General features: G+C 30.5%; 55 protein-coding genes, 6 long non-coding RNA genes, 7 other non-coding genes and 2 pseudogenes across 213 annotated transcripts; 56 read left to right on the plus strand and 14 right to left on the minus strand.

Moving 5' to 3' along the window:
* Nucleotides 1-1746: 1746 nt before the first annotated feature.
* On the minus strand, nt 1747-9002 carry LOC147910192 (uncharacterized; annotated as a pseudogene).
* A 3122-nt stretch (nt 9003-12124) lies between these two features.
* On the plus strand, nt 12125-13639 carry LOC105153177 (RWD domain-containing protein 4). Of its 3 annotated transcripts, none has more exons than XM_087404417.1 (5): nt 12125-12248; nt 12325-12525; nt 12934-13043; nt 13122-13317; nt 13393-13639. In XM_087404417.1, exons 2-5 carry the CDS (start codon nt 12421-12423, stop codon nt 13555-13557), a joined length of 576 nt encoding a protein of 191 aa, XP_087260543.1. In that variant the 5' UTR covers nt 12125-12248; nt 12325-12420; the 3' UTR covers nt 13558-13639. The 3 variants fall into 3 exon arrangements, with proteins under 3 accessions (XP_087260543.1, XP_087260544.1, XP_011066189.1); XM_087404418.1 differs by having other exon boundaries at nt 12145-12248; nt 12368-12525; XM_011067887.2 differs by lacking the exon at nt 12125-12248 and having other exon boundaries at nt 12269-12525.
* A 124-nt stretch (nt 13640-13763) lies between these two features.
* On the minus strand, nt 13764-16098 carry LOC105153185 (RUS family member 1). Its single transcript, XM_011067897.2, has 9 exons — nt 15957-16098; nt 15686-15861; nt 15366-15526; nt 15057-15249; nt 14882-14997; nt 14609-14805; nt 14267-14526; nt 14009-14189; nt 13764-13913 (listed from the first exon to the last, which is right to left on the minus strand). The coding sequence occupies exons 1-9, from the start codon at nt 16018-16020 to the stop codon at nt 13846-13848; spliced, it is 1416 nt and encodes a 471-aa protein (XP_011066199.1). The 5' UTR covers nt 16021-16098; the 3' UTR covers nt 13764-13845.
* LOC147910193 (uncharacterized) lies at nt 15959-18427 on the minus strand. Its single transcript, XM_087404416.1, has 2 exons — nt 18204-18427; nt 15959-17631 (listed from the first exon to the last, which is right to left on the minus strand). Exons 1-2 carry the CDS (start codon nt 18404-18406, stop codon nt 16422-16424), a joined length of 1413 nt encoding a protein of 470 aa, XP_087260542.1. The 5' UTR covers nt 18407-18427; the 3' UTR covers nt 15959-16421.
* Nucleotides 18428-18584: 157 nt separating this feature from the next.
* On the plus strand, nt 18585-20414 carry LOC105153330 (uncharacterized). Its single transcript, XM_011068094.2, has 2 exons — nt 18585-19394; nt 19788-20414. The coding sequence occupies exons 1-2, from the start codon at nt 18816-18818 to the stop codon at nt 20043-20045; spliced, it is 837 nt and encodes a 278-aa protein (XP_011066396.1). The 5' UTR covers nt 18585-18815; the 3' UTR covers nt 20046-20414.
* Nucleotides 20415-20592: 178 nt separating this feature from the next.
* On the plus strand, nt 20593-22579 carry Syx8 (syntaxin 8). The gene is made up of 5 exons (XM_011067908.2): nt 20593-20946; nt 21131-21325; nt 21421-21674; nt 21780-21872; nt 21953-22579. The coding sequence occupies exons 1-5, from the start codon at nt 20912-20914 to the stop codon at nt 22111-22113; spliced, it is 738 nt and encodes a 245-aa protein (XP_011066210.2). The 5' UTR covers nt 20593-20911; the 3' UTR covers nt 22114-22579.
* Nucleotides 22580-22588: 9 nt separating this feature from the next.
* On the minus strand, nt 22589-178044 carry mtd (TLD domain-containing protein mustard). 25 transcript variants are annotated; one of them, XM_087404480.1, is made up of 20 exons: nt 164624-164892; nt 162436-162740; nt 149379-150105; nt 87590-87658; nt 86332-86438; nt 73867-73955; nt 65772-66000; nt 61042-61199; nt 60373-60762; nt 60071-60271; nt 59594-59968; nt 59358-59512; nt 58374-58538; nt 57489-57655; nt 55552-55714; nt 47792-48020; nt 46961-47047; nt 30941-31222; nt 30212-30381; nt 22589-30132 (listed from the first exon to the last, which is right to left on the minus strand). In XM_087404480.1, the coding sequence occupies exons 3-20, from the start codon at nt 149519-149521 to the stop codon at nt 29997-29999; spliced, it is 3315 nt and encodes a 1104-aa protein (XP_087260606.1). In that variant the 5' UTR covers nt 149522-150105; nt 162436-162740; nt 164624-164892; the 3' UTR covers nt 22589-29996. The 25 variants fall into 25 exon arrangements, with proteins under 25 accessions (XP_087260606.1, XP_087260607.1, XP_087260604.1 ...); XM_087404481.1 differs by lacking the exon at nt 162436-162740 and having other exon boundaries at nt 164680-164892; XM_087404478.1 differs by lacking the exon at nt 162436-162740.
* LOC147910194 (uncharacterized) lies at nt 127588-148628 on the plus strand. The gene is made up of 2 exons (XR_015544560.1): nt 127588-135374; nt 139458-148628. It is a non-coding gene; the product is annotated as an uncharacterized LOC147910194 (long non-coding RNA).
* A 1766-nt stretch (nt 178045-179810) lies between the features above and the next one.
* On the minus strand, nt 179811-187175 carry LOC147910195 (uncharacterized). The gene is made up of 3 exons (XR_015544535.1): nt 187024-187175; nt 185376-185767; nt 179811-182788 (listed from the first exon to the last, which is right to left on the minus strand). It is a non-coding gene; the product is annotated as an uncharacterized LOC147910195 (long non-coding RNA).
* Nucleotides 187176-202747: 15572 nt separating this feature from the next.
* LOC147910196 (uncharacterized) lies at nt 202748-208647 on the plus strand. The gene is made up of 2 exons (XR_015544644.1): nt 202748-203237; nt 204608-208647. It is a non-coding gene; the product is annotated as an uncharacterized LOC147910196 (long non-coding RNA).
* A 2998-nt stretch (nt 208648-211645) lies between these two features.
* LOC105153227 (transcription factor kayak) lies at nt 211646-238866 on the plus strand. 2 transcript variants are annotated; one of them, XM_011067962.2, is made up of 3 exons: nt 211646-212029; nt 236286-236711; nt 236999-238866. In XM_011067962.2, the coding sequence occupies exons 1-3, from the start codon at nt 211904-211906 to the stop codon at nt 237575-237577; spliced, it is 1131 nt and encodes a 376-aa protein (XP_011066264.2). In that variant the 5' UTR covers nt 211646-211903; the 3' UTR covers nt 237578-238866. The 2 variants fall into 2 exon arrangements, with proteins under 2 accessions (XP_011066264.2, XP_011066270.2); XM_011067968.2 differs by lacking the exon at nt 211646-212029 and adding an exon at nt 228928-229355.
* A 1-nt stretch (nt 238867) lies between these two features.
* On the minus strand, nt 238868-242406 carry mRRF2 (mitochondrial ribosome recycling factor 2). The gene is made up of 5 exons (XM_011067985.2): nt 242235-242406; nt 241541-241743; nt 239654-241425; nt 239160-239306; nt 238868-239089 (listed from the first exon to the last, which is right to left on the minus strand). Exons 2-5 carry the CDS (start codon nt 241689-241691, stop codon nt 238928-238930), a joined length of 2232 nt encoding a protein of 743 aa, XP_011066287.2. The 5' UTR covers nt 241692-241743; nt 242235-242406; the 3' UTR covers nt 238868-238927.
* Nucleotides 242407-242418: 12 nt separating this feature from the next.
* LOC105153244 (tax1-binding protein 3 homolog) lies at nt 242419-246514 on the plus strand. The gene is made up of 3 exons (XM_011067975.2): nt 242419-242794; nt 243737-243865; nt 244027-246514. Exons 1-3 carry the CDS (start codon nt 242738-242740, stop codon nt 244213-244215), a joined length of 375 nt encoding a protein of 124 aa, XP_011066277.1. The 5' UTR covers nt 242419-242737; the 3' UTR covers nt 244216-246514.
* A 119-nt stretch (nt 246515-246633) lies between these two features.
* On the minus strand, nt 246634-254761 carry retm (real-time). Of its 2 annotated transcripts, XM_087404818.1 has the most exons (17): nt 254648-254761; nt 254449-254562; nt 253950-254099; nt 253599-253730; nt 253276-253404; nt 253032-253135; nt 252646-252725; nt 252255-252557; nt 252037-252125; nt 251832-251969; nt 251570-251690; nt 251371-251495; nt 250891-250962; nt 249865-250111; nt 249633-249748; nt 248788-248930; nt 246634-248707 (listed from the first exon to the last, which is right to left on the minus strand). In XM_087404818.1, the coding sequence occupies exons 2-17, from the start codon at nt 254509-254511 to the stop codon at nt 248638-248640; spliced, it is 2082 nt and encodes a 693-aa protein (XP_087260944.1). In that variant the 5' UTR covers nt 254512-254562; nt 254648-254761; the 3' UTR covers nt 246634-248637. The 2 variants fall into 2 exon arrangements, with proteins under 2 accessions (XP_087260944.1, XP_087260945.1); XM_087404819.1 differs by lacking the exon at nt 250891-250962 and having other exon boundaries at nt 254449-254715.
* A 1017-nt stretch (nt 254762-255778) lies between these two features.
* Gint3 (GDI interacting protein 3) lies at nt 255779-259990 on the plus strand. The gene is made up of 6 exons (XM_011068010.2): nt 255779-256321; nt 256515-256666; nt 257029-257178; nt 257305-257707; nt 257792-258087; nt 258172-259990. Exons 2-6 carry the CDS (start codon nt 256590-256592, stop codon nt 258557-258559), a joined length of 1314 nt encoding a protein of 437 aa, XP_011066312.2. The 5' UTR covers nt 255779-256321; nt 256515-256589; the 3' UTR covers nt 258560-259990.
* A 5528-nt stretch (nt 259991-265518) lies between these two features.
* On the plus strand, nt 265519-335608 carry ec (ubiquitin specific peptidase echinus). Of its 3 annotated transcripts, XM_087404202.1 has the most exons (11): nt 265519-266069; nt 287089-287327; nt 315794-315886; nt 324494-324628; nt 325660-325824; nt 328032-328166; nt 328504-328773; nt 328860-329234; nt 329355-329774; nt 329912-330212; nt 330297-335608. In XM_087404202.1, the coding sequence occupies exons 2-11, from the start codon at nt 287112-287114 to the stop codon at nt 333995-333997; spliced, it is 5811 nt and encodes a 1936-aa protein (XP_087260328.1). In that variant the 5' UTR covers nt 265519-266069; nt 287089-287111; the 3' UTR covers nt 333998-335608. The 3 variants fall into 3 exon arrangements, with proteins under 3 accessions (XP_087260328.1, XP_011061115.1, XP_011061114.1); XM_011062813.2 differs by lacking the exons at nt 265519-266069; nt 287089-287327 and adding an exon at nt 311866-312205; XM_011062812.2 differs by lacking the exons at nt 265519-266069; nt 287089-287327; nt 315794-315886 and adding an exon at nt 319264-322351.
* Nucleotides 274815-277661, minus strand: LOC147910197 (uncharacterized). The gene is made up of 3 exons (XM_087404344.1): nt 275580-277661; nt 275280-275468; nt 274815-275221 (listed from the first exon to the last, which is right to left on the minus strand). The coding sequence occupies exons 1-3, from the start codon at nt 276277-276279 to the stop codon at nt 275196-275198; spliced, it is 915 nt and encodes a 304-aa protein (XP_087260470.1). The 5' UTR covers nt 276280-277661; the 3' UTR covers nt 274815-275195.
* On the minus strand, nt 283062-283133 carry TRNAE-CUC (transfer RNA glutamic acid (anticodon CUC)). The gene has a single exon. It is a non-coding gene; the product is annotated as a tRNA-Glu (tRNA).
* TRNAE-CUC (transfer RNA glutamic acid (anticodon CUC)) lies at nt 283231-283302 on the plus strand. Its single transcript has one exon. It is a non-coding gene; the product is annotated as a tRNA-Glu (tRNA).
* Nucleotides 335609-335749: 141 nt separating the features above from the next.
* LOC147910200 (mannosyl-oligosaccharide alpha-1,2-mannosidase IA-like) lies at nt 335750-637976 on the plus strand. 2 transcript variants are annotated; one of them, XM_087404345.1, is made up of 4 exons: nt 335750-337067; nt 340851-341069; nt 632370-632585; nt 637145-637976. In XM_087404345.1, the coding sequence occupies exons 1-4, from the start codon at nt 336681-336683 to the stop codon at nt 637187-637189; spliced, it is 867 nt and encodes a 288-aa protein (XP_087260471.1). In that variant the 5' UTR covers nt 335750-336680; the 3' UTR covers nt 637190-637976. The 2 variants fall into 2 exon arrangements, with proteins under 2 accessions (XP_087260471.1, XP_087260472.1); XM_087404346.1 differs by lacking the exons at nt 632370-632585; nt 637145-637976 and adding an exon at nt 407111-426353.
* On the minus strand, nt 347292-348176 carry LOC147910201 (uncharacterized). Its single transcript, XR_015544484.1, has 2 exons — nt 348098-348176; nt 347292-348030 (listed from the first exon to the last, which is right to left on the minus strand). It is a non-coding gene; the product is annotated as an uncharacterized LOC147910201 (long non-coding RNA).
* Nucleotides 447166-447393, minus strand: LOC147910202 (small nucleolar RNA U3). The gene has a single exon (XR_015544695.1). It is a non-coding gene; the product is annotated as a small nucleolar RNA U3 (small nucleolar RNA).
* TRNAD-GUC (transfer RNA aspartic acid (anticodon GUC)) lies at nt 473878-473949 on the plus strand. Its single transcript has one exon. It is a non-coding gene; the product is annotated as a tRNA-Asp (tRNA).
* TRNAI-AAU (transfer RNA isoleucine (anticodon AAU)) lies at nt 481729-481802 on the plus strand. The gene has a single exon. It is a non-coding gene; the product is annotated as a tRNA-Ile (tRNA).
* Nucleotides 482512-482583, minus strand: TRNAE-UUC (transfer RNA glutamic acid (anticodon UUC)). The gene has a single exon. It is a non-coding gene; the product is annotated as a tRNA-Glu (tRNA).
* On the plus strand, nt 482917-482989 carry TRNAR-ACG (transfer RNA arginine (anticodon ACG)). Its single transcript has one exon. It is a non-coding gene; the product is annotated as a tRNA-Arg (tRNA).
* Nucleotides 488797-492086, plus strand: LOC105150034 (facilitated trehalose transporter Tret1-2 homolog). The gene is given in 2 exon segments (XM_011062829.2): nt 488797-490970; nt 490972-492086. Coding segments are annotated over 2 exon segments (1509 nt in total). The 5' UTR covers nt 488797-489513; the 3' UTR covers nt 491024-492086.
* LOC105150032 (uncharacterized) lies at nt 623079-835031 on the minus strand. 12 transcript variants are annotated; one of them, XR_015544480.1, is made up of 11 exons: nt 834942-835031; nt 834757-834838; nt 825636-825788; nt 753800-753893; nt 753466-753692; nt 639919-640341; nt 637814-638618; nt 637004-637052; nt 636305-636669; nt 633743-633968; nt 623954-624996 (listed from the first exon to the last, which is right to left on the minus strand). XR_015544480.1 is itself a non-coding variant. In XM_087404348.1 (9 exons), exons 8-9 carry the CDS (start codon nt 636398-636400, stop codon nt 633666-633668), a joined length of 384 nt encoding a protein of 127 aa, XP_087260474.1. In that variant the 5' UTR covers nt 636401-636669; nt 637004-637052; nt 639919-640341; nt 753466-753692; nt 753800-753893; nt 825636-825788; nt 834757-834838; nt 834942-835031; the 3' UTR covers nt 632592-633665. The 12 variants fall into 12 exon arrangements, 4 of the variants coding, with proteins under 4 accessions (XP_087260475.1, XP_087260474.1, XP_087260473.1 ...); XR_015544479.1 differs by having other exon boundaries at nt 633743-635462; XR_015544476.1 differs by having other exon boundaries at nt 633743-635788.
* Nucleotides 640340-645846, plus strand: LOC147910207 (uncharacterized). 4 transcript variants are annotated; one of them, XM_087404326.1, is made up of 9 exons: nt 640340-642284; nt 642575-642694; nt 643046-643163; nt 643472-643733; nt 644217-644333; nt 645039-645129; nt 645212-645354; nt 645450-645582; nt 645688-645846. In XM_087404326.1, exons 1-9 carry the CDS (start codon nt 642141-642143, stop codon nt 645739-645741), a joined length of 1182 nt encoding a protein of 393 aa, XP_087260452.1. In that variant the 5' UTR covers nt 640340-642140; the 3' UTR covers nt 645742-645846. The 4 variants fall into 4 exon arrangements, with proteins under 4 accessions (XP_087260452.1, XP_087260453.1, XP_087260454.1 ...); XM_087404327.1 differs by having other exon boundaries at nt 645516-645582; XM_087404328.1 differs by lacking the exon at nt 642575-642694.
* Nucleotides 645946-652180, plus strand: LOC147910208 (uncharacterized). 2 transcript variants are annotated; one of them, XM_087404265.1, is made up of 9 exons: nt 645946-646654; nt 648066-648185; nt 648271-648388; nt 648577-648838; nt 649020-649136; nt 649343-649433; nt 649516-649658; nt 649813-649945; nt 650861-652180. In XM_087404265.1, the coding sequence occupies exons 1-9, from the start codon at nt 646514-646516 to the stop codon at nt 650912-650914; spliced, it is 1179 nt and encodes a 392-aa protein (XP_087260391.1). In that variant the 5' UTR covers nt 645946-646513; the 3' UTR covers nt 650915-652180. The 2 variants fall into 2 exon arrangements, with proteins under 2 accessions (XP_087260391.1, XP_087260390.1); XM_087404264.1 differs by lacking the exon at nt 650861-652180 and having other exon boundaries at nt 649813-650524.
* LOC147910209 (uncharacterized) lies at nt 649861-657896 on the plus strand. 2 transcript variants are annotated; one of them, XM_087404340.1, is made up of 10 exons: nt 649861-649945; nt 652467-652647; nt 652786-652905; nt 653437-653554; nt 654147-654408; nt 656136-656255; nt 656473-656563; nt 656771-656904; nt 657429-657561; nt 657652-657896. In XM_087404340.1, the coding sequence occupies exons 2-10, from the start codon at nt 652504-652506 to the stop codon at nt 657700-657702; spliced, it is 1173 nt and encodes a 390-aa protein (XP_087260466.1). In that variant the 5' UTR covers nt 649861-649945; nt 652467-652503; the 3' UTR covers nt 657703-657896. The 2 variants fall into 2 exon arrangements, with proteins under 2 accessions (XP_087260466.1, XP_087260467.1); XM_087404341.1 differs by lacking the exon at nt 649861-649945 and having other exon boundaries at nt 652191-652647.
* LOC147910210 (4-vinylanisole receptor-like) lies at nt 658102-666667 on the plus strand. Of its 5 annotated transcripts, none has more exons than XM_087404242.1 (9): nt 658102-658722; nt 659051-659170; nt 659237-659354; nt 659478-659739; nt 660704-660820; nt 661177-661267; nt 661419-661567; nt 661840-661972; nt 666338-666667. In XM_087404242.1, exons 1-9 carry the CDS (start codon nt 658579-658581, stop codon nt 666356-666358), a joined length of 1155 nt encoding a protein of 384 aa, XP_087260368.1. In that variant the 5' UTR covers nt 658102-658578; the 3' UTR covers nt 666359-666667. The 5 variants fall into 5 exon arrangements, with proteins under 5 accessions (XP_087260368.1, XP_087260367.1, XP_087260365.1 ...); XM_087404241.1 differs by lacking the exon at nt 666338-666667 and adding an exon at nt 662043-665149; XM_087404239.1 differs by lacking the exon at nt 666338-666667 and having other exon boundaries at nt 661840-665149.
* On the plus strand, nt 666755-672039 carry LOC147910211 (uncharacterized). 6 transcript variants are annotated; one of them, XM_087404227.1, is made up of 9 exons: nt 666755-666904; nt 668304-668423; nt 668495-668615; nt 669241-669502; nt 669586-669702; nt 670024-670114; nt 670241-670389; nt 670636-670768; nt 670848-672039. In XM_087404227.1, the coding sequence occupies exons 1-9, from the start codon at nt 666761-666763 to the stop codon at nt 670899-670901; spliced, it is 1191 nt and encodes a 396-aa protein (XP_087260353.1). In that variant the 5' UTR covers nt 666755-666760; the 3' UTR covers nt 670902-672039. The 6 variants fall into 6 exon arrangements, with proteins under 6 accessions (XP_087260353.1, XP_087260354.1, XP_087260350.1 ...); XM_087404228.1 differs by having other exon boundaries at nt 668498-668615; XM_087404224.1 differs by having other exon boundaries at nt 670636-672039.
* LOC105150031 (uncharacterized) lies at nt 672118-676715 on the plus strand. 6 transcript variants are annotated; one of them, XM_087404311.1, is made up of 10 exons: nt 672118-672356; nt 672568-672687; nt 672946-673063; nt 673231-673492; nt 674121-674234; nt 674506-674596; nt 674677-674822; nt 675144-675276; nt 675359-675442; nt 675903-676715. In XM_087404311.1, the coding sequence occupies exons 1-9, from the start codon at nt 672207-672209 to the stop codon at nt 675407-675409; spliced, it is 1185 nt and encodes a 394-aa protein (XP_087260437.1). In that variant the 5' UTR covers nt 672118-672206; the 3' UTR covers nt 675410-675442; nt 675903-676715. The 6 variants fall into 6 exon arrangements, with proteins under 6 accessions (XP_087260437.1, XP_087260436.1, XP_087260440.1 ...); XM_087404310.1 differs by having other exon boundaries at nt 675359-676715; XM_087404314.1 differs by lacking the exon at nt 675359-675442.
* Nucleotides 676475-682946, plus strand: LOC105150030 (uncharacterized). Of its 4 annotated transcripts, XR_015544459.1 has the most exons (10): nt 676647-676961; nt 677052-677171; nt 679350-679467; nt 679567-679828; nt 679899-680015; nt 680514-680604; nt 680859-681001; nt 681480-681612; nt 681828-681966; nt 682032-682946. XR_015544459.1 is itself a non-coding variant. In XM_087404272.1 (9 exons), exons 1-9 carry the CDS (start codon nt 676785-676787, stop codon nt 681876-681878), a joined length of 1212 nt encoding a protein of 403 aa, XP_087260398.1. In that variant the 5' UTR covers nt 676647-676784; the 3' UTR covers nt 681879-682946. The 4 variants fall into 4 exon arrangements, 1 of the variants encoding a protein (XP_087260398.1); XR_015544460.1 differs by lacking the exon at nt 677052-677171 and having other exon boundaries at nt 676475-676961; XM_087404272.1 differs by having other exon boundaries at nt 681828-682946.
* Nucleotides 683099-693219, plus strand: LOC147910212 (uncharacterized). Of its 8 annotated transcripts, XM_087404298.1 has the most exons (12): nt 683099-683300; nt 683540-683659; nt 683768-683885; nt 684019-684280; nt 684357-684476; nt 684608-684698; nt 684841-684986; nt 686498-686630; nt 686725-686864; nt 686930-687419; nt 692709-692889; nt 692954-693219. In XM_087404298.1, exons 1-9 carry the CDS (start codon nt 683160-683162, stop codon nt 686779-686781), a joined length of 1188 nt encoding a protein of 395 aa, XP_087260424.1. In that variant the 5' UTR covers nt 683099-683159; the 3' UTR covers nt 686782-686864; nt 686930-687419; nt 692709-692889; nt 692954-693219. The 8 variants fall into 8 exon arrangements, with proteins under 8 accessions (XP_087260424.1, XP_087260429.1, XP_087260426.1 ...); XM_087404303.1 differs by lacking the exon at nt 686930-687419; XM_087404300.1 differs by lacking the exons at nt 692709-692889; nt 692954-693219 and adding an exon at nt 687484-687597 and having other exon boundaries at nt 686915-687419.
* LOC147910213 (uncharacterized) lies at nt 684993-685902 on the plus strand. The gene is made up of 2 exons (XR_015544485.1): nt 684993-685611; nt 685670-685902. It is a non-coding gene; the product is annotated as an uncharacterized LOC147910213 (long non-coding RNA).
* Nucleotides 688288-693219, plus strand: LOC105150029 (uncharacterized). Of its 7 annotated transcripts, XM_087404250.1 has the most exons (12): nt 688288-688734; nt 688981-689100; nt 689201-689318; nt 689445-689706; nt 689783-689902; nt 690034-690124; nt 690278-690423; nt 691917-692049; nt 692199-692334; nt 692603-692617; nt 692709-692889; nt 692954-693219. In XM_087404250.1, exons 1-9 carry the CDS (start codon nt 688534-688536, stop codon nt 692253-692255), a joined length of 1248 nt encoding a protein of 415 aa, XP_087260376.1. In that variant the 5' UTR covers nt 688288-688533; the 3' UTR covers nt 692256-692334; nt 692603-692617; nt 692709-692889; nt 692954-693219. The 7 variants fall into 7 exon arrangements, with proteins under 7 accessions (XP_087260376.1, XP_087260375.1, XP_087260374.1 ...); XM_087404249.1 differs by lacking the exon at nt 692954-693219 and having other exon boundaries at nt 692603-692730; XM_087404248.1 differs by lacking the exons at nt 692603-692617; nt 692709-692889; nt 692954-693219 and adding an exon at nt 692400-692476.
* On the plus strand, nt 693764-699681 carry LOC147910214 (uncharacterized). 4 transcript variants are annotated; one of them, XM_087404289.1, is made up of 10 exons: nt 693764-694206; nt 695319-695438; nt 695543-695660; nt 695790-696051; nt 696132-696248; nt 696385-696475; nt 696606-696754; nt 698756-698888; nt 699052-699198; nt 699314-699681. In XM_087404289.1, the coding sequence occupies exons 1-9, from the start codon at nt 694063-694065 to the stop codon at nt 699106-699108; spliced, it is 1191 nt and encodes a 396-aa protein (XP_087260415.1). In that variant the 5' UTR covers nt 693764-694062; the 3' UTR covers nt 699109-699198; nt 699314-699681. The 4 variants fall into 4 exon arrangements, with proteins under 4 accessions (XP_087260415.1, XP_087260416.1, XP_087260417.1 ...); XM_087404290.1 differs by having other exon boundaries at nt 695841-696051; XM_087404291.1 differs by lacking the exons at nt 699052-699198; nt 699314-699681 and having other exon boundaries at nt 696606-697055; nt 698756-698843.
* On the plus strand, nt 701330-708066 carry LOC147910215 (uncharacterized). 3 transcript variants are annotated; one of them, XM_087404255.1, is made up of 10 exons: nt 701330-701533; nt 704779-704898; nt 705007-705124; nt 705240-705501; nt 705582-705698; nt 705830-705920; nt 706049-706194; nt 707277-707409; nt 707575-707717; nt 707822-708066. In XM_087404255.1, exons 1-9 carry the CDS (start codon nt 701330-701332, stop codon nt 707629-707631), a joined length of 1248 nt encoding a protein of 415 aa, XP_087260381.1. In that variant the 3' UTR covers nt 707632-707717; nt 707822-708066. The 3 variants fall into 3 exon arrangements, with proteins under 3 accessions (XP_087260381.1, XP_087260382.1, XP_087260383.1); XM_087404256.1 differs by having other exon boundaries at nt 707968-708066; XM_087404257.1 differs by having other exon boundaries at nt 705291-705501.
* On the plus strand, nt 709412-715927 carry LOC147910216 (uncharacterized). 3 transcript variants are annotated; one of them, XR_015544462.1, is made up of 10 exons: nt 709412-709616; nt 710455-710574; nt 710676-710793; nt 710915-711176; nt 711266-711382; nt 711600-711690; nt 711821-711966; nt 715037-715169; nt 715337-715474; nt 715587-715927. XR_015544462.1 is itself a non-coding variant. In XM_087404294.1 (9 exons), the coding sequence occupies exons 1-9, from the start codon at nt 709473-709475 to the stop codon at nt 715391-715393; spliced, it is 1188 nt and encodes a 395-aa protein (XP_087260420.1). In that variant the 5' UTR covers nt 709412-709472; the 3' UTR covers nt 715394-715927. The 3 variants fall into 3 exon arrangements, 1 of the variants encoding a protein (XP_087260420.1); XR_015544463.1 differs by having other exon boundaries at nt 710966-711176; XM_087404294.1 differs by having other exon boundaries at nt 715337-715927.
* On the plus strand, nt 717926-723130 carry LOC105150028 (uncharacterized). Of its 2 annotated transcripts, XM_087404263.1 has the most exons (10): nt 717926-718552; nt 718951-719070; nt 719179-719296; nt 719426-719687; nt 719768-719884; nt 720023-720116; nt 720243-720388; nt 722220-722352; nt 722525-722666; nt 722784-722813. In XM_087404263.1, exons 1-9 carry the CDS (start codon nt 718409-718411, stop codon nt 722579-722581), a joined length of 1191 nt encoding a protein of 396 aa, XP_087260389.1. In that variant the 5' UTR covers nt 717926-718408; the 3' UTR covers nt 722582-722666; nt 722784-722813. The 2 variants fall into 2 exon arrangements, with proteins under 2 accessions (XP_087260389.1, XP_087260388.1); XM_087404262.1 differs by lacking the exon at nt 722525-722666 and having other exon boundaries at nt 722784-723130.
* On the plus strand, nt 723200-730950 carry LOC147910217 (odorant receptor Or2-like). 7 transcript variants are annotated; one of them, XM_087404317.1, is made up of 11 exons: nt 723276-724654; nt 724744-724863; nt 724972-725086; nt 725198-725290; nt 725372-725459; nt 725535-725651; nt 725792-725882; nt 726017-726162; nt 726570-726691; nt 727501-727644; nt 727756-730950. In XM_087404317.1, exons 1-10 carry the CDS (start codon nt 724511-724513, stop codon nt 727635-727637), a joined length of 1173 nt encoding a protein of 390 aa, XP_087260443.1. In that variant the 5' UTR covers nt 723276-724510; the 3' UTR covers nt 727638-727644; nt 727756-730950. The 7 variants fall into 7 exon arrangements, with proteins under 7 accessions (XP_087260447.1, XP_087260443.1, XP_087260445.1 ...); XM_087404319.1 differs by lacking the exons at nt 727501-727644; nt 727756-730950 and adding an exon at nt 727192-727340; XM_087404316.1 differs by lacking the exon at nt 726570-726691 and adding an exon at nt 727192-727324 and having other exon boundaries at nt 725198-725459; nt 727501-730950.
* On the plus strand, nt 730118-735289 carry LOC147910218 (uncharacterized). Of its 6 annotated transcripts, XM_087404235.1 has the most exons (9): nt 730126-731688; nt 731785-731904; nt 732009-732126; nt 732259-732523; nt 732601-732717; nt 732848-732938; nt 733102-733247; nt 734922-735054; nt 735230-735289. In XM_087404235.1, exons 1-9 carry the CDS (start codon nt 731545-731547, stop codon nt 735284-735286), a joined length of 1191 nt encoding a protein of 396 aa, XP_087260361.1. In that variant the 5' UTR covers nt 730126-731544; the 3' UTR covers nt 735287-735289. The 6 variants fall into 6 exon arrangements, 5 of the variants coding, with proteins under 5 accessions (XP_087260362.1, XP_087260361.1, XP_087260360.1 ...); XM_087404234.1 differs by having other exon boundaries at nt 731087-731904; XM_087404236.1 differs by lacking the exon at nt 732601-732717 and having other exon boundaries at nt 730118-731904.
* LOC147910219 (uncharacterized) lies at nt 735364-742361 on the plus strand. The gene is made up of 10 exons (XM_087404293.1): nt 735364-737752; nt 737848-737967; nt 738079-738196; nt 738323-738584; nt 738658-738774; nt 738922-739012; nt 739133-739278; nt 741147-741279; nt 741740-741887; nt 742253-742361. Exons 1-9 carry the CDS (start codon nt 737609-737611, stop codon nt 741794-741796), a joined length of 1188 nt encoding a protein of 395 aa, XP_087260419.1. The 5' UTR covers nt 735364-737608; the 3' UTR covers nt 741797-741887; nt 742253-742361.
* On the plus strand, nt 744892-749978 carry LOC147910220 (uncharacterized). 4 transcript variants are annotated; one of them, XR_015544458.1, is made up of 10 exons: nt 744892-745705; nt 745799-745918; nt 746030-746147; nt 746274-746535; nt 746606-746722; nt 746859-746949; nt 747577-747722; nt 748764-748896; nt 749356-749503; nt 749858-749978. XR_015544458.1 is itself a non-coding variant. In XM_087404245.1 (9 exons), the coding sequence occupies exons 1-9, from the start codon at nt 745478-745480 to the stop codon at nt 749410-749412; spliced, it is 1272 nt and encodes a 423-aa protein (XP_087260371.1). In that variant the 5' UTR covers nt 744892-745477; the 3' UTR covers nt 749413-749978. The 4 variants fall into 4 exon arrangements, 2 of the variants coding, with proteins under 2 accessions (XP_087260371.1, XP_087260372.1); XR_015544457.1 differs by having other exon boundaries at nt 749870-749978; XM_087404245.1 differs by having other exon boundaries at nt 749356-749978.
* LOC147910221 (uncharacterized) lies at nt 753686-758708 on the plus strand. Its single transcript, XM_087404306.1, has 10 exons — nt 753686-754350; nt 754442-754561; nt 754670-754787; nt 754929-755190; nt 755261-755377; nt 755516-755606; nt 756199-756344; nt 757392-757524; nt 757968-758104; nt 758423-758708. Exons 1-9 carry the CDS (start codon nt 754207-754209, stop codon nt 758022-758024), a joined length of 1188 nt encoding a protein of 395 aa, XP_087260432.1. The 5' UTR covers nt 753686-754206; the 3' UTR covers nt 758025-758104; nt 758423-758708.
* On the plus strand, nt 758031-766656 carry LOC147910222 (uncharacterized). 6 transcript variants are annotated; one of them, XR_015544467.1, is made up of 10 exons: nt 758925-760210; nt 760301-760420; nt 760526-760643; nt 760790-761051; nt 761120-761236; nt 761389-761479; nt 761606-761751; nt 763560-763692; nt 764164-764299; nt 766054-766656. XR_015544467.1 is itself a non-coding variant. In XM_087404309.1 (9 exons), the coding sequence occupies exons 3-9, from the start codon at nt 760526-760528 to the stop codon at nt 764218-764220; spliced, it is 924 nt and encodes a 307-aa protein (XP_087260435.1). In that variant the 5' UTR covers nt 758031-758104; nt 760301-760420; nt 760493-760525; the 3' UTR covers nt 764221-764567. The 6 variants fall into 6 exon arrangements, 3 of the variants coding, with proteins under 3 accessions (XP_087260435.1, XP_087260434.1, XP_087260433.1); XR_015544466.1 differs by lacking the exon at nt 766054-766656 and adding an exon at nt 764740-765366; XR_015544468.1 differs by lacking the exon at nt 766054-766656 and adding an exon at nt 764398-764567.
* LOC147910223 (uncharacterized) lies at nt 766761-775870 on the plus strand. Of its 3 annotated transcripts, none has more exons than XM_087404230.1 (10): nt 766761-769077; nt 769154-769273; nt 769383-769500; nt 769629-769890; nt 769963-770088; nt 770236-770326; nt 770584-770726; nt 774450-774582; nt 775056-775184; nt 775548-775870. In XM_087404230.1, the coding sequence occupies exons 1-9, from the start codon at nt 768817-768819 to the stop codon at nt 775107-775109; spliced, it is 1308 nt and encodes a 435-aa protein (XP_087260356.1). In that variant the 5' UTR covers nt 766761-768816; the 3' UTR covers nt 775110-775184; nt 775548-775870. The 3 variants fall into 3 exon arrangements, with proteins under 3 accessions (XP_087260356.1, XP_087260357.1, XP_087260358.1); XM_087404231.1 differs by having other exon boundaries at nt 769680-769890; XM_087404232.1 differs by lacking the exon at nt 769963-770088.
* Nucleotides 776724-782110, plus strand: LOC147910224 (uncharacterized). 4 transcript variants are annotated; one of them, XM_087404220.1, is made up of 11 exons: nt 776724-778023; nt 778116-778235; nt 778368-778485; nt 778625-778886; nt 778957-779073; nt 779218-779308; nt 779430-779575; nt 781166-781298; nt 781586-781641; nt 781727-781792; nt 781916-782110. In XM_087404220.1, exons 1-10 carry the CDS (start codon nt 777784-777786, stop codon nt 781776-781778), a joined length of 1335 nt encoding a protein of 444 aa, XP_087260346.1. In that variant the 5' UTR covers nt 776724-777783; the 3' UTR covers nt 781779-781792; nt 781916-782110. The 4 variants fall into 4 exon arrangements, 3 of the variants coding, with proteins under 3 accessions (XP_087260346.1, XP_087260348.1, XP_087260347.1); XR_015544455.1 differs by lacking the exon at nt 781916-782110 and having other exon boundaries at nt 781166-781315; nt 781727-781744; XM_087404222.1 differs by lacking the exons at nt 781586-781641; nt 781727-781792; nt 781916-782110 and adding an exon at nt 781500-781567 and having other exon boundaries at nt 781166-781315.
* LOC147910225 (uncharacterized) lies at nt 782856-786735 on the plus strand. 3 transcript variants are annotated; one of them, XR_015544464.1, is made up of 10 exons: nt 782856-783104; nt 783199-783318; nt 783437-783554; nt 783707-783968; nt 784088-784204; nt 784344-784434; nt 784539-784684; nt 786047-786179; nt 786358-786500; nt 786623-786735. XR_015544464.1 is itself a non-coding variant. In XM_087404305.1 (9 exons), exons 1-9 carry the CDS (start codon nt 782961-782963, stop codon nt 786412-786414), a joined length of 1188 nt encoding a protein of 395 aa, XP_087260431.1. In that variant the 5' UTR covers nt 782856-782960; the 3' UTR covers nt 786415-786697. The 3 variants fall into 3 exon arrangements, 1 of the variants encoding a protein (XP_087260431.1); XR_015544465.1 differs by having other exon boundaries at nt 783437-783551; XM_087404305.1 differs by having other exon boundaries at nt 786358-786697.
* LOC147910226 (uncharacterized) lies at nt 786984-792326 on the plus strand. Its single transcript, XM_087404247.1, has 9 exons — nt 786984-787959; nt 788058-788177; nt 788301-788418; nt 788549-788810; nt 788881-788997; nt 789133-789223; nt 789340-789485; nt 791650-791782; nt 791967-792326. The coding sequence occupies exons 1-9, from the start codon at nt 787756-787758 to the stop codon at nt 792021-792023; spliced, it is 1248 nt and encodes a 415-aa protein (XP_087260373.1). The 5' UTR covers nt 786984-787755; the 3' UTR covers nt 792024-792326.
* On the plus strand, nt 793869-799764 carry LOC147910227 (uncharacterized). 4 transcript variants are annotated; one of them, XM_087404331.1, is made up of 9 exons: nt 793869-795405; nt 795709-795828; nt 795927-796044; nt 796206-796467; nt 796534-796650; nt 797226-797316; nt 797389-797534; nt 798940-799072; nt 799133-799764. In XM_087404331.1, the coding sequence occupies exons 1-9, from the start codon at nt 795265-795267 to the stop codon at nt 799181-799183; spliced, it is 1179 nt and encodes a 392-aa protein (XP_087260457.1). In that variant the 5' UTR covers nt 793869-795264; the 3' UTR covers nt 799184-799764. The 4 variants fall into 4 exon arrangements, 3 of the variants coding, with proteins under 3 accessions (XP_087260457.1, XP_087260459.1, XP_087260458.1); XM_087404333.1 differs by having other exon boundaries at nt 796389-796467; XR_015544472.1 differs by lacking the exon at nt 799133-799764 and having other exon boundaries at nt 797376-797534; nt 798940-798982.
* On the plus strand, nt 803220-804936 carry LOC147910228 (uncharacterized). Its single transcript, XM_087404352.1, has 2 exons — nt 803220-803365; nt 803559-804936. The coding sequence occupies exons 1-2, from the start codon at nt 803262-803264 to the stop codon at nt 803797-803799; spliced, it is 345 nt and encodes a 114-aa protein (XP_087260478.1). The 5' UTR covers nt 803220-803261; the 3' UTR covers nt 803800-804936.
* Nucleotides 804696-809203, plus strand: LOC105150027 (uncharacterized). Of its 4 annotated transcripts, none has more exons than XM_087404282.1 (9): nt 804696-805594; nt 805933-806052; nt 806154-806271; nt 807020-807281; nt 807365-807481; nt 807933-808023; nt 808090-808235; nt 808447-808579; nt 808660-809203. In XM_087404282.1, the coding sequence occupies exons 1-9, from the start codon at nt 805430-805432 to the stop codon at nt 808708-808710; spliced, it is 1203 nt and encodes a 400-aa protein (XP_087260408.1). In that variant the 5' UTR covers nt 804696-805429; the 3' UTR covers nt 808711-809203. The 4 variants fall into 4 exon arrangements, with proteins under 4 accessions (XP_087260408.1, XP_087260409.1, XP_087260411.1 ...); XM_087404283.1 differs by having other exon boundaries at nt 804700-805594; nt 807152-807281; XM_087404285.1 differs by lacking the exons at nt 804696-805594; nt 805933-806052; nt 806154-806271 and having other exon boundaries at nt 807172-807281; nt 807355-807481.
* On the plus strand, nt 810497-815184 carry LOC147910229 (uncharacterized). 3 transcript variants are annotated; one of them, XM_087404278.1, is made up of 9 exons: nt 810498-810987; nt 811350-811466; nt 811577-811694; nt 811906-812167; nt 812243-812359; nt 813643-813733; nt 813799-813941; nt 814133-814265; nt 814520-815184. In XM_087404278.1, exons 1-9 carry the CDS (start codon nt 810811-810813, stop codon nt 814571-814573), a joined length of 1212 nt encoding a protein of 403 aa, XP_087260404.1. In that variant the 5' UTR covers nt 810498-810810; the 3' UTR covers nt 814574-815184. The 3 variants fall into 3 exon arrangements, with proteins under 3 accessions (XP_087260405.1, XP_087260404.1, XP_087260406.1); XM_087404279.1 differs by lacking the exon at nt 814520-815184 and having other exon boundaries at nt 810497-810987; nt 814108-814314; XM_087404280.1 differs by lacking the exons at nt 813643-813733; nt 813799-813941.
* Nucleotides 815688-818736, plus strand: LOC147910230 (uncharacterized; annotated as a pseudogene).
* On the plus strand, nt 818330-824178 carry LOC147910231 (uncharacterized). 2 transcript variants are annotated; one of them, XM_087404266.1, is made up of 10 exons: nt 818330-819532; nt 819826-819945; nt 820090-820207; nt 820587-820848; nt 821303-821413; nt 821506-821596; nt 822395-822540; nt 822762-822894; nt 823186-823323; nt 823717-824178. In XM_087404266.1, exons 1-9 carry the CDS (start codon nt 819335-819337, stop codon nt 823234-823236), a joined length of 1230 nt encoding a protein of 409 aa, XP_087260392.1. In that variant the 5' UTR covers nt 818330-819334; the 3' UTR covers nt 823237-823323; nt 823717-824178. The 2 variants fall into 2 exon arrangements, with proteins under 2 accessions (XP_087260392.1, XP_087260393.1); XM_087404267.1 differs by having other exon boundaries at nt 820782-820848.
* Nucleotides 826719-835582, plus strand: LOC147910232 (uncharacterized). The gene is made up of 9 exons (XM_087404286.1): nt 826719-827965; nt 828911-829030; nt 829128-829245; nt 829345-829612; nt 829731-829844; nt 829929-830019; nt 830881-831026; nt 834813-834945; nt 835019-835582. The coding sequence occupies exons 1-9, from the start codon at nt 827825-827827 to the stop codon at nt 835079-835081; spliced, it is 1194 nt and encodes a 397-aa protein (XP_087260412.1). The 5' UTR covers nt 826719-827824; the 3' UTR covers nt 835082-835582.
* Nucleotides 835583-836860: 1278 nt separating this feature from the next.
* Nucleotides 836861-848078, plus strand: LOC147910233 (uncharacterized). Of its 14 annotated transcripts, XM_087404210.1 has the most exons (11): nt 841007-841246; nt 843799-843999; nt 844080-844199; nt 844535-844652; nt 844762-845002; nt 845068-845184; nt 845678-845830; nt 847193-847283; nt 847370-847515; nt 847625-847757; nt 847988-848078. In XM_087404210.1, the coding sequence occupies exons 2-11, from the start codon at nt 843856-843858 to the stop codon at nt 848036-848038; spliced, it is 1314 nt and encodes a 437-aa protein (XP_087260336.1). In that variant the 5' UTR covers nt 841007-841246; nt 843799-843855; the 3' UTR covers nt 848039-848078. The 14 variants fall into 14 exon arrangements, 13 of the variants coding, with proteins under 13 accessions (XP_087260340.1, XP_087260342.1, XP_087260337.1 ...); XM_087404214.1 differs by lacking the exons at nt 843799-843999; nt 844080-844199; nt 844535-844652; ... (5 more) ...; nt 847625-847757; nt 847988-848078 and adding exons at nt 836861-837005; nt 837842-838046; nt 838127-838246; ... (4 more) ...; nt 840855-841000; nt 841475-842492 and having other exon boundaries at nt 841114-841246; XM_087404216.1 differs by lacking the exons at nt 843799-843999; nt 844080-844199; nt 844535-844652; ... (5 more) ...; nt 847625-847757; nt 847988-848078 and adding exons at nt 836861-836968; nt 837842-838046; nt 838127-838246; ... (4 more) ...; nt 840855-841000; nt 841475-842492 and having other exon boundaries at nt 841114-841246.
* Nucleotides 839465-884518, minus strand: LOC147910234 (uncharacterized). Its single transcript, XR_015544482.1, has 4 exons — nt 884427-884518; nt 872579-872782; nt 870909-871094; nt 839465-839716 (listed from the first exon to the last, which is right to left on the minus strand). It is a non-coding gene; the product is annotated as an uncharacterized LOC147910234 (long non-coding RNA).
* LOC105150025 (uncharacterized) lies at nt 850301-857267 on the plus strand. 3 transcript variants are annotated; one of them, XM_087404270.1, is made up of 9 exons: nt 850301-850385; nt 850665-850784; nt 851573-851690; nt 852248-852509; nt 852611-852727; nt 853199-853289; nt 853431-853573; nt 854652-854784; nt 854881-855281. In XM_087404270.1, the coding sequence occupies exons 1-9, from the start codon at nt 850302-850304 to the stop codon at nt 854968-854970; spliced, it is 1158 nt and encodes a 385-aa protein (XP_087260396.1). In that variant the 5' UTR covers nt 850301; the 3' UTR covers nt 854971-855281. The 3 variants fall into 3 exon arrangements, with proteins under 3 accessions (XP_087260396.1, XP_087260395.1, XP_087260397.1); XM_087404269.1 differs by having other exon boundaries at nt 850305-850509; nt 854881-857267; XM_087404271.1 differs by having other exon boundaries at nt 850305-850509; nt 852359-852509; nt 854881-857267.
* Nucleotides 855750-864483, plus strand: LOC147910235 (uncharacterized; the record flags this gene model as incomplete). The annotated part of the gene is made up of 9 exons (XM_087403921.1): nt 855750-855893; nt 856215-856334; nt 856458-856575; nt 856690-856954; nt 857909-858025; nt 858174-858204; nt 858382-858527; nt 858652-858784; nt 864361-864483. Coding segments are annotated over exons 1-9 (1197 nt in total), but the record flags the coding sequence as incomplete, so codon positions are not given.
* On the plus strand, nt 864434-870967 carry LOC147910236 (uncharacterized). 2 transcript variants are annotated; one of them, XM_087404287.1, is made up of 9 exons: nt 864434-864633; nt 864822-864941; nt 866685-866802; nt 866895-867156; nt 867309-867428; nt 868533-868623; nt 868886-869031; nt 869631-869763; nt 870048-870967. In XM_087404287.1, exons 1-9 carry the CDS (start codon nt 864487-864489, stop codon nt 870099-870101), a joined length of 1191 nt encoding a protein of 396 aa, XP_087260413.1. In that variant the 5' UTR covers nt 864434-864486; the 3' UTR covers nt 870102-870967. The 2 variants fall into 2 exon arrangements, with proteins under 2 accessions (XP_087260413.1, XP_087260414.1); XM_087404288.1 differs by lacking the exon at nt 864822-864941.
* LOC147910237 (uncharacterized) lies at nt 871123-876296 on the plus strand. Its single transcript, XM_087404268.1, has 9 exons — nt 871123-871364; nt 871574-871693; nt 871762-871879; nt 872943-873204; nt 873491-873607; nt 873911-874001; nt 874194-874333; nt 874436-874568; nt 874714-876296. The coding sequence occupies exons 1-9, from the start codon at nt 871173-871175 to the stop codon at nt 874759-874761; spliced, it is 1221 nt and encodes a 406-aa protein (XP_087260394.1). The 5' UTR covers nt 871123-871172; the 3' UTR covers nt 874762-876296.
* Nucleotides 884519-885172: 654 nt separating the features above from the next.
* On the plus strand, nt 885173-899362 carry LOC147910238 (uncharacterized). Of its 2 annotated transcripts, XR_015544471.1 has the most exons (10): nt 885173-885322; nt 885545-885664; nt 885737-885854; nt 886289-886550; nt 887442-887558; nt 887832-887922; nt 888391-888536; nt 888649-888781; nt 888874-888981; nt 899294-899362. XR_015544471.1 is itself a non-coding variant. In XM_087404330.1 (9 exons), the coding sequence occupies exons 1-9, from the start codon at nt 885179-885181 to the stop codon at nt 888919-888921; spliced, it is 1179 nt and encodes a 392-aa protein (XP_087260456.1). In that variant the 5' UTR covers nt 885173-885178; the 3' UTR covers nt 888922-889140. The 2 variants fall into 2 exon arrangements, 1 of the variants encoding a protein (XP_087260456.1); XM_087404330.1 differs by lacking the exon at nt 899294-899362 and having other exon boundaries at nt 888874-889140.
* Nucleotides 889853-896119, plus strand: LOC147910239 (uncharacterized). Of its 3 annotated transcripts, XM_087404324.1 has the most exons (9): nt 889857-890424; nt 890940-891059; nt 892157-892274; nt 894075-894336; nt 894407-894520; nt 895341-895431; nt 895517-895662; nt 895722-895854; nt 895945-896119. In XM_087404324.1, exons 1-9 carry the CDS (start codon nt 890281-890283, stop codon nt 895996-895998), a joined length of 1182 nt encoding a protein of 393 aa, XP_087260450.1. In that variant the 5' UTR covers nt 889857-890280; the 3' UTR covers nt 895999-896119. The 3 variants fall into 3 exon arrangements, with proteins under 3 accessions (XP_087260449.1, XP_087260451.1, XP_087260450.1); XM_087404323.1 differs by having other exon boundaries at nt 889853-890424; nt 895722-896119; XM_087404325.1 differs by lacking the exon at nt 890940-891059 and having other exon boundaries at nt 889853-890424; nt 895722-896119.
* LOC147910240 (uncharacterized) lies at nt 896722-902666 on the plus strand. 4 transcript variants are annotated; one of them, XM_087404334.1, is made up of 9 exons: nt 896722-897579; nt 899364-899483; nt 899565-899682; nt 900222-900480; nt 901409-901525; nt 901652-901742; nt 901828-901973; nt 902143-902275; nt 902345-902666. In XM_087404334.1, exons 1-9 carry the CDS (start codon nt 897436-897438, stop codon nt 902390-902392), a joined length of 1176 nt encoding a protein of 391 aa, XP_087260460.1. In that variant the 5' UTR covers nt 896722-897435; the 3' UTR covers nt 902393-902666. The 4 variants fall into 4 exon arrangements, with proteins under 4 accessions (XP_087260460.1, XP_087260461.1, XP_087260462.1 ...); XM_087404335.1 differs by lacking the exons at nt 896722-897579; nt 899364-899483; nt 899565-899682 and having other exon boundaries at nt 900391-900480; nt 901399-901525; XM_087404336.1 differs by lacking the exons at nt 896722-897579; nt 899364-899483; nt 899565-899682 and having other exon boundaries at nt 900398-900487; nt 901399-901525.
* An 834-nt stretch (nt 902667-903500) lies between these two features.
* LOC147910241 (uncharacterized) lies at nt 903501-910425 on the plus strand. The gene is made up of 9 exons (XM_087404339.1): nt 903501-903680; nt 903941-904060; nt 904339-904456; nt 904965-905226; nt 905399-905509; nt 905682-905772; nt 908654-908796; nt 909086-909218; nt 909813-910425. Exons 1-9 carry the CDS (start codon nt 903537-903539, stop codon nt 909861-909863), a joined length of 1173 nt encoding a protein of 390 aa, XP_087260465.1. The 5' UTR covers nt 903501-903536; the 3' UTR covers nt 909864-910425.
* A 633-nt stretch (nt 910426-911058) lies between these two features.
* Nucleotides 911059-914503, plus strand: LOC147910242 (uncharacterized). 4 transcript variants are annotated; one of them, XM_087404275.1, is made up of 10 exons: nt 911270-911344; nt 911498-911555; nt 911670-911801; nt 911895-912012; nt 912084-912348; nt 912877-912999; nt 913213-913303; nt 913457-913599; nt 913707-913839; nt 913914-914135. In XM_087404275.1, exons 3-10 carry the CDS (start codon nt 911712-911714, stop codon nt 913962-913964), a joined length of 1014 nt encoding a protein of 337 aa, XP_087260401.1. In that variant the 5' UTR covers nt 911270-911344; nt 911498-911555; nt 911670-911711; the 3' UTR covers nt 913965-914135. The 4 variants fall into 4 exon arrangements, with proteins under 4 accessions (XP_087260400.1, XP_087260399.1, XP_087260403.1 ...); XM_087404274.1 differs by lacking the exons at nt 911498-911555; nt 913914-914135 and adding an exon at nt 914157-914503 and having other exon boundaries at nt 911059-911344; nt 911682-911801; XM_087404273.1 differs by lacking the exon at nt 911498-911555 and having other exon boundaries at nt 911059-911344; nt 911682-911801.
* Nucleotides 914504-916139: the final 1636 nt, after the last annotated feature.

The raw sequence follows: 916139 nt of genomic DNA on the forward strand, positions 1-916139 counted from the left end.
ACTAAATTTATTTTAAACGAATTAATTTCTTGCAGTAATCAATACAAAAATTTCTACAAATTTCTTTTTTCTCTTGGTTACCTGCAAGAAAATTAATTCGTTTAAGATAAATTTAATTTCAGCAATTATTAATGCAAAATATCTTTATAATAGTTAAATTTTTAAACAAGAGTGATTTAAAAAATATATTCCATTTAAATGTCATTACAATTATATAGAATATATAGAAATTGAAAATTCTGCAATTTTCTTATATCTTCTTCAATATGTACGATATGAATGTATAATATAGCGAAATGTAGTGGAGGGTGCAGTATGTCTAAATTACACACCTCTAATATCTACCTGACCCCATTTAGAGAATTTATCATGACGAAATATGGCAAAGTTTAACAGTGCCATGTGACGCTGCGGGATAGCAAAGATTAAGGATATCACACACCGGGACACATCAGCGTTACTTCATTGCGTACACGATCTCAAAGACGATGAACTTCAAAGGAATTTCAAATTACAGCGAAAGAAGGTCAAAGGTGCTCGTCCGTGACGAAAGAAAATCGTATTTAAGCTTTCACGAATTGGGTCACGGCTCGGTCGGCCCCACTAAAATACAGTTAATAAAACATTACGAAGTAAGACCTAAACAAGCTACGAACGTTCAACACTTTAAGTCGTTTAAATCGCATAACTCCGAGTGGATTAACTACGCTTCGTAATTCTAAATAGGTACACGAAAATTCTCTGGGAAAATTTCGTCTGGCGCGCAGAGACTCGACTACCTTTTAATACAGAACCGTCCCTATAAACATGCGTTAAAATTAATTGAGATTAGACTGAGCCTCCATAACTTTTTAAATCACGAAACTAGAGGTAAGATTTCTAAATATTATTTTTGCATCTTACCACGCATTAAATTGTCCCAAAAAAGAAAATGGAAAACAAGCAGATATACATGGACAACTTTTAATAAATCAAAATTACATTTTTTCGTCTCGCGAAATTTAGGTGGACTCGAATATCCGAAAATTCGAATTCTCACTATGAATACGAATGTTCGATGAGAACCGCCTATGTAATATCCCGTTTATCTCGCTCGTTCGTTCGTATCGTAAGTCGTCGGTGTGTGACGAGCTTTAAAAAGCCCGACACTCGCCGGGGAAGTAGTGCTACTCTGAATCACCGGCAGCACACCGACGATATTCCTTTCTGATCGATGCGCTCGCGACGATACGGCGCCTGCAGACCGTCCTTTACGCGGACCAGCTCGAACGAAAAGCTGGTACACGATCAACGCCGAAGAAAACCGGAGTCGTCTTGATGATGATCGGTGTTACACGCCAGTTGATCGGTCGATCGGGAAACGATGATCCCGTTGTTTTTTATGCGGAAGTAGATCGAACAAGGTGGAACGCCCGCGAGATTGGAATCGAAAATGAGATGTACAGCAGTCATTAAGATCGCCTCGAAATTTCATCGATGCGAGACATACATTTTACGGAATACTCAATTAATATCCTTAATCGAGTAAAATTAAGTTGAAAAGAATATTCGTGAGATTGAAAACGAGGATAAAAATAAGATAACGCGTTCACGCCAATGCAGAATTGGAATTTTTCGTATGAAAATTATAATATAATTTTTTCGACAGCGCGCGCGCGCGATTTCTAATCAGTTAAAATTGAGATACATGGTATTAAATATATTATATTGAAAAGATATGTATTTATCAAATATATGTCTTTTTAATATAGTATAATGTTATAACAAAGGAAGAGAAGGAAGAGAAGACAGCAGAAATGACGGAAATGACGATAGAAGAGAATAGGTGACATATTAAATTTGCCATTAAGCGTTTACCATACCAGTTTTCCATAATGGATTTCTAGTGTAGCGGATTTAATAGACATTTTGATACCACAATGACGTCAGTATTGTTCCGCCCGTCAAAATGGTGCTGCGAGAGAAAACGCGTCAGCTGGGATATAATAAACTTCTGGAACGCACGCATGTTCATAAATATTGACAGCCAGCCGACATAATTATTAATTACCTCGTAATTACTCGTGCATTTCATTAGGACCGCATTTGCTTTGTGGACCTGGAATGTGACAAGCGGCTTTTGAGCTTGTTGCATGCATTAAAATAATTCAACAATATATTATATGAATTATAATGTTTCGATGATATAATAACAGCGTGGTATACTTATATATGTGTAACATTATACAGTTTTGTGCTTCATAATACAGTTGCAAATAATTAAATTAAAACAATTAATGATAAAAAAACATCATTGTGAATTGGAAAACAATTGAATGCTTCGATAAATGCAATTTCTCTGTATTTATAATGAATCTTTAATCAGAAAGCATAAATTCCGATGTAATTTAAATACATAAAATTACATTTAACGTAAATTTCTCAAGCAGAATAATCGTCTCTGGATATATTATTAATGTTAACATTAATTTCACTAATTTTTTATCTATAGAACATACATGTCTTTATTCAAAATGAATGTAACACCACGAAATTGCGGCACTCAGTAAATATTTCGTGGTACTTCGCAAATAGCTATTTAGTATTTGGATCGTCAAAGTGATTTTAATTATCAAACAGTTGCGAATACAAAGTGCAGCCTTTTATAAACTATCTCCGCATCCTATTGTGTCACATGTTATCGTTCATTTATAACAATATCTATATTTAATAATGACTATTATAAATTTTTCCTTATTACATAAAATAAATCAAGAATAAACTTACTTTTAATTAATTTTATGAAATTGTATAATATAATGGAAAATACGAATAAAAGATTATATTAATATACACAATATTAATATTTTGTAATTATTATGATATAGATATATTAAACAAAAGCGAATTATAATTAAAATTATTTATTAATATGGTAATTACCGTAAAATAAATTATAAAAAGAAAATAATTAATTTATAATTTTAATGAAAAATAAAAGATAGATTGTACTGAATAAATTATTCTTTTCTTCTAAAACATCTCTTTGTAATATCAAAAAAGAATTGGAACTTCAAAAATACAGCACAGGTCAGCTTTAACGCTCAAATGATACAAAATTCAAAAACTATTAAGACTTACATGTGATTTTCTCGTAAGAATTGAGCCACGAGAAACGTAATTCAAATCGTGTCTCAAGAGAAACATCATCCGAGTTCTTTATGCGAATCGTGATCAGATATGTGTAGTCACGAATATCAAATTGACTCTCGAGATCCATCTATTAAACTATATCCCATCTCAAGACTATCGTTTCAACTGATTTTCTCAGCTGATTATATATGTGAGTCTAAGTTACGCAGCAGGTAATATAAACCTCATTCGTTTTAAGAATTTACAATCGGAATATAAAATTATGCCTATTACCGAAAGTGTATCCTTCTATGATTCGCGGACATATTAAAGATGTTAAATTAATTGACTAATTCTTTGATGGATTAGAAGCGGCTACTTCATTTGAGGTCACTGCCTTTTATTTTGTTTAAACTACTCGCTTTATGAAACTTAATTTATGGGGTTATTTGATAATACTTCATTCAAATCTGAAATAAAATTATTTTGTTAGAAAGCTCCAATCTTCAAAAAATTAAAAACATGTTAAATCATTGAATAAATGAAGTTGCGAAAAGTGAGAGAATAGAATACGACATGAGCAACCTCTCGCTGTCTATGTGGAAGAAAATGAAATTTTGGACGAAATGCGAACTCGTCGAACGGAAGCTCGCATTAATCCGCGGCGTTATGCACTTCTCATTTTCCGTCACTGCTTCCCTCGTCATAGTTCTGTTCTCTCACTATCCGCTTTTCGCTTCATTTCGCCGAGTCGCGTTATGATATGGCGATATTTACCGTGATGGCGTACGGCCAAGCGGAGAGAAGCCAACCGTTTGTTCGATGTGCCGATGCACTACGACCGGACATCGGAAATACGAAAAATGATCGTATATTTTCGTTTTAATGCTAACTCCAAGAATGAAGGTTCGCCACTTAACTCGCGTAATTAAATTCCGCTGAGAATAATTTATTCTACGTCTTCTTCAATTTATGCATCGTAGGAAAAATCGTTTCGGTAACCAAGTAACCACTTTTATTTTAGTATTGCCTCTCTCCAAACATTTTTCATTTAAGATTTAAAGTGGTGAAAATTTTGTTCCAATTGTAGCACAGCGCCGGCAAAGCGCTTATATGCGCTTTTTTAGAGCTTTGTTAACACTTTGTAGACGCTGTATGCTACTTGAATTAGGATCGCAACAAAATCATTATCAATAATTTAAATATTATTAGTTTAAATATTATTCGGCATTATTTGTTACAATAATTGATTTGTCATTCATAAAATTCTAAATAAATCATACGATAAAAATATTGAAGAGTGTCTAGTATTTTATGAAATTCTTATCTCTTCTTTTAATGGCAAAAAATGACGATGATTCATCGAAAAATAACAAGTTAAAAATCGTTAAAATTACGGGAAAATTTTTCCCTTTTATGTTTCGCTCGTAGAAGAAGATTCGCTGTTCGGAAATGCATTAAAATTAATATTACATTGTGTTCGATAATGCATTTAACAATGCAAAACTCTAAAAATTTATGTCCATTTCTATCAATGTAAATTAACTTTTATCTGGGTTTAATAAATTGTTCGTTCTTTTTAATTCTTAAAACTAGGAAAAGATAAAAAAATGAGTCAAATTGAAAAAGTTAATCTATATTGGTAGAAATGGACATTATTAGAACAGATCATTCATTCGCTGAACCATTGTACAAGTGGCGCCATCTCACAGCGAGAACGTGATACTATGTGAAAGGGTTGAGATGTAAAAAAATATGTAACTCTCCCGTAAAAAAAATATAACTATTGCGAGAAGAGAATCTTTTTATTTTAAATATGTGATTAAAAACATGATTCAAAAATCTAACCAAGCGTATCGTTTTTCCTAGTTTTCGTGCATATTGTACTATGATGGAGAAGGATATGTGCTGAATATGACTGAATCCTCTATAGTCTATAGGTATATCAATTGCATCAAAACTTCTCTTTCGTGTGGAATATGGCATGAGATTCAATCAGTACATGTATCCGGTAGCAGTGCATTGTTATACAGCCATATTTGCTCACTACAGTCATGGTCGATAGCTGATATATTTTGATTTAGCATATTGTTCAGAAATGTTCTCTATTATGAAAGATAAGAAAGATAATGATACTTGAATGATTCTTGCATGCTAATCGATTTCTTCAACGTCTCATAGTATAATTGAAGTAGCTTTAAAAACTTACGAAATAAATATAATTGAAGTTTACCGAAAAATCTTTTCTTAAAAGTAATGAAAACTTCTCTGTTTTATTTAATTATATTTCTTACTCTCCAGTGATGGTTTAGCGCATCTAATAGTAAGTATATTAAAATATATTTACTCAATATCGTCTATGTTAAAACACATCTTTTTAATGTAGTAAAAATCTATTATAAGTAATTAATATCTTCCTTTCGACATAATAATAACCCGTATTATATTTGTTCTTGTATGTTTATTGTTGCACAATGGAATTACGCATTTGTATAAATATTCTGAAATACAAGTTATATGTACATCCGAGGAATTTTTTGTTGCTAAGAGAAACGTACAATAATATAATTTTATTATCGATCTATTACAATTATTAGAAATAAAGATATACGAAGAAACATTTTACCGGCGATTTCCGTACGCGAAAATGTATATAATTATTATACGTAAGGGAAAAAGAAGTTCTTGCATATCGATAATTATCTTCATATGTATGCGGATATAGAATAGAAATAGTACGATATTATATTTGAGACTCAAGAAAAATATATTGAACGATAATTTCGTAAAATATGACACACATACACATATACACACACTAACATTATCTTTTAAATTATTTATAAAATAATTACAAGCATCTCAACAGCATACAAACTGACACGGCCGAATGCACGATCTTGAAACAGAATTTGCGAATTGAAGGATCATGAAAAAGAGAAGTTTATGGTTTTTTGTTATCGGTATCATTTTCGCTCATCGTCAAAAAACTTTCTAAGTTCAGAATGTAGATATTGTAAGCATTAATGGTAATTGTACGCATGTATCTCAACATAACAATAGTATCATATTTTGTTTCCGTACGGATATATTATACCATTTTGCGTAATATCTAAAAGTTTATGTCAATCTTAAAATCGTCATGTCAAAAAAAGAATAAATTAGTGTTCTCTTAATAAAAAATTATACATTAATGTGTGTGTACTCGATTAATGCAATATATATATATATATACATGCGCGCGTGCTGACATTTACATCTTTATGCACAGCTGTGTGCTCTTGTTAATTAATTGTTGACTCATGCAACTGTACATAAACATGTAAATCATTTGTCCAATGGTATTAGCAAAGGATCTAGCTAACCGGTCCGACAATCCGGAGAATTTAATTATCTAAATAGTAATAACTGTGTTAATTGTTTGAAATTGAAATTCTCATCGCGGCTTAATCTTATTTATTAATTTCGCTCGAGTAATACATTAATTAATTCAGCTATTCGATGAGGAACACTCACTTATACCATAGTAAAGCCTATTACAATCATTATAGATAACAATTCAAGATACTCAAACTATAACATGATTAAACAATGTCCACAAACCTTAGATTATAAAAAACGCAAATTAATAATACGTCTCGCTAAAAAAGATTGGTACTTGCGGTATCATATATTTACTCAACGCAAAACGTATTTGAAAGAAACAATTTATCATTCTATGTTCGCGTAGCCAAAAGTGTATACACATGTTGCATTCATCGTATATGCAGAGTAAATCGAGAAGTTGCTGAAACTAAACAATTGTTATCTGGTAATGATTAATCAAAATAAAATGAATTCATTACTGTTCTGCAGAAGAAATTCGTCATCTGTAACATGTGGAAAAAAATTGCATACATACATACATACTTGTTGCCCTGTACATATGTAATTCGACAAACCATGTGGTATTATATAAAAAAAAAACTATAAAAATCAAAGTCTTAAACAGTTTAGCTGAATCTTAAATGCTTGTATGATTCTTGTGTGAATTTATATACTACCTATGTAGTCCCCAACGCGCGTCAAAAGGATTTTTTGGTCTTGAAAAGGTCTAACTCTACTAAACTACCGCAGTAATATTACGAATTAAATTGACTAGCAATTTAACAAATATTTGTCTTGCCATGCATTACTATTGACGCGACGTTAACTAACTTTACACTGCCAGGCTAGATATCTTCAAATCAGAGCTCGGCGAAATCTACACATTTCGTCAGATTTTCAGCTTGGTAAATGTCAATTGGCATTTAGACTGTGCGCCGGTAAAGTAAGAGGCGGAGAACCAAGCTGAAAATCTTTGGATGAATGAGAAAACAATCACACAAGCGTGCACATGTAGTATAGATACTCTTTAAGATTAAAAATCCAGAACTAAAAGCTAAATATTACAAAATATCATAAATTATATATTTATTATATATATATTATATATATTATATATATATACATATATATATATATATATTAGGTAATATTTATTATATTATACATACATATTATATATTAAACATATATGAAAATAAATTATATCTAAAAAGTTGACTAAGAAATATATAAAATTCACATTATGAGATGCTAATATAAAACATTTGATGCTATAAAAACATTTCAATTAGGCTGTACCCTAGTATGGTAAACATTCCATTAGCGTGCTGCATGTAAACGAATGTTGAAACGACGAATGTGGACCCGTTGGCAATGACCACTCCAAATATGTACAAAACACCGAAATACATTATAAGTCGAACAGTGTAAAAATATTTTGATCGATGAAGAATTCTACACGAAACGGATGCTCGCGCGAACGTGACTCATTCAGTGGTAAAATATACATCGAGAATTTAGGGAATGAATGTGGTAAGCATGTACACAGTTATGCCTACAAAGAGGTAAACTGAAAGACGTAAAATTAATTAAAATTAATCAAGTTATATTGATTCTACCTTACAAGGAATTTTCTCTTTGTAAACGAAACGTTGTAACAAAGATACAAATTAAGATACTAAATATAGTGTTGTGAAATATGAATTAGAACTACAATAACATGTACTAAAATTAATAATCATCTTTTAGATCCACTATAAAAAAAATCGATCATCTCTCCACATGAACGAGCGATGTATATTGAAAAGGAATATATATTTCGCAATAAAATATTTTATTAGGTGTTGGAATTAATTCGTAGCGTTTTACAAGTGATGGGAAGTACTTTCATTAATGTATTTTTTAATGCTCATGTGAAATAAATAACATTCTTTCATTAAAAAACGCTACGAATTAATTCCAACACCTAATATAATAAAAATATTAAATAAGATAACACTCCAAACAGCACACAGCGCTTACAAAGCGCTAACAAAGCGCTAACAAAGCGCTAAAAAAGCGCATATAATTGCTTTTTTAGCACTTTGCAAGTTGCTGTGTTACTTGGGACAATATGTATATGAACCTGTATTCAAAACGCTCTATTCGTTATTTGTAATTACACGATTAATTATTTAACAAATATAATAGCAGTAGTAATATAAATAGCATATAAATATAAATAGCAGTAGTAATTTGTGCAAGTTGTTCGTCTGACTCGATTGCATCCAGTTTATTGTTTAATTTGTTCATTCTGTTATTGTCAATAAATTGCAGAATGTCATGGTCGTGATATAATATTTTGTAGGTAAGTAATTGTTTTTTATAACTACAAAAAGATGATTATTAATTTTAGTAGTTCATGTTATTTGTAGCTCTGATTCATATTTTACAACACTGTCATAGTTATATCTGTGTCACAACGTTTCGTTTATAAAGAGAAAATTCCTTGTAAGGTAGAATCAATATAACCAACTTATAGACATACTGAGTGTGCATATCGATTTTAACGTTTTACTTTCGTTATTCTGATAATTCTATAGATTCTAATTTATCTGCTAAATACTGTAGAAATAAGTAAATAAATATAAAAGTAAATAAGTAGATAAGTTCATTGTTTGGAAAATAATTTTTTGTGTATTCTTATATGTCAAATAAACATGTCAATATATTAATAAACTTACCATCTTACAAAAGTAATATTAGACTTTGTTTTAAATTTTTCTATGTAAAAGAGGGAAATATATATTTAGGTCATATTGGATATGTATGTGCAGAACGCTATTTTTTGTAATCTTTACATTTATATAAATATTAAAAAATATTTTATTTTATTAACATTCAAAAATATTTCTTCTTTTAAATAAGACCACTAATTTCCAATTTTGGAAATCAGCAAAAAATTAGAAAAAACTTATTAAGGGCATGTAGGATCGATTATATATAACGTAATTATTATAATAGATTATAATAGAAAGTGGAAATTTTCCCGATTTGTGATAATGAAACCAAGATTTCACTTACTCAAAAACAATTTTGTCATTATTCTTGTACTCGTCTTTACTTGCATAATAAATATATCTATTATGCATAGTAAATATATCTATTATATAAAAAATAATGAAAAATGGAAACAAAATTGATTAGATTTATTTTAGTATAGTTTACCTGAGAGAATAAAGACAAAATAATAATAAGAATTGTGAATACTCGCTTAATCCTGATATTCATCGTTAGGTTTTGATAAGGCCATAGTCTGTATAATATCAAACGATTCACTCTATAATGTTGATCTACAAAGAAAAAGAGAGAGAGAGAGGGGGGGGGGAGGGAGGGGAGAGATTCCTAAATCTATTCTGATTCGATGACAGTTAAAAAAATACCTGAGGTATGGAAAAACATAAACGACAAATTATCTCCTCCCTTTCTACTCCCATTATTATCTTGTATAAGAAATTTCTATCATTTCCTCAGCGAAGAAAAAAAGTAGGTGTCGCAAATTGCCCTTTTGCACGGGACGTGTATTCGTATTTTCCGTACGCAATTATATTTAGTTGGGAATCGATCCGCTTCTTCAAACGTTATATCCCTGGGAAAAGGTGCAGACGAGAACAAAAAATTGATGAAGTATGATTCTCTTTTTTCTCCGAAAATGACGAGATAAACGTTATAACATTATAACAAAATTCTAAGGTAATGTCCCGCAATTTTCTAGACATTTTTTTTTCACCTAAAATTTCTTTTTCTTCTTATTTCTCGAGCGATGTTATGATAGTACAAATGAACATTATTTCTCACTAAAAATAATACGTAATATTATATAAGTCGCGATATGTTATAGAGTCAGTGCACAGTCAATCATATTTTATTATATATATATATATATATATATATATATATATATATATACTTACTTTTTAAAAAAGGCAAGTGAATATCTGAAAGTACTGGATGTAAGCTCCAATTATTTTATTAGAATAATTTTTGAATAATTTTACAAAAACACTTATAACATCTTTTCTGTTAATTATTTAGAAATATGGATGAAATGCCTTTTAATTATGAATAACTGGAGTAAATATCTCACACACTTTAAACTTCTAAAAATAAAATTATGTATCAATAATTCCATACAGTACAGAAAATTGAAGTATATTGCTGCAATGTTGCAATATTGCAGATTGCAATGTAACATTACAGAGATATTACAAAAATGTAAATTAACAATATAAAATGTCAGTAATATGTTTGTAATTTTCCTCAAACATTGCAAAACTGTAATTCTTTAATTGTTACAATAATAATAATAATATAAAAATAGTTTTTACAATATTTATGTAGTACAGTCTTTTAGTTTAACAGCAAACATTTTTATGATATAATAATTAATATAACTCATTTTATATTTAAATAAAAAATTTATTGATCTATTATTTGACGGTCATCTCATTACCTAAGTTTTATATTTATTTTAAATATGAAATCAAACACACACTCGATAATAATAATATCGAGTTTGAATATTATACAATCAATGCATCATTATCGGATAAGAAACGATAAGCAATTAAGCTGCTGAAAACGATTTATTGAAATATTAATTATGTGATCAATAATGTATTTATGTCTGATGTGAACGCAAGAATAAATCAGCGCCCAAATTTTATTGATAAATTTCATACTGTCATTTTTTAATCGATTTCAATTGACTCGGAGTGGTTTCGAATTAAAAAGAATCACTGCGATTAACTTAATCCATGATTAATTTATCAAGTGACTGTATTATTATATTAACGTGAATAATATTTGTAGTTTGTTCGGGGCACACACATACATGTTTTATCCTTACGAATAAATTTATCCTTCAGAATTAATACTATACTTATTGGAATATTTTATGATTTTATCATAAAAAATTGCTTTTGGAAAGCACATATTACTAGAAATACGATTTGATTAGAAAAATTAAAGTTAGTAAGATGTATGTATATAAAAATAGTTTTTATTTTAAAGTGTTCGTAAAAAATTTATCCAACATTGCAATATTGCTGAAACGTTTTGTTGCAATATAACAAAAAGCGGACATTTTAACGTTGTTGGAATTTTGCAACAATGATTCAGCAACGTTTCGTAACGTTTGAATCTATAATATAACATATATACATATTAGGGTGGCTACTATAAATAATTCTAAAAGATTTTAAAGAAAAAAAAAACATTTGTTCTTCGTTTTAGGAAGGAAATTTCACACCCTAATTTCACACTCTAAATCCGTTTCAAATATATGATCATATGAAATTTTTGTCTTGAATTTGAATGAGGAATCACTCTAAAATCTTTTAAAGAATCTTTTACTTTGTTAAAGCTACCCTGTAAGAAAACAAAACTATTGTTTATATAATTCTATCATATAATACCAAATTTATTATTGTCTCTAAAAATGTTATATATATCCATAGATATATATTATAATAATTATAATATTATATATATGTTCCACATATAATATTTAATATATTTTAGATTTATTAGCAATATAAGAAAATATGATAATAAAAAATATACACATATATAATTTATATCGAGATCAGTCACGTGGTCGATTACGTGTTTACGCATGCTCTGTTCTGTGGGATGTAATTCATTCGTCCTACGATCTCCCAATATTGGCTGGCGCTAGTATCGTAAAATGACAAAGAGAGGTGGCGTTTTTATCTCTTTTTAGTATATATGTATGTATAATCTAGTCAAAAGTTTCATCGTTATTTAGATTTTCAAACATAGTAATTGTACTTATTACGTCTACAGTTGTGAAGGATGTAATAATTTTCTAACCTAAAAATTCACGCAGTAGCACTTGAGCGTGGTACGATCGTTCGGAAGTTTCTAGTCCAGGAAAGAGAGATGAGCGATGCTGAGCTTCAAGAGGAGGAAAGAGAAGTATTACTCTCGATATACGACGGCGATCCGGCTTTCAAACAGCTGACACCCACAATATTTCAATACAAGGTGCAAGAATATCTTTTATTTTGTAACTTTTCTTTTATAATTTTGTCAAAATTGAGCACTTTTATGTGAAATAATTCAGCGTAAATTGTAATATACAATACAAAGAATATTTGTATTAAATAACTTATTTTGACACAAAAGTATACTTCATAGCTTAAGTATTATTCAAAGTTTTTTCTTTGTATCTCTTCAGTATCATTCAAATATATAATGTTTGTTCCATTTCTTCTATAATTATAAAAGAAAAAATTAACTTTAATCATAAAATTCTCTTAATTTTAATCATAAAATGGAATTAAAAAGTAGTTTGCTATACTGCACTACTTCATAAGTGTTTCTTATTTGCATATCAGGTAAATTTGGAATTGAAATAAATTATATATATTAGTCAGTGATTTTTTTATGTAGTACGGAGAAGATAACGATATGAAGTCATTTCTACTGGAAATTTCATGGGGCGCAACATATCCCACAGAGAAACCAACTATAAATATGAATACATTTTACAATAAACATATGTAAGTACAGCCAAGCAACCATTCAACTATTTTTGCTCATTTGATTACTTTGATCAAAGACGAATAATTGGAATATAGTTTGCAAGAGGTCAAGGACAAGGTGATGAATCACGTAGAAGCAGAGGCTGAGCAGTGGTTAGGTAGCGCTATGACATATACGTTATTTCAATCTGTCCAAGAACATTATGCAGACTTAGTGTGCACGCAACCCGACTCAATTGCTGATATAAATTCACATACTAGTAAGCTGAAAATTACAGAAGAGAACCAGCAGGTATATCCATTCTATTATATAATTTATTATTACTAAAAATTGTTGCAAACAAAGTGATATCTTAATATTCCTAAGGTCGAGGAAACGATAAAAAAACCGAAGAAGGAACAATTAAGTAAAGCCCAAAAGCGTAGACAGTGGAACAAAGCAGATGGCAAAGGTGAAAGACAGCGAGGATGGAACTGGGTAGATATAGTAAAACATTTATCACAGACTGGACCTAGAACGGAGGAGGAATAGTCCAAGACCATAATATTTTGTACAGTATGACAGCGTATTATATTTTTATAAATTGTTGGAAATAAAATTATTTCCTTATCTATTTTTCAAAGTGGCTTTATTCTCATATATTATTTTTATTTTTTGATTTACTGAATAGAAAAATTATTTTAATATTAAAGAATAATCAACAATTATAAGAATAATTGTTTTTCTTTCCCCTCTCTCTCTCTCTCTCTCTCTCTCTCGCTCTCTCTCTCTCTCTCTCAACAATTTATTTCTAATATGATTTAAATAATTGTCTAATAATTATCCATTATTATCCATGGAAAATCTCCATGCTCCAATTGCTAATAGATTTGTTCCCGTTTTCCATCCTAGAATTAGTAGAATACCATAGTAGAATTATTAGTAGTACTTATATTTGTACTTAATGTTAAATTACTATTTATTTAATGAAATTATTACATACCATGTATTTCTAGATTGTTAAGGAATGCTTTATACTCATTAGAGACAGTTACAGCTGTAGCACTGACACTTTGTAAAGTTATTGACATGTCCCAATGTGAAACAGTATGTATCCTTTGCAGGATATATGTATTCAGCAATGGATATGATATTTCAGATGTTTCAGACTTCAATAATACATCCTGTGTGATATCACAGTATAATTACAATAAAATATGCATAAGTAACAAAAAATATAAAAAAAGCTTTAATTTCTTACTATTGATATTTTTCTTGCTATACAAAGGTAGAAAGCACACATGGAAGCATAAAAGTATGCTTCCAATATTTCGACAGATTGTATGTCTTTTTTGAGAATTACAAATATATTCCTTTTTTCAATATCTATCAATATTATATATTTTCTGTTTTCAAAAAATTTTAATAAAAATTCCATTTCTGTGAATGAAATTATATTTCTTTTCAAAATATTTGCGAATGATACACCAATTTTTATATCAAAACCATGTATGTCTCTGGCTAAAAATAATATCCATAAACTATTAGAAATTTGTTCTTATATACAGTAAAAACAAATGATTAAATAATTTTAATGCCTCACTAGGATTTTTAAGTAAAAATACTGATTCTTCCTTATTTACTTTCCATGGCTCAGGAATTTGCTCGTTCATCATGTATTTTTTAACAATTATAGCCAGACGATCTTCATTGAGTGTATCTAAACATAACGCTTTAACCGCCGAATAATTTGCATAGAGATGGACTGCTACCAGGAAGAGATACAGTTCTAGTACATATCTATATATATATATCACTTCATCATTATTAAAAGAATTCGTAATAGCAATCAGATACGATAAGTATAGATACATACTGTCCATCGTGGAATAAAGATAATATAAAGATTCCAAAGAATGATGCGATTAGATTTACACAAGTCTCTTGACTCCCGTCTTTTGCAGAGACATCTGCCACATTATTTTGTATCGCCTATGATAAGAAAGTAATCTTAGCATAAAGCTAATATATATATATACGAATAATTATACCTGATGATGAATCAATGCTGTTCTCGTAGCCCCACCAGCAACACCGACAATGGACTTCATAGTGGTCGAAATACACAAAATTATAACAGAATATGAGGAGAAATATGGTACAAGTAATTCTATTCCTTTGGCTATATCATCCAAAATATCAGCAAATAGCCTCCATTTTTTACATTGTCCATCTAATTCAGTTCTATAATAGAAAGAAGCAAAATCTTGTTTAGCATTACTTAACAAAAGTACAAGTAGTTTGTTAAGCATTGCGTAACAAATATTTTTAGAGAATATCCATTGTTATCTATTCTTTACCCATTCCACCATGCAAACATTATACTCCCAATCATCCCAGTACCACTTTTCAAGATCCACGTTATTGCTGCTGCCAAAGGTGTAGCATTTGACTCTCCGACTCCTATCCCTTTCATTATAGAATGAGTCGTCAGCGTACCTGTTATAGTACTGGCAAAAGCCTGTAAAATGTTAATTTTTTTCTTCATGAATCACTTTGTCAATGCAAAATAGAATAATCTTACTATAATGTATTATAATAATACTGTATTATAATAACATAATTATAGAGTATCAACTAAACATATGTCAAATATGTTTACTTGGAGATTTAAGCTAACCTGCACCGTGTCCCATATCTGATACGCCGTGTAGTCAGGATGTACACTGTTCGGATATCCTTGCGGCAAAAATATCTGTTTGAAGACAGACGTAATCCGAGAATGAACGGTTTGTGATTCGGTGAGACCGAATTTTCTTTCACTTGTGCTGAAATCATCTGGACAACAGGTGTCAACTGTCAACAAATCAACGCAGAGTTAAGATGTGACTGCTATGACACGTAGAGGATGATTTAATCGATTATCATCAAGTACATCACGAATACCTTACCATTTGGTTTCAAATAAACTATCTCTTTCTCGTTCCCGTAAGTTTCGCGAAAAACAACGCGCATATTCGCAGAAAGAATGCCGTGTTAAAAATTCACTCCATTCACTCAGTCGTCTGCTATTTTAGATACAGGCATGTGTCTACACACACGAGTAAGAAGTAAGAGTGAGAAATTGGCCAATCACAATCGATTATGAGAAGAATAATCGTGATTGGTCAATTTCTTACTCTTCTTACTCCATGTAGACAACGCATTAATTAAGGCTTTAGCCACTTTAATTTAGTCAACAATTAGCTCAATTGATAGAATTGTAGTATTTCTACAACTAACTAAAGTTACAATATTTCTTTTTAATTGATGAATTAAAATGTAGAATTAATAAAGTTTATTAATAAAATTAATTCTATCCACATTTTAATTTATTACCGCAAAAACGATACAAATAACTTGACGAGTTAATACCTTTAGAAATTCTTTGCTGCTTCTTTCTTATTGCCAAATATCGCACAAACATCGCTAATTATTCCGTTTAATTCGGCAATACACGAATCTAATTTTTCTTTGATTTTATTTATATCACTTTCTCGATTAGCACTTATAATGGTTTTCCATCTATTACTCGAATCCATTTCGCAATCGATTTTTACACTTTGTGAGTTGTTTTCGCGTTTACGAGCGCAGTTCACTTTCTTATTTTCGCAACTAAGTTTAACAATTTCTTCTTTATGATTTCGAGATTCATGTCGTAATTCCTTTTGTTGCGCTTTCGAATCATTTTTATGTATTAAAGCTCTTCCCAGCCGCAACTTTTCAAGAGGATTTATTTTCACTTTGCGATACTTCAAATCATCTTTCGGTTTTTCGTCGTCATGCATATTTTGTATTTGTACGGATAATCCATTATCGTTTCCATAAGTGATTCTTTCTATTTTCTTCTCATTCATCTTCCCAATCTCGTCTTTCTTTGTATTTGCATCACTTACTTTTTCTTTCACCACATTATGAGATTCGTCGCTTATTATTGTCGCACATGGCAATCTATTCACTTCAATTCGTGATTCAACATCAAATTTATTCGCTGAAGCTTTTTTACTCTTTGCTTTCCGTTTCAGACGTCTTTTCGATTTCAATTTAAACCAGTTGAGAAGAAATCGACCTACGTGATTACGACGTTCGATTGAAACGCATTGTACGCCTCTAGAAATTCTTTTTCTCTTAATTTTCGGTGTAAAAACATTTACAGGACTACAGCCCGTCTCGCTAACGACCTCGTTTCGATTCTCATTAAGCTTCCTCAGCTTCTCATTTGCAACACGTGAAGTTCTCGCGTTCCCAGTGTCTCTTGCATCTCCCAGTCTCTCATCGGTTTCTTTCCCGGATTTTTCGGCGTCCGAAATGGACTTTCGATACGTTCCCGACGGTTCAGACACGCGCGATCTATTTGGCCGTTCATCATCTTCGATTGATTTATCGTCACGCGGGTAATCCTCTTTAAATACGGCCACCTCGTTCGCCGCTTTTACTTCCCGTGCACGTTTCGCGAATGATAAACGAGCGGATAAATCAGTGCCGCCTGGCGAATTGTCCCTCTTAAAATTTCTTCGCGGCTCGTAGCGTGCACCCATTCGATTTTCTTCCTTTTTCGTCGAATGATTAAATCCTGCTGGTGTTAAACTGGAACATCAAAATGTTTTCATGCGTGAAGTATTAATCGGTAACAAAAATATATAAGTCGCAAGTCAATTTGCTCTTATTATTTTGAATATAAATTTCACAGCATAGAAGGTAGATTACATTTTAACGACAAAATCAGCGAAGAATAATTTAAGGATTAATTTTTTGACGAATTAGATTGCATTAAAGAAAAGTCTATTTCATATTTATTCATGGAAAGAATGCTTTTGCTAAATTATCTAAAAAGGTAACTATAATAGCAGCAAATAAATGCAGATCTGAAAATAATTAATGTTGTTTAAATTATTAATTAGATAAGACACAAATGAATTGATTACTAAAATGTTAAAACTTTTTGCAGCATTATATTGTTATCAATGTTCAAGCATTCTAGTAATTATTTGGATGATTTAACGAAAGTATTTTCAGAAAGTATTTTATTAGCTAAATTTTTAGATATTTCAGTAAAACTGTCTTTTCATTTATATCCAATATTTACAATATATTCTAAGTAATAAAAATTTATTTACAAAAAAAATTGTAAAAATATCTTAATTTCTCACTAATCATACCTTGTTAAATTATTCGTCACAGCTGAATGAATTATGTTTTCATTTTTAAATGCGACGATTGCTTCTCGTAATCGAAAGATTCTGATATTTAGTTGGGTTACAGCAATGATGATATTATCAATATTAATTTCTGCGTTCTCAGATGAATAGTAATGCGAGTTAGAAATTAGTTCGTTATTTGTGTCCGCAATATGTGTATCCATCGGCTACTTTTAAACTGCTAATTATGAAAAGGAAATAAACTCTGATAATATTTAATACTTTAGTTATTAATACAGTAATAAATAATATTTTATGTGTATAATAATAAAAATTTATATGTTATTTTACAAAAATTATTCTTAACGTCAATTAAGTAATTTTATTATCTATCAGAATTTATTTCTTTCCTAACCATTGGAAGCGTAATTATTAATTAACAATGTCAACGATGCGCCGTTTGTATAATAACATCGCATCGACGTTAAATGTCAAAATATGAACGATCTTTACGTTGAAGATCGCGCGTTCACTCAATTTTGAGATAACTAATTTTCAGAAAAAAATTAAAATGTAACGAAGGAAGAAAGTAATAAATTCAAGATGTAATTGTTGTGTTAAAAAAATCCTGAGATGGCCGAAGATAACATCGATGACATCCTGGTGCGCCTCGACGAGATCGAGAAGCTGCAGACAGAACTTCGACATTTAGTACCGCGTGTTACGAGTAACTCATCTAAACATTTGCAAAATGTATCTCACGATTCATCCACGTCGAATCGTTTCCCATCCCTCTTCACGTTTCCCGTAATTTCGAACTTTACATCGACTCCGAAAAACGAACGTGTGCAAAAGTCAGCCGCACAATTGAACCTCAACAACAAATCGTCGAGCGGCAACCGACGTTCGACGATAAATCTGAAAAATACAGGAGGATCTCAGAGCAAAACAAGGGAAACAAATGTTTTCAAAACTCTATTGAGAAGCAGCAACAACGTTGCCAGCTCACACGTGAGAAATTCTTCGGTCTCAACATCTGTAGCGGATTCGACGACGTCGATAAGGAACCGTATCGCAAATAAAATGGTTAGGGATCCACGAGAAGCAATTAAAAAGAGATTAAAGAGCGGAACATCGAAGACTATAGCTGGATATAAAACACAATGTGCAACTAGCGAGAGATCCAATGTGCAGTTATCCGGGAATGAAAATGTGAACTCAAGTGAAGGGATATATTCTTTTAAGCTTCTGTTATTATTTCCTTTTTTTTCGATTTCTTTTAACTTATTCATACAATTTTCCAGTCTTTCACTATACACGATGGGTCGTTTGTGCTCCAGATTAATTTTCATTACCTTTATATATATATTGTATAATATATATATATATATATATTAGTATCTTTAAAAAATATTTACAAGTTGTTATTTAAAAAAAAAGATCGTTATTATTTAGTCAAATTTAGTACTTCTAAATTTAATATTTTAAAAAATAAAAAAGAAACGCGCAGGATACATGAATGACTCAAATCGTGTATATTAAGGCTTAATTTTTTATTACTTGTTAATTTTTTAATTTCTTTTGATTCTTGTATTCTCTTTGCAGATATCAGATATTCAGGTTCATGAGTTAAAAGCTACAGAATCACAGGGCACACATCGAAAAAATTGGTATTGCACGCTTATCGAACGATTTATGGAACAACTGAACTACTGTTTTATAAACAATAAGAGAGTGACCGTCCCATATCATCATTTGGGGAATAGAACACCCAGAAGAGTGCAGATACTACATTCACCAACAATTAAAGAAACAGAAATTCTGCGATTACACGAATCTGAGGCGAAAATGTTTGTCAATTAAAAATGTTTTAAAAAATCAATTAAAGATATGAAATAAAATTTTATTAAATTCCGTGTTTTTATCAATAATTATAATATATAAATTTTAGAACGATATAAATTCTATATGATATAAATATCTCTAATTTGAAATTGAAAAATATTAATGACGTCTACTGTACAGATAAATCGATCTATCACATTTCTAAATTAAAAAATTACTTTGTTCTCTATACGTGTCAGTTTTGAACGTATAAAAATGGATTTTAAAATTTAATTGACCAATTAATATAAAAAAAAATAGAAATAGATTAGTTTTTGCATTTAATTCATTTAGTTTCATATATTCTTAGTATTCAGCTAATGAAATGACTATATATAGCATTTTTGAATGATATTTTAGACAATTTTCACTAAAACTTGAAACTCAAACTTTGAATGAGAATCTTTTGATTGATTTATAATAAAAAAAATCGCAAATCATCGATAGGCAGAAGAAACATCGATAGCTCACTCAAGCCAAACTATCGACAACAATCGATAGTAATATCGATATTTATCCACCTCAACATGACGTCGAATCAGTTAGTCGAATAAAAGCTATTTAATAATTCATAATTTTCAGGTTATCTATACATCAAAGCAATCACACAAGTCTGCATTGCTTTTATTTTATTTATAAAACTGTTGTGTTATCGTCATATGATGTAAAAACTGTCATCATTATTTCAGTTGATTGTGATTAACCAAAAAGGATGTGACCATAAATGTTTCAATTACCAAGGAATTAATGATTTCCATTACGGATGATGTTGAAGTACACATTTGTGGTACGATTATATTCTTTGGAATAATAATACAGATATATTTGTATTAGCAAACACAAAAATGGCGCTTGTCAACATCGAAGGAATTGATCCTTGGTAAATTTATAAATTATATTTTATAATATAACATTTATTTACATATCCAATCTATTATATGTTTGAGATTTCAAGCAATGAAATTACCTCTTTTATTTGAATTAATAGTTATTAATTACTGTAATTTAATTATATAATATACACCACTTACAAAGAAATTGATTGAGACCTGACTATATATTAGGCTTACGGAATATGACGCATGTGAGAAACTATTCCGTGAAATTATGGAACAGCTCACTATGCGTGATGGAGAACCAAAAACATCAAAAGTTTATGCCAGCTTGTCAGCCAATATAAGATTGCGTATGAAGCAATACACACGGGAAGTTCAGCAATTAAAATGCAAAGTGGAAGAAGCTTCTAAATTAAAAACAATGTATTCTTCTGTTTATATATTTTATAGCATTAGTTTAGACTTCAAAATAATAATTCTAAAATGATGAATTGTTTAATATATCATCTGTGTGACAGAACATTTGAGGAAGCTGAACGTCGGACGAGGCAAGTGGAACAATTGCAAAGCAAAGACATTCAATTACAAAAATTATATGAGCCACGTACAAATGATTATATGTCGTCGCGCACTAGCTTATTAAGGGCAGGCTCATCGGCTTTCGCTGATGGAGGCACAACTTCTTGGGCTGCTGACGATGATGATGACAAGCCATTAAATGTTCAAGTATCTGTTAATGATCTTATGAGTCATCAAGAACGAGTATTGATAGGTACGTAATGATTCTTAGAAAAGAAATTAATAAATATATTGTATATAATTTTAATTTTCTGGAAATATTAATAAATATACTGTGCATTATTCTACTTTTTTGTAGAACAAGATAAAGGCTTAGAAGAGTTATGTAAAGTGATAGCTCGCCAAAAAGAAATTGGACAAACAATTAGTAATGAAGTGGATCACCAAAATGGTGAGTAGTATAAAAAAGATTATATTTAGATGATGTAATATAAAAATAACTTTTTAAAATTGTATTATATTGTAATTTAGAAATAATTGATGATCTGGCTGATCATATGGATAGGACTGATGAATCTTTGATTAACAAGACTCAACAGGTTCGTAATATTAATTCCAAAGATCGTACATGTGGTTATTGGATAGTGATACTTATACTTTTTATTGCTATTATTATTGTTTCTTTCGTATAGTGGATATTGAATATATTATATTAATCCTATTATGAATTGTTATAACAATTCTTAATTGTTGTAACGATTCTAAATTACATCAAATATTTACAAATAAAATAAATAAGAATGTAATATCTATCAATGATAAGATCAATTAACTTTTTATCTGTTTACTTACATAAGATTGTTTAATGATTTATGAAATTAATATTGTATAAATAATAAGATGTATATAAATGTGAAATAATATTTACCATTTGTTAATACTGAATATTTATTTGATATATATCATTTAGCGTCTGTTTTTATATATATTGAGATACTTTTAATTATGTAAAGTTTTACCACATTAAAATATATTTAATTAACATTAAGAATAGAATTAATTATTTGTAAGAGAGCAAATATTTCTATAATCTTAAAGATAAGCAAGGACGACTTGTGAGATGTTGGAAATAGGAAATAAAAGGTTGACATAATCAGACTTGTTAAATATTTTTCATTTTTCTTTTTTTTTGTCTCTTTTTATATCATAAATATCTATCCTGAATCTGGTTCTATGCGAATTTTCTCGGCGCCATAGGGATACAAAGAAAAAGATCGCTATTGTTTCTGCGCTTAATTCATTTAAATAAAACATACCAAAAAAGTCTAGACTGCTTTTGCCAGATACATCCGCTTTCTTAGTTTCGCCAGCATTTGTAATGGACGTGAGTGTCTTGAACGTGTGTTGTTTGATACGTTCTGCTGGAACAATTGACTGATGAAAGGAATGCCTGGACTCTTTCTTTTTACAACTCGACGCAAATTATTTGGATTACTATTGTTGTCTGTAGGAGACATGCTATCAGATTGAAATACATATGTACAATTGGCGCAATAGTTTTCCAGCGGATATATCGCATAAATTTACAATATCGTCCGATTTCCTTTGTTTCGCAAACTGGATTTATTTTTAGTATAGCTGCTAATCGCCGAGAGCATGTCGCTCTTTCATAACATACAGTGAGATCTCATTACAACGCCCCGCGTCGAATCTCTGAGTTAATATTGTTGTACTGCAAATTTCCTTACATCGAAATGCTCGCATATTGGAACATCCAATTGCCATTGAGTTCAATAAAATCTCTGCTCTGCCTATATCTCTGGTTACAACAGAATTTCGTTGCGCTAGCTAGCTATTACTAGAATTGATTTTTTCTTCAACACAGAAATCGCTACAAACGTCACATCAATTATCCAGATTTTCGTACTGAACCAAATGACTTCTTGGTCATATAAGAACAGTTCTACGGATACCTGTCTACATTAACAGCCGATCAAACATTTATGCAACAGGGGATCATTTCCCTAAACATTAATCAAAGTTAATTGATATTCAAATCAATGCTCTGCCTCTTTCCGAAGACAGAGAAAAAGAGAAAAAGAGCGAAAGAGACAGTGGATCAATTAGATCTCAGTTAACTTTAATTAACTTTTGGCGATAGCTGCTTACACGACAGCGCAAAGCAAACACAATTAAAAATTTTTTTTCCCAAAAGCATCAGTCGAAAACATTCAGAATTTCACGGCGAGGAACACGGACATCTCTTCCGTTTACAGGTAGCTGCGTAAATGTAGAATAGATTGCACATCAATAACGTAGCATACACAGTGTTAATTGTGTGGTTCCGTAGCGAGACCAAAGTGGCTTGTGCGATGACTCCCTTAGTTAAGATCAACATCTCTTACCTCAAACGAACTCTGATATCCTACCCTCCCTCTCTCTCTCTTTCTGATAATATATATATCTGTATATATATTAGAATATTTTTTTTCATTATGTCAAATGGGTCCCGTTAGCCGCTAATCGCTTCACATTTATCGCCACTGGCCCGAGTTAAATGCGTCGATTCGTGTTCTCAATAACGTGCTCATTAACGAGGACGACGACGACGACGACGACAACTTTATCTAGCTAAACATTGAAGAACATCGAACTGTTTATGCGTGTTCAAATCCCTGCAGTCAGTCTGAATCTAATTGACAATTGTGTATACCAAAGGTATGTGTCTCCTTGTGCTGCTTGCTTGAGTTTTTGTCCCTCTTCTTCTCTTCGAATCTCTCTCTTTTTTTACATTCAGTTCGCTAACGATCGCTAATATCGACTACGTGTGTATGCGCAGGTACATTATATGGTACCGAGCGTACGATTTTTAGCGTGAACTTTCGCTACTCTCGTTTATGGATTTTTATATACACAGACTACATTATAGATACTCAATTATAGATTTAGAGCATAATTATATGTAGAGTGTTCCATCATTCTTGTAATTCCAACTTATTAATATTCACACAATTTTCCTTTGTCTTTTTTTAACTAACATCTATTTATGGAAATATTTCATTTTTTAAAAGAAAGTATAAGTATAAAAAAGATTCAATATTTTTATAATAAAATTATCATGAATTGGATTTATTGATTACTACATTTTTATGATATCAAGGCTGTATTTTGTTATTCACTGGAAGTACTGAAAATCTATAATACAATTACTATAGATTTTCAGTACTCGTAGTGAATAACAGAATGTATCCCAAATATCCAGGGCAGCATTATATAATTTTTCCCTTGGGATGAAAACGTGACAAATAAAAATTTTTACTTTTCACATTTCCGCCATAAGGAAAAATAATATGATTGATATCTTATAAATTTAAATATCCAGACTGAAAAATAAGATTTTTATCATCTGTTTGTACATCTCAGCAAACGAGAATGGATTAAAATGGATTGAAATTTTTTTCTATCCGAATGCGTATTTTAAATAGCGAATACTTTTTTTTAGATTTAATTGGATTTAATTGGATTCTAAATTCAATTGGATGCAGTTGAATTGGAAAACTGCATTCCCTATTCAAAATTTTGAATTGAACAGTATTCACAATGCACAGAAAAAGTTAATTATTTTTAGATTAAAAAGCATTTATTTTAATATTCGTGAATTAATATTTCTGAAAATCTGAATCCATTTCAATTAATTTCAATCCATTCTCGTTTGCTGGGATGTTACGCGATCCAAAGAATTTTTTAATGTATATTTTCATAATAAAATCATCCATTAATCATTTTCAAGAAAAAAAAATCGATTTTTCATTCATAAGAATTGATTGTTAAGAATTGACAGGAGTGAAATGGAACACTCTACATACATATCCTTGCATATCTTTAATTTTCAGATTAACACAACCGTTAACGTTCTGATTTGGACATAGAGAAGCACGAGTGTTCTGTATTAGAACACGTGTAATAATTTTTCATTTTACTTCCGCAATGAAACAACATTGGTTGTGTGTGTTCCAACTCCAAGATATTTATAACGCTCATTGTAAATAGTTCATTGTAAACACATCCGTAAACTGGATGTGTACAGTGGATGGTGGCATTTCTCTCAGGCTCTTAAGTTCGTCACGCTGTTAATGTAAGAGCTGTATCTTCTGTTATCGAAAAATACAATGTGCCGAAAATTGCATAATCATGATAATTAATTTAACGATTTCTTGAAATAGTTTCACAGGAAGTATCCTAAACGTGCGCAGGACGAAATGTCCATACATATATACAACAGGAAATCGTTCGTTACAGCAGGGATATTTTTTTTCTAGTCCCATTTCTTACGTTCAGTGGCGGATTGGAACATTTCGAGGCTCTCAAAACGTTGTTCTAAACAAATGAATTAAAAAATTATATTACATGTTATATGTATAAAATCAACGTATGTTATTTAAAAATGTATGTTATCTACTACAGGAACAATTTAAATATCTAATATTTAAATATATATTACGAATATTAGTCTATCAATTGTATAATTAATTTCAATTATTTATGTAAAACTGTGAAACATTTATTATGTCTAATGAGTAATCCGCCACTGGATACATTTTAGTTTACTTCTACAGAGGCAGTACCGCGTGTTTCTTTGAAATATTCTAGATAATCTGTATCTGCCGTGTACTCCTACATTCGATACAGAAGACGCTTTGTGGAAGAAGAAAAGCAAATCTCACTCAAATGATAGCGAGAAGCGCCATTCGCATTAACATACGGCGATGTTTGATACTGATGTGTGTGTGTGTGTGTGTGTGTGTGTGTGTGTGTGTGTGTGTGTGTGTGTGTGTGGTGTGTGCAAGAAGACTGGCATACTATCACGCATAGAGATGTAACTATTAATTAGCAAACATTATCCGTAATGCCTCCCTAGGCGTGTAAACTAATAATCTTATAGATATCTTTATCACCTCAGGTTTGCAAAGTTCACGATACGGTATTAAAACATAATATAAATTTATCGAACTCATCTTCGAGGTGTTGACTAACCGGAAGATCGCACATACATTGTTATAATGAATAGTAAATGAAAATTGACTGAGAAATGCAATTAAGCAAAGACTATATTCGGTCAAGGCAGATCTTAGTGCCTATGATATTTTTGTGTAAATTTTACCATTTTTAGTTCAATTTGCTTAATCATTAGGCGCCTAGATCTGCCTTGACCGAATATGATCTTCTTCGTTTAATTGTATTGTTATAATGTTCTTATATAACAAATGTGAATAACAATTAAACAACAAAAGACACACAAAAAGTGCAAACGACGAAACGAAGAAAAATAAAGAACCAACAAAAAGCTCGTTTCCCAGACATACTTAAGTGTTTTATTTTCGTTACAGTGCACATTGACATCTTGATTTTTTTTCACATTAAGGCGAGGGTCATGAGTACTTCTTTTCTCTTCATTTGACTTATCATTATCGTCACCTGTCGGATGCACGTACTTCGCTCTTTCTCGTACATGATGCTATTATTTCTGACCGTGGATTTCGAATCCATTTGTTCCTCGAACAATGTTCCTGCTATCGCACGCACGCTTCGCGGATCAAGAAAGCGGAAAGACCCCTATCTCGAAATGTGGTTTGTGTGTATGTGTATGTAGTGTACATGACGACGTCGCATGTGTAATCATGTGGTACTGTTGAAGCGATTCGATAAATCATCTAGAAACGCATTCTTTTTTTTTCTTTTTTTTTTTTACTTAATATCACATGATTACGCCTAATCTAATTTACGCCCTAAGCAACGCTAATCGTACGCAACATGTTACTATATGTCGCATTGAATGTACAAATTCGAGACTATTATTCTAATAAAGCCGGTAGTGCTGCATGTTGACTTGATACTTTGTTTGTGCTTCGTCGACATCGTGGGATCGAGAAACAATCCCGACAAACTAAGATCTTGCTAAGATTTCATACTACATGCATCCGAAAACGGACTCTATGTTCACTCGTGATAAGTTTATGAGGTTTAGTAAAGTCTATCTTGCAACGTCTACATCACGTCCGTTTCGCATCACGTGGAAAATTAAACTCATTGAAACTGTGTCAGTTTCAAATTCTCATTAAGTGTCACACTATACTCTGCCTAGTCGACAGTTTTGATCACGCGCTTCTTACTTCTTTTCTTTCCTTTTTTTAGTGCATCTTGTAACCAGTGCGCGAACACTTGAGTCTCATTTTTCCAGGATATCTTGGATCGACTGTTCAGTCTTTCGAACGTTCAGTCGTTCTCCGATGATGTTACATCGGCAGAGAAGGATCGTGTGTCACGTGTGAGAAAGAGGTAAATAGGTAAAGGTAGATCAAAAGTTTTCTGCGTGTGTTTTATTGTGCTCGCGTGTGTTATGTTGTCGTTAGTATAATATGCACTCTTGGTCATCATATGCGGCCCTGCTGATCAGTAATCAACTGGCAGAGGAACGCCTTTATTAAGATTACGAGGATCTGTAATCATATATAGAAACAATACAACGCGTGGTCGTGGAGTAGAAATTGTGTCTAGAGTAATTACGAGGAAAAGGAGAGAAATATATGGCGGTGTCGTCATTAGGTCTATGTGGTATAAAATATGTGATTCGTTCAAAGTTGTTACGTTCGTGGGTCACTGGCATGCGCCGAAGTGGGCCTTCTCAAATGGTTGCAACTCAGCACGATGTTTGTAACTTAATATATTAGAAAAATTCCATTCGATCTCGCACAATATCGAAACTGATAAAACATTTTTGCGCATTTTCTCTTTTCTTTTTTCACGCTTGAGAATCACTCACTTTGCGCATGTACAAGATTTTATTCTCACTTTCTCTTTGCAAATCGACGAAGCGCACTGGATAGAAATGGGCGATGCACACATTTGTTTTCAATCCGGCGACGCTCGTGTAATAGAGATTATAAGCTCGGACAATATGTGATTGTGTGTATACAGTCGTACAAAGTTGGACTAGGTCTAAAAGAGCATCGTAACGCGAGTAGAACGCGATAATTCTTCATCTGATGTGTTATCTAGAATGATTGATCGTTTGCATCAGGGAATTCGTACGCTGGTAGTAAGATGAATTTTCACGCTTGAGATACTTGCTTCAGATCGCGAGTACACTTGGCGGAAGGAGACAAAGAGAGCGAAGCAGGCACAGGCATGTGTGTTCGTTGTGGTCACTCGTGACTCGAAAGCACATTTACTAATTTACTGACGATAAGATCGCGAATACGCTTGACTTAAGTCAATCCGCACATCATTGACTTCTCGTTCGACTTCTCATTCCTCTCTTAATCATAAGATCAGTTCGAGGTATCTCTTTCTCTAAAACTACATGTTTTTCTCAGATCATGGATCATCATTTATATTCGGTTGAGCGAGAGCACACTTCCCGTAATCTGTGTATTAATCCTCATGTGTATTCATGTATATGCATGTGTAACATGTCGTGTTTCTTGGTTCAATAAACGTCTGCATTATGCACATGATGAACTACACAGCATTCCGTAAAGAGCTCTCTCTACCTATACCGTCAAAATCAATCATTGCAACACGATCATAGTATATATATATAATATGTATGTGTATATATATATATATTGTGTATATATATATATATATTTACATTTACTATCTACATTATCTACACATCAACAAACTGTTAGATTTAGCATCTTCATCATAGTGAATTTGTAAATTGTATTTTCTTTCAAACGTAATATATTTCGCCTCGCATTTACCATCCATATCGTTTCCAATCATTCACACTTTCATTCTTTTATCACCATCATCATTATACATCTGCATTTACATTATCATCATCGTTATCATCATCATCATCATCATCATCATCATCATCATCATCATCATCATCATCATCATCATCATCATCATCATCATCATTATCATCATTATCATCATCTCATAATCATCATCATCATCATCATCATAATTATCTTTATATCGGTTAAATATGTAAACTCACGACTAGTTCGAAGTAACGATTATTATACAAAGTAATCATAATTCTTCGATTCTCTCTCGGTCAACTTACAATAACCACAAATCAAATTGACGAGTGACAATCTCATTCAAAAATATAAAAAAATAAAATAAATACCAACTTAAAAAAGACAGGGGAGTCAGGGGTTACGCGATATGCAAAAATAGACACACGCTATGATCGCATAACTTCGGGCCATGACAGTCTCTTTTTACCGTCCGCATCCCTTTCAAGGTTGCTTCTCGCCGATTTCACCATCTTCAGGCAATGCTATCGTTGTCTCTTCGTGCGGACATTGACGATTCATTTCTCTCCTCGGAGAATCATCATGTCTATCACTGGGCGAGATTTTCCCAAATGGTGATAGAGTTAATTGGTGTCGTGACAATATTGATCCGACTCAACTCTTCCGACAATGTCCTTAGAATAGTTAGTTTTCCTTTAATCTCTCTTGGAGACGAAATTTTCGTAAGGTTCACAAGTTCAGGTTAAATTAGGCTGTGGTGATGGCGAAGGAGTGACAGGCTGGGAATATGAGGCCGTGTCCTATATGAACGCCCAACATTCCAGTGTTTTAACGACGAAATCTTCGCGTGGCGCCAACGACTCGTTGCCGTATGTACTGCAAGATTGTGTCCTACCCTGATATAGATCACCATCTAGCCAGAGCCCAAACTTGCCACTGAAAACAAGATCAATTCCGTAAAGCTCTCTTCAACAAAGGAATAGTGGTGCTTTTGAGAAAAAATGAGATAACTTACTCTCCAGCACCGATTGCTAAGCTCTCGTTATTGCCCTTGATGAAATACAGATTGTCCCCGGTCCAGTTGAAACACTGGAACCTCGGCGTAAACCTGAAGAGCAGAGATTCGCCGGTACCGTAAAAGTGATCGCTCACGTGTAACGAGCATGAGGTCAATGCACCAAATACCTGTGACAGAAAGAAGTGATTCATGAAGGCTGCGATATGTACACAGTAAAACCGAGAAAAAGATTATTTTACGTTTATATTTCGTTTTTTATTTTGCGCTTCGAATAAACAATCTAAATGGAAGAGAGCAATAAGCCAATTTAAACGGCTATAGGGCATTCGAAGTAAGCCAACACGAATATAACTTTGTGAAAATCCATATAATCTTTCATTCAGACTAATTATGATAATCACAGAACTTTCTACTTCAAATTAATAGGTCAATTGACCTCGACATTTTACTAGATTGAATTGTTTTCCACTTATAATTAGTTTATCTTTCTGATAATATATACATTCAACAAGAAATCAGTTCAACAACGCACTTTTTTTTCTAATAAATAAATATATTATATTTTTAATACTTGTATATTTATTTAAAAAGCTGCTTTATAAAAGCTGATATATGTCACGTGCTAGATATGTGCTTAGATTTATTATTTGTGTACAATCTGATATATAATACAATATCAAGAAATATGTTTAAACATTAAAATTAAGGATTTAAAACAGAACTTACGTTTCCCTCTGTGTCTTCAATGACTAACAGGATCGGACTCTCGACCTTAGCCATTTTTCGATACATGCTATTGAGGCTGAAGCCATGCTGGCTAGTGCTGAAGACGAGAGTCCATTGGTAGCCCTCCGCTCTCGCGGGCAGATGACGACAGAGCTGTTCCCTGTGTTCATCGCTGAGTATTTCCGTCGTGCCGATGAGATCGGGCATGATAACGTCGTTGTCCAGAGAAATGGCACTGTTTGCGTAAAGAGCTCGCCTAAACTCCTCGCTCATAGACAGTACCTGTAAACAATGCATCATTTAACGTATTTTTCGAGATCATTTAACATATAGTTTGACATTGATACGTATATCGTGAATTCTAATCGAGGAGGTAAGAAGTAAAGTCGTCTCTACCAATGACAATTCCATGAAAAGATAACTGTGACACAGATGGATGTGAATGTTCTAAATGATGCTCTATTAGTACATATGGACGGCACGCTCATCAGTGTTTAATATATGTGGAATGAAATATTCTCCTAATGCCTATTAAACATAAAAACTATCTTGCAACATGCATATGATGTCTACTCTGAATATATGTTGAATAAAAAATTTTAGAGTATCGTAGAAGTCAAACAGATATTGGATCAGAGTCAGACAAGATATTGAAGTAATGATGATAATTATGAAACAATAATATTGAAACAAACGTAACATGCTTTTTTAGTAAATATAATTGACAATTATTATATTTTATTATATGGATAACTAATTATATGGACAATTATTATATTATATTTTATGTATAGATACATAAAATTAATATATGTATTATAATAAATTAAAAATAAGATCGCTAAATGAAAAAATCAAGTAAGAAGAAACAACTATAACAATCAAAGTTAGATGATTTTGAAATAATAATTTTATATGATTTATTTTAAATACGTATATTTATTTCAGATATGTATAACTCCGCGCTGATTCTTTCGGGAATACAACTGAATTACAATACAATTAAACTGAAGTAATAATCTTACAAATTAAACTTAATCATAAATTTGAAGAACTATTGTAGCGAAAAATATTAATCCAACATCTAACTTTGACCGTAGTTCTTCTTAATTTATATATATAATTTCATGTGAATAATTAACGTATACAATTTTATTAGATATTCTATGAATAATAAGTTATGCTAATAAATTTATTATTCTAATAAATCTAGAATTATCTTTAACAAATATTTTAGTTTTATACCGCCTGACTCAAAATCCTAAATAGCTTTGAAGTACGCGGAATTTTCTGTTTTTCTCACAAAATTCGAATATAAAAATGTGATAAGAAGTTGATAAAGAAGTTTTAACGTCCTTTTAACTTCTGACCTCCTCGGATTAACTAAATCTAAGCACATTTATAGGGCACTACCACATCCAAGTGTCGTGTTGTACTCTGTTGGTACGATCTCACAATCGCAGTGGGTGTTGCGTTTATTCAAGTCAATTGTGGATAATTATTAACGTGGGAGGCCACCGTGAAATGTGTGCCGATATTAAATTACTTTTGTTCGTCGCCCGTAATCACAGGAGTCGCTTAGCTTCGCCACGCATGATAATGCAATACGTGCGCGAGAGAATGCAAATGCCACGCGGTGCATATCCATACAGAGAACCCTCGATGATAGAACTCGAACTGTAGAAGCTACTATAAATGAATGGCCTTGGAATAAAATCGTATCGGAGCGATTGGGTGCCGCATCGGCTGTATCGCGATGAACCCGAAAGTCGGTGCATAAATGATGAGCAGAATACTGATGTCAAGTAGACGGAAATTATAATAGATTTAAGTAGAATAATTGATGCTTGAAACAAACGAGACAGTTCAATGAATTAATAAGATTAAAAATTAAAAAAAATCGAAATAGTCATCATGGAATTATATAAAATAATGAATATTTGTTTGATAAAAAATACTAAAATTAAATATAAAAATAAAGATTATTTAAGAGTAAAACAAATATTAATGCTTTCATGATGAATTTAATTATTTTTCCATTTTATTGCCTCATCTAGATAAAACATTTTTTTAATTATATAAAAAAATGTAATTACATTTATATAATATAATTACAATAATTACTATAACGATCTTTTCGCTAATTTTTATTAATAGAGAAAAATTAAGGATAATATGATATAACAAAACAATTAATCGAGTAAAAAATCTTCAAGAATGCAATAAAAATTATGATATACTGAATGAATACTGTTACTCATCAAAATCGTGAGAAATATTACGTCTCGTAGAGTAGAAATTCAGATTGCTAGATTGAGGGTAACGCTACGCATCGTTAAATGTCATGTACAACACGATGTGTTATCGTGTGTTAAATTATTGGAAAGATCTATCGATTGATTCAAATAATGAAACGATTGACAGCGTGGCATAATGTCTACACCTGGAAGCGATAATAATTCACACACGCCTGAAAACGAAATGTGTCGTTACAACTTTATGTACAATTCTTACGAAATTGATAATTTTTAGTACTGATTGTAAGTCGCTATACGTGACAACAAAATGTGCTTCTGACAACTGTTTTGTATATATATACATATATATATATATATATATATATACATATATATATATTGCATAATATAGATTGGAGACACGAGCGAGAGAAATAAAACATTAATGATTATATCATGTTTACAGTGCAAATTACACACAAAGCATAGTGGGAGAGATTTGGATGTATTATATATGTTCTTGTATTCTTTTATATTTGAAAAATCTGTTACACACACACATGCTGTGTAAAGATGTACGTCATTTATTAAAAAAATTCTAAAATTAATTTCTTTCTTGCTGAAATGAAGTTTGAACTTCATTCATTTTGTAGTAGACTTCAAGATAAATTGCGGGAAAGATACTATGTTACATATTTTAACTGAGTATTGAATGTTTGAAGAATATCCGAATGACGTCAAAAGAACGGCGCAGGTTATCGCAAATATATAAATATAGTCGCCATTTGTTCATTTTTCTGATACAAGAATAATAAATCATTAAATTAGTACAATGAATTTTATGTTACAAACGTAATAAAAATAATACGACATTTCTCAAATGGTATTATTACACATCAATTATCACTCAACATACATGTGTATTTTCATTATTTATGAATTCACAAAGGAAAAAATTATATTACAAAAAGACTGGCTGTTATGTTTTCAACATTATCAGTCATTATTAAATAAATCTGTCTTTGTATAAAAAAAAATACAAAAAATTTCGATAACCTTTGATCTCGCGATTGGAAGAATTTTAGTTTTCATACGAATGTTTATTATGGATGACAGCTGCCCTGTGACTTCGTCAGATAATGTTATTCTAGCATGTAAAATGTCTGATGAGAAGAAAGATCAACAAGTATTACAAACTCAGAAAAGTTGAGTAAAACTAAATTTATATCTTTTTCTTAAATTTAAATTGTTTTTAACTCATTAAAGTTTTATAATATATTAATATAAAAATAGGATATGTTATAGATATATGATATAATAATATATTAACATATTATAATTAATATTAATGTAATCGATGTTAATAAATTAAAATTAATGAGGATTCCCAAAAGCAAATTAATTCTTACACTTTTTTTATCTACTCAGGATTATTACAATTCTCGTTAAAATTTTTGGACGATAATAAATTTCTTTAATAATTAATAAAATATGCAAATAGATACACATAAGTTAATGACTATATAATTCAGATTCTCCTCAATTTATGGAAGAAAAAAAGATCCAGAAATTGATATCTTGATTAGAATAATATTTCTCCTACGGGAATAGAAGCAAAACGTTTGTTCATATATATAGATTGTATTATCGCGGCATGTGGGACTGCAAGCCTATCGTACTTTTGACATTCGTCGTCTCTCACACGGACGGATATAAAAATATCATCACTGCCGGTCCATCAGTTCTTCATTGCGAGGTTTTTCAAAGCTTATTATCATTATCGACCACTTCACTGGGCATCGTGTTAATTTCGATTTGATAATGACACGCTTCCAGATGTTTCGCGCAAACAGCTCGTTAGCCAATGCAATTATATCAGTTTTTTAATTATCCGGGAGAATAATAGTGAGTCGTTATAAACAATTTCCTATCATTTATGGACATAAAAAGATCCACGCGAATATCTGTCGTCTATTTTGTGAAGATTAATTAACCTTCATATTTAGATATGTATATTAATTTCTTTAATTCAGATATTATATTCTAATAAAATCAACATCAATAATAATTATTTTATATTAATAATTTAAAACAAATATTTTAACAAAATATTTGAAGAATAGATATTTAACATAAAAAATAATTAAATCAATAAGCGAAATAAAATTTGCAGAATTAATTTAGAGAGAGGATTACATTAAAATCTCCTATAAAAAATTCTCTCTCTACCAAAGTTTTTATTAATACTGTTTAATTGATATCAAATTAAATCAATAATATATTTAATATGAATATTTAATATGTATTAATTTACTGATTTTTATATTATTAAAAATTTTTGGTTTGTTATTTGAAGTCGATTCTGTTAAATAGATAGATTCCCACACATGCATTGAAGATAATGAATCTACATATATCTGATCAAATACACATATCAAAGATATAATTAATACAAATTAAATACCAAACGAATTACAATATTTAATTAATCGTAATATACAAGAAAACCGGTAAAGATCAGTAAAATTGTAGTTTTCAATTTATAAAATACCTTTATAAATTGTTTTATGTCAGATTTAGATTTTAACTTGGATTATATGACGTATATAATATATTAACTTCAAGTTCGCTTCAATCGCTGATTTTGTTGCGTAAATTTCTTCAAGTGTTTAGTAACATAAAAACTAATATGATTGTTTTGTTATTTAATATATGTATATATGCACACATATAATGATATGGACTATGCCAGTCGCGAACCTGATATTAATTAAACTCAATGTTAGCAAAAAGATGGTAATAAAATCTCTTTTTATTGATTTCATTCAATGCAATTCCATTAAGAAAATAACTTTTTATATTTTGTATATAAAAAAATCAAAGCGATCATTTAAATAAGAAAATAATCTATTTCTTTTCGTACTTTATGCTGTTATTGTACTGTTCAAGATCATTCTTTTACAAGAAGTTTTTATAAGAGCACAGAAACGAAAAGAATGAAACGTCGCGCGTCCTTGTCACAGTTCGCGCAGTTTATAATGTTAAACTCGCTTGCAATTATTACGTTGAGCGATGTAATGGCAACAACTTGAGATGGTAGCCACGTGCGCGATCTGAAATCCGAGAAATGTAGAATTGATCCATCTCCTCGCGGAGGTCATCGCAAGATAACAAGAAACAGATTAAAAGAATTTTGTGAAAAACATATACAAGAACGCTTCAAAGTTATAATACGTTAGTCGTAAATAAATTTTAAAATAAATCATGAGTCAAATATTTTTATTGCGAAAATTATATACAGTACATAATAAAGACAAATCTAATACGACAGGTTAATAAAATCCTATCAAATGTTTGTTATAAAGATATTTTATATTTGAGATAATAATAGCTGTTATATTAATAAAAAATCCAATAAAGAATCTTTTTATTTTCACTTCATGTTTTTCCAATAACGACGATAGAGCGACAAAAATAATCTCCTAATGAAAGAGAGAGAGGGAGAGAAGGCACTCCACGTCATAAAAGAGACTTTCATGTGCTTGTATAGAAAAATAAGTTACAAAAGTCCTTAACGCCTCTTTTCAAGCAGTACGTGCAAACCAGGTATCAAAATAGAACACGGAAGAACACGTTCCAGTCCTCTGACAGGTTAATGACCGTGAAAAGCCTATTAGTCAGGCATTAGTCAATCTCACGATTGAATTGATAATTGTAGAAAAAACATAAATTAACCGATTTACAAACGGCTCAAAGGAATTAACTAATCTTCTTTGTGAAAATAACATAGCGAATTTACCGTACTGCGGCAGATTTATATCTCGCTTCTAATTTATTATCGTATTTGTAAAACAAAAATCGGATAACAGTCGTAAAAAAATTTTTGTCACTCTTGAAATGTCTTATTTTTTAAGACATACACTTTTTACAATAACAAGCTGTGTTGCAATTTACTCGTTAAGGAAACGCGAAGAATGACATCTAACTAAATTTGCAGACTTATGAGAATAATTACACGTTCACAGTTACCGCTTTTAACTCAAAAGAAGTACCTAACATGCGCGAAACATTTTTTAAAGGCCACACAATCTACATAAATCTCTTTAAAATCAACTAAACTGATTTTAGATATTAATTTGATTAAGTTCATTAATTAAAAGAACACTGTTATGTACTAATCACAGAAACAAGAAATAATAATATAATTATTTTTATCATATCAATTATCTGATCGTACTTTAATGGAACAATTTATTATTATTATTATTTGTGTAAATTACAGATTGTGAAAATATGAAAACTTTCGATAATTAACAATTACGACAATTTTACAAATGTCAAATAATTTAAGCTCCATAATATAAATAAATAATCTATAATATTTACTAATATTTTTTAAATATTACATAAAGTATATTGAAAGTATCTTTTATGTCGTCATATAAATTATTACTGTAAATAGGAATTATGTGTAAATAAAACTCACCGTAAGCATTCTCGACGAATGCTGAAAGACATAATTCAGAATGGGGTACGGATCGACGGTCATATCGATGTAAACAAAATTTAGATGTAATTTTCCGCTAATCTTGAACTTTTAGATATCGTTGATTACTTATAACAAGTTTTTAAATATCGATGTTTGTTAACAGCTTGAAATTGCGACTTTACAAATCGAGCTCCTGTTTTCAGCTGTATCGACAACTACAATTATAGTACCGATTGAGAGAATTTCGTCTTCACGATGCAAAATTCACGATTCAGTTGGACCGAGGAACAGAACTTTTTACGCGAATTTCTCTTTTGAGAATCATGCGGCAGTTGTGAGGTTCGTGCAATCGGCAGGACGAATCGATCGAGACTGAATGATGTTGGAGGCACACGATCCGATTTCTTTCAGTGATCACGCGAGAAACTTTGTAAAAAAAACCTTTCATTGGGATTCGTCTCCGGTCTCCCTTCTTCCTGTTTAATGCCAAGCACACATAAATTTCCGCCGAATGCTCACGTTGGCCTTGAGTGTATTATTCGTATGGAATCGTCCTTCGATCTCCTAGCTGTCCTGATGCAACTCTGATAGCGACAAGCTACGTTAACGAACCACGCCGAGGAAGAGATACGGCACTGGTGTTATTTGATTTGCCAAAATTGTCCTTAATGACACCGGCGTTAATGACGCTCATAATCAAGAACTTCCGTGTGCCATTATGAGATTTCGGATGGATTTCCGTATACTTATCCCACGATTTAAGCGCTCTTTTTATATGCAAGGACAGAATAACTTAGGAAGGTTTAAGTAAATATATATGACATAAAATTTTTAATAATAATATGCCAAAGTTGCATTTTATTAAAAAAAATTTGAATTATTGTTTAATAATCTAATATTTTTGGAAAAAATAAACTCGATAAATATATAAATAAATATAAATAAAAAAATAATATATATATATATATATCTTGTTTTGATTAAGTTAATTTTATTCTTAAATGTTAATTTCATGATATAAGATATATAATAAGAGACTGTCTAATTAATTATTGATAATATTAAATTAAAAAAATGTTTGTCATAAAAATAGCAAGAATCACTTTTTTTAAATTAAACGAAACGGATAAAAAAATTTCAATAGGTTCGAGCAAGTGCTTTATCATTTCTGAGACATCGTTAATCTTGAATTAGTAATTCGGGAAAAAATTATATTACTTTAACAGATTGCTATGAATATATATATAGTGCAATCGCTTATCTTTTACGTTGTTTTTATTTTGCAAAAATTTTTCCATTATTAAAATATGTGTTGCTAAAATTGAAAATAAATTATCTTTAGATTAAAATAACGACAGAAACGCGGCAGCTATGTATTCATTTCGATTACTCTGATACAAGCATGATCGTGTCCGTTTACATATGCTAATCTTATGAATAAATTGTCTTGTACCAGGCAAGACAAGTCATCATTAATCAAAGATGGGAAAAACATTAAATGCCACTAATTCACGCAAGCTGATGAAGCTTTATTCAGGAATTTATACTCTGGGTGTTCAGATACGTATAGTCAATGCGTATAAATCTATTTCGTAAATAAAACAATATTCTCCGTAAAACACTAAAATTGCAATAAAACTGCGAAAATTGTTCATAAAACGAGTGAGACATTGCTCATCGCACAGATATATTAAGTAATCTCTATTCAGAGATTGCAAGCGAAAAGACTTAATCGAATCATATGTATCTGTTTTTAATGGAATTTTAATTAAGATCGAAGTAAGACGGAAGCGACTGAACCATCGGAAAATATATAGATCACCCGTTACGGAGGATAATAAGGCTCGCGAAGCTAGCTATAAATTGTCTTCAATTGCGAACTGACTACGTGATCCGCTAATCGAAATTTCCTGGCAGTTTGCTACGCGAGGAGTGTTATTGTGCGACATAATGCGTGAGTACAGAGGACATTTATGTCGTAAGTAACTAAGCAAAATTATATAATTTCGCAAAAAGCGACGACGTAGCTTTTATAATTTTGACTGCGAGATATTACGTAAGTCACGTATTACGTCAGTCTACAGGAAAAATATGTCAAAATACTTAGACATATATTTAGGTGCGAGTATATCATTACTATTATTTTTACCTATCTGTTAAATTGTCCGATTATGCAGAGTATAACAATTGCGTCTAACAATTAGACCGATTAGATCTAACATTTAGACCAGTGAGAATAAACCTAATTAAATAAGAGAAATTCCTATATTCAGTTAAAACGGATCTTAATGCTTAAATTGCATCTCTTGCTTGTCAATTCATTTAAACTAAATTCGTGTCTTTTATACAAGTAAAAAAAGAAAGAAATATTCTATTATATAAATTATTTCAGTTCCGAAGTAATAAGTAAATATTTCATTTACACACACACACACACTTCTTGAAATAATTAAAGATACATGATACATACTCTGAAATAATCTATAGAAACTATCATCCCACACACGGAAAGTTCATAAAAGGCATTAAAAGCCAGTCGCAAATGTTAACATTCAAGGAGATCGGGAAACGGTTACCAAAAGATTACTAAGGGTCACTGCGATCGTTATTGACAATTGGCGCGGCGCGAAAATATTCACTGATTTCCTTTACAATTCCAAGATAACCTCAGAGAAATAAATACGAAAGTTAATGAGTCTGCGCGTTAGCATATGCGAATACCACTTCATATTAAACATGCTATTTTTATATGCAACATTCCTAAACAGAACACGGCGTAGCTATTATGAGACTAATTATACAGGTTACATCATTTTATTTCTCTAAATGAAATGCATGATTACATCAGAATCCTAAAATCTTCTTGCAAGTTTATATCTGTCAAATTAAACGTTATATTATTTTTTCTTTACAATAAAAAATAATTTTACAAAAAGATAAACAATTTATATTTTCTTAAAAATATGTTTAACTATAAAATATAAAACATTTAAGTTACAAGTTATCTTTGATATAATTTGATGTGTTAATAATGTTGATCATTTGAAAAAAAAATGATGACTTGTTATCATACGAAATTAAAATAAGTAGAAGTTAATAAAGTACTTCATTTGTTGATATTCTATGAACAAGGTATAAAATATATACTCTTTTATTCTTTATATAACATATAAAATATGTAAAACATTTCATATAAAAAGAAAATATAAAAGATATGCAGTTCTTAAAAATTCAATCAAAAAATAAGTCAGACAATAAGCCCACGCTAAAAACGCATATAATTAACATAAAAAGGAGAAAGGAGAAATATGTTGTAACATGACAAGATTTATTTATGCAGATAACACCGGTCATGAATCATCAGTTCCAAATAAATAGATAAAAATGTGATGACAATAATTTTCAGTTTACAACGATTATTTTTGTAACGATAATTAAAAGAAGTATAAGACATTAACGTAATCACGATGGCCTCGAATAAAAATCGCATTGTATTTATTATATGAATACATTACAATATATGAATACATTACATACGAATTCAGAAATATGCATTCGTTTTAATTCTTAAATTTATTTTTATAAATCTTAAGAGCACATTTTATCTAATTTTACCTAATCAGTACTAACCTATTTAATTATCGTTTTGTTTAAAATTCTAAAAAACAAAGTCTAAAAAACAAGTTGAACACTAATCCACAATTAAAGACACTTTTTCTTCGTTGATATTATCAAAACTTAGAAAAAGAAACGAATATTTATTTATCTATTTAGTATTTAGTTAATTTAAATTACCAACAACTTGATTAAAATAACTGGTCTGTAAAGTTCATACTACTTTAATATCGATAATAATAATAATAACAAAATACAAGAGAGATACTGCAATATTCGAATTTCATAACGATTATAACTGACGTATTTCGGCGTTTTCGTTAAAATAAATAAAAAGAGTCAAAGAAAAATTGATTCTTATAAATACTACAAAATATTCAGTTCTTATTATTATTCTATTAATCATTGCAACAAAATTAATGTTTCGGAATAAGTTTTTTCCAGAGACTCATTTGTCTTTCATAGCATAAGCACGATGTCATTTGCGATTATATGAAGTGGATGGAAAATTTTGATAAAAATAAAATTATCACACATAAATCAGGAAAACCTGATCAATTTTATTTCCGAGGGAATAAAATAAATTTACTTCCATAAGTAAGCTTCTATTTCTTATATCTTATAACAAAAGATTACGATGAAAAGAATGCAATCTGCAGAGATCGTTAAAAAGCCACTTATTTTATTTATCACAAAATTTCTTTTCTTTTAAAATAATCCTAATTATTTATTACATATTTGACGATATTTGACGGCATTATTTTCTACGTCCAATTATGATATCGCTGTATATCCACCAATTGAAATTCGTTTACTACAAATTCGTTTTCATCATAAAATTCCAAATATTCCCAAAGCTTTTCGAGTTACTCGAACAAACTACTATTTGAATGAGTCTCAAGAGGAAAAAGATATAACATCTTTTTTCCTTTCCCGAGAAAGCGATGACTCTCAATTGCCCTTCGAAAAGTTTTCATCTTTTTCAACCGTAAACTTTATTATTGTTTCAAATGCAAGTTGCTATGCAGGTGATAACCGACAATGCGCATTATTAATCAATTGATATTATCACAATTCAAAGCCGACCAGTTCTAAATGGCACATTTTGCAGTAACGGTTCGGTGAAAGGTGAACTTAGGCTCGATCTGAAAGACTGGTTGTTAAATATGCATCCTGCAAAGCGCCGCTCTTCTCGAGTCATTAACGTGTAAATTATGCGAAATAGATTGCAAGCAAATGCATGACTTTTGTGTATATGCGCGAATTGTTAAAGTCGTTTCTGTTGTAAACATTACGTCGAACAGTGCCGTACGCAAATAATTGTTCATCTTGACAGACTTTAAGTGGACCATTTAAAGATGAATAAATTAACATGTTGAGTCAGTAAGTGTATCCGCTATGTAGTAAACAAAAGCAACATAAGCAGTGACCAGGAATAAGATGATAATTGTAAGATATACTATAAGTTAAACTGTATCAAAACTATACTATAAATATAATTATATATAGTCATTGAAAAAAATTTCTGGTTAAAAATAAACGAAGTAGAAGATTTCGATACTAAAATTATACTGAAATTACATACTAAATACATACTAAAATTTTAATTATCACAACTAAAATTATAATAGATCCAATAAAAAAATTCTGATTTATTATGTTTACCCAGAATTGAAATTAATGCAATTAGACTCTTTTTCTGCAATGCAATGAAAATGATGTTTCAATAGCATTATTTTAATTGAAAATAATTTCGTTAATTCACAATAATACCGTTAATAAAACAAATCTTATTTTAATAAAATTTTATTTGTTTTATTAATACCGTTCTCAAATTAACAAGATTTCTATCGATTAAAATAATGCTGTTGAAACATTTTTTTTCAATGCAATGAATATAACATGTAATTATACAACATTACATAATTACAAAAATAATTATTATTACAATTTTGTCAAGTATCCTTAATATGAATAAGCATATATAAGCATTAAAGTTTTTGTATTCAAAGAAGTAATCGAAAATACGTTTTACGTCATTGATTTTAAATCTCGAATTAGAGAGATTTATGGCATTGAGAGTCCATAAATTAAAACAATCATTAAATCCAAGGCATCCAAGGCAAAATCCTCTTTATTACATAATTTTAAATTGATTTCTAAATTAACATTCCTGACAATTCCACAATTGGAGACATTTGTGCGCGTAGAAAAGTAAGCGTAATTAAAAGACGCGAGTACATTCGCCTCAACTCTGACTTTTACCTTCGTTTTCTGTTTCAAGAATTTCGTGATCTTGACGATTGGATTCGGCATCTTTGACTTCGGCATCCTGGATCACTCGCGCTATTTTCAATGAATACTAAAATTCGCAGTCAGCACCTTTTTCCTGAATTTCAATCTTTCGTTCCTTCGTTCACAAATAAAAAATCATGTGAAAGTCGCCTCAGTTACATTATGCCTCACGCACTAATATTATATTTATATTTTTTCGAGGAACACAAAGTTCCTTTTGAAGAAGTAAAGCGATAATCGAATGAATAAACGTAACTTAATTTTTTTTTCTAATGTAATGTTCTTTGACAAATCACAGTGAAACCTTGCTCAATATCGCAATTTGATATTCTGACGAGTTAGTTTAATTAAAATAATGTTAAGATATTCAATATTAGGCCTTACTGCATAATAGTTATGTTATCTAGTCTTTTCTATTTATATTGGCGAGTCAATTGAATAAGAGAACTTCACTTTACGAGGATTGAAGCCGTACTGGAGCTTTCGGAGTAAATCTAATACATTCATATAAGTGAAGAACGAGAGGAGGGGAGTAGAAACGAGTGACGTATATACTTCGACAGATGCTTTCCTCACGACTGCGCATCCTCATTTGCGCAACACGTGCTACTTGTTCTAAAAATCTCTCGTGATCTCCAAATCTCCTTACACTGTCCTGAACAAGAAACCATCTTCCGTGAACTCAAATCAACGTTAATTTAGACAAGATTAAGAAAACAATTATATATATTAATTCAACTTTTCAAGATTCTGTGTGGAGTAGAAAAATGTAATCTTGAAAAATAAGTAATTTTATAGCTTTTAAGTTAGTCACTATTCTTCAACAGTCATTTACGGTTGCTTGAATGTACTTATTTCGTGAAGACCTATTCATCTTCATTTTATACTTATCTTTGTCTTTACCTAGTTGTAAACTTATTTTTAATTAGTTCTGGAAGTAACTCTTTTAATTAGTTCGGAAGTAATTATTCTCATCTTTAATTATATATATATCTTGCAAGCATCCACCAGTGTATGCTGATAAAATTAATATAACTTTCAATGTATTTCTTTGGAAAGTTTTCCGCATGGTATATCGTTACTTTGTGGATAAAAGTAGAGTTAAGCGAAATCTGAGTCAACACATTTTTAAGCGCCAAATTATGTCTGGCTTTACGATAAACACCGCGCGAGTGTTCAAAAATAAGTGAAAAAAAAAAGCATTTCATCGTTTATTTTTGAACGGTCAAAAATATGTTGCAAGACAGAAAAATACTCTCGCGAGTGGATTATAATACGCTTTTGTTAATAATGATCTTTTTAAATTAGTAACATTATCCGTTGTGACTTCCCACAAATTTGAATTACTTTTGCATAGACAATAATTCAAAGATTTATAAACTTCATTGTATCAATTTTTTATGCTACTTTATTGAATATGTTAGTCTTAATAAATTTTTTTATTTTTTTTTTATTTTTTTACTATACCTATATCATTCTGTTATTAATAAATTTATGTGTAATTTTGTTACATAAAGAGAGAAAAGTGAACAGCTGTAAATAAAAAAAAATATTCTTCGAATTCACATCAGAAAAAATTAAATCAATCTTTATCTGGAATCAATGATCTGATTACGATAAGTATTTGTCATACCTCTTTTCGGATATCAAATTTGTTTTTATCTCAATAAAATCATTATTACTTATTTCACAATAGAATGCAATGTATTAATCTATATATATTAATAAATCCTCATTATTTTATAAAATAAGATAAGATTTAAAAATTACGAAACAAAGCGTTTATAATTTAACCTAACATTTTCAAGAAAAAAAATTTTCTGCAAATAATTGAGTGTATGAAAGATAAATGCCTATTTTCCTAAACAAAAGTTATCTATTACATCTGTGTCAATTTACACCGACTGTGTCAATTCTCATCAATAATGCATCAATATTATGCAAGCGGCGACTAGTTCATAGAGTGACTCTTGACACAAGTTAGCTTACATTATTGCATGCTTACATCACGCAAGGTATACGCAGCATTACGCACGTAAACGTCAAAACCTCATTCTTCCGTAAACAAGTTAAAAACTGCTTGTCCACCACCTTTTCATAAGAAAGTGTTATTAAATGCTTTTTAACGATAGAGAGAGATTCTATTATCCGTCAGTTATTTTCTTTAAGAGAATATAAATAGTCAAGGGAATGAGAGAGACTTACCGGTCTTTTATGCTCTAACTATATTGTGTTTCTTTACTTTGTATCCGCACTCACGACACAACACGATGCTGTCTATCACAATTACCATTTCGCCTTGGAATCGATAATCTTTATCGTCTTCGACGCAGTACCGATTTGCATAAAGCCGCATCGTATAAGAATCGACTAAATATGGAAAGTATGTTCTGCAAGTATTTCGAATCGCTCACAGAAATCTGTGATAGAAATCTGCGTAAACGAAAACTGTTGAAACGTATTATGAGATATATAAATATATATAGAGAGAGAAAAACAAGATAATAATAATGAGATACGATAAAAACATAATACATGCGCGAGATGGAGAGTTTGAATAAGTGCATGCTGCACATTCATCTAGATTCTAGTTGAGAATATATTCTACGACCAGAAGGAACAGGTGCATGCAGTCTGTTTTCGGCGAGTGATGTGAGATTCGTCGAGATAAGAATTGGAAGATAAACCTAGCTCAAATAAGATCCAAATACTAACAGATATAAGAACGAATTAAACGAATTATTACTAAAAGATGTTCCTGGTATATTGATCTGTACATTGTTATGAATCACCGCGAGGACAGGAATGAGACAGCAAGAGTGTGAACAACAAGATCGTAAAGAATTCTTTACATATTTTATCTCGTATCATAAAAATTAATAAATTAATAAGAAACGTATTATATTCCCTAGCGATATTATAATTAAAAAATTGATAATATACTTATTCTATAACAAAAAAATAAAATTGTCCTAATCTTAATAACATCTTTCTAACTGTTGTTGAGTTTAAAACAATTTTATCATTATTTTTTTTGTTACAGAATAAATTCTTTCTAACTAACAACAATTTTTCAATAATAATATCGTTAAAGATTTCAAAACAGGATCCTCAGTCATGGTAATTGAATGTATCGACGTGAACAATCGAAGCGGGCACAAAGCGAGCTGAAAAAGTCAGCTAAAAAAAAAGAAAGAAAAAGGACATCAAACGATAGGCACGGCCGCAACATCGCGTGACAACGTCAGGTGCACCCGAGAGCTAACAAGGTTGTCTAGGGTGCGGCAGTGTTATCTAAAAAGTGCATTGTTCAACATCGAGCAATTAGGGTGCCTAATGATAGATATCATCGATCACCGGGGAGGTGGGCGGAGTGATCGGTACCTCCGAATCCTGGATCTGCTCGGAATCGGCCGATGTGCTCGAGGTCTTCAGGATGCTGTACAGCTTTACGTAGGGGGCCTTGATCAGCTGTCGGCCAATAGAATCGGCCGTGTTTAGCAAATATCCTCGATCCCGGCATCATTGAGATACATCGAGTTCCGTGCGATCCTCGCGTCGAAAATCAACAGCAGCCGACGCGTTTGATGACAATCGTGACAACAAACGCCGGAATAGAGTAGCCTTTGATGTTACTATCGATAACAATCGGATTGCACGCGATTTCGCGGAACATTTAACGCTGCTCGGCACTATTCGATAGTCAGTCGACACGAGGATCGGGTTATCAGCGAAATTAGAAATGTTCGCAAAAGTCATAAAAAAGAGATCTTTGCGCTTTGAGAAATATGAAACATAGTAATCTCTTTTTTCTTCAACAAATTATGCGATACGGCAAAATTTGAAATTAGTGATTTCATCGCATCAAATCTAAAGTCAATTTTTCTGCAAGAATTTTAAATGAAGGTCGTGATCATCAACTCTATTTTCCGCATTAAATATTTACGACATTGATGCAAGACTCGAATTTCTGTTGAAATATAAATTTTAAATAACTGCAGACAATAACGACAGACTTATAAATGATGAATAAAATTTAAAGTTGATCGGTAAAGTAAAGCTCTTATTCTTATATATAATTTATCAAGAATAAAAGTTTCAAGACTCTTCGGTCTTTAGTAGCAACTTTGTAACACAGTCTCTACTTAGATATTAGAAAAGTGTAACGGGACATTCAGCGACATTCTGTCGCACATTAACAGTCACGGTACTCACCTCCCAGGACTCCCTTGTCAATTCGCTGATGTCATCACCTTGTCCATCGCGAGCCTTGTTCTCCTCCGTGGAATCCGCGCCTTCGCCGCTTTCGTGGGGTGACAGTTCCGGCGACAGGTCAGTGTCGGTGTCGGACAGGATGTAGCCACGTTCTCGCCAGTAGTTCTCATCCAATTCACCGTATAGGTTCGGCACCCACGCATGAATGAACCTATACAGATCGTCCACTCTGCAAAGAGAAAAAAAAAAGAAACGATACATACATCAATTATATTGTTTGGCAATGCCGAACAAGTTTCAAAAAAATTCGTCCTAAATTCAATATTTATTATTAACTTATTTATCATGAATAAATACTACAGTAATATAATACTAAGTAATACTAAGTAATACTAAGTAATACTACAGTAATACTAAGTAAACAATTTTTTATAGAAATTTTTAATTGAAACTTGATGTATTGTATATGCATGTCCCAACATGCATGCTGCTCTTAACATATTTCATGTCGAACCAATTTTAAGTGACTTGACTTGACCACTGCACCATTTAAAACAAAATAAGTACACTGAGAAAAAAATAGTCTAAATTTAAATAAATATTTATTTGAATACTATCAACTAAATATTTATTTACAATAAATAAATTTACTTAATAAAAAGATTGTTAAATCAATGTTTTTTGTACTGAATAAATATATTTTTATATTTAATAAATATTTAGTTGACACTATTCAAATAAATATTCATTGAAATTTAGGATATTTTTTTCTCAGCGTATATACTCGAGCAAATGAAGAAAGAAAAAATGAAGCATTCTAAAAAAATAAATTTCTAAAAAAATGTAAGCAACGCAAATAGACTAAAGTCATGCGATAATTAATACAATTCGTGTAGCGTCAATTTTTAATGACTCGACCATGCTGTGGAGGTCACTAATGATCTATGCTATTTTTATAGCATAGATCATTAGTGAACGCCACTGCATGATCGAATCGTTTGTTAAATTTGTTGAATAACATATATTTCATAATGGTTTCAAATTATTATTATAAAATAAAAAGTCTAATAAACCCATTACTTCATATATTATAATTATCTATCCACATATGATATCAAAAATTATTTTATAATTACGTTACTATTTATTGCCAAAATAAAAAAATGAAACGGAAAATTCAGCGTGAATCACTAGTAATCTATGTAGCATGAAACTAAGCTACGTGCAAATACACACAAGTTACGAAGAATCACACATCATCAAACGGAAATGAAGCAAAGTTAACATTAAGTTCTGTTATAAATTGGGTAATTGACGCACGGAATGTTGCAATTGCAACAGGTTTACGAGAATGAAGTAGTAACGCGAAAATGTGTGTAGAATTAGTTTGCACGTTTCCTCCTGAAAAAGAAATGTTAAAGGACGAGCCTCGTACTAGACAATCCTTGACAGGCAGAAATTTTCTGTAGACAAGTAGAAATTTTCTGTAGGATGCAAATCATTTCTCGATTATAGTGCAGTTCGTCTGTAATTAATCAGCCCAGAATCATTTGCTATCAGCTGTCTCATACGTCGGATGGTGTCAGAGTTTTTGTCAAGTTGCGTTACTTCGTCATTCCCGTAAACTTGTACAACATTCCATGCATCTTCGATGCTGTTTAATTTGTAACAGAACTTAATATTAACTCGTTGCTCTATTTTCATTCGATAATGTTTATTCTTCGTAACTTATCTGCGTTTGCACTGTGCATTCGTTAAAAGCAGACGTACAGTATGTTGAAACGTATTTCTAGATACATCAATTTACAATAGGCCGCAATTTGTTGCATGCATTTACATATTAAACATCAGAATGATGTTTATCGAACTTTAGTGCTACAGTGTGTATTATTGTTGCGCATCTTTTCTGTAGAAAATGTAAAAAAAATCGTAATATTACTGTTATGTATAGATAAGTGATTTATTTAAATTAGATAAGAATTTATAATAATAAAATTTAATGATAATGTAAGTTAAAAATAAAATTATTGGAAAGATCTAAATATCTAAAATATTTAAAGATCAATATTACAGATTAAAATTTAATATTTTTGTTTCTATACATATATTTTTTATTTGCGTTTTTATTTCGTTCACGATGTTTTTTCAACCAGACAATAATTTTTTATATCAATCCAAAAATAAATTGTACAAGAGGAAATAATTTTGAGATCTTATTTTTAAAGATTTTAGTTTAAAACTGAAACAGTCTATAACAAAACAAAATTCAATTATAATGTAAGAAAGAAATTGACAATAAATTTAATGGAAAAAACAGATCGACATCATAGATTAAAATTTAATATTTTTGCTATGCGACATACGTGTGATATTTCCAATTCGCATATTTTTTTTAATCACAGATTCAAAAATAAATTGTACAAAGAGAAATAATTCAAAAACTTTTTAGTTTTATAAATTTTAATTTGAAACTAAACAAGAGTTGAAATAATCTAATAAATTATTTTTCTTTATACAATTATGACGCATGCATAAAAAAAATTTAACAATAATATAAGCTAAAGATAAATTTATTGTATCAAAAAATTGTATTAAAAAAAGAGATTTTTATCAAAATAAAAATAGATCGACATCATGGATGAAACTGTAATATTTTTGCTATTACGCAAAAACTATATAAAAACGTAATCTTCCTCCCGTGTTACATACATAATATCAATGTTACATATATAATAAAAATATCAAAGTAGTTAATATTTTTATTACTATACGTATATGAAACATGTATGTGTGGCATCTTTGATTCACTTAATATTTTTTCGACTAGAAAATGATTTTTCATATCGATCCAAAAATAAGTAATACAAAAATAAGTAATACAAAAAGAGAGATAATTTTACAATTCTTAGTTTTAGAGATTTTGGAAATTAGATAAGAATTTATAAACAAAATTCAATAATGATGCAAATTGAAGATAAAATTATTGTAGTAATAAAATAAATCATAAATTAAAATTTAATTTTTTTTTTGCTACATGAAACGTAGATATATGTGTAACGTTTTTGATGTAACGCGTTAATCTGGAATTCTTTTTTTGAAAAACCGAAAAATAATCATTCATACTAATCTATAAGAATAAATTGTGCAAAGAGGAATAATTTTATAGCTCTTAGTTTTAGAAATTTTATGTTTGAATCTACATAAGAGTTTATAAACAAAATTCAATAACGCGTTTCGCGACTTGTTCTTGCGTCGCAGCCGTACATACACTATGTTTTACCTGCGATGCACGAAGGGCATCACGCTTGTCACCGCTCCTCTCACGTGGCGGTCGTAAATAAAATTCAGCATACCGCCGATCGCGCTCATCGTTCCATTCATCGCCGCGTCGTAGGCGGGAGATGGATGGGAGAAACGGCGAATAATGAGAAACAACGTGAACTAGTCAACTCAAAGTATCACGTTGCGCGCGACGAAATTATCAGACTGTCGCGGCGTATCAGTGATCGCTATATTTGCTATCAGTGGTCTCCGTTTCTAACCTCCTGACAATTCCAATAATATATGTACGTATTTCTCGCCGTAATACTTTTTTATTTACGCGCGACACGTTGACGATTGATTTACGGCAAGCTGTCCCTCGACGAAGCCGCCGGGATACGTAACGCGAGACACTTTGCGATACGCGAACACACGTAGCGAACGTGGAGAACGACCGGAAAACGGAGTAGTTACCAGATACGTCGCGAATGTCGACAAGCGATTCGCGTACATATGTCACGTGCTGCTGATTTGCTCGGTGTACCTGCACTTTTATTTTATACGTTCACGCGGAACGTTGTAGTCGCGCCGATATCATTGTTTCAGCTTTTTTTTTTACCAGTCAAGGCTTTAAACTGCTCCTCGCAGTTTTTCTTGCTGGCGTTCATGAGAATGTAAAACCTAACAAATTCAAAACTCACTTTAAAACTGGTTTTGCTGAAAACTGGTTTTGCTGAAATATCTAAAAATTTAGCTAGATATAGATTTGAAAATAATTTTGTTAAACTATTATATAGAACGTTCAAGCTGGTTGTTAGAATATCAAAACTTTTTGCAGTTTTGCTCATTGTTTCCTATATATAATTATTTCGATGGCTCAACAATTATTTTCAAATCTGTATCTATATATCTAAATTTTTAGATATTTCAGCAAAATCATTCTTTCCATGAATTTCTGTCGTATATTTTCAAAGATTAAAACTATAAAATTATCTCTCTCTTACAATTCATTCTTGGATTGATATGAATACAGAAAGAATGATTTCAAATTACTCTAAAAATGTATAATAGATATATATCTGAAAATAATTTATATACATTTATATATATTAATTAAAAATGTAGTTAGATACGTATCTGAACATAATTTTGTTGGATCGTTAAAATAATTACGTAGAAATCTCAAACATTTTGATGGTTCAATAAAATTCTTTTCAAATCTGTATCTAGCTAAATATTTAGATATTTCGGCAAAACCATCCTTTTCGTGAAAAATTATTCTCCAGTCGCTGATGCGACACAAAGTCGTAAATTTTAATTCAACTCGGGATATCGTTATTATAAATCGCAACTGTAACGCAAAAAACATCACATATGTACGTATCTCTTGCTTAATAAAAATATTAAATCTTAATCTATCGATCTGTTTTCTAGACCACTCCAATAACTTTATCTTCAGATTACATCATCGTTGAATTTTATTTAATGTTATCTAGTTTTAAACTAAAAGCTCTCGTCATCGCAATAAAACGAGACTATGAATAGTTTTTTTAATATTTGTATTATATACAAAATAATATTTATTAATATTTGTATTATATAAAAAAAGATATGCAATAATAGATTAACTGATAAATGTGTATTCAATGATATTTTTTTAGCTATACACAATCCATCGAATTCCAATTGAAATTTTTTATTGTAACAAATCTTTGCTCGTGATATTTAAATTTAAATCGACAGTTCAATAAATATTAATATTGAAATATTAGAAATGAAAAGAATTTTTGAATACTAAAATTGTGACTGTGACATTTTTAATCCATCTGATAGTTTTTCTCTTCCAATTAATTTGCACATGAAGCTTTAAATTTTTGTGATTTTTTTCATAACTAATCATAATTAATTACAAATAATTTACCTTTTAGAGTAACAACTCTCTCTCGTAAAAAGCCAAATTAATCTTGAACTTAATTGGGTTAATTTAGACCCGCGGTTCTATGTTGAAAAAGTCGTCAGATCACACGATGTATATGAGCATCTCTTATTAAAAATATATATATTAAATACGCAAAAAAAAAAGCTTTATTTCATCACTTGTTGACATAGATGTGTATCAATTTTCTTCTAATACTTACAGGCTTATAATGATAGTAATATTTTTGGTAATTTAAAATCTATCTGATAATATAAGAGCGATTACCGGAACTCCAGATTGATACGAAAAAATATCGCTATCGATAAATCTTAATATATACGAACGCCAAGATCTTAATATTGCGTATTATCCAATACAATCGCAATACTGGGAAATAGCTGATGACATTTGTAAACAAGTGACACTCAAAGAAGGCTGTTAACGAGATTTGCGATATAAATATATAATATACAATGAGTACAAAAAGTATTCATACAGAGAAAATATTTTTTAAAAAAATTTTATTTTTAAAAAGTAAATATTATCCAGCGAGAAATGAGTCGAATCGATATAAATTCGATGATTTTAGCACTAATTTGACGTCGCTTCGACGTTTAATTAATGATCATTTCTTGTTGGATAATGGTTAACAATTTATTCATAAAGAATAAAAAAATAGACTATGTTTCTTAAAATTATATATATCAAAATGATGTGTATTAATTATACAAAATATATCATCCGAAAAATAAACAAAAATTAAAAATTGTATTGTTTGAATGCTCAAAAAGTACAGACGAGAAATTTAACTTCTAAAATCAGGAATACATGCGAAGCTCGTTTGTTTATAATAGAACAGAATTTATTATATAAAATTGCTAATTAATGTTTATTTTCTACAAATAAGACTTTTTTTATAACAAATTTCTTTATACGAATACTTTTTGCTCCCACTGTATGTATGGGAATTTTGAGAATCGCGATCATTACCTTAATTAAACAACAACACGCATTTAAAGGGCGTATTGGAAAACTACTCGAGTATCTCCAAATATCACTTTAATCTTTTGTTTAATATTCGGTAAACAACAAGGAAAATACCTTTTGAAGGTACTTAGTGTTTTCAAATGCAGTCAAAGGGGACGTGTGTCTCTTTCTTCCTTTCTTTTAAAATTAAAACACATTTACTTTAGAGATACGATAAATAAATATATAGATTTAAAAAAACAAAATTAATGATTTTAGTATAATCCTAAGTTACTTCTCGAAAAATTGTAGTGCATTCTCGTCATTTTTTAAATTCAGTGTACTAAGTTTATGTTTCACACATGCAAGCAAAGTATTCATTATTTCATTATTCTAATAGTTTTTAAACACATGTGACAACAAGAAAAACACTGGCAGCCGACGCGCAACAAAACCTTGATCGAGCATCAGCGAGCGTATAAATAGAAGTTCCGGCGAAAATCTATTTTGCGTGTCTTGCGACGAAGCACGTGTCCGGTCGTACCGTGTTCTGGATGCCGTTCTTTCGTGGAGATGGCCGTACGATAAATCGGCCATATGTACAAAAATAACGCAGCAAACATTTTCGTCCGAAGGAAATTTATCGGTGTGTTTTTACCCGAGAAACGTCACCGTCGAATATTTATTCATGCACGATCAAGTGATTGACTTATCGCGTACAATGCAGCGCCTATAAATCGTTTCCCGATGACAACTCGTTAAGCGTTAATAAAAAGATTCGTCGAGCTTGTTGTATAAAATTGCAGGAATGCAGGAATCTCAAAAAATACCGATGTTCATGTTTTGACATGAACATGCTAAAATAAACTGCGAGGCGAAAAACAAAGAGTATAAAAAAATTATATAATATCGAAAATTATTCCATCGACAATAAATTCTTTATAAATTTGGTAACATTGGAATTGTTTGGAAACCTGAGGAAATTTGATCGAAAAAGTTTTGGAATTAATTCATTCAAACATTATATTTGCAGTTGTCACTTTTCCGATTTTCAGTCGGAGATTCTGACTTTTTGAACGAATTTCTGACTCTCCGGCAGATGAAAAAATCTCCGACTAATTTTGATTCTAAATTTTGATGACCTTTTTTATAAGTGTGTACGTGATTTTCCTCGATTTTCCTTCAGTTTCGAATGAACTAAAAATTTCTCCGACTAAGAAGGCCAAATCTGATGACTTTTTTTACAGAGAGCACAAAGTATTACGGAAGAAAGTAATAATTTCGGTATTTAATCGATCGGTCAATAATAATCGATCTTTGGCAGGATAATAGCAAAAAAGTCTCTTGAGGGAATCGTTAATCTCCAGTGAGACACTAGTCAAAAGATAGCAACCGTAATTATATTGCATAGTTTTTAATTTCTATCATCTAATTGTAAGAGAAGTTCATGTACTATTTTGGTATGTAGTGTAGATATTTTATAAATAATTACAGCGTAAATTGAAACAATTCAATGACAGAGTTTCGAACTCTATTTGCGTATTTTACGTATAAAATTACAATAACTCAAAGGACGAGACATCGATGAGAGATCAAAAATGTGAGAAACAATTACCTGTTGCGTGGCACGCTGAACCAGTATTCGGGACGCAGTTTCTTCTTGCCGTAGCTCATAATTGGCGTCGATCGTGGTATCTTCTTGTCCTTGGGTCTTCCTGTTCGCAGTCTCAGGTACAACGGTGGGTCCTCGCAAGAACGAGCAGGTCGTGGAATCAGTTCTACGTAATGTGCAAAATATTTATCAGATGAATAAAGATCAATGTAGATTAGATACTTTAGTAATAAGAGTTTAATCGACAGATTTATCTTTCGAATATAGTATCTGCGAATCCAGGCAATATGACTCACAATAAGAAGCTCCTATATATTTATAAATATGTAAGATTATTTCTTGTGTTTTTTAAAAGAATTGTTATCAAAATTACATGAAAAATACACAGATAAGTTGAAAACACGAATAAAATTGGAAAACGAGGCAAGCACATTACCACAAAAAAGTGAGTACAGGATGTTAGAGTAAGAATTATCGTGTAAAAGGAATAACAATAGCAACGAGGATAGAATCGAGGATAGATGAGTAGTATGTACATATTGCACAAATATTGTAGAAGAGTTTGACAAATTATATAACATATGCAAGAAATAGTGATGAAATGGAAATAACCATTACAGTGATACAGTATATGGTCGCCCGTAAATTGCGCAAATAATGTTTAATGCATGACAGTAAATAAAATCAGACAAAAACATTAATACGTTTGACGTACGAAAGAGGCAACTGAAGAATTGGGAATTCGCGGCACAAGGAGAAGAGCAAGCTAATACTGTATGAACCTACCCAGGCCTTCGAGTTCGGGAAAATTAGGTGCTTGGACTAGAGGGGCAACAGAAACAAATGACATTACTGCATTAGTATGAACCTATTGCTAGCTAAATGATGAAACCCGTTGTGCTAATCTGAAATAGATAAAACATTACTAAAGAGAAAGAGAGACAGAAAGATATGATTGAGCAATCAATGCAGAAATATACAACAATTACTATCAAAATCTATAACAATCGAACATATCACATACATTTCGCAGGAATAGTATAGATGGCTTTAAAGATTATTATGTTTGTTATTCGATTATTATAGAAAAGATTAGTACGCGAAAAATTTGAAATTCTATGCTAAGTATGCTTTCAAATAACAATTATTAAAAGATCATTTAAATTGGAACAATACGTTCATCACATGCAATATGGCACAAAGGGTTTCAAGATTCTGAAGGTATATTTTATAAAGAAACATGTTATGAAAAGTGCTTGTTTTCAGTTAAATCTTTTTCCTTACATATCATTTGGTAAAATACTTATATTTCAAAATACAAACTAAGATCGATGAAGGAAAAAATTAATTATGTAAAGAAGACCTGCATTATTCATGTTATTTTTTCCTTGAAATGCTCGAATTATTATATATATCAAAGAAAATAATAATATTTAACGTTTATGTAATAGAATGACATATGAAACTGATAATGATAAACAAATATGATCTAAAACAGTGATAAATTTAATGTACACCAAGATAAGCGCATTTGGTTACTAATCCCGGGTTTGCTCGACAGTTTAAAATTAATGATATTAATAAAATTTAGAAAATATGAAATTTTCGCGCAAATTTATAATAATTATAGCCAAAGGCGCTCAAAAATTCTGAAACAGGGACAATAAATTGGCAAAATAACACGGTTTAAAAAGCTATCTATGCGTTTTTGGGCAAGTGCAGTGCGTGATATATTAATCCCGTTTGCTAACCCCTTCTTATTAATTAATCATTTTCTATCCATATCGATACCAATATTAAATGTCATATGAAAGTAATAGCGAAGTGTTTTGTGTAAGAGGAAAGTCTGTTGGAGTATATCTTCATAATTATTAGACTATCCATTCCGATAGAACATGAAATATTTTATGAATATATCTCTATATGATCGTGATACTTACTGTCGAAACTCACAAATAATTCCGGCATATCGTCGACCGAGACCATACTGCGGTAATCCAATCGAGGTGCCGTCGTAGAAGTTTTGCTACCTCGACTGCTATCAACGCTGCTGCTGCCAGAAGATGTTAAAGGTTGCTGTCTAATAAAAGTACCCACGGAAGAGCGTCTGAAAGGAAATTCGTAAAACAATGCAATTGTAATAAAAATAAGGAAAGAGTTTCTTATCAGACAACATTCTAAACGCTTCTGAATAACAAGTACATGTTAGTTGACATCTAACTAGATTAAAATACATTTGTACATCCTTATAATTCAGAAGCGATGTATAATATATAATAACATCCATAACAATAATAATGGGAAATAACAATCAAGGTATAAGTCCAGTACAAATGACGAATAATAAATCATATGACTGCTTGAGGATATTAAACGCTGTGTTAAATTGATTATGTTTTGGCTGTAAGCGATCTGAAAAATAGTATCAACAATATCTATTGTTTGAGTCTTTCGGCAAATAATGTGATTACCTGAAAACAGGAGCCCTCAATCCCAGAGTGTCTTCAAAATTAAAAAATAATAACAAAACAATGGAGAGATGTGTGGAAAGGAGAAACGTTGGAACAGCAGAATTCTCCGAATATTTTGACAATTGCATAATACATATATAATCTTATTTTTATAATATTTACATTTATAAGATTCAAATAATATAATGTTCTCTTTTCGTAATTGCAATATTGAAGGAGAATTCTACTAGAATAGAATACTTCTGAATCGACACATACAAAAGTCGATCAGATAAAAGATAGATCAGGTAATAAAAATAGAGAAATAGGAAAAAGAGGGAAACACAACAAGGTTACGATCGGGTCCAGACTCACCCAATGAGGCTTCCTGGACCAGGTGAGAAATTGCTGGAGTCCTGGGAGAGAGAGGAGGCGGTAAGCGGAGGAGTTCCGCCCGCTCTACCGCCCCCGCCACTCTCTTCGCTGGGAGTTTTAGCAAACAGGCCCGAGCTAAAGTCACTCACCAGGTTGATCGGCGAGCTTTTTTCCACCACCATTACATATTCTTTGTTAGTTACATTAGAAATAATAGTGAAGCGTTAATAAATATCTAAATTCATATCGTAAGCAATATAGGCGCAACATAAACATAAATATTTAAACATAAACATCTCGGAATATCGTCACAATTGACTGCACAATAAGTATCAGTCTTTTGGATGACTAGACTGATCATCTATAACATACATGTACCTATATTTGTATATTCCTTTCAAGTTTTTTATTTTGTAATGTCTTTCATATGCTAGAAGCTCTTCCTATGCAAGTAGCTAGTATATGCTACATTATAAAATCTTATTATCCATGATGCTAGAAATCGGTTCAAGATCTCGGACGGAGAAAAAATTGACCAATCGCACTGATCATGTGATCGAATTCAAATGTAGTTTATTTTAATTCTTTCTCTATTTGAGATCTCGGAGCAATTTATAGCATTGTGAACACAAGACTTAACACAAATGAGGCTATATCAGTTTCATAAAGATAAAGTACATTTTATCTTCTGAAAAAGATACAATAAACGCACATGTTACACAAAGAATAACTGCTTACAAATAACCTCATTTGCATATTATATTCTATGGAAATTCGCAAAAAGCAAGTTAAAATAAAAGCGATAAAATTATTCGTTTTTTTTTCTGTGAATATGCATTTTTGCAAGAATGTTAATCATTCTTAACATAGACAAATAGAAGTGTGTGAAAAAATAAAAGCAGTTGTAAAAATGTCATATATATTTAAAACACGCTAGGTTATTTATCGATAATTATCAATATAATATGACATAAATTTGTTCACCTCGAGAAGACTTTGCTGAAAACAGAGGAATGATGGGAATCCGCACTGTTTGGAAGGCTTGACATTTTGTCAGAGATGGATTTACTGCTCTCTTCATCCTTCTCTCCAGTTAAACCTTCCATCCAGGACAATGGATACGACAGACGTTTTAGCATCTAAAATGTCAAAACAAATACATAAAACATATCTATAAAAAGTAATTCCGCATTATTACGATGTTAAATTTAAATATATACCTTATTCTTTCGAGTTTCCTGTTTATCATCCTCTTTGTGTTCTTCATCCTTTTCGGGCTCTTCTGCGTTACTCTCTAAGCTAAAGGACACCGAGCTGGCTTTTTTCCTGCCATTAATAGCAGAACTGGCTTCCAATGTACTCGTAACATTCGTTGGTGCTATTGTTATTGGAGGAACCCAATCCGAGGATAAAACAATATCGGCATCTGAGTAAACTTTTTTTGATGGTATAGGCTGTACTACTGGAATAGGTGGATTAGGATCACGGATATCGATACCAGAATCATGGCACGACAATTTGACTAGAGATCCTTCTTCGTCCTCAGGAATAGCATTTGATTTAGCTGGTGGTTCCGCCTGCTGTAACAATTGTTTCTAAATGTATATTTTTTATAATTGTTTTATGTGTTTACCCAATTTCAATTTATTATATAAATTTTACTAATTCTCTATATTATATCATGAAAGAAATATTACCTTATCAGAATTTAGTGAATCTTGTTGTTCGTCATCAACTGAAAATGTACTTCGATCTTTGCTAGGAACTGCCCAATGATGGTCAAGCATGGAACGTCTGCGTTCCTCTAAAGTTCTACTAGCTTGGCCGCCAGTGCAAAATTCTTTCTCATTACTGTCTTTCTCTTTCTCTTTATCTTTGGTTGAGGTTAAATTCTCCTCCTATAATAACAATATATTCGTTAAAATATAATTTTAACACTTTGCTTTATATAATAAATTGACATTGCAATAAATTGACATTGCAACAAAAAAATACTTACATTCTGGAGATTGGTAGGAGTGACAAGCTCTCGCTCAAAGGCCTTTGGAAAAGCATCGCCGTCTCTCTCGGCACAACTACATACACTTTCGCTATCATCGCCTGCTAATTCAGGGAAATTTTCATCTTTCCCCGGAGACTGACATTTACGATTATCTATTTGGGGTTTTTTCATGTAATAAATTTCAGGTTTTTTATCTAAATGTCCGGATTCGGTATGGGAGACTCTCATGTGTGCGATATCGTAATAAATCGCAGCGTTGACTACGAATTCCATGGGAGCAATCACTCCATAAGATTCAGCACCGTGCTCGATAACAAGAGGATCAGATACGTTTGGATCGAACATAACTGCGTTTGGTGTAACTAACAGCACACCGCCGACTACACCCTAAAAGAATATTTCAATATTAGAAAATGTTAAAACTCTTGTATGGAATTTTTATAGATATAATAAAATAGAATATCTTTCCAAAATTAAGATAATTTTGGCCCAAGTTTCGATAATGTTCAGACAGCATGCATGTCGAAATTCACAGACATGATATATAAAGGTATCTTAAAAATATCTTACAAACATGATATATCCTGACATGCTGCCTAGTATTTCTTTAATTTAGGCAAAGTTTATTTATTTTATGATATTAAATAGTAAATTAAAAATAATTACCTGACCATCTGTGATATGCCTGACATTAATTTTTAGAAATCTTTCTCTGAATGGTTGTTCATCTTCATCTGCAACCACGCTGGATGTTCCAAGAGGTGTTTTTATACGTTCCATATGGCCTGGCTTTGGTGACACTGGTCTCAGATTATCCAGAAGTTCTATAAAACCAAACGTTGCGATAATAAGTGCAAAATAAAAACATATGTCTTAAAATATACAAGTACATATTTTATTCTATCATTTTATCAAAAAAGAAAATATTGATATTAATATAATTTATAAGAAATTCGATTAAAAATGCAAGTATCAATCAACTTGGACCGAAGAGTCGACAATAATGTACTCCACTGACTCCTGTGAATTTTTAAAAATTCGTTATCTGATAAAAGATAAGCTGTGACACTTGTTTAAACTCCGACTGCTCATGTCGATCTAACCTCACATCCAGAATGTTGCGATGTAATTCATTATTCATCGTAATAATGCGAGTAACGAGTCACGCGTGTACAATTCCGACGAAATCGGCAATTACACCATCCATCTCATTTGCCACAACGTCACGACGTAGCACGGGCATTATTATACTGACGTATAGGTTAGAAACGTGTTTACGCGGCTCCGCACACTGTGGTCGATCAGCTGATGAGCGCGGATATACCGGATGATTTGCGTATATGCTCTAGAATATTATGAATATTGCGGACACTTGCGACGAAAGAGAGCATTGTGATCCGCAAAAGAAAATCGAAGAACTAAAACCAGTCCGCTTCATATTTAAAATAACTATCTTTTAACTTTTTCATGTATGGTCGATCGGATACCACATTTCTATATTCGTTCATCTCATATGATCAATAACTTGAGACGTTCTTGAATGAAGAGAAAGAGAGAGAGAGAGAGAGAGAGAGAAAGAGAGAGAATAAAAAGTATAAAAATTAAAATGGAAGAATATTGAATGAGATATCGATATGATACATAGAATATTTTAAACTACATTCCGTTGGTTATTCTCACTTCTTCTCACCAATTTATTGATCTCAGATTTTTCAAATGAAAATGTCGAGGCACTGATAGCTTTAAATATATGTGTACATATCTACACATGTCTACATACAATATAAATATCGAATCGTACGATTAAAGTTTTTCATTTCGGAATAAAAGACTGATTTTTTTACGGTAAAGTATTTTTATGAAAATTGTAAAAGATATATACAATTCATTTTTTATATTTCATTTAATATTTATTTCGATATTATATAATTTTCTTTATAACTTTATGAATATTGAAACAAAAATATCTTTGTGTTGATGACGTGGCCACGGATGGATATAAAAAATGAATTCTAGAACAATAATACAGCATCAAATGTTTAAAGAAAATACATATTCTGATATAGTAAAAAATTTGTTTTTTTACTAAATTTTTTATTCAAAGCTTCTAGTTTTTTCAGCCATTTTTATCTTCAGACAATCAATTATGCTAATAAAGTATTATCTATGTTAATAACAGTATGAATCATCACTTATTTAACTTTGAAAATCGGAGTAAAATATAAGATATCTGTCGTCCAAATAATTATAAGAAGTAGTATACTTAAATCTATCAAATATTTTAACAATAATATTAAGAAAAATAAATTTTATATGTTCTTTTATATATTTAATATGAATTCAATATATTTTTCATGAATTCTATATTATATTGATTAAAAAGTAGTTTTTATCATTAAAAAAAAAACTCGTTTTTTACTTTCTCCGAAATAAATAAACCTGTTCTTAATTTTAAGCCACTTTTGTAATGCAATTGCATTTTTCGCGGTGTCTGCTGTGTCGACCTTCCGATATGCAGATCGCAAAAGATGCAGGTTTACGATCGACCACAACCAACTTCATCTTTTTTCGCCTTTTCTCTTCGATCTTCTCGGCATTACAAAACGTGATGCCGTGCACACGTGTCGCATGAATGTTCCGATCGCGTGTACATATTTCGCGTTGCAGTGCGATGTACTATCGCGACGACGGTAGTGGTAGCGACGGTGACAAAGCGCTTCCCGAAGAAGAAGAAGAAGAAAAAGAAGACATAAATAAACTTCGAACGAATACGCGTAACAATTCGCTTGGTATTGTTCCGCTAAACAGACAAACAGCCGAGTAGTGAATCACGCAATTGTGTAACGTCAGGACTCGAGTTTTCTATCACGTTCGACGTAAGCATTAATCATTTTCTTCACAAGTGCGTCCAATACGGATGAACTGGTTGTCGCAAATAAACAATTCCATATTTTTAGAAATTAGATACGTGTTATGATACAATACACATTACGAGAAAGAGACGGACAATACAAAGTATCTCGTTTTTTTTTCTGAGGAAAAAAATTGTATTTATTACTTTATTATTTTACACATCGAGAATCTACATTTCCGTTCGTTTTTTATTATTATTAGGCCGTCCGATAAGTGCCATTTTTTAAAACAGTTGAAGAACGAAACTTACATTTATTAATTTAATTAATCCTTAGTACACACAATGATTTTCTTGTCCTTTACTACATAGGATGAGCCATTCACGAATTAATTTTCATCACTTTAATAAATGTACAAAAATTATTAAATGATTCTAACAAATATTATACTTTAACATTTTAGAAAGGTGTATACCTGTAAGGTTGTGTATTTAAAAAAATTATATATAAATGTTAAAACTAGTTACTTGAGGCTTCTAGTTTTTTAAAAGAAAGAAAATTGTGAAACATGAATGACCCAATCGTGTGTACTAAAGGTTAATGCGTAATCACCTTGTTCCTTTCTTGTCTGTTACCTTGAAGTCAGTTTTTCAATTTCATTTGGAAGCTATCCGGTTTTAACTTTTGAAACAAAATAAATACAGTATCAATGCGCTTCTCGCCCTGATAAAATGAACGGCAAGATTCATGAAACGTTGATATTAGCAACAGATCACGACATTCGTGTGACGACAACCCGTAAACCCTTTGGCACTTCAAGAAAATACCTGCGAAAGCCTCAAAAGTATTAAAATAATTGAACGATCTAGCCGCTTCATTCTATCATTCTTTATCATTTATTTATCACATGCGAAAGGAAAATAGAATAAAGCTTTTAGCGAGTGAGCCTAAAACGAATGTTCTAATATTGTATGTTACATAATTTTTCTATAACTTTCTCTTTTTTTATATGAACTTTTTCTATCTTCAATCTAGTATATGTGACGCAATTTTTCTAATTAACTTTCTCTTACAAAATTATTTGTATTCAATATTCAGTTCGAAGAAAGGTATAACAATTTAAAAGTATGATAATGTATATATTCTGACAGCGATTTATGCGATGAGTAATTCCGAGCTCAAAATTATTCTAATTAACTCGCGCGAATATGCGGCGATGGGTAGCTCGATTGCCAACTTCTATCGATAATAATCGACAAGTGAAATGTGGAAGTTCCGCCGCAGGCGACGGGCAAATAAAACGCGAAAAGGCAATGCGTTCGTCACAATAGTGCTCCGTATCGATCTCTCGGGATCTGCGTGACGCGGATGTGGTAACGCATTAATATTCATTCGAACGGTCGACTTTGTACGCAGATAATATCCGATATCCCAATTCTTTCTTCCGTATATTTAGTCAGGTGAGTGCCAATCTAGCGCATATCACGCACAACGCCTGGGCGTAGCTACTCCGTAGATCCTGCTGCATTATTCATGCCCACGCTGCTACGCGTGTATCAAATCTGTCTTGCGTATTAGCATAATGCGAGACAAGACCCCGGGCGACGAATCCGACGAGAATAAGGACGAGAGCTCTATTTTAATTGCATGCCCTCGTTCCGTCGTAATAGAGGAAGAAAAAAGGAGCACGTCGTCCTTCGACGACCACCTCCTATCGCGGCAGCTGGATTATGTCTTTTTAACGCAAATAGATTTTTAACGTCGTCGAAAATATTTCTTCCTTTTACTTCGTAAGCCATTTAATATTGCATTTGACGATAAACGTGATAAGCATAATAAGGTCGGATTATCGTTAGTAAAGTTTTAATTATCTATTCCTCGAAAGCTTGTTATTCTTACGGGCTATCTGTAATGTCATAATGATACGTAAACAAATTCCCGCTTCTCCGTTTTCGTTCGCTAAACAATAATATAATTTTCTCTATCCTTGGAATCATATTTTTCTTACATTAACACATCACTTTGGGTGAAAATTCATCCATATAATTAAACATTTTTTTATACTGCTTTACACGGAAAGAATAATTTTGCTCAAGTACCTATCTAAAAATTTAGCTAGATAAAGATCTGAAAACATTTTTGGACCATCAAAATAATTATACAGGAAATTCAAGCATGATGAGTAATGTTGCAAAAAATGTTAATATTCTAACAAGCTTGAGCATCTTATATACCTAATTATTCCAATAAAATTATTTTCAGGTTTCTAGCTAATTTTTGGATACTTTAGCAAAACTGTTCTTTTCGTATGTAGAGATTATGATGCTGAGAAAAAGAGCGAATTGTTTCGATTAAAATTCTTTTTCCCAGAATTCTATATCAACCATTACAAAATCTTGAATGCTCTGTTTGCAGATAAAAGGACTTGCAAGCAAGTGTAATTTTTTGTTGAATATAAACTCGAAGATATCAGCTTTAGTAAACATTGTACGATAACCCAATAAGTCAGTATCTAAGAAGATTAAATAAAACGATGAAGATTACCTTTTTCTTCGGGTGGTAAGTCATCCTGAGACTCGTGATCGTGGCAAGGGTCAGGACTGGGCGCATCTGCGGTTGATCCACCTCCCGGACGTCCTTCTCCTTTCGCCGGCACCCATAACTGCTGACCGGAATAAATGAAAGTACTTCCGAGCCTATTCAATTTGCTCAGCTCGGATGGCGTCGTATCGAATCTTGCTGCCACTGATGTAAGCGTGTCTCTATCACCCACCTATAAGTACAAAAGTAAACGTGTCATTAGGAGATCAATTTACAGGAAACGTCCTCTCAGAAAGAATCACTTTTTTTCGCATGACCCAACGTTCCTCTCATGTAAACAACGAGAAGACGTTATCGTTCTCATTTGTTGTTTAGGAAGCTTTTTAATTGAATAATTTAAAACTAACCAGTCAGAATAAATGCACCAGATGATTGAATCTTGATTTTCTCGCCGAAAGAAGAATCTGAGGCGTTTGTTTCTAATTGAAATACAAACAGAAGATACAAACTTATTGCATATACGCATGTCATATCATTGTTGCGTATCAATTTAATAATACGACACGATGTGCGTATCCCCCCATTGTAACAACACAATTTTAATTTTTTATGTAACGGTAACAACACTCTCCGTCTACACCAATAAAATGTAATAATGATACACAACAAGTCTGTTCCATCTTAAAAACGTAATATATGTATTTTTTAAATAAAATGAAAAAAATTGCTATAAAAAATTTGATGGCAATTTAAAACTTGAATAAAAAATTATTTCAATAAAAGTATAGATATGTTTTTAAAAAATAATTAAAATAAAATAGAATTTTTATTTAAATTATAAAATTGCGCTGTTAAATATAAATATTGACCTTAGGTCTATATTGAACTATTTTATACGTACATAACATTCATTGTTATATGGAAAATAAAAATTTCCAATTCCAGTCATTTTTTACAGAGACTGTGTATTTTTCCGAATCTTGAACATCCTTAAGATATTCCTATTGTCATAAATAACACGTATTAGCAATCGATCTGAATTTCTTCTTTCTCACTTTTTTAAATCGAATCCGTATTTGCGCGCTAAGTGCATACAAATCTACTCGACGTAACGTTCCGGGAGGATCGCGTCTGTGACAAAATCTCCGCTACTCCTTGCGCATCTGAGCTTTCTCTGGTACGCGTTTTCCCGCACACGAGTGCCTGTGGCAGACACGGGGCCATTAGCCCATTTACATAAGCCGACAGAAACGGCGTGCTTGAGAGTATCGGACGATAGAAAATTGAATTCCTGGAAAAAGAAGCTCCTCGGCGAGATGCGACTGTGGCATGTTTCTTATGTAAATTCGTATGCAACGACTTGCTATAACGATGCCGCTTTCGGTGTTGCACGGCTGGACTATTTGTCGCGGTTGCTCTCCTTTTCTTGAACAAAACCTCCCCGCGAGAAAGGGTCGAGGGTAATTCAATTAAAAAGCTCGTCTTCACGCAAGTGGACGCTAATCTCACCGTCGGCAAGTCTGCCATTTTCCAGAAACATCGGCGGAAAATAGGGTTTCCGACGCTTAAAATGCGATTTATGTTCCACTGGGAAATTCGTTAATTATTCCGCCACACTTCTCTTCAATTGTGCGTTGTCTACCACTTTCCTAGCGCTCTTGTAACTCTATTAAGTGCCACGACACGGAAATCTTGCTTTGCTATTATCATCTTTTTCGATAAAGTTCCCTAAGGCTTTAAAGCCCTTCGTCGCTCGAATAATTAAGCCATTTACTTTCAAAGCATTTATACACAAAATCCATTTTTAAAATACTGCAGTTTCCTTTATTATTTTCTGGAAATGAGTACATAGTTCTTATTATTTCTCAGAAATACGTTTTAAATTTTAGATGTAATTTCTTAATTCCAATATTAATGTTAAGTTATAATTACATTAGTAATTATATATTTTTAATGTATATATATATATATATATAATCAATTTTTAATTAATTAAGATAAATTTGCTTATATTAATATAAGTTTATATAAAATTATTCAAAAATTTCTTATTTGTAATTTTTCTTTCTGTAATTTTTATCTTTAATTATTTATAACTTAAAACTTCATATCAGAATTATCCGTAGTATTAAAAAATTTTTCATTATATCTGTTTCATTTATATACTACGTATCAGAGAATACTAATTTAATAAATTCTTTTCGATGTAACATAGACGTTGCTTAAATATCTGTTTTCGACATCCTTCATTCCGGATAAATATAGAATGATGGAGATTAGATGAGTGATTAGAAAGCAGTTCAAGATCCCTCCTTTCCTCCTCTCATTCGCGTTCCATTAGCAGTGCGGTCAAACGAGAAAAAGAACGGCTATTCGTCTGACAAAGATTAGACGCGTGGGCGACAACAAAAGAAGGAAAAGAGAGATCGATTAAAACAAAAAACAAGAATCGCAGTGATGAAGCTGAGAAGAAGAATAAAGAAAAAAGAGCGATGGAGGGCAGGACGGGCAGAGATATTTTCTGAAACCGAGAAAAGCAAAAAGACAAGTACGATGGCCATTGTTTCAGTTTCCACGTCTTTTAGCTGCGGCTTTATAATCTTCATCTTCGTTTTCGTTGAGCGAGATGCTGCCAAATCACAAAAGATCTTCCGCGAGAGAGAAGCTTTCTATTTTCGTGTTTTTATCTCTCAAACTCGCCGATTTTCCACATAGCGCTAGAAAATTGATAATATGCAGCCTGCTTTCAGCAGTATATCCGTTTCTCATCTATCAGTTTCCTCACATTTATGGAAAACATTTTCACGAATGCAATTGGGAAACTTTTGATTTTATTAATTGCAAAAATGATTGATTTCTTTAGATTTTAATCAAAATCTATTTAACTTTTAATATCTTCTGACAGAAATTACAAAACTCTTTGGAGAGGAGCCAAAATTTAATTGTATCGAGATTTTTAAAATCAAATGCTGACTTTTCACAAAAATCGCTCTTAAAATCTAATGTCGTAGATTAATTACAAGGAATTTCAGTTAAAAATTATTACGTAGCTTTCAAGTAAGAAAATTTGCTTGAATACTTTGATAAGTTAAACGGGAGCATAGATCGCTTCTAACCCGACATAGTTCAAATGAAAATATGCAGCACAATTATTAAGATGGGATTTATTAAATCCCATCTAATTTAACAAAGTCATAATAACATAAAATGTTTTAAATATTTTAAATTAAGTCCAAATTATAACAATAAAAGAAAACAAACTAAAAAAATTAAATGAAGAAAGTAAGAGTAAGTATGTTTGTAATACATAATTTGGCATATTTTTTCTTAGTAATATCAGATTAAATTGAAATATTGCTTTCCAAGTAATACTTTGCATTAATGATTGGTACCAATGTAAATGGAAATTTTGATAATTTTTATCATAATATCATAATTATCAACGTTATCAAAATTTCTATTTACAATAGAAAAACATACGTCTTACTTAGATATCTCTATCCAAAAACCAATAAAATGATAAGTGTGAACTTGGAAACTGTTGTTGTTTAATTGTGCGCGATTGTGGCGAACATTGAGGTCATCAGCATGAGGAAGATAAGAGAAATTGTCAGATTACAGACGTTAATCGATCAACGGGGTGCAAGGAAGCCGAAACGAGCGATATTAAGCTAGGTTCTAATATAGAGCAGGAATTGCAGCCACCGTGATTATCACACAGGGATTACGCTACGCCATAGTGATTTCACTGCCGTTAAACGGGATAATGCCAGCAGCTACCGAAGGACGACCCATCAACGGATTAACATTACGTGGATTGCGAAAATGTATTAATGTTACGCATCATGGAAATCATTTATTCTTATCTTCGATCAATTCAAAACTGATAAGTCATTTAGAAATTAATATTAAATTATCTCCAATCTTTTCTTTTTTCTAAACTTAGGAAAATAGATTTAAACAATAAAATCATAATATATTTCTTACATTAATATTTCTCGTTTTAAAAAAAAAATTATCTGTTTTTTTAAATTTATTTTTGTAAAACAAAAATTTCTTACAACATTTTTATGTGATTTTAGCTATTACTGCTTTTAAATTTGTTAATGTATTTAAAAAACATTTTGCAGAATAATTTTTTCGTTTGCATTTAATGCTCTTCTTTTATTTTTTTTTTTTTTGAAAAAATAATTTTATATTACTGTGAATTACGAAAATATATGTCTCATATTATGCACGGAAATCATTTCTTACAATCTTGAATTTTAATAAGCTGTTTAATATTAAATCCTTTTCTTTAAATTTTAAAATACTTTTCATTCTTTTCATTATTAATAATTATATTAATTTGTGCCAATTTTCATTAATTTTAATACATGCGATGTTATAATTTATTTTATTGATATGAAACGCAATTAATTACACAAGAATTACATCGTATCGAATCAACAGAAAATCAATGAGATAACGAATGCATTCGTAGAATTGAATTTATTTACTTGGCTATTTATAATACGTTGAAGATATGATAATCAGTGATATTTTTGCGAAATTTAATCGTAATGGTAATAATAATTCTTTAATTCAATTATGTGCTAAGATAATTAAATAATTAATAACTACCTCTTGCTAATCTCTCTCATCAGAAATTTCCACTAAAGTTAAACAGATTTAGAAAGAAAATGAAATGGAATACATCATAATGACATCAAGATCAGTTAAACTTGCACGGATTTCTGCTTTGCTCTATCTTCTCCGAAGGGAATCAGGAAATGCAGCTTGTGCAACAACTCTATTTCCTCGTCGGATAAATGTCGCGTGGTCTTCCGCTCCCTGAAGAGAGCCTTTCACAAGCATTGCATTAGGAACAAGTTAGGGTTAGAAGGAAGAGAGAGAAGGATGTCACTCTTCCTAGAGTGCTGCACGATCGAGAAATTTCCCTTGAGATTTGTATACATGTGCGAAATCGGCAATCGCGATCAACTTTATGATCGTTACTTTATGATCGTTACTTTATGGCGTTATAACACAAGATATAACACAATTATCGCGAATGAAAAAAGTCTGGCAAAAAAACTACAAAAAACTATACTCTCAAACTTCTTCTCTAAATGTTATGTTTTATTTACGTATCACGAGATTATATAGCGCATATATTATTTTTTATCCATTTTTATTATAATTTTACGGAAAGAACACTGAATCATAAAAATATATTTGAATACCGATCTGAAAATAAATTTTGTTGGCTATCAAAATAATGATGTAAGACAAATCTATCGTAAGTTTAAGCTGATTCCTAAAATTTTTTACAATATTACTTAATATCATATTTGAGAATTCTACATAATTGCTTTAATGGTTCAACAAAATTATTTTGAGTATCTAAAAATTTAACTATATACAAATCTGAAAATAATTTTATGGTAACCATCATAATAATTATGTAGACAACTATCAAAATTTTTCGCAGCATTGCTCATCATGCTTGAGTTTCCTCTAATACAGAACTATTTTGATGGTTCAACAAAAATTTTCAGATCTGTATATATGTATATTTAGCTGAATTTTTAGATATATTTCCGATAATAAAATCGTTCTTTCCGTGAAATTTGAAATAAAAATTGAATATCTTTTGAAATTTCTTCGCACAAGGGAAAGCCAAAAGAAGCTAAATATCGGACATATTGAAACGGAAAGGTTCGCAGATCAGAATTCAAATCGATTCGACACAAGGTGTTCTGACGGACTTGGGTACAATGGATGCGTGCCGTCTCGAGACCGCGATCTTTGCATACGCGCCGCTCTAGAATTCTAGCGATGTGCACGAGTACCATCCCGCGTCTCCGAAGTTCCGGAAGCGAATGTCCGCGGTCTTTGCAAACTCGCGGCGGCCTTTCGCCACGAATACGACCCACCAGGGAGAAACTATTTCGCTAACGAGGATCTGCGAGCGCAGGCTTTCAGTGAAGTAATTGGAATTCATGCCGAAGTGTCTCACATCGGAAAATGCGCGCACGCTGATAACTGCGCGTCGCGGCTGATAACCGAAGCGCCAGTAATATGTGTGGCTAGCTCTTATTCTGCCGTTACGATCTTGTATCTGTATAAATTCCTTCGAATTTTCAATTCTTTAATTTAATTCTTCGATTTCGATGAACACGGAATTACGCGCGCGAGTTTTGTTAAATGATGATTTTATAATACCTACGGTTAGTATGAAAAAGTGTTTCTTCAAGTAAAATACTACAGATTTATCGTAAATTATTTTACCGTGTTTTGGAATTTTCTTATTTGATTTATTCAGCGGTCTTGTTTAATTTATTTTATATATATATATATATTAGGTGTTGGAATTAATTCGTAGCGTTTTACAAGTGATGGGAAGTACTTTCATTAATGTATTTTTTAATGCTTATGTGAAATAAATAACATTCTTTCATTAAAAACGCTACGAATTAATTCCAACACCTAATATATATACACATACATCTTTCAATGTACGTTTTCTCTGTACACAGAGTGCTCCATGTAAAGTAAGTTGTTATTTAACAACCAATAACTCTAAAAATATTTGTCATATGAAAAAGTTGTTCATAAAAAAAGTGTCATGTATCGAGAAACCTTTTTAACTACGTAAATAAAAATTTATCTCACCCTTTTGAAAAGAGGACAAATAACTTCAAATGAATCTTCCTATAAATATTACATATTTAGATTCCACGAGGAAAAAACAAATAAACTTTATCTGGAACATTTCTTTGAAAAATGTTTTATCAAAAGTTATAAATATTTAAACTTTAAAGTAGAGCATTCAAATTAATGATAAAATTATAAATGAAAGGCTTTATAGTTTTTTATTTTTAATTTAATTTATGTTTTATGATTTTATTACTAGTTTAAATACTCTCTAAAGTTTAAATGTTTATAACTTTTAATAGAAATATTTTTCAAAGAAAAATGTTCCAGATAAAATTTACTTGTTTTTTCCCTGACAATTTAAATGTGTAACATTTTATAGGAGATTCCATTTGAAATTATTCCTTTCAAGAGAGGAAGTCAAGATGAATTTTTATTTAAGTAGTAGAAAAGCTCCTCAAATACATGAAATTTTCTCAAGAATAACTTTTTGTGTGAGACGACAAATTTTTTTATAATTGGCTTGTCGCAACACACACGCACACGTACACACATACACATGAGTCATCTTGTAATTTTCTATTACGATATCATATGCTTCAATAATCAAATTGAAAGACACTCGTCTTGAATAGTTTGGAAACTCCAAATTCGAATCCTGGTTAAGATATAATAATATTTCTCGCAATAAATTTTTTATAACATTTTAAAATACTAGCATTATTATCAAATCGATCAATTTAATTTGTGAGATCATTTCAGTTAATATAGCATCTATTGATATAATCTATCTTGCAAATTGTGTGACAATAATCAGCGCGGAGTTTTATATAACTGAAAGATATATTTAAAATTTAACATATAAATATTATTAAGCACAAATATCTAGTCTCTAACATTTTCTTACTCTTATTTGCTAATTATTTTATAATAAAAAATATATAATTCTAAGAAAAAATCACGCGATTATCTTTCGTAGTCACGTAACGGTTAAAAAATGTACCGCTAAAGAATTTTAGTTTATGTAACGGAGTTTGCTTCCTTCAAAAAATTTATGCTGTTAAACAACATTTTCTATTCCTATTTTACAATATTCCTTCATGCCTGTTCGTCAACTTCATTACAAATATTTAATCGACTCTCTTTTACGGATCTTCATTTTATATTAATAAATCGTTATATACCGGAATTTCAAAACTGTTTCAAATCTTGTTTCGAACCTCTTGAATGTCCCTCTTTGGAGCGATAGCGAAAAAACAGTTATGTTACGCTACATTACTAAGAATAACGGATATTTATGCATTCGAGCAAAGGTTACATTTGCTCTCCTTGGCATCTAATCTTCTTGTCTCGACATTTGATTGCCCATTGGAATCGTGTAAATGAGCGCATCGTAGAGTATACTAGAACTTAATATACGCTCAATTAGGATATTTACTATGCATACAGACGTACTTACCGTATAGGCAATAGTATTGATGGGCTGCGAGACACGGCCATGTTTCTTTTCCTGTGTCGTGGAGCCATCTTTGCTCTCGTTATCGGAATCTAGAAAAAAAAATAGATTTACACTCATGTTTTTTGAACAACGTATTGCTAAATAAAACACACCTGATGTAACATTTTATCTCGATTTGTCTATAAAATTACGTAGATATCTCCATAATTATCTTATAGTTATATTTAATCTTATTTGTAAAAATAACTTGATGAAAAAAATCAGATTTCAGATTAAACGTATCTACTTCAAAGTATCAAATCTGAAGAGATATATCAGAAGAAGATACTGCACATTTATCCCGTTTTTTTTTTCAATAAACTCAAGTTTACTTTCAGATAAATCGTGCGCCTGCGATACTATAAGAAATAATATTACTATAAAAGTTAACGTATATTAACATCTGTTACATAAAATAGTTAAATATAAAATGCTATATGTACACAGGGTGTGGCACAAGAATCAAATATTATGTCATTCAATTTATATATAACACATTTGTTTTTAATAAAATTAGTATAAAACTAATATAAAATTAATCAAATCAAAAAAAGTCAATTTGAAAATTAGATAATATAAAATTAATATCACAAAAAGTCAATTTGAAAATTAGATAATTAAATGATATGACATCTCGTGCGCTATTCTGTATCTATGTGTTCAAAACTGAATTGTAGAATGTAGACAGAAGCAAATTTTGCTTCAGTAAGATGTATTTTGCAGCATGAAAGAGATATACGATGTTATCCTACGTATAGTGTTTCCTCGATAAGGACAATGTCTGAATCTTCGTTGAGTCTTCGCGAAACAAAGTCGATATCAACCTACGTTCCTGAGAGGAAAAAAATAGCCGCAATAAGGTGTTAAACATTCGCGGCAGTGACGGTTAAATTTAATTTCTACAGTCCGCCTACCCGACTACATTACTCATCGCCAGTGCAATCAGCTGCACTGTTGCGACTGCGACTCGATGATAAATGAACCACCAAGCATATAACGGCTCACGCAAAAGTCATTCTGGGGGTTGAATCTGCTACATGTAAGATAAACGCGGTTAATCATTGCCAATTTAAACATTCGTTCGCTCGCGAATGGAGGAGCATCCCGAAAATCTTATTTCAGAAGATGAACGGCTTGTGAAAGGCGAAGCACATTCCTATTATAATATTGTTAACTTTATTTTATTATACTTATTGACAGAATCTGTCGCACTTAGAGAGATTTCTCCCATTTTCTCCCGATTAGATGTATATTTATTGTTAATTAATAACGATTAATTGCGATTTCTTGATTTAATTGCAATTAATCACCACTCTCTAAATGTAATACTGATATAGTATCAGTCTGATACACTCATATAAAATCGATAGATGTTATCAGCGCATTTATTATTATAATATTAATTGGCTTCATAAAATTAAGAGACAAAAAGCCTTGAGTATTAAACTGATATTATATCGAAAAATAAATCCGGGTTGTATATCTATTTTTTCAGTATGTGCATAACGGAACGCAGCCAATCATATATGTATGATTGGTATAATCGCCAAGGGCCATGAAAAAAAAAACATCAATGCCAGATTAGTCATATATATATATATATATATATATATATATATATATATATATATATATATATATATATCATAAATAAACGACCACTTTTCCTATTATTTTTTCTACAATGGATGGTCTAGGAATAAAATTTTCTCTATTGTATTCCACGAGCAAACGTGACAAGAGTAACGAAGAATCACACGACGAGCAATCTGAAAGGTTTGTTTTTCTCCTCCGTGGCCTTCGATAAATGATTCAGACACTTTACTCAATTTTAACTGGCATTCAATTCACGCCATTGCGCAATAAACTTGGGATGACTGCGAAAACGTTATTTTAACCGATACGACAGTGCGGCGCGTGGACTTGACACTTCTACAGATTTACATATAATTTATTACATCTCACACATGTCGCAGATGGTCGCACGTGTAAAATTAATTAATATATTTGAAGCCATCGACACAAAACGGAATATATGTGAACTAAAATGACTAAAGTTTCTACTGCTCAGATCCGATATAATTTTATTCTATTTTATTCTATTTTAAATTGAAGAAAAATCTATTAATTTAAAGATATCATTTAGCTTAATAATACTTGAATGAATTCATCTAAATATCTTCTTTGAAAAAGAATACAAATTATTATACTGTATTTTTCAGGTTTTAATTATATCTTTATTTGCGATATATTGGCATTAATAATAACTAATAAATTGTAACAAAAATATAAATTTATATAAATACGGAATAAAATATTTATTCAAGATATAAATTTATTTAAAATATAAATTTGACAATATAAAATTTGCGATATTCAAATAGCGAGTGATTCACAAAGTAGATATTATTCGCGCACGTTTCAAATATAACAGAGTAAATAATTTCTCTTGAACTTGCTAACAAAATGAAAATAAAACAATTTCCACGTTTAGAAATTGAAAGAAATTTAAGTAAATATTATTGAAGAGCTACTTTCAAAACAGCAATATTTACGTTATGAAGAGGCAAAGTTGACCAAGCTTTTACTTCGCGCGGACACGAGAAACGCATAATTCATAGATGATACCTTGTACTTATTTTTAAACGTACATCTCGCCATGTTAAATATTTTTTTCCCACATTTTCCGAATACCTGTACTTGAGTGCTGCGAGCTGCCTGAGAAGAGCCGCGAGTCTCCTTGCGCCACATAGTACACAACATAATCATGAAATTCTTTCTCGTAGATATGAATGTTGTTCGGCTCGTAGTCCGCGTATTCCCACTGTGAGTCCATCATGATTAGACCATCAAATTTCATCGCCATTAACATTTCCAAGTCGGAGCATCATCGCATTTTTCGACTTTTTTTTTTAAATTGCCAGATTGACAGTGGATACTTCTTGCCGTCCAAACCTGTCTACGCGAACACGTTTAATATTTTGCACCAACAGCGTCGGCGAAATAGTGCACACTTCGTTTCCGTAACTGATAGATGTTAATTGATGAAGTCAGCGCAAAATCTAATTAGATAATGAAAAGCATACGCGGATTTTTAGTTTCATTCTTATTTTTCTTCAGTATTTTTAACTAAAATGTAATGCAATAGCTGGATAAAAAACTCACAATAACGTTAATAACATTAAATCCTCTTCAAAGTGTTTTAGTACTATTCTGAAGATTTTTTCGCACTAAACACGGTATCATAGACTTGCATAGTTGAATCATATATAGAATTTAGTATGTTAGGATTTTAAGTAAGTTAAGATAAAATAACGTTTACGGCCATTTTCAACACATTTTTACATTAAAACAAAAAAATAAAGTTCAAATAATTTTTAGTTTATGATTGTACGACTTACTTTCATCAAGTTTACATTTTAGACTTTCTGTATAATTACACATAATAAATATACAGAAAGTCTAAAATTAAACAAAAAAATGTTTCATTTTTTTTTCTCTTTGAAATCCCGTAATATCTCGAAAATTTTTTCTTGCTGAACACGATATCGTCGTCAGAATTTTCGTAACACATCAGAATTTTTAGTAAATTGAAGTAAAATGGACTAAAATGCACTGCAATTTACCATTACATCTCAATTTGCCAAAAATCCTGAAGTGCTATGTACATTCTAACGATAATATCGTGTTCAGCGCAAAAAATCTTCAGTATTATGGCACTTCAAAAAGAGAAAAAAAGTGATTCTTTTGTCTAATTCTATGTAATTATATCACATACAGAAAATCTAAAATTCGAACAGTCATAACTGATACAAATAAGTCATACGATCATAAATTAAAAATTTCATTTTAAAAGCTCTTGAATTGTATTTTTATGTATCGTAAACTTAATTTAGAACAGTATCACGTTAAGCACGAAAAAATCTTCGAGAAATGTACTATATTACTTTGGAGAAAAAAAAACGTGACTTTCTGTCGAACAGTGTAATGAATAATATAAATTACGTAAAATTTGTTTAATAATATGATATAAACAAATTTTACATAATTTATATTATCGGGACAAGAAAACAAATTAAAACTTCACCATCATAAATATAAAAGTATTTGAGCTTTTCCGATAACAGGCTATGTTAAAAGCACATTGTAAAATAATGTTAGTAAATACTAGTTGTTCGTAACAAGTTCGACAGAGTTTCAAAGTTTTTACATTAACAAATGACTCAAGGAAACATAATGGTATTGATTTCTTCGGCTTCTCGCTAATTTTATCTACACTCAAATGGAGCGCTCGTTACGCTCAAACGGAGCAGTGCAAAGTAGTAGCTCAACTTACAAAAAGAGAAAAAAATTGATTTCATACAAAAGCTGTCCAAACTAAAATCTACAAATGAATGAAACGTAGTGCAGTCACAATTTACTTCGTCACTTTCCTATAACCTTTTCACTTCCAGTTGTTTTTATCGGTTAAATTTAGTGTTCTAGAAAATTGATCTTTATACTGAAAAAATTAAATTTTAATAAATATTTATTTAAATAATTCTAAGTTCTAAATGTTGTAAATTAAAAAAAATATACAAAACACAAGTTTAAAGAAATAAAACTCGTGCATCATATATATATAATATATATATATAAATTAAATAAACTTGTTTGCATGTCATATTATTTATCAACTCTTTCACTGTTTCTTGTATCGTGTGTGTGTGTGTGTGTGTGCGTGTGTGTGTACACACACACACACACACACACACACATGCCATACAAGATAAATACAAGAAACAATGAAAGGGTTAATAAATAACATGACATGCAAACAAGTTTACTTAATTTTACGTTTTAAGATTGAAAACGTTAAATAGTAAACTATATATAATAGTAATAAGGCTCAATAAATTTAATAAACAGAAAGACAAAGGGCTACGAGGCTAAAACAACGTTAAATATTAAATTGTTCAAACGCCTTAAGAACATTTTATCAATTAGCATATTGTCACAGAAGGATATTACCGAAGATTAATTTCGTTCCTTCTGAAACAAGCCTTTTTGCAGAATCAAGCTATTAATGTTCCATTGCCTTAATTTCTTCATGTAGACGGAAACGTATGCAGCTTCGCGCGACACTTTCTCCTACCGGTATTGGTCGACCTTGTCACTGGCGACACATAAAAAGTGTTCGTTTTGTGGAACGGTATAAAACCGGTTGCACCGAAACTTTCTCGCGTGACAGGCCAAACACGTGCGATAAAGCAATTAGTCCACTCTGAATCACCGAAATGAAATCTTGATATTCAATTTACGGCTTGGATTTGTCAGAATCATTTTGACTCCTTTGATTCCTCACATTTTGAGTGTAGATAACATTTTTTTTCTTATCGTGTAATTATTTTCTTTAAATAAAAAAGTAATATGTATATTTCGTTTTTACACAAAGAAAATAATTATGTAGGTATATATACGCGTATATAAAGATTAGATATTATTTCAGAGCTGTGCGTTTAAGCGTAAAATATGAAAAAATTTTTATCTGCGTGTATACAATGTGAACTATATAAATTGTGTTTTATATGCAGACAATCAATGTAAACAATCTGTAGATCATTCAAGTCTATATTCTTTGTCATTGCATTAAACTTCTATCTCGCTTAAATATTTATTCTCGTTTTAATATTTTAAAATTTTCACAAACATGTAAGAACTTTTTTTAAGTTTTTGTACAGTCCGGAATAATATAAAAATCTGCGTTGAATTTCGAAGCTTTATGCTGCTGACGAAAAAGGTGCAAAATTACATACCGACGTTGAAATATTTATATAATATTTCTTTTATATATATATATATATATATATATATGTATGATTTTATATATATATAATATATTTAAAAAATACTATATAAAATATAAATATATTATACATTTTTATTATATATTTATATATAAAAATATATATCTTTTACATATATATAAAATATATATAAATAGATACAATAAAAATAAAATAACTTTGTGATTTGTAAAAATTCTGTTTTAAATACGGCGCACAAATAACGTGATTCGTACAGAGATCGTTTTCGAGACATTCGTGAAAAAATGCGCAAGCGAGAAATAATAAGCGAACCGACAGTATCCCGCGGTAGAAACGTACTGCGCTCGCAGAGAGAATTGACGGCAGCGACACTTATCGCACGAAAGCGATAACGGAAATGAGAGAGAAAAGTTGTTGTTGAGGTGTTCTCTGGTGATGCCCGGATATTTTTCGACGTTGCAAACGTCATCCGTACAGCTGAAACTGCGCGAGAAGGTGTCGATCACGTGAATAATTAGCGCGCCGCGCACTCGCGGAGGTTATCGGGTGTCACCGATCGGCGGTGAAGAGGAACAATCGCGATCGCGACGCCGGAGTTGGAAGTACGAATGACATCAACATAGTGCCGATCTACGCGGACGACAGACACCTTGTGATTTACGAACATGACGTCGTTCGCGGCCGCCGACGACCGAACGACTGATCATTCATAGATCGCCATGATGGAATCGGATCGACGTCACACTTGGCGGGACTTTTCAACTGCCATTTTATCTGAATCGATAAAGTTTGTTTGTGTTGCTTGAAATTTTTAAAAATTTTTACACTAAAAAGAGGTAAATATATATTCGAGTGTGTTGAAGAGAAATTAACATCGGTTTCCGTACGGCGCTAATTTTAAATTGACATGCCACAAGGATTATTGATGATATACAATATTTTTGTTATTATATTTGTTAAATATATATTAAAAACATAAATTTTTATATAATAGTTTAAAATATACAAAAATTATTATTATAAAGTAGAAGATCTAATGTACTAATATTGTATTATATATTATAACTATGTAACCACGCACATATCACAAATTATTTTATAATTATGTTTGTTTTCATAATCAAAATGTGAAATAGTCTAAATGGAAAATCCAGCATGGCTTACGTAACTCACGTGATATAGAATGTGTTAATTACGAAATTAATCCTTGAGATTCTTGGAATGGGATATCGAATTGGACGAGATTGGAATCGGTTTCGCAAAATTCTCAGAAATTGATATTCATGAACGTTGTTGTTATACAATGTTAATTAATATACATTTACAATAAATTGTATAAATAATAAAGAACTTTTGAACAGATATATGCAGACTATAATGAAATGATTGAAACAACAACGAAATGGTTCGTTTTGTTAGCCGATCAAATCATTGCGGCGTATCTTTGGTATCATTACATAACATATTTTCGTGTCTCGAAGGATCGTTCAGATAATTAGTCTCATGCGAGAGATGTTCGATGTGTTTGCCAGTTGTAGCATGTAATGAATAAATTATTGAGTTGTGACAACCAATACATGAATAAGAGACAAATGTAATTCCACATCGCTTTCAAAGGTCATATTCAGATCAATAACTTTCACATTAATAATAATCTCACAATTTTTTATAAATTAAAGTATATATTAAGTTTATAAATTATATATATAGCTACTTTTTTTGTCACACACATAATTAATTTGTTACTATTACACAAAAATTATTATATATATGTATAATTTAAATATATATATATATATATATATATATATATATATATATACATATATTTAATATAATTTCGGCACTGATAATTGCTGCAACTCTTATTAGCAATTTGATTGATTTATGATTTATTCTTAGAGCTAAAGAAATATATTTTTAGTCAATTATATAGAGGAAGTTTCTGCTAAACTAATAGACGCTATCTATTAGTTCTATCATGAATTTATTGTTCTTGAATTGAAAACTGTTTAGTAGAAAATTTATTACTAGATTATGCTTGTAGTCATCGTAAAAAATATTTTAGAATTTGGATATCTTCAAGTTTCATTGAGATGAGTCTTTAAACATTGTTTATTATTTAAAAAATAAATATTTGGCAATAAATTCTTCATGTAGTGATAGAATGAGGTCGTACTAATAGAAAAATACGGGATATGTTGAATTGCTTAATTATAGAAGTTAGATTTGATGATCGCAAAATCGTAAGTCATGGAAATCGTAATATGAGATACCCAGACGATTTCTAATATGAAACCCATGCTCTCATGCATAGTGAAAATCGTTGCTAAAGTATAAATATTATTGTACAACAATAAAAAGAATCAGAATGAATGTCGAGTGCCTATTTCTGCGATGATTGATTTCAACTACCTGAAGATGAGTTCAATATATAATATATTGCATATTCATTTTTCGCGCACCCTGGCTGTATTTATTTGTATTTAAGAAACATTAAATAAAGTTTTTTAGTCGTAATACTAATACTTTGCGTTTTACTATCGATTTCTCGGGGCATCTCATATTAGGAGCACAATTTTTGACTTTGCGATTTGCTCGCATTTTACATTTCTTTAATTTTCAAAAAAAATGAAATTTGAATTAAATTTTATATAACATTATCTTAAAGCTTATTAAATTCCCTTCAAAATGACCCATTATTTTTTTTAAATTCTGCCCAGACTTCTAGCATTTACCCAAAATGAACTCGGTATCTCAATAGGGGCCTTTCCTCTACATACGGAATTATACATTCGAGTCGTTGCATTCATATAATTATATACACACAGTATATATATATATATATATATGTGTGTATATAAATGAGATAAAAATAAAATTTGTATTATATGTTATTCTATTAATGTATCAAAAATAGAAATGTTAGGCAATACTAATTTTGCTAATCTCGTTTTTATAGTATCTCATGCATAAATAACTATTAGGAGCAATTAAGTTCTACACGCGCATTTCCCTTAAGCATGTAAAACAGGTTTTGCGTTGAAAGAGACAGAGAACGCAGAAATTTAAATATGCCCACGATTATTTAAATATGCGCGCCCGGGCTAAGGTTAAGGCTAAGGCTATGAATGCGTTCCATTTAACGTTCGTAATATTCGTAAGCGTCATTTCATCTCTGTCATCAAATATTAAACAAAGATGAAAGGATGCATGCGAGCGTAGCGAATGTTAAATAGAACATACTCTATATATAGTTTGGAAATTTATAAATCACGACAGATGCTTAATGAGTTAATGCGAATAATTTTCCGCCGTTTTATTTCTTGGCCATCATGCGTCCCTCCAGCTTTCGAGAAACTTTTCAAAGTCTCACTTGATATTCGTGCAAGGCATAATCGGGAATAAACGTTTGCATAGCCTGTGCGCAACTAGTGTCGTTGCAATGTAAACAGTCGCATGTATGCATAGATACGACGACGAGAGAACCCCGATAAAAACGTCAATGCAATCGACAAATGCATCATGCTTGGAATATCGCTGCTCTCTCTCAATTTTTTTCTCTTACGAGTTTTCGCAGAAAATGATCATCCCGAAAAATAATTAAAAAAATACAGCCAACTACATATAATCGGTAACATTAAAACATTAGCAAAAATTAGATTATACAACGCGAAATACTCGCCGATAGGTTTACTTGCTTCAAATTGGTATAATTTGATTTAATTTAATTCCAATAAATAAATACGGTTAATAGTAATAAAAGAGTTTAAAAAAAATTACTTTCAAAATTCGTTTGATTAATACACCGCAAACAATGATTGTAACTTCGAGCGCTGAAGGCTAGATAGGGACCGGATTATTTCGCAGACGTGCAATTCCACAGATGGCTGGCGCGAGTAATGAGATAAATTTCTAACGATAGTTGGAAACAATTGTCTCTTGGTGAACCCTCCGTTGCTATTAGAGCCACACCCTCGTGCATATGCACGGCAAATAATTCAAATGTTCGCACTGGTATCTGGGTTGCTCGCGTACTTGAAACGGATTTAATAAACTGTGCGCGAAACCTAACCGTCGAGACAGAATCTAAATTTTCGTTCAGAATCGCAATTTCGCATTCACGAAATGGAGCGCGGCGAAATGATGACGCCAATAGCGATTCGAGTCCATTCGAGTTGCATTCAAGTCCATTCTTTGCGCAATAAGCAAATCAACATTTTGGATTTGCTTCTGCTTACGTTATCGTTTTATTTTCTCTACTACGATGGACTGATTCGTTTACTGCTTTTTTTGCCATGTGCTTTTTACAGGTAATACAATAAATACTAATTTATAATACTAATTTACAAGATTTTGTGCAAGAGCATAATGTAAAGACTGTTTCTAGAATAATTTTCGACGCTAAGCCCGAATTTGCCATTGAAATATTTTTACCAGGTCTGATTGAGATATAAGAAAAGATATTTTTTACACTATACAATTTTATCAAAATTAAGAAATAAATCAAAAGTATCGAGCGTTCAATTTTTGTGTTTTACAATATATTTTGAATCGGTTTCACGCATTGGAATCTAGCAGTTGTTTAACATATTTTTGTCCTGTTATTTTTTTTTGATAACGTTATCAAAAAAATTTCTCAATTATCATCAAATTCTGATGGAAACTTACTGATCACTTGGATCTAACTTATTCGAAAGAAATATTTATCTTAAAACTGATACTATCTTAAAAATTTGACCTGATGGAATTTTTCTAACGATATTCGAGCTCAACATTTCAAAGTACAGTATTTTTATTCAAAATTCCAGGTAAAATTAGACAATTTAAAAAAAATGCAACTATGAAATAAATTAGAATACGAGTAATGCAAATAAACTTTATATTGTAAATTAATAGAAGACAGAAGGAATTTCATGAGGCTATATCTATCATTCTCTACAATTGAAGTCATGAAACCTGTATGTAGGGCAATATAAAAAAGATTCACTGCAATACAGCGAACTACTCTCTTCTGCTGAGAATTGTTTAGTAATGTCACCTGATTTTTTAAATAAAAATTTGCGAGACTCAAGAGTTTCACTACGTGAATATACGCGGAAGTGTATGCCACTTATTTTTAATCAATTGTGTGTCAACATTTCATATTATAAAGAAGAAGATATTTTCAGAAAGAGAGAGAAATAAGTAAAATTTCAAAAATTTCCAAGAGTATCGATAAAATTTTCCCAATTTTCAAAGATAAAAAAAATCCCCTGAAAATTTTCAGTTTTCCATATTTTTCTAGACTAATAAACATTCTGAAGTAATATATATATTCTGCCTGAATTATCTATTCCAATTAAGAGTGATTCTTAGATGACAGTACTATCGACAGTATATACAAGTACTATCATTTCGTCATTTGTTTGTAATCTTATCGGTCTTTTGAAACCAGATCTACGTTTCGTTTGTCGAAACATTGTTCCATTAATTACAACAGCACTTTATCTTTAATCCTGCGCGTCAATTAGTCTTCATTAAGCTCTCGAGCTATGCTGGATATTGGTAACGCGCGTCGGTTCGAAGTATGCGCGAGATAGGGCGATCGATCACACGTGGCACTTGTGCCACTTCGAGAAAGTAAGTCAATGTAACTCGCCCGAGTAAGGCTGCGCGCGGCTGATTCGTCGAAACAGCCCGGGTCCCTGAAACCTTCATTTAGCATAGATCGCGTCATCATCATGATCAACCTCTCCAATTCGCCTACCCGTCGTCGGCGACGTCACCCGGAACTTCCGCATCGGATATTCTGTGGATGATCGAGTGCGTGAATCCGCGCGAGACATCGACGGACACGTTAAATGATATTCGATAGCGTAACTCAGCGAATCAAATCGATCATTGCTATGAAAAAAAGAGCACGTGTCGTACAATGATATATCGCTCGAAAATAAAAAAGACAAATTGCTGCAGCCGCTTAATATTAAATTCTTAATATTAAATAGTCTGGATATTTTCGATCACTTTCAAGTTTAATATTGAATTAAATGCAAAGGAATTATATATGTCTAATGCCCGTTTTCTAAGAGCGAGTGTGGCAAAGCAGATAGTGCACTGATCTGTTATGTTAGAAATCCCGGGTTCAATTACCTGGTAAATTAAAAAATATTTTTATACGCTCGTATCTCCTCTCGGAAGGAACCCATCGAGAACCATCTTTGCCAAGAACGGTTCTCTAAAAATTTAGTCGTTCGGAATCGACGTTAAAAAATGTCCCGTATGATTGTGCGCACCACAGGCATATGAGAGAAGTCACCACGCTCGATCACGACAACAGAACTAAGAAGAATGCCATTTCTACCAATGTAACTTAATTTTAATCTCGGTTCAACTCTTCATCTTTTACTAGTTCTAAGAATTTGAAAAACATGAAGAGTAAATTGAACCGAGATTGAAGTTAATCTGCAATGATAGAAAAAGAGCATACGATTTTTTTAAAGAGAACAAATCTCGACATCTTTTCTAAAATAATATTCGCGACTAAACGAGATTTATTCCATGTGGGTTGGAATTTTCATGCAAAATATCCTACGCGATCAATTGTTTCAATTGTTTAATAGTGTAATAACGTACTCACCTCTCGAGAGTTTATCCACAGATTCAAAACGTCCTTCGACCTTGTTCCGTAGAGCGTCCAAATCGAAGGGTGCTGTAAATCCATGATCCACACTACGACTCTTACTCCTGTAATAGAATAAATGTAGTTACTAATTAGCTTTACTCTCGTTTATATCTCGAGCTCGTTGCACAATAAATTTGATTAAGTAAAACGAAATCTGCTGAAAAGTAGATCAGAGGAGATAGAATGAAACGATCAGAATGTGTCGAGATGTACTCTACTCCCACACAGACGCTTTTTAAAAAATTAATTTTAAATTCCCTGCAAATTCCACTCCAAAAATGTCGATTTGCAAAATTTACCTGAAAAGTCATTTGAATAGAAAAAAGAAAAAAATAGTTGAAAATGTGAAATGAAAATGATACAAAATGAAAACAAACGCGCAAAATTATCGGATAATGAAAAGGTATTTGTTTGCAGTTTACGTCCCCGGAATGGAATCAAGACGCTTGCACATTCGGAAATAGAGTCAAGAGAACTCGTCGACTTACTCTTGTGGGATGTACGCGGTAGACGTTAATAGTTTGGCGTGACACTATTTGTAAAACGCTCAGCTCAGTGGAGGCAATCTCGCGTAGCCATAACAAAACGCAATTTCACGATGCAACGAACCGTGCACTGTGCGGGTTGTCTCCATAAGTCGCGTCGTCTAACGCGTGGCCGACAAAGATAAAGTCCAATGAAATTCCTGCGAATGGGTCTGAATAATATGACATAGTGAAACGTGAAAGAAAGAAAAAAAAAAGAAACAATCGGTGAATGAAAAAAATCGGTGAACGAACTTGCGTTATGTCATAATAATGACATATTGCTGTAAGTCACATTTCTGTTAAGTTTCTTTTAGAATTGTTTTAGTTTTTTGTACTTTTCAGAAACATAGAAAATTTTTTAATATCGAAAAAGAGACGTGTAATTACATAAATTTCTTTTGCAATCATCTTACGGCTAGATTTATCGTCAGTAAAAAAAAAAAGACATTTTCTTAAAAATAAGATTCTACTTCTAAATCTTGCCATTCTTACATGCTTTTTATAAACAATCTTGCGTGCATTTATCTAAAGGATGCACAATCGTACTACATTCTAAACATCAATACAAACAATAATAATGAGATAATATCTATTTATAATACTTAGTTCTTACTTAGTTCTTCTGCTGAAGTCCAGAGAAAATAGAGAAGTGATGAGATGATAACGTGCATATGTGTTTTGCATACCTGACATAAGATGTTGAGAGATTTTCCGTCGATTTTGAAGTTGTGACATCCTGAGAGAAACGCCTGGACCTGGGATGCAACAAACAATCCAAAACAAGGATGATGAAAACACATGCAATCTACAACGTGCGCAGGAGCTTAAAAAACTAAAGTCATAATTAAATTGAAAGAAAAAGTAAACTGCAGTACGCTTGAAAAGTAATTTCTATCCAGAAAACTATTTTCCACGCAAAGTACTTAAAGTATTTTAACCTTTCGCAGAATTTAATGAGCAACCTTTTGCGTGCTTGACATTTTAATTCGCACTGTACGAACATGCAATTTATCAATTATAGCAAATTTTTCACAATTTTGTGTACGTATTAAAATAGTATTAATTCATCACATTTATTTTTGTAAAACAAATTTTTATTTCTTTTAAAATTTCACTGAAATACATGATAATTCGAAATTCTTTTCTCTTGTTATAAAATTTAAAAATATACCGTTAATATAACGGCATTACTTCTTTAGAAAATATTCACTCTTCTCCGTCTTCGATTTAAGTAAAAAATTCCACTCCAAGCGTACGGCAGGAAAATTGCCAAATCAAATTAAAAACAAGCGTGGTTGCAAAAAATAATTCGACGAGAGCATGACGCTCGCAGTTGAAAATAAAACATTCTGAACATCAAATCGAACTAATCGTTAGAAAATTAATGATCGTAATGCATTGCAGCATTCTAATGGATGCTCATGCAGCTTTGTTATTTGTCGCAATCCGTGCTGTGGGCAACAAGTGTTGTCTATGTCGTGCGCGTAAATCACGAAAATGCAATTGCACTTCATGCGGCAGTAGCCATACTCGATTCGCTCAATTTGAAAAGTAACATCGCGCGCACGCGGGAGGCTGCGACTCTTCCCGCGCTAATTGCATCCGACGTTTTAATTCAATTACATTCGACACGGCTTAGCGGGTTCACTCGTTACTGAGGAAGAGCTCCGAATTAATGATTGCTATAAAATGTCAAAAATTCTTTTCTCGAAACACTATATTTATCAGCAAATATAAAAACATGTTTTTTTTTATTTTATGCAAATGAAATAAATAATTATGCGGTCCACAAAATTTTGCTAAAAATGGCTCTCTAAAAGAAATTCTTAAAGAAAGTCGAACATATAGTTAATCTAATGATTTTTTTTTTATTATGAACCAACAAACATGTTTCTTATTTCTTTATTGTGCAATAACCTTCGTGAATAATTTTCTTAATTCACAGTAAAAAAAAAACTAACACTGAAAAAAAAAGATATTATATCAACAGCGTTATTTTAATTAAAAATAATATTATTAATTCAATAATAATATTAATGAAACAAATAACGTTTTAAAACGAAAGCATAAAGTATTTGTTTCCTTAATAGTGTTATTGAATTAATAAAATTATTTTCAATTAAAATAATACTGTTGATATAACATTCTTTTTTCAGTATATTTGCATTTTTTATCCAACGAAATATGACTTAAATATTTTATTCTGTGAATTATTTCAAATCTGATTTAATAAAAAAATTTATATCTTTTTTTTACTGTGAAGTTGAACATCACTATGGTTTAGAGAGATTATTCTATAATGCAATATATCACAAGCGAGTGGAATATTATTCATTAAGTGAATAATCGAATTATCCACATTACCGATGAATTAAACGATGAAATTGGATTATTTGTGGTAGCAAATTTTATTAAAGATTTAAGAAAGTTTCTGTAGAATTGCGGTTGTCTCTACGTTTAGCGCTGTAATATTTAGCAACTCGGCAGAAACTCGGAAGTAATGTGAGCCAAAGGGCGTGCACGTGTAGACTAAACAAAACTGAGAGAAAACGTTTTATGTATCGGAAGATATAAATTCAGAACTTTGCAGTATATATATCTGAATACAGAGGCAAAATAATAATGTACAAAATATAGTGCTCAGTACCTTCGGATGTGACTCATTTTAATTGCTCCGACTATTGGCGATTAGGCATAAATTTGCGTTAAATCGTACGACGTTGTGCCAATAATTATGCCACCGAAACAGCCTGAAGGCAGGCGAAATTAATATTACTGTGCGACATTCCGGGAAATAAAATAAATTGTCGAACAATATTTAATTAAGTGACCTAATGCGAGCACCCTTTTCACCGGTCCGGGTAAATATGAGCGGACAGGTATAAATAGCTATGGCACAATTTCGATGGCTCTTGTTTACGCGTCCATTGCTTTCACGCTCGGGCAATATACTTCGCCAAAAAACAAATATTTACGTAACACTTCGCGAGGTTGTGAGTTATATTCGCGATTTTCCGCGACGGGGGCTGAAAGATGGCACTGAAGTATATATTTGCTGAGGAAATACTTCATGACTGCGCGATAAAAAATGCATAGCATTATGTTAATTATGAAAATCGCGGTATGAGTCGAGAGAAGGACAATTAATAAGCCACTATACTGCGAGTTCTCAGCCATCGGAGATATAAATAATAAATTCGTAATTCAGTCAATCGACCGGACTTTCGATGAAACCACATAACCGCGTGCTAAAATATTTAATCATTTATACGCAATATTGGAATTTTTAATCCCTCTTTGAGCCTGAAAACTTATATGTATCTTCCTACAACTGTTTACATTTCATACATCAAATTTATCGCAATCTTTGAATTTGTTTTTAATTAACAGAACCTCGTAATTCGTTCGAATGTAACACGGATAACAAAATGAAGAAATTATACAATCGCCTATTTCACAAAAAAACTATATAATAATTTAAATTCAATAAATAATGTAAAGTAATATACCTAATGTTAATCGGTTTTAAAAATATTTCTTCACTTGTTTCAGTTGTTACAATATAACAACAGCGCCTGGAAGTAGGCAACTGTGAACAACTGCATGCATAGATGACGTCGATTTTTTTGCAGGCGCTTTTCTCTCTTATTAAAATTCCCTCTCTCTCTCTCATTATAGTTTCCTTATTATAGTTTCATTCATATACCTACTGACGTAAACAGTGGCGGTGATTCAGACACAGATCGAGACGTGCCAAGATATGTGCCATAAACTAACATTAAAATAATATTAGACTAACGAATAACATTAGAGTATTAATATTAGATATTGCCACGTCAACCAAAATTGAAAACAAAATTTAAGTAAAATCGAAGCAGAATTATTGCCACAAACTTTGATGGACATTTCATTTATATTTAAGATTTTTTCAATCCTCTTTTTAAAAAGCTTCAATTTTCGAATTTATTAAATATAAACTTGGAGAGAAGAACGACAAATGTATTTTACACCGATCTAATATTTATCAGTTACATACAGATTTTTTTTAAACCTTTATAATTTTAAATTTTACATTTTTTTTAACTTTATAAAATCTTCATAAATATTTTAATATAAATAAAACAACAGCCATATGTGGAGTACTATCTCAATAATAATCTCAAATCAACAACAATCTTAATAAGAACATTATAATAATATAATAGTACAGAATATTCATAGTTTCTTGATAAGATTTTCTAATTAAGTGTATCAAACGTGCAAATAATAAATTACAGAGGATATTTTATTTAAACTTCTCTCTGTTTTTTCCTGTGGCTAATGTGCACTTTCGGAACTTAAAATGAAATAGGTAAATATTTAATATTTGGCAAAAGCGAGAGAGTTTTTTTTAGTGTAGTGCAGAAATAAAATCAGAGTTTAAAACAACAGCATAAAACAATCGCATTTGAAAACGATGAAAGTTGTATCGCTAAGAAAAAAAAAAAGGGAGAACTGCTTTTAATCCACACGAGCGCATTTCAATCTATTCAGAAAAATTTCATCATGATGGCTTTACTGTGAAAGTTTACGTACACTCCAGCGATGATACAAAATGGACAGTTGATTTGCGAGCAATCGACAGTTAGCAGTTAATAATGCAGAGTTTCGGATGACCTCCTTACGCTTGAACGCGACTCAAATGGCTCGAGTTACGTGTCCGTGCGGTAATCCGTCACCAATGGATGCAATAGTAACGGACGGTACCTCAGTTCCTTGGTACGTGCACAGACGGCGTGCAATTTCCCCCGTTCTTCAGCTATCGGTCGCGACGGTGAGCTGCGTGACCGAGATCACGCTCGTCGATCGGCTCGAACGAGGTGCTTCTTACGTTCACCCACGATGGAATTAGGATCGCCCGTCGACGAACCGTCGAAAAAGAGAAAGGTGGCACGAGCACGCGCGCGTGCGAGCGAGCCATTTCGACATTTCCTGCGATAATCGCGCGGCCGTATTCCCCGGCGCGGCGAAGCGTCGCGTCGCGTCGCGTCGCGTCGCGTCGTTGTCTGGGTCTCCCGATGACTCTTAATCTCTTCCGACAGTTGCACGCGCGTCACGGGAAATCTCCGTGGGGAGTCTCCTATTCTCAGTGACGAAATCGCGAGGGGCAATTTATCGTTGGATGTTAATTGAGGCAATCGTGATTAAGATTAAACGAACTGCTTAAGCAGAATCGCTGGAATTGTTTCTTAACACGACGCAATGTAATCGTTCATTTCAATGAAAGGTAAATATATTGGGTATACGGAGGAAAAGTTTCTTCATATTTTTTTTAATTCAAAATTGTATATATATACACAATATCTTTAAAAATGAATGAAATTTAAATTTTAAAAAAGGGTTTTAAAACTTGAAATTGCTACTTTTATTTTTTGAGCTTTTGTGAGTTTGATAATTTTTTATGTTTAAAAAACTACGAGCTGAAAAAGGTGAAAAATTTTCTTTTTATTTTGAGGGTCTCTCACGTACACAAAAAAAATTTACGGAAATTCTCAACTACCTATCGTGAAAACTTGAAACTTTCTTCTTCAAAATCAATTTTTAAAAATGTTCCTACGGTTTTTTGTTCCTGAATTATTCGCGAGTTAAGTAAAGAAGCATTCAGACTTTGATTGTTCATAACTCTGGTAAAAATTATCATACCGTTAATTTAAAAAGAGATTCTTAAAGCTGAAACTTTGCTCTAGCGAATGATATAATTGTAATGAAAATTTCGCAACAAATGAAAAACTTTTGCAAACAAGTTTTTTTAAATATGAAGAAATTTTTTTCCCGATATTATTGAAGAGAGAAAGAAAGATAAAAAAAGAGCAACGTGATTGAAAAATGATTGGGAATTTTGGATATGTCTGGCATGATTAAAAAAAATATTATGCATATTTTAACAATATTAAGATTAGAATAGCAAACTTATGAATACATCAACTAATTGTACACTTTTTATTTTTCCTTTTCTAATATTTTATCATTTTTCTTTTCGAGAAAATATATTGTCTAAATTTTTCGAAGTGAAATCTCACTTCAAAAGATTGAAAATTGAGCCTTGAAAAATGAGTAAAAATATTTTCGCTCTTGAATAAGAGTTTTCACTCTTTATAGAGGTGAGATTTCATTCATTTGAAGTGAGATTCACGCCGAAGGAATGGAATCTCACTCTTTTTTTTGGAATGAGACTTCATTCCTTGGAGCGACTTTCACTCCAAAAAATTTAGAGAGTACATTTTAAATATATAATGTAAAATCTGCAATTGTATTTGAAACTGTCTAGAACATCGAAATATTGCACATTGCAATTCTAAGACCAAAATACTACTATCAGGAAGACGTGTGTTTACTTGTTCAAGAGTGTGTAATAAATACACCGCTCTATCAAGTTTTATGTGCGAATTGACTTTACTGTCCTACTATCATATTTCATACAGCCACAACGCCATCAAATTGGCAAGATGGGGCATCGTGCCAAAATGATTTCCTTTTATGATACATCGCGCCGCTTAATGTCTCGAATCCAAATTGAACATCTGATCCGAATTAAATTCGGTGTTTTACCGACAAGCTTTTATTATGCACGTTTGTTCCGCAAACACGACCATTCGCAGGAAATCTTTTATTATTCCAGATGTATATTATTATTATTATTATTATTGTTGTTGTTGTTTCTGGAGAACTTGCAAGAATCGCTCATAAGATTTTATACGGGCAATAAACAATATTCCATCGTGGAACTGCCACTGCCCCAACGATAAATGCAACCGATAATCGCGCCATTACTTGTTTTTTTTTTTTTTTTTTTTTTTTTTTATAATGATACGCAGCACAATTGGTTTCTACAAAGTTCCTTTGTGACGAACAAATCAATCGATATCGTTGTGCATGTTTCATAGCTCAAGAAGCGACTCGTATTATTGCGCATCCACGTTTCTCCATTGTGTCTGGAATACATTATCGTACCTTTAATTATTATGATTAGCATTAAAACGATAAATTGTTCGTGTTTTAATGATAGGATGGAAAATACTTTTAATTGTATATGTTTGTAAGGTTTCTCTAAATTCCGTCTCAGGTACGAAGGAAACTCGATAAAATCAAGATGAGGATTCTCTCGTTCTCCGTTAACGAGCTACTAAAGCAAACATACAGCATCGATGTTTCCGTTAGGCAACGATGCGAAGAGATGTTCTTCCCCGTCGTTGACCGACTCGTTTAACGATCGTCTCGGAACCACAAGGATGAAACTCGTTGTCCTCGACAACAATGGATCGATATCTACGCCAAACTCCGTCACCGGAAGACAAACTTTACGGAGGAAAGAGAGTAGGGAATATGTGCGTGTACCTATGTCTGTGTGTAGCAATCAGGTTGTTCGGGAACAACGTTGGCCACCGAGACGGAAACTCTGCTGACTGTCGGCGTTGTTTTAACGAGGCAGGGCTCCGGGAATTCGCAAAGGATAAACTCGATTTGTGCCGCCTCGTGTGCCACAAACCGCGTTACTTTATGACGTAACCTCGCCCATATAATGTAATCGATGTAATGTATCGTATTTGGTACTAGCGTAGTGGGATCGAAGCTGTTGCGGAAATGTCGAAACGGTGATCGCTCTGGGAATAAAACTGATTGAAGTACTATATCGGACATAAAGAATATCGCTAATATCCTAGTTAAAATAAAAGATATGAAAAATAATTTGGAAAAGATTATACAGAGAAAATATTAAAATACTTATTAAATGTAATCATTAGAAGTTTCTATAAGAAACAAGTAATAAAATGTAAGAACTATTTTACAAGTACAAAATAAATAATAACAAACTTAGAGTTCAATAATTTTTAATTATTTCCAATCTGTTCCTAGAATACAATATGTCCATTATTATTTTCTCATACACTTTAGCAATTTTTTCGTCTTACAATCAGACATTTTAATCGTCCTTAATTTATATCGGTACAGAATTTTTCTTTTCCTCATTTACGAAAATTACCTGGCGTGACTCAAAAGAATGTGGAAATTCCATCGTAAACGGAGAGTCAATCGTATAATATAGTGTTCGCGTTATCATCCTACAAATTAAGCGGAAATGCCGACAATCGTAAACGAAAAAAAAGAGGAAGAATATCAAAGAAGAAACGCAACATGAAATTTTATTCTCATGATGATTCTAAATGTTTCATTACATCAAAAACTTAACTTGCACTTTAAATTGTATACAAGATTAAAATTACTTCCAAGAAGAAAAACTTACAGTTTTATCGTATAAACTTTTACGAACATGTATAAATATATAAATATTTCAAGATATGTCTACGTATTTCTTAAGAAATACGTAGAGTGTAAAGTAGATATTTAATAAAATTCTCTTTGTTTCTGAAATAAAACCTTGTACGTGCTAGGTATAATAGGATAAATACGAGTAAATAAAGAGAGGAGACGAATTTTATTCGAATCGCGTTTCCTTGGTGCGTTTCTTGATGGAAAGCCAGATGCTTCCGCTTCAAAAAAGCGTGAATCGAGGACATCTAGTTTCCGCCTAATTGATACCTTCATTCAATTCAAGAAAGAAATATTAAACGAGGTTAAAACAACATTCTTTTGTTAGTATCAACAATTGCGAAGGTCGAAGAAAAATATCATTATAAGAACTATTTCATCATTTCGGACTAATAAAATATTTTTCTTGCATCATATCATTTCCTGTTACAATTCTCTCTCATGTTTATATATTTTCTAGAAAATGTGTTATGATAGAGATAGAGAGAGAGAGAGAAAGAGAGAGAGAGAGAATATGATAAATTAATCAACTATCACATCATGATATAAATAAATAAAATTCACAATTAGGCAATTAATTAATTAAAATTCTAAAATAAAAATATATTAATTACGCAATATCAATATTACTTTATATTTTTGATATACAATATTAATTAGATAATTTTTAATATTTAGGAGACATCAAAGTTCATTCTCTTGAAAATTTTAAAGGCTTATTGAATCATATTATGGTCTGCCTTTTCACAGCTATATTGTGGCCGTAATTGAAAAACAATGTAACTTAAAACGTGAGATTATATACACGTATTCGTAACGCGTACGTCGACATCGTTGCAGGAATTTAAACGTATGTATCATTATACAATCGATGCACTTTATCTATCCACAACACTATATACGGTGAACAATCCTTTGAGACGATTGCCAATCGATCGGCTTATTCGATGCGCGTGATTTCCGGTCGATGGCCGTTTCATATTGTCGCGTTAATTAAAGCCCACCCGCCGAAACTGTGGCCTTTACCATGGAAGTCCAGCCATTAATTCGGAATGGCAATTAGACGAAGAGATTAATTTTGTGACTACGTTTTGTGGCGCAGGCCAAGCCATATACTGTGATATAATCATCATAGTAATTATAAATTTATAAATTATAAAGCCACAAATTCATGTGCCGCGTACTCGTGTGTACCTTACGATGTTATAGCTGTGCAAAAAAAAACAAAAAAAAATTAATATTTTTCTTGCGCATTAGATTCTAAAGTAGTCTAAAAATCTAACGTTTGCAAAAAATTTTTTATCTTTAATTTTAATTTAAAAATCACCGAGCCGATCGTAAAAAGAAAAATATTTTTAGCTACAATTAAAAAATTAATAAATAATTTAACATATTTATTAATACATAGTTTAACAATTAATAGCTTTATGTGTATTAATGAATATTATTATATAAAAAGCATAAATTAAAAAATTTACTTAAGTAAACGAATCTATTTAGTCAGAGTGACACTAATTTTAGAGCACCACGTATTACTTTACACATAAACATGTATGCTTATCACACGTGTCTCAGATTACGTTACTTATTAAATATACATGTACTATCGAGTTTTCATCGTACATTAATAATGTTGGTATAATATATAAGGTGAATATAAACTAACTAAAAAGATACTTAATTAATTAAATAACGTATACGTTATAACGTCATAACGTTTTAAGTTACAATCTCCTATTACGATGATACCTATACATAGAAAAGATCGTATAGAAAAGTTCAAAGATCATCGATAAATTATCTCGACTACTATAGTTGATCAAATAAAAATTTAATAAGCTCATAAAGATCCTTCGTAATGTCCACAACTGCCGAATTATTACATCTCATGTCACGTATCGACCGCAAATTCGCGAAGCGACAATCTTTTAATCTCTCTCTTGACGAGCTCATCTACGAATATCATTATTGGACAAATAATCATTATCGATTGCTGACTCATACTTTCTATATATCTATCTTGTTAATCGGCGATATTTCACCGTAACTTCCGCGTGTAAAATAAGCCGCGAGCTAAAAGTGAATGTATTACGATGTATGTATAATCAAGTTATTCGCTTTCAGTTTTTCATACTCCGGATATCCGGAAGAACAAAATTTCTAACCATTCGTTTGGCACGTGTAAAATTTAATCCCTAGAATCCACTCGATATTTGATCGGTCAATTATTCAGAAATTTGATATTTCTGTTAAATAAAAATCTTTCATTACATTTCTTTATATTACACATCGCAGACTCTTGTAAAAAAATTATGTGTAATACGGGTTCACGAGAAAAGTATCTTTCTATTTTTCGCATTTGTTTAAAAAATAACAGCGAGACAGAAAGCATATTAAATCCTGGGAATAATTACATCATAACCCAAAAATGCGAATCGCAGCAGTAATAAATTCGTTTGCGTCGGAGGTAGAAATCACATGAAAAAATCTGGCCATTTGGCTATTAAGCAACAACAAGCAGCTGTTGCGTGTTGGCGCCTCGACGTGCCGTCTCCTAGTTGACGTATCGGTTGCCAAGAATTCTCGAGATACAAGAAAAGATTCAGAGTCTGGGTCGCAGCCAGGTTTAATGAACGCCTTACAAAACAAAGCTAGATGACGGAATGGACGATGAATGTGCATTATATATGGAACCCAGAAATGTATGCTATATTATAGTTTTACCGTTTGTCACAATTTATGACCCGCGAATGGCGCAAATTATCATCCGCGAGAGCATAATAATAATAGTGTTTAGATTAATTACCAAGGTCAATCATACAATGTCTTATTTCTTCTCCCTCTTCTTAATTAACGCCTATACGTATATTTACCGCATTGTGTTTGTCATTCATAAATGGTCAGTGTTTATCAAACGTCTCTGTATCTTGTTATCTAACTCTGCAATCAAGGCGTCAGTCCAGAAAAATAAATCAACCCACGCAAGAAACATGTAAAACAACACGATATATTTTTTAGATACACAAAAGTTGAGGGTTTATAATTTCAACGAATTCTTTAAAAATCGTAGAATAAATAAAATAATCCGAGATAAAATAATTCGTCAGGCAAGAGAAATTTAAGAATGTAAAAAACTGTAAGAACATAAATCAGAGGTATGGTTTTAGCATGATTGTATTTCTTATAATAATATCTATTTGTCATCTTGTATAAAGAAGATAGATTGAGTGTATAAATAAAAATGCATATTTCTCTAGCGATATATTGTCATCATTATTAACAAAGTAGTGGAATTTATTCAATTCTGAATCCGGAGTCTAACATTTAATATTTCAAAAGAACGGTACTCGAATAAGGATAAAATACCTACTATGAGAGTACCGTTAGCCTCGGCCATTGTGCGAGCAAACACGATGCAAGCGAAAGTCTATTGTTTTCTTATGCACGGCAATATTCATAGTAAATTCATATTCTTGCACTTTCTTCTTAAATCCTTTCAAGGCATGTTATTGGGAAATAAAAATTTAACATCATACGCGAAATTTCGCATTCATGACGACACTTTGCTGACGTTATGAATTTTGCGTTTCATAGAAAAATTCCATCGACGTTCCCATTTGCATCTGCATCGATAAACGCCAAAGTTTGCGAGTTGACAAACGATGCATACCGTTTCGTTAACCAATGACGTCATCCATCGTCATTGTTCAATTATAATGCACCATGTATGCACGCGATTTCGTTGACTCTTTCGAAGTCGCAGAACCGATTGTTACGAATAAAACATCACGGCATTTACAAATATGTAGTAGCCGATAGTAATACTAGCAGTGCTAGTACAAAAATACTACTTTACACTGTTAAATTCATAATGTCAAATTATATCCAATTGGAGTTTTTTTTTATCATTTTTATAGATCGTCCTATTCAATGCGTCGTTAAATTAACTACAATAAAACAAAAGAGTTAAACAATTTAACTCGAGAAATTCATTAAATATGACTTCAAATTTAGTTCATTATTTATTAAGTGCATACGTTGATATAGATGTTCTTTACTTAGAAACTAAACCATTCAATCACAAACAATGAATTGGTTTACATTTTGATATAAAATGGAAGTTGAAAATAACAAAATGTTATTTCACTCAAAAAATTATCATTGTTCCTTTGATACCAACAATGTAACTTAAAAAAAAACTATTTGATCATTTAAACGTTAATGTTCTCAATTTAATGAACAAAGCCATATTTACAAGAAAAAGTGAGAAAGTAATAGTATGCAAATAAAATATACATGAATGAAAATATATCGTGATATACGTATATTATATTTATATTTCAAATATTGTATAATCATGTATTTCATGCAAGAATATTTAAATATATTCAAATAAAAAATCTTCAAACTTATTGCATTATATTAATTAATAATTAATTAATGCAACTATAACATGGTGAAATAAGGTAGAGCGATAAGTGAAAGAATAAATGAATACTCAATTATATTCGCTCCGGGTATAAGTATTTAAATAGTAATTTAATATGATGGTTAAATTCAAAAATAAAAATCTGACTTTAAATGTGAATATTTATAGTTTTATATATATATATATACACACACACACACACACATACATATAATTATAGAATACTAGTAGCTTAATATTAAATAATTTTTTGTTTAAATATTAGTGCACTGTTTATTAGCACAACACTAGCCCAAATTTCTTACATTATTAATGTTTTAAATATAGAAAAGTTTAAAAATTTCCTAAAATGATTTGCAAAAATATTTCATTATTTGCGAGTAAATAATTAGAACATATTTAATTTTTTATATTTTCTATATACGTCACAATTTTTTATCCTTCTTGAAAAATTGATTTTGTCACAACGACACAACAACTTTAAGAGGAACAACGTATTAAAAATATGTGTATGTGGTAGTGAACGAGACAATAGCATGGGCGAGCATTTTCCGTCGCGGTTTTTTTCTCATCTTTTACGTAGAGAAGCGCTCTGTGGATTTTGCGGGAACGACAGATCCCGCTGCTGCTCGTTATGAAATTCGCTTAGCCGTGTTTCGTCGGGGCTCGTAACTCGCACAGCTCGACTTTCTAATAGTCTCCATACTCGTATAACAGTGCAACGCAGGGCCGAACTCCGACGCAACGCGACCAGCAATCGCCGACGATAGTATCATTTGATTGCATCGATACCGAGTCACGCCGGCAAAGCATTTTCCTCGCGTTTCAATCTTAAGCAAACGGTTTTCATTGCCATTCCGCACATATCGGTATATTATATTTGAAGATAATACACGATAGAACAAGATTATTGATGCAACAATTACGCAAATTTCATCATTTCCTTCGATATGGAAGAATTAACGATATACATATACTAAACTTTTCCACGACATACTATAGATTAATAAATCTTATTAATTCAACACGTTTTAATCCCTTTCATGATAAAGGCATAAGTTGAAAATATGTAGCAATTATTAAGACTCTTATATTCTGTAACTCTTAACAACAGTGTCGATGTCATTACATTGCTGTTGCACAGGTTTTACATATCATAAAAAACCTGTGCAATAATAATATAATAATACCGACATTGCCGTTAAGATTTATTACAGAATAGAAGCATAAATAGGCCGTGTTTGCAAAAATTATATTACATTTATTATAGTAGATACTTGAAGTTTATATTATCTCTCAGAAAAAAAGTAAAATTAACTTGAAAGAAAAACTTTTATCTTATATTACAAAGGCATTAACTATAATGCTACGTCACGATGTAGAGTTTAAAGGATTTGCAGTAAGGTGCCAAATTAAATTTGATAGAGAATAAATAATATAAATATCACAGCCATCGCCACGCACTATGACATCATATTTACTGCCTAGCTTTCTATTTGCATTTCCTACACGCTTCCTATTTCGTTAAATCGGTTGGTTGTTATCGCATAATCTGCATTTGTCGTTCCCGTGAAACTGCACGTTGTTGCATGCCATCGTGAAAGCACTCTAGTTCTGACTGCATTTTTAAGGTAATAAAACGCCGAAACGAATCGTGTTCCGCGTCTCGCAAGGATGCACACGTACAACACCGTCCCTGAACGTTGGTACGCCCTCGACGTGAGTAAAAATAATATCGTAATATCTTCGTGCCCGGTCGTTTTGCGTGCCCCTCAACAACGCATGAAAGAGCTCGTATATTCCGCTACTTCACGTCTTTGGCACCCTTTCAGCCGTGCTCGATGCAAATGCAACGTTTCGCGCACTCACCGCGATTCAAAACTGGTTCCGGACTATCTCACAACCGGTCAGAGTAAATAGCTCATTAAAAAAATTCAGGCAGATTATTTATACGTACACAAGACGATATTGATTTTGATAAATGATGTGATGTAGAAGCATCAAGTTATAAATAAAAAAACATATATAAAATAATAGATAAATAATGAATAAATTTAGATAATGTTTACAGTAGAAAAAGCAGCTTTGCAACTGTTGTAAGAGAATATATAAGTGGTTTATATGTTTAATTCGGTATTCATAGTCGGTTTTTATATTCAAAGTCTTAAATATAGTTTCAAGACTATTTTGTATGTTATAAATCAATCACAGAGCTGTATTAATATTTTAATACATTACTTAAGAGGTTCTAATTGAAATAAGAACCAACTATGAATAGTGATCAAACAATAAGACCAGTATTCATGCAGACCATTCTTATTTCAAGACTGTCTTAAGTAATGTCTTAACGTGCTAATACTTTTATGTGATTGGCTTGTGACATCTTAAGACTGCATTTAGACTGTCTTAGATCCAGCGAGAAACTAAGAGCAAGAATCATTAAAGAATCTTCTTGAGAATTTTATAAAAATTGTTTTTTCTGCTAAACGCAGCCATTAAAAATTTACATAAGTACAATAATTATACCACGTGTAAAGCATAACTATAATACATCGTAAATTATATCACAATAAAATCATGTTTCAAAGTTGTTATTATTATCATGTATCGAACTCTATTTTTGATGATATGCCTCTCACCAACTAAATCTGTTCGTTCTAAAATGTGTACATCGTTTACGAAATATTAATATAATAGTACGAGTGCGAGGCTCTTTCTCTCGTTTAAATCGCAAAGGAATGATTAAACCACATGGTGCTTAGGAGTGACTTTACTTCCGCGCTCCTGCAACATTGCAACGCTCTGACCTGAATTTCCAATTCTTCTGAGATAGATAATTTGTAGTTTATTAGATGCGAGAGTAACAACCCAACGGCAATTTTGTTTCGTATAAATCTATTCTTTCTCTAGCATGCGCATGTTCATCTCGATATGAATTTGAGAAATCTTTTTGGAAAGCATCGAAATGTTAAACTGTTTTATTGTTAATAGTACGATGCATACACGGCGTTTATTTACCGATGAAATGTTCCAGTTTTGTAAAATGCTTGTTTTGAAAACAGTATTGCGAAATAAAAGTTATTGCCATATATACAGTTATCTGTATCAGAATTTGGAAACTGTGTAACGTTACTCCGCTAAATATTGAGTTGGGAGCAAAAGTTCATAGAGCTACATTGATCATATAAAAATATAATAAATTTTAATAAATATTTGTTTGAATAGTGCCAGTTAAATATTTACTAAATATAAATCTATATTTATGTGCTACAAGGATTATTCACTTGCTTTAACTATTATTTTTTATTTAGCAAATATTTACTTTTACAAATAAATGTGATATTTTTCAAAAAATTGTTATATTTGTACTGTTATATTCAAACAATTATTTACTAAAATTTAGTACATTCTTTTTGGTGTATAAATTTCAAGCAGCTGTGTAACTTCATTAAAAATGAATAAAATTTAAATTTAAAAAAGGGTTTCGAAGTTCAAAATTTATATTTTTCGCAAGATCACGTCTTTTGAGTTTCTGTGAGAGGTAATTTTTACATATAGGAAACTATAAGCTGAAACTAAAACGGAAAATTTTCTTCTTTTTATAATTTTATGGGCATTTACTAAAAAAAAACTTGCAAAAATTTTCGTTTTTCTAAACGTGAAAGGTTTTCCCTACAAAATTATTTTTTAAAAATGTTCCAAAAATTTTATATTATTGAGTTAGCGTGAATTAAATAAAAGGAACATTTTGATTTTGACTGCTCATAACTGTGTTAAAAATTATCGTGTACTGCAATTAAAAAAAACAGATTCTTAAAGCTGAAACATCGTTCTGTCAAATAATACAACTGTCAAATTTTTTAAAAAACATAACACAAATGAAGTAGCTATGAAGATTTTTGCTTTAACTCAATATTATCAAAAATTAAACACTGAAAGATATAATGAGTAAACGTTAGATAAATTTAATAATCATAACTTAATTTATTTGTTCTAAAAGCGATTATCGAAATGTGTTATCGATAACAAGTAACTCAGTTCACATAAAATATCACAAAACGTTTACTACAGTCGAAATATAACTTCCGTGTGGAAAGTTTAATCTGCTCAGGATGTGTTACGCTTTATAAATCGCATATACGCGATTTGTAATGCTACGAATGAAAAAAAAAAAGCAGATAGCCGGAATGAGAGACTGCCGGTCTAAATTGCTGTTGGATGTCTTGTACTTGTTCAGTGCGCCATAAAAGACGTTAGAATGATCAGAAATGGCGGAATTAGAGCGTAACGATGCTGTCCCGTCTCACATACAAGTTGCGTCGCACGCACTTTACGCAAGCGATCGGATAAGGACACACCTTGCGTGCTTGAAGACGATAAAGTCCCACGGTAGTTGTGTTTGGATAGCATTGTCAACTTGTCTGTTTGTTGATAGAGAATCATTTATACTACATATTACAAAATATTAAAAAAGTTGAGAGAGAGAGAGAGAGAGAGAGAGAGAGAGAGAGAGAGAGAGAATATCGTCTATTATATATATTAAATATAATATAATAAAAACTATAATGTAAAAAAAAATTCTTTAAGTACTACACATTGTTAGACATCAAAGGAGCAATTCAATCTCTTGAGTTAAAAATAATTTTGTATAACTTCCATGAGTTTCAATAAAACGTAGTCAATTTATTTTTGTAGTTAATTTCAAAATAAACAATGTCCATATTAATGCATATATTAATGCGCATTGTTTAACACCATTGTTTTAATTTAAATTAACGACATATTGAGTACGAGCGATCCATGTAAATGATTAAAAATAATTCAAATTGGATATAATTTGACATAATGAGTATAACAGTACACTCTCTCCTGTTCAATTTAATAAATATATTTCTTTTGAAAGAGAGTAGGCGTATTTTAATTTGAAAATTAGAATATTAATTCTAATGAGCATTTCTACAGTTTTATGTACAGCTATGAGTTAATTATAGAATTGTAATTAAAACCAATTTCTTTCTCTCTCTAACCAATTAAAATATCAATAAATATTAATAATAAAAATTTTTCACACAATCTTTACCGGACTAAGTTGGACTAAAGTACAAAGATACCAAAATTATCTCCTTTCGTTAATCTCAAATAAATTTTAAGTTAAAAATCTCATTTCAATTATAACATTTTACGTTTAAACTCTGTTATTTGAAGTTGTATAAAAGTAAATTTTCCAATCACGATTTTATTAAAGAAACATCATTTTTAAAAAGACATCAGAAAAATTTTCTGTCAAAATTTCATACAAGTTCCACAAGATATCATGTATTCTTAGTCAGACGTATTTCTCATTCTCGCTTCATTAAAAATAGCACCGATACTTCTAGTGACAATAATCGTTGTCCTAGTTTGCATAACGCGTGATTAAGGCGCAATAAGGTTGCCAAGTAAAATGCATAACTGCTACACGTCTAAAGACGCTAAAGGAAGGAAAGTAATAGCCGTACAAACACGATTATGCAAAATCTTTGCTATAAATACAGACGGAACGTGTCATCCAGTAATTTCGTGTCGGTCGATAAAATGCGGTGGAAGAGGCTTGCAAATTATGTAAAGTCGCGATGTACTTGAATCCAGGTGTAACATCTGTCGCCAAGGTTTTCACTCTACATACGCCTTTGTGTACTAATAATTGCTACACGAATATATGATGCAATTGCAACGCTTTTGACTATATGCATTTCTTGAGACATAAAATTTGCATTTTATTCACTTCTTAATTTAGTAATTTAACATATCGAAATTACATTATTCCTCAAAATAAAGCTTCCGATTAAATTATTCTTATTGCAGAAATGTTTTGAAAATGATGAATTGTGAAATGTAAATAAAAATATATTTTGTACATGTTAAAACAAACATTATATATATATATATATATATATATATATATATATATAAATAATAAAATTTATAATAGTTTATATACAAACATATATATAAAATACCTTTAAGTTCCTTTCTTCTAATAAAAATAATATAATCCAAAATCTTCTGAAACCAATATAACTAGTTTTGAGGCCATTGTTTTTCTTAGTATTCTCGCATCTTTATTTTAATATATAAAATTAATGTAATTAGTAAAAAATATTGATATCTGACATAACTTGGTACAACTTGTAACTGAAAGGAGGAGAGAAGTAAAGAGAAAGATCGCGAAGAAGAAAAGACCTAATGACAGAGAGTGCTATTTTAAGACCTCGCGACCGGTTTGTGCGAGTCATAAAGAAACTTGCCTACATCTCTGTTCCGCGAGTAATCCGTCTTGACGACCCAAAATTTTTCGGAACATTTGAGGATATATTTGAGTTTCATTCGTACGAGAAATTACGCGAAGAGAAATACGTTGAATAATTGCGTTGAGATTAATGAAAATCCTTTATTTCCAGCCACAATAGTAACAGAAATACCTTGAAAAATACTTAATCCTTCATACATATACATATACAAATAAAGTATTTGAAATATTTTAAATAACTTTTTAGCTAATTTTTGACACTCAATTATACTGTCCAACAAAATTTGACTTTTTTTCTTTTTTCTTGTGTATAAAATCATTTCCGATATATTCTTGCCTGTTGAATCCGGTACTGAAATTTGGCTATCAGGACAGAATTTTAAGAAAAATGATGTTAGACAGACAAAAACGATGATTTTAAAAGTTTTCATAATATTATAGCAACAAATGTTTTTGTTCGTTTCAATATGACTTTGTATTTTATAATTATATTATGCTAAATAAAAAAAGCGGTACGAAATTGACAAAAACAGGCTATTTCTAAATTACTATATTTTGAAAACAAAAAATAGAAGAAGTTTGAAGTGACGAAAAATTATATAGTAACAAAACAATATATTTTAAAGCTAAAAGCTGATACTTTAGCTTGATATTAACGATAATTAAAAACAATTTGCTACTGGCGTAAGGAGGTACAAATAAAAATTATTAAAATTGTTTTTAATCTCTTTAACATCATTTTTTTCAAAATTCTGTCCTAACAGCTAAATTTGGATAACAGATTCAGCATACAAAAATATATTAGAAATGATTATTCATATACAAAAAAAAAAGATTAGATAAGATTGGATTAATGTATTTAATAGAATAATTCTGGAAGATTAAAAAAAATTGTGTATATTATTAGATTATTGGAAATAAAAATAATTTTTTCATGTATAAAGTGATAATTATTACTTATCATTAATTCTATGAATTGTTATAAATTGTAAATTGTTATTAATTCTCTTATTACAAAACAGTTTAATAGTAATAAAGAGACCAATCATACCTTTCAAACCCATCTTGTAATGTTTAACAACGATAACGTTGACAAGATTCTTAATAAATCGCAGATTAATGAGATGACATATAACAAAAGTTATCAGTAAGTTACGTTGATTAAATAATGCAAACATTGGTATCAGACGATATTAATACATAGATTTATAATGTTGACAGTCTAAAGCATAAGATGATAAAAGATTCAAACTTAAGTAATGTTTCCGGTTCTGGCTTTTAAATTTTTATTTGAAAATGCTAAAACCTAAAAGCATAATATTTAATCTTTTCGGAAATTACATAATTTCCGAAAAAAGAGCAAAATGTTCCGTTTTTTAGTTTTAGAACAAGACTTTTTCAAACAAGAGTTTAAGAACACTTTGTAGCACGAGTTTAAAGATACGCAATAAGCAAAAAATTTTTTTAATTTATACTATAAATACACGACTTTATGTATAACATATTTATAAATTTGTTTTTTTAATCAATCACAATATTATATCAATCATTATATTATAGTTAAAAAAGGATATATGATTTCAGCTTAGCAATTAAATAGCAATTAAATTTGTTTTTAAAAGCAGAAAGATAATCGCATAAAATTTAAATTGTAAGAAAAATTAATTCAGATTAATAGTCTCTTTAAAAATAGTGGATGATTTGCACCACTTCTTTGCACTTGAAAGAAACTCTGCAATTAGTTCAACGAATAAAACGATTATCTTTTCAGATAATATCTATTTTTCGAGATTTACGATAACTCAGAAAATCAATCACGTGAATTACATAACGCAATTAAGATTGAAACTTTCTACATTGCTCACTAAGCACGTTCATCGGAATGATCGTCCGGTTCCGCCAGCTTGGATAGATTTTATGGCGAATTGTGAAGGGGACAAGCCAATGGTGATTTTTCGTGATGACTTCCGCGAATAAGTCTTTCGTAGAGAAATCGCGAGATCGCAATGCAACGAGAGACTTTCATAAAATGTTCCCGAAGACATTGTTCGGGGAAATATTAAAGTATCGAAAATTCCATTTCCTTCAAAATAAAAATGTCACATTACTTCCAGCTGGAATACTGTGAAAACAAGATGAAAGCCAGAATTTAATCTTAAACTAAATCGCGCGCGAACTCTCGATAATCTTATTTATTTTTATTCCACATTTAATTTCCCTGTCATGTTTGCTATTCGTGCTGTTTTCATCATCAATATTTTTCATTCTGAAACGAATAGAATAAACAAATTCTTTGTCCAATCTTTTCTGTCAAAAAGACTGTGTATTATGGAAAAACAAACCACGATTAAATATGTTTACTTAAATATCAAATAAAGTTTTATAAAATAAAAGGCAAGATTCAACTGTTTGAGCAAAAAAACTTTACAGCTTTTTATTTGTTAATATTATTTTTATTGATGCTTTCAGAATCTCGTTTATACATATGCGTCATATCTATAAGAAATTATCGTTATTTTTGCAAAATACTGTGATCATTATAAAGAATCGTTATCTAAAACAATAATATTTCTCGTCTGGTGAACGACAAAAGATTTCCGCGATTTCCAGATTATGACTTCAATGCCATTGACATCCCAAAATATTTACCTAAACGGCACGTGTTTATTCGAGACTTTTCACTCAGAATCGAATTCACGTGTCGGGTGCTTACATAACAGATTGATAACGGTATGATCTCTAATATGACGAACAATATATCATCACGACTATTTATATTCATGTAATGATAATTTAAAATCATTCATTGCAATATATTATTATTATTATAACTGCGTATTATAGCACCTAAAATCATTTGGTGATACAAATTAATTATGATATCATAAAAATTTAACATTATGCGACATGACAGGTGAAATATTCAGTTGAAGGCATCGAAACGTTGGAAGGCGTAATTTTTGTTGAATTATTGGACATTATTGAGAATTAATAAAATATTCAGATTCAGCATCTCTCTCTCTCTCTCTCTCTCTCTCTCTCTCTCTCTCTCTCTCATTATCTTAATCGTAATTTTTGTCCATATATTGAAGGCCAGCCAGAAACGTGAATACATATATCATTACGAAAGTTACTGTAAATTGGATATTAATATTTGGAATTATTGCATGTACCGATCATTATGACGTTAAAGTATCGTTTACTTATATTTCATCGCGCAAGCTTTTCTCGAGCAGTGTCTCGAGACATGTTTTTACGACTCCGCGACGATCGTTTAATGATTATTAAACTGCAATTGATATACGAATAAGTCATTCAAAATGATTATCAGTGAAATTTATTTACAGTCAAATAATTAAGAGACATAAATATGAAACGAATTATGGCGAAATTTATGTTCCCAGTCGCGTCGCAAATTCTTTCTCTCTCTTATTTGATGTATGATGTTACTGAGAACATGCGTTATAATGAAAATATTATCATATATTTATGACGCTGAATTCATATGTGATTCATTCAATTACAGTTGTACATTTTGATAAGATTTCTCTGAAAATTTATGTGTCTCACTTTCGCTTGTCTCAATTAGTCTTTAAAAAATTAAATTCTCGGAATATTCACTCAGAGATTGCTACAATGAGTACGTGATCATTCGCAAAACAACAAGTACTCACGCGCAGCAATCGAATTATCAAACAATCGCGATAAGTACCTGGACTCCGGTATGAAAATATTCCACCAGGATGGCCTCTTCTGTCGCGGATAATTTGGCGAAAAAAGTCCCTCTGTGCTGCCAATCTCCGAGGGTACACCAGAGGGAACACCAGACACCACGCCCTTCCTTCTTTTCCGATCCAGCTTGGGCGGCTTCACGAGTGGATGCCAGGATTTCCGACGTGCCTTTTTGGCCTCCTGAGCCAAGCGGTCACGATCTTCGTTCTCCAATACTTCCTGATTCTCCTCCAGCAGATCCTCAGACACGTAGAACACCGAGCCTCTCCTGCCACTTTCGCTGCCTCTCCTTTTATCCTTTGCCTTCTCCTTCGCATTGTTATCTTTCACGTCGATCTTGATGTTGTCCTTAGCAGTGTCCTTGGCGCTATTCTCCTTCTCCTCAAACATGCTGACCCTACGAGCCCTTTGGATCAGGCTGTCTCGTCGAGCTTTCAGATCCTCCAGAACGCTGTGCCGGCGAGTCTTTGTATCCCGCAGGATCGCTGCGTTCTCGCGATGCCTTCCGACGGCGCCGAGGATCCTCGCCAGCGACGATTCCTGCTCCATCATCGCCGGGATGGAGTTGGTCGAGGCGTATTTGGTGGTCGTGTGACCGTTCTGCGGTTCGCTGATGTACATCTTGGCTGTTTCCATACTAACTGGAATGACCACGTCCATATGACGAGTAGTTTATAGTCGCGTAATGCGCATCACAGAAAGCGTCGGAAATGTCGAGTTAGTATCTTGTATCGAGGTCACCGAGGGTCAGCTCGCGTCTAGATTAAGTATTTACTGGCTGTGTACCGAGAAGACCGTTGTGAAAGACCGTTGGCTTTCTGTTGATACCGCTAACGTCGGGTTAACGCCTTACAGCAGCAAGGCCGTTGAAGATCGAACGAGGATAAAATAATCACATCGGATGGATCGCTCTCTTCTGCGAAGTCGTTAATATCTCAGATATCTCGCCGGAGACATCCTTGAAGGTCAAATAATGTGTAAAATATTCGCTAACTCTACGAGACGACTACCGAATAGTCTCAATGGCATTGACCGAATAATTTATAATAATAGCAGAGAGAGATCAACACACAAATGAGTCAAAATTTAAAAAACTCAATCAAAATAATTTAAATATCAAAAGAGTAAAATTTTTAACTGGTCTTTCACTAATATACAGAATATGGATCGTTTCGACTTTATTTTGTCGTCATCTTGCGCCACGAAATTATAAATGATAGGCAATCATAAGATTAAAAACGTAATAATTTATAGCAAACAAGCCGTCGAAAAGTGACATTCACGATTAAATATTTACGGATTGAGTATCCATCATATCCAGCAGATTCCATAGATTCCAAGTATTCGCGGGCAAAGAGAGTCACGTGTCACGAGAATCAGCTACGATCTTTCGCCGTTGTCTATTTAATATTATGTACTGGCGAGGCCGTCGAAGGTTACGCTGCGGTGTTCACAAATTCCAAAGCGTCGCAGAGGGAATAGATTTTCTCTCGTGTAGTTTGTCGATTTGACTCGTGGTCCAGGTGATGATATCCGGTCCAGGTTGTGCGATAAGATTTGCACAATTTCTCGCCAGTTGCACCAAATTGGACAAGCTTATCGCCTTTCTCAATCAAACGAAGACGATTTGCCGTGAAGAAATATTATCCGGCGACAGTTATCGATGACTTACGGCTGTCATTCTCACAGAGATAAGACGAAGGTACGGCGACACGGAGCGTTAAAGCGCGATCAACGGCATTATTCCACCGGCGCGGCGCGGCTCGCGTCAGGTGAAAGCAGCTGAACGGTCGACCGCCTTTTCACTCCCGACGCCGACGACGCCGTCGATGCGGTCACTCTCGCGAAACGCGTGCTACCTACGTAGGAGTACGCCAATGCGTGTGTGCGTACGTGCTCTTGATCTGCGGATACGCCCGTGGAGAGGAGAACGCGTTGAGATCTGCGCCGCCGATCGTTGACCCACCTGGAGAGATCCGTATTTATTTATTTATTTATTATTTATTTAGTCCTCTGTACCTGGCGCGAAATGCTCCGTTTTTAGACACTTAGCGATCCGATTGACGAATTTCACTTAGATTTTCGAAAAATAGAGGGATGTTTCTATATAAGCGAATTCTCGTTTCGGCCGATTCTCGAGACTCTTGGTTCATTCCGTCTTCATCTCGACCAGCCATCGCCTGCCGAGGGCGGCAGGAATGAGACTTCGTTGTTTCGCATCACGACGAAAATGCAAGGACGAGCTTCTCGGGGAGACAGGCATAAGGCCCTTTCTTCTCCCTTTATATCCTGTCGATAAAATACGTATTCTCTTCTCCGTGCGTTTCTCTCTGAACATACGCGCGATTGAGACACTGGATGATCGGAGTCGGGCGAAGAATAGCCGCTCTTTCTCGCGTCCTCTTTATTTTCCCTTCGACTCGCTCTCGTTATCAAACTGCACGCACGCAGGTACGTCACGCACACGCACGCAATACACGAAATACGTCGAAAGCGTATACAGGATACACGGGAGAACGTCGGACGAGACTTGCTAGCATGAATCGAGGACGAGCTCGATCAACGGCCGCCACGTGAATCGAGTATCGTAGCAACTAAGCGCGAGCGAACGCGACCGCTTGTATTTATACGCGTGCCGCGTTGCCCGCCTCGCACGACTGTCTCTCTCTTTCGCGGCGCATCCCCCACCTCGAGTCGCGACAAACGCGTGTACGAGAGGATACGCACGAAATCTGACCGATCCTGATTCTCGTTTCGGGAAGAAGAAATCTGTGCATGATCATGGCCGTCTGTTTATAGGATTCTTTGATCCAGCTCAGGTAGCAGTTATTTTTTCATAAGATTTCATAAAAATGTCAGAAAGTGACATTTAAATTTTAACGTTTCTTAGATGTTTCTTATGGATCCAGGGTGAATCTTTGAAGCGTAGGAGTATTAATATGAGATTTTTAATGATAATAGTTGCTTATTTTAAGATTTATCTCTTCTTCACGGAGGTCACAAACAACTTTAATTTAGGTTTATAGATATATATGGTTATATATGGCGCAAAGTGCGATATAAACACAAATTGTTAAATATTTATTGCGTTTTTAAAAAGACTTCAGACTTCACGTTAAAAAAATTCAATTGCATTGTAGACTTGCCTGTTTTCTTAAAAATGAGAGGTTATGCAAAATTCAATAATTTCGAGCAAACACTTGAGTAAATTAAATTTTAACTATTTGATAAATTGAATTTAATCTTAATTAATATTCGTTATTTCTGAATTTTTTTAACTGGTATTCGGATCCAGTGTAATGTAAATTATTGTATCTTTGCTTAAAATTAATGTATTCTGAGTGAATGGTTTTTTTCATTTTGAAGATCAAATTCGAAAATTAAGATTATGTTAATTTAAATTTAGGTCATGTTGTGAAAAGAATTTGTCATAAATAATTTTTCACAAAGTATATAGTTGAAGGGAAGTTAAGAAAATTTCGGAGCGATTATAGTTAAGATAAACATATGGCCGATATAAAGTCATACGTATAATTTATTGTTGGAAAATATGTGGTTAATTTCTGCATCATCTATATATAAATTATAGAACAAATTTAAAAAGATACTAAGAAATCTATTTTTAGAAGAATGTAAGAAACTATAACTGTAATACAATTAGATAAAAAATTTAGATAATCAAACATTTTAAAATACTATGAATTTTTATGAATAAGTATAAGATAATCAATTAATAATAGGAGATTAAAGTTTGATTGCAGATAGATTTCAAAATTTTTTTATGTTCCTAGTATGATCATGTCTGGTCCTGTTGTGTTTTTTGTATAATTTTTTTTAGACATTCTTAAACTTATATATCAAGGGCTTTTAAAATCACATTGTGTAAATCTATTTTAACAAAATAATCAAGTTTATCAATTTAATAGTAGTCCATTCGAGATTGATAAAACAAAGTAAAACATAATAACAGTTTTAATACCAGTGAAAGATATATCGATAATTTCGTTGAAATTATTATTGCACAAGAAATATCATATTGATTTATAGAAGAAAAAGTTTGCTTGCATTATTTATGGTCTTATAAGTTCGCCTTTGCAAATTTAAAGAGATAAATTTTCTCCCTTTTCAATTTTAGATTGAAAAGTATGACAATAATACATAAAGAAACTCATTGAAATAAATATATTCGTTGTAATATTTATACAATAAATATTGTGACACTATGACACGTGCTTTCATCATAAATTTGTTAATATAAATTGATATTATCTTCAAGGATGATAAGATTATGATTGATAATAATGATAACGGTCATAAAACTCATGAAGTATCTATATAAAAATAAGCAGATAAACATTAATTTATAACTTATTCGAAAGATAAACAATTAAAACGAAAAAAGTTGTATAAATGATAAGTTAATTAATTGCGACATATTTTGCCACTTAGGGATAAAAAATCGAGAAAAAACAAAATAGAAAAATATATTCCAAGAATCTCGATCGTATCCGAGTATCAACGTTCGAATGTCCCGATATTCCTAGATATCGCGTTCAAACAGCCACTTAAAATTGATTACACAATTCGCGATATCAGACTGCCATTTAATTCACGGTCGGCCGCGAGATATTTTTTCCGGCAATCGCCATACATCTTGGCTCTCTGCTCTTGACCCGATTCTAGACCATCAAGAGATTGACCACACCCGTTTGTTTATTCGACATTTACTCAGATTTACTTATAGGGGCTGTTGTATCCTGCGATGCATGGCATGCCAATAGTTTTCGTGAGTGTAAATAAATAAGCATGCACCCCCAAACAGATTTTGCATTTAAATAATTTTTTTATATTGCAATCACATCAGTAATTATTTTATGTTGCATTATTTATATAACATATTTTTTTATTATATCAATACTTTATTAATTAAAAAGTAAATAACAATGTAAATAAATATTTTAATACGTAAGTAAATAATCTTCTAAGGAATTAATATTAATAATTAATATTAATAATATATTAATAATTGCTATATATATCAATGTTGATAAGTTTAGCCAACTTTTTTTATACTCTAGTTACGTTCGTCAAAGCGCAGCATCCCCTTTTACTTTTTGTTTTGTAAGAATTAAATTAAATAGAGCAAGAAAGAGAAATTACGCAAAAGTACGGTGAAATTTACAGTTCTGTAAATTAACTGCTTTCCATTGCATTAATTAAAAAAAACTTTGACGTAACATATAGATACCATGAGAAATAAACTTTAGGTAAACAGCTTTTTATTTACAAGATTAAACTGTCAACTGTAAAGTGAAGAAACAATTTCCGAAGATTCTTTCGTAAAGTGTCCGTTATTCCGTATTTTTTATTCAAGTTTTAATTACAACTCAAATCTGTTTTCGTAAAAGAATCCGAAAAAAGAAAAACTTCATTAATCGACTTTCGGAGGTAGCAATTTAAATATATAATGCTTCGAAAAAAAAATGCTTGTCGGGCGCAAGAGGGATACTATCTTGAACAGAACAAAGAGCGCGACGTTGTTTGTTGCAGAAATGTTCTCAACGAGCGAGAGCGTATTCAGCCTCCACGGACGGACAACGGGAGGGCTCTAATTGGCTGAATCAAATTAAGAGTCCGGTCCGTGTTTTCATCGTTGCCAATTTCGTAATTGGATACGCGGGCGAATTGACCAATTGTTTGCACCATTCTAGACATTCATCCGCCTGCCTTGTTAATCGTAGCCTTCATTAGGAAAATGCGCGGAAACTTCGTCTCGGTGAACGACAGGGCGGAAATGTCGTGGAAACGGGTGTAAGTATCTCCTCCGTGGCGGCCTTGTAGTTAGACAGCTGATCGCGCAGTGACATTCCCACGCTTGACGATCGATCGCTGTGCGCGAAAGCGCGGAGTAAACTCGCGACGATTCGAAAATTATTTCCAAACAAATCTCATAGTAAAGCTTAATTCATAAGTAATCTTATTTAATTTGTCGAGTTTCTCTACATAAAATATTATAATTTATACTTATAATTAATATTTTATATATAATAAAATTCGCGTAGCGAACGTATAAATATTTTAAATGATATGAGAATAAATTATTTTAAGTATGTAATCAAACTAAGTTTATGATTTTAAATTTCTCTTTACAAAAGAAATAAATAAAAAAAAAAATCTACTGTACTATCTGAGTGTACCTAATCTCGTACGTACACTGTTGGATCATATTTTTATTTATTTTTCTTGTAAACTTTAAAATCATAAACTGAAAATTTTTAAATATTTCTTTATATTATTCAAATATAGAAACTTTTAGTTATATATCTGAAAATAATTAAAAATCGTATGTAAATATATCGCATTCAATCGGTGAAATTGATAATTCCTTCGAAGTTCGGCCGTCACTATAACATCTCCTTAAGCAATTCGAAAGTTATTCTTAAACCTATTAAAAATAAAAAATAAAAATAAATAAATACGAATTAAAATCTCAATATAAATTAAAATAAAATTTTCTTTTTAATTAAGTAAATTACATTTATTAGATTCGTAATTCTGTAAAATATTTCATGTGTATGATAGTTATATTATTATTAAAAGATTATGATAGGTTTTAGAAATTCTTTGTTGTAGATCTAATCAGGTCTATAAATAAAATACACAATGATGTTATCTTTGCTAAATCTGTACTCATTGAAACTACTCGTAGAAAAATATTTCACAGTGTTGGAATAATTTGCGTATTAGAGAGCCTTAATTAATTAAATATACTTTATCAGATATGTATTTGTCATCGCATTTATGTATCATAAAACAGGCTTACGACATGGCTACCAAAATCATAAATGGGACTAAATTCTTTCTTTTTAAATCACAAACCTGCTTCCTTTTCATTTAAACAAAAAGATTTTTGCTATTGATATGAAATTATTTACATGTGATACTAAACAATTGCATTCAAAAGTTTTCAAAAAGAAGTAATTATTGATCTAAGTAATATATTTCGATAACACAAAGTGCTGTAATATTTGAGAATAAACAGTATCGTATTTTATATGATGCAAATAAAATGTTCATAAATTATCCATTTTTCACAAATAATAAATCGAATAAAATTAATTTTTCTTTATTTTTTAAAATCTCTTCTTGTTTAACTGCAAGTCAGTGCAATCACTAATCGATCAAGAAACATAAACAACACATATATGTCCTTGACGAAAATTGATATATGACCGAATTAAAAAGCAATATATAAATTATGTCAGATTTCTTGGAAGCATCAGCGCCACGTGGCAATTTCAACCGATTAGTCATAAGAATAATAATTTTGCCATGTGATAAGTCTCTTCTTTTTCATCGTAACACTTGTGCTTATGTTATCCGTTCTACAAATTGATGCAGCGACTCAAAATTGTGTTTTTCTACGTGAACATCTGCGCAACGAAAATACTACGCTCGAATACGAAAGACTAAACCGTCGAAATCATAGAAAACAACGAAGATAAATTGACCATTTAACCCTTTAAATCGTGTGAAATACAAACTTGTGGAAGCGGATTTAATTTAATTTCTTATACAATGTTGAATTAAACATTGTATTCGTTTAAATTTTTTAAGACTAAATATTAAATTTGCCAAAAGGTCGAATTTAATATATAATAAAATTTTAGAACTCGAACTTTTAAGAATTTTAGTATTCAGAAATTATTTCGGTAATAAAAAAATAAATTATAATACTCCTACACAGAGAAAAAATTTACTAAATTTTAATAAATATTTCTTTAAGTATATAGTCCAAACGGAATATTTACTAAATGTAAATACATATTTATTAGATACAAGAACTATTAGTTCGATTTAACTATCATTTCTTTTTCATTTATCTAAATATTTATTTTACGTAAATACCTAAATATTCCGCTAAAACTATTCAAAGAAATATTTATTAAAATTTACTAATTTTTTTTCTCAGTGTAAGATTACTATTTTTAAAATCATTCAATCTTTTAAAAATAAATAATATATAAATTCTTTTTTGGATAATCATATAAGAGATTAATATTTTTGTATTATCTGAGTTATATCACATAAGAGATTAAAGGAGCGTATTCCAAAAATGACGGAAAATGGAGGAAAAGTCGTGTCCTCCGTTACGATTATACGTATTAAATGTCAGCCTGACGATATTATTGAATAGATCCGACCTTCGTGAACTCAGACGGGATAAAAAAGATCGGCGAAACTCGTAGCGTCTGTCTGGTATATCTCGTCGTAAAACGACGATTTACGATCCAACGGAATTATAAACTTCCATCTCGAAAATCCGTGCGAGCGTATGCAATCGGATAAAGAGATACTTTTTCAATGGTTTACGTGATTCTAGTGTGTTCGATCAGAGTTCGAATTTAATTATAATACTGATATAATTTTTAGATTGCATTATTTTACAGGTATCTTTTTTTCATCAGTGCAAATTCGGCGAAACGTTTTCGGAGACCACGTAGATCGCGCGTAACCGATTTAATTTAATACTTTAATTTAACTCTCGCAATATGAAAATCTAAAACTGGAATTACATCGAATTTAATCGTTAGTGTCGATATAGCGATGGAAAGAGAGAAAAAAATGATGTTCGATAGATCAATATATATTCAATAAAGCAATTATATTGATTGCAATCAATTAGAATTGCGTGATTAAAAATCGTCTCTATACGCTAGAAAATCGTCGACCAATAAAAAGCTATTTGAAATTGTTTCGCCGATCAATCACTAAATTATTCGTCGGGTTACGATGACTAAAACAATGTTCCAATAATTCGGAGGGGGGGGGGGGAGAGGCGGAGAGATAATTGAATATCCAAAATATTCACTTTCAACGCAGTCATACTCGTATGTAGTTGTTTAATAAAAATCATTTACTCTTCATTATATCGTTGATTAACGTATATTAATTATTATTGTATTCAAAATTCTCAAAACATAAAATTAAAAATATTAAACAATATTATTTTATTACGAAATTTGTTTAATAATATCATTTTATTCTCCAAGATCTCACTCTTTCATATTTAACTCTAATAATAAGAATTTATTGTTTCTAAAAGAACTATACGACTCGTAGAGTCTACTAAAGTTTTAGTTATTAGTTTTTATTTTAAAAAAAATTTTCAAGTTTAGAATTTTGAAAATAAGATTAAAAAATATAAAATTATTCTAAATCATTACTATTTACAAATTAAGAAAAATCTTTGCATATATAATTTCAATTACAAATTATTGAGAGAGAGAGGGAGAGAGAGAGAGAGAGAGAGAGAGAGAGAGAGAGAGAGAGAGAGAGAGAGAGAGAGAATATCATTACATCTTTTTTGCTTAAAGATTATTGTATACCAAAAGAATACTTCAGAAAATGGGCTTGTTATACAACATAAATGTAAAATCAATTATTTGTAAAATAAAAAATATGGCAAAAACAACGTAACGCGCTGGCACGAGTTACATTCACGCTGGCACGAACATTCATCTATGATAGATCGAAATGTTTACTTAGATTCATCATGCAACGTGATGAGTCATTCTGTATGATATCATTTCGAATAATGAAAAACCACTTGTAGATATCGAGCGACTTCGAATGTCCCTCTAATTAAAAGATGCGAATGACGCGCTCGTTGTAATATATGCACGAAATCCCCGGTGTACTTACGTGGTTGCTTATTCACCTTCGCGGTGAACATGATTTGATGAATACTTCCTCGAGTTTTCGACTCTTCGGATTATCAAGAGTCCTTGCGTAGTCTATAGCGAGATAAAGACAAAGAAACGAACGCGTTATAAGCAGTAGTAACTTGAGAAAGCCTGCATCGAACAACGTCGCTTTTCATTTGACATTCCATGCGTGCGACATCTGCTGAGGAATATTAATGACAACCGGCGTCACAAAAGTACGAAAAGGTGTACATTAATGTTGCATAATAAAAACATCGAACAAGACCTTGTCATCATTCTCCGTATCAATATAATGTGCGGTAATCAACCCCCGTGCCTATTATAAATAATAGATAAATTAGAAAAGTTTTTAATTATGAAAATTTTCGGAGTTATCACTTACTGCATTAGTCATTAATTAACATTATTAAATTTAATTTTGATAAAATCGATTCCCTTTATGAGAGATAATATATATCGATTTTAACTGTATTTTAACAACGAATATATAAATAATGTATGTTAATCTATATTTTTAATCATTTTCTATCAGCAATAATTGCAATTCTATTTTTCCATAATTTCACTGTACATTATATATATATATATATTTAGCGAGAATATGATTACATGATTGCAAAAATAATTTCTTATCACTGATAAATTTTGATATGATTACGTTCTTAAAATAGCAACAACTAAGTACGTTTTATAATTCTTAATAAATTGTCTTCTTAGAACTTAAAACAGTTATCTGAATATAGAATCTAGATGTTATCTGCGTTTTAATGATAATTACTTTAATTTTTATCGTACAGATTACTGACAATTAATCTAATGGGAACGTGAATGCAAGTTCTCTAGCATGTTTTGTTTAGAGCAATATTTGAAAAGTACATTATTTTATTTTGATTTATTATGCACATTAATTATAGAAAGTTATTAAATATCAATAAATTATTTTTACTCACGTACGTCTCATATCTCCGATTTATCTTATTTATGTAATAAACTGACAATTCATTGTTGTAATATATTCAGGATCACTGATTTTTTTTTATTATGTTCATCATGCATTAACGAAAATTGACATTTTAGAATATAAATTTTTCAAAATTATATTTAAAATTATAAAATTTTTTTTTTATAAATCATATGTCAAGAATTTTTTACTTCAACAACGTTTTTTCCCATACGACAATAATGAACAAATCTTTAAAAATATTACAAATAAACTTTATCAACTCATTTTGCCGAATTTAGAATTATAAAAAGAAGATTAAATTTTCTAATGAAAGATATTTTTGAGAAAAAATCTTTTAAGTATTGTAACATTTCCGAGATATTTTTTAAAATATACTTGTGTTACAAGTGACTTCACAAATTCTTGTACGAGGAAATATTTTTTTATTTCTTTCTTCTCGCGAGAAAAAACACTATTGACGTATGTACTTGTCTAGGATTTTCAATTTATGTCATCACCTCTTCCAATTCTCATCGTAATATTGTATTTATGCTGATCACAGAATATTTCATAAAGCATTCTAACCACAGCTTATATTAGACTTGGCGTTCGCATTTTGTGTATAACCACACAATCAAATTTTATCTGCACGTTATTTATTATACTTTGCAAAATTGATGAACCGATCCATTGTCTCACGCGATTTTAATACTAACGTGATTTATTTCGATTGTAAATATCTCGCTCATTTCGCTCTCCATTGATTTTAATTGCCAACGCAAATCATGCTGATCAGCGACGTATTTCATTACAAAATCATAATTGCGATATTATATGCGCAATATCTTACTTTCTAAGTCACGATGAAATTATCTTCAGGTAAATCAAAGCACGTCATAACAAAGTAACCAGTAAAGTCGCTTTATATAAAGACAGAAATAGATAAGAAATAAATCTTTCTTTTTAGCTTTTCATACACATAAAATATATGTTTTCAATAAAAGGATATATAATATTAAAAAAAAATAATATTATATTTATCAAAGTTGTTGTGAAATAATTCCTCTTTCAAAAAATGCTGATAATAATATCAATAAAAAAATAAATATAAATATAATTATTTTTTAAAATTCTTTTTTTAAATTCTTGTGTTTTGTTTTCAATTAATTTATCATTAAAATTACAAACGTATCGTTAAATAAAAAGTTCAAAAATAATATTAGGTGTTGGAATTAATTCGTAGCGTTTTTTAATGAAAGAATGTTATTTATTTCACATGAGCATTAAAAAATACATTAAGTACTTCCCATCACTTGTAAAACGCTACGAATTAATTCCAACACCTAATATAATATGCAAATGTTAATGTTTTTAATTTTTAGGAAAGTTAACAGCATTTGGCATAGAGCAGACACTATATGTAATGAAAACATAATAAGTGTACTGCATATTGTACCGCACGAGGAACAAACTAACTTGATTTGAGTTAATTATCGTGCTACGAACTAATTAAAACATAATTCAAATTGACCGTTATAATTATTCGTACCGTATGATAAACTTTCGCCAACACCTTTTCACACAGGAAGACAGCCACGAAAAATATCCACAATTTTGGTCCTAATTAATGACACGCTGATGGGAATTTAATACGTAATTAAATGTAATTTGCAACAATTATAAGCGCTAAGTTTCAGCAAGGGATCACATCTGTCACATCTTTTTTCTCAACTAATAAAAGTGAATTAATTAAACACAAATATCAAACATTAATTATTTTATTATTTTAAATTATAACTTTACTATATCTTTTTTACTATATGGATCGAGTAAAATTAAATAAAATAAATATGTAAACTTAGTAATTGTTACGTAATAATCAACATTAATATTCTCTCTAATGTTGTCGATATCGCTAAACATAATTGTACACAGGATTATTTTAAAATCCTTATATAGCTATAAACTTTCATAACTTTCGATCAGTACATGATAAAATTAATTTGTATAAAAAATATTAGAATTTTAAAATTTAGTAAAAATTTAGTATTTATTACAAGTTCTCTTGTAAGTTCTCTATTTATTAATTTATACTAATTTTCTCAACAAATGGATAAAAAGAAGTGAATTTCTTAGCTATCATGTTCACCAGATTTGAGATCATTAATTCAATTTCTTTCTATGAGAACATGTTAAAATTATCTATTTTGTTTAACAAAAAATTTGCTCGACAAATTCTTCAAAGAATTTATAGATTAAGATAATTAATGTAAATCAAATACAAAATCAAAATACAAAATCAAAATTCGTAGAATATATTCATAGAACTTTGAAATCATATCTCGATTTGTATATATAATGACGATATTGAGAAGAAACGTTCTCAAGAAAAAAATGTTTGTAAAACTAAAATAAATTCTTTAATTTATCCCTTTTACAGAACTTTATCATATATATTGGATCATCTAAAAAGTATCCGCGGTTTTTTGTCACTAGATGTGTGTTGATGGTCATATATCTAGTGACAAAGTACCGCGGATACTTTTTAGATGACCCAATAGAATGGAAATTATAAAAGTTAAAGCTGTACAAAGATTTTATAATCATTCATTATAATATAATGTAAAAAATGATCAAGAGAACAAGTATGTATTTTTTCTTTTAAATTAATAATATAATAAAAGTTATAATTCTACAATAAATAATTTAATTTTAATTTAAATTAAAAATTAACATAAAAAATTAAAAGTTCAGATTTCATAACGAATAATAGTTTTTACATCTAATTTTTAACAAATTAAGATAATTAAGTGGAATATTTACACAAATTTAGAATTTGTTGATTTTCAGAGAAACAGATTTCTGAAATATACATTTCCTATTTTAATACAATCTACAAAATGTTTGAAGACGAATAAAGCATGAAATACCGAACTTTAAAGATTTTTAGACTGTAACGAATAATGCGAATTAATTCCGATTGTGAATCGCGAACATCATTCGATAGAATGGAACTTCACGACTAGCCGATGGCGATGCTCTCTTGCTTTCCTTTCAAGGTTGACAGCAGGTACTCGCTTGAATCGATTATCGCTCGACGCGCTTCGTTGAGTGTGAAGAAGATTGGCAGATAGAATTTGCATTAGTATGCAACGAGAATTCTCCTTCCTCCAATGATAACAGGGAATAGAAATGATAATACAAAATCTTGAAATACTCGATCATAAAGAGAATGATTGTAGAATTTACTATTCAACAAACATGCTATAAGACATTTAGGAAACCTTCTAAAAAAAACAAGAAATATAAATGTACGGAAAATCAAATCTATGAATTATGAATTGCTCCTCCCTAAACACAGTATAAATAAATAATCAATAATTTACTTTATACATCCATTATTTAAGCAGTTTGCTAAAGAATATGATAGAGATAAGATGATTTTAATCACGCAACATAAATCAATTTAAGTTTCAGTTAACGAATTTTTTATTTGCATTTTAAATTATACTCTTACAAAAGTTAGATGCATACTATGATTTCCTAGAATTTCTCGTGATATCTTTTAAAAAGTACTTACTTCTGTTTCTAGTTACAACGAAAAGAATACAATAATTCAATTAGTCGCTATTTGAGAAAATTCTTAAGATGTTATTCTGTCGACAACATTTGAAAAAGTATTCACAAAAAGTAAGATGACGTCGAAAGGAAAGTTTGAGATGTCAGCGGATAAGATCGTTTTTAATGAAATACAAGCGCTGTCACTTCACAACCACTTCTCCGATAACAAGATGTCAAGAAGAGCATGTTTGATTATGAATTAGGGAATTATATAAGCATATAAACATCGCGAATTTTTGGGTCAAGGCTTCCCTTATCATTCAACGTGTTCGGTTCGTGATTTACGGCGCGTTACTTTTCCATCGTTTACAAAAAGAAAAATGTCATATGCTGTCTCGAAACTGTTGCGAACGACGTAAAATGCACGTACCGAGGAAAATAATATTAACTACGCCAACGTGTTCATATTGTGCATTATTATTGATTTTTTAAACCGACACAAATCGCTTCTTTTACTGACTTTATCGAGCTTGTGTTTGACATACTTTGTAGTTTAATAGAATAATGCATGAGTCATAATGTGACAACGTGTATAAATAATTTTTAAGTTAAAATAGAATAATAAATATTGATAAAATAGATTATCCAATGTGAATATAAAATTAATGCAGTGACATTTAATTGTGATCGATATAGGATAAAACTTGCGATATTATAATTTCGCTTTTATTAATATAGATTCTAATTTTATCCCATTATCCGGAATATCACACTTAATATTTCGCTAGAAATAATACTCGTTAATAGGAAAATATACAGAAGATTTATCTCAAATGAATAATTAGCAAATCCAAGGTCAGCAGACAAGCGACGAATTAATCTTAATTCTTAGTCAGTTTCACGTTGCCGAATCGAAAGTTTCAATTCCCGTCTGACCCATTTGTTGGACTCAAGGTGGTCGTTCAGCTGCACCAACCATTGCAATTTTAAAATATCGAGTGCACCTTTTCAGATGTTGATAAACATCAACGATATTACCGCCCAGCTGCAATCGCTGACCTCTAAACTGTTCACCCGTACGAACTTCTGCAGTTTTCATAGAACACCAATGTCTGAAATCACTGGCGGAACGACGTCGACTCGTTCTTCGATTCGCGCGAACGCGTTCTTGCCATTGTACCGAGGAAATGAGCTATCGGCGAAGAAAGATAAATGTGTACTCTTTCCTCTGTGCCTTCGTTGTTTCGAAACTTTATGGTTAAGACGGCCGTCAGACTTCTTGGATCGTATACTATCGGTTCGCGTTTTCAATGATTTTCTATAAAATATCAGAAGTTCTTTTCTCCGACGTCTACAGTTCAAGTTCACAGACTGAACGAAGATATCGAAACAAACTAAATAATTTGTAAAAGAGCTTGAACAATTTCACATTACAAGCGTACCTAAATTGTCGATTGAGCAAAATTTATACGATAAAAATAAAAGATTCAAAGTAAAAGAGTGGATTAAATCCAGAAATCGTGTAGATCTTAAACGCGATTACTTAAAGTGGTTCTTACGAATCGTGAATCTAATTCACTCGTACTTTAAATGTCTATACTATTAATACTGCAATGTGATCTATTTCTTCGGATTTCAATGTAATTTTTTAGTCGTTACGTGAGTGTACTTGTAATATTTATAATATCAACAAAAATTACATATATGAAAAGAACGATTTTACTGAAATATTTAGCAAAATAAATTTAAAAATAATTTTGTTGGATCATCAAAATAATTGTATAGAAATCTCAAGCATAAGCAATACAAAAAGTTTTGACATTCTAGCAACCAGTTTGAACGTTCTACATAATTATCTTGATGGTTCAACATTATTTTCAGATCTAGCTATATTTTCATAAATATTTCAGCAAAATCATTCTCGTGTATTTATATCAATTTTTATATCTACAGAAATAATTTCATGAATTAACCAAAACTCGGAGTTACCGTCTATTATAAGCATTCGTTGAGTTAAAGTAACACAATATCGTCTTGTAAAGGTGCGTATCCATCAACATTAAAGAATTTTTTGTTGCCTATTGTTGTTAGAAACAACTGACTTATAGCAATTAGTAGAAACAATTTATCTCTACCGAATAAACTCAATTCGGAGGAACATTTTAGTTTAGTTACAGTTATTGAGGCAACAGTTTGTTTCCATTACTGCAACTTACTGTATTCACCAAATCAACAAAGTTACATGTTTTAACTACGCTTGCTAAAGTTCCTGGTTTTCGGTCAGAGACTTCGACTTTCTGACCAAATTTCTGACTGTTGCCTATATTTGTTACTTCTACAAACAATTTATGTTTTTGTTCCTGGTGACAATGAAGAACATCGAGAAACACAATGGAATTTTTACGGAAATAGGAAACAAAACACATATGTTGTTCTATCTACGTTTCTTTGGTGGATACGCACCTTTAGATAATTGCTATTGTCGGCATTCGTCAGCAGACACTTGAGAGAAAAGAAGTGACGGAAAATTCCAAGTGCATCTGATCGCTGTAATATCGAATGATAATCGATTAATACCTGCTGTTGAATGAGAAAAAAATCGAAAAGCAACAAAGTCGAGATACGGAAATAAATTCGTGTAGTCTACAAAAATGCGCGGATTTATGAAAATTCGCGAGAAACTTGCAACCTACTTGTGTGAACGATATAATAAAAATGTATGAATGAATCGCGAGTTATAGCCAGACCGGATTCCTGGCGCACCGAAAATATCACCGTGAACGATTTACAGAAACCGATACTTGCAAGCGGAAACGCAAACAGTTTATCGGTGGGAACATTTGTTCGCCGCTGTAAGTCCGTTCGTACGTCTTCTTCAGCTTTATCCGCGCGTGTAACTGAAGCCGCCCATCCGCTCAACGCGTTTCACCAAAAAGATGATCCTCGATCAACACCACTAGCTAACGCGATGGAAGAGAATCAGCGCAATATGAAAACGATCGATCTTCGTTCGCGTCGCTTCCAGCAAGAATGCAGCACGATTCTTAACTGAAGCACAGCGATTGAATTGAATTGATATTATGAAAACAACGTACGTTTATATAATACTTCTCGGGAATCGAGATAGCTTATGGAATGTGTCATGGAAATGTGTATTGCAAATTCAGAGTACATAAGTGAAAACAAGTATAGGTACACAAACAATCTATGTAATATAAATTGTTTGTGCTATCGGAATTTATATCTGCTATGTAAATATTATGTTTCGTTTCGAAATGTAACATTTACACATCAGAGTTTCATTGTTGAACAAACAACGCTATTTCTTAATTTTTTTAATTACGATCAAAATATGTAATTTAAAATTAAAACTTTTACGGAATCGTAGAATTCATTGTTTGATCGTTTCTTTAATTCCAATCGTTATGTTCTGTTATCGTTATGTTCTTACTGCTCCATTTCATAAACAATTGCATTTTTACGTTAAAACGTGCTTCGAGCATAAAATCGAATCTCTAATCATGCACTACGTATAATACGCTTTTTATCACGTCGATTACCTTCTGAAGAGAAATCGGTTTTACTACGTGAAGATACATATCTTTTTATTCCAACGGGTACTCACATGCAAAAAGTCGTTCTGTCATGGGTAGATACGAAGTAACGGCATAAAGATTACTCACCTGTAAAAAAGAAATTGAATGCATTAAATATTAATAACTGTACCTACATAAGTAAATAATTTAAATTCACTTTAAAGTTTAAAACTATTAATTAATTTTTAAAATGCGCTATGTTACAAAAAATATATTACATATCTAAGTAAAAATAAATTAAAAATCAAAATCATGAATTTTTCTCTGTTAATTTTTAATTACAAAGTTTCCTAAAATAAGTGGATATTGTTCGGATATTATTCGTCCTTCTTTCCAATTATTTCCTCTATACGTTTCTCATTCTTATATTTAAATTTTTTAATTCTTTTATGCCTTTTCAATTTCTCCAGAATTCAATTTTTGTATTCAACAATTTTTATACTTTTTAATCTTACGGTTACACAGAGAACCGTGTACTTGCATAAACGTGCAGCCCATGCTTATTGCAGCTTTTGCATATTGCACGCGTATGAAAGGTATAGGAACGTTCACGTTGCAATAACAAAATCGATAAATCGCATATTATTTATTGTTCGTCCGATATCCGAGACTAGTACGTTTCTCAATATGACGTCTACCTGATTTTCGCCGCGGACACGTGTCTGTCTCGAGCATGCAGCACAACACGAACGCAGAGTATGAACCATTGTCTCCTTCGAGCTATCGCGCGTGTCTCGCAAAAGCTATCTCGCGCACGTTTCCTTTCGTCTCGTCGATGCTTTCGCGCTGTATCGCCCGAGATATGGTGGAAAGTTATTTACGTCCGCCATTCAATCTCCCACGCTCGATACGCGACAATATGTATAAGGGAAACCGAACGAGAAGGAAGCAGTTTCCGGAATTCTCCTGATTTTTCAAAAGAGAAACGATGGTCGATCATCCTTTCACGATGGGCTTAGATTCACGATAAGCGCTTCCGATCGCTCGGATAAAAGTAGTAGAGTAGCCGCTGTCACTCCGTTCATTTTGTATTCGCAGCACGATTTCCGCCGTTTTTTTGATCGCTTCCGCTTGAAAACGAAACAGAAGCACAATGAATTCCGGACTTTACCGAAAACGTGATTTCACTGGCATGGTAATAGAATGAAATTTTGCTAATTTGAAATAATGCGATTGTCAAGATAATAATGCGTTCGTTCTAAAGATGAGAAAAAATATTGGAAGATTCAAGTCAAAATCCACTTGATTTTGGGATTTTTGAGATTTTGCATTGCAGAAATATGCTGTTACAAATTTTAAAATAAAATATCGAACGATGTAATCAAATAAAAAATCGCATCTCTTTGCGATCGTTTCAACGAAAAAAATGTTACGTTTTTTTTTATTCTATATATTTAGAATATAATAATTTCTATAACAATTTATCATATCAATTATAACAATTTGTCTTAATATTATATAAATTAAAAGTAATTATAATAATTTGGCCTTATCAATTTTCATTTTTGCTTTACAGACACGAATTAGCCAAATTAATGATATTCTATAATAATTTCTCATATATAACAATTATTCACATCTACATAAATTTGTGATGTATATAATATAATAGATCGAGTTTTTTGTCGCTGTTATTTGAACTTCTCGTGTGTATGATCTAATATATGTTTTCAGCTCTAATTAAGTTTTTCCCGTAATATGAATCCCACGTAATCTGATTTTCTTTCCTTCAGTAAATACGAAAACACTTTTATCAGCAATTTTAATCTCTTTTACAAACAGCAAAATGGAAGAAAAATATGGACGAGAAAGAGAGAAAGAAAGAGAGAAAACAATGCAGGTTGCAAAGAAGGTTGTTATGTGGAAAGAGTTTCGCTGATATTTCTTTGTACTGCCTTGTACTACAGCGAGGAATCACAAAGATCCGCTTGCAGGCCTGTTTGTCGCAAAGTATCCTTGAGCACAGGTCGCACCCGCCGAGCGAAAGGGGCTAGTTCGAATGCTGGTAACTGGAGTACTTCGTCAAGATTACGAAGGTCGCGGACTTTTCGCGACTTCTTGCGAGTTTCGCAGATTGCGCGACTTTTATGACTCGGCATACTATCCGAGACAATTATCGGCTACCGCCGATGGCAGATGCCGAGTGAATTCCTGTCGGAGCTGGCGTACATAGCCAGCCGTTGACCATGGGCAAAGAAACTCATCGGGGCGAAGCAATGACCGACCGACGAGGCGGAGCTTTCTTGCATGCATGATTAGGCTACGCCCGTAAAACCTGATGGAACCTGTTTGAAACCCCGCAGACGTGTTCACACGAACGAGTAAGAGAAAGACTCATTCATTCAGGTGTGTTCAACTATAAATAGAATTCCCGGAAGGCGGGGCCGCAATAGCCGATCTTCTCCTTCAAGCAAAGTGCTTTTCAAACGACATGGTATGCTTCATGTACGATTCTTAATCGAGCATTGCAATATTTTAAGAGCAATAATCTAGATATTTCAATGCTTTAGTCATAGAAGTGACACTCGTATTTGACATTATTATTATTATTATTAGTATTAGTATTATTATTATGACAATAGATATGATACGTGTGTTTTATCAAAAAATCACACTAAAGTCATACTGTTTTCAATTACTTCGTTTAATACTAGGAAAGCTAAATAGGCCTTACTAAGTACTCTCTCTCTAACAGAAATTAATAATTTTTTAATAATATACAATTAATTTTCTTTGTCTTCACAGTAAAAAAGACTTTGTATTTGTATTGAACGATCCATTCAAAACTTTATAAAAATTTTGTGTTAAATTTTTAACATAATCAAATATCAATTTAACATAATGTAATTGTGTTTAAATATTTTGTATTAAATTGATATTTAACATTTCTTAGTGTCCTCCTTCTCTCCCCTCTTTCTTTTCTTTCTTCTTTGATATTTCCATCTTCTTCGATATCATAAAAAAAAATGTACTAAACAGCTTATCATGCAGTCCAGAAGAGATAATAGAAATCTCAAATAGATTCTAACTCCTCTTTTAACACCTAAATAGAGTCTAACTACTAATATTAGTTTACATTATAATTTCCCGCATTAACCCGTATTAACTGCATGCGATATATCGTGTGCGGCAAAACGCGCATTGTAATTTTATTTAATTCCTGCGGAAACAAAATCAGCGCATGCAACGTTGCACGCGATTATCGCATCAACAAAATTCATTTATGTACCTATACGATAAATAGTAGAACATACGCACATACGTATCTGCGATCTCAAATATAATAGGTAACTAAATAATCACTCGGTGCACATAATCTATTCTAATTGAAATTAGAATTCGACGAAAGGATCGGAATGCTCCAGATAAAACGTAAGTCACATTTACCGTAACTATATGGTTCATGTTCACTCCGAATAAAATTCGTGATCACGTTTATTGTACTTGGCCGACGAATCGAGAGTCGTCAATGAAAAATCAATTGGAAATCGGTATTTTCCGAATGAAAGCAACGGCATGAGAAAGTACCTTTTTCACAGAAAAATCCACTTTGAAGTCAAGATGAAAATGCATTTTTCTTTTAGACCATCTTCAACCGATGAAACGCGATGATATCCTTATTTTATTTTTCTTTGCAAAACAGAACAAAGAAAAGAGTAGAAAAAGGAAAGAGAGAGAGAGAGGGGAGAGAGGCAAAGTGAGGAAAACATAGATTTATTTGGAACACAATTTCTTTTAAATGCGATAACAAATATAAAATAATACTGCAATAATAAATTTAATAAAACGAAAATCTGAATAATATGAATACAACTAGTAAATTAAATTCGATAAAGGCAAATATAAATAAAGAAAGAAAATAATCCAAGATACAAGATAAAGAATCTCGGATATCACTCTCTTTTTTTAATCGCTGTATATTTGGCTACTCACTCTTTTTCTATTTTATATTATTTTCGTTCTACGCAATCTATATTGGTTCAATATTATTTCTTTAATTCAAATATTATTCAAATAAGAAAAGAAAATAATCAAAAAAAGATACGAACGAAAATATAAAATTATTCTCAATAATATATTGATGACTACGAAATGAGTAAAGGTGAGAATAAAGAATAATAAATTAACGAAATGTGTGTACTAACTTTATTATTTTTTATTCATACTTTTATTTTTCGGTCATTTATTTAAGACTAAATGTGTCTTCCGGACTTTACATTGTTTTTATTTTCTTTCCTTCTCTAAATAATCCAAAGTCCAAATTAAAGAAATAATAAAATAATATTAAAACAATATAGATTGTGTAGAAAATATACAGCAATAAAACAGGAAGAGAGTAAACCAAATGTACAAAAATGAAAAGAAAGATTGATATTCGAAATTGTGCGTGTAAGGAAAAGATAAATAATAACGGAGATGCTGAAGGAGGGAGAGGTATATTAAAAAGCGGAAAATCAAAGACGTAGGACCAGGAGTACGTCGAACCGGTCCAACTCGCTCAAGAACAACCGCATTCCAGAGGCATTTCTGCAAGATATCGACATCCCTTTTGGTGCATCCTGTTGAGATAGCGCGCGATTCGTTCTCAAAATTGTCCCGATAACGAGCAGTCTCGTAAAGATTATTTTTGGCTGCAACGGCACACTTGCGATGAGAAATTGGAGCATGTCAGTTTCAAGGATACGTCGCGCTCGTTCAATGGAAGCAAAATCGAACGAGCGTCCGCATATGTGCAACACACGTCCGCATGCAGCTGCGTTATTGTTAAAACTGTATTATGACAGGCTGTTATCCGCCAACTGATCATCTTTATATTTGACGTGCTGCGAAAGAAGGAAATGAGATTGTCAGCAACGTGATCGAATTAATTTATGGATCATTGATTGACAGCCGTCTATATATTTTTCATGAGCTGATTCGTCCCTATTGAATCCTCCATTTGTTCGTATAAAATGCTCTCAAAGTCAAATCATGCAGTGGTTCTATTATAGTTTACTAAGATACGAGCAGATCAAAATTGCAGCAATTCGATTCGTGATTTCGCGAAAAAAAAAAAATCATCGCGCGTCAGCAATTTCGATTTCGCGAATTGGAAACGTTGAAATGATGTACGTTTTATAAATTTTAATCTTTGCCCATGCTAAATCTTTGCTAGCCTCTCGGCGGGGTCAGCATCATGATGCAACTCACCGTAACTTATATTTTATTTATAGCGCGATTCAGTTCACGTCACCGTTTCGCATTCGTATTTTTTAAATAAATAAACGAACAATTCTTCACCACGCTGGTAACTTAACGTAAGACATACGTGATACTATTATATATAGATAAACGTAGCAACGAAGGCGCTTAACTTCGTGTGCGTAATTTCACCAAAAGACAAAAGATAACTTTTTTTTTGTTTAAATAAAAATCAAATTGCTAAATCATAGTAAGTAACACAACAATATTAAAAGATCACTTAAAATTAGTGATAAAAAGGATCAATTCAAAATTATGTATCTTTGCGAAAAATAATCGCAGAGCGATGTTCAAAAAAAGTGTTTTAAAGCATGAAAGCTCAACTTTCGAATGTCTCAAATCCTGTGTCTCTGCAAGGATTTTACTACAAACGGTACTCTGATTTAAAATGAACTTTAAAAAATTTAAGAATAAACTTTAACTTTTGTGATAGAAAGAACAACCTTTTTCCTGCAAATTTGTTTAATTATAACGTAAAATATAACAACTTTCTCTTTAAAATGCTTTTTTAATCATTATTCTATAATTTTGTACTACAAAGTTATAACAATTTAAAGTGAATAGTGCATTTTCTGGTCTTTTCTCTAAAAACCTGAGTCTGCTGTCACTACGCGTCGCATTGCACAATTCTGCCACAATAATTTAAACTACCTGCACATTTATAATATTGTCTTAGCGTTAAAAAAAAATGGAAGCACTTTCAAAAGATTTTACTTCCCTAAATTTACTAAGCGCGTAAATATTGCGAACGTATATGCATTCGTCATTCGATAATTTATGACTTTACGACAATAAATTTGCGACAATTCGTTACAACTTCGTGACAATTAAAATTTTAATTGTCGTGAAGTTGTCACGAATTATCAGTATTAATATGATAGCATTGTCAAATGATGAACGTAAAGAAAAAACCTGAAAATACACAACTTACTTTAAAGCGTCATAACTCAGTGAAAAAAAAATCATAGTGTGAATGAATAGAAAAGTTTTTTTTTTTAAGAGGAAGTGTTACGATACAATTGAAGAAATTTATAGAAAAAAATTTACAAGTCATCAAAGTTGAAATTTATTTTTCAATTTTTCGTAATTCGTTTTAAATTAGTTTGTAGCAAAATCTTTACAGAGACACGAGATTTAACGCATTCGAAAGTTGAGGTTTCATGCTTTAAAACGCTTTTTTTAAACATTGTTCTGCAATCATTTTTTGCAGCGGTATATAATTGTGAATTTAGTTCTTTTTTGCACTATTTTCAAGTATTCCTTTAATTTAGTTGAATAGTTCAATGAGAAAAAAAATTTTGATATTCGTAACTATAATTACATATTATTATAATTATGATTATGACTATATCATGATTATCCCTAAAATGACTGATATAATTATAGTTATTTGAATTATTTTTTATGGTAATTTCAACCATTTTTATAATTATAATTATAATAATTATAATTATAATTATAATTATTTTCGGTTGCCAATTATATATACTGGTTGATAGAATTATATATATTATTACTAATATCATGGTAGTCATAATCATAATTATAGTAATATAATTATAATTACAAATACCAAAAATTTTTCCTTCGATGTGTCTCTTTTGATTAGTATTTTTGTATCTTAAAGAAAAATAACTTTTGTGTACACACAAATTTTGTAATTTGTCAACTTTGTTATTACACAGAAAAAATGCTAGTTATCACAAGATAGAAATAATGATAATTTTCGATAATATTTGGTTGTGTTAACCGTAAGATGGACATATCTTAACAACCATAACCATTAAGATATATCAATATTACGATTATTACAATTATATTATAGTTCGTATAATCAAAAAATATATTGATGAGCGACTTTGATCGTGATAACCATAGTCGTTTTTTCCGTGTAAGAAAGATAAAAGAATGACGTTTAAAACATTTCCTGACATTTTAATTCTAAATTGATTTTCCATGTATACATGATAAATTTCTGGCTAAAAAGGAAACCACAAATATGGTACAAGAAGTTCAAGGAGCCAGCTGTGGTTTCTCAAATTGCAATAAATTATCTGGCTATTACATAATACACTGTAAAAAATAAAATGTTAATTTTAACTTTTCACTTAGAGATGTAACGGACTTTCTGAGACATGCAAAGTTAAAGACAGTTAAAATTATAATAACATTTTTTGTTTTAATTTTAACATTTTTACATATCTCAGAAAGTCCACTATAAGTCATAAAAATTAACATTTTATTTTTTATAATGCACAATCCCGCACAATCCTTATTATAAATATATATTCGCTATGATCTCTTTGTGTATTGTATACTTTTCATCATCCTATCTCTTTTGTCACAAGTTCACGGACGTGAACGGATCACGCACGAGGGCGCGTTCAATTTGTTTGTGAGCTCGCGACATTTACGAATTGGCGCGTTCGACAATATCAGCGAATTATGCAGCTGCACGTTCCGTATGTGTACGCCTGTGTTCATGTGTGTGCGTGTCATTATATGCAGCATGCGTCGCAGCTCGCACCGCATGCCATTTGCGCTCGCGTCGCGACATGTGCGTGCCGCGTTAATTGCGTCGCATCGTTAAGTCACGAAGACAGAAGAGGAGTAACGCGAAAAGAATGTCGACTTATCAGTCAGAGGTAATAAACTTGTATTTCAAGAAGAATTGCTCCAGTCAAATTTATTTTAATTCCAACTTTACAATCCTCTTAGCACTCGATTTTTTTTTTGCTATACGCTTTAACGTTCCTTTCATTTATCTTAATTACGCACAAATATGTTTTTGAGCAACAATATTGTAAAATTTATATTATTAAACTATTTATTTTAGTTCTCTCGCTTTGAGAGGATATTTATTGTGCGTATAAGCATAAATAATTTATATAATAGATTACAGATGTTATGTATAAATCATTATATATTTTTAGCATTTAAAGAAAATGCGTCTTAATATCACAGACATCTTATCATTTTGATAAACTCACACTCGGAAAGAATTCGTACTCGTCTCTGTAAAATCAATCGCACGTCACGTATATGACAACAATTCGAACATGCTTTAACAAGACTAATTACCTTCGTTAAGCGATTAAACCGTCGTAAAAGAGATCTTGCATCGTTCGACTAGTAGATAGGATCTAAACGTTTCCGTCATATCAGTGTTGGCTGCGTCCTTAACTCACTTATATAAGAGTTCATTGCGAATTGCAAGACGTCAACCGAGCACCGTAACTTGCCCTCGCTCATCTCAATACAATAAAACAACGCTATTCGAGATTTCTATCGAGGTTGAAAGCGATTATTCACGGTTAATCATTTTAATAATCCTCATTTTAATAATAACTCACAATAGTATATAATTATATTTATATATAAAAGATTATTTTTAAATTGCTTATTTCATCCTATTCTTATTATATAAATAACATTAATTATACTTTAATACAATATTTATAAAGACGAAGTGTTAATTATAGCGAAAAGAAATGGAAAGAGCGCGATAAAAGAACATCAATTTAAGACAGATTAAAATTTAAAAAAAAAATTAAATATATGAAGGAGAAGATAGCAGAGAATAATACCTTCAACTATCCCGACCAACGCGTTCTCAAATCATATAACGATATCGATCGTTTTTGTCTAAAGTTCAATGTTAGGTCGAGTACTCGACCTCAATGAGGCTCAATCGTGACTTAAACGTCGGAGGATCTCATCGACTTCCGGCCAATCAACGGTGAAACAATGTCGCCAGAATTCATGAAGGCCTTAAAAGCGGTCCGTCTATGTTACAAAACGAGATAAGCGACTGCATTTACGGTAGCGATTCTTTGTATTCGAAAACAGTCTACCGCCGAAAGCCGCAGCAGAATCGAATACATTCCTATATACATGTATACATCTGCACATTTATCGGACGCAGTAATGCACTAGTAATAACTAGTTGATAACGACAGATGCGCTCTTGCCGTCAAAGCGAGGCCGACGCATTGAATGAAATTCCTTCGCGCATTTCGAATTATTATGCAGGAATTCTCGTCAAGCAAACTGCATGTTTACATTCATAGAGGAGACCCGCACTAATTATACGGATAATTGAATTCCGGCGAAATGAGTTGGTTTTCACATATGTTAAATTGTAGATAATAATAATGTGACAATAATGAACAAAAAATGTTCCACATGGCTCAAATAATGGATAGTTCTTAAGTTACAATGAGTTTTACGCTTCTAATATTTGAAGAATTATCCGTTATTTGAATCATGCGTGTATATAATATTTTTTTGGTTCACCATATTATAAATTACAACGTAAAAACCAACTCATTTCATCGAGACCCAATTTTCCGTATAATTAGTACGGAGTCCTTTAAATTAAAAACGAAACTGTTCTACGGACGCATTATTTGTGTGTAATTAAAATTTCACGGATTTGTTTATTTACTAGAGAATATTTAATTGTGTCCGTAGCATTATTATATTCATTATAAACTGTAACGTTAATAAGATATATTCGTCATTACATATTTGTATTATTACATATATTGCATTGTTCATGAAAATTTTAATTACAGTAGAATTATTTGTGCGAGAATGCCATTAATAATGGCCGACAAATTAAGCAGTTTTGTTAATTTTGTTAGGTCTATAAGAATGCTTTGTCCGCGAGAAACAACAATTTTATACAAACGTATGTATAGCATAATATGTCGCTGTCCCACTGCAGTTAGTTGTAGATTCTAAAGATTACGATCTCGTATACATGTATTGTGTGCGAAAATTTTCCAGTGTTCTCAATTTTCACGCTGTCCAATATAGAAAATTTGAAACACGACCAAGCAACAAAATAACGAGAATAACACGTGACTAAAATTTTACATTTATACTACATGGATTTAGAGATGAAATCTTACACATATACATATAATGTATATAAATATTTTATCTCAAACGTCCATATAAGCCAAATGTAGATTCAAGTCTCAATGTTATCGGCAGCAATTTATCCGATTATGTACCAATGTTTTATATTAGATATATGTGTGTGTGTGTGTGTGTGTGTGTGTGTGTGTGTGTGTGTGTGTGTGTGTGTGTGTGTGTGTGTGTGTGTGTCCTTATGGTATTATGATTTCTGTGTTCTACTTGAGATTCTGTGACAAGACTTAAGACTCAAAGATGACTTTTCATAGAGTTTCCGCAAGTTATATGAACATTGTCAGAAGTGTAGTCTCTAGCAGAGATTAAACATCCTTCAAAGGACGTTAAAGGTCATTTATATATTAATTAAATGAATGTTTATTCTATCATACATTCAAACTTTATTGCCATACCACATACACACACACGCTCACGCACACGCGCACGCGCACGCATATATATGTATATAAATATACTGTAAAAAATAAAATATTAATTTTAATTTAAAGATGTAGAGACATGCAAAAATGTTAAAATGAACATTTTGTGTTAATTTTAACATTTTTACATGTCTCAGAAAATCCATTATATGCCTTTAAGTTAAAATTACAATAACATTTTATTTTTTATAGTGTATATATTTGTTATACGTATACTTATCGAAATATAATTCATTCTACTTTAAAAAAATAAGATTATTTCTGCAATGTACATTTCTTTTTAAGTGATTATACATTAAATAGTTTGCATGAAATAGAATTAAAAATATTTTTACAAGATTGTTAATTATATAGATTTTTGCGAAAAAAAAGCACGTGCACTAATGTGTCAATAAGCTTACAAAATGGTTTATCGTAAAAGCAGAGAGAAGTTATTTCCGTGCGTGACACTTTTTATGCGCGACCGTAAAATAGCCTACGACCGAGGGATTATCCTTCAGGACACACGTCCGGACATTCTGTCGCTTTTTACGATCTCTAACGAAATTCAGAAGCACCAGAGCGTACTCGATTGGGGCGGGGAAGAAAACTGATAGAAACACGTCCATTGAATGGTGAACGCGAACGATCGTGACTTGATCAGAAATTGAAACTGGTATAATTAAATCGAGTTCAATTTTCCACATTACGAACAAGATAAGAAAGATGCTCTGTTATTCAACAATGAGAATATTTCACATAAGTTCGCAAATCATTGACGGCTGAACTTAAATAAAAGCTCAGCAACATATCGGTGTATTTTAACATAGTAAAGTCATGCTTTGTCATCTGTTAAACTTTGATATTTTGATCTTCTGGTATGATTTATAACGTAAAATTTAAATCTCTGGCTCGAATAAAATTTCAAAATAAAATTCTATTTATAATTTCCTTGCCATGTTTTTTTATATGTTTTATATATTTTGAGCCTTGTGTTTATAATACAACACATAAACTTATAAGTAGGGTTTATTCTAACGAATAAACAGAATAGAACCCTAGAATTCTGAATTCTGGTGAATTTCAGATAGTCTAAAGAAGATATATATGATAATATAATATTATAATAGTAATATCACTTACATATCACTTTGATTATTTTACAATAAAATAATTTTCACCATGTTTATACACAATTTATTAAATTATAAGTAACCTTGGCACGCTTCATGCACGAGAGTTATACTTTCGCTCGCGTGAGCTCTCTTTTCCGTGAGCGCCTTTTCCGATCTACAGCGTGTCTATGCTTCCTTGCCGTCTCCCCAAGTGACTTGATAAAATACGAGGACATTCGGCGGACATTACTCTTTCAATAATTTTTTTGCCAAGACGCCAAGAGATGAAGTATCATGTTGACGACGGGCGTCGCTCCCGTGTGACAAGAAGAAGGCCGACGCCGACGCCGCGACGAGGCGTTCCGCCGTGTGGAGGTCGAGATGTTTCGAAAGTTAATAATATAACAAAGCACAAGCGAGAGCAGAGCAAGTACGTCCACTCTACAGATCCTTGAACAAAGTCCTCCACTGACCAGCTAAGTCGACAGAAACGACCTTCTTTAAGGACCAATCGTTAGTCTTCGTTGCGAAATTTTTGATAGTCGTGAGAGTAATAATGATTGACAATAAGATAATAAGGTAATAATAAATAATTAAATATTAATGAGTTATGAACTTCCTCACCTCTTTCTCTTTCTCTCTCTCTCTCTCTCTCTCTCTCTCTCTCTCTCTCCTTTGATAAATAATTTAATAATTACACAATCCATCCATTGCTTGTAGTTTTTGTATAAACAAGGTAGAGTGTTTATGCAATACTAAGACTCATTTCGCGAGGATAGCTCAACATGAAGCTACGCAATGCAATGCGCATACGCACATGTGATTTTATGATTGTAGATTATGCGCACTAAAGAAGAGACGTGCATGCTTCGTGGGTCTAAACTAGTTTAATACGTCCAATTAATCTAATCATGCCCGACTGTTATTTGTTCCGTGCGAGCACCGTTTTACGTAATACGGAACAGAGTTTTCAACGAAGCTATCTGTTTGCTTGTAAACACACTCGGAGATTCATTGTCTGTCGTCTATACGTATCGCAAACAAGAAAAAGATGAAAAGAGATCTCGACAATTTCTTGATTACGTCTACAACGATCTTATTGATGTGAACATAATAATCACATTTTAATTTCAAACTTTCTGTTCGTAATGATCTTATTATTGTCAAGCTCACTATCTCAAGAGAAATAATGTTTCCCTCTCAGTGGAATAAATAGTTATCTAGAAAAAGTATGCGGATTATTTTATAAATCGTCAAAATAATTTTCTTTTTTAATTAAAATTTTAAATTAAAGTATTAATTATTTAATCTTTTATATTAACGTCATCCAAGAAAAATTAAAAAGTGTAGATATTAAATCAATGATAATTTAAAAGCTATTGGGTGTACTTTTCACGCGCTTTATGCATATTAATACGCTTCAATGTTGTCGATTCACTTTGAACATTCCGCTGATTTACATTGAATCACGTTAAACATATATCCCTTTGACTCGTATGCTGGCCGCGATAACGCAGGTCGCCATTAGCGGAGTTAAGTAAAGCCAGGCGTAAATTCGTAAATGGACGTAATACAAGCGCGTGCACAGTGATGCTTCACAAACGCGATTGCCTCGTGCAATCTGCATACCTAAATACACGCGGCGAGTGCTTGTAAACCTACTTGACCCATTTACCCGATGACCTCGTCGTAAGAGATTTCTGAAAAGAATATCTCTACCTAATGGCGCGGGCGAACTTGTTCCTTGAGTCAAGAACACCGATTATTTCGCCTTTTTTCTCTTATATTTTGAGAAACAATACTGTAACGCAGATTCATGGCGAGCATGGACGAGCATACCCTTCATACCGGAATTATTTCACGGACGGTGTCACACAATGTAAAACAAAATATCAAACATCCGATAGTGATTAATTTAAAAAATCTGCAAGAGTCAATTTTTTTATAAGTAAAGAGACTTATAGAAAATTGCTTTAAAAAATAAAATATAATAAATAAACTGTAAAATAGATAAAAGAGTTAGCTTAATAAATATACGGAAGAAAATCAGAACTCTTAAATATTTATGAAATGTATTTTCGAATTTTCGATACTAAAAATCACGCCGTGTAAACGTATTTACATGTTTCGGCATAAAGTCGATCGAGACGTTCAGCGCCGAAATTCACGATACTAAGTGTAAGTTAGCAATAAGTTTTAAAGTATCTACGTGACATCCTCGAAATTTCTTATGGCGCACTTAATACTCAAGGTGGATTCCCAGAGAATTTGTTCGAAATAGGTAAGTAGGGTACAGCGACGTCATATCCTTCCCTCAGTAAATCGATTCCTCGTGCCGGTCGATTCCAGCTTGCAGAAACGTTCGAACAGGAAGTACGAAATGAACGCGCACCCGATAATTTAATCAGGAAACTTCCACCAGCTTACGCGGCTATGCATTTCTTACAGTTGCCATCTGACGTATCTCGGACTTTATGCGCAGAAAAAGCCTGAGAGAATCTTCTAGCTCGCAGGGATCTTGGACACGTATCCGCATCGTAATTCCGTGGACGTGCATATCTTCAGACGAGAATATCTTAAGCTCGGAATTATATATACTTTATGAATCTTTAAGAATATATGCGATTAAATCGATTTTACGGATATTAAGAAATATAGCTATATATATTTAGCTATAAATATATGTAGCTATAAATATATTTAGCTCTAATTTCTATAGAAAAATAATTCTTTTCTTTTCAGTATAAATATTTTTTGTTCAGGCAAAAAGATCGACGACTTGGAGAAATTTTATGAGGATAGCATTATAAACATTTTGTAATGAGATTATTTACCTTTGAATAATAATGAGATGATAATATGAGGCGAGGTGAAGGACTAATTCTAATGAAATAACCACCGCAAAATGAATAATTCGTTCACATTATAACTTTAAACGTTCGTTAGAAATAAAAACTATGCGAATTTCATTAACAGGAAAAATAATTGGTTTAAATGTGAAATACATAAGAAAAGTGAGATATTTCGCATGTTCCACGTTAGTCTTCTCTTAATATCGTAATAATTTCGTAGGAATAGGTTTACAATGACGAAAGTGTCACAGGACGACGATATTTCCAGACAGGTCGACCGAACGTTTTCGAAGGTGAAGACCTCGGGAATGCGATCTAAATTTGCGGTCATCTTGCATACGGCTGTGTATATGTGAATACGTGTATGCCGGTATGTATGCATGATAAGTACATACGCGTGTACATATGTATTCGATAGCAGACGGCAACTCGATAACAATAGATGCGGTGGCACATCCCAGCCGCTGTCGTTATGCATACATGTGAGTGCATCCTCACATAAAGGGACGGCGTCGGCTGCTCCTTTGTTTTCTCTCGATATAAGAGCGACCTACCGGAACAATCGATGGTTCGTTACCGATCTGAACTCGATATTGACCGTGACCTTGATGGCCAGGTATAGTAAGCTTTTTCTACGGGTAGCGAAGGCTTTTCGCTAAAAGCGTACACGGAAAAAACGATTTTGCTGAGATATCTAAAAATTTAGCTACATACAGATCTAAAAATAAATTTTATTGGACTATCAAAATAATATAGAACGCTCAAGCTGATTGTTAGAATGTCAAATTTGTTTGCAGTATTGCTCATCATTGCTTGAGTTTTCTATATAATATTTTGATAGTTTAATTAAATTATTTTCAGATTTGTAAGTAAGATTTGTTTGTAGCTAGATTTTTTTAAATATTATAGCAAAATTGTTCTTTCCGTGTATGACAATATCAAGTGTCCGTGAGAAAAGATAGTTTCAATTCTTTTATGTGCCTAAATAATTATAACTATAAACAATATAAAAAAATCTTTATTTTAGACCGCATACATGAGAAACAATCATATGTATGCAAGTACATATATAGTGTATATTAGTAATTCAAGATTGAATTATTTAAAGCAATAAAGATCTAGCTTCAACCATAATAGGCATTTTAAACTTCTAGTAATATTATAGCTATGTTTGCTCAAAAATTATAAATTCCTATGACAAAAAAAATCATTTATCTGGTCATAAAAAATTATAATTTCCGAAAAAGTATAGGTACATATATGAAGTATGTCACAAAAAAATGTATCTTGTAAGTGCTGCTGAAAGTAAATAAATTGTAAGTATTAAAATTGTGCAAATGCATTATGTTGTATACAAATCTATACAGATCTATAAGTGCTATGTTCTATGTATTAATATCTTTTCACACCCTTAGTTACTATAAATAATACAAAACATACAATATTTTCATTTATACTTTTATTTGAACTTGCAATGTTCCGAAATTTTAACTACATTAACAATTTTTTTAAATTAAAACATAATTAATAATTTTTATAGAGATTGATTGCTAATATCTTTAGTTGAGATAATTTTTTGTAAAATTTTTTAAATGATAATTTTCAAGAAAATAAATTTTCTCTTTCTCCTGAAAAAATAAAAAATATAACACCTCTAATATATTTGCTTTGGCGCACCTCATGTTATAATTGTTTCATTTAAAAGAACTAATAAAACTATCAAAAGTAAGGTATTAATAGCTGAAATAAATCACAAAAAGCGACATACAAAAGTAGTGAAACTTTTTCTTACAGCATTCATATTTCATAATTGCATATATGTAGTTTATATGATGAATTATTCGAAGCACGAATGCTGTAAGTTCATAAAATTTCTTTGAGTATAAAATTATATAATAAAATAAACTTTATATATAATATTGTAAAACCTACACTATTCTTATTCCAAATGACTCATACGCAACACATGTGACATAACATAAATTGTCAGTAATTCAAATTCAAATATGCAAAGATGTTTAATGCAAGTTAAAATCCTGGAATTTAAAATGCCATCCAAGTAGACATCTTTAACATAAATATTGTCATTTCTAAAATCTTGAGAATTACTAATATAAGTTTATCAATAAAACGATCAAAAAATAAAAAAATAATCTTTTGTATTTTTAGACACTCTAAATGTGCGATAATCCACCTTCAACGCGTGTATGTATCAAAAAGTGAAATTGGGACATCCGATAATTATTCCATGCTAAACGACACGCCGAATTGTTTCCACCTATATACCTATCGGGTATCTCTATTTATACGACGTATGCATCATATAGGTAACGTCTATACAAAGTGGCTGTATCGTTGACCGAAATTATACATATACCGGATATGGAAGTGACGTCTTTGGTCGTCTGTTCCCAATGTATCTGTCGCATCCATGACACGATTCGGAAATCCATAACATGTATTACAAGCGGCTAATGTATCGCTATATCTGCAGTTTATTGCACCATATGCGTTGAAATCGATAGTAACGTGTAATAACGGGAAACAATGTTAATAAAATATTAATATTTTTAATAAAGAAAAAGAAGTATCTATCACATCTTTACGTTAAAGGTAAAGTACTTCGTATTTATTATATGGAAAATTGGATCTCGATGACATATAATTAGAAATGAGTTAATTTTTACATATAATGTAGCTTATAATGTGGTAAATGGAAGTTATTCGAAATATATAGCTCAATAAAAACACTGTGAAAGATTAATGCTGCAGTATCATAAATATTGATGAATTTACTTTCTCGTTTATTATTTCATATCTCACATATATATGTCATTTATTGCTAATTTTGCCATAATAAAAGATGATTTGAAATCCTCCTAAAAAAGAATCGGGCAAAAGACTCCGCACTAATTATATAGAAAATTGAGTTTTGATGAAATGAGTTAGTTTTCATGTATAATGTAACTTAGAGTATGGAGAAGAGAAGATGTCACAGACACAAGGCTCAAATAATGGATAACTTTTCAACTATATGTGCTCATGTGAACATAAGCTTTATAGCTTTGATACACCAACTCGGAAAGCTCTATTCATTATTGAGCCTTCTATTGAGACATCTTCTGTTCACCACATTATAAGTTATGTGGCATCTAACTCATTTCATCAAAATTAAATTTTCCAATTAGTGTGGAATCTTTTGCCTAATGGTTTTTTCTAGAAATTAAACCTATTCAAACTTTCATTGATTAAAACAATCAAATTTTGATTAGAATAACATCTTTTAAATGAAAAAGTAAAAAAGTTTTCGTTAATTACATATCAATAAAATAAATGATTATACGTACCAAATCTTTCTTTCAGTGTACAGCATTAACCTTTCACAGTTTTTTCATTAAGCTATATTTTTTTTAAATATATAAATTCCTCCAAATAATAAAAATCTTTCATATTTAATTTAATCAAATTGAATCTAATTAAATTGAGAACAAATATATTTCGCTTATTAGTAAAAATAATTCGGATCGTAAAGAGTTAATGCTACAAATACCATGTGATTTTTAAAAGACTTTAATTTGATGCAAAAATATCCAAGCAATAGTCAATGTAGAAATGAAATAAGAAAGATACGAGCTACTCCAACATGCAGAAATCAACATGCAGAAATAACAAAACAGACAACGTAAGTGCGAATTATTCGATTGGTCCATTCATCGCGCGGAATTTCGAGATGGAAAAATAAATTCGGTGCTCCATAAAGTGGAAACTGCTGCGGAAGACAGCGAGGATGAAAAAATGCGCACTGGTCCGGCGATAAAGCAAACAAACACGAACCTGGAGAACTCGAGCACGGGATAATTTATAGTGTCGGACGTGAAGCTGGCCCAACGGCGAACGAGGGGTCAGGGTCGTGCAGAGGAACGAGTTGGCGAGTTCGTTGGCCATTATATAGGTGATGGCTATTTAATAACTTTCCCTCTCATTTTATATGGCAAAAAAAGGATGAAATCGGATCACGAAAGATTGGATAACGAATTGCTCGCGCGAGTCGGATAATCGCAGGCCCAGCGGATAAATAATTAATCTGAGGCCACGCCACCGCCGCAATACTTGCCTGACAAAGAGATTGGAAGAAATTCCCATGGCATTCTATCTGGCAATTTCAAGCGAATATATAATTATTATTATAATTATTACATAAATCTCAAACTTCGAAATTAAAATTGCGATAAAAAAAATCGTTCTTAAGTCGTCCATGACGTGCCGACTTTAAATAAGATTTTTTGTTACTGTTTAAAACGCTTCAATAGGGAACGCCCATATCCATCAGTTATCAACATTTTTTTCTGAAAAAAGCTGATATGATAATGTATTATAAAAGTGGATAATAATCAGAGTACCTACGACCGCCATCTGCTGGGTATATTTTATACTATACAGTGTCCGGCTTATCCGGTCTTATGGTAATGGCGGTTTCACGCCGCTCATTTATTAAAATGATCGATAATCCTTACTTTATAATGTAACACCCGCCATACATCGAATCAAGTACGATCCGTTTCGAAGAAAAAAAATTCCCATGCAAAACTTATGCGCCCAGTTCATGAAGCTTTCTACAATATTAACTTAATTTCCGACGCAACATCGTGTGAACAATCGCGCGACATTAAATAATTACATTAAATAGTTATAGTTTGTATAACACAATATACTGTGTTGCAAAATTTGCATATTAAATATTAATGCATCACAAAACATTTTAGTTGAATGCAAAATAAGATTTATTCATTTAGAAAAATGTGCACAAGTTTTAAACAAAAATAATATGACACATAGAACTACCTAGCGCAAACAAGATCTCTCTAGAACAACTTTGTTACTCTCTCGAAATCCTGTTTGGCAAATCCACAAGACTTATATTAAACAAAAAAAAGCTGAAAGATAAATTTACGATGGCATAATTTTCAAAACGTACACACAGAAAAAGACAAACTACACATAAGTAACTGTTTCAAATATTTCAAAAGTTCCTATATCCGCAACTCTATCGTAAGTTCGCAAACATTAAATTTATTCAAAATGTATTCTGAATCTTAATAAGTTTAATACTTCAATCGAGATTATTATTAAATTAAAATATATTCGATATACTTATTATATAAAATCGTTCCTTCAATCAATTTATAATATTCTTATAATATTTTTCAAAACAAAACAAATTCTTACATAAATATGAGATAATTAAATTTAAATTAAGAATATATATTGTATTCATAATATCTAACTTTGACCGATTATTGGCGTTCTCACATTTATGTATATTATTTACACAGTCGTATTTAAATAAATTCTTGTTTTAAATATACAATAATGAGTTCTCTAAATTTGTAATAAGTATATTTTAAAATTATTATCAAGAAAACATTTTTTATTAAAAATAACCGTTACTTAAAAGGAGGAAAATAAATTGAGTTATCATTTTTCTTAGTAAAAGAAGATCTTTTTCTATGTGTACTTTTATACCCTCGCGTCAATATATAAATTCTTTTCTTATAACGCTTCTTTTAAACATTTTTCTTAAAATAAACCATTATTTTATTGCAATTAAAAAATAAGAGAAATATCTCTTAGTTTATTAATTAAAAATTGATAAACTAATAGTATATATCAGAGACCCAGACTGAACCGAAATCATTTCGAAACCCTTTTTTTTTAGTGAACCAGAATCGAATCCGTATCCAAATTTTGTATAGTTTACAATATCGAAACCGAAGTGATAAAATTTTACGATTTTTTTCGGTTCTTTTTTCAGTTCTTAATTTTTAATCTTTATCCTTGTTCTTAATCTTTGTTCTGCCCATTCTTTCAAATCACCAATATTCAAAATCTAGTATTACCATCGCCAGCTTTCTTAATAACCTTAATTTCTTATATCATATCAGATGTTGGAGAATGTAAATATCTCCAACACCTCATATAATATAAGAAATCTGTCGGGATCGCGAGACATATTTAATGTAAACTTTTTTTAAGGTACTAGCATTTCTCTTATTAGGTCTTCCTCACATGTTAGAATTTATTCTAAGTCATGAAATTCAAGAATATATAGACTTTATGTAATAAGTGAGATCTATCCATCAAGAATCAAATAAGTTGTAAAAAAGGATTAAGAGAAATATGTCTAAAATAATGTTTACGTAATTTTTATTCAGAGTCACGTGATCAATTGATGCCTCTTTTCGATTAGGCTCTCTAGATTGAACGGATGAACACGCTCTCTCTTTCTCTCCCTCTCTCTCTCCCCTCCCTTTCCCCTCCTTCTTCTTAATAGAACAAATTTAAAGAATAAATAAAATAAATCAAGTAAATAGAACCGAAAAAAATCGTTAAAAAACCGTAATTTTTACAGTTTCGGTTTTCTTTATTAATAAAAAACAACCGAAACTGAAATCAGAATATTTATTTAATATTTTATTAAACTGAAACTGAATCGAGAAAAAAATCTTTCGATTCGGGTTCCTGATATATATAAGAGAAATAGTATACAGCAATAACATTGCAACATTGCAAACATCAAATAAAAAAAAATAAAAGTTCAGATGAGGCTAATGAGAGTCATACGCTAATGTAGCGAAGAGAAGCAAATAATTCTCAGGTGTTGATGGTTATCTTCATTTTATTTCGAACGTTTCAACTCCCTTTGGAGTCTTCCTCTGCGAATACAAAACAAAAACTCTTCCATTGAGAGCAAGTCACTTGCAGATTAGCAGAAATGCAGCATTCATTACATTCAATGGGAAACGAAAAAAATGAAGCTAAAAAATAACGAAGTTATATAATTAAATAAGAAAGTTACACTGTATATTAGATACATATCGTTCTTCTGAATATGAATTTGTGTATATACGATATGATGTGTCTTTTAGAACTCTCTTAAAAGACTCATTAGCCTCATCTGAACTTTTATTATTTTTTATTTTATTGTTTAAGATTGAGAGTTCTTATTTATATTTATATATTTATTTTAATTGTGTTTATTGCAATGTGCCGTAGCAATGTTGCTGCAAACTTGTGTATGGCTATATTACTCATCTGTTTTCATCTTGTAATTTTTACATCTTCATGTAAAAAAGCTCATTTAACAGTGTAATACCATCAGTAGCGTTTATTATAACGTCCTAAGATAAATTCTTTAAGAGCGTGGAAGAAAATTACGCGCGGCTGATGAAGAAGGCGGAGTAGAAAATAAACACTCTACAAAGAGATGCAAAGTAGAGGGGTCGTGCGGATTAAAAATGAAGCCTGCCAATTTCCATTTCGTAAATCACGCCGGCGATACTCACTGCCAAGCGAATCCGCCGGTGATTCCTTCTCGCAGCCGATCCTTGAGGCTCCGTTGCCTGGAAGGGATGGTGTCTTCCGGTTTAATAGGCGGTCCACCGCCACCACCACCGGCACCGCTGCCGCCACCGGAGAATAACGCCATACCTTTCGCGTTCCGATAACGTCGATCGTCGAATCAATTACACCTGTGACACTCCTCGCGGTCCCCGCGATCTCTCCACGTCAACAATTTCACATCGCGTATCGAACAGGCATGATCAAAGCCGCTGACCGACGTATTTCGGGTGGCTGTTTGAAACTGATCCTACTCCAGATTTAGATATTTAAAGAACTCGACCCGCGCGCGACGAAAGATCGGTCCGATTTTCGATCAGTCGCGTCGACAATCGAGGTTCCTTCTTACGAACGTGCGTGAAAAACACTCGCGAGCGGAGCTTCGGTGAACTTCGATAGCGGTTATCGCACGTATATCAGGGTCACATGCAAACACCAATTCGTCGATCCGTGACGATCAGTGAATCGATCGGACTTCGCTGACGTTGTACTTGTCGCCAACGAGCGTATCAGCTGCACAGGCAGACACGAACGAGTCGCGAACGAATCGCGGCCAAGACGACATCTGATGATGACCGTTGGCAGCGACGTCACTCACCTCTCTTATATTTCCCTCCGCGTCTCACCTCTGACATGGTGCCAATTGTCGCAAATCCCCGGCACACCACGAGTCTACAGGAGCAACCAAATTCAGTTAACCCTTTGATAAATGCGTAACAGCGAATTCACTTCGACAGAACGATTTGTTTTGAACGTCGATTATTTCCGAAATTAATAGAAAATAGTGAAATACTGATACGAATCTATACATTTGTTCTCCAAATAAATATTTTAATTTTCTAGAATTTAAGCGTATTTAATAAGTAATTTATAACAATAAGAGATTATCCTAAAAGTGTTTATAAAATTCTTGAAATTAAACGGGTTAAATAATTAAGGGTTTTAAAACGTAAAAATTCTAAAATATTATTAATTTTGTTAAGCTAAATGGTATTCGAGCATCATCATTCTAGTATTAATTTGAAACGTTTGATGGTATTTCATAAATTTAATTATCTTAATCTACTTATACTAATAATATTTAATAATTTTGAGGTATTATTTCATTAATTAAATATCATAGCCAATGAACTATAATTTAAAATATAAATAACGCGCTGTTCAAACCAGAAAAAACTCCTTCTATGAAGTAATTCTTATAAAAGAATTTAAAAATTTAATCTCTCCTCCACTTCTCTTTCTCATTTTTGTAAAATTTATGTTCTTTTTTTGCAAAATAAAAAATTTCGTGCTCGAAAAAATTTGTATTTGTAGTTAGAATTTATTGAGCAATCTTTTACACTCAGAGAAAAACATAGCAATAGTAAATATATATGTAGGTGACTATACAAATTTTTTATCATATAGGATTAAATTAATGTTAAAATAGTTGTAAAATAGTTTATTCAACTATGTGTGTGTGTATTTTAATTCTACTCATAAAAGTTTTATATTATTATTACTTATATTGCAGTTTGCTACCACTACATGTCTTTCTCTCTGAGTGTACTTGTACGATTATTCATCGTGATATAATCTGTATATAGTTAATAAAGCTTCTCAATTTGTAATTAATTATTGGAATAATATTTCTTATTTAGAATATTCCTTATTAAGAACTGAAATCAAAATAAAAACGTCTACATAAGATAAATGAATCGAACGGTAGTAAAATGAAATAACACGGGATGTTACCGATGAAAATGATACCGATGTATACTTAATGTATTCACGTGACTCCACATGTTTTAATCTTTCTACGTTATCTCACGTCGCGACAACGCTATACTCGTCGCAAACTGCGCACTCATCAAAATAATAACGAAACGTGAACAAAAAACCCATTCATCAGCGTAGTTAAAAACTAATCTGTGTAGTGTGTATATATTTTATATATATATATATACAGTTGTACAAAACATGTTTTCTGACAACCATTGTGTTCCCTTGAACAGTTAGCCTCCCTCACACCTTTAATCGTTGAGTCATGAAACACTGTTTTATATCGAAAAGACATTTCCAAATATTAATTTAGTAATCATTCATTATTTATTGACATATAAATAAACATTTGTAAAGAACCTCGCCAGCTTTGCAAATGCAATTCATCGTTAAAACGCGTATTTTTGTCGATTCATCATAAAAATATACGATCGAGAATTGAGAAAAGAAATGGAGGGTAAAAGAGTAATCCGAGAAGGAATTGTCAGAAAAAAAAGGAGAAGTATCGTTAGGAAAGCCAGGAGGAACTGATCGCTGAAGATGGATCGAACACCCTTGTAGACGTTCGCGATAATCAATCAATCGACAATCTTCTTGACAGACAGCTCTAGTCGCAGGATAACATAATGATCTACGAATGTTCTTACAGTCATGATAGGAGGCTTTCGAAGGAAGAATGAATTGAATTTACGATACAATTGATAATATGTTCACATTATCATAATAAACATAAGCTCGCCTTATACATATAATAAATCATAATTTATATTACGATTTAATTTACTTCAATAATGTTTTACATGGTTTTATGTGGTTGAACATTACTCTTGTCCTGAACACTCGACATAAATAACAAGAAGATTTTTAATGCATCGACGTGTACACGGTCATCTCGGTTCTAAAGACAGGGCGATCAAATCGAACATAACAACCTCGGTTAAACTTTATTACGTCGAGCTCTGCGCGTATAGTCAAGGCCGCGACGATGATAACAGCCGATCTTAATTATATGGAAATCGAGCAGAGTCTTATTGTTCAGTTGAGACATAATGATTTCCTTTGAAACAGCTGTGACCGTTTGAGTAGAACACAATGCAACGATCAAAGTTAAATGTTAGAATATTTAGGTAAAAAAACGTTTATCAAAATATTACATTAATTCTATCATAACATATGTTTATCAAAATGGGTTATCGTAATGTCATAATTTCGACAGCATGATAATTTTATTATAACGCTCCTTTACTTCAAAAATGACACATTTAAAAAAAACGTTTAAAAACGAAAAAGATTTTCGAATTATTACTTATGAATTAAGTGAACATTACTCTATCAATCATCAAAGGTGAACTACGTAATTATTCATTTTAACACATTTTACATTCCAAACAATCCATTCACAAATTTTTATATCAATTTAATACGAAATGAATATGTTAGAAAATAATATAAGTGAAAATTAATACAAGAAATGTAACACTTTGACCAAAGCAAATTGAAGAATATATTTCTTCAGTAAAATTAACATTTACCATTCAGTTATCTTAGAATTTCCGTTTTAAAACTACATTATTTTCATGTTATCTCTTTGTTTACTTACTCATCGTATTATTTTAACACTAAGAAATGTTAAATATCAATTTAACTTAAAATATTTAAATAACATAATCACAGTATGATGAATTAATACTCGGATATGTTAATTCGACACAAAAGTTCTTTAAATTTAATGTAAGTTTAAGTTTTTTTTAATTTTAAAGACCAATTTCAATACAAGCACAAAATGAATATTTTTTACTATGTAACTTAACTTCATAAAAAATCGTCGAAATCATCACAATTCAAAAAGATTTTTAAAATTTGAAATGAAAATGATAAAAATAACAAAAAATATATCATAAAAACGAAACGTGGTTATATATTTAAAACGTATAAAAAGAAGAGCATAAAAAATACTTGTGTGGTGGTTTTTTATGCTCTTCTTTTTATACGATAAAAATAATATTTGATGTTAAAAATTAGAAATTATAATATTCATTTTGCGATATTATTCGATTTAATTAATAATTCTCTGCCAAGTTGAAAAATATTTTTTCTCCTTTTCTGAGAAATTTCATTTTTTGAGTTATGTGCTTTTGAAAGGAAGCGATAATTCTATTATAAATACACCACACTCTTATGCTAGTTTCCTAAATTTTATTTGGTTGCGCTTTAGAATACCTACAGTTTATATATAATAGCGTGTTAAAAAATTGGATAATTAAAAAAATAAATATTTTACGACTCAACGCTCAAAATAGCATCTAATACGTGATCTTTTTAAAACGTTAATCTCCATGTTTGACAACTCGCTGATTTATAAAGAAAGTTTATCAAGCACGCTCGACGAATCAGAACGAAAAGTTTCAAAGTAGCTATCTGCTTTCAGGATCATCGTACGTTTGTCTACCCTATACCAAAGATATCTACGTCAGCGTTTCGAGAGCCGCTTGTAACATGGCCTTGTAACATATACAAAGGACGACCTATAAAATCCGCAACACACAATTCAGCCGACATTACAGCGAAAACTCGACTACAGGGAGTTAAATGTGGCGACGAATTTTCCGGTGCGGAAATTCCCGTCGTTGCCGATACGACGACGACGGGCTTTTGTATCTCGTTCAAGGGCGTTATCAAGGTTAAGGTCACAATCAAGGTCATGCCAGTAGCAGCCGTTAATCCCGGTCCTCGTTCCTCGTGGTGAACACACCAGCCTACGCCTCTCCATGTCGAAAGCCTCCCAGTATTGATCTCCCTTCGCCCACCAAACTCGACCAATCCCAGCTGGCATTGCATGGTAACCAACGCTCCGCCACGTTTTCCGAAGAACCAACCTACCGCGGGAGTCCCTACTACCTGAACATTCAAAAAATTCCGTGATAACTGTTACTAAAGCGATTTAATTTGCCGGCACGCCGTGCTTCTCGTGCGTACCTTCGGGCGTCGTCGACCTTCGTCCAAATCGCGTGACGATCATCGTCAGAGAAACCTTCAATCTACGATCAGCGTTTAAGTACTGCCTGCTTAATTGTTTACTACTTTTCACTACGGTTATTTAGTCGTTCATTTGATTTAGCAATTAATGAGAGCTAAAGAACTTTAATTATTACAATTTTTAAGCATAATAATCAATTATTCTCTTTTAGTTAACTTATAGTTTATCTTTTTCTTTATATTATAAATTGTAAAAATTAAGATAGAAATATAAAGTAGAAACTTTTTCTACAACATATAGAAGTTTAGCTCGTTACATAGTAAAGATAATTAATATAAAGATGGCCAAGAAAATGAGCAAAATATGAAAAAATACGAATAGTAACTGTGCAATTTATTCATATATTAATAAATATGAGAAATAGAACGAACATTTCGCGTATCCTTTGAGTCTTTTTTAGCTAATACATAAATAAAAAACTAAAACTAAACTACAACTTTGACTTTTCTGATAAATAATGAACAAATTCTAAATACGTAATGGTTTATAAAATTGGTTGTATTACTCGAATACACAAAATGTAATAATCACTGAAATTCGAAATATAAACATATGCAGATATCACAATTCTAACTTTTTTAATTATTATTATACTAAAATAAAATTGGATCTACATTGATATTCAAACCTCAATAATATGATAACGTAATATCTTTTATATAATTAATAAAATAACATTTCCGATAACGTTAGGTGAAACCTTGAGACCTTGACACATCTCAATAAAAGTGGGTCATTCTCACGCATTCCCTTGAAACTCCTACACTTACATTTGGCCCAGCAAGATGTTCTAGGTATTGCGCGATTGTTTCGGAAAGTAGGCCATACTCGGCCTACTGCAATCCTAAGGACACTGCACCTGCGCGTCGCAGCATTGCGTGGGTTTGTGTGGTTAAGTGTCTTATGTGCTTCCTACAATTTATCTACTCAAAATCTTACAACAATTCATTTACCAATTCATTTTCTATTAATCAACCAAAAAATAAAGTAATAAAAAAATGAGATAAATTGAGTTAACTAAAAGAGAATAATCGATTACTGTTACGCATAATAATATAATAATTATAGTTCTTTAGCTTTCATTCTCAACTTTAATTCATTAACATATTTCTATCGAAGCATCAATATTCTTCAAAATTGCTTTCCTTGTCGACACAAAACTTTTGCTATTAACTCTGCTACTTAACTAAAAAAATGATAAAAAAATTTCAGCTCAAATGAAATTATTAATCTAGAATGAACTTTCGAATTTGTCAATTGTAAAATAGCTACAATTACTAATCGACAATAGAAATGTCTATCTCGCGGGACATCCACAAATCGACGAGCGATCGTTTCACACCACTACAAAAATTCGAATAAAAATTCCTAAATCTATATAAACGGTTTAACTAATCGAACCATGATAAATAAGACCGTATAAATCAAAGACCATTGCAAATACACCTCGCTAACCTCTCTGACCGTATTAAAATACAATAAATTTTTGCATTTAATAAATTAATGCGTGACCACTTCTACAGCTTTCTGCGTGATATATATGATGTATACGATATTTGAATATATGTTTTTTATAGGAAAAAGAGAAAATCGTACATATTGCAAATCTGCTAAATGCACCCGAGCTTTTTGCACAGAAAAAAAAACATGTAATTCCATTTTAATTGTATAACTATATCTATATATTCGGAATAATAAATTGGAATATGCAATATGTTTGTGTTATAATACATATTGCGTGCTAAACATCACAAATATACTTGTATATGACATGTATGAAACCGTAAAAACAGCTGTTAACAATTTAAAAAAAAGGAAATGACGTCTGCCTTCATTTGTTTGTACATTTTTTCTCTCTCTTGCTACGACGTTATGTAATTTTATGCAATCTCCCTGTTTCGAACTCATTTATTCCATCGTGTGACACGCCGAAACGCAACGAAATTGAACAAACTTTGCTATGATAATGCAGATAAGAACTTTCCATAGTCGTCATGTAACTGTATCCCAGTGTTCTATCACGTGTCTTAATTTCGCATCAAACCTACACAAGTATTCTGCGAGTAAATCACACGCAAAGGCATCCTAGAAAAGAAAATACCTACGCACATAAATCCGTCTAAAAATTCATGAAATTTTAAAATCTTGTGAATTAAAATTGCACATTAAAAATTCCAAAAATTCGACACATATAATATCCAAACCTCTCCAAAATAAAAAATTAAAATTCGCAAATAAAAAGAAAAAGTTAAATGTTATTTCTTATTAATAAAATATTTTAAAAATTCAGTAATGTGTAATAATTTCTGAAAACCGCTTACTAAATAATAAATATCGAAAGCAATAAGATTACCAAAATTCAAATACACGTATTAATAAAACGTGTATTATTATTAGAAATGACAGATAAATAATTGTCATAGTTCTCTTTTAACGTGGTCTGGTCACAAAGAACCTTGAAAAAAAAAAAAGAAAATTGATTTTTTAAGCATTAATCAAATTTGAAATAAGAAATCTCTATGATATACTATTGTATGTATCAACAGATTAAATAACGATTGTACAGATTACTTCGACAAACGAGGAACGTATCCATATAGAAGAACGCGTTGGTGTTGAGCTTGCCCAAGCTTTCGTCAAAATCAAAATGCCAGTTGCCTCGTTCTGGCCGCGGCCGGAGGCCGATACGTGAGTCGAATCTACTCGTACAAAATATCAGAGAGGGAAATAAACGTTTATCGAGGGCGCAAGAGAAACAATAAAAATAACTTGGAAGCTTCCCCGAGAGGCCGAGATGTTCAGCAAACATGTTAACGCAGGCAGGAGTTCTCAAACACTTCCCAACGCCCAATTTTATATCTTTTCAACCACGCCCAATACATATGTGCTGCATGTATTACAGCAGTACATATAGCAATGTATATCGACGAGAGAGAGAAATGCTATACATTATATTGGTACAAAAAAGGTTTGTCACACATACACATACACACTTGTTTGTTGAATAAAGATAAAAACAAAATCGTAGCAAAATTGCCGCCACGCGCTTCAGTATGTTCTTTTTATACCTATAAAGAAACTTTTCAATTCCCTTTTCACAACTTCGATTTTCAGACTTTATTTAACGCAAAGTTGGAAAAATCCATGTAATGGCAGATCTTCTATCAATCTAAATTATATTAAAAATATGTAAAAATTATATACTTTCGTTATTATATTCGTATGAAGATCGTACAAGAAAAGAACAGTTTTGCTAAAGTATCTAAAAATTTAAATACGTACAGATCTGAAAATAATTTTGTTGAAATCATTAAAATAATTATCTAAAACGCTCAAGTTAGTTGTCATAGTTATAATGTCAAAACTTTTTGCAGCTTTACTATTATTATGCTTCAATTTTCTGCATAATTATTTTGATGGTGTAGTAAAATATATCTATCTAAATTTTTAGATACTTCAGCAAAATCATTATTTTCATGTAATTGTACGAAACTAACAAAAAAAACTAATAAAAGAAACAAAAATCAAATGATATACTTTCAAACCTGAAATGCGAAAATGTACGAAAAAAAAATAGGTCACGTACGAATGAGTTAAATGATTCGGCCGCCGGCATTAACCTCCATAATACACCGACCTATCATTCATTTTATCTCGAGCCTACATAGTGCGAGCATGTTGCAAACGTTATCCGGTACGGTGCAATGTTTCGTAGCACGTAGCGCATATTGGATTACAATGAATCCTCTTACGATGCGGCGCAAGACTCTCAAGGTTGTACTGCGACCTTTGCCATTATCAACAACGAATCGCGAAAAAGTAAGCCCTCACTATATAACTCGGCGTGAGGAGTCCTCGGAACTTCAGGAGGATCTCTTGCCATCTTATTCCAGTTCGGTAGATCGCAAATATTCGTGAATGTTGCACAACTGAATTTACTTGCTACAAACGATGCAACGGTATTACGCGAGTAATAAATATTGTATTGAATCGGGACAAAAGTAGCACTGCTTCATTTGTATCTACATATTTTCGCCTATTACATCGGTCTACGAAACAAAGTTTCAGTTTTAAAAATCTGTTTTTTTAATTGCGGTACAATGATTTTTAATGAGTTATGATATACCAATCAAAGTCTCAAAATGCTTATTTTATTTAATCCGCAATAATTTAGTAATAAAAAATCTTAAAAATATTTCTTAAATAAAAGACGATTTTATAGAGAAAACTTTCACGTCAAAGTCGAAAATTTTTCATTTTGTGTAGCTCGTAGTTTTTCATATGTAAAAATTAAACTTAGAAATTCAAAAGACATAGTGACAGAATGTAAAAGAGGTAGTGACTTTTCGAAAATATAAATTTTAAGCTTTAAAATCAGTTTTTTTATTTTTTTATTTTATTTTATTTTTTTATTTTATTAAAATCTCATTCATTTTTCACGAAGTTACAGCTACTAATATTTAAAGTTCATAGTGCTATAAACTTTTGTTCCGACCCAATATATATATCATATCGTAATTTATTATTATTGTTATACATATTTGCGTCATCATATTGCATTTCTTATTCCATATTATTGTTAAATTATTATTGTTGAATTTATTGCAGATTTATTTATTTATTTATTTATTTATTACGCACTCGTGCCGAATTCATTAATATTAATTGTAGCTCAAATATTAATTAAAGCTCTGTGTGTGTGTGTGTGTGTGTGTATATATGTATACATATATACAAATTCAATACATAAAGTTTACTTTAGGGCATACATTTAATTTATTATTCACGATTAAAACTTCGTACACAATTCGTTTCACATTAATGACATAAACTTTTTTATTCTCTGTCGTTTCTTATCCCCGGTATTAGACTCGCCGCATTATTCGTGAAACAATCAGAAACGAGGCGTCTCTTCAGTCGCGCAAGTCGGAGTTCTAGAAATATGCAATGAACGTTTCTGCAGCTGCATCTGCCCACACGCGGACAACAAGGCTCATATGTAAATGTTCCTCGTTATTATACGAGATGTCGTGACAATATAAAAATGATGCAGCTGCATCCGTAAAATTCTTCCCACCAACACGGGGTGCACTAATAAAAAAAGAGAAAAAAAAAGAAAAAAATATATAAAGTATTATTGGGGAAAAACAGTGTGTCAAATCGTGGATTATGTTTTGTCACTTTTGCATCCACCTTAATATCCACATAAAATCTTTGCATATCGCGAAAAAAATACGTGTCAAAAATCGTGCATTGTTTTTTGAAATGTCTCTTTGTAATGCAGAAAATGTATTTCAAAAAAGAAAAATCTTAATATTTCTTTTGTCTATAACACTGAGGTTGTAAGGGAATTAATACTTTAAGCTGGAAACATTAAAAGAAACTCATAATCAACAATAAGCTCCTTTTTTAATTTTTTCTTGTTATATCAAGTATCTACGTGGGTTTAATTCTTAATCTTATTTTCTTATTCTTATTATTTTTAGATTTGATAGAACTATGCTATGTTTCTATTTTTCTTCAAATATGTGTTTATCATACTATTATTAGCAAAAATGTATGTATATAATGTACATGTATGTTGCATGAACAAATATAAAGCGAAGTTTAAAAATCCGTGGATTTATTAAACCTAAATAATTGTACGTCGTTGTCGCGTCAAGTCGTCCTTGTGAGAAACAGCATTGGTTTATAAATAAATTATTTCTTATTTTTATCTTTTAATATTTTACTATTATACTGTATATTATGACCAGTAAAACTTTAAAACTTGATTCGTTTCCTTTCTTCATGTTGTATATTATAATATAATGATGAAAATACCGACTTGAAAAATTAATACGAATAGATTGTGAACTGATTATCGCAAAACTAAACATTTGCATTTCCATTATCACTGTACAAGTAATAAGTTGTATGCACAAAATACAATGCTCACACAAGAAAAATGTCATTTTTACTCATTTACGTCATTATTGCGCTTGACAATTCATTTTTCATCGACCAAAATTACAAACATTAATCCAGATGCAACACACCGCAATATCGACGCGCTGTCTGCGGTCGATAGGAAAAAAAAGATAGTGAATATGAGCAAAGTGGGGCGCGTTAATGAATTTCCTTATCAAATCAGAGCAGCATCGTGCTACGAGTCGCTATTATTATCTCTCTCATCGATCAATACGACGTATAGCCGTAGTGCACGACGACTTGCAAATAACACCAAAACAGCTATGCGCAGGAACCTCACCCGCGGACATTCATTTATACCGAGGCTCGCTTTGGCAAAAAAAAAAAAATTCCGAGAGATGAAGATACGTGTTTCGTTCGTGGAACGTTCGCGTTTTTAATTGGTATCGAAAAGGGGAAAACAACGAGATAAAGCACTGTATACATATATTCGCACTGCGCATCTCGCGCTAAATGCGGCTGTCAGTTTTTCACTCTGACACTGAATATACATTTTTCACGATAGATAAATCTCAGAGTAACATACACTCGGTGAAAAAACTCGCAAATTTAAAAGTTACAATTTGTCTCGAAAACAATCCTTTATAAAATATTGTTTTGAATCTTCTTAGTATTTTTTTTTGTTTTCTTATATAATATTATTTAGCAATAGATTTAATCTTTTTCCACAGATAAATTACACATATAATAATAAGAATAATAATAATAATAATATTATGTATATAATTTTTATATGCAATAAATTAAATTTCTCGAAATATAACTATATATATATATATATATATATATATATATATATCCTTCTATATTAATTTCTATAATATTCTGGATATGAAATCATATCTGTATTAAAATTACAAATAAAATATCGACATTTAAGTAATTTTATCATTAAAACTTTTGATACAATCACAGAAATAAATTCATGTCTGCGCTCGTATGTTACTTCCGGCAGATTCTGGCGAGTGGTATGTCACTTAGAATCATCTGGACGGATTAATCACCCGAGCGAGTCAGCTTCATTAATCGCGATAATTTTACAAACGATCGCGCCTACGCCAATTTCCACAGCCGGTATTTTTCTCATCCGGCAGAGAATCCCATTAGGAGACACGCGATGTAGACCGCGAGATAAATAAAACGGCGTATCATAAAAATTATTCTATCATAATAAATGATTCTATCGTAATAAATGATTCTATCATAATAAATTTTCATCCATGTAAGTGACTTTGTTAAGGCATTACAAAGATAACATCTCTTAAATATTTAAACTGCTTATTCCCTATATCTGAGTTTCTTTTGTTCTAAAATCACAACTTTACTATTTATTTTCTGTACTTTTTTTCATAATGATGATATTTCCCAGAATTTCATTAATTGGACATGAAAACGAACACGTAATCCCTGACTTCTGCGTATTGGAGCAAACTATCGTAATCTAGTTTAACAAATTTAATTAGTTTGACTGGGATGGCTCTCGTTAGTAAAGAACAAAAGACACAAAGCGACGCAAATGAAAGATATAACAAGAAAAACGCTTTGCTGCTGGTAATGAAATATTTTGTAACTTACACAAGTACAACAGTACACGGGCGTATTTTACTATTTTGTCCACATAAGAATCGAGGTCAGTACGATGTATGGATTAAAATATACTTAATATGTAATATTTTCTGTACGTGCGCTACGATAATCCCCATCTACGAGAACTATAAGAGAATTATTCGTAATTTTACCGCTTTCTATGGAAATTTGTTATCAAATGCTATTAAGAAATCATACGTACTATCTACATGATGCGTAAAGATGATATTTATTTGCTTTTCAATTAATGTGAGATTTGTCATTTCATTTTGTCGAAATCGGTAACTCCACACGAAATAAATCTATCTTTAGGCGGATACAAATTAGGAAATTTCAAAACACGATTTTAATGATTAAACGTATTAAGCTTAGATATGATCAGAATTTTCTGGTCTTTCCATTTTCAAAAATTTTTCTCAGTCTAAGTTCTCTAAACAATAAATTCAGAAATAAAATAATTTGAATAATAAACAATAAATTTGAAATTATGTTCTTAATTTTCGATCACAGTATTAACTCCTTATATTAAAGTATGAAAGAAGAAAAGCAATCCAAAGCGTATTTTATCTGTGTATTTAAAGAAAATAGTCTGTAAAGGAAAAAAAATAAAAAGATGTCTCAAATAGATGTCACGCAACGCAACGCACCGTTTTAATTCGACGTTAATGCAAAACGTTCGAATGATCTCCGGTAAGGGTGAAGGTTATTATCCTTCGCTGGCAGAATTCCAACAGTCGAGTGTATTCGAGAAGAGTGCTTCTCGGCGTACTTAACCCTCGGTAGAATGAAAAGCGATAAAGCTCATCCTCCCCTTTCACCACTCGTCGCGACGATGCGCGCCTCAATGAATCCTGTTATTCGATCTCGAAGAAATCGACTCGTTCTTCTATCTTTTGCACCGCGGATCGTCTCAATAAAGTCTTCTCATTCCCATGATGTTACCACGTCGTGTCTTGTTATTAAAACGTAAGAAAGATAAAGAGAAAAAGAGGAAGAAAGAGAGAAAAAAATGGATCAAGAGAAATGAGATTATCCGAATACCGTACACAAACACTATTTTGTGCTAAACTAAACACGTGGCTAAAGCACGTGTTTCGAAAAATTCACAATAGAAATAGATAAAATTAATACGCCTAACACAATCTTTACTACAATTTTGAATTAATTTTTTTAAATAAATTTATATTAATTTTCTTCTTCTAAATTTTATTCTCTATTAATTAATATAAAAAAATAAAATTTACTGTTTTTAATATCTTAATATTTGTATATATATTTATTTCTGCCTTTATTGAAATATGGCAATCATTTAAACATTTTTTCTGTTTTATTATATTTAAAAAAAAAAGAAAAATAATTAATATTAAAAGTTGTAAAATCTTTTAACAAATGTTTCATATATTTTTATCAAATGGTAAGTATGTATATACTAAAAATAAATATATCAACTCATTTAAATCACCAAGAAATACTAATTGTCCTTTAGGGCATAATTATGCAAATTATATTACTTTATGCTTCAATGATCTGCATTTCTTTTCACGCAGAATGAAACAAGTGTGTATTTCTTTTTCATTCTATCGACGAGGCGTAAAAGTTAACAGAAGTCTGCGTGCGTGTAATTATGCGTAATGATTATTATCGCCGTAATTGCTCATGTATCAGCATGGAAATGACTGACTACATTGAAAAGATTCATCCGAAAGGATTTACCAGCTCCGATTTCGCGATCACGAATGCGGCCTTGAGTTCACTCAATTTTATTTCGTCAGCTATGCATATTTTCTCAAATATTCTAGCGTGAGAAGACGTAAAAGTTGAAGAACAAAACTTTGTGCACGCGAGCGCGTGAGTGATTATCATCGCCGTAATTGTCCATCGTGTCGGTATGGAAATCGCTTTTTATCGGTCCCGTCATCGTGCGCGCGTCTAACGACGTGTTAATGCCTGCTTAATCAAGAAATATCCCGGTTCTTGATAAGAGCCGCATTTAGAACGATCGTTTAAGATTTATTTGTGTGCACATCAATGATGCGTCAATAGTACGTCAATAGCGCATCAACTCCTGCTATTGTATACAAATTTACATGTAAGAATGCATCGGGACCTTCGCCTTTAACATTTATGTAAATCCTCTCGATACGTATACGTAGATCTTATTACTAAACACTTATTATAAATGAGCAAAAAAGAGATCTCTTTTATCACACAACAGTTGTCAATTATAACTAAAAATAAAATAGACAATGTATGTAATATAATATTATGTCTACTATTATAAGCTCAGCCATTATAACTAACAGAAAATTGCGATTGTAAACGCGAGTGTTAATTTTAATGATAAATTCTCCAACCAATTTGAATTTTCAATTAAACTGTCAAAGCCTCAATATATCCACAAAATATTCATTATTCATAAATATGCAGACTTAATGTGGGCAGATTTATCAAACTTAATTTGGACAGATTTACTCGCCTCATGAGTGAAACAAATAAATCTCATATTTCCAGAAAAGCAATGTTAATAATTCTGTCGTTCCCGCAAAAAAAAGCAGCAAGAAGTAGTGCCTCATATGTAAAACTAATGCCATACTACTTGAACATTCTCTATCTTATTTCTCTAACTTATCTCGAGATCGTTCGTTCGAAATCGTGCATACGCATTTAGCAATTCGTTTACCCCCTTCATCTCCATCTCTACTTAACCATTCGACAAAGTCCGAAAGATAATTTCCTGCTTTTTCTTAGCAATAGAAACCTAAGATTAATTAACGTACGAACAGGTAGTCGAGGCTAAAGAGAATCATACGCGTTTAGCGCAACCCCCTTCTTCACCTGTGATTAACCCGTTGCAACAAAGCCGAAGAGATAAACGGAAGCAACAAACTGACTCTATGGTCTCCTTTAAGACTGCAGCACTGAGAGCCAAGGTTAACTACGCGTAAAGTTAACAGAGGAACTGGTTATAAACAAGCACGAGGTATCGACGAGGAATCGAGATATGGAGAACTGAGCATGGAGAACCGAGCGCGATCGGACAAAGTCCTCGCGGAAGGATCGTCGCGAGGTAACTGACGTTTCACCGATGTTCAAACGGAAGCGCGCACCCTCCGCACTTCGGGGCACCCTCCTGCTCTACAGCGGGGTAACCTTTCCCACCCCTCGGGCCGAACGCGTCACGGCCTCAACCCACCCTCAACGACCCCAGGACCGTAGCCACCCCGTCAGGTGGAAACTCCACCTCCCTTCGCTACTCGTGTGTCTCGTCTGCCCGTCCCTCACGACGCAGATGGACGGGATCTGTTGTCGAGTTGCCAACGGAATGGACTCCTCCTCGTTTACCCGCCATTGTCTTTACTCGTCAGTGTCGTCGCGACGATGGATTGAGAAATTGCGTCGAGCAAAAAAACGATAAGAAAGAGTCCTGGCACGAGTATCTTCTCGTGGACCACTTCGATCCTTATTTTACTGTAAAAAACGTCACTGCCACGCCGTCGATACGTCGTTACGTCAATTCAACGACTGTGAAATGCTTTAAAATACTTTGCAACGAGAACAAGCATTATACAGAATACTTTAGATTCTTTAGAAACTAGAATCGCTGTAAAAGCAGTATGTTTAATTCAGAATCGACAAATGAAAATGACTTTCACTTATAGGTATTTGAAAAAGAAAAAAACTAAATTAGATCAATACCTTTTTAAATATGCATTGCAATCGAAGATTTCCGATATTAAATTCTCGTAAAATCCTATATATTAAATACATAACATTTCTGTCATGGCTGTAATAAATGTCACTCCAGATATGATTTCCTACATTAACAGATGTATCGAGTAATCGATGAAAATTTCTAGCACTAATACAAAGATAAACAAGGTACGCCCATATGCATCGATGATAAAAATAATACATGGCAAAAATATGTATCAACTGAGTAAAGTTAAAGCATCCAACTAACGCGAGTAGATACTTAATTCGTTCTCGATAACGCGCAAATCGAGTACACGGATCATCGCAACTTTCTCGAAGGCTTCTCGAAGGCTTCTCGAAAAGCGTCAGACAGCGTGGGAGGACGGTACTCAGTAAGGGAAAAGGGAAACGAGAGCAGGTGAGTGTGTGTATATATGTGAGAGAAAAAGAGAAAAATAAAAAGAGCGGGGGGGGAGGGTACAGAGTGTAAGAGAGAGAGAGAGAGAGAGAGAGAGAAAGGGCAGTAAGAGGGCGCAGTAAACGGAGAAGCACTGTATATAGACTCGAAAAGCCAAGAGAAGAGCGGAGGGTTGGTCGATGCCGCAAGGTCGTTCGGTATCGACGGTCTCCCCAATCCCCTCTTGCCCAGAATGTCCCGATCCAATTGACGTTTCGTTACTGTACCACGATTCATTGAGGGCTAGAGTGACAGACGTTTCTAACCATCGGCATAAATCACACACGGTGCTACCAAAGGTGTGACTCTGCTCGATACTTTGTCACCCATGCCGAGGCCAAGGTACCAATATATTCAATGTTAGGTCAGAGATAATCGATACTGTGATAGTTTTCAACAATAAACGTGTTTAGAAATATCAAGAAATTATAATAATTTCACTTATAGACGTTAAATCACGAGAAGAAAATATGATTATTGTCAGATAACGTCGTTGAAAAATAGTTGATCGTCTATCTATAGGAAGCATTCTTTTGAAATTTTACTGAATTATTGCATTCTTTTTAAATTAACGGGAAATTTATATATCATTAAAATGTTCAATAAAAAGCAGTAAGCAATATAAATAATGTAAAGATATAATAATGAAGTATAAAAGTTTAATTCGAATTCTCTCAAGATTTTCTTCGTTTTAATAATTAATCTCAAAGTTCCTATTACTCAAGTTGATCCTATCATAAGATTCTACTAGAATCAATCTCAAATCTGATATTTCAAGGAGATAACTCGATGCTAGAAAGCTCATCAGCTGATCAGCCGATCGATGTCACACGTGATTAGATAATCGTGATTAAAAAGTCATATCATCATAACATCGCTGTGGCACCGTTATTTGCAACTAGCCAACTAACAAAGTCCGTCGCTATCTATTAATAGCGAAATCCATCGCTGGAATTATTATTCTCGCGATATTACCCTACTAGGCGTACATACACCTCTGTCAATGTCAGTTTATCCGTAACCCTTCCCTACGAACTACGAGAACATTACTGATGCACAATCTGAAAGCATAGCAGCAAATGCTAAATTAGCGATAAATCGCGATGATATGGTTAAATGCATCTAATGTAGTAGATGTATGTGAGATAGATTTAACATTATATTCACATTATATATAAATATTATAAAATATACACTCTTACTACACAGAGAAAAGAAAATGTTATTAATATAGTGTATTTTATCCTATTGTGACTATCAATTTTTATATAAACAAGGAATTCATTATAAATTGATTAAATTAAATAATGATAAAAATTAAGTCATTCATTTAAGTTCATTTAAGTTTATTTATTTAATTAATTAATTTTAATATCAAACAATTATTTATAGTAACGAAAACTTTAATAAACTTTTACATTAAACACGCAGTAGCAGCAATTTGCTGCGTCAGCAAAATTTTTTTTATCGTGTATGTTTTATGCAGTAAATATCTACGTCCAGATATATTTCTCTCTAAAGATACCTATATCGGTAAATAAGATATTTATAAAACTATGCTAATACCTACATTAACATTTGTTCCTTTACATTACCAAGTAAAACAATCTACATGTTCGACATTCCGATTGAAAACAGTTATCGTTGATCGTTTATCAGTCTACCATTAACCGTTGAACGACTAATTATAATTGTACCATTGAATATGTCTTGTGAGTTTTATATAAAAGCGTACCCCACGTTTTATAGAAGACCTTGGACGTCAGTGCAATGAGAGGATATAATGAAAACGTGAAGCTCGACGAATCGAAAATAGAAAAAAGCGGAGAATATGTTCAAGCGACAAGGCCATCTTTAATGAGAATTCGGGCAATTTTTTTCCATTCGTTTCACAAAACTGCGTTTCACTAAAATTTGAAAATAAAATTCAATCTGACGAATCTAATCAACTATTTTCTTGAATCGTGTTCAACTAAAGACGAACAAATATGAACGAATGACTTGCTTCCAGTACTTACAATGTTGTTCGCTCACTCATCAAAATATATTTCTTCTTCATTCCTAATTGTTCGCAATCGTTGCTTGTCTATGTTCGGTTTTATACATGCTATGTATTTAAAAAATCATCACTTAATCCTTAACAACAGGTTTTCCCAAACGATAGATTTTGTAAACATTCACAGCATTGTACAATACTTTAATGGCATATTCCGAGATTAATTGATCGAAAAATATAAAATAAAAAATATCAAGATAATATAGTTCTACAAAATAATTCTTGAATGATATTCTTGAAAGTTAATAATAATTCTTGAATAATACCCAAGTACTATCATATGGAGTCCGTGGAGCACTAATGTCCTAACTATGCTTATACATGTCATCTGTTATTGATTTTCATGGCTCAGGTGATATTGACTTTTATTGTTCAGCTGACCTTGTCTTTGGGTTTCTCTTGTGCAAGTATCTATACGTACACTAAACGATTAATTCTGTATGCATAAAATAATAAATAATAAATAAATAATGCTCACTCCTGTATATACCTATACATTAATATATAAATACGTAAGTACCCATATTAATGTAATGTTATAGTTGTTTGTATTTGTAATGCCTCTCGAATCTTTTTCTCTTTCTTTCTCATTCATCCATTCTATAGCATTTACATAGTACTCACTCGCAATATTATACGATCACGCAAACATTAATTACCAAATGTAAAGATTATGCGATATTCCCATCGTTAATTGCGCGCAACATTTATTGCACTATGATAAAAAAAATTATGCGAAAATATAATTACAATGTAATCGCATGAAATCGATCTGTTCGACATTCATCTTGTTTGACAATAGTATTACGGACGAATCGCGAAGTGGAATCATAGATATATATTCATCGAATTTATGTTACGTGATTGACAAGTGTTTAAAAAGTACAGAATTAATTATAATTATACAAACTCATTACACATAATAGATTTCATACTTGTGATATTCAAAAAGATCAATAACTAAAAGATTAGAGGTGAATAACAAAGTTAAATTAATGTTAATAAAGCTACTAACAATAAAATGGATCGGCCAAAAATACGTAATCAAAATTCAGTATTACATACTATGACATTAAACAATACAATACAATACAAATTTTCAAATGTATAAATTCCGCAAAGTACACGTATTGTTAATAACTAATAGAAACGCCACGTTTTACGTTCTGAATTATTTAACCCGACGCGCAATTCGCGTATTATTTCACAGTCTTAATACAAAAAAAAAGGTAGATTGCAATTAAACCAGCGAAGAATTCAAAGCGCAACGTGAGATATATGTCCAAAAGATATAAATCCAAGAAATTATCAAAGAAATTATTATTACACGTAATTACCATAAAATAACCATTTCTAATTTCCGTATTCATCATATCGATACTACTTCGAGTGGATAAACTACGTGTAATAGCTGTTTCGATAGGCAGTTGTCGTTTGCGACTAGTTAATCGTGAGAATTAATTAAAAACACGAGCTGATAATCGTTACTTGTTCACAAGGAATAATCGCATTTCAAGAGATAATAACGAATCAACTCACGCCGCTGTCTGCCTGCTAGAGGTTTGCCGTGCGAATGACAGTAAGGTGATCGTGAGTATTACAACAATATGCTATACATCAATGTAAAACAATGAGTGCCAAGCGCCGTGTTGTCAATCGCGATTCGCCGTTCAACCGAAATATTTAACTTATTTATTATCAAATAATTGCACGCGTTGCACGTATATTTCGTGTCTTGTATATCACATTAATTTCAGCGAATGGACTATTATCGCGTACTTTAAATCTAATATTTATTTGAAGAAAGAAAATTCACCCTCGTTTTAATCGAAAAAACATTTTTATAAAAGTAAATAAAAAGTATAATGTATTCAAAGCAAGTTGATTTATTATCATTACTCTTCTCTAAATTTTACGTTCAAACAAATTAAAATCATGTAGGTACGCTTTTAATAAAAAAAAAACAGATTAAATTGCTGTAAAAAGTGTAGCAATTTATTTCTGCTTTATTTATTTGAATCACATAATTTCACTTCTCCTGGAACGTAAAAATTTGAAAAGAAACAAAAAAATAAATTATAATTTTTACGTTTTCTACGAATACAAAATATTTTTTTAATTTAAAATTAAACTTAATAATTTTTTTTTTAAATAAGGTAATTATTTAATCAACTAAAGTATATCTTTAAAAAACTAAAAGTTTTATCTTTAAAAAAACTTTTTATCTTTAAAAGAAGATTTAATTATGGATAACAGTTAAAATTTGCTGTTAGTAATCAACTTAGTAATATCAGGTAATTATTATAATGTGTGTAATACTTATATTATTATACATAACAGATAAAGTCAGCTGAATAAGAATTAATAATAAATGATAAATCGATATGCGTCTCACAACTTACAAGCCTGAACTTCATAATATTAATAATTATTTTTTACTGTTTATAACTCGAAAACTATTGTAACTTCAATATTTTTTAAACTTTAGTTTTGAATTAATCTATAGAATATGTTATTAAAATATTGTACGATATTCTATGTACCTTTGATAAAATCTTTTAACAAACGGTTATTTCATATACAATGACTGAAACCTTACAGACTTTTTATTTAATCAACAACGTTCACAATGCATACTTAAGGTTTCGCATTGATATATTGTATGTATATTCTAAGGATATGAAAAATTTCAAAAATTATGATACTGAGGCAACAATAATTTAATCATAAAGCTAATGTCTGATAATTATTATCTCTGCTAAAACAAAGCTAAAATAAAATGGCCTATCGACAGTAATTTATTCTATTTTGCATGATCCCGCCTCGTTTATATTATGATACCAAGCATGCGAATAAACTAAGAACGAATAATATCCATAATTTATAATACATTCAATATAATTTTTTGTTAAAGCAAACCTTATACACAAACTATAATTTATGTTAATTTTAAACGCTTCATGCAACGTGAATAAAACAATTTTTTGCTGATATATTATATCAATCATAATAGAAAATATATGATGATACGTCACATTTTCATTATTTTCACGGTACATTCACAAATTAATATGAGCAAAATTACTTGATAAAACCCGCAACAGGAAGAGCGGTTTATAGAAAAGCAGAGGTAGCTTGTCCGACTTGTGAAAACATCCCTACACATGACATACGTGGCTCTTGTGGCTGCATATAATCAGCCATGGGCCGCGTGTATATCTAAGCAAATTAACTGAGATACATCGCAAACATTCGCGCGGGATGGACGCCGCAAGCAAAACAGGCCGTGTCTTATCTTGGCCTTCTTTTGTTCAACTCCTCTTTTGTTACAATCTTAGCAACCATTGCGTTTTCAACAACAAGAAGTTTTCCAGAGCGATTAAAAACTTTAAATGAAAAAGGGATTGAACATCGAGAATTAAAAATGAAAACAGTTAAGGAAAATTATGTGATAAAATTATATCTATAAAAAAAAATATAAAAAATAATTATATTAAAATTTTGATATTTAAATCCATTTCATTTTGAATTTAATATTTTTTTTCATTATTATATATAATTTATGCAATTTTAGTAAAATTTTCTTTAATTTATATATATTAATTTCTTAACAATTATTACATACATTGGTGTATTATACATGATACATAAATCAAGTGAAATGGCGAAAAATTGCTTACGTTTTCTTCTATATGTCGATCCATTGGGTCGCTTGGACGCAATAAAAATGTATTTATTCATCTGACACTATGTCGATAAATCGAAGAAATTGAGAACTTGTAACATACTGTAGAAACCAATATATTTTTAATAAATTCAATTTTTCAATACCGCAGTTGCGGGGAATTGGAGCTTGCGTCAATTACTGCTATTGTTGCAAATGCATAGATTTATTTCGTACATTCGTATGAAATTATACAGGTCTTAGGCCCAGTTCCACCAATGTAAGATTAACTTTATTCCCGATTCAATTTATTCTTTATCTTTTTCTGAAAATTAGAAAAAGATAAATAATAAGTTAAACTAAAATTAAAGTTAATCTTACATAATAAAACTGGGCTTTATGCCTTCATTACAGAATAACAACGTTTATTATTTTTTGTGTAATAAGCAATGCACGCAACATATTAAGGAGTTTTTGCAATACTGTTTATCCAGAAACGCTAAGATCACGTTATCTTCTTCTTAACAACTAACTTAGAAAAGGATAACGTGACTTTAGCGTTTATCATATCAGAATAAACGGTATTGCAAAAACTCCTTAATATGTTGCGTGCATTGCTTATTACACAAAAAATAATAAACGTTGTTATTCTGTAATGAAGACATGAAGCCCAGTTTTATTACGTAAGATTAACTTTAATTTTAGTTTAACTTACTGTTTATCTTTTTCTAATTTTCAGAAAAAGATAAAGAATAAATTGAATCGGGAATAAAGTTAATCTTATATTGGTGGAACCGGGTCTAAGACCTATATAATTTTATACGAATGTACGAAATAAATCTATATTTGCAACAATAGCAATAATTGACGCAAGCTTCAATTCCCCGCATTTGCGGTATTGAAAAATTGAATTTTTGAATTGAAAATTGAATCATTAACTGATCAAAATTCCACTGCAATGTAAATACTCTCTTATTTTCTTCTTTTATGAATTACCAGAAAAAATAAAGAATAATACAAATTTGTATTCTCAAGTATAACTTTATTTATTTAAAAAAGACTTTAAATTTAATTATTTTTCCATCGATTTATTTTACGAAGAACAGTCTACTTTAAAGTTAATTCGACATGAATCTTAATAACTTCTTCGCTGTAACTTTTAGTGAAACTACGGGTAAGGCTATCAAATAGAATCATAATTAAACCATGTGATACAGTGAAAGCAAAGGAACTACTTCTTGCGTCTTATCTTTCTCAGTTGACATCAAACGCATAAATATTACTATGTGATGTACTTCAATAACGCTTCTAATTAAAAACTACATAATTTAAACAGCATTTGGATGGTTATTGCGCCAAAACATTTCAATGAGCATAGTTAAACGACAAAATATTCATTAATATTTCCGTTTGTCACATATATATGTATTTCATTGAATAAGAAATTCATGTAAAAGAAAATGTCTGACTGCGACGAATGTACAATATTTAAATATCCATAAAGTCTATGTCCTTGTGCGTTTTGTTTACGCCGTCGCATCGAACCAATGTATACAAATAATGTAATTTAGATAAGGAACATACTGTACATATTTAAAATAAAATTGTAAGATAAACAACTCCCCATTTTTAATTTTTTGTAGTATAAACTCGATGAAAAATTAATATCTATAAATTTTTTCCAAATAAATATTTTAGACACAAGGAATACAAAAATGTTATGTTTAAATCACTGTTTTCTTAAACTAAATACTGACTGTTCCGATATTTTTTATAGCTTATTAAATTATGAATTATTAATCATCTCTGTAATTAGTACGTGCGAAAATTTACCGATAAGCAATGACGGAAACAAAACAGTATGATGGTCGTAATTAATGTTAGTTCTACGAGATAAGTAGCGAAAGAGAACAAAATTTACTGACATTCTTGGCATCTTTTCTTTTCGTGATAAAGCATACATGCTTAGAATTTTACAAAAGAGACAATCTCATCTTGTAAGCAGACATCTCTGATAAGACAATGTCTGCATAAATAAATGTAGCGCAAGTAAAATTTTAAGAGAGAGAGAGAGAGAGAGAGAGAGAGTAGAAAAGCTTATTATAAAATGATACTAAGAGGTTTCTTATCTAAGTTATTACATTATTCGCGCATATTATTTTATTAATTAATACCAAGATTATCACTAAATAGATACATAAAGCTGTATGTAGTTCAACGCGAGATTAAATAAGCTGATAACGATCAAGTATAAAGAGAAAGATTTTATAAATATTTTAATTCGTATCTAAATAAATAAAAAGTCGATGTTAAAAAATCCATGAAGCCAATTAATTGCATATTTTAAATATTAATCGAACAAAATAGATTAAAATACATTAGAAAATATTAATATTTATTAATTGTTGGTATTGAAATATAAATATTAATAATTAAGAAATTATTAATTAATGTTTAATTATTAATATTAATATAAATATAATCAAATTACAAAATATTGAAAACATTGCAAAAAAAAACAAATATATTAGGAAGATTATATAGAATTGAATTTAATCTTAATTATATGATCAAATCATCACGTGATCCTATATTCGTGACGATGGACTTCTATAGTTTGTTCGACCTCCACAGTCTCGATATAGGAATCGAACGTGAACGATGAATCCTCCTTTGGTTCTCAATATTTCATTGTGAGACACCCGGTATATACCACATGTCTCGGTATCGTATACATCTTCTGAGGAATCTAGCCCAAATATCGACCGCTATATAAAGTCCATACTTATACAACGTGATATGTAATGTAATTCGACATATATGTATTGGAAGACTTGATCACTGCGATTCCTTTCGAATTTAACACGAGCAGAAACTTGATTTACCTAATCGATATATAATCGTTTTATCCACACGCTACAGACAGAATTCTACGGAAATGCTTATCGATTACCGTGAACAAAGCATATCGCTTTAATGTACTGTAGTTTAATACCTAATCTAGTAGTTAATAACTAAGTTTTAGTAATCAAAACAACGGACAATTAATAGATTGAAATTAATCAAGTTGACGAATTATTATATCCGAATTACTCGAATTACAATGGCACTTTTGTTGTCAATTTAAATAACAATACTTTGAAATATATATATATAATATCCAAATATATCAAAATATATCAGAATTGAGAGATCTCTAGAAAGTAGGAAATTTTATAAAATATCATCGAATTATTGAATAGTTACGTTTGTTGTGTATTCGGGCAGGAACCGTCCATCAGCGAACGCGATACCGTGTATCACTGTCACTATACTATAGAAGTGTTGAGAGTACTCGGAAAATGGCACTCGCAACAAAATGTCATTTTAGATGCTGCATTATCGTGTACGATATGCTATATGTATGTAAAATGCACGGGTATGAGCTAGTGAAACGTATACAAGCCGCCACGACCGTAGCAGAGGTTGGATTCGGGGTGTGCCTTACACATCTATGTGTATTACACCCTTCCATCACCAATACTTGTTACAATTTATCACTAAAAACGAATGAGAAATTTTATGTATAAAACTCGAAAAATAGATGCTCAATAAACACAAAATCCATCCAAAATCTAATTAATAAATAAAAATACAAATTAGTATATACATAATGGCATAATTCATATTTTTATTTATCTATTAGATAGTATATAATATAATATATACATATAGTATATAATACAGTACAAAGAAAATAACCTGAAATATACGTGCGTACATATCAATAATTTTGTAATTACGATAGTGTGCGACTGAAAAATTCGAACACGATTTGCTTATTCAAAATTTATATCATTAATAATACTATTATATCTGGTATAATTAGATTTTTAAATTTTCCCTTGATATTCAAACTTTTCAGAGGCCCAAACTGGTCAATAAAAAGTAGAGAATATTGATAAGATCATGGGATTATAATTAATTATACATTTTAATATTAAAATAAGAAATTTATAAAAAGTAAGCTAAGTGAATAAAAATGGAGTCGATCAGATTGGTTCCTGAAAGCACACCTATTTATATTTCATACATTGTTACTTCGTGCTCAGACTTTTTGTACCCGATCTTACACGAACAAGCCAGCGCCCATAATTTCACGCTCATTACGTGGGCGTAGGAAGATCGTGAGCCTAGCCTAGAGAATGTTTTCAATATATATTCGCAGTAACTTTCAAGAAAGAGGCGCCTGTGCAAATTCAAAGAGTTTTTCAATTCGCGATCATGTTACTCGCTGGAATTTACCCGCCGAACCCAATTATTATAAAGAAATCACGCGATTAGTAATTTTATATTACATTTTTTATTCGCTTACAAAGCTATTTCAAGAGCATCGATCAAAGTTAACTAGAGTTTGATCTCGTTTTCATTTTGTTTCCGATAAACGACAAATTGAAATAATTGATATAACTAAATTCCTATAAAGTCCATTCAATTAAAATTACTTATAAATTTGTGTGAATATATCCAATATCGTTTGTATGTTTATTAATATTTCGTATTAATTTTATTATATTTGATATTAACAAAATATCTCATTGATTTTAATGTTCATCCCTCCCTAAAGTAACAAAAGCTAATCAGTTAGAATTAGTTTTGCAAATTAAGTGCTGCATGTATATTCAAAAATATTTTATTATGTAAGTATTTAACGTAATTAAATATTGATTGATACACATATTCCAAATATAAAAGCATACAGAGTCCCGATTCTCTGCATATTTCATACGCTATTGTTATTTATGTCCATAGAAATACTGATGGAAATACTGATCAGAATAAGCCGTTTCGAGATCAAGTGGATTTTTCTCGAATATGTGCGTCACCACTTGAGATAAAATGGAATATCGGAGAGATACTTCGTTAATATTACGTATAATAGAATTTCATTCTGTCTACATTTGCACATCTACGGCACGCCGGCCGCGACGTCTATCTACGTAGCCAATTCGCTAGTCCGAGGACCAGCGACAACTTAATGAGCAAAGTATCAAGTTTCAATACGATACTGAGAACATATCTGTTCTATATTTTCAAAGCGAATTCGATATCGTGTCGGTGCTAAAGACGTTTTCTATATTAAAAGTCGATACGTCTCGACGTCTGACCGCAAATAAATTAAATTTAAAAAGACTCGAGGAGGACGATAAAGCAATTAGGTTTTCCGATGCAAACTCGTGAATTCAAATATAAGAATTCTAATATCTTGCATATCTTTCCATATGGTAATAGCGTAGTAGTGTTCCTTCATTGTCAAGAATGACGCAGGTCCCGAAGGACACGAGAAAGCTCATTTTAGGATCCGACATCGGTTTAAACTTTAACTCTCGTCCCTTTCTACAGCTAAAGTTGAAATGAAGACATGGAACCAGTTAGCCCTTAAGATATTCCTATTTCTATCCGTTGACATAGACCGGTATTCATAATCCGTTCTTATTTCAAGACTGTCTTAAATAATATCTTAAGATGATAATACAGCTCTCTCATTGGTTCGTGGCATCTTAATTTAATGCTTAAGGCAGTCTTAAATTATAAAAATCGACTACAAATATCAGCCATATCGATGCTTTAAATGTACTATTTTGGGTACAAATATTTTCATAAAAATGGGCTCTAATGCCCAAAAGCGTTTCTATAATTATTGTGTCAACTAAACATTTACTTACAGTAAATATTTATTCAATAAAAAATAATAAATAGGTAAATCAAATTAACGTTCTCGTACTAAATAAATGTCTCCTTATATTTAGCAAATATTTAGTTGGTATTACTCAAACAAATGATTTAGTAAAATTAGTACATTTTTTTTAGTATAATGAAGAAGCATTAAACTTTTACAGAATGTATTAAGAAGAACGTAGAAGGAAATCAGATGTTTCTATAAAGTATTAAACCTATCTACAAAGTGCTTTTATAAAATTTTTAAGAGATCAGCAGATTAATTAATAGTGTATTGAAGTACTTAATTTTAAATACCGAATATCTGAACTATTTCAATGTAAATATTGATCGACGTCGCTGATACTGATCAGACCGATGAAAAGGAGGATTAAATATCCATATATTGGGACGAAATCCCGAATTAATTTAAATCGTATCGCATCGCATCGCGTCGAATTGTTTCTTTTCGCAAAGGGCTCGGCTTTCGTGGCTCAAAGAGCGCAAAGAGAGTAAAGAAAAGAAGCTCGCTCACATTTTGCCTTGGTCCGCCATCCCCGGTTACGCGTATCCGCTGTTGGTCGCCCTCTCGAGCCCTCTCGACGGTGGTGTCGTGGTTTCTCCTCCCCCTCCTCTTCTTTCTCTTCCTCCTGCTCCGACGGAGCTCCGGCGCCTTTCGGCGGACAACTTTGACGACGGAGTTTTCCCGGACAGCGGCGACGATGGTGAACGTTGAGGAAGATGAGGATCCCGTCCCCGGGGATGTGGTGAAGATCCACGACGGGGCCACACGAAAATCGCGACGCGATCACATAAAAGCCAGCCGGTTGCGTATACACGCACACGACGTAGCGACGTAGCGCCACACGACGAATACCGCGGGGAAAGCGGACGGGATAAGGGGCGGGAGGGGTAGGGGGAGGGATGGGGAAGGGAAGAACGGGGCGGCGAAAAGTGACAGGAACGCGCCGCGTGCGGGCGGAGTTTTTCACGACTCCGATAGCTCGATGATTCTCCCTCGATAATGTGCGTACGACACGTACGATCGAGGATTCGACAGCGCGGAAACGACGAATCGACAACGGCACAATCGCGTCGCACAATTCGGCAGGAACCGTGGACGGGTTTACGGTTTACGCACCGGTTAAAATGCGATTACAGGACGCCTGTCTCGCAACCGCTCGCGACTCGCGCGGCGCGGCACGACCGTCATCGATTGTTGACGGGCGGCGCGCCTGCAATGCTGCCGACATCTGCCGGCTGCGGCAGGAACGAGCGATGGACGCGTCGGTAAAACAGTATTTCGAAAAATTTTAATGCGATCAGAGAGAAACCTGAGAGAGGACATGTCTAAAACCTGTAACCGCAAAATACTGCCACGCACTACTGCTCCCTGACAAAGTGGATGTAATCATGTACCAATGTAAACTACATAGCAAATTTTCTGAGGGTACATACGTCCACTTTTCAAGGCTGCAGATGATAAATCGATATTTAGTACAATTGTATTACATTCACAAACTGTGGATATATTCATCTTACGTGCGCGTAATATTTATTTCGCTTATGCCCATTTCTACTAATGTAGATTAACTTTAATCTTGGTTCAACTTACTCTTCGTCTTTTTCTAGTTCTAAAGATTAGAAAAAGAGGAAGAATAAGTTGAACCGAGATTAATGTTAAATCTACATTGGTGGAAATGGACATTAAAAGTATTAACAATAAAGTTATACCCTTTTTTTACAAATATGCTAATATTTATATTTTTAATAATAATCAGAGAAAAACCTGAGAGAGGTCATGCCGATCTTTTTCCTGTTACCGTCGAAATCGCCCATACACTACCGCCAGTACATCCATTTTCAGTTTGGGAATTACATGACTACATACATTTTCTGACACTATCGATAAAATAGTCGAAAGTAGATGTGGTTCGATGTCGAAAATACATATGATAACACAAATTTTTCTAAACCAGTGTTTAATGAAATATTGATAAACGCAAAAGAAATACTAATAATAATTAGATCGTATTTACTATTAATTATTTACTATTAATTAAATATTTATTATTAATTTGCAAATATAAAACTTAATAATATCGCGATAAAAAAGTCATTAATATATTTATCATATCAAAATCCCTCCGCCTCGTGGTATGTTGATTAATATCCGATACAAAGAAGAACAATCTTCATAGCGGAAAGTGAACTAATGTATTCTGATTCTATATAAATTTTATAAGATCCATTTACAAAGTTAAACAATCCGTCAAAATAGCAGTGATCTTGTTACAGAACTACGATATGAACCTCGAAAATTTCAGATTATTTAGCGATAGTAATAATTTTGGTAGCATGTCAATTACAATTACCATTTTTATCACATCTTTAATATGATGTTAAAATTCGCGAGAAAATATGTTCTACCACATGTAACTAGAAATCATCTCTTATTAAAAATAAATGGATAGAATGATTTTCTTATGCAATAGTGGTTACGAAGGAATATATTTAATAATAATAAAATACATGTGTTATTGTAATTTTTTATATGTATGGATATAAAAGTTTCTCGGGTACCAACTGTTCGAGATGAGCCGATAATAACGGGATTTTAAAGAACATTTATACTGAAAAATTTATTATATAAAATTTAACAATTCTTTATTTTTCAAAAATTACAGTTATTAATATCCGCTAATATGACCCATTCGATTTATTTTAAACTTTTTTTATCCACATATTTAAAATTCAACTCATATAATCACGATAACATTGTTAACTATAAAGAATTTTTTGGAAAAAGTACGTAAATATTGACAAAAATCAATATTCGTTAAATGTAACCTCATAATATCTGCATGTATTTTATCATAGAAAAGTGTGTATACATATAAATTAATAATTAAAAATATTCTGCAATGGCGGGATGTCCAATACCTAAAAATGATTTTAAAATAACAATTAGAAAATTAAATATACACATTCGTAACCATATTTTTGTTAGAGCAATCATCGAAAAATTATAAGCAAATTATTTGCATAAAACTTAAATTTGTTTACTTAATAATTTGAAATTAAACAAATAATAATCACATATCTATATAATACTATAAATTCCTATTGTTATTAAAGCACTATGCTAACACTATTATTACTAATGAGAGAACATGTGATAAAACAAAGAAAGCGAGAATTATATGCTAAAATATATCAACTTGTTACAACTTGACTTTAAAATATATAGCAATTATCATTGACTCATTAACAAAATTGTTACTACCAGTAACTGCAAACGAGAAAATCCGGGATTAATTCCAATCTTAAGAATCTCCAAAGACACCAAACTAAACTTCGCGAATGAACTTCAGGAAAAGCGACAAGAAATAATTCTCTATGATGAAAATAATTTCGACTTTTCATCGGTACAAACCACTAGCATCCATCTGACGCGAGAGAGACAACAATACGAGGCCTTTGCATATAATAAATTGTTCACTAAAATATACTTGTAATTTTATAATGTTAAAAATGTAAATGTCGAAAAGCAAGAGATAATATTTAACCATTGTCTCAGTCAAAGCTCCAATCTTTATGACTTATTTAATAAATTTGTACTAAATACGAAGAAAAAAATGACGATTATTTCTAAACATCAAATTTTTAAGAAGAAGTTACTTAAAATTATTAATGATTTATTGATATACAAAATAAAATCTAAATAAAAAAAAAGTTTTAAATTTAAATATTTATCAAACTTATTAAATCAATAAACAATTTTTGTTATTATACGTTTATCGCATAATTTATATTAATTACGCAACAATTGGTTTATTACGATAAGATAAATGCTATTTGTATTGAATAGATATTCAATACGGATATATATATTCCAATAAATGTATAATTAATTAGTAACCCGGGGAAAAATGTTTTATATATAATATATAAAATTATACATAATCATATAAAAAATTAACATATTTTATATAAAATTATATATCATTATATATAAAATATGTCCATACATAACATGTTTTCGGAAATTATTGTGCAAATTACAAAAGTAAGTATAATTATAACATTCATCTGGACATGTAATATTGTTATATATACATTTATTTATAATAAAATTAATTACAGTATTAACGTGTTGCATAATTTGTACGTATATAGAATTTATAAAAAAGTATAATTTCAGGGTAGCTAAAAATTTAATAAAATTTGAAATTAATTTTTTTTATATTTTTATATTCGATAATTAGAACGAGATTCTAATTAAATAAAAACTTAAAATTGATTTAAAATTTTATTTAATTTTTAATCCCTCATTTCCAATTATCAAGTGTGTACATATGAGGTATTTAGTCCTACCTATCTATACTTATCATCTTACCTACATAGTCCTTACCGTCCATACTTATTGTCCTACCGTTCATATTTATTGTCCTACCATCCATACTTATTGTCCTACCTACCCGTATTTTCATTTATTCATGCTTATTTGCGGATACCTATATCTCTATCCGTGTATTCCTACCTACATTACTTCATAAACGCGTAATAACACCACAAATATATAATATACGTTAATGGTTGCGCGCGTTCAGAGAAAAATTTTCAATTGTAGATTTTCAATTGTTGTAAAATTCTTTAATATGATTGATCTTGCTTTTAGTTTTTTATGGATTTAAATGTACAAACCAATCACAGAAGAATAAAATTATAACAATTGCAAAGCTGCTTTCTCTGCTGAACGCAGCTAATGTATAACCATATATTCTATCACGTACTAATAAATTCAGTGGGATGACTTAATTGCGATCACTAATAACAAATAAGCAATAAGCAATAATATAATTAAAACAAGCTCTTTCAATCTTTAAAATATAAAAAAAATTAATAAATAACAAGCGCAAGAGTTTTGTAGATTTTTTTTAATCTATCAAACTTGCGTTTGATTATCCGCGCTGTCTCTCATTAGTCTTGTTGTTTGTTAGTTTTTTTTATATTTTAAATAACTCTCAAAAAATATAAGAACTCGCAATTTGCGAGCCAATTACCCTCCCGAATATTCAGTTTGCCTTTTACAAACTTAGATTGGTATCACATATCAACCTATCTCTCAATGAGCAGAATATCTAAAATCGATGCAAATAAGACAAATTTAAAATAAGATTTTCTTTAAGAATTCTTTAAGAAACACCTTTAAGATTATTTGATAAAGAATTCTGAAAGATATATTAAAGTTGTCTTATGCGTCGATTTTAGACATTTTGCTCATTGAGCTTGGCATTTCTCAAACTCACTTGCAATAAATAACATATTGAAATTCAAATAAAATAATTATTTTCTTATATCGAAAAAATTGCCACTTACCAATCTGATGTGCAACAGTGGAGTTATATCTGCAACGACGCTACGATGATTCTGTAACAAATTAAATTAAGATCCAAATTAAAACAGAGTAAAGAAATAATCATTACTTTAAAAAATAACTGCTATATAAATGCATGCAGTTTGCTGAAAAATAATTATGCAATTTTAAAAATATGATTTTTGTAAGCATCGAATTTTGTATCCATTATTTAATTAGATATAAAACAATTATATTCTCTAAAATAATTATATATTAGGTGTTGGAATTAATTCGTAGCGTTTTACAAGTGATGGGAAGTACTTTCATTAATGTATTTTTTAATGCTCATGTGAAATAAATAACATTCTTTCATTAAAAAACGCTACGAATTAATTCCAACACCTAATATTTTTTTAAAAATAATTAGAGAAAAATCACAGATATCGACATATCACTTTGTAGAAGACTTAGACAATATTTCTTAAACAAAAGATAAAAATAAAACTTTAAAAACATAAGTACAAACTAGAAAGTGTCTTCCATTAGATAGTGTAAGCAGTTTTTATTATAATATTGTTTGCAATTTAGCAATAACTAATTTTTTCATAAGGTAAGCAAAAATAAGCGTCTGACAAAATGGGCTCCAAAATTGACACAACAAGCAATAGTGTTATGTATTCCTATTTTTTTTCTTTTACAGGAATTATCTGTACAAAGTATCTACAAGTGAATGTATACAAAATATTAAGAAATATTAGGTGTTGGAATTAATTCGTAGCGTTTTTTAATGAAAGAATGTTATTTATTTCACATGAGCATTAAAAAATACATTAATGAAAGTACTTCCCATCACTTGTAAAACGCTACGAATTAATTCCAACACCTAATATAAAATCTCTTCACTCTCTTCGTTATAAAATATTTTTATTGAAGTATATGCATATTTACTTTATCCTGTTCTGCAAGATGCAAATATGCTACGTGATAGTTTTTCAAGAGTCATTCTATATATGAAAAATTGTTTTCAGCTCCAATAAAACTATTTGACATTATGAAGTAACATTATAAAGATTAAGTTAGCTCATGATCCGTTTTACAGACAGATGTGATGGTTTACACTGTATCCTAATTTATATATTTAAAATTATATTACGAAAAAACTAAGAGAAAAAATAGTATAAATAAAACTGATTTAGGAAACTACAAGCATTTAGAATAAGGTAATATTAATATATCAATAATATTAATTAATATATCAATAATATAGTCACTGTTATTTGTTTAAACTACGCAATTTACAAAAAAAATCACAATAAGAATTTTATTTCCATCATTGAATTCGTTTTTAGTTGATTTGATATAGAAATAAGCCATAAATATACAAATTATGAGTTGTACTTTTTTAATTAGCTAAACAGATCATGATTGTATTAGTATTAAAAAAATGCAATAATTAGTTTCTGAGAAATAAGATATCGCTGTAGGAGACCTATGTCAGTATCGGTGACTTTCCTCTATATATATTCTCTAAAGAAGGTCTTAGCAAAATAAATTTGTATAAAATTTTTAAGTATTATTTAAATTATTTAAAAATTTTATACAAATTTATTTTTGTTAAGATTTTTTTAGAGAATATATATAAATAAAATTTAAACAAAGTTATTAGAAGTGGCTCGATAACATAAAACAAAAACAAGAAAGCGCATACAGTCACATATGCAAGTTATTATTCGTATAAGTCATATATCTAAAATATAATTACATGTAAACGTTTTGGTCAAGTCGTGACTATGGTCAGTACAATCAAGAGAATGCAAATGTTAAAAAATATAATTTAGCACATTATATATAGGATGTCGCAGTACAAAATTTCAAAAATTAATCCTGTCTTCATAATCTCTTTTGCAATGAAATTAAGAATTTATTCTTGATAACTTGTGTGTTAAAATATGGGATTACCAGATTCCGTGTTTTCACAACTATCAATATAATACAATAATGTGATGCTAATTTGTTAGAAGAATATTAGCGTAGATGAAAAAATATTATTATATATAAAATGATAAGACTGTTCTATACAAAATTTCGTGTAATCGCCCGGTGTAGTGACCCGTGTTTTAATAAGTTATAAATATCTATATATATAATGTGTGATTCTATATACATAATGTGGAAAATTATATTTTTTAACATTTGCATTCTCTTAATTGTGTTGATGATAGTCATAATTTGACCGAAATTTACATGTAATTTTATTTTAAATATATAACTTGTGCGAATAATAATTTGCGTATGTGGCCGTATGTTGTTTCTTATTTTTCTTTTAAAATATATATAATTATTATTTTAGAGAATATATATAATTATTTTATCTAAAAATTTTAAGTGACTCTCCTTTTATCTAATTTAGATAAAAGGAGAATCACTTAAAAATTACTTGAAAACTTTATACAAATTTATTTTCGCTAAGATCTTTTTTAAAAAATATATATAATTATTTTAGAGAATACATATATTACTTTAGAGAATATAGAATTATTTAAATCATTTTATTTAACAATGATTTAAAAATAATCATTTTTTAATCATTTTCAAATAAAATGATTTAAAAACAAACGAAAAAATGTTAATTTTACACAAATAAAAAATAATATTTACCGCCAGGTTGCTCCACCGATGCCCGATGTCTCTCCCAGACCTCCACCTCCTCTCAGAATGCACAGGACACTTGCGTAAAACACTCGCGAATACACTGTAATCGCGCGCGGACTATAACTTGAGTCCGATAACTTGAACGGCACTCCCGAAACACGCGACGCGACGAACCGGCTGCGGTTCATTCATTTTCAAGTAAATCGGTGACGAGGGTACGTTAGCTTCCCCGTTGAATTTTTACACGAAGAGAACGATTTTACTCAATATTTAAAAATTTATCTGGATATACATTTAAACATATCCGAAAATTTTTAGATATTTGAGAAAAACCATTCTTTTCGTGTAAATATTCTCTGGGCCCCCTCACCAAGTCAACCCATGAGAGGGAAAATAATCTGAAAAATATAATATATATAGCTATTATTACTATGCAATTATTATGCAATCGATTAACTTTTAAAAACAAACATCAAACACACATCTGCAATTCATTATCATTGCGAATTAAAATCAGAGCAGATAAAAGTACTGAATCTTTTATTTATACATAAATAGTGTCTGTGAGATACGATTAGAGTCAATAAAATAGGCTAGAGATTAATAAAAAAGGAAAATGTTTCTTTTATTAATGATAAATCGTCCCAAAGTTACAGTTAATTTTTTAACGGATCGTAACGGAAGATGCACAACAACAAAAAATTAATTAAATTATTAAATTGTATTAATTGTGAAAGCAGGAATTGCGATTTTGCATGAGAGTATTCATATCAAGATTGCTTTTCTATGACTTGTGTGATACCGTTCGTACAGACAAGTACAGACCGTATCGCATGCCGCTACTCTTCACATTTCTTTTTGAAACATATATAATCTCAAAAAATATTGAATATACGAAATGTTGTATTTTATGAATATTCACATAATACTATCGCTAGTATGAATAATTATTCATAAAGTATAATACAACGTTTCATATTGTATTAGACATTCTTCGCGAAAAAGATTTCAAAAAGTAATGTGAAAAGAAGCCGCGACACAGCTACGTTGTTTGTACGAGCTTCGGTAAGGGAATAATAACTGCGCGATAACTAGGCGTAAACATGACGCGCCGCTCTGTGCCACCCCGTACTATCCCCCACCGAAGGTCACGCGCCAACCGTCTAACTCGAAATACTAATGTTAACGGCTATTACAAAATCAGTAAAATAATCTATTCGTTACGTTTTAATATTCTTCGATGAATATTACACGATGCTTTATTATACGATTTACGTTTTATTTTTTGAATTCGTTACGCACACAACTCTATATCTTAGGCCGGTATTCACAGTCAGAGTATTCATATTCAAGACCGTCTTAAGTATAATTTTAAGAAGTCACGAATCAGAGGGCCGTATTAATGTCTTAAGACATTACTTAAGACAGTTTCGAAATAAGAACGGACTGTGAATATCGTCCTTGGATATCTAATTTATATATCTGTAAATGTAATACGAATTATATTTATAACATTATTATATTTAGTCTTGTTTCATAATTTAAAAAATGTTTGCATTTATCTTTACTTAAAGAATGTATATTATTAATCTTTATTTGAACATAAATTATCAAAGAGAATAATAAAGATTGAGATATAATTCTGAGTACACACCTTAGTTTCGAGCAATATTACTATTTGAGCATCCTTATGTAATTAATCATCAAATCGCGTTCGTGAATATCTAATTTTCGTAGATTAATGCACGACACGCGGAGCGACTCACGCCACACATCCATCTCGCTGAGAAGTCGCCGAGCGAATGCCAAAGTGATGACGATCGACCACCGCGCCGCGCCCCCCTTCGCCTTCGCCTCGCGACCCACCGCTTTTCGTCGCGCGCGACCCCCTTCCCCCCCCCCCCCCCGAGCTTTTCGCCAGATGTTGTTTAGATTACACCCAACTATCGCGTATGAAAAATATTCAACGATTTATTCAATTATATTTTTTATATTTTACACGATTTTGACGAACGGATATTGCCGTACATTTCGCGTTTTGCTTTGTGGCATCTCGGGCACAATCCTATATTACTTGTATGGTTCTCTTAAACGAATTAATAATTATTTGCATGAGATATTTTTGATATTTTCAATATTCTCAATTTTCATAATTCTTTTTAATGATCCATACTTCAATAAAGATTGATAAAATATTCTATATATGTTCTTCATATAAAGATAAATGCAAATTTTCTTAATATCGTGAAATAATTTGTGCCGAATACAGCTTTAGCTAAGAGTACTCTTGTTAATCATTATTTAATTTTTCAGTTAATAAATTAATTTATGACACTACTATAACACCGATCATGGCTCGATAAAATAACATACGAATTATTTAAAATAAAAAATAGAAAATAAGTTTCAGAAACTTATTTAAAATATAAAATCGTAGGAATCTGTAAAAAAAACAGATACAAAAAACTGTTTTCTTTTGTAGTTTTTTTTTGAATGTCAATTTTAAGATACTGAAACATATTTATCCTTTAAATATTTTACTTCAGAGTTTTACATTTTTGTGTAAAAAAATAGAGTTTTCTCATTTTGATAACTATATTTAGTTATAACAATTTATATATAATTTGTTATAAATATACAACTTTACAAATACTTTCTAAAGATGTGAAAATGTACGTAAGAACTGTTTAATAATTTTTATTTATTTGCAAAAGCGACGAAAATTAAAGTATGTAATTTAAATATAGAAATTAAAAGCGTTATTTAGTATTAATTCATTATTTTAAATAATTACACTTCTGATTTATTTCTTATTTAATATTTTATATAAGTTTCCGAAAACTATTTTATAGTTATAGTATAGGTATAGTTTCTTTTATTTTAACCAAGTTTTAAACAAGTTTTTTGTATCAGTTCTTTTTACAGATTCCTACGATTTTATATTTTAAATAAGTTTCTGGTACTCATTTTATATTTTTTATATTTTTTATTATTTTCTATTTTTTATTTCAAATATTTCGTATGTTATTTTATTGAGCAATGATCGGCGTTATACGTAAGTTTAAGAAAGAATTTCCGAAACACGGATAATTTGCAGTAGTGTCATAAATTAACTTATTAACTGAAAAATTAAATAATGATTAACAAGAGTACTCTTAGCTAAAGCTGTATTCGGCACAAATTGTTTCATTGATATTAAGAAAATTTGCATTTATCTTTATATAAAGAACATATATAGAATATTTTATCAATCTTTATTGGACTATGAATCAAAAAGAATTATGAAAATTGAGACTTAATGTTGGAATATCAAAAATATCTGACGCGAATAATTACTAATTCGTTTAAAAGAACTATGCAAGTAATATAGAATTGTGCCCGAGATGCCACAAAGCAAAACGCGAAATGTACGGCGATATCTGTTCGTCAAAATCGTGTAAAATATAAAAAATATAATTGAATAAATGGTTGAATATTTTTCATACGCGATAGTTGGGTGTAATCTAAACAACATCTGGCGAAAAGCTCGGGGGGGCGAAGGGGGTCGCGCGCGACGAAAAGCGGTGGGTCGCGAGGCGAAGGCGAAGGGGGGCGCGGCGCGGTGGTCGATCGTTATCACTTTGGCATTCGCTCGGCGACTTCTCAGCGAGATGGATGTGTGGCGTGAGTCGCTCCGCGTGTCGCGCATTAATCTACGAAAATTAGATATTCACGAACGCGATTTGATGATTAATTACATAAGGATGCTCAAATAGTAATATTGCTCGAAACTAAGGTGTGTACTCAGAATTATATCTCAATCTTTATTATTCTCTTTGATAATTTATGTTCAAATAAAGATTAATAATATACATTCTTTAAGTAAAGATAAACGCAAACATTTTTTAAATTATGAAACAAGACTAAATATAATAATGTTATAAATATAATTCGTATTACATTTACAGATATATAAATTAGATATCCAAGGACGATATTCACAGTCCGTTCTTATTTCGAAACTGTCTTAAGTAATGTCTTAAGACATTAATACGGCCCTCTGATTCGTGACTTCTTAAAATTATACTTAAGACGGTCTTGAATATGAATACTCTGACTGTGAATACCGGCCTAAGATATAGAGTTGTGTGCGTAACGAATTCAAAAAATAAAACGTAAATCGTATAATAAAACATCGTGTAATATTCATCGAAGAATATTAAAACGTAACGAATAGATTATTTTACTGATTTTGTAATAGCCGTTAACGTTAGTATTTCGACGTTAGACGGTTGGCGCGTGACCTTCGGTGGGGGATAGTACGGGGTGGCACGGAGCGGCGCGTCATGTTTACGCCTAGTTATCGCGCAGTTATTATTCCCTTACCGAAGCTCGTACAAACAACGTAGCTGTGTCGCGGCTTCTTTTCACATTACTTTTTGAAATCTTTTTCGCGAAGAATGTCTAATATAATATGAAACGTTGTATTATACTTTATGAATAATTATTCATACTAGCGATAGTATTATGTGAATATTCATAAAATACAACATTTCGTATATTCAACATTTTTTGAGATTATTATATGTTTCAAAAAGAAATGTGAAGAGGAGCGGCACGCAATACGGTTATTTGTCTGTACAAACAGTATCACATACAAAAAAAGAACGTCATAAAAAAACAACATTAATATGAATAATACTCTCATGTAACGTCCTGTTTTCAGAATTAATATAATTTAATAATTTAATTATTTTTTTTTGTTTTTGTGCACCTTCTGTCATACGATTTAAAAATTAAAAATAACTCTTTGAAACTATTATTATCGACATAATAAAAGAAACATTTTTCTTTTTTTATAGTTCACTTTATTGACTCTAATCATATTTTACAGACATCATCTATAAATAAAAAATTCAACCTTTCTGCTCTGAATTTATTTCGCAATGATAACGAATTGCAGACGTGTGTTTGATATTCGTTTCTAAAAGTTAATCGATTGCATAATAATTGCGTAGTATATATAATAGCTACATATTATATTTTTCAGATTATTTTCCCTCTCACGGGTACCTTGACGTGGAGAAGGAGCTCAGTATCCAGAGGATATTTACACGAAAAGAATGATTTTTCTCAAGTATCTAAAAATTTTCGGATATATCTGAATGTATATATCTAGATAAATTTTTAGATATTGAGTAAAATCGTTCTTTTCGTGTAAAAATCCAACGCGGAAGCTAACGTACCCTCGTCGCCGATTTACTTGAAAATGAACGAACTGCAGCCAGTTCGTCGCGTCGCGCGTTTGCATCGGGAGTGCCGTTTAAGTTATCGGACTCAAGTTATAGTTCGCGCGCGATTATAGGGTTATTGTAATATTATTCGCGAGTGTTTTGTGCGAGTGTCCTGTGCGAGAGGATGTCAACCTTATTCTTAGAAAAGGAGGAGATCTGGGAGAGGCACCAGGCATCGGCGGAGCAATCTTGAGGTAAATATTTTTTTCTTATGTAAAATTTACCTTTTTTGTTTGTTTTTAAATCATTTTATTTGACAATGATTTAAAAATGATTATTTTTAAATCATTGTTAAATAAAATGATTTGAATAATTACATATTCTATAAAATAATTATATAAATGATTCTATAAAATAATTATATAAAATAATTATATAAAATAATTCTATAAAATAATTATATAAATAATTCTATAAAATATTTCTATAAAATATTTCTATAAAATAATTATGTATTTTTTAAAGTTATTATATATATTCTCTAAAATAAGTATATCTTTTAAAGATCTTAGTAAAAATAAATTTGTATAAAATATTAAAATAATTTTTAAGTAACTATCCTTTTATTTAAATTAGATAATATTATACAAAGAATAATATTTAAAAAGTTATTGCAATTTTAGCGAAATACAATAAAATAATTAAACATAAAAATAAAAAAATAAATTAAAGATACACTTGCAAAAATGGACTACTAAATTTATTAGTAACTCGTTTGTTTTTTATGAGTGAGTATACTTACAAAGAAAAGAGGATCGCTGATAAAATTGGCAGAGGTGATGGAGGGCCTCGTTTTTGCTAAATTATACCTTAAATGAACAATATATGTTTAGAAGAGATTGAATTTATTAAAAGTCTCTATAATTGTTAGTAATTATAGAGATTTTGACACATACTAGTAATTATAGTCAACACGCTTCTGTCTTGAGGATTTAGTACAGAGCCGAACTACATCTACTTTCGATAATACGATTTTATCGATAGTGTCAGAAAATGTTTGTAGTCACGTAGTTTCCAAAATGAAAATTGATGTATGGGCAATTTCGATTGTAACAAGAAAAAGGCCGGCATAGCCTCTCTCAGGTTTCTCTCTGATGCGATGTAAAAAGATGAAAAAGAAAATTAAAAAGAGGCATGAACAATCAGATGATATTAGATATTGCGGTCGTGAATAAATGACGATTGATATCAATCAATAGCTGATATCAGTTGTTAATTATAAGTATTGTCTTCAAATCTTATTGTTTACATAGTGGCGGATATTTTTTGTTAGTAGTTGATCGCGATTATCTTTGATTACCGCGCACTTTAATCAAATTGTCGATGAAAAATTCATTATATGTTAAACTACTATTGCACGAAATCCACTCGACGCAACTACTTATCGTGCGTTTACGCTGCCGAATTGTTTCTTTTTCGAAGAATTCTGAACTAGTGCAATATATTAGAGTGATACAGACCTTATCTGTCTCACTCTAACTTGCTGCATCAGTGTACACCAGTTCAGAATTTGATGTGGAAAAAGACCAGGCCTTGGTGATACCATCATACTTATGCGTCGTTTATTTGATGAAATTGCTGCATTTTTTGCAATATCGTGTATCGTATTCATGCGAAACACATGGATTGTATGACATTTTTCTCGGCATTATACTATACATATTTATTCGTGATTTTTCGATAACTTCAAATTGAAACTTGAATACAAAGAGATTTTTATCTTAAAAATGGACCAGTATACAATCTGTGTCATATCATAATACAATCATGGGTGTATCAATGGAGAGACAGATATCGATTGATTCAATTTCTTTGACCTACGATAGTACTCGATTAAATACAAGCAGAATACAAAGTCTTCGTGACATCAAAATATAAAAATGATTTTAATTAAATGGTTAATTATTAAAAGTTAATTATTAAAAGTTATTTTTTTAATTATAGTCATGATTCATTTTGACATTTTTGTGATCTGTTGCCCTACTTGAATTACCTTTCTTTTTCTTAATGGAAATAAAAAAAAAAAGATTCGAATGCTGATATACATCAAGTCAATACATAGAATTATGAAGAACAGTACTGAGCAATTAGAACAATAATGCCTACTCTCGCGAGAGTAGCGCTTTTTTCGCTCTTCTTTCTCATTATGTTATTAGTTGTGAGTAACTCGAGTTACGAATATGACGTGTTTATAATTAAATAATCTTATGTAAAAAGACTTTCAAAGTTGAGGTTAGAAGTTTTAAAAAGATAAAATATTAATATAAAATTATCATAAAGAGTAAAGTTAATTTTGCTGTATTCAACGTCGGGTATAAATCGATAATATTGTAAGAGTATCTGCAGTTGGTAACAATTCCACGTGCAAATCTCATTTTAAATATTCTACTTATCGATTCACAGTAAATCAAACATTTCATAAACTTCAAATATTTCCTTATAAATTTATAAATTTCTAAAAAGAATTCTCTTTATTGCCATGTTAATTCTGTATGATTTATCTTTACATATTTCTTTTTTATTATTCTATATTATAAAATTAACTTTTTAGATATTAGGTTTTTTTATTTTACTAATAATAGTAATAATGTTTTAAAAATTTCTCAAATATATTTTTAAAAATTATTCTGATTTTCATGTACAGCAAATTATGATATTAGCAAATACAGGATCTAATTATAAATATTAAATAAATAATTTAATAATAAAAAATTAATTAATTAATTAATAATAAAGTAATTAGGTATAGATATAATTTTGCCTACATTCAGAGAAGACGATACAGTGATAACAATTATAAAGATGACAATTCTACAAGTTTTATATGCAAAATATATCTGCACTCCATTTTTTTATTTTACCTATACGAACACAAAGTTCATGCTCAGTTCTAATCCGAACAGCTGCGGAGCTCTTATTATCTAAACTACGGCACTATAGTTCGGATAATATGAGCTCAAGGTGCTCGATCTAAGTTTCCTGAATGTTAGCTTCTATTATCAGAATTAATAAGTACTGATAAAGAGAAGAGTTAGTGAACTTCTATTATTCGAACTGTTTGGTTATCGTAACTATTTGTTCTTCGACATGTTCATATAACGGAATTTTACTGTATTTTTGTATAATTTCATATAGTTGCAAATATAAAATAATTTATTTAAATATTATACAAAATGTTACATTAACATATTGGTCAATATGTCAGGCTATCTTATCTAGCAGGAGATACATTTATTAAATGTAATCGATTAATCAATTTTATAAAGTAATCAATTGATCACATGCGTCTGATAGAGAAGACAACCTGGCATATTGATGCAACACCTAGTACATTAGATTATTCAATTATGTATATTAATTCTCTACATATTATAATTTATATAGTTCTCATTTTTGCAGTTATTATCTTCACTATTTTTCTCTGAGTGTAATATTTTGGAGATTGAATATTAGCGAAATTAGAAAGGACTTTTTGTAGGCATATAAACGTTAATTAAATTGTCTCAATTGGCCCGAGACTCTATTCCTGAATATTATGACTACCGATACTCTCAAATCGATTTTTTTCTATAAAATAAAAAATTGATAAAAAATAAAATTTTATCAATTTATAGTTGTCATGAAAAGACATAATGACAATTAAATTGACCATGGTGTATAGTATTAAAATTTTTAAATTTACAAAGAATAGAATTAATCAGCTAGACTCAGTTAATGTTTTATGTATAAAAATATATCGAGTTACCTTCGCATTATGGATTTTTCCGTTATCAGACACACTCGCGTTTAAAACGAATCGCGTTTAAAACGATGTGCTTATCTGCCTATCTGTCGATAGTTTGACAAAAACAAAAGAACGTGATGTAATAGATCGTGTCTTATCTTACTAGTCGTCAATACCGTTCCAACAAATCTTACTCATATTCGATAATTACGTGAGTAATTTATGACTCTAATGTCTCCAATTTATTCATAGTTAATGGTTCAAACTTAAACAAAAAGATATTTAAAATAAGTAATAATAAATTATACAGAGTAACAAGAAATATACGTTTGAACGTTTTGAAATTTGTATAGTGTGTATTATTTGAGTAGTAATCAATTTTTAAACTTACAGTAAATAAAAAAATGTATACATACGTATATCTGTAATTTGATTAATCCAAGTTATTGATGAAAACTGAATCACACGTATAATTTCGGATCAGCAGTGTAAAATTTTGCAGTATTTTGGCACTTAAACCCATTCTTAGTAGAGTTTTTAGTTATTCTTTTATAATACAGGGATACATGAAAAGATTAAAACGTATATACTCTCAATTTTATATTACTTTCATGGAAGCCATTAGTCCGTTTTACCAATACATACGACTAAACACAGCTGTGTCTTTCCATATATGCTTCGCAACTATGTCTTTCAATGATCAAACTTTTTTGCTGCCATACAAACTGTGGTAAATGAAAAACAAATCTCGATAATGTTCCGGTTTGTAACCGTCGCCAAGGTTGTAGGAGAGAGACAATGAAACTACCGAGTGGTTGACGGAAAAAAAGGGAACAAAGACATTGTTTTGCCTGGGAAAATGCTTCCTTCGAAAGTGAATGCAAGGAATGCAATTTTTCAAGGTTCGCGATTAACTTAATATCAAAGTAATTTCGAAGTAGAAATACTCAATTAAAGTGAACAAAAAAATTTGGTTAATTTTAATGAATTTTTTATAAATCTTATTTCTAATTATTTTGATTCTATTATTAAATATACTTCTGTGCGTGCATATGACAACATTTATAAATTACACGCCTCCAAACAAACGCCAGAGACATATTCCACTGAAGAATTAATAAATTTAAGACGACACGTCCAAAATTTTGTCGGCTCGTTTCATTATGCAGAAGAGGCGAAGCTGAGAAAACAATGAGACCGCGCGTGAGTCTTTGTGCGGCCCAGTGCCTAATACAACAACGAGCCCATTGTATGTAAAATACTTTCCGACAATAATTTAATATTCTCGTCTACGAGAAGCAACGACTTTGTCACGGTTCGTTAATAAAGCATATACGATGAACGCATTAAACTACGTGTTGGCTCATCAGCATTGTTACGTAGATGCGTAAATTTTGTAGAATTTGAAATGGGATTCTAGTTTTTCTCGTTAACTGTTTGTGGTCATTAATATTGTATTATATGTGTGATATTCTTTATAATTTTTAGTTCATATTGCGCCTTATTGCGCCTTATTTGTTTTTTAAATTTTAATTATTTAATTTTAGTGCATAATTTAGCGTGATTATTTACATTTTTAATTTTTTTATGAATAACAATAAAGTAACTTCCTAGATCTTTATAGATCTTGAATATCTTTAGATATAATTAATATCTTTAAAAAATATTTTATATAATAAAATATTTAAATAATAATTTTATATGATAATGAAAAATATTTATATAAATAATTTTATATGACAATGAAAAAAGTTTCAGAATTTATTATATATAAATTTGTATATTATTGCTTTTCAAATTTTTTGTTATATAACACTATATGATGAAATTCGTGAATTATTATAATATCTTTTTGAGATTATATTATTATTTTTTTATATTTTTAAATTTTTCAGAAAATTAATGGGATTATTATCTTCTTAAAAAAAAAATTGCAGAAATAATTAATGATAATTGAGTTACTTGTAAATTTATTAGCAGAAAGTCAGACGCGATTAATCTATTTGTCGGCAGACTGTGCGATTATATCGAGTAAAAAAAATATGTATAATCGGGTCCGTCTTGTCTGGTCCATTCGCCATACGATGAACCGAACACGCACGTGCGTGTTTTCGGAGGCAAGGACTGCAAGGAGTGTTGGTTGAGTCATTTTGTGTAAATAATTTCCGTGTATATAAATCGCGGCTGGACACTCACTCTTACAGCTGCGAGTGCAGAGTCCGTTCGAGAGTTCAGCTTCGCCCTGATTCCTTCTTTGTCACACTTTGTCCGAGAAAATATTGCAAAATCAGCGAACACGTGATTTAATCGACGTAAACAGTGGAAAAAAATAACGAGTTCCAACAACGACGCAAGACACGATCGTGCGCAGCATGAGATGAGCTCGCACGATGACTTTGCGAGACAAAGAACTAGCAATTTTTATCGCGCAAGCGTCGACACACGCCAGTGCACTAATTATTTACATTTTTCATCGAAACAATACTTCTCTATTTAATTAAATCGCTATTCTACAAAATTTAGATCGAAATGGATTACGTGATGATTAAGTAAATTTATGTGTATGTATATATATATATACATATATATATATACACACACACGGATAATAAATTAAAATTAGAGAACCAATTAAAATAGACTCTTTTTTATAATCATAAATCCAATTTACATCGTAGAATGTAATAATTAAGAGAAAAGATATAGAGTTATAATTTATATTTCATTTCGTCGTGTACTGCGCTGTTTCGTTATTATTAGATGCAGTTGGAATGGCAGAAATTTCTTTATCCAAATCATGCCGATAAGATAATGTCGGGAGTTTGTGTGCGTTATGCCACAGACATTGAGGTCGCAAAAAAATATTTCCATGCAGAGTTCTTTGTATCTGGATCGCAACCAATCGACGAGAACATAGATAGCAGTCTTAATTACTGGATCGAAATCTTTGTCTCTGAAGAGTATGATAAACAATCACACGTCATTAATATTCACGACAAAGATATATAGGGAGAGTCTCTTGCAACAGAATAGAAATATTTACGTTCGTCAACATAATGGATAATTTTTCAATCCGTTATAGAACAATGATCGATAACTTGATTGACATTTGATTTTATAAAATTAAATTATTTCTCACTAAGCTTGTGCCGTGCTTATTATAATATCTAAGACTGTTTATAAATCTACGAGTAATAATTCTGCCTGATTTAAAATCAATCAAATAAATTTATATGTAAACATACTAATTTTTAAAATTTTTTACAAAATTGCGAGTAGATAATAATCCTGCCTTATTTAAAATCTATCAAGTGTTAATTAAGTAAATTTATATACAAAAACATTAATTTCTAAAACTTTTTACTGCTACTAGCAGTAATAATTCAGAAATCATATTTAAAGAACGAATAATATATGTACATACGTATATCATATATAAAATTTCAATTAAGGAAAACAAGAGGTTTAGAGGTAGAACGGGTGCTCTAACTAGCTTAAATACGATCGCGATAACACGTGCGAGTGCTCAGGTGTGCGTAACGGGCTCTCGATTACACCAAGAATTTCCCACTGAAATTCATACATTTCGCAAGTGGTGCATTCGCGCTCTCTATTTTTGCGGCTGAAGTTTCGCGTGTATTCGAACGATTGCAACGCATTACTCCGACGTATGTACGTATATGCCGGACGACAATGACATTCCGTAGCGTCGCCATTTTTCTAATCATTTCAGATGTACAACAGGCAGCTAAGTCAACGGGTCCTTGGCTGCAAGCAGAAGCTAGCTCAAGGATGACGGCTGCCTGTCTATTCGAATTTCATCACGGTACGAAGCTAAGCGGGTGAATGTCAGAGCCTCATGAAGCTTTATCGCATGCCCGTAATGAGACGTATCTTTGTCGTATAATGCTGCCGCACTTGCTTAGGTAGTCTTTATTTTTAGATAGAACTGGTCACGCGAGTTTATCCGTCGAACACGTGTTTGGCGTATTAAGATGAAACAGAAAGAAGCATTATAGAATTGTGTCTCTTACGAGGCAATAATTTGAAACCCGCGTTTAATTTTTCTCTCTCTTTCTCGATTTATGAGAAATACTAAATACGTATTATGAGAATGATGTAACGACTGATGAGTGTATTATATTATATATCAGATTTTTTTTATTAAGCTAAGCAAAAGTTTGTCATAAAGAAGAACGTATTAATAAAATAAGTTCTATTCTTTTATGGTAAAGGTAGAGCTATTTTAAAAGTCCTCACGTTAGGTGGACTCTCCAGAATTACGCGAGATCTTGAATAGATTGGCAACCTATGACAGATGTTTTCCTCGACCTTATCATTTCTTCTATCTTAATGCTTCCAGGTGACATCTGTGGTTAAAAGCTCCGAGAAATGAGCACTTTAGTAGGAGGCTCATGATTACGCTCGCACGGCTATTACACGGCTATTTATTGCATGCTTGAATTATCGTAGCGATATATATACATACATAGTCGCTAAGTATAAGCGGCAAACAACGGCAGGTGGATGGATTTTTCCGCTGATTATAAAATTGCAATCTCAAAAAAATAATTCAGTGCACTCGTCAGATTGGATGATTGAAGCGATAAGAGATTAAATTAAAATATTAAACCTAAGTATTTTCGATTTCAAACGTCTTTTCGTGTTTTGTAGAAAACTTTGATGAAAAAAATGATTTTATCGCTGTTATTTATGATTGTATAAAGATCGAGAGAAACTAAAATTTTAAGGATATATTATACATTTTCTAAAATATAATAAAAAAATTTTAAAGAAAATACAGATTTATTTATATTTGTGAAAGGAATATAAAGTTTGGCGGTAATTTGTATAAAAAATTATTTCAATACGAAATAGATATATTTTTAAAAAAGAATTAAAATAAAAATTTTAAAAATGTAAGTTGTAATTTCATTGTGTGTAAATTATTTCATATGTATGTAATATGTATTAATTTTTATACGGAAAGTACTTATAAACTTCCAATTTCAAGTCTTTTGTAAAGACTATAGATACACATGAGCTAAAATATCTGGTATACAAAAAATTTTTCTTTCATTTTTCTTTGTACATAACTCATATTCCATATGTTTATAGTAAAAAGTATTCAGAAAATATTTTTATTAAAAAAGTTTTATTTGTAAAAAATAAATAATTATTAACAATTTATTAATAGAGTGTAAGTATAATTTTATATATTTTTCAAAATGATTTTATCATTGTACAAAAGATACAATAATTAAAATATATTCCAATAATAAGCAGAAATAAAAAATTGTATTATTTGCAATAAAGAGTATTTGTACAGTCGAGAAATTTAGCTTCTAAGATCATAAATACGATTATTTTTGCGAAATTCTTTTATCAATTTTATCTCTTATTTATCAATTTTAAAACATAAATTAAATAATATTTCCCGAAACGAATAAACAAAGTATAAACAATTTAAAAAAATTCTTTATACAAATTGTATGTATCCTTGATATTTATTGTATCTTAATGCATTTTGTATTCGCATCTATCAACCGTCTTCTTATTATCATTTATCTGCCGATTATTTCGGAACAAGTTGAAGGTATTTTTTGTCTTCCAGGGCAAAAAATCGTTCGCAAGAACAGGTTGGCCACCCTTGGTCTAGGAGGCAGGTTACGAGCGTGAATATTTGACATATCAGATCGATGAGTCACGCATCTTGTTCGATATGTTCCGGCTACCCCATTCGCGCCGCCCGCGCCCACGCGACCTGTGCATGACTCATCTGCGATTCTCGGAAGCGTCTCGCCACTCTCGGAATCTCTCGCTCGAGATTTTCGTCATTCGCTGTAGCGGTACCGTTAGTGGGAAATTCGCGTGTCACCTCACAATCCACTCGAGATTCGAGGTCGAAGCAGCGTCCGTCACTTTCAGCCAAGCGTATTAAACTGTTTTTTTTTCAATCGTGACAGAACGTGAAAGTTCAAATTTTATTTTGTTTAGAATATTGTACCATGTTCAAAATTACATCATCTTACCTCAAAGACAATAAGAAAGTCAATAATAATGTCATATTAAATCGAACCATGAAAAAAATGACATAAATTCGGTCAATATGACATCAAATTGATATTATTTTGACTTTCTTGTTTTTCTTAGGGTAAGATGGTACAATTCTGAACAAAATAAAATTTGAAGCCAATTTTCAAGGTCCACACAAATAAGTTTGATAACTATCCCATTGTGTGAAAGATACTGAAGGAGAGATACCAAATAGAAAAAATAAACCTTGAACTTTGAAAATTAGATTCAAATCTTTCACTCAGAATTATATGTTCGAAAAATTGTACTACCTTATCCTATAATTCAGAATAACACGAATGATTACATAATAATATTATAACTGTATCGTGTCACGATAATAAATCGAAATAAGCGAGTCGTCATTCCTAATTATTAATTTATTGAATATAATGAATCTAATCGCAACAATAAGAGATATTACGTGTAGAGATATTACGTGTCGCATAAGCCAATCTATTTCGAAACGTGTCGATACCTCCAATTAAAAAACATGGTACAAATGTGGTGATATTTATTTTGAAGACTTTCATACGGGATGCTGATTTGCGAAAAAAAAAACGACGGCGCAATTGTTGGCTCGTGAGAACAACAATTGTAGTGTAAACTCACATATACGCACTCTTAATGTGTCCTTTACAAAATTATTGAGATTATCTCATACATATCTGATAAAGTTACTATAAAGCTAAGCATTCTTATGCGCAGTTAAAATAAAATAAAAGATATCGCTAAAAAAACTTTGACTTTCCTATCTGTAACTTTTTGTCATAACTCATTTACTTTTATGTACTTGTTTGTAATTTCGAAAAAACAAATTATGTCCGTTTCTATCAATGTAGATTAACTTTAATCTTGGTAATAAAGAGCAATTGATGTCAACGCGAATTGAAGTCAACGCAGAAAACAATGCGTATTATCACTAATAAAATTTAAATTTTGGCAATTATGCAGTATAAATCTTTCTCTCACAAATGTACGTTTTGACTCTAGTTTGAGTCTTTCTCAACAAACACTTAATCATAAAATTGTATATTATATGTAGAAAAAAAGTTAAATAATGTCCGCGTATTACATAGTACCATCAATAATGAATTTATATATTCAGGTAGAAAAATCTACAAAACGTTCGTCTCTTATATAACAAAGTTAGTTTCCTTGTGTATCATATTGTGGATCATGGAGAACAAAATTCGGATTTCCATAACCAAAAGAAAAGAGAAATATTCTGTGTTGATTTCTAGCATCCATTTGCTCTTTATTATTAGTTTGTGAATTTTGGGAGTCCTTTATTGTAATTAATTTTTAATCTCAGTTTAACTTATTTATCTTTTTTAAAAAATTTTAAAAGAGTAAAGAGTAAATTAAACTGAAATTAAAGTTAATTTATATTGGTAAAAATGGGCATTACAAATGCAGAGAATGATGGAGAATAAAATCTATACTTTGGCCACTTTATATATATATTTTATATAAGTACTTTAAACAATCTATAATTTGCGTCAGATTTCTCAGAATTTTACTTATAATTTTTTTATTTTTTAAATGTATTTTTTGCACGGCGCATAAATTTAAGAGGAATTTGTCCTAAATTCAGACGCAAATTATAGATTGTCTCTAATAGGCTCTCTCTCTCTCTCTCTCTCTCTCTCTCTCTCTCTCTCTCTCTCTCCACGAAAGATCACAAAGATAATGTAATGATGCGAGATGTAAAAATTCTTCGAATTTCAACCTGCCTCGAGGGAATATAAAATGCTTGATCATCATTATACTGATATGAAGTGACGCACAATTTTCGCTTATAGATATTTACAACTAGTTATCGCGTGCCAATTCATAAATATAGTTTAACAGAAATTCATATTCAACATTTATTAGATAATAACTTTTTTTAAAATAAAAAAGACAGAATTATTTTAGCTAACTATTTGCATTCTACATAAATAAATACTTTTTAAAGAAGATTAGCAACCATATTTTGTTATTATAATTAATAATTATCATTTCATCTTTTATTTCATTTAAATTGTGACATTTATAAGATGAATTTATCAATCAAATTGATTACATCAGTATCTTCATGTTTCTGTAGAATCGCAATTTTTATGACAAATGTCAAAGATCGGAGAATAAAAATGTGATGTAATTAAAAACATATCGAATTACAAGCCGGTTACGAACATCTAGATGCCGCGTAATAGATAAATTCTCGTGCTTCGTCGATAACACCACATATCGAACGCGACGGTACGGCACTGTCGTGGCGAACGGCAGCTCGACGGCGATTGGTCGGCTGGGAATAACCTATGACGTCATCCACGCTCGCGAGGCCTCGACTCTCTCCGCGGGTTCGAACGGTTTGCCGAACGCGCGTGCGAGGTATTCCCCCACGGTATGAGTCATCGGTTGCAGTTTCATACAGTTTCGAGCAAAGGGACCTGTGATTCGTGCGTGCCGCCTTTGAGTTCTACGTACGTCCATTAAGATCCGCGGTGATCTTCGATCACCGTCTCACTCGCTCTCGCTTGCATTCCTTTCGAAGGAGCGTTCGGGAAAGAGAGAGAGAGAGAGAGAGAGAGAGAGAGAGAGGTTAGAACGCGACGTACTCCGCTTCGGTGACTTCGGTCTCTGCTCCGACGCGGATTCACGAGGGTGAACGGCAACATGAAGCTGGACGTCTCCGACGTGCTCTACGACAGCTCCAGCGTGTCCAGCGACAGCGGGGCCTCGCAGAGCTCTCGTGTCAGCCATGATTTTCTCTCCAGCATCGCGAACACGGCCGTGCTGTCGAATAACGTAAGTACTGACAGGAATTTTCCCGCAATATGTCCCGCGTCGCTTTCTCGGCTGTCCGAAGATTCTCGGTATCCTTGCAGGATGCGTCGCGATTACGTCGCGCCGACGATCGAAGTCTCGTCTCGTCTCTACTCGTTGCAAGTGTACGCGTTACGTAACGCACTCGCGACAATAATGCGTTAAACGTTAAAGCGGTTGTCCGCCTTTAGGCGTCGTATATGGCGCGAACGCGCCTCATGACTTGGTTCATGTAGTGGATCCGGCCTTTAGATTCGATGGGAGATGTTCATTATTTTCTTTCACTCCAGTAACTTGTACAACGATACATATTATTGGGAGAATTGTCCTTTTATCACATATAAAACTAAAAAAAATTACGTTGATGAGACAAGAATTTAAGAAAGAATATTCACACTTTGTATGAAATGATTGTATTTTCATTTTTGAAACGCATAAATAAAACCTATACAATTTTAATTAATTTTACAGATTAAAAATATAAGATATTTTGTACTTTTATTTTTCTATTTGATAAAAATATATATTATACTTATTAAAAAGAAAAAATAAAGTATAAAATAATATTAGGTGTTGGAATTAATTCGTAGCGTTTTTAATGAAAGAATGTATTTATTTCACATGAGCATTAAAAAATACATTAATGAAAGTACTTCCCATCACTTGTAAAATGCTACGAATTAATTCCAACACCTAATAGAATAATAATAATAATAATAATAATATAAGTATTCTTCCAATTTTTCACGTACGAACTTGGAAGAATATTTAAAATTATATACAGAGGAATGTATTCAAGAAAATTGTAAGGGTTTCTTATCTCGTACAAACGTAAAAAAACAATTCGATATCTGAAAACATTCCATCAACATATGTAGATAGCTACATAAACTTGTTAATAATTACGCTTGTTTGTATAGTGATATCCAAGTTATCGCAGTAAAAAGACATTCGAGATATCATTCTTAATTTCACAATGTATGCCGGATTTTAATTAATTCATCGTTAAAAATATAACTTCAAACTTTCTCGAAGAAATTTCATTCAGCTTATTAAAGGAGGTTCAACTTATTAAAGTGTAAGGAACAATAAAAAAATCTTCTTGCAATCATAATTCTTCGATTTGAACAGTTCCTATCTTAATTCATAAAGAAATGTTTATTTTTATAAACTTGCAAGAGCTGATGTGGCGATTACATAAACGATTATACATCCGCGATGTAACGTTTTTATTATTCTTTATTTAAACGTTTAGCAGAATCGATTAGAATTACGTGGCTTACGGTCTTACTATTATTGTATGACGCACATCTGGTCAATCGTGTATCTGGGAATTGCATGTTATTTTGCAGGAACCTGAATTCTTAGCCGGGGTAATGCACAAGTGCTGCTGCTTATCAGTATTTGTCTCTTAGTGCTGCTCGTGATGACTCATTAGTGGTTTTACATTGTAAAATATGCACAGTGTGTATACCCATCTCCCTTCTGTTGATGATTGATTTTAAGCGTTACTTGAAACGTTACTTGCATTAAACGAGTATGTAAAGAATGGGATGTGTGATTAATATTTATTATATGTATGACGAAAACATTATAACAAACGTAATTGATTAATTATTAAGATTTTGTGCTGGTGACCTGAATTCCATTCACTTCTGCGATATACATGTAACGATTACAAAAGATGCTGTAAAAATTAACTGTACGATTGTTTTAAAAACTATTAAGTACTCACAAAATTGATTGTTCTGAAAATGTTATTGATGCTAATATTTAATCTAGTAAGAATTTATAATTTTCTTTTATTTAAATTTACTTTAAATTTGTATTACTTTTATTTGTTTATTGCTTTTTAATACTTTATATAATTTGATAACTTTGGATAACTTTCCATTAGTTTGCGTATTTCATGTATAATACCGAGTTTGTTAATATTGTATTTTATCGAGTTCAAACAGTTAAAGTATCTTTCGACACGATGCACTTGTCAAGCTGCTACTTCGTTGAAGAGCTCCTTTATCCGGGAATTAGAGACAGAGCGTTGCTAAATTTACAAAGCGCGTGCCGTCATCGCTATAAACCGAACTGCTCGAGTTCGAATGAAAAACACATTTTCGGTCGCTGGGAATGAGTCGCGCGAAAATATCAACGGCGTTATCATATATGTGTATCTAATTATGCGTCATGAGTGCGCGATAACATGCTACGCAAGTCTTATATTATTTACACTTACAAAGCTTGTGTAGTTTTTATAAAGCAACAAACATCAGACTTCGGTTTTCAAAAGTATAATAATTTTCTTAAGAAAAAATCTTGAAAAAGAAATACTGAAAATACAATTGACGTTAATACATATTTGTTAATGGACAAATATTGTTCGAACTTAATCTGATAGAGCCTATTCTACTTCACGCGTGGAACCGGCAAATAAATTAGACGCCCCTGCACGCATAGATAAAAGGCAACTTTCATTCCGGTCCTGCATAGATGTCCTTTTAAGGTGCATACCACGTGTACCGCCAGTAAACCTTTGAGTTACTACGGAATTATCCAATCGAACGTTATCTTTCATCCTACTACTGCGTCCATTCACCGATCGGAAGAGATCAATGATCTCTCGAGATTGCCGAGTGTTTGCGTTTACGAATGAGTCTTCGCTTCGCGCGAACTTCAAAACGTGTGATTGTTAATTCTTTCTTCTTCGTACTATCTCACAGATCACCAAGCTGCGGTTTATAAATGACACGCCAATGACATGGTGCGATTCGACAATCAATCTTGTTATACGAATGAGTGAGCGATTTCGATCTTAAACCGCAGAACGCGTTTGTTTTTTGTGGTCTCCAAGCACGCGCGAACAATCGAATCCTTAAAACTTTACCGAGTTGTTTAATCCGGGAATAGCCAGTTTCTTTTCATAAACGATCACTTGGGGTGATTTTTACGCTAATTAAATCACTATTATTCATTACATATTGTATATTTATTGATTATTCTACAATTTATTAATATTGGAGGATTATGTAAGATAGATTTATATAGATAATATTAAAAAAAAATGAGGGGGATATAGATTTTTGATTAATAAAGAACTTGTGTGATTGAACATGATTTCCTCGCTTTTGGGATGTAAAAATCACTTCAGGTTACTGGGATTAAACTTTGGACATATTGTCTTATATCTCTTATAAAACATTTATGAGATGTAAGACAATTTTTTGTTTAGATATTTTGTTTAGATAGATAGGTTATTAATTATGACAAATATATTTCTTTTTAACATTAAATTTAAAAATTTAATTTAATTCAAGAAGAGATTTGTCAATTTATTTTAGGTATAAGATTGATGAGGACTTTGCATATAATAGAAGTTAAAATCGGTTTTCAAAAGAATAATCTACTATCTTGTATGTATACAATGAATCAAACTTTAAAAAAACCGTTTAAAATTCAAAACACTTTGTTGCATCTGTATTCGCGCTTTAGTCTCATGTTAGTTCTTAACTTGCTAAAAATTGTTCAGCTTTTATTAATGATAATTTTTGTAAGTTATTATATTTTATATATTAGACAAATAAAAATACATGTTATTATTTATTATGTCAAAAATTCTAAATGTGATTTTTAATTCTTTATAATACAAAACGTAATGCACAATTAACTCGGTACATGAAGAGAATTTTTTCTTAGAATTTACCCTGGAAATATGATAGTTCTGGGACAATATTGCATTTCGAAGATATAATTATATATTATAATTTTATGTTAATTTCTCTCATTCATTAATAAAACTCTTGATAAAATTATAATAAAATATAAATATAAGTTTGATTAATTTTACTGAAGTGCATAGTAAAAAATCTTTAAAATATTGTATTGTACCACAACTATACATATTTTCAAAGTAAATTAAAAAAAATTCTCTTTGTGTAAAAAATTAAGATCCAAAATTATTTATTATAGTTTATGGGAAATAACTATTCTTTTTTTAAATTTATTTTTTAATATTTACAATGCTGAAAATGTCTAAACTCTACATTCTGTATAAAAGTATTTATTAAATGAGTTGTCAATCACGTCATTATCACTCGATGTTATTTAATAATAACAATTGTCCAGTCTATTCGTAAATATACGTAATTTGTTACGTCGATATGGACGTGTATATTTATAGATACAGACAGGAAGTAGAAAATTCTCTTCGTCGCGACGGACAATATCTCAATGGCATCGACAAGGGTTTAGTGCCAGTGCGTCTGTCTCTCCTTTCTATAGGATGTCTCAAAACTGAGACAAAAAAGAGCACACTGATACAGTTAGTTCCAAGAATTTAAAAACGACTGAAAATATATATCCAAGCACTAATCGTGTTTTACAATATATCAATCTATGACCACAAAGAACTGTTTAATTAGACATTAAGTTTCTCTTTTTGATCTTTTACATTAAGTTCAAGTACATTGAAAACAATTTACTGATAAATCTTAATTCCAATATTAATTCCAATATATTATTACTGATAAATCTTAATTTTTTTTTAATAGTACTAAAAATATTTACTACAATAAATAAATATTTATTCAATAAAGAAACGATAAATCAAATTAATGGTTCTTGAACCATATAAAAGATGTACGTTTACATTTACTAAATATTTAATTAGTATTATTCAAACAAATATTAAAATTTAGTACATTTTTGTCAGTGTAATGTTCTTATAAATCACATCAAAAATGAGTTTTTGTGAGTCAAGTTACTTTGTCAAGTATGAGAAACACAGATGATACTATAATTATCTGTCGTCCACAATTTGAACATGTTAGCAAAACTTCTTTTGAAGCAATTAGGACGGTAGAGAGATTAAGTAAGAGAGGTTTTATAATGATATTTTTATATTTTGAAAGTTACGAACAAGATGTGAAAGTTACGATAAATCACCCTTGATATCTCTGATAAAACTTGAAATTCGCAACGAATAACGTGCAACGTTTCATTGTAATTCGAGGACACCCGATGTATTCTCTGCATGTAAGCAGCTTGGCGGTTGTATTGATCTAGCTAGCATTTCGCCCGGCGTGACTTCGGCCGCCTCCAACAGCTGTTTTATAAAGCGCCGCCGTCTCGTGACGACTCGACCATTTAAAAACACGCGTGCATGCACGCACGCATGCACGCACGCTTACACGCACGCTTACACGCACACGCACACGCATTTGGCGCGCGCGACACGAATTACATTCTATTGCTGCGCAGTAACGCTTATGCTACCAGATAGGAACTCCCGAGCCAGCTGTTGTCACCTTATTATCTTTCCCTCTAATAATGAAAGGGTTCCTATGGAGAAAACGACCGATAAAATGCAAATATTACTTATAATGATCAGGAGCGAAAATATTATACATCTGGCTGTTAGACCCATTAAAATTCTCTTTTTAATTCTCGCGTTTATGATTGCGTAATTATTTCATAAAATTTTGCAAATCTGTGTAAAAGATCTTGTTGCTTCTTCACTCTTGAAAGAAAGTAATAAAAAAATGATGAAGCGAATGACGTTCAATAAACACGCACGGTTATAAACTTCAGCTGTGTTTTTCTTTACGACTCGCGCTTAAAGTATAAGCACGCACGTCGTACAAAGAAACTGGGTGATTCACGATCTTTAATTTATTCTCTAGTGTCCTCTCGAATATTGAAAATGTATAGAGAAACTTTCCCGAGTGACAGGCCGATTAAAACTTCCGCTTTTTTTCCTCCGTACGAAATTCGGCGTTTGTTATGCCGCGCACACAACGTCCTGCAGCGCGCATTACAGCTCGGCCGGATAGCTGCAACCTCCCTCCTCATTAAAATATCTCTTTGTCGCGCGAACAAAGATCCTCTGGTACCCGCCGATTTTCTCGTTACCCCGTTATGCTCGTTAAGACACATATTTGGCTGTCAATCGCTTGAAAATAAAGTTTTTCTTCCAAAACGAACGTAAATCCATGTTATGTATATTTTAATAATAAATATGTAATAATATATGTATAATAATTATATATATATATATAATATATGTATATATATATATATATGTAATATATATACATATGTATAATAATTTTATATATATATATATATAATATTAATAATATTAATAATAATATTAACAATAATAATAATAATATGTATGCTATTATAGGTATAATTGTGATCTTGTGAGAATATGAAGTTAATCTCAACGATTTAATTGTTATGTTTGCTTTCCCATTAAATTGTAATTTCGATGCTAGAACCAGCTTTTAAGGATATTCTGTTTCTTATCGGATATAATATTACATGTTTTTGAACATGTAATCAAAGTAAATAAACAAAATTTTATAAGGTAGAAAACTGATCAAACATTTTGTGTAAATTTAAGACGTCATATTATTTAGAATCAAGAGTCAACAGATTGCTCAGACTCTGGCTTAACGAGACTCTTTCAAAATTGAATATTTTGTCACATCTAAATCAATTTCATTAATCTTAGTTCTGTTTGGGATTGACTTTGCTAACACTTTTTTATTATTAAATATTCTCAAACATACAAGTTGCATCAAATTGATAAAGAATAAATTTTTTAAATCTTTTTAGGAAATATAGCTATCAATATAGTTATCACGTTTTATCATGTTTTATTAAATATTTAAGTAGAAATATAGTTTGTGAACGATAAATTAAAAAAATAATAATTATTACGATAATAAAGTTTTTCGTAAACAAAATATGCGTACACATAATTTTGTTATTCTGTACAGTAATCTCACATTTGTGTGTGAGTACGTATCAAGGAAATAATTAAATTATATATTAGGTCATTTAAAAAGTATCCGCGGTTTTTTGTTCAATTTTTGAATGAAAAAACCGCGGATACTTTTTAAATGACCCAATATATATAACAATTCGAAGAATACGTGGAAATGTTACGATTGTTTCCAATGTATCCCGCTGTGCTGCAAACATTATACTGTTTCTTATTTATCCCGCAGTGTAAGAGTATTTGAATGTTGCACAAACAAATTTAGTGATATGTTACCGCGGGGGGGGGGGGGGGGATAAATAATTTCTAGCCCCCGCCGTTCTTTGTTGCCGCGGCTTGTAATTTTAAGAACGGATGTGTACAATTCTTTTAGCAAATATTTCCACGATAGCGTATAAACAACTTGTAAATTAAATCGCATTTAATCTATAATCGCAATGGAAAACGTGCGCCTTTTCGTTCGCGAGAGTTCGTTGCACGCGGAAAGTATTATATGTAGTCGCGAACGCAGCACAAAACAAAGAAGATAGAGAGAGAGAGAGAGAGAGAGAGAGAGAGAGAGAGAGAGAGAGAGAGAGAGAGAGAGAGAGGGAGGGAGATAAAGAAAGAGATTGAGAGAAAAAGAGAGAAAGAGGAACCATGGTGTGTATACATATATATACATTAGAGGACATTATGTTGAAGATAGTTTCGCTATATAATTCATTCGCACGTCTATTTAAAAAATTGCAATCAGCATCAGTGAGTCATTGCTACTCAAATAACGTTATTTCGTGTGACGTTAGTAGTATATTATCGCGCACGTTTGTCGAACGCGTGCGAGGATAATTAACACTCGAGTGACAGTTTCCGATATGGAAAAAAAGTTAAATGTTTCGACGTTAGAAGAGAGAAATTTTGAAACGTTATCTGAAAATAAATGAAATATATGAAAAACTAGAGAAAAACTATAGTATACGTATATTAATAATATTTTCCTAGTTCTTTATATACATTTTTTTTTTCAAGAAGAGGTTCTAAACTCTAATGCTTGGATCTGTTTTTTGTGATTGAATTAGTACACTTTTGGAAAGTGAGATAAGTAGTATACATATGTTTGATATTTGTCGAAAGCGAGAAAGAGAATTCTAATGCTGTCTGGTGCAGGAACATAGAACAGATCATTTATTTCGCATCACGTCGAGACTTTAAAATTTTTCATTGCCCTCGAACATCGATTCAACCAATTTCGCTGACTTCAGCGCACATCCTGAATGTATCGCGGATCGCAATTTGCACGCTTCCGGCATGCTGACGAAAATCCCCCTTGATCGCCCATGGATCTCCCTCACCGGGCGGATCGATTTATCGGATTATGCAAGTTAGCGCGCTACCTGGAAAAGGGGATCTAGTTCTTCGTGTGTTCCCTAATTCTGTGAAGTTGTCGTCGGAACGAGCAACGACGCGCGAGGCTGCGCACCGATTGGTCGGTCGCTATCGTGCGAATCAGCGATCAACACTGCGGTGACGTCACGGGGAGCGCGCCCGTATGCGACGTGGTGGGGGAAGCGGCGACGGCGGCGACGCGACGGTTGGCTGGCTTTTCTATATAGTTACTCGGTCACGTTGGCGGGCGCTCAGTCGACAAATGCACATAGTCACGTGTAGTACGGGATGAGTGATAAGAAGCGCGTTGATATTGGTACTTTTTTGTGATAAAGTGTTGAATTATCCTTCATCACATTAAGATTTGTTTTTTTCCTGGCGAGATAGTCTTGCACTCCTCGAGTGATAGCTCTTTTTTTTCTTGGCCACTTGAATACTCCAATCTCGAACACGTCGAATTCGAAAGCTCAAAGCATTGAAGTGAAGTTAACTGAAGCGCAAGATGATGCAACGAGTGCCTAGTACCGGCTATTGCGACAATATCATTGAGGATCACAGCTACACGATGTTCTCCATGTATCCACCGACCACGAACGTGGACTGGCTCATGAAGGACGAGAACTGCATGGTAAGAGAGTGCTATCAATTTCACTAAAATCGAATCTCTGGCAGAAAAAATTGGGAAATTAGTTCATGGATGACGCATGTCATTTATCGAGATAAATACATCGATATTTTTTATTTTCCTTCGTAACAGAATTCTTTTAAATAATAGCATACAGAACAAAGAATTTTATTTCGAAATATTATTTTGTAGTATATATTTTTTGCACGAAAAAATAAATATATTTCCCATCGTAAAGTATTTATTACGTTAAAATGTGTTTTTAAATTTTATATAGAGTGCTTTAAATCTTTGACAGTCTTCTTGCAACTTATGATTAATTTTTCACGTATTAGTGAAAACGTGTTATATATTTTTAAAACATCTTTAAAATATTATATATGATTGGTGACGTGAAATTTTCTCACGAAAAGTTACTTGCGACAAAACGTAATTAATATATCTGCGTAATATATATACAGCACGCAAACGGAAGACATGATTGACTTTTAATGCACACAAATCATCGATTACGCGTTTCTTGAGCAGGTGTCACGGTTCAAGGCTGGATCGATAATGCTGAAGCTTAGGGTTGCGCCCCTAAAAACTTCAATCGCTAAACAATTTGCGTCAATCAAGATCCGCTCCGGTTTTTTTTTTAAATAAAGGAAAAGAAAAGTTCAAAAAAATTCGATGTAGCCTGAGTTTGTCCAATTTTTAGCTAGGAAAATTCCTAAGAAGCTTCTAATTTCAAAATATTTATCTGTCGATTCAGGCACCAAATCGAAAAAAGGTTGAACAAAAGACATTTTTGCCCCAAATATAGTCATCCGAAACGACCGTTGAGCGATAAACGTTTGTCGGACGTAAAAATGTTAACGCAATTTTCTTTCCGGTAGATTTATTAGGAGTCACTGCAAAGCAATCTACGATGCTCTGACAAAAATAACGTATCTACTGATTAGATAAATGTGACGTATTGTTAGCGATGGTACTGATGGATGACCGTAAGTGAAAACGCGTGTCTATGTCGAAGATGTGGAAATCTATATACTTTGTAAATGTATTTTGTAATAGATAAACGCACAGAGACCAGATCGTTCAAGTAAAGATTAAGAATAGAGATTACAGAATAATGAGGTGCTGCAAATGATAGTCTAAATTAGAACGAAAGAATGTTTAACAATATATTTTTAACAACTTATTTATTAATTTAATTTCTTGAGTTATTTAAGATGTGCAAATTAATAAGCAATACTCTAGAAAATTTAATATTTGCATCGAAAATTTGGATTGAAAATATATACTTTGTCTTTTTGAGAATACTTTTTAAATAAGTCGTAAACGTTTCTAAACGTTCTAACTACGATATTTTATTTTATTTCATAGGTTTTAATCATTGTATTATTATGTCTAACATTTATAAATAAAACTTATTTATCATTACTCCACGCAATAGATACGCGTATATCATGAATCTGATTAGTATAAGCAGCTTATAATCAGTCGGTGCTATTTAAACTTGTTATCTAAATCTGGCTTTCTACAAATAATCTGTCGTTTAGTACGCACGAGTGAACAATGCATAATCACAAAGGAATCAGTTAATAATTACATGCGTTTCATGTCAGCGAGCGTGTTATGAAAACTAGTAAAGGGAGAGAGACACACTCAGAGAGAGAGAGAGAGAGAGAGAGAGGGGGGGGGAAGGGAGTCTTGCATAACGATTTACAATTAAGTTAATAATTGAGGTCATGCTCGTGATGACGTATTAGTTTCAAATTTTCCAAGAAGCGACTAACTTATCGCGCTGGATGCTCGAGGCGACACGGACAGCTCTCACCTGCCGATCCCACCGATTTCGTTTGGCTCCGATTTCTACGAATCTCCATTCGACGTACGCATCGTTTACTCGCTTTATCGCTAAACGGTACTTTCTTGCTGGAACAGGCTTGATAAATAAATATCACTGTGCAAACTTTAAAAGGAATTATATAATGAAAATCTGTGTTTATAAATTAATGTTTCGCATAATAACGAAAAAAAGAGTATCTCTGAAAAAAAGCATACAAGGATATAGAATGCACTTAGTCTTCTAAATTAGTTTGGCATTATTAAACATTAATGTAATGAGAAGACTAACTTTAAAATGAATATTTTATTAATTAATGTTATTAATAAAACAAGCGCTTTTTCTCTCTCTCTCGTGAAACTTGTGTCTGTATTGAGATAAAAGATATCGAGTATAAAAGTTATTATTTTACGATGACTGTATCCGTAATTATGAAAAATTTAATTCATAGACTAAATATTATAACAGGAATAACAAAGGTTATCAATATTGAAGATTATTCAAGAAAAATTTACATATTTGAAAAATTACATTTTATTCCTTAGATTTTTCCATTTCATAATTTACTTAACTGTCACGTTTACTAAAAGTAGTTGTAATGCTTTTTAGATTATTCGTTATCGCTTAATATGTTTTTATCGTAGTATTTTCTACGGTTAAAAAGTACGCGAAGGTCTTCTTCGAAGCTGATATTTATCGAGGTTTATTATGTAAGAAATCTGTTATTCTTTCGAAAGTAATTTCCGCTTTTTGAAGAAAACACATTTCAACTTTTAACTCTTGCGAGCGCAAGAAAATATATTTATTTTTAAACAGTTTAAAATTAATTATAATTTGAACAATTAAACATCAATTTGTTGACTTGTACAATTTTCAAGAAGCTTATTATAAATTTATTGTTGGATTTTTTGTTCTAAATCAAAATTTGAGAATTATTCTGTCTTTTGAATAAAACTAAACTTAGATAGAATTCAAGTATTAAATATTAAAATTTAATATCTTATAAGATTAATTTTTATCATGTAAGATAACGATAATATTTTTATCGTATAAGATAAGTGATAAAAATCGACAAAGTTAATGAAGATATTTGAATTGCATTTAATAAATTGTTAGTAAAAAATATATAAATACGATTTCCTGGAAGAAAATATGATTTCCTGAATGTATTATCTGCATGAAACTGAAGAAAAACAGTTAAATCTGACAGGAAACGAGGAGTTAACGCTCGTTAACCCGCCAATTAGAAGGTTTAGTTGAAGGCAGGGTTAAGTTTAGCGAGAGCAATACGTACGGGTCATAAGACAAGAGGTGTCATCCTGCTCCCGGTAAAGGAGGTTAAGGAGGGAGGTACTTCTTGTTGTTTCCCTATTTGCAGTTATTTATCTCTTCCGCAAGAAAGTTTCTTCGCACCAACATAATTCTGTGCGACAATCTAAATCCAAGTGAATAAATTTCTTATGCCTTCCAAGCATGCTCGCATTATATATTTTTCGTCGTAAATTTTCCATTGATATATCATTAAGATTTCTACATTTCGACACGACTATTTCGAAAATATGCCAGTGAACTTATGGTATTCATTTTAAAAGATCGTACAATTTGAGAACTCTTGTTTTAAGAATTATAAACACTTTTTCTGTAATCTGTATATCAAGTAATTATTAATTTATTCGCTTTTACTTATCAGTTATATGAAATAGTACTTTCAACAACTAAAATAAATGCCCTGTTTGTTATTAGAATAAAACAATGTAATAATACGTTAAATGAGCCAAAGACTAACAAAAAAATACTACATATTTCAATTTTATTACTTTTCTTTCTTAGTTTTATTTTATTTTATAGTCTATTCGTAATACGCGAATATTTTTTCTCTTTTTCTGACATTCGTTTATTCGCGAATGTCTGGCTATTCACCGTTATCTACGATTTCTTTTCTCTTGGATATAGATTTGAGTATAGATAATAATGCAATTCGATGTTGTTCAACAATGTCGCATACGGAAATTTCCCATATTGGTAATCGTTTTTCTTTATTTTTGTCACGCTTATCTCAGTTTCGCGTCTCGCGAGAGGCGGGGCGCGGATGAGTCATCGCGCGTAGTTCGCCGGCAATTTATGAATGAAAATCCACGCACGCGTCGCGTGCACGTTGTCGTCTCGTAATGACGCGTCGCTACAATTATTCGCGATGGCTCATAAACGCATCGATTACTTTATGTTCACGCGAGATAGATCGATACCAGGAAAAAGGAGTGCATCGCAGAGTTGTAATGAGCCGCGCCGAAGGTTCGCCTTCGCATTCTGGGAAGTCGATCGCTTCGCCGCGCCAAGGAGGAAAACTTGTTCAAGGTTCAAAGTAGTTCTTTTTTTTTTCGAGTGAAAGAACAAGATTACTGAAAGTAATCTCAGTTAAATATGAGTCACTGTGGCGCTGAATTCAAAAAATTAATTACAGAGAGAAAGAGAGAGAGAGAGAATTAGAAACTTAATTACAACTTTAATTTCTTCCTCTTTTTTCTAAAACATCCGCGTGGAATAAAGGCCAGAGATTTATTCTAAATACAGAGAGTGTACAAAAAAGATGAAACCTACGGCCTTGTGTATTCGAAAGGACATATATTCTAACGTTTCACATTCGATTCATCGAAATCCTCGTTGCTTTCCTCGTTGCAACACTTTGCGCGCTCGATTTGTTTTATGGCGCCGATTACGAAAGAGGAAACGGCGCGTGCTTTGTGCTCTTCTAAAGCAAAGTTATAAGAACTTTTTGCGTGTAGCGAACTGCCGATCCGGTGTAGTCGACCTCGAAAGGAGGTTGATTCCGTGGAAAGATATCTTGCGTATGAATGACGTCAATTGGCGTCTTAACACTTTTCCCCGAGAGAATGCTTCGACTTAGTTGGACTTCTTCACGTAATCTCGTAAACTTTCTCGAAAAAATGAGAATTTCTTATACCTATCGTTGGGTATCAAAGAAGTAGTGGTAACCCAATCACTCGAGTTAAATAGAATTTTGTTTTAAATCTCTGTGTCAACATTTAAATCAAGTCATTTTTGTAGTTTCATTAAAGTAAACAGTGTCCAAATTAATGTATGCATTCAGTAAACAATAAACTAAATTTATACATTTTCTTGAGTTAAATTGTTAACTATTAGTTTAGTTAAATTAACGACATATTGAGTTGAAGAGCATTGATGATCTATAGAAGTGATTAAAAACAACTTAAACAGGTATATAATTGGACTTACGAATTTAACATTATACCTTATACCTTATTAAAAATTTATTCTGTCTGAACTGAACATTAAAGTAGTATTTGCTGTAAATAATGTTTTGCTTTTAACGTGCATATAAGTGACTATTTTGCATAATAATATCCATAATTACTTATTTATATTTTTAGACAAATTATCGTCTAAGCATCTTAAGAAAATATACATATTAATATAGTAATAAATAACATAGAATAATTTTTTTTCTCTAAAATACATTTATACACGTATTATTCTAGAATTCAGTCTTCGTTTCAACATCATTCAACATTAAGACATGGTATTTCGAATTAAATATTGAATCCACTGATCTTACTCTTCAGTATACAGAAGTCTTTTACGTTATATTTATAATATTTTAAAATCTTTTAAATTTCTTGATTGGTCGCACAAGTAGAATTCGGGAAGCAGAAGTCGGCATGCCAATCGAGTTGTTGCTCACAGTCTTGCTCGGTGAGGCAATTTCTGCGATACAAGGTCATAACGTCGATAATACGTCGTCTGTGTTAAGCGCGTCGCGATAATAACGTCTGTTAACTGCGCCTTGATTTACCTGGGCCGCCGACGAAGACGGCGGTGCGGCCGATTAACGTAATAATATTATTGCCGTACAGTGTGCATACACACACATACATACGCCGGATTATGGTAAGCCGCGTTCATGCGTCATACGCTCGGGATTATATCTGCTTATAATAACGTCAACCGAAAGAGCCGTCTCTCTCGTCGTTCCTAGTACGAGCGAGTACCGCTTTAATATCGCGAAACCACGCAACTCGCGATATTAGCGAGATATTAGGAATATAACATAGAAATAAAACTCACCGGTCATTAAGATATATGAATTTAAGTATTTTCAGGAAAATGTGAAAGTTTTATGCATGGCTAATTTATGTTTATCACCTCAACGAAATTAAGAAATTTGCAAATTTATCTAATAGTCGCATCAAATTTCTAATTTGATTAATTTCATTTAATCGTAAATTGTTTAGGTAGTTTGGAAAGTTCAAGGAATATAGTGAAATTATTGTTGGTTATTTAAATGAATTGACTTTTAATTAATGTTGATTGTTTAAATAAATTGATTTTTTTATTAACAACGATTAAAATTAATTAATAATTGACGTCTGATGTACGTTTTACGTATTCGTATATTATCAGTCACAATGTAGCGTTGTGTATTCCAACGTCACGTTTCCTGCTCGGACGGCGATTTACTAATGAATATCTAATGCGGTCGTTTCCACATAATAATCCGTCGCGTTGGAACGACTGGCTATTATTCGCTCTCTAATGGATTTCCTTTTGTACGGTACGAAAAACGCGAAGGAGATAGAAGGAGATAAAATCTGGATCCTTTGAAAGATCTGACGTTGTCGGATCGGGGGAGTAACGCTCGCATGGAAGAGAAATAGATGAATCGAAGAGTCGGGGACCGCGGTGTGGCCCGCGGGCCCATAATTCAAAGCGGACTCTCTCGAGCATGATGGCATGATAAACTGGCCCGGCTATTCGGGGCGATGCGCTCGCGAGTTCGAGAGGTCGTAGAACCCTGCGGGCCTCCTTTTTAAAGAGTGCGTTATGACGCGTGGGATAAACGTGTCCAATTTCGTGGAACTATTGTCCGCGCTCGCGACAGACACGAAGGCCACAAAAAACTACGGAGGCGACACAAAGACCCGACCTGTCCGGATATCGTCAAATGGATTACTGTTAAAAGCCGCGAACACATACATTGTGAGTGGGGATTAAAATACGGTGGAAATTTAATTATTCTATTGTCGCGGATGCCTCCAAAAGCTACAAATTTTAATCTAGATTATATCAGAATTACGACAACTCGATCGAAGTGAAAATAATTCGTAAAACATCAAGTTTAAAAAAATTTGTTTTTTTTCTTCCAATTTTTTGAGTGCTTTTAATTTTAATTATTAATTTCTTTGTTATTAAAAGGAAAATGATAAGGTAAAAAAGATAAGATAAAAGATAAATTTTGATTTATATTAGAAAATGAAAACTATTACGATAAATGCAATTGCATTTTCCAAGTCGCATTTTCTGAGTAATCAGCATATAATGTCGAGCAGCCGTTTCTAAGACACAAAGGAGATAAATCTGACACGCATGACTGGAGATACAAGAGCAAAGTAGGTTCCTAAGAAATCCTAAGAGATAGAGAGAGATTCGATAAGAGGAAACAATGGACATGTAGTAGTCTACCATTGATCGTTCGAAATTAGGAAGGTTAACGTCGTAGAATGGATGCTTCTGAGAATGGATGCTTTCTATTTAGTAGTAACACAAATCGACACAAACATCGTTCTACCTTTTTCAGCATTCAATAAATAACAAAGACAGACACTTGTATCGATTTGTAACATTAAATAAAAAGCATTCGATAAAAATAGAGAAATAAAATGCGTATTCATGTCCATATTTAGCATTAAATGCGACCAATTCTCAAATCGTATAATTCTTCGAGATTAACATACGTGAATTTCATATGAGATAGATAAAATCAGAACTGGCCACTTAATTAAAAACATTTTTTTACGTCATTATGTAGAAAGAAAGGCGATGATCAGTTATATCTCGAGGTCCAACTCGCATTATATACGCAATTATGTAGGTATTCCTCTCCGAAGAGAGGCTGTCGAAGAGTGCAACCAGTCGGAAATGCCTTCGTGCTTACGTCATTGGTTAGGAATTCATGGACCGTTGTACCCTCAAAGTGTTTTCTCTTTCTACCTTGGAGGTCCTTTTTTTGAATTTCACCTTCTTTATCCTTATCCTTTATCCTTAGAATATTTCTAAGAGTCTCTCATAGTATGGAAGATGGACAGGATTTCTGGGAAATAATAACAAATAATCGTCTTTGTATGAATAATTCCTGCGATAATTATTCTTTTTTAAATTTTGCTAAATTGTTTTCTACAGATGTCTCTCATTCAAGAATTAAAATTCAGCGCAATTTCTGATAACCTTGATAAGTGTAATTTTTACGTTAAACACCCCAAAAGTGAATTTCTTATTTTTGTTGTGATATTTGACTGAACATATTTAAAATTATATCAATTTTGCCCTCATTTTATTTACCTGCGACACCTATAATATCATCGATAGCTTTTAATCTTGGCATTACGATCTGATATGGTACGGAAAATGAGATGGGGACAATTAGGAATATCGTGGAAAATGATAGACTAACTGTCAAGTAATCTTAACAGATATTAAGATAATTATAGTGTAATTTACTGACCGGCCAATTACTCTATATTCGCGCCGTTGGCGTCAGCGAATCCAATCGATCATCCTTGGTGAAAAGTGAGCGATCACGTAGCCTTGAATTAAAGCGTTGGTTTCAATAGACTTCTGTATCTTTATAATGTGAGGGATCGATTACACAGATATTATTCGCGATAATAGGACGAGGAGGACGACTTTGTCAACAGAAGAATAGTATCTGCTAGATTTATTATACTAGATTTTTTCGATTTCGAGAATTACATTCTACATTGTGAAAATATTTTCTTTATATGGCTAGCTGATATAGGTAGCTACTTAGCACTCATGTATAGATGCATCATTCTTAGAAGTACGGCGATTAAGTTTGATTATTATGTGGGGGAAATGATTATATTCTTTGATACAGATCACACTGTCTGGGAAAAAAAAACAAAATATTTGCATCTTTTTTTAATTAAAACTATATTTATACAAATATCATTAATAGTTAATTTGATTTGATAATTTAATTATTTTAATAATGAATGAAATAAGAGATACATAGGGTAACTGTCCTAATTACGTGCTTTTGTATTTCGATAAGTCATAAAGAAAACTAGCACGAATAAATAAGAAAAAAATATTTTTTCTTATTAAGAGTTAAATTATTGATGCATACCATACCAAAGATAATATTTTATTTTTTAAGTATTAAAGTATTTTAAATATTTTAAATATTTTTCAAAAGATATGAAGAATTTATGTGAATCCAATAATACGTATCGCAAGATTTTAAGCTTGTCCCTATTAATGTGCCCTGTATTGGAGCTGAGAACGTTATGTTATGAGTGTACATTGAAATAAATATAATTGAAATAATGATTTATGTAATATATTAACTTCAACAATTAGCTTAAATTTATTATCTGTTTTAGTAACTACATGTTAAAACGAGTCAAATGTGGATAAGCACACAAATTGAGGGCACATTAATAGGGTCATTGCCAAAAACATGTTTTTTTATTTTTGTCAAAATCATAAAGTACCTATTAACATTTTTTAGATTAAAGAAATATTATAAAAAAAAGAAATAGTTGAAAAACTGATATTGATTGTAAGCAGATAAAATTAAAGCTACAATATTTAATAATTAATTCAGTAAAAAACAAGTTGGCTAAAAGGCGTATTAATAGAGACAGAGAGTTATCCTATGTCTATGAATTTTTTAATCGTAAATTACAAACATAAAATTAGGAAATATTTTTTTCTAAGAAAGATATAAACCGCAGTTCCCAAAATGTCTTAATGAATGTCCGTTCAGCGGATTTGCGGTAGCTTAGAGGACATGATGAAACTTTGGCACGAGATTTCGTCGGGATATACAGACAAGGCCACAGCATGCCACGCAGAATTTCCAAAATTACGCTGAACATACGATTCACTCTACAGTGTCGTTCACCTCCGATCATGACTCCGCAGCATCGCGCACTTGGCTGGCCTTTGTTCTCGGGCTTTAGTGCTAAAAACAGTTGAGCTAAACCACTCCGGTCTTATCTCGATGTTTATTGAGTACCCGCGGGCCAATTCGAAGTACTTTGTTTGGCGTTACCGTGAATGCTGCGTAGAACCGGCTCTGGAAGCTAATCGCAGGGAGATATTATTGTTCCAGTTTTGAGATTCTATATATAATTTATAATCATATTTTATATAATTTATATAATTATTTCTTAAAGCAAGAAGATCTATCATTTATCTTTGTCCAATTTTTCTGAAATTTGTTTCTTCCTTATTTCTAATGATTTCGCTGAAAATAACTTTAAATTATTCGCGTTTTTTGAACGTAGAATATGTATGTCTAAAAAAGCTTTTGAGTCGCATTGCGACGACGGAAGGGCGTCGTGTGACCGACAACGAGTTACTGTTCTCAATGATAATCGTTAATCGAGGCTCAGGAAAGGCCAGACTTTAATTAAGCACCCTAGACGCAGTCTCAAGAACTCGTTGCATTGAAATGATTTAAATGAGATTTAGAAAAGGGTTAAGGATAAAGTTCTAATATTCATTTTAATGCATTGTGCGACTTTTAATTTTTTATATTAATTTCCTATCAAAAATTATATATTATAAGTGTTAAAATTTATTTCGTTATATATTCTCTTCTTGCAAAAAACGAGCAAAACTAAGCTTATTGTAATCATTAATATATCGCTGCCTTTGTAGTTTTTTCAAAACGCGACAGCATATAGAACGTACATAAAAATTAATCGTACTATAAAAAGTACATTCGGTGACTTGAAATGTATTCTCTTTGAAATGTATTCGCTGAATGTTAGCCCCGGCCGATAGTACACAGGAAGTAGTCGGTGTATGTGACGTAATGTATTCAATTTTGCATTTCTCAGTATAAGATGATTCGTCGTGTCACGACGAACTGTGAATCATATCGCGCCACTGGCGCCAATCAGTTGCCGGATATAATCAGAGTCCGTCGTCCCGATCGCGGTGTAATGGTACGCGAGCGCGTTTTTCCCCGCGTATGTAAAGCGGATCAGCAAATAGCTGTCGCGTTCGGTAGGTGCTTGAATGCGACACGAGAGAGTCCAATGAAGTCATCTCTCGTATCCTCTATTTCTCTACTGGTGTCGGTCGGCGGCGGCGCGCGGCACGCGGCGCGCACGGATGAGGCCGAGGATCCCCTCGTGCCCCGTCGCCACCCATTACCCATCACGCTGCATGGCCGAGGACTCTCTGACGACTTCGGTCTCCGGCCTCCGGCGCGCCAAGTCCTCTCGAGAAAGAGCCGAAGGTGGCCGAGAACGGCCGAAGCGGCGCGGCCGCGCGCGCGCGACCATGTGGCGACGGCACGATGACAGAAGCGCTGTCAGTGTCACTGCGACTGTCGTCCGACGTGGTTGTGCGGCAGGTTTCTAGGTCGGCGTTCGCCGTTGGGATTCTCGATCTCTCTTTTTTTTTTCCTCCTATTTCTCCTTCTCTTTATCACGCCTGACTCTACCGAAACGGCCTATCGAATTCACCGCAAGGTCGGCGACGGTGGCGACGTTTCCCCGCACACGCTCGCGTGTGACGTCAAGACGATTGTCAGAAACGCACGCGTACGAAACGTGCCACGCTTCATTTCTGTGAAAGGAAACGCGATCAGTTCAGGTTAGGCCCCATTGGGACAGATCGCGGTTTCACGAACAGGCACGAGGTCGTCCGTCGAGCTCTCCGTTTTGAGGTGAGTCGAAAATCATTCCCATTTTAGGCTATTGCGAAAAAAGCGGTGCCTTAACGTACGTCCTTGCACGCGACTGACTCTGTTCTTAACTACGTTCTTAGCAGCGCGCCGATAATGAATTTATTCGATGCTGTCCGCTGATTTTAACAGCGGCTTTCGATCGCGGCGAGTTCAATTCAAGACCGTTCGTAATCCGATTGTAATCGCACGCAGGTGACGATTCAGTCTTTAATTGTGCCGCCATCATTTACGCTCCGACAGTGGAAAATTATTGCGGATGTTGTTCTGCTGTTGGGAAACTCACAGAACGCGCCTGTCGATCCTCGTGCATCGGCGAAGAATACAATTATTGCGTGCTTTTTCAGCATGCTTATTATCGTCTCGCTGTTTATCGCGTTTGTTTTTCTTTGCCGTTTGCACTTTAGACTTGTATTGTTCGATTTCGTGCACATGTCGTGTTATTCAAAGTAATTAAACTATACTTTTGCTTTGATCGTTCTTCATACATAACTATACCTAAAGTTTGTATTTACTAAAGTCTTTGTCTCTGGCGAAAATAAAAAACAGTACCTTCTACACACAAAAAAATGCCATTCTATTGCTAACAAAAGTAATTGCTCAATTTACTTTTTTTCTTTCAAACAACAATTATCTTTAACAAGGAATAGTTTTTTTGATAATAATCTTTGAATATACTCATTACAAACTTTAAAAAACTTTTACTAACTTGTGTTCGAAACAAGAATTTATTTTCTTTTGAAAAATATTATAAAATTTATCGAAGAAACGATTTTATATAATAAGCAAATTGAATTTGTTTTAATTTAATAATCTTGATTGACGCATTAAACTCACTAGGATTTTTTCATATATATATTTTGAATGAATTTGATATTTGTGATAAACTTTTGATGGATATAACTTTTAAAATATTTGAAACACGTAATTATTATTTGTGCATATATTTGGTTTTTAATTTGGTAAAAATATAGTGTGTATTTTTCTGTATTTAGAAAGCGAAAATTGAGGTAAAAGGAACGTCAACACGTCTTTTACATTTTGCTGTTTCAATTTTCATTTCCTAGAAGGTATTGCTCTAATTTTTATTTTTGCCAGGATCATAGATAACAGCAATGTAGCATTATAAAAAAGGAACACCTTATGCAACAAAATACATTAACCGATGTATACGTAACATTTACCAGCGTTGTAACCAGTGATTATTTTGCACGTAAAATCAATTTTTAATCGCTGTATTAGTTTTCGAGAGCAGATAAATTGTATTAAATTGCATGCTATGTGTGTCAATATTTGCAGTGGAACGTGCGATTCCGCGATATCGTTTGCTGTCGATTTGAAAAAAAATAAACGAGTGACGACATCGCCGCGCCGATTGACGTCACATCATGCTAGATAATCGCAGCGCATAATGGCATATCTTACGTGCATCTGCTCGACGAATCAAACGTTGCATTTTAGTAAGTGGCACGATACGAAATTGTCGCAACGACTTAATTAACTTGAGAAAACTCGCTCGGAGTGAATTTTCAGTCACTTTGAATCGTGACATTATTCGGTGTTGACGGTGTGACAGTAGATCTCGAAATCGTACGTACTGATCTAACCAGGATTCTTCCGGGAAATCCCAATCGCGTATTGTCCGTGTTTTTCTGAATGTCGCGTCAACATATCGAATAACGTTCCTTTCTACATCGCATTTAAAATAATAAAAACTTACAAGGAAAGAATGATTTTGCTGAAATATTTAAAAAGTTAGATACAGATCTAAAAATAATTTTATCGGATCATCAAAATAATTATCCAGGAGACTCAAACATGATGAGCAATGCTATAAAAATTTTTGACATTCTAACAACCAGCTTGAGCATCCTATAAAATTATTTTAATAGTCTAACAAATTATTTTTACATCTGTATCTAACTATAATTGTTGGATATTTCAACAAAGCTATTATTTCTATGGAGAAAGCATTTATTGCTTGAGCGTTTTATATAATAATTTCGATAGCACAACAAAATTATTTTCAAATTTGTACTCTGATCTTTGGAGTGGAACAAATAAGAAGAGTGAGGAAAAGTAACAGTTAAGCTAGTTGAAAAAGAATGATTCAATTGTCAATTTTTAAGAGTGAGATTTCACTCTTTAGAGTTTAAATTCCACTTCAAAGATTTTAAAGAATATCCAGCTGAAATTCCTAAATACTTCAACAAAACCGTTCTTTCCGTGTTACATTAACATTTGTTGTAATCTAGTACGATTATAACTTCTTTTTTCTTCTCGTTTTATCACATTTTTTTTATTTTCTCGCTTGTTAAGACAATGATAAAGCTGCATTCTTGTTCTCCGTTCGCGTTTTTTTTTTTCAATTGTATCAGTTTTTGTCACATATAAAATTACACACATGGATTTTCCTCTAAGTGCAATATACTCTATCTGCATACGTTGCACTTTATGCGCGCACACAATACAGACGGTCGCGCCGTTGCGATGCATTCGAAACACACTACTCGTTCATGCGTCCGTTATCATGTTTACATTCTTTGTTCTCCGTCTACCACTGGCATCGACACGTTCGTATCGTGGAAAGAAAACCGTCCTTTCAACTCACGGAAACTTGCTATAAACTTGTAACATATGCGCGTAAATATTATACGATAGAAATGATTTATTCATCGTTAACTTTGAATTTTTCTTCTATCGATCAACGGAAAGTTTAATAAATTCATGGGAAGCGTTACGATATCTCAGTACAAAGAACATGTTTACGCGAGATGAATTGAAAAAGTGCGTGCATAATATAATGAGCTAAAATGAAAAATGATGTATTTATGCTCCATTTGTTATTGTCTCTATTGAGAGTTTGCGAGCGAGTTGTGAAATCGGGTATTAAGAAGGCATTGGATTTCTCGCGAACGGAAGCGTTAAAAACAGCAAAAATGGAGGTAAAGATAGAGGTTCCTTTGTTATCCAAGGTTGTGCTCTTGCGGCCGCTTTCAACCGCGCTTTTTCCGGCGTTCGCATAGAACATGTTATTCTGACGTAGTTGCGTTATTATTTACCGCGTAATATCCATAGCATAACTAACTGTGTATGCGAAGGGCAGCAAAAAGATAGGGGGAGAGAGAGAGAGAGAGAATACGCTAGACGCATAAATAAATATTGCGCAGTGCTTGGTCGACGTCGATTTACTGTTTGTTGCGTAATCGCGCGTTGTATTACATAAAAATAAATATAATCTCCGCCACGAATGTAATCCGATAAAAAGAAATGATCCAATAACGAAGACCGGTTTACGCCTAGAATAATTCCAACCTTTATTACTACTTATTTATTTTGTAAAAAAATATTGTTTTTTTAAAAATGATATTTTACAGTAGTAATGTAGTAATTTCATGTGGAAAAAAGCAGTATGAAAGAGGAAGAAAGATGCAAGAAAAACAAGAATTTAGAACGTATTGAACTATTTTGAAAGGTCATAAAAATGAAAGCTCGTTTCCTCTTCTTGTTGGCCTGAAAATATTCTGAATACCGTTGGAAATTTACATACTTCGTTAAATTTTTCTAATAACGTCATGTATGATAATCTTTTCATGCATAATGATCATTACACACAAGTAATGTGTGTTTACTGTTGGCGAAACCTGTGACAGGCTCGGCTGGTCAAACACGCAGATTGTTTATCATAACCTGGTTACCACGTGTTTTCATATCAAGGCGAGATAAGCTTGGTTTTGAATGTCCGTACCGTATTCATAGCTTCCCTTCCGAATGACACAAAAGCTAATAGATTTTAGCCATATTGATTTCTTGATAAGAAGAAAATCAAATCATATGATATAATGTATATAAAATAAGATTCTGTTTAATTTATTTAGAATCAATATATTAACTTTGTAGAACCATATAATAAATTTTTAATTATCCGAACAGGTTTAATTTTTTAATTTTATTGTTAATGGTCTAATTATTTATATCTAAATTACATTTCTTGATTTTTCCGAGCTGTTTTTCTAACTTTATATTTAAGACTTCTGTCGAAAAACAGTAGCCCGAAATATTTTTAAAGTAAACCTCGATATCATCGCGGCGCCACACAGCTTCTTAACGATACGAGGAAGCCGCATCCTGGAAGTGTCCAGCGAGATAGAACAAACAACTCCGTCCAATATGACGCGACCGTTTTAAACCTTCGATTCTTTCTCTACTAATTTCTCCAGCATGTTAAAAACAATAATAAGCATAATAAAGCATAAATTACACCGGAAAAGAATGTACACAAAAAATACAATACATAATATTTAAAAAGATAAATTTATACATTTGTTCAGATACAAATAATTTTATGATACAAATATTTTAATTAATATTTTAAAATAATTTAATTTTTTAATTAAAATGTTTATTTTCTAAAAACATATATTAAAGGTGTTAAAATGTAGATGTTATTACAACTGTTATATTTTTTAAAATTAACTTGACAATTATTGGAACGAAATAGCCAATCTGACTTAAGTAGACGAGCAATTTTTTTTGTATATGCTGATGCGAAGTTATGCGAATAATGCATCGGTCGTTAATTCACGCGTCTTTCTGATATCTCGAAATTGAAGCGTTACACGTTTGAGATCAGTGGCGGAAGATCTTTTGGCCGAAGTCCAAGTCGACGAATCCACAAGTACCGGCGTCGACGACAAACGATCCTACACAGGTGTTAAACTTAGAACTCGAACTAATTAAGGCCCTCCAGACAGCGAGCGGCCGCGTAACAGGGAATTTCACGCCGGGAAAACCACTGATTGGGAACGAAGTCATCGTCTCGCCGCCTCATTTTTTTCCTAAATTTCCAAATTTCTAATTTTACATTACATAAATATAATCGAAACTTTTTATTCTCTATTGTGAATGACAAAATAATTGTGTATCACTAAAATGTATATACAATTTTAAACATAAGTATGGTAATAATAATCATGTCTCAAATTAATTAATAATTATTGCAATTAGATATATTTTTGCTTTTTTAAATAATTCTTACGTTAACATCTTATTCTCTATTTGTAATCTAATCCAAATAACGATCGGCTGTCTTTTAAAAACAATACACAAGTTCACAAGCGCATAAGAATTTTTTTAGCGGTCAATGGTCCATGCACGTGAGACTAACGAAGCTGCAAAATGTTATTTTTCCCCCATCCTTGCTTCTTCTCTCTTTCCTTCATCGCGTACATCGCGGAGCGCACATACTCGAAATTCGAAGGTTATTTTTAGGATGGTGTCGTCGTCGCGTAAGGCCACGACGAGCGGCGTCGGCGTCGCTCGCTCAGTGTTAAAGAGGCGTCGGTGGAGGACGCAGTGGTGACGACGAACTCTTCGATAAGTGAGAAGAAACGAGCGCACGAGGGTGGTGCGGTTTTTAAAGGAGGGGGTGCGAAGCGAGACGCAGGAGGAACGAAGCGCACACCGACGCCCGAACGATCTTCTACGAACGAACGATCGACTGAGATATCATTTATTCTTCATTACTTATTTCCGCTTTCCCAGTCCCGCTGTTATCTCTTTCCCCTTTCCCCGTTCCCTTCCTCGACATCCCATACGCATTATCTCTCACCGTCATATTTTCGACGACGAACAAACGAACATTGAACGAATAACCGATCCCTCGAGCTATGGCAGCCACCGCCATGGACCCAGTCGACATTGCGAATATACTTGCGCAGGAATTGCTTTATCAGCAGGTAACCATCTCCCGAGCGCGAATATTTTCCAATATGAAGCAAATATTATTGCAATTCGTACAAGAAAGTTGCATTTCAGGAGATACGTTAGATAATAATCAGCGTGTTTTTCATTAATCGTTGAATCCAATTTTATAACATGCTTCGCCTAAACTTGTGAATATTCTAACTTTTTTGTGGAATAAGTAAAAGATACTTTTAATCAATTTTAGATAGTACAAGATGAACGATGCAATTTTTATTTATTTTTGGGGCAACTTGTTGCGGCAAACCAATAAATTAGAAGCTAATTATTTTATTTTTAAGAAAAAAATCTTTGTTTATTATCCATTATCTTACAAATATCTTTCTCATTATCTAATAACATTTTTGATACGTGCGAGCGAGAGAATTCGAAAAATGTTTACCGCACACGTTGACGACGTCATGTAAACTTTTCGAGATGGATACATTTTGACGGGAGCGATATTCGATCTCATTGTGATCATATGGCGCGAATAAAGTGGCTCTTTGTCCAAGTCGGAAAGGACCTCGTAGAGGCGAGGAGGTTCTCCAAGACGATCGTTTCTGATCTGAAAATAAACGCGGCAACTGGCGCGCTTTCGAAGCTCGATGAGAGCGCTTCATTCACGTCTTCATTCTCGATTAATTGCGAATCGTCGATCGCACAGTTATAAGCTTTCACCAAAAGATCAGCCAATCCATCTTCGTCATGCTTCGTTTGATCGCAAAATAACGAAGCAACGAGCTAATCGCGTAATTGCTGCGAACTTGAAGGAGAGAAAGCTCGTCTTGGAATGAGCGAGTGAACGAATGTTCGGTTTATGCGGGATGATGATTGCGATGCGAGGAATTGTGCAACATTGTGCAATAACGTTGGAAGTTCTACCCGCCTCGGTGAAACTATCGCAAGTGTACCGAGAATCGTTTATGTCGGCCATTATTTGATTAATATTAATTGATTTGGCAGAGGGATCATAAAACATGAATCGAATCCAATTTGTGATTCGTTATCAGTCTTGAAACACGTTCGATTACTTAATACGTTCAGATTATTTATATTCAAAATCAATCCGACACCTTCAATTTTATTCTGATTACAGGACAGATCTATTATCTGAAAATCTATAATTTTGTATTACTTATTAATCTGTCTATTTTGAGAGTGAAAAATTGTTGAATATTCACATTTATATTTTGAAATTAAAAACATGTTATGTACCTTAATGTTTAATTCGACTTGTCAATTTATTTAAATTGTAAAACATTTAAATTTCTAACGTGCAGGGATTTTCTCAGAACTACTTGGCTACAGAAATAATATGCTAAGGACTCAACAAAATTGCAAAACGTTTTAATCATTATTAGATGCGCACACGAAAGCCATTATTCCGCTCGTCGTGACATTTCCAACAAATATCGCCAATTAATCTGACGTTGGCGTTGATAACAAATTATAATAGAATAGTTCTAACAAATCTGGTTCTCACTTTTTAAAAACTATGTACGTAATAGCGATATGACAGTACATCCATAGCACACATTCTACAATAAGTCGTTACTTAAGCTTAAATCTTAAGTCATAAGAAATTGATCAGTCACAGTCGAATATAAGAAAAATAAATCGATTATGATCGTCAATTTCTTACGGTCTGAGACTTAAAGCTTAGGTAACGGCTTATTGTAAAAAGTCCATAACTAAAATTTGTATTCCGATAGGAGCAATCGCAAGTCCCATATATCTCGCGTTTCCATTGATTTGTATCTCAATCGCCATATAAGCGCGCGATATCTCGGTCGCGATAGCACAGCGAGCGTGTGGTTACGAGCGTGTTCTCTAGATTCGATCGCACAATTACTCTATCGTCCTCATTCTGGAAGCGACGTTCTAAGCGAGGATCTATTTTCCGCGGTATAGAATTACACGAGTGGCGATACGATGTGATGAGATGAGATGTGATGCGGCGCGTTCGCTCGCTAACTCGCTTTTGCGTGCTTCTTGCCGCGTTTCGTAGCGAGAACGACTACGGCTATTATCTGGATACGCGTTTCGCAATGATTTTCTGGTGGCTGATATCGTCCTTTGTCCGTAGACTCGCAACGCGCACTCGGGACAGATTAGAGAGACCAGCGAACGTATATATATTTATAGAATTGCGGACCGCGTGCGCGCGTTCATCGTACGTGTCCGGCATACGTATGTGTGCGTGTGTTTGTGCGTGTCGCTCACGTGTGCTCACATATGTGGAGGAGAACGAGTGAGCGAGCAACCACAACGTAAAACGGAAGACGCGTGCATGCCAACAGCCGTCGGCTTTATGAAAAAAAGCGCGACGTCGCGCACGCTCGTTCTTGCTCCATCTCGGAGGAGAAAATTCCCGCGGATAACCAGCGATTCGCGAAATTCTACGTAATTCGCTGCGAATAAATGAGCTTTTTTTCGCTATATCAGCGGTTGTGATCGCAACGAATATCGGTTATCGTGTATGTACGATCTACGTATATACTATAGATGAATGTAAAATGAATGCCGTCTTGCAGTACTTCGTTGCACTAATTCGGAGCAGATTTCTGTGGAATTGAATCAAACGCAATTTTTTCCACGTTTTAACATTCGTAGGATTGCGTAATGACTCTTTTAAATTAAAATTTTATTACAATATTTTATTACAATATTATTTTATTACATTATTATTACTTGCTAAGTAAGAATTATTTTTTAAGTTTTATATTTAATTTGTTGAAATTGTTAGTTTATTGTTTTTTATACGAATTTAGTATGTAAATTGTAAATAATTGTTAAGTGGATTATATATTTTAATAAACTTTTAATTTAAAAATCATTAAAAAAACAAATGTAAAAATGTAGGTAGTGGAAAAAAATGATGTCTAATTCCATTGTAGAATTCAATTGTTTTAAAACATCTTTGCATCATTAATCGCGTTTTTTTTTAGATTTTATATTCAGATGTTATGAAAAGAGGCACAAACATCTTTTTTTTTCTACACGAGTAGTTACACAGTATTGTGCATATCACGTGATGTGTACGGAGTATTGAAATACGCTCGACCAAGGGGAGGGGTCGTCGAATGTGATTCACGTTTGGGCGAGGGAAGACTTGTCGATGCTGTGATGCACGCACGCATATAATGACATCGTTCGAGTGATCTCGCGACGAACAATGCGGAGCAAGGTGAATGGCCCGAAGGCCGTCGGAATGGCCGGAAGTTGTCAGTTCGGCGGTAGTCATAAATAAAAGACCATCTCTTGATCTTACCAATAAATATCTTTTTATCAGTTCTTGCTTTTTCAAATTTCTTTTTCTCTGCATTTAAATTTTGAATAAGAAAATAGATGATTCCGTAGATTTCTCAGTTCATATATACAATATGTTCCATTATTGCTCTGAACACGTTAAAAGCTATGATTATCTTATCAATGTCGCACTTATCGATCTCGATCGATTGCGTGATTCTTCAGCGTTTTTGTTTTTGGCAGAAATCAAATAACGCCCGGTGAGTCGATTTGCTCTCGAAGCTTCTCCAAATTCATTAAATTAATCCACTATCAGCAATATGGAGTTTTTTAAGATACGTAGATTTTTTTATTGTAGTTTTTAAGAAAAAGAATAGATAGCGAGGTTCGATATTGTATCCTAAAATACTTAGTAATGTTGAGATTGTATATACAAAGACGCCAGTATCCACTTGTTTGTTTTGTTGTAAGGACGAATAGAAGCTGTATTTGTATTTTCAACAATCAATGTTGCAGATCGCGTGAGATTTACAAAAAATAGTTTTTTTTTTTTTTTTTTTTGTTAAAACCTCCACGTTGCTGTGGAGGTCGAGAAAATTGATAAAGATCCGAAAAAGCTTGACTAGTGAAAAAAGTAATTGATAATTTTGTAGATAAGGTATTTTGTTCTAATTAACATCTCCAAACATGTAAACAACTTTAATATATTATAAATCATAAGCGAAAATTGTGAAATAACATGATTAATCATGTTATGCCACATTTTATCAATCGGAGGATCAACAAAAGTTACATAATAAAACGAAGTTGCACAATTTCACTAAACATATAAAACGAAGTTGCACAATTTCACTAGACATATAAAATCATAATTAATGGCTAATATATGTACCGTCATCATATAAGATCTGTAAATTTTTGCATTCTTTAATCCTCTATTTGCAATCATATTTATATTCCCTCCGTCTGCAATCTGAGTTTTTAAATTTAATTAACAAAAATTGAAATTTGAAATAAGGAAAAATAAGGAAACAAAAATAAGGAAAATTTGTTTAAAAACATGTAACTTAGCAATAAGAGAACTGGATTTTTATTCTTCTTTATTTCGGAGAAATTTGATAATAAAATTTCGCTCGTACCAAAAAGATCCGGATTGCAGACGGGGGGTTAAAAGTTCTTTCCAAAATTGTAACACTCTTCTTCGCGGCACAATATCGTTTCAAGCTTGCTAATGATTTATTAAATAATGGAAATCACTGATTTCAAGAAAGAACAGGGTGTGAACATTACGATTTCTGTCGATCAATCGATAGGTCGTTCCCGGCAATTTCTATAATTTCCAAGATTATCTTCGGCATTTTCTCACACAGGATCGGAATTCCAGTGACCGTGACGCCGCTACGCGCACGGACACGATTCGGTAACGCCTAAGTTTAACGCTCCGGACATTCCTTAAGTTCCCCGCATGATGGTTTGCGATGGGTGCGAGAAGCGTGGCCGGTCGGTGGGTGGCCAAACGACGACGGCCGAAATCGACGAAGCCGTTCCGAGCTGCGCTAAGTAATTTTAGCGATGACACTTAAAGCGCCTGCCTACGGTATTTTCTCTCGTCTTAAAGCATCTCGTCGAAAGAGATGCACTAATCGATACTGCATATTAAAAAAAAAAAAAATCTTGCTTTGCACCAGTACGTCAAGTATGCAAAACAATATTTTTTAAACATTATTTATAGATTTAAAATTCTTATTAAAATTCAAATTATTAACATTCTTAAAGATGCTTATTAGCATCAAAAGATATTAAATCGCTTGTCAATTTAATAAATGATGTTACTATTCTGGGTCTGCTCACGATTGTGTTTCAAGATTGAAAACATTCTTATTTAAATAATTTTTACATTCTTATTTAATTAATTTTTTTAATATGGTTATTTTGTTTTGTTGTTATACATATAAAATAACTATGTTAAAAATTATTGCTTTGCATACTTTATATATCGATGCAAAGTAAAATTTTTTTATTTTGCTTTGTGTTTCCCATTGTAATGCGAAGATTATAAATCGCAGTATAAATCATACGTGAAACATTATTACTATCCTACGTGCTATTTCATTGATTAGAATTAGACATTTAGAAATAGGAGACAATCAAGACACTTTTCAATTCAAATAACATCTCATTGAATATAGAAGAGATAAATGAATACATTAGATACTGGATGCCTTTTCTTGTTTACACATATATTGTAGATTTTAGCCCTGCGTACTTCTTAAATGTACGCAGTGGTTCGACGTTTCTCATCGCGAGGCGAAGTCGACGGCGGTGGCCTTCATTAAACGGCCGGAGGATGGCGATTCGTAATTTTAGAAATGATAGCGAGCCGCGCGGCACGTCTTCTCTGTAGCGCGGCGCGCAGGAGAACGAAGGACGCCGTGGGGCTTCTCTTTTCCTTCCTGCGTCCTTTTGTGTTTTCTGGGAAACGCGCAACGCGTATAGATTACGTCCCCGACTGGCGATTGGCGGCGCGATAATGGCGCGCGAGGTTGTCGCTACGTGAGCTGCGATTCGAGTTGCTCGTTAATATAGTCGTAGTTAGGGAGAACGACGGGCTCATAAAGTCCGTCTCCCTGGTCTCCCTTCCCCCTCTGCCATGCCCCTCCCCTCTTGCGGTGAAATCGCGTTCGAGTGACCGCGAATCTTTTTTATCGTCTCGCCGCCACTGCCACCGCCGCCGCTGCCGCATGGAAACGACGTTTTTAATTCGATGCGAATTATAGTATTGCGCAACGTTATAACGCACGTGTTGTACCGCGCTGGCGCGGCATTTGTAAATTGCCGCCAGAGACGCGCGGATATTTTCGCGAATTAAATCACGAGACGTGAGCGTCTTGTAATTTCAATAACCGTGCGGGATCATATAATTCTGAGCGATCTATCTCGCTAGCGCGATGATACGTTATCGACTGTATTGGATCATGGATATTTTTAATCAAGCCATCTTGGTGAGATTAACAGGCTGATATCGAACCTGGAAAGTCGAAGATAACGCGATATCGCACCTACGTTAGTAGCAGTTTCTTTCCGGAAAGAACACGACGTAGAAAATTTTATACCGCAAAATCAAGTAGTTCGTCACTTTCTGTGATTTTGGACGAAACTGGAACAGCAAGAAGTAAACAGTTAATTCTTGTTAACATTTGTACTAAACTGCTTATACAATTTTTATTAATGTTTATTAATGTTTCTGGTATACACTTACTTTCTGTACAGAAGCTATGCGTTTATCTCCACGTTCAGATCCATTATTAGAGTGCCAAAGTTCGTGAACATTGCAGTTTAATTCATCACTTGATAACTCGTGAAATTTGTATTAATCTTATCTCACTGATACTTTATAAAATCAGATTCTATTGTTCTTTACACTGGAAAACGTCTGATTGCATTAATTGGAATTCTGGTTGAAAATGAACAAATCAGAATTTTCTGGTTAAATTTATTATAATTCTAGTTGAGATAATCAGAATTCTGATTGATATAATCATAATTTTCTGGTTCGTTCATTTTCAGTTTTTCTCAGTGTAGTTATGAATAATATAATTAAAAATTGTAAATGTTTATAAAAGAGATTTTGAATATACTTTCAATAAACACAATCCGTTATCTTTATGTTGTAGCTGGTATCTCTGGACGGATTACATAGCGGAGTGCCGACCAGGACGACGCCGACGCTGACGCCAACCACCCTCCGCAGCATCGAACAGACGTTCCTGGAGCTGACAAGCGAGTCAGCGTCGCACAGTCGCGAAGCCGGGTTTGTGCCGCCGTTGGTCGAACCGTCACAGCCGACTCCAGCACAGACGCAAAACACAACGGCGGTACATCTTCCGGCGCCGACGACCACCCTTATCGAGACCCAGCAGCAAACACAACAGCAGCAACAGCAACCAGTTAGACGCAATATGGGTGGCAGGCGGCCCACCAGAACGATCGGGATGACCCCCGAGGAAGAGCAGAGGCGACAGATTCGGCGCGAAAGGAACAAGATGGCAGCGGCGAGATGCCGCAAGCGAAGAATGGATCACACCAATGCCCTACTCGAAGTAAGTACGCGGATTACAGACATAATGTTGCGTGACTTAGAATACTGAGTTTTCCAGTCTTCTTCATAGTTTTCATATTTTTAAGCGGTTTCTAGATGATCAATATTAAATAATATTTGATGTTGCACAATATATTACTGATCGTCCACAGGCTATATTGAACCTCCTTTGTTTTGAATTAAAAGAAGCATCAATAATTGTAACAATATAATTACAATAATATTGAGCGTCTAGAGTTACTGCCTTAGAGCTTCACATTCGCTAAAGATCTTTAATCTTTTTTGTAGGAAACCGAGGGTTTGGAAAAAAAGAAGCAAAACTTGCAGGAAGAGATTGAACAGCTGAAACAGGTCAAAGATGAACTGGAATTTATTTTGGACGCCCACAGAGCAGTCTGCCGCCGTTCGCTACGCCCCTCGTCTCCGCTAGATATAAAACCCGTGATAAAGACCGATCTTTCGGTCGAGGATCAATTTGCCGCCGAATCTGTGAAAGGCGACACAACAGTAGCCGCGGCAACGAGACCGAATAGACCTAATTCATTACCAGTCGGATTGGACAACAATAACAGACTGAATTCCCTGACAATGTTCGTGGAGCCCAAAGAGAGACCAGACACGCTTGCTTTCAAGACGGTGGAAACACCATCCTTCATGAAGTCATCGATGGATGTAGCCGGTATGCCGATTACCACTCCAACCAGCGGCATACCGTTTAATTTTGAGTCCCTAATGGAAGGTGGTACTGGTCTTACACCGGTCTCGACGCCCCTGATACCGTCGTGCTCGACGCAACAGAGAAGCAATTTGTCCGCCGTGGATCTCAGCTCGCCAGATGCGAATCCCCCAAAGCTTGTAAGCTTGTGACGCCACGACGACGATATGATGGAGTACGGGTCCAACGAAGAGAACGATCCCGAATAAAAACGGGAGTACCATGACGTGGAGGATTTCTACAAGGGGGAGCAGAAGTATTATGCGTGTACTCCTCTTACAACGAAATTTTTTTGATCACTTTCAATAAAAGTTCTTTCACGCGATTTTGCTTATCGAATAGCTAACGCTTTTTCTTTTCAACTGTATCTTTCTTAAAATTTCTATGTGCACTGCGAGCACATATATAGAAAAGATTTGTGTATTTAGATTTTAATAATCTACGAATAGATATTTGACTCTCAATATTCATAGATGAATTTTGTCAATTTGAAATTTTTAATTGTAATTTTGTATATATGACATTTTTAATTGTAACTTTGTATATATGAAATATTTTCCTCATCATAGATGAATCTTGTCAATTGAAATTTTAAATTGTCACTTTGTATGATGAAATAATCTTTTGTTGTTGTGTAAATATAAAATGTAGATATAAGAAAAATATATTTGAAGAGAAAAAACGATAGTTATTTGCGCCTTAAATGAAATTGTCGCAGATATGAGCAATAATGTCTGCATACAAGTGATATAAGTATATTTAACGTTTAAAATATAACGAATTAGAAATAATGAATGTAAGATTTGTCGTTTTGTAAGCAATGAGACAAATGAAATTTTATACTATAATTCTATTGTGAAAATAAAAATTTAAAATATAAGATAAAACAAGATTTTTAGCTCAAACTTTTAAGTACATTAAGAGTCTTAAGAGCTCTTTGAATTGCGCTTAAGATAGATCAACAGTTTGCATAATTTAAATGTATATTTAATATTATAGGGCGGATGAATAAAAATTACACGAATGCGGGAATTCCTAAATTTTTTCGCGACGTTAAAAAGAAAATCTCGCTTTCGTGTTATCCGCGTTGGCATAAATTTTTATACGCGGCTGTCGTTTTTCCAGTCTCACACGACATTATAACATTTAATCCCTCCATACAATATAATATATACATATATTTTACGACGTATGACATTTTTGCATGATCTTAAGCAATATTAATATATTTATGCGCGACTACTAGTTATGATGCATGAATGAAAGCTGTGATAATTTTCTGATAGCTAGCGATTTTTCTGCTCCGGCTGATTATAAAAAGCTTTCTGTATCATATTTAGTAGTCGCTATTGAGAATTGTATATGGAGATTGTAACGCACCAATGATAATGTTGCAATATATTTTGATTAGATTGAGTCAATAAAATGAAGTGAAATCGTACTTTCAGTAATATTATCTCTTTGTTTATTGCTTCTACTATTTAATAGAAGTAGTATTCATTTTAAAATCCTTTAATTTTTTCGATAGCTTGTTCTTCGTCGATAGAGGTCATTAGTTGATAGTGATTAAATTCCAATGAAAATGTTGCATTGCCTGATGTGATGATTCTCAATGTTGTTGAATATCCCAATAATTCCGATAATGGCGCAAGAGTTCTAATCACCTATGAAATGAGATACAAATTTAGTCACATTTTGTTAAACAATAATAAAATAATTATATAATTTATTTACTTTATTATTGCCACGCATATCAATTTCTTGTATTATTGCTCGTCTACGAGTAAGATCAGCATTAATACTCGATGAATATTCCTCTGGTGTAACGATTTCCAGTTGCATTATGGGTTCTAATAACATGCTATTTCCATCTTGTAATAACTGTGCACATATGAAAAAATTATTATTAAACATCCTATTAAATATAAAAAAAAATTAGTTTGTCTGCAAATTAAAAAATATAAAATCTCTGTATTTATTTAAATGCAATATAATAATGTGCTCTCTTTTTTATAATAATATAGTACGCAATGATTATATTAGGTATAGTAAAAAAAAATCCATTATTTTTCCAATAGATGGCTTTAGTAATCTGTATCACGCGTAGACATCTATTGGAAAAATAATGGATTTCTTTTTACTACACCTAATATATATATATAAAATCATGAACATCAAATAATATTATTGTAACTAATAGAATTTATTTGGAGATCATATATACCGACCTTTCGAATGCATTGTGAGGTAGCGGCAGAAATAATGGTATCTGAGGTACCGCGTGCTACTTCTAGCCAGTGGAGTTTGACGCCAACATTAATCACTGGACAACTTAATTTCACACCATGTAGCAATGCAGCGTTTACACCGTTTTTAATTGCGCTCATTACTCGTGGATGAATATGAGCGATATTCGAAGCATTATCTGAAGACTTGTCAAAAAGCAATTTTTCTTTTCCCTCATAATTAGGTATTAAAGACATAATGATAGTAACTTTATGGATCGTATGGCCCATCTTGTGCTCCATAGATAGCGTATCTTTAACAGCATCTTGAATCGTTTCCTTATAAGCGATTTGCAAGGGACCCAGATCCACATCAATATTATATTCTGTCCTGATTCTTTGCTTAATGATATCTATGTGCAACTCTCCCATCCCTCCGAGAACAATCTGTTCTGTCTCTGGATCGTTCTTCACATGCAGACTAGGATCCTCTCTCTGTAATTCCTGAAGAGCAGTCTCCAGGGCAGATTGTGTCGAAAGGGAGGGCGGTTCTATAGAACAGAAGAAAACTGGATCGAGCAAGTTTACTCCAGATGCAAAGAAGTTGTTCACATAGCCTAGCTGCTTCGGATCCTCCTTCAGCATAATCTGTTTAGCATGATTGGCTATGGATTGGCTTGTCGTTACTAGATCGCCTGTGATAGTACTCTTTAGTCCACTTACAGCCGCGATATTACCGTAACTCACTTCAGTTACCTCCTCGTAATTGTCGGCGCAAGCAATGTATAAACGAGTACACTGTTCGATTTGACCACGCGTTACATTATAGAGTTTTTGACCCTTTTTCATATTGCCAGAATAGATCCTGAAAAAAGTGATTGGTCCCCTTTGCTTGTCATGAACAATCTTGAAGACTCTGGCTGCTAAATTATTTTCAAAGCATCGATATGGATTCAATTGATATACATTCATAGGCGACGGTAAATAGAGAATGACGCTGTCCATTAAAGGCTGTACTCCAATATTCTTATAGGAACTTCCTAACATTATAGGCACACCTTTCCTACCTATAGTGACTCTACGTAAAGAATCGACCAACATTTGTGGCTGTATGTTATCCAGAGACTCTTGTTCTATAATAATATCTGCCAATTTGTCGTCTAAGCCTGACAGCTTATCGGTCAATAGTTGTCGCTGCTCACTGGCAATATTCCATAGTCTTGCATCTTCACTTTCAGTTATTTTTGTTTTTATTAAATGCATACCTTGATTTTTCTTATCGAATATTAACTTTTCCATAGTTATTATATCTATAATACCTTCTAAAACTCCTGCTTTCTCTACAGGGATTTGAACAGGTAGTGTTTCTACGTTTAATTTGGATTCAATAGACTGTAAACTCATATTAAAATCAGCGTCTGCCCTGTCCATTTTGTTAACATAAATTATCCGAGGTATATTATACCTGTCTGCTTGTCTGGAAACTGTTAATGTCTGGGCTTCCACACCAGCAGATCCATCTAGAATTACAATTGCACCATCTAATATATGTAAAGTCTGCTCGACTTCCATAGTAAAGTCAATATGACCAGGGGTGTCTATTAAATTGAAACGATAATCTTTCCAATTGAACGTGACTGCAGCTGAAGTGATTGTTATTCCACGCTGACGTTCCTGCTCCATATAATCGGTCACTGTGTTGCCATGATGAACTTCTCCCATGTTTCTGATGAGACCCGAATAGTATAACATCCTTTCAGTTGTGGTCGTTTTTCCTGAAGAAAAATATAGTTATTTGTATCTAAATATATCAAAATAAATCAAGTACGTTTAATTCACTATAATTAATAAAGTAATATTGCTAGAGTAATCAATCAGAATAATACTAACCAGCATCAATATGTGCCAGTATGCCGATGTTACGTATCTTTGTAGTTGCACACTCTTTATTTTTAGATGCCTCTGACAGAGAAGCATTCTTGTGTATATATCGCATGCGCAATTTACACCATGATGTCTTTAAGAAATTATGCTTCAGCATCTTTATAGGTAATTGTAAAATCTGGCAGTGCTTTCCTCACCACTGCCTGTTCCTATTGAACATAATATCATTCTTTTATTTTTCTCTTTTCTTTCAGACTAATTTATGCTTAACTTTTTGCTTTAGTCAAAAAAGATTCTTAATAAATTAAATTTTATTATAAAATATTTTAATGCTCTCTCTCTCTCTTTTTCTACTGGGTAATGAAAAAATTAAATATTTCTTTTTAATAAAAGATATTTATTCTTTTTTTCATTACTTCAAATACTTTATTAATACTTTATACGTAAACGATTGTTGTTTTATATTACAAAATTTGTCTTAAGCTTATTAGAATTATTATTTAAAGAAAAAAATATATAAAATACAATATATAGCATTATAACCTAAAAGTGTTTATTTCACATCGTATTGAAAAAACATATATATGCTAGGTTGAACATGGAATGGATTTGTTAGATGATTGAAAAGACATTGTATTTTCTTTCATTTTCATAAAATACTTTTATTCAACAAATATATAATTACATAAAAATTACGTACACTCGCGGCAACCTAATCAAACACTTCCTTCCGAGGTCTGTTTTCTGTAGCTGAACTAGTATACACTTTTGGAACTTGAAAGGAGATAGGTATATGTTTGTTGAAAGTGAGAAAGAGAATGCTAGTCTAGTGCAGGAACAGAAAACAGACCACTGGATGGATTTTGGAACGCATCGATTGCAGTGATTGCATGCGCATGATCATTCTTGCACTTTACGCATGGCTGTCAAGACGTTGAGTTCTGTTCGATGTAGATCTGCTTTGAGCGATCATCTGTTCGCGATCCGAGATTGACAAGAAGTCTTGCTGTTCCGACGTTTGTTAGCGGGGAAATTTCTCTTTATTTGAATCGCACATTGCGCAGTACATATTGTCGAGAAACGGGCCGTGGATTGGTTATTAGTCGTGATTAGTCGTGCGTCATCAGTCAGTTGAACTTGAGTGTCAGGGAGGGAATTTATTAAAAAGCAAAGAGCGCGTGGCAGAGCCCGAGTCACTTGATTATGTGCGCGAAAATGGCTTTTCAACATCAGCCGGGTACTGCGATGGAGTGCCTAAGTGTAGGGATACTGATTTTGTCTAAATTTTATCACATAGTTGTTCACGATACACGCCCTTTACTGTTAGGAAACTATAGTGGGTTGTCTTATTTCTATCTCACAATAATGTTCAGAATTTTTTTTATATAATACATATAATATTTTAATATAATATAATATAATATTAATAGATGTGCGAGATAGTAAAGGGCTGTGTTATAACAATGACGGAAATTTTTAACTGAAGTTTGAGTTGTATTATATTTAAAAAGTAGATTAAGTATTATAGTTTTGATATAAGGATGTTCCTTTGGAAAACTGTACTTAAAAAGAACGTATATATAAGTATTGCAATAATAGATCCTTTTTGAAAAATTAAAAATTGATTTCTAGACTTTTAAGATTAATAAATGGATAAATGAAGGATAATAAATAAGGGCCGATGAGTTGATTATGAGTTGGTTTTTCATATTAATGCTAATAAATATGTATTACAAGTTATTAAATATAAATTAATAAAGTCACAGATTTTAATCTTTAATATGGTAATCTTTAGTGTCAATCTTAAGTCAAATAATCAAAACGAAATAAAATGTAGACATTCAAATATTGATGCAAAAATTAAAAATTAATTTTCTTGAAACTGTTTGCAGAGTGTTAAAAATTGTGGTTTGACATATACTTACAATATTGATAGTTTTATAATTAATTGTTTAAATATCTATATAACTTTGTTTTGATTTATTTTACTTATTTACTGAAGGTAACCGCACATGTTGAATATCAAAAGGTTTGTGACTTTGTTATTAATTTATATTTATGTACATACTATCTTGTAATATACATTATCACGAAGATCAATTCGAATTATTACCCTTTTTATATATTTATAATTATGTATTATGTATATATACATATATATTGCATTATATATTTATGTGTACATTTATTGATTTGTTATAGATACCAATTACATTACACAAAGAAACAGAAATTAATGAAAACGGCGAAGAAGTAATGAAATGTGGATTTAAAATCGGTGGGGGTATTGATCAGGATTTTACAAAAAGTCCACAGGGTTATACAGATAATGTAAGATCATATTTTGTGTGTGTGTGTGTGCGCGCGTGCAGAAAATATAGCGTTATTATATAAATTATATAAAATTATTATATAAATTATATAAATTATATAAAATATACTATATGAAGATAACATAAAAAAGCTTATAGATATGAATCTCTCTTTTCTAGGGAATATATGTAACAGAAGTACATGACGGATCACCGGCGGCAAAAAGTGGTCTCAGAATGCATGACAAGATATTACAATGTAATGGATATGATTTTACAATGGTAACTCACAAGAAAGCAGTTTCTTATATAAGAAAGCATCCAGTATTAAATCTTTTAGTAGCTCGTAAAGGTGTTACCAGTACTTAAAAATGCCAAAAGAGATTTTTATATATTGTCAGATATTTATTTCATATTATACTTTGAGGAGATTTGCCTATCCGATGTATTTTTCTGCCAAATATTACAGTATGTATTAGCGACCTCTATCTATTAATTAATATGTAGAAATTATAGTTCAGAATATATAAGACAATGTTAAAGCATGGAACTGAAAAAGTTAAGGTTTTTTTTGAGGCCGAGACAAACAGATGTTATGCTTGATATCAGGATTGGGAAAGTTACTTGAAAATTTAACTCGTTATTGTTAAGCATTACTCATTGAACCATTGCGTTAGATAATATATGTGCAAAAATTTTAATTGATGCAATTTTGTGATATCGTTATTTTTTAGCAAAAAATTAAAGTTACTATTACTTGAATTATACATACCATTTGGTTTTATTTTTGAAAAATATTTATATAACACTTATTTTTTGAGGAGTGCGCGTGTATTTAATGTTTTTTTTTTAAAAGATAATTTCTAGCAACAACTTAATTGTTACCGTTACTCGTTCAGAAAAGTAATTCGTTACCGTTGCTCGTTACTTATTGGAAAAAGTAATTTGTTACTGTTATCGTTATCTCAAAAGTAGGGAGTCAATTTTCACATTTTAATGATCTTTTTCTTAGAATAACGTCCACTGATTAACCGGTTTAACAAAAAATATAGTGATTATGATTATATGATTAATAGTCAAATATATTATAATATTCCCTTTTTTAAAAATTTGCTTATATCAATACATATGTATTGTACAAAGTAACGATAGTAATTACATTATTTATTATTGTTATTAATGAAAAACGTAACGTCATTACAAATTCGTTATTAAAAAAATGATGGTAATGGCGTTACAAGTAACTTGTTATTTCCCAATCTTGTTTGATATTATTAGCATTTTTATGAAGAAGTTTAAAAAGAGAAATGCCAAAGTATAATAATGTTGCATTAAGTTATATATATCTTTGACTATAATTATATGGATATTCTTTCACCAAAAGAGTCCTGCCAAGAATTTGTATTACATACATCTTTCTTAATATTTTAGTCATGAAATTTAAATATACATATAATAATTTTATAATTTTATAGTCAAAGATATACATAATAGCCACAATATCAATTTTTTATATACTCCATTTGATATATTCTAAGTCCAGTGAAAACAGAATTGATATTTGCGAGAAAAGATATTACAAAATTTCAAAAAAGCTTCCATTTACAAATATTATTTTATATGAATTATTCTCTTTAAAATATAATATTTTGTTATAAGTCTTTGTATAATACAATTCAAGTATAATTATTAATTATTTTGATATACTTCTTATATCATTTTTAAAATCATTGTGATATAGTAATCACAGTAATCTTTTTTATAATGTCTAAAATCGAAGATTAAAAAATGGAGAAAACATTCCAAACCATCTCCCAGATATTTACATATATAATATTACATTATTTGAATTATTAATTTATCATTATAAATTTGTTTATTATAAATTTGTTTGTAAGATTGTTCTGCATTATCTTTTATTCAATATAGTGTTTATTAAGAAACATGATGAGTATATCTTATAAAAAGTGATGAAGATAATATATTTGTAATTTTTTTTATTTTTTTATAAGAATGAAAAAAAAGTATAATTTATTATAATAATATATTATTATGTATACACATTGTTTATATCTCAAATAGATCATTTATTCATTCAATAGGTCATATTAAATATGAATATGTTGAAAAAAAATTTAAATATTAAGATTTTCTGATTTACAAAAAAATATATATATATATATACTTACTGTATTACATTTTTAATCTTTTTAAACAAATAGTCACGTTGCAAAAAGACGTAACGCTGTATGCACGCGGGTAAATAGAAATACGATTTTTGTACAATTTTTGTACTTCGTCTCTTTGTTTTTATACGAAGAGCGAATTTTTTACGTATTTAATAACTTTTAATATGCAATAATTTTATATTTTATCTCTTCTTAAGATGGATTGAAAAATATAAGAGTTCCTGCATGATATATGTAAGGATATATATATAGCTCTGGGAAATGTATACTACATGTGTATGCTTTTGGGAATATATACTACATGTGTATATGTATATCCTAGTCTAGTAATGTCGAACAATTTCACACATATATTACTCTGTATACAATGAACGCGTAAATGTACGATTGCGAAGTATATATACTCTCCATAGAATTATAGACTCTATATGAATTATAGAAGTGTTATAAAAAAACTACAAAGAAATTGTTAAACTATATTTATTGTTACTTTCTTTATCCTGATTCAGGAAAATTCCCTAGTATGTATCACATTTATTACTGCTTATAAAATATTAAAATTTGAAAGCGGGTTTTTTATTCAATTATAATCCTTGAATAAATCTGTTTGAACTTTATTGCCTTCAACGTTGTATGTGATGACAATAGAAATAACAGTACTACTAGCTACGTCGCTACATTATGTGACATTTCAAATTAGTGACATACATAATTTTTCTCTTACTTTGAGACAATGTTTCTGAGTTGCTACATAGTTTCTAGTCGTAAAGAAGACACAAATTGCACTATGGAATAGTAATAAATTCTATCAATTTTTCCTGTCTATTATTAAAACAATAAGTTGTATATTCATACAGTTTACATCTTATTTCTTCACGTAGTAATCTATTACACGTTTTACGTATACTAGTTATACTACATTTTAAAATAACTAATTATATCTTACAGTGATAAACGATAAACGTGATATCTTTAACTATTTAACAATTATTGGCCGGCCATATAATTTCATTTCGCTATATATATCCTAGTAAAAACACATCTGTGTTCATTCTAAAAATCTGCATTTGAAAAATATGTTTTCTCACTTGAACTATTAGTTGTAATCAACAATCAAGACATAATTTGTTAAGAAGACACATAGAAAGATGTTTCTATTTATTGATATAATGAATTGATAATAGAATTTGTGTTCTCACAAATTATGTCTTTTGATGATTAAAGATAATTTCTTACACGAAAGCTTTTTCAGCTTATATTTCCGTATAATATTTGCCATCGAAAGTATGAGCATTCTTAACATTATTTCTATATTATGCATTGTAATTGACTATAATTATTTATAATTTATATATTTCGAGTATTCTGCATTTTAGAATTAATTAATCGTTATTAATTTACATATCATTACGTTAACTTATTAGATAATTTATACCGTTACATCTAAAATTAAGGACTCTTGTTTGTAGACTACCAGAAAATGAACAATAACAGATTTATTAAAATATTATATTACTGCCAAAACATTCATATATTTAATAAATAAATTATATTCTGTATACAATTATATTGTTATCTCAAAACTAGTTTTCTTCCACTTTCATTTATGATAAAATTTGTTTTATTGTACTGAAAATATTTTTTATTAGTTTTTTACATTTATTTTGGCACATAATAAATTATTAAATATATTATGTTCTTATTAATTTTTGAGTAGCTTTATTTGAAACTATAGTTACTGCTGATGTTTAATTTGAACAAGATATCAATAATAAATTAACATATTCTAAACTATAATTCTTCTTATCAATTATCAAATTAGAGAATTTGTTATTACATGATTATTAATCTTCTTGCATAATATGTTTTGTGAAAGTATGTAAAAAATGATATAAATATAGCATAATGTGTTCTATCTCTCAACAGTGGAATGTAATGGGATTTCACTACAATATATAAAATTACTATAATGCTATAAAAATTAGCTTAATGCTTATGCATTTTTCTTTAAGACAAAATTTTAGTAAAATGTAAGTTTATGAGGGAAGAACATTTTTGTTACCCGTGTTCTTTATGTAAATATATGTATATAAATTAATATTAAATCACAATTCATTTGCACAATTTGGATTATCGTCCACTTTGGAGCTTGAAACTATAATATGCTCTTGCAGTGAGTTTTCTACTGTTTATATTACAATATAATCTCTAAAATGTACATATGATTCTATTCTGAGTATTAAATTTCATCTAATTTATTTTTATATGAAAAAATAAAGTTTAAATATATTAGACAACATTATTATATACTGTATTATTGCTTAACAACTATATATATATAACATGATAACATCGGTTATGTAGTTAGTTGGAAATGAGTATTTTAGGCTTAAGATTTGAAACAATATTGAATTGTTTATGAATAAAGAGAGAAGCTTTACCGTGTCAACAAAATTAAAATATCAGACTAAAATATGAATTGTATTTTAGCTTCGTTAAACATAAATGAGATTCGTGTTTATACAACACATATTACTAAAATATTACGATTGAAATTTGTTTTTCATGTCTCCTGCAATTCAACATTTGTATTCATTGCTTTTCATCTGGATAAAGATGAACTAGCCTCTGACTTTCCGCTTATGGCTGACTGTAAACTCATCATTGAACCTCTAAAGGAAGCCAAAAAAAGTACCATTATAATATTATTCTACGTAAAAATAAAAATATACACCTTATATGTAATAAGTACCTGTAATGTGCAGCTGGTAATGTTTCATAAAAGTACGTAAGTTGAGCCTTATGAGAGCTAATGGATGGAAGAAATTCGACTTGGTCTTCTTGATTTTGCCATTGTAATACATAAGTACCTGTATCCTGCATGATATGAGTACCCTATAATATAAAAAGAATTAATAATTTCATATAAGCAATAATTATGTAATTATAATTATAAATATATACAAAATAATCGTATACAATTATTCGTAAAAATAGATAAGTTATGAGAAAATAATATAGTATATTTAATTTTATATTATTATAAATATATTTATTTAAATTCTTTAACACAGAAGAAACAATAAATTACAATTTAAATCATATTTATACAATTTATACAATTTAAATCAGTTTAATATAATAATAAATTACAGTTCAATACACAAAAGAATTAATTATTATATTAAAAATATATTTGTGTGCCTTGTTCAATTTGCAACTGATATGTCGCTTATTTGCTACTATACAACTCAACAATGACTCAAAAACAAAATTTTCCAGAAAATTAATTTTAATATTTATTTCCAAATTGTTAAAATTTTGTGACGTTGATTTTTAAGTGTAATTTAAATATAACGATTGTAAAAGAATAAAAGTTCTTTTGAAGTATATTCTTTTTTTAAGTTTCCATTCTTTTCTGTAAGTAAAGTTAAAAAAATAACAGTTTTGAGTTAAATAGTTATTGTAAGTTCATATGGTTATTGTAACAAATGAGCGAAGTGTGGATATAAAAATATTAAAAATATTGACTTTATCAAATATATAAAATACACTAAATACAATATCAAAAATATAATGCAATACATGAATACATACTTGGATGCTTTCACCATCATGACAAATTATGCTATGTTCGACTTTAATATAATTATCTTTCAATTCTTTTGCAGCAACGATTTCATGATCACCCCCTATTGCGAGCTCTGGAAGTTCTATAAAATAATTATTGCTTGTAAACTGTACATATTGTATTGTTAATTTTAATTAAAAAATGTTATGTTTGTTTCATCATAACACTGTTCCTATTACTGTTAATATTAAAATATACCTGAAATAGCACCATTTTCACTGTTTCGAGATTTGTGAAGCACTGTAAATATTATATTATGACGCATTACATCGAAATCCCACGTCAGGACAGCACCCGGATCATCCGATTCTATGAATACATGATGAGTTTGACCACGGCTCAAGCTAATAGAGTGATATAGACTATGCTCATGTTCGCCGGTGGTACCCTCCAAATCCATTCTGTATAAGTTTTTCGGTACTACTCCACCTTCCATTACGTATGTCTGATAAAAAGAGAATAATTTTAGACATATATTTAATTGTATTTGTTTAGATTGCTTATATAATCTTAAAGATATTTAAAATTTAAGATTTTATGAAGATTAATAGCTAATTAAATTTCAGATATTTAATAGCTTTCGTGAATTATTCATTGACTAATGAATTGTAAGTAATTTAATTTATGTTTCATTGACTAACGAATTGTATGTAATTTAATTTTATGTTTCATTGATAGATTTCATTGATAGCTTTGAGCTTAGTTTGTGTAAAATACTCTGAAATTTAACTAGCAAGAATACGCAAAATTACTTCACTTTTTGTGCACGCAGTGTTAATCTATATTTCCGAATTAGTGCTTAAACTTGCGTGCATTATATGTATAAGTACATGATTTTGATCATATCTCAAAACTATATATTTGATAATACACAGATAAATGTTTCAATGTACACTATAAAATTCCTGTATTTTATATATATATGAATAACAAAATTATGACGACATAGATGATTTACATAAAATTGTTTTCTCTCAAACGTGGATGATTACAGATAAAAACATACGAACATGACACACGGACAATGCCTATGTATCTAGCAACTGATGATATTACACAACAATTTTCTGATCAATTTCTTTGATATTTCTAATATATAATGATATACACAATGTGCATTTTTTAATAACTATAAAAACGTCACATATTTCTTCACTAAAGCCAGTTAGCTGCAGAAAAAATTTCTACAACATATTTAACATAATTTTTGTATCGTTTTCTTACGCTGTTCACAGTTGCGTCGAAAATGTAAAATCTTCGAGGTACCATATTATAGACTTCGCATATATTCATTTCCTAGTATTCAACACGTATACAAAAAATATATTACTCCAACGTAAATGAATATAAAAAACGGAACTATTGTTTTTTTTCCAAAGGAAAAAGATAATTAGAAATTTCATAAACTATTACATAAAATATATCAAAAACTCATTAAAAAAATTATTATAATCCTTTAATGATATATCATAAATCCTTTAATGATATATTATAAAATAATACATTGTATACTTTTTAAGAAAATATGATCAAAATAAGTTATTAATAATATATAGAAATAAATATACATATTACATAAAATCTGTTAAATGTTTTTTATATTAATATAAAGACATTCATAACTATTCGTAATTATATATTAAATATTCATGTTAATAAGTGCGATATTTGCAACATTTAATATTATTAATATTATTGTCTTACCTCTGAGGAACCACCGAGGAAATCAGGAATAAATTCTTGATTAATGTATTCACTAAGACCACCGGGTCCTTGTTCTTGGTAGTCTGTACCACAATAAAAAATAAACTTTTTCCTAGTATTTTCATCTGTAATTTTGATGACATGATTAGAAAAACGTTACATTATATAATTAAATTAAGTTAATTTAAAAAATTCTTACTTATAAAAGTGCTGATAAGTGTCCACAAAATAGGGAAACATCTGGGAGCACGCATGATTAGAACCCTTCCCATTGTTTCTGGATAATTTGCTTCAACTATTTCTATTATTCTCAATAATGCCTGAAGCAAAAATTAAACAAATATAAAATTATTAGAGTTAACAATACAACAATTTATATCGGTATATCAAGGAATTATAGTTATAAATATTTATTTTATTTAAAATTTTTATTTCATTTATGTTATCTAAAATAATCATACTTTTATTCCAGGTCTCCATAAATGTCGCATATTTAAACCTTCTAAATCTATTAATAATGTCCATTGAGAGACCGGATGATCCCAAACAGTAGTAGCTTCTTCCATCAAGTGCAGTCCTTCTTCACAGATATGTAAAGCCTATAGAAAAATAAGATATTATTAAATCACTTCGAAAAATTTTCAATTTTAAAACATTTTAACTTACTAATAATAATAATTCATCTTCCCCAATAGATTTAAGTAGACCTTTAACATCCATTTGACCCAGCCTTAAGATATATAAAGGTCGTCCGTCTATATCAAAGAATATATAAATAGAAGATGTGATACGTCAGATATTCTTTTATATACTGACTCATTATTCTTCATACCGTAACTTAGGATAGCATGACATTTGCAGCAAGTTTATTATAGATCGATTACCTTTATCAAAGTGATGCCAGCCACCAGGAAAGTAATCTTTAATCACTTGTGGCATTTCATATTCATCTAGAAGTTTATCGATCTGATGCTTCTTTCTCCAATGTAAGGATTGTGTTAACATTTCTCTAGCCTTTTCAACAGAGAATTCCGTGGCCCTTAAGAACCGTAGAAGCGTTGCATAACCTGGTACGGAACTACCCCTTAATTCTTCAATGCTATGTCTAAGTTGCACTAATTTGCTTTCCTGAAGCATATCTAGTTTTCCTAAGTATCTCTCTATATAATCCGACGACAGTTGCATTTCTATAATTAAAGAAAACAAACATAAAATGAACTACTCATTACGTGTAACTATTATAGCAAAATAATATGTATCAAAAAGGTAATATACCTCTGTTGCTAGGCAGTTTATTGTCGGTATTACATAATTCTTTTTCGCTATATAACTCACTATTTTCGTCCACATTTTTCCTATATAAAAAAAGTAACCATTGCAGACCGAAAATATTGTTCAATATAAATTGTTAGTATGAATTTAGGTAAAATGTGTTAAATGTTTAAGGCTGGAAATTAAAATTGTAAGACGTTACAATTAAGGTTTTAAATATTATTTTACAGAAACAATCACTTGTATACGTGTGAGTGTGTATATGTGCTCTTGATGTCTGAAGTGCTCGTCCATCATGATGTTCCCTTACAAGCAACGTGAAATTTATGCAATTAAAATGTACAAAGAGTCTCTAATGCATTACATTTAATTTAATGCACTATACTTACTTTTCTTCTTCAGAAGATCTTTTCTGTGGATCTTCCCAAGGAGCAACATAGGTAATACCTTCTTCTTTCAATTTATTTATGAAATATTCGATAATTTCTTTACCCTATAATTAAATATGTAATTACATTTTATGAAATAAAAAAATTTTAATTTCTATTTTATTATAACTATCATATCTTATTATTTTAAAAATAGATATGATACAGTAATTATTATATATTATATATTATTATTATATATTACCTTAGCAATATTTTGTGCATATTGCTTCATCGCTAACTTTTCCATTGAGTTTTCAAAACCAAAAAAGTTTTTAATATCTAAACTTGCAGTTTGCTCGAAGCAAGTCCAGTCTGGATTTTCAGGATGAATCTAAAAATATGTGTGTGCAAACAATGATATTAGACAATACAATTATTATATGTAATTAGAAAATATTTTAGATACAGTATTTCTAATATAAAGTAAAAATTTATAAAGATACAATAAATTAAATTTATTATGATTATTACATATTTTTTAATAATAAATATTTAATTAATTTATAATAAATATATAATACTTACAAAATATTTACATTTTTCAATAACAGTTACTCTAGTGGCAAAGCTTTCATTGTATGCTTCTATTTCTAAAACATTATTGCGCCTATTTAAAACATTCCTTTGAATAAAGTATACAAAATCCACACCAATTATCTGAAATAAATTACTAATTAATGAATATAGGATTTATATCAATAAGAAATTATTTTAGTTCTCTAAGAAATATTTTTACAGCTACTATATTATTTTCTAAAAAAAATTATGAAATCTAATATTGGAAATAAAAGATGTTTTAGATCTATCAAACTAAGTAGATAGAATAAATATGTATGACAATGTAACTTTTTTATACACATATATATATAAACAAACCTTTTTTAAGATATATGGTGCTTCAACATTTAATTTACATCGCCTTTCTGTGGTTCTAACAGCACCATCCTCGCTCTCCTCATCTAACATAACTTCACATCCAATAAAAACTGGTATCTGTGGACATGTTGGAAACCTACGCTCATATGCCTGTAAAAAAGAGAATAAGATTTTTTAAATGTCTTTTTACTTGCTCAGTGCATCATATTATAATTGAAATAACTCGTAGAATACTTGATAAGCAAAAAGATTTATATCAAAGACAAAAAATTTATATGCAATCGAAATTTAAAAAAATTGAGAGAGGAGGAAAAAAGAGAGAGGGACATTTAAAAGATAGTTGATGCTTCCGTATAGTTCAATATAGGTATTCGCAGCGAGAAATCATTTATTGGATTTTCTGGGATATGACATATGTTCTGTGAAGGACATAGGAGCACGAAATGCAATAAATATTATATGACAGTTAAGTTTGAAGGCCACATAGCATTAAACACACCATCATGACAAGAGCGAAAGGATGCTTGTAAACTCGCACAGGCGATTGGTATTGCTGAACCATGATTGTTGGTTCCCCTCACGTGTTCAAATCTACTCCGATAACGCACGAGACCTATGATAATTCAATCACAGTATAGATATATACAGTGTAGTCATTACAGATAATCAATTGGTAGACGGAAGCAGATGGAACTCACAGCGCTCTCACAAAAGCACTGTCACTATTCAGCGAGGACTAGATGGAACAGAAGCTCGCGGACCCGTTGCACTTTGTGGTAGTGATTTCCAGCGCCATCTTGAATCCGATACTGTAACTTAAGTAATATAGTCATCAATTATGAAGAACATTTGCAGATGTTACTCATTTCGATGAGTTTTGGAATGCCGACAATCTTAAGCTATAACTAAACATTGATTAATTTAACCAGAGGTTAATTTATAGACTTAATTTAATCTACTTGACTCTTTTTTTTTCATTATAGTTATATGGTCTCGTATTATAAATTATGATATAAAATATTACTGCAGTTTATTTTATTTAGTTTCTTTATTTTTAAACTATAAATATACATGTTAATTATAATTATAATAGTCTTATATAGATATTATAGATTGTACACATTTTATGCTTTATAGGCAATATATATTTTAATTGTATATTTGTATATTTAAAAATTTCTCAACTCAGTAAACACAATATAATGACTGACATTACTGGGAATGACATACAATATTCTTCATTTATTGCTGTTACGTGATAAAAATAATTACAAATGTCATAAATGTTTGCAGAATTATAACTTCCTTGAAATAATTTAAGACTTTTAATGTTCCTAAGATTTTTTGTTGTATTGAGTTATCGCGGATTAAAATAAAAGAAGCATTAACTTTGATTGCTCATATAAATTCCGTTAAAAATCATCGTACTTACCTCTTATCGAAATTCAAATAAGAGATTCTTAAAGTTTAAATTTTACTCTAGAATGGTACAATTGCCAACACGTAAACATTATATATATCGAAGTAGTGCTACGAATAACTTTTGCTCCATCCCAGTATATATTATATATTGCAATAAAAATAATATAATAGAAAAATCCTTATAAGTAATATTTTTGAAATATCAAAATATTTTTATAAATCGCTAACTTAATTGTCATATATTGTATAATATACGCACACAAAAATACGAATATTGTTTTAGACCTAAATATTTGGGAATATATAGAATAAATGTGAAATAGAGTCGAAGTAATAAACTCTAACATGGCTTCGAAATCTTTTCTCTTCGATCGATCTCACAATTTTCGCGCATTCCAAAACTCATCAAGAAAGACATATCGCAATCTTTTGTGGCCTATCGGTGTCATGATCGGTGTGATGATTGGAAATTTGCATGGCTTGCCATATCATTTAATATTTTGTGAATCGTGCTACAGTTGTTTTTTGTCGCGATCTACAATCAGCTGCGATAGAATTTTGATAAGCTCGAGATTGATTTGAGTGCAAGTGATAATTTCGATACTAGGGAAAAGATTTTCTCCCTCATGTGATGAGCAGCGCATGTGAGGATTCGTGTCCTTGGACGAACTATTTGTCGGAGGCGATCAATAAATACGTGCTCAACCTGTTTTCATTTCTGTCGACATTCGGTCTAACCTTTAATTTTGGCGACATCGTCATCATTGATGACGAGACGTCGTTGAAGCTCCGCGAATTCCTCCACGAATTGATAGCGTTGCTGTCATTTGACGATTTTCAGTTACAACTGCTCAAAGTCTTCCTGTTGACATTTCTAAGCAGCGTGGCGTTGATATTTGTTGCTTGGTACATTTATGGCTCCAGAATTACGGAGCAGTTCATGAAAACAGGTAAGATCGCGTGAACGCTTTTCCCTTTTGCGCGTAATTATAAAAATCATTATTGTGTAAAAGATATCAACATCTGTATCTTTTCGTCATCCTAATATTGCGTTTATATAAATATATAAATGATAAAAATATTGTAATTTAATGGCGATAATTTTTACACAAATTAACAATTAACAAGTATTTTATCTTTTAGGCGCTGCTGAAGATTGTAATTCATCAACTGAGTAATATATTAGATATTTAACTACTATTGGACTTTATAACAAACATGGCTGATAAAATCAAGTCTTTTTTTCAAAAAAAGAAAACAAATGCAAAATTTATGAAAGCGGGAAAAGGATACAAGTAATTGCAAATAATAATAATATAAATCGAAAGGCATGATACAACAGTAAACTGCTAACTTACTTATTTTGTAAAAACGGAGTAAATGGGCTCTAAAATTAAAGTAATATGAAAAGTATTATATTACTTGATCAAAAGATCAAAACCGAGGTTCGGAACACGTTTGTATTTTCTATTAATATAAATCCTACATACTTTATAGCTTTTATTTTTTAATTTATTTTTAATTTTAGAGTTTATTACTTGGTTTTTACAAAATGTGTATTAGCTTACTGTTGCAACGAGCTTTCAATTATTGATATAAATTTAGCAATAACAAAGTAATTAATAACATCTAATCGCACCGTTTTCAATTTATATAGATTAACGGAGTCTACCAGTACTATATGTTCTTCAACAGAGCCTAAAGAACCAACGAGGAGGGCGGAGCCTACAGAGGAAGCTAAAATAGCAGGTCAAGCTGCCTTAGCAAGATTAGAAGCAAAGAAAAATGACAAACCAAGATTTAATACGTGTGTAATATTTAAGATTATTTTTAATTAATTATTATACACATGTTTACATATTATTATTTAATTTTAGCAAGATTATTAGAATTTTTATCGTGTCAATCTGATTAATATTATGATTATTTATAGATCATATGCTGCCATTCAAGCTCGTGTTAAACGTGAATTGGATTTAGAAAGAAAAGCAGCACAGCAAAGTTTACAACAGACGGAAGATATACCATTAAAAGAGAAGAAAATTGTAGATCCATCTATTTTTGCAGTTACTGATGTGTTCTTCCGTTGTCCATATTTATCTGATGAAATATTGTCGCGGGACGAATGGAAAAAGAAAATAAGAGAATTTCTATATGAACAATTAATGGGAGAAGAAGCAGGACTAACAGCATGTCTAATTATTCAAAGTTGCAATTCCGGAAAAGAGAAGATCGAAAGTTGTGTAGAAACACTTGGCAAATATTTGGACAATATTATTAATAATCCGAACGTTGAGAAATATTGGAAAATCAGAATGTGTAACAAAATATTCCAAGTAATATTGTCTCTTTTTAATAATTTATTAAAAATAATTTTAATTTTTAAAATAGCTTACATATAATGACCTATATTTTTATAGGAAAAAGTTTTGCCTATTGAAGGAACATTGGATTTCTTAAAAGCAGCTGGTTTTGAACAGCAAAAGTTATTGCATAATGAGAACGAAGAAGACTTTTTAGTATGGAGTCCTAATAATTGTAACATTGAAAATCTCACGATGTTAAATGAAGCATTAAGATCTGCTGAACCCATTCCTATTGAGTTAGACAGGAATTTACAAGTATTAATGCCTAGTCAAGCTCGTGTGAGAAATGAATTGCCACCCAGCTTCTTTACGATAAGTCCAGAAGAAATAAAAAAAGAACAACAGCTGCGGTAAGTTCATGTAATATATTAGATGGCAGAATCTTTCGGAATATCTAGATAATATAAATAAATGAAAACATTTATTATTATTAGGACGGAAGCTGTAGAAAGAAACCAAATGTTAAGAACAAAGGCTATGAGAGAGAAGGATGAGCAGCGTGTACTTAGAAGATATAAATTTGCTGTACTTCGGATTAAATTTCCAGACGGAATAATATTGCAAGGTACTTTCTCGGTACACGAAAAGTTCCAGAATGTAACCGAGTTTGTTGCTGAAAATTTAATTGACGATAAAGTGCCCTTTTTGCTGATAACACCAGATGGAATTAAATTAATAGAAGAATGTCATGGAAAGACACTCCTAGAATTACGATTAATTCCTACAGCTATAATAGAATTCTCCTGGAATGTAACCGAGAAAGAAAGTATGCCTAAGAGATATTTGAAAGAAGATGTGCTTTCTTATATACAAACAGTCTGAAAATAATATATTCTGGTACAGATATAACAATTCAAAATGCTTTTTTAAAAAATATTTTCTTAATATTTTTAGCATTATTGTCACAATTTTCTGGTCATTCCAATTTTTGGAGACTTTTTTTCTGACATTGCATCTATTCTTCGTACACTGTTAGATATCAAAAGAGCAATGAGAACCCAATCTCTTGAGTCTAACATTTTGTTATTTTTAACTTCCATGTGTATCCAAATGTAATTCATTTTTGTTTTAATGTAAACTACATACATTAATGTGTACATACATTAATGTATGCATTCAGCATTAAATAATTTGAATCAAGTTTAATATATTTTCTTGAGATAACTTAATTAACTGTATATTAACTATTTAATTAAATTAATGACATATTAACAAGGAGCAATGATGACTTATAGAAAATAATAGAGAAAAAATAATTCAAATTGGGTATAATTTGATATTATGAATTTAACAGTGTACATTATTATTTATATCAAAACCCCAATTGTGTAAGAAAAGTAATCAAAGTATGTTGATTAGGTTTTTAATATGAATAAATTTATTATTATCGAAGTATGTACATTTATCAATTCCATTATTTATAATATAAATAAATGTAAAGAAAAAAATGCAATTTTACTATATTTTTCAATTTTATTGATATAATATATGTACGTAAATAAGCATTAATAATATTTATCTAATCTTACATATCTTATGATACATATTTTTTTTGCTATCATATTTATTTAAAATAATCATGTTGCATATCTAATTGGAGACTATATGGTTGTATAAATATGTATAATATAAATATGTATTAATTCATGCATGGAACAAAGTTGATTATAATATAATAATAGCAATTATATACATAATGGCAATTGCTGCGTTTAGCAAAAAAACTAATTAGTTAGCGCTTAGTAATTGATTCCTACACTTAGATCCGAAGAACTAAAGACAAGAAGCAATTATATTAAAGAATCACACTAAGCGCTAACTGATTAGTTTTCTCTGCTGAACGTAGCCATTGTAGATAATATCAAGACTCGGATTTTACGTTCAAATTTTGCAATTGTTTATGTTTATTTCCTATCACATCCATATCTCATCCACATTGTAGTATGTTTTGCGCCTTCAGATTTGTACAAACATAGCACGAAGTACGAAGCGTTGCCTGCTCTCAGGGAAACCGGTTATTCGTGATTCGCAGACAATTTTGCGTCTCTTAGTAATTACTTAAAACCAGTTTGTAGGTATCACTTACATCGCCCCCAATAGTATTTATAGACATGTGCGTACGTGAAATGAAGATTCCTCTCAATTCTTCTCATAACGGTATTATAAAGTAGTGTATAAACAGTAGTGTGTAAACAGTAATGTGCGTATGTACGTTTCGATTCTCGCAGAAATAAAGTTTACTTTCTTTATATACTTATGTATACCATAAGCCTATAGTGAATAATCTTGAAAAAATATTTATTAAGTTGAATTATAAAAATAATTCGTATAATTAGTTGCACTTAATAACGGTGTAAGCAAGTTTTCGATCCAGTTGGACGATTCACGTACGATTTCACGAAAGTTACCTCGCACATCGCGTGCAATATCGACCGACACTCCCAAATGCGTGTGTAAAATGCAATACGCACCGGCTGTCGCGGCTGTTCCGTATTGTTGTATGTCATACGCTTTTTTAGCCGCATTGTTCGAACCGGATCGCTCGCGTTTCCTGTTGCGTGCCAGAATAGGGTTTAACGCTGCATTTAGGCGCGTGCAACTCGGCACGAATTTTTATTTCTTACTGATGTGTACGTATCTAACATGTCAAAACACATTTTGAAAAAAGGTAAAACGATTGCAGAAAAAATAAGATGATTGTATTGCTAATGAATTTCTCTCTAGAATCTAGGCAACGCATTTTTCTATATCGTCGAGTTTTAGAAATTTCTCGATTTTATTTTATTTCTATTCATGTTCGTGTATTTGTACATATCATAAGTATCAAAATACTTTCTAAATATTTAACAAAAAAATTTTTATAATATTAACGAATTGAATTTTATCGTAATTAATATTGTAATTTCTTTTTTGCATTTTGTCCGTAAAATGTATTGTTAGTTATTACTGCTGTTAGTATATATAATCACATTAATAATATATTACGTTTTGCAATTTTTACAAATATGATAAAATCTGCATTAATAATACGAAACACTTTTGTCTTATATAAATAAATGTATAACAACTCAATTTATTTTCATATATTAAATTAACAAACACATTTAAGAATTGAAATTCCTAGAATTATAAGGTTGAAGATTTTAACGTAAAATTGTCTAAATTCCTATAAATCGACAAAGAGATTAGAAGAATAAAATAAAAGACTGCACTATCTATAAAATTTCAAAAATTTTTCGAATATTTTCTATATTTCCAAAAATTACAATCGCAAAAATTTGAAATTTTGAATCATGGAAATTATAAGAATTTCAAAAATTGAAAATATATAAATCATAATATAATTAGCAAAGAGCTTATCAATATAACATTACAATATATGTGGTGTGATAATTAAATTCCCGTACTGGAGCCAGAAAAAAAGAACAAAAAAAATCGAAATTATTTTATACTATTATTTAATACAATCCCTCACCTGCTTCCAAACAACTTTTACATCGCTAATGACAAATTGAATATTTGAGGAAGCGCGCTCCTTGAATTGCTTTCAGTTCTTTCGTTATAAGTTGTTAAGTCGATGACGCATTCTCAAATCTCGTCCCCTTCATTTTTAACGTAGAAGAAAAAAGTCATCGTTAAATCAGGCGAATAAAGAGGATGAGCTAACACGGAGATCTCTTGGTTCATCAAAAATTCGGATACAATGATTGAAGAATTTACTGGTGTGTTGTCATGCAGAAGAAACTGGGACCCACTTTTCTTAAATTTAGGCCTAATGCGATGAATTCGAGTAATCAAGAGATTCATCGCATTAGATCTGAGTTTAAGGAAAGTGAGATATGTTATCGATCCAACAGACTGTAACAAGATCGAAAATTGAAGGCGATTTGAGAAAAAAATATTTTCTCGTTTGCTTTTTTCTCATTCGATTCATTGTTTGAGCAATAAATATTATTTGGGAGCGGGCGAGATCTGTATTAAATAATAATATTGATAAATATTTTCAACTTTTTTTGTTTGTTTTTTTATAATCTCAGTAGAACTGGAATCTCTGGGAACTCAATTGTTACGCCATATATTGCTTTAAATACCGATGAAAAACTATTAAAGATCAATAATGTGACTACATAGTTGTAAAATATTGTAGTAAATTATATAATGTCAATAATAAAATATATAAGTTGTGTTTTAAATATGTATTAACTTTTAACAAATATATTAAAAAATATATATTAAAAAATGATGTGACAGTCAAAACTGCCTTTGAGGAATTTATTATTTTGAGAATTCAAATTTCTAAATAGTGTAGATACAAATGGTATCACGTTGGAAAAAAATATTTTATGTAATAACGTATAGCTCGATTAATAAAAAAATTTATTTTAAACAAAGTAGTTACTACAGTTTGATGGTTCATTAAAAAAATCAATTAAAAAATTGTTTTATTGTACGACAATCTGATATTATTATTGGCTAATTTTTATTGGAATTTTTCGAACATGGAATAATTTTCTTCGTAGTTTTGTTCCTGCGACAATGGACTTTCTTGTCAACGTTTTGCATTGTCCTTCGATTTACCGCAGCCTCGTGGTTAGTTTCTCATCCCGATCAGCATTGTATCTTGTGGTTAGATACATCGATGGTACTCCGATCTGCTTTCTTCTTATTCCAAAGGTATAGACTTTCAATTCGTGCTTCGAATATGACGAATTTATTGCAAACGTCAATAACATTTATTCCTGTCAAATCGAGTTTAAAAGAAGAATCGTTTTGATGTTTTAAATCTTTTTAATAATATTTTTATGTTTACGCATTTTTTTATATTTTTAATAATAATTATTATGAAGCAATGCTTGTGGAAGTCGTAATGTTTTATATAGTGTACAAAATCAGAAAGACTAAAGATATAAGGATACAAATATATCCTATATGTGTATATATTCATTTTCGAATATTAATTAAAGTGTGCAAAATATTGTAAATGTCAAAATTGTAAAAATGTTTTTTATTTTATAAATGGATTGTAAATACTATGTTCTGTCACATATTAATATTTGACGTAGAAAGTATTAAGTGGAGAAAGTGAATTAAATAATGAAAGTATTAAGTGAAGAAGTGAGTAGTGCTACTCAAAATGTAGTAAATCGATTGTGCAACATTTTTACTTGAACTTGTATTTTGACTTGCATTTTTTTTTATAACGCAATTTTATTTTAACTTTCATTTTTATTTAAACTTTACACTTTTCGAAATTTTGAAAACTTTAATGCGATTTAAAAAAATTAGAATTAAGTAAGAGATTTTACAGAGACTGATTACATATCCTTATAGTTATTACAATAATTTTTTATAGAATTTTTGAAGTAATAATTTAACAAAAAAAAGTTTCTTCTTTCTTCTAAAAAATTTATAAAATGGTACTTGCAATGTTTTATTTTGGCACGCTTCAGTTAGAATTATTAAAATTATTAAAATTGGAGATATATTTCTACTTTTCATCCGTATATAAATCAATTTTCCGTCAGTCAGTCTTTCTTAGTAATTTGACGAAAATGACTGGGATCGTGAAGATTGCAGAAGTATAATTGTATCATTTCAATGATTGCGTATCCTTTAGTTTAAAGGTAATATAGGATTGTGACGCAACTTCTCGCGCGTATCAAGAGTACGCATTTGATTATACCATGAGGTTATTTGCGGTAAATCAGCGGTTTAGCGTAGCACATAATGATAGAATCGTGATATATTTGCTATTTTCAACGTCCGTTCGACCGCGCGTACCTAATAGCTGCCTATACCTAAAGTTAGAATGTATATATGACCGCAGGATGCATTCGTAAATACTCGCGTGTGCATAAGCACGCGCTTCGTAATTCTCGCATACCGCGAATCGTCGCTCTTTTGCAATCTGCTTAACGATCCCGATACACCTGTTGCAGAAACAGGTAGCAATGATCGCACCGAGCCAGTTCTTTTCTCCATACAAGGGAGAAGTGATATCGGAATATCTGTCAGAAAGATTCCGAGCGTTCTAAGCTGCCGATGTGTGGAACTATTCAATTCACTCTATGTTTACAAAGTTCTTCTCTCGTTAAAATGTTTAAAATATATAAAGTAAAATTACAATAGTTATACACTTATTTACATTTTTAAAGCTAATCGAATTTACTTATCTCAGAGAAAAAGAACGATATAAGGGATATAGGATGAGAAATCAATCTGTTCAGATCCGAAATCTGAATTTAATTTGTGGCTTGATATCAAATTAAAAATTAATTAAAATCGAGATTCTCCAGATCTATCTCGTGTAACGGAATCATTTTGATGTCGCCCTTACACGCGTCGACGTTAAAAAGTGCGGAATGACAAGATCCGGGAGACGATAACTGGTTTACGCACGCAAAGGAAACCCGACGAAAGAAGACGATATATACCGCGCAAGGGCGGCGGCGCAATTGCGATCGGGTGATGAGGTAAAAAGGGAAGAGCCGCGGAGAGCATCGGAAGCGAACGGCGCCCGAGGTTATTGCTGGAGCGAGAAGGACGGGCGGAATGAGTTCGAACGAAGAGTACGAGTATACGCCCATTCCCGCTTAGAATCTAGTCTACCGGAAATTTGCAGTTATCTCGCATTCCTCGCAGGGTCGAACGCCCAGGGGGACGCCCCTCCGATCCATCGGGAGATCGTTAATTGCTGGTGGCTGAAACGGGATTTCCAATTTCTGCGTTCGTCGCGGGGATGATTTTTCTCGCTGATCATTCGCCGGATGAAAAAACAGATTTTGGCGGCGGAAAGTGTTGTCGGACGGTGTGTAATTATCGATGAAGGCACAGGCGACCAAATTTTGCGAAATTGAAACAAAGATGATAATATCGAGTCTTTCTTTATACAAGTATTAGATATTAAGGGAATAATGATAATTGAATCTCTTGAGTTGAATAACATTTTGTTAGTTTTAATTCGTTTAGTTTTCTCATATGTGTAAAAAATCTCTTCTAATAGGCCGTTTGGTACCAACTTAAAAATTGTAGACAATCATTTATCAATGATATTATGCGGATTGGAAGAGCTCACCACATCTTTGATAAGAGACGATGGACTTGAAAGATAGTGCGTGTACATGCATGTCAAAATATAAACAATTAATTTCTGGTTAACTTAAAAATTAACAATGCCCATATTAATATACGTTAATAAATAATAAACAAAATTTAAATTAAATTTAATGCATTTCTTCAATTAGTAATTGTTCAATTCTGTTGTTTTAATTACATTAATGACATATTGAATAGTAACGCGACCTATAGAAATAATTAAAAGTAAATCAATGGATTTGACATTACAAATTTAGTGTGAGTCTTTACTGAAATAGAATGTATTTAATAATAATATTAATAAATGTATTCGACGAATAAAACTCAACTAATTTTTATTTTATTCACTTATACATGTAAAAAAAAACGTAAATGCGAAAGGTCCGAAATCGTATGCGAGTCACATTTGATCAGCTGAGAGGTCGGCAAGCCGCTCCCTTCGATGACAATAATTCGTATCATTTAGTCAATTGCACCTTTGTGTCGGAGCATCGAGGAATCGCGGCGGAGTCTCTTATCGTTGCGATTGTCAGCGAACGCACCGAGCGCGCGATAACGCGCGTCGCGCACCTGACAAGCGCTGTCGACCAATGGGAGCGCGCGCTCGTCGGCGGCCATCTTGCGCGGCCTCGCTTTCGCGTCGGAGCGGTCGGAGTCGCGTGGCTCGCCGAGGCCTTCTCAGTGTACGCCGACTGTCGACCGCGGCTGACTGGATGTTCGGGGCAGTTTTCACGCGGTCGAGCTATCCGTTTGTCATAATTAAAAGAAAAACGGAAAAAGAGATCAGGTTGAGATTCAAGAGCCAATTTTAAACGATCAGCGATCGATCGACGACGATGACGTTCGAAATGCGATATCGAGATTTTTAAATGCGTGTTTATTCGCTGTCAGCGACAGTATGTGACGTCAGTGACTTATCTTCGTTTATATTTCGCGCGTCGAGGATCGCGTTGCACTCGTGAATCACAGCGTTTTTTCGCTATTTGTATGCGTGAACGTGTGTGACAAAATATACATTTATTGACAATCGACGCGGGTGTTTCATCGGTCGCGACAGAGAATGAGTTAAGTCCTGGATTACTTCGATAAAACGGTACTCCAATTGTGGTTCGACCAGTTTGGTCCAGCGCGACAATCAACCGCTTTGTCGCTGGCGATTGTCGAAGCAAACGTGAACTCCGGTGACGAAAGTTGTTTTTTCGAATTTACGAGGGAAATATTCGTGTATGCGGCAGAGGTAAGTCCAATACTTGTTTTATTTTAATATTAAACTAAAAAAAGAGTCTAATTAATTGGAATTCTGATTGAAAATAGATAAATTAGAATTTTCTGTTGAATCTATTATAATTCTAGTTAAAACCAAAATTTTGATATGATCAAAATTTTCTAATTCGTTTATTTTTAAATAAAAAATATTTCTCACTTGATAAAAGTTTCGATGTTTCTTATTTATTAAACGGATCAAGTGAATAAATTATATTATGAAAATTAAGAAAGTGATAAAAAAAGGATTTCAATTTAAAAGACATAATTATTGATAAGTAAAAAAATTTCACACATATACAGAATTTTACCTTTCACATAAAAAATATTATATTAATTTGAAAAAATAGAAACACGGTCAATAATCGAACCGATTTAATGCTAATACAAATAAAACGTATGTTGATGCATACATTTTCAAAAATATCGGTAAATTAAATTTAACATCATACGGTGTCTATATGTATATATAATTCTCACCGGGTTGATATTAATATTAACATCAATGATGAGAATTATATAAACATCGCATAGTATTAAATTCATACCGGTATTTTTTAGAATATGGAGAATTTCACACACTCGGGTACTATTTGAGAACCATGCGAACCCATTGTATCGATTGTATTCCCGTTTGAATCTCGAAGTAATATCGCACGCGAGGGAAATCCTCGATTCCGTTCTTTGAAGATGTATTAACTAAACGTGGTTCTATCCTTTTACTTTTTTTATCTTTTTACTTTTTATCTGATGCCAATATGTAAATAAGCAGTAAGGAAAGTCATTGCTCTCTTTCTCTCTTTCTCATTCTCTCTACGTATGCGATAACTGCAATGCTGGATGTGTCGTTGTGCTTGCATAACAAGACGTGCTAATAAGGACATGACCACGTAAACATCGGGGACCACCTGCGCGCGCGTAAATAATAGGAATTTAAATCGTGCGATCCTATCACGATAGGCGACCTTGATTACGTAGTGCAGCAATGGCATCCTTGCTGGGCAGAAAGCGTAAACGGCACAATCGCGTCGCCCACATCAGAAGACCTAAACTTAGCCTTGCACTTTCGCCAGGATTAGTGTTCATTTGTCGCGTTTAATAAACATCACGATTTGATTTGCGAGAATACTGAAAGAAAGGAACTAATCTAAGTTAAAATCTAAGATTCAAACTTTAAATCTGGAATGAAAACTACATTTAACCAATCTAGGAGGAACAGACAATTTATTTATTTATGTTGGAAATAATATCTACAAAAATTATTTTTATATTTTAATCGCGCAAGTTTAATTCAGTAAATTAATAATTGTAAATAATATTTTGAATATTCTACTATTCACTTTTATTTTTTTATATGATATAGAATGTTATATCTTAAAAAAGATGACATTTAAGCTCTAAACTTCCGGTATTAAGATTATTAGATATTAATATTAACATAATCGGCTTATCATGTGAACTTCATTAATCCACGAGCTATGTAATTAATGCTATAATTATTTTATTTGATTGCAGAGATTCAATTTAAGTAGATATTGTTTGCTTGATTAATTGTAAGTAAGCAGGAAGTCAGCTGTCAATATCATTTAGCGTATAAAAAAATATAATGATAATGCAAATAATTTTATCAGTTTTATCCCATCTTATGATACTCTCTTCCACTATAAGTGTGCTTGATATATTACTGATAACATAACGAACTTGGAAACGTGCAATTAAAAACGCATTCTAAATACTAACGAGAAGATAGATTTAATTTTGAGAATAGCAGTATTTCATTTGCGGTACGAGATGGATTTGCGCAAATCGATTTTTTTTCCGGTATAAGCCTCTCTTCAATTTGTCGATCCATTGTTATCCAGCAAATTTTGCCAGTGATTTGCCCACACATCATTGTTCCTTCTCAAGAACAATAAGCCGTTTAACTGTGTTTTACTATGTACTTTTGTTCGCCGTTCGCATTCTAAATGCGAACGAAAGCAAACTGGAGATCACTTCGCATATAGACACAATGATTTTTGAATCAGGCAAATTACCTGCTATTTATGTGAGTCTGTTCAATTTCATTTTATTTGTACAAGTTAAACAGGAGTGGTCTAAGCATACACTCTTTTTTGACTCTCAATTTTATTTTATTTTAATGTCAAATATTCCACGTAAGTCAGTATACATGATTTATCTTGTCGAAATGTTCTGTTATGAAGATATAAATCGAATTTATATCTTTATAACCTTACTCCGTAATTGTCGAATTTTTAATCGTTTTTTATATTTTTTAATTTAAGATAGATCTAATAGATCGATAGGGCACTTTTCACATAAGCATATAATATATTTCTAACTTCTCACATTTTCTTTATTTTTTGCAATGTATAAAGAGATTTCAAATGATACACCGGAAGTTCAAATTATCGCGAAAGCCGAATTATTTTATGAAAGTTCGTGAGAAATAACGATTTAAATTTTACATACATTTTTTCGTAAAACAATAGAAAACCATACAATACGTATTAATTGTGAGTAAATAAATTCAACTTTAAACGTATTATCAACTTTAACGTATATATTTCTTTATTATATTTATTACGAAAGTTTATTACAAAAGTATTACTACAGTATTTTTATTATACTCCTTTTTTTATTCTTTTATTTCTTGAAATGCTTTCTTGGGAAAGTTTAGGATAATTAATCATATTTTTTAAAATGTATTCTAGATTTTGGAATGATAAGGTTTGTTAGAGATTGATTTATTATTTTAATTTATCATGATATTGCACTTTATTTGCATTGCAATATTACATTGAATCATAATAAATTGACGACAAGAACTGTATTTTATTTTTCTTTGTATTGTATTGCAGTATAAAAAATGATTTTATTTGTTGGGAATGGTGTTTTTATTGTTAGTACGAATAGTTTGGTATTTGATTCTTATGCGATCGCTGGCACCTATCATTCTTTGTCTTTTACTCGGTTTTTTCTTTGTTCTTGAAGGTGAGAGTATATTGAACAGAAATTTTACGAAGACGTCATAATGTTAGAGCGCTTCAGAGAATAAACGTAGTCCTTCCGTTGTATCAGCTCCCGTGCCAGACGCTCTTTCATTAAAATCTAATCTAATTAAATCAAGCTAGCATGTATGGTGTGCCTTTGTCGCTCTTATCGTAGTTTGATGTTTACCGTGATGCCGATAAGCTCGGCGATGCCTACAATCATTTTACATGAGGCAAGTAATTATGCTCAGTTATTGATAATTATGAGTAGCAAGATTAGATAAGTAAAATGTTATAATTTTAATTTCTTACTTACGTTTTTTTCGAGTACTTTAGGTAAATAGCTCTTGATTTAACTTAACTTTTAATTTAATAATTTTTATATTATTATTATCATCAAACATAAGTTTCCAAGAATAAATAAATTAAATTTTATAAGAATTATCCAGTTTTAATAAAGTATCTCTCAAAGGTTAAAATTAATTTATTTAATAATAATGATAAGAATGAAATTTGGAGGCAGCTGCATATGACTATAGCATGCATGTATAAATAGATGTGTGTCGAAATATTCGCGCAGCATCCTTTCCGTTCGCCACAGTGGAGCCTGACTCATGCTAGGTATTTTTTTTAAGCAAAGAATTTGTACAGGGCGTTCCATTCTGTGCCTATCCTGCGTTTGCACAGAGATGCTGACGTTATCTGGCCCTTGTCGCAAAACGCCCACCCACGCATTGCCTTAGGCAGTAAGTATATATAGGGTGTCACATGATAGTGCATTGATTGTCAAGCATAGCTCTTAGATGAGAGTAATACCTAGAAAGCTACTGTCTTACAAAAGATGCTGTTAAAGATTCAGCTACTCATTAACGTGTCGATTTTTTTCAGCGTAACCTCGCAAAAGTAGCTGTAATAGGATAAAGTGAAATTACTTAAATTGAGCGAAACATACACGATGTGTCTTTCTTTTTTTGTGACTTTATTATCCACATTTTTATTTTTTACAATGGCACTTGGTGAGATATTGTGAAGTTCTTTTGTTGCACATTTACTTTACTTCACATTTGCACGGTGGTAGAAACTTCAAAAGATTCTTCGTTAACAAAGCCGTTGTCTTATTCATCTTATTATAGAGAAAGATTCCTTTTGCTTTCCAACGCACGGCGAAGACATACATTAACTTCGTTACAGCGACGAAAGATCCATTCATTTCTTCATACAAGTTCTCATTGAATGCACACTGAATCGCTTTTTGATTCTGTTGTTTCGTCGGGAAGCACCCATGTACTACGCAGTACGGTTAATATAATGTAAGTATTGTGTGGTTTAATTCGATGGTGCTTTATGCACAACAGAGATACATAATTTAACGAAAATGAAACAAATAGCAAGAAATAATTAAGATATTGATGATAATAATAATAAATTAAAAAGTATTCAAACCGTATAAAATGATTTTAATTAATAGAAATAACGCAATAGTTCGTGTAGCGAATGTAAATTTCCCCGAATTTCCATAAAACCTATCATTTTTCAAATAATGTAAACGCGCGTGGAGTAATATAAATATTAACATGGTGCAAAGCTATTATATATGACATTCAATCACGCTTTAACTTTTATTGCTGTATCGCGAAATCGTTCAGCGATGAGAGAATGGAAAAAAATCATACCCGGAGGTATCGACTTTTAATCATCTTCGCTACGTGATAGCCGTGATGGGCACGCGAAATGTCAACGATGAAATTTGATGGTGTATTCGTTCAGAGAGGAATTTATAAATAATTTATTCGCGATTGCTCGATTGATATGAATGACAGAAAACCGTGTGATGTACATGCATGTAATACACACAATATGATTACGAAAATATCTGTATGACAAAATTAAAGTGTGACGAAATTAACAACGATACAAAATAGGGTCAGCCAGTTTCATATTTCAAACCGTATTTTGATGACCATACTAATTTATAATCGCAATGATTATGCGATAATTTTTATAATTCCAGTGTTATTTTTAATATATTTTTAATTTAATTATTTTTTAATATTTTTTAAATATAATTTTAATATATTATAACAATTTCTTATCTTATCTTTAATATGTATATAGGTATTATACATCTTTAACATGACAAAATTATTAAAATTAATATTACTTGCTACCTTTCATGAAAACTTAATCTAATTATTTTCATAAAAAATATTAACGGATTTTGTATAAAGTTCTGATATTGTCTGAGGCTGTATGTAAGCAGCAAAAAGAGGAATATGTCGAAGAGAGCATAACTTCGCGCGGGATCTCTTAGTTATGATTTCATTAAAACTTCGTGAGACTTTACTCAACAGAAACGATTCTGGAACCTGTAACGATTTAAACCTAAACTTAACTTGGACGAAGGCATTAAGCTTGAATATGATAATATGTATAATTCTTTGTCTTACTTTTTTATATTTGCACCTAAATATTGCTTAAAAATTTTTTAATACTGCGGAAAAGGTTTACCATTTTTCAAAAACATTTATTTTGCTTGTTATTTCTTTATTCTATCAAATAATCGTAAATATATGTGTATAACATTATTTATTAAGTACACATAAATTTATATTATAATCAACTTTTATAATATAAAATTTCACGAGTTAATTATTTTTAGCTATTTGATTTTCTTCAAATAAAATATACAACGCAATCTATTAGCATACAGACCAAAAATTTTGCGCAAGGCTTGCACTGTATTTCCAAACTTATTACTTAGGGCAGCTGTACCCGCTAAAAATTTCTCGAGGCTTTTCAGGCATCCGCACTTGATAAAACATTTCCCCATGATGCACAAGCGCAGAGCCTATCGGTGTTTGGATAAGCTAGCGTGAAAATAAAGGTCACGTTAATTTATGTCGAGAGAGGAAGTAAGTTTCATAAATTGTGTATGATGTGTTTGGAAAAGCATCCGGTATTGCTAGATTCTTTTTATTTCACAGTTATCGCAGTGATAGTGACAATTATTATTCCCTCTGAAGAGAAAAGGCTTCTTTAAATTTATATCTACTGCTAAAAATATTTTTGACAAATTTTTTCATTGCACTTTCTTTCTATTGCATTATCGTCACTTTTCTGTTTCTCCAACCAATCTAAAGAAGCGCCGCGCACATTTGTCTTGTGTCAGCAAGTTAATAATTAAGACCGCATATATTTCGACTATACAAGGGTGTAAGCAAACGTTTGAACAAAGCTCCGGGTGTTCGTTGGTCCCCACATCAAACTTGATGTTGATCGCAATCGATACAGTCGCGCTTGCTTTTTCCAGTAGCGAGCCTGAATGGAGTTTCTATCCGCGTTACTCGGTCGCTTCATTCACACGTCGCGTCGAGTGAATGTTACGTTCGATTCGCATTCATCCGTTCCGCTGGCTACCGCAAACAGCGTGGCGTCTATCGCCTTTCCCATGTCCCCCGGTTCAGCGATGCGTTTATGCATATGTATACACCTGCAACACCGGTCTCGGTAATCCTAGTTCGATTTTCGCTATGCACATCGGAACACGCTTCACAGCCCGCAGCACTTTACAATTCTTACATCTTTTCGTGCTTTTAAGACAACGAGACGGGGAGCTAAAAATATTTTTAACGCAGTTACAATGTAGCGCTCACTACTTACTGTCACTGCATTTTTAAATTGTCTGTGGTACGTATTTATAGAACGCCAACCACAGAATCATATAGGCTGATGCATCGTCACAAGCAAACCGCTTGTAACACTGTTGCAAAATTTGGACCGCAAGGACGAGTACGTGCTCATAATTTATAAACTCCATAGACTAACATTTTTATTGCATAAAACAATGTTTTCGATTTCGTATGTTTTTAGAAGTAAATTAGATACGAGAAAAGATTAACATAAATCTAACGTGATACAAACAAATGGAGAAAGTTAAAGATTTTCTTTGTCTCACAAGAAACCGATACACTATTTGCTAATAGTATTATTTAATTAAATTACAAAAACAATAACAGTGAATGGTTTCAAATTTTAATATTCTATATTACTCTAATTTTTTTGCTGCAACTTGTTTTTGTAAATAACAGTAATGGCATTTAAGTTTTTATATAATACATAACGAAAGTTAGATACACAAAATAAATTTAATACAATTTCTTTATGGTATATACTTATATCAAGATACATTAATGTTACAGAAAATGAAAAAAGAAAAGATATAAATAACTATAGTAAAAATAAATATAGTTTTTGTCCTCTGAATTTATATTCTGAAAATGGAAAAAAGAATATCAATAGTTACATGATAATTTTTAATTTAGAATTCACATACAAAAAGTGATAAGAATCTGTTGTTATAAAAAGTGTGACATTGTTTAGTGTAATATAATAATTTATCGCAATATGTATTTTTGTAATATGTACATGTTTTCGTTTAATTATATTTTTTTCAAGTAATTTTAAGTGCTAAATATGATAAACCTAATATTAATTATATATTTTTTATATGACTAGTTATATATTAGGTGTTGGAATTAATTCGTAGCGTTTTACAAGTGATGGGAAGTACTTTCATTAATGTATTTTTTAATGCTCATGTGAAATAAATAACATTCTTTCATTAAAAAACGCTACGAATTAATTCCAACACCTAATAGTATATTTTTCTTTTTAATTGTAATCTAAAAATTGAAAATCTACAGCTCAATTGTTTCAGGAATGTATGTATTCAAAAAAACAAACTCAGTTAGCGTTCCTCGAATCGGAAGTTTGTGTCTGAGCGTTCTGCTTCACCGATTTCCTAGTTCTTCGTGATCTTCTTTTTCTCTGCAGTAACAACACATAGGATATATCTTATGTATTGACAATATACTTTATACAGAGATTATTTATATATGTAAGAAAAAAACGTTGCTTTCAAATATTTTCTTTATAATTTTTTATGAGAAGATTTTTATATCAAATTATTTTTAAAAAGTTATTCTGTTTTTTCAATTTTGCATTTTCTATAAAATAATTCTATAGAATAACTAAAAGTAAGAAAGAGAGAAAAATTAAAAGTTTTACTAATTCGTTTTTATTAGTTTTCAAGATAGTATCATGAGTTTAAGATATAATTAGATCTAAACGCTTTCTTTAAAACGTTAATTATAAAGGATAATCAAAATACTATAAATGTTTAAGTGTAAACAGATTTTCATCAGTAATTTTACGTTATATATTTAAATACACATATGCTTGATCTTTACAACAAAGCTTTACACTTTCTTGTTAACATACCTTCTTGTTTAGATCTTGTCATGAAATCGCGAAGGAAGGAATACGAAACGAGTCGCGAGAGGAATTCCTAACGGCAAAGGGACAGACAAGCTGCTTGGTATAAGTTGTGAACTCCGTTTATCCTCGATTTGATAAACGCCGACTTCTCGTTAGAAAGGAAGTACTGCGTTATAGCTGAATAGATTGTAGGAAATACCTTTTACCCGATGTGTAATCTTAATTCAACAAGGCGCTTGATGAATACATAATATAAAAGCAGTAAATTATATTTTAACGGAAGTTCCTAAAAAAATTAACTTATTATTATTATTTTTCTAAATATATATATGCACTAAATATATACTTAGAATATATTTATATGCATATATTTAATAAGTTTACATAATACTTTAAAATTAAAATATATGAAAATGTGATAATACTGTAAAATTTATAATTTATAAATAATATATTTCCTTATCATATATTTCCTTATCTTATATAAGTACAAAGATTCTTAAGTACAATGCTAGTTTGACTTTTGAAGGAGAAAATTAAATGGAAACTAATTTGCATACAGAAAGCTCGGTGAATTCAAAAATTTGTGTGTAGATTGCACATCGGTTTTTTTTCTCTCATGAGAGCGGATGTGCTTTGTTATCGCACGTACGAGTTTTTTTCTTAGGAATAATAAATCACCCAAAGATGCATACAATGGATAAATCTTTGCGAGGAAATGCAATAAGATAGATTAGATTATCAAAAAATTGGATAGATTACTTTAATGAAATTGCATGAATATGCTTTTATCTTGTCATGTATCAAAATATCTTTTATGTTATGAGGTTTTATGCCGTTGTTAATGTAGTCTTGTCTAAAATAAAAAAATTATTAATTATTTTTATATTAATTAATATATTTGTGCTACTAACCTCGAGAGATTTGACGAGACTTTTTCCATATTACGAAACATATTATTGGTAGGATTGTCGGATACATTTTAACCATCGTATAAGTTATCTCTATTGCCATATTGTTATAATGAGATTGTGTTATGAGAGTGATAGCTCTCACAATTCGATATGGTACCATAGTTATAAAAAATCCAATATAAATACCAACTGCACAACACGGAAGTTATTTCAGTATAATGAAGAAGCATAAGAGATCTATGAAAAGCTATATAAATTAAATAATCGCTATATTTGCATTAAAATGAAATTTTTACGTACCTAGAGAGATAAAACGCTTCATATCTTTGCTTAACGTTTCAGTTTTTGATTTTAATAATATCAGGTCATATAGGATGAAGTAATTGAGCAAAATAAAAATAAAACACGGAAATATTATAAACATAATAGTGGATGAAACGTAAATGTCGTACATAATTTCTTTTACAAAATGATCGTACAAGTGTAATTCTATGGTTGTTGCCATTATACACATTGTCCATATAAACAAGATTCCTTTTATAGCTGTCGAAATTTTTAAAAGCGACTTGAGAAGAGGTGAATTTTTTTGACAAATGACAACGTACGTCTCAATATTTAGTAGAATTATCGTCAGGTTGGACGTGATGAAGCTCATTAAAAATATGTAGTCGAGATTCATCTCTAAATGTATATCGAAAATCCAGTTAAGTACTTGTTCAAGTGGTTCAAGCAGGATTACAAAGTTTGATAATACCAGACCTACTATGTAACAGTTAGTGGACGTGTGCATGATAGAATTTAATATGATAAAGAGACCGAGAAAAGCATTTAGACTAATGCCTGCCACCAGTAGCGTGAAGTCCATGATATTACGCACGGTTGCGGGAATAATTGGTATAATGTTCATTTTGGTAGGATTAATTGTTGTAATGAGGTCCACTTGAATACGCGGGAATGGGTTCTGCATATGTACTGTTTTCATATCATACATGTTAGACATTGTCCAATGTTAGTGGAAGAGTGCAATGTATAGGAGATTGATCGGTTTTCTACAATCTGCGAATCCAAATGTCTCATTAACACTTTAAAAAATTCTATGTACACGTCTTTGTATTCTTAAAACTTGTACACTTTCTTTGAACTTTGGTGTAATAACAAGCTTTTGCAGCGATTGAACTATGTTTTACTGCAGGAAGAAATATGGCAGAAGTTAAAATGATAAATTATGACGCGACACATGTTGCTTCGACGATCCACATGTATATTACTGACTGTGACAGAACGATGGTTTGCAGGATCACCACCTATTTACCTTCCCTTATAGCAGTGTGACGCAATATCATAGGTGGACATCGTCGAGTAACTAACAATGTTATACAATTTGCCGACACGCAAACGTTCCATTTAATAGAGTGGTTTAACAAGGTGCGAGTCGGTTATTAGAACTTCAACGTTGCTTATACGATCATTTATAATTCTGAAATAAATTTATTATTTTGAAAAAAAAAATCAACAAGAGACTTAATGCTATGCATTAAGTCAAGCCTCGTTGATAATACAAATAACATTTAATGAGATACACTCAATGAATGAAATTCACTCTATTTATGCTATTTTTTAATTTCTCCGTGTTAATAATAGACTGCTGCAGAATTCATTCATTTGCATAATAAGATATGAGTGTAAATATGAAAGCACGTCTAATATCTTGCGAAGAATTTATGGACGTTCTTATTTATGAGTAGGAAGCATCCGTCCTTGAGGATTCGCTCGAAGGGCTTCGCTTTCTGGCCGCAAATAACGACCAAGTAGCAAATAGAAAAAATAATGTTACTAGAATAAATCTTATTTCTTACGGCTTGCTCATTCGAGAAAGAGAAGAAATGAGCTGGACAATGTGGTTGGATATAGCTATGTGAAATAAGAGGAAAGAGAATGTCTCGCATGCAACTGTATAATACAAGATTTGCGGGATGGTTTTGGCAACTAGCCACAGGCGCGATATCGGTCAGCTTTTGCTGGTGATAGATTTATCGTTAGATTTATAAGTCCAACCCCTTTGGCGCAAAGGGGTGTTGTATCTTTCTGAAAATGGAGCGCGACTATCTGGCGTATTGTGCACTCCGGAGGTGCTTACAATCGGAGCGTTATCGAAAGGAAGGACTTGAGAACGATGTATCGTCGTTCTATTGTCATCGAGGTAATGGAACGAATTAAAAATTGCGGGGGCGGATCGACACGAATATTTATTGTATTGTATTCGTGAAGTTAACATCGATCTTAACTCCGAGTACGTGAATTGTATCGAGCAGTAATTTATGTTAACTATCGTTCTTTGAGCGAGATTTACATGCAATATGCTGTATTATTTATAGCCCTGTGTGTAGCAATATTTGCACATATTTATGCAATGACAATTACTTCATAGATTTTATATATATATATATATATATATTAGGTGTTGGAATTAATTCGTAGCGTTTTTTAATGAAAGAATGTTATTTATTTCACATGAGCATTAAAAAATACATTAATGAAAGTACTTCCCATCACTTATAAAACGCTACGAATTAATTCCAACACCTAATATATATATATATATATATATATAATATATATAGATTACGCTGCCAGAAGTAGCGTCTATAAGAGTTATTGGAGTCTTTCTTGTGGTTAAGGGCTTTGAGCCAGTTTGACTACGTGTTTTCATCTTCGAACCAGGTGCGAGCGAGCACGTGGTTAATTTTTGTGGGTTCCTTCGTGCCCTTTTCTTCTTATTTTCGTCTGCCTCGCGATCGGTTTAGTGATGGAGGGCGGTCTCGGGGCCAAATAAGTGCAGTGGCAGGGCCTTAGGGTCCGGCACCGTAACCGGTTCGCCGCCTGGGCATCATTACGATGTAACTTAAGTGACCCTGAGGAGGCTTCGAGCTGCACGATAATCAGCGAGTTGTATTATCATCGCTGAGTAACAACATTCCATTGGTGGCCTCGAAAGTGTAAAGTAGTCATCGTATAATATAGTCGAGTAGTCTAATAAAAAATATTATATTATGATATTTGACTATAGCTACTTTAACTAATACTAGTCACATGTTAGAGGTAAAATTGATTTATTTGATTTATTTATTATAATTTTATTTATTTTATTATATTTATTGAAATGTCAAATGTTTTAAGACTATATTATTAAATAAACCTTACGTAAGCTGTATTTAAAGAACATGTCTTGTTGCTTATAATCGTTTGTTTAAAATGTACTTTTTTTCCTTGGTAATTATTTCCGTCTTTAAGTATTAAATGTTTCGTCTTTTTAACTGTTTACATTAAAAATATTCAATTTGAAATGATATTTTAAATTATCTTCATTTTATTTGAGTTTATCAAAATTTATATATATAATAATATTGTAAATAATAACCACTGCGAATATGTAATAAAATAATTTACATATAATTATGAGCACACGTATAAAAAAATACGTGTCATATTTGCTATCGAACTGTCAACTCGCATGAAAGTTTATCTGGGGAGAACTGATGGATATTTATTTAAATGTGGCACACACCTAACCAGACCTTCTGTCACACCTGTTTGACCTGTTTCTCACATAGTTGAGCGGCCGGCCATCAGTCGGAACTATGTCATGACAATGTTCCCTTTCCGTGTTTATTATATAATTAGTTATAATTAGTTTGTCGTAACTTACTATTATACATTTTTTTTACATCTGTATTATTTGCGATGCAACACGCGAATTAAATCATTGTATTACATTATGATCTTATGAATGAATATTAATTTGCGAGCTAATATATAAGCTTTACTTATTGTTAATAGATATTTCATACATTACTTATAAATATATAAAATCTGAACCTGTTTTTTTTTTTTTTTATTAGAACAGGAAACTGTAAGAAGACGTGTAGTTCGTGTTATGTAAATTTTGCGCTGCGGTGATATCAGAAAAAGGCAATTTATTAAGAGTTTGTACGTTTCACCGCAGTCTCGTGCTCTTCCAAGTACTTTGCTCTTGTTGGTTCTCGTGTCAATAGACTCGATGTATTTTATGCATGACCAGTCGGACAAGTTTTTCCTGATAACCGCAAGCGCGATGCCTGAAGCTCAGTAACATTCGATACTTTATATGCAGGTGTATCTTTAAAAAATTGAGCGAGTTGATGCTCGAGGCTGGCGCTTTAATAGCGTAATATAATATAAAATGGTACAAATAATCTTTAAAATTCTTTAAAATTTTATGTACATTCCAATAATTTATTACTTAAAACAAACAGCAAAACGCTTTTTCAAACGCACATAACAAGCTTGTATCTCAGGTTTTGAATATCTGTTTTTTAATAAATTTTTTTAATGTTTAAACGTTTTTATGTAAATATAGTATTATAATATTTTTAAATCGTGATTTTTATTTCATATTTCTAAAAAGTATTTAAATATATCATATAAAATATTTAAAAAATGGCACTGTCCTTTGGATAAAAATATGTACAAAATGCATGTTGTTTATTCTGCTTTTTGAATCAAAACAGAAAACAGTAAAGGAAAGAATAATCTGATAAAAATGTAGAATTTATAACAGTTTTCAAATATATTTATATCACGCGATCATGTGTGATTTAATGTGTTAACGATGATTGCATGTTACGATCAACGATCGCATGTCAAATACAAAAGTAGCCTTCCGAGAAATTTGGCTGGAGATTACACCAGTAACATACTTTTTCTAAAAAAGAAAATCAACACAAACGCACCTGTGGATTGTCAAGTAAATTACAGTAATCGGCGCTTTTGCTTTTGAACTTAGGATCTTTCGGAAGCATAAAAAAAGAAAGAGAGATGAATGATCTAATCGTTTTGTCTGAGAGACTAATTTGGACTACGAATCGATTTGGAAGGTTATTGTTTAATAGGCTGACAAAATAAATAAAAATTGTAAATATAGAAATTTTAACAAAAAATTATAAACATTGAAATTTTAACAATATATCTATAAATTTTGATAATTTCCATATGAATTAATTTTTATAGATGAAATGAATGAATTAAATAAATTATTTGAACTGATTTAATGTTCCTTTTGACTTAAACTTTTAAATTCGAAATTTGATGATCGTTACGTATTATAGTTAGTCTCTTATCGATCATTTAGTTGGCATACAAAATTAGGTAAGACGATCATTGAATCTGAAAATTCGCGGATTTTTGCGATGAAAGATTACTGTGTCGATCATTCCAAATAATAAAAACTTTTTCTATTGTCTAAGCTTCAAATAACTTTCTTAGTTTACACAATACTTCTGTGTTGTGTAAGAATTTTTTATTGCAGTTTTTTACTTTTGAGGAAGGATCTTTAAAACGATTCTTTGTTTTATATTCGCTTTTTTCGTCCTACATTCCGTATGAAGCTTTTATACTAGTTTCAAGATATGTACATTCTTTTATTTGATCATACGAATCATTCCGCTATCTTTCGATTAACGTACTGGTAATTTTTCCTGCCATTACTTATTTTTACGTCCTGCATGTTATAAAGTGAAATTGTCTTGCGGTCATTTATGTTTTTTAAATTATTCGCTTAGTCCATTATCATTCTCAGTCATAGGTATTTTCCGCTGTATATCTCTTCATGCTACTTCGTCATGTTCGCACATATGTAAATATAGAGCCATAATAATCGCCATTTTACAGGAAAATTGTGCAGATAAACCTGGAACTAACTCACGTTAACTCGCTTCGCACGGTCGCGAAATACAATGTGATTCATAATTAATTCGTAGATGTTTACGAACGAAAATATACTTGTGAGATTTATTCGCAAACTTGACTGCAAAAACTCTGAAAAGAAAAGTAATTATACGAAGTAGCAAAGTTATACGTGGATATTTATGTCTATGATGTTTTTAGTAAATAAACCGATGTTTATGTTACGTAGATTTGAAATCTTATTAAGGCAAACTTCTTTTCATGTATATATAATTATCTTACATAACGCTTTAATTATTTTAAATGGCTGAAAGAAGAGGTATAGATTCTATAATCCTTCAAAATTATAATTATTCAATGAATCTTTTGCTCAATATAGCCTTTAAATTAATGTCCAGTTTCTGCAAAAGCCATTTTCTCTTTCATTATTTCGCATCTACATCTGCCGCATAAACCGCGAACCGCACAATCGAAAAGCGAATTACTGCGAGAATGAAGAACGTCCGGTTTTTTTTCCTTGCCGTGACCAACATCGCCAAGGCTTTCTTTCGCAGCGGATTCTGCCAACTTTCTTCTTCCGCAATGTTCATCTATTGTTATTTGCGTCGACTGCGGTTGTTATAGCGGAGACAAGTTTCATGGCATTACGCTTATGACACGTTGCAACGCAATGTATCGTGATAATATGCTGAGAGATCTATTTCTCGGCAAAATTAGACAGACATATACACATAGCTCTATGTACAAAAATCGTGTTGCGTAATGATGAGAGAGAATCACTCGGTATGTGAAAAATCATTGCGTAGGAATTTTCTACGTAGAATCGGTCGATTCAGAGAGAACTCCAGACTTTGTCTTTTAGCTCATGCAACTTTTATTACATGTGCTGAACTTTTACAACCATCTGGCAATCACCAAACGGCTCTGTGCGTCAAAGTCTCTGGACTTAGATTGGCAGCGCCGTTTAATTTGCATATTTTTCTTACGAGGGGATGGACATCATGGCGCTTTTATGACGATTTCTTCTCCTCAACATCTCGCGGATGACGTCGCGAATGAAACGTCAACGGAAATAATCGCGCGATAGCACAACGTCTAAACTTTATATCGTAATTCATGACATTCTTCCTTCGTTTTCCATCCTTCTCACGACATCAAGTAATCTTGCGTCTCTTTATTTTCATGGTTTATTCTTAGATACAAATTATTCCTTTTCCCTCTGTTTATTCCTTCATTTTTTAGAAAATTATGTTATGTTACCTTTATCATCGTCACTTTTTTCAACTAAACGTTTGTAAAAAAATTAAGAAGCTGCATGTATTGGACGTGAAAAAAAGAAGAAATCATCGCAGCGTCGTGGTACATTTATAAATACGTACGCTTTCGTGCATTTATTATACAAAAGGTGCGGTTTCATTAGCATTCATAACACGTACGTGAGGGAGACCACTGTGGTTCAAGAAATTTCTCCGTATTTTGGAACCTGCAAAGCATCGAACAACACTCATTATAGTAAGACGAGTTTTAACTTTTGCGATTAATAATATTAATATAAAATTCATACAAATATAAGATTTAGGTAAAATGAAAATTTTTATTTTTATTATATATATATATATATACATATATCATAATTATAATCAGATATACTTAGAATTTGTATTACACGTTTCTAATTATCTGGTAGCAATATTGTTATATTTTAATATTGTTATATTTTATTTTAATTGTTTTTGCTTATTTAAATTAAAATTCTTTTATACGTTATTGGCTCTTTGCCCATCTTTTATACTACCTTTTGCTTATAAGTACAGAGCCTTTTTTATTACTTTTAATTGTTATATTTATTATAAATTATTTATTTTTTCTCTTAGTAATTTTTGTTATCTATTAAATATTTATATTGTGTTAAAAATGAACGCACACAGAAAATATATTATTCTATTAATTTGTTTATTGTAACATTAAAAAATATAGCAAATTAGTATATTTTTAAATAAATTTAAGAAAGAGAATTTAATTTTTATGTAACATTTATAATAAAAAGCAAAAAATTTAATATTCCGGTACCGGGAATCGAACCCGAGCCTCCTGGGTGAGAGCCAGGTATCCTAGCCACTAGACCATACCGGATTACGAAGAGACCTCTTCTCTCACAGTTTGACAATGATCCAAAAGCATCATTTCTCTTGGACAATGTTACATTTGTGAAGTTGTACGCCGTTTGTAATCCGGTATGGTCTAGTGGCTAGGATACCTGGCTCTCACCCAGGAGGCTCGGGTTCGATTCCCGGTACCGGAATATATTTTGCTTTTATTTATCATAAAATTTACGGCAGTTTTATATTTTAAAAGTTTATTTAAAATATTTATTATTCTATACTATAATAAAGAGTTAACGAATTACAAAAAATAATGTCATAAATAAAATTGTTTTATTATGTTAGATTTTAAACTTATTTTGAATTTTAGGATGAAAAATCAACGAAGTATTTATAAAGAAAAAAGAATGTATGATAAATAAAAAAAATATTAGGTGTTGGAATTAATTCGTAGCGTTTTACAAGTGATGGGAAGTACTTTCATTAATGTATTTTTTAATGCTCATGTGAAATAAATAACATTCTTTCATTAAAAACGCTACGAATTAATTCCAACACCTAATAATTATCAATAAAATAAAAAAAAATGGATAAATGTTTGAATTTTATATATAGAAGAAAAGCCCCTATTATGAGATATCGAATTCATTTTGGATAAATGCTAGAAGTCTATGGCAGAAAATTATTTAAAATGTGGCAGACCTATTATTTAAAAAAAATAATAGGTCATTTTAAAAAGAATTTAATAAGCTTTAAGATAACGTTATATAAAATTTAATTTAAATTCCATTTTTTTTGGAAAATTAAAGAAATGTAAAAAGTTAGCAAATCAAAAAAATTGTGTTCCTAATATGAGATGCCTCGAGAAATTGATAGTAAAACGCAAAGTCATATTGCAATTAAAATACTTTATTTCATGTTTCTAAAATGCAAACAAACACAGCCAGCATGCGTGAAAAATGAGCATGCGATAGATTATACCCAGAACTCGTCTTCAGGTAGTTGAAATCAAATATCGCAGAAATAGGCACTCGACGTTCATTCCGATTGTCCTTTTTATTATTATACAATAACATTTACTCTTTAGCAACGATTCATTATAACATAGGAGAGAGGATGGATTATTTTATATTAGAAATATCCCGGGTATCTCGTATTACAATTTCCACGCCTTATGGTTTTACGATCATCAAATCTAACTTCTGTAATTAAACAATTCAACATATCCCATATTTTTCTATTAGTACGACTTTACTCTATCACTACATGAAGAATTTATTGTTAAATATTTATTTATTAAATAATAAATAAGATTTAAAGGCTCATCTCAATGAAACTTGAAGACATCCAAATTCTAAAATCTTTTTACAATGACTACAGGCATGATCTAATAATAAATTTTCTACTAAATAGTTTTCAATCCAAAAGCAATAAATTCATGGTGGAATAGATAGCATTTATTAGTTTAACAAAAACGCCGCTATCTTATATTATCTCATAATAGAGGGCTTTTTTCTATTAATTTCTTTTTAGAAAAATAAAAAATTATCTTGTAAATAACAAAAACATTTGTTTATCAAGGATACCGAACGCAGAAAAACAAGCACCTTTTCACGTTTGGCAAGTTTAGTGAGAACGAATAGTCGATTTCAATGTTATAAATTCTCTGTATAATAAAATTTTTTCAAAGTTTTATTAAAAATGGATGAAAAAATACAATTCTAAAATGGATGATAAAATAAATATGGAAGATGGCAACTTATTTAAACAATTTCTTCGTTAAAAGAAATTTAAATTAACAAGAAAGTTAAATGGTTGTTTTCACATTGTGAAAAACAATATTAATTTTGTATTTGAACTTTAAAGTGAACTTAAATCTAACGTTTTTAGCACAATATAAGAAGCAGCCGTTTAATTTTCTTAATTAATTTAAACTTCTTTTACGTAACGAAGAAATTATTTAAATAAGTTGTCATCTCCCATATTTCTTTTATCATTCATTTTAGAATTGTATTTTTTCATCTATTTTTAATAAAACTTTAAAAAAATTTTATTACACAGAGAACTTGTAACATTGAAATCCGACTATTCGTTCTCACTAAACTTGCCAAACATGAAAAGATGCTTGTTTTTTGATATAGAATGATATAGGCGTTTTATATCATTATTACGAAATTGACATTAAAAACTTTAGAAGAATAATTAACATTAAATTATTGATAATGTAATGTATTCAGCTTTCATTAAGTTGAAAAATTAGCATTTGATGTCATTATTGATGTTTTCTGTCTGGATAGCGTTATCTAAAATTAGATCACATGCATGACAATAGGCCATTTTAGTATAGGATATCATGTAGCAACTTGGAAAGGCGTGAAATCGTATTCTTGGTTACTGTCGCGTAAATGGAAATTCCTTTTGCGTGCTGTGCCAAGGACAGCAAACGCGGGACGACACATTGAGAGACCAACTAGTCCGGTTTACTCGCAATTTTCACATCAACTGGATATATGTATATATATATATATATATATATATATATATATATATGTGTGTGTGTGTGTGTGTGTGTGTGTATAAATGTCATTCACTATAAACCCGCAATTTTAGAATGGGTACAGAAAAGTCGCGAAAGCGTACGTTTATGCTTCATTTGTGTTTGTCACTGAGAGTGACAGATCAATACAACTGTCAATCATCATTGTGCTCTATTTCCTAGCTCTTGATAGCTCCTATTCTACAATACGACAATTCATATAACGCACCACGTCCTTTAAGTTGATGATTATAGATATTCCGCGATCAGAATTATTTCCGATTATGATAATTTAGTATGGCATTATCTAAAATTTTTTATACACCCGAATTAGAATTATCTAAAGCGAGTATTGCAAGTTTTTAATTTTTATATTTATTAATTTTTATATATAATAGATTTATATGCTGTACACAAAATCAAATTTTCATTTATAGCATTAATTAAACAATTTATTTAGACATCTTAAGTTACCTGACCAAGTCAATAATAAAAATACACAATTTAAATGATTGTTTTCGAAAAAAATCTCAATTATGAACTTAGTTTATAAGTTACTAAAAAAATTACCCTGACAATTTCGCTTTTGAATTTGAAAACGTAGACATAGCCAGCCACGTCTGGTTTTCTTCGTCGACTTCGTAATAAATGCAACACCGAGTACGGTGAGACCTCAATGTCTGTAGAAGAATGTAACCAGAGTATTGTATCTGAAGCCAGTAAACCAAGCCGGCGAGACTGGCGCCAGGCCTGCTCTTAAGCACGTATTCGCTCCGACCACTTTTCTCGGCTCCTCGAAATTAACAGCCGTCCACTCGCTCGTAATAGCATTTAGCGTAGCGGTTTTCTCTTCTTTTGACTCTTTTTATCCTTCATATATGACTCTTTATAATTTTGCCTTTTTAAGGACGACACTCGAGGCGATGTTTCTCTTCTCCACTTGTGAGCTGATCTCTTTTTTTATAAAAATGCAAGAAGGTCATTTGAGTTTTTAATTAGAAGAATTGAAACTGAATCAACAAAGACGTTTGCGTACGATTACATGCGTAATCGATTTCTCTAGAAGTATAAGTCATAAAATCTTGTATTACATTTCCGTATATGTATAAACTGATTTTTTCGTAATTATACTTCGTAGTTTTCTCATTAACTTGGTTTTATGAATTTCCGCGAATGCCATGAACTTGAGTTCATTGACATAGTTTAAAGCATGGTAAAGACTTTCTTTCGTGTACTCAACTCAATAATATTTTGTTTAACATTAAAAGTATCTTCTCTATCGATACGAAACATTTTATTACTAACAAAAAAGATTATTATATAAAAGATTATTTATACTTTACTAAAATAAATGTTAAATTATTTAAAACGATTATATTAATTATATCAAAAAGTTTTATAAGAGATGAGATATTATTATAAATAAATGTGTTTATGCAAATGTTTACAGATGACTCTACTTTGATTTCGAGCATGACGTCTACAATGGGATTGCAGCAGCAAGCTGCATCCCACGACACAGTGGATTTTGCTAGTTATCTTCAATCTACACAATGCCATCAGACGGAAGGACAGGTGCAAGGTTGTCAAAAATCATCGCATCGGGAGCACAACAGCAGCTTTACCAGCACGAAAGGCCTGCTCAATGGACCCGGGCAGAATAATTGTTTCCTCAACAGTGCCGTACAGGTAAGGAATAATAGCAATAAAATGCATTTGAACATTACATTGAATATCGCGAATTTCATTTTGTTAAATATAATTAGTGAATACCATAAGGGTGTCTTATTGAGTTATATTAAAAAAGATGTCTGCGGGAAAGTGTACATAAAGTATAATTAAATATAAAAAATAAATACGTGCATATATATATATATATATATATATATATATATATATATATATACAGGGTTGGCCATATTCGACGGAAAGATCTGGCAAACACTGTAACTTTTGACAGAGATGTTAGATCGAGTAACGACGTTTCCCATGATTGAAAAAAAAAACATCTTTCCGTCGAATATGGCCAACCCTGTATATACATACATATACATATATATATAAATATATATATATGCGATCTTACAGTATCGCACGTATTTTCTGAAGGCGCCTTATGTATATGCAACCCGCTGAACGATCGTGTTGTTCGACTTTCTCAGCGCAAGTAGGCGCAAACAAATACGTTATACGTTATACGTAAAACAATAATCAGATTAATTATAAATAATTCAATTAGTATAAATTTATGAAGTACCAATTAAAACCGGGAAATAAAAGAACTTGTTTAACATTTAATTCTTTCAAAGTAATCCTTTATAAAATTTTTAATATTATGTATGATGTGTAAGAAAAAAATTATCGCAAAAATAATCAAATTTGATTATTTTATCGCAAATAATTAAATTTGAAAGCATAAAAATAATTTATATACAAAGAGATCAACATGTATATTTACACAAATATAAATGCAAAAATTTGTCCTTGGCATTCAAATGATATTTTGCGCATTGATTGCTCCTTGCTGTTTCTTCGAAGACTTTTACGAATTTTGTCCGCGATTTATGAATACAATCCATCGCCAAATCTTTCAGCTCGTTGTCCTAAGAGGCTGTCGAAAGTCGAAACGTATAAATATTCATGATCGGTAAGTGAAGGGACACATGGGGACTTCTTTCCAACCGGATCATAAGACTGCTTTTAACTCTCGTGAATATCACTCAACCTCACTGTAAAGTTCTCACCTTTTAATGGTAAATTTTACAACGTATGCAGTCACGCTACTTCCTCAGTTAGGGACATTGACCACCGGTTTCAAAGTCCAGAGGAAGAGGTCACATTTATTCGTATTACCCATTAAGACGGTGGACCGAGAGTGCCGTATTAAATATGATTTATTGCTTGAACAAATTTGAAGAGATAACTACCTCCGCCAGAGATTTAACTAATTGCTTGTACCGCCATAATGATAGAAAAAAAATCTTCTTCTTGTGTTATTAGGTTTATTTACGATATTAACAATTTTTAATCTTTCTTTTTTAAGAAATAGCAATTTTATGGTACAGACATATACATACATATTTTATGAATTTCATCCGAAGCTAAACACTCATCATAAAAAAAATATTTTCTTCTCCATCATTAGATTTATTTATCATATTTTTAAACTATTTTTTATTTATTATATTTTTAATTTTTTATTATTTTTTCTAAAGAAATAAGTAATTACACAGGTATAAGATAAGAGATACAATTTCAAACATGACGTAATTCTGAACGAAATGAGATTTAAATTCGATTTTCGAAGTTAAAGTTTGATTTTTTTCTATTTGATATTCTTCTGTACTCTTTAAACAATGAGAGGATTACTGAACTTAAAACCTCAAAAATTGGATTCCAATTTTATTTCGTTCAGAATTGTATTCGAAATTGTACTACCATATTTTATTATACATATTGTATCAATTTTCTCTTAAAACAATGAATATTGATTGATTAATTAAGATTGATTTTATAAAAAAAAAAAAAACGAATGCTAATCTAAAAGATGTTACATTCTGTAAGTTGGTGAGGTCTGATCGCGAGGCACGCGTACTAATACTACGCCTTACGTGACATGTGATACAATTGTTTTAAGCGCAAACCGCGCACGCAGCCAGGGTGTGGTAACTGCTTTGTCTCGCGTGTTACGAATAGAAAACAAATGGCGTAACAGCCGTCGGTTTTCCTTCTGACCGTAGTAATAGTTCATCAGTAATAGTCACGACACAATTTGCGATCGGGCCGGTATTTGCGTTAGCAAAAGTTATTTATTAATTCCGCAATTACGCGTAAAGAGGTTGATGTCATTGATAATTATAGAATCGATGAATAGATACACGAGATGATAGAATTCTTTATGAAGGATTAATTGTAGGAAACATGAATCTTTATGAAGAATTTTTATGTTGCAATAATTTTCCTCCGCACAATACTGATACATCGTTTAATTGATTTATAATGTTCCAAAACGAATTGATTAAAACTGGGACGTGTATTCAGCGATCTGTGTACCATCGGTACGAGTTTACTGACAAAGCAACGACATAAAACATGTTTTGGCAAGCTATTGCGATGTTTGCTGCTTAACAGTCGAGTGTTTTTGATTTCGTTAAAATGTCTGATAATCGTTAAATGCTCGTGTTATCATTTACGGGTTGCCAGCCACGGCTGAATAACGGCTTTAAACGCTTGCGATAAAAATGCATACGTATCTGCGTTCCCATCCCTCTGATGATAGTCACCAGCTAGCGAGAATAGCGACATAACAGCACGCATCGATAACGTCACCGTGCGAGTGAGAACTACATACATTCTCGACGTGTGTTTTACGCTGACTATGTTAAACAAGCGACTTCGAGAGCGCTATTAATCCTCGATAATGTTAACAGAATACGAATAAATCAATCGATGCAATAACTCGGTAAAAAATTTTTCATATAGGAACATACATGTATGTATAGATATATAATTATACACGAAATATGTTTATATATGCTCGTACAGTCTTCTTTCTTTTGTAAAATTATCATTTGATACGGAAGAAATAATAATAATAATAAAGAAAATATAATTAAAATATACATAATAGTTTACATATATATATGAGCATTTCTTTAATTTTTTCAAACTTAATTTTTTGTAAAAGAGACATTATCAAAAATTATCCTTTTATTAATTATTCTTTGTTTTCTCATTATTAAATTATTGTTTTTCTTGTACCAAACAGTAATTTTACAAAAGAAAGAAGAATATATATAGATATATATGGATATATTTTTAATTATATACGTTTGTATACGTTTTATATGAACATTTTTTTATTAAGATAATCGATAGAATTTTTATTTTTCAATAAATTTACAATAAATAATTCTAATTGTTTTAACATTTTAATATAAAAAGTTAATATTGTTATGATGAAAGATTTAATTTTTGTAGATATTTTGTTTTTTTGTAGCTGCGTATCCTCGTATTTTATGGATTACGATAGATTTTACGAAAATATTTCACATTGCAAGACGTTCAACGTTTTACAGGCCACGTTCGTAAAAATCTTCGACCTCTCGAAGAAGCGGGGAAGCGTTTCATCGTTGTACGATCACGATTGGTTTGTTCGACGGAATGCACGATAAAGCATTGACGATTACCAGAAGCAAATCGTGGGTTACGAGTACTCAAAGATCTTCGGGAAGTAGGTTTAAAATTCTTTTATGAGTTTTAGATTGCGTGTGAGGCATCCGCGTTTTCTTGTATATACTTCATTTTGTGCAAATCGAAACAATGGTTCATTGTATTTTTATTTATTTAACAATATATAAAATTTAAGGATATGATCACTAAAATATTATTTTTGTCTATTAATAGAATTTACAGATAGATAAAATTAATTCTGATTAAATTTTAATAAATTAAAATACTGTTTAATTTGTAACACAATATTAAAATTATATAAAGTGAACAAAATAATGATAACTATTTTATTTGTGGAAATACTTTTTTTTGTTATTAATTTGATGATAATTGTCTTGCCGTTACAAATGTGTTACGAAAAGAAATGGTATGGGAATTCTTTCTAGCTGTTTACCTAGATTACCGTACATAACGGTGCTACAATGTCCAAAGACTTATCTTGTTACTGGTTTATGTTCTCATGTACTGATTTATGTTTATTGGAATAAAAAATTTTTTTGCTAAAAAATTTGAAAGATTTTTTAAAAAGCAATTACTTTATTTACATTAAATATTTTATAAGTACTTTTCTTAAAAGTTTGTAAGAGCTTCAAATATGAGATGCATATGAATCTTAAAAGCATCATTGAGAGTTAATACTGGTCGTATGCTATATGCAATAGTAATGGCATACGTAACCTATTATTACTTTTATAACACCTGTCGTGGGACAACTCGTCGATTCGAACAAAACTTCCGGAAGCAATTAAACTATTCGTGTATTTGGGGCTGCACTCGTTTGTGCCAATGAATCGATCAATGCCATCTGTCTTGACGTACGGAATACATGTTGTAAAATACATATTATTTTTTAATTTATCAATATCAATTTTTAGATATTTTGACATTTTACTGAAAGACGTTTTTGCAATCAAATTTTCTTTTTAATTTATATAACTGATTTAAATTCGACAGATTATTTAAGCTGATCTTTGCCAGTGTAATTAGATATAATGATAGAAATTGTGTCATGATAATTATAATACGAAGCTTTTTTTGTTATGCTTCTATTTCCGGACAATTCTATGCCATCGTCTTCGCGTTCGTGCTTTCTGCACCTACGCCAACTCATTGTCAGTCGAGGTTCAAGGTTTCTCTCGGTCGCCCTCATAAAGAGGCGTAGCTTTCATTCTCACCGCCAACAATAATCGCAAGAAAGCAGCATCTCTCAATACGCCTGCTATTTATTGACACTCCTGCTTCTTAATGCGAAACGAAGAGTTACCTTGCTCACGTTCGTACGTACATCATTGCGTTAATTAGTTCTTATCCGGTTAAATGAGTTTTCCGTTCTTTGAGACAACGTAAAAGGATGGAAAGCAACTCGTAATGTCTTTCAAACGCAAACATATAATGCATTGTACATTGCATTTTATAATTGTTCTCATGTATAATGGACAATGTAGCTTTCTCCTTTACTATTTGTCACTTTAGTGTCACTGGATGTGTTTCTATTTTACGAGATTTCCATATTCGATGATCTGATTTCTCCATTATAACTATACAGTGTTTCTGTTTTACGTGATTTCCATATTTGATGATCTTATATCTCCGTTACCGTTATAAGGATATAACGTTATTACATGTTACAATCTAAACCTCACACCTATACATAATTAAAGCTTATGTTGTCTTAGATTTCCATATAAAAAACTTTTAAATAAAATATTTATTACTTATATGAGTCATTTGTCCACTATTTGGAATCTTTAAAAATTTTTCTCGACTAGCTGAATCAGACTTCCTGTCTGAGTTCCATCGAAAAAGGAAGTACATCGAAACCTACGTGGTAATATAATTATTGAAGTCATGTGTGAATTATATCATGATTTGATGTTTTTTAAGGAATTCTTTTTTCATTTCACATATTAGATACTCGTATTTCATGATATGCTCTAAATAGCGTGATGATTGACTATAAGATATCATTCGAAGAAGCACACTTTGAAGCAAAAAGCGGTGCTGTTACCTAAGACGAAAAAAGCCGTATCCTCCAGCTGCCGATCGATGTACACCTGACCCGATCTTCCCTTAGAATTTAGCTTTACGATTGATAGAGTGAAGATATAGGATACCAACACGTGCCATCCTTGCTGCCGGGATACAGCTGTTTCGCGATTCACGTGATGATGCAGATGTACGCACATCGTAGTATCAATTTAGGGAGATTACTTACAGAAAATGATCGAAACAGGAATTTAGCAACTCTTGATCATTTGTGCACCACCTATCTTATATTTGACAATTTAATTTTATCTTCATTAACTGTCCCTTTGCGATTTTTATCTTGATCGATATAGATTTAAGTGATGCAATTTTAGTGAGATTTTTTTTTTACTTCTGTGTTTTGCTTCTTTTTTTATTGTAAAAGGGAATTAAACTTAATTGCCTTAAGTCTGCAAAATAAGTCGACGTAATGAAGAAACAGGAGTGCCCGGAGGTCCCGTGATGTCACAAATCGCTGGCCCATGAATCCGGGACTCGTTTCGGTGACAATAGAGTAAAACACAGTGCATGTTTGTATCGAGGGCACACACAAGTAGCGCTCGACCCTTGAGAGAGCATACGCGTGGCTAATGGCGGATGGAACCTGCTACGCGATTCTGACAGCAGGTGTCTGGGAAGTGCCTTCTCTGACTCATCGCCAGGTGATATCTGCCCGATGCAGGAAGGAAGGAACCGGAAACTCACCCGCAGAAGGCGCAAACTGCCTCTTTCGCTTTTCTTCATGAACGAAAGCAAAGTTCGTTATTGCTCGTCTCCGAGCTTTGATTTCGTGATCAAGAGACCGTGTCGTTACTTCGCGTATCCTTCAAACTTCATCCGTTTCGATACGGCTTATTAACTTTACCTTGCCGTAGCTGATGTCGCTGTAGACGGATCTAATACTCGATTACTCGGTTATTCAATGTTTATTATTATATAGCTCGCTACTACGCGTTAAGTAAACAATAGTTTAAACCAATACTATTATTTATAGAATAAAATAAAATGGAAAATAAGCAATTATAATTATTATTCATTCCATTTTATTAAAATAAAATTTATTAATTTTATATTAAAATAAAATGGAAAATGAATAAGTAAAGATATCAAAATATAATAAATATAATTTATACGTATCTATACATATGTTTAATTTTTTTCGTAGTATCTTTTTACATAAAGAATAAAATACTTTGATTGAAGTATTGAATTTAGTTTAGTTGTTTTACATAATTATATTTACATTTATATGTAGAATTTAAATGACATAAAACTAGTTTAAAAAAATAATTTCCGTTTTATTAACTTTTGACATTAGTTCTCCATAAATTTTCTTTTTATCATTATTAATTACTTTATTTTATATCCGGAATTTTACATCCGTTTACATATTTAACACGATTTTAGTGATTTGCACAACACAAGAGAACAGTATATTAATTACATTCCATATCGATATGGAATGTCTCCAGACAGCTTTCAATCGTGATTGAGTTGCGTCGTAACGTCGTACATAGTAAACCACGGTTACACAACGGTTGCTCGTTCGAGGAAGACGAGAAGAAATAACGAGAGCAAGAAATAGAGGAGAATATGAAACAGGCGATGGTAGGGATTAGAACGAGGTAAAGTCGGCCCAGAATGAGAACAGAAAAGGGAGTCGTGTCTAAGAATCACGTGTGGGAAAAGTCTGCGATGCGAGACTGAGAAACGCGTGCATTCGATCGTAAGTTCACACGTGCATGCGTGTGCTGTCTTACTCCCACATGCATGCACGCACGTGTAAAAGTGCGCGCAAATGTGTCTCGACCACCTACGCGCGTTAGTGCGTATACGCGACTTTTCTTTTCACTCACGAAACCCGCACTCCGTGACACATCGTCGTGTTCGTCAGATAGCATATGGAAATTCGCACTTAGTTGCAGGAAGCATGAATAAATTAGCCGTTGATTTTTTAAATTTCCACGAAACGAATTACGCTTTCAATGAACTCGTACTCTTTTACACTTTTAGAAGAAAAATACTTGAAAGTAAAGTCTAAATAGTTTATAAAGAAGATATAAAATTGTTAATTTATTATTTAGCTAATCTAATTACTATTTATTATTAACTTTTGAAGTCAAATTGCTAGATAATAATATACAGAAAATATTTTGTAACTTTTGACGAAACGATTTAAGGATCTTTTTTAATCATAATGCTTGGTCTACTTTGTTAATTTGGACTATCTTGTGGTAAGACTTATCTAAGTTCCTATCTTTATACTCGAGTGACTTCTTGTGGATCAGCCTGTGAAATCTAACGCTTTTGATGTTTGAAACGTTCACCCGTTAGTATGTCTGTACAATCTAGATTTTAGTGGACCAGAACCATCTCGCTCATCTCAAGTTCTGGGAACTGAATCTTGTTTGGATAAAAGTCATATCGCTTGCACACGTTTCACCTAACATTAATGATAAGCTTTCTCATGATAAACTTTGATTCTTTCATTACAGTTTACAGTAACTTTCAAAATTATTTTGTTAATTAAAAATATATTAACTGTACATACTCTTTCTTTGATTTTTTTCTGGAGATATAGTTTAAAATATTACAGTTTACAATATTATGTAAATATTATGTAATAACAGCTGAGTTTACTTTTTGCTAAAATTGCACGGATATGACCGGTTCCGAGAGAGGACCGGTTCCGTTTACATTTTTAACACAGATTTAATTAATGATTTGCACAAGAGAATAATATAATAAGCTTCGCTTTTTAATGTCCCGTTAGTGATGACGAAAGGTGCAAGCGTTGCATGTCTATTTCACGCGCGACCCAGTTCCGTTGTTGAACGCTATTGGGATCATAATCTGCTTGCTCGGACAATAAATGACGGAATACGTCGAGATCACGTCACATCATCGTACATAATAATCACTTGAAAAATTACCGTTTAATCTACTCGCAATTTATATAATCTTCAGAAATTCGCTCTAGCGTAACACTATTGCTTTTTACCTTTGGTACTATCAATGACATCACCGCGTACTCCCACATCGTCCACAATCTCGATCACCGCGTTTCCATGAGTGGTTGTCTAGATTAGTCTAGAAGAAACTACGATAATGCGTGCGTGACGTGACTCATGATTCGATATCCTTAAAGGGTACGTCGCACCGCTTTTTGGTATCATCGATAGATCGGAAGTCCACTTCAAGCGGATGTACCGGAAACAGTAGGCTGTAATTTTTGCCGTAAAAAAACTCTGCCTACAAGGAACTGTTATCGCTTCTCTAATAATAAACCAACAATGTTCGTAAACGGCAGTAGCGCGTTTACGCGGAATTTTAACGCTTTAAACGGGAGCATTGTGGGCGCGGTCGCGTATTAGAGTGCAGCAGCACTGCAGAAGCGAAATGAAAAAAAAGAGGGAAAGAAAGAGCAAGAGTGCAACCGGCGCGGCGGTTAACTACCGTTGATAGGTGCCCGGTTATCTGTTCTTGCAGTTCTTCTAGCTGAACGGCAATCCTGCATTCTATGGCATCGATAGCAAAGCACGCAAATGGAAGACATTTCCTTTTATTTTCCATTGATCATTCTTTTCCCGCGTTTCTTTTTGCCGATAGGACGATTAAGCAATTTTCTTCCCTGTATGAAATTTCCTTACGTTAGATCATACGCATCCTGTGTACGATCATTTCCCGATTCTTATTTGTATGGATTACTATTATGGAATCGCTACCAATTATCGTGCCGTCGAAATTGTTCCGTGTTTAGTTTCATCAATGAAAATATCATACTGATGTTACATGGTGTATGTACCCTGAAAATCCTCTTTAATTGAATCAACTCATCTCTTGTTTGGACACGAGCAAATAAATTCTTGGTTAATTCAATAAAAAAATTCAATTAAATGGAATTCTAGAAGATGATACTTGTTCATAAATAATAATTCCTTAACACTGTAAGCAATTATAAACATGCATTGGAAAAAAGACAACGCATCCGCAGAACGCAAAGAATCTTGTAGAAAATTACCAATGTCTTTTCGATGTTTTTCTACCATGGAACGTAACGTACTAATGATAATGATTCGGAAAGTTCTTCTTATCCCGAGCTCGTGCCAGTTATATCGCGCGAGTAATTCGCCGCGACGGGGTACGAAGAGGAAGGCTCGTTTTCGAAGAAGCCCCGCAGAAGACGCTGCTCGTAACGTCGTAAAATATGTAGTTAATGTGCACAAAGTGCCTCCCAACTTCTTTGTGGCTAAACTGATGTCCAGGCTTCCCCTAGATTTTTCTTTCCGCTGGAGTGTTACCTTTGTCTTCCCACAAAATGCGCTGGCAATTTAAATCTGGACGATCTCTGAGAACAGTGATAACTTAAAGAGAATCAAAACGTGATTATAATGTAATCTGCACATTTAATATAACTTACAACTTAAATTTTTATGTATTAAGAAAGAATTTTCTTTTATATTTTCCAAATTCGAATTTAATATTATTATCATTTATAATAATATTGTTTATTGCAATTCTTATAAAATTTTCTTCGTAGTAACTTTTAAAGCTGTAGGAAAAAATTTTAAGAAGAGGGGGGGGTCGTTTATTTTTAATTTCTTTTACGAATCTTTGTTTCAGATTTCTTAAAACTGTTTTATAATTATTAAATATCTCAATTTGTGTTAGAATCAACATTTTATTATTTAACAAGAAAGTATAAGAAAGTGTCTCTCTTTAATTTTAATGCACTTTTAATATATTTTATTCTGCACCAAAATAAGTAATACGGTTTTTTTATATATGCCCGTATTTTTTTATATACACTCTTTTAGGCAGTGTAACAATCATTTGTTAGTTCCTTTTAAAGCTAATATCATTAAAACGATAAGAGATGAAATAAAGTTTTTTTTTTTGAATAATTTTTCAAGAATATGTTAAAATATTATGATAAAAAATTTTTATTTATAAAAAATACAAAATTAAAAGTAATTATTTATTTATTTTGTTATAAAGTATCCTTAAGTTAATTCATCTTAAAAAATTTTTTTAATTTTTTATAGTTTTAACGATATTCACTTTGAAGAAAAAAATATACCCCTTTCTTTAAAAGGGTATATCTTCTTAAAAAGCATGAGTACATAAAAAAATACATGTTTTTCATTTTAGTAAATTATAATATATTAAAAGCTCGTTAAAATCGGAGGCGGACACTTCTTTACGTTTCCTTGTAAGATATACTATATTGATACTAATTACAATTAATGAAAATGCTATACTACATTAGAGTATTAAGTCCTTCGTACAAAGGAGATGCGCATTAAAGGGAAGAAAAGGAAGTAGGCAACGGCAGCAAATACAGGAACATGTTTCGTTCTTAGTCTACTAGGAGAGGCTCGTGGGCAGACAAACACGCGTTCGTACGAGACATTCTCGTGGGAATCCTCATGCTGAGAATCGTTAGTACTTGAATTAACGGCGGACAGGTAATCATCATCGTTGTAATTTTGTTGCTCTCACGACTCGACGCAACACGCCGTCGCTTCGCTATTACTGACGATTTGGTAAGGTAATGTAACGCGATAATGCACCGTGATAATATCATCACTAACAAGGTTTGCGCCGGATCATCATCATTTTCATACATTCTAACATTATCACGCTATCGGCGACAGAAATCAAGACATCTATATAGCTCTAATTCTCGTATCATATTGTATAATAGTCAGTTATAATCGCTTAATGTTTTAATGTAAATGTTTTATTGTTTGATTTCGTAACAATGAAGATTACAATTGACAATTTTATTAAGAGATATGCAGCGTGCATACAATTTTATTTATGAATGATACGTTCCACTAACACTGGAGATACGCTGTTATCAATTAATCAACTTCAGGAATAAAGTTAGTATTGTGGACACGGTAGCTGCCTCACGTGGGAGTAATCGTCTCGAAGAAGTCTGAAGTCTTTAACCCGATCCTTGAGAATTGCTTCCTTCGATTCAGCAATGAGTCATTGCAGTAACACAATGATCCCTGATTTTCCGCCTAGTTTGTATAACTATTCTTAGTCATAATGCAATTTAATTTAACGAGAAATTAAAGATCAATAAAGAAAGAACTATTTTTTAAATCTTTTTTATTGATACAATCGATAGAAAAAAGATATGCTACATATAATTTGTTAAAGGCCATAAGAATTACGATAGAAGAATAGAAAGCTTTCTTATTTACTTAGGCAATTTTTATTTATTTACTTACGAAAAATTTGCACTTTTTGATTAAAGAAAAGATGAATAATAATTTATAAACAAGATAACCTCGCTTTTAATTAAGGCTAGAAGGGAGTTTTTTTTACATGATGAGGTAACTAAAGAGAATGCAAAAGCGAAAATGTAAATGTACGAAGGAAGAGGTGGCAAAATAAAAAACGAAAGTGATGCAGACTTTTTATGATAAATAATTCAATTAAAATGTAGAATAAATAGTTATTAATTTCGTAAGCACAGAACTCGAGTCTTACGTTCTTCATAATTATTTATCAAATGTTGATTTATTTTTATATTTTACAATCAGTAAGTAGTGCGTCATTAATTAAGATTATAATAATTATTCAAATGTAAAAAATGAAATTATCGGTATGCAATCTTTTCATAACTGTGCTATATGATTAAACCGCGAAGCGGCGTATTATATCAAGCAAAAGAAAAATTAAAGTATCCAGTGAGGTATCATGATTCCACGTACATTACACTTTACACCGTATCAGGGCCAATCGGAGTATACGCCGGAGACCCCGATATTATTAAGACACACTTGAGACGCCAGGTGGTTCAGCCACCGTGACCACGTGGTAGGCAATGGTATAGTAAAATGCCCACGAGATAGGAAAGATGGTGGTTGAATGGGAGACTAAGTCGAAAGGGGCAGGAAAGTGTGGAGGTCAGGTTAAACCGGAAGCCGCCACCGGAACAGCTTCTACTTTGTAGGTTCACATGGCCGACGTTCACCTGCAGAGGTCAAGATAATTTTCTCGTGTCAGTGCAAATGCTTGCATCAGATAAAAGGGGATTTTACATCAATGCCTATTGTTTCTTTTTTTCAAGCACCAAATTCACTCCTGTCATTTCTGATATTCGATTCATCTTAACAGATTTTGACTACTTTGAGTTTCTAGTATTATATCCTAATAAAAAATTAAAAGTCTTTTTAATGTTCTGAATTATTATAAATTTAAATAATTTTTGTTCTGTAAAAAGAAAGACTAATTTAACTATATTTATGATATAGTTAATTTGAAAGCTTTTCTTTTTTAACACATTTATTATGCTCAAAATATATTTACGTAAAAATAAGAAAATAAAATTTTGAAGATATAAATCCAAACTTAAGAGAAAATCGTAAATATCTTTTAGCATTTGTGAATAAATCTTTATCGCGATTCATTGGATGAAGAACCGTACTTCGCATGAATATGTAAGAGATAGTCATAGTAGTACACGAATATGTGCTAATAAGTTAAAACGATGCGTAGTAGGATTATAAGTATACGTATTAGGATTCAAGACTATGATTTGTGACAAAAATTGATTATCGAACTAAATTGAATACTGCATTGGTTAAATTTATTGTGAAAGATAATTTCGAATTTGTATGATTATATAAAATTTAAAGCTACACAATAATAACTTTGAAGAAATATATTTATATATGTCTTCAAAGCTAATTAATAGTGTATTTAGGCTCCCGTTATTAATAAAATCAATATCAAGTCAATATGTTATAATATATTGTTCAAGATGTTTATTGTTTTTTTCAGGATATTTAATAAAACTTAATGTAATAATATTGATTTATTCAGTTTCGTTCCGACAGTTAAGTGCGATATGTCATGAGAAATATACTGCCAAATTCATAATTTCTAAGGGTAATGATTTGTAGAAAATTATTACGAAATAGGATGGAAATCCACTATTGCTTTTGTGAAATTAATATAGACAAAAAAATTTTAAAACGTTTATAACTCGCAAAATATCTCGATAATTTTTTAACCAATTTTAATCTTCTTTATTTTTAAAAAAAGAATAGATTCATTTTTAAAATTATTATAAATGAATCCTTATAACCGGCGATTTTATTTGTGATAATACTTTTATTTTGTAAACTATATATTTACCAATTTTCATGAAATTTGTTTACAGGATAATTTATTAATATCTTATTCGTATTTAAGATCAAAATTATTTAAAATGGTTGATTCAATATAGTAAACAAAATTTAGAAAAATAATTTGAGTATCATAAAACTCAGCTTTAAGAATTTTTTATTGTTAAATAACATCAAATTTTCAGTTTCGCTTTATTTGAAACTCATTACTGCTACGCAAATAGTTGATATTAGCTTTCCAAACTGACTTTCAAACTTTAATTATAAGTCCTATAATATTAGATCCTCTTTCATCTATTATCCTTACTACCCTTTTGAAATTCGACATTTCCAGACTACATTCAAATTCAGCGATATCAAGTACTAAAATTAAATTTTATGCTAATAAGAATATTTCTTTTAAATTTAAATTAAAAAATTCTCAGGTCAAAATCAAATTTATTGATTCTGAAAATCCTTAGAAAAAACAAGAATATTCTTGTTTCAAGTTTTATTAGAAAACTTTCCAAAACATTAAAGTAATTGTCTTATTTCGTTTTGGAGCAGATTAATTTCTGTTATGGTAAATGATTGGAAATTATTTTCTTGCTAAGACTGTTAAAGATATATATTTTTAAGTATGTGTACGTAACAACCTAGAGAAAATGGATTGTCAAGATGTAGCCATCTAGGACTCAGTGATGTTGATTTAAATGCCTCGTGGCGTGCTGACAACGACAAGTGTACGTATTTGAAGATTTTGTAGCTATTTTATATGCCAGCGGGTATATTCTCTGTATTAGTAAGTAGTCCAGAGAAAAGAATCTTAATATCGATAAGCGAATGTTAGTTGTAGAACGCACAAGTATGCGAGCCACACCTCGTACGTGTAAACAATGCGTGATAATCGGAAATCGTTGCAATCGTTAGATACCTATATATTATATTCTCAATAGCAGGAGTCTTAAAAAGTATAATAAATTCAGTTATATTACAATAGAGTTATATTACAATTATCTTTCTGTTTGTCATATCATATTAAATGAACGTTCTATATTCCAGGTCTCTGAATAATTTAGATTTTTCAATGACTTTTCTATCTCTTGAAGGAGAAATTGAATTAGTCTTATCGAAGAAGAAACAGCGGAACGATAACAGTGTTGATACTTTTCAATATCTATAGCAATGTTACAAGTTTTCAAGTTTAAATTTAGATACGTATTATGTTACAAACATATGCATATAGATATAATCTTAATAAAAACAATCTCTTGTGATACGTGACTCGATATCGAGACGCGCACGTGCTCTTGCGCTCGTATACGTCGTGCATGAGTAATATTGAGATACCAGCTGTGAGTAGTACTACGATCACGTATACCGTGATTCAAAATGGCGACGTTAGGTCAACATCCTCCCGCCCTGGAGAACATGGTCCCGCGCAGAAAACGCTCTTATAGCCATCGTACGGTGGCGCCGCCGAGTAGATCTTTTTAATGGAAACTGGTTTGTGAAGCTGCGACCGTGGACCACTCTCGCTCACGTTTCGTTTGACCTCGGTTCGCGTCTACAGAGAGGAACAAAGAACCGCTCACTCGTACTATCCAAGAGAGAGCTCCTTCGAATATGCCTACGTGTTGTCCCAAATCTTATATGTATGATGGAAGATCGTGATTTTACCTTCAGATTTCTTTAATAAAATTAAGAATATATTTTTAAAAAAATTATGGACGTGCAACAAATATAAATCAATTAATAATTTGCTGTTAAGTAGTAATGTTTGTAACATAAATATGTAACATAAATGTTAAACTTGATCCATAATATATTCAAAAAGAAATGCTCAAGTGACACATTCCTTAGCGACGTGGGAGATTATAATTTTTAAGAATAAATGAATTTCTGATGGTAATAATATCTTATGTGTGTGTGTGTGTGTGTGTGTGTGTGTGTGTGTGTGTGTGTGTGTGTGTGTGTGCGCAGCATGCATGACGGGGTCCATCAGACCATCTTCTCGCCACGATGGCCGGCGTTGAAATCACCCTTAACATAAATTCGCGGGAACTGAGCACCAATAGGAACCTTTCCCGCGTTGTCTTTGTCCTTGGATGTTTTTTTTCGAAAAGCAGAAGTGGTAGTAAAGATTATCCCAATTTACCGAGATGTTCGTTTCTCTCGCAATTCATATGGTACGGTACGCAATAATGTTTTTTACAATATGTAGGTGTAAAAATATTACCCCTGTTATTTAGTAAAAAAATTATATGATATTTTCTTTGTCTCAAATTATTTTGATTTATTCGTCTCTTTCTTTAATTTGATCTGTAATGCATTACTTAGCAAAATAAAATATAGCGATTATATAGAAACTTTCTTAATTAAATCTTACAAGCGAATACTAAATTCTGGTGTTATGCTATCTATATTCGTAGATATTGCTGTAACTTTACAATATATTCTTTAATATCGATCTTTCATTATACAAAATCAACCATGAGTAAACTTTCAAGCGATTGATTTGATGGACAATGAATGCGAGTAACACAATAGAGTATTCGATTTCTACTGTGAAAGAGGAGAGCAGAATTATATAGCGAACTAGAGATAAATTTTAACTTAATATTTATGATAATTTGAGACGAAACTCTAAACAACATGCAAGTGCAATTAATATTTGATGCTGTTTATTTAATTTCCTACATACCACAATAAGACGTATAAGACTTATTCCTATTTAACTTTTACAATTGATAAAAAGAAAGATATCTCTTAGTAATGATCGTTTCTAATCAAAAGAGGATAATGATTCTAGTCCGGCAACTTGTTCTCCATCGAAGGGAGGCACTTATAAAAGATATACCTTCGATATTTATATCAAGAAAAATGTCAAGAAATCGCGCAATTAAACATAAACACTTTCAATTGATAAAATGATAAATTGATAAAGATTTATCTACATAGTCTTCTTTTATTTGTCAAGAAATATTTATCTCGTCAAGAAATGTTTATGTCTGTGATTTTACGTAAAATAGTATATTATTTTTTATCCAGAAATTGTAGTTATTTCTCTTCAAGCCATTCACGATATGCTCTGGATTGTAAACATGGAAGTGCACGAGACGATTTGGCAAAGACCATCGACGACGATACGATACACTTTTACTCCAGTTTGAATTGTGGAACCGGTTCTCTCTCTCGTAACAGGCCACGCTAGCCTTCTTTACTACTCGTGTACACTACACACTCGTACTCCGTACGCTTCTTGGCTCTTGGAAAACCGGTTCTCTGTTGATCCTGCTCTTACACATCACTTCTCCTTTTCTATTTCACCTCTTCTTTCTCTCCTTCTTTCTTTTTCTTTAGGTAGTACGGCCTCCTGCAAGTTACACGAAAACAACGGGTTTTCTTCTCTCGCGCAGGAGACTCGCGATGCGGTCGTGGTTCCTCTCGCGGTTAAAATGCATGTCAGCTGTATTAACCCATCTATAGAGTGTATGGAACTCGTCCTCCTTCTACCATTGCAAAATAACCTATTTGCTAATATTATATTAGGTGTTGGAATTAATTCGTAGCGTTTTACAAGTGATGGGAAGTACTTTCATTAATGTATTTTTTAATGCTCATGTGAAATAAATAACATTCTTTCATTAAAAAACGCTACGAATTAATTCCAACACCTAATAGTTAATTTTTCTTTACGTCAATGCATGATAACAAGGAATGATTTATTTTTCTAGCAATAAAAAGGCAATAGAATTAAAAAAAAAATAAGTATAACTATATTACTCTCTCATATTATCTTTCTATTTCATAAGAGTCCATTTAAGGTTGCAAATTTTTCTGACTAATCAGAAGAAAGAATTTTATGAATTGACCAATCAAAGAATGCTTCAAAGTATTTGTAGCTAAGATAAGTGGATCGCACTCTAAATTAAATAAGTGTTCCATTATATTCTTGTCTCTGAATAATTCAGATTTTGTAGTGACTTTTCTATCTCTTGAAAGAGAAATTGAAGTACTCTTATCGATGAAGAAATCACAGTTGTCAAGAATTAAATCAGTGTAAATTGATTAGTATTTTGAAACCTCATACGTTTACAGTCTTATTTTCTTATGGATGCTGCAGAACGGCTTAATGCTTCTTAAAAACTGATTTAATATGAAATCTATGTCATATTAATATACGATCGATTTTTGTTACATGCTCGAGATTGACGAGTGAATATTGGAGCGGATACATTCACTGGGAATTCCGCGCAAACCGAATATGGTTGCACATTGCAAAACCGTTTTTACGCAAGTTCCGCTCTTTCGCACGTTCAATTCAGACATTTTCTCGATATCGTCTTGCTAAGGCTAAGGCATTAAATCAAATGATGATTCTGCTTTAATCTCGACATCCCGCCACGTGCGTATAAACGTCGCCTCGTTGATGCCGCTTCATGGAGACGGCACCGCCATCATAACAGCGTAGAGGAAACCAGTTTTGCCCTCACATTGCCGCTCTCTTCGCCTGCTCTTCGTGGCATTCTGTTTTTTCTTTCTTGTGCGTCTTCTTACTCATCGTTTTCTTCTTCTTATCGCGGTGAGCGGCGCACGTGCGAGTAGCACCTTGGAAAGTGGAGAGACTCAGCTAAGTTGTACACTTCATATGAAGAAGGGGAAAACAATAGAAGATATCATGAGTCTCCAAAAATCAAGTAGCAATGGAATTGTAATTCTTGTTCACGTCAATTTTTGAATTTTTTTGAAGAAAATCTGTTTATTCTTATATGATAAATTATAAGATAAATGTATCATTTGTTTGGGAAACAAAAAAATCGAAATTTTCTCGTTTTTTTATTATATAACTTATGAATGATTCTCTTTCCTTTAGAACTTTTTAAATTGGACAACATTCTGCGATTAGATTCAATCTGGTCTTAATTTTTTTAGATTTAAATTTGCAATCAGAGCGTTTGATCGCAATGATTGAGTACTTGTCAGCTCGATGTAATCAATGAGCTTGTCCTTTTTCTTGGTGATAATTATGCTGATTGCCTTGGGCTCGTCGTAGTCGGAATTCGCCTACTAAACCTTGTAGGAAGTGATCGAACTGCAGGTGCACGCAGATGTAGTGATTGCACTTTCCTTTTATCTATATATACAATTCGATATCAATATACGCTTCTTAGATTTTATTTCCATTCACAGTTGCAGCACGTGCGTGTTACTTCACGATGGAATAACAATCGATAGTTTTTGAATTATTAGAAAGCTTTCTTGATTCGCGGTATATTTACGCGGTTAATTAATATGAATATTTTTATCAGAACATATTTATGTTTGAGCAATTATCTTATAAAAACAATAGAGGATGAAATTTATAAGAATAACAATTAAGAAGCGAAATTAGTAGAGAGTGAGTGTATTGTGAAAAATGAAATTTTTATTAATAAATTGTAGGCAAATATTGTATGTAACATAATTTAAGTTATAAGAAAATAATGATATGTCGAATCTCATTTACAGTGAGAGAAAATATCGGATGCTAGCGGTTTCTTTTCAGGTTGTTACCTTCTTGTGGGAAGTGCCCGTACATTCATTTACCTAACAACTTTCCGGAAACGGCCAAACCAGACGAACTATGCAATCTCGAGTCTACAGTTATAAGAAACTTCTTGCATATGTATTTTGCAAGAATCTAGATCTGGTCGTCTAATCTATTTTGCGATGTTTGTATTTTCTTATTAAGCCTCATATATTTCCATCAATTCTCATAAGCCGAATATTTTTCTGTGAAGATTGATACGTTTTCCAGAGATACGTATTTTATCATCACTATCCTAATATGCGAAACAAATTTATTCTCAATCTATTACGCGTGAGAGAATTCTCAATGAATCATCATATCACTTCCTATTTGAAAAATTCATGAAATTGCGTTTTGTAGTTGGTAAGATTATGTATCTCTTCCCTGCAATGTCATTCATTAAAATATGAACGTAAGAGTAGACATGACATATGTTCGATTACAAATTATATTATATTATATTTTTATTTTAATTCTCAATAGGAGATATTGCTTTTCGCCTCTGATTAATGCAAATAATTAATTCAAAAATGTCATCCTAAAATGTCTCACATTATCTTGCAAATTCATTTTTTAAGAAAAAAATGTTTTCGTTACCTTCTTATTAAAGCAAAACGTACGATATCATCATTGTTCTTCTGCTGGAAGTCGTCTTTCATGCGACAACAAGACAGCTTCGATCGTTGTTTCGACTTTTAGATTCGCCTTTTACGATCTAGATTTTGCTGGATGCCGTAACGAGACGACGGCGGAACGAATACGAATCGTCGACGGGGATAACATCGTCTTCAATGAGGTTGCATAAATCATGGGAGATGAGCAGTCTACCGCCGTGCTGGCATTCTGCGCTCAGCGCGTTTCTCGAGAAACCCTTTCCTTTCACCATGTGATTCGATCACGAAGATCGAGAATGCGTGGCTCATCTGCTCTGAGGTTGACATTTATTCGCCGCTCCGTAGCCGCTCGATTCACCTGTAGTTTATCTGTACGGCTTTAACTCGGTCAAATTTGAAAGTTAGACGAATAGCCATGTTAAAGCACAGACTTGCCTAGATATAATAGTTATTAAAGTTATTAGTTATTAAATAAAGTAAATTAATTGTAAAAGAATTAATTTTGTTCTTCCAATCTATTTCTTCCACATGTAATTTTAATCTAAAATTAAAAAAAAACATGTATTATGTTAATAATAATTTTACATTGGTTATTAAGAGTTATTACACTATATATATATATATATATATTATATATATATATATATATATATATATATATATATATATATATATATATATATATATATATATATATATACATGTAGTATAACCGAATCACACAGGATTGAAAGTCTTGCTCAGTTGCCGACTAAGAGTTTTTATCGTAATCTGACGATAAGCAGGCAGCTTAAGATTTCTCTAAAGCTATCTCTCGAGTTGCGCACTCGAAATTGAACACCCGTGTGCAATTGGAGCTCGTCGCTCGCCCCGGTATCATCTCGGATGTAAATAGTCCTCACACGTAGGGTTAAAAGCCATTAGCTACAAAGTCATACATCGCTGAATTCGAATGGATAATCGTTGGCGCTTCCTTGAACGTTGGCGCACACCTGAGACTCCGCTTGATCCACCCCAGCTTAAGCGACACACCGACTTCAGGTTGTTCAAAAATGCAGCAGGTAGTCACCATCGACCCTCACGTAGAGCTTGAATACTTTTGTACCTGCTTCTTTGTATCCGAGGCTTGGGTAGCTTCCCCTTCAGTGTCCCTCCTCGGTCGCACAAATGCATCAAATGCATTCGTTACACCTGCTCCTTAGTTAGTTTATTTGAAAGTTAGTTAGTTTATTTGAAAAGAGTGCAAAATGTTCCCTTATTCTAATACATAGAGTTTGCGAATTCAATCGTTGGATTCTTGGGCTGATTTAAAATTTTTATATTTAAAGAAGATTAATCAAATTTTCTATAAACTTATTTTTGAAAAAAGTATTCCTTTAGTAAACTAGCTTTTATCTGCACCGTATTGGGAAATGCATTCGTGAGTTACACATTTCCATAAAAAAAAAGAGGGGATAGTAAGGAAAACTTCTGAGCATCACAAATTAATTTTCTACGGATTACTATTGGTTGTTAAGTAGTAAGTCCGTTAATTTTCTGAAAAACTAATGGATTACTATTTACATAATATTATCAATCCGTAGAAAATTGAAGTATGATATGCAGGGGTTTTCGTTGCTAACCAATATTATCTTATCTTCTCTTCCTTTATGCAAATTGTCGTGTAATCTTCACAACCATTTGTGAAACCTTCACGTTTTGTATCATGTTTTTACTATGTAATGTTTTTTTAGTACATTTAAAAAATACAAAAATATTATTGCGTTCCAAATGTTATATGATTGTATGCATCCAAGAATTAAATTCCTCAACTTGACATTTCGAATCAATCATTAATAATGAATAGATTTCATTCGATCTTTAAGTATACCGGTATTTTTCTCGCGCTTTCACGCCTACGTGAACATTTTTCCGGTGGGAAATTAAAACGTTCACCGCGAAGTCGTTTTATGCCTCGCCTCGAACAATAGAATTTTATGCGATGCATTTGGAGTAGCCCGTTTACCAATGCAAAGCGCAATTTAAGAACATCTTTAAATAATGATCTCCTAATATTTTTACAGTGACATTTTTTGATAATCTATTTTTTTTTAAATGATCTACGTTTATTATGGAAATACGTTATATATAATAATATTATATTTCTTTTAGATGTTATTTTTAATTTTTTTGAGTTGTGAAAACGCGAAAATAGTAATATTACTAAAGTATACAGCAGATTGTTTCCTTCAGGGATCAAAAGATATGACACTCTGAAAATTAGTGAAATGTCCTTCTCGAAAATACATATCGCAATAAGATTTACAGAAGTTTTCTTTGTCTCTGAGTTTCGTTTTTCCGTGAAGAGAGTTGTTGTCATGATTCACAAGTGGAGTCTGGAAATCTTCAAACGACCCTTCGCAAGACCCTTTTGTGTTTGAAAATGTTTTACGCTGATTAAAGTAAACTGATACCATACACACACAGAACCAGCACACGCACACACGGAACCTAGCACTTTGAGCACATTGACTCTTTTTACTAATGATATTATTTGCGCACTTTGTGAAAAGTGCTGGCGCAAAACAAACATACATTTCCTTATAAATTATATTTTTGTTTTTACTATGTATAAAATTATTTTATTATTATTATTATCTTTCTTTTATTCGTATAAATCTCCCTTTTTAAAGAAATAATATATTTTGATGTTTTGGTAAAAAAATTCGCTATTTCTCGTTAAGTCGTCAACACACGAACAGCTAAATTACAATAATCTTACAATAGAATTGATTTCTTATTAATCTAACTCTTTAAGATAGTATGTTGATTTACGTCGTATGTTTAACAAAGAATATCTATATTTGCTCTTTTCTCGTGTACTACGGGAATTATTAAGTAACAGTCAACGGCGCCATGCAAATCTATTGTGTGGGCGTTAAGTAAATCAACCGATGTCGTGTTTCTTAATAGATTTGCGGATAAAGCGTTTTAAAAGTAGTTGGATTATAATCGGTCTTATTTAAATGATTTATATTACATCATAAATAATAATGATTGCAACTCGAACAAAATTTTATTTTTTTAAAACCTTTACTTTACTATAGAAACAAAACGGTTTATATTTTTACACGCAATGTTGTATCATACACCGTGCTCACAGTTATTACGCGTTCCCTATGGGACAGTTTAAGGTATCCATGTGCACAATACAATTACGCTACCGTGGGCCTATATGCACTCTGTTGCAAGAACTGGTATCGTAATAACTCACTGCCTTTCTTGCCATTGTGTAGGCACTCGAAAAAATTCGCACGCGTGTATCGATTGCTGTCGAAGGCATGACCATATGTAAACGCATTCTGTACTGCAAAAAGAGATTCTCGTGCTGTACTCCACTATTGTGTGGCAGCGAACAACTCATCTGCCAACAGCTGCTTTCGCAGTATTGCTGTTAAAAGGCAGCACTTTTGATGAACGTTGTGATTGTCCTGATAATTATTATAGTAAATTATAATATTTTTATGATAAAAGAACGTACTCTTTTTGTTTCTTTTTCCATGTATGAAACAAATGCTCTTAAATAAATGCGTGAATAAAAAGTATAGATTATATTTATTATATTTAATTAAAGCAAATGGTATTCTATTGTCTAAGCATATGAGAATATACTCTTTTAAATTTAGACTGTCTGTCATACACCGGACATGGGATATAAAAATCCACTAGACATGAGGGGTAAGAGAGAGTTCCCAAATCACCCGTTCATTCTTTCCGAATCAAATTGCGTAACGATCTCTCGTAGCAGCGTAGCGTAACATAAAGCATTGTCAGTCCCATGACTCCCTCTCCTATCCGTCTCATTCGCCATTCCCATTCTTTATTTTTTCTTCGTCCCTTTCCCCCATACCGATACTCTTCCGCGGTACTTTGTGTTCGCTATCTCCCCTTTCCGCTCCTCTGAAAAACCTGGTCACCCCCACTCTAAAGCCGCTTATCCCCTCATCCCTTCCTCAATAGTCCGACTGACCCCGGGCCTCTCACCCACGCTGTAACTTCGTAGTAAAAATGGCCGATGCTTGTGTAGACTGTAGTAAATGTGTTAGGATCGGATCTTTATTCTGTACTCATAGATAAATTGCATTAGATGATATTTATTTAGATGATTTTAGTAGATAATATTTATAATAACATCCGCTTTAGAATATTTCTATTTATTATTCTGTTTGTTATTGATCATTATCTTTTATTATTGTCTTATCACTTACATAATGAGTTAATACATATTTATATAATATTACAAATACGTAATGAGTATGTTAAAGTTGATATATTATGCTCAATTTTTTCATAATTTACATAATTAAATATTTTTTGAGAATAGAAGATCAAAAGTGTTGAAGTTCATTTTGTTTTAATCATACAAATTTTTGGTGATAATTTCTTAAAATAATTTAATGGGAGATATATCATTATGCATTTTAATAAATTAATGAAAATTCGCGTTACGCATGTAATTGTATATTTATCAAAATATTGAATCAGTAAACAAATTCACGCGAACAGTTTTTCGATACGCGCGTAGAAGAGATGCGCCCCTGTAAGGCCCAGAACATCATACTACACCGTATTATATATTGTACTATAGTAAGTATCAACGGACCACGATCGCGTTCACTGGTCCCTGCTCGTTTCCTTACCTGCTCACAAGAGTCCCGCGTGGCGCTGTAGTCGCTGTTGAAGTCTCCCGGCTTCGTTCGGGCATTGTTGCATTCGACGCCCGCTTAAGAGAGTATCTTGCGCGATCGCATCGCGTCTTACATTTCCTCTATTATTCGGGATCCAGTGTGTAATGTATAGTGCAATTCATAATCGACAGGATTGTCGATGATTTTATGAGTGTTTTGCCGGATTTTTATGAGAAAATAACGGTGACCGCAAATTGGAGTAAACCGACCAACCGCTATGAAGCAAGATCAGAGACCGCGGAGGCAGGCTCTCTTCCAGATTGCCAAGGTTTGGTCTTACGGTTTCTCTCTTTTTTTTTATTTTATTTATTTATTATTTATTAATCTCGGTTTATCACTGTTGGAATCGGCTGATGTCATTAAAAGTTGCGATATGATATCGTGTGATAATGTGTGTACCGTTATATTTATCTTACGTGGAGAACTTGTTGATTCTCAGAACATCCGCAGCGTATAAATCATCTTATGTCTATATTTTTGCATTATGGAGGAAAAAACATGAAAATCGGCTATTTATTATGTATCTATAACGTTTTAATAATTTAAATACTTTACACTGTTTGTTGTGATATGTTTGTTTATATATGTAACTCGTTGACAGATGACAGTGAGGACGTTGATGCGATAAGATAATATGTAATATTGATCATAAATGTTACGTTAAACTATTAATTATTATTATATAAAAAAATTTAAAATAATTATAAAAGTTTAGTAATAATAATAATAATATTGTGATAAAAATATTGTTACAAACTAATTTACAAGCGCTCTGAAGTTAAGTTTTATTTAAGTAAATGAGATTATTTATTTTTTTGCAATGTATAATATATTTAACAAATACTTTTTTCATTTCTTTAGATCTGTTTTGCAACTCAAAATATTGCAAAATATTGCAAATATCTGTACATTCTTATTGTAGAAAGGTATAAGGTCGATTTGTGGGGCGTGGTTGTATAAAACGGTGGATAATTTATTTACGTAATTTTCTAACGATAACGTAGCGGCACTCTCTGTTCATTACTGTAGAAAATCTCGCGAAATGCACAATGCGTTTTTTCTGAAATCAATTAACATGATCCAACGTGAACCATGCGATTTTATACGACAGTCAAAAGAATAACCTTTTTAAATTTATTGGCAAATATAGGATGACAATTTAATTTTCCGATAAAGTGGATACATCATAAATTGACTGCAAAGTTTTAAATGCGATTTCCCAATCATTTTGTGATTGCAGAAAACGCAGTAAAACAGTAGCTTGTTTCTTATTATACGATTGGTGCAATAATTATGGGCGTATCCAGGATTTCAGTCAAAGGAAGGAATTTATTTTTAAAATTATTCATAAAATTTTATTAACATACTTATATTAAAATCAAGTTTTGAAGATCCTCAACGAACATATGTATGTACAAATAACGTACGATTATACATGGTTAATGAATGTTTAATTTTTGGTTGTAAAAATTATTTTCATAATTTAATTGGTTTTTTTTACCAAAATTGAGAAAGGGCAAGTGTTCCCTTACTCCTTTTTACGCATGCCTATAGTAATAATGGATCTTATGAAGTTTTAAACAAATTATTGAAGCGTCAAAATAAGTGAATACTGAAAAAGACTATTTTATATCATCTATTACTATGTGCAGAAGTAGCCCGTATGAGCTTTGTAATTGTAGTATCATAGAAAATATCTCGCACGATCGTCACGCAGCAGTAACTAGGTATTTGGAGCACTTTGAAATTCTCATCAGACACAATTCATGCGATCGTTCTTGAATTTTTTTTTAACACACTTGGGTAAACAATAAATTATGCGAAGAATGATGACGATATTAGAAGAATGATATTTTAATTTTATGTTTTAATTATATGTTAATTATATTTAATTATTCTTATTTCATAATATACATTATCAATAGATAGAAAGTAATTAAAAAATTTAGTTAGTTTTAATTAGTATTGCAATCAATTTCAATTTTTTAATATTTTCTTTTTATACTGTACAATAATATTTATAAAGGAAAAAAATAAAGATACAGAAATATAAAAAATTTGATTATATACAGGATATTTGGAAAATAATAATAAATCTTTCTCATAGGGGCAAAATGAACTAAACTGAGAAGAAAAGTCCTTTACCACTTTGCAATTTTCGCAATAGTTAACAAGATATTAATTGCTAAAAATTGCAAAATGGTAGAGGACTTTTCTTTTCAGTTTAGTCCATTCTATCTCTATGCAAAAGATTTATCATTATTTGCAAACACCTTGTATATATATATTTTTTTTAATACTTATATAATATATAATTATATTATTATGTCCAATTAAAAATTATTAATTATATGCTCGATGCTCGATAAATAATTACTAGATTAATAAGTATTAACAACCGTTATATTCGAGCCTTTTGCAGGCTTCTGCTACTAATTGGTTTGTGCATTGAGTAGCAAACTAATTAACAGATATCGAAGTATACTTGAGACAAGTGTGCTTTAAAATTCTAATCCTGCAGTAAATTTTCCAAAGGAAAAAAGTGTAATGCATAATCATTTACGGTATAATTAATAACAACAATGAGATGGGAGAATAGTATGCATGTGTTAATTTACTCAGAAATTAAGTTTATTAGGAGGAGAGAGAGAGAGAGAGAGAGAGAGAGAGAGAGGGGAGGGGGAGAGATCGGGAAGAAGAAATGGAATTTAATTCATTTTAATTTTATATAAAATATAATTAAAAATAGAATTATTTTCAAAATTCACTTAATTTTGAAAGTTATATACTTTTCTTAACATGATTCTCTTTGCTTTTCCAGTCTCATTATTTTTTGTCACATGGATATGTGTCCATATGGATATGTCATCCATATGACAAAAATATTTTCTACAGAATGGTATTAACTTTTTACAATAAATTTTGCAATGAGGTAATAAAATATAGATATAGAAATATTACTGTGATTATCTGAATCACGGTAATGTCTTGGCGCTAAGACATAGTGCTCGACACTGCCGTGCTCCTTTACGCGAGTTGCGCTAGATCGAGATTAAAATTACAAATTAGATTTTTCTTATTACTGTAGTAAATGTGTAATATGTTCTTGTAGAATATATCTTATTTTATATAAAAAATGCTTATTATTTTAAAACTATTAAATTATAAACATTAATATGTGTGTGAATATCTAATTTATGAAAATCATATAATCATTAAAATGTTAAAGCAAGAAGTTCTACTAAAAGAAATAATAAAAAGTACTAAATTTGACGTTTTAAAAAGTCGAATATTGTTTTGCACCGTAATACAAGAAAAGAGGAAATTATGTTCCGCTATGCAGAACATGGGGGCATGGAAATTGTGATTTACTTTCCCCTGTATAATAATGCGCTCACATTGGGTTACTGTCATATATGGCTGTAGATCGATGCAATATAGGGTCTCGACACATTTACATTTTTGTTTGTATATGTGTACACCCACGTATTGCCTTTCTCGATTTGGTGACGTACGCTACAAAGGATGCTAATACAAAGGATGTGATAAATTCACTCAAACTAATACCGAAATTTTTATTCAAGTCCATTTTGTGGCTGATAATATAATAAAACATGTAATATATATAGTGTAATAAAATTAAAATTGTCAGATGTAGACACATACGATTATATTAACTTATGTAAATTCCAAAAAATGTAGATGATGAATTTATATAACTAAATATACAATTTTAAATATATTATAACTTTTTTTAATAATATAAGTATGATACTATATTTTTCTGAAAAATATTTATCGGGAAATTATGATTTAAGAAATTATGTCACAAGATTTTTCCAATTTTATTTTTTAGGTCTTGTGGCATCTCGACATATTTCGAAGAAGCTTCAGGGAGCTCTCCGGACATGCGTGCATGCGTGAATCCTGCATTTTCTGTGCACTTAAGGTAAGCAAATCAAAATTACGGAAGAAGACAATTTCTTTAATGTAATTATTTATTTTTTATATGTAATTTATATTTTCAAAGAATCTCTAACGCAAACGCAGAGAGATTGTTTATGAAATATGCTCATTAACATCTTCTGTTTTTGTTTCCTTCCTTAATTATAACGCGATTGATAACAGTAGTTGCACGCAATGGCATATGTTCTAAGCTTTTATAATACGCTACCTTGACACTTTTACGTATGGATGATTTCTGGTGGTTTAGCATTCTAACAAAAAGAAACAGTATCCTGAACAATTTTTATATGAAGAAGAAATTGAGTATTTTTCTAGATAAGTTTTACGTTATATGAAATTCAATGAGAATCATCTTTCGAAATGCTCCCACGGTAATAGCGAAAATGGGGTGTGCCCAACAGATAAAATGTCTTGATATTTTATGCGTGAGGGAGCTTATTATTTTCCATTCAATGCGCAAATTATTCCCTTCGCACGCATATATTAAACCTGTGATACAAATGAAATTTATTCAACCAATAATCACAACAAAGATGTTTGCATTGATGGACTCATTGTTTATTTATATATTTATCATTTATTGTAATTTTCTTAGTTTGCTATTATTTAGCTTACAAGGATATTTCTAAATTAACTGTTAATATTTTATATTATATTATATTTTTACATAAATATGAGAAATATTAACAAACTTTACAAATTTTACATTTTTTTACAACTTTGATACATTTTACTTTAATAAGCATCTTTGTACAAATATTTGTATACAGTAAATTCAGAAAGTCGGATATAAAAAAAAATTTTAATAAGACTTACTATATTAGCACGAATTTATTTAATTTCTTTCTTCTTGCTGTTGGGCAGACCGATAATAGAAGCCTTGACTTTATTTGCTATCGTATTCTCTATCATTTTCTCTGTCACATTCTTTGCAATCATGTAGAGATACGACTTGTAACGGGACCGATGCTCTACGGACAATTATGTTCTCGGTTTTCGTTCGTGATTGGCGAGGAGCGCCACAACTATAATCGCGCGTTGGGTCCATCATTTTGTGCAAGCGTTATCTTTTATCGTGGAAGGTCAACTGTTTCATCTAGTACGAGAAGAAACTAGCTTCAAGCCAGATGCGATAGTAATGTCGCGCATTCGAGGCTACTCGAGAAGGTGGAAACGCAAGTTCTTCACCGATCTTCTCACGGGGTTAATTAGCAATCTTGAGAGTTAATTGCTTCAGGTGTAGAGGTACCGGGTGCGATTTGCAAGAACAATTACCGGTCGGAAGAACGTATTCGCTTCGTTGTTGCCAGATTCGTCTTTCAACCGGCGCAATTTTGCCCAAAATTACTGCAATTTGAAAGTAATTCAGCAAAGCTTATTTTCTTACTGCAGAGAGCACGTTACTAGTCCGGCACTGAATAGATCTCATATTTGAGAATATTCATGTGACAATAATTTATGATTTAAATACACTTGATGATATACAACATTTTTTGCAAGCGTTACATTATTCTAATCTTTACGTTAGATTAAATTGCGCATATTATTATTTATAATTGAACAATTTAATATTGAGTAACATAATTTCAATTTGGAAACAAAGAAGAAACTGTTGGTATTTGAGATAATAGCTTTGCCGAGTGAGTTTGAGTTTTAATGCCTGTCGCGTCAGAAGACGTGTCGTTGCTTTGAGTAGCTTTTAGGATCCCTTATACCTAAGACCTAAATCTTAGCTAGAAATAAAATTTCTTATAGAAAATCTACCTGTTACTAATTTACTGGCTAGAGAGAAACAGGTTTTTAGACTAAACATTTTGCGGAATAAATTTCATGATATCTTTTCAAGATGCTTTTAGACAGTTTTCTTATCTCACTGACAACAGACCTAAAATTTTTGGATAATTATATCTATAGCGTGCAGAAAGATTACATGTAAGTTTGTTTGTATGTAAATAAATTTTATCTCTGCATATATATATATATATATATATATATATATATATATTCTAAAATTCAATAAATTATTAATTTATTCTGATTCAATAAGTTATTCAATAAGTTATTCTGATTGTAAACTTTTAATATTGAATTATGTAGACTATAATTATTTTTGTAATGAACGAAATTTCTATGAATAAAGATTAAAAAAAAAGGATTCTTACATACCAATATGATGATCAGTATCTATAATACTCAACGAAGAATTTAACTCATATGAAATACTTGAGATGATTCATCATGAATGTATTTTGGAAGAAGGGAGGCTGGGAGTAAGAATCCTTCGACGAAAACCCTTTGCTATGTAATACAATCTTTTTTATTTGTTAATTTAAAAAAAAATGTACACGTTAAGAATATATTTTCTGGCAATATATATGAATCTTGCAATTTTCGTTAAATATGTCATTTTAAATTAATTTATAAATATTTTAATTTATAAGTATTTTCGATGTATTTTCATTATCGGTGTCCGATCCAAGTTATTCTGCTTAAATTAATCAGGAAGGGAACAGAATTTAATGTTGTGCAAACAATGTAATTTAGTTTTACGGTTATTCAGGAAGCGATAGTTCCTTATAAAGTATTTCCTGTTTAGATGCTTGCTTTTTCTGAAAAGTCGGAATGACGTTAAAAATTTATTTAATCGTTGCATTATGGGAATTCAATTCCGATGCAGCTATATGATACGAATCGTACAATGTCTCTAATGGTACAGATCATATCGGCAATACTAAAAAAAGTATATCTTTGCATATTTTGTATTCTGAATACAGTTAGTTGTTAGATGGCCACGATAACAGACGACTATGTGTATAATTAAAAGTACGTTCAAATTTCCATTCCCGTGTATCGTTTTATCCATATTAAAATGATATTATAGAGGATATTATAGAGGAAAAAAATGATGATTATAGGTGACTCGAATGGGAATTCGAATATAGCCCATAAAAATGTTCAATTAAAAGTATTCGTCAACAACTAGTATTACCAACAACTGTTATCTTTAACTAACATGTGATACCTCTTGTAATCTTGCTAAAGATGCAACATTTTTTGTAACATTTTTTTTTGCACGTCGCGACAATTTGTGGTAGAAGTACATTTACAGATTACCACTTTTGCTACAGACACCTGATATAGACATAATTTCCCGCTATTATCGGATCATTTCCGGCTGCTGCCAATAGTTCCTTTGAACTTGCGTGTCGGAGCACTGAGAATTGATTTAAACTATTAGTTCTTGATTTTTCTTTAACATTTCTTTTACATTTAATAATATATTTCTTGTTGTTTCTTGTCATTTGAAATTAATACGGTTTTGCTATTTTCCCAAAGGATATTTTGAGGAAATTCGATTGCCGAGATTTTCCACAAGGTTGAAAGTAGGTATGTAGTTTATGTAGATTAACATTTAATATGTCTAGAATGAAGTATTTTACAAATCTAATTAGATTTGCATCCTGTCTTACAACGAGAGAGAGGAAATGTTCTAAGTCCTTGTACATAAGTGGCTACTTCTTTTACAACTACACTTTCTTGATTAATATTGTCAAGATTTAATACATACAATTTCTTATTTGATACTGTGCGCGCGCGCGCATGAAAGATCAATTTTTTCACAATATATTTCATATATAACACTTTAAATATAATACTTTAATTTTGATTGATATTTTAGTGATATAATCATCCATAGCAAGTTTGTGTTTATCTATATATAATTATACATATAAAATTTAGCTTTTATATTTTACTATTTATTGTATATTTTTTTTATGTTAGCAAAACAGTACTCATATTTTCATAACTCAACTAAGGAGTGTGTCAGGAATGGAATGCGAAACTTAAAGAGTCGAATATATTTATGTAATTTGATTAGCAATATTTACTGTATAAGAAAATATCAGTTTTTATATTCTTAAAAAAATTTAGTGTGTGCAAATGTTATGAAAGAGTTTGTATGAATATAAAAGTATCGTGTTGTTTATAATAGGCTCTTTAGCTGCTATTTACTCACTATTAGGGGTTCTTTCTAAACTATCTTTTAGGATTTATAATTATCAATACTGATTTTTTTTAGTGTTTCAATATCTTGTCGATATCAAAAAGGAATTTTTAATTTTTGATCTGTATTAGTTTTATCGAAAGAACGTTCACATTTTAAATTAAATTCTACGAATGAAATTCTGTATGTATAGCTTCATGTCTAATTTAGCTACACTTTAAGGTTAATGTATTCTGTAATTTACAAAATATTATGGCATATTATGTTATGCTGTATGCAAAATAAACTTACTCTGAGCCGTAATAAATCATCGCATCTGTTATGACTTTCTCTAATGGCATAAAACTGACATTTTCATAAAAGCGATTGGATGATTGGATTCATCTTCTTTGGAAGAAATGGATCATTCAAATTTTCAACGAGTTACGGTCCTGGATGAGCTGCTGTGGTTCAGGTTGTTCAGGTAGGTAGGTGAACGTAGGACAGCTAAGCGGGTGACGTCATTGACTTCTTGGGTCTATCGAAAGGTGGGATGAAACAAGAAAGGGGATACTGTGTGGCCCCTTAGAAGAGGAAGACGAAGAAAACCAGAAGAGAGAGTGGGGGATATTCACCAGCACACCGCGAGACGCTGGCTTCAGGTACGGGTGTAACACGGCGCCGCGTGCAGGTAGTTTCCGAGCTCCTTCTTCACGTTTCTCCGTGCTATCGTGCTGTGAAATTGTCGGAGCTGTAGGCTACGAAGGAAAGCATTTTCATTTTCGCGCTTCTTGATAATCCGGAACTGGAGTGTAAAGTATTTGCAAGGAGAGAACGTGCGACGGTATTGTCTACTTCCGTGATGGTGTTATAACATCCTTTTATGAGAAATGGATAAGTGTTAATTAGGCAATATAACAGCAGACAATGTAATTACGTTAAAATCTTCATTGGAATTGAGATACGCGGATGGAACAGCGATAGTGTGATGAAAGAAAGTTACTCCTCTTTCTGAGGAGCTAACGTAGCAAAAGGAAAGGAGCACGTGGTATGTCAGGATGGAACAAAGTGATCCATGCCAACATTCGAACCAGACATTAACATCTAATGGAACAACTTTGTCGTCGTTTCAGGAAATTATAAATCTACGCAAAACTATTCTGTACTTTGTCTGAAGAAATGGAACATAAAGAAATTTTTATATAATATTTATAAATATCTTGAAAATTTATCAAGAAGATTTTTTTACTGCACAATTATTTTAAATTCTTGCAACTTTTCTCGAACGATTGCTCTCTGACGAATGGACGAGTTCTTAAAGAATATTCTTCCGAAGACTTGCTATTTGAAGTCAAGATGATATTGAAGTCGCAAGCTTATCACAATAAATTTGTGAATCTAAAAGACAACTTCGATGGCTAAACGAGTTTATGTTTTTAATCAAGCCTACGATTCATCTAGCAACGGGTCTGCCAGCATATCCGGGAATGCAATTGCTGGATACGATTCTTCCTCTGTTCTTTATGAAGAAGCATCTGCCTCTCTGGCTCTTGCCTGCCTGCTTGCTCATCGCCAACCTTCGTATCTCCCTTCTTCGTGCTCTCGCGTTTATCTGATGCATCGCGGTTGCAGCGTTATTCAAAGTTATTACGTCACAAAATAATGCTTGCAGTATTTATTGCATTACGATATCGTTAACAATCTTAAAAATGAGAAGGAGATTAAAAATATTTTTTTAAGATATTTTCAAGATACTGAGAAGAAACAGTAAAAAGCAGTCGTTGTCCCTAATTTATCTTTAATACAACACAGCTATCGTAGCGTAAGGCTCTGCACGAGGATGCAAACAGGAAAGATAACGGTATATATGTTATCGCCTAAGAAGAAAGGAAATTGACAAAGGGAAAATACACCCAGCACGAAGTTACAAAGCAAATAACATCAAATAATATCAAGTAAAGTGTTGCGTGTAGACACTGTAAACAATTGTTATTATAAGAGTGTTATTATAAGAATTCGATATGAAAAGTTTTTTTTATGGAGTAGGAGTTTGCACTTATTTTTATCTGGTCCGGAAGATGTATCATTTTACATTTGCGATATTTTAATTTTGGAGCGTATTAACGTTCGAATGAATGAATTAAATTAATTAAATCTTTCGCTGTACATATTTTAATGTTTAAAGATGACTACGATAATCACAATTTGTAATAAAAGCGATGAAATTTACGTCTTCAACTTGAGTTTACGAAAGATATAAAAATGTTAAAGTGGATAAAGGTTCGTCAGAATGTGTCGACGACGACATCCATGCCGACGACGTCACCTGCTAAATCTCATCAGGAAATCAAAAATGATGAGAAAAGAATTAAAATCGAAGATAAAATCAAAGATGAAGGGGAAGACAGCGGTATGGAGAAAGAAGACTCGGTTTACAATATTGAGCTGAGCGATCTGAAAAAAGTACGCTTATACTTTATTGATTTCTTCATTAGTTTAAGTTTAGAGAGTCACATTAGAGCTCTTTATTGTACTCTTAATAGCAAAAGTGTTAATTAATCTAGATATAACGAATAACCAATAATGAATTTAGTCATTAAATTAATTACCTTAAGACAATCCACATGATTTCTCTTAAATTGCTGTACATCGTAGCTTGATAATGCTTGATCGTGTGAAGGTCTCTATTATGCATATAGTTATAATTTTTATTCTCTCTTTTTTTCTATGTGAAGACAGATGAGCATTAAAAATTATTAATTCTGAACGTTATTTACTATTTTTTTTTAACAATCACTTTTTCTGCGCAATAGGTATTATTTCTAGAAATACTCTATTAAATTTCGAAAAATATACGGCCGATTTAGCTTAATTATGGCTAATAAAGCACCGCTTTCGTTTGATGAACATATTATATTTAATACAATATCTGATACGTACGTTAAAACCTGGTTTTTTCAGCATCAGGCTACAAACCTGTCTCGAACAGGTGTCGTGTTTTCTTCTTCCTGATGCACATGGGACGTGCCGTTACTATCATCGCTTTTACGTCGACCAGCACTCGTACCACATCTGTCACTAGCATCATTACCTACCAGTAGACAGTTAGTACACGACATGCAGTAACTTTCATTGAAGAATTTCACTTCAGACGCGATTTGACGTAGTAGCGTATTAGATTGCTACCCAGACGCAACATACGTAACAGAATGACTAGCATGAATTCCGACTGAATCATTGAAATTCATCAGAAAATTCTAGAAATCAATTCTACCTTATTATTCTATTATCTCATCAATTTTTACTTATCATTTGGTGTTTATATTTATCAGATTTTTTGCAAATCGTAAAATCAAATTCACAACTTGCGTGATTTACAACGTACGAGTTATTCACTGTTTTATCTTTCTTTTACATCCAACGCATTTTTGCCGAAATGCTGCGTTAGGCAAGCACTTTGAAGCGCAGCACCGACTTTCTACATGTAACTGTTACTCGCGGGAGGGAGGATTAGTTACGAAATCTACAAGAACCCGGCTGCTGCCGATAGGTCGCAAATTACGACCGGTTCGGTACTTTTATTTGACCTCTGCCATGTATCACAGCGGTGGCATACGGCGACCGTTGCAATAAAAATTGAGATAAAGTATGGTCGATGTCCCATCACGTACCCGTCGATTTAGGAACTTCACTTACTATCTTCTTGTTGCAAAATTGCTTGCGTTTAACAAATTTTTCTGTGCACTGTCTGATTATCTGGTAGATATGTTGATTAGGGAAATGAAAGAAACAGAGCAATGCAGTAGGTTTAGCGTTACAATGAGATTTTATCACAATCAACGGTTTTATTTGCGGTGACGTAAAGATTAACATAACTCTGCGCAAGAAAATTTAAATTTATTCTTCTCTTCCCCCTTATTTACGAAATGTTTACAGATATCTGTCTGCAATTATCTACATTTTCGTGAATTGAAGTTCACGTTTATTCGCTTATAATGATTTATGATTTTAGCTGTAAATTTGTTTATATATAGCTATAATTTTATTTTTATTGAAAGATTTGTATTATATGTGACGTAATTAAAATTAAAAAAGTTTCCGTACTAAAAATTATTTTGTTATCGTATTTCGTGATGTCAAGATATCCTAGATTAATTATAATATGTATAATTAAGACGCGTTCTCGACGTTATATGCGTGCTAGATTAAAGCCGACCTCTTCATCTTTCATGTACAATGAATATTTACTCCACCTGTTGAGTCTGTTACATTTTCATATTCTGTACTTGTCACGCAACTTACAGATGACTAATAAATACAAGAAGATATTGATTATAGTTTAATGCAATATCAATGAAAATCAGATCTTTATTTGGGTCTAAGAAAAATTCTACATTAGATGTTAATATCATAATATATTTTATTACACTATTTACTTCTTAACATATACCTGAATAAAATTAGTATAGTTATGTAATGATATGTTTTTGTTTATCGGTATTTATTATTCATTTCGCAGTCTGTCGATGCATATATGTTCGCTCGGCGGCGAGATCTTGTTTAGTAGCTCGTGCATTAAATCCTCGTCACATTGTCTTGTTCCAGGATCTGTTCTCGCAGCTGCAGTTTTCGCAAGAGAGCGCTCTGCCACCCGACACATTACGCCGTGCGTTGGCTGAGAGTTTTCTCGACCAGCAGAGGTTTCAGCTCGGTTTTATGGACGACGCGGCAGAATGTTTCGTAAGTGTCAATTATTTCAGTTTTTCCAGATGCCATTACTTCTGGTTAAAACTACGAGATTCATGTAACACGATTTACCAATTGGCAATCGACCAGATTTAAATGTGTCAAAACTTGTTGCGAAAATACTTTTTTATCGCTTACAATAAATCATGATTGATGAAATGATTTTTTATGATTTTTTTGCGGAATTAATTGGATTTTAAAATTTGTATTATGAGAAAAGCAGTATAGATAAATAATGCAAATAATTCTTTAAAATTAAAAAAATTATATGTTATTTATATTCAAAATGAGAAGTATTCTTCTCGAGAGGATTCAAGAAGTGTAATAGAATTTTCTTGATAACTTTTTGATGATAATAGAAAGTTTTATACGACATAGAAGGTCCATTTAGATACTAAATGTAATAGAATTAAATCAAATTGAGGTCTCTCCTTCAGATTTTCTTTTGCTCTCTGACGCAGAGAATCTCGTTATTTTCATTATTGAATATTTCAAAGCTGATCGAATGTTTCTATCTAATGATGTCTAGTTACAAGCGAGATTGGACTAGCAATAATAATCTTAGTTGAGCCTTGCAAATCTCTAGTATACTACTTTCTCGTTTGCACAACGGTCACGTTGGACACTAGTATGCTCGTATGTATGTCAACACTAGTCAGTTGAATAATATCAATGCAAGTTGAAACTTATACAGCGAAAACGTACAATAGATGCAAGGACAGTAACATAATCGTGTACCGTTATTCTGCATATTCTCATAATTTAATACATAATTAAATACATAATTTTTGTCAAGTAGTATTTGCTGGTTAGCGTATCTTTATTACGCATTAAATTGAACATGTTAGGTTGATGACCATACATTTTTATGATAAAATTATATACTTTATTGTTATAAGAAATATCAGAGATATATCTCTGCTTTATATACATTCAACTTGGCCTTGTAAAGGCAGGTTACGAATTGCGACAGAAAACATGGAGGAATGCGTGCCAGATAACATAATTTTTTTTCTCAATTTCAGGAAAACATTCTCTTGCGTATACACCTTCACATCGCAAGCGGCGAAGCTGAAGATATGTGCAGCGCGAGGCATTGTGTGCCGCATCAGAAATTTGCCATGACACTCGTTGAGCAAAGCGTCTGTGGAGCTTGCGGTGCAACATCGGAGCCACTGCCTTTTACACAGGTTTGTGTAATTAATATCATTGCATGCTTATCATGCATTGTTACATATATGTATATATATATATATATATATATATATATATATCTATATATATAAAATCAGTCAAGTAATATCGTCTTCGAAAATACTATGCTTTCAGTTTGTTGACTAAATGATTAAGTCAATTTTTTAAACTTTATACAAAGGATCTCTCACTAATTATATAGAAAATTGGGTCCCGGTAAAATCAGTTAGTTTTTACATGTAATGTACCTTATAATGTAGTAAACAAAAGATATCATAGACACAAGACTTTAATGGACAATTTTTGAGATATAATGTATCGAAGATGCTCTGTGAACATCTATGACATCTTTTGTTCACATTATAAGCTACATCATATGTAAAATTATTTCGTCGAGACCTAATTACATAATTTATAAATATGTATACATAAATATATATACAAATATATATAAATATATATATATATATATATTTAAACATATATATTAATTTTTTCTTTATGCATTTACTGCATGCAATAATTTTAAGAATATATAGAATGAAAGATATTATTTTTGTTTCTAAAGTGAAACACCAATATTGATGTTTGATCGCCTCTTTGGATGATTTTTTCGTTTTTCTTCCGTTTTTACATTTTCGTACGTTACGAATTTTTTGTAGTACGAGGTAGTATCGATGCATAGTATTCATCACTAGATTTTACCTGAGGCTCATAAAACCTTTTTTGTATTTTTCTTTTTCTATAGACATCTGCTCCTTTAAAATCACAATATCACGTTTTGGTCCACCTACTTAAACATCTAGCATCTTTTCTTCTCACGTTTTATTTCTGCAGAAAAGAAATTTAGAAAAATAGAATTCAGAATTTGTCAATGTGATTGTTAATGTATTTTTTGTTAAAAAATATTAAACATTAACTTTTTGCAAAAATTTTGAAGTTACAAGTGCAAAAGTAAAGAGATATCTTGTTTTTTAATAAATATTGTTTTCGTTTGTTAAAATTTTATTTCGTAATTTTTCCATTGCACATGCAGTAATTATATAAAGAATAATCATAAAATGCGTTCTATTAAGTTTATGTTTCATTGATACTTTTTTTTATTTAATTTGTAACTGCGAAATATTATGAAAGCAAATTGAAATTTGATTTCACATATTGACATACATATTTACGTATTAACAACTGTTGTATGGTTTCTTTTATTCTTGTTTTAATAACATATCAATATTCATTACCGTATTTATACTGTTATAATAGTAGTAGTAAAAAATATAGTACAAAAAGATATATACTCTTGTAATTTGACTACTTTCTACTATGAATATTCCTTTTGCAACTAAAATAATGTATACCGCGCAAACGGAAGAGAGCAGCATAAACCACATATAGCGCTCAGCATCTTGTGGGTGGAGTTGGTTTTCCTTGGCGTGTTCGCATCGGGCATCGTTGACCAGCGAACCATAAAAAGCATGAAACTAGTTGCTGTTATCCACTAAGCAGAATATTAGTAGTATGCTGGGTGTTCAGTAACAGATTTGATCAGGATATTGCGACAGATTGCATTAATTGCACCCACATCAAATTTGTGGTTGAATCTGTTATAATATGATGAATGACAAAAATTATGATTGATTGTTTTTTTTTTAATTAAATTCAAATTAATTTATTGATATTAATTTTTTTTGTTTCCCTCGTATTCAATTAAATGTATTGTAATAAATGATTTCATTATTCTATTACTGTAAAAATTATTCGAAATTTAAACACGCAATAGCAGATTTGCTTTCAAATTTTATTTCAATTTGAATTTAATTTTACAGATCTTTTCTATTTATATCATAATTTGTTAGTTTTATTTGTTGGTTTTATTCAATGTCTGTTCTACCGATATCCTCATTAAATACAACAAATTGTACATTAGATTTATTGTTTTTTTGTGAGCAAAGTTTATAGGAGATACTTTACAATCTACTTTCGATAATTTTGATTTTGAATTTGTTTATATGTATATGACTTTTATTGTTTCTGAATTATTAAAAATATCTGAACTTCCAACTTTATCGCTTTTAATTATATCAATATATGACAATTGTCCTTCTTTTGACAATCTATATTTTATGAATCCTGACTTTTTTAAAACTTCAAATTTATTAAATAAAAAAAGGAAGCATGTGTGTACAATTGTCTTTGTTTTTTTCAGATGGTTCATTATGTGTCTGCGTCAGCTTTGACGTCTCAAGCTCATCAAACGCCACTAAATTCTAGAAATAATCCGGATCTCTTTGGACAACTTCTGCGAAGAGCTGGCGGAATGGGTGACATTCGTGACTGTCCGGTAAGCAAAGCTATGAGCGGGCATATTTTATAAATCTTTGGTCAAACTGTGACTAACACGTACAGTTCTACGCGTTCTGCTGCGTATTTTGTCATCAATTTCGTGGTAGACCATTCATAGACCATTCAAGATTGGATTTTAAAGATTACGTAGAACTGACTCATTTGAATACAAGTTTTATGAATAGATTTTTTCTACGAATTTATATCCGCTTTTAAACTTTCTTTTAAAAATAGAACACGTTGATGGAAATTGATGGTAACCGTTAAAATTAATATTAAATATTTTATAATAGTATTGCATTAAAAATATATTTCTTTCCGTTTTTCATGTTCAGAGTTCTTGCGGTGCGAAAATTCAAATATGTCGAACCTTGATGAATCGGCCGGAAATAGTTTCTGTCGGTGTCGTCTGGGACAGCGAACGACCATCATTGGAGCATATCATGGACGTTTTTGCGACTGTGGGCACGTCTCTTCGACTTAGCGATGTCTTTCATAGCGTGGTAGACTCTCGATGGGGTGCCTCTACCGTGCATAATCTCGTAGGAGTGGTTACCTATTACGGGAAACATTATTCTACGTTTTTTTTCCATACAAAATTGAAGGTCAGTGTTACCTTCGTATTAACAGGCATAGTTTTAACTATTCCGATTTTAACAAGGTTTAATACATTGATAAAATAAATCTTTAGGTGTGGATCTATTTTGACGATGCCACTGTTAAAGAAATTGGGCCTCGGTGGGAGCAAGTCGTGGAAAAGTGTAGAAGAGGTCGTTATCAGCCTTTGCTACTTCTATATGCGACGCCCGCCGGTACTCCTGTTAATACCGAGAATGCTCCAAAGACTATTATTCCTTTTCCGAATAATAATGGCCTAAAGACATCTCCAAAGAACAGTGTTCGCCGTTCAATTACACCTAGTCCTGAAAAGCCATCCATCAATAGCACTGCCAGACGTGCCATCACACCTAATCCTGACAGTCCACCGCATCTCTACACTCAACGAAGCGTTTACAGTGATTACCAGAATCTCACAGACATCCAGAATAATATATTTGGTAATCAGGTACGTTGTACAATAATTAATATTTATAAATGATCTTTTATAGATTTTTCTTTTTCTGAAGCATGTATAGACTTCACATTTAATTTCTTGACATTAAAATAAAAAAATTATATCACACAGAGCGTAGACACGGTTGATGGTGAAATAGAATCGAAGTATATTAGTCGTCGTGCTGTGGAAAATGTAATGCAGCAACAGAAAAAGCAGCAGATGCAGTTAACGCGTAGTTTAAGCGTGGGATCGGCGCCGCAAGATGGTATCAGCATCCCTGATCATATGAATGTGCCTCGAAGACGAGATTCCGGTAATTGGTCCGGTGATCGGAATAGTGCGTCGTCGAGTTCATCAACTACGATGGATAATACGTATCTATATATTGTTAATAAAATGCAAAGAAACTCGGGCGTACCTAAAAGTCCCATCAAATCTGGGGAACTCTCGAGCAGCAGCAGCGGCCATTACGACGCTGGTTACGACTCCTATTCTTTATCTTCCACGGACAGTCTTCCACTTCAGCAGGGTTTAAAGCACAATTTACAGGTAAATAAAAGATATTAACAAGATAAAGACAACAAAAGCTTAGATTATATATAAACTTCTAAGTATTTAAATTTCTCAATCATTACCGTGAGATGTTTGTGCGTACTTTATTGTAATTTGGATAATCTTTTTTATAGCTTGCTCAAATACCGGAAGGTTACCAACCTTCTTCCGGCGATGATTGTGAACGATTATGTAAAGAAACGGACGCTTTGCTGGATAAATCTCGTGCCGCCGAAGATGCTGGCGATCTTAATACCGCCGTCGCATTATGTAATGCGGCCAGTAATAAAGCCAGAGCCGCGATGGACGCTCCGTATAATAATCCACACACGATTACAATAGCAAGAATGAAACACAATACTTGCGTCATGAGAACGAGGAGTTTGCATAGGAGAATGCTGCAAGAACAAGTTACTGTTAACGGTGACAAAGAAGGTAAGAAATTGAGGTATGATTACTCTGAAAATGTGTAGAATAAAAATATATATCTGACATTGGGTTCTCTCTTTTTCTTCCCAGATGGGGCGCCTGAAGGAAGACACTCGCGAGAGAACAGTAAATCGGGTCAACACTCGAGGCAAAGTTCGCGAGATAAAGGCAATCATTCCCGGCAAAATAGTCGAGAACTTCTGGTAAACGCATCAACGACAGTGGCAGATAAACCTGTTACGAAGAGTATTGAGATTTATGCTACTTTACCGAAGAAGAAAACTTTACGTAGTAAAGCAACAGCAGTAAATGTCATTGAAGACGAAGAATATATGCTGTATGATCGCCCGACACAAAGGACTGGTTTGTTTAGTCGTACGAAACGTTGTGAAGATGATAAAAAAGATAAGAAACGCGCGAGAAGTGAAGAAAGGAACAAGAACATATCAAAGGATTTTTCGATAGCACCATCTAGATTGTCACCATCTCCAAAAGGAGTAAAGATTGATAAATCGAAAGAGACCGAGATTAACGCAATTGTCGTCAGAAATACTCAACTCAATAACACAGCTGCGATCGAGCAGAAGCAGGGCAAGAAACAGCACAAGATACGCAGAAAGTTGCTTATGGGCGGATTGATTAAAAGGAAAAACAGAAGTATGCCGGATTTACGAGAAGGACAGGATGGTCCGACAAATGTGAATGCGGAAAGATCATCCGTCTTACCGAAACAATCAGTAGACGATTCCAGCGTTGGTCTGAAAGGAAATGATGTGAGCCAATCACTGAGCGGTTACTTATCAGAGGGACATCTGGAATTTGCCGGAAATGGACCTGGAAATACTAGTAATCCGAATCTTGAAAGAAGTCGTTTGATGAGAAAGAGTTTTCATGGTAACGCCGGCAAAGTGTTACACGTGGCAAAAGTGCCTCCGCCTCCTCCGCTCAGGACCACTTCTCAGCTTAGCAAGTCTAAGTGTTCGGGAGAAGTGCACAATGAGCAACAATCCGATAAAACAGCATATCCTTTACCGGATAATCGAAGCGCACCCAACTCATCGCAAGAACAAAATAATTATTGGAATCACATGAACTCGAGCAACTCATCTAACGTGACAAACAGAAACTCAGACTATGCTGATTACTCCTCGGAATCGCATTCGCTGCCATTTCTCCCATCTTATAATGAACAAAATACTAATATTTCTGGAGCGTGTCAAACAAATTACAACAATAAACCTAGGATTCAAGATGACGTTGTACAGTACGCTAACGGCATATTATATGAGCCGACCTTCGTTGTCACTCGCGCAGACGTGCATAATGAACAGAGTCCCGTTAAACAACAATTTCAGCCAGATTCCTTACCACCTTATCCCGAAAACGGCAATATTTCGCATTCACGACAACCGAGCGAAGATTTCCCACCACCGCCGTATCCATTAATTCATTCAGTATCGCATTCGAGACAAGCTAGTGAGGAATTCCCGCCACCGCCGCCACCGATCGATGAGCCGACTCATCTTCAAGAGATGATGCCTCAGCAGCATCATGTTCAACCACAACAACATGCGCAGCAATTCGAAGCGCAACAGATTGGCGGTCTGTTAGCGCAGTTGCAAAACAAAAGAGAGCAGATTTTAACTGATGATTCAAATAAAGAGAAACGAATGCAGGAGCAGGAAGATGAGGAGAAGTCATCAAGCGAAACGTGGTTGAGAGAACTGCAAGCTAAACAGGCAGAAAGGAAAATGAAGAGACAAGGACCTTTAAATCAAGACATTCCAAAACTTAGGACTCCGTCAATACCGACAATTCCAGGACCGACTATCGCTAGAAGAACTAGTGATTTAATGATGAGTAATCTTGGACAAAGTTACGATCAAGGGCGTGACGTTACGGACTGCCCGAGAGTCGCTTCTTCGGTAAAAGATATGGCTGCTAGATTTGAACAGATCAAGCTCCAACCGACCTTGAAGTCCGATTCAGACGTGAAACCTCAAACGAAGCAGAATGTAAATTGCGTTTCTCCAATGTTAGTATCGGATATGTCTCAGGAATCGTCATCGATGGAGGGTATAAAATCAGCCAAATTATCTTCTGAGAATTCCGTTGTCTTCACAAAGATGGAATCTTCAAATTCCCAGACTGTTTTAAACTCTAGTTTTGATTCGAGTTCCAGCCAAAACAGCTTTATTGCAATGGTACCGGCAAATGAATCTGTTCAACAGAGCGAATTAAATGCCGCGATGTTATCCATGTCCTTGACACTCCCACATGAGAATGGTTTACCTGTTGATTGTCCGGAAGATGACATCAGCGAAGTGGCTATGCAGAACACTATACAAAACACAACGATACTGCCAAGAGAGGAGGATATTGCTCCGCGAAAGGTGAAACGACGGATTGGGAAAAAGAAAAGCGTATCATTTTGTGATCAAGTGGTGCTTGTTGCAACAGCGGAGGATGACGAAAAAGATTCGTATATACCTAATCCTATTTTGGAAAGAGTATTACGTTCTGCGATGAATAAACCTGAAACTGCTCAAGTATTACGAGAAATCAGAAGTCTTCAGGAAGCAGAGACGATCCGTGAAAATACTGCCGCGAAATTTCAACAACAGACCCTTCCTTTAAAGAGCGAAGCCGATAGCGTACCGGCGACACCTTTCCAAGATCAATTGAGGAGCGTTAATCCAATTCCAGATACTATTAAACCTACGTTTGGACGAAAGAATTCTGGTGATTCGATTGGATCACTAATGGATAAGAAGTCCTGTGGATCTTGTGGAAACGAAGGTAAAGATGTGGTCGATGGTAAAGAAAGCTATTCTGGTATTCTCATGAATACTTCGAAACCGACGTCCTATTCACCGCAGTTGCAACAGCAAATCAGATATTCTCAGAATGGATACACGCAATATATGCAGTCGGTATATCCGCAAACGCAAGCGTCCCATCCAAGAAATCAAATTATTCCTTCATCACAGACTCAGAAACCAGCTAGTCCTTATCCGACGCAAATGAATGGACAATACATTCAAAATGGAATGCAACAAACAAAAATATTACCTCAGAAAAACGGTTATGGAACATATTATCAGCAGCAATTGCATAATCAATTGGAGCAGCAGCATAATCAAATGAATAAGCAAGCGACTGTTCAACCGCAGAATACTCTGAATCAAAGAATTCCTTCTCACAATGCCAGTCCGATAACTGTCCAGCATTCGCAACAGCAATTTTATCCGCCTAATCAATCGCCAAGTCCATATCAAAGTCAATATTCTCAAAGTTCCTATCAGGGTCATCCCTATCAGACTGTTCTTCCACAAAACAGAGCGGGCCAACCAATTCCGCAATATCAACCATCATCTAATTCATTAGCCTATCAGCAGCAACAACAACAAAATACGCAGAATTATCAGCAGAGGCATGACAACTACCAGCGACAATTATCTCACAATCAAAAACTAGAGCAAGGTCCTATGGTGTCTAATCAGTATCCTAAGACGACGCAGAATGGTCAAATACAGCCAAATGCGAAGTATCCTGCCTATCAGCATCCTCCACTTTCCAAACAGATGCACTTTACGATGTCTACTGCGAAGGTTGTTCCGATGGTAACGCAGCCTCCTTTGCAGACTCCAACAGGCATTGCAACCACCGTGAGAGCACATGTAACACCCTGCAATCTTTGTCGAAAGAGAAATGTACTTGAGCCAACATTATATTGCTCGGATTGCGATTTTTACATGTCGCGATTCCGACCGACTAACAAAACTACTTGAGTTGCTTCGTATGAAGACGATTGAAAGACTTATACCGGTTTCATCGAATGTGACATTTTGGTCTTCGCTGACTTTACAAAAATCCAAAATGTTTCTATAGCCGCGTTGTATTACAACTTAAATAATCTGCATTGCAAAATACGACATCAAAAATTAAGCAATGCTTATTTCTTGCATGCAATTTAATAAATTTTTACATAGTTTCGAAAAATTAGATGTAAAATTAAATATATAGTATAATCAATAATGTTTTAAATAACATTCGATGAAGTACCGACAAATATATAAATATTAGTTATATTATTTTGTACAAATATTAGATAATTTTTGATTGAAGACCCTCATTGTGCAGCTACTAATTATACTCATATACAATTAGATGTATACAATTAGAATACTTTATTATTAATGACAATTTATTAATTTTAATGACATAGTCGGAAATTTAATAAAAATTGACAGTGAAAACATTCTATTTTTAATGTCAAAATGGGCCAATTCAAAGTAAATGAACTCTAAAAGACTAAAGTTTTTTAATATTTCATTGTATTCTGCTAATTTATTTCCTTTTTTCACTTTCTCTTTCTCTCTCACACATACATACGCACTTTTTTTTTATCTTTTTTGTCGAGTTTTTGGTTATTCGACAATTTTATGAGAACAAGGGACGAAAGAGAAATTCAGAGCTAACATTTGATTTCTAAAAAGTAAAAATTATAATACTTGATTGATCGAGGAATGGAAGAGCGAACAGAAAATCGAGTACGTGTAATTATATAGTATTATTATATAGTATCATTACAAGGAACGTAGATCAACAATTTGTCATTAATCTACCCTTAAAATCAAGACAAGTTAAGAAAAGATTGTCAAAAAAATCGTCCACAAACACAAAAGTATTATTACAAATTTTATTAGTAGAGACTTATTTTGTATAATTTATGTTGTTTGTAGAAAAATTGTACTTAATCCTATTATTTTAAATATACTTCAATGTACTTATACAATTTATTAAATTAGATTATTATTCTAACAGGCGTAGACTCTAACATAACATTAAATCATTTGTTAGACATTTGTATTTTATAAAATAGTTCACCAATGTATTTAAATTACGGCGTCATTCATATCTAAAGTATATATTTTTATTTGTATATACGTAAATATAATCACGCTTTTTTTTTTAAATCAGCACAATTCATTTTGTATGTCATAGTTGAGCGAACCACATTTTCTATTTCTATGCAATTACATATTTTATTTTATTGCGCAGATGAGAAGTTGGAATTGTGATACTAGCCATGCTACATAGAACTTATCTTGCTAGGATAGAAAATGTATTGCAAATTATGAGAGAAGGATTATGTAGGGAACAGGTGAAACTTGATCTCTGAGAATGCGTGAAGTTTATTTTATGTTAACAATCTTTAAAGTTACATTTTGTGTATTAACATATATATACATACATTGCGTTACATTATATAATATTACTTTACTTTTTTAAGAATTGTAAGATCAATGTACAAATGTTCGGTTTTATACTTTTTGTATGAGTATTTTGTTTTAAAAATACTTTACTTTTATTGTGACATTAATAAAATTCCTTTGCAATATTATCTAGTTGAATTTGTGTGTGTGTGTGTGTGTGTGTGTGTGTATGTGTGTGTGTGTGACCCACTAATCATGTCTAAATCATGATAAAAGGAATATGTTTAATTTTATAACTATTGTTATTTCTACACGGAGAGAATTTGTTCTTAGTTAGTTTACTCTGAAAATATGATAGTCGTGGGACAACAATGCGTATTTCGAAGAATTTTAATGTAAATCTCTCTCATTCATTAATAAAACTACAATAAACTGTAAAATAAGTTTAATTAATTTTACTGAAGTGCATGGTAAAAATATTTAAAATATTGTATTGTACCACAACTATCATATTTTCAGGGTAAATTTTAAAAGAAAATTCTCTCTGTGTAATTGCGATAAATTTTAAAATTAATGTATATATATTACGTTAATTATAATTAACAATCAATAAATTAAGGTAGCAAATAGTTAATAACTAATTATTAATTGTATTAAATATTAAATACTAATTATTAATTTATACTAAAACTGAACATTTTAATTAGACTATAATAATTTATTATTTAATTTTTATATGTAATTTTTATATTTGCATGGTTGCAAACCTATATAAAACGACATAATTATCAATATAAATTTGTAATAGAAGTATCTCTCTAGTTTGAAACTTCTTGTTGTTACCAGCTAATGCTTTTTCATCTAGAGCTCGATTATTATATAATTAGGTTTCTCTTTGCTATTATCAACTGAGAAATACATAACTCTCGCACACTAACCGAAGGTAAGTCAGTTTCCTCCCGTTGTTGACAGATGTCACCCGCATTGCTATATCGGGTGAAAAGTGACAGGCTGGCAGCCACTTGTCGCTGCGCAGTTTCGAGCGCGCGCCACGTCAGCTGATCGGCGCTTCAGAGCAATCACGAGATGTCAACTGTTCCACGCAGGTGGTGCTCGATTCGTAATGGCGTATGACGGCTGAGGAGCCACGGGTGCGAAACGCGCACGGGTGCTCGAGTTTTCGCGTATCCGATAAGATCGGGGTGGTGATTAAGTGCCGCGGCGCGTTGCACGTGTGTCGGTGTGTCGCGGTAAGATGAGCGCGTCGACTGGCGTGCTGCCGTCGTACCAGCGCCTTGCGAACGGCGTACCGGTGCCGTTGTTCTCGAGACGGTCCTTCCGTCCGCGCGAGAAGTACCTGATCCTTCTGGTATTCATGACGTTCGGTGTCGTGTGCTTCGGTGCGTTCTTCTACTTGCCGGATTTTCGTACCGGCGGTGCCGCCGTGAACAGTGTCTACCGCGTGTACCAGAGCATGCAGAAGGCCGGACCGGAACTGCTGCTGCCGGTGCCACCGCGCGCCTCCGGCGACGCCAAGGACTCGCGTTCGTCCGCGATCGGACATCCGAACGCGGTGCCGCCGGGCCACGAGGGTAGCGATCATCAAGACGTACACCTCGTCGAGGACAAGCAGAAGCTGCAGGTGCAAATTCGCGCTTCCCTCGAATCGATCTCTCGTTCGATTGTATGAATGTCTCCTCTCGAATGCCTTGCCTCTTGAACGAGTTTCCTTGTCGTCGACAGGAAACACTTTTCTCGTGCAATGTTGAATTCCCTCCAGTAAACAGTACCGTCGCGGTAGAAAGCACAAGATGGATGTGCTTCGTTTGCAATAGGTCGTGCTCTGTTTGTTTACATACGGCCATTGTAACGTACATGGCTGACGCACGTGCGCGGACTCCACGCGCTGTCACTTCGTTCACGATTCCGTCTCAATGGCTGATAACAATCGTCTACGTTTGTTTAAGTTTAAGACAATCGAATCAGACGTCTTATTAATAGATATTAATTAATGATATTAATATAATAATATTAATAATAATAATCATCGAGATGACCGATTCCGCATCTCGATGCAACGTTAATGTGATCAACAGTTGACGTAGTATTTTGATGGAGGATTAGGACGTCGTCATGAGAGCGTCTATTCAGAGCGCAATATGGATTTTCAGATAGCACAAAGAATCTAAAGAATTCTTTTTTTGATTCTCGACTTACATAATGAATTCTTGTTTGTATTTTGCCTCATTTCTAATAGTGTTCTTAAGAATTTCAAAAGATTTCATTTTTATGTTACTAATTGTAAGCTTTTTTCAGATTCAAAAGACATTCTTTTTCTGCCCTTTTCTATTTCTTCATTTTATAGGATCATACTTCAATCATACTTTGATTTTTATGCAAATTAAGTATTATTTTTATTAAAGGTACCGTATAGACAAATAATATATCAATACCTAATATTTGTACATATTTTTGAATTTTCTTTGAATGAGTTTTGAATAGATTTGGCTTCATATAAAGAACTCAAGAAGATAAATTATTTTCAAGCTTAAATGGATCAGATATGTTATCTGGAGAAACGTTTTTAAACCTCATTTTGTTCGAGAATCATTCCCTTTGCTTGCTTGTTTTCTTATGTCTTTCCATTAAATGCAGACGCGTTTTAAAGCGTATCTTGCGTAACTAATTTGATTGTTTGAACTCGTTCAGATTAAAGTCTATTTAATTACACTTGGTAAACGGGGGCAACAAACACGATACCGGATATCTTTAGACTTGCTGTGCGACTTACACGCCGACGTTGAAAAACTCCTGTTTCGTTTGCGCTCTTTTCCTTCCACTCAATGTGAGTAGGTCGTGCAAGGTCGCACCGTGAACTTGCCCTTGTATGGCGATGTATCTCCATGATTCAATATCTGGATGAAGGTGGTCGATTATATATCTATATACCTTGAAACTACTAAGTAAAAATGACAAGAGTGAGCAAATTCACTAGAATATACATATATAATTTCATTGATCACTATCAGTAGAATTTGCTAAAAACTGTAAGTACAGTTGATGATTTTTAACGAAGCATTTTTAATTAGCAATTCCTCTAAAAAAGAAAGACAGAAAAATAAATAATATTTAAAGAAAAATTAATTTTTATTGAAAAGATATTAAATTTCATATATACGGATAAATAAATAGATTGTTTACGTGTGATATGTTCTCCATGATAAATTTACGCTTTTATGATAAAATTTATATAAATCGAAGTTTTGACTGAGACGTTAATTGATACAGATAAGCGTACTATTAGAATTGTATGTAGCAAATATGATTTATCTTGTTCATACGCGCGCGTGACTCGTCCCGCTGTTATTTCTGTTTTGCCGTTCTCTTCTCTTTCATAGGAAATCATAATCAAGACTCGTTTTAAACACGTTTCGCACGTTGCACTTTTTCGTCATAAATCAAACGCGCGTTGCTGCAGTCGATTTTTCGAAAGATCAATTCCTGTAGTAAATTACACCATTATAGCAATATTTTAATTTGTTATTTAAAAATTGAGATTCCACGAAGCTAAGGCTAATTCTACAATGTGCTCTTTGTTTCCTGTTTCTTGCTGTTTGTCTTTGTTTGTCTCTTGCCTTTTTGGTCAATAAGACAAGAGACAAATAGCAAAAAATAGAAAACAAAAAGCACATTGTAGAATAGCCATAAGCCTCGTAGAATGTAATAATGTTATGTTTTTTTTTGTATTTATTCCGAGTCTTGGAACGTGGGAAGTGACTCGAATAAAGACGTACGTGTACGAAGGGAAATACGATCTATTGGAGCAGCGTTATGTGAACATGCGAAAGAAGATATTCTGCGATAACATAAATAGCATTATCGTTGAATAGCGTTCATGTACGCGCGTTGCCACATGAATGTGCATTCGTCACACACAAGTAATAATCATAACAATAAGTAGTTATGAAATGGCAATTATAGAGATATATAAGATGGATATACAGAAAGTATTTATTTAAAAACATTGGCGAGAGAAAGATGTTTTACTACGATTAATAATATGAAGTTATTTTTGTCGTCATTATCTCAATAATCTTTGTTTCTCAGCAGACATTTTCTCAGGGAAATATTGTTATTTTACGATCTTGTGGAAATGAAATTAGTGAGACTGAATAAAAACGCGTTTTCCGTATACGAAAGTAATTCTCATAGTTTTCTTTTTTTTTTTTTTTAATATATGATACTTACGTAAGGCATTCGAGAGCATGCAATTGTTCGAAGATGAACAAGACGAAAATGTACTTCCGTGGAATCTAGATTACAGATGGCATGCGTGATTTTCGTGGAAATGCATTCATTGGTTTCTTTCCGTAGCAATGACTAATCCGTACAGTCATTTAAATTTAACGAAACTGTGCACTCCTGTGCTTAATAAACTTAATATATGGATATTCATATACATTTATATTTATATATATACATTTTTGCAAGTGATAGTGTAGTTTTAACGGCAGAAAAAAAGATTATAATCTTAGTTTACAAGATACACCATCTTTATTTTACAAATACTGAGATAAATAAAAATAAAAAATAAATTTATGTGTTTTATTTTTGTTTAATAAAAAGCAGAGCTAATAAATAGCGAAAGCTGAAGCTTATTTTACATTTATGTTTTAAGTAAAAAGAGAATTGATTTTTTAAATTTTAAGTTTTTAAAAATATAATCTCTTGAGTCTGATTTTCAACTGATTTAGTTCGAGCGAAAATTAGCAATCTGCTGTCTAATTATTGTCTGTATTATGCATTAGAGATAGAGAAACCAGTCATGGAAAATCCAACAAGTTTGTTGTGCTCTAATATTTAAATCAGATATTAATAAATAATCGCTTAGATTGAAATTATTTCGACTAAAATGTCGATAGTTTGTTTCTTATTTACTGCCACGTACGTGTGAATATGTATATTCGAACAGATTCTATTATTTTTATAATTTTTATATTTAGGCTATTATTTTTATTTAAAACATAATTATGAGCTTAATGAATAGAAAGTAAATGTGAAAAGTAAAATATAATTTTAAATATATGTTATACATTTTTTCTATTTCATTTATATCTTTATATACATTTTTTTTGAAATAGCAATGCCTTACGATTAAATTGAACTCATCGATTTCTATTTTTGAATCGATTCTAGAAATATAAACAGAATATTTATACAAAAATTGGAAAAAAGCGGTATATGTATTTGTATATTCAATCTAAATAAATCCATATTCAAATGTAAAAATATAATAGGACAAATCAATGCATTTCGTGATTAAATGTCACATTAATAATTATTAATTAAAAGTATACTGTACTGACTTTCGCATGCCATCTAAAATGATCGCGGAATACATGTCGTATGCGGGCTGAATTTTTAGGCAAAAATCAACGAGGAGTATCAACAACAAAAGACATTAGAGAAACCGGACATGGGTGAATCGCGAGTGCGTACAAGTAGTTCTTCGTCGTTGATAGTGCACAAAGAAGAAACGGTTTTGGTGACAGTGCCACCAGCGCCTGCGGATAAGCTGCCATTAATTGTCGGTGGAGAGGATAAGGACCATATCGCCAGACAACGAAGGGACAAAGTGAAAGAGGTGAGTCTCGGTTTAGAAAATATTTGCATGACAAACTATAAAATATTTGCGAATAAACAACGACAAATGTAGAGATGACTTGTTGACCATATATAATTTGAAGCGTTATATTGTATATTTTAATTAAATATTTTTAAATAATATGCTTAAATGAAAAATTTATAATATATTTCAAAAGACCATTTCTGCAACATAATTATTCTCATAATCGCTTGCCATTGTACAATATATTAATTTTTTGAGCGTTGCATTGAACATTTTTTGATTACTTATTTATTTTCATATTAAATAAAAATTATATTTATTTTAATGTAAAATTATTATTTTATGAATAAAAAATTTCTACTTAATATCTTTTACAATAATTATTACAATATAAAACGGTATTGTACTTATTATAACATAATATAATTTGATTCTGTTATATAATGAAATAAGCATAGTTTAAATATTTTATTAAAAGAAAATTTGGATTCTAATTGATTAATTATATTCACATGATATAGGTATGTTGAAGAAAAAATAGGAAGAAAAAATTAATATATCTGGATTAAATTGATGATACAAAATTCAAAATTATTTAAGAAATTATGAGTGATTTTTTAATAAATTCTATATTAATGTGAAAACGTATTTTTCGTATTAAGATCACATTTCTGTTACTTATTTTGAATGAAGAATTCCCGTTTATTGCGATTTTATGAAAGTCAACATTGTCAAAACTCGATTATTTAAATAGTATCTTTCCATGTGATTCGCGAAAAATTATGTAGCATCTCACGCATCACCGAAGAAATGCTGCCATTATTTTCATATAAAAGGGAAGTGAGAGAAGCTGTTTTTTCGTGATATTGTAGTAATTTTGCTTGCGTCGATCTATGTCATGTTTTGCAAAATAATGAACCGGGATTTTTAAATTGACCCCGAGAAGTTCAATCTCCTTGCACAATGCGCCACTCTACGCTCTGCATGCAAATTGCTTCTATAAAAACTGTAGGATCATAACGACTTTAGCCATAAAAAAAACACTTCCCCGCTGACTTGCAGATTCTATATGTATAAGTATATACTTATTTCAAAATTGAGTTTTATATATATATATATGTATATATATATTGAGTTTATATATAATTGAGTTTATATATATATATATATATATATATATATATATAAACTCAATTTTAGAATAAGTTCAAAAATTGCATAATGCACGCTTAAAGAAACAGATGGGTCTGTATGGATACTGACTCAGCAAATAAGAATGACTGACGAAATATGAGAAAACTTACTTACATTTTTAAGCACTGTATACAAGATGTTTTGGAAATCGTGATACAATTGGAAAGGAGTTACTGATTCTATATGAAAAAAATAGGTAAACAAAAAATAAAATTTTTTCGTATGATGCTTTGTTTTTTTTTCAGAAAATCGATTTTTTATATTTACCGGGTTTTTATATATTTACGAATTTAATTGTTGAATTAATTATTAAAACACCAAAACATGTTAAAAAGCGTTTATAGAAATCGAGATAGAAACTTATTTCGTCGAACAAAATTGTGTCGACAGAATGGATAATATTTTCAACAATTTATAAAGTAATAAAATTTATTATGCTTAAATATCTTGTTTTTATTGTGCATTTTCGATTGTTCAGTACAATAATAAATGTAAATGTGATCAAAGATAATAGTCTGCAGCGAGATACAAATCGAGATAAAGTTAAGTGCACACCGAAGCGCATATAAAATTGTACTCGGTGAATATTCAAATGATTTTCTCGAAAACAAAGCCTCATATGAAAAAATTTTATTCTACATTTTTAACATACTTTTTCATGTAGAATCATCTCTTTCCTTGGTTGTACCATAATTTCCGGAATATTTTATATGCATGTGTATATTTTGTATATAAATATATTAACATAATACATTAATTATATATAAAATAAATCAAATTTATTAACGTTTTAAATATATTATTTTCAGTTGATGTGATATTTTTGAATATTACACGGAAAAAATGAGATCGTATTATAGCCATAGCCGACAACAGTTTAACTGAAAATAATCTTGTTATTTCAGTGAAATGATACTAATGGAATAAATATGTCATACTCTTGTTCAATAAAATGTTATTTATTTCATTAATACTATTATTGAACAAATAAAATTATTTAGACTGCTATTGGCTTAATACAACATAATTTTTTCACGTATAGTGTTATACATATTGATTATTCAATTTGCAAATATATAATTTATCAATAAAATTTTATATATAGTAAGTATACTTTTAAGATATATTATGTACATATTTAATTCATTTTCATTAAATTTTATTAGAGAAAGAGATAACTAGAATGTTAGAAAAAAAATTGAGAGAGAGAGAGAGAGAGAGAGAGAGAGAGAGAGAGAGAGAGAGAGAGAGAGAGAGAGAACGGGTACGTATCGATGAGATTTTTTTATGTGCTTTACAAATTATTGTAAAATTTTACACACAATATAAGTATACAATTTTTAGAATTGTTAAATGGCTTAACTAAAATTCATTGCGTGGCAGTGTAAGCTGATAATTTGTTATATTCAACTAGATTTTCCACGATATCGGCATTCGAGGTCAATTTTATTTAATTTTGTTCATCCACCTTCCGTTTTGTTCTTTTTTCTGAACTAAATAAAAATGTATGGAATTCGCAGTCTCGTTTGATTTGCAATTTTGCGGCGGTATCGATTCCAAGCGCAATTTTATAAGCGCATGTTATATTTTAATTGGGAAATCGCGTGCATTTACGGGAAAGTTTTAATTACCCCGTTCTCGATATAAAGAGATAATACAACTGCTTCCTTTTTCCTTTTTTTGGAAACCGGAAATTGCGATTATTATCGGCGCGTTAATTTATACGGTCGACAATAATGATCATCAATCGACGCGTACACACGGTCTAGCAATTAGGTTTGTGTTGCATTCATGTGCGAATCGTTTGCTATTCGTCATTTGATGCGAGATAGGATTTTCAGTCACGCGATATCCTGTGCAACGTGGCAATAGTATAGAAATATCAAATCACACAATTTGCGTTGCTCTGTTACAACTTTTGTCAGAAAAAACCTGTCTTGTTACAAATAGAACGATTTACAATAAAGGATAGGGTTTTTACTGTAAATTTTATTGGAGGATTTATAACGTACTATTCTTTAAACAAATATATTTCAAAATGATGTGTTATGTTTAATTTGATCTTATATTAATTATATGTTGGTTTCATCTTGTAATGTCATTCTTCGAAATAGTGTTATATTAAGATTCATCGTTAAATTTATTTGTACTATCAATTGACGTTTCTATCGATAATAGCAATATACATAAAAGGCTGCAAGATTTTTTCTTGTTGATTATGTATTGTTGCTTTGTATTCATTCATCTTCATCATCTGGTTACGTCTATTCATTTCGACGTCAGACGTAGAGAATGCTTTCTTGTTCTCTTTCATGCTAAAAGTATTCGCAAATATTGTTATCGTACGACTGGATACATTGAACGACCTTCATAAAATAATAATATTATACATAATTAAAAAATACTTGTTTTAATAAATAAAAACGTTATTAGCGGGAAAATTCTTTTTTTTATAATTATTTTTTTCAAAGAGATAATGTAACGACTAAGAACTTTAATTTTCGATTAAAGCAAACGCGAAAAAATTTTAAAAATGACAAAATTTTGGAAGATAATAAATATGAAGCGTAAAGAAGATGTAAACAATTTCTATTATTTAGTTGAAATTAAGCACATAATAAAATAAATACGAGTCTCTTTTTTTTTAAATGATTACGATTCTCTTTTTTCTGAAAAACCTTATTATCTATTATAAAAATTATTTATTTTTAAGGCCATTAATTAATGTTGGTTATTGTATATGTTATTGGTACACATTGTGAGTGCAGTCGTTTTTTAAAAGACTTTTTTCATTACGCTAACGTGCATTAACTACCCCCTTTGGCTTTTAGCTGGTGTTTGTACATTGAATTTTAAATGTATAAAAAAACGCTACGTTTGAGCATCACTACTGTTACGGTGTGAAAGTAAACTAGAACGCACTTATAATTTTTTAATCGCATGGCTTGTCAGTTGCAACTTGCGGCTACATTTTAGTAATTTTCACGATTCACGTACTTCCGCAATTTCAATATTTGCACATAAATGGAAATCAGTGCGATGAGATGAAATATAATATTCATACATTGAAAAATAAATAATAAAAAATAAATATACTATATAACAGTTCTCTGCATATCAGATTAATACAATATTTTTTAAAATCTTGAATTGAAATTAAGATTTCTTAAGAGATATATTAAAATCTGGATTAAAACCTTTTTCAGAAATATTTTTAATTTTATTTAACAAAGAGAGTACAGCAAATGAAAGAAACTCTTAATTCTCTCCAATTTTGATGCATTCGATATCGTTCTGTTATATTGGCTGCAACATTTAAGTGAGAACACCGATTGCGCAATCATTGTAGCCGACAACTATTAATTGCAAACATATTACATTGCAACTAGCATAGAATAGAGGTTACTGATAAACAAGTGATGAAATTAATATCACGACCGTTTATTGTTTGAAATCTATTGATTGCAGTAATGAGTGTTTAAGCGAAGCGTACAATATCATTCTCGATGAATCAATTCATTTTTCGATTGATATTAATACCTATTAAGGTTATAAATACTAGATTTAATTGTATATGTACTGATTGCGATTGATGTTAGTTCTTTCATGACATCATTGTGCGATCAAATCATGTGCATGTGCATGTGCAATGTGCATGTTGATACTTCTATGGAAGGTTATATTAGACATACGATTACATATTCCAGAAACATAATATATATGACATAATATATATATATATAATTGTATTTCTAACGCACTTCCATGATTACAAAAATGTAGATAATAAATGTTAATCTAATAATACATAAAAAAAAATTTTATGTCTCTCTAACAATCTTGCTGTATTCAATAGCTGATGTAAAGCATTTGCATCATCTTCATCGACATCATTAAGATGTCTTATTATAGTTTTATCCAAAAAAAGCTCATTTTTATTTGAAGTTCATTATAAACGCATTATATACATATTATATGACGAACTTGAAAGTTGATTTGCAAAGAAAGAAATATATATTCATCACGATGAACATAAGAAACAGAAAGGCTTAATTTAACTATACGCATGAATGTTTTCATTAATGATTTACAATCTGCTACGCGCTATACCAGTACGATCCGTAGAAACGTTGGTATATGCGGCATTCACCGAAGCGAATTCTGAAAGCGATTTTAGTCGCATACCCTTGTGTCGCCTTGCCCAAGTCATCGAACATGTTCTTTAGTTTGGAGGTTCTTCTTGCAAACTCATTATTTCAACGGTGCATTGACCGCATTATGTCCAATCTCGTATCCTATTGGCTGCACGGTCACGCGCCGGTAATCGGGACAAATTTAATTTCTCCGCTGCAAAATGAATCCTTGAACTGTCACTTCATGGCAGTTCATGAGAATATCTCTGCGAATTTTTTATTATTTTTTCAGGGAATATTTTCGATGATTAATACATCGATAGATTCTAGATTTAGCAAATCTAATTATTAAGTTGCTCTGACTTGGTATATGTTTTTCTTTTTTTTTTATATTACAATAATATTGTTAAAAGTGTATATACATTTTTATATATACAACATAAAACAATAATACTAAATTTATATTAATTGATTATTAAAAATATGATAAATATATAGCATTTTAATATATTTATAAAACTTTCGATCTCTCTTCAAATTAGTGTTATCGCAAAACACAGTAACGTTAAAAAATTTGTTGTATCAAAAATCCGGTTAAAATAACAAAACAAAAACAGCGTGAAATCTTTTTCGTTTACATAGGTATGAGTTTATTGTCAGTTCAGAATTGTATTTGTTAGTTAAACTAACCACGTTGCAAATATATCTTTCTTTTAAAATCAAATCTGTATTTGGTCAAACCGTTTCTCTTCATATAACATCCAACATTTTAACATGCTTCGACTCGATATGGTCATATCGAGATCTGTTCGTATTTATTTGACATCCCGCACGCATGTCAGAATTTTTATATGGTACAATAAGCGTGTAGTGTAAACGCATCGATGTCGAATTGCACGGCAAACATAGATAACGATGAAGCTACCAACCATCATATCTGATCACTCATCAAATTTCCAACTGCAACCAAGCATATTCCTTTTTCGAACTTCATGAATGACTGACCGTGCCACTATGTATTTATCGGACTATTAAACCTGCTGATCCGCGATGAGTGGTTCCAGCTTCATCAAATTTTAGTCACTTCGAATCCTACCTACGATTCTGTTCGCGCTGATATTCAATGAAAATTTTTTACATAGGTATAGATTCTATCTAGGCTTTCTATCAAAATAGTTTCTGCATTTTTAATTTAGCTGCCATTTGCCAATTGTCCATAATTAAGACTTGAATTTAATAATAAATTCTTCGTTTTTGATCCATCAATTTTGGTCATGTTTTATTTTTTTTAGGTTTTTTTCTTTGATTTGTAATATGGTTTAAACGATGATTTAGAAAATTATTTAGCAGATTTGCAATTTAACAAACAAGATACAAAAAGAGCATAAAGAACCACACCACAGGTTATAATTTGTGATATTTACTTATTATTATATAAATTAAACCATTAAACGTTTCGGCACAATCTGACCATCTTCAGTAATACAATAGTCTTCATAAACCGCAAAAATACATTTAGTTGAAATTAAATTCAACAGTCCATTGTTGTAATAAAAATGACATGTTCTTTTTAGTGTGCAGATGCTTCGTACAAAATGTTATAACGCCCATAGTCATATCAAGAAGTGTAGAACAAGAATTTCCAGATTCTAATTAAATTTAAATTTATATGTCATTAATTTCTCCTATTCGAATATAAAGAATTATAATCGTTACCTGTTTTACAGCCAAAAAACTGAGCGAAGAATATCAAATGACACTTTCACACAATAAGACTTTCTTCGTGACATTATGTGTTGTTGTTTGTTATATCGCGTATTATACCACTATTTATACGCCTGAGTCAAACAAATTAGAAATTTCCAGAGTTATTATTGAACAGAAAAAGAAATCTTACTTAAGAAAAGGAAAATAAATATCTATTGGTCATCCCCCAATGTGGAGTTGTCTACAAAATCGATTGTTTAAATTGTGATTCGTCGTATGTAGGCCAAACAAAAAGAAAATTAAAGACTCGGATAAAAGAACATAAAGCGGATTTAAGAAAATCACCTTCCGAAATTTCAATGGTTTCACGTCACCGTTTGAACGAGATGCATGAGTTAGATTGGGAAAACATAAAAGTTTTAGACAAGGAACAATCTTTAATAAAAAGAAGAATTTCCGAAATGATACACATAAAAAGACAAATAAGAGGTATCAATAAACAAAGTGACACGGAAAATCTGCCAGATATTTATTTTCCTTTTCTTAAGTAAGATTTCTTTTTCTATTCAATAATAACTCTGGAAATTTCTAATTTGTTTGACTCAGGCGTATAAATAGTGGTATAATACGCGATATAACAAACAACAACACATAATGTCACGAAGAAAGTCTTATTGTGTGAAAGTGTCATTTGATATTCTTCGCTCAGTTTTTTGGCTGTAAAACAGGTAACGATTATAATTCTTTATATTCGAATAGGAGAAATTAATGACATATAAATTTAAATTTAATTAGAATCTGGAAATTCTTGTTCTACACTTCTTGATATGACTATGGGCGTTATAACATTTTGTACGAAGCATCTGCACACTAAAAAGAACATGTCATTTTTATTACAACAATGGACTGTTGAATTTAATTTCAACTAAATGTATTTTTGCGGTTTATGAAGACTATTGTATTACTGAAGATGGCCAGATTGTGGCCGAAACGTTTAATATTTTAATTTATATAATAATAAGTAAATATCACAAATTATAACTTGTGGTGTGGTTCTTTATGCTCTTTTTGTATCTTGTTTGTTAAATTGATAACCACGTGAAAAAAATTTTTTAACTTATATTTGCAATTATATTTTAGAATGTTTTCGAAAATCTGAAAATAATCTTTTACATTTAATTACAAGAAAATAAAGATTAAGAACTTTTGAATCCAGAAAACTGGCAATTCATGTGAAACTGTATAAGGTTAGCTTATTAGGAAGTTAGCAAGTTTATGAAATTCTGTAGTTTATGAAGATAAACATAGTTTGAAGTAATTTACAAACTTAGAAGTTTATAAATTTACTATAATAATATAATAATTTTTTTTACTATAAAATATTAATATATTAATATATAAATATAGAAATATGTAGAGAGATTTATGGATTTTTTAAAATTACATAAGTCATATGAATATATCAGTTTTTATTTTCAATTTAATAAATCATTGGTTTTTTGGTCAGACTGGAATTAGTTTTATATATATATATATATATATACATATATATGTTATAAATTTAAAATTCGTTTTTTCACAATCCCAGGAAATATTTTATTCTGTTAGGTATCCGTTGACATGCAATTTCTGTAAATTATTAACGAGAAATATGAGATATTTTATTTTTGATAATGAAGAATAATAACATTAGATTGGTCTGTTTTGTTTAAACATTTGACGAACGACTTGATACGCATAATTTAATTTAGTCACGCACGCAAGTGCGTCATCTACTTTTGTTGCTTTATATTGATTGTGGCCACTTGTTTTTTACTACAAACATACATTCTTTACTATAAACACACTTGTTTGCGGTTGAACATCTGTACGCACTATGTAGTTGTATTTGCATTCCTCTAGTAATGCATTTTTGTGATTATTGTCAGAGAAATTTTTCTTTGTCTTTCTGTCGTTATACGTAGAATTGATAAAAATTGTGAAAATATTTTAGTATCTTTCTTTTTTAATATTAGAATACAATTTAAAGATGAAGGATCGAAAAGGTGGATATAAGCATCGTTCTATGTATGAATTTTAAATTGCTCAATCAGAAATTTCCAACGACACGTCAAAATGAACTGATATTAATCCGAGGATCGATTTGTGTTAATTTATATCTCATGAAAATTGTGAACTAATGTTTGTGAACTTCTTTGGTTTTCTCATTGGGTATATTGATTACTACATTTCTGTCAATCTGCGAATGACTTACTTTTAACGAGGTATTATATTCTACTTTTTCGTTAAAGATGATTCCAAAGTGAGCCGAAACATTCGATATAATAAATGAAGACAAGCGCCAATACTTGAGTATTATCTACATCTCCTAACTCTTCACTCTTACATCAGCGTTAGACTCTCATTAGCCTTGTTCTAAAATTCTAATTATTGTTTTTAGTAATTTACTTGATTTTAGATGCAATTTTTGTTTGTTATATATACATTCCTTATTTGCATATAAGTAAAATTATTATAAAAATACAATAGGTTCCAAATTGTAATTTAAAACATTGCATTAAATTGATGATTGTTTAGAAGATAATTAAAATATGATGCGATTATTTTGTGGTCCCTTGAGAGAGTGTGAGAGGAAAAGCTTGAGTTGAGAGAAATGAACGATGTATTCACAAACGATTCATTTGCTGTCCATTGTGGGCAACCAACCACTTGCAACTACGTAATCCAAGCTATTACTATTTCATTGCAGTGGAGTTAAAGAGACGCATCCGGTCTCCAAATCTGGCAATCAACTTGGATATAGTTTAATCGTTTACATGTAGATAAATTGTAAACCGTGAGATCGGATTTATCAAGCGAAATAATTTGAGTTTTGTAAATCAATAACAGTTAAACGAAACGCGTCTGGAAAGCTTTGCAATATATTTTGTATTTGGTTTGAAAATCTTGTATCAAATTACAATCCGATAGAAACAAGTTATTTTAGGTTTTAAATTTAATAAAGAAATAGTAAAAGCCATACGATATTCTATTTTCTTTCATGAATAAAACTTAGAAACTGTCAAGGTTTTCTCATATTAGAACAACTGTTATTTTCTTTTGAACAGATATAGAAATTAATAATTTACAAAATACAAAAATAAAGAAAGATACAATCGAAGTATTCCGTATACGAAGAATTCACATTTTTTGCTTTTCGATTTATCAAAATGGTTATTGCGTATATCTTTTTAAGATAGCGCTTAGCTTTGCGTGTGAAATTAGATTGCGTTCGCTTTAAACATGGAAAAACTTTATCGCGCGAGTAACGGTGCCGCAACGTTCTTTACTTAATGCATGCATGCACGTTCGAGTCGATGTCGAATCGTATTTGCATGCGGCGTATCGCGATTATCCTTTCGCCACACAAGAGTATTTGAAATTGATACAAGAATAAGAATCGGTTATCTTCATACATAGTCATTTGCACTTCTATGCGCATATATATATATATATTCTGTGAGAAAAAATTTCTTATTTAAAAAAAATTAAAAAGTAATAAATTATTGTGTGAATTAATAATTTTATATGATAAAAGATTTTGCAATATTAAAGAAAAATCTAATGTTAAATTTGAATTAAGATATAAAAGGTAAGAAATTGAAATTATCGAGAGTTAAAATTATTAAAAAATCAAAGGGTTCTCTACGCAATGCTTATAATCGTCTTTTCGGCATTATTACGTTTATTACGGCATTGAATATCACACGGCCGAGAAACTCGATGAACGTATATTCAAAATTGTTACGGGGGCTATAAGCGAAAGCCGTTCAAGAGTATTACAGTATTTTAAGATCCTCATTATTCCAGGTTCCTTCTAATTTCACGTTTATCCTTTATCCAGGCGCGTTTACCGTTACTCCGGTCCGACAATCAAGTAACTGCGTCGTATCCCGGAATATCGGGCTACACAGATGAAAATTGCAACATTGTATGCAATTGATTTCCTCTTCCCTCGCTCAGTGTTCCTGCCGTATCGCCACTCTCTTTGTACTTTTGGGAGATTTCATGGACGTTTTTTCGTTAAGGATACCCTCGCACGCCTTGGACGCGTATATGCGGTCATCATCGTTGATCACGCGACGCATCGCGCAACTGGCAATTCCCGCGAGATTCTCGTAAATTTTGACCCGCCTAATGACGTACTTTAGGGTCCGTAATGCCGATGCAAGAGCAGTCTCGTTGATTTAAAAAAGTTACAGAATCATGCGTGCGTACGTAATCCACGAAACGCACTTCCGCCAATTATACAATACGATTTCTAATTCGATGACCAGCGGCAACAGTGTCGGAAACGGTTTTCTTCTTTGTGATTACACGTTTATGCTATTTTCTGTCAAAATGGTTCATAGTATATCAACAAACAGAATGATACACTGAAAAAAAATATAAAATTTTAATAAATCATTTGTTTAAATATTTACTAAATGCAAAGATATATTTATTTGGCTCAAGAACATTAATTTAATTTAACTATCATTTTTTTTCATTGAGTAAATATTTATTTACTGTTATGTAGTAAATGTTTAGTTGGCACTATTCAAACAAATATTTATTAAAATTTAGTATATTTTTTCTCAGTACGAAATGAAATTTTAACTGAGAATGTTTGGTGGCGAAATGAGCCAAGCGGTATTTGCAATTCACAAACGATTTAAACTACTGTGAAAATAATTAAAATAATATGTGTAATATATTATACATATATATGTATAATATATTTAAATTTGCGTATTGAATTTTAATATATAAATTTGAAATAAAGTTAATAAATAATATATATCAGATCAAGATAATTTAATAGATAAATAAATACTTAATAAAATATAAATATGTAATAAAAAGGAATAGTGATAATGAGTTTGTAAAAATTGGATTTGATAAAAAATGAAAATTAATCTTAGATTTGGTACGCTTAGATTGGTGAATGTAGACCGAACATAAATATCGTTTAGTGTGCAGGCGATAACGGGAGATTTCCGTTTATCACAAAAGATGGGAGATTCGAATGGTCAATTGTTCGAATGTCGCTTTCCTTTAACCGAGGCATATAGGACCGCGGGATTTTTCGTGAGCGCTATCGATAGAGACATATTCTCGTTGATATCGCAGCGATGCACGTCGCATTCGCAACCACGTACTGAACGGACATAGATAAATACACGTGTTCGCTGATATCGACTCGGCGGTCGAGCACGCTGCATCTTCGCTACGTGCATGGAACGTGGAATGGAGACATTTTATTGAACGTTATCCCTGATCGTTTGTAATCATTTCGCGGGATCGGCGGCGTGCCGTGCGGACTTGGAAAATGGAAAGAGCTGCTGTGGATACGGAAGAGCAGACGGAGAAACATGAGGTGATCAGATCGTAGAATCTTTGACAAATAAGCGGAGAGAGATAGACAGTGAGCTACAATCTAGATTATGGATGGTTATTAAATTTCTGCAACGTGTACTCATAAGCAAAAATAGAATAGTAATCATTTTTATAAAATACAGTAGATTGAAGATTAAACAGTAGATAGTATTTAATGTTACGTATACAAGAATCATTGATGTGAAGTATTAACAGTATGAAGTATAACGGTATATCCGTATACTTTTGAAGTAAGATTACTCGGTGTAATCTAGCAGCAGTTATTTCAATGATATAGCATAGCGATACTCATTATAACGAGCACGTTGATAATCTTTTACAAAATGTCAGTGTGGATACGATTGCATCCGGTTCTAGATCGTTTCATAGCTATTGAAAAAGTAATTTGTTCCATTCTCTCCGGTGTTTTTTTCGTTTTTCCAAATATTTGTTCGTCGGTCGGAACGGAAATATGCGAAAGTCATTTACGGCCGTTGCCAGAGTTTGGTACATTTTTTTTTTTCTTTGTACCACGGGCTATTGCGTGTGAGTGCGTGTACGTTGTGTGTACGTGTGTACGTGTCTCTGCGCGAGAGCAGATGGGAGACGAAGTGAAGGGAGAGAGGACAACGTCGAGAGTTCCCAAAGCTTCCACCTTTTGTTACGCCATCGCTCGTTCATGGCGCCGGGACTCGATAAAGCGCCGGACGAGGCATCACGGAAGACCGATAAATCCGCAAACACAAAAGTGGATTATGACTTTTCCCGCGGCCATCGTTCACGCCTTTTATTACGCCCGGTGCATACACACGAGCGTGTGCATAGATTTTTTTGGCGCGACGTGTACACTGGACGAATTTGAATATCGAACGGGTCGCCGCGAGTTATTACGTCCTGCTTCTCCTGTCCACACCGCGAGATTTCTTTTTCTCTCACGCAATTTTTTTTTTTATTTTTTTTATTTTGACACGGACGAAATATTAGTGTGGGCTTTTCGCCACTGACGAAATATCAACACTAACATCTCTCATATTATCCTTTAATAATATATTTGCATTTATGATTGAATAAAAGAGAGCACGCGATGGAGTTCTATATTTATATTTAAATTCTTGCAGAGATTATATGTTTGCAACGCATTTAAAGTTGTATCAATGTTCGATATGAAACGGTCAGGAGGGAACAAAACGAGATGAGGATCTCGTAAACGCGAATGCACGTAACAGTTGTTAAATGCAAATATCACGTATCGACGATTTGTCGTTTTGCATATTAGCGGTCTCGTCGTCATTCACGTGTCGTCGAGATTTTCATATTTATTTTTGTCATTGGCTCGCTGCATGGCACGCCACAATGACGGTAATTAAATATCCGGAACAGTGCGCAGAGGAAAATGAAAATTTGGATTCGTGTTATCTCATCGGCACGGTTGTTCGTTCATAAGCGTTCGATTTATGATATTTATAAATTCACGTTATTTTTGGCGTTCTCAAATTTTTGTGCTGTTAGTCAGATATTCGATTAATTCAAGCGTGAAAGAGACACATGAGAATATTCTATTGGGCGATAATTGTATTAATCGGTAAGATTCTATTAACAAATGTTAATGCAATGTTTACATTATAATATATGATTATATAATGCCTATTGTCCAAAGAAATGCAAGAATGTTATAAGAGTTTAGCATCTCAAGGAATGCTTATGTGTGTAATAATTCTTATTTATAAAATAATATTTACAGTAGTATATAAGATTATTTTCTTTAGAAATTATAATCTTTCGAAAATTGACATTTATTACATGGAAAAGGTGATTTTACTGAAGTATCTAAAAATTTAAGTAGATACAGACCTGAAAATAATTTTGCTAGATCATCAATATAATTATGTAGGATGCTCAAATTGGTTGCTAAAATATTAATACTTTTTGCAGTACTGCTTATCGTGCTGTAATTCTTACGTATAATTATTATATTTTAATGGTCCAAAAATTTATTTGCAGATCAATATGTATGTGTATCTAATTGAATTTTTAAATACTTCAGCAAAATTGTTCTTTTCGTATAAGGAACCGAGACATTTACACAGCTACATATATAAAATATTATTTAGCTATTTTATATGCCGCTTTAGTAGTAAATCAAAATTTTATCACATATCCACGTGTCTTATTTAGTCACAGTTGTTACCGCGTTCATGCACTTTCGGTGCAATTTATTATTTGCGACCTTTCGAGCTGGAATATCTTCCTCGTAGGTGCGGTTGCCAATAGATAAATGTACAGTCTATACGTAAGTTCAGCGATGCTGTTCGCGCACGCTTACTTTCATCACGCCGCGTGAAGGCATCTCACATTTTTCCAATTTCTCACTCGAGACCATCTAACGGGACCATCTTTTGCCATGGCATCCTAGCTATTCGCTCGGTAAGCAGCGATATATTATTCCGATACTTTTACATATATCATTATGAAAGGTTCGAAAAGGCAGCTATTTGTATTTCACAAATCTCGTATTATACGTTCACGTGATGTTGATCAATTAATGAGCGTTGCGAATGAAATGAAATGAAAAAAAAAACGAGCGCAAAAAAATGGTGCTTTAAGGTTATCTAAAATTATTACGTGGTGCTTTCGCGTTCTTTCCTCTCTTTACTTTCGATCGAATCTGTTAAATGTATACTCTGATTAACTGTCGCCATGTGACATTTTGTTCAATAATTAGAGCGACCAGCGACGTAATATCGGAATTCATATCGTGTGATTACCGCAGAAACTAACTCGACAAATCCGCAGAGTAGTCTATTTGGCGCGCATATGATTATTCTGTTCCACCAGTAGAGAAATATGTTGGGAGACGACATATTCGAGGCTTATGGCAAATGTTATTTATTTATTTTCAAGTCAGTACGCGATCGTATATATGTCTCGATATTCGCTCACTTTTCGCGAAAGAGATATTGATCATTGACATGTCGCACAAATTGATCGACGACGATGAATTTATCTACAAACGCACTGATAAAACATCAAAAAACATTGCATCGATACAGTGGAATCGCGTTTAATCTGCCGGATTTAATGGTCGATTCCAAAGTTCGGCGAAGCGGTGATTTCGCGTTAATAAACGGACATTGCATTATATGAAACAGTTGGTAATCGTAAACACCGTTACTCATTTGGCCGATTTATTCGCCCGGCGTTATTAATGCTGATTGATGCGCTATGCAATTCACGTCTCATATTTTATCCTGATGCTATTGAGAGAAGGAACGATGTAAACGGTTAACGAAACTCTGATGACAAATGGATAAAGTCGCAACTATATATCTCCCTTTCTCACACTTCCTGTTCTCGAAATGCATTAATTGTACGAATTATATTATTTCTTTCATATATTTCTAATATTTAGCTGATGAATTTTAGCAATATTTCGTTTGATATGAAATTTTAATTTCGACTGCTGCGATAGTCGTGTATATTGTATTACTATTATTTTATCAATATGATTTAAAGGATTTTATTATTTTATTAAAGTTTTAATCTCACGTTCTTGCACTTATTGGATTTTATAGAATAATGGCAAATCTTTCATAATCGTTTTTCGTTTCGTTGACTTGATTGATTATCTATGTGCTAGTGATATAACGTATTAAGAACAGGTATAATTAGAAGAATGCTCATTTTTTTCTGGTCTTTTGGAAGCTTTTGAATTTATTAACTTTCTAATTTGTTGCTGAAAATTATTCAAAATGGAGTTGAAACGTTCAAACCAGTAATTTGAATAAAAAGCATTTTACACAAATTAATTGGCGTTCCGATTACCGTTCTTTAACTCTCATTAGCTCTTGTTTTTGCGCTAATTTTCAACCATTTCGAAAGAATTTCTTTTAGAATTTTTAAAATAATATGTCTCTTCTAAAATACATAATTGTTAAATAGAGCTTATACAGTATACAATATTTTGTAACTTTACATCAAGATTTATAAGCATATATTTTGATAATAAATTGTATCAATGAATAAAGAAAGGGGAGATTAATCAAAAATTAACAGAAGACTTTGAATGACCCAATATATGACTTAATTCTTCTTTGAAAAGTTGGAAGAAGTTTCACCAGGTACTTTCGCTCTCTAAAAGAACTCTCTCCCTCGACTACTGAGGTCACACACTAGACTGGTTTGAAACCAGTGAAATCGATTATGACGCTGTTTTCAGCAACTACGTACGAGATTCTTGAGTAGATTCTCGTTCCTCTGGTAGATTGCTCTCAGCTGCAACATATCGGAGGAGCTTCTTGCTGTTCCATGTTGTGCTTCTTGCTAGGAAACCTTACCGACTGTTGGTCTACATCGACTTTTTTCCAAAGAGATTGTATCTCCTTGCCAGAGGAAGTAAACCCATCCATCATCGTGGGATCTAGTGGGATGCTGGATATCACAGAGATGGCACCGAATCATTGGAAAACGCTATTGTAGAATACTAATATCCAGATTATGGACAGGATTTTTTTCTTTTTTATAATGTAGGATAAATTAAAACGAAGATTTTTTTTTAGGAATTATTTTTAGTCTTCTGCGGATACTGTTTTTAAAATATTCAAATATATATCTTGCATATAGATATTTTATAGGAAATATTTATAGGAGCCAGTGAAAAATAGAGTTTCAAAATTAATTGTAATTAAATTAATTATATATATAAAATTTAATGAAAGTGTATGGATAATGAAAGGGAAGAGACTATTATGTTTATGGAGTACTTGATGATAGGTTTAATAGATGAGTGCTTTGTTAACGACTGATAGCAAGAGTGAATGGATTGAGTGCATGCATATTGGATTCATATTTTGAATTGCAGTTAGAATTATCTCATGTTAATTTATTTTGCATATTTGAAGTAGATTTGAAGTAGATTTTAATCTTACACTCCTTTTTCCATTAGATATAATATTATATTATATTTAATAATACTTGATAAATTAAATTAAATAGACGTATATATATATATAAATTCTCTCTCTCCTTCTCTCTCTCTCTCTCTCTCTCTCTCTCTCTCTCTCTCAAATGTACACAATTATAATTGAAAATTTTCGATTAATTCTATCTGTAATCTATATGGCAGAGAGAAGCAATTACGTACAATTAGAGACAAATTTAGCTTTCTGTATTCATTATGGACCGCAAATTACGCATAAAATTGTTTATTATTATTTTATGTATATGTTATGTTATGTATTGTTGTAATATCGATCGTCCCATTTATGTATGGAATAATTATCAGAAGTATTATAAGAAATTCCATAAGAGATTATTATGCTATGGAATCTGCACATATTAGGATGAGCACGTCCGTTATTCCGCGACGTAGCATTCCGAAGGGACACCGGATATTCTGAAAATGGTACCGGGACTCGAAACTGCATCAGCGTCGGTAGTAGCTCGATGGCACGCGTCCTTGACTGGAATATTAATATGTTCTAGCTATGAGCACCCCGAAGGGACATATAAAGACGAAGAAAACGCACAACTCAGTAGAAATACTTTACATTCTGTGTCTCTCTTGACAGGTCATTCTTATACCAAGTTTGTTTTATAACTTTTCTATTAATCTTACGAAATCGACTCTCTCTCTCTCTCTCTCTCTCTCTCTCTCTCTCTCTCTATCTACTGGAGATTTGTTATTAATTGACAGCGTAGAAAAATCTACATACGATTAGTATGTATTTAATCAATTTCTGACCTATCGGATAATAGTTATATTGCATAAACTATCGGTAATGTTAAATTGCACACGTATTGTTGATATATTCTTCTTTGCAGCAATAATTCGCAATGTAGGTTCGTGGTTATTGACTTTCCGGTTGTACATTCTAGTTAATAAATTGCAAGGTATGCAGTTCTGAACGATGCCGCGCCAAACAATTCCCGCGCCGTCCGCAAAAGTTTGTTCGGCTGAGAAACAGCGGTCTCCATCACATCCACCTATCTTTCGTCGTCGGAATTGTAGAAACGCGTTTAAATTTGCATTCCATTCCGGTGTCAAATCACCAGTGCGCTGAGCTCGGTCGAGCCGAATCGGACGAAGAGAAAAACAGCGATGAAAGAGGAACAGGTTCCAGTCTGGGTTGCAGTACGTCGAGTCGCATTTAATCCGGAAAGCTAATTTTTCTTGCTTTTGGTCTGCATGGTCTGCCCATCGTTGTTAAGTGCGTAAAACATTCTTGCTCGGGTACGTTTACTGATTCGAGATTACGTAAGCGCATCGATAAATTAGATATTCAGAAGTTGATATCAATTTATTTGAAGATATTAATAGCTGGTTATAATGAAATTAATAATATATGTTCGTCATTATTAATTGAAAGCAAAGAATGCTTATATGCATATGATATTTAGATAATCGTTTTATGAGAGAGAGCGAGAGAGAGAGAGACACGATAATGCTAATTATTGTCCAAGTTAAATTATTGTATTTATTGTGAGAGATGCTATCACACATGTAGTTAAAATGATTCAATAGTAGATTAGAAAGTTTTTTTTGAAACAGTGAACAGCGAATCTAATAGCTGACGTCGAAGGCAGTTAACTGTAGCTAGTGATGGATTTTCCTCTGACTTTTAGAGCTCGATAACTCACAGTCAAGTGCCTATTTGTAATGATATTTTATGAACTATTGCTCTGAATCGATTCCATTTTTTTGCGTTAGTAACGAAGCAACAATCAAATCGGTTTAAACCTTTTTCTGCGATCTTTTGCTTTCACAAGGTTTGAAGATTAAGCTTCATAACAATATTTTTTGCGGTTGATGATAATTATGGTCTTCTCGTTCTAAATTGTGATTACTAATAGATTTTAGGAGATCATTAATTACTGTTACAATTACTCTCAATTAAAGATTTATTGTTGTATTCTCTGATATTAATTTTGAAGTATTTCCTTCTTTGAATTCGCTTAAGATTTTCTGAGAGATGTTTAAAACTATTGTTAAGAAATTAAATAAAAGTTACAGTCAAGTAGTTATATTTGATTGTCTATATAGTTGAAGGCATCGCTAAGAACATAGGTTGAGTTTGTCATAAAGTTTCCTGTTAACTTTGACCGCCGTTAAAATTGTCTTTGTAATGTGGTGACATAAGGGTGAATAGGCTGCTATGGGGAATTCGAGAAACAGTCAACGTCGATTCGACGCTTGGTTGGGTTCGTGACCGAGTTTATCGAGCAGTATCCGTGTGACCGAGGTGCACAAATATACCGCTGAGGTTGATGTATTCCGGAAAGCAAGTGACTGACGCTGCAGGCGTTAAGAGACATGACGTAGGATGCGCGTAACTATTGAGCGGACGTGCAGCCGGAAACTATGGGATAGGAGAGAGAGAGGGAGGAGGGAGAGAGGGAAGAGAGAGAGAGAGAGAGAGAGAGAGAGAGAGAATTGAAGAGCGAGATCGCACAAGAGAGTACAGGGCAATAGATCAGTGAATAAGGACATTGATTGAATAGTCTGTGATATAAGATTTCGTATACTCCATGAATCTATTGTATTATGTTTCGCCTGCAAATCTCACTTTTTCAACATTTGTACGCTTGACAATAGGATGTGTTTATAATCGGATAATTGTTATTTATATCAGTTAAAATAAATAGATCAAAGTGCATTAGTTAAAGTATAGAATAGTACTCTGCATTTGAAGATTATAAAAAATATTTCAATTTATGTAACCAATTCGTCTACTGAGATATATGTGAGGAATGTAATAATGAAAAACAGCTCGATAAAATTTATGTATTAAGGAGGTAAATGATTAATAATAAATGGAGTAAGAAAGATGAGGATCTCGAGTTAGCAAGGGACTGTTTATCCAAGGGCGAGACGAGCGCAAGGTTAGTGGTTATTGGATTATAGAGACTCTGGCACATTCTATCAAGTAATCCTAGAGCTTCGCAAGGTCTATAGGATAGCAGAGGTGCGAGTTCTCATCCTTGGTTGTTTCATACCTTCGGTTTCTCTGAGATGTTACGATCGTACAAAATTACAATTTATAGCTTCGAACAGAACATGACATTTCCTAGTTCCAGTTTATCTGCTCCAGTTTATTATGTTGTGTAGCAACATTAACATTAATTTTATTTGCACGGCAATGATTGATGATTTATTAAATTTACTCAGATATGAATTATTGCAACGTGCTATATAGGAGCAGTAATCAAGTATAAAATAGACAATACAATTTTGATTATCATTGTAAAAAATAAGATAATGTTAATAATAATAATAATAAAATCATACTTATTTGTTTTTTATTTTATAATTATATCGAGTACTGTTGGATTCAGTAGTATGTACATAAGTAAGTTTGTATATAGAGTAATTTTTTTGGGATACATTAAGTTTTGAGATAGATAAAATTGAAAAGAGAATAAACTAGAAGAGAACTGGAAAGAAAAAAGAATTTTTAAAAACAAACTTTTGAAATAAAAACTGAAATATTTTGAGAAAATCAATTTTTGATATATTACACATAATGACATATGGTTGTATTTTTTTTTAAATAATGGAGTGCCAGCTTCACAGAGAGATTGCACTTACAATTAATTATATAAGGTATTGATCCGTTCCATTATTATTTTAACATGTGACCAAAATATTTATTGAATATTAATGTAAAAACCAGAGCATTAACATACCAATATTTGATTTTGCAGGACTGAATTCCATTTGCTACAATAATGCACGGGCTTAATAGAATTTAGTTATAGTAAAATTTGGTTTGTAAAATGTATTCTCGAAATATAAATAGAAGGATTATGTTTGATATTAAAAGGGTTTTAATTTTGTGTAGCTAACAAATAAATGAATGTTTTTTATAATACAAAAGTGGTGCTTCAGGATTTGAGCGATAAATTAAATTGTATCGAATGTGGACACAATACATTCCCAAGTTAGATAACTCGTTTTAGCGACGCTTCTTCGATCTTTGTCTGTAACATTTAAGGTCGACATCGTGTCTTTGCACGTAAATAGAAGAATGTTCCTTGCTCCGCATCGCGCATTCCCTTCGTGTTCGTAGAAGCCATACGATCGGTTGCAAGAATACAAGAAATTACAAGATGCCTATCTGAAGGTATAAGGCTAATGACCGCTGATTCAGAGCTTATAAAGACTGAGCTAAGTGTCGTCTTGAATCACGAACTGACTGACGTATATTCGAGACGGTTGGTGCTTTCGTCGAAAGTACTTTGAACATTCTCGCACGTACACCAACTGTTCCTCTTGTCGAAATACCACACCGGATCGAGTTTTCAATGCCGTTCGAGAGACGAAGACATTTCAACCCGTGCGCGGTCCGAAAACTAGAATGTTTGACACATCTGTGCTCGGTCAGCGTCTTTCTTGATTACTCAATTTTGAGCGGCAGCCCATTCGCACTCCCATTCTGTAAAATGAAGAGTTGGTACTTTGGAAAAATTCCTCGTTTCGTGTATTATTTTTGTGTCGTAAAATCGAAGTATTTCGTCACAATGTGACGTGATATAACATTTAATATTTGATGTGATATAACATTTAATATTTGTTTGCCAAATTAAATCACCAACCATACAAAAAAAACATTCTTTTATGTATTATAAAATTAATTAACTAATTAAGCTGTAATTTTTTAATGATATTGATTTCTTACTTTATGATGTGCTACGTATAGAATCGAGTTCTATACTGTCAAGACAAATATGCTTGGCCAAAAGATTCTCAATTTTCTGAAGGAGTAAATTTAAAGATATCCGACAATAGATAGGTAATAAAGATACTTCAGACGACTTAGCAAAGAGCTTTAGAAAGTACTTAGAAACTTTAGCGATAGATGCAGCATCAATTTCGCTTTTATTAACTACTTAAAGTATTCGCAGGGATTATTTGATCCACACAATCATTAAGATTTAGCAAACCGACAGATTTAAGCTCAATATATTATACCATAGATACTCACATACATATATTTGCATATCGTATGCAATTGTCGCACGTCTCGTATACATTGTACCATATACATTTATGAACAATAATGTAGTACATATATTGCATAAAAACAAAAGTGAAAGAAATTAAGCACATATTTGATTTATATTAAACGAATAATTTACGTTTCTAAAAAATGAATAGAATAACATTCAATATTTACATTTTATATATTTCGTATTGAATTATCGTCATTTTAATTCTACAATTTTTATAAATCTGTATGCTTCCTTACAAAATAAGAGATCTTGATAGAAAAACGATATATCATTTATATCCAATCGATTATTGAATCAAATCAAATTTAGCTCTTAGATGATTCATTCGCAGTTTGTGATATCAGAGAAATCTCAGAGGATTTGATCCTTCCGAATTAAAAGATTAAATTATCGGATGCTCTCTACGTTCGAGGGAAGTTCGTCACCTTCGGGGAGATTTATTTATTATCTGTAGGATCGAGGGATACTTCGAATGGGACACTTTTATCCTAACGTGGGATAACGGTTCGGTTAGAGCGCGTCGCGCCGCGTCGTCTAGCCTCGAGGATTTCGCGCGGAAGTCCTCCCGAGCTTGACGAATGCGTTTTACGTCTTCTCGCGTGATTACTTCGCACGTAGTGCGACGCCAGACACCAGCCGCGAGCGGGCGTGCTTGCAAACGTCACTGTGACAAATGGCGACCGAAAGCGGACGAGTAAGACTGCGACGTGACCCTCACGGTAACCCCACTGAGAGGAGCATACCGGAGTTCCTCCTGGAACGTCGCGTCCCGGCGTTTTCTACGGTCGTAACTCTCGCCTCGTTCCCTCGCCTGTCAGAGTCCTCTTTTGGCAAAAATTATTCCGTTGTTGTAGAAAATAGCCATTTAATGACATATATATGTATGTATATGTATATATGTGTATATATAAAATATACGTTACGTTAATACGTTAAATTAATCAAAGAAAATAGAGAGATCGTTCTGGAAATTAAATTTTAAATAAAAATAAATGAAATCAAATTTTTTACAAGTAATATATGAAACATTTGATATGATCAGAATTGGATCTATAATGATAATAATATTTCTGTGTAAATTTTAAATACATTACGTTACATACATGTATAAAATTATACATTAAATACAATTTTTTATTTGTTTAACTTTGCTTGATTTCTTTTAATCGAGCACCAATTCTAATTTAAAATTTGCCCATTGAAATATTTAATAATCGAGGAGCTGCGAAGAAAGTCAATTAAATTTTCGTTAAACGGAAACGCGCACCATATTGCCATATCGTTAGTATCCCCGTTCGCGGTATTAGAATCTATTCAAGTGGAAGGTATGGGTAAGCAGCAACATTGGACCGTCGAGGCGATTCGCCTCGAGGTAAGAACAGGTTATCTGCTTTATCGAGCAATCCGGAAATTGAGTCTCAGCCGTCAAGGGCTAATATCTCTCTGGGGCGGTTCGTCCGCGTTGACTCAACCCTGCCGGCTTTCTTTCGAGGATTGCCTTGATATAGGTGGGGCCCAAGAATATGGGAGCGGGACGTTGTTCTCGTTTCGATTACGGGCCAGCGTGGAAATCCTCGGCGATAATAACGCGAGCCCCGTGGCGCCGCTGATTTCGTGGAAATGCAATTACGAGCCAGGGACGGGGTGAATCTCGTCTGCGACGCTGGAAAGAAATCCGGCCGGCCGCGGAGTGTCTCTCGAGGCAGAAGTGCTGGTGGAAAGGGAGAGATTGCTTCTCTTCGCTGAATTGCAGCGATGTAAGAGTGTCTTTAGGTAGACAGCGTAGGCGGTGAACACGAATGAGTTTTATGCAAGTTTGTCTCGCGAAACTTTTGAGAGAGACATTTTATTAAGTCTTTCTTTCACTGTTACTTTCATCGAATGATTAATATTTTATCCTGTTCGACGTTACGATTCTTACGTTACGATTACTTTTCGATATATCCAATCTGCTTCACAGTTTTCTAGGTAATCTTATCTCATCCTCTTATCTCATTTTAATAGATATTATATTAAGAAATAGATATCGATCTGATTTTATTTGCTTATCTGGAATTACGATTTATATTAATGATATGAAATGTTCATTTAAAGATAAGCGACACATAAATACACGAAATATCTTTTTTTTATGATAGCATTATCTGGTTTTGTTTTTATCATTCAATAGATTTTTATTTTTTCTAATTTATAAAAATAACTTATGTAACTTTAAAACAATTTATGTAACATCGTAGTCTATAATATTGAATAATGTATCTGTATAGCGCGACCTATCAACGGGCTATTTCAATATTCGTCGCGTATTGCGAAACAATAGGCTTGGTATCTCAGCGATGAGATTCGACGGCGGAAAATCTTAAGTAGATCAGAAGGGTTGAAACTTGAGTGTTCCTTTGCAAATCCCTTTTTCTCTTTAAACGCCACGTGCTTTATCGCAAAAGTGCAGGAAAAGAGAGACTTTAGCAAACGAATGAAAAATCTAAGAGGCGTAAAAATTTCATCTATGTTTTATTCTTTAGAGGCTCATAATAATTTCTAATTCTTTTGATTTAAATTTGTATACGATTGTAATTTAAGTTTTATCTTTATCGGAAATACACATTGAATGATCACATTGTATAATACATTAAAAGAAATATTATTAAATAGAATGAATGTCAAATATTATATAAACGTTTATAATAATGAGAGAAAATGAATAACATTTTCTTATTTACAATTAATTATTCAACTAGAGCTACATCTTACAATAACATTTCAATGTAAATTTATGTACATATCCAGTTCTGCAAATAGCGTGCAATTTAATTTTTAATTTTGAAATATTAATTGAAATTGAGATAGTATTAAAAATTGAATTGACAAGTAATTTAATAATTCGATGCTATATTTATAGCATTTTAAAGCACTGTAAAGAATTTATTGGAAAAAATATCAGTTCATCCGGGGTTCGAACTTGGATCTCCCTACATTCTACGGACATCTTTATTAATTTGATCACTAAAGCATGCACACTATATATTTATAGTAATTTTAATTCCATAAATTTATAAAAAATTAAATTGAAGTTAATAATTATAGAAGGATTAATTTTTAGAATGTATATTATAAAAAATATAAGATAAAAATGACTTTTCATAGTCTGTAGAATTTAAATAAGAAAAATCCAGAATAATTAGAATATTTGTCCGAACCCGAGGAACAAGCAGAATAATAATTTACATTGCATCAAGATCAATTTTGATCGAATAAGATTCTTCTTACTTAATTGTTATCCATGTATCAATCTTTTCACTTATTACTGATAATAATTTATATTATTTCTTGCGGTTATAATGTATATTTTTAATGTTTCGCCAAATTAGTTTTGTTTATTATTTTTATCTCGTTTGTTATAGCTATATGTTAAAACGAAGACTTCTTTTAATTAATTCAGCGAAGTAAAAATATTTTCTATGCATTTATTTTTTGTTATTTAAATATTACTGAAAGATAGAGAACAGTACATAAATTTATTGATTTATGTCAGTACTTTTTACATCTTTTAAATGCATTTTTAGTATCACTCTGTTTTTTTTACTGTTAATTTAATTATCGTTAATGTTAATTTGTTATTTTATAAATTACTAAATAATCTATCTAGTTCGTAATATGTAACAATAATAGGGTTGCCACAGACTTCGAAAATTGGGAAAACCAGGAAAAGTCAAGGAAATTGAAATTAGTTATGGAAAGCGGGAAAAGTCAGGGGAAATTGTAAAAAAATCTGGAATTTTGAAATTTGTTCACAATTTCCTGAAACTGCCCCTATTCCAAATAATTATTATAATTTTTTAAATATCTGACGTTTATAGTCAAATATGTTCAAAACTCGTGCACTTTAAATGATTTTAATAAAATAATTAAAATTTATATTTTATTCAGTATTTTTATTTGATCTCTTTTTTTCGTCATAACTGCATTCTTTTTTTTCCAAAACTAATTTATTTTTTGTGGCTTGAATTTGCAAAATCCAAAATTGTACTATGCTACTAAACTTTTTTTGCATTGTTTTTAATAATATAGACTAGATTTCCTACAATCCTTGAGTCCAATTGTTGAAATTTATTAGGTGTTGGAATTAATTCGTAGCGTTTTTAATGAAAGAATGTTATTTATTTCACATGAGCATTAAAAAATACATTAATGAAAGTACATCACTTGTAAAACGCTACGAATTAATTCCAACACCTAATACATATTTTATATTACTCGATAGAAAATTTTCTATTTTTAGTTGGAAAACGTGGAAAGATCAGGGAATTTTAAAATTTATTTTCTGTGACAACTCTGAATAAATAAAAGTAGAAGATAATAAACGACTAATATTTTAATCAAGATAATAAAATTTAATTTGTTATATACAATAAAGACAGTAAATATTTTTTTATAATAACTATAATAACTTTTAATAATAACTAAGAATAAATGATTATTAATAATTCTTATTTTACTTTAAACTAATTAATTTTTATATAACATTTTATTGAAAAATTTTTTTTAAATAATAATGAAACACGTTTGCAACAATAGATTTTTTTGTGTGTTAATTTTTTTTTATTATACTTTTTTATTATACTTTTTATTATACTAAGAATAAAAAATTATTTTGCTGAAATATTGTTATATCAGTTAATTAAGTGATTTTCTGACATTTTCGTAGTCATATAATTAGAGAAATATGGATGAGGATGGAAAAGGGACGTGAATTGACCATTAATTTAACGATGCGGAAGACCATTGCATTATCTCCTTCTAGAGATCGTGTAATCTGGTAAAAACGTGAGAGACTTTGGCAGTAGCTGGACGATTCCAAGGGATTCCGTTTATTAGATTCGCAGTCATAGATACTTAGAAGAATTTCTTTTATTAACTGTCGACGACGTGATAAGAATTCAGATCGAGCACTTCGTTTAAAACCGACGAGTTAGAAATTGGACCAGAAATCCATTAATGTTATTTGATGTTTCAATCAATTGATAGATCAAAAGAATGCATGATGATAAGAACAGCGACGTCAGATTTAATGTTAAATTTACATAAAATTTCACGGATTGATTTTTGGACTATGGAAATGGATCCACTTGGTCGTAAAAGATAAAAGCAATTTCCGCTTTAAAATATATCGTATCACGGTAATAACGCGACGACGTTCTGGAAGAAATATGTCGGGCGTCTCGCGAAGACGGGCTTTTCCGTGATGTCTTCCTCGATCCACCCACGAAGTCATGTAGCGGAAAAATGGCTTAATCCCAGAAGTCCTCTCACCTAGTTTCCTGAAGTTGACGGCTCGTATTCAACGGACTGGTCCTTTGCATTCGTTGGCCTATCCCGAATATTGGCTGGACGACAAGCGTTGTTGAAATTTTGCTGAAACATTTCATGTGGAAGTTAAAGTAATATGAATGCTTTCGTCACGATGACATTGTGTCTCGACTTGCAAAAGTCAGCTCGCTAAAATGCAACGACGGAATTATTTTGCCGGTAAATTATGCAGGAAGAAAAGCATCAAGTGAAATTTCTGGCGATATATGGAAGTAATGTTAGAGAGAAAGAGAGAGAGAGAGAGAAAGAGAGAGAGAGAGATTTTATGTCTATTACATTTCTATTTACATAACGATTTTTGAAAACACACATGAGTGAAGAATATCCATATTTGGCCAAGATGATTTTTCGTGTCTAATAATGTTTCTTCCGAATTTATATAATTCCCAATTTAAGCAGATTTCTGAAATAGTGAACAGTGAAACGAATAAAAACGAATATGTCGTATTTTTTATAAATAAAAAACAAAAATAATGTGTACTACATACATTGACGTTAATATTGATAGCGTTAATGATTTATACTGATCCATTCATAATTCTACTCTTGCCTTGGTTCTTGCTGCACTAGATTCGTTGCAGAAGCGGACTAGCATGTTTCGTACAACACACGGTTTGTGTGTACTGGGATCGACGGAAGTATGGTACTAAATTTTGATTCTCGTTGCTCTGGGCATTGCTAAAGAGCCCTAGAGCTGTTGGTGCGAACGCAGTGACAGAAAATAAGCGTGATAATGAGATCCCCGTAATAAGGACTTTGAGATTTTCATTAGAGAGCGCGCTGCATCGTTTATTATGCTCGAGAACATTCAAGAATAATGCAATTTGCTAATTTACGTGTCTTCGCTATTTTACGTAAGCATTATTAAGAGAGATAGTATTTCCCGTTGTCTTGGAAAATACTACTTTTTTAAAACATGCTCAACGCAATGTACATCTAAATCGCATGAATTAATCAATTCCACTATACAAGCTATAACTATTGTTCCAAGAAAATTACATTAGTGAATGACATCATCTTTATCTTACCGATAAAAGGAATAAAGGAATAATAAATTATTATTTAGGAGGGAAAGAAAGAAGTCTCGGTTAGTCAAATCCAATCAGGAAACGAGTGCTTTCTCGATCTCTTCGTATAGAAAATCGTGGAGAAATTCTAGCGGGTTAAAATGTTACACGGAAGTTGTTAACGCGACGAGTATCCTGGGACCGAACGTTCACTCGTCGATGTAGTATGTCGCACCAGCGAATGTGCCGACGCATTCTCAGGAGAACTATGGCGATTCTAAAGGTCGTTCATTAGTGTCTAAGGACACACATGTTCCACGCAGCTCGATCTTTGTCGTCGCCTCTTCACAGAAAAAGCTAGAGGATGTCGTACGCCGGGGATTTGCCGAGTCTCTAAAAGCTCTTCTCGTTCTCGCCATCTTTCTATTCCGCGTGTGCTTGCTTTTTAGCCAACCGTTTTTCAACCGTCAGAACGACACTTGTCCGAATCGAGAGCCCCGAGTTGGTACACTAAAAACGAATGCGACCGACAGGAGAAACCTGTACGATCGTTGTATGTAGTTAATGTGCCTAGCCTTCTGTAATTTTCTCAACGATACCATAGATAATGTTAATGATGAAATTTCCAGCTGCTCTTCTAAGATTTATTATGAAAATTCGAAACCACTTCGGAGACATATTTTTAATTTACTTTTATTGAGCTTGAAACAAATAAACAAGATATTTTTTGAATAATAAAATGTTTGTGTTTGTACGTGTATGATTCTTTCGTGAGAAGGTTAAACTGATATATAGGATGTTTCAGAAATGGGCAAATTTTAAGAATGTATTTTACTTACTACAAGTCATAAGGTCATAAAGTCCAGAAAACGCTTCTTTTTAAAATTATAAATACATTTTGTTTGTAATAGACAATTGTCTCGCATCGACGAATATTCTCATGAATATCGTATGTGTGTCCTATTCACTTTGTAAAGGAAGCAAACAAGAGATAAAGTCCGTTTGGAATTGGAATCACTCTTCATTTAAGCGACATCGTATTTTGCTTCGTATAACAAAATATGAAATACTCCGAGAATTTTATAACGTCTTTGACAATCTACAAGATATCGGTGCGAGGCATACATTGATACGGAAGGAAATTATTTCCAGCAATTTCTATAATGAAATGTTCTTTCTAAAGTCTATAAATAAAATGTGTTTATAATTTAAAAAAGGAAGGACCTGTTCGTATGACTTTTTTCTTCTTTACTCTGCATTGAGCAAAATATGCTTTCAAAGTTTGTCCATTTATTTTTGAAACATTTTTGTGTAGAATAAAATTTTTAAAGCTTGTTTTTGCTTTCTAGCTTTTAACACGACAGATTACATTTTTTAGTGCACTGAAGACATAGCTTAGTACTCAATGAGTTTACTTGTACATAAAATACATACACATATATATATATATACAAGTATATATTATCGATATAGTACTCTGGAGTAATTTTAACAATAATACTGACTAATTTGGAATTAGCTCAATTTTTAGTCTTATGAATAGGTATACTTTTAAACGAAGCAATGTATTCATGCTAAATTGGTACATTTAGACAATAGTTCCAGAATTATCGCGAGAAAGGCAATAGTAATTGTAAAACGTTTTCACAGCACGTTTCGGAGAGGGACGGATGACAGCATCGGATGTTGGAAATTGCACGAATTCTTAAAGACAATGAGGGATGTCGCATTAATATTCTTGGCTGTGTGTCTTCGTCTCTCTCTCTCTCTCTCTCTCTCTCTTTCTCTCTCTCTCTCTCTCCCCCCACCCTCTCTTTTTCTCCGTTTATTTCTTCTCTTTTGCTCTTGTTCATTCCGCATTCTCCGCGACGATACGAAGCTCTAGCCGGCGGCGGCTCGTGCGCCAGATTGCAATCGCAACAGCTTCGTTAATTACTGGATCCTGCGTCCTCGCGCGACGTTCGCCGCGTCTTCGACCGCACCGAACGTAGGATTTGCACGCGAGCATACCCTCGGGACGGTCGTGACGATCGTCCACCGGTACTGCCCACTCATGCCCGGACGATCTCAAACCGTGGTGTCGTGCCGGACTTACTCCTTAACCCTTGACACCGTTCCTTCCATTCAGAGGCATTTTTCCGAGACCCCACCATCGCGCGCCATGAATAGATATGTGCCTCGTGCTTAGAAGTTTTGCTTGAGGCGTATATCACGTCAACCCCGACGGGATTTGCTCACATCATGATGAGCGTATTTTTTTGTGTTCATGAAAGAGTTCCAAGAAGGGTTAATAATGTTATCAGAGACTGTAACGATAATACATTAACGAAGATTCAAGTATGTGTTACATGATTTTTAGAAAGTTTAATATTAAGATTTGAAAAATGTTTTAAATCCACGTGATATATACTTGGACGTTCCTTGGTGAGTTAATAAATATATAAATAAATTAATAGCGAGCGGAGCTATCATTGGATTAATTAGAAAGATGAGACAATCGTGATGAAATTTATGTTACAAATACAGTTATGCAGTATTAATAAGAGGACTGCAACAAGAAAAGAAATTATTGTAAAAAGATTAAGTATCTTTTTATTGGTATATTATATTTACAGATATGTTGAACAATTAGATATGGAAGTCATTATAAATTCCAGTGTATTATAGTGCAATTAGAGAATCTTGTTTTTTTGTTGGAACTTGGTAATTCTGAAATTAAAGACAATTCACTAAATAAGTTCTACTAGTGATCTCCTTCCGGAATAGCATTCGGCGTAGCTGTACAGCCGCGGAATTTCAAACGTCTGTTTTGCATTCCACTGCGATCCTTCTCTGCTAGTCCGCCGCGCAACCATTACGTCGGAGATCGCTGACTGGGAAATTTATACTTAACCATTCAGCCCGCGGTGACGGCAATATCGTTTCGAATGGGCCATTGCTCTCGGTTTTCCTACCTCGCCGAGTTATCCGCGAGGTTGCCTCCACGTCTTTCTCAATGCCGACGTTAAGCACGGCTCATTCCTCTTATCGTCCCTTTTGTCGACAGGGTCGGATTAAGCGTGACAATCAGACTGAATTCAGTTATACGGTTACCGTCAAAGCGAGAAGCGATAGCTCTCTGTTTTATTTATTATTTTACTTCGCAGCATTATAAGCTTATGATGCATTCCGCTGTATACCGAGTGATTATTCTGAGCTTTAGCATCTTTATTATACTTATCGTAAAGCTACAGAATTAGTCTTGATTCTGTTCTGAATTCGAATCTAGATTTGATTATTTATATTATGTTATATTCTAAATCGACTTATATTTTCTTATTATATATTTGTAACTTTAATTACCGTATAGTGTGTTTTTTCTTATTATTATCTACTTTGTAAATTTATGTATATTTATATTAGGTGTTGGAATTAATTCGTAGCGTTTTACAAGAGATGGCACAAGCAGTACACTATTTCGTTGTTACCTATAGTTCTGTATACATTGTAAACATCTATCATAGGACGTCATTTGCCGTACATAACCTTTCTTGAAATCATAAATAACAATACTGTATAATTCATTGAATATGTCAAAATTTGTGCCAGATAAAGTGTTTTTGCGGGGAGTTTTGCTTCATTACTTTAATATGAACAAAAGTGCAGCTGAAGCTCATCGTATTTTAGTGGATGTGTATAGTGAACATGCTCTGGCTGAGCAAACGTGTAGGAAGTGGTTTGCACGTTTTAAAGCTGGTGATTTCGACTTGGATGACAAGGAGCGACCTGGTCAGCCGAAAAAATTTGAAGATAATGATTTGCAGGCACTGCTCAATGAAAACTCATGTCAAACACTTAAAGAATTATCTACGTCATTGGAAGTTGACTTCTCAACAATAGGAAAACGTCTTAAAAGTTTGGGCATGATCCAGAAGGAAGGACATTGGGTCCCATATGAATTGAAACCAAGGGATATTGAGAGACATTTTCTCACGTGCGAACTGCTGCTTCAACGGCAGAAAAGAAAAGGTTTTTTGCATCGGATTGTTACCGGTGACGAAAAGTGGATCCATTATGATAATCCAAAGCGCAGAAAGTCATGGGTTAAGCCCGGCGAACCATCAACATCAGTGGCAAAGCCCAATATCCATGGCTCAAAGCTCCTGCTCTGTATTTGGTGGGATCAGAAGGGTGTCATATACTACGAACTGCTAAAACCGCATGAAACCGTTACTGGAGATCTCTACCGACGGCAACTGATGCGCTTGAGCCGTGCATTGAAGCAAAAACGGTCGGAATACTTCGAAAGACACGATAAAGTCATCTTGCTGCACGACAATGCTCGCCCACACGTTGCAAAACCGGTAAAAACATACCTGGAAACACTTAAATGGGAAGTGCTACCGCACCCGCCGTATTCTCCTGATATTGCACCTAGCGACTACCACTTGTTTCGATCATTAGCTCATAGCTTGTGCGAGCAGAAGTTCACATCTTACGAAGATTGTACAAAATGGTTCGATTCCTGGATTTCATCTAAAGATGAACAGTTCTTCCGACGCGGTATTCATTCACTGCCCGAAAGATGGTCAAAAGTAGTAGAAAGTGATGGGAAGTACTTTCATTAATGTATTTTTTAATGCTCATGTGAAATAAATAACATTCTTTCATTAAAAAAACGCTACGAATTAATTCCAACACCTAATATTTAGATATAATTTTGAATCAGCGATTTAACTTCCATCTCTCGTCGTCCCACCTATTGCAATTGATACTTCAATATCAAATATTATTATTGTGTATTTGCTTTTCACTGTTAAACGCTGCACTCAATAAAGTTGTTATTATTCATTATTATTCTGATCGTTCAATAGTTTCCAAAATAAATTGAATGTGTTACGTAAAGCACAGTTTTTGGTGTGAAATATGGTTGCCTTTTTGTACGTTGTTTTCACCGTTTTCGAGCTTCGGGAACTTTAAACAAATTTTTTAATTTCCGCGATAAGTAGATTCAACGTTCCTGCCAAGACATCAAAATGTCCTGTGAAAAACAATGTAACAAAGATAAAAGCGGATTATCCTGATTTATATGTAGTGACATTCGAACGTTTACGTCGTCTTATATGAACGCGTTCCGAAAAAAGTTGTCATAAGGATGGACATTCATCGATCATTTACTAAGCCGTTGTTAAAATTCCGATAACAAGCAGTCCCATTTCTTTCGACCGGCCTCTCGTACGTTCTTTAGCGCACATTTTCTTGCGCCACGAACGAATTACCGCGCTTGCTCTTTTGTTCCAGCGTCGCTTTTTCCGCGGTCGCTGCACCTACGAATCGCATGCCATGCACCGAGTAGCTCGGCCAACGGCAGCCGGAGGACGCATATTATCGCGGGCCAGATTATCCTTTTTGAGATTCTTTTCGCAAAGACAGACCCGTCTCACGCGCGGCCACGATAATAAATGTCTTTCTCTTCCCGCTCGATCGGCGAAGGGGATAAGGGAGAGGAGTGCGTCGATCCTATATACGGTCCCTAAACTCGCCATGGACCGGTACCACGTAGACGGATAATTGAACATACATCAAAGCGAAAGAAGCCCTCGCGATGCCAGGAACGACAGGATGAAGAAAGATAGCTGGCCCCGTCGACTTATCTGAAAGGAGAGGAGGGCGGCTCAGGCCTCCCCAGTGAGATAGAAAGGGAGACAGAAATAATTTCGTATACGGGTTAATGCTATAAAAGCAAGAGAGATGGAAAAAGAAAAGGAGAAGAGACGAAACAGGGAGGGGAGAGAAGTTGCTGCGCAGCAGGAGGATATAAATTCAGTAAACGCCGTCATTAGGGCCAATCCGAAATACCGGGCGTCTATTAAACATGGAACTAAGATAATTATCTGTACTGGCTTATCCCCAACCCGTACCCGTGAATTGCCCTAAGGACAGTTCGACGAATGAAAGAACGAGACAGAGAGAGAGAGAGAGAGAGGGAAAAAGAGAGAGTGCACTTCCAGGCTCCGCATTGTTGAGCTTCTTGTGGCGTTTCGCGGCCTCTCAACTACTTCTTTTCTCCTTCTTACTTCGACTTATCCACTCTCTCTTCGCCCTCGACCTTCCTTCGGTTTCTCTCCCGCGATGGACCGATCTTGGCGACCGTGGAATCCCGACACAGCTGTACGAGAGAAGGATCGGCAAGGAAAGGGTAGCCGAATAAAAAGCGCTAAACTACATTTTTAGCTGGGCGTTACATTTGTCGGATACCGGTAGAACCAAATCTTGCTCTCAGAGAGCTATTAGGAATGTCGTGCAATTTTTTTCCACAAGGAGCTTTCATAGCCATCAAATAGTTACGTTATGTTATCACATACACTGTTAATTCAGTCAGTTACCTAATCTTTTTTCGTAGGAGAAATTTTAATAAAAAGAATGAAAGAATTGTCATGGCTTTTTTATAATGAGTTTATTCTAGGAAGATGATTGAAAAGATGATTAACACAGCGATTTTAGAAAATTGTTTATATATATCTTCATTTATATTTTCTTTTATACTTTTATAATTTTTTGAATATGTGAAAGAATAAAATGCTGTAATTTTAATATTTATAGTTATTTATAGTATGATTTTTTTGCATGAAATGGCCAAGTAAAATCAATATTATTATTTTTTCTATAATAATTCTATTGCGTCAATGAATTTATTAAGTGACTCGGTATCGGTGCACGTCACGAGAGTTTCGATGCATTAATTATGAATCCGTTACATTATGCTACTGCATGCTGTTTGAATTATCGCATTGCTTCGTGTATTGCATAATTGAAATTATGGCTTCTGTCTAATGCGTTATGTAATTACTGATGCGTGACGTTCAATATCAAAATTTAGTTTGGATACGTGAAAATTTAATCATGCATCAACATTTAACTCGAGGGCATTGAATTTTTTTTCAAATTGTGTATCGCAACAATATTCATTTGCACAGAATAATATCCACTTTTATATTAAATATAATAATTACGTACTTTATTGTTGTATTATAAATTCACTCATAATATTTGCTTTTGTTATGTTTTCCATTTGTTTTATAATTTTGAATATATGGAAAAAATATAACTCATGGAAATTGTTTTTCCTATGTTTTCAATGCCGATAATGAATTTCGTCGTTAAGAATATTTATTGGTTTGAAACGATTTTGATTTATGCGCATTTGACCGTATTAAAACATTATCATTGGATTCATCCAACCTTTTTATGCGATTCTTTAATCGATATGGTTTTGTATCCATTTATATATCCATTACCGCGCTCTGTCAGAGCTCGACAATCAAGTGATTTTTTGAATATTTATTTATTATTAAATTTATTATTAATATTTTTTTTTCATATTTAGTTCTTTTTAATATCAGAAAAAAGGAGCTTTACCATGAATTATTTCCTAGTATAGCTATAGATATTTCGCATCGATTTGTGCTGAAAGAATTCAGATGATCCCTTTTACATGGTAGAAATGCTTTTATGCGGCGATCTACTTTAGTGGCTTTGATGTAAAAGTTAATTAAAGCGATATTCGGCTGAAACGAGATTGGGCGGTTGGGGCAACTGGTACAGAGTCTCGCGCGTTAATCCGTGTCGTGCTATGTAATAAAGAAGAACGCATTTGCGAATCTGTTTCACTTTATCTTAGTAAGGTTATTCACACGATCGTGAGAAATAATTAAGAAACATCTCTGCGGCGCGCCTTTAATTTTCGGAGATTCTGTCGCGAACCGGGTTGCGAAAGTTCCAGCTATTTATTTCCTGAGTTTTCCAAATGGGCGTAGCACTCTCGTAGATATATATATATATATATATATATATATATATATATATATATATATATATATATACGTATGCTACGTGGAAAAGTTGGGATTTGATGCTCGTGCACGTAATGAAAAAGTTCAAGCTGAGTTAACGATATCGTATATCGTGTTAATGTCACCTGGGAAATCTTAGAATCGGTATCAAGCGTCGTGTGTGTGTCTCTAGCGAATAACGTGAACTTCAATTTTACGCATCGGTGAATGCGTTTGGAATAATGAAGAAAAAAAATTTATAACGCGTGCATAACATTATTAACTATATAATAAATATGCATATATATATATATATATATATATATATGTATAAATTTATTTTTTATGAATGTATGTACATTTTTTGAGGATATAATATATAATTATTGTTATTCTATTACATAATTACAATTATTCTATCTTTTGCATATTTTTATTTATTCGTTTATTAATTTATTGAAAATTCGAAACATTTCGGGCTATATGTATATAAAAAAATTATTATTTACCAGTGGTATGATTAATATTATCTTAGAAATTTAAATCTTTTTATAATAATAATTTTTATTCTTTATTTCAACTTCCTCGACAATGAATGAAGATTTCATAAGATGAAACAAACGTTGGAAAGCTATTATTGATCTTGCGAGAATACACGTTCGTAATCTCGATATCGAGTGTCCATCTCGTTTCATACTGAAATCGTTTGTTCGAAATAAAGGCGTGGCTAGCCATTCGAACGTAGTCTTGGATCGAGATTCTGAAATCGTCGGCGTGATTGTTGCAAGGAGTTCAGGTGGCTCGTTTCACTTCGTACGACAAGTCTTCGGGGGCCTCTTTCGGTAAACGACAAAATGGAGAGTGGGGGTAGTGAAGTCGTACGTGTTTTTTCGCTTATTGGACGAAAACAAATAAGGGAAAACTCATCATCCGGTCCCATTCAACGTCGGCAATAAAAGAAGCTGAGCGAAATAAGGAAGCGTGATTGTATCTCTTCTTCTTGTTTCATCTTCGACCGCATGGCTAGACCTTTATCCTCAACCTTTACTCCATCTTATTCTTCGAATTTCAACGAGCTCTCTTTCTTTCCATTCTTTTAAATTTGATATTGTGCTGTTATTTTGAATTCTTTTTTTTAATATATCGCTTATATCTCATTTTCTTCGTTTTTTAATTATATTGCAAAAATGGAAAATATTTTGATTTATAACTTGTTTTTGATTAAAGTAATTATAGTATAAAACTTGAACTAAAGTAATTATAGTATAATTCTTTTTACGTTTAACTATATCAGTTCGATGTTTTCTTTTTTTTTAATGATTATTTTTAAATTGATTATAGAGTCACTAAAGAATTTAACAGTGTTTTGTGATAGAATCACCCGTAGGTTGAATGTATTTTGAGAAGCTATATTAATACTTATCTCTGGACAAACTATGAATTTTCGTGGAATGTTGTATTCTATCTAGAAATTCTCTTGTGACGAGCACATCGGACCAAGAGAGCTTTGGGCGGTCTTGATCTTAAAAGCGGTTGCATGACGCAAAGGATAGCATTCGGATTATAGGTCGTCTCAAGAGGTGCTCCATACAACATAAGGTCGACCCTTATACGTTTAAGAATGGACTAAGCATTGTTGCTTCATGCCTTCCAAGGGATGTTCTACCAATCTTTTTTCGTCTATATTAACATCCACATTTACATTTATATTTGTATTTATAATTTCTAATATGTTTTAGAAAAAATTATAGAGATTATAAACAATATTTGAAACAATAAATAAATTAAAGTAGAAAAAAGATTTGATATTTTTCGAAGGATAAAAATTTACTAAGTTTCAATTTTCAATATTTGAAGAGACGAAACAAACAGTAAAAGAGTTTTGGTTTTTTTTCGAATGAAAATTTATTAAATTTTTATGAACAGAACTTTTTGGGAACTGTGGCATTTTCATATGAATTCTGAATATTTTCTAATTTTTGAGTTCTATTAAATTTTATGTTACAGGAATTATATTATCAATTTGATTTTGTTTGAAATAATACCTAATTTTTGTACAAAGTTGGTATTTAATATTTGTATCTATTATTCTCTTTTATGTCATATCAACTATAACTTAACAATTTTCTTTAATGTGTCTATGAGATGTTAAGATGAAGTTGCATTTATAATCATATGTAACAAATTTTTTTGCTAGAATTAAGCTTAAACTAGTCTTAAGATGTTACATTGTTACAAATAAATCTTAGGATTCAGTTTAATATTTATTGCATTATATTTGCAATTACATTTTAACCGAGGAACCCGAGGAAACCGAGGATTATTATCATTGACGTATGAAGTTTGTCTTAAAACATTAAAATTTCGTTTTTTATTAATTTTTAATAATATTTTTAATAATTATTGAAAAAATTTATTAATATATAAATTGGAAAATATTACTTATTGTGATATGTACTTTGGAAAGAAATTAAAAATTACTTTTTTAATAAATCTGACTTGAACTTTAAAAATACATTTTTAATTTGTTTTTAAAATATATAAAATATTATCTTTTGCAATGTTATTATTCTAAAAGATAATATTGGACGAGAATTTTTTACTTTGATTTAATAAGATACTATCTAGTGATACTCTCTATAGTGATACCGTGTTTGAAATTAATCTCTTCTAAATTTGATATTAATATTTTAGCGGTGATATGCAATATTAAAACGAACATTTACTTGAGAAATGAAATTTATTTCCATTTTCATCAAAAATATAGTTACGATAATTAACTTATTATTATTAATATTTTCCAATTTGTTGTTAAATGAAAGTATGTAATTTTAATAAATCGAATATAAAGGAAGAAATTTTTAATTGCGACATTTTTTTGTGACGATTTAATCAGATTTTCTTAATTTATTAAAATCACAAGTCTTGATTTATTAAAATCGCACATTTTTTTCATTTTTTTTGAGATAAAAATTTATAAAAAATAATAGAAACAAATTAATTTATGTAATTTTTTGATGAAAACAAAGATAATTTTTATTCTTTAATGAATATCACATTAAAATTTGTTTCATATGTAATTTAAATTTTTATTATGAAAAACTATTAAATATAATGTTTATGTCATAATTAAAATTTATTATTAATAATATAATAAGATTTAAGTAATAATATTTCTATTTAAAAATGTTCTTTTAATCGAACGGAAAATTAACTTAATAATACTATAATAAGTTCATAAAATGATTAAATACGAAGAAGACCACATAAATTACAATATAATACAATTAATACAATATAAATATAAAATAAAAAAAATTAATATATTTTTATCAGTTTTATTTTATGATCTCGTAATTGCTATTAAAATATATGTGTTTCTTATTATTGAAATTTAATAATTTGGAGATTCGCCAATATCAGAAGGTTGCGAATAATATCGTAATAAAAATGCAAATGCGAGTGCAGTGCTGGTCTTGATGCGTACGTAAAAGGTGATTCTGTGATTAGCACCAGCTGAAGCTCTTCCTCTCAAGTGGTTTCCCACATCCAACGATCCTGCCTCTTGAAACTCTCTTAGAGAATTCACCCTCATACCGCCTCCCGCGAGAACTTTGGCACCCTCGTGAAAACACACTTACGTTTGAATCGTCTTATTGCCATTACATGGATCAATTCTTGTACCGGGTGTTTCTCAAAACCCCCATACTATTATTTACAATTTTTTTCAGTCTTCAATGCATTAAGTGATTTGTATCTCATTAAGAGATTTGTACGTTGTTAGATTTTTATTATTTTATTATTTGACATATTTTAATTGATTGATTGTTTTTAATTTATAATAAAAACTCTATGCACATGATACAACATGTATGTAGATATGTTCTCAATTTTTATAACTTATTCTCAATTACCATCAATCTTAATTTTTATTATGAATATATTGGGTATAATTTTATTTAAAATATATATATATATATATATATATATATATATATTATATAGAAAAATTTAAATTTTTGTTTCTTTTAATTCACGTCAGCAGAAATATTCTGTTAAATGAATGTTTGCGCTGGTAAAGTTGAAAAGCCGATTTCAGTCTACAATTTATATTAACAAATTATCTGCTTATATTTTATAAAAGAGAGAATAAAAAAGGATAAAAAATACCGAATTTCCTACGTGTATTATTTCGATATTTAATTTAGATATAATAACATTCTCCATGTTTTAAGACACCCGATACGTGAGAATTGCGCGGAATTATTCGTTATTAAATGAGTCTGATTTAACATTATGTTCGTAAAATTATTATAAATTCACGGATTAACTAGATTGAATTTTTAAGATAGCATGAAATTAATTTGCGCAAATCTAGATGAGGGAAAAGCAAGAAAGTAGTGAATGGATTTCGTCGACTTGCTCGAACGTATCTAGTAGGCGACGCGTAATAATTGAATCAAACGTGGTTGTGAGTTGCATTAAACGGATTAAAGTAGAAAGAAGTATGTTTGTTTGTATCGTTGTTAGGTCAAGAATTTATTGTAGTCATATTTGATTAAAATGGTTTTATTGTCAAAGAAATAATTAGCAAATATCAGTAATGCAAAGTGATATATTGTTACCATTGATGACTTTTTAAAATTTATTTAATATTTAAAAAATGTTGTAAACATTAATATATGAATTTGCATATTGAATTTTATTTACATAAAATTTTATTCACTTTATTCTATAGTTCTCTTCAATCTGTAACCTTTAACCTTTTTAGAAATTCTATATATTTTTTAAATATAATATATTATTCTAAGAGAAAGAGATCTAAAAGATTAAACTATATTATACGTATAACTGATTTTATTTGTAATTAAATTATGTTATTTGCTGATTATTGCGATAAATATTACATGCTTTAAAATCAGTTGTCAAATAAGAAGTTAATAAGAAGTTGTTAATAAGAACATTTATCATGGAAAGTAGAGAGAACTTTAGATTTGAACTCTGGCTGGGGATATTTTTCACAATAAATTCTTTACAGAGTTTTCAAGGTACATATTTATTAGCATTAGAGTATTTAGTTTGCAATAATATTATTCCTACAACTTTTTCAAGGCTGTGTTTTAAGACCGAAAGTATTTGTAGAACTGGAAAATGTGTATAAATTCATGTAGAAATATTAAAAAGCACTAAAATCCAACTTTGACCTGAATAGGTTTATTTCTACTTAGTTGTAAATTATATTGTTTTATTGCTGATCAAATTAAATTAGATTATACATTCCCCTCATTTTATTCATATAACTTAAAATTTAAAGTTTATATTAAATTAAGTATCTATAAGTATATATTAAAAGGTTAATATCAACGTTATGTAATTGCTTATTACGATAAAAAATTTAATAAATATTTTACGCTTTACATGATTGTTTCCGCAAATATTGCCTTCATTTTATTGGCTGGGGAACGGTTGACGTGCTGTTTTTCTATCTCATCGCAGTTTCGCGAAGGCAGGACTATCGCAATTGCAAACGTGTTTTTACATAGTAACCCAGTGGTAGCCCGCGAGAAACAATTTACGATAAACCGTATTAGCGTTCGGCGGCTCACAAAGCCGATCGATGGTTACCATTCGCCGCAGAATCTTGTTAAGCGCTTTAAAGTTGCGCTACGCTTTCCCGTGTCCGACATTGTCCCCTTTCGTCGATTAATGGAATGCGTAAAGCTACGTGACAGCCGTGGGTTTACGTTGTCGCGGTCGACTATGCTTATATAGAAGCGAAAACAACGATCTAGATTCAGATAAATCGGTGATCGTTGATCCGATCGCAAAATGCCGCTGATTGCTGTAATCTCGACGATTACTTTTGACATGATTTGGAAAGGCAACCTCGAATTTATTTTTTCAATTTCACGCTGTGTTTGTGTTAATAGTCTTTAAACTTCATCGAGAATGGTCTTTCAATTTCGTTCCGAAAATTCTTGATATTTTGAAGAAGTATTGAACTTATTTTTTTAAATGGAGATATATTTGAAATAGCGAATATGATATTCTTGGGAACTCCTGAAATAAAGTGCTAACTTTATGTGAGTTAACTCATTTATTGTTCTATTTATTCGTACTTTTATGATTCGACATTGTAGTTAATAATATACGTGGTTCACGGAAAGAATAATTTGATTGCAGTATCTAAAAATTTTATACTAAACACAGATCTAAAAATAATTTTGTTTGAATTATCAAAATAATTACGTCAGCCACCCTGATTTTTAAAATTATTTTCAGATCTGTGTTTAGTTAAATTTAGATCTTTAACAAAATCGTTTTTTTTTTGCGTAAATATGTAATAAACATTCGAGCATTAATCAATAATCACAGAATCATTTAACGTTTCGTCAAATGCATAATAAGGAAAACAATTTGAGATCATAAGAAATGATTAATGAGAGACTGTTTCGTGGAATTAATTTGACGGGTATAATCGGTTTAATCTTGATTTATACTGACATTTCCGGGTTAGTGGATGTTTTTGGAACGTAAGGAGCAGAGCCGTAAAACGTTCTCCGAAAAACGGAGAATGTAAATGCTAGGTAAGAAGACAATGTGTGATCGAAGGGAGCACATACATGAGGCATGCGATGTAGATATCCTCAGTAATTAGTCGATAGGTACTCGCGGATTATGCACTTACATAGGATTTCCCAGGTTGCGAGGATGCACGATCGATCGAAATACTGTCGGTATCGATAAGTCTGTTTACGCCCAGACCCTATCTCACGTTGTTGCCTTACTCGTTCCTGGCTCGTTAACGTGCGCGAACCGCTTTGGTGCTTGGTTACGTAATTAAAGTGTCGGCGAGCCCACGGATCAGATACCTTGGATATTAGACTTCAATTTTCCTTATAGTCCACCCTTCGTACGTTCACTTCTTAATTACTTTCCGCCTTATCGGATTTCGAAAACGATTGAGGTGTACTTATTTACGGATGCAGAAAATGTTTTCTTTATATAAACATTTTAATATATATATTATATTACGAAGCTTTGATATTATAATTATAAAAATTAATCTCTGCGTATAGTTTCTCGCGACTGTCAAAAATGTCTTTCAAAAATGTTGTAATCGCTAAATTGGAATTTCTTTAGCTGAAGTTTTGGCTAAAAATATATATTGGACTCGAATGCAACGGATGGACTGCTCATAGCCGATTAAAGGGTGACAAATTGCGGCATGACTAAAATGCTTCACGACGTCTTTCGATTCCAATTTCAACGCTTGAATACGTGTGCTTTCACATATGAAAGCCTGTGTGAGAGCAATTGTGGACAACCCTTGCGCTAATCCCTTTCATTGGTCGTGTGCCACGTGCAGGACACGTATGAGGATATACGTAAGAGATTAGGTCCTGTAAGTCTGTGTGCATTAGCATGTGTATGCACATCGCTGTTGAGCAATCCACGTGCTGCAGGAATCGTGTGTACGATCACACATGCGGACGCCGTTTCGAACTACTAGTGTTTGCACTTTTGGATTGGATTTTACATGATAACTATACATAGAAAGTACAGTTTTGCTACTCTAAATTTGTAGCAATGACATTTCACTGCATTAAATTGAAATTGAAATTTTGTTGCTACAAATACAGGCATTAGTGGTAATTGCGCCAATGTTACTGCCAAGTGAATTTTACTGCAAGATGGGAATGGAAAGTGCATTCGATAATTAAAGTGAAAAATTTACTCCAAAAAGGAGTGAATTTGATGATTAGAATAATGATAGAATAATGTCATTCCAAATCCAGATAATAAAGCTTACGAAGACAGATTTTGAACAGAGCATGCTATCAATTTATTAACCTTATTTTTAATTATTATTATTTTATTTTTAATGATTTTATTCTGTCCCTTATGTTTATGTCATATGTGTCTCGCTCGTAATAACCATGGCAAACAATAAACGTGCGACAAATGATGCGCTATGTCGCTAAATTTACTCTGCAATAATTCAATGCATCTTGTAATTATCAACTAATACTTAAACAACTTCGATTAATCGAATGAAATAGTCCACTCTTTTATGTAAGAGTAGACAGACTAACTTCAAAGTAGTGAAAATCTATACTTAAAGCAATGCCTTTGCTACTTTTGTTAAAAGTAAAATTTTTATTGCTATAGATTTAGAGTGTACAGTATTCAAAAATTTAGCTAAATACAGATCTGAAAATAATTTTGTTCATCAAAATCATCAAAATAATTATGTAGAATGCTCAAACTTATTGTTAGAATGTTAAAATTTTTTGCAGCATTATTCATCATATTTGAGATTCCTAATAACATTATTTTCAGATCTATATTTAGCTAAACTTTTAGATATTTTAGTAAAAATCATTTTTTCAGTAAATATAAAATCTATAAAATAGATCTTTCGATACATATACATATATTTATACATATGGAGGCCAGCGAAAGAATTAACGAAGCCTACTGAGATTTGAACTCGGAGTCTTTTGTTTTTAATCCTAGCACTTAGAGTGCTACGCTAAAGACTATTATTACGATCGTTATTTCGATCGTCTATGTACACTTTTAAGTCTTACGATTATTTTTATTTTTTTACATATATATTACAATACGTACATATATACATACGGAAAGAATGATTTTGCTAAAGTCTCTAAAAATTTGGCTACATAATTATTTTGATAATTTAACAAATTTATTTTCAGATCTATATCTAGCAAATTTTTTAAATAAAAGTACTTTAGCAAAATATTTTTTTTTATGTATGTACATATATTATAGCTTTAAAAAAAAATACATAGTAGACCATTTCAAATGCATGCTATTTTGAATCCGTAACATATACGTTAAAACGTAGTTTATTTTAATTAAAAATATATATCTTGAAATTAGAGTTTCGCAGGTATAGTTGCAGTCACGAAGGTATCTATGCTAATTCCCTTCGCCACGTTATGCCCGCTTTCATAGACACCGTAGGCACGATGTATTTTGAATCATAGCGGTCGTGTACTAGATAGTGTGAATACAGGTTATGCTAATCCTATCCGGTAGCGTGCTTTCAAGGATGCACCATTTGCGCAAAAGTATGCTTTCAAATTATATGTATAGATGCGTACACATATATAATTAATACGTACACGTATTCTATGCAAGTCCTATTTGCTCATGTCATATATCTAAATCATGATGTAATTTACGCGTGTTCATATTCATGGTAACTATCGTGAAAAATCGATAAAAAATAAGTGATGATGTTATGTCATTACATGTAGATAATATAATGCGTATCGATGAAATTTTTTTTATTGCCGCAACATAAATTTAAATCATTGCAATTTAAGTCTTTTGATCTGCACGATCAATATTTTTATTGTTGAGAGAATCATCTATTATGACTTACATTCTGTAGTAAAATTTTATTGTAATATTTTAATCTCAGCGATAACATTTGTTGCTATGAATAAGCGAAATCCGTTGGAATATATATATATATATATATATATATATATACATATATATATAGTTTCACGAGATCGCGAATTCTTATGAATGTTGCGACCTGATATCACACGGTTATCTTTGTCCTGAAAACGAGCTTGCATAGAGGCGTGTTTTGCGAGCTCGACCCGATAACTTTCAAGCTCTCGTCCCTCGGCATCGCGAGAATCGCTCGCGCACGCTGATACGAGATCAGAGATAACGAGCGTTTACACGGAAGAGGATTTAAACTTTGGGGCAAAGCGAGTGGTTCTCGTTTCAACCCTTCTAGACCACTTTTGTCCACCCTTTCCTTCCTTAATTGCGTCATCCAACAGCAACAACAAGAACAGCAGCATCGAAACCCTCATTCTGCATTGCTCTAACACAACTTGCGGCTAGTAATTAGAGTAACAATGCAGAGCGCTCCTTATAACCGCAAACTCCGCCGTTGGCGTGTTATGCAATTATTATAACTCAGAAGAGCGAAGGGCTTTATAACGATTGAAACTGTGCATCCGCACGCCGCATCGTGCCGAGCGTATACTTTGCTCGAAAATAGCTAAGCTACTTCGAGTATTGCTATGAAGTTTTCGAGCATATCGTTTCTCGTACTTTTGCACTTGTGTGGGACGTTGTTAGAACGTAACATATTATTTTAACTTTATTTAGAGCAGAGGAGAATTTGACATGAAAAAGTGACATGAAAAGTAATGATAATTGATGATTCCGAAATAGTTCAAATGGTAACTTTTAAATAGAGACTTAAAACTGCTCACATATATTTTTTTTGAATATTTATAAATAAAATTATTGTCACCATTAATGGTTTATAAAATGTAATAATAATAATAAAGTAGAATCAGCGAAAGGCAATTTCGGTTACGCAGATTCAATTGAAATACGAATTTAACACTTTGGGAAGAAACTGTCACATAAATCCCGTGGAAGACTTTACATCGAATACACCAAGTTTCACATGCGTCCATAAAGCTTAAGATCGTCGCTCTCTCCTGAAATCTTCGATGAAATTTCAACGGATTTATCGTGGCAGTCTTGAAAGTGCGACAGATCTAATCCGTGTTCTCGGTGTATTTTCGTCGAACACTTGTCGATATCGAGAAAGGCGGTTAAAATATCTCTTCCTAGACTCGAGGTGTAGGCTTATGCAGTGAAGAGCTCCAACACAACGGCAACGTGACTCCGATTTCTGATCGAAGAAGGACAGACAGCAAAGAAGCAGAATGACACAGGAAAAAAGTTAAGTCAACTAATGCGAGAGAACGGCGATGTAAACCGTCAATCCGGCAGCTTCGGCAACAAGCGTCTCCACTTCTCTGTCAATCAAGATAAGCCTCTTTTCGAGAGCTTAAGATCGTGTCCATAGACCAGTTGGAACAAATAAAAAGAATACGTCAGAATATCGTCTAAATTCCATTTCGATTAGAAAGATATTTCGGCATATTAAATTTTATTTTAATTAACTAATTATTTTTTACAACTGTTCCATCAAAATTAATCTTATAATGAATAAATAAAAAAAATATCTATATAATATATTTGCAAAAACTTGCATTTAGTATTATTAAGTACTAAGATCCGCTTTGACTGACAATTGAATTATTTCTATTAACAGAATTAATTTTCTATATGTATAATTTTATAAATGTCTAATACTCATGTCTGATACACATTTTATAAATGTCTAGTACTCATAAAAAATAATTAGTTAACATAGAATAAAATGTCGAAATATCTTATATATATGTGTATAACATATACATATACATAAATTATATATATATATATATATATATATATATATATATACATATATATAATTGTTGTTTTTACAATAATTGCATGTGTAGCAATGCGACATGACAAAATAAAAAATATGTAATATCTTGAAGAAAGGGATGGTTTGACAAAATCAAATTATAAAAGCGTGGTGCAGATAAAAGTGTCGTCTACGGACGTTGACAAATAGCTGTGAAAATCAGTCTTTCTCCATAATGAGACGTAAAAGCATTTAAAAATAATTGGTGAGAGATGGCAATCACAGTGAAGAGAAGACGAGAAAAAGATGCGCAATTTTAATGGGGAAACTCTTTAAATCGAAGGTGCATTTCACTCGCTGAACTCACGTCGGCGTCCTTTGAGTAATTATCGACTCGTTGGGACAAGGTGTCGATGATGGACGTAATTAATGTCCCGTCTTTCTTGCGTCTCTTTAACACGATCATCGTTAACTAGCATGAAGTATAATGAACTTTAAGAGGAACGCTAGATATATTGCGAGCCGCAAAACGTAATCCTGTTATCGCGTAATGATTGGTTCTCTTAAGTCCTCTTGATCGAGAAACGACGATTTTCGTCGAGCAAAACATTACGTTCTTTTGAGCATAATTTACTACAGACGGTTCGTCCAGCATTCAATCTCAAGAAACTCTCAGTCCTTTGTTTCCATACCTTTTCGCGATTCCGTCAGTTTGTATTTTTGCCTTTGCGAAATAGTTGGTTTTATTCTAAGAGAAATATAGAGGTTGTAGAGAAAAGATTGCAAGGATATTATACATCATTGTTACAGCAGCTTTCCTAGTCGCTGATTCTGCAGCTGTTTTCTTTGCCGTATTGGACTCGAGGATTTCGTTTGATGAACCCAATTCTTCAGAGTTGAGTTGCTAGCAATTTATGGATTATTTTGCTGATGTATCATATTGAACATGACTAAACAAAATTTTATCAAGTTGCAAAATACAGCTGCAAAGGTATTTTAAGAAGACTTGTGTGATATACATGTCAAGTCCATGTAATTTAAATTTTTAAATTATCTTTGGTTAACGTCTAATTGTATGTTCGAAAAATTGTGGATAATTTAATGAAGAAAAAATTCTTCTAAAACGAAAGTTCACAATAATCATATCATTAAAATCTGTTTAATGTAAATGCATTCTATTCATATACTCTTTATAAATCTATCATTTTGTTAAGTGAACTATAATTTAAGAATTAAACGGTAAATTTTACTTAAACTATATACACACATAGTTATTCAAATAAAAGAGAATGTTGATTCAATTATATGAAATATATTGAAGTGAGTGAACCATACAGACAGCTGTGATGGTCAAGATATAATCAGCCCGCGTTTTCCTCGCAATTAGTAACGATCTTCCGGTCTGAGCCTGTCATTATCCAAACCCTGTCGTTAATTCGAGAGGGTCTGATCTTAGTAGTAAAGCCGCCCTCAAGGCGGGTCGATAATGCTTGGCTTGAAATTATATCTGCGCATGAAATCGATATTAACAAGGCTATTCCAATATGCTAATTATGAGGATATCGTAATTATCCGTTTAATCTTCATATATTTTTGCTGATTTTACTTTTTCTGACACTGAATCTTCAAAAGAAATCGATTTTAATGTAAAATATCTCGACAATTTAACTGTTTTTGTCTCATACATTTTTCTGTAGATAAATATACATATATTTATCTTATATACATTAATCAATTTGTATTTTTTTAATGCAAAAGATAATCGATTTGATAGAGTGCTATTATTATAATATTTAATATAATAATATAATAGTATATTATATTATAACATAATAATTTTTTACAGTTGTTTTAAGATATTTATTAGCATCATTATTATTAAATTGCTTGTCAATTTAATTATGTAATTTGTGATATTATGTATTCCACTTTTAATTTAAGACTGTATCTCAAGACCGACAAATAATAATCAGCGTTGAGTATGCATGAACTAGAAATTGTAAAATTTATGCAACAAACATTATCAGGCATCATGTTTTGACTGAATAAGGCTTTCTTGTTTATTTGTGTTGTTTATATTGGTTGATTTTTACTTATTATTATATATGTTTTTTAATTTCCATAATTGATATTTTATGCTTCCTGCTATAATGTTTGAGCTCTGCGTGTTCCATTACAAAATCGATAATATCAATAGATGAAATGATTGATAGCTTGATATCTTCGATGTTCTCACTCTAATGTTTGCTGAATAGAGCGCGATTGTAACGGAGAGAAACTACGGTATCGCTGTTATCATGTATTGTTGACGGGAACTTTACCCGCGAGTACAGTACCTGATGAAAGTTAGAGTTGTCTGTTATTAACGACTGAGACAGATGCGAGAGTGCCGTCACTAGGAAGCGTTATCACGGAAGAAAATGCGCCCCCGTGGGATAATCGATTCCCAGAAGGACATATCGTGGATCATTCACGTCGCGACCGATAAACCCGTGTTCTAGCTTTTCCGGCAGGGACTGAAGGAGCGCGGGGGGGAAAAGGAACACCGATAACGTTACGGTGAATCGACATTTAACGCGAGCAGATCGCAAGGACGAAACGGTAGCGAGATAAGGTGAACGAGCAGACACGTAAATGGCTGGTGGCGGTGTTGAAACGGATAAAAGGTTCGATCAGCGCACTCTCTCTGCTTTTCCGCCATACACTGGATTATCCGAGGTTTTGCCAGATTACGAGGGGGGCACTCGGCCGTCGAAGATCAACCTCGACGGTCATGCATTCTCCTCTCTTTCCCTGTTCTTTCTCGAAGACTTTTCCCAATTGTCAGCTCTCATGGATCCATCTACAAAATGGCAGGACTTATCGACGTCGATCTGTCGACGAACGTCTGTCGATTTCTCACAATTCTGCTAGGAGAAATCGTTTCTTATTTTAAAAACTTAGAAAAGCTGGGAATTACAGGTTTTCCTGTTCCTGAATCGTTTCGTCTTGTTAAAATGCGATGATCTAGAGTTGGTCTGATTCTGCAATTAAGGATAACATTTTTCTTCGTCAAACATTTTAAATTGAAGAACGCTCACTGGACGATGACCGTGCAAACGTAAAATTGCCGATTTAGCTAAATTGGCCTTTGTACTTTGTAACTTTTGTAAAGAAAGATGGATAATATTGAATCGGAAACTGCTGTCCACTTGTAATGCTTGTCTCTCATCAAACTATAACAATATTGAGGGTTCTCTATTTCGTGTAATTTCCTGGTCGTTTGTACGATGGAAAGATAAGACTGCGACGAAAGGCTAGAATGGCTAGAGGATGAAACGATATTCCACTCAGAATCTACCACGTGGGAGCAGGCGGGTGGCAAATTTAATATAGCTTTGTTATGCGGACCACGAACCGCCCGTCGTGTCCCCGTGGCGAAAGAAATCAGACGTGCCGACGCAATCAAAGTGGAAACGTCGTGTCCCTGAATGGCGTTCCGGCGCGAAAATTAATCCCTTAAAATGAATCATACCATCGCCGTACATTTCCCCACGAGAGTGACATCTGTGGTTAGATTGTCATGCAACTGATACCGCCAAGAGACCAGAGATACTTTCCGGGTGTGACGACGTTGAGGTGTCTTACGGAAGTGACAGTGGGAAGATCGTACCGAAGACAATCGAAAATCCGACGTTTTAAAAGCATTTTGCACACAGAAAGTATCTCTCATAATATTTGATTCGTCTTGAGGTTTGATTGTCTTAAGAATTGAATAAAGTTTAATACGTATTTACAAATCAACGTATTTCTGAATCAATTTAATATTTATGTCATGTCACGAACATTATATATAAAATCGAATAATATTTGTAAAAATTATGGATGCATTTCACGTAATTGTCAAAATTTTATTTAATTAGGTATAACATTAAATATATAATAAATGATGTCGAGAACATGTCAGAAAGTAATCGAAATCTTGTAAAATATATATATTCAAATCTTTTATGAATACTTTGAATCGTAAGAAGAGTATCCTAAATGGAATCAAAACTTTATGAAAAAATATATATAAAAAATATATAGAATATGATTTGTCATATTTTTTTATAATTGATGAAAATTATTACAAAAAGGAAAACGTTTTTTAAATGCAGATACATGATTTTTTTTTATAGAATTGGAAAAATTAATTAATATAAAGTAATCGGATCTTATTTGGCCTAGTAAGGGAAGCCCAAACAGCGCAGACATGTTAAGGTTGAGAAGAAAAAATGACACAATTAAAATTGAGATCAGAAATCATTTTTATTCTCATAAATCTCTTAACTTTGAAATAAAATTTAAAAAAATTTAAAAACTTGAACATTAATATGTCGTTTTAATTAAAACATAAAAAAAGAGAAACCATCCTTTTTTGCTTCCTGGGCAAATTGAATGGATCACTCGAGCAATGCAAATGAAATTAAAAAAATTAGAATTAGTCTTGGCAATCAAAAGTAGCTACCAAATCCTTTATATGTAGTGCAGTCTTTATGGGCTCATTTGATGTAATGACTGCACTGGATCAATCAGAAACAAATTATCATACTGCCTTTTGTTGGCAAAAAATAAACAAATGAGATGTAAATACCTTTCATACACCCGAAAGACTATATGTCTCTATATGTCTCTATTAAACACAAACGAAATCATATGTCGAATCGTATTTTCATAGCGTCGCTGGTCGGTCATTCCTTCAATTACTAGAGGCTCATAGCGCAATCTCAGATAGATAAGCTAAAATAAAAGGTATTCGCTTTACTCAGAGCGTTCATTTTGCCTGGACTTCCCCTGCCTATACTCTACTATTTGTGGATAATTATTTGTTGAATTCATATATTGCTATAAATATATTGAAGTAAAGTAATCAAATCCAAAAAAGAATTATACACGTATCTATCAATCATACTTTATTTATCTACATGTATACATATATATTGTATATATACATAGTTATATTTTATATTTTGTATTAAGAAAAGATTATAAAGAGTAACTCACAAAGTATTGACTTTTTCATTGACTTACTTCAATAATATTCTATGCTAAACGATGAGAACAATCCATTTATCTTTCGTAGTACTTAAAAGGTTTGGATATATATATCCTACAAGTTTCGATTACGTTACGATATAATGTTATAGGTATTTCGCTGTAGGTACTTATATTGAGTTTAATTGCAACACGCGGAAAGTTTCAATTATATTTAGATGCTATTATGTTTCCAAGTATTAGTAAAAGGTTTGAATGTGCTATAACTATTATCAATACTACTTAGAATGTACTTTATAATCCAATTCTTAATTGTCATTTATTTCGAAATAATTTTATTAATGTTTGTTAGTAAAAATAAGTTTGTTAGTAAAATAATATGTACTTTATAATCCAATTCTTATTTGTCATTTATTTCGAAATAATTTTATTAATGTTTGTTAGTAAAAATAAGTACAGAAAATAGCATTGTTTTTATTAAAATATTTTATAACAAAATTTTATACATTATTTGGTTACATTAAAAATGTTATATTTTTTAAATTAAGTTTTATTTTTTATTTGTCAATATAAAAAAAAAATACTTTCCGTTTTAAAATTTTATTAAAAAGAACATAGGTAATGAACAGAAAGAAATGAGAAATATTCTTCTTGTTTTCGGTGTAATACTTAACATGCTTTTGCGGAAATTCTCGACAACAGCAATCTGGTAGACGGTTGTTTAGAGGCTTATCGTAGTAGTGGATTTACAAAATCGCTTCTTTTACCAGGCGCGAAAGTGAATTTCTCCTGGGGAATATGTCAGAATCTTGCAATAATAGACAGGCTTCTACGGGGCTTTTCTTCTTAATGGACAGTCGAGTTTCATCGCGGACATGCGATTTGCATTGCGGATGTCCGTTTCACATGCCGTTTCACGTGGCTGTTTCTTGATATCATTGTTGCCACGCAACTCGCGATTTAAGGATGCGAAATATATATACGATCGATCTAATCGCCGTCTAAAACGAAATATATTTCCGTATAATCAGATACAACATAATCGCTGGACGGCAGCAGGTGTTAAAAGATTTTTTCTTTCGAAGCGCTTCCGAGCGTCACTTCCGCTGACAATCGTGATTATGCACTGTATTGCAGTTATAATGTCACTATAACAATTAACTATAAATAACATACGGTTATAGCATAAAAATGATTATCTTGTTTTTCATATACAATAGATATTTGTCATTATTTGTTTTTAACATTACGTAACTTATTACATAATTCGTTTTTATTGTTAGTGTACGTACCTATATATTTTATATATATTTTTTCTGGTTTTTTAGCTCTTTCCTTGAAAACTGAATGGAATACAGATATGTGTCGTATACTCAAAACTTTTTTTTTAATTTTATTTTTTAATATTAGAATAGTATCTATAAAAGAAATGTGCATGACTTCCGAATTTCATTATATATTTAAACTATTATTATATATTTAAAACATAAACTTTTGCAGTGCACATAGTATCTACTTTCCGAAATTTTCTCTTATGCAACGAATATTATTACGTTTTTCATCAATTGTAAAAAATTTCTGAGAAAAATACCATCCGAGGCACGTCAGTGACTTCATTCAGTTCACTAATACTTGGATCGTTCCACGTTTAAATTCGATTCGGAGCCGTACTCGCTCGACCGAGCGCCGTTACGCCACGTTAATTTCCGTTTCCGCGGAGTCGAAGTGGCAAAGTTTGAAGCGTAGGCTCGTTTAACAGTTCATTAGCCGCGCCGCATCTTCGATTTTGAATTATGCAAAAAGTAGAGCAAGCATGCGGGCCGCTTTGCTGCCCTTATCTCGCTCTATGGAAGCTCACGTTTCGCGGCCACTTTCGTATCTCATTTGCACGATTCTGGCCGATCGTGCCGCAAAATCTCGTTCAACAGCAACCGCGGAATTCCCGTGAGGAACCTACGACGTGTCGTGAATATTCGATTTTTTATTCGAGCCGCCGCAGGCCTTGAAGTTTCGCCTGTTTTGCATCATTTTTGTCGTGACTCTTATTTTTTGATAGAAAATACAATTGTTATATTCACACATATACGTTATTAAAATTGAGGAAAGCAGAATATAAATTGTTAATATATTTTCTTTTATTTTTATTCCATAAATTTATCGCTGCAACATTCTGGTGAAAAATATTCGGAGATATAGATGCATCTTTGGATACTGTCAGGGGAACAATATCTTCAGGGAACGACCCGAAGTATAGTATCGCGCAGAACGTACATGTTGCAATATATCTGCACGGAGACGGTATTACAATATTAAAATTTTGAATGCATCGTCCGCTTCCAAAAGAGAGATGCGAGTGGCGCGCGACGAATTTATTTTTCATGTACCATCGTGAAACAAGAGCGAGTCGAAATTTCAACGGCTGCGAGTGAGCGGTCCGTGCGTGTCAACGAAATTGCGTTCACCCCGATGAGGGTGAGCGTTGCGCAAAGGCGCGTCCACGTACAAGCGTGATACATCGCTTTGATGATTTAGAACGATGCGTCGTTCGCATTTGCGTCTCTATTTGCACCGCGCGATATTCATTATTGTCTTTCGAGAAGTGGACCAGTTTATTCTATATTCACGTATCTCCGATGTTCGCAACTCTGAAGTTCGGAATTATTTCGATTTTCCAGTTTAAACGATGCGATGGAACTTAATACGTCAATGATTCCGTCAACAAAAATTATATTATCATTCTTATTAGAGATACATATATCACGGATATCACGTTCAATTTTTATAACACGCATTGTTATAAATGAGAATTATAATTGTTTAATTAAAATCTATAATTTTAAATCTGCATTTTACACACTAACAGTTAGAGATCTGAATTTCCAGAATGCTTTTGTAGATAAAAAACTTATATGATGAATGCAGCTTTCATAACGCAATTGCTTACTGCTTAAAAGTTTGTTTCTGAAAATGACAATATTTGCTCATCTGTGTGATATTAGATGAACAAACATGAATTATAAACAAGATGGTGGTTTCCAATGTTCATAAAGTTAAAATTAAAAAGCTATGATGGTCACAATATGGACACACATATAGAGGTACAAAATTTTCGAGAATATATTATTATATAAATTGCGACACGTGAAATAACATAAAAGAGCTTTATAAAATTCTAAATTTTAATAAGATGTAATACTAAAATATAAAAAAAGATTAATTTGATCGTAATAGTTATATTATACATTGTTTTTATAAAGTGATATATTTCACGATTTATCTTTTTTGAAGTTATGATTTCTAATCTTTGGGTTGTTATTGTTTTATGGAAATGTATTCTTATCCGATAATTTTCTGAAACGATGACAAATCGTGATAAATTTCGTATCGTAGTAATTTTGCGTAGGAGCGAAACATCTGAAATAATTTAATATAGTCTCAAACTTTCACTCGAAGTCTTGGTGCAAGCATTTCATGTTTGAGAATTAACGTTTATGATATGACTTTCCAAGCACAGCTCGTTAAAGTGTAGAGTCTTGAAATTGACGAATTATGTATATGAGTTATCACCGCGGAAATTCGATCTGGCAAGAGTATTTTGATACTTTTTAAGCTTTATCTCGTTTTGCACTTAGACTGCAAAATTTGCGCTCAGTATATATATATATATATTATGTTACATTATCAGGATATTAAAAGATAATGATAAAAAAAGTAAAATTAGTAGTTGCAGAAGTTTATTTTTTGCTATTGAATTGAGAGTTTTATAAAACTTCTGTATGTAAAATCTCTTTTAATCTAATTGTGTGTGTGTGTGTGTGTGTGTGTGTGTGTGTGTGTGTGTGTGTGTGTGTGTCATATATGTAGAGATAATTAAGGTTTATTGAAAAGAGATGTTACATGTCAAAGTAATTTTATATATCCAAGTGCATTTCTTATTTACAATATTATTGAATAATAAACAGATATTGAGAGATATTTCGACAATTGATGTTATTCTATCCATTTGAATTTGGGAATTAATTATATTTGCGAAGAGCAAGGCATTTCAATTACATTAATTTAATTCTGATACGTAATTCTGATACGTATTTCGAAACAGAAATAAAATTATTGTAGAAATATTTTACATTTTTATTATTAGATTAAAATACAATATATATATGAATATTTTAGCTTATTATGTTTAACAGAAATAATCCATAACAGTTAATATCATACATATTTTGTTATACATTACATTTATACGTTAATATTTACGTTTAGATTTAAATTTTAAAGCACTCGTATATTATAGAGAATGAAATATAGAGTAATCTACATTTTCTTATAGGGATTTTTAGTTGTTGTTATATCAGTTTTACGTTATTGTCTAAAATTAATTAATTAAAAACATTTACTGAATAATGAAATTAGTAAACTGCATTTTAGAAATTTATGCATTTTAATCTGAAAATATTTACATTTTCTTGAAATTTATTCGTGTTGGTTTTGATTAATATTATGTTTGAAGATATTTCTAAGAATTTTGCAGATTTTCAGAAACTAGAAATGAAATACGACGAAAGTATTGAAATATTCCGAAAAAGTAACGAAGACAGAGTTTGCTGAAATTAAGGTTCTCTGAAGTAAAAGTACAGCTGGAACCACATTGAGCTTCCATGAATATATGCAAATTGTAACTTGTTTACTTAATGCAAGTGCCTATTTATTCCTCCAGTGTCCTCCGGTTGGTTGCATCGTATGCGAGTGCATACAAGGTGAAACTCGTTCGCGCTGCGGTGAACTGTACCACTAAATACATATATGTATGTATCTTTCCATTTGCGCAACTGTCTTGAGTTTCGTTATCGCAGCTATTGTTTTGTTTAACTTCTTGAGAAAGCATCAGTACAGATAACATATAGTTCCCCATTTGTAATTTCTAATATCCTTAATTACCACCAAGTTTGAAATTAGTTGAGTTGTGAAGAAACTTCGTTAAATTAATGTTGCTGTATACTTGATTGATTATTTCAGTCCGTTGACACGCAATAAATCCGAATTTATTTCAGAATTTTTCATCAAATTTTGATATTGAAACAATTCATTGAAACTGGACTAAAGTAAACAATATCTTTCTGTTGCTAAAAGATGAGAATAGAAATATTCCATATCTGATATGCAATATTTTTTCCATATCGAAACATTGGTCGTTCTACATATTAAAATATTCTAAAAAAAAAAATGAATGGATTTTTGTTACAGCATTAATATCTCTTACATCTCAGTCTTTTACATATGCATATTTAAAAACGTGCCGTTTTATTTTATATCTTATTGCAACCAGGTATTATCCCTTTGATGTACCTGAGTACACGTCAAATTTATCGTGCGACTGTTTCAACACATTCGCTTTATATTTTAGTGAGAGTGTCTAATTTGCTTTCGGTATTATCTATATTCCGCGTGTGCATAATATGATACGATCGCGAATGTTCGGAATGTATGTACCTACCTGTACCGGCAGTGATTGCAAAGCTCCGGGGAGCTTTGCGAATGTAATATCCGACAGTATACCAAGTTGGAGAATACGCGGTGGATGGCGTTATGTAATTTATTGACTTAATTATTCCCTGCACCTTTGGAGCTTCAAGTTTAATTGTTCGTAGACTAAATCAACATACATATGCATAAAACGTGCCCCAGACTGGTTCACTGTATTGACAACCATTTGAAGCATGTATATATAATTGCTGCCAAGTGTGTTAAAAAGAGTATTTAACTCACAGTTTCTTCGCTTCGCGATGAAGTAGTAATTTGTTAAATATATTTTTATTATTTTATGTAGGACACATGGTAATTGTACTTGTTCAACACTGTTTCACAGTGATACACTGCTTTTTTTTTGTAATTTACACATCCAATGGATTATAATAAATATATAGTTACAACGAATATGTTATATTTATATGTTATATTTATAAGTAGATGATAAAAATATAGAAATATGTGCATGTACATACGCTATCATATGAATTGTTTGGAAAAAGGAAAGTATATTTAAAAAAAAAATTCAATCAAACGTAGTATGAAATGCAAGATGCGACAGTTTTGTTATTTACATTGACAACGCTGCAGCGACGTTGCGAAGATTTAAAGAAGAAGGAAAAAAGCTAAGAAGCCAATTTATTTGTGATTGCGTATAACAATAATAAAAATATATGTTTTCTTGTATTATAATACAAGCGGAAGCAAATTACGGAGCGCTTAAATTTAATTGATTTGTCAAAAGATTACTGAAAGAAAAATAAACATTTCTTACAAAGTGGATTTGCATTTAATGTAAAATACATGAGAAGGTATATTTACTTTGTAAGAAGATATTTTATGTACCATAAATAAGCAGAGTAACTACTAGTCGAAAGTAAATAGAATATTGTTTTATAAATTCGTGCAAGATATATTATATATAGTTTAGTCAATGAAATAAAACGTGAAATGTAGCAAAATGCTGTGCGAAGAGTTTGGTTTAACGATGGAATTATTTGGAATGTACAATTATTTCAAATGTACAATGAATTCTCAAGTATACAACAAGTTCAATATATAACAAGAATGAAAGTTTATTTAAATTAAAATTAATCGGTTGTTCCATTTTTATATTCAACTTGTTTTAGAATAGATACATGTTCATTTAAAATTGATTGGATGTTCCATTTTTAAGTATAATTTGTTTTAGAATAAATACATGAGATAAGAAACGAAGTACTCTGACCAGAATGTTTTTAATCTTTTTGTTTAGTTTTTGTTTACTTTTTTATTTCTTTTGTTGAATAATATATCTATTTAGATCAAATATACTATATTTAGCTTAAATACATTTCTACATTCTACATTGAAAAAAATAAAAACGAATTAATTTAGTCAAATTTAGACTTTTTTTCTTCAATGTACTTAATATTCGCAAGACAAAATTATGTCTGCTTAGCTGGCCTCCTTCCTCCACTTAACTAAATTTTATTAAATAAATTATATAATAATGCGCTATTTATGCACTCTCAAAATCCGCAAAAAAATTTTTGCGTTCATTTTGTTTAGCTAAAAAAAATGTTTTTGTGGGGGGCTGAGTAGGCTGTAAGTCAGCTTTCCCCTCCCAACGTGTTAATAACAACCGATTTGGAAAATTAAATACAAATTAATGATACTTAGATATGAATATGACTGTTTGCTCGAAGAGGGAAGTACTTTAAAGGATGCAGCGCAAAATAGCGCATTGTTATATACTTTATTCATTAAGATTTGGTTAAATGGGGGAGGAGGGGAGGGCAGCTAGGCAGACGTGACAAAATTGCTTGTTCATCATTACATATGTACATAGGAAGTTATATTTAAAATCATTAAATTAAAACATAATTATAGCGTTTTGTTCATCATGACTTTTTTTTTCATGAACGTAGAAGAAGGAATTGCTTTCCAGTTTATTTCTATCGCATTTAATTCCATCGTATAGTTGAGAGTTTGAAAATATCGTTATGCCTTGTTGTATTGTAGGATCAGAGTAATTACTCTGTAATATCAATTCCTGTAAATCCAACTGACAGCCTTGCTAAGTACCAACGTAAAATGTCGATAATCCCATCATCAATAGATTAAAGCTTGCCAGTTGAAACGTCGCGCTTATGCTATAAATCCGCTTCGAATTGCCATTGAATTTACTGCCTCATGCTAATGCAATATTACGATTTGATTAAGCGAAGAGGATTTCTGAAGACTACTTAAATGCAAAACTCAAGCATGCGTTCTCTCGAAATATATAATTAAAAGCAGTGCGATACTAAAATTTTCATTTTGAGAATTATGTCATCGCGTAACTTTTGGATTCTAACTTTTCATGGGTAATTTGCCGCAATTCTCTAATTCGATTAAGCCATGAGCAGTCGCGCATGGATATGGATGTGCTTGAATTAAAAGCATTTTTATTCTAAAAATTTTTATTTTGATCTTATTTAATGAAAATTTAACTTGTTTGTGTCGCAGTTTTTCATTACCGATTTTCATTACTGATTTTTATAAAGCGTTTTTGTAACAGCATTTATTTTGAAGCGCATTATTCTTTTGTACATCTATTTTTGAAGTATTATGATTATACAATATATAACAGCAGCTATAATACATTGTTTCTTTTGCTTTTGCAAATAAAAATAATCTCAGTGAGAATCAACAAACTTTATAATTAGTGCAAGCGAACTTCTTTACACTAAATTAAGCCGTTAAGCCCGATGAACCGCGTTCGTTCATTATCGTTAATTAACATTGAACATTCAATCAACTTGTGAAGTGTAAGTGCATAATGAAGCAATATCGTAACAAGTAGATCGTAAACGCATTGTAAACGGCATAGAAATAAAACGATTTTATAACACACATAAAAGTACTTGCGTAAAATTTTCTGACTTCTCGTTCGATCTTAATATGTATTTTCTACAATATAATAGAATATTTCAATAACTTCATCGAAATAAATTTAACACATATTAAATAATCTTCATAGTAATCTCTAATAAAATTGACACCAAATGTGCCATTAATTTTATACAAGTCAAGCAAACTTTTGATATATTCAACGATATAAAGACAATATCCGATTAAGATGGGATTTGCAGCTTTAACTTCTCAATGGAGACATTAAAATGTGCGACAGTGGTGATGAGAACTCGTTGTGCACGCCTCGTACGCCTTAGCAATCGCACGATAAATCACGCAGATGTAACTACTGTAAACGAGAGCCAATTGGTCATCCAGTAGTGATCGACGATGAAGTAGTCAGCTATCCTTGGGGAAGGGGGGGATATATACCGTTCCGAGTAATTGAAACATGTCTCTGCGGTATTATTTATTGCCAGCCGTAAATCGAATTTACCTACCTTGCATCGAGGTCAGATTTATTGCCATCGTAAAAATATTCCCCTTCTCGAATTTCCTCCCTTCACCACCCACGTGTATTAGCCAGCACTTTCTCCTTTTACGATCTGTATCTCATTGCGTGCTACCGACGAAGCGATTTCCGGCTTGACAATTTTGTTTTCTTTCAACAAGATTTTGTGCTACTAATAATCTTGACTTCATAATTGAACAGGATAAAATCATATGTCTGTACTGTCAATTATTATTATTATTATTATTATTTATTTTATTGCATATCTTTGCTTTCTTATAATTGTGATAATTATGGCATTTTGATTTTAAACTCATTATAACTGTCAATATCTTGGAAACTATTAAGATGAAACTAGTTTAATGAAAAATTAAAAAAGCTCTTTTAATGGAATTACTTTGAGATGATTTTTAGTGTGATGGAACTCATTTTTTTTCCGAAATTTTAAGGGACGAAGAAGTAGTTCAATTTTTCAAATGAAATCCTCCTAAAAATGTACCATTCAATAAGTCAAGGAAAAACGAATATGACTTATGATATTAAGGATCCATTTTCGAAAGCTTTGAAAATCATCTCGGGAGAGTATCGCTTTCTGTTAGATCAATCTGTCCATGTTGATATCTCGGAAACTATTAAAATTAAAAAGATTCTTCAATGGGATTATTTTAAGATTAATTTTAGTCTGATGGAACCATATTCATCAAAAAATTCTACTACCTTCCTCTCTTAAAATTTTGAGAAAATGAGTACGGTTTTATTACACTCGAAAATCATCTGAAAGTAATCACATTAAAGAGGTGTTTTTAATGTTTCTAACTTTAATCGGCGAGGATAGATTAAATCGAACAGCTTGTATATACTTATACCTATACGTGCGTATGTATATGTGTATAATTATAATTATCTTTTAATATTTATTTAATTATTTAATTATTTAATTAATAATTATTTAATTTTAATATTTGAGATTTAATTATCAATATTTATTTTGTATAGTAAGACAACGAATAAAGAAATATTAAACTCTTAAAGATCAACTCGTTCCTTCAATTGAATAATAAAAATGAACAAACAATATGAATCAGTTAACTATTATGTTGTTAATTAGCATACATCTTATGTTGTTTTTTTCTTAAAGAGTTTTTCATTTCTTTCTTTCTTATTTTTCCCTAATAGTTTCTAATGTCTTTTTTCGTTATTTTGATATGCGTGAGAAAATATTGAGATAAATCTTAAATATTAAAATAAAATAATTATTAGAAGATAATTATAAAGTTGTGTAAAAGAAATGTGCAAAATATCAATACTTTTGCGATTACATCGCGATATATAATCTATACTGTCACATTGCCAAAGTTAAAAACATCACGTCATCGTTTTATTTTTTTGTTAGAGAGACTTTATGAGGGCGAAACTAATCTTGTGTAAAGATTTAACGTCAACTGCAACTTTCTCACTCGTTAGAAACATTTTTCGATGCTCTGTCAGTATCCTTGTTTTGAAACTCCTGTGGGAGAATCCTTTCGAGTAACGAAATGCGATATACACTTTAGCAAATTTATAGGATCATTGATAACGATATTTTGTTATGAATACTGACAGACAGTAAGATAAAAAGTTATAAAATCTTTAGAATTTACGATGTGTCTATTAGAACTTTATTTCTTTTTAATCGACAGATATGTAAAAACAGCTTATATTATTTATAATATTTATAATAATGTAATGAAATAGTAAAACTAAAATTTCGGAAGTCTTCTAATATTTAATCATAACTCCAAGGTTTTATATTTATCTGTTCTTCTGATGATTCATCAGAAAACTATTCATCATATAGATATGAAATGCGCGATAAAATTATAATATCTGTCTGTCAAAAAGAAATACAGCGTCGATATTTTCACGAACTGATCTCAATAAAAGAAAGCAACCCATCCGTATTTCCTTGTAATTTTCCAACCTCCGCCTACCGCTATATACATCTGAAGTCCCGAAAGCGTTTTCACGCGGAATTGAACCCTGACGAGTGTGCAGCATCGCTTAGATCCCTTTCTTCTCCCACCCTTTCTTCTTACCTTCCTTTCCCACGAAGCGCGACTACCACCCTCGTCCGTTCTATTCCTTATCATCCGAAACACCCTCCTGCGGCTCTTCCGCGCCCGTCAAAGACCTCCACGTTTCTCTCGGTCATGCACCTTGGCTTTTGAATTGTCGCAGATTTTCTATGGGCACACTTCGTAGGCCACAGCTAGGGGAAAAACTCGCTCGAGGAAAGCTTGTTTATATTCACAGTCGCATGCGACACGTGAGGAAAAATCGTGCAATTTTATCTCGTTCATTCGAGCCGGCCTAGCGCTTTTCCTCCGTTACATTCTCTATCATTACATCTCGCGTTTGCTATCTCAGGCTTACATTTTTCGCATTCGAGCTGAAATATATAATTTTTGTCACTCTTTTCGTGGTTATTTTTTTTCTCCTTTATTTTTCTCGAGTTTTATTTCATAGAGTTTACCATGGTTCATAACATATTTAAGGTACGGTTTTCCAATCCTGTGAATTTTCCATCCGAAAAATGCATGCGAGTTCGTCGAATAATCATTTAATGAGAATGCTATTTTATGTTTGGTGCATATAAAAATTTTTGGCGAAAAGGTTGTGCATATTATTGTTATTTGAATATTTTAAATTGCCATTTAAACTTTACTTGTTTAATAGAAAAATGACGTATCTAAAACTAACATTTTTTTCATTTATAAAGTTCCGACTTGAAACAACGTTTTAAAAACTTTTTAAAGAAAAATAATATATCTTTAAACAGAATATTTTTCTATAATTGTTTCAATATCAGCAATTTTCTTTCACGGTATCTATGTAATTTAAAAAATGTTTTTTTTTCTATAAGCAATCATTACGAATTTGATTAGAGGACAAGCGACACTTCGACTCTCCATTAGTGAATTGGAAGGAATTGTAAATGTATCGATTTAAAAAAAATTTGTTTTTAGAATTTCCTGTCATTATCTTAAAAATCAATTAAAAGTCAATTTTTTAGTTGTATCAATCATTTTTTAATTTCTAGCCGTAATAAAAATATAGAAATATAATAATATTTGAAATTTAATTGAGCGTCATTTTGTGGCATACAGATAACGTGTCATCTATATTTTCTGTCCTGTTAAGAGATAATATTAAAGAATTATTTAGTTTGAAAGTTTCCCAAAATACACAGATTTTTACTGAAATAGCAGACAAATATCTTGCATTAACGAATCGCAAACCGTTTAAAATGTGAATGCGAATGGATCCAATGTAAACGCAACCATGCAGAAAATGGCTTTCTGAAATACGTATACTCCGTAATGAAGTTTACTCTCTTTCAGGATCTTGTTACTTAGTTTAAATTGCAAAGGAAATTACGTGGGATGTTCCATAAGTCATACGTCGTTGGATCGATAAGTCGCTCCGTCAGTTTGATTGATCTATAGTCTAGATTTAAAGTACCTGTTATTTTCATAATTAGCAACGTGTCAACATTCCTAATGTGGAAACGTCTACCTTATTCTGAGAGAAATATACCTTGTTAGTTAGTTTCGCGTAATTTAGTAACGTCACCGTGTACATTTGAAATGCTTTCGCACATAAATTATGTTTTTGAGCTTTGCGAAAGTTTGAATAGTTGAAAGTTTTTAATTATCTGCGAATATATATCGACTAAATTCTGATATTTGTACATTGAACAATTCTTTTCATTAATACATAAATAGTTTACTTGCGCTTAAGCATTGTCGCCATAAAAATTAATAGAACAAATCTTTTAGTACAATGAACATGAATGTTTTCGTTTGATATCGTTTTTATGTATTTCTTTTTATAATCTGACAATTATGCTGGTTTCTTAATTGGAAATGTATCTTTCTTTTGCTACAACTTTTGCTGTGTCTATGTATAAAGCAAATAATAAAGATTATACATTATTTATTAGCATTTTAATGTAAATTTTTATAAAATATATTAGTTTTATTATATACAATTAACATTTTAGTGTAAGTTCATGTATTATATAAAATATTATTTTATAAAATCTTTTATATATGTTGACTAATTGAGAATTAATAATATAAGAAAAATAATGTTATGATAAAATTATATATTACTTAATGGAGATATTAAATATTGATGTATACAAATCGAACAGAGAATAATAATTTATTTGTTCTTTTGTTTCAGGTGAGTCGCTGGATATGCTATTTTATGAATGATGATTTTCATCAGAGGTCAGTATCCTGAAAAAATATATATTTAAAAGAGTAATATTTAAAAGTAGGTTTAATGATTTAACAGAAATTAAACGAAGTCTAACGAATTACGATTGTGGATTTATATTCTGGTAAAAACAATTTTCTATTCTACTTTTTTTCCGTGTGTATGTATATGTATGGTATATCACAGAACTGTTAAAATTGATCGATCAATACTTGCGAACAGATTGATATTAAAAAATATGTATAAAAAAAAATATAATAGAAGACAGCTTATCAAATTTTTTTTTGAATTATTATTAGGTTCTGATAATCTGTTGTTTCTGTTTTCTATTTTGTCGATTCCGATTAGATAGAAAAATCAATAAATATAACCTTATTTATAATAGCTTATTTACAAGAATTTATTTTCTACTTTGGTTTTAAATGCTGAAAGAACAGTGAAGTAAAGGAATTAGTGAGAAAGAACGTGAATAAAAGAACGTGAATAAAAAAATTTGCGACATTCTTGTATCTAATTATGTTGTCAATTGACTTGAAATTACGACTCCGAGTTCCGGTCGCGTAATTAACGCGGGCAAGCACGGCGCGAAGGTGGGCGCAAAAATGTGCGGAGTCGCGGAAGTCGGGCTAATTAACTTTTTAATACATCGATCGCATCTGCCTTGATTTAAACTCCCGTTGCGTGCGAGGGAAAGGGACGTCTATAGGGACAGCTCGCTGCTGTTTGCACGCACGTGCGAACGTACTGTATTCGCGATAAGCTCGTAACGCGCGGCTCGCGTAATTGCAACGCGCCTTTGACGCACCATCTGGATTTGCGATACGTCATTTAATTACTCTGGGTGCACCTGTATATTAAGCGAATTCATCGAACGTCCTTCTCCCGTAACGTGGGAATATTGCGCGTTGCTGCTAACCGAACGCTTAACGAGCCGAAGGCACGTTAATTAAGCATTGCCGCGGCTAATGCAAATTCGCGCGCGGTTCCATTCGGCGGCAGTAGCGACCGCTGCAGCTGGGAAAATTATATCGGAAAATGGAGAAGCTCCGGAATTTCTAGGAATATATGCGATGATCGAGAAACTTGGGTAGAGTTGCGTCCATTCTTCGTCAGTTTCATCCGTGGGATGATTAATTAACGCCGAGCTCTCACGAGGTTTAAAGTCACACCTGGTTTTTCAAGAACTACAAACTCTCTTTCTTTTAGTTTTTGGTATAAGTACGTAACTTAACATACTGTTCTCTGTTTTAATCTATTTAATGTTTGAAATAATCTTATAAGTCAAGCATTTTTTATTACAACTCGAAATAACAATTCCATTAAAAGTTCAATTTTGGAATATCTGATATTTATAGAAACGCGATTAAGTGAATTGCGGTAATTTCGAATAACGTTATATAGTAAATGTAATAAAAATATAATTAAAGAAATTGTATTTCATGTGCGAAGCACGATAGCTGTTACAAAGCCATTAATAGTAATGATATTACAAGTTTTTTCATTTTTTATTCTGCTTTTACAAATCTCTCTTTCGATATTAAGTTTAACTAGATTAATTATAATTTTACTAAATAATTGGTTTAAGTTAATCTTCGTATTAATTAAATATCTGTTTAGAGGTTAATGTTTTTTTCGAAGACATCTTTTCGTTTCTCGATGATAAATCGAAGATTTCATTATTTCTATTTTATCAAATATTTTACAAATATTATTGACATGGATAAATAGAGGTAATTTAATTATTTTTTATTTAATTATTATAAAACTTTTTATAACTTTTTTATATAAAATATTTTTTAATATCCCTCAATAAACACAATATAATATTGATGTAACTGTATATATAACAATTGTTACATAATTTATACAACGTTATTATTATATGACGTTATGTTACATTCTGTATTTAATGAGATTTTAAACAATTTTTTAGTTGTAATTGAAGAAGCTAAAAATCACTTTATTTATTGTAAGGGATAATTTTACTTTTTAAAATCGTTTATCTCAACTAATATTTTTTCAGTCATTTATTAAATAATCGAAAATCGAATTTAACATAAATTAAATTATTTTGACAAAAATAATCTATCATATCTTTCCTGTTTTCTAAATCTGAATCAGTGGATAATTATTGATATCAGTAAATGAAATATGTGTGGGGAGGAGGGGAGATTCCTAATCTAACTAATTTTTATTATGTAATCTAATTAACCTCATTTTAATGTATAAATTCAATGAATAGTATTGGAAGATTGAAGTTAACGTACATATCAGTATTTTAGTTATATAATGCTCAGACATTCTTCTTCTTTTAATTGAACTTCGCTGATTATCCAGTGCCAAGTATGCCACTAGGTAATTAATGACTATGCACTGATTCAAATTTAGAGAGTGTGTGAAATGATAATAATGTGCTCATCAGCGTCTTCTAAATATATTGGTGTTGAAAACTATACTCGTTCGAGTATAACTATAATTTCGTCTCCGATATCCTTTTTGTATTTATCCCACGCGACTCGACATAAATATCACTCTAGTTGACCGACAGGCGAGATATACGATATTGCTCGCAGGATGAGCGCAACCTGCACGTGACTCGCCTTTGAAATTGTTCTAAATGACATCGCTTCCCATCACCGCTATCATCTTTCCTCTCATATGTACGTGAATCACATTTCCGGCACGTCATCATACAATTTGTTCGATTTACTCTGATAGTGTTTATTTATAATTATTTTAATAGCGGAAATGCTTTTGTACAGCGGAAATGCTTTACTATCGTGATATTCGCATCGCAACAATAATTTTGCAACTACAATAGGATGTGTTCCTTAACATGGTGCATATTTAACAAAACACCAATATAGTTCAGAACCACAGAATTAAACCGGTAACACTTAAGAAATGAAACAAACAAACCGACGTTTTGTTTCTCTGTTCTCGTGAATATCAAAAATGATCTCTGCAATTATGTCGTCGTGTCACGTCGTCTGCGGTTAAACGGTTAAACGGCAACGATGCCCTGACCCCAGGCGACGACCAAGCATGCATTAATAATGCACCCCGTCCCACACCTTACAGCGCATCTTTTAATTAGCCTTCCCGCGGCAAACAATGGAGACGCGGACACAACCACGGTGAAACGAAAAGGCGGCTTGGTCGGATACAGAGCGTGCCCTCTCGCGCATATAATGACCCGTGACGACATCTTACTCGTATATACATATAATTCCGGGGTGTTGGAAAGGAATATAACGGGAAAATCCGGGCGACGCCGGGTACCGTTCAATTATCCCAGGTCCTTTCTTCCGCGGCGGGCGCAAGCGGGTGTGAGCGTGAAATAACAATACAGCGTAAGATAAACACGCGATAAGCGCTCCATCGGAACGAAATGAAACCGCGTTGCCTGCAAGCAACTACGGAGGCGACACAGCCCACCCGCGAACTTCCCGCTTCCTTCCGTCTCGCTTCGGCTCCCGGTTTTATATCGAGAGGTTCTATTTCGCGCTTGTGCAGCCCTCCGTACCACTTCCCGTTCGCGCTTTATTTGCCGTCGATGTCGCGTCTATCGTTTTCTGCGGCCGCATCGCCGTCGCGTCGTATTCCCGCGGGGTATTCTCACCTATCTACACAACCGCGAGTACTCCTCCGACTTTTCGCCTTCTATTTGTCTTTGCTGGTGCTTGCGTTTAATACGCGTACGCTCTTCTATGTCTTTCTGCCTTCTGTTTTCTTCGGTTACCAATGGCAGCACTTTAGTATCAATCGAACTTGGTAGCAATTTCCATTGTCTCTCTCACGTCCGGTACTTTCCGTTTTTGTACTTTGTTGGAAACTTGAGCATCAGTCAGATCTGGTAACGCGCCACATAATGTACTTGTGGATGCATAAGTCGATTATGGTTTTCGGCAAACGCTCGGATACCATAAAGGAAATAAGTCCAAGAGATAGCTATAACAGATAACTTTAACAGATATACTATAAGTGACATTCGATTGCTCTTAATGCATATTTATATCCAATGTTGGAAACAGAATCTGTTTGTTTTCTTAGCAGAAATATTAATGCGCATGCACATAAAACTTTTATATTAAGTCGAAGTACGACGAAAGATTTATATATTTATGTCTCGCGATAAATATTGCATCACTATTATAAGACAGACGTCCAATCTTTCATTTATCGCGTAATGAGCATTTTTATTATTCACGACAAATCAAATACAATTATTCTTATCGAGGTACCCAAATTACTCTTTTTATATACATAGCGAAGATCGCTCAATGCCCTATGATTGCACTGTTGAATCGCAAATGATCGTCGACGCTAAAAAATTTACACTATCGATTTTACCTAAACATATCTTTTTCGCATTATGAAAACGTCCCCATCAGACGTCATTACAGCATTCGTTTATATCTCGCACGGTTTATGGTGATAGCGAGAACGAATGAACAGATAATGCCGGCAGCAGCGACGAGAGGGAGCGAACCTGAGCCACCGCATTCAAATTAGCCGGAACTAACGAGTAGACGGAATGCACACCCAACAGGATGGAGTGTGAAGTAGAAGGCAGCGAAACTGGCAAAGAAAGAGATGCATCAGAATGCATCGTTTCAGTCAGTTCATATTATGAAGAACGATCATCGATTCGTAATCCGGAGAGAATAGGGTCGTTATACTTTAATTAGGCGAACGAGCACGCGAATGCATCTGCGAGAGGTCGCGATTACGACTATCGATCGGCGGATGCGTTTGATCATAATTAACGTCGCCGGTTGATGACGGGCGAAAATACAGGGACGATGCCAAGGCAAGTTCAACAAGGCTGTTACAATACGCTTGTCGATTCCAACGTGTATTCTGTTTGATACCCGCATCTGAAGAGCGAAATAAAATCGTCAGCGAGTTGCTCCTTCCTTTTTTTTTTTTTTGCAAACATCGTTCCTTCGTATTTGTACGCGAATCAGAATGTTTCTTCGTTAGCTTCCAATCAAGAGACGCGACTAGCGTCAAGAGGTACGTTTTTAGCTTTCTGCGTTGCTCGAGGTGGCGAGTTTACGCGGAAATTGAATTTCGCGTATTTCAAGTAGAGCCGCGTGCACGCTTTTGAAATTCGTCGCGTTCGATTCGACGCGCTGTATACATTCGAGCGAATTCGGAGCGCGTCGCATTCATGTTGGTTTAAACACGCTCCCCTAAACTACGATATTTACACGAGCTCTGTGTTTGCGCAATATTTCCATGTGCCATTTTTACGGTTGATGGCGCGTGGACACGTGCACGCTCGTCGAATATCGTCGTCACTGTTGTCGAGCTGAAAAAATTTGTAAGCGTATTTAATTGCGAATTTTAAGTGTACGATCGTGACACGATTGGCCAACAGTTCACTGTAAATTCGTAATGCGTTCGGTTATCGGATGCATGTAAACACGACCGGAAATTATGCGCATATCGTGTTCTGTAGAAAAACGAATCGATTTTTACAAAATTGTTTTTTATATTATTCATGATATTACATTCAACGTATATATTTGACTATTCGGTCAATCTGTGTATTTATATCGTCTCTCTCTCACACACACACACATACACACACAAATATAAATACGTTTGTACATCAATATATAATATTTATATTTTTATATAATATACAATACGCTTCGCAGCCATTATTTCTAAATTTTGAATACATAAATAACTGATTTAATGAAAATATTTCTAACGTGATTTTAATAGCAATTTTATGAACGATTGCATTAAGCAATCTATATTTTCAATATTCGCTGAAGGATTGACGAAATAGTTGATCTAAAATGCACTATTTAATTCATATTTAATAAATATGATTTTATTTTAGTAATTTGCACATATAGCGAGTTTTTTAAATTAAGAATTTTGTAATTTTGGCTTTCTGACAAAAATAAATCGAGTTTTAACGATGAATATTTGTATCTCATGCTATATTTAAACTAGCAACTAGCAATTAATTTTAGTGTAATTGAAATAATATTCGATGCAATGTACATAAAAATAGTTTATGAATGAAGAACATTTTTATTAATTCTTATCGCAGTATTGCTCTCTCTCTCTCTCTCTCTCTCTCTCTCTCTCTCTCTCTCTCTCTTTTTCTTTGTTTTATTCAAATGCTATGTTTTCCACGTAGACAACAGAAAATACGAACTTGCTTGAACGTTTTTTGTGCGCTCGTACCAAAAATTGCTGCAAACTGCAGATGTCTATATTTCGCTGCAACGAAAAATCCGGCGAAAAAGAATTTGGTTGGATAGAATCGAACATCTAGGCCTTTCTCAGTGGAGACACTCGAAGATCTTTTTCGACGCCACCACCGTCCTCCTTCGATAGTCGATGGACTCAGACAACCATCTATTCGCGGGCGTCTCATACCATCAGCATCTCGGGCCCAACCCATTTCCCATTCCTCGAGAGCCGCCCTGCACATTTCCCAGACGTGCCTCCAGTGCCGGCAGTCAAATGCCAATACGGCACTTATCCTCGAACTAAAGCTTCCCTCGTTCGCCAACACCACCGAGCCGAGCTGCTACCACCACGCGCCCTTCCTATCCTCAACCACCACCCCGGTGCGAGGGCTTTTAAACTATTATAGGAAATGACGCATCGTGGGTCGTGCCAAGGAATTCTCCAGCCATATATTCACGATGTGTGTCTTCGAGAGCGTTTCAACGTCGTTTATGGAGATGGATGCGTCGCGACAGAGCTGAGAAAAGCGAGTGATGTTGCGTGTAAGTTTATTTAGATCATAAAATTTCATCATCCTATTTAAGAGTTATCTACTAAGACGCAAGTATCGGTACTTATGTTCGCGGGCTCGATGCTTTTGCTTATAGTGATATACCAATGAATATTTTTTTAAATTTCTCCATTAGAGATTTAATTTGAAAATATTATACATGGTATCGCGTAAATATCTCGTTATTGCCAATATGTATAATAGAAAAATCATTCTTTTGTAAAATTAATTATATAATGAAGGAGTATCCGTCTATGAGATAACTATCGGGTGGGTAAACTGATCGATGTTTGTCTGTTGGTGTTTGTCAGACTATGTTAAAGCTGATTGAAATGAGGGCGGGTCCACGATGATGTTTTACTAGTGTCTTGTCTAGGATGGGTGCGGTCAATGCCAACAAAGCGATATCCCAATGAGGCCACCGATTGTTTCGAAGGGTGATGAGTTTATTCTGTAAAGGATCGGTCGCTTTCTCTTACATTAAATTGAACGTTAAATTTGAAATTTGGAAATTTATTTCGTATTAAAATTTATATGGAATTAAAATGTAAGTGAAATTAAAATTTGAAGAATTTTAATTTCATATATATTTAAAATTGAAATTTTGTATTTTCATAATTTTTTTGTGAGTGCTAAGTTAGATTAGATTAAAATTTTTTCTTAATAAAAGAGACACAAAAATTCTAGGTAAGAGTACTTTTTAGTAAATTTCACTGAAATTTAAGGGAAGCACGTAAATGTTTCTCTGGTCCGAGACATTTCCGTTTAGGAAGTGGGTGCTAGAGATTTAGTTTCCACTACACGAGAAAGAGAAAAGGATTTTTAAGTACTTGTTCACTGTAAGACTCGTGAGCCATTGGTGGAAACCGCAGGAAAGTGGAAATCGACATTGTAAAATCAGAGTATTTTCTTTTTAACTAAAATAGCTGGTATTAAATTTGCCTCGATATTTTAACTCAACGTTTAAATATATTTGTATAATGTTACATCTAGCAAAATTTGTGTTTAATATCTTGATACTTGGATCATAATTCGAATACTTATAAATCGTAATTCGGAAAAATGCGAACAATCTCAACCTTTTAATTTTTTTTTTAATTAAAAAATTAATTATAAATGAAAAATAAAACGTAAATATAATTTATCATCTGAGAAAAGAATATGATGTAGATGTGTAATATTTTTATATCAGTTTGAATATTTCTTGCAGTAGGTACATTACAAATTTTCTTAATTTCTATTATTTGATCTTTTTTTTTACCATTTAACGGCTTAATTTTTCAATATCGTTCCTTTTCTTTCGAATGCTTTGCGATCGCTCAAGCGGGACATCGCTTCGACGATCCACGTTCCCTTCGTCCCATGACGCGCGTTTCCTTGCTCGCGATTCGGTTCTCGTTGCGCCGACTCTCATAGAAATCCTGCACACGTATCGAGCACGTATCCAGCCGGAATAATCGAGCGGGCGATTCCGTTCAGAAACGATCAGCGCAAGCAGAAGGTCCTCTTGACTCGAAACATGATTTCAAGGCGGGCAACAGTTTGTCGTGCAGTTCGCCGGGGACTGCCGCTTTACGCGAGAGTGCTTTCGGAAACTATCCATCGACTTGTAACTCGACGTATGTCCGTCGTGCTGAACGCGTGCAATTGAAGAATTTCAAGAAGGCTTCATTTTATATTGATTGTTGACATAAAATATCGCGCATCAATTTATGCACAATAGTTTATTGGAAATAGGGTTGTATCTTTTATTGCAAGCAAAAGATTTGCAAGTATGAGAAATATTTTTCAAATATGTAATTTTTTATATGTTACTTTCTACTTCGGGAGATTTGAAGAATTAATATCGTAAATTTAATTTTTTGATTATCTGTTAATATGAATTACGAATATAGAATAGTCCTGTCCTTACATTTTGTCTTTACATTGTATCTTCACGAGCTGACTTATAATGTAAGTGAAACATAAGCAACCTGAGATATATTGCTTCAGAAAGAAAGCAAAATTCGGTTCCGGCGCGATGGATTTTTTATTGGGCTTTTCGCTATCGACAAGTTAGCTGGTTTCCCAATTATCCCTAGAGAAATACGCGAGCAAGATACCGAGAGCAATTCTTGGATTGTTTACCTGAAAATTGTTGAAATTAAAGCAACGATATTCTTCTGTCTTATAATAGTACCTGACGAGTTTTGCGTTGCTACCTCTTTTTTCTCCCTCCAGACGGAATGAATTACTGGAGAACATTCGGGATATGCTTCCGAGATACCTTTTGTAACTTTTTCAGCTCCTACAAGTGCAGATTAAAAGTAGTCTTGTTTCGAGACAATTGGTTTCAATCTCGCGGGTATATAAGATGATTTTGCAATTTATAATCAGAACGCACGTAATTTTATTTTGCTAGAATCCAATTCAGGTTTCAAATTTTAATACCAAAATATATTTCTGTCTATATTTCACAGATGTTATATATGCAAACAAAAGTCGTATCACTGATGTCAAAGGAAATAATTTTATATTAAAAGATGATAAGAAGAAAATAAAGAAGAAATTAGCTCTCTTTTATGTACTGCATTGATCTGTAATCTATTGAGCTCCACAATTTATTGTTTTCAATTTGTTAAAAATATTATTATAAATCTTTATAAAAATCTAAGAGTCGCTTATAGATGATCTGAATTCATATACGAATAATTATACATATATATTATAGTTAGTAATATTTGGATTGTTTTCTCGATATAAACAAGGGATCGCCTGTTCGATGCCAGAGAGCATAAACGCGATCTAACCCTTTTTCGTAAAGAGTGCTAATTCTTGTGATAATAGAGAAGAATATTACGGTTGTCGCACGAGATGCGTATATCGGTGTCGTTATAAATCAGTTACAGTCGCACCCATGGCTTATCAGTCACGCCATATTCATACTGGCTCGTTCTGAGCCGGTGATTTCGACTGGCCTGTTGTCCACCCTCATGGTATCCGGCGTAACACGAATTACTAAAATGCCAGAACATACGACAAAGGCCTCGTTTCACAGGAAGAATCACACGGAAAGAAGTGAAATATTATTCCGAAGAAACTAAACTGTGAGAACCTGCGCGTGAAGTTACGTTAACTGTTTTCTTTGATCATTGATAAAACTGTTTTGCAGTCAAATTTAATTCGTTAAAGGATAGGCATTAAGAATTATAAACAAGTAGCTTGATAACAGATAATGAACATTATCTGTAGAATAATGGATTATTTTAATTTTACGTCTTTACATGACATTCTTTGTTAAGAACACTTTAAAGTTATTCTACGTTAATCGTACACTGAAAGAAATATATATACTACATTTTAATAAATTATTTGTTTGAACAGTCCCGAACTAAATATTTACTAAATATAAAGGTACATTTAGTCCAGACCATTAATTCGATTTAACAATCATTTTTATTTATATATTTTTGAATAAATATTTATTTACTGCAAGTAAATGTTTAGTTGGCACTAATTTATTAAAATTTAGTATACTTTTTTTATGTATTAATTTCATAAAGTATTAAAGATTAAGTAAATCGTTGCTTTTAAGGATAAAAAAATTGTTTTAAGAAGCTTTAGGTAACATATTTTTATATACCTACTTCCATTAGATCAATGCTCTTGTTATAATAAATTGGATGCGTTTATCGTACAACCGTATTAGCTCTATAGAGGTTAACATGGATTTGACGGTAATACTCAATAATCGTCTAATCACGGGTCGAAATATCCTGTCGTCTGCATAAATTACAGGCACGTCGGGTACACTGCCGATAAATAATGCATTCTATAAGCGCATCCCTGCCGCGCAGCGCGTGCAATTTCCTGCGACTTTCCTCGATCAATGTTTCATGCGCGACATAACCGTGGCCGCTATCCATGACTTCCCTGGCAATAGAGATCATCGATCTCTCCATGTTTCTGCCTCCTCTCCTCCGTCCTCCCATCCGTTCGCCTGTGATGCATTTAAGCGTACATGCAAACGCACGTGCGTTTAAATCCCCCCGAACGACCGAGGCCCGGTTGCATTGTCTTACCTCCGGCTGACCCTCGCGGGGTCATAGATCACGGGCTTCCTGGAGTAGCCCGTGATATAAATCATCAGTCGCGCCGGTTAGCCTTAGCGAATTTATCGTCTGCATCCGAGGCACTTAATTTATCAACGAGACAACGAAACGATACGCAACGAAGCGGCGCGACTCGCGAACATATTTTTTTTCGTACGCTCATATTATACTTTGCGCGTTGCTTAAAAAGTGAATGCGTGAGCAAATGGACAGACGCTACTGCGGAATTCTACGTGAAATTTCGTTCCCCCGCGTAGTTCATAGCGATTTATTATAGTTAAAAATTTATTGCATGCAGAGGGAGAAAGAGATTGAGAGACAGAGTATCTAATATTAAAATCTTTTATGGCTGATTCATCCTTGCTTTTCTTCCCTTATATTTCCCGATTTGCATATATGGGGAAGGAAAGATGCATTTCACGTTCACTTCGATACATGGATACTGGTAAACCTACGTTTAGTAGATAGCGCAGAATGAGGACTCCCCGAGGACGACTGCGGACAGGAGAAAGGGGAAGCATACAGAAATTGAAATTCAAAGTTACGGCCGTACTCTGGAAAGCCTTGTCCGTATGCGTGTCTCTCAGTCAAATGCAACACTCATATGCTACTCTGTTCGGGGAAAATGAAATCCGGCTGGAGTTGCTATTGAACGCAATAAAAAAGCTCGTAACGAAAAGAGGTCATGCATATAGGCTCTACCTTTGTCCATGTTTCCCATACGAGAATATTATCAATGGAAAACAATCCGCCTATCGCTGGCATATAAAATTTTATTATTAAGATTATTTTGCTTCCATAAAATTTTATTATTTACAACAATGTATATTCTTTTAAAATTTACTATTTTAAGAAAACGGCAGTCGAGATAAAAATAAGAAACATTAAATAAGGATAAATTAATAAAAATTTCAGAAATAAAGCTCGATAAGCTTGAAATCAATCAGCGTAATATGAAATTTATAATGAACTCTTTATTTATGAAGAGTGATTTTTCCAAAGAGTAACAGTAAAATAATTCTATTATTTGTAAGTACATCGAAAGAGAAAAAAGTTGCGGTATATATCTAATCACGTCTAATCTATTTTTAGTGACTCCTTTTGAACACTGATAAATCCGTCCTCTTATTTGTGCGCTTTCCTTCGCATCAGATTAGACACTGTTATATAGAGCTCTTTGAAGGCGATCAGGGAAAAGGATCGGTCTTCTCTATCCCTTTACCTCTATATTCCTTTTATCGACATCATCTAACCCGCTCGACTCGCCATAGAGTCAATTAGTTAATGGCCTGCGGACATTTACGTAATCTGTGCCATGGTAAATGAAAATACCATCGCTATCTATGGTTTCACCCGTTGATTCTGTTGGAAAAAAGCATAAATAAAAATAGAAAACCGCGGAAATTTTAAATTAAGAGACAATGCACTTTTGTGCAGATGAATCAATTGATTTGGACGCTCTTTTTATTCGGTATCAAACGATGTGAGAAAAAAAACTAATCGAGCCGATTTCTCGTTAATACACTTCTTTTTCCACGGGATCACGTGCATTCTGGCCACGATGATGTCAATTAGTTAATGGCGAGCCTCACGCTTAGGTAAACGCGGCTCACGTAAAATCGCGGCAATAGAAAAGCGCATCGTGAGTGTCGTGCCGGTCCATTAAGCATATTGCGCAGCCCTACTTCGAAAGTCCTAAAAAGTGAAAAAAAATCCCTCAACGACGGCAGAAGGGGATGATGAAAATAATACTAATAGCGGGAGCACATGTAGGACCGCGCTGCCGAGCGAGCGGCACTTATATTAAAGCTCTTTTTAGCCACATTATGTTGCCGCGCGTACTGTCACCTTTTCCGTAAATGGATTTCTAACTTGAATTTTTATCGCGAAGAGCGTTACAGATATAAAAAATAGATAGCAGAAATACGAGTACGGTTATATTCTTATACGTTGTTACGTAAAATTTGATTTATACATATTTAATTTTATTTATATATTAAAATAAAAATAAAAATAGTTTCGTGACTCCAAGAATGAATCAAATACAAGTAAAATACCTACATGAGTTTCGCGGTTGTTGGTGTGTAAATAATAATTTATAAAGCGATAAAATATTATTAGCAAACAGTTGGAATGTACTTACGAAATTAACTGCAAACGTTTCGACTTTGGATTTGAATCCTTCTGAATGCGGAAGTTAATTTCAAACCAATTTATACTTTGTACTTGACTTCCGCATTAAGGAGAAATATCATCTTATAAATATATTATTTAAGGCTCGTCTAGGCATTGTACTTTATTTAAATATATTTTTAGTTGCGTATTGTTATTTGATTTTACAATTCTGTTGCAGCATTAGAATTTTCGCATAATTTATATTTTACTTACATACAAAATGAAAGTGGAATTTCTTATATATACACATATACACTTAGCCCGCTATAACATCTGCACTCGGCAAACGTTGTATTATTAATACTTAATTCGCGCGAAATGAGAAACGCCGAGCGCGCGGCACTACCTGCCGAAACGTCGACGATGCAATTATTTAAATATCCATTTTAAAGCCACGCGTCTCGAGAAGTACTCGATTATGAGGTACATTTGCGAGATTCTTATTAAGAGCTTTCCGTAATACTATTTCAAACATACACTTTAGACGTTAATGAATCACAATGCTTTTTCATCACTGATAAGATGTTATATCATACGCTTATTCATAAACGCATGTCTGATTCGTTACAGAGCGTCTAATTAATATTTTAGAATATGCCAGATATAACTCAGTGATTCATTCCAATCTTCATTCAAAACAGATAACACTGTTATCATGAATTTCTTACAATGATTCCCATCGTCGTGTCATCATAGTTATTTAAACATCACAGTTTCGAATGGTATCTTTTAGATTGATCCACGAGACAAAAGCAAGTATTTCTATTTGTTCTTCGTCGCTTTGATTTCCTCCTCTTTCTTCGCCGAGGCCACTCGTCACTCGATTACAAGTGCTTTCGGTTCAAGGGGATTTTAATTAAATGCTTTCCTGCTCAAAGGTTCAACCATTCCTAGGAATTCGTCCTTGTCCGTACGCGATCAAGACGACCGAGATTTTGCGATCGGGACATTTGTTTTCTCAAGTAAACGAGAAAAGAATAGATCACTTCCGTCTTTCGGAAAACTTCCCAGATGGTCGATTAATCAAGACGTTCCGAGCGGCAAAATTGCACGAAAGAAATTTCCCATCTGAAGATTATTCAGAGCCTCTCTACGACTAATTGCTTGAAAAGCTAAAGATTGCTGACTTTTTGTCAAACTTATATCTATAATACAATGGACATTTGGATATGTTAATTGTAGATTATATAGTTAAATCTTCAACTGTGAACATAGCTTTAAAAAGAAAATTGTACGACTTTGTTTCGTTATAATATAAATAAAATATTATATACATAAGAGGTAGTTTTAGTTTTTAAAAAGTCTTAATTAATAATTACTCTCAACATAAATTGATTTAAAGCTGCAGTGTAATAATGGATTTGGTATTGATTTGTCTTGATCTAGCGATTGACATATATTTTCGTTAATAATCTAATCCTGAATTTAAACAAAAATTTCTCTTCGAAATTCAGGAATAAACATAACTTACGTGACATGTATTCGGATATATTTAAACAAGCAGATTGAAATTAGCTCCAAAAAACGGCAGGATTTTAGCCATGTATTTCGATGTGGCTGATTTAACGTGAGATTAGCTTTGCTGAGAAATATAACTTTATTAATCGCACGTTAAATAATCTGGAAGTTATTACGCGGCAACCGGGCACCGTAGTTACTGCTAATTCGCATTGTGAGCCACAATTAAACTCGACGCAGAACAATCGTGACGTTATATTTGTAAAGCTACGTATGTTAAAGTTCGCAAAATTTATATAAATGAAAATTCGCAACTTGTGAGTTGTATGTTGCTTGTCACGGCTTGGTTGAGTTTTTAATCGCGTTGTTTGTAATGCAAGGTAGAAGAGGTCTTTATATTAGATTTATGTATCTTTTAGTCGATTAAAACTTTGTTATGATGTTAAAATATCATTTGTAAAGAATTTAAAATTTTATTTATGAGTTGATCTTACAGAAAATTCACGAATTATTGTAATCGTTAAAAGAATAAACTATAAATTAATTTAATAAACTGTATTAAAAATGTAATATAGAAGTAAGATATTACAAAAGTGAAATATGTGAATGTTAGAGTTTTACAAAGAGATTTATTATAGGTGGCATCTTTTATCGTAATTTTAAAAATATGCGTTGTGTGATTCCGTTCACAAACTCCATATAATTTCTTATTTTTTTATTTTTTTGCCTCCATGAATTAAAACAAAATTTTTTTCTTCAAAAATGAACGAATTTCTTAGGAGTTCTACGACATAACTATAAATAATCACGTTGAAAATGAACGCTACGCGTCACTCCGATATGCGGAACGTAACTCACGTCGCGTTGCACCGCCAACATAAAAACGCCGGTCGTATATCACGCATGGCTATGCGTAACCAACTGCATAGGCTTCGTGCATGCTCGTAGAAATCGTTTACGCTCTATATACCGGTAATTTTTCTTCAAAAATCACGTAAATTAAATTCTCATTATTTCCACAATGGATAGTTCATGCGACGTTAATGTTATGACATTACAGCTCAAGTTTAGAAATGTTGACGCTTTCTAATAAGATGTTGTCTTACAACAAATATGTTCTTGCAATTATTAAATTCTTTTTTTCTGACTGATATATGACAAGCATTATGAAATATACCGTGTGTTACATATTAAGTATATAATCATGATTAGATAAACAAAGTCTGAATTTTTGGAGGTTCCTACTTTTTCCTACAGATTTCTTATTTCTCTGTGAAAATTAAGATAATGTTAGTTAAAAGATATTTTACTTTGCATGATTTATCATAAAATATACGGAAGTTTAACTTAAGTGATAATTAAACTAGTTTATGCTATGCACAGTCGAGCAAACCTTTAATTTCATATCGTGCTCACTGACGATAGAGTTTTCCAAGATATTTGAGATAGCGTTGGCTAGGTCGATAAGCGTCCATGCGCAAAATCCTTAAGCGACGTTCAAGAAATCGTAATAGCTACCGCCAGTGTTTAACGGTATATTTATGGGTAGAATCGACACCCTCTCGTGCTCATTCACGCTTCGCGAAATCTTACGGTTTCCTATAGTCGTAGCTTTCTCGATATTTCCAGGATGAAATGAACCGAAATAGAAACGTCATCGGTGGAAACGTCGTTATTGATTTTCGACAATTTGTAGGAGAGTAGATAAATTTATAATAATAATATTTTATAATTATGATTTATTAAAGTAACTATTAATTCTATTCTTTTGTCATATATTTTTCTCAATATATATTTGTATGTAGTGTGTAAATTATATTTTTATGATATATATTTATACATTTTTTTTAATGCGTATGTTTTATTGATTATAATATAATTGATTTGTTAATAATTTTTAGAAAAAAAATATTTTGTCCGTTTTCTTAATAAGTTTTTTTTTAAGGCGAACATATCAGTGGGATATCGTAGTGGCAGAATGATAAGAAAACATTTTAAAGATATTAAGTTTTAGGCTTAAAAAAATATGATTTTTGTCCTTATGTATATATATATATATACTTACGTATTTTATTCGCATATACATTTTTAAATATAACAATAATAATATTTAATGCATAATAATGAAAATTCTCAAAGCAATATTTGTGTAATAAATATTATTGATTAGCTACACCTTTCATACCTGTTTTATTGAAAAATAAAACGCCCTCGGCTTTGATCTCTGCCTTACAGATTCAAGGCATTCTCTTGATTAATTTTATGAAATCTTGATAGATTTCCACGTAATTTCAAGATTACTTCGCAAAGGTATATCAATAAAATATATTATTTATTTTATAATGCTTTGTTAAGCTTTAGCATTTTTATTATTATGTATTATTAAATATTATTAAAACTGTATATGTGAATAAATAAATTTAAGAAATTACCAAAACAAATTTTTTTTCAAACGTCTTTAAAATATTTTATTTATTTACGCCCCACTATCACAATTTCACTAACATATTTGTCTTTGAAATGAACTACAGGAAGAAGTATTTTGTTTTTAACGTCTTCAGTAGTTAAATAATTTGAAATGAAAATGATAATATAAGTTAACTAAATTGTGTATAAATCGAATAGAAAGCGTCAATTTTATAAAAAGTTGTAATATATATTAATTTTATATATATTATATTATTATAGTATATTAATGAAAAACGTTTTTCAACATATATTTAAACATGTATTTAAATAATTTTCCATTTTTAAAATTTTTATTTTTATTTTCTTTATGATAATTGTACAAGTAGAAATTTATGTATTAAACTTTATCAGGAGAATTATCAAAATCAATAACTGTATTATATAACTGATGTACATTTGTCAGGAGAATTATATCAAAGTCAAATTGATTTAAGAAATTATCGATGTAAAAATGTTGTAATTTAGTAAATGTTCAATATCAATTAGTCTGGTTTCCTGAAATATTGCTTTTACGATGAATGAATTTTACACTCAATGGTAAATCGTGTGCGCAAAGCGGAAACACGAGGACTCATTTGAATCGTCGAATGGCGATGGAAGAAATGTTCGATCGATTGCTTCGATTCGGAAATACGCCGAATCGTTCCTCGGAGTTTCTGCGCGACAGGAAGGCTTTTAATTAATGCCAGGTCTGCTGGCACCTGCTTTGATATCTATTTTGGAAGATACAAGAACTTACTTCAGCGTTCTACTAAATCTATTCCTATTCCCTCTCTTCTTCTTCCTTCTCCTCCTTTTAAGCGACTTCAATTCACTGCTTTACCGCTGGCACAGCATATTGAATTTTACCATCTTCAGGCGCTAATTACCATCTTAGCGTCATCCTACTTTCCGATATCCTGCCAGACATTGCATTGAAGAGTTTCGACATATTATGCTAATTGCTAATCATTATCTTAATTGCGTACGCTGCTCACTTGTAATACATATACGAGCCTTGAATCTCTTTTGATCAAATTATTTTTATTATTATTTTTTATTAATTTTTCGTCCAAATTACATCAAGGAAGTGAATGAGCATAGGAAGTTTCGCTTTTTTAGAATGAAAAACAGAAAAAATAAAATGAAAGAAACTATACAAGAGACGAGATACGACACATTATTTGATATTCATCTATTTATCATTTTTTCGACACTTGATCAAAAAGATTAAGGTTTTAAAAGTTATATTTAGTTTTTTGTCAAGATTTAGTTATTGTATAAAGTTTATTATATTTCCTTGTCTCCAGTCTATTATTAAATCTTAATTTCAAAAATATCTATCTTTTTAGGAAAGTCGTTTTTCTTGAGTTACAGATCACATGATCAGCTCTTTGCTGATTTCACGTTTTATTAACGGAATATATATTTGAATACTAGAGAATGTTATTAATGATTTTAAATTTTATTACGATTGATTAGTTTCAATATCAAATAATTAAAAATAATAATTTTTTAAAATTTCTATAAAAATTTCTATAATTATAAAATTTATTTTAAAAGATTATAATAATAATAAAAATACATTATTAAAAAAAAGTATGCGTCATGCGTCTTCATATGGTAAAAATTATTTATCTTTGGTTATTGAATACTAAATGTGCATTTATTAATTATAATTCAATTTTAAAAAGTATTGCCTTTATCTTAAGAAGATTTTACAATTTCACAAACGATATGAATCAAAAACGGCAAATAGGAACGAGTAGCATCGAGATTTTCGTAGAAGAAGTTCTTTTGTATATTGCGTCTTCGACGTCTGCTATTTATCTTCATCGTAATAACGTGAGAATTCGATATCTCGACAAATTGTTATTCCTCGTAATTGTATTCTGCTTAATTGATTTCCTGGGAGACTTTTTTCGTGGTTGCTTTCTCGCCCATGACTCAACCATATAATCGATGACTTAATAGCCCACAATAATTCTTGGTATTAACGATCCATGGGGATAACTTCTCTTGGGAATAATAAACTCGTTTGTCTCGCCAGCTATCGACTGGTCTATAGATCATCATATTTTCCATCGTTAGGTACCTACCATTCGCGAATTTGCTCTTCCCACTAAAGCTTTTTAGAGAAGGATAGCACAACTGACATGGTATCAATTAACCAAAATAAAATATTAGTTTTATTTTGTAGCAACCATACAGTTATTTTTGTATGGAAAGTTATTTATAACAATTTTTTATTTGCTAGCAAAAATATTTAGTCGTAATTTATTTAAAAAAAGAATTGTTTTTATTCGTAGTATAATTTTCAAGAGAACAATGTTCGAATTTACTAGTTCTTCTGCAAGGAAATTCAAGTTTATTCCCGCGAAGGAGAACATTCGTGTTTCGCGTGCCTTCGGGCATAAAGAAATGCTCTGATTAACTTCCGGTACAGCTCCTGGAGCTTTTTCCTGGAGCTTACGGTCCATAATTCATGCCAGGCCGTGGATTAAAATCAAGAGGAGCGACCGACTTTGTGCCGTCTCTGTACTACTCTTAATTATGAAAACGTAAATGATGTTTATTCGCGGATTTTTGCCGGTACTGCGGATCTCCTTCTTTACTCATTTCGTGATAAAATTGAAAGGAAAATTGTATCTCTTTCTCTTTCTCTCACACACATACACACACAATTCCGTAAATGAAAAGAAATGATCTAAGTCTAGATCTAGCGCAGAAAATGCAAAAAGGCATTATTTTAATGAGAAAATCAATTCAATTTTAACTTGGATATATATGTATATATATATATATATATATATATATATATATATATATATATAGACAGTATATATTTTTAATAAATTAGAAATGAAAGTTTTTTTTAATATGCTTACTTAAATTTTATTATAAAAAATATGTCTTAAATCTTTTTATATAATTTATATGATTGTTTTAAGTATATTATTTACATTCTATGACACAATTTAATATAATTTAATAAACGTAATAAAACGAAATAAATCGTTTATTTAGGAATCATGTATGTTTGTTAGTTTTTGCAAGTTATTTGCAAAAATAAATTTCGATATATTGTCGATAAATTTAGCATCTAGATAAATAAACAATAGCGGCGTCTTACCCCAAAATTTTTCGGAATAACTCAACATTTCTTCGTTAAGATAAGCACGATCGTGCACAAATGTCTTCTCATATCCCGTGGGAAGCAGACGAAAGAATTAAGATTAACAGATACCGTTGGGATCTTCTCTATCATTGTCGGTATTACCGAAGAAAGATTACCATTCCAAATGCACGAGGACTGTACCTTAAAAAGTTTCCTAATAATTAAATTATCGTAGTATTTATTCTAATAGGCTTAATGACAATATTAAATAATGACTTACGTAAAGATCAAATTAAAAGCATTTAAAAAAAAATAGAATTTCTTATTACTTATATATGGAACACATGCTTAGAAGATTAACAAAGTTAATCTTCTGAACATCTGAGATAGACGATATACTGCGATAAAATTTTTATTAATCGTGGAATATAAGCAAAAATTTCAAAAAGATTACGTCCACAAACAACTAATATTTATTTAAAATCATTATCATTGCATAACGTAAATTTATATTTTTCGTTCTGATTTGATCTGCTGCATTGCGTATGCAGCAGATCGTCATAATTTAGTGAACTTTCGTTGCTACTAGAAAACTTGAAAGTGACGAACTGAGCGATCGGGACGAACATGCAGCAAAGTGGAGAAAGAGTATTCGAGGAATTTATTGAAACGCATTAAACTTCGTTGCCTTTATAACCGGGGTTTGCCGCGCTGCTAGTACGTACCTGACAGCTTGTGAAGCCGGAGGTTAAAGAAGGTCGTTGATTTATGCGAGTTGGAAAACTTTATTAACTTTCTGTCAAGAAACGTGTTGCTGAGATGGAGTGCAAGGTGTAGCTAGCGGCCAGAGGAAGGGAAGGGGCAGGAACCACGTGGCGGGCAAAAGAAAGAAGAAACATCGAGGCAGAGATGTCAGATACGGCCGGAAACGCCGGGGGTGGCTGCGGCAGTCGCGGCCGCGATGGGAGGAGGGCGGCGGGGGACAAGTTTTGAGGAGGGGTTGAACTCGTAATTACTTATGAGGCGAACTTTTTTACCCGGTGTCCCGAGATATTACTGCACGAGAGAGGTACGACTGTTTCTGGACGTTTCGCGTTATGAGACATTGTATTTTTACATAATTAATTACATTTAATAATTTATATATAATAGCATGTCTCCAGAAACATTTTATTCAGAATTAGTTTCTTAAAGTTTTGATCTTTATATACATCTTCGAGTACAAAATAAAAGTTACTTGTCATTAGCAATGTCGCAGTTTAATCGCTATTAGGTCTGCTGGTTATGACTCTATGAAACTGAACTACAATGCTAAAGAACTAAAGTGTTATTACAATTTGCATAATTTTGAGTAAAGTTAACAGTACAATTACTTACGAAGAGAAATTCCTTGTCTTATATTATGAACGTTACTGGATTTGGGTCTTCCAATTATTAGAATATCGTTAAAAAATAGCAATTAATGTAAATTTCGTAAATTTTAATTGAAAACACGATAAATTAATTCAACATCTTATGAATCTGTAATTTAAATGTAAATTCAAAATAGTACTTCATATAAATTCAAATTTCAATTCGCTAGTCTGGTGATTCTTTGAACCACTTTTAGGATCTATCAATTTTAGAATTTATGTTTACCATCTTAAATGATTCAAAGAATCGCTTTCTGAAATGGATTTAATACATCCTGTATATGTAATAGTGATGATTTTTTAAAACAATGTAAATATAATGTGCTGTTTTAATTAATTAATATTATTCCTGTTTAATACTTTTGTCTTGAGTTATAAAGTAACAAATTTTCGAATTGTGCGTTGAGAAAATGAAAACTTTTTATCTGCCATAACTTGATATTTCTTTAAGAATCGATCGTAATGTGTGAATAATATACACATTAATTATACATCTCGACAATTAATTTTACAGTTGCAAAAACAGGATAAGCATCATTTTATTCCATTTTTCACACTAACTTTTACCGATTATTCCCTTTATCTCCATTCTTTCAACATTATTAATGTAATTGATAATGACAAGAATAATATCGTGAATTTTTCAAGAGAGAAGCTAGTTCGCAGCAGACGCAAAAGTAAAAAAGCACTAAAAGTGTCCTTTAAAATATCATATTATTCTTTTTATAAATTCTTATATTTGATATTTTAAACCTGCCATGCATATCCTGTTACATTATACCTATAATGTCAAATTATACCCAAAATTTGAGTTATTTTTAATCATTCCTACAAATCGCCAGTGCTCCTAATCAATATGTCGTTAATTTAACTGAAGCAATGAAGTTTCATATAATTTAATTCAAAAAGTGTACTAAATTTGATTTATTATTCATTAAGTGCATAAATAGCGTTATTTAGTTTAAAACTAAACAGTTCAACTACAGGAATATTGATTAGATGTTTTTTTTAACCATATGTTTTGTATTAAAATAATATTAGGTGTTGGAATTAATTCGTAGCGTTTTACAAGTGATGGGAAGTACTTTCATTAATGTATTTTTTAATGCTCATGTGAAATAAATAACATTCTTTCATTAAAAACGCTACGAATTAATTCCAACACCTAATACATTTTGACACATTTGGAAATTAAAAATAACAATGTTATTTAACTTACGAAATCAGCTTAAATTTGACCTTTAAATACTTAACAGTGCATATATTTTTGATTAATTTATTAATATTTTAAAAACAACGATTTATCTAAAATTTTAGTGTTTAAGCTTTAAATCTCAATTAAGGTAAATTTAAAACTTGAACAAATTTTAAATGTAATCTTATTTATTTGCAACACTGCAAGAAAACTTTACAAGTCAAATCAAATATTGAACATTTTGAAACAGCTGCTATTTTTCTTAATTTTTTTAAAGATTTTTTGTTAGTTATTGTTGTAGAACGTTTCATACTCTGTCTTATTAAATGTGCTATTTGGATTCTAGTCCGATCCGTAGTCCGATCTATAGTCCGAGAGACGGGGAAACTTTTTTAACTGCGCATCCTGTCTCAAAACAGTTTTATGAGAAAAGTGTAGAAGTTGTCCCATTTCTTAAAATAGGTTTTTATTTGCGGTTTTATATTCTTTTTTAATTTTACAGTTATTTAAGCTAATTTTTTATTGCAGCTATGATATATGTATATAACTATGTGCATTTATTATTTTCAATATAATTTAAAGATAATATTGAGATTTATAGAAAATTATTACGATTAAAATTTATTTGTAAAAATTAATAATTGATCATTTAATTGACCTGTGCATTTTAAGCTTGATTTTAACTTCTTAATATTACATTTACATCTATTTATATTAAATACATTGTCCGTCGCAACGATAAAGAAAAAATTGCACAAATAAGGTATAATTTTTATCATGCTTTAATCTGATGTACAAAACAATGATAAAAATATATATGCTTATTACAATTATTATATTAATCATTATATCTATTGTACTAATCTTATGCTATGATTGATACAATGATTAATAATTGTACTATACATATTTTAAATCCTAATGCTTTTCTTCTGAATGTGACAAAATGGTAACGTTGTTGAAGAGTTTTGGCATTATGATAGTGATAACTGATCTGCACAGTCATTTAGACTTAATAAATATAATAGATTTGAGTTTATTATTATGCTATGAACATTCGTATATCTTTAAAAGCATGACGTGCTTTTGTAAATAACGGTGTAGCAAACAGTAAACATCGAAACAAACAAAATAATAAAAGCAAAAGATAATTTAAGAACAAGAATAAAGTAATATATGGATTTGATCGAGCGGAATAATACAAGTTAAAAAGTTCATTTTTACATTTGACTTTAACGAAAATAAAAAAAAGAAATCCGGCTACCGTATTCCAAAAAAACTTGTAGTTCGCATCAGTGATTCGTGTTTATTGAACAGAAGTGCGAGGAAAGAAGCGAAATAAAAATCATTTCGCTACGTTTCTGCTTCGATTTACCAGCAGACGTTTCACAGGTCTCGCTCGATATTGCCGCTGCAAGATCGGCACGTTTCGTATTCTTCGGCTGAACTCGAAACGTCTTCCGTCAGCAAACATAATATTTAACTTACGGACGCTCGCTTCGAGCAGAAAATGGATGGCAATTCTACGTTTACGAACGCGATAGAAAGTTACGACAACGCGAGATCTACAATCGTCCTTATGCAAACCGGTATTACGGTTCATAAAGAAATAACGATTGTTTGTGCAAAAGGATGGGAGAAAACATGTCAACGTAATGAAATCGGAAGAGTAATCATCTCGGAATAATTTAAGACAGTTCTATTGCTTATCTATAAATTAGAATTGTATTTAGTACAAACTATATAATACAACAGGTTTGATACAAAGGATTGCGCGGCTGGTTAACTCGGAATTTTCTTTATCAACGCTTTACTAATTCTGTTTTATACGATGATCGATGGCGAGGATGCAAGGAACAAATAGAATAATTTATACAGTTACTCATAGAGCAAACGCGTGATTTATACAGTAATTTTACCGAGTTAAAAGGAAAAAAAAACGTGATTACAGCCGGTGTTCATTCTTACTTTTTCTCGCAGTGTCAACACTTATCATTGAAGAAAAAGAGCAGACTGCACTTCAGGTGCATGTATTTCGTGGTTGGATTATCCGGTGTTAATGACGATGACCGACATCGTCTTCGAGATTCTCTTGTTTGTTCAATCCTCATCACCGTCGTTCTCGAGTTCCACTTCCACTTTCTTCTGTAAATACAACGGAGGTTCTTCGCTCCGTGCGAACACCATTGGGATTTCTTCTGTTCGTTCTCTTGCGACTTAATGCAAAGTTCGAACAACTTTGGACGGATGGGAGTCTCCACGTGAAATCTCCAGAGCATTGTTAAAATCGTACCATCTAATTCTCTCTTCCGTCCTGAAACGATAAACGCTTCCTGACGCATTTCTCTTTGTTACAGAGTTTCGCATTAATCATCGTAGTGCTCTATAATTTTATCCTTTATGTGCCTAATGCTCTGTTAATTCCACTAATTCGTGAGAAACGTTGGAACAATGATCAGAAATTACAAGTTAATGCTTCCACAAATATCTTGAGCAAGTATTTTAGCGAACATGTGCGTGTGTAAAGTTACATATGTGCAAAGTTATGTATTTTGTAACGTAGTAATATGTAAACGTTTAGCTCGTGCCTCTACGTGTAAAATCATTTACATTTGAATCCCTTTATTAGCGACAATTATTCGTAATGTCGAAAACAAGTACGAAACTCCCAAGTCATGTCGCTTCCGCCGCCGCCGCCGCCGCCGCCGCCGCCGCCGCCGCCGCCGTTGGTCGATGATTTCCTTTTGTATGGCGCTGTGCATGTTGACAAAAGTGCACTCCAGTCGTGCCGTCGACGAAATCATTTCAGTCAGTCATCGTGCGGGCCGAGGTGCAGAGCCAATGCAAACATCTCTCGAGACCTCGAAGAGAGCAAACACCGGGGCCGAGTGCCCGAAGTTGCTAACTCACTCGCTTATACATGAATCCCTCTGTCCGTCTCTGCCGCACGACTCAGCACTGCTGCTCCTTCTTTTTCCTTACTCTGCATCTCTTCCTCGGGAGCACAGATTTCATCCCCGGTGACTCGCGCGGTTGCGTCCGACAACAGGAGTGATTCTGCGAGGGTTGCTATCACGCGGATTGACCGCGAAAGAGAAAGAATTGTTATGATACGCAAATCGTGGAAAATTTTCTAACCAAAGAACTTATTTTAATGATTTTCTTTTCGCAACATCAAGGATCAAGGTAATGAAGGAGTGTTTGCACACTAACTCTTCGCACTTCATCAAGAAAACTGTTTTGTGTTTAATTGTTGCGCTTGAATGTTAAGGTATATGATTTTGACATGTCTTTCTTTATAGAAGATCTGTGCAGACACGTAGATTTTTGTAATAAGCAAGAAAGTTGCTATCTTTCTTTCTAGTTCGAAATGGTTTTTGTGACATTTGCATTAACTGGAAGCTTGCTTGTAATTGTCACGACGCGGTAAACGGAGTCATGTTGAAAATCGCGAGAGCGGTTTGATGAAAGGCGTTAGAAATGGTTAAAAGTGAAATGGTTTGTTCCATGGAGGGGCAGCCGTTAAAGATTTACACGTAATTGTTTCTATTGTGTCGGTGAAAGGGGCAACGGGGGTGGCAGTCGTTAACGGCCCCAGCGGCCCGTTAAAGTACTCGGTGCGTGATAGATCGTTTGTTTCTCAATGGCGCTACGTTTAACCCGTGCAATTGTCGGCGTCGGGAAGCAGTTTGCTCGTGTAAGTCGGAGTGTTACTTAAGAGTCGTAGGAGTTCTTGGCGCTTCACGCTGCATTGAGAGTATGGTTTATTGGCGATTACAGTGAGTGACGAGGCTTATCGTCGGTTTCTATCATTTCTATTAGCACGTAGCTAACAAATGAGTGCCGATAAAGCGATTACGGCACGTGAAGCTACATTACGTTATAATTTAACTTCTAATCCCTAATTTTTCGTAATATAATTTGTCCCTAGGATTAAAATTGGCCTTTACGACTGTTACTTGGACTCGGGGAAGATTATATTAATATCGAATAACGTACATGATTATTATAGAATTAAAATATATTATTGTTATATAATTCTTATTTCATTGGTTACTTCTTACTATATTTGTTAACGTATTATATACGACTTATGCTTATGTATCGAATAACGATCAGCGAGAATTTTTCTCTGATCAGCTGAGATTCTTTGCAAAAACATACGATAATATGCGCGCTTTAATCTTTGCGCGATGATGTAATGACCGGCGCGACGGCGCATCGTAATTTGTCAGGAAATAAGGGGTCTATAAGACTGGCAGCCGTTAGCATCGATAGCCGGCGATCGATAGTGGCACGATAGCGAGTAGTGTTGCGGCTAATACCGTAATTTCGGACGGAAAGTGCATGTTTTGCGGTGTGAGTCAATTCGCAGACTATCTCGCGCTATTAAATTCATGTTTGTGCACTTATTATCAGCGACTACGTGGCGTTGCATGCTAGAAGCTGTAACGCGATGCACCGAACCGGTTCTCGAGGCGTTGGCTATTTACAGTGAACGCTTAGTATATCGATTGTAAATTCTCGCTAATATCCCGGTGCGACTGAGACTCGATAAGCCAGTATCGTTTATTAATGGAGAAAAGGCGAGGGAAAACGACTGCGATTAATGTTCATTAATATTTAGACGGTTTTATTATCAACAAGCTGGAAGGTTAATCAAGCTGGAAGAATTTTTCTACGGTTATTTTTTCTTTCTTACCTTATTCTTATGTGAACACTTTATGATTTTCTGTTTAATTTTTTCAATATATCATGTGTATTTTTTTCACAATTATCTTCTTTTTTGATGTCTTTATTGCCTGTAATTTCCAAGCTTTCAAATTTTCACATATTATTCTATTTTTCTTACATTTTATAAGTAATTCATTATATATGTAAATATTTCATTATATATATATTTATGATTTTTTATGTAAATATTTTTCTTCATTTGCTCTTGATGCATATTTGTCAGAGCAGAAACAAACGCTTGTCTCTTCGTCTCTGTCTTCTAAGTATCCTCGGTGTCATCCGCATCGGCTGACGTACGACGATTAAAGTGAAATATTGGCCAAGTTGGCGCGAACGTGCGGTAGGAATCTCATTTGCCGGCGGGTTAAACAGCGATCATCGTTCGCACAGCTGCGAATTACTAATTGCTGTTTGACTTGCCGGCTCCTTAACTTCACAAATTGAACCGAGTAGCCGAAAGGATGGCTGACTAGGCGGAGTTTGTTTCACAGTTTATCGATTAATGTTTAAACGTGACTACAAAATCTTCTAATCAATAATCTAGAGCTACATGATGTTATAGACTGTGATGTATAACAATAGAGGTTGATGGGCTTTTTTTATATTGAAGAAGCGTATTGAATTCTATCTACATTCTCTCAGGAATGTATAGTTTGAACAATAAATACCTTCAACATTGTCTATCAATTTTCCCTTGTCGTAACGTCTAATATAGATTCGACAGCCAATCAGAAATAGAACTTGCTATAGCTATAGTGCCTTGTATAACCGTCTGAAACTATAAGCTATCTCGATATACCATTTACTAACCCCCAAGTCCGACTGTATAATCTCGGTTTCATTAGGCGTTCGTGTATGGTTTCGCGAGGTCCTTTGTTTCCACAAGCGAGCGGAATTTCGACGATGGCTCGAGAGTTAACGAGAGGTCGAAGTACTCACCCCGAAGGATCTTGGAATGATGGCGCGAGCGCACCCGCGGAGTTTGCCATACGGGCAGTGTTTAGACTGTTTAAGTCACTCGACTCTCGACATATTTATTCATGCGCATACCACGTCGGGTACACTGGTGTACGCCGGTATGTAAATGCAAGTTACGGTTACCTGGAGGAGCTACACCTTCGCCGGACCGTTTAACTCGACTAGCTGAACTACGCTTGGGTGTTATTAACGTCTTTGCGAAACACAATCAAAAACCGCCGACCGCATCTGGTACGCGCGACCTCGCTTTTACATCGCGATCGTGAAAACGCGTCTCGTAAACTTCATCAAAAAGGAAGGAACTCGTATTCCGCTCTCGCCCAGAACCCGAGCGTTTCGCGGCAGGCAGGCGCGCATTGTCGTATCTTTCCAGATACACTCGCTCGTTTATATTGTTGCCTCGTAAAGGATGGCGAAACGTAATGGAGTCGCTTTATCGGATAGTCAGCTTTGCTATATTGAACTTGATGGCAAGATGGTAGCTGTACTACCACGACAATTCGGGTGTTGTATATTTGGAGTACACGTTTCATATTGCTGTTTCGTAGGAACGTTATTACATGTATCACACGAGGGCGAGAACATTTATAACATAGCTATCGAATGATAATCTTATATGCACGACATAGAATGATAGGTCGTACGCAGTTTGGTATAAAACGAGTAAACAGATTTTCAACAACGTGATATCCAGCGAGTTGACAAATGTCACAAGCGTAAAACAAATAATGCACCATTGATTACGCCGTTTTGTTATCGCGAGTGAACAAACGGCAGAGTATGAAACGACCGGAATTTCCACTTTGTCGATTTGGACGAACCTTGTCACGATGGAACGCAATCGCAACCTCGACGCTGCACGGTCATCCAAATGTTCTCCAATCGCGAAGACCAGCGATCGGTGCTTGCCGCTCTTAAGAGGCACTTGAGGAGAGAGCTCGCTTGCCTTTTCCCTTTAAATTACATCCTAAGATCAGTTCTTATTTTTAAAACAAGTGTGTTTACTGCCGTGTGACTGTGACCTGTGTTCATAGCTACTTAAGCAAGCGTGCGGATAAAATTGATATAGATGCACTTGGCTTATGTACACAAATATTTTGACGATTGTCTTATTAGTCGATCCTATTACCGTTTATCCCTTTACTAAGATTTTCTTTACTAAGGCTTGAAAATTCTTAGTGACGAAGTTCCACTATCATTTGATGCGATACTCCATCGTGATCGAAAAATATTCAGGAGACAAAATTCAATAGACGGTATCGTGCGATGCGAGCTTTTAGTTCTAAAGGAGTTAAGATATCTCTAAAAAAAGGTCAACGTGTTTCGTGTTTTTTCTCGCTGATTTTGCTTCTTCGCAAAACGTCTTTTTGCATACCTTTGCGAGATAGTATGGTCGAAGAATATATTTTGAAAGACGATACATTGGAAATTACTTACTGAGTGCAATTTTAATCTATAGTACAGCATACTTGATTGCACCTTCATCTTAATTGTACATTTTCTTCTTGTTTGAATTAGATACAAGCAAAATAATAATATTAATATCGTTGTTCAAAGAATTTTAATTAGAATATTTCTTTATTTAAAAACTTTTATTTAATCAATAATTTTTAGTACCAATTAAAATGAAATAAAAATAAATTTTTAGTACCAATTAAAATAAAATAAAAATAAAATCACAACTTTTTTAAAATTAAATTATTATTTGTTTTTTACTATTTAAATAATCCTTTCAAAAGAGAACTACTGAATCATGAAATGCATGTAGGATGATGTAATCTTTATTACTTTAATTGCAGGCAATTAGAAGGATATTTTCGTTTTATCCTCTCAATTCTTTGAAAGAAGCATGCACATCTTGCTCATTGCGACTTGATAATTCTATTCGCCACGATAAGCTGCTTTCATATGCCCTTTCGATAGACCGCCTTTCAAGAGATATGTCGGCCCGTCATAATGGAGTCGGTTTTCTACTAGGAATTATTTACTCACGTCAAGAATGCGATGAACATCGTTTTAAGAGTCTTGCCCGAAGTCTTGCCTACCGACCATGGTATATTTCTCGTCGGGATTCAACATCTCAAAGCTAGTCCCTGCGGCGGTTACTCGTTCTTCTCCTCTTTCTCTCTGTCCCTCGTCCGCTTCTTACACGATATCATTACGCAGATAAAACTGCTTTGCTGAAAGGCTTCCGAGCTAATCGACTGCCATACCTGGTCCTATGCTCTCGTTGAAAGCACGCGTTTCTCGAAACCTTCCAAGTACATGTCAGTACTTTGATTACCATACTGATAATCCGATAATCCGCGATACTAAATATGTATGTAATTTTTATATAGTCTCAACCACGTAATTTTCTCTCTTTTTCTTTTATGATATATATTATTGAAGGTTGTTTAATAATCTTTATTATCTGCTTTGCTTATAGATGGTAATCATGCCATAAAATCTCTGCTTTACTTAGTTAGATATTTTAGTCTTTTAATCTTCGTATTTTTAATTTTTCAATGACGATATTGTTGGATATAAATAATAAATATACATGGTGTATATCATTACGTGTCGCTAAAGAAATTCTAAAAATATATTTTATCATGTTCTTTTCATTATATCTTACAACATAATAATAATATGCAGGTTCTATTACATACGAGTTAGCAATATATTATGAGAATCATCAGGGTGGTCTTCTTGTTGAGGTGAAGTGTACCACAAATCGTATTGTAATCTCTTGACTTTATATCGTTGGTTCTTGAATTATAATCACGTTGTTTGGCAATTATACCATAAGTCGAATTTCTCGCTGGCTATTTATGTATTGTACGTTTTGTCAGCACATACTATACATATGTCAGAGTTGTATCAATTACTCAATCCCATTGCTGATGATAACAGTGTTGTCTTGCTGCGATTTAATAAAAAAAAAGTACAAACTGAATTTGCTGTTATCATTAAACCACGTAATATCATACAATAACGTGAAATCCTCTGTATTTTGCCATATGGCTTATTATTCTGTTGCGGTTGCAGTTAATCATGATGAACGTTTATCATTTTTGCGTAATATATAAATATTTTCATAACAATAATATTGGTGAGAAATACTCGATAATTACACTACATTACAAACAGATAATTATTTTTTTGATCAACGTGTGATATGCAAACAGCTAACGACAGCTAAGTACGTAAATAATAGAATTATTATTAAGCATTTTCGAGCCATTGATATTTTGATTTTATCAGATGTGAAAAGCGTCACGACAAAGACAAAAAAACCAAAGTTGCTTAAGGAATATAATACTATCAGAAGCTGACCATCCATGGAGTAGGAAGACAAGTAAAATATATATACGAGGAAGACGGGCAAGCAGCCAAGTAGACGAGCAAGCATGCAGCCGGGCATTCTTGATGAACGTGCCTGTTTATATCTACCGGCTGGAACCGCCGAACGAACAGCCACACGAAGATGCCGAATTCCGCCCGTTTCCAATAATTTTATTTTTACTTTTAATACGCCATCCAACGATGGAATCGCGCGAGGAACGCCCGACGGCGCCTGATGGTGTGTGTGCCGCCTCGATATTAGATAAAGCCGACAACGAACGAGCAGTTGGGCCTCTCTTTCATTCTCCCTCTTCAGTCTCTGCTTTTCAACAGCCACTGCTCGATAAGTAACCATGCGAACATCACCTTTCGTAGTCGAGCGAGACGCGCTACTTCCGATCTGCAAAACGATCGACTCTCTTCGCAACAACCGATGGCAATGATTGTTGACACAAATTAATGTGTCGCAACGTGGAACGTTCAAAGGGATATCGTTCTTTTCGTAGCTAGTTGATTTTATGGACAGAGTGATGGTAGGACGATGTTTTCGATGTCATCTATGATAATAGTGAGTTGTGATAGTTTAATGGGTTCGAGCTGTCACATGTGTTTTACTTCCCACATGTTTATTCTATATTTTTGTAAAATGTACACGTTATTGCTTTCTTCTTGGTTGGAATTTAGTCCTTGGATAATTTTTAGATTAATTGTTGATTGAATATTATTGAGATATTAGGAAGCAAATGTCATAAACACAATGAGCTGTGAAGAAATATTGACTCTTCTTTTTATTTCTACCGGATGATTTCTCATATTTGGACGCGCCTTCGTAAATGCGGAATTTCACTCTTTCGAAATATCGAGCGGCCGGCGGAATGGCGACAGTAAATAATGTCCATTCGTTTGTAGCGTCATCGATAAATCATCGAGCGTCATGACGGGAAATTGAACTTTCGAGAATACTTATGCCCATACCACGTTATTATTCATGTCGATAGTGCGGAAGCACAAAAAAGGATACGCCAGCGCGTATTTCAGAACGATCGATTATAAATAACGTCGTAGTGTTTCCTTGATTCATCCACGTTGAGAGCACATAAAACTTTCCCACGGAAAAGTGGTGGCTTAAAAATGAAAGAATAAAAATATTCCTTTGAATTTTTTTAAATACCCTTGGAATCTTCTATGAAATATTTTCGCTATAATTTTTCGTGCAGTCGTAATTTTACAACCTTAATGGTTTTTTTTTTAAACGTTGAAATATCGTGTGAAAGGGATTTAAGGAATCGTTGATATAGCAACGACAATGAATAATAATAATATATATAATAATAGTGAGAGACATAGTTAATTTTTTTATTTTTTTTTTCTACGAAAATTATTTGACAGCGATATTCGAAGGTGAGGGGAAAAAATTGGAGCGGAAGGAAAAAAGTACAGGAATCATAAGAAAACGAAAATTCGAAGCGTACGATTGTGCTCGATAAATAATGCAAATCTGGTGGAACCCACCTAAGCTTCCGCAAGCTGCTTTGTAACGCGATCAGGATTGGTTGCGAGCCAACCGCGGCGTCGACGCATCGCATCTGCGCCACCGACTCGCGAGAATTTATGTGCAGGGCGCGTTGTCTAAGGCGGGCCAACAACGGACGACGACATTCGCAAACCAGCCAACTTACCCCCACGAGTACTCGCTGAAACACACAGGTGATTTCGTTGAGTTAATTACACCCCGTGAAACTTCCTACCGGTCTTATTACGTTGTGGCACACCGCTGTCGCCCTAAAATGATACAGATGACCCTTTCCTTCTCTCTCTGCATCTCTTTAGTTTTACGCGTTTCATATGTGCTTAAAGCAACATTTTAACGATGGTTTTTTAATTGGTATCTTTCTGATGGATTAATATTTTTTATTCTTGAAATATATATTTAATATCATAGATGTTTAATTATTTATGTCTATTAGACTGGCACAGTCACAATTTTAAATTTGTAGTTCAAGGAAAATGTCGATGGATTATATCTTTCTAATATTAATCAATAATGAAACAGTACTCTGAATTGTTTCAATATTATCAACAAAAATATGTAATCAATATGCTAAACAATAACAAATTAATTATATTGAATTAATAATAAATAATAATTTACTATTAATTAATACTGATTAATGTTAAATTTATTGTACATTGTATTTATTGGACATGCTAAAAATGTTAGTGTGATGTATTCTGTTTATTTCTTTCTATTAAAAAGGTAACTATTTCTTATTTATAATATACTTGATCTTTTTTGTATTTGCATTTATTTTTAATTTTTCTGTTTTTTTTATTTATTTTCTGTAATTATTTTTTCTGTAATTATAATAATATTAATTTTTTGAGTCACTACTTTATATTTGTTCGAATTATTTATGGTCTCAAAAAAAGAAAGAATACATTTAAGAAATTCTTTAATACTTTAATAAAATTGGTAACTAATTTTTTTTTATATACTTTACGTAATTGTAGCGTTGTTACACTCTTGATCTATTTTATTAAATTAAATTGTTAATAATAAATTCGGAATCAGAATACTTAAGGAGCAATAAATTTTGGAATAATTTTTATGTTGGAATAGCTATTTGTTTTCAAGCTATTTGTTAAATACTAGTAAGATTTTTATAGCAAAACAGATTTGAAGCGTTATATAAGTATGAAAATTTTCGGCTAATTCTCCGTTTTATAGGTCCTATATAAAGTTATTTGCGTTATTGCACATTTTGCGAGCTATTTCCTAATTCCACATACGTTGCTAACGGAGATGCAATTTTGGCGAAAGCAGGGGCTGCACATATACATATAGCGAAGATGTATTAAGTCTATCGATGATGCCTCGATCGATAGGTAGGTACCGTAATTACGGTAATGTTATGCGAACTAATTGGAGGATTTTGTGAGAATCGATAAAAACGAGATTGCTCAGCACCAAAGTCGAATATTATATATCGGATATCCCCAAGAAATTGGTTATCGGTGTATTGCTGCTCGATCATTATTACCTCCGTACAAAAAGGATCAGGAAATCATCTACAATATAATCTAATATAATTTTTTTGGCAGTTCTTCTTTTCTCGGTTGCGTCTCATCCATACTGATAATTTTGTAAATTAAGAATGTATTCGCATTATCGGTTATGCGAATTTTGCTTGCGATTCGACCGCCTTTGATCAATGTCGCGAAACACTCAATCTGAAATTTGTGATATATTCTTTTTTAATAATTCTTTTCAAATTTAATTTATTTATCAGTTTATTTTTAAATATAATCTTAAATATAATACTCGAGATCAGATAATCATATCTAATCAGAAATTTATTTACACTTAGTAATAATATTTTTAATAGAATAATAATAAGAGATATTGAAGTTATGGAATAAGGAGTAATAAGTTTGTTCTTAAATATTTATATCACAAATTTTTATTGTTCTTTAAAAATTGGAGTAGCATTTTGTTAACTATTTTCAGACTATCTTGCGAAATGCACACATTATGTGACTGTCGCGAAAAATGAAGAATTAACGTTTCAATTACGACTTCTCTAATAAACAAACGGACACAGCTTTAACCTCTGACCGAGCAAACTTTTGCTCCGACAACTAGTTAGGACCTCGTACTCGTAGTTGTCGGCTCCCTTTTTCTACAGCGGCGAGTTTGAAAGGAGCAGCTAACAAGTAGTGTAAGTCGCGGTAGAAAAGGGGAACGGACGGAGACAAACAGATGGCAGCAACGACGAGAGAGAAGAATATTGCACTGGGAGATCCGCGGCCGTGTGGTAGTTACTTCTCTCGTAACGTTACAAAGTTACATCAACGACCAATCCTTACGATGTTAACGAGGACATGAAACTAAAATTAGAGAAAGATGTAATAATTATAATTTTTAAAAACAACTGGAAGCGCGAAATAGCGTGAATTCTGTAGAGCGTAATTATTAATCATTTGTAAAAGACATATTTATAACCAAGGATCAATTTACATATATATGTATTTAATTCTGTAAGAATTAAGAAGAGAGAGAGAGAGAGAGAAAGACTATATAGTTTAACAAATTTAATAACTTAATTATATATAAATGTATATGTTATATATATATATATATATATATATATATAAAATATAAAATATGCATTTAATAACATGTAATTATAAATTATCTGCAGTCTATAAAAAGAAATGAAAATTAAGTTATTTTTGTTAAATTATATTATAGTTTCTTTTAATTTTTATAGAATTAAATATGCTGTGGCTAAGCTGATTTTGTATTTTAATTTTCACATATATACGTATTAGTTGCTTAAGAACTATTCTTAATCTTCTATTATGCTATAGCGATTATGATTTAGAACGTTGTTTTTATTCTGTAACTGTAAATAGATAACCAACCTTGAGTCTATATTTACAATAGATGTTGATATTGTTAGAGGATTGCGATGACCAAGTTATTCGTTGTTAAAATCCTATCATCTATATTACATTTACGAACGTACTACAGGGCAAACTTAAATTCCTTAGGGTCTCGCATACACGAGTATGAAATTGGCAGTCCCAGCTATCCAATGTTCGGAGAACATTTGGTCAGATCATCTCTGTTTTGGGGATACTAATAAATTTTTATTTGAAAAATGATATAAATGAAATCAATTTTTTAAACGTTAAATAATTAAAATTTCATTGTTAAACGTTCATATTATGCATTTTTTTCTAACTCATTCAGTTGTCTGTTGACAAAACGATGCAATCTTTCATCTAATTTCCTCTTTGTTAATTTTAAACGGTAACAACTATACCAAGTTACAATGTACAATACATTATAAAGTGCGCAATTTAATTTGCATTTGTGTAATGATACATTTGTAAAGTATAGTACCAATCACAATGTGAATTAACACAACGAGTGTTCCGTGTCACGACTCATCTTCCTTCATTACCGCGATTTGCATGACACAACAGCGAATTAAACAACTTTGCCGACGGTTAACTCGGCGGTTTCGGTATCGTGCGGTGTGTTTTACGCGACGGTACGTTTTTGGGGACACGAACTCATCGTCCGTGTCGCGTAGGCGCGAGCGTGCGTGCAACACTGGCAGAATGGTGTTGCGAGTGGGTGGTATGTACGTGTTCGGCAGTGTGCAATGTCCCGCGGCGACACGCCAAGGCGACGGTAAACAATGTGAGCATACATTACTTACACCCCACCCAGTACTAACGCATTGTGTCACGCGGCGTGCATCCGCGCGCGGACTCCATATCAGCACCTTGTATGCACCCATCCTCGTTCCTTCTGTTTCTTTTCACACGTTCTTTTATTTTAAACAGCGTTTAAAGTATACTTAATATATTTTCTCTGTATTTGCGCACGGAAAAAGTATTATACGACACACACCTTAAAGAATCTTAGAATTGTAGTTCTTTTCTTTCCTGCTTTTATATTCCCCCATCCATCTGAATTATTTTGCCAATTTAGATCCGATATTTTCGTTTTTGCATCACACGTGCATTAACGAAAAGAATTTATACAAAGGATGTACAAAAATGTATTAGATTATGCAATAAATTAATTGATAGTTCTCACATATTTTATTTTTTCTTATTATGAAACTATTCGATGTGCACTGTTAAATTAACAATGTCAAATTTAATTTAATTTAAGTAGTTATTATTTCTGTGTATCCTTCTATAAAATAATGGTTAAATTTTTGACACTATGCAATGTCAAATTAATACTATACAGTGTCAAGTTCAATTAATTTAGTCTATTTATATTAATTTCGATTTAATAAAATAACGATATATTTAGTAGAAGCAGTAGAGACTTAAATTAGGTTAAACTTGACATTATAGAATTTTAATGATTTGATGTTTTAAAATGGTATATATACTCTTTTAGATATATAACAATCTTTAGATTATTTTTTTCTAATATTTATTGATTACTGGTTTTATTATTAAGCGAAGCAAATGGATATAAATATGTTTTACTATCGTTGAACTTTTTCATTCATTTTTGGCATGACAAATAATTTAAGATTCGAATTTGTTCTGATTTATTGAAGTCGATTTTGATGTCAATTTTTACTTCGTAACATTAAATTGGTACCGTCGATATTTAATTTGTGACACCTGTAGCAATGTCAATAGTAGTAAAAATTAATTGAGACATATTCTCGTTATAACGACTGTTTTCATCACTATCCGTAGCACACGATAATTGATTTCTGCAAACTGTGCGCCAACAAGAGGATGAATAAACTTACAATTTATTTTTATGCTTAACGCATCGTCCAACGTGTTTTATTTGATAAAACAAGATGTAGTATTGTTCACGTACTTTAAACTGTTTTTTCTCTTCTTTCCTTTAAACGCATTTGTTATAAATAAGATAGTTGGCTTAGAAATCGTTAGGATACCAGTAATTGCCAAGTTCACGTATTAAAAACGTATTTTAGTCTTAGACGCTTTCTGTCGATCGTGAGACTTACTGATTTTTATTGATTCCAAGGAAGTATTTACAATGTTGTGTTACATTATGACACTCGTAAATATATAAATTCACTATTGATTAAATCGAATATATGCAGCAACCGCATATCAGCCTAATTTCGATCAAATGAGGTTAAGAAACACTGTTTGACATCTCGTGATTTTGGAGTATTGGCGACTTGCATGAGATAAATTGAGCTTTGAGTTATAAATCGAGATCGCAGTTTTACGTACATCATCACAAATTATTGTTTCATACAAATTTCATAGATTTTTTTTTATATGACAAGCACTGGTTCACCGAAGCACGTAGTTAGTCGAGTAATCGCCATATTTGTTGACTGGGACTAAGTGGGCCGAAAAAAATTCTTGTAAATCGAATAATAATGTATTAAAAAAATCCAAATAAAAAAATTAGATCCGTAATTGTTATTATCTAGATATTACGGACCAGTAATAGGCATAGTCGAATTAATAAAGATACGCAAGCAAATAAAGGATCACTGGATTATTTCTGTGTCGATAACTGGTACATCTAGAACAGAGATCGATACTAACTATCGGAATAAAAACTAATTTTAAAATTTTTTTCTGTTGAAACAACTGTTAATATTTATTGAAAATTTGTAATAATGATAATTCTGAAAAAAAAATATATAAAAAATTATAAAAATATATGTATTGTATATATTACATTTTATATATATATAATAATGCATGTTAACATGTATGGCGATTTGTCGGACATACCCATGACGATTATTGGATAAATCGTTATGGCGGCATGGCGATAACTTATATATTTGTGCCTTCTAATTTTTACGAAAGATTTTTTTAACAACGGCCGTAGGTATAAGAATTTTAAAGTGACGTTTTTATTCGTCACAAAAAATTGATAAAATAATCTAAAATAACAGTCACTTTTCAATATGAAAAAATTAATATAAATTTGCAAAGTCAAGTGTTTTGGTTAACATGACGATTACTGGGCCAACTACCTCAAATATTGTTTTCTTTTGTAGTATACATTTTTTTGTAATATAAATATTTATTTAATAGATTTATGAAATTGATAACAGAAGTTTATTATAGTCTCTTAAAGAAATAAAGAAAAATGATTTTGTTAAAATAAAAGTGAATTAATGTTTAGCGTTTTGAATTCTTAGTTAAGTTGCGTTAATTAATATAAAATTATTTGTCAATTAAAAGCTGATTATTTATTTTAATTAATTCAATTTTTTATGTTTTTTAATATATGATTGCTGGAAGAATTTTTATAAATAAATATAAAAATTTGAAGTCGGAGGAGATTTTCGGATAAATACGAGACATCCGTGACATTTTCTCGAGTATTGTCAAATCGTATCGTGCTGTCAGACCTTTAAAGGGGTGCCTTTTTCAAGAGAATCTGAGAAGAAAGATGTTATTGACACAGTAATAACATGATAAGATATATTTTGCCCGAAGTATAACTCTCTTTCCTTTCTCTCTTTCCTTTTTTTGAGAAAAAGTCATAGGTAGTATCTATGAAATAACAGAAATCCATTTTTCAATTTTTGTTGTGAAGATCTGACATTTTGATGCTTATATTAAAATTTATTAAATTCAAGGCAAGCTCGGAAATTCAATTTCGGATAAATAATAACTTTTAATAACTATTCTTATTCTAATTTAATAAATAATTGATGAACAGGATATATGTAAATACTTACAACATTTTACATTCTTTTTGAGTAATTTTTATTTTTATATATAGGCTAAAAGAATTAAAATTTTCGTATTTATGTAGATCGCTCAGAAAGCTCTTCCTTTTATTATCACTACTATTTAGATGCACTAACGAATGTAATGAACGAGCGATCATCGATGGGAAGGATCACGAATGTCTGGGGAACTTATGTCGTTCTTACGCTCAAGAAAGAGGGCTGTTGCTTTCACCGTGATTATATCAATTCTCATATTAAGCAAGGAGAATAAAATCAACTGTTACAGAAATCGTTCTGTGAAGTACAATTTTAAAGTTTTGCTGTTTAGCATGCCATAAATAGATATGCTCTAGCTTATAGAATTTTTGCTAAATAATACTTACCTGTTATATCTATCTGACAATTGAGAAAGAAACTGAGGACTGTCTAATGTTCGTTTGGACATTACCATTATTATGAACTGAACCGACTATCTATTTACAGATTTAAAATAATAACAATGCTCTGAGGTGTAATGTCACTTTTTAAAATAACGTATGATCAAAATGTTTTCATTACGCAATCGCTATTTTATTATAACACTTTGAATTTTTAAAGATTTAAAAAGTAGATACAAAATTGTCTAGCTGCGCAAAATTGTCTATCTCTTTAAATTCTTTTAAAATGTAAGACATGCGCGAAATTGCCAACATGCTTCAAACTAATATAATATAGGATTATTACTATTTGAAGTCAGGGAGACGGAAACTCATAGTAAAACTTGAACAATGGCGAATGTGAAGTAACTTCAACTTTGTAATATCTCGGTCTTTCTGGTCGCTGATATAATAGTAATAAGGATGTTTATGTAGTAAATATTTATCGTTAACTTTGTATAAATTGAAGTTTATGTAACAACAATTATATGAGGGGGGGGGGGGGTCACGAAAATGAGAGCGAGACAACGAATTTGTAAGAGAATTATTAACGATATAGCTTATGCAAATGAATTGTGAATTCCTATTTATTTTGTTAATATTTACGAATTGAAATCACAACTGGCGATTGAAATTTTGTATATATAAACTGTGAAGTATTGTTTTACTGTTTTTATATGATATGTGTATATACGTACGAATACGTTAAATATCTTGTTATTTGATGTTATTTTATTGTAGCTTATAGCTAAAATTTGCATAACCGATCCTGTGATTGTATTACTGTCAATAGTATTATTCAAATCTTGAATATTTAACTATTTAATTTGCTGTGTGTCTCAACAAGAAGATTCTAGTGTTAGAAACAGAGGAAAAAGTTTAAATTGCCGGTAAAAAAAAGAAGGTAACCCGGTAGACATCAAGTTTGTAGGGACCATATCCATTGGTTTGTAAGGGTAAGTCTTGGAATATCGTTTCAACAACGAGATGTTCGTAACTACTTGCAATCTCCCTGTTCTCAAGCAATTCGAGTGTATCCAGGTGTTAAGTCGATATCTTCATCGTGGCAACACGCAAATGAGAGGTGCTGCAAAAGACGCCCGACAAGTAGAATGCGAGATCCACGCGATCGTACGGATAATACGAGGGAGAGTACAATGCCAGTGTCATCCGCATTCCTCGTTTGTCAAGCGCACGTAAAGGCGAGATTAAGGGAATCCCTTCTCTCTCGCCTCTCTCTCTCTCTCTCTCTCTCTCTCTCTCTCTCTCTCTCTCTCTCTCTCTCTCTCTCTTTTCCACCTTTCTCTATCTTTCTTTTCTGTTTTCTCACTTTCCTCATCTTCACCCTTGCACATTTCCCTCTCTCGCTCTCCTTTCCTTCATTCTCTCGTCCTCTCTCGCGTTGTAGATACAACCGTGACGGTTACAAACGATACCGACGTTCCAAGGGGTTACAATGGATTTAAGTCACGTTCGTTTCACTTAATCCGCGGACATTCTTCCCCGGCTTCCACCTACGAGCTTTCCCTGCGCGTCGACACGGTCTCGAATTCCTGGATTCGTATCCGACGACGTGAACGTAATTAAGATGTAACGCGTCCCTTGAATTCGAGCATGTTCACAGTGACGACGTCGCATGGAATAATTGTCGCAGTAACAAATTTGAGATTGAAAATAAACTATGTAGAATGAGACTACTGAGAAATATACAATTTACATCATTGCATGTACACTTTATCTTTACGCTAATCTTACGCGAGTCTGCTATAATGTCGTAATTGTAAAAAATGTGTAGAAATGTATAAATATTCGGATGAAAATGAGATATTGTGAGAACGCGCCGATTCTTAAATATCCTTAAATCGTAAATCAATGAACTGTCTAATAATATCACGTAAAAACGAAATATCATGAAGCCTTGATTTCGAATTTCGAAGGGCCATAATTCATCGGGTAGTGACTCGGGAGGTCTGCCACGGTCAGGTAACCCGGATACCTACGACATGGCAGGGCGGAAACTCGTTTCGCCATAACAATTTCGCGAAGCGGATAACAGGAGAGCGCCCACTGGAATTACGTACAAATGGCGAGCGTTATCCGTTCGCGGGGCGCCAGTAAATCGTTTTATCCAGGCCGTGCCGGCGCACGGACACAACGGCGTTTATTTAACTGTAAGTTCAGCCGCCGTGGCCATTTTTCTGAAACTATTCCAACCGGAGCCATTACCAGCTCGGGACGACCGAGACGTTAAACCGTTCCGGCGCGGCGGCCTGCTCGCAACTGCGATACGGTGCAACTTTTGTCCTTTATGGGAGGTCCCTTAAATATAGGACGACCTCGTCCAAGTGCTCGCCACCTTGCGTTTCGACCCTCTCAAGATTAGAGGTCCGCGACCTTTAACCGACGAATGCACCGTATACTTTGCTCTTGTGAGATAAAGTCGGTGAAGCTGGCGCGAGAAAATTATTCGGAGAGCATCCGTGGAAAGTTGGCACGATATAAATTTTTCTCCCTCAGACTTTGGTGTAAGAAATGTTTTATGCGTATTTGAAATGTCTATAAAATGTCATATTTAAATTAAACAAGCTTCAAACTGCTTGACTCATGATTTAAAAAACTATTACTATTTCTGACTAATAATAAGAAAATAATAAGAATTTTGGAAAATGAATTCTTAATGAATAATAAGAAATAGACTTTGACAAAAATATTTTCTATTGGAATGTCTATTAAATAGAAAGTTGATAAGATTTATCAGGTAAACATAAATATATATCAAGCTCTTCAAGCTGTATTTATGTTGATGAAACTGTTCTGCAGCAAAAATTAACGTCACTTTAATATTATAGATAGACGTGAAATATATATATGTATACATTTGAAACTTATTGCTCTTTAATATACCTATGAGACTACCGTTAAACTTTAATAAATTCAGTTACTTCTTTAAGTTGAACCGAGAAGTTGAATACTTAAATTTAAGTATTTCTGTTTACATTTGACATAATTGCACTTAAATATTAACTTAGCTATGATGCGCTTGCAACATTCTTACTTACGTCATTTAATGCCGTAACACAGATCCAAGAACATCTTCCAAAGAGACAATGCAATCCGGCTATAAAACCGATGCACGGGACACTACCACACTCACAGTGATGCTTTCTGGTCAAAAGCCATTGTATTAGCAGTCACCTTTATTGAGAATGCGAAAGACTTGCTGTCTCAGGACCATTTTACGACTTGCCATAAACTCGTATACAAGTTGTCGTGAACGAAGTTGGTTTGCTGCAGTGCTCCGGAATTCCTTGATTCAGTGTCGTCGGTGTTTTCCAATACATTCTTCAAAAATCAAATTAAACGTCGTACAATATGAACGCCCAAAAATTAACGATAATATACACATAGATGGCATATATTAGATGTATTGGTTTCGAGAAAACACATGTAAGTTTTTTTAAATTTTTTCCTAATACATTTTATTACATAATAAATATTTTACACGTTCATGAATGTCAAAGCGAGCCTTCGTTAATTATTATTGAACATAATTTTATTATTTTTAATTTCGTTTATTGCTTTTTATTAAACGTTTATTGGCTGCTTTGTGAATGACTTGTAATTTACGTCATTCACAGAGCTTGTTGTGAACGTTAATCATAGGAATAGAATGATTCCGTAATTCTGCTTGATTTTATTGTTCGTCATGTAAAATGGACATAAATTCGCGCGTAAACACCTGCAGGTTCCTTTCCACGTCTTACGGAACATAAAACACATTGTACAGAGGAGCGTGCGGGATTCGTGAAGGGTAGGACCCGCACAGGATCTGGCGGTCACAATGCGATATCCTCGGTCGCTCGCGACTCCAATATAGCTCTCGTTATTGTTACTTTATTGCTCGTAAATCCTTGCGTGCCGCATATCCTGCCGCACGGGGATACCGTATCTTTTAACGGGTGTCTCGCTGGACGCTGCTATCTCGTATTTCCACGCGACGGAATTCACCTTGACCGAAAATAATAATGCGTCCAACGAACTGTTTCTTTCTCTATATACACCCCTTCTTTCTTTCTATTTTATTAAAATGTACATTAATTAATTTGATGGTACATAATTTTTAAAATTATTTTTTTCGATTTTTGACAGTGATGTATTTATTTTCGAACTGTACTAAGCGGACCCACGTATATAATAAAAATGTTAATTTTTCATTTTAATTTTGTTATGACTCTATGTCGGTATTGCAATGTGATAATTTTTATTTTGTATTTTGCAAGAAATTACTTTTACGAAAAATAAAATTTTTTTTCTAAGTTGAGAAGTATTGAGTTTAATTTCTAATAATGCAATAAATCTTTCAGGTTCTCTCTTTTGAATCATATTATATTGGATTTTATTAGATTTTTATATTGGATTAAATGGAATTTGTTGATGACAGTTACTAGATAGATCTCAATCATTGCTAGCGTTACATGTTGATCTTTTTTTTTTTTTCGTACATTTGCAGCTGGTGTGCCCCTCGGCGATTTGATTCCCAGGGGGGTCGTGCTCGTACTTTTCGCTTGTTCCCCGCTGATTCGCGCGCTCGAAACGCTACGTGATTAAACTCACCACATATACGCTTCGATCGTAGCCATTGATATTCCGCGCCTCTCTCGGTCTCTCTCTCTCTCTCTCTCTCTTTTTTGGAAAGCAAGGATACGTCCTCGTTAAGGTCCGACAAATTGCATTGCGTATGCGAATTAAATTGTGTGTTGAAATTGGCCGACATAGCATAAGTACGTTATTGAAAGACTTTACTTATTCTCTTTCCTATTTAAAGAAAAACTTGCTAATTATTCGGACAAACTAGTAATAGACACTTTGGCATTGTATCAAGCAATATTTAGGTGAGCATACATCGATTACTGCCGTTCGCAATTTACTTTGATAATATCCATTTTGTGTTTGTTCAAGTTCAAAACCTGATTGACTAACATATGTATGTACGTATATACGATATTGCGATCAGTAAATTTTAAACGTATATTTGTGCAAAGTTCGAACGTGAAATGCGTGCTGAACGCGTATTAAATTTTCCGAACTATGTAATTCAAAGATGATCTATATACACATCACTGTTATAAATCAGTGTCATGAAAATCATATATCATTAGCTTGATTAGATATTATTAAATTCATACTAATATAGTCATAATTATATATGATATAACATTACAAACAGACATTAATTAAGTTAGCTTTTAATAAGTTATCATGAATTGAGTAAATGAATGTTATCTGATATTTATTCACACACATAGATTTATACATATATATGTAGATATGTATCTTAGAGAGAATTTACTAATTTCGATTTCGTACAATTTTTATCGAATTAGCTAGCAGATGTAAGTATAAACAATCTATCTTTAAAATAATTCATGGAATTAGAATTTGAGTATCATTTTTCTTAAATATGCAGTTGTGCATTTAATGTGACATTTTTGCTAATGAATTCTTCGATTTTTAAAAACATTCTTACAGAATCATTGTAGTAGAAATATTTTGAGGATTTTGCAAAATATATATTGAAGTTACTTAAATTTGAATTTAAATTAAGCAATGAATTAATTGTTAATTAATATGCATCATTATAATTTCGAAAAATACTAATATTTATTTATTTTACAATGCTCGATTTAAAATAAAAACTGTTAGATTTATCGAGCAAACATGTTGAGATATAAAAAACTTTGTGGTTAATTTAGAGTTTTCGAAGTCTTGATGTTGTAGCGTAACAAAGTTCTTTCCATTCCATCGCACTTGTCAAAATTTTCGACTTTTGCCAAGAAAAGTCGAACAAACTCGGTTAGCAATTTTGACTCTCATCTCGGGAAAATCGTTCTCTCGAAAAAATAGGTACTTTACTTTGCAATGATTATTGAAATGAATTTAGTAGAATTTTTTTGAAATATTTAATGCGTGTATTTATGTATTTACTATATGTGAATCCAATATTTCTGTAGTGCCACCAATTAACGATAGCCCATTACGTTTAACATATTACATTGTTTTAATTTGCGATGGATGTTATATGGCAGCCTGAAAATGGTATTGCAAAATCAATACGATAATTTAATCCGTAGTTTACATGGTAGAATCTATTCATCGTAACAAATGTTGCAAATGATATTATATAATTATTGAAATTCATCTTTTCTGATAAATCAATAAATCATCAATTATTGTAATTATTATAACGATAAAATTGTCTTTTTGATTTTTTAATAATTTTTCACTTAGTACATTGCGCTAAGGCATTTTGAAAAAGAGTAAAAAAACAGAGAAAAAGAGAAGGATATGTTAAAATATTAATGAATATTTATACTTGAATATTTATACTTGTACGTAATTAATCAACTAAGATTAAATATTTTTGATATTAAACTAGATAAAACAATTAATTTTCCAAAATATCTGCTTTATAGAAATATATTATTGCTATTCAATGTCTCATCGAATGATATTCCTTTTTATTTTCAATTCGGCATAGCGAGGAATGAGGTCTGCAGAAAACAGGCTTAATTTGATCTTATCTATAAGTTGGTGGAGAAAGGTATAGGAATGGAATGGGACATGCATAAGTTAGACGGGCGTATAAATTACGTGCAGAACGTGTCGCCCGATGTAAATGCAATACAAATTGGGCTGGGCTGCTTATTATTATTCATTGGGGACATTTGTTAGTTTATCTGACGGTCCTGCGGCTCTTCTATCTATTGATCGTCCGATTAGGTTCTTTTTTCTAGCTGTCTTTTTCTTCGCATATTTCACGTCCAAGAGATTTGATCGTAGATTATCGGAATGTCGTATTCGATTATTATTATTTAACACTGTAAGAATCTGTTGCGTGAATTGAGATTTACGAGCTTCGAAATTTAAATTTCAGCTAGACTACAAGATTCTTTCTGTCGTTATTTTTGCTTATAAAACTTATTATTATTAATTTTTTTAAATTCTTCCAATAGCGATGAATTTCTCTTGTATTTGTTTGTATCTGTCACTTTTTTTGATATTTTGATGTCGTCTATGTTAGAATATATTATTTCACACATATAGGATGGTCCATTTAAATCGACCATCTGAAATATCTCGCTTATTTTTAATGATATAAAAAAACGTTTCAAATGAAAGTGGAAGGGTTTTGAGGGGGACGTACTTTGGTCATGTTAATTTTTTTAAGTGGAGGCATCAAAAAGATATGAAGGTTACCTCCATTTTTTAAAATGAAATTGTATGATTTTTTTACATAATATGATTCCTCTAATTATTCTGCATATAAAAGTATTAAGGTAATAGTATCAAAAAATCTATAGTTGACGAGATATTTTACATTTTATTTTGGCACATATTGACATAATTCATAAACTATTAACTTTTTGATAATCGTATCTTAATACTTTTACGAACAGAATAATGAAATGAATCAGTTGGTGGAAAGAAAACACATAGTTATTACTTATTTAAAAAATTATCCATTTTGCATACATATTTTTTTAAAGCAACGATATGTTTTCTTTATACTAATTGATTCATTTCATTATTCTATTCATAATACTTAATATTTAAGTATTAAGATATATGATTATCAAAAAATTAATAATTCACGAGGTATTTAACATTTTATGTCAATATGTGCCAAAATAAAATAAAATAGGTATCTCATAAACTATTGATTTTTTGATATAACTACCTTAATACTTTTATATGCAGAATAATATATGCAGAGGAATCAGATTGTGTAAAAAAAAATCATACAATTCCATTTTAAAAAGTGGAGGTGACTTTCATTTTTGATATGTCTCTACCTAGGAAAAAAACAATATGACCAAAGTACATCCTCCTCGAAACCGTTTCATTTTCGTCTGAAACATTTTTTTACCATCAAAAATAAGCGAAATATTCAAGATGTTTGATTCAAATGGATCACCCTATATACACGGATATTTACTGGAAGATTTGATACAGATATTGGAAGATACCCGTTTCAGTATCTGTTTCAAACTTTACTATACTATCGTAACTATTGTAACTAATTTGGTGTACTAGAACCCTCTTGCTCGGAGTTGTCTCTTTGTGCTGAGCTAAGTCTTCGGCGAAACCTCCATAAATCTCGGCGCTCTTAAACTTAACGTTCGATCTGCTCGTCTCTTAGAATGTATACTGTTAGCAAATGACATTTAGATTTCTGATACTCCTAATGTTTTTTATAGATGATAAAATTATTGATAGAGAAAGCTTTCCAAATTATATTTGCTTCTCTTTCTTTTCCAAATGTTTTTTTTTCTTGAAAAAAAGTTATTGAATATTTATTAATTTTTTTTTGGAAACATATGATGATTCTATCTTAACGATCGATTTGAATATGGATACTATTTATAGTGGCAATTAAGAACTTTAAAAAATTTGTCAATGTATGTTTACTGCATCAGTATACACTTATTAAATCTGGCAATATCATGTTGGAGAATAGGTGGAGCATATTCACGTTTTTGTAGGAGAATAAATTCTCTTTCTTTCTCACTTTTTTTCTTTAGATAGCATTTGCGAATTTAATGATCAAAGAAGAACATAAAATCTTAATACCGCATTATACCAAAGTAATGTGACATCCAGTCATAAAGCGAATACTTCTTCTTCTGGTGATTATAAGCTTATTGCTATAAAGAGAAACACCTGTATCTCTTTTCGAATATTTTGCTTCTTATTATTTTTCATCTTCTCGCGCGTAATTTTCATCAAAATTTTTAATTTTCATATAATATAAATATATATTATAAATTTAATCTTTTTAAGAAGTTCCTCTATAATAAATCTAACTTATTGTTAAGTTCTACGAATAATTTTTCATTACATGAGATATATATTATCATCTATTCATATTATAGCAGAGAGAGAGAGAGGGAGAGAGAGAGAGGAGGGGGGGGCTACTTGCATATATATAATTAGCGTATAAAAACATATCTTTTGTAGTAAATTACTATTAGAGAGACATATCCAGCAAGGTCCAGTGGGATGACTGCTTTAATCGTAGTTAACTCAGTTTCATCACGATTGCAATGCGGCTGACAAGTCATTGTATTGTTTGGCTTGTAACACCAAATAACATTACCCAGTCTCGTCCGGATCGTTAAACGAGGGTAATTACAACCGTATATCAGCGAAATGTGTTGAATGTTCTCCCCCTGATTGTTTGTGCTTTGTCTATATACGTGAATATGAACCGTAATCTGTCACAAGACGTTTCTCTACTGAAATTTGCTTCAGATATAATTATAATTTCAATGAAATTTTAATAGGAATAATAATATTCGTTTATAAAAAAAAGCAACATTATTTGTTTAATTATGTCATTAACTCTTTGTGAACCGGCGACTCTGTTTGAAGTCACTTTCTTTTATTTTATAAACTGCTCGTGCAATTTTTATGAAACTTAGCTGATGGAGAGTAATGCTTTATTCGAATTTGAGATAAAAAATAAATTAAAATGATACATTTAATGTGGAATAGAATTTAAGAAAAATAATTTGTTTATCATAAAACTCGGTTTTTTTAAATTACGAAGTAATATCAAATTTTCAGTTTCACTTTATTTGTAGCTCATCAGTACTTACTATACATAAACAATCAGTACTGATTTTCTAAACTAATTTTCAAACTTTGATTATAAATTCTGATACTAATTTCTCTTTCATGAAGTTTATCCTGAGATTCGATATTTTTCACATTCAAACTCAGAGGTACCAAGAATCTCCTAAAAGTTTCACGATAATTAAATTATTTTTTTTAAATTTGAATTTTTAAATTCTGAAGCTAGAATTGGAATTCAGCAACCGCGAAAACTTTGAAAAAACAAGATTTTTCATAAGTTACTTTGTTAAAAATCGATCCTCAAAGTATTCTCCTGAAATCAATTGAATTTTGGTTGCATTATAGTCTGATTGATTATACAATCTTGGACTTATATAATTATAAAAAAAATAACATACAAGCATTACTGTAAAGTCATACACTTATAAAATACATTGAGAAAAATTTCTAATTGAAAATAGTCGAAAAAGATTCTGATCATATCAATCAGGATTCTAATCAAAATAATTTGATATCCAATTGTGATAACTAGCATTTTGATTGATATGATCAGACTCTTCTAATTTTTAATCAGAAATTTTTCTTAGTTAGTATACGATTTATATTATATTATCTCTTATTATTTTTAGTATATGCATATATTGACTTTTCTCTTAATATCTACTTAACGAATACATTGTCAAGAATAAAGCAGCGATTCGTAAAATATTGAGTATCGAAAATAATATACGGTCAAAATTGAAAATAAATACGCGAATGGTACTCCGCGTTGAAGAATCGCAAAATGATTAGGAAGGGATGAAGACGCAATGTGGTGTCCGTAACGTGCATTGCGTTCCTCTATAAGCAATTTCCATGCACGGCCGGACAGCATAATTTCCGGTGCATCCGCGCGTGAGTGTAAGCACGTAGCACACGCACGCACGCATGCACGCATGCACGCTATCGTCTCTGTCTTCCCTACGATAATCGCGAAACTACGGGGTCCAGCTCGCGGGTGCGCGAATCGCTTTCGCAACGCTAAAGCCCGCAAATGCGTTAGCCTTTGTCCCGCTATGTTGCACGTGATGTACGGGGAATACGTGTCGCAACACACTCGCGCTATACATACCCGTGCTGCAGGGCGGATGCACAAAGTGTTTGGAACGATAACAAGTAGAGTCGTGCGAGAGGTGGAAACGCTGTTATCGCCCTCCACGCACGTCAGAGGCGGATAATGCGCCGCATAAAGGGATTATTCGCTGCGACCCCGCTGTAAATACGAATCGGTATCGCGGAGTCTGAAATAAGAAGAAGTCTCAAACGAAGTTTTGATTAAACCTGAGATAAACTGACGGCCGCATGAGCCGTCATGTTATTGTTACACACGTGTATATGTAAAATTCAATTTCCTCGACTGTTATACGCTTGTTTTAATTATCTTGAAGCTCGCACAATCGCTGCGGCGCACAATTGTTTCAACTTGCTCGCGCATTCTGCTATACTATTCTGAAACATAAAAAATACGTAACAAGGTTAAACCCATTTGTTACGCTTATCGATCGAACGCGACCGGTACGTTACGACATTGACGATTTTTTGCTCATTAATTCAAAACTCCTGTGATGTACATATATGTAATATAAAACCTACATACCTGCATGCTGATCACTCGTGCGCGAAATAAGTATTTGATCGAACTAAATCGACAATAAGCGTCTATAGCGTGTCGACGTGGTGAAATTGCTTCTATCTGCATTGCAAATGTAGCCTGTGATTAATATTGATATTAATAGCGTTGGATAATAGATTTCATGCGATTGAGTACTGATATGATGAATCGTTTACGCTTTCTTGTTTCCATCTTGCGATAATATTTAATCAATTGGAATTATCATCTTGAGATACAGGAAATAAAGTGGTTCTAGAAACAGGGGATTGTAGGATAACACGATAAAGGCATTTCATTTTATAAACAGTTTTATGTATAGTCTTTAATTTTGAGAACTATTTTCGTTTATTAGTTTTATAACTTCAGTCTAACTTGGAGGTTTTGAATGTGACTTTCAAGTAATATATAATAATTGAACTAAATTTGGTAACGAAATGTGTGCATGTATCTGCAAAGTACTAGCTGATGGTATTTCCCCTTCTATTCTGTAATTATCCTACTTCTCCCCTCCCTTTTTAGATTTTTGCAAATTACGTTCGTTCAAAGAACTAATTATAGCATGATTGATATTACTCATAGTTAAAATTATAGTAAAAGCAACTATGTCATATGAATATTTATTGAGTTATTTTAATAAAACGAAATGGTATTTATAATACCATTTTCTACTTTAATCGCATTATCTGTATTACTGGAAAATTCATTTGAAGAAGTTCTGGAGATCTTATTTGGCAGACGCTAATTAAAGTGCTTGGGTGTGCGTTTGTGTACTTTATCTCGTATACGTGATCAGAATACGGAAGATGCAGTTGCACAGCGAAAAAATGTGTCTGTCTATAATTAGGATAATCTGGAATGCAACTGAGATCTTTTTGAAATAATTTTAACACATTAATCGATTAATTTCTTCTGATATGCTGATATCTAATTTTTTATATTGGGTTATTGTTTCAGTCTCGCATCGATTAATCATTATATAATTAATTACAATGAAATCAATATTTTTGATCATTTAATTATATTATGAGAAATAAAAAACTTTCTTACAAATTAATTTTCTATTTTTAATTTTTAAGATATTTTTATTATAATTATTCATTTCGCCACAAATATTTTTTGCCATTATAAGAACTTATAAATTCTCGAAAATTCGTCCATAGAGTACAGATCGATCTATAGTTATATAATTTACGGTAATATTTCGCGAACTTATGAGAATTAATAAAAAGAAGTCTTGGATTCCGCATCTGTGATAAGTTGATAAATAATAAAACGGGCCCAATTAGCTGGTTTTCTTTCATTATAGCAAGCAGCAAATGCAGAAATGGAAACGGGAAATTGTCGGCACGATCCCTCTCGACGTAAACGAAGACGTAGTGAGGCGTGCAATGATCAAGTGTATCTCTGAAAAGATTAACGACTCGGTGGGTCGCGTAGAAACGCCGGGAACCGAGATCGACGGCGTAAGAGAGCAAGGAAGGCCAATTACGGGTCGCCTCTCGATTCGTCTTGCCTCGATTTCGACTCAATTTCTGATTTAATCGAATCTAGGTTAATCTTACGGTCACATTACATTTAACCATTTTACAACAAAGGTTAACAAAGATTGTTCGAATTGGACAAAACTAATGTTAGTGATACTTTGATGCTTTATTCCCTTATATTATAATATATGTCGAAAGGGAGAACAGAAATGATTTTTGAAGATATAAATTCATTGTCATTAAATCTTGGTGAACATGTTTGTAATAGCCTACATCTTGTAATACGTCGACAATTAGTAATCCGTTTTCAATGTCGAATTAATACTGTATAGATGGTGGAAGCGCATTTATTCTTGGAAGAATATATCACTCATTGTCAGTGTAATACCTCCAAGTTTCCTAAGCCTATAGTTATTATAAGTAGATGAAAGTCTGAATCTTGTTATAAGCGGATGGTCTTATTACTTATAATAACTAGTAACGATAATACCCGGTAACGGCAAGACATTTTCTCCCCCTCCCCCTCGCTCTCTCTCTCTCTCTCTCTCTATTATTGTGATAATACCTCTTTACATTGTCACTACATGCAATAAATATATTTCACATTTAAATAAGAAATAAAATTAAGTTACTAAGTGAAACAGATAGATAAATTGCTATAGTTAACGTTAATTTCTTTTATACAGACCTACTTTAAATTTTTTGGAGTGAAATCTCATTCCAAAAGAGTGAAAATTCTGCTACTTTTGAAAAAGAGTGGTAGAATTTGCACTTCTTTTTGAGATTTCACTTGGAACTTCACTCCAAAAAAGAATTAGAAAGTATCTAACGTATAAATACTAAAAGTGTTAATGTCTTTCTATAATAAAGTATGATTTGCAGAGAGAAAATAATTTTTTGCGTGAATATACAATATATTGTATAAAATAGCAACATAATATTATTAAAATTATTGCATAATTATTCCATACACGTGAAAAATAAATAAGAGAAAAAAAAACGTTGTAACTTCTCAGCAAGCATGTCGTCGCTAAGTGTACAATAAGCTGCAGTTAAAGCTAAAATGATTCTCCAGCAATCATTGTGAAATTGCACTGTGGCTTTATTATCAGCGGATTATTCTTTCTTTTTGTCGAGGATATTTACGATTATTCGTTGGCGCGTAACGGACACATCCGCGACGACTGTCAGCTACCAAGCTCTCTCTTGTATGTTCCAGCCAGGAACAGTTGTAGTAAATTGAAAGTATTCATCGGTGACTTCTTGTGATTTGCCGAGCGACGAACTTTTATCTTCCTGGGTACTCTCGCCATCATTCGTCCGTTGACTTTCTAACGAGCCTGACTTCTCCTGAGACCTTTCGTTCGAATGACTCCAGATTCGCATTCCCGTTTTCCATTGCGCAAACGAACTACAAAAAAAAATAATTGAAAAAAAAAACGTGGAATGATCTCGTCAAGCGTACATGAAATTCACAGATTCTGCAAACATCTAGTATTTTTATCATTAAAAAAATAAATTAAAAAAATTATTTTATTGCACTTGTATGAAGATTTGGTTGTCTTCTTTGAAGAATATATTTCTTTAAAAATCGTTAGAGTATCGAAAATTATAACTTATTGACGTATTTGTAATTCTATAAAATAGAATTATGGAATTTTTTTCATTATCAAAATTAATAATTTTTCAAATAATTTTTCGAACAATGATATTTCTCGTCAATTTATTCTTTTGCAGCTCTAATAATAATTTCTCAATGAAGATCTCGATTCTATAAATAATATAATAGTGATTTGGGATCATTCCCGAGAATCTCGAGGTGTTGGTCGAGAGAGGTTCCAGAAATTAATCGGCGGAAGCCTATTTTGCATGCCTGTGACATCGAGACGTACACATGCGCGCGAAAACGCGACTCGGTCGTTCGGTCAGTCGTTGGCGTGTCGCCAGCGCGTCGCACGGCGCATTTTCAGGATCGTAACATAAAGCCGAAGATTTATAACGTCGGTATGCTCGCCGCGGTGCCGGTGCCTCTCGGTCAGATGTATGATTTTCGGCCACGGTACGACCGCCCTTGAGGTCCCGACACGGCACGAAAGAAGGGGGTGAGGACATGAAATCGACCATGAAACGTTAAGCTATGACCGAGATTTTTACCCTTTTCGATTTAATTCTACAATTCTCCCATTTCTCTCTTGATTATATTCGGCGTGTGATTATTGAACACACGTGAGTGAATTTGCACAAAAACGAGAAAAATTTCAATAAAATTTTGGATAGAATCGCATCTAGACTAATAAAATTATGATTCAGCAATCAAAAATTCTTTTGTTAAAATTATTAATGGTCTGTTAACTCAGTTGGTTAAAATATTTACTATTTTTAATACTTGTAACGTGAAAATTTTAGATTTTTTTACTTTTTTATCATTTTTTTCGTGCGCGTATGTTATAATTTTGATTTTTAAAAACAGATGAAAATGTGCTTGATTATTTTTATATATGTGTAATAAATGACATATGTATATTATATAGGCATAATTGTGTTAAAAATGTATATAACCTTAGTTACTCTAAAAGTTTCATCGTATTTTTTTATTTTAACTTGTATTTATTATAATAATTTCTAATAAAATAACAATTTATTTATCTATTTATGATTATATTACTAATTAGAGAATAAAACGTTAGAGATGAGGAAGATTAAAGATTAATTAATTTTAAAAGAAATTGAAGACAACTAGATCTATAGTTTCTTGGCAAATTAACATTTTGTAAAATTTATAGATATTATTGATTATATATATTATAATTTATAATGTATATTAAATTTCATTTTAGCTTCATACATTAGAGTTTCGCGATTAATGCTGTCTATTTCCGAACGACATGACTTCGTGAAAGTACTAACTAGATGGAGATACGAGGCGGAAAGGAATTGCCAAACAACCGTAGTTAACGTTGTCGATAACAATATCTCCTGCACACTCAACTCCAACGTGCCTTTGCTTCAAGCAGGTCGAAAAGTTGGTGTAAATTAGTCGAAATTTCTGCCAACTCCACAGACGTATAATTAACTATTATAATTATCTTAAATTAATATTCAATCTTATTGTAGGAATATTAGGCGAAAATTATCGTCGATTCGTTTTCGCCTTGTGTTTCCATTTTATCTTCTTCACTTTTTCGCATTGGAATTAATTCCCACTGCACCACAATGTGTAAGAACGATTGTAATTGATTTCCAGGGTATTTTACAAAGTTCACTGAAGGTGCTGTAGTAAAGAAACTCTGGCTCGCTGGCTTTCGGATAATTTCTGATTCGCTTCTAGCAAACGAAACCTCTACTCTTCTTTTATTCTTTTTTATAACTTCTTTTCTTTTCCTGGTACTTCTCTTTACTCAAAACTTTTCGAAATAAATTTTCAATCCTTTATTCTCTCTCACGAGGTAAAAATGTTAAATAATATATTCGACTCTTCCTTGTTTCGATGTGTAGGATTTGTTAAAATTCGCTGTAGTCTGAATTTAAAATAACGGATATAAGCTGAAATATTGTTATTGTTAAAATATTATATTACGCCACTGAATATAGCATTGTAAGAAAGATATAACATTTTGAGTTTTTTATATAGTATTAAATTAAATATATAAGCACACAATGATTTTAATTATGCTTTGTTATATGATAGATATGCCATTATCATATCTTTTTGGCAATTATGTTGTATAATGAAATAAAATCGAAGTCAAACCGTATCAAATGTAGTTTATCTATTTTGGGACATGTATTGAGCGTATAAGGACGAAATGGCCTTTACAGACCTATTAAAGTTTTACGATTTAAGTTTTTGTCGACGTCGGAAACTGGAAAGCTTTTCGTTTGAATTCGTTGAAACGTAATACGAATTCACGACGCCGAAAACATTTTATTATAATTGGTTGAATTACTATGCAAAAGAAAAGCAAATGTATCTACGTGAAATGTTAATTAATTTATAAAATTTATATCTATGAAAGAAAGGTGAATGAAAAATCCTACAATTGTTTGAAAATTTTTCTATTTTTTTAAACGTATACATTCATATGAGGTTTTGTTGCGAATTTAAGAATTAATTTCCGTATAGTTCCTTATATACGTATCATCTAATAGTGGTCTTGCTGAGAAAAATAAAAATTAGCTTCGTAGAAATTTTAACTTCTCGTTCTGTACTAAAACGCGGTTAATATTGCTGGCAATATTAGTCACTTATAATTTGACATAATTATTTCTACTGCATTTTTTTTTATTCAGCATGAGATTAATCATTTATTGGAATCCATGTGCGACTGCTGCACTACATTACAAAAGAGAAAAATTCCACAAATTCCATCACAAAAATAATTTTAATATTAAATTCTATTTAAAATATCTTCTACATGAAAGTTTTCAAATTTTTAACAATAAATCTGGGTCAAATATTAGAGCAACTATCGATATTATTTTACGGAACATATTTATATTCGAAGATTAGAATGATTAGTCGATATTTAGCTATGAAATTCGAACCGAAAACAACAGAAGGGATATCTCTCGCGTTATTGTAATTGTATCACCTTATCCACAGTAATTTCTCGGATTTATTTGATAGTATGATACAGAATGAGCGCATCCGCTTGCAAATTTGAAAGATCGGCACTACACCCGACGTTTATATTCCGTCGATCTTCACAAAGCCTCTTTCCACATGGCTTTCACGGCTTTTCCATAATTTACTTCACAACGAAGCCGAGAAGGAGACAAGCAGCTGTAATACAGTCCCACCCATGCTGCGTGCGTACAGCTTATAGAGTTTAGAGTTTATGACGGGAGTCGTTCATGAAGCACTCTTGCATAGTAAAGAGAGACCTTCGCAGGAACTTTCGAGAAAAAAAGGAAGTGCGCTGAGGGAAACACTGGTTTTTTTTTTATTAAGATACTTGGAATTTTATAAGCGAAATCGTATTACGAGCTTCATCGTGTTAATCGGTACTCAAGTCTTTTTATCGTTACGGTGTGTATCTTATCACTTAGGATATAAGCGAGATATGGTAACTGAATCTATTTTAATAGCTTATTTAGAAATGAAAAATTAATAAATTATACGTTAATCTCTCTTATGTGACACATTTTGTAATGATATGTACACGACATGAATCTCATAATATCTGAAGTTATATAATTTATTTCTTAGGAAAATGCAAAATTTGTAAATAATATTTATTCCATTATGTGATATTTATAAATATCAAACATGCTTCTTATTATAAAATCAGTTGAGAAATGCTTACGTTATTTATTGTAGATACATGGTAAACATTCCAAGCTAGACTTCATGTTTTCACATGACATTTCTCACCAGTTTTATTTATCAAAATTACGGTGAAATACATACTTTACTGCTTCACTACGCTTAATGTTATGAAGTTTTACACGCGTATGTAAATAGTACTTTTATTCTTGAAAGCTTCGTATATATTCGTATAATATATAAGATCGAATTCGACGGAATTTGTTTTTGATTAATATCTTCGGGAAAATCGACGAAATCATATAGAATGAGCAACTTTACTTCGTAAGAAAGTATCGTTCTAGTTGTATATTCTAATTTGCCATAAATTTCACTTTCGTGAAATAAACAATAAACTATTAAAAAACGCACTTAAAAATTCTAATTAAATATATTCAGGATTACTTATTATTACTTTTAATAATATTTTTATGTTATGAATTAATATATTAAAATTTCGAATATATCTCTTAGACAATATCTTGAAAAGTATGGAAAATGAAAACAAAAACGATCTTGCAGTGAAATTCAAGAACACTTGTGAAAAGTGGTAGGTATCGTCTTCTCTGTAAATTCCCAGGACGTCTTTTATCTCGGCGCGTAAAGAGAAAACGCGGAGACATTTCGGAAAAGGAACGTCGGGTCTTGCGGCACAACCCGTCGGAAACGGGGTGCTCATGATATACATTCGCGGGTGGGAGCTTCTTTCGCTTAGTGAAAATTCTTGCCTCTCATATCTACGCGCCGTCATATCTACGCCGTTGAATGATTCTTTCCCGGATCATTTTCGAAAAGCGCGCCGTTCTCGTTTCAGCAACGTGTATATTGAACTTCTCTCAGGATTACGTCGCAGGAATGTCCGGTCGTCGGAAAATGCACGTGAGCGATGAAACGTCAACATGTCGCGTCAGTTTTATTTTGTTATTAATTCGCAGCAGTTGCGTGTCAGTTTTGCGCGATAAAAAGAAGGATTTCTCTGCGTGCGAGCGTCAGTCCGCGTCCATCCAGCGAGCGGATTTACATGGGATTTAGAACAGAGAATAGATCCAAAGTTTTACGATTCGTCCTGTAGAAAGCTGCGCGTGTCAATCGTAGATAAAGGCCTTACTGCTTTCTGTATACATATATATGTATAATATACACACATATATATATATATATATATATTCATGACGTAGAAATGAAGTTTAGCAAATACTAATCTGTATTCATGAAATTGCATTTTAGAATCTCAATATTAGGAATTATCTTTTTCTGTTTGTAAAAATGTATGTAAAAATCTTTTGTTATTTCTTTTTATCGATGTAATGATCTGTCTATTACTGATCGCACGTTTGAATGTGAGATGAAGTTTCCTCGATAGGTAGATTGATCGCGGGAGAAACACGAAATTCGTAACGCAAAGCTTAACTTTCGGGAGCATTTAAAAAGATTAAAGGGTGAAGTAATTAAAAAATCGTATTTAAAAAATAAAAAGATAAAGGGTGAAGAATATGTCATGCAACGTCTTTTTTATCTTTAGAATACAATGTCGTGGGAAATGAAAAAATGCTATCTCGTTGCACGCGCTTACATCTCATTTTGAAGATTCTACAGCGAGAGCGAATAAATTCACAGAGGATTCAGGTCTCTTCGACGACTTTTACTACGACAGGAGAATTTATGCAGTCGATCTTTTAGACGTGTGTCTACCATCTGGGAATTTTTCAGAAAATTAACTTTCGATCCAAAAAAGAAAAAAAAAATTAGAAGTGAGGCTTACTCGTATAAATCAAAGGAAAAGAAAAAGGAAAAGAAAATAGAAAAATTCACGATGCGTATATTTATTTATAAACATTGTACAGCAGAGAAAGAAAGAGAGAGAGAGAGAGAGAGGGGGGGGATATTAAAAGATATTTTCCATCTGTTGTTTACAATAGCACCTTCAGGTTGATACAAAATGAATTTATTTTCAAGCCCAGTGTGATTTTGCAAGACGAGGAAGATTTTTCTGTGATCTAGTATTATCAATTCGAATAAGTCAATCAATTTTATTATGTTAATATTAATTTTTCGAGAAAGTGTAATGAATTACAAAGTTAACTCTATTGATTAAATATATCGTGCATTACATCAAGATTAATACTATGATTCCTATTATAAAGTATATGATAGAATTGTGTGTTAAATACGGCTGTTTATAGCTGGTAATAATATAATTGCAGTATATTACGATTAAAATTGTATTATTTTAGAGGTATTTTTTAAATGCGTTTCTTTAGCACTGCGTTACTTTTATGACATTACTGGACTCGTCGTTATCCACGGTTGTTCATGCTCTCATTCTTTGAGTCCGCAAAAAGAGCTCCTTCTCATATTTCGCGGTCAGTGAGGGTCGTAGCGAACACACGGAGCTATCTCGATGATTCACAGTCATGACTCTCTTTACTACCACCACGGCATTGAGAAGGGTTCGCATAAATGGCAAGGTTTCGCAGCCAAGGTAGTGAGGAGCAACAAGAAAAAATAGCGGAGGTGGTTGCGACACAAATAATGTTTCCATTGAATTTTTTTCAAAAACTTTGTATTCTGCTATTTTATTTCGATTCTTTCGAATCTATTGTCTTTTTAGATTGATAAATCTTCTAATAGAGATTTTATGATTTTATGATTAAAAAATGTATAATTATATTGTTACATATTTGCTTCAGATATATGTACAGTGAGAGCAAAAAGTATATTAGTACAAGAAAATTTTTTATAAAAAAAGTCTTATTTGTAGAAAATAAACATTAATTAGCAATTGAATGCATTATGTTCTTATTACATTAACAAATGAATATATGATCTTGATTTAAAAATTTCTCAACTGTACGAATTTTTGAGCATCCAAATAATACAATTTTTAATTTTCGCTTATTTTTCAGATGATATATCTTCTATTATTAATACACATCTTTTTGGTTCATATAATTTTAAGAGACATACAGTCTATTTTATTCTTTATAAATAAATTGTTAATTACACAACAAGAAATGATCGTCAATTAAACGTCGAATCGATGTCAAATTGATGTGTGAAATCATTGTATCGATGTTGATTCAGTTCAGTCATCAATTCGATGACTTATTTCTCGCTCGATAATATTTACTTTTTAAAAATAAAGTTTTTAAAAAAAATATTTTCTCTGTATGAATACATTTTGCACTCACTGTATATCGCGTCAATAGTTATAATAGAAACAGCAGAATTTTTTCGCTCAGTCTCGATCAATTCTGTATACAAATATGTTTAATAATTTTTACGCACAAGACAGGTTTGCGCTACAGATGTAACATGAGTCGAAGATGTAACAAAGTCGCGATCGTGAAGGAACTTGCCATTTTTACCGTAAGAAGTATCGCTCACGGTATCGGATGTGCCACTTAAGCCGGACTATCGAATTCGATAGCCGATGGTCGCTTAATGGCCGGTTATGTACGGAAGAACAGACCGCTTTCCTGCGCACAGATATGCAAGGATCTTCGTACAGACTGAAATTCACGTCGTGTCGTAAATCATGTCGCATCGGTTTCTCATGAGTGGTCGTTGTCGGGAACCAGCTCGGCGACGACGACGATGACGACGATGACGACTGGTCGAGATGACGCCTTTTGATGGCATCGAGAACGCCCACGCATATACAATCTGTTTACGTGGGCATAAAACTCACGCACGTTTGTTCGGTATACATGAGACAACCGTATGATACCTCGAAAGCTTTAACCCGGCCCGCACTGATACTATCGTCTCTTCGTCATAAAGTTTACCACTTCTTTCTCCAATAAATTTACTGAACGATGGTAATAATACTAAAAATAAGGTATCTCTTCTTTGTGGTCTATCTTTTATATTATTTATGTTTCTGCTTGTAAATGTAATTATCGCTCAAATCTTCCTTTGAACGATAACGAAATAAAAAGCTACATATATAGTACAATTTTTTTAGTTTGAATTATATATATTTTGGAGATATATATAATACACTCGCTATTATTCACAGTCATTTTTACTCAGAAAAACAGTTCTTCGCAGAAAACATTTTTTTCTTTTATTTTGCAATACCATTCGTTACATATTTAAAAAAAAATTAAACATAACTAATTATGATGGATTCTTAGATATATGCTTTAAACTTTTTGAATCTAAAATATTTTTAAATAAAAAATAAACTGCTTTATAATAGATCATGTCTTTTATACTAACAAATTACATATCATTATACATGTAATAGAGCAATTATTTATCTAAATTATTCATGTTATCAATTTAAGTTATAAATCCAAGTTATAAATTCAGTTATAAATTCAAATATACGTTGATTTGCTTGTACCTCCTCGTCACTTGATTTCTTTTCTTTTACTCACACGATTAAGAGGCACGAGTTTCTCAAGGAGCTTTCTATGGCTGTTTACGAGTGTGAATATGCATGACTCATAACGTTTATCTTATCTGCGAATTACGCGAGAGCTTCGTCATCTAGTCTTCAACGTGAACGGGAAGCGGCGAGCCGTAGCGACGAAAAAAAGAATAGTATACGATCAGTCGATGTAAAAGTCGAAGATACATTTATTACGGCTGAATAAAGTAAGCCGGCTTACGGCAATTTCGCGATGCGACAAATGCCTTCGCGCGTTCCCTATCCATTCGCAACGCTTTACGAGACATAAACGGCGCATAATTCAATATTATCCATCGCCAAAGTGGCGGGGCCGATGCCACTGAGATAGTAATTTATTCTAAGAAACTACATCTCGCGTCGTGATATCGCTCGATTCATTATCTCGTTGTACTTTTTTTAATTAGACTAGTTGTACATCACAGTGGCAAGAATACTGCGTTCAATAAAACTTTACTTTCATTTAAATGCAAAATATATGCATACGTATTTTATGAATATATATTGTATATATTTACATTATAAATATATATGAAATTGGATTGATAAAAATAAATCTAATTAAGTTGGAGAAATCCTATTTTCGATTAAAGCGAATCTTAGAGCTTAAATATTTTGGTGTGAATTTATATACACATTCAATTCTGCAAACCTCTTATATATACCATATATATTAGGTGTTGGAATTAATTCGTAGCGTTTTTTAATGAAAGAATGTTATTTATTTCACATGAGCATTAAAAAATACATTAATGAAAGTACTTCCTATCACTTGTAAAACGCTACGAATTAATTCCAACACCTAATATATTTACATATCCTTTTTTAACTAAATAAGGCTTGATTAGAACTTTTTGAATTATTTTTATTAACTCGAACGAAATTTATTAACTAGAAAGAGAAAGTATATAAGATCCTTTCTAAAAAATATTTTTGTAGACAAATATATTTTTGTGCTATATTTCAATAGTAATTCTATTGTATATTTTGCGAATTGCTTTTGTTTGATTCTGTATTTCTATTTCATGCCTATCGACACTATTGTTGATTTATGTCAGCTCTCAAAAATGATTGATAACCTGGATATTGATATAATCAATCGAACATTGTTTTCTTGGAACATTGTTCGTGTTTAAATATTTTAATGTGTGTGTAAATGTTTTCATTTGGAAACACTACAAAATACTTAACACTACATTATACTTAACTTAAATATCATTTCGAAAGATATTCTTAATAATTCAATAAAAAATATTTATTAAGTAGATAACTATTATTATCAGAATTCTGAAGAAACAAATTTCGATATTGTTAAATGCCCAAGAGTATAAAATAATGCACGATCGTTACACGTAGTGTGAATATTTTATTTACAATGGCGCTTTAGAGCATCAAATGCGGTGCGGGTGTACGTCGATTGATCATTCTGTGATTCAACTGTCGACGAAATATTCGATTTCGATGCGTTATTGATAGAATATAGCGGCATCAAAAGCAACCAGGCCTGTGCATCGATCTAAATTACAAAATCGACTTTGCAGACAATCGATAGGTTTGTCGCTGCACTCGGACTATTGACGAGTGATCACATACGCTCGTCCTAATATCAGATTTAACGTCGACATGGGGGAAGACAAACAGCCCTCGTATTGGATGATGAAACGCGGGACGCGACAAACATATGGCTCCGAAATACCGCTGTAATAACGGGATGTAAATTTACCGGGATAGACGAACGCGGTGTACCGCATTGCATCATGAAAATTCCGCATAGTTCGTTTTGAATGCGTTTTTAAACTAGATGTTCGCATATGCTGCGAGATATTTCACTTCCCGATCCATAAATTGTGGAAATTATGGATAAAAATCGAGTGAAAGCATCAATAGTTTATTTGAAGCGTTTTGAATTATATATTATATTTTTATATGTTGATAAAGAAGATTATTTTACATCTAATTGTATATTTTATATATATATATTATATATATATATATTTATTTATTTATAAATAGGTAGTTTTACATATTGTACAATAGACTTATAAATAATTCTTTACAATATTGCTTTATTATCGATATTTATGCCAATATTTTGACGAGATATTAACTAGAATTTAAAAGATCTACCTATTTATATCCATACACAATACCTTTTGATTATAAATTAATTGTATCTATTATGTAAAAAATCAGCTGTATTTTAATATACATAAATATTAGCTTCAATATATATTGGGTATTTAAATTCAGGTGCTTTAAAACAGAATTTTGTAGACAGGTAGTTACATATTTGTGAAGCAAGATCGCCTCTGATATTTAGTATTCAACGGGTGCTTGTTTGCTGTTACATGAATACATAAATCAGACATTTTTATATTAAAATTATATTTTTGACTTTGTGCAACAAACGCTTTGTCATGAAAATGTTAAAAATAGAGAGAAAAAGAGCGAGAGAGAGAGAGAGAGAGAGAGAGAGAGAGAGAGAGAGAGAGAGAGAGAGGGAGGGAGGGAGGAAAATGATCATACTAATTTGATAAAGCAGTTGCTTATTTTCGCTTTTCCCAAGCGGGATTTGCCGGATTCGCAAACTGGCATCACAACAATCATTAGTTAAGCGACAAAGTAGTTTATAACCCCAACGAGCGTCGCACTAACGAACCGATAAACATATCACCGGCAGTTTCGCGGGCGTAACTAGACAGCATAAACGTGCAAATTCGAGCGCGACACAAGATGAGAACGAGAAATGATAGCGTCGCATCGCAATATTCTGCTACTATTACTGTTCCAGAACTACTATTAACAATCTGCTCTCTTATGAACATCGTGTGCCTTTGTTTTTACGAGACGGTACGATCGATGGTGAGTTTCATTCGCGTTTAATGCGCGACTTACGGCGCATCCGACTTGTTATTTAATCCTTGCTGAGGATTGCAATGACGTGATCGCGATTCAATGAAACATAAACAATGTAAATACGAAATACACATTTAATTAGATATTCTCTATATCATCTAGATACGGATTATGCGAATTAATTAGCATAAATTACACATGGTATATTACACTTCTCTCTATTCATTAAGGAATTTGGAAAATTTATCTCCGAATCTGTCTCCTTAAAATAGTTTCGATCCTGAAATAATTTTAAATAAATTCTAAATACTATCGTTGCAACGCATTCTTATTGTATGAAAATTATCTTAATTATAGCGATTAAATTTTTTTAAGCCCACTAGGCAATGTTAAACAACTGTGATTATATATGATTTGATATTTGCATAATTACAAAGTAGACGTGACACGTTTTGAAAAAATAATGTGCATAATTTAACAACACGGTCGTAATTCGTACAAATGTGTATTTCACAATTGCACGTTTTCTGCCTGATTTAACAATTGCGAATGAAATTAGGTGAATTAAATAATGAAAAATTAATGTTGCGTCTGCAAGATACCTATGTATTCATAAAATGAAAAAAAAATCATTCCCTGATAAGAAAGGAATCGCCTACCATAGTCTCCCCCGTGATAAGCGAGTATACTAACCAAGACATCTATCCATTACATTCCATTATTATATAATCGTTATGTAATGAGACGTTTCTCGAAATAAATAAATATGTACATGTGTATTAAAGTTAAAATTAAAATATATAGTTTATAAGTATAGATATTTATTAATATTAGAAAGACATTTGTTTAATCTTCTTGGTTTTATTAACATTTTTTAAATTAAGTTTAAAGAACATTAAATATTTTATATTTGTTTACGTTGAATGTTAAAAAATTTTTTTATAAAATATTTTACAAAAATTGAGACAATAAAATAGGCATATCTTGACGTATTTGAAGACTATAATAAGAGAAGAATCAATTCAACAAGTCCTCGGTAGTATAGTGGTCAGTATCCCCGCCTGTCACGCGGGAGACCGGGGTTCGATTCCCCGCCGGGGAGGATCTTTTTTTTTTTTTAATACAAACACATTTTGCAGTCAACAAATATCTTGTTCCTTTTTTTTGTTAATTCTGTTCATGCTAATATAAAAAATTTATTCTTTTTACATAAACTTATATGGGAAAATAGAATATTGGAAATAGAATGCAATATTTTATATAATCCAATGATTAATATATTTTTTATTTCTCGCAATATCAATAAATATATTATGATTTATACGTATGTTTCACGATGATTTTTATTAACGCGTACCGTGAAATTAGAAAGATTAGTATCGTAAAAGAAAGGGAAGGAGGTACTTGAACTGATATTTATTCTTCCGATAATTTATATGCGTTATTTTGAAATTCGCCAGTCTGAATTCGATGCGTCCGCTTTGAGATTTAAACGCTTCGTGGCCTGCTCTCGCGGGACCGGTCAGGCCCGTATACAACTCAAAAACTAAATTTATTGACTGGCGGGACCGATAAATTGTTTCGAGGTCCGTGGCAGGGCACAGTGGCGGATGTTATTGAGCTATTAAATCGTGATTACCCGCGTGTTATTGGGTGCGGCGACACGGAGACGGGACATTCTTCTTTGCTTCCATCCGGCTTTCCCTCTGCAACTACCCTCCCCTTTTCACCCCTTCTCTCTTCACGACTACATCAATCGCATCCTGTCCTAAACATCGCGAGTACGAATGTGCGTCTCTTCTTTTACTTTTGTTCTTTCTTCCTCTTTCTTTCTTTTCTTTTTTTCATCGACGGTGGTACTGACGGTATACGAACCTGTTTCCTTTTTTTACGAACTGCACCTGCATCGTCCACGGAGTGGACGAAGGAGTCTCGAGACGAAATAAAGGTTGAAGGCGATCTGTGCGAAAAAGAGAGAGCTTGGAAATGTTGGGGTTTTTTGTACGCTTATCTGCCGCTGTGCTGAGATATACGTAATGTATAAGATTACTTGTCTTAATTAAGATAATTTATTTAATTAAGATAATTTTTGATTTTTTTATTATTGTATATATTATATATTTAAATTATCACAGAGTGAATCTCTTTGTATACTTATATATATATATATAAAATTTAGATATTCTCGTTACAAATTTCACAATCAAATCCTTACTAGTAAAAAAGATTTAGATGTTTTGACACGAGTTTGAAGAAAAATTTTTAAAGCTAACTAGTAAATGATATTCTTTCTTTGTCTGATTCTATTTTATAAAAATGCCAAGAATTTTAAAAATAGTTAACAGAAAACTTCAAAAATTTACTTTAATGTGTACATTTTGTAAAATGTGCTTTATATTATTTATAACTGTCGAAATAGCAAAAGAGGAAGCCTCTTTCACGATGCTAGCGAATATTTGAAGGGAAAAAAATGAGAGACTCCATGGCGAAATAGAAAATTCGTGCTCGGCGTGCGTGCCGACGATAGTTAACGGCCATAATTGCGGTCTACATATGCATGCTGGATGCGCCCGTTGCCGGGACTGACTGTTCCATATTCAACGGTTAAGTGTGATGTACGAGTTTTGAGTGTCGCGGCATATCAAATAGGTGTAATCGCACGTAGTGCATCCCTTGCTTTGTCCCCTTTCCGCACCTTTTACTCTTCCTTTCCCTCTTTCGCGCAATTAACTAAGCACGCACATTTCGATCGTATATTACTGATGCAGATCGATTTTATATGATAAATTATCTATCAGTTCTGTGCTGATTTAAAGTTGAGAAAAGATAAAAAATAGTAACTATTGACGGTAAAAAACATTTTGTATTTGTGTTGTAAACCAATCCGTGTTAAAATTTTTATGACGAATTTTTAATATGTTTAAGTGTTAATTTTACGATGATTGTGTTATTTGAATATTTTGAGTTAAATTAATATTCAACATGTCTTAAAAGTAAGTAAAATAACACAATTTATGAATAAGTGGACATATAACATATATAAACATAATTTATTTTAAAACTTGAATTTTAAAGTAAATGAAGATAAATGTGTTTAACAAATATAAATGTTAAATTTACTGTAACGTTAATTTAACATGTTAAAAATGTTTTACTGAAGAAATATGCTTTCATAATTTGCTTACAAATTGTGTCAGTTAATTGTATTTTTGTTAATTTTTTACATAATGTATATTACTTGCTAACATATTTATCTTCTTTTTTTAATACAAATTTTCCAAAGGATTGCGCAAAGGACTAATTTTTTTATATAATGTGACAAAAAAATTTTCACCGAAGAGAATAATTTCATTTTTAATATATCGTAAATATTTTGCTTGAAAGAATACGCGATAAACCTTAGACATACTGTTAATCATCGAAACGTCAACAAAATAAATCTTTCGCTTTCGTATACACTATGAATCTTCATAATCACCATTATCACATTGCGAACGTCGGCCTTCGTGTCGGCCGTGAATAATAATGAGTGTTGTTGCGGATCATCTGACGCGCATCTAATGACTCTCGTCAGTAATAGGCGCCGCAGGAGGCAGAAGGGAACCGAAACATCGGGGAAAACGTAATTGCACCCGTAAGAATTCTGTCGGGAGTGGAAAACGTCTCGACGAGACGTCGTCAGACGTCGTCTCTAACTGGGAAGGCACCTGGTCGATCGTGCTTATCCGTAATAAGCCGTAATCGAGTATAAGTTTAAGGTCACATGATAGACGCCGTTTTTTGAAATACGCCTCTGTTGCACGCAAGTGCGCTGTGAAATCAGTCGGTACACGTTGCCATGCTCTTTTGAGAGCCTCAGGTTGTGAGAGGACACATCGTAAATTCGCCTTAATTACAGTTGCTTCCAGCGATAAAAGGAACATGGTTCGACAAGCCTCGTGTCGAATGTAATTTCGCGTTATTACTTATCATACTATTCAACTGATGTGAGTTTTTTTAGCTATCAAGAAATGTGATAACATTTTTTGCTTAATAATTCGTGTCGAATGTAATTGTGTTGTTCATTTATGATACCGTTCAGCTGATGTGAATTATTTAGCTATCAAGAAATGTAATAACATTTTTTTGCTAAATACATCTTGTTTATGCTGCACTCACAGGAAACCTTGACATAATAGCTTGTCAATATATATTGTAGAGATACACAATTATTTTTATTTCTATATGTAGCTGGTATCAATTATTGAACGAACGATATTTAACTTTCAAATATTTATATTTAATATTGATAAGCAGCGATAAAAGGTAATCAATATATGCATAAAGTGTAGTACAATTTATTCTCAATATATACGCTATTTCTGTATACATAAATATAAATTAGATGCTAAAATTGGATGATTCCGTTTCGGACGAATTTATTTTCATATAATAAAATATATAGATTAAAAAAAAATTATAAATGGATTTAACAAATATAGAAATTATTATACATGATTAATGCTTATGATCTATTTAATGATTTCTATTTACTATAATTCTAAGAAAAACGCGTCATAAAATTGAATTTTACACATTTACGGTTTTAAAGATTCATGTATTCCGTTTTATATACAGAATACATATATATATATATATATATATATATATATATATATATATATATGTATATAATTCTGCATAAGATAATTATATGTCGTTCAATCTTTTGTGTCGCATATATTTCTCTATAAGTTACAGCTAAGTTTACTATTACGTCTTATTAAAGAAATAACTACGTTGTTTTATGCGATTACGTACTTTATCAATTATCGCGTTGGATAAGATAGCAGTCTTAAGTGTTCCCCGTCAGAATCTCGTAAAAATAATGCAAGATATCTCTGGGACGGGATATCTCGGAACTACGGATTCTCGATACATCTGTCTAATTGATATTAATAATTTCCTTAATTAATTAATTACACCCGTCTAGTTTACATTTTGCTAAAATGGACTACGCGTTGGAATAATCCGCACGGTTGCATGCGTTATAATTCAGCTAGCGCGAGAAAAATTTGTTCCGCACTGTGGAAACTCGCGGTCTGTGAATAATTACTTTTTGCGATCGAAAAAATTGTGCTCTTCCGGCAATTTTTTTATTCAATGATGACTTTAATGCATAGTGAAATGATAATACTTGCATCATTTCTGCATCACTTCTTCTAATCATTTCTCATCGAACGATTTAATCTGTATGATATATGATCTAAAACTCAGTTTTTATTCAATGTCGGGACAGTGAATTCCGTATAAATTTTAATGGTGACATTTTCATCAATGTCTTTTGCGAAAGTCGCACGAAGATGCTGGGACTTTTTTTGTATTGTAAGAAATTCGTGTCGCGATTCCAGAAATGAATTTCACAGCTGAGAATCATGGTAAGACGAAGGTGGAGAAGAGCAAGGTGGAAGGTTGCCACCCAAGTAGCGACATTTGTCGCTGATTGTTCGGGGACCGTTGAGGTCTGCACTCTTCGATTCCCTTCACCTTCTCGACAATCCCAATCGACCCGTCGCGTCGCTCGGCCAAGCTATATACGAAATGGTAGAGAACAAGTATCACCGTTAATTATCTCATGCTTTTTACTCGTACTCTTCACTCTTTCCCTAAGACGAATTTACAATTATATACGTCGTACATTTAACATTTAATTTAAGATGTTTATTTACATTTAGTTAAAGATAATATGCGATTTGTGTGTTCTATATTTGATTTATTGTTACAGACTTTATTTTTTAAATAGTCATTTTAATATGAAAATAATAAAGTAATGCATAAAATGAATAGGATTAAAGTGAGATCAATTAAAGCTGCAATTTTCTGCTTTAAACAGAAAATAACAATAAAATAAACTTTGCCAATTTTTAGCGTATTTTCGTAAAGATAACAGTTCGAACATGTTTTTTTTTCTTTTTTTTTTTCGTTTCACGTCAGTTGAGTCCGATTTCATCTCCTGCGGAATCAGTCATATATATATATATACACACACACACACACACACACACACACACACACACACACGCACGCACACACACGCACACACACACGCACACACACACACATATATACACATATACATATACATATATAACATATATATACGTATGTATGTATGTATGTGTATGTGTATAAGTTAAATCGAGATATGCGACGGGCTTCAATTTAGTCTCGGCTAGTCGAGATTGAACCAAAAAACGACAGTTTTACGATGTAACTGGGACATGCTGCGAGCATCGAGTCGATGGCAAACATGGTCAGTTTGTCCGATCGCTTTTGCCTGACCATTTTATGGCGATTTACTCACGCAAATGAAAATACTTCGTTTGAACTTTGCGACAGTGACGCGTATTTTTTTCATTGCAACTGGGATACTTCGTTTGGAATGTTATTAAACTGTTTGTTATCCGGCACTTTATTGATTTATCCGGCATTGTTAATGCGTGTTGACGTAAGCATTTGGACAAAAAAGTATGTTTTTATCCGTAATTTTATTACTTCATTTTATTATTCTTATTTATTTAATTTATTTCCGTCAGTTAAAAAAATCTTATATATATATATATATATATATATATATATATACTTATTTTTTTTGTTACGTTAATTCTGTGATCCTCTTAACGTAGCTACATATAACTATAAAAACTTTACAAAAAGTATATCTGATATGAGAAAAATATACACTGTATCTGGATAAAATTTTATTTATACATAATAATTTTATGGGAATTTAAATCGAATCTTACTCTTATTATCTCTAAAAAGAGAATAATTTTTATGAAGACATAGGAATTCTGAAGTAATTCTATTAATGAAGACAAATATAATTCAAAGAAAGATTTTTATGTACGTAAGATATTTTATTAGCTAATAATATTTTTACTGAATTTGGAATGCTATTAATCTACCAATATATAATGCCTACATCTATGTTTCTTTTCTGACCGTAGCTGTTAAAGTTCATATACGTTATTCTTCCTTCTTTCTGAAGCTCTGCCAGACGGTAGCAGATTGCTGGGCGCAGGAAAGTAAAAGAAAGGAAAGTTTGCTGACGCTGTGGTAGGGTCATGCAGGACACCTGCAGCGGCTTAATACTTTATGATAGCCTGTAGACTTACTCCATGACGATATTTTTTGCAATAGGAAGAGAGAGAGAGAAAGAGAGAGCCGCAGAATTATTAGGGTTGTACAAGACAGCAAAAAGCTGAGCAGTTATCAGTCGTGCCAGCGTTATTCTGTAAATTTGGCATCGCTGGAGAACCAAAATATCATAGAAAAAGATAAGGATACGCACAACTAATATTGTAAAATATCCAAGGGATCAATAGAATGAAGTTAACATATATTCTTTAATGCTATAGTGGTATGTAGATATTGTATTAATTTAATGATTTCTTCTTTTTATTATTAAAAAATATTACGCTAAATCGTTTTATTTAAAAAAAAATATTCAGTTTTAAATACCTAAAAACAATCCTTGCATAATTGGTATACAATAATTTAAATGTTTTTCATATTTTTCCATTGTCGAGCCAATATTATTCTTTTAAATAAAATTCTTTCGATTTTTGATATATTTGCCATTTCTTTATCTGGCAGCATCCAATGCTTGTTACATTGAAAGAATAATATCGAAATGTTGCGAAGCAAATTACGAAATTATAATAGATTGTGATGACGAAATATACATTTCTGTGAAATATATAATATCTTATTTCTGTGAAATATATCTCATTAATTGCAAAAAAATAAAATAGATGGTTTATTTGCTAGGAATAAAATTTTATTTCACCCGTATTTAAATAAATATTTATTTCACATAAATATATTTCTTATAAATATATTTATTTTTAGGCTTTTTTTCTTCTTAGTGTATCATTGCACAATATTTTCGTTTTGATTGTTATTAGTCCAATAACATAATGATTGTTATTGTGTGTTACATTCGATATAATATTCGATATAATATTTATATCTTATCTTACTTCTTTCTCTCTCTCTCTCTCTCTCTCTCTCTCTCTCTCTCTCTCTCTCTCTCTCTCTCTTTCTTTCTGTCTCTCTTTTTCTTGAATACATACCGGTCTCCTTCTAGAATAGATGATTAATTGGTATTTAACAAACATTAATATTCAACAAATATTTCTTACACTGGATTGTTTTAATAAAATTACTATAATAAATTAAAAAGATTAAATAATTTTTAATAATTATTTTCGTTAAGATTGAGTTAGTTTTTAATTACTTTATTTTTAAGAATAAGCAATTTCGATTAAATTTTTTTTTTTAATTAATGTATAAATCAAGTAAAATTAAGATTAGAAATTATTAATTAAAAGAAATATATAAATAATATATAAAAATGATATAAAATACGCAGATTATAAAATATTTACATAGTATTATAATTTTGGTATTTCTCTAATAGTAAAATTAAACTTATTTCAATCTTATTTAAATAAATTATTTAAATAAATGATTTAAATAAGATTGAAATAAGTTTAATTTTACTGCTTAGAGAAATATCAAAATTATAATGCTACGTAAATATTTCATAATCTGTATATTTTATATCATTTTTATATATTATTTATATATTTCTTTTAATTAATTTCTAATCTTAATTTTACTTGATTTGCACATTAATTAAAAAAAAATTTAATTGGAATTGCTTATTTTTAAAAATAAAGTAATTAAATTAATTCGATCTTAGCGAAAATAATGATTAAAAATTATTCATATTAAGAAAGTCTATACATAAAAATATATAAAATATATATGTAAAAGTATAAAAAAAAGTTGAAAGGATTGTCAAGAATCTGTAAGATAACATGTTAGGCAAGTTGGCCCATTAGCTCAGTTGGTTAGAGCGTCGTGCTAATAACGCGAAGGTCGCGGGTTCGATCCCCTCATGGGCCAAAATTTTTTTTTCGAAAATTATTTAATAAGTTTTTTGATTAATAATATATTGATATTCAGAAAATAAAAGTATTAAATATTGTTAAATCTTCTAATTAATAAACTAATTAAATATATTTCCATTGCTTGATGGAGAAAGAAGTGGAATTGTATCTTGGAATCTTTTTTTATTTTTTCCGTACCTATATATTTTTTTCTTATTGTATCGTAGCTACGTACACGACTTATAAAGCCGAAAAAAGTTCGACCAACGGTGGTCACGGTGCCCTTAACTTCGGAAGAAGTACGTGCTTGTGGTTGCGCAAAAAGCAGTGCATGAGGAGAAGAAAGAATTTGAGTTTCGGTTGAGTATGGAGCAAGTTTCAGAACGACCCAGAACTCTAATTGAGTAACTTTTTCCAGTTCGACGCGGCTTGTTTGGCGAGGCGTTAATGGGACCGTTTTGGGACAGACTTGGAGAATAGTAGACGTGGCTTTTGTAATAGGAAAAAGTTTTTTCGTTGAGAAAAGCAATAGCCGCGTCTTATTTACTCTTCTCGTGACCGTGATGGTATTTATTGATCGTGTACAGAATCTTATATACGCGCGTACTATATTGAATAATATATTAATTGTAAAAAGATAGTTTTTGCAAAATTTCCAAATATTAATATTATCTATATATTTGATTAAAAATGTTATTTTGTATAAAATTTGTGAAAAAAAAAAATTCCGGTACCGGGAATCGAACCCGAGCCTCCTGGGTGAAAGCCAGGTATCCTAGCCACTAGACCATACCGGATTTGTTGAAGAAGCATCTTATAAACCGGTTTAAGAATGTGATTACTATAAATCATCTAAATAATTTTTAAGTTACATTCTTCAATTATATTTCTCTTTTAATTATATAGATAACACAATATTATTCAAATATAATAATTAAATATTATTAAATTTTCTGTGATATTAGCTTTTGAATTTATTGAATATTTTATAGAATATTCCAAGAAAATTATTTTTTATATTAAAAAAACGCATGGCATATTTGATTTAGTTTTATAAATATTTTTATTATTTGAAGTACAGATATTTACATAATCGAGAAAGCTGTGCACATACAATACCAAGCCTCGACGGTCCTGTGGCGCAACGGATAACGCGTCTGACTACGGATCAGAAGATTCCAGGTTCGAATCCTGGCAGGATCGATTTGTTTTTTTTTCAAAATTTATTATTAAAAATTGAAATATGTGTTTATAATATAGAATTGACATAATTTTTTAAAAATACATTTCATATATTTCCATTTTATTAATGACATGATACGCAATTGTATAGGAAAATGTTAAAAAATATATTGCGTTTAAATTTTCTAGAGCAAATATATTAGAATTTGTTTTATAATTTTGACACGCATTACATTTACAAATTTATAAACTTATAACATACATTCAAATAGATGCTAAATATAGATATCAGTACAAAATATTAAGCGATGTCATTTGATTTTGAATATCATTTCTCTGTTAAGCTGAATGGATTTAAGAAAATTTATTGGAATTAACAAAAAATATATAATATTATTTTCAATTATATATAAGACATAATATTATTTTCAATTATATATAAGACCCAAATAAAAAATATCGAAAATGTTTAATTTTTCATGTCACACAACATTTTTGTGTAATTTATGCAAATATTGCAACAAGATGTAATAATATTTATTTTTATTAAAGTTTTAACGTAATTATAAATTTATTGCTTTAAAATGTTTAAGCAATAATTAAATTTTATATTGAGTCGTTCAATAATGTTAGAGAATAACATAATTTCTTTTTACTTCTATTATAATCTGCTTCTGAATTTGGCGTGTTGAAATAAATAAATACATTGTGTGTGTGTGTTTGTGTGTGTGTGTGTGTGTCCGTAACGGCTGATATTGACTAGGCATTTCTCTTGTCCTGTTTTATTTTCCATAATTCACTCTCGAACGCGTCAATACATTGCGGAACGAACAATATTGAAAAGAAATGCTTCGGATTGACAGCGAGTTTGAAGCAGCTATATACAGTGATAAAATTATTAACAAAATAGAGTGACCATACCTTCATAAATTTTGTTTTATTAAATTACATTTTGATAGATTTGATAATAAAATTAAAGGAAGAGATGTATGTTTCTTTTTCTCTCTTTCTCTCTCTCTCTCTTTCTCTCTCTCTCTCTTATCCTCTATCTAGCTATCTATCTATTTATCTATGTACCTACTTTATGATTTATTATGTATTGTCTTTGATTAATTAATGGATAAATTACTCACTTTTTATGATGTTTAATCTTAAGTCTTTGTTTGTCGAAGTATTTGACCTACTTGAGTTGCCGAAAATAAATTTGAAATAAAATAATATCTTTGAAACACTTTAGAAAAAAGTAAATTAGAATTTTTAGAACTTTAAAATGAGTTTTGTATCGATGTTATAAGATAAATATTTTCCTTATTTGATACGAAAGTAAATGGAAAAAGAAAGAAAAACATATATTTTTCGAATTTTATTGGACCTATTGATTTTAAAATATTAACAATTTATAACAAAATAAATAATTATATTACGGAGAAAGATAAATACACATGTAATATATTTACATCTAAGGTTTGCTTCCAGATTCAATAATTCCAACTTCCTTTTCTTTTTGTGTTATCGTGTCGCCATGTGTAATTTCTTTTCCTAAATTATATTTTATGCTAATGCACGGATACTGGCCCATATGAGAAAAGATATAGTAGAACGTCTCCGTTTTGTCAAATTGATGATAATCTTGTCATTAAAGTCGAATCCTTTGTATTTGCATATTTCCGCAAATATGCTCGCAAATGTCCTTTGTGTCGTTTTACGAATCTCTTATTGCGAGAAAATGTTTTGTTCATATCTCAAAAAGTTTCAACGATGGGACTACTCGTAAAGCAATCATTTCGCCATCCACTGGCACGACTCGCATGTTGAACATCGGTAATATATTGGATATTATTGCAAGAGAGGAACGCGTTATGAATCTGCGAAGAGAAGCACGAGAGAGATTGGTAGTCCAAGCGATGAACAATAGCCGATCATTTTTCAAAACTGTTTAAATTGACCCGGAATCCTTTTAAAAATTTCAGTGAATCGGTTTTTAGATAACGTGAAACGTGCAAAATGGATCGTAAAAAATAAACGATTTGCTACGTTTAATATACGGGTAATATTTTCTCGCATCAATCTACTATGGTAAATCGTATTTATGTATATCAAGTGTATTGTGTTAATTTTACGTATATAAATGTTGATTTCCCCACAGAGCAGAAAAGATTAACTTTTCATTTCATTTATGAACAAATTCTAACCACAGTTCTCTTTACATGATTTTTGTGCTAAGTATATTATGAAATGTTAAAAATATATAGTTTTATAACATTGCGCATTTTTAATTAAATGTACGTTTAGCATATTTTTGTGCGAATTGCCTATTTATAAAACAATTTCAATTGCATCGTCAAGTAATAAAAATTTTAATTATTTGTTTCAACAAAAGTTTCGTAAGCTCATTATCCGCAAATGCAGTCTAAATATTTTTTTTACTCTATTTCACATTTTCACGTCGCTCTTCTCATTTCTATTAATTCTTCGTCGAGAATGTAGAATTTCGTCAACCTGAATTTTTGAGGTTCAGTGCAGATTTTTATATTGTTCCGGATTGTACAGAAATCTGAAAAAAATTCTTGTATACTTGTGAAAGTTTTATCACTGAGTTTTTTTATCTTTTTACTATATCATAGTTGGATTGTATTTTATTTACTTTTTGTAGATTTAAATTTATTTATCAGAATTTACAATTAAATAATAAATCGATTGTGCTTTCAAAGTTCAACTGGATCGATGAAAGGTTGAATTCCGTGTTTGTATTCCTTAATTGATTAACTAATTTTTACATCACGTGGTTACCATAAAAAAGCATTCAAGCAAGAACTTATCAAAAGTACGATGTTTGACCATTGAAATTGGTCTGAAATCCTTTTTTTTACTTGTTACATTGTGTCTTAATATTCCTAAGGAGATACACTATACTTGCTTACGCGACCTTCGTCATTTGCTCCCTTCCGACTACCCCTTTTATGTGGAAACTTTCCTCTCGGTTGTTCCAACGGAAGAGGCTTTTTTTTCTTCATCTAAAACCCCGAACAAATGCATCCCACGCGAGTTGTTTTTTCTCTACCCCGGAAAACGCATCAATCTCTCTATGCGAGCTGACCTATCCGCGTTCGACGGGGGTGAAGCGGCTTTCTCGAAGCTTTTAGTCGTCAAGTGTGCTATACGAACAAAAAGTTTCGAAACGGACAGATGTTTCACTAATGATAGATAAATATATTAATGTTAAAATAACACATTCTGTACGATAATAATTCAAATTAATTAAAAGCAAATAATATTCTTCTAATTAATTATGCGCGTCACAAATTTGCAAAACGAATGCAAAAATATTATTATTATATAAATTATATAAATTACATAAATTATATAAATTATCCATTTTCTCTGGTATTTTAAATTGAAATTTTTTGTCCATGAATGTGAATTAAGAAGAACTTAATAATTTAATGACCGGTATTTATAGTTAATTTTTATTATTAAGACATTTTTTTATTATTAAGACAATCTTAAGTAATATCTTAAATACTAAGGCTGGGTGTTCATTTGTGACATCTTAAGACTATTTAAGACAATCTTATCTCTAATATAAGACGCGATATGAATACCGCCGGTCAATGACTCTTATATTATTACATATATAATATCATAATTGTTATATTATTATATATGTATACATAATAGTATCATTATAATAATCGTACCGCGTGTAAATAATAGCATAAAATACTTCACAGAGATTTTACCGTTGCGAAAAGTCCTGTTTTCGAAAAGTCCTCTTTGGATCATTTCAAGAGCTCGTCAACATTCATCTACGACGACCCTGGCCTTCCTAGTACTCGACATGCACTCTCATAAGAGCATCAACTATTAAATAAGTCTCTCTCTTGTACACGAGGCTGAAAAGAGACGACGAGTGAAACTTATATTAAACCTTAGAATTACCTGAGGTCTTTCAGAAATTTCTTCCGAGATTGCGCTTATAAATTTTCCGCCAAATTTCGGCGCTCACTAAGGAGAAGCCTTCGTAAACATTATATCCATCTAGAAATTATGCTGACGATATTGCATCGTCCCGCAATTTCTCGTTCATTTCGTAGAAATACGACATATATGTTTAAATACGACATATATGTTTGTGTCTCGAAATATTAAAATGACGTTTTCAAGATACGATTGAAAATTTACGTTATATTTTATACTAACTTGGCGTTGATTCTCGTCGTTTTTATCAACTATTACGCTTTGCTTTCATGAAATTATATCTGACTTTCATTCTTTCTCGAGTTCATCAAAATGCACCCACTAGCTTCTTGGATCTCAACGGATACTCGTAAAAGCATTTGCCGTTAAACAAGTTCTTCCTCTGACGTCGAAGTGCAGGCTTGCAGGAGTAACGAGACTTTTGAGAGTCCTCGACATTAAAAGGCGTAACTCGTACGCGACGTGAGTCGAAGTAGATGAACAGGTACATTACGACAGAATATTTACCGTATATCAAAGAGTTAGAAATTTAGTAATAGAATTGGCGGAAATTTGCTAGGTTCACTATTTGCCCGTTCAAGCTCTTGATTTCTATTGGTTTACTGATTGCCTTCGCGTTGTAAGAATTTTAACTATCGACCGGTCCTGAAATACGCGAAACTTACGGTAAAGTCTCAAATGAAGTCAATAGGAAGAAGATTTCTTTTCTTCACTTCCGAGAAAATTAGATCATTCGTAGAAGTAATTTCTTTAGTTTTTTTTTTAGCACAGATTTTAACAAGTTAAAGATAAAAACATGTTGAAAATATATATAAAAAGACTTTTTTCTCTATGTAGTTTTTTTATTGTACGGTAATTTTTGTAAAGAAGAAAAAATGATATTTACATTTTACGAATAAGAATTACTTGAAATTAATGGTGGAAATTAGAAGCAAGAACGTAAAAATAGCGTTTAATTACATCTGAAACACCGAAAGCATGTTAAATATCTCTCGCTTGGCATTACTGCGGAGTCGTTAGTTTTTAATCGCCGGAACAAGCACACGATGCATTGTGGCACATCGATGCGTACAAGTTCGACCCCCATCCTCGCTCGCGAAAGATAAATAACGTGAAAATCGCATTTGGCAGCCGTCCAAAATACGAAACACCCCGTCGCTCGACGAGGGTGCGTATTAAATTCACGGCTCTCAAATTCTCGCGGCCGCTATCCCGGATCGTTTAAATCCCTTTTCAGCTAGTTAAAATACCACGCGTATTCCGAGGCGCTGCGGGAAAATTATTTTGCACGCGAAGAGAGATGTATGGAAATTTCAGTTTCATTTTCATGTGAGGACGTATGTACGTCACGCATGTGGTGCGTCTAATTTTCTACACGGCAGAACGGTGAACTGACTTAATTATTTCGACACGAGACACCCGAATTTACTTTTGTGAAATAATATAGACGTAGGATTGGATTTGTATAATACCACATAGATTTCGGATTTTCTTAATTGCTATGTGATAAGAAAAAAAGAAAAAGACAAAATTGCTCATTTAATCGATAAGCAGAAATATATTCAGTTTTATTTTTTATTTATTTTTTAATATTCAAATTATCGCTGTGATTTTATTACAGACATTATGATAATTAATGCATACTTGTTCTGCAAATTTTAAATTTGCATTTTCGACATTTTTCGGATAAGTTTAAAAAATAACATTGTTTTGTATTTTATAGAACGCTTCATCTTGATAGCTTGTTTATCTTGCTCTTTTTTCCATCATTTTTTATTAATATTGTTGAGAATATACTGGTAGATATTATCTGAGTAGCTTCGAGCATTAAAGCCTTTGAAAAGAGTCTCAATGGTATTCAAATCATTTTGAAGATTACATCTTGTTAGTTTGTAAAAGGATGTAATATTATATGACTGACACATAGTGGTTTCCCTCTTTAAGGAAAACAACCGTGAAATTGAAGGATTTATATTTTGTATTTTTTTATAAGAGCAGAAAGGTTCAACAACTCCGTAACTGAATAATTAATTAATCGATTTTCTTCTAACAAATGATTATTTAGTTACAACATTTGACACCTGTAGATGCAATTTTTTAGCAATTGATGTTGTTTATGTAATTGCATAACTGCACGGATTATTCTTATTTGTTGGTATTTTATTATTTCATTTATCGTACGTTAAAATTAATCCGTTTCACGATTAACAGCAGTTACTCGATAAAGAGTGGAAGAGATAAAATATAATCAGTCGTGACCTAAAATCTTGTGCATTTTTAATAACTTTAGAGATAATCACAAATATCGCTTACATATATAAGTCATTTATCGGGCAATTTTTATTTAATTGTAGTATCTTACCAACGTTTCTACTAATGACAGTCTCATTTTATCGATCGTTCGTAGTGCGTTTCAGCTAATTTGAATTTGAAGAAATTTATTTGGAAGATGAAGAGATAAAATTCCAGCGTAGATAAGTGTATTCACATATTACAAATAGTGAATAGTTACGTTATTTTTTATCAACATCTCTGACTTTTTTTATAATCGATATTATTGTATCGTAATGAAGATGAATGATGTACCAGACTGTGATGTACCAGATACCAAATTCAAGCTGTATCTCAGACAACTGTTAACAATTTCGGGACAATTGATCGGAATCTGCGTAACCGGTATGTCGTTTGGCTACAGCGCGATACTTCTTCCGCAATTGAAGACAATTACGGCCAATAACGAATCTTTATTCGAATCTGCGGATGCGGATCATTTCGAAGTGCTCAGTATCGATCAAGAGTCATGGATCGCAGCATCTACACTTCTACCAATAGTTCCAGGATGTTGTACCGGTGGATTTATGGCGGAAAAACTTGGCAGAAAGACATCGGTGATGCTAATATTTCCTGTCTATCTTATAGGCTGGCTGATTATCGGTTTCGCCAACAGCATAGAAGTTTTAATAGCAGGCAGTTTTCTCTCTGGATACTGTGTCGGGTTCTTGGCGCCCATATATTCGATCTACGTGAGTGAAACGAGCGACCCTCTGCTACGTGGCATTCTACTGGGGGCAGGCAACTTGACCCTTTCGGTCGGTATATTGGCGTGTCACGCGATGGGAACTTGGCTGCATTGGCGAACCACCGCGTATATCTGTGGCGTGTTACCTGTAATCTGTTGGATAGTCTCTGTCTACTCGCAAGAGAGTCCATTGTGGCTACTTCGTAAAGGCAAATTTGAGGAGGCGAAGCGCTCCTGGATATACCTCCGTGGCAAAGAATCACTCGAGGAATACTCCTTTCAGGAAACCATTAGACTAGCGGAAATATCAGGCAAGAAAATCAAGAAACGATCGTTACTGCAATCGCAAAAAAAGATGTGGACCTCGCGATATTTTCTGAAATCTCTCAGCATCATCTGCCTGTATTTCTTTATCATGCAGTTCTCGGGTTCTAACGTAATGACTTTCTACTGCGTCGAGATGTTGGTGAGTTTCTCGCACTCGCCCTATGCAGTAATGCTTATTATCGACATATTTCGTCTGATATTTGCTATTCTCATGTGCGTTCTTCTGAAAACATGTCGTAGACGCACTGTGACGTTTATATCTTGTTATGGCACTGCTATCATAATGTTATCTTTAAGTGTGTGTTTGACATTTGACATTGGAAAACCTTGGAGTTTCGTGATTTTAATCATTACTTACATCATTCTGGTATCACTGGGATTGACTACCCTACCCTGGATGCTTTGCGGTGAATTATTTCCGAGAAAGTATTGTGAGTTTGGTTCCGGATTAGCAACCAGTTTCAATTACATGTGCATGTTTATAGTAATCAAGACGATGCCGCTTATGATGGAATTTATGCAGCTTGAAGGTACATTCGCCGTTTACGGCATTACGACGTTGATCGGGAGCAGTGTCTTATACTTCATTCTTCCTGAAACCAAGAACAAAACCTTGCAGGAAATTCAGATATATTTAGACAAGAAATGTTACACACCGAAAGCACAAAATGTGGACATTTGATGAAGGTTTTTCCGAGAAAAACGACGAATTGGATAAGAAAATTGGTTGATAAATGATGATCATTAATGAACATAGATTACAACATATATATTTTTATAAGTATATCAATATTGTAATAATTTCTGTATTTATACATGTAATTTGAATGGAATCTACAGATTTATATCTATATATTTTAATCTATATATTTTATTTTAGTATGGAATATATTGCTTTCTCTTTCATAAAAGAAGCGTATTAGCATGTCATAAAGTAGGCACATCTGCTTACGTCTTCTCTTTCTACTTTTGAAAAATTTACGTAATTTATAAATCGGGACTTGAATGTTGAGATTACTGAAGTTCAACTTGCAACGATGATGTATTTGACGGTAATGCGTGACTGTGCATTACCGCAAACAATTTCGCATTGCCGTAATTGACGACACGACGCATTCTTTGATCAGATACATTTCGGTCGTACCGTAAAATTAACTGATGCGTCGAAATAATGACTCTGCGGCCGTCGGGACGGAGCGGCTAGAGCAATAGAAATTTAACTGCAAGCCTTGCCAGTATGACGGACCGTAAAATTGCGTTCTCACGTGATTATTGCTCGGACCACTTACCGCAGCTGATGGAAATTACGGTTCGTCCCGGCGGTTCGCGTGACGTTTTGCGGGTAGCGCAATGACTTAGGCGCGTACGCAAGTGAAATATGATGGCGGTGCTGTCGAGGTTATTAAAATGCGAGGAATCCTGATTCATTACCTTTCGTCGAGATTTCAAGGCGATGAAGATAAAGATTGTTTCCAGTTTCCGGTTGATAGACGTATCTGTTACCGTATATAATATATACACGTAGATATTAAAGTTTCTCAATAGAAATGACACGTTTTCGATTTTAATTACATTGTTTTTGCGTCGTATAAATCGTCATAAATTACATTATGATCGCCAATCAAATTCGACAGTGATAAATTTAATCTTGTATTCGTATTGGACTAATTTTTATTCGTTTGTTATTTGACAGTAATTCATAGGATGGATCTTTCAGAAATCACTCTTTCTGTTGGCATGATTTCAATCTCGTAGTATCAAAGGCAAGCGCAATAAAGAATCACGCTAAACTTCGATGGTTTTTCTCTTTTTAATTTCATCCCCAATCCTAACTCATTACCCTCTTTTCTTCGACCACGCTCTTATTCGGCTCGCCTCGTGTTGATTATTGCAAGCACGCAAAGCGGTCGTTACGTTATCCTTGCTTCTTTTTACTCTACAGCCATTTTCAGTACTCGTCTTCGCGAAAAAATTAAACTCAATTTACAGCAAAATATTGATCGCAAATCTTGCAGCGACAAAACGCTGTACTTATTATTGCAGCAGTATATGATCTTTATTATTATTACAGCTTTATATATCGATTAAAAAATTTCAAGAACATACATTTATATTATATATATAATTAGTTTATCTTTGAGTGTTTATGGATATTGAAAAAAAAATGTCACACTTCTGCCGAAGTAAGAAATCTGACGATTTGAAAGATTTCACGATCAACAGTGATTGAGAATGAAAAGTCGATGATATCACACGTGATTTATGACGATAAGGACAATCTCGGCCCAATTTCCCACGCGCGACGTGCCTGAACTGCATATAATCTTCATGAATGCGTAATGACCCGTCGTGCGTCCTCTCTCGTGGCCCATTCAGGAAGGTCCTCGTGTAATGGAGAGGAATAAAAACTAGGTGGTCCCTACGCGATAACGTCGCGCCAATGGCGCTTTTTGCATCGACGGTGAAGCACTTTAGACTTCTCTTCGATCTATCGCCCTGAGAAGCTTAACAGTGGAAAATGCAGTCGAGCGAGAACGTTTAGCACTCTCGATTCAAGACGACATTTGTACTGATTCGGATCTCTCTATAGTCACCATATTATAAATATATATCGCAGTTCAAGTGTAAAAAGTATTGACTTTTGCAAAGTGCTGAGTGAATTCTTAGCACATCTTTGTGTTCGATACGAACGATAGAAAAAAATTCATTAGGCAACACATTGTGAAACCAACAGAATTTGTTTCGAAAAGTGAAAGTATTGAATTAGAGACAAAATATTGCGGATTAGGGAATGTTTGTCTTCAATAATATCTTTTTCGATATCAAACATCAAATATTGCGTTTGTAAATATATGTTAAACTTAAAAATATGTTAACATCCATAACAAAAAATAATTTTATTATTTTTTCATATCACAGCACATCAAAAAGGTATTAAAAATTCGAGTAAATATTTGTATAATAGTTTCAGATATTCGCATAATATTAATATTGAAATAATACGAATTTGATGCAGCGACAAAAATATAAAAGGATAGCAAATCTATTGGTAAAATAAAAATGCGACAACAGACACGCGTCGCGTGAGTTTTATGTGTTTCATGAACATTCCTCGTGGTCATCATCGTCTACTGTTCTATGTCTATGTTATGAAGTGATATCTTGAGATTCTTTACGCTTTTCCGCGACACGGAGCGATTAAACAGCAATTACTTTTATATCTCGACGCTATTCTTTGTCTAGGGAACGTAGATTGCCACAGTTTCGAAAAATTTAGGCGGTTTCTGTCTCGCCCGACGCAATAAAGCGCAACTCCATTTGCATTAAATTTTTCAAACGCTGCTGTAAGCGGTACTTTTTATCGCAACATTGCGACACAGTCGCGTCGTTTAAAGCGTAACCGCTGTTTATGCGTGTTTTTTTCCTTGGGACTCTTTGTCCGGCTTAATAAATCGTATTTGCGACCATTTGTAGCGCAATCCCTGTAATCGCAGGCTTCTTTTTGACACATGTTTCGCGCGGGGCTAATAAATTGCGATTACATCTACCGGTTCTCCGCCTATAGTACTATTCTTTTGCATTGTACATGATTTTACAATCGTAAAATTCATCGTTCCATACAATTTGTCAATACGAGCTATGTCATTAAATCTTTACAAAATTATTCATTGTTCACGAGATGTCGAAGTTCAAAGAGAAGCACCTCATTGTAATTATGCGTCGGCAGTCTGTCACTTCCGATGAGAAACTCAAACTCTTCGATGTCATTAGAAAATTTATACGAGCTGCAGGACAGAACGTTGATTAAATCTGGGTGCCAGCAGAGGTTCACGACTTTCTGACAAAATTGAAGGAGCGATCTCCAGCCGCTGCGAGTAATCGTGGAACGAGGTGGTCTCTGTGAGAAAAAGAAAGTATCTAGAACTTTATCAAGTCCTAGGAATCCACTGACAGCGGCGAGAAAAGAAAGTAATGGAAGGATACCGGTTCGCACTTTGGAAGTAAGGAGCGGGAGATAAAGGTTGACCGGTTTATCTTCGAAACAGAAAGGACGTTATCCTGCATCGAGAGAGAAAGAAAGAGAGAGAGAGAGAGGGAAAGAGAGAGTTTTTGTTTTAAATTAAATTAAATCTTTATCGTCTACCGTCTTCCGTTATTCTGCGTGACATTTCTTTGCACTATGTAGCTTATCTCTGTTAGTAATTAAAACGTATTTTGAAATGAATTCTTTGCTGTATTTTCTATTTTTCTTTGATTGTTACGTATGTTCTATCTTCAATTGGATGCATTTTAAAAATGATAAATTCGATATTCTGACGCAATCGCCTCGGGAGTAAAGTAAATATTTTTTTAATTATTTTTAAACAAAGAGAAATACAAATACTACATTGAAATGGAGATTAAAAGTGTAAGTGAAGCAGAAGAAATAACAAATCTTTTACTAAAACAAGAAAAACCAAACTTAACGATTTATCCTGACATTGCTCAACGATGAGATCAACTCTACTTTTGGCCGCTAACGAAAATGTCGTTCCTCGCATCAGTTCTGCTTAAGAGCCTGACAGGGTGATAAAAACGAACTGGATTTTCCGAGACCTCTTTTCCTCCTTGCTCTTTTCTCCGCCTGTGCGGCGCCTGCGGTGGCAATAATTTGCAATTTTTGTGAAACGTATACGAAGCCGGAGGTAACGTCGGAATCGACTTTAGGAACAACACTCTGAAAGTTTCGTGGACCGTGATGATGGTATTTGCCATAAAGTCGCAAGTTAACCGGCAGGTAACAAAGTTGCAGTGTTCTAAATATGACGATGAAGTAATGTAACTTTGTTGTATTGTTTTCTTTTAACGACGCTATTACCTTTTCTATGTGTTTATAACAATCGCTTATCCTATCATTAATTTAATGAAAATTTATTGTAACTATATTTTGATTATTTTTTCCTTCAGAAATGTATTTTTATATTTTGTAAAACATAATTATAATTATGAAAGTGTTTAATTATAAAGGTAAATGTAGGGCAAAACATTTTTTAATAGTTGTAACACTGAAATATATAGAATGATATATATATATGCGACATTTTTATATAGCTATATCTTTAAACAAAAAAGATTATTATATTGTATAATGAGAAGTGAAATATGTGTATATTGTGCAGAAAAAATTAAAAATTATTAATTTGAGAGAATACACAAAATATTTTGTAATCTAATTTTCGCAAAATTCAAGCGTCATTGCTTTCTAAGAATTAGAAGTAACGATCTCGGTGCTCTTTTCAGCGTCACGTGCCTCGTGAAATTTTAAGTCCAATGCGCGAAAGGAAAACGTTCACCTTTACGGGCCGAAATCACGCGAACAAAAGTCCATCATCGACCGTAGAATCGTTGCTGAGAAAGCTCGGGACAGGAAATGATGTTCGCCCGCGATCGCTTGAAACTTCATGAAATTCTATTTCGAAGTTGAAACTACATTCGGTCCTGAGCCTCAGCTTTGCATAAAATGATAACATCTATATCGCTAGGGATATCACGCTCTTCCAACATTTGATGATGTTTGATTATAAAATGATCAGATATTGCTTTGTTTGTGTTTAAAACGGTTGAAAATTCATCATTTTGGTGAATTCATTCGTGGGATAATATAAACATGATTTCACTAATTCACGATACGTTGTATGAGATTTACAATAAATTGAAGTAAAATTATAAAAATATAGACTTATAAATCTAAAATAAGATTATAATATCTTTTTCTAAATACGAAAAAAATTAATATCATGCAAATTAAGATAATCAATCTCATAGAAAACAAAAGTAACTTTTTGTTCAAGCTGAATAATATTAATAGACATAGTTATAATTAATCTTATTTAGGTTCAACTTGTGGGCGAGTGCAAAACAATTAGCAGATTTCAATTTGTTTTAATATATTATTAACTTGTATAGTAATTTATAGTGAGCAATATAGTATATTTTATATTGTATCTCCCTGTCTGCCCACTTCTTTCAAAATATGTAATTATAAACTTTCTTCTGATGAATAATGAGAAAATAAATATTGCGAAACAACGAAAAATAAAGGAAGCAAATTTAAATAACATCGATATAATGAAAGAAATCACATGATATAATTTGTAGCCTTCTTCGTTAATATTTTCTATGCAAAAATAGGAAAAGACCGTATATAGGTAAGCTTCTTAAAAAAGAAAGCGACTTAAATTCACGAGAATTTATCGGTGATACATTTTCGCGCTGCTCCAGAACCGTGTGATCGCTGGATTTTTGCAGCGACGGAAAACACAGAGGGTTTTAGCTCGCAACGCGAGCTGCAGATAACCGAGCTGTGGCCAGACGAGGCTGGAATCTGGAGCATAAACCGCGTACGTGTATCTACGTCCGGTACCTTAAGGCGCTTTCCCGCGATGTTTTACGAGCAGTCGTGTGTCATTGCTACCATCGCCCGGACAGTCTTTCCCTCACATAACGTACCACGTAACAGTGTTTCACGATCGTGTTTCGTAGCGTCTTCGGTTTACCGAGAGGACAATGTATCAAGGAAGAACACTGGGGGTTCAACTAAACGACGACTTAAACCACCAAGAGGCTTATTCGGCCTGTCATCCATCACGCGAATCAGACGAAAAGTATATGCGAACTATAATGGTAATGGTGGATCGGTCAAAGCGATTAGATACGTGTATTATGAGCCGTAGTCTTTCGTAAATCCTGTTAAATGTATTCTGTATTAGATCACACAATGATCGGATTTGTTTAAGGGGAAAGTGGATTTTGAAATAGCAGTAGATGACATACAATCGAGGGTGGCAAGAGGCACGTTATTCTGCTCGGCATGCAGATCAGGCACGTAGCAGGAAGCATTGTGCTCAGCTTTATCTTCGCCGAGAAGGGTTTGGTCTTGAATATAAGATTCTCTAATACATTTTTATCGCAGATGAGGCGACTGGTATACAAACGATACTTGCACTCACCGTGTTTCCTTGTCAGCAAAATGTTTTGTCGTGATTTACACTCAAAAGGTCGATTGCATATCGATTCGTGTGAAACTCCTATTCTTGATGGTCAACATCGTTTACGAGAAAAATATTGTAAACCGCTTCTTGATGATAAGAAATCAGTAAACGTTTATTCTTCTTTATTAGAATATATTAAAAATTTTACTCCTTTATATACAATATACGGTATTGTATATAAAGGAGTAAAATTCTATCACGAAGAATAAATAATGAAATTTCTGAAAGTATCTAATTACGTGAATATTTACTGAAATGAAAACTTTTATATTTAATAGGGAGTTTTTAACGTGAATCTATGCAGTGAACGCTAAAGTCACTTTATCCTTTTCTTAATTAGTTGTTAAGAAGAAGCTAACCTGATCTTAACGTTCACCGATATCTGAATAAACGGTATTACAAAAATTCCCTATTATTAATATCTTTTACCATTACGCAAAATTTTTAACGTCTAATTTTTTATTGCAAATATTAAATAATATCAATTTTATCTCATTAATTGCTTATTCTGTACATCGAAACATACATCAATCAAACAAACGGAACAATTAGTGACATTTGGCGAAAAATAATGATCAATCTGTTGCGATGCTATTTTCCATTCATTATGCATTATTCCTCTCTCTTTGATTATTGGTTACTGCTAATTATCGACTATGAAATTTGAACAGTGAAACTAAATCAGTAAAGCAAAGGAAATCGTCTAAGAAGTGGCGAACGGAGATAGCCACGGGAAATTACAGCGGCGTGTTCCTAGTTGAATATCAATGTCCTCGGAAGTATAGGTGCGCCGTTCACTCGCAATTGCAGTAATCTTCTGGTAATTGCTTCTGCTACCGTACTTAGATATAGCTATAGTCGGAACGAATCCTTGAATTTCTACTCGAAAGTCGTAAAAGATCTTCCCTGTTTCCCGTCAATTTTGAAATTTGTTTGTTGAAAGTCTGTAAAGTTTTTACGATTTCTACGGACCTATTTTCGAAATATCTTGAAATGTGTGTGTGTATAGCGTTTATTGAATTAAACTTTCGATTGTAGCAGTAATTATTTTTTTTGTAATTGTTTTCTTCGTATACAGCGGATTCTGTGATAGGATGGAAATTAAATACTTGGAGCGAATGAGTTACTGGAGAAACTCTCTCTATTTCAGATTCGAAATACAATAAGTACTCTCGAAATATAAGCTGATTTTCGACACGACGACTTGTCTGAATCACGGAAATCGTGTCGACGTGTTACTGAAAGTCCTTGTCCGATCTGGCATGTGCATGGAAACTTGCACTTACATGAGACGCATCCAGACGAGGAACTGTGAAGAACTCTCAGACCAACTCTCATTGTTAGTCGGCAAACGTGCACGTCAAGAAAGAAGCACGAGGAGCCAAGACATGAGAGTGACGAAAACTTTGGTCGAGTAATTCCCGTAGCTGTTTAATCGATAATCTTAATAAATTTTTTTGCATTTTATTTACTGTTATTGTTAACATTTTATTCTATTTCATGTTCCATATTTATCGAATAACTTTTTACAATAATTCATCTGAATCGTTTTTGAAATAATAAATTAGATACTGAAATCGATTATTATAAAAGAAGAAAGTTGATAATCCTAATTTTGATAAAAATTTATAACGTTTTTTTTATCAATGTAATTTTGAAAAATAATTCTGTAAAAAGAAGAAATTTGTGCAGCAAAAAATTGAATATCCAAATGCTGCAAAAAATCAAAGAGCTATCAAAAAGACGAGAAAATATTATTTATAAAGTCGATTATAAAAACGAGAAAGTAGATAATTCTAATTTTGATAAAGATTTTTTTATAAGTTTGTTAATATAATTTTTAAAAATAATATTTCTCTAAAGAGAAATTTGTACAGCAAAGAATTGGGTATTTAAATGTTGCAATATTCAAAAATGCGAAATGAACATGATATATGGAAAAAAAGGTAGCACGAATGGCATACGATGCTATCTCGGTTATCGGACAAATTGGTAGTTATTATTTTATCGTTCACAAAGCAGCAATACTGCGGGAAGGCGATATACCCGAAATTTAAAGCGATATCGTGTGCTGTGTTACGATATCGTGTGCATCAGCACGCCACTCGACTCGGAAGTTTCATTCCCCGATTAAAACGAACGTGATAGCACGCGTTCTTCTTGCCATCTACTTACAATCAGTAGGGAAGCTGTCTCTTTGGTAAGCATCTAGACAATAGGAATATGAATAATCGTCGGACAATTCTCTTTACTATCTCCAGCATCAGTGGATTTACAATCGATATTCACTAATAAATCATGCAAATGAAAGTCATAGCCTTTTCGTGCGTCGCCTTTGTACAAAAGCGTTGCGGAAGTACAAGCGATCGGGATAATGTCTTCTACGGGCGATGTCTATCCTAACATATCTTTCGATATTGCTGACATGATTTGCATTATTCCAGTAATGCACTTCTCTCGAAGATTATATTTTATAAGTTACGCTTTTCATGTATCGTTTAGACGTTTGTTCTTCAGACGTCTTTGGAAATAAAACGTCAAGAGCCAAAGAAACAACGTGCTCGATACCGAAAGACAGGAGTACACAAGCAATCTTGATCAAACCTTTCAATTAAAGGCCTTTTATATCCGTAATACGGATACAGTATTGCGCGGATCGTAGAAAGAGCCGTTCTCTACAAGCCGTAGATCCTTCCTTTCTTTCGGGAAGAAATTAGAAAGTAATAACGACGCCACTCTTGCTTGTACCGGCAAATGGGAGTGAAACTACCGCGTTATCGTACACGTGCCGATGACTACGCTACTCGTCCTGGCGATCGAGCGGACGCATGCCTGACCTGTCCGGGTTGGCTTTACGAGACGGCTTTGTCGTGCCGAAGATAATCCGGGTATTGTCAGCCTGATGTCCGCGGTGCTGGACTGCGCCGGCATCATTGTCGTGCGTTGCCTTTGTGTTCAACCGGCGATTTTAAGCCGGTTATGACGATGTGCTTGCCGTCTCGCTGACGCGTGGAGAATACCGCCAATTCCTCGTGCACACGATCACTCACACATACATGGACAGTGCATTCGTCGTCGCGAAAAGACCGCCGCGATTGTGCTCACTCAATTATCGTCCCGCGACCGGATGTTTCTTGTACCTATAATTGCTTTTTTCTCAAAAGATTTTTGATTTTTATAATAAAATTTTATGTAGCTACGAGAAAAATTTGTAGCGTTTTTAACTACTGAAAAAGTGATGAAAATTTTAACAAGATTTATTATAAGACTTTCTAAGAAACGTTGAACAATATCAAACTTTGATTCTAATTACTCTCCTTTGCATTTTTTCTCCTGTTTATTTACGTTTATTTTCTGTCTGTTAATTGTGCGATGAACAGGAGAAAATGTAGTGTATCTCAAATTTTTCATAGCCAGAAACCGGAACATTAATCAGTGAAATTGGATTAAAAATTTTTATATGCAACGCGAAGATTTATTTCCTCCTCCCTTAAATCCGATCTCATAATTTTTTATTGTCATCGCGAGTTATCGGTTGATCGCGGAATATTTTGCGGCACTTAACGGTTCTCCAAGCGCCTTTCAGCGCGTATATCGTCGAGTGGCGCGCGCGATGAACAACATGGTGATTTTCACACACAATCGTTCCCGGAACACAAGCGCCTATCGCCGATCACTGACATTACTAGGCCGTGAATCAATTTGATAAAACGTTCGCACGTGTTCCGGCCGATTTAGTTTATCGCCGCATATAATCGTGCTTTTGCCGATCGTGGCTCAGCGTTCAGAATGCTCGCTTTTCACCACATAAAGATTACGTGATCCTGACGGTAATGTCCGGTCCATTTATACCTTGCTATCTAATATGATGTAAGTATCGGGAATAACGTCCATTTACGTCTATCTTGAAAGCTCTTTCATTTCATTGCTAAATTTATAAGCGTCCATGTCTGTCTTCTGTTTCCATATTAATAAAGATCGGATCTTGACATCGTTGAATGCATCGATAACTAGATTATTGTTACGAATATTTGGAAAAAATTATTTTTCTTCATAAATAAATTTATAAAAGGAATAGAGACATTTGTCTCTATTCTTCCCTCCCCCCTCCCCCCTCTCTATATCTCTTCGTCACATTTTTCCTTTTTCAAAAATAAATTAAATTTTTCAGTATATTTATGTATTCTTAAATAAATTTGACACATATTCTTTGTCTCTTCTATTCGATAAACGTTCAATCATATTGCCTGCTATTCGCTCGCGGTGAATTCAAGCAATCCACAAATCCGCACCGGAACTCCAAATATATCCAGAATCTAGCACCGAGCGGGAAACCTTTGTAGCCGGTTCGGTTGAACCAACTTTTCCCTGCCGCAAGTAAATACGTCTACGACGTTTGCGACCACAATCGGCCTCTGTGTATCTACATACACATACACATGCATACGTACATTCACCTATACCAGTTTGCGGATCTGCCCGCTCGCCGAAAAAGAGATTACGACTTATATATATGTATATATACACACATGTATGCATCTAAACACACGCACTTATACACACAACTACATACCTGTGTAAGTATATATTCAAAGCGCGCGGCGTATCGAAATTTTTCCGCGTAAGCGGATTAACCGCCAACGGAAAAGGCGAAATATATACCCGCAACTCCCCCGCTTCTGTACGGCAGTATAGTGAATGGGATCCCATTCAATCCCGTGTGGAATTCGAGCCTTGCGCAATCTGAAATGCGATCGAACGTCGGAAGCTTAATATCTTTTGCCACCCTATTTCTTGTCCATGTTCCACCGTTTCTCTCTCTCTCCCTCTCTCTTTCTCTCTCTCTCTCTTTCGTTTCGTGTGGATCTTCTCGAAAAATATATAAGCCATATATAAGAAAGAAAGAAACACCGTGAAAAGATGAGGGATCTACTGGGAGAGGAAAGTGCAGATTAGAAATCTTTTTCTATTATCTTTTAATACTTTAGGATTAAGCTTAAAATTTAGCTCTATTATTATCAGCTTAGCTACGAAATTGTTTTTACGGTAATTTTTTTAGTATCGGATATACACGAATATTTCTGGTCATATTGATTGAGTGCATTTTTTTTTATTGCTGAAATATAGAAAGAAAAGACAGTACCATCTAGACCCATTTGCCGTTAAAACCTTCGATTTATTCTGAATTCTTTTACTTCTTGTTTCTTTATTCTTTTTAAGAATGAGAATTGTAAATCGCGCATTTCGTGGAAAAAGTTCAGAGAAATCAACACGAGAAAGCTGTTCAAGTTTAGTTCTTCGTCTCGAAAAAATACGTGACCATACACAACACATTTGATGTAGTGAGAATTCTCACAACTACATAGTAGATTGAAATTTCTATTTTACAAAAGATGCTGCGGTTATTGCGAACAGCAACTCGTCTCTACATATAAAAGAGAGAATCCTCGAATAGAGTCTTTTTTACAATAATTTTTCGGAGGAATGCGGTAATTATATAGTGTGTATGAAAACTCGTGAAAATTCCAACAGAAGTTTGTGGCGGTCGCGCATAAAAATAATTTGTAGTAAATAGGTACATTTTTTGGGGCGAAGGTAAAAATGAGGTTCACAAACTCGAGGCTACTCGGTCGTTTTACGCGAGTTGTCCAACTCTTTTCTTGGAGAGGACCCACGAAAATCGCCTGCGGCAGTCCGCAGGCGCAATTAGATGCGGCAATAAGATAGCCATTAATAGCCGCCACGACGTCGTGTAATTATAGTGATCATACAGAGTAGAGTCATAACCACGTCAAAGCCGGTTCGTCGAAAGTTACGCTGCCAGGGCAGCCAGGGGGATTATCGTATAAAAATCTGCACGGCACTAACACACATTGTCCGAAGTTGCAATTGTTCGCAAACGAAAATGCAGTAAACAACACGCTTGTATATTTTTATTTTTATCAGGAAATATGAATATCTCAATGTAAAATCAAATATTTTTTTTAGGATTACGTCTCGCATAATCCTCAAACGTTGAATAATATAGTAATCTTTGAGCATAGTCTTCCTTTTTTTTGACCTATGTAATATGCTGTACATGAAAATGTACATTAACATACTCCCATGCGATATATCCGTTCGACCTAACGACCTGCTTAGCCGTGCTCGTGTTTTCCAGCTCGACAAACTCCGAAAATTTGTCGTTTCAACTTCAAGCTAGGAAAATCAAGCGAGTTTAAATTAGAACGTTTGCACGATCCTGCAGAATTCTGTTCACGATATCACGATAGAAACAGTGGTTGTTCGTCGAGAAATGTCAAGCAATTTTTCGCGCATAAAAGGTATATCATCGCCTCTCTTTTTTACGTCGAAAGTGGTCTCTCGTCGCGACAGAACCACCTCTGCTCTTTTGGTCGGTTGTTCTATCTAAAGGTATTTCGTTGCTGCGTCATATTATTTATTGTATGTACGAAATTCTTTTCAAAACCGAGAGTCTCGAAAGACTCTTCTCCATTTTCCGCCCACGTTATTGAATTCGCCCTTGTGCACTCCACGAGAAAATACGCACACGCTCTGCCGAGCATGTATGGAAAACGCACAGGCGTGTCTTCTATCTCGCGCTTGGTTATCAAACATTCTAGAACGTCGACAAGCTCTGAATCTATTTTGCATCACATCTACACTTCTCGAATGTAATCATTTTATTGTTTGAAGAATATATATTCTAAAATTACATCGTGTGATAATATCAAGAAATTGATTATATACTGCAGACTTTAGTTAAGCGCGAGAGACGCGCTGCGCGATAAATTTTTCAAAAACAGCGGCGCAACCCGGAGAATCCTTTGCCGCTAGCCAGTCAAGTTTTCATAATTCCCGGCAGCTCTTCCTTCCGCGATAAATCCTAAAGAAGAGTCCCGTGGACTCTCGTGTTGCTGAAAAGAATAGTCGTCCACGAGGGGGTCGTTTCCTGTCCTCTCACGAAAAAGATAATGCTGCTTTAGCTCCGGAACACCGGGGTAGTCGCGTTGGGGGTGTTTCATTACTTTTTCGCGGCTCATTGTTCCAAAGCAGCGTGGAAAACGCGTCCGGTGCCCCGTTTTCTCTCATTCGCGCAGCCGGCCGCTTACGTCTCTGCGATATAATTCAAAACCCGAGTTTAATCCCGCTTTCTAGGGACTGGTAGCCGACTGGACAAAGTTATTAGTCGCATCGACGCGCACGGCGAACTCACGACTCGCATTCAACGTCTGGGATTAGCCGCTTTGTATGCCAAATCTGGCTCCTGCTAACTCGGCGCGGCGTAACAATGAAATTTCGCTGATGCTGGAGCTGGAAATCCAAAGGAATGCGACTCGCTCGGGAATTGGGCTAATTCTCGAAGCGCGAAACCCGATATGGCTGCTACGTCAAAGTGGTATAACGATATAACTATGCCGATCTAGAAAGGAATCTACCCTTCGATACGTCGTAATTGTATCTCCGAATCATGATTAATTCTTTACCGGATTACTTTCTTGAGAAGACATCAAGTATTATCTGTCACGCTTCCGATTTTTCCTCAACCATGAGTTTAAATAGAAAGGTTCCACTTTATCGCAGGGACCAATTCCTCCCCAACATTTCAAATTTGAGAAGGGCGGAATACTATCTGTGGGCAATACGTCCCTCGGGTCGGTCGATTTGCATTTTTCCCAGCTGCACGTTCGCCAACAGACAGGAAAAGAGGAATGGGGAAGGAGGCAGCTATTCCGATATCTTCCATTTCGTTTCCAATCGAGAGATTGCAATAAGAGAAGTCACCCTCGCTGCTTCTTCAGGTAAGCAAGTCGTTGCGACCGTGCTTTTGCTAGAGCACGAGACTGGCGAAAGACATACGGGAAAATGCAGGATGCCTGGGAGAGACCACGGCGAGTTACTCTAATCGAATGTAAATGTTGCGGAAAACCGAAGCTCCTTATCCGGTTCGGAACCGCTTGAGAGATATCGTGGTCTCTGAACAATTTCGTCGACAAGTAAGAGGCAAATGTGCTGTGCATGTATGCAATCCAGAATCAGACTGCGAAATCGTATTCTCTCGATCATTTCGTCAGAGTTATTTAACATATTGCGTCCATTATCGTGTACATTTTGCAGCGAAATATGGAAGTACTTTGTGAAAGAATATTACATTTGAACTTTTACGGTATATGGAAATTTTTACAAATGAGTGAAAAAGATTAAAATCAGATTTTGGCCTATTTTTATCTGGGCAAATTTTTAGATTAGACAAGAAATTATTAATTATATTTTCACGAAAGACCATATTAATTATAAAGATCTTGATGCATCTATTTTTGTTATTTATTTTTTTATTTCGAAAGAATAATTCTTGTCATAATAATAAACGGAGATTCTCAGGAATCGCAGGAAATTAGTTGGTTTGCAATTGCTCGACGTGTCCTGCATCGTTGCCCTAATTCTCAGTCTACCCTTCGCGCTTTAGGCGTTGTTCTAGAGTAAACATCATCCTATTGGAAACCACAAACATTTACTCCTACACCCTACGGGATACACCTTGCGTCTCTTCTATTCATCGCCTTTGGCCTCTCCTTTACAAGTTGCTTTGTATCTGTGGAAAATTACACAATAATGTGACGTTAAAGATTATTTTATTATTATTTTATTATTACATATGTACTGCTTTGGATCTTTGGAACAAAGAATAGGTATTTTAAAAGAAATTAAAAATAAAGTATGTAATTGAAATATTTCTGTGTTTACGAAGCGTTGATAATGCATATAGAATCGAAAAAATTAAATTTGAAACGATATATAAGCTCGAAAATACTTGTGGTAAACAAAATAATAGTAACTCGCATTTACATATAATATTATACATTTAACTATTTGGAATGGATTTCAATCGAAATGTTCAATTATTCTTAGATTTTTATTGTTTAGGAAAAAGCAGAATAATTCTGTTCAGAATCTATTTCGAAAATCTATTTTCTCTTCCATAATACGTACCCTGGTTTGAAAGAAAATTATACATCTGTATTCATGTATATACACGTATGTATATAAAACATATGATATAAAACATGACACGGTAAAGCAAAAAAAATCTGAAGTGTTCTGCTTATAATATATTGAAATATTTTGTATGATTGTCAATCATTTTGATGCATCATATTTTTACAATGAATGAAAGTTTCATCATCCCTCTGAGAGAGTATTTAAACATTCTTTTTTTTACGTGTCTAACAGCAATCCATACCGCATATAAAAAATTCACGAACGGAAGATTTTTTTTTAACCTGAAACAGCTATCGCCGCATTGTGTTTTTTTAATATTAAGCGAAAATGGATGGAAAAAGGTTTAACATAAATGAGTGAAGACGGTCAAGACGAATCTTAATGCCTAATAATACTTTTATGAACTTTTATAATTTTCAGTTGAAGCAAACTGAACGCTGGTTATTTGTTTCTGACATAATCATAGCTGAAGCTGGATTACGTAATATCATAAATAAAATCGTAACAATTTATTAGGTGTTGGAATTAATTCGTAGCGTTTTACAAGTGATGGGAAGTACTTTTATTAATGTATTTTTTAATGCTCATGTGAAATAAATAACATTCTTTCATTAAAAAACGCTACGAATTAATTCCAACACCTAATATATAAAAATATTATTAGGTACCAAGACTCGCTTTGATCGAATGTGATCTTTTTCATTCATTTGTGTTCAATTACTTTTTTAATGTGATATTTAAAAATTTTTTTTTATCAACTTTTTAATCGATTTTTTGTATGATTTTTTCTTATTTTTTTCTCTTATATTTTTTCTGTTTAAGTTTTTTTTGTAACAACTTTTTTTCTTGTTATTTCTTTTGAAACTATATTAAAATAATATACATATAATAATGATAAGTTTTTAACCCAAAAAGATATATAAGGTATGTAAGGTACATATAATATATAGAACTTTTAATAAAAGAACAATTTAGATCAGTCATCATTTTTTTGAAAAATTTATTTTACCATGAAACTACTACATACAACTACTAATACTAAATTTATTTTATCATGAAACTACTACGTACACTAATACTAAGTTTCATTTTATACGATTTATTTCTCACATGAGAAAGTTTATGAGCATTCTATAGGTGGAGTAATAACAGCAGATAATCTTATCAGCAGACCGTGATCGAGTAAATATCGTCGAAGAAAAGCGTTTATGATCTTGCTTACGACTGGCTATGGACATCACTTATCACATTATGATCGTCTAGATGAATTCAAAATGATTTATTTCTCAAGCAAAAAATATTACGTGCAATGTCATTAGTGAAAATTAAAGAGTAAAAATAAAATTTGCAGCTTTCTTTAAACAGTAATGCGCTTAACGCTAAATAAAATACCAATCTGTTCTTGACACTTCGCTCTTCGATCGATCAATTGAGATCCAAAGTGCAGTGATCGTAGAGGAAAGGAATCTAATCGAGACGTTTAATTCCATGCCACGGTAGAATCGTCAATTCGTGTACGTGAACCGACTCTGACGAGTTAATGTCGTCTTGCGATCGATTCCTGTTCCTCTAGGAAGATCCAAGACGCTTAATTGGAATCAGCGCTTCGAGGTGATCAGAGGAAGAGGGCTTCGTGAGACAGATAGGAGTGAAAATCTCCGTTTTAAAGAGATCCTTGCAGCGTGGAAATTTATCTTTCTCTTGAACGAGTACATAAATAAAGACATTATTATTCATAGAGTTTTCAATCGCGTCGTGATAATAGGAAATCTGGTTTAATGCTTTCTGCCTTTTCATAGATTCCTTTCAGACGAAGTTTTGCGCGACCAAAGAGATTCTTACTATACCATTATATATCGTGATTCATTCGCCATGGCACTTTAGATACTCGATGTCCTCGCTTTTAGTTTTTATATCATGATAAAACTGTGAAAGCCGTGGAAGCGCGTTTCATCACGCTGTCCAAACGAACATCATTAATCTTTTGCAAGCTTGAAATGAAAGATACGACACATAGTTTGGATTTTTTCATGCTATAGTAGAGTAATTAGTTATATTATTAATTAGAATAATAAACATATGATTTATAACATATGTCCATTTATTGTATATTGCTAGTTATTTAGACTTATTTGCGTAAAAATAAGTTTGTATCTGTGTTTCTCAAAACTATATTAAATTATGAAAAATTACATGTAAAATCTTCTTTTTTTTCTGTTTGTTGGTTCTTAATCGGATTTTAGTATTTCAAGTAATTTGATAACAAGATTCAGTTATCCCATACGTTGCTTCCAATAAAATAACCAGCGAATACGGTCTGAAAGCGACCATTCTGCTAATTGAGAGATCGCTGAATTCACGTTACCCACTGGAGAACCAACTAAATCAACCGAATCGATCGACACGAGAAGCAATGTTCTCGCTGAGTTTTTGCACTCTTCCTTGTAGGAGTCAGCATTTCACAGTGGGGTGAAGGAAAAGAGAGAGAGAGAGAGAGAGAGAGAGAGAGAGAGAGAGAGAGAGAGAGACAGAGAGAGAGAGAGAGAGAGGAGAAAGGGGGATGACGTCGTTTGGTGGATGCCCATTGTCCTGCGGGAGCATTTACATTACACCTGAAAATTGAGTCGTGGTCGAAGTCACGATTTCGTTTCCACTTCGTGCTACCTGAGCCTTCTTTCTTCAGCCAGCCGATTCCGAGTGTTCTCAGATTCGTGGGGCTGTAGAATCTAAGGGGAAAAGAACAAGATGCGAGAAAAAGAGAGGCGAGGTGAGGTGAGAAGAAGAAAGAAGAGATTCTTGTTCCGCGATATCAGAGAGGGCCACAACCCTGCCGCCTATTTGTTATTGTAATCTGCATCACTATGGATGAGACACGGGTAATGGGATCTTGGGATTTACCGGGCGAACACGACGAGGAGGTGGAAGAAAGGGGACCCTCTCCGTTCGGCACTTTGTAACCGGCACGCGAATACTTTCGATCGATGCTTGAAGTATCACATTGTAATATTATATGCGTTGAAAAGAAAATATTGAAATTATTTGCGATAGTTACATAATATCTATTTTTATATTATTTAACATAATTTTCTTTTAATTATTGATGCATTATTTTACAAATAAATGGAATAGATCGCTGTCATATTGATAAAAATAGAATGTCTAACATACAGAAATTTCGCGATTCCATCGAGACGATGTTTAAATTTAGAGTCCCTCCGAGAAGAAAATTTTATACGGTCTAAAGGGAGTCCCATACGATCAATATTATTGTATAAATGCTGTCGATACTTCTTCCTACGATATTCTTAACGTTTTCACAGATATTAACTTTCAGCATATACATTATTCGTATTTAAAAAGTGCGAAGAGTTTATAACTGCAACATACTACATAAAATATTTATTTATATTTTTTAATTTTATATTAAGTATTTTGTTCTAAATCTTTTTTTTATTTGATAATTCTCTGTTTTGTAATAACTATAACAATAAAGAAACAGATAAATTTTTTGATAATCCTTGCTGATTAAAAAATATAATCATATTATAAAATAATCCGCAATAATTATTTTGAATTAGCATTTAAATTAAACTTTGATCCGCGAATTACTTTGGAAAAAATTTAATATAAATTGTATAAAATATTCCATGTGCGTGAACGATGAATCTCCGGAGACACCAGCGTGTTGGCAGCGTCTTATAGCAGACGGTGAAACTGTGCCCCTATTTCATTTCAATGGAACTTCTGTTATCATAAATCATGATTTATCACCATCGCGTATAGATTGTGCACCATCAGCTGGCCATGTATGTAAACGTGGGTGTCCTGAATGTTGGTTTTGTCTAGACTACCATCATAGGCATCAATTCTAGGCATCAGTTTGCTACTTGGAAATGGCCTTTCGTTGTCCAACCTCTTCAGACGTTTTCCTGATGATTTTACCGATCAAGCGTTCTCGATCGCTTTTTCATTAGTACTTATTTTAATATTTGTAATATTTAGATCAACGAACTGAAAATATTTCTCCGAACAAGTTTTTTTCATTGACAAGGATTTTTATCGTCGAATAACATTTTGTACTATATCCTTTGACTGCTTCTAGACTGCATTTGCGCATAATTATTAAATTTAATATTCTACCATCGTATGAATTATCTGATTGCATTAGCCAGGTACTCATCCTACATTACCTTTATAGAGCTTGGTTTAAAATCTTAAAAGCGCCGGCGTATTTACGGGCTAGGTAGTCTACTCCTGATAACGCGTTGAGCTAAATCTACTCTCGATTATGATTTACACCATGCACGTTATGCACGTTATGTAGATACAAGCTGGTTCGGCATGTATACAAGAATCGATCGTATTATTAGCTGTCGGTACGGCGTAACGACGTTTTAGGGAAGCAGCGCATCTATACTTTTCTGAATATTGTGGTACATAAATCGACAAATCAGCAAGATTAATACTATAATATCATTGAAGATGATAACAGATTAATGACGGTAAATTTACTTATATACATATAATTCTACTATCATAAAATTTCTGTCTCCGATGTGAGATAGATTTAGAATTAGCGGAATTATTATATAGATTTTCTGCAACCATCGACGTTGCAACACGATGGGACTAGAAGGATTCCGTTTACAACATTTGCTATATTGCAAGATCTTGATGGTTATGATAGAAGATTGGTTATTAGAAAAAATCTACCGTGAGACACGTTCGATGTACGTTACACCGTGTAGATACTAGCTCATTAAGCGTTAACCCTATCGTGATATCGACCGTTCTGAATTTCAGCATATTACATAGAATTGCTACATAGAATTTAATAGATACAGTAGCAGCATGTTGTTTCGACAATCGTTGTAGACCGATGTAGTTAGCATGACGGTCGCTTAACATCGTTTCTAGGATCATCAAGTACTTTATGGGAATCGTCCAACTGGTAACAGTGCTTGTGAAGAGGTATTCATGGTTTTCTCACTAAAAATTAAATGTTATGAGATTTTGTCACGCAATGAGAATAAATGACACAGACACGACACTCGACCTCGATCTGCATCCAAGAGCTGCGGCACGATATTCACGTGAGTCTGGTAGAACGTCTGATGCAGCGCGTCGATACGGACCTTTATGGAGGCGCATACTTTTTCAACGATCGCCTTGCATAAATCAAGAGTAAAATCAATTTCGCGTTTTCCCCGGGGCCGTGGTCCGTTATTCGGCGAGAGTGTGCGCGGAAGCGCACAACCGAGCCGGGGTTAAGCTATACATGCCATTCCACATCGCCGGTACCGACATCAGCCGACATCACCGGCGGTATAAAGAGGCTATTTGCGCTGATGAACGTGGTGGCCCTGGGCCACGGCAAGATAGATCTCTTTCGCGTGATGTGTTTGTCGAACCCCCGTCATACGTTCGGTCGCTATGGTTCTTTATGTACCACATAGAGTGATATTACAATACATAATACATAATGCGCGTCATAAATCTCAGATGTCCCGTAATGCCTTATGTAATTATATCTGACACATTTCGCGTGATCGTGTTTCAGTCTCGCTATTGTTTAACCCTTTCCATCTCGTCACAGACGAACGCGGACACTTTAATGTGAGTGTCTCTCAAGCTTAAACATAGAATTACATTCTATTAGCATTGCTAAGCGACCGACGATGCTATCTGACGCCGAGAAACATTTGTTATTCTTACATACCTACATATTGACGATGTCAACAGAAAATATATTTCAGAAAATACATTACTAATATATATACACACACATACACATGCTTTTTATGAATTTAACATTTTTTTATAAAAGAAAATATTTTTTTAATATTATGATTGAAGTGAAAGGTATTTTTGTGATGAGATATTTATTTAACACTTTATACTATAAGACATTTAAATAAAAGATAAATATTGGAACCATAAAATCTCATTAATTATAATATATTGTATCAATTATCGCACGATAAAAGTGCCTAATTCTTCTTTATTATTCTTGTATCTACGTTTCATTTATTTGTCGCATCATGCATTATTATGATTTTCTCGGACGATTCCACCGATATTCGTCACGCATTTCTCACCAATGCCGCTAGCCACACAGCATGTGACGCAAAGAGACATAAATTAGTATTGTGTCGCTGCGTATATGCACCATCAGTATGCATTATCCACGACGTACATGTGGCATCGAAATACGTCATAATTTAATCCCTAATCGGATAGTCGAGAGAGTACCGTAAGTGATCATGAGTGGCCACGAAATGGTTTTCGATCCTCCTTGTTATGGTTTAATCTAAAATCAATGCATTGTTCATGTTATCTGTGCTTTCTCACGTCACTCTTCTCGGGATGGTTTTCTATTTTTAATGATATTTCTTTTATCATAAACTTGAAATGTTATGAAATGTATGTGATTAATGTTAAATAAAATACTTTCGTTAAATAAATTATTTTCTTGTTTTTAGTATATACATAACTCTAAATGGAATATATATATCATGTTTTAATTAAAAGTATACATGGTCGCTAATTTGTTTATACACACAGATGTAATCTCAGAAGCATCATCATCATTTCATAATCTGAAATGAGTCCCTGAGGTGAGAATATAATTCATGAAAGAGATCTGAGGGTCGAAGAACGATTCTCGAAACTAAAGTTTTCTCATCCTATTGAGTATGTCCGGGAAACCACAAACATAAAATACTGCCAATCTTTCTTAGGTCGTTCTTAAGTACGCGCCATTTCACGAAAATGATATTCTTATGGCACTTTTATTTTTACGTTGCAATTTATGTTACTCTCTTATCACATACTTCTCTGTTATTTATTCACAAATTAATCATTGTGTTTGGCGACGATCGTTAATGAAAAGAATGCTCTAATTGACAAAACCTGAAAAGATGGCGAACATTAAATATCGTTTTACTTTCTTTTTATTCTAATTGCAAAGGTGATATTATCTTACCTTTATTTTTACGCACTTCTGCTTACTTGACGTTTTCGCCAGCACCATTGTCCTTCCAACTCTTCTCTATGTTGGCTCAGCCTCGGATTAATTAACGCCGAAATGCGCGAAGGGCACATTTTAATTCCACTCGTTTTAATTACGAGAAGAGCGTACGTAATTCGGACGAAAATAATACGCAGTTGCTTGAGAGGAAGTTTCGCCAAACATCCCCATTGGCGTGATTTCTTTGTCGATAGTTTCGACTGGTAAGATTTTCGCTAGTTTGCTCTCTACACGTTGTGTTTCGCGAAATATCTATCTTAATCCCGACCTCAAGAAATGACACTTCGAGGGAGTTCCTCTATAAATTTCGGTTACGTTCGTGGGCCAACGCTTTACCAGGTAATCCGCGAAATATTTTCCGCCAGAGATACAGCGTCAAAGTTATTTGTTGAGTCCGCAGTTCACTGCCGTTGTCAAACTGGAAAAAGAGTCGTTATGTTTCTTGATATATCACACGACATTCAGTTTCTGTAATCTTGTTATTTTTACGCTTGAAAATTATTCTTGAGGATGACGTCCGATGGGATTTGACTTGGAAAAGTTGTTCCAAAGTTATTCAGGATACATCGTTCCAATAAAACTTTCAAATATAGGTTTGATATTTGATGTATTTTATTTTATCAGCAATTCCAATATCAGAAATGTGTGCAATTAATGTTATAATAATTTATTTCAAGAACATCATCAGCCGCTTTTCTTCGATGGAATTTCGAGCATAACGTAAATAGAGTGAAGTAAATATCGCTAAAAATTATGAACGGGATGTAATTTTCTTCATCCCGAACTCATCCCGCACATTGACCGTGACTTTTACATTTGCGCATTGCGAGATTTCGAGAGAAAGATCTACAAAATTTGCGTTCAAATTACTCCCTTCATCGTTAAACGAGTGAGGTGCAAACAGCCGTAAAACTCCGACTATTCAATTACAGTCACGCTTGTGCCTTCAAGTCACCATTACCGCCGACCGACGGCACCATTGTCGGCGAGTGGTAAATTTCGTTTTGCATCCCCAGCAGGGGCGAACGCGTTCGGAGTAAATGCAGCCGGGCGATGTAGGGAACGTCGTTTAAAACATCATTAAACTGGGTGACGCTGAAAGGCGGTTCGTGGTTGCTCCCACGGCACGGCACGGCACGGCATCGGCACAGCAAGCGCCGCACCATACCGCGCCGTGAGTCATTCATTATCATTATCGGCCGATCCACTAATTGATTTATTCGATTAAACGGGGATAATGACCGACCCGCAGGATTTACAGTTGGCCGACTTTATCGTTTATTTATCATAGGGTATCCGCTTCGCCATAGCGGCCGGATAACATGTCGGAAATATCCATCGATTCGGTATCCGATGAGGAAGAGAGAGTACCGATCGGTACCGATTCGCTACCGATGCGCAGTAGAATAATGTCGAGGATTAAAGACAGGATTAAGAGTTTTCTGGAGGATGACAATGAATCCCCGATTCTACTATCGAAAGACATTGAGTCTAGTCAGTTGTAAGTTTTGCCGAAACTTGAGAGAGGATTAATCATTTGTTTAACCATATATATAAATAAATTAATATATAAATGTGTTCTTTTAAAATAAATGTTGCTCGTTATTTGTGAAATAAAATAAAAATTCTTAATTAGAATAAAGAACGATAAAAAAAGATTTTAGATAACATTTTTAATAATTTGCGTGCTTAAACAATTTAATATTGTACTTATTTTGCGAATTACTGGAGTTAATTTTGTGAATTTAATTTATCCGCACTTTACGACATAAAATTCAGCCATAGAAATTTTGGATAAGTACTTCGAAAAAATAAAATGTAAATAATTTAAGATAGCATAGCTTTGAGCCAAATTTTACGAATCATCTTTGGCATGAAAGTTTTCGGAGGGCTTATTACTATTGATTTTCTTTTTTGAGAAAGAATCTTTTTTTTAACTCTTATATTCTATCGATGAATATAACTACATACTTAGCAAAATATTATTAATAGTATTAATTTGCGTTTACACTTATTCAGTAATTATTTAATAATCGATATAAAACTTGAATCGTACAGTTTGATCAGCTTAATCATATTTCTCTTTCGAATGATATTAGAAATTTGAATCTATTCTAAAACATTCGGTTCTTTGAATCTAAAAATTTTTAAAATTGAAGATATAAGTTTACTAAACGAGAAGAAAATACTAACCATCATTTGTAAGCTATTGCATAAAATTTTTTATTTCAATTAATTATTTGAATCAATCTATTGATATACTTTTAAAATTACAAATTTTTGGTTGAGATTGAATACTTTGAAGACGATCTTTACTTTGTTGCAATAATTATCTGTCTCTCTACCAAAAATCCATCTAAATCATCCGAATTTTTCTCCATCTGCTATTTCCTTAAGAAGCCAAGTCATGCTTTTATTTATTTTTTATATCTATATAAGAATCTGTCAGTGAAACGGAATTTGCAAGAGCTTGCAAGAAAATTGTAAATAATTCAAGAGACGGTGGCATCAAGCCAAATGGTTGGAGCTGCTCATCCTGTATCTACTCGGTATTTTTTTCTCGTGTCTTTCATCGCTATAGCGCCGATCTCACAACCCTCCATCGGAGATGGCCACCATCTTGGCTCTTTTCCACCTTGATGGTTTATTAATCTTTAATAGGTATAACTTCCAACACCGGAAGAATTTTATATCTTCGAACATTTTACACGGCGCTTTTCTTTTTCATTGAACACTCCCGCGCCATCCTCGATTGCTTTCACACTGTTACTCTTCCACTACGTTCGTTTCTTCTTGAGTGGCATTTCCTACGGTCGATTCAGATATAAAATGATTTAGCTATATATAGTCAGAATTCTTCTCAGTCAAGTCATATTCTGCCTGCAGATTTCTCTCCTGAAATTTAATCGATGGTTCTATTGAGCTAAATTTGTCGATAAAATGAGGAAATATCTTTAGGAAAATAACTAACTCTGTTATTTTCTAAATTATCAATTGAAATTAAATTATTGATGGCTAAAAATATAACAATAAAAGTGCATTAAATACTTCCATATGTGACACATTTCAATATAATTTCGATGTAGTCATTTACAAAATTTCCAATGATTACTGTGTGCAAACGACACATTTTATTTTTTATATAATTTGTACATGAAGTTTTTCTCGTTTAGTTCTCTGTCGGCAACATGAAATTTTTATTCTTTTGTCAGCAAGAGTCTTCGTGACATAGAACAATTTTTTTATTGTTCCAGATTATATAAAAATTTGAAAAAAATTTAATATACTTATCAAAGCTTTAATAAGCTTTAATTTTTACCTACATTATAGAATTCGAGTTCTCTTTTACTTACTTTTTACACATTTAAATTTATCACCAGAATTCGCAATCAAAATATCGAAAGTGCTTTTAAAGATCCTAATTATGAAAAGTTAAGAATGTGTTATAGATTTTGAAATTTTCTTTGGTAACATAAAAAACATGTTGAGATTTTGTTATGTTCCGGATAGATTTTATCCGAAAACATTGACGTGTGTGATTAGTAGGTAAAATTCTTTTAATAGTCTAACTGGGACATAGGAATTCAAGTATGTATCTCGTAATTGGTGTGCTTTCCGCATTTATGCACTACAAAATATTTGCATGATTCCCCACAACGCGTCCTTTCTCATCGCTATTCGCATTCACGATACGCCTCTGGGGAATAATTTTCCGCGAAACCTACTAAACGCGTAAAACACCCTCGAAATTACCAAGCGTACTCACATTTACAAGTGTGCATTAGGTTTACAAATAACAGGCTTTGAATTATATGTCTTTTTTTTCTCTACTAGTTTACTTAATATTTACTCTTCACTTTTATTATTTCATTATTTCATTGTAGTTAATGAGTCTGACGATATATCTAGAAGTGCATTAAAATTTTTTTAATTAAGAAATTGAGTATTATTTTTAATCATAATTGTACATTTTAATTGTAATTATTATCAGAAACAGAATTTGGTAGCTTGTTTAATTTTGTTAATTGCCTGCTACCGAACACGGTTTTACGAGCACTGATAAAATTTGTGTAATTTTTTTATCAAGGAAATTCGCAAGAAAATGAAACGAAGAGAATAACTGCAAGATGTTATCCCGAAGTTACTGGCTTTATCTTAGCAATGGCTGCGCCTTAATTTTTTTTTATGTGTATCAATCATCCCACTTAATTTCCCACGGGCATCGTGCCACAGAATTAACCAGTTCGGACTGTTCACGTGCGGAATTAAGTTCGTAGATTTTTCTGTGCACGCGAGAACCTATCTACGTGACCGCACTAGGATTTCTCTCGCTCTCGAGACGAAGAGATCCGCCTTGTTGGCATTTATACAAACAACAATCATCCGCAAAATTGCCAGAGAAACTATTTTTATGTATTTTACAGGAGAATAATATCTTAAAATAATACATTTCTTTTTTTTTTTTTTCGTTAACGCACAATTTCCTGAATTATATATGTAGGTGTGCCTGATTTTGTATAAGATTATATTTTTTCGTGAATCATACGATTATAAGCTAGCAATTAACTTGTATCACTAATTTATATTTGAGTTTATTTTTTCTACAGCAACATTATACATCAAATATTAATTTTACGCATACAATTTTTCAAAATTGCGTATGACAGAATTGCATCAAGATATATAGCATGTATAACATAGTACAATATATCATAAGATAGAGATACTATTGGACTAAAATCTAACGTCGCAATTTTCCACGAAACCATGTTTTCAGGATATATAACGCAATTTCACGCTGCAGAACTTGACATCGTGCTTACAGCGAATTATGTTGTCCCATGCGTGTACGTATCGATAACTAATGTGAACGCAATCGCAACATGACGTCAACGATGTAGTCGAAATCCCACTGTCGCACTAGGGACGAAACAGTGCGAAAGATTCGAATATGTTCGCGTGTCCCACGGGAATCCGTCATAATTTCGTTAAATGCGCTCGGACCAACCTAACTCTGGACGTATTTATCGAGCCTGTTCACCGTTTATATCGGTTATTAATACGATACTCAGCGCATCTCTTATGGTCTTGTGTGTCATGATCGTTAATACACTTTATTCGATCCATCGTAACCAGCTACTTTACTTATACTTACTTATGCTATACGGCGCATATGTAAATAAATGGAGAACAATGAAATGATTCAGTGAATTCTTTAGATTTATGTCAGTTACGTGATTGCAATGATTATTATTAAAATTTCACGAACTGAAGTTCTGTAATAACATATTTGCACTGGGATAAATGTGAAAAGTGTTTTTTATTTTTTATATAATAAATAAAAAAAAACAAATAAATTTATTAAAAGAAATAATCTTATTTTTGGTCAAAACAGACCTTAATATACTTAAAATTCATATGCAAATTTTCGTAAATACATTTTTCAATTTTTATAAATTGCTCGCCGATTCAATTTAACTTGAGATACAATCGTGAACTGGGTTGGGAATGGATTTCGATCAGAATTATTCCGTTTTTCCTAGAAAACATAATAGAAATTTAGGAAATAATTGAATAATTTCGATCGGAATTTATTCTGACTAATTCCATAATAGCTCAGTTTGTAGAATCAAATATATATATAAATTCACACAGAGAAATGTTTAAACACTAAAAGATCCGCTTTGACAAATATAGGTTTTTTAATCTTATTTAATATTTATTCTTATTTATTCAAATTTATCATACTTGTTTATCATACTTGTTTCATAATACATATCCTGAAACTAAAATATCTCAAATTAATCATTAATTTAATAATAATGCTAATAAATAGTTTAAAAACTTTCAAAAAATTTCTTAAAAATTGTTTTATTTTTATTGGTCTAATTTTATAATTATACACATCTCCTCGAAAAATATGTTTTCTCTTACTAGTTACTGCGACAAATATCTTTATATGCTTTGATGATCGATTGTATAATTCGTTTCGAGAAATCGCAGGTTCAAACTCTGGCTGAGGATATCTCTTGCAATAAGCCGATAATTATTGCAATATTGCAGTACCAAAAATAAAATTATTTCTCTTAATTGATTTATTCTTATCGGTCCAGTTTATACTTAGAATAGATAAATTATCAAAAATTTATGCAATTGATTAGAATAGAGTTGAATCACGAGACTGTTTAAATTTATCTTCTGGATTAAAGGTTTCCTTTTTTATGAATGTAAGACAGACGCCGTTTTATTCTCAGCCAATTGAGACGCTACGCCGATAATTTAAGCAAAGGTATCTCTCTGTCTTTTCTTCATGTAAAAGCGCATGGCTTCCTAAGAAAAAGACGAAGAAAGATTGTTCTAATCCACACTATGAATTATCTCCCTATTTCGTTACTTTCTTAATGCCTTTCTAAGTTCTTCACCGACCTTCGTCTGCAAGACGCTTTGTTCGGACGATCCTTCGTCAACAGCGTTTACTCTCGCGTGCCTCTGTTTTTGGAAGTGTAAGTTATAGGTTTTTAGTGGGTACTTTGCTTTGCGTCTGTTCCTCGACATAAATTATGTCGCAGATAAGAATTAATTAAGCTAATTAATTGCTAGAGCACATCGCCTTTTTTGTTTTAGGGGAAGATTTACTCCAATGATAATTGTCTGTCCTATCAGATAATTTTTATAACGCAAGTCAGTTGAAATTAATGTACACATTTACTGTATTTTGTAATATGTAGTTAAAGCCTGTTTGTTGTTTAATGAAAAACACGTTTGGAACTATCAATATAGTAAAATAAGAAGTGCTTTTTGAGACTATAAGGATATTACATAAATTTGTCGCACACGAGTTCGCTGGAATTACTTCCAGAAACGTGACCGATTAAATGAGATTTATAAATGTGGTGGCTGACGGGCGGTGAGCTTCATTACGTCCGAACAATTGAAAATTGCACGCTTTCGCGGCCACGCAATGTGGTACTTGTTTTCCCAAATAATGCTATTAACTACGTCGACGTAGGGGTGATGGCCGCAGGTGCATGTGTATGCCAACAAACAGGAAATCGTGATGCAGCAGAATATTGTACTATGTACCAATTTTCAGTTCGAAATTTCATTTTACTTAATATCAGCGATGTTGAATCATAAACTAAAAAAAAGAACAATATTGATGAGAAAATCTTTAATTTGTATTAACAGACGTTTAATCTTTTGAAGTTAATTATAATAAAATAGCATTCTCTATTTATCTATGTGTGAGTAGAGACTATTTTATTCATTCACTCTCTCTATTTGTATTAGTTAATTAAATTCTAAATTGTTAATTGACTATTGACAGCATTACACTACTAACAGGGAAATTACAATAATATAAGAACGAAATAATGTTTTCATTTATGTATTGTAAAAAAAATTTGATTTGTGCGATTTTTAAAAACAAAATTAAAATTATTCTTATGTGATGTTTTCTATTAGGTGTTGGAATTAATTCGTAGCGTTTTTTAATGAAAGAATGTTATTTATTTCACATGAGCATTAAAAAATACATTAATGAAAGTACTTCCCATCACTTGTAAAACGCTACGAATTAATTCCAACACCTAATATATTTTTTATTTTTATTTATATGTAATATTTAATTAATACATTGTTAATTTGGAGAATGAGAATTGCATATTATTCACACATTCTCAATACGCAGTTCTATTCAGTACAAATCTACGCTCGTCTAATTATAATTCCAGTCCTTAATTTAATGTCGTAAATTGAATTCGGTACCAACGAAATGGACAAAGTTCGACGAACCGTTTAATAGTTTTGAAGTACGGTCCTCGATTTTAATGGGCTCGCCGCCGTTCAGCAATTTCATTTTAGTAGAGATATTTCGCGTGCATTTGCTCGTGGCAAAATCCATTTTAATCGCCATATCTTGCAACATATTTATGTAAAATACGAGTTTAAAATTATATAGAATTAAAATTTTTATGATATTATTCATAAGTGATGATCTAAAGTAATATTCTGAGATGTTATTATTTCATTATTTTAATTTCTACACAATACAATTTATATATGTGACAAAATATGTACAATTATCTTTCATTTTTATTTTTATTTTAATTAAATTATTCTTGCTGCAATATATCTTTGCTATATTTTTTGAAAATTCCGTTCCGTGTAGTGAACTTTACACTTTTTTCGTATCTCAGTGATTATTTTAATGGTGATAATTCTTTGAGACCTTTTAATAATGAAAATCGGCTAATATGTGAAACGTCATGCGAGCACCATGTTATGCATTGCCACGATGGCGACGTTTCAAGTGCGACATTACTCATGGCCTTTCACATTATTACCGCCATGGGATTCGCCTTACTACCTCACACAAAGGTAGTCGTTGCTACACAAGTCCGGCATAGGATGATTCGTCGATAACACTGTTGAAAAATGATCTTACCTGCGTCGCCGGAACCCGACCGTATCTCGAAGCTATTTTTGGATGACCGATGACACCGGTTTCTCTTGATGACCGTCAATTCGATGTCGCTCAGCTATTCGACAAGAGGTACAAAGTAAACAATCTGTGCTGCAGTGGAGGATAATAAATTGGACAGTGTTGAAATATCTGTCAATATCGTATCTAGACCAGTTGATTTATTTTTGTCACATAAAAGTTGACGAAATAACGTTAAACTTGATAGAATAGGATAGTAATAGGGAATAGAAATACGTATCGCACTCTCGCAAAAAAGTGACATAAATAAAAAAATGTAAAATTGCTCAGGAGAGAGAAAAGAAAATTGCGTATTTTAATTAATCATTTATTACGGCAATATAAATTAACTTACAATTAGAGCTAATCACACTATCATGTCATCACTATCGTGTCTCCTGATTTTATTATCCCTAAAACTCTAGCTCTATTTTGATTTGTGTCATTTTTCTTTATGAAATTTTTGAATTCGTTTTTCAATTTGTAGATATTACTTTTCTTGATTGAAGGCCAATGTATTTAGAAACAATCCACACATAATACATGTTCATTGAAAAATTTCAATTTGTCACTTTTCTTGTGGGCATGCAATAATAATATATTTTATTTGAAATTTAGCTATTTTATAAAATATCATTAAAAATGCACGGTGAATTATTATTATTTGAAAAATTCGAGTCAACGCTCGTTCGAAAATCTTCATCTGATTATTCGTTAAATAGATGTTGCAGATGAGGATCAATGAACTTAATATCTCGTAAGTTATCGCTTATATGCGGTGATCTAGGAGATTTTGAATCCACCAACCTACATGAACAAGGAGTTCCCACCGGACGGCCGCGCGTTCATACATATTTATAGAGATTTATCGTATGCACGCAAAGTTGGTACCGCGACTCTTTTTTTTTTGGCATTCTGCCATCATCAGCCGTTCCGCCCCATCGAATTTTATTTCCGCTCGTAGGCCGCTCTCTGCGCCGCGACTATAAATACCGGAATGGTCACAGTTCACCGTTAAAAGAAGTCGGAGAACGGCAAACCTGGAGGAACGGCGTTCACCGATCGGCGTCTTCCAGGGGTTATCGGGAAAGAGTCGTTGACCGTGCGAACCGATTCTGAGTTTATGAGTTGGTCGGATAGCCCATAAAGAATACTTGGTTTCCCGGTAAATCTTATTCCGCGCTCTTATTCAATAAAACGGCGTAAGAAAGAACTATGACCGTTCGTCATCGTGATAAACATTCGCAACCATCTGCTACGCATTGCCGATATATTTCACCGCGATCACCGCGGCTAGCTCTCATTGCGCTAAATTAAATTTATTAAAAACGATTTTTGAATAATGGCTTTAAATAAAAGATATTGATTCTGTGCAAATGTACGTTAAATGAATTCATATCACTGTTAAATCTACACGGAGAGAATTTTTTTAGAATTTATCCTGAAAATATGATAGTCGTGGGACAACATCGTATTTTGAGAAATTTTAATGTAAATCTCTCTCATTAATAAAACTACAATAAAGTATAAAATAAGTTTGATTAATTTTACTGAAGTGTATGGTAAAAATCTTTAAAATATTGTATTGTACCACAAGTACTGTATTTTCAAAATAAATTTTAAAAGATAATTCTCTTAGTATAGTTTTAAATTTACCTAAGTCATCTTCTACTCAATATATAATTATTTTATATGGATAAATTTGACACTATATAATACCAGTTTGAAATAAAGGTGTATTAAGTAGGAATAGCGGCGATTTAAATTAGGTTAAATTTGATAATGTATAGATTTAACAGTAATCAAGGAAATATATGTTCCTAATTACATCGAATTAGTTTTTACAATGATATTCATTGTCATAAGATAATGATTGTAAAGATTATTTTTTTAGATCATCTCGATTAGATAAAAAAATTGAATCTTATTACGATTAATAACTTTATTTGCAAATAATAATGAAAGATATTTATAAACAATTACTTTTAAAATATATATAATCGTAAATTGCAATGTTTCACGAAATAGCTTCACTCGAATATCAGCTTCATATCGCTCTTTGATTTTTCCAAGTAAAAAGAAGACGTTTTATGTACTTTTCATTCAGTAATTTAATATCGTTAAGAGGGAGAATAATGTGCGTTTTAACCAACATAACGAACAGTCAACATTCGGAAATAATTACGTTGCACTTACCATCATACGAGGGTGTAGAACGAGGTCGAATTTTATGTAAAATCAGCATTACTGTTTAATGTTACCATGCACGTTAATTACGTTACGAGGACATGTTACGTGAGCTATATTCCGATTTAATAATCTGACGGGTAATAGTTACGATACGAATCGACGGAGGGGAATACGGATCAGGACTTTCCGTGTCGGGACTGAACGTTCCGTTAGCGACGATGGTGGCGGCCGCCACATCGTTCCTCGTTATGGAGCACGCGTGTCGCGTGACTTGACGGCCGTGACGAAACAACGACCGAACGATCAGGTCGAAACGGCACGCATCTCGTGCGAACCGAGGAAACAATTAGTGTCAACGCAAATTCAATTATCAACCGGATCCGCCAGCTTTTTGCCGCCGGAAGCATTACCGAGATTTGCATTTCGCATTAACGAAGATTACATGAAAAAAGTAGATTTAATTTATGAGCCGAGGGAAGTTGTGCCAAGGACGCATTTGCATGACGTCATTTTATCGACACCTACATGTTCCTGTAGCGTAGCAAGGTCGTCTCTTTTTTTTTCCCCTCAGATTTCGGAGGCTGCTTAATTAATATTGAAGGAATGCGAGAAGAATTTGGTTTTAACGTGATATTTAACGAAATGGAATGCTCGCTATTTCATTTACACATTTTTGCTAGATTTTCAAATTTTACGTGGTTGTACGTTCATATAAAGCCAACGATGAATTTTCGTTGAATATCAATCCAGGCCAGGAACGGAAAATCATTAAAGTCGATAAATCATAATTTGGATGTGACAGGGTTAATAGAGAAGTAAATCACTAGCGATTACGCACTGTTCTCGGTTCGGCCCGATTAAAAACGCCACAAATCCTTTCTGAAAGGCCGCGTTCGCTTCATCGACGCGCGTCGATCAACCTCGAGCTTCGTGTCCGTGACAAATTCGCTGTGGTATGCGCGATTTAGTGATTGTCTCATCGACAGGTAAAATCGTCCGTTTACATTCTGGTCCGTGATGGCTTCATTTCATAGCGTGGTCGCGATCGAATTTCCCCTATTAGAAAGAGGATGTACGTGGAGATGGCCGACGTCATTTCCAATGCGCTAGCGTTTAGTTTCCGCCGCATCCGATGGCTATCTGTATCACTATATCATCATCAATGGGTTCGAGTGAAAATCGTGTTCTGTTCATCTCTAAATTGGAATCAGATGATTTATCGCTAAAAAGTTGATCGTGTTTTTAATTTTTTTTTTATTATAATTTTATTTTAATTTTTTTTTCACGTCTTTTAATCTTTCAATTTTTAAGTAACAACAGTTTTTTAAGTAATCATTCTAAGAAATTAAATAATCGAAATTTTTATTTATATTAAATATTGTTGTCTATTCTAGTTAGCATTATTGTCTATTCTATAAAATTTTAATGGCAGGTTTTACATTAAATCTATGTTCTTAATGTTTAAAGTACAGATAAAAACTTAATGCAAGTTCAACAAGATTGTGAAGTTATTTACTTTTTAATAATTTGCTAATCTCTTTGAAAATTTATAACCAAATTATTAAGCATTTTATTAAGTAATTATTCATGAAAATGTAAAAACTCGGCAGTTTTTAATCGCACTGGGTGCACATTTGGTTAGACTTTAGTTACAAATTTTCTAGACTTGCAGCTCGCGGCTTATCTCGCCTGAAGGGATCATGGATCATCAAAACTAATTATATACTTTAGATCTTCTTTTCTTCCGGCAATAGACGTTAAAGTATGTTCAAAACTCTGCAGCGGCTAAAATTTAGTCGACTAAGCAAAAAGGGTAAGCGGTTTCTTCGTTGGGTGCTAACGGAAGAGAGAAAGAGAGGGAGACAGAGAGAGAGAGAGAGAGGGGGGGGGGGGAACGGATTTGAGTATATATCTTTGATTTTCTTATTTTTTAGAGTGGAAACGTGCTGCCACTGGAAAATAAACTGGCCACTTTTATCGATCGAAGTCCCGGGTTGTTTCGTAGCCGCCATTAAATGTGCCGTTCTACGCCCCTCTCCATCCTATTCCTTTAGTCCACTCTTCAACCCCCTTATCCTCATCTCTGCTCCATTAAGCTCAAATAATCAGCCCTCTCCTTGCAGCGACCTCATCACGATGAGTAAAGGCACGTTCTCCTCGGTTTCATATCTGCGAAACAGGATTTTGAGAGCTCATTATTTTGCAATTCGGTGATCTTGATCATTTATATATGAATATCGATACTTACGACCGATGTTTCTCTAAGATTGGCTTATCAAATTGATTCAACGAGTTATACTTTTTTCAGGATGTTTGTATCATTAAATTTTATATCAATATCAGCACGTATTTCTTTCATAAGCTGTTAATCGCGTTTGCCATTTAAAGTTATCGAACCATGTTACAAAAGTCGAAATATATATGAATGTAATGTATATCTGAGCTTGCCAATACATGAGGAAATTCTATTTAATAATTTTAAATAAAGATAAACAGTAAAAAAATAAAGAAAGAAGATTTAGCTTGACATTTTCTTTGTGTATCAAATTTTCAAATCTCGAAATAAATTGGAAGTTTTGATTAATTACATTCTTAAGCTTTTTCGAAAAAAAATTAATTTTTTAAAAATTGAGAAAAGATCAATTAGTTACGTTTTTATTTATTTTCTGTTTTAGGTAAGATTCGTTTGATGGACGTATTGAAGTTGTCGGTGAGTAAACAACTGTATTTTCCACATCGCTTTTTATTTATTAAATAAATGAATATTTTTAACATTGAGACGTATGATAGATACATAATACATTGATATATCACCGTGTTTTTTTTAAATCTGTTTCAATACCATACTTATTCTTCGTATTAATGCAACTGTATATTCACTGCACGTTATTTTTCTTCCTCACGGGATATAGAAAAACCTCGCTAATGTTAGTGAAATAAAAAGATGTTTTTCAATCGTGGTTTCGCACAGACGACAGCAATGTCGACCAGGCAAAGTGCTTGCACAAGAACTTAGTGAGTTCGCGTGAACGAATTTCTTCCTTTTCCTTTTCTCATGTCTTCTCTGCGGCTTTTTTATTCTTACGCCGTTGTAAACGGCGGTTCTGCTTTGAACCTTGTGTATAAAGTCCCCACAAATTAATTAGCACACTCTCCGCGATGGGTTCATCACGGGCCGGAATAAATTATGCAGCACAAAACTCGCGTCCTGAAAATCCTTGTATCATTAATCTCAGAAAGTTCTCGAGATGTATACAACAGATTTATCTCATTAATACCGTTTCACGCATGTAAATTTACTCTCATTACTCTTAACACCACACGTGTATTTTAAAATCACTTTTATAATTGACATATGAATTGCGATATACGGATGTTATTGTTTATTTATTATTTTAAGGATCTGTTAGGTTAGTCTCAGCAAATAGTTTAAATGAAAATTTTTTCGTTTTGTTTTATTTTTTGAAGATATGTCTACTTTTCATTAAAATAATTTTTGATCCAGATTCTAAATCGCCGCTAATCTTTTTGTGTTACTTTCATATATACAGGGACATATCGAATAATTGTGCTCTACAGAGATCTCCCAAGTGTAAAAAGATTTTTTATAATATTTAATTGTAATATTTATTTTGTAATATTTATTTTTTCATTAAAAACATTTTGTTTAAAGAAATTGTTCAATTTGTTTGGATTTTGGTAATATACACCCTGTAATATAGATAAATTTGTAATTTTTTTATAATTTTCTCATTTTGTTAAAAGATACGTGTAGTACATCCTTTATCGCATTTTTTAAAATTATTCCGTAAAACTGATTTGATTTATCGAAAAGAATATTTGATTCGTGTATATATATATTATATATATATATATATATATATATATATATATATATATATATATATATATGAATCTGAATATGGATTTGAATTTGCAGTACAGTCACAGAGTTTTGGGAAGTCCGCGCTATTTAAGGAGATAAAGAACGAAACCGGCTTCGTCTTTGATCATGTGGTTATCGTTTTCCTTGTATCGTTCTATTGCCGAGATATTTTGGCTAAATCAAATCTTCTTTCGTGGACTCAGTGGGCGACTAGTCTCGGAGGCACCGACGATATATCACGCAACAACCACAACAATCCTCATTCGATTTTAAGTGCATCGTCCAATGATACAACTAGCGAATAAATGAGGATAAGGGTCAAGGCAAACGCGTGTCGGCGTCGGGATCTACCGGTCGGATTCTCCGCTGTCAAATATGAAATCTTCAGCGAGCGCCTTCGCGATGGTAGATCCCGAGGACATCTCTGCGGGTTTCTGTTGAGCTCACCATTGGATATTTATGACTCATTGTCAAACGACATATAACTGACATTGGTAAAGAAAACGCATCGAGAAAGATCTTATCACTATTCACGTTATATTTCATTTCGGGAATTCACTAAGGAATGTTTGACTTATTTTATCTGAGGATTTAGACGTAAACTCTTCTATTAGCTATTTTTATGAGATGTAGTTTTTTATATGAGCGAAATAACGATCATAACTGCTCGAAAGCTTGCGAAGACGCGTGGTAAGGAACAAACATCGTTTGTAATTCATAAATGCCACGCATGTCGGTCGATGTTGGGTTACGAAGGGAATATCGGGTCGGCATCTCTGCTCTCGAGGTCTTCTCGGTGATGCAGTCAGTACTCGTGACTCTCGTGGTCGCGGTAAAAATGCCGTGACTCCGTTGTCCTGCGCTGTTAAGTCCCGACTCAACGCGAGATGGAACGAATAGAAGAGACGCAGAGAGAAAGAGAGAGGGAGAGGGAGAGAAAGAAAGAGAGAGCGAGAGAGGGAACACGATCGTGTCCTCTCTTTGTAACGTCTGTCCCGACCCGAGTCTTCCTTCGTCCTCCGTCCTTCGTCGTAGCTCCGCCTGGAAGGCGACGTGGTCCTTCGTTCCCTCAGGGACTACAAATAGCTTGTCAGTTGAATCATAATAGAGACTCGGGATCGCGAGATAATCTCACATCAGGGTATCACGGCGTGAGTTCACCGAGGCCGAAACCCAAGGCCTCGGCATCCATGTATCGATACAGGGTGCACGTTAATCCTGATTAAGAAACGATTTATCGAACTTTCAATGATACGCTTTAACCGGAATCATAGATAATTAACGATCGCGAAAGAGTGTTTTTGAATTAAAAAAAAAAAATAAATTAGGAAAGTTACTATTACCTTTTAAACAAAATTTTATCATCAAATTGTAACTTGGTTAATGAATTTGCTGGAATTTTAATTGGTGAACCTGGAAAGTGGTACCAAAAATTAATGAGAATTAATGAAAAATTTATCACGTTTAAATTGAAACATAAAAACTTTTTGATTAAGATAAATATATAAAATAAAAATTAGAAAAAATTATAAAGAACATTTAAATTTCAGTATAATTTTAGTAAAATTTGAGTGCATTTTTATTATAACTTTTTACTTAACTATTATATATTAAAAGCATATTTGTCAAAATATATAGCGTGACTGTAAAATGTTGATATTTTATTGCGTGATCGCTGTATCGACAAACTCTTTACAGCACAATAATTGCAAAGACACACGGATGATATAAGGCAATTTCTCGTGGGATAATCTCGCCGAGAGTTCATAAAGTCAGGTCGATCGGACCTGGTTTGAACTGGAGTGAACTTGGGACTATGAAGTCCCTGACACCACAGGAAGTCCATACCTGATTGCTGTCGTGACCGATTACTAGGGACCACAAACTTCCTGTACCGTTAACTTTCTGATCTCAAGAGTTTCTCATCGTATTTATGTCCATATCGTGTTACTTTACTTATAAGTACTATTCGGACAATATATATGACGTTAATAATTCAATTAAAACGATCGTATATTTTCATGTAGTATTATATATTTAAATTACTTCTATATAACCACTTTTGTTTTTTTTACTCCACATAGTAGATAGGTATTGAAAAAAGATTTATTTCAGCTGATCGAAAATACTAATTAACAGATCAGAGATTACTGATAAGAATTAAATTTGTGTGTATTTTTGAATTTTTTAAAAATCCTATTGTGAAATTTTTCTTATTTGTCACTGAATGTCTGGCGTACGTTAAATAAAGTATAAGCTGTTGGAATTTAATAAAAAGTTTTATTCAACAAACAGAGAATTGTGTTTCCACATCATTGGATGTATGTGAAAAGAGATTTCACGTTTCTTTTCTATTGAGTAAATTGTTTGCATGATCTTCGAAAAATGCTTTTCTTATTCTTTGAAACTATTTGATCTAAGGAATAAAATGTCCTGTGGGAGAGAATCGGCTTTCTTTTACAATTCGCCCTTTTGCTCGTAACTGAACGTCGAAGTGGCTGTCCACGATTTATCGAGCCCGTTGAGCGTGCCCCAAGAAGATTGCAGTAACTTTCGCATTATTGCTAGGTGCTGGCAACGATCCCATTGCCAACGATTGCAGGATGAAAACGTACGGCTGCCAGAAGAACTGTGTGTGTTGTCTAGATACAAATCGAAATGCGTTTGACGTGTTCTTCAATAAGAAGATACAACAGAACGGCAGTCGTATTCAATCGTGGTTTTATTCGGTGTCTTCAAGTCTTTATCAAATTCTGAAGGACTCATCAATGCTGATGATTATAGAGAATGTAATCTTTAATAATCATACTTATATTTTTTACTAACACATAAGTTGACATTAATAATATATTACATTATATAATAGAATACTTGAAATGTTTTGCTGATTCACGTAATAGTAAGTTAGAATTTTTGGTGTAAACTTTGATCAAACTATAATTTAACTTTGCAGAAAATTATAAGGGACAGAGATTATTTCTTCTTATGCGTGTTCCCTCGGGCTTATCAGTCTCCAGGAATTTAGCGAAACATTTCTTTGAGGTAATAATGCTACAAAATGGAAAACCAAATTTCGATTATCATATCTCGTTCTACGACAAATGAGATCAAATTTACTTTGTGTACGATAGGACCTTTCCTTTTACTGCGACGTATCATTGGGAGATTTAAATCGAAATGGAAAACGGTGCTGCAACAAATATTTCTCTATTCCGGACAAGAACCAGAATGGAAGCTGGTTAATTTACTGACATTTTTCTATCACAATAGCGAAATCACTTTTAAATTACGCGTCTTTTGTTTTGTGACGTTGTTATAATTTCTATTGAACTGGCTTAGGATTTATGTTCTCTTGTAAGAAAACTTTTATATATGATATTTTTTGCTCTTTAAATCCCTAGCAGTCATGGGATTTAAAGGGGTTAGAGAAAAAGATTTTTTATTTCTAACTTTATTTCTATAAAATTTCTCTGAGTATTATGCACTTATTTTCTGTACTTCTATATAATCTCATTATTAGGTTTATTACGTTTTACTTAAGTAAAATACTATTTTTATTCTATAATTTTATTTTTTATATTATCTTTATGTAAACACATATTTTTTAAATCATCATAAGCTTCTTTTACACGATGCAGAAGAGATAAAAATTTGAAAAGAAAACTCTTTCAGCATATCACAAGTTAGAAGGAGACTTGAGTGGACTCGCATGTACTCAAGGCTGTTGGATTATTTATCCGATTCGCTTCCTGAGTCGGAGTGAAATGTGTCGCCTCGGCATGCCTGGAGTTCCCGGAGTCTGTCGTCGGATAATCGTGATCTATTCGTTCTCGTTTCCTCAGCGACCTACAAACGTTATACCCATATCCACATATCGTATTTCCTCCGCATTCGCATAAATCATAGTCGGATGATAGCCATTGAAAAATATACGCTGCTCCTTCCGTTTCCTGGGAAACACCATAATATTTTGACGGTGAACCGGTTAAATTCGCTCGCTGAATATTTGTATTGCATAGAATTGATATTTTATTGCGACATAGAGCATTGATTTGTATAAAGTCATATATACGTTGTTGTGCGCGCGATGTTACGTGATAATATAAAAGCGGTATGAAATAAATAATATTTAGAAATATTTACAGCATATAAAAAAAGATAAAAGCATGCGAAGGCAATATAGTGATTAACCGATATGTAGTGATGTTGAAAGCTAACGTAATTTACGATGTCAAAGGTGAACAATTCTCTCTTTGAACGCGGTGGCGATAGGAATGAATGAGAGGCTCGAAAAAAGCATTGATGTGACAAAAAGGTTCGTGCTACTTCCGAGATTTGGTTCAATTAAGCGAGCCCTCTGAACGCTGACAAAGTACGACATCATTGTTCTTTTATGGCTGACCCTAAATAAGTCTGCCAGCATATTGAGTGGCAAACCGTAGAAAGGATGAAGACAACCGCGGCAAAAAGAGAGCGGCTCGACAACGAGGAGCACACTCTCCGGGAGCAAACTCTCAGGAAAGGATGAAGTGAGACGATGAATAACGACGAACGACGATGAAGAGAATACTACAGATGAGAAAGATAGAGATAGATAGAGACACAGGAGAGAGAGAGAGAGAGAGAGAGAGAGAGAGAGAGAGAGAGAGAATGAAAAAACGGGAGGTAAAAGATGATGAAAAATAGTAACAGGGAAAGAAGACAGATAAAGAGAAATATCTTGTTGTACGCGGCGCAAAAACTAGTTTTCGTCTATTGATATATTCATGCAAAAATTTTTTATCTGAATATTTAGAATGCAGGTATATATTTTTATAAACATTCGTTTTTGATAAATACATTTAGTATATATATGTATTTATTTGTAATATTTTTTTTTATTATCTGCGTAACGCGTGCGCGAGATAATTATTATATAATGTTAATGAGCGCGTGCATGAACAATTAAATCATTATATGAAATTATCTGTAAAGAATATAGAAGCAATATGTCCATTTACGTATCTTATAGCAATATGATGATAATAATGAGTTGCAATTATAATGTAATATATTACAATGTAATTTGATATCATAACATTATATATATATATATATATATGTGTGTATATATAAATATAAATATTATTGGGTAACTCCAGTATATAAGCCGCATCTATCAAAAACTTAATTTATTAAGTATTATTTACTATGTTTAAAATAAACGAACTGTATCAGTAAAACTGTTTTGTACTGTCTACCATTTGAAAAAAATATTAGAAATCTGAAATATTTATATTTCCGCGTATTAAAAAATGAACTTTTTTAAACCCTTGCATTTTTGCCGTATATCTCACAGGGGGGATATATGACTACTCATAAGGAGCAGGGGGGGAAGGGGTATGTACAGCTCATGAAAAATTTACAAATAATGCATATAAATAAGACGTAAAATGACACAATAACTTATAAAAATGTTTATAAAATTTTATTAAGAAATAAGAATGATAAATATGTATATGAAGTAATAAATAATAATTGCAATGTTCCTACATGTATTACAAGTGTTATGACATGAGGTACATATTTCATGCAATGCGTTTATTATATTTAGTGCACTGAATTCAATCTGCACACTTTGTATGCTTTGGACATAAATCCCACCCGCTAAAAATGCCGTATATCCCAAACAGGTGGGATATACAAGACAACAAACTAAATAAAGAATACATGAGCAAGTTACTTGTATTTTGTTGTACAACATGCTGCTTCCTTTACACTCATATATCACGAAATAACCACTAAGTCTTTTGCACATCCTACAGTAATCATTTTATATGTAGATTATAATTCATGGTGCTACTTAACACAGTGATAAATTGATTCAATTCACAATAATTTCATTAATATTAACAGTAAGAAACTAAAATCGTAACATTCTGTACTAATATAACATAAAGGCATGTAACAGTAGTTGCGGGAAAATTATCCCCCACTGCTTTTATTTTTTTTGACTTCTGCTGTGTAAATCCCAGCATATTTGTTGGAATTACCTTATATATTAAAGAATACATAAAACAAAATGAAATTGATATGATTGATTATCGATATGAATTAAATTGCTAAAAATTATTTATTTATAAATATATTACGATACTTTTTTTTTATAAAAAATGTGTAAAATCAAAATATTGAATGACTGCACATAATTACATATCAATCGATCTTTTTCTTTCTTTTTCTTTTTCCGCGATTTTAAACGAATGCAATTGCACTGACTGCTTCTGTGCCGATTAATTGTAAATGGACACGAGGTAACGAAGTGACGGAAAGAAACCGATGTTTCTACGTTCTTTCAGTTCTAATTCGGCTGCTGCCAATTTATGTGGCTCGTACATTCTTGAGCGTAATTACTTCGATTCTTGAGAAATCGAGAGCTAGTAGAAGATACGAGAGGGGTAAAAAATTACCCGGTTTTGTCGGACAGATCTGGCGCGGAATATTTACTACGCTTTTTAATGAGATCAATGTGCCAGGAACGATGGGATAATTGCACCTGAGAGCCAGGCTTCTTCGAGTAATTAGATGTTCGGCTTTTCTCATTTACTCATCATAATTACAAATTCCAATTTTTTTTTGTAAGAATATTAATCTATTATATTATGGTATATTTGTATGCTGAAAGACGACGTCAATTTTTTATCTCAATTATTTATTATAGCTTTATTCAAATTAACGAATTTGTAATGAATCTGTTAAAATTTATTTTGAACATCTGTTATCTCTTAATTATTCTCATTCTTATGTCTATTTATCAAGACAATATAGATTAAATACATTAAACATGGACACACGAGAAGGATGTTTTGATTCCATACATCATAATAATGGAGAAGTGATGGGAACATAATTACCTGTCTTCCACATTTCTGTAAAATATTTCTGTGGCTATTAGAACTGTATCGACACCTAATAAAATAACGGGATATAGTATCGACGTTTCCACGAGTGGAGATCTACTCGATATAGCCGTGATAATCGAAACGTCGTTCCTTATTGCTATAGAGCTGCAATTCCCGGCGCGTACAAGAAAGCGAAAAGTCACGATTGATCAGGTAAATGTCTATCATGCATATCGATTCGTTTAATGAAAATTTTTCTGGTGTATTAAAATCACGCTTTCAAGCACACTTATCGTGCTTTCTGAAAATTGCATTGCTTATCGAGTAATGGCGTCCCACTGAATTCATTACCGTAACGGAAATGAACTAGACGTACGAATATATTTCACAAACGTGCATTCGATCGGTGAAATTGAAAAGCAGGAGACAATGGAAATCCAAGTGCTCGGCTCAAGAATCATTACAGTCAATCGCATACTGGCGATCCGAATGCAAATAGAGATTGGACCGTAGAATCTCACACGAGAACGAAACAAAAGGTCATCGCCAGTCGAGGTTTCCTGGCAAACAGTAACGAGTAACGAACGTCCGGCAGCTTGCTGGCGACAATGCTTTGGCGACCGGTATTTAATTACTGGCGGAGAGTGCACCAAAGCTAGAACCGGCCTAGGGGCGAACAACGTAGATCACCGTTCTGTATGTGATTGTGAGGGCGTTGTTTTTGCGATTTCATACGTGTATTATACCTGCGCGAGTTCCACAATTACTAATACATTTTTCATTAACATTTATTATTTACATTACGGTTAAAATTCGTAATGAAAATAAATGTATGAGATGTTAAGTAATTCAGAAAGAAATTTTAAATTTATCGATTAAGTAAGAGGAACAATATGAGGTCAATCATGAAATTGCTGTGCAAGCTAGTTAAGAATTCATTGGGTATACTTTGCATCGATCTTCAAAGTTTTGTGTTTGAGATAGCGGCAGTACGACATGTATATCAAAAAACAGTACACGTTAACTTATCAAAGAGTTAAAGCGAAGACAGAAAGAATAGTCAAAGTGGAGATAAAGCTTTTATATTCACTTGGTTGGAAAGTCGATTGGCAAAGTCCTGACACTATCGTATATTGCCCGTTAAAAATAAAGCTATAACTTTTCGCCATTTCACCTGCACGAATTTTTACGATGAAACGGTAGAAAACTCGAAAAATGTTTTAAGATAGATAGGAAGTTTCTTCTTTTCCATTTCTCTGCAAATGAGTATTTAAATATGAAAACATTTACGTAGTGGACATTAAATTATAAATCTTGGAAACATTTGATGCTAATTTTTTGCGGAAACATGTTATGTTAAATAACTTAAGTCATTATTATCATTTACATTTGCTCAGAACTCGTTTAATTCTTCAAGAGTCTAAAGAGATTTGTAGCCGAAATTATAAGTATATTAACTTGTATTAGAAGTATTCTCGTGTTGAAAAAAACTAAGCGTAAAGTTGGAACGTAACGACGTTTAAAAGAAAAATATACGCTAGTGCATATAGATGCATCTCGGTGAGAGTTATACACCGCTGCACCTAAATTACTGTAAATTCTCTGCTAACGACCATCGAAACGCAATACAAATACTCGCTGAGTAATTTTTTTCCTACAAGCACGGCAGAACGCTCGCCGACTCGCACAGAGAAGCACAAACGAAAACGAGGGAGAAACGAAATGTAGGCAGAGAGTGGATGCTTGTCGTTGTTGCAGCGTCGTTAGCAAACTACATGTGGATGCTCGAATCAAATTACACATCTTAGTGTCTGAAGTATGTCGCTGCATTTCGTATGGCTCATGGCATGAGAAACTCGTATTATTAATGTCTTGATGATTATTTCAATTGAATTATTTTTTCTTAATTAAATATTGATTAAATCGCCTTCGTAGTTGCTTATAAAACTTTCAGCGTGAATTAATTTAGAACTGTGATATAGATTTAATTTTTAGGTAGGCGTTATATCATTCGGTTCGTGAACACGTCTTATTCTAAATGTCATAAAGAAACATTTAACTTTAACTTCTTAACGAGGATTTGAAGACAGGCGTGTAAGATAGACGAAGTGGAAGTTGGAAATGGGATGTCATCAGGGATGATGGCAAGATTGGAGTGGGCTAGAGAGAATAAACGGTTGACTGGTTTATGAATTTTAACTCTTAAGGACCTTTTGTCTTGCCATTTGTTTTTGTGAACAGAGAAGAATCGTACTGCGAAAGCGCAGAAATTCAAGCATTTTGTACAAGACATCTTCGAAGAGATTGATGTCAAGCAAAGTTTAGGTAATGTTGAGAATTCCAAGTTAGAATAAAATTTGATCGAAGTACTTGGGAAATTTCATAGCGACATCATTGGACTCGTATCTATGAGCTTGCTGTTTAAATAATTCTTTTTCATTATAATCCTTAAACTTGCAATAGAGATAACTTAATTAAGTTGATTTCATTCGCTTAAATTTTTATTCCATCTTTAGAACAATACAGAAAATCTTTTACTGCTTAAATTGTTAATATAATTTTAAATATTTTATTGCGGCAAAAATGTTCATTTTCGTTCCAATTTTATGCTTCATAAACTTAATCGGATTACGAAAAATTTGATTAAATATTTGAAATGGATTATATTTTGGAAATTTTAAAGATTTATAAAATTAAATTTACCTCTTTGTCGTGTTACGTAAATGTAAAAATATTTGTGTCTTATTTATTATTTATTCAAGTTTGGAAAATTTATATTTCCAATATTATTGGACATCTTAGTAACTTCTTTACATAATTTGAATGAAATATAAATTACCACTTACAGAAATAAACATTATCAATAAACTACGTTTTAAATGATTTAATTTCTTACAATTTCATATAATTGATTCATGATTAAGCATTCAATAATAATGTTATGTGAAGAATACGGTATACAGTTAATGCAGTTATGGCAATGACTTGCACAAATTAATCTTATTTCAATCCTACACATTGTGTTTTGCTTTATTTTCACGAAACCGGTTGATCTTCACTGATTGTATCAATGTAAACACCCATATCGTTAGCGTTCCTTTCCTTCTCGATCTTTTTCTGAATGACTGCTGGGTCGATATGCAAATTCTTCGATCTTTTGCATCGGCGTGTCAGAAGATCATCGGGATAATATCGTTTGCGGATCCGCAAGTCCAAGGAGTCTAAGATGAGGATGATGAGCCACGGATAATTCAGGGTTTCATTTCTGATTGGCTATTGTGATCGGATATCGAATTACTCTTCTGTTCGTCTCTTCATACTCCGTGTTCGAACGATTCGATCGAGATCGTTTTCTTTAGCATAGATAGCGTAGTCCGATGTGTTTGACTTTTGTCACATTATAGAACGTCATGCATTCTCTGCAATCTGCGGTGTTCAAATCTGGGATGTGACGGAATATCTCTCCAGGGATGCTCTGTTTGTGATGTTTCTTACGAGAGCGACACGCAAACGTATGGAAGACAACGAGGAATTGCAACAATAATGATCGGATAATGAAGAACGTTGTGGTTAAACCGATGCTATATACGATTGGCACAATGTCGTATTGTCAATTAATAGAATTAATCTTCCAGATCTATCAGTTGAAATTCCTCTGCGTCTCGTCGTTCCTAACTTAAGCGAGAAACATACATACAGTTCGCAATGGAAATAACGCAAGCGTCCAGGATGGAATAAGGGTGGTCACTTCTGGTCGATATAATGCCAGTGGCATAATCCTCTAATGATAATTGACTGACAGTTTTTTCTGGCGTACGAATTTTCTTTTACGAGAATTTCAACGAAATTCACTCCAGACAGCTCTTATTTAATGCATGGTGTTGAATCTTTCTGACACATTTTACCATTACTATTTCATGATTCTAAAATAGATAGAATAAGAGAAGCAAAAAAATTACTCAGAAAAAAGAATGAAAAAAAAAATATAAGAATCTAAGAGATAGTTTAAGGAGATAATCTGCGTGATACAAAAGTATCAAATAAAAAGTATGAATTCTTTATTTTAATTTTTTAATATTTAATTTATTTATGAATCGGATTTCAGTAATTTTTTTAAAAAGAAGAGAAAACGTAATTGGAAGTGCCAGTGATGAATTTCTATTTGTGATTTTTTGTAATATTAGATGATAGGAATATATATATATATATATATATATATATATATATATATATATATACGAATTCTATTTTATCTGTGACAATTGTTCTACGTTTCCTCCGAATTGTCCATTTAGTAAAGATACTATTCAATATTTGCAACGCGGCGTCAGTTTCAGAAGTGCCGATTGCTGTTCCCGTTGAGAGATGGATTACGTTGAAGAGGGAGGGGTGAGAATGGAAAGGAGAGTTGACCAATACTATTCGTACCATTTAGCAGTATTGAATATTCAACAATGGCACTCGACTCGGTCCAATGAGATTTTGTCCAAACATCAGAATACAGATTGATTGACGGATAGTTGTATGCGTTTAGCTTTTCGTACGCACAATATTTGATATATTTAAATATTGCATGTAATGGGAGTATATATTAATATTTTTTAATTATTATATAAATTATATTCGTTCAGTATATATGAAGTGGAAAGAAAGTGCGATAAAATAACTGTTTAAAATAAAATATAGATATAAATTTTTGCTTTAAATTATACGGATGTAATAATATTAACGATCAACATTTTAATTTATAATATATGAAGCTCTTTAATTTAATTCTTTATCTAATTAAAATAATTATCTACAATCTCTCCTTCTAGTAAAAATGTTTATTTTTAAAAATGTTAATTTTTTAAAATACGTACACTCTTCTACTGCGATTGAATCCTGTTATTATATTACACTTTAATGATGCATATTAATAATTAATAAATATTAATAATTAAAAATAAAAGAACTTAGAAATTGCTATTAATTACTTTAAAATTTCTTAATTGAATTTTTTTATTTATATGGCATAATTAAATTTGAAAACAGATAAATTGAAATATATTATGATAACATAGTAATTAGAACTCTCTCTTCTTTCTATAGCACTTGCAGAAATAAAATAATTTTTTTTATATGAATGGACGATATAATATGACTAATTGATTTCTTTCCTAATATTGCAATTGCTATTAATATGAAGTTGTAATAAGAAGATATTTATAATATTTATAATATTTTTATAGACAATACAATCTTTGTGATTACTAATACATTAAAATAAATTTTAGGTAACATATTTTTATTGGAACAACATTATTTTTTCCATTTTTATATTTTAATTATATTTGTTTTTGTATATATAATGGATTTCCACTATTTGGAATATGCGTAAATTCGATCATAAAGAAAGTTGAAAATCAAGTCGCAGTGACATCCAGTTGATAAAAGTAAAAGGAATTTCTAGTTGAATCGAATGAAATAATTTTTTGTCCATAATTCTTTGCCCACATACGGCAATGCATGATCACATTTATTCTCGTTTTTTTTCTCTTAAAAATGTCTGATTGTTCCTACAGGATACAATCCTACAATTGTGCGGCGCGAACCATCTTATCATGCGAGACGAACCTTCTCAAGCGACGAGATTGTGGGCGTGCATTAGTACTCTCTCGGTATCAAGCTTCTCGAAAGCGGAATGCTGAAGCACCTTGACTACTTAAGTGATTTACTCATACGTTACTATATTTGCATTGTCCTTCGCTCAAATGTGAAATATATAATCATCTACCAGAATTTTTGAAAATTTCTTGTAATACAATTGAATTATTAATACAATTAAATTATTTTTTTATCTTAAATTTATTTTTTCATATAATTGGTCAATGGATTACATATCTCTAGTTTTTGGACATGACTTCTCTACCGCAGGATATAAATAATAGATAAATTAATCTGTAAAAAATTAATCTGTAAAATTAATCTGTAAAATTTATTGAAATAGCGTGTTATTATTAAATGTAAAGAACAATAACGAAAGTAATAATTTTGTGTTAGGCATTTCCAAATTTATTTTTTGTTTTTAAAGATATTATTAGATTGTTTCAGTTTTACGTAAACATAATTTCTCAGTAAATTATTGATTCGCAATAGTTGGTTTCTAACTGTTTTTAAAAAAACATTGTTTTGATAAAGAAAATCTAAATATTATTCATTTAATTATTAGGTGTTGGAATTAATTCGTAGCGTTTTACAAGTGATGGGAAGTACTTTCATTAATGTATTTTTTAATGCTCATGTGAAATAAATAATATTCTTTCATTAAAAACGCTACGAATTAATTCCAACACCTAATAAAATAAAATAGTATAAGAATTAAATAATAATTTGATATATTATTTGACATTAAAAAAATATTCTTTATTATAATTTCTTTTCTTTATATTTCTACGTAACAAGTGATGAAATATAAAGATTTTATATTTCTTATTATCCTTATTTCCTAATTAACTATATATGTCATGTTATAACAAAATTGTTACCTAGATAATAATGGCTAATTACTTTATTTAATTAAACTAGGAAAGCTAATTATCAATTAAAAATTAATGTTCGTAGGAGAAAGCTAATGATCTTCACTGTCGTTTTACTTATTAACTATAATATGAATAAAAAGAGTGCTGAAGTGGTTTAAGACCAAAAGTCATTGAGAGAACTTATGATTCTGAAAAATGGTTCCAACGTGCGCATCCCGGACGGATTTCAATTAAACTTCCGAGAAACTTCTACTTTATCAGATCGCTGGAGCACATAATGAAGATCCGATAATCGCGCCTGAGCGATAATCAGTTTATCGATAATCGATTAGATCTTTTTGAGATAAAATTTTGTATGTTCTTACTAGAAAATCCTCGGATGATATTCGGAAAGCAACTTTTTCTGTTTACAATTAAACGTTGTGATATGAAAGTCTAGTTTTTGCATTTGTACATCACAGTTGAGTTATAAAAAATAAAAAATAAATTAAAAGAAGAAATTTTACATGACAAATAGTGCATCAGCTTTATTTAATTGAACCACAATATTTCATACGCGTGAAGAGAATTTTACTGTGAAATATTTTGTATTTTGAAAGTTATAATTACTTTTCCAATCGTGCATAACGAATTAGAGCTAATTAAACGGTGAAACATTTTCAATGGAAAAAACTTTTTTTATTAAAACAGGTCGGAAGCATATTTATTACAATGCTTTGCCAATCTTATTGCACGTAAAAGCTATTTTCCAATTTATTGACACGCTGCGAATGCAAACTATTACTCTTTAAATTAATTTCAGTATCCATTGAATCAAAATGTAAATATTACAGCCTACAAAATTTTATATTACATTAAAACAACTTCTATTTAAAGTATTTGTTGTTTTAATGAATTTTTATAACAGATCATAGCATACACATAATATCATTATTTATTATTTTCCTAGTTCTCGTATGATTTAAACAATAAAGTAAAATAAGAAGTGTACGAAGAACGTATAAAGTTTTTATTATAAGTAATTCCGAAGATTAATAGCACTGTATCCTCTGGAAAATTTATATGTGTTAAATGTATGAAATGAGTAATTGTCCTTACGATATTTTATGCTACTTTAAATAAAACGCACATCATCAAAATGCACGCAAAATTTTTACTACAACGACAATCTAGCACAGTCGTGTCTCCTGGAGCGTTGGAAGCGATTACTTCAAGCCACGGGAATATTGCTCCATTTCATCCCATACGGACACAGATAGACATTGTCTGCTCTAAACGTAGCATGTCGTAAGAGAAACGAACCGAACCGGCATTGCCACATCGATCGAGTGCACTTGCGCATGCTATTCATGGAACTGCAAAATATCCATAGCGGATTAAAAGCAGGCGCAGTTGTCGATTCAGAAATAATAAGAACATTCAAAACATTTTGCATGTTCCATTTTAATTTCGAATGTAACGCACGATTTTATCAACTTCATGCATTTATCGTATATTCACGCATTAAAGTTATTTTCTTCTTGTGTATTTTTCTAACATATTTTTGCATTTTTGAAAAGGTACTTTACTTGTACGAATTTATATTTTGTGAGCGATATAAAGACGTTTATCTTCAAACTGAATGCTTCTAGATAAAGGATATCGTTGAAATGGTATGTTGAAGAATGTAAACGTACGGAACTATCTATCGATTGTTCTTTCTTATAACAACAAATCGCGCTGCGCACGTGGATGTAATAAACTCAAATTGAACTGTACTGCGTCTTTCGATGAACCAATTGCTCGCTTGAATCCAAGGATTTGATCATCACGCTGCTTCGTGCTGTTCTGTTTGAATCTCGGTGAAGCTATTTGCGCAATCATCGCGTGATGTATGTGCGAAGCTGAGCATTGCACGGGTGCCTTATGTGATCTGTTATTGTGAAGTATACAGATTAATTAAGTGGTTCTTAATCAATGAATATTTCTGTTAACGTAATGAGAGCGTTCTTGTGATTTTTCTTATCAGACGACGTCATTTATTAGTGAATTAATTAAAAGAAATTATTAGATTGTGCTACAGTACATTTCTAAAATTACAGAAAAATTAGATACTGGTGAAAATAAAAGGAAAAAGGAATACTTATTAGATTTCTTATGCTCGATCCCTACCTTTTTTGTTTATAAAAAAAAGATAATTTTTGATACTTATACATATTGTTTCTAATATAGAACTATCCACTTTATATTTGTAATTACTTTTGTTGAGTACACGTACTAAGCATTTGTATCCTTAAATGTGCTCGCTAATTTAGAATTTCGCCAAAGATATTCCGTGATCATACATATCTTCGTTCTTCGTTCTCGTGGGAGACATTACCTTCGAAGACGGACCATGAAACAGAAAGAGAAAGGTGGCTGGTACAATGGAATCCTTTGTCCGACCTAATAACGCGAGATATCGACGTATCCTTTATCCGACGATCGGATCACGAAGAGCCACATCGCGATACAATAATACGGTCGATCGTTTTCGATACTGCTGCAAAGAAAAGGCTGGAGGACTGTCGGATGATTTAGCAAGTTTTATCGTGCGAAGAAAGAAGAACGACTTGGCTTTTATGTGAAAAATGCTATGTATTGTCGCGGATTCGAATCTGTAAATAGCAAATTTAATTGCAATACTTGCTATTTTAAGGACATACAACTACATATAAATAATAATTAAGAGAAAGACGTTGACATAAGATTATTAAATTACATGCACCTGTTTTAATATTTTGCTTCTGTTTGCTGTATGTAAGAAAACTTCAATAACGCAACAGCTGTGTGCTTGAAAATGCAAACCTTGCGGCGAGCACAACGTTCTTTTTAGCCATGAATATACTTACGTACTCAACTCTATAGCAAGATATAAAGCATGCGAGAGCAGCTAGGAGAAAGGAGAAAATAAGACAGAAAGATGAAAGACTGGTTGAAAGAACGCGATATAAAACCAGTGGTGAAAGAGTTAAGTAAACTTTAAGTTTCTTTCTCGCAAGTTTAATGATGGTTTGCGTTTTATTATATAAGTACACTTGTTTTACGTTTTATTTAAAGATAAACCATTAATTCTTCCTCTTTACCTTCTTCAGACTTTGATTACTACTCTTGAGAAAAATTACTTGTTACAAGATAATTTGATAAATGTTTTTCATCACAGCTTTATTGTTAAATCAGTTCGTATTATATATCGCTTGAAAATTTAATAATACTTTATACATTGAATTATCAATAAATCAGACATTTGCTGTTATCATCTATTAATTAAATAATAGTATAATTAGCAATAAGATAAGAATTATTTAAAGTTTTAAAAATATGTTAGACTAGTTTTGAAAAAGGGAAGTGAGAAGAGAAAGAGAAAGAGAGAGAGAAAGAGAGAGAGAGAGAGAGAGAGAGAGAGAGAATTAGTATTTATAAAAAAAGATCTGATCGAAACGAAGACGAAATGCTTATTAAGTGTTAATAAGCTTTCCCGTTACAACATAAAATATATTTGCTTTGTGATATATAACCATTCGTGTAGAGTACCCGTGGAAGACATCAGAGAAACGGTAGCCATTTGAAACTCTTGGTCCCTACATCGCATATACTAGTAGATATGCATGGAGGTGAAATAGTACAGGGACTCTTCTAACCGTATCGTTCGATATATCGCGGGAAGAACCGGCTGCCGTTGACAGAAACGGTAGTGGAGTGTCGGTGCGTGGAGAACCGATGTGGATTTATTTCTCACCGATATATACCTACGCACGAGTCGGAACGTTGAGAGAATAGTGATATCCTTTCCTGCGTAACCTTCTCAGCATCCATTCTCATCATCAACGCCACATGGATTTTCACTTCCTCGTCTTTGGCCAAATTACTGCTGATGAGAGCTGCCAGTTCGCCGTCATGCCAGACGGTAATTGTTAACCGCACGAAATTAGCCTGTCTGAATCTATTTATACACGAATGGATTTCGAAATTAAAATATCTTCTTGTGCAATTTCTCCAGAATATATATATATATCTTTCCTTTAACTTTGAATACGTATAAAAAATTTTCTATTTTATATAAATTTTTGGACTCTTTCGAAATATAATTTATTTACTGATATATAAATTCACATAATTATTCGATTTTTAATTTTTTCCAAATTATCGCCAGATTAAAATTAAAATTATTTAATAAAATAAAACTTTATTTTAACTTTATTTGTAACGGATCACAAGTGGCTCAAGTTGTGATTGATGTAGCAGGTGATGGAATTAAATGACATGATAAAAGATCTTGTCACGAATTGAATGACATATGTCAATATATTCACATTAGATTAGGATTCAAGATGTAGGAAATATTATATTCCTATGTAAATATAAAAATATCCTACACACACACACACACACACGCACACACACACACAACATTTAAATGTGAATATTTATAAAATTTTTCTGTCTTAAAAAAATAAATCGTCTATCTTTTTATTGTTTCCGAAAAACTGTTAAAAATTTTTTATAAATAATATTTTCTATAGAAAAATAAATACAAACATATGAAACAAACCGATAAAATAATACGTAATATGAAAAGATAAAAAACTAAATAATTAACTAATTAATGTGGATAAGAAGATATCTTCAAGAATCTGAAGAGTCCTTTCTTTAGCAACTTTCCAGTCATTATTTAAAACAATTATTATATAATCTCATTATATGCAATGTAAATCTGATGGAATTATAAATTACGAAGCTCCACGAACAATAAAAATTGAAATGAGAATCCTCCAAACTCATTGTTAGTTGAAAAAAATTGCATGGGAACGGTGATATATACAGCATTATAATTATTCAATTTAAATCGTTGGTTTTAAACTATATAAATCGTAATATTTATCAAAACATAAATATCAAAACATAAATATCAAAACCAATAAATATAATTGATACATATCTTTCGAACCTTATATTAAATTTGTGCTAAATATATGACTTTATTGTTTATGGATATATATGTATATATATGTAGATGACTGATTGTAATATAAGTAGTTAAACGATAAATGACTGAAATGATAAAACATTAGAATAGAAAAGACGCTATCGCTACATGTTGATGCGTCGCTGCCTTTTAGATTATGTTATAAGTTCGTTAGATGTATCACGTGTGCGATCTGGATGGCTCCTCGCCATTACCGCTGAGGATTTGCTTCCTCTCGACGGTGATTGAGTTACCTCTGATACGGCGTGTTAGTTAACTGCAAGTACCTTCGCATCTGCAGATCCTAATCGGTTATCCAAACGTGTGGACGTAACGTTAACCGTAAGAGTAATTAAGAAATGGATAATGATTAAAAAATCAAAATAAAATGAGTAGACAGCGAGTACGATAATAAAGTAAAAATTATCTCTAAAGACGCAATCATTAGCTATTAGTTTATGACTTTGTTAAACGACAGTGCTGTGTTAGGTTATTGACAAGTGATGACTTTACCACTTTATTCATGTAACGTATTATGAACAAGGAAGACTTTGTTTTCTCTCTCTTTCTCTCTGTCTTTTTGCGAACAGTCTCTCTATTAACATCTTTACTGTAACCGTTTAATATCTTTATTTAATGAGCGAAGAGATCGATATCATGCGAAAGAACGTCATAGACGTTGTATTGTACATCCGACGCATCTTCTAGCGCATCTTCGCGCGCTTTACAGCTAGCTAGTTCGAAGAAGATGTAGTAGTTCCCGAGAACTTCTTATCGGTTCGACGAAGACGGTGAGAGCTAGGTGCTTACGGCGCCCAGAGGCACACCGAGAAACGAGTCTTATCCCCCACGCAAACGGCCATCCGTATCCATAGAATAAATAGCTTTTTCTCCTCCCGAAGCGACCATTAGAGAATGCGATATATTTTCTGGCCGCGCCGACCCGACGCTTGGCCTCATGCGACTTTATTCTATTTCTATTTTTAACTATTCTATATGCATCAAATATACAGGTCAAATATTTTGATGCCTGAATTCCACTCGAACGTGGAAGAAATGTTGTGCAACCCGCTTATATCTTGTAGCATGACATTTAACCATTAATGCAGCCACACAAGTTATAATTTACATTTGTGCTTTACAATTCTCTAGTCTAAATGTGAAAATAAAGTCGGTAAATCGATATATATGATAAATATTTTTTTATTAAGCGCATAGCTTTTAGTATTGCATGTGTTTGATGATTACGGACCTGCGATCCTTGTTTCTATTCAGAAACTAGAAATTTACAATGACGAGAACGACAAGTAGGTAATGCTCTTCTTCGAAGTACAATCCGGTATCGTCTATCATGTTTCACGTCAGAGAAGACACCATAGCCGAGATAACATCACCTGTTATCTCACGTATCATTCATTATTCTCCGAGAATAGATATCTTTAAACTTCTTTACAGCCAGTGCGACAACTTTACGCGTATGTAGTTCCGTAAACTACGATGGACACGTATTTACAGGGAGAGGGAAACGTAGTAAGAAACGATAGCCTAACTTTTCGTCAGAGATCTTCTTCGTGTAAGAGACGGAGAAAGAGAGGAAACGAGAGAGGAGTCAAGATGAAACCTACGAGGGTACAGGTGGCAAATCCTTTGTAAGTAGTGTCGACTGCCCGAAATGTCGCAAATAGACGTTCGAATAAACGGAGTAACTATATCTATTAAGCTACTGCAATATAATCGAATAAAACATAGACGTAAATTTAATCCTTTTTTGCTTATTATAGCTTTGAATATCATATATGCGAAGATTGTAAAATTTTTTTGTGAAAAATAATACTTTAAATCCTTTTGATAAAATTTTAATATCAAATTAAAAATAAACCAACTTGGTGTGTAAATGATATATCAATATATATATTAAAAAGATGTAATTAAAAATATAAATCTGAAACAATGTATAGACTGAAATATTTGTGATTCAGGAATCTCTGTCACTCCATTAATTGAAAATTCAGCGCTTCTAACGATTTCAATATTCGACTGAGTTGAAATTTTACATAAGAAATCTGCAAGAAATCTGAATGTATTTATGTATGTATAGAATTGGAAAATTAGAATTATCTTTCTCTTTCTTTCTCTCTCTTTTCCTTTCTCTTTCTCTCATAACCGAAAGTTTGTTCGCGTGAACTTCAAAAATTCTATTTTTTATATCACAGAATGACACGCGAAAGGTATGGGACGATTATGAAGGCAAGGAAGGTGGATCGTTAGTCACTAACCAGCACTCGGGGTTAAGCTCGGCTGTAACAGTGCACTGAGTCCGTCCATTACTTACGTAGCGTAATATTATAGCTTCCTCATTAGTGGATGTAAGAGCTAACGTAAACAAAACTTGTCCCGCGGGCGAGGGCGCGATACTCGAGGGTCATGGTCCTCCTCTTGAACATGACGCGACATAATGACGAGGATGCACAAAACGACCAGTTCGGATGTTCTTGCATGAATAGTGAATAAAATATTATGCCGCAGTAAATTATGTTGTGTTGACTTTTTTTCACTGTGATGTTTCACGCCGTATTTGATGTGCGTAAAATCTCGTTGCGCGCAAACGAGAATTTCCATTTATATTCATTTAAGATGTTTCCTTCAACATCGTTGACTCGTGGTTCTTCAATCATTTTTTAAGCGCCGGCATATTCTAGAAATTATTAAAAGTTGGAAGGTCATATTTCAGCGAGAAAAAAATTAATTCCATTTTTCGTAAATGATTTTTGAAGTAAAGAAAACGATCGTTTGGTTCTCCACGATGAAAAATTTGTCTGAAACGCACTCAAATAAAACGCAGAGATAATTTATCCGAATGAAAATCGGAAGTCCCAACGGCCCATGAACGGAGCGAAATTGGTATGCAAAATGAGATAAATCACGCTTATGTCCGCCACAGCTGCAACACGGAAAGCGCAAATTCGATCATCATTTGAGAATCGGTCCACTTGCTGAGCAAACCTTCGACTATCGTATATCTAGTCAAATTGATGATAAAGTGATTGAAATAGCAAATTGGAATTTATTTCTTTTAGCGATTTATTATCATTGTATAATTGCGAAAAAAATGATGCATTTTTGAAACATATTTTTCAACTTCTGTATTAGAACAAATACGATTTGTACGTTATCATCTAATGAACGAAACGAAATGAGTTTCTGTCAAACAATTCTCATTGTCAGTAATTATGTATATAAGGAAAATGCTTCTCGGAAACTGAGATGTAACGATAGTTACTCTCATGCCTATGTTGACGATACACTAACATGAAAAAAATCATGATTGTTTACACATTAAGCTAAAGCAATGCAAACTCAATGAAGCTTAAGGATTTGTAAATTTGATGCTGATGTGCTAGATCAATGCTGGGATTTACTTGCACATTTTGGTTGATTTTCAGCTTGATTCTTGCTTCCTTACTTCACCAATCCACAAACAGTATAAATGCCGATTGGCCAAAGGAATCAAGTTGAAAATCTGCAGAAATGTGCAAGTAAATTCTAGCTATGCTAGATAACGAAAATAAAGTGACATGAAGGGGATTCTAATTTTATAAGCGTGTTGGAAATCATGGAAAATGATAAGGAACAAAGTTCAGAGAACAAAGATATTAGATTTCAAATATAGTACCGTAGAATGTGGATACATTAGTAAACACGCTTTTGTGATACACGATACAATGATACATTAGAAAATTAATGATCTACTGTGTAATCGAATATTATCCTGATACGTGACACAGCACGAGATGGAGAAATTGTATTAAAGCTTGTAAGTATTAATATTGTACTACAAATTTATTAATATTTTATTTAATTATAAATATGTTAATTGAGATTTAGATAACTTAAAAGTAAATACAATTTTACAAGAAGGTTAAGTCGTTTTTTTTTATTATCTAAAGCTTTTGTTTATTATTTATATTTAACATTTTCAAAATTTATGCTGTCTAATTGAATTGTCTTATTAATTCTAATTGAATTATCTAATTAATTCATTGTTAATTATATATGTACGGAGATCTTTAAAATATTTAAATCATTGAAAATATATTAATGGATTATCTCACTTCCAGGATGTGTTATGAAATATTTTTTGTACAGCATTAGCCACGCGTTGTATTATTTCCAACTAAATATGTCCATTCTGTGAGTCATTAAATCTTAATCGAGTGCTTTACGTTTACAACGGCGCCGGTGTCTCTCATCAGTGCGGAGCCCTTGTATTGGCTTACAAACAAGCGGAAACAAACGGCGCGGCTGTGTCCAACCTACGGGTATTAATCTTTTTCTCCGATATCGATATGTTATCCAAACCTCTCAGGGCTGGTGCAACGGCCATAGGTCTAAACCCGCTGGTTATCCCGGCACCGACATGCAATCGAGCGCAGTTTCCTGGATTAGTCTGTGGCGCCGGAATGAACTGAATCGTCGTCCTCGCACGGGAAAGTACGTTTTGTTTTTGCGGACATCGTTCGCGAGTTCGGTTCCTGATTACTTGAAATGGAAGAAATATCGACCATAATTCTAGAACGCAACCATTCTACATTTACGCTTTTTACTGCTATTATCTACATTTTTGTAGGCAATGTAAAATAATGGATTAACTAGGATTTTTTGCAATTTTGGTTTGAGTATTTTTTTTCCCGATCAATAAATAATTTCCATAATAATGTCAAAGTCAACAAATAATTTAGGAATCAATAGATATAATATATGATGGAACAATAAATATATAAAGCACAATTAACTAGATCAAAAGCTACGATGAATTTCGATGTTTATTTTCATTATCGGTTCAAATAAAATTTAGGATGCTTAGAAATTACGTTACATGCATATCTTCTACATTATACATTCTATTTATTGTATCGTGATCATAATCATAATCATCTTAGAAATTATATAAGGTAATGTCAGTGAAACACTTGGACATTACGCAACAATATGCTTAAACCACAAGAATGTCCATCCCCATGAGACGGCATGTCCTTTCGATAAAATATTTGCGCCAGTATCTGAAAGCGCGAATCCTCTAGCGCAGTCTCTTTGTTGCATCATTACTTCCGGGTGAGATCAATGTTCGTCGTTCTCGAGTCTGCCGGTCGCTTCCCAACCAAAGTGGAATTTGCTTCACGGCAAGAACTAACTCCCAGCTCGACCGGTTTTCCATCGAGGATGATTCCGACAAGGAGATTCTACAACCATCGGATTGCACTCGCATTCGCCGTCAATTATCGGGGCGGTACGTTTGCACAGGTCCCATTTATACGTTCAACTCAACATAAATGTGATGGAAGAGAAATCAATTATATCTTAAGACCTTAAAGAATTTAAGATGATTCTTCACAGACGTAATTATTAACTATTATTTACTGTACATAAAAAATAAAATGTACAACAAATCGAGTTTCACTTATTCACAATATTATACTTGTTTAATATAAATTTTTTTACGAAAATTAGATAAGATAATAGTTGTTATATGTTTCATTAAAAATTACGTTGTTTTTACGAGCTTTAAAAAACGAACTGTCCATTAAACTGTATTTTAAGGTGTTTTTCGCGTCAAAAAATCGCGCTCTCTCGTTTCATCGCTTAGAAAAGCCGGCGCGAAATATTTTAACTTTATGATTTCTGTCGGAGCGCTCATATCGTGTCGTAAATACGATGTTAGTCTCTATTTAAGGAACCATTAAGTCCGTGTACCGAGGCGAGTCGTCATTAAGCTATATAACTTGAAGAAAATTTTCTCATCAACAATTTATGCTCGTACCGAGCGGTGACGAAACGATTTTCTGTATGTCCTGAGTTAACATCGTTTTAATTAAGTGCAAACGTACGTACGGAAGAAAAGTTATATCAGTCATTACCTTCTTTTCCGCAGAAGTCTCTTTAGCTCGTTGGTCCCTTATTATTCCAGTCTTGTCTGAGAAAGAGAGTACCTAGTTATCTTTTTTTTTCATCTGGTAGAGAAGTAGACTATGAAAAGATCTTTTTATAGTATTAGTGTGATTTTTTATGTTGCCATTTCGTCTACCTTCCGGCGTACCACTTCTTCCGGCGTCCATATGGTGCACTTTGATAATAGTGTGAGGATCATACGAAGATGAGATAATTTCTCGCCCGTGTCACGTCGTCACGCGATACACCGGACGCTTTTTCGAACGTTCTGTTGCTGCCACCCTTCGAATTTGCCATTAATATTTGCATATTGTAGACTATGTCGCCATGCAACGTTGTGTTGATTATCGAGATCTGTTTCTTAGGAAATACGATTATTAGAATTTAGTGAATCATATCGTATTTTTTCATTTTATATTAATTTAGTTTTTAGCAAAATTTGACAACAATTAATACGCAACTAAAGTCGAGTTGCTTTCAAGAAACTCTAATTTTCATATATTGTCTTTTTGTGTATGATTTTAATATAACACTCTATGAAAGTTATTTTCAGATTATTAACAGATTAACAGACACAGATAGTAACAGAAACAGCGAAATTGTGTCTTACATGCATTGAATTCCTTGTAAGCTATTCGTTTGGTTATATCTTTGGTAAGATAAAGAAATAATATTACGGAGGCGTCATAGATGGTGTCGTTCTTGTGGTATGCGAGAGTCATACGCGCTCCTATCTTTTCTCCGCCCTGCGCAAAAGCTTCAGCATGATATATCGATCTCTCTCTCCTCTTGGCTATATGGGATTCTGTCGGTTCGGACCGTGACAGGATTTCGCCTTATGGCTACGATAATCGATCGCGAAACAGCTGCACGATAGGTCGGACGTAGATCCATCGCGTGGTTTGTGAAACAGCACCACGTCCATCGTTATTTCCGCTGCTTGTCAAATTTTTGGTATCTCCGCAGGCTCACTTTAATTTGATGATTGTGATAGCGGCACTGCCACTTATCCACAGTGATTTATGATATACAGAGACGAAGATGGTTGAAAAATCATGCCAGCCATTCGCAGTTGAGTAGTTCGCATTAAAAATTCAGTAAAAATCAAAAATATGAATTGTCGTTACATTAATTGTTAGAGTGTGATCTTTTTAATTCAATAATTGCTAAAATCTTTTAACCTGACATTTGAAAAATTATTTTATCAATTTGTTTATTTTACTTTATGTTTTAAAATGTGTTAGTTTTGTAAAGTAATCATAAGTTTTGAAGACGCTCACGTGAAGATGCTACTGATTATTCGATAAGAAGTAATATTGTCGAGTTAAACTTAGGCTGGATATAATATATGATCTACACGTGCAGAAAGAGTAGGCACTACCGGACTCGTGAACAGAATGGTTTGATGATGATAGGCATCAACGATACTCCCCCGTAGGCACTAAGATGGACATAAGTTTTTATAAATCATGACATTTGTCTAGCATATGCCGTTATTCAGGACTTAAGGATGGGTTAGAGATTCATATTTGCATTGAAAAATAGATTTCAATGAAAAATAGATATTGCTTAATTTATTTTAAATTTTACTAAACTTTACTTTCTTTATGGCAAATAATCTAAACGAAGAGTTGAATTTATCATTAACTGTTAAAAAATAATATTTGTGAAAATTTGTGAAAATATAATCAAAAGAATTGATCTATTTGAATGTTAAGTTACATTGATATATAAGTAAATTATTAGTTAGTAATAGTTAGTAACAGAAATAATAGTATTATTAGTGTTACATTATTATCTTCGGTTCATTGTCACTCCTATTTTTTTTTTAGACTAAAGTGCTTTGCGTTAATTACCGCAAAAATAGATTCGAAAGATCGAAAAACGAAAAAGAGAACGGCAATATATTGATATTCACACAGATAGAGCGAGAGACTGTGTGCAGAGTGGCGGCATCGATCCTGGGTAAGAGTAAATAACCGCGAATGTCTTGGTCGATGTGGTTCCTAGGGTTTTCTATGTGGGTATTTGGAGAAGCCGAAAGGTGCGAGGTAGTCCCACGGCACCCATACAAACCATCTTGACTCTATGGGCTATTTGTGAGATGGCACGAGGCGTCCGAGAAAAGAATTTATTTCTTCTATCCTCTTCTTTTTTCCTTCCTTCTTGCGTTCTTTTTCTCGCTTTTTCTTCTTGACATTTTCTCTTCGTTCTATCTTGTTTCTTTTCCTTCTTATTTCAGCTTTATGCTTCGCGGTTCTACTGTTAGACGAGTTTGGTCTCTTCTCTTGTCTTTGTTCCTCAGTATTTTCTTGCCAAGAAATTTCGACAAAAGCTAAGCAACCAAATAAAAGGTTTTCTGTCTTTTATCATAGCGCTAATTTGTTACTCATTGTTATTCATTGTATTATATGACTAGCATTTCTCGAGCATGTTGTATAGTCATACTCTCATATTTATTTTATTTATTTTACGTATATATGTGCTATTAATATAGAAAATCACATTTTTTATTAATTCTCATTGTCAGTTAAATTTTGTTAAAAGTATATGATTCCTGTATGATATGTATTTCTACGAACGATCAATTAATTCAAATTTAGTTCGGATCATTATGATTTTATAGTAGCTTTATATCGGTTTCTCGTCACTCTCTCCGTTTAATGTTTTAAGGATCGTCACGTCGCGGGGATTTGCATACACGATTACATATCGATAATTGGTAACTGCTGAAATGTCATCGTTATTTTAGCACGTTTATGGGTAATTGCATCGTAATATCCTGGATATTAACATGAACATTGATAATACTATCACTAGGGACCTAAACTGTAACGATAATGACAGCATCCACCGGTCGTAAATGTGATAAAATAATTTTAACAGTAACTTCTAATGACTAAACAGAGTTTTTAATCTACGAAAATCAATATTTGGCAACGTGATATTGTATGCTTTCGACACGACGATCGATTAGTTACATCATTATGGTATATCTCTCATTCAGCTATATCTCTTTGCGTCAGTGTAAATTTATTACACGCCTGGGCAATTAATTAAATCAAGTTATCGAAAAGTTCAAGTGCTTCCAGCGCGATGGTGTCGATTGCACTCGCACCGCGAACATTTTACAGTAATTAATGCGCGTTCCAATTTTTTACTCCCACCTAATTGTGCACCATCCGTGTGCACAATTCAACGTGAATACTCCACAACGGTCGTAAAAGTAATTATGGATTTTTTTCGAAGTAACGCGGTGCGAGACGGATGGCGATGAAGCAAAAATTTCTATTGTAATACAATGAATACTGAAGGATGGAAAAAGGTCATGAGATATCAGAAGCGTGAGTATCGATCATCTGTGGCTTGACCGACGACCACTGCCTCTCTGCGTCTCTTAATCCTCTTCGGCAAATCGATTTCTCGTAAACCCACTTCACAACCCAGAACTAGGCTCGTATCTCGAGAGGGTATAACCAGGATGAGGACAAGGATACCGCATTAAACCACATTACGTAGACCCTTATAGTCTAAACCTGAATCCCGTCTGTGCAGATGCACAATTCTCCGGGGATTTCGCCGATCCCCGAAACTTTCAGCAAGTCGTTCATTAAGCTCGTCTGCGGTTTTACATAGCTGCTTACACGAGTGGCGCTTGATGAATGATGACCGATGATAATTCAGCATGTGGTTTTGTCAACAGAACAGTTTCTATAATTCCTGAATAAACGGATTAAATACGCTCTCAGCCGTGTATTAGTGCACAGCCGATTATATATTTTGCATACTAACTTTTTTTGACAACGCATTTATCATCCATCCGTGATTCAGTATCCTTGTTAATTGGCAGATTTTCCCATTACGTGGAAGCGGAAGGTAATACACGAACATTTGAAGTGGTGAAATAAGATATAGCATTGAGAGAAAAAGAGACTAGGCTACAAGTCTCTCCAGCTGGCATTCGGAGCGTGTCTGATTGTCTGCTTTTCTAGCATCATTCAACGACCAGTGTCGACCCTTGACGCCCGAGAATCAGATACGTGACGGACGACGAGAACTCAGAAGACCACAAAGTACCTACGTACTTCACTCCGAAGAATGGCACACCCAGACGGTTCTCCAATGATTTCCGTGCTTATACAATAATTGATTCAAATCAACAACTTCTCGAATTGTCTGTACATTTGATCCACATATAAATATATTATATTGTACAATATCCCTGTGTTCTAATTAGGTACTACATACTACTTGAATATTGATTAACTTTCATAATAACGTTAATGCAGCTTGTTAAAAACGTTGACACTAAAAGCACTGTTTTATTTAGTTATTAAACTTAATTAACTTTTTATCTTCTCTCTGCTTAGTAAGAAAAATTGGATATGAGTTCCTGCTCTAATTGACGTACATTTAAAAAACAGTTTTAATAACAATATTTTTCTTTTATCTTGAAGGGATTATCAATGTATTTTATTCTATTATTATTAATGTAAACAGCGCAAAGACATTTGATACATATTAATCATATTGCTTTAGTTTTATTACGTTACAAAAAAAAAATTATATGTTAATTGAATTTTAAGACCTATATTTTTGATATTGGTCTTGAAATATTTAATTCTTTTTAATAATCTAATTAGAAGCAGCAATGTGTAAATAAAAGATTTGATGGAATCCATCAGGACTTAATCTATTTCTCAGAATATCTAATTAAAGTCCGGAAATACAATTCGATGATCGGCCACATTGGTTGGATTTAACGATGCAGAAATGGTAGGGACAGTAGGATGAGACTTGGAAGGAATCGCGCGGTATCACTGTGGAGATCGGCAAGGATCCATTGTACAAGTTATAAGTAAATCCTTAATGATCCTCCTCAGATACCTCATCCTCTGCGATTAATTATACCGGCCGAAGAGACACTGGCTGTATCTTATAACCGGCGTATCGTACGGCAAGGCCAATTAGTAATTAATAATAGCCAGTGTGGATGTCGGCCATGCTTGTCGCCTTGATTGAATTAAATGAATTAATTGTCCCTAAACGCTTCCTAACTGTAGTAACACACACTTATTGCTATTTCTTATACTTGTTATCGCTTTTTTTATTTACTATATGGAATTTAACGAAGCTTGTTAATTAATTGCCAAGTATCGTTAAGCACTTTGTACTCTTATATCGAGCACAAAGTAATTTACACGGTAAATCACATGAAGAATGTTTTGAAGTATAGTTACTAGCACGTGCGTTGTTTGCCTATTCCGTCGAATTTTTGAAAGAACAAGATAGTAAAAACATTTGACTTAATAGTTTGTTACATTCATCGATATAATTTATGTGTCGTTATCGAAAATATCATATTCTTTTTATTACTTTCTCTAAAAAAGATCAAGATTAAGCCGATCAAAATTGAAGAAAAGTTAATTGGCTTTGATATCATTTGATCGAGCATATTGCTAATAAGATTCATAAAATTCTTTTCTTGTAAAAAAGATCACCATAAAATTCAGAGTAATCAGCGAGAGATTTTTTCCATCTGCTGGAGCGCAAAAATCAGAGAGGTATAGCAATCATGATTGTTTGCAGTTGCGCATTAGGTACAATATGTATTTTATTATTGAATGTATAATTATATTTATTTTTTCTTTTTTCAGGTAAGATTTTGGAACTTTCATAAAAGAGAGAACATGTCGCATTTCATTACCAGATGTCCAATCATCAGTTACATAGTAAGTAAAATTGCATGTGCATGGCCATTTGACAGAAAGTGAAACTATTAATATTTTATTACAAATCCGACTCGCGACGAAATTGCAGATCTTTAACGTTAAACATATGGAAATATTTCAAACGTTGCGTGTACATGGTATAAGTAAATTATGAGTTATGCTATCGCGTCGAAGGCAGAAATTATAGTATATACGATGTGCTCTCGTAAATTCATGTAACGAATTATTAACGATATGTTGTCCCAGTGGCTTTTCCAGTAAATTAAATATTAATTTCTTGTTTTGATGTTAAACGTAATATCTGTCTACGAATAGTAAGAACAATCAATATATGTTACTCTTAATTTATTAAAGACGTAAAGATATTAAATATTTTAATAAATTGGTTCAACATTTTATATTTTTTATAAGAGATTGGGACGATATAATGAAGGTAAAATTTGTTGGTAAGTTTTGATTATTAAGTGAACGTAATGTTGACACCTTGTTAATAAAGAATGTGATGACCCACTTTAACTTCCCTGCTTCAAAATGAGGGAAATGTGGTAAGTATAAATGGTACCGTAGTGTCATGTTCTCACGAAAAGTTCAGTGAACCTGTGAGGTGACGAGCTCGTGCACCAGTTTGAAATATGAAGTGAAGAGTAATCACCTAAGAGGACAGCTCCGTATGTTACATGTTTAGATGAGAGCGTGAAAAGGATTAACGTAATAACACTGGCTTGCCATATCCGCTTTGAGAATTCTACATCGTGCATCTTATTGCGAAGATAAAAATATTTATTTCTTGAAAGAATCCGCGACGAACATTTTACTCATTCTAGTACCAATTAAAACACAGCAATTTAAAGCGAGATTAAAATCCAGCGGTAGTGTACAAATCGTGTATTACCGTATAATAAAAGATTACAATGATGCCATTTCATGCTTTTAATCCAAGTACGTACATTGTCGAGGATGAAAACAATGGTATGTAATCAGGAAACATTCACAGTAACGTGAGCGCGTTGGTGGTGGGCGAAATAGGATAAGGCAAATAAATTAGCACCGGTTACCGTTATCTATCTCGACTTCGCTTCTACCGTTCTTTTCCCTTATCCCCTCGCGGCCATTTTGCGCAGAGACTATTTACCGAGACCCTCAAAATTACCGACCAAGTATTATATATACGATCCTGAGAGATCCATCCACAACTTTAAGCTAAAGCCAGCATTTTGGGACAAATAATTGCGGGAAAGCTGGGACGAATAATTGCGAATAATTATCCATAACAGACATTGCCATCGCGACTCTAATTATAATATTTTATACATACGTACATCGTGGTTCAATCCTTGCTTTATATATGTATGTGTTATAATATTTCTACATATATATATTTAAAAATATTTTATATATATATATATATATATATATATATATATCAACAATTAGAGAGTAAATCAGTAAGTGATATATATATATATATATATATATATATATATATATATATATATATATCACTTACTGATTTACTCTCTAATTGTCTACAATATATATTCAATATATATTCAATAAATACATATAGTTGGAATTAATTAAATAGATTTTTCTAATTTAAATCATCTTATATATATAAATATCTTGTTTAATATATTTCTCTGTATAAAGTTATAATTTAATTTAGCTAATGTGAGAAATATTTTATTGTTAATAACATAATGATTTGCCAATTTTGCTTGACGTAAGATCATTGTACACTCGCTTTTGCGTTTTAATCATATTTGTCGTGATTCTCACAAACTGTGAACGTTTTAAAAAGAGAATTCTTCAATATTGTAATAATTTATTTTTAAAAATTATTGCCAAAAAGTCACTCCGAAATGTTTGTCCATAAGGAATTTTGGGTTTATAATATATAATTAATATATATATAATAAATAACAAGTGAATGCCTCTTCTCGGTTCTTTTCATTCACGATGCAGCACTTATACGTGTATAATGTACACGATTAACTCCCATTCGATAGTATCGCGAATACCTAATTATTCTTTTTTGTCTTAAGGTGGAAAGCGATAATATATAGCGATATATATCCGGCTCGAGTCACCCAGCGCGACAAATGGTTCTACATTCAACAACACAGCTTGCGGGGCTGCGAGCACGCGTGTCCCCAATATTTCATCTTTTGTCGAGTACGTCAGGCGACTTCGAGAAACATACCATGAGAGCTCACTGTAGGAGGGCACATATTATGCAGTTCTGGAAACGCATTGCGCAGCGACGTCAAGTATATACGTCATGTTTATATACCAAACGCCATGCATAAAGGGAAACACTAGAAATCACCTTTATAGCCAGTTTATCTCCGTACTAATCTATCTTTATTTCCACATAACTCTTTAAATTAGAATCAAACAATATACGTTTTTTTTTACGAGTTATATCGAATGGAGATTATCATTAAATTAAGTTAATTATAATAGTGATTTAATTAAATATTTATTAATTGTTTAATCGATTGTTTTAAATGATAACCAATGGACAGATTTCTATAAATAAATCGAAAATAAGGGCGCGTCAGCTTATAAACGATTTATAAAGTTTCACCAAGGATCGAATCGCCTGACCGCTTTGCGAACTGAGGGGCGGACGGTAGGGCGGATGATAGGGCGGCGATAAATAATTGCCGGACATCGACTCGAACCCCGGGGAAACGCGATCGACACTCACAGAGAAATCCTCGCGGGAAGGAGGTACTACCTACCCGAGCGCTTCGATCGAAGCGGAAAGCCGCCGCGCGTAAAAATGGCTGGCGAACTGGCAATCGAACGCAATACGTATGTCACCATCAATACGCGTGTCGCTATTCTGGATTAATATCGCATTCTGCGTACTATCTGCGAACGATCGCGATATTAATCTACCATCGTCGATTACTGGAAGCGACATACCATTGAGTTTTATCGGAAACCGCGAAGCACCTATCCACCAATAATCGGCTTGCTCTGACTGATGTGAAATCGTTCAGCTTCCATTGTTATTGATTAGCGCATATCTTTCCAAAATCGTTTTAATTGAGTTCTAAAATTTTATTTAACAAATATCATCTAGTATCTAAAAATAACTACGCAGTAATGTAAATTTCACAATAATGTATATGAAACATAAATATAAAAGTACTTACGTTATACAATAAGTAATATTTATAAAGAATATTTATAAAGAATAATTTTGCTGAAATATTCAAAAATTAAGTATATAAGATACAGATCTGAAAATAATTTAAAAATAATTATGTAAGAAACTCAAGCATGATGAGTAATGTTGCGAAAAGATTTGACGTTCTAACAATTTGAGCGTCTTACAAAATTATTTTGATAGTCCAATAAAATTATTTTCAGTAAAATTTTTCAATAAAATTATTTTCTGTATCTAGTTAAATTTTTAGATATGTATTTTAGATATGTGTAGCAAACGTTCTTTCCGTGTATGAAACATAAGTAAGAAATAATTTTATTTTGTACAATTAATAGTTACTGAGAGTTCTGTGGTTCTTGAGGAAAAGATACTTGCATTAAAACGAATATGCAAATACTCTGTTGTCATTGTCAGCATTGAGCAATTAATTATCGTCGAAAACAAAGATGGAATTGCGAAATCTAGAATGACCACGGTCCATTGTCGTATTTCTATTCTTCGCGATATTCCTGCCATATGCTCATTTTCTCTCTCTCTCCCGTAATTGAACTCCTCAGGATCGTAAAAATAGTCGTTTCATTTTATAGGCAATTAATTTTACCAGGGATGCGACATGTACTATATGAGAACGCCTTAGCGCCGCATTTCGATGTAACGTAGAGCATTTCAACGTTCACGGTAAAGAACGAAGGGTCGATGAACGTAGCGTAATATCTGACTGGTCGGTTACGTTTTAAAAATGAGAATAGAAACTGTAAATCCAGTTGATATATCTTAGAGAATGGCAATATAGTGTTGAAACGTGATTAGCTACGATGCTGTCAGCGCTATCGTATCTTCTCGGAGTTTGTATTATCTTTATTAAGAACATCATATTGAAACTTAACATATCATGTACGTGCGTCCTATTTGCGAAAATTTTACGTTACTCATTTGGGAACTAAGTTTGGTAGCAAAATTAGTTCACGCGTTGTATTGAACTACTATTCTAGTACTAATGAAGCTAAACTTGTAAGAACTAATTAATTATTACAACCTGACATGAATATAAAACGTTCAAACAAGCGAATTAAAAATCACTACTCGAGGAAATAAGAGATAATAAATATAATAAACAAATGTTTTGGGTTTAATACTGATCATTGAATTTAAAAAAATGTAATTTTTTTCTGTATCAATTATTTTTTAATATAATAAAAAATTAATAAATAATAATGAGGATAATATATAAAATGAGGAACGTAAGATAGAAATGATGATAGTATTTTGATAAGCAAAAACATTTTTCTAAATTAATTAATACGTTGTATTTTTTAGAATACTTTAAATATATCAAGTTATGTGATATATAAAAAGTATATATTATAATAATTTAATATAATATAATACATATAACTAAAAATATATAAAAATCTTAAAAAAATCTAACAAATTTGTTCGACAAGGCACAAGATTTCTTCCTGTGTACTTCTCCATAATGCAAAAGATACAGAGTAAGCCTTGAAAATTGAAGAAGTTGTCGCTTCAAACGACGGTTATAATAACAACTAGCACAGGCAAGAAAAGTTCTTAGATAGGTTTTACCCAGACGATTTATTTGCAGTAAAAAGCATAAGTAATGGTTTGCGGTCCTTTTGAAACGTATACATGGTATAGCTACAGAAGAAGATGTATCAAAGACTATTCCATACGTTATTTGTAAATACAGTCATTTTTGAGCGCAATGTTCTTATACAAAGAGAATACTTTTTATATAAAAATAATGTATTTATTATATAAAAATGAAAAGGTCAAAGAATAAATTAGTGTACGTTTAAAAACAAATGTTTTATTTTAATAAAAATTTTGAGGAATAAGAAACGGGACGTTTCAACCTATTTGATCTTTCTAAGCCGTCAAAATGATATTAATAAATAATTTAGCTCAATCACATTGTTAGGTGAAAATAAAATATGAAAAACGATTATATCAAAATTGACGCGAGGTTCACATCGCAGTTTTATATATCCGCAATCTTAATACATCACATATTAAAATATAATATGTGATGAATAAATAATCTAGCTTAAGTTCAAACACAATACGCATACATAATTAAATTGATAAAAGAAGATACATAATTAATTCTTCGTTGCCACACGAGAACAGGTTGAATTTGCAATATTCAAAAACTGAGAATTTAAAATTCAAGATTTTATAAAATTAATATAAAATTATTAATATAAAATTAATATAAGAGTGCAAAAATCAAAGATAAGAAAGCAAGAGCTATCGACTTTCATTTTGATCAGAGTTTTAATGAGTTAAGATGTATTTTCTTTTAAAAATAACAATAAAAATAAAAATTAACAATAGTCAATAAATAATTTGCTAGTTTTTTGGCTTTATGCTTTTTACATTGCTTTGCAAATATGAATTATTTTCTATTTGTAACACTTATTATTTAGATAAATTATTTTTATTACATAAAAATAATTTATCTAAATAATAAACGAATTAATAAACTGTAAAGATATTAAATCTTGTAAAATTCATTCATTTTGTAAAATTTGAAAAAGATGAATATATTTAATCGTACAACGATTTTATACTGATTTTATCGGTATAAATTCGTATAAATTAGCATAAATTTTAGCATATTTACGTACGCTTTTAATGTATTGTAAATAATTTATGTAAGGAACAGTTTTATTTTTTATGATTGGTTTTATTTTTTTATTTTATGCAGTGTTTACTGATGAGAGTACCTCTGATTATTGCTGACTTTGATAGCAAGAAGAACAAAATTCTTTTACGAAACGTGAAGATTTTACAAGTAGTTACACATTTTCAAGCTGTAGAAGAAAAAAATATGACTTGTATTTGATTGAATATTTCAAATAACATGTACATGTAGTGCGCAAATAATACATAAGATTTGCTCCTGTTATTTTATTAGTGCTTTTATAATTAGCAAACTGATTAAGATATTCTCATGCTTATTTGCGATTTTGTTATTTATATAAATTTGCTTTAACTTACAGTTTGTTTTAATTAATTCTGAATTAACAGTATTAATTTAAAAAATTGTGGATTTTTTTTCTGAAAGTTTTCTTGATCCCTTCTCTTACGTTATTATAAAATATCAATAAATTGGATTTATTTTATAAAAGAAAGTTATTTTTCGCAAAGTTATCTTAAAATTTGATATTAAATCTTGATCTATAATATCTACTAGCTTTGAAAGGAAATTGTAAATAGATTATTATTTAAATAAGTTTTCCCCTTTTACTATGCTCTAGTAAATGTAGTATGCTACGATTCAGCATTTCAAGAAGCTTTAAATTTGCTTTGCAGGAAAGGAAATCTTTTATGTGACAATTTACGAGGACTTCAAGATATTTCCAGATATTGCGAAATAAGTTTTTTACTATATAAAGGAGAATTAATCAAAGCTCTGATTTCGGAAGAGTAAAGGGCATCAATAATATAGAATAAAAACAACAGAATGAAATTATTTTTTACAAATTTATCTTAGAACACGATTAAATACATATATGATACGAATTGAAAATTATCTTTCTATATTTATAGAAAGTTAAAGAGAAATAATTTTATTATAAACTTTACATTTAATATTTATTTTGCGTTTATTATTAATATATAATTAAAATTTTTATTTCTCTCTCTCTTTCTTTCACTTTTCTTTATCATTAATATAAGATAAGTTATTATTATAAGATTCTTAACTTTATAATTTAATTCTGCCTTTTTTTATTTGAATCATCTACTTGTATCATGACAAACGTTTATTCCTGAAATTAGTACGATTTATGTCTGGCTTTTGCTGGCCCATAAATTATTCAGTGAAGCTGAGCGAGTAATTAAAAAGTTGACCACTCGTTAAAAGCTGATAATTTATTAATCGTAATTTGGTTGGCACTTGTTTATGGAGATGTTTTCTTAACAGCGATTTATATAAAAGCGAGTGTGACTTAAGGCGATAATTAAAACTATGTTTTATGATCTGTCAGCATTTGAATTCCTTCCTCATCGCAGCGAGAAATAACTTATTGAATTTATGTCGAGTCGACATGGATGTAAGATATAATATCGATGATTTCAATGTCAATGTTTGATCATTTCGCGCTGGGATAACTTACTACTTTGAATACGCAATTTTTAAATACTTTTCTTTTAAATTGATGAGGCACAATCAGAGAAATATCAAAAAATATTTATTACTGTTTGATTAATATGTTTGTGTATAACATATACATTATATATGTACATATTAATTTAAACATCATTAGATTACATAAATGTCTAAACTATCAGATAACACGATAAAGTTATTTTATGTTGTCATCTATGCCTTTCAGAATGTCCTACTTTATTATCAGTCATTTATAGGAAAAATCTTATGGGATCCTTTACGATGGGTCGAGGAAGTCATAAATGTCGTCGTAGTTCATATGTGCATGTCGTCAAATCATATCGGAACTTCGATAAAAACGATCTACGCGAAATCGGGTGTACTGACTCGTACCATGAAGCCCATCGAGCTGTTCGAACCATACAGCCATGCAAATTGCATTAATACGTCGCGTAAACGCCCGGCAAATTGCTTCACCATCGATTTCAGTCCGTTGCACCACTATTAGATACGAATATGCTCTTGCATGGACACGTTGTATGTGTCCCTCCAGTTTAGCTGCTATTATCATCCGAAAACATGTCTTCTTGTACACGTCTTTATGTATATCGAATACTTAAAATTGAAAAAATTTATTTATACGTTACATTTGCAGATGAATTTTTTATTATACTACTGCACTTTATAGTGTATAATATTGCATATCTTTCTAACAAAATATGTACAAATTTGTACGTGTAATTAACTTATTTATATAAAATTGAAATACTTAAATAAATTGTTCTTATTTAAACTATTATAATTTTATAAGACAGAATCCCCCAAAATTCTTTTGTGAATCGCGACCTACTTTTCAAAAAAGCAAACTCCGCGATCTACCTATCTTTAGTGAATATGAAAAAAAAAACGAAAGGATAATGGGAATTGATTATTTATTTATACTTAATATTATACTTATTGCTCTTTTTTTTAAATTTTTTAAAAAATACGTTTTTATTAATATATATTTCAAATGTATGAGATATGTGTGAAAAATGTTTTTATATCTATTAATAACAGTCCTTGTTTTCTATATTTATTAATGACAGTTTTAATATGCGGATATATAAATATATAAATAAAATACGAGTCGTTTTCAGGCTTAAGGAGTTTGATAATTATAATAATTAAATATCAATATTTGAACTACTTAAATTCAAAACAATAAATTAGTATATAAAGGCTATATAATAAAGGGTATATAAAGCTATGTGAGTCGGCGCGGTTAACAGTGCACAAATTAAATTAAAACTATTTTATAAAAAAAATCTTGATCATACATAAATAAATTTCAAAACATACGTTCTGGCTCAATTTTTGAGCCATCATCAGTGTGAACCTCTCATGACAATATTAAGAAACTAAATTATTATAATTTTGTGTATCGAATCAAATCGCATTGTTACATTCAATGTTTCTTGTTCTGATTACAATCATGGGAGGAAGAGACCCATCCTTAGTACACTCCAGCTCGATGAAAAGGATTTCATGTATCTTAACTCCAACTATTGTAATCAAATGACGCTGATGATGGCTCAAAAATTGAGCTGAAACATACGTTTTGAAATTTATTTATATGTGATCAAGGTTTTTTGTAACAAAATAATTTTACTTTAATTTGTGCACTGTTAACCGCGCCGACTTACATAATCTTTTTACTAATTTATTGTTTTAATAATTATAACTTTTTTGCAATTTAGTTTTTCCTATATCATCGCTGAAAAGAAATTTCACACGTACGTGAAAAGGAATAATACTCTTAATATAATGAATTTAGAATTTAACATTCTAAAATATTTCGCGAAGAACTCACCAAAAATAAATTTGCTACTTACACTTTGGTCATATTTTTGGGAATTCCTATTATATGTAGTTATAAGATATTCTATAGATACAAACACGTTGAAAACATGTTTATTCGATGTTTTAAATACGTTTTAAGTATTTGTCTTTTAATACTATTCAAAACATATTCAAAACATTAAAAATATATTTAAAAAGAAAACAATATTACATTATTTAAAAATATTTCTTTCTGAATAATAGAAATCCTTAATAACAAATCCTAATAGATATCCTTATAAGAATCCTATAATCTTATAGGATTGTAAAAATCCCATGACTATAATCTAAATTACCGTTGTAATATTAATACCGAGTAAGCAGAGTTTGGAGGTAATTAAAAACTCCTGAATTAAAATATAAAAAATTGGGAATTGTTAATTAAAAATGTCTACACATCTTTTTTTAGACAATGTTGTATTGATTCATTGATCTCAAATGGTAGATCATCACATAAAAGTACAAATAAAAAACGCTGCGTTTATCGAGTATAGTATTAAACATATAAGATATCGCCTATTATAATGATATAAGATACGTAGGTTAATAATCTCTCATTTCATTCTTCACGCCTTTTTCTTCATTCATCTATCCTTTACTCCTTCTTCGCTTCCTCTCTCTTGAGAATGATGCAAGGGGGAGACAAAAGGGTAAATGCAAGCGGCTGAGTCGGATCGAAGAGTAGCAACAAGTGGTCGCTCAACGTTCAACGGTTCCTCTTTCTCTTCCTCTCCCTCTCCCTCTCTCTCTCCCTCTCCCCCCCCCTCTCTCTTTCTCCCCTTCTCTTCTTCTCTTTTCCCCTTTCGTCATGGCATAGGGAATAGCGCGATAGAATTGTATGGAAGTGAGCAAACGCGGGGACCTTTGAACCAACTCTCCGTGAGAGCTTGAACTGAAAATCCATTGTAAAATCCACGTAGCGGGATGTGAACAGCAAAAGAATGCCTGGTAAAAAGTCCCTTCACAGAAATCCTTGCGAACTATTTTATTTTTCATATATACTGTTTACTTTGAACCGTAAGAGTATTTGTGTCTGTAGAAAGATTTTTCTCGCGCATGTTTGTAATGTTTCGAAAAAGCAGGCATAACGAAAGATTTAATATAAGTAACTTAAACACTTCGCGATTGAAATCTGCGCATATAAATATATTTTTCTAATTAAATATTTGTAACGTAATATTATACTATTGAGATAAAAATAAATAAAGTTTAAACGTAAAAAGATTTGTAGAAAATACGAATTTGCAGTGTAAGACCAATACATATATATAATAAAAAGAATAAAGCATGAAATTAATTTCAAAGAATTTTAAATAGTTCAATAAATTATTTCACGTGTATCGACGATACACATCTTATTTCTTTCAACGTGCAAATGAAATTGTATACTGCAATTTTAGTAATGATTTGTGAAATAATTTTGATAATCTTTCGTTTAAAAAGCTTAATGGATTAAAAGAGAAACAGTATTTTGTATCTTTTTGAATCAAAATCTTGACAATAATTTATTCTTACATGAATAGAAATTTATATTAAACTTATATTAAACTTATATTAAAGAAATTTATATTAAACTTATATTACTTATATTACTTATATTAACTTATATTAAAAAGAAAAGAAGCTATTAAGAAATTAAAAATCAAACAATGTATGATGGATAAATTAATAAATTAATAATAAATCTCAAGATAATTTTCAAAGTTTCTGATAAAAATATAATTCGTAATTTTTATTTTATTAATATCAAAGAATTTATGTATTAAAACTATTGCTTATATATGTATATATTTTTCTTATGAGAAAATTATTTCTTACGCATAACTTTTTTCGAAACATTGCTTCGCGAAAATTATGTATATAAATAATTTATATACAAATGTGAATAAACAAAGTAACGGATAATCGTTAAGTTAGTACGGTAGTAATAAAGTCGGAAAGTGCGTAGAAATGTAGAGATAACAGCAACTACTTGTGATTTCAGCACTTTCCTAATGATACTCGCGGATGGCATGTGTCGTAGGGCTTTCAATTAAAGTACTCTCGCTCACGCTAGAAATCACGAGTTGGTGAGCGTAAAACTAGTCGCTAGTTGTCTACAGACGGTACCTGGTACTTCAAGATCGTTAATTACTTAATTATGCGATTAAGATGTTTCCTGAGATGCAACGTGCAACGGATGTGCTGCAGTCACGATATGATTGAATCAAATGCGTACAAGACTAAATAAAATAAATGTACAGCTATAAAAGTAAGTATATACTTTATAAACTCTTCAATATTGAATGTGGCACTGTATAATTACGTAACATTAATCATGTAGCGGTTTATCTCTCAAATTATATTGGCATAGTTTGTAATAGAGCTAATGTAGAGAGAGTCAATTATGTTTTTCCCATTGAGTCTCAGCTTTATTTCACGAACGATCGTCGCAATCGCTTTGAAACGAGAAACGATACAATTGTGTGGAATAGAGAGAAAGAGAGTAGAAGGAATTTGGTAAATATTAAAAGGAGAAAGGCGGATGCAATGTACGGGAAAGAAGAATGGTTTAATGGAGCCGTTTCGGGATGCGAAAGCTTTGCCGGATACGTTACGTTTACGAGAAACGTGGAGCTACTCGCATATCATACATAAAGCTGCACCGAGTTGGCGCTATATCGTGGCTCATGGCAGCAGGTGCTTTTGTATATTCAATTTATCGTAATAACCAGAGCTATGAGCAATATGCCGAAATATATCGGCTTTACGAAAACAGCGGCGCACACATGAGAACCTATAAAAATACATTTGTTGTTAATTACTGGTCTTTTCGGATCGATTTCTGTTATATACCGAGAAACTTGTTATTGTTTGACTAGGTAAGTGTACAATTGATTAAGATATATATAGACATTGCGTGTATATCGATAGCGATAAATGAAAGATATTATCACGTTACGATGTGACGTTATCATGTGACGTTTGGATATGGTTACACGTGTATATTATATAATACTTTGAATTTTTTATTTTATTTAATTAATTTATTATTTTGAGAAAAATACGGAATAATATATGAATTATCTCATCGAAACATTTGACGATCGTTACGTCGATTATATATTGATTCTTAAATGGAGAGAAAATAGAATATTTACACATTTGACTTATCATACATTGAATACTTCATTGAAAGCTAGATTAGTTGGCGTGCGACCTTGATATGTGTATAATAGGCCGCCGCCTACCATGTTATCATTCACGTGGCAAGACTTGACGTGCAAAGATAACGGGTCGAGTCACTCATGTGTATGTTCATATTACTATTCGAAATGCGATAATTCTCTTAACAAATATCGGTTTATTAATTAATCCGCGCGAATGAATTGTACATGTATTAATACAATGGTGATTTATCGAAACGGATGCTTAGTGCAATTTATTTATTTTAATCGAAACGGTAGGAGAGTAAGAATCACGAATTACTGTCTCATTGATATTTATGGGTAATAATTATTGGAATTATTTTGAATATATCCTACAATGCGTTTTGAATTTTTTATTAAGTTAAATATAATTGTTCATTGTTTTCTGAGATTGAAAGCGCGATATAATGCACGAATTGCGGATATCACGTAATTTCAGATATAAAAAGCTACAATTTATTGAACGTTTGACAATAATTTATTTGGTACATAAAAAATATATTTGGCGTCTATAAAACGTCTACTTATAAAACGTAAATATTTCGAGACAATAATAAATCGACCAGTCTTAATTTAGTAGCAGCACGTTATAACGTATGTAAGACTGTCGCATACCGTATTATCATTCATGCAACTGGAGCGAGTAGTTAACGGCACGAGTCGCTCTGTTTGTCACTGCATTAACCATCGAAACGCGAGAGGTGCTCAGAAGACTTCAAACGGTAATTCTGTTAACGAATAGCTTGTGCGAGTAATTAGCTTTCAAGATTTACGATCGCATCAAATACAAAAAGATACCAAACGCGATTATTTCTAATGATTGGCTACTCTATCAGTCTACATATTTAATTGCCATAATAAACAATTAAAAAGGTAATGGTTAATTATCGCAGTGAGTATTTTGTGGGTTTTATTTTATGTGCTAATTTAGAAGATTCATTATCTGTGGATCGTATATGTTCGTATATTCTTTCGTATTATATACTTCCTTCAATTTCATATATAGCAGTAAAAGGTGTATCGCATTAGATTAGAAGTGCTGTGCAAAGTGCTAATCTGTGCTACGTGATTACCTTATTCCAGCAATTCATGTGCGCAATTAACTACTTTTGTAACTAGTGTTTTGTTGCATTGAACGAATCTGAAAGAAAAAGGCGCTTGGCAAGTATGTAATGAGTGACAACGAAATAACTATAAAAGTAAATTATTATTTTTTATTTAATTCGTTGTTACATGAAATCGAATTATATAGATTGTTCGCGATTTTCTAAGAATATAGGTCTAAATAATATCCAATAAAGATCAATTTAATTATGTACAAAAGATTAGACTATCATCCTCCTATAATATCAATCGCATTACCCTATCGCGATAATGCGGTTGACTATATAATTTATCCGAGATAAACGTATTATTATAAAGTTTTTATTTCGGTTTTCCGCACACATTATTATGTCCATACAATTGATAATATTCTGCCAGTTGCTGATAATAGTTAAGATCAAGATTTGTATCGGCCTCGGGCAAATCTTGCGAGTGAGTTGAGGGAACTTGAAGTCCAATAACTGCGATCATAACCGATAATGGGGTCTACATGTATCTGAATTGAAGAAATACTCCCTACAATGGCAGAACCACAATGTGTTCGTGCATGCAACGTAAAACGAACGCGTATATCTTGCAGATCGCGTGCAAGTGCTATTATTTTATTATTGAGCTACCTTATCCCTTGATCTTCTTGCGTACCGCAGAAACCGGATACGACCGTTGTACGTTGCGCCGTCCATTAAACCGGCGCTCGCGTCTCCCCGCATGCATGAAAATTACATACCGGCTCCCTGACACTCTCCATTTTCCACTCTTGTATGATAATAATCGGAATTTAATAAATTTAGCTAATTAACCGCGAAGAATTTTAGATTGCGTCTATAATTTTTTTCGAGTTGCAAAAAATATATTTGAGTATATTTTGAAAATCTTCATAAGCATTAACTTCTTATTCGTTTCGATAGTATCGTAGGCAACACTTAAATTACTTTAAATTGATCGCGTCTTAGGTTGTCAACAATGATAATTGATTCTTTATGATCAACAGTTACCAATAATGTCTTTTGTCTTTCATATTTTCTCGTGTCTACTCATAACATTTTTCGTATTATGCAATTATTGATTATTTTTACATGTCCTTTTATTTGGCAAATATTCGCGTTAATATTTCAAGAATTACACATTTTGATATTTCATAAACGGGCGTGCAGAATTGATTGACATATAATTTCTGACATTTTATTAATTTATATTCTAAATGATACAACGTGCGAATACGGTTATTCAAATTATGTATTTTAATTATAAACGCGAATTAACACATACTATAAAAACAGTAAAGCAATGTAATATTAATTTCTAAATTATTTATCTTATTTTTGTATTAATTAGCTCTGATTATTCTTTTTTATATGTTATTTTTAATTGTATTAAATTATTCTTTATCGCCATTATTCGCGTTGTTAATAATACAACTAGAGAAGTTTTTTCCGATTCACTACCGTCATTAAAAAAATGTCTATTCTTCTTTGACTTACGAGTAAAAAAGTTTCTGAAAAGAAGAAAACAGGAATGTTTGCACAACGCGGCCCTTTGTCTTTTACCGTTTCCGAAACGTTTGTTCGCGGGACGTTGAAGTGTTTACTCTTGCGCGACGAGTGTCTTCTTTGTGAGAGAGTCGGGAATCGTTTGAAAACAATCTCGACTAATATTTTGCGAACGTATTTTGCGAAAGGCCCGGTATTACGAAAATTCACTCCTGCGATGCATCCTCCTCGGATTCCTCTCTTTGTCCCTTTAAATAGTTACTCGTGTTGTTCCAGTAAACAGCGGCTCGTGCGCACGGAAACCGCAAACTTCTACGCGGAGAATAAGCTGCTTCCGTTTGTACAGGTGTCGCGGGGCGAAAATAGTGCGGTTGTCGCTCCCGAAATTGCCACGTGTCTCCGCGCAACACGGCTTTCCTTCCTGCGGTTACCAGTACTGCCGGAAAATCATTTATTGATAGTCGGGCGCAAACTAACAGACGTAAACTTCCTTTTGGTCGACGAACAATTTGCGGCCTTTTCGTAAATACTTTCTAAGAATACCAGCTTTTAATAATACATTTTAGACGTATAGGTATATAAATATTTTTTTGTGTTATTATAATAATAATTATTATTAAATAATAATGAAAAAAGTTTCATTATCTTTAGGATTTCTTTAGTTTTCCACTTCGTCTATAAATGAAATTAAAAGCAAACTTCAAACTTTAAACTGAGGAACTTTATAGGTCCGACGAAAAGAAAGGCTCTAGACTTCTTTTATATTGCTTTTCGTTTATATCTCTTTTATGAGAAGAAAGCTTGACGATCAGCAGAACAAAGGAGACACATTACACGAATCTGAAAATGAAACGACAAAGATGAAATGATCTCGTTTACCCTTGACACTTTCTTCACGTCACTAGATAATTAAATCGAGATTGAGCTTGTCTCGTAGTGATCGCGATTAGGAGCTTTCATGGTATGTAAGCTGTGATCTAGTCAGATGAAGCCAGATGAAGAGATAAACACTTCTGATGGTACGAAAGTAACACGTCGCTCTACGGTTTCATCAACCTCCACGGTTGCCTAGGCGAAGTCGGACGCGATATAATGGACCGCGGTAATATCGAGTATACAACGAGAAGCACAGCCATTGTGTTCGTATACCTTGGTGACGTTGCATGTAACGTGCATTAACTACCTACGAAATTTACACATTGTTAAAGGTAAACTCGACATTGTAAATCGTGCACCAATGCTTTAAACGCAAACTATACTGGCATCATCGAGGTACCACTATGCTACAAACTTCGTGCTTTGTACATTTTAATTGGGTTAACTAAACTAACTAATCTTCGCTGACAAATTTGTTTAAATTTAATTATTTCAGTTTCATTTAATTACTTTATTTTCTTTTATTAATTTATTTAATTTTTAAAATTATGACATTTTTAAAAATACTACAAATTATATGTTATTAACTTCATGAAATTTATAAATTAATCAAATAATTAGATAAGTATTATACAGAAAATGTTTATATTTTATTTATAATCTAGAACATCGTAAGAGAAATTTTACCGTTTTTTTTTTACATTTCTCTATGTGAGTATGGACTATTAACAATTCAATCGAATACAATGAAGATAGATTGCACAAAGAAAGAGAAAGATAATTTTACAGATATCTGAGTTTTTACCAAGGAAATAGTTGAATAAATCCATTGTATCGTCGAAGGAAGAGGATTTTAAAGGATTTGTAGCGTAAAATCAACATCCAACTTGATAACTTTAGATGAATATCTTTGAATTGCAATTTTCGTTTCTATTACTCGATTTTTCGTTTCTATTGAATTGCAACGGTAAATAGTAATGAAATATTTTGGTTATTAAAAATACGTATAGATATACATATGGAAAAACGTTTTCCATATGTATATTTATATATATTTTTATTACAATAATCAAAGAGAAAGTAATAATTTTCGCACACATTTTCTACACGTTAATTTATGTATAATTTTCGTAAATTGAATTTTAGAATTTAAATCAAATATTATATAAATGAAATTTTACCTGTACATGACAATTTGGCAAAAAGAAAGTGAAGCATACATTTCGAAAGTGCAATAAAGTGTCGGTACATTTAATGACAATTACGTTTTATTAGTTCTGGCATGGAAATATTAGCTCATAATAATTTTGCGTTATTACCTTTTTAGTCTGTCATGATGGATTTCTGATTAAAGACTTCATTTGTTGCGATTGCACGAGCTAAACGAAATATAAACTCAATCATTCATTATCAAAACGTACCATTTTTGTTAAATCACCGTAACATAAATACAAATTTGCAATGAAAGAGGTAATTTCTATTATTATATCTCATCGTTCTGCTATTACATCTTATCTCAAGTTCTACTATTTACAAATTGTCTCTTGTAAAAAAAAGAAATAAAATTAAACAAGATGGGGGTATTATCTCCTTTGTTGAGTTGCGTTTTTCGATTAAATACTTTGTTGACTGCGGCTCGATCTAGCGAAACAAACTTATAATTGAAATTGAATATCGTATATTTCAGTGGAAAATAGAAACTATTTTGTTGTATGTGTTGTATGTACGGAATACTGATCTCGCGTAGACACGCATATGAGCGAGTGCTTATTAGTGTTTACCAAAACGCCATTTCCTATCAGCCTAAGGCGTTTCATTACAGACGTGCGTATTCGATCTGTGTTAATCATAAACGCACGTATAATATAAAATCTCATATGTACGTATAATATATTTATGAACATTTAGATATAAGCATTTGTTAAAAAAATTATCTTTAATCAAACATTATTTTTTAAGATATGTAGTTGAATTTATAATTCTTATTTCCGACACGACGTGCAGAAATCTCATGAGTAACATTAATTTTGCGAACATATCTATAGTTTCGGACGTAACAATGTTCTTCCAACAAATTCTTCGAAAGAACTAGCAATTTGTTGATATAATCGAAATAATTATTTCTTTGTTACCGCTTTCGGAAGAACAAAAGTGCCGACTGCATGGTACGGTCTGATCTAAAGTTAATTTCGTAGAAACCCCTTAACTATGCAGTTCCACGGCAGTGGGACAATTTAGGGGCGGAAATCGTCGATTACCACGGAAGGATTAGTGGGTACGTCCCCAGGCCAAATTTCCCCTACGCGTTTCGCTATATCTTACCACAGAATCCGCGCAATACGGCCGTAGGTGGATTTCGGAAATTTATTGTCGCCGGCAAAGCGGATTTATCTATAACTCTGATTACATTTGCGGTTTATGGCGATCTCATAGCTTCATGTATATCACAATTGCATTACCAACATTGTCTACAAATCTAGTCGCACAGATACGTTTTATTATTAAAAACTCTATTCTAACAATATGATATTGCTAATTAAATCATTGAGTTCTCTATGTTGCCATTTAAGTATCTCATTTTTTTTATGACTTTTATTAAATTATAATAAAATTTTGTAAGAAGTTTATTTTTTTTTATAGTTTGGAAATTTTATTGCGATATGTATGATGTAAATATTTAATACGTGTTTATTTGTGATTTTTGAGTTACTCATTTATTTATTTCTACATCGCTTCGTGTCGGTTGCCAATAAAAGCGCAGCTTTGCGAATACCTTAAACTACATTGTGCTTTCGTAATCGATAATGTATACCAGCTTATATAAACGCGACCGTATTTTCAGACGAACGCCGTTTGATCGCTTTTATTCATAGAAAATCTATTTGGGACGAGCAGCTTTCGAATATTTCAGACGAGCCATTATGTTGAGAAGAGTTGCGTGTCACTGATCGGAATGATGAATGCGCGTTAAATCTGTCGCAGCAATCAATAGAATCACACATCATTTAGCAAAGTCGGTCATATTAGCGGAAGAGCTCTTCTTTAAGGTATAATGATGCTTACAGATGGTGAAATGATTACGCAATTTTTTATTTCTGACGTTCTTGTTTCTGGAGTTATTGTGTCAGTTGGTATTTCATTCCATTTGATGACTAACTTTTGTTCTCGCCACTTGTTGCCTAATTTTATTTAAAAAAAAATCTCGTGTTCATTAAGAGGATTATATCGCGAAAAAGAATGTGAAAATACAATTTCGATTGCCCAGCAAGTGTACATCCATTTAAAATGTCGCAAAAATATTTTTACACACCTGATCCGCTTTTCTGTTTCACATGTATCTCTATATTGACAATACTGCAATGGCATAACGATGGGCTATGGAACGTATCATTTATTTTCGTTGACATCCAAGCTGTCATCCAACATTCTCGCATCCAACTACTCGGATTAATTATTCGATTCACCGTGAATTTTCAATAAATATATATAGCTTTGCATCCTGCATGTTAAGCTCAAAATAATTAGTGCAATACAACGAACTTCACATGAAAAAAACGGAAATCTAAACTAATCTCCACATCTATTACGATATTCAGGATTATAATACTCGAACGAATGTGAGTGTATTTACGCTACAAGCGGCGCTGATTATAGTGGCCATTGAAATTATAACTATTTCGCATATATTACTGTAAATTACTATGCATTAGATTTTAGTCACTTGAGTGTGAATGTAAATGAGGATTGACAATTTAAATTATTTAAAACATTTAATTAACATTTTACAAACGTATCTAATGCTAACGAGTGAAATAATGACGGACGTCGTTGCAGGCATACATATATATGTATAGTATATTTGTAGACAAGGGTGTTAGATTATACGTGAGTGACAAGAAGTATCTCGATGCGTATAGTTTCCAAGCGTAGGGCAGCTTATTTAATAAAACATTCATTCAATAAACAAAGAAGGTTTTTTGATTCCCCGATATAATCACCCTCGCTCGATACTTATCTCGCTCGTTAGGTCTACATTCTTGTTATCATACGTTATTCAGCATATTCGAAATATTCCGTATTAACATAGTTACGCTGACATACGTATCCTGAATTACTTTGTGTTTTTGACGTTAATCTTTGATAAATAGCTCGTTATTTTAGACAGGCATCATCATTGAATGATTGATGTGTTTATCTCAAATTCTATTTCGAAAATGAAAAATGACAGGCTGATGATTTAATGTGTATATATGAGTACTTAAATAAAAAATATTTTATTTTAAAAATATTCACCAGACAAAAACTTGCGCCGCGCGTGTGAACTGTACATTTGCACAAATGATTTATTATCAATAGAAAAGTCGGATTTGTTTGAAATACATAAAAAAAGCGATATTTCTTCTGTGATGGTATAACGTCCGTTATGGATAAAATCAAAAACGTTTTCTGTTCGCTTGACGAACGCGTACGGTGAACATGTAAATCGTGTAACAAAGCGTGCTCGTATTTTCGTTGCGATATCGATGGAAAACGCGTATGCGAATAGATATCTTTTGGTTTGATCGTTGCATGTTTCTTTTTTATTTCACCCTTAGTTTGACGTAGCGTACGAGTCTTCTTCCGGAGTCGTTTTCCCTTTGCTCTACCTTTTGACAGCACATTGGGAAAACGAGACTTCACCATGATTTATTAACGGCCGTAGAATGACAAGACGCTCCTTCGACCTCCATAGAGGATTCATCTTTTCTCGACGCTGCTTGGAAAACTGATAACGAAGCATCATTTACTGTCTCATGGGGAAAGAATAATTACTAAATTTTCCAGCCCCTTAGAACTTGAGAACAACAAACACATTGTAAATTACGGCTGTTATTATTATATTTCTCGTTTCAAACGGCAATGTGTCAAACTTATTTTTGTTAAAAGCTATTTAGTAAATGGATCTAATATCTTTATAAATATTTTATTTTGAAAGACATTAGGGAATCAGTTTTCAGACAATTTTTAATAAAATATTCTGTTTGAACATGAATTACGGAAAAAATGAAAGGAAGAGAGAGAGAGAGAGAAAGAGAGAGAGAAAGAGAGAGTCATGCAATAGCAGAATGCAAAATTTTTTTTGGTAATGCAACACACAATTTACATTACTTTTTTCCTCTTTATTTCTGTGCAATTGTTACTTTAAATAAGTAACGTTTTACAATATTCTGAATACAATAAAACAATAAAAAAAATCGTTAGAAAAATCGAAAGATCGTTTTCCCAATACACCACTTTACATAAATAATATGCATTTAAGAATGTTATGAAACTGATTCTTTTTCTCGTATTTCAATCAGTCTTTGGTAGACTAAACTCCATCTTAGATACAGTTTCGGAAAAGCCGATAGTTTAGAATCAGACTCTTCGACTCTCGATGGTTTGCTGAGCTGGTTCGATCTGAGACTCTGGTAGTTCCAGTGGCCATGACTCAGCACTGGGTGTCGTCCTTTTAGCTGTCGTATTTCTGTTCCGAGTTTACGCTGCGCGTCCGCCGCTATCAGAGGTTACTTGGACGTTTTAGACTCCAATGCGATCGAATTTCCTCCGAAAAATCTACTTTCATGGATTATGGCGGTATTCATCTCATGAAATGACACTGTCGCTATCTCCGTTTTAAGTTCATTGTTGATAAAGGACTGGAAATTGATCTCCGGTTTAGAATACAGTGCACGTTTAGATACATATATCTACGATGAAGTCTACTTTTAAAAAATTGTTAGAAAAATATTGGTAAAAATACACCAAAATTTATCTTCTTGTTCAAGGACTGTATTCATGAATCTCCAAACAATCGTTCTCTGCAAAAATACTGCGTGATTTGCATATTTTTACAATTTTTTTACTATTTGTCAAAGGGTAGGAATTCTATGTTAAACGTTGAATTCAATGATGAAAATGGGAGAAATACGCAGTAATAAATTTTATGGAAACATTTCATCGAAAATTGTTAGCTTTGTGAAAAACAATTATGAAAATGGTGGAATGAACGATTAAAGAGAAATAAGATTGATTTAATATTTTATATAAAATTATATTGGGAGAATTTCTATCAAATTTTCTTAGGAGAAAAGTGCTCACATTTTCATACACACGCACAATACTTATATAAAGAATATAAGTTTGATCTCTGCTATATCGAACTTTATCAACGTTTACGACGTATACTTGTATGACAAACATCCCGTCGAAGGTGGTCCTCCCGTACTTGGGACCGCTATCTAACGTATCTCACAGAACTTAGAGGGTCCATTGTATTCTCCGCTGCCTTTGTGAGTGAACGATCTTACAAAGAACTCTCTTCCTTACATTGTTGTTCGATGCCTGTGGAAAATGAAAGTTTAATGCAGGCTAACACGTCGTCTCGCGTATAGTAATGCTGATACTCTTTGATAGACAAATCTTTGGCAAATATTATTTTAAATTTGTGTATAAATCTAAAATTTTCATAAGTTACATGAATTTTATTATTATTGTATTTTATTACAGTGTTATTGCAATATAAATTTGGTGAATGAGATCATAATTGCGATACATATGAACTAGGAATACCGTGAGAATACATATTCCGGCCAACTGTTACCAATTTCACGACACGCGGCGGAAACGTGTTACGACCGGATATAGCATTCTCCTTTGTGAACTTCGCAATTTTCTTCAATTATCTCGAACTTTCATAAGGTTCTCTATCGCCTTTATTGCACCTATTATCGCGTTCGCTCACTCGATTATCTATGACCTGAGATCTTTTAACAGCTTCGTGACAACTGAGCTAATTGCTTTAAAACTATGACACCAATTTCTGCCTAAGTGTTAATTTATTTCTCAATTCTAATTCACTTAATTGGAATACGATTCGAGCCAATCGTAGATAATATGTGCCAACTTAAATTGTCACATTTCGCAAATACGGAGGAAAACGTGCGCTCAGTTTTTCAACCAACGGAAAATTTTCATGATGCGTTTGACCTGTACGTTTAGATAAACCACTTTACTCGTCAGGTTCGCGAACGTGATTCGAATATCTGACCTCCACACATGACACAACTCATGTAGCAATCAAAAAGTTTCGTACTAAAAACAGATCGTTCGAATTCTATGATATTTGTCAGTCATTAGTTTATTAAACATATCGTTTTAATTTTCATTTTCTTTATGATTTTTTAAATACGATTTTGCTAATTTATTCACCGAAATTTTTATTTGCTCCACTTAATAATATCTTATTGCTTTAAAATGGTATTTGTATATCCTACATAAATAATGACAAAATTTGTATTATATTTTTGGAATGCTTTAGAAATCTATTGTGTTACATAGTATGTAGTGTGTGCGGTCCAGTAAATCAATATGTACGCACGCAGTGCAGAGGTAAAAGCCGCAACAAATATTTGATAAAATATTTGTCTATATAATAATGCGATTAATTCATTAACATTAATAGAGATATGATGTTTAGGGTAACAATTCTGTGTGATTATTATTCTAAATGTCATTTATTTATTTCACACGATTGTTTCTTGCAATATTCAGGAACGGCATTTTGCATAGAAGCGCGATTAGCTACTGATTTATCGAATCCACGTATTACCTAACAGATCCTATAAGCGCTCAAAGTACGATCCTGCTCACGTCATGAATCCTTCATATGAAGAGATGAATTTCCAAATTGCATTTGATGGACGATCACGTGAATTTGAATCTCCGAATCAAATTGAATTAGGAATGTTATAAGCATGACACATCTTTGATGTGTAATTCTTTTAATCAATTAATATTTGTTATCCATATAAAAATTGCTTAAACACAATACAATAAATTCATAATTATATTTACAATAACATAAAACCCAAATTATTTTACTAGTAATATATTACAATTATTATAATATTTATATTATGTAATGTACTTTATATTTATTAAAATACAAGAAAACTAGATTACTAATTACAACTTTCTTAAATATTCTTAAAGATTTAATATATCTGTATAATTAACATATATAAATGTAATTTATTTTTTAGAATTACTTAACATCATTAAAACACAGAGATAAGGAAGATAGGAATTTTTTAAGATACAAACATTTTTGTTCTTGTTCAGTAATTTATCACCGAAACCATACCAGAAAATGGAGAATAGCAATTTCATAGTTTCATATTTCTATAGATTTTCGTTTACAGGCCTCTTCTATTTTGCATATCCATTTCTTTCACATCGTAATCGCATATCTATGAAGAGGTTTCTCTGTTCCATCCTAAATAGATTTCCACAGATCCTCCATGAAAGTTTGATATAAGAATATGAGATTTCTTAGAGTCTTACTTTTGATTCTTATAAATCTTAATATCTCGTATAGAAAAGAATAGGAATTTCGAAAAATAGCGTTCTAATTAAATTATCTTAAATTCTTATTCTTTTTTCTTTGTGTCGTGTCGCTGTATTTTACATTTCAGTACTTTCACGCCATCAAACTTTCTTTTAATGACAGCAATCTTTTTAAATTTATAGAAACGTTTGTTGGAGTGTTATGGCTTTTGCGTTTCGTAATATCCGTCGCGACGAACGTAGAGTTTATAAAAACCGAACATAGAAATTTTATTGTTCGAAAGTGCGATGAGTTTTTTTGTTTGCCTCCTGCGTCTTTGTCTGCGTTGCAAAAATACGATCGTCATGAACGGTAGGTTCTTTTTATCGCTCGCGCATCCGGAGATGCGTTTCCGTGACATTGCGGAACTCGTAAAAGGGACACGCGCACGTCTGAACGCGTCAGAAGCTTTTTTTTATTGTTTCCGTGCAACGTATACACTGCAAATTGCGATTGTACTGCAGAAACATAAGTGTCGATCACGAAGACGTATTTTTATTATGCTCGCAATTTTACTTTGACAAGCGAATGTAGATGCGTTCTTTGTGATCTTCTTCACGTTCAAACGACAGTACAGCACAAATAGTATTTATATATAAGTTATCTTTCATCTGAATTTACGTTTCTGGTAACAAAACATGATGTCCTTGTAACCATCCCATTTCTCTACGCGAATGCGCAGTCGGCAGGGAAATACGATGAGATAACGGTTTGGGTGAGGATTGAGGAGGGAACGAGAGTGGAGAAGTCAAGGAGCAGGTTTGTAATTCATATTAGAGTCTCAGAGGACAAAGCAATCAAGTCGCCCAGAGCGAGCGGTTGTGGTGCAGACTCGCCTGGACTTCCGCGTCGAATTAAACTTACAGATCCGCCAGGCACACAAAGAGGTGAACAGACACGGAGAGACCGACGAATAAGAGAGGGAAGAGAGGGAAGGTTGTCTGATCAAATGAAAGGAAAATATTGTATTTTTTATGAGGAGAAGGGGGGAGGTCGTTTGGGAGACAGGTTCGGGGAAAACTCGTGCGAGGGAAGTCGATGGACTATCAGGAAAGCGGAGAGAAGATAGAGAATAAGGTCGTTGTTGGAAAGAAGATCAAAGTTGGAATGTGTCGGTGGTTTGCAAAAAGAAAGGGGGCTTTCCAAGTGCTTTATTACACGATGACAGGCTTTCAACAACGCCCAAGAAGCCCGCGGTTGCAATCAGGGTTTTAATGAAAATGTAAATCCGCGAGCGTACATCCGGTCATCCGGATTTTGTAATCTCATCCAGAGGCTTTTGATAATATTTTTCTCTCTGAAACGATCATGTGTGTCTTATGCAGTCCGAGTTGCGGGCAATTAAACTCTTCCATCGCGGAAAATAAGCATCGAAGAAAAAACGAAATCGTGCGAGTTTGAAATTACCAACGTTAAGCAGGATTTATGTGTGTAATGAAATTTTGTCCGAGTCTCTTTCGTACATATGTATATATGTGCAGGAATTTCGATAGAAGATTAAAAGTGAACAAATGTAGTTTGTACCGCGTACTTTGTGAGATAAGAAAAGGAGTTTCTTACAATGCAGTCAACCAATTAAAAAAAATTGCATGAATCTTGGCTGTTTTTTTTTTACAAATTTTTGAAATGCTATACCAAGTCAACGATCAATTTAATTGTGATATTATTATTTCAACTTCAGTTTATGATTGAGTTTCAAATTTCAGACAGTAAGCAGCACAGTATAAAATATACTTAGAATTTACATACAATATTATTAGGCATTAAAATCTAGCCTCGATCGTTTTTCTTTCCTTACTTATTTAAAATAAAAATCTTAATAATCGCTTGCATTCATCAGTATATCTGTTTAATGTAAAAAACTATTTCGCAACGAGGACAAAGTTATCATATTCCCTAATCCTAATCATATGCTACAAAATAAAATCTTGATTTTCTGTAAAGGAAGAAAGAAATTAATGATATTCGATTGACAAGTTTTTCCATAACATTATTAATGAACGTTAATGTTTACGTGTGTAAACATTTATGATGGATATTTATATAAACGACTTAATAACGCAGCGATATATCTTGTTGCTCGGACGGTCCTTAATGAAGATGTAATCATGACGGTTATTAGATAGGCTCGCGTGCGCTTTGTTATTAGAACGAAGTTCGGCAAACCGCGAGGAGTTAATTAGATTCTGAAGAACTCGTAGCGCGAATTCGGTGCCCACGTATTTCCCTCACATTATAGGTACGCTGTTGAGACTATACGACATATACTGGATCGCGAGTGCGAGGCACGAAAATCTTGGGCTTGGCGTGAAAATGATTTCCATCACGCATCAGGCATCACCGTGCCCGTTTTAATCCAAAGCGAAGTGCATGCAACGACGATAATCGACGATCATTGTGCATGAAGACGTTGCGCAACGAGAGTTGGATTCGGAACAGCTATAATCGTTTCAATTTTTCGATGTTGATCCAGATTTAAATCGGACATTTATTTTAATAAACGTCGTTGCAGACATTTCAGATGACATTGCATTTTAATAAATAATATTTATCGATAACGCGTTTCGTCATTGACACTATGGAATGTAATATGCAGGGGATTGTGGGATTATTATATGAGACTTATGCTTAGATGATCGATAGAATTTGCATTATATAAAATAGAGTCTGGTTGATCGTCCTTAATTTCTTCACATGATTTTATTCTTTAGCTGTCTACTGACGCACAACGCTGCCAATGTGACCAAGATAAATTTTCAAATATTTACGCTTTAGCTACACCCTTTGATTAAAGTATATTGAGCGAGTCGGAAAAATTTATGATGTATTAATAATTTCATGTGTTGCCGTTGAAATGTTTCGGAGTATCAAATGGACCGAGGTAGGATCGATGCTCGGGATATTCTGAAATATTAGACGGATTAACTCTCAACTGCAGTTATAAAAATTACACCAATTTTTAAAGCATCCTTTGAAGAACAGGATGCAAATAAATTTTTACCTTGTGAAGATTGATAGAGCAATAATTAAAGTTTTTTTACTTACAGTTTAGAAGTTCATAGTATCAATCGTATAATCGCCAAAAATTCAAATCAGTTATTTCAAAAAACAAAAAAAAAATTCTGAATATTTAATGATAATAAAATGAATTCAAAGGATATATAAGAATTAATTAGCAGAACTTGCTGCGTAAAAAATTCGGTAAGAAAAATATAAAATAAGAAGTTTAATACGATAAAGTTTAATACGATAAAGCTTCAATTACATAATATTATAATAATAAATATATTAAACTACGTAATTGATATTGCATATATTTTTCAAAAAGTATTAATGATAATAATAATTTAATTTTAAAAATATTAATGATAATGATAATTTAATTTATTGTGAGTAAGATAAAGATAAAGAGAAATTTAACATATTTATTATTATATAATCGAAGCTTTATCGTATTAAACTCTTTACTTTGCTTTTTTTTTACGTAACAAGTTCTGCGAGTTCAGCAAGTTCTCTTACCCTTTTAACTTATTTTATTATTATCAAGTGACGTTGCTGTTGAGAGTTATATCACAGGATGCTTTCCAATTGCTTGACACGTACACAGGAATACACAACGTACACAGGAATGTACAAATAGTGTAGCATTGTGCAAGATTCAATTGGAACGGCATGTGTATACTGTGTACAGTTTCGGATAAAGTTGAATGTAGGTTTTTTCATCTGTATTAAATGAAAAAAAAAGCAAAATGCCAGCCACTCAACGATCTCTAATCTCATTTATAACCGCTGCGATTAGTAACATGTCATTGTGACTAGAAAATACACAGCCGACTAGTAGCTCTCGGGCTGAGTACGGATGTATAATGTTGGTGTTGACGATTAGCAATTGTGGAACGCAATTTATGTGTCGTCGAAAGTGTACGAAAGTGTCTAGTGATTTTACAATTAAAAAGCACTCGCAGTTAATGCAAATTATCTCTACAAGGTGCGATCCACTTCACGCTGCAAATGTTTTGCAGCATTCTTAAAATTCAATTCGTAAAATTCTTTCTTCCAATTAATCAACGAAGCATTTACAGCGTTAAATGGATTGGCACCTTATAATAAGCGAGACGTTTATCCTTCAGGGTCCCGAATTCTCACGGAATTCTCGCTTGGTGTACCGTCTCGACCCGAGGTCGAGACCGGAGTGTCGTCGGTCGTCGGGGCGCACATTGTGGCGGATGGACGGGTGCTTCGTGACACTTCGGGTCCATTCGGCTGGCGAACGGAGCCGCCGAAGTACTCCGACCGAAGTCGGCCGCAGTTGCTTGCGGAGTTCGGTTCGGTGCCGCGCGTCAGTGCTCCAGCGGACGCGATTGCGCGCGTACATTTAATTCGATTCGGTTTTTAATTCGTCATTCGCGTTGCGACGGAGCGCTGTGTGAGAGAAGCGGTCGAGTGTAATCGAGATACCGTGCGTCGTGAGTGCCATCGAGTGCAAAGTGCGCGTGTGAGTGAGAGATAGAGAGAAAGAGAGAGAGAGAGAGAGAAAAAAGGAAAAGCGAGATCGCGACGGTGTGAGAAAGCGGTGGCCGTATCGTTTGCGGAAAAAGACGAGATCGTGACGCATCCAAGAGTTGCTACGCGACATTCCGAACGTTCCCGACATTCCGCGCGAGCGCCACAACGTGTCCCGGAGGTAAAGAGGCTGCTCCTTCGATTTCGACGGTGTTGCACGCGACGAGTCCTTTTATCCGCGTTCCGTTTCTGTTGTGGCCGAACCCTCTTGACGGGATTCGAGAGGGGAAAAAGACAAAACGCGAAAGGATCGGCGCGATTTTCTTGTCAATTAGCATTCGTTGCTCCGAAGAACCGTTGGAGCCTGCAGAAGCAGAGAATCGGCGTGTGACGTACGCGCCCCATTCACAGCTAACTTCATACATATACGCGCACGCACATAACCACATATATATCCGCCAGTGAATTCACGCCAGCGATTACACGCGAATGGAGTGACGTGGCAGCGCGTGCCACAGCCGGGTGTCGCCAGTCGTTTTTTTTACGTTTTTTTTTTATTAAACCGCCACGCTAGTTCGTCCGCGGAGGGTGCGTCTGTCAGTCCAGTCCGTTCCTGTTGACCGGAGTTGCATTTCAACACGATTGTACTCCGATCGTCGATAATCGACAATTATCGTTGTTGTTATTGCCGCGCTCGGCTGGACACGTCCGAGGTACAATCGGACGCTAATCGTTGCGCTCCAATTTCGACGTTGAAACGGCGCGAAATCGTCACTGTTAATAATCGGCTGGTAGAATCGGGAACGTGCGGCGCGCCAACGCTCAACTTTCGCCGGCTCGCCCTCGTCGGGACATGCAACAGCTTCGCGTGACCTTTTAAGACGCAATCTGCATTTGGCTGGAATAGCACGATCGTGCTGGAAACGGTCGTCTACTGACTGTGTTGCATCGACGATCGACGATTTCGAATCTGCACGCGAAACCCCCGTGGATTCGTTCATCACGTGCCGTCACGAAAGAAGGAAGGTGAAAGACAATAAGAGTCAGCGTTGCTGCGACAAAGATAACACCTCTTGACGGCCGGACACGTGACGAAACAGCACGGTGCCGATCATCGACCTTGTCCCTTCGTGTCACGTTGTACTTCAACGCGAGAATTAGCGAGGACCCGGTAATCGCTGGCCGTTTCAGTGAGCCAAACCGGATGGGATTATTATCGTTTCGAGTTCACAAATTTCATAAAGGGAAAGGATTACGATACACCGTGTGATCGATCTCTTGCCTTGAGAGAGATACCTGGACGTCTTACCGAATCTAATACTGCCCATCGTTCTGTGATAAAACCTGTGATATTACCGAGATTTCATCGAGATTGATGAGAGGATCTTCTTCTTTGTCTCTGGAAATCGGTAAAATTTTGAAATCTTTAATCACGGATTCTCTATGCACACAAAAAAATATCATTCTGTTGTTAATAATGACTTCGATCTCTCGCATTATATTAGATTAATGCACGTTAAAAGCTATTTTACATAAATATCCAAATACAGTACAATAAATCAACTTTGACAATATGAAATAATTGTATATGTATTATATATTATATTAGATGACGTGATAATATCATTATATTAAGTATTTATTCCCTTAAAATATTTATATATTTTTACGTTTAACTTTGTTAATTTTATATGGCAATTTTTATTATACATTAATGCAGTGTTATGCAAGTGATCGAATTCGCTATAAGAAAAGTGATTACTCAATTTACTTTTTTTCTTCTAAGTAACAATTGTCTCTAACAAAAATATTTTCCTGATGATAATCTTAAAATATATGTATTACAAATGTTTTATAAAATTAATTAATGATCATATGTATTATAAATAAGAATTTTTCTTTTAAACAATATTATTGATTGAAGGAGCGACTTTATGATTGTGATGAACTCATCATAGATTTGCGCATGTACGAAGTTTTGAAATATGTGAAGTAATTATTATTTGCATACAGTATGTATTTTTCTGTGTGTCAGTTACAAAACTATTCCGGACAGAATGCGCCATTATATTAATGATTTTTTTTTAAACTATTATATTATTCCAGTGTTAAAAATTTTACGCATGCATTGCGGCCTTAATATAGTTTATATTTGAACAATAATTGTGAACTTAGTGTTATTATCATATCAGTCTGAAAACTGATGTAGGAACTGCCGATATGATGGTGCATCTGGATAATTAAGTTTTACAATTGTGACTATATTTTATGATAAGATAAAACGCAGTATTCGATACACAAACCGAAATCGATTTTCTGCTATCACGTTGCAAATGATAGTCAGTTTACGTTACATAACATATCGCTCAATAATTCCGATAAATTGGAGCGATATCGTAATGACGTAACACTTATTACTAAAGCCGTTCGTATAAAAAATTCGTATCCACTACTGCGTTTATACCTTAACATGGTCTGTTAGTTTTTCAACAATGTTACAATCATATTAATTGCGTCTGCAGTCCCGCAATTGAAGTGTCGTTAACGGAATTGTTGAAGAATCGCGAAATATCTTTCCGATCGCGCATAGAGTGAATTCACGAGGCTGATCCACTACCGGACTACCAATTCGCGAGCACGTTAGATTCGAAAAGGAAGCGAATGAGATTCCGGGACGATTTTTCGATTCAACGAAGATGTAGAACGGAAAGGAACAAGCACGACAATTGTCTGACCGTAACTCTGTGACCGCTAAATTCAATCTTTGGTACTAAGCTGTCCACTTAGTGATCTTCTGTGAGATTATTAAATCTTAATTCAATTATGTTTGCAGAAAGAAACTAAAAACCAGCGAATAAAATATGATTAATTCTTTTGTGTACAATTTAATTCAATTTTTTTTTTGCTTTTTTTGTCAAGACTAAGTCTGCAAAGAAGTTTCTAGTTTAAAAAAAACTCTGTATAGTTGAGAGAGAAAAGAAACAATAAGTGTTTTATCATTAAAGTTATTATTAAAAAAAGTACTAAAAATTAAGAGATCTTATCGAATTAAATTTTACGCAAATTTAATAAATAAACAGAAAATCTTGATTAACGTTCGATAACTTTCAACTTTAGTAAAATATCAATCGAATTTGAAAATAAAAAACTCTTACGTCTCTATTTATGATAATGTAGAGTAACTTTAATCTCGGTTTTACTTATTCTTTATTTTTTCTAATTCTTGTTAGATATGAGAAAACCCCATATCTAACATGTTTCTCCTAGGAAAACATACAAAAATAACAAGTTAAACCGAGATTAAAGTTAGTCTAAATTAGTAGAAACGGACATTAGAGATAATGTCGACTGTAATTTTCGTTCTTATTGTATCAATATTTTTTGTTTCTCACACAGAAAAGTTTTGTTGAAGTATCTAAAAATTAAGCTAAATACAGATCTAAAAATAATTTTGTTGGACATCAAAATAATTATGTAAGACGTTAAGACTGATTGCTAGAATGTGAAAAGTTTACGCAACATTGCTCATCATGTTTGAAATTCCCGCGTAATTACTTTAATAGTCTAGCAAAAATTATTTTCTCAGATGTGTATCTCGCTAAATTTTTAGACACTTCAGCAAAATCATTTTCTTTCCATGTTTCACTTTAGAATTGCGAAACAAAGTGTATGAGTTCTGATATAACTCGTGCACTCATATTACATAAGCGAAGTTATTTCTGAAGAAGCGTATGTCATTTACTTGTCCACTTAACACAAGATTCTCATCGAGAATCCCGTTTGTGATTTCTACGGAGAATTTCAATATAATCGAGAAAACATCTTGACGATGCGTGAGGATGCCGGTTGAAGCCGACGACCCCAAAGAATGTTGACCAAGGCCGTTGAGATCTATTTATAACGCGACAGTAACGAGGTAGTCATTTATGGAGAACCGTATTTTCAGATGTCAAATCCGTGCTGAAAGCGTTATTCGTGAATTATCCTTTCCCAGAACGTACACGCGAGTTTTTGTAATTATACTCACGGTATTATACCGCGTCAAACGCTCATTAGTATAACGAATCTCGTAAATTAATATTTAATGCGAGTCTTTCTCTTTTTAACCATTTTATAAACTTTATACATTTTTATTTGAATATTACCCTCAATGCGTAATTTATTGTTTGCATTATTATCGTTATTATACGTGATGTGGCAAAATTTAATTGATTAACTTTAGACATTTGGATAAGGACAAAAAAGTAAATAGTTTATTTATAGAATAAATATATATCTTTTTTACTATTTGCGATAGAAGTTATTTTTATACGTTTGAAAAGTATTCATATCTGCTTTATTACATTGATATTATTTATCTATTTATTTGGAAAAATAAATAGTTACTAGTATTTTCGGTATCAGCTACACATATTCATCATTCCGTAGAATTTTAATGGCTTCGATGAGTGTTAATTAAGTGGAATGCCAATTTATTAATTTAATTTCATTTATATGATCTCTTTCTGATTCACATCTACAATTTGCAATTTGTAATTAATATTAAAACGAGTTATAATTGATAATTTTACAATAACGAATCATCCAATTCTATGCATTTCTTCACGTTTTCGTGCACGTTTGTGATTACCAATCATAACGAAGTTAAATTGTGACAATCAATTGAAACGCTTCCCTCATTTGTTCATCTTCTTGCGATTTTACATATTTACTTTGACTTATTTTTTTGGCACGCCCTAGAAAAATGATTTTGTTTACGACACAATAATATTTTTAATCGATTCGAAGATTTTTTTTTTCCTAAGCATATCGAATGATATAATTTGAGAGATAAATCTGGTTGGTTCTCGTGACATATTCAAGCTCCACGAGTTTTTCGATGCCTAGGCTTTTCTTCGTAATAACGCGCGCTTAGAAATTCCGCGCCTGTGGTCATAATTCGACACTTATCGGTCGTTTTTCCAACCAACGTTTCTATTCACGACGGAAAACGAGAGAAGAACTAGAACACTTGCGCTTGGCGAATATGAAAGTCTAATGTGTGAATCTAAAACGGTCCCGTATCCTTTCATCGAATCGGCCCGCGAAAAAAAAAGGAGCACGAAATTGCAGCGGCACAGTCGGAGAGTCGGAGTCGTAAATCTAAACGCTCGGTTTTAAAGCGTCTCGCGACGGGAGGCGGTGAGAAAAAAGGAAAACGTCACGCTAAATGGTGACCCCCAATGCAATGTGACCCTGCCGTGCATATCCCACGTCCGTACAAATTCACGAACTGGCAGATAGCCGGCGGTACGTGGCGATCCGACGCGCCGGTAAAACGTTGCGGATACGAAGCTACTTTGCATTATGCAGGGTAGGCAACAGGACACGGGTGCTTTTAAAAACTATATACATTGAAAAAGTTCCCGTTTCTGCGGCGAGTCAGTCCGAAAATTTAAATTGCACTCTGGTACAACGCGGCGTACCTTTATATCGCGTCCGTTGCGCTCTCTCTCTCTTTCTCTCTCTCTCTCTCTCTCTCTCTCTCTCTCTCTCTGTCTGTCTGTCTGTTCCTCTTTTCTCTCCATTTCCCCGGTGTTAGGCTGATATGCATTATGCAAAGAGTTACCTCGATAGCTGCAATCAAGGAAGAGAGGCGCACGACGGTTGGCCATTTTGGGAAAGCGAGTAAACTGTCGCGTAAGAGAATAAAGCGACGAAAATCCTCGTTGCGCCCCGGGGCGTCGTAGCGAGATGTCACGTTGCATTGGATCACAAGCGGAACATTAGCACGCTTGAAGAATAATGGGCAAACCCGTGAGGCATTTGAGGATTTGGCTTATCAAGTAACGTGTAAGTGAACAAAATGTCTCAGCTGTGATAACTTTTTATGCTCACAATGTCCTTCTTGTGCGCGTAAACCGACGAAGACAGCATTCAGTTGTCATGATGATTAAAGTTTGCTGATTTTTTTTGAAACATAGATTTTAATGTAGATTTTAATTCAAAGTAATATGAAGGTACACTCGTATTTCCTTAAAAAATTTATTAGGTGTTGGAATTAATTCGTAGCGTTTTACAAGTGATGGGAAGTACTTTCATTAATGTATTTTTTAATGCTCATGTGAAATAAATAACATTCTTTCATTAAAAAACGCTACGAATTAATTCCAACACCTAATATGTTAATTATTTTACGCTCCATAAGATTTGAATAAAATAATTATAATAAATTTCTTCTGACGACTTGTCGATGCTGCAAAGTATAACAAATATCACTATCTCCGCGTATTATCGTGCAATCATCAACAATAGAATTACTGTTCTGTTTGACCATTGTCCCTGGCAATTATACTAGATAGCGTGAGCTACTGGCACGTGAAAGGTCAGCGCAGATCATCGCGTAATATATTCCAGTATCTCACATCTCGAAAGCATAGGTTGATTTTGCACATCCACCGTCGTCGCGTTGTTGAAATCTCTATATACACAGCCGATTCACGTTCGCCAACTGTCATTTACAAACTTTACAGTGTACGTGGTTCACATGTCATAGGCGCAATATATGTGTATCATATGACCATGAGTTGGATAAAGTTATTTGCGATGAATAAAGAATGACATAAATCGTTAAAAGTATTTTGCAAATTTATCAATATTGAAGGACAATGATATGCTATATTATTATTAGATATATTTTTCAGAATAATCATATTGATACGATATCAAAATTATTAAAGCAAAGAAAAATACAGCTTGCGACGTGATTCTTTCTCGTCGATTCCTTTAGAGATGAAATTTAATAATCACGAGAGATTTTTAAATAACGTAGTACAATATTTGTATAATGCACTCTACGGTGAATCACGTTTGTTCTTATAGAGACACCAACATCAACGTGTGATTTTGCAATTTCTCTATATCTTCCACTACTGGTTGAGCTCTTTGCATTCTATCTGCGCGTGCGAAATGCTATTCACCAAGTACACGTGTAAGAGACGTGGAATGCAAACGGTCGGAAATCGCACGATTGTCGTCGACGACGAGCCAGTACTTGTTCTTGCGCCAAGCCAGTACAAGCGTGTAGTGAAACGTTATAACGCGACAAGATGCAACGATGTGCACCGCTCGGTTAGCAAAGAGTGCAAGCGAATCCCGTGACGCGCGGCCTGAATGATCCGTTCAGAAGCGAATTGCCATTCATGCCGTATAGCGAGCTACGTGCGAGCTACTATCTGAGAGACGTAAAGGTGGGTCGTAAATAGACCTCCGTCTTTACCTTGACCGTACTACGCGGGATGCTGCATCTCTGCAGCACGCTCTTTATATATTTTCACAAGCAAGAAAAATTATTTTTCCTATTTCAACAATTAAAGGATAATTTTTAATAATAATGAGCCTACGATAAGTAATTATTTGTTAGAAATGATAGAATATCTAGTTCCATTAATGCTCTCTTTTTCTTACTTTGTTATGCCATTCCATCTACAAGATGCATAATTATCTATTTAATTATTCTTCTTGTTATTACTTTTTAATAGAATAGCTCGTTTTGTGCCATCATTCATCACTCTTACTTCATTTGTTAGCAAAATATATAAGAGATATTTAAAGATTAATGGTCTTACAAGCAATACTTTGCGAATGTCCAAAAGATTTACGACTTCGTAAATGACAAGCTGATCGGTAGAGCAATTTTTGATAATCATGACTAAAATTAGTGATTAAACTTTGCAAAAAGCACTTCTTTAACTTATGGGACTCGTTACTTTCATCGGCATTTGCGATAAATCGAACGATCAGCGACTCATTAAGAGAGTTGTCTCTTTTCGAGATTTACCGAGTACTTAAAGTCACCTATTAATCGTATGCGTGGTGCTGTCCGAAAAATCGATGGGACTACTCGGTTCCATCTTGAGAACTTTTCCAATCATACTTTTCACGTTCTCGCGACGACGGAATAGAGGAACGGGTGGAGTTACGACGTACGTAATGAAAGTTCACCGAGAGAACTTTCATTGGAATCTTTTTCGGGTTGATCTGAACGGGTGTGTTTTTACTTCTTCCCTTCCGAGGTAATCGTTCAAGCCTAAAAGAATGTCCGAGAGTCTGACCAATTTATCTTCTTTGTACGATTAACGAGCCATGGAATCGCGCATTATGTTGTTTTCTTCTTAATCCGAAAATTTCCACTTGTCATCATGATTAGAGTATACTGCGTGATAAATTAAGCTATAATGACATTGTATTGCGACAAAAGTTATGCTAGAATGCGTACGATACAGCGATACAGTTGTTAACAAAATTCCAAATTAATCAAACACTTGCGAAGTCTGGTGAGATATATATAATATATATTTTCGTATACGAATGATGTATCTAAATATACATATATGGAAAATATTTGGAATGATAATCTAAAATCGTGTTTGCACAAAATTCTTGTGATAATAATACTTAATTTACACTTTCTTTTCCTCTTTAGATAAAATTTTAGAAAAAAGGAACAAAGTTGCATACCGGAGAGCTCGGCAAATCCAAGCTGTTTTTACTCGTCTATAAAACCACACTGTAGTTCCTTCATCTTCCCTAAAAACTTTTCCCTCGTCTTGTCAGGATGATTTATCGACGTATTGGCAGGAGAATACATGCGCCGCGATCGATTGTTCCGCAAATCACTTGCACTGCATTCTCGTGCAGCCAGCTCCATGCAATCAGCATCGTATCTTGACGAGCGATTCGTCATTTAAACTGACTTTCATCAGACCGGATGACAATTTCGTCACGATTAACTGAAATGTGCTTAATTTTTATCGAAAGAGATAAAACATTCTGTGTTTACATTTCTCTTACTATTCACACATGTAATCCTATGTTATCAGTATATAATATAATTATACTGACTAAATTGCGTTTTATGAATGATAGATTACTAAGTCCCCTTATGAAGCAAACATTTTACGTATATAAGCATTTTTGAAATAAAAATATATCTAAGGAGAAGTGAATATATAATAAATAAGATCATATAGAATACAAATCTTTTTGTTTTAATTCTTAATTTTTTGAAATAATTGATCTCTGAATATAATATTCCGTTCATTAAACATGTTTTTCTTTTTGTACTAAACGTTGATAAGAAATATCTGAGTAGTTTGACATGCGCATCAAAACGCAACTTTTATCGGTCAAAATTGTTCAAACTCATTGTTCCTCATAACAATGTCTGCTTTTCCACCGGTCCATTGTCGGTCCATTGTCGATGTAGACTAAACTGCCCTATCGTCTCGCCAAGTTCGAGAAGTGGGCCACTGAAGCCCCCAAAGCGCTTCAGCTTCATATCTTCTGCTAAGTGAATCAGGTCACCGATTGCAAGGTTACGTTTTCTTTGATTATCTAACGGGGTCAAACTCCGATGAAACTCACTTGCCGAATTGAATATAATATATAATATTCCATCCGGTTAAATAATTTAATAATAGGAAAACAATATCGAGACGTTAAATTGTTAATTATATTATGGTTAATCAATTGGAATAATGCAAAGCGATGCAATCCTCATTATTATGTATTTGTAATATTTCAGAATTCAAAGTTTTCAAGTCAAGTTTTTATTTTCTTTTGGTATAGATTATCTTGTACAACATTCACAATTTAGTAAAAATAAAAGTATAAGATGTGAGAAAATTATAATTAATATTATATATTGATGTTAAAAGATATTTATGAAACTATCTTAAATATTAAATAATATTAAAATCTTATTTATATATGTAAATAAAGTTATATGAAATATAAATCTAAAATACATTGCATATTTATTACATGTTCGACGTTAAACTATTATATATATAATTATAAAATGCTGTGCAAAATACTGTAATTATGTTCTATTTTAATAATGGCAATCAATATCTCAGAGAATTGCATTTTGTGGTTTCATAACAGTACACCATTTCAATTTAGCTACATAGATTATTTAAATCATCTATCTTTTTAATATCGGTTTTCTCGTATCGTACAACATAACTATGATAGGCAGTTATCAGATAATGTATCTTTATATTTTTATATACGGCGGAATAAAATTTTGCTTATACTAGCGTGTAAATATCGTTTATATTTTTTATAATTTGTAAATTGAATTAATAATTTTTTTTATTATTACAAACTTATTTTTTCGTGATGCATTGCAGAATAAATATTATGTGCAGTTTATTATACTTAGTAAAAAATTTAACATAATAGAATGTAATATACAAAATGTTTAAAATTCTTTGCATTTTCATATCCTATAATAAATGTAAAGCGACATATTTTTAGTAAAGTTTTGATAAGAAAATTGTGATAAAACAGATCATTTAGAGCTGAATGTTTTTTGCAATGTTGTTTAATACGTACACTTTTATTGGATTGTTTTAAATCTCTTAGTTTTTTGTTTTAAATCTCTAGTTTTTTTCATCTTTTATCACGGTTTATAATTTAGAAAGATATGAAATATGGAATTTTAGGAGATTTTTATTGAGAAACTAATCATGCAAGAATGTAAATATATTTTAAGAAGACGATTCTCTCGTGAAAACGACGTACTATGTGTATACTATGTAATAAAGTACTCTCACGGGTGTAAAAGCTGTTCTTTTCGCGCACCATCCTTTACCTTGCTCCATTTTCTCTTTTCTAACGAGAGATACAGTGCTTTACGACACAGCACTCCGTTTCTAGAGCTAGAGGAGCCAACTAGTTTACGTAACGAAAAGAAAATGTTAAGCTACACCATTCGTCTGTCAAACTCGTCGTTTACCTGCCGTCTGTATTTAACCGTCTAAGTTTTCGAGAACATTGACGATGTCGTAATTATAGGGACTTAAAATTGACTTGTTAGAATTATATCAAGTTGAGTCTTCGATGTGCAAAGTTATATCTTATATTTTTGTCGTCAATTATCTTAATATTACACAGAAAAAAATTATTTGATTGAATTAACTAGAATTCTGGTGGAAAATGATTCTACAGAATTCTACTTAAATTTACAAGATTTCTTGTTAAATCTGTTAACATTCTAATTGAAATAACCAACATTTAATAAATTTAATCAGAAATCTAGTAGATTTAACAAAAATTTTGGATCGTTTATTTTCCATCAGAATTCCAGTTAATTCAACCAAACATTTTTTTCCATGACAATTGTGAATTTGCTAGTATATTTAGATTCTTCGAAAAATATATTAAGTCATAACATATTATGCGCGCTTAATATAAAATTTTATTTGAGTTATACACACAACATATACATATTACAATAAAATAAAAACAATTAACAGTTTTTATAATACAGTGAAAGAAATATTTATAAGTTACTCGAACATTTTAAAAATTTAACAAGTTTTATATTTTACTAGAATATTGTATAACGAGGATGTGTCGCAAAATGACTGAAATGGCGCGTTACTTCCGTGGTAAATCGAGCGCTCGTTTTATCCGATTTAACGTGCAAATGCGACGCTCGCATTTTTCTTCGCCGCGGGAGCAAATACTGAACGAGTGAGCGAGCGAGTGAGCGAACACTAGGCAAGAAATTGCGTCCCGAGATGGATAGTCACGTTCACATTGTACATCGAATAAACACCCGTCCGGAGTGCATACATAATAATAAAAACTTGCAAAAAATTTATTTCGCGCATGTCGTATCCGTTCTGTGAGCTTTCACATTATAGCTCATGTTTAAGCTCGCACGCTGGATTTGTGTAATAAATATTTAAGGATACATCGCTTCCTTAAATATCCTGCGTTGCAATCGCTAAATAAAAAAAATCGTGAAGCCATTACTTGAAGTAATTTAGAAATTATTCCGTGGCGAAGTTTGTTAAGTATAAAAGAGGAGCCTCACGGGTTGTATTAAAATTCACGGGTATCTCGGGATCTTTAGGAAAACTAGGGTTTCCAACGTCTCGATTTGTTTTCCTATTTTCATAACAAGTGCGTTTTACTCTACCCACATTATGCAAAATCTTACAGAATGCACCGCACTTTGTCCAATTAAGTTCTTAAACTTAACTCTCTCTAACCCCTTCAATTTCACATTTCTCTTTATGCAAGTCAAAGTAAATGGAAGTCAAAAAGATCTTCGAAGAGTTTGTGTAATGTTCTATAATTTCTTTTAAAAGTTGAAGTTAATATTTGCGTACTTATAAAGTAAACAAAAAGTGTGAGCTTGTTAACTACACAGCAGTGATAATAAAATTGAAAATATCGTTATTAAAAAGTAAAATTTTTAACAAGAATGTATAAAAGTCTTGTTTTTTATATGAATATCGGCAAAATATGAAAAGACGTTTTAGATGATGATACTTTGTTAACATTTAAATAGATAGGTTAACATTTAAATGAAAGGTACGAAAAACGCAAGAAGATAAAATACTCTTGTCGAGAATGAGAACCAAATGTTTATTTCTTATCCCAGTTACTGTACTTTTTTCGGTGAGACAATAGGTATTTGACGAATTTAATGCTAATTATCTATGCATTTTCATTTCTGTGTTCAAATACAATATATACAAAATAATGATGGCATAACCTTCTTCGTTGTATATTTATGTTGTATATTTATACAATCTGCAGTATTCGCTTTCTATCCGTTTTCTCTCTTATTGCATTTGTTACTTCTTCGACAAATTGATTTTGTTTGGTTGATTTGTTATTTTTCATTTTTTCCATTCTCAAATTATTTAATCATGAAAAATATTTGAAGTTTTGTGTTTATTATATAATAAATAAACAACGGTTTATAAAAAATCAATAATTTTAAAATATTTAAAGATTCTTTTAAACATTATTTTTATTTTAATTATGGATAATTTGATAAGTCAGTAATTTTTTAAAACGAGACTATATTGAAAAATAAGTTGAAATTTGATTTAAAAAACCAGAAGTAAAAACCAGAAGTAAAAAAAGTATGTATGTAATAAATTACATAAAAAAAGTTATTATATATAATGATAATTTATTTTTTTTTTTACTTTTAATTAGTAAATCCAATTAAAATATTTTAAGAAAATTATAATTTGCAAGATTTTATTATATTTATAATAACCGTTATCCACCATACCATCAAATTGTTATTGAGAAATTTTCAAATAGATAGAATGTCAAAATATGTGCTACCTAAACAAGATTAAAATTTTTACATAGTTATATTTTACATAATTATATTTACGAAAGTTTTTATATAATTATATTACGGACTAAAAAGAACGAATGAAATAAGATATATGAAAATATAGAGACAGTAGATATTTTATTTTATGATTCTAAATGTATAACTATAATACTTGTAATAGGAGCAAAAGAGTTAATTACATTTTTTTAATAAAAAATGTTAAATTTATTATTTTAAGCATGTAATATTATCTTTCTGAATTAATTTAAATCGATTAATTAAAAAGTAACCAGAGAAATGAAATAGTCACGAGTTAAATATCTTAATACTGATCGTTAATATAATCTTTTTTTTGTCGAAATCAAATTAATTTTGAAATTGAAATTGTTTCAAAATCCTGTTAACTGAATTTAAAATGTTTGACATATACATATTGTGATAAATTAAATTGAAACAATATTTCAATTAAGAATTAATTATAGAATGTTAGCGTAAGATAAAATCAAGTAAAATCGATACAATTAATGTTTAAAAATCAATTTTATATTTTATCAATTTTTAATTGTTATTAAGAAGATTCTTTTCCGAGAATTTAATAATGATTTTACAGGATTTGAATTACCACGCAAAAGAACATCGTGAAAGTCGATTTCGCTAATGTCTATCTCTCTATGAGTTCTGAGATTCCTGGAATTCTTGGTATTTGTGTCATTAGATTGCTTCTTATTCTTGTCGATTTTTTAGGTTCTCTAGGTTTTAGTCTTATCTATTTATCAGAATCTTTTTATTTTTCGATCTATTTAAGTTAACTAATAGCAATTGTCTGATTAGCTTCTGTATTGTGTTAATTTATTAGCTTATTATTTTTTTCTTTTGTATTTTAAATACTTTTTCTATTTTCAATCAAAAGTTGAATCCTCATCACGATTCTCTATCTGCAACAGTATTTTATTTACAAATTTTATCATCGCAATAGTTTGTTATTAAAGAATAGCAGTAACAGTTTCATGTATTATTATACAATGGAAAAAAACAGTAAATGCGTTATTGTATTCTCCAACGTGCAATTTGTCTTTCATGTCTTCATTAATTAGAATGTTGTACGTTTCCATCGATTATTCCCTATGGAAACGATGATGAAATAGGCTCCAAAACAAAACATTGCTTTTATTAATAATTGTGAACAAAACCATGTAATCAATTAATTTTTTTTATTATATTTGAATTAAGAATATATATAACATTCAACAAAAAAATCATAAGAGTTAATGTTTGATGTGATCAAAAATGATTCTTATAAGATTTAATGCCTAATTATTCTTTAAGACATTAAAAAAAGGTATATCAGTATTGATTTATTATTTTGCCGTTGTGTTATTCGTCAATATGAATTATGCACTTTCATCCCTTATAATGCGGTAATGATGGTTGATTTAATTTTGCACGTGGCACTGAGTAATCACCATCATGAGTTACGAACTTTATTCTCTGTTAGATTAGCGTTTGTATTAAAATAATGCCTTTTCTGCACTATAACGCTTTTCGCTTTTGAATGCAAAATGTGAAAATAACTTGCACGAATATTTCACTTTACACTTTCGTCTTCGTCTCTTGCGACAGATGAGAAAAATTCAATTTCACCAGATAGTAAATTTACAATTCGTGTGAGTTGAACAGGTTTACTTTATGGGTGGAGATAGAATAGTTAGAATTACTCTACATTCTATATTAAGCAATTTATGTCCAACATTGCATAGTTATCTTGTTACTACTGATGACATACTATCTCTGCTGCGGTCAGTAACATGATATGGCGATGTAATTATGGCAGGAAGTAGCACTATCTCGTATCCCTGTTATGTAAGAAATTCTTTGAAAAGTAAAACATATTAAAAATGTAATATAAATAACGTAGTGTAAATGATAATAATTAAATATCTTAAAGTTTTAGTTTTAAAAATGAGCTGCATTTTATTAAGAAAAAAGAATACAAAGTCGCTACGATATATGTAACTGAAAACTGATTATTAAGGAAAAGGAAATTGTATTGTTAAATGGATAAAAAGCATGCGTTAGCACAACAAATGTAATAGAAAACTAAACTAACGCAAATAGTGGAAAAATACTTTTATTATAAAACGAACGCGAAACTGCACTCTTTCCAGCATATTAAAAAATGCTGTACAACCAACTATCGCAGCATCTCTTATATAAATAACTGATAACGTAATTTAAAGTATTAACGCGTAATTTTCATATGAGTGGTACCAACGACGAGTGCACCGATGATGCTGGTAGTGGAGCTAGCTCGACTAACCTAAATATACACGGTGAGTCGCGCACCTGCCGTACTTAGCCACGTATTATATGGGTAAAGCTTTAGCGGCGCATTATTAATTCTGGACGTATATTCCGGCTCGAGCATACGCCTTCTTCTCCATGTAGAAACTTTGGACTTGTTAGCAAGTACTTCCGTAACCTTTCCGCGTGAGCAATGTTAAAAAGCGCTGCTACAACTTGTGAGCTTTACTGCCACGTTAAATATATAACATGGTGTGATAGTTAAATATGCATATCGATCGGAAGTTTACCTTTGAAAGTTCGAAGTTCTGTTCACTAATCGACTCGTCGAATTCAAGGGTATTGCTAAATATTGAAACTATCGCAAACGAAATTTACCGCATATAATTCGTTCAGGATCATTTAAACATCACATAACGATAGAGAGAGAGAATAGAAACAGTAGGAACGGATCAAGCAGATCAAGAGCGCTCATGGGATTATCGAGAGCGTCCCGAGCATCCCTCGTGAGTGCCGTAAAATCGTGTTCCGTACGTACGTCAGAGTGCGCTTCAACTCCTCGTTGTTTCAAACCCCCGTCTACCATCGCTGACACAAAGGCTACGACCAAGTCCCGACGCGATGCCACTCATCGGTTCGCCACTTCACCGAAGAGCACGCCACCCCTTGCTCCGCGTTATTTGCTCTTTCGATTCATTTCCAATGTCTACCCAATTTCCACGAGCTATTGGAGATCTCGTTTGAACAGCCACGAGGATCCCTTCTTGTTTGCCAGAGTAAAAGGTAAATGGAAATATCCGAGGCAGTCGCGCTCGCCATAAGAAGGAAAAGGACTGCCTAGAAGAGGGATGAAGTGAGGGGTTTGGTTGAAAGTGGAGTGATTGGTTGTCTAACTTTGTTAAGCAAAATTCCAATAAATACTCATTTGTCTAAAAATGTTTTTTTTAGCATCGCAGTATATCTTTTTCAAAATTTATTCATACTAACGACTACCGATGTTTACTGAAATATTTTTTGTAAAAAATTATCAATTTTTATAATTTGTGTCGTTATCTTAAACATTAAATTATACATTATTAAATCTATCAGTATTAAATTTAATTTAATTTAAGTCGCCACTGTTTCTACTAAATACATTATTTTATAAATTTGACATTATATTATAGTGTCAAATTATTTATTGTTTAAGTAAAATAATGATATATTGAGTAAGAGCAATAGACATTTAAATTAGGTTAAACTTGATTAACACACACTATAGACACACTATAGATTTAAAACAGTGTATTATAAACGAAAGATAAAATAAAATATGATATTCATTCTTGCGTTATTTTCGTTACACAGATTTACTACTCAATTATAAACCGATAAAATTATCGAAGGTCCTGCGACCGCGTACGATAATCTGTGACAACGTTCATAACCTACCCGAAGAGCGAAGAAGGTCCTTCCCATGCATTATGCATATTTCGGTAACTGGAGACCGCTAGTCTTAACTGCTAAGAAGTTGTAAGGGACACTTTATATCGCTAAAAACAGCTCTAAGTCCTCTGAGTCTCAAGCGTCCGCGGTTAGTATAGGTATTTTCTTCGTAAGTGACCGTTCTCTCTAGCTGAAGTACTTTAAGCGCTTGTTATAACAGGAGAGACGAAAGATGAGTCTAACAAGAGAGCGAGCAACCATAGAACTTGATTAGCAGCGTAGATGCATAAGCGAAGCTGTCGGTGAAGTTTGGTCGGGGATGTACGCGATATATTCAAGGCGACAAGGCGAGGTAGCTTGCATCGATATGCATATACTGAGACACACAGGTTTGATACAGGTTTAGGAGAACGCGTGTTGGCATGCACTTTGACTACTTGAGGTCTGGTAGCCAAACTGGATGCCTACCGCAATGTGACCACCGTTGATTCAAATTAAGGAGACCGCAGAGCCTTGATCTTTCCTATTAAACAACACCGTTCCCTCCCGTCTTGTATACTAACAGCGCGTGAACTAGAGCAGATTACTGAGGTACAATGGTTCAATAAATACATAATAGGCTTTAATAATTGTGTGTGTATCCGAAGTAATCCAAGACATTATTAGAATCTTCATAGTTTTAATTTTTCTTAATAATATGCGTTGAAAAGAATTTAATTATATTATAAAAAATAATAATTAAAAAATCGACCATATTATTACACATAAATTAGTTTAATATTTATTTAATATTCTTTTATGTTAAGAACCAAAGATTTTATAATTACGTTACATAAATTTATGGAATTTTTTTTAATTTATTGAACGACGATGCAATATCGAAAATCTTGAAAAGTAAGCCCTTCGGTATCGTACATCGATCTTGAAGAATTCTCGCAGATTCCCTTACGGCGTTCATCCACCCGGTCTTTCTTCGCCGAAGAATTCTAGTTTATTACTAACCTCGAAAAAGTACGCAGTTGATTATAACTATATTTACTTCGGCTGATACTGTAAAATTATATTATATTTTATCGACCAACAACGATATGTCAACTAGTTGATTCCAGTAATCGTCAATGGAGGACGACGTAATACCTGAAAAATTTTCAGCAGTGTTATATGCATGAATATGAATTTTGCCTTTACGATCGATCAGAAATCTGTTCAAACTTCTTTTTCAGGTTTTTATGATCGAAACGTTGCTTGATTGATACAATACTCTTTACATCATGTGACTAATAATTATATTCGAATATATTGTAATATTGAAATATAATTATGTTCTAACGATAATTATATATCATATTCATTAGAGGAAAATAACAAACATTAGAGAAAATAGATAAACAAAGATTGTGTGAAGAATTATAGAGTAACATTTACTGCGCTCTGTTTATTACAGTAGTACATTAAAAATTAAAAGCAAAGAAAAAAATTTACTATTTCTATTATTTACAATTTATTCGTCTTAATTACTTTTACGTAATTACTAAAAGAAGGTTTAGCCGTATATTTAAATCAACAAGGTCTTGATTGATTATTCTACCGATCTTATCTGATTAGTCAATCATGATTTTCCAATTGCTGCGATCGATCGCATGCTACTAAGGTTCCTTTATACTCCGAGAGAAGGGTGTGACCCTTCATTCTGCGTCGAACGTTACACGGTAGCTCTGGATCAATCACGGTAAAGGGCAATCGATCATTCTCGAGTACAGGACCATGGTAGTGTTAGCGAAATTTCGGTGCATATAAGTGTCAAATTTCTATGATCGATGCCCGGTAATAATTTGGTCGGGAACGCTAATAGGGAATACATTAGCGTACTAACGCGCGAAATCAAACGCCAAAGCTTGATCTCTGCTTTATTGTTACATGGAATTTAGTAACAGAAGTAATTAATTGCTGTGAATACTTGTGATCGTGAGAATAACTTTTTTCTTTAAAGTAAAAGATGAAATTGTATTCCATTCTGGAAAATAATAAATTTCTGTAATACTATGATATATTTTTGATTTTGCATTAGTTGTACATTTTGCATTGTACAATTTAACTTGAAAGAAGAACAAGATGTATAAGAAAGAATTATATAAATATATTATTTATGTATTATATTAATGAATATATAAGTACATACATATTGAATACAGAATATAATTATTTTCATTAATAAATTAAGAACAATTGATGAATAAAGTCATTAAAGTGACACAATTTAATAAAATTACACTTTAAATTATAAATTTCGTTACCATTTTACATGTTATTCTAATTTACATTACAGAAAAAAACGTTCAAATAGAATACAGATCAATAATACAATTATCTCAGATGTCAAGTTTGTTCGAGTTATTACGAACTATTTATTTTAAGGACCATTAAAAAATAGCGCAATATTTAATATTTATTTTATGTTTACGCTTGCCTTTAGTAATAAAAAAATATTTAATGAACAAAATTTAAACTTAAGAGACTCGTAAATATGATCTGACTTCACTGACGCACACGGTATGACTCACTTTTTAATTCCAGTTCTTAATTTTAAGACCACGGCTCTAGTTACAGTTTCCACACGAAAATCATTTCGCTCAACCACCTGTCACGCCAGCATTAACGCTGCTTTTGCGCAAGTAGCTAGGACGCTCGCCGGAAAATTAATTTAATCCACGTGTCGTCCGGTAACAAGAGATGCACACAACATGTCGCATAGTTATAAAGAACAGAGAGGGAGGAAAAGATGAAGAAAGGTTGAGCATAAGTGAGAGTGAGAAGGAGAGAATTTGTGGGAACGCCGACGAAAACGCAGTTCTCGAAAACTTCCAGCAACTCCCATGCAACGTGGTCGATGCGTTCGCAGTTTCCAACGTCGCACGCTACTAAATTAATTTAATCCGTATGGCTATACGGCGGAAAACGCGTACGTCGTATAATACAATTGTAGATTATGTATCCTGCCAGGAGAACAGGTCCGCGCGTTAGTAATATTTGGATGAAATAGAGGTTCGAAATGGCGACGAAAATACGGAGTTTGATGTTCGACAAATTTTCCTTTAATGAATATTTGCGAAACTGGTAACACTAGGCACTACCAATGCGTCATATTAACTTTACACAGATAATATCTACAAATTAAATAAAAAATACAATATAATAATATTCTTAAAAATAAGTAAATAATTGCGAGTCAAGAATATAGTCTTAAAAATATGTAAAGACCTATACGATTTCGCGCTTTGAATCATCTGTTTTCAAGAGAAAAGCTTACCAAAAGACAGCGTGTTTCTCATATAATAAAATATTGAAGAAATTAAAATTTTTTTATTTATAAGCCTCTTAGATATTCTAATAATCAGTTATTCTTATTGGAAATTTAAGATGTCTATCAACGCAATCGAGTCGATAATGTATCGGACTGCATCGGGTATGATCAGTTTAATGCGTGGACTTTTGTCCTTTTACGTTATGGATTACTAAGTCGACAGTTGCTATACATTGGTAAACGCAAGAGTAAGCGGGATGAGCTTGGGCGGACGTTCCGCTTACTGTAGAATGACAGTGGCGTTGAACCACAGAGAACGTCGCCGGTGTACATGTCACCGTGAAACATTTATTAGCGAATGCGCCCAGCAAAGCGGTCTACCAGAACGTCTAGCATTCTCGTGCGCGACGAAGAACGGGGTTGATTAATGGCACCGTTTTGCTGAGGTATTTATAACGAACGGCTCGTTCAACGTTCGTTCGACACGCCGAACCGCAGAGGCCAACTTACAATTAGATCGCTGTCAGAGTAAGTTAGCCGATAATCGTCTGAAAAACCGGTATATGCGGAAAGAACGTTATTAGAAACGGTGACGATTATATAATTATAGAATGTAGACCTGATATACGCTACGGTCAGGCATTTAATTATGCGGAAGTCTAATGTAGGGAAATGTAAGAATGTCGGCCGCAAGTCTTTCATATCATGTTGGGAATTAAAAATTCATAGGCACACATTATCTCGTGAAATTAGTACACATTTGAAAGCTATGTTTCTTGTCGGGAGGTCAACCTTTATTTAAAAAATGTACAGTGATTACTAATTATGGCAATATAATATACTTTATTGTTAGCATTGCTATTGTATTGTTAGTATTGTTTTCCTATATATTGTCATTTATTGCACATAATATTGTCAAGTATTGTTAATGTATTGTTATGTACTGCTACGTATTGCTAGCATATTACTAGCACCGCTACAGCATTGCTTGTCTTATTACTGTACTGTCGCAATATGTTTCTAAAGAAATGTATACTGATCGCCATAGTGGTTGACCTCTCGGTTTCTTGTGCAAATATCGAAGTATAGTCCAGCATCGAAACCGCAAGCGTGATACAAATTGATTTCTTTCAAATGTATATGTATCTAGGAGGATGTGCTACGCATATACGCACGTATAAACATGGTTCTGCACGTGCCATTTGAACACGAGATACTACTAAATAAAATGCTGCGCATTCTTCGGAGTTTGTTTTGAGAATTGCCGACACGACAGACATAATAATAACAGCAAGCTATCCCTGACGCGCGATATGCAAGATTCTTTGGTGATATTCGTTGAAATATATACATGCCGCACTGAATTTTTAAACAATTTTATGATGTCTTCCTACGTGATAAAAAAAAGAATAAACAGTATAATATACATACACATAAATAAAGTTGAAAATACTATTAATAACAATATTAAAAACATACATATGCAAAAAAATTAATTTAATTTATTCTCTTATGCATTATATACTTTTTGATTTTCACTTTATCTCATTTGTATTCTTATAGTGTTAATGTTCTAATTTTTTTTTTAAATATTAATAAACTAACATTTTTTTTTGATAATGAATTTCTGATAAGCTAAAAATAAGTTCTCTCCAGTATTGCAAACTAAAATCTTTTATTTAGAAGCAATCAAACATGTTTGTTCCTTTTTGAAAAAAATGTAGCATCGCACGAGATAAACTAAAAATAAAGTGAAATATTTGCGCCGAAAAAAATTTTACAGTTACAGAGTAAGTTCGAAAACGTTTCACGAATTCTAGTTTCAAAGTATGCAACGTGCGCATCGTGCACATGAGCCGCATACAAGCCACATTCGATTCGAGTATCATGACCACAACTATGTGATGGAAGCAGCATGTTGCTAGAAACTCGGAGTCGCAAGTTTGCTCGTAAAACATCGGATACGTAATACGATACGGTCTGTAGATAATTTGGGTATTGAAATATGGGCAAATATCACCTTAGCTGTATTTCTTGTATTGAAAGTTAATCGTAACTCCAATAATGCCTTTAACTAATAGTTATTTGCTTATAATTAACTTCCTCTTAGTTGCTATCTGTCTTACATTGGATAGATATTAACTAAACAAGATGCTAAGTTTATTCTAAAATATCCAGGTGATATAAGTAATTATTATACATACATTATTTATTTAAAATTTAAAAATAAATAAATGAATAGAATATTTTTCTTTGAAAAAGCTTCTATAAAATTACATATCTAGAAAATGGCAATATTAATGTCTTAAAATTATTGGTAACTTAATCGCGCTTAAATTTTTATTTTGTTAAATTTAATCGATATATCTTATGATATCTGTTTCAGCTGATATGTAGTGTAATTATTGCAAATTAATCCTTACATATGTATCGTAAAAGCATTGAAATCTGTTTTGTTGAATAATTAGCATACGTTAATTAGCATTTTAGATTGAATCATTAAACTTTACATAGATGCCTTATCTTTACACAATGTGTCAATCTTTACGTGATATGCAAAAATGTAAATTCTAAATGATTAACTATTTATTAGTTCTATTTTCCCGCTAATTAAATTTTTTAATTGAAGACTCACTTTTATTTAATGTTATCAATAAATGATTGTTTTTAGATTGAAAAATCTTTTTAATATTAGATGTTAGATCGATAATTGGCAATATTCTGTTTTCAGATTTTTTTCATAAGTAGCATTACCAATTTATTATGTATTCAGGAATGGCTTTTAAATGAATTTTTAATTATATAGATTTATTTAAATATAGACTTAATTCAAATATTATAAATAATTAAATATTTTTAATGGTTTATTTCATGTGTAAACATAAAAATGCGCATATAGAAAAATCATTCTTCTTTACATTATTTGATTAATATTTATAAAGTGAAATAATGTTTGGAAGGATAATAAAACATTGAAATTATTTAGTCTCTTATTAGCTAATGGAATACTATACCTGTATTTTTTATATGAAAATTTAATATTTACTATATAAACATCAATTCTAAGTAATATAATCAAATCATTTAATATTTATAATTAATTATAAATGTGTGCTTTCCTCTTTAATAGAGTGTCTAAAATTAGAAGCAACTCCTGTATTCCAACTTATTGAGCCGATATAAAGTTATGTCGCGTGAAATAAATTCTCTTCATAAATCTTTGAAAATATTAGTATGAAAATGCTCCGGTCGACTTCATGAAACCGGATGTCATCATATCATTTGTGACCTACTTTCTCTTCCACGTCGCGATCAAAAACAAGCGTCATCCCGTATTTCTCTCTAGAGGAACTCCTTTATTCCAATTTGTGAAGCGCATGAAAGATACGATTGCAGCTTTTTAACACAAAGAGACCGTGCATTTTGATTCTTTCTCTAACAATAATATATAACTTGATATATTTTTTTCATATTTATTCACATTCATCATCTATTTGCATTTATGGTCTAAATGGATAATACTTGATTGCATATAAAAGTATAAAAAGCGAAGAATAGTCTCATTATTAACAATAATCAGTTTCTTGTCAATTCTATAACGCTTTTAATAATTACAAAACATTACTGATAAATAAGAAAATATAATTAAGATGTTATCATTGAAATTATTATTAAAAATGATATAAAATAATCTATTTATGCTAATTTAATTCTCTCTTTCTCTCTCTTTCTCTTTCTTTGATAAAGAGACAGAAATATATCTATATCGTACTTTTTATATAAACAAAAAGTCAATTTAATTCGAGAAATAAGTAGATTACTATGTCCAATTTGAGTTGAATCGATTGTAATCGAAACGCTGCGTCGCGACGGTTCAACGATCTCACGAACCGTTCCGCAAATTCTTTCCCTTCACTCTCCTCATCCTCATACTCGCCCTCCTTTTATTTCGCACGCGGATCAAGATAAATCGCTTCGATAGCGATTACGAGGGTACCGGGGTCGACATGGTCATAGAGCACGTCTGATGCAAGTCGAGTGTCCGTTGAGCTTGTGGGTACAACGAACGCTTCGCGGTTTCTTCGGTGTCCCTTCGAGCCATTCGGTTACGTCGAGTGGGATGCGAAGGATGCCGTCGCTCCTGGATTCGATGTGCCGCCGATCGTTTGTACCCTTACACGCTGAGGAATTTTTGTAATCTCCGGCGAATCTTTATCGTTTCGGAAACGTGGATCGAAAGCACCACCTGGAGCGTGACCACGAGAGGAGCCCTTGGAGATACCGTGAGATTCTTGTGCCTTGTACCTTTGAAATTCCAATGGAATGCTTTAATGTGAACGTCGTCGACGCTAACAGGAACCTCTTTAAAATTGCTCCCGATTCATGAATTAAATCAGACTTATTAAATGTTATATGAATGGGTGGAAAGGATGGATAAAAGTTGGAGAGCATAGCTTATTTAAAACTTGCAAAATTCCTTTCTTTGCAATTTCTGGAATGTCTTTAAAGCGAGTATACTCATTCTCCGGAATCTGTTTAATTATGAAGCGATTAAACATGCGAGTAAGTAAAATGCAGTGAACGTAATAAGAAGAAAACGAAATTCGCGAAATTTAAGATACTTGAATGAAATTTATTACTAAAATTAGCTTTACGGAATTTCTTAAATTATCTTATGGATGTAATCAACATAGTTACAGTAAGCATATTTTTCAATAAACATAAATGCATTTATACGTATTTATAAAACAGTTATTAAACGTTTACAAATCACAATTTAATATAATTTAAAGAAAGATAATTGGAATATGCATGCAATTACTTTTAAGGTTATGATATAGAAATGTTTCTAAATATTTTATTTTTCTAAATTGTAATTCTTTTAATCCTATTACAAGACATTACTCTTTAAAGTTAAATTGTTTTTTAACTTATTATAATTATATTAGGTGTTGGAATTAATTCGTAGCGTTTTTTAATGAAAGAATGTTATTTATTTCACATGAGCATTAAAAAATACATTAATGAAAGTACTTTTAAAACTTATAAATACTTTGTAAAACGCTACGAATTAATTCCAACACCTAATAATATTTTTAATACTTTTAAAATCAAAATCTTTATTTAAAAATTATCTTTATTTAATTTTGTCATGTTGCAAACATAAAATTTTTATAAAGAAATCGAAAATATTGTTTCAGTTAAGGTTTTATTAAAAGAAAGTATAAGTTGATTTATGTTATATAGTATATTTATAATTTTCTCATTATATCTTAGTAATAATTTTTATAAAGAAGTACGTACCTTGTATTCTCATCTTGAAACTTCTCTTATCTAACATAAAGCTTCTTGAGATGCTTCTCTGTGACTCGATGAGTTCCTTAAGATCCTCGTCGACCTGAGACTTCGAACTCGTCTAATTAGTCATTGTAGCTTTTCGTTGTACTTTTATGTAATCGACCTCTTCCGCTACAACTCTTGTCAGTTCTTGAATAATCTTACTATTTCTGTGAGATGATTTTAGTAAATCATATCTTCTAAGAATTTTAAAAAGACACAAATAATAACTAAGAAATTTAAAATATTACTCGATTATTTTTATTCATTATAAAAATGTTTTAAAACCTGATAATATATTGTACATAACTTTGTTATTGTTGAATTATACATATCAATAAACGATCTCTTGATATGTGTTAATTGTGTGAAACTTTTACAAATTTTTTCATCACGTATTATATATATTACGTTTTAAAGCATGAAGAAAATAATTCTTTGTGCATTTTTTTCTTTTATAATAATCTTCCTGCATTTTATATATCAACAGATTCGATGTATCTTTTTAAGGAATTAAAAAGTCTTCCGATAAATTGTATGCATTGTGATTATAAATAAAAAAAAAATAAAATAAATAAAAAAAGAACTGTGAAAGATCAAAATGAAAGGACATGCGAGCAAATTTATGACTTGTCGGCGCTTGTAACGTTGTTTATGCTTTAACGTTGTTTACGACACTGGTATGGAAGAACGTCAACTTGTCTATTACGCTTATCATATTTTGACATTTGACAATACAGAAATACATTTTCTATCTTTCTATTCTTATTTTGGAGAATGTCAATGAAGAATGACACCCCATTTTTATATAGGAATATCTGTGTTCTTTGTTTCACAGAAAAGAAATACTAAAAACATTTCGATATACTGATTTTCTTTTTCTAGTACAAACATAATAAAAATAAACGTAAACATCTAATTTTTTTCCAACAAAAAAGTCTGCGATTAATTAATATAAATTTATATACTTATGTATACATAGGTGATTAGTTCTATATTTATAATAAAGAGTTCAACAGTTGATTAAGATTTTCATGTTGCCAGGCGATATTAAAAAGTATTTGATGATCTTTATATATTGCTACATGTCAATTAGGAAGATTGTTATAAATGTGCATGTAATCTACTTTAGTGAATTTAAAAATTCAGACATCTTAGTTTCATTATTGCTCAATAATTATATCTTTCGATTTTCATTATCTAGAGGTGCAAAACTTCATATCTTAATGATTCTCTAATTGCAGTTGCCAGATATATCGTCTAATTGATTCAATGCAAGTTATAATTGATACAAACTAAAAGTGATTCTTCTCTTATTAAAATTGCAATCTATTTATCAAACTTTAAAATTGATATGACGCTATTGCAATTGCATTTTTTTTTTAATTTACTTTTTATTCAATGCGAACGACTACATTTCTAAGAAAACTAATATTTAAACATAATTTTAATCTGTATTTTGATTGCAGAGATAACTGTCTTCCATTTTAATTTTTAATCATGAATATAAATATATGTAAAATAATAATAATATTATGGTAATATAATAATTTAGATATTTCTTAATAATACAATTACAGTAATTTTAAATTTCTAATAAAAACATAAAATATATTTCTTTAATAAATTTATATATTGTTGTAAACATCTTCTTTTAACAAACTCTTCAATAAAATTTATATAATTTTACACTCAAGAAATAATTTTAAACATAAATTTAATAAACAATAACAAAAGTAGAGAATAATATGTGTAAGTTGACGTGCCAAATCTTCTTTTATTACATGAAACGCAAAAGTTGAATAAGGCTTTCAAGTCTCTGGTGTGCAATCTCGAGCCAACAGGTTGGACAGTCTCTTGCAGTCGTGTAATGTGAAGAATGAAGGCAGGCGAACGACCTATGCCAAATTTAAATTCGTCGCGTGCATTCACGATATCCGCTACTGATCGTTTTTAATCTTTCATGAGTTTTCTTGTGAGCTCAACAATGACTAATTGAGTAATCGCGTTTAATAAATTCACTAAGAATAATTTTGGGAAAGTGTATTCAAAAATTTAGTATATCTCTATTTTGAAAGTGCCAGTTGTAATGGTTTATTAAGATTTTATTCGAAATATTAAACGAGAAACTCTTTGAATATAAATTGGCTTTTTGTATATAAATTATTATCACACAATACAGATTAAATAATTCAACATAATCAAAAGCAAATAAAAATTTATTACATTGAAAGCAAATAAAAATTTATCGTGCTTTCTTCTCATTCAACATTTTTGACAACATTTTTGTCTTGATGGCGCTCATGAAGATTAATTGAGAAAGTATTATTGGACTCTCAATGAATAAATCTTAGTTGAAATAAATCTTGAATGATTTGTGTATAGTCGCGTGAAATTTATTACACTTTGTGAGACATAAACTCCATATTTGCATTTAATTATATTAATTTATAAAAATATGAATATTCCTTAATATCTAAATTTTAACTTGTCTAATTGTAAGAACATTGTAAAAATTGTAATAATAATGAATGCTGATAACTTGATAATTATAAAGAAATAACATTTTAATAACGATATGAAAACATTTTTTCTTGAAGAAAAAAGATAATAAATTTTATCTGGTGTGTATCTCATATTTTAATTTGTAACAACTGATGGCTTTTGATTCGACAAAGTAACTGTTTCAATTGCTACTCACAGTTACAATAATTGAAATTTAACTGAAATAACGACTGTCCCTTGGCATAACGGTTTTTTTTAGTCAGGCAATTTCATCACATACGTATCTCAGAGACTGAGTTTTTTCTCTTCTACTACGGATGTGAAATTAAATTTGATTCTCGATTTGTTCCACTGCTTTCCCCCAATGTCATTCGTACGACTCCCCCATCGCATCCTAATTGAATAATGTATGTCGAACGGTTTGCTTTACTTGTAATGTCTATCGTTGTGTGATGCTCCACTGATCTCGAATGCACAGCACTGTGAAATAAAATGTACTGCTTTATATTATACATTTAGTAATCGCAAAAATGAATATTTGTGCCACTGTTATCATACCGGGAATTACATTTTGAAATAAAATTATTTTACCGAATGTTTACTGTATATTCACATATTAACATATTTTCCAATTAAATCAAACGTAAGTTTGTATGTTCAACATTAATAAAATTGAATTAAATTGTATACAGCGCTGTATTTACCGCAGTTTCTGTTTTTCAACTTCATTAAATTAAATGTAATTTACGATGTGATAATTAAGGCTATTTGTGCAAATTTGGAGACTTAATGACTTTAGGTGCCTCGGTCAACGAGAAGATTATCGTTTAATGGAACAACCGGGGAGGTAGGGACTGCGTTCTGCTAGACTCAAGATGAATTCGCATCCGACAGAAACCGTATAGAAGATACAGAAGCCAACCAAGACAGCTTGCGTCGCATTGTATCAACTAACTTTACAAGCCAATGACCCCGTGTCGACGAGACACCTTGTTAATAATCTATCGTATCTTTGTGTTAGATCGCGATGAAATTACCAAGCTTTATGATTGTTAGTATCAGAAAGTTTCTTTTGCAAGTTTCATCTCCTTTTCTTACCTCCTTAGATACCTGGATATTAATGTATCTAATTTTCGTGCAATAATAATTTATTTTAGAATGAAATGTATATATATACATATATACACAGTAAAAAACATTTTGTATTTGTGTTAGAAACAGTTCACTCAAGTTCTTATTAAAATTTTGTGTTGAATTTTTAACGCATTCGAGTGTTTGTTATATAAATATTTTGTGTTAAATTGATATTTAATATTTCTTAGTGTCAATTTATGAGTAAATAAACAAATAAAATAAAAATAATATATATTTCAAAACATAAATTTTAAGATAAATAAATTATGTGTTAATTTAATATATCATAAATGTTAATTTTATTGAAAAAATATACTTCCATATTTTGCTTAGAAATTATGTCATACAATATTATCTTTGTGTTAATTTTTTTTACGTAATGTCTGTGTTAATTTCTATTATCGTGTATTAAATTAACACAAAAATTTGAATGGATCATTTAAGATACGTGAAAAGTGTTAAATTTAATAGAAATTTTCCAGTTGTGTGTAATATATTATAATTTTAATATTTTCATGAAGTACTAAAACATGGAGATATTGTTTACTAATACTATTTAACGTATATATGAAAATATGACGTCAGTATTTTATGTTATCTTTGTATTGAAATCTCGGGTGGAGTGCGGTAATAATTAATCGAAGCTTGATTACCGATAATATTCGATTCACGCCGTTATCATGTGTGATTATTTTGTTAAAAATTCGATATTCGTACGCGGTGGAAATTATAAGCTAATTAGCGACGCGTACACGGTTGTTTGCGTAATTTCGATACCAGTTTAATATTGTGCAATGTAATAACCACATAAACTGTCACTAACGATATTAACGCCAATCAGAACAATGGCATTTAACGAAATCGCTAGAGTGCCGATAATGAGATATCAATATAACGTTATTGTTATGAAGTATGTGCATGCTATCGGCAACATGATATTCCAAATATGTCGAATTTTTAACCGAGTAAAATAATAACGGATTCTGTTGTATACATAAATCCCCGTGGCTTGAAACGGCAGATACATGTTTCGCGGTGCTACTCGATGCACAAAGTGGGAAGTCCTTGACTTAATCGCGCGACGTAAGTTAGTGGCTACGGATGTTGGTGACTTCGGTACTACCACTGACAAAGCTGGCCCTTGATACCTCGGAAGTAGGAAGAAACTGTAGGAACCCAACTACAGCCTCGGGGCGCTTGGATGAACCACGATAAACACACAGTATCCTGGGATTAACACGTTGCCCGCATTGTCTTCGGTCATTCCGCTTCCCTGGTATGCGCACAAATCTACACACGCGCGCATACCTATTTACTGACAGGCATAAACATGTAACGTCAACAGAATGGCTGCTGACGAGGATCGTTAATTACAATTCCGCATTCATCTGAGGTTTAATCATCTGTAACATCATATAAGTTAACATTAAAGCTTAATAAAAGCTTAATAAAAGTACGTAAATAATAACTTAATTTTATTTGTGGCCAAATAGCTCGCACATTTGGATGGTCGTGAGAAATAGAAGTGAAAAATTGTTTTACGATCCTATCTCGTTCGCTCTTTAATTCTCACACGAGTCGATGCGATTATCCGAACATAAAATATGGCGAGGAAGTTTTGCCCGAAACTTTATTTTTAAATATCCACTTTACTGCATATCTAACGAGGTCTCTCGAATCAGAAGGGCGCAATTAGCATTGCTTTAGATTTCCACTCCGATTCGCCTTTGCTACGAAGTCGGACTGGTTTCTGATCTTATAACGATAATTGGGTAATGAGTTGGCAAACTAAGTAGACATACCTCCGGGCCAAAGTCTCAGGCTACGTCAGGGGAGTGAGGTGGAATCAAACCTCGGAGTTTAGGTACGATTTGCTAGTATGCACTACCGATCCTACTCAAGAATCACCGACTGGACTCTCTTCCTTTCCTTTCCCTCTCTCTACTTCCCCCTTTCTCTCTCCCCCCTCTTGTTCCTCTCTCTCTCTCTCTCTCTCTCTCTCACAGCTGTTTCCGTTTGCGCTAGTTAGAGAAGCGGTACGTTCGCTTACGAAAGCAAACTTCCATCGGAGCTTCTGCAGACTTGCACGCCGTGACGGGTTTCTGAGGAGGGACGAAGCGGGATGGAATACGAAGCGGCGAGGAAGGCGCAAAGAGAGATTGACTGTGGAAATTTCAAACGCAGCTAGGATAGGAGAGCGAGAAGGTCTCGCCTCGTATTCCCCAGCGAACTTTAAATATTTGAGACGCCGTATATTTCCGACGTTTTATATAACGTCCATAAAACATGCAAACGCACTGAGTAAATTACGAAGTACGCCAAGAACAAATGCTAGGATACGTCACGCAAGCAATGTGCTCGCAAGAAGGAATTATAACAAAAGTAACATAAAAACCTACAATTTTTTGCAACTGGAAACTGCAGTACTTGAAGTAGATTAATAATTATTCGTTTCTTTTCAGTTTTTTATTAGTTAAAAAACCTGAATGACTTTTTCACTACAATTACAGCGCAAATTGACTGTATTAATTTCTCAAAATTAGCTAAGTTGGAGTCATAAATTAAAAAAAAATTAAATCTGTGATTCTTAAGTGCCTAAATATATACACAATGAAGAATTCAACAATATATAATATATAAATCTCTATATTTGTTCTAATTTTAAGAAATAATACTACCTTTATATAAATAATGCTCGATCCCTTTCAGTATAAAAGTGCTCCGATTTTTTCTAATCGAATGAATTATGTATATTATAAATATTGCACTAAAAAATATATTATTTTATTAATTATAATTTTTTATAATTATCAAAAGTGAACTAACTTAACTTAAAAAGTTGTTAAAATTTTCATAACTCAAGAAAGTGATTTTTCTATTAGAAAACAAAAATGATATTTGATCATAAAATGATCAAATGTCATTTTTGTTTTCTAATCATGTTAATGATGTGATCATGTTGTAAGAATATATTCATATTGTCGATATTATTTGATTAATTATTCAATAATTTTCTATCAAGTTGGAAAATAATTTTTTTTTCTTTTCTGGGAAACTTAACTTTTTTATGTTGTATTATCACTTTCAAAGTAAAGAAGCGATATCACTTCTTTTTTAAATATGAAACATATTCTCTCTTCCTTTTCCTTTGTTAATCTTTCCTATAAATATTAAATAATTTTAATAAAATTATAATTTGACTTTGTATAATAATATAATCTTATAACTGATTACTTAGCAGTGATAAGTGATCGAATTTAAAGATATCTAGCGTGGGTCATACACCTGTCAAATATATTAATTTACATTGTAAAAATGTTTAAGTATCGCACGATCTTTAAAGGCATTCCCTACCCTAGTTATATATCTTACTCTCAAAGGTGAAATCGCCGATAATCGAGATCCAAAGAGCGTTATAGTTGGCTTTAATGTTGGGTATTCAGAGGTGGTACAGTGTGCTCCGACACTCGACTTGGGCTGGTTCCAAGGTCTCTGCCGCCTCTCCGTACATACGTATATCACCCACACATACATACGAATTCATACACGTACTGGACATTCGGGACGATAACCACCCGTGTGCCTCAGGTCCCACCTTGACGTGTTCATGCACCGGTCCTGTCGTAAACTCCTGGAGTGCTCCCGCTGCTTCCTTGGTTCTATCGTCCTTCCTCTCGACCACCCCTATTTGTTACCCCCTTCGTAAAACCTCGAAGTGGAAGATTGGTCGAACCACCCGCTAACCTTTCGACGTTTCGCTCTTACTCTCGCGACTCTTATTTCTCGACTTTCCTTCTTTTTTTCTTCTTCATCTTCTTTCTTATTGTTAGTAGCGTTCCATGTGCTTCATTGAACTCGATGTACCAAAAGATATAACCTTTATAATCGGCGATCGCTTATCCTTCGGGAATAATAAGATGAAAAAAGCGGTTCTGCATCTCAGTGAAGAAGTTTCTGTCTCGAATGACGGTTACGTCGTTTCAAGCACAAATTATATAAACACGAAGTCATAACAATTAACATTGTTGACTGTCAGCTAATTTCGACATTGAGCTTAGTAAATCTAGTGTTTTTGGTAAATCTATTGTTTTAATATTTACTTCATTTTATGTTAGTATTACACTTTATATTTATTTTATGTTTTAATATTATTTATATTGTTTCTTTAATATCTCAAATAAATTTAATAAGTTATTAATAATAACTTTTAATCGGATAAATAAAATCGTCATCAACAAATACGTAATGGGATCCTTGCAAATTTTATGCGTCACTCAAATATAAGTGATACAACAATCAAAATATTAAAGGATTCGATACAAATATTTAAAATATAGATTTTTTAAAATACGATGACAAAAATAGGATATCTTAATTTTCTTGTTGTTAAATTTTAAGTATGCCATTAAATTTAAAAGTTACGAAATTATTGAATAATCATTGGAAAAGCAATTGCCTTATATTTTTTTAAACATGTTTTGAGACGGAAGAAGGTAGAATTAGATTCGTGTTGTATTTACCGAAGGCTCGAGGAATGTACGCAGTATATTCATTATTTTTTCCATAGTTTTACAATTGGGTGGGTGGTCTGATATGCTCGCGTACGTGTCCATTCGCGACGCGTATTTGCCTGGCTTTAAGATACTTCCATCGGTCCAATTTTTCGCAAGAATGTGACACGTAGCAATCTTGGTAACCTCGAGGCTATGCCGCGCAATTTATTGGCCACCGAGTGCAGCTTCGACAATTTATCTTCTCCCTCCGCTCCTCTTTTCTTCCTCGCGATCACGCGCTATCTCTTTCTCTTTCTTTTGTACCTTTCTCTTTTTCTCTCCCTTTTCCTCTGACTTTTTCTCTCTTTCTTTTGTCCTTTGCATTCTTTTTTTGTACCTTTCTTCTCTTTCCGTCTCACTCTCTTTTTCTATCTCGACCATCGCTTACGATCGAGTTGAATCAACGTTGGAACGCTACCTCTGCTGTACCTGAACTTCGATATCTCAAACTTTCTGCCTCGATATTTTGCAGTATCGACAGTTATCGGGCTATAAACTCACGGTCTTGTGTGAATAATTTAAAACGTAATATTTTGTAGAATTCGTTTTACCTAATTTGTTGTTTTAGTAATGAAATGATGCGAGATCAATCGTATCGTTCGATTTTTACAGTACATTACGTCTGACAAATAATCGTCTAATTTTATTAATATGTCGCGTGGCAATCACATTAATACCGTTAGAAATTTGTTCCTACAGAATGTAAAATAGCTTTTTTTGTTAAGAAAATGTATTTCTGCGAGGCAATAAATAATCTTTTACAATTACATTATAATTAGACAATAATATAATTTCAAACAAGAATAAGTATTTTAATACATTTAACAAATATATTCTATGGCCAAGTGTCAAAATAATAACGAATTCTGTATAAAAAAGAGAATTTTTGTCTTTCAAAAATGATTTGAAAAAATCCTCTTTAAATACAGAGAAGAATACGTGAATGATTCTCAATTATATTTATCGATGATTATCGATGATATGATCGAGAATTGTTTTTAGAATTAAAAAATTCTTAAAACTCTCAATTTTAAATTGTTCTTGACCGGAAAATAGATAACGAACGAGCGGGCAGAGTCGGAAGATTTTAGGTTGCGCTGAAAGGCACGTTGCGTAGCAAAAAGGAAAGAAAATCGAGATCTGCAGGTGTAACGCCTGCAGCGACCGGGCGATAAAATGCACGCAGGCCCTCGATGCAGGGAGGACGAAGAAACCGTTCGCGATCCCTCGGGCTCGATAAAAAATGCAGTGATCACATTTCGGCAGAGACTTCGGAATCTTCAAACTATCTCACCTTCTTTGATTCTCACCTCTTCGTACCTCCAGTCGTCTTCCTTTCTCGATCGGCGATACTGCTCGCCATCCCTCGCAGCACTTGTTGTACGTATCGCTTTTAATATTTTTTTGCGATGCTTTGATGTAATCGTTCTCCCCGAAAAATTACCTTCGCTTGAGTGGATCAGCCTTGCGATTCGAGTCAATGAACTTGCCGACAATATATATAATTTCGCGCGATTTCAAACAACTGCAGACGCTCGGTCATTTGAAAAATAATTCTGTTTATTTTTCGAGATTTTGATTAGCGTAACATAGTCAATGCTTTTTTTTTGCAGTTGCTGATAATTGTGAGACCTAATCGGCTTAATTTCGTCGAATTAATTATTTCCAAGAAACACTAAAAAAGCCTACTAATTGTAACGATTTGGAACAAAAGTTGCATACTTATTCGCCGCCGTGCTCAAATTACGTTTAACAGGTGGTTTGCAAGTAAGTATCATGAGATGCTGTGGCTGTGACTCATACTTGTAATTTCTGATGTACGGCATCAACATTCTCTTTAAATTGGTCTTCGTGATCGATATTGGCGTTAAATTGCTCAATGATGCATTGAAATTGGAACATAAAAGATCAATCAATTTAGAAATTAATTGCATTTTTCAAACAATTATATTTTAAATCTTTCTTTAAATAAAAAATTTCAGTCTAAAAAGAGTATTGAATATTGAACATTCAAAATTCTAAAAATTATAATTAAATTCCATTACATTGTATATACAATATACATACGAATGTATAAAACTTGTACGTTATACTGGTTTTCGTATAATTGCTGATTGCCGTTATATTAGTAAGCACTGTCACATAAATATTAATTAGTAATACATTTGACAAAATGAATCTTTCACATTCTCTTCATAGCTCTGCCAATACGAGCGCAATCCAGTCCGAGACTCCAGGCGGCTGGTCAAGCTGCGGCAAGTGTCTAGACGACATGAGGCTTATGCAAAGATTAGCGATCAGCGGACTGCTGTCCGTGATCCTGATCCTTCTTCTAACCGGAACATTTATAACACGACGCGATCTCGCGAATGTCGTCGATCGAGGCGTCGCGCCGGAAGAACGCAACGAACAGTTGAATCCGGCCTGGATACAAGATAATATGGTTCCAGGACAGGATGAGCCTGAAATCGAAGATAAAGATAAAGATAAAGATCGACATGTAGATATCAGACATAAACAATTCGAGCCTTCGGTGGTCGAAACGCCAGCTGTATCTATTCCTGGCATTTACGTTATTAGATCGCCTAATCCACCTTTGGATGATGTGACCAATCAGCGCCGAGAAAAAGTTAAAGAGGTAAGAGCGTACTTGATTTTTGTTTTGCATGCTAGTGTTAAAAAAGAGTAAAAGAACATGGAAAGGATTATATTCGAAGAGGTAAGTTTCATAATCAAGTTATTATTAGTTTTATATTAAATATATATTTATCTTTTATTATCATGATTATTTTTTCGTGTATATACACGTACATTTTTTTATACGTTATAACATTTAACAATGATTCAATTTTTTATGTTTTATTTTGATAAATGTATTTAAAATAAAATATCCATTTTCTGCTTTTGAAACGTATATTCAGATCTACATTTTTTGAAAACTCATTTTATTCACGGTAGTTTTTACCGCTGCCACATCGTTTGTCACTGCTGCATCACAGAAACGGCGGAAATTAAAGAGATTCGTAAAAGAAAACCGATGAGCTCTTTGTTCGTTCTGTCACATCAATATTCGTGTTTAGATTAGTAGGTCACAAGTAGAAAAAATAAAGGAGAACCATTCAAGATGATAAGTAAAGATGAATAAAACGATATTTTTTTTAATAATACGTAATTTTACATAAGATCTAATTCGACTCATGATTGATGGAGTATTCGAATAAATTGCTTTAAAATTCATATGCGGAAAGAACGGTACTGATATATCTAAAAATTTAGATGGATGCAGATCTGAAAATAGGTTTTTTTAGATTATCAAAATAATTATGTAGGCTCAAAGTGGTTGCTAGAGTGTCAAATCTTTTTACAGCATTGCTTATCATGCTTGAGCTTCTTATATAATTATTTTAATGATCTAACAAAATTATTTTCAGATATCTGTATCTAGCTAAATTTTTAGATATTTTAACAAAATAATTTTGTTAAATTAAACCAAATCAACATTGTAATTAAGTATTAATATTATTTTTGGCTAAAATATTTACTTTAAATTTGATTAAAGAATAGACAGTAATAAGTAAGAAACAAAGACCGACCTTTTGAATAAATCAACTAACAATAAATAAGAAGAAGTGCCAACTATGGTCATAGTTAGATGGAATAATAATTTTACATATAATTTAATTTAATTATACATTTATTTCGGATATATATAATTACTTTCGGACGTCAATACAAAAAACTGAAATAATATTTCCGACTGAGAAATATCTTTAATATTTTTCGCAAGTTTAGTTCTTTAAATTGATTAAATTTTATTTGTAAGATCACTATCATTATTCAGTTTGATTGTGTTGTAAATCCAAAAGGCGCGCAATAGTGTGTATATATGTGTATGTGTGTAAGCGCGTGTGCGCGCACACAGTGTATGCTGAAGTAAATATATTTAAAATAAATTACATATATAGAATTATTATTCTAATGTCTAACTTTGACCTTAATTAGCGCTACTTCTTACTCAATTGATTTAAAAAATAGAGTTTTAAAAGCCTTCTAAAAGTTATACAAAATTGTATTTTTATAAGAGTATAATATTTACAAAAAATAAAATTAACTTCATAAATTTCATGAAATAGAAATACAAATAGGTAGAAAAGCATATATATGTTTGCTACGCAAGATTTCAATCCTTAGTAGCAAGATTAATCAATCGCGACATATACTGAGTTTGTCCGGAAATGGACAAATGGAACTCAATCAATTAACTCTCGAGCAACCGACAGTTGCTAAAAAAAAAAAAAGAAAAATGTGAATGACAGATAACTGTCCAGTAAAGTGTCAAACTGGATTGACCGGCGCACGAATGTGTCATGTTCCATGACATACCTATGACTAAGTTGATCCAATGCAACCCTCTCAATTTAAAGTTTAATCGATTCTTGTCTTTCGTAGTAACATATGACGAGCAGGTGCTCGTCGAAGAGTAGATCCGATCATACTTCGATGGGCAGGTTAATTAATTCGATTGTATTCAGCATCATAAAATTGACATTCCATCTTTTTATCTGAAAACGAACGAGAAAACTGTTATATAATACTTGACATATTAGTATTTTATTCATTTGATATATTTTTAACAGTAATACTTCACCAATATTTCGTCAATATTTTTTATTATTTTGTAAAATATAAAACTACAGAGGCTAAATGTAAAAATTAAATATTTTCTCTTGCTAATCTATTTTCAATCAGCGACACCATTTTTGCTTGAAAAAAAAAAAAAGATAATGTAACGTAGTTCTATTATTAAAACTATAGTTAATTAATAATACTATAATACTATGATTTTAGAACAAAATTAATTAATTGTAATATCAATAATATATATTAGCACATTTTATGACATTAAATAATTTTATTAAAAATTAGATATTGATCGTAAAAAAATAATACAATTATTTAATCAATAATTTTTCTTGCTATGCAGTTGTCGTAAAAATATCCCTATGTAATAAAATAGGTCATATTTTGATAACAATTGATTGTAAGTTAGTCGGATTATTGTGCGGAGGCAATCATTCGACACAAAGAGATTTACTGGTGAATTGATATAATTCGTCAAACAAAGTATAAAATTTTAATTAAGCGTTTGCAATTAATCTTATGATATGTTTAATTGTGTTTTCACATCAAAATTGTTTTTTGCTTTGCAAAACAACGTAAATAAAAATCAATAACGTTAAAAAATTGATATGAGATAATTATATACAATTATACACAATTTATAAACGAAATCTTTTTTTATAATATTATTTTACATAATGACATAACATTCATAATATATAAATTTAATTGTTAACTTTAAACATATTTATAGCGAGAATATTTTTAGTTAACACTTATTTATATTTAATTATACATATAATACAAAGAGCACTCGGAAATATGATAATACGACATATTATTGTTCAAGTTTTAAATTTTTAAATTAAATCATTATTATAAAAATATTTCCGTGCAAATTTCATTTAAACTTCAAATTTTATAAATTACATTTCATCTTTTTTCCGTATGCTTACTAAAATAAAACTAAAAATTTGAAATAAAACAAGAAAACTAATTGATGTATTAATAAATGTCGACACATCAATGCTCATTGATTTAATTCAATTTACGTTTTGAGTTCATTACTTTGTGTTTCCTTGTCTTTATAATCAAGAAACGCGATAGCACTAAACTCATTGCGCAACCTCGTTGACGGCGTCACGACTGGTGATTTCAGACGAAACGAGGGAAATCGCTGTTCTTGAATAATTCTGAACCGAGAAACGTGGGTAGCCATCAGGCTAATTATTTTTAGTCGAGCTAATGTAGTAGGCGTGACCACCCATTATCATGCTACGGAGTCGACGCTGATTAAAACGCTCGCGCATTTTTCATGCCCGCACGTTTAAGGCGTATCTCCACTTCATTTAATCGCGCATCAGATATTAAATTTTCACCTTCTCAAACTTGAAATAATTACTGTTCTCAACTACGAGATATTTAAAGAAAAGCAAATTCAATTGCCTAGAGGATATTGTAAAAAGTCAAACATGACAAGCATTTATAGACATCTTTAAACTGTAACTTTTATTTTATTCACATTTATCTATTACTTTTATTTATTACTTTTAGAAATTATAACTCCTATGTTATATATATATACTATTGAAAGATTTTCAATAATTCTTTTATTAGGTGTTGGAATTAATTCGTAGCGTTTTACAAGTGATGGGAAGTACTTTCATTAATGTATTTTTTAATGCTCATGTGAAATAAATAACATTCTTTCATTAAAAAACGCTACGAATTAATTCCAACACCTAATATAATAATAATTACAAAACGGATAATAAAATAAATGAATATTAGAAGAATGAATATTGAAAGTACCAAGGTTTTAAAAAAATATATAGTATTAGTCTTAAGTTTATAAGAAAAAAAGAAATATTTTCTCCAGACATGATATCGATTTGCTACTACGATTATTAGAGCCACTACATTTTTTAATTTTACTTTATAAATTATACTTTCCTTAATATTTGTATAAAAAAAATTTGAATATTTTAGATCTTATTATGAATTGATAAATTTACAAAAACATGAGGAAAGATCATAAGATTTTTTAATTTGTTATATCATGTGATTATTTGTTCAATGCGAACCGTAGTAGTACTATTAGCCTAATATTCTTTCGCTGACTCCAGAGCTGCAGGTGCTTTGTTATGATAGCGTCTATAGGATATATTCTCTTCCTCGCGAATTAGCACTTAGAGATCTGGAAATTTCGTAGGAAGATCCAAGAGCAAACGGCGTGAACGGCAGCTGCGGGAGTCCGACAAAGTCGCATTGTCTATCGAGTCGTACAAGTTGGGCACAATGGTGGCGGCTTCCTTTAATGAAAGATGCTAGTTAAGGGAGGCAGGATAGGATAATGATAGAAGTATGGAGTTCGCGAAGCAGGACAAGGCGAAAGGGAGCAGAAGGCGAGAGAGCGAAGGCGCACAAGCTCTTCTGAAGCTACCTTTCATCCGCGGATCTCGTAGAATGGCGCAAGAGAAGAGAAATGGGAATGCCAGTTCCACATTGGCTCCACTTAGCAAAGATTAATTCGCGTTGGTTTGAGAGCTTCTATACAATACGCAACTCGCCTAACAATAATAAACAAAACTATAACTACTCTAAATCCCATTGAAGGGTCACAAGCTAACACCGTGGATGTAGGATTTCGAGATCTCTTCTGTCATCTCATTCCGTTTTGTCTTTTCTTTCTTTCTCTATCTTTTTCTCTCTTTCTTTATTTTCTCTCACGCGACTTTTGTATCTACTTCTATGTCAACCCTTCTAGAAGCGGACATATATATGTATATCTCGGGTCGTTTGTATCTAAACTCGTTGCATTGAGCTGAGTTGTATATGTGCCAAGAGACGCTCGAGATGAGTAGAATTTCCTACAACGTCCTTTACGTAGTGGTTCTCATGGTGTCGTTTGCTCTCACATTTCCAACTCGAGGTGTATGCAACACGTTGCATGAATATGCATTTATATTTCTTTCTACTATGCGCTTGGTTTCAATTATACAGTAGCGCCTTTGCGCATCAAGAGATGCATGTACCTATTCGCAAGACTTTAACTATAGGTATCTGATAAATGTATAATATAAAGTAATGAGAAATTTAGAATGTCAAGAATGTTTCCGATACTGATGAATTACAATAAATAAATTTATTTAGTTTAAAAAATCCATACGACCCATAAAGAATGAATGCTTTATAAATTTACAGTTTTTGTTTTCACCAACATTTAACCGTAGAGATACGTCCTAAATTTTATTAATTGCATTGAAATGAGATTCGACAACTGAGTGAGATTTCCTGAGTGTGACTTGGATTGACTTATGTAAAAAATACAAAGGATGATGCTCGATTTTGGAACTGCGCTATGCATAGTTTTAATGTATGCACAGTAAATTTTATATAGATCAATAAATGGAAAATTATTAGATATTAAATTTTTTTCATCTGAAAAATCTGTTTTTATCTCGTTTTATATGATACCGATTAAATGCCGTTGATGAATGATTGAAAATCTATCAGCTTTCAGAATAAATTTTTCTTTTATTCAATCTTTTTTTATATATTTAATATATTTATATATTTAATATAATTAATTAATATTAATTATAACAGAGATAAAAGGTAAATAAATTAATCAATAAAAAAATATAACAGGAAAATTAAATATATAAAAAAAGATTATTATTAATATTAATGTTAATATTAAGTTCCTTCTTGCCTTGATTGACTTTTCCTCAAAAGCACAACGTGTAAAATCCGTTCGCTTCTTTATGCGCTACTGGCGTGGTTAGATTTTTATAACGTGCGCGAAGCGTTTTTAAAAGGCTTCATGACGTTGACCATCGTACATGCTCACCATATCACAGGTGAAAAAAGATATCGTATATACGGGGGCACGCTATTCTTGATAGTGTTAGTTCTAGAAAACACGCGCGTTTGATGTACGTACATACATAAATATGCGCGTGAGCGGATGTGTGAGTATGTTGACGGAGGCAGAGGGTTTGGAATACTTTCACAAAATCACGGTGGGACACCGACGCGGCGGGACGACTGGGACGGTCGTAGAGGGCAATAAATAACGTAAATTGAAAACCGCGGGAAATAAAGAGAGGAAATAAAAGCGCCACGGTTAAGTACACTTATACGTGCCCGGTATCGGCAATACACCCGCGCACACGCAGATGCGCATTTGTGTGCATCTCCCCTAGAGTATCCAAAGCTTTTGCTTTGTTTGTGTACCATGCATACTCAATCGTCTGACGGAGCATCGCCCCACAATCCCTCACCTCCTGTACCTCCTCCATCCTTTCCCCTTCACCTCCTCTCTTTTCCCTTTTCGCCAAAGCCGTGCTGCTGCTTTTCCTCCCTTCCAGCGTGCATTTTGTTTATTAATGGAAATGCGTGGAGCACAGGCAATTTGAAAGGATATTTTCTCTCTCTCTCAAAACGCGAGAGAGCTCCCGTGGGTGCTCTGCAGAATTCATATCGTCTGCGATGCCCCAACCTGCCGCGGTTTGTCTACGCGTGAGTAATGCGCGTAAAATAATGAATTTATCCATAAGCTTGAATTAATTAGAGGCAAATTTAAAACACATACGAGTTTCATAATAAATTCTCGCATATTTTGTCAAAGTGCTATGTTTGAAGAAACAAGAATCACGAACTAGAAAAAAAAAGATGTCAAATTCCGTGATAACTGTCTTTATTTATTTTATCTCCAATTATTGAAAACGTTTGACGTTTTAAACATTTAGTTTTAATCCCAGACATAAATATACCTAAAATATAAATAAAAATAAATCTTGCATAATTTTCGCTGATTAAAATGGACATCTCGCGCGACCGGTGCATCGCTTTTTCCGTGTCGGTGCTTACTACTTAACCACATTAAATGGTTTTAATGGATTACTCTTGGATTACAAAAGCGAAAAAAGAAGAAACGTGATCTTCCGGACGAGTCGGGAAGAGAACCCCGTTACCACGGAAGTGACGTAACAAAGAGAGAATAATTGAACGAGGCCACACGTCCGACACGAGGTTTTGCCTTCTCCTTGTCCGCCTTGCGGATCTTCTCCTCTCCCATGTCGCTCCTCACCATTCCCTTTCGATCCGTCGACCGACACCGAGGCTAATGGTTTAATCCTAACATGGATGTTAACCAGATTACCGGCTACAGGTCCGACATGTGCCGTGCATTCGCCGCGGTTTCTACGGAACAAATTATCCACGATTACATGGATAATAGCGGAAGGCGTTGAACGACGCGACGCGTGATGCCGCCGTCAACCCGTACCGTACGATCGTCCTCTACAATTTTCTGCATCGCCAACCTGCTTTCTAAGCTGACGTAATAACGCGATATCACTGCTTTTCAAGCTCCACGGAATTTTGCATCTTTACTGCGACAGCCCACTTCTCAACGTTTCCACCTTCACACAGTTATCGCGAGCTTATCACCCTTTCAATATAGACTGGGAATTTTGATATTACTTTAGTAATATAATGTGTGAAATTGATACAACTAATTTTATATATTATATTATTAAAATAATATCGCAAGTATATTATTATTTCCATTTAATGTGATTATGTATTGCGAAAAGTTGCAAGAAGTACACTACCGTTTATGGATTCGGGAACATTTAAGATTTTCTCACAATTTCTGAAAAATTAAATTTAAAAAAGTATTTCAAAAATTTTGGAAAAAACGTGTAAATCGAGAATATTATTAAAAAATGCAAATCGAGAATATTATAATATATTAAAAATTTCCTTTCTTTTTTCTTTTTTTAATAAATTTTAATTTTGAAATTAAACATTTTGTGTAAAAATAAGTTTTTATACAAGAAATTCGGTGTTATTGCGAAAAATTATTATACCAATTTAAAAGAAAAACTTTGTTAAAGCTTAGAAAATTCACTTTAAAATACTTTTTTATTAATTTTTGTTTGATGATGTTTCAACATGCTACAGCGCTACAGAGTAAAACAAAAATATCGGAAAAATATTAATTTTCAATTTTATATTTTAATTTAGGAATAAAATATCGTAGAAATTAAACGACAAATTTATAGCTCTATCTGTTTTTTAAAATATATTTTTGTAAACTCCTCTACGATGTTTTTCACTGAGATATTTAACTTTTCGCAATACAAGAAATTGCAAGCGTCGCCAAATTTATGAACTGCAGTGTAAATCCGATTCACATTTAAAAGTGAATGTAGGTAATTGTAAAATAACACGCGTTTCTCTTTAACTCTCATCTCGCGGTTCTTCGTCCTCTTTAATTTTCCCTTTTTTTTTATTACAACCGCAATGAGGAGAGAGAAAGAGAGAGAGAGAGAGGGGGGGGGGGGGAGGAGAGATCCTTCTGGTAATGCCACTGGCCAGGTCTTTTCGATATTATATTGCCCTAAATTATGCCGTCATAAAAACGTGATGAAGCGACCATAATCGCGGGAGCCTGATAAATAACTCGAAAAAGCAAGAGAACCGGAAATAACGGATAATGAACTGGACAACATATTTGTTATTCACGGAATAGTTCACGCGGCATATCCTAGAACCTCGATACTTTAGCTGCGCATACCGTTAAGGGACATTTTAGAATTCTAAGATATGGATTTGTAGTCGAGATATCTACATTTTTAATATTAACTATATAATTTTATTTCGAATTTTTATATTTTCATAAAAGTAAAGTTTTCTGTTCTTGATGAGAGTACTATATCTCACAATATATGAAAATACTGATTTTTAAAGAATAATTTTTACGTGAAGGACTTTTTGTGTTTCTAATAAGATATAAAAGATGTGCTCCATTAACAGTCCCTTAATTCGGGTGAACTTGTTAATGTCAAACGCTATTGTCGTCAATTAAATGACTTGACCAAAAAATAAAAGAAAAATACTTATATTACATATAAATTAAAATTAAAAAAAAAAGACTTCTACATACATCTGATATTTTTATTAATTATATTTATTTATAAATTTGATACTTTTAAAGGCAGTACGATTTAGGCGAAAATTTTTGCATTTTATAAAAGAACTTATATCAAATTAATTTGTTATTGATAAAAAATTAAACATGTAAAGGCTTAAAACATCAAACTATACATATTTTCCAATATTCATTTGCGTACAAATCAAATGGAAAATATAATAAAAAATATCTTAAGTGATACGCATTCAGCAACTCTCGCCTAAATAGTTACGTGTATAATTGATATTATTTTATGTAAATCGTAACAGTAGACATTTTTATTTTTTAAATGAAAAGTTTGTATTAATTTCTTGCACTTTTTTAACGCAGATGATGAAACATGGCTGGGACAACTACGTACGGTACGCATGGGGGAAAAACGAATTAAGACCAATCTCGAAGAGAGGTCACAGTGCCAGTATCTTCGGGGCTTCAAATATGGGCGCGACTATCGTCGATGGACTTGATACTCTTTATATCATGGGTCTCCACGATGAATTCAAGCAAGGACGCGACTGGATTGCCGAGAATCTGGACTTCGACATCGTGAGTACCACTTTCAATTATGTTTTTATATTTGCATATTTCTCAATGACGTGTTTCAGTGATATACTTACGCTGAAATAATCACCGAATCTTAGCAAATTATATTATATATCTTTTAAAAGTGACATACAAAAATAGTGAAAAGTTAAATCTTTAGCAAATTAGAAATAGTTAATTTTTTTACACAGTCCAATCAAATAAATCTCATAAACCAGCGTTTCTATGAGTAAAAACATATTAAAATGAAAATCATATTAACCCTTATGTTACCACCCAAAAAATGCCACACTAATGACCACCCGGGGTATCCAGATAGTGCGGCTGCCTAAATCTTATACCTGCAGAGGATTATAAAGGTTACTGTATACGAATTTATTATTGTACTTTGCTCGAAATATCTCTATGAAATATTAATAAATCAATATTCATCCAATACATAAATTTATTTTCAAGTTTACGACAGTTTTACCTCAAAATTTCTGCATGGGTACCCGGGTACCCCGGGTGGTAACATAAGGGTTAAAATAAAAACTGAAAAAGACTGATTGACAAAAAGATTGATTGTTTTTTAAAAGTCAAAAGAATAATATTCTGTTTTATTTTAATATATCGATAGATTGAAATAAATATATTTTTATAAGTTCATAATACGGGGTACTTAGTATATTAAATAATTTATAACACATATTATTTTTAATAAATTATCTGTCTTATCTAAGTGCTCATTTAATCATCTCGTAGAATTGGTTGACGTTTGTCACGAGAGAATTTAACTATGCTAAACATATATCTGTCTCTGTGCTAAATTTCTTCTTTTTATTGTTAGAAATAGTTTTCTATTATGAAGTTAAATTAATTTAATGTCTTTTTTCTCAAAAGTAATGCAAAAATTCAAATAATGAACATGATATTATATCATTCTCATTATAATATTTTACACGATGTAAAAAATAATTCTAAGAATACAAAAATTTTGAGTTGTTTTAAATTTGCAAGCACAAATGTTTTTTCTGCGTCTACTTCTTTGAAGAATTTCTGCAGTTTTTCCTTTCATGACTGCAAAAGTACAGTGATGTCTATCTAAGTGAAGGTATCACGATGAAAGTTCGACATTCGCCGACACGCGTCGAAACCAATTTCGTCCTGAGTCAACTTACCTAACGCAGCTATGTCATCGTCTCCTTTTTCGCAAACCCCAACGGAAGCGAACTTTTGATATAGGCTCGCGTCTGCATACACTATTCCTCCTCCATACCATCTTTCCTTTACTTTTGCGTTATACAACATTCCGGAAATGTGTTTGCTCGGAGAAGGTCCCGTTCTGACGAGATGTCGAAGACACCCTTCGATTTTCTCTTGGCGCGCGACCTATTTAGATAAAATCTAATAAAGAAATAGAATAACATTATCTCATAGATATTCTTAGGTGGAAATTTAATTATAAAATTATCTCTTTCTACACTGAGAAAAAAATGTTGATTCAATTAAATTCTATATTATTGGCTGTCACTAACATAAGTGTTTAATTCATGTATATTTTTATTGACATAAAGGCCTTGATTATTAAAATAAATTTATGCCTTTGTGTCAATATACAAAAAATATATATGAATTAATTACTTATATTAGTGACAGTCCGTAATATAGACTTTAATTGAATCAACAGCATTTTTTTCTCAGTGTACATCTCAAAATAGATTTCAAAATTAAAATAAGTTTTTTTCAAATGAAGTATCCATAATTATACAATTTTTTTATTGTGAGATATAAGAGTAAATAGCCTAAAAAGGTAAAGTAAAACTGCACATTAAGGATGATTTCAATGATCTTCGCATATGTTGTCAAAATCATCATCCTGAGTAATAATCATGAAGTTTTAGTCGTCGCATATTGTTTATTATAAAGTTATTAACAATGAAACTTAATTATCTTAATTATCTAAAGATAAAGATGTATTTAACTCTATTTGAATTTTTACATAGCATAAATAGCACATTATGCGCATATTTGCGTATATAAAGAAATACGTGAGTGGAGGAGAGACTTCAATATAATAGAGGTGTAGTATATTTTATCATATACATATACTCCATACATGTACTCCTACCCCGAAAAAATCTAACTCGAATCAAATTCAGTGAAGTGGACCTTGCTTGGGAAATTGGAAATCTATGTGCAATTGTACAATTACAATCTCGTTTCGCACTGTAAGCAGAAGGCAATATGAAGTGGACTTTCTAAATCCTACGATTCTACATGGATTTCCAACAGACAAAGCAAGATCCATTCTACAAAATTTTGTTTTAGTTACATTTATTTCGTGGAAGTGTAGCTCTACTTCTTCTCCGCCAACTATTTCTTTAAATATGTAATTATGCACATAATGTGGTATTTATATAAAATTCGTAATGGGTTAAATTTAAGATAGATTAAACACATCTTTATATTGTCAACTTTATTTGTTAATAATTTTTTAATAAGTAACGAATGATAAAATTATTTGATTATCAGAGAAATAATTTTGACAACATATGTCAAGATTATTCAAATCAGTGAAGTCATCTCTAATGTAGTTTTACCGCAGATAATATTGAAAAGAAAGGAGAACGAAAAAACAGACAGAAAAGTATAGAAACATTTAACTTTGTTAAATTAATTTCTATATATAAATTATAAATTTGACATAATCTTTTGAAAATCACAAATATTCACTTTGTCACTGCGTGGATATGTCATCGTGACCTTGAAAAACGAGAATCTTATCTTTAGAGAACAGGACCACTGAAATATCTCAAATCCTTGACTGGATTCAATATTTTCTCGATAAAATATTACAACGGATCATTTTGTAGAGCACAAATTGTCAGTTTAAAGTTCCTACATAAAATATTTCATTGCCATATCAAATATTTTCTTTGTGTGACGAATGATAAAGTGGAAAGAATTACTTAACAATATCTTTTCCAAATATTTTTGTAAATTAAAGTTTGTGGACGGAAATCTACCTTTGGGTTTTGTTAAACTTTTGAGTATTATAAATAAATTATTGGCTATCCAAACAAAGTTATCGAATTAAATTCGATAAAGGAACATAAGAGCCAATTTGCAGAATGTACGTGCAAATGTATTAAACAATTTCTTCGAATTAGCTCTTATGCTTCTTTATCGAATTTAATTTGACTTTTGAGTATTATAAAACTTATCTAAAAAATAGTATAATATTATAATTTATTTACATTCAATAATGAATATAACTAAAATAGAAATCAGATTTTCATTTTGCATTCTTTTTACATTACGCAGTAAACACATATTAAATATAGTTGCATATTTTGACAAAAAAAATTATTAAGAAATATTAAATATTAATATTAATATTAATATTAAGAAATAATACAATGAATTCTGCATTATGTACAAAGTAAAAATATATATTAGGTGTTGGAATTAATTCGTAGCGTTTTTAATGAAAGAATGTTATTTATTTCACATGAGCATTAAAAAATACATTAATGAAAGTACTTCCCATCACTTGTAAAACGCTACGAATTAATTCCAACACCTAATATTTCTTACATAATCAATTATATTGATTAATAAATTATATTATATAAATAATTTTTAAAGTAAAATATAAAACTTGTCAGTAGATATATTTATTTTATTAAACATTCTTGCTATCAGAATACAAATCGATAATGATTTTGAAGATATGTTACCTTTAAGGTAGTTCTGATAAACAGCACATTTAAGCGCTTAATTAACTTATAATCGTTATATAAATCGATGCCTGTGGTATTTCTCTGTCGGTGCATACGGGAAGAATAAACTTAAACGTTTTCACATGGCAGTTTCGTAAGTACCGAGCCAAGAAACTTAGCACGGTTTATCCAAAGTTAGTAACAGCCTCCTACACCCTCCGACTCCTCAAACTCTTCTCTCGCAATGTTCGGATTTCTAAGTGGATAACTTGCTGTATTAGCTGCTTTTGGCTTGCGGTAACCAGCGTGTCAACCATGTTAGAAGTTATGCCTATTGTTTTGCAGATGTTTCTGAAATTCTTTCGTCTCTCATATCATTTTAGCTACAAGGAATGCAAAGTTACATCAATGTACATTAGACACAATTCTATACAGTTCTTATTCTTTCATAATTTGCTTACTATTTATCTATTTATTTATTACACATACATGCATACATAAAAAGACAATTTATGTTATAAATTTTTGCTCATTTATAATTTTAAGACTTTTTACAATAATACTTTTTACTTTTTTAAGTCTTAGAAATATTACAATAAAATAAAATTATTAAGTTATATTTATTAAGTTATAATTATTAAGTTATATTTATACACGTTAGATAGGCAATTGAAAATACGCATAAACATAAATTTTATTTAAATATTAATATTTTACCGTTATTACGTAAACAGAATTATCCCAAAATTGTCGTTACGATCGGCATCTGAAATTGAAAAGAATGACTTAAATATCTTATATTTAATAAGAATGATAAAGAATAAAATTAAAAGGCGGCTTGACAACGATTCATTTCAGTTATTCGCGTTTGGTCAGCGAGATAAATTTCAATGGTCGATATGAGTGAGATGACCAAAGGAAGACCGTGCAATATATATACCTGCAATGAGATTTATATAAGAATGAAAACAGCGCGGCGAGTGCAAGGGTTTTGCAGCTAGGTGGGAAGCGAGATCATGAACGGGTTATATGGACTTGTCTGCGATTCGGACGAGCGATAAATTCGGTAAGGAAGCTGCATCCGAAGGGGCCTAACCGCTCCAAGTATAAAACGATGAGTCGCATCGCGTATTATGCGTTGAAGATGCAGGTACGAAGAGGAGAATACAAGGTACTGGCCGTAACATCCAGTATCTGACACCGCCATTTCACGTTAATATATACGCACAGCCATACAAGATTAAAGAAAAGAACAATGAAATATATATATTTTATATACGAAAGTGATGTTTATATTGCTATCAATTTAAAATGCTACATTCACTATTACAAGATTACTAAAAGCAATATTACGTAACAAAGGATAATAGCAAAAAATTTCCACATATAATCTTTATGCACAATTATTGAAATTTTGTATTAATTTATTAACAGGAAATATGCACATGATGTTATTGATGCAATAGATTAAATTTTTAGCATAATATTGATGTTAAATAAATATTAGAACAGATTTATATAACTTACATTTGCACTTGCGTTAATATATAAACACATTTATTTTCAGTATAAGCACGATGATATGAAAATATTTTTAGCTGTAGATCTGTTTACTTGTATATCTGCAGCTCTAAGTTGCATATTTTTTAATTTTGTCAAGTTGAAATCAGAGTAATCGTAAAAAAAAGAATATGCAATTTTATTTCGCAGTTTCTACAAAAAACAAAAAAGTATTTAATAAACAGAAAGACAAAGGGCTACGAGTCAAAAAAGTATTTAACTAAAAGTCGCTTGTTAGCAACAGTCATGCAATAAAATTTTTCTTTTAAAACTCAGAATTGAATATAATAATGAACGTATATTAAACGTATTTTTATAAATCGCGTTGGTGACATTAAGCTGCAAGGACCTTCCATTTATTTAGAAGCCTGTTTGACCGGTTCTAAGCTGACTTGTTATAATAGTATAGCAAACTTAAAAAGGAGAAAATGTAAAAGAGAGTATTAAAATTTTAAAAACGCTACAGTTTGTACTTATTTCTGTTACATAGTCTTACAGTTATGTTTGTTTGTCTACTTTGACAAATACCTCATGAGCAATTTATATAAAATTTGATATAGAAGTTTATTTTTTATCTCTTATATATATATATATATATATATATTACTTATATAATATATTTCTATATTTTTCTTTTAAACATTATATTTTCTTGATATTATTAGTCTAAAAATATAGACAAAAATGCATTATGATGCTTAATCCGAATTCTTGGTTAAATAATAACAGTTAAATGATAACAGTTTCTCGAGTATATTGTTAACATCTCTATCTGAAAAAATATACACACATTAAAATATTACTTAAATAGAAAGATAGGTACAAATAATAATTAATTAAATTATTGATTTGATATTGATTTCAATAAGCTCATTCTATTAGTAATTCCTTTCGCTCTTTTAGAAATTTATTTCTCAACTTTTGCTACTTTTGTTACAATCGTTAAAATTTATTCCAGTTTAACTGGTTTTATCGCTACATCGTCATGATCAAATAGTCTGTGAATGTGACAGAATCTTATTTATCGCTGTCTACTAAAAATTTCGTAATCCGATGACAATTTGAAGATGACTAAGTTCGCATTAAAAACTAAATACCATTTATTGATACTTCTGTGAAGTTAGAATCTCATTTTTAAAAAAGTGAATTTAAATTTAGAGTGTTAACTTCACAAAACGTAAAACGAAAAATCACGATATCTTTCCATTGTTAGCGTTTGGAGTGTTAATAATTTTTTTCTATTAAAATATTAATTTTTTAGCAGTAGCATCATCTTATTGTAAAAAAGTTTTTTATTTTAATTTTTTTATTTTGAAAAAAAATTTGTCGATATCCGAATTTGTTAATGTATTAATGAATTAACGCATAACCTTTTGGCGAAAAGCACTGTATTTTAGTGTGTTTAATGCTATATTGCTTCCTCAATTATTAAATTTAATTAAACTGTATGGCTCCTGGACTTTTTGATATATTCTTATACCTTTATAAAAAATAAATGTATAACCCCAAGTAGGACGCTTGCAAAGGACTAAAAAAGCGATTATATGCGCTTTTTTAGCGCTTTGTTAACATTTTGTAAGCGTTGTTTGTTATTTGGGATACTAATCACTAGAGGATTAATACAATATTATTTATAATGATATTCAAAAGAATATCAAGAAATATACATATGAAATGTGTGTGTGTGTGTGTGTGTGTGTGTGTGTGTGTGTGTGTGTGTGTACATAATTAAGTACATATGCACCAGCAATGTTTTGTCGTTGTCATATAAAATAAATGTACCAGTTAAAGGATATGATCCCATTATTGGATAAAGCGATAAAAATTTTAAATATAAATTTTAAATATAAATTTTAATTATTAAACTTTTAACGATGTGCGACTCTAAATTAATTTGTTTTATTAAATTTTGAAGACAACGAATTTATTTAAACATTTAGTTATACATATTATTAAAAGCTTTATATTTAAAATTTTTGATATTTTGTCTAGTAATTGTGAGCCATGTCTACTGACTGGTACATTCGCCTTAATACGTAATGTTTTATTTTGTACACATTTTTCGTACTTACGCTTTGATATGATACGCCGTAAGTCGATTTAAAAATCAATTTAGAAATTTTCTTGTATGCTTTTGTTGACGTCGATCAATGCTAATTTAGTCGTTTGGAAAAATGAATTCGTCTGTCAGCTATGCACAACCTCCGTTATTCGTCGACATTAAGTAAGCTGCGCTTGGTAGGTATGCAGCGTAGCTCTCGAAGGGCGGAACGAAAGGAAGGCTGCACGTTGAGATATGCGAGATACACGTATTGCACAATTATGCCAGACCGCCTCGTCTAACAGCGCTATGCTCCAGCTATAGCACACAACCAAGAGACTCATACATCGTAAAATGAGTCGATCTCCATTACGCCTTATGCGCATCCCATTATGTGCGCAACACTTCGTGATGTTTTGAATAGATGTTCCAAAAAGTCATTAAATTGAGATACCTGTAAATATCAATTGTTAGAATTAAGCCTTGAGTAAGATTTTTTTACATAGAAATTGTTATTTTGATACATTAAGTATAAATTAATTTCATAAAATGTTTTATAAAATGTTATATCTATTGTCATGAACGAATGTCAAATTTTATAGACATATTTAATATAATATTATCTAAAATTTCAAAAATATATGTATTTTTAAAATCAGTATGATAATTGTGTTATTAATGAAAAGTTGTTTCAACGCGATTTGATTTGATTTACTTTGATTTGGATTTAAATAAATTAAGAAACAAAATTTCATTTGATCGATGTAGCTTAAAAAAGTCTTTATTTGCATCTCTAATAAAATGCTTAATGTACTAACCTAAAAATGAGTAGATTAAATTTTTTGAAATGAAATATTATGTGTAACCTAAAATTACTGTTATTTTCGAAACAAAAGCTTCCTATATTGTATTATACTTACGAAATAAGTATTAATCTTTTTTAAAAATATAGGTAATTTTTAATAACTTATAACAAAATAAATAAAAACTATCAAAAAAATTCATATTAAAAAAAATACAATATTTTAACTTGATCATAATGTTATAACATTTTCTCTGCTGTATACTCTGCTGTATTTTATTACAGTTGGATATTACAGTTGATTATTACAGTAGGATATTACAGTTGAGAATTTAATGAGAAGATCAGAGCATTCGTAAAAAGCTTTAAAAAAAACATAGTCTTTATTATGAGTTTTACTCATATTTTTTCTAATTGTACTCTTCGCGATATCTATAATAATTATTATTAAATAAGCGGAATTAAAATTCATAATATATGTAATCATATGTCTATATAATTTTAAATGACCTAAAATATCTATTTAACATTATATAATGTATCCTAGTTAAGAAAATAAGTGCTAATAAGTTTCTTAATGATTTTTTTAAGGTTATAGAATAATCTCAGCAGAGAGAAATATAAGAATTACATTTTTATACATTTTTTTAGAATGATACAATATTTACAGATATCACGAAGAAAATATATTTTAACAGCAAAAATAATTTGTTAGGTACGCATAATCTATAATTTGTTATATACGTAAACGTATTAGGATTTATCTCATAATATATATTAGATTATACAGATTAGACTAAACTTACAGATTACCCAATTTGGATAACAAGATAATATAAACACGTTTATTCGATGATATATTAATCAATATATTTCTCTTTTTGGGGAAATGTAAGGGGAAAGTAATAAATATTCTATTCTATGTATTTTATTAATCAATATGTTAATCAACATTTATCTATTAGAATCAAATGAACGTCTTATAGTGGTACAATTCAAAGAATCAATTCCTCGAAAACTATAACAACTGACACTATGTATACTGGCTGACAGTTCAACCGTGAATAATACCCCTAGTCGGTAGTTGTGAAGATGACTTTTTACTGCGTTTGCGCGAACTGGAAGTAAGAAAACTATTTTTTCCTTTAGAGAATATCTTTTCTTCATTTCAATCGTTGTTATTACATATAATTTTCTTAGTGTTACATTATTATTTACCATATTTTCGCGTAAAGTTGAGAAACCTATTGACGAAAATAACCTACGCATTACTTTCTTTTATGAAGTACAGAACATTTTTCAGTTTAAAAGATATCGGATTATTACTAGCATCAGTGAGTAATAGTATCAAAAGTCAACGAATGAAAAAAAAAAATTCAATAGCATTTAAAGAAAATAAGAAATAAGAGAAATTGTTTATTCTATTCTTATGTGTCCAACGTATAATCAAAATGAATTTGTTTGAAAGTCGTTATTTCAATCTAAATCGTCTCCTCATGTCGTTTATTGGTCTATGGCCTTATCAAACGTTAGGAACCAGAAGGATTAAAATGATTCTTATATCGTTTTTTTTGGCAGAAGGTATAGCAGCGCAGGTAGATCTTTCGTATAATAGATGCATTTTGTTCTTATTCTTATTTATTGTTTTATTTTTTCAAATTTATTTAATTCACATATATCTGATTTCCTTTAAGGCCTTTTCTTAAAAAATTGATTATATGTATAATACTAATATATTAAAGGATATAATTAATATTATTACAATATATTGAATGTTTACACGTATGTTTACACGTATGTTTACACCTATGAAGGTTCAAGATAATATTAAATAATTATTACATATATATATTTATGTAATAAATATTAAATAATATATTTTCAGTTGATGAGTTTTATTACAATTGAATACAGTAGAGATCTTCTTACAAAAGTATTTTCCTTCTCTTTTATTATTCTTATCTGCACTGTAAAATATAATATGTTATATTTTAAATCGGAACAAGTAAGTTTAATCAAGAAAATTTTCCATAACACAGCGTAAACATATTACTCAATGATATAAATGAAATAGTAGAAGCTATCTATTTATAAGCTATACTTAAATGATACAATGATATTTATATTGATTTCAATGATGGCATTTGCAATACAATACAATCTTGCATTTACAAGTTATTGTCAGTAGTGTTCCATTTATAATGATGTCAGTAGTATTGTGTTTATAATGTCTTTGTTATCACAAATGTCAATATAATTTTTATTTAAATGAAATATTATACAATAGATGCATTAACAATAAAATTGACTATTGCAAACAATTAACTATTGCAAACAATTGGTACTTAATTGGCAGGTAAAATATCTTTTCGAGCAAGTTCTGAATGATTGGCATGCTTTGACTGATGTAGAGGAAATAAAAATAATACAAAAATATGCGAATAAAGGGAGATTCTATACTATTTATGCAGGATGTAAGAACAAAATTCATATTATGCAAATTTACGCGTTTTAGTTACTTTTATTTTATTACAATTAAATAATATATATTATATCTTTCTATATTATTATATTTCGCAATATTATCATCATAGCTTATAGTTTTACTTTTGTAAAATTTGATGAAAATTAGATAAAAATTATGTTAAATGTTTATTAAAACAGCAAATAATTAATAATTAGTGTTTTTCTTTATTCACTATCTTAATATACTAAATACTTGTATTATCGATATATATATATATATATATATATATATATATATATAATTCACTGGTTTTAGTTACTCTATATTTTGGCATCTTATTTTTCACTGTATTGTTTTTCATACCGGACGTCCTCGATATTGTGGCACCATTGAACAAGCCTCGGCAACATCAATTGCCGCTCGTAATCGAACCTATTTTCGACTTGGAAGAACATTTTCTTCTTTTTATTCTAAACTTCTTAATAATCGCTCTTATAATTTTGACCATATTATTGACTGTTGAAACATTATATATGATATGTATACAACACGCTTGTGGATTATTGAAACTTACTAGGTATAATATTCGTTATTGTATACTATTCCATTGTTATACAAAATAGATAAATATTATAGTATAACCGGACGGGGATGATTCTTTGTACAAAAAATAAATTGAAAATACAAATTACACATTTTTGTTCAAGGTTTTGTTTTCAAGAAAATCAAATTTAAAAATTGCGTCGAATACACATGCATTTAAAGAAGATATGATTTGTAGAAAGACACTCCAACATGTTTATTTAACGTCCGGGCGACTTCACAAATGACAAGATTAAAAAAAATATTATGACAAATAATTAAATTTTATTTATTTTATTAAGAGAGATTACAAGGCCTAAGAGATTTTTAAGGCCTTTGTCGAAAAAAAGATTATTCTGCACGTTCGACTTATTTTTGTATGTACAAAGAATCATCCCGTCCAGTTGTGCTGTAAATATGTTCCTCTGTATTATCAATTTCTGAACTGTTTTTAATTATGAGAATGACATTGCTTTAGCTATCGTATCTTGAACGCATTCGACGATCGATTACAATTGGATATATCTAAAAAATCAAAGTGCACCATCTGTATTAAATTGTCTAAAGCTATCAAGATTCACAAACGATCTCTAGAGTGAGTAATAATTAATTTAAGATAATTTAAGATTCTTGAAAATAATGTATATTTAGCTTGCTTAATAAATATATTATGTGTATACGCTAAATTATGATTGAAATATATTGATAAATTAATTAAAATTAATGTTCCGCAAGAAAATTGGATATATGTATTACATATACAGAGTTTGATATTAGACGTAACATCGTTCATGGGTAGATAGAGCGAATTAAACTGAATCGAAAAGTTTTGTACCATTTTGTAATTTTCGCAAAAGTTAACGAGATATTAATTTCTAAAGATCATTGAATAAATGTATCCCTCCGTTCGGCTTACCGCAAGCGTGCGTTACCGTATAATATCGCTCAGCAAGATGTTTTCTTTCGCTGCTTGTGAGTTACCAAGGCTGCTTGTAATAAACAACTTTCCGCATAACTACCAACCTACAACGATGAGCGGTCCTATCTCCTTGCTTGCTTGTATTTGGCGATAAGCCGTGCTATTCAGCAAATTTTAGAAATTAATATTTTGTTAACTATTGCTAAAATTGCAAAATGGTATAGAGCTTTTCAACTCAATTTAATTCTTTCTACTTGCTCACGAGAGATTATGCGATCATTACTGGTCACTTTGTATATTAAATTTTTATAAAAATTTTTATCTATATAATAAAAGATTCACAAAATTCGCACGTGCATGTTTATGATTTTTTTATTCAAGGTTTATCGAATGTTTATGTTCTACTTTTTCTGTCTCCTACCTGTTTTTGTGTATATTTGGCATAGCTTCTTTAAGCATTAATTTATTTGAAGTGAGTAAAACATGCTGTGCTAATATAATCTCCAGCAATTACTTCCTTATTAACAAAATTAATACCTTTTATTTTATCTTAGTTCTTAAAAACAATTGAATCAAAAGACACGAACCAATCGCTCTACTTTGGTCTGTTCATTGGTGCTCATTTAGCTTATATGTTTTGGGTTAACTGTTTTGGTCAAGATTTAATTGATAGTAGCGCTGATGTCTTTGCACAAACGTAAGTTAAAAATGATTAATTTACTTATTTCACTAGGTGAAATAAAATATTTATTATATATTATGAGTATTTTTTTTAACTGTTTATGATTACAGCTATAATGTAAAATGGTATATGGTATCTACACATGTTCAAAAAAAAATATTATTTATATTACACAGATCCTCAAAGAACATTTTATTTGATGTTGGCAGTATGTTCGTATTCTCATTGGACGGAGTTGCTACGGTAATTATTTTGTTATAAATAAACGTATTTGAATAAAAATAAATATTTTGGATATGTTTAAAATATAATATAGTTAGCATGAATAATATATAAATTTTGTTATAGCTTATTAACTCGTCTTTATCATACTCTATGCTACTTTATTCTACTCGGACATGATTTATATCGATATAACAGAAATGGTTACGATCGTCTATAGTCCTTTTTTATATTTTAAAGACTGTGCTATTATGCAATAAAACTTATTCAGCATGATACACGAAATTTTTTACTATTGCTTATTATTCATTAACTTTTACTATTATTTATCACAGTGAAATATATATCTTTTTTACTAATATTTTTCGTAAACACAACACTCACTCTTTTATACATAATATATTTTATACGTAATATATTCTTTAGATGCACTTTTAGCTCATCGAAGTTAATTTTGAAGTAATAGTTTCACACGTATTTTCTCTAGTATGTCCGTATCGTAACATATTTGCGAGACATGTCTCTAGAAAAAAATTATCACGCCACGGTCTGCTGCACAAGCAATCATGAATGTAAGAAATTCTTTGTCGCATCGCGCATGCGTAAAAATTCTGTAACTGCTACCGTTCTACTCCGGAGAAAAACACCAGTAGTTATATTAAACATGTAATTTAGTTGCTTTACGTTGCAACCTATCTTTTGGTAGACTATAGTGCACGATAGTCGAATGATTCATTCAATCTTACTTTAAAGACCGCTTGGTAATAAGCTAATTTATAAATTGTCCTCCCGGTATCAGATTCTTCGTAATGCTATATATTATCATCATCATGACGCGGAAAATGCATGCAATAAGTTTGCAATAGCTACTAAGATATTCCGATAATGGTAAAACGGTACGACGGCGTAATCTTTGCAAATCTGCACAAAATCGTAATAACTGCCAATCGAAATGGATTTCTTCAACAATGAGTACTATTTTATCCGACATCTAATGGAGTCGGTCGGTCTATGGCCCTATGAAAAGCCAGAACGTCGAATTGTTCGTGGAATGTGCGTGTCCTTCATTCTCATTCAAAGTATACTAGCACAGGTATCTGTGATCGTTGCATTTTATTTTATTATTCCCGTTGAAATGACTGCAGTCACTTAGATTTAGCAAATCCTCTGAGCTTAATGTACTGTAAACATTTACATTACGTACATACATTTTTGTGATAGTGATAGTGTTAATATCTGAGAAAAAAATGAAAAATTTAAAAAAATTCAAGACTAATGAGAAGCATAAAAAAGAATAAGATCATGTTTTATGCAGAATAGCTAAAGTTTAAATTTTATTTGTATTGCTTAACTAAAACTATTTTATTGTTGTGAATCACAAATGTTTATAAATTATATATAAAAAATATATTATAGCATGTTTAAAAATGAAAGAATTTTATTTGCCTACAAAACTTTGATTGTCTATTTTGTTTGCAATACGACCGTATTGTACACAGCTTATTACACACAGCGCAATGCACATATTATCATATTGTACGTAACACATTGCACATATAATCATGTTGCACACATTTCCATACACATTGTGATTTGAAACTTTGCTTTGCATGGAAAGTTAAATGTAGATTCATACAATTATGGATGTTTGCACTGTACTCCATATACCAGATGATATGGGTGGACTCCTCGTTCAACACATGTAAAATTACAATTCGAGTAGAAAGTTGCAAACACATGCCAAATATCATCTTCTTTGTTCACAATACGTGTAAAATAATTAAAATAATAATGTATTCAATATCGTCATATACGTAATACAGTTGTGTGTACAATATGTTATGTGCAATACAATCGTATATATATGCATCGAACAACGCGCTGTGTGCAATATGATCGTGTACAATATGTTGTGTGCAATACTGTCATATGTACACTGCGCTGTGTGCAATATTGTCATGCAATGTGCTAAGCCCCAAATAGAATGGAAAGGAATAACGAAGGAATGTGAAGGAATAGCGATAATGATAGAAATAATACGATTTCAATCTATCAGAAATCAGATACATTAGAATATACAGCTTTTGATAGGTTAAAATCGTGTTATTTCTATTGCTATCGCTATTCTTTCGCATTGTGTCCGGGGCTTATATGTACTACGGTCGTGTGCACATGACTGTGGACAATCGTTTTGTACAAGACAACCGGGATCAACCCGCTTATTATTAGTTATAAAAGTTGTAAAAGTGTTAATTTTGTGTTTGAAATTCTTTATTAAGAATTATAGAACATTCTGGACTATTTAATCAACGTTTCCGAAAGATTATTACATATATAATTAGAGATATACATATATTATAAAAGAAATATAAAAATTATATTTAATTTAAAATATATAAATTTGATGTAGATTTGCAGACACATGAATTGTATCCATTATATTAATATTTCATTTTACAAGATAAGACTATATTACTTTATTTAAATAAAAATTCTGTTTTTAGTTGGCAACGTTTATCACGCATGATTATAATATATCACTTTTCATTGACGTCTTCTCATTTAACCTTCCTTGTATAATTTACGTTCTGAAATATAATATAGTGTATTTTAATTCTAATCACGTGAGTCATTTGAATTAATTTTAAGAAATTAATTAAAAAAGCGGTTCTATGAAACATCTATTTAATATTTTGATTATAATCATAGGTGAAAAATCTCTTTGATCAAATTCAGTGCGATTGGAATTCGATAAAAAACGTGGATGAACAAAAGATAATTAAAAAATATGTATTTAAAACAAGATTTTATGCAATCTTTTCTGGTTGTAAGTAAAATAGAACACTGTTTTTGTTATTAAATAATATCTATTTACAAGACTTAGATTTGATTCAGAAATGAGTAAAAAACTAAATTAAAAAAAGAATCTGTCAAAGATATCTGAAAACAAATTATTTTATAAATATATATTACTAATTATTGCAAATATCGTCTGTTAAATTTGATTTTTTTTAGCATTTGTTTATCCAGGGACATTCATCTTTATTTTATTTATATATATGCCATATTTTCTTAACAATATATCGCTGTTAGACGAACCTCATCCTCGACAATTGCCGGTACAAGTAGAATTATTTATTGATCAAGAAAAATATTTTTACTTGTTTTCATTGATATTTATCGTAACTGCTTTCTTGGGTATGACGGTAATTATGGCGACAGAAAACATGTACATGATGTTAGTACAGCACGCTTGTGCATTATTCGAACTTACCAGGTGAAATTCTCTATACAAACAATATTTGTTTAATTTTTTTAGCATTTAATCTCAAGTAAAATATGTTATAAGCATTATTTTGTTGAAAATAGCTCTAATAAATCATAATTAATAAATTTATTTTTAATGTTTTTCTTTTTTATTGCATTTGCATGTTTTCAATAAGGATTTGATTGTACAGCTTTCGTTTAACACTTGCGTTCGAATGCAACACATCCTTTTCAACATCCTCAAAAACTAAATGCAGATGTTACATTAAGTTGTTAAGTGCTCTAAACATTCATCAACATTGTTTAGAGTAAGTACTTGATATAATCTGAATATGTATAATTATTGTATATTTGAGGTTAAAATGAAGAATTTTAATATTATTTTATAAATGTAAAAATATCACATGTATGTATTTATATGTATATATTTGTTATATCTAATTCGCATATCATTATAATATAATATAATTATTTATTTACTATAACGTAAATTAATGCTTTTTATCTTTTTAAGATTTATTGAGAATATTCAACATAATTTCTCGACGTCCTATTTTATTCTATTTGTGTTTGGTGTAGCATCGGGAAGTATTAATATGTTTCGCGTGAGTACTTTTAAAATAGTATCAGAATGTATGTAAGAGATCACAAATAGTACTATATTATTTACATATTTATTAATAACAGCTTTTAGAGGCAGTGATAACACACAGTTTATACAAAGCTATTTTAACCGGTTTATTTGTATATGCTCACTTTTGCTATGGATTTTTTATGAATTATTTTGGACAGGATGTAATTGACCACAGTGAAAATTTTTTTCGACAAATGTAAGTGCATTCTAATACAATAAATAGCGTACTAATTTTTACTTTATGAAAAAATATTTTTATGTAAAATATTATGAGTAAAAACTTTAGTGAAAAAATCACAACAAAAAATTATTTTAAATCGTTATGACAATTTCTGTTTGTATCAATACAGATGTAACACACGGTGGTACACAGCGCCGCTATATGCCCAGAAATTATTACTCATAACATTACGACAAAGCATGAAAAACAGCAAAATAATCGTCGGCGGTTTATTTGTTATGTCATTAGAAGGTTTAGCCACGGTAATGTCACATATATACACGCGCGCGCGCGTACTCCTCCCTCCACACACATACACATACAATATAATACACCTATATATATTTATATATGTATGTATCTACGTATATTAAGAAATGTATGATTATTTATACATATATAATACATATTTACATATTTTTCATTGTTTTTCAAAATTTGTTTTATATTCATTTATCTTATGAGATTATACATATAAATAATATTATATAATTTTTTAAATAAAAATATATTATATTAATAATAAAATGATCTATATAAAAGTAAAAATGTTAACTGATTCTGGCGTCTAATTTTATGGAAACTAAAAATTTATGATGTTGTTTATTTTGTTTATATCACTTGTTTGTATCACTTTGTGCACCTTAATAAGTAAAAAATATAGGATATTTAAGAAATAATCAATGCTTGACTATAAGATAAAGAAGACTTTAATTTCGTTAATTTTTTTGTTAATAAAAAATCATTTGTATCCATTTATACTTCAAAGATTTTAAAATCTGTCGTATTTTCGAAAACTGAAATGCGTTGTAGTTCTGAATCCTTTATAAACAAAAAAGAAATGTATAGTGGATACAAGAGATACAAATGATTCTTTTTCAAATGATATTAACAAAATTAAAATATCTTGTAATCACATTCTAACTATTTTTTAAATCATTCTAACTTTTTATCCTTTAAAATACAAATGAAACAAAGGAAATAGTATAAATATTAAGTACTAATAAACTACATTAATTTTTATTTTTTAAACCTCGCCATTCTCATGAATAAAATGTTATTATATGTATAATAGTCGAAAATAGATACATACATGTATAGAAGAATCTTAAGAAAGCATGATTTTATGAAATGGAATATAAAAAACAGAAATATATGAAAAAAATTTCCTGTTTCAGCTTTTCAGTATGATATTGTCTTATTGTATGGTTATGCATTCGGTTTATAAATAATCATGCAATATATTTGTGACAGTAAATGCAATCCTCACAAAATCGTTTGATGAATAGCGTTATTAATAATAAATCAAAGTGGATTACTTAATTATAAAAATAAAAATAAAATTAAATATAAAATAATATAATATAATTATTTTATTGTTACTTATTTGGCTTAATTTTGTTACATTATAAAAATTTCTTTAAAAAAATTAATAGTTTAAACGCTTACATGATTACCAAATTATGTAATTCGTAAATATGTAGATTGGGAGACCGAACTCCAATAACTTTGACTTTGACATGTTGTCAAGGTCCTGATGTTATGTCCTAAGTGACCTTCAGAATGTTTTAACCATCGCTCTTTATTTGTTAAAAGATTATTAATAAAATAAGTTTTACGAATATAGAACGTAATTTTTAGGCACAGAGTATACATTTAAGAAATACCATTAAATATTTTTAATATATTTTAATATTGAAAAAAATTGTTGCTTGTTTTACATGTGTACATTTAGACTTCGTTTCGCTGTGTAAGCAAGAGGGGAGTGTGAAATAGAACTTTCTTCGCGTAAAAAGTTAAACCCATATAGAACTTTGTTTCGCATTGTTAAGCATATGCGTGGACAGTAGGTTTCACCCCCTCCGTCCCCCAACCTTACGGAATGGACTTCACGATCAAAAAAGCCTTGCTTTGCGTAAAAAGTTCTACCCAAACATATTATTTGTCTAGTTGTTGGTAATAGAGTCTCCCCATAAAAGGCGGGAGTGGATAAAATCCAGTGCGTCCAAGCATACACTTTATAACGCAAAACGAAATTCCACATGGGTTTACAATTGTCCACGGCGAGCGGGATTATCCATATGGGTTTACAACTTTCCAGATGAGGTCCATCCTTCTCTTGCTTACAAGACGAAACGAAGTCTATATAATTGTATTGTTCCATATGAGTTTTTGAGTTTCCATTTGAAGCAATTTCTGATTTTGAACTAAAATTTAATTTAAGTTAAGAGTTATATTTTTTTCTGGGTAAAAATAAAGGGAGGAACGGAACCCTTCGCTCGAACTTACCTAATGCAAATGTGCAAATAATGAGATATATTTATATTAGGTAAAGTTTAAATTATAAAATTAAACGCATATTTGTATTGTCAACTTTATATTTGGATCATTACTTGCATAATGAAAGTGACTCAATGATATAAGAGACAGATGTATATCAATATATATTAAAAGCATTTGTGCTATCATATAAGTTATAAAAGAAAGAGTTAGAAATGTACTCACAAATGAAATATCGTATTTTATGTTATGCACTCTCTTGTACCTATTATAAATATGAAAGAATTTACACTGGCTTTTACAAAAAATGAGAGGATACGATCTAATAGTAATTTATATACTTATATTATTTACTACAATTTTACGGTAATACGCCACTCTAATCATTATACCCATTTTACTTTTTGGCTTCTGTAAGCAATTCTTCTTCCCCTTATCTTTTTGTCGCAATGTAATAATGTCATGCATAATAAAACAACAGTAATCATCCTTTTTCCCTCTTAGTTGCGGTTAAAAATGTGATCTCAGTTGTGTCGCAGAAATGGACTTCGATGGTAGTCGATATTATACACTTAATCGGATGATGTTATCAGCTATCGGATTATGGCCGTACCAAAACGTATGGCACATTCGAATTCAAAGAATTTCTTGTTTATTCTGTGTTGTATCTTGTATAATAGCTCAGGTATCATTAAATATTATTATTCCTTTATTATTATTCCTGATAAAGGATAGTTTAGTGATTACAAGCCATATTATATTTTTATTTTGATTTATTTTATCTATAATATAAAGATTATATTTTGTATCAAACAATTTGCAGTTATCTACATTTGTCACATCTGAATACAATTTAGATCTTCTTCTTGAAGTCTTATCATATACGATTCCTTGTTTTATTGTCATTCTGAAATATGTCGCATATTGTGTGAAAATCAAATCAGTGAGTCACACTCTACAATATAATATTCAATAGTATTTTTAAAACTTTATTTGAATTTATTTATAAGTTTATAAAGAAAATTTTAGAAAATTATAAGTATACATTAGAAAGATAAAACCGTATAATGAGGTAACTTTGGCCTAAATTTTGATACTGCTCAGACGGCATGACAAAATCAGATCACAAGACATCTTAAAGACTTAAAGCATAGACTTATGTTCTAGTGTTTAATATATGTATTCTCTATTTTTTAAATTTAGACTAAAATTATCTATGATTCAAAGTTACTCTATTTTACAGTACAATAATTTTATTTATTTATTTAAAATAAATTTATCTCTGCATGTTAACAAGTTGTTTTAAAATATATATAATTAAAATATTATTATAGGATCTTAATATGTTTCAAAATAAATAAATTGTATATTCTTTAAAAAATCATAATAGACATAATATTTAAAATAAAAAATGTGTTAATTTAAGAGCTGAGCATCGTTATAGGCATAAAAGTGATGTTGTGCACAATTATAGATAAGAATGTTAATGGAGATAATAAAGCACGATTGGAATACATTAAAAAATAAAGTGGAATATGAAATAATTAAGAAATATACTTATGTAGGAGCATTTTACGCACAGTTATTTGCAAGTAAGGTTGATAAAACTGTTATACTATTTCAACATGTGTGAAATACACATTAATATTATCTAAACAATATTTTACATTTATGTTGTTTAAAGCAACAAAAAACTTTCAAAATTTTTAACATTTTTATGACAACAGTAACAATCTTATTGGATCGTAGATGTAAAAATCAATAAGAAAAATAAAAATCCATAACAGCCAAAGCAGGATCTTTAATATTTAAATAAATAATTCAATGTGAATTTGTATTGTACTATATGTATATGTACATGGATATATAGTATATACAAATTCACACTGAATTATTTAAACATTAAAGATCCAACTTCGACCATTATGGACTTTTATTTCATATTTTTCTGACAATTTGTCATGAACTTAAAGTTAATTTTGTATTGTTAAAATTAATTGTTTCAAAAATTAATAAATTGAATTAATTAAATAAAATTAAAGAAAATTTTTTCTTTGTGTAATTATAAGTACTATGTAATCACCTTAATTGTTACTTGCATTGCTGTCTTTGTACATATATTGAAGTTTTTAATTTTTCATATTCTTATAACAATGAATATTAACTTTCTGTTAATAATTACAGTAATGACTTATAGCGTTCCAATAATCTTTGGCTGTGTACATTTTATACCGAATCTTCTTGATTTTGTGGCGCCGCTTAACCAGTCTCGTCCACATCACATACTAATTTTAACGGAATATTTTGTTGACAGCAATGAATACTTTTATCTTATTCTTTTGCATATGATTGTGTGCTGTTTTACAATTCAAATTACACTAATGTCTACCACATCTATATACGTAGCATTCGTACAACATGCATGTGGAATGTTTAAAATAGCTAGGTAAGAAGAAAATAAAACGTGACAAATTAATGTAAAGATTCTATGTACTTAAAATACATTTTATTTCTTTTATATGGTAATTATTAGTAAAATATAAATATATTAGGTGTTGGAATTAATTCGTAGCGTTTTACAAGAGATGGCACAAGCAGTACACTATTTCGTTGTTACCTATAGTTCTGTATACATTGTAAACATCTATCATAGGACGTCATTTGCCGTACATAACCTTTCTTGAAATCATAAATAACAATACTGTATAATTCATTGAATATGTCAAAATTTGTGCCAGATAAAGTGTTTTTGCGGGGAGTTTTGCTTCATTACTTTAATATGAACAAAAGTGCAGCTGAAGCTCATCGTATTTTAGTGGATGTGTATAGTGAACATGCTCTGGCTGAGCAAACATGTAGGAAGTGGTTTGCACGTTTTAAAGCTGGTGATTTCGACTTGGATGACAAGGAGCGACCTGGTCAGCCGAAAAAATTTGAAGATAACGATTTGCAGGCACTGCTCAATGAAAACTCATGTCAAACACTTAAAGAATTATCTACGTCATTGGAAGTTGACTTCTCAACAATAGGAAAACGTCTTAAAAGTTTGGGCATGATCCAGAAGGAAGGACATTGGGTCCCATATGAATTGAAACCAAGGGATATTGAGAGACGTTTTCTCACGTGCGAACTGCTGCTTCAACGGCAGAAAAGAAAAGGTTTTTTGCATCGGATTGTTACCGGTGACGAAAAGTGGATCCATTATGACAATCCAAAGCGCAGAAAGTCATGGGTTAAGCCCGGCGAACCATCAACATCAGTGGCAAAGCCCAATATCCATGGCTCAAAGCTCCTGCTCTGTATTTGGTGGGATCAGAAGGGTGTCATATACTACGAACTGCTAAAACCGCATGAAACCGTTACTGGAGATCTCTACCGACGGCAACTGATGCGCTTGAGCCGTGCATTGAAGCAAAAACGGTCGGAATACTTCGAAAGACACGATAAAGTCATCTTGCTGCACGACAATGCTCGCCCACACGTTGCAAAACCGGTAAAAACATACCTGGAAACACTTAAATGGGAAGTGCTACCGCACCCGCCGTATTCTCCTGATATTGCACCTAGCGACTTGTTTCGATCATTAGCTCATAGCTTGTGCGAGCAGAAGTTCACATCTTACGAAGATTGTACAAAATGGTTCGATTCCTGGATTTCATCTAAAGATGAACAGTTCTTCCGACGCGGTATTCATTCACTGCCCGAAAGATGGTCAAAAGTAGTAGAAAGTGATGGGAAGTACTTTCATTAATGTATTTTTTAATGCTCATGTGAAATAAATAACATTCTTTCATTAAAAAAACGCTACGAATTAATTCCAACACCTAATATAAAAATGTTTTATTTAATTTTATATAAGTTTTGCAATAGAAACAAATATAAATACCTTTTAAGAACGCGATGTTTCTAATGTACAAAATTATAAACTTATAACAGATATCCTTGTATTGAAATTTTATTTGTGAAATTAATTCAATATTATTAAACAATTACAGCTTTTAAAGAAATTTAGAGAGAAGTATATTTTAAAGCCATTTAGTATTTAAAATGTATTATTATTAGATAATAACAATATAAAAATTGGTATACGTACAAAACATTTTTTTAATTTGTGTCGAAAGCATTATACTCTATGAGAAATTTATTTTCATTAAGATAATTTTATTCTTTTAGCTATAATATCGAACATGCTTTTTCGGACGATTATAAAAAAAGAAATCCAGTTTCTGGAAAACGTTGCATCGCTTGTAATAGAATAATCAGTGCGGTCGACATTCACAGACGGGCTATCGAGTAAGTTGTTTCTCATTGCAATATTTCGGATTTAAATATTATTTATACACGCATTTCTTTAAATTTAAACTTGTGTGGTAATTTTCTTGCGTATTTTTTTTTGTGTATTTATTTATATTCTATTTTATGTATCTATTTCAAACTGATCAAACAGTGTGACGCCTCATAATGTCCTTAAGTGATCTATAATATAACTAATTTTTTCTCATTATTAAAGGTTTTTCGAATCTTTAAAAAATACTTTTGTAATATTGTATTTTTTCCTGCTTGTGCTTGGCATAGCATCTTTAACTGTTAGTCTGTGTCGTGTAAGTAAGATGTTGCACGACTGATAATTACCATTAACGGAATAAAAAGCATATTAAAAAACTTCATTTTTTAAATTATTATTTATACAGTTATTTATATAGTTTATTGTAGTATAAATATGTTTGGCAAAGCCAAACATTTTTACATTGTTTTTTATATTTTTTCTCTTACAGAGATTTGATACTTTAATTACTAAAATTTTTTAGGCTGTATTTGCAAAGGGAATCGTTGAAAATATTTTTCCCGTAACATCCTTATTGGTTCACTTATTTTATTTCTTTTTTGTCAATTACTCGGGACAAAAAATATTGAATCATAGCAATGATTTTTTATCAAAAACGTAAGTCATTAAAAATTGATATTAATTGAACATGTAATTTGAATTATTTTATAGCTTTAATTTCTTTTGCACACAGTGCTATAATTACTTAAAAGTGCTATAATTTTGATATACATATATCATTACACATAAAAAAGTTTTTATTATACAAAAATTATTAATTGTTATTATAGCTATTAAATATGCAAAACATTTCTTAACATAAAATAAATAGATGCGTGATAGTTGTTTGTAATTCCGTAAGCATGCAAAATTTATGTATATTTTCTTTGATTTGTACATATAAAAAATATATTTATACTCTTGTATAGTATAATAATAGTTATTTATGTGACATTTATTTTAAAAAGATTAAATAAAAAGAAAATTAAATAAAATTAAAATTGCAACTTATATATTAAAATTTTTATTTTGTTATTTTTAATAAAATAATATTTTTTATTGCATTACTTACTATATTATATATATATAATTATTATACAACAGTAATTGATAATAATATAATATCGTTATTATATTTTTAGATATAATTCTAAGTGGCATATGATACCCTTACACGCGCAAAAATTGATATTATTTGTAATGCAAAGAAGTTCGAAAAATTGTGTATTACTCATAGGTGATTTGTATGTTTTGTCATTTGAAGGTTTTGCTACGGTAATACTATTTTTCGTTTCTTAATTCTTATTGTATTATTTGTGACATACATATGTTACCCTTTCTTTGTGGATGTTCTTCTTGTTCTAGGGTATGAGTTTATCCATGTCTTACTTTATGGTATTTTATTCAGTACGATGATGTTATAAACTACAAGTCAACATCATATAAAAAAAAAGGAAGACATTTTTTAATCAATAATAATGGATTGTATGATACAATCCGAAAAATTTTATAACTACACAATTTTGTAATTTTAAATCATCATGAGGCATAAACAAATATTGTATGTTTGTATTCTATATATCAAATAATATAAATATGTTGTTTCTTGCATCTCATTCCATTTTTCCATTATTTAAATTTCCATAAAGTATTAAAGTCATGTTAATAATTTTAAATATTCATAATTTATGTTCATAAATGTTAATATAAAATTTAATATAATATGTGTGTGTGTGTACACACACACACACACACACACACACACACACACACAGAGATATATATATATATATATATATATATATATATATATATATATACACACATATATAGGAGCTATCTTTCTATATTTCTTATGAATTGAATTACAAAACATGAAACGCGACAAACAGAAGAATACTGATAAACTAAGTAAAGTAAAATGCATCTATAGCTGCGCTCTCTTATGTAGGTAACAAATTAAATAAAATAGTTCCAAGAAACACTTTGATAAAACATAATAGAATGATACATAGTACTGTATAAAAGCATAATTTACATAATTGCAGCCAACACCTACATAGCCACTTTTCTTATCATACTTTGAATATTATCCTCATTTTGTTATTATTTTCTTGTTTTATATAGTTATTACATTAAACTAGAATTTTTTTATATTAGATAATATTTGAAATTATAGACGGAAATTTTCCTAAAAAGAAAAAGTAGTATGTGATAAAGAGTACTGTTGAATGCTACTGAAGTGAAAGAGGCCAAAGCACTTTGAATAAGCGACAAATTTCTCAAAGAGAAATGGAATTTCTTGGATATCACTACTATAAACTGTATCGAATCTTTTTATTGTCTCTCGGTTTATGGCCATATGGTGACTCATTCTTTAAACGCATTTACCCAATTTTTTGTATTTTTACGATTCTATTTTTAATAATTGCTCAGGTATAAATACTTACGCTTTGATATTTTCAACTCTAACGATTATTGATTCCATTCAATGAATAGAAATGAATTATTATTACAAGTATATAACAAACAATTTTTTTTCAATACGCCAATGAATAAAAATTTGTTTTAAATTATTAATAAAAATTTTAAAACATTGTGTGAATAAATCTTAATTAAAGTTTAATAAAACAAAATATGTAAAGAATTATTTTATATAAACGTAATTCTTTTAATTTATATAAAAGCCGTTTATATTCTTGATTAATAAAAGAAAAAGACCATTTTTCCAACTTGATGCTATGTATATAATTTATGATTTTAGTTGTTGAAACTATTTACAACGGAATACGATTTCGAATTTGTGTTGACCGATCTGTCATTCACTATTCCTTCCATAGCTTATCTTTTAAAATATAGTACTTTTTATATACAGTCTCAAAGAGTAAGTTGTTATTTGAAATTGATTCATCGATTATTTTTTCTTTAATAAACATAACCTATGAAACAGATTAAAGAATTGATTGAACACATTCAAATTGATTGGAATGTGTTACAAAATGAAGAAGAAGTGGAGATAATACGAAAATACGCCAAATCTGCAAGAAGATATATGTACGCATTTGTGGGTAGGATACCGAACCAAAAAATACAAATAGAAAAATTTTATTTTTCTATGAATAACTTTTATTATTCATGGAATAATCTTAGTTTCTTACAGAAATAATACTTCAGATATCTTATGATTTTAGGTCTAACTTATTTTCCTACTTTTGTTTACATTTCAATACCATTTTTGCCAGATATTCTTGATATTGTAGCACCATTAAATGAATCACGCACGCGGCAATTACCATTTCTAGTAGAATACTTTCTGGATGAACAAAAGTATTTTTATCCAATATTATTACACACAATCGTAACGATTATTATGGGAATTACGACCGTTGTAGCTACAGAGACATTGACTTTTGCGTACATTTATCATGCTTGTGGCATGTTTGAAATAGTTAGGTAAGTGGATTATATACATATAATGAAAATTTAATACACGGTGTGCCCCATAATTATTATTAACAAAGCGTGTGTAGGTATATAACGGACTAAATTAATTATAAGTCGAAAAGTCCTGCATCATTTTACAATGTGTGCTTATATTTAGAAATATAGGCCAGGCGAATACGTGATCTTTATATAGTAATTAATTTTTCTTTAACTATTATGAAAATTGCAAAATGGTATACAAGATTTTTTGACTCACACGGAAAGGTTACTCTGCTTCACTGATTTTGATCAAACTTGCAGCGATGTTAGAGGAGCCTACCAAATGAACATCTGTAAAGCTGTTCCCGCTAATGGACCTTAGAAGCCGAGTTATGAACATTTAAAAATATACCAAAAATCTGGAAAAGTTGAATATCTCAGTTTAATATCTCAGAAAGTATGCATTTTTGAGAAAAATGTCTTAGACAAAAATGGTAGAGTTTAATTAGATGTATTACTGATGATTACTGATTTTATTTGGTTTTATTTGACCAAGGCCAAGTCAAGGTTGACGATGCCTCCCAAGATTAAACCAAAGCCAGTAAATACATTTTATTAAACTATACCATTTTTATCTAAGATATTTTTCTCAAAAATGCATACTTTCCGAGATATTTTACTATCTTCAGATTTTTTGATATTTTTAAATGGCTCATTACTCGGCTTCTAAGTTAATCCCATTAATAGGAATGGCTTTACAGATGTTCATTTGGTAGGCTCCTCTAACAATTGCAAGTTTGATTAAAAGTGAAGAACAGATAATCTCTCCTTGTTTAATTCTCTCTACCTACATACTTCGTTAATAATTAAGAAACCTTGTATGTATGTGTGTATTATGTATGTGTGATTATATATGTGTATAAATAAAAAAGAAAGATTAATACAGTAATTACATATGATTATTTGACATATGACTATGTTGCATTTGTTACAGTTATCGAATAATATATGCATTAGATAAGAGCATATCAATGTTATTAACATCAAATAAAGAAAATACAATCCGTGTCAAACTAATTGACGCTATAGAAATTCATCAAAGAACTCTCGAGTTGGTAATCCACTACTTTTATTAATAATATTAGCTCTATTTGTTTTTTACAATTTTTTCTTTTTTAATTATTTAAAAAAAATTTTTTTAGTTTTAGATTTACTTTTCTATTTAATTTCTATTTTATTATAGGCATTTTAGTAAAGAAAGAAGAATTTTTGTATAAATTTTTAACATTTTATTACATTATTTAGAAATATGTTTTGTTTTCCATTATTATGAATATTTCGATTTTTATTAATCATAATTTTATTAAATTTGTCATTATACAATACATAGCCATTGCATTGTGCTATGAAGTTTCGTAATTATCTGTAACGGATATTTTTAATAATACAATAAAAAATTTTTTGAAGGTTTTTTGAATATTTAACATCTACATTATCGTTATCCTACTTTATTCTAATTACTATTGGCGTAGCATCTTTGAGTATAAACTTATTCCGTGTAAGTAAAAAATTAATTTATTGATTTGCACATCATATATTAATTATGTTTTAATGAATGTACTTTCATTATGTATCTGATCTACTTCCTTTAGTAAATAATGTTATAAAGAATGCAAATATAAAGCAAGTTTCCTTTTAATACATTTTAGCTTTGTCGAATTATCATTTCACCAGACCAGAGAAATGATCTTGTAGCATTATACATAATATTTGTATTCAGTCATTTTTACTATATGTTTATATGTAATTTTATGGGACAGAAGATTATAGATAGTAGTACAGAAATTTTTAGAAAAGCGTAAGTATCAATGAACCATTGTATATTATATATATACAGTATAGTTATATATGCATTAAAGTTTTAATGTTTCACATTAAAATTATTTTTATTATACATCAAATGTCATTAATTATATTGTAGACAAATATTAAAAATTACTGAAATTAATAAGCAAATATTTAAAATTATAAGGGTATCAATCACATTTAAATGCGCGAAGCGCGATGAATTAAATAATTTTTTTTTCTAGTACAATGTACGAAATACAAGAATATTATGATAATTTCTAGCTATGATACTCAATGGTATATGGCGCCTTTGCAAATGCAAAAATTATTACTATTCATGATGCAAAGAAGCGTGAAGTCATGCAACATTGTTATGGGTGGTCTGTATTTTGTGTCACTGGAACAGTTCACTACGGTAACTTGTATCACGGATATAATAAATCTTACTTTTAGTTTTCCTCAAAATAACAAATTTATTTTCTTAGCTTGTGAGCATGTCTCTGTCTTACTTCACAATAATTTATTCTGTACAACAATGAAACTTGTAAAAAGAATGGAAACGTAGTGGGTTTAATAGTAATTTCTATTAAAAAATGATAGCTACCTTTACAATATTATTGTATTATATCGAAAATATTAAGCTGAAGATTTAAAACGATTTATATTATGTTATTTATATTCGACAGACTATTTTTTATTTACAAATATTATATTAATAAATAATAATTTACACTGAGCTCCTTTTTTAATTATGCCATATGTAGTGACATATTATCTACTATTGCATTAATATTGAATTAAAATTTACATTAAAATGAAACAATTTTGAAACAGTAGACTATTAGAGTATAACATTAAAGTATAATAGATTATAGCACTAAATATTCAAAAATGTTGTTTGAAACGATTATGTATTAGTTTTCTATGTGTAGGGGAAACCGGGGCTAATTGGACACCAAGGCTAAGCTGGCATTTGAATTTTGAGTGGCAAAAATACATCTTATGAGTTCCCAATTTATATTGTAGATGGCATCTCGCGTGTCTTCTTTACCAACGAAGTTTGGTTAGTTTAGGTGCCGCGTTATGTTTAAATAGTCAAATGTGTTTCCGAAAGTAATTTTTCGAACGTCCGGACAATATGTATCCTGGTTGTTATTTTTTAAATTCAGAAGTGTTCAAGTAAGTAAATCTATGTAAAAATGTGTTCTGAACACGGTCTTGATGTTATTTCTTCCATTTTCAGAATTATTTAAATTTTATTTGTCGAAAGTTATAACATTCGGGGTTGAGAGAACATCAAGCTATTGGAGTTAAATGGGCATGAAACCATCTAACCTCGATTTTTATTCACAATATTTTTACCATATTTTTATATTAATCACAGCATGGTTTGCAATTACAAGCGTAAAACTGATCCCATCGATAAAAATAGAATGTCTAGAGTTGTGCTAGCCGTCAAAAAGGATAATATGAAAATTATATCGACGGCGAAAAAATTTGAAAAAAAGTTTGTCTGATACAGAATCAGAAGATTCAAATTAATGATTCGAAATAAAATTTAATACACATCCAGAGAAAAGTTTCTTCGATTTAAAGAAATATTTCTTTGCTATATGTTTAAAGAAAAAATTCTTTTCTTTGTTTCTTTGATTTGTAAACGTCATTTCTTTGATTTAAATATTATTTTTTTTAATCAAATAAAATTTATTTAATTTAAAGAAATTATGTTTAAATCAAAGAAATGACGTTCAAATCATGATTTGAATAAAATTTATTTAATTTAAATATAATTTCTTTAAATTAAAGAAATGACATTCACAAATCAAAGAAAATTTTTTTTAACCGTATAGCAAAGAAATATTTTTTTAAATCGAAGAAACATTTCTCTAGGTGCAGTTTTTAATTTTTTGATCACATAATAATGTGTTTTTATTTCATATTGCATCAGAAAAATGTTGTGTCCGTTTAGCCCCGGCATTTTTAAGATTTCATTTTCCGAGATCACATTACTTTTTGTATATGAATGAAATGAAGTTGCAAATACCACAACTTTTTATTTGTAGTCTTATAATCACTCTATAAAACGCTAATAATCATTTGACTAAAATCGTTTACTTTGTTAATGAAAATTGCAATTGAAAAAAAGGTGTCCGATTCCCGAAAGCCCCGATTTTCCTTATTTATTATTTTGATAATATTTTAGTAATAGTAGTATTTAACATTGAAGAAAAATTTAGAAATGTATCGAATAACGATTCATAATGTACAACTGTTAGCAATGAAAGTGTATTATCACGCCGCAACTTATATTATAAGAAAAAAAGATAAAGGTACTATCACTTGTGGAACATAAGACACCTGAGGAAATACAAGTAATTTGCGACAATTACCTTCTTTTGCTTTTAGAAAAGGAACAATAATGGTTTATACAGTCTTAATGTAAAGAATATTTTTTATTCCCAATAAACATAATCTTCATATTTATTATTATTATTATTATTGTTGTTGTTGTTGTTGTTGTTGTTGTTATTATTATTATTATTATTATTATTATTATTATTATTATACAATACCTTCTTCATCATTGCTGGATTACACTTTTCTTTCTCTGTTTTGCCAAACTTCATATTTATTTCATCTTAAATACGAGTGTGTACTAGTTTAATTAAATAAAAAGCAAAACTATTAATTCGCATTTGTTTTATAATATTGATGTATTGGACAAAAGTAATAAATAATATATGTATACTGAAAAAAAGAATCAAGATCTGTCTTTCAGCGTTGTCAACATATGAGTAGAAATGTATGTTGATCAGATATGGACTTATTTCGGAATCAGAGTATTATAGATTGAATTGGATTACTGTTTGACCTGTAATTATACAAAATTAAATTGAAACTGATCCAAACGATCTTTTACATTATCATTTTTACGTTCCCCAGTTGGTTATATAGATAATAGTACAGATTTTAAATGTATGTATGTGAATATTATAAAGAATAAGTATATATGTTAAATGTTTATTTATTAATGAAATATCTCACGATGACATAAACGATGAAATAATAAAGTACACTTTTTTAATACGTGATACAATTATAAAGATAAAACATATAAAATATACATATATTCTAAAATTCATGATATAGAGACATAGAGAACAATCGCACGAGATCTAATATATAAAAAAAATGAATTTTTAATTTTAACTTATTTTTTCACGCGATATTATCTTTTAAATATACTATATATTTTGTGATGACGGAAAACCTAAACCGGAATTCGAGTGTAAAGCGCGAACTGAACGTAGTAACTTATTGTGTCGTGAGAGCATCAGGGATCGCAACTCGCGAGTCGAAACTTATTTTGTAATGTTACCAAATAGATAAAGTAAATGTTGCTTTTACATTCTGCAAATATTTCAGGGTTCATATTTTGGTATATTATTTTGAGATTTTAGAAACTTATAAGCAAGGATGAAGGAGCTATGGAATAGACAATCGTAGAAAATTACAAATAGATGAACTTTGTTTTACGTTGTTAAGTATATCTGTGAACATTAGTTTTCGCCCTTTCCTTCGACAACTTCACTGAAAAGACAAATAAATTTGGGTTAAACCACGCTTAGTGTGGAAAGTTATAAATCCATGCGAAACGAGGTCTCACATGGGTTTACGACATTAAAAAATTTTATGTCGAAAATATTATGCTTTATGAGAAATTTCTTTTATTATAAGGCAATTTTATTCTTTTACTTATTATATCAAACATATATATAGTGTATATATGTATATGTATATAGTGTATATATATATATATATATATATATATATATACACTATATACATATACATATATATATAGGAGTAATAGTTATGTATCCTATATATATATATATATATATATAGGATACATAACTATTACACAATAATTGATAATAATATATCGTTATATTTTTAAATATAATTCTAAATGACATCTGATATCATTACACGCGCAGAAATTGATTTATAATATAAAGAAGTTTAAAAAATTGTGTACTAGGTAGTCTCTATATCTTATAATATTTGCCACAATAATACTATTTTCTTAATATGATATTATTTTCAATATAAGAACATACGTACATAAAGAAAAGTTTTAATTAATAATAGTGTACATATAATATAACCGAAAAATTGTATAACTACACAATTTTGTAATTATCAAATCATAAGCATTAAAAAATATTATTTGTATTTTACGTACCAAATAATGTAAATGTATCTTTTCTTGCAATTATTTCATTTTTTTTATTACTTTACTTCCCGTACTAAAGTGTTAAAGTTGTATTAATAATTATAAATATTTATAATTATACTATTTTATACATTTTAACCCTTATGTTACCACCCAAAAAATGCCACACTAATGACCACCTGGGGTACCCAGATAGTGCGGCTGCCTAAATCTTATACCTGCAGAGGATTATAAAGGTTACTGTATACGAATTTATTATTGTACTTTGCTCGAAATATCTCTATGAAATGTTAATAAATCAATATTCATCCAATACATAAATTTATTTTCAAGTTTACGACAGTTTTACCTCAAAATTTCTGCATGGGTACCCGGGTACCCCGGGTGGTAACATAAGGGTTAATATAAAATTTAATATTTATTTTGTGTGTGTGTGTGTGTGTGTGTGTGTGTGTGTGTGTGTGTGTGTGTGTGTGTGTGTGTGTGTGTGTGTGTGTACATATATATATTTGTAGAATTATATTTCTGTATTTCTTATAGATAAAATTACGAAACGTATAAATGCACAACAAGCAAGAGAATACGAATATACATCAAGTGAAATGGGAAGTAACTATAACTGCGCTTGCGTAGGTAACAAATAAAATAAAGTAGTTCCAAGAAACACTTTGATAAAATTTATTTAATAGAATTGTATAAGAGCATAATTTACATAATTGTCAACACCACTTTTCTTATCGTGCTTTGAATATTTTCTTCATTTCATCATTATTTTCGCACTTTGTATAGCTATACAATTACATTAAATTGGAATTTGCAAAATTGGTTAATATCTGAAACTATAGACGAAAGTTTTTCTAAAAGGAAAAACAGTTTCTAATAAAGAGTATTGCTGAATGCTGCTGAAGTGAAAGAGACCAAAGCACTTTAAACAAGCGTACGCAACAAACTTCTCAAAGAGAAATGGAATTTCTTGGATATCACTACTATAAACTCAATCGAATCTTTTTATTGTTACTTGGTCTATGGCCATATGGTGACTCATTCTTTAAAAGAATTCACATAATTTTCTTCATCTTTACGATTCTATTTTTAATAATTGCTCAGGTATAATTTACAAAATATTCAAAATAGAACTATATTTACATGTAGGTAGAATATTGATACTCATATAATAATGTATTGTCAGTATTTTATTAGATTATAATCTTACATACATATATCGTATTCTCCACATTATACAATAATCTGTTATCTTTAAACAACTCATTTATAATATATTTAATTGCTCATTTTTTTAGTTATAATATTTTTATTTATACAAAGTATTAGGTAACTTTATTTTTTTACATCACAGCACAATAATTCTATTAGCTAAATTTGAATGTATATAAATACTTTTTATATATGTTCTGTAATTTGTTTTTAAAGTTTTTTTATATAATTTTAAAAAAATATTAGTTATATTATAGTTCTATTACTTTTAACATTAGAATTATTTCATTAAAACATAAGGTTGTATATATAATAACACTATAAACAAAATGATTTGACCTTTTTCGCTAGACGAGTGTGAATAGTTATTTCTGATGTATTTTCTGTTTGCTAAACACGAATTCGAATAGTTGGCACTCAGTTATAACAAGCAGTTGATTATCCAAAATGTGATTCCTTTCGACGCCATTTTTTTCAAAATTTTGACATGATAGTCAACTTTCGTTGGATTTATGTTCAACAGGAAAAAATACGTCGAAAATGACTATCACACTCTTGATGAAAAGAAAGTTAAAGTTTGTCGAACACTGTTACATAAGGAAAGCAACTATTTTTTTTTTTAATTTGCTTGTCTCGGACACAAAAAATGATATTAACATGAAAATGCATTTTAAAGCTAAAAGTTGGTACTTTAATTTGGCAATAATAAAATTAAATAAAAAAATTTGCTATTAGTTTTATAACGTTTTAAAGATTTAAAATTGTCGTTTTTTACCTCTTTAATGCATTTTCTCAAAATTATGACGTGATAACCAACTTTTGCCAACAAATTCATCTTTGGCACGCAAAAGTATGCCGAAAATAACTATTCACACTCATGTTGTAAAATGGTGTTTCTAGTATGATCTTGCAAATATATACTTTAATTATATATTTTGTTCAAGTTACAAATGATATAGTTGTTATATTTTGATATTTTTATATTCAAATAACTAAATTCTAATAAGTGGAAAATAAATTATTTTTGCAAATATATACGAACAATAATATGTGCTCTGCGTAATATGTTGTTGAATAAGAATATTTTTTTAAATTATGTTAAAAATATTAATAAAAATTGAAAAATATGAATAAGCCATTTAAAGCTTAATAAAACATAATACGTAAAGGATTATTTATATAAATGTAATTCTTTGATTTATTCAAAGAAATGTACATTTTGTGTTCTTAATTGATAAAAGAAGAAATCGTTTTGTTAACTCGATAACATGTAGACAATTTATGATTTCAGTTGTTGAAATTATTTACAATGGAATTTAATTTAGCATATATATTGACCGATTTGTCGTTCGCTATTCCTTCCATAGTTTATCTTTTAAAATATAGTACTTTTTGTATACAATCTCAAAGGGTAAGTTGTTACTTGAAATTAATTTACCGATTATCTGAGTGTTTTCTTAATAAACTTAACAACACATGAAGCAGATTAAAGAATTAAATGAACACATTCGAATTGATTGGAATGTGTTACAAGAAGAAGAAGAAATTGAAATAATACGGAAATATGCCAAGATTGCAAGAAGATATATGTACACATTTGTGGGTAGGATACACAGTAAAAACATTTTGTATGTTAGAAATGTTTACTCAAATCCTTGTTGAAATTTTGTGTCGAATTTTTATCCGAGTATTAATTTAACATAATGTGATTTTATTATTTTAATATTTTGTTAAATTAATATTCAACATTTCTTAGTGTTAAGATAATACAATTTATGAATGAACAAGTAACATATAAATAGTGTTTGTTAGAACAAAGATTCTGAGATACATAAATAAAATGTGTTTGTTTGATATACTAAATGTCAAATTTATTTAAATATGTTAATTTAACATATTATATTATTACAATTTTATTTAAATTTTAATGAAGAAATACTTATAAATTGTATTTTCATTGTAGTTTCATTTTTTGTGTTAACTTCTTTTATGTAATATTTGTGTTACTTTCTAACATATTTATCTTGTATTAAATTAATACAAAAATTTAAATAAATTGTTTGAGACATATGAAATATGATAAATTTAACACAAATTTTCCAACTGTGTTTTCCAACACAGTTTCCAACCGAACCAAATACAACATATGAAGTAGAAATATTTTAATTTTCTGGGGATGACTTATTCGTAATTTCTTACAGCGTAACACTTTTTTTTTATGATTTCAGGCGTAGTATATCCTCCCACTATTGCTTACATTTCAATACCGTTTTTGCCAGATATTCTTGATATTGTGGCACCATTAAATGAATCACGCACGCGGCAACTACCATTTTTAGTAGAATATTTTCTGGATGAACAAAAATATTTTTATCCAATATTATTGCACATAATCGTAGCTCTTGTTATGGGAATTACGATTGTTTTAGCTACGGAGACCTTGGCTCTTACGTATTTTTATCATGCTTGCGGCATGTTTGAAATAGTTAGGTAAAATAATTATATACTGAAAATTTATATAGCATAAAAAAATAACTAATCTAGTAATTATTGGCTATTCCACATTTGTATAGTTGTCGAATAATAGGTGCATTGGATAAGAGCGTATCAATGTCATTAACTTTAAATAAAGAAAATATTATCCGTGTTAAATTAATTGAGGCTGTAGAGCTTCATCAAAGAACTCTCGAGTTGGTAATTTATTACTTTTATTAATAATATTATATTGTTTTGATTTTTTAAAATTATTTCTTTTTTTTCAATTATTTAAAAAAACTCTTTTTTATTTTTCTGTTAATGTCTATTATAGGCATTTTAGTAAAGAAAAATTTTTGTTTAATTTTTATTGCATTAATTTATAAATATTTTTCATATTTTCCATTATTACGAATATTTCGATTTTTATTTATCCTCATAATTTTATTATTAATTTAATTTGCGTATTATGCTTTGATTTTTCGCAACTATTTATAACAAATATTTTTAATGATACAATAAAAAATTTTTAAAAGGTATTTTGAATATTTGTCATCTACATTATCATTATCATATTTTATTCTAAGTATTCTGGGCGTAGCTTCTTTGAGTATAAACTTATTCCGTGTAAGTAAAAAATAATTTATTAACACTATAAATTAATCGTAATAATGTTAATAAAAGTATTCTCATGTCTATACTCGAGTACATGAAGAATATAAATATAATACAAATTTTTTCAATACATTTTAGCTTTGTCAAGTTACCATTTTACCGGATGAAAGAAAAGATCTCATACCACTACATGTAGTATTTGTATTTGCTCAGTTTTCCTATTTGTTTATATGTAATTACATGGGACAGAAAATTATAGATAGTAGTACAGGAATTTTTAGAAAAACGTAAGTACCGATGAAACATTATTATATATATGTAATTTCAATATTTTACGTTAGAATTATTTTCATAATAAATCAAATGCTATTAATAATATTATAGGCGAATATAAAGAATTACTGAAATTAATAAGCAAATATTTACAATTATAACGACATTCTCGTCAATTATGTTTAAATGCACGAAGTGCGATGAATTGAATAGTTTCTTTTTAGTGCAATGAAATACGAGAATATTCTGATAATTTCTAGATACGATACTCAGTGGTATGTGGTGCCTGTGCAAATGCAAAAATTATTACTGTTCATGATGCAAAGAAGCATAAAATCTTGCAACTTTATTGTGGGTGACCTGTATTGTGTGTCACTGGAACTATTTACTACGGTAACTTGTATCATGGATGTAATAATAAATCTTACTTTTGTATACAGTTTTCTCCAAAATGATGAATTTATTTTCTTAGCTTGCGAGCCTATCACTATCTTACTTCACAATAATTTATTCTATACAACAATGAAACTTACAAAAAAAAAGTGGAAACATAGTGATTTCTAATCGAAAATAATAGTTACCTTTAGAATTTTTTATATTAGATCAAAAACATTAAGTTGGGAAGACTATTTATGTTATTAATTCAACAGACCATTTTTATCTATTATTATTATTATTATATATTATATTAATAAAAATAAATTATATTATATTTTATATTAATAAATCATAATTTGCACTTTTAACGCTTTTTTATTAATTTTAATTATACCATATATAGTTTAATATTACTATAATTAAATAATTAAAATTTACATTAAAATGATACAATTTTGAAATATTAGGGATTATAATATAAAAAACTAGCACTAAAAAAAATATTCAAAATTTATTGAAATCAAATACGTATCCAATTAGCGTTTTTATTTATCCACTATTACACACTCTTATAAGTTATATTTTAAAAATAGTAATTAAATAGAAAAAGAATTTGAAAATATAATATTGAATAATGGTTCACGTATAAACATCAACAAAGGGGAGGATTTTGTTTGCCTATAAAATTATTGTCTACAACTTTGTTTGCACATAAATATAGTGATAATAATAGGATTGTCAATTTGCAAATATTTCACAATACTTTTGATATAGATTCTCTATAAAATAGATTACAGAAGATAATAATTAAAAAGTATCAATCTATTTGAAATAAAAATTTAAATATATTAATCTGTTTGAAATAAAATTATTTTTTAAGTTTCGAATAATCTGTTTTTATTTTAATATAATACAAATGTTATGTTAAAAATGATAGTTAAATGTGAAAAATAAAATGCACTTTACTTCACGAGTATTCACTAACAATAAGTTTTAGAACTAAATCGAGCAATAAGAAAAGGTGTTGTTCTCAGGACGAACTAAATACGAATGTATTGTGTTTGGGCGACATTGATGTCCCATTCGCTGCCTACTGCGCTTGCGTCAGTAAAAAAAAAGGATAAGAGCATTAGTTTAGTGAAGGAAAAAAACATTGCTATAATCGTTGCTTTAGAGCACGAAGTAATTTAAGCAATTTAAATAATTGTAACTTTTTTCTTTTTACCTTTAATCACTATAAAAAAATACATTGCTGAAGACACTCAATTAAAGAAAAGGAAGAAAAATGTGGTATCTTTTTTTTAATAGCATTGCAATTTTGAATAACTGCAATTTGAGAATTGTATAATATAATAGAAATTGAAAGTCTATAGACTTAATAAAATGATCTGAATAATCATAAGAATTCATCTTGAATGGCGAATGAATAAACATTCTCACCCATTAAACGAATATGGATCTTGCAGGAAACATATATCGCTATTATAATATACATCGTATTTTTTTATCTTCAGTCGGTTTGTGGCCATATCAAAATTCAACAATGAAAAAGATTCAATGGATAATTTCTTCTATTATTCTGACATCTACTATTATTACTCAGGTAAACAAGTATTAATTACATCAATATTCAGAAATAATTTTAATATGACTTTAGTAGAAACATATTCATATGTAGCGATTCGCACATCCTTACATAAGTTAATATATTTTTATTTATATTTTTTTGTTATTTTATCAATACATTTTTTATGTGTATAGGTTTAATAATTAATTTATTCAATTTTGATGAAACAAGCAATAATTATTTTTAGTTTTTGAAATTTATCACAACTGAATACAATCTGGCGCTTCTACTCAAGGTTCTATCATTTGCAGTACCTTGCATGGTGTTTGTTTTAAAGTATGTTTCTTTCTGTTTCGGCAGTAAAACAGTAAGTCAACAATAATTATGAGATTTATTATAAGACAATATATATAAAATTTTTATAATATATCTTCTATCGATTATATCTCTTTTTAAGTTTAATTAATAAAACTGAAAACATATTAGGTGTTGGAATTAATTCGTAGCGTTTTACAAGTGATGGGAAGTACTTTCATTAATGTATTTTTTAATGCTCATGTGAAATAAATAACATTCTTTCATTAAAAACGCTACGAATTAATTCCAACACCTAATATATACATAGGTAAAAAATCTTATGAAGACTGTTATAAGCGATTGGCATTTATTAAAAACTGATACCGAGATTGAAATTATAAAAAAGCATTCTGGTTTTGGACGATTTTATACGTTGTTTTTTGCACGTAAGATAATTTTTGACGAATTTATATACATATATGTATACATATACATGTATATATATATATATATATATATATATATATATATATATATTAGAACAAAATTATATTATTGATTAATACAATAAATATACGAAATTTATTCATATTTATACTTTACGTACTTTCAGTGTCTGTATACTCTAGTTTGTTTTCTTATTTTTTTATTCAATTTATACCAAATTTTCTCGACATCGTAGCACCACAAAATGAATCACGGCTGCATAACATACCATTAGCTGCAGAATACTTTGTTGATCAACAGGAATATTATCTTCCAATTTTATTACATATCGATTTAATTGCTCTTATAGGATTCACCATTGTAATTTCTACTGAGTCTTTATTTACAGCGTATGTACGACATGCCGTAGGCATGTTTGAAGTCGCTAGGTAAACTATAAATTAAACTGGATTGTTTTCGCAACAAAATTATTTTGAAATTATACTATAGTATTGAAAATTGAATATAAAATAAATATGTTTTATAAATAAGTTTTATTTATTAATATTTATCGATATACTAGAGTTAGAGGAGAAGATGGTATTATGTGGCCAGATATCGTTTTAATATCTCCACTATTGGGCGACAACTTTTACTAATAGCTTATGGAATTATTTGTTTAGTAGTTCACTATTATACCATGAGGCCAATACACAAGAATCAGCATTTATTTATAACGCATTTTTACTTTCAAACATTTTAAAACGTTTTTTATTATTTAATTACACATACTTCTTCATTCTTCTTAAACTTACTTGAACATATCATTACATATGTATATTCATATATATGTATATTCATTATATTATATATGTATATTCATACAGTTAATTATAAAATAAAAATGTTAAATAACAAAGAACACGCTCAAATATAAAATATGTGTATGTAAGTGGAGTGCTATAATACCACTTTTTCCTCTACGTTTCACAATATAATTCTGCGTTAGGCAAAGTTAATTTAATTGATTTTATATATAATGAGAGAAGTTAATTTGGTGCACATCAGATTTTTTAGTTACAGAATAGAGCATGTGTTTGACGAAGTACTCAATATAATGACATCAAAAAGATGTTGTCCATATTGTACAAAAATAATAAGCGCTATTCACATTCACAGGAGAGCTACACAGTTAGTATCTTTTCAAAACTTGTATTTATTGTAGAGCATGATATTCTTTCATATGTATTATCTGTTGTAGGAAGCATGCATTTATTCAAATATATTTAACGTTTCAATTAACATTAACTTTTACTAGAAGAATAAGTGCGAATAACATATAATAATTTATTTAAAAAAATGTTTATATTGCAATAAAAAATTATACTATTTTATTGATATAATTATAATAAAAATAATTAGATTGATATAATTTATTATCAAAGTGTTTGTGTTATTCAAGATTCGTCGAGTTTTTAAGATCTGGCTTTGTTATTTCATATTTTTTCTTACTTTGTTTGGGAGTTACTTCTTTAACTACTAATTTACTTCGTGTAAGTTTGTTATCCTACAATATTTGTATATACGATTAATCATTGTAAGATTATAAAGCATTCCTATTTTCTTATCACAGCTCTTTTTCGCTACACAATATCTATCCAATTTAGAAGAATGTATTACCGCCGTATTATTCGTTCTTGGTCATATTTGTTATATATTTTTTGGCAATTATACTAGCCAGAAACTGATAGATCAGAGTACAGATGTATTTTACAAAATGTGAGTGTTTTGTATATAGCAATTTGTAAGTTACAATAAATTGCTAGTTTAATAGATAAACAAATTTTAACGTATTCTCATAACAACAAAAAAATTTAATGTTATTTATATTATATAAAAAGTAATATTGAAATTAATTGTAACATATATATATTGTTTATTGGCGATTTTATTCAACAATTTGAAAAGATAAAATGTAAAACGTGAAAAATGTACATTTTTAATATACATTATATTTTATTTATATATTATAATAACTGTGTAAAAGTTATATTAGACTATATAAACACAATACTAATTATTGTGTTCATATATTTATAGATATGTGTCACAATGGTATGATGCTCCACTCCATGCACAAAAGTTACTATTATTCATGATGCAACAAACCATTAAAGGTACTGCCATATCCGTGGGTGGCATATTTATCCCATCGTTGGAAGGTTTTGCAACAGTAATTAATTACTTCAATTAATCGTGATCAATTAGTAGAATTTGATTATTTTTGTGTGTACAAAATAAATCTCTCGTTTCAGATCTTCAGTATGTCAGTCTCGTACTTTACAGTAATTTGTTCTATTGTCTAGTATAAGAAGTTGTAAATATAAATTGAGTCGCAGGTAGCAGTATACATCTTACTTAAAAATCTAATCCTCAGCATAGTTTTTCCTGTATAACGTAACAATAAAGAGATCTTTATTAATCTATAAATAAATCATAAATCAATTGGAAATGAAAGCGTCTAGTGATTTTAAATTATTATTATTAATTTATTTTATGTCTGTAACTATATTCATAATTCTATATGATAAGAAGAGAAAAAATAATAGCAGTATAGCTAGATTACTATTTTATATAACATTCTTCATTAATTGAGTACAAATTTGATGAGTAATAATGTCGATTTGTTAAATATGTTTATTACATCGTATTGTATATACAGATATTCGTGATGCTGAAAAGCATGAAAAATAGTATCTTTTAGTAGTATAATTATCTCGTTATCTGAAGTAGTATAAATATACCGGTAATCCGATATAACTTTGAACAATAATGCGAAGTACACACTTTATGTTGCAGCTTACCAGTTTGTTGCTGTCTTACGTCATGTAATTTAGTCTATGCGTTCGTAGTGTGTACTAGTAAAGTTGGAGCTGATTTGCATTAATTTAACACGAAAACGATCAACTAGCAGTTCTGTTTTGAAATAGGAAAAATTATAATTAAAGACTCGTTTAATAGAAACTATGTCAATATGTTTTTTAAATAAACTTAAATATGTAATTAATTTAGAATGAACAATAAAAACATAATAAAATATGACATAACGTATAAAATAAAGTTGTAACATAAAACTTTGTCCATAATTGCAAATTAAAAAGACTATATATAAATGTCAAAAGAACTATTACACGTGCGAAAAAATTTTTCCTTCCTATATTATAAAAAATTATTTAAAAAGTCTATTCTATCTTATAATAATGATTTACTAAATATTTCTAGTAAAATAAATATTTCTTATAAACGAATAACATTAGTTTAATATTACAAAAATAATATTAAAACATTGCTAATATTAAAACATTACTAATATATTTTGTATGTTATTGAAGAAAATAGAGAAGTCAGGAAGCTTCCCATATAAAGAATTGAAATAAACTGAGGGATATTTGCTAAGAGATACATTTGCGTTATTTTAAATGAAAGAAAAGTAAACTTAATATGTGCAAATTTAAATATTAAAAAGAACAGTTTACTGCAACTTACATTAAGTTAACTTACATTAGTAATTTACTTCGCACCTGTTCTTTTCATGCGATATAAACTTAGAAAATTGTTCAGTTATGGTCATTATCAATTATTTTATTATTGCCATTTTTATGAAAAAAGAAACTCTAAAGATAAAAGCATTCTATAAAATACTTGTTTCTAATATATCTGAAAAGACAGCTAGTCCCTCATATGAATATAGTCAGAGTCATGTCAGAGTGTAAGATAGATTTTATTGGAAGACGATACTATAAAATCTACATATTTCTTTTATGTAGTCTTGGCTTATGGCCATCTCAGACAACAAAGTGCATACACATTAAACCTATATTTGTCTATATTCTATTACACTCCTTTTTATTTGTAGAGGTGACTTAATCCTTTTTATTTAAATATATTTCATGTAAAATAAAATTAACTTTATTTATTTAATAATTTGGAATTTTGTTATTATTGCAGTTTTGTACATTACTTACATCACAGTATAATTTTAATGTGATGCTTAGATTTCTTTCTCATTTTTTGCCTGCTGTCATCTTTACTATGAAGTATCACGCTTACCATATTAATTCTAAAAAAGTGAGTTGCATAGTACACACAGTGATTTAATTATTCACAATGGTTTAATTTTCTCAATTTCAAAGGAGTGTACCAATTTTACGTAGTAAAATTTCGTGACCACTTGGAGATCGCTATTTCTATGTTTTCTTATGTATTTTTTTTCGTAAAAACTAAAAATGATATAATAATGCCAGACTGAAGGAAAAATTAGTACATTGATATAATGTGAATAAAATCACTGTCAATCATGCCTCAATTTAGAAATTAATTTTAAATTGGGTCAAATGCGAGTAATATTGCACCAAACACAATTAATTGGACATATTTTTCATTGTTACAAAAAAATTAATGATTTTATGAAAAATGTGAAAACTTGAAAATATGATAATACATTAATTATTGTTTTCCAATTAATTATCTTTACGAATCATTTTGTATTTTTAAATTTGATTTATATCGACTGTATTGATAATATATTGATAATTGACAATCAAAATTCTCCTATTTAAAAAACAATAACAAATGACAAGATTTCTTTTTATTCGAACTTGAGACTGACAGTGATAAAGTTACATCTCCTATTTACATATTTACACACACACACACACACGCACGCACGCACGCACGCACGCACGCACGCACGCACGCACGCACGCACGCACGCACGCACGCACGCATGAATGCATACAGGGTGTTTGATAAGTAACAAGAAAACTCTCGCAATACAATTTTTGCAATAATTAACAAGATATTAATTACTAAAAATCACCAAATATTAGTTTTCAATATTGTTTTACTCGAGTTACTATCAACAACTTACAAAAAACTGCAAGCGACAAAAATCATTTATTTTCTTTTTATAGAACTTAACAAGAAAACAAAAAATTTTTGTCTCTTGCAGATTTTCTGTGAAGTTGATAGTATTTGAGTAAAAAATTATTGAAGATCAATTTTCAGCAAATTTAGCAATTAATATCTTGTTAGCTATTGCGAAAATTGCAAAATGGTAAAGGACTTTCCGTCTCAGTTTAATCTACATGTTCATAAACTCTGTCAAAAAAATTATCATATACCCTATATGTATACATACATACATACATACATACATACATATATATATATATACTCATAATTACACACATAATATTATTACGATTTAGGAGAATATACATATATAATTATATTATACATAAATATATATTTATACAATAAATTGTCAATATTAATAACTTGTACTTCATGTATACAAGGTGTCTTAGAATGACTGCCAAATATTTCATGTGCTGGTAGAGCAGGCTAAACTGAATCGAAAAGTCCTCTATTTTGCAATTTTCGCAATAGTTAAGTTAGTAATTAATAAAAATCGCCGAATATTTTCAATAATTTTTCAAGTATTATTAACTTTACAGAAAAACAACAAGAGACAAGAATGTTTATTTTCTACTCATAGAGTTCTGAGAATTTTTTTAGAATTTTTTACCACATTTTCTCATGTTGATAAAAATAATTGCCTATAAGAAAATACATTACTAAAAAAAAATTGATAAAAAATTCTGAAAAAATTCTTAAAGTTTTATGAGAATATAAACAATTTTTGTATCTTGTTGTTTTTCTGTAGAATTGATAGTACTTGAGCAAAAATTATTGAAAACCAATATTCGGCGATTTTTAATAGGGATGCATCGGAAAGTACCGGCATTTTTTACTATCCGACCGGATATCCGAATATTATTAGTATCCGGAAATATATCCAATTGAAATTTAATATCATTAAATTGTTGATTTTTCTTATATAAATGTTCTGGAAATAAGTATATATATGATGCTATAATATGCTTATACACTATTGATATCCTGAAAATGTCGAATATCCGAGTTGAAGAAATTGCCTTCTTGGATATCTGATCGGATACCGGATATTCACATTCTATCCGGATATATGATATCCGGTATCCGATAATTTTATGATCTGGTGCATCCCTAATTTATTACTAATTAATATCTTGTTAATTACTGCTAAAATTGCAAAATTGTAGAGGACTTTTCGATTCAGTTTAGTTCGCTCTATCAGCGCACGAAATATTTAACGATTATTCTGAAACACTCTTATATAAATTAATATATATATATATATATATATATATATATTACGATTATATATACATCATTTTGAAGCTCTAAGTATCACGATTATAGGTTAAATTGCTGATGGATGAAGTACAAAATGACTGGAACGCTTTAGATGACAAGAAGGAAATCGAAATATTGGAAAAATATGCTTATATAATGAATGTTTTTACGATTATTACTACGCGTAAGAAAGGAAAAATATTTAGGAATTTATTTAACTCTTCCGAAATCTATTTAATTGGAAAACTCATCTAAAAGATTATTTTATTTTAATATTTCATAGTATTATTATGTACCAGTCTGATCGTCTTTTCCTTTACGGAGTTCTTGCCTATTTTACTCAATATTGTTGTACCATTGAATGAATCTCGACCATGTAATACGCACGTGCCGATGGAATATTTTATCGATCCTAAAAAATATTTTCTTCTTATGATAATACACGAAATTTTCGCACTTACCACAGGAGGCTTTACAATGATTGCTACTGGTGCAACAACTTTGGCTTATGCGCAACATGTTTGTGGGATGCTAAAAATTGTTAGGTGAGAAAATCCAATTACGATTAATGTATTATATAATGAAATTGTTGTTTGATCTAAAAAAAATTCTTAGCTTTCGAATAGAACGTGTGTTAGACAAGAACATGCTGCGAAATTCCAGCTCTCAAATAGAACGTATAATCTGCAATAGAATAGTACGTGCTATAAATTTACATAGGAAGACTCTAAAGTGCGTATCAGATTGAATTTATAATAATAAGCATTGTAAGAGAAATGATAATTAAAATTGTAGATGTAGATGATGTTTACTTGTATATTTTTATATGTATGAAATATCACAGAAAATTATTATTATATTGTGAATTTGTTTACTAAGTTGATTAAGTATTAATTATAAAATCAGGAGATTAAACACGAATTACGATACGTTATTTTTATCAATAATTGAACGAATTGCATGAAAAAATAAAGATATATTTAATATACAAAAATTAATTTTTTATTTAAAGAAGAGAGTAATTATTACAAATTTTATAATGAAACAATTTTTGTTATAATATTTTTATAGCACTTTTAAATATATGTTAATTTATGTTATTATATATTTATTTTAGTTAAGATAATATTTATTTTAGTTAAAGTAATATTTATCGAAAATGTTATAATGAGATAACTCAAAATGATCTCCATTAATATATTAATAAGACCTTTTATTTTTTCTTTAAAGATTCTTTGATCGAATTGTATCATATTTTACGATACCATTTGCTATTTTAATTACAACTGGCGTTGTTTCCATGAGCATTAATTTATATTATGTAAGTACAATATTTAATAACTTTGCTTAAATTATTAGGTGTTGGAATTAATTCGTAGCGTTTTTTAATGAAAGAATGTTATTTATTTCACATGAGCATTAAAAAATACATTAATGAAAGTACTTCCCATCACTTGTAAAACGCTACGAATTAATTCCAACACCTAATAATTATACAAATAAATTTTACATATATTCGTATTCAATGTGTTAAACAATTACATTCAAACATCTTATTGTGTAATAACACTGCAGTTGCTTCAACCATCTACGAGACAGAATATAGCAGAATTGTTATCAAGTATATCAATCGTGGGGGCTCATTTTTTTTATATGTTTGGGGCCAATTTTGGCGGACAAATAGTAACTGATCATAGTGACGACATTTTTAATGCAACGTGAGTATTTATTAAAACATTAAGTGTAAAGTTTTTTTATTTTAACTAGTGATATAATTTAGTTAAAAAAAAATTGAACTTAAAAAAAATATAAAAATAAAAATAAAAGTTTTGTAAGGCACAGAGAAATATTGATATAAATTGAAATATCATCGTTGTGTTATATAACAATTCTCTTTCTCTCTCTCTCTCTCTCTCTCTCTCTCTCTCTCTCCTCCCTCCCCGTTCTCCTTCCGTCTCTCCCCCTCTTCTTTCCCCCTGCCTTCCTTCCCCTGTTTACTCCTTCCCTTCTCCTTCTTTTCCTCCCTCTCTCTCTCCTTCTCTCCCTCTCTCTCTCCTTCTCTCCCTCTTTCTCTCCTTCCCTTTTCCTTCTTTCATTTTATCGAATTTCATATAAAAACACAAAATTAATAAATATATTTTATATTTAATTATATGTATGTCAACAATCGAATTTAATCTATTTTGAATTCTTTAGATGTAATGCATTGTGGTACATTGCTCCATTATCATCGCAAAAAATATTTTTATTTTTAATGCATCGTACAATGAAAAGTTTTAAACCAGTTCTCTGTAATTTATTTGTGGCATCGCTGGAAGGTTTTGCTACGGTAATATATGTATAAGTATAGCAAATTAAAAACATGTAATAACAAATTAAAATACAAGATCTATTATATTAAATGAACAATTAAGATGTAAATTATTTAAAAATAAAATTTAATTTTGCATAATTTTCAAATCTACTGTAGTTCAATTACTATAACAACTAGAATTAATTCCGTTTCTGAAATTAGAAATAGAAAAAAGGATTATATTTTTATAGCTAATTACCACATCATTGTCTTATTTAACGATACTTTATTCTATACAATAGCGATGTAATATCGCTAATACTTCGTCATGCTAATACATATGCAATGCTACAAGAGAAATTCAATAATATGCATTGAGAAAATTGCAAGGTACGTGATTACAAATAATATTATAGCTTGTGTATGTTCGTACTTAACATCGTAATTGTTTACAGCACATCAAGCATCGTCTTGTTAAAGATCTTTTGTTAGTGAGTCTGTAAAAATTCACGAAAAGAATTACCTTACAAAACGCTAATTTTCAATGTAGACAATAAACGTTTTACCTGCACATATGATTTTTATTGTACAAAAAAAATTTATTCTACATCTTTAAGTAGTCTTATATTTAAAAATATTGAGAGAAAGAGAAAGATATGAAGTACTCTAATATGAAGTACTACTACTAATATGAAGTAGAAATTAAAACATCTGAAATTGAATTGTAAGAGATTTATAAGAATTTAATATATAATAATTATACACATAATAATTACAAGATAATGTTAATATAAGCACATACATAATTATTTCTTATACTAAAATTGTTCTTTCTGAAATCAATATTATCATAATTGAAAGTAACACTTTAATGAAAATCTAAAGTATTTCATATATCAGAACTTCCTTTTATACCAAGGTAAAGTAATCAAAAGAATTTGGGAATTAAATTTGGAACATGATCGCGGGACGCGCACGGAGAATCGCTGCGTGTTTTATTGAACAGACAGCATGTTAGTTGAAATGATGCTATTTTATTTTAGCAAGTACCCGACTTACATTCGTGAACAGCGTGTGTCGTGAGATTTTCCAAACGATAGCAGTCAATACACCGACTCTTGCAAAAGACAAATAAAATATATGCATATAACACATCATTCAAATAGAAGATTGCTTTCGAAAAGTTTCTAATGCTTTATCTTATAGGATATTTTTAATTGCTTCGAGATAGAATTTGTTTGTCCACTGAAGTTTGTTATACTATAAACTACGCTATCACGTCAAGTTACTCTGACTTACGCCAGTATAAACTATAAGAACGTAATGTGAGATATATTTTCTTATAACATTGACAATTGTCGCAAAAATAATCGTTTTTATGTAGCATACTATTATTTCAAATGATTGATGAAATTATAGCACTTTTTGTTCTCACTGCATAATTATAGAAAATTATTAAATTACATAGCTTACCACATATTTTTCTCTTACAAGAGATAGCTTTGAAAAATAAAAAAATATTTACTACTGTTATTCAGTAATTCCACGATTTTCATTCGCATATATTCCGTATACTAAGTAAGATGATCTTTTCTGGTGAACGTTATTACAACATTTATCGGATTATGTTAACAGCGCTTGGTTTGTGGCCTTATCAAACACCATTTATGCAAGTACAATCTGCGTTCTTCCTTGGCGCATATTATTTTATTCTTTTATTCCAGGTATTTTGCAACCCTTTTCTTTTTATACTTAACATTTTTTTGGATGATTCTTTGAGGAGAAGGTGATATTATGATCATTGTAGATATATTGGCTCCGCTTAATAGGTATCTCCGCTATTAAGTGGAATTCCAATGATTACTTATTTGCTCGTTCTTACATTATGATTCTAATATGCTAATGCATACACCTTCTCCTCTACATAAATTCGATATATTGTTATTATACTTATGTGTTGTAGTTTACGACTTTTTTGACAACAACGTGCAACTTGGAATTTATTTTTAAAGAACTATCATATATTTTCATTACCATAATATATATTATAACTTATAACTCTTATTATTTTAATTCTAAAGGAGTAAGTACTATTTATACTTTTATTTTTATGGAAGAGTCTTTTTACCTCGAAACTTTTTATTCATATAAGTAAAAGAAATTTCAGAAGCATTAATTATTTAAATGATAGGTGAAATATTTATTAAAACAAATAAAATTGGACTGGAATTCAATCGAAGATAATAGTGAAATTAGAATATTAGAGAAATATGCTAATGAAAATCGTCTACTGTCACTAATTTTAGGTTGTAAGTAAATTATGAAATAGATAAAAAAAAAATAAATAATATTTGTAATATATACCTGTCTGTTTGAAATTTTTACTATTTACTTATGATAATTAACAAAGTTGTATATCATCTTGTTATTTTGAATGTTCAGTTGTCGTCGTATTTGCTATATTTTTTATTATAATTATTGAATTGATACCAGTCATTCTTGACGCTGTCACACCGATGAATAAATCTCGACCACGTAAAGTAAAAATAGATTTTGAATTTTTTATCGACGAGGAACAGTATTTTTATATTTATTTAATATATGAAATCATAACAATAATAATTGGAATATTTACCATTCTTGCAACGGGAACATTATCGTTCGCGATCATCAGACATTGTTGCGCTACTTTTAAAATCGCTAGGTATTTGCGTTTGAATTTTAATGAAGAAAATTATATATCTTTAATTGTTTGTTCATTATATAAAAATTGTTTGCAGTAACTTAATCGAAAAAACAGTGACTCAACATACACTTCAAATTCCTGCTTGTCAGAAAACAACACATGTGATGTGTCAGAGAATTAATCGTGCTGTTCATATTCATAGAAAATCTATTCAGTTAGTCTTTAATTTATTCTTTTATTATCTATTATACATGACTCACATTAATTTTAATTTTTAAAATCACATTTTTAAATACAATTAACTCTAACTAAAGATATGAATTAGATTCTTTTTCGCTATTGAAGGTTTTCTACATTTTTTATGAATATTATGAACAAATGGTATTTCCCTTTAGTGATAATCAGCGTAATGTCTTTAAGTTGCAATCTTTTTCGAGTAAGTAATGCACTTTTGTACGTATTACATTTTTTACGTTTCTTACAATTAATTTTTGAATTCAATTGTTATAGTTATGAATTCGTATATTATATATAAATTAAAATATATACTTGAATAGTAATACAATATATTTTTATAGCTACTTAATGTATTAACTGTGTCAAAGGAATTTTCCGAAATAATAATGTGTATCGGTATGGTAATAGCTCATTTTATGGTCTTGTTTGCATCTAATTTTGTTGGACAAGCAGTTTCCGATCATAGCGCAGAAGTATTTAATGCCGCGTAAGTATCATGTATACATTAAAATTTTCAATAAATCAATTTATTTATACGAAGTCATTATTTATATGATATTTTTATTATGATAATTTCTAACCTACTTTGTCTTCCAAATATAATTATAAATTTTAATAATCCATTTTTTTAATGTTGACTAATCCATTTATTTGACGAATAACTCAGTGTTCACATATCATTGATATGTATGACATTTTTCAATAATTGTTTAACTATTGTCCATCAAAAATAATGATACATTTAGAAGTTAAATTATAGGAAAAGACTAAGTCTCTACTTGATAATTATAATAATGTCCATTATATTGAGTTAGAAAAATGTATAGAATTAGCCTAACTCCAAGGAATTCGCTTTTATTTGTTGACGTTGAATGCGTTAAATAATTTATTATATATATTAGATTGATAAAGTTTAAAGAGACTGTTAATCTAGAATGATATTTACAACTAATTATTTCACAAAATGAAAAAATTAAACATGTTTTCGATCAAAGAAGTATTTGATAATGTTCGTATTTAAAGCACGATTTATATGAAATAATGTTTTTAGTCAGTTTGCTTTCAATTTGTAATATTTGTTGTAATTTTTACAACTCTCAAAAATTTCATTGGTCGGGCACATTACGTGCCACATCTCAGCATTCATAATATACTTTTATGAGTGCTGAGATGTGGCACGTAATGTCTAGCGACAGCAATTGCCACTTATAAACAACGTGCCTCGTGACGGCGAATGCACAACTCGCCGCGCGGGGCGGGTACTATCCCTTACATTTGGCGGTAGGCTGGGTGGATTTAGCTATTTTTATGAGTTAATAACTCGTTAACCATTGCGACAACTGTAAAATAGTAGAGGACTTTTCTTTTCAGTTTAGTTCATTCTGCCCCATTTCTGTGAAAAATTTATCACTAATTTCCAAATACTCTGTATATATAACATCATTTCTTTTACATGATCCGTTCTTACGTCGCGGTCTCCTGGACTTGTGCGTCGCTCATATATATATATATATGTATATTAGATAAGAATGATGTTCCGTGCAGAGCACACGCGCATTTGTATGTAGCATTTTAACAGAACATGAATTCTACGCCTTTGTAATTAAATATCTCAGCACTTAAACACTGCTGGATTCTATGTTGAATATTATTGTTGATATTATTGTTGACAAGTAGAAATTAACAAAATATTTCAGCAATAAATAAAATTGTAGAATTATATATGTCGTCATATATGGTTATGATTGTGATTTTTAATTCTAATAACATCTTTAGATACATAGCGCATACGCACACATTCATGAATATTCATACACAGATATCAGGACACATTATAATGTCGCGAATCAAGTGCATATTTTGCATATACAATACTTGTAAATTTTGTTATACTTCTAAAATAAGTAAAAAAGAAGCTATGTTAATTTAAACACGCATGCCTAAGCAAAAGTAAATGTTATAAATAATGCTAAATGTAATATTTTTATAAATTTATAGGTATAATACAATGTGGTATTTAGCTCCATTATCAATACAAAAATTGCTTTTATTTGTGATGCAAAATTCTCTGAAAAGTCATACTCTAACAACTGGTTACATTTATGTATCATCTTTAGAAGGATTTTCTACGGTAATATAAATAACCCATATTCGAAAAATTAATAAAACTATTCCAAAAAATCAAATCTTAACGATTGTTTTAAAAAATTAAAATATTTTTTTAGCTTATAACTACAGCAATATCATATTTTACTGTAATATATACCACGACGATAAAATAATGCAATAAAAGTTTTCATTGGTTGTAGAACTTTGAATGTAGTGATACTTGCACGTATTAATAACAGCAAAATAGGATTTCTAGGTACGTAATTATTTGCTAAAATAAATCATAAACTTCATATTATTATATAGAATTTAAATTTTTAGCACTTGACATATAATATATACATACGGAAATCATATATTAGCAATTGTAGCAAAATAAACCACGATTCGTACTGCGCAGGTTTATTATACAGCGAGCGCTGAAAAAGCGCAAATATGCAACGGGAGAATATCTAGAATTAATTTTTTCTTTAATTTGGGACATATTATTTTATTTCTATTCATTCAGGGTGTTATTGTTCTAGTTTGTGTAATACAAAGTAATATACGAGACAACACCAAAGTTTATTTTTGTCATGTATTTGACGTTTTCGTCCTCCCATCAATAAATAATGATGTAATTTATTTAAGAGAATCTGAAGGAACAATAAAATTTATTAAAATGTATCTCATTACACCAACGTTTTCACGAGGATTTTCAACATGCGGCTAACATACGATTAACTGAAAAAAATGGTTACGTCTCTTCTTATACCTATGTAAAAAAGAGATATATAATTCAATACATTTTCAAATTGGAAAAAATTGCAAGGTATGTAATTATATATAATATTATAGTTTATGTATGTTCGTTTTAATTCCGTAATTGTTTATAGGTCAAGTGTTGTCTCGTTATACCTTTTAACAATTTCGTTTCAAGAATAACATTATTTTATAAAACGCTAATCCCTAATTTTTTAGATAATAAATATTTTACTTACACATATAAATTTTTTTCTGTACAACTTTACATTTCTAAGTCATTTAAAAATATCGATATTATAAAGTAGAAATTAAATGAAATGCAATTCTAAAATGAATTATACCTAAGAACTTTATAAGGATTTAACACATTATAATAATTACATGATAATGTTGAGTACATATTTAAAAAATTCGAAATTATTTTTTACGTCCTTTTATATCATTTCAAATGATTCAATCAATAGAAATATTTGAGCACAATCACGTTGAGAGAATCGTTACGTGTTTTATGTTTATATATTGAGTAGGCTGCTAAAATGTTGTTACTGCACTTCAACAATCACTTAATTCACTTTTGCGCACAATGGTTCTCTACATGCCTTATAATCATGCCCGAACGTCTGAATCCTATTGATTGCATTACTTTAAGTGATATAAAAAAATATCTATATAAGAAATTTTTACATAACAATGTAGATTTTTCTGAAAGTATCTCCTGCAATTTGATCCTAGTAAACATTACTGACTTTATAAAAAGGTCAATAAAATATATTTGTATAATGCGTGTAATACAACATTCAAAAGAGAAGATTGCTTTCGAAGATCTAAGTATCTAATATCTTAGCAGTATAAGGTATATTCAATTGATTCAATATAAAATTAGTTTGTATATTGGGGGTTCGTGAGGTGCGTCGTATTATGAATTATGCTCTTACGCCAAGTATCTCAATCTGTCTCCCGATCCAAACTATAAGAACGTAATGAGAGGTATATTTTCTTATAACATTGACAATTGCCGCAAAAATAATCGTTTTCAATGTAGCATGTCATTATTTTAAATGGTCGACGAAATTGTAGCACTTTTTGTCCTTACTGCATAATTATAGAAAATTATTAAATTACATAACCACATATGTTTCTTTTACAAGAGATAGTTTGCGAAAAACAGAAAAATATTCAGTATGCTGTTATTCAGTAATTCTGCGATATCCCATTCACACGTTTTCCGTAGACTAAATAAAATGGTCTTTTCTGGCGAACGTTATTACAACATTTATCGGATTATGTTAACAGCGCTTGGTTTGTGGCCTTATCAAACACCATTTATGCAAGTACAATCTGCGTTCTTTCTTGGCGCATATTATTTTATTCTTTTATTTCAGGTATTTTGCAATCCTTTTCTTCTCACACTTAATTTCTTGAATGATTCTTTGAGGAGAAGGTGGTATTATGACCATTGTATATATATTGCTCCGCTTAATAGGTATCTCCGCTATTAAGTGGTGAATTCTTATGATTACTTATGAAATTATTTGCTCGTTCTTACATTATGATTCTAATATGCTAATGCATACACCTTCTTCTCTACATAAATTCGATATATTGTTATCTATACTTATGTGTTGTAGTTTATGACTTTTTTAACAACAACGTGCAACTTGGAATTTATTTTTAAAGAACTATCATATATTTTCATTACCATATTATATATTATAGCTTATAGCTCTTATTATTTTAATTCTAAAGGAGTAAGTACTATTTATAGTCTTATTTTTATGGAGGAGCCTTTTTACCTCAAAACTTTTCATTTACATAAATAAAAGAAAGCATTAATTATTTAAATGATAGATGAAATATTTATTAAATCAAATAAAATTGGACTGGAATTCAATCGAAGATAATAGTGAAATTAGAATATTAGAGAAATATGCTAATGAAAATCGTCTACTGTCACTAATTTTAGGTTGTAAGTAAATTATGAAATAGATAAAAAAAAAATAATATTTGTAATATATACCTGTCTGTTTGAAATTTTTATTGTTTATTTATGATAATTAACAAGATTGTATATTATCTTATTTTGAATGTCCAGTTGTCGTCGCATTTGCTATATTTTTTATTATAATTATTGAATTGATGCCAGTCATTCTTGACGCTGTCACACCGATGAATAAATCTCGACCACGTAAAGTAAAAATAGATTTTGAATTTTTTATCGACGAGGAACAGTATTTTTATATTTATTTAATATATGAAATCATAACAATAATAATTGGAATATTTACCGTCCTTGCAACGGGAACATTATCGTTCACGTTCATCAGACATTGTTGCTCCACTTTAAAAATCGCTAGGTATTTGCATTTAAATTTTAATGAAGAAAATTATATATCTTTAATTGTTTGTTGATTATATAAAAATTGTTTGCAGTAACCTAATCGAAAAAACAGTGACTCAACATACGCTTCAAATTCCTGTTTGTCAGGAAACAACACATGTGATGTGGCAGAGAATTAATCGTGCTGTTCATATTCATAGAAAATCTATTCAGTTAGTCTTTAATTTATTCTTTTTTTATCTATTATACATGACTCACATTAATTTTAATTTTTAAAATCACATTTTTAAATACAATTAACTCTAACTAAAGATATGAATTAGATTCTTTTTCGCTATTGAAGGTTTTCTACATTTTTTATGAATATTATGAACAAATGGTATTTCCCTTTAGTGATAATCAGCGTAATGTCTTTAAGTTGCAATCTTTTTCGAGTAAGTAATGCACTTTTGTACGTATTACATTTTTTTACGTTTCTTATAATTAATTTTTAAATTTAATTGTTATAGTTAATTTGATAGTAGAATTTGTATATTATATATAAATTAAAATATATACTTGAATAGTTATACAATATATTTTTATAGCTACTTAATGCATTAACTCTGTCAAAGGAATTTTCCGAAATAATAATGTGTATCGGTATGGTAACAGCTCATTTTATAGCCTTATTTATATTTAATTTTGTTGGACAAACAATTTCCGATCATAGTGCAGAAGTATTTAATGCCGCGTAAGTATCATATATACATTAAAATTTCCTATGAACAAAATCAATTTATTTATACGAAGTCATTGTTTACACGTGTGATATTTTTATTATGATAATTTCTAATCTATTTTATCTTCCAAATATAATTATAAATTTTAATAATCTATTTTTTTAATGTTGAATCCATTTATTTGACGAATAGTTCAGTGTCCACATATCGTGACATTTTTCAATAATTGTTTAACTATTATGTCCATCAAAAATAATGATACATTTAGAAATTAAATTATAGGAAAAAATTAAATCTCTACTTGATAATTATAATAATGGGTCCGTTATATTGAGTTAGAAGAATGTACAGAATTAGCCTAACTCCAAGGAATTCGCTTTTGTTTGTTGACGTTGAATGTGTTCAATAATTTATTATATATATTAGATTGATAAAGTTTAAAGAGACACTGTTAATCTAGAATGATATTTACAACTAATTATTTCACAAAATGAAAAAATTAAACATGTTTTCGGTCAAAGAGGATTTTGGTATTTGATAATGTTCATATTTAAAGCCCCTTGCACGATTTATATAAAATAATGTTTTTAGTCAGTTTGTTTTGAATTTGTAATATTTGTTGTAATTTTTACATCTCTGATCAAAAATTTCATTGGTCGGGTAATATACTTTTATGACTAGTTGCTGAGATGTGGCACGTCTAGCGACAGCAATTGCCGCTTATAAACAATGTGCGTAGTGACGGCGAACGTACGACTCGCCGCGCGAAGTGGATACTATCCTTATATTTGGCGATAGCCTGAGCGAATTTAGCTATTTTTATAAGTTAATAACTCGTTAATCATTGCGACAATTGTAAAATGGTAAAGGACTTTTCTTCTCAGTTTAGTCCATTCTGCCCCTGTGCGAAAGACTTATCACTAATTTCCAAACACCCTGTATATATAACATCATTTGAACGGTTCTTTTACATGATCCGTTCTTACGTTGCTGTCTCCTGGACTTGTGCGTCGCTCATACATATATATATATATATATATATTAGATAAGAATGATGTTCCATGCAGGGCGCACGCGCGTTTGTACGTAGCATTTTAGCAGGACATGAATCCTACGCCTTTGTAATTAAATATCTCAGCACTTGAACAATACTGCTAGATTTTATGTTTAATATTATTGCTCATACAAATTAATAAGATATTTCAGCAGTAAATAAAATTGTAGAATTATCGTTATATATTGTTATGGTTATGATTGCGATTTTTAATTCTAATAACATCTTTAGATACATAGCGCATACGCACATTCATGAATATTCATACATAAACATCAGGACACATTATAATGTCGCGGATTAAGTGCATATTTTACATATACAATACTTGTAAATTTTGTTATACTTCTAAAACGAGTAAAAATAGAAGCTACGTTAATTTAATTACGCCTAAGCAAAAGTAAAAGTATTATAAATAATGCTAAATATAATATTTTTATAAATTTATAGATATAATACATTGTGGTATTTAGCTCCATTATCAATACAAAAATTGCTTTTATTTGTGATGCAAAATTCTCTGAAAAGTCATATCCTAATAATTGGTTACATTTATGTATTATCTTTAGAAGGATATTCTACGGTAATATAAATATTTTATCATGAACTAATTGTCTAGAAAAAAATCTTATCTATTTTTCTTATATTTAACTCATATTCGAAAAATTAATAAAACTATTCCAACAAATCAAATCTTAACGATTGTTTTAAAAAATTAAAATATTTTTTTAGCTTATAACTACAGCAATGTCATACTTTACTGTAATATATACCACGACGATAAAATAATGCAATAAAAGTTTTAATTGGTTGTAGAACCTTGAATGTAGTGATACTTGCATTAATAATAGAAAAATAGGATTTCTAGGTACGTAATTATATGCTAAAATAAATCATAAACTTCATATTATTATATAGAATTTAAATTTTTAGCACTTGACATATAATATATACATATGGAAATCATATATTATCAATTGTAGCAAAATAAATTATGATTCATACTGCGCAGGTTTATTATACAGCGAGCGCTGAAAAAGTGCAAATATGCAACGGGAGAATATCTAGAATTAATTTTTTCTTTAATTTGGGACATATTATTTTATTTCTATTCATTCAGAGTGTTACTGTTCTAGGTTGTGTAATACAAAGTAATATACGAGACAACACCAAAGTTTATTTTTGTCATGTATTTGACGTTTTCGTCCTCCCATCAATAAATAATGATGTAATTTATTTAAGAGAACCTGAAGGAACAATAAAATTTATTAAAATGTATCTCATTACACCAACGTTTTCACGAGGATTTTCAACATGCGGCTAACATACGATTAACTGAAAAAAATGGTTACGTCTCTTCTTATACCTATGTAAAAAAGAGATATATAATTCAATACATTTTCAAATTGGAAAAAATTGCAAGGTATGTAATTATATATAATATTATAGTTTATGTATGTTTGTTTTAATTCCGTAATTGTTTACAGGTCAAGTGTTGTCTCGTTATACCTTTCAACAATTTCGTTTCAAGAATAACATTATTTTATAAAACGCTAATCCCTAATTTTTTAGATAATAAATATTTTACTTACACATATAAATTTTTTTCTGTACAACTTTACATTTCTAAGTCATTTAAAAATATCGATATTATAAAGTAGAAATTACTGAAATGCAATTCTAAAATGAATTATACCTAAGAACTTTATAAGGATTTAACACATTATAATAATTACATGATAATATTGAGTACATATTTAAAAAATTCGAAATTATTTCTTACGTCCTTTTATATCATTTCAAATGATTCAATCAATAGGAATATTTGAGCACAATCACGTTGAGAGAATCGTTACGTGTTTTATGTTTATATATTGAGTAGGCTGCTAAAATGTTGTTACTGCACTTCAACAATCACTTAATTCACTTTTGCGCACAATGGAACTCTACTTGCCTTATAATCATGCCCGAACGTCTGAATCCTATTGATTGCATTACTTTAAGTGGTATAAAAAAATATCTATAAGAAATTCTGACATAACAATGTAGATTTTTCTGAAAGTATTTCCTGCAATTCGATCCTAGTAAACATTACTGACTTTATAAAAAGGCCAATAAAATATATTTGTATAATGCGTGTAATACAACATTCAAAAGAGAAGATTGCTTTCAAAGATCTAAGTATCTAATATCTTAGCACTATAAGATATATTCAATTGATTTAATATAAAATTTGTTTGTATATTGGGGGTTCGTGAGGTGCGTCGTATTATGAATTATGCTCTTACGCCAAGTACCTCGATCTGCACCGATCCAAAGTATAAGAACGTAATGAGAGGTATATTTTCTTATAACATTGACAATTGCCGCAAAAATAATCGTTTTCAATGTAACATGTCTTTATTTTAAATGATCGACGAAATTGTTGCACTTTTTGTTCTCACTGCATAATTATAGAAAATTATTAAATTACATAACCTACCACATATGTTTCTTTTACAAGAGATAGTTTGTGAAAAACAGAAAAATATTCAGTACGCTGTTATTCAGTAATTCTGCGATATCCCATTCACACGTATTCCGTAGACTAAGTAAAATGGTCTTTTCTGGCGAACGTTATTACAACATTTATCGGATTTTGTTAACAGCGATTGGTTTATGGCCTTATCAAACGCCGATTATTATGCAAGTGCAATCTATGTTCTTCCTTGGCTTATATTGTTTCATTTTTTTATTCCAGGTATTTCATAATTCTTTTCTCATATACTTAACACTTCTTTGGATAATTATTTAAGGAGATGGTGGTATTATGACCATTACAAATATATTTCCTCCTTCTTAATATCTTCAGTATTAAGTATCGAATGATTTCTTATTGAATTTATTTATCTAATAGCTTTTATATAATGACGCTAATACATAGTAGTTATTAAAACGCATTTTTATTTTCAAGTATATTACAATGTTTTTAATATACACTTTAACACTTAATTACACATACTTCCTTATTCATTTTAAACTTGAAAACATCACACGAATATATATTTAAGTGTTATTCTTTAATATTTTAATAACGTTATTTAACATTTTATTTAACTGATTACATTTTAACCTATGTAAATTTAAACGGTAGTATGGTAGTTTGACAATGTTGCCCCCTAAGCGTACTGATTGTCGACTTTTTTGATGTTTTTATATCAAAATAATTTTTCTATCACTTGATTGTAGTTCTATTATTAGTCTATATTACATATATACAGTATAGTATATATGTTTATATTACATATACACAGTTTTTTAGTACTAAGCAGCTATATGTGGAAGAAGTTATGTGAATACATTTGTATAATTTTAATACATACATTCATGCAATATTTTACTTTTTTATTAACTTTGTAACCAAATACTGTTTTAAAAAAAAACTTATTTTTTAAATCTATTTTTGTAGAAGATCGTATTATCTGTAAATAATATGTAAACCTCTGTTTTCAATCATCGATCAAGATCTAAAAATTATTTCGGCGTTTCAAAGGACTACATATGTAGTATATAAATACACACAGAATTATACAAGCATTTAAGATCTAGCTAGACCGTAGGCATTGATTTCTATAATTTGTTATCAAATATACGGTTCTATAGTGTAATATATTAAGTAATGAATTTTTATAATTTTAAATCTAGAATGAATTGAATAACTTTTTAATATAAATATAAATGTTAAGTTTTAAATTTAAATATTGATTATTAATTAAATTATTGTAGAAAATGGAAACAGGGTACTATAATATACCACCTACTCCTCTACATAATGTAGTGTCGGTATATTGTTACCATACTTATGTGTTTCAGATTACAACTTTTTTAACAACAACGTGTAACTTCGAATTTATTTTTAAAGAACTGTCATATATTTTCATTACCGTAATATGTATTACAATGTATAATTCTTATTATTTTAATTCTAAAGAAGTAAGTATTCGTAATTTTATTTTTATGGAAGAGCTTTTTTATCCCGAGAATTTTAATTATATAAGTAAGAAGAATTTCAGAAACATTAATTGTTTAAATGATAGGTGAAATATTTGTTAAAACAAATAAAATTGAACTGGAATTCAATTAAAGATAATAGTGAAATTAGAATATTAGAGAAATATGAAAATGAAAATCATCTTCTGTCATTAATTACAAGTTGTAAGTAAATTATGAAATAGATATTAAATAACACAATAACATTTTTAATATGTATCTGTCTGTTTGAAACTTTTACTGCTCACGATAATTATGAAGGTTGTATGTTATTTTATTATTTTTAATGTCTAGTTGTCACCATATTTGTTGTATTTTTTATTATAATTATTGAATTGATACCAGTTATTCTTGACGCTGTCTCACCGATGAACAAATCTCGTCCACATAAAGTAAAAATAGATTTCGAACTATTTATTGACGAGGAACAGTATTTTTATATTTATTTATTATATGAAATCATAACATTAATAATTGAGACATTTACCGTTCTCGGACCAGCAACATTATCGTTTGCGCTCTTCAGGCATTGTTGCGCCAATTTTAAAATCGCTAGGTACGTACTTATCTTTTAATTTTGCTGAAGAAGATAATCTATGTTGAGTTGTTTGTTGATTATATAAAAATTGTTTGTAGTAATTTAATCGAAAAAACAGTGACTCAACATACGCTTCAAATTCCTGCTTATAAGAAAACACATGTGATGTTTCAGAAAATTAATCGTGCTGTTAATATTCATAGAAAATCTATTCAGTTAGTCTTTACTTCATTTATTCTTTTAACATTATCATTTACTGTACATGATGCACATTAATTTTAATTTAAAAAATTACATTTTTAAATCTAATTAACTCAAAGATATGAATTAAATTTTTCTTCGTTATTGAAGGTTTTCTACATTTTTTATGAATATTATGAACAAATGGTATTTCACTTTATCGATAATCTGCGTAATATCTTTAAGTTGCAATCTTTTTCGAGTAAGTAATGCATTTATGTATGTACTTATTACATTTTTTCTGTCTTACATTTAATTCAATGTTTATATTTACGAATTCGTGTATTACATGTAAATTGAAGTAGGAATAGTAATATAATATATTTTTACAGTTGTTTAATTCATTAACTGTTGCTTCGAATGAATTTTCCGAAATAGTAATGTGTATCTTTATGATAATAAGTCATGTTATTTCGTTGTTTGCATTTAATTTTGTTGGACAAACAGTTTCCGATCATAGCGCAGAAATATTTAATGCCGCGTAAGTATTATATATACATTAAAATCTCCATTGAACGAAATTTATTCATTTATACGAAAGTCAATCTTTACATGTCGTATAATATTTTTTATCAATTTCTAAACTATTTTGTCTTTCAAATATAATCATAAATTTTAATAAATTTATAAAAGATAAATGTAGTTACCGCTGGTATGTGTGCAAAACAAAAACACTATAATAAAAGTCAATTTTTAAAACGAGCAAATCTGGGTAACACATATTAATTATTTTATTAATAATTACGAAATTTTGGTACGTTTCGACTTAAGCTTAGATTTAAGTAAGTAAATATAAGTCTTGCGACTCGCAAGACTTATATTTACTAATCTTTTTAGTAAATTTATTTGAATTTGTAATGTGTAGTTCTTGCATCTTTGATAAAAAATTTCAATGGACAATATACTTCTATTCCTAGTTGCTGAATAAATTTAAACGTTTCTTTTACGTGATTCGTTCTTATATCATGTTCTCTTACACAAGCACTTGTATGTCGCGTATATGTATACGTGTTTGTAAGGTATGAACGTACATGCTGTGTGCACACGTTTGTGTACATATATTAGGAATATGCGATCTCCATTAATTGAATCTCTTAATAATTCTTGAATCATATTGATTAAATTCGATCTATTAAAAAAATCGGAGTTGGATGAACTGATCTATCGGAAATCAGAAATTGATCAATTAAAATTTATTTAGTAACGTCATATAAATTCAAAAAAACAATACAAAAATTAAAACACGATTCTGATTTGTCTCTGAATAAAATAATTTTGAATTTAAAAATCTAAGTTTAATCTAACATCTGTATTTCTTGACTACTGACGTAAAATCGGTAAAATATCGTAAACCCGTTAAATTCAATATTACAACTGTCTGTGTCAATTGGTGTTACAAAATAGAATTTATTTATACACTTTGTCAGTAATAATTACTAGTTGTAACTTGTAACTACGGATATCATTAAGCCCGATTAATGGTGACGTGTAGACAGAGACAGTGTTATAGGCACAATAATTATATTAAAATTTTGAATTCATTAAAACACGGCATATGTAGAATTAATTTTAAATAAAGATCTAAATGAAAATATTAAATTTTTTGAATTATATATATAAAACATATGTACTTGTTTAATAATGCAACGAAGATACAATTAAAGTAATTACATGAAAACATACGACTTTTTAAATAGCTGTTCTTATGAAAATCAAACCTGACAACGGTGTTACAATATAAAATTCACGATAGTTAAAAGTAAAAAGAAAAAGAAAAAAAGAGACTAAGATGAAGTGTTAATCATAACTGATTAAGGTATATCTAGATATTATTTTATCCTTGTTTAGCACTCGGTGAGCAACAGGGAAGAAATCATATATCAGAATATCTCTTGAATATCTATAAAATCTATCCGTGCACTTTGAAGATCGATCTCTTATTAAATGAATCGATCTACTTTAAAATCGGGCCTTGGCCAATCGATTAAATAATCTATTTTTGTAAAAATATCGGTCTTTTAGAAAATCGGATCGAGAACGTACATTCCCAACATATATGCTTAGAATTTCAGCAAAAAATGTTTCTATGTAGTTCTTCTTTATAATTAAATATCTGAGCTGTGCTCTATTGAACTGTATTGCTGATGCAAGCAGAAATCAACGAGATAATCCAGCAATAGATGAAAGTGTAGAATTATAATCATATAATATTGTTGTTATGATTACTATTTTCATTTAATAAAGTCTTTAAGGATATAACGTGCACGCATGCACGTAAGCACGCATTTACGATATTTGTATACACAGAATCAGGTACATTGTAATGTTTCGAATATCATTTTATGTATACAATACTTGTATATTTGTATATTTGTTATTAAATGAATGAAAAATGCAAGCTACGTATAATATAAATGCGTAAGCACAAGTAAATATGAATGTTATTAATAATGCTAAATCTAACATTTTTATAAATTTATAGATATAATACAATGTGGTATTTAGCTCCAATACCAATACAAAAATTGCTTTTATTTGTGATGCAAAATTCTTTGAAAACTCATACCCTAACACTTGGCTATATTTATGTAACATCTCTAGAAGGATTTTCTACAGTAATAAATACTTTATAATGAACAGTAAACTAATTGTCTAGGAAAAATTTTACTTTATCTGTTTTTGTTGTATTTAATGCGTATTTAAAGAGACAATAATGTTACATAACACTGTTTGCAACAATCGTAATGATTGCTTTACAAAGTTATCATATTTTTTCAGCTTATAACTACAGCAGTATCATATTTTACTGTGATGTATACCACCACGATGAAATAATGCAAAACAAAAGTTTTAATTGGTTATAGAACCTTGAATGTAGTAATATTTGCACATATTAAATAATAGAAGGTCATTATGGATTTCTAGGTACGTAATTATGTTCAAACAAATCTCATTCATTAATCTCATGTTATTATATAAAGTGTAAATATATGCAATACCATTAGCAGCATTAAAATGTTAAAAATATTTTAATTTTTAGCATTTAACGTATAATACTTGCTGAAATCATATATATCATTGTAGTAGGATAATCCATGATTCGTACGCGGTTTTACTATGCAATGAGTGCTAATATGCCGCTAATATGCAACCGGAGAATATCTGGGATTAATATTACTTTCTTTAGTTTGGGACATATATATTCTTTTACTTTTACTAATTCGGAGTGTTACTCTTCAAAGGCTTATGTAAGCTAAATTAATATACTGGACAATGCCAAAGTTTATATTCGCCATTTATTTTTACTTTACTTTTTCTCGTTTCATTAATAAATAATGATGTAATTTATTTAAGAGAACGCTGAATGAATAATAAAATTTATTAAAATGTATTTCATTCACACAAAAATTTTCATGAAAATTTTTAACATGCTGTTAACATACAGTTAACTGAAAATGAATACACTTTGTCTTATATATTTGTATAAAAGAAATATATTAGGTGTTGGAATTAATTCGTAGCGTTTTACAAGTGATGGGAAGTACTTTCATTAATGTATTTTTTAATGCTCATGTGAAATAAATAACATTCTTTCATTAAAAAACGCTACGAATTAATTCCAACACCTAATATAATTTAATACTTTTTCAAAAATTGAAAAAAATTATGGGGTATATAATTATAAATAATATCGTAGTTTATGTAGTTTATACTTAATTCCGTAATTGTTTACAGCACGTCATACGTTGTCTCGTTAAACCTTTTATTAGTTTCGTAAATCTTCGAGAATATAATTATTGTATAAAACATTATTTCTAATTCTATCGATAGTAAAAACATTTTACTTGTACATATGAATTTTTTCTACATAGCTTTACATCTCTAAGCTAGTTTAAAAATATCAATATTATGAAGTAGAAATTACCGACTACATTTCTAAAATAAATTATATCTAAGAATCTTATAAGAATTTAACACATACAATAATTGCATGATTGGATGTTGAAATGAACATACATTAAAGAAAATCTTCATTATTTCTTACGTCAGAACATCCTTTTATATCATTCCAAGTCATTGCAATTAATACGATTCGGATGTTTGGGCATGATCACGGGGCGCGCGGAGAATCGTTGCGCGCTTTATGTTTATATTTAGTAGACTGCACGTCAGCTAAAATACTACACTTCAACAAGTACTCGATTCACTCTTGCGTGCGATAGTTTTTTGCACGTGAAATTCATAATCGTGCTCTAACGTCTGAATCTTATTGATTGCATTACTTTAAATGGTATAAAAGAATGTTCTGACGTAAGAAATAATGAAGATTTTCTTTAAAGTATCTCCTTCAATTATATTAATCATGATGTTTGAAGTTAGTTATTTTAGTTATTTTAATTTAATTATTTTAGTTTATATTGATACTACTGACGTGTAGCGACGCACACATTATCCTGTCCTATTTATACATATTTATTTGAAATTATCCATTATACATTTTCTACGTATACTTTGAGATATACTTCTTTCAGTTTGATATAAACATTAAGTTGTACATTACTCATTTATCGACATTATTATCATAGGAACACTACAATAATATTAATTCTAGTAAACATTACTAGCTTTAAAAAAACCAATAAAATATGTGCTTATAATGTATGTAATACAACTTTTGAAAGAGAAGATTGCTTTCGAAGATCTAAGTACCTAATATTTTAGCACTATAAGATATATTTAATTAATTCAATTAAAAATTTGTTTGCTGACTGGAAGTGCGTCAAATTGTGAACCACGATCTCGCGCCAAGTTACTCCGATCTGCGCCGACCCAAACTATAAGAATGTAATGAGAGGTATATTTTCTTATAACATTGACAATTGCCGCAAAGATAATCGTTTTCAATGTAGCATGTCATTATTTCAAATGGATGACGAAATTATAGCACTTTTTATTCTCACTGCGTCATTATAGAAAATTATGAAATTACATAACCTACTACATATTTTTCTTTTATAAAAGATAGATTGCGGAAAATAACAAAATATTCAGTACGATGTTATTCAGTAATTCCGCGATATTTTTATTCACACGTATTCTGTCTACTCTAAGTAAGATGGTCTTTTCTGGCGAACGTTATTACAACATTTATCGGATTTTGTTAACAGCGATTGGTTTGTGGCCTTATCAAACGCCGATTATTATGCAAGTGCAATCCGTGTTCTTCCTTGGCACATATTGCTTCATTCTTTTATTTCAGGTATTTTATAACTTTTTCTTCTTACACTTAATACTTCTTTGAATGATTCTTTAAGAAGAAAATGATATTATGACCATTATAAATATATTGATGCCCGCTTAATGTTTCCTTTATTAAGTGACGAATTCTAATTATTATTTATAAAATTATTTATGTACTTAGTAGCTCTTACATCATGAGGCTAATATGCTAATACATATAGTCCGCATTTATTAAAAGGCATTTTTATTTTTAAGCATATTGAAACATTTTTGAAATATATTTTTACACTTAATTATACATGCTTCTTTATTCTTTTTAAACTTGAACGCGAATATTGTCACACAAATATATAGAGCGTCCATAAAGTTTGTTATCACTTCTATATTTTGGAAAAATTATGAAAAACTGCGATATCCGCAGATCATTTCGAGAGGCTACACTTTTAAGAGAGTCGGAAAAGTCCCTCTCCCCTCTCCTAAGAGAGTGCTCCAAGGGCTTCAATTTAAAAATTTCGAATGGAATTCCTTTTATTGTAACATATCATATGAAAAGGCATTAAAAAATGAAAGTTTTTGGTTCAATGCAAAGATTGATTCGTTGATCCGTTCAGGAGTTGTTCAGTGTCAAAGTTTGAAAAATTCGATTTGCTCTTACCTTCAATATGTGTTGGATTTATTGCAGTAACTGTTCAAAATGGATACCGTTCATTTCTTAGCAGTAAAATAATCTATTATGAAGTACCTTTTTTATACGGATGAAATTTGTGTCGTTTCAAAACTTTAGCAATTGTATTTTTGGGAATTGCTTTCATTACTAAATTGTTTTAATGACATTTGACCATCTGCACAATTTACACGACCTATTATTTCTATTTCTGTGACATCGTCTACCTTTTGTCTACCAGATCATCGTCTTTAACATTTCGTGTTTCTTGAAATTTTGTTACAAGCTGCTGAACCTAAACATCACTTATTGGACGTTCTCAATTTCATTAAAACACGCTGTTACACGATAATTGCGGCCACATTCTCCGTAAAGAAAATAATTTCTGTCTTATTTTTCAGCAGAATGCGCGGGTCAATCACAACTCATAGTGAAGGGTAACTGGGATCCAACATACAAAACATTCTAAGTTAACTGTGCGAATTGTCGATGTCTAAAGCATTTTCAGCCAATTTATACTAATGTATTGTTTTTGTTATGCAGAAGGTATTCGTTCGCAAAAATATTATTGTACGTGAATTCCAGCACGCTCGAATCACAATGGATTACAACAGTTTGTAATAGATATTTAAGAAAACATTTCAGAACGTAAAACAGGAATTTCGATCATTTTACTGCTAAAAAGTGAACGGTTTTAATTAGTTACTGCAAGAAATTCAAATATATTGAAAGTAAGAAATTTTTTCAAACTTTGATACTGTATAACTTCCGAACGGGTCAATGTATCAACCTCCACATGAACCAAAAGCTTCCTTTTTTAATGCTCTTTTAAATGATATTTTATTTTAATAATATTTCCCCATTGTAGTAAACTCTCTCATTCCATTTGAAATTTTTAAATTGGAGTCTCTTGGAGCATCCCCTGGAGGAGAAACTCTAGAGTGAGTTGGGGAGGTAAAGAAAGTGGCGCCAATGCATGTGCCTAATGCTGATTGGCTCCGCCATTAAATATTCTTACTGCTAGTTAGAACAAAAAAAGAAAGAAAGAAAAGATTAGACAAGAAATGATAAGACAAGAAATTGTGTCATATAGTTATCCCAGATATAGAACACAAAATGACTCTATATATATATATATATATATATATATACAGGGTTGGCCATATTCGACGGAAAGATGTTTTTTTTTCAATCATGGGAAAGAGATGTTAGATCGAGTAACGACGTTTCCCATGATTGAAAAAAAAAACATCTTTCCGTCGAATATGGCCAACCCTGTATATATATATATATATATATATATATATAAAATTGGTGTCACTCTCTTTACACTCACTCTACTCGATTCCATTAAAAGAGTAGCTACTCGAAATCATCGAATACATATTTTGCAGTTTTTCATAATTTTAAATCCTTTCCAAAATATAGGGGTAGTAACAGACTTTATAGACATCCGGTATATTTGAGTGTGTTTTTTGTTATTTAACATTTTATTTGACTGAATAACACTTAGAGTTATACAAAATTAAATGATATGGCATTTTACTAATGGCCTTCTAAGCTGATTGCTGACCTCTTCTTTTTGAAGGTTTTCATATCAAAATAATTTTTCTATAATTTAATTGTAACTCTACTGTTAGTCTATAGTTTATATTACATGTACAGTGAGAGTAAAAAGTATTCCTACAGGAAATTTGTAAAAAAAAAGTTTTATTTGTAGAAAATAAACATTGATTAGCCATTTTATATAATAAATACATTCAGTTCTAACATAAATAAACGAGCTTCATATATATTCTTGATTTTAGAAACTAAATTTATCGTCTGTACGAATACTTTTTGAGCATTCAAACAATACAATTTTTTATTTTTGCTTTTTCAGATGATATATTTTGTATAATTAATACACATCCTTTTGGTATATTATTTTATATATTATTTTAAGAAACATACAGTCTATTTTATTCTTTATGAATAAATTGTTAATTATCCAACAAGAAATGATCGTTAATTAAACGTCAATTAATCGATGTCAAATTAATATTGAAATCGTATCGCATTTATATCGATTCGACATCAATTCGATAACTTATTTCTCTAAATAATATTTACTTTTTAAAATAAAGTTTTTTTAAAAAATATTTTCTCTGTACGAATACTTTTTGTATTCACTGTATATAGATTTTGAATACCTATATGCGACAGGAGTTATGTGCTACTGGACATACATACATTTACAATTTAAATACACTCATACATTATTTTAATTCTTTATTAATTTTGTAACTAAATACTGTTTTTAAAGAAACCAATTTTTTTAATCTGTATTTATGGAAGACCATATTTCTACCTCTGTTTCTCATCAAGCCATTATGCAGAGTCGCTACATTTTTATAAATAGCGTCCAAAATAATGAATGTTTCGCAACTTTGAATTCAGAATCAATCAATTGAATGACTTTTTAACGACAAGTATAATTAATAAGCTTCATTTTTATTGATATTAATCAAATTATTGTACAAAAATGAAAATAAGGTGCCACAATATACCTCCTCCTCTACATAAATTCGGTATATTGTTTTCATATTTATGTGTTGCAGTTTACGACTTTTTTGACAACAACGTGCAACGTGGAATTTATTTTTAAACAACTATCATATATTTTCATTACTATCTTATGTATTATATTTTATAACGCTTACTATTTTAATTCCAAGGAAGTAAGTATTATTTATAATATTACTTTTATGAAAGAGTTTTTTAACACGAAAATTTTAATTTTTGCAAGTAAGAGGATTTTTGAAGCAATAATTGTTGTTAAATGATAGGTGAAATATTTGTTGAAACAAATAAAATTGGACTGGAATTCAATCAAAGATAATAGTGAAATTAAAATATTAGAGAAATATGCTAATGAAAATCGTTTACTATCACTAATTTCAAGTAGTAAGTAAATTATAAAATAGATATAAATAACAAATTTAATATATACCTGTCTGTTTGAAACTTTTACTATTTACTGATGGAAGTTGTATGTCATCTTATTATTTTCAATGTCTAGTTATCGTCGTATTTATTATATTTTTTATTATAATTATTGAATTAATACCAGTCGTTCTTGACGCTGTCTCACCGATGAACAAATCGCGACCACGTAAAGTAAAAATAGATTTTGAATTTTTTATCGACGAGGAACAGTATTTTTATATTTATTTAATATATGAAATCATAACAATAGTAATTGCAATATTTACCGTTCTTGCAACGGGAATGTTATCGTTAGCGTTCATCAGGCATTGTTGCGCCACTTTTAAAATCGCTAGGTATGTACCTATATTTTAATTTTGCTAAAGAAAATAATCTATCTTGAATTATTTTTTGATTACATAAAAATTGTTTGCAGTAATTTAATCGAAAAAACAGTGACTCAACATACACTTCAAATTTCTTCTTATCAGAAAACACATGTGATGTGTCGGAGAATTAATCGTGCTGTTCATATTCATAGAAAATCTATTCAGTTAGTCTTTACTTCATTTATTCTTTTAACATTATTATTTACTATACATGACACACATTAGTTTTAATTTTAAAAATTATATTTTTTAATACAATTAACTCAAGGAATTCGATTTTTCTTCGCTATTGAAGGTTTTCTACATTTTTTATGAATATTATGAACAAATGGTACTTCACTTTAGTGATAATCGGCGTAGTGTCTTTAAGTTGCAATCTTTTTCGAGTAAGTAATGCGCTTATGTACTTATTATATTTTTTCTGTCTTTCATTTAATTCAATTTTTATAGTTACGAATTCGTATATTATATATAAATTGGAATATGTGAATAATAATATAACACATTTTTACAGTTGCTTAATTCATTAATTGTTTCAAATGAGTTTTCCGAAATAGTAATGTGTATCTGGGTAGTAATATGTCACACTATTATACTGTTCGTATTTAATTTTGTTGGACAGTCAATTTCCGATCACAGCGCAGAAATATTTAAAGCCGCGTAAGTATCATATGTTCATTAAAACTTTCGATGAACTAAATCAATTCACATATTCAATGAGATCAATGTTTATCGTATGCTTTTTATTAATTTCTATTATATCTTCTAAATATAATCATAAATTAATAATCGATTTTTTGAATATTGAATAATCAATTTTTTTAATTAGATTGATAAGAGACATATATATATATATATTAGGTGTTGGAATTAATTCGTAGCGTTTTTTAATGAAAGAATGTTATTTATTTCACATGAGCATTAAAAAATACATTAATTCCAACACCTAATATATATATATATATATATATATATATAATTTTAGAATAATATTTATATAAGTATATTTGACAACCTATTATTTTATGAAATGGGATAAAGAAATTTATTTTCGGTCATAGAGTATTGTCATACTTCTAACGTTCAAATTCAAAATACCCTTCACGACTTATGTGAAATAATTTCTTTTAGTAAATTTGCTTGAATTTTTTAATGAGTTCTTGCATTTCTGATAAAAATATTTCATTGGGCAATATGTTTCTATGACTAATTGCTCAGTAGATTTGAACATTTTTTTTATGTGATCCGTTCTTACGTTGCATTCTCTTACACGTACTTGTAAGTCGCGTATATGTGTTTGTAAAGTATGAATGGCCGTACATGCTGCGCGCGCGTGTTATATACTTACATGCATAGAATTTTAGCAGAATAACGATTCTAGGCTTGTTTATAATTAAATATCCTACTTATGCTCTATTGCAATATTACTGATGTAAGCAGAAATCAATGAGATAATCCAGCAATAGATGAAAGTGTAAAATTATAAACATATATTATTTGTTGTTGATTTCATTTAATAATCTTTAAGTACATAGCACGTATGTATGTACGCATTTACGGATATTTATACATCAGGTTACATATTAATGTCTGGGATATCAAGTGCACATTTTATATATACTTATATATTTGTTATTGAATGAATGAAAAATACAAGCTGCGTATAATTTAAATGCTCAAGCACAATCAAATACGAATGTTATTAATGATGCTAAATTTAACATTTTTACAAATGTTTATAGGTATAATACAATGTGGTATTTAGCTCCAATATCAATACAAAAATTGCTTTTATTTGTGATGCAAAATTCTCTAAAAACTCACACCTTAACACTTGGCCATATTTATGTAACATCATTAGAAGGATTTTCCACAGTAATAAATACTTTATAGTACTTAACAGTAATCCAATTGTGTAGGAAAAATTTTATTTTATCTGTTTTTGTATTTAATGCGTATTTAAGAAGACAATAATGTTACATAACTGTTTGCACAATCAAATCTTGATGATTGCTTTACAAAGTTATAATATTTTTTCAGCTTATAACTACAGCAGTATCATACTTTACTGTAATGTATACCACCATGATGAAATAATACAAAACAAAAGTTTTAGTTAGTTATAAAACCTTATATGTAGTAATACTTGTATGTATTAGTAACAGATCGTTATGGATTTCTAGGTACGTAATTATATCGTAAAACATCATAAATCTCATATTATTATATAAAATATATGCTGTACCATTAGCAGCATTAAAATATCAAAAACATTTTTAATTTTTAGCACTTAACATATAATATCTGCAAGCTGAAATATATGTCATTGTAATAGGATAATCCATAATTCGTGTTGCGCGGTTTTACTATGGCAAGTGCTAAGATGCCACAAATATGCAACTTGAGAATATCTGAGATTAATCTTTTTTTTAGTTTGGGACATATCTTTTACTTTTATTTATTCGGAGTGTTACTGTTCAAGGACTTGTATAATACAGATTAATACAATATATTGGACAATGCCAAAGTTTATTTTCGCTGTGTACTTTACTTTTTCTCGTCCCATCAATAAATAATGATATAATTTATTTAAGAGAATGATGAATGAACAATAAAATTTATTAAAATGTATCTGATTCACCAACGTTTTCATGAAAATTTTCAACATACTGTTAATATACAGTTAACTGAAAATGATTATATCTCGTCTTATACTTATATACAAGAGATATAATTCAATACTCTTTCAAATTGGTAGAAATCACGGGGTAAGTACTTATAAATAATATTATAGTTTATGTGGTCCGTACTTAATTCCGTGATTGTTAACATTACGTCAAATGTTGTTTGGTTAAACCTTTTAATAATTTCCTTCGAGAATAGAATTATTTTATAAAATGCTATTTTTAATTCTATGGATAATGAACATTTTACTTGCACATACGAATCCTTTTCTGCATAAGTTACACCATACTTTACATCTCTAAGTTACATTTAAAAATATTGTAAAGTGTAGAAATTAGAATTCTAAAATGAATTATATCTAAGAAACTTATAAGAATCTAACACAAGTATAATAATTACATGATAATGTTGAATACTTATTTAAAAAATTTTATTATTTCTAACGTCTTTTTATGTCATTTGAAGTATTGCATTCAATGGGATCTTAATATGTTTGAACACGATCACATGACGCGCATTTTATGTTTTATGAATAGGCCGCACGTTAACCAAAATATTGGTACTACACTCCAACAAGTACTTCACTCTTGCGTGCGACAGTTCTCTGTGCGTGTCTCCTAATCGTGCCCGAACATCTGAATGTTATTGATTGCATTATTTTGAATGGTTTAAAAGAATTTCTGACGTAAGAAATAATGTAGATTTTCTTTAAAGTATTTTCTTCAATTGTGATAATATTGATCTTAGTAAATATTACTGACTTATAATAAAAAAAAACAATAAAATATATATAATGCATGTTATATCTACAACATTCAAAAGAGAAGATTGCTTTCGAGGATCTAAGTACCAAATATCTTAGCACTATGAGATACATTCAATTGATTCAATATAAAACTTATAACTGTTTGTTGACTGGGGGTGCGTCATACTGGGAACTACGCTCTGGCGCAAAGGTTGCCCCGATCTGCGCCGGTCCAAACTATAAGAACATAATGAAATGTATATTTTCTTATAACATTAACAATTGCCACGAAAATAGTCGTATTTCAATGTAACATATTATTATTTCAAATGATTGACAAAATTACTTTTTGTTCTCACGTAATTATAGAAAATTATTAAATTACATAGTCTATCACGAATTTTTCTCCTACAAGAGATGGTTTGCGAAAAATTAAGAATATTTAGGACAATGTTATATAGTAATTCCGTAATATTCCCATTCGTACGTATTCCGTCTACTAAGTAAGATGGTCTTTTCTGGCGAACGTTACTATAACATTTATCGGATTTTATTAACAATAATTGGTTTGTGGCCTTATCAAACGACGATTATTATGCAATTGCAATCTGTGTTCTTCCTTGGCGCATATTGTTTTATTCTCTTATTCCAGGTATTTTCTTTTTTTTCTTGCACTTAATACTTTCTTGGATGATTCTTTAGGGATGAGGGTATTATGATTATTGTAAATATATTAGCCCTTCTTAATATCTCCGTTATTAAGTTATGAATTCTAATTACTTATGATATTATTTACTTAGTAGTTCATACATCATGACGTTAATATGTTAATACATAATAAACAGCATTTATTAAAACGCATTTTTACTTTAAAACATATTTACTTTAATACTTAATTAACATATAATACTTAATTAACTTTCATATTCTTCTTAAACTTGAACGGATTATCACACAAATATATGTTTGAATGTGTTCTTATTATTTTTTTTAACTGAATACATTTCAAGTTATGCAAAGTTAAACGACAGTATGGCATTTTGCTAATGTAGCCGCATAAGCGTATTGACTGAGCATGTATATGGATTTTTAGTACTAGTCAGTCTACATGTGGAACAAATTATGTAAACACATACATTTGCATAATTTAAATATATACACTGATACAATATTTTACTTTTTTATTAATTTTAACAAAATACTGTTTAAAAAACAAATCAATTTTTTAAATCTGGTTTTGTAGAAGATTGTACTATCCCTATTTCTCGAATCATTATGCAGCGTCGTCACATTTTTATACATAGCGATCTAAGTAACGAAAGTTTCATGAGTCTAGAATCAATTGAACAACTTTTTGACATACATAATTATTAAGTAAATATAAATATGAGTAATTAATCAAATTATTGTATAAAATGGAAATAGTGCTATAATATACTATATTCTCCATTGCATAAATTCGATATTGTTAACATATTTATGTGTTGCAGTTTACAACTTTTTTGACAACAACGTGCAACATGGAATTTATTTTTAAAAAATTGTCATATATTTTAATTACCATGTTATGTTTTATAACTTATAACGCTTATTATTTTAATTCTAAAGAAGTAAGTATTATTTGTAATTTTATTTTTATGGAAGAGCTTTTTTTTATCCCGAGAATTTTAATTCACACAAGAAGAATTTCAAAAACATTAATTATTTAAAGATAAAATATCTATTAAAACAAATAAAATTGGACTGGAATTCAATTGAAGATAATAATGAAATTAGAATATTAGGGAAATATGCTAATGAAAATCGCCTTCTGTCACTAATTTTCAGTTGTAAGTAAATTACAAAATAGATGTATTAAATAACATTTATAACATTCTGTCTGTTTAAAACTTTTATTGTTTACTTATAATTAACAAGATTGTATTTGATCTTGTTATTTTCACTGTCCAGTTGTCGTCGCATTTGCTATATTTTTTATTATAATTATTGAATTGATACCAGTTGTCCTTGACGCTGTCACACCGATGAACAAATCTCGACCACGTAAAGTAAAAATAGATTTCGAATTTTTTATTGATGAGGAACAATATTTTTATATTTATTTAATATATGAAATCATAACAGTAATAATTGAAGTTTTTACCATCCTTGCTACGGGAGCATTATATTACGCGTTCATCAGGCATTGTTGCGCTACTTTTAAAATCGCTAGGTATGTGTATCGCCTAGGTATCTTTTAATTTTGCCGAAGAAAATAATCTATCTTGAATTGTTTGTTGATTATATAAAAATTATTTGCAGTAACTTAATCGAAAAATCGGTGACTCAATATACACTTCAAATTCCTTCCTATCAGAAAACACGTACGATGTGTCAGAAAATTAATCGTGCTATTCATATTCATAGAAAATCTATTCAGTTAGTCTTTACATAATTTATTCTTTTAACATTATTATCTGAAGATACTGATAGTGTTTCGGCGCTAAGATACACGCAGTGACACTACACAGTCACTACTTTACGCAAACCGGTCTATTATATATAACGCATATTAATTTTAATTATAAAAAATCACATTTTTAAATATAGGTAATTAACTCAAGAGTATGAATTAAATTTTTCTTTGTCATTGAAGGTTTTCTTCATTTTTCATAAATATTATGAACAAATGGTATTTCACTTTAGTGATAATCTACGTAATGTCTTTAAGTTGCAATCTTTTTCGAGTAAGTAATGCACTTATGTATGAATTACATTTTTTACGTCTTACATTTAATTCAATTTTTATAGTTGTGAATTTATATATTATGTGTACATTAAAATATACATGAATAGTAATACAGTACATTTTTATAGCTACTTAATCTATTAACCTTATCAAATGAGTTTTCCGAAATAATAATATGTATCGGTATGGTAATAGGTCATATTATTTCAATGTTTCTATTTAATTTTGTTGGACAGTCAATTTCCGATCATAGCGCAGAAATATTTAATGCCGCGTAAGTATCATGTATACATTAAAATTTCCAATAAACGAAATTAATTCATTTATACGAAGTCATTGTTTACATGAATGATATTTTTATTAATTTCTAAACTACTTTTTTCTTCCATATATAATTATAAATTTTAATAATCCATTTTTTTAATGTTAACTTATCCATTTTTTAAATTAGATTAATAATATTTGAAGAGACATTATTATTTTTTAGAATGATATTTACATCCCTAACAGCATAAGACGTCCTCAGATTTTGAATACTGAAAATTCTGAGACATATAAGATTGTTTAGAACATTGTACTAACAAGGAGATCACCAGATGACAATGTCGGGGATTTTGATGCGCTTTTTACAGGCTGTTCTTGAGTGAAAAAAAAACGATACGTGTCCGGCCGTTTCAGCCATTGGCCCATAGTTTCGAAGAAATCGATTTTTTAAATAATTACTGTAGTAATTTGAAAAACGTACTGCATAAATGGAAATATTTTTATAAATTTCATTTTAATTTAATGTTATTAGTTTTAATTATTTTTTTTGTATTGTAATGAAATTTCATGAAATAATATATTATAGATAATAATTAAACACTCATTTATGGAATATTTATTATTATCGTTGTTGTCATCGTTGTTGTTATCCACATAAATAAGATTGTAATGAAAACTGTTACAGTTTCTGATGAAATTAGAAATTGGAAATTATTAATAAGAACAAGTAAGTCATATGTTTGTAATCTTCTTTTGATTAATATTAATCGATTTATTAATATTAATAGAAAATTGTATTTTGTAGACGTACATTGTACGGATGAAATAAATCATAAAAAACAAGAAAAACATAAATATTTATTGCATTGCGAACATCTTACGAATAAATTTTAGAATGAATTTTATTTTAAAATGAAAAATTTGGTTCTTATCAAAATTGATTCCTGAAAGAAGCTATTTCCATAATGTCAATCAAATTTGCTTGTCGCCAAATATTAGAAAAAGTTATGTCTGCAACAAAAATTCATTCATAAGATATTTATAATGTTGTAAATGTTTATGTTTTTTATGTTTTTATGATTTATATCATCATCCTGTATGTCTACAATGTACGTCTACAAAATACTATTAGTTTTTTATTATTATTAATAAATCGATTAATGTTAATCAAAAGAAGATTACAATCATATTACATATGACTTACTGTTCCTAATTATAATTTCCAATTTCTAATCAATTTCCAACTTCTATTCATCAGAAATCGTAAAAGTTTTCATTATAATCTTATTTTCATATGAATAACATCAACGACGACGATAAGGATAATAATAAGAATTCCATAAATGTGTGTGTTTAATTATTTATAATACTAATATGTAATTTCATAAAATTTCATTACAATCAAAAAGTAATTAAAGCTAATAACATTAAATGAAATTTATAAAGATACTAATATTTTCATTTATACAGTACGTTTTTTAAATTATTACAATAATTATTTAAAAAATCGATTTCTTCGAAACTATGGGTCAATGACTGAAACGGCCGGATATGTATTGCTTTTTTTTTGCTCAAAAACAATCTATATAAAACTCATCAAAATCCCCGACTCCTTCATCTAGTGTTTCCCTTGATGAAAACTTTAGAATGTCCTTAGCCTTAATAAATGAGCGCTTAAAAATGTTATAAACAGATCCTTCCATAACAGATCCTAAGCATCTCCTGAGAACGTGGACTATTAAATGAGCGCCTCATTATGTGCTACATACGTTCATAAGACATAAAAATAAGAAATTCTAAAAGTGTCCATCTGTAATCCGCGGAATCTATTTTTGGATTTTTCTATATTCGATCTAGATCTGCCGTTAGAAGGTATAGCCTCTTACATTTAAAATTTAGTTAGGATCTCAATATAAAGAAATATATGTAAGCTCAAGCAGACATGTCATAATTATATGTGCTTAGTGCAAGATATGATTGTATTTCTTTTTTTTTTAACTTAGTTAACGAATATTTTATAAAATATTACAGTCTTGCAAATTCAGCACACTTTATTATGCGATTGTCCTTCGGATGTCTTCAGAATATCCCTTGGATGCCTGTGCTGTATGCGAAGTAATAGAAAACAAGCATTCAAACGAAGTTTCAAAGTCCATTCGTAATCCTTGTGGATGTAGGACATAATGAGGCACTCATTTCATAGTTCACGTGACATCTCCAGGACGTCCTTGGACTACAACAGGACATCCTGCAGACGTACCGTGTAAATAGCAAGACGTCCCTCACAGGACATCCCTCTGCTGTTAGGGATAAATATTTGGCCATCTATTATTTCAAAGAATGGGAGAAAGAAATGTACTTTTGGTCATACAGTATCTTCGTACTTGCAATGTTCATATTCATAGTATCCCGCATGACATATATGAAATAATCTTTTTAGTAAATTTGCTTGAATGTAGTAATTTTTAATCTGTAGTTCTTGCATCTCTGATAAAAAATTTCGGTGAACAATATACTTGTATGGCTAGTTACTGAATAGATTTCAACATTTTTTTTATAATTCGGAATGAATGTGATTCGTTCTTATGTCGCGTAGGTATACGTATATGTGTTTGCAAGTCCATATAAATGTCCATACATGCTGTGAGCGCGCACATTTGTGTACATATACACGTAGAATTTTAGCAGAATAACGAGCACGAACTTCTTTATAGTTAAATATCTTAGCAGTGCTCTATTGAACAGTATTGTTGGTGCAACCAGAAATCAACTATAATAGATAATCCAGCATATGAAAGTGTAGAATTACAATCACATAATGTTGTTGTGATTGCTACTTTTATTTAACAACATCTTTAAACACATAGCGCGCACGCACGTTTATGGATATTTATACACAGACATCTGATTACATTGTGATATCTCAGATATCAAGTGCACATTTTATGTATATAATACTTATATATTTGTTATTAAAAGAATGAAAAGTACAATAAGCTACGAATAATTTAAATGCGCAAGCACAAGTAAATATGAATTTTATTAATAATGCTAAATCTAACATTTTTATAAATTTATAGATATAATACAATGTGGTATTTAGCTCCAATACCAATACAAAAATTGCTTTTATTTGTGATGCAAAATTCTTTGAAAACTCATACCCTAACACTTGGCCATATTTATGTACCATCATTAGAAGGATTTTCTACAGTAATAAATACTTTATAGTGAATAGTAAACTAATTGTCTAGCAAAAAAATTTTTTTTTTTTTTATTGTATTTAATATATATTTAAGAAAATAATAATGCTACAGAATATTGGTTGTAACAATAAAATCTTGATGTTTGCTTTTTCAAATGTTAATATATTTTTTTAGCTTATGACTACAGCAGTATCATACTTTACTATAATGTATACCACGACGATGAAATAATTCAAAACAAATGTTTTAATTATAAAACTGTGAACGTAGTAATTCTTGTATTAATAACAAAAGATTGTTACAGATTTCTAGGTACGTAATTATATGCTCAAATAAATCATAAACCTCATATTATTATATAATATTTAAATATATGCTAAACCATTAGTAGCATTAAAATGTCAAAAATATTTTTAATATTTAGCACTTAACACATAATACATGCAAACTGAAATCATATATCAGTCATTGTAGTAGGATAATCCATGATTCGTACTGCGCGGTTTTACTATGCAATGAGTGCTAAGAAGCCGTAAATATGGATAATATCTGAGATTAATCTATTCTTTAGTTTCACATATTAAGGACGTACTCTTACTTATCGGAATGTTGCTGTTTAAGGATTTGTGTAATACAAATTAATATACTGAACAATGCCAAAGTTTATTTTCGCCGTGTACTTTATTTTTTCTCATGTCATCAATAAATAATGATGTAATTTATTTAAGAGAACACTGAATAAGCAATAAAATTTATTAAAATGTATTTTATTACCAATGTTTTCATGAAAATTTTCAACATACTGTCAACATACGGTTAATTAAAAAAGGTTAATCCTCTTCTTATATATATAAAAAAGATACGCATATAGTTTAATGTATCTTCAAATTCGAAAAACTGTGAGGTATGTAATTATAATTAATATTATAGTTTATGTATAATATTCATACTTAATTTTGTAATTGTTTACAGCATGTCAAATGTTTTCTCGTTAAACTTTTTAATAATTTCGTAAAACTTTTAGATTATAATTATCTTATAAAACGCTAATTTCTAATTTTATTGATAGTAAACGTTTTACTTGCACATATAAATCCTTTTCTACACAACTTTACATCTCTAAGTTACATTTAAAAATATTGTAAAGTAGAAATTACTGAACTACATTTCTAAAAATTGAATTGTATCTAAGAACTTTAGGATTTAACACATTTTAATAATTACAGGATAATGTTGAATACATATTTAAAAAATTGGACATTATTTCTTATGTTCTTTATATCATTCGAAATAATGCAATCAACAGGATTAGAATGTTTGAACATGATCGCATGGCATGCAAAGAAGTTTGGCGCGCTTTATGTTTATATTGAATAGGCTGCACGTCAGCCAAAATGTTGGTACTACACTTCAACAAGTACTCGATTTCACTCTTTCGTATGACAGTTCTCCGTACATGCCTCATAATCGTGCCCGAACGTCTGAATCTATTGATTGCATTACTTTGGTAAAACACGGTTGTTATGTTTTAAACAAAACGTTAAAACTTGTTTAAAACATGTTTGAAACACTGGGCATTGTTTAAAACACTTTTTAAATAATTTTAAACTATTCTTAATTAAAACTATTTAAAAACGCTGCAATTAAAATATGTGATTTGGAAAAGAAATTGTAAAAGAGAAACAAAAAATAATATATATGTTGCAAACAATTTTTTTATTTATTTATAATTTATATGTTCTACTACTAGTACTACATATAGACTATAAGCATATAAATAATAAAATAAAACAATAAGAAATAAAATAAAATTCATTAATCTTTTGACGGAATATATAAATTACATTCAGTAGTAGTTCTTTTCTACTTATAACTGTAAACATAAAAACTTTTAAAAAAATATCAGATTTTACTGTCTCAGTCTCAATTCTCAATATTCATGTACAAGAGTATTAGACTAGTGTTTTTGTTCAATGCCTTCAAAATTATTACTAATTTTGAAATTTTTTCTGTGTCTAATCTGTTTCTTAATTTTGTGGTGTACTATTCCAAAAGCTGAAACAACCTTTTTATGCCAGCAGAAGAAGCAATTGTATGGAGTTGTGTTACCAAATTGAATATAACAACATTGATACTATTTTTTAGTTCTAGTCATATTATTAGCTTAACATTTTTAAATGCTTCCTCACAAAAAAGATAAATTTTGAACGGAGTTTTTGCTCGATAGGATATAACGTCTGGCATGGCTGCAGGATAGTATGAACCAGTACTCCCGATTTATCAACCCGATTTTATTTACCCGCAGGATTAATAAGGTCGATAATGAATTCGCGTTCATTTTGGAAAAACACTCATTGATGCTCATACAAGAAACATATTAGCAGTAATATAAACTAAAAACAATAAATAAAAATAACTAATTCTATCAGTTATTTATTATTTTTTATGGCGAAAGGTTCAAACATTCATACAATATTTTTTTGTTTAACCAACAAAAAAGATTTTAAACAAAAAAACATTTTTTTCTTGTTTAAAACATGTTTTTTGTTGCTTAAAAAACACAAAATGAAACAGAAAACATTATTCTAAATAAAATAAACAATATTTTTTGTATAAAATAAAAAAAAACATGTTTTTTTAACAACTCTAATATAAAAGAATATCTGGTGTAAGAAATACTGTATATTTTCTTTAAAGTGTCTCCTTCAATTGTGATAATATTGATCCTAGTAAATAATACTGACTTTATAATTTAAAACACCAATAAAATATATACGTATATACGCATGTAATATCTGCAACGTTCAAAAGAGAAGATTGCTTTCGAAGATCTAAGTATCTAATATCTTAGCACTAAGATACATTCAATTGATTCAAAATAAAACCTATTTGTTGACTGGAGATGCATTATATTGGAAATTACGCTCTGATGCAAAGTTTTACCCCGATCTGCGCCGGTCCAAACTATAAGAACGTAATGAAAGGTATATTTTCTTATAATATTGACAATTGCCACGAAAATAGTCATATTTCTATGTAACATGTCATTATTTCAAATGGTTGACGAAATTGTAGTACTTTTTGCTCTCACTGCGTAATTATAGAAAATTATTAAATTACATAGCTTATCATATATTTTTTCTCCTACAGGAGATAGCTTGCGGAAAATTTAAAAAATATTCAGTACGATGTTATTCAGTAATTCCGTGATATTTCCATTCACACGTATTTTGTCTACTAAGTAAGATGGTCTTTTCTGGCGAACGTTATTACAACATTTATCGGATTTTGTTAACAGCGATTGGTTTGTGGCCTTATCAAACGACGATTATTATGCAAGTGCAATCTGTGTTCTTCCTTGGCGCATATTGCTGCATTCTCTTATTCCAGGTATTTCACAACTCTTTTCTTCTTACACTTAACACTTCCTTAGATGATTTAAGGAGATTATGATTATTATAAATGTATTAGTCCTTCTTAATATCTCCGTTATTAAGTGATGAATTCTAATTACTTATGAAATTGTTTACTTAGTAATTCATACATCATAACGTTAATATGTTAATACTAATCAGTATTTATTAAAACGCATTTTTACTTTCAAATATATTGAAACATTTTTAAGATACATTTTAATACTTATTTACTTTATTATTCTTCTTAACTCGAACGAATTATTACACAAATATATGTTTGAATGTTCTTTATTATTTTATTTGACTGAATACATTTCTGCATAAATGGTCTGCATAAATTTCATATATTATTAACATACATATGTATTGCAGATTACAACTTTTTTGACAACAACGTGCAACATGGAATTTATACTTAAAGAACTGTCATATATTTTAATTACCATATTATGTTTTACAACTTATAACGCTTATTATTTTAATTCTAAAGAAGTACGTATTATTCGAAATTTTATTTTTATGGAAAAGCTTTTTTACCCCGAGAATTCAAATAAAAGGAACTTTAGAAACACTATTAATTATTAATTATTTAAATGATAGGTGAAATATTTGTTAAAACAAATAAAATTGGACTGGAATTCAATCAAAGATGATAGTGAAATTAGAATATTACAGAAATATGAAAATGAAAATCGTTTTTTGTCACTAATTTCAAGTTGTAAGTAAATTATGAAATAGATATATTAAATAACGTATTTTGGATATGTACCTGTCTATTCGAAACTTTTACTGTTTACTCACGATTATTACGAAGATTGTATGTCATCTTGTTATTTTTAATGTCCAGTTGTCGTCGTATTTGCTATATTTTTTATTATAATTATTGAATTGATACCAGTCATTCTTGACGCTGTCACACCGATGAACAAATCTCGACCACGTAAAGTAAAAATAGATTTTGAATTTTTTATTGACCAGGAACAGTATTTTTATATTTATTTAGTATATGAAATCATAACATTAATAATTGAAATATTTACCGTTCTCGCAACGACAACATTATCGTTCACCCTTATCAGGCATTGTTGTGCTACTTTTAAAATTGCTAGGTATGTGTCTATATTTTAATTTTGCTGAAGAAGATAATCTATGTTGAATTGTTTATTGATTATATAAAAATTGTTTGTAGTAACTTAATCGAAGGAACAGTGACTCAACATACGCTTCAAATTTCTGCTTATCAGAAAACACTCGTGATGTGTCAGAGAATTAATCGTGCTGTTCATATTCATAGAAAATCTATTCAGTTAGTCTTTACATAATTTATTCTTTTAGCATTATTGTCTATTATACACGACTCACATTAATTTTAATTTAAAAAAAATCATATTTTTAAATATAATTAATTCAGGGGTATGAATTAAATTTTTCTTCGTTATTAAAGGTTTTCTACTACATTTTTTATGAATATTATGAGCAAATGGTATTTCGCTTTAGTGATAATCTGCGTAATGTCTTTAAGTTGCAATTTTTTTCGAGTAAGTAATGCACTTATGTATGTATTACATTTTTTACGTCTTACAATACTTTAATTCAATTTTTATAGTTAATTCGTATGTCTAAATTAAAATACACATGAATACTAATACAATATTTTTTTATAGCTACTTAATGCATTAACCTTATCAAATGAATTTTCCGAAATAATAATGTGTATCAGTATGGTAACAGGTCATATTATTTCAATGTTTGTATTTAATTTTCTTGGACAGTCAGTTTCCGATCATAGCGCAGAAATATTTAATGCCGCGTAAGTATCATATATACATTAAAATCTTCATAATAAACGAAATCAATTCATTTATATGAAGTCATTGTTTACATGTATGATATTTTTATTAATTTCTAAACTATTTTTTTCTTCTTAAAATATAATTATAAATTTTAATCCATTTTTTAAATGTTGAATAATCCATTTTTTTAATTAGATTCATAATGTTTAAACAGACATTATTATTTTAGAATGATATTTATGTCCTTAACAGCACAAAACGTCCTTAGGATGAGTCTGAATACATGCTGAATATTCTGGGACATATATAGGATATGTTTAGAACATGATACTAAGATTAAAATTTTAGAATGTCTTTAATTTTAAAATGTCTTTCTAATAAATGAGCGTTTAAAAATCTCATAAACGCTTCATAAGATTCTAAGCACCTCCTATGGACATTTTGTGGACTATCAAATGATCGCCTCATTACGTGCTGCATGCATCCATAAGACATAAAAATAAGAAATTCTAAAAGTGTCTGTCTGTAATCCGCGGAATCTATTTTTGAATTTTCCTATATTCTAAGACTGCCGATAAATGTGTGGCCTCTTTAAAATTTAGTCACCATGTATATATAAAGAAATATATGTAAGCTCAGACATATCGTAATTATTCATATTAAGTTTTTGTACGTGCTTAGTGTATAAGATATGAATGCATTTTTTTTTATATCAACAAAATTAACAAATATAATAATATTTTGTAAAATATTACAGTCTTATATAGATTCAGCACACTTTATCCAAAAGATATCCTGCGATTGTTCTTAGGATATCTTTTGGATGCCTATGTAATAGAATTACTTCAAGGATTACTGATGGACTTTTTTTAGGACTTTGGTTTGGATGTCTTATAGATATCGAAGGGCATAATGAGGCGCTCATTTCACAGGACATCTCCAGGACATCTTTGGACTGCAATAGGACATTCTGTAGATGTCCTGTGGAGCTGGCAGGACGTCCACTGAACGTATCTCTGCTGTTAGGAATAAGTATTTGGCAATCTATTATTTCATAAAATGGGAGAAAGAAATGTACTTTTGATCATAGAATATCTTCGTATTTTCAACGTTTATATTCACAGTAATCCGCACGACTTATATAAACGATGACTTATATATATGACTTAAATAATCTTTTTAGTAAATTTCCTTGAATTTGTAATCTGTAATTCTTGTACCTCTGATAAAAAATTTCAGTGGATAATATATTTCTATGGTTAGTTACTGAATGAATTTGAACATTTCTTTTATAATTCTGAATAAATGTGATCCGTTCTTACATCGCGTTCTTCACGAACTTTTATATGTCATGTAGATGTACGTATAAGTGTTTGCAAGGTATGAGTATCCGTACATGCTGTTGGCGCGCGCGTTTGTATACATATATGCGTAGAATTTCAGCAGAATAACGAGCACAAGCTTCTTTATAGTTAAATATCTCAGCAGTGCTGAACAATATTGAACAGTATTGACGCAAGCAAAAATCAACAAGATAATCCAGTAATAGATGAAAAAGTAAAATTATAATCATATAATATCATTGTGGTTGCTACTTTTATTTAATAACATTTTTAAGTACATGCGCTCATGCACGCACGTACACACGCATTTACGGATATTTATACATAGACATCAGGTTATATTGTAGTGTCTCGGATATCAAGTGCATATTTTATTTGTAGAATACTTGTATATTTGTCATTAAATGAAGGAAAAATACAAGTTACATATAATTTAAGTGCGCAAGCATAAGCAAAATGAAAAGTTATAAATAATGCTAAATCTAACATTTTTATAAATTTATAGGTATAATACAACGTGGTATTTAGCTCCATTATCAATACAAAAATTGCTTTTATTCGTGATGCAAAATTCTCTGAAAAGTCATACCCTAACAATTGGTCATATCTATGTATCATCTCTAGAAGGATTTTCTACAGTAATAAATACTTTATTGTGAACAGTAAACTAATTGTCTAGGAAAAAATTTATTTTTTATCTTTTTTTTATTGTATTTAATGCGTATTTAGAAAAACAATAATGCTACACAACATTGGCTGTAACAATCAAATCTTGATGATTGTTTTACAAAAGTTAAAATATTTTTTTAGCTTGTGACTACAGCAGTATCATACTTTACTGTAATATATACCACGACGATGAAATAATACAAAACAAATGTTTTAATTGGTTATAAAACCATGTAGTAATATTTGTACGTATTAATAATAGAAGATTGTTACAGATTTCTAAGTACGTAATTATACTCAAATGCTTAAACAAATCATAAATTTCATATTATTATATAATATTTACGTATATGCTGTACCATTAGCAGCATTAAAATATCAAAAATATTTTAATTTTTAGCACTTAACACGTAATACATGCAAGCTGAAATCATATATTAGTCATCGTAGTGGGATAATTCATGATTCGTACTACGCGGTTTTACTATGCATCGAGTGCTAAGATGCCGCAAAAATGTGCAACCGATTAATATCTGAGGTTAATCTGTTCTTTATTTTCACATATTAGGGACATATTATTACTTATTCGGAATGTTGCTATTTAAGGACTTGTGTAATACAAATTAATATACTGGACAATGCCAAAGTTTATTTTCGCCGTGTACTTCACTTTTTCTTGTGTCAATAAATAATGATGTATTTTATTTAAGAGAACACTGAATAAACAATAAAATTTATTAAAATGTATCTCATTACCAATGTTTTCATGAGAATTTTCAACATACCGTTAACATATCGTTAATTCAAAATGATTAATCTTCTTCTTATATATATGGAAGAGATACACATATAATTTAATATATCTTCAAATTCGAAAAACTGCGAGGTACGTAGTTATAATTAATATTATAATTTATGTATAATGTTTATATACTTAATATTTTGTAATTGTTTATAGCACGTCAAATGTTTTCTCGTTAAATCTTTTTTATAATTTCATAAAATCTTCGATTATAATTACCTTATAAAACGCTATTTCTAATTCTATGCATAGTATATATTTTACTTGCACATATGAATGTTTTTTTGTATAAGTTTACATTTCTAAGATACATTAAAAAAAACCGATATAATAAAATTGAAATAATCGAAATGCATTTGTAAAATGAATTATAAGAAGTTTATAAAGATTTAACACATTATAATAATTATTTGCTGTAATTATAATAATTTCACACATTATAATATTACATTTATAATATTGTAATTGCATCATGATATTGATATAATCACTTATACATAATTATTTTTAACATTAAAATTATACTGTATTTTCAAGGATCAATATTACAATTGAAGGAGATACTTTAAAAAAAATCTACAATATTTCTTTCATCATAACATTCTTTTATATTATTCAAAGTAATACAATTAATACGATTCGGACCTTTAGGCACGATCATGGAACACGAAGAAAATTGTTGCGCCCTTCATATTTGTATTGTATGAGTAGGCCACACGTCAATCAAAATGTTGCTATTGCACTTTATCAAATACTCAATTCACTCTTGCGCGCGACAGATCTCCGTACATACCTCATAATCATATCTGAACGTCTGAATCCTAGTAAATATTACTGACTTTTTTGAAAAACCAATAAAATATATATACATGTAATGCATGTAATATAACATTAAAAACAGAAAATTGCTTTCAAAGATCTAAGTATCTAATATCTTGCAATATAAGGTGTATATTCAGTTGATTTAATATAAAACTTCTTTTTTGATTGGGAGGAAGGTCACACTGTGAATTACACTCTCGCGTCAAATTACTTCGATCTGCGCCGGTCCAAACTATAAGAACATAATGAGAGGTATATTTTCTTATAATATTGACAATTGCCGCAAAAATAATCATTTTCAGTGTAACATGTTATTCAAATGGTTAACGAAATTATAGCACTTTGTACTGACTACGTAATTACAGAAAATTATTAAATTACATAGCCGATCACATATTTTTTCCTACAATAAATAGCTTAGGAAAATAAAAAAATATTTAGTACTATGTTATTCAGTAATTCCGTGATATTCCTATTCGCACGTATTCCATCTACTAAGTAAGATGGTCTTTTCTGGCGAACGTTATTACAACATTTATAGGATTATGTTAACAGCGATTGGTTTGTGGCCTTATCAAACGCCGATTATTATGCAAGTGCAATCGGTGTTCTTCCTTGGCACATATTGTTTCATTCTTTTATTCCAGGTGTTCCGCGATTCTTTTTTTTTACATAACGCTTTTTTGCGTGATTTTTAAATAAATTTGACTAATATTATCATAATTATGTGTTGCAGTTTACGACTTTTTTAACAACAACTTGCAATTTGGAATTTATTTTTAAACAATTATCATATATTTTCTTCACCACATTATGTATTGTATTTTATAACGCTTATTATTGTAATTCTAAAGAAGTAAGTAGTACTTGTAACTTCATTTTTATGGAAAAGTTTTTTTAACCCGAAAATTTTTATTACTGTATGTAAAAGAAATTTTCAAAGCAATAATTGTTTAAATAATAGGTGAAATATTTGTTACAACAAATAAAATTGGACTGGAATTCAATCGAAGATAATGAAATTAGAATATTAGAAAAATATGCTAATGAAAATCGTCTTTTCTCACTAATTCTAGGTTGTAAGTAAATTATAAAATTAATTATACAATATATCCTTCTCTATTTGATACTTGTATCGTTATGATAATTAAACAAATAGTATGTCATCTTGTTATTTTTTACTTTTCCAGTTGTCGTCGCATTTGCTATATTTCTTGTTATAATTATTGAATTGATACCAGTTGTCCTTGACGCTGTCACACCGATGAACAAATCTCGACCACGTAAAGTAAAAATAAATTTCGAATTTTTTATCGACGAGGAGCAATATTTTTATATTTATTTAATATATGAAATCATAACAGTAATAATTGAAGTTTTTACCATCCTTGCTACGGGAGCATTATCTTACGCGTTCATCAGACATTGTTGCGCTACTTTTAAAATCGCTAGGTATTTGTGTATCTTTTAATTCTGTTTAAAAAATAATTTATTTTGTATTATTAATTATGTAAAAATTGTTTGCAGTAACTTAATAGAAAAAACAGTGACTCGACATACACTTCAAATTCCTGCTTATCATAAAACTCGCGTGATGTGTCAGAAAATTAATCGTGCTGTTCATTTTCATAGAAAATCTATTCAGTTAGTCTTTAATTTACTCTTTTACATATTTACTATTTATTATATATGTCGCACATTAATTTTAATTTAAAAAAAAAGTATATTTTTAATGCCCTTATATATTTAACTCTAAGCTTTGAGACTTTTCTTCTTTATTGAAGGTTTTCTACATTCTATATTAATATAATGAACAAATGGTTTTTCGCTATATTAGTTATCAGCGTAATATCTTTAAGTTGCAATCTTTTTCGTGTAAGTAATTTACTTACATTTATGTAATATATTTTTTACGTTTTAAATTTAATTTGTTTTTTGTAGTTATGAATTCGTACATTTTATATATACATATATTGAAATATGAATAGTAATATAACGTATTTTTACAGTTACTTAATTCCTTAACTGTATCGAATGAGATTTCCGAAATAGTAATATCTATCGGTGTGATAATAATTCATTTTGTTATGTTGTTTGTATTTAATTTTGTTGGACAGTCAATTTCCGATCATAGCGCAGAAATATTTAATGCCGCGTAAGTATCATATGTACATCAAAATTTCCAAAGAACGAAATCAATTCATTTATTTAAGGAAATCAATGTTATTTCGTATGATATTTTTTATCAATTTCGAAACTGTTATATCTTCTAAATATAATCATGAACTTTAATAATCTATTACTTAAATATTGAATAATAGATTATTAGAATAATTCATTTTTTAAATTAGGTTGATAATGTTTAACAAGTCATTATATATATTATTTTAGAATAATATTTATATTTAACTATTTTACAATCTATTATTTCATAAAATGAAAGAAAGAAATATATTTTCGATCAAATAGTATCTTCATACTTTTAATGTTTTAAAGTACCCCGCATTACTTACATGAAGTAATCTTTTTAGTCAATTTGCTTGAATTTGTAATATGTTGTAGTTCTTGCATCTCTGATAAAAAATTTCAATGGGCAATATACTTCTATGGCTATTTCCTGAATAGATTTGAACGTTTCTTTTATGTGATCCGTTTTTACATCGCGTTCTCCGACACAAGCACTTGTACGTCGCGTATACATATTTATTCATGTAAGGTATGAATGGTCGTACATTTTGCGCGCGTGCGTATTGTGTGTAGCATTTCAGCAGAATAAGGACCCTACGCGTTTTTAAAATTAAATATCCTAATAGTACTCTATTGAATATTGCTGATGCAAGTAGAAATCAATGAGATAATGCAGCAATAGGTGAAAGTGTAGAATTATAATCATATGTTATTGTTGTTGCGCTTCTTTCATTCAAAAATATTTTTTAGGTACATGCGCACGCACATACGTACGCACGCATGCCTGATATTCATACATTGACATCAGATCACATTGTAATGTCATCATTGTAATGTCTCGGATATCAAGTGAACATTTTATATCCATATATAATTCTTATAAATTTGTTATGAAATGTGTAAAAATATACACGTTACGTATAATTTAAATGCGCAAGCATAAGTAAATGTAAATGTTATAAGTAATGCTAAATCTAATATTTTTATAAATTTATAGGTATAATACATTATGGTATTTAGCTCCATTAACAATACAAAAATTACTTTTATTTGTGATGCAAAATTCTCTAAAAACTCATATTCTAATAATTGGTCATATTTATGTAACATCTCTGGAAGGATTTTCTACAGTAATAAATACTTTACAGTAAACATTAAACTAGTTGTCTAAGAAACAATTTTTGTATTTTTTTAATGTATTTAATGCGTATTTATAAAGATAATAATTTTACACAATACTGTTTACTGTTACATAGCAGTCAAATCTTTTGATGATTTCTTTACAAAGATTAAAATATTTTTTTAGCTTATAACTACAGCAGTATCATATTTTACTGTAATATATACTACAACGATGAAATAATGCAAAGTAAAAGTTTTAATTATAGAATCTTGAATGTAGTAATACTTACATATGTATTAATGACAGAAGATTATGACTGATTTTTAGGTACGTAATTATTTACTCAAGCAAAACATAAACTTTATATTATTATATAAATTTAAATATATGCTGTGTTATTATCAGTATTAAAATATCAAGAATATTTTTAATTTTTAGCACTTGACATATAATACATACAAGCAGAAATCATGTATTGGTAATTATAGTAGGATAAACCATGATTTGTACTGTGCGGTTTTATTAAGCAGCGAGTGCTAAGATGGCGCAAATATGCAATGGCAAAAGAATGTACTTCCGAAAGCGAACTCCCCGATTTTCTTGTCGTTTTATATATACTACTGTATTTTGATGCCCTAATTACGAATATGATCATGAAAATTACCGATCATTTACCGAAGATCATTTTCAAGGTCAAAAAATTATTTTTATCTATATTGCTGTATTTTTGTGTGTTGATTACAAATATGATCATGGAAATTGCTGATAAGGTCATTTTTACGGTTAAATATAAACTTTTACATTTTATGTGATCACAAGTAGAGCTGTTAGATTTTGGTTTGTGCCTCCCTCCTCTCTGCAAAGGGGTGCACGACTTTCATAATTGTACTGTTGCATGTGGGTTTCGACTTTCCACACGAAGCAACTCTCACCCCCCTCCTCCCCTGTTTAAGGGATGCACGACTTTCCATAATTGTACTGTTGCACATGGGTTTCGACTTTCCACGCGAAGTGACTTTCATCCCCCCCCCCCCCATGAAGAAGCGCATGATTTCCTATGCAAAAAATGTGAAAAAAATCGTTTTTTAAATATTTGTTGAAAATGATCTTGTCAGTAATTTTCATGATCATATTCGTAATTAGGAATATCAAAATATAGTAGAATATCAATCGAGAAGAAAATCGGAGGATTCATCTTTTCAGAAGTACATCCTGGCAAAATAGCTAAGATTAATCTTTTACTTTGTTAGGAACATTTTTTTTACTTTTAGGATTATTAGTATTCTCAAGCTTGTGTAATATATAGAAATATACTGGACAATGCTAAAGTTTATTTTCGCCGTATATTTTACTTTTTCTCGTTTTGTAATATAAACAATGATGTAATTTATTTAAAAGAACACTGAATAAATAAATAAAATTCATCAAAATGTACTTGAGTACCGATGTTTTCATGAACATTTTCAACATATGATTATCATATGGTTAACTGAAAATGGTTAAATTTCTTTTTAAATATAAAAGAGTTGTATAATTCAGTATATGTACAAATTGGAAAAAGTTACGAGATAATTATAAATTATATATATATCTATAACTGATATCAGAACATACGTCTTGTGGACGTTACCTTAATTATTTCTCTCAACATCCTCTGCACCAGAAAATTGGAGTTTAGTGAGTCTAATAAATTGAATACTATTTTTATCGGATCCTTCTTTTCACGTTAAGAATTTCAATAAAATAATCAGAATATTACTAAATAATGGTTACTCCTTGCATTTGATTTTTTCCATCATAAATAAAAGATTGCATAAGAAATTCTTTGAATGGAACAGCCTTGATAACAATCAAACAAGTAACAAAAAAATATTAGGTGTTGGAATTAATTCGTAGCGTTTTACAAGTGATGGGAAGTACTTTCATTAATGTATTTTTTAATGCTCATGTGAAATAAATAACATTCTTTCATTAAAAAACGCTACGAATTAATTCCAACACCTAATAGAAAAGAAACAAATTTTCTTTACAGCACCTTTTATTGCTGGCTTGAAAAAATTAAAAACTTTTTAAAGAGGAACAAACATAATTAATAAAATAGCATATAAAGTTATCAACAAATTAAATAACTACATTAGAATACAGAAAGACAAATTCCACATGTGTTGCATACTAGACATAGTTCATAAAATTGAATACAAATGACGTATCATACGTGAATCAAACAAGAAGGACCCTCAAAACCAGAATTAGTGAACATATTAGGTGTTGGAATTAATTCGTAGCGTTTTTTAATGAAAGAATGTTATTTATTTCACATGAGCATTAAAAAATACATTAATGAAAGTACTTCCCATCACTTGTAAAACGCTACGAATTAATTCCAACACCTAATAGAAACCATCAAATACAGACCAAAGATCAGTCATCACAGAACATCGACTAGAACAAGTACATGATTTCGACTGGGACAATGTTAAGATATTAGATTAAGAAAAAATATTAAATAAAAGACTCATATCAGAAATCATTTTCATCTACAAATAGCAAAATAATTTAAATATACAATCAGACACGGAATTAATAAAGCATATGATTTTATATTTGAAAATAACTGAGTTTTTCCTCTCTTCAATATCTCTGTTATTCATTTATTTCGTGATTTGTACTTTAGCTTAACTTTATTTAGATGTATCGTAACGTCCACATACAGATGACACGTACGTTTTATAAACTTAATGAATATCATGTAAGTTTTTTGTAGTTGTTCACGACTTTAATGTATTAGATTATTATTTTTTGTCAACACTTTATTATTTTTTTAATTATGTTAACAATGAAATATTAATTATATTTGTGCAGTCCGTCGGGAAACTCAATGAGTTCGTTTAATTTGCATTGAAAAGGATCTGAAGCTAATTCGAAACGTATGTATAAGACCTAATTAGAACTAATAAATCTTATTACGCATCGACATCCTGTGTTTGGCTCCAAAAAGCAACTTATGGAAGAGCAACTAAAGATTTATCTGTAATGAGTCTATTTACAACTAGTATTTAATTCATAAATTATAAATTATATCGTATTTATGTATGTTCACACTTAATACCATAATTGCTTACAACATGTCAGGTATTGGCTTATTAATCCTTTTAGCGATTTCGTAAAACTAAGAGATTAGTATTATTTTATAAAATACTAAATTCTAATTCTATGGGTAATGAACATTTTACTTGCACTTCTATTACTTTTTTCTATACAACTTTATTTGACATCTCTAAGTTACATTTAAGGATATTGATATTATAAAGTAAAAATTATCGAAATGCATTTCTAAAATGAATTATCTGAATCTTGTACAGATTTAACACATTATAATTACACGGTAATGTTGAAATAACATATGCATAATTATTTCTTATGTTAAAATAATATTGTATTTTCTGCAAATAATATCATCTCAATTAAAAGCGGTACTTTAAAGGAAATATACAATATATCTTACATCAAAACGTCCTTTCATATCATTCAAAATACCAACTGCAATCAGTAGAATTTTTAGTACGATCATGGAGCGCGCGGAGAATCAGTGCGTGCTTTGATTATGTTGAATACGCCACATGCTAGCCAAAATGTTTTTATACTTCAACAAGTACTCAATTCACTCATGCATTCTTCACATGTGCACCATAATCGAGCTCGAACGTCTGAATCATAGTAAACATTACTGGCTTATATAAAGAAGCAATAAAATATATGCGTATAATGCATGTAATATATCATTCAAAAGAGAAGAATAGTTTGGGACCGCTTGATATTTTAATCTCTTGCACTATAATACACTTGATTAAAGATAAAATTTGTTTATACACTTTCTGTCACGTTGTACGCTCTCGCGCCAAGATCTTACTCCAAGCGCTCTTACTTCAAATTGTATCAGCCCACACTACGAGAATGTAATGAGGGTATATTTTCTTATAACATTGACAATTGCCGCAAAGTACTTGTAAATGTACCATATTATTTCTATAGGTGATAAAATTATAGCACTTTTTATACTTTCTGCGTTTATAGAAAATTATTAAATTACTAGTTATGCCATACATTTTTTCGCGTGAGAGAAATTTTGCGGAAAATTAAAAAACGTTTAGTTCACTTTACAATACGATATTATTTATAATATTTGCGATATTTTCATTTCTAAACGTATTCCCTCTACTGAATAAGATGGTCCCTTCTAGCAAACATTATTACAACATTTATCGAATTATGTTAACAGCGATTGGTTTGTGGCCTTATCAAACTCCGATTGTTATGCAAGTGCAATCAGTGTTCTTCCTTAGCGCATATTACTTCATTCTTTTGTTTCAGGTATTTCTCAATCCTTCTCTTCTTATACATAACGTTTTTTTGAGTGATTGCTCATTATATAAATTCGATATATTGTATCATACTTATATGTTGCAGTTTACGACTTTTTTAACAACGACGTGCAACTTGGAATTTATTTTTAAAGAATTTTCATATATTTTTGTTACTATATTATATATTATACATTATAATTGTTATTATTTTAATTCCAAAGAAGTAAGTATTAGTTATAGTTTTATTTTTTTGACGGAATTTTTTTCGAGAATTTTAAACATCGCAAGTAAGAGAAATTTAGGGAGAAACAATTGTTTAAATAATAGATAAAATATTTATTAAATCAAATAAAATTGGACTGGAATTCTATCGAAGATAATGATGAAATTAGAATATTAGAGAAATATGCTATTGAAAATCGTCTTGTAACATTAATTCTAAGTTGTAAGTAAATTATAAAATAAATTATATATATATGTATATAATTTTCAATATATATTTCTCTTTTTGAAATTATTTACATATGATATTTAAATAAAGTTGTATATGAGGTCTTGTTATTTTTTACTTTTCCAGTTTGCGTCGCATTTGGTATATTTCTTCTCATAATTGTAGAATTGATACCTATTGTTCTTGACACTGTCATACGTCCAATGAATAAATCTCGACCACGTAAAGTATTAATAGATTTCGAATTTTTTATTGACGAGGATCAGTATTTTTACATTTATTTAATACATGAAATCGTATTAATGCTAATTGGCATGTATACGGTACTTGCAACTGGAACATTATCACTAGCATTTCTCAGTCATTGTTGCGCAACTTCTAAAATTGCTAGGTAATCGTATCTTTTAATTTTGCTAAAAGGAAAAATAATCTATCTTGAATTGTTGATTACATACAAATTGTTTGCAGTAACGTAATTGAAAATACTGTGACTAAACATACACTTCAAATTCCTGCTTATCGTAAAACACACGTGATGTGTCAGAGAGTTAATCGTGCTATTCATATTCATAGAAAATCTATTCAGTTAGTTTTTACTTTACTGTTTTAACACATTTGTCATCTATTATGCATGACTAACATTAAACTTAATTTTAAAGAAGCACATTTATTATATATTTATTTCAAAGGTATGAAATAAATTTTTCTTTTAAAGGTTTTCCACATTTTTTATGAATATTATGAACAAATGGTTTTTTGCTATAGGGATAATCGTCGTAATGTCTTTAAGTTGCAATCTTTTTCGAGTAAGTAACGCATTTATGTATGTAGTAATTTATTTATGCCTAACGTTTAATTCAATTTCTATTATTATGAAATCTCATACATTATAATATTACATATACAATATTATAATTGATATATAATATTTTAATTAAAGTATGAATGATAATATAATAATTTTTGTAGCTATTCAATGCATTAACAGTATCACACGAGATTTCCGAAATAGCACTAAGCATCGCTATGGTAACAGCTCATTTTATGCTGATGTTTTTATTTAATTTTGTTGGACAATCATTTATCGATCATAGCGCAGAAATATTTGATGCCGCGTATGTATTATATAAAAATTAATTTCCAATGATGTATGAATGAAACAAATTGATTTTTCGACAAATTCAATATTCACATCTCGTATTTTTGCAAACGTATTTTGTGAGGAAAACAGTATAAATAAATATATCGATTATAAGATATAACTTTAAAATTTTCATGGTATTGTCTTTAGAGGTACCAAAGGATTTGTGAGTTATTGTCGTATCGCGATCTATTGCTAATGCCAATGTTACATGATCCTTACCGTTCACTGCGTCACTGTATCAGTATGTTTCTCCCTGATGAAATCAACGGCAAAATTCACGAAACAATTGTTGGCATTAGCAATGAGTCACGACACAACAATAAATCATTTGGCACTTGTGATGTAAATCATTTACTAAGAATAATTATGGAAATTATGTAAATCAGTTATTTTATATGTAATCAGTTTATTTATGAACAAAGAAATATGTGCATACTAATTTATGAGTTCTTTAGTTTAATACGGGTTTTTTTATCGTTGAGATTTTAATACATAAAAGTGTATGAAAATACATGTGCAGTTCGGAAGACCGAAGTTTACATCACATCCCAAGCTACAATTCGACGTTCTTGGAAGTTTCTCCGAAGTATGTCTAAAAAGGTTCGGGTTATGTCGCTATATGTTGAATATATAAATTACATCCCCAAAGATGTTATTTAGACATCAAATATTAAAGATATTTACAAAGATATTTAAGGGATGTCCAAGGTACATCGTTAATATGTTCAATTTTTAAGCAGTGCGCGATACCGCCACTACAGGGGCACAATGAAGTTCAATTATTCGTATTTAAAAACCTCATTGAATAGGATAAAATGCGCAGTATGATGAAATATCTAGATTTCTCAATAAAATAATTTTATTCTTTTTTTGATGAAATGTATAATGAGATGATGCTTTTAGAGTGAGTTCCTATAATTGGGCTTCAAGATGACAATTGATAAACGTTTTTTGACAGTTCTCAGACTTTACTGACGGCAACTTTACTGTCTAGTATCCTTCCTCCAGTTCTTAAAAATTTATATATAAGGAAAGAAACATATTTTTAAAATTTATATATAAAGAAAGAAACATATTTTTAAAATTTATATGTAAGGAAAGAAACATATTTTTAAAATTAATTCTCAGTGTCGTTTGAGATTGGATACTAACAACGTCCATTAGACGTCTTTGAGGGGTGATACAATGTTCAAAAGACATCTACTGGATGTCTTTAGAGATATACTCAGTACGTCGTCCATGCATGACGAACGCGACATCGTTTGGATGACTATACGACGTCGATTGTTGCATGGGATGCGCAACCATTTGAAACAAAAAATATTATACAAGGCAAATGTTTAGTTTAACAAAAAATGCATAGAAAATTTGATATAAGTTCAAAATTGCACGTAATGTATAGATGAATTCGTACTCTATCTACCATTTTAACGCAAAAAGTTAGACATTCCGTTGCTGTATTTTATCAATCTAGGGACTTTAAGTGTCCTGGATGTCAAGATCACACTTTATATACACAATACTTGTAAATTCGTTATACTTTTAAAATGCAAAAAAACAGCTACCTATAATTTAAATGCGCAAACATAATAAAAAATGACTTTTATAAATAATGTTAAATCTAATCTATTTTGTAAATTTTTAGGTACAGTACAATGTGGTATTTAGCTCCATTATCAATACAAAAATTGCTTCTATTTGTGATGCAAAATTCTCTGAAAACTCACACCTTAAAAATTGGATATGTTTATGTAGCATCTCTAGAGGGATTTTCTACAGTAATAAATACTTTATATAGTGAAGAAATAATTGTCTAGAAAAAAATTTATCTTCTCTTTTATATTGTACTTAATGTGTATTTATAAAGACAGTAATGTTAAATGTTATATACGATATTAACAATGAAATATGCAATTAATGATTGTGACATAAAGATTTAACTATTTTTTTTAGCTTGTAACTACAGCAATATCATACTTTACTGTAATATGCACCACGACGAGAAAATAAAAATTTCTAATTGATTGTAGATCCTTAAATGTAGTGAATATGTATATGTAATGAATATAATAGTTATACTGGAAACAGACGACTATAACAAATTTCTAGGTACGTAATTATTGTACTTCCTCAAACAAATTGGAAATTTCATACATAAAATTTAAATTAAAATATATGTTGTATTAATATGACAAAAATAATTTTAATTTTTAGCATTAATATTAGCATTAACATGACAAAAATAATTTTAATTTTTAACACATGACATATAATATATGCAAACAAAAGTCATACAACAATAAATGTTTAACAGGATGACCATGATTCGTACTAAAGACTCTCTAATAACAGTTTAAATAATAATACGAGTTTTACAAGGTATCTAGGTTCAGCAAAATCATCGCGAGAAAGAAGGATGTACATCCATATTTGTTTCTTTTTGTATTCTTTTTTTTTATTTGTTTTTTACATTATTTTTCTCTTATTAATTGTTGAAAATTGGCGAAATCAAAACTAGTTGTCATATGTCTAGATTCTTATTAAAGCGTCTTTACGTATAAGCAGCGAGAGAAAACTTCTCGCTCTAGGCGGTCGTATCTCGTCATATGCTTATATTTAGTGATAAATTAGGTGTATATACTTTTATTCTGGAATATTTACTAATTAATTTCTTATTAATTATTGTGAAAATTACAAAATTAAAAAACTTTTTGATAGTTTAGTCTGCTGTATTTATATAGGTAGGTATAAGCGCTGTATCTAAAAGATTGAAACGCTCTGTATAACGAAACTGATGCTCTAACAAAAAAATCTTAATAAAGATCTTAATAAAAAAAAAAAAATCTTAATAAAGATGATCTAACAAAGCTTCTTCTAATACAATTTGTGTTATTATATTTTTCTTCTTTGTTTCATAATTATAACATTGATGGATAAGAAAAAATTAACACAGTTCAACAAAAAAAAATACCAACATGAGATTAATCATTTCCCGTACTTTTGTGGATGCTGATTCCAAATTTGGTTGTAGAATTGTTCTATTACGTTACAATTTTGAAAATTTGCAGTAATAGTTACAAAAAAGGGCTATTTTCACGTATTTTATCATATTATTACTATAAATGCGACGCGTTGAAAAAGTGTTCTTGCAATCAAAATTTAGTACGTTATTAACACTTTTAATCTTTAAAAAAAATTTTTTCATTATGATTACAATTTATGTATTGTTACTAAATAACAAAAGTTTTTGTTTCTTAATGAAACTTAGAAAACTCTATTGCAGAAAATCTAAGAATTATAATAAGTCAATGACAATTTACTAAACAGCTTCTAGTTTTGTTTATTTAAACTTAATTGATTTTTAAATCACTGAATACTAATGTCAAAATTGACAAATCGAAAATTTCCTACGTTTATCCTTAGAGATGTTTCTCCGAGACCTATAGTCTGTTTTTCGTGTCATTATTTTTAATTTTTTAATTATGTTTTTTGAACATCTTGATTTTGATACATTTACAAAAAGATTTTACGCAAAAAATATTATTTTAATTTAACTTTTTTAGTGACACTATTTTATTATTATTATTTTAATTGCATTTCTGTTTCATGGCATTATTTTTCTTTTTTTTTTTTCATTATATTTTTGAACAACCTTATTTGTAAAACGAAGTTTTCAATTATTCGAAGCATTTCCGTGCAAAGGATCGCGACAAACTATTTTTTTTCTATCGTGAACGGTCTTAAAATGAGATGTAGGACCAAACGTAGAAAATTTTTAATTACACGTATTTTACATACGAGTAATTGTCTGCTGGTTTAATTTGAGCTTATATTTAATTTTCGCTCCACGAACTCTTGAAACTTTAATCACATAAAGTATATGCGTATAATGCGTATAATATATCATTCAATAGAGAAGATTATTTTCGAAAATTCGTAATTAATATCTTGCACTATAAGGTATATACAATTGATTTCAAGCAGTATTCATTTGTCCACTGAAGTTTGTCATATTATGAACTGCTTTCCCCACCAACTTACGCTAAACTGCGCCGGTCCAGACTATAAGCACAAAATGAGATGTATATTTTCTTATAACATTGACAATTTCCGTAAAAGTAGTTGTTTTTAATATACTATACCATTATTCCAAATGGTTGATAGAATTATAGCACTTTTTGTTCTTATTGCGTAATTATAGGAAATTATTAAATTACATAACCTACCGCATATTTTTCTCCAACATGAAATTTGGCGGAAAATAAAAAAATATTCGATGTTTTTCTTCAATTTCGCGATATCCATTCGCACATATTCCGTCTACTAAGTAAGATGGTCTTTTCTGGCGAACGTTATTACAATGTTTATCGGATTATGTTGACAGCGATTGGTTTGTGGCCTTATCAAACGTCGATTATTATGCAAGTGCAAACAGTGTTTTTCCTAGGCGCATATTATTTCATTCTTTTATTCCAGGTATTTCTCGGTCATTTTTTTCTTAGACATACCGCTCTTTGAGTGATTCTTTATTATATAAATTTGGTATGTTGTATCAAATTTATGTGTTACAGTTTACGACTTTCTTAACATCAACATGCAACTTGGAATTTATTTTTAGAGAACTTTCTTATATTTTCATGACCATGTTTGGTATTATAACTTATAACTCTTGTTATTTTAATTCTAAAGAAGTAAGTATCCTTGCAATTTTATATGGCGAGGTCTTTTTATAACTTATTACCGAGAATTTTAATTCCTGCAAGTAAAAGAAAATGTGGAAGAAATAATTATTTAAATAATAGATGAAATATTTATTAAAACAAATAAAACTGGACTGGAATTCAATTGAAGATGAAAGTGAAATTAAAATATTAGAGAAATACGCCATTGAAAATCGCCTTGTATCATTAATTCTAAGTTGTAAGTAAATTATAAAATAAATTGTGTATAAAATATAATTTATATATATATATATCCCTATATTTAACTTTGTGTAATTATAATAATTAATAAGATATGTTATTTTATTAATTTTAACGTTTTCAGTTATAGTCGCATTTGCTATGTTTTTGATTGTAATTATTGAATTAACACCAGTTGTCCTTGACGCTATCATACCGATGAATAAATCTCGACCACGCCAAATAAAGATGGATTTTGAACTTTTTATTGACAAGGAACAGTATTTTTATATTTATTTAATACAAGAAATCGTATTAATAATGATTGAAATGTTTACGGTACTTGCAATCGGAACATTATCATTAGCATTTTTCAGACATTGTTGCGCAACTTTTAAAATCGCTAGGTAAGCATATCTTTTAATTTTGCACAAAAAATAATGTATCTTGAATTGTTGATTATGTGCAAATTGTTTGCAGTAACATTATCGAAAATACAGTGACTAAACATACACTTCAAATTCCTGCTTATCGAAAAACACATGTGATGTATCAGAAAATTATTCGTGCTGTTCATATTCATAGAAAATCTGCTCAGTTCGTTTTTATTTAATTTACTCTTTTAGCATTTATTATTTATTACCTACATGACGAACGTTGATTTTTAATTTTAAAAAGTGTATTATTTAATCCTCATATATTTAGACTTAAAAATATGAATTAGATTTTTCTTTGTTATTAAAGGTTTTCCACATTTTTTTTGAATATTATGAACAAATGGTATTTCGCTCTAGTAATAATCAGCGTAATGTCTTTAAGTTGCAATCTTTTTCGAGTAAGTAATGTCTTTTTATGTACGTTTTTTACATTTTACATTCAGTTCAATTTTCATAGATTTGTATTTTGTATATAAATAATGGAAACTTATAAATGATAATATAATATATTTTTATAGTTACTTAATGCATTAATATTGTTAAATGAGTTGTCCGAAATAACATTGTGCATCGGTATAGTAGGATGTCATTTTGTAGTCATGTTTGTAACTAATTTTGTTGGACAATCAGTTATTGATCATTACGCAGAAATATTTAATGCCGCGTAAGTACCGTATAAAATACAAGTCCAATTGTAAATGGACGAAACAAATTAATTTTTTCGACAAATTCAATGTCCATATTATATATTTTGTTTTTTAATCAACAATATTTTTCATCAATTTCTAATCTATTACATCTTACAAAAATAATCATAAAGTTAAAAATGAAATTATTATATAAAAGAAAAAAAATTATAAGAAAAAACATGTCTCTACTTTGTAATTGTTATAATATATCTATTATATTGAGTTGGGAATATATAAAAATCGACCTAACTCCCAGGGATTCACTTTAGTGGATTGAATATATTAAATACGTTATTCTTTTATATTAAATTAATAATGAAGAATCATTGTTATTTTGAGATAATGTTTAGATAAATATTTGATCACAAATTATTTCATGTAATGAGAGAAAGAATTCTATTTTCGGTGAAAAAGCAGGTTTTGATGCTTGATATGTTCTTATGCAAAGGATATGCCACGATTTATATAAAGAAAATGTTTTTAATCAATTTGATTTTTGTAATGTGTTGTTTTTGCATCTCTGATTAAAAATTTTGGACAAATTAGTTGCTGAGTTAGAAGCATTTAAAAGTTTCTTTTATGTGATCTGTTTGTATGTTGACTAAAAGAGCATTTGTATGCTTACGTATATACATATGTATAATATAACGATGAATATACATATAATGAATATTCGTAGATGCTGCGTGATTATGTACGCGCGCGCGCATGTGTCAAGTAGACTTCAACGAATTAATTATTGTCAAATCGTTAATAGTAACAATTAAGATCGGCTGGATTCGTAAACCTTCAAATATGATATTTCCCACTTTCTCTATTAATAAAACAGTAGAATTTATTATTAAGCGATAGATATCATCATACCCTAAATTAATTCATCGATTTGAGAGGTTCCAACTCCATGAGGCAAAAACTTTATATATCCCTTTTTGTAAATACATTTTTCATTCTATAAGCATCGTAATCCGCTTTGATCGAAACTAAAATTCTTTTTTTTATTTAAATTTCACTTATAATTATTTATATATGTCTTTTTGAAAAAGAGACATGTATAAACAATTATATATTTTTATTTTATTGTTATAGCAAATATCTCCATATGCGATAATCGAATTCGTAAAATGCTTGTATGAAGCGATCTATTTAGTTTCGAATTCCCACTGAGATAATATTTTTCGCAATAAATCCTTTACAGTATTTTAAAATTTATTAACATCATTTTTAAATTATCGATTAATGTAATTTGTAATGTTATTTCCTTCATCAGTTAATTATAGCGTTTCGTATCTGATAAACGGAATATAGTTTATAGAATTAAAATATATATTAACAAAATTTTATAGAATATTCGCAGCACATCTGCATATGAACATCAAGCATAATGTCCGCTTTGATCTAAAATAGAATTTTTGATAAATATTGACGGAAGCAGCTCCGATATTCTTGATCTTGACATATGTTATCAAAATCATAACCCTCAATAACTTCCAATAAATTTTAGCCGTCGTTCCTTCATTAAAAAATTATTAACAAAAAAATTTGAAAAAATAATTTTTATTTCTGCTATATATTATATAATATTAAAACATATCCAATACCCTTCTTTGCTTACTAATGACTCTCTACGCAAAGCAACTCACCCCATCTCCTCTCCCTGTTTAGGACCGCACGACTAAATATCGATTTAAATTTCATTTAAAACTATTTCATATTTGAATCTTTGTATAATTGTAATATTTATTACACTTTTAATAAGTAAAGAATTAAAATTTTTTATAATACACAATTATAGACAAAAATGACTGTTATAAATAGTGCAAAATCTAAATTTTTTTGTTTTTAGATATAACACAATGTGGTATTTAGCTCCATTATCAATGCAAAAATTACTTTTGTTTGTGATGCAAAATTCTCTGAAAGCCTACACCCTAACAATTGGACACATTTACGTAACATCTCTAGAGGGATTTTCTACGGTAATATAAACACTTTTAGTGATACACTGAAAATCCTATTTCAGTGAATTAACTAATATTTTGTCTATATTAAAATAAGTTTTTTTTGTACACATGAGCACATAAATTCTTGAATGATGCAATAAATTAATTTTTAATTGAAGCAAAAAATTTGATTATTGTAATATCTCACTCGTTTCTGATAGCACAAGTAAAATGTTACAATAACCAAATTTTTTGCTTTAACTAAATTATTTTTTTGCATCAATCAAAAATTTATTTTCTAAAATTAACCAAAAGATTAGTTGATTCCAAATGGAATTTTCAGTGTACTAATTGTTTAGGAAAAAAATTTATCTTATCTTTTTTTCTCTTAGAGAGAATGTATTTATTATATTTAATGAATATTTAAAAACACAATTTTATGTAACACTGTTTACAATAATCAAAACATAATATGGAGATTAAAATATTTTTTTAGCTTATAACTACAGCAATATCTTACTTTACTGTAATATATACCACGACAATGAAATAATAAGAAACAAAATAAATTTAATTGGATATAGAATTTTGAATGTAGTGATACTTGCACGCATTGATTAGTGAAGATAATTAAGGATTTCTAGGTATGTAATTATTTATTTAAACAAAACATAACGTCATATCATTATAGAAAATTTAATTATGTGCTGTAAGGTAAACGTTCCCCAACAGAATGACTAGACAAGTACCTATATGCGGATACTTGCACACAAGATTTAATCTTAAAAGAATTATTAATTTCAAATGTTTTTTCTGTTACAATATTATAATTTAATTGTATTTAAAGTATTTATTAAAGCATTTAAAAATTGTAGAAAGCATTTCAGATTAATAATATAAACAAATAATATTTTGTGTAAATGTTGAGACATAGGTACATGTCCGATCACTCTCTAGGACGTTTACTTTAATATTAGCATTGACATGCAAAAATAAGTTTTATTTCCAGCACTTGATATATAATATACATGCAAACGGAAATTATATATCAGTAATAAACAATGATGTAATTTATTCAAGAGAACACTGAATCAAGAAATAAATTTTATTAAACTGTATCGCCAAGTGTTTTTATGTTTTAATTTTTCTGTTTAAATTAAATTTTTTCATTTTATACGGTTAATTCTTTAATTTTTTGTGGTAACACTTGAATTAAGCACGATAACGCGATTTTGTGATAATGTTTTGTACAATGTTTTTAAGGAGAATTAAATAATCACTACCTTAGTTGGAAGAGAAAAATGTCTTTGAATGAATTGCGATATAATAATTTCATTTGAGAGGAATTTAAATTTGGATTGGAATAGGAAGAGATCCTTTAATAATACGTATACTTAGGTTTCACTGTACAAAAATTAAAGATAGTATTTAGAAGTAAATAATAAAAATAGTATCATTTAGTTTTACTTTTTATTTTGATGGTACAATTTAACTTGACGCCACAGTTATTGATATCAAATCTTTTGTACAAATGATACATATCATTAGATTAATATTCATTATTTATTTAATTTGGCATGATATAAAGAAACAAGATTAATTACATTAATTAATTACATTTATGGATAATATTATTTATTTAATTTGATATCCGAATTACATGGAATTTAACTTGGCGCCAATTGTTAATACCAAATTCTTTTACGAATGATACGTATTATTAGAGTTAAATAAAAAGAGACCATTTGTCTTTTACTTTTTAATTTGATAGAATTTAACTTGATTAGTTAAAATTGTAGCATCTGCGTTTTAATTTTTCATTTGATACATTAATTTTTTTCGAAGAATAATAATTTTTGACAGAGAATTAAAGTTACCATTACTTAGGTTGGAATAAACAGACCTTCAATAAAGAATATCTTTGAAGAAAAATTAAAACTACTATTAATTAAGTTGGATACTTAGGTTTTATTCAAAAAGCACGTATATTCTTAGAGTCTTTTTTTATCTTTTTCAAAAAGGTAAGTTTGTACTGATATCACGCACTTTGTAATGACGCACGTCTTTATAAACAATTTACCTTCTCTTTAGGTAAACCGCATATAGTGATGAATGTTTGAGTCATAACAAGGTGTTTGAGTTTTCCCGTTTTAAAAGTGGGCGTGAGTCGCTTGAGGATGATCCAAGAAAAAAACGAGCACTTCGGAGAAAAATGTGCGCTCGACCGAAAATCGACGACTAAGCATCAAAATGATGGCTGAACAAGTTGATATTAGTATAGATAATATACACAATATCGTACACATTTAACGAAAGCAAAAGATGTGCGCGAAATTCGTCCCGCATTTTTTAACACCGAAACAAAAGCAGCAGTTGCGCTAAATTTTGTGGAGTGGATACGAATCTTGAATTTTTACAAAACATCTGATCTTGCCGCGGCAGATTTCATATTGTTCCCCAAGCGGCTTTAAAAAGTAAGCGTTTTGAGGACGTGGAGTCGATTCATAAGAATGTGATGACGATTCTCAACAGTATTTCTTTGCAGCACTTCGAGAGGACGTTCCAGAGCTTGTATAAATAATCTACTTCATGTGTAGAAAGGAGAGGGATATATGTAAAAAATTAAATAATTAAAAGTTTTTTTCAGTATTTTAGTTTTTTTTTATGTAGTCCCGGAACTTTTTGAACGCACTGTATATATTTTGGCAATAAATGAAAATGCAGACTATGCAACATCATGAAGCAGTAACACAAAGACAGAAAGCGAAAATTTTATCAGTGACGAAAACTGTGAAATAGAAAATGTGCATTATGAAAACAGTAATATGAAAATAAATCTAATATGAAAATAACCTAATCTACATCTAACAATTAGTTAACAATTACCAGCGTAATTTCGTTTTCATCCGATCTTCTTTTGTTAAATATTAAGTTATAAACAAATGAAGATCGAATAAATCGCTTTGTCATCATCTTCTAGCTTAGTGAACAAATAAGAAAGAGTATAATTTCGTTTCCGTTCTTCTTTTATTAAAAAATAAGTTATATCCAAAAGGAGATCGATATCGAATAAATACTTTGTGTTTATCATTTTCTAACTTAGTTATCAAATAACAGTGTATCGGCGTAGCCACCGCCATGAACCAATAAGCACTAGCATATACACCCCACTGTCTACAAAACAGATTTTCTAATCTTAACAACAACAGTACAATTATAAAAATCGTGCGGTCCTTTGCAGGGGGCGGAAAGGGAGGGTGAGAGTTGCTTCGCGTGAAAAGACGAAATTCATGTAGAATAGTACAATTATAGATCTCATTTTGCCTCTGCAACAGATTTCCTAACTTCAATAGTTGTCAACTTTAACGCTTAATATCTCGGTTTGCGGGGCAGAGAGAGACACTTTTTTTGGCCAGATTCTTTCATTTTATACAAAAACGCTTCGAATAAGTCTAATTTTATTGATTTTTGAGTTAGTTGTGCTAAACTGTTTAATTACCAAAAAATAAAAGCACGTATAATATAATCAGAGCTATCGATTAAATATATTACTTAAAACTCGATCGGGACTACCGTTATTGTGATCCGATAATCTCGATCTGACGCATCCCTCGATCTGTTCGCATAAAGAAGGCAGTGGCTCGTGCCATTCTTAGCGCCGAGACATTATCGTTACTCTAGATAAGTAGACCACATGCTAGTCGAAATGTTGTTATTTTACTTCGGCAAGCACTCAACTCACTCGCGAACACCTACATATGCCTCATGATCATATCCGAATCCTACAGTAGTAAACATCACTGACTTTAAAATAAAAACCAATAAAATGCATACATGTAAACGTTATGAAAGCAGATTATTTCTTTTGAAATGCTAAAAATCTAATGTTTTACACTGTAAGGTATCTTCAATCGCTTTAACGTAGAATTTGTTTGTCCACTGGAGTTTGTCACACTGTGAACACTCGCACTAAGTTATGTCAAACTGCGCCGGTCCAAATTACAAGAACGAAATGAAATGCATATTTTCTTATAACACTGACAACACTGCCGTAAAATAATTGTATGTAATATAATATACCATTATTTCAATTATATGTTACATTAAAAATGACTATTGATGGAATTATAGCATTTCTTGTTCTTATTGCGTAATTATAGAAAATTACTAAATTCTATCGTCATGCCACAAAATTTTTTGTATCTACAAGAGATGTTCTGGAAAATAAAAAAAAATGTTCTGTACGCTTCGTGATACGATATTGTTCAGAATATATCCGTTATTTCGATTCGCAAACTTATTCCGTCTGCTAAATAAGATGGCTTTTTCTGGTGAACGTTATTACAACATTTATCGAATTATGTTGACAACGATTGGTTTGTGGCCTTATCAAACGTCAATTATTATGCAAGTGCAAACAGTATTTTTCATTGGTGCATATTATTTCATTCTTTTATCCCAGGTATTTCTCGATCCTTATCGCTTACACTAATGCTTCTTTGAGTAATTCTAAATTCATATATTGTATTTTTCTTTTTATGTTTATATGTTACAGTTTATGACTTTCCTAAGAACAACGTGCAACTTGGAATTTACTTATAAAGAACTTCCTTGTATTTTCATAACTATGTTCTGTACTATAATTTATAACTCTTATTATTTTAATTCTAAAGAAGTAAGTACTCTTTCTTTTAATTTTATAATTATGGCGAAGTCTATTTATGCCGAGAATTTTAATTTCCGCAAATAAAAGGAATTTTGGAAAAAATAATTATTTAAATGCTAGATGAAATATTTGTTAAAACAAATAAAATTGGACTGGAATTCATTCGAAGATGAAAGTGAAATTAGAATATTAGAGAAATACGCTATTGAAAATCGGTTTATATTATTAATTATATGTTGTAAGTAAATTATAAAATAAATTATATAATTATAATTTTTAATATATATACCTATCTTTTTTAAATACTTTACTTATGATAATTAAATAAAATTATGTGATATATTGATATTTTTTACATTTCCAGTTTCCAACGCATTTGGTATGTTTTTTATTGTAATTATTGAATTAACACCAGTCGTCCTTGACGCTGTCGTACCTATGAACAAATCTCGACCACGTAAAATAACGATGGACTTCGAATTTTTTATTGACCAGGAACAGTATTTTTATATTTATTTAATACACGAAATCATGGCAATACTAATTGAAATATTAACAGTACTTGCAACCGGAACATTATCGTTGGCATTTTTTAGACATTATTGCGCAACTTTTAAAATCGCTAGGTAAGCGTAGCTTTCAATTTTGCTCAAAAAATCTATCTTGAATTGTTGATTATGTGCAAATTGATTGCAGTAACATTATCGAAAGTACAGTGACTAAACATACACTTCAAATTCCTGCTTATCGAAGAACACATGTGATGTATCAGAAAATTATTCGTGCTGTTCATATTCATAGAAAATCTGCTCAGTTAGTTTGTTTAATTTACTGTTAGCATTTAAGGTCTATTATGACAAATATTAATTTTAATTTAGAAAAGCATATTATATAATGCTTTCATATTTGGATTCAATAGTATGAATCAGATTTTTCTTTGTTATTCAAGGTTTTCTACATTCTTTTTTAATATAATGGAAAAATGGTATTCCGCTCTAACGATAATAAGCGTAATATCTTTAAGTTGCAGCCTTTTTCGAGTAAGTAATGCTTTTGTATGTTTAATACATTTTTTACATTTTACATTCAGTTCAATTTTTTCATAGATATGAATTCATACCTTGTATTATATATAAATCGTTGTATATAAAACGTATAAATAATAATAAATATAACATATTATAGGACCGTATATGTGATAACACAAACTGTAGAAATCAAAGCCTTACGATCTAGCTGGATCTTAAATGCTTGTATGATTCTTGTATGAATTTATATACTACGTATGTTGTCCCCAAAAACGCGCGCCGAAATGATTTTTCGGTTTTGAAAACGCTAACTCTACTAAACTACCGCAGTATTATCACGAGTTAAATTAACTAACATCAAATATTTGATTCAATTCGCATCTTCGAAACGATCTTAATAATATTGATGAACATATTAAAATCTATAAATAATTAATTCTTGTTGCGAAAAATATTTATTCCTCAGCCGGAAGTCGAACTCGGATCTCTTGCATTCTGTGCGAGCGTCCTAAGTCTTTAGACTACTGAGATAGAGAACTCAAAAATCGTACAAACATTTAAGACCGATTAGACCGTATAAGGCTTGATTTCTACAGTTTGTAATAATATAATATGTAATAATATAATATGTTTTTATAGTTATTTAATGCATTAATATTGTTAAATGAGTTGTCCGAAATAACATTTTGCATTGGTGTAGTAGGATTTCATTTTATAGTCATGTTTGTAACTAATTTTGTTGGACAATCAGTTATTGACCATTACGCAGAAATATTTAATGCCGCGTAAGTATCGTATAAAATACAAGTCCAATTAAATGGGCGAAACAAATTAGTGCTACATATTCAAAGTAACGATAAAATTATTATTTTTTGAGAAATTGTTTAAAACGTTTGAAATTATTCAAATTATCCGGTTGTACTCTAATCATTGACAAATCGTAAATAATAACGACCAAGATCGGTTGGATTTGTAAATCTTCAAATATTGACATTTTAAATTTTCTTTGCCGATAAAGAATAAAACAAAGTGTTTCATCATACTTTAAAGTAATTCATCGATTTGTGAGATTCCAACTATCAGAGCCAGAATCCTTCATGTACTGTTGCATTCCTTGTTGGCATTCCTCTTTGCAATTTTATTTTTTCATTCTATAGATAAGCATCGCGATCCGCTTTGATCAAAAATAGAATTCTTTTTCTTTTTATTAGTTTAAATTTCATTTACAATTATTTACACATTTCTCCTTGAAAAAGAGACATTTATAAACAATTACATATTTTAATTTTATTGCAAATATCTCCACATGAGGTAATCGAATTCTTAAAACGCACATATAAAGCGATCTCTTTAGTTCCAAATTTCCACACAACTAATATTTTTCGCAATAAGTCCTTTGCAGTATTTTAAGATGCTAATTAGCGTGATTTTTAAATTAACGATCAATGTAATTTGTAATGTTATTTTCTCTATCCATTAGTAATTGCGGATGTCTCCTATGTGATAAACAGAATTGGCATATAGTTTATAGAATTGAAATATATATTTTTCCAAAATTTTGTAGAATATTTGCAGCACATTTACATATGAAATTAATATATTAAGCTAATGTCCGCTTTAATCTAAAATAAAATTATTTTCTGTTATTTGATTTATCTAAATTTTATTTAAAATTATTTCATATTTGAAACTTTGTATAATTGTAATATTTATTACACTTCTAATGAGTGTAAAAGAATTGAAAAGTTTTTTATATAATTTGAATGCACAATTATAGATACACAAACATGACTGTTATAAATCATGTAAAATCTACTTTTTTTTAGGTATAACACAATGTGGTATTTAGCTCCATTATCAATACAAAAATTACTTTTGTTTGTGATGCAAAATTCTCTGAAAGCTAACACTCTAACAATTGGACACATTTACGTATTTTCTCTAGAGGGATTTTCTACGGTAATATAAATACTTTTAGTGATACACTGAAAATCCCATTTCATTGAATTAACTAATATTTCGTCTATATTAAAACAAGTTTTTTTGTTCATATGAGCACATAAATTCTTGAATGATACAATAAATTAATTTTTAATTGAAGCAAAAAATTTGATTATTGTAATATCTCACTCGTTTCTGATAGCACAAGTAAAATGTTACAATAACCAAATTTCTTGGTTTAATTAAATTATTTTTTTGCATCAATCAAAAATTTATTTGCTAAATTTAACCAAAAGATTAGTTGACTCCAAATGGAATTTTCAGTGCACTAATTGTTTAGGAAAAAAATTTATCTTATCTTTTTTTCTCTTAGAGAGAATGTATTTATTATATTTAATAAATATTTAAAAACACAATTTTATGTAACACTGTTTGCAATAATCAAAACATAATATGGAGATTAAAATATTTTTTTAGCTTATAACTACAGCAATATCCTACTTTACTGTAATATATACCACAACAATGAAATAATAAGAAACAAAATAAATTTAATTGGATATAGAATTTTGAATGTAGTGATACTTGCACGCATTGATTAGTGAAGATAATTAAGGATTTCTAGGTATATAATTATTTATTTAAACAAAACATAAACGTCATATCGTTATAGAAAATTTAATTATGTGCTGTAAGGTAAATGTTCCCCAACAGAATGACTAGACAAGTACTTATGTGCGGACACTTGCACACAAGATTTAATCTTAAAAGAATTATTAATTTCAAATGTTTTTTCTGTTACAATATTATAATTTAATTGTATTTAAAGTATTTATTAAAGCATTTAAAAATTGTAGAAAGCATTTCAGATTAATAATATAAACAAATAATATTTTGTGTAAATGTTGAGACATAGATACATGTCCGATCACTCTCTAGGACGTTTACTTTAATATTAGCATTGACATGCAAAAATAAGTTTTATTTCCAGCACTTGATATATAATATACATGCAAACGGAAATTATATATCAGTAATAAACAATGATGTAATTTATTCAAGAGAACACTGAATCAAGAAATAAATTTTATTAAACTGTATCGCCAAGTGTTTTTATGTTTTAATTTTTCTGTTTAAATTAAATTTTTTCATTTTATACGGTTAATTCTTTAATTTTTTGTGGTAACACTTGAATTAAGCACGATAACGCGATTTTGTGATAATGTTTTGTACAATGTTTTTAAGGAGAATTAAATAATCACTACCTTAGTTGGAAGAGAAAAATGTCTTTGAATGAATTGCGATATAATAATTTCATTTGAGAGGAATTTAAATTTGGGTTGGAATAGGAAGAGATCCTTTAGTAATACGTATACTTAGGTTTCACTGTACAAAAATTAAAGATAGTATTTAGAAGTAAATAATAAAAATAGTATCATTTAGTTTTACTTTTGATGGTACAATTTAACTTGACGCCACAGTTATTGATATCAAATCTTTTGTACAAATGATACATATCATTAGATTAATATTCATTATTTATTTAATTTGGCATGATATAAAGAAACAAGATTAATTACATTAATTAATTACATTTATGGATAATATTATTTATTTAATTTGATATCCGAATTACATGGAATTTAACTTGGCGCCAATTGTTAATACCAAATTCTTTTACGAATGATACGTATTATTAGAGTTAAATAAAAATAAGAAACCATTTGTCTTTTACTTTTTAATTTGATAGAATTTAACTTGATTAGTTAAAATTGTAGCATCTGCGTTTTAATTTTTCATTTGATACATTAATTTTTTTCGAAGAATAATAATTTTTGACAGAGAATTAAAGTTACCATTACTTAGGTTGGAATAAACAGACCTTCAATAAAGAATATCTTTGAAGAAAAATTAAAACTACTATTAATTAAGTTGGATACTTAGGTTTTATTCAAAAAGCACGTATTCTTAGAGTCTTTTTTTATCTTTTTCAAAAAGATAAGTTTGTACTGATATCACGCATTTTGTAGTGACGCACGTCTTTATAAACAATTTACCTTATAATTGACTTCAAGAAATAGATTTTCATGTGTTTGTACGAAATTTGGAGAAAGCCAAAATTGGCCCTTATTGATCCTTTTTTTATGAAATAATTTTTATGTAATAAGTTTTAAAGGTGAATTAAAGCTATAATTACTCGATAAAACGTCAAAACGACGGTCATTTCCCGAGCAGAAATTAAATCGGGAATACATGACTAATGCCTGAGCGGGAAAGAGTAGGATATGCCATAATATAGAATTCCTGACACTTGCCTGATCGGAAAATAATAGAATATGGGCTAATATATTATAGAATTCTCGATCTTTGCCTGATTGGCAACAAAACAGAAGGCGCTCTTTAAGATTTTTCTCGGGTAATTCTGAAAGGAATCGGATTTCTTCGTCCCTATTATTTCCATAAAAAGTTTTTCTCTTGAAGTTTTTAGAAATTATAATCTCAAAAAAACGAGCTTTTTCTAAATTTAAAAAATGTTGTGTAGATTAATTTAAAAAATAGGCGATATAAGTACTATTAATACCTATAATAGTATTAAATATCGAATAGATTGCGTTCAACTGTTCCGAAGCGGATCCGTTGAATTCGCTCCGAAACAGTTGCGAGTCTGCTAAACGCAACCATGGATGCAAATGATAATGAAACATGTTTGGTAACACGAATACGCAAAAGATACAAAAAATACGTAAAAAAATTGTGTGCATCTCATCAAGCATTTTATTCATTCAAATCAGAAAATGCTAATAAGTACATTTAAAACATAAAATGGCATAACTGCATTTATATTATTTAATGTATCTATTAATATCTAATAACTTTTAATTTGTTGCAAGAGACAAATAATTTATTGATATATACACAATGCGTTCAAAAAGTTCCGGGACTGAATTTTTAAAACACTTACAAGTAGTCTATCTCTCCACCAAACGTCGAAAATTTTAATTTGAAGTTTGCTCTATAGAGTGTATTATTTATGTAACTTGGGCGTTCATGTGCGGTGTTTAGCTAAACGACCGTTTTTGTGTTCTGACCTGTTGTCACTGTGTAAAGAATGGAACAAAGAGCTGCTAAAAAAAAAATTTTGTTTTAAATGTGGAAAAACTGCTTCAGAAACATTTCAAATGATGTAAACCGCATATAGTGATGAGTATTTAAGTATAATAAGGTGTTTGAGTTTTCCCGTTTTAAAAGTGGGCGTGAGTCGCTTGAGGATGATCCAAGAGAAAGGCGACCATCAACGAGCACATCAGAGGAAAATGTTAAACGTGCGCTCGACCGAAAATCGGACCGAAAATCGGACTAAGCATCAAAATGATGGCTGAACAAGTTAATATTAATGTAGGTAGTGTATTGTACACAGTATTGTACATAACATTTAACGAAAGCAAAAGGTATGCGCGAAATTCGTTCCACATTTTTTAACACCGGAACAAAAGCAGCAGTTGCGCAAAATTTTGTGGACTGGACTGATATAAAACCTTAAATTTTTACAAAACATCTGATCTTGCCCCGGCAGATTTCATATTGTTCTCCAAGCGGCTTTGAAAGGTAAGCATTTTGAGGACGGAGTTGATTCAGAAGAATGTGACGATGATTCTCAACAGTATTCCTTTGGAACATTTCGAGAGGACGTTCCAGAGTTTATATAAATAATCTACTTTATGTGTAGAGAGGGGAGGGATATATGTTGAAAATTAAATAATTAAAAGTTTTTTTCAGTATTTTAGTATTTTTTTGTGTAGTCCCGGAACTTTTTGAACGCACTGTATATATTTTGATAATAAATGAAAATGCAGACTATGCAACATCATGAAGCAGTAACACAAAGACAGAAAGCGAAAATTTTATCAGTGACGAAAACTGTGAAATTGAAAATGTGCATTATGAAAACAGTAATATGAAAATAAATCTAATATGAAAATAACCTAATCTACATCTAACAATTAGTTAACAATTACCAGCGTAATTTCGTTTTCATCCGATCTTCTTTTATTAAATATTAAGTTATAAACAAATGAAGATCGAATAAATCGCTTTGTCATCACCTTCTAGCTTACAACAAATAAAGAGTATAATTTCGTTTCCATCTTCTTTTATTAAAAAATAAGTTATATCCAAAAGGAAACCCAAAAATACACCCCACTGTCTACAGATTTTCTAACCTTAACAACAACAATTATAAAAATCGTGCGCTCCTTTGCAGGGGGAGGGAAGGGTGGGTGAGAGTTGCTTTGCGTGAAAAGCCAAAATTCATGTAGAACAGTACAATTATAGATCTCATTTTATCTCGGCGACAAATTTCCTAACTTCAATAGTTGTCAACTTTAACGCTTAATATCTCGGTTTGCGGGGCAGAGCGACACTTATTTTGACCAGATTCTTTCATTTTATACAAAAACGCGTCGAATAAATCTAATTTTATTGATTTTTGAGTTAGTTGTGCTAAACTATTTAATGACCAAAAAATATAAGCACATATAATACAATCGGAGCTATCGATTATACTACTTAAAACTCGATCGGGATTACCGTTATTGTGATCCGATAATCTCGATCTGACGGCAACTCGCCGATTCGCGTAAAGGAGGCAGTGGCTCGTGCCATTCTTAGCGCTGAGACACTATCGTGTTTCTAGATAAGTAGGCCACATGTTAGTCGAAATGTTGTTATCTCACTTTGGCAAGCACTCAACTCACTCGCGAACACCTACATATGCCTCATGATCATCCGAATCCTACAGTAATAAACATCATCGACTTAAAAAAAAAAAACCAATAAAATACATAAGAGACATGTAAACGTTATGAAAACAGATTATTTCTTTTGAAATGCTAAAAATCTAATGTTTTACACTATAAGGTACCTTCAATCGCTTTAACGTAGAATTTGTTCGTCCACTAGAGTTTGTCACACTATGAACACTCGCACTAAGTTATGTCAAACTGCGCCGGTGCAAACTACAAGAACGAAATAAGATGTATATTTTCTTATAACAACTGCCATAAAATAATTGTGTATAATGTAATATACCATTATTTCAAATTATATGCTACATTAAAAACGACTATTGATGGAATTATAGCATTTCTTGTTCTTACTGCGTAATTATAGAAAATTACTAAATTATATCGTCGTACGACATATTTTTTTATGCTTATAAGAGGTGTTTTACGAAAATAAAAAAGTGTTCAGTACGCTTCGTAGTACGATATTATTCAGAATACATCCACGATATTTTGATTCGCAAACTTATTCCGTCTGCTAAATAAAATGGCTTTTTCTGGTGAACGTTATTACAATATTTATCGAATTATGTTGACAGCGATTGGTTTGTGGCCTTATCAAACGTCAATTATTATGCAAGTGCAAGCAGTATTTTTCCTTGGTGCATATTATTTCATTCTTTTATCTCAGGTATTTCTCGGTCTTTTTCGCTTCCATTAATGCTTCTTTGAGTAATTCTAAATTCATATGTTGTATTTTTTTTTATGTTTATATGTAACAGTTTACGACTTTTCTAAGAACAACATGCAACTTGGAATTTACTTTTAAAGAACTTCCATGTATTTTCATAACTATGTTCTGTACTATAACTTATAATTCTTATTATTTTAATTCTAAAGAAGTAAGTATTCCTTACAATTTTATAATTATGGCAAAGTCTATTTATGCCGAGAATTTTAATTCCCGCAAATAAAAGAAAATTTAGAAGAAATAATTATTTAAATGCTAGATGAAATATTTGTTAAAACAAATAAAATTGGACTGGAATTCATTCGAAGATGAAAGTGAAATTAGAATATTAGAGAAATACGCTATTGAAAATCGCTTTGTATTATTAATTCTATGTTGTAAGTAAATTATAAAATAAATATAATTAAGTAAATTATAATATAAATATAATTTTTAATATATATATACCTATCTTTTTTAAATATTTTACTTATGATAATTAAACTAACTGTATGTTTTGATATTTTTTATATTTCCAGTTTCCGGCGCATTTAGTATGTTTTTGATTGTAATTATTGAATTAACACCAGTTGTCCTTGACGCTGTCGTACCTATGAACAAATCTCGACCACGTAAAATAAGGATGGACTTCGAATTTTTTATTGACCAGGAACAATATTTTTATATTTATTTAATACATGAAATCATGGCAATGCTAATTGGAGTATTAACAGTACTTGCAACCGGAACATTATCGTTGGCATTTTTTAGGCATTGTTGCGCAACTTTTAGAATCGCTAGGTAAGCGTAGCTTTCAATTTTGCGCAAAAAATCTATCTTGAATTGTTGATTATGTGCAAATTGATTGCAGTAACATTATCGAAAATGCAGTGACTAAACATACACTTCAAATTCCTGCTTATCGAAGAACGCATGTGATGTATCAAAAAATTATTCGTGCTGTTCATATTCATAGAAAATCTGTTCAGTTAGTCTTTGTTTAATTTACTCTTAGCTTTTAAGATCTATTATGAGAAATATTAATTTTAATTTAGAAAAGCATATTATATAATGCTTTCATATTTGGAATCAATAGTATGAATCAGATTTTTCTTTGTTATTGAAGGTTTTCCACATTCTTTTTGAATATAATGAACAAATGGTATTTCGCTCTAATGATAATAAGCGTAATATCTTTAAGTTGCAGCCTTTTTCGAGTAAGTAATGCTATTGTATGTGCTATTGTAATACATTTTTTACATTTTACATTCAGTTCAATTTTCATAGATATGAATTTGTACCTTGTATATAAATCGAAACGTATGAATAATAATATAATTAATATAACATATTATAGGATCGTATATGTGATAACACAAATTGTAGAAATCAAAGTTTTACACGATCTAGCTGGATCTTAAATGCTTGTATGATTCTTGCGTGAATTTATATACTACGTATGGTGTCCCCAGAAACGCGCGCCGAAATTATTTTTTGGTCTTTGAAAACGCTAACTCTACTAAACTACCGCAGTATTATCACGAGTTAAATTAACTAGCATCAAATATTTGACGCAATTCGCATCTTCGAAACGATCTTAATAATGTTGATGAACATATTATAATCTGTAAATAATTAATTCTTGTTGCGAAAAATATTATCTCAGCCAGGAGTCGAACTCGGATCTCTTGCATTCCGTGCAAGCGTCCTGAGCCTTTAGACCGAGGTCTCAAGAATCATACAAGATCCAACTAGACCGTGTAAGGCTTTGATTTCTACAGTTTGTAATAATATAATATATTTTTATAGTTACTTAATGCATTAATATTGTTAAATGAATTGTCCGAAATAACATTGTGCATTGGTATAGTAGGATGTCATTTTATAGTCATGTTTGTAACTAATTTTGTTGGACAATCAGTTATTGATCATTACGCAGAAATATTTAATGCCGCGTAAGTATCATATAAAATGCAAGTCCAATTATAAATGGGCGAAACAAATTAGTGCTACATATTTAAGTAACGATAAAATTATTATTTTTCGAGAAATTGTTTAAAACGTTTGAAATTATTCGAATTATGCGGCTGTACCCTAATCATTGATGAATCGTAAATAATAACGACCAAGATCGGTTGGATTTGTAAACCTTCAAACATTGACATTTCGAATTTTCTCTGCCAATAAAAAAATTAAACATAGTGTTTCATCATACTCTAAAGTAATTCATCGATTTGTGAGGTTCCAACTATCTGAGCCAGAATCCTTCATGTACCATTGACATTCCTCTTTGCAATTTTATTTTTTCATTCTATATAGGTAAGCATCGCGATCCGCTTTGATCAAAAATAGAATTCTTTTTCTTTTTATTAGTTTAAATTTCACTTACAATTATTTACACATTTCTCCTTGAAAAAGAGACATTTATAAACAATTACATATTTTAATTTTATTGTTATTGCAAATATCTCCACATGCGATAATCGAATTCTTAAAACGTACATATAAAGCGATCTCTTTAGTTTCAAATTTCCACACAACTAATATTTTTCGCAATAAGTCCTTTGCAGTATTTTAAGATACTTATTAGCGTCATTTTTAAATTAACGGTTAATGTAATTTGTAATGTTATTTTCTCTATCCGTTAGTAATTGCGTTTCGTATGTGATAAACGGAATTGGCATGTAGTTTATGGAATTGAAATATATATTGCCAAAATTTTATAGAATATTTGCAGCACATTTACATATGAACATCAAGCATAATGTCCGCTTTGATCTAAAATAAAATGTTTTTCTCTTATTTAATTTATCAATCTAAATTTTATTTAAAATTATTTCATATTTGAAATATTTGTAATATTTGTATAATTGTGTAATATTTATTACACTTTTAATGAGTGTAAAAGAATTGGAAAGCTTTTTATATAATTTGAATGCACAATTATAGATACACAAACATGACTGTATATTATAAATCATGTAAAATTTACTTTTTTTTAGATATAACACAATGTGGTATTTAGCTCCATTATCAATGCAAAAATTACTTTTATTTGTGATGCAAAATTCTTTGAAAGCTTACACCCTAACAGTTGGACATATTTATGTAACATCTCTAGAGGGATTTTCTACGGTAATATAAATACTTTTAGTGATGCACACTGAGAATCTCATTTAGTTGAATTAACTAATGTTTTATTCATTTTAAAACAACTCTTCTTTTAATATGGAGAAATATATTTTTGATTGATGCAATAATTTAATTTTTAATTGAACAATAATCAAATTTTTTGTTTTAATTAAATTATTTTTTTGAATCAATCAAAAATTTGTTTGCCAAATTCAATCAAAAAATTAGTTGACTCTACCAATCTAAAAAATTGGTTGACTCTAAATGGGATTTTTAGTGCAGTAAACTAATTATCTAAGAAAAAAAATTTATTCTTGGCTTTTTTTCTCTCAGAGAATGTATTTATTGTATTTAATGAGTATTTAAAAATACAATTTTGCATAATATTATTTATAATAATCAAAATTTAACGTTTGTTTATATGAAGATTAAAATATTTTTTTTAGCTTATAACTACTGCAATATCCTATTTTACTGTAATATATACCACGACAATGAAATAATACAAAATAAAAGTTTTAATTGGATATAGAACTTGAAATGTATTGATATTTGCACGTATTGGTTAGTGAAAACAATTAAGGTACGTAATTAATTATTTAAATAAAACATAAACGTCATACTATTATGCAAACATATACTGTGAGATAATCGTTCCAATGATTAGACAAGTACCTGTGTCCGGACACATACACACAAGATTTAATATTATTAATTTTAAATGTCTCTTTCTGTTACAATATTATAATGTAATTGTATATTTAAAGATTTAAAAAGCATTTAAGATTAATAATAATATAAACAAATAAAGTTTTGTGTAAATGTTCAGACATAGGTACATGTTCAGTCACTGAAAGCTTAATATTAGCATTAACATGCCGAGAATAATTTTTATTTCTAGCACTTGGCATATAATATATCCAAACGGAAATTATACATGAGTAATAAACAATGATATAATTTATTCAAGAGAACATTGGATCAACAAATAAAAGTGTATCTCATTACATAAATGTTTTCGCGATTATTTTCAACATATATGTAACTGAAAATTGTTAAACCACTTCTTATATGTAAAGAAAATATTTGATTTAATATATTTCTAAATATTAACTATAAAATATTTCTTTCATTTTAGCTAGTAGAATTTAATTAAACTTAAAAACACATAAAAATGAAAATATAAATCTCCAAAATGCACAAATAGAAATATTGAAGTATCTAAATTGGAATATTGTCATTTACATGTTATAACAATCTCTCTCTCTCTCTCTCTCTCTATATATATATATATATATATATATATATATATATATTGTGTGTGTGTGTGTGTGTTATATTTAAGGTATTATAATTGTTTACTGCACGTCAAGCATCATTTTATTAAACTTTCTGTTGTAACGATTTCTTAAAACCCCACAAATGGAATTATCTTATAAAAAGTTAATTTTTCATTTTTAATATAATAAATATTTTACTGCGTATGACTTCTTTCTGTGTAATTTTACTTTCGTATGGCTATGTTACATTTAAAAATATTAAAAATATTATAAAAGAAATATTATAAAAGAAATTTCTAAAATGCGTGCTTAAAATTGACTCATAAGAGATTTATTCTGAGACTTATATTCTGAAGATGATTTTGAAGATAATTTACAAAATAATAATGAAAGAATATATATTATTATATATTTGATACATTAAAATTAGATATTTATTAGATATTACTGAAATCACTATCACCATAATAAACAATGATATTTTAAAACAGAGTATGTCTTACATTAGAACATTTTTTTATCCTAAGTAAAGTATTCAATAGAATTTGATTCGATTCGATCACGGGGCGCACGGAAAACTCCAGCGCGTTTAGAGTATTATAAGTAAGCAGCATGCTAGTCAAAATGTTATTATCCCATTTCGGTAAGCACTCAATTCATTCGCGAACAGCAATACCCTACGTGTACCTCATGATCACATCCGAATCCTATAACAGTAAACAACGCCAATTTTTACAAAAAAGAAAATTCATAAAATGCGTATGACACATGTAACACCTTATGAAAGCAGATTATTACTTTTGAAATGTTAAATATCTAATATTTTATTTTATAAGATAAGATCTTCAACCGTTTTAACATAAAATTTATTTGTCTATTGTTTGTCACACTGTGAACACTCTCGCATTAAGTTACGTCGACTGCGCCGGTCCAAACTATAAGAACGAAATAAAATGTATATTTTCTTATAACACTGACAAGTGAGTGGCAACTGTCACAAAATAATTTTATGTATAATATAATGTATCATTATTTCAAATTATATAGTACATTAAGAACGACTATTGATGGAATTATAGCATTTTTTGTTCTTATTGCGTAATTATAGAAAATTACTAAATTATATCGTAGTACCACATATTTTTTTATGCTTATAAGAGATGTTTTACGGAAAATAAAAAAGTGTTCAGTACGGTCCGTAATATCATATTATTCAGAATACATTCGCGATATTTTGATTCGCAAACTTATTCCGACCGCTAAGTAAGATGGCTTTTTCTGGTGAGCGTTACTATAATATTTATCGAATTATGTTGACAGCGATTGGTTTATGGCCTTACCAAACGCCGATTATGCAAGTGCAAACAGTGCTTTTCCTTAGCACATATTATTTCGTTCTTTTATCCCAGGTATTTCTTGGTTCTTTTTGCTTACACTAACGCTTCTTCGAGTCATTCTAAATTCGTATGTTGTATCATATACATATTATTATGTTACAGTTTACGATTTTCCTAAGAACAACATGTAACTTGGAATTTACTTTTAAACAACTTCCATGTATTTTAATGACTATGTGTGGTATTATAATGCACAACTCTTATTATTTTAATTCTAAAGAAGTAAGTATTTCTTGTTATTTTATATTTATGTCAAAGTTTATCATCAAGAATTTTAATTTTCGTAAATAAAAGGAATTTTGGAAGAATTAATTATTTAAATGCTAGATGAAATATTTGTTAGAACAAATAAAATTGGACTGGAATTCATTCGAAGATGAAAGTGAAATTAGAATACTAGAGAAATACGCCATCGAAAATCGCCTTGTATCATTAATTCTAGGTTGTAAGTAAATTATAAAATAAATTAATATATAATTTATATAAATTAATTAATATATAATTTTCAATATATATCCCTCTTTTTTATATACTTTACTTGTGATAATTAAATAAAATTGCATGACGTTTTGTTTTTTTTTACATTTCTAGTTTGCATCGCATTTATTATATTGTTTACTGTAATTGTTGAATTAACACCAGTTGTCCTTGACGCTGTCGTACCGATGAATAAATCACGACCACGTCAAATAAGGATGGACTTCGAATTTTTTATTGACCAGGAACAGTATTTTTATATTTATTTAATACATGAAATCATAGTAATGGTAATTGGACTGTTAACAGTAACTGGAACTGGAACATTATCATTGGCATTTTTCAGGCATTGTTGCGCAACTTTTAAAATCGCTAGGTAAGCGTATTTCAATTATGCGCATAAAATCTATCTTGAATTGTTGATTATGTGCAAATTGATTGCAGTAACATTATCGAAAATACAGTGACTAAACATACACTTCAAATTCCTGCTTATCGGAGAACACATGTGATGTATCAGAAAATTATTCGTGCTGTTCATATTCATAGAAAATCTGCTCAGTTAGTAGTTTTTTATTTAATTTACTCTTAGCTTTTATGATCTATTATCTATATATGACAAATATTGATTTTAATTTAAAAAAGCATGTTATATAATGCCCTCATATATTTAAACTCAAAGGTATGAATTAGATTTTTTTTTGTTATTGAAGGTTTTCTACATTCTTTTTGAATATTATGAATAAATGGTGTTTCGCTCTACTGATAATAAGCGTAATATCATTAAGTTGCAGTCTTTTTAGAGTAAGTAACTCTTTTGGATGTAATACATTTTGTACATTTTACATTTAGTTCAATTTTTATAGTAGTGAATTTGTACCTTGTATATAAATGAAACCGTATAAATAATAATATAATGTATTCTTATAGTTACTTAATGCATTAATATTATTAAATGAGTTGTCCGAAATATCATTCTGCATCTTTATAGTAACATGTCATATTGTAGTCATGTTTGTACCTAATTTTGTTGGACAATCAGTTATTGATCATTACGCAGAAATATTTAATGCCGCGTAAGTACCGTATAAATTACAAGTCTAATTATAAATGGACGAAACATATTAATTTTTTTGAAAAATTTAATGTCCATATTATATGATATTTTTTTTTAATCAATGATATGTTTCTTCAAGTTCTAATTTATTACACATATAATCACATATCTTACAAATATAATCACACAATTAAAAATTAATTATATAAGGAAAAGCTAGTGTCTCTACCTCATAATTGTTATAATGTATCCATTATTGGAATATATAAAAATCGACCTAACTCTCAAGGATTCACTTCACTGAATTGAATGTATTAAATAATTTGTTGTTTTATATTAAATTAATTATATTTGAAGAATCATTGTTATTTTAGTATAATGTTTACATAAATATTTCATTACAAATTATTTTATGTAATGAGAGAAAGAATCTTATTTTTGGTGAAAAAGCAGGTCTTGATGCTTGATATGTTCTTATGCAAAGGATCTCCCACGATTTATATGAAGAAATTATTTTTAGTCAATTTGATTTTTGCAATTGTTGTAGTTCTTGCATCTCCGATCAAAAATTTCTTGGATAAAATACTTCCATGGTTGGTTGCTGAGTTAGTAGCATTTAAAAGTCTTTTTTATGAGATCTGTTTGTACGTTTGTCTAAAAAAGCATTTGTATGCTCACGTATCCATACGAGACACTACCGTGTCTGCAGATGTATAATATATATAATAACGATGTATAAGTATTCATAGATGCTGTGTGCGGTTATGTACACGCGCGCGCATGCGTGTGTGTATGTATTGGAAAATTTGAAATTGCGGTGAATTTTTCCGTTTAAACATCTTAAACTTCAACGAATTCGGGTACGGCGGGGTAATTAAAATAGCAGGGAAATTTGGATAATAGTAAGCGTTTATAAAAATTTCAAAAAAATTTGAGTCATGTTTTATATGAGTCTACATATTCAAGTAGGTTTGAAGAGATATCTTTGTATCTAGAAGTCTGTGGAGAATTTATATTAAACTAAATAGGTAGAGAATTTCGGTTGTTATTATAGTTTAGTTATAAGAATATATCCTGCTTTCTTAAGTTTTTATGAAATCTATGTAGACAGTATATAAACAGGATCAAATTATGGATACGTTTAAGTATTTTAATATCGAATTTGATTTTTATTGTTTTTTCAATATTCATTTTCAATATTATTCAAATTACTTTAAGATATCCAAACTGTCCCTCAAAATTGAGCTTTATTAAAATTGTATTGGGAAATTGGATAATGGCATTACGCCTCAAGTTTTGGGTAAATATTCCTTAAACATGTAAGTTTCCTGCTACATATTTAAAGTAACGATAAAATTATTATTTTATGAGAAATTATTTAAAACGTTTGAAATTATTCAAATTATCTCATTGTACCTTAATCGTTGACAAATAGTAAATAGTAACAACCAAGATCGGCTGGATTTGTAAATCTTCAAATATATTAATATTTCGAACTTTCTCTGCCGATAAATCGGAATTGGCATCTAGTTTATAGAATTGAAATATATATATTAGCAAAATGTTATGTAATATTCACAGCACATCTGCATATTAACATCAAGTAACACTCCGCTTTGATCTAAAATCAAATTTTTTTTCTTATTTGATTTATTCTTATCGATCTAAATTTCATTTAAAATTATATTTGAATCATATTGTGTAGTTGTAATATTTATTACACTTTTAATGAGTAAAGAATTAAAATTTGTTATAATTTGAATGCATAATTATAGACAAGAATAACTGTTATAAATAATGCAAAATCTAAATTTTTTTTGTTTTTAGGAATAATACATTGTGGTATTTAGCTCCATTATCAATGCAAAAACTACTTTTGTTTGTGATGCAAAATTCTTTGAAAACTTACACCCTAACAATTGGACATATTTATGTAACATCTCTAGAGGGATTTTCTACGGTAATATAAACACTTTTGATGATATTCTGAGAATCCCAATTCATTGAATTAACTAATATTTTGTCTATATTAAAATAACTTTTTTTTTCAATATGGACACATAAATTCTTGATTGATGCAATAAATTAATTTTTAAATGAAGCAAAAAATTTCATTGTAATATCTCACTCGTTTCTGATAGCACAAGTAAAATGTTACAATAACCAAATTTTTGCTTTAACTTATTTTTTTGCATTAATCAAAAATTTGTTTGCCAAATTGAACTAATAGATTAATTGATTCCATCAAATGGGATTTTCAGTGCAGTAAACTAATTGTCTACGAAAAAAAATTGATCTTATCTTTTTTTCTCTTGGAGAGAATGTATTTATTGTATTTAATGAATATTTAAAAACTCTATTTTACATAACACTGATTGTAATAATCAAAACTTAACGTTTGTAATATTAAGATTAAAATATTTTTTAATAGCTTGTAACTACAGCAGTATCCTACTTTACTGTAATATATAGCACGACAATGAAATAATACAAAACAAAGTTTTAATTGGATGTAGAACTTTGAATGTATTGATATTTGCACGTATTGATTAGTGAAAACAATTAAGGTACGTAATTATTTATTTAAATAAAACGTAAACATTATACTATTATATAAAATTTAAACATATGCTGTGAGGCAAACGTTCCAAAAAAAAATTTCTAGACAAGTACCTATGTCCGGACACTTATATACAAGATTTAATGTTATTAATTTCAAATGTTTGTTTCTGTTACGATATTATAATTTAATTGTACATTTAAAGATTTTAATAAGGATTTGATATTAATAATAATATAAACGAATAAAGTTTTGTGAAAATGTTCAGACAGATACATGTCCGATCTCTCTCGCTCTCTCTCTCTCTCTCTCTCTCTCTCTCTCTCTCTCTCCTTCCCTCCCTCTCTCTCTCTCCATCTCTTTCCCCTTCTCTCTCTCCTGCCTTCCCCCCCCTCTCTGTGATCTTAATGTTAGCATTAACATACAGAGAATAATTTTTATTTCTAGCACTTGGCATACAATACATCCAATCATTAATGAAGGAAATTATACGTGAATAATAAACAATGATATAATTTCAAGAAAACGCTGAATAAATAAATAAATTTATCAAACTGTATCTCATTATATAAACGTTTTCGCGATCATTTTTAACATACATATATTTGACTGAAAATTGTTAAACCTCTTCTCATACATATATAAAAAATACATTTAATTTCTAAATTTTAATTGTAAAATATTTTTTTCATTTTAACAAGTAGTAGAATTTAACTTCGAAGTAAGAACGTGAATAGCTTACGCGTACATCGCTTGTGCGGTGCTGCATGTCCACGGTGCGTGGCGCGGTCACTTGCTATTGGGATTTCCCTCTCTCTAGATCGCTGTTGGCCCCACAGACTTTTATATATACTACTAGATTGCTAACTCCTTAGGACAAGCTTATGTGAATTGGACCCCGATATTATATAGTTCTGCGCATGCGTCACGAATATACCCAAAGGAATGCAGAATGGCTGTTTTATATCAATTATTCACATGCTAAATGTATAACCTTAAGGAAGTGGGATGATCTTATAGAGAAAAATATTGTTTCTTTTTGAAGAGAAAGTGATGTGATCACATAGTGAAAAATGTTGTTTCTTTTGGAAGAGAAAGAGTTCAAGATAATGATATTGGGAAGACAATTGAATATTAATAAACGTGTATAAAAAGATACGATCTTATTCAATTTCTTATAAATTAGAATAAGTTATAATAGCTGGATTATGAAAATAAGTATTCGATGGTTTTAATAATGTTAAATAGATTAACCTGTCAAAATAATGTGCTGATGTGTGCGCATGTGCAGATATACTCACGCGGTCACGCGGAGCGATTCTCAACGCATGCGTATAATATTGGGTCATCTAAAAAGTATCCGCGGTTTTTTGTCACTAGATGTGTTGACCATCAACACCATCTAGTAACAAAAAACCGCGGATATTTTTTAGATGACCCAATAACACATCGAAATTGGGGGCCACTTTTTCAAGTTAGCAGTTTAGTAATATATATATATATATATATATATATATATATATATATATATATAGAAATGATTAGCCCACACGATTTTGCACGAAAGCTTAGAAGCATGTGCTTGCAAGGAAAAGTGCAGAGACAAGTTGTCCTGCTTAGATTGTTATATAAAATTATTGTGCATAAAGTTACATTGCTTAGAGACCCGGTGAGGCACGTCTCATCCACGGATCATATTTGTTACGTCTACCGCTACTCGATTAAGACGAGATTCCAGGATATATCTACCTATCTTCGCAGGACGCCATTGTTGACGTACCACGAGCTGTATGTATTTCTTACTTGCTGCCGGCTGAACCAGACAAAATGCCCTAATGTACTAGATGAAAACGTACACGTTAAGATTTCAGGATAAAACATTTATATTGGATAAGTATACTCAAAGCAAATCTGTTTCACCATTCGATAAATCTTGCACAAGATGATATTTATAGACGCTTCTGGAACGACTAAAGAGTAACATTTTACATTGGCCATTAGATTCACGTTGTTTGCATTGACTATTAGAGACACACTATCCTAACCTTACGAGTTATACAGAACATTCCGGATTCTAACCTGTATTCCGATGCACGCTAGATAATTGCCGATAAGACTGCGAGCGCTGTCAAATAGTAGAATATTTTATGAGCTTGATGAGACTAATTTCATTGTCCTTTGCAATAACAGTATTACATAATGGGTATTTGTTAATTATTTGGTCTATCGTTAATTAACCTTAAGGCTGCTGAGTAGTCGCGGCGGCCATGTTGAAACCGTGACGTCAGAAGCAAGGAATGATGTTAATTTATGTTGCATGCCATTTTTAAATAAAGACATTGGATTTGGATGAAATAAAATGACAAGATCGTTTTAAAACACTTAAAAATCGACCTAAAAATTCACCTAAACAATCTTAAAGCAAAGCTCGAATTCCGATTAGATCACTAGAGGTCGCGCCGCGCGTCTCACGTCGACATGTCTTTTTATACTACCATAGCAATATCTCACGTAACCTATGATATACACATACGTGTCAATTTTTGTATAACAAATTCGTCGCGTATAAGTCTAATTCTAAGAACTCGACGTTGTTGTCGTGTAAACTACGTGTCTGGAAATCACTATTTCGTACGTACAGGTTACAAAGCTTTCATATCAAGCAAATGTCACTTAACAGCTGAGACGCCATGTTACACTAAGAAATGGTACAAAATACATCAATTTTGAAATTTTTGTTTTCTCTGCACAGACTCCACTTTTCAGACACGTATTAATGCGTATACTTTAATCCTAGAAAAGGATTTTCGAATCGGTGAAAGAGAAAAAAAGTATTTCTTATACAAAAATTATACGTGCTTACATGATAAAACAGAAAGCTTTAGGATCTCCTTAACGCACGAAATCAGATACGCGCGAGTCGCTGAGCCCCACTCGATCGCGCGCCGGCTTCCTCCATTCCGCCCGCGCGCTGCCTCGCTCGCGTTCTTCAACTTTCCATGGTTTTAAACAAACTTTTTTGGCAAAAAATTTGAGAGTTTTTCAACAGCAAATTCAATTCTTTTTTGACAAATTGGTGTCAGACGGAACTCTTAATCTTAAAAATTAGAGCCGATGATTTTTTGAAAAAAATTGTTATCTCGGCTCCTAATAATCAGAGGGTAATCTTTTTTTTTAAATTTGTAGAAAAATGTCAGTTGTCGAATGCTTTACACGGCTATTTTTGAAATTAAAAATGTAAAACAGAGCTATATTACTGTAGCTTTTAACCACATCATTATCTTATTTAACAATAGTTTGAATTCTATGGTAGCGATATGGCATCGTTAAAATACTTATTCGCCTAATGCACATGCATTGCTATAAGACAAGTTCCGTAGAGTGTATCTACTGAAAATAACAAAATATGTAATTATAAAGAATATTACAGCTTATGTGTGTAAGATACTGTATATATTTGTATTTAAAATACTGTAATTGTTTACTGCACGTCGAGTATCATTTTATTAAACCTTCTATTATGGTGATTTCGTAAAGTTCCATGAATCGAATTATTTTATAAGACACTAATTTTTAATTTTAAATATAATAAACATTTTATTTGCACGTATGACTTTTTTCTGTGCAACTTTACTTTTGCATATCTATGTTACATATAAAAATATCAATATTGATTGTAAAATAGAAATTTCTAAAATGCATTTTTAAAACTAACTTATAAGAAGTTTATATTATGATTTCATACATAATTAACGAAGTAATTAATGATGAAATAATACATACATTATTTGTTATATTAAAATTATACAAGTATATTTACTGGTATCACTATTATTATAATTGACAGTGATATTTTAAAGAAGCTCTACAGTATGTCTCACATTATTAAAACATTTTTTTATATTATGCAAAGTCAATCAATAGAATTCGGCACGTTCACGGGGCGCACACGGAAAACCCCAGCGCGTTTAGATTATAAGTAGGTCACATGCTAATCGAAATGTTATTATCTCACTTCGGCAAGCACTCAACTCACTCGCGAACAGCGGTATGCCTACGTGTGCCTCATGATCACATCTGAATCCTATAATAGTAAACAACACCGACTTTTACAAAAAAAAACTCACAAAATGCGTATGACATCCGTAACATCTTATGAAAGCAGACTATTACTTTTGAAATGCTAAATATCTAATGTTTTACATTATAAGATATTTTCAACCGTTTTAACATAGAATTTGTTTGTCCACTGGAGTTTGTCATACTGTGAACACTCTCGCATTAAGTTACGTCGAACTACACCGGTCCAAACTATAAGAATGAAATGAGATGTATATTTTCTCATAACACTAACAACAATGGCAACTGTCGCAAAGTAATTTTATAATGTATAATGTAATGTATCATTATTTCAAATTATATGCTACATTAAAAACGATTATTGATGGAATTATAGCATTTTTTGTTCTTACTGCGTAATTATAGAAAATTACTAAATTATATCGTCGTACCACATATTTTTTTATGCTTGTAAGAGGTGTTTTACGGAAAATAAAAAAATATTCAGTACGCTTCGTAATACGATATTATTCAGAATACATCCGCGATAATTTCGCAAATTTATTTCGTCTGCTAAGTAAGATGGCTTTTTTTGGTGAACGTTATTACAACATTTATCGAATTATGTTGACAGCGATTGGTTTGTGGCCTTATCAAACATCAATTATTACGCAAGTGCAAACAGTGTTTTTTCTTGGCGCATATTATTTTAGCCTTTTATCTCAGGTATTTCTTGGTCCTTTTCGCTCAAACTTCTTTGAGTACTTCTAAATTCATATGTTGTATTTTTTATGTGTTACAGTTTATGACTTTCCTAAGAACAACACGCAACTTGGAATTTGCTTTTAAAGAACTTCCATGTATTTTCATGGTTATGTTTAGTATAATAACTTATAACTCTTGGTATTTTAATTCTAAAGAAGTAAGTATTCCTTGCAATTTTATTTATGACGAAGTCTATTTAACATCGAGTATTTTAATTCCTGCAAATAAATAAGGAATTTTGGAAGAAATAATTATTTAAATGTTAGATGAAATATTTGTTAGAACAAATAAAATTGGACTGGAATTCATTCGAAGATGAAAGTGAAATTAAAATATTAGAGAAATACGCCATTGAAAATCGCCTTGTAGTATTATTTCTAGGTTGTAAGTAAATTAAAAAATAAATTATAAATATAATTTTCAATATATACCCCTCTTTTTTAAATATTTTACTTATGATAATTAAATAAAATTGTATATATATGATGCCTCGTTATTTTTTACGTTTTCAGTTTTCTATGCATTTTGTATGTTTTTTATTATAATTATTGAATTAACACCAGTTATCCTTGACGCTGTCGTACCAATGAATAAATCTCGGCCTCGTCAAACAAAAATGAACTTCGAACTTTTTATTGACAAGGAACAGTATTTTTATATTTATTTAATACAGGAAATCATGACAATGCTAATTGGAGTATTAACAGTATTTGCAATCGGAACATTATCATTGGCATTTTCCAGGCATTGTTGCGCAACTTTTAAAATCGCTAGGTTAGCATATCTTCCAATTTTGCGCAAATGAAATCTATCTTGAATTTTTGATTATGTACAAACTGATTGCAGTAACATTATCGAAAATACAGTGACATACAGTACTAAACATACACTTCAAATTCCTGCTTATCGAAGAACACATGTGATGTATCAGAGAATTATTCGCGCTGTTTATATTCATAGAAAATCTGTTCAGTTAGTTTAATTTGCTTTTAGCATTTATGATCTATTATCTATACATACATTAATTTTAACAAACATTAATTTTAATTTAAAAAAGCATATTATATAAAGCTTTCATATTTGGACAATGATATGAATCAGATTTTTCTTTTATTGAAGGTTTTCCACATTTTTTTTGAATATAATGAACAAATGGTATTTTGCTCTAATGATAATAATGGTAATATCTTTAAGTTGCAGTCTTTTTCGAGTAAGTAATGCTTTTGTATGTAAAGTATTAGGTGTTGGAATTAATTCGTAGCGTTTTTTAATGAAAGAATGTTATTTATTTCACATGAGCATTAAAAAATACATTAATGAAAGTACTTCCCATCACTTGTAAAACGCTACGAATTAATTCCAACACCTAATATTTTTTACGTTTTATATTCAGTTCAATTTTCATAGATATGAATTTGTTCTTGTATATAAATGGAAACGTATAAATAATATAATATATTTTTGTAGTTACTTAATGCATTATTGTTAAATGAATTGTCCGAAATAATATTGTGCATCGGTTTAGTAGTATGTCATTTTGTAATAATGTTTGTAATTAATTTTGTTGGACAATCAGTTATTGATCATTACGCAGAAATATTTAATGCCGCGTAAGTACCATATAAAATGCATGTCGAATTATAAATGAACGAAACAAATTAATTTTTTCGACAGTTCATATTTTGCTGTGTCCATGTTATATGATATTTTGTTTCTTATTTAATGATATTTTTCATCAATTTCCAATGTATTACATCTTGTCAAAATAATCATAAAGTTATTAAAAAGTTAGTTAAAAATTAAATTATTATATAAAGAAAAAGAAGTCTCTACTTAGTAATTGTTATAACATATCCATTATACTGAGTTGGGAATATATCAAAATCGACCTAACTCTTAGGGATTCAATGGATTGTATATATTAAATAATCTGTTCTTTTATATTAAATCAATAATATTTAAGAATCATTGTTATTTTAGGAAAATGTTAACATATTAAGTCATTTAAAAAATATCCGCGGTTTTTTGTTCAATTTTTGAATGAAAAAACTGCGGATACTTTTTAAATGACCCAATAAATATTTGTTTATAAATTTTTTACTGTAATGAGAGAAGGAATCCTATTTTTGGTGAAAAAGCAGGTCTTGATGCTTGATATGTTCTTATGCAAAGAATTCCCGACGATTTATATGAAGAAAATATTTTTAGTCAATTTGATTTTTGCAATTGTTATAATTCTTACATCTCCTATCAAAAATCTCTTGGACAAAATACTTCCATGGTTGGTTGCTGAGTTAGCCATTTAAACATCTCTTTTATGAGATCTCTTCATACGTTTGCCTAAAAGAGCATTTGTATGCTCATATATATACAGGATGTCTAGAAATAATCCCCAAAGATTTCATGGGCAGATAGAGCGGACTAAATTGAGTCCTTCGAAGTGTATACGCCTACCGATCGCGAACAGTGACACGCGAACAGTGGGAAGCGGGGATAACTTGGCAAGCGCATTGTCCGAGCTATCGAGATTCGCGGCGGTATGCGCGGCATGGGGCATATATACACTTCGCAGTAGTAGGCGGGCGTATTCGGAGGACTATTTTTAAGGATTAATATCTCATTAACTATTAGGGATACTTACAAAATGGTAAAGGACTTTTCGACTCAGTTTAGTCCGCTCTACCTGCCCATGAAATCTTTGGGGATTATTTCCAGACACCCTGTACATACGAGGCTACCGTATTTCCAAATGTATAATACATATATATAACGTTGTATAAATATTTGTAGAATCTGCTGCGTGCGGTTATGTACACGCGCGCGCATGCATGTGTGTATGTTCGAAAATTTGAAATTGCGGGGAATTTTTACGTTAAATACCTTAAACTTTGTCGAACAGGAGAATTAGGATATAGCGAGAACATTAGAATTGTGTGGTTTGGATAATAGTAAGCGTTTGCAAGAATTTCAAAAAAATTTGAGATGACATGTTTTATATTTGGGATTAGTAGCAAACAAGATACTGTAGTCTCCATATTTAAGTAGGTTTGAAATAGTATCTAGAAGTCTGTGGAGAGTTTTATATTAAACAAAGTAGGTAGAAAATTTTTGTTGTTACTGCACTTTATAAGAATATATCTTGCTTTCTTAAGCTTTTATGAAATCTATGTAGAAAGTACGTAAACAAGGCTAAATCATGGACGAGTTCAAATATTTTAACCCTAGTAAACCACTCGTTTGCTAGGGTTAAAATACTTGAACTACTGGATCCTATCGATCCTCGCGATTTTTTACATTGCTTTGAAGCATTGTAATTAATTGAAAATAAAATATTATTTATTTGATTCATATTTATTTGTCTTTGTCTGACTTTGAGGTATAAATTTTACACGGTTTGAGCTAAAAAGTACGTTTTCAGTCCAAAGATATAGCGTGACAACAGTGTTTCACAGACCCTGCAGTGACTAAAAATAACAATAGCTTCCTAGGGTTAATATCGAATTTGATTTTTGTTGTAATTTTAATGATCATTTTCAATATTATTCAAATTATCCTTTAAGATATCCAAATTGCCCCTCAAAATTAAGCTTCATTGAAATTGTAGCGGGAAATCGAATAATGGCATTAAAATTTAAAGATTAATTTTTTTTATGGGTGACCGGAATCCGCTGTCATAGTTTTTAATTAGTGATTTTTAGAAAAAGTGGATGTCTAATTTTGAAATATACGTTACAATATACTTACATCCTTTCGGTATTAAAAAAAATATTACTCGTGAATTCATCATATCCTAAAAAGAAGTTATTTAATTTTAAATGAAGCTGCGAAAATGTGACAATTATCCCTGTATTCTGGATTGATTATTACACATTCTAGGAATAGAAGCATATTTATTATAGACAACACTTATAAAAAATACAATTTTTATTTTAATATTAGTTCTATTTGAGAAATAATAGTAATTATAATATACAAATGATTAATATAAATAAAATAATTATTTTAATCATAAAATATATGTAATTTGTTTTTGTATCGTAGTTTCTGCAAGAAAAATGAAAAAACATATATAGCTATAAATATATATATGAAATATAATATATTTTTAAATATATTTTCTGAAAATGTGTCCCCTCTAAAGATATTAAAATTAATTGTCACCTAATCTCGTTTCATTTTGATCAATTTAACCGACATAATCATTTTTTAAAAGAGATTGTATTCATAAACTTATTCAGAATAATGATTAATTAATTGTAGCAAAGATTTTCTAAGATATATCATTTTCTTTGAATGTTGGAATATCGCGATTAATAATACCAAAGACTTGTCAGATAACAAAATAAGTGATAAGAAAAATTTACTCATCAACTTCATTTTCTTAAAAATTGCTATACATAATATATACAATGCTTGTGGTGCAAATTATTTTACACAACAAATTAATATTATATCAGCTATCTACATTCAAAAAAAAGCCATGTTTTTCTGCCATGTCCTGTTTAAGTTATAAACATTTTGACAATCAACTCCGTGCGACAACCAGCCCCGGTTTTCCCTACTTTAATTGGGTAAATATTCCTTAAACATGTGAGTTTTCTGTCACATACTCCTTAAGCCAGAATCCTTCATGTACCGTTGGCATCCCTCTTTGCAATTTTATAATATTTTTTCATTCTATAGGTAAGCATCGCCATCCGCTTTAATCGAAAATAGAATTCTTTTTTGATTGATTTAAATTTTACTTACAATTATTTAGTCATTTTTCCTTGAAAAAGAAACATGTATTATCAATTATATATTTTTATTTTATTGTTATAGCAAATATCTCCACATGCGATAATTGAATTCGTAAAACGCTTCTACGAAGCGACCTATTTAGTTTCGAATTCCCACTGAGATAATATTTTTCGCAATAAGTCCTTTACAATATTTTAAGATGCTTGTTAGCATCATTTTTAAATTAACGATTAATGTAATTTGTAATGTTATTTTCTATATCAGTTAGTAATTATATTTCGTATATACGGAATTGGCATGTAGTTTATAGAATTTAAATGTATATTGTTAAAATTTGTAGATTATTTGCAGCACATCTACATATGAACATCAAGTACATACGTCACTTTAATTTAAAATAAAATTTTTTTTTCTTATGTGATTTATTCTTATCGATCTAAATTTTAATTAAAATTATTTCATATTTGAAACTTTGTATAATTGTAATATTCACTACACTTGTAACGAGTGTAAAAGAATTGAAACTTTTTACAATTTGAATTATAAGCAAACCCATGACTGTTATAAATCATGTAAAATCTAATTTTTTTAAGGTATAACACAATGTGGTATTTAGCTCCATTATCAATGCAAAAATTACTTTTATTTGTGATGCAAAATTCTTTGAAATCTTACACCCTAACAGTTGGATATATTTATGTAACATCTCTAGAGGGATTTTCTATGGTAATATAAATTCTTTTAGTGATGCACTGAGAATCTCATTTAGTTGAATTAACTGTTTTACTAATATTAAAACAACTCTTCTTTTAATATGGTCAAATAAATTTTTGATTGATAAATAAATTAATTTTTAATTGAAGCAAAAAAATTTTTGGTTATTGTAATATTTCATTCGTTTCTGCTAACACAAATAAACTGTTACATAATCAAATTTGTTACTTTAACTAAATTATTTTTTTGCATCAATGAAAAATTTATTTGCTAAATTCATCCAAAAAACTAGTTGACTCTACCAAATGGGATTCTCAGTGCAATAAACTAATTGTGTAGAGAAAAAAATTTATCTTGACTTTTTTTCTCTCAGAGAATATATTTATTGTATTTAAAAAATAAGTATTTAAATACAATTTTACATAATACTGTTTGTAATAATCAATTTAACGTTTGTAATATGAAGATTAAAATATTTTTTTTAGCTTGTAACTACTGCAATATCCTATTTTACTGTAATATGTACGGCAATGAAATAATACAAAACAAATTTTTAATTGGATATAGAACTTTGAATGTATTGATATTTGCATTGGTTAGTGAAAATAATTAAGGTACGTAATTATTTATTTAAATAAAACTACTTGAATAAATTTCATTATGCAAACATATGTGAGGTAAACGTTACAATAACTAGACAAGTATCTATGTCCGGAGACTTACACACAAAATTTAATATTATTATTATTAATAATATTATTAATATTATTAATATTATTAATATTATTATTTTAAATGTCTCTCTGTTACAATATTATAAAATAATTGTATAATTAAAAATTATTTTAAAAATCATTTAAGATTAATAGTAATATAAACAAATAAAGTTTTGTGTAAATGTTCATACATAGGTACATGTCCAGTTATTGAGACCTTAATATTATCATTAACATAGCGAGAATAATTTTTATTTCTAGCACTTGACATATAATACATTTAAATGCAAATTATACATGAATAATAAACAATGATATAATTTATTCAAGAAACATTGGATCAACAAATAAAACTGTATCTCATTACATAAATGTTTTCGCGATCATTTTCAACACATATATTTACCTGAAAATTCTTAAATCACTTTTTACATATAAAAAATGCATTTGATTTAGTATATTTCTAAATATTAATTGTAAAATATTTCTTTTATTTTAACTAGTAGAAGTTAATTGAATTTAAAAACACATAAAAATGGAAATATAAATCTTGAAATGCATAAATATATAGAAATATATAGAAATATCTCTAAATTGGAATATCGTCATTGTCAAGTTATATAGCAATCTCTCTCTTTCTCTCTCTCTCTCTCTCTCTCTCTCTCTCTCTCTCTCTCTCTCTCTCTTCCCCCCCCCCTCTCTCTCTCTCTCTCTCTGTTTCCGTCTTTTTCTTTCTTTTTTTTGTCGAATTATATAAAAACAAACCAAATTAATAATAAATCAATTTTATATTTAACCATACTTATACAAAATTCAATAAACCTTTAAAATTCTTTAGAATGTATTTTGTAATGTATTGTGATATATTATTCCATTGTCATCACAGTAAGTACTACTTTTTTTAATGCATCGTAAAAAAAAGTTTTAAATCAGTTTTCTGTAATATGTTCGTGACATCACAGAAAGATTTTGCTATATTAATGTATATATATATATAACAATTAAGATGTTAATCACTTAAAAATCATAATTACGTAAATTTTTTAATAGAAAATTTTATTTTTGTATAAAAAAAAATTTAGTATATTTCGCAAAATTTAAATCAACAATTTAATTATATAATTATAAAAACTAGAATTTTTTTCGTGTTTGAAATTAGAAATGTAAAAAAAAATTATATTATTGTAGCTTTTAACCACGACATTATTTTACTTAACAATAACTGATATTCCACAATAGCGATATGGCATCGTTAAGATTACTTATCGTCATCCTAATGCAATGTTATAAGACAAATTCCATAGCATGTATACACTGAAAATGACGAAATACGTAATTACAAAAAATATTATTGCTTATGTATGTATGTATATATATATATATATATATATATATATATATATATATTTATATATGTATATTTAAGGTATTGTATTTAAGGTATTGTAATTGTTTACTGCATGTCAAGCATCATTTTATTAAACTTTCTGTTATGGCGATTTCGTAAAGCCCTAGGAATGGAATTATCTTATGAAACGCTAATTTTTAATTTTAAATTTAATAAATATTTTACTTGTGCGTATAACTTCTTTCTGTGCAATTTTACTTCCATTCTATGTTACATTTAAAAATATTAATATTAGAAATTTCTTAAAATTAATTCACAAGAGACTTATATTTTAAAGATTTTGAAGATAATTTACAAAATAATAATGAAATAATACACATTATTTTTTACATTAAAATTATATATTTACTGAAATCACTGTTATAATAAACAGTGATATTTTAAAGCAGATGTACAGTATGTCTTACATTAGAACATTTTTTTATATTGCGTAAAGTAAAGTAATCAATAGAATTTGAACGTGTGGCACGATCGCGGGGCGCATACGAAAAACTTCAGTGCGGAAAACTTCAAATTTTGTTTATAAGTAAGTCGCATGCCAGTCAAAATATTGTTATCACTTCAGCAAGCATTCAATTCACTTGCGCATTGAGATATCTTATGGCGATGTACCTCGATTATATTTGAATCCTATAATAATAAACAATACCAACTTTCTTTTGTAAAAAAAAAACCAATAAAATACACGCGTATAATACATGTAACGCGTTATGAAAATAGAATATTGCTTTTGAAATGCTAAACATCTAATGTTTTTCACTAAGGTATCTTCAATTGTTTTAATATAGAATTTGTTTGTCCGCTAGAGTTTTTTCACACTGTGAACGCTCTCGCACTAACAAGTTACAAGTTCGAACTGCGCCGGTCAAAACTATAAGAACAAAATAAAATGTATATTTTCTTATAACACTGACAACTGTCGCAAAATAATTTTATATAATGTAATGTATCATTACTTCAAATGATATGCTACATTGAAAACGACTATTGATGGAATTATAGCACTTTTTGTTCTCACTGCGCAATTATAGAAAATTACTAAATTATATCGTCGTGCTACATATTTTTTTTGCCTACAAGAGATGTTTTATGGAAAATAAAAAAGTGTTTAGTATACTTCGTGATACGATATTATTCAGAATATATCCGCGATATTTTCATTCCAAACTTATTCTGTTAAGTAAGATGGTTTTCTCTGGTGAACGTTATTATAACATTTATCGAATTATGTTGACAGCGATTGGTTTATGGCCTTATCAAACGCCGATTATTACGCAAATGCTATCAGTGTTCTTCCTTAGCGCATATTGTTTTATTCTTTTATTCCAGGTATTTCGATTCTTTTTTTTTATACAATGTTTTCTTTGGTGATTCCTTATTACATAAATTTGATATATTGTTGTCACATGTATATATTGCAGTTTACGACCTTTTTAACAACGACATGCAACTTGGAATTTATTTTTAAAGAACTTTCATATATTTTTATTACTATGTTATATATTGTAAATTATCATTCTTATTATTTTAATTCTAAAGAAGTAAGTAATATATATAAATATATATAATATATATTATGCTTGCAATATTATTTTTATGGCGAAGTCTTTTTACCTTTACGTTTTTGATTCTTACAAGAGGAATTTAGGAAGCAATAATTGTTTAAATGATAGGTGAAATATTTGTTGAAACAAATAAAATTGGACTGGAATTCAATTGAAAATAATAGTGAAATTAGAATATTAGAGAAATATGCTATTGAAAATCGCCTCATATCATTAATTTTAAGTTGTAAGTAAATTATAAAACAAATTTTATATATATATATATATATAAAATATAATTTTCAATATATACCTCTTTGTTTAAAATTGTTTACTTATGATAATTAAATAAAGTTGTATGATATTTCTATTTTTAACATTTTCAGTTATTATTGCATTTGCTATATTTCTTATTATAACTATTGAATTGACACCAGTTGTACTTGACGCTATCACACCGATGAACAAATCTCGGCTACGTAAAATAAAAATGGATTTTGAATTCTTTATTGATGAGGAACAATATTTTTATATTTATTTAATACATGAAGTCATATTAATGATAATTGGAATGTTTACGATACTTGCAACTGGAACATTATCACTGGCATTTCTCAGTCATTGTTGCGCAACTTTTAAAATTGCTAGGTAAGCGTATCTTTTAATTTTGCGCAAAACTTAATCTATCTTGAATTGTTTATATTCAAATTGTTTGCAGTAATATTATCGAAAATACAGTGACTAAACGTACACTTCACATATCTGCTTATCGGAAAACACATGTGATGTATAAGAAAATTATTCGTGCTGTTCACATTCATAGGAAGTCTATTCAGTTAGTCTTTATTTTATTTAATTTTTTTATGTATTATTTCTTATTATTAATGTCGCACATTAATCTGAAAAAAGCACATTTTTAATGTCTTTATATGTATATTTGACGTAAAGGTATGAATTATATTTTTCTTTGTTATTAAAGATTTTCCACATTCTTTGTAAATATTATGAGTAAATGGCATTTCGCTATAGTGGTAATAAGTGTAATATCTTTAAGTTGCAATCTTTTTCGAGTAAGTATTTCACTTATGTACATGTAATACATTTTTTTCATCTTATATTTAATTCAATTTTTATATCCGTATCTTATATGATCTTGAAATATATAGATGGTAATATAATATATTCTTACAGTTGTTTAATGCATTAACTGTGTCAAATGAGATTTCTGAAATAACAATATGCTTCGGTATGGTAGTAGCCCATTTTCTATTTATATTTGCACCTAATTTTATTGGTCAATTAGTTATTGATCACTGCGCGGAAATATTTAATGCCGCGTAAGTATCATATGAAGACTTAAATTCAATGATATATGAAGGAGATAAATTAATTTCTTCGACAAATTCAGAGTATCCATATATTTTATGATATTTTTCAATTTCCAAACTATTATATCTTCGAAAATAATCGTAAATTTTAAAATTAAATTATAAGGAAAGAATAAATGTTTTTATTTGGTAACAATTATAATATTTCCATTATATAAAATCGGAAGGATAGAAATCGAAAATAGAAACGTTGCTCCAGGAATTCACTTCATTGTGTGGATATTGAATGTGTTAAATAATTATTTAGATTACAATAGATTATAATATTGCATATGAGATTAATAATGTTTAAAGAATCATTGTTATCCTAGAATAATGTTTACATAAATATTTGATCACAAAAATTATTTCATATAAAAATTATTTCATAATGAAAGAAAAAAATCTTATTTTCCGTGAAAGTAGGTCTTGATGCTTTTCTTATGCAAAAGATCCTCCACGATTTATATGAAGAACATTTGTCAATTTGATTGAATTTGTGATTGTTGTGATTTTTCCATTTCTGATAAAAAATCTCACTGAGCAAAACATTTTTATTGTTAGTTGCTGGGTTAGAAGCATTTAAAAAATCTCTTTTATGAGATTCATTTGTATGTTTATCTGCAAGAGCACTTGTATGCTGTCATATATAACGTATAATACATATACTATGTACATATACAATACATATTTTTCATAATAAATTCTTTACAGTGCTTCAAGATATTTATTAGCATCATTATTAAATTAACGATTAATGTAATTTGTGAAGTTATTTCCTACTTCAGTTAATGATTGTGTTTTGAATCCGATTAATCAGATTGGCACATAGTTTATAGAAGTAAAAAATATATTTATAAAATTGCATAGAATAGGTATTCATATCATCTGCAAGTAAATATAAAGCACCATGTACGCTTTGATCGAAAATAGAATTTTTTTTCTTTTATTGGATATATTCTTATTGGTCTAAATTTTATTTAAAATTTTTTCGTATTTGTATCTCTAAATACTTATAAATTCATTATACATTCATTATATTTTGAAAACAAATAAGAAGTAGACGTATAATTTAAATGCGCAAACATAAACAAAAATAACTTAAATACGTAATGTTAAATCTAACATTTTTTTTAAGAATTCGCCGGAAAAGAATATCCAGAAAATATCTGGTATCTGATATAATATTATCCGGCGTTTTTTACTATCCAGTCGGATAGATACTAATATCATTGGTATCCGGTAACGTATATCTGGTTAAAATTTTATATTGAAAGTTTGCGTCATTAATGCAGAACTTTATTCTTTTTAAGCTGAATTTCTTACACAGTTCATCTTCCCTCTTTTTCTTTTTATCATGTTGGGAAGATAAAGAAAATTATTATTGCTATTTCTCTTTTGCATTTTTTTTGGAATCCTTGTTCCAGATATCCGACCGGATATCCTAGAAAATATTCAGTATTTTGTTGGATAATTGCTCTACCGGATATCCGACATCTGAAAATTCGATATCCGGTATCCGATAATTTTATGGTGCATTCCTAATTTTTTTATTTTTAGGTATAACACATTATGGTATATAGCTCCTTTATCAATACAAAGATTGCTTTTATTTGTGATGCAAAATTCTCTGAAATCTCACAATCTAACAATTGGTCGTGTTTATGTATCATCTTTACAAGGATTTTCTACAGTAATAAATATCTTATAGTAAATTAATCATCTAGGAAATATCTTATAGTAAATTAATTATCTAGAAAAAAGTTGTTTAATTTTTTAAAATTATATTTAATATCTATATTTAAAAAGACAATATATGATGCATAACATTATTTATAATACTCAAATCGAATGATTGTAATGTAAAGATTAAGAAATTAAAACACTTTTTTAGCTTATAACTACAGCAATATCATACTTTACTGTAATATATACCACAACGATGAAATAATACAAAACAAATATTTTAAATGATTATAGAACTTTGCATGTAGTGATATTTGTACTAATAACAGAAGACTATGCCGAATTCCTAGGTACGTAATTATTTATTTAAATAAATCATAAACTTCATATTATATATACCACACAATAAAGTAATACACAAAAAATTTTAATTAGTTATAGAAATTTTGATGTTGTAATACTTGCACATATTGATTACAAAAGATAATTAAAGATTTCTGGGTATGTAATTATTTACTTAATCATATTATCATATAATCATTATATTAATTTATAAAATTATATATAGACTGTATCATATACTAATATTAGTATTAACATGTCAAAAATAATTTTAATTTCTAGCACCGACATATAATACATATAAACGGAAATCATAAAGCAGTAATAAGCATTGATATAATTTATTTAAGAGATCACTGAATCAACAAATAAAATTTATTAAAATATCTCATATATATAAATCAATATATATAAATATCTCATTGCATAAATATGTTCACAAACATTTTCAACATATTAAATATGCTTAACTAAAAATGATTGATGATTGATGAATCTCCTTTTTGTATACAGATATATACTTATATATATATTTATGATAAAAATTTGGAAATATATTTAATTATAAGTATATTTTCAAATTTTAGTTGCCTTTTATGATCCAAGTAATGTATAGATAATTGAAAGGATTCTGATAATTGAATTCATGATAGAGGAAGGCGCGTGCGAAAAACCACTGTGCGCTTTATTTATATTGAGTACATGCCGCATCCCTACCGAACTGCTATACTTCACTTTAACAAACACTCGATTAATTCACGCGCAATGATCCTTCACACGTATCTCATCGTTGCCGAATGTTTGAACCTTAGTAAACAATACAAACTTTCGAAAAAATTATTAAAATATATGCATGTAATACATCATTCATAAGAGAAGATTGCCCTCGAGTAGCTAGATATCTAATGTCTTGCACTATAAGGTATATTCAAGCAATTTAAGATAATATTTTTTTATCAACTGGAGTTTGTTGCACTGTGAACTACGCCAATTTATACTGAACTGCGCCGGTCTAAATTATACCAACTATAAGAACCGAATAAAATATACATTTTCTTATAATACTGGCAATTGCCGCCAAATAATAATTTTTAATGTAGCATATGATTATTCTAAATGCTATTGATGGAAACATAGAATTGTTGTTCTTACCGCGTTCTTAAATCTTAATTATAGAAAATTATTAAATTACATGCTATGCCATAACTTTTGGTTTCCAAGAGATATTTTGCGAAAAATAAAAAAATATTCAGTATGCTTGGTGACATCACATTATCCACATTTCTTTTCACAAACGTATTGCGTCTATTCTATCGGCAACGAATAAATGGTCTTTTCCGGTGAACGTTATTACAACATTTATCGGATAATGCTGACAGCGATTGGTTTGTGGCCTTATCAAACATCGATTGTTATGCAAGTGCAATCAGTGTTCTTCCTTGGCGCATATTGTTTCATTCTTTTGTTCCAAGTATTTCTCGATCCTTTTCTTCTTACACACAACCATTTTTTATGTGATTTTTTATTACGTAAATACGATATATTTTTATATTTATGTGTTGCAGTTTACAACTTTTTTGACAACGACATGCAACTTGGAATTTATTTTCAAAGAACTTTCATATATTTTTATTACCATGTTATATGTTGTAAATTATAATTCTTATTATTTTAATTCTAAAGAAGTAAGTATTACTTCCAATTTTCTTTTTGAAGCTTTTTGAAGCAGAAGCTTTTTACATCCGAAAATTTTAATTCTTGTAAGTAAAAGGAATTTTGAAAGCAATAATTGTTTTATGATAGATTAAATATTTGTTGAAACAAATAAAAGTGGACTGGAATTCTATCAAAGATAATAACGAAATTAGAATATTGGAGAAGTATGCTATTGAAAATCGTCTTCTGTCATTAATTTTAGGTTGTAAGTAATTATAATCTAAATTTTATATATATATATATATATATATATATATATATATACATATAATTTTTAATATATACTACTCCAATTGAAATTATTTATTTATAATCACTAAATAAAGTTATATATTATTTTGTTATTTACATTTTCAGTTTTCATCGCACTTAGTGCATTTTTTATTATAATTGTCGAATTGATACCAGTTATTCTTGACGCTGTCATACCGATGAATATATCTCGACCACGTAAAATAAAGATGGACTTCGAACTTTTTATTGACGAGAAACAGTATTTTTATATTTATTTAATACATGAAGTTATAATAATATTAATTGGAATGCTTACATTACTTGCAACAGGAACGTTATCATTAGCGTTTGTCAGGCATTGTTGCGCTACTTTTAAAATTGCTAGGTAAGTTTGTATCTTTTAATATTGCCTTAATACAGGCAATATCTCTAAAAAAGATTTTTCGTATCTTTAAAAAGAAAATATCTATCTTAAATTGTTGATTATATATAAATATTTTGCAGTAATGTAATTGAAAATACAGTGACTAAACATACACTTCAAATCCCTGCTTATCAGAAAACACGAGTGATGTATCAGAGAATTAATCGTGCTGTTCACATTCATAGAAAATCTATTGAGTTAGTTTTCATATAACTTATTCTTTTAACGATTATCTATTATTCCATGATGCACATTAATCTTAATTTTAAAAGAACATTTTTTATGCTCTTGTATATGACTCAAAAGTATGAATTAGATTTTTCTTCGCTATTAAAGGTTTTCTACATTTTTTATGAATATTATGAACAAATGGTATTTTGCTGTAGTAATAATCAGCGTTATATCTTTAAGTTGCAATCTTTTTCGAGTAAGTAACGTATTTTTTGCGTTTTAATTGAATTGAATTATTGTAGTTATTAATTTATACATTAAAAATTAAAATATGAATAGTAATACAATATATTTTTATAGCTGCTTATTGTATTAACAGTATCAAATGAGGTTTCTGAAATAATAATGTGCATTGGTATAGTATTAGCCCATTTTCTGTTTCTTCTTGTACCTAATTTTATTGGACAATCTCTTACTGATCATAGCGCAGAAATATTTAATGCTGCGTAAGTATTATAAAGATTCAAATTTTTGTTGACCAGTGGCCAAAACAAACTCATTTTTTCGGTAAATTCAATGTCCATGTATCTCGTATGATATTTTTTAGCAATTCCTAAACTATTATTTTCTTAAAATATTTATAAAATTAAACATTAAGTTATAAGAAAAGAACAATTGTTTCTGCTTAATTATTATAATGGATCCATCATTCTGTGTCAAAAGGATACAGAAATTGAGGATTCGCTTCAGAGCGTGATTATTGAATATGTTAAATACTATTACAGCGCATTGCACACACGATGATATTGCACACAGCACGTTATACACATGACAGTATTGCATCCAGCGTTAAGCACATAAGAGACTAAAGATTGAGATTGAGATTGCATTCGAATTTGACAATCAAATCAAAATTCACTAAAGTTGATATTGGTTTACTTTCTTCTGCTTGGTTAAATTCTAATCCAATCTCAATCTCTAGTCTGATTCGGATTTTAGGCAAATAGCAGCCCTCTCCGCGCGCGTGTGTGTGTGTTTTGTGTGCGTGTACACATACAATATATATATGAAACATCAGTAGATGACTGTGTGCGTATATGTGTGTTTAATCTTTGTAACTGATAATATTTGAATATAAATTTGTAAATATATACATATACATATTTCTATAAACATCAAAATTCGCTTTGTCCGAAAACAGAATTCTTTCTTTTATTTAATTCTAAATTTGATTTATTCTCATCAATCTAAATTTCATTTGTAATTGTTTATACACTTATTCTTGAAAAATAACTTTCTCTCACTAGTTATTGCGACAAATATATCTCTACGTGCCTCAATAATCGAATTAGTAAGACTTCGGTAGAATATGGGAAGAATCTAATTCCGGACTCCCATTGAAATGATATTTTTCAAAATAAGTTTTATGCAGTATTTTAAGATGTTTATTAGCATCATTATTTAATTGACGATTAATGTAATTTGTTATTTCCAAATTTAGTTAATGTTTACTTTTTTTTAAGTGTGACAAACTGAATTGACGCGTAATTTATAGAATTGAAAAATATCATTGTAATTGAATAAAATATTCATAGCGCATGTGTACATATAAATATCAAGCATCACATCCGTTTGGATAAAAAATAGGATGCTTTATTTCATTCGATTTATATTTATTGATCTAAAATTTGTTAAAAATTGTTTCTTATTTGAATATGTATACTATATACATTTATAAATTCGTTATATACATTTATATATTTATTTAAAAAATGTGGAAAATTGAACGTTTGTCATTTAAATGTATAAATATAAAAGTAAAAATATAAGTAAAAATAACGCTAAATGCAATACTTTTTAATTTTTAGGTATAATACAATGTGGTATTTAGCCCCATTATCAATACAAAAATTGCTTCTATTTGTGATGCAAAATTCTTTGAAAACTCACACGCTAATAATTGGTCGTATTTATGTAACATCTCTAGAGGAATTTTCTACGGTAATAAATACTTTGTAACGAACTAATTGTCTAGGAAACAATTTATCTTATCTTCTTTTTCCTAGGGAAAGGATATATTATATTTAATATATATTTAAAAGACAATAATGTCATATAACATTGTTTGTAACGATCAAAACTTTATGATTCCGATATGAAGATTAAAATACTTTTTTAGCTTATAACTACAGCAATATCATACTTTACTGTAATATATACCACAACGATGAAGTAACACACAAAAAATTGTAATTGGTTACAGAAATTTTAATGTAGTAAACTTGCACGTACTGATTGTAGAAAATAATTAATGATTTCGTGGTACGTAATTATTCACTTAAACAAATATTATATTGTCTTGATCATTATATTATTAATTAAACATATGCTGTAATATATATTGATATTAACATTAACATATCAAAAATAATTTTGATTTCTAGCACTGACATATAATTGATATAAAACGGAAATCATATATCAGTAAATCTATACTTAAAAGCACATAAAAATGAAAATATTGATCTTAAAATACATGAATAGAAATATTGAAGTATATTATATAATTTAAAATATTGTTGTTGTCGTCTTGTACAACAATTCTTTTTCTTCCCTTCTATCTCTCTTTCTTTCCTCTTTTGTTGAATTTTATATAAACATACAAAATTAAATGAATTTTATGTTTACGTAATATTATTATTATTATTAATATTGTTTATGGTTGTTGTAAGTTGTTATAACGTTGCTGAAATGTTTCAAAATGTTTCTTACTTACTGAATACTATAGTTTAGTTAATTAACTGCAACAACTAAAATTAATATCTACATTTCTTGTATTAAAACTGGATACTTACTGGAATCAATATTACATAACTGAAAGTGATACGTTAAAATATCTACAATATTTCTTTTTTACATCAAAACAATCTTTTATACCATGCCAAGTAATGTCGAAAGGATTCTGACGTTCAGGAACGATAAAGAAGGTCGCGCACGGAAAACCGCCGCGCACTTTATTTATATTGAGCAGACTGCACCTCGGCCGAAATGTTTCTACTTTACTTTAACGAGCATTCGATTAACACGCGTGCAACGGTTCTTCGCACGTAGCCTATAATTGTGCCTAGACGTCTGAACCTAGTAATCAATATCGATTCTTGCAAAAGGCGAATAAAATATATGCGTATAATGCATGTACATCATTCATAAAAGAAGATTCCTTTCGTAAAGCTAGATATCTTGTACTATAAAGTATATACTAGTCAATTGATCGAGATAGAATTTGTTTATTCACTGAAGTCTGTCACACTGTGAATTAAATTACACTCTTGCACCAAGTTATTCCGAATTCCGCCGATCCAAACTATAGAAGAACGTAATAAGATATATATTTTCTCACAATATTGACAATTGTCGCAAAATAGTTTTTAATGTAGCATATGATTATTTCAAATGATAGAACTATAGAATTTTTGTTGTCACTGCATAATTATAGAAAATTATTAAATTACATCATTGTGTAATTTTTTTGCCTTTAAGAGATATTTTGTGGAAGAAAAAGTATTCAGTATGCTTGATGATATTATCAATGATATTTTCCTTTTCAAACGTACTTTGTCTACTGACAATGACTAAAATAGTATTTTCTGGCAAACGTTATTACAACATTTATCGGATTATGCTAACAGCAATTGGTTTATGGCCTTATCAAACACCGATTGTTATGCAAGTGCAATTTGTGTTCTTCCTTGGCGCATATTGTTTCACTCTTTTATTTCAGGTATTTCTCGATCGTTATCTTCTTATAAGTAACGCTTTTTTTGTACAATTTTTTATTACATAAATTCGATATATTATTATCATATTTATGTATTGCAGTTTACAACTTTTTTAACATCGACGTGCAATTTGGAATTTATTTTTAAAGAATTTTCATATATTTTCATTACCATATTGTATATTGTAAATTACAACTCTTATTATTTTAATTCTAAAGAAGTAAGTATTACTTCTAATTTTTTTTATAACAAAATACTTTTGCAATCAAAGATTATAATTCTCATAGGAAAAATTTAGGAGGCTATAATTATTTAATAATTGTTATAACTGTTTAAATGATAGGTTAAATATTTGTTGAAACAAGTAAAAGTAGACTGGAATTCAATCGAAGATAATAACGAAATTAAAATATTGGAGAAGTATGCTATTGAAAATCGTCTTGTATCATTAATTTTCGTTTGTAAGTAAATTATAAAATAAATTATAAATAAAATTTTTTAATATGTACATCTCTGTTTGAAATTATTTATTTATGATATTTAAATAAGGGTATATATAAGGGCATATCTTGTTATTTTTTACATTTTTAGTTACTGCCGCATTTAGTTTATGTTTTTTTATAATTGTCGAATTGATACCGGTTATCCTTGACGCTGCCATGCCGATGAATACATCTCGACTACGTAAAGTAAAGATAGATTTTGAATTTTTTATTGATGAGAAACAGTATTTTTATATTTATTTTATATATGAAATCATAACATTGCTAATTGGAATGTTTACGGTGCTTGCAACGGGATCATTATCATTAGCGTTTCTCAGACATTGTTGCGCAACTTTTAAAATCGCTAGGTAAGTGTGTATCTTTTAATTTTGATAAAAAAATTTATTAGATTGTTGACGTTATATAAATTATTTGCAGTAACGTAATCGAAAGTACAGTCACTAAACATACACTTCAAATTTCGGCCTATCGGAAAACACGCGTGATGTATCAGAAAATTAATCGTGCTGTTCATATTCATAGAAAATCTATTGAGTTAGTTTTCACTTAATTTACTCTTTTAACTATCATCTATTATACATGATGCACATTAATCTTAATTTAAAAAGAATACATTTTTTATGCCTTTATATATGACACATGAATTAGATTTTTTCTTCACTATTGAAGGTTTTCCACATTTTTTATGAATATTATGAACAAATGGTATTCCGCTATAATGCTAATCAGCGTAATATCTTTAAGTTGCAGTCTTTTTCGAGTAAGTAATGTATTTCGAATATGTAATATTTTTTTGCATTTTACATTGAATTAAATTTCTGTTGGTATTAATTTGTACAATAAAAATTAAAATATGAATATAATATATTTTTATAGCTACTTAATGCACTAACAATCTCAAATGAAATTTCCGAAATAACAATGTGCTTCGGTATGGTAGGAGCTCATTTTATAGTCTTGTTTGCACCTAATTTCGTTGGACAAACTCTTACCGATCATAGCGCAGAAATATTTAATGCTGCGTAAGTATTATATAAAGATTCTTATTTTTTATGACCAAATCAGTTCCTAAACTATTACGTCCAAAAAATAATCATAAAATTAAACATTAAATTATAAGAAAAGGTGTCAATTGTCTCTTCTTGAGTTTTATAATTATTCTATCATATGTTTAGTCAAATGTGGAAACCGACCTAACTTCTAAGGATTTACTTTAGTGCGTGGTCATTGAATGCGTTAAATAATCTATTTTTTTATATTAAATTAATGATGTTTCAGGAGACATTAATTGTTATTCTAGAATAATATAAATATTTGGCAGTAAATTATTTCATAAAATGAAATCCTATTTTCAATAAAAGCAGATCTTGATGCTTGATCATTTCTATGCAAATGATCTTGCTCTGTTTATGTGAAAAAATGTTTTTAATCAATTTAATTGATTTAGAAGGGTTCTTTTTACGTACAAAATAATTGCCTACAGCTTAGTTTACACACAATCATATTGCACACAGCGCGTTGCACACATAACAATATTGCACATAGCATTAAGCTCATATCTACAAATTGATATTGAGATTACATTAGAATTTGATCTATTAAAGCAAAGTTTACTAAAGTTTATAGTGGTTTCCTTTCTCCTGGTTAAATTTTAATCCAATCTCAGTCTCTGGATACGGGCTTTAGGCAACCTCTCACTCGTGTATGTACGTAGATATATATTTATATACGAATATTCATACATAATTATATGCGTGTGTATATATATATATATATATAAAAGTATATGGTGCGTGCGCGTATGTGCGTGTGTGTATGCGCATGCATTTGTGTATTTGAGTTTTGAATAAAAGTTTACCTTTATACTAGGTGGGGTGAAAAGTAACCTCCTTGACCGCCAGAATGCGCCACTACTGCAAAAAAGTTTATGGTGCCTTGTAGTCCGTTCATATTTAGGCAGACATGCCAAGTGGCAGTGCGATACTGCCCTTAGTTTTGTTTTGAGAGCTGATTGTTGTTGACGTGTTTGCGAAAACGATTTTCGTTCTCTCATAAAACATTATTTTTTGAGAGGCAAAACGGCGAAGGAAACAAAAGAAAAGTTGGATAAATATTATGTGGCTAATACTCCGTCAGATTACACCGTCAAATATTGGTTTCGAGAGTTTCGTGGTGGCCGCAACTCCACTACCGATGAAGTCCGCAGCGGCAGGCCCTCCGATGCGGTTACCGAGGAAAATGTCAAAAAAATACATGAAATGGTGTTGGCTGACCGGAAAGTGAAGGTGCGCGAGCTAGCAGATGCTACAAAGATTAGTACTGAGCGAACACGCCATATTTTGGGCGAGATTCTGCATAAGAAAAAAATTTTTTTCATTCCCAAGGAGGTTACTTTTCACCCCACCTAGTACAGCTCGCCCCAAATAACTTTTCACTGACCTTGATGTTAACCTTGACTTTTAAGGAAGTCAAGGTATTGACCTTATCTGTCGCTCATTATTCATTAAAAAGTTAGTTTGAAAAAACAATTTTTATTAATACTACGTAATTTGCAAACACATCGGTGGTATGAAGAGACATAAAATTGTGTAAGAGACTGAAATAAGCTTTTCAACTTCAATTACACAAATTTTTTGCCTTAAAACTGTACAAATTCTCTGCCTTAAACACACAAATTTTCTGCTTTAGCAGTGAAGCAGAAAATTACGTATTATTCATAATCATTATTTTATTCATGATTTTTTAATGAATAACGAGCGACAGAAAAGGTCAAGGCCAACATCAAGATCAATGAGAAGTCACTTAAGACGGGCTGTGTAAAGATAAACTTTTATCTCTTGAAAAATAACTTTTTTTTCTAGTTATTAGTTACTGCAACAAATATCTCCACTAAATATTTGCAAAATTGTATAGAAAGTTATAATGCACCCGCATAAGAACATCAAGCACCACGTCCGTATCGACAAGAAAAATAGTATTTTTTTTTTTATTTAATTTATTTTTATATCAATCTAAAATTCATTTAAAATTTTTTCTTATTTGAATTTTTTTATATACTTGTAAAATCGTTATATTTTTAAAATGTGTAAAATAAAAGTTACATTTATAATTCAAATGTAAATGTATACAAGCAAAAATGGCATTCATAAATAACGCTAAATGTAAAATATTTTTTTTAATTTTTAGATATAATACTTTGTGGTATTTAGCTCCATTGTCAATACAAAAATTGCTTTTATTTCTGATGCAAAATTCTCTGAAAACTCACACCCTAATAATTGGTCATTTTTATGTAACCTCTTTAGAAGGATTTTCTACGGTAATAAATACTTTGTAGTGAAGTAATTGTCTAGGAAATAATTTATCTTATCTTTTTTTCCTAGGGAATGGATTTATTGTATTTAATTATAAAAAGAAAATGTATTAAAAAGACAATAATGTTACATTATTTGTAACAATCACAGCTTTATGTTTGCAATATGAAGATTACAATATTTTTTTAGCTTATAACTACAGCAATATCATACTTTACTGTAATATATACCACGACAATGAAATAACACGAAAATATTTTAATTGGTTATAGAATTTTTAATGTAGTGATACTTGCACGTATTGATTAGTGAAGATAATTAAGGATTTCTAGGTACGTAATTATTTGCTTCAAATCAAATATAAACATCTTATTATTATACAAAATTTAAACACATTCTGTATTTTTAGCATTAATAACATGTCGAAGTAATTTTGATTTCTAGCACCTGACATATACTACATACAAACAGAAATCATATATCACTAAGAAGCAATGATGTAATTTATTTAAGGGAACATTGAATCAATAAATAAAGTTTATTAAAACATATCTCATTATGCAAATGTTTATTTAAATTTTATGAGCATTTTTGACAAAGGCGCATCAAGGCGCGCCGCCTCGAGCTTAGAGATCCGTGCGCTCGATGGACCGAGCCATACCTTCGACAATAATAGATCGGGCGGACACGCGTATTCGGCTATCTTTAAACGTTAATATCTCGTTAATTATTGCGAGCATTGCAAAATAGTAGAGGACTTTTCTACTCAGTTTAGTCCACTCTATCTGCTCGGGACGAGTGGGGTCGTATATTCATGCCACCCTGTATATTGTTTCCAGTATCATTTATGTGTTTTGAATTATAAATGTTTTTATTTTAGTATTAAAATCATAAGCATCGATTACATCTTCTGTATTTTACTTAAATTTTTAAATAAAAATTTAATCAATATAGAGTAAATAACGAATTAATGAATTGAATTTTTGTATAAATGATTTAAACAATCATTGAAACATGTCAAATTGGATTGGAACACGATGAAAAATAATAAATTAAAAATATTAGAATAATGGTTATCACTTATTATAGATTCGATGATATCGTATTTTCAGTATTTTTATATATTCAAGATTTTTTTAAATAAAAAATGAGCAAATGAAAAATTCTAAATAAATTATACATTACAATTAAGATGTACCTAATATTAATTTGTTTAAATTTACAGCCCCTTCTGACTTTATTATTTTATGTGCAGCCCAATTAATTCGAAGAAATTTGTGTATTTTTATTTTAATTTGTTTATAACTAAAAACATGATTAAAATAGCATTAGAAAATGATAATCTGCATTTTCAGAAATTTAAATTAATATAGGTATACATATTAACAATTAAATGTCAAAGAAATATTAAAAGAGTAAAGGAGAAAAAGGTGGATTGAACGTGATACGTTTCACTACTTCTATAAGAATTAACCTGATAAAAATGTAAGAGAATATTTATTTTTTAACAATGATTAATCATTAAACTGATGATTACGTGATGATGACTTTAAAAGTCATTCACACATACATGCACGCTACAAAAAATCCATCAATTTAGTGATTAATTACAGCTAGAAAAATACTATTATTATATCATCAATTAAATCGAATCACAAGTTAACTAGAAAAGACAAACCGAGTATGTGACCATTGAGTGCTTTTTCAGTTGCGAGTAAAGTAACATGAGATGAATTAAAACGTATTATAGGAAATATAAACTGATGTACGTATTATAAACATCATGATGTATTATATAGAAAGAAATCTTTTTCTATAGACGACGTAATTATCAAGTATTATGTATAAATGAACCCTTTTTTGTATTATAAATCAAGCAATTGATATAATATGCATTTTTATTATTAATTTACATGTAAAATGGAACAATATTATTAGTTTGTGTGTAAAATAGAAAATTTGCAAAAAAATAAAAATGTTTATTAACATTGTATTATCGTTTTTTTTCTGTTATATAATCATCAAATAATTTATTTTTAATATAATTATTAGTTATAATGTTTTGGATAGAACGGATAAGCTTAGAAGTAAAGGCTTTATCCTTTTTGCTGCTTAAATAATATTTTTGTGTAAATTTTACAATTTCTAATTCATACCGAATTACGCATCAATTATTTGTTGATCTTGAAATACAATCCTAAATTGAAACATAATGTGGCAAATTAAATTTATATACAGTTAATAATATTGATACTGATGAACATCTTGAATCATTGCAATTAAAAAATTTATTGGAAAAAAATATCACTTCTGCCAGGGATAACTTGAACCTCTCTACATTCCGTAATGGAGTTACATGTATTACATGGAGTTATATATTATAATACATTCTCTACATTTTTTCAATTTGATCACGAAGGCATGTGGTAATTTCGGCAAAATAACTCAACATGGAGAATGTTCAAATTTCTAATTTAATAAAAAAGGTTATTAAAAATTTTATATATATATACTTCACGTGTACGAGAAATTTTAAAAAATTATAAAATATTTATTTTATTATATACTTATAATATATTCCAATTATTTCGTAATTTTATTATTGATAGTTTTATAAAAGTACTATAGTTATTAATTATTAAGCTTTATTATTAATAATATGTTGTTCCTTTATTTTCAGGTAAGTACACAAAGAGTTTACTGTGCGCTGAATGGTGTGTGTATTTCTGCGGTGAGTAAAACATAAATGTACATAAAATTGCATTAAAAAAAGTAATTATATTTTAAAGAGTATATATATATATGTGTATATACGTATATATATATACATACGCACACACACACACACAATATACAATGTATATAATATATATAATATATTGCATTAAAATTTTTTATTATTTTTAAATCAAATATTTACTAAAACATTGCATATTTCTCTATATAGATAAAATCTTAAATAAACAATTGTTTTAATATACATATTAAATAAACTAAATACACTTTTTTATTATTGTCAAAATTTTTACTAGCACTTTATTTATAAATCTGCAACTATATAATAATAATATAAGCAGTAATATAAATTTTTTATCGATAGTAATGAATACTTCTATGTTTGATATGTAACTGCACTGTAGATACTGTACTGTAGACAAATCGAGAAACTCATCCTACAGATCATCGAAAGAAACTGAAACTTTTTCCGTTGCCGAGAAAAAGTGACTGCGTTTGCGCAAGAATATTCTTTACCCTACATGTTTAGGAAACATTACTTTTGATTACAAATTAGGATCATTTAGATTAATTTGCTAATTTCGCCTATAACATGAATTCATATTTCCACTATTAGAAACATATAATCATTTTTTGCGATTGCTCACAACGCGCGAGGATATCGATCGTTTAAAATTCGCAGAAACTTTCGTGAGAATAATTCGACATTCTAAAGTTCGTATCCACAGTTGTGTCGCAATTCCCATATGAAATGCACGCAATAGAACGCTATTATAAAATTAATCGAATAATTCTTAAAACGGTTGGATTATGGCCCTATCAGCAGTCATATCTTTCACAAATTCAAAAAATTTTATTTATCAGTATTCTTGTGACGTTTATTCTTGTTCAGGTATAATATCGAACACTTATATGATTTATATACAAATTAATTACCAACTTCTTGAATACATAAATTAATAATAACTTTTTATTACTTTTTATTATCAATGTCTCTTCATTTGTTTTCATGTTTCATGTAAAGCATTCATTTATTATTATAATGTAAAAGTCATTTAACTTGTTTATTTTAAATAAACTTATATCGACCTTTAGCACAAAATAAAACGCATTTTGTGTGTGAAACATATTTTTAAAGTACGTAAAAATTATTTATTGCCAATATTATATAGTATATTTCAAATGTTGTTTTTAGTTACTGGCATTCATTACAAATCAATACAATACGAATCTCCTCCTTCAGATTCTCTCATTCGTCTTTCCTATTCTTATCGACACGACAAAGTATTGCCTTTTTATCATTCAGGCTAACAATGTAAGTCTAACAGGACAAATATATTGGAATGTTTTGCTGTAATATTTGTAGTATAGATTACATTTAACCATTGTTAAGAAAAAATATGGAATGAACAGTTGAAGCAATTATTGGAGCAAATCCAAGATGACTGGAATTCATTGAAGGATAAATTGGAAATTAATATTATAGAAAAATATGCTTGCAACGCGAGACTATTCACAATAATTTTAATAGGTAATAATATACATTATAAACTATATTTGTGATAATACGCTTGATGTTACTTTTTTTATGAGTGAAGAAATTTTTTAATGAATTTTTGATGATTTTTCGAAATAATTTGTAATTTGAATTGAATTAAATTTGTAATTTGAATTGAATTAAATTTTTCTCAGTGTATTGCTATTTCGGGTTAATATTTTGCGGAATATTTCAATTTCTGCCCATGATTCTTGATGTTATCTTACCATTAAATGATTCACGACCATGTAAGCTTTTCGTGGTTACGGAATACTTTGTTAATCAGGAAAAATATTTTTACGTTATGTTATTACATGAGACATTAGCATACATTGTAGGAACAGCAACATTGTGTAGTACCAGCGCGACAATTATGACATGTATCCTACACACGTGTGCACTATTTAAAATTGCAAGGTAATGTGAAATGCATTTGCTTGAATGTTTGTTTTATTTAAAATATATTTAGATAAGTTTATGTAGTTGTCGAATAGAAAATGCGGTCAAAAAGAGTACATTAATAATCCCTAATCCTAAAAAAGAATATTTCCTTTATCGGAGGATTGTACATGCGGTTGTTATGCATCAAAGAGCTACCAAGTTAGTATTTTTATTTTTACTATAACATTTTCAATAGAAAATATTCTGCCTTGTATAAATCTCTTATTTATTAAGAGTAATTGATCGATTGTGAGACAATTTTTTTTAAATGACACATTTAATTCTAAGCGTGTATTATCAATCTTTATCTTTACATAAATGCAATTCAAAACTCAAATCATCTGAAATGTAAAATCAAACGTATTGAAGAATTCTGTATGAAATAAATTTGAAATATTTGCTATTTATTTTAATAACACATTTATTTAAATTTAACAATATATTTCTGTGAAACATAAAACATTAAATAACATCGTTAAATTTTAATATGTAATTAAAATTTAATATGTTATGAATATAATATCGTGGTTGCCTTTCAATATTCACAGCTAGTACTGAAAATCTATAGTAAGCGTAACGTATACTATAGATATTTCAGTACTATAGATATTTTAGCAATGAACATCGAAAGCCTATGTTTTGATTGAACGAGATCAATTATTATAAATGAATTTTGAAGCTTACTTTATATTTGTAATGCAATACATAGTTCCAATATATAAATCTTTTTAAAGATTTGCTGAACTTTTGACGTCCAGTTTTGCGGTATTATTCTTTATTCTAATTATAATTGGCGTCAGTTCATTAAGTTTCAATCTCTTTCAAGTAAGTAATAATACATACATCATTTCCTACTTTGATTAATTCAATGTTTTTTTATGTAGCTTTATATTATAGTTCCTTCAATTAATAACATTCACAAAAAATATCAATCAAGCATTTATAGTTGCTACATTGATATTCCTACATTTGAATTATATGTTTGTTGCTAATTACGGTGGACAAGAATTATTAAATCATGGTCTAAAGTTATTCAAAGCAACGTGAGTATTATATCTTGTAGTACTTTTTTTAAATCTAATTTTAAATCTATACTTTTAAATCAGTTTGGCCTTGACTTGACTTTGACGACGCCATCCAAAGTCAAGCGGATGCAATCAGTGAACAGATCTTTTTAAACTCTACAACTTTTGTCTGAAACATTTTTCTCGAAAATGTTTTGCTTTCGATATTTGACCGTTTCCAGACATTTGATACACCCTTATATTTATAAACTACACAATATATTGTATAAACTATATTTATTATATGAGATCTGTCTCAAAAGCATTCGATATCTTTATCCTTGAACATCCTATTATGAAAAACAGGCATTCAGTATTTAAGGATACTCCTATCAAGTGGCACGACTCAACAGCTGTTCGGTAACAATGCACAGTTGTGTGAGCATCGAAAATTCGAGCGTCGTATTTTATATGATGCACTTGCTCATTCATCTCACCTAATTCAGGATTTTTAGGACTTAGGAAATAATCAGAAGTCACACGGAATATATCTGGACTGTACAGGGATTGGCGAAATTGGACAATGCCATGTTTAGTTAAAAAATCCTGAATCATTATAAAAAGCAATCATTGAGAAATGCGACGCTCAGAATTTTCAATACTCACAATTTCATGTTGCCGACTGAACTGCTTGAATCATGCTACTTCTCCAGGTCCCCCTAAATATTAAATGCCTATTTTCCACAGACAGAGAGGACACCCAAGAATATATGTAAAGGTCGGATACTTTTGGGACAAATATTAGGAGAGATCGTGTATACATATATCTATATATATATGTCTTTAGTATTATTTTAAATTGATTATTATTATACATACTTTTTAAATCAGTGAATAGTCATTAATTATCCAGTGGCATACTTGGCACTGATAATCAATGAAACTTAAAAAGGAAAAATATTTGAGCATTATATAACTAAAATACTGATATTTGCACGTTAATTTCAATATTCATTGAATTCCATACTCATTGAATTTAAGCATTAAAACAAAGTTAGTTAGATTATATAATAAAGATTAGCTAAGTTAGAGATCTCACATTTAATTCACTAATTACCAGTGGCATACTTGGCATTGATATCAATGATTATCTACTGATTCAGATTTAGAGAGTACAAATTCTATTAGGTGTTGGAATTAATTCGTAGCGTTTTACAAGTGATGGGAAGTACTTTCATTAATGTATTTTTTAATGCTCATGTGAAATAAATAACATTCTTTCATTAAAAAACGCTACGAATTAATTCCAACACCTTCTATTATTAGCGATATTTTCAAACACACAGATAATTTAGTGTAATTATGTCACAAAAATGTTATTACCTTTTTACTATTATACTTTTTACTATTATAATCAATTTTATTTTTAATGGAAAAATTACAGCTATAATGGACTATGGTATGCAGCACCATTACGTACGCAAAAACTATTATTATTTATAATGCAAAAGGGAACAATAAACGTCAGTTTAACATGTGGCGGCATATTTGTTGCATCTTTAGAAGGTTTTGCTACGGTAAAATTAAGACTTCTTTAACAACAAAAAATTTAAATTTTAATGTTTATTTACTTTCAGCTTGTAAATGCAACAGTATCCTACTTTACATTAATTTATTCTACACGATAAAAATAAGACATAAAATTTATTTTATTAATTGGATAAATTTTTATTAAAGTGACAAATAAATACAACATAAATATAATTGTGTTAAGCAGATACATAACTAATTAGAAATTGTTCGTATTAAATATATGTTTTTAATACTACTTTTTACTGTTTTTTACGTATGGATTCCAAACCAATCGATAATTTTAAAGAATAAAAAATTTATATTTAAATTATAATACAAATAGTATACATCTAAAAAACATAAATATGTAGTAAAATATTGAAACTTACAATTGGCATAGTGGATTTATGATCAGATTTAGTTAACATGACAGATAAGGTAAATAAGCTGATGTACTATTCGATGCACCACCTACAAAGTATGTTTGTCACTATGAATATACATGAAAAGTAAGGGACACTAGTGGAATACTAGTGTTTTGTGATAAGGCAGTGCTTAAATATTTTAAATAATTATTATTAGAACATGATGCTTTGCGTATATTTCGTATATACACATACATATATACACATACATATATACTGCGTAGAACAAAAAATAAAGTAAATCAAATAAACAGTAGCGTACGAAAAAGAAATGCATCTATGGAATGTAATATTAAATTATTTTAGTCTAGTCGATGATAAATTTGTTAAGAAGAAGAATTTATTAATTTTTTAATTAAAAAAATTTATAAGTATAATTATGTATTTGTTATATTTTATTATTTTGTTAAATCAAATATGCACACTAAATTTATTAAGAAGATTAATTTTTCAATAAAAATATTTATTAATATAATTATGTTTTTTGTCATATTTTATTATTTTTTTAAATCAAATATGCACACTAACAATGTTTCATACTTTGCTATCAGCCTATCATAGTTATAATTACCTAAATATATATAAATATTTATTTTGATACGTTATAGGAGAGTAGAATGAGTTCTTTTATCATAAATTAAAATTTTAAACTTAGCATTGTCTCTACAATTTCTTAAAAAATTTGTAATAAAATTTATAAAATAATAACGATTATAGACTAGATATAATGAAAATGTGCTGTATATTTAATTTACTTTTCTGCATTCTATAGTTTGATGCAAGATGAGAAAGATATGCTATAACATCTCGAAAAAAACTGAAACTCTTTCCATTACCAAGAAGAAAAAAATATTCTTGCGTTTGCGCAATCATATTATTCAGCTTACACATTAAATAAATATCACTCTCAATTACAAATTGAGATAATTCAGTTCAATTTGCATTTGCCTATATCATGTATATCTCGTTCTATTGAAAAAAATATAATCGACTTCTTTACATATACTTAAAATACATCACTTAAAATTCATAGAATTTTGAATAGAATAAACCGACAATTAGAAGAGAGACCTGGAGAGACTTTACATAATGTCGCAATACTCATACAAGACGTATGCGCTCCAAGAGCGCCATTACAAGATCTATCAAATTATACTTAAAACACTTGGCTTGTGGCCTTATGAACAAACATATCTCACATGGTTGCACAAAGTGTTATTTGCTGGTATACTTTTGACATTTTTACTTGTTCAGGTATGTTGAGTTATATATAACATTTATAAAATTTTATGACGACAATTAATCAGTGACATTTATTACGCACATTATAACAATTTTTATATTTCCTTTTTTTATTAAGAGTTCCTCATCTTTTCTTGTATCTTATATATATATATATATATATATTGTCATGTATTATATTTATATTTTATTAATAATATTATAATGTTTTTTGTATAATCTTTGTATTAAATGTAAACAATTTTCTCTTATATAACAAAATAAATCCTATATCATCATATTAGGGACACATTTCGACGTAAAAACTATATGATACGTAAAAATTATAATCAATACATTTTAAATATTATTTTTAGTTGCTGATATTCGTTACAAACCAATACAGTGTGAATCTTCTGCTCAAAGTTTTCTCATTTTTCATTCCTCTTACTTTCATCATAATAAAATATTTCGTTTTCATCATTCAGGCAGATGATGTAAGTTGAATAAGATAAATTTTTCATTCAAATGCTTCAATTTATAAAGTAAATTATATTTTAAATGTGAGCAAGTAAAAATAGCTGTCTACTAAATAGTTGAAAATACTATTGGAGCAAATCCAAAATGATTGGAATTTGTTGAAAGATAAATTAGAAATTGATTATAGAAAAATACGCTTGCAACACGAAATTGTTTACAATAGTTATGTTAGGTAAGAATTTGAGTATTTCATAGTATATTTATATTATACGAGAATGCAATATTATTTATTCATTTTTATTTTGAAATAAATAATATTTTTAATATATTGTGAACAATTTTTTTTTAATTATTTGCCTAATTTAATTCGAATTAAATTTAATTCTCAGCGTATTGTCATATATCTATATTCCTTTATACATTATTTGAATTGTTACCGTTAATCTTTAATGTTATACTACCATTAAATGAATCACGGCCGTTTCATCTCCTGGTCCTTACGGAGTATTTTGTCAATCAGGAGAGATATATTCATTATCTATTATTACACGAGTTAATAAGCGGTTACATAGCAATAACTGCATTATGGGGCATTTGTATGATAATCGTAATGTATATCATGCACGCATGTGCATTGTTTAAAATCGCAAGGTAACGTGAAACGTATTTGTTTTTTCTTAAACGCTTATTTTAATTAAAATACTTAAGATTTATACAGTTTTCGAATAGAGAATGTGATAGAGAGAAATATATTAATGATTCCTAGTCCTAAAAGAGAATATCTCCTTTCTCAAAAGATTATACATGCGGTTGTCATGCATCGAAGAGCCATCGAGTCAGTATATTTATATTTTTATTATAACTTTCTGTAAATTTATTTTCATCGAATCATTATCTAAAAAGATATAAACTTTTATAACTTTATTGTAACTTTCTGCAATTTATTTCCGCAGAATTCTATTTTTCTAAAGAATTTATGCATTAAAAATAACTGATTAATTCTGAAATTATCTTCACAGCACATTTAATATTAAATTTTATTAGTATATATATTAAATTTTATTAATATATTTTGCTTTATTGATATATCATATTTAGCATAATTTAAATATTGAATTGATTAAATACACATTTAAGCATATTTAAGAATTAAAGTTGAATGACCATTTTTAATATATGCTTTGGATGGAAGATGCATACAATATCTTAAGAAACGATGTATATATATGGAATAAATGCAGCGATCAACACAAAAAGAGATGAAACTAACCATATCTTTTTTTCTTCCGTATCTTGAGTAATTTTCAATTTCACACAGAGTAATATCTGACGATGTCGGCAAACTGCCATCAGAAATATGACAAAATCTGTTAGCATGCTATTGCCAGCTGATTGGTGACAGAAACTAAGCAGAATTTGCAATTCCTATTTGATTTCTGTTGCCATTCTGCCATCAAATTGTTCTCGCGCGCAAATGTTGCTCGGTTTCTGTCACCAATCTACTGACATTTCATATCAGCAGACTTTGTTGACAAATCCTGAGTCTAATGCAAACTAAGTGGGATTTATAACAGAATCTGAATTTGTTGCCAATCTGCTCACAAACTACTAACATTTTGCTATCTGGAGTATCTTGATATTACAAACATAACGTTTTTATAATACTGTCAGGCGGTTACCGCTAGTATTAAATATGTGAATAAAACATATATATTTATATTATAATATATAATATATAATATATAATATATAATAGTTTTTATAAATGTAATATATATAAGTTTTTATAGCTTTTATAGATATGTTATTTCGCATTAATTATAACGATAATGTACATATATCTTGTTCTAATATTCAGCTCTTCCTTAAAGGTATACTGACTTTGTGATTTCCACTTATACGACATTATTTGCTATTCTGATTGTAATTGGTATTAGCTCCTAAAGTATCAATCTTTTTCAAGTAAATAATTTTTTTCTTTTTCAAGTTAATTGTTAATTGCTTAATAATTGATGTTTTATTGTAGTTTTTTCAACTTGTAAAATTCACAAGCGATATTCGTGTAATAATGGTTGCTATTGTGATCATATTTTCTCATTTGAGTTATATGTTTGTTCTTAATTATGCTGGACAAGAATTAATAAATCATGGATTACATTTCTTTAAAGTAAGGTGAGTATTATATTTTTATAGCATTTTGAAATCATTAAATAGAAATTATAATATAGATTTATTAGATTGGTGATTTAACAGATACTGTACATTCTATTTCAATATTTTCCCTAACATATAGTGATAACAAAAATACTTTTATCTTTCCATTATTTTCTTACTTTAAATTGATTTTATTTAAATTAATTTATAGTTATAATGGACTATGGTATGCAGCACCTTTGCATATCCAAAAATTATTATTATTTATAATGCAAAGAGGAACAATAAATACTGCTTTTATATGTGGTAAAATATTTGTTGCATCTTTGGAAGGATTTGCTTCGGTAAAATTAAAAATTTTTTTTAACAATAGAAATAAAATGAAATGTTTATATAAAGTACAATATTCATTTTCCAGCTTACAAGTACAGCAGTGTCTTATTTTACAGTGATTTATTCTACGCGATAGCGAATTTGAAAAAAAAATTTGTTATTAATTTTAGTCAGATACCTCGAAGAGATAATTATCATAAAATTGAATTAATTTATTTAACAAATTAATTTGTTTATTAAAAAGGACTATGCCCTATTTATAGGAATTTGGGCCCCGGATGAACAACTTTGAGACATGCCTAAAATTTTAATTTAAAAAATTTTAATTTTATCAAAAAAGAATCAAAAATTCCATAAGCTCAATTTTATAGGAGAAGTTTCCTGAGTGCTAGAACTATCCAAAGTTCGCTATTATGACCATGTACCACTAGTCTTATCCAATTTCTTTGCGTCCAGGACATCTCCCCGCGGTGACAGCGGTAACGGATTATACCAAAGACATTGAAGTAATATCTAAAATATATTTGGTTCATTAATCCATCTAAGTCGCGATTCATGCTGCTTATGTCACAGAAATTCGGATTTGTTTGTAATGACGGCGATGTCCCCTCTGGAGTTCGCCCTGGGGAAGAAGACGACGTATGTACAATCGAGGTAAACCAGCCTTTGATACAGGATTACCCCGAAGCAGCTACTGGTCGCGATGAGATCCTCTGTGAGCAATGTGGAAAATATTTAAAAAATCAGTCGCGTAAACATTTGTTGGCTGGGGAAGTACTAGATTTCTTGGAACAAGAGCCTAGTAGTTCCATAAGAGCCCCACTCAACATATTTAAATATATGTATATGCTATACCTGTGCCATTATAAAAGAAAACGTACTGAAACAAGAGATGAAAACGTTATAGCTAAAAATATTGAATCGCAGCCTCTTTGTCAAATCAATTAAACTTTTTTGTTTCATACTTTGAGTGTCTCCCCTCTTTATCGATTAATATATATATATATATATATATATATATATCTAGATACTAAAAATTACAAAAAAATGAAAATGTAATGAAAATAATTATTTTTTTGAATAAGGCGAATAAAGTTTTGTAACAATATATATAATTCCTATCAAAGGATATATTATATATTTTTTATATTGAATAAAGCATGTAAAAGTTTGAATTGAACAGAAATATATTTTTAAATACAAGCATTTTTCAATAAGCTTTTATTTTAATAAATTATATGAAACACAAAAGAAAATCGAATGAATTTTGATGTCATCATCTGAAGATTTTGACGCTAACGTTTTCATGTATAAATTTCTTTAAAAATGTTTAAGGAAAAGCGACAGTGGTAGATTACACATAGTAGAAACGAATATGCGTACGTGTGGTTTATGTTCTTGTTCTGTGGTTTATTACTTTTGTTCTTCTATAGTTTGATGCAAGAGAAACATATACTGTAACATCTCGAAAGAAACTGAAGCTTTTTCTATTATCAAGAAGAAAAAGATATTACTGCGTTTGCGCAAGAATATTATTCAACCTACATATTAAAGAAACATCACCCTCAACTACAAATTGAGATAATTCAGTGCAATTTGCATTTGCTTATGTCATGAACATTCTCGCTATTGAAAAAATATAATCGACTCTTTTATACCATAACTATTATCGTGAATGCATATATCACTTAAAATTTATAGAATTTTGAATAGAATAATCCGACAATTAGAAAAAACTTTTTTCACATAATGTCGCAGTCCTCGTACAAGACGCTTGCGCTCCAACAACGTAACTACAAGATCTATCAAATTATACTTAAAACACTTGGATTATGGCCTTATCAACAGACATATCTCACATGGCTACACAAAGTGTTTTTTGCTGGTATTCTTTTGACATCTCTTTTTGTTCAGGTATATTGAGGTATATTTAAAGAATTTTTGTGAAAGTAATTTATCACAAAGTGACATTTTTTAACACGTACATTAATAAGTACTTTTATGTGTATCTTTTTTATTGAGGTCGTTTTATCTTTTCTTATATAATGCATGATAATATTTTATTAATAATATTTTAGCTTTTTATAATTCTTCAAATCAAACTAATCTTGTTGTTTCTTTTATATGTAATGAAAATCTTAGATCATTGTATATGGGACGTTGAAACACATGCTGCGTACAAATTATAATCTATATATATATATATATATATATATATATATATATATACATGTTGTAAATGTTGTTTTTAGTTACTGGTATTCGTTACGAAGCAATACAGTATAGACCTTCTTCTCAAGATTCTCTCATTTTTCTTTCCTATTACTTTTGTCACAATAAAATATTTAGTTTTCATTATTCAAGAAGATGATGTAAGTTTAATAAATTGTATATTCGAATGTTTTATTGTAATATGTATAAAGTAAATTATATTTTTAATATTAGCAATTAAAAATAATTATCTAATGAATAGTTGAAGATACTATTGGAGCAAATACAAAATGACTGGAATTTGTTACAAGATGAATTGGAAATTGATATTATAGAAAAATATGCTTGCAACATGAGATTATTTACAATAGCAATGATGGGTAAGAATATGAATTGTCATGATATATTTATATTATATGTTGATTCCTGTTATTTCCTTTTTTTTACTAATTATGAAATAAAAAATATTTTAAAGTGGTTTTTTAATAAATCGAGTTACCATAGAAATGTTTAATTTTTTTATAATGAAGTTAAAGTTCCGAAATTGACGTGTGTAAAATTCTACGTTAGGTTAACGATGAAATAAAACAAAAAAACAATGTTGAAATTGTAACCTTTCGTATAACTTAATGACAGATAAGGCTCATAGACGCTTCTTTGACTAATTGCAAACAAATTTTACCATAGACTTTTCTAAAAAACGAATATATAATATAATATAATAGTTTTAAAAATTACGGTTTTAATAATTACAAAAAAGGAATAGGTCAACGGTCATTCTGGAAAGATATTTACATTGAAAGATTTTACATGTGTGGATAATGTGCATATAAATTTGTGTGGAAATTTGCATATAAATTTAATCTCAAAAAGTCAATGTAGTCTTATCTTGTTTTAGTCCGATAAAGATGAAGCTCTTGATTTACTATCGTATGTTCCATACTATTTCATTAAGATATATCTATAGTTTTAATATTTTATCCAAATTATGCAGATATTTGTAATTTTGAATGAACTCTGGTGAGGTACCTCAAATTTTTGGCACTTTACTAAAGAACTCTTAATACATCTTAAATATATTTTTTTTATTTGCTTAATTTAACTCAAATTGAATTTAATATTTTTCAGCGTATTGTCATATATCTATGTTCTTTTATATGTTTTTTGATTTGTTACCACTAATCCTTAATGTTGTACTACCATTAAATGAATCACGACCGTTTCAACTTCTGATCCTCGCGGAGTACTTTGTCAATCAAGAGAGATATGGTCGCTATTTAATATTACACGAGATACTAACCGGTTACATAACAATGAATACATTGTGCGGTATTGGTGTGATAATTGTAATGTATATTATGCATGCATGTGCATTATTTAAAATCGCAAGGTAATGTGAAATGCACTTAGCTTTCCTTAAAGATTTGTTTTTAATTTAATATTTAAGTATTATAATTTAATAGATTTATACAGTTATCGAATAGAGAATGCGATTGAGAAATGTATATTAATGATTCCTAGTCCGAGAAGGAAGTATCTACTTTGTGAAAAAATCATACATGCAATTATTATACATCAAAGAGCCATCCAGTCAGTATTTTTGTATTTTCATTATAACACTTTCTATAGATTTAATTTCCATAGTATTCTCTTTTTCGAATTTTTATCTATTAAATGTAATTTACTGTTTCTGAAAATATCTTTACTACATTTTCAATATTAAATTAATTATATCGGTATATTTTACCTTATCAATATATCAAATCACACGCTTTGAATATTGAACTGATTAAAATTAATTATTTTCTAGTAAAATAGTAAATAAATAAATTAAACGTTTGTTACATTACTTAACAACGTAATGTTTTTGTTACATTATACATATATAGAATCAGTCGATTAGTTCTTTCCAATGTTAAATATAATTTGAATATACTTGTATGATAGTGTAACAGTGTTCCCGTAAATGTTTATTATCTCTCACCTTCATTATATCAATAATATATATGTATTAGTTCCAATATTCAACTCCTCCTTAAAGGTATACTAATTTTGTGATTTCCACTTATACAACGTTACTCACTACTCTGATCATAGTGGGCGTCTGCTCTTTAAGTATCAGCCTTTTCCAAGTGAATAACTTTACTTTCTTTCTATAGTTAATGACTAATTGCGTAATAATTGATCTTTTATCCTAGTCTTTTCAACTTATAATACTCATGAATGATATTCGTGCAATAACTGTTGCTACTATGATCACATTTTGTCATTTGAGTTATATGTTTGTTCTTAATTATGCTGGACAAGAATTAATAAATCATGGATTATATTTTTTCAAAGCAAGGTATCATATTTCTTCATCATTTTGAGATTATTTTACATTTATATAGATTGTCATGCAGATTTATTATTTAGATTTAGCTTTTTAATAAGTATTATTGTATTGATATTCTTCTTAATATACATTAGTTAATTTAACACTAATTAGCAAAAATATTTTTATCTTTTCATTATTTCTATTATTTTAAATTGATTTTATGTAAATCAATTTATAGCTATAATGGACTATGGTATGCAGCACCTATGCATACTCAAAAATTATTATTATTTATAATGCAAAGAGGAACAATTAATACTGTTTTTATATGTGGTAAAATATATGTCGCATCTTTGGAAGGATTCGCTTCGGTAAGATTAAAATTTTAACTACTGATAAAAAAAGATTAAGTTGTAATGTTTATATAATGTATAGAATATTCATTTTCCAGCTTACGAGTATGGCAGTATCTTACTTTACAGTGATGTATTCTACGCGCTAAACTATCATAAAAGAAAATTATTTTTAATTAGGCATTTTTTGCCAAATTAATAAAATATAATAAGTTAATTGAGAGATATAAAATACATTTATTGAAAATGTCATATACTGAGTTTGTTGTAATTTTTTATTCAAAACAACTATTAGTAGCTAACATAAATAATATTCTAAAGAAGAAAACATACTGTCTGATCAAGTTTACCAGCATAGTTAAATATAGTATTTATTATATTAAAAATTATTGAAGTTCAATATTTGGTAATTTTTAGTAATTAATATCTCGTTAATCATTGCGAAAATTGCAAAATGGAGAAGACTTTTTGACTTAGTCCACTCTATCTACACAAAAGCGCTTGGTAAAAAATTGCGGGACATCCTGTATAACTCTAAATATCTCGTTTTTTACATAAAATTTATATTAAACAATTAACATGAAACATGAAAGCAGTTTATTTTAATTATGAATGAATATTAAATACAATAATTTAAAGCGATTTTTTTAATTTGTTATTTTATCGAACGATAATTATCGCAACCATCTTCGGAAACCACTTCTACATCTATATCAATAATATTTTAATAATAAGGGGAAACTAATAAGGGATAACTAATATGAAAAAAAATGCATTCTTCTAATGTATTCTATCTGATTCAACTAGCCCCCGGACCGAGATAATTCGATTAAGATTATTAAAATAAAGATTAATGTATTTTAAGCTACATCTTTGGCTATATTAATAAAACTTTTATAAAAATATATTTTAAACACAAATATTCGCTTCATTGGACAAATCAATGCTTCTTTTTGCAAAATTTGTTTATTTCATGCAAAAACACATCGAATGAGCTCAATTTTCGAGATTGGACATGAGAGAACTAAACTTATAACATTTACCACTGAGGAAAATCTCTTTAAAGGAAAATTTTGAGTAAGTACTATAAGAGCCACTAAAAGAGTCATACAGTTCCATGCTGTGGTTAGTCTACTAACTCCATTCGTTCATTTTTTAAAAACATTAATAATATACGATAACAAGACACATAAACAAAAAAAATCTGTTTGAACTTTATTAAGTAAGAACTACATTTACTATCTAAGTAGTAATCGAATATCTCAAACAATCATATACGATTGTAAAACAAAAACTTTAATAAAAATATTTACTTAGGTGTACGATTTTTAAAAATTGTGGCATAACTTCTATCATAGATGTATTTGCAACTAGATGTTACAGCAGATTTAGCTGCTGCGTGTTCAGACACGTTTACGCGTGTCTCGCGTGTTTTGTTTTTAATACAGTTTCGATTATTCTACTTACCCCTACAGTCAACTGACTCTGGTCTTCCCTATATTATAAATTTATTTGAGAATTGATTTTATTTTATAATTCTTTTACTCTTCGGACTATTAAATTAAAAAATAATTACTTAATTTTCTATGTACTTACTTGAAGTAATTACTTATGCTCTTTTTATAACAATATTTTCATTGATTTTAAATGAAGAGATAATGATTAACAATCGACTAAATTCATTCATTAAATTAATTTATTCAATATATACATATACATTAAAAATTTGTTGAATACAGCGAATAATGTATATATGATATATGTACATATATGTATATATACGTATATATAAATATATGTTATATATAAAATATATTATATATGTATATATATTATATATGCGGTACATGTATGTATATTTTAGATTTTTTTAGATGAATGTATTTTTTATACTTTTTAAAAAATGTATATAGCAAAGTTTGACTTACATGATTCGCAATGAACTCTATAGGTAATTCAATGCATGATGAGAAAGGCATCTTATGTCGTCTCTATACAAATTGAAACCCTTTTCACTATATTAAGAAATAGAAATCATGATTGCGTTTGCGTAAAAAAATTATTCAAGCTATATGTTTAAGAAACATCAGTCTGAATTATAAATTGAGGTAATTTAGACTAATTCGTTTCTATATCTATGTAATGACATATATTGCTTCAATATTAAATTGGCATAAATATCTCCTTACAACTACTCTTGTATTGATTATTTGAAATTCGCAAAATATTCAAGAAAAATAATTCGTACTATGGACGCAGTTGTGTCGGCGCTCTCGTATGAAATGCACGAGATCGGGAAACGTTATTATAAGATTAACCGATTAGTTCTTAAAATGCTTGGGTTATGTCCCTATCAACAATCATATTTTACGCACATACATAAAGTTCTGTATGCTAGTATTCTTTTGACATTTATTCTTTCTCAGGTATATTAAATCTAAAATTATGTGATGTTATATTGAAATAGCAATATTTTTTAAATACACGTATTAATAAATGCTTTTCTTTATTTTGCCACATTTTTTTTAATATATAATTTATGATTTTTCATTCACATAATAACAATTATAATATAATATATAATTTATTATAAAAAACCTTATATTATTATATATATAAGATTTTTATAGTAAATTATATGTCGGTTTTGTAATAAATTGTCTTTTATATATATTGCTTTAATAATATTTTTTGTTCTTTAGCATATAAAATTCTTTTTACGTGTTAAATATTTACGTAGAAATAATTTCCAATTACACACAGTATGTACTTTAAATATTGTTTTCAGTTGCTAATATTTATTACGCAATACAATGTGGAGCTTCTTTTCAAGATTCTCTCACTCGTCCTTCCTGTTCTTTTTAGTACTATCAAGTATTTTCTTTTTATCATTGAGACAAATAGTGTAAGTCCAATAAGACAAGCTAGCTATTAACTAGCTTATTATATTTAAAATTGTAATAGTTATGAAATAAAATATATTTTCAAATATTGATTAAAAAATGGAATGAACAGTTGAAGCATCTACTGGCACAAATCCAAAATGATTGGAATTCATTGAAGGATAAATTAGAAATTGATATTATAGAAAAATATGCTAATAACGTAAGAATTTTCACAATAAGTATGATAGGTAAGAGAAAACACAAAATTAGTAGTAATATATTTTATATTAAATAAATATACTAAATATTATATATAATAAATATCTACATATATAAAAAATTATTCATTTTATATTAATTTTTTTATTATACTAATGAGAGAAAAATATTTTGACGCTTTTTTAAAATAATTTACGACATTTACGTAATTGAATTTAAATTAGATTTAACATTTTTTAGCGTTTTGTTACGTGTTTATATTCTTTTTTGGAATACTTCAAAATCTACCATTGATCCTTGATATTATGTTACCATTGAACGAATCACGGCCCCGTCAACTTCTCTTAATCACGGAACACTTTGTTAATCAGGATAAATATATTTACGTTATAATGTTACATGAGTTTTTAATCGGTTATATAGGATTAACCACAATAGGGGGTACTGCTGCGACAATTATAATATATGTAACACATGTATGTGCATTACTTAAAATCGCAAGGTAATATAAAATACGCTTGTGTTCCTTGTTAAGTACTTGTTTCAATCATAATATATATGAATAGATTTTATATAGCTATCGAATAGAAAATGCGATTGAAAGGAATATATTAGTGATTCCTAGTCCTAAGAGAGAGTATCTTCTTCATCAGAGGATTGTACATGCGATTATTATGCATCAGAGAGCTATTGAGTCAGTATTTCTATACTTTTATTATAAAATTTTCTGAAAAATACTGTATGTTTACAAAATCATTTTTTACCCATTATATTTAAAGTTATATAATTGCACATAAGATTATTGCATACTTAATGCAATCCAAATAATAATAAATTGATTAAAATTAAAAATTAATTAATATTTAAAAGATAAATTTATATTAAATATCCGCAATTAATTTCATAATGTGTTTCTATACTATAGATTTAACAATATAGTATATCTATAAAACATTAAATTAGACTTTTTAACAACATTAAATATACGAATAATTATTTAAAATATAGGGGTACCAGCCGCGGTATCTTAACATATGTTGTCAATGTCATAATCAATGTACGATGATCAACCATCTCGAATTTTATAGGATATCCCGATTTTTTATTCTCTATTTTTTACATTAGAAGTGTCTCGAAAGAACGTTAAATAGACACCTGTTATTATCTAAATTTATTATTATGTAACGTAAATTATAATAAAATTTGTTCGTATATTAATCTCTTTTATCAATTCCAGTTAAGCTAATCAACGGTTAACTTGCAGTAGGAAATTGTTTTATTTTATTAATTGATTTCATTAATAAATAAATATTTTACTTACATAACTATATATTTATATTTAAATTTTTTAATATTATAATACTATTAGGTGTTGGAATTAATTCGTAGCGTTTTACAAGTGATGGGAAGTACTTTCATTAATGTATTTTTTAATGCTCATGTGAAATAAATAACATTCTTTCATTAAAAACGCTACGAATTAATTCCAACACCTAATATAATATTATAAATTTTGTAATTCGACGTATACCAATGAAAAAATCCCGACTTTTTTTATTGGAAAGTTATAAAAATCTATGTAGAACTTCTTCTCTCTCTCTCTCTCTCTCTCTCTCTCTCTCTCTCTCTCGCTCGCTTTGCATTGCAAAGTATATGTGTGGACACGGTAGATAACTATTGCGTCCACACATACACATACTTAACAATATACTTTACAATATGTATATGGTCAAAATATATATATCAAAGAGAATAATCATTTACGACTTTTTATAAATAATGAAAAACCTAAAAAAAATGATAAAAACTTCTGAAGTTCACTCAAGGTCATGATTTTGACAACATATGTCACAAGACTAAGGTGATTGGAGCTAGTTTTCCATATTGCTTAATACAGTTTTTGATAAACTGTAATAATTTTTTTATTTTCTATAGAGAAATATCTACTTTCCGCTTAATATTCAGCTTCTCTTAAAGGTTCAATGAATTTATGACATCCATTTTTTTGATACCATTTGCTATTCTGATCGTAGTTGGTGTTAGCTCTTTAACTTTCAATTTTTTTCGAGTAAGTGACATTTTTCTCTATTCTATTTAATTCCGAACTGCTTTCTAAGTAATGATTTGTTATAGTTCTTCCAACTGATAACATCAAGTAGTATCAGTAAGATAATTGTATCCGCTGCATTAATATTTACTCATTTGATATATTTGTTCATCGCTAATTACTGTGGACAAGCAGTAATCAATAATGGAGTAAATCTGTTCAACGCCATGTAAGTGTTGTGTTTTTATATGTGTAAATTATGAAACTACAATTAATCTACCATTATTCTCTAAATTTGGTTTAAGCCAATATTGTGTTTACTATTCTGATATTTTTGGAACATACACATAGTTAATTTAATGATCATTAACAAAATATATTTAATTTTTTATTAGTTTACAATTGAATCCATTTTTGTAGTTGTAATGGATTATGGTATGCAGCACCATTGTCAACGCAGAAATTATTATTATTTATAATGCAAAGAGGAAGAAAGAACCTTACCATATCGTGTTTCAGCATATTTGTTGCATCCTTGGACGGTTTTGCTACGGTAAAACTAAAAATTTCTTTATTAGAACCAAAACGAAAAAATTAAAGAACTATTTCTTTATTAGAAAAGAATTAAATTTTAATGTGTATATAATATTAGGTGTTGGAATTAATTCGTAGCGTTTTACAAGTGATGGGAAGTACTTTCATTAATGTATTTTTTAATGCTCATGTGAAATAAATAACATTCTTTCATTAAAAAACGCTACGAATTAATTCCAACACCTAATATATTAAAAAATATTTACTTTCTAGCTCACAAGTATGGCAGTATCCTACTTCACAGTGATTTATTCAACGCGAAAATAATGAACTAAAAGGAAAAGTTGATTTCTTATTAATTAAATCAATTTTATCAATTTAACATAGTTGTGTAACGTATGCGCATAGAACATGCGTTAAATATATGCCATTAACGATAAATAAACGTATATTTTTTAAATTTTTAACACTTTATACGCAGATAAATCGTTAAAGAGAAAAAATTTTAATGTATGTGTAATTTAGTAGTGTAAGTCAAAATATTGATAAATGAGATTTAAATTCCTTGTTACCATGGCAGCTTATATTAATTATGACAATTAATTATAATAAAATAGATTATAATTACTATCTAATCGTGAATTTTAATGATTACATACGATCACAAAATACCTACTCTGATTACAATTACTTGACATATTTTTTGTGATTCTATTACTTAAAATATCTTTTCTGATCTATGTATGATACACTGTATTGTATGATATTTGTATTGTACACTTTAAAAAGACATTCATAAGATTGATCTGCAATATATTTGACATGATACATTTGACAAATAAATAGATATATCAATATATCTTTCACTAATTGTATGTATGTACATATTAATCTTTTATTTTTCTATAAATCCAAATTGACTAAAAATATTAAAGAAAGTTTATAATCTGCTTTTTCAACTAATTAAATGAATAGTAGATACACACACACAAAATATTAAAATTTATTAAATTTAGAATAGTCAATTCATTGTTTCATTACTGTATATTCTATCAATGTTGCCTTCAATGAAAAAAGATTGATATGTCATTCGACACAGAGTGTATTTTCTACTGCGCATGTGTCTCAAAACTATAGAAAGAGATAATATAAAACATTATTGTCTTATAATGAGACGAAGAATTGACTTACAATAATTTGAATAATTTATATTTTCTTTTTTCTCAGAATGAGAAACACCGATGTGGCTATAATTTTTTCATTAAAATGATTTTAATGTATACCGCGTATCTACGGCAAGTATCAGTTATTTATCAAAAATATATTTTATTATCTGTATTTTGTTTCTCACATAATTTAAAAGAAAAGGAATAGCTTATGATGTTAAACAAATATTATTAATATATATTCCAAGATTTTACAATACTATTTACTTGTTCAGTTCGATTTTAGTGCAACATGCATCTAATCGAAGAACATTATTATACAATCAAATACCTTTTTAAAAGATACTTTTTAAAGGGGACCTTTTTACTGGGTATCTGGCCTCATGATAGATCGCGATTAGTATTTTTTCAATGATTGCTGTTTGTTACCTTAGCGATAACATATCCTACAGGTAGTTATATAGCAAAACTATATAAATAACTATATAAAACTATATAAATCTTATATATTTTTAAAAAATTATTTATTTTATTTCAATAAATTTTTGAATCACAGAAGCTAGTAGAATTCAAATTATAACATAAAAATAAAATTTTAAAATTGTCCGTTTATTATGTAACAAACTTTTATTATATTATTATTGATGCCATAACTGTATTTATTGTTTTCAGTTGTCAGTTTTTGTTACAACAAAATATAATATGGTTCTCTTCATTAAAACTATGTCACTTGCTTTCTCTTCTATATTAATTACTATAAAGTATTGTGTTTTTATTTTTAAATAAAAAACTATGAGTTGCTTTTAATTCTTCTTATGCAAGCAAGGATTATAGATTTTATTTATTGAAGTATATATCTAACAAAAATTAATAAAATCAATAAACGTTTTAATTATAGATAGAAATCTTGCATCATTATATCCAAGAGGACTGGAGAATAATACAAAATAAGTAGAATATGATATTATAGAGAAACATGCTCATGATTACCGAAACTATCTTCATAATCTGTAAGAAAATGTTTTCTTAATTTCATTTCATATTTATCCAATGCATTGTAAAAATAGCATTTGTCAATAATAATGTTTAAAATAATCTGCTATTATATTCATTTCATCTTTAATCTACAATATTCACTTAAACAAACAAATATAAATATATAAAAAAGCACATTAATTTTTTTTTTATAATATATACATATATTTATTAATTTTCGTGTTATGAAATCTAGATACATAATAGTACATTTATAATAAAATCTTTATGTGTATCTTACAGGGTATACTGGTCTTTTAATGGTCGCTTTAATCATTATTCAATTTTTTCCGGTTATTAACTTTGTTTTGCCATTAGACAAATCTCGATGCAAATCTCTTACAGCAGAATATTTTATCTTTCACGATAATCATTTTTATATCAAAGTGTTCCATGCACTTATTATTATTACATTATGTCAATTATGGTAGCCACGGCAATGCAACTATTATTATTTACGTATCATTCTTTTGTTCAAAATCGCCAGGTAACATTCAATTTATATTAATTACCAGCATATCACGAATTAAATTTGAGAATATTTGCAGTCATCGCATAGAACACATCGACGATCATGTGTTATGTATGTCAAATTGTGAAAAAGAACGAGCAGTTTGTAAAAGAATTATCGATGTTGTAATTGCACACCGTAGAGCTACAGAGTTAGTATATTGTGTTTTTTTTGTTTCTTAAAATTCTTTGTTACGTCTTTTCAGAACATTTAAATTTTTATTATTCTTACTAGTAATTTAGTTTCAACGTTTTTAAAACTATAAATATAAATATAAAAGACTTGAATAGAGAATATGCACGGTTTATGTTTTTACAAGGATTTTATTCTTTTTTTTTAATGTTTTTTAATTGTTGTTTAAGAAAGAAATAAATATATGATAATCTCTTAAGTATCCTGCTATTATACGATAATTTTGTTTACATATTTCTTTATATTTATCTTCTCCATTATATTTAAAGGTTTTCGAACGCTTTTATATCATCATTTAATGTGTCCCATTTTGTGTGATTGTTACCTTTGGAGTGTTTTCATTAAGCATCAATTTATTCCGAATAAATATAATTTCTATTTTCTAATTATTACTAATAACATAATTACTTACATCAAATAGTAAATTTATTCCAATAACAGTATTAAACTTATGATTTTTAATGATAATCGAATAGTTTGTTCAAGCGGTAACAATATTAAAGAATATGGAAGATATATTAATATCCTTTTTTGTCATTTTGGGCCATCTAATTTACATGTTTTTGTGACAAATTATCTTGGACAGAAGACTATCGATTGCAATAACGAAATTTTTAATTATTAATGTATTAATAATTATTAAGTATTAATAATTATTCAATTAGTGTTCAACTTTTTTAATTGCTCATATTCAATATACCAATATCAAAGAATAAATATTTTAATATTTAATAGTTGAAAGTTTTATATATCCGAATTCTAGAAGATAAAAGTTCTGCTTATTATATTTTGTTAGATTAAGAGTATTTTTATCAGAACTTAATTCTTTCATTTCCATAATGTATGAATTTATTTATGATTTATATTATGCATATATCTTTAAACAACAAAATTCCATCCGTTTTTTACAAAATTTATTTTCCAATCGTAAGTAAATTCTTTTGAATAAATTCTTTTAGATTGTTTCAAGATAGTTTCTTCTGTATTCATATTTTTAGATATGGTACATCGTGGTACTTTATGTCTGTCACCTCACAAAAACTAATTTTATTTTTAATGACAAGAATTGATAAAGATTTTTACTACACGATTGGCTTCATATTTATGGCAAAGATAGAAAATTTCGCCATGGTAAGAAGCGGTGCGAAAAAAAAATAGGATTTAACTAAGATATATACATTAAATGTCTTTTTAGCTTGTTAATACTTTGTCCTACGTAATGTATATACTATCCAATGAGAACAAAAAAGACACATCAATAAATTTAATTTTTATTTTTCTGCGGATACGTTTAAAATCATAAAGTATTGCTTTTTTTATAAGGTGTTACTTATGTATCAGTTATGTCAACTTCAGTTTATATATTTTTTTGTAATTGTAATATATGTAGCACAAGTATATTATAATCATTATATTAGTACAAATTATTTATATTATATCTTAACAAAAAATGTATTCTACTAAAAAAATTAATATTATTACATTTTATATTTTGAACTCTTCGTTTAAAATTACTCCTACAGAACTATTCTCTTACAGCACAAAAGTTGCAGCAACAATACGATTATATCATACGAAAAACATAATCATGAATCATATTATCTTATCTAATATTCTTATTTTATTTAACACTTTTTAGCAATAACAATTATAAAAATTGCGTCTTCTATCTGCTTTCATATAACTAATAAATAATACTGCATTGAAAGTTTATTTTTACTTTTAATATATTTACATACAAGTTATTTCCAAAAGCATTTATATAATAATAATAAAGATAGCTTATAGCAATTACAATGATATTATTTCGAAATTTCAAAAAATCATCAGAGATGTGTAGCGCTTGATGATTGACACTATACTGACAATAAGTCCTGAAAGTTTAGCGACAACTTCGTTTGCGCCTGCGTAAATGAGAAAGGGAATATATGAACGTAAGATAATAGCATACGCAATATTGTACGAAGAAAAATATTTTGATAGTTCTTTTCTAAAGGTACAAATACAGTGATAATTGGCTCAACTATATCGCAATATTAGTTTTGATAGGTGAATATTAAATTATATATTCTAGTTACTATTTATCTAGTTACTATTTATTTTTCTGAGAAAGTAATTTTTTTTCTCTATAGTTTAAAAAAATTTAAGAGAAAATATTAGAATTATTCAATTGCATGTTATTCTATGAAGGGTGAAAATAAAAAGTCTAGTTCATATGTTGTTCACATTCGAAGAGAAATGATATCGTTCATAGATCAATACTACGATATTAATCAGAAATTATTAACACTTATGGGTTTATGGCCTTATCAAAAGTGGAGATTCAGAATTTTTCAAATTACATTGTTTCCTAGCATACTCATATCTTTTTTGATCGCTCAGGTTTGCTTGCTTTTACTCTGATTCGATTTTACAGTCCAATAGTTATTATATAATTGCTTTGTTACATATTTTAAATAATAGCATTTTTAATAACTTAAAATAAAGTCAATGAGAGCCTGCGTAAATTGTAATTTTTCGAAATACTCATATTTGTAATAAAATATAATTATTATCTTGATTTTATTTAAAATTATAATCACAATTATTAATAATAATTGTTAATTATTAAGAGGGAATTCTTAATTATTTAAATATTAAATTAAATACATGAATTTTTTAATTATTGTTTATAGTTGACAACATTCATCACGTCAGAATTCAATGTAAATCTTATGTTAAAAGTTCTCTCGCAAGCATTTCCTTGTTTGATATATTTTTTAACATATATCTCCTTTCTTCTAAGTAATAAAGATGTAGGTATACCATTCTAAAAATAGAGCAAAATATACGTGCGTATACATTAACATCATATATTTGTCGCGTATATTATTATAATATCATATATTTGTCGGTTTCCGCTGTTATTATACATATTCATAGATTATTTGAAAGTACAGATAAAAATCTTTTTCGACTGGGTTCGTTATGAATGGACAACGTTAAAAACTACAGATGAAATCAATATATTAAGAAGATATGCTGGTTTTTCCAAACGATTCATGGTGACAATGACAGGTAAAAAATTCAATTAAATTACTTTGTTTATTTTGTTTTCAAATTTACATGGATTTATTGCTAAAATTAGAATCAAATAGTAACTATACGTTATAAATATGAATTATATTATAAGTGAAAGATGAAAAATATAGCTTAATGAGATGTAGCTTAATGACAGTAAAATTTAGGTATTGAAATATCGATAAAATAATACTTTTATTACAATATATTCAACATTTTTTATTGTTATTAGAAAAATAAAATAATAAATCAATTTATGCATTAAATATTAAAATAGAAAAAAGTTTTGATATAATCAAAATTTTAAGATATAACCTTATGTTATATATAAGTATAATTTATATATATATATATATGTATCTGTTATATTTTATAGTGTTATTAATATTATTTCTAAACTTTTTCGGCTTGTTTCAATTTCTTCCGAACTTTCTTGACATTATTGTACCGCTTAACGAATCTCGTGAGCGCCATTTCTCATTCTTAGCCGAATATTTTGTCGATCAGAAGCGATATTTTTATCCTATTTTAACACATAATCTACTGGCCATTTATATTGGAGGAATTACAGTTATTTCTACTGGTACTATGCTTATGGGATTCATATTTCATATTTGTGCAATGTTGCAAATAGCAAGGTAAGAATTACGAAAAAAGATTAAAATAATTTAATGATAAAGTTTATTAAAAACGAAGAATCCTTTTTATTATATATGCTATAAAAGAAATAATTTTACAAAAATTATTTAGTACAATGTAATTTATAATGTTATTTAATATAAAGACATTTTTATTGATAAAATTAAATAAATCATAGGAAGAAGGTAATAATCTAAATATGATAACGGATAAAATTAGTACGTTATTTTATTTATTCAAGAATTTAATCAATTATTAATCGATCCGTTGATTGTAATAATTAATGTGACGAACATATTATAGTAATATGACGAACAGAATTTATGTATTTAACAATTGTTAGTTTATATAAATACATAATATTTAAAAATTATTAATTTACATAAATACGTAAATAAATGCGGATCCTTTCTCAATAACTGAATTTCATAGAAATGTAATTCAACTTTGCAGTTATCGTCTCAAACATATAAGTGATAATATACCATTATCCAAATCTGATAAAGATTACATTATTCGGAAAAGAATAATCAACGCCGTTGACATACATCGTAGAGCGCTCGAGTTAGTATTTCATGTATTTCAAAGAGGAAATAAGTTTGTGGAAAAAAATATCGAAAATATATAACATTTTAATATTTATCTTTCAATAATAGGTTTGCCGAATTCATATTATCCAGTTTTGCGAATTTTTATTTCACATTAATTGGTATAGGTATCTCATCTTTAACTGTTAATATGTTTCAAGTAAGTATATCAATACTATTTTGACTGTTTTGTTTTTTATGCTATTAATATCTCCAAAAATATTGTATATATTATTTAATATATGTGAAATATAATATAGGAACAATTAATTTATATTTTATCTGAATGCACTTCCGAAAACCGAATCCTTCCGATTTCGACGAAAGTTTAAAAAGCTTCATTTTAGGTTAAAATGAAAGTCCTTAAAGGGTTTTTTAGCGACTGCTACGAAAAAGTTGTTTTTTTAAATAAAATAATAAAATGCACATTGTTTATATTTATGATAAAATTATTAATTTTATTGTGTTATGAAATAAAGAGAATACGATTTTCCAAAGGCAAGTTTATCCCACTTCCTTCCTGCCAAGAGGCCATTTTTCACGCGGAGTGACTTCTATCCCATCTCTCCCTTTGCTTAGAGGCACACAACTCCCACGCGAAGCGATTCCTACCCTACCTCCCCTCCCTGCTTAGGGCACGACGCGAATATTTATTTTACTACTTTATTTTAAAAAATAACTTTTTTTGAGAGTCGCCAAAAATCTCTTTCCAGGGTTTCCATTTTGGCCTAAAATAAAACTTTTTGCAAAGTTTTGTCGAAATCGGAGGGATTCAATTTTTTGGAAGTTTTTTCTTTTTTAATCTTATCTGAAGATACAAAAAAATTATTAGCTTTAAAGTTAATTCTTTCTGTGTAAAACAATAGTAGAAATTGTATTAAATTAACTGTATGTCAAATGTATAAATAATATTTATGATAGAAATTGCAATTTCTTCGAAAAAAAATTTATATTACAGTTTCTGCAACTTATGATGTTTACAAACGATACAAATGGAAAACTAGCATGTGGCTTATTAACTATGGCCCATTTCGTTTATATGTTCTTTGGTAACTTGGCCGGGCAGATAGTTACAGATCATAATATCAATATTCTTAATACAACGTATGTAATTAATATTTAATACACTCTTTCAATGAATACAGTCTAAAAATACTATAAAATAGTATTTAAAAATTTTTTGTTTATATCCTTAAACATCTATTATAAATTTCCAAGCAAGAAATTGCAGTGTATATATATATATATATATATATATACTTGCATATTCCTTGCAAACTTTTTTACATAATTGAAATCTATTAATTGTTTTTATACCTACATAGGTATACCATGCAATGGTACACGATTTCGTTACAAGCACAAAAATTATTATTTTTTATAATGCAAAGAAATACGAAAAATTACTATTTTGTTGTCGGCGGTATTTTCGCCGCTTCTCTAGAAGGCTTTGCCACGGTAATGTACCCATAATGAAAAATGTACATATATGTATATATATATATATATATAGTATATACAGGGTTGGTCATATTCGACGGAAAGATCTGGCAACACTGTAACTTTTGACAGAGATTGTTAGATCGAGTAACGACGTTTCCCATGATTGAAAAAAAAAACATCTTTCCATCGAATATGGCCAACCCTGTACATATACACACACACATATATATATATATATATGTTTATAATTTATTATTTATTTTAAATTATCTCTAAAAAATTATGTTATAATTAAATCTATTCTAGTTAATGAGTATGTCAATATCTTACTTTACGGTGATTTACTCCACAAGATGATCACACAGAATGCAATACAGCATTTAGTAGCCCATTGTAGATAATTACATTTCTAAAAGGGCCAATATTTCATTGGCGAGCAATCGGGTATGTATTGCAATTTCCAACTTCCATGGAAAAACATTACTCAACAAATTAAAGAATATCAAAGTTCGCGATAACATCACATCACATAGAGTAAAATTTTGATATCAGCAATTAAGAAAAATTAAATAATGTTATGCAAAATATGAAATGTCTTAATATTCTCAACATTCAAGTTTTGTTTATTTATGATTCACAAAAATCACTGTTTAAAATAACAATCAAAATAAACTTAGGAATTTTATTGAAGTTTCTATAATATTATTTATATCGTTTATTAGAGTTCGTTTATTTTTTATTCATTCAATTACCTATTAACTAAATCAAACGTTATATGTAAATTTAATAATGTATATAAAAGTTTATAATAATTGCAACATATAAAATTTTTTTCAGAAATATGTTACTAGCGGCAGAGGATAATATTTATTGCTTATGTATAAGGATATGTATAAATATGTATGGATTTATTATAATATTTTTAAATATAATTGTTTTAAATATATGTGAATTTATTATAATTTTGTTTTGCACGAAGTAAAAAATTAAAAGATCTCAAACATAATTATTATTATTAACTCATTACATTATTTCATAGATATTTTTTTTCATATATTGTTCATTTTAGTCTAAAATTGTCAATTTTTATTAAATTTATTATGATATGTATCCCTTATATTGTAATCTATAGTAATGACAATCCAAATAAGAACGAATAGTATCTTTTTGGTTCAATTTTCATATTATCAGAAAAGAGTAATTTTTCAGATAATATATTTCCTTATTTAGATTTATAACTTTCTTTGATATATATACATTTTTATACATTTCACTCACGTATCTTTACACTCAATAAAACTGCACATTTTTGGACATTAATATTTTAATAACTGAATAAAACTAAATTCGAACTTGTATATGACACGTCATGGAAACCACTCGCGTAACAAAGCAAGCGTGATGCTCGACGTTTCGGACTACTATAAGAGTATCATACGAGAAAGCCTTTGGGAAACCCATAATCGCGCCTGCGTCAATGTGAGAAAAAAAGCGGGGGATATTATTTCACCCTTACTCTGAGAAAACTGCAACTCGGATGAACATAACGTATAATTTCGATGATTCAACCATTCTGTCGCTCCCTTTGATGTAAAAAACGCGAATGCGTGCAATTTATGGTCGTCCCTAACTTGACGCGGTATCATGAACACCAATGATAATATTTTATAAAAACATCTGGCGAGGGTAGAAGACGATTATATCACTCTACTGGAAAACGTACCATACGGTGTCTCAATATTGTTTTTTAATATGTTTTTAAATTGTGAAAGAAAAAACTTTGCCAAGAATCATTATTACAGATTAAATAAAATATTTGCCTTGGCGGTCAAATGGTCGTATCAACAATCGAAGTTTATGAAAATTAGTCATATCTTTCATTTTGCTATAATAGGAATTTTAGCATTTTTTCAGATAATACTTTTTTTTTAAGTACCTATTATGTACTGTGTATCTCTATTCAAATAATCTTATACAATAAGGTTAAATTTCAACTAACTTCAGAAAAAATCTAACTAAAGATTATTTCTAATAAATCGTTTATTATTGTTCCTAATAATAATCTCTACTATGAAATATTTAAATTAAACGCGCGCGCGCGTTAGTTATTTTTACATTAAAAAATTGGAGATTTATACATTCAAAGAAGCAGAAATGCGAAATAAAGGACCACTCACAATTAAAAGGATGGGAAACAGAGAATAAGAATTTCAGCTTATCAGAAACTGTATATTCTACAGTACATAGTTTCTGATAGGTTAAAATTCTTATTCTTTGTTCCCTATTCCTCTGAATGTGCGCAGCTCCTAACGTGTTACGTAATACTGTTACCGTTGCGTTTTTATAACAACGATTTGAACAAACGATTTTCATGGTAACCAGGGTTGGAAAATTTTGAAAGGTGACTCATTGTTATTATATGTTATTCAAATAATAACGCATTACACCAATTCGTTACATTTATTCATTACTTAACAAACAAAAAATAACAAGTCATTTTTTATGAGTAATCATAATGGTAATGAATTATTTTTTAAAAGTGACTTTTTTTATCTGGCATTATTATTACCATCACGAAAAATTGTAAAGTCATTATCTAATTGTTATAAAAAAATAACGCTTACAGTAGTAGCACACAAGTAACACAAGTTATTTATTCCCATTCCTGAAAAAAAATGTACAACTATGTCAAAGCAAGAAGATATAAGAAACCTACCGTTTCTTATATCTTCATCACTTTTAACATAATTTCTTACGTTTGAATTCACGCTGGTTCTTTTATTATAGTACTTTTGTATGCCGTACCATCTTTGATGTTTATCATACAGTATTATTCGTTTTATGCTAAATCCAACGAAGTAACTTGCTCTCTGTTTCCCATTTCTTGTCGTTCAACAGTCAGAAGTCATCTGAAATAATCAAGTCATCTGAAATAATCCGATCACAGGTAAAGCGAATTTGGAATGATATATGTAATAATATCTAAAATCGAAATAGAGGAGCGCAACATAATGCGGCAACATTCATCTTCCAGTGAACTATGCACGATATTATTTTCATGTATGAGAATTATAAAAAAAAGCACATATCTAACCAGTAACATATTTTCCACACAAATCCCTTCTTAGTAATGTATAGTATTGTATTTGTTACAATACTAATATAATATAACTTACAAAGATATTTGCACCCGGTTATTTAGAATCGGCTTTAGCCTTATATGGCCATTCTAAATAATCGGGTACAAATATCTTTGTAAGTTATATATTAGTATTATAACAAATTTAATACGATAAGAATTCATGATATATGCCTATAATTGAAATAACAAAAATAAAGTATTATAATAACACTTTATTGAACACTTTGAAATTCAATGTGTACTAAACAATTTTTATAAAAATCAGGAGGTTATTAAATAATTTGTATTTAATTTTTATCAAAGTACGTAACTTTTTATCAAAAATATATTCATAACTTAGAAATATGTTTATTACCAAAATATTAACCATCTGAAGAATAAAATTTTTTCTTGCATGTCATGTATAATATATATTTGTTCCCTATAAAAAATTTTTCATACATAATTACTTATATATAAAAAGATAGAATTTGTAAGTCATGAAAAATACCACGTCAAAATTATAACTTATTTGTCTTCGTATCAAATAATTTAATAAAAATATAATTAATAAGATTGGAAACAAGACCACCGTTTATATTAAATAACATTACTTTAAAATACGAAGCACCACTACGGTCTGAGTATTGAGATGTAAAGTGCTATATATATATATATATATATATATATATATATATATTCATTTATTCATATAAATGAATTAATTTCAGAAATGATAATTATGTGCCGATATGGTTGTCGAACTTTCAACGCAATCAATCTGAAATATTAATAATCCCCCCAAATTTCCCAAATTAATCTCAAAAACTGTAATAATATAATTATTAAAAAATGTCGAGAAAGAGAAAGAGAGAGAAAGAGAGAGAGAAATTTTATTTACGTATGTAGCGTAGAACAGAGTTTTTTCATCTATTTTTCACGTTTATGTTTCTGAATAGTATAAAAAGTTTGTAAATCGAACATTTAAAGGTCTTATACTCTCAAGAAACAATCATGATTGCATAAGGTAGTTATAAATACATGTTACTGCAAAAAATTATTATTTGTTGCCATTAATTTTATATTACTTTAAGATTGAAACTGAGAATAGCCACTCTATCCTATGACACATTCTTTTTGCACTTATTTTACACGTATTTTTCTAATTTTTTCTCATAATTATTTTAACTTAACACATTCATAAAAATTCTCACTTGGAATAATGAAATGAAACATTGTCTGCAATGATATAAATGAATATGTGATGTATATATGTGATGTGTGTAATCAACAATTAATTGTAGTTTTATAAAAGATACGTAGTAATCGCGCGCGCGCGTTGATGTTATTTTTATGGAGTTAAGAGAGTTCCTTCGAACCGTTGAAACTGGAATGAAGCTCTTCAAAGTCGCTGTAATAATGCAATGCGAATGCGCTTGCGCTGACTCAGAATGGAATGGAGTATAATTATTTATGAAAAATTACTGGTAAGAACAGATTTTTTTTTTATACCGAAGATTGACTCATGTTTCCTTAGCTTTATTCGTGTCTCAGTATATTAACGATAGCCAATGAAAAAACTCGGTTTCATTTTTTCTTCCACCATGTACGCATATATAATGCTTAAATTGCTGCAACTGTCAGTCACTTCTCGACGTTGTATCTCTTGCTGTCTATCATGCACTGCGAAAAATTCAAGAAGAAATTGGGCGGTATATTAAATAAACATTACAGAGGAAAAAATGCACGAAGTAAAATCTATGATTTGAAATCTGTTCTTATCATTCTTACAGATCCGCCTCCTATTCGTGTTTCGACAAGGAAATGTACATATTTGACGATTACTATAAATTCAATCAAACTCTTTTAAGGATTCTTGGTTTGTGGCCTTATGGAAAAACCAAGTTTGAACGTTTTCGTGCAATGTTCTTCTATATGTTACTTATTTCTTATACGATTGTTCAGGTAATTCTATATTTTTCTGTTATATTTCTCTAATAATAAGTTTAATAAGGATATTCTCTCCTTTTCTTTTATATGTCCCAAACCCTTTGCATTTCCTTTTAATTCTTCGGAATGTTGTAAAACGAAAATTTGAACATAAAATATCGATGATAATAATTTTTAAATTATTAGCGATTAAAGTTTACGAATCGTAGAGCTAATATTTTACACAGTCAGGTATAGTGATATGACAAGTGCTAGAAACACACCTTTACCACGTCGTAAACCGTTTATCATACAAATGAATTGATTATTTTTAAAAAATTATTTTTAACATTTTCATCATATAAATAAACATGATAATGAATTTATTTGACAGTTGACACATGTTGTAATATGTTGCTATTGATTTAAAATGATTACGTTTTGATATTAATAATGCACATGTTATATGATGGAAAATTAAAAAAAAACCGGAATTTGTAACGCGCGAACTGGATTTAGTAGTTGATTGTGTTAGGGATTGCGAATCAAAATTATTTTGAAAGTCTGTCAAATGACATGGTTCTGACTGATTTTTCTTGCTAAATTCTTTTATGTTTACATTTACTTTCTATTAAGGAAATCTACTGTAACTATTTTAATGCTTTGAGAAACTTTAAAAAAAGAAGGTAGAGCACAAGTGTATATAAAAAAAGGTTTAAAAATAATCAGGATTGTTTAAAAAATGTTTTTATAAAAATTATTATATGTCACTTAAAGCTTCTTTCTATTGCATCCAAAAACATATTGGATGAATAATTATTATATTTAAGTTATTATTCAATTTTAAATTAATTAAAGATTATGCCGTAAAAAGAATTTGTTGGTAGAATTAAAAAAATTGTTTTGTACAAAATAAATGAAACATTGAATTAATCATATTGTTAAATGCACGATTTAACATAGAGACATGTGTTTTTTCAGTTTACACAACTTGCTATAATTGACTTTAATACAAATGTCATTATTAGAATTCTGTCGGATGCTTTACCGACTTTTTTATTTGTTATACAATTTAACATGTTTTTCTTCGAAACTAAAAAAGTAAGTTAAATTCTGATTTTAATTAATAAAATCAATTATCATTAAAAATTTTTACACTTATTTGAGATTCCGCCTAATTTAAATTTACTTAATACAGCTAAAACAGATACTGAAAGAAATTATTAATAATCAGCAAATGTTGACAGATGCGCAGGAAATTAAAATAGTAGAACATTATGTTCATCAAGGAAAAAATATTACAATAACTTTTTTATGTATGTAATAATGTTATCTCCATGCATAAATATTTTAATTTATGTTTGAAATGGAAAAAAATATTATGTATAATGTATGTCATATCTTATATAATTTAGTGCTGCTAATACTTGCGATATTTTTACTTTTAATAATGGAATTTCAAACGGATATCTTGGATTTTTTTCAACCATTAAACAAATCACGTACACATTATTTATCATTCTTGCAAGAATATCATATAAATATAAATGCGAGAATACAATTTTATTCTTTATTCTTCTATTCTTTAATAAGTATGATTATTGGTCTTGTTTCGGTAATATCTGTTAGTATGATGCTTCTATTAATTGCTTTATACTGCTGCGCAATATTCAAAATTTGCAGGTAAGGCAAAGAAATATAAAAAATGTGAAACTTTTAACAATATTTTCTTAAAATAATACAGTAAGAAAATGAATAATCATACTATTTACGCGGCCTAACGACAACTTAATGTCATCAGTTATCGAATAGTACAATTCATGGACAAAAAGGAGATAATAGCGTGCTTTAATAAAAAAAGCATCATCGTCGAAAGAATAATTAGAATAGTGAAACTTCATCGAAAGGCACAAAAGTAAGTATCTAAAACTAATTATATGACAAAACTATTAATTCTTCGCTTAATAATAAAAGGTTCTATTGTTTGATTTATTTCAAGGATTTTTAAATTGTTTATGTCAAGTTTTACGATATCTTTTCTTAGTACCCTAATAATAGGCACAAGTTCTGTGATCGCAAATTTGTACAGCGTAAGTAACTCTTCTTTTATATAATAATATCTCTGTTATACATTATATTAATGATTTCTTCAAACTATTTTTTAGTATTGAAATTTATGATTTTGCTCAAGCATTACAGCACTGTAATTTCATAATCAGTTGTCTAAATATAAATATAAACTATTAGTGTAATATGTGCATAAAACTACAGTTTTTAACATTCGAATATTAAATCGAATTGCAATGTCATACACTATTTACTTTCATCTTGAAAGCTTAATTTTGTATTTTCGTCTTCAAGGCATCATTTTTTCATTAGAATATAGATGAAAAGTCTCATAATGCTGCGTTTTTTATTCTTTCTTATACGATTTTTCATTTACGAAAAATAAAACCTCACTGTACTCATTTATCGGCGGTACCGCATACTGCTCGTGAGTGAGCAACTTCATTAAAGAGTTTAATTTAATATGTATTTATTATTTTTATAACATTAGAAACATGAATTTAAACAAATATTTATTAAAATGCCATTTTTTAAATCAAAAGACTTGGATTTAGTATTTTAAAAATTTATTTACTATATTCCAACACATAAATATGATATTGAAATATACTAAACCAGAATTTAATTCAAATAAACTATTCAACAAGCATCATTTTCTAATTTTAGTGTTTTAGTTTACTATAATTAAATTGAGATATTTTATATTATAAACAAAAACTATTTTTTAATTAATTGAGTCCAATTTTAATACACTTTTAAATAAAATATGTTTGCTAAAATTAAGAAAACTTTTTCATTCACGTACATAGACATACACACGTTTAAATAATTTTTTATATATAATTATAATTACTTAAATCATTTTATTACTAATATGTTAATAGTTTATGAACGCAGTAATATACATGGATAAATGGACTGAAACTTTAATAAGAACATTTTATATTTTTACACATCAGTTTTATCTCTTCGGAACTACTTTTATGGGGCAACAAATAGTAAACCATGCTGATGAATTATTTAATGCAATGTAAGTAACAATTCGTATTTTTTATACAAAACTGTACAAACAAATTTAAAAAGTCTGTACTTATAATATTCTTGAGGCTTCCACGGATGCTTTCTACATAAAGATTATGCGGGTTTTCTCCAGATCCATTCTTGCAATGCCAACGTTTGGAGAACCTTGCAGTCCACTTCATCAGGACGAGGAGCAGCCTGATACTGAACTGTTGCTTCGGGCCATTCCTTTTATATTACATTACTTGTTGGAGTGGGGGAGGGAAAGAAGAATTAGTAGTGGTAAGGGGGGAGAGATGGGAGAAATTGGTTGGTCTTCAATAATAAAAAATATAAAAAATAAATAATAAAATACAGACAGAACTCAACCACTTAAAACTAGCCTTAGAAAAACGGACACGATGAAAAAGACATAATCATGCAAACAAGACAACAGTCTCTGACACACAACCAGATGGAAGGATCCTATCCATTCTCCTATATGTCAAAGAAGCATTAGATCGGATTGGCAGGATATTAAACAAACACAATATCCGAACTATCTTCAAACCAACCAAAAAGATAGGACAAATCTTAAGAAATCCTAAAGATCAAAGACCGCCACTCAGCTCCGCAAGAGTATACAAAATACTTTGTTCTTGCTGATAAGTATACATTGGAGAAACCGGGAGAATAGTCAACCTACGGATAAAAGAACACCAACGTGATGTCAGGCTAAAACACGCCACGCAGTCAGCATTATCAGAACACAACATCGAAACAGGACATCAAATACTATTTGACAAAACGACCACAATAGTCAACATTACATCATATTTTCCAAGAAAGTATAGAGAAGCCATAGAGATGCAAAAACATCCTAACAATCTAAATAGAAATAATGGCTACAACATAAATAAAATATGGAAAATCTTTCTCCTAGTTGTTAAAGACCAATCAATTTTCCTCATCCACAATTCTCTTCTTCCGCCGCCCTCCCCCCCACCCCTCATCAACTTCAACGATCAGCGTAATATAAAAGGAACGACTCAGACACAGTATATACAATAGCGCAACTCTCCCAATTTTGTTGGCCAAAATAAAGTGCGCATGCATGAAATAAGTAAGTTGGTCCGTTTTATTTTCTCCTTTTTTATTGCTTTCTCCCTCTCTCCCTCCCTCCCCCTCCCCCTATCCCTTTCTCTCTATTTAAATGAGCATTTCAATGTTCCATTTAAACATTTGTCTTTCAAGCATACATAGTTCAGAGTAGAAATTTAGAGGGAAATATTACGTATATTGTCCATTTAGTAAAATGTTGTATGAAAAACCTCGAGAGATTGATCTAATTTTTGTGAAAAAGTAAACAAAAGTAACATAGAAAACCGAATAGAGCAAGAAAGATTTTTTTTATTTGTTGTATTTTAAACTTATTTTTTGAACATATATGTATAATATAAATTTCTTTTATATCAGCTTTCTCATAATATTTTCATAGATGTCATAATTACATAATAATTCTTTATACAAATTTTGTTTATACATTTTTAAGTTAATTTAACATTTTTCCTAATTTTTTTATATTTTTTCTTTATTTTTTAATTTATTTACAATTTATTTTTATTAATTTTCATAAAATCTAAATTATTCATTGCAATATTAGATTTATTCACGTCGCATGCTTTAATATGTTCCAATATGTTCCTACAATAGCACTTACTCACTTCAACGAATTCGTTGGATTGCGCTGCGAATAACTCTAGTGAGTTTTGCAAAGAATTTTGACAGAGTGAAAAAAGGATGAAAAGAGAAAGAAGTTTAGATAGCCGTAGGCAACGCTAAGGAATTTACTTATTTCACGCATGCGCACTCCATTTTTGCCAACACTAACATCAAAGATGCTGACAGAGAATTGCACTACTGTATATACTGGCCCGGAGAGGTGCAGCTCAGTATCAGACTCGCCCTGATGAAGTGGACTGCAAAGTTCATGAAACATTAGCAAGAATGGATCTGGACACGGAGGAAACTCTCGAAACGCATAATTTTTATATAGTCTATACTTATATTTGTAGAATTATTATAAATATGTATAGAAATATAAATAATTAATAATTTTATATATACGTATGATGTATAATAAAGCAGACTAACTGATGGTGAGTCAAAAAGTTCTATATTATTTTGTAGTTTTCGTAATAGTTGATGAGAAAGTAATTCCTAAAGATCATCGAATGAGAGCGCGTAGATAAAAGTTTAGATAGGGAAGCACCCCAATGACCTTGACCTTGACCTTAACCTTGTGACATATGTTGTCAAGGTCATGACCTTGAATGACCTGCAACAAGTTTTAATCATTTCATCGTTATTCATTCATCTAAAAATTATCAACAATCAAAATTGATAATTATTCCCGCTTTGCATGAAAAATCGTATGACTCTAGACAAGGGAAGAGGTATGAGATGGGCCGATTAAAAGAGTACAACTTTTCATGTGAAGCGAGGTCCATTCCACCCCTCTCCCCTTTCTCTGCCAAGAAGCGTCCGACTTTCTACACAAAGTGAATTTTATTCCACTTCCCCCTTTTCCTAGGGACGCACGACTTTCCGTACGAAACGAGATCCACTCTACCTTCCCTTCTGTCTAAACATATTAGAGAAAGTGCGAGGTGAGCCTGGGTAATCGAACCTCCTAAGCAGAGGGGAAGGTGAGATAAACCTCACTTCGCGTGGAAAGTCGTACGCTTCGTGGCAGGGAAGAGATAAGTCGCGTAAAAAGTCGTGAGTCTCTAGGCAAAGGGAGATGGGGTGGAACTCGCTTCGCGTAGAAAGTCAGATGCCTTTTAGCAGGTAGAGACGTAGAGTAGAACTCGCTTCTCGTAGAAAATCGTGTGCGTCTAGGAGAAGAATGTGGGATGGATCTCATTTCGCACACGATGTGAAGTAGTTACAAAATCAAAAATTTTCTGCTTCAAAAACAAAAATTATATAAAAAGATAATGTTTTCAAAGAAAATTTTTGTTTTATGTAATAGAGAAAAGAGATGTTATCTCTTAAACTTATTTTGTTAATAACTTTTTAACGAATAATGAGCGACCGCTGCTTGTTGGAGGTCATTCAGGATCACGACAACATATGTCAAAGTCATGATTATTGGGGAGGGGGTGTGCTCCTCTAATCTAAATTTTTATCGAAAACATTTTCACGCGTTTCAACAATTCCACGCGTTGGTCGGTCGTATCTTACCACACATATATTTGGCGATAGAATGGCTAAACACACTCATTTGGCGATCTTAATAATTAATTTCTCGTAAACTGTTACAAAAATTACAAAATGATACAGAACTTTTCAATTCAGTTTAATCAGCTCTACTCGTCCATAAATGGTGTTCTACTTAATGTCAGATACCCTATACATATATACATGCTATATATGTGCGTGTGCGTGTGCGTGAACGTGTGCGTGTGCGTGTGCGTGAGTGTGTGCGTGTATGTGTGCGTGTGTGTGTGTGTGTATATGTGCGTGTGCGTGTGCGTGAACGTGTGCGTGTGCGTGTGCGTGAGTGTGTGCGTGTATGTGTGCGTGTGTGTGTGTGTGTGTAACTTTAAATTTATTTTGGCATAACTATTATTTTTATTAAATTGGATAAAACAACAAAATTGCGAATAAAGCAATAAATTAGCAACAGTAACCGATAACTTATGCTTGTGGTTTCTTTAATTATGCTGCATTAGCATAATAAATGTAATTCTAATTACGTTTTTCTAATAGATATTAAATCAGTATATCAGTAATGAATTAAATATTTTTCTAGATACATGTCGCTGTGGTACAAAGCACCTGTAACAGTACAGAAATTGTTATTATTTATAATGCAAATTTCCTCGAAAGGCCTTGTACCGAATATTGGTGGCGTATACGTTTCAGTAATGGAAAGCTTTACCTCGGTAGGATAGCGCAAATGGAGAGTGCGATAGTCTTATCAACAAGCTATTAGCTTCATTGGATTATTTGTTATAGGTCACGAACAAGTCAATATCCTTCATGATGGTAATTTACTCCTGTAGTACAGTTTCATCATAATCTAACACAGAAAACATAGCTATTCGTAGTAATATACAGAAGTAGTAGTAATATGGAGAAATTTTCCACAGTAGAATAACATAAGAAGATATAATTTTATTAAATAAGGCAATTGTTTTTGCTTATTTTATTAATAAATAATATATTTCATTATGTATTTTATATTTAATGTATTTTATGTTTAATATTTAAGAGATTTTACACATAACAGATTCTAATAAACTTTATTTTTAAGAATTTATTTGATTATTATTTATTATAATTTTGTTTCTTCTTTTCTATATATTCTTTGTATCTATAGATATGCTTTTAGTGATATTATTCCATCTTATAATGTTGCATCCAGAGAAAGATTTCTTCCATTTAAAGAAATGTTTCTTTGCTACGGTTAAAGAAAAAATTTCTCGAACATAATTTTTTTAAATCGAATAAATTTTTCTATTTAATTTCAAAAAATAATGTTTAAATCAAAGAAATAACGTTCAAACCAAAGAAATTATTTTTTAATTGTATAGCAAAGCACCATTTCTTTAAAACAAAGAAACCTTTCTCTAGGTATGTTTATTCATTTTTGTGATATATTAATCGCATGTTAACATAATAAATATTTTAATGATTTTTTTGCATATAAAGAGATTTTATTGTATATAAAAGATTAATGTTGTTTAATTCAATCTTGAATTACTATATATTATATACCGGGAGACCGGGGCTAATAGACTCATTTTTCAGTTTTGAATTTTTACAGACGAAATTAAGAGACTTATCGAAAAAATGAATTCTACACCAGTTATTACATACATTTGACTACCAAATAATATTTTAATAATAAGAAGAAACTAATAACTAATATGAAAAAAAATGAATTATTCTAATGCATATTCCATCTGATTCAATTAGCCACGGGACCGGGGTAATTCGACTAAGATTATTAAAATAAAGATTAATGTATTTTAATCGACATCTTTGGCTACATATTAATAAAAAAACCTTTTATAAAAATATATTTTAAACACAAACATTCGCAGGACAAAACAATACTTCTTTTTGCAAAATTTGTTCATTTCGTGCAAAAACATGTCGAATAAGCCTAGTTTTCGAGATTGGATATGAATTAAACTTATAACACTTACCACTTTAAATCTCTTTAAAGGAATAAACTTTTGAGTAAGTACTATAATAGTCATCACTAAATGAGTCATATAATTCCATGCTGTGTTAGTCTACTATCCCCATCCGTTCATTTTTTAATAACATTAACAATACAATAACAAAAACACATAAACAAAAAAAATCTATTGGACTTTATTAAGTAAGAACTATACTTACTAAGTAGAAATCAAATATTTTACACAATCATATATGATTGTAAAACAAAAACTTTAAAAATAAAAATATTTACTTAGGTGTACGATTTTTTAAAATTGTGGCATAATTTCTATCATAGATGTGTTCACAACAAAATGTTACGGCAGACTTAGTGACAGTCACTGCTGCGTGCTCAGACACGTTTACGCGCATTTCGCGTGTTTTGTTTTTAACCTAGTTAAAAGTGTTTGTAGTCTCGATTATTCTACTTACTTCTATATTCAACTGACTCCGATCTCCCTATACTTATACATATTTGTAATCCTTCGAAAGCGCAGAATAGTTTTTCCGGGCTATAAACGCAATTAAACTGCTTCAATAATCGAATTAAATTGACAAGCAATCTTAATAATTAGATGCTCATATTATAAAGATATTATTATGTTTAAAAACTGTTAATAAATTTATTACGAAAAATATTATGTTGGCCGGAAGTCGAACCCGGACCTCTTGTATTCCGTACGAGTATCTTAAGTCCTTAGATCACCGAGGTCTTAGTAATATTCTTCTCAATAATTGGTACATGTAAAGAAACAACATCTTTCTTTCAGGCGACGTAATATAAACAATATTAAGAATCTCTATTTTAGATCGCATATGTAAGAACACAATCAATATTAGAAATTGAAATGCCTATAACTGTCAATGCTGGATCTTTTAATGTTTTAAATAATTAAATCTTGAATTATTATATATACTTCGAGGATTATAAATATGGTATATTTGCAAGTATATGTATATATATATATATATATATATATATATACAATATATATATAGAAATTCAAGATTGAGTTATTTCATCATTGTATCTACCTTCGACCGTTATAGGCGTTTAATTTCTAATATTGATTGTATTCTCACATATGCGGTCTAAAATAGAGATTCTTAATATTTAACGTTGTTTATTCGTAAAATATTTCTTGCTTATTCCCTTTTTTCAAATTGCAATACGCTTTTAATTGCTTTAAAAAATATAATTACTACATTATTTTCGAATTGTAATATTAACGTAACTTCTTAATATAATTTTATTTTAAAATTGCGTTTCTTGATCTATAATTTAAATAAACTTTCTGTTCTACATTAAATATTAGTAAAGTAAAGTAACATATCATACAATGGTTGAAACTTGAATGATAATATCTTACTTGTTTAGACGTTCGCAATTTAAAATATACCTCATAAATTTTATTTTATTTCCACCCAAAAATTATGAGGAGTTGCGTGTTTGATATAATTTGAGCTTATTTTCTTTCTCACAAAAATGTTAAGAGATATAAGTATACAATCGATTGAGACTTTCCTCGTGCTTTGCATACAACTCCGAATAATTTCGCAATTATTATTATTCGCATCAGTTATACTTCGATTATCTGTAATACTTCATAGAGGAGAGAAAAAAAGTTTTCGTCGTCATCGAACGCATATATGGTTTGGCATTCATGGAAAGATGACTGTGCTTGAGAGTTGGTATTATAATGTTAATCGAATTACTTTAATGATATGTGGTTTGTGGCCTTATCAAAATACGAAATTGCGGTACGTACGAGCCATGTTCATATTAGGAATATTTATCTGCTTCGTGGTTTATCAGGTATATGTTAATCTGACCAAAAGAATATAGCATATTTCAGAGTTATTACTATCGCATATTTTTATATCTTTGTATTTTAGTTTAGATTATTGTTTATTTATGAATACAATTTCAAATTAGCTTTGAAGATCTGTTCGGATATTTTTCCTGCTATTTTATGTATACTGCAATTCATCGCCTTTTTAATTAAACCGAAAGAAGTGAGTCATTATTCAGTTTAAATTTATAAAAATACTAAATTCATAAGAATTTACTTTCAAAAAGAATACGTTATACAAACAAAGTAATATAATATATGACACACTCATACACGCGTGCATATATATTATGTATGCACGCGTGTATGAGTGTGACAAAACCATCGTTGTCTAAATCTATAAACCTTTTACTTGATCTTAACATGATTATTTTTAACATTTTGAAATATTACCTAGATATGTAAAGGACAACAAAATATTTTTTTATTTAATTAAAAAATTTAATGAAAAAATTTAATTAAAAAATTTAATTTATTTTATCGCTTGATGTTTACGAAAAAAATCATACACTATTTATAGGTGAAAAAATTATTAAACCAGATTTGCGAAGAATGGAATGCTCTAAAAGATTCTAAAGAAATTGAGATAGCAGAGAGGTATGGAACGTTTATGCGGCGGCTCACAGAAACATTATTTCGTAAGAAATTTCCTAAAAGAATCCTGTTTGATATAAATAGATTTACATTGTTTAACAAATCTGCTTTAGATAAATTTTTTTTTGTAAATTCAGGCATTTTTCAGTGTGTGGCTTGTTAAGCTGGCTTTTTCTAGTACTAATGCATCTTATTCCGATCAACATCAATAAATCAGCGATAGCCAACGAATCTTTCTTAAGACAAGATGTGTTAATGCAACAACTTGATAAAGAAAGATATATCTATTTATTTCTCACAATTGTATTTATTGGTGTTTTCGTGATGACAACTACTACATCAATGGTTCTAACGTACATGCGACATGTTTGTGCTATGTTAAAAATTACCCGGTAAAAGTGTTCGATGTTTATAAATGTTTGTCAAGACATGTTCTAATTAATGATGTATATATTTATAGCTATCGTATCGAACATTCATTAGATGGAAATGCCTTACATATATCAATTTCTCAACAAAATCGCTTAATGTATCAGAAATTAATTAGCGCCGTCAACATTCAACGAAGAGCTATGGAGTTAGTATTAGTTTAAAATAATCATTATTCTCTTCGCAATGTAGTATAATACACATATTAGAATGAATGATCTCAAAATTTGAACTCTGAGTCACTATATGGAAGTTTTAGTTATATATTATATTATTGTTATGTTATTTAAAATTTTTTATTTTGTTGTTATTTTTTTGACAATTTTTATATATATTCTATTATTTACGATGTATAACGTTTTCTTTTGGACAATAAATTATGCAGGGTATGTACTAAGCACGCTAGAAGATTTTAAGAGATGATTTCTCACATAAATTCAAAATAAAACCTTTATATAATTTTCTGTTTGAAATATGACTTAGATTCATCACCATACGATTAGTTTTCTATTATTATTAATAAATCGATTAATGTTAATCAAAAAAAGATTACAAACATATGACTTACTTGTTTCTAATCATAATTTCCAATTTCCAATTTCATCAGAAACTGTAACAGTTTTTATTACAATCTTAATTATGCGTTCATGTGAATAATAATACTACGATAATAATAATAAATATTCCATAAATGAGTGTTTAATTATCTATGTATAATATTAGGTGTTGGAATTAATTCGTAGCGTTTTACAAGTGATGGGAAGTACTTTCATTAATGTATTTTTTAATGCTCATGTGAAATAAATAACATTCTTTCATTAAAAAACGCTACGAATTAATTCCAACACCTAATATTAATATGTAATTTCATGAAATTTCATTATAATCAAAAAGTAATTAAAACTAATAATATTGAATTAAAATAATATTTATAAAGATACCAATATTTTTATTTATAGAGTACATTTTTCAAATTATTACAATAATTATTTTATAAATTGATTTCTTCGACTATGGGCTAATGGTTAAAATAACCGAACACGTATCGGTTTTTTTTTCGCTCAAGAACAGCTTGTAAAAAACACATCAAATCTTCGATCCCGATGTTTTCTTTACATCATCTGATGTTCTCCTTATAAGACATTTTTCTCAAAAATGCATACTTTCCGAGATGTTAGATTGTTTTCAGATTTTTTATATATTTTAAATTCTCATTATTCGGCTTCTAAAGCCTATTAGCGGGAACAGCTTTACAGGTGTTCATTCGTAAGCTCCTCTAACTCTCGCTACAAGTGTGATCAAAATCGATGAGGAGCAAGAATGTAGCTTCTCCTTATAAGCCGTTTGGGACGTAAGTATGTACGGTCCTATGAAATTTTCGTTTTGCATTTGTGTAAGGAATCATCTCTTAAAATCTTTTAACGTACTTATCTCTTATACATTCTGTATAAGAGATAATATATCAGATAAATTCATTCAATGCAGCATTTGACTGTCGTTCTTTTATTCAAATTGATGCTGAAATGATTCATGAATAGATACCGAATTTCCTTGCTGTTTTGAAGGTTCACGCAACGTGCGTTAGACAGTTTTAAAGAGTCCTACTTCTTTTTGATTGGAATAGGTGTAGTTTCGTTGGCATTTAATTTATTACATGTAAGTAATCTAAACATTTAATTACGCTTTATCAGTTTGATTTTATAGTTTCATGAATTTTTATATATTTTGTTTTAACGTATTAATTTCAGGCAATGAAAGCTGCATTAATTATAGATAACGTGAATGAGCTAGCCATATCTACTTTTTATGTCATTATTCATTTTTTTTATATTTTTATAGGAAATTATGGCGGGCAGACAATTACGGATCATAACGCAGATGTATTAAAAGCGTTGTAAGTTATTATAAAATTATGCTTAATCTATATCTGCATAATTAAGAACAAATTAGATAGTAAAAAATATTTTATACAATAATAAATAGTTGATATCGCAAGTAAATTTTTAGATATCACGTGCAATGGTACATGGCACCCATACAGGTGCAAAAATTAATTCTTTTCTTAATGCTAAAAAATACAAAATATTTCGGTTTAATCATTGGAGGAATATATGTTGCTTCATTAGAAGGTTTTATCACGGTGAGAAAATTTATAATGAGCAATTAGTGCATTTATTTAGCAACGTATGCTAATGCGGTTTTGCGTATTGCACATTCTATATTACTTTCGTAATTATTATTATTATTATTATTAGTTTTTGAGCAATGCCATGATTTTATTTCTTATAAATGTATTTAATTCTAAAAAACAATATATGTATATAAATAATGATATTATACGATAAAATATTAAAATTCATGATTTCAGCTTACAAGTACGTCGTTATCTTACTTTATGGTAATCTATTCTACACAATGACGAACATGTATTATAACAAAAATAATATAACTATAACGAATTGCACAATTTGTAGTTGATTAATAATAATCCATTAAAAAAATTATAAATAATTGTATGCTAGAGATTACTAAAAAAAATGATTGTCATACTTTACCAAATTTACTTATACGTTTTTATGCTTACGGTTTTCAAATAATACATTGCATAAATATATATTTTTTTATATTATAAAATAAAAGTAATATCTTTTGCGACTTGATAATAAAACGAAGTGTAATTGCGAAATATCGTGACATTTGTGTCATTATTAAGTGGAAATAGAATCCAGAGAGAGTCTAGAGTATAGAAAGAGTAAAATTGAATCTTCGGATTGAGAATTTGCTTGTTAATTTAATTTAACTTGATATTATTGCAATAGTTTAATTGCGTTTGATAAAGTCCGGAAAAATTTCGGCGAACAGTTTGAATAACTACGAAAATATGACATATATGCATGTACATATATAGGATATATATAATTCACTTTAATTTAAAAAAAAAAAATTTTTAATTAAACAAATAAAGTTCAAATCAAAAACATTTTTTTTTAAATCATATAGCAAAGAAATATTTCTTTAAATCAAAGAAATCTTTCTCTGAGTATGTTTATTCATTTTTGTGATATATTAATCGCATGTTAAAATAATAAATATTATAATAATTTTTTGCATATAAAGAGATTTTATTGTATATAAAAGATTAACATTGTTTAATTCAATCTTGAATTACTGTATATACTATATAATATATACTTGTATATATATCATGTTTGTAGTCCTTCGAATGCGCAGAATAGTTTTTCTGAATTATAAACGCAATTAAACTGCTTTAGTAATCGCGAATTAAATTGACAAGCAATCTTAATAATTGGGTGCTTAATTAATCATCATATTATAAATAAGATGTTATTATGTTTAAAAACTGTTAATAAATTTATTACGAAAAATATTACCTTGGCCGGGAGTTGGACCCGAATCTTGTATTCCGTACGAGTGTCCTAAGCCTTTAGATCACCGAGATCTTAGTAATATTTTTCTCAATAATCGATACATGTAAGGAAACGTCTTTCTTTCAGGCGACGTAATATAAACAATAATAAGAATCTCTATTTTAGATCGTATATGTAAGAACACAATCAATATTAGAAATTAAAATACCTATAACAGTCAAAATTAAATCTTTTAATGTTTTAAATAATTCAATTTTGAATTATTATATATACTTCGAAAGACTACAAATATAGTATATATACAGTACGGTATATATACAATATGGTATATATACAAGAATATATACAATACACATATATATATATATATATACATATATATATAGTCAAAACTAAATCTTTTAATGTTTTAAATAATTCAATTTTGAATTATTATATATACTTCGAAAGACTACAAATATGGTATATATACAGTACGGTATATATATATATATGTGTATTGTATATATTCTTGTATATATACCATATTGTATATATACCGTACTGTATATATACCATATTTGTAGTCTTTCGAAGTATATATAATAATTCAAAATTGAATTATTTAAAACATTAAAAGATTTAGTTTTGACTGTTATAGGTATTTTAATTTCTAATATTGATTGTGTATATATATATATACTTCAAGATAGAATTATTTAATCATCATCGTATTTAGCTTCGATCGTTATTAGCATTTTAATTTCTAATATTGATTTGTGTTCTCACATATGCGGTCTAAAATAAAAATTCTTAATGTTGTTTAACATTATGTATTCGTAAAATATTTCTTGCTTATTTCTCTATCTTCCAAATTGCAATGTGCTTTTTAATTGCTTTAAAAAATATATTATAATTATTACATTATTTTCTAATTATAATATTAACATAACTTCTTAACATAACTCTGTTTTAGGATTGCGTTTCTTGATCTATAATTTAATAAATTTTCTATTCTACATTAAATATTAGTAAAATAAAATAACGTAGCGTACAGTGGTTGAAATTTGAGTGATAATATCTTATTTGTTTATACGTTCGTAATTTAAAATATACCTCATAAATTTTATTTTATTTCCTCTCAAAAATTATGAGGAATTGCGTGTTTGATATAATTTGAGCTTATTTTCTTTCTTACAAAAATGTTAAGAGATATAAGTATATAATCGATCGAGACTTTCCTCGTGCTTTGCATACAATTCCGAATAATTTCGCAATTATTATTATTCGCATCAGTACTTCGATTATTTGTAACACCTTATAGAGGGGAGAAAAAAGTTTTCGTCGTCGAACGCATATATGATTCGGCATTCATGAAAAGATGACCGTGCTTGAGAGTTGGTATTATAATGTTAATCGAATTTTTTTAATGATATGCGGTTTGTGGCCTTATCAAAATACGAAATTCCGGTACGTACGAGCCATGTTCATATTAGGAATATTTATCTGCTTCGTGGTTTATCAGGTATATGTTAATCTGACCAAAAGAATATAGCATATTTCAGAGTTATTACTATCACATATTTTTATATCTTTGTATTTTAGTTTAGATTTTTGTTTATTTATGAATACAATTTCAAATTAGCTTTGAAGATTTGTTCGGATACTTTTCCTGCTATTTTATGTATACTGCAATTCATCGCCTTTTTAATTAAACCGAAAGAAGTGAGTCATTATTCATCTTAAATTTATAAAAATACTAAATCCATAAGAATTTACTTTCAAAAAGAATACGTTATACAAACGAAGTAGTATAATATATGACACATTCACACACATGTGCATACATATTATACAAAGACATCGTTGTTTAAATCTATAAATCTTTTACTTGATCTTAACGTAATTATTTTCAGTATTTGGAATCATTATCTTAGATATGTAAAGTCAACAAACTAGTTTTTTATTTAATTACAAAATTAAATAAAAAATTGAATTAAAAAATTTAATTTATTTTCCCGCTTGATGTTTGCGAAAGAAATATCATATACTATTTATAGGTGAAAAAATTATTAAACCAGATTTGCGAAGAATGGAATGCGCTAAAAGATTCAAAAGAAATTGAAATAGCAGAGAGATATGGAACGTTTACGAGGCGGCTTACAGAAACATTACTTCGTAAGAAATTTCCTAAAAGAATCCTGTTTGATATAGATAGATTTACAATTACATTATTCGATAAATCTGCTTTAGATAAATTTTTTTTGTAAATTCAGACATTTTTCAGTGTTTGGCTTGTTAAGCTGGCTTTTTCTAGTGCTGATGCATCTTATTCCCATCAACAATAAATCAGCAATAGCCAACGAATCTTTCTTAAGACAAGATATATTAATGCAACAATTTAATAAAGAAAGCTATATTTACTTAGTTCTTACAATTGTATTTATTGGTGTTTTCGTGATGACAGCTACTACATCAATGGTTCTAGCGTACATGCGACATATTTGTGCTATGTTAAAAATTACCCGGTAAAAGTGTTCGATGTTTACAAATATTTGACATGTTCTAATTGACATGAAGTATATATTTATAGCTATCGTATCGAACATTCATTGGATGGAAATGCCTTACATTCATCAATTTCTCAACAAAATCGCTTAATGTATCAGAAATTAATTAGCGCCGTCAACATTCAACGAAGAACTATGAAGTTAGTATTAGTTTAAAATAATCATTATTCTCTTCGCAACGTAGTATAATACACATATTAGAGTGAATGATCTCAAAATTTGGACTCTGATTTACTAATGGAAGTTTTAGTTATATATTATATTATTGTTATGTTATTTAAAATTTTTCATTTTGTCGTTATTTTTTTTTGATAATTTTTATATATTATATATTCTATTACTTACTGTATGTAATGTTTTCTTTTGGATAATAAATTATACAGGGTATGTACAGGGTATATACTAAGCACGCTAGAAGATTTTAAGAGATGATTTCTCACATAAATTCAAAACAAAACTTTCATATAATTTTTTGTCTTAAATATGACTTAGGTTCAAAAATCCTTCTTCTCCATCCATAATCCTCCGAAAAGATATGGTGACTTCTATCATATGCCTGTAGTGCGCATGCTGATTGTACACATAAGGGACCTACAGTTTAACGTCAATTCTGAACGATGATTTTGTTTATAGAAGTGCATGGCAAGGATACTCTCGGTGGTTTGCCATTGCCTGTCAAGAGGAGCTACGAGTACGAAAAGTTTTCGATTCTGCCTGGAATCGAACCCGGGATCTCAGGAGTAGAGAAGTCTCATATGCTGCCAGCTACGCCACACTCGCGCTCAGGTTCAAAAATACAGGATATCAAAATTGAAGGAAAATTTTTATTTTTTTCTAAAAATTTTAAAAACCATTTTATATATATTTAAAGAGTTTCATCATAATAATTCGGTTTTCAAAATTTTTGGAAAAAAAACGAAATTTATTAACACCCTTTATTTTTGAAACTAACAAGGAGAGGCTACACTTTGCTCTTCATCGATTTTGATCAAACTTGCCTCAATGTTATTAACAAAGGAGTCTACTAAATGAACACTTGTAAAGCCATTCCCGTTAATGGGCCTTAGAAACCGAGTAATGAGCATTTAAAAATATACCGAAAAATCTAATAAATAGTTTAAAATCTTGAAAAGTATACATTTTTGAGAAAAATGTCTTACAAAAATAGTAGAATTTAATAAGATATATTTATTGGCTTTATTGATTTGACATTGAGAGGCACCATCAACTTTGACTTGATCTTGGCGATGCTAGCCAAGATCAAATCAGTAAATACATTTTATTAACCGTACCATTTTTCTCTAACAAGAAGAACAGGGTGACGAGGTTGGAGATTTTTATGCGCTTTTTACAGGCTGTTCTTAAATGAAAAAAAAAACAGTACGTGTCCGGCCATTTCAGCTATTGGCCTATAATTTCCAAGTCAATTTTTTAAATAATTATTGTAATAATTTGAAAGACTTACTGTATAAATAAAAATATTATTATAGTATCTTTATTTTTATTTTAATTTAATGTTATTAGTTTTAATTACTTTTTGATTGTAATGAAATTTCATAAAATTATACATAATTATACATATAAAATTATACATAATTATACATATAAAATTATACATATTAGTATAATAGATAATTAAACACTCATTTATGGAATATTTATTATTATTATCATTATCGTCGTCGTTATTGCTATTCACATGAATGCAGTAAGACATTTTTCTTAAAAATGCATACTTTCCAAGATATTAGACTGTTTCCAGATTTTTTGATATTTTAAAATGCTCATTATTCGACTTCTAAGGCCTATTGGCTGGAACAGCTTTGTAGGTGTTCATTCGAATTTATGCTCCTCTAACTGCAAGTGTGATCAAAATCGAGGAGCAGAGTCTAGCTTCTCCTTGTAAGCCGTTTGGGCCGTAGATATATACGAAATATCTATGAAATTTTCGTTTTGCATTTGTGTGAGGAAGCCTCTCTTAAAATCTTTTAACGTACTTATCTCTTATATATTCTGAGATGATATATAAGAGATAATATATCAGATAAATTTGTTCAATGCAGAATTTGACCGTCGTTGTTCTTTTATTCAAATTGATGCTGAAACGATTCATGAATAGATACCGAATTTCCTTGCTGTGTTTTGAAGGTTCACGCAACGTGCCTTAGACAGCTTTAAAGAGTCCTACTTCCTCTTGATTGGAATAGGAGTAGTTTCATTGGCAATTAATTTATTACATGTAAGTAACCTCCAATCACGCTTTACCAGTCTGATTTTATAATTTCATGAATTTTTATATATTTTGTTTTAACGTATTAATTTCAGGCAATGAAAGCTGCATTAATTATAGATAACGTGAATGAGCTAGCCATATCTACTTTTTATGTCATTATTCATTTTTTTTATATTTTTATAGGAAATTATGGCGGGCAGACAATTACGGATCATAACGCAGATGTATTAAAAGCGTTGTAAATTATTACAAAATTTTGTTTAATCTATATGTATCTACATAATTAAGAACAAATTTAATAATAAGATATATTTTATAAAATAGTTCTATTGCAAGTAATTTTTTAGATATCACGTGCAATGGTACATGGCACCCATACAGGTGCAAAAATTAATTCTTTTCTTAATGCTAAAAAATACAAAATATTTCGGTTTAATCATTGGAGGAATATATGTTGCTTCATTAGAAGGTTTTATTACGGTGAGAAAATTTATAATGAGCAATTATTTAGCGAAGTATGCTAATGCAGTCTTGCGTATTGTACATTCTATATTAATTTCATTATTATTATTATTATTATTATTATTATTATTAGTTTTTGAGCAATGTCATGATTTTATTTCTTATAAATGTGTTTAATTCTAAAAAACAATTTATATATATATATAAATAATGATTATACGATAAAATATTAAAATTTATGATTTCAGCTTACAAGTACGTCGTTATCTTATTTTATGGTAATCTATTCTACACAATGACGAACATATATTATAACAAAAATAATATAACTGTAACGAATTGTACAAGTTGTAGTTGATTAATAATATTCCATCAAAAGAATTATAAATAATTGTATGCTAGAGATTACTAAAAAAAATGATTGTCATACTTTACCAAATTTACTTATACGTTTTTATGCCTACGGTTTTCAAATAATACATTGCATAAATATATATTTTTTTATATTACAAAATAAAAGTAATATCTTTTACGACTTGATAATGAAACGAAGTGTAATTGCAAAATATCGTGACATTTGTGTCTTTATTAAGTGAAAATAGAATCCAGAAAGAGTCTAGAGTATAGAAAGAGTATATTGAATCTTCGAATTGAGAATTTGCTTGTTAATTTAATGTAACTTGTGATATTATTGCAGTAGGTTAATTGCGTTTGATAAAGTCCGGAAAAATTTCGGCGCATTTGAATAACTACGATAATATGACATATATGCATGTACATATATAGGATATAGATGATTCACTGTGAATTATTTAGGCACTGAGAAGATCTAGCTTTGACCGTTATAGGTTTGAATATGCTTAACTTAGTATTTAATTTCATGTCGGTTTTAATAAAAAAATCTTATTATTGATTATTTTTTAAACTTTTTTTGTTAATTACTTTTTAACAGACAGCGAGCGACGGCTAAAACTTGTTGGAGGTTACTCAAGGTGATGATCTTGACAATATATATCAAGGTCAATATTGTTGGCGGATGCTCCCTTTTTCTGCAGTTTCATCGTAGAATTTTATACAAATTATTTTAATATTATCAAATGAAAATATTTCAGATAATGAAAGAAAATTATTCAGATAATTTGATGTTATATAATTATCTTACACAAAATAATATTCAGGTATTGATTTTAATTGTCTTGCACATAAGAATAATTCTTCTTTCAACTTATTTTATATGTTATTTAATGTTGTATTGTGTATTAAATGTCTTATATGATTATATATAGTCACAAATTTTAAAATGTAAAAAAGTTTTTATATATGTGTATATAGGCTTTAGTGCATATTTTTACATAATTCATACACAGCATGTAATTTTATATACATGTATAATATTATACCCTTGCGTCCTATAAAAATTGATTCGTTCGGGCTTTAGTTACGCTCGTTACACTTGCAAATATCGCATAAATTCGAGTTTAAGTTTTCACACACCTCATAACATTCACAAAAATAAAGACATAGACTTTCTTTAGATGAGAATTTGATATGAATGTTTTACAGTATACATTCTGTGTCAAAAATTAAGCATTGAAATCAAAATCCAACAATCAAGAGGAAGCAATCTTCATATTTATATATAAACTCCTTAACGATCGATTATTATCGGCGCGGCTAAGGCCCGAATGATTATTTACGGAACGCACGAGCACGATACTACATATGTATATAAGATACATAAAAATATATATCTTTTAATATATTACATAATATATACAAAATATTACATGTGCTTTTATATTATTTATTTAGATCACGATTTTAAAACCAACGATATTATTAGAAATATTTCTATTTGAAAAAAATGGACTAATAATTAAGATATAAATATTATATAAACAAGTTTTATAAATTAACATTAAGAGAATAACAAAAATGCAATGTGCAGCGAGATAGGACGGTACATGTATTGTTGAACATATGAAATTTTATGAAATGGTAAAACATTTGTTCTTTCTTTATCCAAGAACGAGGAATCATATCATGATATCATAATCTGCATTTTCTGCATTTTCGCAAAATGTTTGTTATATTATTGTACTATCAAATCCGATTTCTTTTTCTTATTCGAATTAATATACACAAAATATGAAAGATGTTACTATTACATGCATGTATATATAGATATTGATAGCAAAAACATTGTTTTGATATACGACACTATGATAAAGTTGACTTGTATCAATATAAAATAGTCTGTGCTATCCGTAATACTTCTAGTCTTTGCAATAGCATTGATAATTTATTTTAATAAAAAAGTTACTTCCTAGGAAAAGATATATGGATTGTCAATTTTGATAATATTATATTGATAACTTATTTTCATTCTATAGTCGAGGAAGAAACTCGAGGAAAATTAATTTTTCTTATTTACACTCATTCTCTCCCTCGCTAATACTTTATGAATTTTTTACATCTGCTGTTTATCTCACGATGAACTTATCGTCATCCTTAAAATTATACTATTAGCTTGAGAAAGAAAAATTCACTTAAGTTTGATACATGGAGGGGGAAACGCAGTTTCGCGACGTTGTTCCTAACATACACACTTTAGCTTTCACCGAAGATGGACTTCGCTGGAGAACGGTACTATAAACTAAATAAAATTTTTCTGATATGTTTCGGTTTATGGCCTTATCAAACTCGAACTTTGAAGAAAATTCAAATAATCTTTTTCCAAACATTATTTATATCTTTTCTGATATGTCAGGTATTCAGTGATTTTTCATTTTACACGCATGTTATTAAACGCTTATTTAAATACAAAACTTGCCTATAATATAAGATATAAGTAATTGAATAAACTTTTACATAAACTTATGCTTACTCAAATTTTACAACGATGATTAAGACTATTATTTTCAGTGCAATACATTTCTTATAAAAAAATACAGTATGGATCGTATCTTGAAAATTTTATTGTTTATCATTCTGACTTGTATTTTTATTGTAAAATATAATGCATGTCTCCTACTTACCGATAATGTAAGTATTCATATATTTTTAATGGATTTGGAATTCTTTGTTTTTATAAAATTATTATAAATTAAACAAATTTTTGTTCTCATTATATGTAATACTACATACATACTTAGTGTATGACATAATTATTCGATATGTACAGGGTGGGCCATCTATTGGTACGTTTTTAAAAATGCGATCAAATGAGCATACATTGATATTTTTTATTAATTTTTTTTTTGTTGTGAAGCTAAAAGTATCCGCGTCAAGAATGAAAAACGATTTCGTTCATGTGGCTCCCTCTACTGGCCTTACAGTATGCCATTCGGTCACCCCAATTATTAATGACATTTTGGACTACCTCGGCGCCAATTTCACTCAAAACAGTCGTAATATAATGTCATCCACTAACATCCCTTTCTCACGAACTTTCCTCACCAATTTGCGTATAGCTCCTTCGGTGGGTGCTCTATCACGACCCATATTTCTTTTCAAAATTCGTACAGTTTCGGCGACACAGCACTGACTTTGAAAATAAGTTTTTAAAATTTCAAAACGCTCTTCAAGAGAAAACATGTTGTTTCGTGCCGCGGACGGTATGACTAATAAACTGTCAAAATTTCGGGTCTGTAGCTCGTTCGGTGTTGCCATACGACGAAATTCAAAAACGTACCAATAGATGGCCCACCCTGTATATTAAACAAGACATTAAAAACTGCAAACGTAACGATTATATAAAAATAATAAAAAATAATTAATAGGACATAATACCAAAAAAATTTACAGAATGAAATATTTTATTTATATCACAGATTAAATATATCTTTGATAGAGTTCGATACGATTGGAATATAATAAAAGCTCAAACGGAATTGGAAATAATACGAAAATACGCAAGCTATGCAAAATTATTTATGATCGGTTTTATACGTAAGATATAAAATCAAATATCAATCGTGTAATTCTTTTTTGTAATATATACTTTTACATTAATTTATTTATACAATATATTTATATATTAGGTGTTGGAATTAATTCGTAGCGTTTTACAAGTGATGGGAAGTACTTTCATTAATGTATTTTTTAATGCTCATGTGAAATAAATAACATTCTTTCATTAAAAAACGCTACGAATTAATTCCAACACCTAATATATATATATTTATTTATATATTTATTTATTCATATATTTATATATATATTTATATTTATATATATTTTTATTTATATGATAATTAATTATATAATTTGTTTTTATGTACATTATATGATTATATTTTTATTAAAATATTTAATTATATTTTCTTGTAAAAATTATATAAAATGTTTTTAAATGATAACATACTCTTAGATTGATGCAAATATAATTAGATTAATATATGCTGTATAATTTTTTTCTCCATACTAGTATTTTTATTTATAACATATGAAAATATACATTGCTCTTTAAACTACATTAAATACGCGACATAATTTGCTTGCTTCAGTTTTGATTATTAGCAGTTCATTGGGATTCGTAGTAATAGTTTGTTTACCCCATGTACTTAATGTGATCATACCAATGAATGAATCGCGGCCGCAACAAACATTAATTTTAGTGGAATACTTTGTTGATGAAGAAACATACCTTATCGCTATTTTGACACATATTATGGTAGCTATGTATGCTGGTAATATGACAATAATGTCTATCGCATCATTACACATAGCATACGCACTGCACACATGCGCCATGTTTAGAATCGCCAGGTAAAAACAAGAGTGATTTTAATTATCACGATTGTTGATTTTATCGATTTACTTAAAAATGCTAATATTGTAATAAGTTTAGTAATACCGTATTTTCATAGCTATCGAATAGAAAACATATTTAATGAAAATATACAACAAATGCCAAAGAATATTAAACAATATATATTTTACAACAAATTAATTCAGGCTGTATATGTTCATCGCAGAGCTATAGAGTTAGTATTAGTGTATATCCTGTAGTTCCTTTACACTTGAAGCCTATTTTGCCTGAGCAATTCAGCAAACAAAAATTATTGTTGCGTATATTATAAATATTATTTTATATTCACGTAAAAAGTAACTTTGCATAGAAAATATTTTAGTAATAGCTACCAAATGTTTAGTAAAATAATGTTAATTAAATGTTTGATTAATATAATTAAACATAATTTTACTTTTAGAAATCTTTAGTTACAACCAAACATTTAATTGGCATTATTTCATTATTTCACTAAACATTTGTTAATTATTACCAAACTTTTTTTTAGTATTGTTTTATAAACAATTTAATAAAAACAAATCTAATAAAAATTACTATTTTTCTTACAACTTTAGATGTGTCTAAAAATCCTCGCAGAAAAGGCTAAGTACAAAGGCTTAAATATTATTGCAATGAATTAATAAAAATACACATTTTGCTGTTGAAGTTTGGCCAATATTTTGACGAACAGTTTTGCGACATTGTATTTCGTGTTATTAGGACTTGGTGTGGCTTTGATGAGTGTCTCTTTACTTAATGTAAGTGCAATTATTGCGAAAAAAAGAACACAATATCATTTATTCAAAAAAGATTAATTATTATTATGACATACAAAAAATATATAACTACAAAAGATTATATATTAAATAAGATAATTAATAAACAACGTTCGATTCAAGTTTTATAATGCAGTAATATCCCTGGAGAAAGTGGACTTATTGATAATCGGCGCCTGTATAATGATACAGTTATATTATGTATTTGTGGGAAATTATGTTGGACAAGATGTCATAGATAACAGCATCAGCATTTTTCAAGCAACGTACGTATTAGATATATTTTTTAATTTTATATTTTTGATACATTTATAATACAATTTTGACGGCTTTAATACTCTCTGTAATATGTGAATAATTAAGAATATACAATTTTTCATTTTTTGAATACCAGCTTGATCAAAAAGTTTCCGGAAGAGACCACCAGGTGATGCTCTGAGTCAGCTGATTTGAGTTCTTTTTTTTGGCTAGGTTGCCACATCTATCATTGACATTTCCATCAAATTTTATCGCCATAGCTTGACATTTGTAAAAATTACGCCGTCTTGAGTACATCTACCTCTGCGCGTGTTTTCGATTTTTTACAGTTTTAAAAATGCAGTTGAATTTGCAACGAGTTTGCAACAACGAATACCATCCAACAGCCATCGAATTCACCCGATATGGCTCCCTGCGATTTTTTTCTGTTCGAGTCAAAAAACCTGCGGGGAACGCGTTTTAACAGCCGAAAGGAGGTAATGGAAAAATCGAAGACGGCTCTGATGGCTATACCAATAATAGAGTTCCAGAAATGTTTCGAGAGTTGGATTAAGCGCTGGCATAAGTGCGTTGCAGTCGCTGGAGAGTACTTTGAAGGGGACAATATCACTTTTGATGAATAAACTTGTATTTTGAATTTTCTGAATGAATTCCGGAAACTTTTTGATCAAGCTAGTATATCTAGTGAAAGCTTAAAATTTTTTAAACTATTTATAACTTTTTTAAGCTACAAAATCATTTTTTAAAATGTTCCTAAGATTTTGTATTAAGTTACCATAGATTAAATGAAAAAAAAGTTATTTAACTTTGCTTATAACTCCGTTAAAAATCATCATATTTCACATCAAAAAATAGTTTCTTGAAGCTGAAACTTTGCTCTATCGAATGATGTAGTGGCTAAATTTTTTTAAAAATATGTAGACATGATACAAATGAAATACTGCTACGAATTTTTGTTGTGACTTACAATTTTTAAAATTTAATAAGAATGAAAAAATTTATTGGTCATTTAATGACTACATTTAATTAAATATATATTTATCATTATTAATTGCTATACATGTGTATCTGTATATGTATTAACAGATACAATGCACACTGGTATGCTGCGCCATTATATATGCAAAAACTGATACTATTTATAATGCAAAGAAGTTACAGGAAGAGTGCTTTAACAGCTGGAGGTTTATTTGATGCGTCATTAGAAGGTTTCGCTAAGGTATTATAAGGAATTATGAGCATAAAAAATTACGAGCAATTTCCTTTGATTTATCTTATAAAATAAAAAATGATTTTTAATATTTATTATATTCAGCTTATGAGTATGTCTATATCCTACGTTATGGTCCTTCAATCCATGGGAGCACACAAAGAAAACCATGAAAAGCATGATAGTTACGTTTAAAAAAATTTGAATCGCAGGTTTTTACAATACAATCAGTACGTACTACATTTATTTCTCTGGATATTTATTAAAATAAATTTTGAAATAACAATAAAATACATTCTTCACTTTTTACAATTTTTACTATTATGTCATAAATTAAGACATATTTTTAGGGAATTAAAATATATTTTATTTTTTATCTGTGTTTTTTTTATCTTTAACAGTCGTATATATATCGATGTAATTATAATATTAACTTCTAATTTAAATTGATTAAATAAATATGTATTATAATTAACAATAAATAAGATACTTTCTGTGGCATGTGACTTATTGTGTATCAATTATGTAGTACACACACACCCGTGTGTGTATGTGTGTATGTACTATAAACAACTTTTTAATGTAATATTTTTTTTCTCGGCATTTACCTTCTAATATTTTCTTTAATATAATATGCTGAAGCATTAAATATGTAACATAAAACTTAATATCATCTTCACGATTCAACAACTTGTGTGAAAATAAAGACTGAATGTGGGTCTCAGAATAGTGACAATCGCGCGTGCGCAAGATATATATGAATAAATGATGAAAGCGGCGAACATTTGTTTTCCATCACGTATTTTATGTAATTTACCTTAATCGTCGTATTTTTTTTTTTTACCACAATCTCCTAAATAAAATTATAAAATTTGCGAGAAAATTATGATTGTGATCATCAATAATATTGTTGGAAAAAATGAGTTTTTTCGATATACTCGTGACAAATGTAGTGAAGCTTTTGAAGAAGTAAAATGAACTTTTACGGTCAGCGTTACTATAGAATCAATCGTTTTTTTCTAGAAATGACAGGATTATGGCCTTATAATAATTCTATGTATATATATATTTATAGAGCATTTACGATTTTTGTCCTTATATCTACTAGTATTACTCAGGTAATTTTTTTTATGTATTTATTTATAAAAAAATATAAAATATAAAATTAGTGCTTCTTTTATGTATACATATATTAATATTCCTTATACTTACTTTAAATTATAATTTTATTTAGTTTAATTTTAATATTTATTTTATACTGCTCATGTATCCTTCATTTATTTTTTACATGAGTCATTTTTATAAATATCAGAAAAATTCTAATTAACTTTAACTAACATGTGTAAAAATAACAGAATTAGACTACAACAGTGATTTAATATCTTTAGCATCATTCTTTAAAAAAAATTGTTGTAAATATAATAAAACTTTTTCTGCAGTTCATCAAATTGCAAAACACGGTTCACGATCTCGACGATTTTCTGTATAGTCTAACGTATACTATCCCTTGTTTCATCTATGTTATAAACTTTCTTAACTTCATTATTAAGATTGACAGAGTACGTGAACAATTTAATTTAGATTATTATAATAACTTATTCTACTTGATTATAAAAAATGTATCATTAAGATTTAAATATAATATTGGGGCGTTAACGTTTAATTATCATTAACATTATTAGATAAAAGATATGATGAATAGAATTCAACATGATTGGAATACATTAAAAGATGAAAGAGAATGCAAAGTTATACGCTATCATACCATAGTCGGAATGCGATATACAATGATTTTCTTTGGTAGGATATCAGAAATTTTACCATTTTCATTAAATTACAAACATATGAACACAGAGATAACGAAAACTGCTCTGTAATCCATTTCTGATATATAATAGTATGATGTTGTTTTAGCTTTTCTCTTGCCACTTCTATTTAGCTATATTTTGAGTTTTTATTTGCCGAGTTTTCTTGATTTTGTTTATCCCTTAAACGAATCTCGTTTAAGGAAATTGCCTCTCTTAGCAGAATATTGTATTCTCGATGAACAGAAATATTTTTATTCTATTCTGGTGCATCAATTATTATCAATCGTGCTAGGCTTAACAGCAATAATTGCAACTTCATCATTAAATATGTTATATCTTCTACATGCTTGTGGACTGTTTGAAGTGACTAGGTGAGATGTTGTAAATTTTTGAAAATAATAACGCATTTTGAATATTTTCTTGTACATTTTATATAAATGTATAAGATATATATAGATGTATAATATATTCTTTCTTTTTATCACATAATTCTATGAATTTAGCAATGATTATTATTAGGGATGCATTGGATCATAAAATTACCAGATATCAGATATTGGATATCCGAAAAGAATGTGATACCGGATATCTAATATTCGGTAGAGAAATTATCTAGCTGGATTTTGGATATTTTCCAGTACAAATTCCCCAAAATTCTAAAAAAACAGAAAAGCAAAGGAAAAATAGTGATAATAATTTCCATTATTTTTCCGTGAAAAGAAAAATAGGAAAGAACTATGCAAGAAATTTAGCTGAAAAGAATAAAATTCTGCATCAATAACGCAAACTTTCAATATAAAATTTCAATCAAATATACATATATATTGCCAGATATAATATTAATGATATTGGGCCATCTGATAGTAAAGATATAGGTAGTAAAGATACCGGATATTACTTTATACTGGAGATTTTCAGTGCATCTCTAATTATTATTGTTACAAAACACAGCAGCCATCGCAGAAGCAAAGTAAATTATAATATAAATTATAGAAAAAGATATATATATATTAGGTGTTGGAATTAATTCGTAGCGTTTTACAAGTGATGGGAAGTACTTTCATTAATGTATTTTTTAATGCTCATGTGAAATAAATAACATTCTTTCATTAAAAACGCTACGAATTAATTCCAACACCTAATATATATATATATATATATATATGTATATATATATATATATAACTTTTATACTCAAATACATGATAATTGTATTCAATGAATTGAGAGAGAGAGGGAGAGAGAGAGAGAGAGAGAGAGAGAGAGAGAGAGACTTGATATATTATATCTTATTACCCAAAAATAATATGAATCTATATTTATAGCTACCGTTTGAAACATGTCTTCGATGACGGAATGTTTTCAGTAAATACAAATGAAAAATATGCCATAATTCACGCCAGAATCGTAAAAGTTGTAAATGTCCATACAAGAACAGTTGAGTGAGTATATCAATCATGAAAAAAGATGCAAGGTATCTTAATTTTTTTTGCTAAAAAATGATTTGCATATATTTTCAGTGTAAAAAAAATTAACGCGTTAACTTAAATATTATACATAATTAATTCATGCAATTTTTCACTGTTAAAGATTTTTAGACTACCTGATGTCCACATTCAAGGTAACCTATTTTATTATGTTCGTACTTGGAATAATTGCGATAACTATTAATATGTTTCGTGTGAGTTATTTTTTAAAATAAATATTCTTAGTTCTATTTTATGTTCTTCCTATGTAGCAATAAAATATTTTCTAATTATAAAAAATTTAAAATTAGTTAAAAATTCCATGTTTTTAGCTAATCGAGGCTATTTTAGCAATGAATGATTTTGGGGAATTAATAGCAACTGGCTCTTTTAGTGGAGGCCAGTATGCTTTTTTGTTTTTCATCAATTATTTTGGACAAAAACTAACAGATCGTAGTATTCTTATGTTTGATAAAGTGTAAGTTTTTAGAATTAATCCATGATACATTATTTGCTTATTAAAACACAAATTGTATTATACATTTAATAAGAATCTTAATAAAAAGAAAGAAATATATCACATTCTCTTTGTAATTACATAGATACGATATACCATGGTATGCAGCACCCGTGCATATTCAAAAACTTTTTATATTTATACTACAAAGAACAGTAAAAGGTTATGTGCTCAATATTGGTGGTATAATTATGGCATCGCTGGAAAGTTTTGCATCGGTAATGATATATTATATTTTTCTGTCAAATTATAAATTTGAATAATTAATTAGAAGATTATGAATATAACATGATTAATGCGCGAAGAATAATATAACCATACAAAAATAACTGAAATAATTAAATGTTTATTAGATTTTAATATTATGTTACAATTACATCTTTTAGATGGCGAGTTTAACACTGTCTTATCTCACCATGTTATATTCCGTGCGTTTAAAATAGACAGCAAATCTGATTCTAATCAATATAATGAAACTGTGGCTTGTGAACATGAGAACTATATCATCAATTATGAGACAATTCTAATATAGATTAAATACATTTATCATAAGTATATATCATAAACAACAAAATATCAGAATGATCATTGCAATATTTTATACTTTTAAAGTGTTTTTTCATGCTAATGCTCGATATGCTCATTTGTAGCTTTAAAATAGGTTATTTGTGATCAAAATTGACGCTAGACACTGAAAAGGATGTAGCGTCACATATGTAACGTTCAATCTAAAAAAAATTGAGCGATCTGATACGGAAGGTTAGAAGATAAAAATTTTTAGCTTCAAATGCTAGCATTAAATTAAGACCATGTGACCAGCTAACGCTGCTTTTCAACGTCTGCGTATCTTGAAATGACATTTTTACCTTATCATAAACTTTGATCAATAAGTTTACCCCTTTTTTTGACGATGCACATGGCATCGATATCAAAATGCTATCTTTTTATTCGTACACTATAATTTTATATAATGGTGGCAATATTATAAGGGTAAGGGTAATTCGAAAGGAAAATCGAGATATATAATTATTTAGGAAGGGAAAGTTAAAAGCTATCACGCAAAGCGAAACTAAGAAACTTTTTACCATCAAACAAATACATATTTCTGAACTATTATCTACAACACTTCATAAAAGAGATACTTTTATTTCTAAATTCTCTGAAATAATTCAAATTTGATAGCAATCAGCATACATTTGTATGACTTATTATATTTGACAATAACTTTTTAATAAATAATAAGCGATAATTTAAATCTTTTGATTGTTAGATTTATAACTTTAACAATATATGTTAAAATCAAAAACATTAAAAGACCTCTAAACAAAAGCCTTCCTTATAAGGGGAAAGGCTTCCAAGTATTCTTTATCGGTTTTATGAAATTTAGTTAGTAAAAAAGATTTTTTTATTGATAACCAAACATACTCAAGGAATAAAATTAAATCTTGGAAATCTTGTAAAATTTTCATTTCTCAGCTATACTTAACTTTTGAACGATGCATGATTTCGTAAATATACAAAATGTACAGAATTTCAAGACTTAACGTTGTGCGCTTAATTGTATATATTGTCCCTTGAACGCAAGTCTCTCCTCGGCATGGCATGCGGCATCGCAACGTGACATCCGTCGAGACTATTTGCACGCAACTTGGGGTGTGCCAGGTAATATAGGCGAGCGCACCTAGTAATTTTTATATACCAGTATATACCAGAATAGCTTTCGAAATTCTGTACATTTACGAAATTATATTTACGAAATTATATTTACGAAAGTATATTTACGAAATTTGTATATTTAGAAAATTATGCATATTTTGTTCAGAATTTGTAGTTGAAAAACGATTTAGCTGATTCTACCCCTTAAATATATTTGGCCAATAAAAAGAAATATGTATTGAATATTTTTATCTCCTTTACAAACCAACTAAGTTTCATTAAAATCAGATAGGGATACCTCCAAAGTTTTCCTGTTAATATTTTTTACTTTTTTTATGTATTGAGTTTTTATAATCTTATATTTTTTTTAATATGAAAATTGAAGGAGCATCAAATAAAACTGTATAAAAAGATATTAAGCAGTATTGTCTAAGCCGATACCGAGATATTTATAATAAGAATTTGTATATCAAATATCTAAATTTGTATGTGCAAGTAATTTCAGATCTTCGAGTTCATTGAATTATCCTATGTATATAAGATGCAAGATCTCGATAAATTGACAATTTTTATTAAGAAATCTGTTGAACGCTGTTTGGTTCGCAGTTTGGTTTCTATAAAGTTAGATTAGAATTTTAAAAATCATGTTTTTAAATTTTGTTTTGTTTATTTTATTATAACAAATGTTCAAAATGACGATCTATAATTTCATTACAAACATTGCATCTACTGTGAATTGACTAAGGCACTTTTTAGAAATTCTGAGGGTATTGAGAATCACATCACATGCGTTTATTTTTCTATTCATAAGCTCATTTTATATTGATAGAGATTATGTATATTAAACTCTTTATAAGAAATGTGCAATCCTCAACAGTGTTGAATTCTAAGGAATTTAGCGTTTTAAAAAAGCATCGTCGAATACGAGTTATTTAAAAAAATATAGTTCAATTTAACGAGAGCTATCACACATACATTTCTTTAGGTTTGTCGCAAAAAACATTCTATATATACTCACACAACACAGTTCTTCAAGAAACGTCCTAAAAATGTCTAAAAGATATCCTACAAAAAACGAAAGGATCATTTTGCTAAAATATCTAAAAGTTCAATTGGATGCAGAAAATAATTTTATTGGACATCAAAATAATTATGTAAGACGCTCAAACTGGTTACTCAAATGTTAACACTTTTTGCAGTATTGCTCATTATACTTGAATTTCCTACGTAATATATACATATATATATATATATATACATACACATACACACATAGTGTTTAAGATTGCATCAATTGAAAATTTGATTAAAAATGTGAAGAACGCTGCCGGATAACAATGTAGATTAGATTTCGTATTAATAATAAGTAAAAACATGAGAGCAATCTTTTAAATTATGTATAATTTTTTCCAGGCTGCTGTAGGAAGTAATCGCTCACACGCTCTTCTAACTGATTGTACATCCTATTTTTTATATTAATTCTTCTTTCATACAGGGTGGGCCATCTATTGGTACGTTTTTAAAAATGCGATCAAATGAGCATACATTGATATTTTTTATTAATTTTTTTTTTGTTGTGAAGCTAAAAGTATCCGCGTCAAGAATGAAAAACGATTTCGTTCATGTGGCTCCCTCTACTGGCCTTACAGTATGCCATTCGGTCACCCCAATTATTAATGACATTTTGGACTACCTCGGCGCCAATTTCACTCAAAACAGTCGTAATATAATGTCATCCACTAACATCCCTTTCACGAACTTTCCTCACCAATTTGCGTATAGCTCCTTCGGTGGGTGCTCTATCACGACCCATATTTCTTTTCAAAATTCGTACAGTTTCGGCGACACAGCACTGACTTTGAAAATAAGTTTTTAAAATTTCAAAACGCTCTTCAAGAGAAAACATGTTGTTTCGTGCCGCGGACGGTATGACTAATAAACTGTCAAAATTTCGGGTCTGTAGCTCGTTCGGTGTTGCCATACGACGAAATTCAAAAACGTACCAATAGATGGCCCACCCTGTATTACAAGTACTAGCAGCAAAAATAATATTGATTACATTTTACTTCAGAGATTTTGAACAAACAAGAAAAGTAATTTTATTTATAGAAAATTTTAAATAAGAATTGTGCAGAAGAATTCTTATTTAAATGCTATACACATTATTTGAATTTTTACCTTGATATATCTCATATCTCTTGTTACTTATCAGTGTTAAAGAGCAGAAATTATTAAATATTTTTTAAGTATATTTTGTTTATGCTATGTTGAAAATTTTTTGTTTTTGCACGATTTATTGAAAATTTCGTTAGAAATTAAAAAAACACACATCACATCACAATTCATTGATAAACACAACACTTCGTGAGCAGAAAAGATTTATCAGATAGCACTGTTCAACATTGTCAACACTAAGAAAACGAAGTTTCGCGACGATGAAGAAATGTACACGACCGAAACTTTTCGCATGATGGTTCACGCTCTATTGAGGGAAATGCCACGAATAGAGACTATTGTTCGTTACTGCGCCCGCGCCGCGTCGTAATGCCAACGTCAACGCGACGACGCATTGCACTGTACTGCTTACCCATTGGAACAGCTGATTTACACAGCATGCAATATTTTTATTAGTTTTTAGTGCACAAGTTTTGTCGTATCTAAAATTAGTTGTATGTGATGTTGAGAACATTCGACATGACGTTCTCTGATCAATAAAATGCATCATGGAATATTTTTGTGAAATATCAGAATATATATTTTAAAAAATTTGAGAAGAAAAAGAAAAATCACTATATTTTTAATTAATATGAAAAAAACATTAAGTATTTTCTTGTTGACAATTATATTATTATATATTATATATTATTATTATTTATCGTTATTAGTGTAACGTAGATACACTGAACACTTTTTATAGTACTCGGTGCTACTTTAGTTCTTATTACTTTTTCTTATTACTTAAAACTAGTTGCAAGTATTTAAATTTTAGAGTTGAACTTTATAATTACCACACTAACTAATTAACTATTAACTACTAACAACTATTTTTTTTCTCTCAGTGTAAATATTAAAATTTTTAATTTAAAATTTTGCTTTGTTATTATATTTAATTATAAAATATATAATGTTAAATTATATTTATATAACAATAAATTAAGGTTAAATATTTTGAGGTTTTAAATCAATAAGTTTTACCCATATACATATGAATAGTTATTGACATGAATAATTGAAAAAAGAAAAAAGTCTTGTACATTTATAGAAAATATTCATTGAATATCAATTTTACATATGTCTATCTATATTTAAATATAATTATTTAGGAATAAAAATGATTGTGTATTAATATGCTGAAGAAAATATATTCTAGTCAGCAATAAATTATTTATTTATTTTGCGATTTTACATTAGGGATAATATTAAATTAAAAAAGTTGAAATACTGATGATACAAAACAATACTTTAATTTCTTAATATGAGATTATCAGATAAATACTGAACATGTCGCTGAAATGTACCTATGGCCGTATTCATATTCAGTTTTTATTTTAAAATCGTCTTAAATAATGTCTTAAAATGCTAATATTGCTCTGTAATTAGCTTATGGTGTCTTAAGACTGTATTTGATATCTTAAATGTGAGAACTGATTTTAAGTGTCGGTTTATATCATACACTTTACACTAAATAAAATAAATATATCCAAAAACTGTAAAATTTTTTCATAGTCTCTGTTAATTCTTTGTATCTTAAAAAATGGCATTATCTTAAAAGAGATATATGGAATAGATATATTTAAAGAAATTTATTTATTCAAATATATGCATGTATCAAAAAGTTTCAAGTTGATATATGAAAGCTGCATTGAACACAATTATTGACGACTTGACGAACAATGAAAAAGAATGTATATTGCAGTTTGGCATAAGAAAATTATCCTTCTGGAAGAAAGGCACTTGTGTTGTAATTGTGTAGATTACAAATTTTCTTCACATGTCATTTTTACGCATCTATATGAATAGATGTAAAATATGCAAGGAATTTTTAGTCATATTTCTATGTAAATAATTTTGCAAATTACAAAATTATATTGAACTTATGCATAAATTGTAATACTTACTTTTTGCACTTATTTTATAGACAAGCAAGAAGCGATATAGCGAAAAATATAATTGGTTCAATAAATATAGAATATGGTGGGAGAGGAAGAACGTAAAGATAATTCTTCGTTTCTCAACACAGAAGTATTTTGACAGTCGTGAGAAGATGAACTTCGTTGGAGATAGATATTATAAACTCAATCGACATCTCTTGCTATTAGTTGGCTTATGGCCAACTAATGAAAATTCTATCTACAAGTATTGTCAAATGATACTTTGTAACATTTTTATAATATTCATGATGATTTGTCAGGTAAGAATATTATGCAAAATTTCACATGAAAAAAATCTGCTTATCACTAAACGTCATGTTTCATTTAATCATAGTATGTTATACTTATATAAAAAATTATTATTCCATTAATAAAACTACAAATATAAAAACTATTCGCTTGAAAAATTTTCCAATAATTATCAACTTACCAAAATTCATGGTTTTAGATTACGAAAATGCTAACATTGAAACGAAATATTGATGTCATGCTGAGACTTCTTTCTTTTACTGTGCTTTGCATAATTTATATTATAAAATATCAAACGTTCTGTATTGTTGCTAGAAAGGTTAGTTGATAGTGCATTGCAATCTCTATTATGTAATATTTTTTTTATTTTCAAATATTATATTAGAAAAGAAATCGTTAAAATAAACAAGCGTTTTCCTTTATTATCATAAAATCTCCTCCGTTTATTATCATAAAACATAAAATAATTTATTAAACATTGATCTACTCTACTTTATAATACACGTTTTCTCAGGGGGTCGGATTAACAGTAAAGGCTAACTTAGGAGCGGCAAGTTTAGGGAGCCGGCATTTTTTTGAAAATATTTCTAAAAATATAGCCATTTTTTCCAGGCGCAATGATTGAGAAAATTGTCCATCCATTATCCATCATTATTTTAATCATTATTTTAATGATCCAACGATCATTAAAATCTAGTTGAGGTTTCGCGCCGATTTCATTCTATCAGAAGAAATTTGAGAGAGATTATGCCAGCTTTTTTTTATCATTGATTATATAGAATGAAATAAATAAATTTGCGATAAATGAGTTTTCTATCAAAAAAAAGTTTTTTCTATTGTAGTAAAAGAGATGTATAATAATTTTGAAATTTCTAAGTACCTATTAAATCTATGAAAACATTGTGCAAAAAAGTTAAATTAATAAAATTCTTGTGCAGAAATCTTTTTTTTTGTTGTTCGTTGCGAACGCAGACGCAACAATTGAGAATCTGAGTTTGAGGGTAAAATAGAGGCGGCAATGATTGAAATGCCTAAGAGCGGCAAAATTTAATCCGACTCTGTTTATAGGAAATGAAAGAATTACTGTTCCATATTTTTTATAACAATAATTTGATAATGACGTTGCAATTTTTATAACTATAATGATAACTAACTGAATGCTAAAATTATGCTAAGGTTAAGAAAGTTACATGGAAAAGTAACTTGCATCATTACGCATTTATTTACTGAAAAAAGTAATTTGTAAGAAGTAACGTTACCTCATTATAAATAACGACTAAAAAGTAACGAGTTACAAATACAGAATTAATTGTTTCAGTAACGAGTGACTTTTCCAATTCGTTATAAATAATGATCGAGTAACTTTACAATTGTTGTTATCGTTACAGTCATAAAAAAATTTGTTGTTGTCAAATTGGTATTATAATAACGAATAAGAAATATAACGGCGTTAGAAGTAACTAGTCATTTTCATTCCCTGCTTACTTATTTTATCTGAAATCAAGAGATGATATAGTGTCTTTTTCACTAAATATATTTATTTATCTATTATATTTAGATTTTACTTCTATACGATATTAATAACATATAGTGCGATGTAAATTACAAGTTCTTTTTAATTTTTTATCTTAATTTGTCACATTTTTTATTAATGTATAACAAAACATTATAATAAAAATTGGAAATATATTTTAACATTTGTTGCAAAAAACGATTAGAAAAGAGTTAAAAAATGGCTTCAATTGACTTTAAATCAACATCTAAAAAACTAATTTCATAATTTTCCTCGAAGTATATGAAGAAAAAACATTTGCATTAACAGAAAGTAGGTACAAGAAAACTAATAACAATAATATCATGCAATATTCATAATTCAGATAATGTATTTTAAAATGTATTATATGTAGAAGAAGTTAAAAATAAATATGTTATTTTTTTATATTTCTTTAGATTTATGATCACAAAAATAAATTTTTATACTTTCATATTATATTTTAGCTATTTTTGAACTCCCTCCTTTACACATACATTTAAATTTATTCTTATAATTCTTTGCAAATAGATAAAGTGTCTCATGGATCGTGTAGAAGAAGATTGGAATATGCTTAAAGATAAAAAAGAATTAGAGATCATAGAGAGATATACTTGCATTGGAAGTATGTGTACTTTGAGTTTGACAAGTAAGAAATAGATACATATACACAACATAGCGGCTTTTAAATAAAAGTACAATTATATTAAAAATCTTACTTCTTCTCTATTTTTTATGCAGTACTGGGTTTTGTAACTATGTTAAGTTGTTCTTTCTTACCATTGATACCAAGCATCCTCGATATTGTTACACCATTGAATATTTCGCGTCCACGACAACTTCTATTTCCGGGAGAGTACTTTGTTGACCAGCAAAAGTTTTTTTATGTAATTTTATTGCAAGTAGACGTTACTATAGGTTTAATAATTATTACTTTGATAGCCACGGAAACGTTGTATGTAACATATATACAACATGTTTGTGGAATGTTTCAAATTGCCAGGTAATAAAATAAAGAAAGATCGAATAAACATCATAATCATATAAATTGTTTAATTTCATTTTTATTATGCATTCAATGCTTTATTTTTATTTTAATTTTTTAATTAATTGATATGCTATCAATTTTATTATATACGATTGCTATTTTTATAGTTATCGAATGGATCAAGCATTCAATGACAAGCTTTTACAAGGATACACATCTGAAAAGCAAGCAATTATCATCTACAAACGGATAATTGAGGCTGTACATATTCATAAAAAAGCTCTCGAGTCGGTATAATGCATTTTGCTTATAGTAAATGGAAAAATATTTGATTGGACGATTAATACATTGTAAAGTATTGAATCTTTGTCAGACAATATTCATATCACAAGATTTAAAAAATTTCTCAAAAATTTGTGCAGAGTAAGAAGGGTGGGAAGAAATGAAAATTACATTTGTCTAGCTGGTCATTTCTACATAACAAAAATTTAATTAATAAATTATATAATAATTTGCTATTTATATATCTGAAAAAAATCTTGCGCTAATTCATTTAGCCAAAAAATTTTCTATGAAACTAAGTAGGTTCCTCTATATGTTAATAATAACTGATTTGAAAAATCAAGTGCATAGAATTTATACGCTATTCATGCACTCTAATATCAGAATAATTTTAATTTTTTGCGCAATCTCTTAAGATACTTCCTGCTTGAAAATAATAATATTCATTCCTAAGTCATTTAAAATTGCAAAATTTATTATTTAGTTCTGCGAAATATATCTTTGATGTCTACGCTTATTTCCCAGTAATTTTTACATTGCAATCCTTATTTCTTTCCTAATGCCAAAGACATAATTGTTATAAAAATTTTTGAAGAAATACAACATAAAATTAAAATGACTATAAATATAAATGCGCATAAATTGTAGATTAATTGTATTAAAATTTAATTATATATTTATCAAATTAATCGATCTCTACTATTTTTAAAAAAATTTGAAGATAAATTTTTATATTTCTGATGTTAAGAGAGGTCTTAAAAGTTGCAGAGTAAAAACATTACAATATTATTATATATACAATATTTCAATATTACTTAGAAATAATAACGCAATAATTAAGGATATATTTTGCATAATTAAATAATGTACTTTTATAATTTTAAACGACGTGAAGATACAAATATTGCTGTATAATCCAAAAAAATATCAAAGGATGTAGCATAAAATCGAAATTATTTTGATATTTGAGCATAAATTTATTTGTGGATTATAATGCGCGTAAATAGCATATTAATATATAATTTATTTATTAAATTTTGATTAAGTGAAGAGGCCAACTAGATAGACGTAAACTTTAATGATGCAATAGTAGTTAATCTTTGTTCAAGGTTTTCCGAATTCCTATGGTCTACTTTGGGGATATCATATAGCATTCTCCTTCTAATCGGTATTACATCTCTAATCATGAATCTTTTCTGCGTGAGTTATACTTCTTTAAGTATTTCATATATCTAGTTTTGTCCAAACATTATTAATATATATATGTATATATACACATGTATATTAATATATTAATTTGATTAATATTTTATTAATTTTATATAATATATTATTATAATTGCATAAAAAAAACTATACTAAAAAATACAAATTTATTTTCTTTTAATAAGAATTTATTATTAATGTGTTTAGCTAATATTTATTTCTAAATTTCTGTAATTATTGCTCATTTTTTTTACAGCTTTTTCAAACAGTTCTATTTTCAAAGAAAGTTAACGAAATCGTATTGATAGGTTTTTTTATACTTGGTCATATTATTTATTTATTTGTGGGTAACTATCTTGGCCAAATTTTAATAGATCATAGCACAGATATTTTTCAAAACATGTAAGTACACATAACGCTTTCAAATGTTTCAGAATTTTAAAAGTTTATAAAAATTTTTCTAATAATATCTGTAAACACTAATTTTATCTTGTTGTATTATTATAATGATAACACAATTAATACTCTTTGATTATCAAGCTGATTTCGACATTAGGATTAATAAATTAAGTATTATTTTGATATTTTATTATCTTTTTTAATGTCTTAATATAATTTATATTATTTTTTTAATGTATTAAATACTTAGTAAAATCATTCTTAAACAGATGCATAAAATAGTTGCTCTCAAGTAAGTGATGGAACTCTTACGAATTTTACGCATTACCCAATTATGGATGGCAATTAAAATATTAAAATGATAACAAATCATTATATTCACATATTAATATAATAGTATAACACAAATGTTAATTAACTATCTTAATATATTAATTATTTATATTTTTTTATATTTTTTGATAAATTTGACATTATTAACAACAGTTACGGATAAATACTTAAAAACACTTAAAATAATTCCAATCGTCTTAATGATATGATAACGAACTGTATCTATGATGTCATAAATGATGAAAACTAATACCTAGATAAACTTTTAGATACATCACACGATGGCAAGGCGCGCCTATACAAGCACAAAAATTATTGCCAATTATAATGCAGAGAAGCTTGAGAAGTTGCAAAATGGTTGTGGGTGGAATGTTTGTTCCATCATTGGAAGGCTTTGCAGCGGTAAATGCAATGCCAGTCGTATTTAATACGACATATTAAATTTTTTTAGAGACAATCGAGTTAATTTTTATCTCACATTAACGTTCAAAGCTTTAACTTATTCATTCTTTGATATTTTATGTATTTAAAATTTTCTTCCAAAAGTTACATTTATAACGATCTGCTGTTTTGTGAGCACTTTATGTATATAAATTAATTTTTAATGTTTTATACCAAGTTAAAAAAATTAAATAAAAATTATTAATATTTAATCTCTTTTTATAACGCATAATTTTGAATTTCAGCTTATGAGTACGACTCTGTCGTACTTTACAGTACTCTGGTCTGTACACAAATAATGTTATTTAAAAAAATTTACATAAATTGTAGTTAATTTTAACATAAATTGTAGTTAATTTTAACATCAATTGTAGTTAATTTTAAATTAATAGATAAAACATTAATATAATGGAATACTGGAAACATTTTTATTTTAATTTGTTAAATTTTATGAAAAATGTAAAATTTTTCACTAAAATATACAATTCAATATTAATTAATAAGTTCAAATTTTTCTTCCTAATTTTTGTTATATTATTGTTAACTGATTAAAATTAATAAAAATTGTTAACCAATAATAAAAATAATGCAATTATGATATTAATAACTTAATAATATCCATTTAATAATATCCATATGTGTCAATAAGTGTGTTAGTAGTTTCGATATTTTTACAATTAAATGTTGATTTATAAATATATTATTTGATCAACTCGTAAATCTTTTAGAATATATTGTTTAAATTATGATAAAAAAATTGTGATAAAAAATTATTGTGATAAAATTATGATAAAAAATATTTCTTATACAGATGAATTTTAATATTGATGTTTTTGTATTGCAAATATTGAGATACGAAGATTTATGTATAATAGCATTGTAACAAATTTTTTTATCTATGATAATTTACACAAACGCAATAAATTTCAATTGAAATATCACAATACATCTTTTGCCATCTGATGCCTAAGTTTATTAATTCTTATAAAGTAACATCACCCTATCTGTTGCGCTTGCGTGTAAGGGAGTAGTAAAGGAGGAGAGATATAAAATATTGAAATGCACTACGCACTTAAAATTATGATAATTTATTTTCTATTACTTACCATTATTATTCTTAATAGGCATATTTGTAAATAGATATAGTTTTTCTTTAGACGAATAACGCATTCTTATTTCTTGTTATTATCTTATCTCTATTTGCATAAATGCAAGCATTTGAGGAATTTTAAATTGTAAATATGTATTGTTATCTCAATTATACGTATAGCAGACACGCATTGCAGAGAAGTCTAGAAAACAAAAGATAATTATGAAAATTAGTGTAAAAAATAAGAAAATTTTTGTAGATAATATTGAACAGTGGCTACATGTTCAGTATTATCTATATGACAGTAACGTGTGAATTGTCGTCTGAAATGGAGTTTCCTGAAGAACAATATTTTAAATTAAATCGTATTTTATTATCGATAATTGGTCTTTGGCCATATGATAATTTTCAAACCAGATATATCCGTTTCATATTATCCTTATTAATAATGATATCATTTACGAGCACTCAGGTATCTGTCTATAATTATTTTATTTGTATTTTTAATATACGATTTTATATGACGTAAATTTTTTTATGTGATAGTTTAAATTACAAAAACGTTACGAAATCGATCAATTTTTTTATTATTTTGTTGAATATCTTATTGATATTGTATATTTTCTTATACTTTGTAAAGTTAATTATTATATGAATCATCACGTGCCATAATTTTTGCAGCCGATAAAATTATTTGTTTCGGAATACAGTTTTGACCTTTTTTTAGATATATTTTCTTATAACATCATTTTTTTAATATGCTCTATAAAGTATATCACATTTTATGCCGTCTTAAAAAATGTAAGTTCAAGAGCAGCAATTTTAATAAGAAATAAAATATTATATAATACTTATTATATTACTAGTAGATTAAAGAAATTCGAGAACGTGTTCAGAATGATAGGAGCGTTTTGACAGATAATCAAGAAATCAAGATAATATGTAAACAGGAAAGCATCGGAAAATTATTTACAATATTCATAATAAGTAAATATTAAACAAATAAAATCAATTATTTATGAAGATATTAAAAATAATTACTTCATAAATATAATTGATTTTATTATAATTATTTGAATAAAACGAGAAATATATATAACATACATGTTCATATACATATGTACGTGCGTGCATGCATGCGCGTGTGTGTGAACGCGTGTACATAGGGTGTTTCATTACAAAACCAATATGCTTTGCCAGCGTATTCAGGTGATCATTCTAAGCAAAAGTTCATATACACCATTAGTTCGGTTCCGTTTGCGATATGAGTACTTTTGTTGCATAAGATATAATAAAAATTCTGATTTCTACGTAATAGTCATTTGATTTATTGATATGAAATCATTAAATTACAATTATTATATGGATACTCAATAGAAATCCGTTCACGTATTATTCAAATTGTTTATTACTGTAAAAGTATTGTGATCCATGATTCCGATGTAATTAGTAAACGTTAGTAATGTCATGACGCGCGCAGCGCGACGCATGAATGCTGCAACTTGTATTATCGCCTATTAACTTTTCTGTCATGTTTTTTCTTCTGTTTTTCTCGCAAGAATTCGGACGTCTTAAGGTGCATTTACATGCAAGTATCAAGCAGCAAAAGTAACAATCAATCAGCTGGATGACACGGGCAGTGCAGTGAAATATAAAAAATATTTTTTACGCCACTGTAAAAATCACCTTGTTGATTGGTTGCTGCTTCCGCTGCTTGATGCTTGATGCTTGCATGTGAATGCACTTTTACGTGTTTATCATTACTTGCAATACTTCTGATGCATTAGCCGCTTGGGACCGAATTAATCAATGATATACATATAAACTCTTTTACTTAAATTGATCATTTAAACACGCTAGTAAAGCTTGTGGGTTTCATGACGAGACACTCTGTATTAAATTGGAACAGATTTTACATTATTTATTATATTTTAATTAAGATTAATAACTGATACAATAGATAATTCTATAACTTTAGAATTTATTTATAAAGAAGTAATGTTATGTAATTAAATGATATTTATGACTAATGATATTGTGATCATTTCAGTTTTGGTTTATATCGTAATTTTTTTCTACATTTTTATGCAATATATCTCAATCTTATTCGATATTGTAATGCCTTTAAATGAATCTCGTCCACGCAAATTGCTATTTCCAATGGAATATTTTATTGATCAACAGAAGTACTTTTATGTCATAACAATACATATAGCTGTGGGACTACTTTTTTTAGCGACCAGTGGTGTAGCTACAGAAACATTCTCATTAGTAAACGCATTACACGCTTTCGGGTTATTTAAAATCGCTAAGTAAATACTTTGATACCAATTCTTTTCTTAAAAATAATTGTGCTTTTTTAATTTTGGTTTACATCGTAATTCACTCATATTTATATTAAATTTTTGAGAGTATTGTATTTTTTTATTAATATTCTCTTCTCTTTTTGTTGAATTAAATTAACATATTTTTTATGATTATGATTAAGATTCCACAATTTTAAAGTATTGTTAAAAATTATATATAATTTTATATATTAAATGTATATTGTACTTGTACTATATTACATGCATTAATGTAATAATTGAATTTTTCTAGTTATCGTATGAAAAATATATTAAGCGGAATTAATCCACAGAAAAAGATAACTGAAAAATATGCCATATCTCATAATAGAATAATGGCTGCGGTGGATTTCCATAGAAGGGCGATTGAGTTAGTATTTTAACTCTAAATTTGAAAAATTGAAAAAACTCTTATTAAATTACTAGTTATTAAGAGTTTAGAAAAAGTGATTGCTTATATCGTAATTGTCAGACATGCATTGATTAATATAATATTCATTTCAAATTATTTATCTATCAAATATAATTTCGCATGTATGGAAGAATGAATTTATTAAATAATAATGTTTGAAATAATGTTTTAAAAAATTATGCTTTTGTTTGTTTTAAAAAAATTATGCTTAATTGATCGATTGTTGAAGGAATAATAATGTAAAATATTTTATTCTGTAAGATTTTCTGATTTATTGAAAACAAGTTTTGGACAAGTATATTTAATTTTATTTATATTGGGTGTGTGTTCGATAAGCATCAATTTTCTTAATGTGAGTAACGCAACATCTGAAGCATAATGATTTATTTAATCATTTTTTATAAATTTTTTATAATTTTGTTAAAAATAAATTATTATTTTTAAAAAAATAATAATTTATTATATTTTAAATTAACCTATTATATTTTAATTAATTACATTTTAAATTATTAATTTCATGTAATTAATGCACTATTGCTTGTAGCTATCTCGGATAACGGAAAAAGAAATTTTGGAAGTTATTAAATATGCCTTTATAATAGTCTTGCATATGTTGTATTTCACTTTTAGTAATTACGCTGGGCAAGAATTTATAAATTGTGATACGGATATCTATCGTACGATGTAAGTTACACAGTTGCTATTATTAATTTTTTCACAACTACTTTATATTATGTAAATTATGTAGATTACGTGACGTTTACTATTTTATTTATAACTATACAGATGCGATACGAAATGGTATAATGCCCCGTTAAAAGTACAAAAATTGATATTCTTTTTAATACAAAAAACTACAAAATGTTACAAGATTGATGCCGGTGGTATGTTTAGTCCTTGTTTGGAAGGTTTTGCCACGGTAAGAGATCTTATTAAATTAAAACATATATGTATATGCGTGGGCATGCCCTTGTTATGTGTGTGTGCATATGTGCGTGCGTTTGTGTGTGTATATTTTAATCAATCATTACATAAATTAGTTCAAGAAGTATTCTCTATTTTAGGGTTTGAATATGTCGATTTCTTATTTTATGGTCCTTCGCTCCATATAATTATAATGTCCAATACTATGAAGCTGTTTTATTATTATTTTGGTAAAAAATAAGTATTAACATAAATAAGTATTAACATAAATAATATTATTAGCAATATAATTAATAAACTAATAAACAAAATTTGGATTTCAAAAAATGTTTTCTGATTTTCTTGATTAAACTATTTTGCCATTTTAGTTTATATTTTAGCAATACTTACTATGCACTATCTTCTTACTGTAAGTTCAATTAATAAAATTGAAATATTATGAATGATATATATTTCTAAAAAAGACTACTATTGATACACGATTTATACAATCTATTATTGAAAAATATAGTTTATAAATAACTTGGCTTGATTTATTCTTTGTGACTTGATGGTTATTGATTTTTTTATTACTTTTGAAAAATATGTCAACATAAAACAACAGAAATCAAATATAATATAAGCATTTTTAATTATTTCTTTCAATACATTTTAATTGTGCAATATGCCTTCAATTAAGTACTGAATAAATTTCTTTTCTCGAGAAAAAATGCGCAATGATTTATATGAAATTAATTGGCCTATGTACATGGACACAAAGAATTATTATGTTAACATATGCGCAATTATAGTTATTGACAAATTTTATAAATATTTTATAGTATATGGTGTAACCTATCAATATTTTATTTTAACCTGTTATATAAAATTCAAATTTAATTGCTATAATTATAAATTTAATTTATCTACAAGAATATAAATATTATCGTAATTACTAAAACTTTCAATATTCAGAGTGACTACTTTTTTTATGCTATGACTTACAAAACTATGATCTTTCGATTTGCTATGATCGATTTGCTAGTTAGGAAACATTTAAATTTGAAAATAAGAGAGATGCCAAAAAATTATTAAAATCTAATGCAAATAACAATGTTGAACTAAACTTCTTATGTATACATTACAAAGTAGAAAATAGCTAAACACAGACCAGGTTCTATCTTGCTATCTAATAATGCTTCTATGTAAATTTTAAAATACATTTTCCTGTTGTATAAACTACGCACCGATTACTATCGAATTTGAAACACAATCATAAAAAGTAGAAAAATAATAATTACACAAATTAAATTGATTTCGTTTTAACAAAGATGCTAATAAGATTGTTAAAAACATTGTAAAGAATTTATTGCGAAAAATATTCCGGGGTTTTAATCTTTCTACTATCCTAAGCGAGGGTCTTTTCCGATTCGATCACTAAGACATGGTAATATTTATTGGTGGTAATATTTATCGCAATAACCAGTTTGTATAGTTATCCATTTTATTTACATATCTAATGACAACTATGCTGAACAAATTTTTATAAATCACAGTTTTGCTATTCATGAAAACATGAGTACGAATACAAAATAATGCTAACAGAAAGTAGAGATATCATTAATATTTTCGAATTTAAAATATATGTGCAACCAGATTAAAAGTACACCAAACATCGTAAAAGAATTACATAAAAATATATGTTAATGTACTCGTAATAAAGAAATAAAGTTTTTTCAAAAAAGTTTCGTATGTTGCAATTTTTATTACGCAATGTAATCAATAAGCTTTTTTCTCCTGAAATCAAATTTTGACATTTTTTTAAATAAATACCGTTGTTAAGGAAACCGTGTGGTATTTCCTTGGCGAACTGTGTGCGTGCATATGTGTACGCTATTTCTATCATGTTTTGACACGTAGGTTGTCTGCACGATAAAATGATGTAGAACACACAGTGAATAAAAATGCCTTTATTGATATTGTCACAATGAAGCTGCGTGAGGGACTGACGCGGAGATCACACGTCTTAACCAGAAACGAAGTAAAAGTTAGGTACCGAAGAATGAGCAAATATCCTAGATTGTGGCGCTGCATAACATACTCGGAACTAGTAACTTAAAAATCTAATTTTTAATAAACACTAAAACTTTTAATCTACAATAATTCATGAACGTGATGTGAGTATTTCTATTGAAGTATCAAGATATTCTTTACTATCTGATGCGTTAAATGTGATATCATCGAAATAACACTTTTTATTGCATATGCGTTTGTAAAAACATCAAGAAATGTAGAAAATATGCATCACATGCTGAATATATTATGACAATTTTTATTACATATTATTTATAATGAAATATAAATGATATAAATAGACACAGTTTCTCCGAAGAAGTGAATCGTACATTTGCTTCTCCCGTTACTATTACCTTATCTCCTTTTTTATTCAGATATATATAAGCACTTTAAAAATTACTAATTTCTAACTTAACTCCGTATATTAGACAAATATTACAAAAAAGGAAGAGAAAAAATAATTACAGAAACCACAATGGTATGAGGTAAAAAATTTGTCTATAAGCTACCTATGCTTAATAATATTCGAACCATCGTCGGAAATGGAGTTCCCCGAGGTGCGATATTATAGACTGAATCGTATTCTTTTATCCACGATAGGTCTTTGGCCATACGGTAATTTTAAACTTAGACGTCTTCGTTTCATATTATCGTTATTGATAATTATGTCATGTCCTAGTACTCAGGTATTATCATATAATTTATGTTACGTTTGTTATATATTTAGAATTATACAATGGTTATTATATATAATTATATAATAATTATTATATCTAGAATTTTACAATGTAGATATGCTATGTCTCAAGTGCACACGTTATTTTGATGTCTGCTATAAATATAAAATAAAGAAATAACTATTTCTTTATCTTATATTTCTCTTTTATATTTTTAGTATATATTAATAATTGTTTGTTTTATTTTGTGTGTGTGTGTATGTGTGTATGTGCATTATAATATGAAATACTGTTAGGATTTTACTATTTACTATTATAATTGTTTCAGTGGATAAAATTATATATCTCGGAATCCAGTTTTGATCTTCTTTTAAAGATATTATCTTATAATATTATTCTTACAATGAGTTGTATAAAGTATATTACATTTTATGCTGTTTACGAAAATGTAAGTTTAAGAAAATTAATTTAATTAAAAATAAATTACCATATATTATAATAATACATACTTATTTTATTTATTAGTCGATTAAAGAATTCCGGGAACGTGTTCGAAATAATTGGAATGGTTTGAAAGATAATCAAGAAATCAACATTATGTGTAAACAAAAGCACAATGGAAAATTAATAACAATATCTATGGCTAGTAAATATTTAATGAATATTTAATTATGAACTTTTAACAGAATGATTTGTTGCAATATTGCTAAATTATTGAATAAAAATTATTAAATATTCTAAATACGAGATAAATATTTTGCACTTCTTTCGATTAGAAAAATTAATTTTGAATAAAAATATGTTAACATCGATGAATAAAAAGTAACTTAAAAATTAAATTAGATGAAATTCCATGAAATGTTCTATGTTCTAATAACCAATTGTGTTGTTTCTAAGATGCGAATAACGCATCAAATATAAATAAATAACGTAAATGTAAATTAATCGAATTTAATAACTAATATAATAAACAACTTGAACATTTAAATAAAAATACAATAATGCAAAAAATTAATTAAAAATTATATATTTAATTATTATGACATAAAATATATTATATAGATAAATGAATTAATGATATTTTGAACATTTTAGTTACTGGTTATATCATCAGTTTATTCTATCTTTTTACCCAATATATTTCAATTTTACTTGATATTGTTGCTCCTTTAAATGTATCTCGTCCACGTAAATTTCTGATTCTTTCTGAATATTTTATTGATCATGAAAAATACTTTTATAGTATAACAGTATATATAGCTATTGGAATATTTATTGTAATGACTTGTTTCATAGCTACCGAATCATTTTCATTAATATTTGTGTTACATGCATTTGGATTATTTAAAATTGCTAGGTAAGTCGTTTAAAAATCTCTTTTTGATGAATTTGATAATTTTCTTGTTTTTATTGATATTTCTTTATTCAATATTTTAACTAATATCTTCTGTTTTTGTTAAATGTAATATTTTATTACTATTTTTATTAATAACTGTTTACAAAATATTATATTTGTTGTACTAAATAGATTATAAGTATCTACTTCCATTTCACATATCTTTATTCTAATTCAAATATGCAATTAATATTTATTAAAATAGTTCAAAATTAGAGTTTCTCAAATTTATGAATTGCGACTTTTTAAATGACAAATGATTTTTTAATTTATCTAGCTTCAATAAATATTTAAAAAACGAAAAGAAGTTATTTATTATTTATTTACATCATCTTATTTATACTACTTTACTTTATTTATACTGCTCTTACGTTTAAATTTGTTATCAAATGTAAATTTATAAATTTCTTTTTTAAATATATAATGTTTTCTATTTATATTGATGATTTTACATCACATTCACACGAGTTATTTTTAGACGCATGGAATTTGATATTGTAATTTATTTCGGCATTTATGTTGATACAACTGTCATTAAAAATAATTTCAAAGAAACATAAGATGTATAAAGTTGTGAAACAATCGTAGCGCGCGCAAGTACAATTATGTAAAATAACAGAGTGTAATTTATCATTCGACAATTTTTCGCGATCCTAGAGATTTCTGCTTAGCTGAATCCTCTTACTTGACCAAATAATCTTAATGAATAAATTATATAATGCACTATTTATGCACTCTCAAAATCAGCAAAAAAAAATTTTTGCGCTCATTTCGTTCAGCTAAAAAAATTTTTTTGTGGGGAGGCTGAACAGGCTGTTAGTTAGCCCCTCTCCTTCATGTATTAATAACAACCGATCTGGAAAATCAAATACACAGGATTTATGCATTATTTACATGCTTTCATATTTACATAGATATATTTCAATTTTTGTGCTGCATCTCGTAAGGCACTTCCCTAGGATCAAACAGACATATTCATCCCTAAATCACTTAAAATTGTAAAATTACTATCTAACTGTGCAAAATATATCTCCGATTTATATGCTACTATTTCCAAGCAATTTCGATTTTTGCGCTGCAACCTTTAAGGGACTTCTCTCGTGGAGCAAACAGTATTCGTATCTAAGTCAAAAAATTAAAAATCATTAAAAATTGTGAAAATACATATTTTAACTATGCAAAATATATTTTTGATTTATGCCATGAATTTCAAACAATTGTGTTTTTATTAAAAAATCAAAAATGATAATGTAAAAGAGTTTTGGAGAAAGTAAAGGTCAAAGGTACAATAAATCGGTAAATATAATAAATAGGATTGGTAATATTTTCGTTTTATTTGTTAATTTTTGTTTTACATAATTAGATAGCATAATTTTGCAATTTTAAACAATTTAGAATGAATATAACTATTTGCTCCAAGAGGGAAATGCTTTAAGAGATGCAGCGCAAAAATTGAAACTATATGAATATGAAAGCGCTTAAATAGCACATAAATCCTGTGTATTTGATTTTCCAAATCGATTGTTATTAACACGTGAAAGGAGCTGACTAACAGCCTACTCAGCCCCACAAAAAAAATTGTTTAACTAAACGAAATGAACGCAAAAATTATTTTTACGGATTTTGAGAACGCTTTAAATAGCGCATTATTATATAATTTATTCATTAAGATTTGGTTAAGTGGAAGAGTTAACTAGACAGACGTATACTTGAAAGTTTCTGCTCTAGAATACTATCAATAATGCATGGTTGGCAATGTTACCTCATAAAAATAACTCGTTACCGTTACCGTTCTTTTTCATAAAAAGTAATTCGTTATTGTTACTCGTTATTGATTTCCAAAAGTAACTCATTACCGTTACCATCACTCAAAATGTAACGAATCGTTACTTTTTCATTCCTTTTTTTTCTTGACACTAATAGAATATCATGAGTGCGAGCGTGGCGTAGCAGGCAGCGCACGAGACTGCTATGCCAGAGATTTCGGATTCGATTCCAGGCAGAACCGAAAATTTTTTTTAAACGCTCGTAGTTCCTCTCGGCAAGCAATGGCAAACCATCGAGAATATCTTTGCCAAGAGCACTTCTTTAATAAAATTTCGTCATTCAGAATCGACGTTAAACTGTAGATCCTATATGACTCTGTGTACAACCAGCGTGCGTTACCACAGGCATACCTGTATGAGAGTCACCACGCTCGGCCACGAGCAATAGGACTGAGATGATGAATAGAATATTATAGTGTTTTTCATTGGCAGAACAATACACATTAAAGTCATTGTACACTATTCTAATCTGTAAAAATCGAATAATGTAATATAATTTAATAATAAAATAAAAAATTAATAAAATGTATTGGAGATTTCGCAGTTTAACTCATTTTTAAACATATATCTTCACGTCGATTTGTGTACCACGACTTTAAAGTGCATACTAATTCTGCAATAAATAAAACGCTATTATATGCAGATTTTAGCCGTAAATATTCTGAAGAGAAGTCAGAATTATATCTTTTAATAGAGAAATAAAACTCAAATACTGATAAATGTATATATGTATATTCCTACGATCTAGTTAGGACTAAAACTTTTACGTGGCTATAAATAAAGTAATGATAAAAGTAACTAGTGAAATCGTTGCATCAAAAATGTAATTGCGTTATGAACGTTACTCAGAAGAAAATCTATCGTCGTTACCCATTCATTACCGGAAAAAGTAATTTGTAACAATAACGACGTTATAAGTAACGCGTTATTTGCCAACTCTGCAATAATGATATATAATTTTGATGTCTTGAATTTATGATATATAATACATGTATAATAATTTAACGATTGAATTTGTCTAGCTATCGTATGAAACATATATTAAGCGGAATTAATCCACATATGTGTTTAACTAAAAAATATGCCATGTCTCATAACAGAATAATCGATGCGGTGGATTTCCATAGGAGAGCTATCGAGTTAGTATCTTAAATTACAAGTTATTGACTATAAAATATTAATTTATTATTAGTTATTAGTTAACACTACCTCATTCGCGGGTAGTATTAGCGAGAGTTCAAAAGTAATTGTTTATACATATTGTAATTACGAATATGTATATTAATCAATATAATATTTGTGGTAAATATGATTTTGCATAGAATTAAATTATTTTAAACTAAATTTTAAAATAATATTTTACAAAGTTATACATTTTAATTTGTTGAAAGAATAATAACATAAAATGTTTTATTCTATAAGATTTTCTGAGTTAGCCAAAGCAAGTTTTGGGCAAGCCTATTTAATCATATTTATAATGTGTGTGTGTTCAGCAAGTATCAATTTACTTAACGTGAGTAATGATATTTATAACATAAAATTTTACTTGACTATAAGTTTTTACAAATTTCCGAAAAAATCTATCATATTTAAAAATCTGAACTTTTTTCTATAACTGGTGCACTGTAGCTTTCTCGGATATTGATGACGGAAAAAGAAATTTTGGAAATTATTAAATCTGTTTTCTTAATAAGTCTACATGTTATATATTTGACTATAGCTAATTTTGTTGGGCAAGAATTTATAAATAGTGACACGCATTTTTATCGTATAATGTAAGTTACACTATATATTACTGAAAAAAGAGTCTGATTATAGCTAACTAAATTTTAAGTGAAATAATTTCAACCAAATGTTCAGGTAATGTAATAATTAAAAATAATTTTACTTTTACAAATATTTAGTAAGTATTATTATTACCAACAGTAATACTTACTATATAAATATATGTAAAAGTAAAAATTATGTTTGGTTATGTTACTTAAACATTTATTTGAAATTATTTCACTCAACATTTGATGTTTATGTAACCAGACTCTTTTTTCAATGTATATTTTTAATACTTTATATCTCTTCTTATGTCATATAATGTTATAATTATGTACTATTAATATTTATTTTATTATATAATTTATTATATTAGGTGTTGGAATTAATTCGTAGCGTTTTACAAGTGATGGGAAGTACTTTCATTAATGTATTTTTTAATGCTCATGTGAAATAAATAACATTCTTTCATTAAAAAACGCTACGAATTAATTCCAACACCTAATATAATATTTTATTTGTAATTATATAGATGCAATATGGAATGGTACAATACTCCGTTGAAAACACAAAGATTGATATTTTTTTTAATACAAAAGACTACAAAATGTTACAAAATTGATGCCGGTGGTATGTTTAATCCCTGCTTGGAAGGTTTAGCCACAGTAAGGAACTTATTACATTAATATAATAGAATATATATCAATTTGCTAATAAATTACCGTATTAATCAGTTATGTAAAGAATATCTTCTGTTTTAGAGTTTCAGTATGTCAATTTCTTATTTTATGGTCCTTTATTCTATATAATTACTGTGTTTAAAACTACAAAAATTTACTTTATTATTATTTTGAAAAATCTATTTTATTATTATTATTTTAAGAGTAAGGTGTTATTATAAATAAAATATTATAAGTAATATAATTCGCAATACAATTGACAAATTAAACAATATTTAAATTAAAAAATATTTTCTGATTTTTGTAATTGAATCATTTTATCTTTCCAATTTATTATACATATTATGTATTGCCTTCATAATGTAAATAATAAATTAATAAAATTGAAATGTTATGAATAGTTATATATTTATTTAAAAAACTATTATTGATATATATGATTTATCCAATTTATTACTTAAATGTGTAGTCCAAAAAAAAATGTAAATAATATACAGTAATTAACTTCTATAATTTATTTTTAATTATTTGTTTTAATTATTTGTGTCATATTTTGATTGTGTAATATGCCTTTGATTAAGACTGATAAAGTCACTACAAAATTCTCTTTTTGAGAAAAAAAATGCAATGAGAATAATTGCCCTAATATAGATACAAGAGTTCTTAAGTCAATATACATGTACAAGTATATAAGTCAATATACATGTACAAGTATATAAGTCAATATATATGTACATGCATTCAATTAAAACTCTATATATGCATATATATATATATATATATATATATATATATATAGAGTGAGAAACTAATTTTATTATTAATTTTTATTTACATCTATACAATATATGTCATGCAAAAAAAAATTTTATTGTGTATTATATATATATATATAAACATTATGGTAATTTTAATAAGTTTTTACAAAATACCAATTATGATTTTCAAATAATTTTAAAATTTTTAGGACATTTTATGGTTCAATCTAGCAATATTGTATTTTACCCTACTACATCAGTTCCATTAATAATTAATTTATTTTGCCTATATAACAAATATTTAACAAATATTTTCAATAAATATTTTTTTAATTCTACAAATAGAGAAACTACTATCTCTTAATTTGTTTCAAGTTTTTTAGAAGATTGTTGTAATAAAAAAATGACGAATTTTTAAGATCTAACATTTATAGTTATTCATTTCGCATTTATATAGTTTGTGACAACTGGACATATTTTCATAAATCACAGATGTTTATATGTTAATACAAATACAAAATAAATAACAGAAGATGAAAATATCACTAATATTTTTTAACTTAAAATATATCAAAATCAATTGAAAAACATACAATAAAAGAATTACATAAAAATGTATATTAATATATGCATAATGAAGTGTTTCAAAGAAAATTTGTATTCCATAATCTTTATTAGGCATTTCAATCAATACCTTTTGTGTCTTCTGAAATTTAATTTTGACATCACCTTTTTTAATAAATATCTCCATACGTACATGGGGAGAATTTTCTTTTAAAATTTATCCTGAAAATATGATAGTTATGGTATAATATAATATTTAAAAATTTTTTATATCATGCATTAAAATTAATCAAACTTATTTTATACTTTATTGCAGCTTTATTAATGAATGAGAGAGATTTGCATTAAAATTCTTCGAAATACAATGTTGTGCCCATGAGTATCATATTTTCAGAGTAAACTCTAAGAAAAAAATCTCTCCATGTAGTCTCTCTCATGAGAGCACTAAAACTTTTAATCTATAATAATTTATATCTGATATCAGCATCACGAAAGTAACATTTTATTCTGTTGCACATGTGCTTGCTAAGAAACAAGAAATACAAAAAATACGCACTGAAAATTATGACAATTTACTCTTTTTATTACTCATTATTCTTTATGAGATATAATGATATAAGTAGGTATAGTTCAAAGAAGCAAGTCACACATTTCCTTTTCCTTGCTATTATCTTATCTCCTTCTTTTATTTATTATAGATATAAGCATTTTAAGAATTAGTACTAATTTCTAATTTAATTCCGTATAGTAGGCAGATATTATAAAAAAATCGTGAAGAAAAAAAATGAAGCCACAATGGTATGAAAGGTAAAAATTTTTTGTGTAAAGAGAATTTTTTCTGTAAGATATCCATTCTCAGTAATATTCGAACCGTCGTCTGAAATGGAATTGTCGGAGGAGCGGTATTATGGATTGAATCGTATTCTTTTATCAGCGATTGGTCTTTGGCCATATGATAATATCAAAATCAGATATTTTCGTTGTATATTATCATTATTAATAATTATATCTTTTCCTGGTACTCAGGTATCTATATTATCATATAATTTTTATTTATACTATATCTAAAATTTTAGAACGTAGATGTATTTATGTAGTACTTCAATGCAGTAACATTGAGATAATATAAACTTATAAATGTTCCTTTATCATTTTAAGTTATTCTTTTTATATTCTCGGTATTTAAGTTATTATTTGTCATTACATGTTATAATATTATATATGTTAGGATTTTATTAACTATTTCAGTTGATAAAATTATACATCTCGGAATACAGTTCTGACCTTCTTTTAAAAATATTATCTTACAATATTATGTTCATAATATGTTCTATAAAGTATATTACATTTTATGCTGTTTACAAAAATGTAAGTTTAATAATAATTAATAGAAAATAAACTACATATTACCAATAATATTTAAAATATTTATACTAGTAGATTGTAGAATTCCGAGAACGTGTTCAAAGTAATTGGAATGCTTTAAAGGATAATCAAGAAATCAAGATTATGTGTAAATATGGAAATAACGGAAAATTATTGACGATATTTATAATAAGTAAATATTAAATGCATATCTAATTATTAAATTTAGGTGGAATCATTTGTTTATAATGTTGATAGATTATTGAATAACATTATAACATCAGGATGAACATATTGCACAGTTCTTGATAAAAAAAACCTAATTTTAAATAAAAATATGTTAACATTGATTAACAAAAAAGTTATGAATGAAAATTAACAAGAATTAAGTAAAATTATATGAAATATCTTATATTCTGTTAATTAATTGTATCATTTCTAAGACATAAATAATACATATCAGAAATACAGATTTTTAGTTAATTATGTAAATAAATCAAATTTAATAATAAACACAATAAATCAAACATTTGTATAAAGATACAGTAATGTAAAAATTTAATTAAAAATTATGTACAATTATTATAATACTATATGGTTAAATGATCAATACTTTGAATGTTTCAGTAATCGTGTATATCTTCTGTTTATTCTACATTTTTACCCAATATGTTTCAATCTTGCTTGATATTGTAGTTCCTTTAAATGTATCCCGTCCGCGCGAACTTCTATTTCTTGCAGAATATTTTATTGATCATGAGAAATATTTTTATATTATAACAATATATATAGCCATTGTACTGCTTGTTGCAACGACTTGTATAATAGCTACTGAATCATTTTCATTAACTAACGCATTACATGCTTTCGGATTATTTAAAATTGCTAGGTAAATAAATACATTAATTTATTTGAAAATTTTTATATTTTTTTTATCTTACTTATATATATATATATATATATATGTGTGTGTGTGTGTGTGTGTGTGTGTATATACATATATGTATAATTTTATTCATTTGATAATTCTTTTTTAATTAACATTTCTTTATTCAATATTTTAAATTAATGTGCTTCTTCATATATTTTTGTTAAATTATATAATTTTTTTATAATTTTAATTAACAACTATTCATAAAATGATTTATTTATTATATTTGTTAGCTCTAAGTAGATTATTTATATCTATAGAACTTACATTTTACTTTTTTTATTTAAATATTTACAGCATGCAATTAATATGTATTAAAATAACTTTAAAAGGGTTTTCCAAACTTGTGAATCGCTATTTATCTTGCTTTAGTAGATAAATATGTAAAAGTGCAGGATTGGGGTTATCGAGTACTTTAACTCACTTCATTTTACTCCTTTTACTTTCTGATTTTTTATTAAATATAATTTTTTAAATCTATTTCTTAGATGTGTAAGAAATATAAATGCGCTTGTTTTCTATTTTTGTTGACAATAACTTTAACATCGATGATAATGTGAGTCATTTTTTAAGCATAAGGAGTTTAATAATTGCAATTTATTTCGAGTTTTGATTCTTATCATCGAATATCTAACTGCACATGTATGAAGTCATGTGAACTCGCGCGCGTAAGTTTATATAGCTACGCGAAGTACGGAAGTATATAATTCATATTCTATTATTCTAAAATTTTTCGAGACATACTTTGGGAGTCCCTGATTTAGAATATTGTCAATAATATTGTACTTAAAATATAAATTGTACTTGTACTATGTTATATGCATTAATGTAATAATTAAATCTTTCTAGTTATCGTATGAAACATATATTAAGTGAAATTAATCCACATATGTGTCTAACTAAAAAACATATCATATATCGTAACAGAATAATCGGTGCTGTGGATTTTCATAGAAGAGCCATTGAGTTAGTATCTTAAATTGTGAATTTATTAAAATTGCCTCATGCGTGCACGAATAATATTAGCGAAAATTTACAAATGACTATTTATGTCATAATTACGGATATACGTATATATCCGTAATTGTATATGTATATGATTTTGTATGCATGGAATTAAACTTATTTTAAACTAACTCTTGAAGTAATGTTCTAAAAAATTATTTATGAGTTTGAACTAATTTGTTAAAGAAATTTTTTTCAGTGAATAGTAACATAAAAAACATTTTATTTTATAAGATTTTCTGAGTTATTAAAAGCAAGTTTTGGGCAAGTCTATTTAATCATATTTGTGATGGGTGTGTGTTCAGTAAGCATCAATTTATTTAACGTGAGTACCGCGACATTTAAAATATAAGATTTTAGAATTAATTATTTACAGATATTAATATATAATATACTCAACATATAGATATCAATATGTATATTCAACATTATTAAGATCATTTCGAAGATGTGAATAAGCAAAAAAATTTTGTTAAATTGCTAGTCAATTTAATTTATGATATTACTGCAGTAGTTTAATAGAGTTAGCGAGTTAGTTTCAAGATCAAAAAGTTATTTCAGCGCGCATTTCTGGGGACTACATACGTAATATATAAACTTATACAAGAATCATACAAACATTAAGATCCAACTAGACTGTTTAAGGCTTTGATTTCTAATTTGTGTTATAAGATTTTAATTGTTTTTACAAATTTCCTAAAAAATTGCGCGCGCGTGCGCGCGCGCGTGTGTGTGTGTGTGTGTGTGTGTCTATTATACTATAAAAATCTTAATTCTTTTCTTGTAATTGTAGTTTTCTCGGATATTAATGACGGAAAAAGAAATTTTGGAAATTATTAAATCTATTTTGTTTATAAACGTGCATATTACATATTTGATTCTAAGTAATTACGCTGGGCAAGAATTTATAAATAGTGATACTCAATTCTATTGTATGATGTAAGTTACACAATTACTATTGTATATTTTCACAATACAATTGTATCCTTTCTTAAGTCATATAATGTTACAATTATATATACTATTTAATATTTTATTTGTAATTATATAGATGCAACACGAAATGGTACAATGTTCCATTAAAAATACAAAAATTGATTCTTTTTTTGATACAAAAGACTACAAAATGTTACAAAGTTGATGCCGGTGGTATGTTTAATCCCTGCTTGGAAGGTTTAGCCACAGTAAGGAACTTATTACATTAATATAATAAAATATCAATTTGCTAATAAATTACCATATTGATCAGTTATGTAAAGAATATTTTCTGTTTTAGAGTTTGAGTATGTCAATTTCTTACTTTGTAGTTCTTTATTCTGTGTAATTATTGTGACTGAACTACAAACATCTTTTATTATTCTTTTATTAATCTTTAAAATATAAGGTATTTTCACAAATAAAATAAAAATAATTATATGTATAAAAGTAATAAGTTAATAAATTAAGTAACAGTATATATGCACTAATTAAACTTTAAATAATGTGTTCTTTAATTTTTTTTGTTAATTTTTTTTACCAATTTTCACAAATAAAATAAAAATAATTATATGTATAAAAATAATAAGTTAATAAATTAAGTAACAGTATATATAACTTTAAATAATGTTTTTAATAATGTTTTTAACTTTAAATAATGTTTTTTAATTTTTTTTTTATTTTCTTTGTTAATTTTTTTTTGCCAATCAGTTTTATTGTAATAATTCTTATTTTTTTTATAATGTATATGCAGATAATAAAACAATATAAATTAATAGAATTGATATATTCTTTATGTAAATATGACACATTAAGGATGTTTTAATAAATTCTTCTATATTTTTAATAAATAAACATTTTTTTTAAATTCTTAATGTGTAATATTTAAAAACTTACAGTCTACATATATATATATATTGTATATATTAATCACTTGCTTTTAAGTCAATTATATTTTAATTATTAAATTTTTTTGTTAAGAAGTTTGATAGCATTAATTCGTTTATGTATAATAGTATAGTATCTAATTGTTAAAGAAATTCTATTTAAAAAAATATTTTATTTGATAACAATTATAAAAACTGTAGTAATAATTTTTGTTAAAGTCCGTTTTTAAACCAGTTTTCAAGCGCAATTCTTTTCGTTTCTGTTTTGAAAGTTTACTTTTAAATCCCAAGTTTTGTTTTACTCATATATATATATATATATATATATATATATATATATATTTTTCTATTAAAATTATTATATGTATTATATGTATTAAAACATATCAAACACTTTATTATCTCTTGTTGTACATCCATTGACTGTATGCACAACACTAAACTCTTATCTCTATAAAATGAATTTGCAAGTGAACTACGCTTGCGCTAAGATAAAATGCAAAAAGATAGAGAATATTTACGATATTATTTCTCAAAGCATGTATAGTTGAACATCTGCAGATAATTTTCGTAGTTTGCCATTTAGCTATAGCAACTGAATTTAGACTTACCATAGAAAAAAATTGATTCTATTTTTCTCCTTATTTAATCGTTATAAATAATTTTAAAATAACATCATTACTCATTATAAAACTTTCTTACAATACGAGATATAAAAATTGTAATAGGAGAAGAGATGTTAGAATTTGTAATGAAAAATATGTGCAATTGATCGAAGCATTATATAAACTTGGAGAATAGAAATATTTTCAGTATACGAAATGGACTTCAACATTGATCATTATTATAAACTTAATCGTATTTTTCTGTCAGTTATTGGTTTGTGGCCGCATCGTTATATTACATTGAGGCAAATTCAATGCGTTGTATCATCATTTATTTTAATATCAGTAACATTTTTTCAAGTATGATAATCATTTATGTATTTATTTATGCTTAATTTTGCTGAAACTTCTTTTAAACGTTATATGAATACACGATACACACAAGGGAGAACCTAAAAATAACCAGAATTGTTAAAAAAAATTTTTGTTTACGTTTCACTTAAAGTTCCTCCTTTAAAAATTTCTAGAAAAATTAAAATAGATTCGGCAACAAATTTTCTTAAAAGAAAACAAAACATGAACCCACACTAGTTTTTTTATCAACCATCGCTAAAATTGTTAAACTTACACACACAAAAAATATTCAGTGAGAGAAAGAAATTAGTCAAACCAGTCAACTGAGTCACTTGACAGACTTTTTCAAAAAGTTTATATATTCGCAATTCCGAATAGGATCTCTACTACGTTCAGTTTGCACATCGCATTTAAATTCAGATTATTTTCGGATTCTTTTTCTATATAGTATATTGTACCCCGTAAGTTTTTTAATAATTTTAAATATTCTTTAAGTATGTACAGTAAAATATAATTTTTAGTTAATAAAATTGATTACGATGAAGTACGATGTAGACCTCATTTTAAAAGTTTTATCGTCCGCTTTACCGTTCATGTTATTTACTGTAAAATATATTTCTTTTTGTTTTATCATAGAAAATGTAAGTATAGAAATAATATTTATTAACAATTGTTATATATTATTGTGTCATATCAATATCACACTATTAAAAAATTAAATTAATTATTGAATTCAATTAATTAATTTTGAAAACAATTTTAAAAAGAAAGTGGCATGAATTATAAGCTCTTTTATAGATAGTAATGATATTAATTGAAAATACCAAAATTTTATTATATATACTGTCTTATATTCTTTTTATAAACATTTTTTTAATAAAATCTAAAATGGAGCCAATATGAAAAATCTTAATAAATGACTATAATAAAAGTGTGTGTGAGAACTTGTAAAGTTCGAATCGAATCGGATCAAATTATATCCGTCGAGTTCGATTTAGCTAATATAATTGCGAGTAATTGAATTACTTTTATTACTCAAAATTATCTATCATCCAAATTTAAATTGGACTCAATTCAATAAAATCCAAATTTATCTAAAAATTTTTGAACTTACACACCTTTAATGATAAATATATATACAATTTTGAATCTAATCGACTAAAAAAATGCGAAAATACAGGAAAATTTCAATTTTTGTTTTAAGTCATTTTTAACTTAATGCAAATATATTACAAAAGAAAATCACATTTTTTACATAAGAATAATTGCAATAAAAAATTATATTATTCTTATTAAAACTATATATTAGAAACGACCTCACTGATTTCAATGACTTTGACATATATTATTAAGAGCATAGTTCTTAAAATAAACACTCAAATTTTAGCTATCACTTGTTATTTTTTAAAAGTTATTAACAATCAAAAGTAATTATTCTTTCCAGCGTTTTGAAATGCGTGAGACAGTATACGTTTTTGTGTAAATGTTTGACTTTATATTAAAAAATTAAAGGGTAGTGATAAACATTTTCAATTATAACATATATTTATTTTATTTGTTTATTTTTTATTTGATAACTTTTTCATAAACAACAAGCGAAGGCTAATATCTTTTGTAAGTTAATTATGTTAATTACAACCTAATATAGATATGCCAAGGTCATTGAGAGAAATTAATAAAGTCACTCTAGTGTGAAGTTTTACTTTATTCTTTTATTCCCATCTGTTATCAATAACAGATAAAGGAATTAATGCAGCAAATGCAAAATGATTGGAACGCTTTGAATGATATTAATGAGCTTGAAATATTCCATCGATATGCAAAAACGGCAAGATTATTCACTACAACTATAGCAAGTAAATAAATATTTTGATATACTTAATGAATATGACATATATGACTTTTAAATTGTAATGTTTTTATTTAAATCTCAAACATAATTTTAGTGAATATATATAATATATACATGTATATATATATATATATATATATATATATATGTGTATTTGTACATGTATATAGGATATACAGGATGTCCTAAACTTTTTGACGCAGCATTTGTATGCAAGTAGAGCGGATTAAACTAATTCGAAAAATCCTATACCACATTTTACAATTTATGCAGTAATTAATGAGGAATTAATTATTAAAGATTATTAAATGAGTGCATATCTGAGCCTACCACCAAATGCAAGCACGCGGCGAGATCATGCAAGGGATTCTATAATAAGTATATCGGAGCGCGCCTCTCATTGAGGAAAGGAGGATATCCCGATACAATAACACTTTATGCAAAAACTATACTGTTTTCTTTATCAAGGGCTTGCTAATTGGCTAATGCTGTTTGCAGGAAAAAATTAGAAAGATAAATATTTGTCTTCCTTCCTTTTTCGGGAAATCGTTTCTTATAGTTTTATATAGAAAAGACGTGTTCCAGTATATTATAGTTCATTGGATACTACCGTCCAGTGATCGCAATTGCTAGATGCGCAGGGAGTTGTTTACTACAAACGACTAGGGACCTTTTAGTAAGGAATACACCACCGCTATTAGAAGAATACATATTTAACTAGCTGTCACTCTCACATCCACGAAATTAGAGAGTCTTTGTGCTCACACCACAGTTCGACCACCTCCACCATTTCAAAGCTCATTCCACCACATGAAAGCTTATTGGTTAAAAAATTTCAAAAATTCTTGTAACAGCCAATACACATCAGTATGACATATTCCTTACTAAAGAGTTTCCATAAATGGCAATGCACAAATAACAAAAAAAAACAACTTCCCGCATTGGACGATCTTTTTGATTCGGAGATATTTAGGAATTTATTGTTAATTATTCCGAAAATTACAAAAGGGTGCAGGAGTTTTCAATTTAGTCTGCCCGCCCACAAAAAATGATGCGATTATTATAGGATATCTAATATGTATAGATATATATAGATATATATATATATATAGATATATATATATATATTAGGTGTACAAAAAAGTTCTGAGCTTTTTTTTGTAAAATTCAATCTTTATTCAAAAACAAACGAAAAAATATTAATCAGCGAAATATTCTCCGTTTGCATCAACGACCTTTTGCCATATTTCGGGGAGCTTGCGAATTCCTTGACGATAGAATTCGTCCGTTTCAATCTTTTCAGGGCGTCCAGCACGCGATTCATCTTTAAGACTGAAATCTCCTTGGCGAAACTTTTGATACCGTCTTTTACATGTAGCATGACTTACAGCGTTCTCTCCATATGCAGCACAAATCATTGCAGTGGCTTCAGCAGCATTTTTCTTCAGATGAAACGCGAAGTGGATGGAAAATCGAATATGCTCTTTTGTTATTGCCATCGTGAACACTACTGATTTTTGAGGTTATGTGCATCAAACGCCAAACCGTATGGCATTTTAGAAGGCCAAATGTTAACGCTTTAAAACCGCAAAAGGGCGGGAAGATATATAAAATTTAAATTGTTATTTCGGTTGTATCAAATCTAAAGCTCAGAACTTTTTTGTACACCTAATATATATATATATATATATATATATATATATATATATATATATGGTCGTATATAAAAATATAACAACATCGATATAATAGCATCAAATATTTTAGAATGAAAATTTTAATTTTTATTGTTCGATAATTTCAGCATTGATTTATACAGTTTTGATCCTAGTTTTTTGCATTCAATATATGCCAAGTTTCCTTGATATCGTAACACCATTAAATACATCTCGACAAGCCGAATTATTATTTCAAGTTGAATATTTTCTCGATCAAAAGAAATATTATTACATGATTCAATTTCATTTAGATGTAGGACTTATAGTTGCTATGATAACAATTTTATCTACTGAATCGTTTTGTTTAACACTTTCCATACATGCATTTGGAATATTTAAAATAACTAGGTAATTCGCGTTTTCTTTTAATCGCGTAAATGTGCGATATTGCTTTTAGTTTACGTTTTTGTTTCTATAGTTATCGTATGGAGCATGTAATCAATAAAGGTGTGTCAAATACGTTCATGGAAAAGTATTATATCTTTCACGACAATATAGTAACAGCTGTAAATGGTCACAGGAGAGCAATTGAGTCAGTATCATAGTATGCACGTTAAATTCATACATTGATATGTATTTTATATTTTATTAAAAATATATTATTAAATTTATATATATAATTACATACATGTGTGTGTGCGTGCGTGTGTGTGCGTGCGTGCGTGCGTGCGTGCGTGCGTGCGTGCGTGCGTGCGTGCGTGCGTGCGTGCGCGCGCGCGCGCGCGTGTGTGTGTGTGTGTGTGTGTGTGTGTGTGTGTGTGTGTGTGTGTGTGTGTACACATACCGGGTGTTCGAAATAAGGCGTTACGAATTTTTATTTCAGGAACACGCATTATTGAGAAAAATTATTCAGACAACTGTTGTCTAAATAATTTTTCTTAATAATTCCGTATTTCCGAGAAAAAATTTGTAACGCTTTATTTTGAACATCTTGTACATGTATCACAAATAAAAATGTTTATTTTCGATTATTTTTAGATCTATTATTACAGGAAAAAAAATTATAACAGTAATTCTACTGATTCACCAATTTTTGCATATTTGTCCTATAACAGTATAAAATAATTTTACGGTAAAATAATTTTACGTTAATTTTTAATAAAGTTCATTTAATGTTATATTCTTCATATTTTGACTATTTTGATTATTTATCTAATTAGAAATGATTTGACGTTTGATGGTCGACGTCGATTTGGCTAATTATTTGTAGCAGAATAATTTATTTTTTTTTTGTTACAAATATATATAGCTTTATTTATTTAGCTTCTTGTAAATTATTTTATTATTCTTAAAAAAAAAAGATAAGAATTTGCAATCTTTTATAAATATGAGATATTTTTCATTTTTTTAAGATTTTCCGAAATTTTCAAATCAACTTTTGCGATTCCTTATTTGGCTTTGATATTGCTTGGAGTATCTTCATCGAGCATAAATCTATTTCTGGTAACGCAATTATTTTTATCCAAAAATAAAGATAAAAATATTAGAGTGTGAATTGATTTATCATTATAACATCTTATTTTGACAGCTCTTCCAAATAATAATGTCAGTGAGCACAATGGATGATTTAATAAGATCTGTTGCATTTGTCACTTGCCATTTAATCTATATGTTTTCAACTAATTATGCTGGACAGAAATTTATAGATCATGACGCTGATATTTACAAAAAAATGTAAATAATGCAAGTAAAATAATATATTGTACATATAATAATATTTTTTTTAATTAAAGATGTAACATACAATGGTATAATGCGCCTTTAAAAACACAAAAACAAATATTATTTATTATGCAAAAAACCATAAAAAATTATCACATCGATGTCGGTGGTTTGTTCAGTCCATCATTAGAAGGTTTCACAATGGTAATTAAAATTCTTTTTTTTAATTTGTGCAATTCTGATAATTATATACGAATCTAATACTTAGTCAATAAAATTAATTATTTATTCTAGCTTGTGAGTGCATCTCTCTCTTATTTTACCGTTCTCTGTTCAGTACGGAAATAATAATAACTATTATTACAGTATACTTATTGAAATTGAAATAATTATTGGCAAATTGTTAACTGTTGTAATCCTTTAAGCTTGAGATGATAAATAATAAAATAACCAAATAATTGATACTATAGATCAAAGATATTTAACATTTATATATCATTATATAATCTTATATATCTTACAAGAAAAGTCTCCTCCATGTGTCCCTCTCCGATTTTAATGAAACTTAATAAATTTGTAGAGAGGATAAAATTTTTCGATACATGTTCTTTTTATCAGCAACCAATTATGTTTAAGGGATTCGGAAATCAGCTAAATCGTTCTTCGACAATAACTTCTGAACGAAGTATGATAGCATAACTTTGTAAAGTATACAGAATTTCGAAATCTATCGATTGGTATAAAAATTAACCAGGTGCACTCATCTATGTTACCTGGCACTCTCCAAGTCACGCACATGCTGTGAGATGCCGGCTATATACTAGAGAGAGAACTTGCATTTATGACAGTGTACAACGTCGGGTCTTAAAATTTTGTATATTTTATACACTTCAAAATTACATTTATCATTAAAAAATTATAGCCGAAAAACGAAAATATTTGGCCGGATTTTTTAGGACTAACTTCACTATTTAAATATGAATAGTTGACGATTAAAAAACGTCAAATATCGAATATTTTTATTCCTTCTACAAATCCACCAAGTTTCATTAAAATTAAAGAGAGAACACTTGGAAGCCCTTCCTTGTTAGTTTCCTTATTACAACCATTCAATATGTGTATTGTTTAGTTTTGTTATAAATATAATTTTGCATATAATGATATAATATTTATTGATGTTATTTTTGATGTATTATATGCTGTTTTTATATACTTTACAATTCATAATTATTATTTAAAGAATTCTTCTAATTGTTACTTGTTGTTATGTTTTGAATATTCTTAGAAATTTGACTGAATATTCTTCGAAATTCTGAAGCATAAAGTACATAGTTAATACATCATGTTTAATTCTGTACGTTCTATCGATATGAAATATCTTAGTCTCTACTGTGGCTGCGCATTTATGGGACATAAGAAAAATAAGAAACATTAATACATTCACATATAACTATAAATTATGATAATTCAGTTGTTATTATAATAGAATATAATAGAGCACAGGTATAAATGTTCTTTTTTTCGAGGAACATATATGCACTTTTTTCCTTTCGATTAATATTTTAGATCTTATATTCTTCTTATATGGATATAAACATATTGTATATCCAAACCTCAATTACAGCGTTTATCTTTAGTATCCGTACGACAACAAAGCCATAATGTTGAAAAGTTGATAATACGATAATACAATACTGAAAGAAATTAAGTAAACAATAGCAAGATAAGGGAAAAGTAACTCCTATAGACTATAAGTTCTCAGTAACGCTTTAACTGTTACTTGGGATGGAGCTTTTCGAAGAGAAGTACTATAGATTCAACCACATCCTTTTGTCATCGATCGGACTCTGGCCACACGATAATTCTAATATTAAACAAATTCAAGTCATACTATCACTATTAATATACATATCATTTTTAACAGTTCAGGTATTTGTGTTGTATTTTCTTCCATTTAATTTTATTCATTATATACACATAATATATATACATATATATGTATATATACTGATATAGGCAATAAAAAATATATATATAATATATATATATATTTTTTATTGTCTATATTTGCTTGATAACAGTTCGTTTAATGTGAATAATTAAATTTAATATTCTAAAATAAGTAATAATTTAATTTTGATGATGTTTAAGTAAAATTAGGACATTTTTATGCATTTTCATCTTTTTTTTAATTTTATATAATGATTTTACATTAATTAAAATTATTAGGTGTTGGAATTAATTCGTAGCGTTTTACAAGTGATGGGAAGTACTTTCATTAATGTATTTTTTAATGCTCATGTGAAATAAATAACATTCTTTCATTAAAAACGCTACGAATTAATTCCAACACCTAATAGTTTATTAATATAAACAAATTAATATAGACAGTATTAATATAGACAAATTATACATACAAAATTATACATGCAAAATGTATGGAATGAGTATATCGTATTACATATTAATACAACATGTTAATAATTTTGTAAGTGTAACAATATTTACACTTACAAAATTATTTTAATATATAGTATGATTTATTAATATATACATATTATTAATATGTACATATATATATTATATATATTTACATGCAAAACTTGGGATATTGTCAAAATATTCCGCATTTACATTTTACACTATGCAAATGATAAACAAATCTGTACTCAAGTATTTAGTTTCTATTTTGTTATATTTTTTCACACATATTGTCTTATTTTTTTATTATAATTTGTTATACTATTAATAGATATTATTACAACTTAAGCCTTAAACATAATGCGAAAGAATAACGATAGCGATAGGAATAACACGATTTCAACCCATCAGAAAGTGACCTATATTTCAGTATATCTGATTTCTGATAGGTTGAAATCGTGTTCCTATCGCTATCTTTATTCCTTCGCATTGTGTTTAAGGCTTTTACAATTAGAGCCATACTCGACACATATTACATTCTGTTGATACATTTTGTTGTTTAATTAATTTAAAAACTTGTATAAAATTTAAGATTTTTTACTATATGATATTTAATATAAAGATACACATTGCGAATCGTGCTTAGCGTATTTGCACGCATGATAAACACAACTTGTTACATAAGAATATCACCTGCATATTTGACAAAAAAATTATTTTAAGAAAACGTTATAAATACATGCACTCGTAAGCGCATACGCACATACAAACGATGACTTAAAATTTACTCTAAATATTGTTATTCCTAATTACCTAACAAACAGTCTAACCTTTATTATCTTGAGCACAATGGATATATATTTTTTTTTAATTTTTAAATGACTTTAAAATCATTTGACTTTTGTAACACAACTTCTAGTGTAGCACACTTTTTTTTCCTTCATGATTTAATCACGCATATTGAATCATTTCGCTCATCAAGCGAAACAAATTATGAACAAATCTATAAATTGTCGTCATATTAATCATTTTTATTTTTTTCATGTTAAAATATAAAATTTATAATATTTTAAATCATTGTATAATAATAAAATTTTAAAAACTTAAAATAAATAATATATACATAACATATATAAACAATATAACATAACATACAATATTTAGAGTATATTTTAATAGCATTGTGTGTGTATGAATTTCTTTTAAATAATTTTTCTTTCAGATATGCAAAATCCACTAGTAATTCTATAATTATAAAATATTGTTCACGCATCAGCAAGTATTGCTTACAGTTTACGAAGTTATTCGTTCCGGAGTACAGCCTTGATCTTCTTTTGGAAGTATTTGCTTTTAATTTCCTCATTTTAATATGGTTTATCAAATATATCACTTTTTTTTCTGTTATAGGAAATGTAAGTTTACATTAATAATTCAATATAAATTTTAAAAATTAATTACTACATATAACATTATTTATCACATTTTTTTAATAGGTAAAACAATTATGGCAATATATTCGGAATAATTGGAATATTTTGATAGATGATCGAGAGATACATATAATGCATAAATATGCTGACATTGGGAGACAATCTACGATAGCTATAGGGAGTAAGTGTCGAATAAATTTGTAATTACTTTATCACAATTAAATTTAAATTATTTGACATAACTACTGTAGTGTTGGGCCCAAAGGGCCCAATAGATTAAAAAAATAGTATAATCAAAATCTTTCGATTTTCCTTCATTTCGTAAATTTTGATATAAATAAACTAGCGTTATCTTATTTAGTTAAAATATAATTAAAAATATAATTAAAATTTTAACTAAAATATAATTAAAAAATTTTAATTCTATTAAATCGTGCTTGTTTTATTTTTAAAATTACACATTAATCATTCTTTCAAATCAAATTTTTTCTTTTATAATATATGTTATCAGTAACTAAAAATGTTGTTTTGTTTGTAAAATATGTATATTATTTTTAAAAATATATATATTATTTTAAAATAATTAAAATAACACATGTATATTATTATAAAAAAGAATTTTTATAATTTTGTTAAATATTTAATGATAAATCATTTGAATATTTGCAAATGAGGCAATAATCCTGATTGAATAAATTAATAAAATTTAAAAAATTTTAGTGTGCGTCTATTTTGGTTGTTTTGGCTTTACTTTAGTACAATATATTCCGGATGTACTTGATATCGTAAAGCCTTTAAATGAATCTCGTCCACGTATACTTCTTCATCAGGCAAAATATTTTGCTAATCAGAAATATTTTTATATTGTAATGATGCATGAGATTATTGCGATACTTATTTCTGGAACTACTGGAGTAGCTGCTGAAACTTTTTTATTAGTAAATTCATTACACGCTTTTGGAATGTTTAAAATTGCTAGGTATATCGTAAGTGAGAAACAATTCTTATTAAAAAGTTTTTTATTGTTTTTACTTACTTTTGTGTATTGGAAACTAAAAATTCAACGGTTGTATTTTTTGTTTAATTAAGATAATGTTTCTTGACAATAGATTAGATTTTTTTATTTGATTACAATATGTTGATTACAATATATCAAAATCTGTAGATTTTTTAATTATATTATTTAGATTTTGTATACAATCGAATCCCGATATCGTTTATTCTTTTCTCTTTATTATTTATCACTTTTCGCGTTGCATTCTTTCTCACATAATTATATATATGATCACTTAAATATGAAATAATAAGAAAATAGGACAAGAAGAAAGTTAAATAACGCAGAGATAATAGAGAGCCCGAATGTATATACAATATATGTATATATATTAGGTGTTGGAATTAATTCGTTTTACAAGTGATGGGAAGTACTTTCATTAATGTATTTTTTAATGCTCATGTGAAATAAATAACATTCTTTCATTAAAAAACGCTACGAATTAATTCCAACACCTAATATATAAAGTACTTTCATTAATGTATTTTTTAATGCTCATGTGAAATAAATAACATTCTTTCATTAAAAACGCTACGAATTAATTCCAACACCTAATATATATATATTACATTCTTAACATTCTTTCATTAAAAAACGCTACGAATTAATTCCAACACCTAATATATATATACATATATATATACATATACACGTATATATTATTGAAAATGCATCAAAATAACAACGAGAACTTAGTTGCGCACCTAATATTATTAATATATTATTACATACTACTCGTACTAATATTTATTAAAATAATATGTAATCAAAAAACAATATGAAGTTTTATTATATAATGATAAATTAATGATAAATCATGTTATTTGTTTTTATGACATACAGAATTTTATAGTTATCGTATGGAACGTATGTTGAACGTAGATGTTTCACAACTATCTACAGCCAAAAGCTACATCATATTCTATGATAAAGTAGTCGCTGCAGTAAACATCCATAGAAAAGCGCTTGAGTCAGTATGCTATTAATCATAAGAATGTCTTATGAATAGAGTATTCACAAAAGAACTCATAAATAGGATATTCTAACTTTTTGTAATTTAATGATGACAAGTAATGAAAAATTTTTATTCTATTAGATTTTCGGAATTATTACAAACAAGCTTTGGATTATCATACCTGTTTATGTTTATGATGGCTATATGTTCAGCAACTGCTAGTCTCTTTCGCGTGTGTACTATACTGATTATATATGATTATTTGCTATTTTTAAAAGATTATTTGTAATTATTGCAACTATCAATTTTACTTACAGTTATTTCGAATAATGACAATGCAGCAGGAAAAGATAGAAGTTATTAAATTATTCTGTTACATTGTTTTCCTTTTTTTATTTTTAATTATAGGCAATTTTGTTGGGCAAGAGTTTACAAATTGTGACAATCATGTCCATCGAATGATGTATGTAATACAATTAATATACTCTTTTTAAGCATTATATAATGTATTATAAATTGTATGATGTGTGTGTGTGTGTGTGTGTGTGTGTGTGTGTGTGTAAAGATACATATATAACTTTTACATATATAACATTTGTTTAGAAACTAATTAATTCTCTCTTGTAATATAGATGCAATACAAAATGGTATAATGCTCCATTAAAGATTCAAAAATTTATACTCTTTTTGATCAGGAAAACTGTAAAAAATTACAAAATTGATGCTGCTGGTATGTTTAGCCCTTGTTTAGAAGGTTTGGCTACGGTAAGAATCATGTTATTAACTTAAAAAATCATATAAGTTAACTTTTAAAATAATATTTTTTTGTTTTAGGCCATGAGTTTATTGCTTTCTTTTTTTACAATCTTATGTTCCATATAACTTTATTTATAAAATGCATTCATTAATCTTACAATTTTGCCGAGAAATACAATAATGTTATTTATGAAATCATATCAATTTTAATAAATTATTTTTAATGAACAATTTCATTAAAGACTTTCATTTTAAAAAGTATAAATCTTTATTGTGTTTATTTCAAATTGTTATATATAGTGAATATCATAACATTAATTATTATAATATTCTTCGTTAATTATTATGTTAATCATTATGTCAATTTTTTTTATATACAATAAATGTTGAATTAAAATAACCTACTTATTTTTATAAGAAAAAAAAACATGACAAATTTTGTATTTATTTTTTCTATCTAAATAAAAACATATTTTTATATACTTTTTTTATATATATTATACTTTTGTACATACTCTTTTAAGTATATAACATATTTGCAAAAATTTACGCAGAAATTATAAAATGTAATATATAATGCTTAAAAAATATTAAACTGTCAACTTGAAAATTTTATTATTTAACAATTTATAATACAAAAAATAAATGAATTAAAAATGAATAAATGAAATTAAATGACAATGTGTTATTTCGACAAAATTCTATTAAAATCATGTTCCATCGTGATAACTTTACTTCTGGTGCTCAGTCTTTCTTCTATTCAACTTTGATCGAATGGAGAATTATTTGTGTTCATTATGCAGAAGGTGACTATTCACTCAATTGTTCAGCAAAATTAAAGTAACGTCTACGACCACTCGAACGAAACTGAAGAACGATCATTAGGAAGAACGTAAAAAGCGCTTGCGTCAACTTCTGGAAAAAGAAAACTTTTTTCTCTTCAATTATCTTATTTGCACATTTTGCGAAACTAATTTTTGTCTTGCCATGGATATTTTTGCGACAATTATGGAAATATTATCTGGAAAACAAATTGCATTTATTACCTTCTTATCTTTCAGTAGTATGACAAATAAATTTTTCTATTGCTGTTTGATATCTGTTATCATAATTTCATATAATAACCAAAAGAAAAGTATAATAAAAATTTAAGAGCAGAAAATAGAAATCTTGAATAAAATATGGATAGGAAGGAAATATAATAGAATTGAAATTTTTCTCGGCATCTTTTTTCATCGAAATAATCCATTACTTCAACTTTCGTGAAAAGATGAAATCTTTCGGCAAACGCTACTACAGAATACAACAAATGCTGTTAATCATACTTGGTTTATGGCCGTATAATAATACAATGTATCGATGTATTCAAAGAATATTTATCTCCATTCTGATTTTATTTTCCATACTTCTACAGGTATTCTTACTTTTATTCTTTTTTAATTTTAATCTTAAGAATATTATATTTGAGTAACTTGAATATAAAACTTTTATATAATAACAAATAACAAAAACCCCTTTGGATAAAATATTGCACACTAAACTTACATAAAAGATTTAAAATAAACTTTCCAAATAACCTATAATAATATAAAAATATAATAATTAACAAATATGAATATAATAGAATAAATGTTAAGATGTATGTTAAGATGTCAATAAAATACATTATTACAGGTAGGAAAGATTATAACGAGCACATCTAATTTAGATAACCTTCTTCAAGTTTTATCATTTGCTGTACCTTGTTTAGTAGTCACTACAAAATATGCTACATTCTGTATAAAATCTGAAGATGTAAGTTTTTTTATATTATTTTGTGAATTGTTTTACATCATATTTAAATTTTTTTACATCATATTTATTTCAAATATTATAAATGTTGTATATTTTTTGTAATATGCTTTTAATGCAATTAAGATATTTTATAAAAAGATATTTAAAATTTTTATTTTGTACATAATTGTATTTTAAGTATTTTCACATTATATTTATTTTTACTTTTATTTAAAAAATAAAAATATGTGTATCAAAATTCATATAATGATATATATAAAAATTATTATTAACAATAGATGAAGAAATTAATAGATGAAATAAACTATCATTGGAATTCAATGAAATGTAAAGAGGAATTAAAAATTTTACAACAATATTCCTACATCACAAAATTGTTGACTATTATGGCAACAGGTGCATATATGTATATATGTATATATAATTTTTTAACATATTGATAGTTATACAAACATTGAAGTTAGATATTTTTGTAACTTCAATTTTATTATTAGGTGTTGGAATTAATTCGTAGCGTTTTACAAGTGATGGGAAGTACTTTCATTAATGTATTTTTTAATGCTCATGTGAAATAAATAACATTCTTTCATTAAAAACGCTACGAATTAATTCCAACACCTAATAGCATTTTTTATTAAAAACTTTAAAGCTGAGTTATTTCACCTTTTGATAAACTTCAGCTCACTGTCTTACTATTTTATACTTTTATGCTCTTACTCTTTTATTCTTTCTCTTTTATTCTTTCTCTTATTGTTTATTCAGAAGATTAATTACCACATAGTTTATCCGAAAATAGAACAATCGATCTTAATTGAAATATATGTTACTATAAATATATTACTATAAGTAAATATATATTACTGTAAATAATAATTTATTTTTATGTCTTAATCAATGTTTTTAGGTTCTCTATATTTAAGTCTATGCTTATTTTTAATGGTACAAATATTACCCAAATTCCTTGATATAGTGATACCCTTGAACGAATCACGTCCACTTAAACTTTTGGGTTTAGCAACGTTTTTTTTTGATCAAGAAAAGTACTTCATACCAATATTTATACATATGACCATAGCACTTTTGGTAGAAGCGACTACGATACTAGCTACAGAAACAATGAGCCTGGTATATATACAACATATTTGTGGACTATTCAAAATTACTAGGTAATAATCGAGACAAAGAATTATGTCGATATATTTAAACATTTAATTTTGCAACTAAAACATAACGTATATCAAAATACATTTTAATTATATTTATTATATGTCAATTTTACGTTTTCGTATTTCTCATTTTATATGTATAATTATTAGCATACATACTTTACTATTGTAGTTTACGCATAAAGCATGCATTTGACTGCGAAATACAAATCTCTGCAGAAAAACACAAAATATATTACACAAATATAATCAACGCAGTAATCAGTCACAATAGAGCTATTGAGTACGTAGCAATACTATATGCTACATTTTGAAAATTGTAAAAGAAAATTGGAGTAAATGAACTTCAAATTGAAAATTTAATTGTAGTGAAATAATCACACACTCAGTATGAACGATATATTATTATAAATACATTACATGAGAATGTTATTAATTTTGAACTATTATTAAAGGTTCTTTGATTTTTTTAATTCCTGTCTCGAAATATCTTTCTTTTTCTTACTTGTATTGGGTACGTCTTCTCTAAGTATCAACATGTTTCGCGTAAGTGTTAATTATATGTTACAGAATTGAGAATCTTTTTTTCATAAAAATAAGCTACTTTTTATAAAAAAGAATTCGTTATTAATTTCAAAAAATAATTTGTTATTACGGTTACTTAAAAAGTAAAAGTTTATTACTTTTTTCGTTACTTTTTTTATATTACTAAAGTAAGACATCTTAAAATTATATTATTTAATAATCAAGATTAAATGTAAGAATTCTAATATTAATACTTAAAACTCTATGCTAATCTCTATATAGCAAACTTTTTTTATATTAAAATTTATTTTAATATGTATATAGGGTATCCTACGTACTGTGATCACGATTTTTCCGGCACTTCCGATGATCTGACAAAAATTAGATTGGATAAAAGTTAATCAGTTTTCAATCGGCTACAAATTGCAATATTAAAAAATGTGCGAAATACTTTTTTTTTAGGAAAAAAGTTAAGGTCATCCTAATTTTTTTAAAGGGCACTACATATTTTTTACTTCATAATATTGTAATTAGTGTCAAGACGAGTTCAATGACCTGCTATACTATGACCTTGAGATGACCTTACATTCAGACGTGAAGAACAAACGTAGCCATTTCGGAATTCGTAATATTCCCGAATATAGTTTATACGTGTATGTAGTATGTATATAGAAAAAAATATCACTTGTAATATAGCATAGCTCAAACGCTTCAATAGTTTTTGTGTTCAGTCTTAATTTGTTATTAGAGCAAATTATAGTTCAGTCTCACTTTATCGAAAATGTATTCCTATAATAAAAAAGTTGATATACTGTTAATATTTGGTGAATGTAAAAGGAATGCACGTGATGCTGCAATTCTGTATAAGGTATTGACAGAGACATCACCCGTATGCAACAATGTTTTATAACATTGAAAAGAATTTGAGAAATTATGGAGAATTTGAAAAGAAGAAAAGGAACAAACCGCATTTAAGTACAACTGCAATACTCTTAGACAATACTCTTATGATCTTAGCATATTTAAAAGAACATCCGCACCCTTCTATTCATGCAGTTGCTACTGAAACTGGTTTATCTAAGAGTTCTGTTCATAAGATGGTAAAAAAGAATCCTTATCATCCTTACAAAATGACCAAAGTATAACATTTGCGTATATAACTGATTCACAACGTCGTCTAAATTTTATAACATGATTGTCACGTACGAAAGTAATCCTGAAAAAAATTACAAAATATCTTATGGACAGATGAATGTAAGTTCTCAAATGGTGTAATTAATCGTCATAATTATCATTTTTGGTCGAAGGATAATCCCTTATTGATTCCGATAATTTTCAACATAAAGTTACAGTGAATGTTTGGTGTAGTCTAGTATACGGTCATCTGGTTGAACCTTATTTTTATGAACAGAATTTGACAGCCCAAGCTTGCTTAAATTTTCTTCGTTCTCAACTTCCAACATTGTTGTAAGTGCTTTTGAATGATATTGCAACGTATTTATTTCCAACAAGATGGTTATCCATCTCATAACGCTCGGATTGTTGTTCAATATGTAAATTCAAAATACGGAGAACATTGGTTAGTCACTTACGGACCAATTGCTTGGCCACCTCAGTCTCCCGATTTGTTCCACTAGATTTTTTGAGGTCATTTGCAATCAATAGTCTACGTAGTACCAATTCAAAATATGAAACATTTAAAGCAGCGAATTCATAGCATGCGAAGAAATTCGCCGTGACAGCCTTATAGGAGCAACTAATGGAAATTTATTACATAGAGCAGAATTGTGCCTACAAGAAAATGAACTATAATTCGAACACTTATTGTAATTACATAATTTCTTCCATTAAATTTGTTATAATTTTTGTTCTACTTTTTTGTTATGCTACTATTTTTATATATAATTTGTTGTTTTGTATGTAGTTTCATTTAAAAAACAAGAATCCATGTCTGTGAAAAAGTAGCAGATACAAAAATCTTTTTCTACTGTAGAATAGTTCATAAAAAAATTTAATACAAATAAAATAATTTTTACGAAAACGTTTCCATTTATTAATCCCACAACTATAAGATCATCTCAAGGTCATAGTATAGCAGATCATTGAACTTGTCTTGACACCAGTTACAATATTATGAAATAAAAAAGTAGTGTCATTTAAAAAAATTAGGGTGACCTTGATTTTTTTCCTAAAAAAGAGTATTTTGCACATTTTTAATATTGCAATTTGTAGCCGATTGAAAACTGATTAACTTTTATCCAAACTACTTTTTGTCAGATCATCGGAAGTGCCGGAAAAAACATCACAGTTATGTGGACACCCTATATATATATATATATATAATGCTGTTACTATTATTGTTATTTTTTTGATAATAATAATTACTTTTTTAAAAATTATATTAGGTGTTGGAATTAATTCGTAGCGTTTTACAAGTGATGGGAAGTACTTTCATTAATGTATTTTTTAATGCTCATGTGAAATAAATAACATTCTTTCATTAAAAAACGCTACGAATTAATTCCAACACCTAATACAATATTTAATTTGTTTATATATATATATATATATATGTATATTAAAACAAATTAAATATTATATAATTTTTAAAAAAGTAACTATTATTATCATTAAAAAAATTATTATTATTAAAAAAAATAACAATAATAGTAACAGCATTACACATAACGTTACTTGAGTTATATTTTTCAATCCTGATGGTTACAATGTATATATAATATTATTGCATTATATTGACAAAATGATAAAATCATATTTTATTGCATATTATAAGTATATTTTTATCGCAAAAATTTGAGTTTTTCCAAGGACATGCATTGTTGAATATAATACGGGAAATTGAAATTTTATGTGATATAAAGCATTTTTTTGTGCATATTAGCTTTTTCAAGCAGGATTCAAGAAAGAAATTGAAGAGTTTTTTCTGATTGCAATATTTGTCATCGTTCACTTTACTTACATGTTTACGACCAATCTTTTGGCGCAGATGGTAACAAACTGCAGTGCTGACATATTTTACAAAATGTATGCTATTTCAAATACTTTTTTATTTTTTAATAATTTTTCTTTAGATTTTTTTTTAGATTTTTGCAACAATTTTGTATTATTGAATATAATTTTTGAATATAATTTTTGTAGTAAAAAAATACATACATGAAATTTTAGAATAATTATACATGATCTTTCTTGCATACTTATCAAAAATCAAATTTACAATTATTAATTGTATTTATATTGAATAAAATATTTCTATTATAAATATGACACATTAAACATGTTTAGAAAATAAAACCATCTAAATCTTATTATCTAGATGCGAATTACCTTGGTATTCCGTTCCTATTCCACTACAAAAACTACTACAGTTTATGATGCAAAGAAGCATAAAAAATTCCAAATTTATAATGTGTAGTGTATTCTCTGGATCACTTGAATCTTTTGCTTCGGTAAGTGTTATATCAAAAGCAAATATAATAAAATATAATGTAATGAAATAATAGCAGACTTCAAATGTAATAACATATTCAATTAATTTTAAACTACATCTCTCCATAATTTACTTAAATATTTATAATTTGTGTATAATAACTATGTTACAATAACTATGTTATACAAGAAATTAAACTGTAATATATAAACAATGCCTTTAAATTGGCATAAATTTCATTTTTAAAAGAAATAGAAAAAATATTAGGTGTTGGAATTAATTCGTAGCGTTTTACAAGTGATGGGAAGTACTTTCATTAATGTATTTTTTAATGCTCATGTGAAATAAATAACATTCTTTCATTAAAAACGCTACGAATTAATTCCAACACCTAATATATATAATTAATAGTTTATTTAGAATCAAATGTAAATTAAATTAAATTTGCTAATAAAAAATTAACGTCGCAAATAATATAGTACACACTTTTCAATGCTGAATATTTGCTTACTATTAAAACTAGACGCATAAATTAATGTATCCATGGCATTGAAAAAATTAATATAACAAATTTATAAATAGGATTAATTTTAATTAATAATTTATATTTTAGCTCGTGAGCTGTTCTTTATCTTATTTTACAATTTTTTTATCAATGCATTAATGTTATTATGGGTAATATATGCAAATGAATATTTCCTTCAAAATCACTATACTGGTTGATCATCAAAATATGATATCACATGCAACGAAAAATTATAATTCACGTAGAGATATGATCAAATCAATATTTTAAGTTCATGTAGTATGATTACAATAAATATATTGTTTGTCAAACCGCATAAATATCATTTTAATTCGTAAAACACTACACATTGTTTCTTTTCCGTTTTTTACGTAGATGTGATATATAAATTTACGATTTATTCTTGAAACCAAATGTAAAATTTGACTTATCTATGTACTTATCTATGCACACATATATACGTATGTAAAAAAATATCGAAAAAACATACACCAAAAGTATAAGATTCTGAAATAAAATATAGATGAAATGAATTTGTACCGATTTTACATTTACAATAAATACCAGCGTTTACCTTTTTCATTTTATCTGGGGAATGCAGTTTTCATGTTGTTATTTATTCATCAACTAATATCATTAAAAGTAATATAAAAAATGTGAAAAAAAGATTTCAGATGTTTTTGAATAAAAAAAAACAAAAGGGAAGGAAATTGTTTTAAGATTGTATCACTTTTCAGAGCATTAGACAAAAAGAAAAATAATGAAATATATTGATCATTTTTATTAAAATAATATTAATGCTTCTGGCTGAGCAAATATTATTACATTATCTTAGCATTTTTTTATCAGAGTTATATAATATATTAAAATTAATGTTCTACATGAAATGAAAATATAAATACAGTTAAAATTGTCTTAAGTACAGTTTTAAAATGTCATAAACCAACCATAGAGTCGTATTAACATCTTAATACAATATATTACTTAAAATGGTCTTGAAATAAGAATCGACTATGAATATCGGTCTTAAATTAGTATGTCTATATATTAGTTGTATGCACGTCTAAAAAAAGTACCACGACGTCTCATGTCTCGAATAGAACTGATGAGACAATGAAAATGGTATTGTAATTGCGCTTGTGTCAATCGAATATAAGAAGCAACGGTAAAAGAAAGAAAATACTGGTTATACATACTTTGCAAGTAGTAACATATTAGGTTTCCCATACTTATGACTACTTTAGTCAGATGTATAAGATAAAACTATAATTTGAGCCAGTTATTTAACACAATTTCGTAATTTTTTGATATTACAGAATTTTGTAATTTTGACATTAATGTAATATTTGCATAATATTTGCAAGCAAAAAAAAACGTAGAAAATGTAAAATTATAATAGAATATGTTAATCAAGTATAGAAAAGATATTTCTAGAAAAAATTGTAGCACAGATGTATTGTGGCATTTGTACTGAAATGACTTGTACGGCAGACAGTTATTACATTATTAATCGGAACCTATTGCTATGTATCGGTTTGTGGCCATATCAAAGATTTGCTTTCAGATGTATTCTAATAATATTGATGATCATAATACTTACGTCTAGCATAGTATTTCAGGTATGATAATCTTTTCAAATTTTATGTCTTTTATTATTTCCGAACTATTGTTATTTGATATAAAAATTAATAAAACGAGAAATCGAGTAAAAATTGAACGCATAATGAATTTTAATTAACAAATAGTATTAATTTAAATAAATTCTTTGTAAGGAAATTCTAATGACATAAAATTCTGATGAATTCAGTGATACTTAGAATGGCCATATTTGTATGTAGTAAACAATTTCTTTGAAGTCATTACAAAGTTATTCTAATTAAAAAGTCATTAATATAACGAAATTAATTAATCAAATTTATTAAAAGTTAAATATCTGCAAAAAAGTAATGCTTTCAGTTTGCAACCCTTTTCACGAAAGAATACAACATGGAGCTTCTTTTGAAAATCCTTGCATATAGTGTCCCATGGCTGAGTTATATATTGAGATATAATATTCATTGGTTAAATATGAAAAAAGTAAATGTATTTAATATTATTATATAATATTTTTAAAAATATTTTAAAGATATTTTTTAGAAAAAACAATGAATAATTATCTTACGAGTGTAGATGCGAGACCTCATAGAACGAATACGTTTGGACTGGAATGAATTAAACAATGCACATGAACTTGAAATAATAAAAAAATATTCAGCTATTGGAAGACTTATCACATTATTTACGATATGTAAGCAACATCCCAAATAATTTTTCAATGCTAGTTTCAGTTATAATTTAGAATTAGTTTTATTGTTACAGTGTTCGTCTATTTGGCTATTTTTAGCTTCATTTTAACACAGCTTCTATTAAATTTTGTTCTGGACATCACAACAGCTACAAACGAATCTCGTATACGGCATCTTTCAGCCGAGATCGAGGTTTTTATAGATCAACAAAAGTATTTTACTCCGCTTTTGTTATATTTGTTCCTTATCGTACTGTGTGGCATAACTACAGTAATAGCCATGGAAACACTTTGCATGTCATATACACAACACGCATGTGGATTATTCGAAATAGCGAAGTAAATATAGCGTTGTAATCCATTAAATAGGAGATTCTTACGCATTTTTTTCTGTTTCAAATTGTTGTAATTCGGGTTTTAATTAAAATTTTTAAGTCGTAATTGATATTGTAGAATATAAAAAAGTTGCTCTTTCCAGAAATCTAATTGACGATGAAATTGAATGTCTGGAATAAAGATTCAAAGGGTTGAAAGTAGAATAAAATAACGATCTTTGTTTACTGACAAGTATTTAATTAATTAATGATTTTGTTTAGTGAAATATATCGATATAATTATTATTTAATGTTGATATATAATAATTAATTATGTTTCTACTAAAAAATAAAATTATTAGTTAATTACTTGTCAGTAAATAACAGAATTCACTTATTTTTTTTATCTTCATTTTCCTAGCTTCTATCTTCATTTTTATCAAAGAACAAATAATTATGATAGAAAAACGCATAGATTGCCTAGTACCTATCTAAGAGCTAAGAAGCGAATCAACTTATTTTGATAATTTTTATAAATTTCTCTACTTTTCAGTTGTCGTATAAAGCAAGCTTTGCACAAAGGTATGGCACGAGACGTAATATCTGTTACTGAAAAAAATTCAATAATATGCCAAGAAATAATCAGTGCAGTTGATATACACAGGAAAGCAATCGAGTCTGTAATTCTCATTAATTTAATCAATGACAATTTTTTTTATTTTATAATGTGATTTTTTTTTTAAATTATTCACTCCTCAATAAACTTGCATTAATATATTATTAATATACAATCCAAAATTTCAAGCACAAAAAATTTTCGTATGTACGCGTAATTATCGACAATAGTCACTTATATTGTATATTTATCCTGCGCATGTCCTTATTCAAGGTTTATCGAAATGACGAAAGTGAATTTTGAGTGGATGTATTTTATTGCAATACCATTCTCCGTACTAACGCTAAGCATTAATCTTTATCGCGTGAGTTACTTTTGATACATTCTTATCAATGATGCTGAGTAATTAACAAATCTTAGTTGGGTATTGTAAACACGACACTTGCATATACTATCATATGCGTAAGTAAGCTCTGCATTTCTCACAAAGTAAAACTGATCGTCTATGTGATCACAGCTTTCTCGACTAATAATGACCGAGGCATATGGGGATCTAATAACAACTCTTCTATTTGTTCTTGGCCAATTTTGGTACTTGTTTTTCTGCAATTATATCGGACAAGAGGTGATCGATCATAGCAGCGATATTTTTTATAAAACGTGAGCTTATTTATAGATATATACCGTAATACATTAAAGAACAGTTTTTATTTCAAATTTGTTTCAATCTTACAACTTTTACGCTCTTCTAATAACATATTACGTAGATACAACATACAATGGTACATGGCGCCGTTGAAAGTGCAAAAGTTATTATTGTTTATAATGCGAAAAAGCATGAGATGTTGCACGCTCATGATTGGCGGCTTGTTCATTCCATCGTTAGAAGGATTCGCTACGGTAAAGTAATACTAATAATAATTTGTCGAATATTTTTAGTTTAGATAATCAAGAATACAATTTCCACGTTTTAGCTTATAAGCATGTCACTTTCGTATTTTATGGTAATTTATTCCATTCAGTGAGTGTGCTCGTAAAATAAAATGTACCATTAGTCGAACATATAGTTTATCATAATCCAGTAATTCTGGTATGCTTATGTTGCAAATGTTAATGTAATAAATTAATAATACACGAAAACAATTTTTAAGATTATATCTATTATACATATGAATAAAAATAAAATTTTACGGAATTTATTAATATATATTTTATAGAACCATGCATAATGCAAATATAAAAAAAAAGATTAATGCAATATTAGTCAGCAGGATACGCAATATTAACAATCGAACTATATTTCTAAAATAAGAAAAATGTTATTTCACTATATCATACATTTTTTATGAGGTTTGTAAAATTAATGTATCTTAAGAAAAAAAAAGATTTATTATTATATAATAATATTATTGTCATTATTCAAAATATCTACTTAGAAAGTGTATTTATATTTCGATAATTTAGTAAATGAATACTATATATACAACGCACATTTTTCACGATATAGTGAGTTTTAAGTGTAATTACGTTACAGTGCAAATAATAATAAACATTGCATCAATAGTTATGACAGCTTACTAATTTAGGATTTCGATGTAATCCAAAATAAGTCCTCACAGCACTTATAATATAATCTTCATAATACTCGTACACAGATCGTAGTTTCCAATAATTATTACATTATGATATTTCTCGTTAATTTTGAATGATATCAGCACACATTATTTCAATACGCAAGAAAAGTACTATAATGCTCCGCGTCTCGAATTGAAATGAAGAGACGTCTGAAACGTATGAAAGTGACGTTACAACTGCGCTTGCGCCGATCGAACGTAGGAAAGGAATATCAAATATATACACAGAGAAAAACATATTTGGCATACAAATAATAACGTTCACTCGAACATTATGAACAGACACTGGTCAAATATACTCTGAAACTATAATTTGCATGATTATAGTACCGATAGTAATCGATAGATATTCTATTGTAATTTTTCGTACAAGTTCAATACTTTATTTAAATATGTACAAATAGCGAATTATAAATTACAAATATAATCAAGCGTATGCCAAATTTACGAAATAATTCGTGGAAAGAAATTTGGCATAAACGCGTTATGACGCTTGATTGAGATGGCAAGATTGCTCAATGAACAGTTATTATACGATTAATCGAATTTTATTTTTATAACGATAATAATTGTATCTATAATATTTTAAGTATAATTATTACTTTTTTATATCTCTTATTAGTTTTCTTTATATATATATATATATATATATATATATATATATATATATATATATATATATATATACAGTTTAATAACAAAATTAGTAAAACAAAGTACATTAAAAGACATTATTATATAATTATTGTCACTAAAAAAATATTTCCTTTTTATTGTAAACATTAAATTATAATTAACAAAATATTATAATAAATTTATTAATATTTAAACAAAAATTTCTTATTTGTGTTTTATATTTCGAATAATTCCTTTAAAACTATTCTAACTAAATAATTATTATCAACGTAAAAGTAGAAATAATTTAAATGGAAAATATTATTTTTAGCTAATGATTTTCATCACAACAAATACAATGTAGATATTTTTTTACATATTCTCACATATATCTACCTATACATAAAATATAATGCCGTCTACTTAAACATAAAACGGGTAAGAACATTCGATATTAATCTTATAAAAAAAGTAAATGATAATTTATTATTTAATCAATTTTGTTTGAAATATGTTTGAGAAAAAAGAGTAAATAACTGTATTAAATATAGATTCGAGACTTTATGAAACGATTACTTTGTGATTAGAGTGAATTAAATAACGTGCAAGAAATTGAAATAATAAAAGAATGTGAAGATTTTGAAAGATACATTACATTGATTACAATCTGTAATATCTTGAATATTTTTTTTGTATTTGAAAATCAATTATTTCGATTCAGATTTTAATTACAGTGTTCGTATTTCTTTTTTACTTCATTTTGATATGTTTTTATCAAACTTTCTTTTGGACATCACATTCAATAAAAATGAATCTCGTCCATGACTTCTAATTCTAATGGAATGTTTTATAGATCAGCAAAAATATTTTTTTCCAATTTTGTTGACAGTATGTCTTTGCGCCATGTGTGCTTTTATCACATGATAGCCACCGAAACGCTTTCTATGTCAT

Source organism: Acromyrmex echinatior, chromosome 3, assembly GCF_024713525.1.
Source record: "Acromyrmex echinatior isolate Ae372 chromosome 3, ASM2471352v2, whole genome shotgun sequence".
Classification (NCBI taxonomy): domain Eukaryota; kingdom Metazoa; phylum Arthropoda; class Insecta; order Hymenoptera; family Formicidae; genus Acromyrmex; species Acromyrmex echinatior.

Coding starts and splice junctions, on each gene's coding strand:
- LOC105153177 (XM_087404417.1), top strand. CDS start 12,421: ATGAGCGATGCTGAGCTTCAAGAGGAGGAAAGAGAAGTATTACTCTCG. Junction 13,044..13,121: donor ACATTTTACAATAAACATAT/GTAAGTACAGCC, acceptor ATTGGAATATAG/TTTGCAAGAGGTCAAGGACA. Junction 13,318..13,392: donor TTACAGAAGAGAACCAGCAG/GTATATCCATTC, acceptor AATATTCCTAAG/GTCGAGGAAACGATAAAAAA.
- LOC105153185 (XM_011067897.2), bottom strand. CDS start 16,020: ATGCGCGTTGTTTTTCGCGAAACTTACGGGAACGAGAAAGAGATAGTT. Junction 15,250..15,365: donor ATGTTTGCATGGTGGAATGG/GTAAAGAATAGA, acceptor TTTCTATTATAG/AACTGAATTAGATGGACAAT. Junction 14,806..14,881: donor TCTTTATTCCACGATGGACA/GTATGTATCTAT, acceptor ATATATATATAG/ATATGTACTAGAACTGTATC.
- LOC147910193 (XM_087404416.1), bottom strand. CDS start 18,406: ATGGATACACATATTGCGGACACAAATAACGAACTAATTTCTAACTCG. Junction 17,632..18,203: donor GTGACGAATAATTTAACAAG/GTATGATTAGTG, acceptor TTGATGTTCCAG/TTTAACACCAGCAGGATTTA.
- LOC105153330 (XM_011068094.2), top strand. CDS start 18,816: ATGGCCGAAGATAACATCGATGACATCCTGGTGCGCCTCGACGAGATC. Junction 19,395..19,787: donor AGTTATCCGGGAATGAAAAT/GTGAACTCAAGT, acceptor TTCTCTTTGCAG/ATATCAGATATTCAGGTTCA.
- Syx8 (XM_011067908.2), top strand. CDS start 20,912: ATGGCGCTTGTCAACATCGAAGGAATTGATCCTTG. Junction 20,947..21,130: donor ATCGAAGGAATTGATCCTTG/GTAAATTTATAA, acceptor ACTATATATTAG/GCTTACGGAATATGACGCAT. Junction 21,873..21,952: donor TGAAGTGGATCACCAAAATG/GTGAGTAGTATA, acceptor ATTGTAATTTAG/AAATAATTGATGATCTGGCT.
- mtd (XM_087404470.1), bottom strand. CDS start 110,320: ATGGACGTGGTCATTCCAGTTAGTATGGAAACAGCCAAGATGTACATC. Junction 57,656..58,373: donor GGTCCAGGAAGCCTCATTGG/GTGAGTCTGGAC, acceptor ATTTCCTTTCAG/ACGCTCTTCCGTGGGTACTT. Junction 48,021..55,551: donor TTCAGCGTGCCACGCAACAG/GTAATTGTTTCT, acceptor TTCTCTTTGCAG/AGTGGACGATCTGTATAGGT.
- LOC105153227 (XM_011067962.2), top strand. CDS start 211,904: ATGATGCAACGAGTGCCTAGTACCGGCTATTGCGACAATATCATTGAG. Junction 212,030..236,285: donor TGAAGGACGAGAACTGCATG/GTAAGAGAGTGC, acceptor TTTATGTTGTAG/CTGGTATCTCTGGACGGATT. Junction 236,712..236,998: donor ACACCAATGCCCTACTCGAA/GTAAGTACGCGG, acceptor TCTTTTTTGTAG/GAAACCGAGGGTTTGGAAAA.
- mRRF2 (XM_011067985.2), bottom strand. CDS start 241,691: ATGCTGAAGCATAATTTCTTAAAGACATCATGGTGTAAATTGCGCATG. Junction 241,426..241,540: donor ACTGGCACATATTGATGCTG/GTTAGTATTATT, acceptor ATTTTTCTTCAG/GAAAAACGACCACAACTGAA. Junction 239,307..239,653: donor CCTCACAATGCATTCGAAAG/GTCGGTATATAT, acceptor ATATGTGCACAG/TTATTACAAGATGGAAATAG.
- LOC105153244 (XM_011067975.2), top strand. CDS start 242,738: ATGTGCGCGAAAATGGCTTTTCAACATCAGCCGGGTACTGCGATGGAG. Junction 242,795..243,736: donor CTGCGATGGAGTGCCTAAGT/GTAGGGATACTG, acceptor GATTTGTTATAG/ATACCAATTACATTACACAA. Junction 243,866..244,026: donor CACAGGGTTATACAGATAAT/GTAAGATCATAT, acceptor TCTCTTTTCTAG/GGAATATATGTAACAGAAGT.
- retm (XM_087404818.1), bottom strand. CDS start 254,511: ATGGTTCAGCAATACCAATCGCCTGTGCGAGTTTACAAGCATCCTTTC. Junction 251,691..251,831: donor TATGGAGACCTGGAATAAAA/GTATGATTATTT, acceptor TTTTTGCTTCAG/GCATTATTGAGAATAATAGA. Junction 248,931..249,632: donor ATGATGGTGAAAGCATCCAA/GTATGTATTCAT, acceptor TTTATATTATAG/GGTACTCATATCATGCAGGA.
- Gint3 (XM_011068010.2), top strand. CDS start 256,590: ATGGCTGATAAAATCAAGTCTTTTTTTCAAAAAAAGAAAACAAATGCA. Junction 257,179..257,304: donor GACAAACCAAGATTTAATAC/GTGTGTAATATT, acceptor GATTATTTATAG/ATCATATGCTGCCATTCAAG. Junction 258,088..258,171: donor AAAAAAGAACAACAGCTGCG/GTAAGTTCATGT, acceptor TATTATTATTAG/GACGGAAGCTGTAGAAAGAA.
- LOC147910197 (XM_087404344.1), bottom strand. CDS start 276,279: ATGTCTAACATGTATGATATGAAAACAGTACATATGCAGAACCCATTC. Junction 275,469..275,579: donor GAAGCGTTTTATCTCTCTAG/GTACGTAAAAAT, acceptor CGTGTTGTGCAG/TTGGTATTTATATTGGATTT. Junction 275,222..275,279: donor GTCTCGTCAAATCTCTCGAG/GTTAGTAGCACA, acceptor TTTTTATTTTAG/ACAAGACTACATTAACAACG.
- ec (XM_087404202.1), top strand. CDS start 287,112: ATGACGTCTACAATGGGATTGCAGCAGCAAGCTGCATCCCACGACACA. Junction 324,629..325,659: donor ACGACGCGGCAGAATGTTTC/GTAAGTGTCAAT, acceptor TCTCAATTTCAG/GAAAACATTCTCTTGCGTAT. Junction 329,235..329,354: donor ATAATATATTTGGTAATCAG/GTACGTTGTACA, acceptor TATATCACACAG/AGCGTAGACACGGTTGATGG.
- LOC147910200 (XM_087404345.1), top strand. CDS start 336,681: ATGAGCGCGTCGACTGGCGTGCTGCCGTCGTACCAGCGCCTTGCGAAC. Junction 341,070..632,369: donor GAAGGGACAAAGTGAAAGAG/GTGAGTCTCGGT, acceptor TTTTTAACGCAG/ATGATGAAACATGGCTGGGA. Junction 632,586..637,144: donor AGAATCTGGACTTCGACATC/GTGAGTACCACT, acceptor GATTCATTTCAG/TTATTCGCGTTTGGTCAGCG.
- LOC105150032 (XM_087404348.1), bottom strand. CDS start 636,400: ATGCACCGACAGAGAAATACCACAGGCATCGATTTATATAACGATTAT. Junction 633,954..636,304: donor TTATCAGAACTACCTTAAAG/GTAACATATCTT, acceptor TTATCTAAATAG/GTCGCGCGCCAAGAGAAAAT.
- LOC147910207 (XM_087404326.1), top strand. CDS start 642,141: ATGAATTTGTTTGAAAGTCGTTATTTCAATCTAAATCGTCTCCTCATG. Junction 643,734..644,216: donor GGATTATTGAAACTTACTAG/GTATAATATTCG, acceptor ACATTGCTTTAG/CTATCGTATCTTGAACGCAT. Junction 645,130..645,211: donor TAAGCATTAATTTATTTGAA/GTGAGTAAAACA, acceptor ATTTTATCTTAG/TTCTTAAAAACAATTGAATC.
- LOC147910208 (XM_087404264.1), top strand. CDS start 646,514: ATGGATTTCTTCAACAATGAGTACTATTTTATCCGACATCTAATGGAG. Junction 648,186..648,270: donor TGTATTTTAATTCTAATCAC/GTGAGTCATTTG, acceptor TTATAATCATAG/GTGAAAAATCTCTTTGATCA. Junction 649,137..649,342: donor ATTCATCAACATTGTTTAGA/GTAAGTACTTGA, acceptor TATCTTTTTAAG/ATTTATTGAGAATATTCAAC.
- LOC147910209 (XM_087404340.1), top strand. CDS start 652,504: ATGGACTTCGATGGTAGTCGATATTATACACTTAATCGGATGATGTTA. Junction 652,648..652,785: donor TATCTTGTATAATAGCTCAG/GTATCATTAAAT, acceptor AACAATTTGCAG/TTATCTACATTTGTCACATC. Junction 656,905..657,428: donor AATGATTTTTTATCAAAAAC/GTAAGTCATTAA, acceptor TTATATTTTTAG/ATATAATTCTAAGTGGCATA.
- LOC147910210 (XM_087404239.1), top strand. CDS start 658,579: ATGGAATTTCTTGGATATCACTACTATAAACTGTATCGAATCTTTTTA. Junction 659,355..659,477: donor ATATATGTACGCATTTGTGG/GTAGGATACCGA, acceptor TTATGATTTTAG/GTCTAACTTATTTTCCTACT. Junction 661,568..661,839: donor ACAGAAATTTTTAGAAAAGC/GTAAGTATCAAT, acceptor GATAATTTCTAG/CTATGATACTCAATGGTATA.
- LOC147910211 (XM_087404224.1), top strand. CDS start 666,761: ATGGAATTTCTTGGATATCACTACTATAAACTCAATCGAATCTTTTTA. Junction 668,424..668,494: donor TTTGTATACAATCTCAAAGG/GTAAGTTGTTAC, acceptor CAACACATGAAG/CAGATTAAAGAATTAAATGA. Junction 670,390..670,635: donor ACAGGAATTTTTAGAAAAAC/GTAAGTACCGAT, acceptor GATAATTTCTAG/ATACGATACTCAGTGGTATG.
- LOC105150031 (XM_087404310.1), top strand. CDS start 672,207: ATGGATCTTGCAGGAAACATATATCGCTATTATAATATACATCGTATT. Junction 672,688..672,945: donor TCTGTTTCGGCAGTAAAACA/GTAAGTCAACAA, acceptor ATATATACATAG/GTAAAAAATCTTATGAAGAC. Junction 674,823..675,143: donor ACAGATGTATTTTACAAAAT/GTGAGTGTTTTG, acceptor ATATATTTATAG/ATATGTGTCACAATGGTATG.
- LOC105150030 (XM_087404272.1), top strand. CDS start 676,785: ATGAATATAGTCAGAGTCATGTCAGAGTGTAAGATAGATTTTATTGGA. Junction 676,962..677,051: donor ACTCCTTTTTATTTGTAGAG/GTGACTTAATCC, acceptor TTATTATTGCAG/TTTTGTACATTACTTACATC. Junction 680,016..680,513: donor TTACATAGGAAGACTCTAAA/GTGCGTATCAGA, acceptor TTTTCTTTAAAG/ATTCTTTGATCGAATTGTAT.
- LOC147910212 (XM_087404298.1), top strand. CDS start 683,160: ATGATCTTTTCTGGTGAACGTTATTACAACATTTATCGGATTATGTTA. Junction 684,477..684,607: donor ATTCATAGAAAATCTATTCA/GTTAGTCTTTAA, acceptor TCGCTATTGAAG/GTTTTCTACATTTTTTATGA. Junction 684,987..686,497: donor GCAGAAGTATTTAATGCCGC/GTAAGTATCATG, acceptor ATAAATTTATAG/GTATAATACAATGTGGTATT.
- LOC105150029 (XM_087404250.1), top strand. CDS start 688,534: ATGCTGTTATTCAGTAATTCTGCGATATCCCATTCACACGTTTTCCGT. Junction 688,735..688,980: donor ATTTTATTCTTTTATTTCAG/GTATTTTGCAAT, acceptor TATGTGTTGTAG/TTTATGACTTTTTTAACAAC. Junction 690,125..690,277: donor TAAGTTGCAATCTTTTTCGA/GTAAGTAATGCA, acceptor ATATTTTTATAG/CTACTTAATGCATTAACTCT.
- LOC147910214 (XM_087404289.1), top strand. CDS start 694,063: ATGGTCTTTTCTGGCGAACGTTATTACAACATTTATCGGATTTTGTTA. Junction 695,439..695,542: donor ATTATTTTAATTCTAAAGAA/GTAAGTATTCGT, acceptor TTTAAATGATAG/GTGAAATATTTGTTAAAACA. Junction 696,755..698,755: donor GCAGAAATATTTAATGCCGC/GTAAGTATTATA, acceptor ATAAATTTATAG/ATATAATACAATGTGGTATT.
- LOC147910215 (XM_087404255.1), top strand. CDS start 701,330: ATGTTATTCAGTAATTCCGCGATATTTTTATTCACACGTATTCTGTCT. Junction 701,534..704,778: donor GCTTCATTCTTTTATTTCAG/GTATTTTATAAC, acceptor TATGTGTTGCAG/TTTACGACTTTTTTGACAAC. Junction 704,899..705,006: donor ACTATTTTAATTCCAAGGAA/GTAAGTATTATT, acceptor GTTAAATGATAG/GTGAAATATTTGTTGAAACA.
- LOC147910216 (XM_087404294.1), top strand. CDS start 709,473: ATGGTCTTTTCTGGCGAACGTTACTATAACATTTATCGGATTTTATTA. Junction 710,575..710,675: donor ATTATTTTAATTCTAAAGAA/GTAAGTATTATT, acceptor AATTATTTAAAG/ATAAAATATCTATTAAAACA. Junction 711,383..711,599: donor ATTCATAGAAAATCTATTCA/GTTAGTCTTTAC, acceptor TTGTCATTGAAG/GTTTTCTTCATTTTTCATAA.
- LOC105150028 (XM_087404262.1), top strand. CDS start 718,409: ATGGTCTTTTCTGGCGAACGTTATTACAACATTTATCGGATTTTGTTA. Junction 718,553..718,950: donor GCTGCATTCTCTTATTCCAG/GTATTTCACAAC, acceptor TATGTATTGCAG/ATTACAACTTTTTTGACAAC. Junction 719,297..719,425: donor TTTGTCACTAATTTCAAGTT/GTAAGTAAATTA, acceptor TTTAATGTCCAG/TTGTCGTCGTATTTGCTATA.
- LOC147910217 (XM_087404316.1), top strand. CDS start 724,511: ATGGTCTTTTCTGGCGAACGTTATTACAACATTTATAGGATTATGTTA. Junction 724,864..724,971: donor ATTATTGTAATTCTAAAGAA/GTAAGTAGTACT, acceptor TTTAAATAATAG/GTGAAATATTTGTTACAACA. Junction 725,087..725,197: donor TTTCTCACTAATTCTAGGTT/GTAAGTAAATTA, acceptor TTACTTTTCCAG/TTGTCGTCGCATTTGCTATA.
- LOC147910218 (XM_087404234.1), top strand. CDS start 731,545: ATGGTCCCTTCTAGCAAACATTATTACAACATTTATCGAATTATGTTA. Junction 732,524..732,600: donor GCAACTTCTAAAATTGCTAG/GTAATCGTATCT, acceptor AATTGTTTGCAG/TAACGTAATTGAAAATACTG. Junction 732,718..732,847: donor ATTCATAGAAAATCTATTCA/GTTAGTTTTTAC, acceptor TTTCTTTTAAAG/GTTTTCCACATTTTTTATGA.
- LOC147910219 (XM_087404293.1), top strand. CDS start 737,609: ATGGTCTTTTCTGGCGAACGTTATTACAATGTTTATCGGATTATGTTG. Junction 737,753..737,847: donor ATTTCATTCTTTTATTCCAG/GTATTTCTCGGT, acceptor TATGTGTTACAG/TTTACGACTTTCTTAACATC. Junction 741,280..741,739: donor CTCTAGAGGGATTTTCTACG/GTAATATAAACA, acceptor ATATTTTTTTAG/CTTATAACTACAGCAATATC.
- LOC147910220 (XM_087404245.1), top strand. CDS start 745,478: ATGTTCTGTACGCTTCGTGATACGATATTGTTCAGAATATATCCGTTA. Junction 746,148..746,273: donor TATATTATTAATTATATGTT/GTAAGTAAATTA, acceptor TTACATTTCCAG/TTTCCAACGCATTTGGTATG. Junction 746,950..747,576: donor TAAGTTGCAGCCTTTTTCGA/GTAAGTAATGCT, acceptor ATGTTTTTATAG/TTATTTAATGCATTAATATT.
- LOC147910221 (XM_087404306.1), top strand. CDS start 754,207: ATGGCTTTTTCTGGTGAACGTTATTACAATATTTATCGAATTATGTTG. Junction 755,191..755,260: donor GCAACTTTTAGAATCGCTAG/GTAAGCGTAGCT, acceptor AATTGATTGCAG/TAACATTATCGAAAATGCAG. Junction 756,345..757,391: donor GCAGAAATATTTAATGCCGC/GTAAGTATCATA, acceptor ACTTTTTTTTAG/ATATAACACAATGTGGTATT.
- LOC147910222 (XM_087404307.1), top strand. CDS start 760,070: ATGGCTTTTTCTGGTGAGCGTTACTATAATATTTATCGAATTATGTTG. Junction 760,421..760,525: donor ATTATTTTAATTCTAAAGAA/GTAAGTATTTCT, acceptor TTTAAATGCTAG/ATGAAATATTTGTTAGAACA. Junction 761,480..761,605: donor TAAGTTGCAGTCTTTTTAGA/GTAAGTAACTCT, acceptor GTATTCTTATAG/TTACTTAATGCATTAATATT.
- LOC147910223 (XM_087404230.1), top strand. CDS start 768,817: ATGCTTGTAAGAGGTGTTTTACGGAAAATAAAAAAATATTCAGTACGC. Junction 769,501..769,628: donor TGTAGTATTATTTCTAGGTT/GTAAGTAAATTA, acceptor TTACGTTTTCAG/TTTTCTATGCATTTTGTATG. Junction 770,327..770,583: donor TAAGTTGCAGTCTTTTTCGA/GTAAGTAATGCT, acceptor ATATTTTTGTAG/TTACTTAATGCATTATTGTT.
- LOC147910224 (XM_087404220.1), top strand. CDS start 777,784: ATGGAAAATAAAAAAGTGTTTAGTATACTTCGTGATACGATATTATTC. Junction 778,236..778,367: donor ATTATTTTAATTCTAAAGAA/GTAAGTAATATA, acceptor TTTAAATGATAG/GTGAAATATTTGTTGAAACA. Junction 781,299..781,585: donor CTTTACAAGGATTTTCTACA/GTAATAAATATC, acceptor AAATGATTATAG/AACTTTGCATGTAGTGATAT.
- LOC147910225 (XM_087404305.1), top strand. CDS start 782,961: ATGGTCTTTTCCGGTGAACGTTATTACAACATTTATCGGATAATGCTG. Junction 783,105..783,198: donor GTTTCATTCTTTTGTTCCAA/GTATTTCTCGAT, acceptor TATGTGTTGCAG/TTTACAACTTTTTTGACAAC. Junction 786,180..786,357: donor CTCTAGAGGAATTTTCTACG/GTAATAAATACT, acceptor ATACTTTTTTAG/CTTATAACTACAGCAATATC.
- LOC147910226 (XM_087404247.1), top strand. CDS start 787,756: ATGATATTATCAATGATATTTTCCTTTTCAAACGTACTTTGTCTACTG. Junction 788,419..788,548: donor TGTATCATTAATTTTCGTTT/GTAAGTAAATTA, acceptor TTACATTTTTAG/TTACTGCCGCATTTAGTTTA. Junction 791,783..791,966: donor CTTTAGAAGGATTTTCTACG/GTAATAAATACT, acceptor ATATTTTTTTAG/CTTATAACTACAGCAATATC.
- LOC147910227 (XM_087404331.1), top strand. CDS start 795,265: ATGCACGCAATAGAACGCTATTATAAAATTAATCGAATAATTCTTAAA. Junction 795,406..795,708: donor TGACGTTTATTCTTGTTCAG/GTATAATATCGA, acceptor TGTTGTTTTTAG/TTACTGGCATTCATTACAAA. Junction 799,073..799,132: donor CTTTAGAAGGTTTTGCTACG/GTAAAATTAAGA, acceptor ATTTACTTTCAG/CTTGTAAATGCAACAGTATC.
- LOC147910228 (XM_087404352.1), top strand. CDS start 803,262: ATGGTTGCTATTGTGATCATATTTTCTCATTTGAGTTATATGTTTGTT. Junction 803,366..803,558: donor TTACATTTCTTTAAAGTAAG/GTGAGTATTATA, acceptor ATTAATTTATAG/TTATAATGGACTATGGTATG.
- LOC105150027 (XM_087404282.1), top strand. CDS start 805,430: ATGTCGCAGTCCTCGTACAAGACGCTTGCGCTCCAACAACGTAACTAC. Junction 808,236..808,446: donor TTATATTTTTTCAAAGCAAG/GTATCATATTTC, acceptor ATCAATTTATAG/CTATAATGGACTATGGTATG. Junction 808,580..808,659: donor CTTTGGAAGGATTCGCTTCG/GTAAGATTAAAA, acceptor TTCATTTTCCAG/CTTACGAGTATGGCAGTATC.
- LOC147910229 (XM_087404278.1), top strand. CDS start 810,811: ATGGACGCAGTTGTGTCGGCGCTCTCGTATGAAATGCACGAGATCGGG. Junction 812,168..812,242: donor GCATTACTTAAAATCGCAAG/GTAATATAAAAT, acceptor GATTTTATATAG/CTATCGAATAGAAAATGCGA. Junction 812,360..813,642: donor ATGCATCAGAGAGCTATTGA/GTCAGTATTTCT, acceptor CTTCTCTTAAAG/GTTCAATGAATTTATGACAT.
- LOC147910231 (XM_087404266.1), top strand. CDS start 819,335: ATGAAGGGTGAAAATAAAAAGTCTAGTTCATATGTTGTTCACATTCGA. Junction 821,414..821,505: donor ATACATCGTAGAGCGCTCGA/GTTAGTATTTCA, acceptor TTTCAATAATAG/GTTTGCCGAATTCATATTAT. Junction 822,895..823,185: donor CTCTAGAAGGCTTTGCCACG/GTAATGTACCCA, acceptor AATCTATTCTAG/TTAATGAGTATGTCAATATC.
- LOC147910232 (XM_087404286.1), top strand. CDS start 827,825: ATGTACATATTTGACGATTACTATAAATTCAATCAAACTCTTTTAAGG. Junction 829,031..829,127: donor TTTTCTTCGAAACTAAAAAA/GTAAGTTAAATT, acceptor TACTTAATACAG/CTAAAACAGATACTGAAAGA. Junction 830,020..830,880: donor TGATCGCAAATTTGTACAGC/GTAAGTAACTCT, acceptor ATATGTTAATAG/TTTATGAACGCAGTAATATA.
- LOC147910233 (XM_087404205.1), top strand. CDS start 843,856: ATGACCGTGCTTGAGAGTTGGTATTATAATGTTAATCGAATTTTTTTA. Junction 845,003..845,067: donor GCTATGTTAAAAATTACCCG/GTAAAAGTGTTC, acceptor ATATATTTATAG/CTATCGTATCGAACATTCAT. Junction 845,185..845,677: donor ATTCAACGAAGAACTATGAA/GTTAGTATTAGT, acceptor TTTTGTTTATAG/AAGTGCATGGCAAGGATACT.
- LOC105150025 (XM_087404269.1), top strand. CDS start 850,366: ATGGACTTCGCTGGAGAACGGTACTATAAACTAAATAAAATTTTTCTG. Junction 853,290..853,430: donor TGAGTGTCTCTTTACTTAAT/GTAAGTGCAATT, acceptor GTTCGATTCAAG/TTTTATAATGCAGTAATATC. Junction 853,574..854,651: donor ATCAGCATTTTTCAAGCAAC/GTACGTATTAGA, acceptor ATGTATTAACAG/ATACAATGCACACTGGTATG.
- LOC147910236 (XM_087404287.1), top strand. CDS start 864,487: ATGAACTTCGTTGGAGATAGATATTATAAACTCAATCGACATCTCTTG. Junction 864,634..864,821: donor TATTCATGATGATTTGTCAG/GTAAGAATATTA, acceptor TCATGGTTTTAG/ATTACGAAAATGCTAACATT. Junction 867,157..867,308: donor GGAATGTTTCAAATTGCCAG/GTAATAAAATAA, acceptor CTATTTTTATAG/TTATCGAATGGATCAAGCAT.
- LOC147910237 (XM_087404268.1), top strand. CDS start 871,173: ATGTTCAGTATTATCTATATGACAGTAACGTGTGAATTGTCGTCTGAA. Junction 871,365..871,573: donor TATCATTTACGAGCACTCAG/GTATCTGTCTAT, acceptor TAATTTTTGCAG/CCGATAAAATTATTTGTTTC. Junction 874,002..874,193: donor TAAGCATCAATTTTCTTAAT/GTGAGTAACGCA, acceptor TATTGCTTGTAG/CTATCTCGGATAACGGAAAA.
- LOC147910238 (XM_087404330.1), top strand. CDS start 885,179: ATGGAATTGTCGGAGGAGCGGTATTATGGATTGAATCGTATTCTTTTA. Junction 885,855..886,288: donor ATTGACGATATTTATAATAA/GTAAATATTAAA, acceptor TGAATGTTTCAG/TAATCGTGTATATCTTCTGT. Junction 888,537..888,648: donor ACTCAATTCTATTGTATGAT/GTAAGTTACACA, acceptor GTAATTATATAG/ATGCAACACGAAATGGTACA.
- LOC147910239 (XM_087404323.1), top strand. CDS start 890,281: ATGGACTTCAACATTGATCATTATTATAAACTTAATCGTATTTTTCTG. Junction 891,060..892,156: donor TTTGTTTTATCATAGAAAAT/GTAAGTATAGAA, acceptor TATCAATAACAG/ATAAAGGAATTAATGCAGCA. Junction 894,337..894,406: donor GGAATATTTAAAATAACTAG/GTAATTCGCGTT, acceptor TTGTTTCTATAG/TTATCGTATGGAGCATGTAA.
- LOC147910240 (XM_087404334.1), top strand. CDS start 897,436: ATGGAGCTTTTCGAAGAGAAGTACTATAGATTCAACCACATCCTTTTG. Junction 899,484..899,564: donor TTTTTTCTGTTATAGGAAAT/GTAAGTTTACAT, acceptor TTTTTTTAATAG/GTAAAACAATTATGGCAATA. Junction 901,743..901,827: donor CAACTGCTAGTCTCTTTCGC/GTGTGTACTATA, acceptor TTTTACTTACAG/TTATTTCGAATAATGACAAT.
- LOC147910241 (XM_087404339.1), top strand. CDS start 903,537: ATGAAATCTTTCGGCAAACGCTACTACAGAATACAACAAATGCTGTTA. Junction 908,797..909,085: donor GCTGACATATTTTACAAAAT/GTATGCTATTTC, acceptor CTTATTATCTAG/ATGCGAATTACCTTGGTATT. Junction 909,219..909,812: donor CACTTGAATCTTTTGCTTCG/GTAAGTGTTATA, acceptor TTTATATTTTAG/CTCGTGAGCTGTTCTTTATC.
- LOC147910242 (XM_087404273.1), top strand. CDS start 911,177: ATGTATTGTGGCATTTGTACTGAAATGACTTGTACGGCAGACAGTTAT. Junction 913,000..913,212: donor ATACACAGGAAAGCAATCGA/GTCTGTAATTCT, acceptor TCCTTATTCAAG/GTTTATCGAAATGACGAAAG. Junction 913,304..913,456: donor TAAGCATTAATCTTTATCGC/GTGAGTTACTTT, acceptor ATGTGATCACAG/CTTTCTCGACTAATAATGAC.